General features: G+C 36.9%; 4 protein-coding genes and 2 long non-coding RNA genes across 20 annotated transcripts; all 6 read left to right on the forward strand.

Moving 5' to 3' along the window:
• Window positions 1-94,225: 94,225 nt before the first annotated feature.
• On the forward strand, window positions 94,226-100,243 carry LOC147874681 (uncharacterized). Of its 7 annotated transcripts, XR_015534012.1 has the most exons (7): window positions 94,231-94,614; window positions 94,762-94,901; window positions 95,346-95,470; window positions 96,514-96,731; window positions 97,172-99,419; window positions 99,515-99,771; window positions 100,104-100,243. It is a non-coding gene; the product is annotated as an uncharacterized LOC147874681 (long non-coding RNA). The 7 variants fall into 7 exon arrangements; XR_015534016.1 differs by having other exon boundaries at window positions 94,226-94,614; window positions 94,762-95,470; window positions 96,514-96,758; XR_015534014.1 differs by having other exon boundaries at window positions 94,227-94,666; window positions 94,762-95,470.
• Window positions 100,244-100,668: 425 nt separating this feature from the next.
• LOC147874682 (transcription-associated protein 1-like) lies at window positions 100,669-113,028 on the forward strand. 2 transcript variants are annotated; one of them, XM_087344581.1, is made up of 9 exons: window positions 100,669-101,143; window positions 101,600-101,697; window positions 102,197-102,282; window positions 102,553-102,774; window positions 103,132-103,331; window positions 106,929-107,005; window positions 112,329-112,423; window positions 112,652-112,790; window positions 112,896-113,028. In XM_087344581.1, exons 2-5 carry the CDS (start codon window positions 101,685-101,687, stop codon window positions 103,180-103,182), a joined length of 372 nt encoding a protein of 123 aa, XP_087200707.1. In that variant the 5' UTR covers window positions 100,669-101,143; window positions 101,600-101,684; the 3' UTR covers window positions 103,183-103,331; window positions 106,929-107,005; window positions 112,329-112,423; window positions 112,652-112,790; window positions 112,896-113,028. The 2 variants fall into 2 exon arrangements, with proteins under 2 accessions (XP_087200707.1, XP_087200706.1); XM_087344580.1 differs by lacking the exons at window positions 106,929-107,005; window positions 112,329-112,423; window positions 112,652-112,790; window positions 112,896-113,028 and having other exon boundaries at window positions 100,683-101,143; window positions 102,553-104,296.
• Window positions 113,029-163,145: 50,117 nt separating this feature from the next.
• LOC147874683 (uncharacterized) lies at window positions 163,146-603,470 on the forward strand. 4 transcript variants are annotated; one of them, XR_015534019.1, is made up of 6 exons: window positions 597,737-598,113; window positions 598,261-598,702; window positions 599,746-600,148; window positions 600,406-602,646; window positions 602,742-602,811; window positions 603,331-603,470. XR_015534019.1 is itself a non-coding variant. In XM_087344582.1 (5 exons), the coding sequence occupies exons 1-3, from the start codon at window positions 166,210-166,212 to the stop codon at window positions 598,351-598,353; spliced, it is 309 nt and encodes a 102-aa protein (XP_087200708.1). In that variant the 5' UTR covers window positions 163,146-166,209; the 3' UTR covers window positions 598,354-598,702; window positions 599,746-600,148; window positions 600,406-602,238. The 4 variants fall into 4 exon arrangements, 2 of the variants coding, with proteins under 2 accessions (XP_087200708.1, XP_087200709.1); XR_015534018.1 differs by having other exon boundaries at window positions 600,406-602,594; window positions 602,742-602,998; XM_087344582.1 differs by lacking the exons at window positions 597,737-598,113; window positions 602,742-602,811; window positions 603,331-603,470 and adding exons at window positions 163,146-166,331; window positions 166,853-166,946 and having other exon boundaries at window positions 600,406-602,238.
• Window positions 603,471-604,222: 752 nt separating this feature from the next.
• LOC147874684 (uncharacterized) lies at window positions 604,223-657,403 on the forward strand. Its single transcript, XM_087344584.1, has 11 exons — window positions 604,223-604,370; window positions 604,827-606,558; window positions 610,156-610,232; window positions 615,500-615,594; window positions 615,823-615,961; window positions 616,067-616,242; window positions 652,443-652,886; window positions 653,930-654,049; window positions 654,588-655,507; window positions 656,615-656,687; window positions 656,934-657,403. The coding sequence occupies exons 9-11, from the start codon at window positions 655,436-655,438 to the stop codon at window positions 657,005-657,007; spliced, it is 219 nt and encodes a 72-aa protein (XP_087200710.1). The 5' UTR covers window positions 604,223-604,370; window positions 604,827-606,558; window positions 610,156-610,232; window positions 615,500-615,594; window positions 615,823-615,961; window positions 616,067-616,242; window positions 652,443-652,886; window positions 653,930-654,049; window positions 654,588-655,435; the 3' UTR covers window positions 657,008-657,403.
• A 1,261-nt stretch (window positions 657,404-658,664) lies between these two features.
• LOC147874685 (transcription-associated protein 1-like) lies at window positions 658,665-664,718 on the forward strand. 5 transcript variants are annotated; one of them, XR_015534020.1, is made up of 6 exons: window positions 658,665-659,122; window positions 659,595-659,692; window positions 660,206-660,291; window positions 660,562-660,783; window positions 661,130-661,329; window positions 663,894-664,718. XR_015534020.1 is itself a non-coding variant. In XM_087344587.1 (5 exons), the coding sequence occupies exons 2-5, from the start codon at window positions 659,680-659,682 to the stop codon at window positions 661,178-661,180; spliced, it is 372 nt and encodes a 123-aa protein (XP_087200713.1). In that variant the 5' UTR covers window positions 658,665-659,122; window positions 659,595-659,679; the 3' UTR covers window positions 661,181-662,296. The 5 variants fall into 5 exon arrangements, 3 of the variants coding, with proteins under 3 accessions (XP_087200713.1, XP_087200711.1, XP_087200712.1); XR_015534021.1 differs by having other exon boundaries at window positions 664,266-664,718; XM_087344587.1 differs by lacking the exon at window positions 663,894-664,718 and having other exon boundaries at window positions 661,130-662,296.
• Window positions 664,719-669,644: 4,926 nt separating this feature from the next.
• On the forward strand, window positions 669,645-681,236 carry LOC147874686 (uncharacterized). Its single transcript, XR_015534022.1, has 5 exons — window positions 669,645-669,721; window positions 669,913-670,007; window positions 670,236-670,374; window positions 670,480-670,655; window positions 680,786-681,236. It is a non-coding gene; the product is annotated as an uncharacterized LOC147874686 (long non-coding RNA).
• The last annotated feature ends 472,197 nt before the right edge of the window (window positions 681,237-1,153,433 follow it).

Raw genomic sequence — 1,153,433 nt, forward strand, 5'->3', positions numbered from 1 at the left:
ATAAGTTTTGTCTCTCAGATTAATACAGATCGGGAGATATTTGCCTTTTAAAATTTGACTTTCGAATAATCTCGAAAAATTAAAATGTGTCTATCGTCCAAACCCTTGGACATACATTGACAAGATTCTGACATGAAGTTGACATATACGTTCCCTCAAAGTGACATAAGTTTTGTCTCTCACATTCCTACAGATCTTGAGATATTTGCCTTTTAATATTGACTTTCGAATAATCTCGTAAATTTAAAATTTCTCTATCCTCCAAACCCTTGGACATACATTGACGTGACTCTGACAGGACATTTACATATACGTTCCCTCAAAGTGACATAAGTTTTGTGTCTCAGATTCCTACAGATCGGGAGATATTTGCCTTTTAAAAATTGACTTTCGAATAATCTCTAAAAATTTAATTGTCTCTATCCTCCAAACCCTTGGACATACATTGAAGTGACTCTGACAGGACATTTATATATACGTTCCCTCAAAGTGACATAAGTTTTGTATCTCAGATTCCTACAGATCGGGAGATATTTGCCTTTTAAAAATTGACTTTCGAATAATCTCTAAAAATTTAAATGTCTCTATCCTCCAAACCCTTGGACATACATTGACGTGACTCTGACAGGAAGTTGACATATATGTTCCCTCAAAGTGACATTAGTTTTGTCTCTCAGATTAATACAGATCGGGAGATATTTGCCTTTTAATAATTCACTTTCGAATAATCTCGAAAAATTAAAATGTCCCTATCCTCCAAACCCTTGGACATACATTGACGATACTATGACATGAAGTTGACATATACGTTCCCTCAATGTTACATAAGGTTTGTCTCTCAGATGCCTACAGATCGGGAGATATTTGCCTTTTAAAAATTGACTTTCGGATAATCTCGAAAAATTAAAATGTCTCTATCGTCCAAACCATTGGACATACAATGACGAGATTCTGACATGAAGTTGACATATACGTTCCCTCTAAGTGACATAAGTTTTGTCTCTCAGATTCCTACAGATCGGGAGATATTTGCCTTTAAATAATTGACTTTCAAATAATCTCTAAAATTTAAATGTCTCTATCCTCCAAACCCTTGGACATACATTGACGTGACTCTGACATGAAGTTGGCATATGCGTTCCCTCAAAGTGACATAAGTTTTGTCTCTCAGATTAATACAGATCGGGAGATATTTGCCTTTTCAAAAATTGACTTTCGAATAATCTCTAAAAATTTAAATGTCTCTATCCTGCAAACCCTTTTACATACATTGACGTGACTCTGACAGCAAGTTGACATATACGTTCCCTCAAAGTGACATAAGTTTTGTTTTTCAGATTCCTACAGATCGGGAGATATTTGCCTTTTAAAAATTGACTTTCGAATAATCTCGAAAAATTAAAATGTCTCTATCCTCCAAACCCTTGGACATACATTGACGAGACTCTGACATGAAGTTTAAATATGCGTTCCCTCAAAGTGACCTAAGGTTTGTCTCTCAGATGCCTACAGATCGGGAGATATTTGCCTTTTAAAAATTGACTTTCGAATAATCTCTAAAAATTTAAATGTCTCTATCCTGCAAACCCTTTTACATACATTGACGTGACTCTGACAGCAAGTTGACATATACGTTCCCTCAAAGTGACATAAGTTTTGTTTCTCAGATTCCTACAGATCGGGGAATATTTGCCTTTTAAAAATTGACTTTCGAATAATCTCGAAAAATTAAAATGTCTCTATCCTCCAAACCCTTGGACATACATTGACGAGACTCTGACATGAAGTTTAAATATGCGTTCCCTCAAAGTGACCTAAGGTTTGTCTCTCAGATGCCTACAGATCGGGAGATATTTGCCTTTTAAAAATTGACTTTCGAATAATCTCTAAAAATTTAAATGTCTCTATCCTCCAAACCCTTTTACATACATTGACGTGACTCTGATAGCAAGTTGACATATACGTTCCCTCGAATTGACACAAGTTTTGTTTCTCAGATTCCTACAGATCGGGAGATATTTGCCTTTTAAAAATTGATTTTCGAATAATCTCGAAAAATTAAAATGTCTCTATCCTCCTAACCTTTGGACATACATTGACGAGACTCTGACATGAAGTTGACATATGCGTTCCCTCAAATTTACCTAAGGTTTGTCTCTCAGATGCCTACAGATCGGGAGATATTTGCCTTTAATAATTGACTTTCAAATAATCTCTAAAAATTTAAATGTCTCTATCCTCCAAACCCTTTGATATACATATACGCGACTATGACATGAAGTTGACATATACGTTCCCTGAAAATGTGACATAAGTTTTGTCTCTCAGATTAATACAGATCGGGAGATATTTGCCTTTTCAAAAATTGACTTTCGAATAATCTCGAAAAATTAAAATGTCTCTATCCGCCAAACCCTTGGACATACCTTGACGAGACTCTGACATGAAGTTGACATGTGCGTTCCCTCAAAGTGACATAAGGTTTGTCTCTCAGATTCCTACAGATCGGGAGATATTTGCCTTTTAAAAATTGACTATCGAATAATCTCGAAAAATTAAAATGTCTCTATCCTCCAAACCCGTCGACATACATATACGCGACTATGACATGAAGTTGACATATACGTTCCCTCAAAGTTACATAAGTTTTGTCTCTCAGATTAATACAGATCGGGAGATATTTGCCTTTTAAAATTGACTTTCGAATAATCTCGTAAATTTAAAATTTCTCTATCCACCAAACCCTTGGACATACATTGACGTGACTCTGACAGGACATTTACATATACGTTCCCTCAAAGTGACATAAGTTTTGTGTCTCAGATTCATACAGATCGGGAGATATTTGCCTTTTAAAAATTGACTTTCGAATAATCTCTAAAAAGTTAATTGTCTCTATCCTCCAAACCCTTGGACATACATTGAAGTGACTCTGACAGGACATTTACATATACGTTCCCTCAAAGTGACATAAGTTTTGTCTCTCAGATTCCTACAGATCGGGAGATATTTGCCTTTAAAAATTGGCTTTCGAATAATCTCTAAAAATTTAAATGTCTCTATCCTCCAAACCCTTGGACATACATTGACGTGACTCTGACAGGAAGTTGACATATATGTTCCCTCAAAGTGACATTAGTTTTGTCTCTCAGATTAATACAGATCGGGAGATATTTGTTTTTTTAAAAATTGACTTTCGAATAATCTTGAGAAATTAAAATGTCTCTATCCTCCAAACCCTTGGACATACATTGACGAGACTCTGACATGAAGTTGACATATACATTCCCTCAAAGTTACATAAGTTTTGTCTCTCAGATTAATACAGATCGGGAGATATTTGCCTTTTAAAATTTGACTTTCGAATAATCTCGAAAAATTAAAATGTGTCTATCGTCCAAACCCTTGGACATACATTGACAAGATTCTGACATGAAGTTGACATATACGTTCCCTCAAAGTGACATAAGTTTTGTCTCTCACATTCCTACAGATCTTGAGATATTTGCCTTTTAATATTGACTTTCGAATAATCTCGTAAATTTAAAATTTCTCTATCCTCCAAACCCTTGGACATACATTGACGTGACTCTGACAGGACATTTACATATACGTTCCCTCAAAGTGACATAAGTTTTGTGTCTCAGATTCCTACAGATCGGGAGATATTTGCCTTTTAAAAATTGACTTTCGAATAATCTCTAAAAATTTAATTGTCTCTATCCTCCAAACCCTTGGACATACATTGAAGTGACTCTGACAGGACATTTATATATACGTTCCCTCAAAGTGACATAAGTTTTGTATCTCAGATTCCTACAGATCGGGAGATATTTGCCTTTTAAAAATTGACTTTCGAATAATCTCTAAAAATTTAAATGTCTCTATCCTCCAAACCCTTGGACATACATTGACGTGACTCTGACAGGAAGTTGACATATATGTTCCCTCAAAGTGACATTAGTTTTGTGTCTCAGATTAATACAGATCGGGAGATATTTGCCTTTTAATAATTCACTTTCGAATAATCTCGAAAAATTAAAATGTCCCTATCCTCCAAACCCTTGGACATACATTGACGATACTATGACATGAAGTTGACATATGCGTTCCCTCAATGTTACATAAGGTTTGTCTCTCAGATGCCTACAGATCGGGAGATATTTGCCTTTTAAAAATTGACTTTCGGATAATCTCGAAAAATTAAAATGTCTCTATCGTCCAAACCATTGGACATACAATGACGAGATTCTGACATGAAGTTGACATATACGTTCCCTCTAAGTGACATAAGTTTTGTCTCTCAGATTCCTAAAGATCGGGAGATATTTGCCTTTAAATAATTGACTTTCAAATAATCTCTAAAATTTAAATGTCTCTATCCTCCAAACCCTTGGACATACATTGACGTGACTCTGACATGAAGTTGGCATATGCGTTCCCTCAAAGTGACATAAGTTTTGTCTCTCAGATTAATACAGATCGGGAGATATTTGCCTTTTCAAAAATTGACTTTCGAATAATCTCTAAAAATTTAAATGTCTCTATCCTGCAAACCCTTTTACATACATTGACGTGACTCTGACAGCAAGTTGACATATACGTTCCCTCAAAGTGACATAAGTTTTGTTTTTCAGATTCCTACAGATCGGGAGATATTTGCCTTTTAAAAATTGACTTTCGAATAATCTCGAAAAATTAAAATGTCTCTATCCTCCAAACCCTTGGACATACATTGACGAGACTCTGACATGAAGTTTAAATATGCGTTCCCTCAAAGTGACCTAAGGTTTGTCTCTCAGATGCCTACAGATCGGGAGATATTTGCCTTTTAAAAATTGACTTTCGAATAATCTCTAAAAATTTAAATGTCTCTATCCTGCAAACCCTTTTACATACATTGACGTGACTCTGACAGCAAGTTGACATATACGTTCCCTCAAAGTGACATAAGTTTTGTTTCTCAGATTCCTACAGATCGGGAGATATTTGCCTTTTAAAAATTGACTTTCGAATAATCTCGAAAAATTAAAATGTCTCTATCCTCCAAACCCTTGGACATACATTGACGAAACTCTGACATGAAGTTTAAATATGCGTTCCCTCAAAGTGACCTAAGGTTTGTCTCTCAGATGCCTACAGATCGGGAGATATTTGCCTTTTAAAAATTGACTTTCGAATAATCTCTAAAAATTTAAATGTCTCTATCCTCCAAACCCTTTTACATACATTGACGTGACTCTGACAGCAAGTTGACATATACGTTCCCTCGAATTGACACAAGTTTTGTTTCTCAGATTCCTACAGATCGGGAGATATTTGCCTTTTAAAAATTGACTTTCGAATAATCTCGAAAAATTAAAATGTCTCTATCCTCCAAACCCTTGGACATACATTGACGAGACTCTGACATGAAGTTGACATATGCGTTCCCTCAAATTTACCTAAGGTTTGTCTCTCAGATGCCTACAGATCGGGAGATATTTGCCTTTAATAATTGACTTTCAAATAATCTCTAAAAATTTAAATGTCTCTATCCTCCAAACCCTTCGATATACATATACGCGACTATGACATGAAGTTGACATATACGTTCCCTGAAAATGTGACATAAGTTTTGTCTCTCAGATTAATACAGATCGGGAGATATTTGCCTTTTCAAAAATTTACTTTCGAATAATCTCGAAAAATTAAAATGTCTCTATCCGCCAAACCCTTGGACATACCTTGACGAGACTCTGACATGAAGTTGACATGTGCGTTCCCTCAAAGTGACATAAGTTTTGTCTTTCAGATTAATAAAGATCGGGAGATATTTGCCTTTTAAAATTGACTTTCGAATAATCTCGTAAATTTAAAATTTCTCTATCCTCCAAACCCTTGGACATACATTGACGAGACTCTGACAGGACATTTACATATACGTTCCCTCAAAGTGACATAAGTTTTGTGTCTCAGATTCATACAGATCGGGAGATATTTGCCTTTTAAAAATTGACTTTCGAATAAACTCTAAAAAGTTAATTGTCTCTATCCTCCAAAGCCTTGGACATACATTGAAGTGACTCTGACAGGACATTTACATATACGTTCCCTCAAAGTGACATAAGGTTTGTCTCTCAGATTCCTACAGATCGGGAGATATTTGCCTTTAAAAATTGACTTTCGAATAATCTCTAAAAATTTAAATGTCTCTATCCTCCAAACCCTTGGACATACATTGACGTGACTCTGACAGGAAGTTGACATATATGTTCCCTCAAAGTGACATTAGTTTTGTCTCTCAGATTCCTACAGATCGGGAGATATTTGCCTTTTAATAATTCACTTTCGAATAATCTCGAAAAATTAAAATGTCCCTATCCTCCAAACCCTTGGACATACATTGACGAGACTATGACATGAAGTTGACATATGCGTTCCCTCAATGTTACATAAGGTTTGTCTCTCAGATGCCTACAGATCGGGAGATATTTGCCTTTTAATAATTGACTTTCGGATAATCTCGAAAAATTAAAATGTCCCTATGGTCCAAACCCTTTTACATACATTGACGAGATTCGGACATGAAGTTGACATATACGTTCCCACAAAGCAACATAAGTTTTGTCTCTCAGATTACTACAGATCGGGAGATATTTGCCTTTTGAAAAATTGACTTTCGAATAATCTCGAAAAATTAAGATGTCTCTATCCTCCAAACCCTTTTACATGCATTAACGTGACTCTGACAGCAAGTTGACATATACGTTCCCTCAAAGTGACATAAGTTTTGTTTCTCAGATTACTACAGATCGGGAGATATTTGCCTTTTAAAAATTGACTTTCGAATAATCTCGAAAAATTAAAATGTCTCTATCGTCCAAACCATTGGACATACAATGACGAGATTCTGACATGAAGTTGACGTATACGTTCCCTCTAAGTGATATAAGGTCTGTCTCTCAGATTCCTACAGATCGGGAGATATTTGCCTTTTAAAAATTGACTTTCAAATAATCTCTAAAATTTTAAATGTCTCTATCCTCCAAACCCTTGGACATACATTGACGTGACTCTGACAGCAAGTTGATATATACGTTCCCTCAAAGTGACATAAGTTTTGTTTCTCAGATTCCTACAGATCGGGAGATATTTGCCTTTTAAAAATTGACTTTCGAATAATTTCGAAAAATTAAAATGTCTCTATCGTCCAAACCATTGGACATACAATGACGAGATTCTGACATGAAGTTGACATATACGTTCCCTCTAAGTGACATACGTTTTGTCTCTCAGATTCTTACAGATCGGGAGATATTTGCCTTTAAATAATTGACTTTCAAATAATCTCTAAAATTTAAATGTCTCTATCCTCCAAACCCTTGGACATACATTGACGTGACTCTGACATGAAGTTGGCATATGCGTTCCCTCAAAGTGACATAAGTTTTGTCACTCAGATTAATACAGATCGGGAGATATTTGCCTTTTCAAAAATTGACTTTCGAATAATCTCTAAAAATTTAAATGTCTCTATCCTGCAAACCCTTTAACATACATTGACGTGACTCTGACAGCAAGTTGACATATACGTTCCCTCAAAGGGACATAAGTTTTGTTTTTCAGATTCCTACAGATCGGGAGATATTTGCCTTTTAAAAATTGACTTTCGAATAATCTCGAAAAATTAAAATGTCTCTATCCTCCAAACCCTTGGACATACATTGACGAGACTCTGACATGAAGTTTAAATATGCGTTCCCTCAAAGTGACCTAAGGTTTGTCTCTCAGATGCCTACAGATCGGGAGATATTTGCCTTTTAAAAATTGACTTTCGAATAATCTCTAAAAATTTAAATGTCTCTATCCTGCAAACCCTTTTACTTACATTGACGTGACTCTGACAGCAAGTTGACATATACGTTCCCTCAAAGTGACATAAGTTTTGTTTCTCAGATTCCTACAGATCGGGAGATATTTGCCTTTTAAAAATTGACTTTCGAATAATCTCGAAAAATTAAAATGTCTCTATCCTCCAAACCCTTGGACATACATTGACGAGACTCTGACATGAAGTTTAAATATGCGTTCCCTCAAAGTGACCTAAGGTTTGTCTCTCAGATGCCTACAGATCGGGAGATATTTGCCTTTTAAAAATTGACTTTCGAATAATCTCTAAAAATTTAAATGTCTCTATCCTCCAAACCCTTTTACATACATTGACGTGACTCTGACAGCAAGTTGACATATACGTTCCCTCGAATTGACACAAGTTTTGTTTCTCAGATTCCTACAGATCGGGAGATATTTGCCTTTTAAAAATTGATTTTCGAATAATCTCGAAAAATTAAAATGTCTCTATCCTCCTAACCTTTGGACATACATTGACGAGACTCTGACATGAAGTTGACATATGCGTTCCCTCAAATTTACCTAAGGTTTGTCTCTCAGATGAATACAGATCGGGAGATATTTGCCTTTAATAATTGACTTTCAAATAATCTCTAAAAATTTAAATGTCTCTATCCTCCAAACCCTTCGATATACATATACGCGACTATGACATGAAGTTGACATATACGTTCCCTGAAAATGTGACATAAGTTTTGTCTCTCAGATTAATACAGATCGGGAGATATTTGCCTTTTCAAAAATTGACTTTCGAATAATCTCGAAAAATTAAAATGTCTCTATCCGCCAAACCCTTGGACATACCTTGACGAGACTCTGACATGAAGTTGACATGTGCGTTCCCTCAAAGTGACATAAGGTTTGTCTCTCAGATTCCTACAGATCGGGAGATATTTGCCTTTTAAAAATTGACTATCGATAATCTCGAAAAATTAAAATGTCTCTATCCTCCAAACCCGTCGACATACATATACGCGACTATGACATGAAGTTGACATATACGTTCCCTCAAAGTTACATAAGTTTTGTCTCTCAGATTAATACAGATCGGGAGATATTTGCCTTTTAAAATTGACTTTCGAATAATCTCGTAAATTTAAAATTTCTCTATCCACCAAACCCTTGGACATACATTGACGTGACTCTGACAGGACATTTACATATACGTTCCCTCAAAGTGACATAAGTTTTGTGTCTCAGATTCATACAGATCGGGAGATATTTGCCTTTTAAAAATTGACTTTCGAATAATCTCTAAAAAGTTAATTGTCTCTATCCTCCAAACCCTTGGACATACATTGAAGTGACTCTGACAGGACATTTACATATACGTTCCCTCAAAGTGACATAAGTTTTGTCTCTCAGATTCCTACAGATCGGGAGATATTTGCCTTTAAAAATTGACTTTCGAATAATCTCTAAAAATTTAAATGTCTCTATCCTCCAAACCCTTGGACATACATTGACGTGACTCTGACAGGAAGTTGACATATATGTTCCCTCAAAGTGACATTAGTTTTGTCTCTCAGATTAATACAGATCGGGAGATATTTGTTTTTTAAAAATTGACTTTCGAATAATCTTGAGAAATTAAAATGTCTCTATCCTCCAAACCCTTGGACATACATTAACGAGATTCTGACATGAAGTTGACATATACATTCCCTCAAAGTTACATAAGTTTTGTCTCTCAGATTAATACAGATCGGGAGATATTTGCCTTTTAAAATTTGACTTTCGAATAATCTCGAAAAATTAAAATGTGTCTATCGTCCAAACCCTTGGACATACATTGACAAGATTCTGACATGAAGTTGACATATACGTTCCCTCAAAGTGACATAAGTTCTGTCTCTTACATTCCTACAGATCTTGAGATATTTGCCTTTTAATATTGACTTTCGAATAATCTCGTAAATTTAAAATTTCTCTATCCTCCAAACCCTTGGACATACATTGACGTGACTCTGACAGGACATTTACATATACGTTCCCTCAAAGTGACATAAGTTTTGTGTCTCAGATTCCTACAGATCGGGAGATATTTGCCTTTTAAAAATTGACTTTCGAATAATCTCTAAAAATTTAATTGTCTCTATCCTCCAAACCCTTGGACATACATTGAAGTGACTCTGACAGGACATTTATATATACGTTCCCTCAAAGTGACATAAGTTTTGTATCTCAGATTCCTACAGATCGGGAGATATTTTTCCTTTTAAAAATTGACTTTCGAATAATCTCTAAAAATTTAAATGTCTCTATCCTCCAAACCCTTGGACATACATTGACGTGACTCTGACAGGAAGTTGACATATATGTTCCCTCAAAGTGACATTAGTTTTGTCTCTCAGATTAATACAGATCGGGAGATATTTGCCTTTTAATAATTCACTTTCGAATAATCTCGAAAAATTAAAATGTCCCTATCCTCCAAACCCTTGGACATACATTGACGATACTATGACATGAAGTTGACATATGCGTTCCCTCAATGTTACATAAGGTTTGTCTCTCAGATGCCTACAGATCGGGAGATATTTGCCTTTTAAAAATTGACTTTCGGATAATCTCGAAAAATTAAAATGTCTCTATCGTCCAAACCATTGGACATACAATGACGAGATTCTGACATGAAGTTGACATATACGTTCCCTCTAAGTGACATAAGTTTTGTCTCTCAGATTCCTACAGATCGGGAGATATTTGCCTTTAAATAATTGACTTTCAAATAATCTCTAAAATTTAAATGTCTCTATCCTCCAAACCCTTGGACATACATTGACGTGACTCTGACATGAAGTTGGCATATGCGTTCCCTCAAAGTGACATAAGTTTTGTCTCTCAGATTAATACAGATCGGGAGATATTTGCCTTTTCAAAAATTGACTTTCGAATAATCTCTAAAAATTTAAATGTCTCTATCCTGCAAACCCTTTTACATACATTGACGTGACTCTGACAGCAAGTTGACATATACGTTCCCTCAAAGTGACATAAGTTTTGTTTTTCAGATTCCTACAGATCGGGAGATATTTGCCTTTTAAAAATTGACTTTCGAATAATCTCGAAAAATTAAAATGTCTCTATCCTCCAAACCCTTGGACATACATTGACGAGACTCTGACATGAAGTTTAAATATGCGTTCCCTCAAAGTGACCTAAGGTTTGTCTCTCAGATGCCTACAGATCGGGAGATATTTGCCTTTTAAAAATTGACTTTCGAATAATCTCTAAAAATTTAAATGTCTCTATCCTGCAAACCCTTTTACATACATTGACGTGACTCTGACAGCAAGTTGACATATACGTTCCCTCAAAGTGACATAAGTTTTGTTTCTCAGATTCCTACAGATCGGGAGATATTTGCCTTTTAAAAATTGACTTTCGAATAATCTCGAAAAATTAAAATGTCTCTATCCTCCAAACCCTTGGACATACATTGACGAGACTCTGACATGAAGTTTAAATATGCGTTCCCTCAAAGTGACCTAAGGTTTGTCTCTCAGATGCCTACAGATCGGGAGATATTTGCCTTTTAAAAATTGACTTTCGAATAATCTCTAAAAATTTAAATGTCTCTATCTTCCAAACCCTTTTACATACATTGACGTGACTCTGACAGCAAGTTGACATATACGTTCCCTCGAATTGACACAAGTTTTGTTTCTCAGATTCCTACAGATCGGGAGATATTTGCCTTTTAAAAATTGACTTTCGAATAATCTCGAAAAATTAAAATGTCTCTATCCTCCAAACCCTTGGACATACATTGACGAGACTCTGACATGAAGTTGACATATGCGTTCCCTCAAATTTACCTAAGGTTTGTCTCTCAGATGCCTACAGATCGGGAGATATTTGCCTTTAATAATTGACTTTCAAATAATCTCTAAAAATTTAAATGTCTCTATCCTCCAAACCCTTCGATATACATATACGCGACTATGACATGAAGTTGACATATACGTTCCCTAAAAATGTGACATAAGTTTTGTCTCTCAGATTAATACAGATCGGGAGATATTTGCCTTTTCAAAAATTTACTTTCGAATAATCTCGAAAAATTAAAATGTCTCTATCCGCCAAACCCTTGGACATACCTTGACGAGACTCTGACATGAAGTTGACATGTGCGTTCCCTCAAAGTGACATAAGTTTTGTCTTTCAGATTAATAAAGATCGGGAGATATTTGCCTTTTAAAATTGACTTTCGAATAATCTCGTAAATTTAAAATTTCTCTATCCTCCAAACCCTTGGACATACATTGACGAGACTCTGACAGGACATTTACATATACGTTCCCTCAAAGTGACATAAGTTTTTTGTCTCAGATTCATACAGATCGGGAGATATTTGCCTTTTAAAAATTGACTTTCGAATAAACTCTAAAAAGTTTATTGCCTCTATCCTCCAAACCCTTGGACATACATTGAAGTGACACTGACAGGACATTTACATATAAGTTCCCTCAAAGTGACATAAGTTTTGTCTCTCAGATTCCTACAGATCGGGAGATATTTGCCTTTAAAAATTGACTTTCGAATAATCTCTAAAAATTTAAATGTCTCTATCCTCCAAACCCTTGGACATACATTGACGTGACTCTGACAGGAAGTTGACATATATGTTCCCTCAAAGTGACATTAGTTTTGTCTCTCAGATTCCTACAGATCGGGAGATATTTGCCTTTTAATAATTCACTTTCGAATAATCTCGAAAAATTAAAATGTCCCTATCCTCCAAACCCTTGGACATACATTGACGAGACTATGACATGAAGTTGACATATGCGTTCCCTCAATGTTACATAAGGTTTGTCTCTCAGATGCCTACAGATCGGGAGATATTTGCCTTTTAATAATTGACTTTCGGATAATCTCGAAAAATTAAAATGTCCCTATGGTCCAAACCCTTGGACATACATTGACGAGATTCGGACATGAAGTTGACATATACGTTCCCACAAAGCAACATAAGTTTTGTCTCTCAGATTACTACAGATCGGGAGATATTTGCCTTTTGAAAAATTGACTTTCGAATAATCTCGAAAAATTAAGATGTCTCTATCCTCCAAACCCTTTTACATGCATTAACGTGACTCTGACAGCAAGTTGACATATACGTTCCCTCAAAGTGACATAAGTTTTGTTTCTCAGATTACTACAGATCGGGAGATATTTGCCTTTTAAAAATTGACTTTCGAATAATCTCGAAAAATTAAAATGTCTCTATCGTCCAAACCATTGGATATACAATGACGAGATTCTGACATGAAGTTGACGTATACGTTCCCTCTAAGTGACATAAGGTCTGTCTCTCAGATTCCTACAGATCGGGAGATATTTGCCTTTTAAAAATTGACTTTCAAATAATCTCTAAAATTTTAAATGTCTCTATCCTCCAAACCCTTGGACATACATTGACGTGACTCTGACAGCAAGTTGATATATACGTTCCCTCAAAGTGACATAAGTTTTGTTTCTCAGATTCCTACAGATCGGGAGATATTTGCCTTTTAAAAATTGACTTTCGAATAATCTCGAAAAATTAAAATGTCTCTATCCTCCAAACCCTTGGACATTCATTGACGTGACTCTGACATGAATTTGACATATGCGTTCCCTCAATGTGACATAAGGTTCGTCTCTCAGATGCCTGCCGATCGGGAGATATTTGCCTTTTAATAATTGACTTTCGAATAATCTCGAAAAATTAAAATGTCTCTATCGTCCAAACCCTTTGACATACATTGACGTGACTATGACATGACGTTGACATATACGTTCCCTCAAAGTGACATCAGTTTTGTCTCTCAGATTAATACAGATCGGGAGACATTTGCCTTTTCAAAAATTGACTTTCGAATAATCTCTAAAAATTTAAATGTCTCTATCCTCCAAACCCTTTTACATACATTGACGTGACTCTGACAGCAAGTTGACATATAAGTTCCCTCAAAGTGACATAAGTTTTGTTTCTCAGATTCCTACAGATCGGGAGATATTTGCCTTTTAAAAATTGACTTTCGAATAATCTCGAAAAATTAAAATGTCTCTATCCTCCAAACCCTTGGACATACATTGACGAGACTCTGACATGAAGTTGAAATATGCGTTCCCTCAAAGTGACCTAAGGTTTGTCTCTCAGATGCCTACAGATCTGGAGATATTTGCCTTTTAAAAATTGACTTTCGAATAATCTCTAAAAATTTAAATGTCTCTATCCTCCAAACCCTTTTACATACATTGACGTGACTCTGACAGCAAGTTGAGATATACGTTCCCTCAAAGTGACATAAGTTTTGTTTCTCAGATTCCTACAGATCGGGAGATATTTGCCTTTTAAAAATTGACTTTCGAATAATCTCGAAAAATTAAAATGTCTCTATCCTCCAAACCCTTGGACATACATTGACGAGACTCTGACATGAAGTTGACATATGCGTTCCCTCAAATTTACCTAAGGTTTGTCTCTCAGATGCCTACAGATCGGGAGATATTTGCCTTTAATAATTGACTTTCAAATAATCTCTAAAAATTTAAATATCTCTATCCTCCAAACCCTTCGATATACATATACGCGACTATGACATGAAGTTGACATATACGTTCCCTGAAAATGTGACATAAGTTTTGTCTCTCAGATTAATACAGATCGGGAGATATTTGCCTTTTCAAAAATTGACTTTCGAATAATCTCGAAAAATTAAAATGTCTCTATCCGCCAAACCCTTGGACATACCTTGACGAGACTCTGACATGAAGTTGACATGTGCGTTCCCTCAAAGTGACATAAGGTTTGTCTCTCAGATTCCTACAGATCGGGAGATATTTGCCTTTTAAAAATTGACTATCGATAATCTCGAAAAATTTAAATGTCTCTATCCTCCAAACCCGTCGACATACATATACGCGACTATGACATGAAGTTGACATATACGTTCCCTCAAAGTTACATAAGTTTTGTCTCTCAGATTAATACAGATCGGGAGATATTTGCCTTTTAAAATTGACTTTCGAATAATCTCGTAAATTTAAAATTTCTCTATCCACCAAACCCTTGGACATACATTGACGTGACTCTGACAGGACATTTACATATACGTTCCCTCAAAGTGACATAAGTTTTGTGTCTCAGATTCATACAGATCGGGAGATATTTGCCTTTTAAAAATTGACTTTCGAATAATCTCTAAAAAGTTAATTGTCTCTATCCTCCAAACCCTTGGACATACATTGAAGTGACTCTGACAGGACATTTACATATACGTTCCCTCAAAGTGACATAAGTTTTGTCTCTCAGATTCCTACAGATCGGGAGATATTTGCCTTTAAAAATTGACTTTCGAATAATCTCTAAAAATTTAAGTGTCTCTATCCTCCAAACCCTATGACATACATTGACGTGACTCTGACAGGAAGTTGACATATATGTTCCCTCAAAGTGACATTAGTTTTGTCTCTCAGATTAATACAGATCGGGAGATATTTGTTTTTTAAAAATTGACTTTCGAATAATCTTGAGAAATTAAAATGTCTCTATCCTCCAAACCCTTGGACATACATTGACGAGACTCTGACATGAAGTTGACATATACATTCCCTCAAAGTTACATAAGTTTTGTCTCTCAGATTAATACAGATCGGGAGATATTTGCCTTTTAAAATTTGACTTTCGAATAATCTCGAAAAATTAAAATGTGTCTATCGTCCAAACCCTTGGACATACATTGACAAGATTCTGACATGAAGTTGACATATACGTTCCCTCAAAGTGACATAAGTTTTGCTCTCACATTCCTACAGATCTTGAGATATTTGCCTTTTAATATTGACTTTCGAATAATCTCGTAAATTTAAAATTTCTCTATCCTCCAAACCCTTGGACATACATTGACGTGACTCTGACAGGACATTTACATATACGTTCCCTCAAAGTGACATAAGTTTTGAGTCTCAGATTCCTACAGATCGGGAGATATTTGCCTTTTAAAAATTGACTTTCGAATAATCTCTAAAAATTTAATTGTCTCTATCCTCCAAACCCTTGGACATACATTGAAGTGACTCTGACAGGACATTTATATATACGTTCCCTCAAAGTGACATAAGTTTTGTATCTCAGATTCCTACAGATCGGGAGATATTTGCCTTTTAAAAATTGACTTTCGAATAATCTCTAAAAATTTAAATGTCTCTATCCTCCAAACCCTTGGACATACATTGACGTGACTCTGACAGGAAGTTGACATATATGTTCCCTCAAAGTGACATTAGTTTTGTCTCTCAGATTAATACAGATCGGGAGATATTTGCCTTTTAATAATTCACTTTCGAATAATCTCGAAAAATTAAAATGTCCCTATCCTCCAAACCCTTGGACATACATTGACGATACTATGACATGAAGTTGACATATGCGTTCCCTCAATGTTACATAAGGTTTGTCTCTCAGATGCCTACAGATCGGGAGATATTTGCCTTTTAAAAATTGACTTTCGGATAATCTCGAAAAATTAAAATGTCTCTATCGTCCAAACCATTGGACATACAATGACGAGATTCTGACATGAAGTTGACATATACGTTCCCTCTAAGTGACATAAGATTTGTCTCTCAGATTCCTACAGATCGGGAGATATTTGCCTTTAAATAATTGACTTTCAAATAATCTCTAAAATTTAAATTTCTCTATCCTCCAAACCCTTGGACATACATTGACGTGACTCTGACATGAAGTTGGCATATGCGTTCCCTCAAAGTGACATAAGTTTTGTCTCTCAGATTAATACAGATCGGGAGATATTTGCCTTTTCAAAAATTGACTTTCGAATAATCTCTAAAAATTTAAATGTCTCTATCCTGCAAACCCTTTTACATACATTGACGTGACTCTGACAGCAAGTTGACATATACGTTCCCTCAAAGTGACATAAGTTTTGTTTTTCAGATTCCTACAGATCGGGAGATATTTGCCTTTTAAAAATTGACTTTCGAATAATCTCGAAAAATTAAAATGTCTCTATCCTCCAAACCCTTGGACATACATTGACGAGACTCTGACATGAAGTTTAAATATGCGTTCCCTCAAAGTGACCTAAGGTTTGTCTCTCAGATGCCTACAGATCGGGAGATATTTGCCTTTTAAAAATTGACTTTCGAATAATCTCTAAAAATTTAAATGTCTCTATCCTGCAAACCCTTTTACATACATTGACGTGACTCTGACAGCAAGTTGACATATACGTTCCCTCAAAGTGACATAAGTTTTGTTTCTCAGATTCCTACAGATCGGGAGATATTTGCCTTTTAAAAATTGACTTTCGAATAATCTCGAAAAATTAAAATGTCTCTATCCTCCAAACCCTTGGACATACATTGACGAGACTCTGACATGAAGTTTAAATATGCGTTCCCTCAAAGTGACCTAAGGTTTGTCTCTCAGATGCCTACAGATCGGGAGATATTTGCCTTTTAAAAATTGACTTTCGAATAATCTCTAAAAATTTAAATGTCTCTATCCTCCAAACCCTTCGTCATTCATATACGCGACTATTACATGAAGTTGACATATACGTTCCCTCAAAGTGACATAAGTTTTGTCTCTCAGATTAATACAGATCGGGAGATATTTGCCTTTTCAAAAATTTACTTTCGAATAATCTCGAAAAATTAAAATGTCTCTATCCGCCAAACCCTTGGACATACCTTGACGAGACTCTGACATGAAGTTGACATGTGCGTTCCCTCAAAGTGACATAAGTTTTGTCTTTCAGATTAATAAAGATCGGGAGATATTTGCCTTTTAAAATTGACTTTCGAATAATCTCGTAAATTTAAAATTTCTCTATCCTCCAAACCCTTGGACATACATTGACGAGACTCTGACAGGACATTTACATATACGTTCCCTCAAAGTGACATAAGTTTTGTGTCTCAGATTCATACAGATCGGGAGATATTTGCCTTTTAAAAATTGACTTTCGAATAAACTCTAAAAAGTTAATTGTCTCTATCCTCCAAACCCTTGGACATACATTGAAGTGACTCTGACAGGACATTTACATATACGTTCCCTCAAAGTGACATAAGTTTTGTCTCTCAGATTCCTACAGATCGGGAGATATTTGCCTTTAAAAATTGACTTTCGAATAATCTCTAAAAATTTAAATGTCTCTATCCTCCAAACCCTTGGACATACATTGACGTGACTCTGACAGGAAGTTGACATATATGTTCCCTCAAAGTGACATTAGTTTTGTCTCTCAGATTCCTACAGATCGGGAGATATTTGCCTTTTAATAATTCACTTTCGAATAATCTCGAAAAATTAAAATGTCCCTATCCTCCAAACCCTTGGACATACATTGACGAGACTATGACATGAAGTTGACATATGCTTTCCCTCAATGTTACATAAGGTTTGTCTCTCAGATGCCTACAGATCGGGAGATATTTGCCTTTTAATAATTGACTTTCGGATAATCTCGAAAAATTAAAATGTCCCTATGGTCCAAACCCTTGGACATACATTGACGAGATTCGGACATGAAGTTGACATATACGTTCCCACAAAGCAACATAAGTTTTGTCTCTCAGATTACTACAGATCGGGAGATATTTGCCTTTTGAAAAATTGACTTTCGAATAATCTCGAAAAATTAAGATGTCTCTATCCTCCAAACCCTTTTACATGCATTAACGTGACTCTGACAGCAAGTTGACATATACGTTCCCTCAAAGTGACATAAGTTTTGTTTCTCAGATTACTACAGATCGGGAGATATTTGCCTTTTAAAAATTGACTTTCGAATAATCTCGAAAAATTAAAATGTCTCTATCGTCCAAACCATTGGATATACAATGACGAGATTCTGACATGAAGTTGACGTATACGTTCCCTCTAAGTGACATAAGGTCTGACTCTCAGATTCCTACAGATCGGGAGATATTTGCCTTTTAAAAATTGACTTTCAAATAATCTCTAAAATTTTAAATGTCTCTATCCTCCAAACCCTTGGACATACATTGACGTGACTCTGACAGCAAGTTGATATATACGTTCCCTCAAAGTGACATAAGTTTTGTTTCTCAGATTCCTACAGATCGGGAGATATTTGCCTTTTAAAAATTGACTTTCGAATAATCTCGAAAAATTAAAATGTCTCTATCCTCCAAACCCTTGGACATTCATTGACGTGACTCTGACATGAATTTGACATATGCGTTCCCTCAATGTGACATAAGGTTCGTCTCTCAGATGCCTGCCGATCGGGAGATATTTGCCTTTTAAAAATTGACTTTCGAATAATCTCGAAAAATTAAAATGTCTCTATCGTCCAAACCCTTGCACATACATTGACGTGACTATGACATGACGTTGACATATACGTTCCCTCAAAGTGACATCAGTTTTGTCTCTCAGATTAATACAGATCGGGAGACATTTGCCTTTTCAAAAATTGACTTTCGAATAATCTCTAAAAATTTAAATGTCTCTATCCTCCAAACCCTTTTACATACATTGACGTGACTCTGACAGCAAGTTGACATATAAGTTCCCTCAAAGTGACATAAGTTTTGTTTCTCAGATTCCTACAGATCGGGAGATATTTGCCTTTTAAAAATTGACTTTCGAATAATCTCGAAAAATTAAAATGTCTCTATCCTCCAAACCCTTGGACATACATTGACAAGACTCTGACATGAAGTTGAAATATGCGTTCCCTCAAAGTGACCTAAGGTTTGTCTCTCAGATGCCTACAGATCTGGAGATATTTGCCTTTTAAAAATTGACTTTCGAATAATCTCTAAAAATTTAAATGTCTCTATCCTCCAAACCCTTTTACATACATTGACGTGACTCTGACAGCAAGTTGAGATATACGTTCCCTCAAAGTGACATAAGTTTTGTTTCTCAGATTCCTACAGATCGGGAGATATTTGCTTTTTAAAAATTGACTATCGAATAATCTCGAAAAATTAAAATGTCTCTATCCTCCAAACCCTTGGACATACATTGACGAGACTCTGACATGAAGTTGACATATGCTTTCCCTCAAAGCGACCAAAGGTTTGTCTCTCAGATGCCTACAGATCGGGAGACATTTGCCTTTTAAAAATTGACTTTCGAATAATCTCTAAAAATTTAAATGTCTCTATCCGCCAAACCCTTCGACATACATATACGCGACTATGACATGAAGTTGACATATACGTTCCCTCAAAGTTACATAAGTTTTGTCTCTCAGATTAATACAGATCGGGAGATATTTGCCTTTTCAAAAATTGACTTTCGATAATCTCGAAAAATTTAAATGTCTCTATCCGCCAAACCCTTGGACATACCTTGACGAGACTCTGACATGAAGTTGACATGTGCGTTCCCTCAAAGTGACATAAGGTTTGTCTCTCAGATGCCTACAGATCGGGAGATATTTGCCTTTTAAAAATTGACTTTCGAATAATCTTGAGAAATTAAAATGTCTCTATCCTCCAAACCCTTGGACATACATTGACGAGACTCTGACATGAAGTTGACATATGAGTTCTCTCAAAGTGATATAAGGTTTGTCTCTCAGATGCCTACAGATCGGGAGATATTTGCCTTTTAAAAATTGACTTTCGAATAATCTCTAAAAATTTAAATGTCTCTATCCTCCAAACCCTTTTACATACATTGACGTGACTCTGACAGCAAGTTGAGATATACGTTCCCTCAAAGTGACACAAGTTTTGTTTCTCAGATTCCTACAGATCGGGAGATATTTGCCTTTTAAAAATTGACTTTCGAATAATCTCGAAAAATTAAAATGTCTCTATCCTCCAAACCCTTGGACATACATTGACGAGACTCTGACATGAAGTTGACATATGCGTTCCCTCAAATTTACTAAGGTTTGTCTCTCAGATGCCTACAGATCGGGAGATATTTGCCTTTTAAAAATTGACTTTCGAATAATCTCTAAAAATTTAAATGTCTCTATCCTCCAAACCATTCGACATACATATACGCGACTATGACATGAAGTTGACATATACGTTCACTCAAAGTGACATAAGTTTTGTCTCTCAGATTAATACAGATCGGGAGATATTTGCCTTTTCAAAAATTGACTTTCGAATAATCTCGAAAAATTAAAATGTCTCTATCCGCCAAACCCTTTGACATACCTTGACGAGACTCTCACATGAAGTTGACATGTGCGTTCCCTCAAAGTGACATAATGTTTGTCTCTCAGATGCCTACAGGTCGGGAGATATTTGCCTTTTAATTATTGACTTACGAATAATCTCGAAAAATTAAAATGTCTCTATCCTCCAAACCCTTCTACATACATTGACGTGACTCTGACAGCAAGTTGACATATACGTTTCCTCAAAGTGACATAAGTTTTGTTTCTCAGATTCCTACAGATCGGGAGATATTTCCCTTTTAAAAATTGACTATCGAATAATCTCGAAAAATTAAAATGTCTCTATCCTCCAAACCCTTGGACATACATTGACGAGACTCTGACATGAAGTTGACATATGCGTTCCCTCAAAGTGACATAAGGTTTGTCTCTCAGATTAATACAGATCGGGAGATATTTGCCTTTTCAAAAATTGACTTTCGATAATCTCGAAAAATTAAAATGTCTCTATCCGCCAAACCCTTGGACATACCTTGACGAGACTCTGACATGAAGTTGACATGTGCGTTCCCTCAAAGTGACATAAGGTTTGTCTCTCAGATGCCTACAGATCGGGAGATATTTGCCTTTTAAAAATTGCTTTCGAATAATCTTGAGAAATTAAAATGTCTCTATCCTCCAAACCCTTGGACATACATTGACGAGACTCTGACATGAAGTTGACATATGCGTTCTCTCAAAGTGATATAAGGTTTGTCTCTCAGATGCCTACAGATCGGGAGATATTTGCCTTTTAATATTTGACTTTCGAATAATCTCGAAAAATTTAAATGTGCCTATCGTCCAAACCCTTGCACATACATTGACAAGATTCTGACATGAAGTTGACATATACGTTCCCTCAAAGTGACATAAGTTTTGTCTCTCACATTCCTACAGATCGGGAGATATTTGCCTTTTAATATTGACTTTCGAATAATCTCGTAAAATTAAAATTTCTCTATCCTCCAAACCCTTGGACATACATTGACGTGACTCTGACAGGACATTTACATATACGTTCCCTCAAAGTGACATAAGTTTTGTGTCTCAGATTCCTACAGATCGGGAGATATTTGCCTTTAAAAAATTGACTTTCGAATAATCTCTAAAAATTTAATTGTCTCTATCCTCCAAACCCTTGGACATACATTGAAGTGACTCTGACAGGACATTTATATATACGTTCCCTCAAAGTGACATAAGTTTTGTCTCTCAGATTCCTACAGATCGGGAGATATTTGCCTTTTAAAAATTGACTTTCGAATAATCTCTAAAAATTTAAATGTCTCTATCGTCCAAACCATTGGACATACAATGACGATACTATGACATGAAGTTGACATATGCGTTCCCTCAAAGTGACATTAGTTTTGTCTCTCAGATTAATACAGATCGGGAGATATTTGCCTTTTAATAATTCACTTTCGAATAATCTCGAAAAATTAAAATGTCCCTATCCTCCAAACCCTTGGACATACATTGACGATACTATGACATGAAGTTCACATATGCGTTCCCTCAATGTTACATAAGGTTTGTCTCTCAGATGCCTACAGATCGGGAGATATTTGCCTTTTAAAAATTGACTTTCGGATAATCTCGAAAAATTAAAATGTCTCTATCCTCCAAACCCTTGGACATACATTGACGTGACTCTGACATGAAGTTGGCATATGCGTTCCCTCAAAGTGACATAAGTTTTGTCTCTCAGATTAATACAGATAGGGAGATATTTGCCTTTTCAAAAATTGACTTTCGAATAATCTCTAAAAATTTAAATGTCTCTATCCTGCAAACCCTTTTACATACATTGACGTGACTCTGACAGCAAGTTGACATATACGTTCCCTCAAAGTGACATAAGTTTTGTTTCTCAGATTTCTACAGATCGGGAGATATTTGCCTTTTAAAAATTGACTTTCGAATAATCTCGAAAAATTAAAATGTCTCTATCCTCCAAACCCTAGGACATACATTGACGAGACTCTGACATGAAGTTTAAATATGCGTTCCCTCAAAGTGACCTAAGGTTTGTCTCTCAGATGCCTACAGATCGGGAGATATTTGCCTTTAAAAATTGACTTTCGAATAATCTCTAAAAATTTAAATGTCTCTATCCTCCAAACCCTTTTACATACATTGACGTGACTCTGACAGCAAGTTGACATATACGTTCCCTCGAATTGACACAAGTTTTGTTTCTCAGATTCCTACAGATCGGGAGATATTTGCCTTTTAAAAATTGACTTTCGAATAATCTCGAAAAATGAAAATGTCTCTATCCTCCAAACCCTTGGACATACATTGACGAGACTCTGACATGAAGTTGACATATGCGTTCACTCAAATTTACCTAAGGTTTGTCTCTCAGATGCCTACAGATCGGGAGATATTTGCCTTTAATAATTGACATTCAAATATTCTCTAAAAATTTAAATGTCTCTATCCTCCAAACCCTTCGATATACATATACGCGACTATGACATGAAGTTGACATATACGTTCCCTGAAAATGTGACATAAGTTTTGTCTCTCAGATTAATACAGATCGGGAGATATTTGCCTTTTAAAAATTGACTATCGAATAATCTCGAAAAATTTAAATGTCTCTATCCTCCAAACCCTTGGACATACATTGATGAGACTCTGACACGAAGTTGACATATGCGTTCCCTCAAAGTGACATAAGGTTTGTCTCTCAGATGCCCACAGATCGGGATATATTTGCCTTTTAATAATTGACTTTCGAATAATCTCGAAAAATTAAAATGTGTCTATCGTCCAAACCCTTGTACATACATTGACGAGATTCTGACATGAAGTTGACATATACGTTCCCTCAAAGTGACATAAGTTTTGTCTCTCAGATTCCTATTGATCGGGAGATATTTGCCTTTTCATATATTGTCTTTAGAATAATCTCTAAAAATTTAAATGTCTCTATCCTCCAAACCCTTGGACATACATTGACGTGACTCTGACAGCAAGTTCACATATACGTTCCCTCAAAGTGACATTAGTTTTGTTTCTCAGATTCCTACAGATCGGGAGATATTTGCCTTTAAAAATTGACTTTCGAATAATCTCGTAAATTAAAATTTCTCTATTCTCCAAACCCTTGGACATACATTGACGTGACTCTGACAGGACATTTACATATACGTTCCCTCAAAGTGACATAAGTTTTGTGTCTCAGATTCCTACAGATCGGGAGATATTTGCCTTTTAATAATTGACTTTCGGATAATCTCGAAAAATTAAAATGTCCCTATGGTCCAAACCCTTGGACATACATTGACGAGATTCGGACATGAAGTTGACATATACGTTCCCACAAAGCAACATAAGTTTTGTCTCTCAGATTACTACAGATCGGGAGATATTTGCCTTTTGAAAAATTGACTTTCGAATAATCTCGAAAAATTAAGATGTCTCTATCCTCCAAACCCTTTTACATGCATTAACGTGACTCTGACAGCAAGTTGACATATACGTTCCCTCAAAGTGACATAAGTTTTGTTTCTCAGATTCCTACAGATCGGGAGATATTTGCCTTTTAAAAATTGACTTTCGAATAATCTCGAAAAATTAAAATGTCTCTATCCTCCAAACCCTTGGACATTCATTGACGTGACTCTGACATGAATTTGACATATGCGTTCCCTCAATGTGACATAAGGTTCGTCTCTCAGATGCCTGCCGATCGGGAGATATTTGCTTTTTAAAAATTGACTTTCGAATAATCTCGAAAAATTAAAATGTCTCTATCGTCCAAACCCTTGCACATACATTGACGTGACTATGACATGACGTTGACATATACGTTCCCTCAAAGTGACATCAGTTTTGTCTCTCAGATTAATACAGATCGGGAGATATTTGCCTTTTCAAAAATTGACTTTCGAATAATCTCTAAAAATTTAAATGTCTCTATCCTCCAAACCCTTTTACATACATTGACGTGACTCTGACAGCAAGTTGACATATAAGTTCCCTCAAAGTGACATAAGTTTTGTTTCTCAGATTCCTACACATCGGGAGATATTTGCCTTTTAAAAATTGACTTTCGAATAATCTCGAAAAATTAAAATGTCTCTATCCTCCAAACCCTTGGACATACATTGACGAGACTCTGACATGAAGTTGAAATATGCGTTCCCTCAAAGTGACCTAAGGTTTGTCTCTCAGATGCCTACAGATCTGGAGATATTTGCCTTTTAAAAATTGACTTTCGAATAATCTCTAAAAATTTAAATGTCTCTATCCTCCAAACCCTTTTACATACATTGACGTGACTCTGACAGCAAGTTGAGATATACGTTCCCTCAAAGTGACATAAGTTTTGTTTCTCAGATTCCTACAGATCGGGAGATATTTGCTTTTTAATAATTGACTATCGAATAATCTCGAAAAATTAAAATGTCTCTATCCTCCAAACCCTTGGACATACATTGACGAGACTCTGACATGAAGTTGACATATGCTTTCCCTCAAAGCGACCAAAGGTTTGTCTCTCAGATGCCTACAGATCGGGAGACATTTGCCTTTTAAAAATTGACTTTCGAATAATCTCTAAAAATTTAAATGTCTCTATCCGCCAAACCCTTTTACATACATATACGCGACTATGACATGAAGTTGACATATACGTTCCCTCAAAGTTACATAAGTTTTGTCTCTCAGATTAATACAGATCGGGAGATATTTGCCTTTTCAAAAATTGACTTTCGATAATCTCGAAAAATTTAAATGTCTCTATCCGCCAAACCCTTGGACATACCTAGACGAGACTCTGACATGAAGTTGACATGTGCGTTCCCTCAAAGTGACATAAGGTTTGTCTCTCAGATGCCTACAGATCGGGAGATATTTGCCTTTTAAAAATTGACTTTCGAATAATCTTGAGAAATTAAAATGTCTCTATCCTCCAAACCCTTGGACATACATTGACGAGACTCTGACATGAAGTTGACATATGAGTTCTCTCAAAGTGATATAAGGTTTGTCTCTCAGATGCCTACAGATCGGGAGATATTTGCCTTTTAAAAATTGACTTTCGAATAATCTCTAAAAATTTAAATGTCTCTATCCTCCAAACCCTTTTACATACATTGACGTGACTCTGACAGCAAGTTGAGATATACGTTCCCTCAAAGTGACACAAGTTTTGTTTCTCAGATTCCTACAGATCGGGAGATATTTGCCTTTTAAAAATTGACTTTCGAATAATCTCGAAAAATTAAAATGTCTCTATCCTCCAAACCCTTGGACATACATTGACGAGACTCTGACATGAAGTTGACATATGCGTTCCCTCAAATTTACTAAGGTTTGTCTCTCAGATGCCTACAGATCGGGAGATATTTGCCTTTTAAAAATTGACTTTCGAATAATCTCTAAAAATTTAAATGTCTCTATCCTCCAAACCATTCGACATACATATACGCGACTATGACATGAAGTTGACATATACGTTCACTCAAAGTGACATAAGTTTTGTCTCTCAGATTAATACAGATCGGGAGATATTTGCCTTTTCAAAAATTGACTTTCGAATAATCTCGAAAAATTAAAATGTCTCTATCCGCCAAACCCTTTGACATACCTTGACGAGACTCTCACATGAAGTTGACATGTGCGTTCCCTCAAAGTGACATAATGTTTGTCTCTCAGATGCCTACAGGTCGGGAGATATTTGCCTTTTAAATATTGACTTACGAATAATCTCGAAAAATTAAAATGTCTCTATCCTCCAAACCCTTTTACATACATTGACGTGACTCTGACAGCAAGTTGACATATACGTTTCCTCAAAGTGACATAAGTTTTGTTTCTCAGATTCCTACAGATCGGGAGATATTTCCCTTTTAAAAATTGACTATCGAATAATCTCGAAAAATTAAAATGTCTCTATCCTCCAAAACCTTGGACATACATTGACGAGACTCTGACATGAAGTTGACATATGCGTTCCCTCAAAGTGACATAAGGTTTGTCTCTCAGATTAATACAGATCGGGAGATATTTGCCTTTTCAAAAATTGACTTTCGATAATCTCGAAAAATTAAAATGTCTCTATCCGCCAAACCCTTGGACATACCTTGACGAGACTCTGACATGAAGTTGACATGTGCGTTCCCTCAAAGTGACATAAGGTTTGTCTCTCAGATGCCTACAGATCGGGAGATATTTGCCTTTTAAAAATTGCTTTCGAATAATCTTGAGAAATTAAAATGTCTCTATCCTCCAAACCCTTGGACATACATTGACGAGACTCTGACATGAAGTTGACATATGCGTTCTCTCAAAGTGATATAAGGTTTGTCTCTCAGATGCCTACAGATCGGGAGATATTTGCCTTTTAAAATTTGACTTTCGAATAATCTCGAAAAATTTAAATGTGCCTATCGTCCAAACCCTTGCACATACATTGACAAGATTCTGACATGAAGTTGACATATACGTTCCCTCAAAGTGACATAAGTTTTGTCTCTCACATTCCTACAGATCGGGAGATATTTGCCTTTTAATATTGACTTTCGAATAATCTCGTAAATTTAAAATTTCTCTATCCTCCAAACCCTTGGACATACATTGACGTGACTCTGACAGGACATTTACATATACGTTCCCTCAAAGTGACATAAGTTTTGTGTCTCAGATTCCTACAGATCGGGAGATATTTGCCTTTTAAAAATTGACTTTCGAATAATCTCTAAAAATTTAATTGTCTCTATCCTCCAAACCCTTGGACATACATTGAAGTGACTCTGACAGGACATTTATATATACGTTCCCTCAAAGTGACATAAGTTTTGTCTCTCAGATTCCTACAGATCGGGAGATATTTGCCTTTTAAAAATTGACTTTCGAATAATCTCTAAAAATTTAAATGTCTCTATCGTCCAAACCATTGGACATACAATGACGATACTATGACATGAAGTTGACATATGCGTTCCCTCAAAGTGACATTAGTTTTGTCTCTCAGATTAATACAGATCGGGAGATATTTGCCTTTTAATAATTCACTTTCGAATAATCTCGAAAAATTAAAATGTCCCTATCCTCCAAACCCTTGGACATACATTGACGATAATATGACATGAAGTTGACATATGCGTTCCCTCAATGCTACATAAGGTTTGTCTCTCAGATGCCTACAGATCGGGAGATATTTGCCTTTTAAAAATTGACTTTCGGATAATCTCGAAAAATTAAAATGTCTCTATCGTCCAAACCATTGGACATACAATGACGAGATTCTGACATGAAGTTGACATATACGTTCCCACTAAGTGACATAAGTTTTGTCTCTCAGATTCCTACAGATCGGGAGATATTTGCCTTTAAATAATTGACTTTCAAATAATCTCTAAAATTTAAATGTCTCTATCCTCCAAACCCTTGGACATACATTGACGTGACTCTGACATGAAGTTGGCATATGCGCTCCCTCAAAGTGACATAAGTTTTGTCTCTCAGATTAATACAGATAGGGAGATATTTGCCTTTTCAAAAATTGACTTTCGAATAATCTCTAAAAATTTAAATGTCTCTATCCTGCAAACCCTTTTACATACATTGACGTGACTCTGACAGCAAGTTGACATATACGTTCCCTCAAAGTGACATAAGTTTTGTTTCTCAGATTTCTACAGATCGGGAGATATTTGCCTTTTAAAAATTGACTTTCGAATAATCTCGAAAAATTAAAATGTCTCTATCCTCCAAACCCTTGGACATACATTGACGAGACTCTGACATGAAGTTTAAATATGCGTTCCCTCAAAGTGACCTAAGGTTTGTCTCTCAGATGCCTACAGATCGGGAGATATTTGCCTTTTAAAAATTGACTTTCGAATAATCTCTAAAAATTTAAATGTCTCTATCCTCCAAACCCTTTTACATACATTGACGTGACTCTGACAGCAAGTTGACATATACGTTCCCTCGAATTGACACAAGTTTTGTTTCTCAGATTCCTACAGATCGGGAGATATTTGCCTTTTAAAAATTGACTTTCGAATAATCTCGAAAAATGAAAATGTCTCTATCCTCCAAACCCTTGGACATACATTGACGAGACTCTGACATGAAGTTGACATATGCGTTCCCTCAAATTTACCTAAGGTTTGTCTCTCAGATGCCTACAGATCGGGAGATATTTGCCTTTAATAATTGACATTCAAATATTCTCTAAAAATTTAAATGTCTCTATCCTCCAAACCCTTCGATATACATATACGCGACTATGACATGAAGTTGACATATACGTTCCCTGAAAATGTGACATAAGTTTTGTCTCTCAGATTAATACAGATCGGGAGATATTTGCCTTTTAAAAATTGACTATCGAATAATCTCGAAAAATTTAAATGTCTCTATCCTCCAAACCCTTGGACATACATTGACGAGACTCTGACACGAAGTTGACATATGCGTTCCCTCAAAGTGACATAAGGTTTGTCTCTCAGATGCCCACAGATCGGGATATATTTGCCTTTTAATAATTGACTTTCGAATAATCTCGAAAAATTAAAATGTGTCTATCGTCCAAACCCTTGTACATACATTGACGAGATTCTGACATAAAGTTGACATATACGTTCCCTCAAAGTGACATAAGTTTTGTCTCTCAGATTCCTATTGATCGGGAGATATTTGCCTTTTCATATATTGTCTTTAGAATAATCTCTAAAAATTTAAATGTCTCTATCCTCCAAACCCTTGGACATACATTGACGTGACTCTGACAGCAAGTTCACATATACGTTCCCTCAAAGTGACATTAGTTTTGTTTCTCAGATTCCTACAGATCGGGAGATACTTGCCTTTTAATAATTGACTTTCGAATAATCTCGAAAAATTAAAATGTCTCTATCCTCCAAACCTTTGGACATACATTGACGTGACTCTGACAGCAAGTTGACATATACGTTCCCTCAAAGTGACATAAGTTTTGTCTCTCAGATTAATACATATCGGGAGATATTTGCCTTTTAAAAATTGACTTTCGAATAATCTCGAAAAATTAAAATGTGTCTATCGTCCAAACCCTTGGACATACATTGACGAGATTCTGACACGAAGTTGACATATACGTTCCCTCAAAGTGACATAAGTTTTGTCTCTCACGTTCCTACAGATCGGGAAATATTTGCCTTTTAAAATTGACTTTCGAATAATCTCTAAAAAGTTAATTGTCTCTATCCTCCAAACCCTTGGACATACATTGAAGTGACTCTGACAGGACATTTACATATACGTTCCCTCAAAGTGACATAAGATTTGTCTCTCAGATTCCGACAGATCGGGAGATATTTGCCTTTTAATAATTGACTTTCGAATAATCTCTAAAAATTTAAATGTCTCTATCCTCCAAACCCTTTGACATACATTGACGTGACTCTGACATGAAGTTGACATATATGTTCCCTCAAAGTGACATTAGTTTTGTCTCTCAGATTCCTACAGATCGGGAGATATTTGCCTTTTAATAATTCACTTTCGAATAATCTTGAAAAATTAAAATGTCTCTATTCTCCAAACCCTTGAACATACATTGACGAGACTCTGACATGAAGTTGACATATGCGTTCCATCAAAGTGACATAAGGTTTGTCTCTCAGACGCTTACAGATCGGGAGATATTTGCCTTTTAAAAATTGACTTTCAAATAATCTCGAAAAATTTAAATGTATCTATCGTCCAAACCCTTGGACATACATTGACGAGATTCTGACATGAAGTTGACATATACGTTCCCTCAAAGTGACATAAGTTTTGTTTCTCAGATGCCTACAGATCGGAAGATATTTGCCTTTTAAAAATTGACTTTCGAATAATCTCGAAAAATTAAAATGTCTATATCCTCCAAACCCTTGGACATACATTGACGAGATTCTGACATGAAGTTGACATATACGTTCCCACAAAGTAACATAAGTTTTGTCTCTCAGACGCCTACAGATCGGGAGATATTTGCCTTTTAAAAATTGACTTTCAAATAATCTCGAAAAATTTAAATGTCTCTATCGTCCAAACCCTTGGACATACATTGACGTGACTCTGACATGAAGTTGACATATACGTTCCCTCAATATGACATAAGGTTTGTCTCAGATTCCTACAGATCGGTAGATATTTGCCTTTTCAAAAATTGACTTTCGAATAATCTCGAAAAATGAAAATGTCTCTATCCTCCAAACCCTTGGACATACATTGACGAGACTCTGACATGAAGTTGACGTATGCGTTCTCTCAAAGTGACATAAGGTTTGTCTGTCAGATGTCTACAGATCGGGAGATATTTGCCTTTTAATAATTCACTTTCGAATAATCTCGAAAAATTCAAATGTCTCTATCCTCCAAACCCTTGGACATACATTGACGAGACTCTGACATGAAGTTGACGTATGCGTTCTCTCAAAGTGACATAAGGATTGTCTCTCAGATGTCTACAGATCGGGAGATATTTGCCTTTTAAAAATTGACTTTCGAATAATGTTAAAAATTAAAATGTCTCTATCGTCCAAAACCTTGGACATACATTGACCAGACTCTGACATGAAGTTGACATATGCGTTCCCTCAAAGTGACATAAGGTTTGTCTCTCAGATGCCTACAGATCGGGAGATATTTGCCTTTCAAAAATTGACTTTCGAGTAATCTCTAAAAATTTAAATGTCTCTATCTTCCAAACCCTCGGACATGCATTGACGTGACTCTGACAGCAAGTTGACATATACGTTCCCTCAAATTGACATACGTTTTGTCTCTCAGATTCCTACAGATCGGAAGATATTTGCCTTTTAATAATTGACTTTCGAATAATATCTAAAAATTTAAATGTCTCAATGCTCCAAACCCTTCGACATACATTCACATGACTATGCCATGAAGTTGACGTATGCGTTCTCTCAAAGTGACATAAGGTTTGTCTTTCAGATGCCTACAGATCGGGAGATATTTGCCTTTTCAAAAATTGACTTTCGAATAATCTCTAAAAATTTAAATGTCTCTATCCTCCAAACCCTTGGACATACATTGACGAGACTCTGACATGAAGTTGACATATGCGTTCCCTCAAAGTGACATAAGGTTTGTCTCTTAGATGCCTACAGGCGGGAGATATTTGCCTTTTAAAAATTGACTTTCAAATAATCTCGAAAAATTTAAATGTCTCTATCGTCCAAAGCCTTGGACATACATTGACGAGATTCTGACATGAAGTTAACATATACGTTCCCTCAAAGTGACATAAGTTTTGTCTCTCAGATTCCTACAGATCGGGAGATATTTGCTTTTTAAAAATTGACTTTCGAATAATCTCTATAAATTTAAATGTCTCTATCCTCCAAACCCTTCGACATACATTGACGTGACTCTGACAGAACATTTACATATACGTTCCCTCAAAGTGACATAAGTTTTGTCTCTCAGATTCCTACAGATCGGGAGATATTTGCCTTTGAAAAATTGACTTTCGAATAATCTCTAAAAATTTAAATGTCTCTATCCTCCAAACCCTTGGACATACATTGACGTGACCTTGACAGGAAGTTGACATATATGTTCCCTCAAAGTGACATTAGTTTTGTCTCTTAGACTCCTACAGATCGGGAGATATTTGACTTTTAACAATTGACTTTAGAACAATCTCGAAAAATTAAAATGTCTCTATCGTCCAAACCCTTGGACCTACATAGGCGTGACTCTGACAGGACGTTGACATATGGGTTCCCTCAAAGTGACCTAAGGTTTGTCTCTCAGATGCCTACAGATCGGGAGATATTTGCCTTTTAAAAATTGACTTTCGAATAATCTCTAAAAATTTAAATGTCTCTATCCTCCAAACCCTTTTACATACATTGACGTGACTCTGACAGCAAGTTGACATATACGTTCCCTCGAATTGACACAAGTTTTGTTTCTCAGATTCCTACAGATCGGGAGATATTTGCCTTTTAGAAATTGACTTTCGAATAATCTCGAAAAATGAAAATGTCTCTATCCTCCAAACCCTTGGACATACATTGACGAGACTCTGACATGAAGTTGACATATGCGTTCCCTCAAATTTACCTAAGGTGTGTCTCTCAGATGCCTACAGATCGGGAGATATTTGCCTTTAATAATTGACATTCAAATATTCTCTAAAAATTTAAATGTCTCTATCCTCCAAACCCTTCGATATACATATACGCGACTATGACATGAAGTTGACATATACGTTCCCTGAAAATGTGACATAAGTTTTGTCTCTCAGAATAATACAGATCGGGAGATATTTGCCTTTTAAAAATTGACTATCGAATAATCTCGAAAAATTTAAATGTCTCTATCCTCCAAACCCTTGGACATACATTGACGAGACTCTGACACGAAGTTGACATATGCGTTCCCTCAAAGTGACATAAGGTTTGTCTCTCAGATGCCCACAGATCGGGATATATTTGCCTTTTAATAATTGACTTTCGAATAATCTCGAAAAATTAAAATGTGTCTATCGTCCAAACCCTTGTACATACATTGACGAGATTCTGACATGAAGTTGACATATACGTTCCCTCAAAGTGACATAAGTTTTGTCTCTCAGATTCCTATTGATCGGGAGATATTTGCCTTTTCATATATTGTCTTTAGAATAATCTCTAAAAATTTAAATGTCTCTATCCTCCAAACCCTTGGACATACATTGACGTGACTCTGACAGCAAGTTCACATATACGTTCCCTCAAAGTGACATTAGTTTTGTTTCTCAGATTCCTACAGATCGGGAGATACTTGCCTTTTAATAATTGACTTTCGAATAATCTCGAAAAATTAAAATGTCTCTATCCTCCAAACCTTTGGACATACATTGACGTGACTCTGACAGCAAGTTGACATATACGTTCCCTCAAAGTGACATAAGTTTTGTCTCTCAGATTAATACATATCGGGAGATATTTGCCTTTTAAAAATTGACTTTCGAATAATCTCGAAAAATTAAAATGTGTCTATCGTCCAAACCCTTGGACATACATTGACGAGATTCTGACACGAAGTTGACATATACGTTCCCTCAAAGTGACATAAGTTTTGTCTCTCACGTTCCTACAGATCGGGAGATATTTGCCTTTTAAAATTGACTTTCGAATAATCTCGTAAATTTAAAATTTCTCTATTCTCCAAACCCTTGGACATACATTGACGTGACTCTGACAGGACATTTACATATACGTTCCCTCAAAGTGACATAAGTTTTGTGTCTCAGATTCCTACAGATCGGGAGATATTTGCCTTTTAAAAATTGACTTTCGAATAATCTCTAAAAAGTTAATTGTCTCTATCCTCCAAACCCTTGGACATACATTGAAGTGACTCTGACAGGACATTTACATATACGTTCCCTCAAAGTGACATAAGATTTGTCTCTCAGATTCCGACAGATCGGGAGATATTTGCCTTTTAATAATTGACTTTCGAATAATCTCTAAAAATTTAAATGTCTCTATCCTCCAAACCCTTTGACATACATTGACGTGACTCTGACATGAAGTTGACATATATGTTCCCTCAAAGTGACATTAGTTTTGTCTCTCAGATTCCTACAGATCGGGAGATATTTGCCTTTTAATAATTCACTTTCGAATAATCTCGAAAAATTAAAATGTCTCTATTCTCCAAACCCTTGAACATACATTGACGAGACTCTGACATGAAGTTGACATATGCGTTCCATCAAAGTGACATAAGGTTTGTCTCTCAGACGCTTACAGATCGGGAGATATTTGCCTTTTAATAATTGACTTTCAAATAATCTCGAAAAATTTAAATGTCTCTATCGTCCAAACCCTTGGACATACATTGACGAGATTCTGACATGAAGTTGACATATACGTTCCCTCAAAGTGACATAAGTTTTGTTTCTCAGATGCCTACAGATCGGAAGATATTTGCCTTTTAAAAATTGACTTTCGAATAATCTCGAAAAATTAAAATGTCTATATCCTCCAAACCCTTGGACATACATTGACGAGATTCTGACATGAAGTTGACATATACGTTCCCACAAAGTAACATAAGTTTTGTATCTCAGACGCCTACAGATCGGGAGATATTTGCCTTTTAAAAATTGACTTTCAAATAATCTCGAAAAATTTAAATGTCTCTATCGTCCAAACCCTTGGACATACATTGACGTGACTCTGACATGAAGTTGACATATACGTTCCCTCAATATGACATAAGGTTTGTCTCAGATTCCTACAGATCGGTAGATATTTGCCTTTTCAAAAATTGACTTTCGAATAATCTCGAAAAATGAAAATGTCTCTATCCTCCAAACCCTTGGACATACATTGACGAGACTCTGACATGAAGTTGACGTATGCGTTCTCTCAAAGTGACATAAGGTTTGTCTGTCAGATGTCTACAGATCGGGAGATATTTGCCTTTTAATAATTCACTTTCGAATAATCTCGAAAAATTCAAATGTCTCTATCCTCCAAAACCTTGGACATACATTGACGAGACTCTGACATGAAGTTGACGTATGCGTTCTCTCAAAGTGACATAAGGATTGTCTCTCAGATGTCTACAGATCGGGAGATATTTGCCTTTTAAAAATTGACTTTCGAATAATGTCGAAAAATTAAAATGTCTCTATCGTCCAAAACCTTGGACATACATTGACCAGACTCTGACATGAAGTTGACATATGCGTTCCCTCAAAGTGACATAAGGTTTGTCTCTCAGATGCCTACAGATCGGGAGATATTTGCCTTTCAAAAATTGACTTTCGAGTAATCTCTAAAAATTTAAATGTCTCTATCTTCCAAACCCTCGGACATGCATTGACGTGACTCTGACAGCAAGTTGACATATACGTTCCCTCAAATTGACATACGTTTTGTCTCTCAGATTCCTACAGATCGGAAGATATTTGCCTTTTAATAATTGACTTTCGAATAATATCTAAAAATTTAAATGTCTCAATGCTCCAAACCCTTCGACATACATTCACATGACTATGCCATGAAGTTGACGTATGCGTTCTCTCAAAGTGACATAAGGTTTGTCTTTCAGATGCCTACAGATCGGGAGATATTTGCCTTTTCAAAAATTGACTTTCGAATAATCTCTAAAAATTTAAATGTCTCTATCCTCCAAACCCTTGGACATACATTGACGAGACTCTGACATGAAGTTGACATATGCGTTCCCTCAAAGTGACATAAGGTTTGTCTCTCAGATGCCTACAGATCGGGAGATATTTGCCTTTTAAAAATTGACTTTCAAATAATCTCGAAAAATTTAAATGTCTCTATCGTCCAAAGCCTTGGACATACATTGACGAGATTCTGACATGAAGTTGACATATACGTTCCCACAAAGTAACATAAGTTTTGTATCTCAGACGCCTACAGATCGGGAGATATTTGCCTTTTAAAAATTGACTTTCAAATAATCTCGAAAAATTTAAATGTCTCTATCGTCCAAACCCTTGGACATACATTGACGTGACTCTGACATGAAGTTGACATATACGTTCCCTCAATATGACATAAGGTTAGTCTCAGATTCCTACAGATCGGTAGATATTTGCCTTTTCAAAAATTGACTTTCGAATAATCTCGAAAAATGAAAATGTCTCTATCCTCCAAACCCTTGGACATACATTGACGAGACTCTGACATGAAGTTGACGTATGCGTTCTCTCAAAGTGACATAAGGTTTGTCTGTCAGATGTCTACAGATCGGGAGATATTTGCCTTTTAATAATTCACTTTCGAATAATCTCGAAAAATTCAAATGTCTCTATCCTCCAAACCCTTGGACATACATTGACGAGACTCTGACATGAAGTTGACGTATGCGTTCTCTCAAAGTGACATAAGGATTGTCTCTCAGATGTCTACAGATCGGGAGATATTTGCCTTTTAAAAATTGACTTTCGAATAATGTCGAAAAATTAAAATGTCTCTATCGTCCAAAACCTTGGACATACATTGACCAGACTCTGACATGAAGTTGACATATGCGTTCCCTCAAAGTGACATAAGGTTTGTCTCTCAGATGCCTACAGATCGGGAGATATTTGCCTTTCAAAAATTGACTTTCGAGTAATCTCTAAAAATTTAAATGTCTCTATCTTCCAAACCCTCGGACATGCATTGACGTGACTCTGACAGCAAGTTGACATATACGTTCCCTCAAATTGACATACGTTTTGTCTCTCAGATTCCTACAGATCGGAAGATATTTGCCTTTTAATAATTGACTTTCGAATAATATCTAAAAATTTAAATGTCTCAATGCTCCAAACCCTTCGACATACATTCACATGACTATGCCATGAAGTTGACGTAAGCGTTCTCTCAAAGTGACATAAGGTTTGTCTTTCAGATGCCTACAGATCGGGAGATATTTGCCTTTTTAAAAATTGACTTTCGAATAATCTCTAAAAATTTAAATGTCTCTATCCTCCAAACCCTTGGACATACATTGACGAGACTCTGACATGAAGTTGACATATGCGTTCCCTCAAAGTGACATAAGGTTTGTCTCTCAGATGCCTACAGATCGTGAGATATTTGCCTTTTAAAAATTGACTTTCAAATAATCTCGAAAAATTTAAATGTCTCTATCGTCCAAAGCCTTGGACATACTTTGACGAGATTCTGACATGAAGTTAACATATACGTTCCCTCAAAGTGACATAAGTTTTGTCTCTCAGATTCCTACAGATCGGGAGATATTTGCCTTTGAAAAATTGACTTTCGAATAATCTCTAAAAATTTAAATGTCTCTATCCTCCAAACCCTTGGACATACATTGACGTGACCTTGACAGGAAGTTGACATATATGTTCCCTCAAATTGACATTAGTTTTGTCTCTTAGATTCCTACAGATCGGGAGATATTTGACTTTTAACAATTGACTTTAGAACAATCTCGAAAAATTAAAATGTCTCTATCGTCCAAACCCTTGGACCTACATAGGCGTGACTCTGACAGGACGTTGACATATGCGTTCCCTCAAAGTGACATAAGTTTTGTCTCTCAGATTCCTACAGATCGGGAGATATTTGCCTTTTAATAATTGACTTGCGAATAATCTCGAAGAATTAAAATGTCTCTATCCTCCAAACCCTTATACATACATAGGCGTGACTCTGACAGGACGTTGACATATACGTTCCCTCAAAGTGACATAAGTTTTGTCTCTCAGATTAATACAGATCGGGAGATATTTGCCTTTTCAAAAATTGAGTTTCGAATAATCTCGAAAAATTTAAATGTTTCTATCCTCCAAACCCTTGGACATACATTGACGAGACTCTAACATGAAGTTGACATATGCGTTCCCTCAAAGTGACATAAGGTTTGTCTCTCAGATGCCTACAGATCGGGAGATATTTGCCTTTTAAAAATTTACTTTCGAATAACCTCGAAAAATTAAAATGTCTCTATCGTCCAAAACCTTGGACTTACATTGACGAGACTCTTCCATGAAGTTGACATATGCGTTCCCTCAAAGTGACATAAGTTTTGTCTCTCAGATTCCTACAGATCGGGAGATATTTGCCTTTTAAAAATTGACTTTCGAATAATCTCGTAAAATTAAAATTTCTCTATCCTCCAAACCCTTGGACATACATTGACGTGACTCTGACAGGACATTTACATATACGTTCCCTTAAAGTGACATAAGTTTTGTCCCTCAGATTCCTACAGATCGGAAGATATTTGCCTTTTAATAATTGACTTTCGAATAATCTCTAAAAATTTAAATGTCTCTATCCTCCAAACCCTTTGACATACATTGACGTGACTCTGACATGAAGTTGACATATATGTTCCCTCAAAGTGACATTAGTTTTGTCTCTCAGATTCCTACAGATCGGGAGATATTTGCCTTTTAATAATCACTTTCGAATAATCTCGAAAAATTAAAATGTATCTATCCTCCAAACCCTTGAACATACATTGTCGAGAGTCTGACATGAAGTTGACATATGCGTTCCCTCAAAGTGACATAAGGTTTGTCTCTCAGATGCCTACAGATCGGGAGATATTTGCCTTTTAAAAATTGACTTTCAAATAATCTCGAAAAATTAAAATGTCTCTATCGTCCAAACCCTTGGACATACATTGACGAGATTCCAACATGAAGTTGACATATACGTTCCCTCAAAGTGACATAAGTTTTGTTTCTCAGATGCCTACAGATCGGAAGATATTTGCCTTTTAAAAATTGACTTTCGAATAATCTCGAAAAATTAAAATGTCTATATCCTGCAAACCTTTGGACATACATTGACGTGACTCTGACAGCAAGTTGACATATACGTTCCCTCAAAGTGACATTAGTTTTGTTTCTCAGATTCCTACAGATCGGGAGATATTTGCCTTTTAAAAATTGACTTTCGAATAATCTCGAAAAATTAAAATGTCTCTATCCTGCAAACCTTTGGACATACATTGACGTGACACTGACAGCAAGTTGACATATACGTTCCCTCAAAGTGGCATAAGTTTTGTCTCTCAGATTAATACAGATCGGGAGATATTTGCCTTTTAAAAATTGACTTTCGAATAATCTCTAAAAATTTAAATGTCTCTATCCTCCAAACCCTTCGACATATATTGACGTGACTATGACATGAAGTTGACATATACGTTCCCTCAAAGTGACGTAAGTTTTGTCTCTCAGATTCCTGCAGATCGGGAGATATTTGCCTTTTAAAAATTGACTTTCGAATAATCTCGAAAAATTAAAATGTTTCTATCCTCCATACCCTAGGACATACATTGACGAGACTCTGACATGAAGTTGACATATGCGTTCCCTCAAAGTGACATAAGATGTGTATCTCAGATGCCCACAGATCGGGAGATATTTGCCTTTTAATAATTGACTTTCGAATAATCTCGAAAAATTAAAAGGTCTCTATCGTCCAAACCCTTGGACATACATTGACGAGATTCTGACATGAAGTTGACATATGCGTTCCCTCAAAGTGACATCAGTTTTGTCTCTCAGATTCCTATTGATCGGGAGATATTTGCCTTTTCATAAATTGACTTTCGAATAATCTCTAAAAATTTAAATGTCTCTATCCTCCAAACCCTTGGACATACATTGACGTGACTCTGACAGCAAGTTGGCATATACGTTCCCTCAAAGAGACATAAGTTTTGTTTCTCAGATTCCTACAGATCGGGAGATATTTGCCTTTTAAAAATTGACTTTCGAATAATCTCGAATAACTTAAATGTCTCTATCCTCCAAACCGTTGGACATACATTGACGTGACTCTGACAGGACGTTTACATAAACGTTCCCTCAAAGTGACATAAGTTTTGTCTCTCAGATTCCTACAAATCGGGAGATATTTGCCTTTTAAAAATTGACTTTCGAATAATATCTAAAAATTTAAATATCTCTATCCTCCAAACCCTTGGACATACATTGACGTGACTCTGACAGGAAGTTGACATATATATTCCCTCAAAGTGACATTAGTTTTGTCTCTTAGATTCCTACAGATCGGGAGATATTTGCCTTTTAATAATTGACTTTAGAACAATCTCGAAAAATTAAAATGTCTCTATCGTCCAAACCCTTGGATTTACATTGACGAGATTCTGACATGAAGTTGACATATACGTTCCCTCAAAGTAACATAAGTTTTGTCTCTCAGATTCCTACAGATCGGGAGATATTTGCCTTTTAATAGTTGACTTGCGAATAATCTCGAAAAATTAAAATGTCTCTATCCTCCAAACCCTTGGACATACATTGACGTGACTCTGACAGGACGTTGACATATACGTTCCCTCAAAGTGATATAAGGTTTGTCTCTCAGATGCCTACAGATCGGGAGATATTTGCCTTTTAAAAATTGACTTCCAAGTAATCTCGAAAAATTAAAATGTCTCTATCGTCCAAACACTTGGACATACAATGACGAGATTCTGACATGTAGTTAACATATGCGTTCCCTCAAAGTGACATAAGATTTGTCTCTCAGATTCCTACAGATCGGGAGATATTTGCCTTTTAAAAATTGACTTTCGAATAATCTCGTAAAATTTAAATTTCTCTATCCTCCAAACCCTTGTACATACCTTGACGATACTCTGACATGAAGTTGACATGTGCGTTCCCTCAAAGTGACATAAGGTTTGTCTCTCAGATGCCTACAGATCGGGAGATATTTTTTTTAAAAAATTGACTTTCGAATAATCTCGAAAAATTAAAATGTCTCTATCCTCCAAACCCTTGGACATACATTGACGTGACTCTGACAGCAAGTTGACATATACGTTCCCTCAAAGTGACATTAGTTTTGTTTCTCAGGTTCCTACAGATCGGGAGATATTTGCCTTTTAAAAATTGACTTTCGAATAATCTCGAAAAATTAAAATTTCTCTATCCTCCAAACCTTTTGGACATACATTGACGTGACACTGACAGCAAGTTGACATATACGTTCCCTCAAAGTGACATAAGTTTTGTCTCTCAGATTAATACAGATCGGGAGATACTTGCCTTTTCAAAAATTGACTTTCGAATAATCTCTAAAAATTTAAATGTCTCTATCCTCCAAACCCTTGGACATACATTGACGTGACTCTGACAGCAAGTTGACATATACGTTCCCTCATAGTGACATAAGTTTTGTCTCTCAGATTCCTATTGATCGGGAGATATTTGCCTTTTCAAAAATTGACTTTCAAATAATCTATAATAATTTAAATGTCTCTATCCTCCAAACACTTGGACATTCATTGACGTGACTCTGACAGCAAGTTGACATATGCGTTCTCTCAAAGTGATATAAGGTTTGTCTCTCAGATGCCTACAGATCGGGAGATATTTGCCTTTTAAAAATTGACTTTCGAATAATCTCGAAAAATTAAAATGTGTCTATCGTCCAAACCCTTGGACATACATTGACGAGATTCTGACATGAAGTTGACATATACGTTCCCTCAAAGTGACATAAGTTTTGTCTCTCACATTCCTACAGATCGGGAGATATTTGCCTTTTAAATTGACTTTCGAATAATCTCGTAAATTTAAAATTTCTCTATCCTCCAAACCCTTGGACATACATTGACGTGACTCTGACAGGACATTTACATATACGTTCCCTCAAAGTGACATAAGTTTTGTGTCTCAGATTCCTACAGATCGGGAGATATTTGCCTTTTAAGAATTGAATTTCGAATAATCTCTAAAAATTTAATTGACTCTATCCTCCAAACCCTTGGACATACATTGAAGTGACTCTGACAGGACATTTACATATACGTTCCCTCAAAGTGACATAAGTTTTGTCTCTCAGATTCCTACAGATCGGGAGATATTTGCCTTTTAAAAATTGACTTTCGAATAATCTCTAAAAATTTAAATGTCTCTATCCTCCAAACCCTTGGACATACATTGACGTGACTCTGACAGGAAGTTGACATATATGTTCCCTCAAAGTGACATTAGTTTTGTCTCTCAGATTCCTACAGATCGGGAGATATTTGCCTTTTAATAATTCACTTTCGAATAATCTCGAAAAATTAAAATGTCCCTATCCTCCAAACCCTTGGACATACATTGACGAGACTCTGACATGAAGTTGACATATGCGTTCCCTCAATGTTACATAAGGTTTGTCTCTCAGATGCCTACAGATCGGGAGATATTTGCCTTTTAAAAATTGACTTTCGGATAATCTCGAAAAATTAAAATGTCCCTATGGTCCAAACCCTTGGACATACATTGACGAGATTCGGACATGAAGTTTACATATACGTTCCCACAAAGTAACATAAGTTTTGTCTCTCAGATTCCTACAGATCGGGAGATATTTGCCTTTTAAAAATTGACTTTCAAATAATCTCGAAAAATTTAAATGTCTCTATCGTCCAAAGCCTTGGACATACATTGACGAGATTCTGACATGAAGTTAACATATACGTTCCCTCAAAGTGACATAAGGTTTGTCTCTCAGATTCCTACAGATCGGGAGATATTTGCCTTTTAAAAATTGACTTTCGAATAATCTCTATAAATTTAAATGTCTCTATCCTCCAAACCCTTGGACATACATTGACGAGACTCTGACATGAAGTTGACGTATGCGTTCTCTCAAAGTGACATAAGGATTGTCTCTCAGATGTCTACAGATCGGGAGATATTTGAATTTTAAAAATTGACTTTCGAATAATGTCGAAAAATTAAAATGTCTCTATCGTCCAAACCCTTGGACATACATTGACCAGACTCTGACATGAAGTTGACATATGCGTTCCCTCAAAGTGACATAAGGTTTGTCTCTCAGATGCCTACAGATCGGGAGATATTTGCCTTTCAAAAATTGACTTTCTAGTAATCTCTAAAAATTTAAATGTCTCTATCCTCCAAACCCTTGGACATACATTGACGTGACTCTGACAGGACGTTGACATATACGTTCCCTCAAAGTGACATAAGTTTTGTCTCTCAGATTACACAGATCGGGAGATATTTGCCTTTAAAAAATTGACTTTCGAATAATCTCTAAAAATTTAAATGTCTCTATCCTCCAAACCCTTCGACATACATTGACGTGACTATGACATGAAGTTGACATATATGTACCCTCAAAGTGACAAAAGTTTTGTCTCTCAGATTAATACAGATCGGGAGATATTTTCCTTTTCAAAAATTGAGTTTCGAATAATCTCGAAAAATTTAAATGTCTCTATCCTCCAAACCCTTGGACATACATTGACGAGACTCTAACATGAAGTTGACATATGCGTTCCCTCAAAGTGACATAAGGTTTGTCTCTCAGATGCCTACAGATCGGGAGATATTTGCCTTTTAAAAATTGACTTTCGAATAATCTCGAGAAATTAAAATGTCTCTATCGTCCAATACCTTGGACTTACATTGACGAGACTCTGACATGAAGTTGACATATGCGTTCCCTCAAAGTGACATAAGATGTGTATCTCAGATGCCCACAGATCGGGAGATATTTGCCTTTTAATAATTGACTTTCGAATAATCTCGAAAAATTAAAATGTCTCTATCGTCCAAACCCTTGGACATACATTGACGAGATTCTGACATGAAGTTGACATATGCGTTCCCTCAAAGTGACATAAGTTTTGTCTCTCAGATTCCTATTGATCGGGAGATATTTGCCTTTTCAAAAATTCACTTTCGAATAATCTCTAAAAATTTAAATGTCTCTATCCTCCAAACCCTTGGACATACATTGACGTGACTCTGACAGCAAGTTGGCATATACGTTCCCTCAAAGAGACATAAGTTTTGTTTCTCAGATTCCTACAGATCGGGAGATATTTGCCTTTTAAAAATTGACTTTCGAATAATCTCGAATAACTTAAATGTCTCTATCCTCCAAACCCTTGGACATACATTGACGTGACTCTGACAGGACGTTTACATAAACGTTCCCTCAAAGTGACATAAGTTTTGTCTCTCAGATTCCTACAAATCGGGAGATATTTGCCTTTTAAAAATTGACTTTCGAATAATATCTAAAAATTTAAATGTCTCTATCCTCCAAACCCTTGGACATACATTGACGTGACTCTGACATGAAGTTGACATATATGTTCCCTCAAAGTGACATTAGTTTTGTCTCTTAGATTCCTACAGATCGGGAGATATTTGCCTTTTAAAAATTGACTTTAGAACAATCTCGAAAAATTAAAATGTCTCTATCGTCCAAACCCTTGGATTTACATTGACGAGATTCTGACATGAAGTTGACATATACGTTCCCTCAAAGTAACATAAGTTTTGTCTCTCAGATTCCTACAGATCGGGAGATATTTGCCTTTTAATAATTGACTTGCGAATAATCTCGAAAAATTAAAATGTCTCTATCCTCCAAACCCTTGGACATACATTGACGTGACTCTGACAGGACGTTGACATATACGTTCCCTCAAAGTGACATAAGTTTTGTCTCTCAGATTAATACAGATCGGGAGATATTTGCCTTTAAATAATTGACTTTCGAATAATCTCTAAAAATTTAAATGTCTCTATCCTCCAAACCCTTCGACATACATTGACGAGACTCTAACATGAAGTTGACATATGCGTTCCCTCAAAGTGATATAAGGTTTGTGTCTCAGATGCCTACAGATCGGGAGATATTTGCCTTTTAACAATTGACTTCCAAGTAATCTCGAAAAATTAAAATGTCTCTATCGTCCAAACACTTGGACATACAATGACGAGATTCTGACATGTAGTTAACATATGCGTTCCCTCAAAGTGACATAAGGTTTGTCTCTCAGATTAGTACAGATCGGGAGATATTTGCCTTTTAAAAATTGACTTTCGAATAATCTCGTAAAATTAAAATTTTTCTATCCTCCAAACCCTTGTACATACCTTGACGAGACTCTGACATGAAGTTGACATGTGCGTTCCCTCAAAGTGACATAAGGTTTGTCTCTCAGATGCCTACAGATCGGGAGATATTTGCCTTTTAAAAATTGACTTTCGAATAATCTCGAAAAATTAGAATGTCTCTATCCTCCAAACCCTTGGACATACATTGACGAGACAGTGACATGAAGTTGACATATGCATTCCCTCAAAGTGACATAAGGTCTGTCTCTCAGATGCCCACAGATCGGGAGATATTTGCCTTTTAAGAATTGACTTTCGAATAATCTCGAAAAATTAAAATGTGTCTATCGTCCAAACCCTTGTACATACATTGACGAGATTCTGACATGAAGTTGACATATACGTTCCCTCAAAGTGACATAAGTGTTGTCTTTCAGATTCCAATTGATCGGGAGATATTTGCCTTTTAATAATTGACTTTCGAATAATCTCGAAAAATTAAAATGTCTCTATCCTCCAAACCTTTGGACATACATTGACGTGACACTGACAGCAAGTTGACATATACGTTCCCTCAAAGTGACATAAGTTTTGTCTCTCAGATTAATATAGATCGGGAGATATTTGCCTTTTAAAAATTGACTTTCGAATAATCTCTAAAAATTTAAATGTCTCTATCCTCCAAACCCTTCGACATACATTGACGTGACTATGACATGAAGTTGACATATACGTTCCCTCAAAGTGACATAAGTTTTGTCTCTCAGATTAATACAGATCGGGAGATATTTGCCTTTTCAAAAATTGACTTTCGAATAATCTCCAAAAATTTAAATGTCTCTATCCTCCAAACCCTTGGACATACATTGACGTGACTCTGATAGCAAGTTGACATATACGTTCCCTCATAGTGACATAAGTTTTGTCTCTCAGATTCCTATTGATCGGGAGATATTTGCCTTTTCAAAAATTGACTTTCAAATAATCTATAAAAATTTAAATGTCTCTATCCTCCAAACACTTCGACATTCATTGACGGGACTCTGACAGCAAGTTGACATATACGTTCCCACAAAGTGACATAAGTTTAGTTTCTCAGATTCCTACAGATCGGGAGATATTTGCCTTTTAATAATTGACTTTCGAATAATCTCGAAAAATTAAAATGTCTCTATCCTCCAAACCCTTGGACATACATTGACGAGACTCTGACATGAAGTTGACATATGCGTTCTCTCAAAGTGATATAAGGTTTGTCTCTCAGATGCCTACAGATCGGGAGATATTTGCCTTTTAAAAATTGACTTTCGAATAATCTCGAAAAATTAAAATGTGTCTATCGTCCAAACCCTTGGACATACATTGACGAGATTCTGACATGAAGTTGACATATACGTTCCCTCAAAGTGACATAAGTTTTGTCTCCCACATTCCTACAGATCGGGAGATATTTGCCTTTTAAATTGACTTTCGAATAATCTCGTAAAATTAAAATTTCTCTATCCTCCAAACCCTTGGACATACATTGACGAGACTCTGACATGAAGTTGACATATGCGTTCCCTCAATGTTACATAAGGTTTGTCTCTCAGATGCCTACAGATCGGGAGATATTTGCCTTTTAAAAATTAAATTTCGAATAATCTCTAAAAATTTAATTGACTCTATCCTCCAAACCCTTGGACATACATTGACGTGCCTCTGACAGGAAGTTGACATATATGTTCCCTCAAAGTGACATTAGTTTTGTCTCTCAGATTCCTACAGATCGGGAGATATTTGCCTTTTAATAATTCACTTTCGAATAATCTCGAAAAATTAAAATGTCCCTATCCTCCAAACCCTTGGACATACATTGACGAGACTCTGACATGAAGTTGACATATGCGTTCCCTCAATGTTACATAAGGTTTGTCTCTCAGATGCCTACAGATCGGGAGATATTTGCCTTTTAAAAATTGACTTTCGAATAATCTCTAAAAATTTAAATGTCTCTATCCTCCAAACCCTTCAACATACATTGACGTGACTATGACATGAAGTTGACATATACGTTCCCTCAAAGTGACGTAAGTTTTGTCTCTCAGATTCCTGCAGATCGGGAGATATTTGCCTTTTAAAAATTGACTTTCGAATAATCTCGAAAAATTAAAATGTCTCTATCCTCCATACCCTAGGACATACATTGACGAGACTCTGACATGAAGTTGACATATGCGTTCCCTCAAAGTGACATAAGATGTGTATCTCAGATGCCCACAGATCGGGAGATATTTGCCTTTTAAAAATTGACTTTCGAATAATCTCTAAAAATTTAAATGTCTCTATCCTCCAAACCCTTCAACATACATTGACGTGACTATGACATGAAGTTGACATATACGTTCCCTCAAAGTGACGTAAGTTTTGTCTCTCAGATTCCTGCAGATCGGGAGATATTTGCCTTTTAAAAATTGACTTTCGAATAATCTCGAAAAATGAAAATGTCTCTATCCTCCATACCCTAGGACATACATTGACGAGATTCTGACATGAAGTTGACATATACGTTCCTTCAAAGTGACATAAGTTTTGTCTCTTAGATTCCTATTGATCAAGAGATATTTGCCTTTTCATAAATTGACTTTCGAATAATCTCTAAAGATTTAAATGTCTCTATCCTCCACACCCTTGGACATACATTGACGAGATTCTGACATGAAGTTGACATATACGTTCCCACAAAGTTACATAAGTTTTGTCTATCAGATTTCTACAGATCGGGAGATATTTGCCTTTTAAAAATTGACGTTCGAATAATCTCGTAAAATTAAAATTTCTCTATCCTCCAAACCCTTGGACATACATTGACGTGACTATGACAGGAGGTTTACATATATGTTTCCTCAAAGTGACATAAGTTTTGTCTCTCAGATTCCTACAAATCGGGAGATATTTGCCTTTTAAAAATTGACTTTCGAATAATATCTAAAAATTTAAATGTCTCTATCCTCCAAACCCTTGGACATACATTGACGTGACTCTGACAGGAAGTTGACATATATGTTCCCTCAAAGTGACATTAGTTTTGTCTCTTAGATTAATACAGATCGGGAGATATTTGCCTTTTAAAAATTGACTTTAGAACAATCTCGATAAATTAAAATGTCTCTATCGTCCAAACCCTAGGACCTACATTGACGAGAATCTGACATGAAGTTGACATATACGTTCCCTCAAAGTGACATAAGTTTTGTCTCTCAGATTCCTACAGATCGGGAGATATTTGCCTTTTAATAATTGACTTGCGAATAATCTCGAAGAATTTAAATGTCTCTATCCTCCAAACCCTTGGACATACATTGACGTGACTCTGACAGGACGTTGACATATACGTTCCCTCAAAGTGACATAAGTTTTGTCTCTCAGATTAACACAGATCGGGAGATATTTGCCTTTAAAAAATTGACTTTCGAATAATCTCTAAAAATTTAAATGTCTCTATCCTCCAAACCCTTCGACATACATTGACGTGACTATGACATGAAGTTGACATATATGTACCCTCAAAGTGACAAAAGTTTTGTCTCTCAGATTAATACAGATCGGGAGATATTTTCCTTTTCAAAAATTGAGTTTCGAATAATCTCGACAAATTTAAATGTCTCTATCCTCCAAACCCTTGGACATACATTGACGAGACTCTAACATGAAGTTGACATATAAGTTCCCTCAAAGTGACATAAGGTTTGTCCCTCAGATGCCTACAGATCGGGAGATATTTGCCTTTTAAAAATTGACTTTCGAATAATCTCGAGAAATTAAAATGTCTCTATCGTCCAATACCTTGGACTTACATTGACGAGACTCTGACATGAAGTTGACATATGCGTTCCCTCAAAGTGATATAAGGTTTGTCTCTCAGATGCCTACAGATCGGGAGATATTTGCCTTTTAAAAATTGACTTCCAAATAATCTCGAAAAATTAAAATGTCTCTATCGTCCAAACACTTGGACATACAATTACGAGATTCTGACATGTAGTTAACATATGCGTTCCCTCAAAGTGACATAAGTTTTGTCTCTCAGATTCCTACAGATCGGGAGATATTTGCCTTTTAAAAATTGACTTTCGAATAATCTCGTAAAATTAAAATTTCTCTATCCTCCAAACCCTTGGACATACATTGACGTGACTCTGACAGGACATTTACATATACGTTCCCTTAAAGTGACATAAGTTTTGCCTCTCAGATTTCTACAGATCGGGAGAAATTTGCCTTTTAATAATTGACTTTCGAATAATATCTAAAAATTTAAATGTCTCTATCCTCCAAACCCTTTGACATACATTGACGTGACTCTGACATGAAGTTGACATATATGTTCCCTCAAAGTGACATTAGTTTTGTCTCTCAGATTCCTACAGATCGGGAGATATTTGCCTTTTAATAATGCACTTTCGAATAATCTCGAAAAATTAAAATGTCTCTATTCTCCAAACCCTTGAACATACATTGACGAGACTCTGACATGAAGTTGACATATGCGTTCCATCAAAGTGACATAAGGTTTGTCTCTCAGACGCTTACAGATCGGGAGATATTTGCCTTTTAAAAATTGACTTTCAAATAATCTCGAAAAATTTAAATGTCTCTATCGTCCAAACCCTTGGACATACATTGACGAGATTCTGACATGAAGTTGACATATACGTTCCCTCAAAGTGACATAAGTTTTGTTTCTCAGATGCCTACAGATCGGAAGATATTTGCCTTTTAAAAATTGACTTTCGAATAATCTCGAAAAATTAAAATGTCTATATCCTCCAAACCCTTGGACATACATTGACGAGATTCTGACATGAAGTTGACATATACGTTCCCACAAAGTAACATAAGTTTTGTCTCTCAGACGCCTACAGATCGGGAGATATTTGCCTTTTAAAAATTGACTTTCAAATAATCTCGAAAAATTTAAATGTCTCTATCGTCCAAACCCTTGGACATACATTGACGTGACTCTGACATGAAGTTGACATATACGTTCCCTCAATATGACATAAAGTTTGTCTCAGATTCCTACAGATCGGGAGATATTTGCCTTTTCAAAAATTGACTTCGAATAATCTCGAAAAATTCAAATGTCTCTATCCTCCAAACCCTTGGACATACATTGACGTGACTCTGACATGAAGTTGACGTATGCGTTCTCTCAAAGTGACATAAGGATTGTCTCTCAGATGTCTACAGATCGGGAGATATTTGCCTTTTAAAAATTGACTTTCTAATAATGTCGAAAAATTAAAATGTCTCTATCGTCCAAAACCTTGGACATACATTGACCAGACTCTGACATGAAGTTGACATATGCGTTCCCTCAAAGTGACATAAGGTTTGTCTCTCAGATGCCTACAGATCGGGAGATATTTGCCTTTCAAAAATTGACTTTCGAGTAATCTCTAAAAATTTAAATGTCTCTATCTTCCAAACCCTTGGACATGCATTGACGTGACTCTGACAGCAAGTTGACATATACGTTCCCTCAAATTGACATAAGGTTTGTCTCTCAGATTCCTACAGATCGGGAGATAATTGCCTTTTAATAATTGACTTTCGAATAATATCTAAAAATTTAAATGTCTCAATGCTCCAAACCCTTCGACATACATTGACATGACTATGCCATGAAGTTGACGTATGCGTTCTCTCAAAGTGACATAAGGTTTGTCTCTCAGATGCCTACAGATCGGGAGATATTTGCCTTTTCAAAAATTGACTTTCGAATAATCTCTAAAAATTTAAATGTCTCTATCCTCCAAACCCTTGGACATACATTGACGAGACTCTGACATGAAGTTGACATATGCGTTCCCTCAAAGTGACATAAGGTTTGTCTCTCAGATGCCTACAGATCGGGAGATATTTGCCTTTTAAAAATTGACTTTCAAATAATCTCGAAAAATTTAAATGTCTCTATCGTCCAAAGCCTTGGACATACATTGACGAGATTCTGACATGAAGTTAACATATACGTTCCCTCAAAGTGACATAAGTTTTGTCTCTCAGATTCCTACAGATCGGGAGATATTTGCTTTTTAAAAATTGACTTTCGAATAATCTCTATAAATTTAAATGTCTCTATCCTCCAAACCCTTCGACATACATTGACGTGACTCTGACAGAACATTTACATATACGTTCCCTCAAAGTGACATAAGTTTTGTCTCTCAGATTCCTACAGATCGGGAGATATTTGCCTTTAAATAATTGACTTTCGAATAATCTCTAAAAATTTAAATGTCTCTATCCTCCAAACCCTTGGACATACATTGACGTGACCTTGACAGGAAGTTGACATATATGTTCCCTCAAAGTGACATTAGTTTTGTCTCTTAGATTCCTACAGATCGGGAGATATTTGCCATTTAAGAATTGACTTTAGAACAATCTCGAAAAATTAAAATGTCTCTATCGTCCAAACCCTTGGACCTACATTGACGAGATTCTGACATGAAGTTGACATATCCGTTCCCTCAAAGTGACATAAGGTTTGTCCCTCATATGCCTACAGATCGGGAGATATTTGCCTTTTAAAAATTGACTTTCGAATAATCTCGAGAAATTAAAATGTCTCTATCGTCCAATACCTTGGACTTACATTGACGAGACTCTGACATGAAGTTGACATATGCGTTCCCTCAAAGTTGATATAAGGTTTGTCTCTCAGATGCCTACAGATCGGGAGATATTTGCCTTTTAAAAATTGACTTCCAAATAATCTCGAAAATTTAAAATGTCTCTATCGTCCAAACACTTGGACATACAATCACGAGATTCTGACATGTAGTTAACATATGCGTTCCCTCAAAGTGACATAAGTTTTGTCTCTCAGATTCCTACAGATCGGGAGATATTTGCCTTTTAAAAATTGACTTTCGAATAATCTCGTAAAATTAAAATTTCTCTATCCTCCAAACCCTTGGACATACATTGACGTGACTCTGACAGGACATTTACATATACGTTCCCTTAAAGTGACATAAGTTTTGCCTCTCAGATTTCTACAGATCGGGAGATATTTGCCTTTTAATAATTGACTTTCGAATAATCTCTAAAAATTTAAATGTCTCTATCCTCCAAACCCTTTGACATACATTGACGTGACTCTGACATGAAGTTGACATATATGTTCCCTCAAAGTGACATTAGTTTTGTCTCTCAGATTCCTACAGATCGGGAGATATTTGCCTTTTAATAATTCACTTTCGAATAATCTCGAAAAATTTAAATGTCTCTATTCTCCAAACCCTTGAACATACATTGACGAGACTCTGACATGAAGTTGACATATGCGTTCCATCAAAGTGACATAAGGTTTGTCTCTCAGACGCTTACAGATCGGGAGATATTTGCCTTTTAAAAATTGACTTTCAAATAATCTCGAAAAATTTAAATGTCTCTATCGTCCAAACCCTTGGACATACATTGACGAGATTCTGACATGAAGTTGACATATACGTTCCCTCAAAGTGACATAAGTTTTGTTTCTCAGATGCCTACAGATCGGAAGATATTTGCCTTTTAAAAATTGACTTTCGAATAATCTCGAAAAATTAAAATGTCTATATCCTCCAAACCCTTGGACATACATTGACGAGATTCTGACATGAAGTTGACATATACGTTCCCATAAAGTAACATAAGTTTTGTCTCTCAGACGCCTACAGATCGGGAGATATTTGCCTTTTAAAAATTGACTTTCAAATAATCTCGAAAAATTTAAATGTCTCTATCGTCCAAACCCTTGGACATACATTGACGTGACTCTGACATGAAGTTGACATATACGTTCCCTCAATATGACATAAGGTTTGTCTCAGATTCCTACAGATCGGGAGATATTTGCCTTTTCAAAAATTGACTTCGAATAATCTCGAAAAATTCAAATGTCTCTATCCTCCAAACCCTTGGACATACATTGACGAGACTCTGACATGAAGTTGACGTATGCGTTCTCTCAAAGTGACATAAGGATTGTCTCTCAGATGTCTACAGATCGGGAGATATTTGCCTTTTAAAAATTGACTTTCTAATAATGTCGAAAAATTAAAATGTCTCTATCGTCCAAAACCTTGGACATACATTGACCAGACTCTGACATGAAGTTGACATATGCGTTCCCTCAAAGTGACATAAGGTATGTCTCTCAGATGCCTACAGATCGGGAGATATTTGCCTTTCAAAAATTGACTTTCGAGTAATCTCTAAAAATTTAAATGTCTCTATCTTCCAAACCCTTGGACATGCATTGACGTGACTCTGACAGCAAGTTGACATATACGTTCCCTCAAATTGACATAAGGTTTGTCTCTCAGATTCCTACAGATCGGGAGATAATTGCCTTTTAATAATTGACTTTCGAATAATATCTAAAAATTTAAATGTCTCAATGCTCCAAACCCTTCGACATACATTGACATGACTATGCCATGAAGTTGACGTATGCGTTCTCTCAAAGTGACATAAGGTTTGTCTCTCAGATGCCTACAGATCGGGAGATATTTGCCTTTTCAAAAATTGACATTCGAATAATCTCTAAAAATTTAAATGTCTCTATCCTCCAAACCCTTGTACATACATTGACGAGACTCTGACATGAAGTTGACATATGCGTTCCCTCAAAGTGACATAAGGTTTGTCTCTCAGATGCCTACAGATCGGGAGATATTTGCCTTTTAAAAATTGACTTTCAAATAATCTCGAAAAATTTAAATGTCTCTATCGTCCAAAGCCTTGGACATACATTGACGAGATTCTGACATGAAGTTAACATATACGTTCCCTCAAAGTGACATAAGTTTTGTCTCTCAGATTCCTACAGATCGGGAGATATTTGCTTTTTAAAAATTGACTTTCGAATAATCTCTATAAATTTAAATGTCTCTATCCTCCAAACCCTTCGACATACATTGACGTGACTCTGACAGAACATTTACATATACGTTCCCTCAAAGTGACATAAGTTTTGTCTCTCAGATTCCTACAGATCGGGAGATATTTGCCTTTAAATAATTGACTTTCGAATAATCTCTAAAAATTTAAATGTCTCTATCCTCCAAACCCTTGGACATACATTGACGTGACCTTGACAGGAAGTTGACATATATGTTCCCTCAAAGTGACATTAGTTTTGTCTCTTAGATTCCTACAGATCGGGAGATATTTGCCTTTTAAGAATTGACTTTAGAACAATCTCGAAAAATTAAAATGTCTCTATCGTCCAAACCCTTGGACCTACATTGACGAGATTCTGACATGAAGTTGACATATACGTTCCCTCAAAGTGACATTAGTTTTGTCTCTCAGATTCCTACAGATCGGGAGATATTTGCCTTTTAATAATTGACTTGCGAATAATCTCGAAGAATTAAAATGTCTCTATCCTCAAAACCCTTATACATACATAGGCGTGACTCTGACAGGACGTTGACATATACGTTCCCTCAAAGTGACATAAGTTTTGTCTCTCAGATTAATACAGATCGGGAGATATTTGCCTTTAAAAATTGACTTTCGAATAATCTCTAAAAATTTAAATGTCTCTATCCTCCAAACCCTTCGACATACATTGACGTGACTATGACATGAAGTTGACATATATGTACCATCAAAGTGACAAAAGTTTTGTCTTTCAGATTAATACAGATCGGGAGATATTTGCCTTTTCAAAAATTGAGTTTCGAATAATCTCGAAAAATTTAAATGTTTCTATCCTCCAAACCCTTGGACATACATTGACGAGACTCTAACATGAAGTTGACATATGCGTTCCCTCAAAGTGACATAAGGTTTGTCTCTCAGATGCCTACAGATCGGGAGATATTTGCCTTTTAAAAATTGACTTTCGAATAACCTCGAAAAATTAAAATGTCTCTATCGTCCAAAACCTTGGACTTACATTGACGAGACTCTTCCATGAAGTTGACATATGCGTTCCCTCAAAGTGATATAAGGTTTGTCTCTCAGATGCCTACAGATCGGGAGATATTTGCCTTTTAAAAATTGACTTCCAAATAATCTCGAAAAATTAAAATGTCTCTATCGTCCAAACACTGGGACATACAATTACGAGATTCTGACATGTAGTTAACATATGCGTTCCCTCAAAGTGACATAAGTTTTGTCTCTCAGATTCCTACAGATCGGGGGATATTTGCCTTTTAAAAATTGACTTTCGAATAATCTCGTAAAATTAAAATTTCTCTATTCTCCAAACCCTTGGACATACATTGACGTGACTCTGACAGGACATTTACATATACGTTCCCTTAAAGTGACATAAGTTTTGTCCCTCAGATTCCTACAGATCGGAAGATATTTGCCTTTTAATAATTGACTTTCGAATAATCTCTAAAAATTTAAATGTCTCTATCCTCCAAACCCTTGGACATACATTGACGTGACTCTGACATGAAGTTGACATATATGTTCCCTCAAAGTGACATTAGTTTTGTCTCTCAGATTCCTACAGATCGGGAGATATTTGCCTTTTAATAATCACTTTCGAATAATCTCGAAAAATTAAAATGTATCTATCCTCCAAACCCTTGAACATACATTGTCGAGAGTCTGACATGAAGTTGACATATGCGTTCCCTCAAAGTGACATAAGGTTTGTCTCTCAGATGCCTACAGATCGGGAGATATTTGCCTTTTAAAAATTGACTTTCAAATAATCTCGAAAAATTAAAATGTCTCTATCGTCCAAACCCTTGGACATACATTGACGAGATTCCGACATGAAGTTGACATATACGTTCCCTCAAAGTGACATAAGTTTTGTTTCTCAGATGCCTACAGATCGGAAGATATTTGCCTTTTAAAAATTGACTTTCGAATAATCTCGAAAAATTAAAATGTCTATATCCTCCAAACCCTTGGACATACATTGACGAGACTCTGACATGAAGTTGACGTATGCGTTCTCTCAAAGTGACATAAGGTTTGACTGTCAGATGTCTACAGATCGGGAGATATTTGCCTTTTAATAATTCACTTTCGAATAATCTCGAAAAATTCAAATGTCTCTATCCTCCAAACCCTTGGACATACATTGACGAGACTCTGTCATGAAGTTGACGTATGCGTTCTCTCAAAGTGACATAAGGATTGTCTCTCAGATGTCTACAGATCGGGAGATATTTGCCTTTTAAAAATTGACTTTCGAATAATGTCGAAAAATTAAAATGTCTTTATCGTCCAAAACCTTGGACATACATTGACCAGACTCTGACATGAAGTTGACATATGCGTTCCCTCAAAGTGACATAAGGTTTGTCTCTCAGATGCCTACAGATCGGGAGATATTTGCCTTTTAATAATTCACTTTCGAATAAAATCGAAAAATTAAAATGTCTCTATCCTCCAAACCCTTGAACATACATTGACGAGACTCTGACATGAAGTTGACATATGCGTTCCATCAAAGTGACATAAGGTTTGTCTCTCAGACGCCTACAGATCGGGAGATATTTGCCTTTTAAAAATTGATTTTCAAATAATCTCGAAAAATTTAAATGTCTCTATCGTCCAAACCCTTGGACATACATTGACGAGATTCTGACATGAAGTTGACATATACGTTCCCTCAATGTGACATAAGTTTTGTTTCTCAGATGCCTACAGATCGGAAGATATTTGCCTTTTAAAAATTGACTTTCGAATAATCTCGAAAAATTAAAATGTCTATATCCTCCAAACCCTTGGACATACATTGACGAGATTCTGACATGAAGTTGACATATACATTCCCACAAAGTAACATAAGTTTTGTCTCTCAGATACCTACAGATCGGGATATATTTGCCTTTTAAAAATTGAATTTCGAATAATCTCGAAAAATTAAGATGTCTATATCCTCCAAACCCTTGCACATACATTGACGTGACTCTGACATGAAGTTGACATATACGTTCCCTAAATATGACATAAGGTTTGTCTCAGATTCCTACAGATCGGGAGATATTTGCCTTTTCAAAAATTGACTTTCGAATAATCTCGAAAAATGAAAATGTCTCTATCCTCCAAACCCTTGGACATACATTGACGAGACTCTGACATGAAGTTGACGTATGCGTTCTCTCAAAGTGACATAAGGTTTGTCTGTCAGATGTCTACAGATCGGGAGATATTTGCCTTTTAATAATTCACTTTCGAATAATCTCGAAAAATTCAAATGTCTCTATCCTCCAAACCCTTGGACATACATTGACGAGACTCTGACATGAAGTTGACGTATGCGTTCTCTCAAAGTGACATAAGGATTATCTCTCAGATGTCTACAGATCGGGAGATATTTGCCTTTTAAAAATTGACTTTCGAATAATGTCGAAAAATTAAAATGTCTCTATCGTCCAAAACCTTGGACATACATTGACCAGACTCTGACATGAAGTTGACATATGCGTTCCCTCAAAGTGACATAAGGTTTGTCTCTCAGATGCCTACAGATCGGGAGATATTTGCCTTTCAAAAATTGACTTTCGAGTAATCTCTAAAAATTTAAATGTCTCTATCCTCCAAACCCTTGGACATACATTGACGTGACTCTGACAGCAAGTTGACATATACGTTCCCTCAAATTGACATAAGTTTTGTCTCTCAGATTCCTACAGATCGGCAGATATTTGCCTTTTAATAATTGACTTTCGAATAATATCTAAAAATTTAAATGTCTCTATGCTCCAAACCCTTCGACATACATTGACATGACTATGCCATGAAGTTGACGTATGCGTTCTCTCAAAGTGACATAAGGTTTGTCTCTCAGATGCCTACAGATCGGGAGATATTTGCCTTTTCAAAAATTGACTTTCGAATAATCTCTAAAAATTTAAATGTCTCTATCCTCCAAACCCTTGGACATACATTGACGAGACTCTGACATGAAGTTGACATATGCGTTCCCTCAAAGTGACATAAGGTTTGTCTGTCAGATGTCTACAGATCGGGAGATATTTGCCTTTTAATAATTCACTTTCGAATAATCTCGAAAAATTTAAATGTCTCTATCCTCCAAACCCTTGGACATACATTGACGAGACTCTGACATGAAGTTGACGTATGCGTTCTCTCAAAGTGACATAAGGATTGTCTCTCAGATGTCTACAGATCGGGAGATATTTTCCTTTTAAAAATTGACTTTCGAATAATGTCGAAAAATTAAAATATCTCTATCGTCCAAAACCTTGGACATACATTGACCAGACTCTGACATGAAGTTGACATATGCGTTCCCTCAAAGTGACATAAGGTTTGTCTCTCAGATGCCTACAGATCGGGAGATATTTGCTTTTTAATAATTCACTTTCGAATAATATCGAAAAATTAAAATGTCTCTATCCTCCAAACCCTTGAACATACATTGACGAGACTCTGACATGAAGTTGACATATGCGTTCCATCAAAGTGACATAAGGTTTGTCTCTCAGACGCCTACAGATCGGGAGATATTTGCCTTTTAAAAATTGACTTTCGAATAATGTCGAAAAATTAAAATGTCTCTATCGTCCAAAACCTTGGACATACATTGACCAGACTCTGACATGTTGTTGACATATGCGTTCCCTCAAAGTGACATAAGGTTTGTCTCTCAGATGCCTACAGATCGGGAGATATTTGCCTTTTAATAATTCACTTTCGAATAATATCGAAAAATTAAAATGTCTCTATCCTCCAAACCCTTGAACATACATTGACGAGACTCTGACATGAAGTTGACATATGCGTTCCATCAAAGTGACATAAGGTTTGTCTCTCAGACGCCTACAGATCGGGAGATATTTGCCTTTTAAAAATTGACTTTCAAATAATCTCGAAAAATTTCAATGTCTCTATCGTCCAAACCCTTGGACATACATTGACGAGATTCTGACATGAAGTTGACATATACGTTCCCTCAAAGTGACATAAGTTTTGTTTCTCAGATGCCTACAGATCGGAAGATATTTGCCTTTTAAAAATTGACTTTCGAATAATCTCGAAAAATTAAAATGTCTATATCCTCCAAACCCTTTTACATACATTGACGAGATTCTGACATAAAGTTGACATATAAGTTCCCACAAAGTGACATAAGTTTTGTCTCTCAGATTCCTACAGATCGGGATATATTTGCCTTTTAAAAATTGAATTTCGAATAATCTCGAAAAATTAAGATGTCTATATCCTCCAAACCCTTGCACATACATTGACGTGACTCTGACATGAAGTTGACATATACGTTCCCTCAATATGACATAAGGTTTGTCTCAGATTCCTACAGATCGGGAGATATTTGCCTTTGAAAAAATTGACTTTCGAATAATCCCGAAAAATGAAAATGTCTCTATCCCTCAAACCCTTGGACATACATTGACGAGACTCTGACATGAAGTTGACGAATGCGTTCTCTCAAAGTGACATAAGGTTTGTCTGTCAGATGTCTACAGATCGGGAGATATTTGCCTTTTAATAATTCACTTTCGAATAATCTCGAAAAATTCAAATGTCTCTATCCTCCAAACCCTTGGACATACATTGACGAGACTCTGACATGAAGTTGACGTATGCGTTCTCTCAAAGTGACATAAGGATTATCTCTCAGATGTCTACAGATCGGGAGATATTTGCCTTTTAAAAATTGACTTTCGAATAATGTCGAAAAATTAAAAAGTCTCTATCGTCCAAAACCTTGGACATACATTGACCAGACTCTGACATGAAGTTGACATATGCGTTCCCTCAAAGTGACATAAGGTTTGTCTCTCAGATGCCTACAGATCGGGAGATATTTGCCTTTCAAAAATTGACTTTCGAGTAATCTCTAAAAATTTAAATGTCTCTATCCTCCAAACCCTTGGACATACATTGACGTGACTCTGACAGCAAGTTGACATATACGTTCCCTCAAATTGACATAAGTTTTGTCTCTCAGATTCCTACAGATCGGGAGATATTTGCCTTTTAATAATTGACTTTCGAATAATATCTAAAAATTTAAATGTCTCTATGCTCCAAACCCTTCGACATACATTGACATGACTATGCCATGAAGTTGACGTATGCGTTCTCTCAAAGTGACATAAGGTTTGCCTCTCAGATGCCTACAGATCGGGAGATATTTGCCTTTTCAAAAATTGACTTTCGAATAATCTCTAAAAATTTTAATGTCTCTATCCTCCAAACCCTTGGACATACATTGACGAGACTCTGACATGAAGTTGACATATGCGTTCCCTCAAAGTGACAAAGGTTTGTCTCTCAGATGCCTACAGATCGGGAGATATTTGCCTTTTAAAAATTGACTTTCAAATAATCTCGAAAAATTTAAATGTCTCTATCGTCCAAAGCCTTGGACATACATTGACGAGATTCTGACATGAAGTTAACATATACGTTCCCTCAAAGTGACATAAGCTTTGTCTCTCAGATTCCTACAGATCGGGAGATATTTGCATTTTAAAAATTGACTTTCGAATAATCTCTATAAATTTAAATGTCTCTATCCTCCAAACCCTTCGACATACATTGACGTGACTCTGACAGAACATTTACATATACGTTCCCTCAAAGTGACATAAGATTTGTCTCTCAGATTCCTACAGATCGGGAGATATTTGCCTTTTAAAAATTGACTTTCGAATAATCTCTAAAAATTTAAATGTCTCTATCCTCCAAACCCTTGGACATACATTGACGTGACCTTGACAGGAAGTTGACATATATGTTCCCTCAAAGTGACATTTGTTTTGTCTCTTAGATTCCTACAGATCGGGAGATATTTGCCTTTTAAGAATTGACTTTAGAACAATCTCGAAAACTTAAAATGTCTCTATCGTCCAAACCCTTGGACCTACATTGACGAGATTCTCACATGAAGTTGACATATACGTTCCCTCAAAGTGACATAAGTTTTGTCTCTCAGATGTCTACAGATCGGGAGATATTTGCCTTTTAATAATTGACTTGCGAATAATCTCGAAGAATTAAAATGTCTCTATCCTCCAAACCCTTGGACATACATTGGCGTGACTCTGAAAGGACGTTGACATATACGTTCCCTCAAAGTGACATAAGTTTTGTCTCTCAGATTAATACAGATCGGGAGATATTTGCCTTTAAAAATTGACTTTCGAATAATCTCTAAAAATTTAAATGTCTCTATCCTCCAAACCCTTCGACATACATTGACGTGACTATGACATGAAGTTGACATATATGTACCATCGAAGTGACAAAAGTTTTGTCTCTCAGATTAATACAGATCGGCAGATATTTGCCTTTTCAAAAATTGAGTTTCGAATAATCTCGAAAAATTTAAATGTCTCTATCCTCCAAACCCTTGGACATACATTGACGAGACTCTAACATGAAGTTCACATATGCGTTCCCTCAAAGTGACATAAGGTTTGTCTCTCAGATGCCTACAGATCGGGAGATATTTGCCTTTAAAAATTGACTTTCGAATAATCTCTAAAAATTTAAATGTCTCTATCCTCCAAACCCTTCGACATACATTGACGTGACTATGACATGAAGTTGACATATATGTACCATCAAAGTGACAAAAGTTTTGTCTCTCAGATTCCTACAGATCGGGAGATATTTGCCTTTTCAAAAATTGAGTTTCGAAAAATCTCGAAAAATTTAAATGTCTCTATCCTCCAAACCCTTGGCCATACATTGACGAGACTCTAACATGAAGTTAACATATGCGTTCCCTCAAAGTGACATAAGGTTTGTCTCTCAGATGCCTACAGATCGGGAGATATTTGCCTTTTAAAAATTGACTTTCGAATAATCTTGAAAAATTAAAATGTCTCTATCGTCCAAAACCTTGGACTTACATTGACTAGACTCTTCCATGAAGTTGACATATGCGTTCCCTCAAAGTGATATAAGGTTTGTCTCTCAGATGCCTACAGATCGGGAGATATTTGCCTTTTAAAAATTGACTTCCAAATAATCTCGAAAAATTAAAATGTCTCTATCGTCCAAACACTTGGACATACAATTACGAGATTCTGACATGTAGTTAACATATGCGTTCCCTCAAAGTGACATAAGTTTTGTCTCTCAGATTCCTACAGATCGGGAGATATTTGCCTCTTAAAAATTGACTTTCGAATAATCTCGTAAAATTAAAATTTCTCTAACCTCCAAACCCTTGGACATACATTGACGTGACTCTGACAGGACATTTACATATACGTTCCCTGAAAGTGACATAAGTTTTGTCCCTCAGATTCCTACAGATCGGAAGATATTTGCCTTTTAATAATTGACTTTCGAATAATCTCTAAAAATTTAAATGTCTCTATCCTCCAAACCCTTTGACATACATTGACGTGACTCTGACATGAAGTTGACATATATGTTCCCTCAAAGTGACATTAGTTTTGTCTCTCAGATTCCTACAGATCGGGAGATATTTGCCTTTTAATAATCACTTTCGAATAATCTCGAAAAATTAAAATGTATCTATCCTCCAAACCCTTGAACATACATTGTCGAGAGTCTGACATGAAGTTGACATATGCGTTCCCTCAAAGTGACATAAGGTTTGTCTCTCAGATGCCTACAGATCGGGAGATATTTGCCTTTTAAAAATTGACTTTCAAATAATCTCGAAAAATTAAAATGTCTCTATCGTCCAAACCCTTGGACATACATTGACGAGATTCCGACATGAAGTTGACATATACGTTCCCTCAAAGTGACATAAGTTTTGTTTCTCAGATGCCTACAGATCGGGAGATATTTGCCTTTTAAAAATTGACTTTCGAATAATCTCGAAAAATTAAAATGTCCCTATCGTCCAAACCCTTGGACATACATGGACGAGATTCTGACATGATGTTGACATATACGTTCCCACAAAGTAACATAAGTTTTGTCTCTCAGATTCCTACAGATCGGGATATATTTGCCTTTTAAAAATTGACTTTCGAATAATCTCGAAAAATTAAGATGTCTATATCCTCCAAACCCTTGCACATACATTGACGTGACTCTGACATGAAGTTGACATATACGTTCCCTCAATATGACATAAGGTTTGTCTCAGATTCCTACAGATCGGGAGATATTTGCCTTTTCAAATATTGACTTTCGAATAATCTCGAAAAATGAAAATGTCTCTATCCTCCAAACCCTTGGACATACATTGACGAGACTCTGACATGAAGTTGACGTATGCGTTCTCTCAAAGTGACATAAGGTTTGTCTTTCAGATGTCTACAGATCGGGAGATATTTGCCTTTTAATAATTCACTTTCGAATAATCTCGAAAAATTCAAATGTCTCTATCCTCCAAACCCTTGGACATACATTGACGAGACTCTGACATGAAGTTGACGTATGCGCTCTCTCAAAGTGACATAAGGATTATCTCTCAGATGTCTACAGATCGGGAGATATTTGCCTTTTAAAAATTGACTTTCGAATAATGTCGAAAAATTAAAATGTCTCTATCGTCCAAAACATTGGACATACATTGACCAGACTCTGACATGAAGTTGACATATGCGTTCCCTCAAAGTGACATAGGTTTGTCTCTCAGATGCCTACAGATCGGGAGATATTTGCCTTTCAAAAATTGACTTTCGAGTAATCTCTAAAAATTTAAATGTCTCTATCCTCCAAACCCTTGGACATACATTGACGTGACTCTGACAGCAAGTTGACATATACGTTCCCTCAAATTGACATAAGTTTTGTCTCTCAGATTCCTACAGATCGGGAGATATTTGCCTTTTAATAATTGACTTTCGAATAATATCTAAAAATTTAAATGTCTCTATGCTCCAAACCCTTCGACATACATTGACATGACTATGCCATGAAGTTGACGTATGCGTTCTCTCAAAGTGACATAAGGTTTGTCTCTCAGATGCCTACAGATCGGGAGATATTTGCCTTTTCAAAAATTGACTTTCGAATAATCTCTAAAAATTTAAATGTCTCTATCCTCCAAACCCTTGGACATACATTGACGAGACTCTGACATGAAGTTGACATATGCGTTCCCTCAAAGTGACATAAGGTTTGTCTCTCAGATGCCTACAGATCGGGAGATATTTGCCTTTTAAAAATTGACTTTCAAATAATCTCGAAAAATTTAAATGTCTCTATCGTCCAAAGCCTTGGACATACATTGACGAGATTCTGACATGAAGTTAACATATACGTTCCCTCAAAGTGACATAAGCTTTGTCTCTCAGATTCCTACAGATCGGGAGATACTTGCCTTTTAAAAATTGACTTTCGAATAATCTCTATAAATTTAAATGTCTCTATCCTCCAAACCCTTCGACATACATTGACGTGACTCTGACAGAACATTTACATATACGTTCCCTCAAAGTGACATAAGTTTTGTCTCTCAGATTCCTACAGATCGGGAGATATTTTCCTTTTCAAAATTGACTTTCGAATAATCTCTAAAAATTTAAATGTCTCTATCCTCCAAACCCTTGGACATACATTGACGTGACCTTGACAGGAATTTGACATATATGTTCCCTCAAAGTGACATTAGTTTTGTCTCTTAGATTCCTACAGATCGGGAGATATTTGCCTTTAAAGAATTGACTTTAGAACAATCTCGAAAAATTAAAATGTCTCTATCGTCCAAAACCTTGGACATACATTGGCGTGACTCTGACAGGACGTTGACATATACGTTCCCTCAAAGTGACATAAGTTTTGTCTCTCAGATTAATACAGATCGGGAGATATTTGCCTTTTAATAATTGACTTGCGAATAATCTCGAAGAATTAAAATGTCTCTATCCTCCAAACCCTTGGACATACATTCGCGTGACTCTGACAGGACGTTGACATATACGTTCCCTCAAAGTGACATAAGTTTTGTCTCTCAGATTAATACAGATCGGGAGATATTTGCCTTTAAAAATTGACTTTCGAATAATCTCTAAAAATTTAAATGTCTCTATCCTCCAAACCCTTCGACATACATTGACGTGACTATGACATGAAGTTGACATATATGTACCATCAAAGTGACAAAAGTTTTGTCTCTCAGATTAATACAGATCGGGAGATATTTGCCTTTTCAAAAATTGAGTTTCGAATAATCTCGAAAAAATTAAATGTCTCTATCCTCCAAACCCTTGGACATACATTGACGAGACTCAAACATGAAGTTCACATATGCGTTCCCTCAAAGTGATATAAGGTTTGTCTCTCAGATTCCTACAGATCGGGAGATATTTGCCTTTTAAAAATTGACTTCCAAATAATCTCGAAAAATTAAAATGTCTCTATCGTCCAAACACTTGGACATACAATTACGAGATTCTGACATGTAGTTAACATATGTGTTCCCTCAAAGTGACATAAGTTTTGTCTCTCAGATTCCTACAGATCGGGAGATATTTGCCTTTTAAAATTTGACTTTCGAATAATCTCGTAAAATTAAAATTTCTCTATCCTCCAAACCCTTGGACATACATTGACGTGACTCTGACAGGACATTTACATATACGTTCCCTTAAAGTGACATAAGTTTTGTCCCTCAGATTCCTACAGATCGGAAGATATTTGCCTTTTAATAATTGACTTTCGAATAATCTCTAAAAATTTAAATGTCTCTATCCTCCAAACCCTTTGACATACACTGACGTGACTCTGACATGAAGTTGACATATATGTTCCCTCAAAGTGACATTAGTTTTGTCTCTCAGATTCCTACAGATCGGGAGATATTTGCCTTTTAAAAATTCACTTTCGAATAATCTCGAAAAATTAAAATGTCTCTATCCTCCAAACCCTTGAACATACATTGACGAGAGTCTGACATGAAGTTGACATATGCGTTCCCTCAAAGTGACATAAGGTTTGTCTCTCGGATGCCTACAGATCGGGAGATATTTGCCTTTTAAAAATTGACTTTCAAATAATCTCGAAAAATTAAAATGTTTCTATCGTCCAAACCCTTGGACATACATTGACGAGATTCCGACATGAAGTTGACATATACGTTCCCTCAAAGTGACATAAGTTTTGTTTCTCAGATACCTACACATCGGGAGATATTTGCCTTTTAAGAATTGACTTTCGAATAATCTCGAAAAATTAAAATGTCCCTATCGTCCAAACCCTTGGACATACATGGACGAGATTCTGACATGAAGTTGACATATACGTTCCCACAAAGTAACATAAGTTTTGTCTCTCAGATTCCTACAGATCGGGATATATTTGCCTTTTAAAAATTGACTTTCGAATAATCTCGAAAAATTAAGATGTCTATATCCTCCAAACCCTTGCACATACATTGACGTGACTCTGACATGAAGTTGACATATACGTTCCCTCAATATGACATAAGGTTTGTCTCAGATTCCTACAGATCGGGAGATATTTGCCTTTTCAAAAATTGACTTTCGAATAATCTCGAAAAATGAAAATGTCTCTATCCTCCAAACCCTTGGACATACATTGACGAGACTCTGACATGAAGTTGACGTATGCGTTCTCTCAAAGTGACATAAGGTTTGTCTGTCAGATGTCTACAGATCGGGAGATATTTGCCTTTTAATAATTCACTTTCGAATAATCTCGAAAAATTTAAATGTCTCTATCCTCCAAACCCTTGGACATACATTGACGAGACTCTGACATGAAGTTGACGTATGCGTTCTCTCAAAGTGACATAAGGATTGTCTCTCAGATGTCTACAGATCGGGAGATATTTGCCTTTTAAAAATTGACTTTCGAATAATGTCGAAAAATTTAAATGTCTCTATCGTCCAAAACCTTGGACATACATTGACCAGACTCTGGCACGAAGTTGACATATGCGTTCCCGCAAAGTGACATAAGGTTTGTCTCTCAGATGCCTACAGATCGGGAGATATTTGCCTTTAAACAATTGACTTTCGAGTAATCTCTTAAAATTTAAATGTCTCTATCCTCCAAACCCTTGGACATACATTGACGTGACTCTGACAGAAAGTTGACATATACGTTCCCTCAAATTGACATAAGGTTTGTCTGTCAGATGACTACAGATCGGGAGATATTTGCCTTTTAATAATTGACTTGCGAATAATATCTAAAAATTTAAATGTTTCTATCCTCCAAACCCTCGGACATACATTGACGAGATTCTGACATGTAGTTGACATATACGTTCCCTCAAAGTGACTTAAGTTTTGTTTCTCAGATTCCTACAGATCGGGAGATATTTGCCTTTTAAAAATTGACTTTCGAATAATCTCTAAAAATTTAAATGTCTCTACCCTCCAAACCCTTGGACATACATTGACGTGACTCTGACAGGAAGTTGACATAAACGTTCCCTCAAAGTGACATAAGTTTTGTCTCTCAGATTCCTACAGATCGGGAGTTATTTGCCTTTTAATAATTGACTATCGAATAATATCTAAAAATTTAAATGTTTCTATCCTCCAAACCCTTCGACATACATTGACATGACTATGCCATGAAGTTGACATATACGTTCCCTCAAAGTGACATAAGTTTTGTCTCTCAGATGCCTACAGATCGGGAGATATTTGCCTTTTCAAAAATTGGCTTTCGAATAATCTCTAAAAATTTAAATGTCTCTATCCTCCAAACCCTTGGACATACATTGACGAGACTCTGACATGAAGTTGACATATGCGTTCCCTCAAAGTGACATAAGGTTTGTCTCTCAGATGCCTACAGATCGGGAGTTATTTGCCTTTTAAAAATTGACTTTCAAATAATCTCGAAAAATTTAAATATCTCTATCGTCCAAAGCCTTTGACATACATTGACGTGACTCTGACAGGACATTTACATATACGTTCCCTCAAAGTGACATAAGTTTTGTCTCTCAGATTCCTACAAATCGGGAGATATTTGCCTTTTAAAAATTGACTTTCGAATAATCTCTATAAATTTAAATGTCTCTATCCTCCAAACCCTTCGACATACATTAACGTGACTCTGACAGGACATTTACATATACGTTCCCTCAAAGTGACATAAGTTTTGTCTCTCAGATTCCTACAGATCGGGAGATATTTGCCTTTTAAAAATTGACTTTCGAATAATCTCTAAAAATTTAAATGTCTCTATCCTCCAAACCCTTGGACATACATTGACGTGACTCTGACAGGAAGTTGACATATATGTTCCCTCAAAGTGACATTAGTTTTGTCTCTCAGATTAATACAGATCGGGAGATATTTGCCTTTTGAAAAATTGACTTTCGAATAATCTCGAAAAATTAAGATGTCTCTATCCTCCAAACCCTTGCACATACATTGACGTGACTCTAACATGAAGTTGACATATACGTTCCCTCAATGTGACATAAGGTTTGTCTCAGATTCCTACAGATCGTGAGATATTTGCCTTTTCAAAAATTGACTTTCGAATAATCTCGAAAAATTCAAATGTCTCTATCCTTCAAACCCTTTTTCGTACATTGTCGTGACTCTGACATGAAGTTGATATGTAAATGTCCTCATAGTGACATGAGTTGTGTCTCTCAGATTCCTACAGATCGGGAGATATTTGCCTTTTAAAAATTGACTTTCGAATAATCTCTAAAAATTTAAATGTCTCTATCCTCCAAACCCTTCGACATACATTGACGTGACTCTGACAGGAAGTTGACATATATGTTCCCTCAAAGTGACATTAGTTTTGTCTCTCAGTTTCCTACAGATCGGGAGATATTTGCCTTTTAATAATTCACTTTCGAATAATATCAAAAAATTAAAATGTCTCTATCCTCCAAACCCTTCGACATACATAGACGAGACTCTGACATGAAGTTGACATATACTTTCCCTCAAAGTGACATAAGGTTTGTCTCTCAGATGCCCACAGTTCGGGAGATATTTGCCTTTTAATAACTGACTTTCAAGTAAACTCGAAACATTAAAATGTCTCTATCGTCCAAACCCTTGGACATACATTGACGAGACTCTGACATGAAGTTGACATATGCGTTCCCTCAAAGTGACATAAGGTTTGTCTCTCAGATGCTTACAGATCGGGAGATATTTGCCTTTAAAAAATTGACTTTCGAATAATCTCGAAAAATTAAAATGTCTCTATCGTCCAAACCCTTGGACATACATTGACGAGATTCTGACATGAAGTTGACATATACGTTCCCTCTAAGTGAGATAAGTTTTGTCTCTCAGATTCCTACAGATCGGGAGATATTTGCCTTTTAATAATTGACTTTCGAATAATATCTAAAAATTTAAATGTCTCTATCCTCCAAACCCTTCGACATACATTGACGTGACTCTGCCAGGAAGTTGACATATACGTTCCCTCAAAGTGACATAAGTTTTGTCTCTCAGATTCCTACAGATCGGGAGATATTTGCCTTTTAAAAATTGACTTTCGAATAATCTCTAAAAATTTAAATGTCTCTATCCTCCAAACCCTTCGACATACATTGACGTGACTCTGACAGGAAGTTGACATATATGTTCCCTCAAAGTGACATTAGTTTTGTCTCTCAGCTTCCTACAGATCGGGAGATATTTGCCTTTTAATAATTCACTTTCGAATAATATCGAAAAATTAAAATGTCTCTATCCTCCAAACCCTTCGACATACATAGACGAGACTCTGACATGAAGTTGACATATACTTTCCCTCAAAGTGACATAAGGTTTGTCTCTCAGATGCCTACAGATCGGGAGATATTTGCCTTTTAATAACTGACTTTCAAGTAAACTCGAAACATTAAAATGTCTCTATCGTCCAAACCCTTGGACATACATTGACGAGACTCTGACATGAAGTTGACATATGCGTTCCCTCAAAGTGACATAAGGTTTGTCTCTCAGATGCCTACAGATCGGGAGATATTTGCCTTTTAATAATTGACTTTCGAGTAATCTCTTAAAATTTAAATGTCTCTATCCTCCAAACCCTTGGACATACATTGACGTGACTCTGACAGAAAGTTTACATATACGTTCCCTCAAATTGACATAAGGTTTGTCTGTCAGAAGTCTACAGATCGGGAGATATTTGCCTTTTAATAATTCACTTTCGAATAATCTCGAAAAATTAAAATGTCTCTATCGTCCAAACCCTTGGACATACATTGACGAGATTCTGACATGTAGTTGACATATACGTTCCCTCAAAGTGACTTAAGTTTTCTTTCTCAGATTCCTACAGATCGGGAGATATTTGCCTTTTAAAAATTGCCTTTCGAATAATCTCTAAAAATTTAAATGTCTCTATCCTCCAAACCCTTGGACATACATTGACGTGACTCTGACAGGAAGTTGACATAAACGTTCCCTCAAAGTGACATAAGTTTTGTCTCTCAGATTCCTACAGATCGGGAGTTATTTGCCTTTTAATAATTGACTTTCGAATAATATTTAAAAATTTAAATGTTTCTATCCTCCAAACCCTTCGACATACATTGACATGACTATGCCATGAAGTTGACATATACGTTCCCCCAAAGTGACATAAGTTTTGTCTCTCAGATTAATACAGATCGGGAGATATTTGCCTTTTCAAAAATTGACTTTCGAATAATCTCTAAAAATTTAAATGTCTCTATCCTCCAAGCCCTTGGACATACATTGACGAGACTCTGACATGAAGTTGACGTATCCGTTCTCTCAAAGTGACATAAGGTTTGTCTCTCAGATGCCTACAGATCTTGAGATATTTGCCTTTTCAAAAATTGACTTTCGAATAATCTCTAAAAATTTAAATGTCTCTATCCTCCAAACCCTTGGACATACATTGACGAGACTCTGACATGAAGTTGACATATGCGTTCCCTCAAAGTGACATAAGGTTTGTCTCTCAGATGCCTACAGATCGGGAGTTATTTGCCTTTTAAAAATTGACTTTCAAATAATCTCGAAAAATTTAAATGTCTCTATCGTCCAAAGCCTTGGACATACATTGACGAGATTCTGACATGATGTTAACATATACGTTCCCTCAAAGTGACATAAGTTTTGTATCTCACATTCCTACAGATCGGGAGATATTTGCATTTTAAAATTGACTTTCGAATAATCTCGTAAAATTAAAATTTCTCTATCCTCCAAAACCTTTGACATACATTGACGTGACTCTGACAGGACATTTACATATACGTTCCCTCAAAGTTACATAAGTTTTGTCTCTAGATTCCTACAGATCGGGAGATATTTGCCTTTTAAAAATTGACTTTCGAATAATCTCTATAAATTTAAATGTCTCTATCGTCCAAACCCTTCGACATACATTGACGTGACTCTGACAGGACATTTACATATACGTTCCCTCAAAGTGACATAAGTTTTGTCTCTCAGATTCCTACAGATTGGGAGATATTTGCCTTTTAAAAATTGACTTTCGAATAATCTCTAAAAATTTAAATGTCTCTATCCTCCAAACCCTTGGACATACATTGACGTGACTCTGACAGGAAGTTGACATATATGTTCCCTCAAATTGACATTAGTTTTGTCTCTCAGATTCCCACAGATCGGGAGATATTTGCCTTTTGAAAAATTGACTTTCGAATAATCTCGAAAAATTAAGATGTCTCTATCCTCCAAACCCTTGCACATACATTGACGTGACTCTAACATGAAGTTGACATATACGTTCCCTCAATGTGACATAAGGTTTGTCTCAGATTCCTACAGATCGTGAGATATTTGCCTTTTCAAAAATTGACTTTCGAATAATCTCTAAAAATTTAAATGTCTCTATCCCCCAAACCCTTCGACATACATTGACGTGACTCTGACAGGAAGTTGACATATATGTTCCCTCAAAGTGACATTAGTTTTGTCTCTCAGCTTCCTACAGATCGGGAGATATTTGCCTTTTAATAATTCACTTTCGAATAATATCGAAAAATTAAAATGTCTCTATCCTCCAAACCCTTCGACATACATAGACGAGACCCTGACATGAAGTTGACATATACTTTCCCTCAAAGTGACATAAGGTTTGTCTCTCAGATGCCTACAGATCGGGAGATATTTGCCATTTAATAACTGACTTTCAAGTAAACTAGAAACATTAAAATGTCTCTATCGTCCAAACCCTTGGACATACATTGACGAGACTCTGACATGAAGTTGACATATGCGTTCCCTCAATGTGACATAAGGTTTGTCTCTCAGATGCTTACAGATCGGGAGATATTTGCCTTTAAAAAATTGACTTTCGAATAATCTCGAAAAATTAAAATGTCTCTATCGTCCAAACCCTTGGACATACATTGACGAGATTCTGACATGAAGTTGACATATACGTTCCCTCTAAGTGACATAAGTTTTGTCTCTCAGATTCCTACAGATCGGGAGATATTTGCCTTTTAATAATTGACTTTCGAATAATATCTAAAAATTTAAATGTCTCTATCCTCCAAACCCTTCGACATACATTGACGTGACTCTGCCAGGAAGTTAACATATACGTTCCTTCAAAGTGACATAAGTTTTGTCTCTCAGATTCCTACAGATCGGGAGATATTTGCCTTTTAAAAATTGGCTTTCGAATAATCTCGAAAAATTAAAATGTCTCTATCGTCCAAACCCTTGGACATACATTGACGAGATTCTGACATGAAGTTGACATATACGTTCCCACAAAGTAACATAAGTTTTGTCTCTCAGATTCCTACAGATCGGGATATATTTGCCTTTTGAAAAATTGACTTTCGAATAATCTCGAAAAATTAAGATGTCTATATCCTCCAAACCCTTGCACATACATTGACGTGACTCTGACATGAAGTTGACATATACGTTCCCTCAATGTGACATAAGGTTTGTCTCAGATTCCTACAGATCGGGAGATATTTGCCTTTTCAAAAATTGACTTTAGAATAATCTCGAAAAATGAAAATGTCTCTATCGTCCAAACCCTTGGACATACATTGACGAGATTATGACATGAAGTTGACATATACGTTCCCTCAAAGTGACATAAGTTTTGTTTCTCAGATGCCTACAGATCGGGAGATATTTGCCTTTTAAAAATTAACTTTCGTATAATCTCGAAAAATTAAAATGTCCCTATCGTCCAAACCCTTGGACATACATTGACGAGATTCTGACATGAAGTTGACATATACGTTCCCACAAAGTAACATAAGTTTTGTCTCTTAGATTCCTACAGATCGGGATATATTTGCCTTTTAAAAATTGACTTTCAAATAATCTCGAAAAATTAAGATGTCTATATCCTCCAAACCCTTGCACAAACATTGACGTGACTCTGACATGAAGTTGACATATACGTTCCCTCAATATGACATAAGGTTTGTCTCAGATTCCTACAGATCGGGAGATATTTGCCTTTTCAAAAATTGAGTTTCGAATAATCTCGAAAAATTAAAATGTCTCTATCCTCCAAACCCTTGGACATACATTGACGAGACTCTGACATGAAGTTGACGTATGCGTTCTCTCAAAGTGACATAAGGTTTGTCTGTCAGATGTCTACAGATCGGGAGATATTTGCTTTTTAATAATTCACTTTCGAATAATCTCAAAAAAATTAAATGTCTCTATCCTCCAAACCCTTGGACATACATTGACGAGACTCTGACATGAAGTTGACGTATGCGTTCTCTCAAAGTGACATAAGGATTGTCTCTCAGATGTCTACAGATCGGGAGATATTTGCCTTTTAAAAATTGACTTTCGAATAATGTCGAAAATTTAAAATGTCTCTATCGTCCAAAACCTTGGACATACATTGACCAGACTCTGACATGAAGTTGACATATGCGTTCACTCAAAGTAACATAAGGTTTGTCTCTCAGATGCCTACAGATCGGGAGATATTTGCCTTTCAAAAATTGACTTTCAAGTAATCTCTAAAAATTTAAATGTCTCTATTCTCCAAACCCTTGGACATACATTGACGTGACTCTGACAGCAAGTTGACATATACGTTCCCTCAAATTGACATAAGTTTTGTCTCTCAGATTCCTACAGATCGGTAGATTTTTGCTTTTTAAAAATTGACTTTCGATTAATCTCGAAAAATTAAAATGTCTCTATCGTCCAAACCCTTGGACATACATTGACGAGATTCTGACATGTAGTTGATATGTAAATGTCCTCATAGTGACATGAGTTGTGTCTCTCAGATTAATACAGATCGGGAGATATTTGCCTTTAAATTTGACTTTCGAATAATCTCTAAAAATTTAAATGTCTCTATCCTCCAAACCCTTCGACATACATTGACGTGACTCTGACAGGAAGTTTACTTATATGTTCCCTCAAAGTGACATTAGTTTTGTCTCTCAGCTTCCTACAGATCGGGAGCTATTTGCCTTTTAATAATTCACTTTCGAATAATATCGAAAAATTAAAATGTCTCTATCCTCCAAACCCTTTTACATACATAGATGAGACTCTGACATGAAGTTGACATATACTTTCCCTCAAAGTGACATAAGGTTTGTCTCTCAGATGCCTACAGATCGGGAGATATTTGCCTTTTAATAACTGACTTTCAAGTAATCTCGAAACATTAAAATGTCTCTATCGTCCAAACCCTTGGACATACATTGACGAGACTCTGACATGAAGTTGACATATGCGTTCCCTCAAAGTGACATAAGGTTTGTCTCTCAGATGCTTACAGATCGGGAGATATTTGCCTTTAAAAAATTGACTTTCGAATAATCTCGAAAAATTAAAATGTCTCTATCGTCCAAACCCTTGGACATACATTGACGAGATTCTGACATGAGGTTGACATATACGTTCCCTCTAAGTGACATAAGTTTTGTCTCTCAGATTCCTACAGATCGGGAGATATTTGCCTTTTAAAAATTGACTTTCGAATAATATCTAAAAATTTAAATGTCTCTATCCGCCAAACCCTTCTACATACATTGACGTGACTATGACATGAAGTTGACATATACGTTCCCTCAAAGTGACATAAGTTTTGTCTCTCAGAATAATACAGATCGGGAGATAGTTGCCTTTTCAAAAATTGAGTTTCGAATAATCTCGAAAAATTAAAATGTCTCTATCGTCCAAACCCTTGGACATACATTGACGAGATTCTGACATGAAGTTGACATATACGTTCCCACAAAGTAACATAAGTTTTGTCTCTCAGATTCATACAGATCGGGATATATTTGCGTTTTGAAAAATTGACTTTCGAATAATCTCGAAAAATTAAGATGTCTATATCCTTAAAAACCTTGCACATACATTGACGTGACTCTGACATGAAGTTAACAAATACGTTCCCTCAAAGTGACATAAGTTTTGTCTCTGACATTCCTACAGATCGGGAGATATTTGCCTTTTAAAATTGACTTTCGAATAATCTCGTAAAATTAAAATTTCTCTATCCTCCAAACCCTTGGACATACATTGACGTGACTCTGGCAGGACATTTACATATACGTTCCCTCAAAGTGACACAAGTTCTGTCTCTCAGATTCCTACAGATCGGGAGATATTTGCTTTTTAAAAATTGACTTTCGAATAATCTCTAAAAATTTAAATGTCTCTATCCTCCAAACCCTTGGACATACATTGACGTGACTCTGACAGGAAGTTGACATATATGTTCCCTCAAAGTGACATTAGTTTTGTCTCTCAGATTCCTACAGATCGGGAGATATTTGCCTTTTAATAATTCACTTTCGAATAATCTCGAAAAATTAAAATGTCTCTATCCTCCAAACCCTTGAACATACATTGACGAGACTATGACATGAAGTTCACATATGCGTTCCCTCAAAGTTACATAAGGTTTGTCTCTCAGATGCCTACAGATCGGGAGATATTTGCCTTTTAAAAATTGAGTTTCGAATAATCTCGAAAAAGTAAAATGTCTCTATCGTCCAAACCCTTGGACATACATTGACGAGATTCTGACATGTAGTTGACATATACGTTCCCTCAAAGTGACATAAGTTTTGTCTCTCAGATTCCTACAGATCGGGAGATATTTGCCTTTTAAAAATTGACTTTCGAATAATCTCTAAAAATTTAAATGTCTCTATCCTCCAAACCCTTGGACATACATTGACGAGATTCTGACATGAAGTTGACATATACGTTCCCACAAAGTAACATAAGTTTTGTCTCTCAGATTCCTACAGATCGGGAGGTATTTGCCTTTTGAAAAATTGACTTTCGAATAATCTCGAAACATTTTGATGTCTCTATCCTCCAAACCCTTGCACATACATTGACGTGACTCTGACATGAAGTTGACATATACGTTCCCTCAATGTGACATAAGGTTTGTCTCAGATTCCTACAGATCGGGAGATATTTGCCTATTCAAAAATTGACTTTCGAATAATCTCGAAAAATTCAAATGTCTCTATCCTTCAAACCCTTTTTCGTACATTGTCGTGACTCTGACATGAAGTTGATATGTAAATGTCCTCATAGTGACATGAGTTGTGTCTCTCAGATTCCTACAGATCGGGAGATATTTGCCTTTTAATAATTCACTTTCGAACAATCTCGAAAAATTAAAATGTCTCTATACTCCAAACCCTTCGACATACATTGACGAGACTCTGACATGAAGTTGACATAAACTTTCCCTCAAAGTGACACAAGGTTTGTCTCTCAGATGCCTACAGATCGGGAGATATTTGCCTTTAAATAACTGACTTTCAAATAATCTCGAAACATTAAAATGTCTCTATCGTCCAAACCCTTGGACATACATTGACGAGACTCTGACTTGAAGTTGACATATGCGTTCCCTCAAAGTGACATAAGGTTTGTCTCTCAGATTCCTACAGATTGGGAGATATTTGCCTTTTAAAAATTGACTTTCGAATAATCTCTAAAAATTTAAATGTTTCTATCCTCCAAACCCTTGGACATACATTGACGTGACTCTGACAGGAAGTTGACATATATGTTCCCTCAAATTGACATTAGTTTTGTCTCTCAGATTCCCACAGATCGGGAGATATTTGCCTTTTGAAAAATTGACTTTCGAATAATCTCGAAAAATTAAGATGTCTCTATCCTCCAAACCCTTGCACATACATTGACGTGACTCTAACATGAAGTTGACATATACGTTCCCTCAATGTGACATAAGGTTTGTCTCAGATTCCTACAGATCGTGAGATATTTGCCTTTTCAAAAATTGACTTTCGAATAATCTCTAAAAATTTAAATGTCTCTATCCTCCAAACCCTTCGACATACATTGACGTGACTCTGACAGGAAGTTGACATATATGTTCCCTCAAAGTGACATTAGTTTTGTCTCTCAGCTTCCTACAGATCGGGAGATATTTGCCTTTTAATAATTCACTTTCGAATAATATCGAAAAATTAAAATGTCTCTATCCTCCAAACCCTTCGACATACATAGACGAGACCCTGACATGAAGTTGACATATACTTTCCCTCAAAGTGACATAAGGTTTGTCTCTCAGATGCCTACAGATCGGGAGATATTTGCCATTTAATAACTGACTTTCAAGTAAACTAGTAACATTAAAATGTCTCTATCGTCCAAACCCTTGGACATACATTGACGAGACTCTGACATGAAGTTGACATATGCGTTCCCTCAATGTGACATAAGGTTTGTCTCTCAGATGCTTACAGATCGGGAGATATTTGCCTTTAAAAAATTGACTTTCGAATAATCTCGAAAAATTAAAATGTCTCTATCGTCCAAACCCTTGGACATACATTGACGAGATTCTGACATGTAGTTGATATGTAAATGTCCTCATAGTGACATGAGTTGTGTCTCTCAGATTAATACAGATCGGGAGATATTTGCCTTTAAATTTGACTTTCGAATAATCTCTAAAAATTTAAATGTCTCTATCCTCCAAACCCTTCGACATACATTGACGTGACTCTGACAGGAAGTTGACTTATATGTTCCCTCAAAGTGACATTAGTTTTGTCTCTCAGCTTCCTACAGATCGGGAGCTATTTGCCTTTTAATAATTCACTTTCGAATAATATCGAAAAATTAAAATGTCTCTATCCTCCAAACCCTTTTACATACATAGATGAGACTCTGACATGAAGTTGACATATACTTTCCCTCAAAGTGACATAAGGTTTGTCTCTCAGATGCCTACAGATCGGGAGATATTTGCCTTTTAATAACTGACTTTCAAGTAATCTCGAAACATTAAAATGTCTCTATCGTCCAAACCCTTGGACATACATTGACGAGACTCTGACATGAAGTTGACATATGCGTTCCCTCAAAGTGACATAAGGTTTGTCTCTCAGATGCTTACAGATCGGGAGATATTTGCCTTTAAAAAATTGACTTTCGAATAATCTCGAAAAATTAAAATGTCTCTATCGTCCAAACCCTTGGACATACATTGACGAGATTCTGACATGAGGTTGACATATACGTTCCCTCTAAGTGACATAAGTTTTGTCTCTCAGATTCCTACAGATCGGGAGATATTTGCCTTTTAAAAATTGACTTTCGAATAATATCTAAAAATTTAAATGTCTCTATCCGCCAAACCCTTCTACATACATTGACGTGACTATGACATGAAGTTGACATATACGTTCCCTCAAAGTGACATAAGTTTTGTCTCTCAGATTAATACAGATCGGGAGATAGTTGCCTTTTCAAAAATTGAGTTTCGAATAATCTCGAAAAATTAAAATGTCTCTATCGTCCAAACCCTTGGACATACATTGACGAGATTCTGACATGAAGTTGACATATACGTTCCCACAAAGTAACATAAGTTTTGTCTCTCAGATTCATACAGATCGGGATATATTTGCCTTTTGAAAAATTGACTTTCGAATAATCTCGAAAAATTAAGATGTCTATATCCTTAAAACCCTTGCACATACATTGACGTGACTCTGACATGAAGTTAACAAATACGTTCCCTCAAAGTGACATAAGTTTTGTCTCTGACATTCCTACAGATCGGGAGATATTTGCCTTTTAAAATTGACTTTCGAATAATCTCGTAAAATTAAAATTTCTCTATCCTCCAAACCCTTGGACATACATTGACGTGACTCTGGCAGGACATTTACATATACGTTCCCTCAAAGTGACACAAGTTTTGTCTCTCAGATTCCTACAGATCGGGAGATATTTGCTTTTTAATAATTGACTTTCGAATAATCTCTAAAAATTTAAATGTCTCTATCCTCCAAACCCTTGGACATACATTGACGTGACTCTGACAGGAAGTTGACATATATGTTCCCTCAAAGTGACATTAGTTTTGTCTCTCAGATTCCTACAGATCGGGAGATATTTGCCTTTTAATAATTCACTTTCGAATAATCTCGAAAAATTAAAATGTCTCTATCCTCCAAACCCTTGAACATACATTGACGAGACTATGACATGAAGTTCACATATGCGTTCCCTCAAAGTTACATAAGGTTTGTCTCTCAGATGCCTACAGATCGGGAGATATTTGCCTTTTAAAAATTGATTTTCGAATAATCTCGAAAAATTAAAATGTCTCTATCGTCCAAACCCTTGGACATACATTGACGAGATTCTGACATGTAGTTGACATATACGTTCCCTCAAAGTGACATAAGTTTTGTCTCTCAGATTCCTACAGATCGGGAGATATTTGCCTTTTAAAAATTGACTTTCGAATAATCTCTAAAAATTTAAATGTCTCTATCCTCCAAACCCTTGGACATACATTGACGAGATTCTGACATGAAGTTGACATATACGTTCCCACAAAGTAACATAAGTTTTGTCTCTCAGATTCCTACAGATCGGGAGGTATTTGCCTTTTGAAAAATTGACTTTCGAATAATCTCGAAACATTTTGATGTCTCTATCCTCCAAACCCTTGCACATACATTGACGTGACTCTGACATGAAGTTGACATATACGTTCCCTCAATGTGACATAAGGTTTGTCTCAGATTCCTACAGATCGGGAGATATTTGCCTTTTCAAAAATTGACTTTCGAATAATCTCGAAAAATTCAAATGTCTCTATCCTTCAAAACCTTTTTCGTACATTGTCGTGACTCTGACATGAAGTTGATATGTAAATGTCCTCATAGTGACATGAGTTGTGTCTCTCAGATTCCTACAGATCGGGAGATATTAGCCTTTTAATAATTCACTTTCGAACAATCTCGAAAAATTAAAATGTCTCTATACTCCAAACCCTTCGACATACATTGACGAGAATCTGACATGAAGTTGACATAAACTTTCCCTCAAAGTGACACAAGGTTTGTCTCTCAGATGCCTACAGATAGGGAGATATTTGCCTTTAAATAACTGACTTTCAAATAATCTCGAAACATTAAAATGTCTCTATCGTCCAAACCCTTGGACATACATTGACGAGACTCTGACTTGAAGTTGACATATGCGTTCCCTCAAAGTGACATAAGGTTTGTCTCTCAGATGCCTACAGATCGGGAGATATTTGCCTTTAAAAATTGACTTTCGAATAATCTCGAAAAATTAAAATGTCTCTATCGTCCAAACCCTTGGACATACACTGACGCGATTTTGACATGAAGTTGACATATACGTTCCCTCTAAGTGACATAAGTTTTGTCTTTCAGATTCCTACAGATCGGGAGATATTTGCCTTTTCAAAAATTGACTTTCGAATAATCTCGAAAAATTCAAATGTATCTATCCTTCAAACCCTTTTTCGTACTTTGTCGTGACTCTGACATGAAGTTGATATGTAAATGTCCTCATAGTGACATGAGTTGTGTCTCTCAGATTCCTACAGATCGGGAGATATTTGCCTTTTAAAAATTGACTTTCGAATAATCTCTAAAAATTAGAATGTCTCTATCCTCCAAACCCTTGCACATACATTGACTTGAACCCTGACAGGAAGTTGACATATATGTTCCCTCAAAGTGACATTAGCTTTGTCTCTCAGCTTCCTACAGATCGGGAGATATTTGACTTTTAATAATTCACATTCGAATAATCTCGAAAAATTAAAATGTCTCTATCCTCCAAACCCTTCGACATACATTGACGAGACTCTGACATGAAGTTGACATATACTTTCCCTCAAAGTGACATAAGGTTTGTCTCTCAGATGCCTACAGATCGGGAGATATTTGCCTTTTAATAACTGACTTTCAAATAATCTCGAAACAGTAAAATGTCTCTATCGTCCAAACCCTTGGACATACATTGACGAGACTCTGACATGAAGTTGACATATGCGTTCCCTCAAAGTGACATAAGGTCTGTCTCTCAGATGCCTACAGATCGGGAGATATTTGCCTTTAAAAAATTGACTTTCGAATAATCTCGAAAAATTAAAATGTCTCTATCGTCCAAACCCTTGGACACACATTGACGAGATTCTGACATGAAGTTGACATATACGTTCCCTCTAAGTGACATAAGTTTTGTCTCTCAGATTCCTACAGATCGGGAGATATTTGCATTTTAAAAATTGACTTTCGAATAATATCTAAAAATTTAAATGTCTCTATCCTCCAAACCCTTCGACATACATTGACGTGACTCTGCCAGGAAGTTGACATATACATTCCCTCAAAGTGACATACGTTTTGTCTCTCAGATTCCTACAGATCGGGAGATATTTGCCTTTTAAAAATTGACTTTCGAATAATCTCTAGAAATTTAAATGTCTCTATCCTACAAACTCTTCTACATACATTGACGTGACTATGACATGAAGTTGACATATACGTTCCCTCAAAGTGACATAAGTTTTGTCTCTCAGATTAATACAGATCGGGAGATATTTGCCTTTTCATAAATTGAGTTTCGAATAATCTCGAAAAATTAAAATGTCTCTATCCTCCAAACCCTTGGACATACATTGACGAGACTCTGACACGAAGTTGACATATGCATTCCCTCAAAGTGACAATAAGGTTTGTCTCTCAGATGCCTACAGATCGGGAGATATTTGCCTTTTAATAATTGTATATTATTAAACACTCAAAAATTCGATTCCGTCACTTTAAAATGTATATTACATTCTGGGCTTCACTTTCATACCTGATTTAATATTTTTACAAGAATATTTTATTGGACACATACTTTCAGTAATTGGAAGTACACCAATCACTTATCACTTAAATAAGATGTTATTGAATATTTCATTGTGGAAGTATATATGTTGTCACACGAAGAATAATTTATTAAAATATTTATTTAATTTTATATTACACTACATGTAATTACTACAGTGACCCCAGTTATCGTTATAAAGAATAAATATTTTCAAATTACATAGGTCCAGCTTCTGCAGTTACGCGATGTCTGTATATGATTGACGTGTTACTAACTCGTACAAACGTCTTTACTGAGCACACATGGCATGGACATGTCTTTTCACTGAAGTCGTATGTCTCAATGTGGCGAACCGCACATATTCTTGCATCTTATGTTTTAATTGATGTTTCACTTGTTTCTATTCTAACACGACACCGATAAGACATCCTTACATTGAGTTTCATTATAGGTAGCACCCGTTAATACGTGATTGAACGGTGGTAATTAATCTTGTTAATGGTCCCGAAGTACTCTATTTCTAGAACACAAATTTAGGTTGATACTGACCGACGGAAATCGAATAATTCCAACCGTAGTTTAATGGCGACTAGTCAAATGGAACCAGCCAACTGTTCCAAGACAGAACCACTACTGACTGGCTTCTGGTAGGTCCTCGATGCCATTCGAAAGTATTGATTTCTTTCCATTTAGGTCGTCACAGATGGCAGGTCTTATCTTTGGTTCCGTATTTTTCCGATAGACTGCGTCTTTGTGTTTGTACGTCGTGTTCTCGAGTAAATGTGAGGCAATATTTCGATATATTTTCTAGAAGTTTGACATAGGATACCAATATGTTACCACAAGTTTGACGTGCGCCACGAATTCCGCGCCCACCAAACATTGCAATTGTTGTACCAGAGATTTATATTCAGTTTCTTTGTGAGGGAATTTATATTAATAAATGACGTACTATCATTCACTATGTTTATTCCGATTCTTTCGTTACATGATACTTATTTATAGTGAGTTAGATTGGGTCATCGTTACGCATGAATCTGCTACGTATTTGCGTCAACATCTACACAGCATCAATTTTGGAAGAAATATTTCTTGTGGAAACAATGTAATTTTAGATGATTTATGATGTATTACACGCATATAAGCACTAATTGTGTTATATAGGTATTTTGTGAGCGCTTAATATCGTTATTGATAAGTGGTCGAGGCCGACTTTACGCATCCTCCACCTCACGACTTTGATGCCTTCGTGCGAATTTCTAAAAGTCGATAAGACATAATAGAGTGTGAATATCATTAACTTACCTGTGGCATGACGTCCATACAAAATTTCAATAATATCTGAGCATCCATTCGGTTTTTCCAAAATTCGTGCGCAGGAAACCATTTTGCACTGATACAGATTACCCCGTTTTGGTTGGTTTGGGTTAGGTTAGGTTAGGTTAGTGGGGCACCTGCGCAGACGTTGTTGCACAGTGCAGTCATATGACTTGCGCATGTGAGGGCACCTTAAGCTCGTTATGGTTTATTGTATATTTTTAAACACTAATAAATTCGATTCCGTCACTTTAAAAAGTATATTATATACTGGGCTTCACTTTCATACCTGATTTAATTTTTTTACAAAGATATTTTATTGGACACATACTTTCAGTAATTGCAAGTACACCAATCACTTATCACTTAAATATGATGTTATTGAAGATTTCATTGTGGAAGTATATATGTTGTCACACGAAGAATAATTTATTAAAATATTTATTTAATTTTATATTACACTACATGTAATTCCTACAGTGACCCCAGTCATCGTTATAAAGAATAAATGTTCTCAAATTACCTAAGTCCAGCTTCTGCAGATAGACGATGTATGTATATGATTTACGTGTTACTAACTCGTACAAACGTCTTTACTGAGCACACACGGCATGGAAATGTCCATTCACTGAAGTCGTATGTCTCAATGTGGCGAACCGCACATATTCTTGCATTTTTTGTTGGATTGTTGTTTCAATTGTTTCTATTCTCACACGTCACCGAGAAGACATCCCTACACTGAGATTCAGTGTAGGTAGCACCCGTTAATACTTGATTGAACGGTGGTAATTAATCTTGTTAATGGTCCCGAAGAACTCTATTCCTAGAACACAAAGTTACGTTGATACTGACCGACCGGTATCAAATAATCCCAACCGTAGTATAATGGCGACTATTCCAATGGGACCAGTCGAGTGTTCCAAGACAGAATCAGTACTGACTGTCTTCTGATTGGTCCTCGATGCCATTCGAAAGTATTGATTTCTTTCCATTTAGGTCGTCACAGGTGGAACGTCTTATCTTTGGTTCCGTATTTTTCCGATAGACTGCGTCTTTGTGTTTGTACTTCGTGTCCTCGAGTAAATGTGAGGCAATATTTTCGATATGTTTTGTAGACATTTGACATAGGACACCAATATGTTACCACACGTTTGACGTGCGCCATGAATTCCGCGTCCACCAAACATTGCATTTGATATACCAGAGATTTATATTCAGTTTCTTTGTGATGCCATTTATATTAATAAATGACGTACTATCATTCACGTATGTTTATTCCGATTCTTTCGTTACATGATACTTATTTATAGTGTGTTAGATTGGTTCATCGTTACGCATGAATCTGCTTCGTATTTGCGTCAACATCTACACTGCATCAATTTTGGAAGAAATATTTCTTGTGGAAACATTATGTAATTTTAGACGTTTTATGACGTATTACACGCATATGAGCACTAATTGTGTTATATGGGTATTGTGTGAGCGATTAATATCGTTATTGAAAAGTTGTTGTGGCCGACTTTGCGCATCCTCCACCTCACGACTTTGATGCCTTCGTGCAAATTTCTAAAAAGAGATAAGACATAATAGAGTATGAATATCATTAACTTACCTGTGGCATGACGTCCATACAAAATTTCAATAATTTCTGAGCATCCATTCGCTTTTTCCAAAATTCGTGCGTAGGAAACCATTTTGCACTGATGCAGATTACCCCGTTTTGGTTGGTTTGGGTTAGGTTTGGTTAGGTTAGGTTAGGTTAGTGGGGCACCTGCGCAGACATTGTTGCGCAGTGCAGTCGTATGACTTGCGCATGTGAGGGCACCTTGAGCTCGTTATGATTAATTGTATATTATTAAAAACTCAAAAATTCGATTCCGTCACTTTAAAAAGTATATTATATTCTGGGCTTCACTTTCATACCTGATTTAATTTTTTTACAAGGATATTTTATTGGACACATACTTTCAGTATTTGCAAGTACACCAATCACTTATCACTTAAATATGATGTTATTGAATATTTCATTGTGGAAGTATATATGTTGTTACACGAAGAATAATTTATTAACATATTTATTTAATTTTATATTACACTACATGTAATTACTACAGTGACCCCAGTCATCGTTATAAAGAATAAATGTTCTCAAAATACATAGTTCCAGCTTCAGAAGATACACGATGTCTGTATAAGATTTACGTGTTACTAACAAGTACAAACGTCTTTACTGAGCACACATGGCATGGAAATGTCCATTCACTGAAGTCGTATGTCTCAATGTGGCGAACCGCACATATTCTTGCGTGTTATGTTGGATTGTTGTTTCAATTGTTTCTAATCTCACACGTCACCGAGAAGACATCCTTACACTGAGATTCAGTGTAGGTAGCACCCGTTAATACTTGATTGAACGGTGGTAATTAATCTTGTTAATGGTCCCGAAGAACTCTATTCCTAGAACACAAAGTTACGTTGATACTGATCGACCGGTATCAAATAATCCCAACCGTAGTTTAATGGCGACTATTCCAATGGGACCAGCCGACTGTTCCAAGACAGAATCAGTACTGACTGTCTTCTGATTGGTCCTCGATGCCATTCGAAATATTGATTTCTTTCCATTTAGGTCGTCACAGATGGCACGTTTTATCTTTGGTTCCGTATTTTTCCGATAGACTGCGTCCTTGTGTTTGTACGTCGTGTCCTCGAGTAAATGTGATGCAATATATTCGATATATTTTGTAGAAGTTTGACATAGGACACCAATATGTTACCACAAGTTTGACGTGCGCCACGATTTCCGCGCCCACCAAACATTGCAATTGATGTACCATAAATTTATATTCTATTTCTTTGTGAGGCGATTTATATTAATAAATGACGTAATATCATTCACGTATGTTTATTCCGATTCTTTCTTTACATGATACTTATTTATAGTGAGTTAGATTGGGTCATCGTTACGCATGAATCTGCTACGTATTTGCGTCAACATCTACACTGCATCAATTTTGGAAGAAATATTTCTTGTGGAAACATTATGTAATTTTAGACGTGTTATGATGTATTACACGCATATAAGCACTAATTGTGTTATATGGGGATTGTATGAGCGCTTATTATCTTTATTGATAAGTGGTCGTGGCCGACTTTGCGCATCCTCCACCTCACGACTTTGATGCCTTCGTGCGAATTTCTAAAAGGCGATAAGACATAAGAGAGTATGAATATCATTAACTTACCTGTGGCATGACGTCCATACAAAATTTCAATAATTTCTGAGCAACCATTCGCTTTTTCCAAAATTCGTGCGCAGGAAACCATTTGGCACTGATGCAGATTACCCCGTTTTGGTTGGTTTGGGTTAGGTTAGGTTAGGTTAGGTTAGGTTAGTGGGGCACCTGCGCAGACGTTGTTGCGCAGTGCAGTCATATGACTTGCGCATGTGAGGGCACCTTGAGCTCGTTATGGTTAATTGTATATTATTAAACACTCAAAAATTCGATTCCTTCACTTTAAAAAGTATATTATATTCTGGGCTTCACTTTCATACCTTATTTAATATTTTTACAAGAATATTTTATTGGACACATACTTTCAGTAATTGGAAGTACACCAATCACTTATCACTTAAATATGATGTTAATGAAAATTTCATTGTGGAAGTATATATGTTGTCACACGAAGAATGATTTATTGAAATATTTTTTAATTTTATATTACACTACATGTAATTACTACAGTGACCCCAGTCATCGTTATAAAGAATAAATGTTCTCAAAATACATAGGTCCAGCTTCAGAAGATACGCGATGTCTGTATATGATTTACGTGTTACTAACTCGTACAAACGTCTTTACTGAGCACACATGGCATGGAAATGTCCTTTCACTGAAGTCGTATGTCTCAATGTGGCGAACCGCACATATTCTTGCATTTTATGTTGGATTGTTGTTTCAATTGTTTCTATTCTCAGACGTCACCGAGAAGACATCCTTACACTGAGATTCAGTGTAGGTAGCACCCGTTAATACTTGATTGAACGGTGGTAATTAATCTTGTTAATGGTCCCGAAGAACTCTATTCCTAGAACAGAAAGTTACGTTGATACTGACCGACCGGTATCAAATAATCCCAACCGTAGTTTAATGGCGACTATTCCAATGGACCAGCCGACTGTTCCAAGACAGAATCAGTACTGACTGTCTTCTGATTGGTCTTCGATGCAATTCGAAAGTATTGATTTCTTTCCATTTAGGTCGTCACAGATGGCACGTTTTATCTTTGGTTCCGTATTTTTCCGATAGACTGCGTCTTTGTTTTTGTACGTCGTGTCCTCGAGTAAATGTGATGCAATATTTTCGATATATTTTGTAGAAGTTTGACATAGGACACCAATATGTTACCACAAGTTTGACGTGCGCCACGAATTCCGCGCCCAACAAACATTGCAATTGATGTACCATAAATTTATATTCTGTTTCTTTGTGAGGCGATTTATATTAATAAATGACGTAATATCAGTCACGTATGTTTATTCCGATTCTTTCGTTACATGATACTTATTTATAGTGAGTTAGATTGGGTCATCGTTACGCATGAATCTGCTACGTATTTGCGTCAACATCTACACTGCATCAATTTTGGAAGAAATATTTCTTGTGGAAACATTATGTAATTTTAGACGTGTTATGATGTATTACACGCATATAAGCACTAATTGTGTTATATGATGATTGTGTAAGCGCTTTTTATCTTTATTGATAAGTGGTCGTGGCCGACTTTGCTCATCCTCTACTTCACGACTTTGATGCCTTCGTGCGAATTTCTAAAAAGCGATAAGACATAATAGAGTATGAATATCATTAACTTACCTGTGGCATGACGTCCATACAAAATTTCAATAATTTCTGAGCATCCATTCGCTTCTTCCAAAATTCGTGCGCAGGAAACCATTTTGCACTGATGCAGATTACCCCGTTTAGGTTGCTTTGGGTTGGGTTAGGTTAGGTTAGGTTAGGTTAGTGGGGCACCTGCGCAGACGTTGTGCGCAGTGCAGTCATATGACTTGCGCCTGTGAGGGCACCTTGAGCTCGTTATGGTTTATTGTATATTATTAAACACTCAAAAATTCGATTCCGTCACTTTAAAAAGTATATTATATTCTGAGCTTCACTTTCATACCTGATTTAATTTTTTTAACAATGATATTTTATTGGACACATACTTTCAGTAATTGCAAGTACACCAATCACTTATCACTTAAATATGATGTTATTGAATATTTCATTGTGGAAGTATATATGTTGTCACACGAAGTATAATTTATTAAAATATTTTTTTAATTTTATATTACACTACATGTAATTACTACAGTGACCCCAGTCATCGTTATAAAGAATAAATGTACTCAAATTACATAGGTCAAGCTTCTGCAGATACGCGATGTCTGTATATGATTTACGTGTTACTAACTTGTACAATCGTCTTTACTGAGCACACATGGCATGGAAATGTCCATTCACTGAAGTCGTATGTCTCAATGTGGCGAACCGCACATATTCTTGCGTGTTATGTTGGATTGTTGTTTCAATTGTTTCTATTCTCACACGCCACTGAGAAGACATCCTTACACTGAGATTCAGTGTAGGTAGCACCCGTTTATACTTGATTGAACGGTGGTAATTAATCTTGTTAATGGTCCCGAAGAACTCTATTCCTAAAACACAAATTTGCGTTGATACTGACCGACCGGTATCAAATAATCCGAACCGTAGTTTAATGGCGACTATTCCAATGGGACCAGCCGACTGTTCCAAGACAGAATCAGTACTGACTGTCTTCTGATTGGTCCTCGATGCAATTCGAAATATTGATTTCTTTCCATTTAGGTCGTCACAGGTGGCACGTCTTATCTTTAGTTCCGTATTTTTCCGAAAGACTGCGTCTTTGTGTTTGTACTTCGTGTCCTCGAGTAAATGTGAGGCAATATTTTCGATATATTTTGTAGACATTTGACATAGGACACCAATATGTTACCACACGTTTGACGTGCGCCACGAATTCCGCGTCCACCAAACATTGAAATTGAAGTACCAGAGTTTTATATTCAGTTTCTTTGTGAGGCCATTTATATTAATAAATGACGTACCATCATTCACGTATGTTTATTCCGATTCTTTCGTTACATGATACTTATTTATAGTGAGTTAGATTGAGTCATCGTTACGCATGAATCTGCTACGTATTTGCGTCAACATCTACACTGCATCAATTTTGGAAGAAATATTTCTTGTGGAAACATTATTTAATTTTAGACGTGTTATGACATATTACACGCATATATGCACTGATTATGTTATATGGGGATTGTGTGAGCGCTTAATATCGTTATTGATAAGTGGTCGTGGCCGACTTTGCGCATCCTCTACCTCACGACTTTGATGCCTTCGTACGAATTTCTAAAAAGCGATAATACATAATAGAGTATGAATATCATTAACTTACCTGTGGTATGACGTCCATACAAAATTTCAATAATTTCTGAGCATCCATTCGCTTTTTCCAAAATTCGTGCGCAGGAAACTATTTTACACTGATGCAGATTACCCCGTTTTGGTTGGCTTGGGTTAGGTTAGGTTAGGTTAGATTAGGTTAGTGGGGCACCTGCGCAGACGTTGTTGCGCAGTGCAGTCGTATGACTTGCGCATGTGAGGGCACCTTGAGCTCGTTATGGTTAATTGTATATTATTAAACACTTAAAAGTTCGATTCCGTCACTTTAAAAATATATTATATTCTGGGCTTCACTGTCGTACCTGATTTAATTTTTTTACAATGATATTTTATTGGACACATACTTTCAGTAATTGCAAGTACACCAATCACTTATCACTTAAATATGATGTTATTGAATATTTTATTGTGGAAGTATATATGTTGTCACACGAAGAATAATTTATTAAAATATTTATTTAATTTTATATTACACTACATGTAATTACTACAGTGACCTCAGTCATCGTTATATAGAATAAATATTTTCAAATTACATAAGTCCAGCTTCTGCAGTTACGCGATGTCTGTATATGATTTACGTGTTACTAACTCCTACAAACGTCTTTACTGAGCACACATGGCATGGAAATGTCTTCTCACTGAAGTCGTATGTCTCAATGTGGCGAACCGCACATATTCTTGCGTGTTATGTTGGATTGTTGTTTCAATTGTTTCTATTCTCTCACGTCACCGAGAAGACATCCTTCCACTGAGATTCAGTGTAGGTAGCACGCGTTAATACGTGATTGAACGGTGGTAATTAATCTTGTTGATGGTCCCGTAGAACTCTATTTCTAGAACACAAAGTTACGTTGATACTGACCGACTGAAATCAAATAATTCCAACCGGAGTTTAATGGCGACTATTCAAATGGGACCAGCCGACTGTTCCAAGACAGAATCAGTACTGACTGTCTTCTGATTGGTCCTCGATGCAATTCGAAAGTATTGATTTCTTTCCATTTATGCTACTAATAAATAATGCAGTAACTTAAAATGGATCTGGATCTCTGGAGTCCAGCGCACAGACGTGGAGACATGGTGGGCCGTCGGATCTGCGCGTTGGCAGCCTCGCCTCTGAAGATGGGAGACCTCAAGAAAACCAATGGTCAGAGTGCAACAAGGTTTGCTGAAGGGAAATGTTTTAGCATCTCTCCGAAACAAGAAATAGTAAGTGGCGTTTCTTTGGAATTCCGTACGCCAAACTTCCTGTCGGCGACCTCAAGTTCAAGGTAACGAGAAGTTGATAAGTGGCAACGTAAGTTCTACATTGCGGTGTGTATTTTGTGAAAAGTACATAAATCATTCGCAAAATATCGCCGTGTCCAGAGGAAAAATGCCACCAAAATTACGAAAAAAACCTTAGGACCTTAAATGTCACATCGTACATTGCGTCAAAGTGGCCGCGCGGTCCTTGTAGCCTCTTGGTCGCAGGGACCGTGGGTTCGTATCCCACGCTTTTCTGTGATGTGCTTTCCTTTGTACAGGTAGAGTAGTATCCTGTCTTTTGTAACTCTTTTTAACAAATTTCTGTAAACGTCACGTGTTATTTCGCCTCTTTGTGTAGGGTCTGCTGTCAGAATGTGAAGTGTAATTGTGAGGTAATTTTTCAGAACTCAGATCTCATACTGACAGGAGCAATAATTCATGTACTTGCTGAGTTCGAACCAGTTAGAAGATGATTTTAATATTATCTTCCTATGTATCCAATGCTGTCTCTTCAATAATATTTACTGTGTTTCTTCATTTTCTAATTCGGGGATGTTGGGTTAATAACTCCATGGTCATTGGTGTGGTACCATCCATTGATAAAATTTTCAGTAGCATAATGTGGTCATGTTCTCCAATGCAGGAAATTATGATCATTCCTAAATCAAAAGCTAAGGAGTACAGAAAAAATAAACTATCTGAATATCTTATGTCATTGCCACTATAAGTCGTAGCCCACAGTTGGAAGATTAATCACGAGTAATAACAACGCCTGCACATGGGAATCCGTGGTCAGCCATTTCCAGTCATCTCAGAGGTTCAAAAAATATTTCCCTAAAATCCATCGTAATGTTTCCATGCCACCGCCCCCCCGTCACTGAAGTGGCCAATTACAATAAATATTCTTTCAAACACAGCACATGCATGCCTTGTGCATCAATATTATTGAAATGCCACCTTCCTTCCTTTTATTATCCTACAAGTAACATGAGATGCACATAACCTGAGAAATTTTGTGCTATACGTGTAATAATTGTAGACTGAAATCTTCATTCAACAATATTTTCCTTAGCAGTTTGTTTACCAACAGTTGCAATTAACCATTATTCTGGTAACAGATTAATCCATTAGAAATTAAAGATAACAAATATGAAAACATGACTCCATTCTTCCACACTTTCACAGTTTGTTGATAATTTGTCAGAAGACGGCATTCTAAAATTTCCATGCAAGAAAGAGCATGTTCATGAACCTAAAAGCAGGAATGTAAATATTGTCATCTATGCTACAATGTAAGAGCTTCTGACAGTGTGTTTATATAAACCACAAATTAATAAATAAAATTTAATCAAAATTCTTAACCCTCTTCCAGCCTAAATACTTGAAAGCACTTTTGTTCGTGGTCTTTGGTATCTTAGACATTCGAATTTTGTTCCTGTCTCCTAGTGAAATATGTTGTAATGTTGACTGTCTTTGCGTTGCCACAGCGTTCTCTTCACTTATCGGTTTCAGTTCCCACACTGTTCTAACGTAACGTTAATCTTTCGTGTGTGTGAAATGATGGAGGTTTCAGTCTTTTGAATAAGGGTAGGAGAGGGATAGAGATTGAAATGTTATAAGCTCTCTGCATAATGTCCATATATTCTTAGTAAGAAGTGTGATGGCTCCCCCAGTGGTGAATCGTTTTCCGTTTGCTATGTGAGGAATCACATATAACCACTGTAACTGTCTATAAAGAAATCTAAAATGTCAAGGGATTCTAAAATAACTTCATTTAAAATAGTGTCAGGTTTGCCGTAACGCAAAGAATATTTTGATGAAAATGGATTATACAAATGCTTATTACTCTGGTACATTGCAGCCAAAATACAAATTAACGCACTTCACTTTAGGATGGCAGGAGCATGTGGGTAAGTGTAGATTAGTACTGAGGGAACGCGATAAGACCGCAAAGTTTGGATCGTGGCAGAGGGGCTGTGTAGTGGCGACATATGCAATAATCGTTTATAGTGCTTCGTTCATTGAGCTGTAGTTTACGAAATCCCACCTGTTTTCATAAATGATGGAAGATATTTAGGTTATGGAAATGTTTGGTAGTTGGTGTCTTATAGGTGATGTTGGTCGGACTTTTCAAATGACGAAGCTCGCGAGTCGTCTCCGACCTTCTGGAAAATTAGTTGTGAGAAATTATCGCGCAGGGAAGATGTCGGTGCTGAATTTGCGTGATGTCTTGAGTGCCAACATGAAATGTGACGAGGATAAGTTCGTGTTGGAAAGGACGTGGACGATTTCACTGGGTGATTTATAGGTAGACGTGCAGGTATTCAAGATTTGTGTCTGGTATCAATCTGAGCAGGGTGTCGAAGGTTGCTCTGTGCAGTAACAATCCGGCGACCGAGAGGTTATGTGATAAATGTGTCCTAGGATGTAGGCGATCTAGTGGCGAATTGTGGGCTACTTGTTTGATAGTGCTTCGTGCTAAGTTGATTGAGTTTTTAGTTTTTTGGGTGTGGTCCGATTCATAATTTATTTTAAGATTTTTGAGGTTATGGAAGTGTTTGGTAGTTGGTTTCTTATAGGCGAAGTTGGTAGCTCGTTTCGCCTTAATTTTTTTCTTTATTTCCTGTTAGTTTTAAGGCAGAAGATGTCAGTAACGGTAGTCACGAAATAAAGTTTGAGGTCTTCATAATTTTACAGTCTTTCGAGTGGTATTTCAGTCAGCATTTGGTTCGGCAGTGCCGTGTAGTGTTCGCGGACGGGCATGTACCTCAGGTGTATTGTCGGTATATGACAGGACAGTTCGTCAGGGTGCGCACATATTGATCATTGAATATCCCTCATGCTCCGCCGGTGGCGGGATGTGTTCGCTGTTTTTCAGACGTTGCCGTCCCTGCGTGCGAGAAAATGGCGCAGCTGCTCTGCTGTTATTGTTTCCTTCGGACGGCGTGATGGTAGGATGCATGCCCAGTCGAGTGCAGCTTTACTCTCTTATATTTCGAATGCTTGCAAGTTTATTTGAACTGATGTTTGTCATCTTTCTCCTGTGTGAAGTACGTAAAGTGGGAAATATTTTGGTTACACGAAAGGCCGGATTAGTTGCCAGTAGGTTATTAATGTGGTGTAGAGTGCCTTCGTAGTAAGAATTAATACTGGTCTCTCAATGCGGATGTTTATTTCTGTACATGGTTTTGTTTCAGGTAGGCGTGAATGCAAGCATATGGGATACTTCAGCCGTTATGCAGTTTCGAGTCCATCATTACTACGGAGGTAGCAAGACTTTGCTCCGGTAGCTGACATGACCACTGTGCATGATGGACACAATTCATCAGTCGATGCGGTTGGGATGACCCACAGACTCGTGGTGGCAGCCTCTGTTTTTGTGACTTGCATGTGGAAATTCAGTAGCTGTTGATTTAAATTTGTGCAAGAGCTTATCGCAGTGAAGAAGGTAGAAGTAAGCAGCTAGGGTTACAGGTTGTAATGTTGGTTACGTGGCCACCTCACCACAGTTGCCCACTTTTGATTCCTAGTGACCAAGTATGGGGTGTTCGTAGCATGCCTCACAATGCCACAAGGAAGACCTCAGGCCCTCGTGCGATTATATACCTTGCTTTCCGAGGAGGTGTACTGTTATAGATTTAGTGGGAGTGCCTAGTCTGTCTCAAAGAGGAGTTTGAGATCAGGGGATGTGCTGAGTAGCAACTTTCGTGTGAACTGTAGCTGTAGTGTGTGTGGACTGGTTTCAACGAAGACATGGAGGATCAATTTGTCTGAATATCAGCGTTTCAGAAGATCAGTTGTGTGCGTGATGGGGAAGCAGCTTTTTTGGAGTTGGAGATGTGAAGAACGAGACAGAACGAAGCACCTGGAGTGTTTGTGACTTGGATAAGGAATTGCATTATTCAGGTATGTTAGAGAGTAGAGTTTCTTTGCATTCCATAGATCCTTCTTAGGAGTAATCCAAAGGATGCAGATCAAGTCATTTCATACAGTAAACATAAACTTCAGGACTTCATTCAATATACGTAAACCTCGGTACTTTTGACACAATTACAAGAACGTGTTTCACATATGAATGTACATAACCTTTAGATTTTGCAATTCAAGTATGAAAGCTAATTTCAGTGCAGGCTTGAATACATTTATATCACAATTTAGAGTTTTAATTGTTGGTTGGTGATTATTAAATAACTTGACACGTGTAAAGTACACTCCTCTTTGACATTTAGCAGGGTTTACATCTTGTAATTAAATTATGTACATCTGTATTTCTTTTAAAATTATCCAACTTTTCCACCACAAATGATAGCAAGCAGAGTATAAATTCACTTGCAAGTGGAAGTATATTAAATTTACGAAATTATTCTCTATAAGGTAAGCTGCTTTTGACACCTGCCATTGTTGTGATTATTTTCTTTTGCATGTAAAAAGCCTTATTAGTGTGTGTTCAATTCCCCCAAAATATTAATCCATAAGACACCACAGAGTGGAAATAAGCAAAGTAAACTAGCTTTATAGTATCTATTGTCATGGGTGGTATGACTGTTCTGATGGCAAGGCACGCAGAGCTTAATTAGGGAATAATATACTCAGTGTGCTTATTCCAATCTGAGGTGTTGTCAACTTGTAAGCCAAGGAAATTGTTTGTTTAAACTTCCGCGATTAATTTCTCATCACCGTAACCTCTCGTTTTGCCTCTGTACGTAGGTACATGCACATTCACAACATTCCCTAGGGTGGAATGCTCACCTCGGGAGCTTACAGAGTTGTTCACGCCGACATTGTCGGTGCCCCGGCATATTCCTGCAGGCAGTCCACATCCCTTCTGTACTCACGTTTTCGGGCATATGTATTGTGCAGTGTTGATGGATGTCGTTCCGTGCGCCGTGATGTCCGCTCGCTTGCTCTGTGTTGGGGTACTGAAGTATGTATTTTCATTAATGTTCTAGGACACCGGCCATGCCGTCATCATGAAGTTACCTCCTTCAGTTCCCTCTGGGTGTTCTGTTTGACAAGGCTGGGGTGAAGAACCAGAACGATATTGGCCGCAGTTAGATGACCTGTTACTGGCGAGTAAAACCTCTGTGTTGTGCGCCAGACACAAGATAGGGCGTTGGACCAACATTTCTCAAAGAGAGAGCATATTAATTGGCTCACAAAGTGCAGCGTATGTATAGAGCTACAATAACTGGATGTGAGTGAGTGAGTGTGTGTGTGTCTGTTCATAAGAGGCACCAGTACAAGAAGTAGGACACTGTCTTCTGACTTCATATCACAAAGAATATTAACTGGATGAATATTCGGAATATGTACCAAGTTGGAAGAGGAATACTTTTTCTGCCAAGCAACGGTAATGCTCTGACAGAGGCTGACTGCATGTTGGATGTTTGTTCTTACGTGTCTAATCCCCTGTATGTCTATGAACGGCATTCCCCCCCGCCCCCATTTCAGATTAAATATTTGAATAAGCAGGAGGCACCCATTAGATAAAATAAGTTGGCATGAGATTGTTCCATTTCAGACGACTTTGCCTCCAATGTCTGTGAAAGTGGCCCCTTGAGATTCTAGATTTCTTGTGTATCTTACACCTTTCCTGGTATATTGCAGGAGGAGTGCACCAACACTAGACAGACTGACATCCGAGAGAAGACCGCTTGTGTCCCCGATGGTTGGCCGTCCTGTTGCTGAGTGCGTACATGGAGAAGAGGACTGAATGCAGCATGTAAATTTTGTGTGCCTCTGGAGAGGTGGTGCAGTTTTCTGTTATTTAACCCATTGACAGGGGCTTGCTCTGTTGTGGTAATTGTGTTGCAAGTGTGATAGCAACTTAGATATGAATCATGTGAACGTGTAAGGTGTGGATGTCTAGTTATGTGTGTGGGGTGTTCTACGGAGTGTAGTAAAATAGTAGAAATGTCGGCCGCAATCACATTGCGTTGATAAGAGTCTGCTTCATAGTGTGGTGGCCAACACATCTCTGAATGAGAGAGAGTTTGTCATGTGTGACAGGCTGTAAGTTGCAGGTGCTCTTGGCTTTGGCCGCAGCTTGTCACCAAAGATGTGATTCCTCTTCCTGGAAAGAATATGTTATTTCGTTTTATCTGCTTCATCCCATTTCACATTCTCAGTTCAAGCTAATGCCACAGGAAGATCTTCAAAACGTCAGTCATTGTGAATCTGTTTCTATAGCAGATGGGTGGGGGGGGGCTCTGCAGTTTCACTCGTTTAGGAAGTGCGGTGATGAAGATCTCTGGCATAGCTATACCGGACAGTCTTGATAATAGTGGGTGTCCGTTCTCTGACCCAGGAGGGCTTTAAAAGTGTGCTGACCACGCATTACTTAGTTTGTATTTTCTTCATGTAAATCTGTAAAGAGATGTCAAAGCGGGAGGTAACGGGAATACTTAGTGATCATCACCGAGAGGGAGTTTCCAAGCAGTCGTTAACGGGAGATGCGCAATAGCAGTTGTCCTATGATCGAAAAGTGTGACTTGCCAGTGATGAGATTGCTTTTTGTAAGTCAGGTAAGTGCAATGAGTTTTATGGATTGTGTGTGTTTTTCTGCAAGTGGTTTTCAGCGAATATTGCCGGCATTAATTTTGTTGGTAGTGTATTAAGTGTTGATTGCTGCATGTGCCAAAATGAAGTCTGACGAAGGGAAGTTGGTGTTGTTGAAGTACGGCCACCAGTGGGCTGGGTCGTTGGGTGTGTTATAGATGCTCGTGAAGTAGAACCTGGTGGCAGGGGGGCTGTGTAGTGGCGACATATGCAATAATCGTTTATAGTGCTTCGTTCATTGAGCTGTAGTTTACGAAATCCCACCTGTTTTCATAAATGATGGAAGATATTTAGGTTATGGAAATGTTTATTAGTTGGTGTCTTATAGGTGATGTTGGTCGTACTTTTCAAATGACTCAGCTCGCGAGACGTTTTCGCCCTTCTGCAAAATTACTTGTGAGAAATTATCGCGCAGGGAGAATGTCGGTGCTGAATTTGCGTGATGTCTTGAGTGCCAACATGAAATGTGACGAGGATAAGTTCGTGTTGGAAAGGACGTGGACGATTTCACTGGGTGATTTATAGGTAGACGTGCAGGTATTCAAGAGTTGTGTCTGGTATCAATCTGAGCAGTAACATAACGGCGACCGACAGGTTATGTGACAAATGTGCCCTAGGATGTAGGCGATGTAGATGCAAATTGTGGGCTACTTGTTTCATAGTGCTTCGTGCTAAGTTGATTGAGCTGTAGTTTATTGGGTGTGGTTGGAATCATAAATTATTTTATGATTTTTGAGGTTATGGAAGTGATTGGTAGTTGGTTTCTTATAGGCGAAGTTGGTAGCTCGTTTCGCCTTAATTTTTTTTCTTTACTTCCTGTCGATTTTAAAGGAGAAGATGTGTCACTAATGGTATTCACGAAATAAAGTTTGAGGTCTTCATAATTCTACAGTCTTTGGAGTGGTATTTCAGTCAGCATTTGGTTCGGCAGTGCCGTGTAGTGTTCGCGGACGGGCATGTACCTCAGGTGTATTGTCGGTAGATGACAGCACAGTTCGTCAGGGTGCGCACATATTGGTCATTCAATATCCCTCATGCTCCGCCGGTGGCGGGATGTGTTCGCTGTTTTTCAGACGTTGCCGTCCCTGCGTGCGAGAAAATGGCGCAGCTCCTCTGCTGTTATTGTTTACTTCGGACGGCGTGATGGTAGGATGCATGGCCAGTCGAGTGCAGCTTTACTCTCTTATATTTCCAATGCTTGCAAGTTTATTTGAACTGATGTTTGTCATCTTTCTCCTGTGTGAAGTACGTAAAGTGGGAAATATTTTGGTTGCACGAAAGGCCGGATTAGTTGCCAGTAGGTTATTAATGTGGTGTAGATTGCCTTCGTAGTAAGAATTAATACTGGTCTCTCAATGCGGATGTTTATTTCTGTACATGGTTTTGTTTCAGGTAGGCGTGAATGCAAGCATATGGGATACTTCAGCCGTTATGCAGTTTCGAGTCCATCATTACTACGGAGGTAGCAAGACTTTGCTCCGGTAGCTGACTTGACCACTGTGCATGATGGACACATTTCATCAGTCGATGCGGTTGGGATGACCCACAGACTCGTGGTGGCAGCCTCTGTTTTTGTGGCTTGCATGTGGAAATTCAGTTGCTGTTGATTTAAATTTGTGCAAGAGCTTATCGCAGTGAAGAAGCTAGAAGTTAGCAGCTAGGGTTACAGGTTGTAATGTTGGTTATGTGGCCACCACACCACACCACAGTTGCCCACTTTTGATTCCTAGTGACCAAGTATGGGGTGTTCGTATGATGCCTTACAATGCCACAAGGAAGACCTCAGGCCCTCGTGCGATTATATACCTTGCTTTCCGAGGAGGTGTACGGTTATAGATTTAGTGGGAGTGCCTAGTCTGTCTCAAAGAGGAGTTTGAGATCAGGGGATGTGCTGAGTAGCAACTTTCATGTGAACTGTAGCTGTAGTGTGTGTTTACTGGCATCAACGAAGACATGGAGGACCAATTTGTCTGAATATTAGCGTTTCAGAAGATCAGTTGTGTGCGTGATGGGGAAGCAGCTTTTTTGGAGTTGGAGATGTGAAGAACGAGACAGAACGAAGCACCTGGAGTGTTTGTGACTTGGATAAGGAATTGCATTATTCAGGTATGTTAGAGAGTAGAGTTTCTTTGCATTCCATAGATCCTTCTTAGGACTAAACCATGGGATGCAGTACAAGTCATTTCATACAATAAACATAAACTTCAGGACTTCATTCAATATACGTAAACCTCAGTACTTTTGACACAATGCAAGGACGTGTTTCACATATGAATGTACATAACCTTCAGATTCTGCAATACAGGTATTAAAAAAAATTACAAATTAATATACATAAACCTCAGAATTTTAAATAGAAATGCAAAACCACTTTAAATATAGATTATAGATATACATAAAACTGAAGAAATTTCAGCAGAGGTGAAATAAACTGCAGAATGGAAAGTGTGAGTGATGAGGTGACCTCTCAATGCACGCTTGAACACCTTTAAATCATTTAGAGTTTAAATTGTTGGTGGAAGATTATGAAATAACTTGGTACGCGTATAGTACGTTCCTTTTTGACGTTTATTAGGGTTAGCATAGACTATACAAAAATTATATGCTTGTAGTTAATTTTTATTTCAGTGTTGTTGAGATTTGTCAAACTTGTTTCCACTTGCAAAATAAAAGTCTAGGTGTCCATGAAACCCAAAGTTTCTGGAAATAAATATGACATGCGCCCTGATGTGGAGAAAAGGTGTTTAGAGTATTACAGTAAGTGCAGTACGTGAAAGTATTATAACAATGCCGCGTGGAAGTTACTGTAACTAAAACATTTGACTTCCCTTACTCGTTATAACTTGAAACTGTTGCTTGTGTTTTCCAGGTCGTGGAGACAGCATCTAGTGCTCAGAAGTCAAGCACGACGGATCCGTTCTACCGTCGTCAGTGCTGGGAAATAATTTGCTGTTTCTTGGTGGCATCCCTGAATTTTAATGATGATGAGAATAGAGCGCAGCAGCTTTTCTCCTGTCCAAGGTATATAAGAGCAGTTGGAGGCAGAAGAATATTGTCAAACTAACCTCATTCTTGATATTAAAAAAGTGTACAGCCAGCCTGATGGTACTAACATGACATAACAGATTGTTAATCACTGGCTTTTCTTCGCAGAATTGTAAGCGAGTCCCAAGGCAGTCTATGAGGCACTGGTATAGATTTTTCTCTGAGCACCCAGAACTCATTATTTACTGGTACAGTGAGCCCGTTAGAGGCTGTATCACAATTAGTTTGTGTTTAGTATCCTGCCAGTACCAGGAGGCTTCTACAAGTAATGTATTTCTTTGTCATATCATAAACCCAGATTTCCCATTTGCTCTGTGCCTCGTACATCAGTTGCTGATTTAGGAAGCAGCTACTGCATTGGCCACTGCTGTGACCATTGAACATTAGGATGTGAGTGTAATTATCTTTACTCATTGTGATTCGCTGTTGCAGTTTTGATGATCGACATGTGGAGATCTCCGCAGTCCATGGGATTCCGTTCAGATTGCAGGACAAGCAAGCCAGAGCCACTCACCAGATGGCAGTCACAGGCAAGTTCATCCATTTGAGTAAATTGTTTAATAAACTTCTTTTCTGAATTACAATGCCATTATTGAAGGAAGAAGACCTTTTGTCCTGAAAAGTAGCAAATGGTTTTAATGAAATAAAGAACTTGTCTATTTCTTCTATTGAGACTACAAAGAAACAGTGAAGAACGTGATTTTTCTTTGCCAGTTTAAGGAACCACATTTTGAGGCTGACCTCCACATAGTTCTATAATTGAGAATGCATGGAGTTTACCTCCATGCTCCCACTGCCTCATGGCATTGCGCTTAGTCACAAGGATAACTTCAGCTGATATAGCGAACCATTAAATGTTTGAAAACCATAATCGGTGTTGGTTTTCTGTAAGTCCAAGTGGTGTTAGAACCCAAAGACCACTGTGAGAACCTGAAATCTCTCTTAAAACCACATTTAGTATGTGAACTGGTTGAAAGCGTCTGCTTCATATCTGGAAAAACCAGTAAGGCCTGTTGTGTAAGTTGGTAGGAGTGTTTGTTGCTGCAGCCATGAAAGAGTTACGACGGTGTTCCTTGTGTGTCACTACACAATGGTGGCGATATCACAGGAAGCTGGTGAGTTCAGTTTTATAAATTTAGATTGTTCAACATTGAAACAATTTATATTACTGACGGTGAAGTTTCCACCTTTGCTTCCAGAAGGTATTATAAAGTGGCATTACTGATGGTGATATGGAAAATAAATCTAATTGATGCGGCTACCTCTTGCCCCTTGTCGGTTGAATTCACCTTAGTAGTAGAAGTGCTACAGATGTTGGCTGTGTGGTAGAGGCTTGCCATTTCTTAATCTTTCATTTACGTCCTTTCTCCATGACATCAAAACAGGCGAACCTGAAGGGCATGGACCGACTGGTGTTTATAGACTCCCTTGCTGTCATAATGGGGCACGAGGAGAGGGAGCCTTGTAAGCCGGGACACCTGGCACTTGTTCTTTTCTTGGAGACAGCGATCAACATCCTCGGCTCCAAACAGACGGCAAGCGAACTGTTCGTTAAATATCCACTGAATCAGTGGCAACGGAAGTTGCGTGGGTCTGACGTGATGTGTGTGAGTTGTAGAGTTTGTAGTTGCAGTATTATGACGTGTGGAATAATGGCCCACTTGGCGAATGTTTTAAATTTGCTGGGGGGGAGGAAAGAAAGGCTCCAGTATGAATCTGTAAGCGAGGGAGTTCAGAATTTGTCAGGTCGCTGGTTGTGACACTGTTGTGACCCGTATTTAAAGTTAACTTGTGAATGGGTTTGTAATGAACTTGACAGAATTTGTCTTCTGAAAATGTAAGGTGCTTGTTCATTGGCTAAGGTGGGAGTGTTAACTGCTTGGTGAAGTAAAACTGTGTGTTCTTAGAAGAGTGTGATGTCTTGATTTCTTGAATGTGAATGTATTTTCTCTTTCTGGGAGTAGCAGATTACGAGAAACAGAATGATCCTTCAGATTCTACTGAGCACCACGTGACCCGCGTACTGCCGGCCAGAGAAGCGTTGAAGTACGTGCGGCAACAGTTGGCAGACCGACTTGATGTCAGAAGATTAAACCTGCTGGGACAAAGAAGGAACCTCGTATCCGCAAGAGACTGATATCGGTCTGAACCAGGCATTCGTTGTGTGAGTACATGAGCATTAGAATGTATTTGATGTGGTTGTCGTGTGAGAGAGATGAGTCTGTCCAATTTTATTAGGTACTTTAGATGTTGTGACTTAAAGCGTGAGATTTGATATGTTGAAAGACGTAAATGTGGTGAGGGATTGGCATTATTGCAGTATCTGTGGTATGCTAGAGGCATTCATGATTCTCTAGTGAATATATTGTTCATAGGACACCAAAATTGGAGGTTAGGTGTAGCTTGTAGACGAGGGTGGTGACTATTTGTGATAAGGTTTTGTTACACGTGAGATGTGTGCAGTGCTGAGGAGCCTTTAATGTGGTCTGTTTACTAATTAATAAGTGAGCATTTGCCAGTGTAAGTAATTTAGTTTTGTGCACAGTGAGCGGAGCTGCCGGGATATTTTCTGTGCTTTTGGTTAATTTTGAGAGTTTGCTGTGTTGAGCAAGGGGATCGGTTACAAAACTTGTAAGTTTGTGGTGTGGTGTTCGTTATGAATTTGGATTTGCTTGCAAAAATGGAGATGACTGTCAGAGGTTCCATTTATTTGAGACTTAACCATAAGTTGAGAGTTGTCAGGTGTCAGTCTCATGGACATGTGATGAGGCTCAGTATTACTTCTGGTATATTCCGTGGTTGGTGGTGGGGTAAGGGGATTTGCATTAGGATCGAGGAGTGGTGTGGTTGGTTGGAACCAAGTATAGAAAGGCAGTGCCACTTATGTGGGTCACAATGTACCAGTGCTGGTGTTGTCAGGATTGTTATTTTATGTCTGTAAAATGGTTGTGAAGAGTTCTTGGCTTAGGAAAGACTAATTTGTTAGTGTTGTCAGTCAGATTGTTTATAGGAAGAATGTAGAGATTGTGTTTTTGTGTATGTGAGAGAGAGAGAGAGACAGGCTGAAGTTATTGACCATTTAGTTTGGTTAAAGATTGTTGACCTGGAAATGAAATGATATATGATGTCTGTTTGGTGTTCGTTGACCACCTTGGCTGCTCCCTCATAAATATATTTTTACATAACCCCTCCTTCCTCTCATCTTGGGCTCCCATATCGCACCCACGAAAACCCTCAGTTATTTTTTAGAGGGCAGAAATCAGGAAGGAAATTCATACAATACGAAACCCGTGTCTACCCTCCATTCATTTCTAGAACTTATTACTACTGTAAGAATCCGTGCTGAAATGGAAGGGAGAGGACTTTAAGTGGTACAGCTCTTTTGCAGGATGTTTGTTAAAATATTAGATGTTCGAGCCGTCTGTGAGTGAAGATTCCTTTGCGTATGATTCTTGGAGGTAGAACGTAGCTTTGTTTGTTGCACGTTTTATTGATCTTGTTATTGGGTAGTCAATCAACATACGATCATGATGTTGAAGGGGTCCCGGGATCTTAATAAACATTGTGACCACAATCAGAAATTCTCGTGTAGACATGCTGGCAATTCAGTAATCAGCGTGCACTAAAACTCATCTCGTAAAACTGTTTATTGACGTAATGTCAGATACAAAATATTGTTTTGTAGAATTGCTTTCTTTATTTTGTTGTGTTTCTACTTGTTAAAGTTGTTACATTGAGAGTGCTGCTGCTGGTGTCATGGAGAGATGTTTCCTCAAAGTAAGAAATTTTTGGTGGCTCTCCTTTACTTAGTGGGGAATCCCCACGTCCACAGTACAGAATGTCTGAGTATTTGCGACCGGGTTGGTGGCCCCAGCACCCTGCCAGTTTCTTTAGCACTTACAGTCATCCTTCCATCATGTTATGTGAATTGGGTGTGGAGCGAGAGAGAGAAGGCAGGCAGTTGTCTGCTTGTTCTGTAATTGCTGGAAATGTGACCATACGAGTAACCAAGACTTTGAATAAAAATCTGCCCCAAGATGTGGGCGTAGGTGTGCGGATTGTTTTAAAAAGGGTAGCAGAAAAATTGAACGTAGTTTAGCATAATGAATGGCGCGTTGCTTTGGTTAACAAGGAAATTATCATTTTTTTACCGTAGCCGAAACAAATTATTTACGAACACACAGTGACGAAGGTCATATTGAACGGCTTTTCGCGTTTGCTTTACTTCATCGTTTTGTCGTCTGATTTGACTTCGTTTGTACCCACCATTTTCCTACGTAATACGACCATAATTCGTTGCGTTGGATACGTTACTGGGCGGGGGAAAAGGGTCCCTTTGTAATTTATGAAAGTGACATTTGACAACTTGCTGAAGTGTAGCCTAGAACGTTTGTACGAGGGTCGCTCATTAAGTAATGCCCCACATTTTTTTCCTCAGAACATATTTATTCAAGATGGCTCAAATTTAGTGACAATATAAATCAATGTTTCCTTTACACATACTATTTTTCCACATAGTCCCCATCAACTTGTACGGTTTTACGCCAGCGTGGAACAAGTGCATGCATGCCTTGCCGGTACCAGCTCTTGTCCTGTGCACGTAGCCAGGTCCTCACTGCTTGAATAACGCTCTCGTCATCTTAAAACCTTGTTCCGCGGATAGCATCTTTAAGTGGCCCAAAGAGATGGAGTCGGAGGGTGCCAGATCTGGACTGTAGGGTGGATGGGGCAGCACCGTTCAACCAAATTTGGTGATTTCTTCCCGGGTTCTCGGACTTGTGTGAGGGCGTGCATTGTCGTGCAGGAGCAAAATTTCTGCTGGATGCTTGTGAGGCCGAACTCGTCGGAAACGCTTCTTGAGGGTTTCCAGGGTCCTAATGTACGCGTCTGAATTGATGGTCGCACCTCTTGGCATCACATCCACAAGAATGACCCCATCACTGTCCCAAAAGACAGTCATCATGACTTTTCCGGCGGAGGGAGTTGACTTGAATTTCTTCTTTCTCGGTGATTGAGGATGATGCCACTCCATTGACTGCCTTTTTGTCTCTGGCTCAAAGTGGTGTATCCAGGTTTCGTCACCTGTAATGATCCGGGACAGAAAGATCTCTCCCTCAGCATCAAAACGCTCCAACAATTCAGAAGAAATCGTTTTCCTTTGAATCCTGTGGTCTGCTGTGAGACTTCGTGGAACCCATCTTGCGCACACCTTCGAATATGCAAAAGCCCGGATAATTGCAATTACACTTCCATTGCTGACTGAAAGCACGGAAGTTGCATATGGCAGATCAGATGTTTGGAAGAAGAAGATGGCAATAATGATGATGACAGTAATTGCAGTAAACTTGTCTTCGCGATGTGTGTGTTACTTTTTTTTCAGAATTGTCACCTTTACTCGGAACACCTGATGTGATCTGGATATGCCATTCTGGTCGCTGTGGTATGACAGCAGATAGGTTGCGGTGTTTAAATATCAGTGTTGTAATGCAGTTTGGAATAAGCAGGGTTCCTAATGACGTAGGATGTGGAAAGAGGCAACTCCATTCTGAATGAATCTGGTTTCATGTGGAATGTCACGGTCATTGCACTTTGGAATTTCCTGGAAACTCGGCTATGCTGTCAGAGGAATTTTGCACTTATCTTCATCCAAGATTGTTTCCTTCCACACAAGAGACTGAGCTACTGTTTATTCTGTCGCAGTTTAAAATATAAGGTGACATTTTCATTGATCTGTCTTTTACACGAACATTTGTCATTTCAGAGTTGGTGACCGTGAAATACAGACTGGATGCAGCGGCTTGTCACCGTTTAGATTCAGCTGTAATGAGTATTGCCCAGGTAAATGTTAGGTGGAGGGAATATGTTGTTTGTGGCAATTCTTACTAATATAGAATATCACAAGTTCTTATCTTATATAAGAATTATTAAGAAATCTGTCAAACTGCCCTCCACTCTCTCCGTTTTAGTTTTGATTAGATCGATCATTGACGGTGGACGTCGTGGTCTCTTACAATTGAACAAAGTTTGAGGTAAGGGATTCCTATTTATTATTATTGTTCATCACATTTAATGTTTTCATCTGCATTTGTGAACTCGTGTAAGAGAATTAAACTTTTTTAACACAATTTCAAGTAATGACTTCTGTTTGTTCACGGCAACATTTATAATAAAAGAATATTCCAGTAGGCAACTAACATTTTACAATTTTCAAAGAATTAAACTTGTTTCGTGGCCCAGAATCTTAATAAAAATATGTGGATCTTAAGAAGTGGGGTTTATATTCTGAACAATAATTCTAAAACTTTTCATCTCTTGATACATCGACATTATTAAAGCGTTTTAGGGAACTGAAAGAAATTTTATTCCGGATTTAGAAGAATAAATATTGAAGAATCTCCCTCTCATTATCTCCTACATCAGCAGATTAAATCCGGGGAATGATTGCTATTATTGAGTGCAAAGTATTTATGGGTGCAAGACGTGGTCTTTCACATTGAGGGAGGAACATAGACTGAGGGGCTCTGAGAACAGAGTGTTGAGGAAGATGTTTGGACCCAAAACGGGAGTGGGACGGATAACAGAGAAAAATGCATGACGAGCTCCTCAGCCGATGTTTTTAGGGCGAGTTGAAAGTTTACAAGGCCTGAAGGAAACACCTCGGCGTAGGTGGGAAGATAACATTAAGACAAATCTTACGGAGATGGGTCTCAATGGAGTGAACTGGATGCAACTGACTCAGGATAGACCCCGGTGGCGGGCTTTTGTGAACACGATGATGTACCCGACAGACATTAAGGTGGCTCATAAATCCTTTGAAAGTGTGACAAAGTTCAAATACTTGGGAACAACAAAAACGATTCAAAATGATGCTCACGACGAAGTTAGGAGGAGACTAAATTCCGGAAATGCTTGCTACTTCTCAGTCCAAAATATTTTGTCTTCCGTCTGATTTCTAAGAACCTGAAAATTAAAGTATACAAAACAATAATCTTGCCTGTTTTGTATGGGTGCAAAACATGGTCTCTCACTCAGAGGGAGGAACACGGATTGCAGGTGTTTGAGAATCGGATGTTGAGGAGGATATTTGGGCCTAGGAGGGAAGACGATGGGGCGTGGAGAAAACTGCATAATGATGTTCTCCTCTCCCAGTATTGTCAGGGTGATTAAGTCGAGAAGAATGACATGGGTGGAACATGTAGCGCGCATGGATGGGGCAAGAGGTGTGCACCGGGAAGCCTGAGGGGGAGAGACCTAGACGTAGATGGGAAGATAATGTCAGGCGGGATCTGTGGGAGATAGGAGTTGAAGGAGACTGGATTTTGTTGGCCCAGGACAGGGTCCGGTGGAGGGCTTTGGTTAATTCGGTGATGAACCTTCGGGTTCGGTAAGCCATCTAGTTAGTTAGTCAATCGGTCAACGACATGGCCAGCTTTCTTATTAATTATGATTGTCCCAGTTGGCGCTACTCGCAACAGTTACCTTCGTTGCAACTAAAGGTATGACATTTTATTTTACATCCATTGTCCTAGGACTGTGCGAGTTTATGTCAAGAACTTCTTTACAGTTCGTGTACTGATTAAGTTACAAGTTCACGCTGAAACCTGTAGCAACTAGATATCCCACCCGATATGTAGGACTGTTTGTAGTGGCAGCATGCTGCAATGGAGTGCGATACTGACCGGGTTAATACGACCCACACAATCGTATGTCCCAGTGACGCATTAAACCACGGAAGACATTGTAAACAACCTTGACTTAATCACATTAACGTATAGATGCTTCTGGAGCGTGTGCCCATAAGAATAGCAGTAACTTGGGTGTGCTGTTTGAATGGATTTATCTGAAATGACACATGGGAATACCTCCCCCTACAAGCGTTGATGGGTACCTCATTCAGGCGTAAGCTCCCAGTCTATTTGCGCAAACGCAATTATGACAGAAACAATATCTGCTGTGGAAACCTCAAATCTTACAATATAGTTCTGGTTTGAGGGGGTAAGTAGGGGATTACATGACCTACCAAGCTAAGATGTTAGCCAAACCTCGACTGCTAACACTTAATTGTTCATCATGGAAGATAAATTACGATCCAAAAGCTCAACTGCCAAAGTTTCAACTCCCCTGACCCCCATCCCGGAGTGGGATTTGGCCAACACTTTTGAAAAAGTCACGCTTTGCCACTGTGGGAATTCGTTTTCGAAATTTTTTGCTCAGAATATTACTTTTGGGCCAAGCTGGTGCGGCATTACTTTTCTCTCTTTAACTCCCTCTGCATTTATGACCTCCTCCCTCCCCCCCCCATCTGGACACATCACATCAACTGGATGCTGTATGGACGTAGAATACCACACGGCAAACACATACGTACTGTGGCAAAGTCCGTCATAAATAAATATGAATCTGCCTTCAATGTGTGGATAATGGCAACCCATATCAACATGAGTACCATCAGACATACATGAATGTACAAAAGAAATGTATCTAATCTCGATCTTGTGTGTACATGGGATATACGGATATCCGCACGTAGGAACGTTGAAACTTCGATATCAGCAGACGTGCGTGATTACACCAAACGCACTGATGATAATGTTTGGCATGTATTGCCCTACGTCAGTGGTCCCCAACCTTTTTTTTCCTTTCTCTGGACAAATAAGATATGGACACCAAATAATACACAAAACAACACGACGTTTATTGATACAAGAAACCACGCAATCAAAAATACGTACTTTTATAAGTACAATTATTATTACTCAAGTGGGAAGTTAGTGTGATGTTTGGCGCTGCATTTTATCGGCCAGTTTTACAAATTTGGGAGAGTAGGATGATGTTGCTGCTCGCAAACAATCGTCAAGATGGGCGTCAGTAAGTCGAGATCTGTGCTTTGATTTTATAATGTTCATGGTTGAACGGCCTTTATTATTCAGTATAACCTCTTTCCGTATCAACGCGGGCACCGCGTTGGGGACCACTGTTGTACATTATTTCGCCCTCACATCTTCATCAGTTATCAGAGTGATTATTCTCTTGTAACATTGATGTCACTGTTAGGTCAAGGTCATGACAAAGTCAAGACAAGATCGCCCCAATAGTTTGCCAGATAGAGGTCTTTAAAATTCTCAAGGTCATACGTATTTATGCCAAACGGTAAATACCTGATTGACCATACTCATGTCAAAATGAGGTCACGTATAGGTCAAGGATACTGGTCTTAAAAAATCTCAAGGTTATACCTTCTCACCAATATTTCTGCTAGCCAGCCACCCTAGGGCCACACCCTTTACCCCAGGGCCACTACCCCAGTCGCACCCCTTCCCAGGGCTATTCCCTTCTTTGGGCCAACCCTCATGATCACACCTACCCAGGATCCCCCCCCCCCGGGACCATCCCCTCAGGATCCCTGCAGCATCACCATATCCCAGGAACCACAGCATCCCCTAGGACCCCAGGATTTCCTGGACACTGCCCTCTAGGACCACGGCAGGATCCCCGAAGACAATCACCTCCAGGATTCCTCGGATTTACCAGGACTCCCCATGACCATCCTAGTATTCCCCACAGATTTCCTAGGATCCCCACCAAGGATTCCCTACCCAGATCTAGCAGAATCTGCCACCAAACATTTCCAACAGAATTTCCCACGATCGCAACCCATGATTCCCAGGATATTCCCCTGGATTCACCACATAATATTACCCACGATCCTGCAGGATTCCCCACCAAAAATCCCCATATTATCCCACATAGGATCCACAACCAGAATTCAAAACGCGCGCCCTAACCCCCCGCGCCCTAACCCCCCGCGCCCTAACCCCCGCGCCCTAACCCCCGCGCCCTAACCCCCGCGCCCTAACCCCCGCGCCCTAACCCCCGCGCCCTAACCCCCGCGCCCTAACCCCCGCGCCCTTACCCCCGCGCCCTAACCCCCGCGCCCTAACCCCCGCGCCCTAACCCCCGCGCCCTAACCCCCGCGCCCTAACCCCCGCGCCCTAACCCCCGCGCCCTAACCCCCGCGCCCTAACCCCCGCGCCCTAACCCCCGCGCCCTAACCCCCGCGCCCTAACCCCCGCGCCCTAACCCCCGCGCCCTAACCCCCGCGCCCTAACCCCCGCGCCCTAACCCCCGCGCCCTAACCCCCGCGCCCTAACCCCCGCGCCCTAACCCCCGCGCCCTAACCCCCGCGCCCTAACCCCCGCGCCCCACGAAGGGAGGTGGAGGCCCAGGCCGTTTCTTGAGCGAGCAGAGTCGCGGACCCGGCTCCGGACAATGGCCCGGGCGCCGGGTTCCAACGAACCGCCCGAGTCGGACGAGTCCAACTCGTTGGCTTTGCGCTCGCACGCTACAGAAAACAGGACCTCGTGGGCGAGGCGAGTCGTTCAACTCTTTCGACTAACCGACCTGGCAACAGATCTTGTCTAGGGGATATAGCAAGAGCATAGTAAGATTAGGTATAATAAGAGGACCACTCAAAATTGCGAAAATTGTACCAGCAGCGAAAGAGCAGTAATTGACATGGAATAATACCGACAGGGGGGCTCAACCCCAGCCGCTAAGTGGTCATAGGAACTTAAAACAAACCTCTTAAAGCAAAATAACCTCTTGCGCCCTCTGTGCGGGACGGCGCTTTTGGTGGGTCCCGATGTTCCCGCACAGAGGACGCTGCCGTTTATTTTATGTTTTTCGATCCTTGTTTTATTCTCTACGACCATTTACGGTCTGAGACTGACCCTCCGTCCCGCGATTTGGTTTCATTCGATTAAATCATTGAGTTTTCGCTTTTAGTGTTTTATTACTGGGCGTATAATTTTATCTGCCCCTTAGTCATCTCTGCCGACGCCAGTTGGATGAGTTTTTTATCTTTGCCTTTCCCAGCATGCTCCGCGAAACTTGTTTTCTCCGAACAAGTTGAGTTTTTCCCGGTTGTCTGTCTCCTGCTTCGGTACAGCGCGGATGTACGCAGTCTTTACGTAAGTTGGGGCTTCAGTCGGCCATTTTGATATTACGTCTCAGCTTGTGTTTGGTTTAATTCTCGATTTATTCGACAGCCAAAGAGTTGTTGAAGCTTTCGTGGTGGTAATACGAGGCTCTAGATAATGACCCTGACTTATAGGCATTTGTGTCTGGCGTGATATAAGATCGTCTATATATTTTTCTCTAGGACTGTGGCAACGCACAGGCGAGAGTACATGTGTCCTGTTGTGTGTCCCCGGGTGCTACGTCTTGTACAACGAGAGCCTACTTAAGTCATTCAAGGTGAGTTGCATGAAATATTCCGTCCTCTGAAGTAGAGAGTTCTGAAAGTACGTTGAGAGAAAAACTTATATTGCGTGCTGTTCCCGATACAACGTGACTTGGCCTACGTCACACAAGACAAGATGGCCGAAATGACGTTGCAACACTGAACTAAGTATTCTGAGATATTATTCTATTTTACGTTTTGATTGTTCTGTGATTCTGCCCACGCATTCCGTCTCCTTCTAGGTCAGTGGTAACAACCACGTGACACTCGTTCAAGACTTGAGGTTTACGGTGCGGTGAGGATGACGGCCGCTTACATCGTGAGGTCGCTAACACGACAACCCGAAAATTATATTACAGCAGCAGCGAACTAAGGACTCCGGTGAGTACAATGAGAAATTGTCAGATAATGCCCACTGATCGAGTTTCAGAGCGTACGTACAGAAGCGACGTAATTATAAATTCTTGTCATTATGTCTGCTTTGAGGTGATTGGCGGAGCCCTCTTCACATTCACGGTGATTATGATATCATCATTCTTCATCGCCGTCGTGAACCTCTGAACCAGAAGATTTTACCACGTCTCGCTCCTGGACGCAGCTCTGTGACGTCGTCTGGCTCGAGACGTCTGAAACGATGAGGCACCAGCGAGCGATGGACTCGGGTGAGTACGGTGATGTATTATTTCGAGGTTGATTAAAAATTATAATGACTTTCGTAGATAGTGTTCTGTGGGAAATTAGAAATTAGTATGTCTCGACGGTAATGTAGTGTCTGAGTAAAGCCTGGTCTGCGTGGATGGGGTTTCGCGAAGGTACCGATATCGCCAAAATCAAAGAATGTTTGAAACCCCCCCCCCTACGTACGGTAAGGAATCGAGTTCTTTTATGAGTTGGAAACAGAAAGGAAAAGTTACAGATCATTTGAGAATTGTTGATGGGAAAGATTGGAAAAGGAGAAAATGCAGACAATCACAGAGACGTTGCGTGTCCGGTGATAGACACGCACACTTGCGGTATGAGACCAGTTTCTTGCGTCTCTCTTGATGTAAACATGTACGGCAGTCATCGTGTAGCTGACAGTCGTTTAACTGGTCAAAGCCTTTCTCTTCGTGTATAGACACAGAAATTTTAAAAACTGACTGGTCGTCCTTACTTCATTTCTGTTGGATAAATTTCGTAAGGAAATGCTGTTGGTGTTAGGTGGACCGAGTATTGCGTACGGAGTCTGTATTGATTTGGATTAGTCGTCTGCCAGGGACGCGACTGAATAGGCGTCCTTTACGCGGTGATGGAATTAGACAGAGCTGCTAGAATGTAGGGCTGTATAGAGCAGAGGTTCCCAAAATATGGAGAAACATTTTCAACATCCTTTGCTTGATTGAGGCAGTCATCAGAACGAAGTATCGTTCTGCGTTGTATCCCGAAGGATGGTGATGGGATACAGGAGCGTAGACCAAGAGGAAGTCCGTTGATATTCAAGTCCACTTGTAGCAACACAGTAGAGATATATATTGAATTAAAGCTGCACCAGTTTACAGTATCTCGAGTCAGAAAATTATGAAGGCGTAATTTATAACAGTTATAATTACTCTTCGCTAATAAAAATTGCAGTTTTGTGGACTTTCAGTTTATTCTGTGTATAGTAATATAAAATATCGTCAAATTGAGTACCTGATCTATTTTCCTAATCAATGAAACTGAAGCTTTACAAGTGCAAGGAAACCGAAATTTGAGTCTATCGTGAGTCACTGCAGTCTGATTCACATCTCCAGATACTCTTTATACAAAAACACAGTTTAATATTAAGTCTCACCGCTACTAAATCTTCCGAAATAATTCATTCCCTTCCTAAGAGGGTTCATAAATTAACTTTTTGTGTGCTCTTTGAAATGAAAAAATAAGCATCATTAACCCCATGAAGCCGTAGGTCGTCTGAATAATATTTAAGAATTCAGTCCGTACCGCGAAGAGAAAACACTCTTCAGCATTACGAAGATCAACTGGTTAACGCTGTTTAAGGAAATGATCGCTGTTTATTCCGAGAATCATAGTTCGTCTGAATTATATTTAAGAATTCAGTCCGTACCGCGAAGAAAACACAACTCTTCACCATTACGAAGATCAACTGGTTAACGCTGTTTAAGGTAATGATCGCTGTTTATTCCGAGAATCATAGTTCGTCTGAATTATATTTAAGAATTCAGTCCGTACCGCGAAGAAAACACAACTCTTCACCATTACGAAGATCAACTGATTAACGCTGTTTAAGGAAATGATCGCTATTTACTCCGAGAATCATAGTTCGTCTGAATTATATTTAAGAATTCAGTCCGTACCGCGAAGAAAACACAACTCTTCACCATTACGAAGATCAACTGATTAACGCTGTTTAAGGAAATGATCGCTATTTACTCCGAGAATCATAGTTCGTCTGAATTATATTTAAGAATTCAGTCCGTACCGCGAAGAAAACAACTCTTCACCATTACGAAGATCAACTGGTTAACGCTGTTTAAGGAAATGATCGCTGTTTATTCCGAGAATCATAGTTCGTCTGAATTATATTTAAGAATTCAGTCCGTACCGCGAAGAAAACACAACTCTTCACCATTACGAAGATCAACTGGTTAACGCTGTTTAAGGAAATGATCGCTGTTTATTCCGAGAATCATAGTTTGTCTGAATTATATTTAAGAATTCAGTCCGTACCGCGAAGAAAACACAACTCTTCACCATTACGAAGATCAACTGGTTAACGCTGTTTAAGGAAATGATCGCTGTTTATTCCGAGAATCGTAGTTCGTCTGAATAATATTTAAGAATCCAGTCCGTACCGCGAAGAAAACACAACTCTTCACCATTACGAAGATCAACTGATTAACGCTGTTTAAGGAAATGATCGCTGTTTATTCGGAGAATCATAGTTCGTCTGAATTATATTTAAGAATTCAGTCCGTACCGCGAAGAGAAAACACTCTTCAGCATTACGAAGATCAACTGGTTAACGCTGTTTAAGGAAATGATCGCTGTTTATTCCGAGAATCATAGTTCGTCTGAATTATATTTAAGAATTCAGTCCGTACCGCGAAGAAAACACAACTCTTCACCATTACGAAGATCAACTGGTTAACGCTGTTTAAGGTAATGATCGCTGTTTATTCCGAGAATCATAGTTCGTCTGAATTATATTTAAGAATTCAGTCCGTACCGCGAAGAAAACACAACTCTTCACCATTACGAAGATCAACTGATTAAGGATGTTTAAGGAAATGATCGCTGTTTATTCCGAGAATCGTAGTTCGTCTGAATAATATTTAAGAATTCAGTCCGTACCGCGAAGAAAACACAACTCTTCACCATTACGAAGATCAACTGGTTAACGCTGTTTAAGGAAATGATCGCTGTTTATTCCGAGAATCATACGAGAGAGAGAGAGAATAGAGAAAGTGGGGGGAGTAGCGATAGGCACTACTGTTATAAATGGGGGAGGGGTATAAAGTTGGTTGTGGGCTACGAAGGTTCCCAGGCAGTGCCCGCTCGTCCTTCTGGTATGAATAAGTTTAGTGAGGACAGGGGATTTAGGAGAATATTTCATTTTTGTTGAATATTTCATTGTGGAAGTATATATGTTGTCACACGAAGAATAATTTATTAAAATATTTTTTTAATTTTATATTACACTACATGTAATTACTACAGTGACCCCAGTCATCGTTATAAAGAATAAATGTTCTCAAAATACATAGGTCCAGCTTCAGAAGATACGCGATGTCTGTATATGATTTACGTGTTACTAACTCGTACAAACGTTTTTACTGAGCACACATGGCATGGAAATCTCCATTCACTGAAGTCGTATGTCTCAATGTGGCGAACCGCACATATTCTTGCTTGTTATGTTGGATTGTTGTTTCAATTGTTTCTATTCTCACACGTCAACGAGAAGACATCCTTACACTGAGATTCAGTGTAGGTGGCACCCGTTAATACTTGATTGAACGATGGTAATTAATCTTATTAATGGTCCCGAAGAACTCTATTTCTTGAACACAAAGTTACTTTGATACTGACCGACCGGTATCAAATAATGCCAACCGTAGTTTAATGGCGACTATTCCAATGGGACCAGCCGACTGTTCCAAGACAGAATCAGTACTGACTGTCTTCTGATTGGTCCTCCGTGAAATTCGAAAGTATTGATTTCTTACCATTTAGGTCGTCACATGTGGAACGTCTTATCTTTGGTTCCGTATTTTTCCGATAGACTGCGTCTTTGTGTTTGTACTTCGTGTCCTCGAGTAAATGTGAGGCAATATTTTCGATATATTTTGTAGAAATTTGACATAGGACACCAATATGTTACCACACGTTTGACGTGCGCCATGAATTCCGCGTCCACCAAACATTGCAATTGATGTACCAGAGATTTATATTCAGTTTCTTTGTGAGGCCATTTATATTAATAAATGACATACTATCATTCACTATGTTTATTTTATTCTTTCGTTACATGATACTTATTTATAGTGAGTTAGATTGGGTCATCGTTACGCATGAATCTGCTACGTATTTGCGTCAACACCTACACTGCATCAATTTTGGAAAGAATATTTCTTGTGGAAACATTATGTAATTTTAGACGTGTTATGATGTATTACACGCATATAAGCACTAATTGTGTTATATGGGGATTGTGTGAGCGCTTAATATCGTTATTCATAATTGGTCGTAGCCGACTCTGCGCATTCTCCACCTCACGACTTTGATGCCTTCGTGCGAATTTCTAAAAAGCGATAAGACATAATAAAGTATGAATATCATTAACTTACCTGTGGCATGACGTCCATACAAAATTTCAATAATTTCTGAGCATCCATTCGCTTTTTCCAAAATTCGTGCACAGGAAACCATTTTGCACTGTTGCAGATTACCCTGTTTTGTTTGGTTTGGGTTAGGTTAGGTTAGGTTAGGTTAGGTTAGGTTAGTGGGGCACCTGCGCAGACGTTGTTGCGCAGTGCAGTCGTATGACTTGCGCATGTGAGGGCACCTTGAGCTCGTTATGATTAATTGTATATTATTAAACTCTCAAAGATTCGATTCCGTCACTTTAAAAAGTATATTATATTCTGGGCTTCACTTTCATACCTGATTTAATTTTTTTACAAGGATATTTTATTGGACACATACATTCAGTAATTGCAAGTACACCAATCACTTAAATATGATGTTATTGAATATTTCATTGTGGAAGTATATACGAGGGTCGCTCATTAAGTAATGCCCCACATTTTTTTTCTCAGCCAATAATGAAGATAGAAAAGTGTACTTTTACATGCTTGAGATTTGATGTTTCCCGCGTTCGTGTACGGAGTTTCAAATGATTCCAACCGATAGCGGAGCTGTAGTGAACTGTTAAAATGGCGTCTGTGAACGACTCTCGTTACAAGCAACGAGCTGTAATTGAATTCCTTGTTGCTGAAAAAGAAACGGTGGTGAACATTCATAAACGTTTGTGTGCTGTGTATGGAAGCTGTGCAGTCGATAGGAGCACCGTTGGTCGCTGGGCTAAGAGAGTTAAAGCTTCAGGAAGTGAAGAAACCGAGCTCCGTGATCTGCCGCGCTCTGGGCGTCCTGCCACAGCCACCACTCCAGACATGTTGAACCGCGCGGATGCCATTATTCGTGAGGATCGGCGCATCACAACTCGACAATTGGCCCAACAGCTTTCAGTCAGCAATGGAAGTGTGATTGCAATTATCCAGGCTCTCGCATATTCGAAGGTGTGCGCAAGATGGGTTCCACGAAGTCTCACAGCAGACCACAGGATTCAAAGGAAAACGATTTCTTCTGAATTGTTGGAGCGTTTTGATGCTGAGGGAGAGGTCTTTCTGTCCCGGATCATTACAGGTGACGAAACCTGGATACACCACTTTGAGCCAGAGACAAAAAGGCAGTCAATGGAGTGGCATCATCCTCAATCACCGAGAAAGAAGAAATTCAAGACAACTCCCTCCGCCGGAAAAGTCATGATGACTGTCTTTTGGGACAGTGATGGGGTCATTCTTGTGGATGTGATGCCAAGAGGTGCGACCATTAATTCAGACGCGTACATCAGGACCCTGAAAACCCTCAAGAAGCGTTTTCGACGAGTTCGGCCTCACAAGCATCCAGCAGAAATTTTGCTCCTGCACGACAATGCACGCCCTCACACAAGTCTGAGAACCCGGGAAGAAATCACCAAATTGGGTTGGACGGTGCTACCCCATCCACCCTACAGTCCAGATCTGGCACCCTCCGACTTCCATCTCTTTGGGCCACTTAAAGATGCTATCCGCGGAACAAGATTTGAAGATGACGAGAGCGTGATTCAAGCAGTGAGGACATGGCTACGTGCACAGGACAAGAGCTGGTACCGGCAAGGCATGCATGCACTTGTTCCACGCTGGCGTAAAACCGTACAAGTTGATGGGGACTATGTGGAAAAATAGTATGTGTAAAGGAAACATTGATTTATATTGTCACTAAATTTGAGCCATCTTGAATAAATATGTTCTGAGGAAAAAAATGTGGGGCATTACTTAATGAGCGACCCTCGTATGTTACACGAAGATTAATTTATTAAAATATTTATTTAATTTTATATTACACTACATGTAATTACTACAGTGACCCCAGTCATCGTTATAGGGAATAAATGTTCTCAAATTACATAGGTCCAGCTTCTGCAGTTACGCGATGTCTGTATATAATTTACGTGTTACTAATTCGTACAAACGTCTTTACTGAGCACACATTGCATGGAAATGTCCATTCACTGAAGTCGTATGTCTCAATGTGGCGAACCGCACACATTCTTGCGTGTTATGTTGGATTGTTGTTTCAATTGTTTCTATTCTAACACGTCACCGAGAAGACATCCTTACACTGAGATTCAGTGTAGGTAGCACCCGTTAATACTTGATTGAACGGTGGTAATTAATCTTGTTAATGGTCCCGAAGAACTCTATTCCTAGAACACAAAGTTACGTTGATACTGACCGACCGGTATCAAATAATCCCAACCGTAGTTTAATGGCGACTATTCCAATGGGACCAGCCGAGTGTTCCAAGACAGAATCAGTACTGACTGGCTTCTGGTTGGTCCTCGATGCCATTCGAAAGTATTGATTTCTTTCCATTTAGGTCGTCACAGATGGCACGTCTTATCTTTGGTTCCGTATTTTTCCGATAGACTGCGTCCTTGTGTTTGTAGGTCGTGTCCTCGAGTAAATGTGAGGCAATATTTTCGATATATTTTGTAGAAGTTTGACATAGGACACCAATATGTTACCACAAGTTTGACGTGCGCCACGAATTCCGCGCCCACCAAACATTGCAATTGATGTACCAGAAATTTATATTCAGTTTCTTTGTGAGGCGATTTATATTAATAAATGAAGTACTATCATTCACGTACGTTTATTCCGATTCTTTCGTTACATGATACTTATTTATAGTGAGTTAGATTGGGTCATCGTTACGCATGAATCTGCTACGTAATTGCGTCAACATCTACACTGCATCAATTTTGGAAGAAATATTTCTTGTGGAAACATTATGTAATTTTAGACGTGTTATGATGTATTACACGCATATAAGCACTAATTGTGTTATATGGGGATTGTGTGAGCGCTTAATATCGTTATTGATAAGTGGTCGTGGCCGACTTTGCGCATCCCCTACCTCACGACTTTGATGCCTTCGTGCGAATTTCTAAAAAGCGATAAGAAATAAGAGATTATGAATATCATTAACTTACCTGTGGCATGACATCCATACAAAATTTCAATAATTTCTGAGCATCCATTCGGTTTTTCCAAAATTCGTGCGCAGGAAACCATTTTGCACTGATGCAGATTACCCCGTTTTGGTTGGTTTGGTTTAGGTTAGGTTAGTGGGGCACCTGCGCAGACGTTTTTGCGCAGTGCAGTCGTATGATTTGCGCATGTGAGGGCACCTTGAGCTCGTTATGGTTATTTGTATATTATTAAACACTCAAAAATTCGATTCCGTCACTTTAAAAAGTATATTATATTCTGGGCTTCACTTTCATACCTGATTTAATATTTTTACAAGGATATTTTATTGGACACATACTTTCAGAAATTGGAAGTACACCAATCACTTATCACTTAAATATGATGTTATTGAATATTTCATTGTGGAAGTATATATGTTGTCACACGAAGAATAATTTATTAAAATATTTTTTTAATTTTATATTACACTACATGTAATTACTACAGTGACCCCAGTCATCGTTATAAAGAATAAATGTTCTCAAAATACATAGGTCCAGCTTCAGAAGATACGCGATGTCTGTATATGATTTACGTGTTACTAACTCGTACAAACGTTTTTACTGAGCACACATGGCATGGAAATCTCCATTCACTGAAGTCGTATGTCTCAATGTGGCGAACCGCACATATTCTTGCTTGTTATGTTGGTTTGTTGTTTCAATTGTTTCTATTCTCACACGTCAACGAGAAGACATCCTTACACTGAGATTCAGTGTAGGTGGCACCCGTTAATACTTGATTGAACGATGGTAATTAATCTTATTAATGGTCCCGAAGAACTCTATTTCTTGAACACAAAGTTACTTTGATACTGACCGACCGGTATCAAATAATGCCAACCGTAGTTTAATGGCGACTATTCCAATGGGACCAGCCGACTGTTCCAAGACAGAATCAGTACTGACTGTCTTCTGATTGGTCCTCCGTGAAATTCGAAAGTATTGATTTCTTACCATTTAGGTCGTCACAGGTGGAACGTCTTATCTTTGGTTCCGTATTTTTCCGATAGACTGCGTCTTTGTGTTTTTGTACTTCGTGTCCTCGAGTAAATGTGAGGCAATATTTTCGATATATTTTGTAGAAATTTGACATAGGACACCAATATGTTACCACACGTTTGACGTGCGCCATGAATTCCGCGTCCACCAAACATTGCAATTGATGTACCAGAGATTTATATTCAGTTTCTTTGCGAGGCCATTTATATTAATAAATGACATACTATCATTCACTATGTTTATTTTATTCTTTCGTTACATGATACTTATTTATAGTGAGTTAGATTGGGTCATCGTTACGCATGAATCTGCTACGTATTTGCGTCAACACCTACACTGCATCAATTTTGGAAAGAATATTTCTTGTGGAAACATTATGTAATTTTAGACGTGTTATGATGTATTACACGCATATAAGCACTAATTGTGTTATATGGGGATTGTGTGAGCGCTTAATATCGTTATTCATAATTGGTCGTAGCCGACTCTGCGCATTCTCCACCTCACGACTTTGATGCCTTCGTGCGAATTTCTAAAAAGCGATAAGACATAATAAAGTATGAATATCATTAACTTACCTGTGGCATGACGTCCATACAAAATTTCAATAATTTCTGAGCATCCATTCGCTTTTTCCAAAATTCGTGCACAGGAAACCATTTTGCACTGTTGCAGATTACCCTGTTTTGTTTGGTTTGGGTTAGGTTAGGTTAGGTTAGGTTAGGTTAGTGGGGCACCTGCGCAGACGTTGTTGCGCAGTGCAGTCGTATGACTTGCGCATGTGAGGGCACCTTGAGCTCGTTATGATTAATTGTATATTATTAAACTCTCAAAGATTCGATTCCGTCACTTTAAAAAGTATATTATATTCTGGGCTTCACTTTCATACCTGATTTAATTTTTTTACAAGGATATTTTATTGGACACATACATTCAGTAATTGCAAGTACACCAATCACTTAAATATGATGTTATTGAATATTTCATTGTGGAAGTATATATGTTACACGAAGATTAATTTATTAAAATATTTATTTAATTTTATATTACACTACATGTAATTACTACAGTGACCCCAGTCATCGTTATAGGGAATAAATGTTCTCAAATTACATAGGTCCAGCTTCTGCAGTTACGCGATGTCTGTATATAATTTACGTGTTACTAATTCGTACAAACGTCTTTACTGAGCACACATTGCATGGAAATGTCCATTCACTGAAGTCGTATGTCTCAATGTGGCGAACCGCACACATTCTTGCGTGTTATGTTGGATTGTTGTTTCAATTGTTTCTATTCTAACACGTCACCGAGAAGACATCCTTACACTGAGATTCAGTGTAGGTAGCACCCGTTAATACTTGATTGAACGGTGGTAATTAATCTTGTTAATGGTCCCGAAGAACTCTATTCCTAAAACACAAAGTTACGTTGATACTGACCGACCGGTATCAAATAATCCCAACCGTAGTTTAATGGCGACTATTCCAATGGGACCAGCCGAGTGTTCCAAGACAGAATCAGTACTGACTGGCTTCTGGTTGGTCCTCGATGCCATTCGAAAGTATTGATTTCTTTCCATTTAGGTCGTCACAGATGGCACGTCTTATCTTTGGTTCCGTATTTTTCCGATAGACTGCGTCCTTGTGTTTGTAGGTCGTGTCCTCGAGTAAATGTGAGGCAATATTTTCGATATATTTTGTAGAAGTTTGACATAGGACACCAATATGTTACCACAAGTTTGACGTGCGCCACGAATTCCGCGCCCACCAAACATTGCAATTGATGTACCAGAAATTTATATTCAGTTTCTTTGTGAGGCGATTTATATTAATAAATGAAGTACTATCATTCACGTATGTTTATTCCGATTCTTTCGTTACATGATACTTATTTATAGTGAGTTAGATTGGGTCATCGTTACGCATGAATCTGCTACGTAATTGCGTCAACATCTACACTGCATCAATTTTGGAAGAAATATTTCTTGTGGAAACATTATGTAATTTTAGACGTGTTATGATGTATTACACGCATATAAGCACTAATTGTGTTATATGGGGATTGTGTGAGCGCTTAATATCGTTATTGATAAGTGGTCGTGGCCGACTTTGCGCATCCCCTACCTCACGACTTTGATGCCTTCGTGCGAATTTCTAAAAAGCGATAAGAAATAAGAGATTATGAATATCATTAACTTACCTGTGGCATGACGTCCATACAAAATTTCAATAATTTCTGAGCATCCATTCGGTTTTTCCAAAATTCGTGCGCAGGAAACCATTTTGCACTGATGCAGATTACCCCGTTTTGGTTGGTTTGGGTTAGGTTAGGTTAGGTTAGGTTAGGTTAGTGGAGCACCTGCGCAGACGTTGTTGCGCAGTGCAGTCGTATGACTTGCGCATGTGAGGGCACCTTGAGCTCGTTATGGTTAATTGTATATTATTAAACACTCAAAAATTCGATTCCGTCACTTTAAAAAGTATATTATATTCTTGGGCTTCACTTTCATACCTGATTTAATTTTTTTACAAGGATATTTTATTGGACACATACTTTCAGTAATTGCAAGTACACCAATCACTTATCACTTAAATATGATGTTATTGAATATTTCATTCTGGAAGTATATATGTTGTTACACGAAGAATAATTTATTAAAATATTTATTTAATTTTATATTACACTACATGTAATTACTACAGTGACCCCAGTCATCGTTATAAAGGATAAATGTTCTCAAATTACATAGGTCCAGCTTCTGCAGATAGACGATGTATGTATATGATTTACGTGTTACTAACTCGTACAAACGTCTTTACTGAGCACACATGGCATGGAAATGTCCATTCACTGAAGTCGTATGTCTCAATGTGGCGAACCGCACATATACTTGCGTGTTATGTTTGATTGTTGTTTCAATTGTTTCTATTCTCACACGTCACCGAGAAGACATCCCTACACTGAGATTCAGTGTAGGTAGCACCCGTTAATACTTGATTGAACGGTGGTAATTAATCTTGTTAATGGTCCCGAAGAACTCTATTCCTAGAACACAAAGTTACGTTGATACTGACCGACCGGTATCAAATAATCCGAACCGTAGTTTAATGGCGACTATTCCAATGGGACCAGCCGACTGTTCCAAGACGGAATCAGTACTGACTGTCTTCTGATTGGTCCTCGATGCCATTCGAAAGTATTGATTTCTTTCCATTTAGGTCGTCACAGATGGCTCGTCTTATCTTTGGTTCCGTATTTTTCCGATAGACTGCCTCATTGTGTTTGAGTGTCGTGTCCTCGAGTAAATGTGAGGCAATATTTTCGATATATTTTGTAGAAGTTTGACATAGGACACCAATATGTTACCACAAGTTTGACGTGCGCCACTAATTCCGCGTCCACCAAACATTGCAATTGATGTAACAGAGATTTATATTCAGTTTCTTTGTGAGGCAATTTATATTAATAAATGACGTACTATCATTCACTATGTTTATTCCGATTCTTTCGTTACATTATACTTATTTATAGTGAGTTAGATTGGGTCATCGTTACGCATGAATCTGCTACGTATTTGCGTCAACATCTACACTGCATCAATTTTGGAAGAAATATTTCTTGTGGAAACATTATGTAATTTTAGACGTGTTATGATGTATTACATGAATATAAGCACTAATTGTGTTATATGGGGATTGTGTGAGCGCTTAATATCGTTATTGATAAGTAGTCGTGGCAGACTTTGCGCATCCTCCACCTCACGAATTTGATGCCTTCGTGCTAATTTCTAAAAAGCGATAAGACATAATAGAGTATGAATATCATTAACTTACCTGTGGCATGACGTCCATACAAAATTTCAATAATTTCTGAGCATCCATTCGCTTTTTCCAAAATTCGTGCGCAGGAGACCATTTTGCACTGATGCAGATTACCCCGTTTTGGTTGGTTTGGGTTAGGTTAGGTTAGTGGGGCACCTGCGCAGACGTTTTTGCGCAGTGCAGTCGTATGATTTGCGCATGTGAGGGCACCTTGAGCTCGTTATGGTTATTTGTATATTATTAAACACTCAAAAATTCGATTCCGTCACTTTAAAAAGTATATTATATTCTGGGCTTCACTTTCATACCTGATTTAATATTTTTACAAGGATATTTTATTGGACACATACTTTCAGTGATTGCTAGTACACCAATCACTTATCACTTAAATATGATGTTATTGAATATTTCATTGTGGAAGTATATATGTTGTCACACGAAGAATAATTTATTAAAATATTTATTTAATTTTATATTACACTACATGTAATTACTACAGTGACCCCAGTCATCGTTATAAAGAATAAATATTTTCAAATTACATAGGTCCAGCTTCTGCGGTTACGCGATGTCTGTATATGATTTACGTGTTACTAACTCGTACAAACGTCTTTACTGAGCACACATGGCATGGAAATGTCTTTTCACTGAAGTCGTATGTCTCAATGTGGCGAACCGCACATATTCTTGCGTGTTATGTTGGATTGTTGTTTCAATTGTTTCTATTCTCACACGTCACCGAGAAGACATCCTTACACTGAGATTCAGTGTAGGTAGCACCCGTTAATACGTGATTGAACGGTGGTAATTAATCTTGTTAATGGTCCCGAAGAACTCTATTTCTAGAACACAAATTTATGTTGATACTGACCGACGGAAATCGAATAATTCCAACCGTAGTTTAATGGCGACTAGTCAAATGGAACCAGCCAACTGTTCCAAGACAGAACCAGTACTGACTGGCTTCTGGTTGGTTGTCGATGCCATTCGAAAGTATTGATTTCTTTCCATTTAGGTCGTCACAGATGGCAGGTCTTATCTTTGGTTCCGTATTTTCTGCGATAGACTGCGTCTTTGTGTTTGTACGTCGTGTTCTCGAGTAAATGTGAGGCAATATTTTCGATATATTTTGTAGAAGTTTGACATAGGACACCAATATGTTACCACAAGTTTGACGTGCGCCACGAATTCCGCTCCCACCAAACATTGCAATTATTGTACCAGAGATTTATATTCAGTTTCTTTGTGAGGCAATTTATATTAATAAATGACGTACTATCATTCACTATGTTTATTCCGATTCTTTCGTTACATGGTACTTATTTATAGTGAGTTAGATTGGGTCATCGTTACGCATGAATCTGCTACGTATTTGCGTCAACATCTACACTGCATCAATTTTGGAAGAAATATTTCTTGTGGAAACATTATGTAATTTTAGACGTGTTATGATGTATTACACGAATATAAGCACTAATTGTGTTATATGGGGATTGTGTGAGCGCTTAATATCGTTATTGATAAGTAGTCGTGGCAGACTTTGCGCATTCTCCACCTCACGAATTTGATGCCTTCGTGCTAATTTCTAAAAGGCGATAAGACATAATGGAGTATGAATATCATTAACTTACCTGTGGCATGACGTCCATACAAAATTTCAATAATTTCTGAGTATCCATTCGCTTTTTCCAAAATTCGTGCGCAGGAGACCATTTTCCACTGATGCAGATTACCCCGTTTTGGTTGGTTTGGGTTAGGTTAGGTTAGTGGGGCACCTGCGCAGACGTTTTTGCGCAGTGCAGTCGTATGATTTGCGCATGTGAGGGCACCTTGAGCTCGTTATGGTTATTTGTATATTATTAAACACTCAAAAATTCGATTCCGTCACTTTAAAAAGTATATTATATTCTGGGCTTCACTTTCATACCTGATTTAATATTTTTACAAGGATATTTTATTGGACACATACTTTCAGAAATTGGAAGTACACCAATCACTTATCACTTAAATATGATGTTATTGAATATTTCATTGTGGAAGTATATATGTTGTCACACGAAGAATAATTTATTAAAATATTTTTTTAATTTTATATTACACTACATGTAATTACTACAGTGACCCCAGTCATCGTTATAAAGAATAAATGTTCTCAAAATACATAGGTCCAGCTTCAGAAGATACGCGATGTCTGTATATGATTTACGTGTTACTAACTCGTACAAACGTTTTTACTGAGCACACATGGCATGGAAATCTCCATTCACTGAAGTCGTATGTCTCAATGTGGCGAACCGCACATATTCTTGCTTGTTATGTTGGATTGTTGTTTCAATTGTTTCTATTCTCACACGTCAACGAGAAGACATCCTTACACTGAGATTCAGTGTAGGTGGCACCCGTTAATACTTGATTGAACGATGGTAATTAATCTTATTAATGGTCCCGAAGAACTCTATTTCTTGAACACAAAGTTACTTTGATACTGACCGACCGGTATCAAATAATGCCAACCGTAGTTTAATGGCGACTATTCCAATGGGACCAGCCGAGAGTTCCAAGACAGAATCAGTACTGACTGTCTTCTGATTGGTCCTCGATGCCATTCGAAAGTATTGATTTCTTTCCATTTAGGTCGTCACAGGTGGAACGTCTTATCTTTGGTTCCGTATTTTTCCGATAGACTGCGTCTTTGTGTTTGTACTTCGTGTCCTCGAGTAAATGTGAGGCAATATTTTCGATATATTTTGTAGAAATTTGACATAGGACACCAATATGTTACCACACGTTTGACGTGCGCCATGAATTCCGCGTCCACCAAACATTGCAATTGATGTACCAGAGATTTATATTCAGTTTCTTTGTGAGGCCATTTATATTAATAAATGACGTACTATCATTCACTATGTTTATTTTATTCTTTCGTTACATGATACTTATTTATAGTGAGTTAGATTGGGTCATCGTTACGCATGAATCTGCTACGTATTTGCGTCAACACCTACACTGCATCAATTTTGGAAAGAATATTTCTTGTGGAAACATTATGTAATTTTAGACGTGTTATGATGTATTACACGCATATAAGCACTAATTGTGTTATATGGGGATTGTGTGAGCGCTTAATATCGTTATTCATAATTGGTCGTAGCCGACTCTGCGCATTCTCCACCTCACGACTTTGATGCCTTCGTGCGAATTTCTAAAAAGCGATAAGACATAATAAAGTATGAATATCATTAACTTACCTGTGGCATGACGTCCATACAAAATTTCAATAATTTCTGAGCATCCATTCGCTTTTTCCAAAATTCGTGCACAGGAAACCATTTTGCACTGTTGCAGATTACCCTGTTTTGTTTGGTTTGGGTTAGGTTAGGTTAGGTTAGGTTAGGTTAGTGGGGCACCTGCGCAGACGTTGTTGCGCAGTGCAGTCGTATGACTTGCGCATGTGAGGGCACCTTGAGCTCGTTATGATTAATTGTATATTATTAAACTCTCAAAGATTCGATTCCGTCACTTTAAAAAGTATATTATATTCTGGGCTTCACTTTCATACCTGATTTAATTTTTTTAAAAGGATATTTTATTGGACACATACTTTCAGTAATTGCAAGTACACCAATAACTTATCACTTAAATATGATGTTATTGAATATTTCATTGTGGAAGTTTATATGTTGTTACACGAAAAATAATTTATTAAATTATTTATTTAATTTTATATTACACTACATGTAATTACTACAGTGACCCTAGTCATCGTTATAAAAATAAATGTTCTCAAAATACATAGGTCCAGCTTCAGAAGATACATGATGTCTGTATATGATTTACGTGTTACTAACTCGTACAAACGTCTTTACTGAGCACACATGGCATGGAAATGTCCATTCACTGAAGTCGTATGTCTCAATGTGGCGAACCGCACATATTCTTGCGTGTTATGTTGGATTGTTGTTTCAATTGTTTCTAATCTCACACGTCACCGAGAAGACATTCTTACACTGAGATTCTGTGTAGGTAGCACCCGTTAATACTTGATTGAACGATGGTAATTAATCTTGTTAATGGTCCCGAAGAACTCTATTCCTAGAACACAAAGTTACGTTGATACTGACCGACCGGTATCAAATAATCCCAACCGTAGTTTAATGGCGACAATTCCAATGGACCAGCCGACTGTTCCAAGACGGAATCAGTACTGACTGTCTTCTGATTGGTCCTCGATGCCATTCGAAAGTATTGATTTCTTTCCATTTAGGTCGTCACAGGTGGAACGTCTTATCTTTGGTTCCGTATTTTTCCGATAGACTGCGTCTTTGTGTTTGTACTTCGTGTCCTCGAGTAAATGTGAGGCAATATTTTCGATATATTTTGTAGAAGTTTGACATAGGACACCAATATGTTACCACAAGTTTGACGTGCGCCACGAATTCCGCGCCCACCAAACATTGCAATTGATGTACCATAAATTTATATTCTGTGTCTTCGTGAGGCGATTTATATTAATAAATGACGTAATATCATTCACGTATGTTTATTCCGATTCTTTCGTTACATGATACTTATTTATAGTGAGTTAGATTGGGTCATCGTTACGCATGAATCTGCTACGTATTTGCGTCAACATCTACACTGCATCAATTTTGGAAGAAATATTTCTTGTGGAAACATTATGTAATTTTAGACGTGCTATGATGTATTACACGCATATAAGCACTAATTGTGTTATATGGGGATTGTGTGAGCGCTTATTATCTTTATTGATAAGTGGTCGTGGCCGACTTTGCGCATCCTCTACCTCACGACTTTGATGCCTTCGTGCGAATTTCTAAAAGGCTATAAGACATAAGAGAGTATGAATATCATTAACTTACCTGTGGCATGACGTCCATACAAAATTTCAATAATTTCTGAGCAACCATTCTCTTTTTCCAAAATTCGTGGGCAGGAAACCATTTTGCACTGATGCAGATTACCCCGTTTTGGTTGTTTTGTGTTAGGTTAGGTTAGGTTAGGTTAGGTTAGTGGGGCACCTGCGCAGACGTTGTTGCACAGTGCAGTCGTATGACTTGCGCATGTGAAGGCACCTTAAGCTCGTTATGGTTTATTGTATATTATTAAACACTCAAAAATTCGATTCCGTCACTTTAAAAAGTATATTATATTCTGGGCTTCACTTTGATACCTGATTTAATTTTTTTGCAAAGATATTTTATTGGACACATACTTTCAGTGATTGCTAGTACACCAATCACTTATCACTTAAATATGATGTTATTGAATATTTCATTGTGGAAGTATATATGTTGTCACACGAAGAATAATTTATTAAAATATTTTTTTAATTTTATATTACACTACATGTAATTACTACAGTGACCCCAGTCATCGTTATAAAGAATAATTTTTCTCAAATTACATAGGTCCAGCTTCTGCTGATACGCGATGTCTGTATATGATTTACGTGTTACTAACTCGTACAAACGTCTTTACTGAGCACACATGGCATGGAAATGTCCATTCACTGAAGTCGTATGTCTCAATGTGGCGAACCGCACACATTCTTGCGTGTTATGTTGCATTGTTGTTTCAATTGTTTCTATTCTCACACGTCACCGAGAAGACATCCTTACACTGAGATTCAGTGTAGGTAGCACCCGTTAATACTTGATTGAACGGTGGTAATTAATCTTGTTAATGGTCCCGAAGAACTCTATTTCTAGAACACAAATTTAGGTTGATACTGACCGACGGAAATCGAATAATTCCAACCGTAGTTTAATGGCGACTAGTCAAATGGAACCAGCCAACTGTTCCAAGACAGAACCAGTACTGACTGGCTTCTGATTGGTCCTCGATGCCATTCGAAAGTATTGATATATTTCCATGTAGGTCGTCACAGATGGCACGTCTTATCTTTGGTTCCGTACTTCCTGCGATAGACTGCGTCTTTGTGTTTGTACGTCGTGTCCTCGAGTAAATGTGAGGCAATATTTTCGATATATTTTGTAGAAGTTTGACATAGGACACCAATATGTTACCACAAGTTTGACGTGCGCCACGAATTCCGCGCCCACCAAACATTGCAATTCATGTACCAGAGATTTATATTCAGTTTCTTTGTGAGGCAATTTATATTATTAAATGACGTACTATCATTCACGTATGTTTATTCCGATTCTTTCGTTACACGATACTTATTTATAGTGAGTTAGATTGGGTCATCGTTACGCATGAATCTGCTACGTATTTGCGTCAACATCTACACTGCATCAATTTTGGAAGAAATATTTCTTGTGGAAACAATGTAATTTTAGACGATTTATGATGTATTACACGCATATAAGCACTAATTGTGTTATATAGGTATTTTGTGAGCGCTTAATATCGTTATTGATAAGTGGTCGTGGCCGACTTTGCGCATCCTCCACCTCACGACTTTGATGCCTTCGTGCGAATTTCTAATAGTCGATAAGACATAATAGAGTATGAATATCATTAACTTACCTGTGTCATGACGTCCATACAAAATTTCAATAATTTCTGAGCATCCATTCGGTTTTTCCAAAATTCGTGCGCAGGAAACCATTTTGCACTGATGCAGATTACCCCGTTTTGGTTGGTTTGGGTTAGGTTAGGTTAGGTTAGTGGGGCACCTGCGCAGACGTTGTTGCGCACTGCAGTCGTATGACTTGCGCATGTGAGGGCACCTTGAGCTCGTTATGGTTAATTGTATATTATTAAACACTCAAAAATTCGATTCCGTCACTTTAAAAAGTATATTATATTCTGGGCTTCACTTTCATACCTGATTTAATTTTTTTACAAAGATATTTTATTGGACACATACTTTCAGTGATTGCTAGTACACCAATCACTTATCACTTAAATATGATGTTATTGAATATTTCATTGTGGAAGTATATATGTTGTCACACGAAGAATAATTTATTAAAATATTTATTTAATTTTATGTTACACTACATGTAATTACTACAGTGACCCCAGTCATCGTTATAAAGAATAAATGTTCTCAAATTACATAGGTCCAGCTTCTGCAGTTACGCGATGTCTGTATATAATTTACGTGTTACTAACTCGTACAAACGTCTTTACTGAGCACACATGGCATGGAAATGTCCTTTCACTGAAGTCGTATATCTCAATGTGGCGAAACGCATATATTCTTGCATGTTATGTTGGATTGTTTTTTCAATTGTTTCTATTCTCACACGTCACCGAGAAGACATCCTTACACTGAGATTCAGTGTAGGTAGCACCCGTTAATACTTGATTGAACGGTGGTAATTAATCTTGTTAATGATCCCGAAGAACTCTATTCCTAGAACACAAAGTTGCTTTGATACTGACCGACCGGTATCAAATAATGCCAACCGTAGTTTAATGGCGACTATTCCAATGGGACCAGCCGACTGTTCCAAGACAGAATCAGTCAGGTCTGTCTTCTGATTGGTCCTCGATGCCATTCGAAAGTATTGATTTCTTTCCATTTAGGTCGTCACAGGTGGAACGTCTTATCTTTGGTTCCGTATTTTTCCGATAGACTGCGTCTTTGAGTTTGTACTTCGTGTCCTCGAGTAAATGTGATGCAATATTTTCGATATATTTTGTAGACATTTGACATAGGACACCAATATGTTACCACAAGTTTGACGTACGCCATGAATTCCGCGTCCACCAAACATTGCACTTGATGTACCAGAGATTTATATTCAGTTTCTTTGTGAGGCAATTTATATTAATAAATGACGTACTATCATTCACGTATGTTTATTCCGATTCTTTCGTTACACGATACTTATTTATAGTGAGTTAGATTGGGTCATCGTTACGCATGAATCTGCTACGTATTTGCGTCAACATCTACACTGCATCAATTTTGGAAGAAATATTTCTTTTGGAAACATTATGTAATTTTAGACGTGATATGATGTATTACACGCATATAAGCACTAATTGTGTTATATGGGGATTGTGTGAACGCTTAATATCGTTATTGATAAGTGGACGTGGCCGACTTTGCGCATCCTCCACCTCACGAATTTGATGCCTTCTTGCGAATTTCTAAAAGGCGATAAGACATAAGAGATTATGAATATCATTAACATACCTGTGGCATGACGTCCATACAAAATTTCAATAATTTCTGAGCATCCATTCGCTTTTTCCAAAATTCATGCGCAGGAGACCATTTTGCACTGATGCAGATTACCGCGTTTTGGTTGGTTTGGGTTAGGTTAGGTTAGGTTAGGTTAGGTTATTGGGGCACCTGCGCAGACGTTGTTGCGCAGTGCAGTCATATGACTTGCGCATGTGAGGGCACCTTGAGCTCGTTATGGGTAATTATATATTATTAAACACTCAAAAATTCGATTCCGTCACTTTAAAAAGTATATTATATTCTGGGCTTCACTTTCATACCTGATTTAATATTTCTACAAGAATATTTTATTGGACACATACTTTCAGTAATTGGAAGTACACCAATCACTTATCACTTAAATATGATGTTATTGAATATTTCATTGTGGAAGTATATATGTTGTCACACGAAGAATAATTTATTAAAATATTTATTTAATTTTATATTACACTCCATGTAATTACTACAGTGACCCCAGTCATCGTTATAAAGAATAAATATTTTCAAATTTCATAGGTCCAGCTTCTCCAGTTACGCGATGTCTGTATATGAGTTACGTGGTACTAACTCGTACAAACGTCTTTACTGAGCACACATGGCATGGAATTGTCTTTTCACTGAAGTCGTATGTCTCAGTGTGGCGAACCGCACATATTCTTGCGTGTTATGTTGGATTGTTGTTTCAATTGTTTCTATTCTCACACGTCACCGAGAAGACATCCTTACACTGAGATTCAGTGTAGGTAGCACCCGTTAATACGTGATTGAACGGTGGTAATTAATCTTGTTAATGGTCCCGAAGAACTCTATTTCTAGAACACAAATTTAGGTTGATACTGACCGACGGAAATCGAATAATTCCAACCGTAGTTAAATGGCGACTAGTCAAATGGAACCAGCCAACTGTTCCAAGACAGAACCAGTACTAACTGGCTTCTGGTTGGTCCTCGATGCCATTCGAAAGTATTGATTTCTTTCCATTTAGGCCGTCACAGATGGCAGGTCTTATCTTTGGTTCCGTATTTTCTGCGATAGACTGCGTCTTTGTGTTTGTACGTCGTGTTCTCGAGTAAATGTGAGGCAATATTTTCGATATATTTTGTAGAAGTTTGACATAGGACACCAATATGTTACCACAAGTTGGACGTGCGCCACGAATTCCGCTCCCACCAAACATTGCAATTATTGTACGAGAGATTTATATTCAGTTTCTTTGTGAGGCAATTTATATTAATAAATGACGTACTATCATTCACTATGTTTATTCCGATTCTTTCGTTACATGATACTTATTTATAGTGAGTTAGATTGGGACATCGTTACGCATGAATCTGCTACGTATTTGCGTCAACATCTACACTGCATCAATTTTGGAAGAAATATTTCTTGTGGAAACATTATGTAATTTTAGACGTGTTATGATGTATTACACGAATATAAGCACTAATTGTGTTATATGGGGATTGTGTGAGCGCTTAATATCGTTATTGATAAGTGGTCGTGGCCGACTTTGCGCATCCTCCACCTCACGACTTTGATGCCTTGGTGCGAATTTCTAAAAAGCGATAAGACATAATAGAGTATGAATATCATTAACTTACCTGTGGCATGACGTCCACACAAAATTTCAATAATTTCTGAGCATCCATTCGGTTTTTCCAAAATTCGTGCGCAGGAAACCATTTTGCACTGATGCAGATTACCCCGCTTTGGTTGGTTTAGGTTAGGTTAGGTTAGTGGGGCACCTGCGCAGACGTTGTTGCGCAGTGCAGTCTTATGACTTGCGCATTTGAGGGCACCTTGAGCTCGTTATGGTTTATTGTATATAATTAAACACATTCAAAAATTCGATTCAGTCACTTTAAAAAGTATATTATATTCTGGGCTTCACTTTCATACCTGATTTAATATTTTTACAAGGATATTTTATTGGACACATACTTTCAGTAATTGGAAGTACACCAATCACTTATCACTTAAATATGATGTTATTGAATATTTCATTGTGGAAGTATATATGTTGTCACACGAAGAATAATTTATTAAAATATTTTTTTAATTTTATATTACACTACATGTAATTACTACAGTTACCCCAGTCATCGTTATAAAGAATAAATGTTCTCAAAATACATAGGTCCAGCTTCAGAAGATACGCGATGTCTGTATATGATTTACGTGTTACTAACTCGTACAAACGTTTTTACTGAGCACACATGGCATGGAAATCTCCATTCACTGAAGTCGTATGTCTCAATGTGGCGAACCGCACATATTCTTGCTTGTTATGTTGGATTGTTGTTTCAATTGTTTCTATTCTCACACGTCAACGAGAAGACATCCTTACACTGAGATTCAGTGTAGGTAGCACCAGTTAGTACTTGATTGAACGGTGATAATTAATCTTGTTATTGATCCCGAAGAACTCTATTCCTAGAACACAAAGTTGCGTTGATACTGACCGACCGGTATCAAATAATGCCAACCGTAGTTTAATGGCGACTATTCCAATGGGACCAGCCGACTGTTCCAAGACAGAATCAGTACTGACTGTCTTCTGATTGGTCCTCGATGCCATTCGAAAGTATTGATTTCTTTCCATTTAGGTCGTCACAGATGGCACGTCTTACCTTTGGTTCCGTATTTTTCCGATAGACTGCGTCCTTGTGTTTGTACGTCGTGTCCTCGAGTAAATGTGAGGCAATATTTTCGATATATTTTGTAGAAGTTTGACATAGGACACCAATATGTTACCACAAGTTTGACGTGCTCCACGAATTACGCGCCCACCAAACATTGCAATTGATGTACCAGAAATCTATATTCTGTTTCTTTGTGAGGCGATTTATATAAATAAATGGCGTACTATCATTCACGTATGTTTATTCCGATTCTTTCGTTACACGATACTTATTTATAGTGAGTTAGATTGGGTCATCGTTACGCATGAATCTGCTACGTATTTGCGTCAACATCTACACTGCATCAATTTTGGAAGAAATATTTCTTTTGGAAACATTATGTAATTTTAGACGTGATATGATGTATTACACGCATATAAGCACTAATTGTGTTATATGGGGATTGTGTGAACGCTTAATATCGTTATTGATAAGTGGACGTGGCCGACTTTGCGCATCCTCCACCTCACGAATTTGATGCCTTCTTGCGAATTTCTAAAAGGCGATAAGACATAAGAGATTATGAATATCATTAACATACCTGTGGCATGACGTCCATACAAAATTTCAATAATTTCTGAGCATCCATTCGCTTTTTCCAAAATTCATGCGCAGGAGACCATTTTGCACTGATGCAGATTACCGCGTTTTGGTTGGTTTGGGTTAGGTTAGGTTAGGTTAGGTTAGGTTATTGGGGCACCTGCGCAGACGTTGTTGCGCAGTGCAGTCATATGACTTGCGCATGTGAGGGCACCTTGAGCTCGTTATGGGTAATTATATATTATTAAACACTCAAAAATTCGATTCCGTCACTTTAAAAAGTATATTATATTCTGGGCTTCACTTTCATACCTGATTTAATATTTCTACAAGAATATTTTATTGGACACATACTTTCAGTAATTGGAAGTACACCAATCACTTATCACTTAAATATGATGTTATTGAATATTTCATTGTGGAAGTATATATGTTGTCACACGAAGAATAATTTATTAAAATATTTATTTAATTTTATATTACACTCCATGTAATTACTACAGTGACCCCAGTCATCGTTATAAAGAATAAATATTTTCAAATTTCATAGGTCCAGCTTCTCCAGTTACGCGATGTCTGTATATGAGTTACGTGGTACTAACTCGTACAAACGTCTTTACTGAGCACACATGGCATGGAATTGTCTTTTCACTGAAGTCGTATGTCTCAGTGTGGCGAACCGCACATATTCTTGCGTGTTATGTTGGATTGTTGTTTCAATTGTTTCTATTCTCACACGTCACCGAGAAGACATCCTTACACTGAGATTCAGTGTAGGTAGCACCCGTTAATACGTGATTGAACGGTGGTAATTAATCTTGTTAATGGTCCCGAAGAACTCTATTTCTAGAACACAAATTTAGGTTGATACTGACCGACGGAAATCGAATAATTCCAACCGTAGTTAAATGGCGACTAGTCAAATGGAACCAGCCAACTGTTCCAAGACAGAACCAGTACTAACTGGCTTCTGGTTGGTCCTCGATGCCATTCGAAAGTATTGATTTCTTTCCATTTAGGCCGTCACAGATGGCAGGTCTTATCTTTGGTTCCGTATTTTCTGCGATAGACTGCGTCTTTGTGTTTGTACGTCGTGTTCTCGAGTAAATGTGAGGCAATATTTTCGATATATTTTGTAGAAGTTTGACATAGGACACCAATATGTTACCACAAGTTGGACGTGCGCCACGAATTCCGCTCCCACCAAACATTGCAATTATTGTACGAGAGATTTATATTCAGTTTCTTTGTGAGGCAATTTATATTAATAAATGACGTACTATCATTCACTATGTTTATTCCGATTCTTTCGTTACATGATACTTATTTATAGTGAGTTAGATTGGGACATCGTTACGCATGAATCTGCTACGTATTTGCGTCAACATCTACACTGCATCAATTTTGGAAGAAATATTTCTTGTGGAAACATTATGTAATTTTAGACGTGTTATGATGTATTACACGAATATAAGCACTAATTGTGTTATATGGGGATTGTGTGAGCGCTTAATATCGTTATTGATAAGTGGTCGTGGCCGACTTTGCGCATCCTCCACCTCACGACTTTGATGCCTTGGTGCGAATTTCTAAAAAGCGATAAGACATAATAGAGTATGAATATCATTAACTTACCTGTGGCATGACGTCCACACAAAATTTCAATAATTTCTGAGCATCCATTCGGTTTTTCCAAAATTCGTGCGCAGGAAACCATTTTGCACTGATGCAGATTACCCCGCTTTGGTTGGTTTAGGTTAGGTTAGGTTAGTGGGGCACCTGCGCAGACGTTGTTGCGCAGTGCAGTCTTATGACTTGCGCATTTGAGGGCACCTTGAGCTCGTTATGGTTTATTGTATATAATTAAACACATTCAAAAATTCGATTCAGTCACTTTAAAAAGTATATTATATTCTGGGCTTCACTTTCATACCTGATTTAATATTTTTACAAGGATATTTTATTGGACACATACTTTCAGTAATTGGAAGTACACCAATCACTTATCACTTAAATATGATGTTATTGAATATTTCATTGTGGAAGTATATATGTTGTCACACGAAGAATAATTTATTAAAATATTTTTTTAATTTTATATTACACTACATGTAATTACTACAGTTACCCCAGTCATCGTTATAAAGAATAAATGTTCTCAAAATACATAGGTCCAGCTTCAGAAGATACGCGATGTCTGTATATGATTTACGTGTTACTAACTCGTACAAACGTTTTTACTGAGCACACATGGCATGGAAATCTCCATTCACTGAAGTCGTATGTCTCAATGTGGCGAACCGCACATATTCTTGCTTGTTATGTTGGATTGTTGTTTCAATTGTTTCTATTCTCACACGTCAACGAGAAGACATCCTTACACTGAGATTCAGTGTAGGTAGCACCAGTTAGTACTTGATTGAACGGTGATAATTAATCTTGTTATTGATCCCGAAGAACTCTATTCCTAGAACACAAAGTTGCGTTGATACTGACCGACCGGTATCAAATAATGCCAACCGTAGTTTAATGGCGACTATTCCAATGGGACCAGCCGACTGTTCCAAGACAGAATCAGTACTGACTGTCTTCTGATTGGTCCTCGATGCCATTCGAAAGTATTGATTTCTTTCCATTTAGGTCGTCACAGATGGCACGTCTTACCTTTGGTTCCGTATTTTTCCGATAGACTGCGTCCTTGTGTTTGTACGTCGTGTCCTCGAGTAAATGTGAGGCAATATTTTCGATATATTTTGTAGAAGTTTGACATAGGACACCAATATGTTACCACAAGTTTGACGTGCTCCACGAATTACGCGCCCACCAAACATTGCAATTGATGTACCAGAAATCTATATTCTGTTTCTTTGTGAGGCGATTTATATAAATAAATGGCGTACTATCATTCACGTATGTTTATTCCGATTCTTTCGTTACATGACACTTATTTATAGTGAGTTAGATTGTGTCATCGTTAAGCATGAATCTGCTACGTATTTGCGTCAAAATCTACACTGCATCAATTTTGGAAGAAATATTTCTTGTGGAAACATTATGTAATTTTAGACGTGTTATGATGTATTACACGAATATAAACACTAATTGTGTTATATGGGGATTGTGTGAGCGCTTAATATCGTTATTGATAAGTGGTCGTGGCCGACTTTGCGCATCCTCCACCTCACGACTTTGATGCCTTGGTGCGAATTTCTAAAAAGCGATAAGACATAATAGAGTATGAATATCATTAACTTACCTGTGGCATGACGTCCATACAAAATTTCAATAATTTCTGAGCATCCATTCGCTTTTTCCAAAATTCGTGCGAAGGAGACCATTTTGCACTGATGCAGATTACCCCGTTTTGGTTGGTTTGGGTTAGGTTAGGTTAGGTTAGGTTATTGAGGCACCTGCGCAGACGTTGTTGCGCAGTGCAGTCATATGACTTGCGCATGTGAGGGCACCTTGAGCTCGTTATGGTTAATTATATATTATTAAACACTCAAAAATTCGATTCCGTCACTTTAAAAAGTATATTATATTCTGGGCTTCACTTTCATACCTGATTTAATATTTCTACAAGAATATTTTATTGGACACATACTTTCAGTAATTGGAAGTACACCAATCACTTATCACTTAAATATGATGTTATTGAATATTTCATTGTGGAAGTATATATGTTGTCACACGAAGAATAATTTATTAAAATATTTTTTTAATTTTATATTACACTACATGTAATTACTACAGTGACCCCAGTCATCGTAATAAAGAATAAATATTTTCAAATTACATAGGTCCAGCTTCTGCAGTTACGCGATGTCTGTATATGATTTACGTGTTACTAACTCGTACAAACGTCTTTACTGAGCACACATGGCATGGAAATGTCTTTTCACTGAAGTCGTATGTCTCAATGTGGCGAACCGCACATATTCTTGCGTGTTATGTTGGATTGTTGTTTCAATTGTTTCTATTCTCACACGTCACCGAGAAGACATCCTTACACTGAGATTCAGTGTAGGTAGCACCCGTTAATACGTGATTGAACGGTGGTAATTAATCTTGTTAATGGTCCCGAAGAACTCTATTTCTAGAACACAAATTTATGTTGATACTGACCGACGGAAATCGAATAATTCCAACCGTAGTTTAATGGCGACTAGTCAAGTGGAACCAGCCAACTGTTACAAGACAGAACCAGTACTGACTGGCTTCTGGTTGGTCCTCGATGCCATTCGAAAGTATTGATTTCTTTCCATTTAGGTCGTCACAGATGGCTCGTCTTATCTTTGGTTCCGTATTTTTCCGATAGACTGCCTCATTGTGTTTGAGTGTCGTGTCCTCGAGTAAATGTGAGGCAATATTTTCGATATATTTTGTAGAAGTTTGACATAGGACACCAATATGTTACCACAAGTTTGACGTGCGCCACGAATTCCGCGTCCACCAAACATTGCAATTGATGTAACAGAGATTTATATTCAGTTTCTTTGTGAGGCAATTTATATTAATAAATGACGTACTATCATTCACTATGTTTATTCCGATTCTTTCGTTACATGATACTTATTTATAGTGAGTTAGATTGGGTCATCGTTAAGCATGGATCTGCTACGTATTTGCGTCAACATCTACACTGCATCAATTTTGGAAGCAATATTTCTTGTGGAAACATTATGTAATTTTAGACGTGTTATGATGTATTACACGAATATAAGCACTAATTGTGTTATATGGGGATTGTGTGAGCGCTTAATATCGTTATTGATAAGTGGTCGTGTCCGACTTTGCGCATCCTCCACCTCACGACTTTGATGCCTTGGTGCGAATTTCTAAAAATCGATAAGACATAATAGAGTATGAATATCATTAACTTACCTGTGTCATGACGTCCATACAAAATTTCAATAATTTCTGAGCATCCATTCGTTTTTTCCAAAATTCTTGCGCAGGAAACCATTTTGCACTGATGCAAATTACCCCGCTTTGGTTGGTTTAGGTTGGGTTAGGTTAGTGGGGCACCTGCGCAGACGTTGTTGCGCAGTGCAGTCTTATGACTTGCGCATGTGAGGGCACCTTGAGCTCGTTATGGTTTATTGTATATTATTAAACACATTCAAAAATTCGATTCAGTCACTTTAAAAAGTATAATATATTCTGGGCTTCACTTTCATACCTGATTTAATTTTTTTACAAAGATATTTTATTGGACACATACTTTCAGTAATTGCAAGTACACCAATCACTTATCATTTAAATATGATGTTATTGAAAATTTCATTGTGGAAGTATATATGCTGTCACACGAAGAATGATTTATTAAAATATTTTTTAATTTTATTTTACACTACACGTAATTACTACAGTGACCCCAGTCATCGTTAAAAAGAATATATGTTCTCAAATTACATAGGTCCAGTTTCTGCAGATACGCGATGTCTGTATATAATTTACGTGTTACTAACTCGTACAAACGTCTTTACTGAGCACACATGGCATGAAAATGCCCATTTACTGAAGTCGTATGTCTCAATGTGGCGAACCGCACATATTCTTGCGTGTTATGTTGGATTTTTGTTTCAATTGTTTCTATTCTCACACGTCACCGAGAAGACATCCTTACACTGAGATTCAGTGTAGGTTGCACCCGTTAATACTTGATTGAACGGTGGTAATTAATCTTGTTAATGGTCCCGAAGAACTCTATTCCTAGAACACAAAGTTAAGTTGATACTGACCGACCGGTATCAAATAATCCCAACCGTAGTTTAATGGCGACTATTCCAATGGGACCAGCCGACTGTTCCAAGACAGAATCAGTACTGACTGTCTTCTGATTGGTCCTCGATGCCATTCGAAATTTTGATTTCTTTCCATTTAGGTCGTCACAGATGGCACGTCTTATCTTTTTTTCCGTATTTTTCCGATAGACTGCGTCCTTGTGTTTGTAGGTCGTGTCCTCGAGTAAATGTGAGGCAATATTTTCGATATATTTTGTAGAAGTTTGACATAGGACACCAATATGTTACCACAAGTTTGACGTGCGCCACGAATTCCGCGCCCACCAAACATTGCAATTGATGTACCAGAAATTTATATTCAGTTTCTTTGTGAGGCGATTTATATTAATAAATGAAGTACTATCATTCACGTATGTTTATTCCGATTCTTTCGTTACATGATACTTATTTATAGTGAGTTAGATTGGGTCATCGTTACGCATGAATCTGCTACGTATTTGCGTCAACATCTACACTGCATCAATTTTGGAAGAAATATTTCTTGTGGAAACATTATGTAATTTTAGACGTGTTATGATGTATTACACGCATATAAGCACTAATTGTGTTATATGGGGATTGTGTGAGCGCTTAATATCGTTATTGATAAGTGGTCGTGGCCGACTTTGCGCATCCTCCACCTCACGACTTTGATACCTTCGTGCGAATTTCTAAAAGGCGATAAGACATAAGAGATTATGAATATCATTAACTTACCTGTGGCATGACGTCCATACAAAATTTCAATAATTTCTGAGCATCCATTCGGTTTTTCCAAAATTCGTGCGCAGGAAACCATTTTGCACTGATGCAGATTACCCCGTTTTGGTTGGTTTGGGTTAGGTTAGGTTAGGTTAGGTTAGGTTAGTGGGGCACCTGCGCAGACGTTGTTGCGCAGTGCAGTCGTATGACTTGCGTATGTGAGGGCACCTTGAGCTCGTTATGGTTAATTGTATATTATTAAACACTCAAAAATTCGATTCCGTCACTTTAAAAAGTATATTATATTCTGGGCTTCACTTTCATACCTGATTTAATTTTTTTACAAGGATATTTTATTGGACACATACTTTCAGTAATTGCAAGTACACCAATCACTTATCACTTAAATATGATGTTATTGAATATTTCATTGTGGAAGTATATATGTTGTTACACGAAGAATAATTTATTAAAATATTTATTTAATTTTATATTACACTACATGTAATTACTACAGTGACCCCAGTCATCGTTATAAAGGATAAATGTTCTCAAATTACATAGGTCCAGCTTCTGCAGATAGACGATGTATGTATATGATTTACGTGTTACTAACTCGTACAAACGTCTTTACTGAGCACACATGGCATGGAAATGTCCATTCACTGAAGTCGTATGTCTCAATGTGGCGAACCGCACATATACTTGCGTGTTATGTTTGATTGTTGTTTCAATTGTTTCTATTCTCACACGTCACCGAGAAGACATCCCTACACTGAGATTCATTATAGGTAGCACCCGTTAATACGTGATTGAACGGTGGTAATTAATCTTGTTAATGGTCCCGAAGAACTCTATTCCTAAAACACAAAGTTACATTGATACTGACCGACCGGTATCAAATAATCCGAACCGTAGTTTAATGGCGACTATTCCAATGGGACCAGCCGACTGTTCCAAGACGGAATCAGTACTGACTGTCTTCTGATTGGTCCTCGATGCCATTCGAAAGTATTGATTTCTTTCCATTTAGGTCGTCACAGATGGCTCGTCTTATCTTTGGTTCCGTATTTTTCCGATAGACTGCCTCATTGTGTTTGAGTGTCGTGTCCTCGAGTAAATGTGAGGCAATATTTTCGATATATTTTGTAGAAGTTTGACATAGGACACCAATATGTTACCACAAGTTTGACGTGCGCCACTAATTCCGCGTCCACCAAACATTGCAATTGATGTAACAGAGATTTATATTCAGTTTCTTTGTGAGGCAATTTATATTAATAAATGACGTACTATCATTCACTATGTTTATTCCGATTCTTTCGTTACATGATACTTATTTATAGTGAGTTAGATTGGGTCATCGTTAAGCATGGATCTGCTACGTATTTGCGTCAACATCTACACTGCATCAATTTTGGAAGAAATATTTCTTGTGGAAACATTATGTAATTTTAGACGTGTTATGATGTATTACATGAATATAAGCACTAATTGTGTTATATGGGGATTGTGTGAGCGCTTAATATCGTTATTGATAAGTAGTCGTGGCAGACTTTGCGCATCCTCCACCTCACGAATTTGATGCCTTCGTGCTAATTTCTAAAAAGCGATAACACATAATAGAGTATGAATATCATTAACTTACCTGTGGCATGACGTCCATACAAAATTTCAATAATTTCTGAGCATCCATTCGCTTTTTCCAAAATTCGTGCGCAGGAGACCATTTTCCACTGATGCAGATTACCCCGTTTTGGTTGGCTTGGGTTAGGTTAGGTTAGGTTAGATTAGGTTAGTGGGGCACCTGCGCAGACGTTGTTGCGCAGTGCAGTCGTATGATTTGCGCATGTGAGGGCACCTTGAGCTCGTTATGGTTATTTGTATATTATTAAACACTCAAAAATTCGATTCCGTCACTTTAAAAAGTATATTATATTCTGGGCTTCACTTTCATACCTGATTTAATATTTTTACAAGGATATTTTATTGGACACATAGTTTCAGAAATTGGAAGTACACCAATCACTTATCACTTAAATATGATGTTATTGAATATTTCATTGTGGAAGTATATATGTTGTCACACTAAGTATAATTTATTAAAATATTTTTTTAATTTTATATTACACTACATGTAATTACTACAGTGACCCCAGTCATCGTTATAAAGAATAAATGTTCTCAAAATACATAGGTCCAGCTTCAGAAGATACGCGATGTCTGTATATGATTTACGTGTTACTAACTCGTACAAACGTTTTTACTGAGCACACATGGCATGGAAATCTCCATTCACTGAAGTCGTATGTCTCAATGTGGCGAACCGCACATATTCTTGCTTGTTATGTTGGATTGTTGTTTCAATTGTTTCTATTCTCACACGTCAACGAGAAGACATCCTTACACTGAGATTCAGTGTAGGTAGCACCCGTTAATACTTGATTGAACGATGGTAATTAATCTTATTAATGGTCCCGAAGAACTCTATTTCTTGAACACAAAGTTAATTTGATACTGACCGACCGGTATCAAATAATCCCAACCGTAGTTTAATGGCGACTATTCCAATGGGACCAGCCGACTGTTCCAAGACAGAATCAGTACTGACTGTCTTCTGATTGGTCCTCGATGCCATTCGAAATTTTGATTTCTTTCCATTTAGGTCGTCACAGATGGCACGTCTTATCTTTTTTTCCGTATTTTTCCGATAGACTGCGTCCTTGTGTTTGTAGGTCGTGTCCTCGAGTAAATGTGAGGCAATATTTTCGATATATTTTGTAGAAATTTGACATAGGACACCAATATATTACCACACATTTGACGTGCGCCAATAATTCCGCGTCCACCAAACATTGCAATTGATGTACCAGAGATTTATATTCAGTTTCTTTGTGAGGCCATTTATATTAATAAATGACGTACTATCATTCACTATGTTTATTCCGATTCTTTCGTTACATGATACTTATTTATAGTGAGTTAGATTGGGTCATCGTTACGCATGAATCTGCTACGTATTTGCGTCAACACCTACACTGCATCAATTTTGGAAGAAATATTTCTTGTGGAAACATTATGTAATTTTAGACGTGTTATGATGTATTACACGCATATAAGCACTAATTGTGTTATATGGGGATTGTGTGAGCGCTTAATATCGTTATTCATAATTGGTCGTGGCCGACTCTGCGCATTCTCCACCTCACGACTTTGATGCCTTCGTGCGAATTTCTAAGAAGCGATAAGAAATAATAAAGTATGAATATCATTAACTTACCTGTGGCATGACGTCCATACAAAATTTCAATAATTTCTGAGCATCCATTCGCTTTTTCCAAAATTCGTGCACAGGAAACCATTTTGCACTGATGCAGATTACCCTGTTTTGTTTGGTTTGGGTTAGGTTAGGTTAGGTTAGGTTAGGTTAGTGGGGCACCTGCGCAGACGTTGTTGCGCAGTGCAGTCGTATGACTTGCGCATGTGAGGGCACCTTGAGCTCGTTATGATTAATTGTATATTATTAAACTCTCAAAAATTCGATTCCGTCACTTTAAAAAGTATATTATATTCTGGGCTTCACTTTCATACCTGATTTAATTTTTTTACAAGGATATTTTATTGGACACATACATTCAGTAATTGCAAGTACACCAATCACTTATCACTTAAATATGATGTTATTGAATATTTCATTGTGGAAGTATATTTGTTGGTACACGAAGAATAATTTTTTAAAATATTTATTTAATTTTATATTACACTACATGTAATTACTACAGTGACCCCAGTCATCGTTATAGGGAATAAATGTTCTCAAATTACATAGGTCCAGCTTCTGCAGTTACGCGATGTCTGTATATAATTTACGTGTTACTAATTCGTACAAACGTCTTTACTGAGCACACATGGCATGGAAATGTCCATTCACTGAAGTCGTATGTCTCAATGTGGCGAACCGCACACATTCTTGCGTGTTATGTTGGATTGTTGTTTAAATTGTTTCTATTCTCACACGTCACCGAGAAGACATCCTTACACTGAGATTCAGTGTAGGTAGCACCCGTTAATACTTGATTGAACGGTGGTAATTAATCTTGTTAATGGTCCCGAAAAACTCTATTCCTAGAACACAAAGTTACGTTGATACTGACCGACCGGTATCAAATAATCCCAACCGTAGTTTAATGGCGACTATTCCAATGGGACCAGCCGAGTGTTCCAAGACAGAATCAGTACTGACTGGCTTCTGGTTGGTCCTCGATGCCATTCGAAAGTATTGATTTCTTTCCATTTAGGTCGTCACAGATGGCAGGTCTTATCTTTGGTTCCGTATTTTCTGCGATAGACTGCGTCTTTGTGTTTGTACGTCGTGTTCTCGAGTAAATGTGAGGCAATATTTTCGATATATTTTGTAGAAGTTTGACATAGGACACCAATATGTTACCACAAGTTTGACGTGCGCCTCGAATTCCGCTCCCACCAAACATTGGAATTATTGTACCAGAGATTTATATTCAGTTTCTTTGTGAGGCAATTTATATTAATAAATGACGTACTATCATTCACTATGTTTATTCCGATTCTTTCGTTACATGATACTTATTTATAGTGAGTTAGATTGGGTCATCGTTACGCATGAATCTGCTACGTATTTGCGTCAACATCTACACTGCATCAATTTTGGAAGAAATATTTCTTGTGGAAACAATGTAATTTTAGACGTGTTATGATGTATTACACGAATATAAGCACTAATTGTGTTATATGGGGATTGTGTGAGCGCTTAATATCGTTATTGATAAGTGGTCGTGGCCGACTTTGCGCATCCTCCACCTCACGACTTTGATGCCTTGGTGCGAATTTCTAAAAAGCGATAAGACATAATAGAGTATGAATATCATTAACTTACCTGTGGCATGACGTCCATACAAAATTTCAATAATTTCTGAGCATCCATTCGGTTTTTCCAAAATTCGTGCGCAGGAAACCATTTTGCACTGATGCAGATTACCCCGTTTTGGTTGGTTTGGGTTAGGTTAGGTTAGGTTAGTGGGATACCTGCGCAGACGTTGTTGCGCAGTGCAGTCGTATGACTTGAGCATGTGAGGGCACCTTGAGCTCGTTATGGTCAATTGTATATTATTAAACACTCAAAAATTCGATTCCGTCACTTTAAAAAGTATATTATATTGTGGGCTTCACTTTCATACCTGATTTAATTTTTTTACAAGGATATTTTATTGGACACAAACTTTCAGTAATTGCAAGTACACCAATCACTTATCACTTAAATATGATGTTATTGAATATTTTATTGTGGAAGTTTATATGTTGTCACATGAAGAATAATTTATTAAAATATTTATTAAATTTTATATTACACTACATGTAATTAGTACAGTGACCCCAGTCATCATTATAAAGAATAAAATTTCTCAAATTACATAGGTCCAGTTTCTGCAGATACGCGATGTCTGTATATAAGTTACGTGTTACTAACTCGTACAATCGTCTTTACTGAGCACACATAGCATGAAAGTGTCCATTCTCTGAAGTCGTGTGTCTCAATGTGGCGAACCGCACATATTCTTGCATGTTATGTTGGATTGTTTCAATTGTTTCTATTCTAACACGTCACCGAGCAGACATCGTTACACTGAGATTCAGTGTAGGTAGCACCCGTTAATACTTGATTGAACGGTGGTAATTAATCTTGTTAATGGTCCCGAAGAACTCTATTCCTAGAACACAAATTTGCTTTGATACTGACCGACCGGTATCAAATAAACCCAACCTTAGATTAATGGCGACTTTTCCAATGGGACCAGCCGACTGTTCCAAGACAGAATCAGTACTGACTGTCTTCTGATTGGTCCTCGATGCCATTCGAAAGTATTGATTTCTTTCCATTGAGTTCGTCACAGATGGATCGTCTTATCTTTGGTTCCGTATTTTTCCGATAGACTGCGTCTTTGTGTTTGTACTTCGTGTCCTCGAGTAAATGAGAGGCAATATTTTCGATATATTTTGTAGAAGTTTGACATAGGACACCAATATGTTACCACAAGTTTGACGTGCGCCACGAATTCCGCGCCCACCAAACATTGCAATTGATGTACCAGAGATTTATATTCAGTTTCTTTGTGAGGCGATTTATATTAATAAATGACGTACTTACATTCACGTATGTTTATTCCGATTCTTTCGTTACATGATACTTATTTATAGTGAGTTGGAATGGGTCATCGTTATGCATGAATCTGCTACGTATTTGCGTCAACATCTACACTGCATCAATTTTGGAAGAATTATACTTCTTGTGGAAACATTATGTAATTTTAGACGTGTTATGACGTATTACACGCATGTAAGCACTAATTGTGTTATATGGGGATTGTGTTAACCCTTATTATTGTTATTGATAAGTGGTCGTGGCCGACTTTGCGCATCCTCCACCTCACGAATTTGATGCCATCGTGCGAATTTCTAAAAAGCGATAAGACATAATAGAGTATGAATATCAATAACTTACCTTTGGCATGACGTCCATACAAAATTTCAATAATTTCTGAGCATCCATTCGCTTTTTCCAAAATTCGTGCGCAGGAAACCATTTTGCACTGACGCAGATTACCCCGTTTTGGTTGGTTTGGGTTAGGTTAGGTTAAGTTAGGTTAGTGGGGCACCTGCGCAGACGTTGTTGCGCAGTGCAGTCGTATGACTTGCGCATGTGAGGGCACCTTGATTTCGTTATGGTTAATTGTATATTATTAAACACTCAAAAATTCGATTCCGTCACTTTTAAAAGTATATTATATTCTGGGCTTCACTTTCATACCTGATTTAATTTTTTTACAAGGATATTTTATTGGACACATACTTTCAGTAATTGCAAGTACACCAATCACTTATCACTTAAATATGATGTTATTGAATATTTCATTGTGGAAGTATATATGATGTTACACGAAGAATAATTTATTAAAATATTTATTTAATTTTATATTACACTACATGTAATTACTACAGTGACCCCAGTCATCGTTATAAAGAATAAATGTTCTCAAATTACATAGGACAAGTTTCTGCAGAGACGCGATGTCTGTATATGATTTACGTGTTACTAACTCGTACAAACGTCTTTACTGAGCACACATGGCATGGAAATGTCCTTTAACTGAAGTCGTATGTCTCAATGTGGCGAACCGCACATATTCTTGCATGTTATGTAGGATTGATGTTTCAATTGTTTCTATTCTCACACGTCACCGAGAAGACATCCTCACACTGAGATTCAGTGTAGGTAGCACCCGTTAATACTTGATTGAACGGTGGTAATTAATCTTGTTAATGGTCCGGAAGAACTCAATTCCTAGGACACAGAGTTACGTTGATACTGACCGACCGGTATCAAATGATCCCAACCGTAGTTCAATGGCGACTATTCCAATGGGACCAGCCTACTGTTCCAAGACAGAATCAGTACTGACTGGCTTCTGATTGGTCCTCGATGCATTTCGAAAGTATTGATTTCTTTCCATTGAGTTCGTCACAGATGGCTCGTCTTATCTTTGGTTCCGTATTTTTCCGATAGACTGCGTCATTGTGTTTGAACGTCGTGTCCTCGAATAAATGTGAGGCAATATTTTCGATATATTTTGTAGAAGTTTGACATAGGACACCAATATGTTACCACAAGTTTGACGTGCGCCGCGAATTCCGCGCCCACCAAACATTGCAATTGATGTACCAGAGATTTATATTCAGTTTCTTTGTGAGGCGATTTATATTAATAAATGAAGTACTATCATTCACGTATGTTTATTCCGATTCTTTCGTTACATGATACTTATTTATAGTGACTTAGATTGGGTCATCGTTACGCATGAATCTGCTACGTATGTGCGTCAACATCTACACTGCATCATTTTGGAAGACATATTTCTTGTGGAAATATTATGTAATTTTAGACGTGTTATGATGTATTACACGCATATAAGCACTAATTGTGTTATATGGGGATTGTGTGAGCGCTTAATATCGTTATTGATAAGTGGTCGTGGCCGACTTTGCGCATCCTCCACCTCACGACTTTGATGCCTTCGTGCGAATTTCTAAAAGGCGATAAGACATAAGAGAGTATGAATATCATTAACTTACCTGTGGCATGACGTCCATACAAAATTTCAATAATTTCTGAGCATCCATTCGTTTTTTCCAAAATTCGTGCGCAGGAAACCATTTTGCATTGATGCAGATTACCCCGTTTAGGTTGGTTTGGGTTAGGTTAGGTTAGGTTAGTGGGGCAACTGCCCAGACGTTGTTGCGCGGTGCAGTCGTATGACTTTTGCATGTGAGGGCGCCTTGAGCTCGTTATGGTTAATTGTATATTATTAAACACTCAAAAATTCGATTCCGTCACTTTAAAAAGTATGCTATATTCTGGGCTTCACTTTCATACCTGATTTAATTTTTTTACAAAGATATTTTATTGGACACATACTTTCAGTTATTGGAAGTACACCAATCACTTATCACTTAAATATGATGTTATTGAATATTTCATTGTGGAAGTATATATGTTGTCACACGAAGAATAATTTATTAAAATATTTATTTAATTTTATATTACACTACATGTAATTACTACAGTGACCCCAGTCATCGTTATAAAGAATAAATATTTTCAAATTACATAGGTCCAGCTTCTGCAGTTAAGCGATGTCTGTATATGATTTACGTGTTACTAACTTCTACAAACGTGTTTACTGAGCACACATGGCATGGAAATGTCCATTAACTGATGTCGTATGTCTCAATGTGGCGAACCGCACATATACTTGCATGTTATGTTGGATTGATGTTTCACTTGTTTCTATTCTAATACGTCACCGATAAGACATTCTTACATTGACATTCATTATAGGTAGCACCCGTTAATACGTGATTGAACGGTGGTAATTGATCTTGTTAATGGTCCCGAAGAACTCTATTTCTGGAACACAAATTTAGGTTGATACTGACCGACGGAAATCGAATAATTCCAACTGTAGTTTAATGGCGACTAGTCAAATGGAACCAGCCAACTGTTCCAAGACAGAACCAGTACTGACTGGCTTCTGATTGGTCCTCGATGCCATTCGAAAGTATTGATTTCTTTCCATTTAGGTCGTCACAGATGGCACGTCTTATCTTTGGTTCCGTATTTTCTGCGATAGACTGCGTCTTTGCGTTTGTACGTCGTGTCCTCGAGTAAATGTGAGGCAATATTTTCGATATATTTTATGGAAGTTTGACATAGGACACCAATATGTTACCACAAGTTTGACGTGCGCCACGAATTCCGCGCCCACCAAACATTGCAATTGTTGTACCAGAGATTTATATTCTGTTTCTTTGTGAGGCGATTTATATTAATAAATGACGTAATATCATTCACGTATGTTTATTCCGATTCTTTCGTTACATGATACTTATTTATAGTGATTTAGATTGGGTCATCGTTAAACATGAATCTGCTACGTATTTGCGTCAACATCTACACTGCATCAATTTTGGAAGAAATATTTCTTGTGGAAACATTATGTAATTTTAGACGTGCTATGATGTATTACACGCATATAAGCACTAATTGTGTTATATGGGTATTGTGTGAGCGCTTATTATCTTTATTGATAAGTGGTCGTGGCCGACTTTGCGCATCCTCCACCTCACGTCTTTGATGCCTTCGTGCGAATTTCTAAAAGGCGATAAGACATAAGAGAGTATGAATATCATTAACTTACCTGTGGCATGACGTCCATACAAAATTTCAATAATTTCTGAGCATCCATTCGGTTTTTCCAAAATTCGTGCGCAGGAAACCATTTTGCACTGATGCAGATTACCCCGTTTTGGTTGGTTTGGGTTAGGTTAGGTTAGGTTAGGTTAGGTTAGTGGGGCACCTGCGCAGACGGTGTTGCGCAGTGCAGTCGTATGACTTGTGCATGTGAGGGCACCTTAAGCTCGTTATGGTTTATTGTATATTATTAAACACTCAAAAATTCGATTCCGTCACTTTAAAAAGTATATTATATTCTGAGCTTCACTTTCATACCTGATTTAATTTTTTTAACAATGATATTTTAATGGACACATACTTTCAGTAATTGCAAGTACACCAATCACTTATCACTTAAATATGATGTTATTGAATATTTCATTGTGGAAGTATATATGTTGTCACACGAAGTATAATTTATTAAAATATTTTTTTAATTTTATATTACACTACATGTAATTACTACAGTGACCCCAGTCATCGTTATAAAGAATAAATGTACTCAAATTACATAGGTCAAGCTTCTGCAGATACGCGATGTCTGTATATGATTTACGTGTTACTAACTCGTACAAACGTCTTTACTGAGCACACATGGCATGGAAATGTCCATTCACTGAAGTCGTATGTCTCAATGTGGCGAACCGCACATATTCTTGCATGTTATGTTGGATTGTTGTTTCAATTGTTTCTATTCTCACACGCCACCGAGAAGACATCCTTACACTGAGATTCAGTGTAGGTAGCACCCGTTAATAATTGATTGAACGGTGGTAATTAATCTTGTTAATGGTCCCGAAGAACTCTATTCCTAAAACACAAAGTTAATTTGATACTGACCGACCGGTATCAAATAATCCGAACCGTAGTTTAATGGCGACTATTCCAATGGGACCAGCCGACTGTTCCAAGACAGAATCAGTACTGACTGTCTTCTGATTGGTCCTCGATGCAATTCGAAAGTATTGATTTCTTTCCATTGAGTTCGTCACAGATGGCTCGTCTTACGTTTGGTTCCGTATTTTTCCGATAGACTGCGTCATTGTGTTTGAACGTCGTGTCCTCGAGTATATGTGAGGCAATATTTTCGATATATTTTGTAGAAGTTTGACATAGGAAACCAATATGTTACCACAAGTTTGACGTGCGCCACGAATTCCGCGCCCACCAAACATTGCAATTGATGTACCAGAAATTTATATTCAGTTTCTTTGTGAGGCGATTTATATTAATAAATGACGTGCTATCATTCACGTATGTTTATTCCGATTCTTTCGTTACATGATACTTATTTATAGTGAGTTAGATTGGGTCATCGTTACGCATGAATCTGCTACGTATTTGCGTCAACATCTACACAGCATCAATTTTGGAAGAAATATTTCTTGTGGAAATATTATGTAATTTTAGACGTCTTATGACATATTACATGCATATAAGCACTAATTGTGTTATATGGGGATTGTGTGAGCGCTTAATATCGTTATTGATAAGTGGTCGTGGCCGACTTTGCTCATCCTCCACCTCACGTCTTTGATGCTTTCGTGCGAATTTCTAAAAAGCGATAAGACATAATAGAGTATGAATATTATTAACTTACCTGTGGCATGACGTCCATACAAAATTTCAATAATTTCTGAGCATCCATTCGCTTTTTCCAAAATTCGTGCGCAGGAAACCATTTTACACTGATGCAGATTACCCCGTTTTGGTTGGCTTGGGTTAGGTTAGGTTAGGTTAGATTAGGTTAGTGGGGCACCTGCGCAGACGTTGTTGCGCAGTGCAGTCGTATGACTTGCGCATGTAAGGGCACCTTGAGCTCGTTATGGTTAATTGTATATTATTAAACACTCACAAATTCGATTCCGTCACTTTAAAAAGTATATTATATTCTGGGCTTCACTTTCATACCTGATTTAATTTTTTTACAAAGATATTTTATTGGACACATACTTTCAGTAATTACAAGTACACCAATCACTTATCACTTAAATATGATGTTATTGAATATTTCATTGTGGAAGTATATATGTTGTCACACGAAGAATAATTTATTAAAATATTTATTTAATTTTATATTACACTACATGTACTTACTACAGTGACCCCAGTCATCGTTATAAAGAATAAATATTTTCAACTAAACTATCTGAATATCTTATGTCATTGCCACTATAAGTCGTAGCCCACAGTTGGAAGATTAATCACGAGTAATAACAACGCCTGCACATGGGAATCCGTGGTCAGCCATTTCCAGTCATCTCAGAGGTTCCAAAAATATTTCCCTAAAATCCATCGTAATGTTTCCATGCCACCTCCCCCCCGTCACTGAAGTGGCCAATTACAATAAATATTCTTTCAAACACAGTACATGCATGCCTTGTGCATCAATATTATTGAAATGCCACCTTCCTTCCTTTTATTATCCTACAAGTAACATGAGATGAACATAACCTGAGAAATTTTGTGCTATACGTGTAATAATTGTAGACTGAAATCTTCATTCAACAATATTTTCCTTAGCAGTTTGTTTACCAACAGTTGCAGTTAACCATTATTCTGGTAACAGATTAATGCATTGGAAATTACAGATAACAAATATGAAAACATGACTCCATTCTTCCACACTTTCACAGTTTGTTGATAATTTGTCAGAAGACGGCATTCTAAAATTTCCATGCAAGAAAGAGCATGTTCATGAACCTAAAAGCAAATATTGTCATCTATGCTACATTGTATGAGCTTCTGACACTGACTTTATATAAACCACAAATTAATAAATAAAGTTTAATCGAAACGCAAAGAATATTTTGATGAAAATGGATTATACAAATGCTTATTACTCTGGTACATTGCAGCCAAAATACAAATTAACGCAGTTCACTTTAGGATGGCAGGAGCATGTGGGTAAGTGTAGATTAGTACTGAGGGAACGCGATAAGACCGCAAAGTTTGGATCGTGGCAGAGGGGCTGTGTAGTGGCGACATATGCAATAATCGTTTATAGTGCTTCGTTCATTGAGCTGTAGTTTACGAAATCCCACCTGTTTTCATAAATGATGGAAGATATTTAGGTTATGGAAGTGTTTGGTAGTTGGTTTCTTATAGGCGAAGTTGGTAGCTCGTTTCGCCTTAATTTTTTTCTTTATTTCCTGTTAGTTTTAAGGCAGAAGATGTCAGTAACGGTAGTCACGAAATAAAGTTTGAGGTCTTCATAATTTTACAGTCTTTCGAGTGGTATTTCAGTCAGCATTTGGTTCGGCAGTGCCGTGTAGTGTTCGCGGACGGGCATGTACCTCAGGTGTATTGTCGGTATATGACAGGACAGTTCGTCAGGGTGCGCACATATTGATCATTGAATATCCCTCATGCTCCGCCGGTGGCGGGATGTGTTCGCTGTTTTTCAGACGTTGCCGTCCCTGCGTGCGAGAAAATGGCGCAGCTGCTCTGCTGTTATTGTTTCCTTCGGACGGCGTGATGGTAGGATGCATGCCCAGTCGAGTGCAGCTTTACTCTCTTATATTTCGAATGCTTGCAAGTTTATTTGAACTGATGTTTGTCATCTTTCTCCTGTGTGAAGTACGTAAAGTGGGAAATATTTTGGTTACACGAAAGGCCGGATTAGTTGCCAGTAGGTTATTAATGTGGTGTAGAGTGCCTTCGTAGTAAGAATTAATACTGGTCTCTCAATGCGGATGTTTATTTCTGTACATGGTTTTGTTTCAGGTAGGCGTGAATGCAAGCATATGGGATACTTCAGCCGTTATGCAGTTTCGAGTCCATCATTACTACGGAGGTAGCAAGACTTTGCTCCGGTAGCTGACATGACCATTGTGCGTGATGGACACAATTCATCAGTCGATGCGTTTGGGATGACCCACAGACTCGTGGTGGCAGCCTCTGTTTTTGTGGCTTGCATGTGGAAATTCAGTTGCTGTTGATTTAAATTTGTGCAAGAGCTTATCGCAGTGAAGAAGCTAGAAGTTAGCAGCTAGGGTTACAGGTTGTAATGTTGGTTATGTGGCCACCACACCACACCACAGTTGCCCACTTTTGATTCCTAGTGACCAAGTATGGGGTGTTCGTATGATGCCTCACAATGCCACAAGGAAGACCTCAGGCCCTCGTGCGATTATATACCTTGCTTTCCGAGGAGGTGTACGGTTATAGATTTAGTGGGAGTGCCTAGTCTGTCTCAAAGAGGAGTTTGAGATCAGGGGATGTGCTGAGTAGCAACTTTCATGTGAACTGTAGCTGTAGTGTGTGTTTACTGGCATCAACGAAGACATGGAGGACCAATTTGTCTGAATATCAGCGTTTGAGAAGATCAGTTGTGTGCGTGATGGGGAAGCAGCTTTTTTGGAGTTGGAGATGTGAAGAACGAGACAGAACGAAGCACCTGGAGTGTTTGTGACTTGGATAAGGAATTGCATTATTCAGGTATGTTAGAGAGTAGAGTTTCTTTGCATTCCATAGATCCTTCTTAGAAGGAATCCAAAGGATGCAGTACAAGTCATTTCATACAATAAACATAAACTTCAGGACTTCATTCAATATACGTAAACCTCAGTACTTTTGACACAATGCAAGGACGTGTTTCACATATGAATGTACATAACCTTCAGATTCTGCAATACAGGTATTAAAAAAAATTACAAATTAATATACATAAACCTCAGAATTTTAAATAGAAATGCAAAACCACTTTAAATATAGATTATAGATATACATAAAACTGAAGAAATTTCAGCAGAGGTGAAATAAACTGCAGAATGGAAAGTGTGAGTGATGAGGTGACCTCTCAATGCACGCTTGAACACCTTTAAATCATTTAGAGTTTAAATTTTTGGTGGAAGATTATTAAATAACTTGGTACGCGTATAGTACGTTCCTTTTTGACGTTTATTAGGGTTAGCATAGACTATACAAAAATTATATGCTTGTAGTTAATTTTTATTTCAGTGTTGTTGAGATTTGTCAAACTTGTTTCCACTTGCAAAATAAAAGTCTAGGTGTCCATGAAACCCAAAGTTTCTGGAAATAAATATGACATGCGCCCTGATGTGGAGAAAAGGTGTTTAGAGTATTACAGTAAGTGCAGTACGTGAAAGTATTATAACAATGCCGCGTGGAAGTTACTGTAACTAAAACATTTGACTTCCCTTACTCGTTATAACTTGAAACTGTTGCTTGTGTTTTCCAGGTCGTGGAGACAGCATCTAGTGCTCAGAAGTCAAGCACGACGGATCCGTTCTACCGTCGTCAGTGCTGGGAAATAATTTGCTGTTTCTTGGTGGCATCCCTGAATTTTAATGATGATGAGAATAGAGCGCAGCAGCTGTTCTCCTGTCCAAGGTATATAAGAGCAGTTGGAGGCAGAAGAATATTGTCAAACTAACCTCATTCTTGATATTAAAAAAGTGTACAGCCAGCCTGATGGTACTAACATGACATAACAGATTGTTAATCACTGGCTTTTCTTCGCAGAATTGTAAGCGAGTCCCAAGGCAGTCTATGAGGCACTGGTATAGATTTTTGTCTGAGCACCCAGAACTCATTATTTACTGGTACAGTGAGCCCGTTAGAGGCTGTATCACAATTAGTTTGTGTTTAGTATCCTGCCAGTACCAGGAGGCTTCTACAAGTAATGTATTTCTTTGTCATATCATAAACCCAGATTTCCCATTTGCTCTGTGCCTCTTACATCAGTTGCTGATTTAGGAAGCAGCTACTGCATTGGCCACTGCTGTGACCATTGGACATTAGGATGTGAGTGTAATTATCTGTACTCATTGTGATTCGCTGTTGCAGTTTTGATGATCCACATGTGGAGATCTCCGCAGTCCATGGGATTCCGTTCAGATTGCAGGACAAGCAAGCCAGAGCCACTCACCAGATGGCAGTCACAGGCAAGTTCATCCATTTGAGTAAATTGTTTAATAAACTTCTTCTCTGAATTACAATGCCATTATTGAAAGAAGAAGACCTTTTTTTCCTGAAAAGTAGTAAATGGTTTTAATGAAATAAAGAACTTGTCTATTTCTTCTATTGAGACTACAAAGAAACAATGAAGAACGTGATTTTTCTTTGCCAGTGTAAGGAACCACATTTTGAGGCTGACCTCCACATAGTTCTATAATTGAGAATGCATGGAGTTTACCTCCATGCTCCCACTGCCTCATGGCATTGCGCTTAGTCACAAGGATAACTTCAGCTGATATAGCGAACCATTAAATGTTTAAAAATCATAATCGGTGTTGGTTTTCTGTAAGTCCAAGTGGTGTTAGAACCCAACGACCACTGTGAGAACCTGAAATCTCTCTTAAAACCACATTTAGTATGTGAACTTGTTGAAAGCGTCTGACGTACTTATTTCTGCTTCATATCTGGAAAAGCCAGTAAGGAATGTTGTGTATGTTGGTAGGAGTGTTTGTTGCTGCAGCCATGAAAGAGTTACGACAGTGTTCCTTGTGTGTCACTGCACAATGGTGGCGATATCACAGGAAGCTGGTGAGTTCAGTTTTATAAATTTAGATTGTTCAACATTGAAACAATTTATATTACTGACGGTGAAGTTTCCACCTTTGCTTCCAGAAGGTATTATAAAGTGGCATTACTGATGGTGATATGGAAAATAAATCTAATTGATGCGGCTACCTCTTGCCCCTTGTCGGTTGAATTCACCTTAGTAGTAGAAGTGCTACAGATGTTGGCTGTGTGGTAGAGGCTTGCCATTTCTTAATCTTTCATTTACGTCCTTTCTCCATGACATCAAAACAGGCGAACCTGAAGGGCATGGACCGACTGGTGTTTACAGACTCCCTCGCTGTCATAATGGGGCACGAGGAGAGGGAGCCGTGTAAGCCGGGACACCTGGCACTTGTTCTTTTCTTGGAGACAGCGATCAACATCCTCGGCTCCAAACAGACGGCAAGCGAACTGTTCGTAAAATATCCACTGAATCAGTGGCAACGGAAGTTGCGTGGGTCTGACGTGATGTGTGTGAGTTGTAGAGTTTGTAGTTGCAGTATTATGACGTGTGGAATAATGGCCCACTTGGCGAATGTTTTAAATTTGCTGGGGGGGAGGAAAGAAAGGCTCCAGTATGAATCTGTAAGCGAGGGAGTTCAGAATTTGTCAGGTCGCTGGTTGTGACACTGTCGTGACCCGTATTTAAAGTTAACTTGTGAATGGGTTTGTAATGAACTTGACAGAATTTGTCTTCTGAAAATGTAAGGTGCTTGTTCATTGGCTAAGGTGGGAGTGTTAACTGCTTGGTGAAGTAAAACTGTGTGTTCTTAGAAGAGTGTGATGTCTTGATTTCTTGAATGTGAATGTATTTTCTCTTTCTGGGAGTAGCAGATTACGAGAAACAGAATGATCCTTCAGATTCTACTGAGCACCACGTGACCCGCGTACTGCCGGCCAGAGAAGCGTTGAAGTACGTGCGGCAACAGTTGGCAGACCGACTTGATGTCAGAAGATTAAACCTGCTGGGACAAAGAAGGAACCTCGTATCCGCAAGAGACTGATATCGATCTGAACCAGGCATTCGTTGTGTGAGTACATGAGCATTAGAATGTATTTGATGCGGTTGTCGTGTGAGAGAGATGAGTCTGTCCAATTTTATTAGGTACTTTAGATGTTGTGACTTAAAGCGTGAGATTTGATATGTTGAAAGACGTAAATGCGGTGAGAGATTGGCATAATTGCAGTATCTGTGGTATGCTAGAGGCATTCATGATTCTCTAGTGAATATATTGTTCATAGGACATCAAAATTGGAGGTTAGGTGTAGCTTGTAGACGAGGGTGGTGACTATTTGTGATAAGGTTTTGTTACACGTGAGATGTGTGCAGTGCTGAGGAGCCTTTAATGTGGTCTGTTTACTAATTAATAAGTGAGCATTTGCCAGTGTAAGTAATTTAGTTTTGTGCACAGTGAGCGGAGCTGCCGGGATATTTTCTGTGCTTTTGGTTAATTTTGAGAGTTTGCTGTGTTGAGCAAGGGGATCGGTTACGAAACTTGTAAGTTTGTGATGTGGTGTTCGTTATGAATTCGGATTTGCTTGCAAAAATGGAGATGACTGTCAGAGGTTCCATTTTTTTGAGACTTAACCATAAGTTGAGAGTTGTCAGGTATCAGTCTCATAGACATGTGATGAGGCTCAGTATTACTTCTGGTATATTCCGTGGTTGGTGGTGGGGTAAGGGGATTTGCATTAGGATCGAGGAGTGGTGTGGTTGGTTGGAACCAAGTATAGAAAGGCAGTGCCACTTATGTTTAAATATCAGTGTTGTAATGCAGTTTGGAATATGCAGGGTTCCTAATGACGTAGGATGTGGAAAGAGGCAACTCCATTCTGAATGAATCTGGTTTCATGTGGAATGTCACGGCCATTGCACTTTGGAATTTCCTGGAAACTCGGCTATGCTGTCAGAGGAATTTTGCACTTATCTTCATCCAATATTGTTTCCTTCCACACAAGAGACTGAGCTACTGTCGCAGTTTAAAATATAAGGTGACATTTTCATTGATCTGTCTTTTACGCGAACATTTGTCATTTCAGAGTTGGTGACCTTGAAATAATGACTTTCTGTACAGACTGGATGCAGCGGCTTGTCACCGTTTAGATTCAGCTGTAACGAGTATTGCCCAGGTAAATGTTAGGTGGAGGGAATATGTTGTTTGTGGCAATTCTTACGAATATAGAATATCACAAGTTCTTATCTTATAAAAGAATTATTAAGAAATCTGTGAAACCGCCCTCCACTCTCTCCATATTAATTTTGATTAAACTGATCTTTGCCCGTGGACGTCGTGGTCTCCTACAATTGAACAAAGTTTGAGGTAAGGGATTCCTAATTATAAATATTGTTGTTCATCACATTTAATGTTTTCGTCTGCATTTGTGAACTCGTGTAAGAGAATTAAACTTTTTTAACACAATTTCAAGTAACATTAGATTGATTTCTGTTTGTTCACGGCATCATTTATAATAAAAGAATATTCCAGTAGGCAATTAACATTTTACAATTTTAAAGGAATTAAACGTGTTTCGTAGCCCAGAATCTTAATAAAAATATGTGGATCTTAAGAAGTGGGGTTTATATTCTGAACAATAATTCTAACGCTTTTCATCTCTTGATACATCGACATTATTAAAGCGTTTTAGGGAACTGAAAGAAATTGTATTCCGGATTTAGAAGAATAAATATTGAAGAATCTCCCTCTCATTATCTCCTACATCAGCAGATTAAATCCGGGGAATGATTGCTATTATTGAGTGCAAAGTATTTATGGGTGCAAAACGTGGTCTTTCACATTGAGGGAGGAACATAGACTGAGGAGCTCTGAGAACAGAGTGTCGAGGAAGATGTTTGGACCCAAAATGGGAGTGGGACGGATAACAGAGAAAAATGCATGACGAGCTCCTCAGCCGATGTTTTTAGGGCGAGTTGAAAGTTTACAAGGCCTGAAGGGAACACCTCGGCGTAGGTGGGAAGATAACATTAAGACAAATCTTACGGAGATGGGTCTCAATGGAGTGAACTGGATGCAACTGACTCAGGATAGACCCCGGTGGCGGGCTTTTGTGAACACGATGATGTACCCGACAGACATTAAGGTGGCTCATAAATCCTTTGAAAGTGTGACAAAGTTCAAATACTTGGGAACAACAAAAACGATTCAAAATGATGCTCACGACGAAGTTAGGAGGAGACTAAATTCCGGAAATGCTTGCTACTTCTCAGTCCAAAATATTTTGTCTTCCGTCTGATTTCTAAGAACCTGAAAATTAAAGTATACAAAACAATTATCTTGCCTGTTGTTTTGTATGGGTGCAAAACATGGTCTCTCACTCAGAGGGAGGAACACGGATTGCAGGTGTTTGAGAATCGGATGTTGAGGAGGATATTTGGGCCTAGGAGGGAAGACGATGGGGCGTGGAGAAAACTGCATAATGATGTTCTCCTCTCCCAGTATTGTCAGGGTGATTAAGTCGAGAAGAATGAGATGGGTGGAACATGTAGCGCGCATGGATGGGGCAAGTGGTGTGCACCGGGAAGCCTGAGGGGGAGAGACCTAGACGTAGATGGGAAGATAATGTCAGGCGGGATCTGTGGGAGATAGGAGTTGAAGGAGACTGGATTTTGTTGGCCCAGGACAGGGTCCGGTGGAGGGCTTTGGTTAATTCGGTGATGAACCTTCGGGTTCGGTAAGCCATCTAGTTAGTTAGTCAATCGGTCAACGACATGGCCAGCTTTCTTATTAATTATGATTGTCCCAGTTGGCGCTACTCGCAACAGTTACCTTCGTTGCAACTAAAGGTATGACATTTTATTTTACATCCATTGTCCTAGGACTGTGCGAGTTTATGTCAAGAACTTCTTTACAGTTCGTGTACTGATTAAGTTACAAGTTCACGCTGAAACCTGTAGCAACTAGATATCCCACCCGATATGTAGGACTGTTTGTAGTGGCAGCGTGCTGCAATGGAGTGCGATACTGACCGGGTTAATACGACCCACACAATCGTATGTCCCAGTGACGCATTAAACCACGGAAGACATTGTAAACAACCTTGACTTAATCACATTAACGTATAGATGCTTCTGGAGTGTGTGCCCATAAGAATAGCAGTAACTTGGGTGTGCTGTTTGAATGGATTTATCTGAAATGACACATGGGAATACCTCCCCCTACAAGCGTTGATGGGTACCTCATTCAGGCGTAAGCTCCCAGTCTATTTGCGCAAACGCAATTATGACAGAAACAATATCTGCTGTGGAAACCTCAAATCTTACAATATAGTTCTGGTTTGAGGGGGTAAGTAGAGGATTACATGACCTACCAAGCTAAGATGCTAGCCAAACCTCGACTGCTAACACTTAATTGTTCATCATGGAAGATAAATTACGATCCAAAAACTCAACTGCCAAAGTTTTAACTCCCCTGACCCCCATCCCGGAGTGGGGTTTGGCCAACACTTTTGAAAAAGTCACGCTTTGCCACTGTGGGAATTCCTTTTCGAAATTTTTTGCTCAGAATATAACTTGGGCCAAGCTGGTGCGGCATTACTTTTCTCTCTTTAACTCCCTCTGCATTTATGACCTCCTCCCCCCCACCCCCCCCATCTGGACACATCACATCAACTGGATGCTGTATGGACGTAGAATACCACACGGCAAACACATACGTACTGTGGCAAAGTCCGTCATAAATAAATATGAATCTGCCTTCAATGTGTGGATAATGGCAACCCATATCAACATGAGTACCATCAGACATACATGAATGTACAAAAGAAATGTATCTAATCTCGATCTTGTGTGTACATGGGATATACGGATATCCGCACGTAGGAACGTTGAAACTTCGATATCAGCAGACGTGCGTGATTACACCAAACGCACTGATGATAATGTTTGGCATGTATTGCCTTACGTCAGTGGTCCCCAACCTTTTTGTGCCCAAGGGCACATTTGAGAGTTTATGAGATCGTGGCGGGCACCAACCAATTAACAAAGCCAAATTTTCTTTTCTCTGGACAAATAAGATACGGACACCAAATAATACACAAAACAACACGACGTTTATTGATACAAGAAACCACGCAATCAAAGATACGTACTTTTATAAGTACAATTATTATTACTCAAGTGGGAAGTTAGTGTGATGTTTGGCGCTGCATTTTATCGGCCAGTTTTTCAAATTTGGGAGAGTAGGATGATGTTGCTGCTCGCAATCGTCAAGATGGGCATTAGTACGTAGAGAACTGTGCTTTGATTTTATAATGTTCATGGTTGAACGGCCTTTATTATTCAGTATAACCTCTTTCCGTATCAACGCGGGCACCGCGTTGGGGACCACTGTTGTACATTATTTCGCCCTCACATCTTCGTCAGTTATCAGAGTGATTATTCTCTTGTAACATTGATGTCACTGTTAGGTCAAGGTCATGACAAAGTCAAGACAAGATCGCCCCAATAGTTTGCCAGATAGAGGTCTTTAAAATTTTCAAGGTCATACGTATTTATGCCAAACGGCAAATACCTGATTGACCATACTCATGTCAAAATGAGGTCACGTATAGGTCAAGGAAGCCACGACAAATTCGGCCCAATAGTTTCGTAGATACTGGTCTTAAAAAATCTCAAGGTTGTATCTTCTCACCAATATTTCTGCTAGCCAGCCACCCTAGGGCCACACCCTTTACCCCAGGGCCACTACCCCAGTCGCACCCCTTCCCAGGGCTATCCCCTTCTTTGGGCCAACCCTCATGATCACCCCTACCCAAGATCGCCCCCCCGGGACCATCCCCTCAGGATCCCTGCAGCATCACCATATCCCAGGAACCACAGGATCCCCTAGGACCCCAGGATTCCCTGGACACTGCCCTCTAGGATCACGGCAGGATCCCCGAAGACAATCACCTCTAGGATCCCCTATAACCCCCTCCAGGATTCCTCGGATTTACCAGGACTCCCCATGACCATCCTAGTATTCCCCACAGATTTCCTAGGATCCCCACCAAGGATTCCCTACCCAGATCTAGCAGAATCTGCCACCAAACATTTCCAACAGAATTTCCCACGATCGCAACCCATGATTCCCAGGATATTCCCCTGGATTCACCACATAATATTACCCACGATCCTGCAGGATTCCCCACCAAAAATCACCATATTATCCCACATAGGATCTACAACCAGAATTCAAAACGGGCGCCCTAACCCCCGCGCCCTAACCCCCGCGCCCTAACCCCCCCGCGCCCCACGAAGGGAGGTGGAGGCCCAGGCCGTTTCTTGAGCGAGCAGAGGCGCGGACCCGGCTCCGGACAATGGCCCGGGCGCCTGGTGGCGGGTTCCAACGAACCGCCCGAGTCGGACGAGTCCAACTCGTTGGCTTTGCGCTCGCACGCTACGCAAAACAGGACCTCGTGGTCGAGGCGAATCGTTCAACTCTTTCGACTAACCGACCTGGCAACAGATCTTGTCTAGGGGATATAGCAGGAACATAGTAAGATTAGGTATAATGAGAGGACCACTCAAAATTCGAAAATAGTACCAGCAACGAAAGCGCGGTAATTGATATGGAATAATACCGACAGGGGGGCTCAACCCCAGCCGCTAAGTGGTCATAGGAACTTAAAACAAACCTCTTAAAGCAAAATAACCTCTTGCGCCCTCTGTGCGGGACGGCGCTTGTGGTGGGTCCCGATGTTCCCGCACAGAGGACGCTGCCATTTATTTTATGTTTTTGAGCCTTGTTTTATTCTGTACGACCATTTACAGGACCCTCGGTCCCGCGATTTGGTTTCATTCGATTAAATCATTGAGTTTTCGCTGCTCGTAGTATTTTCGCTTTTAGTGTTTTATTACTGGACGTATAATTTTATCTGCCCCTTAGTCATCTCTGCCGACACGCGTTGGATGAGTTTTTCATCTTTGCCTTTCCCAGCATGCTCCGCGAAACTTGTTTCCTCGAACAAGTTGAGTTCTTTCCGTTTGTCTGTCTCCTGCTTCGGTACAGCGCGTATGTACGCAGTCTTTAGGTAAGTTGGGGCTTCAGTCGGCCATTTTGATATTACGTCTCAGCTTGTGTTTGGTTTAATTCTCGATTTATTCGACAGCCAAAGAGTTGTTGAAGGTTTCGTGGTAGTAGTACGAGGCTCTAAAGAATGCAGGCGATTTCGTGATAGTGAAAATACTAACCGATTTTCTCTAGAAATTACAAACGTCTTTGAGTTAGATTTTATTAACCCTTGCACCATTGAAAATGTAATCCTGGAATCTGAAGCGAAAATAATAATAATAAATTCTTATTGTGTGGATTTACACCTCTTTTGCCATTCACTGTACGTGTAATGTAAGCACAAATCGATGAAAATTGTAATATTGATTATAATTGACTCCTGGATTTGACCTTATCATAATGAATACAGATTTAACCTGGTCGGATAGATAACGACCCTGACTTATCGGCATTTCTGTCTGGCGGCTTTACAGGTGAATTACGTCGCTTTTCCATGGAGAAAGTGGAGTGATATAAGATCGTCTATATATTTTTCTCTAGGACTGTGACACGCACATGCGAGAGTACATGTGTCCTGTTGTGTGTCCCCGGGTGCTACGTCTTGTACAACGCGAACCCGCTTAAGTCATTCAAGGTGAGTTGCATGAAATATTCCGTCCTCTGAAGTAGAGAGTTCTGAAAGTACGTTGAGAGAAAAACTTATATTGCGTGCTGTTCCCGATACAACGTGACTTGGCCTACGTCACACAAGACAAGATGGCCGAAATGACGTTGCAACACTGAACTAAGTATTCTGAGATATTATTCTATTTTACGTTTTGATTGTTCTGTGATTCTGCCCACGCATTCCGTCTCCTTCTAGGTCAGTGGTAACAACCACGTGACACTCGTTCAAGACTTGAGGTTTACGGTGCGGTGAGGATGACGGCCGCTTACATCGTGAGGTCGCTAACACGACAACCCGAAAATTATATTACAGCAGCAGCGAACTAAGGACTCCGGTGAGTACAATGAGAAATTGTCAGATAATGCCCACTGATCGAGTTTCAGAGCGTACGTACAGAAGCGACGTAATTATAAATTCTTGTCATTATGTCTGCTTTGAGGTGATTGGCGGAGCCCTCTTCACATTCACGGTGATTATGATATCATCATTCTTCATCGCCGTCGTGAACCTCTGAACCAGAAGATTTTTCCACGTCTCGCTCCTGGACGCTGCTCTGTGACGTCGTCTGGCTCGAGACGTCTCAAACGATGAGGCACCAGCGAGCGATGGACTCGGGTGAGTACGGTGATGTATTATTTCGAGGTCGATTCAAAATTATAATGACTTTCGTAGATAGTGTTCTGTGGGAAATTAGAAATTAGTATGTCTCGACGGTAATGTAGTGTCTGAGTAAAGCCTGGTCTGCGTGGATGGGGTTTCGCGAAGGTACCGATATCGCCAAAATCAAAGAATGTTTGAAACCCCCCCCCTACGTACGGTAAGGAATCGAGTTCTTTTATGAGTTGGAAACAGAAAGGAAAAGTTACAGATCATTTGAGAATTGTTGATGGGAAAGATTGGAAAAGGAGAAAATGCAGACAATCACAGAGACGTTGCGTGTCCGGTGATAGACACGCACACTTGCGGTATGAGACCAGTTTCTTGCTTCTGTCTTGTTGTAAACATGTACGGCAGTCATCGTGTAGCTGACAGTCGTTTAACTGGTCAAAGCCTTTCTCTTCGTGTATAGACACAGAAATTTTAAAAACTGACTGGTCGTCCTTACGTCATTTCTGTTGGATAAATTTCGTAAGGAAATGCTGTTGGTGTTAGGTGGACCGAGTATTGCGTACGGAGTCTGTATTGATTTGGATTAGTCGTCTGCCAGGGACGCGACTGAATAGGCGTCCTTTACGCGGTGATGGAATTAGACAGAGCTGCTAGAATGTAGCGCTGTGTAGAGCAGAGGTTCTCAAAATATGGAGAAACATTTTCAACATCCTTTGCTTGATTGAGGCAGTCATCAGAACGAAGTATCGTTCTGCGTTGTATCCCGAAGGATGGTGATGGGATACAGGAGCGTAGACCAAGAGGAAGTGCGTTGATATTCAAGTCCACTTGTAGCAACACAGTAGAGATATGTATTGAATTAAAGCTACACCAGTTTACAGTATCTCGAGTCAGAAAATTATGAAGGCGTAATTTATAACAGTTATAATTACTCTTCGCTAATAAAAATTGCAGTTTTGTGGACTTTCAGTTTATTCTGTGTATAGTAATATAAAATATCGTCAAATTGAGTACCTGATCTATTTTCCTAATCAATGAAACTGAAGCTTTACAAGTGCAAGGAAACCGAAATTTGAGTCTATCGTGAGTCACTGCAGTCTGATTCACATCTCTAGATACTCTTTATACAAAAACACAGTTTAATATTAAGTCTCACCGCTACTAAATCTTCCGAAATAATTCATTCCCTTCCTAAGAGGGCTCATAAATAAACTTTTTGTGTGCTCTTTGAAATGAAAAAATAAGCATCATTAACCCCATGAAGCCGTAGGTCGTCTGAATTATATTTAAGAATTCAGTCCGTACCGCGAAGAGAAAACACTCTTCACCATTACGAAGATCAACTGGTTAACGCTGTTTAAGGAAATGATCGCTGTTTATTCCGAGAATCATAGTTCGTCTGATTAATATTTAAGAATTCAGTCCGTACCGCGAAGAAAACACAACTCTTCACCATTACGAAGATCAACTGGTTAACGCTGTTTAAGGAAATGATCGCTGTTCATTCCGAGAATCGTAGTTCGTCTGAATAATATTTAAGAATCCAGTCCGTACCGCGAAGAAAACACAACTCTTCACCATTACGAAGATCAACTGGTTAACGCTGTTTAAGGAAATGATCGCTGTTTATTTCGAGAATCGTAGTTCGTCTGAATAATATTTAAGAATCCAGTCCGTACCGCGAAGAAAACACAACTCTTCACCATTACGAAGATCAACTGCTTAACGCTGTTTAAGGAAATGATCGCTGTTTATTCCGAGAATCATAGTTCGTCTGAATTATATTTAAGAATTCAGTCCGTACCGCGAAGAAAACACAACTCTTCACCATTACGAAGATCAACTGCTTAACGCTGTTTAAGGAAATGATCGCTGTTTATTCCGAGAATCATAGTTCGTCTGAATTATATTTAAGAATTCAGTCCGTACCGCGAAGAAAACACAACTCTTCACCATTACGAAGATCAACTGGTTAACGCTGTTTAAGGAAATGATCGCTGTTTATTCCGAGAATCGTAGTTCGTCTGAATTATATTTAAGAATTCAGTCCGTACCGCGAAGAAAACACAACTCTTCACCATTACGAAGATCAACTGGTTAACGCTGTTTAAGGAAATGATCGCTGTTTATTCCGAGAATCATAGTTCGTCTGAATTATATTTAAGAATTCAGTCCGTACCGCGAAGAAAACACAACTCTTCACCATTACGAAGATCAACTGCTTAACGCTGTTTAAGGAAATGATCGCTGTTTATTCCGAGAATCATAGTTCGTCTGAATTATATTTAAGAATTCAGTCCGTACCGCGAAGAAAACACAACTCTTCACCATTACGAAGATCAACTGCTTAACGCTGTTTAAGGAAATGATCGCTGTTTATTCCGAGAATCATAGTTCGTCTGAATTATATTTAAGAATTCAGTCCGTACCGCGAAGAAAACACAACTCTTCACCATTACGAAGATCAACTGGTTAACGCTGTTTAAGGAAATGATCGCTGTTTATTCCGAGAATCATAGTTCGTCTGAATTATATTTAAGAATTCAGTCCGTACCGCGAAGAAAACACAACTCTTCACCATTACGAAGATCAACTGCTTAACGCTGTTTAAGGAAATGATCGCTGTTTATTCCGAGAATCGTAGTTCGTCTGAATTATATTTAAGAATTCAGTCCGTACCGCGAAGAAAACACAACTCTTCACCATTACGAAGATCAACTGCTTAACGCTGTTTAAGGAAATGATCGCTGTTTATTCCGAGAATCATAGTTCGTCTGAATTATATTTAAGAATTCAGTCCGTACCGCGAAGAAAACACAACTCTTCACCATTACGAAGATCAACTGGTTAACGCTGTTTAAGGAAATGATCGCTGTTTATTCCGAGAATCATAGTTCGTCTGAATTATATTTAAGAATTCAGTCCGTACCGCGAAGAGAAAACACTCTTCACCATTACGAAGATCAACTGGTTAACGCTGTTTAAGGAAATGATCGCTGTTTATTCCGAGAATCATAGTTCGTCTGATTAATATTTAAGAATTCAGTCCGTACCGCGAAGAAAACACAACTCTTCACCATTACGAAGATCAACTGCTTAACGCTGTTTAAGGAAATGATCGCTGTTTATTCCGAGAATCATAGTTCGTCTGAATTATATTTAAGAATTCAGTCCGTACCGCGAAGAAAACACAACTCTTCACCATTACGAAGATCAACTGGTTAACGCTGTTTAAGGAAATGATCGCTGTTTATTCCGAGAATCATAGTTCGTCTGAATTATATTTAAGAATTCAGTCCGTACCGCGAAGAAAACACAACTCTTCACCATTACGAAGATCAACTGGTTAACGCTGTTTAAGGAAATGATCGCTGTTTATTCCGAGAATCATAGTTCGTCTGATTAATATTTAAGAATTCAGTCCGTACCGCGAAGAAAACACAACTCTTCACCATTACGAAGATCAACTGGTTAACGCTGTTTAAGGAAATGATCGCTGTTTATTCCGAGAATCATAGTTCGTCTGATTAATATTTAAGAATTCAGTCCGTACCGCGAAGAAAACACAACTCTTCACCATTACGAAGATCAACTGGTTAACGCTGTTTAAGGAAATGATCGCTGTTTATTCCGAGAATCATAGTTCGTCTGAATAATATTTAAGAATCCAGTCCGTACCGCGAAGAAAACACAACTCTCCACCATTACGAAGATCAACTGGTTAACGCTGTTTAAGGAAATGATCGCTGTTTATTCCGAGAATCATAGTTCGTCTGAATTATATTTAAGAATTCAGTCCGTACCGCGAAGAAAACACAAGTCTTCACCATTACGAAGATCAACTGGTTAACGCTGTTTAAGGAAATGATCGCTGTTTATTCCGAGAATCATAGTTCGTCTGAATTATATTTAAGAATTCAGTCCGTACCGCGAAGAAAACACAACTCTTCACCATTACGAAGATCAACTGGTTAACGCTGTTTAAGGAAATGATCGCTGTTTATTCCGAGAATCATAGTTCGTCTGAATTATATTTAAGAATTCAGTCCGTACCGCGAAGAAAACACAACTCTTCACCATTACGAAGATCAACTGGTTAACGCTGTTTAAGGAAATGATCGCTGTTTATTCCGAGAATCATAGTTCGTCTGAATAATATTTAAGAATTCAGTCCGTACCGCGAAGAAAACACAACTCTTCACCATTACGAAGATCAACTGGTTAACGCTGTTTAAGGAAATGATCGCTGTTTATTCCGAGAATCATAGTTCGTCTGAATTATATTTAAGAATTCAGTCCGTACCGCGAAGAAAACACAACTCTTCACCATTACGAAGATCAACTGGTTAACGCTGTTTAAGGAAATGATCGCTGTTTATTCCGAGAATCATAGTTCGTCTGATTAATATTTAAGAATTCAGTCCGTACCGCGAAGAAAACACAACTCTTCACCATTACGAAGATCAACTGGTTAACGCTGTTTAAGGAAATGATCGCTGTTTATTCCGAGAATCATAGTTCGTCTGATTAATATTTAAGAATTCAGTCCGTACCGCGAAGAAAACACAACTCTTCACCATTACGAAGATCAACTGGTTAACGCTGTTTAATGAAATGATCGCTGTTTATTCCGAGAATCATAGTTCGTCTGAATAATATTTAAGAATCCAGTCCGTACCGCGAAGAAAACACAACTCTTCACCATTACGAAGATCAACTGCTTAACGCTGTTTAAGGAAATGATCGCTGTTTATTCCGAGAATCGTAGTTCGTCTGAATAATATTTAAGAATCCAGTCCGTACCGCGAAGAAAACACAACTCTTCACCATTACGAAGATCAACTGGTTAACGCTGTTTAAGGAAATGATCGCTGTTTATTCCGAGAATCGTAGTTCGTCTGAATAATATTTAAGAATCCAGTCCGTACCGCGAAGAAAACACAACTCTTCAGCATTACGAAGATCGACTGGTTAACGCTGTTTAAGGAAATGATCGCTGTTTATTCCGAGAATCATAGTTCGTCTGAATTATATTTAAGAATTCAGTCCGTACCGCGAAGAAAACACAACTCTTCACCATTACGAAGATCAACTGCTTAACGCTGTTTAAGGAAATGATCGCTGTTTATTCCGAGAATCATAGAGAGAGAGAGAGAAGAGAGAAAGTGGGGGGTAGTAGCGATAGGCACTACTGTAATAAATGGGGGAGGGGTATAAAGTTGGTTGTGGGCTACGAAGGTTCCCAGGCAGTGCCCGCTCGTCCTTCTGGTATGAATAAGTTTAGTGAGGACAAGGGATTTAGGAGACAGGATGGGGTAAGAAATAGGGTAGGGGGGGAGTTGGTTCGGGTCTTTGCGTTAATTTTGAATTTTGATATTGGCCTTGGGGGTGGCGTTAGGAATAATTTACGTTAATTTTGGGGGGGGGCTACTATAGAGCGGAATTTTGATATTACTCTGAGAGGGCTGCATGGGAGGCATGCAGAGCAACGTGGAGTTTGGGTACCAACTCAGCATTTGCTCTAGTACCGAGGAAAACCACGGAAAACCTTGGTCGAGTTGGCCGGTCGCAGGACCTTCCGGATGCGTGCTGCTGACTTCTAGCCAGCAGTCCGGCATTTAAAATCGCGAGCCCTAACGGTAGCCTCTGTCCGTGCGCTTCCTTTATTAAGAACTGATACATTTTTTTTTCTTTTCATTTTTACATAGATTTGTTTTGGATAAGAAACGACCAACTTGGCTCGTTGCTTATCCAATTACAAAAAAAAAAGTTTCAATTCACATTCCATAAATCATTTTTCCATTTTCATGCCGTGGTCGTCTTGTCTTGTGTCCGTTGGTTCACGGTCGGTCCAGCGTAGGGGAGTGGTCGATGTGACCGCCTATGGACTGGACTCTCCGGGGTACCTATAACGGGCTGGTGGTGCTCTGTAGTGGGGGCTACAAAAGAAAAGCTGAGGTTTAGCTGCGTTTATGCAGGAGGTGAAGGAATTTTAAGGTGTGCTGTTGGGCTAATGTTACAGAACAATGTACTACAGAGGCAATCCTCTGACCGTTTATTGAGCAAAAGGATTGGAGGATTTCGCGGGTTGTGTTACCTCGCAAGAAGGGCTCGGGGGCGGAGGTATTTGTCAATGCTGGGATCGTACTGTCCCGAGAATCATAGTTCGTCTGAATTATATTTAAGAATTCAGTCCGTACCGCGAAGAAAACACAACTCTTCACCATTACGAAGATCAACTGCTTAACGCTGTTTAAGGAAATGATCGCTGTTTATTCCGAGAATCGTAGTTCGTCTGAATAATATTTAAGAATCCAGTCCGTACCGCGAAGAAAACACAACTCTTCACCATTACGAAGATCAACTGGTTAACGCTGTTTAAGGAAATGATCGCTGTTTATTCCGAGAATCATAGTTCGTCTGAATTATATTTAAGAATTCAGTCCGTACCGCGAAGAAAACACAACTCTTCACCATTACGAAGATCAACTGGTTAACGCTGTTTAAGGAAATGATCGCTGTTTATTCCGAGAATCATAGTTCGTCTGAATAATATTTAAGAATTCAGTCCGTACCGCGAAGAAAACACAACTCTTCACCATTACGAAGATCAACTGGTTAACGCTGTTTAAGGAAATGATCGCTGTTTATTCCGAGAATCATAGTTCGTCTGAATTATATTTAAGAATTCAGTCCGTACCGCGAAGAAAACACAACTCTTCACCATTACGAAGATCAACTGGTTAACGCTGTTTAAGGAAATGATCGCTGTTTATTCCGAGAATCATAGTTCGTCTGATTAATATTTAAGAATTCAGTCCGTACCGCGAAGAAAACACAACTCTTCACCATTACGAAGATCAACTGGTTAACGCTGTTTAAGGAAATGATCGCTGTTTATTCCGAGAATCATAGTTCGTCTGATTAATATTTAAGAATTCAGTCCGTACCGCGAAGAAAACACAACTCTTCACCATTACGAAGATCAACTGGTTAACGCTGTTTAATGAAATGATCGCTGTTTATTCCGAGAATCATAGTTCGTCTGAATAATATTTAAGAATCCAGTCCGTACCGCGAAGAAAACACAACTCTTCACCATTACGAAGATCAACTGCTTAACGCTGTTTAAGGAAATGATCGCTGTTTATTCCGAGAATCGTAGTTCGTCTGAATAATATTTAAGAATCCAGTCCGTACCGCGAAGAAAACACAACTCTTCACCATTACGAAGATCAACTGGTTAACGCTGTTTAAGGAAATGATCGCTGTTTATTCCGAGAATCGTAGTTCGTCTGAATAATATTTAAGAATCCAGTCCGTACCGCGAAGAAAACACAACTCTTCAGCATTACGAAGATCGACTGGTTAACGCTGTTTAAGGAAATGATCGCTGTTTATTCCGAGAATCATAGTTCGTCTGAATTATATTTAAGAATTCAGTCCGTACCGCGAAGAAAACACAACTCTTCACCATTACGAAGATCAACTGCTTAACGCTGTTTAAGGAAATGATCGCTGTTTATTCCGAGAATCATAGAGAGAGAGAGAGAAGAGAGAAAGTGGGGGGTAGTAGCGATAGGCACTACTGTAATAAATGGGGGAGGGGTATAAAGTTGGTTGTGGGCTACGAAGGTTCCCAGGCAGTGCCCGCTCGTCCTTCTGGTATGAATAAGTTTAGTGAGGACAAGGGATTTAGGAGACAGGATGGGGTAAGAAATAGGGTAGGGGGGGAGTTGGTTCGGGTCTTTGCGTTAATTTTGAATTTTGATATTGGCCTTGGGGGTGGCGTTAGGAATAATTTACGTTAATTTTGGGGGGGGGCTACTATAGAGCGGAATTTTGATATTACTCTGAGAGGGCTGCATGGGAGGCATGCAGAGCAACGTGGAGTTTGGGTACCAACTCAGCATTTGCTCTAGTACCGAGGAAAACCACGGAAAACCTTGGTCGAGTTGGCCGGTCGCAGGACCTTCCGGATGCGTGCTGCTGACTTCTAGCCAGCAGTCCGGCATTTAAAATCGCGAGCCCTAACGGTAGCCTCTGTCCGTGCGCTTCCTTTATTAAGAACTGATACATTTTTTTTTCTTTTCATTTTTACATAGATTTGTTTTGGATAAGAAACGACCAACTTGGCTCGTTGCTTATCCAATTACAAAAAAAAAAGTTTCAATTCACATTCCATAAATCATTTTTCCATTTTCATGCCGTGGTCGTCTTGTCTTGTGTCCGTTGGTTCACGGTCGGTCCAGCGTAGGGGAGTGGTCGATGTGACCGCCTATGGACTGGACTCTCCGGGGTACCTATAACGGGCTGGTGGTGCTCTGTAGTGGGGGCTACAAAAGAAAAGCTGAGGTTTAGCTGCGTTTATGCAGGAGGTGAAGGAATTTTAAGGTGTGCTGTTGGGCTAATGTTACAGAACAATGTACTACAGAGGCAATCCTCTGACCGTTTATTGAGCAAAAGGATTGGAGGATTTCGCGGGTTGTGTTACCTCGCAAGAAGGGCTCGGGGGCGGAGGTATTTGTCAATGCTGGGATCGTACTGTCCCGAGAATCATAGTTCGTCTGAATTATATTTAAGAATTCAGTCCGTACCGCGAAGAAAACACAACTCTTCACCATTACGAAGATCAACTGCTTAACGCTGTTTAAGGAAATGATCGCTGTTTATTCCGAGAATCGTAGTTCGTCTGAATAATATTTAAGAATCCAGTCCGTACCGCGAAGAAAACACAACTCTTCACCATTACGAAGATCAACTGGTTAACGCTGTTTAAGGAAATGATCGCTGTTTATTCCGAGAATCGTAGTTCGTCTGAATAATATTTAAGAATCCAGTCCGTACCGCGAAGAAAACACAACTCTTCACCATTACGAAGATCAACTGGTTAACGCTGTTTAAGGAAATGATCGCTGTTTATTCCGAGAATCGTAGTTCGTCTGATTAATATTTAAGAATTCAGTCCGTACCGCGAAGAAAACACAACTCTTCACCATTACGAAGATCAACTGGTTAACGCTGTTTAAGGAAATGATCGCTGTTTATTCCGAGAATCATAGTTCGTCTGATTAATATTTAAGAATCCAGTCCGTACCGCGAAGAAAACACAACTCTTCACCATTACGAAGATCAACTGCTTAACGCTGTTTAAGGAAATGATCGCTGTTTATTCCGAGAATCGTAGTTCGTCTGATTAATATTTAAGAATTCAGTCCGTACCGCGAAGAAAACACAACTCTTCACCATTACGAAGATCAACTGGTTAACGCTGTTTAAGGAAATGATCGCTGTTTATTCCGAGAATCATAGTTCGTCTGAATTATATTTAAGAATCCAGTCCGTACCGCGAAGAAAATACAACTCTTCACCATTACGAAGATCAACTGGTTAACGCTGTTTAAGGAAATGATCGCTGTTTATTCCGAGAATCATAGTTCGTCTGAATTATATTTAAGAATTCAGTCCGTACCGCGAAGAAAACACAACTCTTCACCATTACGAAGATCAACTGGTTAACGCTGTTTAAGGAAATGATCGCTGTTTATTCCGAGAATCGTAGTTCGTCTGAATAATATTTAAGAATCCAGTCCGTACCGCGAAGAAAACACAACTCTTCACCATTACGAAGATCAACTGGTTAACGCTGTTTAAGGAAATGATCGCTGTTTATTCCGAGAATCGTAGTTCGTCTGAATAATATTTAAGAATCCAGTCCGTACCGCGAAGAAAACACAACTCTTCACCATTACGAAGATCAACTGGTTAACGCTGTTTAAGGAAATGATCGCTGTTTATTCCGAGAATCGTAGTTCGTCTGATTAATATTTAAGAATTCAGTCCGTACCGCGAAGAAAACACAACTCTTCACCATTACGAAGATCAACTGGTTAACGCTGTTTAAGGAAATGATCGCTGTTTATTCCGAGAATCGTAGTTCGTCTGAATAATATTTAAGAATCCAGTCCGTACCGCGAAGAAAACACAACTCTTCACCATTACGAAGATCAACTGGTTAACGCTGTTTAAGGAAATGATCGCTGTTTATTCCGAGAATCATAGTTCGTCTGAATTATATTTAAGAATTCAGTCCGTACCGCGAAGAAAACACAACTCTTCACCATTACGAAGATCAACTGGTTAACGCTGTTTAAGGAAATGATCGCTGTTTATTCCGAGAATCATAGTTCGTCTGATTAATATTAAAGAATCCAGTCCGTACCGCGAAGAAAACACAACTCTTCACCATTACGAAGATCAACTGCTTAACGCTGTTTAAGGAAATGATCGCTGTTTATTCCGAGAATCATAGTTCGTCTGAATTATATTTAAGAATTCAGTCCGTACCGCGAAGAAAACACAACTCTTCACCATTACGAAGATCAACTGGTTAACGCTGTTTAAGGAAATGATCGCTGTTTATTCCGAGAATCATAGTTCGTCTGATTAATATTAAAGAATCCAGTCCGTACCGCGAAGAAAACACAACTCTTCACCATTACGAAGATCAACTGCTTAACGCTGTTTAAGGAAATGATCGCTGTTTATTCCGAGAATCATAGTTCGTCTGAATTATATTTAAGAATTCAGTCCGTACCGCGAAGAAAACACAACTCTTCACCATTACGAAGATCAACTGGTTAACGCTGTTTAAGGAAATGATCGCTGTTTATTCCGAGAATCGTAGTTCGTCTGAATAATATTTAAGAATCCAGTCCGTACCGCGAAGAAAACACAACTCTTCACCATTACGAAGATCAACTGGTTAACGCTGTTTAAGGAAATGATCGCTGTTTATTCCGAGAATCGTAGTTCGTCTGAATAATATTTAAGAATCCAGTCCGTACCGCGAAGAAAACACAACTCTTCAGCATTACGAAGATCAACTGGTTAACGCTGTTTAAGGAAATGATCGCTGTTTATTCCGAGAATCGTAGTTCGTCTGAATAATATTTAAGAATCCAGTCCGTACCGCGAAGAAAACACAACTCTTCACCATTACGAAGATCAACTGGTTAACGCTGTTTAAGGAAATGATCGCTGTTTATTCCGAGAATCATAGTTCGTCTGAATAATATTTAAGAATCCAGTCCGTACCGCGAAGAAAACACAACTCTTCACCATTACGAAGATCAACTGGTTAACGCTGTTTAAGGAAATGATCGCTGTTTATTCCGAGAATCGTAGTTCGTCTGAATAATATTTAAGAATCCAGTCCGTACCGCGAAGAAAACACAACTCTTCACCATTACGAATATCAACTGGTTAACGCTGTTTAAGGAAATGATCGCTGTTTATTCCGAGAATCGTAGTTCGTCTGAATAATATTTAAGAATCCAGTCCGTACCGCGAAGAAAACACAACTCTTCACCATTACGAAGATCAACTGGTTAACGCTGTTTAAGGAAATGATCGCTGTTTATTCCGAGAATCGTAGTTCGTCTGAATAATATTTAAGAATCCAGTCCGTACCGCGAAGAAAACACAACTCTTCACCATTACGAAGATCAACTGCTTAACGCTGTTTAAGGAAATGATCGCTGTTTATTCCGAGAATCATAGAGAGAGAGAGAGAAGAGAGAAAGTGGGGGGTAGTAGCGATAGGCACTACTGTAATAAATGGGGGAGGGGTATAAAGTTGGTTGTGGGCTACGAAGGTTCCCAGGCAGTGCCCGCTCGTCCTTCTGGTATGAATAAGTTTAGTGAGGACAAGGGATTTAGGAGACAGGATGGGGTAAGAAATAGGGTAGGGGGGGAGTTGGTTCGGGTCTTTGCGTTAATTTTGAATTTTGATATTGGCCTTGGGGGTGGCGTTAGGAATAATTTACGTTAATTTTGGGGGGGGGCTACTATAGAGCGGAATTTTGATATTACTCTGAGAGGGCTGCATGGGAGGCATGCAGAGCAACGTGGAGTTTGGGTACCAACTCAGCATTTGCTCTAGTACCGAGGAAAACCACGGAAAACCTTGGTCGAGTTGGCCGGTCGCAGGACCTTCCGGATGCGTGCTGCTGACTTCTAGCCAGCAGTCCGGCATTTAAAATCGCGAGCCCTAACGGTAGCCTCTGTCCGTGCGCTTCCTTTATTAAGAACTGATACATTTTTTTTTCTTTTCATTTTTACATAGATTTGTTTTGGATAAGAAACGACCAACTTGGCTCGTTGCTTATCCAATTACAAAAAAAAAAGTTTCAATTCACATTCCATAAATCATTTTTCCATTTTCATGCCGTGGTCGTCTTGTCTTGTGTCCGTTGGTTCACGGTCGGTCCAGCGTAGGGGAGTGGTCGATGTGACCGCCTATGGACTGGACTCTCCGGGGTACCTATAACGGGCTGGTGGTGCTCTGTAGTGGGGGCTACAAAAGAAAAGCTGAGGTTTAGCTGCGTTTATGCAGGAGGTGAAGGAATTTTAAGGTGTGCTGTTGGGCTAATGTTACAGAACAATGTACTACAGAGGCAATCCTCTGACCGTTTATTGAGCAAAAGGATTGGAGGATTTCGCGGGTTGTGTTACCTCGCAAGAAGGGCTCGGGGGCGGAGGTATTTGTCAATGCTGGGATCGTACTGTCCCGAGAATCATAGTTCGTCTGAATTATATTTAAGAATTCAGTCCGTACCGCGAAGAAAACACAACTCTTCACCATTACGAAGATCAACTGCTTAACGCTGTTTAAGGAAATGATCGCTGTTTATTCCGAGAATCGTAGTTCGTCTGAATAATATTTAAGAATCCAGTCCGTACCGCGAAGAAAACACAACTCTTCACCATTACGAAGATCAACTGGTTAACGCTGTTTAAGGAAATGATCGCTGTTTATTCCGAGAATCGTAGTTCGTCTGAATAATATTTAAGAATCCAGTCCGTACCGCGAAGAAAACACAACTCTTCACCATTACGAAGATCAACTGGTTAACGCTGTTTAAGGAAATGATCGCTGTTTATTCCGAGAATCGTAGTTCGTCTGATTAATATTTAAGAATTCAGTCCGTACCGCGAAGAAAACACAACTCTTCACCATTACGAAGATCAACTGGTTAACGCTGTTTAAGGAAATGATCGCTGTTTATTCCGAGAATCATAGTTCGTCTGATTAATATTTAAGAATCCAGTCCGTACCGCGAAGAAAACACAACTCTTCACCATTACGAAGATCAACTGCTTAACGCTGTTTAAGGAAATGATCGCTGTTTATTCCGAGAATCGTAGTTCGTCTGATTAATATTTAAGAATTCAGTCCGTACCGCGAAGAAAACACAACTCTTCACCATTACGAAGATCAACTGGTTAACGCTGTTTAAGGAAATGATCGCTGTTTATTCCGAGAATCATAGTTCGTCTGAATTATATTTAAGAATCCAGTCCGTACCGCGAAGAAAATACAACTCTTCACCATTACGAAGATCAACTGGTTAACGCTGTTTAAGGAAATGATCGCTGTTTATTCCGAGAATCATAGTTCGTCTGAATTATATTTAAGAATTCAGTCCGTACCGCGAAGAAAACACAACTCTTCACCATTACGAAGATCAACTGGTTAACGCTGTTTAAGGAAATGATCGCTGTTTATTCCGAGAATCGTAGTTCGTCTGAATAATATTTAAGAATCCAGTCCGTACCGCGAAGAAAACACAACTCTTCACCATTACGAAGATCAACTGGTTAACGCTGTTTAAGGAAATGATCGCTGTTTATTCCGAGAATCGTAGTTCGTCTGAATAATATTTAAGAATCCAGTCCGTACCGCGAAGAAAACACAACTCTTCACCATTACGAAGATCAACTGGTTAACGCTGTTTAAGGAAATGATCGCTGTTTATTCCGAGAATCGTAGTTCGTCTGATTAATATTTAAGAATTCAGTCCGTACCGCGAAGAAAACACAACTCTTCACCATTACGAAGATCAACTGGTTAACGCTGTTTAAGGAAATGATCGCTGTTTATTCCGAGAATCGTAGTTCGTCTGAATAATATTTAAGAATCCAGTCCGTACCGCGAAGAAAACACAACTCTTCACCATTACGAAGATCAACTGGTTAACGCTGTTTAAGGAAATGATCGCTGTTTATTCCGAGAATCATAGTTCGTCTGAATTATATTTAAGAATTCAGTCCGTACCGCGAAGAAAACACAACTCTTCACCATTACGAAGATCAACTGGTTAACGCTGTTTAAGGAAATGATCGCTGTTTATTCCGAGAATCATAGTTCGTCTGATTAATATTAAAGAATCCAGTCCGTACCGCGAAGAAAACACAACTCTTCACCATTACGAAGATCAACTGGTTAACGCTGTTTAAGGAAATGATCGCTGTTTATTCCGAGAATCATAGTTCGTCTGATTAATATTAAAGAATCCAGTCCGTACCGCGAAGAAAACACAACTCTTCACCATTACGAAGATCAACTGCTTAACGCTGTTTAAGGAAATGATCGCTGTTTATTCCGAGAATCATAGTTCGTCTGAATTATATTTAAGAATTCAGTCCGTACCGCGAAGAAAACACAACTCTTCACCATTACGAAGATCAACTGGTTAACGCTGTTTAAGGAAATGATCGCTGTTTATTCCGAGAATCATAGTTCGTCTGATTAATATTAAAGAATCCAGTCCGTACCGCGAAGAAAACACAACTCTTCACCATTACGAAGATCAACTGCTTAACGCTGTTTAAGGAAATGATCGCTGTTTATTCCGAGAATCATAGTTCGTCTGAATTATATTTAAGAATTCAGTCCGTACCGCGAAGAAAACACAACTCTTCACCATTACGAAGATCAACTGGTTAACGCTGTTTAAGGAAATGATCGCTGTTTATTCCGAGAATCGTAGTTCGTCTGAATAATATTTAAGAATCCAGTCCGTACCGCGAAGAAAACACAACTCTTCACCATTACGAAGATCAACTGGTTAACGCTGTTTAAGGAAATGATCGCTGTTTATTCCGAGAATCGTAGTTCGTCTGAATAATATTTAAGAATCCAGTCCGTACCGCGAAGAAAACACAACTCTTCAGCATTACGAAGATCAACTGGTTAACGCTGTTTAAGGAAATGATCGCTGTTTATTCCGAGAATCGTAGTTCGTCTGAATAATATTTAAGAATCCAGTCCGTACCGCGAAGAAAACACAACTCTTCACCATTACGAAGATCAACTGCTTAACGCTGTTTAAGGAAATGATCGCTGTTTATTCCGAGAATCATAGTTCGTCTGAATAATATTTAAGAATCCAGTCCGTACCGCGAAGAAAACACAACTCTTCACCATTACGAAGATCAACTGGTTAACGCTGTTTAAGGAAATGATCGCTGTTTATTCCGAGAATCGTAGTTCGTCTGAATAATATTTAAGAATCCAGTCCGTACCGCGAAGAAAACACAACTCTTCACCATTACGAATATCAACTGGTTAACGCTGTTTAAGGAAATGATCGCTGTTTATTCCGAGAATCGTAGTTCGTCTGAATAATATTTAAGAATCCAGTCCGTACCGCGAAGAAAACACAACTCTTCACCATTACGAAGATCAACTGGTTAACGCTGTTTAAGGAAATGATCGCTGTTTATTCCGAGAATCGTAGTTCGTCTGAATAATATTTAAGAATCCAGTCCGTACCGCGAAGAAAACACAACTCTTCACCATTACGAAGATCAACTGGTTAACGCTGTTTAAGGAAATGATCGCTGTTTATTCCGAGAATCATAGTTCGTCTGAATTATATTTAAGAATCCAGTCCGTACCGCGAAGAAAACACAACTCTTCACCATTACGAAGATCAACTGGTTAACGCTGTTTAAGGAAATGATCGCTGTTTATTCCGAGAATCGTAGTTCGTCTGAATAATATTTAAGAATCCAGTCCGTACCGCGAAGAAAACACAACTCTTCACCATTACGAAGATCAACTGGTTAACGCTGTTTAAGGAAATGATCGCTGTTTATTCCGAGAATCGTAGTTCGTCTGAATAATATTTAAGAATCCAGTCCGTACCGCGAAGAAAACACAACTCTTCACCATTACGAAGATCAACTGGTTAACGCTGTTTAAGGAAATGATCGCTGTTTATTCCGAGAATCATAGTTCGTCTGAATTATATTTAAGAATCCAGTCCGTACCGCGAAGAAAACACAACTCTTCACCATTACGAAGATCAACTGGTTAACGCTGTTTAAGGAAATGATCGCTGTTTATTCCGAGAATCGTAGTTCGTCTGAATAATATTTAAGAATCCAGTCCGTACCGCGAAGAAAACACAACTCTTCACCATTACGAAGATCAACTGGTTAACGCTGTTTAAGGAAATGATCGCTGTTTATTCCGAGAATCATAGTTCGTCTGAATTATATTTAAGAATCCAGTCCGTACCGCGAAGAAAACACAACTCTTCACCATTACGAAGATCAACTGGTTAACGCTGTTTAAGGAAATGATCGCTGTTTATTCCGAGAATCGTAGTTCGTCTGAATAATATTTAAGAATCCAGTCCGTACCGCGAAGAAAACACAACTCTTCAGCATTACGAAGATCAACTGGTTAACGCTGTTTAAGGAAATGATCGCTGTTTATTCCGAGAATCATAGTTCGTCTGATTAATATTAAAGAATTCAGTCCGTACCGCGAAGAAAACACAACTCTTCACCATTACGAAGATCAACTGGTTAACGCTGTTTAAGGAAATGATCGTTGTTTATAGTGAGAATCATATAAAATCCATAAATATAAAAGGCATCATAATTAAAGCACTTGGTACGCACGTTGAAGTAAACTTTCAGAATTGAACTAATTGGTATTTAGCATTCTCTGTTGAAGGCTTAATGTACCGTTTACATGCCTTTTTCTTTTTCAGTATTACTTCGCCCCACTCGCTTGTAAATAATCTTCTTGAATCTCTTTCCCTAAGTGTTTTCAAGTTCGGATTGTCTTACAGAGTGAGAAACGAAGTATTACGCCTGTCTAAATCATCAAGAAATATTATAGGACTGTTAACTTAGTTGAAGCATCTCTCTCTCTCTCTGTCTGTCTGTCTGTGTTTTTAATAAGTTCCGAAGATTAGGATAGGTTGACACTCAGGTTACAGTAAATTGGTTCATCGATTCTCGACAGATTCTGACGAATTTAGGACCGCGTTCAGGTGTGTGTTGCTCTAAAATCCAGTCGTTCCTCAGCTCGAATATTTGTTGCGCCATTGAACATTGTCTCGAGAATAATAGCAAAACTTGAAGAAGTCGCTGTTTCCAGCACTTCGTGTCCCATTTGATAGGTTGAACACGTGTACGTGTTCAGTACGAGAAAGAAATTGCTGCCGTGTTTGAAAACATGTTTTAAGCTGGAAGAAACCAGCAGATAGTCTCAATAAATGCACTGCGTGAATATAATTCTTAGGAATATTACACATTCTCCAACTTTGTCGCATTGCTCATATCACGTGTAACCATGGATTAAATTCCTTGTAGAATCGAATTCAGACAAATAATTATCTTTTTCTGTTATTTCCTGTCATGAACTGTTGACCTTGGTTGAAAGAGTGCGTCTTAATGCACTTCCATAAAATTCTCCGCTGTTCGTGGAGACGCCTTCAAAAATTTATGCAGTACTTGAAAGAATTGGCACAATGGCGGCGTGACCTGTTGATTTGACCCTAGGGATCCGTGTAATGTTTTGCCCAAGTGCATGGTAACAAATTAAACATGTCTGTGCGCACGGGCGTAATATCGAAAGTCAATTTTGGAGCTACCTGCCTTGTCCAATGCCTAATCCATTCAGAAATTTTTTGTCCTAGATGCATGCAAATTTAAATTTATGGATATTCTTAATCGTGGCTTTGTACTTTTAATACATAAATTAATAACGAGGGTCATGGCTGATAGTACCAATGGAAGGTAACAGATAGTGACATACAGTTAATATCGAATTTGACGAAAATTGGTCTGTGTAATGTTAGTAGTACGTGTTAGAAACGAAGAGTATTGACTGCGAATGGTTGTTTGGAAATGGGGGGCACGTTTTGACCTTAAGGTCGTATCGCAAGGCCGGTATCCAGCCGATATTCCAGCAAGCTTCTGGTAGCGTCGGACACCATCGTACATATACGTGCGTTCGACTGCGCGTTATACAGTAGCTGTGCATGGTCCCAGATCAAAATAACCCTTTAAAGCAAATATTATTATTATTATTATTATATGTCCAAATTTCTGTAATAATCAGTGAGACTTTATTTTTTATTTTTATCGTATGCGTGTATGACATTATTAATTATTTTAGAAATAATTTATTTTATTGAAATGACACCAGATGCCATACAACTTTCTTTTTTAAATTTTACATGCTTTGCCATCGATATGACCATCAAAGGTAGTCTTGCGAATTTCTGAGGTGGGAGTAAGAAGCTAACAATAGGCTCAGCTAGTCAAATTATCCGCATTGAATGGAAAGTTCAGCGTAGTGTTCACAAAATCCCGTCACTGGTGTCTTTCCTGAGCCATATTAATCCATTTCGCAACCTTGAAAAGTATTTCCGTAAGAACAATTTTAATATTATCCTCCCAGTTGTAGAATGTAACATTAATGCTCACCAATCTTTAGCCCTGAGGATGGAAGAAATATGTTCCTATGAAATATTTGTTACTCCACATGATACTTGAAGGAATAATATCTGATTTCTTTAAATCCGGGTTGTATGAGTCATTACATCCAGACTCTATATCCTCTGCAATATGTCAATTTTAAAAGAGATTATTCTTGTTTAATGTTTCACGGACTAATCACATTTCTGTTCCTTGTTTGAATCTCTCATATCTTTGTAAACTTTTCCGCATAAAATGATTATTATCCAATTTCTTTTAAATCGAATATTGAAAAATTACACCCGTATCTGTTTTGCCAGAGCATGGGATTATGAACGTGTGGACGTCATTCTCTGTTCCGTAATACGTCGTTAACTGGTCAGATGTTTACCGCAGGTCGCAGTAACCCCGTACCCGTTTAACCGTTGAGCACACTGGCTAGAACCTGGTGCTGTTCGAATGTCTTGGTGTAGATAGAAATCACTGTCTTCCTTTGATGTAATGGTCCCTCATCATGCACGTAGTCTGTTTAATGATCGGTCAGGGTTAGTTCCACAGATCAGGAGTGTTGGGTAAGTAAACATACAAGAAGTAAATATTGAGTTGTCCTACTCGATAGGTTTCGGGTTCGAATCTCTCCCCGTCGACAGACTATCGTTAGAGATCTTTCTCGTGATTTTTAGTATTCTGAAGCATATTTTAAGACACATTAAATGTAGACAGCTATCGCTTTATTCAATGTAATTTCAAGTTCATATTTTAGAAGAATCCTGCCATTTTATGGGGTATAACAGACAAAATTTTAAGACTAATAAATTGCCCGCTAAGAATGACGGCAAAAATGTAAAGTAGTAAACAATAATAATCATAAGAATTATCCGATTAGATCCAACTTCTCTTAGCAGCGTTACCATGGCAACGGTTATTTATAAATGTTATCCCGTAAGGTCCAAAATCACTTGGGAGCAAATAATCATAACCGAAGAATGTTTTATGAATGTCTTTTGTGATGTTGCGTCATCATAAGGGCCCACCATCATCGCTGTTATGATGGAGGTAGCAATATCACTTCCTAAACGTCGGTAAACTTAATCATCACAATCACCACAGTGAGAACAGGAGATATCAATTTACGCGCAGATTGAAGATGTAAGGCACAAATTTCTATCTTGCGAGGCCGAGGCGTAGTGTCGGGACAGATAATACCCGCATCCCCCCGCCCCCCCCCCCAAGCTGCTTTTAATGAGTGCTTTTTCTATAATTAGTCTAGCATTTCAGAAAAGAGTGTGTTGTGTTTAGGAGATAACTTTCAACCAAGCTGTTTGTATGTTCTAATCAAAATAACGTTGACCATGAATTTAGAATCTTTTGTCTTCTAGTCTGATAAATAAAAGTTGTAAATATTAATGAACAACACACTGTAATGTTTAAATTTGGTTTGCTATCATCGTAATTAATGTTAATATGAATAATATGGAGCTTCAGACCCTACATATAAATTCTTGTCATTATATGGGACATTCTGTCTGGTTTCAGGGGAAAGGCGAGTGAATCTTCGTGGTTCCGAAACTCAGAGGAGGATCTTCATGGCATTTTCACCCGTGCGGTTGCGTCTACACGCAGCCGCTTCCACCCGGACGCTGCACTCTTGTCGTGTTTCCAGTGTCGGCGGTCATCTCTCCGGCATATTTCGTTCCTACCATCTTTGCTGGCGAGTGAAACGAATTACTTTAATTTTAAATTAACACACGACTAACGCCTGGGGTGCAGGGGTTAAACTCCTTCCAATGTTCCTTAATTTTGAGTCTCCAATTAATGTTTTGCTGTTTCCATCCCTTGAGCAAAATGAATTCAGATTCTTTCTATTTACTCTTTTTCTTCTTTCTTTTCTTCTTTTTCGCCTTCTTCCTACCCTCAGAGGATAGACGGGTTAGTGTAGAGTTGTAGCTGCATGCATTCTTAACCACTAACAACATCATCGACCCTGCAGTCCAGCCGCTGCGCTGCAACGGAATATCAGCGGAATCCAGCAAAGACGCAGTTAGTTTGCCCACAATATTAGAAATGTTGAGGGTGTGAGGTCACAGACCATGCGTTAAGTTGCAGTGGTGGGCTTCGGTAAAGCATATATAGAAGACATTGAGGATTTTAAAAAGTGGGGATTTTCTGTTTTGATGATCTGAGTAACGGCTAGCTTTTCAAGTTAAGTAATTTTGAGGTGACTTAAGCGTCTGCTAACACAAACTATAAAGCGGGGAAGATTTTCAATTTGGAAAATTTCATGGGGCTGAAAACTACATTATCTTTATTTATTTACATAGCTTTGCCCTTAGATTACAATCATATTGCAGGACAGACGTACAGTCCAAATTTGACCACCTCTGACGTAGACAAAGTTCATTCAGTGAAAGTAATTGAGAAATGATTGAAATTTTATAGTATCGTAGGCATCGGTACTAGGACATTAAAGTGTGGATTGATGGGAGATTCACACTGAAATTAGGGACGAGACGTAGTGGACAACGAAATCACATGCAAATTAAGTGTGAATAAAATAATACAGGCTTTTTGAAGGCGAAATAAGTGAAACGCCAGACGCTGAGATTTTAAATGAAGTTTTCAGATTGTTTTATGTTCAAGATGTTATTTAATAAATAAATAAATAAATAACTTGTACTTTTATTTTTTCCGATTGTAGAAACATCGAAAACTGTAACACTTGCTTGTATACCTCTGTTTCCATCTCCCTTTATAACAGGTAGAAGAACGACATATGTCACTATTTCGTCTTTAAATTTTCGCATATGAGTTGACTTTCAATGAGATCAGATTTTAACAGCAGCTAAAATTTCCATGACTTGTTACATTATAATTATTAATTATATATTAGCGTACTAGCAAATTAAAGTGTGCATTGATGGCAAACCAAAAGTTCTCAATTGGATTTAAATCTAGCGAGTTTGGCGGCAAAAATTCAACTTTGCATCCGACACTTTCTATTAATTCCCTTGTTCTTTCAGAGTTATGAAAGCTCGCATTGTCAAGTCATTTGCAAAGAACGTCGCTCATATTATATATAAATCAAATAATACAGAAGTCATAGAGAGCGTCCCCCCCCCAAAAAAAATAGAAGTCAACTCAAATTGCTCATTGCTTTGTGAATGGAGGTAGCGCGTAGCTCTGAAACGTGAGTGAACTTGTAGCAGACGACACGAGAAACAATGGACGATTGCCATGTCCAGCGACGACGTCATCTAAGAAGTCTCCAGTTCATCGCTGGTGGGTGAAATTTATGTCTTCAATGTTGCAGTAGTCGTAGTAGTTTGTAGCTTAGTTTTTGCCAGTATCCCGTAGTTGAGAGGTTTTATCTAATGAATTCCTTATTTCCATCCTTGAAGGAAAACGAATTGCAAATCTTCATCATCTCGTTCTTTCTCATCATCTTATTACTTACACGGGATAGACTAATTTCTTTTTAAAGATAAGTTGCGTCCGTGTTTAATTACGCACTACGGCATGAAGGCGTGTGGGTTATTGAAGGTTTAGTTACGTGCATCTTTAACAGCTAGCTAGATGGAGATACGTGGACAGCATCACGTTCCAGCCGGTTTTACCCGAAGGAAAAATTCACGGTATCTTCTGTGTATATTATTGAATTGGACCGAACTTGATTGTGTCGCTGTCGGTAGTTGAACCGCGGACTTGCAGAGGATCCAGAAATAAAGTATTAATCGTGGTAAAAATCGGAGATGACTTAGAAATTACAAGTGAATACGGATTTTGGGTCTGAAAAAAAAACCCCGAAGGGAAGACATAAAATTTGATGTGAAGATAATAGAGTGTCTAGTAACAGCTGCTGTGAACATGGGAATGAACATCGGTAGACATAATTTGTAGACTAGGTGCCTGAGTAGCTTCTTTGATTCAATGCGGTATAAGATTGATATCATAATTTAGTTAAAAATTACTGCAGAAATAAATGTGTACTTAATATAGTTTAATTTTAAATTTTTGACATGTATGAAGTGAAGGAGGACAATTACAGGGTATACAAGAAAGAACGGTGCGGTTTCAAAAGTTAATAACAAAATTATTTCTAACCTTACACGGGCACAACATACACACCGTCAGCGGCGGCAACTGTCCAAGTTTCTCATGCTTACTGCGTGGCCGCGGGGCCAGTTTCAAAGATGGCGTTGCAGCAGGAGAAGGCTTTCTGTGTGCTCCGTTTTGAGGTGTCCAGAGCGTGAGTTTCGTGCACGGTTTCAAAAAGACGCACCACACAAGAATAACATAAGCAGTTTGTAGAAACTGGATGCTGTAAAGGCAAGAGTCCTGGTCGACCTCGTATGACTGATGACAACATTGAAAGAGTTCGTGAGGCGTTTCAGCGAAGTCCCCGCAAGTTAGTGGCTATAGGAAGCAGGGAATTGGACATGCCAAACCGTACAAGATTGCGATTGGTGCAGGCCCTTAAACCATCAGACAAAGTGAAAAGGCGAGGCTTTTGCGAGGAGATGCGGTTCAAAATGGAGGAAGATGGGTTCGTAGAAAGACTGATCTTCTCCGATGAAGCCACATTCCACATCAGTGGCAAGGTGAACATACACGATGTCCGTATCTGGGGAACCGAGCACCAGGGTGACTCTCCAAAAGTCAACGTTTTCTGTGCGGTGTCCAGCAAAAAAGTGCACGGCCCATCTTTCTTCGCTGTAGCAACTTAGACAGCGACTCATTTCTGGACATGTTGGAAAGCTGGTTGTTACCCCAACTGAATACCAATTATGACGATTACATTCTGCAACTGGACATTTTCACAGGAATGTACGAGTGCTTCTCAACCGTGTCTTTCCACAGCGCTGGTCTGGGATGAGTTTGATTACCGTGTGGATGTGTGTCGTGTGATCCAGGATGCACACATTGAAGGATTGTAATGAACGCATGAGAACCTTTGAGATTTGCCGCCGCTGACGGTGTATGTTGTGCACATGTAAGTTGGTAAATAAATTTTTTATTAACGTTTGAAACCGCACCATTCTTTTGTGTATACACTGTACTGCCTCTCCAGCCAAGCGTCCCACATGGCGTGTATTAGGACTGCGTTACTTTTTTCATATGACATAATAGATTTTTGGCTACATGAGTGGATACACTTGAGTATGTGTGGAATACATTCTTGGATTAAATATTTTAGTTTCGTTAGTTAGAGAAAGAAGCCAATTATATTATTAATATGTTATGAATACAAATACTCATTAGAGATGGGGTTTAGGTATTTTCAGAATTAACTTCGAGGATGTAGTGAAAAGCGATCCTTACTCATATAACATTTGATGACAGACGGTTGTTCACTCAGGCCACAGAATAGTAGGAGTATAAAAGATTATCAGGCCGGCTTCAGATATCTCGGTTTCTCTACCTATATAATCTATCTATTCTATCTATCTGAATATCTCTATCTCTCTCTCTCTCTGTGTCTGTTTCTCTGTCTCCTGTCTATGTGTCTGCCTATTTATCTATTTACCCATCTATATAACTATCCATCCGTTCATGTATTTACCAATCTATGTATACATACGAAGATTAACCCAAACACGCACCCACCCACATCATGCATGTTTTGTAGCTCGTATTTTGTTTGTTAAGACAAAAATTAGTCACAAATCACACAGAATTTATAATATTTCAAATGGCAATTTATTGTGTCATAGGCTACTGTATGATGATGTATTGTGTTCCTTGAGCTGGTGTGCTGTATGCAAGTGCGTTGTTTTGTGATATTTATACTTTGTTCCGATGAATTCCATAAGACACGACAAGAGTACATTTACCTATGACGTACGAGATTGAGACAAGACAGTACCACCGTGAAGACAAGTCAGAGGTACATTAAGCAATGACACGCGTGTTTCAGATACGTTACCAACAGTTTGAAGACACGGCAGGAGTTTTGTCTCTCAGATTCCTACAGATCGCGAGATAAATGCCTTTGAAAAATTGACTTTCGAAAACCCGTGAAAATTTAAAGTTCTCTATTCTGCAAACCCTTGGACTTATATTAACGTGACTTTGGCATGACGATGATATATACGTTACCTCAATCTGACATGATTTTTGTCTCTCAGATTCCTACAGATCGGGAGATATATGCCTTTGAAAAATTGACTTTCGAATAACCTTCAAAGATTAAAACTTCTCTATCCTGCAAACCCTTTGACTTACATTGACGTGACTTTGGCATGACCATGTTATATACGTTACATCAATCTGACATGATTTTTGTCTCTCAGATTCCCACAGATCGGGAGATATATGCCTTTGAAAAATTGACTTTCGAATAACCTTCAAAGATTAAAACTTCTCTATTCTGCAAACCCTTTGACTTACATTGACGTGACTTTGGCATGACCATGTTATATACGTTACATCAATCTGACATGATTTTTGTCTCTCAGATTCCCACAGATCGGGAGATATATGCCTTTGAAAAATTGACTTTCGAATAACCTTCAAAGATTAAAACTTCTCTATCCTGCAAACCCTTTAACTTACATTGACGTGACTTTGGCATGACGATGATATATACTTTACATCAGTCTGACATGAGTTGTGTCTCTCAGATTCCTACAGATCGGGAGATATATGCCTTTGAATAATTGACTTTCGAATAACCTTCAAAAATTAAAACTTCTCTATCCTGCAAACCCTTTGACTTTCATTGACGTGACTTTGACATGACGATGATATATACTTTACATCAGTCTGACATGAGTTGTGTCTCTCAGATTCCTACAGATCGGGAGATATATGCCTTTGAATAATTGACTTTCGAATAACCTTCAAAAATTAAAACTTCTCTATCCTGCAAACCCTTTGACTTTCATTGACGTGACTTTGACATGACGATGATATATACTTTACATCAGTCTGACATGAGTTGTGTCTCTCAGATTCCTACAGATCGGGAGATATATGCCTTTGAATAATTGACTTTCGAATAACCTTCAAAAATTAAAACTTCTCTATCCTGCAAACCCTTTGACTTTCATTGACGTGACTTTGACATGACGATGATATATACTTTACATCAGTCTGACATGAGTTGTGTCTCTCAGATTCCTACAGATCGGGAGATATATGCCTTTGAATAATTGACTTTCGAATAACCTTCAAAGATTAAAACTTCTCTATCCTGCAAACCCTTTAACTTACATTGACGTGACTTTGGCATGACGATGATATATACTTTACATCAGTCTGACATGAGTTGTGTCTCTCAGATTCCTACAGATCGGGAGATATATGCCTTTGAATAATTGACTTTCGAATAACCTTCAAAAATTAAAACTTCTCTATCCTGCAAACCCTTTGACTTTCATTGACGTGACTTTGACATGACGATGATATATACTTTACATCAGTCTGACATGATTTTTGTCTCTCAGATTCCTACAGGTCGGGAGATATATGGCTCTGAAAAATTAACTTTCGTATAACCTTCAAAAATTAAAACATCTCTATCCTGCAAACCCTTTGACTTATATTGACGTGACTTTGGCATCTCGATCATATATACGTTACCTCAATCTGACATGAGTTGTTTCTCTTAGATTTCTACAGATCGTGAGATATATGCCTTTGAAAAATTTAATTTCGAATAAACTTCAAAAATTAAACGTTCTCTATCCTGCAAACCCTTGGACTGACATTGACGTGACTTTGACATGACGATGATATATACGTTACCTCAGTCTGACATGAGTTGTGTCTCTCAGATTCCTACAGATCAGGAGATATATGCCTTTAAAAAAAATATTTTCTAATACCCGTGAAAAATTAAAAGTTCTCTATCCTGCAAACCCTTCGACTTACATTGACGTGACTTTGGCATCTCGATGATATATACGTTACCTCAGTCTGACATGAGTTGTGTCTCTCAGATTCCTACAGATCAGGAGATATATGCCTTTAAAAAAATGACTTTCGAATACCCGTGAAAAATTAAAAGTTTTCTATCCTGCAAACCCTTAGACTTACATTGACGTGCCTTTGACATGACGATGATATATACGTTACCTCAGTCTGACATGAGTTGTGTCTCTCAGATTCCTACAGATCAGGAGATATATGCCTTTAAAAAAATGACTTTCGAATACCCGTGAAAAATTAAAAGTTTTCTATCCTGCAAACCCTTAGACTTACATTGACGTGCCTTTGACATGACGATGATATATACGTTACCTCAGTCTGACATGAGTTGTGTCTCTCAGATTCCTACAGATCAGGAGATATATGCCTTTAAAAAAATATTTTCTAATACCCGTGAAAAATTAAAAGTTTTCTATCCTGCAAACCCTTAGACTTACATTGACGTGCCTTTGACATGACGATGATATATACGTTACCTCAGTCTGACATGAGTTGTGTCTCTCAGATTCCTACAGATCAGGAGATATATGCCTTTAAAAAAATGACTTTCGAATACCCGTGAAAAATTAAAAGTTTTCTATCCTGCAAACCCTTAGACTTACATTGACGTGCCTTTGACATGACGATGATATATACGTTACCTCAGTCTGACATGAGTTGTGTCTCTCAGATTCCTACAGATCAGGAGATATATGCCTTTAAAAAAAATATTTTCTAATACCCGTGAAAAATTAAAAGTTCTCTATCCTGCAAACCCTTCGACTTACATTGACGTGACTTTGGCATCTCGATGATATATACGTTACCTCAGTCTGACATGAGTTGTGTCTCTCAGATTCCTACAGATCAGGAGATATATGCCTTTAAAAAAATGACTTTCGAATACCCGTGAAAAATTAAAAGTTTTCTATCCTGCAAACCCTTAGACTTACATTGACGTGCCTTTGACATGACGATGATATATACGTTACCTCAGTCTGACATGAGTTGTGTCTCTCAGATTCCTACAGATCAGGAGATATATGCCTTTAAAAAAATGACTTTCGAATACCCGTGAAAAATTAAAAGTTTTCTATCCTGCAAACCCTTAGACTTACATTGACGTGCCTTTGACATGACGATGATATATACGTTACCTCAGTCTGACATGAGTTGTGTCTCTCAGATTCCTACAGATCAGGAGATATATGCCTTTAAAAAAATATTTTCTAATACCCGTGAAAAATTAAAAGTTTTCTATCCTGCAAACCCTTAGACTTACATTGACGTGCCTTTGACATGACGATGATATATACGTTACCTCAGTCTGACATGAGTTGTGTCTCTCAGATTCCTACAGATCAGGAGATATATGCCTTTAAAAAAATGACTTTCGAATACCCGTGAAAAATTAAAAGTTTTCTATCCTGCAAACCCTTAGACTTACATTGACGTGCCTTTGACATGACGATGATATATACGTTACCTCAGTCTGACATGAGTTGTGTCTCTCAGATTCCTACAGATCAGGAGATATATGCCTTTAAAAAAAATATTTTCTAATACCCGTGAAAAATTAAAAGTTCTCTATCCTGCAAACCCTTGGACTGACATTGACGTGACTTTGACATGACGATGATATATACGTTACCTCAGTCTGACATGAGTTGTGTCTCTCAGATTAATACAGATCGGGAGATATATGCCTTTGAAAAAATGACTTTCGAATACCCTTGAAAAATTAAAAGTTGTCTATCCTGCAAACCCTTTTACTTACATTGACGTGACTTTGGCATGACGTTGATATATATGTTACCTCAGTCTGACATGATTTTTGCCTCTCAGATTCCTACAGGTCGGGAGATATATGCCTTTAAAAAAATGACTTTCGAATACCCGTGAAAAATTAAAAGTTCTCTATCCTGCAAACCCTTGGACTTACATTGACGTGACTTTGACATGACGATGATATATACGTTACCTCAGTCTGACATGAGTTGTGTCTCTCAGATTTCAACAGATCAGGAGATATATGCCTTTAAAAAAATGAATTTCGAATACCCATGAAAAATTAAAAGTTCTCTATCCTGCAAACCCTTGGACTTACATTGACGTGACTTTGACATGACGATGATATATACAATCTCATAAAGTGACATAAGGTTTGTCTCTCAGATTCCTACAGATCGGGAGATATTTGCTATTTCACAAATTGACTTCGAATAACCTCCAAAAATTTAAATGTCTGTATCCTCCAAACACTTGGACATACATTGACGAGATTCTGACATGAAGTTGACATATACAATCTCATAAAGTGACATAAGGTTTGTCTCTCAGATTCCTACAGATCGGGAGATATTTGCTATTTCACAAATTGACTTCGAATAACCTCCAAAAATTTAAATGTCTGTATCCTCCAAACACTTGGACATACATTAACGTACCTCTGACAGGAAGTTGACATATACGTTCCCTCAAAGTGACATTAGCTTTGTCTCTCAGATTCCTACAGATCGGAAGATATTTGCCTTTTAATAATTGACTTTCGAATAAGCTCTAATAATATAAATGTCTCTATCCTGCAAACCCTTGGACATACATTGACGTACCTCTGACAGGAAGTTGACATATACGTTCTCTCAAAGTGACATAAGTTTTGTCTCTCAGATTCCTACAGATCGGTAGATATTTTAATTTTAAAAATTGACTTTCGAATAATCTCTAAAAATTTAGATGTCTCTATCCTCCAAACCCTTTTACATACATTGACGTGACTATGACATGAAGTTGATATATGCGTTCCCTCAAAGTGACATAAGTTTTGTCTCTCAGATTAATACAGATCGGGAGATATTTGCCTTTTCAAAAATTGACTTTCGAATAATCTCGAAAAATTAAAATGTCTCTATCCTCCAAACCCTTGGCCATACATTGACGAGATTCTGACATGAAGTTGACATATACGTTCCCTCAAAGTGACATAAGTTTTGTCTCTCAGATTCCTACAGATCGGGAGATATTTGCCTTTTCAAAAATTGACTTTCGAATAATCTCTAAAAATTTAAATGTCTCTATCCTGCAAACCTTCTGACATACATTGACGCACCTCCGGCAGGAAGTTGACATATCCGTTCCCTCAAAGTGACATAAGTTTTGTCTCTCAGAATTCTACAGATTGGGAGATATTTGAATTTTAAAAATTGACTTTCGAATAATCTCGAAAAATTGAAATGTCTCTATCCTCCAAACCCTTCGACATACATTGACGTGACTCTGACAGGAAGTTTACATATACGTTCCCTCAAAGTGACATAAGTTTTGTCTCTCAGATTCCTACAGATCTGGAGATATTTACCTTTTAGAAATTGACTTTCGAATAATCTCGAAAAATTAAAATGTCTCTATCCTCCAAACCCTTGTACATACATTGACGAGACTCTGACATGAAGTTGACATATGCATTCCCTCAAAGTGACATAAGTTTTGTCTCTCAGATTAATACAGATCGGGAGATATTTGCCTTTTCAAAAATTGACTTTCGAATAATCTCGAAAAATTAAAATGTCACTATCCTCCAAACCCTTGGACATACATTAACGAGACTCTGACATGAAGTTGACATATACGTTCCCTCAAAGTGACATAAGTTTTGCCTCTCAGATTCCTACAGATCGGGAGATATTTGAATTTTAAATATTGACTTTCGAATAATCTCTAAATTTTAAATGTCTCTATCCTCCAAACCCTTGGACATACATTGACGTGACTCTGATATGAAGTTGACATTTGAGTTCCCTCAAAGTGACATAAGTTTTGTCTCAGATTCCTACAGATCGGGAGATATTTGCCTTTCACAAATTGACCTTCGAATAATCTCGAAAAATTAAAATGTCTCTATCCTCCAAACCCTTTTACATACATTGACAAGATTTTTACATGAAGTTGACATATACGTTCCCTCAAAGTGACATAAGGTTTGTCTCTCAGATTAATACAGATCGGGAGATATTTGCCTTTTCAAAAATTGACTTTCGAATAATCTCTAAAAATTTAAATGTGTCTATCCTCCAAACCCTTGGACATACACTGACAACACTCTGACAGGAAGTTGACATTTACGTTCCCTCAAAGTGACATAAGTTTTGTCTCTCAGATTCCTACAGATCGGGAGATATTTGCCTTTTAATAATTGACTTTCGAATAATCTCGAAAAATTAAAATGTCTCTATCCTCCAAACCCTTGGACATACATTGACGAGACTCTGACATGAAGTTGACATATACGTTCCCACAAACTGACATAAGGTTTGTCTCTCAGATGCCTACAGATCGGGAGATATTTGCCTTTTAAAAATTGACTTTCGAATAATCTCGAAAAATTAAAATGTCTCTATCCTCCAAACCCTTGGACAAACATTGACGAGACTCTGACATGAATTTGACATATGCGTTCCCTCAAAGTGACATAAGGGTTGTCTCTCAGATGCCTACAGATTGGGAGATATTTGCCTTTTAAAAATTGACTTTCGAATAATCTCGAAAAATTAAAATGTCTCTATCGACCAAACCCATGAACATACAATGACGAGATTCTGACATGAAGTTGACATATACGTTCCCTCAAAGTGACATAAGTTTTGTCTCTCAGATTCCTACAGATCGGGAGATATTTGCCTTTTGAAAAATTGACTTTAGAATAATCTCGACAAATTAAAATTTCTCTATCCTCCAAACACTTGGACATACATTGACGTGACTCTGACAAGAAGTTTACATATACGTTCCCTCAAAGTGACATAAGTTTTGCCTCTCAGATTCCTACAGATCGGGAGATATTTGCCTTTTAAAAATTGACTTTCGAATAATCTCGAAAAATTAAAATGTCTTCTATCCTCCAAACCCTTGGACATACATTGACGATACTCTGACATGAAGTTGACATGTGCGTTCCCTCAAAGTGAAACATGGTTTGTCTCTATGATGCCTACAGATCGGGAGATATTTGCCTTTTAAAAATTGACTTTCGAATAATCTCGAAAAATTTAAATGTCTCTATCCTCCAAACCCATCGACATACATTGACGTGACTATGACATGAAGTTGACATATACGTTCCCTCAAAGTGACATAAGTTTTGTCTCTCAGATTAATACAGATCGGGAGATATTTGCCTTTACAAAACTTGAAATTCAAATAATCTCTAAAAATTTAAGTGTCTCTATCCTCCAAACCCTTCGTCATACATTGACGTGACTCTGACATGAAGTTGACAGATACGTTCTCACAAAGTGACATAAGGTTTGTCTCTCAGATTCCTACAGATCGGGAGATATTTGCTATTTCACAAAGTGACTTTCGAATAATCTCCAAAAATTTAAATGTCTGTATCCTCCAAACACTTGGACATACATTGACGTACCTCTGACATGAAGTTGACATATACGTTCCCTCAAAGTGACATTAGCTTTGTCTCTCAGATTCCTACAGATCGGGAGATATTTGCCTTTTAATAATTGACTTTCGAATAATCTCTAAAAATTTAAATGTCTCTATCCTGCAAACCCTTGGACATACATTGACGTACCTCTGACAGGAAGTTGACATATACGTGCTCTCAAAGTGACATAAGTTTTGTCTCTCAGATTCCTACAGATCGGTAGATATTTGAATTTTAAAAATTGACTTTCGAATAATCTCTAAAAATTTAGATGTCTCTATCCTCCAAACCCTTCTACATACATTGACGTGACTATGACATGAAGTTGACATATACGTTCCCTCAAAGTGACATAAGTTTTGTCTCTCAGATTAATACAGATCGGGAGATATTTGCCTTTTCAAAAATTGACTTTCGAATAATCTCGAAAAATTTAAATGTCTCTATCCTCCAAACCCTTGGCCATACATTGACGAGATTCTGACATGAAGTTGACATATTCGTTCTCTCAATGTGACATAAGGTTTGTCTATCAGATTCCTACAGATCGGAAGATATTTGTTTTTTAAAAATTGACTTTCGAATAATCTCTAAAAATTAAAATGTCTCTATCCTCCAAACTCATGGACATACATTGACGTGACTCTGACAGGAAGTTGATATATACGTTCCCTCAAAGTGACATAAGTTTTGTCTCTCAGATTCCTACAGATCGGGAGATATTTGCCTTTTCAAAAATTGACTTTCGAATAATCTCAAAAAATTAAAATGTCCCTATCCTCCAAACCCTTGGACATACATTTACGTACCTCTGACAGGAAGTTGACATATACGTTCCCTCAAAGTGACATAAGTTTTGTCTCTCAGATTCCTACAGATCGGGAGATATTTGAATTTTAATAATTGACTTTCGAATAATCTCAAAAAATTTAAATGTCTCTATCCTCCAAACCCTTTGACATACATTGACGTGACTATGACATGAAGTTCACACATACGTTCCCTCAAAGTGACATACGTTTTGTCTATCAGGTGCCTACAGATCGGGAGATATTTGCCGTTTAAAATTTACTTTCGAATAATCTCGAAAAATTTAAATGTCTCTATCCTCCAAACCCTTGGCCATACATTGACGAGATTCTGACATGAAGTTGACATATACGTTCCCTCAAAGTGACATAAGTTTTGTCTCTCAGATTCCTACAGATCGGGAGATATTTGCCTTTTCAAAAATTGACTTTCGAATAATCTCTAAAAATTTAAATGTCTCTATCCTGCAAACCTTCTGACATACATTGACGCACCTCCGGCAGGAAGTTGACATATCCGTTCCCTCAAAGTGACATAAGTTTTGTCTCTCAGATTTCTACAGATTGGGAGATATTTGAATTTTAAAAATTGACTTTCGAATAATCTCGAAAAATTGAAATGTCTCTATCCTCCAAACCCTTCGACATACATTGACGTGACTCTGACAGGAAGTTTACATATACGTTCCCTCAAAGTGACATAAGTTTTGTCTCTCAGATTCCTACAGATCTGGAGATATTTACCTTTTAGAAATTGACTTTCGAATAATCTCGAAAAATTAAAATGTCTCTATCCTCCAAACCCTTGTACATACATTGACGAGACTCTGACATGAAGTTGACATATGCATTCCCTCAAAGTGACATAAGGTTTGTCTCTCATATGCCTACTGATCGGGAGATATTTGCCTTTTAAAAATTGACTTTCGAATAATTTTGAAAAATTATAATGTCTCTATCGTCCAAACCCTTGGACATACATTGACGTGACTTTGACATGAAGTTAACATGTACGTTCCCTCAAAGTGACATAAGTTTTGTCTCTCAGATTAATACAGATCGGGAGATATTTGCCTTTTCAAAAATTGACTTTCGAATAATCTCGAAAAATTAAAATGTCACTATCCTCCAAACCCTTGGACATACATTAACGAGACTCTGACATGAAGTTGACATATACGTTCCCTCAAAGTGACATAAGTTTTGCCTCTCAGATTCCTACAGATCGGGAGATATTTGAATTTTAAATATTGACTTTCGAATAATCTCTAAATTTTAAATGTCTCTATCCTCCAAACCCTTGGACATACATTGACGTGACTCTGATATGAAGTTGACATTTGAGTTCCCTCAAAGTGACATAAGTTTTGTCTCAGATTCCTACAGATCGGGAGATATTTGCCTTTCACAAATTGACCTTCGAATAATCTCGAAAAATTAAAATGTCTCTATCCTCCAAACCCTTTTACATACATTGACAAGATTTTTACATGAAGTTGACATATACGTTCCCTCAAAGTGACATAAGGTTTGTCTCTCAGATTAATACAGATCGGGAGATATTTGCCTTTTCAAAAATTGACTTTCGAATAATCTCTAAAAATTTAAATGTGTCTATCCTCCAAACCCTTGGACATACACTGACAACACTCTGACAGGAAGTTGACATTTACGTTCCCTCAAAGTGACATAAGTTTTGTCTCTCAGATTCCTACAGATCGGGAGATATTTGCCTTTTAATAATTGACTTTCGAATAATCTCGAAAAATTAAAATGTCTCTATCCTCCAAACCCTTGGACATACATTGACGAGACTCTGACATGAAGTTGACATATACGTTCCCACAAACTGACATAAGGTTTGTCTCTCAGATGCCTACAGATCGGGAGATATTTGCCTTTTAAAAATTGACTTTCGAATAATCTCGAAAAATTAAAATGTCTCTATCCTCCAAACCCTTGGACAAACATTGACGAGACTCTGACATGAATTTGACATATGCGTTCCCTCAAAGTGACATAAGGGTTGTCTCTCAGATGCCTACAGATTGGGAGATATTTGCCTTTTAAAAATTGACTTTCGAATAATCTCGAAAAATTAAAATGTCTCTATCGACCAAACCCATGAACATACAATGACGAGATTCTGACATGAAGTTGACATATACGTTCCCTCAAAGTGACATAAGTTTTGTCTCTCAGATTCCTACAGATCGGGAGATATTTGCCTTTTGAAAAATTGACTTTAGAATAATCTCGACAAATTAAAATTTCTCTATCCTCCAAACACTTGGACATACATTGACGTGACTCTGACAAGAAGTTTACATATACGTTCCCTCAAAGTGACATAAGTTTTGCCTCTCAGATTCCTACAGATCGGGAGATATTTGCCTTTTAAAAATTGACTTTCGAATAATCTCTAAAAATTTAAATGTCTCTATCCTCCAAACCCTTGGACATACATTGAAGAGACTCTGACAGGACGTTGACATATATGTTCCCTCAAAGTGACATAAGTTTTGTCTCTCAGATTAATACAGATCGGGAGATATTTGCTTTTTAAAAATTGACTTTCGAATAATCTCGAAAAATTAAAATGTCTTCTATCCTCCAAACCCTTGGACATACATTGACGATACTCTGACATGAAGTTGACATGTGCGTTCCCTCAAAGTGAAACATGGTTTGTCTCTATGATGCCTACAGATCGGGAGATATTTGCCTTTTAAAAATTGACTTTCGAATAATCTCGAAAAATTTAAATGTCTCTATCCTCCAAACCCATCGACATACATTGACGTGACTATGACATGAAGTTGACATATACGTTCCCTCAAAGTGACATAAGTTTTGTCTCTCAGATTAATACAGATCGGGAGATATTTGCCTTTACAAAACTTGAAATTCAAATAATCTCTAAAAATTTAAGTGTCTCTATCCTCCAAACCCTTCGTCATACATTGACGTGACTCTGACATGAAGTTGACAGATACGTTCTCACAAAGTGACATAAGGTTTGTCTCTCAGATTCCTACAGATCGGGAGATATTTGCTATTTCACAAAGTGACTTTCGAATAATCTCCAAAAATTTAAATGTCTGTATCCTCCAAACACTTGGACATACATTGACGTACCTCTGACATGAAGTTGACATATACGTTCCCTCAAAGTGACATTAGCTTTGTCTCTCAGATTCCTACAGATCGGGAGATATTTGCCTTTTAATAATTGACTTTCGAATAATCTCTAAAAATTTAAATGTCTCTATCCTGCAAACCCTTGGACATACATTGACGTACCTCTGACAGGAAGTTGACATATACGTGCTCTCAAAGTGACATAAGTTTTGTCTCTCAGATTCCTACAGATCGGTAGATATTTGAATTTTAAAAATTGACTTTCGAATAATCTCTAAAAATTTAGATGTCTCTATCCTCCAAACCCTTCTACATACATTGACGTGACTATGACATGAAGTTGACATATACGTTCCCTCAAAGTGACATAAGTTTTGTCTCTCAGATTAATACAGATCGGGAGATATTTGCCTTTTCAAAAATTGACTTTCGAATAATCTCGAAAAATTTAAATGTCTCTATCCTCCAAACCCTTGGCCATACATTGACGAGATTCTGACATGAAGTTGACATATTCGTTCTCTCAATGTGACATAAGGTTTGTCTATCAGATTCCTACAGATCGGAAGATATTTGTTTTTTAAAAATTGACTTTCGAATAATCTCTAAAAATTAAAATGTCTCTATCCTCCAAACTCATGGACATACATTGACGTGACTCTGACAGGAAGTTGATATATACGTTCCCTCAAAGTGACATAAGTTTTGTCTCTCAGATTCCTACAGATCGGGAGATATTTGCCTTTTCAAAAATTGACTTTCGAATAATCTCAAAAAATTAAAATGTCCCTATCCTCCAAACCCTTGGACATACATTTACGTACCTCTGACAGGAAGTTGACATATACGTTCCCTCAAAGTGACATAAGTTTTGTCTCTCAGATTCCTACAGATCGGGAGATATTTGAATTTTAATAATTGACTTTCGAATAATCTCAAAAAATTTAAATGTCTCTATCCTCCAAACCCTTTGACATACATTGACGTGACTATGACATGAAGTTCACACATACGTTCCCTCAAAGTGACATACGTTTTGTCTATCAGGTGCCTACAGATCGGGAGATATTTGCCGTTTAAAATTGACTTTCGAATAATCTCGAAAAATTTAAATGTCTCTATCCTCCAAACCCATGGACATACATTGACGTGACTCTGACAGGACGTTGATATATGCGTTCCCTCAAAGTGACATAAGTTTTGTCTCTCAGATGCCTACAGATCGGGAGATATTTGCCTTTTAAAAATTGACTTTCGAATAATCGCGAAAAATTTAAATGTCTCAATCGTCCAAACCCTTTTACATACATTGACGAGATTCTGACATGAAGTTGACATATACTTTCTCACAAAGTGACATAAGGGTTGTCTCTCAGATTCCTACAGATCGGGAAATATTTGCCATTTCACAAATTGACTTTCGAATAATCTCGAAAAATTTAAATTTCTGTATCCTCCAAACACTTGGACATACATTGACGTGACTCTGACAGGAAGTTTACATATTCGTTCCCACAAAGTGACATTATCTTTGTCTCTCAGATTCCTACAGATCGGGAGATATTTGCCTTTTACAAATTGACTTTCGAATAATCTCTAAAAATTTAGATGTTTCTATCCTCCAAACCCTTGGACATACATTGACGTGACAATGATATGAAGTTGACATATACGTTCCCTCAAAGTGACATAAGTTTTTTCTCTTTGATTCCTACAGATCGGGAGATATTTGCCTTTTAAAAATTGACTTTCGAATAATGTCGAAAAATTTAAATGTCTCTATCCTCCAAACACTTGGACATACATTGACATGACTCTGACAGGAAGTTAACATATACGTTCCCTCAAAGTGACATAAGTTTTGTCTCTAAGATTCCTACAGTTCGGGAGATATTTGCCTTTTAAAAATTGACTTTCGAATAATCTCTAAAAATTTAAATGTCTGTATCCTCCAAACCCATTGACATACATTGACGTGACTCTGACAGGACGTTGACATATACGTTCCCTCAAAGTGACATAAGTTTTGTCTCTCAGATTCCTACAGATCGGGAGATATTTGAATTTTAAAAATTGCTTTCGAATAATCTCTAAAAATTTAAATGTCTCTATCCTCCAAACCCTTATACATACATTGACGTGACTCTGACACGACGTTGACATATGCGTTCCCTCAAAGTGGCATAAGTTTTGTCTCTCAGATTGCTACAGATCGGGAGATATTTGCCTTTCACAAATTGACTTTCGAATAATCTTGAAAAATTAAAATGTCTCTATCCTCCAAAACCTTGGACATACATTGACGTGACTCTGACATGAAGTTGACGTATATGTTCCCTCAAAGTGACATAAGTTTTGTCTCACAGATTCCTACAGATCGGGAGTTATTTGCCTTTTGAAAAATTGACTTTCGAATAATCTCGAAAAATTAAAATGTCTCTATCCTCCAAACCCTTGGACATACATTGACGTGACTCTGACAAGAAGTTTACATATACGTTCCCTCAAAGTGACATAAGTTTTGATCCTCAGATTCCTACAGATCGGGAGATATTTGCCTTCTAATAATTGACTTTCGAATAATCTCTAAAAATTTAAATGTCTCTATCCTCCAAACCCTTGGACATACATTGACGTGACTCTGACAGGAAGTTGACATATACGTTCCCTCAAAGTAATATAAGGGTCGTCTCTCAGATTAATTCAGATCGGGAGATATTTGCCTTTTGAAAAATTGACTTTCGAATAATTTCGAAAAATTAAAATGTCTCTATCCTCCAAACCCTTTGACATACATTGACGTGACTCTGACAAGAAGTTTACTTATACGTTCCCTCAAAGTGACATAAGTTTTGCCTCTCAGATTCCTACAGATCGGGAGATATTTGCCTTTAAAAATTGACTTTCGAATAATCTCTAAAAATTTAAATTTCTCTATCTTCCAAACCCTTATACATACATTGACGAGACTCAGACAGGAATTTGACATATATGTTCCCTCAAAGTGACATAAGTTTTGTCTCTCAGATTCCTACAGATTGGGAGATATTTGCTTTTTAAAAATTGACTTTCGAATAATGTCGAAAAATTAAAATGTCTCTATCCTCCAAACCCTTGGACATACATTGACGAGACTCTGACATGAAGTTGACATATGCGTTCCCTCAAAGTGGAACAAGGTTTGTCTCTATGATGCCTACAGATCGGGAGATATTTGAATTTTAAAAATTGACTTTCGAATAATCTCGAAAAATTTAAATGTCTCTATCCTCCAAACCCTTCGACATACATTGACGTGACTATGACATGAAGTTGACATATACGTTCCCTCAAAGTGACATAAGTTTTGTCTCTCAGATTAATACAGATCGGGAGATATTTGCCTTTTCAAAAATTGACTTTCGAATAATCTGGAAAAATTGAAATGTCTCTATCCTCCAAACCCTTGGACATACATTATCAAGACTCTGACATGAAGTTGACATATGCGTTCCCTCAAAGTGACATAAGGTTTGTCTCTCAGATGCTTACAGATCGGGAGATATTTGCCTTTTAAAAATTGACTTTCGAATAATCTCGAAAAATTAAAATGTCTCTATCGTCCAAACCCTTGGACATACATTGACGAGATTCTTACACGAAGTTGACATATACGTTCCCTCAAAGTGATATAAGGGTCGTCTCTCAGATTCCTACAGATCGGGAGATATTTGCCTTTTGAGAAATTGACTGTCGAATAATCTCGAAAAATTAAAAAGTCTTAATCCTCCAAACCCTTGGTCATACATTGACGTGACTCTGACAGGAAGTTTACATATACGTTCCTTCAAAGTGACATAAGTTTTGTCTCTCAGATTCCTACAGATCGGGAGATATTTGCCTTTTAAAACTGACTTTCGAATAATCTCTAAAAATTTAAATGTCCCTATCCTCCAAACCCTTGGACATACATTGACATGACTCTAACAGGAAGTTTACATATACGTTCCCTCAAAGTGACTTAAGTTTTGTCTCTCAGATTTCTACAGATCGGGAGATATTTGCCTTTTCAAAAATTGACTTTCGAATAATCTCAAAAAATTAAAATGTCACTATCCTCCAAACCCTTGGACATACATTAACGAGACACTGAAATGAAGTTGACAGCTGCGTTCCTTCAAAGTGACATAAGGTTTGTCTCTCAGATGCCTGCAGATCGAGAGATATTTGCCTTTTAAAAATTGACTTTCGAATAATCTCGAAGAATTAAAACGTCTCTATCGTCCAAACCCTTGGACATACATTGACGAGATTCTGACATGAAGTTGACATATGCTTTCCCTCAAAGTGAGGTATGTCATGTCTCTCAGATTCCTACAGATCGGTAGATATTTGAATTTTACAAATTGACTTTCAAATATTCTCGAAAAATTTAAATGTCTCTATCCTCCAAACCCTTGGACATACATTGACATGACTCTGTCAGCAAGTTGACATATACGTTCCCTCAAAGTAACATAAGATTTGTCTCTCAGATTCCTACAGATCGGGAGATATTTGCTTTTTAAAAAATGTACTTTCTAATAATCTCTAAAAATTTAAATGTCTGTATCCTCCAAACCCTTGGACATACATTAATGAGATTCTGACATGATGTTGACATATACGTTCCCTCAAAGTGACATAAGTTTTGTCTCTCAGATTCTTACAGATCGGGAGATATTTGCCTCTTTAAATTGACTTTCGAATAATCTCTAAAAATTTAAATGTCTCTATCCTCCAAACCCTTTGACATACATTGACGTGACTCTGACAGGAAGTTGACATATATGTTCCCTCAAAGTGACATAAGTTTTGTCTCTCAGATTCCTACAGATCGGGAGATATTTGCCTTTTAAAAATTGACTTTCGAATAATCTCGAAAAATTAAAATGTCTCTATCCTCCAAACCCTTGGACATACATTGACGAGACTCTGACATGAAGTTGACATATGCGTTCCCTCAAAGTGACATAAGGTTTGTCTCTCAGGTGCCTACAGATCGGGCGATATTTGCCTTTTAAAAAATGACTTTCGAATAATCTCTAAAAATTTAAATGTCTGTATCCTCCAAACCCTTGGACATACATTAATGAGATTCTGACATGATGTTGACATATACGTTCCCTCAAAGTGACATAAGTTTTGTCTCTCAGATTCCTACAGATCGGTAGATATTTGAATTTTAAAAATTGACTTTCGAATAATCTCTAAAAATTTAGATGTCTCTATTCTCCAAACCCTTTTACATACATTGACGTGACTATGACATGAAGTTGATATATGCGTTCCCTCAAAGTGACATAAGTTTTGTCTCTCAGATTAATACAGATCGGGAGATATTTGCCTTTTCAAAAATTGACTTTCGAATAATCTCGAAAAATTAAAATGTCTCTATCCTCCAAACCCTTGGCCATACATTGACGAGATTCTGACATGAAGTTGACATATACGTTCCCTCAAAGTGACATAAGTTTTGTCTCTCAGATTCCTACAGATCGGGAGATATTTGCCTTTTCAAAAATTGACTTTCGAATAATCTCTAAAAATTTAAATGTCTCTATCCTGCAAACCTTCTGACATACATTGACGCACCTCCGGCAGGAAGTTGACATATCCGTTCCCTCAAAGTGACATAAGTTTTGTCTCTCAGATTTCTACAGATTGGGAGATATTTGAATTTTAAAAATTGACTTTCGAATAATCTCGAAAAATTGAAATGTCTCTATCCTCCAAACCCTTCGACATACATTGACGTGACTCTGACAGGAAGTTTACATATACGTTCCCTCAAAGTGACATAAGTTTTGTCTCTCAGATTCCTACAGATCTGGAGATATTTACCTTTTAGAAATTGACTTTCGAATAATCTCGAAAAATTAAAATGTCTCTATCCTCCAAACCCTTGTACATACATTGACGAGACTCTGACATGAAGTTGACATATGCATTCCCTCAAAGTGACATAAGGTTTGTCTCTCATATGCCTACTGATCGGGAGATATTTGCCTTTTAAAAATTGACTTTCGAATAATTTCGAAAAATTATAATGTCTCTATCGTCCAAACCCTTGGACATACATTGACGTGACTTTGACATGAAGTTAACATGTACGTTCCCTCAAAGTGACATAAGTTTTGTCTCTCAGATTAATACAGATCGGGAGATATTTGCCTTTTCAAAAATTGACTTTCGAATAATCTCGAAAAATTAAAATGTCACTATCCTCCAAACCCTTGGACATACATTAACGAGACTCTGACATGAAGTTGACATATACGTTCCCTCAAAGTGACATAAGTTTTGCCTCTCAGATTCCTACAGATCGGGAGATATTTGAATTTTAAATATTGACTTTCGAATAATCTCTAAATTTTAAATGTCTCTATCCTCCAAACCCTTGGACATACATTGACGTGACTCTGATATGAAGTTGACATTTGAGTTCCCTCAAAGTGACATAAGTTTTGTCTCTCAGATTCCTACAGATCGGGAGATATTTGCCTTTCACAAATTGACCTTCGAATAATCTCGAAAAATTAAAATGTCTCTATCCTCCAAACCCTTTTACATACATTGACAAGATTTTTACATGAAGTTGACATATACGTTCCCTCAAAGTGACATAAGGTTTGTCTCTCAGATTAATACAGATCGGGAGATATTTGCCTTTTCAAAAATTGACTTTCGAATAATCTCTAAAAATTTAAATGTGTCTATCCTCCAAACCCTTGGACATACACTGACAACACTCTGACAGGAAGTTGACATTTACGTTCCCTCAAAGTGACATAAGTTTTGTCTCTCAGATTCCTACAGATCGGGAGATATTTGCCTTTTAATAATTGACTTTCGAATAATCTCGAAAAATTAAAATGTCTCTATCCTCCAAACCCTTGGACATACATTGACGAGACTCTGACATGAAGTTGACATATACGTTCCCACAAACTGACATAAGGTTTGTCTCTCAGATGCCTACAGATCGGGAGATATTTGCCTTTTAAAAATTGACTTTCGAATAATCTCGAAAAATTAAAATGTCTCTATCCTCCAAACCCTTGGACAAACATTGACGAGACTCTGACATGAATTTGACATATGCGTTCCCTCAAAGTGACATAAGGGTTGTCTCTCAGATGCCTACAGATTGGGAGATATTTGCCTTTTAAAAATTGACTTTCGAATAATCTCGAAAAATTAAAATGTCTCTATCGACCAAACCCATGAACATACAATGACGAGATTCTGACATGAAGTTGACATATACGTTCCCTCAAAGTGACATAAGTTTTGTCTCTCAGATTCCTACAGATCGGGAGATATTTGCCTTTTGAAAAATTGACTTTAGAATAATCTCGACAAATTAAAATTTCTCTATCCTCCAAACACTTGGACATACATTGACGTGACTCTGACAAGAAGTTTACATATACGTTCCCTCAAAGTGACATAAGTTTTGCCTCTCAGATTCCTACAGATCGGGAGATATTTGCCTTTTAAAAATTGACTTTCGAATAATCTCTAAAAATTTAAATGTCTCTATCCTCCAAACCCTTGGACATACATTGAAGAGACTCTGACAGGACGTTGACATATATGTTCCCTCAAAGTGACATAAGTTTTGTCTCTCAGATTAATACAGATCGGGAGATATTTGCTTTTTAAAAATTGACTTTCGAATAATCTCGAAAAATTAAAATGTCTTCTATCCTCCAAACCCTTGGACATACATTGACGATACTCTGACATGAAGTTGACATGTGCGTTCCCTCAAAGTGAAACATGGTTTGTCTCTATGATGCCTACAGATCGGGAGATATTTGCCTTTTAAAAATTGACTTTCGAATAATCTCGAAAAATTTAAATGTCTCTATCCTCCAAACCCATCGACATACATTGACGTGACTATGACATGAAGTTGACATATACGTTCCCTCAAAGTGACATAAGTTTTGTCTCTCAGATTAATACAGATCGGGAGATATTTGCCTTTACAAAACTTGAAATTCAAATAATCTCTAAAAATTTAAGTGTCTCTATCCTCCAAACCCTTCGTCATACATTGACGTGACTCTGACATGAAGTTGACAGATACGTTCTCACAAAGTGACATAAGGTTTGTCTCTCAGATTCCTACAGATCGGGAGATATTTGCTATTTCACAAAGTGACTTTCGAATAATCTCCAAAAATTTAAATGTCTGTATCCTCCAAACACTTGGACATACATTGACGTACCTCTGACATGAAGTTGACATATACGTTCCCTCAAAGTGACATTAGCTTTGTCTCTCAGATTCCTACAGATCGGGAGATATTTGCCTTTTAATAATTGACTTTCGAATAATCTCTAAAAATTTAAATGTCTCTATCCTGCAAACCCTTGGACATACATTGACGTACCTCTGACAGGAAGTTGACATATACGTGCTCTCAAAGTGACATAAGTTTTGTCTCTCAGATTCCTACAGATCGGTAGATATTTGAATTTTAAAAATTGACTTTCGAATAATCTCTAAAAATTTAGATGTCTCTATCCTCCAAACCCTTCTACATACATTGACGTGACTATGACATGAAGTTGACATATACGTTCCCTCAAAGTGACATAAGTTTTGTCTCTCAGATTAATACAGATCGGGAGATATTTGCCTTTTCAAAAATTGACTTTCGAATAATCTCGAAAAATTTAAATGTCTCTATCCTCCAAACCCTTGGCCATACATTGACGAGATTCTGACATGAAGTTGACATATTCGTTCTCTCAATGTGACATAAGGTTTGTCTATCAGATTCCTACAGATCGGAAGATATTTGTTTTTTAAAAATTGACTTTCGAATAATCTCTAAAAATTAAAATGTCTCTATCCTCCAAACTCATGGACATACATTGACGTGACTCTGACAGGAAGTTGATATATACGTTCCCTCAAAGTGACATAAGTTTTGTCTCTCAGATTCCTACAGATCGGGAGATATTTGCCTTTTCAAAAATTGACTTTCGAATAATCTCAAAAAATTAAAATGTCCCTATCCTCCAAACCCTTGGACATACATTTACGTACCTCTGACAGGAAGTTGACATATACGTTCCCTCAAAGTGACATAAGTTTTGTCTCTCAGATTCCTACAGATCGGGAGATATTTGAATTTTAATAATTGACTTTCGAATAATCTCAAAAAATTTAAATGTCTCTATCCTCCAAACCCTTTGACATACATTGACGTGACTATGACATGAAGTTCACACATACGTTCCCTCAAAGTGACATACGTTTTGTCTATCAGGTGCCTACAGATCGGGAGATATTTGCCGTTTAAAATTGACTTTCGAATAATCTCGAAAAATTTAAATGTCTCTATCCTCCAAACCAATTTACATACATTGACGTGACTCTGACAGGACGTTGATATATGCGTTCCCTCAAAGTGACATAAGTTTTGTCTCTCAGATGCCTACAGATCGGGAGATATTTGCCTTTTAAAAATTGACTTTCGAATAATCGCGAAAAATTTAAATGTCTCAATCGTCCAAACCCTTTTACATACATTGACGAGATTCTGACATGAAGTTGACATATACTTTCTCACAAAGTGACATAAGGGTTGTCTCTCAGATTCCTACAGATCGGGAAATATTTGCCATTTCACAAATTGACTTTCGAATAATCTCGAAAAATTTAAATTTCTGTATCCTCCAAACACTTGGACATACATTGACGTGACTCTGACAGGAAGTTTACATATTCGTTCCCACAAAGTGACATTATCTTTGTCTCTCAGATTCCTACAGATCGGGAGATATTTGCCTTTTACAAATTGACTTTCGAATAATCTCTAAAAATTTAGATGTTTCTATCCTCCAAACCCTTGGACATACATTGACGTGACAATGATATGAAGTTGACATATACGTTCCCTCAAAGTGACATAAGTTTTTTCTCTTTGATTCCTACAGATCGGGAGATATTTGCCTTTTAAAAATTGACTTTCGAATAATGTCGAAAAATTTAAATGTCTCTATCCTCCAAACACTTGGACATACATTGACATGACTCTGACAGGAAGTTAACATATACGTTCCCTCAAAGTGACATAAGTTTTGTCTCTAAGATTCCTACAGTTCGGGAGATATTTGCCTTTTAAAAATTGACTTTCGAATAATCTCTAAAAATTTAAATGTCTGTATCCTCCAAACCCATTGACATACATTGACGTGACTCTGACAGGACGTTGACATATACGTTCCCTCAAAGTGACATAAGTTTTGTCTCTCAGATTCCTACAGATCGGGAGATATTTGAATTTTAAAAATTGCTTTCGAATAATCTCTAAAAATTTAAATGTCTCTATCCTCCAAACCCTTATACATACATTGACGTGACTCTGACACGACGTTGACATATGCGTTCCCTCAAAGTGGCATAAGTTTTGTCTCTCAGATTGCTACAGATCGGGAGATATTTGCCTTTCACAAATTGACTTTCGAATAATCTTGAAAAATTAAAATGTCTCTATCCTCCAAACCCTTGGACATACATTGACGTGACTCTGACATGAAGTTGACGTATATGTTCCCTCAAAGTGACATAAGTTTTGTCTCACAGATTCCTACAGATCGGGAGTTATTTGCCTTTTGAAAAATTGACTTTCGAATAATCTCGAAAAATTAAAATGTCTCTATCCTCCAAACCCTTGGACATACATTGACGTGACTCTGACAAGAAGTTTACATATACGTTCCCTCAAAGTGACATAAGTTTTGATCCTCAGATTCCTACAGATCGGGAGATATTTGCCTTCTAATAATTGACTTTCGAATAATCTCTAAAAATTTAAATGTCTCTATCCTCCAAACCCTTGGACATACATTGACGTGACTCTGACAGGAAGTTGACATATACGTTCCCTCAAAGTAATATAAGGGTCGTCTCTCAGATTAATTCAGATCGGGAGATATTTGCCTTTTGAAAAATTGACTTTCGAATAATTTCGAAAAATTAAAATGTCTCTATCCTCCAAACCCTTGGACATACATTGACGTGACTCTGACAAGAAGTTTACTTATACGTTCCCTCAAAGTGACATAAGTTTTGCCTCTCAGATTCCTACAGATCGGGAGATATTTGCCTTTAAAAATTGACTTTCGAATAATCTCTAAAAATTTAAATTTCTCTATCTTCCAAACCCTTATACATACATTGACGAGACTCAGACAGGAATTTGACATATATGTTCCCTCAAAGTGACATAAGTTTTGTCTCTCAGATTCCTACAGATTGGGAGATATTTGCTTTTTAAAAATTGACTTTCGAATAATGTCGAAAAATTAAAATGTCTCTATCCTCCAAACCCTTGGACATACATTGACGAGACTCTGACATGAAGTTGACATATGCGTTCCCTCAAAGTGGAACAAGGTTTGTCTCTATGATGCCTACAGATCGGGAGATATTTGAATTTTAAAAATTGACTTTCGAATAATCTCGAAAAATTTAAATGTCTCTATCCTCCAAACCCTTCGACATACATTGACGTGACTATGACATCAAGTTGACATATACGTTCCCTCAAAGTGACATAAGTTTTGTCTCTCAGATTAATACAGATCGGGAGATATTTGCCTTTTCAAAAATTTGACTTTCGAATAATCTGGAAAAATTGAAATGTCTCTATCCTCCAAACCCTTGGACATACATTATCAAGACTCTGACATGAAGTTGACATATGCGTTCCCTCAAAGTGACATAAGGTTTGTCTCTCAGATGCTTACAGATCGGGAGATATTTGCCTTTTAAAAATTGACTTTCGAATAATCTCGAAAAATTAAAATGTCTCTATCGTCCAAACCCTTGGACATACATTGACGAGATTCTTACACGAAGTTGACATATACGTTCCCTCAAAGTGATATAAGGGTCGTCTCTCAGATTCCTACAGATCGGGAGATATTTGCCTTTTGAGAAATTGACTGTCGAATAATCTCGAAAAATTAAAAAGTCTCAATCCTCCAAACCCTTGGTCATACATTGACGTGACTCTGACAGGAAGTTTACATATACGTTCCTTCAAAGTGACATAAGTTTTGTCTCTCAGATTCCTACAGATCGGGAGATATTTGCCTTTTAAAACTGACTTTCGAATAATCTCTAAAAATTTAAATGTCCCTATCCTCCAAACCCTTGGACATACATTGACATGACTCTAACAGGAAGTTTACATATACGTTCCCTCAAAGTGACTTAAGTTTTGTCTCTCAGATTTCTACAGATCGGGAGATATTTGCCTTTTAAAAAATTGACTTTCGAATAATCTCAAAAAATTAAAATGTCACTATCCTCCAAACCCTTGGACATACATTAACGAGACACTGAAGTGAAGTTGACAGCTGCGTTCCTTCAAAGTGACATAAGGTTTGTCTCTCAGATGCCTGCAGATCGAGAGATATTTGCCTTTTAAAAATTGACTTTCGAATAATCTCGAAGAATTAAAACGTCTCTATCGTCCAAACCCTTGGACATACATTGACGAGATTCTGACATGAAGTTGACATATGCTTTCCCTCAAAGTGAGGTAAGTCATGTCTCTCAGATTCCTACAGATCGGTAGATATTTGAATTTTACAAATTGACTTTCAAATATTCTCGAAAAATTTAAATGTCTCTATCCTCCAAACCCTTGGACATACATTGACATGACTCTGTCAGCAAGTTGACATATACGTTCCCTCAAAGTAACATAAGATTTGTCTCTCAGATTCCTACAGATCGGGAGATATTTGCTTTTTAAAAAATGTACTTTCTAATAATCTCTAAAAATTTAAATGTCTGTATCCTCCAAACCCTTGGACATACATTAATGAGATTCTGACATGATGTTGACATATACGTTCCCTCAAAGTGACATAAGTTTTGTCTCTCAGATTCTTACAGATCGGGAGATATTTGCCTCTTTAAATTGACTTTCGAATAATCTCTAAAAATTTAAATGTCTCTATCCTCCAAACCCTTGGACATACATTGACGTGACTCTGACAGGAAGTTGACATATATGTTCCCTCAAAGTGACATAAGTTTTGTCTCTCAGATTCCTACAGATCGGGAGATATTTGCCTTTTAAAAATTGACTTTCGAATAATCTCGAAAAATTAAAATGTCTCTATCCTCCAAACCCTTGGACATACATTGACGAGACTCTGACATGAAGTTGACATATGCGTTCCCTCAAAGTGACATAAGGTTTGTCTCTCAGGTGCCTACAGATCGGGCGATATTTGCCTTTTAAAAAATGACTTTCGAATAATCTCTAAAAATTTAAATGTCTGTATCCTCCAAACCCATGGACATACATTGACGTGACTCTGACAGGACGTTGACATATACGTTACCTCAAAGTGACATAAGATTTGTCTCTCAGATTCCTACAGATCGGGAGATATTTGAATTTTAAAAATTGCTTTCGAATAATCTCTAAAAATTTAAATGTCTCTATCCTCCAAACCCTTGGACATACATTGACGTAACTCTGACACGAAGTTGACATATGCGTTCCCTCAAAGTGACATAAGTTTTGTCTCTCAGATTCCTACAGATCGGGAGATATTTGCTTTTTAAAAAATATGCTTTCGAATAATCTCTAAAAATTTAAATGTCTCTATCCTCCAAACCCTTGGACATACATTGACGTGACTCTGACAGGAAGTTGACATATGTTTTCCCTCAAAGTGACATAAGGTTTGTCTCTCAGATTCCTACAGATCGGGAGATATTTGCCTTTTAAAAATTGACTTTCGAATAATCTCGAAAAATTAAAATGTCTCTATCGTCCAAACCCTTGGACATACATTGACGAGATTCTTACACGAAGTTGACATATACGTTCCCTCAAAGTGATATAAGGGTCGTCTCTCAGATTCCTACAGATCGGGAGATATTTGCCTTTTGAGAAATTGACTGTCGAATAATCTCGAAAAATTAAAAAGTCTCAATCCTCCAAACCCTTGGTCATACATTGACGTGACTCTGACAGGAAGTTTACATATACGTTCCCTCAAAGTGACATAAGTTTTGTCTCTCAGATTCCTACAGATCGGGAGATATTTGCCTTTTAAAACTGACTTTCGAATAATCTCTAAAAATTTAAATGTCCCTATCCTCCAAACCCTTGGACATACATTGACATGACTCTAACAGGAAGTTTACATATACGTTCCCTCAAAGTGACTTAAGTTTTGTCTCTCAGATTTCTACAGATCGGGAGATATTTGCCTTTTCAAAAATTGACTTTCGAATAATCTCAAAAAATTAAAATGTCACTATCTTCCAAACCCTTGGACATACATTAACGAGACACTGAAATGAAGTTGACAGCTGCGTTCCTTCAAAGTGACATAAGGTTTGTCTCTCAGATGCCTGCAGATCGAGAGATATTTGCCTTTTAAAAATTGACTTTCGAATAATCTCGAAGAATTAAAACGTCTCTATCGTCCAAACCCTTGGACATACATTGACGAGATTCTGACATGAAGTTGACATATGCTTTCCCTCAAAGTGAGGTAAGTCTTGTCTCTCAGATTCCTACAGATCGGTAGATATTTGAATTTTACAAATTGACTTTCAAATATTCTCGAAAAATTTAAATGTCTCTATCCTCCAAACCCTTGGACATACATTGACATGACTCTGTCAGCAAGTTGACATATACGTTCCCTCAAAGTAACATAAGATTTGTCTCTCAGATTCCTACAGATCGGGAGATATTTGCTTTTTAAAAAATGTACTTTCTAATAATCTCTAAAAATTTAAATGTCTGTATCCTCCAAACCCTTGGACATACATTAATGAGATTCTGACATGATGTTGACATATACGTTCCCTCAAAGTGACATAAGTTTTGTCTCTCAGATTCTTACAGATCGGGAGATATTTGCCTCTTTAAATTGACTTTCGAATAATCTCTAAAAATTTAAATGTCTCTATCCTCCAAACCCTTGGACATACATTGACGTGACTCTGACAGGAAGTTGACATATATGTTCCCTCAAAGTGACATAAGTTTTGTCTCTCAGATTCCTACAGATCGGGAGATATTTGCCTTTTAAAAATTGACTTTCGAATAATCTCGAAAAATTAAACTGTCTCTACCCTCCAAACCCTTGGACATACATTGACGAGACTCTGACATGAAGTTGACATATGCGTTCCCTCAAAGTGACATAAGGTTTGTCTCTCAGGTGCCTACAGATCGGGAGATATTTGCCTTTTAAAAAATGACTTTCGAATAATCTCTAAAAATTTAAATGTCTGTATCCTCCAAACCCATGGACATACATTGACGTGACTCTGACAGGACGTTGACATATACGTTACCTCAAAGTGACATAAGATTTGTCTCTCAGATTCCTACAGATCGGGAGATATTTGAATTTTAAAAATTGCTTTCGAATAATCTCTAAAAATTTAAATGTCTCTATCCTCCAAACCCTTGGACATACATTGACGTAACTCTGACACGAAGTTGACATATGCGTTCCCTCAAAGTGACATAAGTTTTGTCTCTCAGATTCCTAGAGATCGGGAGATATTTGCCTTTTAATATTGACTTTCGAATAATCTCTAAAAATTTAAATGTGTCTATCCTCCAAACCCTTGGACATACATTGACGTGACTCTGACAGGAAGTTGACATATGTTTTCCCTCAAAGTGACATAAGGTTTGTCTCTCAGATTCCTACAGATCGGGAGATATTTGCCTTTTAAAAATTGACTTTCGAATAATCTCGAAAAATTAAAATGTCTCTATCGTCCAAACCCTTGGACATACATTGACGAGATTCTTACACGAAGTTGACATATACGTTCCCTCAAAGTGATATAAGGGTCGTCTCTCAGATTCCTACAGATCGGGAGATATTTGCCTTTTGAGAAATTGACTGTCGAATAATCTCGAAAAATTAAAAAGTCTCAATCCTCCAAACCCTTGGTCATACATTGACGTGACTCTGACAGGAAGTTGACATATACGTTCCCTCAAAGTGACATAAGTTTTGTCTCTCAGATTCCTACAGATCGGGAGATATTTGCCTTTTAAAACTGACTTTCGAATAATCTCTAAAAATTTAAATGTCCCTATCCTCCAAACCCTTGGACATACATTGACATGACTCTAACAGGAAGTTTACATATACGTTCCCTCAAAGTGACTTAAGTTTTGTCTCTCAGATTTCTACAGATCGGGAGATATTTGCCTTTTCAAAAATTGACTTTCGAATAATCTCAAAAAATTAAAATGTCACTATCCTCCAAACCCTTGGACATACATTAACGAGACACTGAAATGAAGTTGACAGCTGCGTTCCTTCAAAGTGACATAAGGTTTGTCTCTCAGATGCCTGCAGATCGAGAGATATTTGCCTTTTAAAAATTGACTTTCGAATAATCTCGAAGAATTAAAACGTCTCTATCGTCCAAACCCTTGGACATACATTGGCGAGATTCTGACATGAAGTTGACATATGCTTTCCCTCAAAGTGAGGTAAGTCTTGTCTCTCAGATTCCTACAGATCGGTAGATATTTGAATTTTACAAATTGACTTTCAAATATTCTCGAAAAATTTAAATGTCTCTATCCTCCAAACCCTTGGACATACATTGACATGACTCTGTCAGCAAGTTGACATATACGTTCCCTCAAAGTAACATAAGATTTGTCTCTCAGATTCCTACAGATCGGGAGATATTTGCTTTTTAAAAAATGTACTTTCTAATAATCTCTAAAAATTTAAATGTCTGTATCCTCCAAACCCTTGGACATACATTAATGAGATTCTGACATGATGTTGACATATACGTTCCCTCAAAGTGACATAAGTTTTGTCTCTCAGATTCTTACAGATCGGGAGATATTTGCCTCTTTAAATTGACTTTCGAATAATCTCGAAAAATTAAACTGTCTCTACCCTCCAAACCCTTGGACATACATTGACGAGACTCTGACATGAAGTTGACATATGCGTTCCCTCAAAGTGACATAAGGTTTGTCTCTCAGGTGCCTACAGATCGGGAGATATTTGCCTTTTAAAAAATGACTTTCGAATAATCTCTAAAAATTTAAATGTCTGTATCCTCCAAACCCATGGACATACATTGACGTGACTCTGACAGGACGTTGACATATACGTTACCTCAAAGTGACATAAGATTTGTCTCTCAGATTCCTACAGATCGGGAGATATTTGAATTTTAAAAATTGCTTTCGAATAATCTCTAAAAATTTAAATGTCTCTATCCTCCAAACCCTTGGACATACATTGACGTAACTCTGACACGAAGTTGACATATGCGTTCCCTCAAAGTGACATAAGTTTTGTCTCTCAGATTCCTACAGATCGGGAGATATTTGCTTTTTAAAAAATATGCTTTCGAATAATCTCTAAAAATGTAAATGTCTCTATCCTCTAAACCCTTGGACATACATTGAAGTGACTCTGACAGGAAGTTGACATATAAGTTCCCTCAAAGTGACATAAGTTTTGTCTCTCAGATTCCTAGAGATCGGGAGATATTTGCCTTTTAATATTGACTTTCGAATAATCTCTAAAAATTTAAATGTGTCTATCCTCCAAACCCTTGGACATACATTGACGTGACTCTGACAGGAAGTTGACATATGTTTTCCCTCAAAGTGACATAAGGTTTGTCTCTCAGATTCCTACAGATCGGGAGATATTTGCCTTTTAAAAATTGACTTTCGAATATTCTCGAAAAATTAAAATGTCTCTATCCTTCAAACCCTTGGACATACATTGACGACACTCTGACATCAAGTTGACATATACGTTCCCTCAAAGTGGCATAAGATTTGTCTCTCAGATTCCTACAGATCGGGAGATATTTGCCTTTTAAAAATTGAATTTCGAATAATCTCGAAAAAGTAAAAGGTCTCTATCCTCCAAACCCTTGGACATACATTGACGAGATTCTGACATGAAGTTGACATTTACGTTCCCTCAAAGTTACATAAGTTTTGTCTTTCAGATTCCTACAGATTGGGAGATATTTGCCTTTCACAAATTGACTTTCGAATAATCTCGAAAAATTAAAATGTCTCTATCCTCCAAACGCTTGGACATACATTGACGAGATTTTGACATGAAGTTGACATATACGTTCCCTCAAAGTGACATAAGTTTTGTCACTCAGATTACTACAGATCGGGAGATATTTGCCTTTTAAAAATTGACTTTCGAATAATCTCTAAAAATTTAAATGTCTCTATCCTCCAAACCCATGGACATACATTGACGTGACCATGACACGAAGTTGACATATACGTTCCCTCAAAGTGACATAAGTTTTGTCTCTCAGATTAATACGGATCCGGAGATATTTGCTTTTTAAAAAATATGCTTTCGAATAATCTCTAAAAATTTAAATGTCTCTATCCTCTAAACCCTTGGACATACATTGAAGTGACTCTGACAGGAAGTTGACATATAAGTTCCCTCAAAGTGACATAAGTTTTGTCTCTCAGATTCCTAGAGATCGGGAGATATTTGCCTTTTAATATTGACTTTCGAATAATCTCTAAAAATTTAAATGTGTCTATCCTCCAAACCCTTGGACATACATTGACGTGACTCTGACAGGAAGTTGACATATGTTTTCCCTCAAAGTGACATAAGGTTTGTCTCTCAGATTCCTACAGATCGGGAGATATTTGCCTTTTAAAAATTGACTTTCGAATAATCTCGAAAAATTAAAATGTCTCTATCGTCCAAACCCTTGGACATACATTGACGAGATTCTTACACGAAGTTGACATATACGTTCCCTCAAAGTGATATAAGGGTCGTCTCTCAGATTCCTACAGATCGGGAGATATTTGCCTTTTGAGAAATTGACTGTCGAATAATCTCGAAAAATTAAAAAGTCTCAATCCTCCAAACCCTTGGTCATACATTGACGTGACTCTGACAGGAAGTTTACATATACGTTCCCTCAAAGTGACATAAGTTTTGTCTCTCAGATTCCTACAGATCGGGAGATATTTGCCTTTTAAAACTGACTTTCGAATAATCTCTAAAAATTTAAATGTCCCTATCCACCAAACCCTTGGACATACATTAACGAGACACTGAAATGAAGTTGACAGCTGCGTTCCTTCAAAGTGACATAAGGTTTGTCTCTCAGATGCCTGCAGATCGAGAGATATTTGCCTTTTAAAAATTGACTTTCGAATAATCTCGAAGAATTAAAACGTCTCTATCGTCCAAACCCTTGGACATACATTGACGAGATTCTGACATGAAGTTGACATATGCTTTCCCTCAAAGTGAGGTAAGTCTTGTCTCTCAGATTCCTACAGATCGGTAGATATTTGAATTTTACAAATTGACTTTCAAATATTCTCGAAAAATTTAAATGTCTCTATCCTCCAAACCCTTGGACATACATTGACATGACTCTGTCAGCAAGTTGACATATACGTTCCCTCAAAGTAACATAAGATTTGTCTCTCAGATTCCTACAGATCGGGAGATATTTGCTTTTTAAAAAATGTACTTTCTAATAATCTCTAAAAATTTAAATGTCTGTATCCTCCAAACCCTTGGACATACATTAATGAGATTCTGACATGATGTTGACATATACGTTCCCTCAAAGTGACATAAGTTTTGTCTCTCAGATTCTTACAGATCGGGAGATATTTGCCTCTTTAAATTGACTTTCGAATAATCTCTAAAAATTTAAATGTCTCTATCCTCCAAACCCTTGGACATACATTGACGTGACTCTGACAGGAAGTTGACATATATGTTCCCTCAAAGTGACATAAGTTTTGTCTCTCAGATTCCTACAGATCGGGAGATATTTGCCTTTTAAAAATTGACTTTCGAATAATCTCGAAAAATTAAACTGTCTCTACCCTCCAAACCCTTGGACATACATTGACGAGACTCTGACATGAAGTTGACATATGCGTTCCCTCAAAGTGACATAAGGTTTGTCTCTCAGGTGCCTACAGATCGGGAGATATTTGCCTTTTAAAAAATGACTTTCGAATAATCTCTAAAAATTTAAATGTCTGTATCCTCCAAACCCATGGACATACATTGACGTGACTCTGACAGGACGTTGACATATACGTTACCTCAAAGTGACATAAGATTTGTCTCTCAGATTCCTACAGATCGGGAGATATTTGAATTTTAAAAATTGCTTTCGAATAATCTCTAAAAATTTAAATGTCTCTATCCTCCAAACCCTTGGACATACATTGACGTAACTCTGACACGAAGTTGACATATGCGTTCCCTCAAAGTGACATAAGTTTTGTCTCTCAGATTCCTACAGATCGGGAGATATTTGCTTTTTAAAAAATATGCTTTCGAATAATCTCTAAAAATGTAAATGTCTCTATCCTCTAAACCCTTGGACATACATTGAAGTGACTCTGACAGGAAGTTGACATATAAGTTCCCTCAAAGTGACATAAGTTTTGTCTCTCAGATTCCTAGAGATCGGGAGATATTTGCCTTTTAATATTGACTTTCGAATAATCTCTAAAAATTTAAATGTGTCTATCCTCCAAACCCTTGGACATACATTGACGTGACTCTGACAGGAAGTTGACATATGTTTTCCCTCAAAGTGACATAAGGTTTGTCTCTCAGATTCCTACAGATCGGGAGATATTTGCCTTTTAAAAATTGACTTTCGAATATTCTCGAAAAATTAAAATGTCTCTATCCTTCAAACCCTTGGACATACATTGACGACACTCTGACATCAAGTTGACATATACGTTCCCTCAAAGTGGCATAAGATTTGTCTCTCAGATTCCTACAGATCGGGAGATATTTGCCTTTTAAAAATTGAATTTCGAATAATCTCAAAAAAGTAAAAGGTCTCTATCCTCCAAACCCTTGGACATACATTGACGAGATTCTGACATGAAGTTGACATTTACGTTCCCTCAAAGTTACATAAGTTTTGTCTTTCAGATTCCTACAGATTGGGAGATATTTGCCTTTCACAAATTGACTTTCGAATAATCTCGAAAAATTAAAATGTCTCTATCCTCCAAACGCTTGGACATACATTGACGAGATTTTGACATGAAGTTGACATATACGTTCCCTCAAAGTGACATAAGTTTTGTCACTCAGATTACTACAGATCGGGAGATATTTGCCTTTTAAAAATTAACTTTCGAATAATCTCTAAAAATTTAAATGTCTCTATCCTCCAAACCCATGGACATACATTGACGTGACCATGACACGAAGTTGACATATACGTTCCCTCAAAGTGACATAAGTTTTGTCTCTCAGATTAATACGGATCCGGAGATATTTGCTTTTTAAAAATTGACTTTGAATAATCTCGAAGAATTAAAATGTCTCTATCCTCCGAACCCTTAGACATACATTGACCAGACTCTGACATGGAGTTTAAATATGCGTTCCCTCAACGTGACATAAGGTTTGTCTCTCAGATGCCTACAGATCGGGAGATATTTTCCTTTTAAAAATTGACTTTGAATAATCTCGAAGAATTAAAATGTCTCTATCGTCCAAACCCATGGACATACAATGACGAGATTCTGACATGAAGTTGACATATACGTTCCCTCAAAGTGACATGAGTTTTGTCTCTTAGATTCCTACAGATCGGGAGATATTTGCCTTTTAAAAATTGACTTTCGAATAATCTCTAAAAATTTAAATGTCTCTATCCTCCAAACCCTTGGACATACATTGAAGTGACTCTGACAGGAAGTTGACATATATGTTCCCTCAAAGTGACATAAGATTTGTCTCTCAGATTCCTACAGATCGGGAGATATTTGCTTTTTAAAAATTGCTTTTCGAATAATTTCGAAAAATTAAAATGTCTCTATTCTCCAAACTCTTGGACATACATTGACGAGACTCTGACATGAAGTTGACATATGCGTTCCCTCAAAGTGACATAAGGTTTGTCTCTCAGGTGCCTACAGATCGGGAGATATTTGCCTTTTAAAAAATGACTTTCGAATAATCTCTAAAAATTTAAATGTCTGTATCCTCCAAACCCATGGACATACATTGACGTGACTCTGATAGGACGTTGATATATACGTTCCCTCAAAGTGACATATGTTTTGTCTTTCAGATTCCTACAGATCGGGAGATATTTGAATTTTAAAAATTGCTTTCGAATAATCTCTAAAAAGTTAAATGTCTCTATCCTCCAAACCCTTGGACATACATTGATGTGACTCTGACACGAAGTTGACATATGCGTTCCCTCAAAGTGACATAAGGTTTGTCTCTCAGATGCTTACAGATCGAGAGATATTTGCCTTTTAAAAATTGACTTTCGAATAATCTCGAATAATTAAAATGTCTCTATCGTCCAAACCCTTTTACATACATTGACGAGATTCTGACATGAAGTTGACATATACATTCCCTCAAAGTGACATAAGGTTCGTCTCTCAGATTCCTACAGATCGGGAGATATTTGCCTTTTGAAATATTGACTTTCGAATAATCTCGAAAAATTAAAAAGTCTCTATCCTCGAAACCCTTTAACATACATTGACGTGATTCTGACAGGAAGTTTACATATACGTTCCCTAAAAGTGACATAAGTTTTGTCTCTCAGATTCCAGCAGATCGGGAGATATTTGCCTTTTAAAAATTGACTTTCGAATAATCTCGAAAAATTAAAATGTCTCTATCGTCCAAACCCTTGGACATACATTGACGAGATTCTGACATGAAGTTGACATATACGTTCCCTCAAAGTGACATAAGATTAGTCTCTCAGATTCCTACAGATCGGGAGATATTTGCCTTTTCAAAAATTGACTTTCGAATAATCTCTAAAAATTTAAATGTTTGTATCCTCCAAACCCTTGGACATACATTGACGTGACTCTGACAGGATGGTGACATATACGTTCCCTCAAAGTGACATAAGTTTTGTCTCTCAGATTCCTACAGATCGGGAGATATTTGCCTTTTAATAATTGACTTTCGAATAATCTCTAATAATTTAAATGTCTCTATCCTCCAAACCCTTCTACATACATTGACGTGACTCTGACAGGAAGTTGACATATATGGTCCCTCAAAGTGACATAAGTTTTGTCTCTCAGATTCCTACAGATCGGGAGATATTTGCCTTTTAAAAATTGACTTTCGAATAATCTCGAAAAATTAAAATGTCTCTATCCTCCAAACCCTTGGACATACATTGACGTGACTCTGTCAGCAAGTTGACATATACGTTCCCTCAAAGTGACATAAGATTTGTCTCTCAGATTCCTACAGATCGGGAGATATTTGCCTTTTCAAAAATTGACTTTCGAATAATCTCGAAAAATTAAAATGTCTCTATCCTCCAAACCCTTGGACATACATTGACGTGACTCTGACAAGACGTTTACTTATACGTTCCCTCAAAGTGACATAAGTTTTGCCTCTCAGATTCCTACAGATCGGGAGATATTTGCCTTTAAAAATTGACTTTCGAATAATCTCTAAAAAATTAAATGTCTCTATCCTCCAAACCCTTGGACATACATTGAAGAGACTCAGACAGGAATTTGACATATATGTTCCCTCAAAGTGACATAAGTTTTGTCTCTCAGATTCCTACAGATTGGGAGATATTTGCTTTTTAAAAATTGACTTTCGAATAATCTCGAAAAATTAAAATGTCTCTATCCTCCAAACCCTTGGACATACATTGACAAGACTCTGACATGAAGTTGACATATGTGTTCCCTCAAAGTGGAACAAGGTTTGCCTCTATGATGCCTACAGATCGGGAGATATTTGCCTTTTAAAAATTGACTTTCGAATAATCTCGTAAAATTTAAATGTCTCTATCCTCCAAACCCTTCGACACACATTGACGTGACTCTGACAGGAATTTGACATATATGTTCCCTCAAAGTGACATAAGTTTTGTCTCTCAGATTAATACAGATCGGGAGATATTTGCCTTTTCAAAAATTGACTTTCGAATAATTTCGAAAAATTAAAATGTCTCTATCCTCCAAACCCTTGGACATACATTGACGTGACTCTGACAAGAAGTTTACTTATACGTTCCCTCAAAGTGACATAAGTTTTGCCTCTCAGATTCCTACAGATCGGGAGATATTTGCCTTTAAAAATTGACTTTCGAATAATCTCTAAAAATTTAAATGTCTCTATCCTCCAAACCCTTGGACATACATTGAAGAGACTCAGACAGGAATTTGACATATATGTTCCCTCAAAGTGACATAAGTTTTGTTTCTTAGATTCCTATTGATCGGGAGATATTTGTCTTTTCAAAAATTGACTTTCGAATAATCTCTAAAAATTTAAATGTCTCTATCCTCCAAACCCTTGGACATACATTGACGTGACTCTGATACCAAGTTGACATAAGCGTTCCCTCACTGTGACATAAGGTTTGTCTCTCTGATTCCTACAGATCGGGAGATATTTGCCTTTTAATAATTGACTTTCGAATAATCTCTAAAAATTTAAATGTCTCTATCCTCCAAACCCTTGGACATACATTGACGTGACTCTGACAGGAAGTTGACATATATGTTCCCTCAAAGTGACATTAGTTTTGCCTCTCAGATTCCTACAGATCGGGAGATATTTGCCTTTTAAAAATTGACTTTCGAATAATCTCGAAAAATTAAAATGTCTCTATCGTCCAAACCCTTGGACATACATTGACGAGACTCTGACATGAAGATGACAAATGCGTTCCCTCAAAGTGACATAAGGTTTGTCTCTTAGTTGCCTACAGATCGGGAGATATTTGCCTTTTCAAAAATCGACTTTCGAATAATCTCGAAAAATTAAAATGTCTCTATCGTCCAAACCCTTGGACATAGATTGACGAGATACTGACATGAAGTTGACATATACGTTGCCACTAAGTGGCATAAGTTTTGTCTCTCAGATTCCTACAGATCGGGAGATATTTGCCTTTTAAAAATTGACTTTCTAATATTCTTTAAAAATTTAAATGTCTCTATCCTCCAAACCCTTGGACATACATTGACGTGACTCTGACAGGAAGTTGACATATACGTTCCCTCAATGTGACATAAGGTTTGTCTCTCAGATTCCTACAGATCGGGAGATATTTGCCTTTTAAAAATTGACTTTCGAATAATCTCTAAAAATTTAAATGTCTCTATCCTCCAAACCCTTGGACATACATTGACGTGAGTATGACATGAAGTTGACATATACGTTCCCTCAAAGTAACATACGTTTTGTCTCTCAGATTAATACAGATCGGGAGATATTTGCCTTTTCAAATATTGACTTTCGAATAATCTCGAAAAATTAAAATGTCTCTATCGTCCAAACCCTTGGACATACATTGACGAGATTCTGACATGAAGTTGACATGTACGTTCCCTCAAAGTGACATAAGTTTTGTCTCTCACATTCCTACAGATCGGGAGATATTTGCCTTTTAATAATTGACTTTCGAATAATCTCGTAAAGTTAAAATGTCTCTATCCTCCAAACCCTTGGACATACATTGACGTGACTCTGACAGGACGTTTACATATACGTTCCCTCAAAGTGACATAAGTTTTGTCTCTCAGATTCCTACAGATCGGGAGATATTTGCCTTTTAAAAATTGACTTTCGAATAATCTCTAAAAATTTAAATGTCTCTATCCTCCAAACCCTTGGACATACATTGACGTGACTCTGACAGGAAGTTGACATATATGTTCCCTCAAAGTGACAAGTTTTGTCTCTCAGATTCCTACAGATCGGGAGATATTTGCCTTTTAAAAGTTGACTTTCGAATAATCTCGAAAAATTAAAATGTCTCTATCCTCCAAACCCTTGGACATACATTGACGAGACTCTGACATGAAGTTGACATACGCATTCCCTCAAAGTGACATAAGGTTTGTCTCTCAGATGCCTACAGATCGGGAGATATTTGCCTTTTAAAAATTGACTTTCGAATAATCTCGAAGAATTAAAATGTCTCTATCGTCCAAACCCATGAACATACAATGACGAGATTCTGACATGAAGTTGACATATATGTTCCCTGAAAGTGACATATGTTTTGTCTCTCAGATTCCTACAGATCGGGAGATATTTGCCTTTTGAAAAATTGACTTTCGAATAATCTCGAAAAATTAAAATGTCTCTATCCTCCAAACCCTTGGACATACATTGACGTGACTCTGACAAGAAGTTTACATATACGTTCCCTCAAAGTGACATAAGTTTTGCCTCTCAGATTCCTACAGATCGGGAGATATTTGCCTTTTAAAAATTGACTTTCGAATAATCTCTAAAAATTTAAATGTCTCTATCCTCCAAACCCTTGGACATACATTGAAGAGACTCTGACAGGACGTTGACATATATGTTCCCTCAAAGTGACATAAGTTTTGTCTCTCAGATTCCTACAGATCGGGAGATATTTGCTTTTTAAAAATTGACTTTCGAATAATCTCGAAAAATTAAAATGTCTCTATCCTCCAAACCCTTGGACATACATTGACGAGACTCTGACATGAAGTTGACATATGCGTTCCCTCAAAGTGAAACAAGGTTTGTCTCTATGATGCCTACAGATCGGGAGATATTTGCCTTTTAAGAATTGACTTTCGAATAATCCCGAAAAATTTAAATGTCTCTATCCTCCAAACACTTCGACATACATTGACGTGACTATGACATGAAGTTGACATATACGTTCTCTCAAAGTGACATAAGTTTTGTCTCTCAGATTAATACAGATCGGGAGATATTTGCCTATTAAAAATTGACTTTCGAATAATCTCTAAAAATTTAAATATCTCTATCCTCCAAACCCTTGCACATTCATTGACGTGACTCTGACAGGAAGTTGACATATACGTTCCCTCAAAGAGACATAAGTTTTGTCTCTCAGATTCCTACAGATCGGGTGATATTTGCCTATTAAGAATTGACTTTCGAATAATCTCTAAAAATTTAAATATCTCTATCCTCCAAACCCTTGGACATGCATTGACGTGACTCTGACATGAAGTTGACATATACGTTCCCTCAAAGTGACATAAGTTTTGAATCTCAGATTCCTACAGATCGGGAGATATTTGCCTTTTAATAATTGACTTTCGAATAATCTCTAAAAATTTAAATGTCTCTATCCTCCAAACCCTTCGACATACATTGACGTGAGTATGACATGAAGTTGACATATGCGTTCCCTCAATGTGACATAAGGTTTGTCTCTCAGATGCTTACAGATCGGGAGATATTTGCCTTTTAAAAATAGACTCTCGAATAATCTCGAAAAATTAAAATGTCTCTATCGTCCAAACCCTAAGACATACATTGACGAGATTCTGACATGACGTTGACATATACGTTCCCTCAAAGTGACATAAGTTTTGTCTCTTAGATTCCTATTGATCGGGAGATATTTGCCTTTTCAAAAATTGACTTTCGATTAATCTCTAAAAATTTAAATGTCTCTATCCTCCAAACCCTTGGACATATATTGACGTGACTCTGACAGGAAGTTGACATATATGTTCCCTCAAAGTGACATTAGTTTTGCCTCTCAGATTCCTACAGATCGGGAGATATTTGCCTTTTAATAATTCACTTTCGAATAATCTCGAAAAATTAAAATGTCTCTATCCTCCAAACCCTTGGACATACATTGACGAGATTCTGACATGAAGTTGACATATACGTTCCCTCAAAGTGACATAAGTGTTGTCTCTCAGATTCCTACAGATCGGGAGATATTTGCCTTTTAATAATTCACTTTCGAATAATCTCGAAAAATTTAAATGTCTCTATCCTCCAAACCCTTGGACATACATTGACGAGACTCTGACATGAAGTTGACATATGCGTTCCCTCAAAGTGACATAAGGTTTGTCTCTCAGATGCTTACAGATCGGGAGATATTTGCCTTTTAAAAATTGACTTTCGAATAATTTCGAAAAATTAAAATGTCTCTATCGTCCAAACCCTTGGGCATACATTGACGAGATTCTGACATGAAGTTGACATATACGTTCCCTCTAAGTGACATAAGTTTTGTCTCTCAGATTCCTACAGATCGGGAGATATTTGCCTTTTAAAAATTGACTTTCGAATAATCTCTAGAAATTAAAATGTCTCTATCGTCCAAACCCTTGGACATACATTGACGTGACTCTGACAGGAAATTGACATATACGTTCCCTCAAAGTGACATAAGTTTTGTCTCTCAGATTCCTACAGATCGGGAGATATTTGCCTTTTAAAAATTGACTTTCGAATAATCTCTAAGAATTTAAATGTCTCTATCCTCCAAACCCTTCGACATACATTGACGTATCTCTGACAGGAAGTTGACATATACGTTCCCTCAAAGTGACATAAGTTTTGTCTCTCAGATGCCTACAGATCGGGAGATATTTGCCTTTTAATAATTGACTTTCGAATAATCTCGAAAAATTAAAATGTCTCTATCGTCCAAACCCTTGGACATACATTGACGAGATTCTTACATGAAGTTGACATATACGTTCCCTCAAAGTGACAGAAGTTTTGTCTCTCAGATTAATACAGATCGGGAGATATTTGCCTTTTAAAAATTGACTTTCGAATAATCTCGAAAAATTAAAATGTCTCTATCCTCCAAACCCTTGGACATACTTTGACGTGACTCTGAAAGGACGTTTACATTTACGTTCCCTCAAAGTGACATAAGTTTTGTCTCTCAGATTCCTACAGGTCGGGAGATATTTGCCTTTTAATAATTGACTTTCGAATAATCTCTAAAAATTTAAATGTCTCTATCCTCCAAACCCTTGGACATACATTGACGTGACTCTGACAGGAAGTTGACATATATGTTCCCTCAAAGTGACATTAGTTTTGCCTCTCAGATTCCTAGAGATCGGGAGATATTTGAATTTAATAATTCACTTTCGAATAATCTCGAAAAATTAAAATGTCTCTATCCTCCAAACCCTTGGACATACATTGACGACACTCTGACATGAAGTTGACATATGCGTTACCACAAAGTGACATAAGGTTTGTCTCTCAGATGCATACAGATCGGGAGATATTTGCCTTTTAAAAATTGACTTTCAAATAATCTCGAAAAATTAAAATGTCTCTATCGTCCAAACCCTTGGACATACATTGACGAGACTCTGACATGAAGATGACAAATGCGTTCCCTCAAAGTGACATAAGGTTTGTCTCTTAGTTGCCTACAGATCGGGAGATATTTGCCTTTTTAAAAATTGACTTTCGAATAATCTCGAAAAATTAAAATGTCTCTATCGTCCAAACCCTTGGACATACATTGACGAGATTCTGACATGAAATTGACATATACGTTGCCACTAAGTGACATAAGTTTTGTCTATCAGATTCCTACAGATCGGGAGATATTTGCCTTTTAAAAATTGACTTTCGAATATTCTCTAAAAATTTAAATGTCTCTATCCTCAAACCCTTAGACATACATTGACGTGACTCTGACAGGAAGTTGACATATACGTTCCCTCAAAGTAACATACGTTTTGTCTCTCAGATTAATACAGATCGGGAGATATTTGCCTTTTCAAATATTGACTTTCGAATAATCTCGAAAAATTAAAATGTCTCTATCGTCCAAACCCTTCGACATACATTGACGAGATTCTGACATGAAGTTGACATGTACGTTCCCTCAAAGTGACATAAGTTTTGTCTCTCTGATTACTACAGATCGGGAGATATTTGCCTTTTAATAATTGACTTTCGAATAATCTCGTAAAGTTTAAATGTCTCTATCCTCCAAACCCTTGGACATACATTGACGTGACTCTGACAGGACGTTTACATATACGTTCCCTCAAAGTGACATAAGTTTTGTCTCTCAGATTCTTACAGATCGGGAGATATTTGCCTTTTAAAATTGACTTTCGAATAACCTCGTAAAATTAAAATGTCTCTATCCTCCAAACCCTTGGACATACATTGACGTGACTCTGACAGGACGTTTACATATGCGTTCCCTCAAAGTGACATAAGTTTTGTCTCTCAGATTCCTACAGATCGGGAGATATTTGAATATTAATAATTGACTTTCGAATAATCTCTAAAAATTTAAATGTCTCTATCGTCCAAACCATTGGGCATACATTGACGAGATTCTGACATGAAGTTGACATATACGTTCCCTCAAAGTGACATAAGGTTTGTCTCTCAGATGCCTACAGATCGGGAGATATTTGCCTTTTAAAAATTGACTTTCGAATAATCTCGAAAAATTAAAATGTCTCTATCCTCCAAACCCTTGGACATACATTGACGAGACTCTGACATGAAGTTGACATATGCGTTCCCTCAAAGTGACATAAGGTTTGTCTCTCAGATTCCTACAGATCGGGAGATATTTGCCTTTTAAAAATTGAATTTCGAATAATCTCTAAACATTTAAATGTCTCTATCCTCCAAACCCTTCGACATACATTGACGTAACTCTGACAGGAAGTTGACATAGACGTTCCCTCAAAGTGACATAAGTTTTGTCTCTCAGATGCCTACAGATCGGGAGATATTTGCCTTTTAAAAATTGACTTACGAATAATCTCGAAAAATTAAAATGTCTCTATCGTCCAAACCCTTGGACATACATTGACGAGATTGTGACATGAAGTTAACATATACGTTCCCTCTAAGTGACATAAGTTTTGTCTCTCAGATTCCTACAGATCGGGAGATATTTGCCTTTTAAAAATTGACTTTCGAATAATCTCTAAAAATTTAAATGTCTCTATCCTCCAAACCCTTGGACATACATTGACGTGACTCTGACAGGAAGTTGACATATATGTTCCCTCAAAGTGACATTAGTTTTGCCTCAGATTCCTACAGATCGGGAGATATTTGCCTTTTAATAATTCACTTTCGAATAATCTCGAACAATTAAAATGTCTCTATCCTCCAAACCATTATACATACATTGACGACACTCTGACATGAAGTTGACATATGCGTTACCACAAAGTGACATAAGGTTTGTCTCTCAGATGCCTACAGATCGGGAGATATTTGCCTTTTAAAAATTGACTTTCAAATAATCTCGAAAAATTAAAATGTCTCTATCGTCCAAACCCTTGGACATACATTGACGAGACTCTGACATGAAGATGACAAATGCGTTCCCTCAAAGTGACATAAGGTTTGTCTCTTAGTTGCCTACAGATCGGGAGATATTAGACTTTTCAAAAATTGACTTTCGAATAATCTCGAAAAATTAAAATGTCTCTATCGTCCAAACCCTTGGACATACATTGACGAGATTCTGACATGAAGTTGACATATACGTTGCCACTAAGTGACATAAGTTTTGTCTCTCAGATTCCTACAGATCGGGAGATATTTGCCTTTTAAAAATTGACTTTCGAATATTCTCTAAAAATTTAAATGTCTCTATCCTCCAAACCCTTGGACATACATTGACGTGACTCTGACAGGAAGTTGACATATACGTTCCCTCAAAGTGACATCAGGTTTGTCTCTCAGATTTCTTACAGATCGGGAGATATTTTAATTTTAAAAATTGACTTTCGAATAATCTCTAAAAATTTAAATGTCTCTATCCTCCAAACCCTTCGACATACATTGACGTGAGTATGACATGAAGTTGACATATTCGTTCCCTCAAAGTAACATACGTTTTGTCTCTCAGATTATTACAGATCGGGAGATATTTGCCTTTTAATAATTGACTTTCGAATAATCTCGTAAAGTTAAAATGTCTCTATCCTCCAAACCCTTGGACATACATTGACGTGACTCTGACAGGACGTTTACATATACGTTCCCTCAAAGTGACATAAGTTTTGTCTCTCAGATTCCTACAGATCGGGAGATATTTGTCTTTTAAAAATTGACTTTCGAATAATCTCTAAAAATTTAAATGTCTCTATCGTAAAAACCCTTGGGTATACATTGACGAGATTCTGACATGAAGTTGACATATACGTTCCCTCAATGTGACATAAGTTTTGTCTCTCAGATTCCTACAGATCGGGAGATATTTGCCTTTTAAATAATTGACTTTCGAATAATCTCGTAAAATTAAAATGTCTCTATCCTCCAAACCCTTGGACATACATTGACGTGACTCTGACAGGACGTTTACATATACGTTCCCTCAAAGTGACATAAGTTTTGTCTCTCAGATTCCTACAGATCGGGAGATATTTGAATATTAAAAATTGACTTTCGAATAATCTCTAAAAATTTAAATGTCTCTATCGTCCAAACCATTGGGCATACATTGACGAGATTCTGACATGAAGTTAACATATACGTTCCCTCAAAGTGACATAAGGTTTGTCTCTCAGATGGCTACAGATCGGGAGATATTTGGCTTTAAATATTGACTTTCAAATAATCTCGAAAAATTAAAATGTCTCTATCGTCCAAACCCTTGGACATACATTGACGTAACTATGACATGAAGTTGACATATACGTTCCCTCATAGTGACATAAGTTTTGTCTCTCAGATTAATACAGATCGGGAGATATTTGCCTTTTCAAATGTTGACTTTCGAATAATCTCGAAAAATTAAAATGTCTCTATCCTCCAAACCCTTGGACATACATTGACGAGACTCTGACATGAAGTTGACATATGCGTTCCCTCAAAGTGACATAAGGTTTGTCTCTCAGATGCCTACAGATCGGGAGATATTTGCCTTTTAAAAATTGACTTTCGAATAATCTCTAAAAATTAAAGATGTCTCTATCCTCCAAACCCTTGGACATACATTGACGTGACTCTGACAGGAAGTTGACATATACGTTCCCTCAAAGTGACATAAGTTTTGTCTCTCAGATTCCTACAGATCGGGAGATATTTGCCTTTTAAAAATTGACTTTCGAATAATCTCTAAAAATTTAAATGTCTCTATCCTCCAAACCCTTCGACATACATTGACGTATCTCTGACAGGAAGTTGACATAGACGTTCCCTCAAAGTGACATAAGTTTTGTCTCTCAGATGCCTACAGATCGGGAGATATTTGCCTTTTAAAAATTGACTTACGAATAATCTCGAAAAATTAAAATGTCTCTATCGTCCAAACCCTTGGACATACATTGACGAGATTCTGACATAAAGTTGACATATGCGTTCCTTCAAAGTGACAAAAGTTTTGTCTCTCAGATTCCTACAGATCGGGAGATATTTGCCTTTTAAAAATTGACTTTCGAATAATCTCTAAAAATTTAAATGTCTCTATCCTCCAAACTCTTGGACATACATTGACGTGACTCTGACAGGAAGTTGACATATATGTTCCCTCAAAGTGACATTAGTTTTGCCTCTCAGATTCCTACAGATCGGGAGATATTTGCCTTTTAATAATTCACTTTCGAATAATCTCGAACAATTAAAATGTCTCTATCCTCCAAACCCTTATACATACAATGACGACACTCTGACATGAAGTTGACATATGCGTTACCACAAAGTGACATAAGGTTAGTCTCTCAGATGCCTACAGATCGGGAGATATTTGCCTTTTAAAAATTGACTTTCAAATAATCTCGAAAAATTAAAATGTCTCTATCGTCCAAACCCTTGGACATACATTGACGAGACTCTGACATGAAGATGACAAATCCGTTCCCTCAAAGTGACATAAGGTTTGTCTCTTAGTTGCCTACAGATCGGGAGATATTTGCCTTTTCAAAAATTGACTTTCGAATAATCTCGAAAAATTAAAATGTCTCTATCGTCCAAACCCTTGGACATACATTGACGAGATTCTGACATGAAGTTGACATATACGTTGCCACTAAGTGACATAAGTTTTGTCTCTCAGATTCCTACAGATCGGGAGATATTTGCCTTTTAAAAATTGACTTTCGAATATTCTCTAAAAATTTAAATGTCTCTATCCTCCAAACCCTTGGACATACATTGACGTGACTCTGACAGGAAGTTGACATATGCGGTCCCTCAAAGTGACATAAGGGTTGTCTCTTAGATGCATACAGATCGGGAGATATTTGCCTTTAAATAATTGACTTTCGAATAATCTCGAAAAATTAAAATGTCTCTATCGTCCAAACCCTTGGACATACATTGACGAGATTCTGACATGAAGTTGACATATACGTTCCCTCTAAGTGACATAAGTTTTGTCTCTCAGATTCCTACATATCGGGAGATATTTGCCTTTTAAAAATTGACTTTCGAATAATCTCTAAAAATTTAAATGTCTCTATCCTCCAAACCCTTGGACATACATTGACGAGACTCTGACATGAAGTTGACATATGCGTTCCCTCAAAGCGACATAAGGTTTGTCTCTCAGATGCCTACAGATCGGGAGATATTTGCCTTTTAAAAATTGACTTTCAAATAATCTCGAAAAATTAAAATGTCTCTATCGTCCAAACCCTTGGACATACATTGACGACACTCTGACATGAAGTTGACAAATGCGTTCCCTCAAAGTGACATAAGGTTTGTCTCTTAGTTGCCTACAGATCGGGAGATATTTGCCTTTTCAAAAATTGACTTTCGAATAATCTCGAAAAATTAAAATGTCTCTATCGTCCAAACCCTTGGACATACATTGACGAGATTTTGACGTGAAGTTGACATATACGTTGCCTCTAAGTGACATAAGGTTTGTCTCTCAGATTCCTACAGATCGGGAGATATTTGCCTTTTAAAAATTGACTTTCGAAAAAACTCTAAAAATTTAAATGTCTCTATCGTCCAAACCCTTGGACATACATTGACGAGATTCTGACATGAAGTTAACATAAACATTCCCTCAAAGTGACATAAGTTTTGTCTCTCACATTCCAACAGATCGGGGGATGTTTGCCTTTTAAAAATTGATTTTCCAATAATCTCGTAAAATTAAAATTTCTCTATTCTCCAAACCCTTGGACATACATTGACATGACTCTGACACGACATTTACATATACGTTCCCTCAAAGTGACATAAGATTTGTCTCTCAGATACCTACAGATCGGGAGATATTTGCCTTTTAAAAATAGACTTTCGAATAATCTCTAAAAATTTAAATGTCTCTATCGTCCAAACCCTTGGACATACATTGACGAGATTCTGGCATGAAGTTAACGTAAACGTTCCCTCAAAGTGACATAAGTTTTGTCTCTCACATTCCAACAGATCGGGAGTTATTTGCCTTTTAAAAATTGACTTTCCAATAATCTCGTAAAATTAAAATTTCTCTATTCTCCAAACCCTTGGACATACATTGACATGACTCTGACAGGACATTTACATGTACGTTCCCTCAAAGTGACATAACATTTGTCTCTCAGATTACTACAGATCGGGAGATATTTGCCTTTTAATAATTGACTTTCGAATAATCTCGTAAAGTTAAAATGTCTCTATCCTCCAAGCCCTTGGACATACATTGACGTGACTCTGACAGGACGTTTACATATACGTTCCCTCAAAGTGACATAAGTTTTGTCTCTCAGATTCCTACAGATCGGGAGATATTTGTCTTTTAAAAATTGACTTTCGAATAATCTCTAAAAATTTAAATGTCTCTATCGTAAAAACCCTTGGGCATACATTGACGAGATTCTGACATGAAGTTGACATATACGTTCCCTCAAAGTGACATAAGTTTTGTCTCTCACATTCCAACAGATCGGGAGTTATTTGCCTTTTAAAAATTGACTTTCCAATAATCTCGTAAAATTAAAATTTCTCTATTCTCCAAACCCTTGGACATACATTGACATGACTTAGACAGGACATTTACATGTACGTTCCCTCAAAGTGACATAAGTTTTGTCTCTCAGATTCCTACAGATCGGGAGATATTTGCCTTTTAATAATTGACTTTCGAATAATCTCGTAAAGTTAAAATGTCTCTATCCTCCAAACCCTTGGACATACATTGACGTGACTCTGACAGGACGTTTACATATACGTTCCGTCAAAGTGACATAAGTTTTGTCTCTCAGATTCCTACAGATCGGGAGATATTTGTCTTTTAAAAATTGACTTTCGAATAATCTCTAAAAATTTAAATGTCTCTATCGTAAAAACCCTTGGACATACATTGACGAGATTCTGACATGACGTTTACATATACGTTCCCTCAAAGTGACATAAGTTTTGTCTCTCAGATTCCTACAGATCGGGAGATATTTGCCTTTTAAAAATTGACTTTCGAATAATCTCGTAAAATTAAAATGTCTCTATCCTCCAAACCCTTGGACATACATTGACGTGACTCTGACAGGACGTTTACATATACGTTCCCTCAAAGTGACATAAGTTTTGTCTCTCAGATTCCTACAGATCGGGAGATATTTGAATATTAAAAATTGACTTTCGAATAATCTCTAAAAATTTAAATGTCTCTATCGTCCAAACCATTGGGCATACATTGACGAGATTCCGACATGAAGTTGACATATACGTTCCCTCAAAGTGACATAAGGTTTGTCTCTCATATGCCTACAGATCGGGAGATATTTCCCTTTAAATATTGACTTTCAAATAATCTCGAAAAATTAAAATGTCTCTATCGTCCAAACCCTTGGACATACATTGACGTAACTATGACATGAAGTTGACATATACGTTCCCTCATAGTGACATAAGTTTTGTCTCTCAGATTAATACAGATCGGGAGATATTTGCCTTTTCAAATATTGACTTTCGAATAATCTCGAAAAATTAAAATGTCTCTATCCTCCAAACCCTTGGACATACATTGACGAGACTCTGACATGAAGTTGACATATGCGTTCCCTCAAAGTGACATAAGGTTTGTCTCTCAGATGCCTACAGGACGGGAGATATTTGTCTCTTAAAAATTGACTTTCGAATAAACTCGAAAAATTAAAATGTCTCTATCGTCAAAACCCTTGGACATACATTAACGTGACTCTGACAGGAAGTTGACATATACGTTCCCTCATAGTGACATAAGTTTTGTCTCTCAGACTCCTACAGATCGGGAGATATTTGCTTTTTAAGAATTGACTTTCGAATAATCTCTAAAAATTTAAATATCTCTATCCTCCAAACCCTTCGACATACATTGACGTGACTATGACATGAAGTTGACATATTCGGTCCCTCAAAGTGACATAAGTTTTGTCTCTCAGATTCCTACAGATCGGGAGATATTTGAATATTAAAAATTGACTTTCGAATAATCTCTAAAAATTTAAATGTCTCTATCGTCCAAACCATTGGGCATACATTGACGAGATTCTGACATGAAGTTGACATATACGTACCCTCAAAGTGACATAAGGTTTGTCTCTCATATGCCTACAGATCGGGAGATATTTGCCTTTAAATATTGACTTTCAAATAATCTCGAAAAATTAAAATGTCTCTATCGTCCAAACCCTTGGACATACATTGACGTAACTATGACATGAAGTTGACATATACGTTCCCTCATATTGACATAAGTTTTGTCTCTCAGATTAATACAGATCGGGAGATATTTGCCTTTTAAAAATTGACTTTCGAATATTCTCTAAAAATTTAAATGTCTCTATCCTCCAAACCCTTGGACATACATTGACGTGACTCTGACAGGAAGTTGACATATACGTTCCCTCAAAGTGACATCAGGTTTGTCTCTCAGATTTCTTACAGATCGGGAGATATTTTCCTTTTAAAAATTGACTTTCGAATAATCTCTAAAAATTTAAATGTCTCTATCCTCCAAACCCTTCGACATACATTGACGTGAGTATGACATGAAGTTGACATATTCGTTCCCTCAAAGTAACATACGTTTTGTCTCTCAGATTATTACAGATCGGGAGATATTTGCCTTTTAATAATTGACTTTCGAATAATCTCGTAAAGTTAAAATGTCTCTATCCTCCAAACCCTTGGACATACATTGACGTGACTCTGACAGGACGTTTACATATACGTTCCCTCAAAGTGACATAAGTTTTGTCTCTCAGATTCCTACAGATCGGGAGATATTTGTCTTTTAAAAATTGACTTTCGAATAATCTCTAAAAATTTAAATGTCTCTATCGTAAAAACCCTTGGGCATACATTGACGAGATTCTGACATGAAGTTGACATATACGTTCCCTCAATGTGACATAAGTTTTGTCTCTCAGATTCCTACAGATCGGGAGATATTTGCCTTTTAAAAATTGACTTTCGAATAATCTCGTAAAATTAAAATGTCTCTATCCTCCAAACCCTTGGACATACATTGACGTGACTCTGACAGGACGTTTACATATACGTTCCCTCAAAGTGACATAAGTTTTGTCTCTCAGATTCTTACAGATCGGAAGATATTTGAATATTAAAAATTGACTTTCGAATAATCTCTAAAAATTTAAATGTCTCTATCGTCCAAACCATTGGGCATACATTGACGAGATTCTGACATGAAGTTAACATATACGTTCCCTCAAAGTGACATAAGGTTTGTCTCTCAGATGGCTACAGATCGGGAGATATTTGGCTTTAAATATTGACTTTCAAATAATCTCGAAAAATTAAAATGTCTCTATCGTCCAAACCCTTGGACATACATTGACGTAACTATGACATGAAGTTGACATATACGTTCCCTCATAGTGACATAAGTTTTGTCTCTCAGATTAATACAGATCGGGAGATATTTGCCTTTTCAAATGTTGACTTTCGAATAATCTCGAAAAATTAAAATGTCTCTATCCTCCAAACCCTTGGACATACATTGACGAGACTCTGACATGAAGTTGACATATGCGTTCCCTCAAAGTGACATAAGGTTTGTCTCTCAGATGCCTACAGATCGGGAGATATTTGCCTTTTAAAAATTGACTTTCGAATAATCTCTAAAAATTAAAGATGTCTCTATCCTCCAAACCCTTGGACATACATTGACGTGACTCTGACAGGAAGTTGACATATACGTTCCCTCAAAGTGACATAAGTTTTGTCTCTCAGATTCCTACAGATCGGGAGATATTTGCCTTTTAAAAATTGACTTTCGAATAATCTCTAAAAATTTAAATGTCTCTATCCTCCAAACCCTTCGACATACATTGACGTATCTCTGACAGGAAGTTGACATAGACGTTCCCTCAAAGTGACATAAGTTTTGTCTCTCAGATGCCTACAGATCGGGAGATATTTGCCTTTTAAAAATTGACTTACGAATAATCTCGAAAAATTAAAATGTCTCTATCGTCCAAACCCTTGGACATACATTGACGAGATTCTGACATAAAGTTGACATATGCGTTCCTTCAAAGTGACAAAAGTTTTGTCTCTCAGATTCCTACAGATCTGGAGATATTTGCCTTTTAAAAATTGACTTTCGAATAATCTCTAAAAATTTAAATGTCTCTATCCTCCAAACTCTTGGACATACATTGACGTGACTCTGACAGGAAGTTGACATATATGTTCCCTCAAAGTGACATTAGTTTTGCTTCTCAGATTCCTACAGATCGGGAGATATTTGCCTTTTAATAATTCACTTTCGAATAATCTCGAACAATTAAAATGTCTCTATCCTCCAAACCCTTATACATACAATGACGACACTCTGACATGAAGTTGACATATGCGTTACCACAAAGTGACATAAGGTTAGTCTCTCAGATGCCTACAGATCGGGAGATATTTGCCTTTTAAAAATTGACTTTCAAATAATCTCGAAAAATTAATGTCTCTATCGTCCAAACCCTTGGACATACATTGACGAGACTCTGACATGAAGATGACAAATCCGTTCCCTCAAAGTGACATAAGGTTTGTCTCTTAGTTGCCTACAGATCGGGAGATATTTGCCTTTTCAAAAATTGACTTTCGAATAATCTCGAAAAATTAAAATGTCTCTATCGTCCAAACCCTTGGACATACATTGACGAGATTCTGACATGAAGTTGACATATACGTTGCCACTAAGTGACATAAGTTTTGTCTCTCAGATTCCTACAGATCGGGAGATATTTGCCTTTTAAAAATTGACTTTCGAATATTCTCTAAAAATTTAAATGTCTCTATCCTCCAAACCCTTGGACATACATTGACGTGACTCTGACAGGAAGTTGACATATGCGGTCCCTCAAAGTGACATAAGGGTTGTCTCTTAGATGCATACAGATCGGGAGATATTTGCCTTTAAATAATTGACTTTCGAATAATCTCGAAAAATTAAAATGTCTCTATCGTCCAAACCCTTGGACATACATTGACGAGATTCTGACATGAAGTTGACATATACGTTCCCTCTAAGTGACATAAGTTTTGTCTCTCAGATTCCTACAGATCGGGAGATATTTGCCTTTTAAAAATTGACTTTCGAATAATCTCTAAAAATTTAAATGTCTCTATCCTCCAAACCCTTGGACATACATTGACGAGACTCTGACATGAAGTTGACATATGCGTTCCCTCAAAGCGACTTAAGGTTTGTCTCTCAGATGCCTACAGATCGGGAGATATTTGCCTTTTAAAAATTGACTTTCAAATAATCTCGAAAAATTAAAATGTCTCTATCGTCCAAACCCTTGGACATACATTGACGACACTCTGACATGAAGTTGACAAATGCGTTCCCTCAAAGTGACATAAGGTTTGTCTCTAAGTTGCCTACAGATCGGGAGATATTTGCCTTTTCAAAAATTGACTTTCGAATAATCTCGAAAAATTAAAATGTCTCTATCGTCCAAACCCTTGGACATACATTGACGAGATTTTGACGTGAAGTTGACATATACGTTGCCTCTAAGTGACATAAGGTTTGTCTCTCAGATTCCTACAGATCGGGAGATATTTGCCTTTTAAAAATTGACTTTCGAAAAAACTCTAAAAATTTAAATGTCTCTATCGTCCAAACCCTTGGACATACATTGACGAGATTCTGACATGAAGTTAACATAAACATTCCCTCAAAGTGACATAAGTTTTGTCTCTCACATTCCAACAGATCGGGGGATGTTTGCCTTTTAAAAATTGATTTTCCAATAATCTCGTAAAATTAAAATTTCTCTATTCTCCAAACCCTTGGACATACATTGACATGACTCTGACACGACATTTACATATACGATCCCTCAAAGTGACATAAGATTTGTCTCTCAGATACCTACAGATCGGGAGATATTTGCCTTTTAAAAATAGACTTTCGAATAATCTCTAAAAATTTAAATGTCTCTATCGTCCAAACGCTTGGATATACATTGACGAGATTCTGACATGAAGTTAACGTAAACGTTCCCTCAAAGTGACATAAGTTTTGTCTCTCACATTCCAACAGATCGGGAGTTATTTGCCTTTTAATAATTGACTTTCGAATAATCTCGTAAAGTTAAAATGTCTCTATCCTCCAAGCCCTTGGACATACATTGACGTGACTCTGACAGGACGTTTACATATACGTTCCCTCAAAGTGACATAAGTTTTGTCTCTCAGATTCCTACAGATCGGGAGATATTTGTCTTTTAAAAATTGACTTTCGAATAATCTCTAAAAATTTAAATGTCTCTATCGTAAAAACCCTTGGGCATACATTGACGAGATTCTGACATGAAGTTGACATATACGTTCCCTCAAAGTGACATAAGTTTTGTCTCTCACATTCCAACAGATCGGGAGTTATTTGCCTTTTAAAAATTGACTTTCCAATAATCTCGTAAAATTAAAATTTCTCTATTCTCCAAACCCTTGGACATACATTGACATGACTTAGACAGGACATTTACATGTACGTTCCCTCAAAGTGACATAAGTTTTGTCTCTCAGATTCCTACAGATCGGGAGATATTTGCCTTTTAATAATTGACTTTCGAATAATCTCGTAAAGTTAAAATGTCTCTATCCTCCAAACCCTTGGACATACATTGACGTGACTCTGACAGGACGTTTACATATACGTTCCGTCAAAGTGACATAAGTTTTGTCTCTCAGATTCCTACAGATCGGGAGATATTTGTCTCTTAAAAATTGACTTTCGAATAATCTCTAAAAATTTAAATGTCTCTATCGTAAAAACCCTTGGGCATACATTGACGAGATTCTGACATGACGTTTACATATACGTTCCCTCAAAGTGACATAAGTTTTGTCTCTCAGATTCCTACAGATCGGGAGATATTTGCCTTTTAAAAATTGACTTTCGAATAATCTCGTAAAATTAAAATGTCTCTATCCTCCAAACCCTTGGACATACATTGACGTGACTCTGACAGGACGTTTACATATACGTTCCCTCAAAGTGACATAAGTTTTGTCTCTCAGATTCCTACAGATCGGGAGATATTTGAATATTAAAAATTGACTTTCGAATAATCTCTAAAAATTTAAATGTCTCTATCGTCCAAACCATTGGGCATACATTGACGAGATTCTGACATGAAGTTGACATATACGTTCCCTCAAAGTGACATAAGGTTTGTCTCTCATATGCCTACAGATCGGGAGATATTTCCCTTTAAATATTGACTTTCAAATAATCTCGAAAAATTAAAATGTCTCTATCGTCCAAACCCTTGGACATACATTGACGTAACTATGACATGAAGTTGACATATACGTTCCCTCATAGTGACATAAGTTTTGTCTCTCAGATTAATACAGATCGGGAGATATTTGCCTTTTCAAATATTGACTTTCGAATAATCTCGAAAAATTAAAATGTCTCTATCCTCCAAACCCTTGGACATACATTGACGAGACTCTGACATGAAGTTGACATATGCGTTCCCTCAAAGTGACATAAGGTTTGTCTCTCAGATGCCTACAGGACGGGAGATATTTGCCTCTTAAAAATTGACTTTCGAATAAACTCGAAAAATTAAAATGTCTCTATCGTCAAAACCCTTGGACATACATTAACGTGACTCTGACAGGAAGTTGACATATACGTTCCCTCATAGTGACATAAGTTTTGTCTCTCAGACTCCTACAGATCGGGAGATATTTGCTTTTTAAGAATTGACTTTCGAATAATCTCTAAAAATTTAAATATCTCTATCCTCCAAACCCTTCGACATACATTGACGTGACTATGACATGAAGTTGACATATTCGGTCCCTCAAAGTGACATAAGTTTTGTCTCTCAGATTCCTACAGATCGGGAGATATTTGAATATTAAAAATTGACTTTCGAATAATCTCTAAAAATTTAAATGTCTCTATCGTCCAAACCATTGGGCATACATTGACGAGATTCTGACATGAAGTTGACATATACGTACCCTCAAAGTGACATAAGGTTTGTCTCTCATATGCCTACAGATCGGGAGATATTTGCCTTTAAATATTGACTTTCAAATAATCTCGAAAAATTAAAATGTCTCTATCGTCCAAACCCTTGGACATACATTGACGTAACTATGACATGAAGTTGACATATACGTTCCCTCATATTGACATAAGTTTTGTCTCTCAGATTAATACAGATCGGGAGATATTTGCCTTTTCAAATATTGACTTTCGAATAATCTCGAAAAATTAAAATGTCTCTATCCTCCAAACCCTTGGACATACATTGACGAGACTCTGACATGAAGTTGACATATGCGTTCCCTCAAAGTGACATAAGGTTTGTCTCTCAGATGCCTACAGAACGGGAGATATTTGCCTCTTAATAATTGACTTTCGAATAAACTCGAAAAATTAAAATGTCTCTATCGTCAAAACCCTTGGACATACATTAACGTGACTCTGACAGGAAGTTGACATATACGTTCCCTCATAGTGACATAAGTTTTGTCTCTCAGACTCCTACAGATCGGGAGATATTTGCTTTTTAAGAATTGACTTTCGAATAATCTCTAAAAAATTAAATATCTCTATCCTCCAAACCCTTCGACATACATTGACGTGACTATGACATGAAGTTGACATATTCGGTCCCTCAAAGTGACATAAGTTTTGTCTCTCAGATTATTACAGATCGGGAGATATTTGCCTTTTCAAAAATTGACTTTCGAATAATCTCGAAAAATTAAAATGTCTCTACCCTCCAAACCCTTGGACATACATTGACGAGACTCTGACATGAAGTTGACATATGCGTTCCCTCAAAGTGACATAAGGTTTGTCCCTCAGATGCCTACAGATCGGGAGATATTTGCCTTTTAAAAATTGACTCTCGAATAATCTCGAAAAATTAAAATGTCTCTATCTTCCAAACCCTAGGACATACATTGACGAGACTCTGACATGAAGTTGACATATGCGGTCCCTCAAAGTGACATAAGGTTTGTCTCTTAGATGCATACAGATCGGGAGATATTTGCCTTTAAAAAATTGACTTTCGAATAATCTCGAAAAATTAAAATGTCTCTATCGTCTAAACCCTTGGACATACATTGACGAGATTCTGACATGAAGTTGACATATACGTTCCCTCTAAGTGACATAAGTTTTGTCTCTCAGATTCCTACAGATCGGGAGATATTTGCCTTTTAAAAATTGACTTTCGAATAATCTCTAAAAATTTAAATGTCTCTATCCTCCAAACCCTTGGACATACATTGACGAGACTCTGACATGAAGTTGACATATGCGTTAGCTCAAAGCGACATAAGGTTTGTCTCTCAGATGCCTACAGATCGGGAGATATTTGCCTTTTAAAAATTGACTTTCAAATAATCTCGAAAAATTAAAATGTCTCTATCGTCCAAACCCTTGGACATACATTGACGACACTCTGACATGAAGTCGACAAATGCGTTCCCTCAAAGTGACATAAGGTTTGTCTCTCAGATGCCTACAGATCGGGAGATATTTGCCTTTCAAAAATTGACTTTCCAATAATCTCGTAAAATTAAAATTTCTCTATTCTCCAAACCCTTGGACATACATTGACATGACTCTGACAGGACATTTACATATACGTTCCCTCAAAGTGACATAAGTTTTGTCTCTCAGATTCCTACAGATCGGGCGATATTTGCCTTTTAATAATTGACTTTCGAATAATCTCTAAAAATTTAAATGTCTCTATCCTCCAAACCCTTGGACATACATTGACGAGACTCTGACATGAAGTTGACATATGCGTTCCCTCAAAGCGACATAAGGTTTGTCTCTCAGATGCCTACAGATCGGGAGATATTTGCCTTTAAAAAGTTGACTTTCGAATAATCTCGAAAAATTAAAATGTCTCTATCTTCCAAACCCTTCGACATACATTGACGAGACTCTGACATGAAGATGACATATGCGGTCCCTCAAAGTGACATAAGGTGTGTTTCTCAGATTCCTACAGATCGGGAGATATTTGCCTTTTAAAAATTGACTTTCGAATAATCTGGAAAAATTTAAATGTCTCTATCCTCCAAACCCTTGGACATACATTGACGAGACTCTGACATGAAGTTGACATATGCGTTCCCTCAAAGTGACATAAGGTTTGTCTCTCAGATGCCTACAGATCGGGAGATATTTGCCTCTTAAAAATTGATTTTCGAATAAACTCGAAAAATTAAAATGTCTCTATCGTCAAAACCCTTGGACATACATTAACGTGACTCTGACAGGAAGTTGACATATACGTACCCTCATAGTGACATAAGCTTTGTCTCTCAGACTCCTACAGATCGGGAGATATTTGCTTTTTAAGAATTGACTTTCGAATAATCTCTAAAAATTTAAATATCTCTATCCTCCAAACCCTTCGACATACATTGACGTGACTATGACATGAAGTTGACATATACGGTCCCTCAAAGAGACATAAGTTTTGTCTCTCAGATTAATACAGATCGGGAGATATTTGCCTTTTCAAAAATTTACTTTAGAATAATCTCGAAAAATTAAAATGTCTCTACCCTCCAAACCCTTGGACATACATTGACGAGACTCTGACATGAAGTTGACATATGCGTTACCTCAAAGTGACATAAGGTTTGTCCCTCAGATGCCTACAGATCGGGAGATATTTGCCTTTTAAAAATTGACTCTCGAATAATCTCGAAAAATTTAAATGTCTCTATCGTCCAAACCCTTAGACATACATTGACGAGATTGTGACATGACGATGACATATACGTGCCCTCAAAGTGACATAAGGTTTGTCTCTCAGATTCCTACAGATCGGGCGATATTTGCCTTTTAATAATTGACTTTCGAATAATCTCTAAAAATTTAAATGTCTCTATCCTCCAAACCCTTGGACATACATTGACGTGACTCTGACAGGAAGTTGACATACATGTTCCCTTAAAGTGACATTAGTTTTGTCTCTCAGATTCCTGCAGATCGGGAGATATTTGCCTTTTAATAATTCACTTTCGAATAATCTCGAAAAATTAAAATGTGTCTATCCTCCAAACCCTTGGACATACATTGACGAGACTCTGATATGAAGTTGACATATGCGTTCCCTCAAAGTGACATAAGGTTTGGCTCTCAGATGCCTACAGATCGGGAGATATTTGCCTTTTAAAAATTGACTTTCAAATAATCTCGAAAAATTAAAATGTTTCTATCTTCCAAACCCTTGGACATACATTGACGAGACTCTGACATGAAGTTGACATATGCGGTCCCTCAAAGTGGCATAAGGTTTGTCTCTTAGATGCATACAGATCGGGAGATATTTGCCTTTAAAAAATTGACTTTCGAATAATCTCGAAAAATTAAAATGTCTCTATCGTCCAAACCCTTGGACATACATTGACGAGATTCTGACATGAAGTTGACATATACGTTCCCTCTAGGTGACATAAGTTTTGTCTCTCAGATTCCTACAGATCGGGAGATATGTGTCTTTTAAAAATTGACTTTCGAATAATCTCTAAAAATTTAAATGTCTCTATCCTCCAAACCCTTGGACATACATTGACGAGACTCTGACATGAAGTTGACATATGCGTTCCCTCAAAGCGACATAAGGTTTGTCTCTCAGATGCCTACAGATCGGGAGATATTTGCCTCTTAAAAATTGACTTTCAAATAATCTCGAAAAATTAAAATGTCTCTATCGTCCAAACCCTTGGACATTGACGACACTCTGACATGAAGTTGACAAATGCGTTCCCTCAAAGTGACATAAGGTTTGTCTCTTAGTTGCCTACAGATCGGGAGATATTTGCCTTTTCAAAAATTGACTTTCGAATAATCTCGAAAAATTAAAATGTCTCTATCGTCCAAAGCCTTGGACATACATTGACGAGATTCTGACATGAAGTTGACATATACGTTGCCTCTAAGTGACATTAGGTTTGTCTCTCAGATTCCTACAGATCGGGAGATATTTGCCTTTTAAAAATTGACTTTCGAATAATCTCTAAAAATTTAAATGTCTCTATCGTCCAAACCCTTGGACATACATTGACGAGATTCTGACATGAAGTTAACATAAACGTTCCCTCAAAGTGACATAAGTTTTGTCTCTCACATTCCAACAGATCGGGAGATATTTGCCTTTTAAAAATTGACTTTCCAATAATCTCGTAAAATTAAATGTATCTATCCTCCAAACCCTTGGACATACATTGACGAGACTCTGACATGAAGTTGACATATGCGTTCCCTCAAAGTGACATAAGGTTTGTCTCTCAGATGCCTACAGATCGGGAGATATTTGCTTTTTAAAAATTGACTTTCAAATAATCTGGAAAAATTTAAATGTCTCTATCCTCCAAACCCTTGGACATACATTGACGAGACTCTGACATGAAGATGACATATGCGGTCCCTCAAAGTGACATAAGGTTTGTTTCTCAGATTCCTACAGATCGGGAGATATTTGCCTTTTAAAAATTGACTTTCGAATAATCTGGAAAAATTAAATGTCTCTATCCTCCAAACCCTTGGACATACATTGACGAGACTCTGACATGAAGTTGACAAATGCGTTCCCTCAAAGTGACATAAGGTTTGTCTCTTAGTTGCCTACAGATCGGGAGATATTTGCCTTTACAAAAATTGACTTTCGAATAATCTCGAAAAATTAAAATGTCCCTATCGTCCAAACCCTTGGACATACATTGACGAGATTCTGACATGTAGTTGACATATACGTTGCCTCTAAGTGACATAAGGTTTGTCTCTCAGATTCCTACAGATCGGGAGATATTTGCCTTTTAAAAATTGACTTTCGAATAATCTCTAAAAATTTAAATGTCTCTATCGTCCAAACCCTTGGACATACATTGACGAGATTCTGACATGACGTTAACATAAACGTTCCCTCAAAGTGACATAAGTTTTGTCTCTCACGTTCCAACAGATCGGGAGATATTTGCCTTTTAAAAATTGACTTTCCAATAAACTCGTAAAATTAAAATTTCTCTATCGTCCAAACCCTTGGACACATATTGACGAGATTCTGACATGAAGTTGACATATACGTTCCCTCAAAGTGACATAAGTTTTGTCTCTTAGATTCCTATTGATCGGGAGATATTTGCCTTTTCAAAAATTGACTTTCGAATATTCTCTAAAAATTTAAATGTCCCTATCCTCCAAACCCTTGGACATACATTGACGTGATTCTGACAGGAAGTTGACATACATGTTCCCTTAAAGTGACATTAGTTTTGTCTCTCAGATTCCTACAGATCGGGAGATATTTGCCTTTTACTAATTCACTTTCGAATAACCTCGAAAAATTAAAATGTGTCTATTCTCCAAACACTTGGACATACATTGACGAGACTCTGACATGAAGTTGACATATGCGTTCCCTCAAAGTGACATAAGGTTTGTCTCTCAGATGCCTACAGATCGGGAGACATTTGCCTTTTAATAATTGACTTTCAAATAATCTCGAAAAATTAAAATGTCTCTATCCTCCAAACCCTTGGACATACATTGACGTGACTCTGACATGAAGTTGACATATGCGTTCCCTCAAAGTGACATAAGGTTTGTCTCTCAGTTGCCTACAGATCGGGAGATATTTGCCTTTTAAAAATTGACTTTCGAATAATTTCGAAAAATTAAAATGTCTCTATCGTCCAAACCCTTGGACATACATTGACGTAACTATGACATGAAGTTGACATATACGTTCCCTCATAGTGACATAAGTTTTGTCTCTCAGATTAATACAGATCCGGAGATATTTGCCTTTTCAAATATTGACTTTCGAATAATCTCGAAAAATTAAAATGTCTCTATCCTCCAAACCCTTGGACATACATTGACGAGACTATGACATGAAGTTGACATATGCGTTCCCTCAAAGTGACATAAGGTTTGTCTCTCAGATGCCTACAGAACGGGAGATATTTGCCTCTTAATAATTGACTTTCGAATAAACTCGAAAAATTAAAATGTCTCTATCGTCAAAACCCTTGGACATACATTAACGTGACTCTGACAGGAAGTTGACATATACGTTCCCTCATAGTGACATAAGTTTTGTCTCTCAGACTCCTACAGATCGGGAGATATTTGCTTTTTAAGAATTGACTTTCGAATAATCTCTAAAAATTTAAATATCTCTATCCTCCAAACCCTTCGACATACATTGACGTGACTATGACATGAAGTTGACATATTCGGTCCCTCAAAGTGACATAAGTTTTGTCTCTCAGATTAATACAGATCGGGAGATATTTGCCTTTTCAAAAATTGACTTTCGAATAATCTCGAAAAATTAAAATGTCTCTACCCTCCAAACCCTTGGACATACATTGACGAGACTCTGACATGAAGTTGACATATGCGTTCCCTCAAAGTGACATAAGGTTTGTCTCTCAGATGCCTACAGATCGGGAGATATTTGCCATTTAATAATTCACTTTCGAATAATCTCGAAAAATTAAAATGTGTCTATCCTCCAAACCCTTGGACATACATTGACGAGACTCTGATATGAAGTTGACATATGCGTTCCCTCAAAGTGACATAAGGTTTGTCTCTCAGATGCCTACAGATCGGGAGATATTTGCCTTTTAAGAATTGACTTTCAAATAATCTCGAAAAATTAAAATGTCTCTATCTTCCAAACCCTTGGACATACATTGACGAGACTCTGACATGAAGTTGACATATGCGGTCCCTCAAAGTGACATAAGGTTTGTCTCTTAGATGCATACAGATCGGGAGATATTTGCCTTTAAAAAATTGACTTTCGAATAATCTCGAAAAATTAAAATGTCTCTATCGTCTAAACCCTTGGACATACATTGACGAGATTCTGACATGAAGTTGACATATACGTTCCCTCTAAGTGACATAAGTTTTGTCTCTCAGATTCCTACAGATCGGGAGATATTTGCCTTTTAAAAATTGACTTTCGAATAATCTCTAAAAATTTAAATGTCTCTATCCTCCAAACCCTTGGACATACATTGACGAGACTCTGACATGAAGTTGACATATGCGTTCGCTCAAAGCGACATAAGGTTTGTCTCTCAGATGCCTACAGATCGGGAGATATTTGCCTTTTAAAAATTGACTTTCAAATAATCTCGAAAAATTAAAATGTCTCTATCGTCCAAACCCTTGGACATACATTGACGACACTCTGACATGAAGTCGACAAATGCGTTCCCTCAAAGTGACATAAGGTTTGTCTCTTAGTTGCCTACAGATCGGGAGATATTTGCCTTCTCAAAAATTGACTTTCGAATAATCTCGAAAAATTAAAATGTCTCTATCGTCCAAACCCTTAGACATACATTGACGAGATTCTGACATGAAGTTGACATATACGTTGCCTCTAAGTGACATAAGGTTTGTCTCTCAGATTCCTACAGATCGGGAGATATTTGCCTTTTAAAAATTGACTTTCGAATAATCTCTAAAAATTTAAATGTCTCTATCGTCCAAACCCTTGGACATACATTGACGAGATTTTGACATGAAGTTAACATAAACGTTCCCTCAAAGTGACATAAGTTTTGTCTCTCACATTCTAACAGATCGGGAGATATTTGCCTTTTAAAAATTGACTTTCCAATAATCTCGTAAAATTAAAATTTCTCTATTCTCCAAACCCTTGGCCATACATTGACATGACTCTGACAGGACATTTACATATACGTTCCCTCAAAGTGACATAAGTTTTGTCTCTCAGATTCCTACAGATCGGGAGATATTTGCCTTTAAAAAGTTGACTTTCGAATAATCTCTAAAAATTTAAATGTCTCTATCCTCCAAACCCTTGGACATACATTGACGAGACTCTGACATGAAGTTGACATATGCGTTCCCTCAAAGTGACATAAGGTTTGTCTCTCAGATGCCTACAGATCGGGAGATATTTGCCTTTAAAAAGTTGACTTTCGAATAATCTCGAAAAATTAAAATGTCTCTATCTTCCAAACCCTTCGACATACATTGACGAGACTCTGACATGAAGATGACATATGCGGTCCCTCAAAGTGACATAAGGTTTGTTTCTCAGATTCCTACAGATCGGGAGATATTTGCCTTTTAAAAATTGACTTTCGAATAATCTGGAAAAATTTAAATGTCTCTATCCTCCAAACCCTTGGACATACATTGACGAGACTCTGACATGAAGTTGACATATGCGTTCCCTCAAAGTGACATAAGGTTTGTCTCTCAGATGCCTACAGATCGGGAGATATTTGCCTCTTAAAAATTGATTTTCGAATAAACTCGAAAAATTAAAATGTCTCTATCGTCAAAACCCTTGGACATACATTAACGTGACTCTGACAGGAAGTTGACATATACGTACCCTCATAGTGACATAAGTTTTGTCTCTCAGACTTCTACAGATCGGGAGATATTTGCTTTTTAAGAATTGACTTTCGAATAATCTCTAAAAATTTAAATATCTCTATCCTCCAAACCCTTCGACATACATTGACGTGACTATGACATGAAGTTGACATATACGGTCCCTCAAAGTGACATAAGTTTTGTCTCTCAGATTAATACAGATCGGGAGATATTTGCCTTTTCAAAAATTTACTTTCGAATAATCTCGAAAAATTAAAATGTCTCTACCCTCCAAACCCTTGGACATACATTGACGAGACTCTGACATGAAGTTGACATATGCGTTCCCTCAAAGTGACATAAGGTTTGTCCCTCAGATGCCTACAGATCGGGAGATATTTGCCTTTTAAAAATTGACTCTCGAATAATCTCGAAAAATTAAAATGTCTCTATCGTCCAAACCCTTAGACATACATTGACGAGATTGTGACATGACGTTGACAAATACGTGCCCTCAAAGTGACATAAGTTTTGTCTCTCAGATTCCTACAGATCGGGCGATATTTGCCTTTTAATAATTGACTTTCGAATAATCTCTAAAAATTTAAATGTCTCTATCCTCCAAACCCTTGGACATACATTGACGTGATTCTGACAGGAAGTTGACATATACGTTCCCTCATAGTGACATAAGTTTTGTCTCTCAGATTAATACAGATCCGGAGATATTTGCCTTTTCAAATATTGACTTTCGAATAATCTCGAAAAATTAAAATGTCTCTATCCTCCAAACCCTTGGACATACATTGACGAGACTCTGACATGAAGTTGACATATGCGTTCCCTCAAAGTGACATAAGGTTTGTCTCTCAGATGCCTACAGAACGGGAGATATTTGCCTCTTAATAATTGACTTTCGAATAAACTCGAAAAATTAAAATGTCTCTATCGTCAAAACCCTTGGACATACATTAACGTGACTCTGACAGGAAGTTGACATATACGTTCCCTCATAGTGACATAAGTTTTGTCTCTCAGACTCCTACAGATCGGGAGATATTTGCTTTTTAAGAATTGACTTTCGAATAATCTCTAAAAATTTAAATATCTCTATCCTCCAAACCCTTCGACATACATTGACGTGACTATGACATGAAGTTGACATATTCGGTCCCTCAAAGTGACATAAGTTTTGTCTCTCAGATTAATACAGATCGGGAGATATTTGCCTTTTCAAAAATTGACTTTCGAATAATCTCGAAAAATTAAAATGTCTCTACCCTCCAAACCCTTGGACATACATTGACGAGACTCTGACATGAAGTTGACATATGCGTTCCCTCAAAGTGACATAAGGTTTGTCCCTGAGATGCCTACAGATCGGGAGATATTTGCCTTTTAAAAATTGACTCTCGAATAATCTCGAAAAATTAAAATGTCTCTATCGTCCAAACCCTTAGACATACATTGACGAGATTCTGACATGACGTTGACATATACGTTCCCTCAAAGTGACATAAGTATTGTCTCTCAGATTCCTACAGATCGGGCGATATTTGCCTTTTAATAATTGACTTTCGAATAATCTCTAAAAATTTAAATGTGTCTATCCTCCAAACCCTTGGACATACATTGACGAGACTCTGATATGAAGTTGACATATGCGTTCCCTCAAAGTGACATAAGGTTTGTCTCTCAGATGCCTACAGATCGGGAGATATTTGCCTTTTAATAATTGACTTTCGAATAATCTCGAAAAATTAAAATGTCTCTATCTTCCAAACCCTTGGACATACATTGACGAGACTCTGACATGAAGTTGACATATGCGGTCCCTCAAAGTGACATAAGGTTTGTCTCTTAGATGCATACAGATCGGGAGATATTTGCCTTTAAAAAATTGACTTTCGAATAATCTCGAAAAATTAAAATGTCTCTATCGTCTAAACCCTTTGACATACATTGACGAGATTCTGACATGAAGTTGACATATACGTTCCCTCTAAGTGACATAAGTTTTGTCTCTCAGATTCCTACAGATCGGGAGATATTTGCCTTTTAAAAATTGACTTTCGAATAATCTCTAAAAATTTAAATGTCTCTATCCTCCAAACCCTTGGACATACATTGACGAGACTCTGACATGAAGTTGACATATGCGTTCGCTCAAAGCGACATAAGGTTTGTCTCTCAGATGCCTACAGATCGGGAGATATTTGCCTTTTAAAAATTGACTTTCAAATAATCTCGAAAAATTAAAATGTCTCTATCGTCCAAACCCTTGGACATACATTGACGACACTCTGACATGAAGTCGACAAATGCGTTCCCTCAAAGTGACATAAGGTTTGTCTCTTAGTTGCCTACAGATCGGGAGATATTTGTCTTCTCAAAAATTGACTTTCGAATAATCTCGAAAAATTAAAATGTCTCTATCGTCCAAACCCTTGGACATACATTGACGAGATTCTGACATGAAGTTGACATATACGTTGCCTCTAAGTGACATAAGGTTTGTCTCTCAGATTCCTACAGATCGGGAGATATTTGCCTTTTAAAAATTGACTTTCGAATAATCTCTAAAAATTTAAATGTCTCTATCGTCCAAACCCTTAGACATACATTGACGAGATTTTGACATGAAGTTAACATAAACGTTCCCTCAAAGTGACATAAGTTTTGTCTCTCACATTCTAACAGATCGGGAGATATTTGCCTTTTAAAAATTGACTTTCCAATAATCTCGTAAAATTAAAATTTCTCTATTCTCCAAACCCTTGGCCATACATTGACATGACTCTGACAGGACATTTACATATACGTTCCCTCAAAGTGACATAAGTTTTGTCTCTCAGATTCCTACAGATCGGGAGATATTTGCCTTTAAAAAGTTGACTTTCGAATAATCTCTAAAAATTTAAATGTCTCTATCCTCCAAACCCTTGGACATACATTGACGAGACTCTGACATGAAGTTGACATATGCGTTCCCTCAAAGTGACATAAGGTTTGTCTCTCAGATGCCTACAGATCGGGAGATATTTGCCTTTAAAAAGTTGACTTTCGAATAATCTCGAAAAATTAAAATGTCTCTATCTTCCAAACCCTTCGACATACATTGACGAGACTCTGACATGAAGATGACATATGCGGTCCCTCAAAGTGACATAAGGTTTGTTTCTCAGATTCCTACAGATCGGGAGATATTTGCCTTTTAAAAATTGACTTTCGAATAATCTGGAAAAATTTAAATGTCTCTATCCTCCAAACCCTTGGACATACATTGACGAGACTCTGACATGAAGTTGACATATGCGTTCCCTCAAAGTGACATAAGGTTTGTCTCTCAGATGCCTACAGATCGGGAGATATTTGCCTCTTAAAAATTGATTTTCGAATAAACTCGAAAAATTAAAATGTCTCTATCGTCAAAACCCTTGGACATACATTAACGTGACTCTGACAGGAAGTTGACATATACGTACCCTCATAGTGACATAAGTTTTGTCTCTCAGACTTCTACAGATCGGGAGATATTTGCTTTTTAAGAATTGACTTTCGAATAATCTCTAAAAATTTAAATATCTCTATCCTCCAAACCCTTTGACATACATTGACGTGACTATGACATGAAGTTGACATATACGGTCCCTCAAAGTGACATAAGTTTTGTCTCTCAGATTAATACAGATCGGGAGATATTTGCCTTTTCAAAAATTTACTTTCGAATAATCTCGAAAAATTAAAATGTCTCTACCCTCCAAACCCTTGGACATACATTGACGAGACTCTGACATGAAGTTGACATATGCGTTCCCTCAAAGTGACATAAGGTTTGTCCCTCAGATGCCTACAGATCGGGAGATATTTGCCTTTTAAAAATTGACTCTCGAATAATCTCGAAAAATTAAAATGTCTCTATCGTACAAACCCTTAGACATACATTGACGAGATTGTGACATGACGTTGACAAATACGTGCCCTCAAAGTGACATAAGTTTTGTCTCTCAGATTCCTACAGATCGGGCGATATTTGCCTTTTAATAATTGACTTTCGAATAATCTCTAAAAATTTAAATGTCTCTATCCTCCAAACCCTTGGACATACATTGACGTGATTCTGACAGGAAGTTGACATATACGTTCCCTCATAGTGACATAAGTTTTGTCTCTCAGATTAATACAGATCCGGAGATATTTGCCTTTTCAAATATTGACTTTCGAATAATCTCGAAAAATTAAAATGTCTCTATCCTCCAAACCCTTGGACATACATTGACAGAACTCTGACATGAAGTTGACATATGCGTTCCCTCAAAGTGACATAAGGTTTGTCTCTCAGATGCCTACAGAACGGGAGATATTTGCCTCTTAATAATTGACTTTCGAATAAACTCGAAAAATTAAAATGTCTCTATCGTCAAAACCCTTGGACATACATTAACGTGACTCTGACAGGAAGTTGACATATACGTTCCCTCATAGTGACATAAGTTTTGTCTCTCAGACTCCTACAGATCGGGAGATATTTGCTTTTTAAGAATTGACTTTCGAATAATCTCTAAAAATTTAAATATTTCTATCCTCCAAACCCTTCGACATACATTGACGTGACTATGACATGAAGTTGACATATTCGGTCCCTCAAAGTGACATAAGTTTTGTCTCTCAGATTAATACAGATCGGGAGATATTTGCCTTTTCAAAAATTGACTTTCGAATAATCTCGAAAAATTAAAATGTCTCTACCCTCCAAACCCTTGGACATACATTGACGAGACTCTGACATGAAGTTGACATATGCGTTCCCTCAAAGTGACATAAGGTTTGTCCCTGAGATGCCTACAGATCGGGAGATATTTGCCTTTTAAAAATTGACTCTCGAATAATCTCGAAAAATTAAAATGTCTCTATCGTCCAAACCCTTAGACATACATTGACGAGATTCTGACATGACGTTGACATATACGTTCCCTCAAAGTGACATAAGTTTTGTCTCTCAGATTCCTACAGATCGGGCGATATTTGCCTTTTAATAATTGACTTTCGAATAATCTCTAAAAATTTAAATGTCTCTATCCTCCAAACCCTTGGACATACATTGACGTGACTCTGACAGGAAGTTGACATACATGTTCCCTTAAAGTGACATTAGTTTTGTCTCTCAGATTCCTGCAGATCGGGAGATATTTGCCATTTAATAATTCACTTTCGAATAATCTCGAAAAATTAAAATGTGTCTATCCTCCAAACCCTTGGACATACATTGACGAGACTCTGATATGAAGTCGACAAATGCGTTCCCTCAAAGTGACATAAGGTTTGTCTCTTAGTTGCCTACAGATCGGGAGATATTTGTCTTCTGAAAAATTGACTTTCGAATAATCTCGAAAAATTAAAATGTCTCTATCGTCCAAACCCTTGGACATACATTGACGAGATTCTGACATGAAGTTGACATATACGTTGCCTCTAAGTGACATAAGGTTTGTCTCTCAGATTCCTACAGATCGGGAGATATTTGCCTTTTAAAAATTGACTTTCGAATAATCTCTAAAAATTTAAATGTCTCTATCGTCCAAACCCTTGGACATACATTGACGAGATTTTGACATGAAGTTAACATAAACGTTCCCTCAAAGTGACATAAGTTTTGTCTCTCACATTCTAACAGATCGGGAGATATTTGCCTTTTAAAAATTGACTTTCCAATAATCTCGTAAAATTAAAATTTCTCTATTCTCCAAACCCTTGGCCATACATTGACATGACTCTGACAGGACATTTACATATACGTTCCCTCAAAGTGACATAAGTTTTGTCTCTCAGATTCCTACAGATCGGGAGATATTTGCCTTTAAAAAGTTGACTTTCGAATAATCTCTAAAAATTTAAATGTCTCTATCCTCCAAACCCTTGGACATACATTGACGAGACTCTGACATGAAGTTGACATATGCGTTCCCTCAAAGTGACATAAGTTTTGTCTCTCAGATGCCTACAGATCGGGAGATATTTGCCTTTAAAAAGTTGACTTTCGAATAATCTCGAAAAATTAAAATGTCTCTATCTTCCAAACCCTTCGACATACATTGACGAGACTCTGACATGAAGATGACATATGCGGTCCCTCAAAGTGACATAAGGTTTGTTTCTCAGATTCCTACAGATCGGGAGATATTTGCCTTTTAAAAATTGACTTTCGAATAATCTGGAAAAATTTAAATGTCTCTATCCTCCAAACCCTTGGACATACATTGACGAGACTCTGACATGAAGTTGACATATGCGTTCCCTCAAAGTGACATAAGGTTTGTCTCTCAGATGCCTACAGATCGGGAGATATTTGCCTCTTAAAAATTGATTTTCGAATAAACTCGAAAAATTAAAATGTCTCTATCGTCAAAACCCTTGGACATACATTAACGTGACTCTGACAGGAAGTTGACATATACGTACCCTCATAGTGACATAAGTTTTGTCTCTCAGACTTCTACAGATCGGGAGATATTTGCTTTTTAAGAATTGACTTTCGAATAATCTCTAAAAATTTAAATATCTCTATCCTCCAAACCCTTCGACATACATTGACGTGACTATGACATGAAGTTGACATATACGGTCCCTCAAAGTGACATAAGTTTTGTCTCTCAGATTAATACAGATCGGGAGATATTTGCCTTTTCAAAAATTTACTTTCGAATAATCTCGAAAAATTAAAATGTCTCTACCCTCCAAACCCTTGGACATACATTGACGAGACTCTGACATGAAGTTGACATATGCGTTCCCTCAAAGTGACATAAGGTTTGTCCCTCAGATGCCTACAGATCGGGAGATATTTGCCTTTTAAAAATTGACTCTCGAATAATCTCGAAAAATTAAAATGTCTCTATCGTCCAAACCCTTAGACATACATTGACGAGATTGTGACATGACGTTGACAAATACGTGCCCTCAAAGTGACATAAGTTTTGTCTCTCAGATTCCTACAGATCGGGCGATATTTGCCTTTTAATAATTGACTTTCGAATAATCTCTAAAAATTTAAATGTCTCTATCCTCCAAACCCTTGGACATACATTGACGTGATTCTGACAGGAAGTTGACATATACGTTCCCTCATAGTGACATAAGTTTTGTCTCTCAGATTAATACAGATCCGGAGATATTTGCCTTTTCAAATATTGACTTTCGAATAATCTCGAAAAATTAAAATGTCTCTATCCTCCAAACCCTTGGACATACATTGACATGACTCTGACATGAAGTTGACATATGCGTTCCCTCAAAGTGACATAAGGTTTGTCTCTCAGATGCCTACAGAACGGGAGATATTTGCCTCTTAATAATTGACTTTCGAATAAACTCGAAAAATTAAAATGTCTCTATCGTCAAAACCCTTGGACATACATTAACGTGACTCTGACAGGAAGTTGACATATACGTTCCCTCATAGTGACATAAGTTTTGTCTCTCAGACTCCTACAGATCGGGAGATATTTGCTTTTTAAGAATTGACTTTCGAATAATCTCTAAAAATTTAAATATCTCTATCCTCCAAACCCTTCGACATACATTGACGTGACTATGACATGAAGTTGACATATTCGGTCCCTCAAAGTGACATAAGTTTTGTCTCTCAGATTAATACAGATCGGGAGATATTTGCCTTTTCAAAAATTGACTTTCGAATAATCTCGAAAAATTAAAATGTCTCTACCCTCCAAACCCTTGGACATACATTGACGAGACTCTGACATGAAGTTGACATATGCGTTCCCTCAAAGTGACATAAGGTTTGTCCCTGAAATGCCTACAGATCGGGAGATATTTGCCTTTTAAAAATTGACTCTCGAATAATCTCGAAAAATTAAAATGTCTCTATCGTCCAAACCCTTAGACATACATTGACGAGATTCTGACATGACGTTGACATATACGTTCCCTCAAAGTGACATAAGTTTTGTCTCTCAGATTCCTACAGATCGGGCGATATTTGCCTTTTAATAATTGACTTTCGAATAATCTCTAAAAATTTAAATGTCTCTATCCTCCAAACCCTTGGACATACATTGACGAGACTCTGATATGAAGTTGACATATGCGTTCCCTCAAAGTGACATAAGGTTTGTCTCTCAGATGCCTACAGATCGGGAGATATTTGCCTTTTAAGAATTGACTTTCAAATAATCTCGAAAAATTAAAATGTCTCTATCTTCCAAACCCTTGGACATACATTGACGAGACTCTGACATGAAGTTGACATATGCGGTCCCTCAAAGTGACATAAGGTTTGTCTCTTAGATGCATACAGATCGGGAGATATTTGCCTTTAAAAAATTGACTTTCGAATAATCTCGAAAAATTAAAATGTCTCTATCGTCTAAACCCTTGGACATACATTGACGAGATTCTGACATGAAGTTGACATATACGTTCCCTCTAAGTGACATAAGTTTTGTCTCTCAGATTCCTACAGATCGGGAGATATTTGCCTTTTAAAAATTGACTTTCGAATAATCTCTAAAAATTTAAATGTCTCTATCCTCCAAACCCTTGGACATACATTGACGAGACTCTGACATGAAGTTGACATATGCGTTCGCTCAAAGCGACATAAGGTTTGTCTCTCAGATGCCTACAGATCGGGAGATATTTGCCTTTTAAAAATTGACTTTCAAATAATCTCGAAAAATTAAAATGTCTCTATCGTCCAAACCCTTGGACATACATTGACGACACTCTGACATGAAGTCGACAAATGCGTTCCCTCAAAGTGACATAAGGTTTGTCTCTTAGTTGCCTACAGATCGGGAGATATTTGCCTTCTCAAAAATTGACTTTCGAATAATCTCGAAAAATTAAAATGTCTCTATCGTCCAAACCCTTAGACATACATTGACGAGATTCTGACATGAAGTTGACATATACGTTGCCTCTAAGTGACATAAGGTTTGTCTCTCAGATTCCTACAGATCGGGAGATATTTGCCTTTTAAAAATTGACTTTCGAATAATCTCTAAAAATTTAAATGTCTCTATCGTCCAAACCCTTGGACATACATTGACGAGATTTTGACATGAAGTTAACATAAACGTTCCCTCAAAGTGACATAAGTTTTGTCTCTCACGTTCCAACAGATCGGGAGATATTTGCCTTTTAAAAATTGACTTTCCAATAATCTCGTAAAATTAAAATTTCTCTATTCTCCAAACCCTTGGCCATACATTGACATGACTCTGACAGGACATTTACATATACGTTCCCTCAAAGTGACATAAGTTTTGTCTCTCAGATTCCTACAGATCGGGAGATATTTGCCTTTAAAAAGTTGACTTTCGAATAATCTCTAAAAATTTAAATGTCTCTATCCTCCAAACCCTTGGACATACATTGACGAGACTCTGACATGAAGTTGACATATGCGTTCCCTCAAAGTGACATAAGTTTTGTCTCTCAGATGCCTACAGATCGGGAGATATTTGCCTTTAAAAAGTTGACTTTCGAATAATCTCGAAAAATTAAAATGTCTCTATCTTCCAAACCCTTCGACATACATTGACGAGACTCTGACATGAAGATGACATATGCGGTCCCTCAAAGTGACATAAGGTTTGTTTCTCAGATTCCTACAGATCGGGAGATATTTGCCTTTTAAAAATTGACTTTCGAATAATCTGGAAAAATTTAAATGTCTCTATCCTCCAAACCCTTGGACATACATTGACGAGACTCTGACATGAAGTTGACATATGCGTTCCCTCAAAGTGACATAAGGTTTGTCTCTCAGATGCCTACAGATCGGGAGATATTTGCCTCTTAAAAATTGATTTTCGAATAAACTCGAAAAATTAAAATGTCTCTATCGTCAAAACCCTTGGACATACATTAACGTGACTCTGACAGGAAGTTGACATATACGTACCCTCATAGTGACATAAGTTTTGTCTCTCAGACTTCTACAGATCGGGAGATATTTGCTTTTTAAAAATTGACTTTCGAATAATCTCTAAAAATTTAAATATCTCTATCCTCCAAACCCTTCGACATACATTGACGTGACTATGACATGAAGTTGACATATACGGTCCCTCAAAGTGACATAAGTTTTGTCTCTCAGATTAATACAGATCGGGAGATATTTGCCTTTTCAAAAATTTACTTTCGAATAATCTCGAAAAATTAAAATGTCTCTACCCTCCAAACCCTTGGACATACATTGACGAGACTCTGACATGAAGTTGACATATGCGTTCCCTCAAAGTGACATAAGGTTTGTCCCTCAGATGCCTACAGATCGGGAGATATTTGCCTTTTAAAAATTGACTCTCGAGTAATCTCGAAAAATTAAAATGTCTCTATCGTCCAAACCCTTAGACATACATTGACGAGATTGTGACATGACGTTGACATATACGTGCCCTCAAAGTGACATAAGTTTTGTCTCTCAGATTCCTACAGATCGGGCGATATTTGCCTTTTAATAATTGACTTTCGAATAATCTCTAAAAATTTAAATGTCTCTATCCTCCAAACCCTTGGACATACATTGACGTGACTCTGACAGGAAGTTGACATACATGTTCCCTTAAAGTGACATTAGTTTTGTCTCTCAGATTCCTGCAGATCGGGAGATATTTGCCTTTTAATAATTCACTTTCGAATAATCTCGAAAAATTAAAATGTGTCTATCCTCCAAACCCTTGGACATACATTGACGAGACTCTGATATGAAGTTGACATATGCGTTCCCTCAAAGTGACATAAGGTTTGTCTCTCAGATGCCTACAGATCGGGAGATATTTGCCTTTTAAAAATTGACTTTCAAATAATCTCGAAAAATTAAAATGTCTCTATCTTCTAAACCCTTGGACATACATTGACGAGACTCTGACATGAAGTTGACATATGCGGTCCCTCAAAGTGACATAAGGTTTGTCTCTTAGATGCATACAGATCGGGAGATATTTGCCTTTAAAAAATTGACTTTCGAATAATCTCGAAAAATTAAAATGTCTCTATCGTCCAAACCCTTGGACATACATTGACGAGATTCTGACATGAAGTTGACATATACGTTCCCTCTAAGTGACATAAGTTTTGTCTCTCAGATTCCTACAGATCGGGAGATATGTGCCTTTTAAAAATTGACTTTCGAATAATCTCTAAAAATTTAAATGTCTCTATCCTCCAAACCCTTGGACATACATTGACGAGACTCTGACATGAAGTTGACATATGCGTTCCCTCAAAGCGACATAAGGTTTGTCTCTCAGATGCCTACAGATCGGGAGATATTTGCCTCTTAAAAATTGACTTTCAAATAATCTCGAAAAATTAAAATGTCTCTATCGTCCAAACCCTTGGACATACATTGACGACACTCTGACATGAAGTTGACAAATGCGTTCCCTCAAAGTGACATAAGGTTTGTCTCTTAGTTGCCTACAGATCGGGAGATATTTGCCGTTTAAAAATTGACTTTCGAATAATCTCTAAAAATTTAAATGTCTCTATCGTCCAAACCCTTGGACATACATTGACGAGATTCTGACATGAAGTTAACATAAACGTTCCCTCAAAGTGACATAAGTTTTGTCTCTCACATTCCAACAGATCGGGAGATATTTGCCTTTTAAAAATTGACTTTCCAATAATCTCGTAAAATTAAATGTATCTATCCTCCAAACCCTTGGACATACATTGACGAGACTCTGACATGAAGTTGACATATGCGTTCCCTCAAAGTGACATAAGGTTTGTCTCTCAGATGCCTACAGATCGGGAGATATTTGCCTTTTAAAAATTGACTTTCAAATAATCTCGAAAAATTAAAATGTCTCTATCTTCCAAACCCTTCGACATACATTGACGAGACTCTGACATGAAGATGACATATGCGGTCCCTCAAAGTGACATAAGGTTTGTTACTCAGATTCCTACAGATCGGGAGATATTTGCCTTTTAAAAATTGACTTTCGAATAATCTGGAAAAATTTAAATGTCTCTATCCTCCAAACCCTTGGACATACATTGACGAGACTCTGACATGAAGTTGACAAATGCGTTCCCTCAAAGTGACATAAGGTTTGTCTCTTAGTTGCCTACAGATCGGGAGATATTTGCCTTTACAAAAATTGACTTTCGAATAATCTCGAAAAATTAAAATGTCTCTATCGTCCAAACCCTTGGACATACATTGACGAGATTCTGACATGTAGTTGACATATACGTTGCCTCTAAGTGACATAAGGTTTGTCTCTCAGATTCCTACAGATCGGGAGATATTTGCCTTTTAAAAATTGACTTTCGAATAATCTCTAAAAATTTAAATGTCTCTATCGTCCAAACCCTTGGACATACATTGACGAGATTCTGACATGACGTTAACATAAACGTTCCCTCAAAGTGACATAAGTTTTGTCTCTCACATTCCAACAGATCGGGAGATATTTGCCTTTTAAAAATTGACTTTCCAATAAACTCGTAAAATTAAAATTTCTCTATCCTCCAAACCCTTGGACATACATTGACATGACTCTGACAGGACATTTACAGATACGTTCCCTCAAAGTGACATAAGATTTGTCTCTCAGATTCCTACAGATCGGGAGATATTTGCCTTTAAATATTTGACTTTCGAATAATCTCTAAAAATTTAAATGTCTCTATCCTCCAAACCCTTGGACATACATTGACGAGATTCTGACATGAAGTTGACATATGCGTTCCCTCAAAGTGACATAAGGTTTGTCTCTCAGATGCCTACAGATCGGGAGATATTTGCCTTTTAAAAATTGACTTTCAAATAATCTCGAAAAATTAAAATGTCTCTATTTTCCAAACCCTTGGACATACATTGACGAGACTCTGACATGAAGATGACATATGGGGTCCCTCAAAGTGACATAAGGTTTGTTTCTCAGATTCCTACAGATCGAGAGATATTTGCCTTTTAAAAATTGACTTTCGAATAATCTCGAAAAATTTAAATGTCTCTATCCTCCAAACCCTTGGACATACATTGACGAGACTCTGACATGAAGTTGACATATGCGTTCCCTCAAAGTGACCTAAGGTTTGTCTCTCAGATGCCTACAGATCGGGAGATTTTTGCCTTTTAAAAATTGACTTTCGAATAATCTCTAAAAATTTAAATGTCTCTATCGTCCAAACCCTTGGACTTACATTGACGACACTCTGACATGAAGTTGACATATGCGTTACCTCAAAGTGACATAAGGTTTGTCTCTCAGATGCCTACAGATCGGGAGATATTTGCCTTTTAAAAATTGACTTTCAAATAATCTCGAAAAATTTAAATGTCTCTATCCTCCAAACCCTTGGACATACATTGACGTGAGTATGACATGAAGTTGACATATACGTTCCCTCAAAGTGACATAAGTTTTGTCTCTCAGATTAATACAGATCGGGAGATATTTGCCTTTTCAAATATTGACTTTCGAATAATCTCGAAAAATTTAAATGTCTCTATCCTCCAAATCCTTGGACATACATTGACGAGACTCCGACATGAAGTTGACATATGCGTTCCCTCAAAGTGACATTAGGTTTGTCTCTCAGATGCCTACAGATCGGGAGATATTTGCCTTTTAAAAATTGACTTTCGAATAATCTCGAAAATTTAAAATGTCTCTATCGTCCAAACCCTTGGACATACATTGACGTGACTCAGACAGGAAGTTGACATATACGTTCCCTCATAGTGACATAAGTTTTGTCTCTCAGACTCCTACAGATCGGGAGATATTTGCTTTTTAAAAATTGACTTTCGAATAATCTCTAAAATTTTAAATATCTCTATCCTCCAAACCCTTCGATATACATTGACGTGACTATGACATGAAGTTGACATATACGGTCCCTCAAAGTGACATAAGTTTTGTCTCTCAGATTAATACAGATCGGGAGATATTTGCCTTTTCAAAAATTGACTTTCGAATAATCTCGAAAAATTAAAATGTCTCTACCCTCCAAACCCTTGGACATACATTGACGAGACTCTGACATGAAGTTGACATATGCGTTCCCTCAAAGTGACATAGGGTTTGTCTCTCAGATGCCTACATTTCGGGAGATATTTGCCTTTTAAAAATTGACTCTCGAATAATCTCGAAACATTGAAATGTCTCTATCGTCCAAACCCTTAGACATACATTGACGAGATTCTGACATGACGTTGACATATACGTTCCCTCAAAGTGACATAAGTTTTGCCCCTCAGATTCCTACAGATCGGGAGATATTTGCCTTTTAATAATTGACTTTCGAATAATCTCTAAAAATTTAAATGTCTCTATCCTCCAAACCCTTGGACATATATTGACGTGACTCTGACAGGAATTTGACATATACTTTCCCTTAAAGTGACATTAGTTTTGTCTCTCAGATTCCTACAGATCGGGAGATATTTGCCTTTTAATAATTCACTTTCGAATAATCTAGAAAAATTAAAATATGTCTATCCTCCAAACCCTTGGACATACATTGACGAGACTCTGACATGAAGTTGACATATGCGGTCCCTCAAAGTGACATAAGTTTTGTCTCTCACATTCCAACAGATCGGGAGATATTTGCCTTTTAAAAATTGACTTTCCAATAATCTCGTAAAATTAAAATTTCTCTATCCTCCAAACCCTTGAACATACATTGACGTGACTCTGACATGAAGTTGACATATGCGTTCCCTCAAAGTGACATAAGGTTTGTCTCTCAGATTCCTACAGATCGGGAGATATTTGCCTTTTAATAATTGACTTTCGAATAATCTCTAAAAATTTAAATGTCTCTATCCTCCAAACCCTTGGATATATATTGACGTGACTCTGACAGGAATTTGACATATACGTTCCCTTAAAGTGACATTAGTTTTGTCTCTCAGATTCCTACAGATCGGGAGATATTTGCCTTTTAATAATTCACTTTCGAATAATCTAGAAAAATTAAAATATGTCTATCCTCCAAACCCTTGGACATACATTGACGAGACTCTGACATGAAGTTGACATATGCGGTCCCTCAAAGTGACATAAGTTTTGTCTCTCACATTCCAACAGATCGGGAGATATTTGCCTTTTAAAAATTGACTTTCCAATAATCTCGTAAAATTAAAATTTCTCTATCCTCCAAACCCTTGGACATACATTGACGTGACTCTGACAGGACATTTACATATACGTTACCTCAAAGTTACATAAGGTTTGTCTCTCAGATGCCTACAGATCGGGAGATATTTGCCTTTTAAAAATTGACTTTCAAATAATCTCTAAAAATTAAAATGTCTCTATCGTCCAAACCCTTGGACATACATTGACGAGACTCTGACATGAAGTTGACATATGCGTTCCCTCAAAGTGACATAAGGTTTGTCTCTCAGATGCCTACAGATCGGGAGATATTTGCCTTTTAAAAATTGACTCTCGATTAATCTCGAGAAATTAAAATGTCTCTATCGTCCAAACCCTTAGACATACATTGACGAGATTCTGACATGACGTTGACATATACGTTCCCTCAAAGTGACATACGTTTTGTCTCTCAGATTCCTACAGATCGGGAGATATTTGCCTTTTAATAATTCACTTTCGAATAATCTCTAAAAATTTAAATGTCTCTATCCTCCAAACCCTTGGACATACATTGACTTGACTCTGACAGGAAGTTGACATACATGTTCTCTTAAAGTGACATTAGTTTTGTCTTTCAGATTCCTACAGATCGGGAGATATTTGCCTTTTAATAATTCACTTTCGAATAATCTCGAAAAATTAAAATGTGTCTATCCTCCAAACCCTTGGACATACATTGACGAGACTCTGACATGAAGTTGACATATGCGTTCCCTCAAAGTGACATAAGATTTGTCTCTCAGATGCCTACAGATCGGGAGATATTTGCCTTTAAAAATTGACTTACGAATAATCTCGAAAAATTAAAATGTCTCTATCGTCCAAACCCTTGGACATACATTGACGAGATTCTGACATGAAGTTGACATGTACGTTCCCTCTAAGTGACATAAGTTTTGTCTCTCAGATTCCTACAGATCGGAAGATATTTGCCTTTTAATAATTGACTTTCGAATAATCTCTAAATATTTAAATGTCTCTATCCTCCAAACCCTTGGACATACATTGACGAGACTCTGACATGAAGTTGACATATGCGTTCCCTCAAAGTGACATAAGGTTTGTCTCTCAGATGCCTACAGATCGGGAGATATTTGCCTTTTAAAAATTGACTTTCAAATAATCTCGAAAAATTAAAATGTCTCTATCTTCCAAACCCTTCGACATACATTGACGAGACTCTGACATGAAGATGACATATGCGGTCCCTCAAAGTGACATAAGGTTTGTTTCTCAGATTCCTACAGATCTGGAGATATTTGCCTTTTAAAAATTGACTTTCGAATAATCTGGAAAAATTTAAATGTCTCTATCCTCCAAACCCTTGGACATACATTGACGAGACTCTGACATGAAGTTGACAAATGCGTTCCCTCAAAGTGACATAAGGTTTGTCTCTTAGTTGCCTACAGATCGGGAGATATTTGCCTTTACAAAAATTGACTTTCGAATAATCTCGAAAAATTAAAATGTCTCTATCGTCCAAACCCTTGGACATACATTGACGAGATTCTGACATGAAGTTGACATATACGTTGCCTCTAAGTGACATAAGGTTTGTCTCTCAGATTCCTACAGATCGGGAGATATTTGCCTTTTAAAAATTGACTTTCGAATAATCTCTAAAAATTTAAATGTCTCTGTCGTCCAAACCCTTGGACATACATTGACGAGATTCTGACATGACGTTAACATAAACGTTCCCTCAAAGTGACATAAGTTTTGTCTCTCACATTCCAACAGATCGGGAGATATTTGCCTTTTAATAATTGACTTTCCAATAATCTTGTAAAATTAAAATTTCTCTATCCTCCAAACCCTTGGACATACATTGACATGACTCTGACAGGACATTTACAGATACGTTCCCTCAAAGTGACATAAGATTTGTCTCTCAGATTCCTACAGATCGGGAGATATTTGCCTTTAAAAATTTGACTTTCGAATAATCTCTAAAAATTTAAATGTCTCTATCCTCCAAACCCTTGGACATACATTGACGAGACTCTGACATGAAGTTGACATATGCGTTCCCTCAAAGTGACATAAGGTTTGTCTCTCAGATGCCTACAGATCGGGAGATATTTGCCTTTTAAAAATTGACTTTCAAATAATCTCGAAAAATTAAAATGTCTCTATCTTCCAAACCCTTGGACATACATTGACGAGACTCTGACATGAAGATGACATATGGGGTCCCTCAAAGTGACATAAGGTTTGTTTCTCAGATTCCTACAGATCGGGAGATATTTGCCTTTTAAAAATTGACTTTCGAATAATCTCGAAAAATTTAAATGTCTCTATCCTCCAAACCCTTGGACATACATTGACGAGACTCTGACATGAAGTTGACATATGCGTTCCCTCAAAGTGACCTAAGGTTTGTCTCTCAGATGCCTACAGATCGGGAGATTTTTGCCTTTTAAAAATTGACTTTCGAATAATCTCTAAAAATTTAAATGTCTCTATCCTCCAAACCCTTGGACACACATTGACGAGATTCTGACATGAAGTTGACATATGCGTTCCCTCAAAGTGACATAAGTTTTGTCTCTTAGATTGCTATTGATCGGGAGATATTTGCCTTTTCAAAAATTGACTTTCGAATAATCTCTAAAAATTTAAATGTCTCTATCCTCCAAACCCTTGGACATACATTGACGTGATTCTGACAGGAAGTTGACATACATGTTCCTTTAAAGTGACATTAGTTTTGTCTCTCAGATTCCTACAGATCGGGAGATATTTGCCTTTTACTAATTCACTTTCGAATAATCTCGAAAAATTAAAATGTGTCTATTCTCCAAACACTTGGACATACATTGACGAGACTCTGACATGAAGTTGACATATGCGTTCCCTCAAAGTGACATAAGGTTTGTCTCTCAGATGCCTACAGATCGGGAGATATTTGCCTTTTAAAAATTGACTTTCGAATAATTTCGAAAAATTAAAATGTCTCTATCGTCCAAACCCTTGGGCATACATTGACGAGATTCTGACATGAAGTTGACATATACGTTCCATATAAGTGACATAAGTTTTGTCTCTCTGATTCCTACAGATCGGGAGATATTTGCCTTTTAAAAATTGACTTTCGAATAATCTCTAAAAATTTAAATTTCTCTATCCTCCAAACCCTTTTACATACATTGACGTGACTCTGACAGGAAGTTGACATATACGTTCCCTCAAAGTGACATAAGTTTTGTCTCTCAGATTCCTACAGATCGGGAGATATTTGCCTTTTAAAAATTGACTTTCGAATAATCTCTAAAAATTTAAATGTCTCTATCCTCCAAACCCTTCGACATACATTGACGAAACTCTGACAGGAAGTTGACATATACGTTCCCTCAAAGTGACATATGTTTTGTCTCTCAGATGCCTACAGATCGGGAGATATTTGCCTTTTAAAAATTGACTTTCGAATAATCTCGAAAAATTAAAATGTCTCTATCGACCAAACCCTTGAACATACATTGACGAGATTCTGACATGAAATTGACATATACGTTCCCTCAAAGTGACAAAAGGTTTGTCTCTCAGATTAATACAGATCGGGAGATATTTGCCTTTTAAAAATTGACTTTCGAATAATCTCGTAAAATTAAAATGTCTCTATCCTCCAAACCCTTGGACATACATTGACGTGACTCTGACAGGACGTTTACATTTACGTTCCCTCAAAGTGACTTAAGTTTTGTCTCTCAGATTAATACAGATCGGGAGAAATTTGCCTTTTAAAAATTGACTTTCGAATAATCTCTAAAAATTTAAATGTCTCTATCGTCCAAACCCTTGGACTTACATTGACGACACTCTGACATGAAGTTGACATATGCGTTACCTCAAAGTGACATAAGGTTTGTCTCTCAGATGCCTACAGATCGGGAGATATTTGCCTTTTAAAAAGTGACTTTCAAATAATCTCGAAAAATTTAAATGTCTCTATCCTCCAAACCCTTGGACATACATTGACGTGAGTATGACATGAAGTTGACATATACGTTCCCTCAAAGTGACATAAGTTTTGTCTCTCAGATTAATACAGATCGGGAGATATTTGCCTTTTCAAATATTGACTTTCGAATAATCTCGAAAAATTTAAATGTCTCTATCCTCCAAACCCTTGGACATACATTGACGAGACTCCGACATGAAGTTGACATATGCGTTCCCTCAAAGTGACATAAGGTTTGTCTCTCAGATGCCTACAGATCGGGAGATATTTGCCTTTTAAAAATTGACTTTCGAATAATCTCGAAAATTTAAAATGTCTCTATCGTCCAAACCCTTGGACATACATTGACGTGACTCAGACAGGAAGTTGACATATACGTTCCCTCATAGTGACATAAGTTTTGTCTCTCAGACTCCAACAGATCGGGAGATATTTGCTTTTTAAAAATTGACTTTCGAATAATCTCTAAAAATTTAAATATCTCTATCCTCCAAACCCTTCGATATACATTGACGTGACTATGACATGAAGTTGACATATACGGTCCCTCAAAGTGACATAAGTTTTGTCTCTCAGATTAATACAGATCGGGAGATATTTGCCTTTTCAAAAATTGACTTTCGAATAATCTCGAAAAATTAAAATGTCTCTACCCTCCAAACCCTTGGACATACATTGACGAGACTCTGACATGAAGTTGACATATGCGTTCCCTCAAAGTGACATAGGGTTTGTCTCTCAGATGCCTACATTTCGGGAGATATTTGCCTTTTAAAAATTGACTCTCGAATAATCTCGAAAAATTGAAATGTCTCTATCGTCCAAACCCTTAGACATACATTGACGAGATTCTGACATGACGTTGACATATACGTTCCCTCAAAGTGACATAAGTTTTGCCTCTCAGATTCCTACAGATCGGGAGATATTTGCCTTTTAATAATTGACTTTCGAATAATCTCTAAAAATTTAAATGTCTCTATCCTCCAAACCCTTGGACATATATTGACGTGACTCTGACAGGAATTTGACATATACGTTCCCTTAAAGTGACATTAGTTTTGTCTCTCAGATTCCTACAGATCGGAAGATATTTGCCTTTTAATAATTGACTTTCGAATAATCTCTAAATATTTAAATGTCTCTATCCTCCAAACCCTTGGACATACATTGACGAGACTCTGACATGAAGTTGACATATGCGTTCCCTCAAAGTGACATAAGGTTTGTCTCTCAGATGCCTACAGATCGGGAGATATTTGCCTTTTAAAAATTGACTTTCAAATAATCTCGAAAAATTAAAATGTCTCTATCTTCCAAACCCTTCGACATACATTGACGAGACTCTGACATGAAGATGACATATGCGGTCCCTCAAAGTGACATAAGGTTTGTTTCTCAGATTCCTACAGATCTGGAGATATTTGCCTTTTAAAAATTGACTTTCGAATAATCTGGAAAAATTTAAATGTCTCTATCCTCCAAACCCTTGGACATACATTGACGAGACTCTGACATGAAGTTGACAAATGCGTTCCCTCAAAGTGACATAAGGTTTGTCTCTTAGTTGCCTACAGATCGGGAGATATTTGCCTTTACAAAAATTGACTTTCGAATAATCTCGAAAAATTAAAATGTCTCTATCGTCCAAACCCTTGGACATACATTGACGAGATTCTGACATGAAGTTGACATATACGTTGCCTCTAAGTGACATAAGGTTTGTCTCTCAGATTCCTACAGATCGGGAGATATTTGCCTTTTAAAAATTGACTTTCGAATAATCTCTAAAAATTTAAATGTCTCTGTCGTCCAAACCCTTGGACATACATTGACGAGATTCTGACATGACGTTAACATAAACGTTCCCTCAAAGTGACATAAGTTTTGTCTCTCACATTCCAACAGATCGGGAGATATTTGCCTTTTAATAATTGACTTTCCAATAATCTTGTAAAATTAAAATTTCTCTATCCTCCAAACCCTTGGACATACATTGACATGACTCTGACAGGACATTTACAGATACGTTCCCTCAAAGTGACATAAGATTTGTCTCTCAGATTCCTACAGATCGGGAGATATTTGCCTTTAAAAATTTGACTTTCGAATAATCTCTAAAAATTTAAATGTCTCTATCCTCCAAACCCTTGGACATACATTGACGAGACTCTGACATGAAGTTGACATATGCGTTCCCTCAAAGTGACATAAGGTTTGTCTCTCAGATGCCTACAGATCGGGAGATATTTGCCTTTTAAAAATTGACTTTCAAATAATCTCGAAAAATTAAAATGTCTCTATCTTCCAAACCCTTGGACATACATTGACGAGACTCTGACATGAAGATGACATATGGGGTCCCTCAAAGTGACATAAGGTTTGTTTCTCAGATTCCTACAGATCGGGAGATATTTGCCTTTTAAAAATTGACTTTCGAATAATCTCGAAAAATTTAAATGTCTCTATCCTCCAAACCCTTGGACATACATTGACGAGACTCTGACATGAAGTTGACATATGCGTTCCCTCAAAGTGACCTAAGGTTTGTCTCTCAGATGCCTACAGATCGGGAGATTTTTGCCTTTTAAAAATTGACTTTCGAATAATCTCTAAAAATTTAAATGTCTCTATCCTCCAAACCCTTGGACACACATTGACGAGATTCTGACATGAAGTTGACATATGCGTTCCCTCAAAGTGACATAAGTTTTGTCTCTTAGATTGCTATTGATCGGGAGATATTTGCCTTTTCAAAAATTGACTTTCGAATAATCTCTAAAAATTTAAATGTCTCTATCCTCCAAACCCTTGGACATACATTGACGTGATTCTGACAGGAAGTTGACATACATGTTCCTTTAAAGTGACATTAGTTTTGTCTCTCAGATTCCTACAGATCGGGAGATATTTGCCTTTTACTAATTCACTTTCGAATAATCTCGAAAAATTAAAATGTGTCTATTCTCCAAACACTTGGACATACATTGACGAGACTCTGACATGAAGTTGACATATGCGTTCCCTCAAAGTGACATAAGGTTTGTCTCTCAGATGCCTACAGATCGGGAGATATTTGCCTTTTAAAAATTGACTTTCGAATAATTTCGAAAAATTAAAATGTCTCTATCGTCCAAACCCTTGGGCATACATTGACGAGATTCTGACATGAAGTTGACATATACGTTCCATATAAGTGACATAAGTTTTGTCTCTCTGATTCCTACAGATCGGGAGATATTTGCCTTTTAAAAATTGACTTTCGAATAATCTCTAAAAATTTAAATTTCTCTATCCTCCAAACCCTTTTACATACATTGACGTGACTCTGACAGGAAGTTGACATATACGTTCCCTCAAAGTGACATAAGTTTTGTCTCTCAGATTCCTACAGATCGGGAGATATTTGCCTTTTAAAAATTGACTTTCGAATAATCTCTAAAAATTTAAATGTCTCTATCCTCCAAACCCTTCGACATACATTGACGAAACTCTGACAGGAAGTTGACATATACGTTCCCTCAAAGTGACATATGTTTTGTCTCTCAGATGCCTACAGATCGGGAGATATTTGCCTTTTAAAAATTGACTTTCGAATAATCTCGAAAAATTAAAATGTCTCTATCGACCAAACCCTTGAACATACATTGACGAGATTCTGACATGAAATTGACATATACGTTCCCTCAAAGTGACAAAAGGTTTGTCTCTCAGATTAATACAGATCGGGAGATATTTGCCTTTTAAAAATTGACTTTCGAATAATCTCGTAAAATTAAAATGTCTCTATCCTCCAAACCCTTGGACATACATTGACGTGACTCTGACAGGACGTTTACATTTACGTTCCCTCAAAGTGACTTAAGTTTTGTCTCTCAGATTAATACAGATCGGGAGAAATTTGCCTTTTAAAAATTGACTTTCGAATAATCTCTAAAAATTTAAATGTCTCTATCGTCCAAACCCTTGGACTTACATTGACGACACTCTGACATGAAGTTGACATATGCGTTACCTCAAAGTGACATAAGGTTTGTCTCTCAGATGCCTACAGATCGGGAGATATTTGCCTTTTAAAAAGTGACTTTCAAATAATCTCGAAAAATTTAAATGTCTCTATCCTCCAAACCCTTGGACATACATTGACGTGAGTATGACATGAAGTTGACATATACGTTCCCTCAAAGTGACATAAGTTTTGTCTCTCAGATTAATACAGATCGGGAGATATTTGCCTTTTCAAATATTGACTTTCGAATAATCTCGAAAAATTTAAATGTCTCTATCCTCCAAACCCTTGGACATACATTGACGAGACTCCGACATGAAGTTGACATATGCGTTCCCTCAAAGTGACATAAGGTTTGTCTCTCAGATGCCTACAGATCGGGAGATATTTGCCTTTTAAAAATTGACTTTCGAATAATCTCGAAAATTTAAAATGTCTCTATCGTCCAAACCCTTGGACATACATTGACGTGACTCAGACAGGAAGTTGACATATACGTTCCCTCATAGTGACATAAGTTTTGTCTCTCAGACTCCAACAGATCGGGAGATATTTGCTTTTTAAAAATTGACTTTCGAATAATCTCTAAAAATTTAAATATCTCTATCCTCCAAACCCTTCGATATACATTGACGTGACTATGACATGAAGTTGACATATACGGTCCCTCAAAGTGACATAAGTTTTGTCTCTCAGATTAATACAGATCGGGAGATATTTGCCTTTTCAAAAATTGACTTTCGAATAATCTCGAAAAATTAAAATGTCTCTACCCTCCAAACCCTTGGACATACATTGACGAGACTCTGACATGAAGTTGACATATGCGTTCCCTCAAAGTGACATAGGGTTTGTCTCTCAGATGCCTACATTTCGGGAGATATTTGCCTTTTAAAAATTGACTCTCGAATAATCTCGAAAAATTGAAATGTCTCTATCGTCCAAACCCTTAGACATACATTGACGAGATTCTGACATGACGTTGACATATACGTTCCCTCAAAGTGACATAAGTTTTGCCTCTCAGATTCCTACAGATCGGGAGATATTTGCCTTTTAATAATTGACTTTCGAATAATCTCTAAAAATTTAAATGTCTCTATCCTCCAAACCCTTGGACATATATTGACGTGACTCTGACAGGAATTTGACATATACGTTCCCTTAAAGTGACATTAGTTTTGTCTCTCAGATTCCTACAGATCGGGAGATATTTGCCTTTTAATAATTCACTTTCGAATAATCTCGAAAAATTAAAATATGTCTATCCTCCAAACCCTTGGACATACATTGACGAGACTCTGACATGAAGTTGACATATGCAGTCCCTCAAAGTGACATAAGTTTTGTCTCTCACATTCCAACAGATCGGGTGATATTTGCCTTTTAAAAATTGACTTTCCAATAATCTCGTAAAATTAAAATTTCTCTATCCTCCAAACCCTTGGACATACATTGACGTGACTCTGACAGGACATTTACATATACGTTACCTCAAAGTGACATAAGGTTTGTCTCTCAGATGCCTACAGATCGGGAGATATTTGCCTTTTAAAAATTGACTCTCGGTTAATCTCGAGAAATTAAAATGTCTCTATCCTCCAAACCCTTGGACATACATTGACGTGACTCTGACAGGAAGTTAACATACATGTTCTCTTAAAGTGACATTAGTTTTGTCTTTCAGATTCCTACAGATCGGGAGATATTTGCCTTTTAATAATTCACTTTCGAATAATCTCGAAAAATTAAAATGTGTCTATCCTCCAAACCCTTGGACATACATTGACGAGACTCTGACATGAAGTTGACATATGCGTTCCCTCAAAGTGACATAAGATTTGTCTCTCAGATGCGTACAGATCGGGAGATATTTGTCTTTAAAAATTGACTTACGAATAATTTCGAAAAATTAAAATGTCTCTATCGTCGAAACCCTTGGACATACATTGACGAGATTCTGACATGACGTTGACATGTACGTTCCCTCTAAGTGACATAAGTTTTGTCTCTCAGATTCCTACAGATCGGAAGATATTTGCCTTTTAATAATTGACTTTCGAATAATCTCTAAAAATTTAAATGTCTCTATACTCCAAACCCTTGGACATACATTGACGAGACTCTGACATGAAGTTGACATATGCGTTCCCTCAAAGTGACATAAGGTTTGCCTCTCAGATGCCTACAGATCGGGAGATATTTGCCTTTTAATAATTGACTTTGAAATAATCTCGAAAAATTAAAATGTCTCTATCGTCCAAACCCTTGGACATACATTGACGAGATTCTGACATGAAGTTAACATAAACGTTCCCTCAAAGTGACATAAGTTTTGTCTCTCACATTCCAACAGATCGGGAGATATTTGCCTTTTAAAAATTGACTTTCCAATAATCTCGTAAAATTAAAATATCTCTATCCTCCAAACCCTTAGACATACATTGACGTGACTCTGACATGAAGTTGACATATGCGTTCCCTCAAAGTGACATAAGGTTTGTCTCTCAGATTCCTACAGATCGGGAGATATTTGCCTTTTAATAATTGACTTTCGAATAATCTCTAAAAATTTAAATGTCTCTATCCTCCAAACCCTTGGACATATATTGACGTGACTCTGACAGGAATTTGACATATACGTTCCCTTAAAGTGACATTAGTTTTGTCTCTCAGATTCCTACAGATCGGGAGATATTTGCCTTTTAATAATTCACTTTCGAATAATCTAGAAAAATTAAAATATGTCTATCCTCCAAACCCTTGGACATACATTGACGAGACTCTGACATGAAGTTGACATATGCGGTCCCTCAAAGTGACATAAGTTTTGTCTCTCACATTCCAACAGATCGGGAGATATTTGCCTTTTAAAAATTGACTTTCCAATAATCTCGTAAAATTAAAATATGTCTATCCTCCAAACCCTTGGACACACATTGACGAGATTCTGACATGAAGTTGACATATACGTTCCCTCAAAGTGACATAAGTTTTGTCTCTTAGATTGCTATTGATCGGGAGATATTTGCCTTTTCAAAAATTGACTTTCGAATAATCTCTAAAACTTTAAATGTCTCTATCCTCCAAACCCTTGGACATACATTGACGTGATTCTGACAGGAAGTTGACATACATGTTCCTTTAAAGTGACATTAGTTTTGTCTCTCAGATTCCTACAGATCGGGAGATATTTGCCTTTTACTAATTCACTTTCGAATAATCTCGAAAAATTAAAATGTGTCTATTCTCCAAACACTTGGACATACATTGACGAGACTCTGACATGAAGTTGACATATGCGTTCCCTCAAAGTGACATAAGGTTTGTCTCTCAGATGCCTACAGATCGGGAGATATTTGCCTTTTAAAAATTGACTTTCGAATAATTTCGAAAAATTAAAATGTCTCTATCGTCCAAACCCTTGGGCATACATTGACGAGATTCTGACATGAAGTTGACATATACGTTCCATATAAGTGACATAAGTTTTGTCTCTCAGATTCCTACAGATCGGGAGATATTTGCCTTTTAAAAATTGACTTTCGAATAATCTCTAAAAATTTAAATTTCTCTATCCTCCAAACCCTTTTACATACATTGACGTGACTCTGACAGGAAGTTGACATATACGTTCCCTCAAAGTGACATAAGTTTTGTCTCTCAGATTCCTACAGATCGGGAGATATTTGCCTTTTAAAAATTGACTTTCGAATAATCTCTAAAAATTTAAATGTCTCTATCCTCCAAACCCTTCGACATACATTGACGAAACTCTGACAGGAAGTTGACATATACGTTCCCTCAAAGTGACATATGTTTTGTCTCTCAGATGCTTACAGATCGGGAGATATTTGCCTTTTAAAAATTGACTTTCGAATAATCTCGAAAAATTAAAATGTCTCTATCGACCAAACCCTTGAACATACATTGACGAGATTCTGACATGAAATTGACATATACGTTCCCTCAAAGTGACAAAAGGTTTGTCTCTCAGATTAATACAGATCGGGAGATATTTGCCTTTTAAAAATTGACTTTCGAATAATCTCGTAAAATTAAAATGTCTCTATCCTCCAAACCCTTGGACATACATTGACGTGACTCTGACAGGACGTTTACATTTACGTTCCCTCAAAGTGACTTAAGTTTTGTCTCTCAGATTAATACAGATCGGGAGAAATTTGCCTTTTAAAAATTGACTTTCGAATAATCTCTAAAAATTTAAATGTCTCTATCGTCCAAACCCTTGGACTTACATTGACGACACTCTGACATGAAGTTGACATATGCGTTACCTCAAAGTGACATAAGGTTTGTCTCTCAGATGCCTACAGATCGGGAGATATTTGCCTTTTAAAAAGTGACTTTCAAATAATCTCGAAAAATTTAAATGTCTCTATCCTCCAAACCCTTGGACATACATTGACGTGAGTATGACATGAAGTTGACATATACGTTCCCTCAAAGTGACATAAGTTTTGTCTCTCAGATTAATACAGATCGGGAGATATTTGCCTTTTCAAATATTGACTTTCGAATAATCTCGAAAAATTTAAATGTCTCTATCCTCCAAACCCTTGGACATACATTGACGAGACTCCGACATGAAATTGACATATGCGTTCCCTCAAAGTGACATAAGGTTTGTCTCTCAGATGCCTACAGATCGGGAGATATTTGCCTTTTAAAAATTGACTTTCGAATAATCTCGAAAATTTAAAATGTCTCTATCGTCCAAACCCTTGGACATACATTGACGTGACTCAGACAGGAAGTTGACATATACGTTCCCTCATAGTGACATAAGTTTTGTCTCTCAGACTCCAACAGATCGGGAGATATTTGCTTTTTAAAAATTGACTTTCGAATAATCTCTAAAAATTTAAATATCTCTATCCTCCAAACCCTTCGATATACATTGACGTGACTATGACATGAAGTTGACATATACGGTCCCTCAAAGTGACATAAGTTTTGTCTCTCAGATTAATACAGATCGGGAGATATTTGCCTTTTCAAAAATTGACTTTCGAATAATCTCGAAAAATTAAAATGTCTCTACCCTCCAAACCCTTGGACATACATTGACGAGACTCTGACATGAAGTTGACATATGCGTTCCCTCAAAGTGACATAGGGTTTGTCTCTCAGATGCCTACATTTCGGGAGATATTTGCCTTTTAATAATTGACTCTCGAATAATCTCGAAAAATTGAAATGTCTCTATCGTCCAAACCCTTAGACATACATTGACGAGATTCTGACATGACGTTGACATATACGTTCCCTCAAAGTGACATAAGTTTTGCCTCTCAGATTCCTACAGATCGGGAGATATTTGCCTTTTAATAATTGACTTTCGAATAATCTCTAAAAATTTAAATGTCTCTATCCTCCAAACCCTTGGACATATATTGACGTGACTCTGACAGGAATTTGACATATACGTTCCCTTAAAGTGACATTAGTTTTGTCTCTCAGATTCCTACAGATCGGGAGATATTTGCCTTTTAATAATTCACTTTCGAATAATCTCGAAAAATTAAAATATGTCTATCCTCCAAACCCTTGGACATACATTGACGAGACTCTGACATGAAGTTGACATATGCGGTCCCTCAAAGTGACATAAGTTTTGTCTCTCACATTCCAACAGATCGGGTGATATTTGCCTTTTAAAAATTGACTTTCCAATAATCTCGTAAAATTAAAATTTCTCTATCCTCCAAACCCTTGGACATACATTGACATGACTCTGACAGGACATTTACATATACGTTACCTCAAAGTGACATAAGGTTTGTCTCTCAGATGCCTACAGATCGGGAGATATTTGCCTTTTAAAAATTGACTCTCGGTTAATCTCGAGAAATTAAAATGTCTCTATCCTCCAAACCCTTGGACATACATTGACGTGACTCTGACAGGAAGTTGACATACATGTTCTCTTAAAGTGACATTAGTTTTGTCTTTCAGATTCCTACAGATCGGGAGATATTTGCCTTTTAATAATTCACTTTCGAATAATCTCGAAAAATTAAAATGTGTCTATCCTCCAAACCCTTGGACATACATTGACGAGACTCTGACATGAAGTTGACATATGCGTTCCCTCAAAGTGACATAAGATTTGTCTCTCAGATGCCTACAGATCGGGAGATATTTGTCTTTAAAAATTGACTTACGAATAATTTCGAAAAATTTAAATGTCTCTATCGTCGAAACCCTTGGACATACATTGACGAGATTCTGACATGACGTTGACATGTACGTTCCCTCTAAGTGACATAAGTTTTGTCTCTCAGATTCCTACAGATCGGAAGATATTTGCCTTTTAATAATTGACTTTCGAATAATCTCTAAAAATTTAAATGTCTCTATACTCCAAACCCTTGGACATACATTGACGAGACTCTGACATGAAGTTGACATATGCGTTCCCTCAAAGTGACATAAGGTTTGCCTCTCAGATGCCTACAGATCGGGAGATATTTGCCTTTTAATAATTGACTTTTAAATAATCTCGAAAAATTAAAATGTCTCTATCGTCCAAACCCTTGGACATACATTGACGAGATTCTGACATGAAGTTAACATAAACGTTCCCTCAAAGTGACATAAGTTTTGTCTCTCACATTCCAACAGATCGGGAGATATTTGCCTTTTAAAAATTGACTTTCCAATAATCTCGTAAAATTAAAATATCTCTATCCTCCAAACCCTTAGACATACATTGACGTGACTCTGACATGAAGTTGACATATGCGTTCCCTCAAAGTGACATAAGGTTTGTCTCTCAGATTCCTACAGATCGGGAGATATTTGCCTTTTAATAATTGACTTTCGAATAATCTCTAAAAATTTAAATGTCTCTATCCTCCAAACCCTTGGACATATATTGACGTGACTCTGACAGGAATTTGACATATACGTTCCCTTAAAGTGACATTAGTTTTGTCTCTCAGATTCCTACAGATCGGGAGATATTTGCCTTTTAATAATTCACTTTCGAATAATCTAGAAAAATTAAAATATGTCTATCCTCCAAACCCTTGGACATACATTGACGAGACTCTGACATGAAGTTGACATATGCGGTCCCTCAAAGTGACATAAGTTTTGTCTCTCACATTCCAACAGATCGGGAGATATTTGCCTTTTAAAAATTGACTTTCCAATAATCTCGTAAAATTAAAATTTCTCTATCCTCCAAACCCTTGGACATACATTGACGTGACTCTGACAGGACATTTACATATACGTTACCTCAAAGTGACATAAGGTTTGTCTCTCAGATGCCTACAGATCGGGAGATATTTGCCTTTTAAAAATTGACTTTCAAATAATCTCTAAAAATTAAAATGTCTCTATCGTCCAAACCCTTGGACATACATTGACGAGACTCTGACATGAAGTTGACATATGCGTTCCCTCAAAGTGACATAAGGTTTGTCTCTCAGATGCCTACAGATCGGGAGATATTTGCCTTTTAAAAATTGACTCTCGATTAATCTCGAGAAATTAAAATGTCTCTATCGTCCAAACCCTTAGACATCCATTGACGAGATTCTGACATGACGTTGACATATACGTTCCCTCAAAGTGACATACGTTTTGTCTCTCAGATTCCTACAGATCGGGAGATATTTGCCTTTTAATAATTCACTTTCGAATAATCTCTAACAATTTAAATGTCTCTATCCTCCAAACCCTTGGACATACATTGACGTGACTCTGACAGGAAGTTGACATACATGTTCTCTTAAAGTGACATTAGTTTTGTCTTTCAGATTCCTACAGATCGGGAGATATTTGCCTTTTAATAATTCACTTTCGAATAATCTCGAAAAATTAAAATGTGTCTATCCTCCAAACCCTTGGACATACATTGACGAGACTCTGACATGAAGTTGACATATGCGTTCCCTCAAAGTGACATAAGATTTGTCTCTCAGATGCCTACAGATCGGGAGATATTTGCCTTTAAAAATTGACTTACGAATAATCTCGAAAAATTAAAATGTCTCTATCGTCCAAACCCTTGGACATACATTGACGAGATTCTGACATGAAGTTGACATGTACGTTCCCTCTAAGTGACATAAGTTTTGTCTCTCAGATTCCTACAGATCGGAAGATATTTGCCTTTTAATAATTGACTTTCGAATAATCTCTAAATATTTAAATGTCTCTATCCTCCAAACCCTTGGACATACATTGACGAGACTCTGACATGAAGTTGACATATGCGTTCCCTCAAAGTGACATAAGGTTTGTCTCTCAGATGCCTACAGATCGGGAGATATTTGCCTTTTAAAAATTGACTTTCAAATAATCTCGAAAAATTAAAATGTCTCTATCTTCCAAACCCTTCGACATACATTGACGAGACTCTGACATGAAGATGACATATGCGGTCCCTCAAAGTGACATAAGGTTTGTTTCTCAGATTCCTACAGATCTGGAGATATTTGCCTTTTAAAAATTGACTTTCGAATAATCTGGAAAAATTTAAATGTCTCTATCCTCCAAACCCTTGGACATACATTGACGAGACTCTGACATGAAGTTGACAAATGCGTTCCCTCAAAGTGACATAAGGTTTGTCTCTTAGTTGCCTACAGATCGGGAGATATTTGCCTTTACAAAAATTGACTTTCGAATAATCTCGAAAAATTAAAATGTCTCTATCGTCCAAACCCTTGGACATACATTGACGAGATTCTGACATGAAGTTGACATATACGTTGCCTCTAAGTGACATAAGGTTTGTCTCTCAGATTCCTACAGATCGGGAGATATTTGCCTTTTAAAAATTGACTTTCGAATAATCTCTAAAAATTTAAATGTCTCTGTCGTCCAAACCCTTGGACATACATTGACGAGATTCTGACATGACGTTAACATAAACGTTCCCTCAAAGTGACATAAGTTTTGTCTCTCACATTCCAACAGATCGGGAGATATTTGCCTTTTAATAATTGACTTTCCAATAATCACGTAAAATTAAAATTTCTCTATCCTCCAAACCCTTGGACATACATTGACATGACTCTGACAGGACATTTACAGATACGTTCCCTCAAAGTGACATAAGATTTGTCTCTCAGATTCCTACAGATCGGGAGATATTTGCCTTTAAAAATTTGACTTTCGAATAATCTCTAAAAATTTAAATGTCTCTATCCTCCAAACCCTTGGACATACATTGACGAGACTCTGACATGAAGTTGACATATGCGTTCCCTCAAAGTGACATAAGGTTTGTCTCTCAGATGCCTACAGATCGGGAGATATTTGCCTTTTAAAAATTGACTTTCAAATAATCTCGAAAAATTAAAATGTCTCTATCTTCCAAACCCTTGGACATACATTGACGAGACTCTGACATGAAGATGACATATGGGGTCCCTCAAAGTGACATAAGGTTTGTTTCTCAGATTCCTACAGATCGGGAGATATTTGCCTTTTAAAAATTGACTTTCGAATAATCTCGAAAAATTTAAATGTCTCTATCCTCCAAACCCTTCGACATACATTGACGTAACTATGACATGAAGTTGACATATACGTTCCCTCAAAGTGACATAAGTTCAGTCTCTCAGACTAATACAGATCGGGAGATATTTGCCTTTTAAAAATTGACTTTCGAATAATCTCGAAAAATTAAAATGTCTCTATCGTCCAAACCCTTGGACACACATTGACGAGATTCTGACATGAAGTTGACATATACGTTCCCTCAAAGTGACATAAGTTTTGTCTCTTAGATTGCTATTGATCGGGAGATATTTGCCTTTTCAAAAATTGACTTTCGAATAATCTCTAAAAATTTAAATGTCTCTATCCTCCAAACCCTTGGACATACATTGACGTGATTCTGACAGGAAGTTGACATACATGTTCCTTTAAAGTGACATTAGTTTTGTCTCTCAGATTCCTACAGATCGGGAGATATTTGCCTTTTACTAATTCACTTTCGAATAATCTCGAAAAATTAAAATGTGTCTATTCTCCAAACACTTGGACATACATTGACGAGACTCTGACATGAAGTTGACATATGCGTTCCCTCAAAGTGACATAAGGTTTGTCTCTCAGATGCCTACAGATCGGGAGATATTTGCCTTTTAAAAATTGACTTTCGAATAATTTCGAAAAATTAAAATGTCTCTATCGTCCAAACCCTTGGGCATACATTGACGAGATTCTGACATGAAGTTGACATATACGTTCCATATAAGTGACATAAGTTTTGTCTCTCAGATTCCTACAGATCGGGAGATATTTGCCTTTTAAAAATTGACTTTCGAATAATCTCTAAAAATTTAAATTTCTCTATCCTCCAAACCCTTATACATACATTGACGTGACTCTGACAGGAAGTTGACATATACGTTCCCTCAAAGTGACATAAGTTTTGTCTCTCAGATTCCTACAGATCGGGAGATATTTGCCTTTTAAAAATTGACTTTCGAATAATCTCTAAAAATTTAAATGTCTCTATCCTCCAAACCCTTCTACATACATTGACGAAACTCTGACAGGAAGTTGACATATACGTTCCCTCAAAGTGACATATGTTTTGTCTCTCAGATGCCTACAGATCGGGAGATATTTGCCTTTTAAAAATTGACTTTCGAATAATCTCGAAAAATTAAAATGTCTCTATCGACCAAACCCTTGAACATACATTGACGAGATTCTGACATGAAATTGACATATACGTTCCCTCAAAGTGACAAAAGGTTTGTCTCTCAGATTAATACAGATCGGGAGATATTTGCCTTTTAAAAATTGACTTTCGAATAATCTCGTAAAATTAAAATGTCTCTATCCTCCAAACCCTTGGACATACATTGACGTGACTCTGACAGGACGTTTACATTTACGTTCCCTCAAAGTGACTTAAGTTTTGTCTCTCAGATTAATACAGATCGGGAGAAATTTGCCTTTTAAAAATTGACTTTCGAATAATCTCTAAAAATTTAAATGTCTCTATCGTCCAAACCCTTGGACTTACATTGACGACACTCTGACATGAAGTTGACATATGCGTTACCTCAAAGTGACATAAGGTTTGTCTCTCAGATGCCTACAGATCGGGAGATATTTGCCTTTTAAAAAGTGACTTTCAAATAATCTCGAAAAATTTAAATGTCTCTATCCTCCAAACCCTTGGACATACATTGACGTGAGTATGACATGAAGTTGACATATACGTTCCCTCAAAGTGACATAAGTTTTGTCTCTCAGATTAATACAGATCGGGAGATATTTGCCTTTTCAAGTATTGACTTTCGAATAATCTCGAAAAATTTAAATGTCTCTATCCTCCAAACCCTTTTACATACATTGACGAGACTCCGACATGAAGTTGACATATGCGTTCCCTCAAAGTGACATAAGGTTTGTCTCTCAGATGCCTACAGATCGGGAGATATTTGCCTTTTAAAAATTGACTTTCGAATAATCTCGAAAATTTAAAATGTCTCTATCGTCCAAACCCTTGGACATACATTGACGTGACTCAGACAGGAAGTTGACATATACGTTTCCTCATACTGACATAAGTTTTGTCTCTCAGACTCCAACAGATCGGGAGATATTTGCTTTTTAAAAATTGACTTTCGAATAATCTCTAAAAATTTAAATATCTCTATCCTCCAAACCCTTCGATATACATTGACGTGACTATGACATGAAGTTGACATATACGGTCCCTCAAAGTGACATAAGTTTTGTCTCTCAGATTAATACAGATCGGGAGATATTTGCCTTTTCAAAAATTGACTTTCGAATAATCTCGAAAAATTAAAATGTCTCTACCCTCCAAACCCTTGGACATACATTGACGAGACTCTGACATGAAGTTGACACATGCGTTCCCTCAAATTGACATAGGGTTTGTCTCTCAGATGCCTACATTTCGGGAGATATTTGCCTTTTAAAAATTGACTCTCGAATAATCTCGAAAAATTGAAATGTCTCTATCGTCCAAACCCTTAGACATACATTGACGAGATTCTGACATGACGTTGACATATACGTTCCCTCAAAGTGACATAAGTTTTACCTCTCAGATTCCTACAGATCGGGAGATATTTGCCTTTTAATAATTGACTTTAGAATAATCTCTAAAAATTTAAATGTCTCTATCCTCCAAACCCTTGGACATATATTGACGTGACTCTGACAGGAATTTGACATATACGTTCCCTTAAAGTGACATTAGTTTTGTCTCTCAGATTCCTACAGATCGGGAGATATTTGCCTTTTAATAATTCACTTTCGAATAATCTCGAAAAATTAAAATATGTCTATCCTCCAAACCCTTGGACATACATTGACGAGACTCTGACATGAAGTTGACATATGCGGTCACTCAAAGTGACATAAGTTTTGTCTCTCACATTCCAACAGATCGGGTGATATTTGCCTTTTAAAAATTGACTTTCCAATAATCTCGTAAAATTAAAATTTCTCTATCCTCCAAACCCTTGGACATACATTGACGTGACTCTGACAGGACATTTACATATACGTTACCTCAAAGTGACATAAGGTTTGTCTCTCAGATGCCTACAGATCGGGAGATATTTGCCTTTTAAAAATTGACTCTCGGTTAATCTCGAGAAATTAAAATGTCTCTATACTCCAAACCCTTGGAAATACATTGACGTGACTCTGACAGGAAGTTGACATACATGTTCTCTTAAAGTGACATTAGTTTTGTCTTTCAGATTCCTACAGATCGGGAGATATTTGCCTTTTAATAATTCACTTTCGAATAATCTCGAAAAATTAAAATGTGTCTATCCTCCAAACCCTTGGACATACATTGACGAGACTCTGACATGAAGTTGACATATGCGTTCCCTCCAAGTGACATAAGATTTGTCTCTCAGATGCCTACAGATCGGGAGATATTTGTCTTTAAAAATTGACTTACGAATAATTTCGAAAAATTAAAATGTCTCTATCGTCCAAACCCTTGGACATACATTGACGAGATTCTGACATGAAGTTGACATGTACGTTCCCTCTAAGTGACATAAGTTTTGTCTCTCAGATTCCTACAGATCGGAAGATATTTGCCTTTAAATAATTGACTTTCGAATAATCTCTAAAAATTTAAATGTCTCTATACTCCAAACCCTTGGACATACATTGACGAGACTCTGACATGAAGTTGACATATGCGTTCCCTCAAAGTGACATAAGGTTTGCCTCTCAGATGCCTACAGATCGGGAGATATTTGCCTTTTAATAATTGACTTTTAAATAATCTCGAAAAATTAAAATGTCTCTATCGTCCAAACCCTTGGACATACATTGACGAGATTCTGACATGAAGTTAACATAAACGTTCCCTCAAAGTGACATAAGTTTTGTCTCTCACATTCCAACAGATCGGGAGATATTTGCCTTTTAAAAATTGACTTTCCAATAATCTCGTAAAATTAAAATATCTCTATCCTCCAAACCCTTAGACATACATTGACGTGACTCTGACAGGACATTTACATATACGTTCCCTCAAAGTGACATAAGTGTTGTCTCTCAGATTCCTACAGATCGGGAGATATTTGCCTTTTAAAAATTGATTTTCGAATAATCTCTAAAAATTTAAATGTCTCTATCGTCCAAACCCTTAGACATACATTGACGAGATTCTGACATGAAGTTGACATATACGTTCCCTATAAGTGACATAAGTGTTGTCTCTCAGATTCCTACAGATCGGGAGATATTTGCCTTTTAAAAATTGACTTTCGAATAATCTCTAAAAATTTAAATCTCTCTATCCTCCAAACCCTTGGACATACATTGACGTGACTCTGACAGGAAGTTGACATATACGTTCCCTCAAAGTGACATAAGTTTTGTCTCTCAGATTCCTACAGATCGGGAGATATTTGCCTTTTAAAAATTGACTTTCGAATAATCTCTAAAAATTTAAATGTCTCTATCCTCCAAACCCTTCGACATACATTGACGAAACTCTGACAGGAAGTTGACATATACGTTCCCTCAAAGTGACATATGTTTTGTCTCTCAGATGCCTACAGATCGGGAGATATTTGCCTTTTAATAATTCACTTTCGAATAATCTCTAAAAATTTAAATGTCTCTATCCTCCAAACCCTTGGACATACATTGACGTGACTCTGACAGGAAGTTGACATACATGTTCTCTTAAAGTGACATTAGTTTTGTCTTTCAGATTCCTACAGATCGGGAGATATTTGCCTTTTAATAATTCACTTTCGAATAATCTCGAAAAATTAAAATGTCTCTATCCTCCAAACCCTTGGACATACATTGAAGTGACTCTGACAGGACGTTTACATTTACGTTCCCTCAAAGTGACTTAAGTTTTGTCTCTCAGATTAATACAGATCGGGAGAAATTTGCCTTTTAAAAATTGACTTTCGAATAATCTCTAAAAATTTAAATGTCTCTATCGTCCAAACCCTTGGACTTACATTGACGACACTCTGACATGAAGTTGACATATGCGTTACCTCAAAGTGACATAAGGTAGTCTCTCAGATGCCTACAGATCGGGAGATATTTGCCTTTTAAAAAGTGACTTTCAAATAATCTCGAAAAATTTAAATGTCTCTATCCTCCAAACCCTTGGACATACATTGACGTGAGTATGACATGAAGTTGACATATACGTTCCCTCAAAGTGACATATGTTTTGTCTCTCAGATTAATACAGATCGGGAGATATTTGCCTTTTCAAATATTGACTTTCGAATAATCTCGAAAAATTTAAATGTCTCTATCCTCCAAACCCTTGGACATACATTGACGACACTCCGACATGAAGTTGACATATGCGTTCCCTCAAAGTGACATAAGGTTTGTCTCTCAGATGCCTACAGATCGGGAGATATTTGCCTTTTAAAAATTGACTTTCGAATAATCTCGAAAAATTAAAATGTCTCTATCGTCCAAACCCTTGGACATACAATGACGTGACTCAGACAGGAAGTTGACATATACGTTCCCTCATAGTGATATAAGTTTTGTCTCTCAGACTCCAACAGATCGGGAGATATTTGCTTTTTAAAAATTGACTTTCGAATAATCTCTAAAAATTTAAATATCTCTATCCTCCAAACCCTTCGATATACATTGACGTGACTATGACATGAAGTTGACATATACGGTCCCTCAAAGTGACATAAGTTTTGTCTCTCAGATTAATACAGATCGGGAGATATTTGCCTTTTCAAATATTGACTTTCGAATAATCTCGAAAAATTTAAATGTCTCTATCCTCCAAACCCTTGGACATACATTGACGACACTCCGACATGAAGTTGACATATGCGTTCCCTCAAAGTGACATAAGGTTTGTCTCTCAGATGCCTACAGATCGGGAGATATTTGCCTTTTAAAAATTGACTTTCGAATAATCTCGAAAAATTAAAATGTCTCTATCGTCCAAACCCTTGGACATACAATGACGTGACTCAGACAGGAAGTTGACATATACGTTCCCTCATAGTGATATAAGTTTTGTCTCTCAGACTCCAACAGATCGGGAGATATTTGCTTTTTAAAAATTGACTTTCGAATAATCTCTAAAAATTTAAATATCTCTATCCTCCAAACCCTTCGATATACATTGACGTGACTATGACATGAAGTTGACATATGCGTTCCCTCAAAGTGACATAGGGTTTGTCTCTCAGATGCCTACATTTCGGGAGATATTTGCCTTTTAAAAATTGACTCTCGAATAATCTCGAAAAATTGAAATGTCTCTATCGTCCAAACCCTTAGACATACATTGACGAGATTCTGACATGACGTTGACATATACGTTCCCTCAATGTGACATAAGTTTTGCCTCTCAGATTCCTACAGATCGGGAGATATTTGCCTTTTAATAATTGACTTTCGAATAATCTCTAAAGATTTAAATGTCTCTAGCCTCCAAACCCTTGGACATATATTGACGTGACTCTGACAGGAATTTGACATATACGTTCCCTTAAAGTGACATTAGTTTTGTCTCTCAGATTCCTACAGATCGGGAGATATTTGCCTTTTAATAATTCACTTTCGAATAATCTCGAAAAATTAAAATATGTCTATCCTCCAAACCCTTGGACATACATTGACGAGACTCTGACATGAAGTTGACATATGCGGTCCCTCAAAGTGACATAAGTTTTGTCTCTCACATTCCAACAGATCGGGAGATATTTGCCTTTTAAAAATTGACTTTCCAATAATCTCGTAAAATTAAAATTTCTCTATCCTCCAAACCCTTGGACATACATTGACGTGACTCTGACAGGACATTTACATATACGTTACCTCAAAGTGACATAAGGTTTGTCTCTCAGATGCCTACAGATCGGGAGATATTTGCCTTTTAAAAATTGACTCTCGATTAATCTCGAGAAATTAAAATGTCTCTATCGTCCAAACCCTTAGACATACATTGACGAGATTCTGACATGACGTTGACATATACGTTCCCTCAAAGTGACATAAGTTTTGTCTCTCAGATTCCTACAGATCGGGAGATATTTGCCTTTTAATAATTCACTTTCGAATAATCTCTAAAAATTTAAATGTCTCTATCCTCCAAACCCTTGGACATACATTGACGTGACTCTGACAGGAAGTTGACATACATGTTCTCTTAAAGTGACATTAGTTTTGTCTTTCAGATTCCTACAGATCGGGAGATATTTGCCTTTTAATAATTCACTTTCGAATAATCTCGAGAAATTAAAATGTGTCTATCCTCCAAACCCTTGGACATACATTGACGAGACTCTGACATGAAGTTGACATATGCGTTCCCTCAAAGTGACATAAGATTTGTCTCTCAGATGCCTACAGATCGGGAGATATTTGCCTTTAATAATTGACTTACGAATAATCTCGAAAAATTAAAATGTCTCTATCGTCCAAACCCTTGGACATACATTGACGAGATTCTGACATGAAGTTGACATGTACGTTCCCTCTAAGTGACATAAGTTTTGTCTCTCAGATTCCTACAGATCGGAAGATATTTGCCTTTTAATAATTGACTTTCGAATAATCTCTAAAAATTTAAATGTCTCTATACTCCAAACCCTTGGACATACATTGACGAGACTCTGACATGAAGTTGACATATGCGTTCCCTCAAAGTGACATAAGGTTTGCCTCTCAGATGCCTACAGATCGGGAGATATTTGCCTTTTAATAATTGACTTTTAAATAATCTCGAAAAATTAAAATGTCTCTATCGTCCAAACCCTTGGACATACATTGACGAGATACTGACATGAAGTTAACATAAACGTTCCCTCAAAGTGACATAAGTTTTGTCTCTCACATTCCTACAGATCGGGAGATATTTGCCTTTTAATAATTGACTTTCCAATAATCTCGTAAAATTAAAATTTCTCTATCCTCCAAACCCTTCGACATGCATTGACGTGACTCTGACAGGACATTTACATATACGTTCCCTCAAAGTGACATAAGTTTTGTCTCTCAGATTCCTACAGATCGGGAGATATTTGCCTTTTAAAAATTGACTTTCGAATAATCTCTAAAAATTTAAATGTCTCTATCCTCCAAACCCTTAGACATACATTGACGAGACTCTGACATGAAGATGACATATGCGGACCCTCAAAGTGACATAAGGTTTGTTTCTCTGATTCCTACAGATCGGGAGATATTTGCCTTTTAAAAATTGACTTTCGAATAATCTCGCAAAATTTAAATGTCTCTATCCTCTAAACCCTTCTACATACATTGACGAGACTCTGACATGAAGTTGACATAAGCGTTCCCTCAAAGTGACCTAAGGTTTGTCTCTCAGATGCCTACAGATCGGGAGATATTTGCCTTTTAATAATTGACTTTCGAATAATCTCTAAAAATTTAAATGTCTCTATCCTCCAAACCCTTCGACATACATTGACGTGACTATGACATGAAGTTGACATATACGTTCCCTCAAAGTGACATAAGTTTTGTCTCTCAGATTCCTATTGATCGGGAGATATTTGCCTTTTCAAGAATTGACTTTTGAATAATCTCGAAAAATTAAAATGTCTTTATTCTCCAAACCCTTGGACATACCTTGACGAGACTCTGACATGAAGTTGACATGTGCGTTCCCTCAAAGTGACATAAGGTTTGTCTCTCAGATGCCTACAGATCGGGAGATATTTGCCTTTTAAAAATTGACTTTCGAATAATCTCGAGAAATTAAAATGTCTCTATCGTCCAAACCCTTGGACACACATTGACGAGATTCTGACATGAAGTTGACATATACGTTCCCTCAAAGTGACATAAGTTTTGTCTCTTAGATTCCTATTGATCGGGAGATATTTGCCTTTTCAAAAATTGACTTTCGAATAATCTCTAAAAATTTAAATGTCTCTATCCTCCAAACCCTTGGACATACATTGACGGTACTCTGACAGGAAGTTGACATACATGTTCCCTTAAAGTGACATTAGTTTTGTCTCTCAGATTCCTACAGATCGGGAGATATTTGCCTTTTAATAATTCACTTTCGAATAATCTCGAAAAATTAAAATGTGTCTATCCTCCAAACACTTGGACATACATTGACGAGACTGTGACATGAAGTTGACATATGCGATCCATCAAAGTGACATAAGGTTTGTCTCTCAGATGCCTACAGATCGGCAGATATTTGCCTTTTAATAATTGACTTTCAAATAATCTCGAAAAATTAAAATGTCTCTAACTTCCAAACCCTTGGACATACATTGACGAGACTCTGACATGAAGTTGACATATGCGGTCCCTCAAAGTGACATAAGGTTTGTCTCTTAGATTCCTACAAATCGGGAGATATTTGCCTTTTAAAAATTGACTTTCGAATAATCTCGAAAAATTAAAATGTCTCTATCGTCCAAACCCTTGGACATACATTGACGAGATTCTGACATGAAGTTGACATATACGTTCCCTCAAAGTGACATAAGTTTTGTCTCTCAGATTCCTACAGATCGGGAGATATTTGCCTTTTAAAAATTGACTTTCGAATAATCTCTAAAAATTTAAATGTCTCTATCCTCCAAACCCTTCGACATACATTGACATGACTCTGACAGGAAGTTGACACATACGTTCCCTCAAAGTGACATAAGTTTTGACTCTCAGATTCCTACAGATCGGGAGATATTTGCCTTTTAAAAATTGACTTTCAAATAATCTCTAAAAATTTAAATGTCTATATCCTCCAAACCCTTCGACATACATTGACGTGACTATGACATGAAGTTGACATATACGTTCCCTCAAAGTGACATAATTTTTGTCTCTCAGATTAATACAGATCGGGAGATATTTGCCTTTTCAAAAATTGACTTTCGATTAATCTCTAAAAATTTAAATGTCTCTATCCTCCAAACCCTTGGACATACATTGACGTGACTCTGACATGAAGTTGACATATGCGTTCCCTCAATGTGACATAAGGTTTGTCTCTCAGATGCCTACAGATCGGGAGATATTTGCCTTTTAAAAATTGACTTTCGAATAATCTCGAAAAATTAAAATGTCTCTATCGTCCAAACCCTTGGACATACATTGACGAGACTCTGACATGAAGTTGACATATGCGTTCCCTCAAAGTGACATAGGGTTTGTCTCTCAGATGCCTACATTTCGGGAGATATTTGCCTTTTAAAAATTGACTCTCGAATAATCTCGAAAAATTGAAATGTCTCTATCCTCCAAACCCTTGGACATACATTAACGTGACTCTGACAGGACGTTTACATATGCGTTCCCTCAAAGTGACATAAGTTTTGTCTCTCAGATTCCTACAGATCGGGAGATATTTGCCTTATAAAAATTGACTTTCGAATAATCTCTAAAAATTTAAATGTCGCTATCGTCCAAACCCTTTGGCATACATTAACGAGATTCTGACACGAAGTTGGCATATACGTTCCCTCAAAGTGACATAAGTTTTGTCTCTTAGATTCCGATTGATCGGGAGATATTTGCCATTTCAAAAATTGACATTTGAATAATCTCTAAAAATTTAAATATCTCTATCCTCCAAACCCTTGGACATACATTGACGAGACTCTGACATGAAGTTGACATATGCGTTCCCTCAAAGTGACATTAGGTTTGTCTCTCAGATGCCTACAGATCGGGAGATATTTGCCTTTTAAAAATTGACTTTCGAATAATCTCTAAAAATTTAAATGTCTCTATCCTCCAAACCCTTGGACATACATTGACGAGACTCTGACATGAAGTTCACATATGCGTTCCCTCAAAGTGACATAAGGTTTGTCTCTCAGATGCCTACAGATCGGGAGATATTTGCCTTTTAAAAATTGACTTTCAAATAATCTCGAAAATTTTAAATGTCTCTATCGTCCAAACCCTTGGACATACATTGACGAGATTCAGACATGAAGTTAACATATACGTTCCCTCAAAGTGACAGAAGTTTTGTCTCTCACATTCCTACAGATCGGGAGATATTTGCCTTTTAAGAATTGACTTTCGAATAATCTCTAAAAATTTAAATGTCTCTATCCTCCAAACCCTTGGACATACATTGACGTGACTCTGACAGGAAGTTGACATACATGTTCCCTTAAAGTGACAATAGTTCTGTCTCTCAGATTCCTACAGATCGGGAGATATTTGCCTTTTAATAATTGACTTTCGAATAATCTCTAAAAATTTAAATGTCTCTATCCTCCAAACCCTTCGACATACATTGACATAACTCTGACAGGAAGTTGACATGTACGTTCCCTCAAAGTGACATAAGTTTTGTCTCTCAGATTCCTACAGATCGGGAGATATTTGCCTTTTAAAAATTGACTTTCAAATAATCTCTAAAAATTTAAATGTCTCTATCCTCGAAACCATTCGACATACATTGACGTGACTATGACATGAAGTTGACATATACGTTCCCTCAAAGTGACATAAGTTTTGTCTCTCAGATTAATACAGATCGGGAGATATTTGCCTTTTCAAAAATTGACTTTCGAATAATCTCTAAAAATTTAAATGTCTCTATCCTCCAAACCCTTGGACATACATTGACGTGACCCTGACATGAAGTTCACATATGCGTTCCCTCAATGTGACATAAGGTTTGTCTCTCAGATGCCTACAGATCAGGAGATATTTGCCTTTTAAAAATTGACTTTCGGATAATCTCGAAAAATTAAAATGTCTCTATCGTCCAAACCCTTGGACATACATTGACTAGATTCTGACATGAAGTTGACATATACGTTCCCTCAAAGTGACATAACTTTTGTCTCTCAGATTCCTTCAGATCGGGAGATATTTGCCTTTTAATAATTGACTTTCGAATAATCTCGTAAAATTTAAATGTCTCTATCCTCCAAACCCTTGGACATACATTGACGTGACTCTGACAGGACGTTTACATATGCGTTCCCTCAAAGTGACATAAGCTTTGTCTCTCAGATTCCTATAGATCGGGAGATATTTGCCTTTTAAAAATTGACTTTCAAATAATCTCTAAAAATTTAAATGTCTCTATCCTCCAAACCCTTGGACATACACTGACGAGACTCTGACATGAAGTTGACATATGCGTTCCCTCAAAGTGACATAAGGTTTGTCTCTCAGATGCCTACAGATCGGGAGATATTTGCCTTTTAAAAATTGACTTTCAAATAATCTCGAAAAATTAAAAAGTCTCTATCGTCCAAACCCTTGGACATACATTGACGAGATTCTGACATGAAGTTGACATAAACGTTCCCTCAAAGTGACATAAGTTTGTCTCTCACATTCCAACAGATCGGGAGATATTTGCCTTTTAAAAATTGACTTTCCAATAATCTCGTAAAATTAAAATTTCTCTATCCTCCAAACCCTTGGACATACATTGACGTGACTCTGACAGGACATTTACATATACGTTCCCTCAAAGTGACATAAGTTTTGTCTCTCAGATTCCTACAGATCGGGAGATATTTGCCTTCTAAAAATTGACTTTCGAATAATCTCTAAAAATTTAAATGTCTCTATCCTCCAAACCCTTCGACATACATTGCCGAGATTCTGACATGAAGTTAACATAAACGTTCCCTCAAAGTGACATAAGTTTTGTCTCTCACATTCCAACAGATCGGGAGATATTTGCCTTTTAAAAATTGACTTTCGAATAATCTCTAAAAATTTAAATGTCTCTATCCTCCAAACCCTTCGACATTCATTGACGTGACTATGACATGAAGTTGACATATACGTTCCCTCAAAGTGACATAAGTTTTGTCTCTCAGATTCCTATTGATCGGGAGATATTTGCCTTTTCAAAAATTGACTTTCGAATAATCTCGAATAATTAAAATGTCTTTATTCTCCAAACCCTTGGACATACCTTGACGAGACTCTGACATGAAGTTGACATGTGCGTTCCCTCAAAGTGACATAAGGTTTGTCTCTCAGATGCCTACAGATCGGGAGATATTTGCCTTTTTACAAATTGACTTTCGAATAATCTCGAAAAATTAAAATGTCGCTATCGTCCAAACCCTTGGACACACATTGACGAGATTCTGACATGAAGTTGACATATACGTTCCCTCAAAGTGACATAAGTTTTGTCTCTTAGATTCCTATTGATCGGGAGATATTTGCCTTTTCAAAAATTGAGTTTCGAATAATCTCTGAAAATTTAAATGTCTCTATCCTCCAAACCCTTGGACATACATTGACGTGACTCTGACAGGACGTTGACATACATCTTCCCTTAGAGTGACATTAGTTTTGTCTCTCAGATTCCTACAGATCGGGAGGTATTTGCCTTTTAATAATTCACTTTCGAATAATCTCGAAAAATTAAAATGTGTCTATCCTCCAAACACTTGGACATACATTGACGAGACTCTGACATGAAGTTGACATATGCGTTCCATCAAAGTGACATAAGGTTTGTCTCTCAGATGCCTACAGATCGGGAGATATTTGCCTTTTAATAAATGACTTTCAAATAATCTCGAAAAATTAAAATGTCTCTAACTTCCAAACCCTTGGACATACATTGACGAGACTCTGACATGAAGTTGACATATGCGGTCCCTCAAAGTGACATAAGGTTTGTCTCTTAGATTCCTACAAATCGGGAGATATTTGCCTTTTAAAAATTGACTTTAGAATAATCTCGAAAAATTAAAATGTCTCTATCGTCCAAACCCTTGGACATACATTGACGAGATTCTGACATGAAGTTGACATATACGTTCCCTCTAAGTGACATAAGATTTGTCTCTCAGATTAATACAGATCGGGAGATATTTGCCTTTTAAAAATTGACTTTCGAATAATCTCTAAAAATTTAAATGTCTCTATCCTCCAAACTCTTAGACATACATTGACGTGACTCTGAAAGGAAGTTGGCATGTACGTTCCCTCAAAGTGACATAAGTTTTGTCTCTCAGATTCCTACAGATCGGGAGATATTTGCCTTTTAAAAATTGACTTTCGAATAATCTCTAAAAATTTAAATGTCTCTATCCTCCAAACCCTTCGACATACATTGACATGACTCTGACAGGAAGTTGACATATACATTCCCTCAAAGTGACATAAGTTTTGTCTCTCAGATTCCTAGAGATCGGGAGATATTTGCCTTTTAAAAATTGACTTTCAAATAATCTCTAAAAATTTAAATGTCTCTATCCTCCAAACCCTTCGACATACATTGACGTGACTATGACATGAAGTTGATATATACGTTCCCTCAAAGTGACATAAGTTTTGTCTCTCAGATTAATACAGATCGGGAGATATTTGCCATTTCAAAAATTGACTTTCGAATAATCTCTATAAATTTAAATGTCTCTATCCTCCAAACCCTTGGACATACATTGACGTGACTCTGACATGAAGTTGACATATGCGTTCCCTCAATGTGACATAAGTTTTGTCTCTCAGATTCCTTCAGATCGGGAGATATTTGCCTTTTAATAATTGAGTTTCGAATAATCTCGTAAAATTAAAATGTCTCTATCCTCCAAACCCTTTTACATACATTGACGTGACTATGACAGGACGTTTACATATGCGTTCCCTCAAAGTGACATAAGTTTTGTCTCTCAGATTCCTACAGATCGGGAGATATTTGCCTTATAATAATTGACTTTCGAATAATCTCTAAAAATTTAAATGTCGCTATCGTCCAAACCCTTTGGCATACATTGACGAGATTCTGACATGAAGTTGACATATACGTTCCCTCAAAGGGACATAAGTTTTGTCTCTTAGATTCCGATTGATCGGGAGATATTTGCCTTTTCAAAAATTGACATTTGAATAATCTCTAAAAATTTAAATGTCTCTATCCTCCAAACCCTTGGACATACAATGACGAGACTCTGACATGAAGTTGACATATGCGTTCCCTCAAAGTGACATAAGTTTTGTCTCTCACATTCCTACAGATCGGGAGATATTTGCCTTTTAAAAATTGACTTTCGAATAATCTCTAAAAATTTAAATGTCTCTATCCTCCAAACCCTTGGACATACGAGGGTCGCTCATTAAGTAATGCCCCACATTTTTTTTTCTCAGTCAATAATGAAGATAGAAAAGTGTACTTTTACATGCTTGAGATTTGATGTTTCCCGCGTTCGTGTACGGAGTTTCAAATGATTCCAACCGATAGCGAAGCTGTAGTGAACTGTTAAAATGGCGTCTGTGAACGACTCTCGTTACAAGCAACGAGCTGTAATTGAATTCCTTGTTGCTGAAAAAGAAACGGTGGTGAACATTCATAAACGTTTGTGTGCTGTGTATGGAAGCTGTGCAGTCGATAGGAGCACCGTTGGTCGCTGGGCTAAGAGAGTTAAAGCTTCAGGAAGTGAAGAAACCGAGCTCCGTGATCTGCCGCGCTCTGGGCGTCCTGCCACAGCCACCACTCCAGACATGTTGAACCGCGCGGATGCCATTATTCGTGAGGATCGGCGCATCACAACTCGACAATTGGCCCAACAGCTTTCAGTCAGCAATGGAAGTGTGATTGCAATTATCCAGGCTCTCGCATATTCGAAGGTGTGCGCAAGATGGGTTCCACGAAGTCTCACAGCAGACCACAGGATTCAAAGGAAAACGATTTCTTCTGAATTGTTGGAGCGTTTTGATGCTGAGGGAGAGGTCTTTCTGTCCCGGATCATTACAGGTGACGAAACCTGGATACACCACTTTGAGCCAGAGACAAAAAGGCAGTCAATGGAGTGGCATCATCCTCAATCACCGAGAAAGAAGAAATTCAAGACAACTCCCTCCGCCGGAAAAGTCATGATGACTGTCTTTTGGGACAGTGATGGGGTCATTCTTGTGGATGTGATGCCAAGAGGTGCGACCATCAATTCAGACGCGTACATCAGGACCCTGAAAACCCTCAAGAAGCGTTTTCGACGAGTTCGGCCTCACAAGCATCCAGCAGAAATTTTGCTCCTGCACGACAATGCACGCCCTCACACAAGTCTGAGAACACGGGAAGAAATCACCAAATTGGGTTGGACGGTGCTACCCCATCCACCCTACAGTCCAGATCTGGCACCCTCCGACTTCCATCTCTTTGGGCCACTTAAAGATGCTATCCGCGGAACAAGATTTGAAGATGACGAGAGCGTGATTCAAGCAGTGAGGACCTGGCTACGTGCACAGGACAAGAGCTGGTACCGGCAAGGCATGCATGCACTTGTTCCACGCTGGCGTAAAACCGTACAAGTTGATGGGGACTATGTGGAAAAATAGTATGTGTAAAGGAAACATTGATTTATATTGTCACTAAATTTGAGCCATCTTGAATAAATATGTTCTGAGGAAAAAAATGTGGGGCATTACTTAATGAGCGACCCTCGTACATTGACGTGACTCTGACAGGAAGTTGACATATATGTTCCCTTAAAGTGACAATAGTTCTGTCTCTCAGATTCCTACAGATCGGGAGATATTTGCCTTTTAATAATTGACTTTCGAATAATCTCTAAAAATTTAAATGTCTCTATCCTCCAAACCCTTCGACATACATTGACATGACTCTGACAGGAAGTTGACATATACGTTCCCTCAAAGTGACATAAGTTTTGTCTCTCAGATTCCTTCAGATCGGGAGATATTTGCCTTTTAATAATTGACTTTCAAATAATCTCTAAAAATTTAAATGTCTCTATCCTCTAAACCCTTCGACATACATTGACGTGACTATGACATGAAGTTGACATATCCGTTCCCTCAAAGTGACATAAGTTTTGTCTCTCAGATTAATACAGATCGGGAGATATTTGCCTTTTCAAAAATTGACTTTCGAATAATCTCTAAAAATTTAAATGTCTCTATCCTCCAAACCTTTGGACATACATTGACGTGACTCTGACATGAAGTTGACATATGCGTTCCCTCAATGTGACATAAGGTTTGTCTCTCAGATGCCTACAGATCAGGAGATATTTGCCTTTTAAAAATTGACTTTCGAATAATCTCGAAAAATTAAAATGTCTCTATCGTCCAAACCCTTGGACATACATTGACGAGATTCTGACATGAAGTTGACATATACGTTCCCTCAAAGTGACATAACTTTTGTCTCTCAGATTAATTCAGATCGGGAGATATTTGCCCTTTAATAATTGACTTTCAAATAATCTCGTAAAATTAAAATGTCTCTATCCTCCAAACCCTTGGACATACATTGACGTGACTCTGACAGGACGTTTACATATGCGTTCCCTCAAAGTGACATAAGCTTTGTCTCTCAGATTCCTATAGATCGGGAGATATTTGCCTTTTAAAAATTGACTTTCAAATAATCTCTAAAAAATTAAATGTCTCTATCGTCCAAACCCTTGGACATACATTGACGAGACTCTGACATGAAGTTGACATATGTGTTCCCTCAAAGTGACATAAGGTTTGTCTCTCAGATGCCTACAGATCGGGAGATATTTGCCTTTTAAAAATTGACTTTCAAATAATCTTGAAAAATTAAAATGTCTCTATCGTCCAAACCCTTGGACATACATTGACGACATTCTGACATGAAGTTGACATAAACGTTCCCTCAAAGTGACATAAGTTTTGTCTCTCACATTCCAACAGATCGGGAGATATTTGCCTTTTAAAAATTAACTTTCCAATAATCTCGTAAAATTAAAATTTCTCTATCCTCCAAACCCTTGGACATACATTGACGTGACTCTGACAGGACATTTACATATACGTTCCCTCAAAGTGACATAAGTTTTGTCTCTCAGATTCCTACAGATCGGGAGATATTTGCCTTTTAAAAAATGACTTTCGAATAATCTCTAGAAATTTAAATGTCTCTATCCTCCAAACCCTTCGACATACATTGACGTGACTATGACATGAAGTTGACATATACGTTCCCTCAAAGTGACATAAGTTTTGTCTCTCAGATTCCTATTGATCGGGAGATATTTGCCTTTTAAAAATTGACTTTCGAATAATCTCTAAAAATTTAAATGTCTCTATCCTCCAAACCCTTCGACATACATTGACATGACTCTGACAGGAAGTTGACATATACGTTCCCTCAAAGTGATATAAGTTTTGTCTCTCAGATTCCTTCAGATCGGGAGATATTTGCCTTTTAAAAATTGACTTTCAAATAATCTCTAAAAATTTAAATGTCTCTATCCTCTAAACCCTTCGACATACATTGACGTGACTATGACATGAAGTTGACATATCCGTTCCCTCAAAGTGACATAAGTTTTGTCTCTCAGATTAATACAGATCGGGAGATATTTGCCTTTTCAAAAATTGACTTTCGAATAATCTCTAAAAATTTAAATGTCTCTATCCTCCAAACCCTTGGACATACATTGACGTGACTCTGACATGAAGTTGACATATGCGTTCCCTCAATGTGACATAAGGTTTGTCTCTCAGATGCCTACAGATCAGGAGATATTTGCCTTTTAAAAATTGACTTTCGAATAATCTCGAAAAATTAAAATGTCTCTATCGTCCAAACCCTTGGACATACATTGACGAGATTCTGACATGAAGTTGACATATACGTTCCCTCAAAGTGACATAACTTTTGTCTCTCAGATTAATACAGATCGGGAGATATTTGCCTTTTAATAATTGACTTTCAAATAATCTCGTAAAATTAAAATGTCTCTATCCTCCAAACCCTTGGACATACAATGACGTGACTCTGACAGGATGTTTACATATGCGTTCGCTCAAAGTGACATAAGCTTTGTCTCTCAGATTCCTATAGATCGGGAGATATTTGCCTTTTAAAAATTGACTTTCAATTAATCTTTAAAAATTTAAATGTCTCTATCGTCCAAACCCTTGGACATACATTGACGAGACTCTGACATGAAGTTGACATATGTGTTCCCTCAAAGTGACATAAGGTTTGTCTCTCAGATGCCTACAGATCGGGAGATATTTGCCTTTTAAAAATTGACGTTCAAATAATCTCGAAAAATTAAAATGTCTCTATCGTCCAAACCCTTGGACATACATTGACGACACTCTGACATGAAGTCGACAAATGCGTTCCCTCAAAGTGACATAAGGTTTGTCTCTTAGTTGCCTACAGATCGGGAGATATTTGCCTTCTCAAAAATTGACTTTCGAATAATCTCGAAAAATTAAAATGTCTCTATCGTCCAAACCCTTGGACATACATTGACGAGATTCTGACATGAAGTTGACATATACGTTCCCTCAAAGTGACATAACTTTTGTCTCTCAGATTAATTCAGATGGGGAGATATTTGCCCTTTAATAATTGACTTTCAAATAATCTCGTAAAATTAAAATGTCTCTATCCTCCAAACCCTTGGACATACATTGACGTGACTCTGATAGGACGTTTACATATGCGTTCCCACAAAGTGACATAAGCTTTGTCTCTCAGATTCCTATAGATCGGGAGATATTTGCCTTTTAAAAATTGACTTTCAAATAATCTCTAAAAAATTAAATGTCTCTATCGTCCAAACCCTTGGACATACATTGACGAGACTCTGACATGAAGTTGACATATGCGTTCCATCAAAGTGACATAAGGTTTGTCTCTCAGATGCCTACAGATCGGGAGATATTTGCCTTTTAATAAATGACTTTCAAATAATCTCGAAGAATTAAAATGTCTCTAACTTCCAAACCCTTGGACATACATTGACGAGACTCTGACATGAAGTTGACATATGCGGTCCCTCAAAGTGACATAAGGTTTGTCTCTTAGATTCCTACAAATCGGGAGATATTTGCCTTTTAAAAATTGACGTTAGAATAATCTCGAAAAATTAAAATGTCTCTATCGTCCAAACCCTTGGACATACATTGACGAGATTCTGACATGAAGTTGACATATACGTTCCCTCTAAGTGACATAAGATTTGTCTCTCAGATTAATACAGATCGGGAGATATTTGCCTTTTAAAAATTGACTTTCGAATAATCTCTAAAAATTTAAATGTCTCTATCCTCCAAACTCTTAGACATACATTGACGTGACTCTGAAAGGAAGTTGGCATGTACGTTCCCTCAAAGTGACATAAGTTTTGTCTCTCAGATTCCTACAGATCGGGAGATATTTGCCTTTTAAAAATTGACTTTCGAATAATCTCTAAAAATTTAAATGTCTCTATCCTCCAAACCCTTCGACATACATTGACATGACTCTGACAGGAAGTTGACATATACATTCCCTCAAAGTGACATAAGTTTTGTCTCTCAGATTCCTAGAGATCGGGAGATATTTGCCTTTTAAAAATTGACTTTCAAATAATCTCTAAAAATTTAAATGTCTCTATCCTCCAAACCCTTCGACATACATTGACGTGACTATGACATGAAGTTGATATATACGTTCCCTCAAAGTGACATAAGTTTTGTCTCTCAGATTAATACAGATCGGGAGATATTTGCCATTTCAAAAATTGACTTTCGAATAATCTCTATAAATTTAAATGTCTCTATCCTCCAAACCCTTGGACATACATTGACGTGACTCTGACATGAAGTTGACATATGCGTTCCCTCAATGTGACATAAGTTTTGTCTCTCAGATTCCTTCAGATCGGGAGATATTTGCCTTTTAATAATTGAGTTTCGAATAATCTCGTAAAATTAAAATGTCTCTATCCTCCAAACCCTTTTACATACATTGACGTGACTATGACAGGACGTTTACATATGCGTTCCCTCAAAGTGACATAAGTTTTGTCTCTCAGATTCCTACAGATCGGGAGATATTTGCCTTATAATAATTGACTTTCGAATAATCTCTAAAAATTTAAATGTCGCTATCGTCCAAACCCTTTGGCATACATTGACGTGACTCTGACAGGAAGTTGACATACATGTTCCCTTAAAGTGACAATAGTTCTGTCTCTCAGATTCCTACAGATCGGGAGATATTTGCCTTTTAATAATTGACTTTCGAATAATCTCTAAAAATTTAAATGTCTCTATCCTCCAAACCCTTCGACATACATTGACATGACTCTGACAGGAAGTTGACATATACGTTCCCTCAAAGTGACATAAGTTTTGTCTCTCAGATTCCTTCAGATCGGGAGATATTTGCCTTTTAAAAATTGACTTTCAAATAATCTCTAAAAATTTAAATGTCTCTATCCTCTAAACCCTTCGACATACATTGACGTGACTATGACATGAAGTTGACATATCCGTTCCCTCAAAGTGACATAAGTTTTGTCTCTCAGATTAATACAGATCGGGAGATATTTGCCTTTTCAAAAATTGACTTTCGAATAATCTCTAAAAATTTAAATGTCTCTATCCTCCAAACCCTTGGACATACAGTGACGTGACTCTGACATGAAGTTGACATATGCGTTCCCTCAATGTGACATAAGGTTTGTCTCTCAGATGCCTACAGATCAGGAGATATTTGCCTTTTAAAAATTGACTTTCGAATAATCTCGAAAAATTAAAATGTCTCTATCGTCCAAACCCTTGGACATACAATGACGAGATTCTGACATGAAGTTGACATATACGTTCCCTCAAAGTGACATAACTTTTGTCTCTCAGATTAATTCAGATCGGGAGATATTTGCCTTTTAATAATTGACTTTCAAATAATCTCGTAAAATTAAAATGTCTCTATCCTCCAAACCCTTGGACATACATTGACGTGACTCTGACAGGACGTTTACATATGCGTTCCCTCAAAGTGACATAAGCTTTGTCTCTCAGATTCCTATAGATCGGGAGATATTTGCCTTTTAAAAATTGACTTTCAAATAATCTCTAAAAATTTAAATGTCTCTATCCTCCAAACCCTTGGACATACATTGACGAGACTCTGACATGAAGTTGACATAAACGTTCCCTCAAAGTGACATAAGTTTTGTCTCTCACATTCCAACAGATCGGGAGATATTTGCCTTTTAAAAATTGACTTTCCAATAATCTCGTAAAATTAAAATTTCTCTATCCTCCAAACCCTTGGACATACATTGACGTGACTCTGACAGGACATTTACATATACGTTCCCTCAAAGTGACATAAGTTTTGTCTCTCAGATTCCTACAGATCGGGAGATATTTGCCTTTTAATAATTGACTTTCGAATAATCTCTAAAAATTTAAATGTCTCTATCCTCCAAACCCTTGGACATACATTGACGAGATTCTGACATTAAGTTGACATATGCGTTCCCTCAAAGTGACATAAGTTTTGTGTCTCAGATTCCTATTGATCGGGAGATATTTGCCTTTTAATAATTCACTTTCGAATAATCTCGAAAAATTAAAATGTGTCTATCCTCCAAACACTTGGACATACATTGACGAGACTCTGACATGAAGTTGACATATGCGTTCCATCAAAGTGACATAAGGTTTGTCTCTCAGATGCCTACAGATCGGGAGATATTTGCCTTTTAATAATTGACTTTCAAATAATCTCGAAAAATTAAAATGTCTCTAACTTCCAAACCCTTGGACATACATTGACGAGACTCTGACATGAAGTTGACATATGCGGTCCCTCAAAGTGACATAAGGTTTGTCTCTTAGATTCCTACAAATCGGGAGATATTTGCCTTTTAAAAATTGACTTTCGAATAATCTCGAAAAATTAAAATGTCTCTATCGTCCAAACCCTTGGACATACATTGACGAGATTCTGACATGAAGTTGACATATACGTTTCCTCTAAGTGACATAAGATTTGTCTCTCAGATTAATACAGATCGGGAGATATTTGCCTTTTAAAAATTGACTTACGAATAATCTCTAAAAATTTAAATGTCTCTATCCTCCAAACTCTTAGACATACATTGACGTGACTCTGAAAGGAAGTTGGCATGTACGTTCCCTCAAAGTGACATAAGTTTTGTCTCTCAGATTCCTACAGATCGGGAGATATTTGCCTTTTAAAAATTGACTTTCGAATAATCTCTAAAAATTTAAATGTCTCTATCCTCCAAACCCTTCGACATACATTGACATGACTCTGACAGGAAGTTGACATATACGTTCCCTCAAAGTGACATAAGTTTTGTCTCTCAGATTCCTAGAGATCGGGAGATATTTGCCTTTTAAAAATTGACTTTCAAATAATCTCTAAAAATTTAAATGTCTCTATCCTCCAAACCCTTCGACATACATTGACGTGACTATGACATGAAGTTGACATATACGTTCCCTCAAAGTGACATAAGTTTTGTCTCTCAGATTAATACAGATCGGGAGATATTTGCCATTTCAAAAATTGACTTTCGAATAATCTCTATAAATTTAAATGTCTCTATCCTCCAAACCCTTCGACATACATTGACGTGACTCTGACATGAAGTTGACATATGCGTTCCCTCAATGTGACATAAGGTTTGTCTCTCAGATGTCTACAGATCGGGAGATATTTGCCTTTTAAAAATTGACTTTCGAATAATCTCGAAAAATTAAAATGTCTCTATCGTCCAAACCCTTGGACATACATTGACCAGATTCTGACATGAAGTTGACATATACGTTCCCTCAAAGTGACATAAGTTTTGTCTCTCAGATTCCTTCAGATCGGGAGATATTTGCCTTTTAATAATTGAGTTTCGAATAATCTCGTAAAATTAAAATGTCTCTATCCTCCAAACCCTTGGACATACATTGACGTGACTCTGACATGAAGTTGACATATGCGTTCCCTCAAAGTGACATAAGTTTTGTCTCTCAGATTCCTACAGATCGGGAGATATTTGCCTTATAATAATTGACTTTCGAATAATCTCTAAAAATTTAAATGTCGCTATCGTCCAAACCCTTTGGCATACATTGACGAGATTCTGACATGAAGTTGACATATACGGTCCCTCAAAGTGACATAAGTTTTGTCTCTTAGATTCCGATTGATCGGGAGATATTTGCCTTTTCAAAAATTGACATTTGAATAATCTCTAAAAATTTAAATGTCTCTATCCTCCAAACCCTTGGACATACAATGACGAGACTCTGACATGAAGTTGACATATGCGTTCCCTCAAAGTGACATAAGGTTTGTCTCTCAGATGCCTACAGATCGGGAGATATTTGCCTTTTAAAAATTGACTTTCGAATAATCTCGAAAAATTAAAATGCCTCTATCGTCCAAAACCTTGGACATACATTGACGATATTCTGACATGAAGTTAACATATACGTTTCCTCAAAGTGACATAAGGTTTGTTTCTCAGATGCCTACAGATCGGGAGATATTTGCCTTTTAAAAATTGACTTTCGAAAAATCTCGAAAAATTAAAATGTCTCTATCGTCAAAAACCTTGGACATACATTGACGAGACTCTGACATGAAGTTGACATATGCGTTCCCTCAAAGTGACATAAGGTTTGTCTCTCAGATGCCTACAGATCGGGAGATATTTGCCTTTTAAAATTGACTTTCAAATAATCTCGAAAATTTAAAATGTCTCTATCGTCCAAACCCTTTGACATACATTGACGAGATTCTGACATGAAGTTAACATATACGTTCCCTCAAAGTGACATAAGTTTTGTCTCTCACATTCCTACAGATCGGGAGATATTTGCCTTTTAAAAATTGACTTTCGAATAATCTCTAAAAATTTAAATGTCTCTATCCTCCAAACCCTTGGACATACATTGACGAGACTCTGACATGAAGTTGACATATGCGTTCCCTCAAAGTGACATAAGGTTTGTCTCTCAGATGCCTACAGATCGGGAGATATTTGCCTTTTAATAATAGACTTTCAAATAATCTCGAAAAATTAAAATGTTTCTATCTTCCAAACCCTTTTACATACATTGACGAGACTCTGACATGAAGTTGACATATGCGTTCCCTCAAAGTGACATAAGGTTTGTTTCTCAGATGCCTACAGATCGGGAGATATTTGCCTTTTAAAAATTGACTTTCAAATAATCTCGAAAATTTAAAATGTCTCTATCGTCCAAACCCTTTGACATACATTGACGAGATTCTGACATGAAGTTAACATATACGTTCCCTCAAAGTGACATAAGTTTTGTCTCTCACATTCCTACAGATCGGGAGATATTTGCCTTTTAAAAATTGACTTTCGAATAATCTCTAAAAATTTAAATGTCTCTATCCTCCAAACCCTTGGACATACATTGACGTGACTCTGACAGGAAGTTGACATATTTCCTTAAAGTGACAATAGTTATGTTTCTCAGATTCCTACAGATCGGGAGATATTTGAATTTTAATAATTCACTTTCGAATAATCTCGAAACATTAAAATGTCTCTATCCTCCAAACCCTTGAACATACATTGACGTGACTCTGACAGGAAGTTGACATATACGTTCCCTCAAAGTGACATAAGTTTTGTCTCTCAGTTTCCTACAGATCGGGAGATATTTGCCTCTTAAAAATTGACTTTCGAATAATCTCTAAATATTTAAATGTCTCTATCCTCCAAACCCTTCGACATACATTGACATGACTCTGACAGGAAGTTGACATATACGTTCCCTCAAAGTGACATAAGTTTTGTCTCTCAGATTCCTAGAGATCGGGAGATATTTGCCTTTTAAAAATTGACTTTCAAATAATCAATAAAAATTTAAATGTCTCTATCCTCCAAACCCTTCGACATACATTGACGTGACTATGACATGAAGTTGACATATACGTTCCCTCAAAGTGACATAAGTTTTGTCTCTCAGATTAATACAGATCGGGAGATATTTGCCATTTCAAAAATTGACTTTCGAATAATCTCTATAAATTTAAATGTCTCTATCCTCCAAACCCTTCGACATACATTGACGTGACTCTGACATGAAGTTGACATATGCGTTCCCTCAATGTGACATAAGGTTTGTCTCTCAGATGTCTACAGATCGGGAGATATTTGCCTTTTAAAAATTGACTTTCGAATAATCTCGAAAAATTAAAATGTCTCTATCGTCCAAACCCTTGGACATACATTGACCAGATTCTGACATGAAGTTGACATATACGTTCCCTCAAAGTGACATAAGTTTTGTCTCTCAGATTCCTTCAGATCGGGAGATATTTGCCTTTTAATAATTGAGTTTCGAATAATCTCGTAAAATTAAAATGTCTCTATCCTCCAAACCCTTGGACATACATTGACGTGACTCTGACATGAAGTTGACATATGCGTTCCCTCAAAGTGACATAAGTTTTGTCTCTTAGATTCCTACAGATCGGGAGATATTTGCCTTATAATAATTGACTTTCGAATAATCTCTAAAAATTTAAATGTCGCTATCGTCCAAACCCTTTGGCATACATTGACGAGATTCTGACATGAAGTTGACATATACGGTCCCTCAAAGTGACATAAGTTTTGTCTCTTAGATTCCGATTGATCGGGAGATATTTGCCTTTTCAAAAATTGACATTTGAATAATCTCTAAAAATTTAAATGTCTCTATTCTCCAAACCCTTGGACATACAATGACGAGACTCTGACATGAAGTTGACATATGCGTTCCCTCAAAGTGACATAAGGTTTGTCTCTCAGATGCCTACAGATCGGGAGATATTTGCCTTTTAAAAATTGACTTTCGAATAATCTCGAAAAATTAAAATGCCTCTATCGTCCAAAACCTTGGACATACATTGACGATATTCTGACATGAAGTTAACATATACGTTTCCTCAAAGTGACATAAGGTTTGTTTCTCAGATGCCTACAGATCGGGAGATATTTGCCTTTTAAAAATTGACTTTCGAAAAATCTCGAAAAATTAAAATGTCTCTATCGTCAAAAACCTTGGACATACATTGACGAGACTCTGACATGAAGTTGACATATGCGTTCCCTCAAAGTGACATAAGGTTTGTCTCTCAGATGCCTACAGATCGGGAGATATTTGCCTTTTAAAATTGACTTTCAAATAATCTCGAAAATTTAAAATGTCTCTATCGTCCAAACCCTTTGACATACATTGACGAGATTCTGACATGAAGTTAACATATACGTTCCATCAAAGTGACATAAGTTTTGTCTCTCACATTCCTACAGATCGGGAGATATTTGCCTTTTAAAAATTGACTTTCGAATAATCTCTAAAAATTTAAATGTCTCTATCCTCCAAACCCTTGGACATACATTGACGAGACTCTGACATGAAGTTGACATATGCGTTCCCTCAAAGTGACATAAGGTTTGTCTCTCAGATGCCTACAGATCGGGAGATATTTGCCTTTTAATAATAGACTTTCAAATAATCTCGAAAAATTAAAATGTTTCTATCTTCCAAACCCTTTTAAATACATTGACGAGACTCTGACATGAAGTTGACATATGCGTTCCCTCAAAGTGACATAAGGTTTGTTTCTCAGATGCCTACAGATCGGGAGATATTTGCCTTTTAAAAATTGACTTTCAAATAATCTCGAAAATTTAAAATGTCTCTATCGTCCAAACCCTTTGACATACATTGACGAGATTCTGACATGAAGTTAACATATACGTTCCCTCAAAGTGACATAAGTTTTGTCTCTCACATTCCTACAGATCGGGAGATATTTGCCTTTTAAAAATTGACTTTCGAATAATCTCTAAAAATTTAAATGTCTCTATCCTCCAAACCCTTGGACATACATTGACGTGACTCTGACAGGAAGTTGACATATTCCCTTAAAGTGACAATAGTTATGTTTCTCAGATTCCTACAGATCGGGAGATATTTGAATTTTAATAATTCACTTTCGAATAATCTCGAAACATTAAAATGTCTCTATCCTCCAAACCCTTGAACATACATTGACGTGACTCTGACAGGAAGTTGACATATACGTTCCCTCAAAGTGACATAAGTTTTGTCTCTCAGTTTCCTACAGATCGGGAGATATTTGCCTTTTAATAATTGACTTTCGAATAATCTCTAAAAATTTAAATGTCTCTATCCTTAAAAACCCTTGGACATACATTGACATGACTCTGACAGGAAGTTGACATATACGTTCCCTCAAAGTGACATAAGTTTTGTCTCTCAGATTCCTACAGATCGGGAGATATTTGCCTTTTAAAAATTGACTTTCAAATAATCTCTAAAAATTTAAATGTCTCTATCCTCCAAACCCTTCGACATACATTGACGTGACTATGACATGAAGTTGACATATACGTTCCCTCAAAGTGACATAAGTTTTGTCTCTCAGATTAATACAGATCGGGATATATTTGACTTTTCAATAATTGACTTTCGAATAATCTCTAAAAATTTAAATGTCTCTATCCTCCAAACCCTTGGACATACATTGACGTGACTCTGACATGAAGTTGACATATGCGTTCCCTCAATGTGACATAAGTTTTGTCTCTCAGATGCCTACAGATCGGGAGATATTTGCCTTTTAAAAATTGACTTTCGAATAATCTCGAAAAATTAAAATGTCTCTATCGTCCAAACCCTTGGACATACATTGACGAGATTCTGACATGAAGTTGACATATACGTTCCCTCAAAGCGACATAACCTTTGTCTCTCAGATTCCTGGAGATCGGGAGATATTTGCCTTTTAATAATTGACTTCGAATAATCTCGTAAAATTAAAATGTCTCTATCCTCCAAACCCTTGGACATACATTGACGTGACTCTGACAGGACGTTTACATATGCGTTCCCTCAAAGTGACATAAGTTTTGTCTCTTAGATTCCGATTGATCGGGAGATATTTGCCTTATAAAAATTGACTTTCGAATAATCTCTAAAAATTTAAATGTCTCTATCGTCCAAACCCTTCGACATACATTGACGAGACTCTGACATGAAGTTGACATATGCTTTCCCTCAAAGTGACATAAGGTTTGTCTCTCAGATGCCTACAGATCGGGAGATATTTGCCTTTTAAAAATTGTCTTTCGAATAATCTCGAAAAATTAAAATGTCTCTATCGTCCAAAACCTTTGACATACATTGACGAGACTCTGACATGAAGTTGACACATGCGTTCCCTCAAAGTGACATAAGGTTTGTCTCTCAGATGCCTACAGATCGGGAGATATTTGCCATTTAAAAATTGACTTTCGAATAATCTCGTAAAATTAAAATGTCTCTATCCTCCATACCCTTGGACATACATTGACGTGACTCTGACAGGACGTTTACATATGCGTTCCCTCAAAGTGACATAAGTTTTGTCTCTCAGATTCCTACAGATCGAGAGATATTTGCCTTATAAAAATTGACTTTCGAATAATCTCTAAAAATTTAAATGTCTCCATCGTCCAAACCCTTTGGCATACATTGACGAGATTCTGACATGAAGTTGACATATAAGTTCCCTCAAAGTGACATAAGTTTTGTCTCTTAGATTCCGATTGATCGGGAGATATTTGCCTTTTCAAAAATTGACATTTGAATAATCTCTAAAAATTTAAATCTCTCTATCCTCCAAACCCTTGGACATACATTGACGAGACTCTGACATGAAGTTGACATATGCGTTCCCTCAAAGTGACATAAGGTTTGTCTCTCAGATGCCTACAGATCGGGAGATATTTGCCTTTTAATAATTGACTTTCGAATAATCTCTAAAAATTTAAATGTCTCTATCCTCCAAACCCTTGGACATACATTGACGTGACTCTGACAGGAAGTTGACATATACGTTCCCTCAAAGTGACATAAGTTTTGTCTCTCAGATTCCTACAGATCGGGAGATATTTGCCTTTTAATAATTGACCTTCGAATAATCTCGTAAAATTAAAATGTCTCTATCCTCCAAACCCTTGGACATACATTGACGTGACTCTGACAGGACGTTTACATATGCGTTCCCTCAAAGTGACATAAGTTTTGTCTCTCAGATTCCTACAGATCGGGAGATATTGGCCTTATAAAAATTGACTTTCGAATAATCTCTAAAAATTTAAATGTCTCTATCGTCCAAACCCTTTGGCATACATTGACGAGATTCTGACATGAAGTTGACATATACGTTCCCTCAAAGTGACATAAGTTTTGTCTCTTAGATTCCGATTGATCGGGAGATATTTGCCTTTTCAAAAATTGACATTTGAATAATCTCTAAAAATTTAAATCTCTCTATCCTCCAAACCCTTCGACATACATTGACGAGACTCTGACATGAAGTTGTCAAATGCTTTCCCTCAAAGTGACATAAGGTTTGTCTCTCAGATGCCTACAGATCGGGAGATATTTGCCTTTTAAAAATTGACTTTCGAATAATCTCGAAAAATTAAAATGTCTCTATCGTCCAAAACCTTGGACATACATTGACGAGACTCTGACATGAAGTTGACACATGCGTTCCCTCAAAGTGACATAAGGTTTGTCTCTCAGATGCCTACAGATCGGGAGATATTTGCCTTTTAAAAATTGACTTTCAAATAATCTCGAAAAATTAAAATGTCTCTATCGTCCAAACCCTTGGACATACATTGACGAGATTCTGACATGAAGTTGACATATACGTTCCCTCTAAGTGACATAAGTTTTGTCGCTCAGATTCCTACAGATCGGAAGATATTTGCCTTTAAATAATTGACTTTCGAATAATCTCTAAAAATTTAAATGTCTCTATCCTCCAAACCCTTGGACATACATTGACGAGACTCTGACACGAAGTTGACATATGCTTTCCCTCAATTTGACATAAGGTTTGTCTCTCAGATGCCTACAGATCGGGAGATATTTGCCTTTTAATAATTGAATTTCAAATCTCGAAAAATTAAAATGTCTCTATCTTCCAAACCCTTGGACATACATTGACGAGACTCTGACATGAAGTTGACATATGCGGTCCCTCAAAGTGACATAAGGTTTGTCTCTTAGATGCCTACAAATCGAGAGATATTTTCGTTTTAAAAATTGACTTTCGAATAATCTCGAAAAATTAAAATGTCTCTATCGTCCAAACCCTTGGACATAGATTGACGAGATTCTGACATGAAGTTGACATATACGTTCCCTCTAAGTGACATAAGTTTTGTCTCTCAGATTCCTACAGATCGGAAGATATTTGCCTTTTAATAATTGACTTTCGAATAATCTCTAAAAATTTAAATGTCTCTATCCTCCAAACCCTTGGACATACATTGACATGACTCTGACAGGAAGTTGACAAATACGTTCCCTCAAAGTGACATAAGTTTTGTCTCTCAGTTTCCTACAGATCGGGAGATATTTGCCTTTTAATAATTGACTTTCGAATAATCTCTAAAAATTTAAATGTCTCTATCCTCCAAACCCTTGGACATACATTGACATGACTCTGACAGGAAGTTGACATATACGTTCCCTCAAAGTGACATAAGTTTTGTCTCTCAGATTCCTACAGATCGGGAGATATTTGCCTTTTAATAATTGACTTTCGAATAATCTCGTAAAATTAAAATGTCTCTATCCTCCAAACCCTTGGACATACATTGACGTGACTCTGACAGGACGTTTACATATGCGTTCCCTCAAAGTGACATAAGTTTTGTCTCTCAGATTCCTACAGATCGGGAGATATTTGCCTTATAAAAATTGACTTTCGAATAATCTCTAAAAATTTAAATGTCTCTATCGTCCAAACCCTTTGACATACATTGACGAGATTCTGACATGAAGTTGACATATACGTTCCCTCAAAGTGACATAAGTTTTGTCTCTCAGTTTCCTACAGATCGGGAGATATTTGCCTTTTAATAATTGACTTTCGAATAATCTCTAAAAAATTACATGTCTCTATCCTCCAAACCCTTCGACATACTTTGACATGACTCTGACAGGAAGTTGACATATACGTTCCCTCAAAGTGACATAAGTGTTGTCTCTCAGATTCCTACAGATCGGGAGATATTTGCCTTTTAATAATTGACTTTCGAATAATCTCTAAAAATTTAAATGTCTCTATCCTCCAAACCCTTGGACATACATTGACATGACTCTGACAGGAAGTTGACATATACGTTCCCTCGAAGTGACATAAGGTTTGTCTCTCAGATTCCTACAGATCGGGAGATATTTGCCTTTTAATAATTGACTTTCAAATAATCTCTAAAAATTTAAATGTCTCTATCCTCGAAACCCTTCGACATACATTGACGTGACTATGACATGAAGTTGACATATACGTTCCCTCAAAGTGACATAAGTTTTGTCTCTCAGATTAATACAGATCGGGAGATATTTGCCTTTTCAAAAATTGACTTTCGAATAATCTCTAAAAATTTAAATGTCTCTATCCTCCAAACCCTTGGACATGCATTGACGTGACTCTGACATGAAGTTGACATATGCGTTCCCTCAATGTGACATAAGGTTTGTCTCTCAGATGCCTACAGATCGGGAGATATTTGCCTTTTAAAAATTGACTTTCGAATAATCTCGAAAAATTAAAATGTCTCTATCGTCCAAACCCTTGGACATACATTGACGAAATTCTGACATGAAGTTGACATATACGTTCCCTCAAAGTGACATAAGTTTTGTCTCTCACATTCCTTCAGATCGGGAGATATTTGCCTTTTAATAATTGACTTTCGAATAATCTCGTAAAATTAAAATGTCTCTATCCTCCAAACCCTTGGACATACATTGACGAAATTCTGACATGAAGTTGACATATGCGTTCCCTCAATGTGACATAAGGTTTGTCTCTCAGATGCCTACAGATCGGGAGATATTTGCCTTTTAAAAATTGACTTTCGAATAATCTCTAAAAATTTAAATGTCTCTATCGTCCAAACCCTTTGGCATACATTGACGAGATATTGACATGAAGTTGACATATACGTTCCCTCAAAGTGACATAAGGTTTGTCTCTCAGATGCCTACAGATCGGGAGATATTTGCCTTTTAAAAATTGACTTTCAAATAATCTCGAAAAATTAAAATGTCTCTATCGTCCAAACCCTTTGACATACATTGACGAGATTCTGACATGAAGTTGACATATACGTTCCCTCTAAGTGACATAAGTTTTGTCTCTCAGATTCCTGCAGATCGGAAGATATTTGCCTTTAAATAATTGACTTTCGAATAATCTCTAAAAATTTAAATGTCTCTATCCTCCAAACCCTTGGACATACATTGACGTGACTCTGACAGGAAGTTGACATATACGTTCCCTCAGAGTGACATAAGTTTTGTCTCTCAGATTCCTACAGATCGGGAGATATTTGCCTTTTAAAAATTGACTTTCGAATAATCTCTATAAATTTAAATGTCTCTATCCTCCAAACCTTTGGACATACATTGACGTGACTCTGACATGAAGTTGACATATGCGTTCCCTCAATGTGACATAAGGTTTGTCTCTCAGATGCCTGCAGATCGGGAGATATTTGCCTTTTAAAAATTGACTTTCGAATAACAGTGAAAAATTAAAATGTCTCTATCGTCCAAACCCTTGGACATACATTGACAAGATTCTGACATGAAGTTGACATATACGTTCCCTCAAAGTGACATAAGGTTTGTCTCTCAGATTCCAACAGATCGGGAGATATTTGCCTTTTAAAAATTGACTTTCGAATAATCTCTAAAAATATAAATGTCTCTATCCTCCAAACCCTTGGACATACATTAATGAGATTCTGACATGAAGTTGACATATGCGTTCCCTCAAAGTGACATAAGGTTTGTTTCTCAGATGCCTACAGATCGGGAGATATTTGCCTTTTAAAAATTGACTTTCGAATAATCTCGAAAAATTAAGATGTCTCTATCGTCCAAAACCTTGGACATACATTGACGAGACTCTGACATGAAGTTGACATATACGTTCCCTCAAAGTGACATAAGGTTTGTATCTCAGATGCCTACAGATCGGGAGATATTTGCCTTTTAAAAATTGACTTTCAAATAATCTCGAAAATTTAAAATGTCTCTATCGTCCAAACCCTTGGACATACATTGACGAGATTCTGACATGAAGTTAACATATACGTTCCCTCAAAGTGACATAAGTTTTGTCTCTCACATTCCTACAGATCGGGAGATATTTGCCTTTTAAAAATTGACTTTCGAATAATCTCTAAAATTTTAAATGTCTCTATCCTCCAAAACCTTGGACATACATTGACGTGACTCTGACAGGAAGTTGACATACATGTTCCCTTAAAGTGACAATAGTTTTGTCTCTCAGATTCCTACAGATCGGGAGATATTTGCCTTTTAATAATTCACTTTCGAATAATCTCGAAAAATTAAAATGTGTCTATCCTCCAAACCCTTTGACATACATTGACGAGACTCTGACATGAAGTTGACATATGCCTTCCCTCAAAGTGACATAAGGTTTGTCTCTCAGATGCCTACAGATCGGGAGATATTTGCCTTTTAATAATTGACTTTCAAATAATCTCGAAAAATTAAAATGTCTCTATCATCCAAACCCTTGGACATACATTGACGAGACTCTGACATGAAGTTGACATATGCGGTCCCTCAAAGTGACATAAGGTTTGTCTCTTAGGTGCCTACAGATCGGGAGATATTTTCCTTTTAAAAATTGACTTTCGAATAATCTCGAAAAATTAAAATGTCTCTATCGTCCAAACCCTTGGACATAGATTGACGAGATTCTGACATGAAGTTGACATATACGTTCCCTCTAAGTGACATAAGTTTTGTCTCTCAGTTTCCTACAGATCGGGAGATATTTGCCTTTTAATAATTGACTTTCGAATAATCTCTAAAAATTTAAATGTCTCTATCCTCCAAACCCTTCGACATACTTTGACATGACTCTGACAGGAAGTTGACATATACGTTCCCTGAAAGTGACATAAGTGTTGTCTCTCAGATTCCTACAGATCGGGAGATATTTGCCTTTTAATAATTGACTTTCAAATAATCTCTAAAAATTTAAATGTCTCTATCCTCGAAACCCTTCGACATACATTGACGTGACTATGACACGAAGTTGACATATACGTTCCCTCAAAGTGACATAAGTTTTGTCTCTCAGATTCCTACAGATCGGGAGATATTTGCCTTTTAAAATTGACTTTCGAATAATCTCTAAAAATTTAAATCTCTCTATCCTCCAAACCCTTGGACATACATTGACGTGACTCTGACATGAAGTTGACATATGCGTTCCCTCAATGTGACATAAGGTTTGTCTCTCAGATGCCTGCAGATCGGGAGATATTTGCCTTTTAAAAATTGACTTTCGAATAACAGTGAAAAATTTAAATATCTCTATCGTCCAAACCCTTGGACATACATTGACAAGATTCAGACATGAAGTTGACATATACGTTCCCTCAAAGTGACATAAGGTTTGTCTCTCAGATTCCAACAGATCGGGAGATATTTGCCTTTTAAAAATTGACTTTCGAATAATCTCTAAAAATTTAATGTCTCTATCCTCCAAACCCTTGGACATGCATTGACGAGATTCTGACATGAAGTTGACATATGCGTTCCCTCAAAGTGACATAAGGTTTGTTTCTCAGATGCCTACAGATCGGGAGATATTTGCCTTTTAAAAATTGACTTTCGAATAATCTCGAAAAATTAAGATGTCTCTATCGTCCAAAACCTTGGACATACATTGACGAGACTCTGACATGAAGTTGACATATGCGTTCCCTCAAAGTGACATAAGGTTTGTATCTCAGATGCCTACAGATCGGGAGATATTTGCCTTTTAATAATTGACTTTCAAATAATCTCGAAAAATTAAAATGTCTCTATCGGCCAAACCCTTGGACATACATTGACGAGATTCTGACATGAAGTTAACATATACGTTCCCTCAAAGTGACATAAGTTTTGTCTCTCACATTCCTACAGATCGGGAGATATTTGCCTTTTAAAAATTGACTTTCGAATAATCTCTAAAATTTTAAATGTCTCTATCCTCCAAAACCTTGGACATACATTGACGTGACTCTGACAGGAAGTTGACATACATGTTCCCTTAAAGTGACAATAGTTTTGTCTCTCAGATTCCTACAGATCGGGAGATATTTGCCTTTTAATAATTCACTTTCGAATAATCTCGAAAAATTAAAATGTGTCTATCCTCCAAACCCTTTGACATACATTGACGAGACTCTGACATGAAGTTGACATATGCCTTCCCTCAAAGTGACATAAGGTTTGTCTCTCAGATGCCTACAGATCGGGAGATATTTGCCTTTTAATAATTGACTTTCAAATAATCTCGAAAAATTAAAATGTCTCTATCATCCAAACCCTTGGACATACATTGACGAGACTCTGACATGAAGTTGACATATGCGGTCCCTCAAAGTGACATAAGGTTTGTCTCTTAGATGCCTACAGATCGGGAGATATTTTCCTTTTAAAAATTGACTTTCGAATAATCTCGAAAAATTAAAATGTCTCTATCGTCCAAACCCTTGGACATAGATTGACGAGATTCTGACATGAAGTTGACATATACGTTCCCTCTAAGTGACATAAGTTTTGTCTCTCAGTTTCCTACAGATCGGGAGATATTTGCCTTTTAATAATTGACTTTCGAATAATCTCTAAAAATTTAAATGTCTCTATCCTCCAAACCCTTCGACATACTTTGACATGACTCTGACAGGAAGTTGACATATACGTTCCCTGAAAGTGACATAAGTGTTGTCTCTCAGATTCCTACAGATCGGGAGATATTTGCCTTTTAATAATTGACTTTCAAATAATCTCTAAAAATTTAAATGTCTCTATCCTCGAAACCCTTCGACATACATTGACGTGACTATGACATGAAGTTGACATATACGTTCCCTCAAAGTGACATAAGTTTTGTCTCTCAGATTCCTACAGATCGGGAGATATTTGCCTTTTAAAATTGACTTTCGAATAATCTCTAAAAATTTAAATCTCTCTATCCTCCAAACCCTTGGACATACATTGACGTGACTCTGACATGAAGTTGACATATGCGTTCCCTCAATGTGACATAAGGTTTGTCTCTCAGATGCCTGCAGATCGGGAGATATTTGCCTTTTAAAAATTGACTTTCGAATAACAGTGAAAAATTTAAATATCTCTATCGTCCAAACCCTTGGACATACATTGACGAAATTCTGACATGAAGTTGACATATGCGTTCCCTCAATGTGACATAAGGTTTGTCTCTCAGATGCCTACAGATCGGGAGATATTTGCCTTTTAAAAATTGACTTTCGAATAATCTCTAAAAATTTAAATGTCTCTATCGTCCAAACCCTTTGGCATACATTGACGAGATATTGACATGAAGTTGACATATACGTTCCCTCAAAGTGACATAAGTTTTGTCTCTTAGACTCCGATTGATCGGGAGATATTTGCCTTTTCACAAATTGACATTTGAATAATCTCTAAAAATTTAAATCTCTCTATCCTCCAAACCCTTCGACATACATTGACGAGACTCTGACATGAAGTTGACATATGCGTTCCCTCAAAGTGACATAAGGTTTGTCTCTCAGATGCCTACAGATCGGGAGATATTTGCCTTTTAAAAATTGACTTTCGAATAATCTCGATAAATTAAAATGTCTCTATCGTCCAAAACCTTGGACATACATTGACGAGACTCTGACATGAAGTTGACACATGAGTTCCCTCAAAGTGACATAAGGTTTGTCTCTTAGATGCCTACAGATCGGTAGATATTTGCCTTTTAAAAATTGACTTTCAAATAATCTCGAAAAATTAAAATGTCTCTATCGTCCAAACCCTTGGACATACATTGACGAGATTCTGATATGAAGTTGACATATACGTTCCCTCTAAGTGACATAAGTTTTGTCTCTCAGATTCCGGCAGATCGGAAGATATTTGCCTTTAAATAATTGACTTTCGAATAATCTCTAAAAATTTAAATGTCTCTATCCTCCAAACCCTTGGACATACATTGACGTGACTCTGACAGGAAGTTGACATATACGTTCCCTCAGAGTGACATAAGTTTTGTCTCTCAGATTCCTACAGATCGGGAGATATTTGCCTTTTAAAAATTGACTTTCGAATAATCTCTATAAATTTAAATGTCTCTATCCTCCAAACCTTTGGACATACATTGACGTGACTCTGACATGAAGTTGACATATGCGTTCCCTCAATGTGACATAAGGTTTGTCTCTCAGATGCCTGCAGATCGGGAGATATTTGCCTTTTAAAAATTGACTTTCGAATAACAGTGAAAAATTAAAATGTCTCTATCGTCCAAACCCTTGGACATACATTGACAAGATTCTGACATGAAGTTGACATATACGTTCCCTCAAAGTGACATAAGGTTTGTCTCTCAGATTCCAACAGATCGGGAGATATTTGCCTTTTAAAAATTGACTTTCGAATAATCTCTAAAAATATAAATGTCTCTATCCTCCAAACCCTTGGACATACATTAATGAGATTCTGACATGAAGTTGACATATGCGTTCCCTCAAAGTGACATAAGGTTTGTTTCTCAGATGCCTACAGATCGGGAGATATTTGCCTTTTAAAAATTGACTTTCGAATAATCTCGAAAAATTAAGATGTCTCTATCGTCCAAAACCTTGGACATACATTGACGAGACTCTGACATGAAGTTGACATATACGTTCCCTCAAAGTGACATAAGGTTTGTATCTCAGATGCCTACAGATCGGGAGATATTTGCCTTTTAAAAATTGACTTTCAAATAATCTCGAAAATTTAAAATGTCTCTATCGTCCAAACCCTTGGACATACATTGACGAGATTCTGACATGAAGTTAACATATACGTTCCCTCAAAGTGACATAAGTTTTGTCTCTCACATTCCTACAGATCGGGAGATATTTGCCTTTTAAAAATTGACTTTCGAATAATCTCTAAAATTTTAAATGTCTCTATCCTCCAAAACCTTGGACATACATTGACGTGACTCTGACAGGAAGTTGACATACATGTTCCCTTAAAGTGACAATAGTTTTGTCTCTCAGATTCCTACAGATCGGGAGATATTTGCCTTTTAATAATTCACTTTCGAATAATCTCGAAAAATTAAAATGTGTCTATCCTCCAAACCCTTTGACATACATTGACGAGACTCTGACATGAAGTTGACATATGCCTTCCCTCAAAGTGACATAAGGTTTGTCTCTCAGATGCCTACAGATCGGGAGATATTTGCCTTTTAATAATTGACTTTCAAATAATCTCGAAAAATTAAAATGTCTCTATCATCCAAACCCTTGGACATACATTGACGAGACTCTGACATGAAGTTGACATATGCGGTCCCTCAAAGTGACATAAGGTTTGTCTCTTAGATGCCTACAGATCGGGAGATATTTTCCTTTTAAAAATTGACTTTCGAATAATCTCGAAAAATTAAAATGTCTCTATCGTCCAAACCCTTGGACATAGATTGACGAGATTCTGACATGAAGTTGACATATACGTTCCCTTTTAAGTGACATAAGTTTTGTCTCTCAGTTTCCTACAGATCGGGAGATATTTGCCTTTTAATAATTGACTTTCGAATAATCTCTAAAAATTTAAATGTCTCTATCCTCCAAACCCTTCGACATACTTTGACATGACTCTGACAGGAAGTTGACATATACGTTCCCTGAAAGTGACATAAGTGTTGTCTCTCAGATTCCTACAGATCGGGAGATATTTGCCTTTTAATAATTGACTTTCAAATAATCTCTAAAAATTTAAATGTCTCTATCCTCGAAACCCTTCGACATACATTGACGTGACTATGACATGAAGTTGACATATACGTTCCCTCAAAGTGACATAAGTTTTGTCTCTCAGATTCCTACAGATCGGGAGATATTTGCCTTTTAAAATTGACTTTCGAATAATCTCTAAAAATTTAAATCTCTCTATCCTCCAAACCCTTGGACATACATTGACGTGACTCTGACATGAAGTTGACATATGCTTTCCCTCAATGTGACATAAGGTTTGTCTCTCAGATGCCTGCAGATCGGGAGATATTTGCCTTTTAAAAATTGACTTTCGAATAACAGTGAAAAATTTAAATATCTCTATCGTCCAAACCCTTGGACATACATTGACAAGATTCAGACATGAAGTTGACATATACGTTCCCTCAAAGTGACATAAGGTTTGTCTCTCAGATTCCAACAGATCGGGAGATATTTGCCTTTTAAAAATTGACTTTCGAATAATCTCTAAAAATTTAATGTCTCTATCCTCCAAACCCTTGGACATGCATTGACGAGATTCTGACATGAAGTTGACATATGCGTTCCCTCAAAGTGACATAAGGTTTGTTTCTCAGATGCCTACAGATCGGGAGATATTTGCCTTTTAAAAATTGACTTTCGAATAATCTCGAAAAATTAAGATGTCTCTATCGTCCAAAACCTTGGACATACATTGACGAGACTCTGACATGAAGTTGACATATGCGTTCCCTCAAAGTGACATAAGGTTTGTATCTCAGATGCCTACAGATCGGGAGATATTTGCCTTTTAATAATTGACTTTCAAATAATCTCGAAAAATTAAAATGTCTCTATCGGCCAAACCCTTGGACATACATTGACGAGATTCTGACATGAAGTTAACATATACGTTCCCTCAAAGTGACATAAGTTTTGTCTCTCACATTCCTACAGATCGGGAGATATTTGCCTTTTAAAAATTGACTTTCGAATAATCTCTAAAAATTTAAATGTCTCTATCCTCCAAAACCTTGGACATACATTGACGTGACTCTGACAGGAAGTTGACATACATGTTCCCTTAAAGTGACAATAGTTTTGTCTCTCAGATTCCTACAGATCGGGAGATATTTGCCTTTTAATAATTCACTTTCGAATACTCTCGAAACATTAAAATGTGTCTATCCTCCAAACCCTTGGACATACATTGACGAGACTCTGACATGAAGTTGACATATGCCTTCCCTCAAAGTGACATAAGGTTTGTCTCTCAGATGCCTACAGATCGGGAGATATTTGCCTTTTAATAATTGACTTTCAAATAATCTCGAAAAATTAAAATGTCTCTATAATCCAAACCCTTGGACATACATTGACGAGACTCTGACACGAAGTTGACATATGCGGTCCCTCAAAGTGACATAAGGTTTGTCTCTTAGATGCCTACAGATCGGGAGATATTTTCCTTTTAAAAATTGACTTTCGAATAATCTCGAAAAATTAAAATGTCTCTATCGTCCAAACCCTTGGACATAGATTGACGAGATTCTGACATGAAGTTGACATATACGTTCCCTCTAAGTGACATAAGTTTTGTCTCTCAGTTTCCTACAGATCGGGAGATATTTGCCTTTTAATAATTGACTTTCGAATAATCTCTAAAAATTTAAATGTCTCTATCCTCCAAACCCTTCGACATACTTTGACATGACTCTGACAGGAAGTTGACATATACGTTCCCTCAAAGTGACATAAGTGTTGTCTCTCAGATTCCTACAGATCGGGAGATATTTGCCTTTTAATAATTGACTTTCAAATAATCTCTAAAAATTTAAATGTCTCTATCCTCGAAACCCTTCGACATACATTGACGTGACTATGACATGAAGTTGACATATACGTTCCCTCAAAGTGACATAAGTTTTGTCTCTCAGATTAATACAGATCGGGAGATATTTGCCTTTTAAAAATTGACTTTCGAATAATCTCGAAAAATTAAAATGTCTCTATCGTCCAAAACCTTGGACATACATTGACGTGACTCTGACATGAAGTTGACATATGCGTTCCCTCAGAGTGACATAAGGTTTGTCTCTCAGATGCCTGCAGATGGGGAGATATTTGCCTTTTAAATATTGACTTTCTAATAACAGTGAAAAATTCAAATGTCTCTATCGTTCAAACCCTTGGACATACATTGACAAGATTCTGACATGAAGTTGACATATACGTTCCCTCAAAGTGACATAAGTTTTGTTTCTCAGATTCCAACAGATCGGGAGATATTTGCCTTTTAATAATTGACTTTCGAATAATCTCTAAAAATTTAAATGTCTCTATCCTCCAAACCCTTCGACATACATTGACGTGACTATGACATGAAGTTGACATATACGTTCCCTCAAAGTGACATAAGTTTTGTCTCTCAGATTAATACAGATCGGGAGATATTTGCCATTTCAAAAATTGACTTTCGAATAATCTCTATAAATTTAAATGTCTCTATCCTCCAAACCCTTGGACATACATTGACGAGATTCTGACATGAAGTTGACATATGCGTTCCCTCAAAGTGACATGAGGTTTGTTTCTCAGATGCCTACAGATCGGGAGATATTTGCCTTTAAAAATTGACTTTCGAATAATTTCGAAAAATTCAAATGTCTCTATCGTCCAAAACCTTGGACATACATTGACGAGACTCTGACATGAAGTTGACATATGCGTTCCCTCAAAGTGCCATAAGGTTTGTATCTCAGATGCCTACAGATCGGGAGATATTTGCCTTTTAAAAATTGACTTTCAAATAATCTCGAAAAATTAAAATGTCTCTATCGTCCAAACCCTTGGACATACATTGACGAGATTCTGACATGAAGTTAACATATACGTTCCCTCAAAGTGACATAAGTTTTGTCTCTCACATTCCTACAGATCGGGAGATATTTGCCTTTTAAAAATTGACTTTCGAATAATCTCTAAAAATTTAAATGTCTCTATCCTCCAAAATCTTGGACATACATTGACGTGACTCTGACAGGAAGTTGACATACATGTTCCCTTAAAGTGACAATAGTTTTGTCTCTCAGATTCCTACAGATCGGGAGATATTTGCCTTTTAATAATTCACTTTTGAATAATCTCGAAACATTAAAATGTGTCTATCTTCCAAACCCTTGGACATACATTGACGAGACTCTGACGTGAAGTTGACATATGCCTTCCCTCAAAGTGACATAAGGTTTGTCTCTCAGATGCCTACAGATCGGGAGATATTTGCCTTTTAAAAATTGACTTTCGAATAATCTCGAAAAATTAAAATGTCTCTATCGTCCAAAACCTTGGACATACATTGACGAGACTCTGACATGAAGTTGACATATGCGTTCCCTCAAGGTGACATAAGGTTTGTCTCTCAGATGCCTACAGATCGGGAGATATTTGCCTTTTAAAAATTGACTTTCAAATAATCTCGAAAATTTAAAATGTCTCTATCGTCCAAACCCTTGGACATACATTGACGAGATTCTGACATGAAGTTAACATATACGTTCCCTCAAAGTGACATACGTTTTGTCTCTCACATTCCTACAGATCGGGAGATATTTGCCTTTTAAAAATTGACTTTCGAATAATCTCGAAAAATTTAAATGTCTCTATCCTCCAAACCCTTGGACATACATTGACGTGACTCTGACAGGAAGTTGACATACATGTTCCCGTAAAGTGACAATAGTTTTGTATCTCAGATTCCTACAGATCGGGAGATATTTGCCTTTTAAAAATTGACTTTCGAATAATCTCGAAAAATTAAAATGTCTCTATCCTCCAAACCCTTGGACATACATTGACGAGACTCTGACATGAAGTTGACATATGCGTTCCCTCAAATTTACCTAAGGTTTGTCTCTCAGATTCCTACAGATCGGAAGATATTTGCCTTTAAATAATTGACTTTCGAATAATCTCTAAAAATTTAAATGTCTCTATCCTCCAAACCCTTGGACATACATTGACGTGACTCTGACAGGAAGTTGACATATACGTTCCCTCAAAGTGACATAAGTTTTGTCTCTCAGATTCCTACAGATCGGGAGATATTTGCCTTTTAAAAATTGACTTTCGAATAATCTCTAAAAATTTAAATGTCTCTATCCTCCAAACCCTTGGACATACATTGACGTGACTCTGACATGAAGTTGACATATGCGTTCCCTCAATGTGACATAAGGTTTGTCTCTCAGATGCCTGCAGATCGGGAGATATTTGCCTTTTAAAAATTGACTTTCGAATAACAGTGAAAAATTAAAATGTCTCTATCGTCCAAACCCTTGGACATACATTGACAAGATTCTGACATGAAGTTGACATATAAGTTCCCTCAAAGTGACATAAGTTTTGTCTCTCAGATTCCAACAGATCGGGAGATATTTGCCTTTTAAAAATTTACTTTCGAATAATCTCTAAAAATTTAAATGTCTCTATCCTCCAAACCCTTGGACATACATTGACCAGATTCTGACATGAAGTTGACATATGCGTTCCCTCAAAGTGACATAAGGTTTGTTTCTCAGATGCCTACAGATCGGGAGATATTTGCCTTTTAATTATTGACTTTCGAATAATCTCGAAAAATTTAAATGTCTCTATCGTCCAAAACCTTGGACATACATTGACGAGACTGTGACATGAAGTTGACATATGCGTTCCCTCAATGTGACATAAGGTTTGTATCTCAGATGCTTACAGATCGGGAGATATTTGCCTTTTAAAAATTGACTTTCAAATAATCTCGAAAAATTAAAATGTCTCTATCGTCCAAACCCTTGGACATACATTGACGAGATTCTGACATGAAGTTAACATATACGTTCCCTCTAAGTGACATAAGTTTTGTCTCTCACATTCCTACAGATCGGGAGATATTTGCCTTTTAAAAATTGACTTTCGAATAATCACGAAAAATTTAAATGTCTCTATCCTCCAAAACCTTGGACATACATTGACGTGACTCTGACAGGAAGTTGACATACATGTTCCCTTAAAGTGACAATAGTTTTGTCTCTCAGATTCCTACAGATCGGGAGATATTTGCCTTTTAATAATTCACTTTCGAATAATCTCGAAACATTAAAATGTGTCTATCCTCCAAACCCTTGGACATACATTGACGAGACTCTGACGTGAAGTTGACATATGCCTTCCCTCAAAGTGACATAAGGTTTGTCTCTCAGATGCCTACAGATCGGGAGATATTTGCCTTTTAAAAATTGACTTTCGAATAATCTCGAAAAATTAAAATGTCTCTATCGTCCAAAACCTTGGACATACATTGACGAGACTCTGACATGAAGTTGACATATGCGTTCCCTCAAAGTGACATAAGGTTTGTCTCTCAGATGCCTACAGATCGGGAGATATTTGCCTTTTAAAAATTGACTTTCAAATAATCTCGAAAATTTAAAATGTCTCTATCGTCCAAACCCTTGGACATACATTGACGAGATTCTGACATGAAGTTAACATATACGTTCCCTCAAAGTGACATAAGTTTTGTCTCTCACATTCCTACAGATCGGGAGATATTTGCCTTTTAAAAATTGACTTTCGAATAATCTCGAAAAATTTAAATGTCTCTATCCTCCAAACCCTTGGACATACATTGACGTGACTCTGACAGGAAGTTGACATACATGTTACCGTAAAGTGACAATAGTTTTGTCTCTCAGATTCCTACAGATCGGGAGATATTTGCCTTTTAATAATTCACTTTCGAATAATCTCGAAACATTAAAATGTGTCTATCCTCCAAACCCTTGGACATACATTGACGAGACTCTGACATGAAGTTGACATATGCTTTCCCTCAATTTGACATAAGGTTTGTCTCTCAGATTCCTACAGATCGGAAGATATTTGCCTTTAAATAATTGACTTTCGAATAATCTCTAAAAATTTAAATGTCTCTATCCTCCAAACCCTTGGACATACATTGACGTGACTCTGACAGGAAGTTGACATATACGTTCCCTCAAAGTGACATAAGTTTTGTCTCTCAGATTCCTACAGATCGGGAGATATTTGCCTTTTAAGAATTGACTTTCGAATAATCTCTAAAAATTTAAATGTCTCTATCCTCCAAACCCTTGGACATACATTGACGTGACTCTGACATGAAGTTGACATATGCGTTCCCTCAATGTGACATAAGGTTTGTCTCTCAGATGCCTGCAGATCGGGAGATATTTGCCTTTTAAAAATTGACTTTCGAATAACAGTGAAAAATTAAAATGTCTCTATCGTCCAAACCCTTGGACATACATTGACAAGATTCTGACATGAAGTTGACATATACGTTCCCTCAAAGTGACATAAGTTTTGTCTCTCAGATTCCAACAGATCGGGAGATATTTGCCTTTTAAAAATTTACTTTCGAATAATCTCTAAAAATTTAAATGTCTCTATCCTCCAAACCCTTGGACATACATTGACCAGATTCTGACATGAAGTTGACATATGCGTTCCCTCAAAGTGACATAAGGTTTGTTTCTCAGATGCCTACAGATGGGGAGATATTTGCCTTTTAATTATTGACTTTCGAATAATCTCGAAAATTTTAAATGTTTCTATCGTCCAAAACCTTGGACATACATTGACGAGACTCTGACATGAAGTTGACATATGCGTTCCCTCAAAGTGACATAAGGTTTGTATCTCAGATGCTTACAGATCGGGAGATATTTGGCTTTTAAAAATTGACTTTCAAATAATCTCGAAAAATTAAAATGTCTCTATCGTCCAAACCCTTGGACATACATTGACGAGATTCTGACATGAAGTTAACATATACGTTCCCTCAAAGTGACATAAGTTTTGTCTCTCACATTCCTACAGATCGGGAGATATTTGCCTTTTAAAAATTGACTTGCGAATAATCTCGAAAAATTAAAATGTCTCTATCCTCCAAACCCTTCGACATACATTGACGTGACTATGACATGAAGTTGACATATACGTTCCCTCAAAGTAACATAAGTTTTGTCTCTCAGATTAATACAGATCGGGAGATATTTGCCTTTTCAAAAATTGACTTTCGAATAATCTCTAAAAATTTAAATGTCTCTTTCCTCCAACCCCTTGGACATACATTGACGTGACTCTGGCATGAAGTTAACATATACGTTCCCTCAAAGTGACATAAGTTTTGTCTCAAAGATTCCTACAGATCGGGAGATATCTGCCTTTTAATAATTGACTTTCGAATAATCTCGAAAAATTAAAATGTCTCTTTCGTCCAAACCCTTGGACATACATTGACGAGATTCTGACAGGAAGTTGACATACATGTTCCCTTAAAGTGACAATAGTTTTGTCTCTCAGATTCCTACAGATCGGGAGATATTTGCCTTTTAATAATTCACTTTCGAATAATCTCGAAACATTAAAATGTGTCTATCCTCCAAACCCTTGGACATACATTGACGAGACTCTGACGTGAAGTTGACATATGCCTTCCCTCAAAGTGACATAAGGTTTGTCTCTCAGATGCCTACAGATCGGGAGATATTTGCCTTTTAAAAATTGACTTTCGAATAATCTCGAAAAATTAAAATGTCTCTATCGTCCAAAACCTTGGACATACATTGACGAGACTCTGACATGAAGTTGACATATGCGTTCCCTCAAAGTGACATAAGGTTTGTCTCTCAGATGCCTACAGATCGGGAGATATTTGCCTTTTAAAAATTGACTTTCAAATAATCTCGAAAATTTAAAATGTCTCTATCGTCCAAACCCTTGGACATACATTGACGAGATTCTGACATGAAGTTAACATATACGTTCCCTCAAAGTGACATAAGTTTTGTCTCTCACATTCCTACAGATCGGGAGATATTTGCCTTTTAAAAATTGACTTTCGAATAATCTCGAAAAATTTAAATGTCTCTATCCTCCAAACCCTTGGACATACATTGACGTGACTCTGACAGGAAGTTGACATACATGTTACCGTAAAGTGACAATAGTTTTGTCTCTCAGATTTTTACAGATCGGGAGATATTTGCCTTTTAATAATTCACTTTCGAATAATCTCGAAACATTAAAATGTGTCTATCCTCCAAACCCTTGGACATACATTGACGAGACTCTGACATGAAGTTGACATATGCTTTCCCTCAATTTGACATAAGGTTTGTCTCTCAGATTCCTACAGATCGGAAGATATTTGCCTTTAAATAATTGACTTTCGAATAATCTCTAAAAATTTAAATGTCTCTATCCTCCAAACCCTTGGACATACATTGACGTGACTCTGACAGGAAGTTGACATATACGTTCCCTCAAAGTGACATAAGTTTTGTCTCTCAGATTCCTACAGATCGGGAGATATTTGCCTTTTAAGAATTGACTTTCGAATAATCTCTAAAAATTTAAATGTCTCTATCCTCCAAACCCTTGGACATACATTGACGTGACTCTGACATGAAGTTGACATATGCGTTCCCTCAATGTGACATAAGGTTTGTCTCTCAGATGCCTGCAGATCGGGAGATATTTGCCTTTTAAAAATTGACTTTCGAATAACAGTGAAAAATTAAAATGTCTCTATCGTCCAAACCCTTGGACATACATTGACAAGATTCTGACATGAAGTTGACATATACGTTCCCTCAAAGTGACATAAGTTTTGTCTCTCAGATTCCAACAGATCGGGAGATATTTGCCTTTTAAAAATTTACTTTCGAATAATCTCTAAAAATTTAAATGTCTCTATCCTCCAAACCCTTGGACATACATTGACCAGATTCTGACATGAAGTTGACATATGCGTTCCCTCAAAGTGACATAAGGTTTGTTTCTCAGATGCCTACAGATGGGGAGATATTTGCCTTTTAATTATTGACTTTCGAATAATCTCGAAAATTTTAAATGTTTCTATCGTCCAAAACCTTGGACATACATTGACGAGACTCTGACATGAAGTTGACATATGCGTTCCCTCAAAGTGACATAAGGTTTGTATCTCAGATGCTTACAGATCGGGAGATATTTGGCCTTTAAAAATTGACTTTCAAATAATCTCGAAAAATTAAAATGTCTCTATCGTCCAAACCCTTGGACATACATTGACGAGATTCTGACATGAAGTTAACATATACGTTCCCTCAAAGTGACATAAGTTTTGTCTCTCACATTCCTACAGATCGGGAGATATTTGCCTTTTAAAAATTGACTTGCGAATAATCTCGAAAAATTAAAATGTCTCTATCCTCCAAACCCTTCGACATACATTGACGTGACTATGACATGAAGTTGACATATACGTTCCCTCAAAGTAACATAAGTTTTGTCTCTCAGATTAATACAGATCGGGAGATATTTGCCTTTTCAAAAATTGACTTTCGAATAATCTCTAAAAATTTAAATGTCTCTTTCCTCCAACCCCTTGGACATACATTGACGTGACTCTGGCATGAAGTTAACATATACGTTCCCTCAAAGTGACATAAGTTTTGTCTCAAAGATTCCTACAGATCGGGAGATATCTGCCTTTTAATAATTGACTTTCGAATAATCTCGAAAAATTAAAATGTCTCTTTCGTCCAAACCCTTGGACATACATTGACGAGATTCTGACATGTAGTTGACATATACGTTTCCTCAAAGTGACATAAGTTTTGTCTCTCAGATTCCTACAGATCGGGAGATATTTGCCTTTTAAAAATTGACTTTCGAATAATCTCGTAATATTAAAATGTCTCTATCCTCCAAACCCTTCGACATACATTGACGTGACTCTGACAGGACGTTTACATTTACGTTCCCTCAAAGTGACATAAGTTTTGTCTCTCAGATTGCTACAGATCGGGAGATATTTGCCTTTTAAAAATTGACTTTCGAATAATCTCTAAAATTTAAATGTCTCTATTCTCCAAACCCTTGGACATACATTGACGTGACTCTGACATGAAGTTGACATATGCGTTCCATCAAAGTGACATAAGTTTTGTCTCTCAGATTAATACAGATCGGGAGATATTTACCTTTTAAAAATTGACTTTCGAATAATCTCGAAAAATTAAAATGTCTCTATCGTCCAAACCCTTGGACATACATTGACGTGATTATGACATGAAGTTGACATATACGTTCCCTCAAAGTGACATAAGTTTTGTCTCTCAGATTAATACAGATCGGGAGATATTTGCCTTTTCAAAAATTGACTTTCGAATAATCTCTAAAAATTTAAATGTCTCTATCCTCCAAACCCTTTTACATACATTGACGTGACTCTGACATGAAGTTGACATATACGTTCCCTCTAAGTGACATAAGTGTTGTCTCTCAGATTCCTACAGATCGGGAGATATTTGCCTTTTAACAATTGACTTTCGAATAATCTCTAAAAATTTAAATGTCTCTATCCTCCAAACCCTTGGACATACATGGACGTGACTCTGACATGAAGTTGACATATACGTTCCCTCAAAGTGACGTAAGTTTTGTCTCTCAGATTCCTGCAGATCGGGAGATATTTGCCTTTTAAAAATTGATTTTCGAATAATCTCGAAAAATTAAAATGTCTCTATCCTCCATACCCTAGGACATACATTGACGAGACTCTGACATGAAGTTGACATATGCGTTCCCTCAAAGTGACATAAGATGTGTATCTCAGATGCCCACAGATCGGGAGATATTTGCCTTTTAATAATTGACTTTCGAATAATCTCGAAAAATTAAAATGTCTCTATCGTCCAAACCCTTGGACATACATTGACGAGATTCTGACATGAAGTTGACATATGCGTTCCCTCAAAGTGACCTAAGGTTTGTCTCTCAGATGCCTACAGATCGGGAGATATTTGCCTTTTAAAAATTGACTTGCGAATAATCTCGAAAAATTAAAATGTCTCTATCCTCCAAACCCTTCGACATACATTGACGTGACTATGACATGAAGTTGACATATACATTCCCTCAAAGTAACATAAGTTTCGTCTCTCAGATTAATACAGATCGGGAGATATTTGCCTTTTCAAAAATTGACTTTCGAATAATCTCTAAAAATTTAAATGTCTCTATCCTCCAACCCCTTGGACATATATTGACGTGACTCTGACATGAAGTTGACATATACGTTCCCTCAAAGTGACATAAGTTTTGTCTCAAAGATTCCTACAGATCGGGAGATATCTGCCTTTTAAAAATTGACTTTCGAATAATCTCGAAAAATTAAAATGTCTCTATCCTCCAAACCCTTGGACATACATTGGCGAGACTCTGACATGAAGTTGACATATGCGTTCCCTCAAAGTGACATAAGGTTTGTCTCTCAGATTCCTATTGATCGGGAGATATTTGCCTTTTAATTATTAACTTTCGAATAATCTCGAAAAATTAAAATGTCTCTATCGTCCAAACCCTTGGACATACATTGACGAGATTCTGACATGTAGTTGACATATGGGTTCCCTCAAAGTGACATAAGTTTTGTCTCTCAGATTAATACAGATCGGGAGATATTTGCCTTTTCAAAAATTGACTTTCGAATAATCTCTAAAAATTTAAATGTCTCTATCCTCCAACCCCTTGGACATATATTGACGTGACTCTGACATGAAGTTGACATATACGTTCCCTCAAAGTGACATAAGTTTTGTCTCTCAGATTCCTACAGATCGGGAGATATTTGCCTTTTAAAAATTGACTTTCGAATAATCTCGTAATATTAAAATGTCTCTATCTTCCAAACACTTCGACATACATTGACGTGACTCTGACAGGACGTTTACATATACGTTCCCTCAAAGTGACATAAGTTTTGTCTCTCAGATTAATACAGATCGGGAGATATTTGCCTTTTCAAAAATTGACTTTCGAATAATCTCGAAAAATTAAAATGTCTCTATCGTCCAAACCATTGGCCATACAATGACGAGATTCTGACATGAAGTTGACATATACGTTCCCTCTAAGTGACATAAGTTTTGTCTCTCAGATTCCTACAGATCGGAAGATATTTGCCTTTAAATAATTGACTTTCGAATAATCTCTAAAATTTAAATGTCTCTATCCTCCAACCCCTTGGACATATATTGACGTGACTCTGACATGAAGTTGACATATACGTTCCCTCAAAGTGACATAAGTTTTGTCTCTCAGATTCCTACAGATCGGAAGATATTTGCCTTTAAATAATTGACTTTCGAATAATCTCTAAAATTTAAATGTCTCTATTCTCCAAACCCTTGGACATACAGTGACGTGACTCTGACATGAAGTTGACATATGGGTTCCCTCAAAGTGACATAAGTTTTGTCTCTCAGATTAATACAGATCGGGAGATATTTGCCTTTTCAAAAATTGACTTTCGAATAATCTCGAAAAATTAAAATGTCTCTATCGTCCAAACCATTGGCCATACAATGACGAGATTCTGACATGAAGTTGACATATACGTTCCCTCTAAGTGACATAAGTTTTGTCTCTCAGATTAATACAGATCGGGAGATATTTGACTTTTAAAAATTCACTTTCAAATAATCTCTAAAATTTTAAATGTCTCTATCCTCCAAACCCTTGGACATACATTGACGTGACTCTGACATGAAGTTGACATATGCGTTCCCTCAAAGTGACATAAGTTTTGTCTCTCAGATTAATACAGATCGGGAGATATTTGCCTTTTCAAAAATTGACTTTCGAATAATCTCTATAAATTTAAATGTCTCTATCCTCCAAACCCTTTTACATACATTGACGTGACTCTGACATGAAGTTGACATATACGTTCCCTCTAAGTGACATACGTTTTGTCTCTCAGATTCCTACAGATCGGGAGATATTTGCCTTTAAACAATTGACTTTCGAATAATTTCTAAAAATTTAAATGACACTATCCTCCAAACCCTTCGACATACATTGACGTGACTCTGACATGAAGTTGACATATACGTTCCCTCTAAGTGACATAAGTTTTGTTTCTCAGATTAATACAGATCGGGAGATATTTGCCTTTTAAAAATTCACTTTCAAATAATCTCTAAAATTTTAAATGTCTCTATCCTCCAAACCCTTGGACATACATTGACGTGACTCTGACATGAAGTTGACATATGCGTTCCCTCAAAGTGACATAAGTTTAGTCTCTCAGATTAATACAGATCGGCAGATATTTGCCTTTTCAAAAATTGACTTTCGAATAATCTCTAAAAATTTAAATGTCTCTATCCTCCAAACCCTTGGACATACATTGACGTGACTCTGACATGAAGTTGACATATGCATTCCCTCAATGTGACATAAGGTTCGTCTCTCAGATGCCTGCAGATCGGGAGATATTTACCTTTGAAAAATTGACTTTCGAATAATCTCGAAAAATTAAAATGTCTCTATCATCCAAACCCTTGCACATACATTGACGTGACTATGACATGAAGTTGACATATACGTTCCCTCAAAGTGACATAAGTTTTGTCTCTCAGATTAATACAGATCGGGAGATATTTGCCTTTTCAAAAATTGACTTTCGAATAATCTCTAAAAATTTAAATGTCTCTATCCTCCAAACCCTTTTACATACATTGAAGAGACTCTGACATGAAGTTGAAATATGCGTTCCCTCAAAGTGACCTAAGGTTTGTCTCTCAGATGCCTACAGATCGGGGGATATTTGCCTTTTAAAAATTGACTTTCGAATAATCTCTTAAAATTAAAATGTCTCTATCCTCCAAACCCTTGGACATACATTGAAGAGACTCTGACATGAAGTTGAAATATGCGTTCCCTCAAAGTGACCTAAGGTTTGTCTCTCAGATGCCTACAGATCGGGAGATATTTGCCTTTTAAAAATTGACTTTCGAATAATCTCTAAAAATTTAAATGTCTCTATCCTCCAAACCCTTTTACATACATTGACGTGACTCTGACAGCAAGTTGAGATATACGTTCCCTCAAAGTGACACAAGTTTTGTTTCTCAGATTCCTACAGATCGGGAGATATTTGCCTTTTAAAAATTGACTTTCGAATAATCTCGAAAAATTAAAATGTCTCTATCCTCCAAACCCTTGGACATACATTGACGAGACTCTGACATGAAGTTGACATATGCGTTCCCTCAAATTTACCTAAGGTTTGTCTCTCAGATGCCTACAGATCGGGAGATATTTGCCTTTTAAAAATTGACTTTCGAATAATCTCTAAAAATTTAAATGTCTCTATCCTCCAAACCCTTCGACATACATATACGCGACTATGACATGAAGTTGACATATACGTTCCCTCAAAGTGACATAAGTTTTGTCTCTCAGATTAATACAGATCGGGAGATATTTGCCTTTTCAAAAATTGACTTTCGAATAATCTCGAAAAATTAAAATGTCTCTATCCGCCAAACCCTTGGACATACCTTGACGAGACTCTGACATGAAGTTGACATGTGCGTTCCCTCAAAGTGACATAAGGTGTGTCTCTCAGATGCCTACAGATCGGGAGATATTTGCCTTTTAAATATTGACTTTCGAATAATCTCGAAAATTTAAAATGTCTCTATCCTCCAAACCCTTTTACATACATTGACGTGACTCTGACAGCAAGTTGACATATACGTTCCCTCAAAGTGACCAAAGGTTTGTCTCTCAGATGCCTACAGATCGGGAGATATTTGCCTTTTAAAAATTGACTTTCGAATAATCTCTAAAAATTTAAATGTCTCTATCCTCCAAACCCTTCGACATACATATACGCGACTATGACATGAAGTTGACATATACGTTCCCTCAAAGTTACATAAGTTTTGTCTCTCAGATTAATACAGATCGGGAGATATTTGCCTTTTCAAAAATTGACTTTCGATAATCTCGAAAAATTAAAATGTCTCTATCCGCCAAACCCTTGGACATACCTTGACGAGACTCTGACATGAAGTTGACATATGCGTTCCCTCAAAGTGACATAAGGTTTGTCTCTCAGATGCCTACAGATCGGGAGATATTTGTTTTTTAAAAATTGACTTTCGAATAATCTTGAGAAATTAAAATGTCTCTATCCTCCAAACCCTTGTACATACATTGACGAGACTCTGACATGAAGTTGACATATACATTCCCTCAAAGTTACATAAGTTTTGTCTCTCAGATTAATACAGATCGGGAGATATTTGCCTTTTAAAATTTGACTTTCGAATAATCTCGAAAAATTAAAATGTGTCTATCGTCCAAACCCTTGGACATACATTGACAAGATTCTGACATGAAGTTGACATATACGTTCCCTCAAAGTGACATAAGTTTTGTCTCTCACATTCCTACAGATCGGGAGATATTTGCCTTTTAATATTGACTTTCGAATAATCTCGTAAATTTAAAATTTCTCTATCCTCCAAACCCTTGGACATAGATTGACGTGACTCTGACAGGACATTTACATATACGTTCCCTCAAAGTGACATAAGTTTTGTGTCTCAGATTCCTACAGATCGGGAGATATTTGCCTTTTAAAAATTGACTTTCGAATAATCTCTAAAAATTTAATTGTCTCTATCCTCCAAACCCTTGGACATACATTGAAGTGACTCTGACAGGACATTTATATATACGTTCCCTCAAAGTGACATAAGGTTTGTATCTCAGATTCCTACAGATCGGAAGATATTTGCCTTTTCAAAAATTGACTTTCGAATAATCTCTAAAAATTTAAATGTCTCTATCCTCCAAACCCTTGGACATACATTGACGTGACTCTGACAGGAAGTTGACATATATGTTCCCTCAAAGTGACATTAGTTTTGTCTCTCAGATTAATACAGATCGGGAGATATTTGCCTTTTAATAATTCACTTTCGAATAATCTCGAAAAATTAAAATGTCCCTATCCTCCAAACCCTTGGACATACATTGACGATACAATGACATGAAGTTGACATATGCGTTCCCTCAATGTTACATAAGGTTTGTCTCTCAGATGCCTACAGATCGGGAGATATTTGCCTTTTAATAATTGACTTTCGGATAATCACGAAAAATTAAAATGTCTCTATCGTCCAAACCATTGGACATACAATGACGAGATTCTGACATGAAGTTGACATATACGTTCCCTCTAAGTGACATAATTTTTTCTCTCAGATTCCTACAGATCGGGAGATATTTGCCTTTAAATAATTGACTTTCAAATAATCTCTAAAATTTAAATGTCTCTATCCTCCAACCCCTTGGACATACATTGACGTGACTCTGACATGAAGTTGGCATATGCGTTCCCTCAAAGTGACATAAGTTTTGTCTCTCAGATTAATACAGATCGGGAGATATTTGCCTTTTCAAAAATTGACTTTCGAATAATCTCTAAAAATTTAAATGTCTCTATCCTGCAAACCCTTTTACATACATTGACGTGACTCTGACAGCAAGTTGACATATACGTTCCCTCAAAGTGACATAAGTTTTGTTTTTCAGATTCCTACAGATCGGGAGATATTTGCCTTTTAAAAATTGACTTTCGAATAATCTCGAAAAATTAAAATGTCTCTTTCCTCCAAACCCTTGGACATACCTTGACGAGACTCTGACATGAAGTTGACATATGCGTTCCCTCAAAGTGACATAAGGTTTGTCTTTCAGATGCCTACAGATCGGGAGATATTTGCCTTTTAATAATTGACTTTCGAATAATCTCGAAAAATTTAAATGTCTCTATCGTCCAACCCCTTGGACATACATTGACGAGATTCTGACATGAAGTTGACCTATATGTTCCCTCAAAGTGACATAAGTTTTGTCTCTCTGATTCCTATTGATCGGGAGATATTTGCCTTTTCAAAAATTGACTTTCGAATAATCTCTAAAAATTTAAATGTCTCTATCCTCCAAACCCTTGGACATACATTGACGTGACTCTGACAGCAAGTTGACATTTACGTTCCCTCAAAGTGACATAAGTTTTGTTTCTCAGATTCCTACAGATCGGGAGATATTTGACTTTTAAAAATTGACTTTCGAATAATCTCGATAAATTAAAATGTCTCTATCCTCCAAACCCTTGGACATACATTGACGAGACTCTGACATGAATTTGACATATGCGTTCCCTCAAAGTGACCTAAGGTTTGTCTCTCAGATGCCTACAGATCGGGAGATATTTGCCTTTGAAAAATTGACTTTCGAATAATCTCCAAAAATTTAAATGTCTCTATCCTCCAAACCCTTCGACATACATTGTCGTGACTATGACATGAAGTTGACATATACGTTCCCTCAAAGTGACATAAGATTTGTCTCTCAGATTGAGACAGATCGGAAGATATTTGCCTTTTAAAAATTGACTTTCGAATAATCTCGAAAAATTAAAATGTCTCTATCCTCCAAACCCTTGGACATACATTGCCGAGACTCTGACATGAAGTTGACATATGCTTTCCCTCAAAGTGACATAACGTTTGTCTCTCAGATGCCAACAGATCGGGAGATATTTGCCTTTTAATAATTGACTTTCGAATAATCTCGAAAAATTAAAATGTGTCTATCATCCAAACCGTTGGACATACATTGACGAGATTCTGACATGAAGTTGACATATACGTTCCCTCAAAGTGACATAAGTTTTGTCTCTCAGATTAATACAGATCGGGAGATATTTGTCTTTTCAAAAATTGACTTTCGAATAATCTGGAAAAATTTAAATGTGTCTATCCTCCAAACCCTTGGACATACATTGACGTGACTCTGACAGCAAGTTGACACATACGTTCCCTCAAAGTGACATTAGTTTTGTTTCTCAGATTCCTACAGATCGGGAGATATTTGCCTTTTAAAAATTGACTTTCGAATAATCTCGAAAAATTTAAATGTCTCTATCCTCCAAACCCTTGGACATACATTGACCTGACTCTGACAGGAAGTTGACATATACGTTCCCTCAAAGTGACATAAGTTTTGTCTCTCAGATTCCTACAGATCGGGAGATATTTGCCTTTTAATAATTGACTTTCGAATAATTTCTAAAAATTTAAATGTCTCTATCCTCCAAACCCTTCGACATACATTGAAGTGACTATGACATGAAGTTGACATATACGTTCCCTCAAAGTGACATAAGTTTTGTCTCTCAGATTCCTGCAGATCGGGAGATATTTGCCTTTTCAAAATTGACTTTCGAATAATCTCGAAAAATTAAAATGTCTCTATCCTCCAAACCCTTGGACATACATTGACTAGACTCTGACATGAAGTTGACATATGCGTTCCCTCTAAGTGACATAAGTTTTGTCTCTCAGATTAATAAAGATCGGGAGATATTTGCCTTTTAATAATTGACTTTCGAATAATCTCGAAAAATTAAAATGTCTCTATCCTCCAAACCCTTGGACATACATTGACGAGACTCTGATACTAAGTTGACATATGCGTTCCCTCAAAGGGACATAAGGTTTGTCTCTCAGATGCCCACAGATCGGGAGATATTTGCCTTTAAATAATTGACTTACGAATAATCTCGAAAAATTAAAATGTGTCTATCGTCCAAACCCTTGGACATACATTGACTAGATTCTGACATGAAGTTGACATGTACGTTCCCTCAAAGTGGCATAAGTTCAGTCTCTCAGGTTCCTATTGATCGGGAGATATTTGCCTTTTCAAAAATTGACTTTCGAATAATCTCTAAAAATTTAAATTTCTCTATCCTCCAAACCCTTGGACATACATTGACGTGACTCTGACAGCAAGTTGACATATACGTTCCCTCAAAGTGACATTATTTTTGTTTCTCAGATTCCTACAGATCGGGAGATATTTGCCTTTTAAAAATTGACTTTCGAATATTCTCGAAATATTAAAATGTCTCTATCCTCCAAACCCTTGGACATACCTTGACGAGACTCTGACATGAAGTTGACATATGCGTTACCTCAAAGTGACATAAGGTTGTCTCTCAGATGCCTACAGATCGGGAGATATTTGCCTTTGAAAACTGACTTTCGAATAATCTCGAATAATAATATGTCTCTATCGTCCAAACCCTTGGACATACATTGACGAGATTATGACATGAAGTTGACATATACGTTCCCTCAAAGTGACATAACTTTTGTCTCTTAGATTCCTATTGATCGGGAGATATTTGCCTTTTCAGAAATTGACTTTCGAATAATCTCCAAAAATTTAAATATCAATATCCTCCAAACCCTTGGACATACATTAACGTGACTCAGACAGCAAGTTGACATATACATTCCCTCAAAGTGACATAAGTTTTGTTTCTCAGATTCCTACAGATCGGGAGATATTTGCCTTTTAAAAATTGACTTTCGAATAATCTCGAAAAATTTAAATGTCTCTATCCTCCAAACCCTTGGACATACATTGACAAGACTCTGACATGAAGTTGACATATGCGTTCCCTCAAAGTGATATAAGGTTTGTCTCTCAGATGCCTACAGATCGGGAGATATTTGCCTTTTAAAAATTGACTTTCGAATAATCTCCAAAAATTTAAATGTCTCTATCCTCCAAACCCTTCGACATACATTGACGTGACTATGACACGAAGTTGACATATACGTTCCCTCAAAGTGACATAAGTTTTGTCTCTCAGATTCCTACAGATCGGAAGATATTTGCCTTTTAAAAATTGACTTTCGAATAATCTCGAAAAATTAAAATGTCTCTGTCCTCCAAACCCTTGGACATACATTGACGAGACTCTGACATGAGGTTGACATATGCGTTCCCTCAAAGAGACATAACGTTTGTCCCTCAGATGCCCACAGATCGGGAGATATTTGCCTTTTAATAATTGACTTTCGAATAATCTCGAAAAATTAAAATGCGTCTATCGTCCAAACCCTTGGACATACATTGACGAGATTCTGACATGAAGTTGACATATACGTTCCCTCAAAGTGACATAAGTTTTGTCTCTCAGATTAATACAGATCGGGAGATATTTGCCTTTTCAAAAATTGACTTTCGAATAATCTGGAAAAATTAAAATGTCTCTATCCTCCAAACCCTTGGACATACATTGACGTGACTCTGACAGCAAGTTGACATATACGTTCCCTCAAAGTGACATTAGTTTTGTTTCTCAGATTCCTACAGATCCGCAGATATTTGCCTTTTAAAAATTGACTTTCGAATAATCTCGAAAAATTTAAATGTCTCTATCCTCCAAACCCTTGGACATACATTGACGTGACTCTGACAGGAAGTTGACATATACGTTCCCTCAAAGTGACATAAGTTTTGTCTCTCAGATTCCTACAGATCGGGAGATATTTGCCTTTTAATAATTGACTTTCGAATAATTTCTAAAAATTTAAATGTCTCTATCCTCCAAACCCTTCGACATACATTGACGTGACTATGACATGAAGTTGACATATACGTTCCCTCAAAGTGACGTAAGTTTTGTCTCTCAGATTCCTGCAGATCGGGAGATATTTGCCTTTTAAAAATTGACTTTCGAATAATCTCGAAAAATTAAAATGTCTCTATCCTCCAAACCCTAGGACATACATTGACGAGACTCTGACATGAAGTTGACATATGCGTTCCCTCAAAGTGACATAACGTTTGTCTCTTAGATGCCCACAGATCGGGAGATATTTGCCTTTTAATAATTGACTTTCGAATAATCTCGAAAAATTAAAATGTCTCTATCGTCCAAACCCTTGGACATACATTGACGAGATTCTGACATGAAGTTAACATATGCGTTCCCTCAAAGTGACATAAGTTTTGTCTCTCAGATTCCTATTGATCGGGAGATATTTGCCTTTTCAAAAATTGACTTTCGAATAATCTCTAAAAATTTAAATGTCTCTATCCTCCAAAACCTTGGACATACATTGACGTGACTCTGACAGCAAGTTGGCATATACGTTCCCTCAAAGAGACATAAGTTTTGTTTCTCAGATTCCTACAGATCGGGAGATATTTGCCTTTTAAAAATTGACTTTTGAATAATCTCGAATAATTTAAATGTCTCTATCCTCCAAACCCTTGGACATACATTGACGAGACTCTGACAGCAAGTTGGCATATACGTTCCCTCAAAGAGACATAAGTTTTGTTTCTCAGATTCCTACAGATCGGGAGATATTTGCCTTTTAAAAATTGACTTTCGAATAATCTCGAAAAATTTAAATGTCTCTATCCTCCAAACCCTTGGACATACATTGACGTGACTCTGACATGAAGTTGACATATACGTTCCCTCAAAGTGACATAAGTTTTGTCTCTCAGATTCCTACAGATCGGGAGATATTTGCCTTTTAAAAATTGACTTTCGAATAATCTCGTAATATTAAAATGTCTCTATCTTCCAAACACTTCGACATACATTGACGTGACTCTGACAGGACGTTTACATATACGTTCCCTCAAAGTGACATAAGTTTTGTCTCTCAGATTAATACAGATCGGGAGATATTTGCCTTTTCAAAAATTGACTTTCGAATAATCTCGAAAAATTAAAATGTCTCTATCGTCCAAACCATTGGCCATACAATGACGAGATTCTGACATGAAGTTGACATATACGTTCCCTCTAAGTGACATAAGTTTTGTCTCTCAGATTCCTACAGATCGGAAGATATTTGCCTTTAAATAATTGACTTTCGAATAATCTCTAAAATTTAAATGTCTCTATCCTCCAACCCCTTGGACATATATTGACGTGACTCTGACATGAAGTTGACATATACGTTCCCTCAAAGTGACATAAGTTTTGTCTCTCAGATTCCTACAGATCGGAAGATATTTGCCTTTAAATAATTGACTTTCGAATAATCTCTAAAATTTAAATGTCTCTATTCTCCAAACCCTTGGACATACAGTGACGTGACTCTGACATGAAGTTGACATATGGGTTCCCTCAAAGTGACATAAGTTTTGTCTCTCAGATTAATACAGATCGGGAGATATTTGCCTTTTCAAAAATTGACTTTCGAATAATCTCGAAAAATTAAAATGTCTCTATCGTCCAAACCATTGGCCATACAATGACGAGATTCTGACATGAAGTTGACATATACGTTCCCTCTAAGTGACATAAGTTTTGTCTCTCAGATTAATACAGATCGGGAGATATTTGACTTTTAAAAATTCACTTTCAAATAATCTCTAAAATTTTAAATGTCTCTATCCTCCAAACCCTTGGACATACATTGACGTGACTCTGACATGAAGTTGACATATGCGTTCCCTCAAAGTGACATAAGTTTTGTCTCTCAGATTAATACAGATCGGGAGATATTTGCCTTTTCAAAAATTGACTTTCGAATAATCTCTATAAATTTAAATGTCTCTATCCTCCAAACCCTTTTACATACATTGACGTGACTCTGACATGAAGTTGACATATACGTTCCCTCTAAGTGACATACGTTTTGTCTCTCAGATTCCTACAGATCGGGAGATATTTGCCTTTAAACAATTGACTTTCGAATAATTTCTAAAAATTTAAATGACACTATCCTCCAAACCCTTCGACATACATTGACGTGACTCTGACATGAAGTTGACATATACGTTCCCTCTAAGTGACATAAGTTTTGTTTCTCAGATTAATACAGATCGGGAGATAATTGCCTTTTAAAAATTCACTTTCAAATAATCTCTAAAATTTTAAATGTCTCTATCCTCCAAACCCTTGGACATACATTGACGTGACTCTGACATGAAGTTGACATATACGTTCCCTCTAAGTGACATACGTTTTGTCTCTCAGATGCCTACAGATCGGGAGATATTTGCCTTTTAATAATTGACTTTCGGATAATCACGAAAAATTAAAATGTCTCTATCGTCCAAACCATTGGACATACAATGACGAGATTCTGACATGAAGTTGACATATACGTTCCCTCTAAGTGACATAAGTTTTGTCTCTCAGATTCCTACAGATCGGGAGATATTTGCCTTTAAATAATTGACTTTCAAATAATCTCTAAAATTTAAATGTCTCTATCCTCCAACCCCTTGGACATACATTGACGTGACTCTGACATGAAGTTGGCATATGCGTTCCGTCAAAGTGACATAAGTTTTGTCTCTCAGATTAATACAGATCGGGAGATATTTGCCTTTTCAAAAATTGACTTTCGAATAATCTCTAAAAATTTAAATGTCTCTATCCTGCAAACCCTTTTACATACATTGACGTGACTCTGACAGCAAGTTGACATATACGTTCCCTCAAAGTGACATAAGTTTTGTTTTTCAGATTCCTACAGATCGGGAGATATTTGCCTTTTAAAAATTGACTTTCGAATAATCTCGAAAAATTAAAATGTCTCTTTCCTCCAAACCCTTGGACATACCTTGACGAGACTCTGACATGAAGTTGACATATGCGTTCCCTCAAAGTGACATAAGGTTTGTCTTTCAGATGCCTACAGATCGGGAGATATTTGCCTTTTAATAATTGACTTTCGAATAATCTCGAAAAATTTAAATGTCTCTATCGTCCAACCCCTTGGACATACATTGACGAGATTCTGACATGAAGTTGACCTATATGTTCCCTCAAAGTGACATAAGTTTTGTCTCTCTGATTCCTATTGATCGGGAGATATTTGCCTTTTCAAAAATTGACTTTCGAATAATCTCTAAAAATTTAAATGTCTCTATCCTCCAAACCCTTGGACATACATTGACGTGACTCTGACAGCAAGTTGACATTTACGTTCCCTCAAAGTGACATAAGTTTTGTTTCTCAGATTCCTACAGATCGGGAGATATTTGACTTTTAAAAATTGACTTTCGAATAATCTCGATAAATTAAAATGTCTCTATCCTCCAAACCCTTGGACATACATTGACGAGACTCTGACATGAATTTGACATATGCGTTCCCTCAAAGTGACCTAAGGTTTGTCTCTCAGATGCCTACAGATCGGGAGATATTTGCCTTTGAAAAATTGACTTTCGAATAATCTCCAAAAATTTAAATGTCTCTATCCTCCAAACCCTTCGACATACATTGTCGTGACTATGACATGAAGTTGACATATACGTTCCCTCAAAGTGACATAAGATTTGTCTCTCAGATTGAGACAGATCGGAAGATATTTGCCTTTTAAAAATTGACTTTCGAATAATCTCGAAAAATTAAAATGTCTCTATCCTCCAAACCCTTGGACATACATTGCCGAGACTCTGACATGAAGTTGACATATGCTTTCCCTCAAAGTGACATAACGTTTGTCTCTCAGATGCCAACAGATCGGGAGATATTTGCCTTTTAATAATTGACTTTCGAATAATCTCGAAAATTTAAAATGTGTCTATCATCCAAACCGTTGGACATACATTGACGAGATTCTGACATGAAGTTGACATATACGTTCCCTCAAAGTGACATAAGTTTTGTCTCTCAGATTAATACAGATCGGGAGATATTTGTCTTTTCAAAAATTGACTTTCGAATAATCTGGAAAAATTTAAATGTGTCTATCCTCCAAACCCTTGGACATACATTGACGTGACTCTGACAGCAAGTTGACACATACGTTCCCTCAAAGTGACATTAGTTTTGTTTCTCAGATTCCTACAGATCGGGAGATATTTGCCTTTTAAAAATTGACTTTCGAATAATCTCGAAAAATTTAAATGTCTCTATCCTCCAAACCCTTGGACATACATTGACCTGACTCTGACAGGAAGTTGACATATACGTTCCCTCAAAGTGACATAAGTTTTGTCTCTCAGATTCCTACAGATCGGGAGATATTTGCCTTTTAATAATTGACTTTCGAATAATTTCTAAAAATTTAAATGTCTCTATCCTCCAAACCCTTCGACATACATTGAACTGACTATGACATGAAGTTGACATATACGTTCCCTCAAAGTGACATAAGTTTTGTCTCTCAGATTCCTGCAGATCGGGAGATATTTGCCTTTTCAAAATTGACTTTCGAATAATCTCGAAAAATTAAAATGTCTCTATCCTCCAAACCCTTGGACATACATTGACTAGACTCTGACATGAAGTTGACATATGCGTTCCCTCTAAGTGACATAAGTTTTGTCTCTCAGATTAATAAAGATCGGGAGATATTTGCCTTTTAATAATTGACTTTCGAATAATCTCGAAAAATTAAAATGTCTCTATCCTCCAAACCCTTGGACATACATTGACGAGACTCTGATACTAAGTTGACATATGCGTTCCCTCAAAGGGACATAAGGTTTGTCTCTCAGATGCCCACAGATCGGGAGATATTTGCCTTTAAATAATTGACTTACGAATAATCTCGAAAAATTAAAATGTGTCTATCGTCCAAACCCTTGGACATACATTGACTAGACTCTGACATGAAGTTGACATGTACGTTCCCTCAAAGTGGCATAAGTTCAGTCTCTCAGGTTCCTATTGATCGGGAGATATTTGCCTTTTCAAAAATTGACTTTCGAATAATCTCTAAAAATTTAAATTTCTCTATCCTCCAAACCCTTGGACATACATTGACGTGACTCTGACAGCAAGTTGACATATACGTTCCCTCAAAGTGACATTATTTTTGTTTCTCAGATTCCTACAGATCGGGAGATATTTGCCTTTTAAAAATTGACTTTCGAATATTCTCGAAATATTAAAATGTCTCTATCCTCCAAACCCTTGGACATACCTTGACGAGACTCTGACATGAAGTTGACATATGCGTTACCTCAAAGTGACATAAGGTTGTCTCTCAGATGCCTACAGATCGGGAGATATTTGCCTTTGAAAACTGACTTTCGAATAATCTCGAATAATAATATGTCTCTATCGTCCAAACCCTTGGACATACATTGACGAGATTATGACATGAAGTTGACATATACGTTCCCTCAAAGTGACATAACTTTTGTCTCTTAGATTCCTATTGATCGGGAGATATTTGCCTTTTCAGAAATTGACTTTCGAATAATCTCCAAAAATTTAAATATCAATATCCTCCAAACCCTTGGACATACATTAACGTGACTCAGACAGCAAGTTGACATATACATTCCCTCAAAGTGACATAAGTTTTGTTTCTCAGATTCCTACAGATCGGGAGATATTTGCCTTTTAAAAATTGACTTTCGAATAATCTCGAAAAATTTAAATGTCTCTATCCTCCAAACCCTTGGACATACATTGACAAGACTCTGACATGAAGTTGACATATGCGTTCCCTCAAAGTGACATAACGTTTGTCTCTTAGATGCCCACAGATCGGGAGATATTTGCCTTTTAATAATTGACTTTCGAATAATCTCGAAAAATTAAAATGTCTCTATCGTCCAAACCCTTGGACATACATTGACGAGATTCTGACATGAAGTTAACATATGCGTTCCCTCAAAGTGACATAAGTTTTGTCTCTCAGATTCCTATTGATCGGGAGATATTTGCCTTTTCAAAAATTGACTTTCGAATAATCTCTAAAAATTTAAATGTCTCTATCCTCCAAAACCTTGGACATACATTGACGTGACTCTGACAGCAAGTTGGCATATACGTTCCCTCAAAGAGACATAAGTTTTGTTTCTCAGATTCCTACAGATCGGGAGATATTTGCCTTTTAAAAATTGACTTTTGAATAATCTCGAATAATTTAAATGTCTCTATCCTCCAAACCCTTGGACATACATTGACGAGACTCTGACAGCAAGTTGGCATATACGTTCCCTCAAAGAGACATAAGTTTTGTTTCTCAGATTCCTACAGATCGGGAGATATTTGCCTTTTAAAAATTGACTTTCGAATAATCTCGAAAAATTTAAATGTCTCTATCCTCCAAACCCTTGGACATACATTGACGTGACTCTGACATGAAGTTGACATATACGTTCCCTCAAAGTGACATAAGTTTTGTCTCTCAGATTCCTACAGATCGGGAGATATTTGCCTTTTAAAAATTGACTTTCGAATAATCTCGTAATATTAAAATGTCTCTATCTTCCAAACACTTCGACATACATTGACGTGACTCTGACAGGACGTTTACATATACGTTCCCTCAAAGTGACATAAGTTTTGTCTCTCAGATTAATACAGATCGGGAGATATTTGCCTTTTCAAAAATTGACTTTCGAATAATCTCGAAAAATTAAAATGTCTCTATCGTCCAAACCATTGGCCATACAATGACGAGATTCTGACATGAAGTTGACATATACGTTCCCTCTAAGTGACATAAGTTTTGTCTCTCAGATTCCTACAGATCGGAAGATATTTGCCTTTAAATAATTGACTTTCGAATAATCTCTAAAATTTAAATGTCTCTATCCTCCAACCCCTTGGACATATATTGACGTGACTCTGACATGAAGTTGACATATACGTTCCCTCAAAGTGACATAAGTTTTGTCTCTCAGATTCCTACAGATCGGAAGATATTTGCCTTTAAATAATTGACTTTCGAATAATCTCTAAAATTTAAATGTCTCTATTCTCCAAACCCTTGGACATACAGTGACGTGACTCTGACATGAAGTTGACATATGGGTTCCCTCAAAGTGACATAAGTTTTGTCTCTCAGATTAATACAGATCGGGAGATATTTGCCTTTTCAAAAATTGACTTTCGAATAATCTCGAAAAATTAAAATGTCTCTATCGTCCAAACCATTGGCCATACAATGACGAGATTCTGACATGAAGTTGACATATACGTTCCCTCTAAGTGACATAAGTTTTGTCTCTCAGATTAATACAGATCGGGAGATATTTGACTTTTAAAAATTCACTTTCAAATAATCTCTAAAATTTTAAATGTCTCTATCCTCCAAACCCTTGGACATACATTGACGTGACTCTGACAGCAAGTTGACATATACGTTCCCTCAAAGTGACATTAGTTTTGTTTCTCAGATTCCTACAGATCCGCAGATATTTGCCTTTTAAAAATTGACTTTCGAATAATCTCGAAAAATTTAAATGTCTCTATCCTCCAAACCCTTGGACATACATTGACGTGACTATGACACGAAGTTGACATATACGTTCCCTCAAAGTGACATAAGTTTTGTCTCTCAGATTCCTACAGATCGGGAGATATTTGCCTTTTAATAATTGACTTTCGAATAATTTCTAAAAATTTAAATGTCTCTATCCTCCAAACCCTTCGACATACATTGACGTGACTATGACATGAAGTTGACATATACGTTCCCTCAAAGTGACGTAAGTTTTGTCTCTCAGATTCCTGCAGATCGGGAGATATTTGCCTTTTAAAAATTGACTTTCGAATAATCTCGAAAAATTAAAATGTCTCTATCCTCCAAACCCTAGGACATACATTGACGAGACTCTGACATGAAGTTGACATATGCGTTCCCTCAAAGTGACATAACGTTTGTCTCTTAGATGCCCACAGATCGGGAGATATTTGCCTTTTAATAATTGACTTTCGAATAATCTCGAAAAATTAAAATGTCTCTATCGTCCAAACCATTGGCCATACAATGACGAGATTCTGACATGAAGTTGACATATACGTTCCCTCTAAGTGACATAAGTTTTGTCTCTCAGATTCCTACAGATCGGAAGATATTTGCCTTTAAATAATTGACTTTCGAATAATCTCTAAAATTTAAATGTCTCTATCCTCCAACCCCTTGGACATATATTGACGTGACTCTGACATGAAGTTGACATATACGTTCCCTCAAAGTGACATAAGTTTTGTCTCTCAGATTCCTACAGATCGGAAGATATTTGCCTTTAAATAATTGACTTTCGAATAATCTCTAAAATTTAAATGTCTCTATTCTCCAAACCCTTGGACATACAGTGACGTGACTCTGACATGAAGTTGACATATGGGTTCCCTGAAAGTGACATAAGTTTTGTCTCTCAGATTAATACAGATCGGGAGATATTTGCCTTTTCAAAAATTGACTTTCGAATAATCTCGAAAAATTAAAATGTCTCTATCGTCCAAACCATTGGCCATACAATGACGAGATTCTGACATGAAGTTGACATATACGTTCCCTCTAAGTGACATAAGTTTTGTCTCTCAGATTAATACAGATCGGGAGATATTTGACTTTTAAAAATTCACTTTCAAATAATCTCTAAAATTTTAAATGTCTCTATCCTCCAAACCCTTGGACATACATTGACGTGACTCTGACATGAAGTTGACATATGCGTTCCCTCAAAGTGACATAAGTTTTGTCTCTCAGATTAATACAGATCGGGAGATATTTGCCTTTTCAAAAATTGACTTTCGAATAATCTCTATAAATTTAAATGTCTCTATCCTCCAAACCCTTTTACATACATTGACGTGACTCTGACATGAAGTTGACATATACGTTCCCTCTAAGTGACATACGTTTTGTCTCTCAGATTCCTACAGATCGGGAGATATTTGCCTTTAAACAATTGACTTTCGAATAATTTCTAAAAATTTAAATGACACTATCCTCCAAACCCTTCGACATACATTGACGTGACTCTGACATGAAGTTGACATATACGTTCCCTCTAAGTGACATAAGTTTTGTTTCTCAGATTAATACAGATCGGGAGATAATTGCCTTTTAAAAATTCACTTTCAAATAATCTCTAAAATTTTAAATGTCTCTATCCTCCAAACCCTTGGACATACATTGACGTGACTCTGACATGAAGTTGACATATACGTTCCCTCTAAGTGACATACGTTTTGTCTCTCAGATGCCTACAGATCGGGAGATATTTGCCTTTTAATAATTGACTTTCGGATAATCACGAAAAATTAAAATGTCTCTATCGTCCAAACCATTGGACATACAATGACGAGATTCTGACATGAAGTTGACATATACGTTCCCTCTAAGTGACATAAGTTTTGTCTCTCAGATTCCTACAGATCGGGAGATATTTGCCTTTAAATAATTGACTTTCAAATAATCTCTAAAATTTAAATGTCTCTATCCTCCAACCCCTTGGACATACATTGACGTGACTCTGACATGAAGTTGGCATATGCGTTCCCTCAAAGTGACATAAGTTTTGTCTCTCAGATTAATACAGATCGGGAGATATTTGCCTTTTCAAAAATTGACTTTCGAATAATCTCTAAAAATTTAAATGTCTCTATCCTGCAAACCCTTTTACATACATTGACGTGACTCTGACAGCAAGTTGACATATACGTTCCCTCAAAGTGACATAAGTTTTGTTTTTCAGATTCCTATTGATCGGGAGATATTTGCCTTTTCAAAAATTGACTTTCGAATAATCTCTAAAAATTTAAATGTCTCTATCCTCCAAACCCTTGGACATACATTGACGTGACTCTGACAGCAAGTTGACATTTACGTTCCCTCAAAGTGACATAAGTTTTGTTTCTCAGATTCCTACAGATCGGGAGATATTTGACTTTTAAAAATTGACTTTCGAATAATCTCGATAAATTAAAATGTCTCTATCCTCCAAACCCTTGGACATACATTGACGAGACTCTGACATGAATTTGACATATGCGTTCCCTCAAAGTGACCTAAGGTTTGTCTCTCAGATGCCTACAGATCGGGAGATATTTGCCTTTGAAAAATTGACTTTCGAATAATCTCCAAAAATTTAAATGTCTCTATCCTCCAAACCCTTCGACATACATTGTCGTGACTATGACATGAAGTTGACATATACGTTCCCTCAAAGTGACATAAGATTTGTCTCTCAGATTGAGACAGATCGGAAGATATTTGCCTTTTAAAAATTGACTTTCGAATAATCTCGAAAAATTAAAATGTCTCTATCCTCCAAACCCTTGGACATACATTGCCGAGACTCTGACATGAAGTTGACATATGCTTTCCCTCAAAGTGACATAACGTTTGTCTCTCAGATGCCAACAGATCGGGAGATATTTGCCTTTTAATAATTGACTTTCGAATAATCTCGAAAAATTAAAATGTGTCTATCATCCAAACCGTTGGACATACATTGACGAGATTCTGACATGAAGTTGACATATACGTTCCCTCAAAGTGACATAAGTTTTGTCTCTCAGATTAATACAGATCGGGAGATATTTGTCTTTTCAAAAATTGACTTTCGAATAATCTGGAAAAATTTAAATGTGTCTATCCTCCAAACCCTTGGACATACATTGACGTGACTCTGACAGCAAGTTGACACATACGTTCCCTCAAAGTGACATTAGTTTTGTTTCTCAGATTCCTACAGATCGGGAGATATTTGCCTTTTAAAAATTGACTTTCGAATAATCTCGAAAAATTTAAATGTCTCTATCCTCCAAACCCTTGGACATACATTGACCTGACTCTGACAGGAAGTTGACATATACGTTCCCTCAAAGTGACATAAGTTTTGTCTCTCAGATTCCTACAGATCGGGAGATATTTGCCTTTTAATAATTGACTTTCGAATAATTTCTAAAAATTTAAATGTCTCTATCCTCCAAACCCTTCGACATACATTGAAGTGACTATGACATGAAGTTGACATATACGTTCCCTCAAAGTGACATAAGTTTTGTCTCTCAGATTCCTGCAGATCGGGAGATATTTGCCTTTTCAAAATTGACTTTCGAATAATCTCGAAAAATTAAAATGTCTCTATCCTCCAAACCCTTGGACATACATTGACTAGACTCTGACATGAAGTTGACATATGCGTTCCCTCTAAGTGACATAAGTTTTGTCTCTCAGATTAATAAAGATCGGGAGATATTTGCCTTTTAATAATTGACTTTCGAATAATCTCGAAAAATTAAAATGTCTCTATCCTCCAAACCCTTGGACATACATTGACGAGACTCTGATACTAAGTTGACATATGCGTTCCCTCAAAGGGACATAAGGTTTGTCTCTCAGATGCCCACAGATCGGGAGATATTTGCCTTTAAATAATTGACTTACGAATAATCTCGAAAAATTAAAATGTGTCTATCGTCCAAACCCTTGGACATACATTGACTAGATTCTGACATGAAGTTGACATGTACGTTCCCTCAAAGTGGCATAAGTTCAGTCTCTCAGGTTCCTATTGATCGGGAGATATTTGCCTTTTCAAAAATTGACTTTCGAATAATCTCTAAAAATTTAAATTTCTCTATCCTCCAAACCCTTGGACATACATTGACGTGACTCTGACAGCAAGTTGACATATACGTTCCCTCAAAGTGACATTATTTTTGTTTCTCAGATTCCTACAGATCGGGAGATATTTGCCTTTTAAAAATTGACTTTCGAATATTCTCGAAATATTAAAATGTCTCTATCCTCCAAACCCTTGGACATACCTTGACGAGACTCTGACATGAAGTTGACATATGCGTTACCTCAAAGTGACATAAGGTTGTCTCTCAGATGCCTACAGATCGGGAGATATTTGCCTTTGAAAACTGACTTTCGAATAATCTCGAATAATAATATGTCTCTATCGTCCAAACCCTTGGACATACATTGACGAGATTATGACATGAAGTTGACATATACGTTCCCTCAAAGTGACATAACTTTTGTCTCTTAGATTCCTATTGATCGGGAGATATTTGCCTTTTCAGAAATTGACTTTCGAATAATCTCCAAAAATTTAAATATCAATATCCTCCAAACCCTTGGACATACATTAACGTGACTCAGACAGCAAGTTGACATATACATTCCCTCAAAGTGACATAAGTTTTGTTTCTCAGATTCCTACAGATCGGGAGATATTTGCCTTTTAAAAATTGACTTTCGAATAATCTCGAAAAATTTAAATGTCTCTATCCTCCAAACCCTTGGACATACATTGACAAGACTCTGACATGAAGTTGACATATGCGTTCCCTCAAAGTGATATAAGGTTTGTCTCTCAGATGCCTACAGATCGGGAGATATTTGCCTTTTAAAAATTGACTTTCGAATAATCTCCAAAAATTTAAATGTCTCTATCCTCCAAACCCTTCGACATACATTGACGTGACTATGACACGAAGTTGACATATACGTTCCCTCAAAGTGACATAAGTTTTGTCTCTCAGATTCCTACAGATCGGAAGATATTTGCCTTTTAAAAATTGACTTTCGAATAATCTCGAAAAATTAAAATGTCTCTGTCCTCCAAACCCTTGGACATACATTGACGAGACTCTGACATGAGGTTGACATATGCGTTCCCTCAAAGAGACATAACGTTTGTCCCTCAGATGCCCACAGATCGGGAGATATTTGCCTTTTAATAATTGACTTTCGAATAATCTCGAAAAATTAAAATGCGTCTATCGTCCAAACCCTTGGACATACATTGACGAGATTCTGACATGAAGTTGACATATACGTTCCCTCAAAGTGACATAAGTTTTGTCTCTCAGATTAATACAGATCGGGAGATATTTGCCTTTTCAAAAATTGACTTTCGAATAATCTGGAAAAATTAAAATGTCTCTATCCTCCAAACCCTTGGACATACATTGACGTGACTCTGACAGCAAGTTGACATATACGTTCCCTCAAAGTGACATTAGTTTTGTTTCTCAGATTCCTACAGATCCGCAGATATTTGCCTTTTAAAAATTGACTTTCGAATAATCTCGAAAAATTTAAATGTCTCTATCCTCCAAACCCTTGGACGTACATTGACGTGACTCTGACAGGAAGTTGACATATACGTTCCCTCAAAGTGACATAAGTTTTGTCTCTCAGATTCCTACAGATCGGGAGATATTTGCCTTTTAATAATTGACTTTCGAATAATTTCTAAAAATTTAAATGTCTCTATCCTCCAAACCCTTCGACATACATTGACGTGACTATGACATGAAGTTGACATATACGTTCCCTCAAAGTGACGTAAGTTTTGTCTCTCAGATTCCTGCAGATCGGGAGATATTTGCCTTTTAAAAATTGACTTTCGAATAATCTCGAAAAATTAAAATGTCTCTATCCTCCAAACCCTAGGACATACATTGACGAGACTCTGACATGAAGTTGACATATGCGTTCCCTCAAAGTGACATAACGTTTGTCTCTTAGATGCCCACAGATCGGGAGATATTTGCCTTTTAATAATTGACTTTCGAATAATCTCGAAAAATTAAAATGTCTCTATCGTCCAAACCCTTGGACATACATTGACGAGATTCTGACATGAAGTTAACATATGCGTTCCCTCAAAGTGACATAAGTTTTGTCTCTCAGATTCCTATTGATCGGGAGATATTTGCCTTTTCAAAAATTGACTTTCGAATAATCTCTAAAAATTTAAATGTCTCTATCCTCCAAAACCTTGGACATACATTGACGTGACTCTGACAGCAAGTTGGCATATACGTTCCCTCAAAGAGACATAAGTTTTGTTTCTCAGATTCCTACAGATCGGGAGATATTTGCCTTTTAAAAATTGACTTTTGAATAATCTCGAATAATTTAAATGTCTCTATCCTCCAAACCCTTGGACATACATTGACGAGACTCTGACAGCAAGTTGGCATATACGTTCCCTCAAAGAGACATAAGTTTTGTTTCTCAGATTCCTACAGATCGGGAGATATTTGCCTTTTAAAAATTGACTTTCGAATAATCTCGAAAAATTTAAATGTCTCTATCCTCCAAACCCTTGGACATACATTGACGTGACTCTGACATGAAGTTGACATATACGTTCCCTCAAAGTGACATAAGTTTTGTCTCTCAGATTCCTACAGATCGGGAGATATTTGCCTTTTAAAAATTGACTTTCGAATAATCTCGTAATATTAAAATGTCTCTATCTTCCAAACACTTCGACATACATTGACGTGACTCTGACAGGACGTTTACATATACGTTCCCTCAAAGTGACATAAGTTTTGTCTCTCAGATTAATACAGATCGGGAGATATTTGCCTTTTCAAAAATTGACTTTCGAATAATCTCGAAAAATTAAAATGTCTCTATCGTCCAAACCATTGGCCATACAATGACGAGATTCTGACATGAAGTTGACATATACGTTCCCTCTAAGTGACATAAGTTTTGTCTCTCAGATTCCTACAGATCGGAAGATATTTGCCTTTAAATAATTGACTTTCGAATAATCTCTAAAATTTAAATGTCTCTATCCTCCAACCCCTTGGACATATATTGACGTGACTCTGACATGAAGTTGACATATACGTTCCCTCAAAGTGACATAAGTTTTGTCTCTCAGATTCCTACAGATCGGAAGATATTTGCCTTTAAATAATTGACTTTCGAATAATCTCTAAAATTTAAATGTCTCTATTCTCCAAACCCTTGGACATACAGTGACGTGACTCTGACATGAAGTTGACATATGGGTTCCCTCAAAGTGACATAAGTTTTGTCTCTCAGATTAATACAGATCGGGAGATATTTGCCTTTTCAAAAATTGACTTTCGAATAATCTCGAAAAATTAAAATGTCTCTATCGTCCAAACCATTGGCCATACAATGACGAGATTCTGACATGAAGTTGACATATACGTTCCCTCTAAGTGACATAAGTTTTGTCTCTCAGATTAATACAGATCGGGAGATATTTGACTTTTAAAAATTCACTTTCAAATAATCTCTAAAATTTTAAATGTCTCTATCCTCCAAACCCTTGGACATACATTGACGTGACTCTGACATGAAGTTGACATATGCGTTCCCTCAAAGTGACATAAGTTTTGTCTCTCAGATTAATACAGATCGGGAGATATTTGCCTTTTCAAAAATTGACTTTCGAATAATCTCTATAAATTTAAATGTCTCTATCCTCCAAACCCTTTTACATACATTGACGTGACTCTGACATGAAGTTGACATATACGTTCCCTCTAAGTGACATACGTTTTGTCTCTCAGATTCCTACAGATCGGGAGATATTTGCCTTTAAACAATTGACTTTCGAATAATTTCTAAAAATTTAAATGACACTATCCTCCAAACCCTTCGACATACATTGACGTGACTCTGACATGAAGTTGACATATACGTTCCCTCTAAGTGACATAAGTTTTGTTTCTCAGATTAATACAGATCGGGAGATAATTGCCTTTTAAAAATTCACTTTCAAATAATCTCTAAAATTTTAAATGTCTCTATCCTCCAAACCCTTGGACATACATTGACGTGACTCTGACATGAAGTTGACATATGCGTTCCCTCAAAGTGACATAAGTTTAGTCTCTCAGATTAATACAGATCGGCAGATATTTGCCTTTTCAAAAATTGACTTTCGAATAATCTCTAAAAATTTAAATGTCTCTATCCTCCAAACCCTTGGACATACATTGACGTGACTCTGACATGAAGTTGACATATGCATTCCCTCAATGTGACATAAGGTTCGTCTCTCAGATGCCTGCAGATCGGGAGATATTTACCTTTGAAAAATTGACTTTCGAATAATCTCGAAAAATTAAAATGTCTCTATCATCCAAACCCTTGCACATACATTGACGTGACTATGACATGAAGTTGAAATATGCGTTCCCTCAAAGTGACCTAAGGTTTGTCTCTCAGATGCCTACAGATCGGGGGATATTTGCCTTTTAAAAATTGACTTTCGAATAATCTCTTAAAATTAAAATGTCTCTATCCTCCAAACCCTTGGACATACATTGAAGAGACTCTGACATGAAGTTGAAATATGCGTTCCCTCAAAGTGACCTAAGGTTTGTCTCTCAGATGCCTACAGATCGGGGGATATTTGCCTTTTAAAAATTGACTTTCGAATAATCTCTTAAAATTAAAATGTCTCTATCCTCCAAACCCTTGGACATACATTGAAGAGACTCTGACATGAAGTTGAAATATGCGTTCCCTCAAAGTGACCTAAGGTTTGTCTCTCAGATGCCTACAGATCGGGAGATATTTGCCTTTTAAAAATTGACTTTCGAATAATCTCTAAAAATTTAAATGTCTCTATCCTCCAAACCCTTTTACATACATTGACGTGACTCTGACAGCAAGTTGAGATATACGTTCCCTCAAAGTGACACAAGTTTTGTTTCTCAGATTCCTACAGATCGGGAGATATTTGCCTTTTAAAAATTGACTTTCGAATAATCTCGAAAAATTAAAATGTCTCTATCCTCCAAACCCTTGGACATACATTGACGAGACTCTGACATGAAGTTGACATATGCGTTCCCTCAAATTTACCTAAGGTTTGTCTCTCAGATGCCTACAGATCGGGAGATATTTGCCTTTTAAAAATTGACTTTCGAATAATCTCTAAAAATTTAAATGTCTCTATCCTCCAAACCCTTCGACATACATATACGCGACTATGACATGAAGTTGACATATACGTTCCCTCAAAGTGACATAAGTTTTGTCTCTCAGATTAATACAGATCGGGAGATATTTGCCTTTTCAAAAATTGACTTTCGAATAATCTCGAAAAATTAAAATGTCTCTATCCGCCAAACCCTTGGACATACCTTGACGAGACTCTGACATGAAGTTGACATGTGCGTTCCCTCAAAGTGACATAAGGTGTGTCTCTCAGATGCCTACAGATCGGGAGATATTTGCCTTTTAAATATTGACTTTCGAATAATCTCGAAAATTTAAAATGTCTCTATCCTCCAAACCCTTTTACATACATTGACGTGACTCTGACAGCAAGTTGACATATACGTTCCCTCAAAGTGACCAAAGGTTTGTCTCTCAGATGCCTACAGATCGGGAGATATTTGCCTTTTAAAAATTGACTTTCGAATAATCTCTAAAAATTTAAATGTCTCTATCCTCCAAACCCTTCGACATACATATACGCGACTATGACATGAAGTTGACATATACGTTCCCTCAAAGTTACATAAGTTTTGTCTCTCAGATTAATACAGATCGGGAGATATTTGCCTTTTCAAAAATTGACTTTCGATAATCTCGAAAAATTAAAATGTCTCTATCCGCCAAACCCTTGGACATACCTTGACGAGACTCTGACATGAAGTTGACATGTGCGTTCCCTCAAAGTGACATAAGGTTTGTCTCTCAGATGCCTACAGATCGGGAGATATTTGTTTTTTAAAAATTGACTTTCGAATAATCTTGAGAAATTAAAATGTCTCTATCCTCCAAACCCTTGGACATACATTGACGAGACTCTGACATGAAGTTGACATATACATTCCCTCAAAGTTACATAAGTTTTGTCTCTCAGATTAATACAGATCGGGAGATATTTGCCTTTTAATATTGACTTTCGAATAATCTCGTAAATTTAAAATTTCTCTATCCTCCAAACCCTTGGACATAGATTGACGTGACTCTGACAGGACATTTACATATACGTTCCCTCAAAGTGACATAAGTTTTGTGTCTCAGATTCCTACAGATCGGGAGATATTTGCCTTTTAAAAATTGACTTTCGAATAATCTCTAAAAATTTAATTGTCTCTATCCTCCAAACCCTTGGACATACATTGAAGTGACTCTGACAGGACATTTATATATACGTTCCCTCAAAGTGACATAAGGTTTGTATCTCAGATTCCTACAGATCGGAAGATATTTGCCTTTTCAAAAATTGACTTTCGAATAATCTCTAAAAATTTAAATGTCTCTATCCTCCAAACCCTTGGACATACATTGACGTGACTCTGACAGGAAGTTGACATATATGTTCCCTCAAAGTGACATTAGTTTTGTCTCTCAGATTAATACAGATCGGGAGATATTTGCCTTTTAATAATTCACTTTCGAATAATCTCGAAAAATTAAAATGTCCCTATCCTCCAAACCCTTGGACATACATTGACGATACAATGACATGAAGTTGACATATGCGTTCCCTCAATGTTACATAAGGTTTGTCTCTCAGATGCCTACAGATCGGGAGATATTTGCCTTTTAATAATTGACTTTCGGATAATCTCGAAAAATTAAAATGTCTCTATCGTCCAAACCATTGGACATACAATGACGAGATTCTGACATGAAGTTGACATATACGTTCCCTCTAAGTGACATAAGTTTTGTCTCTCAGATTCCTACAGATCGGGAGATATTTGCCTTTAAATAATTGACTTTCAAATAATCTCTAAAATTTAAATGTCTCTATCCTCCAACCCCTTGGACATACATTGACGTGACTCTGACATGAAGTTGGCATATGCGTTCCCTCAAAGTGACATAAGTTTTGTCTCTCAGATTAATACAGATCGGGAGATATTTGCCTTTTCAAAAATTGACTTTCGAATAATCTCTAAAAATTTAAATGTCTCTATCCTGCAAACCCTTTTACATACATTGACGTGACTCTGACAGCAAGTTGACATATACGTTCCCTCAAAGTGACATAAGTTTTGTTTTTCAGATTCCTACAGATCGGGAGATATTTGCCTTTTAAAAATTGACTTTCGAATAATCTCGAAAAATTAAAATGTCTCTTTCCTCCAAACCCTTGGACATACCTTGACGAGACTCTGACATGAAGTTGACATATGCGTTCCCTCAAAGTGACATAAGGTTTGTCTTTCAGATGCCTACAGATCGGGAGATATTTGCCTTTTAATAATTGACTTTCGAATAATCTCGAAAAATTTAAATGTCTCTATCGTCCAACCCCTTGGACATACATTGACGAGATTCTGACATGAAGTTGACCTATATGTTCCCTCAAAGTGACATAAGTTTTGTCTCTCTGATTCCTATTGATCGGGAGATATTTGCCTTTTCAAAAATTGACTTTCGAATAATCTCTAAAAATTTAAATGTCTCTATCCTCCAAACCCTTGGACATACATTGACGTGACTCTGACAGCAAGTTGACATTTACGTTCCCTCAAAGTGACATAAGTTTTGTTTCTCAGATTCCTACAGATCGGGAGATATTTGACTTTTAAAAATTGACTTTCGAATAATCTCGAAAAATTAAAATGTCTCTATCCTCCAAACCCTTGGACATACATTGACGAGACTCTGACATGAATTTGACATATGCGTTCCCTCAAAGTGACCTAAGGTTTGTCTCTCAGATGCCTACAGATCGGGAGATATTTGCCTTTGAAAAATTGACTTTCGAATAATCTCCAAAAATTTAAATGTCTCTATCCTCCAAACCCTTCGACATACATTGTCGTGACTATGACATGAAGTTGACATATACGTTCCCTCAAAGTGACATAAGATTTGTCTCTCAGATTGAGACAGATCGGAAGATATTTGCCTTTTAAAAATTGACTTTCGAATAATCTCGAAAAATTAAAATGTCTCTATCCTCCAAACCCTTGGACATACATTGACTAGACTCTGACATGAAGTTGACATATGCGTTCCCTCTAAGTGACATAAGTTTTGTCTCTCAGATTAATAAAGATCGGGAGATATTTGCCTTTTAATAATTGACTTTCGAATAATCTCGAAAAATTAAAATGTCTCTATCCTCCAAACCCTTGGACATACATTGACGAGACTCTGATACTAAGTTGACATATGCGTTCCCTCAAAGGGACATAAGGTTTGTCTCTCAGATGCCCACAGATCGGGAGATATTTGCCTTTAAATAATTGACTTACGAATAATCTCGAAAAATTAAAATGTGTCTATCGTCCAAACCCTTGGACATACATTGACTAGATTCTGACATGAAGTTGACATGTACGTTCCCTCAAAGTGGCATAAGTTCAGTCTCTCAGGTTCCTATTGATCGGGAGATATTTGCCTTTTCAAAAATTGACTTTCGAATAATCTCTAAAAATTTAAATTTCTCTATCCTCCAAACCCTTGGACATACATTGACGTGACTCTGACAGCAAGTTGACATATACGTTCCCTCAAAGTGACATTATTTTTGTTTCTCAGATTCCTACAGATCGGGAGATATTTGCCTTTTAAAAATTGACTTTCGAATATTCTCGAAATATTAAAATGTCTCTATCCTCCAAACCCTTGGACATACCTTGACGAGACTCTGACATGAAGTTGACATATGCGTTACCTCAAAGTGACATAAGGTTGTCTCTCAGATGCCTACAGATCGGGAGATATTTGCCTTTGAAAACTGACTTTCGAATAATCTCGAATAATAATATGTCTCTATCGTCCAAACCCTTGGACATACATTGACGAGATTATGACATGAAGTTGACATATACGTTCCCTCAAAGTGACATAACTTTTGTCTCTTAGATTCCTATTGATCGGGAGATATTTGCCTTTTCAGAAATTGACTTTCGAATAATCTCCAAAAATTTAAATATCAATATCCTCCAAACCCTTGGACATACATTAACGTGACTCAGACAGCAAGTTGACATATACATTCCCTCAAAGTGACATAAGTTTTGTTTCTCAGATTCCTACAGATCGGGAGATATTTGCCTTTTAAAAATTGACTTTCGAATAATCTCGAAAAATTTAAATGTCTCTATCCTCCAAACCCTTGGACATACATTGACAAGACTCTGACATGAAGTTGACATATGCGTTCCCTCAAAGTGATATAAGGTTTGTCTCTCAGATGCCTACAGATCGGGAGATATTTGCCTTTTAAAAATTGACTTTCGAATAATCTCCAAAAATTTAAATGTCTCTATCCTCCAAACCCTTCGACATACATTGACGTGACTATGACACGAAGTTGACATATACGTTCCCTCAAAGTGACATAAGTTTTGTCTCTCAGATTCCTACAGATCGGAAGATATTTGCCTTTTAAAAATTGACTTTCGAATAATCTCGAAAAATTAAAATGTCTCTGTCCTCCAAACCCTTGGACATACATTGACGAGACTCTGACATGAGGTTGACATATGCGTTCCCTCAAAGAGACATAACGTTTGTCCCTCAGATGCCCACAGATCGGGAGATATTTGCCTTTTAATAATTGACTTTCGAATAATCTCGAAAAATTAAAATGCGTCTATCGTCCAAACCCTTGGACATACATTGACGAGATTCTGACATGACGTTGACATATACGTTCCCTCAAAGTGACATAAGTTTTGTCTCTCAGATTAATACAGATCGGGAGATATTTGCCTTTTCAAAAATTGACTTTCGAATAATCTGGAAAAATTAAAATGTCTCTATCCTCCAAACCCTTGGACATACATTGACGTGACTCTGACAGCAAGTTGACATATACGTTCCCTCAAAGTGACATTAGTTTTGTTTCTCAGATTCCTACAGATCCGCAGATATTTGCCTTTTAAAAATTGACTTTCGAATAATCTCGAAAAATTTAAATGTCTCTATCCTCCAAACCCTTGGACATACATTGACGTGACTCTGACAGGAAGTTGACATATACGTTCCCTCAAAGTGACATAAGTTTTGTCTCTCAGATTCCTACAGATCGGGAGATATTTGCCTTTTAATAATTGACTTTCGAATAATTTCTAAAAATTTAAATGTCTCTATCCTCCAAACCCTTCGACATACATTGACGTGACTATGACATGAAGTTGACATATACGTTCCCTCAAAGTGACGTAAGTTTTGTCTCTCAGATTCCTGCAGATCGGGAGATATTTGCCTTTTAAAAATTGACTTTCGAATAATCTCGAAAAATTAAAATGTCTCTATCCTCCAAACCCTAGGACATACATTGACGAGACTCTGACATGAAGTTGACATATGCGTTCCCTCAAAGTTACATAACGTTTGTCTCTCAGATGCCCACAGATCGGGAGATATTTGCCTTTTAATAATTGACTTTCGAATAATCTCGAAAAATTAAAATGTCTCTATCGTCCAAACCCTTGGACATACATTGACGAGATTCTGACATGAAGTTAACATATGCGTTCCCTCAAAGTGACATAAGTTTTGTCTCTCAGATTCCTATTGATCGGGAGATATTTGCCTTTTCAAAAATTGACTTTCGAATAATCTCTAAAAATTTAAATGTCTCTATCCTCCAAAACCTTGGACATACATTGACGTGACTCTGACAGCAAGTTGGCATATACGTTCCCTCAAAGAGACATAAGTTTTGTTTCTCAGATTCCTACAGATCGGGAGATATTTGCCTTTTAAAAATTGACTTTTGAATAATCTCGAATAATTTAAATGTCTCTATCCTCCAAACCCTTGGACATACATTGACGAGACTCTGACATTAAGTTGACATATGCGGTCCCTCAAAGTGACCTAAGATTTGTCTCTCAGATGCCTACAGATCGGGAGATATTTGCCTTTTAAAAATTGACTTGCGAATAATCTCGAAAAATTAAAATGTCTCTATCCTCCAAACCCTTCGACATACATTGACGTGACTATGACATGAAGTTGACATATACGTTCCCTCAAAGTAACATAAGTTTTGTCTCTCAGATTAATACAGATCGGGAGATATTTGCCTTTTCAAAAATTGACTTTCGAATAATCTCTAAAAATTTAAATGTCTCTTTCCTCCAACCCCTTGGACATACATTGACGTGACTCTGGCATGAAGTTAACATATACGTTCCCTCAAAGTGACATAAGTTTTGTCTCAAAGATTCCTACAGATCGGGAGATATCTGCCTTTAAATAATTGACTTTCGAATAATCTCGAAAAATTAAATTGTCTCTATCGTCCAAACCCTTGGACATACATTGACGAGATTCTGAAATGTAGTTGACATATACGTTCCCTCAAAGTGACATAAGTTTTGTCTCTCAGATTCCTACAGATCGGGAGATATTTGCCTTTTAAAAATTGACTTTCGAATAATCTCGTAATATTAAAATGTCTCTATCCTCCAAACCCTTCGACATACATTGACGTGACTCTGACAGGACGTTTACATTTACGTTCCCTCAAAGTGACATAAGTTTTGTCTCTCAGATTGCTACAGATCGGGAGATATTTGCCTTTTAAAAATTGACTTTCGAATAATCTCTAAAATTTAAATGTCTCTATTCTTCAAACCCTTGGACATACATTGACGTGACTCTGACATGAAGTTGACATATGCGTTCCCTCAAAGTGACATAAGTTTTGTCTCTCAGATTAATACAGATCGGGAGATATTTGCCTTCTCAAAAATTGACTTTCGTATAATCTCGAAAAATTAAAATGTCTCTATCGTCCAAACCATTGGCCATACAATGACGAGATTCTGACATGAAGTTGACATATACGTTCCCTCTAAGTGACATAAGTTTTGTCTCTCAGATTAATACAGATCGGGAGATATTTGCCTTTTAAAAATTCACTTTCAAATAATCTCTAAAATATTAAATGTCTCTATCCTCCAAACCCTTGGACATACATTGACGTGACTCTGACATGAAGTTGACATATGCGTTCCCTCAAAGTGACATAAGTTTTGTCTCTCAGATTAATACAGATCGGGAGATATTTGCCTTTTCAAAAATTGACTTTCGAATAATCTCTAAAAATTTAAATGTCTCTATCCTCCAAACCCTTGGACATACATTGACGTGACTCTGACATGAAGTTGACATGTGCGTTCCCTCAATGTGACATAAGGTTCGTCTCTCAGATGCCTGCAGATCGGGAGATATTTACCTTTTAAAAATTGACTTTCGAATAATCTCGAAAAATTAAAATGTCTCTATCGTCCAAACCCTTGGACATACATTGACGTGATTATGACATGAAGTTGACATATACGTTCCCTCAAAGTGACATAAGTTTTGTCTCTCAGATTAATACAGATCGGGAGATATTTGCCTTTTCAAAAATTGACTTTCGAATAATCTCTAAAAATTTAAATGTCTCTATCCTCCAAACCCTTTTACATACATTGACGTGACTCTGACATGAAGTTGACATATACGTTCCCTCTAAGTGACATAAGTGTTGTCTCTCAGATTCCTACAGATCGGGAGATATTTGCCTTTTAACAATTGACTTTCGAATAATCTCTAAAAATTTAAATGTCTCTATCCTCCAAACCCTTGGACATACATGGACGTGACTCTGACATGAAGTTGACATATACGTTCCCTCAAAGTGACGTAAGTTTTGTCTCTCAGATTCCTGCAGATCGGGAGATATTTGCCTTTTAAAAATTGATTTTCGAATAATCTCGAAAAATTAAAATGTCTCTATCCTCCATACCCTAGGACATACATTGACGAGACTCTGACATGAAGTTGACATATGCGTTCCCTCAAAGTGACATAAGATGTGTATCTCAGATGCCCACAGATCGGGAGATATTTGCCTTTTAATAATTGACTTTCGAATAATCTCGAAAAATTAAAATGTCTCTATCGTCCAAACCCTTGGACATACATTGACGAGATTCTGACATGAAGTTGACATATGCGTTCCCTCAAAGTGACCTAAGGTTTGTCTCTCAGATGCCTACAGATCGGGAGATATTTGCCTTTTAATAATTGACTTTCGAATAATCTCGAAAAATTAAAATGTCTCTATCCTCCAAACCCTTGGACATACATTGACGAGACTCTGATACTAAGTTGACATATGCGTTCCCTCAAAGGGACATAAGGTTTGTCTCTCAGATGCCCACAGATCGGGAGATATTTGCCTTTTAATAATTGACTTACGAATAATCTCGAAAAATTAAAATGTGTCTATCGTCCAAACCCTTGGACATACATTGACTAGATTCTGACATGAAGTTGACATGTACGTTCCCTGAAAGTGGCATAAGTTCAGTCTCTCAGGTTCCTATTGATCGGGAGATATTTGCCTTTTAAAAATTGACTTTCGAATAATCTCTAAAAATTTAAATTTCTCTATCCTCCAAACCCTTGGACATACATTGACGTGACTCTGACAGCAAGTTGACATATACGTTCCCTCAAAGTGACATTATTTTTGTTTCTCAGATTCCTACAGATCGGGAGATATTTGCCTTTTAAAAATTGACTTTCGAATATTCTCGAAATATTAAAATGTCTCTATCCTCCAAACCCTTGGACATACCTTGACGAGACTCTGACATGAAGTTGACATATGCGTTACCTCAAAGTGACATAAGGTTTGTCTCTCAGATGCCTACAGATCGGGAGATATTTGCCTTTGAAAACTGACTTTCGAATAATCTCGAATAATAATATGTCTCTATCGTCCAAACCCATGGACATACATTGACGAGATTATGACATGAAGTTGACATATACGTTCCCTCAAAGTGACATAACTTTTGTCTCTTAGATTCCTATTGATCGGGAGATATTTGCCTTTTCAGAAATTGACTTTCGAATAATCTCCAAAAATTTAAATATCAATATCCTCCAAACCCTTGGACATACATTAACGTGACTCAGACAGCAAGTTGACATATACGTTCCCTCAAAGTGACATAAGTTTTGTTTCTCAGATTAATACAGATCGGGAGATATTTACCTTTTAAAAATTGACTTTCGAATAATCTCGAAAAATTTAAATGTCTCTATCCTCCAAACCCTTGGACATACATTGACAAGACTCTGACATGAAGTTGACATATGCGTTCCCTCAAAGTGATATAAGGTTTGTCTCTCAGATGCCTACAGATCGGGAGATATTTGCCTTTTAAAAATTGACTTTCGAATAATCTCCAAAAATTTAAATGTCTCTATCTTCCAAACCCTTCGACATACATTGACGTGACTATGACACGAAGTTGACATATACGATCCCTCAAAGTGACATAAGTTTTGTCTCTCAGATTCCTACAGATCGGAAGATATTTGCCTTTTAAAAATTGACTTTCGAATAATCTCGAAAAATTAAAATGTCTCTATCCTCCAAACCCTTGGACATACATTGACGAGACTCTGACATGAGGTTGACATATGCGTTCCCTCAAAGAGACATAACGTTTGTCTCTCAGATGCCCACAGATCGGGAGATATTTGCCTTTTAATAATTGACTTTCGAATAATCTCGAAAAATTAAAATGCGTCTATCGTCCAAACCCTTGGACATACATTGACGAGATTCTGACATGAAGTTGACATATACGTTCCCTCAAAGTGACATAAGTTTTGTCTCTCAGATTAATACAGATCGGGAGATATTTGCCTTTTCAAAAATTGACTTTCGAATAATCTGGAAAAATTAAAATGTCTCTATCCTCCAAACCCTTGGACATACATTGACGTGACTCTGACAGCAAGTTGACATATACGTTCCCTCAAAGTGACATTAGTTTTGTTTCTCAGATTCCTACAGATCCGCAGATATTTGCCTTTTAAAAATTGACTTTCGAATAATCTCGAAAAATTTAAATGTCTCTATCCTCCAAACCCTTGGACATACATTGACGTGACTCTGACAGGAAGTTGACATATACGTTCCCTCAAAGTGACATAAGTTTTGTCTCTCAGATTCCTACAGATCGGGAGATATTTGCCTTTTAATAATTGACTTTCGAATAATTTCTAAAAATTTAAATGTCTCTATCCTCCAAACCCTTCGACATACATTGACGTGACTATGACATGAAGTTGACATATACGTTCCCTCAAAGTGACGTAAGTTTTGTCTCTCAGATTCCTGCAGATCGGGAGATATTTGCCTTTTAATAATTGACTTTCGAATAATCTCGAAAAATTAAAATGTCTCTATCGTCCAAACCCTTGGACATACATTGACGAGATTCTGACATGAAGTTGACATATGCGTTCCCTCAAAGTGACATAAGTTTTGTCTCTCAGATTCCTATTGATCGGGAGATATTTGCGTTTTCAAAAATTGACTTTCGAATAATCTCTAAAAATTTAAATGTCTCTATCCTCCAAAACCTTGGACATACATTGACGTGACTCTGACAGCAAGTTGGCATATACGTTCCCTCAAAGAGACATAAGTTTTGTTTCTCAAATTCCTACAGATCGGGAGATATTTGCCTTTTAAAAATTGACTTTCGAATAATCACGAATAATTTAAATGTCTCTTTCCTCCAAACCCTTGGACATACATTGACGAGACTCTGACATTAAGTTGACATATGCGGTCCCTCAAAGTGACCTAAGATTTGTCTCTCAGATGCCTACAGATCGGGAGATATTTGCCTTTTAAAAATTGACTTGCGAATAATCTCGAAAAATTAAAATGTCTCTATCCTCCAAACCCTTCGACATACATTGACGTGACTATGACATGAAGTTGACATATACGTTCCCTCAAAGTAACATAAGTTTTGTCTCTCAGATTAATACAGATCGGGAGATATTTGCCTTTTCAAAAATTGACTTTCGAATAATCTCTAAAAATTTAAATGTCTCTTTCCTCCAACCCCTTGGACATACATTGACGTGACTCTGGCATGAAGTTAACATATACGTTCCCTCAAAGTGACATAAGTTTTGTCTCAAGGATTCCTACAGATCGGGAGATATCTGCCTTTTAATAATTGACTTTCGAATAATCTCGAAAAATTAAAATGTCTCTATCGTCCAAACCCTTGGACATACATTGACGAGATTCTGAAATGTAGTTGACATATACGTTCCCTCAAAGTGACATAAGTTTTGTCTCTCAGATTCCTACAGATCGGGAGATATTTGCCTTTTAAAAATTGACTTTCGAATAATCTCGTAATATTAAAATGTCTCTATCCTCCAAATCCTTCCACATACATTGACGTGACTCTGACAGGACGTTTACATTTACGTTCCCTCAAAGTGACATAAGTTTTGTCTCTCAGATTGCTACAGATCGGGAGATATTTGCCTTTTAAAAATTGACTTTCGAATAATCTCTAAAATTTAAATGTCTCTATTCTTCAAACCCTTGGACATACATTGACGTGACTCTGACATGAAGTTGACATATGCGTTCCCTCAAAGTGACATAAGTTTTGTCTCTCAGATTAATACAGATCGGGAGATATTTGCCTTTTCAAAAATTGACTTTCGAATAATCTCGAAAAATTAAAATGTCTCTATCGTCCAAACCATTGGCCATACAATGACGAGATTCTGACATGAAGTTGACATATACGTTCCCTCTAAGTGACATAAGTTTTGTCTCTCAGATTAATACAGATCGGGAGATATTTGCCTTTTAAAAATTCACTTTCAAATAATCTCTAAAATATTAAATGTCTCTATCCTCCAAACCCTTGGACATACATTGACGTGACTCTGACATGAAGTTGACATATGCGTTCCCTCAAAGTGACATAAGTTTTGTCTCTCAGATTAATACAGATCGGGAGATATTTGCCTTTTCAAAAATTGACTTTCGAATAATCTCTAAAAATTTAAATGTCTCTATCCTCCAAACCCTTGGACATACATTGACGTGACTCTGACATGAAGTTGACATGTGCGTTCCCTCAAAGTGACATAAGTTTTATCTCTCAGATTAATACAGATCGGGAGATATTTGCCTTTTCAAAAATTGACTTTCGAATAATCTCTAAAAATTTAAATGTCTCTATCCTCCAAACCCTTTTACATACATTGACGTGACTCTGACATGAAGTTGACATATACGTTCCCTCTAAGTGACATAAGTGTTGTCTCTCAGATTCCTACAGATCGGGAGATATTTGCCTTTTAACAATTGACTTTCGAATAATCTCTAAAAATTTAAATGTCTCTATCCTCCAAACCCTTGGACATACATGGACGTGACTCTGACATGAAGTTGACATATACGTTCCCTCAAAGTGACGTAAGTTTTGTCTCTCAGATTCCTGCAGATCGGGAGATATTTGCCTTTTAAAAATTGATTTTCGAATAATCTCGAAAAATTAAAATGTCTCTATCCTCCATACCCTAGGACATACATTGACGAGACTCTGACATGAAGTTGACATATGCGTTCCCTCAAAGTGACATAAGATGTGTATCTCAGATGCCCACAGATCGGGAGATATTTGCCTTTAAATAATTGACTTTCGAATAATCTCGAAAAATTAAAATGTCTCTATCGTCCAAACCCTTGGACATACATTGACGAGATTCTGACATGAGGTTGACATATGCGTTTCCTCAAAGTGACCTAAGGTTTGTCTCTCAGATGCCTACAGATCGGGAGATATTTGCCTTTTAAGAATTGACTTGCGAATAATCTCGAAAAATTAAAATGTCTCTATCCTCCAAACCCTTGGACATACATTGACGTGACTATGACATGAAGTTGACATATACGTTCCCTCAAAGTAACATAAGTTTCGTCTCTCAGATTAATACAGATCGGGAGATATTTGCCTTTTCAAAAATTGACTTTCGAATAATCTCTAAAAATTTAAATGTCTCTATCCTCCAACCCCTTGGACATATATTGACGTGACTCTGACATGAAGTTGACATATACGTTCCCTCAAAGTGACATAAGTTTTGTCTCAAAGATTCCTACAGATCGGGAGATATCTGCCTTTTAATAATTGACTTTCGAATAATCTCGAAAAATTAAAATGTCTCTATCCTCCAAACCCTTGGACATACATTGGCGAGACTCTGACATGAAGTTGACATATGCGTTCCCTCAAAGTGACATATGGTTTGTCTCTCAGATTCCTATTGATCGGGAGATATTTGCCTTTTAATTATTAACTTTCGAATAATCTCGAAAAATTAAAATGTCTCTATCGTCCAAACCCTTGGACATACATTGACGAGATTCTGACATGTAGTTGACATATACGTTCCCTCAAAGTGACATAAGTTTTGTCTCTCAGATTCCTACAGATCGGAAGATATTTGCCTTTTAAAAATTGACTTTCGAATAATCTCGTAATATTAAAATGTCTCTATCCTCCAAACACTTCGACATACATTGACGTGACACTGACAGGACGTTTACATATACGTTCCCTCAAAGTGACATAAGTTTTGTCTCTCAGATTGCTACAGATCGGGAGATATTTGCCTTTTAATAATTGACATTCGAATAATCTCTAACATTTAAATGTCTCTATTCTCCAAACCCTTGGACATACAGTGACGTGACTCTGACATGAAGTTGACATATGGGTTCCCTCAAAGTGACATAAGTTTTGTCTCTCAGATTAATACAGATCGGGAGATATTTGCCTTTTCAAAAATTGACTTTCGAATTATCTCGAATAATTAAAATGTCTCTATCGTCCAAACCATTGGCCATACAATGACGAGATTCTGACATGAAGTTGACATATACGTTCCCTCTAAGTGACATAAGTTTTGTCTCTCAGATTAATACAGATCGGGAGATATTTGACTTTTAAAAATTCACTTTCAAATAATCTCTAAAATTTTAAATGTCTCTATCCTCCAAACCCTTGGACATACATTGACGTGACTCTGACATGAAGTTGACATATGCGTTCCCTCAAAGTGACATAAGTTTTGTCTCTCAGATTAATACAGATCGGGAGATATTTGCCTTTTCTAAAATTGACTTTCGAATAATCTCTATAAATTTAAATGTCTCTATCCTCCAAACCCTTTTACATACATTGACGTGACTCTGACATGAAGTTGACATATACGTTCCCTCTAAGTGACATACGTTTTGTCTCTCAGATTCCTACAGATCGGGAGATATTTGCCTTTAAACAATTGACTTTCGAATAATTTCTAAAAATTTAAATGTCACTATCCTCCAAACCCTTCTACATACATTGACGTGACTCTGACATGAAGTTGACATATACGTTCCCTCTAAGTGACATAAGTTTTGTTTCTCAGATTAATACAGATCGGGAGATATTTGCCTTTTAAAAATTCACTTTCAAATAATCTCTAAAATTTTAAATGTCTCTATCCTCCAAACCCTTGGACATACATTGACGTGACTCTGACATGAAGTTGACATATGCGTTCCCTCAAAGTGACATAAGTTTAGTCTCTCAGATTAATACAGATCGGGAGATATTTGCCTTTTCAAAAATTGACTTTCGAATAATCTCTAAAAATTTAAATGTCTCTATCCTCCAAACCCTTGGACATACATTGACGTGACTCTGACATGAAGTTGACATATGCGTTCCCTCAATGTGACATAAGGTTCGTCTCTCAGATGCCTGCAGATCGGGAGATATTTACCTTTTAATAATTGACTTTCGAATAATCTCGAAAAATTAAAATGTCTCTATCGTCCAAACCCTTGCACATACATTGACGTGACTATGACATGAAGTTGACATATACGTTCCCTCAAAGTGACATAAGTTTTGTCTCTCAGATTAATACAGATCGGCAGATATTTGCCTTTTCAAAAATTGACTTTCGAATAATCTCTAAAAATTTAAATGTCTCTATCCTCCAAACCCTTTTACATACATTGACGTGACTCTGACAGCAAGTTGACATATACGTTCCCTCAAAGTGACATAAGTTTTGTTTCTCAGATTCCTACAGATCGGGAGATATTTGCCTTTTAAAAATTGACTTTCGAATAATCTCGAAAAATTAAAATGTCTCTATCGTCTAAACCATTGGACATACAATGACGAGGTTCTGACATGAAGTTGAAATATGCGTTCCCTCAAAGTGACCTAAGGTTTGTCTCTCAGATGCCTACAGATCGGGAGATATTTGCTATTAAAAATTGACTTTCGAATAATCTCTAAAAATTTAAATGTCTCTATCCTCCAAACCCTTTTACATACATTGACGTGACTCTGACAGCAAGTTGAGATATACGTTCCCTCAAAGTGACACAAGATTTGTTTCTCAGATTCCTACAGATCGGGAGATATTTGCCTTTTAAAAATTGACCTTCGAATAATCTCGAAAAATTAAAATGTCTCTATCCTCCAAACCCTTGGACATACATTGACGAGACTCTGACATGAAGTTGACATATGCGTTCCCTCAAATTTACCTAAGGTTTGTCTCTCAGATGCCTACAGATCGGGAGATATTTGCCTTTTAAAAATTGACTTTCGAATAATCTCTAAAAATTTAAATGTCTCTATCCTCCAAACCCTTCGACATACATATACGCGACTATGACATGAAGTTGACATATACGTTCCCTCAAAGTGACATAAGTTTTGTCTCTCAGATTAATACAGATCGGGAGATATTTGCCTTTTCAAAAATTGACTTTCGAATAATCTCGAAAAATTATAATGTCTCTATCCGCCGAACCCTTGGACATACCTTGACGAGACATCGACATGAAGTTGACATGTGCGTTCCCTCAAAGTGACATAAGGTTTGTCTCTCAGATGCCTACAGATCGGGAGATATTTGCCTTTTAAATATTGACTTTCGAATAATCTCGAAAAATTAAAATGTCTCTATCCTCCAACCCCTTGGACATATATTGACGTGACTCTGACATGAAGTTGACATATACGTTCCCTCAGAGTGACATAAGTTTTGTCTCAAAGATTCCTACAGATCGGGAGATATCTGCCTTTTAATAATTGACTTTCGAATAATCTCGAAAAATTAAAATGTCTCTATCCTCCAAACCCTTGGACATACATTGGCGAGACTCTGACATGAAGTTGACATATGCGTTCCCTCAAAGTGACATAAGGTTTGTCTCTCAGATTCCTATTGATCGGGAGATATTTGCCTTTTAATTATTAACTTTCGAATAATCTCGAAAAATTAAAATGTCTCTATCGTCCAAACCCTTGGACATACATTGACGAGATTCTGACATGTAGTTGACATATACGTTCCCTCAAAGTGACATAAGTTTTGTCTCTCAGATTCCTACAGATCGGGAGATATTTGCCTTTTAAAAATTGACTTTCGAATAATCTCGTAATATTAAAATGTCTCTATCCTCCAAACACTTCGACATACATTGACGTGACTCTGACAGGACGTTTACATATACGTTCCCTCAAAGTGACATAAGTTTTGTCTCTCAGATTGCTACAGATCGGGAGATATTTGCCTTTTAAAAATTGACTTTCGAATAATCTCTAAAATTTAAATGTCTCTATTCTCCAAACCCTTGGACATACAGTGACGTGACTCTGACATGAAGTTGACATATGGGTTCCCTCAAAGTGACATAAGTTTTGTCTCTCAGATTAATACAGATCGGGAGATATTTGCCTTTTCAAAAATTGACTTTCGAATTATCTCGAAAAATTAAAATGTCTCTATCGTCCAAACCATTGGCCATACAATGACGAGATTCTGACATGAAGTTGACATATACGTTCCCTCTAAGTGACATAAGTTTTGTCTCTCAGATTAATACAGATCGGGAGATATTTGACTTTTAAAAATTGACTTTCGAATAATCTCGAAAAATTAAAATGTCTCTATCGTCCAAACCCTTGGACATACATTGACGTGACTCTGACATGAAGTTGACATATGCGTTCCCTCAAAGTGACATAAGTTTTGTCTCTCAGATTAATACAGATCGGGAGATATTTGCCTTTTCTAAAATTGACTTTCGAATAATCTCTATCAATTTAAATGTCTCTATCCTCCAAACCCTTTTACATACATTGACGTGACTCTGACATGAAGTTGACATATACGTTCCCTCTAAGTGACATACGTTTTGTCTCTCAGATTCCTACAGATCGGGAGATATTTGCCTTTAAACAATTGACTTTCGAATAATTTCTAAAAATTTAAATGTCACTATCCTCCAAACCCTTCGACATACATTGACGTGACTCTGACATGAAGTTGACATATACGTTCCCTCTAAGTGACATAAGTTTTGTTTCTCAGATTAATACAGATCGGGAGATATTTGCCTTTTAAAAATTCACTTTCAAATAATCTCTAAAATTTTAAATGTCTCTATCCTCCAAACCCTTGGACATACATTGACGTGACTCTGACATGAAGTTGACATATGCGTTCCCTCAAAGTGACATAAGTTTAGTCTCTCAGATTAATACAGATCGGGAGATATTTGCCTTTTCAAAAATTGACTTTCGAATAATCTCAAAAAATTTAAATGTCTCTATCCTCCAAACCCTTGGACATACATTGACGTGACTCTGACGTGAAGTTGACATATGCGTTCCCTCAATGTGACATAAGGTTCGTCTCTCAGATGCCTGCAGATCGGGAGATATTTACCTTTTAAAAATTGACTTTCGAATAATCTCGAAAAATTAAAATGTCTCTATCGTCCAAACCCTTGCACATACATTGACGTGACTATGACATGAAGTTGACATATACGTTCCCTCAAAGTGACATAAGTTTTGTCTCTCAGATTAATACAGATCGGGAGATATTTGCCTTTTCAAAAATTGACTTTCGAATAATCTCTAAAAATTTAAATGTCTCTATCCTCCAAACCCTTGGACATACATTGACGTGACTCTGACAGCAAGTTGACATATACGTTCCCTCAAAGTGACATAAGTTTTGTCTCTCAGATTCCTACAGATCGGGAGATATTTGCCTTTTAAAAATTGACTTTAGAATAATCTCTAAAAATTTAAATGTCTCTATCCTCCAAACCCTTGGACATACATTGACGTGACTCTGACATGAAGTTGACATATGCGTTCCCTCAATGTGACATAAGGTTTGTCTCTCAGATGCCTGCAGATCGGGAGATATTTGCCTTTTAAAAATTGACTTTCGAATAATCTCTAAAAATTTAAATGTCTCTATCCTCCAAACCCTTTTACATACATTGACGTGACTCTGACAGCAAGTTGAGATATACGTTCCCTCAAAGTGACACAAGATTTGTTTCTCAGATTCCTACAGATCGGGAGATATTTGCCTTTTAAAAATTGACTTTCGAATAATCTCGAAAAATTAAAATGTCTCTATCCTCCAAACCCTTGGACATACATTGACGAGACTCTGACATGAAGTTGACATATGCGTTCCCTCAAATTTACCTAAGGTTTGTCTCTCAGATGCCTACAGATCGGGAGATATTTGCCTTTTAAAAATTGACTTTCGAATAATCTCTAAAAATTTAAATGTCTCTATCCTCCAAACCCTTCGACATACATATACGCGACTATGACATGAAGTTGACATATACGTTCCCTCAAAGTGACATAAGTTTTGTCTCTCAGATTAATACAGATCGGGAGATATTTGCCTTTTCAAAAATTGACTTTCGAATAATCTCGAAAAATTATAATGTCTCTATCCGCCGAACCCTTGGACATACCTTGACGAGACTCTGACATGAAGTTGACATGTCCGTTCCCTCAAAGTGACATAAGGTTTGTCTCTCAGATGCCTACAGATCGGGAGATATTTGCCTTTTTAATATTGACTTTCGAATAATCTCGAAAAATTAAAATGTCTCTATCCTCCAAACCCTTTTACATACATTGACGTGACTCTGACAGCAAGTTGACATATCCGTTCCCTCAAAGTGACATAAGTTTTTGTTTCTCAGATTCCTACAGATCGGGAGATATTTGCCTTTTAAAAATTGACTATCGAATAATCTCGAAAAATTAAAATGTCTCTATCCTCCATACCCTTGGACATACATTGACGAGACTCTGACATGAAGTTGACATATGCGTTCCCTCAAAGTGACCAAAGGTTTGTCTCTCAGATGCCTACAGATCGGGAGATATTTGCCTTTTAAAAATTGACTTGCGAATAATCTCAAAAAATTAAAATGTCTCTATCCTCCAAACCCTTCGACATACATTGACGTGACTATGACATGAAGTTGACATATACGTTCCCTCAAAGTAACATAAGTTTTGTCTCAAAGATTCCTACAGATCGGGAGATATCTGCCTTTTAATAATTGACTTTCGAATAATCTCGAAAAATTAAAATGTCTCTATCCTCCAAACCCTTGGACATACATTGACGAGACTCTGACATGAAGTTGACATATGCGTTCCCTCAAAGTGACATAAGGTTTGTCTCTCAGATTCCTATTGATCGGGAGATATTTGCCTTTTAATTATTAACTTTCGAATACTCTCGAAAAATTTAAATGTCTCTATCGTCCAAACCCTTGGACATACATTGACGAGATTCTGACATGTAGTTGACATATACGTTCCCTCAAAGTGACATAAGTTTTGTCTCTCAGATTCCTACAGATCGGGAGATATTTGCCTTTTAAAAATTGACTTTCGAATAATCTCGTAATATTAAAATGTCTCTATCCTCCAAACACTTCGACATACATTGACGTGACTCTGACAGGACGTTTACATATACGTTCCCTCAAAGTGACATAAGTTTTGTCTCTCAGATTGCTACAGATCGGGAGATATTTGCCTTTTAAAAATTGACTTTCGAATAATCTCTAAAATTTAAATGTCTCTATTCTCCAAACCCTTGACAATACATTGACGTGACTCTGACATGAAGTTGACATATGGGTTCCCTCAAAGTGACATAAGTTTTGTCTCTCAGATTAATACAGATCGGGAGATATTTGTCTTTTCAAAAATTGACTTTCAAATAATCTCGAAAAATTAAAATGTCTCTATCGTCCAAACCATTGGCCATACAATGACGAGATTCTGACATGAAGTTGACATATACGTTCCCTCTAAGTGACATAAGTTTTGTCTCTCAGATTAATACAGATCGGGTGATATTTGCCTTTTAAAAATTCACTTTCAAATAATCTCTAAAAATTTAAATGTCTCTATCCTCCAAACCCTTGGACATACATTGACGTGACTCTGACATGAAGTTGACATATGCGTTCCCCCAAAGTGACATAAGTTTTGTCTCTCAGATTAATACAGATCGGGAGATATTTGCCTTTTCAAAAATTGACTTTCGAATAATCTCTAAAAATTTAAATGTCTCTATCCTCCAAACCCTTGGACATACATTGACGTGACTCTGACATGAAGTTGACACATGTGTTCCCTCAATGTGACATAAGGTTCGTCTCTCAGATGCCTGCAGATCGGGAGATATTTACCTTTTAAAAATTGACTTTCGAATAATCTCGAAAAATTAAAATGTCTCTATCGTCCAAACCCTTGCACATACATTGACGTGACTATGACATGAAGTTGACATATACGTTCCCTCAAAGTGACATAAGTTTTGTCTCTCAGATTAATACAGATCGAGAGATATTTGCCTTTTCAAAAATTGACTTTCGAATAATCTCTAAAAATTTAAATGTCTCTATCCTCCAAACCCTTTTACATACATTAACGTGACTCTGACAGCAAGTTGACATATACGTTCCCTCAAAGTGACATAAGTTTTGTTTCTCAGATTCCTACAGATCGGGAGATATTTGCCTTTTAAAAATTGACTTTCGAATAATTTCGAAAAATTAAAATGTATCTATCCTCCAAACCCTTGGACATTCATTGACGTGACTCTGACATGAATTTGACATATGCGTTCCCTCAATGTGACATAAGGTTCGTCTCTCAGATGCCTGCAGATCGGGAGATATTTGCCTTTTAAAAATTGACTTTCGAATAATCTCGAAAAATTAAAATGTCTCTATCGTCCAAACCCTTGCACATACATTGACGTGACTATGACATGAAGTTGACATATACGTTCCCTCAAAGTGACATCAGTTTTGTCTCTCAGATTCCTACAGATCGGGGGATATTTGCCTTTTAAAAATTGACTTTCGAATAATCTCTTAAAATTAAAATGTCTCTATCCTCCAAACCCTTGGACATACATTGACGAGACTCTGACATGAAGTTGAAATATGCGTTCCCTCAAAGTGACCTAAGGTTTGTCTCTCAGATGCCTACAGATCGGGAGATATTTGCCTTTTAAAAATTGACTTTCGAATAATCTCGAAAAATTAAAATGTCTCTATCCTCCAAACCCTTTTACATACATTGACGTGACTCTGACAGCAAGTTGACATATACGTTCCCTCAAAGTAACATAAGTTTTGTTTCTCAGATTCCTACAGATCGGGAGATATTTGCCTTTTAAAAATTGACTATCGAATAATCTCGAAAAATTAAAATGTCTCTATCCTCCAAACCCTTAGACATACATTGACGAGACTCTGACATGAAGTTGACATATGCGTTTCCTCAAAGTGACCAAAGGTTTGTCTCTCAGATGCCTACAGATCGGGAGATATTTGCCTTTTAAAAATTGACTTTCGAATAATCTCTAAAAATTTAAATGTCTCTGTCCTCCAAACCCTTCGACATACATATACGCGACTACGACATGAAGTTGACATATACGTTCCCTCAAAGTTACATAAGTTTTGTCTCTCAGATTAATACAGATCGGGAGATATTTGCCTTTACAAAAATTGACTTTCGATAATCTCGAAAAATTAAAATGTCTCTATCCGCCAAACCCTTGGACATACCTTGACGAGACTCTGACATGATGTTGACATGTGCGTTCCCTCAAAGTGACATAAGGTTTGTCTCTCAGATGCCTACAGATCGGGAGATATTTGTTTTTTAAAAATTGACTTTCGAATAATCTTGAGAAATTAAAATGTCTCTATCCTCCAAACCCTTGGACATACATTGACGAGACTCTGACATGAAGTTGACATATACATTCCCTCAAAGTTACATAAGTTTTGTCTCTCAGATTAATACAGATCGGGAGATATTAGCCTTTTAAAATTTGACTTTCGAATAATCTCTAAAAATTAAAATGTGTCTATCGTCCAAACCCTTGGACATACATTGACAAGATTCTGACATGAAGTTGACATATACGTTCCCTCAAAGTGACATAAGTTTTGTCTCTCACATTCCTACAGATCGGGAGATATTTGCCTTTTAATATTGACTTTCGAATAATCTCGTAAATTTAAAATTTCTCTATCCTCCAAACCCTTGGACATACATTGACGTGACTCTGACAGGACATTTACATATACATTCCCTCAAAGTGACATAAGTTTTGTGTCTCAGATTCCTACAGATCGGGAGATATTTGCCTTTTAAAAATTGACTTTCGAATAATCTCTAAAAATTTAATTGTCTCTATCCTCCAAACCCTTGGACATACATTGAAGTGACTCTGACAGGACATTTATATATACGTTCCCTCAAAGTGACATAAGGTTTGTATCTCAGATTCCTACAGATCGGGAGATATTTGCCTTTTAAAAATTGACTTTCGAATAATCTCTAAAAATTTAAATGTCTCTATCCTCCAAACCCTTGGACATACATTGACGTGACTCTGACAGGAAGTTGACATATATGTTCCCTCAAAGTGACATTAGTTTTGTCTCTCAGATTAATACAGATCGGGAGATATTTGCCTTTTAATAATTCACTTTCGAATAATCTCGAAAAATTAAAATGTCCCTATCCTCCAAACCCTTGGACATACATTGACGATACTATGACATGAAGTTGACATATGCGTTCCCTCAATGTTACATAAGGTTTGTCTCTCAGATGCCTACAGATCGGGAGATATTTGCCTTTTAAAAATTGACTTTCGGATAATCTCGAAAAATTAAAATGTCTCTATCGTCCAAACCATTGGACATACAATGACGAGATTCTAACATGAAGTTGACATATACGTTCCCTCTAAGTGACATAAGTTTTGTCTCTCAGATTCCTACAGATCGGGAGATATTTGCCATTAAATAATTGACTTTCAAATAATCTCTAAAATTTAAATGTCTCTATCCTCCAACCCCTTGGACATACATTGACGTGACTCTGACATGAAGTTGGCATATGCGTTCCCTCAAAGTGACATAAGTTTTGTCTCTCAGATTAATACAGATCTGGAGATATTTGCCTTTTCAAAAATTGACTTTCGAATAATCTCTAAAAATTTAAATGTCTCTATCCTGCAAACCCTTTTACATACATTGACGTGACTCTGACAGCAAGTTGACATATACGTTCCCTCAAAGTGACATAAGTTTTGTTTTTCAGATTCCTACAGATCGGGAGATATTTGCCTTTTAAAAATTGACTTTCGAATAATCTCGAAAAATTAAAATGTCTCTATCCTCCAAACCCTTGGACATACATTGACGAGACTCTGACATGAAGTTTAAATATGCGTTCCCTCAAAGTGACCTATGGTTTGTCTCTCAGATGCCTACAGATCGGGAGATATTTGCCTTTTAAAAATTGACTTTCGAATAATCTCTAAAAATTTAAATGTCTCTATCCTGCAAACCCTTTTACATACATTGACGTGACTCTGACAGCAAGTTGACATATACGTTCCCTCAAAGTGACATAAGTTTTGTTTCTCAGATTCCTACAGATCGGGAGATATTTGCCTTTTAAAAATTGACTTTCGAATAATCTCGAAAAATTAAAATGTCTCTATCCTCCAAACCCTTGGACATACATTGACGAGACTCTGACATGAAGTTTAAATATGCGTTCCCTCAAAGTGACCTAAGGTTTGTCTCTCAGATGCCTACAGATCGGGAGATATTTGCCTTTCAAAAATTGACTTTCGAATAATCTCTAAAAATTTAAATGTCTCTATCCTCCAAACCCTTTTACATACATTGACGTGACTCTGACAGCAAGTTGACATATACGTTCCCTCGAATTGACACAAGTTTTGTTTCTCAGATTCCTACAGATCGGGAGATATTTGCCTTTTAAAAATTGACTTTCGAATAATCTCGAAAAATTAAAATGTCTCTATCCTCCAAACCCTTGGACATACATTGACGAGACTCTGACATGAAGTTGACATATGCGTTCCCTCAAATTTACCTAAGGTTTGTCTCTCAGATGCCTACAGATCGGGAGATATTTGCCTTTAATAATTGACTTTCAAATAATCTCTAAAAATTTAAATGTCTCTATCCTCCAAACCCTTCGATATACATATACGCGACTATGACATGAAGTTGACATATACGTTCCCTGAAAATGTGACATAAGTTTTGTCTCTCAGATTAATACAGATCGGGAGATATTTGCCTTTTCAAAAATTGACTTTCGAATAATCTCGAAAAATTAAAATGTCTCTATCCGCCAAACCCTTGGACATACCTTGACGAGACTCTGACATGAAGTTGACATGTGCGTTCCCTCAAAGTGACATAAGGTTTGTCTCTCAGATTCTTACAGATCGGGATATATTTGACTTTTAAAAATTGACTATCGAATAATCTCGAAAAATTAAAATGTCTCTATCCTCCATACCCGTCGACATACATATACGCGACTATGACATGAAGTTGACATATACGTTCCCTCAAAGTTACATAAGTTTTGTCTCTCAGATTAATACAGATCGGGAGATATTTGCCTTTTAAAATTGACTTTCGAATAATCTCGTAAATTTAAAATTTCTCTATCCTCCAATCCCTTGGACATACATTGACGTGACTCTGACAGGACATTTACATATACGTTCCCTCAAAGTGACATAAGTTTTGTGTCTCAGATTCATACAGATCGGGAGATATTTGCCTTTTAAAAATTGACTTTCGAATAATCTCTAAAAAGTTAATTGTCTCTATCCTCCAAACCCTTGGACATACATTGACGTGACTCTGACAGGAAGTTGACATATATGTTCCCTCAAAGTGACATTAGTTTTGTCTCTCAGATTAATACAATTCGGGAGATATTTGCCTTTTAATAATTCACTTTCGAATAATCTCGAAAAATTAAAATGTCCCTATCCTCCAAACCCTTGGACATACATTGACGATACTATGACATGAAGTTGACATATGCGTTCCCTCAATGTTACACAAGGTTTGTCTCTCAGATGCCTACAGATCGGGAGATATTTGCCTTTTAAAAATTGACTTTCGGATAATCTCGAAAAATTAAAATGTCTCTATCGTCCAAACCATTGGACATACAATGACGAGATTCTGACATGAAGTTGACATATACGTTCCCTCAAAGTGACATAAGTTTTGTGTCTCAGATTCATACAGATCGGGAGATATTTGCCTTTTAAAAATTGACTTTCGGATAATCTCTAAAATTTAAATGTCTCTATCCTCCAAACCCTTGGACATACATTGACGTGACTCTGACATGAAGTTGGCATATGCGTTCCCTCAAAGTGACATAAGTTTTGTCTCTCAGATTAATACAGATCGGGAGATATTTGCCTTTTCAAAAATTGACTTTCGAATAATCTCTAAAAATTTAAATGTCTCTATCCTGCAAACCCTTTTACATACATTGACGTGACTCTGACAGCAAGTTGACATATACGTTCCCTCAAAGTGACATAAGTTTTGTTTTTCAGATTCCTACAGATCGGAAGATATTTGCCTTTTAAAAATTGACTTTCGAATAATCTCGAAAAATTAAAATGTCTCTATCCTCCAAACCCTTGGACATACATTGACGAGACTCTGACATGAAGTTTAAATATGCGTTCCCTCAAAGTGACCTAAGGTTTGTCTCTCAGATGCCTACAGATCGGGAGATGTTTGCCTTTTAAAAATTGACTTTCGAATAATCTCTAAAAATTTAAATGTCTCTATCCTGCAAACCCTTTTACATACATTGACGTGACTCTGACAGCAAGTTGACATATACGTTCCCTCAAAGTGACATAAGTTTTGTTTCTCAGATTAATACAGATCGGGAGATATTTGCCTTTTAAAAATTGACTTTCGAATAATCTCGAAAAATTAAAATGTCTCTATCCTCCAAACCCTTGGACATACATTGACGAGACTCTGACATGAAGTTTAAATATGCGTTCCCTCAAAGTGACCTAAGGTTTGTCTCTCAGATGCCTACAGATCGGGAGATATTTGCCTTTTAAAAATTGACTTTCGAATAATCTCTAAAAATTTAAATGTCTCTATCCTCCAAACCCTTTTACATACATTGACGTGACTCTGACAGCAAGTTGACATATACGTTCCCTCGAATTGACACAAGTTTTGTTTCTCAGATTCCTACAGATCGGGAGATATTTGCCTTTTAAAAATTGACTTTCGAATAATCTCGAGAAATTAAAATGTCTCTATCCTCCAAACCCTTGGACATACATTGACGAGACTCTGACATGAAGTTGACATATGCGTTCCCTCAAATTTACCTAAGGTTTGTCTCTCAGATGCCTACAGATCGGGAGATATTTGCCTTTAATAATTGACTTTCAAATAATCTCTAAAAATTTAAATGTCTCTATCCTCCAAACCCTTCGATATACATATACGCGACTATGACATGAAGTTGACATATACATTCCCTGAAAATGTGACATAAGTTTTGTCTCTCAGATTAATACAGATCGGGAGATATTTGCCTTTTCAAAAATTGACTTTCGAATAATCTCGAAAAATTAAAATGTCTCTATCCGCCAAACCCTTGGACATACCTTGACGAGACTCTGACATGAAGTTGACATGTGCGTTCCCTCAAAGTGACATAAGGTTTGTCTCTCAGATTCCTACAGATCGGGATATATTTGCCTTTTAAAAATTGACTATCGAATAATCTCGAAAAATTAAAATGTCTCTATCCTCCAAACCCGTCGACATACATATACGCGACTATGACATGTAGTTGACATATACGTTCCCTCAAAGTTACATAAGTTTTGTCTCTCAGATTAATACAGATCGGGAGATATTTGCCTTTTAAAATTGACTTTCGAATAATCTCGTAAATTTAAAATTTCTCTATCCTCCAAACCCTTGGACATACATTGACGTGACTCTGACAGGACATTTACATATACGTTCCCTCAAAGTGACATAAGTTTTGTGTTTCAGATTCATACAGATCGGGAGATATTTGCCTTTTAAAAATTGACTTTCGAATAATCTCTAAAAAGTTAATTGTCTCTATCCTCCAAACCCTTGGACATACATTGAAGTGACTCTGACAGGACATTTACATATACGTTCCCTCAAAGTGACATAAGTTTTGTCTCTCAGATTCCTACAGATCGGGAGATATTTGCCTTTAAAAATTGACTTTCGAATAATCTCTAAAAATTTAAATGTCTCTATCCTCCAAACCCTTGGACATACATTGACGTGACTCTGACAGGAAGTTGACATATATGTTCCCTCAAAGTGACCTAAGGTTTGTCTCTCAGATGCCTACAGATCGGGAGATATTTGCCTTTTAAAAATTGACTTTCGAATAATCTCTAAAAATTTAAATGTCTCTATCCTCCAAACCCTTTTACATACATTGACGTGACTCTGACAGCAAGTTGAGATATACGTTCCCTCAAAGTGACACAAGTTTTGTTTCTCAGATTCCTACAGATCGGGAGATATTTGCCTTTTAAAAATTGACTTTCGAATAATCTCGAAAAATTAAAATGTCTCTATCCTCCAAACCCTTGGACATACATTGACGAGACTCTGACATGAAGTTGACATATGCGTTCCCTCAAATTTACCTAAGGTTTGTCTCTCAGATGCCTACAGATCGGGAGATATTTGCCTTTTAAAAATTGACTTTCGAATAATCTCTAAAAATTTAAATGTCTCTATCCTCCAAACCCTTCGACATACATATACGCGACTATGACATGAAGTTGACATATACGTTCCCTCAAAGTTACATAAGTTTTGTCTCTCAGATTAATACAGATCGGGAGATATTTGCCTTTTCAAAAATTGACTTTCGATAATCTCGAAAAATTTAAATGTCTCTATCCGCCAAACCCCTGGACATACCTTGACGAGACTCTGACATGAAGTTGACATGTGCGTTCCCTCAAAGTGACATAAGGTTTGTCTCTCAGATGCCTACAGATCGGGAGATATTTGCCTTTTAAAAATTGACTTTCGAATAATCTTGAGAAATTCAAATGTCTCTATCCTCCAAACCCTTGGACATACATTGACGAGACTCTGACATGAAGTTGACATATGAGTTCTCTCAAAGTGATATAAGGTTTGTCTCTCAGATGCCTACAGATCGGGAGATATTTGCCTTTTAAAAATTGACTTTCGAATAATCTCTAAAAATTTAAATGTCTCTATCCTCCAAACCCTTTTGCATACATTGACGTGACTCTGACAGCAAGTTGAGATATACGTTCCCTCAAAGTGACACAAGTTTTGTTTCTCAGATTCCTACAGATCGGGAGATATTTGCCTTTTAAAAATTGACTTTCGAATAATCTCGAAAAATTAAAATGTCTCTATCCTCCAAACCCTTGGACATACATTGACGAGACTCTGACATGAAGTTGACATATGCGTTCCCTCAAATTTACCTAAGGTTTGTCTCTCAGATGCCTACAGATCGGGAGATATTTGCCTTTTAAAAATTGACTTTCGAATAATCTCTAAAAATTTAAATATCTCTATCCTCCAAACCATTCGACATACATATACGCGACTATGACATGAAGTTGACATATACGTTCCCTCAAAGTGACATACGTTTTGTCTCTCAGATTAATACAGATCGGGAGATATTTGCCTTTTCAAAAATTGACTTTCGAATAATCTCGAAAAATTAAAATGTCTCTATCCGCCAAACCCTTGGACAGACCTTGACGAGACTTTCACATGAAGTTGACATGTGCGTTCCCTCAAAGTGACATAAGGTTTGTCTCTCAGATGCCTACAGATCGGGAGATATTTGCCTTTTAAATATTGACTTTCGAATAATCTCGAAAAATTAAAATGTCTCTATCCTCCAAACCCTTTTACATACATTGACGTGACTCTGACAGCAAGTTGACATATACGTTCCCTCAAAGTGACATAAGTTTTGTTTCTCAGATTCCTACAGATCGGAAGATATTTGCCTTTTAAAAATTGACTATCGAATAATCTCGAAAAATTAAAATGTCTCTATCCTCCAAACCCTTGGACATACATTGACGAGACTCTGACATGAAGTTGACATATGCGTTCCCTCAAAGCGACCAAAGGTTTGTCTCTCAGATGCCTACAGATCGGGAGACATTTGCCTTTTAAAAATTGACTTTCGAATAATCTCTAAAAATTTAAATGTCTCTATCCGCCAAACCCTTCGACATACATATACGCGACTATGACATGAAGTTGACATATACGTTCCCTCAAAGTTACATAAGTTTTGTCTCTCAGATTAATACAGATCGGGAGATATTTGCCTTTTCAAAAATTGACTTTCGATAATCTCGAAAAATTTAAATGTCTCTATCCGCCAAACCCTTGGACATACCTTGACGAGACTCTGACACGAAGTTGACATGTGCGTTCCCTCAAAGTGACATAAGGTTTGTCTCTCAGATGCCTACAGATCGGGAGATATTTGCCTTTTAAAAATTGACTTTCGAATAATCTTGAGAAATTAAAATGTCTCTATCCTCCAAACCCTTGGACATACATTGACGAGACTCTGACATGAAGTTGACATATGAGTTCTCTCAAAGTGATATAAGGTTTGTCTCTCAGATGCCTACAGATCGGGAGATATTTGCCTTTTAAAAATTGACTTTCGAATAATCTCTAAAAATTTAAATGTCTCTATCCTCCAAACCCTTTTACATACATTGACGTGACTCTGACAGCAAGTTGAGATATACGTTCCCTCAAAGTGACACAAGTTTTGTTTCTCAGATTCCTACAGATCGGGAGATATTTGCCTTTTAAAAATTGACTTTCGAATAATCTCGAAAAATTAAAATGTCTCTATCCTCCAAACCCTTGGACATACATTGACGAGACTCTGACATGAAGTTGACATATGCGTTCCCACAAATTTACCTAAGGTTTGTCTCTCAGATGCCTACAGATCGGGAGATATTTGCCTTTTAAAAATTGACTTTCGAATAATCTCTAAAAATTTAAATGTCTCTATCCTCCAAACCATTCGACATACATATACGCGACTATGACATGAAGTTGACATATACGTTCCCTCAATGTGACATAAGTTTTGTCTCTCAGATTAATACAGATCGGGAGATATTTGCCTTTTCAAAAATTGACTTTCGAATAATCTCGAAAAATTTAAATGTCTCTATCCGCCAAACCCTTGGACATACCTTGACGAGACTCTCACATGAAGTTGACATGTGCGTTCCCTCAAAGTGACATAAGGTTTGTCTCTCAGAAGCCTACAGATCGGGAGATATTTGCCTTTTAAATATTGACTTTCGAATAATCTCGAAAAATTAAAATGTCTCTATCCTCCAAACCCTTTTACATACATTCACGTGACTCTGACAGCAAGTTGACATATACGTTCCCTCAAAGTGACATAAGTTTTGTTTCTCAGATTCCTACAGATCGTGAGATATTTGCCTTTTAAAAATTGACTATCGAATAATCTCGAAAAATTAAAATGTCTCTATCCTCCAAACCCTTGGACATACATTGACGAGACTCTGACATGAAGTTGACATATGCGTTCCCTCAAAGTGACCAAAGATTTGTCTCTCAGATTCCTACAGATCGTGAGATATTTGCCTTTTAAAAATTGACTATCGAATAATCTCGAAAAATTAAAATGTCTCTATCCTCCAAACCCTTGGACATACATTGACGAGACTCTGACATGAAGTTGACATGTGCGTTTCCTCAAAGTGACATAAGGTTTGTCTCTCAGATGCCTACAGATCGGGAGATATTTGCCTTTTAAAAATTGCTTTCGAATAATCTTGAGAAATTAAAATGTCTCTATCCTCCAAACCCTTAGACATACATTGACGAGACTCTGACATGAAGTTGACATATGCGTTCTCTCAAAGTGATATAAGGTTTGTCTCTCAGATGCCTACAGATCGGGAGATATTTGCCTTTTAAAATTTGACTTTCGAATAATCTCGAAAAATTTAAATGTGCCTATCGTCCAAACCCTTGGACATACATTGACGTGACTCTGACAGGAATTTACATATACGTTTTCTCAAAGTGACATAAGGTTTGTCTCTCAGATGCCCACAGATCGGGATATATTTGCCTTTTAATAATTGACTTTCGAATAATCTCGAAAAATTAAAATGTGTCTATCGTCCAAACCCTTGTACATACATTGACGAGATTCTGACATGAAGTTCACATATACGTTCCCTCAAAATGACATAAGTTTTGTCTCTCAGATTCCTATTGATCGGGAGATATTTGCCTTTTCAAATATTGTCTTTAGAATAATCTCTAAAAATTTAAATGTCTCTATCCTCCAAACCCTTGGACATACATTGACGTGACTCTGACAGCAAGTTCACATATACGTTCCCTCAAAGTGACATTAGTTTTGTTTCTCAGATTCCTACAGATCGGGAGATATTTGCCTTTTAATAATTGACTTTCGAATAATCTCGAAAAATTAAAATGTCTCTATCCTCCAAACCTTTGGACATACATTGACGTGACTCTGACAGCAAGTTGACATATACGTTCCCTCAAAGTGACATAAGTTTTGTCTCTCAGATTAATACATATCGGGAGATATTTGCCTTTTAAAAATTGACTTTCGAATAATCTCGAAAAATTGTAATGTGTCTATCGTCCAAACCCTTGGACATACATTGACGAGATTCTGACACGAAGTTGACATATACGTTCCCTCAAAGTGACATAAGTTTTGTCTCTCACATTCCTACAGATCGGGAGATATTTGCCTTTTAATATTGACTTTCGAATAATCTCGTAAATTTAAAATTTCTCTATTCTCCAAACCCTTGGACATACATTGACGTGACTCTGACAGGACATTTACATATACGTTCCCTCAAAGTGACATAAGTTTTGTGTCTCAGATTCATACAGATCGGGAGATATTTGCCTTTTAAAAATTGACTTTCGAATAATCTCGAAAAATTAAAATGTCCCTATCCTCCAAACCCTTGGACATACATTGACGAGACTATGACATGAAGTTGACATATGCGTTCCCTCAATGTTACATAAGGTTTGTCTCTCAGATGCCTACAGATCGAGAGATATTTGCCTTTTAAAAATTGACTTTCGGATAATCTCGAAAAATTAAAATGTCCCTATGGTCCAAACCCTTGGACATACATTGACGAGATTCGGACATGAAGTTGACATATACGTTCCCACAAAGTAACATAAGTTTTGTCTCTCAGATTCCTACAAATCGGGAGATATTTGCGTTTTGAAAAATTGACTTTCGAATAATCTCGAAAAATTAAGATGTCTCTATCCTCCAAACCCTTGCACATACATTGACGTGACTCTGACATGAAGTTGACATATACGTTCCCTCAATGTGATATAAGGTTTGTCTCAGATTCCTACAGATCGGGAGATATTTGCCTTTTCAAAAATTGACTTTCGAATAATCTCGAAAAATTCAAATGTCTCTATCCTTCAAACCCTTTTTCGTACATTGTCGTGACTCTGACATGAAGTTGATATGTAAATGTCCTCATAGTGACATCAGTTGTGTCTCTCAGATTCCTACAGATCGGAAGATATTTGCCTTTTAATAATTGACTTTCGAATAATCTCTAAAAATTTAAATGTGTCTATCCTCCAAACCCTTCGACATACATTGACGTGACTCTGACAGGAAGTTGACATACATGTTACCTCAAAGTGACATTAGTTTTGTCTCTCAGCTTCCTACAGATCGGGAGATATTTGCCTTTCAATAATTCACTTTCGAATAATCTCGAAAAATTCAAATGTCTCTATCCTCCAAACCCTTGGACATACATTGACGAGACTCTGACATGAAGTTGACATATACTTTCCCTCAACGTGACATAAGGTTTGTCTCTCAGATGCCTACAGATCGGGAGATATTTGCCTTTTAATAATTGACTTTCAAATAATCTCGAAACATTAAAATGTCTCTATCGTCCAAACCCTTGGACATACATCGACGAGACTCTGACATTAGGTTGACATATGCGTTCCCTCAAAGTGGCATTAGGTTTTTCTCTCAGATGCCTACAGATCGGGAGATATTTGCCTTTTAATAATTGACTTTCAAATAATCTGGAAAAATTTAAATGTCTCTATCCTCCAAACCCTTGGACATACATTGACGAGACTCTGACATGAAGATGACATATGCGGTCCCTCAAAGTGACATAAGGTTTGTTTCTCAGATTCCTACAGATCGGGAGATATTTGCCTTTTAAAAATTGACTTTCGAATAATCTGGAAAAATTAAATGTCTCTATCCTCCAAACCCTTGGACATACATTGACGAGACTCTGACATGAAGTTGACAAATGCGTTCCCTCAAAGTGACATAAGGTTTGTCTCTTAGTTGCCTACAGATCGGGAGATATTTGCCTTTACAAAAATTGACTTTCGAATAATCTCGAAAAATTAAAATGTCCCTATCGTCCAAACCCTTGGACATACATTGACGAGATTCTGACATGTAGTTGACATATACGTTGCCTCTAAGTGACATAAGGTTTGTCTCTCAGATTCCTACAGATCGGGAGATATTTGCCTTTTAAAAATTGACTTTCGAATAATCTCTAAAAATTTAAATGTCTCTATCGTCCAAACCCTTGGACATACATTGACGAGATTCTGACATGACGTTAACATAAACGTTCCCTCAAAGTGACATAAGTTTTGTCTCTCACGTTCCAACAGATCGGGAGATATTTGCCTTTTAAAAATTGACTTTCCAATAAACTCGTAAAATTAAAATTTCTCTATCGTCCAAACCCTTGGACACATATTGACGAGATTCTGACATGAAGTTGACATATACGTTCCCTCAAAGTGACATAAGTTTTGTCTCTTAGATTCCTATTGATCGGGAGATATTTGCCTTTTCAAAAATTGACTTTCGAATATTCTCTAAGAATTTAAATGTCCCTATCCTCCAAACCCTTGGACATACATTGACGTGATTCTGACAGGAAGTTGACATACATGTTCCCTTAAAGTGACATTAGTTTTGTCTCTCAGATTCCTACAGATCGGGAGATATTTGCCTTTTACTAATTCACTTTCGAATAACCTCGAAAAATTAAAATGTGTCTATTCTCCAAACACTTGGACATACATTGACGAGACTCTGACATGAAGTTGACATATGCGTTCCCTCAAAGTGACATAAGGTTTGTCTCTCAGATGCCTACAGATCGGGAGACATTTGCCTTTTAATAATTGACTTTCAAATAATCTCGAAAAATTAAAATGTCTCTATCCTCCAAACCCTTGGACATACATTGACGTGACTCTGACATGAAGTTGACATATGCGTTCCCTCAAAGTGACATAAGGTTTGTCTCTCAGTTGCCTACAGATCGGGAGATATTTGCCTTTTAAAAATTGACTTTCGAATAATTTCGAAAAATTAAAATGTCTCTATCGTCCAAACCCTTGGACATACATTGACGTAACTATGACATGAAGTTGACATATACGTTCCCTCATAGTGACATAAGTTTTGTCTCTCAGATTAATACAGATCCGGAGATATTTGCCTTTTCAAATATTGACTTTCGAATAATCTCGAAAAATTAAAATGTCTCTATCCTCCAAACCCTTGGACATACATTGACGAGACTATGACATGAAGTTGACATATGCGTTCCCTCAAAGTGACATAAGGTTTGTCTCTCAGATGCCTACAGAACGGGAGATATTTGCCTCTTAATAATTGACTTTCGAATAAACTCGAAAAATTAAAATGTCTCTATCGTCAAAACCCTTGGACATACATTAACGTGACTCTGACAGGAAGTTGACATATACGTTCCCTCATAGTGACATAAGTTTTGTCTCTCAGACTCCTACAGATCGGGAGATATTTGCTTTTTAAGAATTGACTTTCGAATAATCTCTAAAAATTTAAATATCTCTATCCTCCAAACCCTTCGACATACATTGACGTGACTATGACATGAAGTTGACATATTCGGTCCCTCAAAGTGACATAAGTTTTGTCTCTCAGATTAATACAGATCGGGAGATATTTGCCTTTTCAAAAATTGACTTTCGAATAATCTCGAAAAATTAAAATGTCTCTACCCTCCAAACCCTTGGACATACATTGACGAGACTCTGACATGAAGTTGACATATGCGTTCCCTCAAAGTGACATAAGGTTTGTCTCTCAGATGCCTACAGATCGGGAGATATTTGCCATTTAATAATTCACTTTCGAATAATCTCGAAAAATTAAAATGTGTCTATCCTCCAAACCCTTGGACATACATTGACGAGACTCTGATATGAAGTTGACATATGCGTTCCCTCAAAGTGACATAAGGTTTGTCTCTCAGATGCCTACAGATCGGGAGATATTTGCCTTTTAAGAATTGACTTTCAAATAATCTCGAAAAATTAAAATGTCTCTATCTTCCAAACCCTTGGACATACATTGACGAGACTCTGACATGAAGTTGACATATGCGGTCCCTCAAAGTGACATAAGGTTTGTCTCTTAGATGCATACAGATCGGGAGATATTTGCCTTTAAAAAATTGACTTTCGAATAATCTCGAAAAATTAAAATGTCTCTATCGTCTAAACCCTTGGACATACATTGACGAGATTCTGACATGAAGTTGACATATACGTTCCCTCTAAGTGACATAAGTTTTGTCTCTCAGATTCCTACAGATCGGGAGATATTTGCCTTTTAAAAATTGACTTTCGAATAATCTCTAAAAATTTAAATGTCTCTATCCTCCAAACCCTTGGACATACATTGACGAGACTCTGACATGAAGTTGACATATGCGTTCGCTCAAAGCGACATAAGGTTTGTCTCTCAGATGCCTACAGATCGGGAGATATTTGCCTTTTAAAAATTGACTTTCAAATAATCTCGAAAAATTAAAATGTCTCTATCGTCCAAACCCTTGGACATACATTGACGACACTCTGACATGAAGTCGACAAATGCGTTCCCTCAAAGTGACATAAGGTTTGTCTCTTAGTTGCCTACAGATCGGGAGATATTTGCCTTCTCAAAAATTGACTTTCGAATAATCTCGAAAAATTAAAATGTCTCTATCGTCCAAACCCTTAGACATACATTGACGAGATTCTGACATGAAGTTGACATATACGTTGCCTCTAAGTGACATAAGGTTTGTCTCTCAGATTCCTACAGATCGGGAGATATTTGCCTTTTAAAAATTGACTTTCGAATAATCTCTAAAAATTTAAATGTCTCTATCGTCCAAACCCTTGGACATACATTGACGAGATTTTGACATGAAGTTAACATAAACGTTCCCTCAAAGTGACATAAGTTTTGTCTCTCACATTCTAACAGATCGGGAGATATTTGCCTTTTAATAATTGACTTTCCAATAATCTCGTAAAATTAAAATTTCTCTATTCTCCAAACCCTTGGCCATACATTGACATGACTCTGACAGGACATTTACATATACGTTCCCTCAAAGTGACATAAGTTTTGTCTCTCAGATTCCTACAGATCGGGAGATATTTGCCTTTAAAAAGTTGACTTTCGAATAATCTCTAAAAATTTAAATGTCTCTATCCTCCAAACCCTTGGACATACATTGACGAGACTCTGACATGAAGTTGACATATGCGTTCCCTCAAAGTGACATAAGGTTTGTCTCTCAGATGCCTACAGATCGGGAGATATTTGCCTTTAAAAAGTTGACTTTCGAATAATCTCGAAAAATTAAAATGTCTCTATCTTCCAAACCCTTCGACATACATTGACGAGACTCTGACATGAAGATGACATATGCGGTCCCTCAAAGTGACATAAGGTTTGTTTCTCAGATTCCTACAGATCGGGAGATATTTGCCTTTTAAAAATTGACTTTCGAATAATCTGGAAAAATTTAAATGTCTCTATCCTCCAAACCCTTGGACATACATTGACGAGACTCTGACATGAAGTTGACATATGCGTTCCCTCAAAGTGACATAAGGTTTGTCTCTCAGATGCCTACAGATCGGGAGATATTTGCCTCTTAAAAATTGATTTTCGAATAAACTCGAAAAATTAAAATGTCTCTATCGTCAAAACCCTTGGACATACATTAACGTGACTCTGACAGGAAGTTGACATATACGTACCCTCATAGTGACATAAGTTTTGTCTCTCAGACTTCTACAGATCGGGAGATATTTGCTTTTTAAGAATTGACTTTCGAATAATCTCTAAAAATTTAAATATCTCTATCCTCCAAACCCTTCGACATACATTGACGTGACTATGACATGAAGTTGACATATACGGTCCCTCAAAGTGACATAAGTTTTGTCTCTCAGATTAATACAGATCGGGAGATATTTGCCTTTTCAAAAATTTACTTTCGAATAATCTCGAAAAATTAAAATGTCTCTACCCTCCAAACCCTTGGACATACATTGACGAGACTCTGACATGAAGTTGACATATGCGTTCCCTCAAAGTGACATAAGGTTTGTCCCTCAGATGCCTACAGATCGGGAGATATTTGCCTTTTAAAAATTGACTCTCGAATAATCTCGAAAAATTAAAATGTCTCTATCGTCCAAACCCTTAGACATACATTGACGAGATTGTGACATGACGTTGACAAATACGTGCCCTCAAAGTGACATAAGTTTTGTCTCTCAGATTCCTACAGATCGGGCGATATTTGCCTTTTAATAATTGACTTTCGAATAATCTCTAAAAATTTAAATGTCTCTATCCTCCAAACCCTTGGACATACATTGACGTGATTCTGACAGGAAGTTGACATATACGTTCCCTCATAGTGACATAAGTTTTGTCTCTCAGATTAATACAGATCCGGAGATATTTGCCTTTTCAAATATTGACTTTCGAATAATCTCGAAAAATTAAAATGTCTCTATCCTCCAAACCCTTGGACATACATTGACGAGACTCTGACATGAAGTTGACATATGCGTTCCCTCAAAGTGACATAAGGTTTGTCTCTCAGATGCCTACAGAACGGGAGATATTTGCCTCTTAATAATTGACTTTCGAATAAACTCGAAAAATTAAAATGTCTCTATCGTCAAAACCCTTGGACATACATTAACGTGACTCTGACAGGAAGTTGACATATACGTTCCCTCATAGTGACATAAGTTTTGTCTCTCAGACTCCTACAGATCGGGAGATATTTGCTTTTTAAGAATTGACTTTCGAATAATCTCTAAAAATTTAAATATCTCTATCCTCCAAACCCTTCGACATACATTGACGTGACTATGACATGAAGTTGACATATTCGGTCCCTCAAAGTGACATAAGTTTTGTCTCTCAGATTAATACAGATCGGGAGATATTTGCCTTTTCAAAAATTGACTTTCGAATAATCTCGAAAAATTAAAATGTCTCTACCCTCCAAACCCTTGGACATACATTGACGAGACTCTGACATGAAGTTGACATATGCGTTCCCTCAAAGTGACATAAGGTTTGTCCCTGAGATGCCTACAGATCGGGAGATATTTGCCTTTTAAAAATTGACTCTCGAATAATCTCGAAAAATTAAAATGTCTCTATCGTCCAAACCCTTAGACATACATTGACGAGATTCTGACATGACGTTGACATATACGTTCCCTCAAAGTGACATAAGTATTGTCTCTCAGATTCCTACAGATCGGGCGATATTTGCCTTTTAATAATTGACTTTCGAATAATCTCTAAAAATTTAAATGTGTCTATCCTCCAAACCCTTGGACATACATTGACGAGACTCTGATATGAAGTTGACATATGCGTTCCCTCAAAGTGACATAAGGTTTGTCTCTCAGATGCCTACAGATCGGGAGATATTTGCCTTTTAATAATTGACTTTCGAATAATCTCGAAAAATTAAAATGTCTCTATCTTCCAAACCCTTGGACATACATTGACGAGACTCTGACATGAAGTTGACATATGCGGTCCCTCAAAGTGACATAAGGTTTGTCTCTTAGATGCATACAGATCGGGAGATATTTGCCTTTAAAAAATTGACTTTCGAATAATCTCGAAAAATTAAAATGTCTCTATCGTCTAAACCCTTTGACATACATTGACGAGATTCTGACATGAAGTTGACATATACGTTCCCTCTAAGTGACATAAGTTTTGTCTCTCAGGTTCCTACAGATCGGGAGATATTTGCCTTTTAAAAATTGACTTTCGAATAATCTCTAAAAATTTAAATGTCTCTATCCTCCAAACCCTTGGACATACATTGACGAGACTCTGACATGAAGTTGACATATGCGGTCGCTCAAAGCGACATAAGGTTTGTCTCTCAGATGCCTACAGATCGGGAGATATTTGCCTTTTAAAAATTGACTTTCAAATAATCTTGAAAAATTAAAATGTCTCTATCGTCCAAACCCTTGGACATACATTGACGACACTCTGACATGAAGTCGACAAATGCGTTCCCTCAAAGTGACATAAGGTTTGTCTCTTAGTTGCCTACAGATCGGGAGATATTTGTCTTCTCAAAAATTGACTTTCGAATAATCTCGAAAAATTAAAATGTCTCTATCGTCCAAACCCTTGGACATACATTGACGAGATTCTGACATGAAGTTGACATATACGTTGCCTCTAAGTGACATAAGGTTTGTCTCTCAGATTCCTACAGATCGGGAGATATTTGCCTTTTAAAAATTGACTTTCGAATAATCTCTAAAAATTTAAATGTCTCTATCGTCCAAACCCTTAGACATACATTGACGAGATTTTGACATGAAGTTAACATAAACGTTCCCTCAAAGTGACATAAGTTTTGTCTCTCACATTCTAACAGATCGGGAGATATTTGCCTTTTAAAAATTGACTTTCCAATAATCTCGTAAAATTAAAATTTCTCTATTCTCCAAACCCTTGGCCATACATTGACATGACTCTGACAGGACATTTACATATACGTTCCCTCAAAGTGACATAAGTTTTGTCTCTCAGATTCCTACAGATCGGGAGATATTTGCCTTTAAAAAGTTGACTTTCGAATAATCTCTAAAAATTTAAATGTCTCTATCCTCCAAACCCTTGGACATACATTGACGAGACTCTGACATGAAGTTGACATATGCGTTCCCTCAAAGTGACATAAGGTTTGTCTCTCAGATGCCTACAGATCGGGAGATATTTGCCTTTAAAAAGTTGACTTTCGAATAATCTCGAAAAATTAAAATGTCTCTATCTTCCAAACCCTTCGACATACATTGACGAGACTCTGACATGAAGATGACATATGCGGTCCCTCAAAGTGACATAAGGTTTGTTTCTCAGATTCCTACAGATCGGGAGATATTTGCCTTTTAAAAATTGACTTTCGAATAATCTGGAAAAATTTAAATGTCTCTATCCTCCAAACCCTTGGACATACATTGACGAGACTCTGACATGAAGTTGACATATGCGTTCCCTCAAAGTGACATAAGGTTTGTCTCTCAGATGCCTACAGATCGGGAGATATTTGCCTCTTAAAAATTGATTTTCGAATAAACTCGAAAAATTAAAATGTCTCTATCGTCAAAACCCTTGGACATACATTAACGTGACTCTGACAGGAAGTTGACATATACGTACCCTCATAGTGACATAAGTTTTGTCTCTCAGACTTCTACAGATCGGGAGATATTTGCTTTTTAAGAATTGACTTTCGAATAATCTCTAAAAATTTAAATATCTCTATCCTCCAAACCCTTCGACATACATTGACGTGACTATGACATGAAGTTGACATATACGGTCCCTCAAAGTGACATAAGTTTTGTCTCTCAGATTAATACAGATCGGGAGATATTTGCCTTTTCAAAAATTTACTTTCGAATAATCTCGAAAAATTAAAATGTCTCTACCCTCCAAACCCTTGGACATACATTGACGAGACTCTGACATGAAGTTGACATATGCGTTCCCTCAAAGTGACATAAGGTTTGTCCCTCAGATGCCTACAGATCGGGAGATATTTGCCTTTTAAAAATTGACTCTCGAATAATCTCGAAAAATTAAAATGTCTCTATCGTACAAACCCTTAGACATACATTGACGAGATTGTGACATGACGTTGACAAATACGTGCCCTCAAAGTGACATAAGTTTTGTCTCTCAGATTCCTACAGATCGGGCGATATTTGCCTTTTAATAATTGACTTTCGAATAATCTCTAAAAATTTAAATGTCTCTATCCTCCAAACCCTTGGACATACATTGACGTGATTCTGACAGGAAGTTGACATATACGTTCCCTCATAGTGACATAAGTTTTGTCTCTCAGATTAATACAGATCCGGAGATATTTGCCTTTTCAAATATTGACTTTCGAATAATCTCGAAAAATTAAAATGTCTCTATCCTCCAAACCCTTGGACATACATTGACAGAACTCTGACATGAAGTTGACATATGCGTTCCCTCAAAGTGACATAAGGTTTGTCTCTCAGATGCCTACAGAACGGGAGATATTTGCCTCTTAATAATTGACTTTCGAATAAACTCGAAAAATTAAAATGTCTCTATCGTCAAAACCCTTGGACATACATTAACGTGACTCTGACAGGAAGTTGACATATACGTTCCCTCATAGTGACATAAGTTTTGTCTCTCAGAATCCTACAGATCGGGAGATATTTGCTTTTTAAGAATTGACTTTCGAATAATCTCTAAAAATTTAAATATCTCTATCCTCCAAACCCTTCGACATACATTGACGTGACTATGACATGAAGTTGACATATTCGGTCCCTCAAAGTGACATAAGTTTTGTCTCTCAGATTAATACAGATCGGGAGATATTTGCCTTTTCAAAAATTGACTTTCGAATAATCTCGAAAAATTAAAATGTCTCTACCCTCCAAACCCTTGGACATACATTGACGAGACTCTGACATGAAGTTGACATATGCGTTCCCTCAAAGTGACATAAGGTTTGTCCCTGAGATGCCTACAGATCGGGAGATATTTGCCTTTTAAAAATTGACTCTCGAATAATCTCGAAAAATTAAAATGTCTCTATCGTCCAAACCCTTAGACATACATTGACGAGATTCTGACATGACGTTGACATATACGTTCCCTCAAAGTGACATAAGTTTTGTCTCTCAGATTCCTACAGATCGGGCGATATTTGCCTTTTAATAATTGACTTTCGAATAATCTCTAAAAATTTAAATGTCTCTATCCTCCAAACCCTTGGACATACATTGACGTGACTCTGACAGGAAGTTGACATACATGTTCCCTTAAAGTGACATTAGTTTTGTCTCTCAGATTCCTGCAGATCGGGAGATATTTGCCATTTAATAATTCACTTTCGAATAATCTCGAAAAATTAAAATGTGTCTATCCTCCAAACCCTTGGACATACATTGACGAGACTCTGATATGAAGTCGACAAATGCGTTCCCTCAAAGTGACATAAGGTTTGTCTCTTAGTTGCCTACAGATCGGGAGATATTTGTCTTCTCAAAAATTGACTTTCGAATAATCTCGAAAAATTAAAATGTCTCTATCGTCCAAACCCTTGGACATACATTGACGAGATTCTGACATGAAGTTGACATATACGTTGCCTCTAAGTGACATAAGGTTTGTCTCTCAGATTCCTACAGATCGGGAGATATTTGCCTTTTAAAAATTGACTTTCGAATAATCTCTAAAAATTTAAATGTCTCTATCGTCCAAACCCTTGGACATACATTGACGAGATTTTGACATGAAGTTAACATAAACGTTCCCTCAAAGTGACATAAGTTTTGTCTCTCACATTCTAACAGATCGGGAGATATTTGCCTTTTAAAAATTGACTTTCCAATAATCTCGTAAAATTAAAATTTCTCTATTCTCCAAACCCTTGGCCATACATTGACATGACTCTGACAGGACATTTACATATACGTTCCCTCAAAGTGACATAAGTTTTGTCTCTCAGATTCCTACAGATCGGGAGATATTTGCCTTTAAAAAGTTGACTTTCGAATAATCTCTAAAAATTTAAATGTCTCTATCCTCCAAACCCTTGGACATACATTGACGAGACTCTGACATGAAGTTGACATATGCGTTCCCTCAAAGTGACATAAGTTTTGTCTCTCAGATGCCTACAGATCGGGAGATATTTGCCTTTAAAAAGTTGACTTTCGAATAATCTCGAAAAATTAAAATGTCTCTATCTTCCAAACCCTTCGACATACATTGACGAGACTCTGACATGAAGATGACATATGCGGTCCCTCAAAGTGACATAAGGTTTGTTTCTCAGATTCCTACAGATCGGGAGATATTTGCCTTTTAAAAATTGACTTTCGAATAATCTGGAAAAATTTAAATGTCTCTATCCTCCAAACCCTTGGACATACATTGACGAGACTCTGACATGAAGTTGACATATGCGTTCCCTCAAAGTGACATAAGGTTTGTCTCTCAGATGCCTACAGATCGGGAGATATTTGCCTCTTAAAAATTGATTTTCGAATAAACTCGAAAAATTAAAATGTCTCTATCGTCAAAACCCTTGGACATACATTAACGTGACTCTGACAGGAAGTTGACATATACGTACCCTCATAGTGACATAAGTTTTGTCTCTCAGACTTCTACAGATCGGGAGATATTTGCTTTTTAAGAATTGACTTTCGAATAATCTCTAAAAATTTAAATATCTCTATCCTCCAAACCCTTCGACATACATTGACGTGACTATGACATGAAGTTGACATATACGGTCCCTCAAAGTGACATAAGTTTTGTCTCTCAGATTAATACAGATCGGGAGATATTTGCCTTTTCAAAAATTTACTTTCGAATAATCTCGAAAAATTAAAATGTCTCTACCCTCCAAACCCTTGGACATACATTGACGAGACTCTGACATGAAGTTGACATATGCGTTCCCTCAAAGTGACATAAGGTTTGTCCCTCAGATGCCTACAGATCGGGAGATATTTGCCTTTTAAAAATTGACTCTCGAATAATCTCGAAAAATTAAAATGTCTCTATCGTCCAAACCCTTAGACATACATTGACGAGATTGTGACATGACGTTGACAAATACGTGCCCTCAAAGTGACATAAGTTTTGTCTCTCAGATTCCTACAGATCGGGCGATATTTGCCTTTTAATAATTGACTTTCGAATAATCTCTAAAAATTTAAATGTCTCTATCCTCCAAACCCTTGGACATACATTGACGTGATTCTGACAGGAAGTTGACATATACGTTCCCTCATAGTGACATAAGTTTTGTCTCTCAGATTAATACAGATCCGGAGATATTTGCCTTTTCAAATATTGACTTTCGAATAATCTCGAAAAATTAAAATGTCTCTATCCTCCAAACCCTTGGACATACATTGACATGACTCTGACATGAAGTTGACATATGCGTTCCCTCAAAGTGACATAAGGTTTGTCTCTCAGATGCCTACAGAACGGGAGATATTTGCCTCTTAATAATTGACTTTCGAATAAACTCGAAAAATTAAAATGTCTCTATCGTCAAAACCCTTGGACATACATTAACGTGACTCTGACAGGAAGTTGACATATACGTTCCCTCATAGTGACATAAGTTTTGTCTCTCAGACTCCTACAGATCGGGAGATATTTGCTTTTTAAGAATTGACTTTCGAATAATCTCTAAAAATTTAAATATCTCTATCCTCCAAACCCTTCGACATACATTGACGTGACTATGACATGAAGTTGACATATTCGGTCCCTCAAAGTGACATAAGTTTTGTCTCTCAGATTAATACAGATCGGGAGATATTTGCCTTTTCAAAAATTGACTTTCGAATAATCTCGAAAAATTAAAATGTCTCTACCCTCCAAACCCTTGGACATACATTGACGAGACTCTGACATGAAGTTGACATATGCGTTCCCTCAAAGTGACATAAGGTTTGTCCCTGAAATGCCTACAGATCGGGAGATATTTGCCTTTTAAAAATTGACTCTCGAATAATCTCGAAAAATTAAAATGTCTCTATCGTCCAAACCCTTAGACATACATTGACGAGATTCTGACATGACGTTGACATATACGTTCCCTCAAAGTGACATAAGTTTTGTCTCTCAGATTCCTACAGATCGGGCGATATTTGCCTTTTAATAATTGACTTTCGAATAATCTCTAAAAATTTAAATGTCTCTATCCTCCAAACCCTTGGACATACATTGACGAGACTCTGATATGAAGTTGACATATGCGTTCCCTCAAAGTGACATAAGGTTTGTCTCTCAGATGCCTACAGATCGGGAGATATTTGCCTTTTAAGAATTGACTTTCAAATAATCTCGAAAAATTAAAATGTCTCTATCTTCCAAACCCTTGGACATACATTGACGAGACTCTGACATGAAGTTGACATATGCGGTCCCTCAAAGTGACATAAGGTTTGTCTCTTAGATGCATACAGATCGGGAGATATTTGCCTTTAAAAAATTGACTTTCGAATAATCTCGAAAAATTAAAATGTCTCTATCGTCTAAACCCTTGGACATACATTGACGAGATTCTGACATGAAGTTGACATATACGTTCCCTCTAAGTGACATAAGTTTTGTCTCTCAGATTCCTACAGATCGGGAGATATTTGCCTTTTAAAAATTGACTTTCGAATAATCTCTAAAAATTTAAATGTCTCTATCCTCCAAACCCTTGGACATACATTGACGAGACTCTGACATGAAGTTGACATATGCGTTCGCTCAAAGCGACATAAGGTTTGTCTCTCAGATGCCTACAGATCGGGAGATATTTGCCTTTTAAAAATTGACTTTCAAATAATCTCGAAAAATTAAAATGTCTCTATCGTCCAAACCCTTGGACATACATTGACGACACTCTGACATGAAGTCGACAAATGCGTTCCCTCAAAGTGACATAAGGTTTGTCTCTTAGTTGCCTACAGATCGGGAGATATTTGCCTTCTCAAAAATTGACTTTCGAATAATCTCGAAAAATTAAAATGTCTCTATCGTCCAAACCCTTAGACATACATTGACGAGATTCTGACATGAAGTTGACATATACGTTGCCTCTAAGTGACATAAGGTTTGTCTCTCAGATTCCTACAGATCGGGAGATATTTGCCTTTTAAAAATTGACTTTCGAATAATCTCTAAAAATTTAAATGTCTCTATCGTCCAAACCCTTGGACATACATTGACGAGATTTTGACATGAAGTTAACATAAACGTTCCCTCAAAGTGACATAAGTTTTGTCTCTCACGTTCCAACAGATCGGGAGATATTTGCCTTTTAAAAATTGACTTTCCAATAATCTCGTAAAATTAAAATTTCTCTATTCTCCAAACCCTTGGCCATACATTGACATGACTCTGACAGGACATTTACATATACGTTCCCTCAAAGTGACATAAGTTTTGTCTCTCAGATTCCTACAGATCGGGAGATATTTGCCTTTAAAAAGTTGACTTTCGAATAATCTCTAAAAATTTAAATGTCTCTATCCTCCAAACCCTTGGACATACATTGACGAGACTCTGACATGAAGTTGACATATGCGTTCCCTCAAAGTGACATAAGTTTTGTCTCTCAGATGCCTACAGATCGGGAGATATTTGCCTTTAAAAAGTTGACTTTCGAATAATCTCGAAAAATTAAAATGTCTCTATCTTCCAAACCCTTCGACATACATTGACGAGACTCTGACATGAAGATGACATATGCGGTCCCTCAAAGTGACATAAAGTTTGTTTCTCAGATTCCTACAGATCGGGAGATATTTGCCTTTTAAAAATTGACTTTCGAATAATCTGGAAAAATTTAAATGTCTCTATCCTCCAAACCCTTGGACATACATTGACGAGACTCTGACATGAAGTTGACATATGCGTTCCCTCAAAGTGACATAAGGTTTGTCTCTCAGATGCCTACAGATCGGGAGATATTTGCCTCTTAAAAATTGATTTTCGAATAAACTCGAAAAATTAAAATGTCTCTATCGTCAAAACCCTTGGACATACATTAACGTGACTCTGACAGGAAGTTGACATATACGTACCCTCATAGTGACATAAGTTTTGTCTCTCAGACTTCTACAGATCGGGAGATATTTGCTTTTTAAAAATTGACTTTCGAATAATCTCTAAAAATTTAAATATCTCTATCCTCCAAACCCTTCGACATACATTGACGTGACTATGACATGAAGTTGACATATACGGTCCCTCAAAGTGACATAAGTTTTGTCTCTCAGATTAATACAGATCGGGAGATATTTGCCTTTTCAAAAATTTACTTTCGAATAATCTCGAAAAATTAAAATGTCTCTACCCTCCAAACCCTTGGACATACATTGACGAGACTCTGACATGAAGTTGACATATGCGTTCCCTCAAAGTGACATAAGGTTTGTCCCTCAGATGCCTACAGATCGGGAGATATTTGCCTTTTAAAAATTGACTCTCGAATAATCTCGAAAAATTAAAATGTCTCTATCGTCCAAACCCTTAGACATACATTGACGAGATTGTGACATGACGTTGACATATACGTGCCCTCAAAGTGACATAAGTTTTGTCTCTCAGATTCCTACAGATCGGGCGATATTTGCCTTTTAATAATTGACTTTCGAATAATCTCTAAAAATTTAAATGTCTCTATCCTCCAAACCCTTGGACATACATTGACGTGACTCTGACAGGAAGTTGACATACATGTTCCCTTAAAGTGACATTAGTTTTGTCTCTCAGATTCCTGCAGATCGGGAGATATTTGCCTTTTAATAATTCACTTTCGAATAATCTCGAAAAATTAAAATGTGTCTATCCTCCAAACCCTTGGACATACATTGACGAGACTCTGATATGAAGTTGACATATGCGTTCCCTCAAAGTGACATAAGGTTTGTCTCTCAGATGCCTACAGATCGGGAGATATTTGCCTTTTAAAAATTGACTTTCAAATAATCTCGAAAAATTAAAATGTCTCTATCTTCTAAACCCTTGGACATACATTGACGAGACTCTGACATGAAGTTGACATATGCGGTCCCTCAAAGTGACATAAGTTTTGTCTCTCAGATTCCTACAGATCGGGAGATATGTGCCTTTTAAAAATTGACTTTCGAATAATCTCTAAAAATTTAAATGTCTCTATCCTCCAAACCCTTGGACATACATTGACGAGACTCTGACATGAAGTTGACATATGCGTTCCCTCAAAGCGACATAAGGTTTGTCTCTCAGATGCCTACAGATCGGGAGATATTTGCCTCTTAAAAATTGACTTTCAAATAATCTCGAAAAATTAAAATGTCTCTATCGTCCAAACCCTTGGACATACATTGACGACACTCTGACATGAAGTTGACAAATGCGTTCCCTCAAAGTGACATAAGGTTTGTCTCTTAGTTGCCTACAGATCGGGAGATATTTGCCGTTTAAAAATTGACTTTCGAATAATCTCTAAAAATTTAAATGTCTCTATCGTCCAAACCCTTGGACATACATTGACGAGATTCTGACATGAAGTTAACATAAACGTTCTCTCAAAGTGACATAAGTTTTGTCTCTCACATTCCAACAGATCGGGAGATATTTGCCTTTTAAAAATTGACTTTCCAATAATCTCGTAAAATTAAATGTATCTATCCTCCAAACCCTTGGACATACATTGACGAGACTCTGACATGAAGTTGACATATGCGTTCCCTCAAAGTGACATAAGGTTTGTCTCTCAGATGCCTACAGATCGGGAGATATTTGCCTTTTAAAAATTGACTTTCAAATAATCTCGAAAAATTAAAATGTCTCTATCTTCCAAACCCTTCGACATACATTGACGAGACTCTGACATGAAGATGACATATGCGGTCCCTCAAAGTGACATAAGGTTTGTTACTCAGATTCCTACAGATCGGGAGATATTTGCCTTTTAAAAATTGACTTTCGAATAATCTGGAAAAATTTAAATGTCTCTATCCTCCAAACCCTTGGACATACATTGACGAGACTCTGACATGAAGTTGACAAATGCGTTCCCTCAAAGTGACATAAGGTTTGTCTCTTAGTTGCCTACAGATCGGGAGATATTTGCCTTTACAAAAATTGACTTTCGAATAATCTCGAAAAATTAAAATGTCTCTATCGTCCAAACCCTTGGACATACATTGACGAGATTCTGACATGTAGTTGACATATACGTTGCCTCTAAGTGACATAAGGTTTGTCTCTCAGATTCCTACAGATCGGGAGATATTTGCCTTTTAAAAATTGACTTTCGAATAATCTCTAAAAATTTAAATGTCTCTATCGTCCAAACCCTTGGACATACATTGACGAGATTCTGACATGACGTTAACATAAACGTTCCCTCAAAGTGACATAAGTTTTGTCTCTCACATTCCAACAGATCGGGAGATATTTGCCTTTTAAAAATTGACTTTCCAATAAACTCGTAAAATTAAAATTTCTCTATCCTCCAAACCCTTGGACATACATTGACATGACTCTGACAGGACATTTACAGATACGTTCCCTCAAAGTGACATAAGATTTGTCTCTCAGATTCCTACAGATCGGGAGATATTTGCCTTTAAATATTTGACTTTCGAATAATCTCTAAAAATTTAAATGTCTCTATCCTCCAAACCCTTGGACATACATTGACGAGATTCTGACATGAAGTTGACATATGCGTTCCCTCAAAGTGACATAAGGTTTGTCTCTCAGATGCCTACAGATCGGGAGATATTTGCCTTTTAAAAATTGACTTTCAAATAATCTCGAAAAATTAAAATGTCTCTATTTTCCAAACCCTTGGACATACATTGACGAGACTCTGACATGAAGATGACATATGGGGTCCCTCAAAGTGACATAAGGTTTGTTTCTCAGATTCCTACAGATCGAGAGATATTTGCCTTTTAAAAATTGACTTTCGAATAATCTCGAAAAATTTAAATGTCTCTATCCTCCAAACCCTTGGACATACATTGACGAGACTCTGACATGAAGTTGACATATGCGTTCCCTCAAAGTGACCTAAGGTTTGTCTCTCAGATGCCTACAGATCGGGAGATTTTTGCCTTTTAAAAATTGACTTTCGAATAATCTCTAAAAATTTAAATGTCTCTATCGTCCAAACCCTTGGACTTACATTGACGACACTCTGACATGAAGTTGACATATGCGTTACCTCAAAGTGACATAAGGTTTGTCTCTCAGATGCCTACAGATCGGGAGATATTTGCCTTTTAAAAATTGACTTTCAAATAATCTCGAAAAATTTAAATGTCTCTATCCTCCAAACCCTTGGACATACATTGACGTGAGTATGACATGAAGTTGACATATACGTTCCCTCAAAGTGACATAAGTTTTGTCTCTCAGATTAATACAGATCGGGAGATATTTGCCTTTTCAAATATTGACTTTCGAATAATCTCGAAAAATTTAAATGTCTCTATCCTCCAAATCCTTGGACATACATTGACGAGACTCCGACATGAAGTTGACATATGCGTTCCCTCAAAGTGACATTAGGTTTGTCTCTCAGATGCCTACAGATCGGGAGATATTTGCCTTTTAAAAATTGACTTTCGAATAATCTCGAAAATTTAAAATGTCTCTATCGTCCAAACCCTTGGACATACATTGACGTGACTCAGACAGGAAGTTGACATATACGTTCCCTCATAGTGACATAAGTTTTGTCTCTCAGACTCCTACAGATCGGGAGATATTTGCTTTTTAAAAATTGACTTTCGAATAATCTCTAAAATTTTAAATATCTCTATCCTCCAAACCCTTCGATATACATTGACGTGACTATGACATGAAGTTGACATATACGGTCCCTCAAAGTGACATAAGTTTTGTCTCTCAGATTAATACAGATCGGGAGATATTTGCCTTTTCAAAAATTGACTTTCGAATAATCTCGAAAAATTAAAATGTCTCTACCCTCCAAACCCTTGGACATACATTGACGAGACTCTGACATGAAGTTGACATATGCGTTCCCTCAAAGTGACATAGGGTTTGTCTCTCAGATGCCTACATTTCGGGAGATATTTGCCTTTTAAAAATTGACTCTCGAATAATCTCGAAAAATTGAAATGTCTCTATCGTCCAAACCCTTAGACATACATTGACGAGATTCTGACATGACGTTGACATATACGTTCCCTCAAAGTGACATAAGTTTTGCCCCTCAGATTCCTACAGATCGGGAGATATTTGCCTTTTAATAATTGACTTTCGAATAATCTCTAAAAATTTAAATGTCTCTATCCTCCAAACCCTTGGACATATATTGACGTGACTCTGACAGGAATTTGACATATACGTTCCCTTAAAGTGACATTAGTTTTGTCTCTCAGATTCCTACAGATCGGGAGATATTTGCCTTTTAATAATTCACTTTCGAATAATCTAGAAAAATTAAAATATGTCTATCCTCCAAACCCTTGGACATACATTGACGAGACTCTGACATGAAGTTGACATATGCGGTCCCTCAAAGTGACATAAGTTTTGTCTCTCACATTCCAACAGATCGGGAGATATTTGCCTTTTAAAAATTGACTTTCCAATAATCTCGTAAAATTAAAATTTCTCTATCCTCCAAACCCTTGAACATACATTGACGTGACTCTGACATGAAGTTGACATATGCGTTCCCTCAAAGTGACATAAGGTTTGTCTCTCAGATTCCTACAGATCGGGAGATATTTGCCTTTTAATAATTGACTTTCGAATAATCTCTAAAAATTTAAATGTCTCTATCCTCCAAACCCTTGGATATATATTGACGTGACTCTGACAGGAATTTGACATATACGTTCCCTTAAAGTGACATTAGTTTTGTCTCTCAGATTCCTACAGATCGGGAGATATTTGCCTTTTAATAATTCACTTTCGAATAATCTAGAAAAATTAAAATATGTCTATCCTCCAAACCCTTGGACATACATTGACGAGACTCTGACATGAAGTTGACATATGCGGTCCCTCAAAGTGACATAAGTTTTGTCTCTCACATTCCAACAGATCGGGAGATATTTGCCTTTTAAAAATTGACTTTCCAATAATCTCGTAAAATTAAAATTTCTCTATCCTCCAAACCCTTGGACATACATTGACGTGACTCTGACAGGACATTTACATATACGTTACCTCAAAGTTACATAAGGTTTGTCTCTCAGATGCCTACAGATCGGGAGATATTTGCCTTTTAAAAATTGACTTTCAAATAATCTCTAAAAATTAAAATGTCTCTATCGTCCAAACCCTTGGACATACATTGACGAGACTCTGACATGAAGTTGACATATGCGTTCCCTCAAAGTGACATAAGGTTTGTCTCTCAGATGCCTACAGATCGGGAGATATTTGCCTTTTAAAAATTGACTCTCGATTAATCTCGAGAAATTAAAATGTCTCTATCGTCCAAACCCTTAGACATACATTGACGAGATTCTGACATGACGTTGACATATACGTTCCCTCAAAGTGACATACGTTTTGTCTCTCAGATTCCTACAGATCGGGAGATATTTGCCTTTTAATAATTCACTTTCGAATAATCTCTAAAAATTTAAATGTCTCTATCCTCCAAACCCTTGGACATACATTGACTTGACTCTGACAGGAAGTTGACATACATGTTCTCTTAAAGTGACATTAGTTTTGTCTTTCAGATTCCTACAGATCGGGAGATATTTGCCTTTTAATAATTCACTTTCGAATAATCTCGAAAAATTAAAATGTGTCTATCCTCCAAACCCTTGGACATACATTGACGAGACTCTGACATGAAGTTGACATATGCGTTCCCTCAAAGTGACATAAGATTTGTCTCTCAGATGCCTACAGATCGGGAGATATTTGCCTTTAAAAATTGACTTACGAATAATCTCGAAAAATTAAAATGTCTCTATCGTCCAAACCCTTGGACATACATTGACGAGATTCTGACATGAAGTTGACATGTACGTTCCCTCTAAGTGACATAAGTTTTGTCTCTCAGATTCCTACAGATCGGAAGATATTTGCCTTTTAATAATTGACTTTCGAATAATCTCTAAATATTTAAATGTCTCTATCCTCCAAACCCTTGGACATACATTGACGAGACTCTGACATGAAGTTGACATATGCGTTCCCTCAAAGTGACATAAGGTTTGTCTCTCAGATGCCTACAGATCGGGAGATATTTGCCTTTTAAAAATTGACTTTCAAATAATCTCGAAAAATTAAAATGTCTCTATCTTCCAAACCCTTCGACATACATTGACGAGACTCTGACATGAAGATGACATATGCGGTCCCTCAAAGTGACATAAGGTTTGTTTCTCAGATTCCTACAGATCTGGAGATATTTGCCTTTTAAAAATTGACTTTCGAATAATCTGGAAAAATTTAAATGTCTCTATCCTCCAAACCCTTGGACATACATTGACGAGACTCTGACATGAAGTTGACAAATGCGTTCCCTCAAAGTGACATAAGGTTTGTCTCTTAGTTGCCTACAGATCGGGAGATATTTGCCTTTACAAAAATTGACTTTCGAATAATCTCGAAAAATTAAAATGTCTCTATCGTCCAAACCCTTGGACATACATTGACGAGATTCTGACATGAAGTTGACATATACGTTGCCTCTAAGTGACATAAGGTTTGTCTCTCAGATTCCTACAGATCGGGAGATATTTGCCTTTTAAAAATTGACTTTCGAATAATCTCTAAAAATTTAAATGTCTCTGTCGTCCAAACCCTTGGACATACATTGACGAGATTCTGACATGACGTTAACATAAACGTTCCCTCAAAGTGACATAAGTTTTGTCTCTCACATTCCAACAGATCGGGAGATATTTGCCTTTTAATAATTGACTTTCCAATAATCTTGTAAAATTAAAATTTCTCTATCCTCCAAACCCTTGGACATACATTGACATGACTCTGACAGGACATTTACAGATACGTTCCCTCAAAGTGACATAAGATTTGTCTCTCAGATTCCTACAGATCGGGAGATATTTGCCTTTAAAAATTTGACTTTCGAATAATCTCTAAAAATTTAAATGTCTCTATCCTCCAAACCCTTGGACATACATTGACGAGACTCTGACATGAAGTTGACATATGCGTTCCCTCAAAGTGACATAAGGTTTGTCTCTCAGATGCCTACAGATCGGGAGATATTTGCCTTTTAAAAATTGACTTTCAAATAATCTCGAAAAATTAAAATGTCTCTATCTTCCAAACCCTTGGACATACATTGACGAGACTCTGACATGAAGATGACATATGGGGTCCCTCAAAGTGACATAAGGTTTGTTTCTCAGATTCCTACAGATCGGGAGATATTTGCCTTTTAAAAATTGACTTTCGAATAATCTCGAAAAATTTAAATGTCTCTATCCTCCAAACCCTTGGACATACATTGACGAGACTCTGACATGAAGTTGACATATGCGTTCCCTCAAAGTGACCTAAGGTTTGTCTCTCAGATGCCTACAGATCGGGAGATTTTTGCCTTTTAAAAATTGACTTTCGAATAATCTCTAAAAATTTAAATGTCTCTATCCTCCAAACCCTTGGACACACATTGACGAGATTCTGACATGAAGTTGACATATGCGTTCCCTCAAAGTGACATAAGTTTTGTCTCTTAGATTGCTATTGATCGGGAGATATTTGCCTTTTCAAAAATTGACTTTCGAATAATCTCTAAAAATTTAAATGTCTCTATCCTCCAAACCCTTGGACATACATTGACGTGATTCTGACAGGAAGTTGACATACATGTTCCTTTAAAGTGACATTAGTTTTGTCTCTCAGATTCCTACAGATCGGGAGATATTTGCCTTTTACTAATTCACTTTCGAATAATCTCGAAAAATTAAAATGTGTCTATTCTCCAAACACTTGGACATACATTGACGAGACTCTGACATGAAGTTGACATATGCGTTCCCTCAAAGTGACAAAAGGTTTGTCTCTCAGATGCCTACAGATCGGGAGATATTTGCCTTTTAAAAATTGACTTTCGAATAATTTCGAAAAATTAAAATGTCTCTATCGTCCAAACCCTTGGGCATACATTGACGAGATTCTGACATGAAGTTGACATATACGTTCCATATAAGTGACATAAGTTTTGTCTCTCTGATTCCTACAGATCGGGAGATATTTGCCTTTTAAAAATTGACTTTCGAATAATCTCTAAAAATTTAAATTTCTCTATCCTCCAAACCCTTTTACATACATTGACGTGACTCTGACAGGAAGTTGACATATACGTTCCCTCAAAGTGACATAAGTTTTGTCTCTCAGATTCCTACAGATCGGGAGATATTTGCCTTTTAAAAATTGACTTTCGAATAATCTCTAAAAATTTAAATGTCTCTATCCTCCAAACCCTTCGACATACATTGACGAAACTCTGACAGGAAGTTGACATATACGTTCCCTCAAAGTGACATATGTTTTGTCTCTCAGATGCCTACAGATCGGGAGATATTTGCCTTTTAAAAATTGACTTTCGAATAATCTCGAAAAATTAAAATGTCTCTATCGACCAAACCCTTGAACATACATTGACGAGATTCTGACATGAAATTGACATATACGTTCCCTCAAAGTGACAAAAGGTTTGTCTCTCAGATTAATACAGATCGGGAGATATTTGCCTTTTAAAAATTGACTTTCGAATAATCTCGTAAAATTAAAATGTCTCTATCCTCCAAACCCTTGGACATACATTGACGTGACTCTGACAGGACGTTTACATTTACGTTCCCTCAAAGTGACTTAAGTTTTGTCTCTCAGATTAATACAGATCGGGAGAAATTTGCCTTTTAAAAATTGACTTTCGAATAATCTCTAAAAATTTAAATGTCTCTATCGTCCAAACCCTTGGACTTACATTGACGACACTCTGACATGAAGTTGACATATGCGTTACCTCAAAGTGACATAAGGTTTGTCTCTCAGATGCCTACAGATCGGGAGATATTTGCCTTTTAAAAAGTGACTTTCAAATAATCTCGAAAAATTTAAATGTCTCTATCCTCCAAACCCTTGGACATACATTGACGTGAGTATGACATGAAGTTGACATATACGTTCCCTCAAAGTGACATAAGTTTTGTCTCTCAGATTAATACAGATCGGGAGATATTTGCCTTTTCAAATATTGACTTTCGAATAATCTCGAAAAATTTAAATGTCTCTATCCTCCAAACCCTTGGACATACATTGACGAGACTCCGACATGAAGTTGACATATGCGTTCCCTCAAAGTGACATAAGGTTTGTCTCTCAGATGCCTACAGATCGGGAGATATTTGCCTTTTAAAAATTGACTTTCGAATAATCTCGAAAATTTAAAATGTCTCTATCGTCCAAACCCTTGGACATACATTGACGTGACTCAGACAGGAAGTTGACATATACGTTCCCTCATAGTGACATAAGTTTTGTCTCTCAGACTCCAACAGATCGGGAGATATTTGCTTTTTAAAAATTGACTTTCGAATAATCTCTAAAAATTTAAATATCTCTATCCTCCAAACCCTTCGATATACATTGACGTGACTATGACATGAAGTTGACATATACGGTCCCTCAAAGTGACATAAGTTTTGTCTCTCAGATTAATACAGATCGGGAGATATTTGCCTTTTCAAAAATTGACTTTCGAATAATCTCGAAAAATTAAAATGTCTCTACCCTCCAAACCCTTGGACATACATTGACGAGACTCTGACATGAAGTTGACATATGCGTTCCCTCAAAGTGACATAGGGTTTGTCTCTCAGATGCCTACATTTCGGGAGATATTTGCCTTTTAAAAATTGACTCTCGAATAATCTCGAAAAATTGAAATGTCTCTATCGTCCAAACCCTTAGACATACATTGACGAGATTCTGACATGACGTTGACATATACGTTCCCTCAAAGTGACATAAGTTTTGCCTCTCAGATTCCTACAGATCGGGAGATATTTGCCTTTTAATAATTGACTTTCGAATAATCTCTAAAAATTTAAATGTCTCTATCCTCCAAACCCTTGGACATATATTGACGTGACTATGACAGGAATTTGACATATACGTTCCCTTAAAGTGACATTAGTTTTGTCTCTCAGATTCCTACAGATCGGGAGATATTTGCCTTTTAATAATTCACTTTCGAATAATCTCGAAAAATTAAAATATGTCTATCCTCCAAACCCTTGGACATACATTGACGAGACTCTGACATGAAGTTGACATATGCAGTCCCTCAAAGTGACATAAGTTTTGTCTCTCACATTCCAACAGATCGGGTGATATTTGCCTTTTAAAAATTGACTTTCGGTTAATCTCTAAAAATTTAAATGTCTCTATACTCCAAACCCTTGGACATACATTGACGAGACTCTGACATGAAGTTGACATATGCGTTCCCTCAAAGTGACATAAGGTTTGCCTCTCAGATGCCTACAGATCGGGAGATATTTGCCTTTTAATAATTGACTTTGAAATAATCTCGAAAAATTAAAATGTCTCTATCGTCCAAACCCTTGGACATACATTGACGAGATTCTGACATGAAGTTAACATAAACGTTCCCTCAAAGTGACATAAGTTTTGTCTCTCACATTCCAACAGATCGGGAGATATTTGCCTTTTAAAAATTGACTTTCCAATAATCTCGTAAAATTAAAATATCTCTATCCTCCAAACCCTTAGACATACATTGACGTGACTCTGACATGAAGTTGACATATGCGTTCCCTCAAAGTGACATAAGGTTTGTCTCTCAGATTCCTACAGATCGGGAGATATTTGCCTTTTAATAATTGACTTTCGAATAATCTCTAAAAATTTAAATGTCTCTATCCTCCAAACCCTTGGACATATATTGACGTGACTCTGACAGGAATTTGACATATACGTTCCCTTAAAGTGACATTAGTTTTGTCTCTCAGATTCCTACAGATCGGGAGATATTTGCCTTTTAATAATTCACTTTCGAATAATCTAGAAAAATTAAAATATGTCTATCCTCCAAACCCTTGGACATACATTGACGAGACTCTGACATGAAGTTGACATATGCGGTCCCTCAAAGTGACATAAGTTTTGTCTCTCACATTCCAACAGATCGGGAGATATTTGCCTTTTAAAAATTGACTTTCCAATAATCTCGTAAAATTAAAATATGTCTATCCTCCAAACCCTTGGACACACATTGACGAGATTCTGACATGAAGTTGACATATACGTTCCCTCAAAGTGACATAAGTTTTGTCTCTTAGATTGCTATTGATCGGGAGATATTTGCCTTTTCAAAAATTGACTTTCGAATAATCTCTAAAACTTTAAATGTCTCTATCCTCCAAACCCTTGGACATACATTGACGTGATTCTGACAGGAAGTTGACATACATGTTCCTTTAAAGTGACATTAGTTTTGTCTCTCAGATTCCTACAGATCGGGAGATATTTGCCTTTTACTAATTCACTTTCGAATAATCTCGAAAAATTAAAATGTGTCTATTCTCCAAACACTTGGACATACATTGACGAGACTCTGACATGAAGTTGACATATGCGTTCCCTCAAAGTGACATAAGGTTTGTCTCTCAGATGCCTACAGATCGGGAGATATTTGCCTTTTAAAAATTGACTTTCGAATAATTTCGAAAAATTAAAATGTCTCTATCGTCCAAACCCTTGGGCATACATTGACGAGATTCTGACATGAAGTTGACATATACGTTCCATATAAGTGACATAAGTTTTGTCTCTCAGATTCCTACAGATCGGGAGATATTTGCCTTTTAAAAATTGACTTTCGAATAATCTCTAAAAATTTAAATTTCTCTATCCTCCAAACCCTTTTACATACATTGACGTGACTCTGACAGGAAGTTGACATATACGTTCCCTCAAAGTGACATAAGTTTTGTCTCTCAGATTCCTACAGATCGGGAGATATTTGCCTTTTAAAAATTGACTTTCGAATAATCTCTAAAAATTTAAATGTCTCTATCCTCCAAACCCTTCGACATACATTGACGAAACTCTGACAGGAAGTTGACATATACGTTCCCTCAAAGTGACATATGTTTTGTCTCTCAGATGCTTACAGATCGGGAGATATTTGCCTTTTAAAAATTGACTTTCGAATAATCTCGAAAAATTAAAATGTCTCTATCGACCAAACCCTTGAACATACATTGACGAGATTCTGACATGAAATTGACATATACGTTCCCTCAAAGTGACAAAAGGTTTGTCTCTCAGATTAATACAGATCGGGAGATATTTGCCTTTTAAAAATTGACTTTCGAATAATCTCGTAAAATTAAAATGTCTCTATCCTCCAAACCCTTGGACATACATTGACGTGACTCTGACAGGACGTTTACATTTACGTTCCCTCAAAGTGACTTAAGTTTTGTCTCTCAGATTAATACAGATCGGGAGAAATTTGCCTTTTAAAAATTGACTTTCGAATAATCTCTAAAAATTTAAATGTCTCTATCGTCCAAACCCTTGGACTTACATTGACGACACTCTGACATGAAGTTGACATATGCGTTACCTCAAAGTGACATAAGGTTTGTCTCTCAGATGCCTACAGATCGGGAGATATTTGCCTTTTAAAAAGTGACTTTCAAATAATCTCGAAAAATTTAAATGTCTCTATCCTCCAAACCCTTGGACATACATTGACGTGAGTATGACATGAAGTTGACATATACGTTCCCTCAAAGTGACATAAGTTTTGTCTCTCAGATTAATACAGATCGGGAGATATTTGCCTTTTCAAATATTGACTTTCGAATAATCTCGAAAAATTTAAATGTCTCTATCCTCCAAACCCTTGGACATACATTGACGAGACTCCGACATGAAGTTGACATATGCGTTCCCTCAAAGTGACATAAGGTTTGTCTCTCAGATGCCTACAGATCGGGAGATATTTGCCTTTTAAAAATTGACTTTCGAATAATCTCGAAAATTTAAAATGTCTCTATCGTCCAAACCCTTGGACATACATTGACGTGACTCAGACAGGAAGTTGACATATACGTTCCCTCATAGTGACATAAGTTTTGTCTCTCAGACTCCAACAGATCGGGAGATATTTGCTTTTTAAAAATTGACTTTCGAATAATCTCTAAAAATTTAAATATCTCTATCCTCCAAACCCTTCGATATACATTGACGTGACTATGACATGAAGTTGACATATACGGTCCCTCAAAGTGACATAAGTTTTGTCTCTCAGATTAATACAGATCGGGAGATATTTGCCTTTTCAAAAATTGACTTTCGAATAATCTCGAAAAATTAAAATGTCTCTACCCTCCAAACCCTTGGACATACATTGACGAGACTCTGACATGAAGTTGACATATGCGTTCCCTCAAAGTGACATAGGGTTTGTCTCTCAGATGCCTACATTTCGGGAGATATTTGCCTTTTAAAAATTGACTCTCGAATAATCTCGAAAAATTGAAATGTCTCTATCGTCCAAACCCTTAGACATACATTGACGAGATTCTGACATGACGTTGACATATACGTTCCCTCAAAGTGACATAAGTTTTGCCTCTCAGATTCCTACAGATCGGGAGATATTTGCCTTTTAATAATTGACTTTCGAATAATCTCTAAAAATTTAAATGTCTCTATCCTCCAAACCCTTGGACATATATTGACGTGACTCTGACAGGAATTTGACATATACGTTCCCTTAAAGTGACATTAGTTTTGTCTCTCAGATTCCTACAGATCGGGAGATATTTGCCTTTTAATAATTCACTTTCGAATAATCTCGAAAAATTAAAATATGTCTATCCTCCAAACCCTTGGACATACATTGACGAGACTCTGACATGAAGTTGACATATGCGGTCCCTCAAAGTGACATAAGTTTTGTCTCTCACATTCCAACAGATCGGGTGATATTTGCCTTTTAAAAATTGACTTTCCAATAATCTCGTAAAATTAAAATTTCTCTATCCTCCAAACCCTTGGACATACATTGACATGACTCTGACAGGACATTTACATATACGTTACCTCAAAGTGACATAAGGTTTGTCTCTCAGATGCCTACAGATCGGGAGATATTTGCCTTTTAAAAATTGACACTCGGTTAATCTCGAGAAATTAAAATGTCTCTATCCTCCAAACCCTTGGACATACATTGACGTGACTCTGACAGGAAGTTGACATACATGTTCTCTTAAAGTGACATTAGTTTTGTCTTTCAGATTCCTACAGATCGGGAGATATTTGCCTTTTAATAATTCACTTTCGAATAATCTCGAAAAATTAAAATGTGTCTATCCTCCAAACCCTTGGACATACATTGACGAGACTCTGACATGAAGTTGACATATGCGTTCCCTCAAAGTGACATAAGATTTGTCTCTCAGATGCCTACAGATCGGGAGATATTTGTCTTTAAAAATTGACTTACGAATAATTTCGAAAAATTAAAATGTCTCTATCGTCGAAACCCTTGGACATACATTGACGAGATTCTGACATGACGTTGACATGTACGTTCCCTCTAAGTGACATAAGTTTTGTCTCTCAGATTCCTACAGATCGGAAGATATTTGCCTTTTAATAATTGACTTTCGAATAATCTCTAAAAATTTAAATGTCTCTATACTCCAAACCCTTGGACATACATTGACGAGACTCTGACATGAAGTTGACATATGCGTTCCCTCAAAGTGACATAAGGTTTGCCTCTCAGATGCCTACAGATCGGGAGATATTTGCCTTTTAATAATTGACTTTGAAATAATCTCGAAAAATTAAAATGTCTCTATCGTCCAAACCCTTGGACATACATTGACGAGATTCTGACATGAAGTTAACATAAACGTTCCCTCAAAGTGACATAAGTTTTGTCTCTCACATTCCAACAGATCGGGAGATATTTGCCTTTTAAAAATTGACTTTCCAATAATCTCGTAAAATTAAAATATCTCTATCCTCCAAACCCTTAGACATACATTGACGTGACTCTGACATGAAGTTGACATATGCGTTCCGTCAAAGTGACATAAGGTTTGTCTCTCAGATTCCTACAGATCGGGAGATATTTGCCTTTTAATAATTGACTTTCGAATAATCTCTAAAAATTTAAATGTCTCTATCCTCCAAACCCTTGGACATATATTGACGTGACTCTGACAGGAATTTGACATATACGTTCCCTTAAAGTGACATTAGTTTTGTCTCTCAGATTCCTACAGATCGGGAGATATTTGCCTTTTAATAATTCACTTTCGAATAATCTAGAAAAATTAAAATATGTCTATCCTCCAAACCCTTGGACATACATTGACGAGACTCTGACATGAAGTTGACATATGCGGTCCCTCAAAGTGACATAAGTTTTGTCTCTCACATTCCAACAGATCGGGAGATATTTGCCTTTTAAAAATTGACTTTCGAATAATCTCGTAAAATTAAAATTTCTCTATCCTCCAAACCCTTGGACATACATTGACGTGACTCTGACAGGACATTTACATATACGTTACCTCAAAGTGACATAAGGTTTGTCTCTCAGATGCCTACAGATCGGGAGATATTTGCCTTTTAAAAATTGACTTTCAAATAATCTCTAAAAATTAAAATGTCTCTATCGTCCAAACCCTTGGACATACATTGACGAGACTCTGACATGAAGTTGACATATGCGTTCCCTCAAAGTGACATAAGGTTTGTCTCTCAGATGCCTACAGATCGGGAGATATTTGCCTTTTAAAAATTGACTCTCGATTAATCTCGAGAAATTAAAATGTCTCTATCGTCCAAACCCTTAGACATCCATTGACGAGATTCTGACATGACGTTGACATATACGTTCCCTCAAAGTGACATACGTTTTGTCTCTCAGATTCCTACAGATCGGGAGATATTTGCCTTTTAATAATTCACTTTCGAATAATCTCTAACAATTTAAATGTCTCTATCCTCCAAACCCTTGGACATACATTGACGTGACTCTGACAGGAAGTTGACATACATGTTCTCTTAAAGTGACATTAGTTTTGTCTTTCAGATTCCTACAGATCGGGAGATATTTGCCTTTTAATAATTCACTTTCGAATAATCTCGAAAAATTAAAATGTGTCTATCCTCCAAACCCTTGGACATACATTGACGAGACTCTGACATGAAGTTGACATATGCGTTCCCTCAAAGTGACATAAGATTTGTCTCTCAGATGCCTACAGATCGGGAGATATTTGCCTTTAAAAATTGACTTACGAATAATCTCGAAAAATTAAAATGTCTCTATCGTCCAAACCCTTGGACATACATTGACGAGATTCTGACATGAAGTTGACATGTACGTTCCCTCTAAGTGACATAAGTTTTGTCTCTCAGATTCCTACAGATCGGAAGATATTTGCCTTTTAATAATTGACTTTCGAATAATCTCTAAATATTTAAATGTCTCTATCCTCCAAACCCTTGGACATACATTGACGAGACTCTGACATGAAGTTGACATATGCGTTCCCTCAAAGTGACATAAGGTTTGTCTCTCAGATGCCTACAGATCGGGAGATATTTGCCTTTTAAAAATTGACTTTCAAATAATCTCGAAAAATTAAAATGTCTCTATCTTCCAAACCCTTCGACATACATTGACGAGACTCTGACATGAAGATGACATATGCGGTCCCTCAAAGTGACATAAGGTTTGTTTCTCAGATTCCTACAGATCTGGAGATATTTGCCTTTTAAAAATTGACTTTCGAATAATCTGGAAAAATTTAAATGTCTCTATCCTCCAAACCCTTGGACATACATTGACGAGACTCTGACATGAAGTTGACAAATGCGTTCCCTCAAAGTGACATAAGGTTTGTCTCTTAGTTGCCTACAGATCGGGAGATATTTGCCTTTACAAAAATTGACTTTCGAATAATCTCGAAAAATTAAAATGTCTCTATCGTCCAAACCCTTGGACATACATTGACGAGATTCTGACATGAAGTTGACATATACGTTGCCTCTAAGTGACATAAGGTTTGTCTCTCAGATTCCTACAGATCGGGAGATATTTGCCTTTTAAAAATTGACTTTCGAATAATCTCTAAAAATTTAAATGTCTCTGTCGTCCAAACCCTTGGACATACATTGACGAGATTCTGACATGACGTTAACATAAACGTTCCCTCAAAGTGACATAAGTTTTGTCTCTCACATTCCAACAGATCGGGAGATATTTGCCTTTTAATAATTGACTTTCCAATAATCACGTAAAATTAAAATTTCTCTATCCTCCAAACCCTTGGACATACATTGACATGACTCTGACAGGACATTTACAGATACGTTCCCTCAAAGTGACATAAGATTTGTCTCTCAGATTCCTACAGATCGGGAGATATTTGCCTTTAAAAATTTGACTTTCGAATAATCTCTAAAAATTTAAATGTCTCTATCCTCCAAACCCTTGGACATACATTGACGAGACTCTGACATGAAGTTGACATATGCGTTCCCTCAAAGTGACATAAGGTTTGTCTCTCAGATGCCTACAGATCGGGAGATATTTGCCTTTTAAAAATTGACTTTCAAATAATCTCGAAAAATTAAAATGTCTCTATCTTCCAAACCCTTGGACATACATTGACGAGACTCTGACATGAAGATGACATATGGGGTCCCTCAAAGTGACATAAGGTTTGTTTCTCAGATTCCTACAGATCGGGAGATATTTGCCTTTTAAAAATTGACTTTCGAATAATCTCGAAAAATTTAAATGTCTCTATCCTCCAAACCCTTCGACATACATTGACGTAACTATGACATGAAGTTGACATATACGTTCCCTCAAAGTGACATAAGTTCAGTCTCTCAGATTAATACAGATCGGGAGATATTTGCCTTTTAAAAATTGACTTTCGAATAATCTCGAAAAATTAAAATGTCTCTATCGTCCAAACCCTTGGACACACATTGACGAGATTCTGACATGAAGTTGACATATACGTTCCCTCAAAGTGACATAAGTTTTGTCTCTTAGATTGCTATTGATCGGGAGATATTTGCCTTTTCAAAAATTGACTTTCGAATAATCTCTAAAAATTTAAATGTCTCTATCCTCCAAACCCTTGGACATACATTGACGTGATTCTGACAGGAAGTTGACATACATGTTCCTTTAAAGTGACATTAGTTTTGTCTCTCAGATTCCTACAGATCGGGAGATATTTGCCTTTTACTAATTCACTTTCGAATAATCTCGAAAAATTAAAATGTGTCTATTCTCCAAACACTTGGACATACATTGACGAGACTCTGACATGAAGTTGACATATGCGTTCCCTCAAAGTGACATAAGGTTTGTCTCTCAGATGCCTACAGATCGGGAGATATTTGCCTTTTAAAAATTGACTTTCGAATAATTTCGAAAAATTAAAATGTCTCTATCGTCCAAACCCTTGGGCATACATTGACGAGATTCTGACATGAAGTTGACATATACGTTCCATATAAGTGACATAAGTTTTGTCTCTCAGATTCCTACAGATCGGGAGATATTTGCCTTTTAAAAATTGACTTTCGAATAATCTCTAAAAATTTAAATTTCTCTATCCTCCAAACCCTTATACATACATTGACGTGACTCTGACAGGAAGTTGACATATACGTTCCCTCAAAGTGACATAAGTTTTGTCTCTCAGATTCCTACAGATCGGGAGATATTTGCCTTTTAAAAATTGACTTTCGAATAATCTCTAAAAATTTAAATGTCTCTATCCTCCAAACCCTTCTACATACATTGACGAAACTCTGACAGGAAGTTGACATATACGTTCCCTCAAAGTGACATATGTTTTGTCTCTCAGATGCCTACAGATCGGGAGATATTTGCCTTTTAAAAATTGACTTTCGAATAATCTCGAAAAATTAAAATGTCTCTATCGACCAAACCCTTGAACATACATTGACGAGATTCTGACATGAAATTGACATATACGTTCCCTCAAAGTGACAAAAGGTTTGTCTCTCAGATTAATACAGATCGGGAGATATTTGCCTTTTAAAAATTGACTTTCGAATAATCTCGTAAAATTAAAATGTCTCTATCCTCCAAACCCTTGGACATACATTGACGTGACTCTGACAGGACGTTTACATTTACGTTTCCTCAAAGTGACTTAAGTTTTGTCTCTCAGATTAATACAGATCGGGAGAAATTTGCCTTTTAAAAATTGACTTTCGAATAATCTCTAAAAATTTAAATGTCTCTATCGTCCAAACCCTTGGACTTACATTGACGACACTCTGACATGAAGTTGACATATGCGTTACCTCAAAGTGACATAAGGTTTGTCTCTCAGATGCCTACAGATCGGGAGATATTTGCCTTTTAAAAAGTGACTTTCAAATAATCTCGAAAAATTTAAATGTCTCTATCCTCCAAACCCTTGGACATACATTGACGTGAGTATGACATGAAGTTGACATATACGTTCCCTCAAAGTGACATAAGTTTTGTCTCTCAGATTAATACAGATCGGGAGATATTTGCCTTTTCAAGTATTGACTTTCGAATAATCTCGAAAAATTTAAATGTCTCTATCCTCCAAACCCTTGGACATACATTGACGAGACTCCGACATGAAGTTGACATATGCGTTCCCTCAAAGTGACATAAGGTTTGTCTCTCAGATGCCTACAGATCGGGAGATATTTGCCTTTTAAAAATTGACTTTCGAATAATCTCGAAAATTTAAAATGTCTCTATCGTCCAAACCCTTGGACATACATTGACGTGACTCAGACAGGAAGTTGACATATACGTTTCCTCATACTGACATAAGTTTTGTCTCTCAGACTCCAACAGATCGGGAGATATTTGCTTTTTAAAAATTGACTTTCGAATAATCTCTAAAAATTTAAATATCTCTATCCTCCAAACCCTTCGATATACATTGACGTGACTATGACATGAAGTTGACATATACGGTCCCTCAAAGTGACATAAGTTTTGTCTCTCAGATTAATACAGATCGGGAGATATTTGCCTTTTCAAAAATTGACTTTCGAATAATCTCGAAAAATTAAAATGTCTCTACCCTCCAAACCCTTGGACATACATTGACGAGACTCTGACATGAAGTTGACATATGCGTTCCCTCAAAGTGACATAGGGTTTGTCTCTCAGATGCCTACATTTCGGGAGATATTTGCCTTTTAAAAATTGACTCTCGAATAATCTCGAAAAATTGAAATGTCTCTATCGTCCAAACCCTTAGACATACATTGACGAGATTCTGACATGACGTTGACATATACGTTCCCTCAAAGTGACATAAGTTTTGCCTCTCAGATTCCTACAGATCGGGAGATATTTGCCTTTTAATAATTGACTTTCGAATAATCTCTAAAAATTTAAATGTCTCTATCCTCCAAACCCTTGGACATATATTGACGTGACTCTGACAGGAATTTGACATATACGTTCCCTTAAAGTGACATTAGTTTTGTCTCTCAGATTCCTACAGATCGGGAGATATTTGCCTTTTAATAATTCACTTTCGAATAATCTCGAAAAATTAAAATATGTCTATCCTCCAAACCCTTGGACATACATTGACGAGACTCTGACATGAAGTTGACATATGCGGTCCCTCAAAGTGACATAAGTTTTGTCTCTCACATTCCAACAGATCGGGTGATATTTGCCTTTTAAAAATTGACTTTCCAATAATCTCGTAAAATTAAAATTTCTCTATCCTCCAAACCCTTGGACATACATTGACATGACTCTGACAGGACATTTACATATACGTTACCTCAAAGTGACATAAGGTTTGTCTCTCAGATGCCTACAGATCGGGAGATATTTGCCTTTTAAAAATTGACACTCGGTTAATCTCGAGAAATTAAAATGTCTCTATCCTCCAAACCCTTGGACATACATTGACGTGACTCTGACAGGAAGTTGACATACATGTTCTCTTAAAGTGACATTAGTTTTGTCTTTCAGATTCCTACAGATCGGGAGATATTTGCCTTTTAATAATTCACTTTCGAATAATCTCGAAAAATTAAAATGTGTCTATCCTCCAAACCCTTGGACATACATTGACGAGACTCTGACATGAAGTTGACATATGCGTTCCCTCAAAGTGACATAAGATTTGTCTCTCAGATGCCTACAGATCGGGAGATATTTGTCTTTAAAAATTGACTTACGAATAATTTCGAAAAATTAAAATGTCTCTATCGTCGAAACCCTTGGACATACATTGACGAGATTCTGACATGACGTTGACATGTACGTTCCCTCTAAGTGACATAAGTTTTGTCTCTCAGATTCCTACAGATCGGAAGATATTTGCCTTTTAATAATTGACTTTCGAATAATCTCTAAAAATTTAAATGTCTCTATACTCCAAACCCTTGGACATACATTGACGAGACTCTGACATGAAGTTGACATATGCGTTCCCTCAAAGTGACATAAGGTTTGCCTCTCAGATGCCTACAGATCGGGAGATATTTGCCTTTTAATAATTGACTTTGAAATAATCTCGAAAAATTAAAATGTCTCTATCGTCCAAACCCTTGGACATACATTGACGAGATTCTGACATGAAGTTAACATAAACGTTCCCTCAAAGTGACATAAGTTTTGTCTCTCACATTCCAACAGATCGGGAGATATTTGCCTTTTAAAAATTGACTTTCCAATAATCTCGTAAAATTAAAATATCTCTATCCTCCAAACCCTTAGACATACATTGACGTGACTCTGACATGAAGTTGACATATGCGTTCCCTCAAAGTGACATAAGGTTTGTCTCTCAGATTCCTACAGATCGGGAGATATTTGCCTTTTAATAATTGACTTTCGAATAATCTCTAAAAATTTAAATGTCTCTATCCTCCAAACCCTTGGACATATATTGACGTGACTCTGACAGGAATTTGACATATACGTTCCCTTAAAGTGACATTAGTTTTGTCTCTCAGATTCCTACAGATCGGGAGATATTTGCCTTTTAATAATTCACTTTCGAATAATCTAGAAAAATTAAAATATGTCTATCCTCCAAACCCTTGGACATACATTGACGAGACTCTGACATGAAGTTGACATATGCGGTCCCTCAAAGTGACATAAGTTTTGTCTCTCACATTCCAACAGATCGGGAGATATTTGCCTTTTAAAAATTGACTTTCGAATAATCTCGTAAAATTAAAATTTCTCTATCCTCCAAACCCTTGGACATACATTGACGTGACTCTGACAGGACATTTACATATACGTTACCTCAAAGTGACATAAGGTTTGTCTCTCAGATGCCTACAGATCGGGAGATATTTGCCTTTTAAAAATTGACTTTCAAATAATCTCTAAAAATTAAAATGTCTCTATCGTCCAAACCCTTGGACATACATTGACGAGACTCTGACATGAAGTTGACATATGCGTTCCCTCAAAGTGACATAAGGTTTGTCTCTCAGATGCCTACAGATCGGGAGATATTTGCCTTTTAAAAATTGACTCTCGATTAATCTCGAGAAATTAAAATGTCTCTATCGTCCAAACCCTTAGACATCCATTGACGAGATTCTGACATGACGTTGACATATACGTTCCCTCAAAGTGACATACGTTTTGTCTCTCAGATTCCTACAGATCGGGAGATATTTGCCTTTTAATAATTCACTTTCGAATAATCTCTAACAATTTAAATGTCTCTATCCTCCAAACCCTTGGACATACATTGACGTGACTCTGACAGGAAGTTGACATACATGTTCTCTTAAAGTGACATTAGTTTTGTCTTTCAGATTCCTACAGATCGGGAGATATTTGCCTTTTAATAATTCACTTTCGAATAATCTCGAAAAATTAAAATGTGTCTATCCTCCAAACCCTTGGACATACATTGACGAGACTCTGACATGAAGTTGACATATGCGTTCCCTCAAAGTGACATAAGATTTGTCTCTCAGATGCCTACAGATCGGGAGATATTTGCCTTTAAAAATTGACTTACGAATAATCTCGAAAAATTAAAATGTCTCTATCGTCCAAACCCTTGGACATACATTGACGAGATTCTGACATGAAGTTGACATGTACGTTCCCTCTAAGTGACATAAGTTTTGTCTCTCAGATTCCTACAGATCGGAAGATATTTGCCTTTTAATAATTGACTTTCGAATAATCTCTAAATATTTAAATGTCTCTATCCTCCAAACCCTTGGACATACATTGACGAGACTCTGACATGAAGTTGACATATGCGTTCCCTCAAAGTGACATAAGGTTTGTCTCTCAGATGCCTACAGATCGGGAGATATTTGCCTTTTAAAAATTGACTTTCAAATAATCTCGAAAAATTAAAATGTCTCTATCTTCCAAACCCTTCGACATACATTGACGAGACTCTGACATGAAGATGACATATGCGGTCCCTCAAAGTGACATAAGGTTTGTTTCTCAGATTCCAACAGATCTGGAGATATTTGCCTTTTAAAAATTGACTTTCGAATAATCTGGAAAAATTTAAATGTCTCTATCCTCCAAACCCTTGGACATACATTGACGAGACTCTGACATGAAGTTGACAAATGCGTTCCCTCAAAGTGACATAAGGTTTGTCTCTTAGTTGCCTACAGATCGGGAGATATTTGCCTTTACAAAAATTGACTTTCGAATAATCTCGAAAAATTAAAATGTCTCTATCGTCCAAACCCTTGGACATACATTGACGAGATTCTGACATGAAGTTGACATATACGTTGCCTCTAAGTGACATAAGGTTTGTCTCTCAGATTCCTACAGATCGGGAGATATTTGCCTTTTAAAAATTGACTTTCGAATAATCTCTAAAAATTTAAATGTCTCTGTCGTCCAAACCCTTGGACATACATTGACGAGATTCTGACATGACGTTAACATAAACGTTCCCTCAAAGTGACATAAGTTTTGTCTCTCACATTCCAACAGATCGGGAGATATTTGCCTTTTAATAATTGACTTTCCAATAATCACGTAAAATTAAAATTTCTCTATCCTCCAAACCCTTGGACATACATTGACATGACTCTGACAGGACATTTACAGATACGTTCCCTCAAAGTGACATAAGATTTGTCTCTCAGATTCCTACAGATCGGGAGATATTTGCCTTTAAAAATTTGACTTTCGAATAATCTCTAAAAATTTAAATGTCTCTATCCTCCAAACCCTTGGACATACATTGACGAGACTCTGACATGAAGTTGACATATGCGTTCCCTCAAAGTGACATAAGGTTTGTCTCTCAGATGCCTACAGATCGGGAGATATTTGCCTTTTAAAAATTGACTTTCAAATAATCTCGAAAAATTAAAATGTCTCTATCTTCCAAACCCTTGGACATACATTGACGAGACTCTGACATGAAGATGACATATGGGGTCCCTCAAAGTGACATAAGGTTTGTTTCTCAGATTCCTACAGATCGGGAGATATTTGCCTTTTAAAAATTGACTTTCGAATAATCTCGAAAAATTTAAATGTCTCTATCCTCCAAACCCTTCGACATACATTGACGTAACTATGACATGAAGTTGACATATACGTTCCCTCAAAGTGACATAAGTTCAGTCTCTCAGATTAATACAGATCGGGAGATATTTGCCTTTTAAAAATTGACTTTCGAATAATCTCGAAAAATTAAAATGTCTCTATCGTCCAAACCCTTGGACACACATTGACGAGATTCTGACATGAAGTTGACATATACGTTCCCTCAAAGTGACATAAGTTTTGTCTCTTAGATTGCTATTGATCGGGAGATATTTGCCTTTTCAAAAATTGACTTTCGAATAATCTCTAAAAATTTAAATGTCTCTATCCTCCAAACCCTTGGACATACATTGACGTGATTCTGACAGGAAGTTGACATACATGTTCCTTTAAAGTGACATTAGTTTTGTCTCTCAGATTCCTACAGATCGGGAGATATTTGCCTTTTACTAATTCACTTTCGAATAATCTCGAAAAATTAAAATGTGTCTATTCTCCAAACACTTGGACATACATTGACGAGACTCTGACATGAAGTTGACATATGCGTTCCCTCAAAGTGACATAAGGTTTGTCTCTCAGATGCCTACAGATCGGGAGATATTTGCCTTTTAAAAATTGACTTTCGAATAATTTCGAAAAATTAAAATGTCTCTATCGTCCAAACCCTTGGGCATACATTGACGAGATTCTGACATGAAGTTGACATATACGTTCCATATAAGTGACATAAGTTTTGTCTCTCAGATTCCTACAGATCGGGAGATATTTGCCTTTTAAAAATTGACTTTCGAATAATCTCTAAAAATTTAAATTTCTCTATCCTCCAAACCCTTATACATACATTGACGTGACTCTGACAGGAAGTTGACATATACGTTCCCTCAAAGTGACATAAGTTTTGTCTCTCAGATTCCTACAGATCGGGAGATATTTGCCTTTTAAAAATTGACTTTCGAATAATCTCTAAAAATTTAAATGTCTCTATCCTCCAAACCCTTCTACATACATTGACGAAACTCTGACAGGAAGTTGACATATACGTTCCCTCAAAGTGACATATGTTTTGTCTCTCAGATGCCTACAGATCGGGAGATATTTGCCTTTTAAAAATTGACTTTCGAATAATCTCGAAAAATTAAAATGTCTCTATCGACCAAACCCTTGAACATACATTGACGAGATTCTGACATGAAATTGACATATACGTTCCCTCAAAGTGACAAAAGGTTTGTCTCTCAGATTAATACAGATCGGGAGATATTTGCCTTTTAAAAATTGACTTTCGAATAATCTCGTAAAATTAAAATGTCTCTATCCTCCAAACCCTTGGACATACATTGACGTGACTCTGACAGGACGTTTACATTTACGTTTCCTCAAAGTGACTTAAGTTTTGTCTCTCAGATTAATACAGATCGGGAGAAATTTGCCTTTTAAAAATTGACTTTCGAATAATCTCTAAAAATTTAAATGTCTCTATCGTCCAAACCCTTGGACTTACATTGACGACACTCTGACATGAAGTTGACATATGCGTTACCTCAAAGTGACATAAGGTTTGTCTCTCAGATGCCTACAGATCGGGAGATATTTGCCTTTTAAAAAGTGACTTTCAAATAATCTCGAAAAATTTAAATGTCTCTATCCTCCAAACCCTTGGACATACATTGACGTGAGTATGACATGAAGTTGACATATACGTTCCCTCAAAGTGACATAAGTTTTGTCTCTCAGATTAATACAGATCGGGAGATATTTGCCTTTTCAAGTATTGACTTTCGAATAATCTCGAAAAATTTAAATGTCTCTATCCTCCAAACCCTTGGACATACATTGACGAGACTCCGACATGAAGTTGACATATGCGTTCCCTCAAAGTGACATAAGGTTTGTCTCTCAGATGCCTACAGATCGGGAGATATTTGCCTTTTAAAAATTGACTTTCGAATAATCTCGAAAATTTAAAATGTCTCTATCGTCCAAACCCTTGGACATACATTGACGTGACTCAGACAGGAAGTTGACATATACGTTTCCTCATACTGACATAAGTTTTGTCTCTCAGACTCCAACAGATCGGGAGATATTTGCTTTTTAAAAATTGACTTTCGAATAATCTCTAAAAATTTAAATATCTCTATCCTCCAAACCCTTCGATATACATTGACGTGACTATGACATGAAGTTGACATATACGGTCCCTCAAAGTGACATAAGTTTTGTCTCTCAGATTAATACAGATCGGGAGATATTTGCCTTTTCAAAAATTGACTTTCGAATAATCTCGAAAAATTAAAATGTCTCTACCCTCCAAACCCTTGGACATACATTGACGAGACTCTGACATGAAGTTGACACATGCGTTCCCTCAAATTGACATAGGGTTTGTCTCTCAGATGCCTACATTTCGGGAGATATTTGCCTTTTAAAAATTGACTCTCGAATAATCTCGAAAAATTGAAATGTCTCTATCGTCCAAACCCTTAGACATACATTGACGAGATTCTGACATGACGTTGACATATACGTTCCCTCAAAGTGACATAAGTTTTACCTCTCAGATTCCTACAGATCGGGAGATATTTGCCTTTTAATAATTGACTTTAGAATAATCTCTAAAAATTTAAATGTCTCTATCCTCCAAACCCTTGGACATATATTGACGTGACTCTGACAGGAATTTGACATATACGTTCCCTTAAAGTGACATTAGTTTTGTCTCTCAGATTCCTACAGATCGGGAGATATTTGCCTTTTAATAATTCACTTTCGAATAATCTCGAAAAATTAAAATATGTCTATCCTCCAAACCCTTGGACATACATTGACGAGACTCTGACATGAAGTTGACATATGCGGTCACTCAAAGTGACATAAGTTTTGTCTCTCACATTCCAACAGATCGGGTGATATTTGCCTTTTAAAAATTGACTTTCCAATAATCTCGTAAAATTAAAATTTCTCTATCCTCCAAACCCTTGGACATACATTGACGTGACTCTGACAGGACATTTACATATACGTTACCTCAAAGTGACATAAGGTTTGTCTCTCAGATGCCTACAGATCGGGAGATATTTGCCTTTTAAAAATTGACTCTCGGTTAATCTCGAGAAATTAAAATGTCTCTATCCTCCAAACCCTTGGACATACATTGACGTGACTCTGACAGGAAGTTGACATACATGTTCTCTTAAAGTGACATTAGTTTTGTCTTTCAGATTCCTACAGATCGGGAGATATTTGCCTTTTAATAATTCACTTTCGAATAATCTCGAAAAATTAAAATGTGTCTATCCTCCAAACCCTTGGACATACATTGACGAGACTCTGACATGAAGTTGACATATGCGTTCCCTCCAAGTGACATAAGATTTGTCTCTCAGATGCCTACAGATCGGGAGATATTTGTCTTTAAAAATTGACTTACGAATAATTTCGAAAAATTAAAATGTCTCTATCGTCCAAACCCTTGGACATACATTGACGAGATTCTGACATGAAGTTGACATGTACGTTCCCTCTAAGTGACATAAGTTTTGTCTCTCAGATTCCTACAGATCGGAAGATATTTGCCTTTAAATAATTGACTTTCGAATAATCTCTAAAAATTTAAATGTCTCTATACTCCAAACCCTTGGACATACATTGACGAGACTCTGACATGAAGTTGACATATGCGTTCCCTCAAAGTGACATAAGGTTTGCCTCTCAGATGCCTACAGATCGGGAGATATTTGCCTTTTAATAATTGACTTTTAAATAATCTCGAAAAATTAAAATGTCTCTATCGTCCAAACCCTTGGACATACATTGACGAGATTCTGACATGAAGTTAACATAAACGTTCCCTCAAAGTGACATAAGTTTTGTCTCTCACATTCCAACAGATCGGGAGATATTTGCCTTTTAAAAATTGACTTTCCAATAATCTCGTAAAATTAAAATATCTCTATCCTCCAAACCCTTAGACATACATTGACGTGACTCTGACAGGACATTTACATATACGTTCCCTCAAAGTGACATAAGTGTTGTCTCTCAGATTCCTACAGATCGGGAGATATTTGCCTTTTAAAAATTGATTTTCGAATAATCTCTAAAAATTTAAATGTCTCTATCGTCCAAACCCTTAGACATACATTGACGAGATTCTGACATGAAGTTGACATATACGTTCCCTATAAGTGACATAAGTGTTGTCTCTCAGATTCCTACAGATCGGGAGATATTTGCCTTTTAAAAATTGACTTTCGAATAATCTCTAAAAATTTAAATCTCTCTATCCTCCAAACCCTTGGACATACATTGACGTGACTCTGACAGGAAGTTGACATATACGTTCCCTCAAAGTGACATAAGTTTTGTCTCTCAGATTCCTACAGATCGGGAGATATTTGCCTTTTAAAAATTGACTTTCGAATAATCTCTAAAAATTTAAATGTCTCTATCCTCCAAACCCTTCGACATACATTGACGAAACTCTGACAGGAAGTTGACATATACGTTCCCTCAAAGTGACATATGTTTTGTCTCTCAGATGCCTACAGATCGGGAGATATTTGCCTTTTAATAATTCACTTTCGAATAATCTCTAAAAATTTAAATGTCTCTATCCTCCAAACCCTTGGACATACATTGACGTGACTCTGACAGGAAGTTGACATACATGTTCTCTTAAAGTGACATTAGTTTTGTCTTTCAGATTCCTACAGATCGGGAGATATTTGCCTTTTAATAATTCACTTTCGAATAATCTCGAAAAATTAAAATGTCTCTATCCTCCAAACCCTTGGACATACATTGAAGTGACTCTGACAGGACGTTTACATTTACGTTCCCTCAAAGTGACTTAAGTTTTGTCTCTCAGATTAATACAGATCGGGAGAAATTTGCCTTTTAAAAATTGACTTTCGAATAATCTCTAAAAATTTAAATGTCTCTATCGTCCAAACCCTTGGACTTACATTGACGACACTCTGACATGAAGTTGACATATGCGTTACCTCAAAGTGACATAAGGTAGTCTCTCAGATGCCTACAGATCGGGAGATATTTGCCTTTTAAAAAGTGACTTTCAAATAATCTCGAAAAATTTAAATGTCTCTATCCTCCAAACCCTTGGACATACATTGACGTGAGTATGACATGAAGTTGACATATACGTTCCCTCAAAGTGACATATGTTTTGTCTCTCAGATTAATACAGATCGGGAGATATTTGCCTTTTCAAATATTGACTTTCGAATAATCTCGAAAAATTTAAATGTCTCTATCCTCCAAACCCTTGGACATACATTGACGACACTCCGACATGAAGTTGACATATGCGTTCCCTCAAAGTGACATAAGGTTTGTCTCTCAGATGCCTACAGATCGGGAGATATTTGCCTTTTAAAAATTGACTTTCGAATAATCTCGAAAAATTAAAATGTCTCTATCGTCCAAACCCTTGGACATACAATGACGTGACTCAGACAGGAAGTTGACATATACGTTCCCTCATAGTGATATAAGTTTTGTCTCTCAGACTCCAACAGATCGGGAGATATTTGCTTTTTAAAAATTGACTTTCGAATAATCTCTAAAAATTTAAATATCTCTATCCTCCAAACCCTTCGATATACATTGACGTGACTATGACATGAAGTTGACATATACGGTCCCTCAAAGTGACATAAGTTTTGTCTCTCAGATTAATACAGATCGGGAGATATTTGCCTTTTCAAATATTGACTTTCGAATAATCTCGAAAAATTTAAATGTCTCTATCCTCCAAACCCTTGGACATACATTGACGACACTCCGACATGAAGTTGACATATGCGTTCCCTCAAAGTGACATAAGGTTTGTCTCTCAGATGCCTACAGATCGGGAGATATTTGCCTTTTAAAAATTGACTTTCGAATAATCTCGAAAAATTAAAATGTCTCTATCGTCCAAACCCTTGGACATACAATGACGTGACTCAGACAGGAAGTTGACATATACGTTCCCTCATAGTGATATAAGTTTTGTCTCTCAGACTCCAACAGATCGGGAGATATTTGCTTTTTAAAAATTGACTTTCGAATAATCTCTAAAAATTTAAATATCTCTATCCTCCAAACCCTTCGATATACATTGACGTGACTATGACACGAAGTTGACATATGCGTTCCCTCAAAGTGACATAGGGTTTGTCTCTCAGATGCCTACATTTCGGGAGATATTTGCCTTTTAAAAATTGACTCTCGAATAATCTCGAAAAATTGAAATGTCTCTATCGTCCAAACCCTTAGACATACATTGACGAGATTCTGACATGACGTTGACATATACGTTCCCTCAATGTGACATAAGTTTTGCCTCTCAGATTCCTACAGATCGGGAGATATTTGCCTTTTAATAATTGACTTTCGAATAATCTCTAAAGATTTAAATGTCTCTAGCCTCCAAACCCTTGGACATATATTGACGTGACTCTGACAGGAATTTGACATATACGTTCCCTTAAAGTGACATTAGTTTTGTCTCTCAGATTCCTACAGATCGGGAGATATTTGCCTTTTAATAATTCACTTTCGAATAATCTCGAAAAATTAAAATATGTCTATCCTCCAAACCCTTGGACATACATTGACGAGACTCTGACATGAAGTTGACATATGCGGTCCCTCAAAGTGACATAAGTTTTGTCTCTCACATTCCAACAGATCGGGAGATATTTGCCTTTTAAAAATTGACTTTCCAATAATCTCGTAAAATTAAAATTTCTCTATCCTCCAAACCCTTGGACATACATTGACGTGACTCTGACAGGACATTTACATATACGTTACCTCAAAGTGACATAAGGTTTGTCTCTCAGATGCCTACAGATCGGGAGATATTTGCCTTTTAAAAATTGACTCTCGATTAATCTCGAGAAATTAAAATGTCTCTATCGTCCAAACCCTTAGACATACATTGACGAGACTCTGACATGAAGTTGACATATGCGGTCCCTCAAAGTGACATAAGTTTTGTCTCTCACATTCCAACAGATCGGGAGATATTTGCCTTTTAAAAATTGACTTTCCAATAATCTCTAAAAATTTAAATGTCTCTATCCTCCAAACCCTTGGACATACATTGACGTGACTCTGACAGGAAGTTGACATACATGTTCTCTTAAAGTGACATTAGTTTTGTCTTTCAGATTCCTACAGATCGGGAGATATTTGCCTTTTAATAATTCACTTTCGAATAATCTCGAGAAATTAAAATGTGTCTATCCTCCAAACCCTTGGACATACATTGACGAGACTCTGACATGAAGTTGACATATGCGTTCCCTCAAAGTGACATAAGATTTGTCTCTCAGATGCCTACAGATCGGGAGATATTTGCCTTTAAAAATTGACTTACGAATAATCTCGAAAAATTAAAATGTCTCTATCGTCCAAACCCTTGGACATTCATTGACGAGATTCTGACATGAAGTTGACATGTACGTTCCCTCTAAGTGACATAAGTTTTGTCTCTCAGATTCCTACAGATCGGAAGATATTTGCCTTTTAATAATTGACTTTCGAATAATCTCTAAAAATTTAAATGTCTCTATACTCCAAACCCTTGGACATACATTGACGAGACTCTGACATGAAGTTGACATATGCGTTCCCTCAAAGTGACATAAGGTTTGCCTCTCAGATGCCTACAGATCGGGAGATATTTGCCTTTTAATAATTGACTTTTAAATAATCTCGAAAAATTAAAATGTCTCTATCGTCCAAACCCTTGGACATACATTGACGAGATACTGACATGAAGTTAACATAAACGTTCCCTCAAAGTGACATAAGTTTTGTCTCTCACATTCCTACAGATCGGGAGATATTTGCCTTTTAATAATTGACTTTCCAATAATCTCGTAAAATTAAAATTTCTCTATCCTCCAAACCCTTCGACATGCATTGACGTGACTCTGACAGGACATTTACATATACGTTCCCTCAAAGTGACATAAGTTTTGTCTCTCAGATTCCTACAGATCGGGAGATATTTGCCTTTTAAAAATTGACTTTCGAATAATCTCTAAAAATTTAAATGTCTCTATCCTCCAAACCCTTAGACATACATTGACGAGACTCTGACATGAAGATGACATATGCGGACCCTCAAAGTGACATAAGGTTTGTTTCTCTGATTCCTACAGATCGGGAGATATTTGCCTTTTAAAAATTGACTTTCGAATAATCTCGCAAAATTTAAATGTCTCTATCCTCTAAACCCTTCTACATACATTGACGAGACTCTGACATGAAGTTGACATAAGCGTTCCCTCAAAGTGACCTAAGGTTTGTCTCTCAGATGCCTACAGATCGGGAGATATTTGCCTTTTAATAATTGACTTTCGAATAATCTCTAAAAATTTAAATGTCTCTATCCTCCAAACCCTTCGACATACATTGACGTGACTATGACATGAAGTTGACATATACGTTCCCTCAAAGTGACATAAGTTTTGTCTCTCAGATTCCTATTGATCGGGAGATATTTGCCTTTTCAAGAATTGACTTTTGAATAATCTCGAAAAATTAAAATGTCTTTATTCTCCAAACCCTTGGACATACCTTGACGAGACTCTGACATGAAGTTGACATGTGCGTTCCCTCAAAGTGACATAAGGTTTGTCTCTCAGATGCCTACAGATCGGGAGATATTTGCCTTTTAAAAATTGACTTTCGAATAATCTCGAGAAATTAAAATGTCTCTATCGTCCAAACCCTTGGACACACATTGACGAGATTCTGACATGAAGTTGACATATACGTTCCCTCAAAGTGACATAAGTTTTGTCTCTTAGATTCCTATTGATCGGGAGATATTTGCCTTTTCAAAAATTGACTTTCGAATAATCTCTAAAAATTTAAATGTCTCTATCCTCCAAACCCTTGGACATACATAGACGGTACTCTGACAGGAAGTTGACATACATGTTCCCTTAAAGTGACATTAGTTTTGTCTCTCAGATTCCTACAGATCGGGAGATATTTGCCTTTTAATAATTCACTTTCGAATAATCTCGAAAAATTAAAATGTGTCTATCCTCCAAACACTTGGACATACATTGACGAGACTGTGACATGAAGTTGACATATGCGATCCATCAAAGTGACATAAGGTTTGTCTCTCAGATGCCTACAGATCGGCAGATATTTGCCTTTTAATAATTGACTTTCAAATAATCTCGAAAAATTAAAATGTCTCTAACTTCCAAACCCTTGGACATACATTGACGAGACTCTGACATGAAGTTGACATATGCGGTCCCTCAAAGTGACATAAGGTTTGTCTCTTAGATTCCTACAAATCGGGAGATATTTGCCTTTTAAAAATTGACTTTCGAATAATCTCGAAAAATTAAAATGTCTCTATCGTCCAAACCCTTGGACATACATTGACGAGATTCTGACATGAAGTTGACATATACGTTCCCTCAAAGTGACATAAGTTTTGTCTCTCAGATTCCTACAGATCGGGAGATATTTGCCTTTTAAAAATTGACTTTCGAATAATCTCTAAAAATTTAAATGTCTCTATCCTCCAAACCCTTCGACATACATTGACATGACTCTGACAGGAAGTTGACACATACGTTCCCTCAAAGTGACATAAGTTTTGACTCTCAGATTCCTACAGATCGGGAGATATTTGCCTTTTAAAAATTGACTTTCAAATAATCTCTAAAAATTTAAATGTCTATATCCTCCAAACCCTTCGACATACATTGACGTGACTATGACATGAAGTTGACATATACTTTCCCTCAAAGTGACATAATTTTTGTCTCTCAGATTAATACAGATCGGGAGATATTTGCCTTTTCAAAAATTGACTTTCGATTAATCTCTAAAAATTTAAATGTCTCTATCCTCCAAACCCTTGGACATACATTGACGTGACTCTGACATGAAGTTGACATATGCGTTCCCTCAATGTGACATAAGGTTTGTCTCTCAGATGCCTACAGATCGGGAGATATTTGCCTTTTAAAAATTGACTTTCGAATAATCTCGAAAAATTAAAATGTCTCTATCGTCCAAACCCTTGGACATACATTGACGAGACTCTGACATGAAGTTGACATATGCGTTCCCTCAAAGTGACATAGGGTTTGTCTCTCAGATGCCTACATTTCGGGAGATATTTGCCTTTTAAAAATTGACTCTCGAATAATCTCGAAAAATTGAAATGTCTCTATCCTCCAAACCCTTGGACATACATTAACGTGACTCTGACAGGACGTTTACATATGCGTTCCCTCAAAGTGACATAAGTTTTGTCTCTCAGATTCCTACAGATCGGGAGATATTTGCCTTATAAAAATTGACTTTCGAATAATCTCTAAAAATTTAAATGTCGCTATCGTCCAAACCCTTTGGCATACATTAACGAGATTCTGACACGAAGTTGGCATATACGTTCCCTCAAAGTGACATAAGTTTTGTCTCTTAGATTCCGATTGATCGGGAGATATTTGCCATTTCAAAAATTGACATTTGAATAATCTCTAAAAATTTAAATATCTCTATCCTCCAAACCCTTGGACATACATTGACGAGACTCTGACATGAAGTTGACATATGCGTTCCCTCAAAGTGACATTAGGTTTGTCTCTCAGATGCCTACAGATCGGGAGATATTTGCCTTTTAAAAATTGACTTTCGAATAATCTCTAAAAATTTAAATGTCTCTATCCTCCAAACCCTTGGACATACATTGACGAGACTCTGACATGAAGTTCACATATGCGTTCCCTCAAAGTGACATAAGGTTTGTCTCTCAGATGCCTACAGATCGGGAGATATTTGCCTTTTAAAAATTGACTTTCAAATAATCTCGAAAATTTTAAATGTCTCTATCGTCCAAACCCTTGGACATACATTGACGAGATTCAGACATGAAGTTAACATATACGTTCCCTCAAAGTGACATAAGTTTTGTCTCTCACATTCCTACAGATCGGGAGATATTTGCCTTTTAAGAATTGACTTTCGAATAATCTCTAAAAATTTAAATGTCTCTATCCTCCAAACCCTTGGACATACATTGACGTGACTCTGACAGGAAGTTGACATACATGTTCCCTTAAAGTGACAATAGTTCTGTCTCTCAGATTCCTACAGATCGGGAGATATTTGCCTTTTAATAATTGACTTTCGAATAATCTCTAAAAATTTAAATGTCTCTATCCTCCAAACCCTTCGACATACATTGACATAACTCTGACAGGAAGTTGACATGTACGTTCCCTCAAAGTGACATAAGTTTTGTCTCTCAGATTCCTACAGATCGGGAGATATTTGCCTTTTAAAAATTGACTTTCAAATAATCTCTAAAAATTTAAATATCTCTATCCTCGAAACCATTCGACATACATTGACGTGACTATGACATGAAGTTGACATATACGTTCCCTCAAAGTGACATAAGTTTTGTCTCTCAGATTAATACAGATCGGGAGATATTTGCCTTTTCAAAAATTGACTTTCGAATAATCTCTAAAAATTTAAATGTCTCTATCCTCCAAACCCTTGGACATACATTGACGTGACCCTGACATGAAGTTCACATATGCGTTCCCTCAATGTGACATAAGGTTTGTCTCTCAGATGCCTACAGATCAGGAGATATTTGCCTTTTAAAAATTGACTTTCGGATAATCTCGAAAAATTAAAATGTCTCTATCGTCCAAACCCTTGGACATACATTGACTAGATTCTGACATGAAGTTGACATATACGTTCCCTCAAAGTGACATAACTTTTGTCTCTCAGATTCCTTCAGATCGGGAGATATTTGCCTTTTAATAATTGACTTTCGAATAATCTCGTAAAATTTAAATGTCTCTATCCTCCAAACCCTTGGACATACATTGACGTGACTCTGACAGGACGTTTACATATGCGTTCCCTCAAAGTGACATAAGCTTTGTCTCTCAGATTCCTATAGATCGGGAGATATTTGCCTTTTAAAAATTGACTTTCAAATAATCTCTAAAAATTTAAATGTCTCTATCCTCCAAACCCTTGGACATACACTGACGAGACTCTGACATGAAGTTGACATAAACGTTCCCTCAAAGTGACATAAGTTTGTCTCTCACATTCCAACAGATCGGGAGATATTTGCCTTTTAAAAATTGACTTTCCAATAATCTCGTAAAATTAAAATTTCTCTATCCTCCAAACCCTTGGACATACATTGACGTGACTCTGACAGGACATTTACATATACGTTCCCTCAAAGTGACATAAGTTTTGTCTCTCAGATTCCTACAGATCGGGAGATATTTGCCTTCTAAAAATTGACTTTCGAATAATCTCTAAAAATTTAAATGTCTCTATCCTCCAAACCCTTCGACATACATTGCCGAGATTCTGACATGAAGTTAACATAAACGTTCCCTCAAAGTGACATAAGTTTTGTCTCTCACATTCCAACAGATCGGGAGATATTTGCCTTTTAAAAATTGACTTTCGAATAATCTCTAAAAATTTAAATGTCTCTATCCTCCAAACCCTTCGACATTCATTGACGTGACTATGACATGAAGTTGACATATACGTTCCCTCAAAGTGACATAAGTTTTGTCTCTCAGATTCCTATTGATCGGGAGATATTTGCCTTTTCAAAAATTGACTTTCGAATAATCTCGAATAATTAAAATGTCTTTATTCTCCAAACCCTTGGACATACCTTGACGAGACTCTGACATGAAGTTGACATGTGCGTTCCCTCAAAGTGACATAAGGTTTGTCTCTCAGATGCCTACAGATCGGGAGATATTTGCCTTTTTACAAATTGACTTTCGAATAATCTCGAAAAATTAAAATGTCGCTATCGTCCAAACCCTTGGACACACATTGACGAGATTCTGACATGAAGTTGACATATACGTTCCCTCAAAGTGACATAAGTTTTGTCTCTTAGATTCCTATTGATCGGGAGATATTTGCCTTTTCAAAAATTGAGTTTCGAATAATCTCTGAAAATTTAAATGTCTCTATCCTCCAAACCCTTGGACATACATTGACGTGACTCTGACAGGACGTTGACATACATCTTCCCTTAGAGTGACATTAGTTTTGTCTCTCAGATTCCTACAGATCGGGAGGTATTTGCCTTTTAATAATTCACTTTCGAATAATCTCGAAAAATTAAAATGTGTCTATCCTCCAAACACTTGGACATACATTGACGAGACTCTGACATGAAGTTGACATATGCGTTCCATCAAAGTGACATAAGGTTTGTCTCTCAGATGCCTACAGATCGGGAGATATTTGCCTTTTAATAAATGACTTTCAAATAATCTCGAAAAATTAAAATGTCTCTAACTTCCAAACCCTTGGACATACATTGACGAGACTCTGACATGAAGTTGACATATGCGGTCCCTCAAAGTGACATAAGGTTTGTCTCTTAGATTCCTACAAATCGGGAGATATTTGCCTTTTAAAAATTGACTTTAGAATAATCTCGAAAAATTAAAATGTCTCTATCGTCCAAACCCTTGGACATACATTGACGAGATTCTGACATGAAGTTGACATATACGTTCCCTCTAAGTGACATAAGATTTGTCTCTCAGATTAATACAGATCGGGAGATATTTGCCTTTTAAAAATTGACTTTCGAATAATCTCTAAAAATTTAAATGTCTCTATCCTCCAAACTCTTAGACATACATTGACGTGACTCTGAAAGGAAGTTGGCATGTACGTTCCCTCAAAGTGACATAAGTTTTGTCTCTCAGATTCCTACAGATCGGGAGATATTTGCCTTTTAAAAATTGACTTTCGAATAATCTCTAAAAATTTAAATGTCTCTATCCTCCAAACCCTTCGACATACATTGACATGACTCTGACAGGAAGTTGACATATACATTCCCTCAAAGTGACATAAGTTTTGTCTCTCAGATTCCTAGAGATCGGGAGATATTTGCCTTTTAAAAATTGACTTTCAAATAATCTCTAAAAATTTAAATGTCTCTATCCTCCAAACCCTTCGACATACATTGACGTGACTATGACATGAAGTTGATATATACGTTCCCTCAAAGTGACATAAGTTTTGTCTCTCAGATTAATACAGATCGGGAGATATTTGCCATTTCAAAAATTGACTTTCGAATAATCTCTATAAATTTAAATGTCTCTATCCTCCAAACCCTTGGACATACATTGACGTGACTCTGACATGAAGTTGACATATGCGTTCCCTCAATGTGACATAAGTTTTGTCTCTCAGATTCCTTCAGATCGGGAGATATTTGCCTTTTAATAATTGAGTTTCGAATAATCTCGTAAAATTAAAATTCTCTATCCTCCAAACCCTTTTACATACATTGACGTGACTATGACAGGACGTTTACATATGCGTTCCCTCAAAGTGACATAAGTTTTGTCTCTCAGATTCCTACAGATCGGGAGATATTTGCCTTATAATAATTGACTTTCGAATAATCTCTAAAAATTTAAATGTCGCTATCGTCCAAACCCTTTGGCATACATTGACGAGATTCTGACATGAAGTTGACATATACGTTCCCTCAAAGGGACATAAGTTTTGTCTCTTAGATTCCGATTGATCGGGAGATATTTGCCTTTTCAAAAATTGACATTTGAATAATCTCTAAAAATTTAAATGTCTCTATCCTCCAAACCCTTGGACATACAATGACGAGACTCTGACATGAAGTTGACATATGCGTTCCCTCAAAGTGACATAAGTTTTGTCTCTCACATTCCTACAGATCGGGAGATATTTGCCTTTTAAAAATTGACTTTCGAATAATCTCTAAAAATTTAAATGTCTCTATCCTCCAAACCCTTGGACATACGAGGGTCGCTCATTAAGTAATGCCCCACATTTTTTTTTCTCAGTCAATAATGAAGATAGAAAAGTGTACTTTTACATGCTTGAGATTTGATGTTTCCCGCGTTCGTGTACGGAGTTTCAAATGATTCCAACCGATAGCGAAGCTGTAGTGAACTGTTAAAATGGCGTCTGTGAACGACTCTCGTTACAAGCAACGAGCTGTAATTGAATTCCTTGTTGCTGAAAAAGAAACGGTGGTGAACATTCATAAACGTTTGTGTGCTGTGTATGGAAGCTGTGCAGTCGATAGGAGCACCGTTGGTCGCTGGGCTAAGAGAGTTAAAGCTTCAGGAAGTGAAGAAACCGAGCTCCGTGATCTGCCGCGCTCTGGGCGTCCTGCCACAGCCACCACTCCAGACATGTTGAACCGCGCGGATGCCATTATTCGTGAGGATCGGCGCATCACAACTCGACAATTGGCCCAACAGCTTTCAGTCAGCAATGGAAGTGTGATTGCAATTATCCAGGCTCTCGCATATTCGAAGGTGTGCGCAAGATGGGTTCCACGAAGTCTCACAGCAGACCACAGGATTCAAAGGAAAACGATTTCTTCTGAATTGTTGGAGCGTTTTGATGCTGAGGGAGAGGTCTTTCTGTCCCGGATCATTACAGGTGACGAAACCTGGATACACCACTTTGAGCCAGAGACAAAAAGGCAGTCAATGGAGTGGCATCATCCTCAATCACCGAGAAAGAAGAAATTCAAGACAACTCCCTCCGCCGGAAAAGTCATGATGACTGTCTTTTGGGACAGTGATGGGGTCATTCTTGTGGATGTGATGCCAAGAGGTGCGACCATCAATTCAGACGCGTACATCAGGACCCTGAAAACCCTCAAGAAGCGTTTTCGACGAGTTCGGCCTCACAAGCATCCAGCAGAAATTTTGCTCCTGCACGACAATGCACGCCCTCACACAAGTCTGAGAACACGGGAAGAAATCACCAAATTGGGTTGGACGGTGCTACCCCATCCACCCTACAGTCCAGATCTGGCACCCTCCGACTTCCATCTCTTTGGGCCACTTAAAGATGCTATCCGCGGAACAAGATTTGAAGATGACGAGAGCGTGATTCAAGCAGTGAGGACCTGGCTACGTGCACAGGACAAGAGCTGGTACCGGCAAGGCATGCATGCACTTGTTCCACGCTGGCGTAAAACCGTACAAGTTGATGGGGACTATGTGGAAAAATAGTATGTGTAAAGGAAACATTGATTTATATTGTCACTAAATTTGAGCCATCTTGAATAAATATGTTCTGAGGAAAAAAATGTGGGGCATTACTTAATGAGCGACCCTCGTACATTGACGTGACTCTGACAGGAAGTTGACATATATGTTCCCTTAAAGTGACAATAGTTCTGTCTCTCAGATTCCTACAGATCGGGAGATATTTGCCTTTTAATAATTGACTTTCGAATAATCTCTAAAAATTTAAATGTCTCTATCCTCCAAACCCTTCGACATACATTGACATGACTCTGACAGGAAGTTGACATATACGTTCCCTCAAAGTGACATAAGTTTTGTCTCTCAGATTCCTTCAGATCGGGAGATATTTGCCTTTTAATAATTGACTTTCAAATAATCTCTAAAAATTTAAATGTCTCTATCCTCTAAACCCTTCGACATACATTGACGTGACTATGACATGAAGTTGACATATCCGTTCCCTCAAAGTGACATAAGTTTTGTCTCTCAGATTAATACAGATCGGGAGATATTTGCCTTTTCAAAAATTGACTTTCGAATAATCTCTAAAAATTTAAATGTCTCTATCCTCCAAACCTTTGGACATACATTGACGTGACTCTGACATGAAGTTGACATATGCGTTCCCTCAATGTGACATAAGGTTTGTCTCTCAGATGCCTACAGATCAGGAGATATTTGCCTTTTAAAAATTGACTTTCGAATAATCTCGAAAAATTAAAATGTCTCTATCGTCCAAACCCTTGGACATACATTGACGAGATTCTGACATGAAGTTGACATATACGTTCCCTCAAAGTGACATAACTTTTGTCTCTCAGATTAATTCAGATCGGGAGATATTTGCCCTTTAATAATTGACTTTCAAATAATCTCGTAAAATTAAAATGTCTCTATCCTCCAAACCCTTGGACATACATTGACGTGACTCTGACAGGACGTTTACATATGCGTTCCCTCAAAGTGACATAAGCTTTGTCTCTCAGATTCCTATAGATCGGGAGATATTTGCCTTTTAAAAATTGACTTTCAAATAATCTCTAAAAAATTAAATGTCTCTATCGTCCAAACCCTTGGACATACATTGACGAGACTCTGACATGAAGTTGACATATGTGTTCCCTCAAAGTGACATAAGGTTTGTCTCTCAGATGCCTACAGATCGGGAGATATTTGCCTTTTAAAAATTGACTTTCAAATAATCTTGAAAAATTAAAATGTCTCTATCGTCCAAACCCTTGGACATACATTGACGACATTCTGACATGAAGTTGACATAAACGTTCCCTCAAAGTGACATAAGTTTTGTCTCTCACATTCCAACAGATCGGGAGATATTTGCCTTTTAAAAATTAACTTTCCAATAATCTCGTAAAATTAAAATTTCTCTATCCTCCAAACCCTTGGACATACATTGACGTGACTCTGACAGGACATTTACATATACGTTCCCTCAAAGTGACATAAGTTTTGTCTCTCAGATTCCTACAGATCGGGAGATATTTGCCTTTTAAAAAATGACTTTCGAATAATCTCTAGAAATTTAAATGTCTCTATCCTCCAAACCCTTCGACATACATTGACGTGACTATGACATGAAGTTGACATATACGTTCCCTCAAAGTGACATAAGTTTTGTCTCTCAGATTCCTATTGATCGGGAGATATTTGCCTTTTAAAAATTGACTTTCGAATAATCTCTAAAAATTTAAATGTCTCTATCCTCCAAACCCTTCGACATACATTGACATGACTCTGACAGGAAGTTGACATATACGTTCCCTCAAAGTGATATAAGTTTTGTCTCTCAGATTCCTTCAGATCGGGAGATATTTGCCTTTTAAAAATTGACTTTCAAATAATCTCTAAAAATTTAAATGTCTCTATCCTCTAAACCCTTCGACATACATTGACGTGACTATGACATGAAGTTGACATATCCGTTCCCTCAAAGTGACATAAGTTTTGTCTCTCAGATTAATACAGATCGGGAGATATTTGCCTTTTCAAAAATTGACTTTCGAATAATCTCTAAAAATTTAAATGTCTCTATCCTCCAAACCCTTGGACATACATTGACGTGACTCTGACATGAAGTTGACATATGCGTTCCCTCAATGTGACATAAGGTTTGTCTCTCAGATGCCTACAGATCAGGAGATATTTGCCTTTTAAAAATTGACTTTCGAATAATCTCGAAAAATTAAAATGTCTCTATCGTCCAAACCCTTGGACATACATTGACGAGATTCTGACATGAAGTTGACATATACGTTCCCTCAAAGTGACATAACTTTTGTCTCTCAGATTAATACAGATCGGGAGATATTTGCCTTTTAATAATTGACTTTCAAATAATCTCGTAAAATTAAAATGTCTCTATCCTCCAAACCCTTGGACATACAATGACGTGACTCTGACAGGATGTTTACATATGCGTTCGCTCAAAGTGACATAAGCTTTGTCTCTCAGATTCCTATAGATCGGGAGATATTTGCCTTTTAAAAATTGACTTTCAATTAATCTTTAAAAATTTAAATGTCTCTATCGTCCAAACCCTTGGACATACATTGACGAGACTCTGACATGAAGTTGACATATGTGTTCCCTCAAAGTGACATAAGGTTTGTCTCTCAGATGCCTACAGATCGGGAGATATTTGCCTTTTAAAAATTGACGTTCAAATAATCTCGAAAAATTAAAATGTCTCTATCGTCCAAACCCTTGGACATACATTGACGACACTCTGACATGAAGTCGACAAATGCGTTCCCTCAAAGTGACATAAGGTTTGTCTCTTAGTTGCCTACAGATCGGGAGATATTTGCCTTCTCAAAAATTGACTTTCGAATAATCTCGAAAAATTAAAATGTCTCTATCGTCCAAACCCTTGGACATACATTGACGAGATTCTGACATGAAGTTGACATATACGTTCCCTCAAAGTGACATAACTTTTGTCTCTCAGATTAATTCAGATGGGGAGATATTTGCCCTTTAATAATTGACTTTCAAATAATCTCGTAAAATTAAAATGTCTCTATCCTCCAAACCCTTGGACATACATTGACGTGACTCTGATAGGACGTTTACATATGCGTTCCCACAAAGTGACATAAGCTTTGTCTCTCAGATTCCTATAGATCGGGAGATATTTGCCTTTTAAAAATTGACTTTCAAATAATCTCTAAAAAATTAAATGTCTCTATCGTCCAAACCCTTGGACATACATTGACGAGACTCTGACATGAAGTTGACATATGCGTTCCATCAAAGTGACATAAGGTTTGTCTCTCAGATGCCTTCAGATCGGGAGATATTTGCCTTTTAATAAATGACTTTCAAATAATCTCGAAGAATTAAAATGTCTCTAACTTCCAAACCCTTGGACATACATTGACGAGACTCTGACATGAAGTTGACATATGCGGTCCCTCAAAGTGACATAAGGTTTGTCTCTTAGATTCCTACAAATCGGGAGATATTTGCCTTTTAAAAATTGACGTTAGAATAATCTCGAAAAATTAAAATGTCTCTATCGTCCAAACCCTTGGACATACATTGACGAGATTCTGACATGAAGTTGACATATACGTTCCCTCTAAGTGACATAAGATTTGTCTCTCAGATTAATACAGATCGGGAGATATTTGCCTTTTAAAAATTGACTTTCGAATAATCTCTAAAAATTTAAATGTCTCTATCCTCCAAACTCTTAGACATACATTGACGTGACTCTGAAAGGAAGTTGGCATGTACGTTCCCTCAAAGTGACATAAGTTTTGTCTCTCAGATTCCTACAGATCGGGAGATATTTGCCTTTTAAAAATTGACTTTCGAATAATCTCTAAAAATTTAAATGTCTCTATCCTCCAAACCCTTCGACATACATTGACATGACTCTGACAGGAAGTTGACATATACATTCCCTCAAAGTGACATAAGTTTTGTCTCTCAGATTCCTAGAGATCGGGAGATATTTGCCTTTTAAAAATTGACTTTCAAATAATCTCGAAAAATTTAAATGTCTCTATCCTCCAAACCCTTCGACATACATTGACGTGACTATGACATGAAGTTGATATATACGTTCCCTCAAAGTGACATAAGTTTTGTCTCTCAGATTAATACAGATCGGGAGATATTTGCCATTTCAAAAATTGACTTTCGAATAATCTCTATAAATTTAAATGTCTCTATCCTCCAAACCCTTGGACATACATTGACGTGACTCTGACATGAAGTTGACATATGCGTTCCCTCAATGTGACATAAGTTTTGTCTCTCAGATTCCTTCAGATCGGGAGATATTTGCCTTTTAATAATTGAGTTTCGAATAATCTCGTAAAATTAAAATGTCTCTATCCTCCAAACCCTTTTACATACATTGACGTGACTATGACAGGACGTTTACATATGCGTTCCCTCAAAGTGACATAAGTTTTGTCTCTCAGATTCCTACAGATCGGGAGATATTTGCCTTATAATAATTGACTTTCGAATAATCTCTAAAAATTTAAATGTCGCTATCGTCCAAACCCTTTGGCATACATTGACGTGACTCTGACAGGAAGTTGACATACATGTTCCCTTAAAGTGACAATAGTTCTGTCTCTCAGATTCCTACAGATCGGGAGATATTTGCCTTTTAATAATTGACTTTCGAATAATCTCTAAAAATTTAAATGTCTCTATCCTCCAAACCCTTCGACATACATTGACATGACTCTGACAGGAAGTTGACATATACGTTCCCTCAAAGTGACATAAGTTTTGTCTCTCAGATTCCTTCAGATCGGGAGATATTTGCCTTTTAAAAATTGACTTTCAAATAATCTCTAAAAATTTAAATGTCTCTATCCTCTAAACCCTTCGACATACATTGACGTGACTATGACATGAAGTTGACATATCCGTTCCCTCAAAGTGACATAAGTTTTGTCTCTCAGATTAATACAGATCGGGAGATATTTGCCTTTTCAAAAATTGACTTTCGAATAATCTCTAAAAATTTAAATGTCTCTATCCTCCAAACCCTTGGACATACAGTGACGTGACTCTGACATGAAGTTGACATATGCGTTCCCTCAATGTGACATAAGGTTTGTCTCTCAGATGCCTACAGATCAGGAGATATTTGCCTTTTAAAAATTGACTTTCGAATAATCTCGAAAAATTAAAATGTCTCTATCGTCCAAACCCTTGGACATACAATGACGAGATTCTGACATGAAGTTGACATATACGTTCCCTCAAAGTGACATAACCTTTGTCTCTCAGATTAATTCAGATCGGGAGATATTTGCCTTTTAATAATTGACTTTCAAATAATCTCGTAAAATTAAAATGTCTCTATCCTCCAAACCCTTGGACATACATTGACGTGACTCTGACAGGACGTTTACATATGCGTTCCCTCAAAGTGACATAAGCTTTGTCTCTCAGATTCCTATAGATCGGGAGATATTTGCCTTTTAAAAATTGACTTTCAAATAATCTCTAAAAATTTAAATGTCTCTATCCTCCAAACCCTTGGACATACATTGACGAGACTCTGACATGAAGTTGACATAAACGTTCCCTCAAAGTGACATAAGTTTTGTCTCTCACATTCCAACAGATCGGGAGATATTTGCCTTTTAAAAATTGACTTTCCAATAATCTCGTAAAATTAAAATTTCTCTATCCTCCAAACCCTTGGACATACATTGACGTGACTCTGACAGGACATTTACATATACGTTCCCTCAAAGTGACATAAGTTTTGTCTCTCAGATTCCTACAGATCGGGAGATATTTGCCTTTTAATAATTGACTTTCGAATAATCTCTAAAAATTTAAATGTCTCTATCCTCCAAACCCTTGGACATACATTGACGAGATTCTGACATTAAGTTGACATATGCGTTCCCTCAAAGTGACATAAGTTTTGTGTCTCAGATTCCTATTGATCGGGAGATATTTGCCTTTTAATAATTCACTTTCGAATAATCTCGAAAAATTAAAATGTGTCTATCCTCCAAACACTTGGACATACATTGACGAGACTCTGACATGAAGTTGACATATGCGTTCCATCAAAGTGACATAAGGTTTGTCTCTCAGATGCCTACAGATCGGGAGATATTTGCCTTTTAATAATTGACTTTCAAATAATCTCGAAAAATTAAAATGTCTCTAACTTCCAAACCCTTGGACATACATTGACGAGACTCTGACATGAAGTTGACATATGCGGTCCCTCAAAGTGACATAAGGTTTGTCTCTTAGATTCCTACAAATCGGGAGATATTTGCCTTTTAAAAATTGACTTTCGAATAATCTCGAAAAATTAAAATGTCTCTATCGTCCAAACCCTTGGACATACATTGACGAGATTCTGACATGAAGTTGACATATACGTTTCCTCTAAGTGACATAAGATTTGTCTCTCAGATTAATACAGATCGGGAGATATTTGCCTTTTAAAAATTGACTTACGAATAATCTCTAAAAATTTAAATGTCTCTATCCTCCAAACTCTTAGACATACATTGACGTGACTCTGAAAGGAAGTTGGCATGTACGTTCCCTCAAAGTGACATAAGTTTTGTCTCTCAGATTCCTACAGATCGGGAGATATTTGCCTTTTAAAAATTGACTTTCGAATAATCTCTAAAAATTTAAATGTCTCTATCCTCCAAACCCTTCGACATACATTGACATGACTCTGACAGGAAGTTGACATATACGTTCCCTCAAAGTGACATAAGTTTTGTCTCTCAGATTCCTAGAGATCGGGAGATATTTGCCTTTTAAAAATTGACTTTCAAATAATCTCTAAAAATTTAAATGTCTCTATCCTCCAAACCCTTCGACATACATTGACGTGACTATGACATGAAGTTGACATATACGTTCCCTCAAAGTGACATAAGTTTTGTCTCTCAGATTAATACAGATCGGGAGATATTTGCCATTTCAAAAATTGACTTTCGAATAATCTCTATAAATTTAAATGTCTCTATCCTCCAAACCCTTCGACATACATTGACGTGACTCTGACATGAAGTTGACATATGCGTTCCCTCAATGTGACATAAGGTTTGTCTCTCAGATGTCTACAGATCGGGAGATATTTGCCTTTTAAAAATTGACTTTCGAATAATCTCGAAAAATTAAAATGTCTCTATCGTCCAAACCCTTGGACATACATTGACCAGATTCTGACATGAAGTTGACATATACGTTCCCTCAAAGTGACATAAGTTTTGTCTCTCAGATTCCTTCAGATCGGGAGATATTTGCCTTTTAATAATTGAGTTTCGAATAATCTCGTAAAATTAAAATGTCTCTATCCTCCAAACCCTTGGACATACATTGACGTGACTCTGACATGAAGTTGACATATGCGTTCCCTCAAAGTGACATAAGTTTTGTCTCTCAGATTCCTACAGATCGGGAGATATTTGCCTTATAATAATTGACTTTCGAATAATCTCTAAAAATTTAAATGTCGCTATCGTCCAAACCCTTTGGCATACATTGACGAGATTCTGACATGAAGTTGACATATACGGTCCCTCAAAGTGACATAAGTTTTGTCTCTTAGATTCCGATTGATCGGGAGATATTTGCCTTTTCAAAAATTGACATTTGAATAATCTCTAAAAATTTAAATGTCTCTATCCTCCAAACCCTTGGACATACAATGACGAGACTCTGACATGAAGTTGACATATGCGTTCCCTCAAAGTGACATAAGGTTTGTCTCTCAGATGCCTACAGATCGGGAGATATTTGCCTTTTAAAAATTGACTTTCGAATAATCTCGAAAAATTAAAATGCCTCTATCGTCCAAAACCTTGGACATACATTGACGATATTCTGACATGAAGTTAACATATACGTTTCCTCAAAGTGACATAAGGTTTGTTTCTCAGATGCCTACAGATCGGGAGATATTTGCCTTTTAAAAATTGACTTTCGAAAAATCTCGAAAAATTAAAATGTCTCTATCGTCAAAAACCTTGGACATACATTGACGAGACTCTGACATGAAGTTGACATATGCGTTCCCTCAAAGTGACATAAGGTTTGTCTCTCAGATGCCTACAGATCGGGAGATATTTGCCTTTTAAAATTGACTTTCAAATAATCTCGAAAATTTAAAATGTCTCTATCGTCCAAACCCTTTGACATACATTGACGAGATTCTGACATGAAGTTAACATATACGTTCCCTCAAAGTGACATAAGTTTTGTCTCTCACATTCCTACAGATCGGGAGATATTTGCCTTTTAAAAATTGACTTTCGAATAATCTCTAAAAATTTAAATGTCTCTATCCTCCAAACCCTTGGACATACATTGACGAGACTCTGACATGAAGTTGACATATGCGTTCCCTCAAAGTGACATAAGGTTTGTCTCTCAGATGCCTACAGATCGGGAGATATTTGCCTTTTAATAATAGACTTTCAAATAATCTCGAAAAATTAAAATGTTTCTATCTTCCAAACCCTTTTACATACATTGACGAGACTCTGACATGAAGTTGACATATGCGTTCCCTCAAAGTGACATAAGGTTTGTTTCTCAGATGCCTACAGATCGGGAGATATTTGCCTTTTAAAAATTGACTTTCAAATAATCTCGAAAATTTAAAATGTCTCTATCGTCCAAACCCTTTGACATACATTGACGAGATTCTGACATGAAGTTAACATATACGTTCCCTCAAAGTGACATAAGTTTTGTCTCTCACATTCCTACAGATCGGGAGATATTTGCCTTTTAAAAATTGACTTTCGAATAATCTCTAAAAATTTAAATGTCTCTATCCTCCAAACCCTTGGACATACATTGACGTGACTCTGACAGGAAGTTGACATATTTCCTTAAAGTGACAATAGTTATGTTTCTCAGATTCCTACAGATCGGGAGATATTTGAATTTTAATAATTCACTTTCGAATAATCTCGAAACATTAAAATGTCTCTATCCTCCAAACCCTTGAACATACATTGACGTGACTCTGACAGGAAGTTGACATATACGTTCCCTCAAAGTGACATAAGTTTTGTCTCTCAGTTTCCTACAGATCGGGAGATATTTGCCTCTTAAAAATTGACTTTCGAATAATCTCTAAATATTTAAATGTCTCTATCCTCCAAACCCTTCGACATACATTGACATGACTCTGACAGGAAGTTGACATATACGTTCCCTCAAAGTGACATAAGTTTTGTCTCTCAGATTCCTAGAGATCGGGAGATATTTGCCTTTTAAAAATTGACTTTCAAATAATCAATAAAAATTTAAATGTCTCTATCCTCCAAACCCTTCGACATACATTGACGTGACTATGACATGAAGTTGACATATACGTTCCCTCAAAGTGACATAAGTTTTGTCTCTCAGATTAATACAGATCGGGAGATATTTGCCATTTCAAAAATTGACTTTCGAATAATCTCTATAAATTTAAATGTCTCTATCCTCCAAACCCTTCGACATACATTGACGTGACTCTGACATGAAGTTGACATATGCGTTCCCTCAATGTGACATAAGGTTTGTCTCTCAGATGTCTACAGATCGGGAGATATTTGCCTTTTAAAAATTGACTTTCGAATAATCTCGAAAAATTAAAATGTCTCTATCGTCCAAACCCTTGGACATACATTGACCAGATTCTGACATGAAGTTGACATATACGTTCCCTCAAAGTGACATAAGTTTTGTCTCTCAGATTCCTTCAGATCGGGAGATATTTGCCTTTTAATAATTGAGTTTCGAATAATCTCGTAAAATTAAAATGTCTCTATCCTCCAAACCCTTGGACATACATTGACGTGACTCTGACATGAAGTTGACATATGCGTTCCCTCAAAGTGACATAAGTTTTGTCTCTTAGATTCCTACAGATCGGGAGATATTTGCCTTATAATAATTGACTTTCGAATAATCTCTAAAAATTTAAATGTCGCTATCGTCCAAACCCTTTGGCATACATTGACGAGATTCTGACATGAAGTTGACATATACGGTCCCTCAAAGTGACATAAGTTTTGTCTCTTAGATTCCGATTGATCGGGAGATATTTGCCTTTTCAAAAATTGACATTTGAATAATCTCTAAAAATTTAAATGTCTCTATCCTCCAAACCCTTGGACATACAATGACGAGACTCTGACATGAAGTTGACATATGCGTTCCCTCAAAGTGACATAAGGTTTGTCTCTCAGATGCCTACAGATCGGGAGATATTTGCCTTTTAAAAATTGACTTTCGAATAATCTCGAAAAATTAAAATGCCTCTATCGTCCAAAACCTTGGACATACATTGACGATATTCTGACATGAAGTTAACATATACGTTTCCTCAAAGTGACATAAGGTTTGTTTCTCAGATGCCTACAGATCGGGAGATATTTGCCTTTTAAAAATTGACTTTCGAAAAATCTCGAAAAATTAAAATGTCTCTATCGTCAAAAACCTTGGACATACATTGACGAGACTCTGACATGAAGTTGACATATGCGTTCCCTCAAAGTGACATAAGGTTTGTCTCTCAGATGCCTACAGATCGGGAGATATTTGCCTTTTAAAATTGACTTTCAAATAATCTCGAAAATTTAAAATGTCTCTATCGTCCAAACCCTTTGACATACATTGACGAGATTCTGACATGAAGTTAACATATACGTTCCCTCAAAGTGACATAAGTTTTGTCTCTCACATTCCTACAGATCGGGAGATATTTGCCTTTTAAAAATTGACTTTCGAATAATCTCTAAAAATTTAAATGTCTCTATCCTCCAAACCCTTGGACATACATTGACGAGACTCTGACATGAAGTTGACATATGCGTTCCCTCAAAGTGACATAAGGTTTGTCTCTCAGATGCCTACAGATCGGGAGATATTTGCCTTTTAATAATAGACTTTCAAATAATCTCGAAAAATTAAAATGTTTCTATCTTCCAAACCCTTTTAAATACATTGACGAGACTCTGACATGAAGTTGACATATGCGTTCCCTCAAAGTGACATAAGGTTTGTTTCTCAGATGCCTACAGATCGGGAGATATTTGCCTTTTAAAAATTGACTTTCAAATAATCTCGAAAATTTAAAATGTCTCTATCGTCCAAACCCTTTGACATACATTGACGAGATTCTGACATGAAGTTAACATATACGTTCCCTCAAAGTGACATAAGTTTTGTCTCTCACATTCCTACAGATCGGGAGATATTTGCCTTTTAAAAATTGACTTTCGAATAATCTCTAAAAATTTAAATGTCTCTATCCTCCAAACCCTTGGACATACATTGACGTGACTCTGACAGGAAGTTGACATATTCCCTTAAAGTGACAATAGTTATGTTTCTCAGATTCCTACAGATCGGGAGATATTTGAATTTTAATAATTCACTTTCGAATAATCTCGAAACATTAAAATGTCTCTATCCTCCAAACCCTTGAACATACATTGACGTGACTCTGACAGGAAGTTGACATATACGTTCCCTCAAAGTGACATAAGTTTTGTCTCTCAGTTTCCTACAGATCGGGAGATATTTGCCTTTTAATAATTGACTTTCGAATAATCTCTAAAAATTTAAATGTCTCTATCCTTAAAAACCCTTGGACATACATTGACATGACTCTGACAGGAAGTTGACATATACGTTCCCTCAAAGTGACATAAGTTTTGTCTCTCAGATTCCTACAGATCGGGAGATATTTGCCTTTTAAAAATTGACTTTCAAATAATCTCTAAAAATTTAAATGTCTCTATCCTCCAAACCCTTCGACATACATTGACGTGACTATGACATGAAGTTGACATATACGTTCCCTCAAAGTGACATAAGTTTTGTCTCTCAGATTAATACAGATCGGGATATATTTGACTTTTCAATAATTGACTTTCGAATAATCTCTAAAAATTTAAATGTCTCTATCCTCCAAACCCTTGGACATACATTGACGTGACTCTGACATGAAGTTGACATATGCGTTCCCTCAATGTGACATAAGTTTTGTCTCTCAGATGCCTACAGATCGGGAGATATTTGCCTTTTAAAAATTGACTTTCGAATAATCTCGAAAAATTAAAATGTCTCTATCGTCCAAACCCTTGGACATACATTGACGAGATTCTGACATGAAGTTGACATATACGTTCCCTCAAAGCGACATAACCTTTGTCTCTCAGATTCCTGGAGATCGGGAGATATTTGCCTTTTAATAATTGACTTCGAATAATCTCGTAAAATTAAAATGTCTCTATCCTCCAAACCCTTGGACATACATTGACGTGACTCTGACAGGACGTTTACATATGCGTTCCCTCAAAGTCACATAAGTTTTGTCTCTTAGATTCCGATTGATCGGGAGATATTTGCCTTATAAAAATTGACTTTCGAATAATCTCTAAAAATTTAAATGTCTCTATCGTCCAAACCCTTCGACATACATTGACGAGACTCTGACATGAAGTTGACATATGCTTTCCCTCAAAGTGACATAAGGTTTGTCTCTCAGATGCCTACAGATCGGGAGATATTTGCCTTTTAAAAATTGTCTTTCGAATAATCTCGAAAAATTAAAATGTCTCTATCGTCCAAAACCTTTGACATACATTGACGAGACTCTGACATGAAGTTGACACATGCGTTCCCTCAAAGTGACATAAGGTTTGTCTCTCAGATGCCTACAGATCGGGAGATATTTGCCATTTAAAAATTGACTTTCGAATAATCTCGTAAAATTAAAATGTCTCTATCCTCCATACCCTTGGACATACATTGACGTGACTCTGACAGGACGTTTACATATGCGTTCCCTCAAAGTGACATAAGTTTTGTCTCTCAGATTCCTACAGATCGAGAGATATTTGCCTTATAAAAATTGACTTTCGAATAATCTCTAAAAATTTAAATGTCTCCATCGTCCAAACCCTTTGGCATACATTGACGAGATTCTGACATGAAGTTGACATATACGTTCCCTCAAAGTGACATAAGTTTTGTCTCTTAGATTCCGATTGATCGGGAGATATTTGCCTTTTCAAAAATTGACATTTGAATAATCTCTAAAAATTTAAATCTCTCTATCCTCCAAACCCTTCGACATACATTGACGAGACTCTGACATGAAGTTGTCAAATGCTTTCCCTCAAAGTGACATAAGGTTTGTCTCTCAGATGCCTACAGATCGGGAGATATTTGCCTTTTAAAAATTGACTTTCGAATAATCTCGAAAAATTAAAATGTCTCTATCGTCCAAAACCTTGGACATACATTGACGAGACTCTGACATGAAGTTGACACATGCGTTCCCTCAAAGTGACATAAGGTTTGTCTCTCAGATGCCTACAGATCGGGAGATATTTGCCTTTTAAAAATTGACTTTCAAATAATCTCGAAAAATTAAAATGTCTCTATCGTCCAAACCCTTGGACATACATTGACGAGATTCTGACATGAAGTTGACATATACGTTCCCTCTAAGTGACATAAGTTTTGTCGCTCAGATTCCTACAGATCGGAAGATATTTGCCTTTAAATAATTGACTTTCGAATAATCTCTAAAAATTTAAATGTCTCTATCCTCCAAACCCTTGGACATACATTGACGAGACTCTGACACGAAGTTGACATATGCTTTCCCTCAATTTGACATTAGGTTTGTCTCTCAGATGCCTACAGATCGGGAGATATTTGCCTTTTAATAATTGAATTTCAAATCTCGAAAAATTAAAATGTCTCTATCTTCCAAACCCTTGGACATACATTGACGAGACTCTGACATGAAGTTGACATATGCGGTCCCTCAAAGTGACATAAGGTTTGTCTCTTAGATGCCTACAAATCGAGAGATATTTTCGTTTTAAAAATTGACTTTCGAATAATCTCGAAAAATTAAAATGTCTCTATCGTCCAAACCCTTGGACATAGATTGACGAGATTCTGACATGAAGTTGACATATACGTTCCCTCTAAGTGACATAAGTTTTGTCTCTCAGATTCCTACAGATCGGAAGATATTTGCCTTTTAATAATTGACTTTCGAATAATCTCTAAAAATTTAAATGTCTCTATCCTCCAAACCCTTGGACATACATTGACATGACTCTGACAGGAAGTTGACAAATACGTTCCCTCAAAGTGACATAAGTTTTGTCTCTCAGTTTCCTACAGATCGGGAGATATTTGCCTTTTAATAATTGACTTTCGAATAATCTCTAAAAATTTAAATGTCTCTATCCTCCAAACCCTTGGACATACATTGACATGACTCTGACAGGAAGTTGACATATACGTTCCCTCAAAGTGACATAAGTTTTGTCTCTCAGATTCCTACAGATCGGGAGATATTTGCCTTTTAATAATTGACTTTCGAATAATCTCGTAAAATTAAAATGTCTCTATCCTCCAAACCCTTGGACATACATTGACGTGACTCTGACAGGACGTTTACATATGCGTTCCCTCAAAGTGACATAAGTTTTGTCTCTCAGATTCCTACAGATCGGGAGATATTTGCCTTATAAAAATTGACTTTCGAATAATCTCTAAAAATTTAAATGTCTCTATCGTCCAAACCCTTTGACATACATTGACGAGATTCTGACATGAAGTTGACATATACGTTCCCTCAAAGTGACATAAGTTTTGTCTCTCAGTTTCCTACAGATCGGGAGATATTTGCCTTTTAATAATTGACTTTCGAATAATCTCTAAAAAATTACATGTCTCTATCCTCCAAACCCTTCGACATACTTTGACATGACTCTGACAGGAAGTTGACATATACGTTCCCTCAAAGTGACATAAGTGTTGTCTCTCAGATTCCTACAGATCGGGAGATATTTGCCTTTTAATAATTGACTTTCGAATAATCTCTAAAAATTTAAATGTCTCTATCCTCCAAACCCTTGGACATACATTGACATGACTCTGACAGGAAGTTGACATATACGTTCCCTCGAAGTGACATAAGGTTTGTCTCTCAGATTCCTACAGATCGGGAGATATTTGCCTTTTAATAATTGACTTTCAAATAATCTCTAAAAATTTAAATGTCTCTATCCTCGAAACCCTTCGACATACATTGACGTGACTATGACATGAAGTTGACATATACGTTCCCTCAAAGTGACATAAGTTTTGTCTCTCAGATTAATACAGATCGGGAGATATTTGCCTTTTCAAAAATTGACTTTCGAATAATCTCTAAAAATTTAAATGTCTCTATCCTCCAAACCCTTGGACATGCATTGACGTGACTCTGACATGAAGTTGACATATGCGTTCCCTCAATGTGACATAAGGTTTGTCTCTCAGATGCCTACAGATCGGGAGATATTTGCCTTTTAAAAATTGACTTTCGAATAATCTCGAAAAATTAAAATGTCTCTATCGTCCAAACCCTTGGACATACATTGACGAAATTCTGACATGAAGTTGACATATACGTTCCCTCAAAGTGACATAAGTTTTGTCTCTCACATTCCTTCAGATCGGGAGATATTTGCCTTTTAATAATTGACTTTCGAATAATCTCGTAAAATTAAAATGTCTCTATCCTCCAAACCCTTGGACATACATTGACGAAATTCTGACATGAAGTTGACATATGCGTTCCCTCAATGTGACATAAGGTTTGTCTCTCAGATGCCTACAGATCGGGAGATATTTGCCTTTTAAAAATTGACTTTCGAATAATCTCTAAAAATTTAAATGTCTCTATCGTCCAAACCCTTTGGCATACATTGACGAGATATTGACATGAAGTTGACATATACGTTCCCTCAAAGTGACATAAGGTTTGTCTCTCAGATGCCTACAGATCGGGAGATATTTGCCTTTTAAAAATTGACTTTCAAATAATCTCGAAAAATTAAAATGTCTCTATCGTCCAAACCCTTGGACATACATTGACGAGATTCTGACATGAAGTTGACATATACGTTCCCTCTAAGTGACATAAGTTTTGTCTCTCAGATTCCTGCAGATCGGAAGATATTTGCCTTTAAATAATTGACTTTCGAATAATCTCTAAAAATTTAAATGTCTCTATCCTCCAAACCCTTGGACATACATTGACGTGACTCTGACAGGAAGTTGACATATACGTTCCCTCAGAGTGACATAAGTTTTGTCTCTCAGATTCCTACAGATCGGGAGATATTTGCCTTTTAAAAATTGACTTTCGAATAATCTCTATAAATTTAAATGTCTCTATCCTCCAAACCTTTGGACATACATTGACGTGACTCTGACATGAAGTTGACATATGCGTTCCCTCAATGTGACATAAGGTTTGTCTCTCAGATGCCTGCAGATCGGGAGATATTTGCCTTTTAAAAATTGACTTTCGAATAACAGTGAAAAATTAAAATGTCTCTATCGTCCAAACCCTTGGACATACATTGACAAGATTCTGACATGAAGTTGACATATACGTTCCCTCAAAGTGACATAAGGTTTGTCTCTCAGATTCCAACAGATCGGGAGATATTTGCCTTTTAAAAATTGACTTTCGAATAATCTCTAAAAATATAAATGTCTCTATCGTCCAAAACCTTGGACATACATTGACGAGACTCTGACATGAAGTTGACATATGCGTTCCCTCAAAGTGACATAAGGTTTGTATCTCAGATGCCTACAGATCGGGAGATATTTGCCTTTTAATAATTGACTTTCAAATAATCTCGAAAAATTAAAATGTCTCTATCGGCCAAACCCTTGGACATACATTGACGAGATTCTGACATGAAGTTAACATATACGTTCCCTCAAAGTGACATAAGTTTTGTCTCTCACATTCCTACAGATCGGGAGATATTTGCCTTTTAAAAATTGACTTTCGAATAATCTCTAAAATTTTAAATGTCTCTATCCTCCAAAACCTTGGACATACATTGACGTGACTCTGACAGGAAGTTGACATACATGTTCCCTTAAAGTGACAATAGTTTTGTCTCTCAGATTCCTACAGATCGGGAGATATTTGCCTTTTAATAATTCACTTTCGAATAATCTCGAAAAATTAAAATGTGTCTATCCTCCAAACCCTTTGACATACATTGACGAGACTCTGACATGAAGTTGACATATGCCTTCCCTCAAAGTGACATAAGGTTTGTCTCTCAGATGCCTACAGATCGGGAGATATTTGCCTTTTAAAAATTGACTTTCGAATAATCTCGAAAAATTAAAATGTCTCTATCGTCCAAAACCTTGGACATACATTGACGAGACTCTGACATGAAGTTGACATATGCGTTCCCTCAAGGTGACATAAGGTTTGTCTCTCAGATGCCTACAGATCGGGAGATATTTGCCTTTTAAAAATTGACTTTCAAATAATCTCGAAAATTTAAAATGTCTCTATCGTCCAAACCCTTGGACATACATTGACGAGATTCTGACATGAAGTTAACATATACGTTCCCTCAAAGTGACATACGTTTTGTCTCTCACATTCCTACAGATCGGGAGATATTTGCCTTTTAAAAATTGACTTTCGAATAATCTCGAAAAATTTAAATGTCTCTATCCTCCAAACCCTTGGACATACATTGACGTGACTCTGACAGGAAGTTGACATACATGTTCCCGTAAAGTGACAATAGTTTTGTATCTCAGATTCCTACAGATCGGGAGATATTTGCCTTTTAATAATTCACTTTCGAATAATCTCGAAACATTAAAATGTGTCTATCCTCCAAACCCTTGGACATACATTGACGAGACTCTGACATGAAGTTGACATATGCTTTCCCTCAATTTGACATAAGGTTTGTCTCTCAGATTCCTACAGATCGGAAGATATTTGCCTTTAAATAATTGACTTTCGAATAATCTCTAAAAATTTAAATGTCTCTATCCTCCAAACCCTTGGACATACATTGACGTGACTCTGACAGGAAGTTGACATATACGTTCCCTCAAAGTGACATAAGTTTTGTCTCTCAGATTCCTACAGATCGGGAGATATTTGCCTTTTAAAATTGACTTTCGAATAATCTCTAAAAATTTAAATCTCTCTATCCTCCAAACCCTTGGACATACATTGACGTGACTCTGACATGAAGTTGACATATGCGTTCCCTCAATGTGACATAAGGTTTGTCTCTCAGATGCCTGCAGATCGGGAGATATTTTCCTTTTAAAAATTGACTTTCGAATAACAGTGAAAAATTTAAATATCTCTATCGTCCAAACCCTTGGACATACATTGACAAGATTCAGACATGAAGTTGACATATACGTTCCCTCAAAGTGACATAAGGTTTGTCTCTCAGATTCCAACAGATCGGGAGATATTTGCCTTTTAAAAATTGACGTTCGAATAATCTCTAAAAATTTAATGTCTCTATCCTCCAAACCCTTGGACATGCATTGACGAGATTCTGACATGAAGTTGACATATGCGTTCCCTCAAAGTGACATAAGGTTTGTTTCTCAGATGCCTACAGATCGGGAGATATTTGCCTTTTAAAAATTGACTTTCGAATAATCTCGAAAAATTAAGATGTCTCTATCGTCCAAAACCTTGGACATACATTGACGAGACTCTGACATGAAGTTGACATATGCGTTCCCTCAAAGTGACATAAGGTTTGTATCTCAGATGCCTACAGATCGGGAGATATTTGCCTTTTAATAATTGACTTTCAAATAATCTCGAAAAATTAAAATGTCTCTATCGGCCAAACCCTTGGACATACATTGACGAGATTCTGACATGAAGTTAACATATACGTTCCCTCAAAGTGACATAAGTTTTGTCTCTCACATTCCTACAGATCGGGAGATATTTGCCTTTTAAAAATTGACTTTCGAATAATCTCTAAAATTTTAAATGTCTCTATCCTCCAAAACCTTGGACATACATTGACGTGACTCTGACAGGAAGTTGACATACATGTTCCCTTAAAGTGACAATAGTTTTGTCTCTCAGATTCCTACAGATCGGGAGATATTTGCCTTTTAATAATTCACTTTCGAATAATCTCGAAAAATTAAAATGTGTCTATCCTCCAAACCCTTTGACATACATTGACGAGACTCTGACATGAAGTTGACATATGCCTTCCCTCAAAGTGACATAAGGTTTGTCTCTCAGATGCCTACAGATCGGGAGATATTTGCCTTTTAATAATTGACTTTCAAATAATCTCGAAAAATTAAAATGTCTCTATCATCCAAACCCTTGGACATACATTGACGAGACTCTGACATGAAGTTGACATATGCGGTCCCTCAAAGTGACATAAGGTTTGTCTCTTAGATGCCTACAGATCGGGAGATATTTTCCTTTTAAAAATTGACTTTCGAATAATCTCGAAAAATTAAAATGTCTCTATCGTCCAAACCCTTGGACATAGATTGACGAGATTCTGACATGAAGTTGACATATACGTTCCCTCTAAGTGACATAAGTTTTGTCTCTCAGTTTCCTACAGATCGGGAGATATTTGCCTTTTAATAATTGACTTTCGAATAATCTCTAAAAATTTAAATGTCTCTATCCTCCAAACCCTTCGACATACTTTGACATGACTCTGACAGGAAGTTGACATATACGTTCCCTGAAAGTGACATAAGTGTTGTCTCTCAGATTCCTACAGATCGGGAGATATTTGCCTTTTAATAATTGACTTTCAAATAATCTCTAAAAATTTAAATGTCTCTATCCTCGAAACCCTTCGACATACATTGACGTGACTATGACATGAAGTTGACATATACGTTCCCTCAAAGTGACATAAGTTTTGTCTCTCAGATTCCTACAGATCGGGAGATATTTGCCTTTTAAAATTGACTTTCGAATAATCTCTAAAAATTTAAATCTCTCTATCCTCCAAACCCTTGGACATACATTGACGTGACTCTGACATGAAGTTGACATATGCGTTCCCTCAATGTGACATAAGGTTTGTCTCTCAGATGCCTGCAGATCGGGAGATATTTGCCTTTTAAAAATTGACTTTCGAATAACAGTGAAAAATTTAAATATCTCTATCGTCCAAACCCTTGGACATACATTGACGAAATTCTGACATGAAGTTGACATATGCGTTCCCTCAATGTGACATAAGGTTTGTCTCTCAGATGCCTACAGATCGGGAGATATTTGCCTTTTAAAAATTGACTTTCGAATAATCTCTAAAAATTTAAATGTCTCTATCGTCCAAACCCTTTGGCATACATTGACGAGATATTGACATGAAGTTGACATATACGTTCCCTCAAAGTGACATAAGTTTTGTCTCTTAGACTCCGATTGACTTTCTAATAACAGTATTTGCCTTTTAAAAATTGACTTTCGAATAATCTCTAAAAATTTAAATGTCTCTATCGTTCAAACCCTTGGACATACATTGACAAGATTCTGACATGAAGTTGACATATACGTTCCCTCAAAGTGACATAAGTTTTGTTTCTCAGATTCCAACAGATCGGGAGATATTTGCCTTTTAATAATTGACTTTCGAATAATCTCTAAAAATTTAAATGTCTCTATCCTCCAAACCCTTCGACATACATTGACGTGACTATGACATGAAGTTGACATATACGTTCCCTCAAAGTGACATAAGTTTTGTCTCTCAGATTAATACAGATCGGGAGATATTTGCCATTTCAAAAATTGACTTTCGAATAATCTCTATAAATTTAAATGTCTCTATCCTCCAAACCCTTGGACATACATTGACGAGATTCTGACATGAAGTTGACATATGCGTTCCCTCAAAGTGACATGAGGTTTGTTTCTCAGATGCCTACAGATCGGGAGATATTTGCCTTTAAATATTGACTTTCGAATAATTTCGAAAAATTCAAATGTCTCTATCGTCCAAAACCTTGGACATACATTGACGAGACTCTGACATGAAGTTGACATATGCGTTCCCTCAAAGTGCCATAAGGTTTGTATCTCAGATGCCTACAGATCGGGAGATATTTGCCTTTTAAAAATTGACTTTCAAATAATCTCGAAAAATTAAAATGTCTCTATCGTCCAAACCCTTGGACATACATTGACGAGATTCTGACATGAAGTTAACATATACGTTCCCTCAAAGTGACATAAGTTTTGTCTCTCACATTCCTACAGATCGGGAGATATTTGCCTTTTAAAAATTGACTTTCGAATAATCTCTAAAAATTTAAATGTCTCTATCCTCCAAAATCTTCGACATACATTGACGTGACTATGACATGAAGTTGACATATACGTTCCCTCAAAGTAACATAAGTTTTGTCTCTCAGATTAATACAGATCGGGAGATATTTGCCTTTTCAAAAATTGACTTTCGAATAATCTCTAAAAATTTAAATGTCTCTTTCCTCCAACCCCTTGGACATACATTGACGTGACTCTGGCATGAAGTTAACATATACGTTCCCTCAAAGTGACATAAGTTTTGTCTCAAAGATTCCTACAGATCGGGAGATATCTGCCTTTTAATAATTGACTTTCGAATAATCTCGAAAAATTAAAATGTCTCTTTCGTCCAAACCCTTGGACATACATTGACGAGATTCTGACAGGAAGTTGACATACATGTTCCCTTAAAGTGACAATAGTTTTGTCTCTCAGATTCCTACAGATCGGGAGATATTTGCCTTTTAATAATTCACTTTCGAATAATCTCGAAACATTAAAATGTGTCTATCCTCCAAACCCTTGGACATACATTGACGAGACTCTGACGTGAAGTTGACATATGCCTTCCCTCAAAGTGACATAAGGTTTGTCTCTCAGATGCCTACAGATCGGGAGATATTTGCCTTTTAAAAATTGACTTTCGAATAATCTCGAAAAATTAAAATGTCTCTATCGTCCAAAACCTTGGACATACATTGACGAGACTCTGACATGAAGTTGACATATGCGTTCCCTCAAAGTGACATAAGGTTTGTCTCTCAGATGCCTACAGATCGGGAGATATTTGCCTTTTAAAAATTGACTTTCAAATAATCTCGAAAATTTAAAATGTCTCTATCGTCCAAACCCTTGGACATACATTGACGAGATTCTGACATGAAGTTAACATATACGTTCCCTCAAAGTGACATAAGTTTTGTCTCTCACATTCCTACAGATCGGGAGATATTTGCCTTTTAAAAATTGACTTTCGAATAATCTCGAAAAATTTAAATGTCTCTATCCTCCAAACCCTTGGACATACATTGACGTGACTCTGACAGGAAGTTGACATACATGTTACCGTAAAGTGACAATAGTTTTGTCTCTCAGATTCCTACAGATCGGGAGATATTTGCCTTTTAATAATTCACTTTCGAATAATCTCGAAACATTAAAATGTGTCTATCCTCCAAACCCTTGGACATACATTGACGAGACTCTGACATGAAGTTGACATATGCTTTCCCTCAATTTGACATAAGGTTTGTCTCTCAGATTCCTACAGATCGGAAGATATTTGCCTTTAAATAATTGACTTTCGAATAATCTCTAAAAATTTAAATGTCTCTATCCTCCAAACCCTTGGACATACATTGACGTGACTCTGACAGGAAGTTGACATATACGTTCCCTCAAAGTGACATAAGTTTTGTCTCTCAGATTCCTACAGATCGGGAGATATTTGCCTTTTAAGAATTGACTTTCGAATAATCTCTAAAAATTTAAATGTCTCTATCCTCCAAACCCTTGGACATACATTGACGTGACTCTGACATGAAGTTGACATATGCGTTCCCTCAATGTGACATAAGGTTTGTCTCTCAGATGCCTGCAGATCGGGAGATATTTGCCTTTTAAAAATTGACTTTCGAATAACAGTGAAAAATTAAAATGTCTCTATCGTCCAAACCCTTGGACATACATTGACAAGATTCTGACATGAAGTTGACATATACGTTCCCTCAAAGTGACATAAGTTTTGTCTCTCAGATTCCAACAGATCGGGAGATATTTGCCTTTTAAAAATTTACTTTCGAATAATCTCTAAAAATTTAAATGTCTCTATCCTCCAAACCCTTGGACATACATTGACCAGATTCTGACATGAAGTTGACATATGCGTTCCCTCAAAGTGACATAAGGTTTGTTTCTCAGATGCCTACAGATGGGGAGATATTTGCCTTTTAATTATTGACTTTCGAATAATCTCGAAAATTTTAAATGTTTCTATCGTCCAAAACCTTGGACATACATTGACGAGACTCTGACATGAAGTTGACATATGCGTTCCCTCAAAGTGACATAAGGTTTGTATCTCAGATGCTTACAGATCGGGAGATATTTGGCTTTTAAAAATTGACTTTCAAATAATCTCGAAAAATTAAAATGTCTCTATCGTCCAAACCCTTGGACATACATTGACGAGATTCTGACATGAAGTTAACATATACGTTCCCTCAAAGTGACATAAGTTTTGTCTCTCACATTCCTACAGATCGGGAGATATTTGCCTTTTAAAAATTGACTTGCGAATAATCACGAAAAATTAAAATGTCTCTATCCTCCAAACCCTTCGACATACATTGACGTGACTATGACATGAAGTTGACATATACGTTCCCTCAAAGTAACATAAGTTTTGTCTCTCAGATTAATACAGATCGGGAGATATTTGCCTTTTCAAAAATTGACTTTCGAATAATCTCTAAAAATTTAAATGTCTCTTTCCTCCAACCCCTTGGACATACATTGACGTGACTCTGGCATGAAGTTAACATATACGTTCCCTCAAAGTGACATAAGTTTTGTCTCAAAGATTCCTACAGATCGGGAGATATCTGCCTTTTAATAATTGACTTTCGAATAATCTCGAAAAATTAAAATGTCTCTTTCGTCCAAACCCTTGGACATACATTGACGAGATTCTGACATGTAGTTGACATATACGTTTCCTCAAAGTGACATAAGTTTTGTCTCTCAGATTCCTACAGATCGGGAGATATTTGCCTTTTAAAAATTGACTTTCGAATAATCTCGTAATATTAAAATGTCTCTATCCTCCAAACCCTTCGACATACATTGACGTGACTCTGACAGGACGTTTACATTTACGTTCCCTCAAAGTGACATAAGTTTTGTCTCTCAGATTGCTACAGATCGGGAGATATTTGCCTTTTAAAAATTGACTTTCGAATAATCTCTAAAATTTAAATGTCTCTATTCTCCAAACCCTTGGACATACATTGACGTGACTCTGACATGAAGTTGACATATGCGTTCCATCAAAGTGACATAAGTTTTGTCTCTCAGATTAATACAGATCGGGAGATATTTACCTTTTAAAAATTGACTTTCGAATAATCTCGAAAAATTAAAATGTCTCTATCGTCCAAACCCTTGGACATACATTGACGTGATTATGACATGAAGTTGACATATACGTTCCCTCAAAGTGACATAAGTTTTGTCTCTCAGATTAATACAGATCGGGAGATATTTGCCTTTTCAAAAATTGACTTTCGAATAATCTCTAAAAATTTAAATGTCTCTATCCTCCAAACCCTTTTACATACATTGACGTGACTCTGACATGAAGTTGACATATACGTTCCCTCTAAGTGACATAAGTGTTGTCTCTCAGATTCCTACAGATCGGGAGATATTTGCCTTTTAACAATTGACTTTCGAATAATCTCTAAAAATTTAAATGTCTCTATCCTCCAAACCCTTGGACATACATGGACGTGACTCTGACATGAAGTTGACATATACGTTCCCTCAAAGTGACGTAAGTTTTGTCTCTCAGATTCCTGCAGATCGGGAGATATTTGCCTTTTAAAAATTGATTTTCGAATAATCTCGAAAAATTAAAATGTCTCTATCCTCCATACCCTAGGACATACATTGACGAGACTCTGACATGAAGTTGACATATGCGTTCCCTCAAAGTGACATAAGATGTGTATCTCAGATGCCCACAGATCGGGAGATATTTGCCTTTTAATAATTGACTTTCGAATAATCTCGAAAAATTAAAATGTCTCTATCGTCCAAACCCTTGGACATACATTGACGAGATTCTGACATGAAGTTGACATATGCGTTCCCTCAAAGTGACCTAAGGTTTGTCTCTCAGATGCCTACAGATCGGGAGATATTTGCCTTTTAAAAATTGACTTGCGAATAATCTCGAAAAATTAAAATGTCTCTATCCTCCAAACCCTTCGACATACATTGACGTGACTATGACATGAAGTTGACATATACGTTCCCTCAAAGTAACATAAGTTTCGTCTCTCAGATTAATACAGATCGGGAGATATTTGCCTTTTCAAAAATTGACTTTCGAATAATCTCTAAAAATTTAAATGTCTCTATCCTCCAACCCCTTGGACATATATTGACGTGACTCTGACATGAAGTTGACATATACGTTCCCTCAAAGTGACATAAGTTTTGTCTCAAAGATTCCTACAGATCGGGAGATATCTGCCTTTTAAAAATTGACTTTCGAATAATCTCGAAAAATTAAAATGTCTCTATCCTCCAAACCCTTGGACATACATTGGCGAGACTCTGACATGAAGTTGACATATGCGTTCCCTCAAAGTGACATAAGGTTTGTCTCTCAGATTCCTATTGATCGGGAGATATTTGCCTTTTAATTATTAACTTTCGAATAATCTCGAAAAATTAAAATGTCTCTATCGTCCAAACCCTTGGACATACATTGACGAGATTCTGACATGTAGTTGACATATGGGTTCCCTCAAAGTGACATAAGTTTTGTCTCTCAGATTAATACAGATCGGGAGATATTTGCCTTTTCAAAAATTGACTTTCGAATAATCTCTAAAAATTTAAATGTCTCTATCCTCCAACCCCTTAGACATATATTGACGTGACTCTGACATGAAGTTGACATATACGTTCCCTCAAAGTGACATAAGTTTTGTCTCTCAGATTCCTACAGATCGGGAGATATTTGCCTTTTAAAAATTGACTTTCGAATAATCTCGTAATATTAAAATGTCTCTATCTTCCAAACACTTCGACATACATTGACGTGACTCTGACAGGACGTTTACATATACGTTCCCTCAAAGTGACATAAGTTTTGTCTCTCAGATTAATACAGATCGGGAGATATTTGCCTTTTCAAAAATTGACTTTCGAATAATCTCGAAAAATTAAAATGTCTCTATCGTCCAAACCATTGGCCATACAATGACGAGATTCTGACATGAAGTTGACATATACGTTCCCTCTAAGTGACATAAGTTTTGTCTCTCAGATTCCTACAGATCGGAAGATATTTGCCTTTAAATAATTGACTTTCGAATAATCTCTAAAATTTAAATGTCTCTATCCTCCAACCCCTTGGACATATATTGACGTGACTCTGACATGAAGTTGACATATACGTTCCCTCAAAGTGACATAAGTTTTGTCTCTCAGATTCCTACAGATCGGAAGATATTTGCCTTTAAATAATTGACTTTCGAATAATCTCTAAAATTTAAATGTCTCTATTCTCCAAACCCTTGGACATACAGTGACGTGACTCTGACATGAAGTTGACATATGGGTTCCCTCAAAGTGACATAAGTTTTGTCTCTCAGATTAATACAGATCGGGAGATATTTGCCTTTTCAAAAATTGACTTTCGAATAATCTCGAAAAATTAAAATGTCTCTATCGTCCAAACCATTGGCCATACAATGACGAGATTCTGACATGAAGTTGACATATACGTTCCCTCTAAGTGACATAAGTTTTGTCTCTCAGATTAATACAGATCGGGAGATATTTGACTTTTAAAAATTCACTTTCAAATAATCTCTAAAATTTTAAATGTCTCTATCCTCCAAACCCTTGGACATACATTGACGTGACTCTGACATGAAGTTGACATATGCGTTCCCTCAAAGTGACATAAGTTTTGTCTCTCAGATTAATACAGATCGGGAGATATTTGCCTTTTCAAAAATTGACTTTCGAATAATCTCTATAAATTTAAATGTCTCTATCCTCCAAACCCTTTTACATACATTGACGTGACTCTGACATGAAGTTGACATATACGTTCCCTCTAAGTGACATACGTTTTGTCTCTCAGATTCCTACAGATCGGGAGATATTTGCCTTTAAACAATTGACTTTCGAATAATTTCTAAAAATTTAAATGACACTATCCTCCAAACCCTTCGACATACATTGACGTGACTCTGACATGAAGTTGACATATACGTTCCCTCTAAGTGACATAAGTTTTGTTTCTCAGATTAATACAGATCGGGAGATATTTGCCTTTTAAAAATTCACTTTCAAATAATCTCTAAAATTTTAAATGTCTCTATCCTCCAAACCCTTGGACATACATTGACGTGACTCTGACATGAAGTTGACATATGCGTTCCCTCAAAGTGACATAAGTTTAGTCTCTCAGATGCCTGCAGATCGGGAGATATTTACCTTTGAAAAATTGACTTTCGAATAATCTCGAAAAATTAAAATGTCTCTATCATCCAAACCCTTGCACATACATTGACGTGACTATGACATGAAGTTGACATATACGTTCCCTCAAAGTGACATAAGTTTTGTCTCTCAGATTAATACAGATCGGGAGATATTTGCCTTTTCAAAAATTGACTTTCGAATAATCTCTAAAAATTTAAATGTCTCTATCCTCCAAACCCTTTTACATACATTGAAGAGACTCTGACATGAAGTTGAAATATGCGTTCCCTCAAAGTGACCTAAGGTTTGTCTCTCAGATGCCTACAGATCGGGGGATATTTGCCTTTTAAAAATTGACTTTCGAATAATCTCTTAAAATTAAAATGTCTCTATCCTCCAAACCCTTGGACATACATTGAAGAGACTCTGACATGAAGTTGAAATATGCGTTCCCTCAAAGTGACCTAAGGTTTGTCTCTCAGATGCCTACAGATCGGGAGATATTTGCCTTTTAAAAATTGACTTTCGAATAATCTCTAAAAATTTAAATGTCTCTATCCTCCAAACCCTTTTACATACATTGACGTGACTCTGACAGCAAGTTGAGATATACGTTCCCTCAAAGTGACACAAGTTTTGTTTCTCAGATTCCTACAGATCGGGAGATATTTGCCTTTTAAAAATTGACTTTCGAATAATCTCGAAAAATTAAAATGTCTCTATCCTCCAAACCCTTGGACATACATTGACGAGACTCTGACATGAAGTTGACATATGCGTTCCCTCAAATTTACCTAAGGTTTGTCTCTCAGATGCCTACAGATCGGGAGATATTTGCCTTTTAAAAATTGACTTTCGAATAATCTCTAAAAATTTAAATGTCTCTATCCTCCAAACCCTTCGACATACATATACGCGACTATGACATGAAGTTGACATATACGTTCCCTCAAAGTGACATAAGTTTTGTCTCTCAGATTAATACAGATCGGGAGATATTTGCCTTTTCAAAAATTGACTTTCGAATAATCTCGAAAAATTAAAATGTCTCTATCCGCCAAACCCTTGGACATACCTTGACGAGACTCTGACATGAAGTTGACATGTGCGTTCCCTCAAAGTGACATAAGGTGTGTCTCTCAGATGCCTACAGATCGGGAGATATTTGCCTTTAAAATATTGACTTTCGAATAATCTCGAAAATTTAAAATGTCTCTATCCTCCAAACCCTTTTACATACATTGACGTGACTCTGACAGCAAGTTGACATATACGTTCCCTCAAAGTGACCAAAGGTTTGTCTCTCAGATGCCTACAGATCGGGAGATATTTGCCTTTTAAAAATTGACTTTCGAATAATCTCTAAAAATTTAAATGTCTCTATCCTCCAAACCCTTCGACATACATATACGCGACTATGACATGAAGTTGACATATACGTTCCCTCAAAGTTACATAAGTTTTGTCTCTCAGATTAATACAGATCGGGAGATATTTGCCTTTTCAAAAATTGACTTTCGATAATCTCGAAAAATTAAAATGTCTCTATCCGCCAAACCCTTGGACATACCTTGACGAGACTCTGACATGAAGTTGACATGTGCGTTCCCTCAAAGTGACATAAGGTTTGTCTCTCAGATGCCTACAGATCGGGAGATATTTGTTTTTTAAAAATTGACTTTCGAATAATCTTGAGAAATTAAAATGTCTCTATCCTCCAAACCCTTGTACATACATTGACGAGACTCTGACATGAAGTTGACATATACATTCCCTCAAAGTTACATAAGTTTTGTCTCTCAGATTAATACAGATCGGGAGATATTTGCCTTTTAAAATTTGACTTTCGAATAATCTCGAAAAATTAAAATGTGTCTATCGTCCAAACCCTTGGACATACATTGACAAGATTCTGACATGAAGTTGACATATACGTTCCCTCAAAGTGACATAAGTTTTGTCTCTCACATTCCTACAGATCGGGAGATATTTGCCTTTTAATATTGACTTTCGAATAATCTCGTAAATTTAAAATTTCTCTATCCTCCAAACCCTTGGACATAGATTGACGTGACTCTGACAGGACATTTACATATACGTTCCCTCAAAGTGACATAAGTTTTGTGTCTCAGATTCCTACAGATCGGGAGATATTTGCCTTTTAAAAATTGACTTTCGAATAATCTCTAAAAATTTAATTGTCTCTATCCTCCAAACCCTTGGACATACATTGAAGTGACTCTGACAGGACATTTATATATACGTTCCCTCAAAGTGACATAAGGTTTGTATCTCAGATTCCTACAGATCGGAAGATATTTGCCTTTTCAAAAATTGACTTTCGAATAATCTCTAAAAATTTAAATGTCTCTATCCTCCAAACCCTTGGACATACATTGACGTGACTCTGACAGGAAGTTGACATATATGTTCCCTCAAAGTGACATTAGTTTTGTCTCTCAGATTAATACAGATCGGGAGATATTTGCCTTTTAATAATTCACTTTCGAATAATCTCGAAAAATTAAAATGTCCCTATCCTCCAAACCCTTGGACATACATTGACGATACAATGACATGAAGTTGACATATGCGTTCCCTCAATGTTACATAAGGTTTGTCTCTCAGATGCCTACAGATCGGGAGATATTTGCCTTTTAATAATTGACTTTCGGATAATCACGAAAAATTAAAATGTCTCTATCGTCCAAACCATTGGACATACAATGACGAGATTCTGACATGAAGTTGACATATACGTTCCCTCTAAGTGACATAAGTTTTGTCTCTCAGATTCCTACAGATCGGGAGATATTTGCCTTTAAATAATTGACTTTCAAATAATCTCTAAAATTTAAATGTCTCTATCCTCCAACCCCTTGGACATACATTGACGTGACTCTGACATGAAGTTGGCATATGCGTTCCCTCAAAGTGACATAAGTTTTGTCTCTCAGATTAATACAGATCGGGAGATATTTGCCTTTTCAAAAATTGACTTTCGAATAATCTCTAAAAATTTAAATGTCTCTATCCTGCAAACCCTTTTACATACATTGACGTGACTCTGACAGCAAGTTGACATATACGTTCCCTCAAAGTGACATAAGTTTTGTTTTTCAGATTCCTACAGATCGGGAGATATTTGCCTTTTAAAAATTGACTTTCGAATAATCTCGAAAAATTAAAATGTCTCTTTCCTCCAAACCCTTGGACATACCTTGACGAGACTCTGACATGAAGTTGACATATGCGTTCCCTCAAAGTGACATAAGGTTTGTCTTTCAGATGCCTACAGATCGGGAGATATTTGCCTTTTAATAATTGACTTTCGAATAATCTCGAAAAATTTAAATGTCTCTATCGTCCAACCCCTTGGACATACATTGACGAGATTCTGACATGAAGTTGACCTATATGTTCCCTCAAAGTGACATAAGTTTTGTCTCTCTGATTCCTATTGATCGGGAGATATTTGCCTTTTCAAAAATTGACTTTCGAATAATCTCTAAAAATTTAAATGTCTCTATCCTCCAAACCCTTGGACATACATTGACGTGACTCTGACAGCAAGTTGACATTTACGTTCCCTCAAAGTGACATAAGTTTTGTTTCTCAGATTCCTACAGATCGGGAGATATTTGACTTTTAAAAATTGACTTTCGAATAATCTCGATAAATTAAAATGTCTCTATCCTCCAAACCCTTGGACATACATTGACGAGACTCTGACATGAATTTGACATATGCGTTCCCTCAAAGTGACCTAAGGTTTGTCTCTCAGATGCCTACAGATCGGGAGATATTTGCCTTTGAAAAATTGACTTTCGAATAATCTCCAAAAATTTAAATGTCTCTATCCTCCAAACCCTTCGACATACATTGTCGTGACTATGACATGAAGTTGACATATACGTTCCCTCAAAGTGACATAAGATTTGTCTCTCAGATTGAGACAGATCGGAAGATATTTGCCTTTTAAAAATTGACTTTCGAATAATCTCGAAAAATTAAAATGTCTCTATCCTCCAAACCCTTGGACATACATTGCCGAGACTCTGACATGAAGTTGACATATGCTTTCCCTCAAAGTGACATAACGTTTGTCTCTCAGATGCCAACAGATCGGGAGATATTTGCCTTTTAATAATTGACTTTCGAATAATCTCGAAAAATTAAAATGTGTCTATCATCCAAACCGTTGGACATACATTGACGAGATTCTGACATGAAGTTGACATATACGTTCCCTCAAAGTGACATAAGTTTTGTCTCTCAGATTAATACAGATCGGGAGATATTTGTCTTTTCAAAAATTGACTTTCGAATAATCTGGAAAAATTTAAATGTGTCTATCCTCCAAACCCTTGGACATACATTGACGTGACTCTGACAGCAAGTTGACACATACGTTCCCTCAAAGTGACATTAGTTTTGTTTCTCAGATTCCTACAGATCGGGAGATATTTGCCTTTTAAAAATTGACTTTCGAATAATCTCGAAAAATTTAAATGTCTCTATCCTCCAAACCCTTGGACATACATTGACCTGACTCTGACAGGAAGTTGACATATACGTTCCCTCAAAGTGACATAAGTTTTGTCTCTCAGATTCCTACAGATCGGGAGATATTTGCCTTTTAATAATTGACTTTCGAATAATTTCTAAAAATTTAAATGTCTCTATCCTCCAAACCCTTCGACATACATTGAAGTGACTATGACATGAAGTTGACATATACGTTCCCTCAAAGTGACATAAGTTTTGTCTCTCAGATTCCTGCAGATCGGGAGATATTTGCCTTTTCAAAATTGACTTTCGAATAATCTCGAAAAATTAAAATGTCTCTATCCTCCAAACCCTTGGACATACATTGACTAGACTCTGACATGAAGTTGACATATGCGTTCCCTCTAAGTGACATAAGTTTTGTCTCTCAGATTAATAAAGATCGGGAGATATTTGCCTTTTAATAATTGACTTTCGAATAATCTCGAAAAATTAAAATGTCTCTATCCTCCAAACCCTTGGACATACATTGACGAGACTCTGATACTAAGTTGACATATGCGTTCCCTCAAAGGGACATAAGGTTTGTCTCTCAGATGCCCACAGATCGGGAGATATTTGCCTTTAAATAATTGACTTACGAATAATCTCGAAAAATTAAAATGTGTCTATCGTCCAAACCCTTGGACATACATTGACTAGATTCTGACATGAAGTTGACATGTACGTTCCCTCAAAGTGGCATAAGTTCAGTCTCTCAGGTTCCTATTGATCGGGAGATATTTGCCTTTTCAAAAATTGACTTTCGAATAATCTCTAAAAATTTAAATTTCTCTATCCTCCAAACCCTTGGACATACATTGACGTGACTCTGACAGCAAGTTGACATATACGTTCCCTCAAAGTGACATTATTTTTGTTTCTCAGATTCCTACAGATCGGGAGATATTTGCCTTTTAAAAATTGACTTTCGAATATTCTCGAAATATTAAAATGTCTCTATCCTCCAAACCCTTGGACATACCTTGACGAGACTCTGACATGAAGTTGACATATGCGTTACCTCAAAGTGACATAAGGTTGTCTCTCAGATGCCTACAGATCGGGAGATATTTGCCTTTGAAAACTGACTTTCGAATAATCTCGAATAATAATATGTCTCTATCGTCCAAACCCTTGGACATACATTGACGAGATTATGACATGAAGTTGACATATACGTTCCCTCAAAGTGACATAACTTTTGTCTCTTAGATTCCTATTGATCGGGAGATATTTGCCTTTTCAGAAATTGACTTTCGAATAATCTCCAAAAATTTAAATATCAATATCCTCCAAACCCTTGGACATACATTAACGTGACTCAGACAGCAAGTTGACATATACATTCCCTCAAAGTGACATAAGTTTTGTTTCTCAGATTCCTACAGATCGGGAGATATTTGCCTTTTAAAAATTGACTTTCGAATAATCTCGAAAAATTTAAATGTCTCTATCCTCCAAACCCTTGGACATACATTGACAAGACTCTGACATGAAGTTGACATATGCGTTCCCTCAAAGTGATATAAGGTTTGTCTCTCAGATGCCTACAGATCGGGAGATATTTGCCTTTTAAAAATTGACTTTCGAATAATCTCCAAAAATTTAAATGTCTCTATCCTCCAAACCCTTCGACATACATTGACGTGACTATGACACGAAGTTGACATATACGTTCCCTCAAAGTGACATAAGTTTTGTCTCTCAGATTCCTACAGATCGGAAGATATTTGCCTTTTAAAAATTGACTTTCGAATAATCTCGAAAAATTAAAATGTCTCTGTCCTCCAAACCCTTGGACATACATTGACGAGACTCTGACATGAGGTTGACATATGCGTTCCCTCAAAGAGACATAACGTTTGTCCCTCAGATGCCCACAGATCGGGAGATATTTGCCTTTTAATAATTGACTTTCGAATAATCTCGAAAAATTAAAATGCGTCTATCGTCCAAACCCTTGGACATACATTGACGAGATTCTGACATGAAGTTGACATATACGTTCCCTCAAAGTGACATAAGTTTTGTCTCTCAGATTAATACAGATCGGGAGATATTTGCCTTTTCAAAAATTGACTTTCGAATAATCTGGAAAAATTAAAATGTCTCTATCCTCCAAACCCTTGGACATACATTGACGTGACTCTGACAGCAAGTTGACATATACGTTCCCTCAAAGTGACATTAGTTTTGTTTCTCAGATTCCTACAGATCCGCAGATATTTGCCTTTTAAAAATTGACTTTCGAATAATCTCGAAAAATTTAAATGTCTCTATCCTCCAAACCCTTGGACATACATTGACGTGACTCTGACAGGAAGTTGACATATACGTTCCCTCAAAGTGACATAAGTTTTGTCTCTCAGATTCCTACAGATCGGGAGATATTTGCCTTTTAATAATTGACTTTCGAATAATTTCTAAAAATTTAAATGTCTCTATCCTCCAAACCCTTCGACATACATTGACGTGACTATGACATGAAGTTGACATATACGTTCCCTCAAAGTGACGTAAGTTTTGTCTCTCAGATTCCTGCAGATCGGGAGATATTTGCCTTTTAAAAATTGACTTTCGAATAATCTCGAAAAATTAAAATGTCTCTATCCTCCAAACCCTAGGACATACATTGACGAGACTCTGACATGAAGTTGACATATGCGTTCCCTCAAAGTGACATAACGTTTGTCTCTTAGATGCCCACAGATCGGGAGATATTTGCCTTTTAATAATTGACTTTCGAATAATCTCGAAAAATTTAAATGTCTCTATCGTCCAAACCCTTGGACATACATTGACGAGATTCTGACATGAAGTTAACATATGCGTTCCCTCAAAGTGACATAAGTTTTGTCTCTCAGATTCCTATTGATCGGGAGATATTTGCCTTTTCAAAAATTGACTTTCGAATAATCTCTAAAAATTTAAATGTCTCTATCCTCCAAAACCTTGGACATACATTGACGTGACTCTGACAGCAAGTTGGCATATACGTTCCCTCAAAGAGACATAAGTTTTGTTTCTCAGATTCCTACAGATCGGGAGATATTTGCCTTTTAAAAATTGACTTTTGAATAATCTCGAATAATTTAAATGTCTCTATCCTCCAAACCCTTGGACATACATTGACGAGACTCTGACAGCAAGTTGGCATATACGTTCCCTCAAAGAGACATAAGTTTTGTTTCTCAGATTCCTACAGATCGGGAGATATTTGCCTTTTAAAAATTGACTTTCGAATAATCTCGAAAAATTTAAATGTCTCTATCCTCCAAACCCTTGGACATACATTGACGTGACTCTGACATGAAGTTGACATATACGTTCCCTCAAAGTGACATAAGTTTTGTCTCTCAGATTCCTACAGATCGGGAGATATTTGCCTTTTAAAAATTGACTTTCGAATAATCTCGTAATATTAAAATGTCTCTATCTTCCAAACACTTCGACATACATTGACGTGACTCTGACAGGACGTTTACATATACGTTCCCTCAAAGTGACATAAGTTTTGTCTCTCAGATTAATACAGATCGGGAGATATTTGCCTTTTCAAAAATTGACTTTCGAATAATCTCGAAAAATTAAAATGTCTCTATCGTCCAAACCATTGGCCATACAATGACGAGATTCTGACATGAAGTTGACATATACGTTCCCTCTAAGTGACATAAGTTTTGTCTCTCAGATTCCTACAGATCGGAAGATATTTGCCTTTAAATAATTGACTTTCGAATAATCTCTAAAATTTAAATGTCTCTATCCTCCAACCCCTTGGACATATATTGACGTGACTCTGACATGAAGTTGACATATACGTTCCCTCAAAGTGACATAAGTTTTGTCTCTCAGATTCCTACAGATCGGAAGATATTTGCCTTTAAATAATTGACTTTCGAATAATCTCTAAAATTTAAATGTCTCTATTCTCCAAACCCTTGGACATACAGTGACGTGACTCTGACATGAAGTTGACATATGGGTTCCCTCAAAGTGACATAAGTTTTGTCTCTCAGATTAATACAGATCGGGAGATATTTGCCTTTTCAAAAATTGACTTTCGAATAATCTCGAAAAATTAAAATGTCTCTATCGTCCAAACCATTGGCCATACAATGACGAGATTCTGACATGAAGTTGACATATACGTTCCCTCTAAGTGACATAAGTTTTGTCTCTCAGATTAATACAGATCGGGAGATATTTGACTTTTAAAAATTCACTTTCAAATAATCTCTAAAATTTTAAATGTCTCTATCCTCCAAACCCTTGGACATACATTGACGTGACTCTGACATGAAGTTGACATATGCGTTCCCTCAAAGTGACATAAGTTTTGTCTCTCAGATTAATACAGATCGGGAGATATTTGCCTTTTCAAAAATTGACTTTCGAATAATCTCTATAAATTTAAATGTCTCTATCCTCCAAACCCTTTTACATACATTGACGTGACTCTGACATGAAGTTGACATATACGTTCCCTCTAAGTGACATACGTTTTGTCTCTCAGATTCCTACAGATCGGGAGATATTTGCCTTTAAACAATTGACTTTCGAATAATTTCTAAAAATTTAAATGACACTATCCTCCAAACCCTTCGACATACATTGACGTGACTCTGACATGAAGTTGACATATACGTTCCCTCTAAGTGACATAAGTTTTGTTTCTCAGATTAATACAGATCGGGAGATAATTGCCTTTTAAAAATTCACTTTCAAATAATCTCTAAAATTTTAAATGTCTCTATCCTCCAAACCCTTGGACATACATTGACGTGACTCTGACATGAAGTTGACATATACGTTCCCTCTAAGTGACATACGTTTTGTCTCTCAGATGCCTACAGATCGGGAGATATTTGCCTTTTAATAATTGACTTTCGGATAATCACGAAAAATTAAAATGTCTCTATCGTCCAAACCATTGGACATACAATGACGAGATTCTGACATGAAGTTGACATATACGTTCCCTCTAAGTGACATAAGTTTTGTCTCTCAGATTCCTACAGATCGGGAGATATTTGCCTTTAAATAATTGACTTTCAAATAATCTCTAAAATTTAAATGTCTCTATCCTCCAACCCCTTGGACATACATTGACGTGACTCTGACATGAAGTTGGCATATGCGTTCCCTCAAAGTGACATAAGTTTTGTCTCTCAGATTAATACAGATCGGGAGATATTTGCCTTTTCAAAAATTGACTTTCGAATAATCTCTAAAAATTTAAATGTCTCTATCCTGCAAACCCTTTTACATACATTGACGTGACTCTGACAGCAAGTTGACATATACGTTCCCTCAAAGTGACATAAGTTTTGTTTTTCAGATTCCTACAGATCGGGAGATATTTGCCTTTTAAAAATTGACTTTCGAATAATCTCGAAAAATTAAAATGTCTCTTTCCTCCAAACCCTTGGACATACCTTGACGAGACTCTGACATGAAGTTGACATATGCGTTCCCTCAAAGTGACATAAGGTTTGTCTTTCAGATGCCTACAGATCGGGAGATATTTGCCTTTTAATAATTGACTTTCGAATAATCTCGAAAAATTTAAATGTCTCTATCGTCCAACCCCTTGGACATACATTGACGAGATTCTGACATGAAGTTGACCTATATGTTCCCTCAAAGTGACATAAGTTTTGTCTCTCTGATTCCTATTGATCGGGAGATATTTGCCTTTTCAAAAATTGACTTTCGAATAATCTCTAAAAATTTAAATGTCTCTATCCTCCAAACCCTTGGACATACATTGACGTGACTCTGACAGCAAGTTGACATTTACGTTCCCTCAAAGTGACATAAGTTTTGTTTCTCAGATTCCTACAGATCGGGAGATATTTGACTTTTAAAAATTGACTTTCGAATAATCTCGATAAATTAAAATGTCTCTATCCTCCAAACCCTTGGACATACATTGACGAGACTCTGACATGAATTTGACATATGCGTTCCCTCAAAGTGACCTAAGGTTTGTCTCTCAGATGCCTACAGATCGGGAGATATTTGCCTTTGAAAAATTGACTTTCGAATAATCTCCAAAAATTTAAATGTCTCTATCCTCCAAACCCTTCGACATACATTGTCGTGACTATGACATGAAGTTGACATATACGTTCCCTCAAAGTGACATAAGATTTGTCTCTCAGATTGAGACAGATCGGAAGATATTTGCCTTTTAAAAATTGACTTTCGAATAATCTCGAAAAATTAAAATGTCTCTATCCTCCAAACCCTTGGACATACATTGCCGAGACTCTGACATGAAGTTGACATATGCTTTCCCTCAAAGTGACATAACGTTTGTCTCTCAGATGCCAACAGATCGGGAGATATTTGCCTTTTAATAATTGACTTTCGAATAATCTCGAAAAATTAAAATGTGTCTATCATCCAAACCGTTGGACATACATTGACGAGATTCTGACATGAAGTTGACATATACGTTCCCTCAAAGTGACATAAGTTTTGTCTCTCAGATTAATACAGATCGGGAGATATTTGTCTTTTCAAAAATTGACTTTCGAATAATCTGGAAAAATTTAAATGTGTCTATCCTCCAAACCCTTGGACATACATTGACGTGACTCTGACAGCAAGTTGACACATACGTTCCCTCAAAGTGACATTAGTTTTGTTTCTCAGATTCCTACAGATCGGGAGATATTTGCCTTTTAAAAATTGACTTTCGAATAATCTCGAAAAATTTAAATGTCTCTATCCTCCAAACCCTTGGACATACATTGACCTGACTCTGACAGGAAGTTGACATATACGTTCCCTCAAAGTGACATAAGTTTTGTCTCTCAGATTCCTACAGATCGGGAGATATTTGCCTTTTAATAATTGACTTTCGAATAATTTCTAAAAATTTAAATGTCTCTATCCTCCAAACCCTTCGACATACATTGAACTGACTATGACATGAAGTTGACATATACGTTCCCTCAAAGTGACATAAGTTTTGTCTCTCAGATTCCTGCAGATCGGGAGATATTTGCCTTTTCAAAATTGACTTTCGAATAATCTCGAAAAATTAAAATGTCTCTATCCTCCAAACCCTTGGACATACATTGACTAGACTCTGACATGAAGTTGACATATGCGTTCCCTCTAAGTGACATAAGTTTTGTCTCTCAGATTAATAAAGATCGGGAGATATTTGCCTTTTAATAATTGACTTTCGAATAATCTCGAAAAATTAAAATGTCTCTATCCTCCAAACCCTTGGACATACATTGACGAGACTCTGATACTAAGTTGACATATGCGTTCCCTCAAAGGGACATAAGGTTTGTCTCTCAGATGCCCACAGATCGGGAGATATTTGCCTTTAAATAATTGACTTACGAATAATCTCGAAAAATTAAAATGTGTCTATCGTCCAAACCCTTGGACATACATTGACTAGATTCTGACATGAAGTTGACATGTACGTTCCCTCAAAGTGGCATAAGTTCAGTCTCTCAGGTTCCTATTGATCGGGAGATATTTGCCTTTTCAAAAATTGACTTTCGAATAATCTCTAAAAATTTAAATTTCTCTATCCTCCAAACCCTTGGACATACATTGACGTGACTCTGACAGCAAGTTGACATATACGTTCCCTCAAAGTGACATTATTTTTGTTTCTCAGATTCCTACAGATCGGGAGATATTTGCCTTTTAAAAATTGACTTTCGAATATTCTCGAAATATTAAAATGTCTCTATCCTCCAAACCCTTGGACATACCTTGACGAGACTCTGACATGAAGTTGACATATGCGTTACCTCAAAGTGACATAAGGTTGTCTCTCAGATGCCTACAGATCGGGAGATATTTGCCTTTGAAAACTGACTTTCGAATAATCTCGAATAATAATATGTCTCTATCGTCCAAACCCTTGGACATACATTGACGAGATTATGACATGAAGTTGACATATACGTTCCCTCAAAGTGACATAACTTTTGTCTCTTAGATTCCTATTGATCGGGAGATATTTGCCTTTTCAGAAATTGACTTTCGAATAATCTCCAAAAATTTAAATATCAATATCCTCCAAACCCTTGGACATACATTAACGTGACTCAGACAGCAAGTTGACATATACATTCCCTCAAAGTGACATAAGTTTTGTTTCTCAGATTCCTACAGATCGGGAGATATTTGCCTTTTAAAAATTGACTTTCGAATAATCTCGAAAAATTTAAATGTCTCTATCCTCCAAACCCTTGGACATACATTGACAAGACTCTGACATGAAGTTGACATATGCGTTCCCTCAAAGTGACATAACGTTTGTCTCTTAGATGCCCACAGATCGGGAGATATTTGCCTTTTAATAATTGACTTTCGAATAATCTCGAAAAATTAAAATGTCTCTATCGTCCAAACCCTTGGACATACATTGACGAGATTCTGACATGAAGTTAACATATGCGTTCCCTCAAAGTGACATAAGTTTTGTCTCTCAGATTCCTATTGATCGGGAGATATTTGCCTTTTCAAAAATTGACTTTCGAATAATCTCTAAAAATTTAAATGTCTCTATCCTCCAAAACCTTGGACATACATTGACGTGACTCTGACAGCAAGTTGGCATATACGTTCCCTCAAAGAGACATAAGTTTTGTTTCTCAGATTCCTACAGATCGGGAGATATTTGCCTTTTAAAAATTGACTTTTGAATAATCTCGAATAATTTAAATGTCTCTATCCTCCAAACCCTTGGACATACATTGACGAGACTCTGACAGCAAGTTGGCATATACGTTCCCTCAAAGAGACATAAGTTTTGTTTCTCAGATTCCTACAGATCGGGAGATATTTGCCTTTTAAAAATTGACTTTCGAATAATCTCGAAAAATGTAAATGTCTCTATCCTCCAAACCCTTGGACATACATTGACGTGACTCTGACATGAAGTTGACATATACGTTCCCTCAAAGTGACATAAGTTTTGTCTCTCAGATTCCTACAGATCGGGAGATATTTGCCTTTTAAAAATTGACTTTCGAATAATCTCGTAATATTAAAATGTCTCTATCTTCCAAACACTTCGACATACATTGACGTGACTCTGACAGGACGTTTACATATACGTTCCCTCAAAGTGACATAAGTTTTGTCTCTCAGATTAATACAGATCGGGAGATATTTGCCTTTTCAAAAATTGACTTTCGAATAATCTCGAAAAATTAAAATGTCTCTATCGTCCAAACCATTGGCCATACAATGACGAGATTCTGACATGAAGTTGACATATACGTTCCCTCTAAGTGACATAAGTTTTGTCTCTCAGATTCCTACAGATCGGAAGATATTTGCCTTTAAATAATTGACTTTCGAATAATCTCTAAAATTTAAATGTCTCTATCCTCCAACCCCTTGGACATATATTGACGTGACTCTGACATGAAGTTGACATATACGTTCCCTCAAAGTGACATAAGTTTTGTCTCTCAGATTCCTACAGATCGGAAGATATTTGCCTTTAAATAATTGACTTTCGAATAATCTCTAAAATTTAAATGTCTCTATTCTCCAAACCCTTGGACATACAGTGACGTGACTCTGACATGAAGTTGACATATGGGTTCCCTCAAAGTGACATAAGTTTTGTCTCTCAGATTAATACAGATCGGGAGATATTTGCCTTTTCAAAAATTGACTTTCGAATAATCTCGAAAAATTAAAATGTCTCTATCGTCCAAACCATTGGCCATACAATGACGAGATTCTGACATGAAGTTGACATATACGTTCCCTCTAAGTGACATAAGTTTTGTCTCTCAGATTAATACAGATCGGGAGATATTTGACTTTTAAAAATTCACTTTCAAATAATCTCTAAAATTTTAAATGTCTCTATCCTCCAAACCCTTGGACATACATTGACGTGACTCTGACAGCAAGTTGACATATACGTTCCCTCAAAGTGACATTAGTTTTGTTTCTCAGATTCCTACAGATCCGCAGATATTTGCCTTTTAAAAATTGACTTTCGAATAATCTCGAAAAATTTAAATGTCTCTATCCTCCAAACCCTTGGACATACATTGACGTGACTATGACACGAAGTTGACATATACGTTCCCTCAAAGTGACATAAGTTTTGTCTCTCAGATTCCTACAGATCGGGAGATATTTGCCTTTTAATAATTGACTTTCGAATAATTTCTAAAAATTTAAATGTCTCTATCCTCCAAACCCTTCGACATACATTGACGTGACTATGACATGAAGTTGACATATACGTTCCCTCAAAGTGACGTAAGTTTTGTCTCTCAGATTCCTGCAGATCGGGAGATATTTGCCTTTTAAAAATTGACTTTCGAATAATCTCGAAAAATTAAAATGTCTCTATCCTCCAAACCCTAGGACATACATTGACGAGACTCTGACATGAAGTTGACATATGCGTTCCCTCAAAGTGACATAACGTTTGTCTCTTAGATGCCCACAGATCGGGAGATATTTGCCTTTTAATAATTGACTTTCGAATAATCTCGAAAAATTAAAATGTCTCTATCGTCCAAACCATTGGCCATACAATGACGAGATTCTGACATGAAGTTGACATATACGTTCCCTCTAAGTGACATAAGTTTTGTCTCTCAGATTCCTACAGATCGGAAGATATTTGCCTTTAAATAATTGACTTTCGAATAATCTCTAAAATTTAAATGTCTCTATCCTCCAACCCCTTGGACATATATTGACGTGACTCTGACATGAAGTTGACATATACGTTCCCTCAAAGTGACATAAGTTTTGTCTCTCAGATTCCTACAGATCGGAAGATATTTGCCTTTAAATAATTGACTTTCGAATAATCTCTAAAATTTAAATGTCTCTATTCTCCAAACCCTTGGACATACAGTGACGTGACTCTGACATGAAGTTGACATATGGGTTCCCTCAAAGTGACATAAGTTTTGTCTCTCAGATTAATACAGATCGGGAGATATTTGCCTTTTCAAAAATTGACTTTCGAATAATCTCGAAAAATTAAAATGTCTCTATCGTCCAAACCATTGGCCATACAATGACGAGATTCTGACATGAAGTTGACATATACGTTCCCTCTAAGTGACATAAGTTTTGTCTCTCAGATTAATACAGATCGGGAGATATTTGACTTTTAAAAATTCACTTTCAAATAATCTCTAAAATTTTAAATGTCTCTATCCTCCAAACCCTTGGACATACATTGACGTGACTCTGACATGAAGTTGACATATGCGTTCCCTCAAAGTGACATAAGTTTTGTCTCTCAGATTAATACAGATCGGGAGATATTTGCCTTTTCAAAAATTGACTTTCGAATAATCTCTATAAATTTAAATGTCTCTATCCTCCAAACCCTTTTACATACATTGACGTGACTCTGACATGAAGTTGACATATACGTTCCCTCTAAGTGACATACGTTTTGTCTCTCAGATTCCTACAGATCGGGAGATATTTGCCTTTAAACAATTGACTTTCGAATAATTTCTAAAAATTTAAATGACACTATCCTCCAAACCCTTCGACATACATTGACGTGACTCTGACATGAAGTTGACATATACGTTCCCTCTAAGTGACATAAGTTTTGTTTCTCAGATTAATACAGATCGGGAGATAATTGCCTTTTAAAAATTCACTTTCAAATAATCTCTAAAATTTTAAATGTCTCTATCCTCCAAACCCTTGGACATACATTGACGTGACTCTGACATGAAGTTGACATATACGTTCCCTCTAAGTGACATACGTTTTGTCTCTCAGATGCCTACAGATCGGGAGATATTTGCCTTTTAATAATTGACTTTCGGATAATCACGAAAAATTAAAATGTCTCTATCGTCCAAAGCATTGGACATACAATGACGAGATTCTGACATGAAGTTGACATATACGTTCCCTCTAAGTGACATAAGTTTTGTCTCTCAGATTCCTACAGATCGGGAGATATTTGCCTTTAAATAATTGACTTTCAAATAATCTCTAAAATTTAAATGTCTCTATCCTCCAACCCCTTGGACATACATTGACGTGACTCTGACATGAAGTTGGCATATGCGTTCCCTCAAAGTGACATAAGTTTTGTCTCTCAGATTAATACAGATCGGGAGATATTTGCCTTTTCAAAAATTGACTTTCGAATAATCTCTAAAAATTTAAATGTCTCTATCCTGCAAACCCTTTTACATACATTGACGTGACTCTGACAGCAAGTTGACATATACGTTCCCTCAAAGTGACATAAGTTTTGTTTTTCAGATTCCTACAGATCGGGAGATATTTGCCTTTTAAAAATTGACTTTCGAATAATCTCGAAAAATTAAAATGTCTCTTTCCTCCAAACCCTTGGACATACCTTGACGAGACTCTGACATGAAGTTGACATATGCGTTCCCTCAAAGTGACATAAGGTTTGTCTTTCAGATGCCTACAGATCGGGAGATATTTGCCTTTTAATAATTGACTTTCGAATAATCTCGAAAAATTTAAATGTCTCTATCGTCCAACCCCTTGGACATACATTGACGAGATTCTGACATGAAGTTGACCTATATGTTCCCTCAAAGTGACATAAGTTTTGTCTCTCTGATTCCTATTGATCGGGAGATATTTGCCTTTTCAAAAATTGACTTTCGAATAATCTCTAAAAATTTAAATGTCTCTATCCTCCAAACCCTTGGACATACATTGACGTGACTCTGACAGCAAGTTGACATTTACGTTCCCTCAAAGTGACATAAGTTTTGTTTCTCAGATTCCTACAGATCGGGAGATATTTGACTTTTAAAAATTGACTTTCGAATAATCTCGATAAATTAAAATGTCTCTATCCTCCAAACCCTTGGACATACATTGACGAGACTCTGACATGAATTTGACATATGCGTTCCCTCAAAGTGACCTAAGGTTTGTCTCTCAGATGCCTACAGATCGGGAGATATTTGCCTTTGAAAAATTGACTTTCGAATAATCTCCAAAAATTTAAATGTCTCTATCCTCCAAACCCTTCGACATACATTGTCGTGACTATGACATGAAGTTGACATATACGTTCCCTCAAAGTGACATAAGATTTGTCTCTCAGATTGAGACAGATCGGAAGATATTTGCCTTTTAAAAATTGACTTTCGAATAATCTCGAAAAATTAAAATGTCTCTATCCTCCAAACCCTTGGACATACATTGCCGAGACTCTGACATGAAGTTGACATATGCTTTCCCTCAAAGTGACATAACGTTTGTCTCTCAGATGCCAACAGATCGGGAGATATTTGCCTTTTAATAATTGACTTTCGAATAATCTCGAAAAATTAAAATGTGTCTATCATCCAAACCGTTGGACATACATTGACGAGATTCTGACATGAAGTTGACATATACGTTCCCTCAAAGTGACATAAGTTTTGTCTCTCAGATTAATACAGATCGGGAGATATTTGTCTTTTCAAAAATTGACTTTCGAATAATCTGGAAAAATTTAAATGTGTCTATCCTCCAAACCCTTGGACATACATTGACGTGACTCTGACAGCAAGTTGACACATACGTTCCCTCAAAGTGACATTAGTTTTGTTTCTCAGATTCCTACAGATCGGGAGATATTTGCCTTTTAAAAATTGACTTTCGAATAATCTCGAAAAATTTAAATGTCTCTATCCTCCAAACCCTTGGACATACATTGACCTGACTCTGACAGGAAGTTGACATATACGTTCCCTCAAAGTGACATAAGTTTTGTCTCTCAGATTCCTACAGATCGGGAGATATTTGCCTTTTAATAATTGACTTTCGAATAATTTCTAAAAATTTAAATGTCTCTATCCTCCAAACCCTTCGACATACATTGAAGTGACTATGACATGAAGTTGACATATACGTTCCCTCAAAGTGACATAAGTTTTGTCTCTCAGATTCCTGCAGATCGGGAGATATTTGCCTTTTCAAAATTGACTTTCGAATAATCTCGAAAAATTAAAATGTCTCTATCCTCCAAACCCTTGGACATACATTGACTAGACTCTGACATGAAGTTGACATATGCGTTCCCTCTAAGTGACATAAGTTTTGTCTCTCAGATTAATAAAGATCGGGAGATATTTGCCTTTTAATAATTGACTTTCGAATAATCTCGAAAAATTAAAATGTCTCTATCCTCCAAACCCTTGGACATACATTGACGAGACTCTGATACTAAGTTGACATATGCGTTCCCTCAAAGGGACATAAGGTTTGTCTCTCAGATGCCCACAGATCGGGAGATATTTGCCTTTAAATAATTGACTTACGAATAATCTCGAAAAATTAAAATGTGTCTATCGTCCAAACCCTTGGACATACATTGACTAGATTCTGACATGAAGTTGACATGTACGTTCCCTCAAAGTGGCATAAGTTCAGTCTCTCAGGTTCCTATTGATCGGGAGATATTTGCCTTTTCAAAAATTGACTTTCGAATAATCTCTAAAAATTTAAATTTCTCTATCCTCCAAACCCTTGGACATACATTGACGTGACTCTGACAGCAAGTTGACATATACGTTCCCTCAAAGTGACATTATTTTTGTTTCTCAGATTCCTACAGATCGGGAGATATTTGCCTTTTAAAAATTGACTTTCGAATATTCTCGAAATATTAAAATGTCTCTATCCTCCAAACCCTTGGACATACCTTGACGAGACTCTGACATGAAGTTGACATATGCGTTACCTCAAAGTGACATAAGGTTGTCTCTCAGATGCCTACAGATCGGGAGATATTTGCCTTTGAAAACTGACTTTCGAATAATCTCGAATAATAATATGTCTCTATCGTCCAAACCCTTGGACATACATTGACGAGATTATGACATGAAGTTGACATATACGTTCCCTCAAAGTGACATAACTTTTGTCTCTTAGATTCCTATTGATCGGGAGATATTTGCCTTTTCAGAAATTGACTTTCGAATAATCTCCAAAAATTTAAATATCAATATCCTCCAAACCCTTGGACATACATTAACGTGACTCAGACAGCAAGTTGACATATACATTCCCTCAAAGTGACATAAGTTTTGTTTCTCAGATTCCTACAGATCGGGAGATATTTGCCTTTTAAAAATTGACTTTCGAATAATCTCGAAAAATTTAAATGTCTCTATCCTCCAAACCCTTGGACATACATTGACAAGACTCTGACATGAAGTTGACATATGCGTTCCCTCAAAGTGACATAACGTTTGTCTCTTAGATGCCCACAGATCGGGAGATATTTGCCTTTTAATAATTGACTTTCGAATAATCTCGAAAAATTAAAATGTCTCTATCGTCCAAACCCTTGGACATACATTGACGAGATTCTGACATGAAGTTAACATATGCGTTCCCTCAAAGTGACATAAGTTTTGTCTCTCAGATTCCTATTGATCGGGAGATATTTGCCTTTTCAAAAATTGACTTTCGAATAATCTCTAAAAATTTAAATGTCTCTATCCTCCAAAACCTTGGACATACATTGACGTGACTCTGACAGCAAGTTGGCATATACGTTCCCTCAAAGAGACATAAGTTTTGTTTCTCAGATTCCTACAGATCGGGAGATATTTGCCTTTTAAAAATTGACTTTTGAATAATCTCGAATAATTTAAATGTCTCTATCCTCCAAACCCTTGGACATACATTGACGAGACTCTGACAGCAAGTTGGCATATACGTTCCCTCAAAGAGACATAAGTTTTGTTTCTCAGATTCCTACAGATCGGGAGATATTTGCCTTTTAAAAATTGACTTTCGAATAATCTCGAAAAATTTAAATGTCTCTATCCTCCAAACCCTTGGACATACATTGACGTGACTCTGACATGAAGTTGACATATACGTTCCCTCAAAGTGACATAAGTTTTGTCTCTCAGATTCCTACAGATCGGGAGATATTTGCCTTTTAAAAATTGACTTTCGAATAATCTCGTAATATTAAAATGTCTCTATCTTCCAAACACTTCGACATACATTGACGTGACTCTGACAGGACGTTTACATATACGTTCCCTCAAAGTGACATAAGTTTTGTCTCTCAGATTAATACAGATCGGGAGATATTTGCCTTTTCAAAAATTGACTTTCGAATAATCTCGAAAAATTAAAATGTCTCTATCGTCCAAACCATTGGCCATACAATGACGAGATTCTGACATGAAGTTGACATATACGTTCCCTCTAAGTGACATAAGTTTTGTCTCTCAGATTCCTACAGATCGGAAGATATTTGCCTTTAAATAATTGACTTTCGAATAATCTCTAAAATTTAAATGTCTCTATCCTCCAACCCCTTGGACATATATTGACGTGACTCTGACATGAAGTTGACATATACGTTCCCTCAAAGTGACATAAGTTTTGTCTCTCAGATTCCTACAGATCGGAAGATATTTGCCTTTAAATAATTGACTTTCGAATAATCTCTAAAATTTAAATGTCTCTATTCTCCAAACCCTTGGACATACAGTGACGTGACTCTGACATGAAGTTGACATATGGGTTCCCTCAAAGTGACATAAGTTTTGTCTCTCAGATTAATACAGATCGGGAGATATTTGCCTTTTCAAAAATTGACTTTCGAATAATCTCGAAAAATTAAAATGTCTCTATCGTCCAAACCATTGGCCATACAATGACGAGATTCTGACATGAAGTTGACATATACGTTCCCTCTAAGTGACATAAGTTTTGTCTCTCAGATTAATACAGATCGGGAGATATTTGACTTTTAAAAATTCACTTTCAAATAATCTCTAAAATTTTAAATGTCTCTATCCTCCAAACCCTTGGACATACATTGACGTGACTCTGACAGCAAGTTGACATATACGTTCCCTCAAAGTGACATTAGTTTTGTTTCTCAGATTCCTACAGATCCGCAGATATTTGCCTTTTAAAAATTGACTTTCGAATAATCTCGAAAAATTTAAATGTCTCTATCCTCCAAACCCTTGGACATACATTGACGTGACTCTGACAGGAAGTTGACATATACGTTCCCTCAAAGTGACATAAGTTTTGTCTCTCAGATTCCTACAGATCGGGAGATATTTGCCTTTTAATAATTGACTTTCGAATAATTTCTAAAAATTTAAATGTCTCTATCCTCCAAACCCTTCGACATACATTGACGTGACTATGACATGAAGTTGACATATACGTTCCCTCAAAGTGACGTAAGTTTTGTCTCTCAGATTCCTGCAGATCGGGAGATATTTGCCTTTTAAAAATTGACTTTCGAATAATCTCGAAAAATTAAAATGTCTCTATCCTCCAAACCCTAGGACATACATTGACGAGACTCTGACATGAAGTTGACATATGCGTTCCCTCAAAGTGACATAACGTTTGTCTCTTAGATGCCCACAGATCGGGAGATATTTGCCTTTTAATAATTGACTTTCGAATAATCTCGAAAAATTAAAATGTCTCTATCGTCCAAACCCTTGGACATACATTGACGAGATTCTGACATGAAGTTAACATATGCGTTCCCTCAAAGTGACATAAGTTTTGTCTCTCAGATTCCTATTGATCGGGAGATATTTGCCTTTTCAAAAATTGACTTTCGAATAATCTCTAAAAATTTAAATGTCTCTATCCTCCAAAACCTTGGACATACATTGACGTGACTCTGACAGCAAGTTGGCATATACGTTCCCTCAAAGAGACATAAGTTTTGTTTCTCAGATTCCTACAGATCGGGAGATATTTGCCTTTTAAAAATTGACTTTTGAATAATCTCGAATAATTTAAATGTCTCTATCCTCCAAACCCTTGGACATACATTGACGAGACTCTGACAGCAAGTTGGCATATACGTTCCCTCAAAGAGACATAAGTTTTGTTTCTCAGATTCCTACAGATCGGGAGATATTTGCCTTTTAAAAATTGACTTTCGAATAATCTCGAAAAATGTAAATGTCTCTATCCTCCAAACCCTTGGACATACATTGACGTGACTCTGACATGAAGTTGACATATACGTTCCCTCAAAGTGACATAAGTTTTGTCTCTCAGATTCCTACAGATCGGGAGATATTTGCCTTTTAAAAATTGACTTTCGAATAATCTCGTAATATTAAAATGTCTCTATCTTCCAAACACTTCGACATACATTGACGTGACTCTGACAGGACGTTTACATATACGTTCCCTCAAAGTGACATAAGTTTTGTCTCTCAGATTAATACAGATCGGGAGATATTTGCCTTTTCAAAAATTGACTTTCGAATAATCTCGAAAAATTAAAATGTCTCTATCGTCCAAACCATTGGCCATACAATGACGAGATTCTGACATGAAGTTGACATATACGTTCCCTCTAAGTGACATAAGTTTTGTCTCTCAGATTCCTACAGATCGGAAGATATTTGCCTTTAAATAATTGACTTTCGAATAATCTCTAAAATTTAAATGTCTCTATCCTCCAACCCCTTGGACATATATTGACGTGACTCTGACATGAAGTTGACATATACGTTCCCTCAAAGTGACATAAGTTTTGTCTCTCAGATTCCTACAGATCGGAAGATATTTGCCTTTAAATAATTGACTTTCGAATAATCTCTAAAATTTAAATGTCTCTATTCTCCAAACCCTTGGACATACAGTGACGTGACTCTGACATGAAGTTGACATATGGGTTCCCTCAAAGTGACATAAGTTTTGTCTCTCAGATTAATACAGATCGGGAGATATTTGCCTTTTCAAAAATTGACTTTCGAATAATCTCGAAAAATTAAAATGTCTCTATCGTCCAAACCATTGGCCATACAATGACGAGATTCTGACATGAAGTTGACATATACGTTCCCTCTAAGTGACATAAGTTTTGTCTCTCAGATTAATACAGATCGGGAGATATTTGACTTTTAAAAATTCACTTTCAAATAATCTCTAAAATTTTAAATGTCTCTATCCTCCAAACCCTTGGACATACATTGACGTGACTCTGACATGAAGTTGACATATGCGTTCCCTCAAAGTGACATAAGTTTTGTCTCTCAGATTAATACAGATCGGGAGATATTTGCCTTTTCAAAAATTGACTTTCGAATAATCTCTATAAATTTAAATGTCTCTATCCTCCAAACCCTTTTACATACATTGACGTGACTCTGACATGAAGTTGACATATACGTTCCCTCTAAGTGACATACGTTTTGTCTCTCAGATTCCTACAGATCGGGAGATATTTGCCTTTAAACAATTGACTTTCGAATAATTTCTAAAAATTTAAATGACACTATCCTCCAAACCCTTCGACATACATTGACGTGACTCTGACATGAAGTTGACATATACGTTCCCTCTAAGTGACATAAGTTTTGTTTCTCAGATTAATACAGATCGGGAGATAATTGCCTTTTAAAAATTCACTTTCAAATAATCTCTAAAATTTTAAATGTCTCTATCCTCCAAACCCTTGGACATACATTGACGTGACTCTGACATGAAGTTGACATATACGTTCCCTCTAAGTGACATACGTTTTGTCTCTCAGATGCCTACAGATCGGGAGATATTTGCCTTTTAATAATTGACTTTCGGATAATCACGAAAAATTAAAATGTCTCTATCGTCCAAACCATTGGACATACAATGACGAGATTCTGACATGAAGTTGACATATACGTTCCCTCTAAGTGACATAAGTTTTGTCTCTCAGATTCCTACAGATCGGGAGATATTTGCCTTTAAATAATTGACTTTCAAATAATCTCTAAAATTTAAATGTCTCTATCCTCCAACCCCTTGGACATACATTGACGTGACTCTGACATGAAGTTGGCATATGCGTTCCCTCAAAGTGACATAAGTTTTGTCTCTCAGATTAATACAGATCGGGAGATATTTGCCTTTTCAAAAATTGACTTTCGAATAATCTCTAAAAATTTAAATGTCTCTATCCTGCAAACCCTTTTACATACATTGACGTGACTCTGACAGCAAGTTGACATATACGTTCCCTCAAAGTGACATAAGTTTTGTTTTTCAGATTCCTACAGATCGGGAGATATTTGCCTTTTAAAAATTGACTTTCGAATAATCTCGAAAAATTAAAATGTCTCTTTCCTCCAAACCCTTGGACATACCTTGACGAGACTCTGACATGAAGTTGACATATGCGTTCCCTCAAAGTGACATAAGGTTTGTCTTTCAGATGCCTACAGATCGGGAGATATTTGCCTTTTAATAATTGACTTTCGAATAATCTCGAAAAATTTAAATGTCTCTATCGTCCAACCCCTTGGACATACATTGACGAGATTCTGACATGAAGTTGACCTATATGTTCCCTCAAAGTGACATAAGTTTTGTCTCTCTGATTCCTATTGGTCGGGAGATATTTGCCTTTTCAAAAATTGACTTTCGAATAATCTCTAAAAATTTAAATGTCTCTATCCTCCAAACCCTTGGACATACATTGACGTGACTCTGACAGCAAGTTGACATTTACGTTCCCTCAAAGTGACATAAGTTTTGTTTCTCAGATTCCTACAGATCGGGAGATATTTGACTTTTAAAAATTGTCTTTCGAATAATCTCGATAAATTAAAATGTCTCTATCCTCCAAACCCTTGGACATACATTGACGAGACTCTGACATGAATTTGACATATGCGTTCCCTCAAAGTGACCTAAGGTTTGTCTCTCAGATGCCTACAGATCGGGAGATATTTGCCTTTGAAAAATTGACTTTCGAATAATCTCCAAAAATTTAAATGTCTCTATCCTCCAAACCCTTCGACATACATTGTCGTGACTATGACATGAAGTTGACATATACGTTCCCTCAAAGTGACATAAGATTTGTCTCTCAGATTGAGACAGATCGGAAGATATTTGCCTTTTAAAAATTGACTTTCGAATAATCTCGAAAAATTAAAATGTCTCTATCCTCCAAACCCTTGGACATACATTGCCGAGACTCTGACATGAAGTTGACATATGCTTTCCCTCAAAGTGACATAACGTTTGTCTCTCAGATGCCAACAGATCGGGAGATATTTGCCTTTTAATAATTGACTTTCGAATAATCTCGAAAAATTAAAATGTGTCTATCATCCAAACCGTTGGACATACATTGACGAGATTCTGACATGAAGTTGACATATACGTTCCCTCAAAGTGACATAAGTTTTGTCTCTCAGATTAATACAGATCGGGAGATATTTGTCTTTTCAAAAATTGACTTTCGAATAATCTGGAAAAATTTAAATGTGTCTATCCTCCAAACCCTTGGACATACATTGACGTGACTCTGACAGCAAGTTGACACATACGTTCCCTCAAAGTGACATTAGTTTTGTTTCTCAGATTCCTACAGATCGGGAGATATTTGCCTTTTAAAAATTGACTTTCGAATAATCTCGAAAAATTTAAATGTCTCTATCCTCCAAACCCTTGGACATACATTGACCTGACTCTGACAGGAAGTTGACATATACGTTCCCTCAAAGTGACATAAGTTTTGTCTCTCAGATTCCTACAGATCGGGAGATATTTGCCTTTTAATAATTGACTTTCGAATAATTTCTAAAAATTTAAATGTCTCTATCCTCCAAACCCTTCGACATACATTGAAGTGACTATGACATGAAGTTGACATATACGTTCCCTCAAAGTGACATAAGTTTTGTCTCTCAGATTCCTGCAGATCGGGAGATATTTGCCTTTTCAAAATTGACTTTCGAATAATCTCGAAAAATTAAAATGTCTCTATCCTCCAAACCCTTGGACATACATTGACTAGACTCTGACATGAAGTTGACATATGCGTTCCCTCTAAGTGACATAAGTTTTGTCTCTCAGATTAATAAAGATCGGGAGATATTTGCCTTTTAATAATTGACTTTCGAATAATCTCGAAAAATTAAAATGTCTCTATCCTCCAAACCCTTGGACATACATTGACGAGACTCTGATACTAAGTTGACATATGCGTTCCCTCAAAGGGACATAAGGTTTGTCTCTCAGATGCCCACAGATCGGGAGATATTTGCCTTTAAATAATTGACTTACGAATAATCTCGAAAAATTAAAATGTGTCTATCGTCCAAACCCTTGGACATACATTGACTAGATTCTGACATGAAGTTGACATGTACGTTCCCTCAAAGTGGCATAAGTTCAGTCTCTCAGGTTCCTATTGATCGGGAGATATTTGCCTTTTCAAAAATTGACTTTCGAATAATCTCTAAAAATTTAAATTTCTCTATCCTCCAAACCCTTGGACATACATTGACGTGACTCTGACAGCAAGTTGACATATACGTTCCCTCAAAGTGACATTATTTTTGTTTCTCAGATTCCTACAGATCGGGAGATATTTGCCTTTTAAAAATTGACTTTCGAATATTCTCGAAATATTAAAATGTCTCTATCCTCCAAACCCTTGGACATACCTTGACGAGACTCTGACATGAAGTTGACATATGCGTTACCTCAAAGTGACATAAGGTTGTCTCTCAGATGCCTACAGATCGGGAGATATTTGCCTTTGAAAACTGACTTTCGAATAATCTCGAATAATAATATGTCTCTATCGTCCAAACCCTTGGACATACATTGACGAGATTATGACATGAAGTTGACATATACGTTCCCTCAAAGTGACATAACTTTTGTCTCTTAGATTCCTATTGATCGGGAGATATTTGCCTTTTAAAAATTGACTTTCGAATAATCTCCAAAAATTTAAATATCAATATCCTCCAAACCCTTGGACATACATTAACGTGACTCAGACAGCAAGTTGACATATACATTCCCTCAAAGTGACATAAGTTTTGTTTCTCAGATTCCTACAGATCGGGAGATATTTGCCTTTTAAAAATTGACTTTCGAATAATCTCGAAAAATTTAAATGTCTCTATCCTCCAAACCCTTGGACATACATTGACAAGACTCTGACATGAAGTTGACATATGCGTTCCCTCAAAGTGATATAAGGTTTGTCTCTCAGATGCCTACAGATCGGGAGATATTTGCCTTTTAAAAATTGACTTTCGAATAATCTCCAAAAATTTAAATGTCTCTATCCTCCAAACCCTTCGACATACATTGACGTGACTATGACACGAAGTTGACATATACGTTCCCTCAAAGTGACATAAGTTTTGTCTCTCAGATTCCTACAGATCGGAAGATATTTGCCTTTTAAAAATTGACTTTCGAATAATCTCGAAAAATTAAAATGTCTCTGTCCTCCAAACCCTTGGACATACATTGACGAGACTCTGACATGAGGTTGACATATGCGTTCCCTCAAAGAGACATAACGTTTGTCCCTCAGATGCCCACAGATCGGGAGATATTTGCCTTTTAATAATTGACTTTCGAATAATCTCGAAAAATTAAAATGCGTCTATCGTCCAAACCCTTGGACATACATTGACGAGATTCTGACATGAAGTTGACATATACGTTCCCTCAAAGTGACATAAGTTTTGTCTCTCAGATTAATACAGATCGGGAGATATTTGCCTTTTCAAAAATTGACTTTCGAATAATCTGGAAAAATTAAAATGTCTCTATCCTCCAAACCCTTGGACATACATTGACGTGACTCTGACAGCAAGTTGACATATACGTTCCCTCAAAGTGACATTAGTTTTGTTTCTCAGATTCCTACAGATCCGCAGATATTTGCCTTTTAAAAATTGACTTTCGAATAATCTCGAAAAATTTAAATGTCTCTATCCTCCAAACCCTTGGACGTACATTGACGTGACTCTGACAGGAAGTTGACATATACGTTCCCTCAAAGTGACATAAGTTTTGTCTCTCAGATTCCTACAGATCGGGAGATATTTGCCTTTTAATAATTGACTTTCGAATAATTTCTAAAAATTTAAATGTCTCTATCCTCCAAACCCTTCGACATACATTGACGTGACTATGACATGAAGTTGACATATACGTTCCCTCAAAGTGACGTAAGTTTTGTCTCTCAGATTCCTGCAGATCGGGAGATATTTGCCTTTTAAAAATTGACTTTCGAATAATCTCGAAAAATTAAAATGTCTCTATCCTCCAAACCCTAGGACATACATTGACGAGACTCTGACATGAAGTTGACATATGCGTTCCCTCAAAGTGACATAACGTTTGTCTCTTAGATGCCCACAGATCGGGAGATATTTGCCTTTTAATAATTGACTTTCGAATAATCTCGAAAAATTAAAATGTCTCTATCGTCCAAACCCTTGGACATACATTGACGAGATTCTGACATGAAGTTAACATATGCGTTCCCTCAAAGTGACATAAGTTTTGTCTCTCAGATTCCTATTGATCGGGAGATATTTGCCTTTTCAAAAATTGACTTTCGAATAATCTCTAAAAATTTAAATGTCTCTATCCTCCAAAACCTTGGACATACATTGACGTGACTCTGACAGCAAGTTGGCATATACGTTCCCTCAAAGAGACATAAGTTTTGTTTCTCAGATTCCTACAGATCGGGAGATATTTGCCTTTTAAAAATTGACTTTTGAATAATCTCGAATAATTTAAATGTCTCTATCCTCCAAACCCTTGGACATACATTGACGAGACTCTGACAGCAAGTTGGCATATACGTTCCCTCAAAGAGACATAAGTTTTGTTTCTCAGATTCCTACAGATCGGGAGATATTTGCCTTTTAAAAATTGACTTTCGAATAATCTCGAAAAATTTAAATGTCTCTATCCTCCAAACCCTTGGACATACATTGACGTGACTCTGACATGAAGTTGACATATACGTTCCCTCAAAGTGACATAAGTTTTGTCTCTCAGATTCCTACAGATCGGGAGATATTTGCCTTTTAAAAATTGACTTTCGAATAATCTCGTAATATTAAAATGTCTCTATCTTCCAAACACTTCGACATACATTGACGTGACTCTGACAGGACGTTTACATATACGTTCCCTCAAAGTGACATAAGTTTTGTCTCTCAGATTAATACAGATCGGGAGATATTTGCCTTTTCAAAAATTGACTTTCGAATAATCTCGAAAAATTAAAATGTCTCTATCGTCCAAACCATTGGCCATACAATGACGAGATTCTGACATGAAGTTGACATATACGTTCCCTCTAAGTGACATAAGTTTTGTCTCTCAGATTCCTACAGATCGGAAGATATTTGCCTTTAAATAATTGACTTTCGAATAATCTCTAAAATTTAAATGTCTCTATCCTCCAACCCCTTGGACATATATTGACGTGACTCTGACATGAAGTTGACATATACGTTCCCTCAAAGTGACATAAGTTTTGTCTCTCAGATTCCTACAGATCGGAAGATATTTGCCTTTAAATAATTGACTTTCGAATAATCTCTAAAATTTAAATGTCTCTATTCTCCAAACCCTTGGACATACAGTGACGTGACTCTGACATGAAGTTGACATATGGGTTCCCTCAAAGTGACATAAGTTTTGTCTCTCAGATTAATACAGATCGGGAGATATTTGCCTTTTCAAAAATTGACTTTCGAATAATCTCGAAAAATTAAAATGTCTCTATCGTCCAAACCATTGGCCATACAATGACGAGATTCTGACATGAAGTTGACATATACGTTCCCTCTAAGTGACATAAGTTTTGTCTCTCAGATTAATACAGATCGGGAGATATTTGACTTTTAAAAATTCACTTTCAAATAATCTCTAAAATTTTAAATGTCTCTATCCTCCAAACCCTTGGACATACATTGACGTGACTCTGACATGAAGTTGACATATGCGTTCCCTCAAAGTGACATAAGTTTTGTCTCTCAGATTAATACAGATCGGGAGATATTTGCCTTTTCAAAAATTGACTTTCGAATAATCTCTATAAATTTAAATGTCTCTATCCTCCAAACCCTTTTACATACATTGACGTGACTCTGACATGAAGTTGACATATACGTTCCCTCTAAGTGACATACGTTTTGTCTCTCAGATTCCTACAGATCGGGAGATATTTGCCTTTAAACAATTGACTTTCGAATAATTTCTAAAAATTTAAATGACACTATCCTCCAAACCCTTCGACATACATTGACGTGACTCTGACATGAAGTTGACATATACGTTCCCTCTAAGTGACATAAGTTTTGTTTCTCAGATTAATACAGATCGGGAGATAATTGCCTTTTAAAAATTCACTTTCAAATAATCTCTAAAATTTTAAATGTCTCTATCCTCCAAACCCTTGGACATACATTGACGTGACTCTGACATGAAGTTGACATATGCGTTCCCTCAAAGTGACATAAGTTTAGTCTCTCAGATTAATACAGATCGGCAGATATTTGCCTTTTCAAAAATTGACTTTCGAATAATCTCTAAAAATTTAAATGTCTCTATCCTCCAAACCCTTGGACATACATTGACGTGACTCTGACATGAAGTTGACATATGCATTCCCTCAATGTGACATAAGGTTCGTCTCTCAGATGCCTGCAGATCGGGAGATATTTACCTTTGAAAAATTGACTTTCGAATAATCTCGAAAAATTAAAATGTCTCTATCATCCAAACCCTTGCACATACATTGACGTGACTATGACATGAAGTTGACATATACGTTCCCTCAAAGTGACATAAGTTTTGTCTCTCAGATTAATACAGATCGGGAGATATTTGCCTTTTCAAAAATTGACTTTCGAATAATCTCTAAAAATTTAAATGTCTCTATCCTCCAAACCCTTTTACATACATTGAAGAGACTCTGACATGAAGTTGAAATATGCGTTCCCTCAAAGTGACCTAAGGTTTGTCTCTCAGATGCCTACAGATCGGGGGATATTTGCCTTTTAAAAATTGACTTTCGAATAATCTCTTAAAATTAAAATGTCTCTATCCTCCAAACCCTTGGACATACATTGAAGAGACTCTGACATGAAGTTGAAATATGCGTTCCCTCAAAGTGACCTAAGGTTTGTCTCTCAGATGCCTACAGATCGGGAGATATTTGCCTTTTAAAAATTGACTTTCGAATAATCTCTAAAAATTTAAATGTCTCTATCCTCCAAACCCTTTTACATACATTGACGTGACTCTGACAGCAAGTTGAGATATACGTTCCCTCAAAGTGACACAAGTTTTGTTTCTCAGATTCCTACAGATCGGGAGATATTTGCCTTTTAAAAATTGACTTTCGAATAATCTCGAAAAATTAAAATGTCTCTATCCTCCAAACCCTTGGACATACATTGACGAGACTCTGACATGAAGTTGACATATGCGTTCCCTCAAATTTACCTAAGGTTTGTCTCTCAGATGCCTACAGATCGGGAGATATTTGCCTTTTAAAAATTGACTTTCGAATAATCTCTAAAAATTTAAATGTCTCTATCCTCCAAACCCTTCGACATACATATACGCGACTATGACATGAAGTTGACATATACGTTCCCTCAAAGTGACATAAGTTTTGTCTCTCAGATTAATACAGATCGGGAGATATTTGCCTTTTCAAAAATTGACTTTCGAATAATCTCGAAAAATTAAAATGTCTCTATCCGCCAAACCCTTGGACATACCTTGACGAGACTCTGACATGAAGTTGACATGTGCGTTCCCTCAAAGTGACATAAGGTGTGTCTCTCAGATGCCTACAGATCGGGAGATATTTGCCTTTTAAATATTGACTTTCGAATAATCTCGAAAATTTAAAATGTCTCTATCCTCCAAACCCTTTTACATACATTGACGTGACTCTGACAGCAAGTTGACATATACGTTCCCTCAAAGTGACCAAAGGTTTGTCTCTCAGATGCCTACAGATCGGGAGATATTTGCCTTTTAAAAATTGACTTTCGAATAATCTCTAAAAATTTAAATGTCTCTATCCTCCAAACCCTTCGACATACAAATACGCGACTATGACATGAAGTTGACATATACGTTCCCTCAAAGTTACATAAGTTTTGTCTCTCAGATTAATACAGATCGGGAGATATTTGCCTTTTCAAAAATTGACTTTCGATAATCTCGAAAAATTAAAATGTCTCTATCCGCCAAACCCTTGGACATACCTTGACGAGACTCTGACATGAAGTTGACATGTGCGTTCCCTCAAAGTGACATAAGGTTTGTCTCTCAGATGCCTACAGATCGGGAGATATTTGTTTTTTAAAAATTGACTTTCGAATAATCTTGAGAAATTAAAATGTCTCTATCCTCCAAACCCTTGGACATACATTGACGAGACTCTGACATGAAGTTGACATATACATTCCCTCAAAGTTACATAAGTTTTGTCTCTCAGATTAATACAGATCGGGAGATATTTGCCTTTTAATATTGACTTTCGAATAATCTCGTAAATTTAAAATTTCTCTATCCTCCAAACCCTTGGACATAGATTGACGTGACTCTGACAGGACATTTACATATACGTTCCCTCAAAGTGACATAAGTTTTGTGTCTCAGATTCCTACAGATCGGGAGATATTTGCCTTTTAAAAATTGACTTTCGAATAATCTCTAAAAATTTAATTGTCTCTATCCTCCAAACCCTTGGACATACATTGAAGTGACTCTGACAGGACATTTATATATACGTTCCCTCAAAGTGACATAAGGTTTGTATCTCAGATTCCTACAGATCGGAAGATATTTGCCTTTTCAAAAATTGACTTTCGAATAATCTCTAAAAATTTAAATGTCTCTATCCTCCAAACCCTTGGACATACATTGACGTGACTCTGACAGGAAGTTGACATATATGTTCCCTCAAAGTGACATTAGTTTTGTCTCTCAGATTAATACAGATCGGGAGATATTTGCCTTTTAATAATTCACTTTCGAATAATCTCGAAAAATTAAAATGTCCCTATCCTCCAAACCCTTGGACATACATTGACGATACAATGACATGAAGTTGACATATGCGTTCCCTCAATGTTACATAAGGTTTGTCTCTCAGATGCCTACAGATCGGGAGATATTTGCCTTTTAATAATTGACTTTCGGATAATCTCGAAAAATTAAAATGTCTCTATCGTCCAAACCATTGGACATACAATGACGAGATTCTGACATGAAGTTGACATATACGTTCCCTCTAAGTGACATAAGTTTTGTCTCTCAGATTCCTACAGATCGGGAGATATTTGCCTTTAAATAATTGACTTTCAAATAATCTCTAAAATTTAAATGTCTCTATCCTCCAACCCCTTGGACATACATTGACGTGACTCTGACATGAAGTTGGCATATGCGTTCCCTCAAAGTGACATAAGTTTTGTCTCTCAGATTAATACAGATCGGGAGATATTTGCCTTTTCAAAAATTGACTTTCGAATAATCTCTAAAAATTTAAATGTCTCTATCCTGCAAACCCTTTTACATACATTGACGTGACTCTGACAGCAAGTTGACATATACGTTCCCTCAAAGTGACATAAGTTTTGTTTTTCAGATTCCTACAGATCGGGAGATATTTGCCTTTTAAAAATTGACTTTCGAATAATCTCGAAAAATTAAAATGTCTCTTTCCTCCAAACCCTTGTACATACCTTGACGAGACTCTGACATGAAGTTGACATATGCGTTCCCTCAAAGTGACATAAGGTTTGTCTTTCAGATGCCTACAGATCGGGAGATATTTGCCTTTTAATAATTGACTTTCGAATAATCTCGAAAAATTTAAATGTCTCTATCGTCCAACCCCTTGGACATACATTGACGAGATTCTGACATGAAGTTGACCTATATGTTCCCTCAAAGTGACATAAGTTTTGTCTCTCTGATTCCTATTGATCGGGAGATATTTGCCTTTTCAAAAATTGACTTTCGAATAATCTCTAAAAATTTAAATGTCTCTATCCTCCAAACCCTTGGACATACATTGACGTGACTCTGACAGCAAGTTGACATTTACGTTCCCTCAAAGTGACATAAGTTTTGTTTCTCAGATTCCTACAGATCGGGAGATATTTGACTTTTAAAAATTGACTTTCGAATAATCTCGATAAATTAAAATGTCTCTATCCTCCAAACCCTTGGACATACATTGACGAGACTCTGACATGAATTTGACATATGCGTTCCCTCAAAGTGACCTAAGGTTTGTCTCTCAGATGCCTACAGATCGGGAGATATTTGCCTTTGAAAAATTGACTTTCGAATAATCTCCAAAAATTTAAATGTCTCTATCCTCCAAACCCTTCGACATACATTGTCGTGACTATGACATGAAGTTGACATATACGTTCCCTCAAAGTGACATAAGATTTGTCTCTCAGATTGAGACAGATCGGAAGATATTTGCCTTTTAAAAATTGACTTTCGAATAATCTCGAAAAATTAAAATGTCTCTATCCTCCAAACCCTTGGACATACATTGCCGAGACTCTGACATGAAGTTGACATATGCTTTCCCTCAAAGTGACATAACGTTTGTCTCTCAGATGCCAACAGATCGGGAGATATTTGCCTTTTAATAATTGACTTTCGAATAATCTCGAAAAATTAAAATGTGTCTATCATCCAAACCGTTGGACATACATTGACGAGATTCTGACATGAAGTTGACATATACGTTCCCTCAAAGTGACATAAGTTTTGTCTCTCAGATTAATACAGATCGGGAGATATTTGTCTTTTCAAAAATTGACTTTCGAATAATCTGGAAAAATTTAAATGTGTCTATCCTCCAAACCCTTGGACATACATTGACATGACTCTGACAGCAAGTTGACACATACGTTCCCTCAAAGTGACATTAGTTTTGTTTCTCAGATTCCTACAGATCGGGAGATATTTGCCTTTTAAAAATTGACTTTCGAATAATCTCGAAAAATTTAAATGTCTCTATCCTCCAAACCCTTGGACATACATTGACCTGACTCTGACAGGAAGTTGACATATACGTTCCCTCAAAGTGACATAAGTTTTGTCTCTCAGATTCCTACAGATCGGGAGATATTTGCCTTTTAATAATTGACTTTCGAATAATTTCTAAAAATTTAAATGTCTCTATCCTCCAAACCCTTCGACATACATTGAAGTGACTATGACATGAAGTTGACATATACGTTCCCTCAAAGTGACATAAGTTTTGTCTCTCAGATTCCTGCAGATCGGGAGATATTTGCCTTTTCAAAATTGACTTTCGAATAATCTCGAAAAATTAAAATGTCTCTATCCTCCAAACCCTTGGACATACATTGACTAGACTCTGACATGAAGTTGACATATGCGTTCCCTCTAAGTGACATAAGTTTTGTCTCTCAGATTAATAAAGATCGGGAGATATTTGCCTTTTAATAATTGACTTTCGAATAATCTCGAAAAATTAAAATGTCTCTATCCTCCAAACCCTTGGACATACATTGACGAGACTCTGATACTAAGTTGACATATGCGTTCCCTCAAAGGGACATAAGGTTTGTCTCTCAGATGCCCACAGATCGGGAGATATTTGCCTTTAAATAATTGACTTACGAATAATCTCGAAAAATTAAAATGTGTCTATCGTCCAAACCCTTGGACATACATTGACTAGATTCTGACATGAAGTTGACATGTACGTTCCCTCAAAGTGGCATAAGTTCAGTCTCTCAGGTTCCTATTGATCGGGAGATATTTGCCTTTTCAAAAATTGACTTTCGAATAATCTCTAAAAATTTAAATTTCTCTATCCTCCAAACCCTTGGACATACATTGACGTGACTCTGACAGCAAGTTGACATATACGTTCCCTCAAAGTGACATTATTTTTGTTTCTCAGATTCCTACAGATCGGGAGATATTTGCCTTTTAAAAATTGACTTTCGAATATTCTCGAAATATTAAAATGTCTCTATCCTCCAAACCCTTGGACATACCTTGACGAGACTCTGACATGAAGTTGACATATGCGTTACCTCAAAGTGACATAAGGTTGTCTCTCAGATGCCTACAGATCGGGAGATATTTGCCTTTGAAAACTGACTTTCGAATAATCTCGAATAATAATATGTCTCTATCGTCCAAACCCTTGGACATACATTGACGAGATTATGACATGAAGTTGACATATACGTTCCCTCAAAGTGACATAACTTTTGTCTCTTAGATTCCTATTGATCGGGAGATATTTGCCTTTTCAGAAATTGACTTTCGAATAATCTCCAAAAATTTAAATATCAATATCCTCCAAACCCTTGGACATACATTAACGTGACTCAGACAGCAAGTTGACATATACATTCCCTCAAAGTGACATAAGTTTTGTTTCTCAGATTCCTACAGATCGGGAGATATTTGCCTTTTAAAAATTGACTTTCGAATAATCTCGAAAAATTTAAATGTCTCTATCCTCCAAACCCTTGGACATACATTGACAAGACTCTGACATGAAGTTGACATATGCGTTCCCTCAAAGTGATATAAGGTTTGTCTCTCAGATGCCTACAGATCGGGAGATATTTGCCTTTTAAAAATTGACTTTCGAATAATCTCCAAAAATTTAAATGTCTCTATCCTCCAAACCCTTCGACATACATTGACGTGACTATGACACGAAGTTGACATATACGTTCCCTCAAAGTGACATAAGTTTTGTCTCTCAGATTCCTACAGATCGGAAGATATTTGCCTTTTAAAAATTGACTTTCGAATAATCTCGAAAAATTAAAATGTCTCTGTCCTCCAAACCCTTGGACATACATTGACGAGACTCTGACATGAGGTTGACATATGCGTTCCCTCAAAGAGACATAACGTTTGTCCCTCAGATGCCCACAGATCGGGAGATATTTGCCTTTTAATAATTGACTTTCGAATAATCTCGAAAAATTAAAATGCGTCTATCGTCCAAACCCTTGGACATACATTGACGAGATTCTGACATGACGTTGACATATACGTTCCCTCAAAGTGACATAAGTTTTGTCTCTCAGATTAATACAGATCGGGAGATATTTGCCTTTTCAAAAATTGACTTTCGAATAATCTGGAAAAATTAAAATGTCTCTATCCTCCAAACCCTTGGACATACATTGACGTGACTCTGACAGCAAGTTGACATATACGTTCCCTCAAAGTGACATTAGTTTTGTTTCTCAGATTCCTACAGATCCGCAGATATTTGCCTTTTAAAAATTGACTTTCGAATAATCTCGAAAAATTTAAATGTCTCTATCCTCCAAACCCTTGGACATACATTGACGTGACTCTGACAGGAAGTTGACATATACGTTCCCTCAAAGTGACATAAGTTTTGTCTCTCAGATTCCTACAGATCGGGAGATATTTGCCTTTTAATAATTGACTTTCGAATAATTTCTAAAAATTTAAATGTCTCTATCCTCCAAACCCTTCGACATACATTGACGTGACTATGACATGAAGTTGACATATACGTTCCCTCAAAGTGACGTAAGTTTTGTCTCTCAGATTCCTGCAGATCGGGAGATATTTGCCTTTTAAAAATTGACTTTCGAATAATCTCGAAAAATTAAAATGTCTCTATCCTCCAAACCCTAGGACATACATTGACGAGACTCTGACATGAAGTTGACATATGCGTTCCCTCAAAGTTACATAACGTTTGTCTCTCAGATGCCCACAGATCGGGAGATATTTGCCTTTTAATAATTGACTTTCGAATAATCTCGAAAAATTAAAATGTCTCTATCGTCCAAACCCTTGGACATACATTGACGAGATTCTGACATGAAGTTAACATATGCGTTCCCTCAAAGTGACATAAGTTTTGTCTCTCAGATTCCTATTGATCGGGAGATATTTGCCTTTTCAAAAATTGACTTTCGAATAATCTCTAAAAATTTAAATGTCTCTATCCTCCAAAACCTTGGACATACATTGACGTGACTCTGACAGCAAGTTGGCATATACGTTCCCTCAAAGAGACATAAGTTTTGTTTCTCAGATTCCTACAGATCGGGAGATATTTGCCTTTTAAAAATTGACTTTTGAATAATCTCGAATAATTTAAATGTCTCTATCCTCCAAACCCTTGGACATACATTGACGAGACTCTGACATTAAGTTGACATATGCGGTCCCTCAAAGTGACCTAAGATTTGTCTCTCAGATGCCTACAGATCGGGAGATATTTGCCTTTTAAAAATTGACTTGCGAATAATCTCGAAAAATTAAAATGTCTCTATCCTCCAAACCCTTCGACATACATTGACGTGACTATGACATGAAGTTGACATATACGTTCCCTCAAAGTAACATAAGTTTTGTCTCTCAGATTAATACAGATCGGGAGATATTTGCCTTTTCAAAAATTGACTTTCGAATAATCTCTAAAAATTTAAATGTCTCTTTCCTCCAACCCCTTGGACATACATTGACGTGACTCTGGCATGAAGTTAACATATACGTTCCCTCAAAGTGACATAAGTTTTGTCTCAAAGATTCCTACAGATCGGGAGATATCTGCCTTTAAATAATTGACTTTCGAATAATCTCGAAAAATTAAATTGTCTCTATCGTCCAAACCCTTGGACATACATTGACGAGATTCTGAAATGTAGTTGACATATACGTTCCCTCAAAGTGACATAAGTTTTGTCTCTCAGATTCCTACAGATCGGGAGATATTTGCCTTTTAAAAATTGACTTTCGAATAATCTCGTAATATTAAAATGTCTCTATCCTCCAAACCCTTCGACATACATTGACGTGACTCTGACAGGACGTTTACATTTACGTTCCCTCAAAGTGACATAAGTTTTGTCTCTCAGATTGCTACAGATCGGGAGATATTTGCCTTTTAAAAATTGACTTTCGAATAATCTCTAAAATTTAAATGTCTCTATTCTTCAAACCCTTGGACATACATTGACGTGACTCTGACATGAAGTTGACATATGCGTTCCCTCAAAGTGACATAAGTTTTGTCTCTCAGATTAATACAGATCGGGAGATATTTGCCTTCTCAAAAATTGACTTTCGTATAATCTCGAAAAATTAAAATGTCTCTATCGTCCAAACCATTGGCCATACAATGACGAGATTCTGACATGAAGTTGACATATACGTTCCCTCTAAGTGACATAAGTTTTGTCTCTCAGATTAATACAGATCGGGAGATATTTGCCTTTTAAAAATTCACTTTCAAATAATCTCTAAAATATTAAATGTCTCTATCCTCCAAACCCTTGGACATACATTGACGTGACTCTGACATGAAGTTGACATATGCGTTCCCTCAAAGTGACATAAGTTTTGTCTCTCAGATTAATACAGATCGGGAGATATTTGCCTTTTCAAAAATTGACTTTCGAATAATCTCTAAAAATTTAAATGTCTCTATCCTCCAAACCCTTGGACATACATTGACGTGACTCTGACATGAAGTTGACATGTGCGTTCCCTCAATGTGACATAAGGTTCGTCTCTCAGATGCCTGCAGATCGGGAGATATTTACCTTTTAAAAATTGACTTTCGAATAATCTCGAAAAATTAAAATGTCTCTATCGTCCAAACCCTTGGACATACATTGACGTGATTATGACATGAAGTTGACATATACGTTCCCTCAAAGTGACATAAGTTTTGTCTCTCAGATTAATACAGATCGGGAGATATTTGCCTTTTCAAAAATTGACTTTCGAATAATCTCTAAAAATTTAAATGTCTCTATCCTCCAAACCCTTTTACATACATTGACGTGACTCTGACATGAAGTTGACATATACGTTCCCTCTAAGTGACATAAGTGTTGTCTCTCAGATTCCTACAGATCGGGAGATATTTGCCTTTTAACAATTGACTTTCGAATAATCTCTAAAAATTTAAATGTCTCTATCCTCCAAACCCTTGGACATACATGGACGTGACTCTGACATGAAGTTGACATATACGTTCCCTCAAAGTGACGTAAGTTTTGTCTCTCAGATTCCTGCAGATCGGGAGATATTTGCCTTTTAAAAATTGATTTTCGAATAATCTCGAAAAATTAAAATGTCTCTATCCTCCATACCCTAGGACATACATTGACGAGACTCTGACATGAAGTTGACATATGCGTTCCCTCAAAGTGACATAAGATGTGTATCTCAGATGCCCACAGATCGGGAGATATTTGCCTTTTAATAATTGACTTTCGAATAATCTCGAAAAATTAAAATGTCTCTATCGTCCAAACCCTTGGACATACATTGACGAGATTCTGACATGAAGTTGACATATGCGTTCCCTCAAAGTGACCTAAGGTTTGTCTCTCAGATGCCTACAGATCGGGAGATATTTGCCTTTTAATAATTGACTTTCGAATAATCTCGAAAAATTAAAATGTCTCTATCCTCCAAACCCTTGGACATACATTGACGAGACTCTGATACTAAGTTGACATATGCGTTCCCTCAAAGGGACATAAGGTTTGTCTCTCAGATGCCCACAGATCGGGAGATATTTGCCTTTTAATAATTGACTTACGAATAATCTCGAAAAATTAAAATGTGTCTATCGTCCAAACCCTTGGACATACATTGACTAGATTCTGACATGAAGTTGACATGTACGTTCCCTGAAAGTGGCATAAGTTCAGTCTCTCAGGTTCCTATTGATCGGGAGATATTTGCCTTTTAAAAATTGACTTTCGAATAATCTCTAAAAATTTAAATTTCTCTATCCTCCAAACCCTTGGACATACATTGACGTGACTCTGACAGCAAGTTGACATATACGTTCCCTCAAAGTGACATTATTTTTGTTTCTCAGATTCCTACAGATCGGGAGATATTTGCCTTTTAAAAATTGACTTTCGAATATTCTCGAAATATTAAAATGTCTCTATCCTCCAAACCCTTGGACATACCTTGACGAGACTCTGACATGAAGTTGACATATGCGTTACCTCAAAGTGACATAAGGTTTGTCTCTCAGATGCCTACAGATCGGGAGATATTTGCCTTTGAAAACTGACTTTCGAATAATCTCGAATAATAATATGTCTCTATCGTCCAAACCCATGGACATACATTGACGAGATTATGACATGAAGTTGACATATACGTTCCCTCAAAGTGACATAACTTTTGTCTCTTAGATTCCTATTGATCGGGAGATATTTGCCTTTTCAGAAATTGACTTTCGAATAATCTCCAAAAATTTAAATATCAATATCCTCCAAACCCTTGGACATACATTAACGTGACTCAGACAGCAAGTTGACATATACGTTCCCTCAAAGTGACATAAGTTTTGTTTCTCAGATTAATACAGATCGGGAGATATTTACCTTTTAAAAATTGACTTTCGAATAATCTCGAAAAATTTAAATGTCTCTATCCTCCAAACCCTTGGACATACATTGACAAGACTCTGACATGAAGTTGACATATGCGTTCCCTCAAAGTGATATAAGGTTTGTCTCTCAGATGCCTACAGATCGGGAGATATTTGCCTTTTAAAAATTGACTTTCGAATAATCTCCAAAAATTTAAATGTCTCTATCTTCCAAACCCTTCGACATACATTGACGTGACTATGACACGAAGTTGACATATACGATCCCTCAAAGTGACATAAGTTTTGTCTCTCAGATTCCTACAGATCGGAAGATATTTGCCTTTTAAAAATTGACTTTCGAATAATCTCGAAAAATTAAAATGTCTCTATCCTCCAAACCCTTGGACATACATTGACGAGACTCTGACATGAGGTTGACATATGCGTTCCCTCAAAGAGACATAACGTTTGTCTCTCAGATGCCCACAGATCGGGAGATATTTGCCTTTTAATAATTGACTTTCGAATAATCTCGAAAAATTAAAATGCGTCTATCGTCCAAACCCTTGGACATACATTGACGAGATTCTGACATGAAGTTGACATATACGTTCCCTCAAAGTGACATAAGTTTTGTCTCTCAGATTAATACAGATCGGGAGATATTTGCCTTTTCAAAAATTGACTTTCGAATAATCTGGAAAAATTAAAATGTCTCTATCCTCCAAACCCTTGGACATACATTGACGTGACTCTGACAGCAAGTTGACATATACGTTCCCTCAAAGTGACATTAGTTTTGTTTCTCAGATTCCTACAGATCCGCAGATATTTGCCTTTTAAAAATTGACTTTCGAATAATCTCGAAAAATTTAAATGTCTCTATCCTCCAAACCCTTGGACATACATTGACGTGACTCTGACAGGAAGTTGACATATACGTTCCCTCAAAGTGACATAAGTTTTGTCTCTCAGATTCCTACAGATCGGGAGATATTTGCCTTTTAATAATTGACTTTCGAATAATTTCTAAAAATTTAAATGTCTCTATCCTCCAAACCCTTCGACATACATTGACGTGACTATGACATGAAGTTGACATATACGTTCCCTCAAAGTGACGTAAGTTTTGTCTCTCAGATTCCTGCAGATCGGGAGATATTTGCCTTTTAATAATTGACTTTCGAATAATCTCGAAAAATTAAAATGTCTCTATCGTCCAAACCCTTGGACATACATTGACGAGATTCTGACATGAAGTTGACATATGCGTTCCCTCAAAGTGACATAAGTTTTGTCTCTCAGATTCCTATTGATCGGGAGATATTTGCGTTTTCAAAAATTGACTTTCGAATAATCTCTAAAAATTTAAATGTCTCTATCCTCCAAAACCTTGGACATACATTGACGTGACTCTGACAGCAAGTTGGCATATACGTTCCCTCAAAGAGACATAAGTTTTGTTTCTCAAATTCCTACAGATCGGGAGATATTTGCCTTTTAAAAATTGACTTTCGAATAATCACGAATAATTTAAATGTCTCTTTCCTCCAAACCCTTGGACATACATTGACGAGACTCTGACATTAAGTTGACATATGCGGTCCCTCAAAGTGACCTAAGATTTGTCTCTCAGATGCCTACAGATCGGGAGATATTTGCCTTTTAAAAATTGACTTGCGAATAATCTCGAAAAATTAAAATGTCTCTATCCTCCAAACCCTTCGACATACATTGACGTGACTATGACATGAAGTTGACATATACGTTCCCTCAAAGTAACATAAGTTTTGTCTCTCAGATTAATACAGATCGGGAGATATTTGCCTTTTCAAAAATTGACTTTCGAATAATCTCTAAAAATTTAAATGTCTCTTTCCTCCAACCCCTTGGACATACATTGACGTGACTCTGGCATGAAGTTAACATATACGTTCCCTCAAAGTGACATAAGTTTTGTCTCAAGGATTCCTACAGATCGGGAGATATCTGCCTTTTAATAATTGACTTTCGAATAATCTCGAAAAATTAAAATGTCTCTATCGTCCAAACCCTTGGACATACATTGACGAGATTCTGAAATGTAGTTGACATATACGTTCCCTCAAAGTGACATAAGTTTTGTCTCTCAGATTCCTACAGATCGGGAGATATTTGCCTTTTAAAAATTGACTTTCGAATAATCTCGTAATATTAAAATGTCTCTATCCTCCAAATCCTTCCACATACATTGACGTGACTCTGACAGGACGTTTACATTTACGTTCCCTCAAAGTGACATAAGTTTTGTCTCTCAGATTGCTACAGATCGGGAGATATTTGCCTTTTAAAAATTGACTTTCGAATAATCTCTAAAATTTAAATGTCTCTATTCTTCAAACCCTTGGACATACATTGACGTGACTCTGACATGAAGTTGACATATGCGTTCCCTCAAAGTGACATAAGTTTTGTCTCTCAGATTAATACAGATCGGGAGATATTTGCCTTTTCAAAAATTGACTTTCGAATAATCTCGAAAAATTAAAATGTCTCTATCGTCCAAACCATTGGCCATACAATGACGAGATTCTGACATGAAGTTGACATATACGTTCCCTCTAAGTGACATAAGTTTTGTCTCTCAGATTAATACAGATCGGGAGATATTTGCCTTTTAAAAATTCACTTTCAAATAATCTCTAAAATATTAAATGTCTCTATCCTCCAAACCCTTGGACATACATTGACGTGACTCTGACATGAAGTTGACATATGCGTTCCCTCAAAGTGACATAAGTTTTGTCTCTCAGATTAATACAGATCGGGAGATATTTGCCTTTTCAAAAATTGACTTTCGAATAATCTCTAAAAATTTAAATGTCTCTATCCTCCAAACCCTTGGACATACATTGACGTGACTCTGACATGAAGTTGACATGTGCGTTCCCTCAAAGTGACATAAGTTTTATCTCTCAGATTAATACAGATCGGGAGATATTTGCCTTTTCAAAAATTGACTTTCGAATAATCTCTAAAAATTTAAATGTCTCTATCCTCCAAACCCTTTTACATACATTGACGTGACTCTGACATGAAGTTGACATATACGTTCCCTCTAAGTGACATAAGTGTTGTCTCTCAGATTCCTACAGATCGGGAGATATTTGCCTTTTAACAATTGACTTTCGAATAATCTCTAAAAATTTAAATGTCTCTATCCTCCAAACCCTTGGACATACATGGACGTGACTCTGACATGAAGTTGACATATACGTTCCCTCAAAGTGACGTAAGTTTTGTCTCTCAGATTCCTGCAGATCGGGAGATATTTGCCTTTTAAAAATTGATTTTCGAATAATCTCGAAAAATTTAAAATGTCTCTATCCTCCATACCCTAGGACATACATTGACGAGACTCTGACATGAAGTTGACATATGCGTTCCCTCAAAGTGACATAAGATGTGTATCTCAGATGCCCACAGATCGGGAGATATTTGCCTTTAAATAATTGACTTTCGAATAATCTCGAAAAATTAAAATGTCTCTATCGTCCAAACCCTTGGACATACATTGACGAGATTCTGACATGAGGTTGACATATGCGTTTCCTCAAAGTGACCTAAGGTTTGTCTCTCAGATGCCTACAGATCGGGAGATATTTGCCTTTTAAGAATTGACTTGCGAATAATCTCGAAAAATTAAAATGTCTCTATCCTCCAAACCCTTGGACATACATTGACGTGACTATGACATGAAGTTGACATATACGTTCCCTCAAAGTAACATAAGTTCCGTCTCTCAGATTAATACAGATCGGGAGATATTTGCCTTTTCAAAAATTGACTTTCGAATAATCTCTAAAAATTTAAATGTCTCTATCCTCCAACCCCTTGGACATATATTGACGTGACTCTGACATGAAGTTGACATATACGTTCCCTCAAAGTGACATAAGTTTTGTCTCAAAGATTCCTACAGATCGGGAGATATCTGCCTTTTAATAATTGACTTTCGAATAATCTCGAAAAATTAAAATGTCTCTATCCTCCAAACCCTTGGACATACATTGGCGAGACTCTGACATGAAGTTGACATATGCGTTCCCTCAAAGTGACATAAGGTTTGTCTCTCAGATTCCTATTGATCGGGAGATATTTGCCTTTTAATTATTAACTTTCGAATAATCTCGAAAAATTAAAATGTCTCTATCGTCCAAACCCTTGGACATACATTGACGAGATTCTGACATGTAGTTGACATATACGTTCCCTCAAAGTGACATAAGTTTTGTCTCTCAGATTCCTAAAGATCGGGAGATATTTGCCTTTTAAAAATTGACTTTCGAATAATCTCGTAATATTAAAATGTCTCTATCCTCCAAACACTTCGACATACATTGACGTGACACTGACAGGACGTTTACATATACGTTCCCTCAAAGTGACATAAGTTTTGTCTCTCAGATTGCTACAGATCGGGAGATATTTGCCTTTTAATAATTGACATTCGAATAATCTCTAACATTTAAATGTCTCTATTCTCCAAACCCTTGGACATACAGTGACGTGACTCTGACATGAAGTTGACATATGGGTTCCCTCAAAGTGACATAAGTTTTGTCTCTCAGATTAATACAGATCGGGAGATTTTTGCCTTTTCAAAAATTGACTTTCGAATTATCTCGAATAATTAAAATGTCTCTATCGTCCAAACCATTGGCCATACAATGACGAGATTCTGACATGAAGTTGACATATACGTTCCCTCTAAGTGACATAAGTTTTGTCTCTCAGATTAATACAGATCGGGAGATATTTGACTTTTAAAAATTCACTTTCAAATAATCTCTAAAATTTTAAATGTCTCTATCCTCCAAACCCTTGGACATACATTGACGTGACTCTGACATGAAGTTGACATATGCGTTCCCTCAAAGTGACATAAGTTTTGTCTCTCAGATTAATACAGATCGGGAGATATTTGCCTTTTCTAAAATTGACTTTCGAATAATCTCTATAAATTTAAATGTCTCTATCCTCCAAACCCTTTTACATACATTGACGTGACTCTGACATGAAGTTGACATATACGTTCCCTCTAAGTGACATACGTTTTGTCTCTCAGATTCCTACAGATCGGGAGATATTTGCCTTTAAACAATTGACTTTCGAATAATTTCTAAAAATTTAAATGTCACTATCCTCCAAACCCTTCTACATACATTGACGTGACTCTGACATGAAGTTGACATATACGTTCCCTCTAAGTGACATAAGTTTTGTTTCTCAGATTAATACAGATCGGGAGATATTTGCCTTTTAAAAATTCACTTTCAAATAATCTCTAAAATTTTAAATGTCTCTATCCTCCAAACCCTTGGACATACATTGACGTGACTCTGACATGAAGTTGACATATGCGTTCCCTCAAAGTGACATAAGTTTAGTCTCTCAGATTAATACAGATCGGGAGATATTTGCCTTTTCAAAAATTGACTTTCGAATAATCTCTAAAAATTTAAATGTCTCTATCCTCCAAACCCTTGGACATACATTGACGTGACTCTGACATGAAGTTGACATATGCGTTCCCTCAATGTGACATAAGGTTCGTCTCTCAGATGCCTGCAGATCGGGAGATATTTACCTTTTAATAATTGACTTTCGAATAATCTCGAAAAATTAAAATGTCTCTATCGTCCAAACCCTTGCACATACATTGACGTGACTATGACATGAAGTTGACATATACGTTCCCTCAAAGTGACATAAGTTTTGTCTCTCAGATTAATACAGATCGGCAGATATTTGCCTTTTCAAAAATTGACTTTCGAATAATCTCTAAAAATTTAAATGTCTCTATCCTCCAAACCCTTTTACATACATTGACGTGACTCTGACAGCAAGTTGACATATACGTTCCCTCAAAGTGACATAAGTTTTGTTTCTCAGATTCCTACAGATCGGGAGATATTTGCCTTTTAAAAATTGACTTTCGAATAATCTCGAAAAATTAAAATGTCTCTATCGTCTAAACCATTGGACATACAATGACGAGGTTCTGACATGAAGTTGAAATATGCGTTCCCTCAAAGTGACCTAAGGTTTGTCTCTCAGATGCCTACAGATCGGGAGATATTTGCTTTTAAAAATTGACTTTCGAATAATCTCTAAAAATTTAAATGTCTCTATCCTCCAAACCCTTTTACATACATTGACGTGACTCTGACAGCAAGTTGAGATATACGTTCCCTCAAAGTGACACAAGATTTGTTTCTCAGATTCCTACAGATCGGGAGATATTTGCCTTTTAAAAATTGACTTTCGAATAATCTCGAAAAATTAAAATGTCTCTATCCTCCAAACCCTTGGACATACATTGACGAGACTCTGACATGAAGTTGACATATGCGTTCCCTCAAATTTACCTAAGGTTTGTCTCTCAGATGCCTACAGATCGGGAGATATTTGCCTTTTAAAAATTGACTTTCGAATAATCTCTAAAAATTTAAATGTCTCTATCCTCCAAACCCTTCGACATACATATACGCGACTATGACATGAAGTTGACATATACGTTCCCTCAAAGTGACATAAGTTTTGTCTCTCAGATTAATACAGATCGGGAGATATTTGCCTTTTCAAAAATTGACTTTCGAATAATCTCGAAAAATTATAATGTCTCTATCCGCCGAACCCTTGGACATACCTTGACGAGACATCGACATGAAGTTGACATGTGCGTTCCCTCAAAGTGACATAAGGTTTGTCTCTCAGATGCCTACAGATCGGGAGATATTTGCCTTTTAAATATTGACTTTCGAATAATCTCGAAAAATTAAAATGTCTCTATCCTCCAACCCCTTGGACATATATTGACGTGACTCTGACATGAAGTTGACATATACGTTCCCTCAGAGTGACATAAGTTTTGTCTCAAAGATTCCTACAGATCGGGAGATATCTGCCTTTTAATAATTGACTTTCGAATAATCTCGAAAAATTAAAATGTCTCTATCCTCCAAACCCTTGGACATACATTGGCGAGACTCTGACATGAAGTTGACATATGCGTTCCCTCAAAGTGACATAAGGTTTGTCTCTCAGATTCCTATTGATCGCGAGATATTTGCCTTTTAATTATTAACTTTCGAATAATCTCGAAAAATTAAAATGTCTCTATCGTCCAAACCCTTGGACATACATTGACGAGATTCTGACATGTAGTTGACATATACGTTCCCTCAAAGTGACATAAGTTTTGTCTCTCAGATTCCTACAGATCGGGAGATATTTGCCTTTTAAAAATTGACTTTCGAATAATTTCGTAATATTAAAATGTCTCTATCCTCCAAACACTTCGACATACATTGACGTGACTCTGACAGGACGTTTACATATACGTTCCCTCAAAGTGACATAAGTTTTGTCTCTCAGATTGCTACAGATCGGGAGATATTTGCCTTTTAAAAATTGACTTTCGAATAATCTCTAAAATTTAAATGTCTCTATTCTCCAAACCCTTGGACATACAGTGACGTGACTCTGACATGAAGTTGACATATGGGTTCCCTCAAAGTGACATAAGTTTTGTCTCTCAGATTAATACAGATCGGGAGATATTTGCCTTTTCAAAAATTGACTTTCGAATTATCTCGAAAAATTAAAATGTCTCTATCGTCCAAACCATTGGCCATACAATGACGAGATTCTGACATGAAGTTGACATATACGTTCCCTCTAAGTGACATAAGTTTTGTCTCTCAGATTAATACAGATCGGGAGATATTTGACTTTTAAAAATTGACTTTCGAATAATCTCGAAAAATTAAAATGTCTCTATCGTCCAAACCCTTGGACATACATTGACGTGACTCTGACATGAAGTTGACATATGCGTTCCCTCAAAGTGACATAAGTTTTGTCTCTCAGATTAATACAGATCGGGAGATATTTGCCTTTTCTAAAATTGACTTTCGAATAATCTCTATCAATTTAAATGTCTCTATCCTCCAAACCCTTTTACATACATTGACGTGACTCTGACATGAAGTTGACATATACGTTCCCTCTAAGTGACATACGTTTTGTCTCTCAGATTCCTACAGATCGGGAGATATTTGCCTTTAAACAATTGACTTTCGAATAATTTCTAAAAATTTAAATGTCACTATCCTCCAAACCCTTCGACATACATTGACGTGACTCTGACATGAAGTTGACATATACGTTCCCTCTAAGTGACATAAGTTTTGTTTCTCAGATTAATACAGATCGGGAGATATTTGCCTTTTAAAAATTCACTTTCAAATAATCTCTAAAATTTTAAATGTCTCTATCCTCCAAACCCTTGGACATACATTGACGTGACTCTGACATGAAGTTGACATATGCGTTCCCTCAAAGTGACATAAGTTTAGTCTCTCAGATTAATACAGATCGGGAGATATTTGCCTTTTCAAAAATTGACTTTCGAATAATCTCAAAAAATTTAAATGTCTCTATCCTCCAAACCCTTGGACATACATTGACGTGACTCTGACGTGAAGTTGACATATGCGTTCCCTCAATGTGACATAAGGTTCGTCTCTCAGATGCCTGCAGATCGGGAGATATTTACCTTTTAAAAATTGACTTTCGAATAATCTCGAAAAATTAAAATGTCTCTATCGTCCAAACCCTTGCACATACATTGACGTGACTATGACATGAAGTTGACATATACGTTCCCTCAAAGTGACATAAGTTTTGTCTCTCAGATTAATACAGATCGGGAGATATTTGCCTTTTCAAAAATTGACTTTCGAATAATCTCTAAAAATTTAAATGTCTCTATCCTCCAAACCCTTGGACATACATTGACGTGACTCTGACAGCAAGTTGACATATACGTTCCCTCAAAGTGACATAAGTTTTGTCTCTCAGATTCCTACAGATCGGGAGATATTTGCCTTTTAAAAATTGACTTTAGAATAATCTCTAAAAATTTAAATGTCTCTATCCTCCAAACCCTTGGACATACATTGACGTGACTCTGACATGAAGTTGACATATGCGTTCCCTCAATGTGACATAAGGTTTGTCTCTCAGATGCCTGCAGATCGGGAGATATTTGCCTTTTAAAAATTGACTTTCGAATAATCTCTAAAAATTTAAATGTCTCTATCCTCCAAACCCTTTTACATACATTGACGTGACTCTGACAGCAAGTTGAGATATACGTTCCCTCAAAGTGACACAAGATTTGTTTCTCAGATTCCTACAGATCGGGAGATATTTGCCTTTTAAAAATTGACTTTCGAATAATCTCGAAAAATTAAAATGTCTCTATCCTCCAAACCCTTGGACATACATTGACGAGACTCTGACATGAAGTTGACATATGCGTTCCCTCAAATTTACCTAAGGTTTGTCTCTCAGATGCCTACAGATCGGGAGATATTTGCCTTTTAAAAATTGACTTTCGAATAATCTCTAAAAATTTAAATGTCTCTATCCTCCAAACCCTTCGACATACATATACGCGACTATGACATGAAGTTGACATATACGTTCCCTCAAAGTGACATAAGTTTTGTCTCTCAGATTAATACAGATCGGGAGATATTTGCCTTTTCAAAAATTGACTTTCGAATAATCTCGAAAAATTATAATGTCTCTATCCGCCGAACCCTTGGACATACCTTGACGAGACTCTGACATGAAGTTGACATGTCCGTTCCCTCAAAGTGACATAAGGTTTGTCTCTCAGATGCCTACAGATCGGGAGATATTTGCCTTTTAAATATTGACTTTCGAATAATCTCGAAAAATTAAAATGTCTCTATCCTCCAAACCCTTTTACATACATTGACGTGACTCTGACAGCAAGTTGACATATCCGTTCCCTCAAAGTGACATAAGTTTTTGTTTCTCAGATTCCTACAGATCGGGAGATATTTGCCTTTTAAAAATTGACTATCGAATAATCTCGAAAAATTAAAATGTCTCTATCCTCCATACCCTTGGACATACATTGACGAGACTCTGACATGAAGTTGACATATGCGTTCCCTCAAAGTGACCAAAGGTTTGTCTCTCAGATGCCTACAGATCGGGAGATATTTGCCTTTTAAAAATTGACTTGCGAATAATCTCAAAAAATTAAAATGTCTCTATCCTCCAAACCCTTCGACATACATTGACGTGACTATGACATGAAGTTGACATATACGTTCCCTCAAAGTAACATAAGTTTTGTCTCAAAGATTCCTACAGATCGGGAGATATCTGCCTTTTAATAATTGACTTTCGAATAATCTCGAAAAATTAAAATGTCTCTATCCTCCAAACCCTTGGACATACATTGACGAGACTCTGACATGAAGTTGACATATGCGTTCCCTCAAAGTGACATAAGGTTTGTCTCTCAGATTCCTATTGATCGGGAGATATTTGCCTTTTAATTATTAACTTTCGAATACTCTCGAAAAATTTAAATGTCTCTATCGTCCAAACCCTTGGACATACATTGACGTGACTCTGACAGCAAGTTGACATATACGTTCCCTCAAAGTGACATAAGTTTTGTCTCTCAGATTCCTACAGATCGGGAGATATTTGCCTTTTAAAAATTGACTTTCGAATAATCTCGTAATATTAAAATGTCTCTATCCTCCAAACACTTCGACATACATTGACGTGACTCTGACAGGACGTTTACATATACGTTCCCTCAAAGTGACATAAGTTTTGTCTCTCAGATTGCTACAGATCGGGAGATATTTGCCTTTTAAAAATTGACTTTCGAATAATCTCTAAAATTTAAATGTCTCTATTCTCCAAACCCTTGACAATACATTGACGTGACTCTGACATGAAGTTGACATATGGGTTCCCTCAAAGTGACATAAGTTTTGTCTCTCAGATTAATACAGATCGGGAGATATTTGTCTTTTCAAAAATTGACTTTCAAATAATCTCGAAAAATTAAAATGTCTCTATCGTCCAAACCATTGGCCATACAATGACGAGATTCTGACATGAAGTTGACATATACGTTCCCTCTAAGTGACATAAGTTTTGTCTCTCAGATTAATACAGATCGGGTGATATTTGCCTTTTAAAAATTCACTTTCAAATAATCTCTAAAAATTTAAATGTCTCTATCCTCCAAACCCTTGGACATACATTGACGTGACTCTGACATGAAGTTGACATATGCGTTCCCCCAAAGTGACATAAGTTTTGTCTCTCAGATTAATACAGATCGGGAGATATTTGCCTTTTCAAAAATTGACTTTCGAATAATCTCTAAAAATTTAAATGTCTCTATCCTCCAAACCCTTGGACATACATTGACGTGACTCTGACATGAAGTTGACACATGTGTTCCCTCAATGTGACATAAGGTTCGTCTCTCAGATGCCTGCAGATCGGGAGATATTTACCTTTTAAAAATTGACTTTCGAATAATCTCGAAAAATTAAAATGTCTCTATCGTCCAAACCCTTGCACATACATTGACGTGACTATGACATGAAGTTGACATATACGTTCCCTCAAAGTGACATAAGTTTTGTCTCTCAGATTAATACAGATCGAGAGATATTTGCCTTTTCAAAAATTGACTTTCGAATAATCTCTAAAAATTTAAATGTCTCTATCCTCCAAACCCTTTTACATACATTAACGTGACTCTGACAGCAAGTTGACATATACGTTCCCTCAAAGTGACATAAGTTTTGTTTCTCAGATTCCTACAGATCGGGAGATATTTGCCTTTTAAAAATTGACTTTCGAATAATTTCGAAAAATTAAAATGTATCTATCCTCCAAACCCTTGGACATTCATTGACGTGACTCTGACATGAATTTGACATATGCGTTCCCTCAATGTGACATAAGGTTCGTCTCTCAGATGCCTGCAGATCGGGAGATATTTGCCTTTTAAAAATTGACTTTCGAATAATCTCGAAAAATTAAAATGTCTCTATCGTCCAAACCCTTGCACATACATTGACGTGACTATGACATGAAGTTGACATATACGTTCCCTCAAAGTGACATCAGTTTTGTCTCTCAGATTCCTACAGATCGGGGGATATTTGCCTTTTAAAAATTGACTTTCGAATAATCTCTTAAAATTAAAATGTCTCTATCCTCCAAACCCTTGGACATACATTGACGAGACTCTGACATGAAGTTGAAATATGCGTTCCCTCAAAGTGACCTAAGGTTTGTCTCTCAGATGCCTACAGATCGGGAGATATTTGCCTTTTAAAAATTGACTTTCGAATAATCTCTAAAAATTTAAATGTCTCTATCCTCCAAACCCTTTTACATACATTGACGTGACTCTGACAGCAAGTTGAGATATACGTTCCCTCAAAGTGACACAAGTTTTGTTTCTCAGATTCCTACAGATCGGGAGATATTTGCCTTTTAAAAATTGACTTTCGAATAATCTCGAAAAATTAAAATGTCTCTATCCTCCAAACCCTTGGACATACATTGACGAGACTCTGACATGAAGTTGACATATGCGTTCCCTCAAATTTACCTAAGGTTTGTCTCTCAGATGCCTACAGATCGGGAGATATTTGCCTTTTAAAAATTGACTTTCGAATAATCTCTAAAAATTTAAATGTCTCTATCCTCCAAACCCTTCGACATACATATACGCGACTATGACATGAAGTTGACATATACGTTCCCTCAAAGTGACATAAGTTTTGTCTCTCAGATTAATACAGATCGGGAGATATTTGCCTTTTCAAAAATTGACTTTCGAATAATCTCGAAAAATTAAAATGTCTCTATCCGCCAAACCCTTGGACATACCTTGACGAGACTCTGACATGAAGTTGACATGTGCGTTCCCTCAAAGTGACATAAGGTGTGTCTCTCAGATGCCTACAGATCGGGAGATATTTGCCTTTTAAATATTGACTTTCGAATAATCTCGAAAAATTAAAATGTCTCTATCCTCCAAACCCTTTTACATACATTGACGTGACTCTGACAGCAAGTTGACATATACGTTCCCTCAAAGTAACATAAGTTTTGTTTCTCAGATTCCTACAGATCGGGAGATATTTGCCTTTTAAAAATTGACTATCGAATAATCTCGAAAAATTAAAATGTCTCTATCCTCCAAACCCTTAGACATACATTGACGAGACTCTGACATGAAGTTGACATATGCGTTTCCTCAAAGTGACCAAAGGTTTGTCTCTCAGATGCCTACAGATCGGGAGATATTAGCCTTTTAAAATTTGACTTTCGAATAATCTCTAAAAATTAAAATGTGTCTATCGTCCAAACCCTTGGACATACATTGACAAGATTCTGACATGAAGTTGACATATACGTTCCCTCAAAGTGACATAAGTTTTGTCTCTCACATTCCTACAGATCGGGAGATATTTGCCTTTTAATATTGACTTTCGAATAATCTCGTAAATTTAAAATTTCTCTATCCTCCAAACCCTTGGACATACATTGACGTGACTCTGACAGGACATTTACATATACATTCCCTCAAAGTGACATAAGTTTTGTGTCTCAGATTCCTACAGATCGGGAGATATTTGCCTTTTAAAAATTGACTTTCGAATAATCTCTAAAAATTTAATTGTCTCTATCCTCCAAACCCTTGGACATACATTGAAGTGACTCTGACAGGACATTTATATATACGTTCCCTCAAAGTGACATAAGGTTTGTATCTCAGATTCCTACAGATCGGGAGATATTTGCCTTTTAAAAATTGACTTTCGAATAATCTCTAAAAATTTAAATGTCTCTATCCTCCAAACCCTTGGACATACATTGACGTGACTCTGACAGGAAGTTGACATATATGTTCCCTCAAAGTGACATTAGTTTTGTCTCTCAGATTAATACAGATCGGGAGATATTTGCCTTTTAATAATTCACTTTCGAATAATCTCGAAAAATTAAAATGTCCCTATCCTCCAAACCCTTGGACATACATTGACGATACTATGACATGAAGTTGACATATGCGTTCCCTCAATGTTACATAAGGTTTGTCTCTCAGATGCCTACAGATCGGGAGATATTTGCCTTTTAAAAATTGACTTTCGGATAATCTCGAAAAATTAAAATGTCTCTATCGTCCAAACCATTGGACATACAATGACGAGATTCTGACATGAAGTTGACATATACGTTCCCTCTAAGTGACATAAGTTTTGTCTCTCAGATTCCTACAGATCGGGAGATATTTGCCATTAAATAATTGACTTTCAAATAATCTCTAAAATTTAAATGTCTCTATCCTCCAACCCCTTGGACATACATTGACGTGACTCTGACATGAAGTTGGCATATGCGTTCCCTCAAAGTGACATAAGTTTTGTCTCTCAGATTAATACAGATCTGGAGATATTTGCCTTTTCAAAAATTGACTTTCGAATAATCTCTAAAAATTTAAATGTCTCTATCCTGCAAACCCTTTTACATACATTGACGTGACTCTGACAGCAAGTTGACATATACGTTCCCTCAAAGTGACATAAGTTTTGTTTTTCAGATTCCTACAGATCGGAAGATATTTGCCTTTTAAAAATTGACTTTCGAATAATCTCGAAAAATTAAAATGTCTCTATCCTCCAAACCCTTGGACATACATTGACGAGACTCTGACATGAAGTTTAAATATGCGTTCCCTCAAAGTGACCTAAGGTTTGTCTCTCAGATGCCTACAGATCGGGAGATGTTTGCCTTTTAAAAATTGACTTTCGAATAATCTCTAAAAATTTAAATGTCTCTATCCTGCAAACCCTTTTACATACATTGACGTGACTCTGACAGCAAGTTGACATATACGTTCCCTCAAAGTGACATAAGTTTTGTTTCTCAGATTAATACAGATCGGGAGATATTTGCCTTTTAAAAATTGACTTTCGAATAATCTCGAAAAATTAAAATGTCTCTATCCTCCAAACCCTTGGACATACATTGACGAGACTCTGACATGAAGTTTAAATATGCGTTCCCTCAAAGTGACCTAAGGTTTGTCTCTCAGATGCCTACAGATCGGGAGATATTTGCCTTTTAAAAATTGACTTTCGAATAATCTCTAAAAATTTAAATGTCTCTATCCTCCAAACCCTTTTACATACATTGACGTGACTCTGACAGCAAGTTGACATATACGTTCCCTCGAATTGACACAAGTTTTGTTTCTCAGATTCCTACAGATCGGGAGATATTTGCCTTTTAAAAATTGACTTTCGAATAATCTCGAGAAATTAAAATGTCTCTATCCTCCAAACCCTTGGACATACATTGACGAGACTCTGACATGAAGTTGACATATGCGTTCCCTCAAATTTACCTAAGGTTTGTCTCTCAGATGCCTACAGATCGGGAGATATTTGCCTTTAATAATTGACTTTCAAATAATCTCTAAAAATTTAAATGTCTCTATCCTCCAAACCCTTCGATATACATATACGCGACTATGACATGAAGTTGACATATACATTCCCTGAAAATGTGACATAAGTTTTGTCTCTCAGATTAATACAGATCGGGAGATATTTGCCTTTTCAAAAATTGACTTTCGAATAATCTCGAAAAATTAAAATGTCTCTATCCGCCAAACCCTTGGACATACCTTGACGAGACTCTGACATGAAGTTGACATGTGCGTTCCCTCAAAGTGACATAAGGTTTGTCTCTCAGATTCCTACAGATCGGGATATATTTGCCTTTTAAAAATTGACTATCGAATAATCTCGAAAAATTAAAATGTCTCTATCCTCCAAACCCGTCGACATACATATACGCGACTATGACATGTAGTTGACATATACGTTCCCTCAAAGTTACATAAGTTTTGTCTCTCAGATTAATACAGATCGGGAGATATTTGCCTTTTAAAATTGACTTTCGAATAATCTCGTAAATTTAAAATTTCTCTATCCTCCAAACCCTTGGACATACATTGACGTGACTCTGACAGGACATTTACATATACGTTCCCTCAAAGTGACATAAGTTTTGTGTTTCAGATTCATACAGATCGGGAGATATTTGCCTTTTAAAAATTGACTTTCGAATAATCTCTAAAAAGTTAATTGTCTCTATCCTCCAAACCCTTGGACATACATTGAAGTGACTCTGACAGGACATTTACATATACGTTCCCTCAAAGTGACATAAGTTTTGTCTCTCAGATTCCTACAGATCGGGAGATATTTGCCTTTAAAAATTGACTTTCGAATAATCTCTAAAAATTTAAATGTCTCTATCCTCCAAACCCTTGGACATACATTGACGTGACTCTGACAGGAAGTTGACATATATGTTCCCTCAAAGTGACCTAAGGTTTGTCTCTCAGATGCCTACAGATCGGGAGATATTTGCCTTTTAATAATTGACTTTCGAATAATCTCTAAAAATTTAAATGTCTCTATCCTCCAAACCCTTTTACATACATTGACGTGACTCTGACAGCAAGTTGAGATATACGTTCCCTCAAAGTGACACAAGTTTTGTTTCTCAGATTCCTACAGATCGGGAGATATTTGCCTTTTAAAAATTGACTTTCGAATAATCTCGAAAAATTAAAATGTCTCTATCCTCCAAACCCTTGGACATACATTGACGAGACTCTGACATGAAGTTGACATATGCGTTCCCTCAAATTTACCTAAGGTTTGTCTCTCAGATGCCTACAGATCGGGAGATATTTGCCTTTTAAAAATTGACTTTCGAATAATCTCTAAAAATTTAAATGTCTCTATCCTCCAAACCCTTCGACATACATATACGCGACTATGACATGAAGTTGACATATACGTTCCCTCAAAGTTACATAAGTTTTGTCTCTCAGATTAATACAGATCGGGAGATATTTGCCTTTTCAAAAATTGACTTTCGATAATCTCGAAAAATTTAAATGTCTCTATCCGCCAAACCCCTGGACATACCTTGACGAGACTCTGACATGAAGTTGACATGTGCGTTCCCTCAAAGTGACATAAGGTTTGTCTCTCAGATGCCTACAGATCGGGAGATATTTGCCTTTTAAAAATTGACTTTCGAATAATCTTGAGAAATTCAAATGTCTCTATCCTCCAAACCCTTGGACATACATTGACGAGACTCTGACATGAAGTTGACATATGAGTTCTCTCAAAGTGATATAAGGTTTGTCTCTCAGATGCCTACAGATCGGGAGATATTTGCCTTTTAAAAATTGACTTTCGAATAATCTCTAAAAATTTAAATGTCTCTATCCTCCAAACCCTTTTACATACATTGACGTGACTCTGACAGCAAGTTGAGATATACGTTCCCTCAAAGTGACACAAGTTTTGTTTCTCAGATTCCTACAGATCGGGAGATATTTGCCTTTTAAAAATTGACTTTCGAATAATCTCGAAAAATTAAAATGTCTCTATCCTCCAAACCCTTGGACATACATTGACGAGACTCTGACATGAAGTTGACATATGCGTTCCCTCAAATTTACCTAAGGTTTGTCTCTCAGATGCCTACAGATCGGGAGATATTTGCCTTTTAAAAATTGACTTTCGAATAATCTCTAAAAATTTAAATATCTCTATCCTCCAAACCATTCGACATACATATACGCGACTATGACATGAAGTTGACATATACGTTCCCTCAAAGTGACATACGTTTTGTCTCTCAGATTAATACAGATCGGGAGATATTTGCCTTTTCAAAAATTGACTTTCGAATAATCTCGAAAAATTAAAATGTCTCTATCCGCCAAACCCTTGGACAGACCTTGACGAGACTTTCACATGAAGTTGACATGTGCGTTCCCTCAAAGTGACATAAGGTTTGTCTCTCAGATGCCTACAGATCGGGAGATATTTGCCTTTTAAATATTGACTTTCGAATAATCTCGAAAAATTAAAATGTCTCTATCCTCCAAACCCTTTTACATACATTGACGTGACTCTGACAGCAAGTTGACATATACGTTCCCTCAAAGTGACATAAGTTTTGTTTCTCAGATTCCTACAGATCGGAAGATATTTGCCTTTTAAAAATTGACTATCGAATAATCTCGAAAAATTAAAATGTCTCTATCCTCCAAACCCTTGGACATACATTGACGAGACTCTGACATGAAGTTGACATATGCGTTCCCTCAAAGCGACCAAAGGTTTGTCTCTCAGATGCCTACAGATCGGGAGACATTTGCCTTTTAAAAATTGACTTTCGAATAATCTCTAAAAATTTAAATGTCTCTATCCGCCAAACCCTTCGACATACATATACGCGACTATGACATGAAGTTGACATATACGTTCCCTCAAAGTTACATAAGTTTTGTCTCTCAGATTAATACAGATCGGGAGATATTTGCCTTTTCAAAAATTGACTTTCGATAATCTCGAAAAATTTAAATGTCTCTATCCGCCAAACCCTTGGACATACCTTGACGAGACTCTGACACGAAGTTGACATGTGCGTTCCCTCAAAGTGACATAAGGTTTGTCTCTCAGATGCCTACAGATCGGGAGATATTTGCCTTTTAAAAATTGACTTTCGAATAATCTTGAGAAATTAAAATGTCTCTATCCTCCAAACCCTTGGACATACATTGACGAGACTCTGACATGAAGTTGACATATGAGTTCTCTCAAAGTGATATAAGGTTTGTCTCTCAGATGCCTACAGATCGGGAGATATTTGCCTTTTAAAAATTGACTTTCGAATAATCTCTAAAAATTTAAATGTCTCTATCCTCCAAACCCTTTTACATACATTGACGTGACTCTGACAGCAAGTTGACATATACGTTCCCTCAAAGTGACACAAGTTTTGTTTCTCAGATTCCTACAGATCGGGAGATATTTGCCTTTTAAAAATTGACTTTCGAATAATCTCGAAAAATTAAAATGTCTCTATCCTCCAAACCCTTGGACATACATTGACGAGACTCTGACATGAAGTTGACATATGCGTTCCCACAAATTTACCTAAGGTTTGTCTCTCAGATGCCTACAGATCGGGAGATATTTGCCTTTTAAAAATTGACTTTCGAATAATCTCTAAAAATTTAAATGTCTCTATCCTCCAAACCATTCGACATACATATACGCGACTATGACATGAAGTTGACATATACGTTCCCTCAATGTGACATAAGTTTTGTCTCTCAGATTAATACAGATCGGGAGATATTTGCCTTTTCAAAAATTGACTTTCGAATAATCTCGAAAAATTTAAATGTCTCTATCCGCCAAACCCTTGGACATACCTTGACGAGACTCTCACATGAAGTTGACATGTGCGTTCCCTCAAAGTGACATAAGGTTTGTCTCTCAGAAGCCTACAGATCGGGAGATATTTGCCTTTTAAATATTGACTTTCGAATAATCTCGAAAAATTAAAATGTCTCTATCCTCCAAACCCTTTTACATACATTCACGTGACTCTGACAGCAAGTTGACATATACGTTCCCTCAAAGTGACATAAGTTTTGTTTCTCAGATTCCTACAGATCGTGAGATATTTGCCTTTTAAAAATTGACTATCGAATAATCTCGAAAAATTAAAATGTCTCTATCCTTCAAACCCTTGGACATACATTGACGAGACTCTGACATGAAGTTGACATATGCGTTCCCTCAAAGTGACCAAAGATTTGTCTCTCAGATTCCTACAGATCGTGAGATATTTGCCTTTTAAAAATTGACTATCGAATAATCTCGAAAAATTAAAATGTCTCTATCCTCCAAACCCTTGGACATACATTGACGAGACTCTGACATGAAGTTGACATGTGCGTTTCCTCAAAGTGACATAAGGTTTGTCTCTCAGATGCCTACAGATCGGGAGATATTTGCCTTTTAAAAATTGCTTTCGAATAATCTTGAGAAATTAAAATGTCTCTATCCTCCAAACCCTTGGACATACATTGACGAGACTCTGACATGAAGTTGACATATGCGTTCTCTCAAAGTGATATAAGGTTTGTCTCTCAGATGCCTACAGATCGGGAGATATTTGCCTTTTAAAATTTGACTTTCGAATAATCTCGAAAAATTTAAATGTGCCTATCGTCCAAACCCTTGGACATACATTGACGTGACTCTGACAGGAATTTACATATACGTTTTCTCAAAGTGACATAAGGTTTGTCTCTCAGATGCCCACAGATCGGGATATATTTGCCTTTTAATAATTGACTTTCGAATAATCTCGAAAAATTAAAATGTGTCTATCGTCCAAACCCTTGTACATACATTGACGAGATTCTGACATGAAGTTCACATATACGTTCCCTCAAAATGACATAAGTTTTGTCTCTCAGATTCCTATTGATCGGGAGATATTTGCCTTTTCAAATATTGTCTTTAGAATAATCTCTAAAAATTTAAATGTCTCTATCCTCCAAACCCTTGGACATACATTGACGTGACTCTGACAGCAAGTTCACATATACGTTCCCTCAAAGTGACATTAGTTTTGTTTCTCAGATTCCTACAGATCGGGAGATATTTGCCTTTTAATAATTGACTTTCGAATAATCTCGAAAAATTAAAATGTCTCTATCCTCCAAACCTTTGGACATACATTGACGTGACTCTGACAGCAAGTTGACATATACGTTCCCTCAAAGTGACATAAGTTTTGTCTCTCAGATTAATACATATCGGGAGATATTTGCCTTTTAAAAATTGACTTTCGAATAATCTCGAAAAATTGTAATGTGTCTATCGTCCAAACCCTTGGACATACATTGACGAGATTCTGACACGAAGTTGACATATACGTTCCCTCAAAGTGACATAAGTTTTGTCTCTCACATTCCTACAGATCGGGAGATATTTGCCTTTTAATATTGACTTTCGAATAATCTCGTAAATTTAAAATTTCTCTATTCTCCAAACCCTTGGACATACATTGACGTGACTCTGACAGGACATTTACATATACGTTCCCTCAAAGTGACATAAGTTTTGTGTCTCAGATTCATACAGATCGGGAGATATTTGCCTTTTAAAAATTGACTTTCGAATAATCTCGAAAAATTAAAATGTCCCTATCCTCCAAACCCTTGGACATACATTGACGAGACTATGACATGAAGTTGACATATGCGTTCCCTCAATGTTACATAAGGTTTGTCTCTCAGATGCCTACAGATCGGGAGATATTTGCCTTTTAAAAATTGACTTTCGGATAATCTCGAAAAATTAAAATGTCCCTATGGTCCAAACCCTTGGACATACATTGACGAGATTCGGACATGAAGTTGACATATACGTTCCCACAAAGTAACATAAGTTTTGTCTCTCAGATTCCTACAAATCGGGAGATATTTGCGTTTTGAAAAATTGACTTTCGAATAATCTCGAAAAATTAAGATGTCTCTATCCTCCAAACCCTTGCACATACATTGACGTGACTCTGACATGAAGTTGACATATACGTTCCCTCAATGTGATATAAGGTTTGTCTCAGATTCCTACAGATCGGGAGATATTTGCCTTTTCAAAAATTGACTTTCGAATAATCTCGAAAAATTCAAATGTCTCTATCCTTCAAACCCTTTTTCGTACATTGTCGTGACTCTGACATGAAGTTGATATGTAAATGTCCTCATAGTGACATCAGTTGTGTCTCTCAGATTCCTACAGATCGGAAGATATTTGCCTTTTAATAATTGACTTTCGAATAATCTCTAAAAATTTAAATGTGTCTATCCTCCAAACCCTTCGACATACATTGACGTGACTCTGACAGGAAGTTGACATACATGTTACCTCAAAGTGACATTAGTTTTGTCTCTCAGCTTCCTACAGATCGGGAGATATTTGCCTTTCAATAATTCACTTTCGAATAATCTCGAAAAATTCAAATGTCTCTATCCTCCAAACCCTTGGACATACATTGACGAGACTCTGACATGAAGTTGACATATACTTTCCCTCAACGTGACATAAGGTTTGTCTCTCAGATGCCTACAGATCGGGAGATATTTGCCTTTTAATAATTGACTTTCAAATAATCTCGAAACATTAAAATGTCTCTATCGTCCAAACCCTTGGACATACATCGACGAGACTCTGACATTAGGTTGACATATGCGTTCCCTCAAAGTGGCATTAGGTTTTTCTCTCAGATGCCTACAGATCGGGAGATATTTGCCTTTTAATAATTGACTTTCAAATAATCTCGAAACATTAAAATGTCTCTATCGTCCAAACCCTTGGACATACATTGACGAGATTCTGACATGAAGTTGACATATACGTTCCCTCTAAGTGACATAAGTTTTGTCTCTCAGATTAGTACAGATCGGGAGATATTTGCCTTTTAAAAATTGACTTTCGAATAATATCTAAAAATTTAAATGTCTCTATCCTCCAAACCCTTGGACATACATTGACTTGCCTTTGCCAGGAAGTTGTTATATACGATCCCTCAAAGTTACATAAGTTTTGTCTCTCAGATTCCTACAGATCGGGAGATATTTGCCTTTTAAAAATTGGCTTTCGAATAATCTCTAGAAATTTAAGTGTCTCTATCCTCCAAATCCTTGGACATACATTGACGAGACTCTGACACGAAGTTTACATATGCGTTCCCTCAAAGTGACATAAGGTTTGTCTCTCAGATGCCCACAGATCGGGAGATATTTGCCTTTTAATAATTGACTTTCGAATAATCTCGAAAAATTAAAATATGTCTATCGTCCAAACCCTTGTACATACATTGACGAGATTCTGACATGAAGTTGACATATACGTTCCCTCAAAGTGACATAAGTTTTGTCTCTCAGATTCCTATTGATCGGGAGATATTTGCCTTTTCAAAATTTGTCTTTAGAATAATCTCTAAAAATTTAAATGTCTCTATCCTCCAAACCCTTGGACATACATTGACGTGACTCTGACAGCAAGTTGACATTTACGTTCCCTCAAAGTGACATAAGGTTTGTTTCTCAGATTCCTAAAGATCGGGAGATATTTGCCTTTTAAAAATTGACTTTCGAATAATCTCGAAAAATTAAAATGTCTCTATCCACCAAACCTTTGGACATACATTGACGTGACTCTGACAGCAAGTTGACATATACGTTCCCTCAAAGTGACATAAGTTTTGTCTCTCAGATTAATACAGATCGGGAGATATTTGCCTTTTCAAAAATTGACTTTCGAATAATCTCTAAAAATTTAAATGTGTCTATCCTCCAAACCCTTCGACATACATTGACGTGACTATGATATGAAGTTGACATATACGTTCCCTCAAAGTGACATAAGTTTTGTCTTTCAGATTAATACAGATCGGGAGATATTTGCCTTTTCAAAAATTGACTTTCGAATAATCTTTAAAAATTTAAATGTCTCTATTCTAAAAACCCTTGGACATACATTGACGTGACTCTGACAGCAAGTTGACATATACGTTCCCTCAAAGTGACTTAAGTTTTTTTTCTCAGATTCCTACAGATCGGGAGATATTTGCCTTTTAAAAATTGACTTTCGAATAATCTCGAAAAATTAAAATGTCTCTATCTTCCAAACCCTTGGACATACTTTGACGAGACTCTGACATGAAGTTGACATGTGCGTTCTCTCAAAGTGATATAAGGTTTGTCTCTCAGATGCCTACAGATCGGGAGATATTTGCCTTTTAAAAATTGACTTTCGAATAATCTCTAAAAATTTAATTGTCTCTATCCTCCAAACCCTTGGACATACATTGACGTGACTCTGACAGGACATTTACATATACGTTCCCTCAAAGTGACATAAGGTTTGTCTCTCAGATGCCTACAGATCGGGAGATATTTGCCTTTTAAAAATTGACTTTCGGATAATCTCGAAAAATTAAAATGTCCCTATGGTCCAAACCCTTGGACATACTTTGACGAGACTCTGACATGAAGTTGACATGTGCGTTCTCTCAAAGTAACATAAGTTTTGACTCTCAGATTCATACAGATCGGGAGATATTTGCCTTTTGAAAAATTGACTTTCGAATAATCTCGAAAAATTAAGATGTCTCTATCCTCCAAACCCTTGCACATACATTGACGTGAATCTGACATGAAGTTGACATATACGTTCCCTCAATGTGACATAAGGTTTGTCTCAGATTCCTACAGATCGGGAGATATTTGCCTTTTCAAAAATTGACTTTCGAATAATCTCGAAAAATTTAAATGTCTCTATCCTTCAAACCCTTTTTCGTACATTGTCGTGACTCTGACATGAAGTTGATATGTAAATGTCCTCATAGTGACATCAGTTGTGTCTCTCAGATTCCTACAGATCGGGAGATATTTGCCTTTTAATAATTGACTTTTGAATAATCTCGAAAAATTTAAATGTCTCTATCCTCCAAACCCTTCGACATACATTGACGAGAGTCTGCCAGGAAGTTGACATATACGTTCCCTCTAAGTGACATAAGTTTTGTCTCTCAGATTCCTACAGATCGGGAGATATTTGCCTTTTAAAAATTGACTTTTGAATAATCTCTAGAAATTTAAATGTCTGTATCCTCCAAACCCTTGGACATGCATTGACGAGACTCTGACACGAAGTTGACATAAGCGTTCCCTAAAAGTGACATAAGGTTTGTTTCTCAGATGCCTAAAGATCGGGAGATATTTGCCTTTTAAAAAATGAATTTCGAATAATCTCGAAAAATTTAAATGTCTCTATCGTCCAAACCCTTGGACATACATTGACGAGATTCTGACATGAAGTTGACATATACGTTCCCTCAAAGTGACATAAGTTTTGTCTCTTAGATTCCTATTGATCTGGAGATATTTGCCTTTTCAAAAATTGACTTTCGAATAATCTCTAAGAATTTAAATGTCTCTATCCTCCACACCCTTGGACATACATTGACGTGACTCTTACAGCAAGTTGACATATACGTTCCCTCAAAGTGACATAAGTTTTGTCTCACAGATTCCTACAGATCGGGAGATATTAGCCTTTTAAAAATTGACTTTCGAATAATCTCGAAAAATTAAAATGTCTCTATCGTCCAAACCCTTGGACATACATTGACGAGATTCTGACATGAAGTTGACATATACGTTCCTTCAAAGTGGCATAAGTTTTGTCTCTTAGATTCCTATTGATCGGGAGATATTTGCCTTTTCATAAATTGACTTTCGAATAATCTCTAAAGATTTAAATGTCTCTATCCTCTACACCCTTGGACATACTTTGACGAGATTCTGACATGAAGTTGACATATATGTTCCCACAAAGGTACATAAGTTTTGTCTCTCAGATTCCTACAGATCGGGAGATATTTGCCTTTTAAAAATTGACTTTAGAACAATCTCGAAAAATTAAAATGTCTCTATCGTCCAAACCCTTGGACATACATTGACGTGACTCTGACAGGACGTTTACATAAACGTTCCCTCAAAGTGACATAAGTTTTGTCTCTCAGATTCCTACAAATCGGGAGATATTTGCCTTTTAAAAATTTACTTTCGACTAATATCTAAAAATTTAAATGTCTCTATCCTCCAAACCCTTGGACATACATTGACGTGACTCTGACAGGAAGTTGACATATATGTTCCCTCAAAGTGACATTAGTTTTGTCTCTTAGATTCCTACAGATCGGGAGATATTTGCCTTTTAAAAATTGACTTTAGAACAATCTCGAAAAATTAAAATGTCTCTATCGTCCAAACCCTTGGATTTACATTGACGAGATTCTGACATGTAGTTGACATATACGTTCCCTCAAAGTGGCATACGTTTTGTCTCTCAGATTCCTACAGATCGGGAGATATTTGCCTTTTAATAATTGACTTGCGAATAATCTCGAAAAATTAAAATGTCTCTATCCTCCAAACCCTTGGACATACATTGACGTGACTGTGACAGGACGTTGACATATACGTTCCCTCAAAGTGACATAAGTTTTGTCTCTCCGATTAATACAGATCGGGAGATATTTGCCTTTAAAAAATTGACTTTCGAATAATCTCTAAAAATTTAAATGTCTCTATCGTCCAAACCCTTCGTCATACATTGACGAGACTCTAACATGAAGTTGACATATGCGTTCCCTCAAAGTGACATAAGGTTTGTCTCTCAGATGCCTACAGATCGGGAGATATTTGCCTTTTAAATATTGACTTTCGAATAATCTCGAAAAATTAAAATGTCTCTATCCTCCAAACCCTTTTACATACATTGACGTGACTCTGACAGCAAGTTGACATATACGTTCCCTCAAAGTGACATAAGTTTTGTTTCTCAGATTCCTACAGATCGGAAGATATTTGCCTTTTAAAAATTGACTATCGAATAATCTCGAAAAATTAAAATGTCTCTATCCTCCAAACCCTTGGACATACATTGACGAGACTCTGACATGAAGTTGACATATGCGTTCCCTCAAAGCGACCAAAGGTTTGTCTCTCAGATGCCTACAGATCGGGAGACATTTGCCTTTTAAAAATTGACTTTCGAATAATCTCTAAAAATTTAAATGTCTCTATCCGCCAAACCCTTCGACATACTTATACGCGACTATGACATGAAGTTGACATATACGTTCCCTCAAAGTTACATAAGTTTTGTCTCTCAGATTAATACAGATCGGGAGATATTTGCCTTTTCAAAAATTGACTTTCGATAATCTCGAAAAATTTAAATGTCTCTATCCGCCAAACCCTTGGACATACCTTGACGAGACTCTGACACGAAGTTGACATGTGCGTTCCCTCAAAGTGACATAAGGTTTGTCTCTCAGATGCCTACAGATCGGGAGATATTTGCCTTTTAAAAATTGACTTTCGAATAATCTTGAGAAATTAAAATGTCTCTATCCTCCAAACCCTTGGACATACATTGACGAGACTCTGACATGAAGTTGACATATGAGTTCTCTCAAAGTGATATAAGGTTTGTCTCTCAGATGCCTACAGATCGGGAGATATTTGCCTTTTAAAAATTGACTTTCGAATAATCTCTAAAAATTTAAATGTCTCTATCCTCCAAACCCTTTTACATACATTGACGTGACTCTGACAGCAAGTTGAGATATACGTTCCCTCAAAGTGACACAAGTTTTGTTTCTCAGATTCCTACAGATCGGGAGATATTTGCCTTTTAAAAATTGACTTTCGAATAATCTCGAAAAATTAAAATGTCTCTATCCTCCAAACCCTTGGACATACATTGACGAGACTCTGACATGAAGTTGACATATGCGTTCCCACAAATTTACCTAAGGTTTGTCTCTCAGATGCCTACAGATCGGGAGATATTTGCCTTTTAAAAATTGACTTTCGAATAATCTCTAAAAATTTAAATGTCTCTATCCTCCAAACCATTCGACATACATATACGCGACTATGACATGAAGTTCACATATACGTTCCCTCAATGTGACATAAGTTTTGTCTCTCAGATTAATACAGATCGGGAGATATTTGCCTTTTCAAAAATTGACTTTCGAATAATCTCGAAAAATTTAAATGTCTCTATCCGCCAAACCCTTGGACATACCTTGACGAGACTCTCACATGAAGTTGACATGTGCGTTCCCTCAAAGTGACATAAGGTTTGTCTCTCAGAAGCCTACAGATCGGGAGATATTTGCCTTTTAAATATTGACTTTCGAATAATCTCGAAAAATTAAAATGTCTCTATCCTCCAAACCCTTTTACATACATTGACATGACTCTGACAGCAAGTTGACATATACGTTCCCTCAAAGTGACATAAGTTTTGTTTCTCAGATTCCTACAGATCGTGAGATATTTGCCTTTTAAAAATTGACTATCGAATAATCTCGAAAAATTAAAATGTCTCTATCCTCCAAACCCTTGGACATACATTGACGAGACTCTGACATGAAGTTGACATATGCGTTCCCTCAAAGTGACCAAAGATTTGTCTCTCAGATGACTACAGATCGGGAGAAATTTGCCCTTTAAAAATTGAATTTCGAATAATCTCTAAAAATTTAAATGTCTCTATCCTCCAAACCCTTCGACATACATATACGCGACTATGACATGAAGTTGACATATACGTCCCCTCAAAGTTACATAAGTTTTGTCTCTCAGATTAATACAGATCGGGAGATATTTGCCTTTTCAAAAATTGACTTTCGATAATCTAGAAAAATTAAAATGTCTCTATCCGCCAAACCCTTGGACATACCTTGACGAGACTCTGACATGAAGTTGACATGTGCGTTTCCTCAAAGTGACATAAGGTTTGTCTCTCAGATGCCTACAGATCGGGAGATATTTGCCTTTTAAAAATTGCTTTCGAATAATCTTGAGAAATTAAAATGTCTCTATCCTCCAAACCCTTGGACATACATTGACGAGACTCTGACATGAAGTTGACATATGCGTTCTCTCAAAGTGATATAAGGTTTGTCTCTCAGATGCCTACAGATCGGGAGATATTTGCCTTTTAAAATTTGACTTTCGAATAATCTCGAAAAATTTAAATGTGCCTATCGTCCAAACCCTTGGACATACATTGACGTGACTCTGACAGGAATTTACATATACGTTTTCTCAAAGTGACATAAGGTTTGTCTCTCAGATGCCCACAGATCGGGATATATTTGCCTTTTAATAATTGACTTTCGAATAATCTCGAAAAATTAAAATGTGTCTATCGTCCAAACCCTTGTACATACATTGACGAGATTCTGACATGAAGTTCACATATACGTTCCCTCAAAGTGACATAAGTTTTGTCTCTCAGATTCCTATTGATCGGGAGATATTTGCCTTTTCAAATATTGTCTTTAGAATAATCTCTAAAAATTTAAATGTCTCTATCCTCCAAACCCTTGGACATACATTGACGTGACTCTGACAGCAAGTTCACATATACGTTCCCTCAAAGTGACATTAGTTTTGTTTCTCAGATTCCTACAGATCGGGAGATATTTGCCTTTTAATAATTGACTTTCGAATAATCTCGAAAAATTAAAATGTCTCTATCCTCCAAACCTTTGGACATACATTGACGTGACTCTGACAGCAAGTTGACATATACGTTCCCTCAAAGTGACATAAGTTTTGTCTCTCAGATTAATACATATCGGGAGATATTTGCCTTTTAAAAATTGACTTTCGAATAATCTCGAAAAATTGTAATGTGTCTATCGTCCAAACCCTTGGACATACAACTAGAGGAGAAACTGGAAAACGCTCTACATCAAATTGAAGATCTAAAACGGCAGAATAAGAGACTGGAAGAGCAGTTGCGAGGGGCGGCAGCGGGATGTGAAGTTAGCGGGCGGGATACGGCGCAGAAACTTCAGGGTGGTGCAGAGTGCCTAGTGTTGGGTGACTCTATAATACGAGACGTGGGTACTGATCATGGAAATATCAAGGTGGAGTGCTTTCCAGGTATCAGAACTGAACAGCTACAAAGAGTTATGGAAAACAGGAATTTTGGAAACCCAGACACGGTCATAATTCACGTAGGTACGAATGATTTAAGAAGAACAGCAAATCTAGACTATGTGATGGGCGATGTGTACGCTCTTGTGCAGAAGGCAAGAACTAAATTTCCCATATCAAAATTAGTCCTGAGTGGTGTGCTTAGGCGTAGAGACGTTTCATGGCGTCGTATCGGAGCACTAAACGACAGATACGACTGGGTAGCAAGGACCACTGGAGTTACTTTTGTAGACCCGAACAGTTGGATTGATGATAGGGACTTCAGCAGGGACAGATTACACATCAACCGAGGAGGAGCGAAAAGACTGGGCAAACTATATCATAGAGTTTGTGGATTCGACGGCGGAGGTCAGAAGTTGAACGAGTGATGGTTGCTGAATACTACAAGTGAGGGGGCATCTAACATAACGCGGAAGATCATCAAGGAAAATCCGACGCTGGTCTGGGAGAAAAACGGGAGGAAGGAAGCGAGGGCAATTCAAGCTAGGGACGATACAGAAGGCGGGATAAGTGATGATGGGGTAGCCAAGAGAGGAGTAGAGCAGTTGGAGAGAAATTCGCTGGTTTTGCTGCAGGTAAATTGCAGGAGTATCCTAAATAAGTCTTTGGATTTTTGGAATTTAGTTGATACATACAATCCCGATGTTGTAATAGGCACGGAATCATGGCTTAGAGAGGAAATTAGTGATGCCGAAGTATTTAGGGACGATTACACAACCTTCAGGAGAGATAGAAATGCACGAGGTGGCGGAGTGTTCATTTGTGTAAAAAATTACATAGCTTGCGCGGAACTATGGGTGGACGAGGATTTTGAGATGTTAGCAGTTGAAGCGAAAGGTAGGGACCCTAAATTCACATGGGATATTATAGGCATCTACAGGGCTCCGAACGAGGACATGCGACTTATGGAAAGATTGGCAGCCCGAACCAATTATTTAGGAAATTCTACGAAGCGTAGCATCATTGGAGGTGATTTAAATTTGCCGTATGCAGATTGGGATGGAAACGTGCAATGTACAAGTGGAAATCAGGCATTTATAAATAGACTGGTATGGGAAAATGGGTACACGCAGGTAGTAGAGAGGCCAACCCGAGGGGATGCATTGCTGGATGTTTACCTGGTCCGGCCTGAAAGTTCCTTCACCTCTTGCAGCATAGTACAGGGGATCAGTGACCACTGTGGGGTATTATTAGAAGTGGAATGGGAAGAAAATAGCTGTGAACCTCAGGTAGAAAGAAGTGTCCCGGTGTACAGCAAAACAAATGTTTTAGGTTTACAAACCTTTCTTCGGGAAAAGTTTAAATTGTGGGCTGGAAATGGTAGTAGCGTGGAAGAGATATGGGATAATTTCAAGAATATAATATTCCAGAGTATCCAACGTTTTGTGCCACATAAAATACTGAGAAAAAATTCGGACCCTGAATACTACAATAAGGAGGTGAAACGGTTAAAGTCAAGGGTGAGAAAAGCATATAACAGCAGAAAATTAGGACAACAGCACCAAGAGGAACTGAAACGTCTATCAAAGCAGTTGCTATTAGCTAAACAAAATGCGCAGGAAACATTTTTACGGACAATATTAAGAAATGAAGGTAAATGCTGGACCGATTTCTACAAGTATGTAAAACGACGTAAAGGAAACAGGGAAAATATTCCGGCGATCAAGGATGGTAATGGACGGCTCATTACTGACTCGATAGAAAAGGCCAACTCCCTTAATTTCTATTATTCTTCGGTATTTAGCTGCGAGCGTAGCATCCCGCAGATACAATGCGCTAACTCAGGCGAACCCTTCGCCATTAGTACTAAAATCATTAGAAAAAGGCTAGCAGGGATGGGAAAAAGCAAATCAGTAGGGCCTGACAGCATTTCTGGGGAAATTCTAAAACTGGGTGGGGAAGCCATGATTCCATACCTGGCGCGATTATTGGACGTAACAATTAATAATGCCACTATACCAAGGGACTGGAAAAAAGCCATAGTGGTTCCTATTTACAAAGGAGGTGATCGATCATTGGTCACAAATTACAGACCGGTCAGTTTAACATCGGTGGTCTGCAAACAAATGGAACACGTTATAGCATCGTACCTGAGGAAAAACTGGGAGGAAAAGAATTGGTTATTCGAGGGTCAACATGGGTTCAGGCCGGGATATTCATGTGAAAGTCAAGTAATCACGGTTTGTCAGGACATTGCAGACACACTGGATAACGGAGGAAGGTTAGACGCGATTATAATAGATTTTTCGAAGGCCTTCGATTTAGTTCCTCACGATCGGCTGCTTATGAAAATCGCGGCATCGGGCGTGGACTCGAGGATAGTCGTATGGATAAGAGAATTTCTTTTAGGCCGAACGCAGAGAGTTAGAGTAGGAGGGCAATTATCAGAGGAAGTCAGAGTAACATCAGGAGTACCGCAAGGGAGTGTATTGGGTCCACTTCTATTCCTCGCGTACGTAAATGATATTTGGAGGAACATTGAATCGACTATTAGACTTTTTGCAGATGACTGTATAATATATAGGAAAATTATAAATAGTAAAGATATAGAAAAGATGCAGATGGATCTAAACAGTCTGGGGGAGTGGGCGGTTGAAAATGATATGAAAATTAACCCAAGTAAAAGTAAGGCAGTTAGTTTCACGAGAAGTCGGGTGAAGGCACAACTAAACTATTCGTTACGGGACCAAATAATTCCGGAAGTGAGCAGTTGTAAATACTTGGGAATTATCTTAAGCAGCGATTTAAGCTGGGCTGATCAAGTAAATTATACGGTGAAAAAAGCCTGGAAGGCACTTCATTTTACAATGCGTGTTCTCAAAAAGGGGAATAGTAACACTAAAAGTCTAGCCTACACATCACTAGTGCGTCCGATTCTGGAATATGGGGCGGCGTGCTGGGATCCTTACAGGGAGGGGCAGATAAATGCGTTAGAACGGGTGCAAAGGAAAGCATGTAAATTTGCATATCACAGGAGCGATTCGAACTGGGAAACCCTGGCACAGCGTAGAAAGATAGCACGAATATGTGCTCTCTTCAAGGCGTACACGGGAGATCGGGCATGGAAAGCTATAGGTGTCAGATTGCAAAGGCCATACTACCTGAGCAGAGTCGATCATATTCGGAAAGTTAGGAGCAGAAAACAAAGAACAGATATCGGAAAATATTCCTTTGTAAATAGGACCATCCAACTCTGGAACCAGCTACCTGCTGAGGTTTTAGGGACTCTCTCCTGTAAACCAAGTACGTTTAGGAAGAAGGTTAGGAAAGTGATAAATGAGGTGAAGTAAAGGGAATAGATGGGTGGGTGCAGTGAAGGGGGGTAAATTGGGGTGAGGATGGGAAGGTTTCATAAGTGTAGTGAAGTGAAGAGAAGGTCCTGATGAAACGTGTGATTCATTACTGTTACTGACTTATGTCTAGTTGGTATTAATTTTTAAGTTATGTACTTTAGGTTATACGGTTTTGTAATATTATGAGCTGTTTTATTTTGAGTGTGGTGTGTTGTTTTGTTGTGTCTTATTGTTCTTGTTGTGCCTTATGCTTTTTGTGTCTCATTGTTTTTGTTGTGTCATGTCTTTTTGTCTTACTGTATTGTTGTGTCTCATTGCTTTGTTGTGTCTTATTGTTCTTGTTGTGCCTTATGTTTTTTGTGTCTCATTGTTTTGTTGTCTTATTGTTTTGTTGTGTCTTATGTCTTTTTGTCTTACTGTTTTGTTGTGTCTCATTGTTCTGTTGTTTCTTATTGTTATTGTTTGTGTTGTCTTATGTTTTTTGTGTTATTGTTTTGTTCTGTTTCATTGTTCTCTTGTTTCTTATTGTTTTTGTTGTCTTATGATTTTTGTGTCTTATTGTTTTGTTCTGTCTCATTGTTCTGTTGTTTCTTATTGTTTTTGTTGTCTTATGTTTTGTTGTGTCTTATTGTAGGACCACTGCCACCGGGTAAAAACCCATTTGCAGTCAAATAAATAATAAAAAAAAAAATACATTGACGAGATTCTGACACGAAGTTGACATATACGTTCCCTCAAAGTGACATAAGTTTTGTCTCTCACATTCCTACAGATCGGGAGATATTTGCCTTTTAATATTGACTTTCGAATAATCTCGTAAATTTAAAATTTCTCTATTCTCCAAACCCTTGGACATACATTGACGTGACTCTGACAGGACATTTACATATACGTTCCCTCAAAGTGACATAAGTTTTGTGTCTCAGATTCATACAGATCGGGAGATATTTGCCTTTTAAAAATTGACTTTCGAATAATCTCTAAAAAGTTAATTGTCTCTATCCTCCAAACCCTTGGACATACATTGAAGTGACTCTGACAGGACATTTACATATACGTTCCCTCAAAGTGACATAAGATTTGTCCCTCAGATTCCCACAGATCGGGAGATATTTGCCTTTTAAAAATTGACTTTCGAATAATCTCTAAAAATTTAAATGTCTCTATCGTCCAAACTCTTGGACATACATTGACGTGACTCTGACAGGAAGTTGACATATATGTTCCCTCAAAGTGACATTAGTTTTGTCTCTCAGATTCCTACAGATCGGGAGATATTTGCTTTTTAATAATTCACTTTCGAATAATCTCGAAAAATTAAAATGTCCCTATCCTCCAAACCCTTGGACATACATTGACGAGACTATGACATGAAGTTGACATATGCGTTCCCTCAATGTTACATAAGGTTTGTCTCTCAGATGCCTACAGATCGGGAGATATTTGCCTTTTAAAAATTGACTTTCGGATAATCTCGAAAAATTAAAATGTCCCTATGGTCCAAACCCTTGGACATACATTGACGAGATTCGGACATGAAGTTGACATATACGTTCCCACAAAGTAACATAAGTTTTGTCTCTCAGATTCCTACAGATCGGGAGATATTTGCGTTTTGAAAAATTGACTTTCGAATAATCTCGAAAAATTAAGATGTCTCTATCCTCCAAACCCTTGCACATACATTGACGTGACTCTGACATGAAGTTGACATATACGTTCCCTCAATGTGATATAAGGTTTGTCTCAGATTCCTACAGATCGGGAGATATTTGCCTTTTCAAAAATTGACTTTCGAATAATCTCGAAAAATTCAAATGTCTCTATCCTTCAAACCCTTTTTCGTACATTGTCGTGACTCTGACATGAAGTTGATATGTAAATGTCCTCATAGTGACATCAGTTGTGTCTCTCAGATTCCTACAGATCGGAAGATATTTGCCTTTTAATAATTGACTTTCGAATAATCTCTAAAAATTTAAATGTGTCTATCCTCCAAACCCTTCGACATACATTGACGTGACTCTGACAGGAAGTTGACATACATGTTACCTCAAAGTGACATTAGTTTTGTCTCTCAGCTTCCTACAGATCGGGAGATATTTGCCTTTCAATAATTCACTTTCGAATAATCTCGAAAAATTCAAATGTCTCTATCCTCCAAACCCTTGGACATACATTGACGAGACTCTGACATGAAGTTGACATATACTTTCCCTCAACGTGACATAAGGTTTGTCTCTCAGATGCCTACAGATCGGGAGATATTTGCCTTTTAATAATTGACTTTCAAATAATCTCGAAACATTAAAATGTCTCTATCGTCCAAACCCTTGGACATACATCGACGAGACTCTGACATTAGGTTGACATATGCGTTCCCTCAAAGTGGCATTAGGTTTTTCTCTCAGATGCCTACAGATCGGGAGATATTTGCCTTTTAATAATTGACTTTCAAATAATCTCGAAACATTAAAATGTCTCTATCGTCCAAACCCTTGGACATACATTGACGAGATTCTGACATGAAGTTGACATATACGTTCCCTCTAAGTGACATAAGTTTTGTCTCTCAGATTAGTACAGATCGGGAGATATTTGCCTTTTAAAAATTGACTTTCGAATAATATCTAAAAATTTAAATGTCTCTATCCTCCAAACCCTTGGACATACATTGACTTGCCTTTGCCAGGAAGTTGTTATATACGATCCCTCAAAGTTACATAAGTTTTGTCTCTCAGATTCCTACAGATCGGGAGATATTTGCCTTTTAAAAATTGGCTTTCGAATAATCTCTAGAAATTTAAGTGTCTCTATCCTCCAAATCCTTGGACATACATTGACGAGACTCTGACACGAAGTTTACATATGCGTTCCCTCAAAGTGACATAAGGTTTGTCTCTCAGATGCCCACAGATCGGGAGATATTTGCCTTTTAATAATTGACTTTCGAATAATCTCGAAAAATTAAAATGTGTCTATCGTCCAAACCCTTGTACATACATTGACGAGATTCTGACATGAAGTTGACATATACGTTCCCTCAAAGTGACATAAGTTTTGTCTCTCAGATTCCTATTGATCGGGAGATATTTGCCTTTTCAAAATTTGTCTTTAGAATAATCTCTAAAAATTTAAATGTCTCTATCCTCCAAACCCTTGGACATACATTGACGTGACTCTGACAGCAAGTTGACATTTACGTTCCCTCAAAGTGACATAAGGTTTGTTTCTCAGATTCCTAAAGATCGGGAGATATTTGCCTTTTAAAAATTGACTTTCGAATAATCTCGAAAAATTAAAATGTCTCTATCCACCAAACCTTTGGACATACATTGACGTGACTCTGACAGCAAGTTGACATATACGTTCCCTCAAAGTGACATAAGTTTTGTCTCTCAGATTAATACAGATCGGGAGATATTTGCCTTTTCAAAAATTGACTTTCGAATAATCTCTAAAAATTTAAATGTGTCTATCCTCCAAACCCTTCGACATACATTGACGTGACTATGATATGAAGTTGACATATACGTTCCCTCAAAGTGACATAAGTTTTGTCTCTCAGATTAATACAGATCGGGAGATATTTGCCTTTTCAAAAATTGACTTTCGAATAATCTTTAAAAATTTAAATGTCTCTATTCTAAAAACCCTTGGACATACATTGACGTGACTCTGACAGCAAGTTGACATATACGTTCCCTCAAAGTGACTTAAGTTTTTTTTCTCAGATTCCTACAGATCGGGAGATATTTGCCTTTTAAAAATTGACTTTCGAATAATCTCGAAAAATTAAAATGTCTCTATCTTCCAAACCCTTGGACATACTTTGACGAGACTCTGACATGAAGTTGACATGTGCGTTCTCTCAAAGTGATATAAGGTTTGTCTCTCAGATGCCTACAGATCGGGAGATATTTGCCTTTTAAAAATTGACTTTCGAATAATCTCTAAAAATTTAATTGTCTCTATCCTCCAAACCCTTGGACATACATTGACGTGACTCTGACAGGACATTTACATATACGTTCCCTCAAAGTGACATAAGGTTTGTCTCTCAGATGCCTACAGATCGGGAGATATTTGCCTTTTAAAAATTGACTTTCGGATAATCTCGAAAAATTAAAATGTCCCTATGGTCCAAACCCTTGGACATACTTTGACGAGACTCTGACATGAAGTTGACATGTGCGTTCTCTCAAAGTAACATAAGTTTTGACTCTCAGATTCATACAGATCGGGAGATATTTGCCTTTTGAAAAATTGACTTTCGAATAATCTCGAAAAATTAAGATGTCTCTATCCTCCAAACCCTTGCACATACATTGACGTGAATCTGACATGAAGTTGACATATACGTTCCCTCAATGTGACATAAGGTTTGTCTCAGATTCCTACAGATCGGGAGATATTTGCCTTTTCAAAAATTGACTTTCGAATAATCTCGAAAAATTTAAATGTCTCTATCCTTCAAACCCTTTTTCGTACATTGTCGTGACTCTGACATGAAGTTGATATGTAAATGTCCTCATAGTGACATCAGTTGTGTCTCTCAGATTCCTACAGATCGGGAGATATTTGCCTTTTAATAATTGACTTTTGAATAATCTCGAAAAATTTAAATGTCTCTATCCTCCAAACCCTTCGACATACATTGACGAGAGTCTGCCAGCAAGTTGACATATACGTTCCCTCATAGTGACATAAGTTTTGTCTCTCAGATTCCTACAGATCGGGAGATATTTGCCTTTTAAAAATTGACTTTTGAATAATCTCTAGAAATTTAAATGTCTGTATCCTCCAAACCCTTGGACATGCATTGACGAGACTCTGACACGAAGTTGACATAAGCGTTCCCTAAAAGTGACATAAGGTTTGTTTCTCAGATGCCTAAAGATCGGGAGATATTTGCCTTTTAAAAAATGAATTTCGAATAATCTCGAAAAATTTAAATGTCTCTATCGTCCAAACCCTTGGACATACATTGACGAGATTCTGACATGAAGTTGACATATACGTTCCCTCAAAGTGACATAAGTTTTGTCTCTTAGATTCCTATTGATCTGGAGATATTTGCCTTTTCAAAAATTGACTTTCGAATAATCTCTAAGAATTTAAATGTCTCTATCCTCCACACCCTTGGACATACTTTGACGAGATTCTGACATGAAGTTGACATATATGTTCCCACAAAGGTACATAAGTTTTGTCTCTCAGATTCCTACAGATCGGGAGATATTTGCCTTTTAAAAATTGACTTTAGAACAATCTCGAAAAATTAAAATGTCTCTATCGTCCAAACCCTTGGACATACATTGACGTGACTCTGACAGGACGTTTACATAAACGTTCCCTCAAAGTGACATAAGTTTTGTCTCTCAGATTCCTACAAATCGGGAGATGTTTGCCTTTAAAAAATTTACTTTCGACTAATATCTAAAAATTTAAATGTCTCTATCCTCCAAACCCTTGGACATACATTGACGTGACTCTGACAGGAAGTTGACATATATGTTCCCTCAAAGTGACATTAGTTTTGTCTCTTAGATTCCTACAGATCGGGAGATATTTGCCTTTTAAAAATTGACTTTAGAACAATCTCGAAAAATTTAAATGTCTCTATCGTCCAAACCCTTGGATTTACATTGACGAGATTCTGACATGAAGTTGACATATACGTTCCCTCAAAGTGGCATACGTTTTGTCTCTCAGATTCCTACAGATCGGGAGATATTTGCCTTTTAATAATTGACTTGCGAATAATCTCGAAAAATTAAAATGTCTCTATCCTCCAAACCCTTGGACATACATTGACGTGACTGTGACAGGACGTTGACATATACGTTCCCTCAAAGTGACATAAGTTTTGTCTCTCCGATTAATACAGATCGGGAGATATTTGCCTTTAAAAAATTGACTTTCGAATAATCTCTAAAAATTTAAATGTCTCTATCGTCCAAACCCTTCGTCATACATTGACGAGACTCTAACATGAAGTTGACATATGCGTTCCCTCAAAGTGACATAAGGTTTGTCTCTCAGATGCATACAGATCGGGAGATATTTGCCTTTTAAAAATTGACTTCCAAATAATCTCGCAAAATTAAAATGTCTCTATCGTCCAAACACTTGGACATACAATGACGAGATTCTGACATGTAGTTATAATATGCGTTCCCTCAAAGTGACATAAGATTTGTCTCTCAGAATCCTACAGATCGGGAGATATTTGCCTTTTAAAAATTGACTTTCGAATAATCTCGTAAAATTAAAATTTCTCTATCCTCCAAACCCTTGGACATACCTTGACGAGACTCTGACATTAAGTTGACATGTGCGTTCCCTCAAAGTGACATAAGGTTTGTCTCTCAGATGCCTACAGATCGGGAGATATTTGCCTTTTAAAAATTGACTGTCGAATAATCTCGAAAAATTGAAATGTCTCTATCCTCCAAACCCTTGGACATACATTGACGAGACTCTGACATGAAGTTGACATATGCATTCCCTCAAAGTGACATAAGGTCTGTCTCTCAGATGCCCACAGATCGTGAGATATTTGCCTTTTAAGAATTGACTTTCGAATAATCTCGAAAAATTAAAATGTGTCTATCGTCCAAACCCTAGTACATACATTGACGAGATTCTGACATGAAGTTGACATATACGTTCCCTCAAAGTGACATAAGTTTTTTCTCTCAGATTCCTATTGATCGGGAGATATTTGCCTTTTCAGAAATTTACTTTCGAATAATCTCTAAAAATTTAAATGTCTCTATCCTCCAAACCCTTGGACATACATTGACGTGACTCTGACAGCAAGTTGACATATACGTTCCCTCAAAGTGACATTAGTTTTGTTTCTCAGATTCCTACAGATCGGGAGATATTTGCCTTTTAAAAATTGACTTTCGAATAATCTCGAAAAATTAAAATGTCTCTATCCTGCAAACCTTTGGACATACATTGACGTGACACTGACAGCAAGTTGACATATACGTTCCCTCAAAGTGGCATAAGTTTTGTCTCTCAGATTAATACAGATCGGGAGATATTTGCCTTTTAAAGATTGACTTTCGAATAATCTCTAAAAATTTAAATGTCTCTATCCTCCAAACCCTTCGACATACATTGACGTGACTATGACATGAAGTTGACATATACGTTCCCTCAAAGTGACGTAAGTTTTGTCTCTCAGATTCCTGCAGATCGGGAGATATTTGCCTTTTAAAAATTGACTTTCGAATAATCTCGAAAAATTAAAATGTCTCTATCCTCCATACCCTAGGACATACATTGACGAGACTCTGACATGAAGTTGACATATGCGTTCCCTCAAAGTGACATAAGATGTGTATCTCAGATGCCCACAGATCGGGACATATTTGCCTTTTAATAATTGACTTTCGAATAATCTCGAAAAATTAAAATGTCTCTATCGTCCAAACCCTTGGACATACATTGACGAGATTCTGACATGAAGTTGACATATGCGTTCCCTCAAAGTGACATAAGTTTTGTCTCTCAGATTCCTATTGATCGGGAGATATTTGCCTTTTCAAAAATTGACTTTCGAATAATCTCTAAAAATTTAAATGTCTCTATCCTCCAAACCCTTGGACATACATTGACGTGACTCTGACAGCAAGTTGGCATATACGTTCCCTCAAAGAGACATAAGTTTTGTTTCTCAGATTCCTACAGATCGGGAGATATTTGCCTTTTAAAAATTGACTTTCGAATAATCTCGAATAACTTAAATGTCTCTATCCTCCAAACCCTTGGACATACATTGACGTGACTCTGACACGACGTTTACATAAATGTTCCCTCTAAGTGACATAAGTTTTGTCTCTCAGATTCCTACAAATCGGGAGATATTTGCCTTTTAAAAATTGACTTTCGAATAATATCTATAAATTTAAATGTCTCTATCCTCCAAACCCTTGGACATACATTGACGTGACTCTGACAGGAAGTTGACATATATGTTCCCTCAAAGTGACATTAGTTTTGTCTCTTAGATTCCTACAGATCGGGAGATATTTGCCTTTTAATAATTGACTTTAGAACAATCTCGAAAAATTAAAATGTCTCTATCGTCCAAACCCTTGGATTTACATTGACGAGATTCTGACATGAAGTTGACATATACGTTCCCTCAAAGTAACATAAGTTTTGTCTCTCAGATTCCTACAGATCGGGAGATATTTGTCTTTTAATAATTGACTTGCGAATAATCTCGAAAAATTAAAATGTCTCTATCCTCCAAACCCTTGGACATACATTGACGTGACTCTGACAGGACGTTGACATATACGTTTCCTCATAGTGACATAAGTTTTGTCTCTCAGATTAATACAGATCGGGAGATATTTGACTTTAAATAATTGACTTTCGAATAATCTCTAAAAATTTAAATGTCTCTATCCTCCAAACCCTTCGACATACATTGACGAGACTCTAACATGAAGTTGACATATGCGTTCCCTCAAAGTGATATAAGGTTTGTCTCTCAGATGCCTACAGATCGGGAGATATTTGCCTTTTAAAAATTGACTTCCAAGTAATCTCGAAAAATTAAAATGTCTCTATCGTCCAAACACTTGGACATACAATGACGAGATTCTGACATGTAGTTAACATATGCGTTCCCTCAAAGTGACATAAGATTTGTCTCTCAGATTAGTACAGATCGGGAGATATTTGCCTTTTAAAAATTGACTTTCGAATAATCTCGTAAAATTAAAATTTCTCTATTCTCCAAACCCTTGTACATACCTTGACGAGACTCTGACATGAAGTTGACATGTGCGTTCCCTCAAAGTGACATAAGGTTTGTCTCTCAGATGCCTACAGATCGGGAGATATTTGCCTTTTAAAAATTGACTTTCGAATAATCTCGAAAAATTAGAATGTCTCTATCCTCCAAACCCTTGGACATACATTGACGAGACTGTGACATGAAGTTGACATATGCATTCCCTCAAAGTGACATAAGGTCTGTCTCTCAGATGCTCACAGATCGGGAGATATTTGCCTTTTAAGAATTGACTTTCGAATAATCTCGAAAAATTAAAATGTGTCTATCGTCCAAACCCTTGTACATACATTGACGAGATTCTGACATGAAGTTGACATATACGTTCCCTCAAAGTGACATAAGTTTTGTCTCTCAGATTCCAATTGATCGGGAGATATTAGCCTTTTCAAAAATTGACTTACGAATAATCTCTAAAAATTTAAATGTCTCTATCCTCCAAACCCTTGGACATACATTGACGTGACTCTGACAGCAAGTTGACATATACGTTCCCTCAAAGTGACATTAGTTTTGTTTCTCAGGTTCCTACAGATCGGGAGATATTTGCCTTTTAAAAATTGACTTTCGAATAATCTCGAAAAATTAAAATGTCTCTATCCTCCAAACCTTTGGACATACATTGACGTGACACTGACAGCAAGTTGACATATACGTTCCCTCAAAGTGACATAAGTTTTGTCTCTCAGATTAATACAGATCGGGAGATATTTGCCTTTTAAAAATTGACTTTCGAATAATCTCTAAAAATTTAAATGTCTCTCTCCTCCAAACCCTTCGACATACATTGACGTGACTATGACATGAAGTTGACATATACGTTCCCTCAAAGTGACATAAGTTTTGTCTCTCAGATTAATACAGATCGGGAGATATTTGCCTTTTCAAAAATTGACTTTCGAATAATCTCCAAAAATTTAAATGTCTCTATCCTCCAAACCCTAGGACATACATTGACGTGACTCTGACAGCAAGTTGACATATACGTTCCCTCATAGTGACATAAGTTTTGTCTCTCAGATTCCTATTGATCGGGAGATATTTGCCTTTTCAATAATTGATTTTCAAATAATCTATAAAAATTTAAATGTCTCTATCCTCCAAACACTTCGACATTCATTGACGTGACTCTGACAGCAAGTTGACATATACGTTCCCACAAAGTGACATAAGTTTTGTTTCTCAGATTCCTACAGATCGGGAGATATTTGCCTTTTAATAATTGACTTTCGAATAATCTCGAAAAATTAAAATGTCTCTATCCTCCAAACCCTTGGACATACATTGACGAGACTCTGACATGAAGTTGACATATGCGTTCTCTCAAAGTGATATAAGGTTTGTCTCACAGATGCCTACAGATCGGGAGATATTTGCCTTTTAAAAATTGACTTTCGAATAATCTCGAAAAATTAAAATGTGTCTATCGTCCAAACCCTTGGACATACATTGACGAGATTCTGACATGAAGTTGACATATACGTTCCCTCAAAGTGACATAAGTTTTGTCTCTCACATTCCTACAGATCGGGAGATATTTGCCTTTTAAATTGACTTTCGAATAATCTCGTAAATTTAAAATTTCTCTATCCTCCAAACCCTTGGACATACATTGACGTGACTCTGACAGGACATTTACATATACGTTCCCTCAAAGTGACATAAGTTTTGTGTCTCAGATTCCTACAGATCGGGAGATATTTGCCTTTTAAAAATTGAATTTCGAATAGTCTCTAAAAATTTAATTGACTCTATCCTCCAAACCCTTGGACATACATTGAAGTGACTCTGACAGGACATTTACATATACGTTCCCTCAAAGTGACATAAGTTTTGTCTCTCAGATTCCTACAGATCGGGAGATATTTGCCTTTTAATAATTCACTTTCGAATAATCTCGAAAAATTAAAATGTCCCTATCCTCCAAACCCTTGGACATACATTGACGAGACTCTGACATGAAGTTGACATATGCGTTCCCTCAATGTTACATAAGGTTTGTCTCTCAGATGCCTACAGATCGGGAGATATTTGCCTTTTAAAAATTGAATTTCGAATAATCTCTAAAAATTTAATTGACTCTATCCTCCAAACCCTTGGACATACATTGACGTGCCTCTGACAGGAAGTTGACATATATTTTCCCTCAAAGTGACATTAGTTTTGTCTCTCAGATTCCTACAGATCGGGAGATATTTGCCTTTTAATAATTCACTTTCGAATAATCTCAAAAAATTAAAATGTCCCTATCCTCCAAACCCTTGGACATACATTGACGAGACTCTGACATGAAGTTGACATATGCGTTCCCTCAATGTTACATAAGGTTTGTCTCTCAGATGCCTACAGATCGGGAGATATTTGCCTTTTAAAAATTGACTTTCGGATAATCTCGAAAAATTAAAATGTTCCTATGGTCCAAACCCTTGGACATACATTGACGAGATTCGGACATGAAGTTTACATATACGTTCCCACAAAGTAACATAAGTTTTGTCTCTCAGATTCCTACAGATCGGGAGATATTTGCCTTTTAATAATTGACTTTCGAATAATCTCTAGAAATTTAAATGTCTCTATCCTCCAAACCCTTGGACATACATTGACGAGACTCTGACACGAAGTTGACATATGCGTTCCCTCAAAGTGGCATAAGGTTTGTCTCTGAGATGCCTACAGATCGGGAGATATTTGCCTTTAAAAAATGACTTTCGAATAATCTCGAAAAATTAAAATGTCTCTATCGTCCAAACCCTTGGACATACATTGACGAGATTCTGACATGAAGTTGACATATACGTTCCCTCAAAGTGACATAAGTTTTGTCTCTTAGATTCCTATTGATCGGGAGATATTAGCCTTTTCAAAAATTGACTTTCGAATAATCTCTAAGAATTTAAATGTCTCTATCCTCCACACCCTTGGACATACATTGACGTGACTCTGACAGCAAGTTGACATATACGTTCCCTCAAAGTGACATAAGTTCTGTCTCTCAGACTCCTACAGATCGGGAGATATTTGCCTTTTAAAAATTGACTTTCGAATAATCTCGAAAAATTAAAATGTCTCTATCGTCCAAACCCTTGGACATACATTGACGAGATTCTGACATGAAGTTGACATATACGTTCCTTCAAAGTGACATAAGTTTTGTCTCTTAGATTCCTATTGATCAGGAGATATTTGCCTTTTCATAAATTGACTTTCGAATAATCTCTAAAGATTTAAATGTCTCTATCCTCCACACCCTTGGACATACATTGACGTGACTATGACATGAAGTTGACATATATGTACCCTCAAAGTGACAAAAGTTTTTGTCTCTCAGATTAATACAGATCGGGAGATATTTTCCTTTTCAAAAATTGAGTTTCGAATAATCTCGAAAGATTTAAATGTCTCTATCCTCCAAACCCTTGGACATACATTGACGAGACTCTAACATGAAGTTGACATATGCGTTCCCTCAAAGTGACATAAGGTTTGTCTCTCAGATGCCTACAGATCGGGAGATATTTGCCTTTTAAAAATTGACTTTCGAATAATCTCGAGAAATTAAAATGTCTCTATCGTCCAATACCTTGGACTTACATTGACGAAACTCTGACATGAAGTTGACATATGCGTTCCCTCAAAGTGATATAAGGTTTGTCTCTCAGATGCCTACAGATCGGGAGATATTTGCCTTTTAAAAATTGACTTCCAAATAATCTCGAAAAATTAAAATGTCTCTATCCTCCAAACCCTTTGACATACATTGACGTGACTCTGACATGAAGTTGACATATATGTTCCCTCAAAGTGACATTAGTTTTGTCTCTCAGATTCCTACAGATCGGGAGATATTTGCCTTTTAATAATTCACTTTCGAATAATCTCGAAAAATTAAAATGTCTCTATTCTCCAAACCCTTGAACATACATTGACGAGACTCTGACATGAAGTTGACATATGCGTTCCATCAAAGTGACATAAGGTTTGTCTCTCAGACGCCTACAGATCGGGAGATATTTGCCTTTTAAAAATTGACTTTCGAATAATATCGAAAAATTAAAATGTCTATATCCTCCAAACCCTTGGACATACATTGACGAGATTCTGACATGAAGTTGACATATACGTTCCCACAAAGTAACATAAGTTTTGTCTCTCAGACGCCTACAGATCGGGAGATATTTGCCTTTTAAAAATTGACTTTCAAATAATCTCGAAAAATTTAAATGTCTCTATCGTCCAAACCCTTGGACATACATTGACGTGACTCTGACATGAAGTTGACATATACGTTCCCTCAATATGACATAAGGTTTGTCTCAGATTCCTACAGATCGGGAGATATTTGCCTTTTCAAAAATTGACTTTCGAATAATCTCGAAAAATGAAAATGTCTCTATCCTCCAAACCCTTGGACATACATTGACGAGACTCTGACATGAAGTTGACGTATGCGTTCTCTCAAAGTGACATAAGGTTTGTCTGTCAGATGTCTACAGATCGGGAGATATTTGCCTTTTAATAATTCACTTTCGAATAATCTCGAAAAATTCAAATGTCTCTATCCTCCAAACCCTTGGACATACATTGACGAGACTCTGACATGAAGTTGACGTATGCGTTCTCTCAAAGTGACATAAGGATTGTCTCTCAGATGTCTACAGATCGGGAGATATTTGCCTTTTAATAATTGACTTTCGAATAATGTCGAAAAATTAAATTGTCTCTATCGTCCAAAACCTTGGACATACATTGACCAGACTCTGACATGAAGTTGACATATGCGTTCCCTCAAAGTGACATAAGGTTTGTCCCTCAGATGCCTACATATCGGGAGATATTTGCCTTTCAAAAATTGACTTTCGAGTAATCTCTAAAAATTTAAATGTCTCTATCTTCCAAACCCTTGGACATGCATTGACGTGACTCTGACAGCAAGTTGACATATACGTTCCCTCAAATTGACATAAGTTTTGTCTCTCAGATTCCTACAGATCGGGAGATATTTACCTTTTAATAATTGACTTTCGAATAATATCTAAAAATTGAAATGTCTCAATGCTCCAAACCCTTCGACATACATTGACATGACTATGCCATGAAGTTGACGTATGCGTTCTCTCAAAGTGACATAAGGTTTGTCTCTCAGATGCCTACAGATCGGGAGATATTTGCCTTTTCAAAAATTGACTTTCGAATAATCTCTAAAAATTTAAATGTCTCTATCCTCCAAACCCTTGGACATACATTGACGAGACTCTGACATGAAGTTGACATATGCGTTCCCTCAAAGTGACATAAGGTTTGTCTATCAGATGCCTACAGATCGGGAGATATTTGCCTTTTAAAAATTGACTTTCAAATAATCTCGAAAAATTTAAATGTCTCTATCGTCCAAAGCCTTGGACATACATTGACGAGATTCTGACATGAAGTTAACATATACGTTCCCTCAAAGTGACATAAGTTTTGTCTCTCAGATTCCTACAGATCGGGAGATATTTGCCTTTTCAAAAATTGACTTTCGAATAATCTCTATAAATTTAAATGTCTCTATCCTCCAAACCCTTCGACATACATTGACGTGACTCTGACAGAACATTTACATATACGTTCCCTCAAAGTGACATAAGTTTTGTCTCTCAGATTCCTACAGATCGGGAGATATTTGCCTTTTAAAAATTGACTTTCGAATAATCTCGAAAAATTAAAATGTCTCTATCGTCCAAACCCTTGGACCTACATTGACGAGATTCTGACATGAAGTTGACATATACGTTCCCTCAAAGTGACATAAGTTTTGTCTCTCAGATTCCTACAGATCGGGAGATAATTGCCTTTTAATAATTGACTTGCGAATAATCTCGAAGAATTAAAATGTCTCTATCCTCCAAACCCTTATACATACATAGGCGTGACTCTGACAGGACGTTGACATATACGTTCCCTCAAAGTGACATAAGTTTTGTCTCTCAGATTAATACAGATCGGGAGATATTTGCCTTTAAAATTGACTTTCGAATAATCTCTAAAAATTTAAATGTCTCTATCCTCCAAACCCTTCGACATACATTGACGTGACTATGACATGAAGTTGACATATATGTACCATCAAAGTAACAAAAGTTTTGTCTCTCAGATTAATACAGATCGGGAGATATTTGACTTTTCAAAAATTGAGTTTCGAATAATCTCGAAAAATTTAAATGTTTCTATCCTCCAAACCCTTGGACATACATTGACGAGACTCTAACATGAAGTTGACATATGCGTTCCCTCAAAGTGACATAAGGTTTGTCTCTCAGATGCCTACAGATCGGGAGATATTTGCCTTTTAAAAATTGACTTTCGAATAACCTCGAAAAATTAAAATGTCTCTATCGTCCAAAACCTTGGACTTACATTGACGAGACTCTTCCATGAAGTTGACATATGCGTTCCCTCAAAGTGATATAAGGTTTGTCTCTCAGATGCCTACAGATCGGGAGATATTTGCCTTTTAAAAATTGACTTCCAAATAATCTCGAAAAATTAAAATGTCTCTATCGTCGAAACACTGGGACATACAATTACGAGATTCTGACATGTAGTTAACATATGCGTTCCCTCAAAGTGACATAAGGTTTGTCTCTCAGATGCCTACAGATCGGGAGATATTTGCCTTTTAAAAATTGACTTTCAAATAATCTCGAAAAATTAACATGTCTCTATCGTCCAAACCCTTGGACATACATTGACGAGATTCCGACATGAAGTTGACATATACGTTCCCTCAAAGTGACATAAGTTTTGTTTCTCAGATGCCTACAGATCGGGAGATATTTGCCTTTTAAAAATTGACTTTCGAATAATCTCGAAAAATTAAAACGTCCCTATCGTCCAAACCCTTGGACATACATGGACGAGATTCTGACATGAAGTTGACATATACGTTCCCACAAAGTAACATAAGTTTTGTCTCTCAGATTCCTACAGATCGGGATATATTTGCCTTTTCAAAATTGACTTTCGAATAATCTCGAAAAATTAAGATGTATATATCCTCCAAACCCTTGCACATACATTGACGTGACTCTGACATGAAGTTGACATATACGTTCCCTCAATATGACATAAGGTTTGTCTCAGATTCCTACAGATCGGGAGATATTTGCCTTTTCAAAAATTGACTTTCGAATAATCTCGAAAAATGAAAATGTCTCTATCCTCCAAACCCTTGGACATACATTGACAAGACTCTGACATGAAGTTGACGTATGCGTTCTCTCAAAGTGACATAAGGTTTGTCTGTCAGATGTCTACAGATCGGGAGATATTTGCCTTTTAATAATTCACTTTCGAATAATCTCGAAAAATTTAAATGTCTCTATCCTCCAAACCCTTGGACATACATTGACGAGACTCTGACATGAAGTTGACGTATGCGTTCTCTCAAAGTGACATAAGGATTGTCTCTCAGATGTCTACAGATCGGGAGATATTTGCCTTTTAATAATTGACTTTCGAATAATGTCGAAAAATTAAAATGTCTCTATCGTCCAAAACCTTGGACATACATTGACCAGACTCTGACACGAAGTTGACATATGCGTTCCCTCAAAGTGACATAAGGTTTGTCTCTCAGATGCCTACAGATCGGGAGATATTTGCCTTTTAATAATTCACTTTCGAATAATATCGAAAAATTAAAATGTCTCTATCCTCCAAACCCTTGAACATACATTGACGAGACTCTGACATGAAGTTGACATATGCGTTCCATCAAAGTGACATAAGGTTTGTGTCTCAGACGCCTACAGATCGGGAGATATTTGCCTTTTAAAAATTGACTTTCAAATAATCTCGAAAAATTTAAATGTCTCTATCGTCCAAACCCTTGGACATACATTGACGAGATTCTGACATGAAGTTGACATATACGTTCCCTCAAAGTGATATAAGTTTTGTTTCTCAGATGCCTACAGATCGGAAGATATTTGCCTTTTAAAAATTGACTTTCGAATAATCTCGAAAAATTAAAATGTCTATATCCTCCAAACCCTTGGACATACATTGACGAGATTCTGACATGAAGTTGACATATACGTTCCCACAAAGTAACATAAGTTTTGTCTCTCAGATTCCTACAGATCGGGATATATTTGCCTTTTAAAAATTGAATTTCGAATAATCTCGAAAAATTAAGATGTCTATATCCTCCAAACCCTTGCACAAACATTGACGTGACTCTGACATGAAGTTGACATTTACGTTCCCTCAATATGACATAAGGTTTGTCTCAGATTCCTACAGATCGGGAGATATTTGCCTTTTCAAAAATTGACTTTCGAATAATCTCGAAAAATGAAAATGTCTCTATCCTCCAAACCCTTGGACATACATTGACGAGACTCTGACATGAAGTTGACGTATGCGTTCTCTCAAAGTGACATAAGGTTTGTCTGTCAGATGTCTACAGATCGGGAGATATTTGCCTTTTAATAATTCACTTTCGAATAATCTCGAAAAATTCAAATGTCTCTATCCTCCAAACCCTTGGACATACATTGACGAGACTCTGACATGAAGTTGACGTATGCGTTGTCTCAAAGTGACATAAGGATTATCTCTCAGATGTCTACAGATCGGGAGATATTTGCCTTTTAAAAATTGACTTTCGAATAATGTCGAAAAATTAAAATGTCTCTATCGTCCAAAACCTTGGACATACATTGACCAGACTCTGACATGAAGTTGACATATGCGTTCCCTCAAAGTGACATAAGGTTTGTCTCTCAGATGCCTACAGATCGGGAGATATTTGCCTTTCAAAAATTGACTTTCGAGTAATCTCTAAAAATTTAAATGTCTCTATCCTCCAAACCCTTGGACATACATTGACGTGACTCTGACAGCAAGTTGACATATGCGTTCCCTCAAAGTGACATAAGGTTTGTCTCTCAGATGCCTACAGATCGGGAGATATTTGCCTTTTAAAAATTGACTTTCGAATAATGTCGAAAAATTAAAATGTCTCTATCGTCCTAAACCTTGGACATACATTGACCAGACTCTGACATGAAGTTGACATATGCGTTCCCTCAAAGTGACATAAGGTTTGTCTCTCAGATGCCTACAGATCGGGAGATATTTGCCTTTTAATAATTCACTTTCGAATAATATCGAAAAATTAAAATGTCTCTATCCTCCAAACCCTTGAACATACATTGACGAGACTCTGACATGAAGTTGACATATGCGTTCCATCAAAGTGACATAAGGTTTGTCTCTCAGACGCCTACAGATCGGGAGATATTTGCCTTTTAAAAATTGACTTTCGAATAATGTCGAAAAATTAAAATGTCTCTATCGTCCAAAACCTTGGACATACATTGACCAGACTCTGACATGAAGTTGACATATGCGTTCCCTCAAAGTGACATAAGGTTTGTCTCTCAGATGCCTACAGATCGGGAGATATTTGCCTTTTAATAATTCACTTTCGAATAATATCGAAAAATTAAAATGTCTCTATCCTCCAAACCCTTGAACATACATTGACGAGACTCTGACATGAAGTTGACATATGCGTTCCATCAAAGTGACATAAGGTTTGTCTCTCAGACGCCTACAGATCGGGAGATATTTGCCTTTTAAAAATTGACTTTCAAATAATTTCGAAAAATTTAAATGTCTCTATCGTCCAAACCCTTGGACATACATTGACGAGATTCTGACATGAAGTTGACATATACGTTCCCTCAAAGTGATATAAGTTTTGTTTCTCAGATGCCTACAGATCGGAAGATATTTGCCTTTTAAAAATTGACTTTCGAATAATCTCGAAAAATTAAAATGTCTATATCCTCCAAACCCTTGGACATACATTGACGAGATTCTGACATGAAGTTGACATATACGTTCCCACAAAGTAACATAAGTTTTGTCTCTCAGATTCCTACAGATCGGGATATATTTGCCTTTTAAAAATTGAATTTCGAATAATCTCGAAAAATTAAGATGTCTATATCCTCCAAACCCTTGCACATACATTGACGTGACTCTGACATGAAGTTGACATATACGTTCCCTCAATATGACATAAGGTTTGTCTCAGATTCCTACAGATCGGGAGATATTTGCCTTTTCAAAAATTGACTTTCGAATAATCTCGAAAAATGAAAATGTCTCTATCCTCCAAACCCTTGGACATACATTGACGAGACTCTGACATGAAGTTGACGTATGCGTTCTCTCAAAGTGACATAAGGTTTGTCTGTCAGATGTCTACAGATCGGGAGATATTTGCCTTTTAATAATTCACTTTCGAATAATCTCGAAAAATTCAAATGTCTCTATCCTCCAAACCCTTGGACATACATTGACGAGACTCTGACACGAAGTTGACGTATGCGTTCTCTCAAAGTGACATAAGGATTATCTCTCAGATGTCTACAGATCGGGAGATATTTGAGTTTTAAAAATTGACTTTCGAATAATGTCGAAAAATTAAAATGTCTCTATCGTCCAAAACCTTGGACATACATTGACCAGACTCTGACATGAAGTTGACATATGCGTTCCCTCAAAGTGACATAAGGTTTGTCTCTCAGATGCCTACAGATCGGGAGATATTTGCCTTTCAAAAATTGACTTTCGAGTAATCTCTAAAAATTTAAATGTCTCTATCCTCCAAACCCTTGGACATACATTGACGTGACTCTGACAGCAAGTTGACATATACGTTCCCTCAAATTGACATAAGTTTTGTCTCTCAGATTCCTACAGATCGGGAGATATTTGCCTTTTAATAATTGACTTTCGAATAATATCTAAAAATTTAAATGTCTCTATGCTCCAAACCCTTCGACATACATTGACATGACTATGCCATGAAGTTGACGTATGCGTTCTCTCAAAGTGACATAAGGTTTGTCTCTCAGATGCCTACAGATCGGGAGATATTTGCCTTATCAAAAATTGACTTTCGAATAATCTCTAAAAATTTAAATGTCTCTATCCTCCAAACCCTTGGACATACATTGACGAGACTCTGACATGAAGTTGACATATGCGTTCCCTCAAAGTGACATAAGGTTTGTCTCTCAGATGCCTACAGATCGGGAGATATTTGCCTTTTAAAAATTGACTTTCAAATAATCTCGAAAAATTTAAATGTCTCTATCGTCCAAAGCCTTGGACATACATTGTAGAGATTCTGACATGAAGTTAACATATACGTTCCCTCAAAGTGACATAAGCTTAGTCTCTCAGATTCCTACAGATCGGGAGATATTTGCCTTTTAAAAATTGACTTTCGAATAATCTCTATAACTTTAAATGTCTCTATCCTCCAAACCCTTGGACATACATTGACGTGACTCTGACTGGAAGTTTACATATACGTTCCCTCAAAGTGACATAAGTTTTGTCTCTCAGATTCCTACAGATCGGGAGATATTTGCCTTTTAATAATTGACTTTCGAATAATCTCTAAAAATTTAAATGTCTCTATCCTCCAAACCCTTGGACATGCATTGACGTGACCATGACAGGAAGTTGACATATATGTTCCCTCAAAGTGACATTAGTTTTGTCTCTTAGATTCCTACAGATCGGGAGATATTTGCCTTTTAAGAATTGACTTTAGAACAATCTCGAAAAATTAAAATGTCTCTATCGTCCAAACCCTTGGACCTACATTGACGAGATTCTGACATGAAGTTGACATATACGTTCCCTCAAAGTGACATAAGTTTTGTTTCTCAGATGCCTACAGATCGGAAGATATTTGCCTTTTAAAAATTGACTTTCGAATAATCTCGAAAAATTAAAATGTCTATATCCTCCAAACCCTTGGACATACATTGACGAGATTCTGACATGAAGTTGACATATACGTTCCCACAAAGTAACATAAGTTTTGTCTCTCAGATTCCTACAGATCGGGATATATTTGCCTTTTAAAAATTGAATTTCGAATATTCTCGAAAAATTAAGATGTCTATATCCTCCAAACCCTTGCACATACATTGACGTGACTCTGACATGAAGTTGACATATGCGTTCCCTCAAAGTGACATAAGATTTGTCTCTCAGATGCCTACAGATCGGGAGATATTTGCCTTTTAAAAATTGACTTTCAAATAATCTCGAAAAATTTAAATGTCTCTATCGTCCAAAGCCTTGGACATACATTGACGAGATTCTGACATGAAGTTAACATATACGTTCCCTCAAAGTGACATAAGCTTTGTCTCTCAGATTCCTACAGATCGGGAGATATTTGCCTTTTAAAAATTGACTTTCGAATAATCTCTATAAATTTAAATGTCTCTATCCTCCAAACCCTTCGACATACATTGACGTGACTCTGACAGAACATTTACATATACGTTCCCTCAAAGTGACATAAGTTTTGTCTCTCAGATTCCTACAGATCGGGAGATATTTGCCTTTTAAAAATTGACTTTCGAATAATCTCTAAAAATTTAAATGTCTCTATCCTCCAAACCCTTGGACATACATTGACGTGACCTTGACAGGAAGTTGACATATATGTTCCCTCAAAGTGACATTAGTTTTGTCTCTTAGATTCCTACAGATCGGGAGATATTTGCCTTTTAAGAATTGACTTTAGAACAATCTCGAGAAATTAAAATGTCTCTATCGTCCAAACCCTTGGACCTACATTGACGAGATTCTCACATGACGTTGACATATACGTTCCCTCAAAGTGACATAAGTTTTGTCTCTCAGATTCCTACAGATCGGGAGATATTTGCCTTTTAATAATTGACTTGCGAATAATCTCGAAGAATTAAAATGTCTCTATCCTCCAAACCCTTGGACATACATTGGCGTGACTCTGACAGGACGTTGACATATACGTTCCCTCAAAGTGACATAAGTTTTGTCTCTCAGATTAATACAGATCGGCAGATATTTGCCTTTTCAAAAATTGAGTTTCGAATAATCTCGATAAATTTAAATGTCTCTATCCTCCAAACCCTTGGACATACATTGACGAGACTCTAACATGACGTTCACATATGCGTTCCCTCAAAGTGACATAAGGTTTGTCTCTCAGATGCCTACAGATCGGGAGATATTTGCCTTTAAAAATTGACTTTCGAATAATCTCTAAAAATTTAAATGTCTCTATCCTCCAAACCCTTCGACATACATTGACGTGACTATGACATGAAGTTGACATATATGTACCATCAAAGTGACAAAAGTTTTGTCTCTCAGATTAATACAGATCGGGAGATATTTGCCTTTTCAAAAATTGAGTTTCGAATAATCTCGAAAAATTTAAATGTCTCTATCCTCCAAACCCTTGGACATACATTGACGAGACTCTAACATGAAGTTGACATATGCGTTCCCTCAAAGTGACATAAGGTTTGTCTCTCAGATGCCTACAGATCGGGAGATATTTGCCTTTTAAAAATTGACTTTCGAATAATCTCGAAAAATTAAAATGTCTCTATCTTCCAAAACCTTGGACTTACATTGACGAGACTCTTCCATGAAGTTGACATATGCGTTCCCTCAAAGTGATATAAGGTTTGTCTCTCAGATGCCTACAGATCGGGAGATATTTGCCTTTTAAAAATTGACTTCCAAGTAATCTCGAAAAATTAAAATGTCTCTATCGTCCAAACACTTGGACATACAATTACGAGATTCTGACATGTAGTTAACATATGCGTTCCCTCAAAGTGACATAAGTTTTGTCTCTCAGATTCCTACAGATCGGGAGATATTTGCCTTTTAAAAATTGACTTTCGAATAATCTTGTAAAATTAAAATTTCTCTATCCTCCAAACCCTTGGACATACATTGACGTGACTCTGACAGGACATTTACATATACGTTCCCTGAAAGTGACATAAGTTTTGTTTCTCAGATTCCTACAGATCGGAAGATATTTGCCTTTTAATAATTGACTTTCGAATAATCTCTAAAAATTTAAATGTCTCTATCCTCCAAACCCTTTGACATACATTGACGTGACTCTGACATGAAGTTGACATATATGTTCCCTCAAAGTGACATTAGTTTTGTCTCTCAGATTCCTACAGATCGGGAGATATTTGCCTTTTAATAATCACTTTCGAATAATCTCGAAAAATTAAAATGTATCTATCCTCCAAACCCTTGAACATACATTGTCGAGAGTCTGACATGAAGTTGACATATGCGTTCCCTCAAAGTGACATAAGGTTTGTCTCTCAGATGCCTACAGATCGGGAGATATTTGCCTTTTAAAAATTGACTTTCAAATAATCTCGAATAATTAAAATGTCTCTATCGTCCAAACCCTTGGACATACATTGACGAGATTCCGACATGAAGTTGACATATACGTTCCCTCAAAGTGACATAAGTTTTGTTTCTCAGATGCCTACAGATCGGGAGATATTTGCCTTTTAAAAATTGACTTTCGAATAATCTCGAAAAATTAAAATGTCCCTATCGTCCAAACCCTTGGACATACATGGACGAGATTCTGACATGAAGTTGACATATACGTTCCCACAAAGTAACATAAGTTTTGTCTCTCAGATTCCTACAGATCGGGATATATTTGCCTTTTAAAAATTGACTTTCGAATAATCTCGAAAAATTAAGATGTCTATATCCTCCAAACCCTTGCACATACATTGACGTGACTCTGACATGAAGTTGACATATACGTTCCCTCAATATGACATAAGGTTTGTCTCAGATTCCTACAGATCGGGAGATATTTGCCTTTTCAAAAATTGACTTTCGAATAATCTCGAAAAATGAAAATGTCTCTATCCTCCAAACCCTTGGACATACCTTGACGAGACTCTGACATGAAGTTGACGTATGCGTTCTCTCAAAGTGACATAAGGTTTGTCTGTCAGATGTCTACAGATCGGGAGATATTTGCCTTTTAATAATTCACTTTCGAATAATCTCGAAAAATTTAAATGTCTCTATCCTCCAAACCCTTGGACATACATTGACGAGACTCTGACATGAAGTTGACGTATGCGTTCTCTCAAAGTGACATAAGGATTGTCTCTCAGATGTCTACAGATCGGGAGATATTTGCCTTTTAAAAATTGACTTTCGAATAATGTCGAAAAATTAAAATGTCTCTATCGTCCAAAACCTTGGACATACATTGACCAGACTCTGACATGAAGTTGACATATGCGTTCCCTCAAAGTGACATAAGGTTTGTCTCTCAGATGCCTACAGATCGGGAGATATTTGCCTTTTAATAATTCACTTTCGAATAATATCGAAAAATTAAAATGTCTCTATCCGCCAAACCCTTGAACATACATTGACGAGACTCTGACATGAAGTTGACATATACGTTCCCTCAAAGTGACATAAGTTTTGTTTCTCAGATGCCTACAGATCGGAAGATATTTGCCTTTTAAAAATTGACTTTCGAATAATCTCGAAAAATTAAAATGTCTATATCCTCCAAACCCTTGGACATACATTGACGAGATTCTGACATGAAGTTGACATATACGTTCCCACAAAGTAAAATAAGTTTTGTCTCTCAGATTCCTACAGATCGGGATTTATTTGCCTTTTAAAAATTGAATTTCGAATAATCTCGAAAAATTAAGATGTCTATATCCTCCAAACCCTTGCACATACATTGACGTGACTCTGACATGAAGTTGACATATACGTTCCCTCAATATGACATAAGGTTTGTCTCAGATTCCTACAGATCGGGAGATATTTGCCTTTTCAAAAATTGTCTTTCGAATAATCTCGAAAAATGAAAATGTCTCTATCCTCCAAACCCTTGGACATACATTGACGAGACTCTGACATGAAGTTGACGTATGCGTTCTCTCAAAGTGACATAAGGTTTGTCTGTCAGATGTCTACAGATCGGGAGATATTTGCCTTTTAATAATTCACTTTCGAATAATCTCGAAAAATTCAAATGTCTCTATCCTCCAAACCCTTTGACATACATTGACGAGACTCTCACATGAAGTTGAGAGAGTCTTACATTAGCTACGGAGGCGAGCGGACGTGTTTCTACAGCTCAAGGAACAATGGGTGTCACCTTAGAATGTTACAGGGCCAGAGTTGGCGCTTTTGCAGCCAGGAAAGCGAGGATTCACGCAGAAGGGAGCCGGAAAGTTGAGTTGGCAGGGCAACAGACGTGGTTCCTGGGTCTGGTAGTAGCGACTCTTCTGGTGATTGGAGGAGTGGAACTAAACCCGGGGCCGCCAACCGAACAGGACAAGATCGACCAGATATTATCCCATGTTAAAAGCCAAGCTTGGGAGACGAAAGCTATCAAGGAGCTTTTGGAGAAGCACAACCAGGAAATAGGTGACTTGAGGAATGGGACGAAGGACTTAGGACCGAAATTGGAGACGCTAAGCGCGTCAATAAATGAAGTGATCAGGGATTACAAGAAGATAACCCGGGTAGTGAAAGAGTGGGAGGAACGGCAGCAGAGGATGGACGATAAAACTAGGCAGCTGGAAGAAGGGAATCGGAAGAACAATATCCTTATATTCGGGTTGGTGGAGAAAAGAGAGGAGGGCTACTTCGACACGCTGGATACGGTATGCAAGTTCCTCAAGGAAACGATGAAACTAGAGATCCCGAGAGGGAACATCGATTACGTAGGCCGGTTGGGTCGAAGCAGAGGTGAGCGCCCGATATTGGTGAAATTTACCACGTTCGCTTCTAAGCTTGAGGTACTCCGGAACACTAAGCACCTGAGTGGCTCCACATTAAGTGTAGACGAGGATTTTGCTCCAGAAATAAGAAAGTGTAGGAGGGAGCTGATTCCCTATTTACGAGATGCTAAGAGGAGAGGGCACAGAGCTTTTTTGAAGAAGGATAAACTGGTGGTGGACGGGCGGGCCTACGCCCTGGAATACCTTTCAAGGAACATGCAATTGGAAACGCGGGACAGCGGGGTGGACACCCCTGCGGTCAGAAGGTCGGCTAGCGCCGAGGGAAGGACTCCTCGGAAAACGGGTAGCAGTGGATCGGATGCCAATACCCTGCAAAGGAGCACCGTTACACGGGAAAAACCGACCGAAACTATGCACGCTGGGTTGGGCTGCAGGGCGAGGACGGACACCGCGTCGCAAGTTATAAAGTTAACGCCGCAGGGAGGTGCAGCCTCTGCGAGGCGGGCGAGGCCAGCTGACCGCGCGGAGGACAACGGCTTGACAACGGAACCACGGAGTGAGAGGGTCTGCAGGCAATACAACCTGAGGAGCTGGCTCACGAAGCCGAGTGACGTGTCCGGCAGGGAGGGAGGAGGAGGAGGTGGAGGAGCGAGGGTTAGAAGTGGCTCAACATAGGCCCGCGTTAGTGTGGCAGGTTTGTTAAGGGTAGGATTCTGGAATGTGGAGGGGCTTAAGTGTAAAATGGGCACAAAGGATTTCTTAGATTTTCTGAGTGGCCATGATATTGTGGGGATTGCGGAGAGCTGGGCGGGAAGCGAGGTTTTTGAAATTAAAGGGTTTGTCAGCTTTTGGAAAGAAAGAAGAAGAATCGCAAGATTCGGTAGGAATCCGGGGGGACTAGTAATCTACACAAGGGAGGGAATGAGCAGAAAGGTGATTGAGATAAGGACGGGCATGAAGGAGGTAATATGGGTAGGAGTGAGAGGGCACAATGGCGTGCAGGTCCAGATATGTATGGGCTTTGTGTATAATGCGCCCCAAAGCTCAAGGTGGTTTAATCCCAATTTTACAACCGAGTTGGAGGAGGACTTGAAGATGTTGAGGGACCGGTTCGTGGAGACGGAATTCTTAATAGTGGGGGACATGAACAGTCGGGTGGGGACAAAGCAGATAAACCTGCCACACACGTGGGGCTGCTTTAATGAGGTGGACAAGGGCTATGAAGATCTGTTTTGCGGTAGATCGAGTAAAGACCGAATGTGTAATGAGGAAGGAAGGAAGCTCGTCGATTTCTGTGAAAGGAACCTTCTAGAAATGCTGAATGGAAAATACGGCGAGGACACGGAGGGGGAGTTTACTTATGTCAGCCAGCTGGGGAAGAGTGTCATAGACTATGCTCTGTTGTCGGAGGGGTTGGTGGGGGAAGTGGTGGATTTCAGAGTAGGGACGGAAATTCTTAGTAGTCATATGCCGTTGACCATAATAATTAAGCGCGAAGAAGAGGGAGAGGTAGTTAAGGACACAGAGGTCGCAGGGCCGAAGCGAAAGATAGTTAGATACAAATGGAAGGAAAGCTGGAAAGATTACTTCATGGAGGCTTTGAGGGATAATAGGAGTGTTTTATGCATGCATGAAATACAGGTCATGGCTCAGGAGGGGGAGGTTAATAAGATGGTAGATATGTTGTACTCCATGGTGAAGAGAGCGGGGATCAAAATGGGGTGGACAGGGGTTAAGCATAGAGGGGGAAGTCATTGGTTCGACGAGGAGTGCAGGGAAAACAAACGACTAGCCAGATGGGCCTTGAGAGAGTTTAAGGCGAGAAACGACGAAGCGAGTAGAGCAAGGTATTGGGAAGCTAGAAAAATGTACGAGGAGATAATGAAGGAAAAGAAGCGGGTTTGGCAAGAGAAGGAGTCTGAAAGAATAAACGATTTGGTAAGGCATAAAGAGATAAAGAAAGTATGGGAGTCCATAAGGGACATAGTGGCGAAAAAAGTTTTTAGGAATGAGGTAAATCCAACTGCGTGGGTGAACCACTTCCATGATCTGTTCGCTAGGGCAGCTGAAGGGCGATTGGTTTACCCAACGCAATTGCTGGGCTCCCAATACATAGAGGAACTGGATAGGGACTTTACGGCAGAAGAAATTAGGCAAAGTATATCAAAAATGAAAAATGGGAAAGCCACTGGCGTCGATGGGATACCAGTCGAGATGTGGAAAATGTTTTGCACCGTGGAAGGAGGAACTGAAACTTTAACAACTTTGTTTAATAAAATTAAGAAGGGGAAAGATTTCCCAGCAGAGTGGGGAGTTGCAGTTATCAGTCCAATTTACAAAGGGAAGGGTAACAAGAATGAGCCTAATAGTTACAGAGGCATTTCGCTTCTGACGGTGATAAGCAAGATATTTTCTAGCGCCTTGGCTGGTAGGCTGAGAGACTGGCTAGTAGGTAATAAGATCCTGTCAAGGTACCAAGCGGGATTCGTAAAAGGGAAAAGAACCACAGATAATATCTTTATTATCAAAACCGCAATTGACAGGTATCTAAGCGTTAAAAGAGGCCGTATATACTGGTGTTTGGTGGACCTGGAAAAAGCCTTTGACGCGATTGATAGGAAGGCCTTATGGTTTAAAATGAGACGGAAGGGAGTGAGTGGAGGAATGGTTGAATGTATCAAGAGAATGTATGAGGGAACCAAATTTTGTGTGAAGTGTGGAGAAAACGAAGTGACGGACCTGGTTGAACAAAGTAGAGGTGTTAGGCAAGGGTGCAGTCTGAGCCCCTATCTGTTTAACATTTTTATTGATGATGTTATCGACTATATCCAGGAAGGAAACATACACGCGCCTGTGATAGGGGATGAATCAATTCCGGGGTTGTTGTTTGCGGATGATTTAGCATTTGGGTCGTTTACGGTGAACGGCTTGCAGAAGGGAATCAACCAAGTGGCGAAGTACTGCAAGGAATGGAACTTGAAATGCAACTTGGAGAAGACGAAAGTGTTGGTATGCAAGAGGGGAGGGAAATTGAGAAAGGATGAGAGGTGGTTTATGAATGGCAAAATAATAGAAACAGTGAAGGAAATATGCTACCTGGGTGTGACCCTGGAAAGCACAGGAGGGTGGGCTAAACAAAAGGCTAAAGTAGTGGCGAAAGGGAAGCAGGCCTTAGTGGCGATAGATAAGTGCTTAGCCAGAATGCCACATATGAGGATAAATATTTTAGAAAATGTATACGAGATGGTATGTGAATCGAGAATGATGTATGGGGCGGAAATATGGGGATTAGAGGAGGGATGGAAAGAAGTTGATGTAATCCACGGGAGATTTTGTAAGAAGGTCCTAGGGATACCAAGGGTCGGAGCAAATGGGGTAGCCGAAGTGGAACTGGGGAGAGACAGCAGGAGGAGCAAGGTTTTAGGGTTGGTCACAAAATTTTGGTTAAGGATTTTGCAAATGGACAGGGATGATTTAGTAAGGAGATGCTACGACTGGCAGGTACTGAACTTGAAAATTGGGGGATGGGCTAAGGGGGTAAAAGAGGAATTAGATAAATTAGGGTTGGGGTATATTTGGCAGGATCCGCAAGGAAGAAGTGTGGGCAGGACGTGGGAAATTTTAAAGGAAAGGTGCAACGCCATAGAACGACAGAACGTTTTTGCTAAAATTAGAGAAAAGAGATCTCTGGCGTTGTACGGGGAGAAGAAATCAGGGTGGGGTAGACAGGGCTACATTGGTTGCTGTACGAGGGTGGAGAGAGAGGGATGGGCATGGTTCAGAGCGGGTATTTGGAAGCTGAGAGGTATGAGGGGGGGCATGGATGGGAAAATATGCCCTTTATGTGGGGCGACAGAAAGCGAGATTCACATACTATTAAAGTGTACGGAAACCGGGAGGTGGAGGGAACAGCTCCTGAGGAACAAGTGGTTCACCGTTGGCGAAGAGTTGGCCTTCAAGAAAATTTTAAGCACTACGAATGACACGGAGGTCAGGGATGTAGGGAAATTTCTGTACAAAGTAAGATGTAAAAGACAGGTCAAAATTAGGAATTTAGAACTGCCACTGGGGTAGAAGGCACGAGAAAAATAAGAAAGAGTTATGTAAATAGTATTAGGGATTAAGGAATAGTCACGTAGAGTAGCATTAGTGAATAGTTGTAGTAAGCAGTAGTGCTAATAGTGCTACGTATGTAAGGACTGTGGCCGTGAAAACCTGGTGTTAGGCGGCCACAGATCTCTGTATATAGTCTAAACCAAATATATTATATTATATTATTATACATGAAGTTGACGTATGCGTTCTCTCAAAGTGACATAAGGATTATCTCTCAGATGTCTACAGATCGGGAGATATTTGCCTTTTAAAAATTGACTTTCGAATAATGTCGAAAAATTAAAATGTCTCTATCGTCCAAAACATTGGACATACATTGACCAGACTCTGACATAAAGTTGACATATGCGTTCCCTCAAAGTGACATAAGGTTTGTCTCTCAGATGCCTACAGATCGGGAGATATTTGCCTTTCAAAAATTGACTTTCGAGTAATCTCTAAAAATTTAAATGTCTCTATCCTCCAAACCCTTGGACATACATTGACGTGACTCTGACAGCAAGTTGACATATACGTTCCCTCAAATTGACATAAGTTTTGTCTCTCAGATTCCTACAGATCGGGAGATATTTGCCTTTTAATAATTGACTTTCGAATAATATCTAGAAATTTAAATGTATCTATCCTCCAAACCCTTCTACATACATTGACGTGACTATGACATGAAGTTTACATATACGTTCCCTCAAAGTGACATACGTTTTGTCTCTCAGATTAATACAGATCGGGAGATAGTTGCCTTTTCAAAAATTGAGTTTCGAATAATCTCGAAAAATTAAAATGTCTCTATCGTCCAAACCCTTGGACATACATTGACGAGATTCTGACATGAAGTTGACATATACGTTCCCACAAAGTAACATAAGTTTTGTCTCTCAGATTCCTACAGATCGGGATATATTTGCCTTTTGAAAAATTGACTTTCGAATAATCTCGAAAAATTAAGATGTCTATATCCTCCAAACCCTTGCATATACATTGACGTGACTCTGACATGAAGTTGACATATACGTTCCCTCAATGTGACATAAGGTTTGTCTCAGATTCCTACAGATCGGGATATATTTGCCTTTTGAAAAATTGACTTTCGAATAATCTCGAAAAATTAAGATGTCTATATCCTCCAAACCCTTGCACATACATTGACGTGACTCTGACATGAAGTTAACAAATACGTTCCCTCAAAGTGACATAAGTTTTGTATCTGACATTCCTACAGATCGGGAGATATTTGCCTTTTAAAATTGACTTTCGAATAATCTCGTAAAATTAAAATTTCTCTATCCTCCAAACCCTTGGACATACATTGACGTGACTCTGGCAGGACATTTACATATACGTTCCCTCAAAGTGACATAAGTTTTGTCTCTCAGATTCCTACAGATCGGGAGATATTTGCCTTTTAATAATTCACTTTCGAATAATCTCGAAAAATTAAAATGTCTCTATCCTCCAAACCCTTGAACATACATTGACGAGACTATGACATGAAGTTCACATATGCGTTCCCTCAAAGTTACATAAGGTTTGTCTCTCAGATGCCTACAGATCGGGAGATATTTGCCTTTTAAAAATTGAGTTTCGAATAATCTCGAAAAATTAAAATGTCTCTATCGTCCAAACCCTTGGACATACATTGACGAGATTCTGACATGTAGTTGACATATACGTTCCCTCAAAGTGACATAAGTTTTGTCTCTCAGATTCCTACAGATCGGGAGATATTTGCCTTTTAAAAATTGACTTTCGAATAATCTCTAAAAATTTAAATGTCTCTATCCTCCAAACCCTTGGACATACATTGACGAGATTCTGACATGAAGTTGACATATACGTTCCCACAAAGTAACATAAGTTTTGTCTCTCAGATTCCTACAGATCGGGAGGTATTTGCCTTTTGAAAAATTGACTTTCGAATAATCTCGAAACATTTTGATGTCTCTATCCTCCAAACCCTTGCACATACATTGACGTGACTCTGACATGAAGTTGACATATACGTTCCCTCAATGTGACATAAGGTTTGTCTCAGATTCCTACAGATCGGGAGATATTTGCCTTTTCAAAAATTGACTTTCGAATAATCTCGAAAAATTCAAATGTCTCTATCCTTCAAACCCTTTTTCGTACATTGTCGTGACTCTGACAAGAAGTTGATATGTAAATGTCCTCATAGTGACATGAGTTGTGTCTCTCAGATTCCTACAGATCGGGAGATATTTGCCTTTTAATAATTCACTTTCGAACAATTTCGAAAAATTAAAATGTCTCTATACTCCAAACCCTTCGACATACATTGACGAGACTCTGACATGAAGTTGACATAAACTTTCCCTCAAAGTGACACAAGGTTTGTCTCTCAGATGCCTACAGATCGGGAGATATTTGCCTTTAAATAACTGACTTTCAAATAATCTCGAAACATTAAAATGTCTCTATCGTCCAAACCCTTGGACATACATTGACGAGACTCTGACTTGAAGTTGACATATGCGTTCCCTCAAAGTGACATAAGGTTTGTCTCTCAGATGCCTACAGATCGGGAGATATTTGCCTTTAAATATTGACTTTCGAATAATCTCGAAAAATTAAAATGTCTCTATCGTCCAAACCCTTGGACATACACTGACGCGATTTTGACATGAAGTTGACATATACGTTCCCTCTAAGTGACATAAGTTTTGTCTCTCAGATTCCTACAGATCGGGAGATATTTGCCTTTTCAAAAATTGACTTTCGAATAATCTCGAAAAATTCAAATGTATCTATCCTTCAAACCCTTTTTCGTACTTTGTCGTGACTCTGACATGAAGTTGATATGTAAATGTCCTCATAGTGACATGAGTTGTGTCTCTCAGATTCCTACAGATCGGGAGATATTTGCCTTTTAAAAATTGACTTTCGAATAATCTCTAAAAATTAGAATGTCTCTATCCTCCAAACCCTTGCACATACATTGACTTGACCCTGACAGGAAGTTGACATATATGTTCCCTCAAAGTGACATTAGCTTTGTCTCTCAGCTTCCTACAGATCGGGAGATATTTGACTTTTAATAATTCACATTCGAATAATCTCGAAAAATTAAAATGTCTCTATCCTCCAAACCCTTCGACATACATTGACGAGACTCTGACATGAAGTTGACATATACTTTCCCTCAAAGTGACATAAGGTTTGTCTCTCAGATGCCTACAGATCGGGAGATATTTGCCTTTTAATAACTGACTTTCAAATAATCTCGAAACAGTAAAATGTCTCTATCGTCCAAACCCTTGGACATACATTGACGAGACTCTGACATGAAGTTGACATATGCGTTCCCTCAAAGTGACATAAGGTCTGTCTCTCAGATGCCTACAGATCGGGAGATATTTGCCTTTAAAAAATTGACTTTCGAATAATCTCGAAAAATTAAAATGTCTCTATCGTCCAAACCCTTTTACATACATTGACGAGATTCTGACATGAAGTTGACATATACGTTCCCTCTAAGTGACATAAGTTTTGTCTCTCAGATTCCTACAGATCGGGAGATATTTGCATTTTAAAAATTGACTTTCGAATAATATCTAAAAATTTAAATGTCTCTATCCTCCAAACCCTTCGACATACATTGACGTGACTCTGCCAGGAAGTTGACATATACATTCCCTCAAAGTGACATAAGTTTTGTCTCTCAGATTCCTACAGATCGGGAGATATTTGCCTTTTAAAAATTGACTTTCGAATAATCTCTAGAAATTTAAATGTCTCTATCCTACAAACTCTTCTACATACATTGACGTGACTATGACATGAAGTTGACATATACGTTCCCTCAAAGTGACATAAGTTTTGTCTCTCAGATTAATACAGATCGGGAGATATTTGCCTTTTCAAAAATTGAGTTTCGAATAATCTCGAAAAATTAAAATGTCTCTATCCTCCAAACCCTTGGACATACATTGACGAGACTCTGACACGAAGTTGACATATACGTTCCCTCAAAGTGACAATAAGGTTTGTTTCTATTCTAACACGTCACCGAGAAGACATCCTTACACTGAGATTCAGTGTAGGTAGCACCCGTTAATACTTGATTGAACGGTGGTAATTAATCTTGTTAATGGTCCCGAAGAACTCTGTTCCTAGAACACAATGTTACGTTGATACTGATCGACCGGTATCAAATAATCCCAACCGTAGTATAATGGCGACTATTCCAATGGGACCAGTCGAGTGTTCCAAGACAGAATCAGTACTGACTGTCTTCTGATTGGTCCTCGATGCAATTCGAAAGTATTGATTTCTTTCCATTTAGGTCGTCACAGGTGGAACGTCTTATCTTTGGTTCCGTATTTTTCCGATAGACTGCGTCTTTGTGTTTGTACGTCGTGTTCTCGAGTATATGTGAGGCAATATTTTCGATATATTTTGTAGAAGTTTGACATAGGACACCAATATGTTACCACACGTTTGACGTGCGCCATGAATTCCGCGTCCACCAAACATTGCAATTGATGTACCAGAGATTTATATTCAGTTTCTTTGTGAGGCCATTTATATTAATAAATGACGTACTATCATTCACGTATGTTTATTCCGATTCTTTCGTTACATGATACTTATTTATAGTGTGTTAGATTGGTTCATCGTTACGCATGAATCTGCTTCGTATTTGCGTCAACATCTACACTGCATCAATTTTGGAAGAAATATTTCTTGTGGAAACATTATGTAATTTTAGACGTGTTATGACGTATTACACGCATATGAGCACTAATTGTGTTATATGGGTATTTTGTGAGCGATTAATATCGTTATTGAAAAGTTGTTGTGGCCGACTTTGCGGATCCTCCACCTCACGACTTTGATGCCTTCGTGCGAATTTCTAAAAAGAGATAAGACATAATAGAGTATGAATATCATTAACTTACCTGTGGCATGACGTCCATACAAAATTTCAATAATTTCTGAGCAACCATTCGCTTTTTCCAAAATTCGTGCGCAGGAAACCATTTGGCACTGATGCAGATTACCCCGTTTTGGTTGGTTTGGGTTAGGTTAGGTTAGGTTAGGTTAGGTTAGGTTAGTGGGGCACCTGCGCAGACGTTGTTGCGCAGTGCAGTCATATGACTTGCGCATGTGAGGGCACCTTGAGCTCGTTATGGTTAATTGTATATTATTAAACACTCAAAAATTCGATTCCGTCACTTTAAAAAGTATATTATATTCTGGGCTTCACTTTCATACCTTATTTAATATTTTTACAAGAATATTTTATTGGACACATACTTTCAGTAATTGGAAGTACACCAATCACTTATCACTTAAATATGATGTTAATGAAAATTTCATTGTGGAAGTATATATGTTGTCACACGAAGAATGATTTATTGAAATATTTTTTAATTTTATATTACACTACATGTAATTACTACAGTGACCCCAGTCATCGTTATAAAGAATAAATGTTCTCAAATTACATAGGTCCAGCTTCTGCAGTTACGCGATTTCTGTATATAATTTACGTGTTACTAACTCGTACAAACGTCTTTACTGAGCACACATGGCATGGAAATGTCCTTTCACTGAAGTCGAATGTCTCAATGTGGCGAACCGCACATATTCTTGCATTTTATGTTGGATTGTTGTTTCAATTGTTTCTATTCTCACACGTCACCGAGAAGACATCCTTACACTGAGATTCAGTGTAGGTAGCACCCGTTAATACTTGATTGAACGGTGGTAATTAATCTTGTTAATGGTCCCGAAGAACTCTATTCCTAGAACACAAAGTTACGTTGATACTGACCGACCGGTATCAAATAATCCCAACCGTAGTTTAATGGCGACTATTCCAATGGACCAGCCGACTGTTCCAAGACAGAATCAGTACTGACTGTCTTCTGATTGGTCTTCGATGCAATTCGAAAGTATTGATTTCTTTCCATTTAGGTCGTCACAGATGGCACGTCTTATCTTTGGTTCCGTATTTTTCCGATAGACTGCGTCTTTGTGTTTGTACGTCGTGTCCTCGAGTAAATGTGATGCAATATTTTCGATATATTTTGTAGACATTTGACATAGGACACCAATATGTTACCACAAGATTGACGTGCGCCACGAATTCCGCGCCCACCAAACATTGCAATTGATGTACCATAAATTTATATTCTGTTTCTTTGTGAGGCGATTTATATTAATAAATGACGTAATATCAGTCACGTATGTTTATTCCGATTCTTTCGTTACATGATACTTATTTATAGTGAGTTAGATTGGGTCATCGTTACGCATGAATCTGCTACGTATTTGCGTCAACATCTACACTGCATCAATTTGGAAGAAATATTTCTTGTGGAAACATTATGTAATTTATACGTGTTATGATGTATTACACGCATATAAGCACTAATTGTGTTATATGATGATTGTGTGAGCGCTTTTTATCTTTATTGATAAGTGGTCGTGGCCGACTTTGCTCATCCTCTACTTCACGACTTTGATGCCTTCGTGCGAATTTCTAAAAAGCGATAAGACATAATAGAGTATGAATATCATTAACTTACCTGTGGCATGACGTCCATACAAAATTTCAATAATTTCTGAGCATCCATTCGCTTTTTCCAAAATTCGTGCGCAGGAAACCATTTTGCACTGATGCAGATTACCCCGTTTAGGTTGCTTTGGGTTGGGTTAGGTTAGGTTAGGTTAGGTTAGTGGGGCACCTGCGCAGACGTTGTGCGCAGTGCAGTCATATGACTTGCGCCTGTGAGGGCACCTTGAGCTCGTTATGGTTTATTGTATATTATTAAACACTCAAAAATTCGATTCCGTCACTTTAAAAAGTATATTATATTCTGAGCTTCACTTTCATACCTGATTTAATTTTTTTAACAATGATATTTTATTGGACACATACTTTCAGTAATTGCAAGTACACCAATCACTTATCACTTAAATATGATGTTATTGAATATTTCATTGTGGAAGTATATATGTTGTCACACGAAGTATAATTTATTAAAATATTTTTTTAATTTTATATTACACTACATGTAATTACTACAGTGACCCCAGTCATCGTTATAAAGAATAAATGTACTCAAATTACATAGGTCAAGCTTCTGCAGATACGCGATGTCTGTATATGATTTACGTGTTACTAACTCGTACAATCGTCTTTACTGAGCACACATGGCATGGAAATGTCCATTCACTGAAGTCGTATGTCTCAATGTGGCGAACCGCACATATTCTTGCGTGTTATGTTGGATTGTTGTTTCAATTGTTTCTATTCTCACACGCCACCGAGAAGACATCCTTCCACTGAGATTCAGTGTAGGTAGCACCCGTTTATACTTGATTGAACGGTGGTAATTAATCTTGTTAATGGTCCCGAAGAACTCTATTCCTAAAACACAAAGTTACGTTGATACTGACCGACCGGTATCAAATAATCCGAACCGTAGTTTAATGGCGACTATTCCAATGGGACCAGCCGACTGTTCCAAGACAGAATCAGTACTGACTGTCTTCTGATTGGTCCTCGATGCAATTCGAAAGTATTGATTTCTTTCCATTGAGTTCGTCACAGATGGCTCGTCTTATGTTTGGTTCCGTATTTTTCCGATAGACTGCGTCATTGTGTTTGAACTTCGTGTCCTCGAGTATATGTGAGGCAATATTTTCGATATATTTTGTAGAAGTTTGACATAGGACACCAATATGTTACCACACGTTTTACGTGCGCCACGAATTCCGCGCCCACCAAACATTGCAATTGATGTACCAGAGATTTATATTCTGTTTCTTTGTGAGGCGATTTATATTAATAAATGACGTAATATCATTCACTATGTTTATTCCGATTCTTTCGTTACATGATACTTATTTATATTGAGTTAGATTGGGTCATCGTTACGCATGAATCTGCTACGTATTTGCGTCAACATCTACACAGCATCAATTTTGGAAGAAATATTTCTTGTGGAAATATTATGTAATTTTAGACGTGTTATGACATATTACATGCATATAAGCACTAATTGTGTTATATGGGGATTGTGTGAGCGCTTAATATCGTTATTGATAAGTGGTCGTGGCCGACTTTGCTCATCCTCCACCTCACGACTTTGATGCTTTCGTGCGAATTTCTAAAAAGCGATAAGACATAATAGAGTATGAATATCAATAATTTACCTGTGGCATGACGTCCATACAAAATTTCAATAACTTCTGAGCATCCATTTGCTTTTTCCAAAATTCGTGCGCAGGAAACCATTTTGGACTGATGCAGATTACCCCGTTTTGGTTGGTTTGGGTTAGTTTAGGATAGGTTAGGTTAGGTTAGTAGGGCACCTGCGCAGACGTTGTTGCGCAGTGCAGTCGATGACTTGCACATGTGAGGGCACCTTGAGCTCGTTATGGTTAATTTTATATTATTAAAAACTCAAAAATTCGATTCCGTCACTTTAAGAAGTATATTATATTCTGGGCTTCAATTTCATACCTGATTTAATTTTTTTACAAGGATATTTTATTGGACACATACTTTCAGTATTTGCAAGTACACCAATCACTTATCTCTTAAATATGATGTTATTGAATATTTCATTGTGGAAGTATATATGTTGTCACACGAAGAATAATTTATTAAAATATTTATTTAATATTATATTACACTACATGTAATTACTACAGTGACCCCAGTCATCGTTATAAAGAATAAATGTTCTCAAAATACATAGGTCCAGCTTCAGAAGATACGCGATGTCTGTATATGATTTACGTGTTACTAACTTGTACAAACGTCTTTACTGAGCACACATGGCATGGAAATGTCCATTCACTGAAGTCGTATGTCTCAATGTGGCGAACCACACACATTCTTGCGTGTTATGTTGGATTGTTGTTTAAATTGTTTCTATTCTCACACGTCACCGAGAAGACATCCTTACACTGAGATTCAGTGTAGGTAGCACCCGTTAATACTTGATTGAACGGTGGTAATTAATCTTGTTAATGGTCCCGAAGAACTCTATTCTTAAAACACAAAGTTGCGTTGATACTGACCGACCGGTATCAAATAATCCCAACCGTAGTTTAATGGCGACTATTCCAATGGGACCAGCCGACTGTTCCAAGACAGAATCAGTACTGACTGTCTTCTGATTGGTCCTCGATGCCATTCGAAAGTATTGATTTCTTTCCATTTAGGTCGTCACAGGTGGCACGTCTTATCTTTAGTTCCGTATTTTTCCGAAAGACTGCGTCTTTGTGTTTGTACTTCGTGTCCTCGAGTAAATGTGAGGCAATATTTTCGATATATTTTGTAGACATTTGACATAGGACACCAATATGTTACCACACGTTTGACGTGCGCCACGAATTCCGCGTCCACCAAACATTGCAATTGAAGTACCAGAGTTTTATATTCAGTTTCTTTGTGAGGCCATTTATATTAATAAATGACGTACCATCATTCACGTATGTTTATTCCGATTCTTTCGTTACATGATACTTATTTATAGTGAGTTAGATAGAGTCATCGTTACGCATGAATCTGCTACGTATTTGCGTCAACATCTACACTGCATCAATTTTGGAAGAAATATTTCTTGTGGAAACATTATTTAATTTTAGACGTGTTATGACATATTACACGCATATATGCACTGATTGTGTTATATGGGGATTGTGTGAGCGCTTAATATCGTTATTGATAAGTGGTCGTGGCCGACTTTGCGCATCCTCTACCTCACGACTTTGATGCCTTCGTACGAATTTCTAAAAAGCGATAAGACATAATAGAGTATGAATATCATTAACTTACCTGTGGCATGACGTCCATACAAAATTTCAATAATTTCTGAGCATCCATTTGCTTTTTCCAAAATTCGTGCGCAGGAAACTATTTTACACTGATGCAGATTACCCCGTTTTGGTTGGCTTGGGTTAGGTTAGGTTAGGTTAGATTAGGTTAGTGGGGCACCTGCGCAGACGTTGTTGCGCAGTGCAGTCGTATGACTTGCGCATGTGAGGGCACCTTGAGCTCGTTATGGTTAATTGTATATTATTAAACACTTAAAAGTTCGATTCCGTCACTTTAAAAATATATTATATTCTGGGCTTCACTTTCGTACCTGATTTAATTTTTTTACAATGATATTTTATTGGACACATACTTTCAGTAATTGCAAGTACACCAATCACTTATCACTTAAATATGATGTTATTGAATATTTTATTGTGGAAGTATATATGTTGTCACACGAAGAATAATTTATTAAAATATTTATTTAATTTTATATTACACTACATGTAATTACTACAGTGACCTCAGTCATCGTTATATAGAATAAATATTTTCAAATTACATAAGTCCAGCTTCTGCAGTTACGCGATGTCTGTATATGATTTACGTGTTACTAACTCCTACAAACGTCTTTACTGAGCACACATGGCATGGAAATGTCTTCTCACTGAAGTCGTATGTCTCAATGTGGCGAACCGCACATATTCTTGCGTGTTATGTTGGATTGTTGTTTCACTTGTTTCTATTCTCTCACGTCACCGAGAAGACATCCTTCCACTGAGATTCAGTGTCGGTAGCACGCGTTAATACGTGATTGAACGGTGGTAATTAATCTTGTTGATGGTCCCGTAGAACTCTATTTCTAGAACACAAAGTTACGTTGATACTGACCGACTGAAATCAAATAATTCCAACCGGAGTTTAATGGCGACTATTCAAATGGGACCAGCCGACTGTTCCAAGACAGAATCAGTACTGACTGTCTTCTGATTGGTCCTCGATGCAATTCGAAAGTATTGATTTCTTTCCATTTATGCTACTAATAAATAATGCAGTAACTTAAAATGGATCTGGATCTCTGGAGTCCAGCGCACAGACGTGGAGACATGGTGGGCCGTCGGATCTGCGCGTTGGCAGCCTCGCCTCTGAAGATGGGAGACCTCAAGAAAACCAATGGTCAGAGTGCAACAAGGTTTGCTGAAGGGAAATGTTTTAGCATCTATCCGAAACAAGAAATAGTAAGTGGCGTTTCTTTGGAATTCCGTACGCCAAACTTCCTGTCGGCGACCTCAAGTTCAAGGTAACGAGAAGTTGATAAGTGGCAACGTAAGTTCTACATTGCGGTGTGTATTTTGTGAAAAGTACATAAATCATTCGCAAAATATCGCCGTGTCCAGAGGAAAAATGCCACCAAAATTACGAAAAAAACCTTAGGACCTTAAATGTCACATCGTACATTGCGTCAAAGTGGCCGCGCGGTCCTTGTAGCCTCTTGGTCGCAGGGACCGTGGGTTCGTATCCCACGCTTTTCTGTGATGTGCTTTCCTTTGTACAGGTAGAGTAGTATCCTGTCTTTTGTAACTCTTTTTAACAAATTTCTGTAAACGTCACGTGTTATTTCGCCTCTTTGTGTAGGGTCTGCTGTCAGAATGTGAAGTGTAATTGTGAGGTAATTTTTCAGAACTCAGATCTCATACTGACAGGAGCAATAATTCATGTACTTGCTGAGTTCGAACCAGTTAGAAGATGATTTTAATATTATCTTCCTATGTATCCAATGCTGTCTCTTCAATAATATTTACTGTGTTTCTTCATTTTCTAATTCGGGGATGTTGGGTTAACAACTCCATGGTCATTGGTGTGGTACCATCCATTGATAAAATTTTCAGTAGCTTAATGTGGTCATGTTCTCCAATGCAGGAAATTATGATCATTCCTAAATCAAAAGCTAAGGAGTACAGAAAAAATAAACTATCTGAATATCTTATGTCATTGCCACTATAAGTCGTAGCCCACAGTTGGAAGATTAATCACGAGTAATAACAACGCCTGCACATGGGAATCCGTGGTCAGCCATTTCCAGTCATCTCAGAGGTTCAAAAAATATTTCCCTAAAATCCATCGTAATGTTTCCATGCCACCTCCCCCCCCGTCACTGAAGTGGCCAATTACAATAAATATTCTTTCAAACACAGTACATGCATGCCTTGTGCATCAATATTATTGAAATGCCACCTTCCTTCCTTTTATTATCCTACAAGTAACATGAGATGCACATAACCTGAGAAATTTTGTGCTATACGTGTAATAATTGTAGACTGAAATCTTCATTCAACAATATTTTCCTTAGCAGTTTGTTTACCAACAGTTGCAATTAACCATTATTCTGGTAACAGATTAATCCATTAGAAATTAAAGATAACAAATATGAAAACATGACTCCATTCTTCCACACTTTCACAGTTTGTTGATAATTTGTCAGAAGACGGCATTCTAAAATTTCCATGCAAGAAAGAGCATGTTCATGAACCTAAAAGCAGGAATGTAAATATTGTCATCTATGCTACAATGTAAGAGCTTCTGACAGTGTGTTTATATAAACCACAAATTAATAAATAAAGTTTAATCAAAATTCTTAACCCTCTTCCAGCCTAAATACTTGAAAGCACTTTTGTTCGTGGTCTTTGGTATCTTAGACATTCGAATTTTGTTCCTGTCTCCTAGTGAAATATGTTGTAATGTTGACTGTCTTTGCGTTGCCACAGCGTTCTCTTCACTTATCGGTTTCAGTTCCCACACTGTTCTAACGTAACGTTAAACTTTCGTGTGTGTGAAATGATGGAGGTTTCAGTCTTTTGAATAAGGGTAGGAGAGGGATAGAGATTGAAATGTTATAAGCTCTCTGCATAATGTCCATATATTCTTAGTAAGAAGTGTGATGGCTCCCCCAGTGGTGAATCGTTTTCCGTTTGCTACGTGAGGAATCACATATAACCACTGTAACTGTCTATAAAGAAATCTAAAATGTCAAGGGATTCTAAAATAACTTCATTTAAAATAGTGTCAGGTTTGCCGTAACGCAAAGAATATTTTGATGAAAATGGATTATACAAATGCTTATTACTCTGGTACATTGCAGCCAAAATACAAATTAACGCACTTCACTTTAGGATGGCAGGAGCATGTGGGTAAGTGTAGATTAGTACTGAGGGAACGCGATAAGACCGCAAAGTTTGGATCGTGGCAGAGGGGCTGTGTAGTGGCGACATATGCAATAATCGTTTATAGTGCTTCGTTCATTGAGCTGTAGTTTACGAAATCCCACCTGTTTTCATAAATGATGGAAGATATTTAGGTTATGGAAATGTTTGGTAGTTGGTGTCTTATAGGTGATGTTGGTCGGACTTTTCAAATGACGAAGCTCGCGAGTCGTCTCCGACCTTCTGGAAAATTAGTTGTGAGAAATTATCGCGCAGGGAAGATGTCGGTGCTGAATTTGCGTGATGTCTTGAGTGCCAACATGAAATGTGACGAGGATAAGTTCGTGTTGGAAAGGACGTGGACGATTTCACTGGGTGATTTATAGGTAGACGTGCAGGTATTCAAGATTTGTGTCTGGTATCAATCTGAGCAGGGTGTCGAAGGTTGCTCTGTGCAGTAACAATCCGGCGACCGAGAGGTTATGTGATAAATGTGTCCTAGGATGTAGGCGATCTAGTGGCGAATTGTGGGCTACTTGTTTGATAGTGCTTCGTGCTAAGTTGATTGAGTTTTTAGTTTTTTGGGTGTGGTCGGATTCATAATTTATTTTAAGATTTTTGAGGTTATGGAAGTGTTTGGTAGTTGGTTTCTTATAGGCGAAGTTGGTAGCTCGTTTCGCCTTAATTTTTTTCTTTATTTCCTGTTAGTTTTAAGGCAGAAGATGTCAGTAACGGTAGTCACGAAATAAAGTTTGAGGTCTTCATAATTTTACAGTCTTTCGAGTGGTATTTCAGTCAGCATTTGGTTCGGCAGTGCCGTGTAGTGTTCGCGGACGGGCATGTACCTCAGGTGTATTGTCGGTATATGACAGGACAGTTCGTCAGGGTGCGCACATATTGATCATTGAATATCCCTCATGCTCCGCCGGTGGCGGGATGTGTTCGCTGTTTTTCAGACGTTGCCGTCCCTGCGTGCGAGAAAATGGCGCAGCTGCTCTGCTGTTATTGTTTCCTTCGGACGGCGTGATGGTAGGATGCATGCCCAGTCGAGTGCAGCTTTACTCTCTTATATTGCCAGGGCTTGCAAGTTTATTTGAACTGATGTTTGTCATCTTTCTCCTGTGTGAAGTACGTAAAGTGGGAAATATTTTGGTTACACGAAAGGCCGGATTAGTTGCCAGTAGGTTATTAATGTGGTGTAGAGTGCCTTCGTAGTAAGAATTAATACTGGTCTCTCAATGCGGATGTTTATTTCTGTACATGGTTTTGTTTCAGGTAGGCGTGAATGCAAGCATATGGGATACTTCAGCCGTTATGCAGTTTCGAGTCCATCATTACTACGGAGGTAGCAAGACTTTGCTCCGGTAGCTGACATGACCATTGTGCGTGATGGACACAATTCATCAGTCGATGCGTTTGGGATGACCCAGGAGGTGTACTGTTATAGATTTAGTGGGAGTGCCTAGTCTGTCTCAAAGAGGAGTTTGAGATCAGGGGATGTGCTGAGTAGCAACTTTCATGTGAACTGTAGCTGTAGTGTGTGTGGACTGGTTTCAACGAAGACATGGAGGATCAATTTGTCTGAATATCAGCGTTTCAGAAGATCAGTTGTGTGCGTGATGGGGAAGCAGCTTTTTTGGAGTTGGAGATGTGAAGAACGAGACAGAATGAAGCACCTGGAGTGTTTGTGACTTGGATAAGGAATTGCATTATTCAGGTATGTTAGAGAGTAGAGTTTGTTTGCATTCCATAGATCCTTCTTAGGAGGAATCCAAAGGATGCAGTACAAGTCATTTCATACAATAAACATAAACTTCAGGACTTCATTCAATATACGTAAACCTCGGTACTTTTGACACAATTACAAGAACGTGTTTCACATATGAATGTACATAACCTTTAGATTTTGCAATTCAAGTATGAAAGCTAATTTCAGTGCAGGCTTGAATACATTTATATCACAATTTAGAGTTTTAATTGTTGGTTGGTGATTATTAAATAACTTGACACGTGTAAAGTACACTCCTCTTTGACATTTAGCAGGGTTTACATCTTGTAATTAAATTATGTACATCTGTATTTCTTTTAAAATTATCCAACTTTTCCACCACAAATGATAGCAAGCAGAGTATAAATTCACTTGCAAGTGGAAGTATATTAAATTTACGAAATTATTCTCTATAAGGTAAGCTGCTTTTGACACCTGCCATTGTTGTGATTATTTTCTTTTGCATGTAAAAAGCCTTATTAGTGTGTGTTCAATTCCCCCAAAATATTAATCCATAAGACACCACAGAGTGGAAATAAGCAAAGTAAACTAGCTTTATAGCATCTATTGTCATGGGTGGTATGACTGTTCTGATGGCAAGGCACGCAGAGCTTAATTAGGGAATAATATACTCAGTGTGCTTCTTCCAATCTGAGGTGTTGTCAACTTGTAAGCCAAGGAAATTGTTTGTTTAAACTTCCGCGATTAATTTCTCATCACCGTAACCTCTCGTTTTGCCTCTGTACGTACGCACATGCACATTCACAACATTCCCTAGGGTGGAATGCTCACCTCGGGAGCTTACAGAGTTGTTCACGCCGACATTGTCGGTGCCCCGGCATATTCCTGCAGGCAGTCCACATCCCTTCTGTACTCACGTTTTCGGGCATATGTATTGTGCAGTGTTGATGGATGTCGTTCTGTGCGCCGTGATGTCCGCTCGCTTGCTCTGTGTTGGGGTACTGAAGTATGTATTTTCATTAATGTTCTAGGACACCGGCCATGCCGTCATCATGAAGTTACCTCCTTCAGTTCCCTCTGGGTGTTCTGTTTGACAAGGCTGGGGTGAAGAACCAGAACGATATTGGCCGCAGTTAGATGACCTGTTACTGGCGAGTAAAACCTCTGTGTTGTGCCCCTGACACGAGATAGGGCGTTGGACCAACATTTCTCAAAGAGAGAGCATATTAATTGGCTCACAAAGTGCAGCTTATGTATAGAGCTACAATAACTGGATGTGAGTGAGTGAGTGTGTGTGTCTGTCTGTTCATAAGAGGCACCAGTACAAGAAGTAGGACACTGTCTTCTGACTTCATATCACAAAGAATATTAACTGGATGAATATTCGGAATATGTACCAAGTTGGAAGAGGAATACTTTTTCTGCCAAGCAACGGTAATGCTCTGACAGAGGCTGACTGCATGTTGGATGTTTGTTCTTACGTGTCTAATCCCCTGTATGTCTATGAACGGCATTCTCCCCCGCCCCCATTTCAGATTAAGTATTTGAATAAGCAGGAGGCACCCATTAGATAAAATAAGTTGGCATGAGATTGTTCCATTTCAGACGACTTTGCCTCCAATGTCTGTGAAAGTGGCCCCTTGAGATTCTAGATTTCTTGTGTATCTTACACCTTTCCTGGTATATTGCAGGAGGAGTGCACCAACACTAGACAGACTGACATCCGAGAGAAGACCGCTTGTGTCCCCGATGGTTGGCCGTCCTGTTGCTGAGTGCGTACATGGAGAAGAGGACTGAATGCAGCGTGTAAATTTTGTGTGCCTCTGGAGAGGTGGTGCAGTTTTCTGTTATTTAACCCATTGACAGGGGCTTGCTCTGTTGTGGTAATTGTGTTGCAAGTGTGATAGCAACTTAGATATGAATCATGTGAACGTGTAAGGTGTGGATGTCTAGTTATGTGTGTGGGGTGTTCTACGGAGTGTAGTAAAATAGTAGAAATGTCGGCCGCAATCACATTGCGTTGATAAGAGTCTGCTTCATAGTGTGGTGGCCAACACATCTCGGAATGAGAGAGAGTTTGTCCTGTGTGAAAGGCTGTAAGTTGCAGGTGCTCTTGGCTTTGGCCGCAGCTTGTCACCAAAGATGTGATTCCTCTTCCTGGAAAGAATATGTTATTTCGTTTTATCTGCTTCATCCCATTTCACATTCTCAGTTCAAGCTAATGCCACAGGAAGATCTTCAAAACGTCAGTCATTGTGAATCTGTTCTGAAGCAGATGGGGGGGCTCTGCAGTTTCACTCGTTTAGGAAGTGCGGTGATGAAGATCTCTGGCATAGCTATACTGGACAGTCTTGATAATAGTGGGTGTCCGTTCTCTGACCCAGGAGGACTTTAAAAGTATGCTGACCACGCATTACTTAGTTTGTATTTTCTTCATGTAAATCTGTAAAGAGATGTCAAAGCGGGAGGTAACGGGAATACTTAGTGATCATCACCGAGAGGGAGTTTCCAAGCAGTCGTTAACGGGAGATGCGCAATAGCAGTTGTCCTATGATCGAAAAGTGTGACTTGCCAGTGATGAGATTGCTTTTTGTAAGTCAGGTAAGTGCAATGAGTTTTATGGATTGTGTGTGTTTTTCTGCAAGTGGTTTTCAGCGAATATTGCCGGCATTAATTTTGTTGGTAGTGTATTAAGTGTTGATTGCTGCATGTGCCAAAATGAAGTCTGACGAAGGGAAGTTGGTGTTGTTGAAGTACGGCCACCAGTGGGCTGGGTCGTTGGGTGTGTTATAGATGCTCGTGAAGTAGAACCTGGTGGCAGGGGGGCTGTGTAGTGGCGACATATGCAATAATCGTTTATAGTGCTTCGTTCATTGAGCTGTAGTTTACGAAATCCCACCTGTTTTCATAAATGATGGAAGATATTTAGGTTATGGAAATGTTTATTAGTTGGTGTCTTATAGGTGATGTTGGTCGTACTTTTCAAATGACTCAGCTCGCGAGACGTTTTCGCCCTTCTGCAAAATTACTTGTGAGAAATTATCGCGCAGGGAGAATGTCGGTGCTGAATTTGCGTGATGTCTTGAGTGCCAACATGAAATGTGACGAGGATAAGTTCGTGTTGGAAAGGACGTGGACGATTTCACTGGGTGATTTATAGGTAGACGTGCAGGTATTCAAGAGTTGTGTCTGGTATCAATCTGAGCAGTAACATAACGGCGACCGACAGGTTATGTGACAAATGTGCCCTAGGATGTAGGCGATGTAGATGCAAATTGTGGGCTACTTGTTTCATAGTGCTTCGTGCTAAGTTGATTGAGCTGTAGTTTATTGGGTGTGGTTGGAATCATAAATTATTTTATGATTTTTGAGGTTATGGAAGTGATTGGTAGTTGGTTTCTTATAGGCGAAGTTGGTAGCTCGTTTCGCCTTAATTTTTTTTCTTTACTTCCTGTCGTTTTTAAAGGAGAAGATGTGTCACTAATGGTATTCACGAAATAAAGTTTGAGGTCTTCATAATTCTACAGTCTTTGGAGTGGTATTTCAGTCAGCATTTGGTTCGGCAGTGCCGTGTAGTGTTCGCGGACGGGCATGTACCTCAGGTGTATTGTCGGTAGATGACAGCACAGTTCGTCAGGGTGCGCACATATTGGTCATTCAATATCCCTCATGCTCCGCCGGTGGCGGGATGTGTTCGCTGTTTTTCAGACGTTGCCGTCCCTGCGTGCGAGAAAATGGCGCAGCTCCTCTGCTGTTATTGTTTACTTCGGACGGCGTGATGGTAGGATGCATGGCCAGTCGAGTGCAGCTTTACTCTCTTATATTTCCAATGCTTGCAAGTTTATTTGAACTGATGTTTGTCATCTTTCTCCTGTGTGAAGTACGTAAAGTGGGAAATATTTTGGTTGCACGAAAGGCCGGATTAGTTGCCAGTAGGTTATTAATGTGGTGTAGATTGCCTTCGTAGTAAGAATTAATACTGGTCTCTCAATGCGGATGTTTATTTCTGTACATGGTTTTGTTTCAGGTAGGCGTGAATGCAAGCATATGGGATACTTCAGCCGTTATGCAGTTTCGAGTCCATCATTACTACGGAGGTAGCAAGACTTTGCTCCGGTAGCTGACTTGACCACTGTGCATGATGGACACATTTCATCAGTCGATGCGGTTGGGATGACCCACAGACTCGTGGTGGCAGCCTCTGTTTTTGTGGCTTGCATGTGGAAATTCAGTTGCTGTTGATTTAAATTTGTGCAAGAGCTTATCGCAGTGAAGAAGCTAGAAGTTAGCAGCTAGGGTTACAGGTTGTAATGTTGGTTATGTGGCCACCACACCACACCACAGTTGCCCACTTTTGATTCCTAGTGACCAAGTATGGGGTGTTCGTATGATGCCTTACAATGCCACAAGGAAGACCTCAGGCCCTCGTGCGATTATATACCTTGCTTTCCGAGGAGGTGTACGGTTATAGATTTAGTGGGAGTGCCTAGTCTGTCTCAAAGAGGAGTTTGAGATCAGGGGATGTGCTGAGTAGCAACTTTCATGTGAACTGTAGCTGTAGTGTGTGTTTACTGGCATCAACGAAGACATGGAGGACCAATTTGTCTGAATATTAGCGTTTCAGAAGATCAGTTGTGTGCGTGATGGGGAAGCAGCTTTTTTGGAGTTGGAGATGTGAAGAACGAGACAGAACGAAGCACCTGGAGTGTTTGTGACTTGGATAAGGAATTGCATTATTCAGGTATGTTAGAGAGTAGAGTTTCTTTGCATTCCATAGATCCTTCTTAGGACTAAACCATGGGATGCAGTACAAGTCATTTCATACAATAAACATAAACTTCAGGACTTCATTCAATATACGTAAACCTCAGTACTTTTGACACAATGCAAGGACGTGTTTCACATATGAATGTACATAACCTTCAGATTCTGCAATACAGGTATTAAAAAAAATTACAAATTAATATACATAAACCTCAGAATTTTAAATAGAAATGCAAAACCACTTTAAATATAGATTATAGATATACATAAAACTGAAGAAATTTCAGCAGAGGTGAAATAAACTGCAGAATGGAAAGTGTGAGTGATGAGGTGACCTCTCAATGCACGCTTGAACACCTTTAAATCATTTAGAGTTTAAATTGTTGGTGGAAGATTATGAAATAACTTGGTACGCGTATAGTACGTTCCTTTTTGACGTTTATTAGGGTTAGCATAGACTATACAAAAATTATATGCTTGTAGTTAATTTTTATTTCAGTGTTGTTGAGATTTGTCAAACTTGTTTCCACTTGCAAAATAAAAGTCTAGGTGTCCATGAAACCCAAAGTTTCTGGAAATAAATATGACATGCGCCCTGATGTGGAGAAAATGTGTTTAGAGTATTACAGTAAGTGCAGTACGTGAAAGTATTATAACAATGCCGCGTGGAAGTTACTGTAACTAAAACATTTGACTTCCCTTACTCGTTATAACTTGAAACTGTTGCTTGTGTTTTCTAGGTCGTGGAGACAGCATCTAGTGCTCAGAAGTCAAGCACGACGGATCCGTTCTACCGTCGTCAGTGCTGGGAAATAATTTGCTGTTTCTTGGTGGCATCCCTGAATTTTAATGATGATGAGAATAGAGCGCAGCAGCTTTTCTCCTGTCCAAGGTATATAAGAGCAGTTGGAGGCAGAAGAATATTGTCAAACTAACCTCATTCTTGATATTAAAAAAGTGTACAGCCAGCCTGATGGTACTAACATGACATAACAGATTGTTAATCACTGGCTTTTCTTCGCAGAATTGTAAGCGAGTCCCAAGGCAGTCTATGAGGCACTGGTATAGATTTTTCTCTGAGCACCCAGAACTCATTATTTACTGGTACAGTGAGCCCGTTAGAGGCTGTATCACAATTAGTTTGTGTTTAGTATCCTGCCAGTACCAGGAGGCTTCTACAAGTAATGTATTTCTTTGTCATATCATAAACCCAGATTTCCCATTTGCTCTGTGCCTCGTACATCAGTTGCTGATTTAGGAAGCAGCTACTGCATTGGCCACTGCTGTGACCATTGAACATTAGGATGTGAGTGTAATTATCTTTACTCATTGTGATTCGCTGTTGCAGTTTTGATGATCGACATGTGGAGATCTCCGCAGTCCATGGGATTCCGTTCAGATTGCAGGACAAGCAAGCCAGAGCCACTCACCAGATGGCAGTCACAGGCAAGTTCATCCATTTGAGTAAATTGTTTAATAAACTTCTTTTCTGAATTACAATGCCATTATTGAAGGAAGAAGACCTTTTGTCCTGAAAAGTAGCAAATGGTTTTAATGAAATAAAGAACTTGTCTATTTCTTCTATTGAGACTACAAAGAAACAGTGAAGAACGTGATTTTTCTTTGCCAGTTTAAGGAACCACATTTTGAGGCTGACCTCCACATAGTTCTATAATTGAGAATGCATGGAGTTTACCTCCATGCTCCCACTGCCTCATGGCATTGCGCTTAGTCACAAGGATAACTTCAGCTGATATAGCGAACCATTAAATGTTTGAAAACCATAATCGGTGTTGGTTTTCTGTAAGTCCAAGTGGTGTTAGAACCCAAAGACCACTGTGAGAACCTGAAATCTCTCTTAAAACCACATTTAGTATGTGAACTGGTTGAAAGCGTCTGCTTCATATCTGGAAAAACCAGTAAGGCCTGTTGTGTAAGTTGGTAGGAGTGTTTGTTGCTGCAGCCATGAAAGAGTTACGACGGTGTTCCTTGTGTGTCACTGCACAATGGTGGCGATATCACAGGAAGCTGGTGAGTTCAGTTTTATAAATTTAGATTGTTCAACATTGAAACAATTTATATTACTGACGGTGAAGTTTCCACCTTTGCTTCCAGAAGGTATTATAAAGTGGCATTACTGATGGTGATATGGAAAATAAATCTAATTGATGCGGCTACCTCTTGCCCCTTGTCGGTTGAAGTCACCTTAGTAGTAGAAGTGCTACAGATGTTGGCTGTGTGGTAGAGGCTTGCCATTTCTTAATCTTTCATTTACGTCCTTTCTCCATGACATCAAAACAGGCGAACCTGAAGGGCATGGACCGACTGGTGTTTATAGACTCCCTTGCTGTCATAATGGGGCACGAGGAGAGGGAGCCTTGTAAGCCGGGACACCTGGCACTTGTTCTTTTCTTGGAGACAGCGATCAACATCCTCGGCTCCAAACAGACGGCAAGCGAACTGTTCGTTAAATATCCACTGAATCAGTGGCAACGGAAGTTGCGTGGGTCTGACGTGATGTGTGTGAGTTGTAGAGTTTGTAGTTGCAGTATTATGACGTGTGGAATAATGGCCCACTTGGCGAATGTTTTAAATTTGCTGGGGGGGAGGAAAGAAAGGCTCCAGTATGAATCTGTAAGCGAGGGAGTTCAGAATTTGTCAGGTCGCTGGTTGTGACACTGTTGTGACCCGTATTTAAAGTTAACTTGTGAATGGGTTTGTAATGAACTTGACAGAATTTGTCTTCTGAAAATGTAAGGTGCTTGTTCATTGGCTAAGGTGGGAGTGTTAACTGCTTGGTGAAGTAAAACTGTGTGTTCTTAGAAGAGTGTGATGTCTTGATTTCTTGAATGTGAATGTATTTTCTCTTTCTGGGAGTAGCAGATTACGAGAAACAGAATGATCCTTCAGATTCTACTGAGCACCACGTGACCCGCGTACTGCCGGCCAGAGAAGCGTTGAAGTACGTGCGGCAACAGTTGGCAGACCGACTTGATGTCAGAAGATTAAACCTGCTGGGACAAAGAAGGAACCTCGTATCCGCAAGAGACTGATATCGGTCTGAACCAGGCATTCGTTGTGTGAGTACATGAGCATTAGAATGTATTTGATGTGGTTGTCGTGTGAGAGAGATGAGTCTGTCCAATTTTATTAGGTACTTTAGATGTTGTGACTTAAAGCGTGAGATTTGATATGTTGAAAGACGTAAATGTGGTGAGGGATTGGCATTATTGCAGTATCTGTGGTATGCTAGAGGCATTCATGATTCTCTAGTGAATATATTGTTTATAGGACACCAAAATTGGAGGTTAGGTGTAGCTTGTAGACGAGGGTGGTGACTATTTGTGATAAGGTTTTGTTACACGTGAGATGTGTGCAGTGCTGAGGAGCCTTTAATGTGGTCTGTTTACTAATTAATAAGTGAGCATTTGCCAGTGTAAGTAATTTAGTTTTGTGCACAGTGAGCGGAGCTGCCGGGATATTTTCTGTGCTTTTGGTTAATTTTGAGAGTTTGCTGTGTTGAGCAAGGGGATCGGTTACAAAACTTGTAAGTTTGTGGTGTGGTGTTCGTTATGAATTTGGATTTGCTTGCAAAAATGGAGATGACTGTCAGAGGTTCCATTTATTTGAGACTTAACCATAAGTTGAGAGTTGTCAGGTGTCAGTCTCATGGACATGTGATGAGGCTCAGTATTACTTCTGGTATATTCCGTGGTTGGTGGTGGGGTAAGGGGATTTGCATTAGGATCGAGGAGTGGTGTGGTTGGTTGGAACCAAGTATAGAAAGGCAGTGCCACTTATGTGGGTCACAATGTACCAGTGCTGGTGTTGTCAGGATTGTTATTTTATGTCTGTAAAATGGTTGTGAAGAGTTCTTGGCTTAGGAAAGACTAATTTGTTAGTGTTGTCAGTCAGATTGTTTATAGGAAGAATGTAGAGATTGTGTTTTTGTGTATGTGAGAGAGAGAGAGAGACAGGCTGAAGTTATTGACCATTTAGTTTGGTTAAAGATTGTTGACCTGGAAATGAAATGATATATGATGTCTGTTTGGTGTTCGTTGACCACCTTGGCTGCTCCCTCATAAATATATTTTTACATAACCCCTCCTTCCTCTCATCTTGGGCTCCCATATCGCACCCACGAAAACCCTCAGTTATTTTTTAGAGGGCAGAAATCAGGAAGGAAATTCATACAATACGAAACCCGTGTCTACCCTCCATTCATTTCTAGAACTTATTACTACTGTAAGAATCCGTGCTGAAATGGAAGGGAGAGGACTTTAAGTGGTACAGCTCTTTTGCAGGATGTTTGTTAAAATATTAGATGTTCGAGCCGTCTGTGAGTGAAGATTCCTTTGCGTATGATTCTTGGAGGTAGAACGTAGCTTTGTTTGTTGCACGTTTTATTGATCTTGTTATTGGGTAGTCAATCAACATACGATCATGATGTTGAAGGGGTCCCGGGATCTTAATAAACATTGTGACCACAATCAGAAATTCTCGTGTAGACATGCTGGCAATTCAGTAATCAGCGTGCACTAAAACTCATCTCGTAAAACTGTTTATTGACGTAATGTCAGATACAAAATATTGTTTTGTAGAATTGCTTTCTTTATTTTGTTGTGTTTCTACTTGTTAAAGTTGTTACATTGAGAGTGCTGCTGCTGGTGTCATGGAGAGATGTTTCCTCAAAGTAAGAAATTTTTGGTGGCTCTCCTTTACTTAGTGGGGAATCCCCACGTCCACAGTACAGAATGTCTGAGTATTTGCGACCGGGTTGGTGGCCCCAGCACCCTGCCAGTTTCTTTAGCACTTACAGTCATCCTTCCATCATGTTATGTGAATTGGGTGTGGAGCGAGAGAGAGAAGGCAGGCAGTTGTCTGCTTGTTCTGTAATTGCTGGAAATGTGACCATACGAGTAACCAAGACTTTGAATAAAAATCTGCCCCAAGATGTGGGCGTAGGTGTGCGGATTGTTTTAAAAAGGGTAGCAGAAAAATTGAACGTAGTTTAGCATAATGAATGGCGCGTTGCTTTGGTTAACAAGGAAATTATCATTTTTTTACCGTAGCCGAAACAAATTATTTACGAACACACAGTGACGAAGGTCATATTGAACGGCTTTTCGCGTTTGCTTTACTTTATCGTTTTGTCGTCTGATTTGACTTCGTTTGTACCCACCATTTTCCTACGTAATACGACCATAATTCGTTGCGTTGGATACGTTACTGGGCGGGGGAAAAGGGTCCCTTTGTAATTTATGAAAGTGACATTTGACAACTTGCTGAAGTGTAGCCTAGAACGTTTGTACGAGGGTCGCTCATTAAGTAATGCCCCACATTTTTTTCCTCAGAACATATTTATTCAAGATGGCTCAAATTTAGTGACAATATAAATCAATGTTTCCTTTACACATACTATTTTTCCACATAGTCCCCATCAACTTGTACGGTTTTACGCCAGCGTGGAACAAGTGCATGCATGCCTTGCCGGTACCAGCTCTTGTCCTGTGCACGTAGCCAGGTCCTCACTGCTTGAATAACGCTCTCGTCATCTTAAAACCTTGTTCCGCGGATAGCATCTTTAAGTGGCCCAAAGAGATGGAGTCGGAGGGTGCCAGATCTGGACTGTAGGGTGGATGGGGCAGCACCGTTCAACCAAATTTGGTGATTTCTTCCCGGGTTCTCGGACTTGTGTGAGGGCGTGCATTGTCGTGCAGGAGCAAAATTTCTGCTGGATGCTTGTGAGGCCGAACTCGTCGGAAACGCTTCTTGAGGGTTTCCAGGGTCCTAATGTACGCGTCTGAATTGATGGTCGCACCTCTTGGCATCACATCCACAAGAATGACCCCATCACTGTCCCAAAAGACAGTCATCATGACTTTTCCGGCGGAGGGAGTTGACTTGAATTTCTTCTTTCTCGGTGATTGAGGATGATGCCACTCCATTGACTGCCTTTTTGTCTCTGGCTCAAAGTGGTGTATCCAGGTTTCGTCACCTGTAATGATCCGGGACAGAAAGATCTCTCCCTCAGCATCAAAACGCTCCAACAATTCAGAAGAAATCGTTTTCCTTTGAATCCTGTGGTCTGCTGTGAGACTTCGTGGAACCCATCTTGCGCACACCTTCGAATATGCAAAAGCCCGGATAATTGCAATTACACTTCCATTGCTGACTGAAAGCACGGAAGTTGCATATGGCAGATTAGATGTTTGGAATAAGAAGATGGCAATAATGATGATGACAGTAATTGCAGTAAACTTGTCTTCGCGATGTGTGTGTTACTTTTTCTTCAGAATTGTCACCTTTACTCGGAACACCTGATGTGATCTGGATATGCCATTCTGGTCGCTGTGGTGTGACAGCAGATAGGTTGCGGTGTTTAAATATCAGTGTTGTAATGCAGTTTGGAATATGCAGGGTTCCTAATGACGTAGGATGTGGAAAGAGGCAACTCCATTCTGAATGAATCTGGTTTCATGCGGAATGTCACGGCCATTGCACTTTGGAATTTCCTGGAAACTCGGCTATGCTGTCAGAGGAATTTTGCACTTATCTTCATCCAAGATTGTTTCCTTCCACACAAGAGACTGAGCTACTGTTTATTCTGTCGCAGTTTAAAATATAAGGTGACATTTTCATTGATCTGTCTTTTACACGAACATTTGTCATTTCAGAGTTGGTGACCGTGAAATACAGACTGGATGCAGCGGCTTGTCACCGTTTAGATTCAGCTGTAATGAGTATTGCCCAGGTAAATGTTAGGTGGAGGGAATATGTTGTTTGTGGCAATTCTTACTAATATAGAATATCACAAGTTCTTATCTTATATAAGAATTATTAAGAAATCTGTCAAACTGCCCTCCACTCTCTCCGTTTTAGTTTTGATTAGATCGATCATTGACGGTGGACGTCGTGGTCTCTTACAATTGAACAAAGTTTGAGGTAAGGGATTCCTATTTATTATTATTGTTCATCACATTTAATGTTTTCATCTGCATTTGTGAACTCGTGTAAGAGAATTAAACTTTTTTAACACAATTTCAAGTAATGACTTCTGTTTGTTCACGGCAACATTTATAATAAAAGAATATTCCAGTAGGCAACTAACATTTTACAATTTTCAAAGAATTAAACTTGTTTCGTGGCCCAGAATCTTAATAAAAATATGTGGATCTTAAGAAGTGGGGTTTGTATTCTGAACAATAATTCTAAAACTTTTCATCTCTTGATACATCGACATTATTAAAGCGTTTTAGGGAACTGAAAGAAATTTTATTCCGGATTTAGAAGAATAAATATTGAAGAATCTCCCTCTCATTATCTCCTACATCAGCAGATTAAATCCGGGGAATGATTGCTATTATTGAGTGCAAAGTATTTATGGGTGCAAGACGTGGTCTTTCACATTGAGGGAGGAACATAGACTGAGGGGCTCTGAGAACAGAGTGTTGAGGAAGATGTTTGGACCCAAAACGGGAGTGGGACGGATAACAGAGAAAAATGCATGACGAGCTCCTCAGCCGATGTTTTTAGGGCGAGTTGAAAGTTTACAAGGCCTGAAGGAAACACCTCGGCGTAGGTGGGAAGATAACATTAAGACAAATCTTACGGAGATGGGTCTCAATGGAGTGAACTGGATGCAACTGACTCAGGATAGACCCCGGTGGCGGGCTTTTGTGAACACGATGATGTACCCGACAGACATTAAGGTGGCTCATAAATCCTTTGAAAGTGTGACAAAGTTCAAATACTTGGGAACAACAAAAACGATTCAAAATGATGCTCACGACGAAGTTAGGAGGAGACTAAATTCCGGAAATGCTTGCTACTTCTCAGTCCAAAATATTTTGTCTTCCGTCTGATTTCTAAGAACCTGAAAATTAAAGTATACAAAACAATAATCTTGCCTGTTTTGTATGGGTGCAAAACATGGTCTCTCACTCAGAGGGAGGAACACGGATTGCAGGTGTTTGAGAATCGGATGTTGAGGAGGATATTTGGGCCTAGGAGGGAAGACGATGGGGCGTGGAGAAAACTGCATAATGATGTTCTCCTCTCCCAGTATTGTCAGGGTGATTAAGTCGAGAAGAATGACATGGGTGGAACATGTAGCGCGCATGGATGGGGCAAGAGGTGTGCACCGGGAAGCCTGAGGGGGAGAGACCTAGACGTAGATGGGAAGATAATGTCAGGCGGGATCTGTGGGAGATAGGAGTTGAAGGAGACTGGATTTTGTTGGCCCAGGACAGGGTCCGGTGGAGGGCTTTGGTTAATTCGGTGATGAACCTTCGGGTTCGGTAAGCCATCTAGTTAGTTAGTCAATCGGTCAACGACATGGCCAGCTTTCTTATTAATTATGATTGTCCCAGTTGGCGCTACTCGCAACAGTTACCTTCGTTGCAACTAAAGGTATGACATTTTATTTTACATCCATTGTCCTAGGACTGTGCGAGTTTATGTCAAGAACTTCTTTACAGTTCGTGTACTGATTAAGTTACAAGTTCACGCTGAAACCTGTAGCAACTAGATATCCCACCCGATATGTAGGACTGTTTGTAGTGGCAGCATGCTGCAATGGAGTGCGATACTGACCGGGTTAATACGACCCACACAATCGTATGTCCCAGTGACGCATTAAACCACGGAAGACATTGTAAACAACCTTGACTTAATCACATTAACGTATAGATGCTTCTGGAGCGTGTGCCCATAAGAATAGCAGTAACTTGGGTGTGCTGTTTGAATGGATTTATCTGAAATGACACATGGGAATACCTCCCCCTACAAGCGTTGATGGGTACCTCATTCAGGCGTAAGCTCCCAGTCTATTTGCGCAAACGCAATTATGACAGAAACAATATCTGCTGTGGAAACCTCAAATCTTACAATATAGTTCTGGTTTGAGGGGGTAAGTAGGGGATTACATGACCTACCAAGCTAAGATGTTAGCCAAACCTCGACTGCTAACACTTAATTGTTCATCATGGAAGATAAATTACGATCCAAAAGCTCAACTGCCAAAGTTTCAACTCCCCTGACCCCCATCCCGGAGTGGGATTTGGCCAACACTTTTGAAAAAGTCACGCTTTGCCACTGTGGGAATTCGTTTTCGAAATTTTTTGCTCAGAATATTACTTTTGGGCCAAGCTGGTGCGGCATTACTTTTCTCTCTTTAACTCCCTCTGCATTTATGACCTCCTCCCTCCCCCCCCCATCTGGACACATCACATCAACTGGATGCTGTATGGACGTAGAATACCACACGGCAAACACATACGTACTGTGGCAAAGTCCGTCATAAATAAATATGAATCTGCCTTCAATGTGTGGATAATGGCAACCCATATCAACATGAGTACCATCAGACATACATGAATGTACAAAAGAAATGTATCTAATCTCGATCTTGTGTGTACATGGGATATACGGATATCCGCACGTAGGAACGTTGAAACTTCGATATCAGCAGACGTGCGTGATTACACCAAACGCACTGATGATAATGTTTGGCATGTATTGCCCTACGTCAGTGGTCCCCAACCTTTTTTTTCCTTTCTCTGGACAAATAAGATATGGACACCAAATAATACACAAAACAACACGACGTTTATTGATACAAGAAACCACGCAATCAAAAATACGTACTTTTATAAGTACAATTATTATTACTCAAGTGGGAAGTTAGTGTGATGTTTGGCGCTGCATTTTATCGGCCAGTTTTACAAATTTGGGAGAGTAGGATGATGTTGCTGCTCGCAAACAATCGTCAAGATGGGCGTCAGTAAGTCGAGATCTGTGCTTTGATTTTATAATGTTCATGGTTGAACGGCCTTTATTATTCAGTATAACCTCTTTCCGTATCAACGCGGGCACCGCGTTGGGGACCACTGTTGTACATTATTTCGCCCTCACATCTTCATCAGTTATCAGAGTGATTATTCTCTTGTAACATTGATGTCACTGTTAGGTCAAGGTCATGACAAAGTCAAGACAAGATCGCCCCAATAGTTTGCCAGATAGAGGTCTTTAAAATTCTCAAGGTCATACGTATTTATGCCAAACGGTAAATACCTGATTGACCATACTCATGTCAAAATGAGGTCACGTATAGGTCAAGGATACTGGTCTTAAAAAATCTCAAGGTTATACCTTCTCACCAATATTTCTGCTAGCCAGCCACCCTAGGGCCACACCCTTTACCCCAGGGCCACTACCCCAGTCGCACCCCTTCCCAGGGCTATTCCCTTCTTTGGGCCAACCCTCATGATCACACCTACCCAGGATCCCCCCCCCCCGGGACCATCCCCTCAGGATCCCTGCAGCATCACCATATCCCAGGAACCACAGCATCCCCTAGGACCCCAGGATTTCCTGGACACTGCCCTCTAGGACCACGGCAGGATCCCCGAAGACAATCACCTCCAGGATTCCTCGGATTTACCAGGACTCCCCATGACCATCCTAGTATTCCCCACAGATTTCCTAGGATCCCCACCAAGGATTCCCTACCCAGATCTAGCAGAATCTGCCACCAAACATTTCCAACAGAATTTCCCACGATCGCAACCCATGATTCCCAGGATATTCCCCTGGATTCACCACATAATATTACCCACGATCCTGCAGGATTCCCCACCAAAAATCCCCATATTATCCCACATAGGATCCACAACCAGAATTCAAAACGCGCGCCCTAACCCCCCGCGCCCTAACCCCCCGCGCCCTAACCCCCGCGCCCTAACCCCCGCGCCCTAACCCCCGCGCCCTAACCCCCGCGCCCTAACCCCCGCGCCCTAACCCCCGCGCCCTTACCCCCGCGCCCTAACCCCCGCGCCCTAACCCCCGCGCCCTAACCCCCGCGCCCTAACCCCCGCGCCCTAACCCCCGCGCCCTAACCCCCGCGCCCTAACCCCCGCGCCCTAACCCCCGCGCCCTAACCCCCGCGCCCTAACCCCCGCGCCCTAACCCCCGCGCCCTAACCCCCGCGCCCTAACCCCCGCGCCCTAACCCCCGCGCCCTAACCCCCGCGCCCTAACCCCCGCGCCCTAACCCCCGCGCCCCACGAAGGGAGGTGGAGGCCCAGGCCGTTTCTTGAGCGAGCAGAGTCGCGGACCCGGCTCCGGACAATGGCCCGGGCGCCGGGTTCCAACGAACCGCCCGAGTCGGACGAGTCCAACTCGTTGGCTTTGCGCTCGCACGCTACAGAAAACAGGACCTCGTGGGCGAGGCGAGTCGTTCAACTCTTTCGACTAACCGACCTGGCAACAGATCTTGTCTAGGGGATATAGCAAGAGCATAGTAAGATTAGGTATAATAAGAGGACCACTCAAAATTGCGAAAATTGTACCAGCAGCGAAAGAGCAGTAATTGACATGGAATAATACCGACAGGGGGGCTCAACCCCAGCCGCTAAGTGGTCATAGGAACTTAAAACAAACCTCTTAAAGCAAAATAACCTCTTGCGCCCTCTGTGCGGGACGGCGCTTTTGGTGGGTCCCGATGTTCCCGCACAGAGGACGCTGCCGTTTATTTTATGTTTTTCGATCCTTGTTTTATTCTCTACGACCATTTACGGTCTGAGACTGACCCTCCGTCCCGCGATTTGGTTTCATTCGATTAAATCATTGAGTTTTCGCTTTTAGTGTTTTATTACTGGGCGTATAATTTTATCTGCCCCTTAGTCATCTCTGCCGACGCCAGTTGGATGAGTTTTTTATCTTTGCCTTTCCCAGCATGCTCCGCGAAACTTGTTTTCTCCGAACAAGTTGAGTTTTTCCCGGTTGTCTGTCTCCTGCTTCGGTACAGCGCGGATGTACGCAGTCTTTACGTAAGTTGGGGCTTCAGTCGGCCATTTTGATATTACGTCTCAGCTTGTGTTTGGTTTAATTCTCGATTTATTCGACAGCCAAAGAGTTGTTGAAGCTTTCGTGGTGGTAATACGAGGCTCTAGATAATGACCCTGACTTATAGGCATTTGTGTCTGGCGTGATATAAGATCGTCTATATATTTTTCTCTAGGACTGTGGCAACGCACAGGCGAGAGTACATGTGTCCTGTTGTGTGTCCCCGGGTGCTACGTCTTGTACAACGAGAGCCTACTTAAGTCATTCAAGGTGAGTTGCATGAAATATTCCGTCCTCTGAAGTAGAGAGTTCTGAAAGTACGTTGAGAGAAAAACTTATATTGCGTGCTGTTCCCGATACAACGTGACTTGGCCTACGTCACACAAGACAAGATGGCCGAAATGACGTTGCAACACTGAACTAAGTATTCTGAGATATTATTCTATTTTACGTTTTGATTGTTCTGTGATTCTGCCCACGCATTCCGTCTCCTTCTAGGTCAGTGGTAACAACCACGTGACACTCGTTCAAGACTTGAGGTTTACGGTGCGGTGAGGATGACGGCCGCTTACATCGTGAGGTCGCTAACACGACAACCCGAAAATTATATTACAGCAGCAGCGAACTAAGGACTCCGGTGAGTACAATGAGAAATTGTCAGATAATGCCCACTGATCGAGTTTCAGAGCGTACGTACAGAAGCGACGTAATTATAAATTCTTGTCATTATGTCTGCTTTGAGGTGATTGGCGGAGCCCTCTTCACATTCACGGTGATTATGATATCATCATTCTTCATCGCCGTCGTGAACCTCTGAACCAGAAGATTTTACCACGTCTCGCTCCTGGACGCAGCTCTGTGACGTCGTCTGGCTCGAGACGTCTGAAACGATGAGGCACCAGCGAGCGATGGACTCGGGTGAGTACGGTGATGTATTATTTCGAGGTTGATTAAAAATTATAATGACTTTCGTAGATAGTGTTCTGTGGGAAATTAGAAATTAGTATGTCTCGACGGTAATGTAGTGTCTGAGTAAAGCCTGGTCTGCGTGGATGGGGTTTCGCGAAGGTACCGATATCGCCAAAATCAAAGAATATTTGAAACCCCCCCCCCTACGTACGGTAAGGAATCGAGTTCTTTTATGAGTTGGAAACAGAAAGGAAAAGTTACAGATCATTTGAGAATTGTTGATGGGAAAGATTGGAAAAGGAGAAAATGCAGACAATCACAGAGACGTTGCGTGTCCGGTGATAGACACGCACACTTGCGGTATGAGACCAGTTTCTTGCGTCTCTCTTGATGTAAACATGTACGGCAGTCATCGTGTAGCTGACAGTCGTTTAACTGGTCAAAGCCTTTCTCTTCGTGTATAGACACAGAAATTTTAAAAACTGACTGGTCGTCCTTACTTCATTTCTGTTGGATAAATTTCGTAAGGAAATGCTGTTGGTGTTAGGTGGACCGAGTATTGCGTACGGAGTCTGTATTGATTTGGATTAGTCGTCTGCCAGGGACGCGACTGAATAGGCGTCCTTTACGCGGTGATGGAATTAGACAGAGCTGCTAGAATGTAGGGCTGTATAGAGCAGAGGTTCCCAAAATATGGAGAAACATTTTCAACATCCTTTGCTTGATTGAGGCAGTCATCAGAACGAAGTATCGTTCTGCGTTGTATCCCGAAGGATGGTGATGGGATACAGGAGCGTAGACCAAGAGGAAGTCCGTTGATATTCAAGTCCACTTGTAGCAACACAGTAGAGATATATATTGAATTAAAGCTGCACCAGTTTACAGTATCTCGAGTCAGAAAATTATGAAGGCGTAATTTATAACAGTTATAATTACTCTTCGCTAATAAAAATTGCAGTTTTGTGGACTTTCAGTTTATTCTGTGTATAGTAATATAAAATATCGTCAAATTGAGTACCTGATCTATTTTCCTAATCAATGAAACTGAAGCTTTACAAGTGCAAGGAAACCGAAATTTGAGTCTATCGTGAGTCACTGCAGTCTGATTCACATCTCCAGATACTCTTTATACAAAAACACAGTTTAATATTAAGTCTCACCGCTACTAAATCTTCCGAAATAATTCATTCCCTTCCTAAGAGGGTTCATAAATTAACTTTTTGTGTGCTCTTTGAAATGAAAAAATAAGCATCATTAACCCCATGAAGCCGTAGGTCGTCTGAATAATATTTAAGAATTCAGTCCGTACCGCGAAGAGAAAACACTCTTCAGCATTACGAAGATCAACTGGTTAACGCTGTTTAAGGAAATGATCGCTGTTTATTCCGAGAATCATAGTTCGTCTGAATTATATTTAAGAATTCAGTCCGTACCGCGAAGAAAACACAACTCTTCACCATTACGAAGATCAACTGGTTAACGCTGTTTAAGGTAATGATCGCTGTTTATTCCGAGAATCATAGTTCGTCTGAATTATATTTAAGAATTCAGTCCGTACCGCGAAGAAAACACAACTCTTCACCATTACGAAGATCAACTGATTAACGCTGTTTAAGGAAATGATCGCTATTTACTCCGAGAATCATAGTTCGTCTGAATTATATTTAAGAATTCAGTCCGTACCGCGAAGAAAACACAACTCTTCACCATTACGAAGATCAACTGATTAACGCTGTTTAAGGAAATGATCGCTATTTACTCCGAGAATCATAGTTCGTCTGAATTATATTTAAGAATTCAGTCCGTACCGCGAAGAAAACACAACTCTTCACCATTACGAAGATCAACTGGTTAACGCTGTTTAAGGAAATGATCGCTGTTTATTCCGAGAATCATAGTTCGTCTGAATTATATTTAAGAATTCAGTCCGTACCGCGAAGAAAACACAACTCTTCACCATTACGAAGATCAACTGGTTAACGCTGTTTAAGGAAATGATCGCTGTTTATTCCGAGAATCATAGTTTGTCTGAATTATATTTAAGAATTCAGTCCGTACCGCGAAGAAAACACAACTCTTCACCATTACGAAGATCAACTGGTTAACGCTGTTTAAGGAAATGATCGCTGTTTATTCCGAGAATCGTAGTTCGTCTGAATAATATTTAAGAATCCAGTCCGTACCGCGAAGAAAACACAACTCTTCACCATTACGAAGATCAACTGATTAACGCTGTTTAAGGAAATGATCGCTGTTTATTCGGAGAATCATAGTTCGTCTGAATTATATTTAAGAATTCAGTCCGTACCGCGAAGAGAAAACACTCTTCAGCATTACGAAGATCAACTGGTTAACGCTGTTTAAGGAAATGATCGCTGTTTATTCCGAGAATCATAGTTCGTCTGAATTATATTTAAGAATTCAGTCCGTACCGCGAAGAAAACACAACTCTTCACCATTACGAAGATCAACTGGTTAACGCTGTTTAAGGTAATGATCGCTGTTTATTCCGAGAATCATAGTTCGTCTGAATTATATTTAAGAATTCAGTCCGTACCGCGAAGAAAACACAACTCTTCACCATTACGAAGATCAACTGATTAAGGATGTTTAAGGAAATGATCGCTGTTTATTCCGAGAATCGTAGTTCGTCTGAATAATATTTAAGAATTCAGTCCGTACCGCGAAGAAAACACAACTCTTCACCATTACGAAGATCAACTGGTTAACGCTGTTTAAGGAAATGATCGCTGTTTATTCCGAGAATCATACGAGAGAGAGAGAGAATAGAGAAAGTGGGGGGAGTAGCGATAGGCACTACTGTTATAAATGGGGGAGGGGTATAAAGTTGGTTGTGGGCTACGAAGGTTCCCAGGCAGTGCCCGCTCGTCCTTCTGGTATGAATAAGTTTAGTGAGGACAGGGGATTTAGGAGAATATTTCATTTTTGTTGAATATTTCATTGTGGAAGTATATATGTTGTCACACGAAGAATAATTTATTAAAATATTTTTTTAATTTTATATTACACTACATGTAATTACTACAGTGACCCCAGTCATCGTTATAAAGAATAAATGTTCTCAAAATACATAGGTCCAGCTTCAGAAGATACGCGATGTCTGTATATGATTTACGTGTTACTAACTCGTACAAACGTTTTTACTGAGCACACATGGCATGGAAATCTCCATTCACTGAAGTCGTATGTCTCAATGTGGCGAACCGCACATATTCTTGCTTGTTATGTTGGATTGTTGTTTCAATTGTTTCTATTCTCACACGTCAACGAGAAGACATCCTTACACTGAGATTCAGTGTAGGTGGCACCCGTTAATACTTGATTGAACGATGGTAATTAATCTTATTAATGGTCCCGAAGAACTCTATTCTTAAAACACAAATTTGCGTCGATACTGACCGACCGGTATCAAATAATGCCAACCGTAGTTTAATGGCGACTATTCCAATGGGACCAGCCGACTGTTCCAAGACAGAATCAGTACTGACTGTCTTCTGATTGGTCCTCCGTGAAATTCGAAAGTATTGATTTCTTACCATTTAGGTCGTCACATGTGGAACGTCTTATCTTTGGTTCCGTATTTTTCCGATAGACTGCGTCTTTGTGTTTGTACTTCGTGTCCTCGAGTAAATGTGAGGCAATATTTTCGATATATTTTGTAGAAATTTGACATAGGACACCAATATGTTACCACACGTTTGACGTGCGCCATGAATTCCGCGTCCACCAAACATTGCAATTGATGTACCAGAGATTTATATTCAGTTTCTTTGTGAGGCCATTTATATTAATAAATGACATACTATCATTCACTATGTTTATTTTATTCTTTCGTTACATGATACTTATTTATAGTGAGTTAGATTGGGTCATCGTTACGCATGAATCTGCTACGTATTTGCGTCAACACCTACACTGCATCAATTTTGGAAAGAATATTTCTTGTGGAAACATTATGTAATTTTAGACGTGTTATGATGTATTACACGCATATAAGCACTAATTGTGTTATATGGGGATTGTGTGAGCGCTTAATATCGTTATTCATAATTGGTCGTAGCCGACTCTGCGCATTCTCCACCTCACGACTTTGATGCCTTCGTGCGAATTTCTAAAAAGCGATAAGACATAATAAAGTATGAATATCATTAACTTACCTGTGGCATGACGTCCATACAAAATTTCAATAATTTCTGAGCATCCATTCGCTTTTTCCAAAATTCGTGCACAGGAAACCATTTTGCACTGTTGCAGATTACCCTGTTTTGTTTGGTTTGGGTTAGGTTAGGTTAGGTTAGGTTAGGTTAGGTTAGTGGGGCACCTGCGCAGACGTTGTTGCGCAGTGCAGTCGTATGACTTGCGCATGTGAGGGCACCTTGAGCTCGTTATGATTAATTGTATATTATTAAACTCTCAAAGATTCGATTCCGTCACTTTAAAAAGTATATTATATTCTGGGCTTCACTTTCATACCTGATTTAATTTTTTTACAAGGATATTTTATTGGACACATACATTCAGTAATTGCAAGTACACCAATCACTTAAATATGATGTTATTGAATATTTCATTGTGGAAGTATATACGAGGGTCGCTCATTAAGTAATGCCCCACATTTTTTTTCTCAGCCAATAATGAAGATAGAAAAGTGTACTTTTACATGCTTGAGATTTGATGTTTCCCGCGTTCGTGTACGGAGTTTCAAATGATTCCAACCGATAGCGGAGCTGTAGTGAACTGTTAAAATGGCGTCTGTGAACGACTCTCGTTACAAGCAACGAGCTGTAATTGAATTCCTTGTTGCTGAAAAAGAAACGGTGGTGAACATTCATAAACGTTTGTGTGCTGTGTATGGAAGCTGTGCAGTCGATAGGAGCACCGTTGGTCGCTGGGCTAAGAGAGTTAAAGCTTCAGGAAGTGAAGAAACCGAGCTCCGTGATCTGCCGCGCTCTGGGCGTCCTGCCACAGCCACCACTCCAGACATGTTGAACCGCGCGGATGCCATTATTCGTGAGGATCGGCGCATCACAACTCGACAATTGGCCCAACAGCTTTCAGTCAGCAATGGAAGTGTGATTGCAATTATCCAGGCTCTCGCATATTCGAAGGTGTGCGCAAGATGGGTTCCACGAAGTCTCACAGCAGACCACAGGATTCAAAGGAAAACGATTTCTTCTGAATTGTTGGAGCGTTTTGATGCTGAGGGAGAGGTCTTTCTGTCCCGGATCATTACAGGTGACGAAACCTGGATACACCACTTTGAGCCAGAGACAAAAAGGCAGTCAATGGAGTGGCATCATCCTCAATCACCGAGAAAGAAGAAATTCAAGACAACTCCCTCCGCCGGAAAAGTCATGATGACTGTCTTTTGGGACAGTGATGGGGTCATTCTTGTGGATGTGATGCCAAGAGGTGCGACCATTAATTCAGACGCGTACATCAGGACCCTGAAAACCCTCAAGAAGCGTTTTCGACGAGTTCGGCCTCACAAGCATCCAGCAGAAATTTTGCTCCTGCACGACAATGCACGCCCTCACACAAGTCTGAGAACCCGGGAAGAAATCACCAAATTGGGTTGGACGGTGCTACCCCATCCACCCTACAGTCCAGATCTGGCACCCTCCGACTTCCATCTCTTTGGGCCACTTAAAGATGCTATCCGCGGAACAAGATTTGAAGATGACGAGAGCGTGATTCAAGCAGTGAGGACATGGCTACGTGCACAGGACAAGAGCTGGTACCGGCAAGGCATGCATGCACTTGTTCCACGCTGGCGTAAAACCGTACAAGTTGATGGGGACTATGTGGAAAAATAGTATGTGTAAAGGAAACATTGATTTATATTGTCACTAAATTTGAGCCATCTTGAATAAATATGTTCTGAGGAAAAAAATGTGGGGCATTACTTAATGAGCGACCCTCGTATGTTACACGAAGATTAATTTATTAAAATATTTATTTAATTTTATATTACACTACATGTAATTACTACAGTGACCCCAGTCATCGTTATAGGGAATAAATGTTCTCAAATTACATAGGTCCAGCTTCTGCAGTTACGCGATGTCTGTATATAATTTACGTGTTACTAATTCGTACAAACGTCTTTACTGAGCACACATTGCATGGAAATGTCCATTCACTGAAGTCGTATGTCTCAATGTGGCGAACCGCACACATTCTTGCGTGTTATGTTGGATTGTTGTTTCAATTGTTTCTATTCTAACACGTCACCGAGAAGACATCCTTACACTGAGATTCAGTGTAGGTAGCACCCGTTAATACTTGATTGAACGGTGGTAATTAATCTTGTTAATGGTCCCGAAGAACTCTATTCCTAGAACACAATGTTACGTTGATACTGACCGACCGGTATCAAATAATCCCAACCGTAGTTTAATGGCGACTATTCCAATGGGACCAGCCGAGTGTTCCAAGACAGAATCAGTACTGACTGGCTTCTGGTTGGTCCTCGATGCCATTCGAAAGTATTGATTTCTTTCCATTTAGGTCGTCACAGATGGCACGTCTTATCTTTGGTTCCGTATTTTTCCGATAGACTGCGTCCTTGTGTTTGTAGGTCGTGTCCTCGAGTAAATGTGAGGCAATATTTTCGATATATTTTGTAGAAGTTTGACATAGGACACCAATATGTTACCACAAGTTTGACGTGCGCCACGAATTCCGCGCCCACCAAACATTGCAATTGATGTACCAGAAATTTATATTCAGTTTCTTTGTGAGGCGATTTATATTAATAAATGAAGTACTATCATTCACGTACGTTTATTCCGATTCTTTCGTTACATGATACTTATTTATAGTGAGTTAGATTGGGTCATCGTTACGCATGAATCTGCTACGTAATTGCGTCAACATCTACACTGCATCAATTTTGGAAGAAATATTTCTTGTGGAAACATTATGTAATTTTAGACGTGTTATGATGTATTACACGCATATAAGCACTAATTGTGTTATATGGGGATTGTGTGAGCGCTTAATATCGTTATTGATAAGTGGTCGTGGCCGACTTTGCGCATCCCCTACCTCACGACTTTGATGCCTTCGTGCGAATTTCTAAAAAGCGATAAGAAATAAGAGATTATGAATATCATTAACTTACCTGTGGCATGACATCCATACAAAATTTCAATAATTTCTGAGCATCCATTCGGTTTTTCCAAAATTCGTGCGCAGGAAACCATTTTGCACTGATGCAGATTACCCCGTTTTGGTTGGTTTGGTTTAGGTTAGGTTAGTGGGGCACCTGCGCAGACGTTTTTGCGCAGTGCAGTCGTATGATTTGCGCATGTGAGGGCACCTTGAGCTCGTTATGGTTATTTGTATATTATTAAACACTCAAAAATTCGATTCCGTCACTTTAAAAAGTATATTATATTCTGGGCTTCACTTTCATACCTGATTTAATATTTTTACAAGGATATTTTATTGGACACATACTTTCAGAAATTGGAAGTACACCAATCACTTATCACTTAAATATGATGTTATTGAATATTTCATTGTGGAAGTATATATGTTGTCACACGAAGAATAATTTATTAAAATATTTTTTTAATTTTATATTACACTACATGTAATTACTACAGTGACCCCAGTCATAGTTATAAAGAATAAATGTTCTCAAAATACATAGGTCCAGCTTCAGAAGATACGCGATGTCTGTATATGATTTACGTGTTACTAACTCGTACAAACGTTTTTACTGAGCACACATGGCATGGAAATCTCCATTCACTGAAGTCGTATGTCTCAATGTGGCGAACCGCACATATTCTTGCTTGTTATGTTGGTTTGTTGTTTCAATTGTTTCTATTCTCACACGTCAACGAGAAGACATCCTTACACTGAGATTCAGTGTAGGTGGCACCCGTTAATACTTGATTGAACGATGGTAATTAATCTTATTAATGGTCCCGAAGAACTCTATTTCTTGAACACAAAGTTACTTTGATACTGACCGACCGGTATCAAATAATGCCAACCGTAGTTTAATGGCGACTATTCCAATGGGACCAGCCGACTGTTCCAAGACAGAATCAGTACTGACTGTCTTCTGATTGGTCCTCCGTGAAATTCGAAAGTATTGATTTCTTACCATTTAGGTCGTCACAGGTGGAACGTCTTATCTTTGGTTCCGTATTTTTCCGATAGACTGCGTCTTTGTGTTTTTGTACTTCGTGTCCTCGAGTAAATGTGAGGCAATATTTTCGATATATTTTGTAGAAATTTGACATAGGACACCAATATGTTACCACACGTTTGACGTGCGCCATGAATTCCGCGTCCACCAAACATTGCAATTGATGTACCAGAGATTTATATTCAGTTTCTTTGCGAGGCCATTTATATTAATAAATGACATACTATCATTCACTATGTTTATTTTATTCTTTCGTTACATGATACTTATTTATAGTGAGTTAGATTGGGTCATCGTTACGCATGAATCTGCTACGTATTTGCGTCAACACCTACACTGCATCAATTTTGGAAAGAATATTTCTTGTGGAAACATTATGTAATTTTAGACGTGTTATGATGTATTACACGCATATAAGCACTAATTGTGTTATATGGGGATTGTGTGAGCGCTTAATATCGTTATTCATAATTGGTCGTAGCCGACTCTGCGCATTCTCCACCTCACGACTTTGATGCCTTCGTGCGAATTTCTAAAAAGCGATAAGACATAATAAAGTATGAATATCATTAACTTACCTGTGGCATGACGTCCATACAAAATTTCAATAATTTCTGAGCATCCATTCGCTTTTTCCAAAATTCGTGCACAGGAAACCATTTTGCACTGTTGCAGATTACCCTGTTTTGTTTGGTTTGGGTTAGGTTAGGTTAGGTTAGGTTAGGTTAGTGGGGCACCTGCGCAGACGTTGTTGCGCAGTGCAGTCGTATGACTTGCGCATGTGAGGGCACCTTGAGCTCGTTATGATTAATTGTATATTATTAAACTCTCAAAGATTCGATTCCGTCACTTTAAAAAGTATATTATATTCTGGGCTTCACTTTCATACCTGATTTAATTTTTTTACAAGGATATTTTATTGGACACATACATTCAGTAATTGCAAGTACACCAATCACTTAAATATGATGTTATTGAATATTTCATTGTGGAAGTATATATGTTACACGAAGATTAATTTATTAAAATATTTATTTAATTTTATATTACACTACATGTAATTACTACAGTGACCCCAGTCATCGTTATAGGGAATAAATGTTCTCAAATTACATAGGTCCAGCTTCTGCAGTTACGCGATGTCTGTATATAATTTACGTGTTACTAATTCGTACAAACGTCTTTACTGAGCACACATTGCATGGAAATGTCCATTCACTGAAGTCGTATGTCTCAATGTGGCGAACCGCACACATTCTTGCGTGTTATGTTGGATTGTTGTTTCAATTGTTTCTATTCTAACACGTCACCGAGAAGACATCCTTACACTGAGATTCAGTGTAGGTAGCACCCGTTAATACTTGATTGAACGGTGGTAATTAATCTTGTTAATGGTCCCGAAGAACTCTATTCCTAGAACACAAAGTTACGTTGATACTGACCGACCGGTATCAAATAATCCCAACCGTAGTTTAATGGCGACTATTCCAATGGGACCAGCCGAGTGTTCCAAGACAGAATCAGTACTGACTGGCTTCTGGTTGGTCCTCGATGCCATTCGAAAGTATTGATTTCTTTCCATTTAGGTCGTCACAGATGGCACGTCTTATCTTTGGTTCCGTATTTTTCCGATAGACTGCGTCCTTGTGTTTGTAGGTCGTGTCCTCGAGTAAATGTGAGGCAATATTTTCGATATATTTTGTAGAAGTTTGACATAGGACACCAATATGTTACCACAAGTTTGACGTGCGCCACGAATTCCGCGCCCACCAAACATTGCAATTGATGTACCAGAAATTTATATTCAGTTTCTTTGTGAGGCGATTTATATTAATAAATGAAGTACTATCATTCACGTATGTTTATTCCGATTCTTTCGTTACATGATACTTATTTATAGTGAGTTAGATTGGGTCATCGTTACGCATGAATCTGCTACGTAATTGCGTCAACATCTACACTGCATCAATTTTGGAAGAAATATTTCTTGTGGAAACATTATGTAATTTTAGACGTGTTATGATGTATTACACGCATATAAGCACTAATTGTGTTATATGGGGATTGTGTGAGCGCTTAATATCGTTATTGATAAGTGGTCGTGGCCGACTTTGCGCATCCCCTACCTCACGACTTTGATGCCTTCGTGCGAATTTCTAAAAAGCGATAAGAAATAAGAGATTATGAATATCATTAACTTACCTGTGGCATGACGTCCATACAAAATTTCAATAATTTCTGAGCATCCATTCGGTTTTTCCAAAATTCGTGCGCAGGAAACCATTTTGCACTGATGCAGATTACCCCGTTTTGGTTGGTTTGGGTTAGGTTAGGTTAGGTTAGGTTAGGTTAGTGGAGCACCTGCGCAGACGTTGTTGCGCAGTGCAGTCGTATGACTTGCGCATGTGAGGGCACCTTGAGCTCGTTATGGTTAATTGTATATTATTAAACACTCAAAAATTCGATTCCGTCACTTTAAAAAGTATATTATATTCTTGGGCTTCACTTTCATACCTGATTTAATTTTTTTACAAGGATATTTTATTGGACACATACTTTCAGTAATTGCAAGTACACCAATCACTTATCACTTAAATATGATGTTATTGAATATTTCATTCTGGAAGTATATATGTTGTTACACGAAGAATAATTTATTAAAATATTTATTTAATTTTATATTACACTACATGTAATTACTACAGTGACCCCAGTCATCGTTATAAAGGATAAATGTTCTCAAATTACATAGGTCCAGCTTCTGCAGATAGACGATGTATGTATATGATTTACGTGTTACTAACTCGTACAAACGTCTTTACTGAGCACACATGGCATGGAAATGTCCATTCACTGAAGTCGTATGTCTCAATGTGGCGAACCGCACATATACTTGCGTGTTATGTTTGATTGTTGTTTCAATTGTTTCTATTCTCACACGTCACCGAGAAGACATCCCTACACTGAGATTCAGTGTAGGTAGCACCCGTTTACTTGATTGAACGGTGGTAATTAATCTTGTTAATGGTCCCGAAGAACTCTATTCCTAAAACACAAAGTTACGTTGATACTGACCGACCGGTATCAAATAATCCGAACCGTAGTTTAATGGCGACTATTCCAATGGGACCAGCCGACTGTTCCAAGACGGAATCAGTACTGACTGTCTTCTGATTGGTCCTCGATGCCATTCGAAAGTATTGATTTCTTTCCATTTAGGTCGTCACAGATGGCTCGTCTTATCTTTGGTTCCGTATTTTTCCGATAGACTGCCTCATTGTGTTTGAGTGTCGTGTCCTCGAGTAAATGTGAGGCAATATTTTCGATATATTTTGTAGAAGTTTGACATAGGACACCAATATGTTACCACAAGTTTGACGTGCGCCACTAATTCCGCGTCCACCAAACATTGCAATTGATGTAACAGAGATTTATATTCAGTTTCTTTGTGAGGCAATTTATATTAATAAATGACGTACTATCATTCACTATGTTTATTCCGATTCTTTCGTTACATTATACTTATTTATAGTGAGTTAGATTGGGTCATCGTTAAGCATGGATCTGCTACGTATTTGCGTCAACATCTACACTGCATCAATTTTGGAAGAAATATTTCTTGTGGAAACATTATGTAATTTTAGACGTGTTATGATGTATTACATGAATATAAGCACTAATTGTGTTATATGGGGATTGTGTGAGCGCTTAATATCGTTATTGATAAGTAGTCGTGGCAGACTTTGCGCATCCTCCACCTCACGAATTTGATGCCTTCGTGCTAATTTCTAAAAAGCGATAAGACATAATAGAGTATGAATATCATTAACTTACCTGTGGCATGACGTCCATACAAAATTTCAATAATTTCTGAGCATCCATTCGCTTTTTCCAAAATTCGTGCGCAGGAGACCATTTTGCACTGATGCAGATTACCCCGTTTTGGTTGGTTTGGGTTAGGTTAGGTTAGTGGGGCACCTGCGCAGACGTTTTTGCGCAGTGCAGTCGTATGATTTGCGCATGTGAGGGCACCTTGAGCTCGTTATGGTTATTTGTATATTATTAAACACTCAAAAATTCGATTCCGTCACTTTAAAAAGTATATTATATTCTGGGCTTCACTTTCATACCTGATTTAATATTTTTACAAGGATATTTTATTGGACACATACTTTCAGTGATTGCTAGTACACCAATCACTTATCACTTAAATATGATGTTATTGAATATTTCATTGTGGAAGTATATATGTTGTCACACGAAGAATAATTTATTAAAATATTTATTTAATTTTATATTACACTACATGTAATTACTACAGTGACCCCAGTCATCGTTATAAAGAATAAATATTTTCAAATTACATAGGTCCAGCTTCTGCGGTTACGCGATGTCTGTATATGATTTACGTGTTACTAACTCGTACAAACGTCTTTACTGAGCACACATGGCATGGAAATGTCTTTTCACTGAAGTCGTATGTCTCAATGTGGCGAACCGCACATATTCTTGCGTGTTATGTTGGATTGTTGTTTCAATTGTTTCTATTCTCACACGTCACCGAGAAGACATCCTTACACTGAGATTCAGTGTAGGTAGCACCCGTTAATACGTGATTGAACGGTGGTAATTAATCTTGTTAATGGTCCCGAAGAACTCTATTTCTAGAACACAAATTTATGTTGATACTGACCGACGGAAATCGAATAATTCCAACCGTAGTTTAATGGCGACTAGTCAAATGGAACCAGCCAACTGTTCCAAGACAGAACCAGTACTGACTGGCTTCTGGTTGGTTGTCGATGCCATTCGAAAGTATTGATTTCTTTCCATTTAGGTCGTCACAGATGGCAGGTCTTATCTTTGGTTCCGTATTTTCTGCGATAGACTGCGTCTTTGTGTTTGTACGTCGTGTTCTCGAGTAAATGTGAGGCAATATTTTCGATATATTTTGTAGAAGTTTGACATAGGACACCAATATGTTACCACAAGTTTGACGTGCGCCACGAATTCCGCTCCCACCAAACATTGCAATTATTGTACCAGAGATTTATATTCAGTTTCTTTGTGAGGCAATTTATATTAATAAATGACGTACTATCATTCACTATGTTTATTCCGATTCTTTCGTTACATGGTACTTATTTATAGTGAGTTAGATTGGGTCATCGTTACGCATGAATCTGCTACGTATTTGCGTCAACATCTACACTGCATCAATTTTGGAAGAAATATTTCTTGTGGAAACATTATGTAATTTTAGACGTGTTATGATGTATTACACGAATATAAGCACTAATTGTGTTATATGGGGATTGTGTGAGCGCTTAATATCGTTATTGATAAGTAGTCGTGGCAGACTTTGCGCATTCTCCACCTCACGAATTTGATGCCTTCGTGCTAATTTCTAAAAGGCGATAAGACATAATGGAGTATGAATATCATTAACTTACCTGTGGCATGACGTCCATACAAAATTTCAATAATTTCTGAGTATCCATTCGCTTTTTCCAAAATTCGTGCGCAGGAGACCATTTTCCACTGATGCAGATTACCCCGTTTTGGTTGGTTTGGGTTAGGTTAGGTTAGTGGGGCACCTGCGCAGACGTTTTTGCGCAGTGCAGTCGTATGATTTGCGCATGTGAGGGCACCTTGAGCTCGTTATGGTTATTTGTATATTATTAAACACTCAAAAATTCGATTCCGTCACTTTAAAAAGTATATTATATTCTGGGCTTCACTTTCATACCTGATTTAATATTTTTACAAGGATATTTTATTGGACACATACTTTCAGAAATTGGAAGTACACCAATCACTTATCACTTAAATATGATGTTATTGAATATTTCATTGTGGAAGTATATATGTTGTCACACGAAGAATAATTTATTAAAATATTTTTTTAATTTTATATTACACTACATGTAATTACTACAGTGACCCCAGTCATCGTTATAAAGGATAAATGTTCTCAAATTACATAGGTCCAGCTTCTGCAGATAGACGATGTATGTATATGATTTACGTGTTACTAACTCGTACAAACGTCTTTACTGAGCACACATGGCATGGAAATGTCCATTCACTGAAGTCGTATGTCTCAATGTGGCGAACCGCACATATACTTGCGTGTTATGTTTGATTGTTGTTTCAATTGTTTCTATTCTCACACGTCACCGAGAAGACATCCCTACACTGAGATTCAGTGTAGGTAGCACCCGTTAATACTTGATTGAACGGTGGTAATTAATCTTGTTAATGGTCCCGAAGAACTCTATTCCTAAAACACAAAGTTACGTTGATACTGACCGACCGGTATCAAATAATCCGAACCGTAGTTTAATGGCGACTATTCCAATGGGACCAGCCGACTGTTCCAAGACGGAATCAGTACTGACTGTCTTCTGATTGGTCCTCGATGCCATTCGAAAGTATTGATTTCTTTCCATTTAGGTCGTCACAGATGGCTCGTCTTATCTTTGGTTCCGTATTTTTCCGATAGACTGCGTCCTTGTGTTTGTACGTCGTGTCCTGGAGTAAATGTGATGCAATATATTCGATATATTTTGTAGAAGTTTGACATAGGACACCAATATGTTACCACAAGTTTGACGTGCGCCACGAATTCCGCGCCCACCAAACATTGCAATTGATGTACCATAAATTTATATTCTGTGTCTTCGTGAGGCGATTTATATTAATAAATGACGTAATATCATTCACGTATGTTTATTCCGATTCTTTCGTTACATGATACTTATTTATAGTGAGTTAGATTGGGTCATCGTTACGCATGAATCTGCTACGTATTTGCGTCAACATCTACACTGCATCAATTTTGGAAGAAATATTTCTTGTGGAAACATTATGTAATTTTAGACGTGCTATGATGTATTACACGCATATAAGCACTAATTGTGTTATATGGGGATTGTGTGAGCGCTTATTATCTTTATTGATAAGTGGTCGTGGCCGACTTTGCGCATCCTCTACCTCACGACTTTGATGCCTTCGTGCGAATTTCTAAAAGGCTATAAGACATAAGAGAGTATGAATATCATTAACTTACCTGTGGCATGACGTCCATACAAAATTTCAATAATTTCTGAGCAACCATTCTCTTTTTCCAAAATTCGTGGGCAGGAAACCATTTTGCACTGATGCAGATTACCCCGTTTTGGTTGTTTTGTGTTAGGTTAGGTTAGGTTAGGTTAGGTTAGTGGGGCACCTGCGCAGACGTTGTTGCACAGTGCAGTCGTATGACTTGCGCATGTGAAGGCACCTTAAGCTCGTTATGGTTTATTGTATATTATTAAACACTCAAAAATTCGATTCCGTCACTTTAAAAAGTATATTATATTCTGGGCTTCACTTTGATACCTGATTTAATTTTTTTGCAAAGATATTTTATTGGACACATACTTTCAGTGATTGCTAGTACACCAATCACTTATCACTTAAATATGATGTTATTGAATATTTCATTGTGGAAGTATATATGTTGTCACACGAAGAATAATTTATTAAAATATTTTTTTAATTTTATATTACACTACATGTAATTACTACAGTGACCCCAGTCATCGTTATAAAGAATAATTTTTCTCAAATTACATAGGTCCAGCTTCTGCTGATACGCGATGTCTGTATATGATTTACGTGTTACTAACTCGTACAAACGTCTTTACTGAGCACACATGGCATGGAAATGTCCATTCACTGAAGTCGTATGTCTCAATGTGGCGAACCGCACACATTCTTGCGTGTTATGTTGCATTGTTGTTTCAATTGTTTCTATTCTCACACGTCACCGAGAAGACATCCTTACACTGAGATTCAGTGTAGGTAGCACCCGTTAATACTTGATTGAACGGTGGTAATTAATCTTGTTAATGGTCCCGAAAAACTCTATTCCTAGAACACAAAGTTACGTTGATACTGACCGACCGGTATCAAATAATCCCAACCGTAGTTTAATGGCGACTATTCCAATGGGACCAGCCGAGTGTTCCAAGACAGAATCAGTACTGACTGGCTTCTGGTTGGTCCTCGATGCCATTCGAAAGTATTGATTTCTTTCCATTTAGGTCGTCACAGATGGCAGGTCTTATCTTTGGTTCCGTATTTTCTGCGATAGACTGCGTCTTTGTGTTTGTACGTCGTGTTCTCGAGTAAATGTGAGGCAATATTTTCGATATATTTTGTAGAAGTTTGACATAGGACACCAATATGTTACCACAAGTTTGACGTGCGCCTCGAATTCCGCTCCCACCAAACATTGGAATTATTGTACCAGAGATTTATATTCAGTTTCTTTGTGAGGCAATTTATATTAATAAATGACGTACTATCATTCACTATGTTTATTCCGATTCTTTCGTTACATGATACTTATTTATAGTGAGTTAGATTGGGTCATCGTTACGCATGAATCTGCTACGTATTTGCGTCAACATCTACACTGCATCAATTTTGGAAGAAATATTTCTTGTGGAAACAATGTAATTTTAGACGTGTTATGATGTATTACACGAATATAAGCACTAATTGTGTTATATGGGGATTGTGTGAGCGCTTAATATCGTTATTGATAAGTGGTCGTGGCCGACTTTGCGCATCCTCCACCTCACGACTTTGATGCCTTGGTGCGAATTTCTAAAAAGCGATAAGACATAATAGAGTATGAATATCATTAACTTACCTGTGGCATGACGTCCATACAAAATTTCAATAATTTCTGAGCATCCATTCGGTTTTTCCAAAATTCGTGCGCAGGAAACCATTTTGCACTGATGCAGATTACCCCGTTTTGGTTGGTTTGGGTTAGGTTAGGTTAGGTTAGTGGGATACCTGCGCAGACGTTGTTGCGCAGTGCAGTCGTATGACTTGAGCATGTGAGGGCACCTTGAGCTCGTTATGGTCAATTGTATATTATTAAACACTCAAAAATTCGATTCCGTCACTTTAAAAAGTATATTATATTGTGGGCTTCACTTTCATACCTGATTTAATTTTTTTAAAAGGATATTTTATTGGACACAAACTTTCAGTAATTGCAAGTACACCAATCACTTATCACTTAAATATGATGTTATTGAATATTTTATTGTGGAAGTTTATATGTTGTCACATGAAGAATAATTTATTAAAATATTTATTAAATTTTATATTACACTACATGTAATTAGTACAGTGACCCCAGTCATCATTATAAAGAATAAAATTTCTCAAATTACATAGGTCCAGTTTCTGCAGATACGCGATGTCTGTATATAAGTTACGTGTTACTAACTCGTACAATCGTCTTTACTGAGCACACATAGCATGAAAGTGTCCATTCTCTGAAGTCGTGTGTCTCAATGTGGCGAACCGCACATATTCTTGCATGTTATGTTGGATTGTTTCAATTGTTTCTATTCTAACACGTCACCGAGCAGACATCGTTACACTGAGATTCAGTGTAGATAGCACCCGTTAATACTTGATTGAACGGTGGTAATTAATCTTGTTAATGGTCCCGAAGAACTCTATTCCTAGAACACAAATTTGCTTTGATACTGACCGACCGGTATCAAATAAACCCAACCTTAGATTAATGGCGACTTTTCCAATGGGACCAGCCGACTGTTCCAAGACAGAATCAGTACTGACTGTCTTCTGATTGGTCCTCGATGCCATTCGAAAGTATTGATTTCTTTCCATTGAGTTCGTCACAGATGGATCGTCTTATCTTTGGTTCCGTATTTTTCCGATAGACTGCGTCTTTGTGTTTGTACTTCGTGTCCTCGAGTAAATGAGAGGCAATATTTTCGATATATTTTGTAGAAGTTTGACATAGGACACCAATATGTTACCACAAGTTTGACGTGCGCCACGAATTCCGCGCCCACCAAACATTGCAATTGATGTACCAGAGATTTATATTCAGTTTCTTTGTGAGGCGATTTATATTAATAAATGACGTACTTACATTCACGTATGTTTATTCCGATTCTTTCGTTACATGATACTTATTTATAGTGAGTTGGAATGGGTCATCGTTATGCATGAATCTGCTACGTATTTGCGTCAACATCTACACTGCATCAATTTTGGAAGAATTATACTTCTTGTGGAAACATTATGTAATTTTAGACGTGTTATGACGTATTACACGCATGTAAGCACTAATTGTGTTATATGGGGATTGTGTTAACCCTTATTATTGTTATTGATAAGTGGACGTGGCCGACTTTGCGCATCCTCCACCTCACGAATTTGATGCCTTCTTGCGAATTTCTAAAAGGCGATAAGACATAAGAGATTATGAATATCATTAACATACCTGTGGCATGACGTCCATACAAAATTTCAATAATTTCTGAGCATCCATTCGCTTTTTCCAAAATTCATGCGCAGGAGACCATTTTGCACTGATGCAGATTACCGCGTTTTGGTTGGTTTGGGTTAGGTTAGGTTAGGTTAGGTTAGGTTATTGGGGCACCTGCGCAGACGTTGTTGCGCAGTGCAGTCATATGACTTGCGCATGTGAGGGCACCTTGAGCTCGTTATGGGTAATTATATATTATTAAACACTCAAAAATTCGATTCCGTCACTTTAAAAAGTATATTATATTCTGGGCTTCACTTTCATACCTGATTTAATATTTCTACAAGAATATTTTATTGGACACATACTTTCAGTAATTGGAAGTACACCAATCACTTATCACTTAAATATGATGTTATTGAATATTTCATTGTGGAAGTATATATGTTGTCACACGAAGAATAATTTATTAAAATATTTATTTAATTTTATATTACACTCCATGTAATTACTACAGTGACCCCAGTCATCGTTATAAAGAATAAATATTTTCAAATTTCATAGGTCCAGCTTCTCCAGTTACGCGATGTCTGTATATGAGTTACGTGGTACTAACTCGTACAAACGTCTTTACTGAGCACACATGGCATGGAATTGTCTTTTCACTGAAGTCGTATGTCTCAGTGTGGCGAACCGCACATATTCTTGCGTGTTATGTTGGATTGTTGTTTCAATTGTTTCTATTCTCACACGTCACCGAGAAGACATCCTTACACTGAGATTCAGTGTAGGTAGCACCCGTTAATACGTGATTGAACGGTGGTAATTAATCTTGTTAATGGTCCCGAAGAACTCTATTTCTAGAACACAAATTTAGGTTGATACTGACCGACGGAAATCGAATAATTCCAACCGTAGTTAAATGGCGACTAGTCAAATGGAACCAGCCAACTGTTCCAAGACAGAACCAGTACTAACTGGCTTCTGGTTGGTCCTCGATGCCATTCGAAAGTATTGATTTCTTTCCATTTAGGCCGTCACAGATGGCAGGTCTTATCTTTGGTTCCGTATTTTCTGCGATAGACTGCGTCTTTGTGTTTGTACGTCGTGTTCTCGAGTAAATGTGAGGCAATATTTTCGATATATTTTGTAGAAGTTTGACATAGGACACCAATATGTTACCACAAGTTGGACGTGCGCCACGAATTCCGCTCCCACCAAACATTGCAATTATTGTACGAGAGATTTATATTCAGTTTCTTTGTGAGGCAATTTATATTAATAAATGACGTACTATCATTCACTATGTTTATTCCGATTCTTTCGTTACATGATACTTATTTATAGTGAGTTAGATTGGGACATCGTTACGCATGAATCTGCTACGTATTTGCGTCAACATCTACACTGCATCAATTTTGGAAGAAATATTTCTTGTGGAAACATTATGTAATTTTAGACGTGTTATGATGTATTACACGAATATAAGCACTAATTGTGTTATATGGGGATTGTGTGAGCGCTTAATATCGTTATTGATAAGTGGTCGTGGCCGACTTTGCGCATCCTCCACCTCACGACTTTGATGCCTTGGTGCGAATTTCTAAAAAGCGATAAGACATAATAGAGTATGAATATCATTAACTTACCTGTGGCATGACGTCCACACAAAATTTCAATAATTTCTGAGCATCCATTCGGTTTTTCCAAAATTCGTGCGCAGGAAACCATTTTGCACTGATGCAGATTACCCCGCTTTGGTTGGTTTAGGTTAGGTTAGGTTAGTGGGGCACCTGCGCAGACGTTGTTGCGCAGTGCAGTCTTATGACTTGCGCATTTGAGGGCACCTTGAGCTCGTTATGGTTTATTGTATATAATTAAACACATTCAAAAATTCGATTCAGTCACTTTAAAAAGTATATTATATTCTGGGCTTCACTTTCATACCTGATTTAATATTTTTACAAGGATATTTTATTGGACACATACTTTCAGTAATTGGAAGTACACCAATCACTTATCACTTAAATATGATGTTATTGAATATTTCATTGTGGAAGTATATATGTTGTCACACGAAGAATAATTTATTAAAATATTTTTTTAATTTTATATTACACTACATGTAATTACTACAGTTACCCCAGTCATCGTTATAAAGAATAAATGTTCTCAAAATACATAGGTCCAGCTTCAGAAGATACGCGATGTCTGTATATGATTTACGTGTTACTAACTCGTACAAACGTTTTTACTGAGCACACATGGCATGGAAATCTCCATTCACTGAAGTCGTATGTCTCAATGTGGCGAACCGCACATATTCTTGCTTGTTATGTTGGATTGTTGTTTCAATTGTTTCTATTCTCACACGTCAACGAGAAGACATCCTTACACTGAGATTCAGTGTAGGTAGCACCAGTTAGTACTTGATTGAACGGTGATAATTAATCTTGTTATTGATCCCGAAGAACTCTATTCCTAGAACACAAAGTTGCGTTGATACTGACCGACCGGTATCAAATAATCCCAACCGTAGTTTAATGGCGACTATTCCAATGGGACCAGCCGACTGTTCCAAGACAGAATCAGTACTGACTGTCTTCTGATTGGTCCTCGATGCCATTCGAAAGTATTGATTTCTTTCCATTTAGGTCGTCACAGATGGCACGTCTTACCTTTGGTTCCGTATTTTTCCGATAGACTGCGTCCTTGTGTTTGTACGTCGTGTCCTCGAGTAAATGTGAGGCAATATTTTCGATATATTTTGTAGAAGTTTGACATAGGACACCAATATGTTACCACAAGTTTGACGTGCTCCACGAATTACGCGCCCACCAAACATTGCAATTGATGTACCAGAAATCTATATTCTGTTTCTTTGTGAGGCGATTTATATAAATAAATGGCGTACTATCATTCACGTATGTTTATTCCGATTCTTTCGTTACATGACACTTATTTATAGTGAGTTAGATTGTGTTATCGTTAAGCATGAATCTGCTACGTATTTGCGTCAAAATCTACACTGCATCAATTTTGGAAGAAATATTTCTTGTGGAAACATTATGTAATTTTAGACGTGTTATGATGTATTACACGAATATAAACACTAATTGTGTTATATGGGGATTGTGTGAGCGCTTAATATCGTTATTGATAAGTGGTCGTGGCCGACTTTGCGCATCCTCCACCTCACGACTTTGATGCCTTGGTGCGAATTTCTAAAAAGCGATAAGACATAATAGAGTATGAATATCATTAACTTACCTGTGGCATGACGTCCATACAAAATTTCAATAATTTCTGAGCATCCATTCGCTTTTTCCAAAATTCGTGCGAAGGAGACCATTTTGCACTGATGCAGATTACCCCGTTTTGGTTGGTTTGGGTTAGGTTAGGTTAGGTTAGGTTATTGAGGCACCTGCGCAGACGTTGTTGCGCAGTGCAGTCATATGACTTGCGCATGTGAGGGCACCTTGAGCTCGTTATGGTTAATTATATATTATTAAACACTCAAAAATTCGATTCCGTCACTTTAAAAAGTATATTATATTCTGGGCTTCACTTTCATACCTGATTTAATATTTCTACAAGAATATTTTATTGGACACATACTTTCAGTAATTGGAAGTACACCAATCACTTATCACTTAAATATGATGTTATTGAATATTTCATTGTGGAAGTATATATGTTGTCACACGAAGAATAATTTATTAAAATATTTATTTAATTTTATATTACACTACATGTAATTACTACAGTGACCCCAGTCATCGTAATAAAGAATAAATATTTTCAAATTACATAGGTCCAGCTTCTGCAGTTACGCGATGTCTGTATATGATTTACGTGTTACTAACTCGTACAAACGTCTTTACTGAGCACACATGGCATGGAAATGTCTTTTCACTGAAGTCGTATGTCTCAATGTGGCGAACCGCACATATTCTTGCGTGTTATGTTGGATTGTTGTTTCAATTGTTTCTATTCTCACACGTCACCGAGAAGACATCCCTACACTGAGATTCAGTGTAGGTAGCACCCGTTAATACTTGATTGAACGGTGGTAATTAATCTTGTTAATGGTCCCGAAGAACTCTATTCCTAGAACACAAATTTATGTTGATACTGACCGACGGAAATCGAATAATTCCAACCGTAGTTTAATGGCGACTAGTCAAGTGGAACCAGCCAACTGTTACAAGACAGAACCAGTACTGACTGGCTTCTGGTTGGTCCTCGATGCCATTCGAAAGTATTGATTTCTTTCCATTTAGGTCGTCACAGATGGCTCGTCTTATCTTTGGTTCCGTATTTTTCCGATAGACTGCCTCATTGTGTTTGAGTGTCGTGTCCTCGAGTAAATGTGAGGCAATATTTTCGATATATTTTGTAGAAGTTTGACATAGGACACCAATATGTTACCACAAGTTTGACGTGCGCCACGAATTCCGCGTCCACCAAACATTGCAATTGATGTAACAGAGATTTATATTCAGTTTCTTTGTGAGGCAATTTATATTAATAAATGACGTACTATCATTCACTATGTTTATTCCGATTCTTTCGTTACATGATACTTATTTATAGTGAGTTAGATTGGGTCATCGTTAAGCATGGATCTGCTACGTATTTGCGTCAACATCTACACTGCATCAATTTTGGAAGCAATATTTCTTGTGGAAACATTATGTAATTTTAGACGTGTTATGATGTATTACACGAATATAAGCACTAATTGTGTTATATGGGGATTGTGTGAGCGCTTAATATCGTTATTGATAAGTGGTCGTGGCCGACTTTGCGCATCCTCCACCTCACGACTTTGATGCCTTGGTGCGAATTTCTAAAAATCGATAAGACATAATAGAGTATGAATATCATTAACTTACCTGTGTCATGACGTCCATACAAAATTTCAATAATTTCTGAGCATCCATTCGTTTTTTCCAAAATTCTTGCGCAGGAAACCATTTTGCACTGATGCAAATTACCCCGCTTTGGTTGGTTTAGGTTGGGTTAGGTTAGTGGGGCACCTGCGCAGACGTTGTTGCGCAGTGCAGTCTTATGACTTGCGCATGTGAGGGCACCTTGAGCTCGTTATGGTTTATTGTATATTATTAAACACATTCAAAAATTCGATTCAGTCACTTTAAAAAGTATAATATATTCTGGGCTTCACTTTCATACCTGATTTAATTTTTTTACAAAGATATTTTATTGGACACATACTTTCAGTAATTGCAAGTACACCAATCACTTATCATTTAAATATGATGTTATTGAAAATTTCATTGTGGAAGTATATATGCTGTCACACGAAGAATGATTTATTAAAATATTTTTTAATTTTATTTTACACTACACGTAATTACTACAGTGACCCCAGTCATCGTTAAAAAGAATATATGTTCTCAAATTACATAGGTCCAGTTTCTGCAGATACGCGATGTCTGTATATAATTTACGTGTTACTAACTCGTACAAACGTCTTTACTGAGCACACATGGCATGAAAATGCCCATTTACTGAAGTCGTATGTCTCAATGTGGCGAACCGCACATATTCTTGCGTGTTATGTTGGATTTTTGTTTCAATTGTTTCTATTCTCACACGTCACCGAGAAGACATCCTTACACTGAGATTCAGTGTAGGTTGCACCCGTTAATACTTGATTGAACGGTGGTAATTAATCTTGTTAATGGTCCCGAAGAACTCTATTCCTAGAACACAAAGTTACGTTGATACTGACCGACCGGTATCAAATAATCCGAACCGTAGTTTAATGGCGACTATTCCAATGGGACCAGCCGACTGTTCCAAGACAGAATCAGTACTGACTGTCTTCTGATTGGTCCTCCGTGAAATTCGAAAGTATTGATTTCTTACCATTTAGGTCGTCACAGGTGGAACGTCTTATCTTTGGTTCCGTATTTTTCCGATAGACTGCGTCTTTGTGTTTGTACTTCGTGTCCTCGAGTAAATGTGAGGCAATATTTTCGATATATTTTGTAGAAATTTGACATAGGACACCAATATATTACCACACATTTGACGTGCGCCAATAATTCCGCGTCCACCAAACATTGCAATTGATGTACCAGAGATTTATATTCAGTTTCTTTGTGAGGCCATTTATATTAATAAATGACGTACTATCATTCACTATGTTTATTCCGATTCTTTCGTTACATGATACTTATTTATAGTGAGTTAGATTGGGTCATCGTTACGCATGAATCTGCTACGTATTTGCGTCAACACCTACACTGCATCAATTTTGGAAGAAATATTTCTTGTGGAAACATTATGTAATTTTAGACGTGTTATGATGTATTACACGCATATAAGCACTAATTGTGTTATATGGGGATTGTGTGAGCGCTTAATATCGTTATTCATAATTGGTCGTGGCCGACTCTGCGCATTCTCCACCTCACGACTTTGATGCCTTCGTGCGAATTTCTAAGAAGCGATAAGAAATAATAAAGTATGAATATCATTAACTTACCTGTGGCATGACGTCCATACAAAATTTCAATAATTTCTGAGCATCCATTCGCTTTTTCCAAAATTCGTGCACAGGAAACCATTTTGCACTGATGCAGATTACCCTGTTTTGTTTGGTTTGGGTTAGGTTAGGTTAGGTTAGGTTAGGTTAGTGGGGCACCTGCGCAGACGTTGTTGCGCAGTGCAGTCGTATGACTTGCGCATGTGAGGGCACCTTGAGCTCGTTATGATTAATTGTATATTATTAAACTCTCAAAAATTCGATTCCGTCACTTTAAAAAGTATATTATATTCTGGGCTTCACTTTCATACCTGATTTAATTTTTTTACAAGGATATTTTATTGGACACATACATTCAGTAATTGCAAGTACACCAATCACTTATCACTTAAATATGATGTTATTGAATATTTCATTGTGGAAGTATATTTGTTGGTACACGAAGAATAATTTTTTAAAATATTTATTTAATTTTATATTACACTACATGTAATTACTACAGTGACCCCAGTCATCGTTATAGGGAATAAATGTTCTCAAATTACATAGGTCCAGCTTCTGCAGTTACGCGATGTCTGTATATAATTTACGTGTTACTAATTCGTACAAACGTCTTTACTGAGCACACATGGCATGGAAATGTCCATTCACTGAAGTCGTATGTCTCAATGTGGCGAACCGCACACATTCTTGCGTGTTATGTTGGATTGTTGTTTAAATTGTTTCTATTCTCACACGTCACCGAGAAGACATCCTTACACTGAGATTCAGTGTAGGTAGCACCCGTTAATACTTGATTGAACGGTGGTAATTAATCTTGTTAATGGTCCCGAAAAACTCTATTCCTAGAACACAAAGTTACGTTGATACTGACCGACCGGTATCAAATAATCCCAACCGTAGTTTAATGGCGACTATTCCAATGGGACCAGCCGAGTGTTCCAAGACAGAATCAGTACTGACTGGCTTCTGGTTGGTCCTCGATGCCATTCGAAAGTATTGATTTCTTTCCATTTAGGTCGTCACAGATGGCAGGTCTTATCTTTGGTTCCGTATTTTCTGCGATAGACTGCGTCTTTGTGTTTGTACGTCGTGTTCTCGAGTAAATGTGAGGCAATATTTTCGATATATTTTGTAGAAGTTTGACATAGGACACCAATATGTTACCACAAGTTTGACGTGCGCCTCGAATTCCGCTCCCACCAAACATTGGAATTATTGTACCAGAGATTTATATTCAGTTTCTTTGTGAGGCAATTTATATTAATAAATGACGTACTATCATTCACTATGTTTATTCCGATTCTTTCGTTACATGATACTTATTTATAGTGAGTTAGATTGGGTCATCGTTACGCATGAATCTGCTACGTATTTGCGTCAACATCTACACTGCATCAATTTTGGAAGAAATATTTCTTGTGGAAACAATGTAATTTTAGACGTGTTATGATGTATTACACGAATATAAGCACTAATTGTGTTATATGGGGATTGTGTGAGCGCTTAATATCGTTATTGATAAGTGGTCGTGGCCGACTTTGCGCATCCTCCACCTCACGACTTTGATGCCTTGGTGCGAATTTCTAAAAAGCGATAAGACATAATAGAGTATGAATATCATTAACTTACCTGTGGCATGACGTCCATACAAAATTTCAATAATTTCTGAGCATCCATTCGGTTTTTCCAAAATTCGTGCGCAGGAAACCATTTTGCACTGATGCAGATTACCCCGTTTTGGTTGGTTTGGGTTAGGTTAGGTTAGGTTAGTGGGATACCTGCGCAGACGTTGTTGCGCAGTGCAGTCGTATGACTTGAGCATGTGAGGGCACCTTGAGCTCGTTATGGTCAATTGTATATTATTAAACACTCAAAAATTCGATTCCGTCACTTTAAAAAGTATATTATATTGTGGGCTTCACTTTCATACCTGATTTAATTTTTTTACAAGGATATTTTATTGGACACAAACTTTCAGTAATTGCAAGTACACCAATCACTTATCACTTAAATATGATGTTATTGAATATTTTATTGTGGAAGTTTATATGTTGTCACATGAAGAATAATTTATTAAAATATTTATTAAATTTTATATTACACTACATGTAATTAGTACAGTGACCCCAGTCATCATTATAAAGAATAAAATTTCTCAAATTACATAGGTCCAGTTTCTGCAGATACGCGATGTCTGTATATAAGTTACGTGTTACTAACTCGTACAATCGTCTTTACTGAGCACACATAGCATGAAAGTGTCCATTCTCTGAAGTCGTGTGTCTCAATGTGGCGAACCGCACATATTCTTGCATGTTATGTTGGATTGTTTCAATTGTTTCTATTCTAACACGTCACCGAGCAGACATCGTTACACTGAGATTCAGTGTAGATAGCACCCGTTAATACTTGATTGAACGGTGGTAATTAATCTTGTTAATGGTCCCGAAGAACTCTATTCCTAGAACACAAATTTGCTTTGATACTGACCGACCGGTATCAAATAAACCCAACCTTAGATTAATGGCGACTTTTCCAATGGGACCAGCCGACTGTTCCAAGACAGAATCAGTACTGACTGTCTTCTGATTGGTCCTCGATGCCATTCGAAAGTATTGATTTCTTTCCATTGAGTTCGTCACAGATGGATCGTCTTATCTTTGGTTCCGTATTTTTCCGATAGACTGCGTCTTTGTGTTTGTACTTCGTGTCCTCGAGTAAATGAGAGGCAATATTTTCGATATATTTTGTAGAAGTTTGACATAGGACACCAATATGTTACCACAAGTTTGACGTGCGCCACGAATTCCGCGCCCACCAAACATTGCAATTGATGTACCAGAGATTTATATTCAGTTTCTTTGTGAGGCGATTTATATTAATAAATGACGTACTTACATTCACGTATGTTTATTCCGATTCTTTCGTTACATGATACTTATTTATAGTGAGTTGGAATGGGTCATCGTTATGCATGAATCTGCTACGTATTTGCGTCAACATCTACACTGCATCAATTTTGGAAGAATTATACTTCTTGTGGAAACATTATGTAATTTTAGACGTGTTATGACGTATTACACGCATGTAAGCACTAATTGTGTTATATGGGGATTGTGTTAACCCTTATTATTGTTATTGATAAGTGGTCGTGGCCGACTTTGCGCATCCTCCACCTCACGAATTTGATGCCATCGTGCGAATTTCTAAAAAGCGATAAGACATAATAGAGTATGAATATCAATAACTTACCTTTGGCATGACGTCCATACAAAATTTCAATAATTTCTGAGCATCCATTCGCTTTTTCCAAAATTCGTGCGCAGGAAACCATTTTGCACTGACGCAGATTACCCCGTTTTGGTTGGTTTGGGTTAGGTTAGGTTAAGTTAGGTTAGTGGGGCACCTGCGCAGACGTTGTTGCGCAGTGCAGTCGTATGACTTGCGCATGTGAGGGCACCTTGATTTCGTTATGGTTAATTGTATATTATTAAACACTCAAAAATTCGATTCCGTCACTTTTAAAAGTATATTATATTCTGGGCTTCACTTTCATACCTGATTTAATTTTTTTACAAGGATATTTTATTGGACACATACTTTCAGTAATTGCAAGTACACCAATCACTTATCACTTAAATATGATGTTATTGAATATTTCATTGTGGAAGTATATATGATGTTACACGAAGAATAATTTATTAAAATATTTATTTAATTTTATATTACACTACATGTAATTACTACAGTGACCCCAGTCATCGTTATAAAGAATAAATGTTCTCAAATTACATAGGACAAGTTTCTGCAGAGACGCGATGTCTGTATATGATTTACGTGTTACTAACTCGTACAAACGTCTTTACTGAGCACACATGGCATGGAAATGTCCTTTAACTGAAGTCGTATGTCTCAATGTGGCGAACCGCACATATTCTTGCATGTTATGTAGGATTGATGTTTCAATTGTTTCTATTCTCACACGTCACCGAGAAGACATCCTCACACTGAGATTCAGTGTAGGTAGCACCCGTTAATACTTGATTGAACGGTGGTAATTAATCTTGTTAATGGTCCGGAAGAACTCAATTCCTAGGACACAGAGTTACGTTGATACTGACCGACCGGTATCAAATGATCCCAACCGTAGTTCAATGGCGACTATTCCAATGGGACCAGCCGACTGTTCCAAGACAGAATCAGTACTGACTGGCTTCTGATTGGTCCTCGATGCATTTCGAAAGTATTGATTTCTTTCCATTGAGTTCGTCACAGATGGCTCGTCTTATCTTTGGTTCCGTATTTTTCCGATAGACTGCGTCATTGTGTTTGAACGTCGTGTCCTCGAATAAATGTGAGGCAATATTTTCGATATATTTTGTAGAAGTTTGACATAGGACACCAATATGTTACCACAAGTTTGACGTGCGCCGCGAATTCCGCGCCCACCAAACATTGCAATTGATGTACCAGAGATTTATATTCAGTTTCTTTGTGAGGCGATTTATATTAATAAATGAAGTACTATCATTCACGTATGTTTATTCCGATTCTTTCGTTACATGATACTTATTTATAGTGACTTAGATTGGGTCATCGTTACGCATGAATCTGCTACGTATGTGCGTCAACATCTACACTGCATCATTTTGGAAGACATATTTCTTGTGGAAATATTATGTAATTTTAGACGTGTTATGATGTATTACACGCATATAAGCACTAATTGTGTTATATGGGGATTGTGTGAGCGCTTAATATCGTTATTGATAAGTGGTCGTGGCCGACTTTGCGCATCCTCCACCTCACGACTTTGATGCCTTCGTGCGAATTTCTAAAAGGCGATAAGACATAAGAGAGTATGAATATCATTAACTTACCTGTGGCATGACGTCCATACAAAATTTCAATAATTTCTGAGCATCCATTCGTTTTTTCCAAAATTCGTGCGCAGGAAACCATTTTGCATTGATGCAGATTACCCCGTTTAGGTTGGTTTGGGTTAGGTTAGGTTAGGTTAGTGGGGCAACTGCCCAGACGTTGTTGCGCGGTGCAGTCGTATGACTTTTGCATGTGAGGGCGCCTTGAGCTCGTTATGGTTAATTGTATATTATTAAACACTCAAAAATTCGATTCCGTCACTTTAAAAAGTATGCTATATTCTGGGCTTCACTTTCATACCTGATTTAATTTTTTTACAAAGATATTTTATTGGACACATACTTTCAGTTATTGGAAGTACACCAATCACTTATCACTTAAATATGATGTTATTGAATATTTCATTGTGGAAGTATATATGTTGTCACACGAAGAATAATTTATTAAAATATTTATTTAATTTTATATTACACTACATGTAATTACTACAGTGACCCCAGTCATCGTTATAAAGAATAAATATTTTCAAATTACATAGGTCCAGCTTCTGCAGTTAAGCGATGTCTGTATATGATTTACGTGTTACTAACTTCTACAAACGTGTTTACTGAGCACACATGGCATGGAAATGTCCATTAACTGATGTCGTATGTCTCAATGTGGCGAACCGCACATATACTTGCATGTTATGTTGGATTGATGTTTCACTTGTTTCTATTCTAATACGTCACCGATAAGACATTCTTACATTGACATTCATTATAGGTAGCACCCGTTAATACGTGATTGAACGGTGGTAATTGATCTTGTTAATGGTCCCGAAGAACTCTATTTCTGGAACACAAATTTAGGTTGATACTGACCGACGGAAATCGAATAATTCCAACTGTAGTTTAATGGCGACTAGTCAAATGGAACCAGCCAACTGTTCCAAGACAGAACCAGTACTGACTGGCTTCTGATTGGTCCTCGATGCCATTCGAAAGTATTGATTTCTTTCCATTTAGGTCGTCACAGATGGCACGTCTTATCTTTGGTTCCGTATTTTCTGCGATAGACTGCGTCTTTGCGTTTGTACGTCGTGTCCTCGAGTAAATGTGAGGCAATATTTTCGATATATTTTATGGAAGTTTGACATAGGACACCAATATGTTACCACAAGTTTGACGTGCGCCACGAATTCCGCGCCCACCAAACATTGCAATTGTTGTACCAGAGATTTATATTCTGTTTCTTTGTGAGGCGATTTATATTAATAAATGACGTAATATCATTCACGTATGTTTATTCCGATTCTTTCGTTACATGATACTTATTTATAGTGATTTAGATTGGGTCATCGTTAAACATGAATCTGCTACGTATTTGCGTCAACATCTACACTGCATCAATTTTGGAAGAAATATTTCTTGTGGAAACATTATGTAATTTTAGACGTGCTATGATGTATTACACGCATATAAGCACTAATTGTGTTATATGGGTATTGTGTGAGCGCTTATTATCTTTATTGATAAGTGGTCGTGGCCGACTTTGCGCATCCTCCACCTCACGTCTTTGATGCCTTCGTGCGAATTTCTAAAAGGCGATAAGACATAAGAGAGTATGAATATCATTAACTTACCTGTGGCATGACGTCCATACAAAATTTCAATAATTTCTGAGCATCCATTCGGTTTTTCCAAAATTCGTGCGCAGGAAACCATTTTGCACTGATGCAGATTACCCCGTTTTGGTTGGTTTGGGTTAGGTTAGGTTAGGTTAGGTTAGGTTAGTGGGGCACCTGCGCAGACGGTGTTGCGCAGTGCAGTCGTATGACTTGTGCATGTGAGGGCACCTTAAGCTCGTTATGGTTTATTGTATATTATTAAACACTCAAAAATTCGATTCCGTCACTTTAAAAAGTATATTATATTCTGAGCTTCACTTTCATACCTGATTTAATTTTTTTAACAATGATATTTTAATGGACACATACTTTCAGTAATTGCAAGTACACCAATCACTTATCACTTAAATATGATGTTATTGAATATTTCATTGTGGAAGTATATATGTTGTCACACGAAGTATAATTTATTAAAATATTTTTTTAATTTTATATTACACTACATGTAATTACTACAGTGACCCCAGTCATCGTTATAAAGAATAAATGTACTCAAATTACATAGGTCAAGCTTCTGCAGATACGCGATGTCTGTATATGATTTACGTGTTACTAACTCGTACAAACGTCTTTACTGAGCACACATGGCATGGAAATGTCCATTCACTGAAGTCGTATGTCTCAATGTGGCGAACCGCACATATACTTGCGTGTTATGTTGGATTGTTGTTTCAATTGTTTCTATTCTCACACGCCACCGAGAAGACATCCTTACACTGAGATTCAGTGTAGGTAGCACCCGTTAATACTTGATTGAACGGTGGTAATTAATCTTGTTAATGGTCCCGAAGAACTCTATTCCTAAAACACAAAGTTACGTTGATACTGACCGACCGGTATCAAATAATCCGAACCGTAGTTTAATGGCGACTATTCCAATGGGACCAGCCGACTGTTCCAAGACAGAATCAGTACTGACTGTCTTCTGATTGGTCCTCGATGCAATTCGAAAGTATTGATTTCTTTCCATTGAGTTCGTCACAGATGGCTCGTCTTACGTTTGGTTCCGTATTTTTCCGATAGACTGCGTCATTGTGTTTGAACGTCGTGTCCTCGAGTATATGTGAGGCAATATTTTCGATATATTTTGTAGAAGTTTGACATAGGAAACCAATATGTTACCACAAGTTTGACGTGCGCCACGAATTCCGCGCCCACCAAACATTGCAATTGATGTACCAGAAATTTATATTCAGTTTCTTTGTGAGGCGATTTATATTAATAAATGACGTGCTATCATTCACGTATGTTTATTCCGATTCTTTCGTTACATGATACTTATTTATAGTGAGTTAGATTGGGTCATCGTTACGCATGAATCTGCTACGTATTTGCGTCAACATCTACACAGCATCAATTTTGGAAGAAATATTTCTTGTGGAAATATTATGTAATTTTAGACGTCTTATGACATATTACATGCATATAAGCACTAATTGTGTTATATGGGGATTGTGTGAGCGCTTAATATCGTTATTGATAAGTGGTCGTGGCCGACTTTGCTCATCCTCCACCTCACGTCTTTGATGCTTTCGTGCGAATTTCTAAAAAGCGATAAGACATAATAGAGTATGAATATTATTAACTTACCTGTGGCATGACGTCCATACAAAATTTCAATAATTTCTGAGCATCCATTCGCTTTTTCCAAAATTCGTGCGCAGGAAACCATTTTACACTGATGCAGATTACCCCGTTTTGGTTGGCTTGGGTTAGGTTAGGTTAGGTTAGATTAGGTTAGTGGGGCACCTGCGCAGACGTTGTTGCGCAGTGCAGTCGTATGACTTGCGCATGTAAGGGCACCTTGAGCTCGTTATGGTTAATTGTATATTATTAAACACTCACAAATTCGATTCCGTCACTTTAAAAAGTATATTATATTCTGGGCTTCACTTTCATACCTGATTTAATTTTTTTACAAAGATATTTTATTGGACACATACTTTCAGTAATTACAAGTACACCAATCACTTATCACTTAAATATGATGTTATTGAATATTTCATTGTGGAAGTATATATGTTGTCACACGAAGAATAATTTATTAAAATATTTATTTAATTTTATATTACACTACATGTACTTACTACAGTGACCCCAGTCATCGTTATAAAGAATAAATATTTTCAACTAAACTATCTGAATATCTTATGTCATTGCCACTATAAGTCGTAGCCCACAGTTGGAAGATTAATCACGAGTAATAACAACGCCTGCACATGGGAATCCGTGGTCAGCCATTTCCAGTCATCTCAGAGGTTCAAAAAATATTTCCCTAAAATCCATCGTAATGTTTCCATGCCACCTCCCCCCCCGTCACTGAAGTGGCCAATTACAATAAATATTCTTTCAAACACAGTACATGCATGCCTTGTGCATCAATATTATTGAAATGCCACCTTCCTTCCTTTTATTATCCTACAAGTAACATGAGATGCACATAACCTGAGAAATTTTGTGCTATACGTGTAATAATTGTAGACTGAAATCTTCATTCAACAATATTTTCCTTAGCAGTTTGTTTACCAACAGTTGCAATTAACCATTATTCTGGTAACAGATTAATCCATTAGAAATTAAAGATAACAAATATGAAAACATGACTCCATTCTTCCACACTTTCACAGTTTGTTGATAATTTGTCAGAAGACGGCATTCTAAAATTTCCATGCAAGAAAGAGCATGTTCATGAACCTAAAAGCAGGAATGTAAATATTGTCATCTATGCTACAATGTAAGAGCTTCTGACAGTGTGTTTATATAAACCACAAATTAATAAATAAAGTTTAATCAAAATTCTTAACCCTCTTCCAGCCTAAATACTTGAAAGCACTTTTGTTCGTGGTCTTTGGTATCTTAGACATTCGAATTTTGTTCCTGTCTCCTAGTGAAATATGTTGAAATGTTGACTGTCTTTGCGTTGCCACAGCGTTCTCTTCACTTATCGGTTTCAGTTCCCACACTGTTCTAACGTAACGTTAAACTTTCGTGTGTGTGAAATGATGGAGGTTTCAGTCTTTTGAATAAGGGTAGGAGAGGGATAGAGATTGAAATGTTATAAGCTCTCTGCATAATGTCCATATATTCTTAGTAAGAAGTGTGATGGCTCCCCCAGTGGTGAATCGTTTTCCGTTTGCTACGTGAGGAATCACATATAACCACTGTAACTGTCTATAAAGAAATCTAAAATGTCAAGGGATTCTAAAATAACTTCATTTAAAATAGTGTCAGGTTTGCCGTAACGCAAAGAATATTTTTATGAAAATGGATTATACAAATGCTTATTACTCTGGTACATTGCAGCCAAAATACAAATTAACGCAGTTCACTTTAGGATGGCAGGAGCATGTGGGTAAGTGTAGATTAGTACTGAGGGAACGCGATAAGACCGCAAAGTTTGGATCGTGGCAGAGGGGCTGTGTAGTGGCGACATATGCAATAATCGTTTATAGTGCTTCGTTCATTGAGCTGTAGTTTACGAAATCCCACCTGTTTTCATAAATGATGGAAGATATTTAGGTTATGGAAATGTTTGGTAGTTGGTGTCTTATAGGTGATGTTGGTCGGACTTTTCAAATGACGAAGCTCGCGAGTCGTCTCCGACCTTCTGGAAAATTAGTTGTGAGAAATTATCGCGCAGGGAAGATGTCGGTGCTGAATTTGCGTGATGTCTTGAGTGCCAACATGAAATGTGACGAGGATAAGTTCGTGTTGGAAAGGACGTGGACGATTTCACTGGGTGATTTATAGGTAGACGTGCAGGTATTCAAGATTTGTGTCTGGTATCAATCTGAGCAGGGTGTCGAAGGTTGCTCTGTGCAGTAACAATCCGGCGACCGAGAGGTTATGTGATAAATGTGTCCTAGGATGTAGGCGATCTAGTGGCGAATTGTGGGCTACTTGTTTGATAGTGCTTCGTGCTAAGTTGATTGAGTTTTTAGTTTTTTGGGTGTGGTCCGATTCATAATTTATTTTAAGATTTTTGAGGTTATGGAAGTGTTTGGTAGTTGGTTTCTTATAGGCGAAGTTGGTAGCTCGTTTCGCCTTAATTTTTTTCTTTATTTCCTGTTAGTTTTAAGGCAGAAGATGTCAGTAACGGTAGTCACGAAATAAAGTTTGAGGTCTTCATAATTTTACAGTCTTTCGAGTGGTATTTCAGTCAGCATTTGGTTCGGCAGTGCCGTGTAGTGTTCGCGGACGGGCATGTACCTCAGGTGTATTGTCGGTATATGACAGGACAGTTCGTCAGGGTGCGCACATATTGATCATTGAATATCCCTCATGCTCCGCCGGTGGCGGGATGTGTTCGCTGTTTTTCAGACGTTGCCGTCCCTGCGTGCGAGAAAATGGCGCAGCTGCTCTGCTGTTATTGTTTCCTTCGGACGGCGTGATGGTAGGATGCATGCCCAGTCGAGTGCAGCTTTACTCTCTTATATTTCGAATGCTTGCAAGTTTATTTGAACTGATGTTTGTCATCTTTCTCCTGTGTGAAGTACGTAAAGTGGGAAATATTTTGGTTACACGAAAGGCCGGATTAGTTGCCAGTAGGTTATTAATGTGGTGTAGAGTGCCTTCGTAGTAAGAATTAATACTGGTCTCTCAATGCGGATGTTTATTTCTGTACATGGTTTTGTTTCAGGTAGGCGTGAATGCAAGCATATGGGATACTTCAGCCGTTATGCAGTTTCGAGTCCATCATTACTACGGAGGTAGCAAGACTTTGCTCCGGTAGCTGACATGACCATTGTGCGTGATGGACACAATTCATCAGTCGATGCGTTTGGGATGACCCAGGAGGTGTACTTTTATAGATTTAGTGGGAGTGCCAAGTCTGTCTCAAAGAGGAGTTTGAGATCAGGGGATGTGCTGAGTAGCAACTTTCATGTGAACTGTAGCTGTAGTGTGTGTGTGAACTGGTTTCAAGGAAGACATGGAGGACCAATTTGTCTGAATATCAGCGTTTCAGAAGATCAGTTGTGTGCGTGATGGGGAAGCAGCTTATTTGGAGTTGGAGTTGTGAAGAACCAGACAGAATGAAGCACCTGGAGTGTTTGTGACTTGGATAAGGAATTGCATTATTCAGGTATGTTAGAGAGTAGAGTTTCTTTGCATTCCATAGATCCTTCTTAGGACTAAACCATGGGATGCAGAGCAAGTCATTTCATACAGTAAACATAAACTTCAGGACTTCATTCAATATACGTAAACCTCGGTACTTTTGACACAATTACAAGAACGTGTTTCACATATGAATGTACATAACCTTCAGATTTTGCAATTCAAGTATGAAAGCTAATTTCAGTGCAGGCTTGAATACATTTATATCACAATTTAGAGTTTTAATTGTTGGTTGGTGATTATTAAATAACTTGACACGTGTAAAGTACACTCCTCTTTGACATTTAGCAGGGTTTACATCTTGTAATTAAATTATGTACATCTGTATTTCTTTTAAAATTATCCAACTTTTCCACCACAAATGATAGCAAGCAGAGTATAAATTCACTTGCAAGTGGAAGTATATTAAATTTACGAAATTATTCTCTATAAGGTAAGCTGCTTTTGACACCTGCCATTGTTGTGATTATTTTCTTTTGCATGTAAAAAGCCTTATTAGTGTGTGTTCAATTCCCCCAAAATATTAATCCATAAGACACCACAGAGTGGAAATAAGCAAAGTAAACTAGCTTTATAGTATCTATTGTCAAGGGTGGTATGACTGTTCTGATGGCAAGGCACGCAGAGCTTAATTAGGGAATAATATACTCAGTGTGCTTCTTCCAATCTGAGGTGTTGTCAACTTGTAAGCCAAGGAAATTGTTTGTTTAAACTTCCGCGATTAATTTCTCATCACCGTAACCTCTCGTTTTGCCTCTGTACGTAGGTACATGCACATTCACAACATTCCCTAGGGTGGAATGCTCACCTCGGGAGCTTACAGAGTTGTTCACGCCGACATTGTCGGTGCCCCGGCATATTCCTGCAGGCAGTCCACATCCCTTCTGTACTCACGTTTTCGGGCATATGTATTGTGCAGTGTTGATGGATGTCGTTCCGTGCGCCGTGATGTCCGCTCGCTTGCTCTGTGTTGGGGTACTGAAGTATGTATTTTCATTAATGTTCTAGGACACCGGCCATGCCGTCATCATGAAGTTACCTCCTTCAGTTCCCTCTGGGTGTTCTGTTTGACAAGGCTGGGGTGAAGAACCAGAACGATATTGGCCGCAGTTAGATGACCTGTTACTGGCGAGTAAAACCTCTGTGTTGTGCGCCTGACACGAGATAGGGCGTTGGACCAACATTTCTCAAAGAGAGAGCATATTAATTGGCTCACAAAGTGCAGCTTATGTATAGAGCTACAATAACTGGATGTGAGTGAGTGAGTGTGTGTGTGTCTGTTCATAAGAGGCACCAGTACAAGAAGTAGGACACTGTCTTCTGACTTCATATCACAAAGAATATTAACTGGATGAATATTCGGAATATGTACCAAGTTGGAAGAGGAATAATTTTTCTGCCAAGCAACGGTAATGCTCTGACAGAGGCTGACTGCATGTTGGATGTTTGTTCTTACGTGTCTAATCCCCTGTATGTCTATGAACGGCATTCCCCCCCGCCCCCATTTCAGATTAAATATTTGAATAAGCAGGAGGCACCCATTAGATAAAATAAGTTGGCATGAGATTGTTCCATTTCAGACGACTTTGCCTCCAATGTCTGTGAAAGTGGCCCCTTGAGATTCTAGATTTCTTGTGTATCTTACACCTTTCCTGGTATATTGCAGGAGGAGTGCACCAACACTAGACAGACTGACATCCGAGAGAAGACCGCTTGTGTCCCCGATGGTTGGCCGTCCTGTTGCTGAGTGCGTACATGGAGAAGAGGACTGAATGCAGCGTGTAAATTTTGTGTGCCTCTGGAGAGGTGGTGCAGTTTTCTGTTATTTAACCCATTGACAGGGGCTTGCTCTGTTGTGGTAATTGTGTTGCAAGTGTGATAGCAACTTAGATATGAATCATGTGAACGTGTAAGGTGTGGATGTCTAGTTATGTGTGTGGGGTGTTCTACGGAGTGTAGTAAAATAGTAGAAATGTCGGCCGCAATCACATTGCGTTGATAAGAGTCTGCTTCATAGTGTGGTGGCCAACACATCTCGGAATGAGAGAGAGTTTGTCCTGTGTGAAAGGCTGTAAGTTGCAGGTGCTCTTGGCTTTGGCCGCAGCTTGTCACCAAAGATGTGATTCCTCTTCCTGGAAAGAATATGTTATTTCCTTTTATCTGCTTCATCCCATTTCACATTCTCAGTTCAAGCTAATGCCACAGGAAGATCTTCAAAACGTCAGTCATTGTGAATCTGTTCGGAAGCAGTTGGGGGGGGGGGGGGCTCTGCAGTTTCACTCGTTTAGGAAGTGCGGTGATGAAGATCTCTGGCATAGCTATACTGGACAGTCTTGATAATAGTGGGTGTCCGTTCTCTGATTCAGGAGGGCTTTAAAAGTGTGCTGACCACCACGCATTACTTAGTTTGTATTTTCTTCATGTAAATCTGTAAAGAGATGTCAAAGCGGGAGGTAACGGGAATACTTAGTGATCATCACCGAGAGGGAGTTTCCAAACAGTCGTTAACGGGAGATGCGCAATAGCAGTTGTCCTATGATCGAAAAGTGTGACTTGCCAGTGATGAGATTGCTTTTTGTAAGTCAGGTAAGTGCAATGAGTTTTATGGATTGTGTGTGTTTTTCTGCAAGTGGTTTTCAGCGAATATTGCCGGCATTAATTTTGTTGGTAGTGTATTAAGTGTTGATTGCTGCATGTGCCAAAATGAAGTCTGACGAAGGGAAGTTGGTGTTGTTGAAGTACGGTCACCAGTGGGCTGGGTCGTTGGGTGTGTTATAGATGCTCGTGAAGTACAACCTGGTGGCAGAGGGGCTGTGTAGTGGCGACATATGCAATAATCGTTTATAGTGCTTCGTTCATTGAGCTGTAGTTTACGAAATCCCACCTGTTTTCATAAATGATGGAAGATATTTAGGTTATGGAAATGTTTATTAGTTGGTGTCTTATAGGTGATGTTGGTCGTACTTTTCAAATGACTCAGCTCGCGAGACGTTTTCGCCCTTCTGCAAAATTACTTGTGAGAAATTATCGCGCAGGGAGAATGTCGGTGCTGAATTTGCGTGATGTCTTGAGTGCCAACATGAAATGTGACGAGGATAAGTTCGTGTTGGAAAGGACGTGGACGATTTCACTGGGTGATTTATAGGTAGACGTGCAGGTATTCAAGAGTTGTGTCTGGTATCAATCTGAGCAGTAACATAACGGCGACCGACAGGTTATGTGACAAATGTGCCCTAGGATGTAGGCGATGTAGATGCAAATTGTGGGCTACTTGTTTCATAGTGCTTCGTGCTAAGTTGATTGAGCTGTAGTTTATTGGGTGTGGTTGGATTCATAAATTATTTTATGATTTTTGAGGTTATGGAAGTGATTGGTAGTTGGTTTCTTATAGGCGAAGTTGGTAGCTCGTTTCGCCTTAATTTTTTTTCTTTACTTCCTGTCGTTTTTAAAGGAGAAGATGTGTCAGTAATGGTATTCACGAAATAAAGTTTGAGGTCTTCATAATTCTACAGTCTTTGGAGTGGTATTTCAGTCAGCATTTGGTTCCGCAGTGCCGTGTAGTGTTCGCGGACGGGCATGTACCTCAGGTGTATTGTCGGTAGATGACAGGAGAGTTCGTCAGGGTGCGCACATATTGGTCATTCAATATCCCTCATGCTCCGCCGGTGGCGGGATGTGTTCGCTGTTTTTCAGACGTTGCCGTCCCTGCGTGCGAGAAAATGGCGCAGCTCCTCTGCTGTTATTGTTTACTTCGGACGGCGTGATGGTAGGATGCATGGCCAGTCGAGTGCAGCTTTACTCTCTTATATTTCCAATGCTTGCAAGTTTATTTGAACTGATGTTTGTCATCTTTCTCCTGTGTGAAGTACGTAAAGTGGGAAATATTTTGGTTGCACGAAAGGCCGGATTAGTTGCCAGTAGGTTATTAATGTGGTGTAGAGTGCCTTCGTAGTAAGAATTAATACTGGTTTCTCAATGCGGATGTTTATTTCTGTACATGGTTTTGTTTCAGGTAGGCGTGAATGCAAGCATATGGGATACTTCAGCCGTTATGCAGTTTTGAGTCCATCATTACTACGGAGGTAGCAAGACTTTGCTCCGGTAGCTGACTTGACCACTGTGCATGATGGACACATTTCATCAGTCGATGCGGTTGGGATGACCCACAGACTCGTGGTGGCAGCCTCTGTTTTTGTGGCTTGCATGTGGAAATTCAGTTGCTGTTGATTTAAATTTGTGCAAGAGCTTATTGCAGTGAAGAAGCTAGAAGTTAGCAGCTAGGGTTACAGGTTGTAATGTTGGTTATGTGGCCACCACACCACACCACAGTTGCCCACTTTTGATTCCTAGTGACCAAGTATGGGGTGTTCGTAGCATGCCTCACAATGCCACAAGGAAGACCTCAGGCCCTCGTGCGATTACCTTGCTTTCCGAGGAGGTGTACTGTTATAGATTTAGTGGGAGTGCCTAGTCTGTCTCAAAGAGGAGTTTGAGATCAGGGGATGTGCTGAGTAGCAACTTTCATGTGAACTGTAGCTGTAGTGTGTGTGGACAGGTATCAACGAAGACATGGAGGACCAATTTGTCTGAATATCAGCGTTTGAGAAGATCAGTTGTGTGCGTGACGGGGAAGCAGCTTTTTTGGAGTTGGAGATGTGAAGAATGAGACAGAACGAAGCACCTGGAGTGTTTGTGACTTGGATAAGGAATTGCATTATTCAGGTATGTTAGAGAGTAGAGTTTGTTTGCATTCCATAGATCCTTCTTAGGACTAAACCATGGGATGCAGAGCAAGTCATTTCATACAGTAAACATAAACTTCAGGACTTCATTCAATATACGTAAACCTCGGTACTTTTGACACAATTACAAGAACGTGTTTCACATATGAATGTACATAACCTTCAGATTTTGCAATTCAAGTATGAAAGCTAATTTCAGTGCAGGCTTGAATACATTTATATCACAATTTAGAGTTTTAATTGTTGGTTGGTGATTATTAAATAACTTGACACGTGTAAAGTACACTCCTCTTTGACATTTAGCAGGGTTTACATCTTGTAATTAAATTATGTACATCTGTATTTCTTTTAAAATTATCCAACTTTTCCACCACAAATGATAGCAAGCAGAGTATAAATTCACTTGCAAGTGGAAGTATATTAAATTTACGAAATTATTCTCTATAAGGTAAGCTGCTTTTGACACCTGCCATTGTTGTGATTATTTTCTTTTGCATGTAAAAAGCCTTATTAGTGTGTGTGATAAGGAATTGCATTATTCAGGTATGTTAGAGAGTAGAGTTTCTTTGCATTCCATAGATCCTTCTTAGGAGTAATCCAAGGGATGCAGAGCAAGTCATTTCATACAGTAAACATAAACTTCAGGACTTCATTCAATATACGTAAACCTCGGTACTTTTGACACAATTACAAGAACGTGTTTCACATATGAATGTACATAGCCTTCAGATTCTGCAATACAGGTATTAAAAAAAATTACAAATTAATATACATAAACCTCAGAATTTTAAATAGAAATGCAAAACCACTTTAAATATAGATTATAGATATACATAAAACTGAAGAAATTTCAGCAGAGGTGAAATAAACTGCAGAATGGAAAGTGTGAGTGATGAGGTGACCTCTCAATGCACGCTTGAACACCTTTAAATCATTTAGAGTTTAAATTGTTGGTGGAAGATTATGAAATAACTTGGTACGCGTATAGTACGTTCCTTTTTGACGTTTATTAGGGTTAGCATAGACTATACAAAAATTATATGCTTGTAGTTAATTTTTATTTCAGTGTTGTTGAGATTTGTCAAACTTGTTTCCACTTGCAAAATAAAAGTCTAGGTGTCCATGAAACCCAAAGTTTCTGGAAATAAATATGACATGCGCCCTGATGTGGAGAAAAGGTGTTTAGAGTATTACAGTAAGTGCAGTACGTGAAAGTATTATAACAATGCCGCGTGGAAGTTACTGTAACTAAAACATTTGACTTCCCTTACTCGTTATAACTTGAAACTGTTGCTTGTGTTTTCCAGGTCGTGGAGACAGCATCTAGTGCTCAGAAGTCAAGCACGACGGATCCGTTCTACCGTCGTCAGTGCTGGGAAATAATTTGCTGTTTCTTGGTGGCATCCCTGAATTTTAATGATGATGAGAATAGAGTGCAGCAGCTTTTCTCCTGTCCAAGGTATATAAGAGCAGTTGGAGGCAGAAGAATATTGTCAAACTAACCTCATTCTTGATATTAAAATAGTGTACAAAATAAAAGATGTTTTTCCAGCCTAATGGTACTAACATGACATAACAGATTGTTAATCACTGGCTTTTCTTCGCAGAATTGTAAGCGAGTCCCAAGGCAGTCTATGAGGCACTGGTATAGATTTTTCTCTGAGCACCCAGAACTCATTATTTACTGGTACAGTGAGCCCGTTAGAGGCTGTATCACAATTAGTTTGTGTTTAGTATCCTGCCAGTACCAGGAGGCTTCTACAAGTAATGTATTTCTTTGTCATATCATAAACCCAGATTTCCCATTTGCTCGGTGCCTCGTACATCAGTTGCTGATTTAGGAAGCAGCTACTGCATTGGCCACTGCTGTGACCATTGAACATTAGGATGTGAGTGTAATTATCTTTACTCATTGTGATTCGCTGTTGCAGTTTTGATGATCCACATGTGGAGATCTCCGCAGTCCATGGGATTCCGTTCAGATTGCAGGACAAGCAAGCCAGAGCCACTCACCAGATGGCAGTCACAGGTAAGTTCATCCATTTGAGTAAATTGTTTAATAAACTTCTTCTCTGAATTACAATGCCATTATTGAAGGAAGAAGACCTTTTGTCCTGAAAAGTAGCAAATGGTTTTAATGAAATAAAGAACTTGTCTATTTCTTCTATTGAGACTACAAAGAAACAGTGAAGAACGTGATTTTTCTTTGCCAGTTTAAGGAACCGCATTTTGAGGCTGACCTCCACATAGTTCTATAATTGAGAATGCATGGAGTTTACCTCCATGCTCCCACTGCCTCATGGCATTGCGCTTAGTCACAAGGATAACTTCAGCTGATATAGCGAACCATTAAATGTTTGAAAATCATAATCGGTGTTGGTTTTCTGTAAGTCCAAGTGGTGTTAGAACCCAACGACCACTGTGAGAACCTGAAATCTCTCTTAAAACCACATTTAGTATGTGAACTTGTTGAAAGCGTCTGACGTACTTATTTCTGCTTCATATCTGAAAAGCCAGTAAGGAATGTTGTGTATGTTGGTAGGAGTGTTTGTTGCTGCAGCCATGAAAGAGTTACGACGGTGTTCCTTGTGTGTCACTGCACAATGGTGGCGATATCACAGGAAGCTGGTGAGTTCAGTTTTATAAATTTAGATTGTTCAACATTGAAACAATTTATATTACTGACGGTGAAGTTTCCACCTTTGTTTCCAGAAGGTATTATAAAGTGGCATTACTGATGGTGATATGGAAAATAAATCTAATTGATACGGCTACCTCTTGCCCCTTGTCGGTTGAAGTCACCTTAGTAGTAGAAGTGCTACAGATGTTGGCTGTGTTGTAGAGGCTTGCCATTTCTTAATCTTTCATTTAGGTCCTTTCTCCATGACATCAAAACAGGCGAACCTGAAGGGCATGGACCGACTGGTGTTTACAGACTCCCTCGCTGTCATAATGGGGCACGAGGAGAGGGAGCCTTGTAAGCCGGGACACCTGGCACTTGTTCTTTTCTTGGAGACAGCGATCAACATCCTCGGCTCCAAACAGACGGCAAGCGAACTGTTCGTTAAATATCCACTGAATCAGTGGCAACGGAAGTTGCGTGGGTCTGACGTGATGTGTGTGAGTTGTAGAGTTTGTAGTTGCAGTATTATGACGTGTGGAATAATGGCCCACTTGGCGAATGTTTTAAATTTGCTGGGGGGGAGGAAAGAAAGGCTCCAGTATGAATCTGTAAGCGAGGGAGTTAAGAATTTGTCAGGTCGCTGGTTGTGACCCGTATTTAAAGTTAACTTGTGAATGAGTTTGTAATGAACTTGACAGAATTTGTCTTCTGAAAATGGAAGGTGCTTGTTCATTGGCTAAGGTGGGAGTGTTAACTGCTTGGTGAAGTAAAACTGTGTGTTCTTCGAAGAGTGTGATGTCTTGATTTCTTGAATGTAAATGTATTTTCTCTTTCTGGGAGTAGCAGATTACGAGAAACAGAATGATCCTTCAGATTCTACTGAGCACCACGTGACCTGCGTACTGCCGGCCAGAGAAGCGTTGAAGTACGTGCGGCAACAGTTGGCAGACCGACTTGATGTCAGAAGATTAAACCTGCTGGGACAAAGAAGGAACCTCGTATCCGCAAGAGACTGATATCGGTCTGAACCAGGCATTCGTTGTGTGAGTACATGAGCATTAGAATGTATTTGATGTGGTTGTCGTGTGAGAGAGATGAGTCTGTCCAATTTTATTAGGTACTTTAGATGTTGTGACTTTAAGTGTGAGATTTGATATGTTGAAAGACGTAAATGTGGTGAGGGATTGGCATTATTGCAGTATCTGTGGTACGCTAGAGGCATTCATGATTGTCTAGTGAATATATTGTTCATAGGACACCAAAATTGGAGGTTAGGTGTAGCTTGTAGACGAGGGTGGTGACTATTTGTGATAAGGTTTTGTTACATGTGAGATGTGTGCAGTGCTGAGGAGCCTTTAATGTGGTCTGTTTACTAATTAATAAGTGAGCATTTGCCAGTGTAAGTAATTTAGTTTTGTGCACAGTGAGCGGAGCTGCCGGGATATTTTCTGTGCTTTTGGTTAAGTTTAGAGTATCCTGTGTTGAGCAAGGGGATCGGTTACAAAACTTGTAAGTTTGTGGTGTGGTGTTCGTTATGAATTTGGATTTGCTTGCAAAAATGGAGATGACTGTCAGAGGTTCCATTTATTTGAGACTTAACCATAAGTTGAGAGTTGTCAGGTGTCAGTCTCATGGACATGTGATGAGGCTCAGTATTACTTCTGGTATATTCCGTGGTTGGTGGTGGGGTAAGGGGATTTGCATTAGGAATGAGGAGTGGTGTGGTGGGTTGGACCCAAGTATAGAAAGGCAGTGCCACTTATGTGGGTCACAATGTACCAGTGGTGGTGTTTGTCAGGATTGTTATTTTATGTCTGTAAAATGGTTGTGAAGAGTTCTTGGCTTAGGAAAGACTAATTTGTTAGTGTTGTCAGTCAGATTGTTTATAGGAAGAATGTAGAGATTGTGTTTTTGTGTATGTGAGAGAGAGAGAGAGAGACAGGCTGAAGTTATTGACCATTTAGTTTGGTTAAAGATTGTTGACCTGGAAATGAAATGATATATGATGTCTGTTTGGTGTTCGTTGACCACCTTGGCTGCTCCCTCATAAATATATTTTTACATAACCCCTCCTTCCTCTCATCTTGGGCTCCCATATCGCACCCACGAAAACCCTCAGTTATTTTTTTTAGAGGGCAGAAATCAGGAAGGAAATGCATAGAATACGAAACCCGTGTCTCCCCTCCATTCATTTCTAGAACTTATTACTACTGTAAGAATCTGTGCTGAAATGGAAGGGAGAGGACTTTAAGTGGTACAGCTCTTTTGCAGGATGTTTGTTAAAATATTAGAGTGTTTGAGCTGTCTGCGAGTGAAGATTCCTTTGCGTATGATTCTTGGAGGCAGAACGTAGCTTTGTTTGTTGCACGTTTTATTGATCTTGTTATTGGGTAGTCAATCAACATACGATTATGATGTTGAAGGGGTCCCGGGATCTTAATAAACATTGTGACCACAATCAGAAATTCTCGTGTAGACATGCTGGCAATTCAGTAATCAGCGTGCACTAAAACTCATCTCGTAAAACTGTTTATTGACGTAATGTCAGATACAAAATATTGTTTTGTAGAATTGCTTTCTTTATTTTGTTGTGTTTCTACTTGTTAAAGTTGTTACATTGAGAGTGCTACTGCTGGTGTCATGGAGAGATGTTTCCTCAAAGTAAGAAATTTTTGGTGGCTCTCCTTTACTTAGTGGGGAATCCCCACGTCCACAGTACAGAATGTCTAAGTATTTGCGACCGGGTTGGTGGCCCCAGCACCCTGCCAGTTTCTTTGGCACTTACAGTCATCCTTCCATCATGTTATGTGAATTGGGTGTGGAGCGAGAGAGAGAAGGCAGGCAGTTGTCTGCTGGTTCTGTAATTGCTGGAAATGTGACCATACGAGTAACCAAGACTTTGAATAAAAATCTGCCCCAAGATGTGGGCGTAGGTGTGCGGATTGTTTTAAAAAGGGTAGCAGAAAAATTGAACGTAGTTTAGCGTAATGAATGGCGCGTTGCTTTGGTTAACAAGGAAATGATCATTTGTTTACCGTAGCCGAAACAAATTATTTACGAACACACAGTCACGAAGGTCATATTGAACGGCTTTTCGCGTTTGCTTTACTTCATCGTTTTGTCGTCTGATTTGACTTCGTTTGTCCCCACCATTTTCCTACGTGATACGACCATAATTCGTTGCGTTGGATACGTTACTGGGCGGGGGAAAAGGGTCCCTTTGTTATTTATGAAAGTGACATTTGACAACTTCCTGAAGCGTAGCCTAGAACGTTTGTACAATGGCCGACAGAATTCGTGTATTTCTACATTGATTTGAGGTCTTGTTCGTCCTCGTAATCGTTAAAAAACAACTCGGCTCAATTTGAATACTAAGCAAAGTGTTAAAACTAGCTACTACGTGTTTGTCCAGGAAGGCACTGATGTTTTGTAGTTGGTAATATTACCAGTTTGTTACGATTCTAGTGAGGCAGTCAGAAAGGAAAAGAATGAGCACGGAAGTTGCATATGGCAGATTAGATGTTTGGAATAAGAAGATGGCAATAATGATGATGACAGTAATTGCAGTAAACTTGTCTTCGCGATGTGTGTGTTACTTTTTTTTCAGAATTGTCACCTTTACTCGGAACGCCTGATGTGATCTGGATATGCCATTCTGGTCGCTGTGGTGTGACAGCAGATAGGTTGCGGTGTTTAAATATCAGTGTTGTAATGCAGTTTGGAATATGCAGGGTTCCTAATGACGTAGGATGTGGAAAGAGGCAACTCCATTCTGAATGAATCTGGTTTCATGTGGAATGTCACGGCCATTGCACTTTGGAATTTCCTGGAAACTCGGCTATGCTGTCAGAGGAATTTTGCACTTATCTTCATCCAAGATTGTTTCCTTCCACACAAGAGACTGAGCTACTGTCGCAGTTTAAAATATAAGGTGACATTTTCATTGATCTGTCTTTTACACGAACATTTGTCATTTCAGAGTTGGTGACCGTGAAATAATGACTTTCTGTACAGACTGGATGCAGCGGCTTGTCACCGTTTAGATTCAGCTGTAATGAGTATTGCCCAGGTAAATGTTAGGTGGAGGGAATATGTTGTTTGTGGTAATTCTTACTAATATAGAATATCACAAGTTCTTATCTTATAAAAGAATTATTAAGAAATCTGTGAAACCGCCCTCCACTCTCTCCATTTTAATTTTGATTAAACTGATCTTTGCCCGTGGACGTCGTGGTCTCCTACAATTGAACAAAGTTTGAGGTAAGGGATTCCTAATTATAAATATTGTTGTTCATCACATTTAATGTTTTCGTCTGCATTTGTGAACTCGTGTAAGAGAATTAAACTTTTTTAACACAATTTCAAGTAACATTAGATTGACTTCTGTTTGTTAACGGCAACATTTATAATAAAAGAATATTCCAGTAGGCAATTAACTTTTTACAATTTTAAATGAATTAAACGTGTTTCGTGGCCCAGAATCTTAATAAAAATACGTGGATGCTAAGAAGTGGGGTTTGTATTCTGAACAATAATTCTAACGCTTTTCATCTCTTGATACATCGACATTATTAAAGCGTTTTAGGAAACTGAAAGAAATTGTATTCCGGATTTAGAAGAATAAATATTGAAGAATCTCCCTACATCAGCAGATTAAATCTGGGGAATGCTTGCTAGTATTGAGTGCAAAGTATTTATGGGTGCAAAACGTGGTCTCTCTCTTTGAGGGAGGAACATAGACTGAGGGCCTCTGAGAACAGAGTGTCGAGGAAGATATCTGGACCCAAAACGGGAGTGGGACAGATAAGAGAGAAAAATGCTTGACGAACTCCTCACCCGATGTTGTGAGGGCGAGTTGAAAGTTTACAAGGCCTGAAGGGAACACCTCGGCGTAGGTGGGAAGATAACATTAAGACGAATCTTACGAAGATGGGTCTCAATGGAGTGAACTGGATGCAACTGACTCAGGATAGACCCCGGTGGCGGGCTTTTGTGAACACGATGATGTACCCGACAGACATTAAGGTGGCTCATAAATCCTTTGAAAGTGTGACAAAGTTCAAATACTTGGGAACAACAAAAACGATTCAAAATTATGCTCACGACGAAGTTAGGAGGAGACTAAATTCCGGAAATGCTTGCTACTTCTCAGTCCAAAATATTTTGTCTTCCGTCTGATTTCTAAGAACCTGAAGATTAAAGTATACAAAACAATAATCTTGCCTGTTGTTTTGTATGGGTGCGAAACATGGTCTCTCACTCAGAGGGAGGAACACAGATTGCAGGTGTTTGAGAATCGGGTGTTGAGGAGGATATTTGGGCCTAGGAGGGAAGACGATGGGGCGTGGAGAAAACTGCATAATGATGTTCTCCTCTCCATGTATTGTCTGGGTGATTAAGTCGAGAAGAATGAGATGGGTGGAACATGTAGCGCGCATGGATGGGGCAAGAGGTGTGCACCGGGAAGCCTGAGGGGGAGAGACCTAGACGTAGATGGGAGGATAATCTGAGGCAGGAGGAAGCCTGAGGGGAAGAGACCTCTGGGGAGACCTAGACGTAGATGGGAGGATAATGTCAGGCGGGATCTATGGGAGATAGGAGTTGAAGGAGACTGGATTTTGTTGGCCCAGGACAGGGTCCGGTGGAGGGCTTTGGTTAATTCGGTGATGAACCTTCGGGTTTCATAAGCCATCTGGTTGGTTGGGTCCACTATTTGGGAAGCCTGAGGGGAAGAGACCTCTGGGGAGACCTAGACGTAGATGGGAGGATAATCTCAGGTGGGATCTATGGGAGATAGGAGTTGAAGGAGACTGGATTTTGTTGGCCCAGGACAGGGTCCGGTGGAGGGCTTTGGTTAATTCGGTGATGAACCTTCGGGTTCGGTAAGCCATCTAGTTAGTTAGTCAATCGGTCAACGACATGGCCAGCTTTCTTATTAATTATGATTGTCCCAGTTGGCGCTACTCGCAACAGTTACCTTCGTTGCAACTAAAGGTACGACATTTTATTTTACATCCATTGTCCTAGCACTGTGCGAGATTATGTCAAGAACTTCTTTACAGTTCGTGTACTGATTAAGTTACAAGTTCACGCTGAAACCTGTAGCAACTAGATATCCCACCCGATATGTAGGACTGTTTGTAGTGGCAGCGTGCTGCAATGGAGTGCGATACTGACCGGGTTAATACGACCCACACAATCGTATGTCCCAGTGACGCATTAAACCACGGAAGACATTGTAAACAACCTTGACTTAATCACATTAACGTATAGATGCTTCTGGAGTGTGTGCCCATAAGAATAGCAGTAACTTGGGTGTGCTGTTTGAATGGATTTATCTGAAATGACACATGGGAATACCTCCCCCTACAAGCGTTGATGGGTACCTCATTCAGGCGTAAGCTCCCAGTCTATTTGCGCAAACGCAATTATGACAGAAACAATATCTGCTGTGGAAACCTCAAATCTTACAATATAGTTCTGGTTTGAGGGGGTAAGTAGAGGATTACATGACCTACGAAGCTAAGATGCTAGCCAAACCTCGACTGCTAACACTTAATTGTTCATCATGGAAGATAAATTACGATCCAAAAGCTCAACTGCCAAAGTTTCAACTCCCCTGACCCCCATCCCGGAGTGGGATTTGGCCAACACTTTTGAAAAAGTCACGCTTTGCCACTGTGGGAATTCGTTTTCGAAATTTTTTGCTCAGAATATTACTTTTGGGCCAAGCTGGTGCGGCATTACTTTTCTCTCTTTAACTCCCTCTGCATTTATGACCTCCTCCCTCCCCCCCCATCTGGACACATGACATCAACTGGGTGCTGTATGGACGTAGAATACCACACGGCAAACACATACGTACTGTGGCAAAGTCCGTCATAAATAAATATGAATCTGCCTTCAATGTGTGGATAATGGCAACCCATATCAACATGAGTACCATCAGACATACATGAATGTACAAAAGAAATGTATCTAATCTCGATCTTGTGTGTACATGGGATATACGGATATCCGCACGTAGGAACGTTGAAACTTCGATATCAGCAGACGTGCGTGATTACACCAAACGCACTGATGATAATGTTTGGCATGTATTGCCCTACGTCAGTGGTCCCCAACCTTTTTTTTCCTTTCTCTGGACAAATAAGATATGGACACCAAATAATACACAAAACAACACGACGTTTATTGATACAAGAAACCACGCAATCAAAAATACGTACTTTTATAAGTACAATTATTATTACTCAAGTGGGAAGTTAGTGTGATGTTTGGCGCTGCATTTTATCGGCCAGTTTTACAAATTTGGGAGAGTAGGATGATGTTGCTGCTCGCAAACAATCGTCAAGATGGGCGTCAGTAAGTCGAGATCTGTGCTTTGATTTTATAATGTTCATGGTTGAACGGCCTTTATTATTCAGTATAACCTCTTTCCGTATCAACGCGGGCACCGCGTTGGGGACCACTGTTGTACATTATTTCGCCCTCACATCTTCATCAGTTATCAGAGTGATTATTCTCTTGTAACATTGATGTCACTGTTAGGTCAAGGTCATGACAAAGTCAAGACAAGATCGCCCCAATAGTTTGCCAGATAGAGGTCTTTAAAATTCTCAAGGTCATACGTATTTATGCCAAACGGTAAATACCTGATTGACCATACTCATGTCAAAATGAGGTCACGTATAGGTCAAGGATACTGGTCTTAAAAAATCTCAAGGTTATACCTTCTCACCAATATTTCTGCTAGCCAGCCACCCTAGGGCCACACCCTTTACCCCAGGGCCACTACCCCAGTCGCACCCCTTCCCAGGGCTATTCCCTTCTTTGGGCCAACCCTCATGATCACACCTACCCAGGATCCCCCCCCCGGGACCATCCCCTCAGGATCCCTGCAGCATCACCATATCCCAGGAACCACAGCATCCCCTAGGACCCCAGGATTCCCTGGACACTGCCCTCTAGGACCACGGCAGGATCCCCGAAGACAATCACCTCCAGGATTCCTCGGATTTACCAGGACTCCCCATAACCATCCTAGTATTCCCCACAGATTTCCTAGGATCCCCACCAAGGATTCCCTACCCAGATCTAGCAGAATCTGCCACCAAACATTTCCAACAGAATTTCCCACGATCGCAACCCATGATTCCCAGGATATTCCCCTGGATTCACCACATAATATTACCCACGATCCTGCAGGATTCCCCACCAAAAATCCCCATATTATCCCACATAGGATCCACAACCAGAATTCAAAACGCGCGCCCTAACCCCCCGCGCCCTAAACCCCGCGCCCTAACCCCCGCGCCCTAACCCCCGCGCCCTAACCCCCGCGCCCTAACCCCCGCGCCCTAACCCCCGCGCCCTAACCCCCGCGCCCTAACCCCCGCGCCCTAACCCCCGCGCCCTAACCCCCGCGCCCTAACCCCCGCGCCCTAACCCCCGCGCCCTAACCCCCGCGCCCTAACCCCCGCGCCCTAACCCCCGCGCCCTAACCCCCGCGCCCTAACCCCCGCGCCCTAACCCCCGCGCCCTAACCCCCGCGCCCTAACCCCCGCGCCCTAACCCCCGCGCCCTAACCCCCGCGCCCTAACCCCCGCGCCCTAACCCCCGCGCCCTAACCCCCGCGCCCTAACCCCCGCGCCCTAACCCCCGCGCCCCACGAAGGGAGGTGGAGGCCCAGGCCGTTTCTTGAGCGAGCAGAGTCGCGGACCCGGCTCCGGACAATGGCCCGGGCGCCGGGTTCCAACGAACCGCCCGAGTCGGACGAGTCCAACTCGTTGGCTTTGCGCTCGCACGCTACAGAAAACAGGACCTCGTGGGCGAGGCGAGTCGTTCAACTCTTTCGACTAACCCACCTGGCAACAGATCTTGTCTAGGGGATATAGCAAGAGCATAGTAAGATTAGGTATAATAAGAGGACCACTCAAAATTGCGAAAATTGTACCAGCAGCGAAAGAGCAGTAATTGATATGGAATAATACCGACAGGGGGGCTCAACCCCAGCCGCTAAGTGGTCATAGGAACTTAAAACAAACCTCTTAAAGCAAAATAACCTCTTGCGCCCTCTGTGCGGGACGGCGCTTTTGGTGGGTCCCGATGTTCCCGCACAGAGGACGCTGCCATTTATTTTATGTTTTTGAGCCTTGTTTTATTCTCTACGACCATTTACGGTCTGAGACTGACCCTCCGTCCCGCGATTTGGTTTCATTCGATTAAATCATTGAGTTTTCGCTTTTAGTGTTTTATTACTGGGCGTATAATTTTATCTGCCCCTTAGTCATCTCTGCCGACGCCAGTTGGATGAGTTTTTTATCTTTGCCTTTCCCAGCATGCTCCGCGAAACTTGTTTTCTCCGAACAAGTTGAGTTTTTCCCGGTTGTCTGTCTCCTGCTTCGGTACAGCGCGGATGTACGCAGTCTTTACGTAAGTTGGGGCTTCAGTCGGCCATTTTGATATTACGTCTCAGCTTGTGTTTGGTTTAATTCTCGATTTATTCGACAGCCAAAGAGTTGTTGAAGCTTTCGTGGTGGTAATACGAGGCTCTAGATAACGACCCTGACTTATAGGCATTTGTGTCTGGCGTGATATAAGATCGTCTATATATTTTTCTCTAGGACTGTGGCAACGCACAGGCGAGAGTACATGTGTCCTGTTGTGTGTCCCCGGGTGCTACGTCTTGTACAACGAGAGCCTACTTAAGTCATTCAAGGTGAGTTGCATGAAATATTCCGTCCTCTGAAGTAGAGAGTTCTGAAAGTACGTTGAGAGAAAAACTTATATTGCGTGCTGTTCCCGATACAACGTGACTTGGCCTACGTCACACAAGACAAGATGGCCGAAATGACGTTGCAACACTGAACTAAGTATTCTGAGATATTATTCTATTTTACGTTTTGATTGTTCTGTGATTCTGCCCACGCATTCCGTCTCCTTCTAGGTCAGTGGTAACAACCACGTGACACTCGTTCAAGACTTGAGGTTTACGGTGCGGTGAGGATGACGGCCGCTTACATCGTGAGGTCGCTAACACGACAACCCGAAAATTATATTACAGCAGCAGCGAACTAAGGACTCCGGTGAGTACAATGAGAAATTGTCAGATAATGCCCACTGATCGAGTTTCAGAGCGTACGTACAGAAGCGACGTAATTATAAATTCTTGTCATTATGTCTGCTTTGAGGTGATTGGCGGAGCCCTCTTCACATTCACGGTGATTATGATATCATCATTCTTCATCGCCGTCGTGAACCTCTGAACCAGAAGATTTTACCACGTCTCGCTCCTGGACGCAGCTCTGTGACGTCGTCTGGCTCGAGACGTCTGAAACGATTAGGCACCAGCGAGCGATGGACTCGGGTGAGTACGGTGATGTATTATTTCGAGGTTGATTAAAAATTATAATGACTTTCGTAGATAGTGTTCTGTGGGAAATTAGAAATTAGTATGTCTCGACGGTAATGTAGTGTCTGAGTACAGCGTGGTGTGCATGGATGGGATTTCGCGAAGGTACCGATATCGCCAAAATCAAAGAATGTTTGAAATCCCTACGTACGGTAAGGAATCGAGTTCTTTTATGAGTTGGAAACAGAAAGGAAACGTTACAGATCATTTGAGAATTGTTGATGGGAAAGATTGGAAAAGGAGAAAATGCAGACAATCGCAGAGACGTGATAGACACGCACACTTGCGGTATGAGACCAGTTTCTTCGTCTCTCTTGATGTAAACATGTACGGCAGTCATCGTGTAGCTGACAGTCGTTTAACTGGTCAAAGCCTTTCTCTTCGTGTATAGACACAGAAATTTTAAAAACTGACTGGTCGTCCTTACTTCATTTCTGTTGGATAAATTTCGTAAGGAAATGCTGTTGGTGTTAGGTGGACCGAGTATTGCGTACGGAGTCTGTATTGATTTGGATTAGTCGTCTGCCAGGGACGCGACTGAATAGGCGTCCTTTACGCGGTGATGGAATTAGACAGAGCTGCTAGAATGTAGGGCTGTATAGAGCAGAGGTTCCCAAAATATGGAGAAACATTTTCAACATCCTTTGCTTGATTGAGGCAGTCATCAGAACGAAGTATCGTTCTGCGTTGTATCTCGAAGGATGGTGATGGGATACAGGAGCGTAGACCAAGAGGAATAATTCAGTCCGTACCGCGAAGAAAACACAACTCTTCACCATTACGAAGATCAACTGGTTAACGCTGTTTAAGGAAATGATCGCTGTTTATTCCGAGAATCGTAGTTCGTCTGAATTATATTTAAGAATTCAGTCCGTACCGCGAAGAAAACACAACTCTTCACCATTACGAAGATCAACTAGTTAACGCTGTTTAAGGAAATGATCGCTGTTTATTCCGAGAATCGTAGTTCGTCTGAATTATATTTAAGAATTCAGTCCGTACCGCGAAGAAAACACAACTCTTCACCATTACGAAGATCAACTAGTTAACGCTGTTTAAGGAAATGATCGCTGTTTATTCCGAGAATCGTAGTTCGTCTGAATTATATTTAAGAATTCAGTCCGTACCGCGAAGAAAACACAACTCTTCACCATTACGAAGATCAACTGGTTAACGCTGTTTAAGGAAATGATCGCTGTTTATTCCGAGAATCGTAGTTCGTCTGAATTATATTTAAGAATTCAGTCCGTACCGCGAAGAAAACACAACTCTTCACCATTACGAAGATCAACTAGTTAACGCTGTTTAAGGAAATGATCGCTGTTTATTCCGAGAATCGTAGTTCGTCTGAATTATATTTAAGAATTCAGTCCGTACCGCGAAGAAAACACAACTCTTCACCATTACGAAGATCAACTGGTTAACGCTGTTTAAGGAAATGATCGCTGTTTATTCCGAGAATCGTAGTTCGTCTGAATTATATTTAAGAATTCAGTCCGTACCGCGAAGAAAACACAACTCTTCACCATTACGAAGATCAACTAGTTAACGCTGTTTAAGGAAATGATCGCTGTTTATTCCGAGAATCGTAGTTCGTCTGAATTATATTTAAGAATTCAGTCCGTACCGCGAAGAAAACACAACTCTTCACCATTACGAAGATCAACTAGTTAACGCTGTTTAAGGAAATGATCGCTGTTTATTCCGAGAATCGTAGTTCGTCTGAATTATATTTAAGAATTCAGTCCGTACCGCGAAGAAAACACAACTCTTCACCATTACGAAGATCAACTGGTTAACGCTGTTTAAGGAAATGATCGCTGTTTATTCCGAGAATCGTAGTTCGTCTGAATTATATTTAAGAATTCAGTCCGTACCGCGAAGAAAACACAACTCTTCACCATTACGAAGATCAACTAGTTAACGCTGTTTAAGGAAATGATCGCTGTTTATTCCGAGAATCGTAGTTCGTCTGAATTATATTTAAGAATTCAGTCCGTACCGCGAAGAAAACACAACTCTTCACCATTACGAAGATCAACTAGTTAACGCTGTTTAAGGAAATGATCGCTGTTTATTCCGAGAATCGTAGTTCGTCTGAATTATATTTAAGAATTCAGTCCGTACCGCGAAGAAAACACAACTCTTCACCATTACGAAGATCAACTGGTTAACGCTGTTTAAGGAAATGATCGCTGTTTATTCCGAGAATCGTAGTTCGTCTGAATTATATTTAAGAATTCAGTCCGTTCCGCGAAGAAAACACAACTCTTCACCATTACGAAGATCAACTGGTTAACGCTGTTTAAGGAAATGATCGCTGTTTATTCCGAGAATCGTAGTTCGTCTGAATTATATTTAAGAATTCAGTCCGTTCCGCGAAGAAAACACAACTCTTCACCATTACGAAGATCAACTGGTTAACGCTGTTTAAGGAAATGATCGCTGTTTATTCCGAGAATCGTAGTTCGTCTGAATTATATTTAAGAATTCAGTCCGTTCCGCGAAGAAAACACAACTCTTCACCATTACGAAGATCAACTAGTTAACGTTGTTTAAGGAAATGATCGCTGTTTATTCCGAGAATCGTAGTTCGTCTGAATTATATTTAAGAATTCAGTCCGTTCCGCGAAGAAAACACAACTCTTCACCATTACGAAGATCAACTGGTTAACGCTGTTTAAGGAAATGATCGCTGTTTATTCCGAGAATCGTAGTTCGTCTGAATTATATTTAAGAATTCAGTCCGTACCGCGAAGAAAACACAACTCTTCACCATTACGAAGATCAACTAGTTAACGTTGTTTAAGGAAATGATCGCTGTTTATTCCGAGAATCATAGTTCGTCTGAATTATATTTAAGAATTCAGTCCGTACCGCGAAGAAAACACAACTCTTCACCATTACGAAGATCAACTGGTTAACGCTGTTTAAGGAAATGATCGCTGTTTATTCCGAGAATCGTAGTTCGTCTGAATTATATTTAAGAATTCAGTCCGTTCCGCGAAGAAAACACAACTCTTCACCATTACGAAGATCAACTGGTTAACGCTGTTTAAGGAAATGATCGCTGTTTATTCCGAGAATCGTAGTTCGTCTGAATTATATTTAAGAATTCAGTCCGTACCGCGAATAAAACACAACTCTTCACCATTACGAAGATCAACTGGTTAACGCTGTTTAAGGAAATGATCGCTGTTTATTCCGAGAATCGTAGTTCGTCTGAATTATATTTAAGAATTCAGTCCGTTCCGCGAAGAAAACACAACTCTTCACCATTACGAAGATCAACTGGTTAACGCTGTTTAAGGAAATGATCGCTGTTTATTCCGAGAATCGTAGTTCGTCTGAATTATATTTAAGAATTCAGTCCGTTCCGCGAAGAAAACACAACTCTTCACCATTACGAAGATCAACTGGTTAACGCTGTTTAAGGAAATGATCGCTGTTTATTCCGAGAATCGTAGTTCGTCTGAATTATATTTAAGAATTCAGTCCGTTCCGCGAAGAAAACACAACTCTTCACCATTACGAAGATCAACTGGTTAACGCTGTTTAAGGAAATGATCGCTGTTTATTCCGAGAATCGTAGTTCGTCTGAATTATATTTAAGAATTCAGTCCGTACCGCGAAGAAAACACAACTCTTCACCATTACGAAGATCAACTGGTTAACGCTGTTTAAGGAAATGATCGCTGTTTATTCCGAGAATCGTAGTTCGTCTGAATTATATTTAAGAATTCAGTCCGTTCCGCGAAGAAAACACAACTCTTCACCATTATGAAGATCAACTGGTTAACGCTGTTTAAGGAAATGATCGCTGTTTATTCCGAGAATCGTAGTTCGTCTGAATTATATTTAAGAATTCAGTCCGTACCGCGAAGAAAACACAACTCTTCACCATTACGAAGATCAACTAGTTAACGCTGTTTAAGGAAATGATCGCTGTTTATTCCGAGAATCGTAGTTCGTCTGAATTATATTTAAGAATTCAGTCCGTACCGCGAAGAAAACACAACTCTTCACCATTACGAAGATCAACTGGTTAACGCTGTTTAAGGAAATGATCGCTGTTTATTCCGAGAATCGTAGTTCGTCTGAATTATATTTAAGAATTCAGTCCGTACCGCGAAGAAAACACAACTCTTCACCATTACGAAGATCAACTAGTTAACGCTGTTTAAGGAAATGATCGCTGTTTATTCCGAGAATCGTAGTTCGTCTGAATTATATTTAAGAATTCAGTCCGTACCGCGAAGAAAACACAACTCTTCACCATTACGAAGATCAACTGGTTAACGCTGTTTAAGGAAATGATCGCTGTTTATTCCGAGAATCGTAGTTCGTCTGAATTATATTTAAGAATTCAGTCCGTACCGCGAAGAAAACACAACTCTTCACCATTACGAAGATCAACTAGTTAACGCTGTTTAAGGAAATGATCGCTGTTTATTCCGAGAATCGTAGTTCGTCTGAATTATATTTAAGAATTCAGTCCGTACCGCGAAGAAAACACAACTCTTCACCATTACGAAGATCAACTAGTTAACGCTGTTTAAGGAAATGATCGCTGTTTATTCCGAGAATCGTAGTTCGTCTGAATTATATTTAAGAATTCAGTCCGTACCGCGAAGAAAACACAACTCTTCACCATTACGAAGATCAACTGGTTAACGCTGTTTAAGGAAATGATCGCTGTTTATTCCGAGAATCGTAGTTCGTCTGAATTATATTTAAGAATTCAGTCCGTACCGCGAAGAAAACACAACTCTTCACCATTACGAAGATCAACTAGTTAACGCTGTTTAAGGAAATGATCGCTGTTTATTCCGAGAATCGTAGTTCGTCTGAATTATATTTAAGAATTCAGTCCGTTCCGCGAAGAAAACACAACTCTTCACCATTACGAAGATCAACTAGTTAACGCTGTTTAAGGAAATGATCGCTGTTTATTCCGAGAATCGTAGTTCGTCTGAATTATATTTAAGAATTCAGTCCGTACCGCGAAGAAAACACAACTCTTCACCATTACGAAGATCAACTGGTTAACGCTGTTTAAGGAAATGATCGCTGTTTATTCCGAGAATCGTAGTTCGTCTGAATTATATTTAAGAATTCAGTCCGTACCGCGAAGAAAACACAACTCTTCACCATTACGAAGATCAACTGGTTAACGCTGTTTAAGGAAATGATCGCTGTTTATTCCGAGAATCGTAGTTTGTCTGAATAATATTTAAGAATTCAGTCCGTACCGCGAAGAAAACACAACTCTTCACCATTACGAAGATCAACTGGTTAACGCTGTTTAAGGAAATGATCGCTGTTTATTCCGAGAATCGTAGTTTGTCTGAATAATATTTAAGAATTCAGTCCGTACCGCGAAGAAAACACAACTCTTCACCATTACGAAGATCAACTGGTTAACGCTGTTTAAGGAAATGATCGCTGTTTATTCCGAGAATCGTAGTTTGTCTGAATTATATTTAAGAATTCAGTCCGTACCGCGAAGAAAACACAACTCTTCACCATTGCACACTTGCGGTATGAGACCAGTTTCTTGCGTCTGTCTTGTTGTAAACATGTACGGCAGTCATCGTGTAGCTGACAGTCGTTTAACTGGTCAAAGCCTTTCTCTTCGTGTATAGACACAGAAATTTTAAAAACTGACTGGTCGTCCTTACTTCATTTCTGTTGGATAAATTTCGTAAGGAAATGCTGTTGGTGTTAGGTGGACCGAGTATTGCGTACGGAGTCTGTATTGATTTGGATTAGCCGTCTGCCAGGGACGCGACTGAGTAGGCGTTCTTTACGCGGTGATGGAATTAGACAGAGCTGCTAGAATGTAGCGCTGTGTAGAGCAGAGGTTCTCAAAATATGGAGAAACATTTTCAACATCCTTTGCTTGATTGAGGCAGTCATCAGAACGAAGTATCGTTCTGCGTTGTATCCCGAAGGATGGTGATGGGATACAGGAGCGTAGACCAAGAGGAAGTGCGTTGATATTCAAGTCCACTTGTAGCAACACAGTAGAGATATATATTGAATTAAAGCTGCACCAGTTTACAGTATCTCGAGTCAGAAAATTATGAAGGCGTAATTTATAACAGTTATAATTACTCTTCGCTAATAAAAATTGCAGTTTTGTCGACTTTCAGTTTATTCTGTGTATAGTAATATAAAATATCGTCAAATTGAGTACCTGATCTATTTTCCTAATCAATGAAACTGAAGCTTTACAAGTGCAAGGAAACCGAAATTTGAGTCTATCGTGAGTCACTGCAGTCTGATTCACATCTCTAGATACTCTTTATACAAAAGCACAGTTTAATATTAAGTCTCACCGCTACTAAATCTTCCGAAATAATTCATTTTCTTCCTAAGAGGGTTCATAACTTAACATTTTGTGTGCTCTTTGAAATGAAAAAATAAGCATCATTAACCCCATGAAGCTGTAGTTCGTCTGAATTATATTTAAGAATTCAGTCCGTACCGCGAAGAAAACACAACACTTCACCATTACGAAGATCAACTGGTTAACGCTGTTTAAGGAAATGATCGCTGTTTATTCCGAGAATCGTAGTTCGTCTGAATTATATTTAAGAATTCAGTCCGTACCGCGAAGAAAACACAACTCTTCACCATTACGAAGATCAACTGGTTAACGCTGTTTAAGGAAATGATCGCTGTTTATTCCGAGAATCATAGAAAATCCATAAATATAAAAGGCATCATAATTAAAACACTTGGTACATACGTTGAAGTAAACTTTCAGAATTGAACTAATTGGTATTTAGCATTCTCTGTTGAAGGCTTAATGTACCGTTTACATACCTTTTTCTTTTTCAGTATTACTTCGCCCCACTCGCTTGTAAATAATCTTCTTGAATCTCTTTCCCTAAGTGTTTTCAAGTTCGGATTGTCTTACAGAGTGAGAAACGAAGTATTACGCCTGTCTGAATCATCAAGAAATATTATAGGACTGTTAACTTAGTTGAAGCATCTCTCTCTCTCTGTCTGTTTGTGTTTTTAATAAGTTCCGAAGATTAGGATGGGTTGACACTCAGGTTACAGTAAATTGGTTCATCGATTCTCGACAGATTCTGACGAATTTAGGACCGCGTTCAGGTGTGGGTTGCTCTAAAATCCAGCCGTTCCTCAGCTCGAATATTTGTTGCGCCATTGAATACTGTCTCGAGAATAATAGCAAAACTTGAAGAAGTCGCTGTTTCCAGCACTTCGTGTCCCATTTGATAAGTTGAACACGTGTACGTGTTCAGTACGAGAAAGAAATTGCTGCTGTGTTTGAAAACATGTTTTAAGCTGGAAGAAACCAGCAGATAGTCAAAATAAATGCACTGCGTGAATGGAATTCTTAGGAATATTACACATTCTCCAACTTTGTCGCATTGCTCATATCACGTGTAACCATGGATTAAATTCCTTGTAGAATCGAATTCAGACAAATAATTATCTTTTCCTGTTATTTCGTGTCATGAACTGTTGACCTTGGTTGAAAGAGTGCGTCTTAATGCACTTCCATAAAATTCTCCGCTGTTCGTGGAGACGCTTTCAAAAAATTATGCAGTACTTGAAAGAATTGGCACAATGGCGGCGTGACCTGTTGATTTGACCCTAGGGATCCGTGTAATGTTTGCCCAAGTGCATGGTAACAAATTAAACATGTCTGTGCGCACGGGCGTAATATCGAAAGTCAATTTTGGAGCTACCTGCCTTGTCCAATGCCTAATCCATTCAGAAATTTTTTGTCCTAGATGCATGCAAATTTAAATTTATGGATATTCTTAATCGTGGATTTGTACTTTTAATACATAAATTAATAACGAGGGTCATGGCTGATAGTACCAATGGATGGTAACAGATAGTGACATACAGTTAATATCGAATTTGACGAAAATCGGTCTGTGTAATGTTAGTAGTACGTGTTAGAAACGAAGAGTATTGACTGCGAATGGTTGTTTGGAAATGGGGGCCACGTTTTGACCTTAAGGTCGTATCGCAAGGCCGGTATCCAGCCGATATTCCAGCAAGCTTCTGGTAGCGTCGGACACCATCGTACATATACGTGCGTTCGACTGTGAGTTATACAGTAGCTGTGCATGGTCCCAGATCAAAATAACCCTTTAAAGCAAATATTATTATTATTATATGTCCAAATTTCTGTAATAATCAGTGAGACTTTAATTTCTATTTTTATCGTATGCGTGTATGGCATTATTAATTATTTTAGAAAGAATTTATTTTATTGAAATGACACCAGATGCCGTACAACTTTTTTTTTAAATTTTACATGCTTTGCCATCGATATGACCATCAAAGGTAGTCTTGAGAATTTCTGAGGTGGGAGTTAGGAGCTAACAATAGGCTCAGCCAGTCAAATTATCCGCCTTGAATGGAAAGTTCAGCGTAGTGTTCACAAAATCCCGTCACTGGTGTCTTTCCTGAGCCATATTAATCCATTTCGCAACCTTGAAAAGTATTTCCGTAAGAACAATTTTAATATTATCCTCCCAGTTGTAGAATGTAACATTAATGCTCACCAATCTTTAGCCCTGAGGATGGAAGAAATATGTTCCTATGAAATATTTGTTACTCCACATGATACTTGAACGAATAATATCTGATTTCTTTAAATCCGGGTCGTATGAGTCATTACATCCAGACTCTATATCCTCTGCAATATGTCAATTTTAAAAGAGATTATTCTTGTTTAATGTTTCACGGACTAATCACATTTCTGTTCCTTGTTTGAATCTCTCAGATCTTTGTAAACTTTTCCGCATAAAATGATCATTGTCCAATTTCTTTTAAATCGAATATTGAAAAATTACACCCGTATCTGTTTTGCCAGAGCATGGGATTATGAACGTGTGGACGTCATTCTCTGTTCCGTAATACGTCGTTAACTGGTCAGATGTTTACCGCAGGTCGTAGTAACCCCGTACCCGTTTAACCGTTGAGCACACTGGCTAGAACCTGGTGCTGTTGGAATGTCTTGGTGTAGATAGAAATCACTGTCTTCCTTTGATGTAATGGTCCCTCATCATGCACGTAGTCTGTTTAATGATCGGTCAGGGTTAGTTCCACAGATCAGGAGTGTTGGGTAAGTAAACATACAAGAAATAAATATTGAGTTGTCCTACTCGATAGGTTTCGGGTTCGAATCTCTCCCCGTCGACAGACTATCGTTAGAGATCTTTCTCGTGATTTTTAGTATTTTGAAGCAGATTTTAAGACACATTAAATGTAGACAGCTATCGCTTTATTCAATGTAATTTCAAGTTCATATTTTAGAAGAATCCTGCCATTTTATGGGGTATAACGGACAAAATTTTAAGACTAATAAATTGCCCGCTAAGAATGACGGCAAAAATGTAAAGTAGTAAACAATAATAATCATAAGAATTATCCGATTAGATCCAACTTCTCTTAGCAGCGTTACCATGGCAACGGTTATTTATAAATGTTATCCCGTAAGGTCCAAAATCACTTGGGAGCAAATAATCATAACCGAAGAATGTTTTATGAATGTCTTTTGTGATGTTGCGTCATCATAAGGGCCCACCATCATCGCTGTTATGATGGAGGTAGCAATATCACTTCCTAAACGTCGGTAAACTTAATCATCACAATCACCACAGTGAGAACAGGAGATAAAAATTTACGCGCAGATTGAAGATGTAAGGCATAAATTTCTATCTTGCGAGGCCGAGGCGTAGTGTCGGGACAGATAATACCCGCATCCCCCCCCCCCCAAGCTGCTTTTAATGAGTGCTTTTTCTATAATTAGTCTAGCATTTCAGAAAAGAGTGTGTTGTGTTTAGGAGATAACTTTCAACCAAGCTGTTTGTATGTTCTAATCAAAATAACGTTGACCATGAATTTAGAATCTTTTGTCTTCTAGTCTGATAAATAAAAGTTGTAAATATTAATGAACAACACACTGTTATGTTTAAATTTGGTTTGCTATCATCGTAATTAATGTTAATAAACTGTTAAATAATATGGAGCTTCAGACCCTACATATAAATTCTTGTCATTATATGGGACATTCTGTCTGGTTTCAGGGGAAAGGCAAGTGAATCTTCGTGGTTCCGAAACTCAGAGGAGGATCTTCATGGCATTTTCACCCGTGCGGTTGCGTCTACACGCAGCCGCTTCCACCCGGACGCTGCACTCTTGTCGTGTTTCCAGTGTCGGCGGTCATCTCTCCGGCATATTTCGTTCCTACCATCTTTGCTGGCGAGTGAAACGAATTACTTTAATTTTAAATTAACACACGACTAACGCCTGGGGTGCAGGGGTTAAACTCCTTCCAATGTTCCTTAATTGTGAGTCTCCAATTAATGTTTTGCTGTTTCCATCCCTTGAGCAAAATGAATTCAGATTCTTTCTATTTACTCTTTTTCTTCTTTCTTTTCTTCTTTTTCGCCTTCTTCCTACCCTCAGAGGATGGACGGGTTAGAGTAGAGTTGTAGCTGCATGCATTCTTAACCACTAACAACATCATCGACCCTCCAATTCATCGCTGGTGGGTGAAATTTATCTCTTCAATGTTGCAGTAGTCGTAGTAGTTTGTAGCTTAGTTTTTGCCAGTATCCCGTAGGTGAGAGGTTTTATCTAATGAATTCCTTATTTCCATCCTTGAAGGAAAACGAATTGCAAATCTTCATCATCTCGTTCTTTCTCATCATCTTATTACTTACACGTGATAGACTAATTTCTTTTTAAAGATAAGTTGCGTCCGTGTTTAATTACGCACTACGGCATGAAGGCGTATGGGTTATTGAAGGTTTAGGTACGTGCATCTTTAACAGCTAGCTAGATGGAGATACGTGGACAGCATCACGTTCCAGCCGGTTTTACCCGAAGGAAAAATTCACGGTATCTTCTGTGTATATTATTGAATTGGACCGAACTTGATTGTGTCGCTGTCGGTAGTTGAACCGCGGACTTGCAGAGGATCCAGAAATAAAGTATTAATCGCGGTAAAAATCGGGGATGACTTAGAAATTACAAGTGAATACGGATTTTGGGTCTGAAAAAAACCCCGAAGGGAAGACATAAAATTTGATGTGAAGATAATAGAGTGTCTAGTAACAGCTGCTGTGAACATGGGAATGAACATCGGTAGACATAATTTGTAGACTATGTGCCTGAGTAGCTTCTTTGATTCAATGCGGTATAAGATTGATATCATAATTTAGTTAAAAATTACTGCAGAAATAAATGTGTACTTAATATAGTTTAATTTTAAATTTTTGACATGTATGAAGTGAAGGAGGACAATTACAGGGTATACAAGAAAGAACGGTGCGGTTTCAAAAGTTAATAACAAAATTATTTCTAACCTTACACGGGCACAACATACACACCGTCAGCGGCGGCAACTGTCCAAGTTTCTCATGCTTACTGCGTGGCCGCGGGGCCAGTTTCAAAGATGGCGTTGCAGCAGGAGAAGGCTTTCTGTGTGCTCCGTTTTGAGGTGTCCAGAGCGTGAGTTTCGTGCACGGTTTCAAAAAGACGCACCACACAAGAATAACATAAGCAGTTGTAGAAACTGGATGCTGTAAAGGCAAGAGTCCTGATCGACCTCGTATGACTGATGACAACATTGAAAGAGTTCGTGAGGCGTTTCAGCGAAGTCCCCGCAAGTCAGTGGCCAGAGGAAGCAGGGAATTGGAAATGCCAAACCGTACAAGATTGCGATTGGTGCAGGCCCTTAAACCATCAGACAAAGTGAAAAGGCGACGCTTTTGCGAGGAGATGCGGTTCGTCGAAAGACTGATCTTCTCCGATGAAGCCACATTCCACATCAGTGGCAAGCTGAACATACACGATGTCCGTATCTGGGGAACCGAGCACCAGCGTGACTCTCCAAAAGTCAACGTTTTCTGTGCGGTGTCCAGCAAAAAAGTGCACGGCCCATCTTTCTTCGCTGAAGCAACTTAGACAGCGACTCATTTCTGGACATGTTGGAAAGCTGGTTGTTACTCCAACTGAATACCAATTATGACGATTACATTCTACAACTGGACATTTTCACAGGAATGTACGAGTGCTTCTCAACCGTGTCTTTCCACAGCGCTGGTCTGGGATGAGTTTGATTACCGTGTGGATGTGTGTCGTGTGATCCAGGATGCACACATTGAAGGATTGTAATGAACGCATGAGAAACTTTGAGAGTTGCCGCCGCTGACGGTGTATGTTGTGCACATGTAAGTTGGTAAATCAATTTTTTATTAACGTTTCAAACCGCACCATTCTTTTGTGTATACACTGTACTGCCTCTCCAGCCAAGCGTCCCACATGTCGTGTATTAGGACTGCGTTACTTTTTTCATATGACATAATAGATTTTTGGCTACATGAGTGGATACACTTGAGTATGTGTGGAATACATTCTTGGATTAAATATTTTAGTTTCGTTAGTTAGAGAAAGAAGCCAATTATATTATTAATATGTTATGAATACAAATACTCATTAGAGATGGGGTTTAGGTATTTTCAGAATTAACTTCGAGGATGTAGTGAAAAGCGATCCTTACTCATATAACATTTGATGACAGACGGTTGTTCACTCAGGCCACAGAATAGTAGGAGTATAAAAGATTATCAGGCCGGCTTTAGATATCTCGGTTTCTCTACCTATATAATCTATCTATTCTATCTATCTGAATATCTCTATCTCTCTCTCTCTCTGTGTCTGTTTCTCTGTCTCCTGTCTATGTGTCTGCCTATTTATCTATTTACCCATCTATATAACTATCCATCCGTTCATGTATTTACCAATCTATGTATACATACGAAGATTAACCCAAACACGCACCCACCCACATCATGAATGTTTTGTAGCTCGTATTTTGTTTGTTAAGACAAAAATTAGTCACAAATCACACAGAATTTATAATATTTCAAATGGCAATTTATTGTGTCATACGCTACTGTATGATGATGTATTGTGTTCCTTGAGCTGGTGTGCTGTATGCAAGTGCGTTGTTTTGTGATATTTATACTTTATTCCGATGAATTCCATAAGACACGACAAGAGTACATTTACCTAAGACGTACGAGATTGAGACAAGACAGTACCACCGTGAAGACAAGTCAGAGGTACATTAAGCAATGACACGCGTGTTTCAGATACGTTACCAACAGTTTGAAGACACGGCAGGAGTTTTGTCTCTCAGTTTCCTACAGATCGGAAGATATATGCCTTTGAAAAATTGACTTTCGAATACCCGCGAAAAAGTAAAAGTTCTCTATCCTGCAAACCCTTGGACGTACATTTTCGTGACTCTGACATGAAGTTGACATGTACGTGACCCCATAGTGACATGAGATCTTTCTCTCAGATTCGTACACATCGCGAGATAAATGCCTTTGAAAAATTGACTTTCGAATAACCGTGAAAAATTAAAATGCCTCTATCCTGCAAACCCTTGGACATACATTGACGTGACTCTGACATGAAGTTGGCATATAAGTGTCCTCACACTGATATGAGGTTTGTCTCTCAGATTCCTACACATCGCGAGATATATGCCTTTGAAAAAGTGACTTTCAAATAATCTCGAAAAATTAAAATGTCTCTATCGTCCAAACCCTTGGACATACATTGACGACACTCTAACATGAAGTCGACAAATGCGTTCCCTCAAAGTGACATAAGGTTTGTCTCTTAGTTGCCTACAGATCGGGAGATATTTGCCTTTTCAAAAATTGACTTTCGAATAATCTCGAAAAATTCAAATGTCCCTATCCTCCAAACCCTTGGACGTACATTGTCGTGACTCTGACACGAAGTTGACATATACGTGACCTCATAGTGACATGAGTTGTTTCTCTCAGATTCCTACACATCGCGAGATATATGCCTTTGAAAAATTGACTTTCGAATAACTGTGAAAAATTAAAATGTCTCTATCCTTCAAACCCTTGGACATACATTGACGTGACTCTGACATGAAGTTGACATATCCGTTCCCTCAAAGTGACATAAGGTTTGTCTCTCAGATTCCTACAGATCGGGAGATATTTGCCTTTTCAAAAATTGACTTTCGAATAATCTCGAAAAATTAAATTGTGTCTATCCTCCAAACCCTTGGACATACATTGACGTGACTCTGACATGAAGTTGACATATACGATCCCTCAAAGTGACATAAGTTTTGTCTCTCGGATTCCTACACATCGCGAGATATATGCCTTTCAAAAATTGACTTTCGAATAAAAGTGAAAAATTAAAAAGTCTCTATCCTCCAAACCCTTGGACATACATTGACGTGACTCTGACATGAAGTTGACATATACGTTCCCTCAAAGTGACATAAGTTTTGTCTCTCAAGATTCCTACAGATCGGGAGATATTTGCCTTTTCAAAAATTGACTTTCGAATAATCTCGAAAAATTAAAATGTCTCTATCCTCCAAACCCTTGGACATACATTGACGTGACTCTGACATGAAGTTGACATATACGTTCCCTCAAAGTGACATAAGGTTTGTCTCTCAGATTCCTACACATCGGGACTTATTTGCCTTTTCAAAAATTGACTTTCGAATAATCTCGAAAAATTAAAATGTCTCTATCATCCAAACCCTTGGACATACATTGACGTGACTCTGACATGAAGTTGACATATACGTTCCCTCAAAGTGACATAAGGTTTGTCTCTCAGATTCCTACAGATCGGGAGATATTTGCCTTTTCAAAAATTGACTTTCGAATAATCTCGAAAAATTAAAGTGTCTCTATCCTCCAAACTCTTGGACATACATTGACGTGACTCTGACATGAAGTTGACATATACGTTCCCTCAAAGTGGCATAAGTTGTGTCTCTCAGATTCCTACAGGTCGGGAGATATTTGCCTTTAAAAAATTGACTTTTGAATAATGTCGAAAAATTAAAATGACTCTATCCTCCAAACCCTTGCACATACATTGACGAGACTCTGACATGAAGTTGACATTTGCGTTCCCTCAAAGTAACATACGTTTTGTCTCTCAGATGCCTACAGATCTGGAGATATTTGCCTTTTAAAAATTGACTTTCGAATAATCTCGAAAAATTCAAATGTCTCTATCCTCCAAACGTTTGGACATACATTGACGAGACTCTGACATGAAGTTGACATATACGTTCCCTCAAAGTGGCATAAGTTTTGTCTCTCAGATTCCTACAGATCGGGAGATATTTGCCTTCTAAAAATTGACTTTCGAATAATCTCGAAAAATTAAAATGTCTCTATCCTCCAAACCCTTGGACATACATTGACGTGACTCTGAAAGGAAGTTGACATATACAATCCCTCAAAGTGACATAAGGTTTGTCTCTCAGATGCCTACAGATCGGGAGATATTTGCCTTTTCAAAAATTGACTTTCGAATAATCTCGAAAAATTAAAATGTCTCTATCCTCCAAACCCTTGGACATACATTGACGTGACTCTGACATGAAGTTGACATATACGTTCCCTCAAAGTGGCATAAGTTTTGTCTCTCAGATTCCTACAGATCGGGAGATATTTGCCTTTTCACAAATTGAGTTTCGAATAATCTCGAAAAATTAAAATGTCTCTATCCTCCAAACCCTTGGACATACATTGACGAGACTCTGATATGAAGTTGACATATACGTTCCCTCAAAGTGACATAAGTTTTGTCTCTCAGATTCCTACAGATCGGGAGATATTTGCCTTTAAAAGTTGACTTTCGAATAATCTCTAAAAATTTAAATGTCTCTATCCTCCAAACCCTTGGACATACATTGACGTGACTCTGAGAGGAAGTTGACATATACGTTCCCTCAAAGTGCTATAAGTTTTGTCTCTCAGATTCCTACAGATCGGGAGATAATTGCCTTTTAAAAATTGAATTTCGAATAATCTCTAAAAATTTAAATGTTTCTATCCTCCAAACCCTTGGATATACATTGACGTGACTATGACATGAAGTTGATATTTACGTTCCCTCAAAGTGACATAAGTTTTGTCTCTCAGATTCCTACAGATCGGGAGATATTTGCCTTTTAAAAATTGACTTTCGAATAATCTCGAAAAATTAAAATGTCTCTATCCTCCAAACCTTCGGACATACATTGACGTGACTCTGACATGAAGTTGACATATGCGTTCCCACAAAGTGACATAAGGTTTGTCTCTCAGATTCCTACAGATCGGGAGATATTTGCTTTTTAAAAATCGACTTTCGAATAATCTCGAAAAATTAAAATGTCTCTATCCTCCGAAACCTTTTACATACATTGACGAGACTCTGGCATGAAGTTGACATATGCGTTCCCTCGAAGTGACATAAGGTTTGTCTCTCAGATGCCTACAGATCGGGAGATATATGCCTTTTAAAAATTGACTTTCGAATAATCTCGAAAAATTCAAATGTCTCTATCCTCCAAACCCTTGGACATACATTGACGAGATTCTGACATGAAGTTGACATATACGTTCCCTCAAAGTGGCATAAGTTTTGTCTCTCAGATTCCTACAGATCGGGAGATATTTGGCTTTTAAAAATTGACTTTCGAATAATCTCTAAAAATTTAAATGTCTCTATCCTCCAAACCCTTGGACATACATTGACGTGACTCTGACATGAAGTTGACATATACGTTACCTCAAAGTGACATCAGTTTTGTCTCTCAGATTCCTACACATCGGGACTTATTTGCCTTTTCAAAAATTGACTTTCGAATAATCTCGAAAAATTAAAATGTCTCTATCATCCAAACCCTTGGACATACATTGACGTGACTCTGACATGAAGTTGACATATACGTTCCCTCAAAGTGACATAAGGTTTGTCTCTCAGATTCCTACAGATCGGGAGATATTTGCCTTTTCAAAAATTGACTTTCGAATAATCTCGAAAAATTAAATTGTGTCTATCCTCCAAACCCTTGGACATACATTGACGTGACTCTGACATGAAGTTGGCATATACGTTCCCTCAAAGTGACATAAGTTTTGTCTCTCGGATTCCTACACATCGCGAGATATATGCCTTTCAAAAATTGACTTTCGAATAAAAGTGAAAAATTAAAATGTCTCTATCCTCCAAACCCTTGGACATACATTGACGTGACTCTGACATGAAGTTGACATATACGTTCCCTCAAAGTGACATAAGTTTTGTCTCTCAAGATTCCTACAGATCGGGAGATATTTGCCTTTTCAAAAATTGACTTTCGTATAATTTCGAAAAATTAAAATGTCTCTATCCACCAAACCCTTGGGCATACATTGACGTGACTCTGACATGAAGTTGACATATACGTTACCTCAAAGTGACATCAGTTTTGTCTCTCAGATTCCTACACATCGGGACTTATTTGCCTTTTCAAAAATTGACTTTCGAATAATCTCGAAAAATTAAAATGTCTCTATCATAAAAACCCTTGGACATACATTGACGTGACTCTGACATGAAGTTGACATATACGTTCCCTCAAAGTGACATAAGGTTTGTCTCTCAGATTCCTACAGATCGGGAGATATTTGCCTTTTCAAAAATTGACTTTCGAATAATCTCGAAAAATTAAATTGTCTCTATCCTCCAAACCCTTGGACATAAATTGACGTGACTCTGACATGAAGTTGACATATACGTTCCCTCAAAGTGACATAAGTTTTGTGTCTCAGATTCGTACAGATCGGGAGATATTTGCCTTTTCAAAAATTGACTTTCGAATAATCTCGAAAAATTAAAGTGTCTCTATCCTCCAAACCCTTGCACATACATTGACGAGACTCTGACATGAAGTTGACATTTGCGTTCCCTCAAAGTAACATACGTTTTGTCTCTCAGATGCCTACAGATCTGGAGATATTTGCCTTTTAAAAATTGACTTTCGAATAATCTCGAAAAATTCAAATGTCTCTATCCTCCAAACGTTTGGACATACATTGACGAGACTCTGACATGAAGTTGACATAAACGTTCCCTCAAAGTGGCATAAGTTTTGTCTCTCAGATTCCTACAGATCGGGAGATATTTGCCTTCTAAAAATTGACTTTCGAATAATCTCGAAAAATTAAAATGTCTCTATCCTCCAAACCCTTGGACATACATTGACGTGACTCTGAAAGGAAGTTGACATATACAATCCCTCAAAGTGACATAAGGTTTGTCTCTCAGATGCCTACAGATCGGGAGATATTTGCCTTTTCAAAAATTGACTTTCGAATAATCTCGAAAAATTAAAATGTCTCTATCCTCCAAACCCTTGGACATACATTGACGTGACTCTGACATGAAGTTGACATATACGTTCCCTCAAAGTGGCATAAGTTTTTTCTCTCAGATTCCTATAGATCGGGAGATATTTGCCTTTTCACAAATTGAGTTTCGAATAATCTCGAAAAATTAAAATGTCTCTATCCTCCAAACCCTTGGACATACATTGACGAGACTCTGATATGAAGTTGACATATACGTTCCCTCAAAGTGACATAAGTTTTGTCTCTCAGATTCCTACAGATCGGGAGATATTTGCCTTTAAAAGTTGACTTTCGAATAATCTCTAAAAATTTAAATGTCTCTATCCTCCAAACCCTTGGACATACATTGACGTGCCTCTGACAGGAAGTTGACATATACGTTCCCTCAAAGTGATATAAGTTTTGTCTCTCAGATTCCTACAGATCGGGAGATAATTGCCTTTTAAAAATTGAATTTCGAATAATCTCTAAAAATTTAAATGCCTCTATCCTCCAAACCATTGGATATACATTGACGTGACTATGACATGAAGTTGACATTTACGTTCCCTCAAAGTGACATAAGTTTTGTCTCTCAGATTCCTACAGATCGGGAGATATTTGCCTTTTAAAAATTGACTTTCGAATAATCTCGAAAAATTAAAATGTCTCTATCCTCCAAACCTTCGGACATACATTGACGTGACTCTGACATGAAGTTGACCTATGCGTTCCCACAAAGTGACATAAGGTTTGTCTTTCAGATTCCTACAGATCGGGAGATATTTGCCTTTTAAAAATTGACTTTCGAATAATCTCGAAAAATTAAAATGTCTCTATCCTCCGAAACCTTGGACATACATTGACGAGACTCTGGCATGAAGTTGACATATGCGTTCCCTCAAAGTGACATAAGGTTTGTCTCTCAGATGCCTACAGATCGGGAGATATATGCCTTTTAAAAATTGACTTTCGAATAATCTCGAAAAATTCAAATGTCTCTATCCTCCAAACCCTTGGACATACATTGACGAGATTCTGACATGAAGTTGACATATACGTTCCCTCAAAGTGGCATAAGTTTTGTCTCTCAGATTCCTACAGATCGGGAGATATTTGCCTTTTAAAAATTGACTTTCGAATAATCTCTAAAAATTTAAATGTCTCTATCCTCCAAACCCTTGGACATACATTGACGTGACTCTGACATGAAGTTGACATATACGTTACCTCAAAGTGACATCAGTTTTGTCTCTCAGATTCCTACACATCGGGACTTATTTGCCTTTTCAAAAATTGACTTTCGAATAATCTCGAAAAATTAAAATGTCTCTATCATCCAAACCCTTGGACATACATTGACGTGACTCTGACATGAAGTTGACATATACGTTCCCTCAAAGTGACATAAGGTTTGTCTCTCAGATTCCTACAGATCGGGAGATATTTGCCTTTTCAAAGATTGACTTTCGAATAATCTCGAAAAATTAAATTGTCTCTATCCTCCAAACCCTTGGACATACATTGACGTGACTCTGACATGAAGTTGACATATACGTTCCCTCAAAGTGACATAAGTTTTGTCTCTCAAGATTCCTACAGATCGGGAGATATTTGCCTTTTCAAAAATTGACTTTCGTATAATCTCGAAAAATTAAAATGTCTCTATCCTCCAAACCCTTGGACATACATTGACGTGACTCTGACATGAAGTTGACATATACGTTACCTCAAAGTGACATCAGTTTTGTCTCTCAGATTCCTACACATCGGGACTTATTTGCCTTTTCAAAAATTGACTTTCGAATAATCTCGAAAAATTAAAATGTCTCTATCATCCAAACCCTTGGACATACATTGACGTGACTCTGACATGAAGTTGACATATACGTTCCCTCAAAGTGACATAAGGTTTGTCTCTCAGATTCCTACAGATCGGGAGATATTTGCCTTTTCAAAAATTGACTTTCGAATAATCTCGAAAAATTAAATTGTCTCTATCCTCCAAACCCTTGGACATAAATTGACGTGACTCTGACATGAAGTTGACATATACGTTCCCTCAAAGTGACATAAGTTTTGTGTCTCAGATTCGTACAGATCGGTTGATATTTGCCTTTTCAAAAATTGACTTTCGAATAATCTCGAAAAATTAAAGTGTCTCTATCCTCCAAACCCTTGCACATACATTGACGAGACTCTGACATGAAGTTGACATTTGCGTTCCCTCAAAGTAACATACGTTTTGTCTCTCAGATGCCTACAGATCTGGAGATATTTGCCTTTTAAAAATTGACTTTCGAATAATCTCGAAAAATTCAAATGTCTCTATCCTCCAAACGTTTGGACATACATTGACGAGACTCTGACATGAAGTTGACATATACGTTCCCTCAAGGTGGCATAAGTTTTGTCTCTCAGATTCCTACAGATCGGGAGATATTTGCCTTCTAAAAATTGACTTTCGAATAATCTCGAAAAATTAAAATGTCTCTATCCTCCAAACCCTTGGACATACATTGACGTGACTCTGAAAGGAAGTTGACATATACAATCCCTCAAAGTGACATAAGGTTTGTCTCTCAGATGCCTACAGATCGGGAGATATTTGCCTTTTCAAAAATTGACTTTCGAATAATCTCGAAAAATTAAAATGTCTCTATCCTCCAAACCCTTGGACATACATTGACGTGACTCTGACATGAAGTTGACATATACGTTCCCTCAAAGTGGCCTAAGTTTTTTCTCTCAGATTCCTATAGATCGGGAGATATTTGCCTTTTCACAAATTGAGTTTCGAATAATCTCGAAAAATTAAAATGTCTCTATCCTCCAAACCCTTGGACATACATTGACGAGACTCTGATATGAAGTTGACATATACGTTCCCTCAAAGTGACATAAGTTTTGTCTCTCAGATTCCAACAGATCGGGAGATATTTGCCTTTAAAAGTTGACTTTCGAATAATCTCTAAAAATTTAAATGTCTCTATCCTCCAAACCCTTGGACATACATTGACGTGCCTCTGACAGGAAGTTGACATATACGTTCCCTCAAAGTGATATAAGTTTTGTCTCTCAGATTCCTACAGATCGGGACTTATTTGCCTTTTCAAAAATTGACTTTCGAATAATCTCGAAAAATTAAAATGTCTCTATCCTCCAAACCTTCGGACATATATTGACGTGACTCTGACATGAAGTTGACATATGCGTTCCCACAAAGTGACATAAGGTTTGTCTTTCAGATTCCTACAGATCGGGAGATATTTGCCTTTTAAAAATTGACTTTCGAATAATCTCGAAAAATTAAAATGTCTCTATCCTCCGAAACCTTGGACATACATTGACGAGACTCTGGCATGAAGTTGACATATGCGTTCCCTCAAAGTGACATAAGGTTTGTCTCTCAGATGCCTACAGATCGGGAGATATATGCCTTTTAAAAATTGACTTTCGAATAATCTCGAAAAATTAAAATGTCTCTATCATCCAAACCCTTGGACATACATTGACGTGACTCTGACATGAAGTTGACATATACGTTCCCTCAAAGTGACATAAGGTTTGTCTCTCAGATTCCTACAGATCGGGAGATATTTGCCTTTTCAAAGATTGACTTTCGAATAATCTCGAAAAATTAAATTGTCTCTATCCTCCAAACCCTTGGACATACATTGACGTGACTCTGACATGAAGTTGACATATACGTTCCCTCAAAGTGACATAAGTTTTGTCTCTCAAGATTCCTACAGATCGGGAGATATTTGCCTTTTCAAAAATTGACTTTCGTATAATCTCGAAAAATTAAAATGTCTCTATCCTCCAAACCCTTGGACATACATTGACGTGACTCTGACATGAAGTTGACATATACGTTACCTCAAAGTGACATCAGTTTTGTCTCTCAGATTCCTACACATCGGGACTTATTTGCCTTTTCAAAAATTGACTTTCGAATAATCTCGAAAAATTAAAATGTCTCTATCATCCAAACCCTTGGACATACATTGACGTGACTCTGACATGAAGTTGACATATACGTTCCCTCAAAGTGACATAAGGTTTGTCTCTCAGATTCCTACAGATCGGGAGATATTTGCCTTTTCAAAAATTGACTTTCGAATAATCTCGAAAAATTAAATTGTCTCTATCCTCCAAACCCTTGGACATAAATTGACGTGACTCTGACATGAAGTTGACATATACGTTCCCTCAAAGTGACATAAGTTTTGTGTCTCAGATTCGTACAGATCGGTTGATATTTGCCTTTTCAAAAATTGACTTTCGAATAATCTCGAAAAATTAAAGTGTCTCTATCCTCCAAACCCTTGCACATACATTGACGAGACTCTGACATGAAGTTGACATTTGCGTTCCCTCAAAGTAACATACGTTTTGTCTCTCAGATGCCTACAGATCTGGAGATATTTGCCTTTTAAAAATTGACTTTCGAATAATCTCGAAAAATTCAAATGTCTCTATCCTCCAAACGTTTGGACATACATTGACGAGACTCTGACATGAAGTTGACATATACGTTCCCTCAAGGTGGCATAAGTTTTGTCTCTCAGATTCCTACAGATCGGGAGATATTTGCCTTCTAAAAATTGACTTTCGAATAATCTCGAAAAATTAAAATGTCTCTATCCTCCAAACCCTTGGACATACATTGACGTGACTCTGAAAGGAAGTTGACATATACAATCCCTCAAAGTGACATAAGGTTTGTCTCTCAGATGCCTACAGATCGGGAGATATTTGCCTTTTCAAAAATTGACTTTCGAATAATCTCGAAAAATTAAAATGTCTCTATCCTCCAAACCCTTGGACATACATTGACGTGACTCTGACATGAAGTTGACATATACGTTCCCTCAAAGTGGCCTAAGTTTTTTCTCTCAGATTCCTATAGATCGGGAGATATTTGCCTTTTCACAAATTGAGTTTCGAATAATCTCGAAAAATTAAAATGTCTCTATCCTCCAAACCCTTGGACATACATTGACGAGACTCTGATATGAAGTTGACATATACGTTCCCTCAAAGTGACATAAGTTTTGTCTCTCAGATTCCAACAGATCGGGAGATATTTGCCTTTAAAAGTTGACTTTCGAATAATCTCTAAAAATTTAAATGTCTCTATCCTCCAAACCCTTGGACATACATTGACGTGCCTCTGACAGGAAGTTGACATATACGTTCCCTCAAAGTGATATAAGTTTTGTCTCTCAGATTCCTACAGATCGGGACTTATTTGCCTTTTCAAAAATTGACTTTCGAATAATCTCGAAAAATTAAAATGTCTCTATCCTCCAAACCTTCGGACATACATTGACGTGACTCTGACATGAAGTTGACATATGCGTTCCCACAAAGTGACATAAGGTTTGTCTTTCAGATTCCTACAGATCGGGAGATATTTGCCTTTTAAAAATTGACTTTCGAATAATCTCGAAAAATTAAAATGTCTCTATCCTCCGAAACCTTGGACATACATTGACGAGACTCTGGCATGAAGTTGACATATGCGTTCCCTCAAAGTGACATAAGGTTTGTCTCTCAGATGCCTACAGATCGGGAGATATATGCCTTTTAAAAATTGACTTTCGAATAATCTCGAAAAATTCAAATGTCTCTATCCTCCAAACCCTTGCACATACATTGACGAGATTCTGACATGAAGTTGACATATACGTTCCCTCAAAGTGGCATAAGTTTTGTCTCTCAGATTCCTACAGATCGGGAGATATTTGCCTTTTAAAAATTGACTTTCGAATAATCTCTAAAAATTTAAATGTCTCTATCCTCCAAACCCTTGGACATACATTGACGTGACTCTGACATGAAGTTGACATATACGTTACCTCAAAGTGACATCAGTTTTGTCTCTCAGATTCCTACACATCGGGACTTATTTGCCTTTTCAAAAATTGACTTTCGAATAATCTCGAAAAATTAAAATGTCTCTATCATCCAAACCCTTGGACATACATTGACGTGACTCTGACATGAAGTTGACATATACGTTCCCTCAAAGTGACATAAGGTTTGTCTCTCAGATTCCTACAGATCGGGAGATATTTGCCTTTTCAAAGATTGACTTTCGAATAATCTCGAAAAATTAAATTGTCTCTATCCTCCAAACCCTTGGACATACATTGACGTGACTCTGACATGAAGTTGACATATACGTTCCCTCAAAGTGACATAAGTTTTGTCTCTCAGATTCCTACAGATCTGGAGATATTTGCCTTTTAAAAATTGACTTTCGAATAATCTCGAAAAATTCAAATGTCTCTATCCTCCAAACGTTTGGACATACATTGACGAGACTCTGACATGAAGTTGACATATACGTTCCCTCAAAGTGGCATAAGTTTTGTCTCTCAGATTCCTACAGATCGGGAGATATTTGCCTTCTAAAAATTGACTTTCGAATAATCTCGAAAAATTAAAATGTCTCTATCCTCCAAACCCTTGGACATACATTGACGTGACTCTGAAAGGAAGTTGACATATACAATCCCTCAAAGTGACATAAGGTTTGTCTCTCAGATGCCTACAGATCGGGAGATATTTGCCTTTTCAAAAATTGACTTTCGAATAATCTCGAAAAATTAAAATGTCTCTATCCTCCAAACCCTTGGACATACATTGACGTGACTCTGACATGAAGTTGACATATACGTTCCCTCAAAGTGGCATAAGTTTTTTCTCTCAGATTCCTACAGATCGGGAGATATTTGCCTTTTCACAAATTGAGTTTCGAATAATCTCGAAAAATTAAAATGTCTCTATCCTCCAAACCCTTGGACATACATTGACGAGACTCTGATATGAAGTTGACATATACGTTCCCTCAAAGTGACATAAGTTTTGTCTCTCAGATTCCTACAGATCGGGAGATATTTGCCTTTAAAAGTTGACTTTCGAATAATCTCTAAAAATTTAAATGTCTCTATCCTCCAAACCATTGGACATACATTGACGTGCCTCTGACAGGAAGTTGACATATACGTTCCCTCAAAGTGATACAAGTTTTGTCTCTCAGATTCCTACAGATCGGGAGATAATTGCCTTTTAAAAATTGAATTTCGAATAATCTCTAAAAATTTAAATGTCTCTATCCTCCAAACCCTTGGATATACATTGACGTGACTATGACATGAAGTTGACATTTACGTTCCTTCAAAGTGACATAAGTTTTGTCTCTCAGATTCCTACAGATCGGGAGATATTTGCCTTTTAAAAATTGACTTTCGAATAATCTCGAAAAATTAAAATGTCTCTATCCTCCAAACCTTCGGACATACATTGACGTGACTCTGACATGAAGTTGACATATGCGTTCCCACAAAGTGACATAAGGTTTGTCTCTCAGATTCCTACAGATCGGGAGATATTTGCCTTTTAAAAATTGACTTTCGAATAATCTCGAAAAATTAAAATGTCTCTATCCTCCGAAACCTTGGACATACATTGACGAGACTCTGGCATGAAGTTGACATATGCGTTCCCTCAAAGTGACATAAGGTTTGTCTCTCAGATGCCTACAGATCGGGAGATATATGCCTTTTAAAAATTGACTTTCGAATAATCTCGAAAAATTCAAATGTCTCTATCCTCCAAACCCTTGGACATACATTGACGAGATTCTGACATGAAGTTGACATATACGTTCCCTCAAAGTGGCATAAGTTTTGTCTCTCAGATTCCTACAGATCGGGAGATATTTGCCTTTTAAAAATTGACTTTCGAATAATCTCTAAAAATTTAAATGTCTCTATCCTCCAAACCCTTGGACATACATTGACGTGACTCTGACATGAAGTTGACATATACGTTCCCTCATAGTGACATAAGTTTTGTGTCTCAGATTAGTACAGATCGGGAGATATTTCCCTTTTCAAAAATTGACTTTCGAATAATCTCGAAGAATTAAAGTGTCTCTATCCTCCAAACCCTTGGACATACATTGACGTGACTCTGACATGAAGTTGACATATACGTCCCCTCAAAGTGCCATAAGTTTTGTCTCTCAGATTCCTACAGGTCGGGAGATATTTGCCTTTTCAACAATTGACTTTCGAATAATCTCGAAAAATTCAAATGTCTCTATCCTCCAAACCCTTTTACATACATTGACGTGACTCTGACATGAAGTTGACATATACGTCCCCTCAAAGTGCCATAAGTTTTGTCTCTCAGATTCCTACAGATCGGGAGATATTTGCCTTTTAAAAATTGACTTTCGAATAATCTCTAAAAATTTAAATGTCTCTATCCTCCAAACCCTTGGACATACATTGACGTGACTCTGACATGAAGTTGACATATACGTTACCTCAAAGTGACATCAGTTTTGTCTCTCAGATTCCTACACATCGGGACTTATTTGCCTTTTCAAAAATTGACTTTCGAATAATCTCGAAAAATTAAAATGTCTCTATCATCCAAACCCTTGGACATACATTGACGTGACTCTGACATGAAGTTGACATATACGTTCCCTCAAAGTGACATAAGGTTTGTCTCTTAGATTCCTACAGATCGGGAGATATTTGCCTTTTCAAAAATTGACTTTCGAATAATCTCGAAAAATTAAATTGTCTCTATCCTCCAAACCCTTGGACATACATTGACGTGACTCTGACATGAAGTTGACATATACGTTCCCTCAAAGTGACATAAGTTTTGTGTCTCAGATTCGTACAGATCGGGAGATATTTGCCTTTTCAAAAATTGACTTTCGAATAATCTCGAAAAATTAAAGTGTCTCTATCCTCCAAACCCTTGGACATACATTGACGTGACTCTGACATGAAGTTGACATATACGTTCCCTCAAAGTGACATAAGTTTTGTGTCTCAGATTCGTACAGATCGGGAGATATTTGCCTTTTCAAAAATTGACTTTCGAATAATCTCGAAAAATTAAAGTGTCTCTATCCTCCAAACCCTTGCACATACATTGACGAGACTCTGACATGAAGTTGACATTTGCGTTCCCTCAAAGTAACATACGTTTTGTCTCTCAGATGCCTACAGATCTGGAGATATTTGCCTTTTCAAAAATTGACTTTCGAATAATCTCGAAAAATTCAAATGTCTCTATCCTCCAAACGTTTGGACATACATTGACGAGACTCTGACATGAAGTTGACATATACGTTCCCTCAAAGTGGCATAAGTTTTGTCTCTCAGATTCCTACAGATCGGGAGATATTTGCCTTCTAAAAATTGACTTTCGAATAATCTCGAAAAATTAAAATGTCTCTATCCTCCAAACCCTTGGACATACATTGACGTGACTCTGAAAGGAAGTTGACATATACAATCCCTCAAAGTGACATAAGGTTTGTCTCTCAGATGCCTACAGATCGGGAGATATTTGCCTTTTCAAAAATTGACTTTCGAATAATCTCGAAAAATTAAAATGTCTCTATCCTCCAAACCCTTGGACATACATTGACGTGACTCTGACATGAAGTTGACATGTACGTTCCCTCAAAGTGGCATAAGTTTTTTCTCTCAGATTCCTACAGATCGGGAGATATTTGCCTTTTCACAAATTGAGTTTCGAATAATCTCGAAAAATTAAAATGTCTCTATCCTCCAAACCCTTGGACATACATTGACGAGACTCTGATATGAAGTTGACATATACGTTCCCTCAAAGTGACATAAGTTTTGTCTCTCAGATTCCTACAGATCGGGAGATATTTGCCTTTAAAAGTTGACTTTCGAATAATCTCTAAAAATTTAAATGTCTCTATCCTCCAAACCCTTGGATATACATTGACGTGACTATGACATGAAGTTGACATTTACGTTCCCTCAAAGTGTCATAAGTTTTGTCTCTCAGATTCCTACAGATCGGGAGATATTTGCCTTTTAAAAATTGACTTTCGAATAATCTCGAAAAATTAAAATGTCTCTATCCTCCAAACCTTCGGACATACATTGACGTGACTCTGACATGAAGTTGACATATGCGTTCCCACAAAGTGACATAAGGTTTGTCTCTCAGATTCCTACAGATCGGGAGATATTTGCCTTTTAAAAATTGACTTTCGAATAATTTCGAAAAATTAAAATGTCTCTATCCTCCGAAACCTTGGACATACATTGACGAGACTCTGGCATGAAGTTGACATATGCGTTCCCTCAAAGTGACATAAGGTTTGTCTCTCAGATGCCTACAGATCGGGAGATATATGCCTTTTAAAAATTGACTTTCGAATAATCTCGAAAAATTCAAATGTCTCTATCCTCCAAACCCTTGGACATACATTGACGAGATTCTGACATGAAGTTGACATATACGTTCCCTCAAAGTGGCATAAGTTTTGTCTCTCAGATTCCTACAGATCGGGAGATATTTGCCTTTTAAAAATTGACTTTCGAATAATCTCTAAAAATTTAAATGTCTCTATCCTCCAAACCCTTGGACATACATTGACGTGACTCTGACATGAAGTTGACATATACGTTACCTCAAAGTGACATCAGTTTTGTCTCTCAGATTCCTACACATCGGGACTTATTTGCCTTTTCAAAAATTGACTTTCGAATAATCTCGAAAAATTAAAATGTCTCTATCATCCAAACCCTTGGACATACATTGACGTGACTCTGACATGAAGTTGACATATACGTTCCCTCAAAGTGACATAAGGTTTGTCTCTCAGATTCCTACAGATCGGGAGATATTTGCCTTTTCAAAAATTGACTTTCGAATAATCTCGAAAAATTAAATTGTCTCTATCCTCCAAACCCTTGGACATACATTGACGTGACTCTGACATGAAGTTGACATATACGTTCCCTCAAAGTGACATAAGTTTTGTGTCTCAGATTCGTACAGATCGGGAGATATTTGCCTTTTCAAAAATTGACTTTCGAATAATCTCGAAAAATTAAAGTGTCTCTATCCTCCAAACCCTTGGACATACATTGACGTGACTCTGACATGAAGTTGACATATACGTTCCCTCAAAGTGACATAAGTTTTGTGTCTCAGATTCGTACAGATCGGGAGATATTTGCCTTTTCAAAAATTGACTTTCGAATAATCTCGAAAAATTAAAGTGTCTCTATCCTCCAAACCCTTGCACATACATTGACGAGACTCTGACATGAAGTTGACATTTGCGTTCCCTCAAAGTAACATACGTTTTGTCTCTCAGATGCCTACAGATCTGGAGATATTTGCCTTTTAAAAATTGACTTTCGAATAATCTCGAAAAATTCAAATGTCTCTATCCTCCAAACGTTTGGACATACATTGACGAGACTCTGACATGAAGTTGACATATACGTTCCCTCAAAGTGGCATAAGTTTTGTCTCTCAGATTCCTACAGATCGGGAGATATTTGCCTTCTAAAAATTGACTTTCGAATAATCTCAAAAAATTAAAATGTCTCTAACCTCCAAACCCTTGGACATACATTGACGTGACTCTGAAAGGAAGTTGACATATACAATCCCTCAAAGTGACATAAGGTTTGTCTCTCAGATGCCTACAGATCGGGAGATATTTGCCTTTTCAAAAATTGACTTTCGAATAATCTCGAAAAATTAAAATGTCTCTATCCTCCAAACCCTTGGACATACATTGACGTGACTCTGACATGAAGTTGACATATACGTTCCCTCAAAGGGGCATAAGTTTTTTCTCTCAGATTCCTACAGATCGGGAGATATTTGCCTTTTCACAAATTGAGTTTCGAATAATCTCGAAAAATTAAAATGTCTCTATCCTCCAAACCCTTGGACATACATTGACGAGACTCTGATATGAAGTTGACATATACGTTCCCTCAAAGTGACATAAGTTTTGTCTCTCAGATTCCTACAGATCGGGAGATATTTGTCTTTAAAAGTTGACTTTCGAATAATCTCTAAAAATTTAAATGTCTCTATCCTCCAAACCCTTGGACATACATTGACGTGCCTCTGACAGGAAGTTGACATATACGTTCCCTCAAAGTGATATAAGTTTTGTCTCTCAGATTCCTACAGATCGGGAGATAATTGCCTTTTAAAAATTGAATTTCGAATAATCTCTAAAAATTTAAATGTCTCTATCCTCCAAACCCTTGGATATACATTGACGTGACTATGACATGAAGTTGACATTTACGTTCCCTCAAAGTGACATAAGTTTTGTCTCTCAGATTCCTACAGATCGGGAGATATTTGCCTTTTAAAAATTGACTTTCGAATAATCTCGAAAAATTAAAATGTCTCTATCCTCCAAACCTTCGGACATACATTGACGTGACTCTGACATGAAGTTGACATATGCGTTCCCACAAAGTGACATAAGGTTTGTCTCTCAGATTCCTACAGATCGGGAGATATTTGCCTTTTAAAAATTGACTTTCGAATAATCTCGAAAAATTAAAATGTCTCTATCCTCCGAAACCTTGGACATACATTGACGAGACTCTGGCATGAAGTTGACATATGCGTTCCCTCAAAGTGACATAAGGTTTGTCTCTCAGATGCCTACAGATCGGGAGATATATGCCTTTTAAAAATTGACTTTCGAATAATCTCGAAAAATTCAAATGTCTCTATCCTCCAAACCCTTAGACATACATTGACGAGATTCTGACATGAAGTTGACATATACGTTCCCTCAAAGTGGCATAAGTTTTGTCTCTCAGATTCCTAGAGATCGGGAGATATTTGCCTTTTAAAAATTGACTTTCGAATAATCTCTAAATATTTAAATGTCTCTATCCTCCAAACCCTTGGACATACATTGACGTGACTCTGACATGAAGTTGACATATACGTTCCCTCATAGTGACATAAGTTTTGTGTCTCAGATTAGTACAGATCGGGAGATATTTGCCTTTTCAAAAATTGACTTTCGAATAATCTCGAAGAATTAAAGTGTCTCTATCCTCCAAACCCTTGGACATACATTGACGTGACTCTGACATGAAGTTGACATATACGTCCCCTCAAAGTGCCATAAGTTTTGTCTCTCAGATTCCTACAGGTCGGGAGATATTTGCCTTTTCAACAATTGACTTTCGAATAATCTCGAAAAATTCAAATGTCTCTATCCTCCAAACCCTTTTACATACATTGACGTGACTCTGACATGAAGTTGACATATACGTCCCCTCAAAGTGCCATAAGTTTTGTCTCTCAGATTCCTACAGATCGGGAGATATTTGCCTTTTAAAAATTGACTTTCGAATAATCTCTAAAAATTTAAATGTCTCTATCCTCCAAACCCTTGGACATACATTGACGTGACTCTGACATGAAGTTGACATATACGTTACCTCAAAGTGACATCAGTTTTGTCTCTCAGATTCCTACACATCGGGACTTATTTGCCTTTTCAAAAATTGACTTTCGAATAATCTCGAAAAATTAAAATGTCTCTATCATCCAAACCCTTGGACATACATTGACGTGACTCTGACATGAAGTTGACATATACGTTCCCTCAAAGTGACATAAGGTTTGTCTCTTAGATTCCTACAGATCGGGAGATATTTGCCTTTTCAAAAATTGACTTTCGAATAATCTCGAAAAATTAAATTGTCTCTATCCTCCAAACCCTTGGACATACATTGACGTGACTCTGACATGAAGTTGACATATACGTTCCCTCAAAGTGACATAAGTTTTGTGTCTCAGATTCGTACAGATCGGGAGATATTTGCCTTTTCAAAAATTGACTTTCGAATAATCTCGAAAAATTAAAGTGTCTCTATCCTCCAAACCCTTGGACATACATTGACGTGACTCTGACATGAAGTTGACATATACGTTCCCTCAAAGTGACATAAGTTTTGTGTCTCAGATTCGTACAGATCGGGAGATATTTGCCTTTTCAAAAATTGACTTTCGAATAATCTCGAAAAATTAAAGTGTCTCTATCCTCCAAACCCTTGCACATACATTGACGAGACTCTGACATGAAGTTGACATTTGCGTTCCCTCAAAGTAACATACGTTTTGTCTCTCAGATGCCTACAGATCTGGAGATATTTGCCTTTTAAAAATTGACTTTCGAATAATCTCGAAAAATTCAAATGTCTCTATCCTCCAAACGTTTGGACATACATTGACGAGACTCTGACATGAAGTTGACATATACGTTCCCTCAAAGTGGCATAAGTTTTGTCTCTCAGATTCCTACAGATCGGGAGATATTTGCCTTCTAAAAATTGACTTTCGAATAATCTCGAAAAATTAAAATGTCTCTATCCTCCAAACCCTTGGACATACATTGACGTGACTCTGAAAGGAAGTTGACATATACAATCCCTCAAAGTGACATAAGGTTTGTCTCTCAGATGCCTACAGATCGGGAGATATTTGCCTTTTCAAAAATTGACTTTCGAATAATCTCGAAAAATTAAAATGTCTCTATCCTCCAAACCCTTGGACATACATTGACGTGACTCTGACATGAAGTTGACATGTACGTTCCCTCAAAGTGGCATAAGTTTTTTCTCTCAGATTCCTACAGATCGGGAGATATTTGCCTTTTCACAAATTGAGTTTCGAATAATCTCGAAAAATTAAAATGTCTCTATCCTCCAAACCCTTGGACATACATTGACGAGACTCTGATATGAAGTTGACATATACGTTCCCTCAAAGTGACATAAGTTTTGTCTCTCAGATTCCTACAGATCGGGAGATATTTGCCTTTAAAAGTTGACTTTCGAATAATCTCTAAAAATTTAAATGTCTCTATCCTCCAAACCCTTGGATATACATTGACGTGACTATGACATGAAGTTGACATTTACGTTCCCTCAAAGTGTCATAAGTTTTGTCTCTCAGATTCCTACAGATCGGGAGATATTTGCCTTTTAAAAATTGACTTTCGAATAATCTCGAAAAATTAAAATGTCTCTATCCTCCAAACCTTCGGACATACATTGACGTGACTCTGACATGAAGTTGACATATGCGTTCCCACAAAGTGACATAAGGTTTGTCTCTCAGATTCCTACAGATCGGGAGATATTTGCCTTTTAAAAATTGACTTTCGAATAATCTCGAAAAATTAAAATGTCTCTATCCTCCGAAACCTTGGACATACATTGACGAGACTCTGGCATGAAGTTGACATATGCGTTCCCTCAAAGTGACATAAGGTTTGTCTCTCAGATGCCTACAGATCGGGAGATATATGCCTTTTAAAAATTGACTTTCGAATAATCTCGAAAAATTCAAATGTCTCTATCCTCCAAACCCTTGGACATACATTGACGAGATTCTGACATGAAGTTGACATATACGTTCCCTCAAAGTGGCATAAGTTTTGTCTCTCAGATTCCTACAGATCGGGAGATATTTGCCTTTTAAAAATTGACTTTCGAATAATCTCTAAAAATTTAAATGTCTCTATCCTCCAAACCCTTGTACATACATTGACGTGACTCTGACATGAAGTTGACATATACGTTACCTCAAAGTGACATCAGTTTTGTCTCTCAGATTCCTACACATCGGGACTTATTTGCCTTTTCAAAAATTGACTTTCGAATAATCTCGAAAAATTAAAATGTCTCTATCATCCAAACCCTTGGACATACATTGACGTGACTCTGACATGAAGTTGACATATACGTTCCCTCAAAGTGACATAAGGTTTGTCTCTCAGATTCCTACAGATCGGGAGATATTTGCCTTTTCAAAAATTGACTTTCGAATAATCTCGAAAAATTAAATTGTCTCTATCCTCCAAACCCTTGGACATACATTGACGTGACTCTGACATGAAGTTGACATATACGTTCCCTCAAAGTGACATAAGTTTTGTGTCTCAGATTCGTACAGATCGGGAGATATTTGCCTTTTCAAAAATTGACTTTCGAATAATCTCGAAAAATTAAAGTGTCTCTATCCTCCAAACCCTTGGACATACATTGACGTGACTCTGACATGAAGTTGACATATACGTTCCCTCAAAGTGACATAAGTTTTGTGTCTCAGATTCGTACAGATCGGGAGATATTTGCCTTTTCAAAAATTGACTTTCGAATAATCTCGAAAAATTAAAGTGTCTCTATCCTCCAAACCCTTGCACATACATTGACGAGACTCTGACATGAAGTTGACATTTGCGTTCCCTCAAAGTAACATACGTTTTGTCTCTCAGATGCCTACAGATCTGGAGATATTTGCCTTTTAAAAATTGACTTTCGAATAATCTCGAAAAATTCAAATGTCTCTATCCTCCAAACGTTTGGACATACATTGACGAGACTCTGACATGAAGTTGACATATACGTTCCCTCAAAGTGGCATAAGTTTTGTCTCTCAGATTCCTACAGATCGGGAGATATTTGCCTTCTAAAAATTGACTTTCGAATAATCTCAAAAAATTAAAATGTCTCTAACCTCCAAACCCTTGGACATACATTGACGTGACTCTGAAAGGAAGTTGACATATACAATCCCTCAAAGTGACATAAGGTTTGTCTCTCAGATGCCTACAGATCGGGAGATATTTGCCTTTTCAAAAATTGACTTTCGAATAATCTCGAAAAATTAAAATGTCTCTATCCTCCAAACCCTTGGACATACATTGACGTGACTCTGACATGAAGTTGACATATACGTTCCCTCAAAGGGGCATAAGTTTTTTCTCTCAGATTCCTACAGATCGGGAGATATTTGCCTTTTCACAAATTGAGTTTCGAATAATCTCGAAAAATTAAAATGTCTCTATCCTCCAAACCCTTGGACATACATTGACGAGACTCTGATATGAAGTTGACATATACGTTCCCTCAAAGTGACATAAGTTTTGTCTCTCAGATTCCTACAGATCGGGAGATATTTGCCTTTAAAAGTTGACTTTCGAATAATCTCTAAAAATTTAAATGTCTCTATCCTCCAAACCCTTGGATATACATTGACGTGACTATGACATGAAGTTGACATTTACGTTCCCTCAAAGTGTCATAAGTTTTGTCTCTCAGATTCCTACAGATCGGGAGATATTTGCCTTTTAAAAATTGACTTTCGAATAATCTCGAAAAATTAAAATGTCTCTATCCTCCAAACCTTCGGACATACATTGACGTGACTCTGACATGAAGTTGACATATGCGTTCCCACAAAGTGACATAAGGTTTGTCTCTCAGATTCCTACAGATCGGGAGATATTTGCCTTTTAAAAATTGACTTTCGAATAATCTCGAAAAATTAAAATGTCTCTATCCTCCGAAACCTTGGACATACATTGACGAGACTCTGGCATGAAGTTGACATATGCGTTCCCTCAAAGTGACATAAGGTTTGTCTCTCAGATGCCTACAGATCGGGAGATATATGCCTTTTAAAAATTGACTTTCGAATAATCTCGAAAAATTCAAATGTCTCTATCCTCCAAACCCTTGGACATACATTGACGAGATTCTGACATGAAGTTGACATATACGTTCCCTCAAAGTGGCATAAGTTTTGTCTCTCAGATTCCTACAGATCGGGAGATATTTGCCTTTTAAAAATTGACTTTCGAATAATCTCTAAAAATTTAAATGTCTCTATCCTCCAAACCCTTGGACATACATTGACGTGACTCTGACATGAAGTTGACATATACGTTACCTCAAAGTGACATCAGTTTTGTCTCTCAGATTCCTACACATCGGGACTTATTTGCCTTTTCAAAAATTGACTTTCGAATAATCTCGAAAAATTAAAATGTCTCTATCATCCAAACCCTTGGACATACATTGACGTGACTCTGACATGAAGTTGACATATACGTTCCCTCAAAGTGACATAAGGTTTGTCTCTCAGATTCCTACAGATCGGGAGATATTTGCCTTTTCAAAAATTGACTTTCGAATAATCTCGAAAAATTAAATTGTCTCTATCCTCCAAACCCTTGGACATACATTGACGTGACTCTGACATGAAGTTGACATATACGTTCCCTCAAAGTGACATAAGTTTTGTGTCTCAGATTCGTACAGATCGGGAGATATTTGCCTTTTCAAAAATTGACTTTCGAATAATCTCGAAAAATTAAAGTGTCTCTATCCTCCAAACCCTTGGACATACATTGACGTGACTCTGACATGAAGTTGACATATACGTTCCCTCAAAGTGACATAAGTTTTGTGTCTCAGATTCGTACAGATCGGGAGATATTTGCCTTTTCAAAAATTGACTTTCGAATAATCTCGAAAAATTAAAGTGTCTCTATCCTCCAAACCCTTGCACATACATTGACGAGACTCTGACATGAAGTTGACATTTGCGTTCCCTCAAAGTAACATACGTTTTGTCTCTCAGATGCCTACAGATCTGGAGATATTTGCCTTTTAAAAATTGACTTTCGAATAATCTCGAAAAATTCAAATGTCTCTATCCTCCAAACGTTTGGACATACATTGACGAGACTCTGACATGAAGTTGACATATACGTTCCCTCAAAGTGGCATAAGTTTTGTCTCTCAGATTCCTACAGATCGGGAGATATTTGCCTTCTAAAAATTGACTTTCGAATAATCTCAAAAAATTAAAATGTCTCTAACCTCCAAACCCTTGGACATACATTGACGTGACTCTGAAAGGAAGTTGACATATACAATCCCTCAAAGTGACATAAGGTTTGTCTCTCAGATGCCTACAGATCGGGAGATATTTGCCTTTTCAAAAATTGACTTTCGAATAATCTCGAAAAATTAAAATGTCTCTATCCTCCAAACCCTTGGACATACATTGACGTGACTCTGACATGAAGTTGACATATACGTTCCCTCAAAGGGGCATAAGTTTTTTCTCTCAGATTCCTACAGATCGGGAGATATTTGCCTTTTCACAAATTGAGTTTCGAATAATCTCGAAAAATTAAAATGTCTCTATCCTCCAAACCCTTGGACATACATTGACGAGACTCTGATATGAAGTTGACATATACGTTCCCTCAAAGTGACATAAGTTTTGTCTCTCAGATTCCTACAGATCGGGAGATATTTGTCTTTAAAAGTTGACTTTCGAATAATCTCTAAAAATTTAAATGTCTCTATCCTCCAAACCCTTGGACATACATTGACGTGCCTCTGACAGGAAGTTGACATATACGTTCCCTCAAAGTGATATAAGTTTTGTCTCTTAGATTCCTACAGATCGGGAGATAATTGCCTTTTAAAAATTGAATTTCGAATAATCTCTAAAAATTTAAATGTCTCTATCCTCCAAACCCTTGGATATACATTGACGTGACTATGACATGAAGTTGACATTTACGTTCCCTCAAAGTGACATAAGTTTTGTCTCTCAGATTCCTACAGATCGGGAGATATTTGCCTTTTAAAAATTGACTTTCGAATAATCTCGAAAAATTAAAATGTCTCTATCCTCCAAACCTTCGGACATACATTGACGTGACTCTGACATGAAGTTGACATATGCGTTCCCACAAAGTGACATAAGGTTTGTCTCTCAGATTCCTACAGATCGGGAGATATTTGCCTTTTAAAAATTGACTTTCGAATAATCTCGAAAAATTAAAGTGTCTCTATCCTCCGAAACCTTGGACATACATTGACGAGACTCTGGCATGAAGTTGACATATGCGTTCCCTCAAAGTGACATAAGGTTTGTCTCTCAGATGCCTACAGATCGGGAGATATATGCCTTTTAAAAATTGACTTTCGAATAATCTCGAAAAATTCAAATGTCTCTATCCTCCAAACCCTTAGACATACATTGACGAGATTCTGACATGAAGTTGACATATACGTTCCCTCAAAGTGGCATAAGTTTTGTCTCTCAGATTCCTACAGATCGGGAGATATTTGCCTTTTAAAAATTGACTTTCGAATAATCTCTAAAAATTTAAATGTCTCTATCCTCCAAACCCTTGGACATACATTGACGTGACTCTGACATGAAGTTGACATATACGTTCCCTCATAGTGACATAAGTTTTGTGTCTCAGATTAGTACAGATCGGGAGATATTTGCCTTTTCAAAAATTGACTTTCGAATAATCTCGAAGAATTAAAGTGTCTCTATCCTCCAAACCCTTGGACATACATTGACGTGACTCTGACATGAAGTTGACATATACGTCCCCTCAAAGTGCCATAAGTTTTGTCTCTCAGATTCCTACAGGTCGGGAGATATTTGCCTTTTCAACAATTGACTTTCGAATAATCTCGAAAAATTAAAATGTCTTCATCCTCCAAACCCTTGCACATACATTGACGAGACTCTGACATGGAGTTGACATTTGCGTTCCCTCAAAGTGACATACGTTTTGTCTCTCAGATGAAAACAGATCTGGAGATATTTGCCTTTTAAAAATTGACTTTCGAATAATCTCGAAAAATTTAAATGTCTCTATCCTCCAAACGTTTGGAATACATTGACGAGACTCTGACATGAAGTTGGCATATACGTTCCCTCAAAGTGGCGTAAGTTTTGTCTCTCAGATTCCTGCAGATCGGGAGATATTTGCCTTTTAAAAATTGACTTTCGAATAATCTCGAAAAATTAAAATGTCTCTATCCTCCAAACCCTTGGACATACATTGACGTGACTCTGACAGGAAGTTGACATATACAATCCCTCAAAGTGACATAAGGTTTGTCTCTCAGATGCCTACAGATCGGGAGATATTTGCCTTTTCAAAAATTGACTTTCGAGTAATCTCGAAAAATTAAAATGTATCTATCCTCCAAACCCTTGGACATACATTGACGTGACTCTGACATGAAGTTGACATATACGTTCCCTCAAAGTGGCATAAGTTTTGTCTCTCAGATTCTTACAGATCGGGAGATATTTGCCTTTTCACAAATTGAGTTTCGAATAATCTCGAAAAATTAAAATGTCTCTATCCTCCAAACCCTTGGACATACATTGACGAGACTCTGATAGGAAGTTGACATATACGTTCCCTCAAAGTGACATAGGTTTTGTCTCTCAGATTCCTACAGATCGGGAGATATTTGCCTTTTCAAAAATTGACTTTCGAATAATCACGAAAAATTAAAATGTCTCTATCCTCCAAACCCTTGGACATACAATGACGAGACTCTGACATGAAGTTGACATTTGCGTTCCCTCAAAGTGACATACGTTTTGTCTCTCAGATTCCTACAGATCGGGAGATATTTGCCTTTTAATAATTGACTTTCGATTAATCTCGAAAGATTAAAATGTCTCTATCCTCCAAGCCCTTGGATATACATTGACGTGACTCTGACAGGAAGTTGACATATACGTTCCCTCAAAGTGATATAAGTTTTGTCTCTCAGATTCCTACAGATCGGGAGATAATTGCCTTTGAAAAATTGAATTTCGAATAATCTCTAAAAAATTAAATGTCTCTATCCTCCAAACCCTTGGATATACATTGACGTGACTATGACATGAAGTTGACATTTACGTTCCCTCAAAGTGACATAAGGTTTGTCTCTCAGATTCCTACAGATCGGGAGATATTTGCCTTTTAAAAATTGACTTTCGAATAATCTCGAAAAATTAAAATGTCTCTATCCTCCAAACCTTCGGACATACATTGACGTGACTCTGACATGAAGTTGACATATGCGTTCCCACAAAGTGACATAAGGTTTGTCTCTCAGATTCCTACAGATCGGGAGATATTTGCCTTTTAAAAATTGACTTTCGAATAATCTCGAAAAATTAAAATGTCTCTATCCTCCGAAACCTTGGACATACATTGACGAGACTCTGGCATGAAGTTGACATATGCGTTCCCTCAAAGTGACATAAGGGTTGTCTCTCAGATGCCTACAGATCGGGAGATATATGCCTTTTAAAAATTGACTTTCGAATAATCTCGAAAAATTCAAATGTCTCTATCCTCCAAACCCTTGGACATACATTGACGAGATTCTGACATGAAGTTGACATTTACGTTCCCTCAAAGTGGCATAAGTTTTGTCTCTCAGATTCCTACAGATCGGGAGATATTTGCCTTTTCACAAATTGAGTTTCGAATAATCTCGAAAAATTAAAATGTCTCTATCCTCCAAACCCTTGGACATACATTGACGAGACTCTGATAGGAAGTTGACATATACGTTCCCTCAAAGTGACATAGGTTTTGTCTCTCAGATTCCTACAGATCGGGAGATATTTGCCTTTTCAAAAATTGACTTTCGAATAATCACGAAAAATTAAAATGTCTCTATCCTCCAAACCCTTGGACATACAATGACGAGACTCTGACATGAAGTTGACATTTGCGTTCCCTCAAAGTGACATACGTTTTGTCTCTCAGATGCCTACAGATCGGGATATATTTGCCTTTTAAAAATTGACTTTCGAATTATCTCGAAAAATTCAAATGTCTCTATCCTCCAAACGTTTGGACATACATTGACGAGACTCTGACATGAAGTTGACATATACGTTCTCTCAAAGTGGCATAAGTTAAGTCTCTCAGATTCCTACAGATCGGGAGATATTTGCCTTTTAATAATTGACTTTCGATTAATCTCGAAAGATTAAAATGTCTCTATCCTCCAAACCCTTGGATATACATTGACGTGACTCTGATAGGAAGTTGACATATACAATCCCTCAAAGTGACATAAGGTTTGTCTCTCAGATGCCTACAGATCGGGAGATATTTACCTTTTCACAAATTGAGTTTCGAATAATCTCTAAAAATTTAAATGTCTCTATCCTCCAAACCCTTGGACATACATTGACGTGCCTCTGACAGGAAGTTGACATATACGTTCCCTCAAAGTGATATAAGTTTTGTCTCTCAGATTCCTACAGATCGGGAGATAATTGCCTTTGAAAAATTGAATTTCGAATAATCTCTAAAAATTTAAATGTCTCTATCCTCCAAACCCTTGGATATACATTGACGTGACTATGACATGAAGTTGACATTTACGTTCCCTCAAAGTGACATAAGTTTTGTCTCTCAGATTCCTACAGATCGGGAGATATTTGCCTTTTAAAAATTGACTTTCGAATAATCTCGAAAAATTAAAATGTCTCTATCCTCCAAACCTTCGGACATACATTGACGTGACTCTGACATGAAGTTGACATATGCGTTCCCACAAAGTGACATAAGGTTTGTCTCTCAGATTCCAACAGATCGGGAGATATTTGCCTTTTAAAAATTGACTTTCGAATAATCTCGAAAAATTAAAATGTCTCTATCCTCCGAAACCTTGGACATACATTGACGAGACTCTGGCATGAAGTTGACATATGCGTTCCCTCAAAGTGACATAAGTTTTGTCTCTCAGATTCCTACAGATCGGGAGATATTTGCCTTTTAAAAATTGACTTTCGAATAATCTCTAAAAATTTAAATGTCTCTATCCTCCAAACCCTTGGACATACATTGACGTGACTCTGACATGAAGTTGACATATACGTTCCCTCATAGTGACATAAGTTTTGTGTCTCAGATTAGTACAGATCGGGAGATATTTGCCTTTTCAAAAATTGACTTTCGAATAATCTCGAAGAATTAAAGTGTCTCTATCCTCCAAACCCTTGGACATACATTGACGTGACTCTGACATGAAGTTGACATATACGTCCCCTCAAAGTGCCATAAGTTTTGTCTCTCAGATTCCTACAGGTCGGGAGATATTTGCCTTTTCAACAATTGACTTTCGAATAATCTCGAAAAATTAAAATGTCTCTATCCTCCAAACCCTTGCACATACATTGACGAGACTCTGACATGGAGTTGACATTTGCGTTCCCTCAAAGTGACATACGTTTTGTCTCTCAGATGGAAACAGATCTGGAGATATTTGCCTTTTAAAAATTGACTTTCGAATAATCTCGAAAAATTTAAATGTCTCTATCCTCCAAACGTTTGGAATACATTGACGAGACTCTGACATGAAGTTGGCATATACGTTCCCTCAAAGTGGCATAAGTTTTGTCTCTCAGATTCCTACAGATCGGGAGATATTTGCCTTTTAAAAATTGACTTTCGAATAATCTCGAAAAATTAAAATGTCTCTATCCTCCAAACCCTTGGACATACATTGACGTGACTCTGACAGGAAGTTGACATATACAATCCCTCAAAGTGACATAAGGTTTGTCTCTCAGATGCCTACAGATCGGGAGATATTTGCCTTTTCAAAAATTGACTTTCGAGTAATGTCGAAAAATTAAAATGTATCTATCCTCCAAACCCTTGGACATACATTGACGTGACTCTGACATGAAGTTGACATATACGTTCCCTCAAAGTGGCATAAGTTTTGTCTCTCAGATTCTTACAGATCGGGAGATATTTGCCTTTTCACAAATTGAGTTTCGAATAATCTCGAAAAATTAAAATGTCTCTATCCTCCAAACCCTTGGACATACATTGACGAGACTCTGATAGGAAGTTGACATATACGTTCCCTCAAAGTGGCATAAGTTTTGTCTCTCAGATTCCTACAGATCGGGAGATATTTGCCTTTTCAAAAATTGACTTTCGAATAATCACGAAAAATTAAAATGTCTCTATCCTCCAAACCCTTGGACATACAATGACGAGACTCTGACATTAAGTTGACATTTGCGTTCCCTCAAAGTGACATACGTTTTGTCTCTCAGATTCCTACAGATCGGGAGATATTTGCCTTTTAATAATTGACTTTCGATTAATCTCGAAAGATTAAAATGTCTCTATCCTCCAAACCCTTGGATATACATTGACGTGACTCTGACAGGAAGTTGACATATACAATCCCTCAAAGTGACATAAGGTTTGTCTCTCAGATGCCTACAGATCGGGAGATATTTACCTTTTCACTAATTGAGTTTCGAATAATCTCTAAAAATTTAAATGTCTCTATCCTCCAAACCCTTGGACATACATTGACGTGCCTCTGACAGGAAGTTGACATATACGTTCCCTCAAAGTGATATAAGTTTTGTCTCTCAGATTCCTACAGATCGGGAGATAATTGCCTTTGAAAAATTGAATTTCGAATAATCTCTAAAAAATTAAATGTCTCTATCCTCCAAACCCTTGGATATACATTGACGTGACTATGACATGAAGTTGACATTTACGTTCCCTCAAAGTGACATAAGGTTTGTCTCTCAGATTCCTACAGATCGGGAGATATTTGCCTTTTAAAAATTGACTTTCGAATAATCTCGAAAAATTAAAATGTCTCTATCCTCCAAACCTTCGGACATACATTGACGTGACTCTGACATGAAGTTGACATATGCGTTCCCACAAAGTGACATAAGGTTTGTCTCTCAGATTCCTACAGATCGGGAGATATTTGCCTTTTAAAAATTGACTTTCGAATAATCTCGAAAAATTAAAATGTCTCTATCCTCCGAAACCTTGGACATACATTGACGAGACTCTGGCATGAAGTTGACATATGCGTTCCCTAAAAGTGACATAAGGGTTGTCTCTCAGATGCCTACAGATCGGGAGATATATGCCTTTTAAAAATTGACTTTCGAATAATCTCGAAAAATTCAAATGTCTCTATCCTCCAAACCCTTGGACATACATTGACGAGATTCTGACATGAAGTTGACATTTACGTTCCCTCAAAGTGGCATAAGTTTTGTCTCTCAGATTCCTACAGATCGGGAGATATTTGCCTTTTAAAAATTGACTTTCGAATAATCTGTAAAAATTTAAATGTCTCTATCCTTCAAACCCTTGGACATACATTGACGTGACTCTGACAGGAAGTTGACATATACATTCCCTCAACGTGACATAAGTTTAATCTCTCAGATTCCTACACATCGGGACTTATTTGCCTTTTCAAAAATTGACTTTCGAATAATCTCGAAAAATTTAAATGTCTCTATCATCCAAACCCTTGGACATACATTGACGTGACTCTGACATGAAGTTGACATATACGTTCCCTCAAAGTGACATAAGTTTTGTGTCTCAGATGCCTACAGATCGGGAGATATTTGCCTTTTCAAAAATTGACTTTCGAGTAATCTCGAAAAATTAAAATGTATCTATCCTCCAAACCCTTGGACATACATTGACGTGACTCTGACATGAAGTTGACATATACGTTCCCTCAAAGTGGCATAAGTTTTGTCTCTCAGATTCTTACAGATCGGGAGATATTTGCCTTTTCACAAATTGAGTTTCGAATAATCTCGAAAAATTAAAATGTCTCTATCCTCCAAACCCTTGGACATACATTGACGAGACTCTGATAGGAAGTTGACATATACGTTCCCTCAAAGTGACATAGGTTTTGTCTCTCAGATTCCTACAGATCGGGAGATATTTGCCTTTTCAAAAATTGACTTTCGAATAATCACGAAAAATTAAAATGTGTCTATCCTCCAAACCCTTGGACATACAATGACGAGACTCTGACATGAAGTTGACATTTGCGTTCCCTCAAAGTGACATACGTTTTGTCTCTCAGATGCCTACAGATCGGGATATATTTGCCTTTTAAAAATTGACTTTCGAATTATCTCGAAAAATTCAAATGTCTCTATCCTCCAAACGTTTGGACATACATTGACGAGACTCTGACATGAAGTTGACATATACGTTCTCTCAAAGTGGCATAAGTTAAGTCTCTCAGATTCCTACAGATCGGGAGATATTTGCCTTTTAATAATTGACTTTCGATTAATCTCGAAAGATTAAAATGTCTCTATCCTCCAAACCCTTGGATATACATTGACGTGACTCTGATAGGAAGTTGACATATACAATCCCTCAAAGTGACATAAGGTTTGTCTCTCAGATGCCTACAGATCGGGAGATATTTACCTTTTCACAAATTGAGTTTCGAATAATCTCTAAAAATTTAAATGTCTCTATCCTCCAAACCCTTGGACATACATTGACGTGCCTCTGACAGGAAGTTGACATATACGTTCCCTCAAAGTGATATAAGTTTTGTCTCTCAGATTCCTACAGATCGGGAGATAATTGCCTTTGAAAAATTGAATTTCGAATAATCTCTAAAAAATTAAATGTCTCTATCCTCCAAACCCTTGGATATACATTGACGTGACTATGACATGAAGTTGACATTTACGTTCCCTCAAAGTGACATAAGTTTTGTCTCTCAGATTCCTACAGATCGGGAGATATTTGCCTTTTAAAAATTGACTTTCGAATAATCTCGAAAAATTAAAATGTCTCTATCCTCCAAACCTTCGGACATACATTGACGTGACTCTGACATGAAGTTGACATATGCGTTCCCACAAAGTGACATAAGGTTTGTCTCTCAGATTCCTACAGATCGGGAGATATTTGCCTTTTAAAAATTGACTTTCGAATAATCTCGAAAAATTAAAATGTCTCTATCCTCCGAAACCTTGGACATACATTGACGAGGCTCTGGCATGAAGTTGACATATGCGTTCCCTCAAAGTGACATAAGGTTTGTCTCTCAGATGCCTACAGATCGGGAGATATATGCCTTTTAAAAATTGACTTTCGAATAATCTCGAAAAATTCAAATGTCTCTATCCTCCAAACCCTTGGACATACATTGACGAGATTCTGACATGAAGTTGACATTTACGTTCCCTCAAAGTGGCATAAGTTTTGTCTCTCAGATTCCTACAGATCGGGAGATATTTGCCTTTTAAAAATTGACTTTCTAATAATCTCTAAAAATTTAAATGTCTCTATCCTTCAAACCCTTGGACATACATTGACGTGACTCTGACAGGAAGTTGACATATACATTCCCTCAACGTGACATAAGTTTAATCTCTCAGATTCCTACACATCGGGACTTATTTGCCTTTTCAAAAATTGACTTTCGAATAATCTCGAAAAATTTAAATGTCTCTATCATCCAAACCCTTGGACATACATTGACGTGACTCTGACATGAAGTTGACATATACGTTCCCTCAAAGTGACATAAGTTTTGTGTCTCAGATTCGTACAGATCGGGAGATATTTGCCTTTTCAAAAATTGACTTTCGAATAATCTCGAAGAATTAAAGTGTCTCTATCCTCCAAACCCTTGGACATACATTGACGTGACTCTGACATGAAGTTGACATATACGTCCCCTCAAAGTGCCATAAGTTTTGTCTCTCAGATTCCTACAGGTCGGGAGATATTTGCCTTTTCAACAATTGACTTTCGAATAATCTCGAAAAATTAAAATGTCTCTATCCTCCAAACCCTTGCACATACATTGACGAGACTCTGACATGAAGTTGACATTTGCGTTCCCTCAAAGTGACATACGTTTTGTCTCTCAGATGAAAACAGATCTGGAGATATTTGCCTTTTAAAAATTGACTTTCGAATAATCTCGAAAAATTTAAATGTCTCTATCCTCCAAACGTTTGGAATACATTGACGAGACTCTGACATGAAGTTGGCATATACGTTCCCTCAAAGTGGCATAAGTTTTGTCTCTCAGATTCCTACAGATCGGGAGATATTTGCCTTTTAAAAATTGACTTTCGAATAATCTCGAAAAATTAAAATGTCTCTATCCTCCAAACCCTTGGACATACATTGACGTGACTCTGACAGGAAGTTGACATATACAATCCCTCAAAGTGACATAAGGTTTGTCTCTCAGATGCCTACAGATCGGGAGATATTTGCCTTTTCAAAAATTGACTTTCGAGTAATCTCGAAAAATTAAAATGTATCTATCCTCCAAACCCTTGGACATACATTGACGTGACTCTGATAGGAAGTTGACATATACGTTCCCTCAAAGTGACATAGGTTTTGTCTCTCAGATTCCTACAGATCGGGAGATATTTGCCTTTTCAAAAATTGACTTTCGAATAATCACGAAAAATTAAAATGTCTCTATCCTCCAAACCCTTGGACATACAATGACGAGACTCTGACATGAAGTTGACATTTGCGTTCCCTCAAAGTGACATACGTTTTGTCTCTCAGATTCCTACAGATCGGGAGATATTTGCCTTTTAATAATTGACTTTCGATTAATCTCGAAAGATTAAAATGTCTCTATCCTCCAAACCCTTGGATATACATTGACGTGACTCTGACAGGAAGTTGACATATACAATCCCTCAAAGTGACATAAGGTTTGTCTCTCAGATGCCTACAGATCGGGAGATATTTACCTTTTCACAAATTGAGTTTCGAATAATCTCTAAAAATTTAAATGTCTCTATCCTCCAAACCCTTGGACATACATTGACGTGCCTCTGACAGGAAGTTGACATATACGTTCCCTCAAAGTGATATAAGTTTTGTCTCTCAGATTCCTACAGATCGGGAGATAATTACCTTTGAAAAATTGAATTTCGAATAATCTCTAAAAAATTAAATGTCTCTATCCTCCAAACCCTTGGATATACATTGACGTGACTATGACATGAAGTTGACATTTACGTTCCCTCAAAGTGACATAAGGTTTGTCTCTCAGATTCCTACAGATCGGGAGATATTTGCCTTTTAAAAATTGACTTTCGAATAATCTCGAAAAATTAAAATGTCTCTATCCTCCAAACCTTCGGACATACATTGACGTGACTCTGACATGAAGTTGACATATGCGTTCCCACAAAGTGACATAAGGTTTGTCTCTCAGATTCCTACAGATCGGGAGATATTTGCCTTTTAAAAATTGACTTTCGAATAATCTCGAAAAATTAAAATGTCTCTATCCTCCGAAACCTTGGACATACATTGACGAGACTCTGGCATGAAGTTGACATATGCGTTCCCTCAAAGTGACATAAGGGTTGTCTCTCAGATGCCTACAGATCGGGAGATATATGCCTTTTAAAAATTGACTTTCGAATAATCTCGAAAAATTCAAATGTCTCTATCCTCCAAACCCTTGGACATACATTGACGAGATTCTGACATGAAGTTGACATATACAATCCCTCAAAGTGGCATAAGTTTTGTCTCTCAGATTCCTACAGATCGGGAGATATTTGCCTTTTAAAAATTGACTTTCGAATAATCTGTAAAAATTTAAATGTCTCTATCCTTCAAACCCTTGGACATACATTGACGTGACTCTGACAGGAAGTTGACATTTACGTTCCCTCAAAGTGGCATAAGTTTTGTCTCTCAGATTCCTACACATCGGGACTTATTTGCCTTTTCAAAAATTGACTTTCGAATAATCTCGAAAAATTTAAATGTCTCTATCATCCAAACCCTTGGACATACATTGACGTGACTCTGACATGAAGTTGACATATACGTTCCCTCAAAGTGACATAAGTTTTGTGTCTCAGATGCCTACAGATCGGGAGATATTTGCCTTTTCAAAAATTGACATTCGAGTAATCTCGAAAAATTAAAATGTATCTATCCTCCAAACCCTTAGACATACATTGACGTGACTCTGACATGAAGTTGACATATACGTTCCCTCAAAGTGGCATAAGTTTTGTCTCTCAGATTCTTACAGATCGGGAGATATTTGCCTTTTCACAAATTGAGTTTCGAATAATCTCGAAAAATTAAAATGTCTCTATCCTCCAAACCCTTGGACATACATTGACGAGACTCTGATAGGAAGTTGACATATACGTTCCCTCAAAGTGACATAGGTTTTGTCTCTCAGATTCCTACAGATCGGGAGATATTTGCCTTTTCAAAAATTGACTTTCGAATAATCACGAAAAATTAAAATGTCTCTATCCTCCAAACCCTTGGACATACAATGACGAGACTCTGACATGAAGTTGACATTTGCGTTCCCTCAAAGTGACATACGTTTTGTCTCTCAGATGCCTACAGATCGGGATATATTTGCCTTTTAAAAATTGACTTTCGAATTATCTCGAAAAATTCAAATGTCTCTATCCTCCAAACGTTTGGACATACATTGACGAGACTCTGACATGAAGTTGACATATACGTTCTCTCAAAGTGGCATAAGTTAAGTCTCTCAGATTCCTACAGATCGGGAGATATTTGCCTTTTAATAATTGACTTTCGATTAATCTCGAAAGATTAAAATGTCTCTATCCTCCAAACCCTTGGATATACATTGACGTGACTCTGATAGGAAGTTGACATATACAATCCCTCAAAGTGACATAAGGTTTGTCTCTCAGATGCCTACAGATCGGGAGATATTTACCTTTTCACAAATTGAGTTTCGAATAATCTCTAAAAATTTAAATGTCTCTATCCTCCAAACCCTTGGACATACATTGACGTGCCTCTGACAGGAAGTTGACATATACGTTCCCTCAAAGTGATATAAGTTTTGTCTCTCAGATTCCTACAGATCGGGAGGTAATTGCCTTTGAAAAATTGAATTTCGAATAATCTCTAAAAATTTAAATGTCTCTATCCTCCAAACCCTTGGATATACATTGACGTGACTATGACATGAAGTTGACATTTACGTTCCCTCAAAGTGACATAAGTTTTGTCTCTCAGATTCCTACAGATCGTGAGATATTTGCCTTTTAAAAATTGACTTTCGAATAATCTCGAAAAATTAAAATGTCTCTATCCTCCAAACCTTCGGACATACATTGACGTGACTCTGACATGAAGTTGACATATGCGTTCCCACAAAGTGACATAAGGTTTGTCTCTCAGATTCCAACAGATCGGGAGATATTTGCCTTTTAAAAATTGACTTTCGAATAATCTCGAAAAATTAAAATGTCTCTATCCTCCGAAACCTTGGACATACATTGACGAGACTCTGGCATGAAGTTGACATATGCGTTCCCTCAAAGTGACATAAGGTTTGTCTCTCAGATGCCTACAGATCGGGAGATATATGCCTTTTAAAAATTGACTTTCGAATAATCTCGAAAAATTCAAATGTCTTTATCCTCCAAACCCTTAGACATACATTGACGAGATTCTGACATGAAGTTGACATATACGTTCCCTCAAAGTGGCATAAGTTTTGTCTCTCAGATTCCTACAGATCGGGAGATATTTGCCTTTTAAAAATTGACTTTCGAATAATCTCTAAAAATTTAAATGTCTCTATCCTCCAAACCCTTGGACATACATTGACGTGACTCTGACATGAAGTTGACATATACGTTCCCTCATAGTGACATAAGTTTTGTGTCTCAGATTAGTACAGATCGGGAGATATTTGCCTTTTCAAAAATTGACTTTCGAATAATCTCGAAGAATTAAAGTGTCTCTATCCTCCAAACCCTTGGACATACATTGACGTGACTCTGACATGAAGTTGACATATACGTCCCCTCAAAGTGCCATAAGTTTTGTCTCTCAGATTCCTACAGGTCGGGAGATATTTGCCTTTTCAACAATTGACTTTCGAATAATCTCGAAAAATTAAAATGTCTCTATCCTCCAAACCCTTGCACATACATTGACGAGACTCTGACATGGAGTTGACATTTGCGTTCCCTCAAAGTGACATACGTTTTGTCTCTCAGATGAAAACAGATCTGGAGATATTTGCCTTTTAAAAATTGACTTTCGAATAATCTCGAAAAATTTAAATGTCTCTATCCTCCAAACGTTTGGAATACATTGACGAGACTCTGACATGAAGTTGGCATATACGTTCCCTCAAAGTGGCATAAGTTTTGTCTCTCAGATTCCTACAGATCGGGAGATATTTGCCTTTTAAAAATTGACTTTCGAATAATCTCGAAAAATTAAAATGTCTCTATCCTCCAAACCCTTGGACATACATTGACGTGACTCTGACAGGAAGTTGACATATACAATCCCTCAAAGTGACATAAGGTTTGTCTCTCAGATGCCTACAGATCGGGAGATATTTGCCTTTTCAAAAATTGACTTTCGAGTAATCTCGAAAAATTAAAATGTATCTATCCTCCAAACCCTTGGACATACATTGACGTGACTCTGACATGAAGTTGACATATACGTTCCCTCAAAGTGGCATAAGTTTTGTCTCTCAGATTCTTACAGATCGGGAGATATTTGCCTTTTCACAAATTGAGTTTCGAATAATCTCGAAAAATTAAAATGTCTCTATCCTCCAAACCCTTGGACATACATTGACGAGACTCTGATAGGAAGTTGACATATACGTTCCCTCAAAGTGACATAGGTTTTGTCTCTCAGATTCCTACAGATCGGGAGATATTTGCCTTTTCAAAAATTGACTTTCGAATAATCACGAAAAATTAAAATGTCTCTATCCTCCAAACCCTTGGACATACAATGACGAGACTCTGACATTAAGTTGACATTTGCGTTCCCTCAAAGTGACATACGTTTTGTCTCTCAGATTCCTACAGATCGGGAGATATTTGCCTTTTAATAATTGACTTTCGATTAATCTCGAAAGATTAAAATGTCTCTATCCTCCAAACCCTTGGATATACATTGACGTGACTCTGACAGGAAGTTGACATATACAATCCCTCAAAGTGACATAAGGTTTGTCTCTCAGATGCCTACAGATCGGGAGATATTTACCTTTTCACAAATTGAGTTTCGAATAATCTCTAAAAATTTAAATGTCTCTATCCTCCAAACCCTTGGACATACATTGACGTGCCTCTGACAGGAAGTTGACATATACGTTCCCTCAAAGTGATATAAGTTTTGTCTCTCAGATTCCTACAGATCGGGAGATAATTGCCTTTGAAAAATTGAATTTCGAATAATCTCTAAAAAATTAAATGTCTCTATCCTCCAAACCCTTGGATATACATTGACGTGACTATGACATGAAGTTGACATTTACGTTCCCTCAAAGTGACATAAGGTTTGTCTCTCAGATTCCTACAGATCGGGAGATATTTGCCTTTTAAAAATTGACTTTCGAATAATCTCGAAAAATTAAAATGTCTCTATCCTCCAAACCTTCGGACATACATTGACGTGACTCTGACATGAAGTTGACATATGCGTTCCCACAAAGTGACATAAGGTTTGTCTCTCAGATTCCTACAGATCGGGAGATATTTGCCTTTTAAAAATTGACTTTCGAATAATCTCGAAAAATTAAAATGTCTCTATCCTCCGAAACCTTGGACATACATTGACGAGACTCTGGCATGAAGTTGACATATGCGTTCCCTCAAAGTGACATAAGGGTTGTCTCTCAGATGCCTACAGATCGGGAGATATATGCCTTTTAAAAATTGACTTTCGAATAATCTCGAAAAATTCAAATGTCTCTATCCTCCAAACCCTTGGACATACATTGACGAGATTCTGACATGAAGTTGACATTTACGTTCCCTCAAAGTGGCATAAGTTTTGTCTCTCAGATTCCTACAGATCGGGAGATATTTGCCTTTTAAAAATTGACTTTCGAATAATCTGTAAAAATTTAAATGTCTCTATCCTTCAAACCCTTAGACATACATTGACGTGACTCTGACAGGAAGTTGACATATACATTCCCTCTACGTGACATAAGTTTAATCTCTCAGATTCCTACACATCGGGACTTATTTGCCTTTTCAAAAATTGACTTTCGAATAATCTCGAAAAATTTAAATGTCTCTATCATCCAAACCCTTGGACATACATTGACGTGACTCTGACATGAAGTTGACATATACGTTCCCTCAAAGTGACATAAGTTTTGTGTCTCAGATGCCTACAGATCGGGAGATATTTGCCTTTTCAAAAATTGACATTCGAGTAATCTCGAAAAATTAAAATGTATCTATCCTCCAAACCCTTGGACATACATTGACGTGACTCTGACATGAAGTTGACATATACGTTCCCTCAAAGTGGCATAAGTTTTGTCTCTCAGATTCTTACAGATCGGGAGATATTTGCCTTTTCACAAATTGAGTTTCGAATAATCTCGAAAAATTAAAATGTCTCTATCCTCCAAACCCTTGGACATACATTGACGAGACTCTGATAGGAAGTTGACATATACGTTCCCTCAAAGTGACATAGGTTTTGTCTCTCAGATTCCTACAGATCGGGAGATATTTGCCTTTTCAAAAATTGACTTTCGAATAATCACGAAAAATTAAAATGTCTCTATCCTCCAAACCCTTGGACATACAATGACGAGACTCTGACATGAAGTTGACATTTGCGTTCCCTCAAAGTGACATACGTTTTGTCTCTCAGATGCCTACAGATCGGGATATATTTGCCTTTTAAAAATTGACTTTCGAATTATCTCGAAAAATTCAAATGTCTCTATCCTCCAAACGTTTGGACATACATTGACGAGACTCTGACATGAAGTTGACATATACGTTCTCTCAAAGTGGCATAAGTTAAGTCTCTCAGATTCCTACAGATCGGGAGATATTTGCCTTTTAATAATTGACTTTCGATTAATCTCGAAAGATTAAAATGTCTCTATCCTCCAAACCCTTGGATATACATTGACGTGACTCTGATAGGAAGTTGACATATACAATCCCTCAAAGTGACATAAGGTTTGTCTCTCAGATGCCTACAGATCGGGAGATATTTACCTTTTCACAAATTGAGTTTCGAATAATCTCTAAAAATTTAAATGTCTCTATCCTCCAAACCCTTGGACATACATTGACGTGCCTCTGACAGGAAGTTGACATATACGTTCCCTCAAAGTGATATAAGTTTTGTCTCTCAGATTCCTACAGATCGGGAGATAATTGCCTTTGAAAAATTGAATTTCGAATAATCTCTAAAAATTTAAATGTCTCTATCCTCCAAACCCTTGGATATACATTGACGTGACTATGACATGAAGTTGACATTTACGTTCCCTCAAAGTGACATAAGTTTTGTCTCTCAGATTCCTACAGATCGGGAGATATTTGCCTTTTAAAAATTGACTTTCGAATAATCTCGAAAAATTAAAATGTCTCTATCCTCCAAACCTTCGGACATACATTGACGTGACTCTGACATGAAGTTGACATATGCGTTCCCACAAAGTGACATAAGGTTTGTCTCTCAGATTCCTACAGATCGGGAGATATTTGCCTTTTAAAAATTGACTTTCGAATAATCTCGAAAAATTAAAGTGTCTCTATCCTCCGAAACCTTGGACATACATTGACGAGACTCTGGCATGAAGTTGACATATGCGTTCCCTCAAAGTGACATAAGGTTTGTCTCTCAGATGCCTACAGATCGGGAGATATATGCCTTTTAAAAATTGACTTTCGAATAATCTCGAAAAATTCAAATGTCTCTATCCTCCAAACCCTTAGACATACATTGACGAGATTCTGACATGAAGTTGACATATACGTTCCCTCAAAGTGGCATAAGTTTTGTCTCTCAGATTCCTACAGATCGGGAGATATTTGCCTTTTAAAAATTGACTTTCGAATAATCTCTAAAAATTTAAATGTCTCTATCCTCCAAACCCTTGGACATACATTGACGTGACTCTGACATGAAGTTGACATATACGTTCCCTCATAGTGACATAAGTTTTGTGTCTCAGATTAGTACAGATCGGGAGATATTTGCCTTTTCAAAAATTGACTTTCGAATAATCTCGAAGAATTAAAGTGTCTCTATCCTCCAAACCCTTGGACATACATTGACGTGACTCTGACATGAAGTTGACATATACGTCCCCTCAAAGTGCCATAAGTTTTGTCTCTCAGATTCCTACAGGTCGGGAGATATTTGCCTTTTCAACAATTGACTTTCGAATAATCTCGAAAAATTAAAATGTCTTCATCCTCCAAACCCTTGCACATACATTGACGAGACTCTGACATGGAGTTGACATTTGCGTTCCCTCAAAGTGACATACGTTTTGTCTCTCAGATGAAAACAGATCTGGAGATATTTGCCTTTTAAAAATTGACTTTCGAATAATCTCGAAAAATTTAAATGTCTCTATCCTCCAAACGTTTGGAATACATTGACGAGACTCTGACATGAAGTTGGCATATACGTTCCCTCAAAGTGGCGTAAGTTTTGTCTCTCAGATTCCTGCAGATCGGGAGATATTTGCCTTTTAAAAATTGACTTTCGAATAATCTCGAAAAATTAAAATGTCTCTATCCTCCAAACCCTTGGACATACATTGACGTGACTCTGACAGGAAGTTGACATATACAATCCCTCAAAGTGACATAAGGTTTGTCTCTCAGATGCCTACAGATCGGGAGATATTTGCCTTTTCAAAAATTGACTTTCGAGTAATCTCGAAAAATTAAAATGTATCTATCCTCCAAACCCTTGGACATACATTGACGTGACTCTGACATGAAGTTGACATATACGTTCCCTCAAAGTGGCATAAGTTTTGTCTCTCAGATTCTTACAGATCGGGAGATATTTGCCTTTTCACAAATTGAGTTTCGAATAATCTCGAAAAATTAAAATGTCTCTATCCTCCAAACCCTTGGACATACATTGACGAGACTCTGATAGGAAGTTGACATATACGTTCCCTCAAAGTGACATAGGTTTTGTCTCTCAGATTCCTACAGATCGGGAGATATTTGCCTTTTCAAAAATTGACTTTCGAATAATCACGAAAAATTAAAATGTCTCTATCCTCCAAACCCTTGGACATACAATGACGAGACTCTGACATGAAGTTGACATTTGCGTTCCCTCAAAGTGACATACGTTTTGTCTCTCAGATTCCTACAGATCGGGAGATATTTGCCTTTTAATAATTGACTTTCGATTAATCTCGAAAGATTAAAATGTCTCTATCCTCCAAGCCCTTGGATATACATTGACGTGACTCTGACAGGAAGTTGACATATACGTTCCCTCAAAGTGATATAAGTTTTGTCTCTCAGATTCCTACAGATCGGGAGATAATTGCCTTTGAAAAATTGAATTTCGAATAATCTCTAAAAAATTAAATGTCTCTATCCTCCAAACCCTTGGATATACATTGACGTGACTATGACATGAAGTTGACATTTACGTTCCCTCAAAGTGACATAAGGTTTGTCTCTCAGATTCCTACAGATCGGGAGATATTTGCCTTTTAAAAATTGACTTTCGAATAATCTCGAAAAATTAAAATGTCTCTATCCTCCAAACCTTCGGACATACATTGACGTGACTCTGACATGAAGTTGACATATGCGTTCCCACAAAGTGACATAAGGTTTGTCTCTCAGATTCCTACAGATCGGGAGATATTTGCCTTTTAAAAATTGACTTTCGAATAATCTCGAAAAATTAAAATGTCTCTATCCTCCGAAACCTTGGACATACATTGACGAGACTCTGGCATGAAGTTGACATATGCGTTCCCTCAAAGTGACATAAGGGTTGTCTCTCAGATGCCTACAGATCGGGAGATATATGCCTTTTAAAAATTGACTTTCGAATAATCTCGAAAAATTCAAATGTCTCTATCCTCCAAACCCTTGGACATACATTGACGAGATTCTGACATGAAGTTGACATTTACGTTCCCTCAAAGTGGCATAAGTTTTGTCTCTCAGATTCCTACAGATCGGGAGATATTTGCCTTTTCACAAATTGAGTTTCGAATAATCTCGAAAAATTAAAATGTCTCTATCCTCCAAACCCTTGGACATACATTGACGAGACTCTGATAGGAAGTTGACATATACGTTCCCTCAAAGTGACATAGGTTTTGTCTCTCAGATTCCTACAGATCGGGAGATATTTGCCTTTTCAAAAATTGACTTTCGAATAATCACGAAAAATTAAAATGTCTCTATCCTCCAAACCCTTGGACATACAATGACGAGACTCTGACATGAAGTTGACATTTGCGTTCCCTCAAAGTGACATACGTTTTGTCTCTCAGATGCCTACAGATCGGGATATATTTGCCTTTTAAAAATTGACTTTCGAATTATCTCGAAAAATTCAAATGTCTCTATCCTCCAAACGTTTGGACATACATTGACGAGACTCTGACATGAAGTTGACATATACGTTCTCTCAAAGTGGCATAAGTTAAGTCTCTCAGATTCCTACAGATCGGGAGATATTTGCCTTTTAATAATTGACTTTCGATTAATCTCGAAAGATTAAAATGTCTCTATCCTCCAAACCCTTGGATATACATTGACGTGACTCTGATAGGAAGTTGACATATACAATCCCTCAAAGTGACATAAGGTTTGTCTCTCAGATGCCTACAGATCGGGAGATATTTACCTTTTCACAAATTGAGTTTCGAATAATCTCTAAAAATTTAAATGTCTCTATCCTCCAAACCCTTGGACATACATTGACGTGCCTCTGACAGGAAGTTGACATATACGTTCCCTCAAAGTGATATAAGTTTTGTCTCTCAGATTCCTACAGATCGGGAGATAATTGCCTTTGAAAAATTGAATTTCGAATAATCTCTAAAAATTTAAATGTCTCTATCCTCCAAACCCTTGGATATACATTGACGTGACTATGACATGAAGTTGACATTTACGTTCCCTCAAAGTGACATAAGTTTTGTCTCTCAGATTCCTACAGATCGGGAGATATTTGCCTTTTAAAAATTGACTTTCGAATAATCTCGAAAAATTAAAATGTCTCTATCCTCCAAACCTTCGGACATACATTGACGTGACTCTGACATGAAGTTGACATATGCGTTCCCACAAAGTGACATAAGGTTTGTCTCTCAGATTCCAACAGATCGGGAGATATTTGCCTTTTAAAAATTGACTTTCGAATAATCTCGAAAAATTAAAATGTCTCTATCCTCCGAAACCTTGGACATACATTGACGAGACTCTGGCATGAAGTTGACATATGCGTTCCCTCAAAGTGACATAAGTTTTGTCTCTCAGATTCCTACAGATCGGGAGATATTTGCCTTTTAAAAATTGACTTTCGAATAATCTCTAAAAATTTAAATGTCTCTATCCTCCAAACCCTTGGACATACATTGACGTGACTCTGACATGAAGTTGACATATACGTTCCCTCATAGTGACATAAGTTTTGTGTCTCAGATTAGTACAGATCGGGAGATATTTGCCTTTTCAAAAATTGACTTTCGAATAATCTCGAAGAATTAAAGTGTCTCTATCCTCCAAACCCTTGGACATACATTGACGTGACTCTGACATGAAGTTGACATATACGTCCCCTCAAAGTGCCATAAGTTTTGTCTCTCAGATTCCTACAGGTCGGGAGATATTTGCCTTTTCAACAATTGACTTTCGAATAATCTCGAAAAATTAAAATGTCTCTATCCTCCAAACCCTTGCACATACATTGACGAGACTCTGACATGGAGTTGACATTTGCGTTCCCTCAAAGTGACATACGTTTTGTCTCTCAGATGGAAACAGATCTGGAGATATTTGCCTTTTAAAAATTGACTTTCGAATAATCTCGAAAAATTTAAATGTCTCTATCCTCCAAACGTTTGGAATACATTGACGAGACTCTGACATGAAGTTGGCATATACGTTCCCTCAAAGTGGCATAAGTTTTGTCTCTCAGATTCCTACAGATCGGGAGATATTTGCCTTTTAAAAATTGACTTTCGAATAATCTCGAAAAATTAAAATGTCTCTATCCTCCAAACCCTTGGACATACATTGACGTGACTCTGACAGGAAGTTGACATATACAATCCCTCAAAGTGACATAAGGTTTGTCTCTCAGATGCCTACAGATCGGGAGATATTTGCCTTTTCAAAAATTGACTTTCGAGTAATGTCGAAAAATTAAAATGTATCTATCCTCCAAACCCTTGGACATACATTGACGTGACTCTGACATGAAGTTGACATATACGTTCCCTCAAAGTGGCATAAGTTTTGTCTCTCAGATTCTTACAGATCGGGAGATATTTGCCTTTTCACAAATTGAGTTTCGAATAATCTCGAAAAATTAAAATGTCTCTATCCTCCAAACCCTTGGACATACATTGACGAGACTCTGATAGGAAGTTGACATATACGTTCCCTCAAAGTGGCATAAGTTTTGTCTCTCAGATTCCTACAGATCGGGAGATATTTGCCTTTTCAAAAATTGACTTTCGAATAATCACGAAAAATTAAAATGTCTCTATCCTCCAAACCCTTGGACATACAATGACGAGACTCTGACATTAAGTTGACATTTGCGTTCCCTCAAAGTGACATACGTTTTGTCTCTCAGATTCCTACAGATCGGGAGATATTTGCCTTTTAATAATTGACTTTCGATTAATCTCGAAAGATTAAAATGTCTCTATCCTCCAAACCCTTGGATATACATTGACGTGACTCTGACAGGAAGTTGACATATACAATCCCTCAAAGTGACATAAGGTTTGTCTCTCAGATGCCTACAGATCGGGAGATATTTACCTTTTCACTAATTGAGTTTCGAATAATCTCTAAAAATTTAAATGTCTCTATCCTCCAAACCCTTGGACATACATTGACGTGCCTCTGACAGGAAGTTGACATATACGTTCCCTCAAAGTGATATAAGTTTTGTCTCTCAGATTCCTACAGATCGGGAGATAATTGCCTTTGAAAAATTGAATTTCGAATAATCTCTAAAAAATTAAATGTCTCTATCCTCCAAACCCTTGGATATACATTGACGTGACTATGACATGAAGTTGACATTTACGTTCCCTCAAAGTGACATAAGGTTTGTCTCTCAGATTCCTACAGATCGGGAGATATTTGCCTTTTAAAAATTGACTTTCGAATAATCTCGAAAAATTAAAATGTCTCTATCCTCCAAACCTTCGGACATACATTGACGTGACTCTGACATGAAGTTGACATATGCGTTCCCACAAAGTGACATAAGGTTTGTCTCTCAGATTCCTACAGATCGGGAGATATTTGCCTTTTAAAAATTGACTTTCGAATAATCTCGAAAAATTAAAATGTCTCTATCCTCCGAAACCTTGGACATACATTGACGAGACTCTGGCATGAAGTTGACATATGCGTTCCCTAAAAGTGACATAAGGGTTGTCTCTCAGATGCCTACAGATCGGGAGATATATGCCTTTTAAAAATTGACTTTCGAATAATCTCGAAAAATTCAAATGTCTCTATCCTCCAAACCCTTGGACATACATTGACGAGATTCTGACATGAAGTTGACATTTACGTTCCCTCAAAGTGGCATAAGTTTTGTCTCTCAGATTCCTACAGATCGGGAGATATTTGCCTTTTAAAAATTGACTTTCGAATAATCTGTAAAAATTTAAATGTCTCTATCCTTCAAACCCTTGGACATACATTGACGTGACTCTGACAGGAAGTTGACATATACATTCCCTCAACGTGACATAAGTTTAATCTCTCAGATTCCTACACATCGGGACTTATTTGCCTTTTCAAAAATTGACTTTCGAATAATCTCGAAAAATTTAAATGTCTCTATCATCCAAACCCTTGGACATACATTGACGTGACTCTGACATGAAGTTGACATATACGTTCCCTCAAAGTGACATAAGTTTTGTGTCTCAGATGCCTACAGATCGGGAGATATTTGCCTTTTCAAAAATTGACTTTCGAGTAATCTCGAAAAATTAAAATGTATCTATCCTCCAAACCCTTGGACATACATTGACGTGACTCTGACATGAAGTTGACATATACGTTCCCTCAAAGTGGCATAAGTTTTGTCTCTCAGATTCTTACAGATCGGGAGATATTTGCCTTTTCACAAATTGAGTTTCGAATAATCTCGAAAAATTAAAATGTCTCTATCCTCCAAACCCTTGGACATACATTGACGAGACTCTGATAGGAAGTTGACATATACGTTCCCTCAAAGTGACATAGGTTTTGTCTCTCAGATTCCTACAGATCGGGAGATATTTGCCTTTTCAAAAATTGACTTTCGAATAATCACGAAAAATTAAAATGTGTCTATCCTCCAAACCCTTGGACATACAATGACGAGACTCTGACATGAAGTTGACATTTGCGTTCCCTCAAAGTGACATACGTTTTGTCTCTCAGATGCCTACAGATCGGGATATATTTGCCTTTTAAAAATTGACTTTCGAATTATCTCGAAAAATTCAAATGTCTCTATCCTCCAAACGTTTGGACATACATTGACGAGACTCTGACATGAAGTTGACATATACGTTCTCTCAAAGTGGCATAAGTTAAGTCTCTCAGATTCCTACAGATCGGGAGATATTTGCCTTTTAATAATTGACTTTCGATTAATCTCGAAAGATTAAAATGTCTCTATCCTCCAAACCCTTGGATATACATTGACGTGACTCTGATAGGAAGTTGACATATACAATCCCTCAAAGTGACATAAGGTTTGTCTCTCAGATGCCTACAGATCGGGAGATATTTACCTTTTCACAAATTGAGTTTCGAATAATCTCTAAAAATTTAAATGTCTCTATCCTCCAAACCCTTGGACATACATTGACGTGCCTCTGACAGGAAGTTGACATATACGTTCCCTCAAAGTGATATAAGTTTTGTCTCTCAGATTCCTACAGATCGGGAGATAATTGCCTTTGAAAAATTGAATTTCGAATAATCTCTAAAAAATTAAATGTCTCTATCCTCCAAACCCTTGGATATACATTGACGTGACTATGACATGAAGTTGACATTTACGTTCCCTCAAAGTGACATAAGTTTTGTCTCTCAGATTCCTACAGATCGGGAGATATTTGCCTTTTAAAAATTGACTTTCGAATAATCTCGAAAAATTAAAATGTCTCTATCCTCCAAACCTTCGGACATACATTGACGTGACTCTGACATGAAGTTGACATATGCGTTCCCACAAAGTGACATAAGGTTTGTCTCTCAGATTCCTACAGATCGGGAGATATTTGCCTTTTAAAAATTGACTTTCGAATAATCTCGAAAAATTAAAATGTCTCTATCCTCCGAAACCTTGGACATACATTGACGAGGCTCTGGCATGAAGTTGACATATGCGTTCCCTCAAAGTGACATAAGGTTTGTCTCTCAGATGCCTACAGATCGGGAGATATATGCCTTTTAAAAATTGACTTTCGAATAATCTCGAAAAATTCAAATGTCTCTATCCTCCAAACCCTTGGACATACATTGACGAGATTCTGACATGAAGTTGACATTTACGTTCCCTCAAAGTGGCATAAGTTTTGTCTCTCAGATTCCTACAGATCGGGAGATATTTGCCTTTTAAAAATTGACTTTCTAATAATCTCTAAAAATTTAAATGTCTCTATCCTTCAAACCCTTGGACATACATTGACGTGACTCTGACAGGAAGTTGACATATACATTCCCTCAACGTGACATAAGTTTAATCTCTCAGATTCCTACACATCGGGACTTATTTGCCTTTTCAAAAATTGACTTTCGAATAATCTCGAAAAATTTAAATGTCTCTATCATCCAAACCCTTGGACATACATTGACGTGACTCTGACATGAAGTTGACATATACGTTCCCTCAAAGTGACATAAGTTTTGTGTCTCAGATTCGTACAGATCGGGAGATATTTGCCTTTTCAAAAATTGACTTTCGAATAATCTCGAAGAATTAAAGTGTCTCTATCCTCCAAACCCTTGGACATACATTGACGTGACTCTGACATGAAGTTGACATATACGTCCCCTCAAAGTGCCATAAGTTTTGTCTCTCAGATTCCTACAGGTCGGGAGATATTTGCCTTTTCAACAATTGACTTTCGAATAATCTCGAAAAATTCAAATGTCTCTATCCTCCAAACGTTTGGAATACATTGACGAGACTCTGACATGAAGTTGACATTTGCGTTCCCTCAAAGTGACATACGTTTTGTCTCTCAGATGAAAACAGATCTGGAGATATTTGCCTTTTAAAAATTGACTTTCGAATAATCTCGAAAAATTTAAATGTCTCTATCCTCCAAACGTTTGGAATACATTGACGAGACTCTGACATGAAGTTGGCATATACGTTCCCTCAAAGTGGCATAAGTTTTGTCTCTCAGATTCCTACAGATCGGGAGATATTTGCCTTTTAAAAATTGACTTTCGAATAATCTCGAAAAATTAAAATGTCTCTATCCTCCAAACCCTTGGACATACATTGACGTGACTCTGACAGGAAGTTGACATATACAATCCCTCAAAGTGACATAAGGTTTGTCTCTCAGATGCCTACAGATCGGGAGATATTTGCCTTTTCAAAAATTGACTTTCGAGTAATCTCGAAAAATTAAAATGTATCTATCCTCCAAACCCTTGGACATACATTGACGTGACTCTGATAGGAAGTTGACATATACGTTCCCTCAAAGTGACATAGGTTTTGTCTCTCAGATTCCTACAGATCGGGAGATATTTGCCTTTTCAAAAATTGACTTTCGAATAATCACGAAAAATTAAAATGTCTCTATCCTCCAAACCCTTGGACATACAATGACGAGACTCTGACATGAAGTTGACATTTGCGTTCCCTCAAAGTGACATACGTTTTGTCTCTCAGATTCCTACAGATCGGGAGATATTTGCCTTTTAATAATTGACTTTCGATTAATCTCGAAAGATTAAAATGTCTCTATCCTCCAAACCCTTGGATATACATTGACGTGACTCTGACAGGAAGTTGACATATACAATCCCTCAAAGTGACATAAGGTTTGTCTCTCAGATGCCTACAGATCGGGAGATATTTACCTTTTCACAAATTGAGTTTCGAATAATCTCTAAAAATTTAAATGTCTCTATCCTCCAAACCCTTGGACATACATTGACGTGCCTCTGACAGGAAGTTGACATATACGTTCCCTCAAAGTGATATAAGTTTTGTCTCTCAGATTCCTACAGATCGGGAGATAATTACCTTTGAAAAATTGAATTTCGAATAATCTCTAAAAAATTAAATGTCTCTATCCTCCAAACCCTTGGATATACATTGACGTGACTATGACATGAAGTTGACATTTACGTTCCCTCAAAGTGACATAAGGTTTGTCTCTCAGATTCCTACAGATCGGGAGATATTTGCCTTTTAAAAATTGACTTTCGAATAATCTCGAAAAATTAAAATGTCTCTATCCTCCAAACCTTCGGACATACATTGACGTGACTCTGACATGAAGTTGACATATGCGTTCCCACAAAGTGACATAAGGTTTGTCTCTCAGATTCCTACAGATCGGGAGATATTTGCCTTTTAAAAATTGACTTTCGAATAATCTCGAAAAATTAAAATGTCTCTATCCTCCGAAACCTTGGACATACATTGACGAGACTCTGGCATGAAGTTGACATATGCGTTCCCTCAAAGTGACATAAGGGTTGTCTCTCAGATGCCTACAGATCGGGAGATATATGCCTTTTAAAAATTGACTTTCGAATAATCTCGAAAAATTCAAATGTCTCTATCCTCCAAACCCTTGGACATACATTGACGAGATTCTGACATGAAGTTGACATATACAATCCCTCAAAGTGGCATAAGTTTTGTCTCTCAGATTCCTACAGATCGGGAGATATTTGCCTTTTAAAAATTGACTTTCGAATAATCTGTAAAAATTTAAATGTCTCTATCCTTCAAACCCTTGGACATACATTGACGTGACTCTGACAGGAAGTTGACATTTACGTTCCCTCAAAGTGGCATAAGTTTTGTCTCTCAGATTCCTACACATCGGGACTTATTTGCCTTTTCAAAAATTGACTTTCGAATAATCTCGAAAAATTTAAATGTCTCTATCATCCAAACCCTTGGACATACATTGACGTGACTCTGACATGAAGTTGACATATACGTTCCCTCAAAGTGACATAAGTTTTGTGTCTCAGATGCCTACAGATCGGGAGATATTTGCCTTTTCAAAAATTGACATTCGAGTAATCTCGAAAAATTAAAATGTATCTATCCTCCAAACCCTTAGACATACATTGACGTGACTCTGACATGAAGTTGACATATACGTTCCCTCAAAGTGGCATAAGTTTTGTCTCTCAGATTCTTACAGATCGGGAGATATTTGCCTTTTCACAAATTGAGTTTCGAATAATCTCGAAAAATTAAAATGTCTCTATCCTCCAAACCCTTGGACATACATTGACGAGACTCTGATAGGAAGTTGACATATACGTTCCCTCAAAGTGACATAGGTTTTGTCTCTCAGATTCCTACAGATCGGGAGATATTTGCCTTTTCAAAAATTGACTTTCGAATAATCACGAAAAATTAAAATGTCTCTATCCTCCAAACCCTTGGACATACAATGACGAGACTCTGACATGAAGTTGACATTTGCGTTCCCTCAAAGTGACATACGTTTTGTCTCTCAGATGCCTACAGATCGGGATATATTTGCCTTTTAAAAATTGACTTTCGAATTATCTCGAAAAATTCAAATGTCTCTATCCTCCAAACGTTTGGACATACATTGACGAGACTCTGACATGAAGTTGACATATACGTTCTCTCAAAGTGGCATAAGTTAAGTCTCTCAGATTCCTACAGATCGGGAGATATTTGCCTTTTAATAATTGACTTTCGATTAATCTCGAAAGATTAAAATGTCTCTATCCTCCAAACCCTTGGATATACATTGACGTGACTCTGATAGGAAGTTGACATATACAATCCCTCAAAGTGACATAAGGTTTGTCTCTCAGATGCCTACAGATCGGGAGATATTTACCTTTTCACAAATTGAGTTTCGAATAATCTCTAAAAATTTAAATGTCTCTATCCTCCAAACCCTTGGACATACATTGACGTGCCTCTGACAGGAAGTTGACATATACGTTCCCTCAAAGTGATATAAGTTTTGTCTCTCAGATTCCTACAGATCGGGAGGTAATTGCCTTTGAAAAATTGAATTTCGAATAATCTCTAAAAATTTAAATGTCTCTATCCTCCAAACCCTTGGATATACATTGACGTGACTATGACATGAAGTTGACATTTACGTTCCCTCAAAGTGACATAAGTTTTGTCTCTCAGATTCCTACAGATCGTGAGATATTTGCCTTTTAAAAATTGACTTTCGAATAATCTCGAAAAATTAAAATGTCTCTATCCTCCAAACCTTCGGACATACATTGACGTGACTCTGACATGAAGTTGACATATGCGTTCCCACAAAGTGACATAAGGTTTGTCTCTCAGATTCCAACAGATCGGGAGATATTTGCCTTTTAAAAATTGACTTTCGAATAATCTCGAAAAATTAAAATGTCTCTATCCTCCGAAACCTTGGACATACATTGACGAGACTCTGGCATGAAGTTGACATATGCGTTCCCTCAAAGTGACATAAGGTTTGTCTCTCAGATGCCTACAGATCGGGAGATATATGCCTTTTAAAAATTGACTTTCGAATAATCTCGAAAAATTCAAATGTCTTTATCCTCCAAACCCTTAGACATACATTGACGAGATTCTGACATGAAGTTGACATATACGTTCCCTCAAAGTGGCATAAGTTTTGTCTCTCAGATTCCTACAGATCGGGAGATATTTGCCTTTTAAAAATTGACTTTCGAATAATCTCTAAAAATTTAAATGTCTCTATCCTCCAAACCCTTGGACATACATTGACGTGACTCTGACATGAAGTTGACATATACGTTCCCTCATAGTGACATAAGTTTTGTGTCTCAGATTAGTACAGATCGGGAGATATTTGCCTTTTCAAAAATTGACTTTCGAATAATCTCGAAGAATTAAAGTGTCTCTATCCTCCAAACCCTTGGACATACATTGACGTGACTCTGACATGAAGTTGACATATACGTCCCCTCAAAGTGCCATAAGTTTTGTCTCTCAGATTCCTACAGGTCGGGAGATATTTGCCTTTTCAACAATTGACTTTCGAATAATCTCGAAAAATTAAAATGTCTCTATCCTCCAAACCCTTGCACATACATTGACGAGACTCTGACATGGAGTTGACATTTGCGTTCCCTCAAAGTGACATACGTTTTGTCTCTCAGATGAAAACAGATCTGGAGATATTTGCCTTTTAAAAATTGACTTTCGAATAATCTCGAAAAATTTAAATGTCTCTATCCTCCAAACGTTTGGAATACATTGACGAGACTCTGACATGAAGTTGGCATATACGTTCCCTCAAAGTGGCATAAGTTTTGTCTCTCAGATTCCTACAGATCGGGAGATATTTGCCTTTTAAAAATTGACTTTCGAATAATCTCGAAAAATTAAAATGTCTCTATCCTCCAAACCCTTGGACATACATTGACGTGACTCTGACAGGAAGTTGACATATACAATCCCTCAAAGTGACATAAGGTTTGTCTCTCAGATGCCTACAGATCGGGAGATATTTGCCTTTTCAAAAATTGACTTTCGAGTAATCTCGAAAAATTAAAATGTATCTATCCTCCAAACCCTTGGACATACATTGACGTGACTCTGACATGAAGTTGACATATACGTTCCCTCAAAGTGGCATAAGTTTTGTCTCTCAGATTCTTACAGATCGGGAGATATTTGCCTTTTCACAAATTGAGTTTCGAATAATCTCGAAAAATTAAAATGTCTCTATCCTCCAAACCCTTGGACATACATTGACGAGACTCTGATAGGAAGTTGACATATACGTTCCCTCAAAGTGACATAGGTTTTGTCTTTCAGATTCCTACAGATCGGGAGATATTTGCCTTTTCAAAAATTGACTTTCGAATAATCACGAAAAATTAAAATGTCTCTATCCTCCAAACCCTTGGACATACAATGACGAGACTCTGACATTAAGTTGACATTTGCGTTCCCTCAAAGTGACATACGTTTTGTCTCTCAGATTCCTACAGATCGGGAGATATTTGCCTTTTAATAATTGACTTTCGATTAATCTCGAAAGATTAAAATGTCTCTATCCTCCAAACCCTTGGATATACATTGACGTGACTCTGACAGGAAGTTGACATATACAATCCCTCAAAGTGACATAAGGTTTGTCTCTCAGATGCCTACAGATCGGGAGATATTTACCTTTTCACAAATTGAGTTTCGAATAATCTCTAAAAATTTAAATGTCTCTATCCTCCAAACCCTTGGACATACATTGACGTGCCTCTGACAGGAAGTTGACATATACGTTCCCTCAAAGTGATATAAGTTTTGTCTCTCAGATTCCTACAGATCGGGAGATAATTGCCTTTGAAAAATTGAATTTCGAATAATCTCTAAAAAATTAAATGTCTCTATCCTCCAAACCCTTGGATATACATTGACGTGACTATGACATGAAGTTGACATTTACGTTCCCTCAAAGTGACATAAGGTTTGTCTCTCAGATTCCTACAGATCGGGAGATATTTGCCTTTTAAAAATTGACTTTCGAATAATCTCGAAAAATTAAAATGTCTCTATCCTCCAAACCTTCGGACATACATTGACGTGACTCTGACATGAAGTTGACATATGCGTTCCCACAAAGTGACATAAGGTTTGTCTCTCAGATTCCTACAGATCGGGAGATATTTGCCTTTTAAAAATTGACTTTCGAATAATCTCGAAAAATTAAAATGTCTCTATCCTCCGAAACCTTGGACATACATTGACGAGACTCTGGCATGAAGTTGACATATGCGTTCCCTCAAAGTGACATAAGGGTTGTCTCTCAGATGCCTACAGATCGGGAGATATATGCCTTTTAAAAATTGACTTTCGAATAATCTCGAAAAATTCAAATGTCTCTATCCTCCAAACCCTTGGACATACATTGACGAGATTCTGACATGAAGTTGACATTTACGTTCCCTCAAAGTGGCATAAGTTTTGTCTCTCAGATTCCTACAGATCGGGAGATATTTGCCTTTTAAAAATTGACTTTCGAATAATCTGTAAAAATTTAAATGTCTCTATCCTTCAAACCCTTAGACATACATTGACGTGACTCTGACAGGAAGTTGACATATACATTCCCTCTACGTGACATAAGTTTAATCTCTCAGATTCCTACACATCGGGACTTATTTGCCTTTTCAAAAATTGACTTTCGAATAATCTCGAAAAATTTAAATGTCTCTATCATCCAAACCCTTGGACATACATTGACGTGACTCTGACATGAAGTTGACATATACGTTCCCTCAAAGTGACATAAGTTTTGTGTCTCAGATGCCTACAGATCGGGAGATATTTGCCTTTTCAAAAATTGACATTCGAGTAATCTCGAAAAATTAAAATGTATCTATCCTCCAAACCCTTGGACATACATTGACGTGACTCTGACATGAAGTTGACATATACGTTCCCTCAAAGTGGCATAAGTTTTGTCTCTCAGATTCTTACAGATCGGGAGATATTTGCCTTTTCACAAATTGAGTTTCGAATAATCTCGAAAAATTAAAATGTCTCTATCCTCCAAACCCTTGGACATACATTGACGAGACTCTGATAGGAAGTTGACATATACGTTCCCTCAAAGTGACATAGGTTTTGTCTCTCAGATTCCTACAGATCGGGAGATATTTGCCTTTTCAAAAATTGACTTTCGAATAATCACGAAAAATTAAAATGTCTCTATCCTCCAAACCCTTGGACATACAATGACGAGACTCTGACATGAAGTTGACATTTGCGTTCCCTCAAAGTGACATACGTTTTGTCTCTCAGATGCCTACAGATCGGGATATATTTGCCTTTTAAAAATTGACTTTCGAATTATCTCGAAAAATTCAAATGTCTCTATCCTCCAAACGTTTGGACATACATTGACGAGACTCTGACATGAAGTTGACATATACGTTCTCTCAAAGTGGCATAAGTTAAGTCTCTCAGATTCCTACAGATCGGGAGATATTTGCCTTTTAATAATTGACTTTCGATTAATCTCGAAAGATTAAAATGTCTCTATCCTCCAAACCCTTGGATATACATTGACGTGACTCTGATAGGAAGTTGACATATACAATCCCTCAAAGTGACATAAGGTTTGTCTCTCAGATGCCTACAGATCGGGAGATATTTACCTTTTCACAAATTGAGTTTCGAATAATCTCTAAAAATTTAAATGTCTCTATCCTCCAAACCCTTGGACATACATTGACGTGCCTCTGACAGGAAGTTGACATATACGTTCCCTCAAAGTGATATAAGTTTTGTCTCTCAGATTCCTACAGATCGGGAGATAATTGCCTTTGAAAAATTGAATTTCGAATAATCTCTAAAAATTTAAATGTCTCTATCCTCCAAACCCTTGGATATACATTGACGTGACTATGACATGAAGTTGACATTTACGTTCCCTCAAAGTGACATAAGTTTTGTCTCTCAGATTCCTACAGATCGGGAGATATTTGCCTTTTAAAAATTGACTTTCGAATAATCTCGAAAAATTAAAATGTCTCTATCCTCCAACCCTTCGGACATACATTGACGTGACTCTGACATGAAGTTGACATATGCGTTCCCACAAAGTGACATAAGGTTTGTCTCTCAGATTCCAACAGATCGGGAGATATTTGCCTTTTAAAAATTGACTTTCGAATAATCTCGAAAAATTAAAATGTCTCTATCCTCCGAAACCTTGGACATACATTGACGAGACTCTGGCATGAAGTTGACATATGCGTTCCCTCAAAGTGACATAAGGTTTGTCTCTCAGATGCCTACAGATCGGGAGATATATGCCTTTTAAAAATTGACTTTCGAATAATCTCGAAAAATTCAAATGTCTTTATCCTCCAAACCCTTAGACATACATTGACGAGATTCTGACATGAAGTTGACATATACGTTCCCTCAAAGTGGCATAAGTTTTGTCTCTCAGATTCCTACAGATCGGGAGATATTTGCCTTTTAAAAATTGACTTTCGAATAATCTCTAAAAATTTAAATGTCTCTATCCTCCAAACCCTTGGACATACATTGACGTGACTCTGACATGAAGTTGACATATACGTTCCCTCATAGTGACATAAGTTTTGTGTCTCAGATTAGTACAGATCGGGAGATATTTGCCTTTTCAAAAATTGACTTTCGAATAATCTCGAAGAATTAAAGTGTCTCTATCCTCCAAACCCTTGGACATACATTGACGTGACTCTGACATGAAGTTGACATATACGTCCCCTCAAAGTGCCATAAGTTTTGTCTCTCAGATTCCTACAGGTCGGGAGATATTTGCCTTTTAAAAATTGACTTTCGAATAATCTCGAAAAATTTAAATGTCTCTATCCTCCAAACGTTTGGAATACATTGACGAGACTCTGACATGAAGTTGGCATATACGTTCCCTCAAAGTGGCATAAGTTTTGTCTCTCAGATTCCTACAGATCGGGAGATATTTGCCTTTTAAAAATTGACTTTCGAATAATCTCGAAAAATTAAAATGTCTCTATCCTCCAAACCCTTGGACATACATTGACGTGACTCTGACAGGACGTTGACATATACAATCCCTCAAAGTGACATAAGGTTTGTCTCTCAGATGCCTACAGATCGGGAGATATTTGCCTTTTCAAAAATTGACTTTCGAGTAATCTCGAAAAATTAAAATGTATCTATCCTCCAAACCCTTGGACATACATTGACGTGACTCTGACATGAAGTTGACATATACGTTCCCTCAAAGTGGCATAAGTTTTGTCTCTCAGATTCTTACAGATCGGGAGATATTTGCCTTTTCACAAATTGAGTTTCGAATAATCTCGAAAAATTAAAATGTCTCTATCCTCCAAACCCTTGGACATACATTGACGAGACTCTGATAGGAAGTTGACATATACGTTCCCTCAAAGTGACATAGGTTTTGTCTCTCAGATTCCTACAGATCGGGAGATATTTGCCTTTTCAAAAATTGACTTTCGAATAATCACGAAAAATTAAAATGTCTCTATCCTCCAAACCCTTGGACATACAATGACGAGACTCTGACATTAAGTTGACATTTGCGTTCCCTCAAAGTGACATACGTTTTGTCTCTCAGATTCCTACAGATCGGGAGATATTTGCCTTTTAATAATTGACTTTCGATTAATCTCGAAAGATTAAAATGTCTCTATCCTCCAAACCCTTGGATATACATTGACGTGACTCTGACAGGAAGTTGACATATACAATCCCTCAAAGTGACATAAGGTTTGTCTCTCAGATGCCTACAAATCGGGAGATATTTACCTTTTCACAAATTGAGTTTCGAATAATCTCTAAAAATTTAAATGTCTCTATCCTCCAAACCCTTGGACATACATTGACGTGCCTCTGACAGGAAGTTGACATATACGTTCCCTCAAAGTGATATAAGTTTTGTCTCTCAGATTCCTACAGATCGGGAGATAATTGCCTTTGAAAAATTGAATTTCGAATAATCTCTAAAAAATTAAATGTCTCTATCCTCCAAACCCTTAGATATACATTGACGTGACTATGACATGAAGTTGACATTTACGATCCCTCAAAGTGACATAAGGTTTGTCTCTCAGATTCCTACAGATCGGGAGATATTTGCCTTTTAAAAATTGACTTTCGAATAATCTCGAAAAATTAAAATGTCTCTATCCTCCAAACCTTCGGACATACATTGACGTGACTCTGACATGAAGTGGACATATGCGTTCCCACAAAGTGACATAAGGTTTGTCTCTCAGATTCCTACAGATCGGGAGATATTTGCCTTTTAAAAATTGACTTTCGAATAATCTCGAAAAATTAAAATGTCTCTATCCTCCGAAACCTTGGACATACATTGACGAGACTCTGGCATGAAGTTGACATATGCGTTCCCTAAAAGTGACATAAGGGTTGTCTCTCAGATGCCTACAGATCGGGAGATATATGCCTTTTAAAAATTGACTTTCGAATAATCTCGAAAAATTCAAATGTCTCTATCCTCCAAACCCTTGGACATACATTGACGAGATTCTGACATGAAGTTGACATTTACGTTCCCTCAAAGTGGCATAAGTTTTGTCTCTCAGATTCCTACAGATCGGGAGATATTTGCCTTTTAAAAATTGACTCTCGAATAATCTGTAAAAATTTAAATGTCTCTATCCTTCAAACCCTTGAACATACATTGACGTGACTCTGACAGGAAGTTGACATATACATTCCCTCAACGTGACATAAGTTTAATCTCTCAGATTCCTACACATCGGGACTTATTTGCCTTTTCAAAAATTGACTTTCGAATAATCTCGAAAAATTTAAATGTCTCTATCATCCAAACCCTTGGACATACATTGACGTGACTCTGACATGAAGTTGACATATACGTTCCCTCAAAGTGACATAAGTTTTGTGTCTCAGATGCCTACAGATCGGGAGATATTTGCCTTTTCAAAAATTGACTTTCGAGTAATCTCGAAAAATTAAAATGTATCTATCCTCCAAACCCTTGGACATACATTGACGTGACTCTGACATGAAGTTGACATATACGTTCCCTCAAAGTGGCATAAGTTTTGTCTCTCAGATTCTTACAGATCGGGAGATATTTGCCTTTTCACAAATTGAGTTTCGAATAATCTCGAAAAATTAAAATGTCTCTATCCTCCAAACCCTTGGACATACATTGACGAGACTCTGATAGGAAGTTGACATATACGTTCCCTCAAAGTGACATAGGTTTTGTCTCTCAGATTCCTACAGATCGGGAGATATTTGCCTTTTCAAAAATTGACTTTCGAATAATCACGAAAAATTAAAATGTCTCTATCCTCCAAACCCTTGGACATACAATGACGAGACTCTGACATGAAGTTGACATTTGCGTTCCCTCAAAGTGACATACGTTTTGTCTCTCAGATGCCTACAGATGGGGATATATTTGCCTTTTAAAAATTGACTTTCGAATTATCTCGAAAAATTCAAATGTCTCTATCCTCCAAACGTTTGGACATACATTGACGAGACTCTGACATGAAGTTGACATATACGTTCTCTCAAAGTGGCATAAGTTAAGTCTCTCAGATTCCTACAGATCGGGAGATATTTGCCTTTTAATAATTGACTTTCGATTAATCTCGAAAGATTAAAATGTCTCTATCCTCCAAACCCTTGGATATACATTGACGTGACTCTGATAGGAAGTTGACATATACAATCCCTCAAAGTGACATAAGGTTTGTCTCTCAGATGCCTACAGATCGGGAGATATTTACCTTTTCACAAATTGAGTTTTGAATAATCTCTAAAAATTTAAATGTCTCTATCCTCCAAACCCTTGGACATACATTGACGTGCCTCTGACAGGAAGTTGACATATAAGTTCCCTCAAAGTGATATAAGTTTTGTCTCTCAGATTCCTACAGATCGGGAGATAATTGCCTTTGAAAAATTGAATTTCGAATAATCTCTAAAAAATTAAATGTCTCTATCCTCCAAACCCTTGGATATACATTGACGTGACTATGACATGAAGTTGACATTTACGTTCCCTCAAAGTGACATAAGTTTTGTCCTTCAGATTCCTACAGATCGGGAGATATTTGCCTTTTAAAAATTGACTTTCGAATAATCTCGAAAAATTAAAATGTCTCTATCCTCCAAACCTTCGGACATACATTGACGTGACTCTGACATGAAGTTGACATATGCGTTCCCACAAAGTGACATAAGGTTTGTCTCTCAGATTCCTACAGATCGGGAGATATTTGCCTTTTAAAAATTGACTTTCGAATAATCTCGAAAAATTAAAATGTCTCTATCCTCCGAAACCTTGGACATACATTGACGAGACTCTGGCATGAAGTTGACATATGCGTTCCCTCAAAGTGACATAAGGTTTGTCTCTCAGATGCCTACAGATCGGGAGATATATGCCTTTTAAAAATTGACTTTCGAATAATCTCGAAAAATTCAAATGTCTCTATCCTCCAAACCCTTGGACATACATTGACGAGATTCTGACATGAAGTTGACGTTTACGTTCCCTCAAAGTGGCATAAGTTTTGTCTCTCAGATTCCTACAGATCGGGAGATATTTGCCTTTTAAAAATTGACTTTCTAATAATCTCTAAAAATTTAAATGTCTCTATCCTTCAAACCCTTGGACATACATTGACGTGACTCTGACAGGAAGTTGACATATACATTCCCTCAACGTGACATAAGTTTAATCTCTCAGATTCCTACACATCGGGACTTATTTGCCTTTTCAAAAATTGACTTTCGAATAATCTCGAAAAATTTAAATGTCTCTATCATCCAAACCCTTGGACATACATTGACGTGACTCTGACATGAAGTTGACATATACGTTCCCTCAAAGTGACATAAGTTTTGTGTCTCAGATTCGTACAGATCGGGAGATATTTGCCTTTTCAAAAATTGACTTTCGAATAATCTCGAAGAATTAAAGTGTCTCTATCCTCCAAACCCTTGGACATACATTGACGTGACTCTGACATGATGTTGACATATACGTCCCCTCAAAGTGCCATAAGTTTTGTCTTTCAGATTCCTACAGGTCGGGAGATATTTGCCTTTTCAACAATTGACTTTCGAATAATCTCGAAAAATTAAAATGTCTCTATCCTCCAAACCCTTGCACATACATTGACGAGACTCTGACATGAAGTTGACATTTGCGTTCCCTCAAAGTGACATACGTTTTGTCTCTCAGATGCCAACAGATCTGGAGATATTTGCCTTTTAAAAATTGACTTTCGAATAATCTCGAAAAATTCAAATGTTTCTATCCTCCAAACGTTTGGAATACATTGACGAGACTCTGACATGAAGTTGGCATATACGTTCCCTCAAAGTGGCATAAGTTTTGTCTCTCAGATTCCTACAGATCGGGAGATATTTGCCTTTTAAAAATTGACTTTCGAATAATCTCGAAAAATTAAAATGTATCTATCCTCCAAACCCTTGGACATACATTGACGTGACTCTGACATGAAGTTGACATATACGTTCCCTCAAAGTGGCATAAGGTTTGTCTCTCAGATTCCTACAGATCGGGAGATATTTGCCTTTTCACAATTTGAGTTTCGAATAATCTCGAAAAATTAAAATGTCTCTATCCTCCAAACCCTTGGACACACTTTGACGAGACTCTGATAGGAAGTTGACATATACGTTCCCTCAAAGTGACATAGGTTTTGTCTCTCAGATTCCTACAGATCGGGAGATATTTGCCTTTTCAAAAATTGACTTTCGAATAATCACGAAAAATTAAAATGTCTCTATCCTCCAAACCCTTGGACATACAATGACGAGACTCTGACATGAAGTTGACATTTGCGTTCCCTCAAAGTGACATACGTTTTGTCTCTCAGATGCCTACAGATCGGGATATATTTGCCTTTTAAAAATTGACTTTCGAATAATCTCGAAAAATTCAAATGTCTCTATCCTCCAAACGTTTGGACATACATTGACGAGACTCTGACATGAAGTTGACATATACGTTCTCTCAAAGTGGCATAAGTTAAGTCTCTCAGATTCCTACAGATCGGGAGATATTTGCCTTTTAAAAATTGACTTTCGATTAATCTCGAAAGATTAAAATGTCTCTATCCTCCAAACCCTTGGATATACATTGACGTGACTCTGACAGGAAGTTGACATATACAATCCCTCAAAGTGACATAAGGTTTGTCTCTCAGATGCCTACAGATCCTGAGATATTTGCCTTTTCAAAAATTGACTTTGGAATAATCTCGAAAAATTTAAATATCTCTATCCTCCAAACCCTTGGACATACATTGACGTGACTCTGACATGAAGTTGACATATACGTTCCCTCAAAGTGGCATAAGTTTTTTCTCTCAGAATCCTACAGATCGGGAGATAATTGCCTTTTAAAAATTGACTTTCGAATAATCTCTAAAAATTTAAATGTCTCTATCCTCCAAACCCTTTTACATACATTGACGTGACTCTGACAGGAAGTTGACATATACAATCCCTCAAAGTGACATAAGGTTTGTCTCTCAGATGCCTCAGATCGGGAGATATTTGCCTTTTCAAAAATTGACTTTCGAATAATCTCGAAAAATTAAAATATCTCTATCCTCCAAACCCTTGGACATACATTGACGTGACTCTGACATGAAGTTGACATATACGTTCCCTCAAAGTGGCATAAGTTTTGTCTCTCAGATTCCTACAGATCGGGAGATATTTGCCTTTTCACAAATTGAGTTCCGAATAATCTCGAAAAATTAAAATGTCTCTATCCTCCAAACCCTTGGACATACATTGACGAGACTCTGATATGAAGTTGACATATACGTTCCCTCAAAGTGACATAAGTTTTGTCTCTCAGATTCCTACAGATCGGGAGATATTTGCCTTTAAAAGTTGACTTTCGAATAATCTCTAAAAATTTAAATGTCTCTATCCTCCAAACCCTTGGACATACATTGACGTGCCTCTGACAGGAAGTTGACATATACGTTTCCTCAAAGTGATATAAGTTTTGTCTCTCAGATTCCTACAGATCGGGAGATAATTGCCTTTTAAAAATTGAATTTCGAATAATCTCTAAAAATTTAAATGTCTCTATCCTCCAAACCCTTGGATATACATTGACGTGACTATGACCTGAAGTTGACATTTACGTTCCCTCAAAGTGACATAAGTTTTGTCTCTCAGATTCCTACAGATCGGGAGATATTTGCCTTTTAAAAATTGACTTTCGAATAATCTCGAAAAATTAAAATGTCTCTATCCTCCAAACCTTGGACATACATTGACGAAACTCTGGCATGAAGTTGACATATGCGTTCCCTCAAAGTGACGTAAGGTTTGTCTCTCAGATGCCTACAGATCGGGAGATATTTGCCTTTTAAAAATTGACTTTCGAATAATCTCTAAAAATTTAAATGTCTCTATCCTCCAAACCCTTGGACATACATTGACGTGACTCTGACAGGAAGTTGACATATACATTCCCTCAACGTGACATAAGTTTAATCTCTCAGATTCCTACACATCGGGACTTATTTGCCTTTTCAAAAATTGACTTTCGAATAATCTCGAAAAATTTAAAAGTCTCTATCATCCAAACCCTTGGACATACACTGACGTGACTCTGACATGAAGTTGACATATACGTTCCCTCAAAGTGACATAAGTTTTGTGTCTCAGATTCGTACAGATCGGGAGATATTTGCCTTTTCAAAAATTGACTTTCGAATAATCTGGAAGAATTAAAGTGTCTCTATCCTCCAAACCCTTGGACATACATTGACGTGACTCTGACATGAAGTTGACATATACGTCCCCTCAAAGTGCCATAAGTTTTGTCTCTCAGATTCCTACAGGTCGGGAGATATTTGCCTTTTCAACAATTGACTTTCGAATAATCTCGAAAAATTAAAATGTCTCCATCCTCCAAACCCTTGCACATACATTGACGAGACTCTGACATGAAGTTGACATTTGCGTTCCCTCAAAGTGACATACGTTTTGTCTCTCAGATGCCAACAGATCTAGAGATATTTGCCTTTTAAAAATTGACTTTCGAATAATCTCGAAAAATTAAAATGTCTCTATCCTCCAAACCCTTGGACATACATTGACGTGACTCTGACAGGAAGTTTACATATACAATCCCTCAAAGTGACATAAGGTTTGTCTCTCAGATGCCTACAGATCGGGAGATATTTGCCTTTTCAAAAATTGACTTTCGAATAATCTCGAAAAATTAAAATGTATCTATCCTCCAAACCCTTGGACATACATTGACGTGACTCTGACATGAAGTTGACATATACGTTCCCTCAAAGTGGCATAAGTTTTGTCTCTCAGATTCCTACAGATCGGGAGATATTTGCCTTTTCACAAATTGAGTTTCGAATAATCTCGAAAAATTAAAATGTCTCTATCCTCCAAACCCTTGGACATACATTGACGAGACTCTGATAGGAAGTTGACATATACGTTTTCTCAAAGTGACATAGGTTTTGTCTCTCAGATTCCTACAGATCGGGAGATATTTGCCTTTTCAAAAATTGACTTTCGAATAATCACGAAAAATTAAAATGTCTCTATCCTCCAAACCCTTGGACATACAATGACAAGACTCTGACATGAAGTTGACATTTGCGTGCCCTCAAAGTGACATACGTTTTGTCTCTCAGATGCCTACAGATCGGGATATATTTGCCTTTTAAAATTGACTTTCGAATAATCTAGAAAAATTCAAATGTCTCTATCCTCCAAACGTTTGGACATACATTGACGAGACTCTGACATGAAGTTGACATATACGTTCTCTCAAAGTGGCATAAGTTAAGTCTCTCAGATTCCTACAGATCGGGAGATATTTGCCTTTTAAAAATTGACTTTCGATTAATCTCGAAAGATTAAAATGTCTCTATCCTCCAAACCCTTGGACATGCATTGACGTGACTCTGACATGAAGTTGACATATACGTTCCCTCAAAGTGGCATAAGTTTTTTCTCTCAGAATCCTACAGATCGGGAGATAATTGCCTTTTAAAAATTGACTTTCGATTAATCTCGAAAGATTAAAATGTCTCTATCCTCCAAACCCTTGGATATACATTGACGTGACTCTGACAGGAAGTTGACATATACAATCCCTCAAAGTGACATAAGGTTTGTCTCTCAGATGCCTACAGATCCTGAGATATTTGCCTTTTCAAAAATTTACTTTGGAATAATCTCGAAAAATTTAAATATCTCTATCCTCCAAACCCTTGGACATGCATTGACGTGACTCTGACATGAAGTTGACATATACGTTCCCTCAAAGTGGCATAAGTTTTTTCTCTCAGAATCCTACAGATCGGGAGATAATTGCCTTTTAAAAATTGACTTTCGAATAATCTCTAAAAATTTTAATGTCTCTATCCTCCAAACCCTTTTACATACATTGACGTGACTCTGACAGGAAGTTGACATATACAATCCCTCAAAGTGACATCAGGTTTGTCTCTCAGATGCCTCAGATCGGGAGATATTTGCCTTTTCAAAAATTGACTTTCGAATAATCTCGAAAAATTTAAATATCTCTATCCTCCAAACCCGTGGACATACATTGACGTGACTCTGACATGAAGTTGACATATACGTTCCCTCAAAGTGGCATAAGTTTTCTCTCTCAGATTCCTACAGATCGGGAGATATTTGCCTTTAAAAGTTGACTTTCGAATAATCTCGAAAAATTAAAATGTCTCTATCCTCCAAACCCTTGAACATACATTGACGTGACTCTGACAGAAAGTTGACATATACGTTCCCTCAAAGTGACATAAGTTTTTTCTCTCAGAATCCTACAGATCGGGAGATAATTGCCTTTTATAAGTTGACTTTCGAATAATCTCTAAAAATTTAAATGTCTCTATACTCCAAACCCTTGGACATACATTGACGTGACTATGACATGAAGTTGACATATACGTTCCCTCAAAGTGACATAAGTTTTGTCTCTCAGATTCCTACAGATCGGGAGATATTTGCCTTTTAAAAATTGACTTTCGAATAATCTCGAAAAATTAAAATGTCTCTATCCTCCAAACCCTTGGACATACATTGACGTGACTCTGACAGGAAGTTGACATATACGTTCCCTCAAAGTGACATAAGGTTTGTCTCTCAGATTCCTACAGATCGGGAGATATTTGCCTTTTAAAAATTGACTTTCGAATAATCTCGAAAAATTAAAATGTCTCTATCCTCCAAACCCTTGGACATATATTGACGAGACTCTGATATGAAGTTGACATATACGTTCCCTCAAAGTGACATAAGTTTTGTCTCTCAGACTCCTACAGATCGGCAGATATTTGCCTTTAAAAGTTGACTTTCGAATAATCTCTAAAAATTTAAATGTCTCTATCCTCCAAACCCTTGGACATACATTCACGTGCCTCTGACAGGAAGTTGACATATACGTTCCCTCAAAGTGATATAAGTTTTGTCTCTCAGATTCCTACAGATCGGGAGATAATTGCCTTTTAAAAATTGAATTTCGAATAATCTCTAAAAATTTAAATGTCTCTATCCTCCAAACCCTTGGATATACATTGACGTGACTATGAAATGAAGTTAACATTTACGTTCCCTCAAAGTGACATAAGTTTTGTCTCTCAGATTCCTACAGATCGGGAGATATTTGCCTTTAAAAATTGACTTTCGAATAATCTCGAAAAATTAAAATGTCTCTATCCTCCAAACCTTCGGACGTACATTGACGTGACTCTGACATGAAGTTGACATATGCGTTCCCACAAAGTGACATAAGGTTTGTCTCTCAGATTCCTACAGATCGGGAGATATTTGCCTTTTAAAAATTGACTTTCGAATAATCTCGAAAAATTAAAATGTCTCTATCCTCCAAAACCTTGGACATACATTGACGAGACTCTGGCATGAAGTTGACATATGCGTTCCCTCAAAGTGACATAAGGTTTGTCTCTCAGATGCCTACAAATCGGGAGATATATGCCTTTTAAAAATTGACTTTCGAATAATCTCCAAAAATTCAAATGTCTCTATCCTCCAAACCCTTGGACATACATAGACGAGATTCTGACATGAAGTTGACATATACGTTCCCTCAAAGTGGCATAAGTTTTGTCTCTCAGATTCCTACAGATCGGGAGATATTTGCCTTTTAAACATTGACTTTCGAATAATCTCTAAAAATTTAAATGTCTCTATCCTCCAAACCCTTGGACATACATTGACGTGACTCTGACAGGAAGTTGACATATACATTCCCTCAACGTGACATAAGTTTAATCTCTCAGATTCCTACACATCGGGACTTGTTTGCCTTTTCAAAAATTGACTTTCGAATAATCTCGAAAAATTTAAATGTCTCTATCATCCAAACCCTTGGACATACATTGACGTGACTCTGACATGAAGTTGACATATACGTTCCCTCAAAGTGACATAAGTTTTGTGTCTCAGATTCGTACAGATCGGGAGATATTTGCCTTTTCAAAAATTGACTTTCGAATAATCTCGAAGAATTAAAGTGTCTCTATCCTCCAAACCCTTGGACATACATTGACGTGACTCTGACATGAAGTTGACATATACGTCCCCTCAAAGTGCCATAAGTTTTGTCTCTCAGATTCCTACAGGTCGGGAGATATTTGCCTTTTCAACAATTGACTTTCGAATAATCTCGAAAAATTAAAATGTCTCTATCCTCCAAACCCTTGGACATACATTGACGAGACTCTGACATGAAGTTGACATTTGCGTTCCCTCAAAGTGACATACGTTTTGTCTCTCAGATGCCTACAGATCTGGAGATATTTGCCTTTTAAAAATTGACTTTCGAATAATCTCGAAAAATTCAAATGTCTCTATCCTCCAAACGTTTGGAATACATTGACGAGACTCTGACTTGAAGTTGGCATATACGTTCCCTCAAAGTGGCATAAGTTTTGTCTCTCAGATTCCTACAGATCGGGAGATATTTGCCTTTTAAAAATTGACTTTCGAATAATCTCGAAAAATTAAAATGTCTCTATCCTCCAAACCCTTGGACATACATTGACGTGACTCTGACAGGAAGTTGACATATACAATCCCTCAAAGTGACATAAGGTTTGTCTCTCAGATGCCTACAGATCGGGAGATATTTGCCTTTTCAAAAATTGACTTTCGAATAATCTCGGAAAATTAAAATGTATCTATCCTCCAAACCCTTGGACATACATTGACGTGACTCTGACATGAAGCTGACATATACGTTCCCTCAAAGTGGCATAAGTTTTGTCTCTCAGATTCCTACAGATCGGGAGATATTTGCCTTTTCAAATATTGACTTTCGAATAATCACGAAAAATTAAAATGTCTCTATCCTCCAAACCCTTGCACATACAATGACGAGACTCTGACATGATGTTGACATTTGCGTTCCCTCAAAGTGACATACGTTTTGTCTCTCAGATGCCTACAGATCGGGATATATTTGCCTTCTAAAAATTGACTTTCGAATAATCTCGAAAAATTCAAATGTCTCTATCCTCCAAACGTTTTGACATACATTGACGAGACTCTGACATGAAGTTGACATATACGTTCTCTCAAAGTGGCATAAGTTAAGTCTCTCAGATTCCTACAGATCGGGAGATGTTTGCCTTTTAAAAATTGACTTTCGATTAATCTCGAAAAATTAAAATGTCTCTATCCTCCAAACCCTTGGACATACATTGACGTGACTCTGACAGGACGTTTACATATACGTTCCCTCAACGTGACATAAGTTTTGTCTCTTAGATTCCTACAGATCGGGAGATATTAGCCTTTTAAAAATTCACTTTCGAATAATCTCGAAAAATTTAAATGTCTCTATCCTCCAAACCCTTGGACATACATTGACGTGACTATGACATAAAGTTGACATATACGTTCCCCAAAAGTGACATAAGTTTTGTCTCTCAGATTCCTACACATCGGGAGATATTTGCCTTTTAAAAATTGACTTTCGAATAATCTCTAAAAATTTAAATGTCTCTATCCTCCAAACCCTTGGACATACATTGACGTACCTCTGACAGGAAGTTGACATGTACGTTCCCTCAAAGTGACATAAGTTTTGTCTCTCAGATTCCTACAGATCGGGAGATATTTGCCTTTTAAAAATTGACTTTCGAATAATCTCTAAAAATTTAAATGTCTCTATCCTCCAAACCCTTGGACATACATTGACTTGACTCTGACATCAAGTTGACATATGCGTTCCCTCAATGTGACATAAGGTTTGTCTCTCAGATTCCTACAGATCGGGAGATATTTGCCTTTTAATAATTCACTTTCGAATAATCTCGAAAAATTAAAATGTCTCTATCCTCCAAACCCTTGGATATACATTGACGAGACTCTGACATGAAGTTGACATTTGCGTTCCCTCAAAGTGACATAAGGTTTGTCTCTCAGATGCCTACAGATCGGGAGATATTTGCCTTTTAAAAATTGACTTTCAAATAATCTCGAAAAATTAAAATGTCTCTATCGTCCAAACCCTTGGACATACATTGACGAGACTCTGACATGAAGTTGACATATGCGTTCCCTCAAAGTGACATAAGGTTTGTCTCTCAGATGCCTACAGATCGGGAGATATTTGCCTTTTAAAAATTGACTTTCGAATAATCTCGAAAAATTTAGATGTCTCTATCGTCCAAACCCTTGGACATACATTGACGAGATTCTGACATGAAGTTGACATATACGTTCCCTCTAAGTGACATACGTTTTGTCTCTCAGATTCCCACAGATCGGGAGATATTTGCCTTTTAAAAATTGACTTTCGAATAATCTCTAAAATTTTAAATTTCTCTATCCTGCAAACCCTTGGACATACATTGACGTGACTCTGACAGGAAGTTGACATATACGTTCCCTCAAAGTGACATAAGTTTTGTCTCTTTGATTCCTACAGATCGGGAGATATTTGCCTTTTAAAATTGACTTTCGAATAATCTCTAAAAATTTAAATGTCTCTATCCTCCAAACCCTTGGACATACATTGACGTGACTGTGGCAGAACGTTGACATATACGTTCCCTCAAAGTGACATAAGTTTTGTCTCTCAGATTCCTACAGATCGGGAGATATTTGCCTTTTAAAAATTGACTTTCGAATAATCTCTAAAAATTTAAATGTCTCTATCCTCCAAACCCTTCGACATACATTGACGTGACTATGACATGAAGTTGACATTTACGTTCCCTCAAAGTGACATAAGTTTTGTCTCTCAGATTAATACAGATCGGGAGATATTTGCCTTTTCAAAAATTGACTTTCGAATAATCTCTAAAAATTTAAATGTCTCTTTCCTCCAAACCCTTGGACATACATTGACGTGACTCTGACATGAAGTTGACATATGCGTTCCCTCAATGTGACATAAGGGTTGTCTCTTAGATGCCTACAGATCGGGAGATATTTGCCTTTTAAAAATTGACTTTCGAATAATCTCGAAAAATTAAAAGTTCTCTATCGTCCAAACCCTTGGACATACATTGACGAGACTCTGACATGAAGTTGACATATGCGTTCCCTCAAAGTGACATAAGTTTTGTCTCACAGATTAATACAGATCGGGAGATATTTGCCATTTCAAATATTGACTTTCGAATAATCTCGAAAAATTAAAATGTCTCTATCGTCCAAACCCTTGGACATACATTGACGAGACTCTGACATGAAGTTGACATATGCGTTCCCTCAAAGTGACATAAGGTTTGTCTCTCAGATTCCTACAGATCGGGAGATATTTGCCTTTTAAAAATTGACTTGCGAGTAATCTCGAAAAATTAAATTGTCTCTATCGTCCAAACCCTTGGGCATACATTGACGAGATTCTGACATGAAGTTGACATATACGTTCCCTCAAAGTGACATAAGTTTTGTCTCTTAGATTCCTATTGATCGGGAGATATTTGCCTTTTCAAAAATTGACTTTCGAATAATCTCGAAAAATTAGAATGTCTCTATCCTCGAAACCCTCGGACATACATTGACAAGACTCTGACATGAAGTTGACATATGCGTTCCCTCAAAGTGACATAAGGTTTGTCTCTCAGGTGCCTAGAGATCGGGAGATATTTGCCTTTTAAAAATTGACCTCCGAATAATCTCGAAAAATTAAAAAATCTCTATCGTCCAAACCCTTGGACATACATTGACGAGACTCTGACATGAAGTTGACATATGCGTTCCCTCAAAGTGACATAAGGTTTGTCTCTCAGATTCCTACAGATCGGGAGATATTTGCCTTTTAAAAATTGACTTGCGAGTAATCTCGAAAAATTAAATTGTCTCTATCGTCCAAACCCTTGGGCATACATTGACGAGATTCTGACATGAAGTTGACATATACGTTCCCTCAAAGTGACATAAGTTTTGTCTCTTAGATTCCTATTGATCGGGAGATATTTGCCTTTTCAAAAATTGACTTTCGAATAATCTCGAAAAATTAGAATGTCTCTATCCTCGAAACCCTCGGACATACATTGACAAGACTCTGACATGAAGTTGACATATACGTTCCCTCCAAGTGACATAAGTTTTGTCTCTCAGATTCCTACAGATCGGGAGATATTTGCCTTTTAAAAATTGACTTTCGAATAATCTCTAAAAATTTAAATGTCTCTATACTCCAAACCCTTCGACATACATTGACGTGACTATGACATGAAGTTGACATATACGTTCCCTCCAAGTGACATAAGTTTTGTCTCTCAGATTAATACAGATCGGGAGATATTTGCCTTTTCAAAAATTGACTTTCAAATAATCTCGAAAAATTAAAATGTCTCTATCCTCCAAACCCTTGGACATACATTGACGAGACTCTGACATGAAGTTGACATATGCGTTCCCTCAAAGTGACATAAGGTTTGTCTCTCAGATGCCTACAGATCGGGAGATAGTTGCCTTTTAAAAATTGACTTTCAAATAATCTCGAAAAATTAAAATGTCTCTATCGTCCAAAATCTTTTACATACATTGACGAGACTCTGACATGAAGTTCACATATGCGTTCCCTCAAAGTGACATCAGGTTTGTCTCTCAGATGCCTACAGATCGGAAGATATTTGCCTTTTAAAAATTGACTTTCGAATAATCTCTAAAAATTTAAATGTCTCTATCCTCCAAACCCTTGGACATACATTGACGTGACTCTGACAGAAAGTTCACATATACGTTCCCTCAAAGTGACATAAGTTGTGTCTCTTTGATTCCTACAAATCGGGAGATATTTGCCTTTTAAAAATTGACTTTCGAATAATCTCTAAAAATTTAAATGTCTCTATCCTCCAAACCCTTGGTCATACATTGACGTGACTCTGACAGGAAGTTGACATATACGTTGCCTCAAAGTAACATAAGTTTTGTCTCTCAGATTCCTACAGATCGGGAGATATTTGCCTTTTAAAAATTGACTTGCGAGTAATCTCGAAAAATTAAATTGTCTCTATCGTCCAAACCCTTGGGCATACATTGACGAGGTTCTGACATGAAGTTGACATATACGTTCCCTCAAAGTGACATAAGTTTTGTCTCTTAGATTCCTATTGATCGGGAGATATTTGCCTTTTCAAAAATTGACTTTCGAATAATCTCGAAAAATTAGAATGTCTCTATCCTCCAAACCCTTGGACATACATTGACAAGACTCTGACATGAAGTTGACATATGCGTTCCCTCAAAGTGACATAAGGTTTGTCTCTCAGGTGCCTAGAGATCGGGAGATATTTGTCTTTTAAAAATTGACCTCCGAATAATCTCGAAAAATTAAAAAATCTCTATCGTCCAAACCCTTGGTCATACATTGACGAGATTCTGACATGAAGTTGACATATACGTTCCCTCCAAGTGACATAAGTTTTGTCTCTCAGATTCCTACAGATCGGGAGATATTTGCCTTTTAAAAATTGACTTTCGAATAATCTCTAAAAATTTAAATGTCTCTATACTCCAAACCCTTCGACATACATTGACGTGACTATGACATGAAGTTGACATATACGTTCCCTCCAAGTGACATAAGTTTTGTCTCTCAGATTAATACAGATCGGGAGATATTTGCCTTTTCAAAAATTGACTTTCAAATAATCTCGAAAAATTAAAATGTCTCTATCCTCCAAACCCTTGGACATACATTGACGAGACTCTGACATGAAGTTGACATATGCGTTCCCTCAAAGTGACATAAGGTTTGTCTCTCAGATGCCTACAGATCGGGAGATATTTGCCTTTTAAAAATTGACTTTCAAATAATCTCGAAAAATTAAAATGTCTCTATCGTCCAAAATCTTTTACATACATTGACGAGACTCTGACATGAAGTTCACATATGCGTTCCCTCAAAGTGACATCAGGTTTGTTTCTCAGATGCCTACAGATCGGAAGATATTTGCCTTTTAAAAATTGACTTTCAAATAATCTCGAAAAATTAAAATGTCTCTATTGTCCAAACCCTTGGACATACATTGACGAGATTCTGACATGAAGTTAACATATACGTTCCCTCAAAGTGACATAAGTTTTGTCTCTCACATTCCTACAGATCGGGAGATATTTGCCTTTTAAAAATTGGCTTTCGAATAATCTCTAAAAATTTAAAAGTCTCTATCCTCCAAACCCTTGGACATACATTGACGTGACTCTGACAGAAAGTTCACATATACGTTCCCTCAAAGTGACATAAGTTGTGTCTCTTTGATTCCTACAGATCGGGAGATATTTGCCTTTTAAAAATTGACTTTCGAATAATCTCTAAAAATTTAAATGTCTCTATCCTCCAAACCCTTGGACATACATTGACGTGACTCTGACAGAAAGTTGACATATACGTTCCCTCAAAGTGACATAAGTTTTGTCTCTCAGATTCCTACAGATCGGGAGATATTTGCCTTTTAAAAATTGACTTTCGAATAATCTCTAAAAATTTAAATGTCTCTTTCCTTCAAACCCTTGGACATACATTGACGTGACTCTGACATGAAGTTGACATATGCGTTCCCTCAATGTGACATAAGGGTTGTCTCTCAGATGCCTACAGATCGGGAGATATTTGCCTTTTAAAAATTGACTTTCGAATAATCTCGAAAAATTAAAATTTCTCTATCGTCCAAACCCTTGGACATACATTGACGAGACTCTGACATGAAGTTGACATATGCGTTCCCTCAAAGTGACATAAGTTTTGTCTCTCAGATTCCCACAGACCGGTAGATATTTGCCTTTTGAAAACTTGACTTTCGAATAATCTCGAAAAATTAAAATGTCTCTATCCTCCAAACCCTTGGACATACATTGGTGTGACTCCGACTGGAAGTTTACATATACGTTCCCTCAAAGTGACATAAGTTTTGTCTCTCAGATTCCTACATATCGGGGGATATTTGCCTTTTAAAAATTGACTTTCGAATAATCTCTAAAAATTTAAATGTCTCTATCCTCCAAACCCTTGGTCATACATTGACGTGACTCTGACAGGAAGTTGACATATACGTTCCCTCAAAGTAACATAAGTTTTGTCTCTCAGATTCCTACAGATCGGGAGATATTTGCCTTTTAAAAATTGACTTGCGAGTAATCTCGAAAAATTAAATTGTCTCTATCGTCCAAACCCTTGGGCATACATTGACGAGATTCTGACATGAAGTTGACATATACGTTCCCTCAAAGTGACATAAGTTTTGTCTCTTAGATTCCTATTGATCGGGAGATATTTGCCTTTTCAAAAATTGACTTTCGAATAATCTCGAAAAATTAGAATGTCTCTATCCTCCAAACCCTTGGACATACATTGACGAGACTCTGACATGAAGTTGACATATGCGTTCCCTCAAAGTGACATAAGGTTTGTCTCTCAGATGCCTAGAGAACGGGAGATATTTGCCTTTTAAAAATTGACTTTCGAATAATATCGAAAAATTAAAAAATCTCTATCGTCCAAACCCTAGGACATACATTGACGAGATTCTGACATGAAGTTGAAATATACGTTCCCTCCAAGTGACATAAGTTTTGTCTCTCACATTCCTACAGATCGGGAGATATTTGCCTTTTAAAAATTGGCCTTCGAATAATCTCTAAAAATTTAAATGTCTCTATCCTCCAAACCCTTGGACATACATTGACGTGACTCTGACAGCAAGTTGACATATATAATCCCTCAAAGTGACATTAGTTTTGTCTCTCAGATTCCTACAGATCGGTAGATATTTGCCTTTTAATAATTCACTTTCGAATAATCTCGAAAAATTAAAATGTCTCTATCCTCCAAACCCTTGGACATACATTGACGACACTCTGACATGAAGTTGACATATGCGTTCCCTCAAAGTGACATAAGTTTTGTCTCACAGGTTAATACAGATCGGGAGATATTTGCCTTTTCAAATATTGACTTTCGAATAATCTCGAAAAATTAAAATGTCTCTATCGTCCAAACCCTTGGACATACATTGACGAGACTCTGACATGAAGTTGACATATGCGTTCCCTCAAAGTGACATAAGGTTTGTCTCTCAGATTCCTACAGATCGGGAGATATTTGCCTTTTAAAAATTGACTTGCGAGTAATCTCGAAAAATTAAATTGTCTCTATCGTCCAAACCCTTGGGCATACATTGACGAGATTCTGACATGAAGTTGACATATACGTTCCCTCAAAGTGACATAAGTTTTGTCTCTTAGATTCCTATTGATCGGGAGATATTTGCCTTTTCAGAAATTGACTTTCGAATAATCTCGAAAAATTAGAATGTCTCTATCCTCGAAACCCTCGGACATACATTGACAAGACTCTGACATGAAGTTGACATATGCGTTCCCTCAAAGTGACATAAGGTTTGTCTCTCAGATTCCTACAGATCGGGAGATATTTGCCTTTTAAAAATTGACCTCCGAATAATCTCGAAAAATTAAAAAAATCGCTATCGTCCAAACCCTTGGACATACATTGACGAGATTCTGAAATGAAGTTGACATATACGTTCCCTCCAAGTGACATAAGGTTTGTCTCTCAGATTCCTACAGATCGGGAGATATTTGCCTTTTAAAAATTGACTTTCGAATAATCTCTAAAAATTTAAATGTCTCTATACTCCAAACCCTTCGACATACATTGACGTGACTATGACATGAAGTTGACATATACGTTCCCTCCAAGTGACATAAGTTTTGTCTCTCAGATTAATACAGCTCGGGAGATATTTGCCTTTTCAAAAATTGACTTTCAAATAATCTCGAAAAATTAAAATGTCTCTATCCTCCAAACCCTTGGACATACATTGACGAGACTCTGACATGAAGTTGACATATGCGTTCCCTCAAAGTGACATAAGGTTTGTCTCTCAGATGCCTACAGATCGGGAGATATTTGCCTTTTAAAAATTGACTTTCAAATAATCTCGAAAAATTAAAATGTCTCTATAGTCCAAAATCTTTTACATACATTGACGAGACTCTGACATGAAGTTCACATATGCGTTCCCTCAAAGTGACATCAGGTTTGTCTCTCAGATGCCTACAGATCGGAAGATATTTGCCTTTTAAAAATTGACTTTCAAATAATCTCGAAAAATTAAAATGTCTTTATTGTCCAAACCCTTGGACATACATTGACGAGATTCTGACATGAAGTTAACATATACGTTCCCTCAAAGTGACATAAGTTTTGTCTCTCACATTCCTACAGATCGGGAGATATTTGCCTTTTAAAAATTGGCTTTCGAATAATCTCTAAAAATTTAAATGTCTCTATCCTCCAAACCCTTGGACATACATTGACGTGACTCTGACAGAAAGTTCACATATACGTTCCCTCAAAGTGACATAAGTTTTGTCTCTCAGATTCCTACAGATCGGGAGATATTTGCCTTTTAAAAATTGACTTTCGAATAATCTCTAAAAATTTAAATGTCTCTATCCTCCAAACCCTTGGACATACATTGACGTGACTCTGACAGAAAGTTCACATACACGTTCCCTCAAAGTGACATAAGTTGTGTCTCTTTGATTCCTACAGATCGGGAGATATTTGCCTTTTAAAAATTGACTTTCGAATAATCTCTAAAAATTTAAATGTCTCTATCCTCCAAACCCTTGGTCATACATTGACGTGACTCTGACAGGAAGTTGACATATACGTTGCCTCAAAGTAACATAAGTTTTGTCTCTCAGATTCCTACAGATCGGGAGATATTTGCCTTTTAATAATTGACTTGCGAGTAATCTCGAAAAATTAAATTGTCTCTATCGTCCAAACCCTTGGGCATACATTGACGAGATTCTGACATGAAGTTGACATATACGTTCCCTCAAAGTGACATAAGTTTTGTCTCTTAGATTCCTATTGATCGGGAGATATTTGCCTTTTCAAAAATTGACTTTCGAATAATCTCGAAAAATTAGAATGTCTCTATCCTCCAAACCCTTGGACATACATTGACAAGACTCTGACATGAAGTTGACATATGCGTTCCCTCAAAGTGACATAAGGTTTGTCTCTCAGGTGCCTAGAGATCGGGAGATATTTGGCTTTTAAAAATTGACCTCCGAATAATCTCGAAAAATTAAAAAATCTCTATCGTCCAAACCCTTGGACATACATTGACGAGATTCTGACATGAAGTTGACATATACGTTCCCTCCAAGTGACATAAGTTTTGTCTCTCAGATTCCTACAGATCGGGAGATATTTGCCTTTTAAAAATTGACTTTCGAATAATCTCTAAAAATTTAAATGTCTCTATCCTCCAAACCCTTGGACATACATTGACGTGACTCTGACAGAAAGTTCACATACACGTTCCCTCAAAGTGACATAAGTTGTGTCTCTTTGATTCCTACAGATCGGGAGATATTTGCCTTTTAAAAATTGACTTTCGAATAATCTCTAAAAATTTAAATGTCTCTATCCTCCAAACCCTTGGACATACATTGACGTGACTCTGACAGAAAGTTCACATACACGTTCCCTCAAAGTGACATAAGTTGTGTCTCTTTGATTCCTACAGATCGGGAGATATTTGCCTTTTAAAAATTGACTTTCGAATAATCTCTAAAAATTTAAATGTCTCTATCCTCCAAACCCTTGGTCATACATTGACGTGACTCTGACAGGAAGTTGACATATACGTTGCCTCAAAGTAACATAAGTTTTGTCTCTCAGATTCCTACAGATCGGGAGATATTTGCCTTTTAAAAATTGACTTGCGAGTAATCTCGAAAAATTAAATTGTCTCTATCGTCCAAACCCTTGGGCATACATTGACGAGATTCTGACATGAAGTTGACATATACGTTCCCTCAAAGTGACATAAGTTTTGTCTCTTAGATTCCTATTGATCGGGAGATATTTGCCTTTTCAAAAATTGACTTTCGAATAATCTCGAAAAATTAGAATGTCTCTATCCTCCAAACCCTTGGACATACATTGACAAGACTCTGACATGAAGTTGACATATGCGTTCCCTCAAAGTGACATAAGGTTTGTCTCTCAGGTGCCTAGAGATCGGGAGATATTTGGCTTTTAAAAATTGACCTCCGAATAATCTCGAAAAATTAAAAAATCTCTATCGTCCAAACCCTTGGACATACATTGACGAGATTCTGACATGAAGTTGACATATACGTTCCCTCCAAGTGACATAAGTTTTGTCTCTCAGATTCCTACAGATCGGGAGATATTTGCCTTTTAAAAATTGACTTTCGAATAATCTCTAAAAATTTAAATGTCTCTATACTCCAAACCCTTCGACATACATTGACGTGACTATGACATGAAGTTGACATATACGTTCCCTCCAAGTGACATAAGTTTTGTCTCTCACATTAATACAGATCGGGAGATATTTGCCTTTTCAAAAATTGACTTTCAAATAATCTCGAAAAATTAAAATGTCTCTATCCTCCAAACCCTTGGACATACATTGACGAGACTCTGACATGAAGTTGACATATGCGTTCCCTCAAAGTGACATAAGGTTTGTCTCTCAGATGCCTACAGATCGGGAGATATTTGCCTTTTAAAAATTGACTTTCAAATAATCTCGAAAAATTAAAATGTCTCTATCGTCCAAAATCTTTTACATACATTGACGAGACTCTGACATGAAGTTCACATATGCGTTCCCTCAAAGTGACATCAGTTTTGTCTCTCAGATGCCTACAGATCGGAAGATATTTGCCTTTTAAAAATTGACTTTCAAATAATCTCGAAAAATTAAAATGTCTCTATTGTCCAAACCCTTGGACATACATTGACGAGATTCTGACATGAAGTTAACATATACGTTCCCTCAAAGTGACATAAGTTTTGTCTCTCACATTCCTACAGATCGGGAGATATTTGCCTTTTAAAAATTGGCTTTCGAATAATCTCTAAAAATTTAAATGTCTCTATCCTCCAAACCCTTGGACATACATTGACGTGACTCTGACAGAAAGTTCACATATACGTTCCCTCAAAGTGACATAAGTTTTGTCTCTCAGATTCCTACAGATCGGGAGATATTTGCCTTTTAAAAATTGACTTTCGAATAATCTCTAAAAATTTAAATGTCTCTATCCTCCAAACCCTTGGACATACATTGACGTGACTCTGACAGAAAGTTCACATATACGTTCCCTCAAAGTGACATAAGTTGTGTCTCTTTGATTCCTACAGATCGGGAGATATTTGCCTTTTAAAAATTGACTTTCGAATAATCTCTAAAAATTTAAATGTCTCTATCCTCCAAACCCTTGGACATACATTGACGTGACTCTGACAGAAAGTTGACATATACGTTCCCTCAAAGTGACATAAGTTTTGTCTCTCAGATTCCTACAGATCGGGAGATATTTGCCTTTTAAAAATTGACTTTCGAATAATCTCTAAAAATTTAAATGTCTCTTTCCTTCAAACCCTTGGACATACATTGACGTGACTCTGACATGAAGTTGACATATGCGTTCCCTCAAAGTGACATAAGTTTTGTCTCTCAGATTCCCACAGACCGGTAGATATTTGCCTTTTGAAAACTTGACTTTCGAATAATCTCGAAAAATTAAAATGTCTCTATCCTCCAAACCCTTGGACATACATTGGTGTGACTCCGACTGGAAGTTTACATATACGTTCCCTCAAAGTGACATAAGTTTTGTCTCTCAGATTCCTACATATCGGGGGATATTTGCCTTTTAAAAATTGACTTTCGAATAATCTCTAAAAATTTAAATGTCTCTATCCTCCAAACCCTTGGTCATACATTGACGTGACTCTGACAGGAAGTTGACATATACGTTCCCTCAAAGTAACATAAGTTTTGTCTCTCAGATTCCTACAGATCGGGAGATATTTGCCTTTTAAAAATTGACTTGCGAGTAATCTCGAAAAATTAAATTGTCTCTATCGTCCAAACCCTTGGGCATACATTGACGAGATTCTGACATGAAGTTGACATATACGTTCCCTCAAAGTGACATAAGTTTTGTCTCTTAGATTCCTATTGATCGGGAGATATTTGCCTTTTCAAAAATTGACTTTCGAATAATCTCGAAAAATTAGAATGTCTCTATCCTCCAAACCCTTGGACATACATTGACGAGACTCTGACATGAAGTTGACATATGCGTTCCCTCAAAGTGACATAAGGTTTGTCTCTCAGATGCCTAGAGATCGGGAGATATTTGCCTTTTAAAAATTGACTTTCGAATAATATCGAAAAATTAAAAAATCTCTATCGTCCAAACCCTAGGACATACATTGACGAGATTCTGACATGAAGTTGAAATATACGTTCCCTCCAAGTGACATAAGTTTTGTCTCTCACATTCCTACAGATCGGGAGATATTTGCCTTTTAAAAATTGGCCTTCGAATAATCTCTAAAAATTTAAATGTCTCTATCCTCCAAACCCTTGGACATACATTGACGTGACTCTGACAGCAAGTTGACATATATAATCCCTCAAAGTGACATTAGTTTTGTCTCTCAGATTCCTACAGATCGGTAGATATTTGCCTTTTAATAATTCACTTTCGAATAATCTAGAAAAATTAAAATGTCTCTATCCTCCAAACCCTTGGACATACATTGACGACACTCTGACATGAAGTTGACATATGCGTTCCCTCAAAGTGACATAAGTTTTGTCTCACAGATTAATACATATCGGGAGATATTTGCCTTTTCAAATATTGACTTTCGAATAATCTCGAAAAATTAAAATGTCTCTATCGTCCAAACCCTTGGACATACATTGACGAGACTCTGACATGAAGTTGACATATGCGTTCCCTCAAAGTGACATAAGGTTTGTCTCTCAGATGCCTACAGATCGGGAGATATTTGCCTTTTAAAAATTGACTTTCGAATAATCTCGAACAATTAAAATGTCTCTATCGTCCAAACCCTTGGACATACATTGACGAGATTCTGATGAGAAGTTGACATATACGTTCCCTCTAAGTGACATAAGTTTTGTCTCTCAGATTCCTACAGATCGGGAGATATTTGCCTTTTAAAAATTGACTTTCGAATAATCTCTAAAAATTTAAATGTCTCTATCCTCCAAACCCTTGGACATACATTGACGTGACTCTGACAGAAAGTTCACATACACGTTCCCTCAAAGTGACATAAGTTGTGTCTCTTTGATTCCTACAGATCGGGAGATATTTGCCTTTTAAAAATTGACTTTCGAATAATCTCTAAAAATTTAAATGTCTCTATCCTCCAAACCCTTGGTCATACATTGACGTGACTCTGACAGGAAGTTAACATATACGTTGCCTCAAAGTAACATAAGTTTTGTCTCTCAGATTCCTACAGATCGGGAGATATTTGCCTTTTAAAAATTGACTTGCGAGTAATCTCGAAAAATTAAATTGTCTCTATCGTCCAAACCCTTGGGCATACATTGACGAGATTCTGACATGAAGTTGACATATACGTTCCCTCAAAGTGACATAAGTTTTGTCTCTTAGATTCCTATTGATCGGGAGATATTTGCCTTTTCAAAAATTGACTTTCGAATAATCTCGAAAAATTAGAATGTCTCTATCCTCCAAACCCTTGGACATACATTGACAAGACTCTGACATGAAGTTGACATATGCGTTCCCTCAAAGTGACATAAGGTTTGTCTCTCAGGTGCCTAGAGATCGGGAGATATTTGGCTTTTAAAAATTGACCTCCGAATAATCTCGAAAAATTAAAAAATCTCTATCGTCCAAACCCTTGGACATACATTGACGAGATTCTGACATGAAGTTGACATATACGTTCCCTCCAAGTGACATAAGTTTTGTCTCTCAGATTCCTACAGATCGGGAGATATTTGCCTTTTAAAAATTGACTTTCGAATAATCTCTAAAAATTTAAATGTCTCTATCCTCCAAACCCTTGGACATACATTGACGTGACTCTGACAGAAAGTTCACATACACGTTCCCTCAAAGTGACATAAGTTGTGTCTCTTTGATTCCTACAGATCGGGAGATATTTGCCTTTAAAAATTGACTTTCGAATAATCTCTAAAAATTTAAATGTCTCTATCCTCCAAACCCTTGGACATACATTGACGTGACTCTGACAGAAAGTTCACATACACGTTCCCTCAAAGTGACATAAGTTGTGTCTCTTTGATTCCTACAGATCGGGAGATATTTGCCTTTTAAAAATTGACTTTCGAATAATCTCTAAAAATTTAAATGTCTCTATCCTCCAAACCCTTGGTCATACATTGACGTGACTCTGACAGGAAGTTGACATATACGTTGCCTCAAAGTAACATAAGTTTTGTCTCTCAGATTCCTACAGATCGGGAGATATTTGCCTTTTAAAAATTGACTTGCGAGTAATCTCGAAAAATTAAATTGTCTCTATCGTCCAAACCCTTGGGCATACATTGACGAGATTCTGACATGAAGTTGACATATACGTTCCCTCAAAGTGACATAAGTTTTGTCTCTTAGATTCCTATTGATCGGGAGATATTTGCCTTTTCAAAAATTGACTTTCGAATAATCTCGAAAAATTAGAATGTCTCTATCCTCCAAACCCTTGGACATACATTGACAAGACTCTGACATGAAGTTGACATATGCGTTCCCTCAAAGTGACATAAGGTTTGTCTCTCAGGTGCCTAGAGATCGGGAGATATTTGGCTTTTAAAAATTGACCTCCGAATAATCTCGAAAAATTAAAAAATCTCTATCGTCCAAACCCTTGGACATACATTGACGAGATTCTGACATGAAGTTGACATATACGTTCCCTCCAAGTGACATAAGTTTTGTCTCTCAGATTCCTACAGATCGGGAGATATTTGCCTTTTAAAAATTGACTTTCGAATAATCTCTAAAAATTTAAATGTCTCTATACTCCAAACCCTTCGACATACATTGACGTGACTATGACATGAAGTTGACATATACGTTCCCTCCAAGTGACATAAGTTTTGTCTCTCAGATTCCTACAGATCGGGAGATATTTGCCTTTTAAAAATTGACTTGCGAGTAATCTCGAAAAATTAAATTGTCTCTATCGTCCAAACCCTTGGGCATACATTGACGAGATTCTGACATGAAGTTGACATATACGTTCCCTCAAAGTGACATAAGTTTTGTCTCTTAGATTCCTATTGATCGGGAGATATTTGCCTTTTCAAAAATTGACTTTCGAATAATCTCGAAAAATTAGAATGTCTCTATCCTCCAAACCCTTGGACATACATTGACAAGACTCTGACATGAAGTTGACATATGCGTTCCCTCAAAGTGACATAAGGTTTGTCTCTCAGGTGCCTAGAGATCGGGAGATATTTGGCTTTTAAAAATTGACCTCCGAATAATCTCGAAAAATTAAAAAATCTCTATCGTCCAAACCCTTGGACATACATTGACGAGATTCTGACATGAAGTTGACATATACGTTCCCTCCAAGTGACATAAGTTTTGTCTCTCAGATTCCTACAGATCGGGAGATATTTGCCTTTTAAAAATTGACTTTCGAATAATCTCTAAAAATTTAAATGTCTCTATCCTCCAAACCCTTGGACATACATTGACGTGACTCTGACAGAAAGTTCACATACACGTTCCCTCAAAGTGACATAAGTTGTGTCTCTTTGATTCCTACAGATCGGGAGATATTTGCCTTTAAAAATTGACTTTCGAATAATCTCTAAAAATTTAAATGTCTCTATCCTCCAAACCCTTGGACATACATTGACGTGACTCTGACAGAAAGTTCACATACACGTTCCCTCAAAGTGACATAAGTTGTGTCTCTTTGATTCCTACAGATCGGGAGATATTTGCCTTTTAAAAATTGACTTTCGAATAATCTCTAAAAATTTAAATGTCTCTATCCTCCAAACCCTTGGTCATACATTGACGTGACTCTGACAGGAAGTTGACATATACGTTGCCTCAAAGTAACATAAGTTTTGTCTCTCAGATTCCTACAGATCGGGAGATATTTGCCTTTTAAAAATTGACTTGCGAGTAATCTCGAAAAATTAAATTGTCTCTATCGTCCAAACCCTTGGGCATACATTGACGAGATTCTGACATGAAGTTGACATATACGTTCCCTCAAAGTGACATAAGTTTTGTCTCTTAGATTCCTATTGATCGGGAGATATTTGCCTTTTCAAAAATTGACTTTCGAATAATCTCGAAAAATTAGAATGTCTCTATCCTCCAAACCCTTGGACATACATTGACAAGACTCTGACATGAAGTTGACATATGCGTTCCCTCAAAGTGACATAAGGTTTGTCTCTCAGGTGCCTAGAGATCGGGAGATATTTGGCTTTTAAAAATTGACCTCCGAATAATCTCGAAAAATTAAAAAATCTCTATCGTCCAAACCCTTGGACATACATTGACGAGATTCTGACATGAAGTTGACATATACGTTCCCTCCAAGTGACATAAGTTTTGTCTCTCAGATTCCTACAGATCGGGAGATATTTGCCTTTTAAAAATTGACTTTCGAATAATCTCTAAAAATTTAAATGTCTCTATACTCCAAACCCTTCGACATACATTGACGTGACTATGACATGAAGTTGACATATACGTTCCCTCCAAGTGACATAAGTTTTGTCTCTCAGATTAATACAGATCGGGAGATATTTGCCTTTTCAAAAATTGACTTTCAAATAATCTCGAAAAATTAAAATGTCTCTATCCTCCAAACCCTTGGACATACATTGACGAGACTCTGACATAAAGTTGACATATGCGTTCCCTCAAAGTGACATAAGGTTTGTCTCTCAGATGCCTACAGATCGGGAGATATTTGCCTTTTAAAAATTGACTTTCAAATAATCTCGAAAAATTAAAATGTCTCTATCGTCCAAAATCTTTTACATACATTGACGAGACTCTGACATGAAGTTCACATATGCGTTCCCTCAAAGTGACATCAGTTTTGTCTCTCAGATGCCTACAGATCGGAAGATATTTGCCTTTTAAAAATTGACTTTCAAATAATCTCGAAAAATTAAAATGTCTCTATTGTCCAAACCCTTGGACATACATTGACGAGATTCTGACATGAAGTTAACATATACGTTCCCTCAAAGTGACATAAGTTTTGTCTCTCACATTCCTACAGATCGGGAGATATTTGCCTTTTAAAAATTGGCTTTCGAATAATCTCTAAAAATTTAAATGTCTCTATCCTCCAAACCCTTGGACATACATTGACGTGACTCTGACAGAAAGTTCACATATACGTTCCCTCAAAGTGACATAAGTTTTGTCTCTCAGATTCCTACAGATCGGGAGATATTTGCCTTTTAAAAATTGACTTTCGAATAATCTCTAAAAATTTAAATGTCTCTATCCTCCAAACTCTTGGACATACATTGACGTGACTCTGACAGAAAGTTCACATATACGTTCCCTCAAAGTGACATAAGTTGTGTCTCTTTGATTCCTACAGATCGGGAGATATTTGCCTTTTAAAAATTGACTTTCGAATAATCTCTAAAAATTTAAATGTCTCTATCCTCCAAACCCTTGGACATACATTGACGTGACTCTGACAGAAAGTTGACATATACGTTCCCTCAAAGTGACATAAGTTTTGTCTCTCAGATTCCTACAGATCGGGAGATATTTGCCTTTTAAAAATTGACTTTCGAATAATCTCTAAAAATTTAAATGTCTCTTTCCTTCAAACCCTTGGACATACATTGACGTGACTCTGACATGAAGTTGACATATGCGTTCCCTCAAAGTGTCATAAGTTTTGTCTCTCAGATTCCCACAGACCGGTAGATATTTGCCTTTTGAAAACTTGACTTTCGAATAATCTCGAAAAATTAAAATGTCTCTATCCTCCAAACCCTTGGACATACATTGGTGTGACTCCGACTGGAAGTTTACATATACGTTCCCTCAAAGTGACATAAGTTTTGTCTCTCAGATTCCTACATATCGGGGGATATTTGCCTTTTAAAAATTGACTTTCGAATAATCTCTAAAAATTTAAATGTCTCTATCCTCCAAACCCTTGGTCATACATTGACGTGACTCTGACAGGAAGTTGACATATACGTTCCCTCAAAGTAACATAAGTTTTGTCTCTCAGATTCCTACAGATCGGGAGATATTTGCCTTTTAAAAATTGACTTGCGAGTAATCTCGAAAAATTAAATTGTCTCTATCGTCCAAACCCTTGGGCATACATTGACGAGATTCTGACATGAAGTTGACATATACGTTCCCTCAAAGTGACATAAGTTTTGTCTCTTAGATTCCTATTGATCGGGAGATATTTGCCTTTTCAAAAATTGACTTTCGAATAATCTCGAAAAATTAGAATGTCTCTATCCTCCAAACCCTTGGACATACATTGACGAGACTCTGACATGAAGTTGACATATGCGTTCCCTCAAAGTGACATAAGGTTTGTCTCTCAGATGCCTAGAGATCGGGAGATATTTGCCTTTTAAAAATTGACTTTCGAATAATATCGAAAAATTAAAAAATCTCTATCGTCCAAACCCAAGGACATACATTGACGAGATTCTGACATGAAGTTGAAATATACGTTCCCTCCAAGTGACATAAGTTTTGTCTCTCACATTCCTACAGATCGGGAGATATTTGCATTTTAAAAATTGGCCTTCGAATAATCTCTAAAAATTTAAATGTCTCTATCCTCCAAACCCTTGGACATACATTGACGTGACTCTGACAGCAAGTTGACATATATAATCCCTCAAAGTGACATTAGTTTTGTCTCTCAGATTCCTACAGATCGGTAGATATTTGCCTTTTAATAATTCACTTTCGAATAATCTAGAAAAATTAAAATGTCTCTATCCTCCAAACCCTTGGACATACATTGACGACACTCTGACATGAAGTTGACATATGCGTTCCCTCAAAGTGACATAAGTTTTGTCTCACAGATTAATACATATCGGGAGATATTTGCCTTTTCAAATATTGACTTTCGAATAATCTCGAAAAATTAAAATGTCTCTATCGTCCAAACCCTTGGACATACATTGACGAGACTCTGACATGAAGTTGACATATGCGTTCCCTCAAAGTGACATAAGGTTTGTCTCTCAGATGCCTACAGATCGGGAGATATTTGCCTTTTAAAAATTGACTTTCAAATAATCTCGAAAAATTAAAATGTCTCTATCGTCCAAAATCTTTTACATACATTGACGAGACTCTGACATGAAGTTCACATATGCGTTCCCTCAAAGTGACATCAGTTTTGTCTCTCAGATTCCTACAGATCGGGAGATATTTGCCTTTTAAAAATTGACTTTCGAATAATCTCTAAAAATTTAAATGTCTCTATCCTCCAAACCCTTGGACATACATTGACGTGACTCTGACAGAAAGTTCACATATACGTTCCCTCAAAGTGACATAAGTTTTGTCTCTCAGATTCCTACAGATCGGGAGATATTTGCCTTTTAATAATTGACTTTCGAATAATCTCTAAAAATTTAAATGTCTCTATCCTCCAAACCCTTGGACATACATTGACGTGACTCTGACAGAAAGTTGACATATACGTTCCCTCAAAGTGACATAAGTTTTGTCTCTCAGATTCCTACAGATCGGGAGATATTTGCCTTTTAAAAATTGACTTTCGAATAATCTCTAAAAATTTAAATGTCTCTTTCCTTCAAACCCTTGGACATACATTGACGTGACTCTGACATGAAGTTGACATATGCGTTCCCTCAATGTGACATAAGGGTTGTCTCTCAGATGCCTACAGATCGGGAGATATTTGCCTTTTAAAAATTGACTTTCGAATAATCTCGAAAAATTAAAATTTCTCTATCGTCCAAACCCTTGGACATACATTGACGAGACTCTGACATGAAGTTGACATATGCGTTCCCTCAAAGTGACATAAGTTTTGTCTCTCAGATTCCCACAGACCGGTAGATATTTGCCTTTTGAAAACTTGACTTTCGAATAATCTCGAAAAATTAAAATGTCTCTATCCTCCAAACCCTTGGACATACATTGGTGTGACTCCGACTGGAAGTTTACATATACGTTCCCTCAAAGTGACATAAGTTTTGTCTCTCAGATTCCTACATATCGGGGGATATTTGCCTTTTAAAAATTGACTTTCGAATAATCTCTAAAAATTTAAATGTCTCTATCCTCCAAACCCTTGGTCATACATTGACGTGACTCTGACAGGAAGTTGACATATACGTTCCCTCAAAGTAACATAAGTTTTGTCTCTCAGATTCCTACAGATCGGGAGATATTTGCCTTTTAAAAATTGACTTGCGAGTAATCTCGAAAAATTAAATTGTCTCTATCGTCCAAACCCTTGGGCATACATTGACGAGATTCCGACATGAAGTTGACATATACGTTCCCTCAAAGTGACATAAGTTTTGTCTCTTAGATTCCTATTGATCGGGAGATATTTGCCTTTTCAAAAATTGACTTTCGAATAATCTCGAAAAATTAGAATGTCTCTATCCTCCAAACCCTTGGACATACATTGACGAGACTCTGACATGAAGTTGACATATGCGTTCCCTCAAAGTGACATAAGGTTTGTCTCTCAGATGCCTAGAGATCGGGAGATATTTGCCTTTTAAAAATTGACTTTCGAATAATATCGAAAAATTAAAAAATCTCTATCGTCCAAACCCTAGGACATACATTGACGAGATTCTGACATGAAGTTGAAATATACGTTCCCTCCAAGTGACATAAGTTTTGTCTCTCACATTCCTACAGATCGGGAGATATTTGCCTTTTAAAAATTGGCCTTCGAATAATCTCTAAAAATTTAAATGTCTCTATCCTCCAAACCCTTGGACATACATTGACGTGACTCTGACAGCAAGTTGACATATATAATCCCTCAAAGTGACATTAGTTTTGTCTCTCAGATTCCTACAGATCGGTAGATATTTGCCTTTTAATAATTCACTTTCGAATAATCTAGAAAAATTAAAATGTCTCTATCCTCCAAACCCTTGGACATACATTGACGACACTCTGACATGAAGTTGACATATGCGTTCCCTCAAAGTGACATAAGTTTTGTCTCACAGATTAATACATATCGGGAGATATTTGCCTTTTCAAATATTGACTTTCGAATAATCTCGAAAAATTAAAATGTCTCTATCGTCCAAACCCTTGGACATACATTGACGAGATTCTGATGAGAAGTTGACATATACGTTCCCTCTAAGTGACATAAGTTTTGTCTCTCAGATTCCTACAGATCGGGAGATATTTGCCTTTTAAAAATTGACTTTCGAATAATCTCTAAAAATTTAAATGTCTCTATCCTCCAAACCCTTGGACATACATTGACGTGACTCTGACAGAAAGTTCACATATACGTTCCCTCAAAGTGACATAAGTTTTGTCTCTCAGATTCCTACAGATCGGGAGATATTTGCCTTTTAATAATTGACTTTCGAATAATCTCTAAAAATTTAAATGGCTCTATCCTCCAAACCCTTCGACATACATTGACGTGACTATGACATGAAGTTGACATATACGTTCCCTCAAAGTGACATAAGTTTTGTCTCTCAGATTAATACAGATCGGGAGATATTTGCCTTTTCAAAAATTGACTTTCGAATAATCTCTAAAAATTTAAATGTCTCTATCCTCCAAACCCTTGGACATACATTGACGACACTCTGACATGAAGTTGACATTTGCGTTCCCTCAAAGTGACATAAGGTTTGTCTCGCAGATGCCTACAGATCGGGAGATATTTGCCTTTTAAAAATTGACTTTCAAATAATCTCGAAGAATTAAAATGTTTCTATCCTCCAAACCCTTGGACATAAATTGACGAGACTCTGACATGAAGTTGACATTTGCGTTCCCTCAAAGTGACATAAGGTTTGTCTCTCAGATTCCTACAGATCGGGAGATATTTGCCTTTTAAAAATTGACTTTCGAATAATCTCTAAAAATTTAAATGTCTCTATCGTCCAAACCCTTGGGCATACATTGACGAGATTCTGTCATGAAGTTGACATATAAGTTCCCTCAAAGTTACATAAGGTTTGTCTCTTAGATTCCTATTGATCGGGAGATATTTGCCTTTTCAAAAATTGACTTTCGAATAATCTCTAAAAATTTAAATGTCTCTATGCTCCAAACCCTTGGACATACATTGACGTGACTCTGACATCAAGTTGACATATGCGTTCCCTCAATGTGACATAAGTTTTGTCTCTCAGATTCCTACAGATCGGGAGATATTTGCCTTTGAAAAATTGACTTTCGAATAATCTCGAAGAATTAAAATGTCTCTATCCTCCAAACCCTTGGACATACGATGACGAGACTCTGACATGAAGTTGACATATGCTTTCCCTCAAAGTGACATAAGGTTTGTCTCTCAGATTCCAACAGATCGGGAGATATTTACCTTTTAAAAATTGACTTTCGAATAATCTCTAAAAATTTAAATGTCTCTATCCTCCAAACCCTTCGACATACATTGACGTGACTATGACAAGAAGTTGACATATACGTTCCCTCGAAGTGACATAAGTTTTGTCTCTCAGATTAATACAGATCGCGAGATATTTGCCTTTTAAAAATTGACTTTCGAATAATCTCGAATAATTAAAATGTCTCTATCCTCCAAACCCTTGGACATACATTGACGTGACTCTTACAGGACTTTTACATATACGTTCCCTCAACGTGACATAAGTTTTGTCTCTCAGATTCTTACACATCGGGAGATATTTGCCTTTTAAAAATTGACTTTCGAATAATCTCTAAAAATTTAAATGTCTCTATCCTCCAAACCCTTGGACATAAATTGACGTACCTCTGACAGGAAGTTCACATGTACGTTCCCTCATAGTGACATAAGTTTTGTCTCTCAGATTCCTACAGATCGGGAGATATTTGCCTTTTAAAAATTGACTTTCGAATAATCTCGAAGAATTAAAATGTCTCTATCCTCCAAACCCTTGGACATACATGGACGAGACTCTGACATGAAGTTGACATATGCTTTCCCTCAAAGTGACATAAGGTTTGTCTCTCAGATTCCTACAGATCGGGAAATATTTGCCTTTTAAAAATTGACTTTCGAATAATCTCTAAAAATTTAAATGTCTCTATCCTCCAAACCCTTGGACATACATTGACGTCCCTCTGACAGGAAGTTGACATATACGTTCCCTCAAAGTGACATAAGTTTTGTCTCTCAGATTAATACAGATCGGGAGATATTTGCCTTTTAAAAATTGACTTTCGAATAATCTCTAAAAATATAAATGTCTCTATCCTCCAAACACTTCGACATACATTGACGTGACTATGACATGAAGTTGACATATACGTTCCCTCAAAGTGACATAAGTTTTGTCTCTCACATTCCTACAGATCGGGAGATATTTGCCTTTTAAAAATTGGCTTTCGAATAATCTCTAAAAATTTAAATGTCTCTATCCTCCAAACCCTTGGACATACATTGACGTGACTCTGACAGCAAGTTGACATATATGATCCCTCAAAGTGACATTAGTTTTGTCTCTCAGATTCCTACAGATCGGTAGATATTTGCCTTTTAATAATTCACTTTCGAATAATCTCGAAAAATTAAAATGTCTCTATCCTCCAAAACCTTGGACATACATTGACGACACTCTGACATGAAGTTGACATATGCGTTCCCTCAAAGTGACATAAGTTTTGTCTTTCAGATTAACACAGATCGGGAGATATTTGCCTTTTCAAATATTGACTTTCGAATAATCTCGAAAAATTAAAATGTCTCTATCGTCCAAACCCTTGGACATACATTGACGAGATTCTGATGTGAAGTTGACATATACGTTCCCTCTAAGTGACATAAGTTTTGTCTCTCAGATTCCTACAGATCGGGAGATATTTGCCTTTTAAAAATTGACTTTCGAATAATCTCTAAAAATTTAAATGTCTCTATCCTCCAAACCCTTGGACATGCATTGACGTGACTCTGACAGAAATTTCACATATACGTTCCCTCAAAGTGACATAAGTTGTGTCTGTTTGATTCCTACAGATCGGGAGATATTTGCCTTTTAAAAATTGACTTTCGAATAATCTCTAAAAATTTAAATGTATCTATCCTCCAAATCCTTGGACATACATTGACGTGACTCTGACAGAAAGTTGACATATACGTTCCCTTAAAGTGACATAAGTTTTGTCTCTCAGATTCCTACAGATCGGGAGATATTTGCCTTTTTAAAATTGACTTTCGAATAATCTCAAAAAATTTAAATGTCTCTATCCTACAAACCCTTGGACATACATTGACGAGACTCTGACATGAAGTTGACGTATGCGTTCCCTCAAAGTGGCATAAGGTTTGTCTCTCAGATGCCTACAGATCGGGAGATATTTGCTTTTTAAAAATTGACTTTCGAATAATCTCGAAAAATTAAAATGTCTCTATCGTCCAAAACCTTGGACATACATTGACCAAACTCTGACATGAAGTTGACATATGCGTTCCCTCAAAGTGACATAAGTTTTGTCTCTCACATTCCTACAGATCGGGAGATATTTGCCTTTTAAAAATTGTTTTTCGAATAATCTCTAAAAATTAAAATTTCTCTATAATCCAAACCCTTGGACATACATTGACGTGACTCTGACAGGACATTTACATATACGTTCCCTCAAAGTGACATACGTTTTGTCTCTGAGATTCCTACAGATCCGGAGATATTTCCCTTTTAAAAATTGACTTTCGAATAATCTCTAAAAATTTAAATGTCTCTATCCTCCAAACCCTTGGACATACATTTACGTGACTCTGACAGGAAGTTGACATATATGTTCCCTCAAAGTGACATTAGTTTTGTCTCTCAGATTCCTACAGATCGGAAGATATTTGCCTTTTAAAAATTGACTTTCAAATAATCTCGAAAAATTAAAATGTCTCTATCCTCCAAACCCTTTTACATACATTGACGAGACTCTGACATGAAGTTGACATATGCGTTCCCTCAAAGTGACATAAGGTTTGTCTCTCAGATGCCTACAGATCGGGAGATATTTGCCTTTTAAAAATTGACTTTCGAATAATCTCGAAAAATTAAAATGTCTCTATTGTCCAAACCCTTGGACATACATTGACGAGACTCTGACATGAAGTTGACATATGCTTTCCCTCAAAGTGACATAAGGTTTGTCTCTCAGATTCCTACAGATCGGGAGATATTTGCCTTTTATAAATTGACTTTCGAATAATCTCGAAAAATTCAAATGTCTCTATCCTCCAAACGTTTGGACATACATTGACGTGACTATGACATGAAGTTGACATATACGTTCCCTCGAAGTGACATAAGTTTTGTCTCTCAGATTAATACAGATCGCGAGATATTTGCCTTTTAAAAATTGACTTTCGAATAATCTCGAAAAATTAAAATGTCTCTATCCTCCAAACCCTTGGACATACATTGACGTGACTCTTACAGGACGTTTACATATACGTTCCCTCAACGTGACATAAGTTTCGTCTCTCAGATTCCTACAGATCGGGACATATTAGCCTTTTAAAAATTGACTTTCGAATAATCTCGAAAAATTTGAATGTCTCTATCCTCCAAACCCTTGGACATACATTGACGTGACTATGACATAAAGTTGACATATACGTTCCCCCAAAGTGTCATAAGTTTTGTCTCTCAGATTCCTACACATCGGGAGATATTTGCCTTTTAAAAATTGACTTTCGAATAATCTCTAAAAATTTAAATGTCTCTATCCTCCAAACCCTTGGCATACATTGACGTACCTCTGACAGGAAGTTGACATGTACGTTCCCTCAAAGTGACATAAGTTTTGTCTCTTAGATTCCTATTGATCGGGAGATATGTGCCTTTTCAAAAATTGACTTTCGAATAATCTCTAAAAATTTAAATGTCTCTATCCTCCAAACCCTTGGACATACATTGACGTGACTCTGACATCAAGTTGACATATGCGTTCCCTCAATGTGACATAAGTTCTGTCTCTCAGATTCCTACAGATCGGGAGATATTTGCCTTTTAAAAATTGACTTTCGAATAATCTCGAAGAATTAAAATGTCTCTATCCTCCAAACCCTTGGACATACATTGACGAGACTCTGACATGAAGTTGACATATGCTTTCCCTCAAAGTGACATAAGGTTTGTCTCTCAGATTCCTACAGATCGGGAGATATTTGCCTTTTAAAAATTGACTTTCGAATAATCTCTAAAAATTTAAATGTCTCTATCCTCCAAACCCTTCGACATACATTGACGTGACTATGACAAGAAGTTGACATATACGTTCCCTCGAAGTGACATAAGTTTTGTCTCTCAGATTAATACAGATCGCGAGATATTTGCCTTTTAAAAATTGACTTTCGAATTATCTCGAAAAATTAAAATGTCTCTATCCTCCAAACCCTTCGACATACATTGACGTGACTCTTACAGGACTTTTACATATACGTTCCCTCAACGTGACATAAGTTTTGTCTCTCAGATTCCTACAGATCGGGAGATATTAGCCTTTTAAAAATTGACTTTCGAATAATCTCGAAAAATTTAAATGTCTCTATCCTCCAAACGCTTGAACATACATTGACGTGACTATGACATAAAGTTGACATATACGTTCCCCCAAAGTGACATAAGTTTTGTCTCTCAGATTCCTACACATCGGGAGATATTTGCCTTTTAAAAATTGACTTTCGAATAATCTCTAAAAATTTAAATGTCTCTTTCCACCAAACCCTTGGACATACATTGACGTACCTCTGACAGGAAGTTGACATGTACGTTCCCTCAAAGTGACATAAGTGTTGTCTCTCAGATTCCTACAGATCGGGAGATATTTGCCTTTTAAAAATTGACTTTCGAATAATCTCTAAAAATTTAAATGTCTCTATCCTCCAAACACTTCGACATACATTGACGTGACTATGACACGAAGTTGACATATACGTTCCCTCAAAGTGACATAAGTTTTGTCTCTCACATTCCTACAGATCGAGAGATATTTGCCTTTTAAAAATTGGCTTTCGAATAATCTCTAAAAATTTAAATGTCTCTATCCTCCAAACCCTTGGACATACATTGACGTGACTCTGACAGCAAGTTGACATATATGATCCCTCAAAGTGACATTAGTTTTGTCTCTCAGATTCCTACAGATCGGTAGATATTTGCCTTTTAATAATTCACTTTCGAATAATCTCGAAAAATTAAAATGTCTCTATCCTCCAAAACCTTGGACATACATTGACGACACTCTGACATGAAGTTGACATATGCGTTCCCTCAAAGTGACATAAGTTTTGTCTCTCAGATTAATACAGATCGGGAGATATTTGCCTTTTCAAATATTGACTTTCGAATAATCTCGAAAAATTAAAATGTCTCTATCGTCCAAACCCTTGGACATACATTGACGAGACTCTGACATGAAGTTGACATATGCGTTCCCTCAAAGTGACATAAGGTTTGTCTCTCAGATGCCTACAGATCGGGAGATATTTGCCTTTTAAAAATTGATTTTCGAATAATCTCGAACAATTAAAATGTCTCTATCGTCCAAACCCTTGGATATACATTGACGAGATTCTGATGTGAAGTTGACATATACGTTCCCTCTAAGTGACATAAGTTTTGTCTCTCAGATTCCTACAGATCGGGAGATATTTGCCTTTTAAAAATTGACTTTCGAATAATCTCTAAAAATTTAAATGTCTCTATCCTCCAATCCCTTGGACATACATTGACGTGACTATGACATAAAGTTGACATATACGTTCCCCCAAAGTGACATAAGTTTTGTCTCTCAGATTCCTACACATCGTGAGATATTTGCCTTTTAAAAATTGACTTTCGAATAATCTCTAAAAATTTAAATGTCTCTATCCTCCAAACCCTTGGCATACATTGACGTACCTCTGACAGGAAGTTGACATGTACGTTCCCTCAAAGTGACATAAGTTTTGTCTCTTAGATTCCTATTGATCGGGAGATATGTGCCTTTTCAAAAATTGACTTTCGAATAATCTCTAAAAATTTAAATGTCTCTATCCTCCAAACCCTTGGACATACATTGACGTGACTATGACATAAAGTTGACATATACGTTCCCCCAAAGTGACATAAGTTTTGTCTCTCAGATTCCTACAGATCGGGAGATATTTGCCTTTTAAAAATTGACTTTCGAATAATCTCGAAGAATTAAAATGTCTCTATCCTCCAAACCCTTGGACATACATTGACGAGACTCTGACATGAAGTTGACATATGCTTTCCCTCAAAGTGACATAAGGTTTGTCTCTCAGATTCCTACAGATCGGGAGATATTTGCCTTTTAAAAATTGACTTTCGAATAATCTCTAAAAATTTAAATGTCTCTATCCTCCAAACCCTTCGACATACATTGACGTGACTATGACAAGAAGTTGACATATACGTTCCCTCGAAGTGACATAAGTTTTGTCTCTCAGATTAATACAGATCGCGAGATATTTGCCTTTTAAAAATTGACTTTCGAATAATCTCGAAAAATTAATATGTCTCTATCCTCCAAACCCTTGGACATACATTGACGTGACTCTTACAGGACTTTTACATATACGTTCCCTCAACGTGACATAAGTTTTGTCTCTCAGATTCCTACAGATCGGGAGATATTAGCCTTTTAAAAATTGACTTTCGAATAATCTCGAAAAATTTAAATGTCTCTATCCTCCAAACCCTTGGACATACATTGCCGTGACTATGACATAAAGTTGACATATACGTTCCCCCAAAGTGACATAAGTTTTGTCTCTCAGATTCCTACACATCGGGAGATATTTGCCTTTTAAAAATTGACTTTCGAATAATCTCTAAAAATTTAAATGTCTCTATCCTCCAAACCCTTGGACATACATTGACGTACCTCTGACAGGAAGTTGACATGTACGTTCCCTCAAAGTGACATACGTGTTGTCTCTCAGATTCCTACAGATCGGGAGATATTTGCCTTTTAAAAATTGACTTTCGAATAATCTCTAAAAATTTAAATGTCTCTATCCTCCAAACACTTCGACATACATTGACTTGACTATGACATGAAGTTGACATATACGTTCCCTCAAAGTGACATAAGTTTTGTCTCTCACTTTCCTACAGATCGGGAGATATTTGCCTTTTAAAAATTGGCTTTCGAATAATCTCTAAAAATTTAAATGTCTCTATCCTCCAAACCCTTGGACATACATTGACGTGACTCAGACAGCAAGTTGACATATATGATCCCTCAAAGTGACATTAGTTTTGTCTCTCAGATTCCTACAGATCGGGAGATATTTGCCTTTTAATAATTCACTTTCGAATAATCTCGAAAAATTAAAATGTCTCTATCCTCCAAAACCTTGGACATACATTGACGACACTCTGACATGAAGTTGACATGTGCGTTCCCTCAAAGTGACATAAGTTTTGTCTCTCAGATTAATACAGATCGGGAGATATTTGCCTTTTCAAATATTGACTTTCGAATAATCTCGAAAAATTCAAATGTCTCTATCGTCCAAACCCTTCGACATACATTGACGAGACTCTGACATGAAGTTGACATATGCGTTCCCTCAAAGTGACATAAGGTATGTCTCTCAGATGCCTACAGATCGGGAAATATTTGCCTTTTAAAAATTGACTTTCGAATAATCTCGAAGAATTAAAATGTCTCTATCGTCCAAACCCTTGGACATACATTGAGGAGATTCTGATGTGAAGTTGACATATACGTTCCCTCTAAGTGACATAAGTTTTGTCTCTCAGATTCCTACAGATCGGGAGATATTTGCCTTTTAAAAATTGACTTTCGAATAATCTCGTAAAATTAAAATTTCTCTATCCTCCAAACCCTTGGACATACATTGACGTGACTCTGACAGGACATTTACATATACGTTCCCTCAAAGTGACCTACGTTTTGTCTCTGAGATTCCTACAGATCCGGAGATATTTCCCTTTTAAAAATTGACTTTCGAATAATCTCTAAAAATTTAAATGTCTCTATCCTCCAAACCCTTGGACATACATTGACGTGACTCTGACAGGAAGTTGACATATATGTTCCCTCAAAGTGACATTAGTTTTGTCTCTCAGATTCCTACAGATCGGGAGATATTTGCCTTTTAAAAATTGACTTTCAAATAATCTCGAAAAATTAAAATGTCTCTATCCTCCAAACCCTTTTACATACATTGACGAGACTCTGACATGAAGTTGACATATGCGTTCCCTCAAAGTGACATAAGGTTTGTCTCTCAGATGCCTACAGATCGGGAGATATTTGCCTTTTAAAAATTGAGTTTCGAATAATCTCGAAAAATTAAAATGTCTCTATTGTCCAAACCCTTGGACATACATTGACGAGACTCTGACATGAAGTTGACATATGCTTTCCCTCAAAGTGACATAAGGTTTGTCTCTCAGATTCCTACAGATCGGGAGATATTTGCCTTTTATAAATTGACTTTCGAATAATCTCTAAAAATTTAAATGTCTCTATCCTCCAAACCCTTCGACATACATTGACGTGACTATGACATGAAGTTGACATATACGTTCCCTCGAAGTGACATAAGTTTTGTCTCTCAGATTAATACAGATCGCGAGATATTTGCCTTTTAAAAATTGACTTTCGAATAATCTCGAAAAATTAAAATGTCTCTATCCTCCAAACCCTTGGACATACATTGACGTGACTCTTACAGGACGTTTACATATACGTTCCCTCAACGTGAGATAAGTTTTGTCTCTCAGATTCCTACAGATCGGGACATATTAGCCTTTTAAAAATTGACTTTCGAATAATCTCGAAAAATTTAAATGTCTCTATCCTCCAAACCCTTGGACATACATTGACGTGACTATGACATAAAGTTGACATATACGTTCCCCCAAAGTGACATAAGTTTTGTCTCTCAGATTCCTACACATCGGGAGATATTTGCCTTTTAAAAATTGACTTTCGAATAATCTCTAAAAATTTAAATGTCTCTATCCTCCAAACCCTTGGCATACATTGACGTACCTCTGACAGGAAGTTGACATGTACGTTCCCTCATAGTGACATAAGTTTTGTCTCTTAGATTCCTATTGATCGGGAGATATGTGCCTTTTCAAAAATTGACTTTCGAATAATCTCGAAAAATTCAAATGTCTCTATCCTCCAAACGTTTGGACATACATTGACGTGACTCTGACATCAAGTTGACATATGCGTTCCCTCAATGTGACATAAGGTTTGTCTCTCAGATGCCTACAGATCGGGAGATATTTGCCTTTTAAAAATTGACTTTCGAATAATCTCTAAAAATTAAAATGTCTCTATCGTCCAAACCCTTGGACATACATTGACGAGATTCCGACATGAAGTTGACATATACGTTCCCTCAAAGTGACATAAGTTTTGTCTCTCAGATTCCTACAGATCGGGAGATATTTGCCTTTTAATAATTCACTTTCGAATAATCTCGAAAAATTAAAATGTCTCTATCCTCCAAACCCTTGGACATACATTGACGTGACTCTTACAGGACGTTTACATATACGTTCCCTCAACGTGACATAAGTTTCGTCTCTCAGATTCCTACAGATCGGGACATATTAGCCTTTTAAAAATTGACTTTCGAATAATCTCGAAAAATTTAAATGTCTCTATCCTCCAAACCCTTGGACATACATTGACGTGACTATGACATAAAGTTGACATATACGTTCCCCCAAAGTGTCATAAGTTTTGTCTCTCAGATTCCTACACATCGGGAGATATTTGCCTTTTAAAAATTGACTTTCGAATAATCTCTAAAAATTTAAATGTCTCTATCCTCCAAACCCTTGGCATACATTGACGTACCTCTGACAGGAAGTTGACATGTACGTTCCCTCAAAGTGACATAAGTTTTGTCTCTTAGATTCCTATTGATCGGGAGATATGTGCCTTTTCAAAAATTGACTTTCGAATAATCTCTAAAAATTTAAATGTCTCTATCCTCCAAACCCTTGGACATACATTGACGTGACTCTGACATCAAGTTGACATATGCGTTCCCTCAATGTGACATAAGTTCTGTCTCTCAGATTCCTACAGATCGGGAGATATTTGCCTTTTAAAAATTGACTTTCGAATAATCTCGAAGAATTAAAATGTCTCTATCCTCCAAACCCTTGGACATACATTGACGAGACTCTGACATGAAGTTGACATATGCTTTCCCTCAAAGTGACATAAGGTTTGTCTCTCAGATTCCTACAGATCGGGAGATATTTGCCTTTTAAAAATTGACTTTCGAATAATCTCTAAAAATTTAAATGTCTCTATCCTCCAAACCCTTCGACATACATTGACGTGACTATGACAAGAAGTTGACATATACGTTCCCTCGAAGTGACATAAGTTTTGTCTCTCAGATTAATACAGATCGCGAGATATTTGCCTTTTAAAAATTGACTTTCGAATTATCTCGAAAAATTAAAATGTCTCTATCCTCCAAACCCTTCGACATACATTGACGTGACTCTTACAGGACTTTTACATATACGTTCCCTCAACGTGACATAAGTTTCGTCTCTCAGATTCCTACAGATCGGGACATATTAGCCTTTTAAAAATTGACTTTCGAATAATCTCGAAAAATTTAAATGTCTCTATCCTCCAAACCCTTGGACATACATTGACGTGACTATGACATAAAGTTGACATATACGTTCCCCCAAAGTGTCATAAGTTTTGTCTCTCAGATTCCTACACATCGGGAGATATTTGCCTTTTAAAAATTGACTTTCGAATAATCTCTAATAATTTAAATGTCTCTATCCTCCAAACCCTTGGCATACATTGACGTACCTCTGACAGGAAGTTGAATATACGTTCCCTCAAAGTGACATAAGTTTTGTCTCTTAGATTCCTATTGATCGGGAGATATGTGCCTTTTCAAAAATTGACTTTCGAATAATCTCTAAAAATTTAAATGTCTCTATCCTCCAAACCCTTGGACATACATTGACGTGACTCTGACATCAAGTTGACATATGCGTTCCCTCAATGTGACATAAGTTCTGTCTCTCAGATTCCTACAGATCGGGAGATATTTGCCTTTTAAAAATTGACTTTCGAATAATCTCGAAGAATTAAAATGTCTCTATCCTCCAAACCCTTGGACATACATTGACGAGACTCTGACATGAAGTTGACATATGCTTTCCCTCAAAGTGACATAAGGTTTGTCTCTCAGATTCCTACAGATCGGGAGATATTTGCCTTTTAAAAATTGACTTTCGAATAATCTCTAAAAATTTAAATGTCTCTATCCTCCAAACCCTTCGACATACATTGACGTGACTATGACAAGAAGTTGACATATACGTTCCCTCGAAGTGACATAAGTTTTGTCTCTCAGATTAATACAGATCGCGAGATATTTGCCTTTTAAAAATTGACTTTCGAATTATCTCGAAAAATTAAAATGTCTCTATCCTCCAAACCCTTCGACATACATTGACGTGACTCTTACAGGACTTTTACATATACGTTCCCTCAACGTGACATAAGTTTTGTCTCTCAGATTCCTACAGATCGGGAGATATTAGCCTTTTAAAAATTGACTTTCGAATAATCTCGAACAATTTAAATGTCTCTATCCTCCAAACGCTTGAACATACATTGACGTGACTATGACATAAAGTTGACATATACGTTCCCCCAAAGTGACATAAGTTTTGTCTCTCAGATTCCTACACATCGGGAGATATTTGCCTTTTAAAAATTGACTTTCGAATAATCTCTAAAAATTTAAATGTCTCTATCCACCAAACCCTTGGACATACATTGACGTACCTCTGACAGGAAGTTGACATGTACGTTCCCTCAAAGTGACATAAGTGTTGTCTCTCAGATTCCTACAGATCGGGAGATATTTGCCTTTTAAAAATTGACTTTCGAATAATCTCTAAAAATTTAAATGTCTCTATCCTCCAAACACTTCGACATACATTGACGTGACTATGACACGAAGTTGACATATACGTTCCCTCAAAGTGACATAAGTTTTGTCTCTCACATTCCTACAGATCGAGAGATATTTGCCTTTTAAAAATTGGCTTTCGAATAATCTCTAAAAATTTAAATGTCTCTATCCTCCAAACCCTTGGACATACATTGACGTGACTCTGACAGCAAGTTGACATATATGATCCCTCAAAGTGACATTAGTTTTGTCTCTCAGATTCCTACAGATCGGTAGATATTTGCCTTTTAATAATTCACTTTCGAATAATCTCGAAAAATTAAAATGTCTCTATCCTCCAAAACCTTGGACATACATTGACGACACTCTGACATGAAGTTGACATATGCGTTCCCTCAAAGTGACATAAGTTTTGTCTCTCAGATTAATACAGATCGGGAGATATTTGCCTTTTCAAATATTGACTTTCGAATAATCTCGAAAAATTAAAATGTCTCTATCGTCCAAACCCTTGGACATACATTGACGAGACTCTGACATGAAGTTGACATATGCGTTCCCTCAAAGTGACATAAGGTTTGTCTCTCAGATGCCTACAGATCGGGAGATATTTGCCTTTTAAAAATTGATTTTCGAATAATCTCGAACAATTAAAATGTCTCTATCGTCCAAACCCTTGGATATACATTGACGAGATTCTGATGTGAAGTTGACATATACGTTCCCTCTAAGTGACATAAGTTTTGTCTCTCAGATTCCTACAGATCGGGAGATATTTGCCTTTTAAAAATTGACTTTCGAATAATCTCTAAAAATTTAAATGTCTCTATCCTCCAATCCCTTGGACATACATTGACGTGACTATGACATAAAGTTGACATATACGTTCCCCCAAAGTGACATAAGTTTTGTCTCTCAGATTCCTACACATCGTGAGATATTTGCCTTTTAAAAATTGACTTTCGAATAATCTCTAAAAATTTAAATGTCTCTATCCTCCAAACCCTTGGCATACATTGACGTACCTCTGACAGGAAGTTGACATGTACGTTCCCTCAAAGTGACATAAGTTTTGTCTCTTAGATTCCTATTGATCGGGAGATATGTGCCTTTTCAAAAATTGACTTTCGAATAATCTCTAAAAATTTAAATGTCTCTATCCTCCAAACCCTTAAACATACATTGACGTGACTATGACATAAAGTTGACATATACGTTCCCCCAAAGTGACATAAGTTTTGTCTCTCAGATTCCTACAGATCGGGAGATATTTGCCTTTTAAAAATTGAGTTTCGAATAATCTCGAAAAATTAAAATGTCTCTATTGTCCAAACCCTTGGACATACATTGACGAGACTCTGACATGAAGTTGACATATGCTTTCCCTCAAAGTGACATAAGGTTTGTCTCTCAGATTCCTACAGATCGGGAGATATTTGCCTTTTAAAAATTGACTTTCGAATAATCTCTAAAAATTTAAATGTCTCTATCCTCCAAACCCTTCGACATACATTGACGTGACTATGACAAGAAGTTGACATATACGTTCCCTCGAAGTGACATAAGTTTTGTCTCTCAGATTAATACAGATCGCGAGATATTTGCCTTTTAAAAATTGACTTTCGAATAATCTCGAAAAATTAATATGTCTCTATCCTCCAAACCCTTGGACATACATTGACGTGACTCTTACAGGACTTTTACATATACGTTCCCTCAACGTGACATAAGTTTTGTCTCTCAGATTCCTACAGATCGGGAGATATTAGCCTTTTAAAAATTGACTTTCGAATAATCTCGAAAAATTTAAATGTCTCTATCCTCCAAACCCTTGGACATACATTGCCGTGACTATGACATAAAGTTGACATATACGTTCCCCCAAAGTGACATAAGTTTTGTCTCTCAGATTCCTACACATCGGGAGATATTTGCCTTTTAAAAATTGACTTTCGAATAATCTCTAAAAATTTAAATGTCTCTATCCTCCAAACCCTTGGACATACATTGACGTACCTCTGACAGGAAGTTGACATGTACGTTCCCTCAAAGTGACATACGTGTTGTCTCTCAGATTCCTACAGATCGGGAGATATTTGCCTTTTAAAAATTGACTTTCGAATAATCTCTAAAAATTTAAATGTCTCTATCCTCCAAACACTTCGACATACATTGACTTGACTATGACATGAAGTTGACATATACGTTCCCTCAAAGTGACATAAGTTTTGTCTCTCACTTTCCTACAGATCGGGAGATATTTGCCTTTTAAAAATTGGCTTTCGAATAATCTCTAAAAATTTAAATGTCTATCCTCCAAACCCTTGGACATACATTGACGTGACTCAGACAGCAAGTTGACATATATGATCCCTCAAAGTGACATTAGTTTTGTCTCTCAGATTCCTACAGATCGGGAGATATTTGCCTTTTAATAATTCACTTTCGAATAATCTCGAAAAATTAAAATGTCTCTATCCTCCAAAACCTTGGACATACATTGACGACACTCTGACATGAAGTTGACATATGCGTTCCCTCAAAGTGACATAAGTTTTGTCTCTCAGATTAATACAGATCGGGAGATATTTGCCTTTTCAAATATTGACTTTCGAATAATCTCGAAAAATTCAAATGTCTCTATCGTCCAAACCCTTCGACATACATTGACGAGACTCTGACATGAAGTTGACATATGCGTTCCCTCAAAGTGACATAAGGTATGTCTCTCAGATGCCTACAGATCGGGAAATATTTGCCTTTTAAAAATTGACTTTCGAATAATCTCGAAGAATTAAAATGTCTCTATCGTCCAAACCCTTGGACATACATTGAGGAGATTCTGATGTGAAGTTGACATATACGTTCCCTCTAAGTGACATAAGTTTTGTCTCTCAGATTCCTACAGATCGGGAGATATTTGCCTTTTAAAAATTGACTTTCGAATAATCTCGTAAAATTAAAATTTCTCTATCCTCCAAACCCTTGGACATACATTGACGTGACTCTGACAGGACATTTACATATACGTTCCCTCAAAGTGACCTACGTTTTGTCTCTGAGATTCCTACAGATCGGGAGATATTTGCCTTTTAAAAATTGACTTTCAAATAATCTCGAAAAATTAAAATGTCTCTATCCTCCAAACCCTTTTACATACATTGACGAGACTCTGACATGAAGTTGACATATGCGTTCCCTCAAAGTGACATAAGGTTTGTCTCTCAGATGCCTACAGATCGGGAGATATTTGCCTTTTAAAAATTGAGTTTCGAATAATCTCGAAAAATTAAAATGTCTCTATTGTCCAAACCCTTGGACATACATTGACGAGACTCTGACATGAAGTTGACATATGCTTTCCCTCAAAGTGACATAAGGTTTGTCTCTCAGATTCCTACAGATCGGGAGATATTTGCCTTTTATAAATTGACTTTCGAATAATCTCTAAAAATTTAAATGTCTCTATCCTCCAAACCCTTCGACATACATTGACGTGACTATGACAAGAAGTTGACATATACGTTCCCTCGAAGTGACATAAGTTTTGTCTCTCAGATTAATACAGATCGCGAGATATTTGCCTTTTAAAAATTGACTTTCGAATAATCTCGAAAAATTAAAATGTCTCTATCCTCCAAACCCTTGGACATACATTGACGTGACTCTTACAGGACGTTTACATATACGTTCCCTCAACGTGAGATAAGTTTTGTCTCTCAGATTCCTACAGATCGGGACATATTAGCCTTTTAAAAATTGACTTTCGAATAATCTCGAAAAATTTAAATGTCTCTATCCTCCAAACCCTTGGACATACATTGACGTGACTATGACATAAAGTTGACAAATACGTTCCCCCAAAGTGACATAAGTTTTGTCTCTCAGATTCCTACACATCGGGAGATATTTGCCTTTTAAAAATTGACTTTCGAATAATCTCTAAAAATTTAAATGTCTCTATCCTCCAAACCCTTGGCATACATTGACGTACCTCTGACAGGAAGTTGACATGTACGTTCCCTCATAGTGACATAAGTTTTGTCTCTTAGATTCCTATTGATCGGGAGATATGTGCCTTTTCAAAAATTGACTTTCGAATAATCTCGAAAAATTCAAATGTCTCTATCCTCCAAACGTTTGGACATACATTGACGTGACTCTGACATCAAGTTGACATATGCGTTCCCTCAATGTGACATAAGGTTTGTCTCTCAGATGCCTACAGATCGGGAGATATTTGCCTTTTAAAAATTGACTTTCGAATAATCTCTAAAAATTAAAATGTCTCTATCGTCCAAACCCTTGGACATACATTGACGAGATTCTGACATGAAGTTGACATATACGTTCCCTCAAAGTGACATAAGTTTTGTCTCTCAGATTCCTACAGATCGGGAGATATTTGCCTTTTAATAATTCACTTTCGAATAATCTCGAAAAATTAAAATGTCTCTATCCTCCAAACCCTTGGACATACATTGACGAGACTCTGACATGAAGTTGACATTTGCGTTCCCTCAAAGTGACATAAGGTTTGTCTCTCAGATGCCTACAGATCGGGAGATATTTGCCTTTTAAAAATTGACTTTCAAATAATCTCGAAAAATTAAAATGTCTCTATCGTCCAAACCCTTGGACATCCATTGACGAGACTCTGACATGAAGTTGACATATGCGTTCCTTCAAACTGACATAAGGTTTGTCTCTCAGATGCCTACAGATCGGGAGATATTTGCCTTTTAAAAATTGACTTTCGAATAATCTCGAAAAATTAAGATGTCTCTATCGTCCAAACCCTTGGACATACATTGACGAGATTCTGACATGAAGTTGACATATGCGTTCCCTCTAAGTGACGTAAGTTTTGTCTCTCAGATTCCTACAGATCGGGAGATATTTGCCTTTTAAAAATTGACTTTCGAATAATCTCTAAAAATTTAAATGTCTCTATCCTGCAAACCCTTGGACATACATTGACGTGACTCTGACAGGAAGTTGAATATACGTTCCCACAAAGTGACATAAGTTTTGTCTCTTTGATTCCTACAGATCGGGAGATATTTGCCTTTTAAAAATTGACTTTCGAATAATCTCTAAAAATTTAAATGTCTCTATCCTCCAAACCCTTGGACATACATTGACGTGACTCTGACAGAAAGTTGACATATACGTTCCCTCAAAGTGACATAACTTTTGTCTCTCAGATTCCTACAGATCGGGAGATATTTGCCTTTTAAAAATTGACTTTCGAATAATCTCTAAAAATTTAAATGTCTCTATCCTCCAAACCCTTCGACATACATTGACGTGACTATGACATGAAGTTGACATTTACGTTCCCTCAAAGTGATATAAGTTTTGTCTCTCAGATTAATACAGATCGGGAGATATTTGCCTTTTCAAAAATTGACTTTCGAATAATCTCTAAAAATTTAAATGTCTCTTTCCTCCAAACCCTTGGACATACATTGACGTGACTCTGACATGAAGTTGACATATGCGTTCCCTCAATGTGACATAAGGGTTGTCTCTCAGATACCTACAGATCGGGAGATATTTGCCTTTTAAAAATTGACTTTCGAATAATCTCGAAAAATTAAAATTACTCTATCGTCCAAACCCTTGGACATACATTGACGAGACTCTGACATGAAGTTGACATATGTGTTCCCTCAAAGTGACATAAGTTTTGTCTCTCAGATTCCCACAGATCGGGAGATATTTGCCTTTTGAAAACTTGACTTTCGAATAATCTCGAAAAATTAAAATGTCTCTATCCTCCAAACCCTTGGTCATACATTGACGTGACTCTGACATGAAGTTGACATATACGTTCCCTCAAAGTAACATAAGTTTTGTCTCTCAGATTCCTACAGATCGGGAGATATTTGCCTTTTAAAAATTGACTTGCGAGTAATCTCGAAAAATTAAATTGTCTCTATCGTCCAAACCCTTGGGCACACATTGACGAGATTCTGACATGAAGTTGACATATACGTTCCCTCAAAGTGACATAAGTTTTGTCTCTTAGATTCCTATTGATCGGGAGATATTTGCCTTTTCAAAAATTGACTTTCGAATAATCTCGAAAAATTAGAATGTCTCTATCCTCCAAACCCTTGGACATACATTGACGAGACTCTGACATGAAGTTGACATATGCGTTCCCTCAAAGTGACATAAGCTTTGTCTCTCAGATTCCTATAGATCGGGAGATATTTGCCTTTTAAAAATTGACTTTCGAATAATCTCTAAAAATTTAAATGTCTCTATACTCCAAACCCTTCCACATAAATTGACGTGACTATGACATGAAGTTGACATATACGTTCCCTCAAAGTGACATAAGTTTTGTCTCTCAGATTAATACAGCTCGGGAGATATTTGCCTTTTCAAAAATTGACTTTCAAATAATCTCGAAAAATTAAAATGTCTCTATCCTCCAAACCCTTGGACATACATTGACGAGACTCTGACATGAAGTTGTCATATGCGTTCCCTCAAAGTGACATAAGGTTTGTCTCTCAGATGCCTACAGATCGGGAGATATTTGCCTTTTAAAAATTGACTTTCGAATAATCTCGAAAAATTAAAATGTCTCTATTGTCCAAACCCTTGGACATACATTGACGAGATTCTGACATGAAGTTAACATATACGTTCCCTCAAAGTGACATAAGTTTTGTCTCTCACATTCCTACAGATCGGGAGATATTTGCCTTTTAAGAATTGGCTTTCGAATAATCTCTAAAAATTTAAATGTCGCTATCCTCCAAACCCCTGGACATACATTGACGTGACTCTGACAGCAAGTTGACATATATGATACCTCAAAGTGACATTAGTTTTGTCTCTCAGATTCCTACAGATCGGTAGATATTTGCCTTTTAATAATTCACTTTCGAATAATCTCGAAAAATTAAAATGTCTCTATCCTCCAAACCCTTGGACATACATTGACGAGACTCTGACATGAAGTTGACATATGCGTTCCCTCAAAGTGACATAAGTTTTGTCTCTCAGATTAATACAGATCGGGAGATATTTGCCTTTTCAAATATTGACTTTCGAATAATCTCGAAAAATTAAAATGTCTCTATCGTCCAAACCCTTGGACATACATTGACGAGACTCTGACATGAAGTTGACATATGCGTTCCCTCAAAGTGACATAAGGTTTGTCTCTCAGATGCCTACAGATCGGGAGATATTTGCCTTTAAAAAATTGACTTTCGAATAATCTCGAACAATTTAAATGTCTCTATCGTCCAAACCCTTGGACATACATTGACGAGATTCTGACGTGAAGTTAACATATACGTTCCCTCTAAGTGACATAAGTTTTGTCTCTTAGATTCCTACAGATCGGGAGATGTTTGCCTTTTAAAAATTGACTTTCGAATAATCTCGAAAAATTAAAATGTCTCTATCCTCCAAACCCTTGGACATACATTGACGTGGCTCTTACAGGACGTTTACATATACGTTCCCTCAACGTGAGATAAGTTTTGTCTCTCAGATTCCTACAGATCGGGACATATTAGCCTTTTAAAAATTGACTTTCGAATAATCTCGAAAAATTTAAATGTCTCTATCCTCCAAACCCTTGGACATACATTGACGTGACTATGACATAAAGTTGACATATACGTTCCCCCAAAGTGACATAAGTTTTGTCTCTCAGATTCCTACACATCGGGAGATATTTGCCTTTTAAAAATTGACTTTCGAATAATCTCTAAAAATTTAAATGTCTCTATCCTCCAAACCCTTGGCATACATTGACGTACCTCTGACAGGAAGTTGACATGTACGTTCCCTCATAGTGACATAAGTTTTGTCTCTTAGATTCCTATTGATCGGGAGATATGTGCCTTTTCAAAAATTGACTTTCGAATAATCTCGAAAAATTCAAATGTCTCTATCCTCCAAACGTTTGGACATACATTGACGTGACTCTGACATCAAGTTGACATATGCGTTCCCTCAATGTGACATAAGGTTTGTCTCTCAGATGCCTACAGATCGGGAGATATTTGCCTTTTAAAAATTGACTTTCGAATAATCTCTAAAAATTAAAATGTCTCTATCGTCCAAACCCTTGGACATACATTGACGAGATTCTGACATGAAGTTGACATATACGTTCCCTCAAAGTGACATAAGTTTTGTCTCTCAGATTCCTACAGATCGGGAGATATTTGCCTTTTAATAATTCACTTTCGAATAATCTCGAAAAATTAAAATGTCTCTATCCTCCAAACCCTTGGACATACATTGACGAGACTCTGACATGAAGTTGACATTTGCGTTCCCTCAAAGTGACATAAGGTTTGTCTCTCAGATGCCTACAGATCGGGAGATATTTGCCTTTTAAAAATTGACTTTCAAATAATCTCGAAAAATTAAAATGTCTCTATCGTCCAAACCCTTGGACATCCATTGACGAGACTCTGACATGAAGTTGACATATGCGTTCCTTCAAACTGACATAAGGTTTGTCTCTCAGATGCCTACAGATCGGGAGATATTTGCCTTTTAAAAATTGACTTTCGAATAATCTCGAAAAATTAAGATGTCTCTATCGTCCAAACCCTTGGACATACATTGACGAGATTCTGACATGAAGTTGACATATGCGTTCCCTCTAAGTGACATAAGTTTTGTCTCTCAGATTCCTACAGATCGGGAGATATTTGCCTTTTAAAAATTGACTTTCGAATAATCTCTAAAAATTTAAATGTCTCTATCCTGCAAACCCTTGGACATACATTGACGTGACTCTGACAGGAAGTTGAATATACGTTCCCACAAAGTGACATAAGTTTTGTCTCTTTGATTCCTACAGATCGGGAGATATTTGCCTTTTAAAAATTGACTTTCGAATAATCTCTAAAAATTTAAATGTCTCTATCCTCCAAACCCTTGGACATACATTGACGTGACTCTGACAGAAAGTTGACATATACGTTCCCTCAAAGTGACATAACTTTTGTCTCTCAGATTCCTACAGATCGGGAGATATTTGCCTTTTAAAAATTGACTTTCGAATAATCTCTAAAAATTTAAATGTCTCTATCCTCCAAACCCTTCGACATACATTGACGTGACTATGACATGAAGTTGACATTTACGTTCCCTCAAAGTGATATAAGTTTTGTCTCTCAGATTAATACAGATCGGGAGATATTTGCCTTTTCAAAAATTGACTTTCGAATAATCTCTAAAAATTTAAATGTCTCTTTCCTCCAAACCCTTGGACATACATTGACGTGACTCTGACATGAAGTTGACATATGCGTTCCCTCAATGTGACATAAGGGTTGTCTCTCAGATACCTACAGATCGGGAGATATTTGCCTTTTAAAAATTGACTTTCGAATAATCTCGAAAAATTAAAATTACTCTATCGTCCAAACCCTTGGACATACATTGACGAGACTCTGACATGAAGTTGACATATGTGTTCCCTCAAAGTGACATAAGTTTTGTCTCTCAGATTCCCACAGATCGGGAGATATTTGCCTTTTGATAACTTGACTTTCGAATAATCTCGAAAAATTAAAATGTCTCTATCCTCCAAACCCTTGGTCATACATTGACGTGACTCTGACATGAAGTTGACATATACGTTCCCTCAAAGTAACATAAGTTTTGTCTCTCAGATTCCTACAGATCGGGAGATATTTGCCTTTTAAAAATTGACTTGCGAGTAATCTCGAAAAATTAAATTGTCTCTATCGTCCAAACCCTTGGGCACACATTGACGAGATTCTGACATGAAGTTGACATATACGTTCCCTCAAAGTGACATAAGTTTTGTCTCTTAGATTCCTATTGATCGGGAGATATTTGCCTTTTCAAAAATTGACTTTCGAATAATCTCGAAAAATTAGAATGTCTCTATCCTCCAAACCCTTGGACATACATTGACGAGACTCTGACATGAAGTTGACATATGCGTTCCCTCAAAGTGACATAAGCTTTGTCTCTCAGATTCCTATAGATCGGGAGATATTTGCCTTTTAAAAATTGACTTTCGAATAATCTCTAAAAATTTAAATGTCTCTATACTCCAAACCCTTCCACATAAATTGACGTGACTATGACATGAAGTTGACATATACGTTCCCTCAAAGTGACATAAGTTTTGTCTCTCAGATTAATACAGCTCGGGAGATATTTGCCTTTTCAAAAATTGACTTTCAAATAATCTCGAAAAATTAAAATGTCTCTATCCTCCAAACCCTTGGACATACATTGACGAGACTCTGACATGAAGTTGTCATATGCGTTCCCTCAAAGTGACATAAGGTTTGTCTCTCAGATGCCTACAGATCGGGAGATATTTGCCTTTTAAAAATTGACTTTCGAATAATCTCGAAAAATTAAAATGTCTCTATCGTCCAAAATCTTGGACATACATTGACGAGACTCTGACATGAAGTTCACATATGCGTTCCCTCAAAGTTTCATAAGGTTTGTCTCTCAGATGCCTACAGATCGGAAGATATTTGCCTTTTAAAAATTGACTTTCAAATAATCCCGAAAAATTAAAATGTCTCTATTGTCCAAACCCTTGGACATACATTGACGAGATTCTGACATGAAGTTAACATATACGTTCCCTCAAAGTGACATAAGTTTTGTCTCTCACATTCCTACAGATCGGGAGATATTTGCCTTTTAAGAATTGGCTTTCGAATAATCTCTAAAAATTTAAATGTCGCTATCCTCCAAACCCCTGGACATACATTGACGTGACTCTGACAGCAAGTTGACATATATGATACCTCAAAGTGACATTAGTTTTGTCTCTCAGATTCCTACAGATCGGTAGATATTTGCCTTTTAATAATTCACTTTCGAATAATCTCGAAAAATTAAAATGTCTCTATCCTCCAAACCCTTGGACATACATTGACGAGACTCTGACATGAAGTTGACATATGCGTTCCCTCAAAGTGACATAAGTTTTGTCTCTCAGATTAATACAGATCGGGAGATATTTGCCTTTTCAAATATTGACTTTCGAATAATCTCGAAAAATTAAAATGTCTCTATCGTCCAAACCCTTGGACATACATTGACGAGACTCTGACATGAAGTTGACATATGCGTTCCCTCAAAGTGACATAAGGTTTGTCTCTCAGATGCCTACAGATCGGGAGATATTTGCCTTTAAAAAATTGACTTTCGAATAATCTCGAACAATTTAAATGTCTCTATCGTCCAAACCCTTGGACATACATTGACGAGATTCTGACGTGAAGTTAACATATACGTTCCCTCTAAGTGACATAAGTTTTGTCTCTTAGATTCCTACAGATCGGGAGATGTTTGCCTTTTAAAAATTGACTTTCGAATAATCTCTTAAAATTTAAATGTCTCTATCCTCCAAACCCTTGGACATACATTTACGTGACTCTGACAGAAAGTTGACATATACGTTCCCTTAAAGTGACATAAGTTTTGTCTCTCAGATTCCTACAGATCCGGAGATATTTGCCTTTTAAAAATTGACTTTCGAATAATCTCTAAAAATTTAAATGTCTCTATCCTCCAAACCCTTGGACATACATTGACGTGACTATGACATGAAGTTGACATATACGTTCCCTCAAAGTGACATAAGTTTTGTCTCTCAGATTAATACAGCTCGGGAGATATTTGCCTTTTCAAAAATTGACTTTCGAATAATCTCTAAAAATTTAAATGTCTCTATCCTCCAAACCCTTGGACATACATTGACGACACTCTAACATGAAGTTGACATATGCGTTCCCTCAAAGTGACATAAGGTTTGTCTCGCAGATGCCTACAGATCGGGAGATATTTGCCTTTTAAAAATTGACTTTCAAATATTCTCGAAGAATTAAAATGTCTTTATCCTCTAAACCCTTGGACATACATTAACGAGACTCTGACATGAAGTTGACATTTGCGTTCCCTGAAAGTGACATAAGGTTTGTCTCTCAGATTCCTACAGATCGGGAGATATTTGCCTTTTAAAAATTGACTTTCGAATAATCTCTAAAAATTTAAATGTCTCTATCGTCCAAACCCTTGGGCATACATTGACGAGATTCTGACATGAAGTTGACATATAAGTTCCCTCAAAGTGACATAAGGTTTGTCTCTTAGATTCCTATTGATCGGGAGATATTTGCCTTTTCAAAAATTGACTTTCGAATAATCTCTAAAAATTTAAATGTCTCTATGCTCCAAACCCTTGGACATACATTGACGTGACTCTGACATCAAGTTGACATATGCGTTCCCTCAATGTGACATAAGTTTTGTCTCTCAGATTCCTACAGATCGGGAGATATATGCCTTTTAAAAATTGACTTTCGAATAATCTTGAAGAATTAAAATGTCTCTATCCTCCAAACCCTTGGACATACATTGACGAGACTCTGACATGAAGTTGACATATGCGTTCCCTCAAAGTGACATCAGGTTTGTCTCTCAGATGCCTACAGATCGGGAGATATTTCCCTTTTAAAAATTGACTTTCAAATAATCTCGAAAAATTAAAATGTCTCTATCGTCCAAACCCTTGGACATACATTGACGAGACTCTGACATGAAGTTGACATATGCGTTCCCTCAAAGTGACATAAGGTTTGTCTCTTAGATGCCCACAGATCGGGAGATATTTGCCTTTTAAAAATTGACTTTCGAATAATCTGGAAAAATTAAAATGTCTCTATCGTCCAAACCCTTGGACATACATTGACGACATTCTGACATGAAGTTGACATATACGTTCCCTCTAAGTGACATGAGTTTTGTCTCTCAGATTCCTACAGATCGGGAGATATTTGCCTTTTAAAAATTGACTTTCGAATAATCTCGAAAAATTTAAATGTCTCTATCCTCCAAACCCTTGGACATACATTGACGTGACTCTGACAGGACGTTTACATATACGTTCCCTCAAAGTGACATAAGTTTTGTCTCTCAGATTCCTACAGATCGGGAAACATTTGCCTTTTAAAAATTGACTTTCGAATAATCTCTAAAAATTTAAATGTCTCTCTCCTCCAAACCCTTCGACATACATTGACGTGACTATGACATGAAGTTGACATATACGTTCCCTCAAAGTGACATAAGTTTTGTCTCTCAGATTAATACAGATCGGGAGATATTTGCCTCTTCAAAAATTGACTCTCGAATAATCTCTAAAAATTTAAATGTCTCTATCCTCCAAACCCTTGGACATACATTGACGTGACTCTGACATGAAGTTGACATATGAGTTCCCTCAATGTGACATAAGGTTTGTCTCTCAGATGCCTACAGATCGGGAGGTATTTGCCTTTTAAAAATTGACTTTCGAATAATCTCGAAAAATTAAAATTTCTCTATCGTCCAAACCCTTGGACATACATTGACGTGACTCAGACAGCAAGTTGACATATATGATCCCTCAAAGTGACATTAGTTTTGTCTCTCAGATTCCTACAGATCGGGAGATATTTGCCTTTTAATAATTCACTTTCGAATAATCTCGAAAAATTAAAATGTCTCTATCCTCCAAAACCTTGGACATACATTGACGACACTCTGACATGAAGTTGACATATGCGTTCCCTCAAAGTGACATAAGGGTTGTCTCTCAGATACCTACAGATCGGGAGATATTTGCCTTTTAAAAATTGACTTTCGAATAATCTCGAAGAATTAAAATGTCTCTATCGTCCAAACCCTTGGACATACATTGAGGAGATTCTGATGTGAAGTTGACATATACGTTCCCTCTAAGTGACATAAGTTTTGTCTCTCAGATTCCTACAGATCGGGAGATATTTGCCTTTTAAAAATTGACTTTCGAATAATCTCTAAAAATTTAAATGTCTCTATCCTCCAAACCCTTGGACATACATTGACGAGACTCTGACATGAAGTTGACATATGCGTTCCCTCAAAGTGGCATAAGGTTTGTCTCTCAGATGCCTACAGATCGGGAGATATTTGCCTTTTAAAAATTGACTTTCGAATAATCTCGAAAAATTAAAATGTCTCTATCGTCCAAAACCTTGGACATACATTGACCAAACTCTGACATGAAGTTGACATATGCGTTCCCTCAAAGTGACATAAGTTTTGTCTCTCACATTCCTACAGATCGGGAGATATTTGCCTTTTAAAAATTGACTTTCGAATAATCTCGTAAAATTAAAATTTCTCTATCCTCCAAACCCTTGGACATACATTGACGTGACTCTGAGAGGACATTTACATATACGTTCCCTCAAAGTGACATTAGTTTTGTCTCTCAGATTCCTACAGATCGGGAGATATTTGCCTTTTAAAAATTGACTTTCAAATAATCTCGAAAAATTAAAATGTCTCTATCCTCCAAACCCTTTTACATACATTGACGAGACTCTGACATGAAGTTGACATATGCGTTCCCTCAAAGTGACATAAGGTTTGTCTCTCAGATGCCTACAGATCGGGAGATATTTGCCTTTTAAAAATTGACTTTCGAATAATCTCGAAAAATTAAAATGTCTCTATTGTCCAAACCCTTGGACATACATTGACGAGACTCTGACATGAAGTTGACATATGCTTTCCCTCAAAGTGACATAAGGTTTGTCTCTCAGATTCCTACAGATCGGGAGATATTTGCCTTTTATAAATTGACTTTCGAATAATCTCTAAAAATTTAAATGTCTCTATCCTCCAAACCCTTCGACATACATTGACGTGACTGTGACAAGAAGTTGACATATACGTTCCCTCGAAGTGACATAAGTTTTGTCTCTCAGATTAATACAGATCGCGAGATATTTGCCTTTTAAAAATTGACTTTCGAATAATCTCGAAAAATTAAAATGTCTCTATCCTCCAAACCCTTGGGCATACATTGACGTGACTCTTACAGGACGTTTACATATACGTTCCCTCAACGTGACATAAGTTTTGTCTCTCAGATTCCTACAGATCGGGACATATTAGCCTTTTAAAAATTGACATTCGAATAATCTCGAAAAATTTAAATGTCTCTATCCTCCAAACCCTTGGACATACATTGACGTGACTCTTACAGGACGTTTACATATACGTTCCCTCAACGTGACATAAGTTTTGTATCTCAGATTCCTACACATCGGGAGATATTTGCCTTTTAAAAATTGACTTTCGAATAATCTCTAAAAATTTAAATGTCTCTATCCTCCAAACCCTTGGCATACATTGACGTACCTCTGACAGGAAGTTGACATGTACGTTCCCTCATAGTGACATAAGTTTTGTCTCTTAGATTCCTATTGATCGGGAGATATGTGCCTTTTCAAAAATTGACTTTCGAATAATCTCGAAAAATTCAAATGTCTCTATCCTCCAAACGTTTGGACATACATTGACGTGACTCTGACATCAAGTTGACATATGCGTTCCCTCAATGTGACATAAGGTTTGTCTCTCAGATGCCTACAGATCGGGAGATATTTGCCTTTTAAAAATTGACTTTCGAATAATCTCTAAAAATTAAAATGTCTCTATCGTCCAAACCCTTGGACATACATTGACGAGATTCTGACATGAAGTTGACATATACGTTCCCTCAAAGTGACATAAGTTTTGTCTCTCAGATTCCTACAGATCGGGAGATATTTGCCTTTTAATAATTCACTTTCGAATAATCTCGAAAAATTAAAATGTCTCTATCCTCCAAACCCTTGGACATACATTGACGAGACTCTGACATGAAGTTGACATTTGCGTTCCCTCAAAGTGACATAAGGTTTGTCTCTCAGATGCCTACAGATCGGGAGATATTTGCCTTTTAAAAATTTACTTTCAAATAATCTCGAAAAATTAAAATGTCTCTATCGTCCAAACCCTTGGACATCCACTGACGAGACTCTGACATGAAGTTGACATATGCGTTCCTTCAAACTGACATAAGGTTTGTCTCTCAGATGCCTACAGATCGGGAGATATTTGCCTTTTAAAAATTGCCTTTCGAATAATCTCGAAAAATTAAGATGTCTCTATCGTCCAAACCCTCGGACATACATTGACGAGATTCTGACATGAAGTTGACATATGCGTTCCCTCTAAGTGACATAAGTTTTGTCTCTCAGATTCCTACAGATCGGGAGATATTTGCCTTTTAAAAATTGACTTTCGAATAATCTCTAAAAATTTATATGTCTCTATCCTGCAAACCCTTGGACATACATTGACGTGACTCTGACAGGAAGTTGACATATACGTTCCCTCAAAGTGACATAAGTTTTGTCTCTTTGATTCCTACAGATCGGGAGATATTTGCCTTTTTAAAATTGACTTTCGAATAATCTCTAAAAATTTAAATGTCTCTATCCTCCAAACCCTTGGACATACATTGACGTGACTCTGACAGAAAGTTGACATATACGTTCCCTCAAAGTGACATAACTTTTGTCTCTCAGATTCCTACAGATCGGGAGATATTTGCCTTTTAAAAATTGACTTTCGAATAATCTCTAAAAATTTAAATGTCTCTATCCTCCAAACCCTTCGACATACATTGACGTGACTATGACATGAAGTTGACATTTACGTTCCCTCAAAGTGATATAAGTTTTGTCTCTCAGATTAATACAGATCGGGAGATATTTGCCTTTTCAAAAATTGACTTTCGAATAATCTCTAAAAATTTAAATGTCTCTTTCCTCCAATCCCTTGGACATACATTGACGTGACTCTGACATGAAGTTGACATATGCGTTCCCTCAATGTGACATAAGGGTTGTCTCTCAGATACCTACAGATCGGGAGATATTTGCCTTTTAAAAATTGACTTTCGAATAATCTCGAAAAATTAAAATTACTCTATCGTCCAAACCCTTGGACATACATTGACGAGACTCTGACATGAAGTTGACATATGCGTTCCCTCAAAGTGACATAAGTTTTGTCTCTCAGATTCCCACAGATCGGGAGATATTTGCCTTTTGATAACTTGACTTTCGAATAATCTCGAAAAATTAAAATGTCTCTATCCTCCAAACCCTTGGTCATACATTGACGTGACTCTGACAGGAAGTTGACATATACGTTCCCTCAAAGTAACATAAGTTTTGTCTCTCAGATTCCTACAGATCGGGAGATATTTGCCTTTTAAAAATTGACTTGCGAGTAATCTCGAAAAATTAAATTGTCTCTATCGTCCAAACCCTTGGGCACACATTGACGAGATTCTGACATGAAGTTGACATATACGTTCCCTCAAAGTGACATAAGTTTTGTCTCTTAGATTCCTATTGATCGGGAGATATTTGCCTTTTCAAAAATTGACTTTCGAATAATCTCGAAAAATTAGAATGTCTCTATCCTCCAAACCCTTGGTCATACATTGACGAGACTCTGACATGAAGTTGACATATGCGTTCCCTCAAAGTGACATAAGGTTTGTCTCTCAGATGCCTAGAGATCGGGAGATATTTGCCTTTTAAAAATTGACTTTCGAATAATCTCGAAAAATTAAAAAATCTCTATCGTCCAAACCCTTGGACATACATTGACGAGATTCTGACATGAAGTTGACATATACGTTCCCTCCAAGTGACATAAGCTTTGTCTCTCAGATTCCTATAGATCGGGAGATATTAGCCTTTTAAAAATTGACTTTCGAATAATCTCTAAAAATTTAAATGTCTCTATACTCCAAACCCTTCGACATAAATTGACGTGACTATGACATGAAGTTGACATATACGTTCCCTCAAAGTGACATAAGTTTTGTCTCTCAGATTAATACAGCTCGGGAGATATTTGCCTTTTCAAAAATTGACTTTCAAATAATCTCGAAAAATTAAAATGTCTCTATCCTCCAAACCCTTGGACATACATTGACGAGACTCTGACATGAAGTTGTCATATGCGTTCCCTCAAAGTGACATAAGGTTTGTCTCTCAGATGCCTACAGATCGGGAGATATTTGCCTTTTAAAAATTGACTTTCGAATAATCTCGAAAAATTAAAATATCTCTATCGTCCAAAATCTTGGACATACATTGACGAGACTCTGACATGAAGTTCACATATGCGTTCCCTCAAAGTGACATCAGGTTTGTCTCTCAGATGCCTACAGATCGGGAGATATTTGCCTTTTAAAAATTGACTTTCAAATAATCTCGAAAAATTAAAATGTCTCTATCGTCCAAACCCTTGGACATACATTGACGAGACTCTGACATGAAGTTGACATATGCGTTCCCTCAAAGTGACATAAGGTTTGTCTCTTAGATGCCCACAGATCGGGAGATATTTGCCTTTTAAAAATTGACTTTCGAATAATCTGGAAAAATTAAAATGTCTCTATCGTCCAAACCCTTGGACATACATTGACGACATTCTGACATGAAGTTGACATATACGTTCCCTCAAAGTGACATAAGTTTTGTCTCTCAGATTCCTACAGATCGGGAAATATTTGCCTTTTAAAAATTGACTTTCGAATAATCTCTAAAAATTTAAATGTCTCTCTCCTCCAAACCCTTCGACATACATTGACGTGACTATGACATGAAGTTGACATATACGTTCCCTCAAAGTGACATAAGTTTTGTCTCTCAGATTAATACAGATCGGGAGATATTTGCCTCTTCAAAAATTGACTCTCGAATAATCTCTAAAAATTTAAATGTCTCTATCCTCCAAACCCTTGGACATACATTGACGTGACTCTGACATGAAGTTGACATATGAGTTCCCTCAATGTGACATAAGGTTTGTCTCTCAGATGCCTACAGATCGGGAGGTATTTGCCTTTTAAAAATTGACTTTCGAATAATCTCGAAAAATTAAAATTTCTCTATCGTCCAAACCCTTGGACATACATTGACGTGACTCAGACAGCAAGTTGACATATATGATCCCTCAAAGTGACATTAGTTTTGTCTCTCAGATTCCTACAGATCGGGAGATATTTGCCTTTTAATAATTCACTTTCGAATAATCTCGAAAAATTAAAATGTCTCTATCCTCCAAAACCTTGGACATACATTGACGACACTCTGACATGAAGTTAACATATGCGTTCCCTCAAAGTGACATAAGTTTTGTCTCTCAGATTAATACAGATCGGGAGATATTTGCCTTTTCAAATATTGACTTTCGAATAATCTCGAAAAATTAAAATGTCTCTATCGTCCAAACCCTTCGACATACATTGACGAGACTCTGACATGAAGTTGACATATGCGTTCCCTCAAAGTGACATAAGGTATGTCTCTCAGATGCCTACAGATCGGGAAATATTTGCCTTTTAAAAATTGACTTTCGAATAATCTCGAAGAATTAAAATGTCTCTATCGTCCAAACCCTTGGACATACATTGAGGAGATTCTGATGTGAAGTTGACATATACGTTCCCTCTAAGTGACATAAGTTTTGTCTCTCAGTTTCCTACAGATCGGGAGATATTTGCCTTTTAAAAATTGACTTTCGAATAATCTCTAAAAATTTAAATGTCTCTATCCTCCAAACCCTTGGACATACATTGACGAGACTCTGACATGAAGTTGACATATGCGTTCCCTCAAAGTGGCATAAGGTTTGTCTCTCAGATGCCTACAGATCGGGAGATATTTGCCTTTTAAAAATTGACTTTCGAATAATCTCGAAAAATTAAAATGTCTCTATCGTCCAAAACCTTGGACATACATTGACCAAACTCTGACATGAAGTTGACATATGCGTTCCCTCAAAGTGACATAAGTTTTGTCTCTTACATTCCTACAGATCGGGAGATATTTGCCTTTTAAAAATTGACTTTCGAATAATCTCGTAAAATTAAAATTTCTCTATCCTCCAAACCCTTGGACATACATTGACGTGACTCTGACAGGACATTTACATATACGTTCCCTCAAAGTGACATACGTTTTGTCTCTGAGATTCCTACAGATCCGGAGATATTTCCCTTTTAAAAATTGACTTTCGAATAATCTCTAAAAATTTAAATGTCTCTATCCTCCAAACCCTTGGACATACATTGACGTGACTCTGACAGGAAGTTGAAATATGCGTTCCCTCAAAGTGACATAAGGTTTGTCTCTCAGATTCCTACAGATCGGGAAATATTTGCCTTTTAAAAATTGACTTTCAAATAATCTCGAAAAATTAAAATGTCTCTATCCTCCAAACCCTTTTACATACATTGACGAGACTCTGACATGAAGTTGACATATGCGTTCCCTCAAAGTGACATAAGGTTTGTCTCTCAGATGCCTACAGATCGGGAGATATTTGTCTTTTAAAAATTGACTTTCGAATAATCTCGAAAAATTAAAATGTCTCTATTGTCCAAACCCTTGGACATACATTGACGAGACTCTGACATGAAGTTGACATATGCTTTCCCTCAAAGTGACATAAGGTTTGTCTCTCAGATTCCTACAGATCGGGAGATATTTGCCTTTTATAAATTGACTTTCGAATAATCTCGAAAAATTAAGATGTCTCTATCGTCCAAACCCTCGGACATACATTGACGAGATTCTGACATGAAGTTGACATATGCGTTCCCTCTAAGTGACATAAGTTTTGTCTCTCAGATTCCTACAGATCGGGAGATATTTGCCTTTTAAAAATTGACTTTCGAATAATCTCTAAAAATTTAAATGTCTCTATCCTGCAAACCCTTGGACATACATTGACGTGACTCTGACAGGAAGTTAACATATACGTTCCCTCAAAGTGACATAAGTTTTGTCTCTTTGATTCCTACAGATCGGGAGATATTTGCCTTTTAAAAATTGACTTTCGAATAATCTCTAAAAATTTAAATGTCTCTATCCTCCAAACCCTTGGACATACATTGACGTGACTCTGACAGAAAGTTGACATATACGTTCCCTCAAAGTGACATAACTTTTGTCTCTCAGATTCCTACAGATCGGGAGATATTTGCCTTTTAAAAATTGACTTTCGAATAATCTCTAAAAATTTAAATGTCTCTATCCTCCAAACCCTTCGACATACATTGACGTGACTATGACATGAAGTTGACATTTACGTTCCCTCAAAGTGATATAAGTTTTGTCTCTCAGATTAATACTGATCGGGAGATATTTGCCTTTTCAAAAATTGACTTTCGAATAATCTCTAAAAATTTAAATGTCTCTTTCCTCCAAACCCTTGGACATACATTGACGTGACTCTGACATGAAGTTGACATATGCGTTCCCTCAATGTGACATAATGGTTGTCTCTCAGATACCTACAGATCGGGAGATATTTGCCTTTTAAAAATTGACTTTCGAATAATCTCGAAAAATTAAAATTACTCTATCGTCCAAACCCTTGGACATACATTGACGAGACTCTGACATGAAGTTGACATATGCGTTCCCTCAAAGTGACATAAGTTTTGTCTCTCAGATTCCCACAGATCGGGAGATATTTGCCTTTTGAAAACTTGACTTTCGAATAATCTCGAAAAATTAAAATGTCTCTATCCTCCAAACCCTTGGTCATACATTGACGTGACTCTGACAGGAAGTTGACATATACGTTCCCTCAAAGTAACATAAGTTTTGTCTCTCAGATTCCTACAGATCGGGAGATATTTGCCTTTTAAAAATTGACTTGCGAGTAATCTCGAAAAATTAAATTGTCTCTATCGTCCAAACCCTTGGGCACACATTGACGAGATTCTGACATGAAGTTGACATATACGTTCCCTCAAAGTGACATAAGTTTTGTCTCTTAGATTCCTATTGATCGGGAGATATTTGCCTTTTCAAAAATTGACTTTCGAATAATCTCGAAAAATTAGAATGTCTCTATCCTCCAAACCCTTGGTCATACATTGACGAGACTCTGACATGAAGTTGACATATGCGTTCCCTCAAAGTGACATAAGGTTTGTCTCTCAGATGCCTAGAGATCGGGAGATATTTGCCTTTTAAAAATTGACTTTCGAATAATCTCGAAAAATTAAAAAATCTCTATCGTCCAAACCCTTGGACATACATTGACGAGATTCTGACATGAAGTTGACATATACGTTCCCTCCAAGTGACATAAGCTTTGTCTCTCAGATTCCTATAGATCGGGAGATATTTGCCTTTTAAAAATTGACTTTCGAATAATCTCTAAAAATTTAAATGTCTCTATACTCCAAACCCTTCGACATAAATTGACGTGACTATGACATGAAGTTGACATATACGTTCCCTCAAAGTGACATAAGTTTTGTCTCTCAGATTAATACAGCTCGGGAGATATTTGCCTTTTCAAAAATTGACTTTCAAATAATCTCGAAAAATTAAAATGTCTCTATCCTCCAAACCCTTGGACATACATTGACGAGACTCTGACATGAAGTTGTCATATGCGTTCCCTCAAAGTGACATAAGGTTTGTCTCTCAGATGGCTACAGATCGGGAGATATTTGCCTTTTAAAAATTGACTTTCGAATAATCTCGAAAAATTAAAATGTCTCTATCGTCCAAAATCTTGGACATACATTGACGAGACTCTGACATGAAGTTCACATATGCGTTCCCTCAAAGTTTCATAAGGTTTGTCTCTCAGATGCCTACAGATCGGAAGATATTTGCCTTTTAAAAATTGACTTTCAAATAATCCCGAAAAATTAAAATGTCTCTATTGTCCAAACCCTTGGACATACATTGACGAGATTCTGACATGAAGTTAACATATACGTTAGCTCAAAGTGACATAAGTTTTGTCTCTCACATTCCTACAGATCGGGAGATATTTGCCTTTTAAGAATTGGCTTTCGAATAATCTCTAAAAATTTAAATGTCGCTATCCTCCAAACCCCTGGACATACATTGACGTGACTCTGACAGCAAGTTGACATATATGATCCCTCAAAGTGACATTAGTTTTGTCTCTCAGATTCCTACAGATCGGTAGATATTTGCCTTTTAATAATTCACTTTCGAATAATCTCGAAAAATTAAAATGTCTCTATCCTCCAAACCCTTGGACATACATTGACGAGACTCTGACATGAAGTTGACATATGCGTTCCCTCAAAGTGACATAAGTTTTGTCTCTCAGATTAATACAGATCGGGAGATATTTGCCTTTTCAAATATTGACTTTCGAATAATCTCGAAAAATTAAAATGTCTCTATCGTCCAAACCCTTGGACATACATTGACGAGACTCTGACATGAAGTTGACATATGCGTTCCCTCAAAGTGACATAAGGTTTGTCTCTCAGATGCCTACAGATCGGGAGATATTTGCCTTTAAAAAATTGACTTTCGAATAATCTCGAACAATTTAAATGTCTCTATCGTCCAAACCCTTGGACATACATTGACGAGATTCTGACGTGAAGTTGACATATACGTTCCCTCTAAGTGACATAAGTTTTGTCTCTTAGATTCCTACAGATCGGGAGATGTTTGCCTTTTAAAAATTGACTTTCGAATAATCTCTAAAAATTTAAATGTCTCTATCCTCCAAACCCTTGGACATACATTGACGTGACTCTGACAGAAAGTTGACATATACGTTCCCTTAAAGTGACATAAGTTTTGTCTCTCAGATTCCTACAGATCCGGAGATATTTGCCTTTTAAAAATTGACTTTCGAATAATCTCTAAAAATTTAAATGTCTCTATCCTCCAAACCCTTGGACATACATTGACGTGACTATGACATGAAGTTGACATATACGTTCCCTCAAAGTGACATAAGTTTTGTCTCTCAGATTAATACAGCTCGGGAGATATTTGCCTTTTCAAAAATTGACTTTCGAATAATCTCTAAAAATTTAAATGTCTCTATCCTCCAAACCCTTGGACATACATTGACGACACTCTAACATGAAGTTGACATATGCGTTCCCTCAAAGTGACATAAGGTTTGTCTGGCAGATGCCTACAGATCGGGAGATATTTGCCTTTTAAAAATTGACTTTCAAATATTCTCGAAGAATTAAAATGTCTTTATCCTCTAAACCCTTGGACATACATTAACCAGACTCTGACATGAAGTTGACATTTGCGTTCCCTGAAAGTGACATAAGGTTTGTCTCTCAGATTCCTACAGATCGGGAGATATTTGCCTTTTAAAAATTGACTTTCGAATAATCTCTAAAAATTTAAATGTCTCTATCGTCCAAACCCTTGGGCATACATTGACGAGATTCTGACATGAAGTTGACATATAAGTTCCCTCAAAGTGACATAAGGTTTGTCTCTTAGATTCCTATTGATCGGGAGATATTTGCCTTTTCAAAAATTGACTTTCGAATAATCTCTAAAAATTTAAATGTCTCTATGCTCCAAACCCTTGGACATACATTGAGGTGACTCTGACATCAAGTTGACATATGCGTTCCCTCAATGTGACATAAGTTTTGTCTCTCAGATTCCTACAGATCGGGAGATATATGCCTTTTAAAAATTGACTTTCGAATAATCTTGAAGAATTTAAATGTCTCTATCCTCCAAACCCTTGGACATACATTGACGAGACTCTGACATGAAGTTGACATATGCGTTCCCTCAAAGTGACATCAGGTTTGTCTCTCAGATAGCTACAGATCGGGAGATATTTGCCTTTTAAAAATTGACTTTCAAATAATCTCGAAAAATTAAAATGTCTCTATCGTCCAAACCCTTGGACATACATTGACGAGACTCTGACATGAAGTTGACATATGCGTTCCCTCAAAGTGACATAAGGTTTGTCTCTTAGATGCCCACAGATCGGGAGATATTTGCCTTTTAAAAATTGACTTTCGAATAATCTGGAAAAATTAAAATGTCTCTATCGTCCAAACCCTTAGACATACATTGACGACATTCTGACATGAAGTTGACATATACGTTCCCTCTAAGTGACATGAGTTTTGTCTCTCAGATTCCTACAGATCGGGAGATATTTGCCTTTTAAAAATTGACTTTCGAATAATCTCGAAAAATTTAAATGTCTCTATCCTCCAAACCCTTGGACATACATTGACGTGACTCTGACAGGACGTTTACATATACGTTCCCTCAAAGTGACATAAATTTTGTCTTTCAGATTCCTACAGATCGGGAAATATTTGCCTTTTAAAAATTGACTTTCGAATAATCTCTAAAAATTTAAATGTCTCTCTCCTCCAAACCCTTCGACATACATTGACGTGACTATGACATGAAGTTGACATATACGTTCCCTCAAAGTGACATAAGTTTTGTCTCTCAGATTAATACAGATCGGGAGATATTTGCCTCTTCAAAAATTGACTCTCGAATAATCTCTAAAAATTTAAATGTCTCTATCCTCCAAACCCTTGGACATACATTGACGTGACTCTGACATGAAGTTGACATATGAGTTCCCTCAATGTGACATAAGGTTTGTCTCTCAGATGCCTACAGATCGGGAGGTATTTGCCTTTTAAAATTGACTTTCGAATAATCTCGAAAAATTAAAATTTCTCTATCGTCCAAACCCTTGGACATACATTGATGACATTCTGACATGAAGTTGACATATACGATCCCTCAAAGTGACATAAGTTTTGTCTCTCAAATTCCTACAGATCGGGAGATATTTGCCTTTTAAAAATTGACTTTCGATTAATCTCTAAAAATTTAAATGTCTCTATCCTCCAAACCCTTGGACATACATTGACGTGACTCTGACAGGAAGTTGACATGTATGTTCCCTCAAAGTGATATTAGTTTTGTCTCTCAGATTCCTACAGATCGGGAGATATTTGCCTTTTAAAAATTGACTTTCGAATAAAATCTAAAAATTTAAATGTCTCTGTACTCCAAACCCTTCGACATACATTGACGTGACTATGACATGAAGTTGACATATACGTTCCCTCATAGTGACATAAGTTTTGTCTCTCAGATTAATACAGATCGGGAGATATTTGCCTTTTCAAAAATTGACTTTCAAATAATCTCGAAAAATTAAAATGTCTCTATCCTCCAAACCCTTTTACATACATTGACGAGACTCTGACATGAAGTTGACATATGCGTTCCCTCAAAGTGACATAAGGTTTGTCTCTCAGATGCCTACAGTTCGGGAGATATTTGCCTTTTAAAAATTGACTTTCGAATAATCTCGAAAAATTAAAATGTCTCTATCGTCCAAAATCTTGGACATACATTGACGTGACTCTGACATGAAGTTCACATATGCGTTCCCTCAAAGTGACATAAGGTTTGTCTCTCAGATGCCTACAGATCGGGAGATAATTGCCTTTTAAAAATTGACTTTCAAATATTCTCTAAAAATTTAAATGTCTCTATCCTCCAAACCCTTGGACATACATTGACGTGACTCTGACAGGAGGTTGACATATATGATCCCTCAAAGTGACATTAGTTCTGTCTCTCAGATTCTTACAGATCGGTAGATATTTGCCTTTTAATAATTCACTTTCGAATAATCTCGAACAATTAAAATGTCTCTATCGTCCAAACCCTTAGACATACATTGACGAGATTCTGACGTGAAGTTAACATATACGTTTCCTCTAAGTGACATAAGTTTTGTCTCTCAGATTCCTACAGATCGGGAGATATTTGCCTTTTAAAAATTGACTTTCGAATAATCTCTAAAATTTTAAATGTATCTATCCTCCAAACCCTTGGCCATACATTGACGTGACTCTGACAGAAAGTTGACATATACGTTCCCTTAAAGTGACATAAGTTTTGTCTCTCAGATTCCTACAGATCGGGAGATATTTGCCTTTTAAAAATTGACTTTCGAATAATCTCTAAAAATTTAAATGTCTCTATCCTCCAAACCCTTAAAACATACATTGACGTGACTATGACATGAAGTTGACATATACGTTCCCTCAAAGTGACATAAGTTTTGTCTCTCAGATTAATACAGATCGGGAGATATTTGCCTTTTCAAAAATTGACTTTCGAATAATCTCTAAAAATTTAAATGTCTCTATCCTCCAAACCCTTTTACATACATTGACGAGACTCTGACATGAAGTTGACATTTGCGTTCCCTCAAAGTGACATAAGATTTGTCTCTCAGATGCCTACAGATCGGGAGATATTTGCCTTTTAAAAATTGACTTTCAAATAATCTCGAAAAATTAAAATGTCTCTATCGTCCAAACCCTTGGACATACATTGGCGAGACTCTGACATGAAGTTGACATATGCGTTCCGTCAAAGTGACATAAGGTTTGTCTCTCAGATGCCTACAGATCGGGAGATATTTGCCTTTTAAAAATTGACTTTCGAATAATCTCGAAAAATTAAGATGTCTCTATCGTCCAAACCCTTGGACATACATTGACGAGATTCTGACATGAAATTGACATATACGTTCCCTCTAAGTGACATAACTTTTGTCTCTCAGATTCTTACAGATCGGGAGATATTTGCCTTTTCAAAAATTGACTTTCGAATAATCTCTAAAAATTTAAATGTCTCTATCCTGCAAACCCTTGGACATACATTGACGTGACTCTGACAGGGAGTTGACATATACGTTCCCTCAAAGTGACATAAGTTTTGTCTCTTTGATTCCTACAGATCGTGAGATATTTGCCTTTTAAAAATAAACTTTCGAATAATCTCTAAAAATTTAAATGTCTCTATCCTCCAAACCCTTGGACATACATTGACGTGACTCTGACAGAAAGTTGACATATACGTTCCCTCAAAGTGACATAAGTTTTGTCTCTCAGATTCCTACAGATCGGGAGATATTTGCCTTTTAAAAATTGACTTTCGAATAATCTCTAAAAATTTAAATGTCTCTATCCTCCAAACCCTTCGACATACATTGACGTGACTATGACATGAAGTTGACATTTACGTTCCCTCAAAGTGACATAAGTTTTGTCTCTCAGATTAATACAGATCGGGAGATATTTGCCTTTTCAAAAATTGACTTTCGAATAATCTCTAAAAATTTAAATGACTCTTTCCTCCAAACCCTTGGACATACATTGACGTGACTCTGACATGAAGTTGACATATGCGTTCCCTCAATGTGACATAAGGGTTGTCTCTCAGATGCCTACAGATCGGGAGATATTTGCCTTTTAAAAATTGACTTTCGAATAATCTCGAAAAATTAAAATTTCTCTATCGTCCAAACCCTTGGACATACATTGACGAGACTCTGACATGAAGTTGACATATGCGTTCCCTCAAAGTGACATAAGTTTTGTCTCTCAGATTCCCACAGATCGGGAGATATTTGCCTTTTGAAAACTTGACTTTCGAATAATCTCGAAAAATTAAAATGCCTCTATCCTCCAAACCCTTGGACATACATTGACGTGACTCTGACTGGAAGTTTACATATACGTTCCCTCAAAGTGACATAAGTTTTGTCTCTCAGATTCCAACAGATCGGGAGATATTTGCCTTTTAAAAATTGACTTGCGAGTAATCTCGAAAAATTAAATTGTCTCTATTGTCCAAACCCTTGGGCATACATTGACGAGATTCTGACATGAAGTTGACATATACGTTCCCTCAAAGTGACATAAGTTTTGTCTCTTAGATTCCTATTGATCGGGAGATATTTGCCTTTTCAAAAATTGACTTTCGAATAATCTCGAAAAATTAGAATGTCTCTATCCTCCAAACCCTTTTACATACATTGACGAGACTCTGACATGAAGTTGACATATGCGTTCCCTCAAAGTGACATAAGGTTTGTCTCTCAGATGCCTAGAGATCGGGAGATATTTGCCTTTTAAAAATAGACTTTCGAATAATCTGGAAAAATTAAAAAATCTCTATCGTCCAAACCCTTGGACATACATTGACGAGATTCTGACATGAAGTTGACATATACGTTCCCTCCAAATGACATAAGTTTTGTCTCTCAGATTCCTACAGATCGGGAGATATTTGCCTTTTAAAAATTGACTTTCGAATAATCTCTAAAAATTTAAATATCTCTATACTCCAAACCCTTCGACATACATTGACGTGACTATGACATGAAGTTGACATATGCGTTCCCTCAAAGTGACATAAGTTTTGTCTCTCAAATTAATACAGATCGGGAGATATTTGCCTTTTCAAAAAATTGACTTTCAAATAATCTCGAAAAAAAAATGTCTCTATCCTTCAAACCCTTGGACATACATTGACGAGCCTCTGACATGAAGTTGACATATGCGTTCCCTCAAAGTGACATAAGGTTTGTCTCTCAGATGCCTACAGATCGGGAGATATTTGCCTTTTAAAAATTGACTTTCGAATAATCTCGAAAAATTAAAATTGCTCTATCGTCCAAACCCTTGGACATACATTGACGAGACTCTGACACGAAGTTGACATATGCGTTCCCTCAAAGTGACATAAGGTTTGTCTCTCAGATGCCTACAGATCGGGAGATATTTGCCTTTTAAAAATTTACTTTCGAATAATCTCGAAAAATTAAGATGTCTCTATCGTCCAAACCCTTGGACATACATTGACGAGATTCTGACATGAAGTTGACATATACGTTCCCTCTAAGTGACATACGTTTTGTCTCTCAGATTCCTACAGATCGGGAGATATTTGCCTTTTAAAAATTGACTTTCGAATAATCTCTAAAAATTTAAATGTCTCTATCCTGCAAACCCTTGGACATACTTTGACGTGACTCTGACAGGAAGTTGACATATACGTTCCCTCAAAGTGACATAAGTTTTGTCTCTTTGATTCCTACAGATCGGGAGATATTTGCCTTTTAAAAATTGACTTTCAATTAATCTCGAAAAATTAAAATGTCTCTATTGTCCAAACCCTTGGACATACATTGACGAGATTCTGACATGAAGTTAACATATACGTTCCCTCAAAGTGACATAAGTTTTGTCTCTCACATTCCTACAGATCGGGAGATATTAGCCTTTTTAAAATAGGCTTTCGAATAATCTCTAAAAATTTAAATGTCTCTATCCTCCAAACCCTTGGACATACATTGACGTGACTCTGACAGGAGGTTGACATATATGATCCCTCAAAGTGACATTAGTTCTGTCTCTCAGATTCTAACAGATCGGTAGATATTTGCCTTTTAAAAATTGACTTTCGAATAATCTTGAAGAATTAAAATGTTTCTATCCTCCAAACCCTTGGACATACATTGACGAGACTCTGACATGAAGTTGACATATGCGTTCCCTCAAAGTGACATAAGGTTTGTCTCTCAGATGCCTACAGATCGGGAGATATTTGCCTTTTAATAATTGACTTTCAAATAATCTCGAAAAATTAAAATGTCTCTATCGTCCAAACCCTTGGACATACATTGACGAGACTCTGACATGAAGTTGACATATGCGTTCCCTCAAAGTGACATAAGGTTTGTCTCTTAGATGCCCACAGATCGGGAGATATTTGCCTTTTAAAAATTGACTTTCGAATAATCTGGAAAAATTAAAATGTCTCTATCGTCCAAACCCTTGGACATACATTGACGACATTCTGACATGAAGTTGACATATACGTTCCCTCTAAGTGACATGAGTTTTGTCTCTCAGATTCCTACAGATCGGTAGATATTTGCCTTTTAAAAATTGACTTTCGAATAATCTCGAAAAATTTAAATGTCTCTATCCTCCAAACCCTTGGACATACATTGACGTGACTCTGACAGGACGTTTACATATACGTTCCCTCAAAGTGACATAAGTTTTGTCTCTCAGATTCCTACAGATCGGGAGATATTTGCCTTTTAAAAATTGACTTTCGAATAATCTCTAAAAATTTAAATGTCTCTCTCCTCCAAACCCTTCGACATACATTGACGTGACTATGACATGAAGTTGACATATTCGTTCCCTCAAAGTGACATAAGTTTTGTCTCTCAGATTAATACAGATCGGGAGATATTTGCCTCTTCAAAAATTGACTCTCGAATAATCTCTAAAAATTTAAATGTCTCTATCCTCCAAACCCTTGGACATACATTGACGTGACTCTGACATGAAGTTGACATATGCGTTCCCTCAAAGTGACATAAGGTTTGTCTCTCAGATGCCTACAGATCGGGAGGTATTTGCCTTTTAAAAATTGACTTTCGAATAATCTCGAAAAATTAAAATTTCTCTATCGTCCAAACCCTTGGACATACATTGATGAGATTCTGACATGAAGTTGACATATACGATCCCTCAAAGTGACATAAGTTTTGTCTCTCAGATTCCTACAGATCGGGAGATATTTGCCTTTTAAAAATTGACTTTCGATTAATCTCGAAAAATTTAAATGTCTCTATCCTCCAAACCCTTGGACATACATTGACGTGACTCTGACAGGACGTTTACATATACGTTCCCTCAAAGTGACATAAGTTTTGTCTCTCAGATTCCTACAGATCGGGAGATATTTGCCTTTTAAAAATTGACTTTCGAATAATCTCTAAAAATTTAAATGTCTCTCTCCTCCAAACCCTTCGACATACATTGACGTGACTATGACATGAAGTTGACATATTCGTTCCCTCAAAGTGACATAAGTTTTGTCTCTCAGATTAATACAGATCGGGAGATATTTGCCTCTTCAAAAATTGACTCTCGAATAATCTCTAAAAATTTAAATGTCTCTATCCTCCAAACCCTTGGACATACATTGACGTGACTCTGACATGAAGTTGACATATGCGTTCCCTCAAAGTGACATAAGGTTTGTCTCTCAGATGCCTACAGATCGGGAGGTATTTGCCTTTTAAAAATTGACTTTCGAATAATCTCGAAAAATTAAAATTTCTCTATCGTCCAAACCCTTGGACATACATTGATGAGATTCTGACATGAAGTTGACATATACGATCCCTCAAAGTGACATAAGTTTTGTCTCTCAGATTCCTACAGATCGGGAGATATTTGCCTTTTAAAAATTGACTTTCGATTAATCTCTAAAAATTTAAATGTCTCTATCCTCCAAACCCTTGGACATACATTGACGTGACTCTGACAGGAAGTTGACATATATGTTCCCTCAAAGTGATATTAGTTTTGTCTCTCAGATTTCTACAGATCGGGAGATATTTGCCTTTTCAAAAATTGACTTTCGAATAATCTCTAAAAATTTAAATGTCTCTGTACTCCAAACCCTTCGACATACATTGACGTGACTATGACATGAAGTTGACATATACGTTCCCTCAAAGTGACATAAGTTTTGTCTCTCAGATTAATACAGATCGGGAGATATTTGCCTTCTCAAAAATTGACTTTCAAATAATCTCGAAAAATTATAATGTCTCTATCCTCCAAACCCTTGGACATACATTGACGAGACTCTGACATGAAGTTGACATATGCGTTACCTCAAAGTGACATAAGGTTTGTCTCTCAGATGCCTACAGATCGGGAGATATTTGCCTTTTAAAAATTGACTTTCGAATAATCTCGAAAAATTAAAATGTCTCTATCGTCCAAAATCTTGGACATACATTGACATGACTCTGACATGAAGTTCACATATGCGTTCCCTCAAAGTGACATAAGGTTTGTCTCTCAGATGCCTACAGATCGGGAGATATTTGCCTTTTAAAAATTGACTTTCAAATAATCTCGATAAATTAAAATGTCTCTATTGTCCAAACCCTTGGACATACATTGACATGACTCTGACATGAAGTTCACATATGCGTTCCCTCAAAGTGACATAAGGTTTGTCTCTCAGATGCCTACAGATCGGGAGATATTTGCCTTTTAAAAATTGACTTTCAAATAATCTCGATAAATTAAAATGTCTCTATCCTCCAAACCCTTGGACATACATTGACGTGACTCTTACAGGACTTTTACATATACGTTCCCTCAACGTGACATAAGTTTTGTCTCTCAGATTCTTACACATCGGGAGATATTTGCCTTTTAAAAATTGACTTTCGAATAATCTCGAAAAATTATAATGTCTCTATCCTCCAAACCCTTGGACATACATTGACGAGACTCTGACATGAAGTTGACATATGCGTTCCCTCAAAGTGACATAAGGTTTGTCTCTCAGATGCCTACAGATCGGGAGATATTTGCCTTTTAAAAATTGACTTTCGAATAATCTCGAAAAATTAAAATGTCTCTATCGTCCAAAATCTTGGACATACATTGACATGACTCTGACATGAAGTTCACATATGCGTTCCCTCAAAGTGACATAAGGTTTGTCTCTCAGATGCCTACAGATCGGGAGATATTTGCCTTTTAACAATTGGCTTTCGAATAATCTCTAAAAATTTAAATGTCTCTATCCTCCAAACCCTTGGACATACATTGACGTGACTCTGACAGGAGGTTGACATATATGATCCCTCAAAGTGACATTTGTTCTGTCTCTCAGATTCTTACAGATCGGTAGATATTTGCCTTTTAATAATTCACTTTCGAATAATCTCTAACAATTAAAATGTCTCTATCGTCCAAACCCTTGGACATACAATGACGAGATTCTGACGTGAAGTTGACATATACGTTTCCTCTAAGTGACATAAGTTTTGTGTCTCAGATTCCTACAGATCGGGAGGTATTTGCCTTTTAAAAATTGACTTTCGAATAATCTCTAAAAATTTAAATGTATCTATCCTCCAAACCCTTGGCCATACATTGACGTGACTCTGACAGTAAGTTGACATATACGTTCCCTTAAAGTGACATAAGTTTTGTCTCTCAGATTCCTACAGATCGGGAGATATTTGCCTTTTAAAAATTGACTTTCGAATAATCTCTAAAAATTTAAATGTCTCTATCCTCCAAACCCTTGGACATACATTGACGAAACTCTGACATGAAGTTGACATATGCGTTCCCTCAAAGTGACATAAGGTTTGTCTCTCAGATGCCTACAGATCGGGAGATATTTGCCTTTTAAAATTGACTTTCAAATAATTTCTAAAAATTAAAATGTCTCTATCGTCCAAACCCTTGGACATACATTGACGAGATTCTGACATGAAGTTGACATATACGTTCCCTCAAAGTGACATAAGTTTTGTCTCTAAGATTCCTACAGATCGGGAAATATTTGCCTTTTAATAATTCACTTTCGAATAATCTCGAAAAATTAAAATGTCTCTATCCTCCAAACCCTTTTACATACATTGACGAGACTCTGACATGAAGTTGACATTTGCGTTCCCTCAAAGTGACATAAGGTTTGTCTCTCAGATGCCTACAGATCGGGAGATATATGCCTTTTAAAAATTGACTTTCAAATAATCTCGAAAAATTAAAATGTCTCTATCGTCCAAACCCTTGGACATACATTGGCGAGACTCTGACATGAAGTTGACATATGCGTTCCCTCAAAGTGGCATAAGGTTTGTCTCTCAGATGCCTACAGATCGGGAGATATTTGCCTTTTAAAAATTGACTTTCGAATAATCTCTAAAAATTTAAATGTCTCTATCCTGCAAACCCTTGGACATACATTGACGTGACTCTGACAGGAAGTTGACATATACGTTCCCTCAAAGTGACATAAGTTTTGTCTCTTTGATTCCTACAGATCGGGAGATATTTGCCTTTTAAAAATTGACTTTCGAATAATCTCTAAAAATTTAAATGTCTCTATCCTCCAAACCCTTGGACATACATTGACGTGACTCTGACAGAAAGTTGACATATACGTTCCCTCAAAGTGACATAAGTTTTGTCTCTCAGATTCCTACAGATCGGGAGATATTTGCCGTTTAAAAATTGACTTTCGAATAATCTCTAAAAATTTAAATGTCTCGATCCTCCAAACCCTTCGACATACATTGACGTGACTATGACATGAAGTTGACATTTACGTTCCCTCAAAGTGACATAAGTTTTGTCTCTCAGATTAATACAGATCGGGAGATATTTGCCTTTTCAAAAATTGACTTTCGAATAATCTCTAAAAATTTAAATGACTCTTTCCTCCAAACCCTTGGACATACATTGACGTGACTCTGACATGAAGTTGACATATGCGTTCCCTCAATGTGACATAAGGGTTGTCTCTCAGATGCCTACAGATCGGGAGATATTTGCCTTTTAAAAATTGACTTTCGAATAATCTCGAAAAATTAAAATTTCTCTATCGTCCAAACCCTTGGACATACATTGACGAGACTCTGACATGAAGTTGACATATGCGTTCCCTCAAAGTGACATAAGTTTTGTCTCTCAGATTCCCACAGATCGGGAGATATTTGCCTTTTAATAATTCACTTTCGAATAATCTCGAACAATTAAAATGTCTCTATCGTCCAAACCCTTGGACATACATTGACGAGATTCTGATGTGAAGTTGACATATACGTTTCCTCTAAGTGACATACGTTTTGTCTCTCAGATTCCTACAGATCGGGAGATATTTGCCTTTTAAAAATTGACTTTCGAATAATCTCTAAAAATTTAAATGTCTCTATCCTCCAAACCCTTGGACATACATTGACGTGACTCTGACAGAACGTTGACATGTACGTTCCCTCAAAGTGACATAAGTTGTGTCTCTTTGATTCCTACAGATCGGGAGATATTTGCCTTTTAATAATTGACTTTCGAATAATCTCTAAAAATTTAAATGTATCTATCCTCCAAACCCTTCGCCATACATTGACGTGACTCTGACAGAAAGTTGACATATACGTTCCCTTAAAGTGACATAAGTTTTGTCTCTCAGATTCCTACAGATCGGGAGATATTTGCCTTTTCAAAAATTGACTTTCGAATAATCTCTAAAAATTTAAATGACTCTTTCCTCCAAACCCTTGGACATACATTGACGTGACTCTGACATGAAGTTGACATATGCGTTCCCTCAATGTGACATAAGGGTTGTCTCTCAGATGCCTACAGATCGGGAGATATTTGCCTTTTAAAAATTGACTTTCGAATAATCTCGAAAAATTAAAATTTCTCTATCGTCCAAACCCTTGGACATACATTGACGAGACTCTGACATGAAGTTGACATATGCGTTCCCTCAAAGTGACATAAGTTTTGTCTCTCAGATTCCCACAGATCGGGAGATATTTGCCTTTTGAAAACTTGACTTTCGAATAATCTCGAAAAATTAAAATGCCTCTATCCTCCAAACCCTTGGACATACATTGACGTGACTCTGACTGGAAGTTTACATATACGTTCCCTCAAAGTGACATAAGTTTTGTCGCTCAGATTCCAACAGATCGGGAGATATTTGCCTTTTAAAAATTGACTTTCGAATAATCTCTAAAAATTTAAATGTCTCTATCCTCCAAACCCTTGGTCATACATAGACGTGACTCTGACAGGAAGTTGACATATACGTTCCCTCAAAGTAACATAAGGATTGTCTCTCAGATGCCTACAGATCGGGAGATATTTGCCTTTTAAAAATTGACTTTCAAATAATCTCGAAAAATTAAAATGTCTCTATCGTCCAAACCCTTGGACATACATTGACGAGACTCTGACACGAAGTTGACATATGCGTTCCCTCAAAGTGACATAAGGTTTGTCTCTCAGATGCCTACAGATCGGGAGATATTTGCCTTTTAAAAATTGACTTTCGAATAATCTCGAAAAATTAAGATGTCTCTATCGTCCAAACCCTTGGACATACATTGACGAGATTCTGACGTGAAGTTGACATATACGTTCCCTCTAAGTGACATAAGTTTTGTCTCTCAGATTCCTACAGATCGGGAGATATTTGCCTTTTAAAAATTGACTTTCGAATAATCTCTAAAAATTTAAATGTCTCTATCCTGCAAACCCTTGGACATACATTGACGTGACTCTGACAGGAAGTTGACATATACGTTCCCTCAAAGTGACATAAGTTTTGTCTCTTTGATTCCTACAGATCGGGAGATATTTGCCTTTTAAAAATTGACTTTCAAATAATCTCGAAAAATTAAAATGTCTCTATTGTCCAAACCCTTGGACATACATTGACGAGATTCTGGCATGAAGTTAACATATACGTTCCCTCAAAGTGACATAAGTTTTGTCTCTCACATTCCTACAGATCGGGAGATATTAGCCTTTTAAAAATTGGCTTTCGAATAATCTCTAAAAATTTAAATGTCTCTATCCTCCAAACCCTTGGACATACATTGACGTAACTCTGACAGGAGGTTGACATATATGATCCCTCAAAGTGACATTAGTTCTGTCTCTCTGATTCTTACAGATCGGTAGATATTTGCCTTTTAATAATTCACTTTCGAATAATCTCGAACAATTAAAATGTCTCTATCGTCCAAACCCTTGGACATACATTGACGAGATTCTGATGTGAAGTTGACATATACGTTTCCTCTAAGTGACATACGTTTTGTCTCTCAGATTCCTACAGATCGGGAGATATTTGCCTTTTAAAAATTGACTTTCGAATAATCTCTAAAAATTTAAATGTCTCTATCCTCCAAACCCTTGGACATACATTGACGTGACTCTGACAGAACGTTGACATGTACGTTCCCTCAAAGTGACATAAGTTGTGTCTCTTTGATTCCTACAGATCGGGAGATATTTGCCTTTTAATAATTGACTTTCGAATAATCTCTAAAAATTTAAATGTATCTATCCTCCAAACCCTTCGCCATACATTGACGTGACTCTGACAGAAAGTTGACATATACGTTCCCTTAAAGTGACATAAGTTTTGTCTCTCAGATTCCTACAGATCGGGAGATATTTGCCTTTTCAAAAATTGACTTTCGAATAATCTCTAAAAATTTAAATGACTCTTTCCTCCAAACCCTTGGACATACATTGACGTGACTCTGACATGAAGTTGACATATGCGTTCCCTCAATGTGACATAAGGGTTGTCTCTCAGATGCCTACAGATCGGGAGATATTTGCCTTTTAAAAATTGACTTTCGAATAATCTCGAAAAATTAAAATTTCTCTATCGTCCAAACCCTTGGACATACATTGACGAGACTCTGACATGAAGTTGACATATGCGTTCCCTCAAAGTGACATAAGTTTTGTCTCTCAGATTCCCACAGATCGGGAGATATTTGCCTTTTGAAAACTTGACTTTCGAATAATCTCGAAAAATTAAAATGCCTCTATCCTCCAAACCCTTGGACATACATTGACGTGACTCTGACTGGAAGTTTACATATACGTTCCCTCAAAGTGACATAAGTTTTGTCGCTCAGATTCCAACAGATCGGGAGATATTTGCCTTTTAAAAATTGACTTTCGAATAATCTCTATAAATTTAAATGTCTCTATCCTCCAAACCCTTGGTCATACATTGACGTGACTCTGACAGGAAGTTGACATATACGTTCCCTCAAAGTAACATAAGTTTTGTCTCTCAGATTCCTACAGATCGGGAGATATTTGCCTTTTAAAAATTGACTTGCGAGTAATCTCGAAAAATTAAATTGTCTCTATTGTCCAAACCCTTGGGCATACATTGTCGAGATTCTGACATGAAGTTGACATATACGTTCCCTCAAAGTGACATAAGTTTTGTCGCTTAGATTCCTATTGATCGGGAGATATTTGCCTTTTCAAAAATTGACTTTCGAATAATCTCGAAAAATTAGAATGTCTCTATCCTCCAAACCCTTGGACATACATTGACGAGACTCTGACATGAAGTTGACATATGCGTTCCCTCAAAGTGACATAAGGTTTGTCTCTCAGATGCCTACAGATCGGGAGATATTTGCCTTTTAAAAATTGACTTTCAAATAATCTCGAAAAATTAAAATGTCTCTATCGTCCAAACCCTTGGACATACATTGACGAGACTCTGACACGAAGTTGACATATGCGTTCCCTCAAAGTGACATAAGGATTGTCTCTCAGATGCCTACAGATCGGGAGATATTTGCCTTTTAAAAATTGACTTTCGAATAATCTCGAAAAATTAAAAAATCTCTATCGTCCAAACCCTTGGACATACATTGACGAGATTCTGACATGAAGTTGACATATACGTTCCCTCCAAGTGACATATGTTTTGTCTCTCAGATTCCTACAGATCGGGAGATATTTGCCTTTTAAAAATTGACTTTCGAATAATCTCTAAAAATTTAAATGTCTCTATACTCCAAACCCATCGACATACATTGACGTGACTATGACATGAAGTTGACATATACGTTCCCTCAAAGTGACATAAGTTTTGTCTCTCAGATTAATACAGATCGGGAGATATTTGCCTTTTCAAAAAATTGACTTTCAAATAATCTCGAAAAATTAAAATGTCTCTATCCTTCAAACCCTTGGACATACATTGACGAGCCTCTGACATGAAGTTGACATATGCGTTCCCTCAAAGTGACATAAGGTTTGTCTCTCAGATGCCTACAGATCGGGAGATATTTGCCTTTTAAAAATTGACTTTCAAATAATCTCGAAAAATTAAAATGTCTCTATCGTCCAAACCCTTGGACATACATTGACGAGACTCTGACACGAAGTTGACATATGCGTTCCCTCAAAGTGACATAAGGTTTGTCTCTCAGATGCCTACAGATCGGGAGATATTTGCCTTTTAAAAATTGACTTTCGAATAATCTCGAAAAATTAAGATGTCTCTATCGTCCAAACCCTTGGACATACATTGACGAGATTCTGACGTGAAGTTGACATATACGTTCCCTCTAAGTGACATAAGTTTTGTCTCTCAGATTCCTACAGATCGGGAGATATTTGCCTTTTAAAAATTGACTTTCGAATAATCTCTAAAAATTTAAATGTCTCTATCCTGCAAACCCTTGGACATACATTGACGTGACTCTGACAGGAAGTTGACATATACGTTCCCTCAAAGTGACATAAGTTTTGTCTCTTTGATTCCTACAGATCGGGAGATATTTGCCTTTTAAAAATTGACTTTCAAATAATCTCGAAAAATTAAAATGTCTCTATTGTCCAAACCCTTGGACATACATTGACGAGATTCTGGCATGAAGTTAACATATACGTTCCCTCAAAGTGACATAAGTTTTGTCTCTCACATTCCTACAGATCGGGAGATATTAGCCTTTTAAAAATTGGCTTTCGAATAATCTCTAAAAATTTAAATGTCTCTATCCTCCAAACCCTTGGACATACATTGACGTGACTCTGACAGGAGGTTGACATATATGATCCCTCAAAGTGACATTAGTTCTGTCTCTCTGATTCTTACAGATCGGTAGATATTTGCCTTTTAATAATTCACTTTCGAATAATCTCGAACAATTAAAATGTCTCTATCGTCCAAACCCTTGGACATACATTGACGAGATTCTGATGTGAAGTTGACATATACGTTTCCTCTAAGTGACATACGTTTTGTCTCTCAGATTCCTACAGATCGGGAGATATTTGCCTTTTAAAAATTGACTTTCGAATAATCTCTAAAAATTTAAATGTCTCTATCCTCCAAACCCTTGGACATACATTGACGTGACTCTGACAGAACGTTGACATGTACGTTCCCTCAAAGTGACATAAGTTGTGTCTCTTTGATTCCTACAGATCGGGAGATATTTGCCTTTTAATAATTGACTTTCGAATAATCTCTAAAAATTTAAATGTATCTATCCTCCAAACCCTTCGCCATACATTGACGTGACTCTGACAGAAAGTTGACATATACGTTCCCTTAAAGTGACATAAGTTTTGTCTCTCAGATTCCTACAGATCGGGAGATATTTGCCTTTTAATAATTGACTTTCGAATAATCTCTAAAAATTTAAATGTCTCTATCCTCCAAACCCTTAAAACATACATTGAAGTGACTATGACATGAAGTTGACATATACATTCCCTGAAAGTGACATAAGTTTTGTCTCTCAGATGCCTACAGATCGGGAGATATTTGCCTTTTAAAAATTGACTTTCAAATAATTTCTAAAAATTAAAATGTCTCTATCGTCCAAACCCTTGGACATACATTGACGAGATTCTGACATGAAGTTGACATATACGTTCCCTCAAAGTGACATAAGTTTTGTCTCTCAGATTCCTACAGATCGGGAGATATTTGCCTTTTAATAATTCACTTTCGAATAATCTCCAAAAATTAAAATGTCTCTATCCTCCAAACCCTTTTACATACATTGACGAGACTCTGACATGAAGTTGACATTTGCGTTCCCTCAAAGTGACATAAGGTTTGTCTCTCAGATGCCTACATATCGGGAGATATTTGCCTTTTAAAAATTGACTTTCAAATAATCTCGAAAAATTAAAATGTCTCTATCGTCCAAACCCTTGGACATACATTGGCGAGACTCTGACATGAAGTTGACATATGCGTTCCCTCAAAGTGACATAAGGTTTGTCTCTCAGATGCCTACAGATCGGGAGATATTTGCCTTTTAAAAATTGACTTTCGAATAATCTCGAAAAATTAAGATGTCTCTATCGTCCAAACCCTTGGACATACATTGACGAGATTCTGACATGAAATTGACATATACGTTCCCTCAAAGTAACATAAGTTTTGTCTCTCAGATTCCTACAGATCGGGAGATATTTGCCTTTTAAAAATTGACTTGCGAGTAATCTCGAAAAATTAAATTGTCTCTATTGTCCAAACCCTTGGGCATACATTGACGAGATTCTGACATGAAGTTGACATATACGTTCCCTCAAAGTGACATAAGTTTTGTCTCTTAGATTCCTATTGATCGGGAGATATTTGCCTTTTCAAAAATTGACTTTCGAATAATCTCGAAAAATTAGAATGTCTCTATCCTCCAAACCCTTTTACATACATTGACGAGACTCTGACATGAAGTTGACATATGCGTTCCCTCAAAGTGACATAAGGTTTGTCTCTCAGATGCCTAGAGATCGGGAGATATTTGCCTTATAAAAATAGACTTTCGAATAATCTCGAAAAATTAAAAAATCTCTATCCTCCAAACCCTTCGACATACATTGACGTGACTATGACATGAAGTTGACATTTACGTTCCCTCAAAGTGACATAAGGTTTGTCTCTCAGATGCCTACAGATCGGGAGATATTTGCCTTTTAAGAATTGACTTTCGAATAATCTCTAAAAATTTAAATGTCTCTACCCTGCAAACCATTGGACATACATTGACGTGACTCTGACAGGAAGTTGACATATACGTTCCCTCAATGTGACATAAGTTTTGTCTCTTTGATTCCTACAGATCGGGAGATATTTGCCTTTTAAAAATTGACTTTCGAATAATCTCTAAAAATTTAAATGTCTCTATCCTCCAAACCCTTGGACATACATTGACGTGACTCTGACAGAAAGTTGACATATACGTTCCCTCCAAGTGACATAAGTTTTGTCTCTCAGATTCCTACAGATCGGGAGATATTTGAATTTTAAAAATTGACATTCGAATAATCTCTAAAAATTTAAATGTCTCTATCCTCCAAACCCTTCGACATACATTGACGTGACTATGACATGAAGTTGACATTTACGTTCCCTCAAAGTGACATAAGGTTTGTCTCCCAGATGCCTACAGATCGGGAGATATTTGCCTTTAAAAAATTGACTTTCGAATAATCTCGAAAAATTAAAATTTCTCTATCGTCCAAACCCTTGGACATACATTGACGAGACATTGACATGAAGTTGACATATGCGTTCCCTCAAAGTGACATATGTTTTGTCTCTCAGATTCCCACAGATCGGGAGATATTTGCCTTTTGATATCTTGACTTTCGAATAATCTCGAAAAATTAAAATGTCTCTATCCTCCAAACCCTTGGACATACATTGACGTGACTCTGACTGCAAGTTTACATATACGTTCCCTCAAAGTGACATTAGTTTTGTCTCTCAGATTCCAACAGATCGGGAGATATATGCCTTTTAAAAATTGACTTTCGAATAATCTCTAAAAATTTAAATGTCTCTATCCTCCAAACCCTTGGTCATACATTGACGTGACTCTGACAGGAAGTTGACATATACGTTCCCTCAAAGTAACATAAGTTTTGTCTCTCAGATTCCTACAGATCGGGAGATATTTGCCTTTTAATAATTGACTTGCGAGTAATCTCGAAAAATTAAATTTTCTCTATTGTCCAAACCCTTGGGCATACATTGACGAGATTCTGACATGAAGTTGACATAAACGTTCCCTCAAAGTGACATAAGTTTTGTCTCTTAGATTCCTATTGATCGGGAGATATTTGCCTTTTCAAAAATTGACTTTTGAATAATCTCGAAAAATTAGAATGTCTCTATCCTCCAAACCCTTGGACATACATTGACGAGATTCTGACATGAAGTTGACATATACGTTCCCTCCAAGTGACATAAGTTTTGTCTCTCAGATTCCTACAGATCGGGAGATATTTGCCTTTTAAAAATTGACTTTCGAATAATCTCTAAAAATTTAAATGTCTCTATACTCCAAACCCTTCGACATACATTGACGTGACTATGACATGAAGTTGACATATACGTTCCCTGAAAGTGACATAAGTTTTGTCTCTCAGATTAATACAGATCGGGAGATATTTGCCTTTTCAAAAATTGATTTTCAAATAATCTCGAGAAATTAAAATGTCTCTATCCTCCAAACCCTTGGACATACATTGACGAGACTCTGACATGAAGTTGACATATGCGTTCCCTCAAAGTGACATAAGGTTTGTCTCTCAGATGCCTACAGATCGGGAGATATTTGCCTTTTAAAAATTGACTTTCGAATAATCTCGAAAAATTAAAATGTCTCTATCGTCCAAAATCTTGGACATACATTCACGAGACTCTGACATGAAGTTCACATATGCGTTCCCTCAAAGTGACATAAGGTTTGTCTCTCAGATGCCCACAGATCGGAAGATATTTGCCTTTTAAAAATTGACTTTCAAATAATCTCGAAAAATTAAAATGTCTCTATTGTCCAAACCCTTGGACATACATTGACGAGATTCTGACATGAAGTTAAAATATACGTTCCCTCAAAGTGACATAAGTTTTGTCTCTCACATTCCTACAGATCGGGAGATATTTGCCTTTTAAAAATTGGCTTTCGAATAATCTCTAAAAATGTAAATGTCTCTATCCTCCAAACCCTTCGACATACATTGACGTGACTCTGACAGCAAGTTGACATATATGATCCCTCAAAATGACATTAGTTTTGTCTCTCAGATTCCTACAGATCGGTAGATATTTTCCTTTTAATAATTCACTTTCGAATAATCTCGAAAAATTAAAATGTCTCTATCCTCCAAACCCTTGGACATACATTGACGACACTCTGACATGAAGTTGACATATGCGTTCCCTCAAAGTGACATAAGTTTTGTCTCTCAGATTAATACAGATCGGGAGATATTTGCCTTTTCATATATTGACTTTCGAATAATCTCGAAAAATTAAAATGTCTCTATCGTCCAAACCCTTGGCCATACATTGACGAGACTCTGACATGAAGTTGACATATGCGTTCCCTCAAAGTGACAGAAGGTTTGTCTCTCAGATGCCTACAGATCGGGAGATATTTGCCTTTTAAAAATTGACTTTCGAATAATCTCGAACAATTCAAATGTCTCTATCGTCCAAACCCTTGGACATACATTGACGAGATTCTGACGTGAAGTTGACATATACGATCCCTCTAAGTGACATAAGTTTTGTCTCTCAGATTCCTACAGATCGGGAGATATTTGCCTTTTAAAAATTGTTTTTCGAATAATCTCTAAAAATTAGATGTCTCTATCCTCCAAACCCTTGGACATACATTGACGTGACTCTGACAGAAAGTTCACATATACGTTCCCTCAAAGTGACATAAGTTGTGTCTCTTTGATTCCTACAGATCGGGAGATATTTGCCTTTTAAAAATTGACTTTCGAATAATCTCTAAAAATTTAAATGTATCTATCCTCCAAACCCTTTGACATACATTGACGTGACTGTGACAGTAAGTTGACATATACATTCCCTTAAAGTGACATAAGTTTTGTCTCTCAGATTCCTACAGATCGGGAGATATTTGCCTTTTAAAAATTGACTTTCGAATAATCTCTAAAAATTTAAATGTCTCTATCCTCCAAACCCTTCGACATACATTGACGTGACTATGACATGAAGTTGACATATACGTTCCCTCAAAGTGACATAAGTTTTGTCTCTCAGATTAATACAGATCGGGAGATATTTGCCTTTTCAAAAATTGACTTTCGAATAATCTCTAAAAATTTAAATGTCTCTATCCTCCAAACCCTTGGACATACATTGACGACACTCTGACATGAAGTTGACATATGCGTTCCCTCAAAGTGACATAAGGTTTGTCTCGCAGATGCCTACAGATCGGGAGATATTTGCCTTTTAAAAATTGACTTTCAAATAATCTCGAAGAATTAAAATGTTTCTATCCTCCAAACCCTTGGACATACATTGACGAGACTCTGACATGAAGTTGACATTTGCGTTCCCTCAAAGTGACATAAGGTTTGTCTCTCAGATTCCTACAGATCGGGAGATATTTGCCTTTTAAAAATTGACTTTCGAATAATCTCTGAAAATTTAATTGTCTCTATCGTCCAAACCCTTGGGCATACATTGACGAGATTCTGACATGAAGTTGACATATAAGTTCCCTCAAAGTGACATAAGGTTTGTCTCTTAGATTCCTATTGATCGGGAGATATTTGCCTTTTCAAAAATTGACTTTCGAATAATCTCTAAAAATTTAAATGTCTCTATGCTCCAAACCCTTGGACATACATTGACGTGAGTCTGACATCAAGTTGACATATGCGTTCCCTCAATGTGACAGAAGTTTTGTCTCAGATTCCTACAGATCGGGAGATATTTGCCTTTTAAAAATTGACTTTCGAATAATCTCGAAGAATTAAAATGTCTCTATCCTCCAAACCCTTGGACATACATTGACGAGACTCTGACATGAAGTTGACATATGCGTTCCCTCAAAGTGACATAAGGTTTGTCTCTCAGATGCCTACAGATCGGGAGATATTTGCCTTTTAAAAATTGACTTTCAAATAATCTCGAAAAATTAAAATGTCTCTATCGTCCAAACCCTTGGACATACATTGACGAGACTCTGACATGAAGTTGACATATGCGTTCCCTCAAAGTGACATAAGGTTTGTCTCTTAGATGCCTACAGATCGGGAGATATTTGCCTTTTAAAAATTGACTTTCGAATAATCTCGAATAATTTAAATGTCTCTATCGTCCAAACCCTTGGACATACATTGACGACATTCTGACATGAAGTTGACATATACGTTCCCTCTAAGTGACATGAGTTTTGTCTCTCAGATTCCTACAGATCGGGAGATATTTGCCTTTTAAAAATTGACTTTCGAATAATCTCGAAAAATTTAAATGTCTCTATCCTCCAAACCTTTGGACATACATTGACGTGACTCTGATAGGACGTTTACATATACGTTCCCTCAAAGTGACATAAGTTTTGTCTCTCAGATTCCTACAGATCGGGAGATATTTGCCTTTTAAAAATTGACTTTCGAATAATCTCTAAAAATTTAAATGTCTCTATCGTCCAAACCCTTCGACATACATTGACGTGACTATGACATGAAGTTGACATATACGTTCCCTCAAAGTGACATAAGTTTTGTCTCTCAGATTAATACAGATCGGGAGATATTTGCCTCTTCAAAAATTGACTTTCGAATAATCTCTAAAAATTTAAATGTCTCTATCCTCCAAACCCTTGGACATACATTGACGTGACTCTGACATGAAGTTGACATATACGATCCCTCAAAGTGACATAAGTTTTGTCTCTCAGATTCCTACAGATCGGGAGATATTTGCCTTTTAAAAATTGACTTTCGATTAATCTCTAAAAATTTGAATGTCTCTATCCTCCAAACCCTTGGACATACAATGACGTGACTCTGACAGGAAGTTGACATATATGTTCCCTCAAAGTGATATTAGTTTTGTCTCTCAGATTCCTACAGATCGGGAGATATTTGCCTTTTAAAAATTGACTTTCGAATAATCTCGAAAAATTAAAATTTCTCTATCGTCCAAACCCTTGGACATACATTGACGAGACTCTGACATGAAGTTGACATATGCGTTCCCCCAAAGTGACATAAGTTTTGTCTCTCAGATTCCCACAGATCGGGAGATATTTGCCTTTTGAAAACTTGACTTTCGAATAATCTCGAAAAATTAAAATGTCTCTATCCTCCAAACCCTTGGACATACATTGACGTGACTCTGACAGGAAGTTGACATATACGTTCCCTCAAAGTAACATAAGTTTTGTCTCTCAGATTCCTACAGATCGTTAGATATTTGCCTTTTAAGAATTGACTTGCGAGTAATCTCGAAAAATTAAATTGTCTCTATTGTCCAAACCCTTGTTCATACATTGACGAGATTCTGACATGAAGTTGACATATACGTTCCCTCAAAGTGACATAAGTTTTGTCTCTTAGATTCTTATTGATCGGGAGATATTTGCCTTTTCAAAAATTGACTTTCGAATAATCTCGAAAAATTTAAAAAATCTCTATCGGCCAAACCCTTGGACATACATTGACGAGATTCTGACATGAAGTTGACATATACGTTCCCTCCAAGTGACATAAGTTTTGTCTCTCAGATTCCTACAGATCGGGAGATATTTGCCTTTTAATAATTCACTTTCGAATAATCTCCAAAAATTAAAATGTCTCTATCCTCCAAACCCTTTTACATACATTGACGAGACTCTGACATGAAGTTGACATTTGCGTTCCCTCAAAGTGACATAAGGTTTGTCTCTCAGATGCCTACATATCGGGAGATATTTGCCTTTTAAAAATTGACTTTCAAATAATCTCGAAAAATTAAAATGTCTCTATCGTCCAAACCCTTGGACATACATTGGCGAGACTCTGACATGAAGTTGACATATGCGTTCCCTCAAAGTGACATAAGGTTTGTCTCTCAGATGCCTACAGATCGGGAGATATTTGCCTTTTAAAAATTGACTTTCGAATAATCTCGAAAAATTAAGATGTCTCTATCGTCCAAACCCTTGGACATACATTGACGAGATTCTGACATGAAATTGACATATACGTTCCCTCAAAGTAACATAAGTTTTGTCTCTCAGATTCCTACAGATCGGGAGATATTTGCCTTTTAAAAATTGACTTGCGAGTAATCTCGAAAAATTAAATTGTCTCTATTGTCCAAACCCTTGGGCATACATTGACGAGATTCTGACATGAAGTTGACATATACGTTCCCTCAAAGTGACATAAGTTTTGTCTCTTAGATTCCTATTGATCGGGAGATATTTGCCTTTTCAAAAATTGACTTTCGAATAATCTCGAAAAATTAGAATGTCTCTATCCTCCAAACCCTTTTACATACATTGACGAGACTCTGACATGAAGTTGACATATGCGTTCCCTCAAAGTGACATAAGGTTTGTCTCTCAGATGCCTAGAGATCGGGAGATATTTGCCTTATAAAAATAGACTTTCGAATAATCTCGAAAAATTAAAAAATCTCTATCCTCCAAACCCTTCGACATACATTGACGTGACTATGACATGAAGTTGACATTTACGTTCCCTCAAAGTGACATAAGGTTTGTCTCTCAGATGCCTACAGATCGGGAGATATTTGCCTTTTAAGAATTGACTTTCGAATAATCTCTAAAAATTTAAATGTCTCTACCCTGCAAACCATTGGACATACATTGACGTGACTCTGACAGGAAGTTGACATATACGTTCCCTCAATGTGACATAAGTTTTGTCTCTTTGATTCCTACAGATCGGGAGATATTTGCCTTTTAAAAATTGACTTTCGAATAATCTCTAAAAATTTAAATGTCTCTATCCTCCAAACCCTTGGACATACATTGACGTGACTCTGACAGAAAGTTGACATATACGTTCCCTCCAAGTGACATAAGTTTTGTCTCTCAGATTCCTACAGATCGGGAGATATTTGAATTTTAAAAATTGACATTCGAATAATCTCTAAAAATTTAAATGTCTCTATCCTCCAAACCCTTCGACATACATTGACGTGACTATGACATGAAGTTGACATTTACGTTCCCTCAAAGTGACATAAGGTTTGTCTCCCAGATGCCTACAGATCGGGAGATATTTGCCTTTAAAAAATTGACTTTCGAATAATCTCGAAAAATTAAAATTTCTCTATCGTCCAAACCCTTGGACATACATTGACGAGACATTGACATGAAGTTGACATATGCGTTCCCTCAAAGTGACATATGTTTTGTCTCTCAGATTCCCACAGATCGGGAGATATTTGCCTTTTGATATCTTGACTTTCGAATAATCTCGAAAAATTAAAATGTCTCTATCCTCCAAACCCTTGGACATACATTGACGTGACTCTGACTGCAAGTTTACATATACGTTCCCTCAAAGTGACATTAGTTTTGTCTCTCAGATTCCAACAGATCGGGAGATATATGCCTTTTAAAAATTGACTTTCGAATAATCTCTAAAAATTTAAATGTCTCTATCCTCCAAACCCTTGGTCATACATTGACGTGACTCTGACAGGAAGTTGACATATACGTTCCCTCAAAGTAACATAAGTTTTGTCTCTCAGATTCCTACAGATCGGGAGATATTTGCCTTTTAATAATTGACTTGCGAGTAATCTCGAAAAATTAAATTTTCTCTATTGTCCAAACCCTTGGGCATACATTGACGAGATTCTGACATGAAGTTGACATAAACGTTCCCTCAAAGTGACATAAGTTTTGTCTCTTAGATTCCTATTGATCGGGAGATATTTGCCTTTTCAAAAATTGACTTTTGAATAATCTCGAAAAATTAGAATGTCTCTATCCTCCAAACCCTTGGACATACATTGACGAGATTCTGACATGAAGTTGACATATACGTTCCCTCCAAGTGACATAAGTTTTGTCTCTCAGATTCCTACAGATCGGGAGATATTTGCCTTTTAAAAATTGACTTTCGAATAATCTCTAAAAATTTAAATGTCTCTATACTCCAAACCCTTCGACATACATTGACGTGACTATGACATGAAGTTGACATATACGTTCCCTGAAAGTGACATAAGTTTTGTCTCTCAGATTAATACAGATCGGGAGATATTTGCCTTTTCAAAAATTGATTTTCAAATAATCTCGAGAAATTAAAATGTCTCTATCCTCCAAACCCTTGGACATACATTGACGAGACTCTGACATGAAGTTGACATATGCGTTCCCTCAAAGTGACATAAGGTTTGTCTCTCAGATGCCTACAGATCGGGAGATATTTGCCTTTTAAAAATTGACTTTCGAATAATCTCGAAAAATTAAAATGTCTCTATCGTCCAAAATCTTGGACATACATTCACGAGACTCTGACATGAAGTTCACATATGCGTTCCCTCAAAGTGACATAAGGTTTGTCTCTCAGATGCCCACAGATCGGAAGATATTTGCCTTTTAAAAATTGACTTTCAAATAATCTCGAAAAATTAAAATGTCTCTATTGTCCAAACCCTTGGACATACATTGACGAGATTCTGACATGAAGTTAAAATATACGTTCCCTCAAAGTGACATAAGTTTTGTCTCTCACATTCCTACAGATCGGGAGATATTTGCCTTTTAAAAATTGGCTTTCGAATAATCTCTAAAAATGTAAATGTCTCTATCCTCCAAACCCTTCGACATACATTGACGTGACTCTGACAGCAAGTTGACATATATGATCCCTCAAAATGACATTAGTTTTGTCTCTCAGATTCCTACAGATCGGTAGATATTTTCCTTTTAATAATTCACTTTCGAATAATCTCGAAAAATTAAAATGTCTCTATCCTCCAAACCCTTGGACATACATTGACGACACTCTGACATGAAGTTGACATATGCGTTCCCTCAAAGTGACATAAGTTTTGTCTCTCAGATTAATACAGATCGGGAGATATTTGCCTTTTCATATATTGACTTTCGAATAATCTCGAAAAATTAAAATGTCTCTATCGTCCAAACCCTTGGCCATACATTGACGAGACTCTGACATGAAGTTGACATATGCGTTCCCTCAAAGTGACAGAAGGTTTGTCTCTCAGATGCCTACAGATCGGGAGATATTTGCCTTTTAAAAATTGACTTTCGAATAATCTCGAACAATTCAAATGTCTCTATCGTCCAAACCCTTGGACATACATTGACGAGATTCTGACGTGAAGTTGACATATACGATCCCTCTAAGTGACATAAGTTTTGTCTCTCAGATTCCTACAGATCGGGAGATATTTGCCTTTTAAAAATTGTTTTTCGAATAATCTCTAAAAATTAGATGTCTCTATCCTCCAAACCCTTGGACATACATTGACGTGACTCTGACAGAAAGTTCACATATACGTTCCCTCAAAGTGACATAAGTTGTGTCTCTTTGATTCCTACAGATCGGGAGATATTTGCCTTTTAAAAATTGACTTTCGAATAATCTCTAAAAATTTAAATGTATCTATCCTCCAAACCCTTTGACATACATTGACGTGACTGTGACAGTAAGTTGACATATACATTCCCTTAAAGTGACATAAGTTTTGTCTCTCAGATTCCTACAGATCGGGAGATATTTGCCTTTTAAAAATTGACTTTCGAATAATCTCTAAAAATTTAAATGTCTCTATCCTCCAAACCCTTCGACATACATTGACGTGACTATGACATGAAGTTGACATATACGTTCCCTCAAAGTGACATAAGTTTTGTCTCTCAGATTAATACAGATCGGGAGATATTTGCCTTTTCAAAAATTGACTTTCGAATAATCTCTAAAAATTTAAATGTCTCTATCCTCCAAACCCTTGGACATACATTGACGACACTCTGACATGAAGTTGACATATGCGTTCCCTCAAAGTGACATAAGGTTTGTCTCGCAGATGCCTACAGATCGGGAGATATTTGCCTTTTAAAAATTGACTTTCAAATAATCTCGAAGAATTAAAATGTTTCTATCCTCCAAACCCTTGGACATACATTGACGAGACTCTGACATGAAGTTGACATTTGCGTTCCCTCAAAGTGACATAAGGTTTGTCTCTCAGATTCCTACAGATCGGGAGATATTTGCCTTTTAAAAATTGACTTTCGAATAATCTCTGAAAATTTAATTGTCTCTATCGTCCAAACCCTTGGGCATACATTGACGAGATTCTGACATGAAGTTGACATATAAGTTCCCTCAAAGTGACATAAGGTTTGTCTCTTAGATTCCTATTGATCGGGAGATATTTGCCTTTTCAAAAATTGACTTTCGAATAATCTCTAAAAATTTAAATGTCTCTATGCTCCAAACCCTTGGACATACATTGACGTGAGTCTGACATCAAGTTGACATATGCGTTCCCTCAATGTGACAGAAGTTTTGTCTCAGATTCCTACAGATCGGGAGATATTTGCCTTTTAAAAATTGACTTTCGAATAATCTCGAAGAATTAAAATGTCTCTATCCTCCAAACCCTTGGACATACATTGACGAGACTCTGACATGAAGTTGACATATGCGTTCCCTCAAAGTGACATAAGGTTTGTCTCTCAGATGCCTACAGATCGGGAGATATTTGCCTTTTAAAAATTGACTTTCAAATAATCTCGAAAAATTAAAATGTCTCTATCGTCCAAACCCTTGGACATACATTGACGAGACTCTGACATGAAGTTGACATATGCGTTCCCTCAAAGTGACATAAGGTTTGTCTCTTAGATGCCTACAGATCGGGAGATATTTGCCTTTTAAAAATTGACTTTCGAATAATCTCGAATAATTTAAATGTCTCTATCGTCCAAACCCTTGGACATACATTGACGACATTCTGACATGAAGTTGACATATACGTTCCCTCTAAGTGACATGAGTTTTGTCTCTCAGATTAATACAGATCGGGAGATATTTGCCTTTTAAAAATTGACTTTCGAATAATCTCGAAAAATTTAAATGTCTCTATCCTCCAAACCTTTGGACATACATTGACGTGACTCTGATAGGACGTTTACATATACGTTCCCTCAAAGTGACATAAGTTTTGTCTCTCAGATTCCTACAGATCGGGAGATATTTGCCTTTTAAAAATTGACTTTCGAATAATCTCTAAAAATTTAAATGTCTCTATCGTCCAAACCCTTCGACATACATTGACGTGACTATGACATGAAGTTGACATATACGTTCCCTCAAAGTGACATAAGTTTTGTCTCTCAGATTAATACAGATCGGGAGATATTTGCCTCTTCAAAAATTGACTTTCGAATAATCTCTAAAAATTTAAATGTCTCTATCCTCCAAACCCTTGGACATACATTGACGTGACTCTGACATGAAGTTGACATATACGATCCCTCAAAGTGACATAAGTTTTGTCTCTCAGATTCCTACAGATCGGGAGATATTTGCCTTTTAAAAATTGACTTTCGATTAATCTCTAAAAATTTGAATGTCTCTATCCTCCAAACCCTTGGACATACAATGACGTGACTCTGACAGGAAGTTGACATATATGTTCCCTCAAAGTGATATTAGTTTTGTCTCTCAGATTCCTACAGATCGGGAGATATTTGCCTTTTAAAAATTGACTTTCGAATAATCTCGAAAAATTAAAATTTCTCTATCGTCCAAACCCTTGGACATACATTGACGAGACTCTGACATGAAGTTGACATATGCGTTCCCCCAAAGTGACATAAGTTTTGTCTCTCAGATTCCCACAGATCGGGAGATATTTGCCTTTTGAAAACTTGACTTTCGAATAATCTCGAAAAATTAAAATGTCTCTATCCTCCAAACCCTTGGACATACATTGACGTGACTCTGACAGGAAGTTGACATATACGTTCCCTCAAAGTAACATAAGTTTTGTCTCTCAGATTCCTACAGATCGTTAGATATTTGCCTTTTAAGAATTGACTTGCGAGTAATCTCGAAAAATTAAATTGTCTCTATTGTCCAAACCCTTGTTCATACATTGACGAGATTCTGACATGAAGTTGACATATACGTTCCCTCAAAGTGACATAAGTTTTGTCTCTTAGATTCTTATTGATCGGGAGATATTTGCCTTTTCAAAAATTGACTTTCGAATAATCTCGAAAAATTTAAAAAATCTCTATCGTCCAAACCCTTGGACATACATTGACGAGATTCTGACATGAAGTTGACATATACGTTCCCTCCAAGTGACATAAGTTTTGTCTCTCAGATTCCTACAGATCGGGAGATATTTGCCTTTTAAAAATTGACTTTCGAATAATCTCTAAAAATTTAAATGTCTCTATACTCCAAACCCTTCGACATACATTGACGTGACTATGACATGAAGTTGACATATACGTTCCCTCAAAGTGACATAAGTTTTGTCTCTCAGATTAATACAGATCGGGAGATATTTGCCTTTTCAAAAATTGACTTTCAAATAATCTCGAAAAATTAAAATGTCTCTATCCTCCAAACCCTTGGACATACATTGACGAGACTCTGACATGAAGTTGACACATGCGTTTCCTCAAAGTGACATAAGGTTTGTCTCTCAGATGCCTACAGATCGGGAGATATTTGCCTTTTAAAAATTGACTTTCAAATAATCTCGAAAAATTTAAATGTCTCTATCGTCCAAACCCTTGGACATACATTGACGAGACTCTGACACGAAGTTGACATATGCGTTCCCTCAAAGTGACATAAGGTTTGCCTCTCAGATGCCTACAGATCGGGAGATATTTGCCTTTTAAAAACTGACTTTCAAATAATCTCGAAAAATTAAAATGTCTCTATCGTCCAAACCCTTGGACATACATTGACGAGACTCTGACATGAAGTTGACATATGCGTTCCCTCAAAGTGACATAAGGTTTGTCTCTTAGATGCCTACAGATCGGGAGATATTTGCCTTTTAAAAATTGACTTTCGAATAATCTCGAAAAATTAAAATGTCTCTATCGTCCAAACCCTTGGACATACATTGACGACATTCTGACATGAAGTTGACATATACGTTCCCTCAAAGTGACATAAGGTTTGTCTCTTAGATGCCTACAGATCGGGAGATATTTGCTTTTTAAAAATTGACTTTCGAATAATCTCGAAAAATTTAAATGTCTCTATCCTCCAAACCCTTGGACATACATTGACGTGACTCTGACAGGACGTTTACATATACGTTCCCTCAAAGTGACATAAGTTTTGTCTCTCAGATTCCTACAGATCGGGAGATATTTGCCTTTTAAAAATTGACTTTCGAATAATCTCTAAAAATTTAAATGTCTCTATCCTCCAAACCCTTCGACATACATTGACGTGACTATGACATGAAGTTGACATATACGTTCCCTCAAAGTGACATAAGTTTTGTCTCTCAGATTAATACAGATCGGGAGATATTTGCCTCTTCAAAAATTGACTTTCGAATAATCTCTAAAAATTTAAATGTCTCTATCCTCCAAACCCTTGGACATACATTGACGTGGCTCTGGCATGAAGTTGACATATGCGTTCCCTCAATGTGACATAAGGTTTGTCTCTCAGATGCCTACAGATCGGGAGATATTTGCCTTTTAAAATTGACTTTCGAATAATCTCGAAAAATTAAAATTTCTCTATCGTCCAAACCCTTGGACATACATTGACGAGATTCTGACATGAAGTTGACATATACGATCCCTCAAAGTGACATAAGTTTTGTCTCTCAGATTCCTATAGATCGGGAGATATTTGCCTTTTAAATATTGACTTTCGATTAATCTCTAAAAATTTGAATGTCTCTATCCTCCAAACCCTTGGACATACATTGACGTGACTCTGACAGGAAGTTGACATATATGTTCCCTCAAAGTGATATTAGTTTTGTCTCTCAGATTCATACAGATCGGGAGATATTTGCCTTTTAAAAATTGACTTTCGAATAATCTCGAAAAATTCAAATTTCTCTATCGTCCAAACCCTTGGACATACATTGACGAGACTCTGACATGAAGTTGACATATGCGTTCCCTCAAAGTGACATAAGTTTTGTCTATCAGATTCCCACAGATCGGGAGATATTTGCCTTTTGAAAACTTGACTTTCGAATAATCTCGAAAAATTAAAATGTCTCTATCTTCCAAACCCTTGGACATACATTGACGTGACTCTGACTGGAAGTTTACATATACGTTCCCTCAAAGTGACATAAGTTTTGTCTCTCAGATTCCAACAGATCGGGAGATATTTGCCTTTTAAAAATTGACTTTCGAATAATCTCTAAAAATTTAAATGTCTCTATCCTCCAAACCCTTGGTCATACATTGACGTGACTCTGACAGGAAGTTGACATATACGTTCCCTCAAAGTAACATAAGTTTTGTCTCTCAGATTCCTACAGATCGGGAGATATTTGCCTTTTAAAAATTGACTTGCGAGTAATCTCGAAAAATTAAATTGTCTCTATTGTCCAAACCCTTGGGCATACATTGACGAGATTCTGACATGAAGTTGACATATACGTTCCCTCAAAGTGACATAAGTTTTGTCTCTTAGATTCCTATTGATCGGGAGATATTTGCCTTTTCAAAAATTGACTTTCGAATAATCTCGAAAAATTTGAATGTCTCTATCCTCCAAACCCTTGGACATACATTGACGAGACTCTGACATGAAGTTGACATATGCGTTCCCTCAAAGTGACATAAGTTTTGTCTCTCAGATGCCTAGAGATCGGGAGATATTTGCCTTTTAAAAATTGACTTTCGAATAATCTCGAAAAATTAAAAAATCTCTATCGTCCAAACCCTTGGACATACATTGACGAGATTCTGACATGAAGTTGACATATACGTTCCCTCCAAGTGACATAAGTTTTGTCTCTCAGATTAATACAGATCGGGAGATATTTGCCTTTTCAAAAATTGACTTTCAAATAATCTCGAAAAATTAAAATGTCTCTATCCTCCAAACCCTTGGACATACATTGACGAGACTCTGACATAAAGTTGACATATGCGTTCCCTCAAAGTGACATAAGGTTTGTCTCTCAGATGCCTACAGATCGGGAGATATTTGCCTTTTAAAAATTGACTTTCGAATAATCTCGAAAAATTAAAATGTCTCTATCGTCCAAATCTTGGACATACATTGACGAGACTCTGACATGAAGTTCACATATGCGTTCCCTCAAAGTGACATAAGGTTTGTCTCTCAGATGCCTACAGATCGGAAGATATTTGCCTTTTAAAAATTGACTTTCAAATAATCTCGAAAAATTAAAATGTCTCTATTGTCCAAACCCTTGGACATACATTGACGAGATTCTGACATGAAGTTAAAATATACGTTCCCTCAAAGTGACATAAGTTTTGTCTCTCACATTCCTACAGATCGGGAGATATTTGCCTTTTAAAAATTGGCTTTCGAATAATCTCTAAAAATTTAAATGTCTCTATCCTCCAAACCCTTGCACATACATTGACGACACTCTGACATGAAGTTGACATATGCGTTCCCTCAAAGTGACATAAGTTTTGTCTCTCATATTAATACAGATCGGGAGATATTTGCCTTTTCAAATATTGACTTTCGAATAATCTCGAAAAATTAAAATGTCTCTATCGTCCAAACCCTTGGACATACATTGACGAGACTCTGACATGAAGTTGACATATACGTTCCCTCCAAGTGACATAAGTTTTGTCTCTCAGATTAATACAGATCGGGAGATATTTGCCTTTTCAAAAATTGACTTTCGAATAATCTCGAACAATTAAAATGTCTCTATCGTCCAAACCCTTGGACATACATTGACGAGACCCTGACATAAGTTGACATATACGATCCCTCTAAGTGACATAGGTTTTGTCTCTCAGATTCCTACAGATCGGGAGATATTTGCCTTTTCAAAAATTGACTTTCGAATAATCTCTAAAAATTTAAATGTCTCTATCCTCCAAACCCTTGGACATACATTGACGACACTCTGACATGAAGTTGACATATGCGTTCCCTCAAAGTGACATAAGGTTTGTCTCGCAGATGCCTACAGATCGGGAGATATTTGCCTTTTAAAAATTGACTTTCAAATAATCTCGAAGAATTAAAATGTTTCTATCCTCCAAACCCTTGGACATACATTGACGAGACTCTGACATGAAGTTGACATTTGCGTTCCCTCAAAGTGACATAAGGTTTGTCTCTCAGATTCCTACAGATCGGGAGATATTTGCCTTTTAAAAATTGACTTTCGAATAATCTCTGAAAATTTAATTGTCTCTATCGTCCAAACCCTTGGGCATACATTGACGAGATTCTGACATGAAGTTGACATATAAGTTCCCTCAAAGTGACATAAGGTTTGTCTCTTAGATTCCTATTGATCGGGAGATATTTGCCTTTTCAAAAATTGACTTTCGAATAATCTCTAAAAATTTAAATGTCTCTATGCTCCAAACCCTTGGACATACATTGACGTGAGTCTGACATCAAGTTGACATATGCGTTCCCTCAATGTGACAGAAGTTTTGTCTCAGATTCCTACAGATCGGGAGATATTTGCCTTTTAAAAATTGACTTTCGAATAATCTCGAAGAATTAAAATGTCTCTATCCTCCAAACCCTTGGACATACATTGACGAGACTCTGACATGAAGTTGACATATGCGTTCCCTCAAAGTGACATAAGGTTTGTCTCTCAGATGCCTACAGATCGGGAGATATTTGCCTTTTAAAAATTGACTTTCAAATAATCTCGAAAAATTAAAATGTCTCTATCGTCCAAACCCTTGGACATACATTGACGAGACTCTGACATGAAGTTGACATATGCGTTCCCTCAAAGTGACATAAGGTTTGTCTCTTAGATGCCTACAGATCGGGAGATATTTGCCTTTTAAAAATTGACTTTCGAATAATCTCGAATAATTTAAATGTCTCTATCGTCCAAACCCTTGGACATACATTGACGACATTCTGACATGAAGTTGACATATACGTTCCCTCTAAGTGACATGAGTTTTGTCTCTCAGATTCCTACAGATCGGGAGATATTTGCCTTTTAAAAATTGACTTTCGAATAATCTCGAAAAATTTAAATGTCTCTATCCTCCAAACCTTTGGACATACATTGACGTGACTCTGATAGGACGTTTACATATACGTTCCCTCAAAGTGACATAAGTTTTGTCTCTCAGATTCCTACAGATCGGGAGGTATTTGCCTTTTAAAAATTGACTTTCGAATAATCTCTAAAAATTTAAATGTCTCTATCGTCCAAACCCTTCGACATACATTGACGTGACTATGACATGAAGTTGACATATACGTTCCCTCAAAGTGACATAAGTTTTGTCTCTCAGATTAATACAGATCGGGAGATATTTGCCTCTTCAAAAATTGACTTTCGAATAATCTCTAAAAATTTAAATGTCTCTATCCTCCAAACCCTTGGACATACATTGACGTGACTCTGACATGAAGTTGACATATACGATCCCTCAAAGTGACATAAGTTTTGTCTCTCAGATTCCTACAGATCGGGAGATATTTGCCTTTTAAAAATTGACTTTCGATTAATCTCTAAAAATTTGAATGTCTCTATCCTCCAAACCCTTGGACATACATTGACGTGACTCTGACAGGAAGTTGACATATATGTTCCCTCAAAGTGATATTAGTTTTGTCTCTCAGATTCTTACAGATCGGGAGATATTTGCCTTTTAAAAATTGACTTTCGAATAATCTCGAAAAATTAAAATTTCTCTATCGTCCAAACCCTTGGACATACATTGACGAGACTCTGACATGAAGTTGACATATGCGTTCCCCCAAAGTGACATAAGTTTTGTCTCTCAGATTCCCACAGATCGGGAGATATTTGCCTTTTGAAAACTTGACTTTCGAATAATCTCGAAAAATTAAAATGTCTCTATCCTCCAAACCCTTGGACATACATTGACGTGACTCTGACAGGAAGTTGACATATACGTTCCCTCAAAGTAACATAAGTTTTGTCTCTCAGATTCCTACAGATCGTTAGATATTTGCCTTTTAAGAATTGACTTGCGAGTAATCTCGAAAAATTAAATTGTCTCTATTGTCCAAACCCTTGTTCATACATTGACGAGATTCTGACATGAAGTTGACATATACGTTCCCTCAAAGTGACATAAGTTTTGTCTCTTAGATTCTTATTGATCGGGAGATATTTGCCTTTTCAAAAATTGACTTTCGAATAATCTCGAAAAATTAAAAAATCTCTATCGTCCAAACCCTTGGACATACATTGACGAGATTCTGACATGAAGTTGACATATACGTTCCCTCCAAGTGACATAAGTTTTGTCTCTCAGATTCCTACAGATCGGGAGATATTTGCCTTTTAAAAATTGACTTTCGAATAATCTCTAAAAATTTAAATGTCTCTATACTCCAAACCCTTCGACATACATTGACGTGACTATGACATGAAGTTGACATATACGTTCCCTCAAAGTGACATAAGTTTTGTCTCTCAGATTAATACAGATCGGGAGATATTTGCCTTTTCAAAAATTGACTTTCAAATAATCTCGAAAAATTAAAATGTCTCTATCCTCCAAACCCTTGGACATACATTGACGAGACTCTGACATGAAGTTGACACATGCGTTTCCTCAAAGTGACATAAGGTTTGTCTCTCAGATGCCTACAGATCGGGAGATATTTGCCTTTTAAAAATTGACTTTCAAATAATCTCGAAAAATTTAAATGTCTCTATCGTCCAAACCCTTGGACATACATTGACGAGACTCTGACACGAAGTTGACATATGCGTTCCCTCAAAGTGACATAAGGTTTGCCTCTCAGATGCCTACAGATCGGGAGATATTTGCCTTTTAAAAACTGACTTTCAAATAATCTCGAAAAATTAAAATGTCTCTATCGTCCAAACCCTTGGACATACATTGACGAGACTCTGACATGAAGTTGACATATGCGTTCCCTCAAAGTGACATAAGGTTTGTCTCTTAGATGCCTACAGATCGGGAGATATTTGCCTTTTAAAAATTGACTTTCGAATAATCTCGAAAAATTAAAATGTCTCTATCGTCCAAACCCTTGGACATACATTGACGACATTCTGACATGAAGTTGACATATACGTTCCCTCAAAGTGACATAAGGTTTGTCTCTTAGATGCCTACAGATCGGGAGATATTTGCTTTTTAAAAATTGACTTTCGAATAATCTCGAAAAATTTAAATGTCTCTATCCTCCAAACCCTTGGACATACATTGACGTGACTCTGACAGGACGTTTACATATACGTTCCCTCAAAGTGACATAAGTTTTGTCTCTCAGATTCCTACAGATCGGGAGATATTTGCCTTTTAAAAATTGACTTTCGAATAATCTCTAAAAATTTAAATGTCTCTATCCTCCAAACCCTTCGACATACATTGACGTGACTATGACATGAAGTTGACATATACGTTCCCTCAAAGTGACATAAGTTTTGTCTCTCAGATTAATACAGATCGGGAGATATTTGCCTCTTCAAAAATTGACTTTCGAATAATCTCTAAAAATTTAAATGTCTCTATCCTCCAAACCCTTGGACATACATTGACGTGACTCTGGCATGAAGTTGACATATGCGTTCCCTCAATGTGACATAAGGTTTGTCTCTCAGATGCCTACAGATCGGGAGATATTTGCCTTTTAAAATTGACTTTCGAATAATCTCGAAAAATTAAAATTTCTCTATCGTCCAAACCCTTGGACATACATTGACGAGATTCTGACATGAAGTTGACATATACGATCCCTCAAAGTGACATAAGTTTTGTCTCTCAGATTCCTACAGATCGGGAGATATTTGCCTTTTAAATATTGACTTTCGATTAATCTCTAAAAATTTGAATGTCTCTATCCTCCAAACCCTTGGACATACATTGACGTGACTCTGACAGGAAGTTGACATATATGTTCCCTCAAAGTGATATTAGTTTTGTCTCTCAGATTCATACAGATCGGGAGATATTTGCCTTTTAAAAATTGACTTTCGAATAATCTCGAAAAATTCAAATTGCTCTATCGTCCAAACCCTTGGACATACATTGACGAGACTCTGACATGAAGTTGACATATGCGTTCCCTCAAAGTGACATAAGTTTTGTCTATCAGATTCCCACAGATCGGGAGATATTTGCCTTTTGAAAACTTGACTTTCGAATAATCTCAAAAAATTAAAATGTCTCTATCTTCCAAACCCTTGGACATACATTGACGTGACTCTGACTGGAAGTTTACATATACGTTCCCTCAAAGTGACATAAGTTTTGTCTCTCAGATTCCAACAGATCGGGAGATATTTGCCTTTTAAAAATTGACTTTCGAATAATCTCTAAAAATTTAAATGTCTCTATCCTCCAAACCCTTGGTCATACATTGACGTGACACTGACAGGAAGTTGACATATACGTTCCCTCAAAGTAACATAAGTTTTGTCTCTCAGATTCCTACAGATCGGGAGATATTTGCCTTTTAAAAATTGACTTGCGAGTAATCTCGAAAAATTAAATTGTCTCTATTGTCCAAACCCTTGGGCATACATTGACGAGATTCTGACATGAAGTTGACATATACGTTCCCTCAAAGTGACATAAGTTTTGTCTCTTAGATTCCTATTGATCGGGAGATATTTGCCTTTTCAAAAATTGACTTTCGAATAATCTCGAAAAATTTGAATGTCTCTATCCTCCAAACCCTTGGACATACATTGACGAGACTCTGACATGAAGTTGACATATGCGTTCCCTCAAAGTGACATAAGTTTTGTCTCTCAGATGCCTAGAGATCGGGAGATATTTGCCTTTTAAAAATTGACTTTCGAATAATCTCGAAAAATTAAAAAATCTCTATCGTCCAAACCCTTGGACATACATTGACGAGATTCTGACATGAAGTTGACATATACGTTCCCTCCAAGTGACATAAGGTTTGTCTCTCAGATTAATACAGATCGGGAGATATTTGCCTTTTCAAAAATTGACTTTCAAATAATCTCGAAAAATTAAAATGTCTCTATCCTCCAAACCCTTGGACATACATTGACGAGACTCTGACATAAAGTTGACATATGCGTTCCCTCAAAGTGACATAAGGTTTGTCTCTCAGATGCCTACAGATCGGGAGATATTTGCCTTTTAAAAATTGACTTTCGAATAATCTCGAAAAATTAAAATGTCTCTATCGTCCAAATCTTGGACATACATTGACGAGACTCTGACATGAAGTTCACATATGCGTTCCCTCAAAGTGACATAAGGTTTGTCTCTCAGATGCCTACAGATCGGAAGATATTTGCCTTTTAAAAATTGACTTTCAAATAATCTCGAAAAATTAAAATGTCTCTATTGTCCAAACCCTTGGACATACATTGACGAGATTCTGACATGAAGTTAAAATATACGTTCCCTCAAAGTGACATAAGTTTTGTCTCTCACATTCCTACAGATCGGGAGATATTTGCCTTTTAAAAATTGGCTTTCGAATAATCTCTAAAAATTTAAATGTCTCTATCCTCCAAACCCTTGGACATACATTGACGACACTCTGACATGAAGTTGACATATGCGTTCCCTCAAAGTGACATAAGTTTTGTCTCTCATATTAATACAGATCGGGAGATATTTGCCTTTTCAAATATTGACTTTCGAATAATCTCGAAAAATTAAAATGTCTCTATCGTCCAAACCCTTGGACATACATTGACGAGACTCTGACATGAAGTTGACATATGCGTTCCCTCAAGGTGACATAAGGTTTGTCTTTCAGATGCCTACAGATCGGGAGATATTTGCCTTTTAAAAATTGTTTTTCGAATAATCTCTAAAAATTTAAATGTCTCTATCCTCCAAACCCTTGGACAAACATTGACGTGACTCTGACAGAAAGTTCACATATACGTTCCCTCAAAGTGACATAAGTTGTGTCTCTTTGATTCCTACAGATCGGGAGATATTTGCCTTTTAAGAATTGACTTTCGAATAATCTCTAAAAATTTAAATGTATCTATCCTCCAAACCCTTGGACATACATTGACGTGACTCTGACAGAAAGTTGACATATACATTCCCTTAAAGTGACATAAGTTTTGTCTCTCAAATTCCTACAGATCGGGAGATATTTGCCTTTTAAAAATTGACTTTCGAATAATCTCTAAAAATTTAAATGTCTCTATCCTCCAAACCATTTGACATACATTGACGTGACTATGACATGAAGTTGACATATACGTTCCCTCAAAGTGACATAAGTTTTGTCTCTCAGATTAATACAGATCGGGAGATATTTGCCTCTTCAAAAATTGACTTTCGAATAATCTCTAAAAATTTAAATGTCTCTATCCTCCAAACCCTTGGACATACATTGACGACACTCTGACATGAAGTTGACATATGCGTTCCCTCAAAGTGACATAAGGTTTGTCTCGCAGATGCATACAGATCGGGAGATATTTGCCTTTTAAAAATTGACTTTCAAATAATCTCGAAGAATTAAAATGTCTCTATCCTGCAAACCCTTGGACATACATTGACGAGACTCTGACATGAAGTTCACATTTGCGTTCCCACAAAGTGACATAAGGTTTGTCTCTCAGATTCCTACAGATTGGGAGATATTTGCCTTTTAAAAATTGACTTTCGAATAATCTCTAAAAATTTAAATGTCTCTATCGTCCAAACCCTTGGGCATACATTGACGAGATTCTAACATGAAGTTGACATATAAGTTCCCTCAAAGTGACATAAGGTTTGTCTTTTAGATTCCTATTGATCGGGAGATATTTGTCTTTTCAAAAATTGACTTTCGAATAATCTCTAAAAATTTAAATGTCTCTATGCTCCAAACCCTTGGACATACATTGACGTGACTCTGACATCAAGTTGACATATGTGTTCCCTCAATGTGACATAAGTTTTGTCTAAGATTCCTACAGATCGGGAGATATTTGCCTTTTAAAAATTGACTTTCGAATAATCTCGAAGAATTAAAATGTCTCTATTCTCCAAACCCTTGGACATACATTGACGAGACTCTGACATGAAGTTGACATATGCGTTCCCTCAAAGTGACATAATTTTTGTCTCTCAGATGCCTACAGATCGGGAGATATTTGCCTTTTAAAAATTGACTTTCAAATAATCTCGAAAAATTAAAATGTCTCTATCGTCCAAACCCTTGGACATACATTGACGAGACTCTGACATGAAGTTGACATATGCGTTCCCTCAAAGTGACATAAGGTTTGTCTCTTAGATGCCTACAGATCGGGAGATATTTGCCTTTTAAAAATTGACTTTCGAATAATCTCGAAAAATTAAAATGTCTCTATCGTCCAAACCCTTGGACATACATTGACGACTTTCTGACATGAAGTTGACATATACGTTCCCTCTAAGTGACATGAGTTTTGTCTCTCAGATTCCAACAGATCGGGAGATATTTGCCTTTTAAAAATTGACTTTCGAATAATCTCGAAAAATTTAAATGTCTCTATCCTCCAAACCCTTGGACATACATTGACGTGACTCTAACAGGACGTTTACAAATACGTTCCCTCAAAGTGACATAAGTTTTGTCTCTCAGATTCCTACAGATCGGGAGATATTTGCCTTTTAAAAATTGACTTTCGAATAATCTCTAAAAATTTAAATGTCTCTATCCTCCAAACCGTTCGACATACATTGACGTGACTATGACATGAAGTTGACATATACGTTCCCTCAAAGTGACATAAGTTTTGTCTCTCAGATTAATACAGATCGGGATATATTTGCCTCTTCAAAAATTGACTTTCGAATAATCTCTAAAAATTTAAATGTCTCTATCCTCCAAACCCTTGGACATACATTGACGTGACTCTGGCATGAAGTTGACATGTGCGTTCCGTCAATGTGACATAAGGTTTGTCTCTCAGATGCCTACAGATCGGGAGATATTTGCCTTTTAAAAATTGACTTTCGAATAATCTCGAAAAATTAAAATTTCTCTATCGTCCAAACCATTGGACATACATTGACGAGATTCTGACATGAAGTTGACATATACGATCCCTCAAAGTGACATAAGTTTTGTCTCTCAGATTCCCACAGATCGGGAGATATTTGCCTTTTGAAAACTTGACTTTCGAATAATCTCGAAAAATTAAAATGTCTCTATCCTCCAAACCCTTGGACATACATTGACGTGACTCTGACTGGAAGTTTACATATACGTTCCCTCAAAGAGACATAAGTTTTGTCTCTCAGATTCCAACAGATCGGGAGATATTTGCCTTTTAAAAATTGACTTTCGAATAATCTCTAAAAATTTAAATGTCTCTATCCTCCAAACCCTTGGTCATACATTGACGTGACTCTGACAGGAAGTTGACATATACGTTCCCTCAAAGTAACATAAGTTTTGTCTCTCAGATTCCTACAGATCGGGAGATATTTGCCTTTTAAAAATTGACTTGCGAATAATCTCGAAAAATTAAATTGTCTCTATTGTCCAAACCCTTGGGCATACATTGTTGAGATTCTGACATGAAGTTGACATATACGTTCCCTCAAAGTGACATAAGTTTTGTCTCTTAGATTCCTATTGATCAGGAGATATTTGCCTTTTCAAAAATTGACTTTCGAATAATCTCGAAAAATTTGAATGTCTCTATCCTCCAAACCCTTGGACATACATTGACGAGACTCTGACATGAAGTTGACATATACGTTCCCTCCAAGTGACATAAGTTTTGTCTCTCAGATTAATACAGATCGGGAGATATTTGCCTTTTCAAAAATTGACTTTCAAATAATCTCGAAAAATTAAAATGTCTCTATCCTCCAAACCCTTGGACATACATTGACGAGACTCTGACATAAAGTTGACATATGCGTTCCCTCAAAGTGACATAAGGTTTGTCTCTCAGATGCCTACAGATCGGGAGATATTTGCCTTTTAAAAATTGACTTTCGAATAATCTCGAAAAATTAAAATGTCTCTATCGTCCAAATCTTGGACATACATTGACGAGACTCTGACATGAAGTTCACATATGCGTTCCCTCAAAGTGACATAAGGTTTGTCTCTCAGATGCCTACAGATCGGAAGATATTTGTCTTTTAAAAATTGACTTTCAAATAATCTCGAAAAATTAAAATGTCTCTATTGTCCAAACCCTTGGACATACATTGACGAGATTCTGACATGAAGTTAAAATATACGTTCCCTCAAAGTGACATAAGTTTTGTCTCTCACATTCCTACAGATCGGGAGATATTTGCCTTTTAAAAATTGGCTTTTGAATAATCTCTAAAAATTTAAATGTCTCTATCCTCCAAACCCTTGGACATACATTGACGACACTCTGACATGAAGTTGACATATGCGTTCCCTCAAAGTGACATAAGTTTTGTCTCTCAGATTAATACAGATCGGGAGATATTTGCCTTTTCAAATATTGACTTTCGAATAATCTCGAAAAATTAAATTGTCTCTATCGTCCAAACCCTTGGACATACATTGACGAGACTCTGACATGAAGTTGACATATGCGTTTCCTCAAAGTGACATAAGGTTTGTCTTTCAGATGCCTACAGATCGGGAGATATTTGCCTTTTAAAAATTGACTTTCGAATAATCTCGAACAATTCAAATGTCTCTATCGTCCAAACCCTTGGACATATATTGACGAGACTCTGACATAAGTTGACATATACGATCCCTCTAAGTGACTTAAGTTTTGTCTCTCAGATTCCTACAGATCGGGAGATATTTGCCTTTTAAAAATTGTTTTTCGAATAATCTCTAAAAATTTAAATGTCTCTATCCTCCAAACCCTTGGACAAACATTGACGTGACTCTGACAGAAAGTTCACTTATACGTTCCCTCAAAGTGACATAAGTTGTGTCTCTTTGATTCCTACAGATCGGGAGATATTTGCCTTTTAAGAATTGACTTTCGAATAATCTCTAAAAATTTAAATGTATCTATCCTCCAAACCCTTGGACATACATTGACGTGACTCTGACAGAAAGTTGACATATACATTCCCTTAAAGTGACATAAGTTTTGTCTCTCAAATTCCTACAGATCGGAAGATATTTGCCTTTTAAAAATTGACTTTCGAATAATCTCTAAAAATTTAAATGTATCTATCCTCCAAACCCTTTGACATACATTGACGTGATTATGACATGAAGTTGACATATACGTTCCCTCAAAGTGACATAAGTTTTGTCTCTCAGATTAATACAGATCGGGAGATATTTGCCTTTTCAAAAATTGACTTTCGAATAATCTCTAAAAATTTAAATGTCTCTATCCTCCAAACCCTTGGACATACATTGACGACACTCTGACATGAAGTTGACATATGCGTTCCCTCAAAGTGACATAAGGTTTGTCTCGCAGATGCATACAGATCGGGAGATATTTGCCTTTTAAAAATTGACTTTCAAATAATCTCGAAGAATTAAAATGTCTCTATCCTGCAAACCCTTGGACATACATTGACGAGACTCTGACATGAAGTTGACATTTGCGTTCCCTCAAAGTGACATAAGGTTTGTCTCTCAGATTCCTACAGATCGGGAGATATTTGCCTTTTAAAAATTGACTTTCGAATAATCTCTAAAAATTTAAATGTCTCTATCGTCCAAACCCTTGGGCATACATTGACGAGATTCTAACATGAAGTTGACATATAAGTTCACTCAAAGTGACATAAGGTTTGTCTTTTAGATTCCTATTGATCGGGAGATATTTGTCTTTTCAAAAATTGACTTTCGAATAATCTCTAAAAATTTAAATGTCTCTATGCTCCAAACCCTTGGACATACATTGACGTGACTCTGACATCAAGTTTACATATGCGTTCCCTCAATGTGACATAAGTTTTGTCTAAGATTCCTACAGATCGGGAGATATTTGCCTTTTAAAAATTGACTTTCGAATAATCACGAAGAATTAAAATGTCTCTATTCTCCAAACCCTTGGACATACATTGACGAGACTCTGACATGAAGTTGACATATGCGTTCCCTCAAAGTGACATAAGGTTTGTCTCTCAGATGCCTACAGATCGGGAGATATTTGCCTTTTAAAAATTGACTTTCAAATAATCTCGAAAAATTTAAATGTCTCTATCGTCCAAACCCTTGGACATACATTGACGAGACTCTGACATGAAGTTGACATATGCGTTCCCTCAAAGTGACATAAGGTTTGTCTCTTAGATGCCTACAGATCGGGAGATATTTGCCTTTTAAAAATTGACTTTCGAATAATCTCGAAAAATTAAAATGTCTCTATCGTCCAAACCCTTGGACATACATTGACGACATTCTGACATGAAGTTAACATATACGTTCCCTCTAAGTGACATGAGTTTTGTCTCTCAGATTCCAACAGATCGGGAGATATTTGCCTTTTAAAAATTGACTTTCGAATAATCTCTAAAAATTTAAATGTCTCTATCCTCCAAACCCTTCGACATACATTGACGTGACTATGACATGAAGTTGACATATACGTTCCCTCAAAGTGACATAAGTTTTGTCTCTCAGATTAATACAGATCGGGAGATATTTCCCTCTTCAAAAATTGACTTTCGAATAATCTCTAAAAATTTAAATGTCTCTATCCTCCAAACCCCTGGACATACATCGACGTGACTCTGACATGAAGTTGACATATGCGTTCCGTCAATGTGACATAAGGTTTGTCTCTCAGATGCCTACAGATCGGGAGATATTTGCCTTTTAATAATTGACTTTCGAATCATCTCGAAAAATTAAAATTTCTCTATCGTCCAAACCCTTGGACATACATTGACGAGATTCTGACATGAAGTTGACATATACGATCCCTCAAAGTGACATAAGTTTTGTCTCTCAGATTCCTACAGATCGGGAGATATTTGCCTTTTAAAAATTGACTTTCGATTAATCTCTAAAAATTTGAATGTCTCTATCCTCCAAACCCTTGGACATAGATTGACGTGACTCTGACATGAAGTTGACATATATGTTCCGTCAAAGTGATATTAGTTTTGTCTCTAGGATTCCTACAGATCGGGAGATATTTGCCTTTTAAAAATTGACTTTCGAATAATCTCGAAAAATTAAAATTTCTGTATCGTCCAAACCCTTGGACATACATTGACGAGACTCTGACATGAAGTTGACATATGCGTTCCCCCAAAGTGACATAAGTTTTGTCTCTCAGATTCCCACAGATCGGGAGATATTTGCCTTTTGAAAACTTTTCTTTCGAATAATCTCGAAAAATTAAAATGTCTCTATCCTCCAAACTCTTGGTCATACATTGACGTGACTCTGACAGGAAGTTGACATATACGTTCCCTCAAAGTAACATAAGTTTTGTCTCTCAGATTCCTACAGATCGTTAGATATTTGCCTTTTAAAAATTGACTTGCGAGTAATCTCGAAAAATTAAATTGTCTCTATTGTCCAAACCCTTGTTCATACATTGACGAGATTCTGACATGAAGTTGACATATACGTTCCCTCAAAGTGACATAGGTTTTGTCTCTTAGATTCCTATTGATCGGGAGATATTTGCCTTTTCAAAAATTGACTTTCGAATAATCTCGAAAAATTAGAATGTCTCTATCCTCCAAACCCTTGGACATACATTGACGAGACTCTGACATGAAGTTGACAAATGCGTTCCCTCAAAGTGACATAAGGTTTGTCTCTCAGATGCCTAGAGATCGGGAGATATTTGCCTTTTAAAAATTGACTTTCGAATAATCTCGAAAAATTAAAATTTCTCTATCGTCCAAACCCTTGGACATACATTGACGAGATTCTGACATGAAGTTGACATATACGTTCCCTCCAAGTGACATACGTTTTGTCTCTCAGATTCCTACAGATCGGGAGATATTTGCCTTTTAAAAATTGACTTTCGAATAATCTCGAAAAATTTAAAAGTCTCTATACTCCAAACCCTTCGACATACATTGACGTGACTATGACATGAAGTTGACATATACGTTCCCTCAAAGTGACATAAGTTTTGTCTCTCAGATTAATACAGATCGGGAGATATTTGCCTTTTCAAAAATTGACTTTCAAATAATCTCGAAAAATTAAAATGTCTCTATCCTCCAAACCCTTGGACATACATTGACGAGACTCTGACATGAAGTTGACACATGCGTTCCCTCAAAGTGGCATAAGGTTTGTCTCTCAGATGCCTACAGATCGGGAGATATTTGCCTTTTAAAAATTGACTTTCAAATAATCTCGAAAAATTTAAATGTCTCTATCGTTCAAACCCTTGGACATACATTGACGAGATTCTGACATGAAGTTGACATATACGTTCCCTCCAAGTGACATACGTTTTGTCTCTCAGATTCCTACAGATCGGGAGATATTTGCCTTTTAAAAATTGACTTTCGAATAATCTCTAAAAATTTAAATGTCTCTATACTTCAAACCCTTCGACATACATTGACGTGACTATGACATGAAGTTGACATATACGTTCCCTCAAAGTGACATAAGTTTTGTCTCTCAGATTAATACAGATCGGGAGATATTTGCCTTTTCAAAAATTGACTTTCAAATAATCTCGAAAAATTAAAATGTCTCTATCCTCCAAACCCTTGGACATACATTGACGAGACTCTGACATGAAGTTGACACATGCGTTCCCTCAAAGTGACATAAGGTTTGTCTCTCAGATGCCTACAGATCGGGAGATATTTGCCTTTTAAAAATTGACTTTCAAATAATCTCGAAAAATTTAAATGTCTCTATCGTTCAAACCCTTGGACATACATTGACGAGACTCTGACACGAAGTTGACATATGCGTTCCCTCAAAGTGACATAAGGTTTGTCTCTCAGATGCCTACAGATCGGGAGATATTTGCCTTTTAAAAATTGACTTTCAAATAATCTCGAAAAATTAAAATGTCTCTATCGTCCAAACCCTTGGACATACATTGACGAGACTCTGACATGAAGTTGACAAATGCGTTCCCTCAAAGTGACATAAGTTTTGTCTCTTAGATGCCTACAGATCGGGAGATATTTGCCTTTTAAAAATTGACTTTCGAATAATCTCGAAAAATTAAAATGTCTCTATCGTCCAAACCCTTGGACATACATTGACGACATTCTGACATGAAGTTGACATATACGTTCCCTCAAAGTGACATAAGGTTTGTCTCTTAGATGCCTACAGATCGGGAGATATTTGCTTTTTAAAAATTGACTTTCGAATAATCTCGAAAAATTTAAATGTCTCTATCCTCCAAACCCTTGGACATACATTGACGTGACTCTGACAGGACGTTTACATATACGTTCCCTCAAAGTGACATAAGTTTTGTCTCAGATTCCTACAGATCGGGAGATATTTGCCTTTTAAAAATTGACTTTCGAATAATCTCTAAAAATTTAAATGTCTCTATCCTCCAAACCCTTCGACATACATTGACGTGACTCTGACAGGACGTTTACATATACGTTCCCTCAAAGTGACATAAGTTTTGTCTCTCAGATTAATACAGATCGGGAGATATTTGCCTCTTCAAAAATTGACTTTCGAATAATCTCTAAAAATTTAAATGTCTCTATCCTCCAAACCCTTGGACATACATTGACGTGACTCTGACATGAAGTTGACATATGCGTTCCCTCAATGTGACATAAGGTTTGTCTCTCAGATGCCTACAGATCGGGAGATATTTGCCTTTTAAAATTGACTTTCGAATAATCTCGAAAAATTAAAATTTCTCTATCGTCCAAACCCTTGGACATACATTGACGAGATTCTGACATGAAGTTGACATATACGATCCCTCAAAGTGACATAAGTTTTGTCTCTCAGATTCCTACAGATCGGGAGATATTTGCCTTTTAAAAATTGACTTTCGATTAATCTCTATAAATTTGAATGTCTCTATCCTCCAAACCCTTGGACATACATTGACGTGACTCTGACAGGAAGTTGACATATATGTTCCCTCAAAGTGATATTAGTTTTGTCTCTCAGATTCATACAGATCGGGAGATATTTGCCTTTTAAAAATTGACTTTCGAACAATCTCGAAAAATTAAAATGTCTCTATCGTCCAAACTCTTGGACATACATTGACGACATTCTGACATGAAGTTGACATATACGTTCCCTCAAAGTGACATAAGGTTTGTCTCTTAGATGCCTACAGATCGGGAGATATTTGCTTTTTAAAAATTGACTTTCGAATAATCTCTAAAAATTTAAATGTCTCTATCCTCCAAACCCTTGGACATACATTGACGTGACTCTGACATGAAGTTGACATATGCGTTCCCTCAATGTGACATAAGGTTTGTCTCTCAGATGCCTACAGATCGGGAGATATTTGCCTTTTAAAATTGTCTTTCGAATAATCTCGAAAAATTAAAATTTCTCTATCGTCCAAACCCTTGACATACATTGACGAGATTCTGACATGAAGTTGACATATACGATCCCTCAAAGTGACATAAGTTTTGTCTCTCAGATTCCTACAGATCGGGAGATATTTGCCTTTTAAAAATTGACTTTCGATTAATCTCTATAAATTTGAATGTCTCTATCCTCCAAACCCTTGGACATACATTGACGTGGCTCTGACAGGAAGTTGACATATATGTTCCCTCAAAGTGATATTAGTTTTGTCTCTCAGATTCATACAGATCGGGAGATATTTGCCTTTTAAAAATTGACTTTCGAATAATCTCGAAAAATTAAAATTTCTCTATCGTCCAAACCCTTGGACATACATTGACGAGACTCTGACATGAAGTTGACATATGCGTTCCCTCAAAGTGACATAAGTTTTGTCTCTCAGATTCCCACAGATCGGGAGATATTTGCCTTTTGAAAACTTGACTTTCGAATAATCTCGAAAAATTAAAATGTCTCTATCCTCCAAATCCTTGGACATACATTGACGAGATTCTGACATGAAGTTGACATATACGTTCCCTCAAAGTGACATAAGTTTTGTCTCTTAGATTCCTATTGATCGGGAGATATTTGCCTTTTCAAAAATTGACTTTCGAATAATCTCGAAAAATTCGAATGTCTCTATCCTCCAAACCCTTGGACATACATTGACGAGACTCTGACATGAAGTTGACATATGCGTTCCATCAAAGTGACATAAGTTTTGTCTCTCAGATGCCTAGAGATCGGGAGATATTTGCCTTTTAAAAATTGACTTTCGAATAATCTCGAAAAATTAAAAAATCTCTATCGTCCAAACCCTTGGACATACATTGACGAGATTCTGACATGAAGTTGACATATACGTTCCCTCCAAGTGACATAAGTTTTGTCTCTCAGATTCCTACAGATCGGGAGATATTTGCCTTTAAAAAATTGACTTTCGAATAATCTCTAAAAATTTAAATGTCTCTATACTCCAAACCCTTCGACATACATTGACGTGACTATGACATGAAGTTGACATATACGTTCCCTCAAAGTGACATAAGTTTTGTCTCTCAGATTAATACAGATCGGGAGATATTTGCCTCTTCAAAAATTGACTTTCGAATAATCTCTAAAAATTTAAATGTCTCTATCCTCCAAACCCTTGGACATACATTGACGTGACTCTGACATGAAGTTGACATATGCGTTCCCTCAATGTGACATAAGGTTTGTCTCTCAGATGCCTACAGATCGGGAGATATTTGCCTTTTAAAATTGACTTTCGAATAATCTCGAAAAATTAAAATTTCTCTATCGTCCAAACCCTTGGACATACATTGACGAGATTCTGACATGAAGTTGACATATACGATCCCTCAAAGTGACATAAGTTTTGTCTCTCAGATTCCTACAGATCGGGAGATATTTGCCTTTTAAAAATTGACTTTCGATTAATCTCTATAAATTTGAATGTCTCTATCCTCCAAACCCTTGGACATACATTGACGTGACTCTGACAGGAAGTTGACATATATGTTCCCTCAAAGTGATATTAGTTTTGTCTCTCAGATTCATACAGATCGGGAGATATTTGCCTCTTCAAAAATTGACTTTCGAATAATCTCTAAAAATTTAAATGTCTCTATCCTCCAAACCCTTGGACATACATTGACGAGACTCTGACATGAAGTTGACATATGCGTTCCCCCAAAGTGACATAAGTTTTGTCTCTCAGATTCCCACAGATCGGGAGATATTTGCCTTTTGAAAACTTGACTTTCGAATAATCTCGAAAAATTAAAATGTCTCTATCCTCCAAACCCTTGGTCATACATTGACGTGACTCTGACAGGAAGTTGACATATACGTTCCCTCAAAGTAACATAAGTTTTGTCTCTCAGATTCCTACAGATCGTTAGATATTTGCCTTTTAAAAATTGACTTGCGAGTAATCTCGAAAAATTAAATTGTCTCTATTGTCCAAACCCTTGTTCATTCATTGACGAGATTCTGACATGAAGTTGACATATACGTTCCCTCAAAGTGACATAAGTTTTGTCTCTTAGATTCCTATTGATCGGGAGATATTTGCCTTTTAAAAATTGACTTTCGAATAATCTCGAAAAATTAGAATGTCTCTATCCTCCAAACCCTTGGACATACATTGACGAGACTCTGACATGAAGTTGACATATGCGTTCCCTCAAAGTGACATAAGGTTTGTCTCTCAGATGCCTAGAGATCGGGAGATATTTGCCTTTTAAAAATTGACTTTCGAATAATCTCGAAAAATTAAAAAATCTCTATCGTCCAAACCCTTGGACATACATTGACGAGATTCTGACATGAAGTTGACATATACGTTCCCTCCAAGTGACATAAGTTTTGTCTCTCAGATTCCTACAGATCGGGAGATATTTGCCTTTAAAAAATTGACTTTCGAATAATCTCTAAAAATTTAAATGTCTCTATACTCCAAACCCTTCGACATACATTGACGTGACTATGACATGAAGTTGACATATACGTTCCCTCAAAGTGACATAAGTTTTGTCTCTCAGATTAATACAGATCGGGAGATATTTGCCTCTTCAAAAATTGACTTTCGAATAATCTCTAAAAATTTAAATGTCTCTATCCTCCAAACCCTTGGACATACATTGACGTGACTCTGACATGAAGTTGACATATGCGTTCCCTCAATGTGACATAAGGTTTGTCTCTCAGATGCCTACAGATCGGGAGATATTTGCCTTTTAAAATTGACTTTCGAATAATCTCGAAAAATTAAAATTTCTCTATCGTCCAAACCCTTGGACATACATTGACGAGATTCTGACATGAAGTTGACATATACGATCCCTCAAAGTGACATAAGTTTTGTCTCTCAGATTCCTACAGATCGGGAGATATTTGCCTTTTAAAAATTGACTTTCGAATAATCTCTAAAAATTTAAATGTCTCTATAATCCAACCCCTTCGACATACATTGACGTGACTATGACATGAAGTTGACATATACGTTCCCTCAAAGTGACATAAGTTTTGCCTCTCAGATTAATACAGATCGGGAGATATTTGCCTTTTCAAAAATTGACTTTCAAATAATCTCGAAAAATTAAAATATCTCTATCCTCCAAACCCTTGGACATACATTGACGAGACTCTGACATGAAGTTGACACATGCGTTCCCTCAAAGTGACATAAGGTTTGTCTCTCAGATGCCTACAGATCGGGAGATATTTGCCTTTTAAAAATTGACTTTCAAATAATCTCGAAAAATTTAAATGTCTCTATCGTCCAAACCCTTGGACATACATTGACGAGACTCTGACACGAAGTTGACATATGCGTTCCCTCAAAGTGACATAAGGTTTGTCTCTCAGATGCCTACAGATCGGGAGATATTTGCCTTTTAAAAATTGACTTTCAAAAAATTTCGAAAAATTAAAATGTCTCTATCGTCCAAACCCTTGGACATACATTGACGAGACTCTGACATGAAGTTGACATATGCGTTCCCTCAAAGTGACATAAGGTTTGTCTCTTAGATGCCTACAGATCGGGAGATATTTGCCTTTTAAAAATTGACTTTCGAATAATCTCGAAAAATTAAAATGTCTCTATCGTCCAAACTCTTGGACATACATTGACGACATTCTGACATGAAGTTGACATATACGTTCCCTCAAAGTGACATAAGGTTTGTCTCTTAGATGCCTACAGATCGGGAGATATTTGCTTTTTAAAAATTGACTTTCGAATAATCTCGAAAAATTTAAATGTCTCTATCCTCCAAACCCTTGGACATACATTGACGTGACTCTGACAGGACGTTTGCATATACGTTCCCTCAAAGTGACATAAGTTTTGTCTCTCAGATTCCTACAGATCGGGAGATATTTGCCTTTTAAAAATTGATTTTGGAATAATCTCTAAAAATTTAAATGTCTCTATACTCCAAACCCTTCGACATACATTGACGTGACTATGACATGAAGTTGACATATACGTTCCCTCAAAGTGACATAAGTTTTGTCTCTCAGATTAATACAGATCGGGAGATATTTGCCTCTTCAAAAATTGACTTTCGAATAATCTCTAAAAATTTAAATGTCTCTATCCTCCAAACCCTTGGACATACATTGACGTGACTCTGACATGAAGTTGACATATGCGTTCCCTCAATGTGACATAAGGTTTGTCTCTCAGATGCCTACAGATCGGGAGATATTTGCCTTTTAAAATTGTCTTTCGAATAATCTCGAAAAATTAAAATTTCTCTATCGTCCAAACCCTTGACATACATTGACGAGATTCTGACATGAAGTTGACATATACGATCCCTCAAAGTGACATAAGTTTTGTCTCTCAGATTCCTACAGATCGGGAGATATTTGCCTTTTAAAAATTGACTTTCGATTAATCTCTATAAATTTGAATGTCTCTATCCTCCAAACCCTTGGACATACATTGACGTGGCTCTGACAGGAAGTTGACATATTTGTTCCCTCAAAGTGATATTAGTTTTGTCTCTCAGATTCATACAGATCGGGAGATATTTGCCTTTTAAAAATTGACTTTCGAATAATCTCGAAAAATTAAAATTTCTCTATCGTCCAAACCCTTGGACATACATTGACGAGACTCTGACATGAAGTTGACATATGCGTTCCCTCAAAGTGACATAAGTTTTGTCTCTCAGATTCCCACAGATCGGGAGATATTTGCCTTTTGAAAACTTGACTTTCGAATAATCTCGAAAAATTAAAATGTCTCTATCCTCCAAATCCTTGGACATACATTGACGAGATTCTGACATGAAGTTGACATATACGTTCCCTCAAAGTGACATAAGTTTTGTCTCTTAGATTCCTATTGATCGGGAGATATTTGCCTTTTCAAAAATTGACTTTCGAATAATCTCGAAAAATTCGAATGTCTCTATCCTCCAAACCCTTGGACATACATTGACGAGACTCTGACATGAAGTTGACATATGCGTTCCATCAAAGTGACATAAGTTTTGTCTCTCAGATGCCTAGAGATCGGGAGATATTTGCCTTTTAAAAATTGACTTTCGAATAATCTCGAAAAATTAAAAAATCTCTATCGTCCAAACCCTTGGACATACATTGACGAGATTCTGACATGAAGTTGACATATACGTTCCCTCCAAGTGACATAAGTTTTGTCTCTCAGATTCCTACAGATCGGGAGATATTTGCCTTTAAAAAATTGACTTTCGAATAATCTCTAAAAATTTAAATGTCTCTATACTCCAAACCCTTCGACATACATTGACGTGACTATGACATGAAGTTGACATATACGTTCCCTCAAAGTGACATAAGTTTTGTCTCTCAGATTAATACAGATCGGGAGATATTTGCCTCTTCAAAAATTGACTTTCGAATAATCTCTAAAAATTTAAATGTCTCTATCCTCCAAACCCTTGGACATACATTGACGTGACTCTGACATGAAGTTGACATATGCGTTCCCTCAATGTGACATAAGGTTTGTCTCTCAGATGCCTACAGATCGGGAGATATTTGCCTTTTAAAATTGACTTTCGAATAATCTCGAAAAATTAAAATTTCTCTATCGTCCAAACCCTTGGACATACATTGACGAGATTCTGACATGAAGTTGACATATACGATCCCTCAAAGTGACATAAGTTTTGTCTCTCAGATTCCTACAGATCGGGAGATATTTGCCTTTTAAAAATTGACTTTCGATTAATCTCTATAAATTTGAATGTCTCTATCCTCCAAACCCTTGGACATACATTGACGTGACTCTGACAGGAAGTTGACATATATGTTCCCTCAAAGTGATATTAGTTTTGTCTCTCAGATTCATACAGATCGGGAGATATTTGCCTCTTCAAAAATTGACTTTCGAATAATCTCTAAAAATTTAAATGTCTCTATCCTCCAAACCCTTGGACATACATTGACGAGACTCTGACATGAAGTTGACATATGCGTTCCCCCAAAGTGACATAAGTTTTGTCTCTCAGATTCCCACAGATCGGGAGATATTTGCCTTTTGAAAACTTGACTTTCGAATAATCTCGAAAAATTAAAATGTCTCTATCCTCCAAACCCTTGGTCATACATTGACGTGACTCTGACAGGAAGTTGACATATACGTTCCCTCAAAGTAACATAAGTTTTGTCTCTCAGATTCCTACAGATCGTTAGATATTTGCCTTTTAAAAATTGACTTGCGAGTAATCTCGAAAAATTAAATTGTCTCTATTGTCCAAACCCTTGTTCATTCATTGACGAGATTCTGACATGAAGTTGACATATACGTTCCCTCAAAGTGACATAAGTTTTGTCTCTTAGATTCCTATTGATCGGGAGATATTTGCCTTTTAAAAATTGACTTTCGAATAATCTCGAAAAATTAGAATGTCTCTATCCTCCAAACCCTTGGACATACATTGACGAGACTCTGACATGAAGTTGACATATGCGTTCCCTCAAAGTGACATAAGGTTTGTCTCTCAGATGCCTAGAGATCGGGAGATATTTGCCTTTTAAAAATTGACTTTCGAATAATCTCGAAAAATTAAAAAATCTCTATCGTCCAAACCCTTGGACATACATTGACGAGATTCTGACATGAAGTTGACATATACGTTCCCTCCAAGTGACATAAGTTTTGTCTCTCAGATTCCTACAGATCGGGAGATATTTGCCTTTTAAAAATTGACTTTCGAATAATCTCTAAAAATTTAAATGTCTCTATAATCCAACCCCTTCGACATACATTGACGTGACTATGACATGAAGTTGACATATACGTTCCCTCAAAGTGACATAAGTTTTGCCTCTCAGATTAATACAGATCGGGAGATATTTGCCTTTTCAAAAATTGACTTTCAAATAATCTCGAAAAATTAAAATATCTCTATCCTCCAAACCCTTGGACATACATTGACGAGACTCTGACATGAAGTTGACACATGCGTTCCCTCAAAGTGACATAAGGTTTGTCTCTCAGATGCCTACAGATCGGGAGATATTTGCCTTTTAAAAATTGACTTTCAAATAATCTCGAAAAATTTAAATGTCTCTATCGTCCAAACCCTTGGACATACATTGACGAGACTCTGACACGAAGTTGACATATGCGTTCCCTCAAAGTGACATAAGGTTTGTCTCTCAGATGCCTACAGATCGGGAGATATTTGCCTTTTAAAAATTGACTTTCAAAAAATTTCGAAAAATTAAAATGTCTCTATCGTCCAAACCCTTGGACATACATTGACGAGACTCTGACATGAAGTTGACATATGCGTTCCCTCAAAGTGACATAAGGTTTGTCTCTTAGATGCCTACAGATCGGGAGATATTTGCCTTTTAAAAATTGACTTTCGAATAATCTCGAAAAATTAAAATGTCTCTATCGTCCAAACTCTTGGACATACATTGACGACATTCTGACATGAAGTTGACATATACGTTCCCTCAAAGTGACATAAGGTTTGTCTCTTAGATGCCTACAGATCGGGAGATATTTGCTTTTTAAAAATTGACTTTCGAATAATCTCGAAAAATTTAAATGTCTCTATCCTCCAAACCCTTGGACATACATTGACGTGACTCTGACAGGACGTTTGCATATACGTTCCCTCAAAGTGACATAAGTTTTGTCTCTCAGATTCCTACAGATCGGGAGATATTTGCCTTTTAAAAATTGATTTTGGAATAATCTCTAAAAATTTAAATGTCTCTATACTCCAAACCCTTCGACATACATTGACGTGACTATGACATGAAGTTGACATATACGTTCCCTCAAAGTGACATAAGTTTTGTCTCTCAGATTAATACAGATCGGGAGATATTTGCCTCTTCAAAAATTGACTTTCGAATAATCTCTAAAAATTTAAATGTCTCTATCCTCCAAACCCTTGGACATACATTGACGTGACTCTGACATGAAGTTGACATATGCGTTCCCTCAATGTGACATAAGGTTTGTCTCTCAGATGCCTACAGATCGGGAGATATTTGCCTTTTAAAATTGTCTTTCGAATAATCTCGAAAAATTAAAATTTCTCTATCGTCCAAACCCTTGACATACATTGACGAGATTCTGACATGAAGTTGACATATACGATCCCTCAAAGTGACATAAGTTTTGTCTCTCAGATTCCTACAGATCGGGAGATATTTGCCTTTTAAAAATTGACTTTCGATTAATCTCTATAAATTTGAATGTCTCTATCCTCCAAACCCTTGGACATACATTGACGTGGCTCTGACAGGAAGTTGACATATATGTTCCCTCAAAGTGATATTAGTTTTGTCTCTCAGATTCATACAGATCGGGAGATATTTGCCTTTTAAAAATTGACTTTCGAATAATCTCGAAAAATTAAAATTTCTCTATCGTCCAAACCCTTGGACATACATTGACGAGACTCTGACATGAAGTTGACATATGCGTTCCCTCAAAGTGACATAAGTTTTGTCTCTCAGATTCCCACAGATCGGGAGATATTTGCCTTTTGAAAACTTGACTTTCGAATAATCTCGAAAAATTAAAATGTCTCTATCCTCCAAATCCTTGGACATACATTGACGTGTCTCTGACTGGAAGTTTACATATACGTTCCCTCAAAGTGACATAAGTTTTGTCTCTCAGATTCCAACAGATCGGGAGATATTTGCCTTTTAAAAATTGACTTTCGAATAATCCCTAAAAATTTAAATGTCTCTATCCTCCAAACCCTTGGTCATACATTGACGTGCCTCTGACAGGAAGTTGACATATACGTTCCCTCAAAGTAACATAAGTTTTGTCTCTCAGATTCCTACAGATCGGGAGATATTTGCCTTTTAAAAATTGACTTGCGAGTAATCTCGAAAAATTAAATTGTCTCTATTGTCCAAACCCTTGGGCATACATTGACGAGATTCTGACATGAAGTTGACATATACGTTCCCTCAAAGTGACATAAGGCTTGTCTCTTAGATTCCTATTGATCGGGAGATATTTGCCTTTTCAAAAATTGACTTTCGAATAATCTCGAAAAATTAGAATGTCTCTATCCTCCAAACCCTTGGACATACATTGACGAGATTCTGACATGAAGTTGACATATACGTTCCCTCCAAGTGACATAAGTTTTGTCTCTCAGATTCCTACAGATCGGGAGATATTTGCCTTTTAAAAATTGACTTTCGAATAATCTCTAAAAATTTAAATGTCTCTATACTCCAAACCCTTCGACATACATTGACGTGACTATGACATGAAGTTGACATATACGTTCCCTCAAAGTGACATAAGTTTTGTCTCTCAGATTAATACAGATCGGGAGATATTTGCCTCTTCAAAAATTGACTTTCGAATAATCTCTAAAAATTTAAATGTCTCTATCCTCCAAACCCTTGGACATACATTGACGTGACTCTGACATGAAGTTGACATATGCGTTCCCTCAATGTGACATAAGGTTTGTCTCTCAGATGCCTACAGATCGGGAGATATTTGCCTTTTAAAATTGACTTTCGAATAATCTCGAAAAATTAAAATTTCTCTATCGTCCAAACCCTTGGACATACATTGACGAGATTCTGACATGAAGTTGACATATACGATCCCTCAAAGTGACATAAGTTTTGTCTCTCAGATTCCTACAGATCGGGAGATATTTGCCTTTTAAAAATTGACTTTCGATTAATCTCTATAAATTTGAATGTCTCTATCCTCCAAACCCTTGGACATACATTGACGTGACTCTGACAGGAAGTTGACATATATGTTCCCTCAAAGTGATATTAGTTTTGTCTCTCAGATTCATACAGATCGGGAGATATTTGCCTCTTCAAAAATTGACTTTCGAATAATCTCTAAAAATTTAAATGTCTCTATCCTCCAAACCCTTGGACATACATTGACGAGACTCTGACATGAAGTTGACATATGCGTTCCCCCAAAGTGACATAAGTTTTGTCTCTCAGATTCCCACAGATCGGGAGATATTTGCCTTTTGAAAACTTGACTTTCGAATAATCTCGAAAAATTAAAATGTCTCTATCCTCCAAACCCTTGGTCATACATTGACGTGACTCTGACAGGAAGTTGACATATACGTTCCCTCAAAGTAACATAAGTTTTGTCTCTCAGATTCCTACAGATCGTTAGATATTTGCCTTTTAAAAATTGACTTGCGAGTAATCTCGAAAAATTAAATTGTCTCTATTGTCCAAACCCTTGTTCATACATTGACGAGATTCTGACATGAAGTTGACATATACGTTCCCTCAAAGTGACATAAGTTTTGTCTCTTAGATTCCTATTGATCGGGACATATTTGCCTTTTCAAAAATTGACTTTCGAATAATCTCGAAAAATTAGAATGTCTCTATCCTCCAAACCCTTGGACATACATTGACGAGACTCTTACATGAAGTTGACATATGCGTTCCCTCAAAGTGACATAAGGTTTGTCTCTCAGATGCCTAGAGATCGGGAGATATTTGCCTTTTAAAAATTGACTTTCGAATAATCTCGAAAAATTAAAAAATCTCTATCGTCCAAACCCTTGGACATACATTGACGAGATTCTGACATGAAGTTGACATATACGTTCCCTCCAAGTGACATAAGTTTTGTCTCTCAGATTCCTACAGATCGGGAGATATTTGCCTTTTAAAAATTGACTTTCGAATAATCTCTAAAAATTTAAATGTCTCTATACTCCAAACCCTTCGACATACATTGACGTGACTATGACATGAAGTTGACATATACGTTCCCTCAAAGTGACATAAGTTTTGCCTCTCAGATTAATACAGATCGGGAGATATTTGCCTTTTCAAAAATTGACTTTCAAATAATCTCGAAAAATTAAAATGTCTCTATCCTCCAAACCCTTGGACATACATTGACGAGACTCTGACATGAAGTTGACACATGCGTTCCCTCAAAGTGACATAAGGTTTGTCTCTCAGATGCCTACAGATCGGGAGATATTTGCCTTTTAAAAATTGACTTTCAAATAATCTCGAAAAATTTAAATGTCTCTATCGTCCAAACCCTTGGACATACATTGACGAGACTCTGACACGAAGTTGACATATGCGTTCCCTCAAAGTGACATAAGGTTTGTCTCTCAGATGCCTACAGATCGGGAGATATTTGCCTTTTAAAAATTGACTTTCGAATAATCTCGAAAAATTAAAATGTCTCTATCGTCCAAACTCTTGGACATACATTGACGACATTCTGACATGAAGTTGACATATACGTTCCCTCAAAGTGACATAAGGTTTGTCTCTTAGATGCCTACAGATCGGGAGATATTTGCTTTTTAAAAATTGACTTTCGAATAATTTCGAAAAATTTAAATGTCTCTATCCTCCAAACCCTTGGACATACATTGACGTGACTCTGACAGGACGTTTACATATACGTTCCCTCAAAGTGACATAAGTTTTGTCTCTCAGATTCCTACAGATCGGGAGATATTTGCCTTTTAAAAATTGATTTTGGAATAATCTCTAAAAATTTAAATGTCTCTATACTCCAAACCCTTCGACATACATTGACGTGACTATGACATGAAGTTGACATATACGTTCCCTCAAAGTGACATAAGTTTTGTCTCTCAGATTAATACAGATCGGGAGATATTTGCCTCTTCAAAAATTGACTTTCGAATAATCTCTAAAAATTTAAATGTCTCTATCCTCCAAACCCTTTGACATACATTGACGTGACTCTGACATGAAGTTGACATATGCGTTCCCTCAATGTGACATAAGGTTTGTCTCTCAGATGCCTACAGATCGGGAGATATTTGCTTTTTAAAATTGACTTTCGAATAATCTCGAAAAATTAAAATTTCTCTATCGTCCAAACCCTTGGACATACATTGACGAGATTCTGACATGAAGTTGACATATACGATCCCTCAAAGTGACATAAGTTTTGTCTCTCAGATTCCTACAGATCGGGAGATATTTGCCTTTTAAAAATTGACTTTCGATTAATCTCTATAAATTTGAATGTCTCTATCCTCCAAACCCTTGGACATACATTGACGTGGCTCTGACAGGAAGTTGACATATATGTTCCCTCAAAGTGATATTAGTTTTGTCTCTCAGATTCATACAGATCGGGAGATATTTGCCTTTTAAAAATTGACTTTCGAATAATCTCGAAAAATTAAAATTTCTCTATCGTCCAAACCCTTGGACATACATTGACGAGACTCTGACATGAAGTTGACATATGCGTTCCCTCAAAGTGACATAAGTTTTGTCTCTCAGATTCCCACAGATCGGGAGATATTTGCCTTTTGAAAACTTGACTTTCGAATAATCTCGAAAAATTAAAATGTCTCTATCCTCCAAACCCTTGGACATACATTGACGTGACTCTGACTGGAAGTTTACATATACGTTCCCTCAAAGTGACATAAGTTTTGTCTCTCAGATTCCAACAGAGCGGGAGATATTTGCCTTTTAAAAATTGACTTTCAAATAATCTCGAAAAATTAAAATGTCTCTATCCTCCAAACCCTTGGACATACATTGACGAGACTCTGACATGAAGTTGACACATGCGTTCCCTCAAAGTGACATAAGGTTTGTCTCTCAGATGCCTACAGATCGGGAGATATTTGCCTTTTAAAAATTGACTTTCAAATAATCTCGAAAAATTTAAATGTCTCTATCGTCCAAACCCTTGGACATACATTGACGAGACTCTGACACGAAGTTGACATATGCGTTCCCTCAAAGTGACATAAGGTTTGTCTCTCAGATGCCTACAGATCGGGAGATATTTGCCTTTTAAAAATTGACTTTCAAATAATCTCGAAAAATTAAAATGTCTCTATCGTCCAAACCCTTGGACATACATTGACGAGACTCTGACATGAAGTTGACATATGCGTTCCCTCAAAGTGACATAAGGTTTGTCTCTTAGATGCCTACAGATCGGGAGATATTTGCCTTTTAAAAATTGACTTTCGAATAATCTCGAAAAATTAAAATGTCTCTATCGTCCAAACCCTTGGACATACATTGACGACATTCTGACATGAAGTTGACATATACGTTCCCTCAAAGTGACATAAGGTTTGTCTCTTAGATGCCTACAGATCGGGAGATATTTGCTTTTTAAAAATTGACTTTCGAATAATCTCGAAAAATTTAAATGTCTCTATCCTCCAAACCCTTGGACATACATTGACGTGACTCTGACAGGACGTTTACATATACGTTCCCTCAAAGTGACATAAGTTTTGTCTCTCAGATTCCTACAGATCGGGAGATATTTGCCTTTTAAAAATTGACTTTCGAATAATCTCTAAAAATTTAAATGTCTCTATCCTCCAAACCCTTCGACATACATTGACGTGACTATGACATGAAGTTGACATATACGTTCCCTCAAAGTGACATAAGTTTTGTCTCTCAGATTAATACAGATCGGGAGATATTTGCCTCTTCAAAAATTGACTTTCGAATAATCTCTAAAAATTTAAATTTCTCTATCCTCCAAACCCTTGGACATACATTGACGTGACTCTGACATGAAGTTGACATATGCGTTCCCTCAATGTGACATAAGGTTTGTCTCTCAGATGCCTACAGATCGGGAGATATTTGCCTTTTAAAATTGACTTTCGAATAATCTCGAAAAATTAAAATTTCTCTATCGTCCAAACCCTTGGACATACATTGACGAGACTCTGACATGAAGTTGACATATGCGTTCCCTCAAAGTGACATAAGTTTTGTCTCTCAGATTCCCACAGATCGGGAGATATTTGCCTTTTGAAAACTTGACTTTCGAATAATCTCGAAAAATTAAAATGTCTCTATCCTCAAACCCTGGACATACATTGACGTGACTCTGACTGGAAGTTTACATATACGTTCCCTCAAAGTGACATAAGTTTTGTCTCTCAGATTCCAAGAGATCGGGAGATATTTGCCTTTTAAAAATTGACTTTCGAATAATCTCTAAAAATTTAAATGTCTCTATCCTCCAAACCCTTGGTCATACATTGACGTGACTCTGACAGGAAGTTCACATATACGTTCCCTCAAAGTAACATAAGTTTTGTCTCTCAGATTCCTACAGATCGGGAGATATTTGCCTTTTAAAAATTGACTTGCGAGTAATCTCGAAAAATTAAATTGTCTCTATTGTCCAAACCCTTGGGCATACATTGACGAGATTCTGACATGAAGTTGACATATACGTTCCCTCAAAGTGACATAAGTTTTGTCTCTTAGATTCCTATTGATCGGGAGATATTTGCCTTTTCAAAAATTGACTTTCGAATAATCTCGAAAAATTAGAATGTCTCTATCCTCCAAACCCTTGGACGTACATTGACGAGACTCTGACATGAAGTTGACATATGCGTTCCCTCAAAGTGACATAAGTTTTGTCTCTCAGATGCCTAGAGATCGGGAGATATTTGCCTTTTAAAAATTGACTTTCGAATAATCTCGAAAAATTAAAAAATCTCTATCGTCCAAACCCTTGGACATACATTGACGAGATTCTGACATGAAGTTGACATATACGTTCCCTCCAAGTGACATAAGTTTTGTCTCTCAGATTCCTACAGATCGGGAGATATTTGCCTTTTAAAAATTGACTTTCGAATAATCTCTAAAAATTTAAATGTCTCTATACTCCAAACCCTTCGACATACATTGACGTGACTATGACATGAAGTTGACGTATACGTTCCCTCAAAGTGACATAAGTTTTGTCTCTCAGATTAATACAGATCGGGAGATATTTGCCTTTTCAAAAATTGACTTTCAAATAATCTCGAAAAATTAAAATGTCTCTATCCTCCAAACCCTTTTACATACATTGACGAGACTCTGACATGAAGTTGACACATGCGTTCCCTCAAAGTGACATAAGGTTTGTCTCTCAGATGCCTACAGATCGGGAGATATTTGCCTTTTAAAAATTGACTTTCAAATAATCTCGAAAAATTCAAATGTCTGTATCGTCCAAACCCTTGGACATACATTGACGAGACTCTGACACGAAGTTGACATATGCGTTCCCTCAAAGTGACATAAGTTTTGTCTCTCAGATTCCCACAGATCGGGAGATATTTGCCTTTTGAAAACTTGACTTTCGAATAATCTCGAAAAATTAAAATGTCTCTATCCTCCAAACCCTTGGACATACATTGACGTGACTCTGACTGGAAGTTTACATATACGTTCCCTCAAAGTGACATAAGTTTTGTCTCTCAGATTCCAACAGATCGGGAGATATTTGCCTTTTAAAAATTGACTTTCAAATAATCTCGAAAAATTAAAATGTCTCTATCCTCCAAACCCTTGGACATACATTGACGAGACTCTGACATGAAGTTGACACATGCGTTCCCTCAAAGTGACATAAGGTTTGTCTCTCAGATGCCTACAGATCGGGAGATATCTGCCTTTTAAAAATTGACTTTCATATAATCTCGAAAAATTTAAATGTCTCTATCGTCCAAACCCTTGGACATACATTGACGAGACTCTGACACGAAGTTGACATATGCGTTCCCTCAAAGTGACATAAGGTTTGTCTCTCAGATGCCTACAGATCGGGAGATATTTGCCTTTTAAAAATTGACTTTCAAATAATCTCGAAAAATTAAAATGTCTCTATCGTCCAAACCCTTGGACATACATTGACGAGACTCTGACATGAAGTTGACATATGCGTTCCCTCAAAGTGACATAAGGTTTGTCTCTTAGATGCCTACAGATCGAGAGATATTTGCCTTTTAAAAATTGACTTTCGAATAATCTCGAAAAATTAAAATGTCTCTATCGTCCAAACCCTTGGACATACATTGACGACATTCTGACATGAAGTTGACATATACGTTCCCTCAAAGTGACATAAGGTTTGTCTCTTAGATGCCTACAGATCGGGAGATATTTGCTTTTTAAAAATTGACTTTCGAATAATCTCGAAAAATTTAAATGTCTCTATCCTCCAAACCCTTGGACATACATTGACGTGACTCTGACAGGACGTTTACATATACGTTCCCTCAAAGTGACATACGTTTTGTCTCTCAGATTCCTACAGATCGGGAGATATTTGCCTTTTAAAAATTGACTTTCGAATAATCTCTAAAAATTTAAATGTCTCTATCCTCCAAACCCTTCGACATACATTGACGTGACTATGACATGAAGTTGACATATACGTTCCCTCAAAGTGACATAAGTATTGTCTCTCAGATTAATACAGATCGGGAGATATTTGCCTCTTCAAAAATTGACTTTCGAATAATCTCTAAAAATTTAAATGTCTCTATCCTCCAAACCCTTGGACATACATTGACGTGACTCTGACATGAAGTTGACATAAGCGTTCCCTCAATGTGACATAAGGTTTGTCTCTCAGATGCCTACAGATCGGGAGATATTTGCCTTTTAAAATTGACTTTCGAATAATCTCGAAAAATTAAAATTTCTCTATCGTCCAAACCCTTGGACATACATTGACGAGATTCTGACATGAAGTTGACATATACGATCCCTCAAAGTGACATAAGTTTTGTCTCTCAGATTCCTACAGATCGGGAGATATTTGCCTTTTAAAAATTGACTTTCGATTAATCTCTATAAATTTGAATGTCTCTATCCTCCAAACCCTTGGACATACATTGACGTGACTCTGACAGGAAGTTGACATATATGTTCCCTCAAAGTGATATTAGTTTTGTCTCTCAGATTCATACAGATCGGGAGATATTTGCCTTTTAAAAATTGACTTTCGAATAATCTCGAAAAATTAAAATTTCTCTATCGTCCAAACCCTTGGACATACATTGACGAGACTCTGACATGAAGTTGACATATGCGTTCCCTCAAAGTGACATAAGTTTTGTCTCGCAGATTAATACAGATCGGGAGATATTTGCCTTTTCAAAAATTGACTTTCGAATAATCTCTAAAAATTTAAATGTCTCTATCCTCCAAACCCTTAGACATACATTGACGTGACTCTGACATGAAGTTGACATATGCGTTCCCTCAATGTGACATAAGGTTTGTCTCTCAGATGCCTACAGATCGGGAGATATTTGCCTTTTAAAAATTGACTTTCGAATAATCTCTAAAAATTTAAATGTCTCTATCCTCCAAACCCTTGGTCATACATTGACGTGACTCTGACAGGAAGTTCACATATACGTTCTCTCAAAGTAACATAAGTTTTGTCTCTCAGATTCCTACAGATCGGGAGATATTTGCCTTTTAAAAATTGACTTGCGAGTAATCTCGAAAAATTAAATTGTCTCTATTGTCCAAACCCTTGGGCATACATTGACGAGATTCTGACATGAAGTTGACATATACGTTCCCTCAAAGTGACATAAGTTTTGTCTCTTAGATTCCTATTGATCGGGAGATATTTGCCTTTTCAAAAATTGACTTTCGAATAATCTCGAAAAATTAGAATGTCTCTATCCTCCAAACCCTTGGACATACATTGACGAGACTCTGACATGAAGTTGACATATGCGTTCCCTCAGATTGACATAAGTTTTGTCTCTCAGATGCCTAGAGATCGTGAGATATTTGCCTTTTAAAAATTGACTTTCGAATAATCTCGAAAAATTAAAAAATCTCTATCGTCCAAACCCTTGGACATACATTGACGTGACTATGACATGAAGTTGACATATACGTTCCCTCAAAGTGACATAAGTTTTGTCTCTCAGATTAATACAGATCGGGAGATATTTGCCTCTTCAAAAATTGACTTTCGAATAATCTCTAAAAATTTAAATGTCTCTATCCTCCAAACCCTTGGACATACATTGACGTGACTCTGACATGAAGTTGACATATGCGTTCCCTCAATGTGACATAAGGTTTGTCTCTCAGATGCCTACAGATCGGGAGATATTTCCCTTTTAAAATTGACTTTCGAATAATCTCGAAAAATTAAAATTTCTCTATCGTCCAAACCCTTGGACATACATTGACGAGATTCTGACATGAAGTTGACATATACGATCCCTCAAAGTGACATAAGTTTTGTCTCTCAGATTCCTACAGATCGGGAGATATTTGCCTTTTAAAAATTGACTTTCGATTAATCTCTATAAATTTGAATGTCTCTATCCTCCAAACCCTTGGACATACATTGACGTGACTCTGACAGGAAGTTGACATATATGTTCCCTCAAAGTGATATTAGTTTTGTCTCTCAGATTCATACAGATCGGGAGATATTTGCCTCTTCAAAAATTGACTTTCGAATAATCTCTAAAAATTTAAATGTCTCTATGCTCCAAACCCTTGGACATACATTGACGAGACTCTGACATGAAGTTGACGTATACGTTCCCTCAAAGTGACATAAGTTTTGTCTCTCAGATTAATACAGATCGGGAGATATTTGCCTTTTCAAAAATTGACTTTCAAATAATCTCGAAAAATTAAAATGTCTCTATCCTCCAAACCCTTTTACATACATTGACGAGACTCTGACATGAAGTTGACACATGCGTTCCCTCAAAGTGACATAAGGTTTGTCTCTCAGATGCCTACAGATCGGGAGATATTTGCCTTTTAAAAATTGACTTTCGAATAATCTCTAAAAATTTAAATGTCTCTATACTCCAAACCCTTCGACATACATTGACGTGACTATGACATGAAGTTGACGTATACGTTCCCTCAAAGTGACATAAGTTTTGTCTCTCAGATTAATACAGATCGGGAGATATTTGCCTTTTCAAAAATTGACTTTCAAATAATCTCGAAAAATTAAAATGTCTCTATCCTCCAAACCCTTTTACATACATTGACGAGACTCTGACATGAAGTTGACACATGCGTTCCCTCAAAGTGACATAAGGTTTGTCTCTCAGATGCCTACAGATCGGGAGATATTTGCCTTTTAAAAATTGACTTTCAAATAATCTCGAAAAATTCAAATGTCTGTATCGTCCAAACCCTTGGACATACATTGACGAGACTCTGACACGAAGTTGACATATGCGTTCCCTCAAAGTGACATAATTTTTGTCTCTCAGATGCCTACAGATCGGGAGATATTTGCCTTTTAAAAATTGACTTTCGATTAATCTCTATAAATTTGAATGTCTCTATCCTCCAAACCCTTGGACATACATTGACGTGGCTCTGACAGGAAGTTGACATATATGTTCCCTCAAAGTGATATTAGTTTTGTCTCTCAGATTCATACAGATCGGGAGATATTTGCCTTTTAAAAATTGACTTTCGAATAATCTCGAAAAATTAAAATTTCTCTATCGTCCAAACCCTTGGACATACATTGACGAGACTCTGACATGAAGTTGACATATGCGTTCCCTCAAAGTGACATAAGTTTTGTCTCTCAGATTCCCAAAGATCGGGAGATATTTGCCTTTTGAAAACTTGACTTTCGAATAATCTCGAAAAATTAAAATGTCTCTATCCTCCAAACCCTTGGACATACATTGACGTGACTCTGACTGGAAGTTTACATATACGTTCCCTCAAAGTGACATAAGTTTTGTCTCTCAGATTCCAACAGATCGGGAGATATTTGCCTTTTAAAAATTGACTTTCAAATAATCTCGAAAAATTAAAATGTCTCTATCCTCCAAACCCTTGGACATACATTGACGAGACTCTGACATGAAGTTGACACATGCGTTCCCTCAAAGTGACATAAGGTTTGTCTCTCAGATGCCTACAGATCGGGAGATATCTGCCTTTTAAGAATTGACTTTCATATAATCTCGAAAAATTTAAATGTCTCTATCGTCCAAACCCTTGGACATACATTGACGAGACTCTGACACGAAGTTGACATATGCGTTCCCTCAAAGTGACATAAGGTTTGTCTCTCAGATGCCTACAGATCGGGAGATATTTGCCTTTTAAAAATTGACTTTCAAATAATCTCGAAAAATTAAAATGTCTCTATCGTCCAAACCCTTGGACATACATTGACGAGACTCTGACATGAAGTTGACATATGCGTTCCCTCAAAGTGACATAAGGTTTGTCTCTTAGATGCCTACAGATCGGGAGATATTTGCCTTTTAAAAATTGACTTTCGAATAATCTCGAAAAATTAAAATGTCTCTATCGTCCAAACCCTTGGACATACATTGACGACATTCTGACATGAAGTTGACATATACGTTCCCTCAAAGTGACATAAGGTTTGTCTCTTAGATGCCTACAGATCGGGAGATATTTGCTTTTTAAAAATTGACTTTCGAATAATCTCGAAAAATTTAAATGTCTCTATCCTCCAAACCCTTGGACATACATTGACGTGACTCTGACAGGACGTTTACATATACGTTCCCTCAAAGTGACATACGTTTTGTCTCTCAGATTCCTACAGATCGGGAGATATTTGCCTTTTAAAAATTGACTTTCGAATAATCTCTAAAAATTTAAATGTCTCTATCCTCCAAACCCTTCGACATACATTGACGTGACTATGACATGAAGTTGACATATACGTTCCCTCAAAGTGACATAAGTTTTGTCTCTCAGATTAATACAGATCGGGAGATATTTGCCTCTTCAAAAATTGACTTTCGAATAATCTCTAAAAATTTAAATGTCTCTATCCTCCAAACCCTTGGACATACATTGACGTGACTCTGACATGAAGTTGACATAAGCGTTCCCTCAATGTGACATAAGGTTTGTCTCTCAGATGCCTACAGATCGGGAGATATTTGCCTTTTAAAATTGACTTTCGAATAATCTCGAAAAATTAAAATTTCTCTATCGTCCAAACCCTTGGACATACATTGACGAGATTCTGACATGAAGTTGACATATGCGATCCCTCAAAGTGACATAAGTTTTGTCTCTCAGATTCCTACAGATCGGGAGATATTTGCCTTTTAAAAATTGACTTTCGATTAATCTCTATAAATTTGAATGTCTCTATCCTCCAAACCCTTGGACATACATTGACGTGACTCTGACAGGAAGTTGACATATATGTTCCCTCAAAGAGATATTAGTTTTGTCTCTCAGATTCATACAGATCGGGAGATATTTGCCTTTTAAAAATTGACTTTCGAATAATCTCGAAAAATTAAAATTTCTCTATCGTCCAAACCCTTGGACATACATTGACGAGACTCTGACATGAAGTTGACATATGCGTTCCCTCAAAGTGACATAAGTTTTGTCTCTCAGATTCCCACAGATCGGGAGATATTTGCCTTTTGAAAACTTGACTTTCGAATAATCTCGAAAAATTAAAATGTCTCTATCCTCCAAACCCTGGACATACATTGACGTGACTCTGACTGGAAGTTTACATATACGTTCCCTCAAAGTGACATAAGTTTTGTCTCTCAGATTCCAACAGATCGGGAGATATTTGCCTTTTAAAAATTGACTTTCGAATAATCTCTAAAAATTTAAATGTCTCTATCCTCCAAACCCTTGGTCATACATTGACGTGACTCTGACAGGAAGTTCACATATACGTTCCCTCAAAGTAACATAAGTTTTGTCTCTCAGATTCCTACAGATCGGGAGATATTTGCCTTTTAAAAATTGACTTGCGAGTAATCTCGAAAAATTAAATTGTCTCTATTGTCCAAACCCTTGTTCATACATTGACGAGATTCTGACATGAAGTTGACATATACGTTCCCTCAAAGTGACATAAGTTTTGTCTCTTAGATTCCTATTGATCGGGAGATATTTGCCTTTTCAAAAATTGACTTTCGAATAATCTCGAAAAATTAGAATGACTCTATCCTCCAAACCCTTGGACATACATTGACGAGACTCTGACATGAAGTTGACATATGCGTTCCCTCAAAGTGACATAAGGTTTGTCTCTCAGATGCCTAGAGATCGGGAGATATTTGCCTTTTAAAAATTGACTTTCGAATAATCTCGAAAAATTAAAAAATCTCTATCGTCCAAACCCTTGGACATACATTGACGAGATTCTGACATGAAGTTGACATATACGTTCCCTCCAAGTGACATAAGTTTTGTCTCTCAGATTCCTACAGATCGGGAGATATTTGCCTTTTAAAAATTGACTTTCGAATAATCTCTAAAAATTTAAATGTCTCTATACTCCAAACCCTTCGACATACATTGACGTGACTATGACATGAAGTTGACATATACGTTCCCTCAAAGTGACATAAGTTTTGTCTCTCAGATTAATACAGATCGGGAGATATTTGCCTTTTCAAAAATTGACTTTCAAATAATCTCGAAAAATTAAAATGTCTCTATCCTCCAAACCCTTGGACATACATTGACGAGACTCTGACATGAAGTTGACACATGCGTTCCCTCAAAGTGACATAAGGTTTGTCTCTCAGATGCCTACAGATCGGGAGATATTTGCCTTTTAAAAATTGACTTTCAAATAATCTCGAAAAATTCAAATGTCTGTATCGTCCAAACCCTTGGACATACATTGACGAGACTCTGACACGAAGTTGACATATGCGTTCCCTCAAAGTGACATAATTTTTGTCTCTCAGATGCCTACAGATCGGGAGATATTTGCCTTTTAAAAATTGACTTTCAAATAATCTCGAAAAATTAAAATGTCTCTATCGTCCAAACCCTTGGACATACATTGACGAGACTCTGACATGAAGTTGACATATGCGTTCCCTCAAAGTGACATAAGGTTTGTCTCTTAGATGCCTACAGATCGGGAGATATTTGCCTTTTAAAAATTGACTTTCGAATAATCTCGAAAAATTAAAATGTCTCTATCGTCCAAACTCTTGGACATACATTGACGACATTCTGACATGAAGTTGACATATACGTTCCCTCAAAGTGACATAAGGTTTGTCTCTTAGATGCCTACAGATCGGGAGATATTTGCTTTTTAAAAATTGACTTTCGAATAATCTCGAAAAATTTAAATGTCTCTATCCTCCAAACACTTGGACATACATTGACGTGACTCTGACAGGACGTTTACATATACGTTCCCTCAAAGTGACATAAGTTTTGTCTCTCAGATTCCTACAGATCGGGAGATATTTGCCTTTTAAAAATTGATTTTGGAATAATCTCTAAAAATTTAAATGTCTCTATACTCCAAACCCTTCAACATACATTGACGTGACTATGACATGAAGTTGACATATACGTTCCCTCAAAGTGACATAAGTTTTGTCTCTCAGATTAATACAGATCGGGAGATATTTGCCTCTTCAAAAATTGACTTTCGAATAATCTCTAAAAATTTAAATGTCTCTATCCTCCAAACCCTTGGACATACATTGACGTGACTCTGACATGAAGTTGACATATGCGTTCCCTCAATGTAACATAAGGTTTGTCTCTCAGATGTCTACAGATCTGGAGATATTTGCCTTTTAAAATTGACTTTCGAATAATCTTGAAAAATTAAAATTTCTCTATCGTCCAAACCTTTGGACATACATTGACGAGATTCTGACATGAAGTTGACATATACGATCCCTCAAAGTGACATAAGTTTTGTCTCTCAGATTCATACAGATCGGGAGATATTTGCCTCTTCAAAAATTGACTTTCGAATAATCTCTAAAAATTTAAATGTCTCTATCCTCCAAACCCTTGGACATACATTGACGTGACTCTGACATGAAGTTGACATATGCGTTCCCTCAATGTGACATAATGTTTGTATCTCAGATGCCTACAGATCGGGAGATATTTGCCTTTTAAAATTGACTTTCGAATAATCTCGAAAAATTAAAATTTCTCTATCGTCCAAACCTTTGGACATACATTGACGAGATTCTGACATGAAGTTGACATATACGATCCCTCAAAGTGACATAAGTTTTGTCTCTCAGATTCATACAGATCGGGAGATATTTGCCTTTTAAAAATTGACTTTCGAATAATCTCGAAAAATTAAAATTTCTCTATCGTCCAAACCCTTCGACATACATTGACGAGACTCTGACATGAAGTTGACATATGCGTTCCCTCAAAGTGACATAAGTTTTGTCTCTCAGATTCCCACAGATCGGGAGATATTTGCCTTTTGAAAACTTGACTTTCGAATAATCTCGAAAAATTAAAATGTCTCTATCCTCCAAACCCTTGGACATACATTGACGTGACTCTGACTGGAAGTTTACATATACGTTCCCTCAAAGTGACATAAGTTTTGTCTCTCAGATTCCAACAGATCGGGAGATATTTGCCTTTTAAAAATTGACTTTCGAATAATCTCTAAAAATTTAAATGTCTCTATCCTCCAAACCCTTGGTCATACATTGACGTGACTCTGACAGGAAGTTGACATATACGTTCCCTCAAAGTAACATAAGTTTTGTCTCTCAGATTCCTACAGATCGGGAGATATTTGCCTTTTAAAAATTGACTTGCGAGTAATCTCGAAAAATTAAATTGTCTCTATTGTCCAAACCCTTGGACATACATTGACGTGACTCTGACATGAAGTTGACATATGCGTTCCCTCAATGTGACATAAGGTTTGTCTCTCAGATGCCTACAGATCGGGAGATATTTGCCTTTTAAAATTGATTTTCGAATAATCTCGAAAAATTAATATTTCTCTATCGTCCAAACCCTTGGACATACATTGGCGAGATTCTGATATGAAGTTGACATATACGATCCCTCAAAGTGACATAAGTTTTGTCTCTCAGATTCCTACAGATCGGGAGATATTTGCCTTTTAAAAATTGACTTTCGATTAATCTCTATAAATTTGAATGTCTCTATCCTCCAAACCCTTGGACATACATTGACGTGACTCTGACAGGAAGTTGACATATATGTTCCCTCAAAGTGATATTAGTTTTGTCTCTCAGATTCATACAGATCGGGAGATATTTGCCTCTTCAAAAATTGACTTTCGAATAATCTCTAAAAATTTAAATGTCTCTATCCTCCAAACCCTTGGACATACATTGACGAGACTCTGACATGAAGTTGACATATGCGTTCCCCCAACGTGACATAAGTTTTGTCTCTCAGATTCCCACAGATCGGGAGATATTTGCCTTTTGAAAACTTGACTTTCGAATAATCTCGAAAAATTAAAATGTCTCTATCCTCCAAACCCTTGGTCATACATTGACGTGACTCTGACAGGAAGTTGACATATACGTTCCCTCAAAGTAACATAAGTTTTGTCTCTCAGATTCCTACAGATCGTTAGATATTTGCCTTTTAAAAATTGACTTGCGAGTAATCTCGAAAAATTAAATTGTCTCTATTGTCCAAACCCTTGTTCATACATTGACGAGATTCTGACATGAAGTTGACATATACGTTCCCTCAAAGTGACATAAGTTTTGTCTCTTAGATTCCTATTGATCGGGAGATATTTGCCTTTTCAAAAATTGACTTTCGAATAATCTCGAAAAATTAGAATGTCTCTATCCTCCAAACCCTTGGACATACATTGACGAGACTCTGACATGAAGTTGACATATGCGTTCCCTCAAAGTGACATAAGGTTTGTCTCTCAGATGCCTAGAGATCGGGAGATATTTGCCTTTTAAAAATTGACTTTCGAATAATCTCGAAAAATTAAAAAATCTCTATCGTCCAAACCCTTGGACATACATTGACGAGATTCTGACATGAAGTTGACATATACGTTCCCTCCAAGTGACATAAGTTTTGTCTCTCAGATTCCTACAGATCGGGAGATATTTGCCTTTTAAAAATTGACTTTCGAATAATATCTAAAAACTTAAATGTCTCTATACTCCAAACCCTTCGACATACATTGACGTGACTATGACATGAAGTTGACATATACGTTCCCTCAAAGTGACATAAGTTTTGTCTCTCAGATTAATACAGATCGGGAGATATTTGCCTTTTCAAAAATTGACTTTCAAATAATCTCGAAAAATTAAAATGTCTCTATCCTCCAAACCCTTGGACATACATTGACGAGACTCTGACATGAAGTTGACACATGCGTTCCCTCAAAGTGACATAAGGTTTGTCTCTCAGATGCCTACAGATCGGGAGATATTTGCCTTTTAAAAATTGACTTTCAAATAATCTCGAAAAATTCAAATGTCTGTATCGTCCAAACCCTTGGACATACATTGACGAGACTCTGACACGAAGTTGACATATGCGTTCCCTCAAAGTGACATAATTTTTGTCTCTCAGATGCCTACAGATCGGGAGATATTTGCCTTTTAAAAATTGACTTTCAAATAATCTCGAAAAATTAAAATGTCTCTATCGTCCAAACCCTTGGACATACATTGACGAGACTCTGACACGAAGTTGACATATGCGTTCCCTCAAAGTGACATAAGGTTTGTCTCTTAGATGCCTACAGATCGGGAGATATTTGCCTTTTAAAAATTGACTTTCGAATAATCTCGAAAAATTAAAATGTCTCTATCGTCCAAACTCTTGGACATACATTGACGACATTCTGACATGAAGTTGACATATACGTTCCCTCAAAGTGACATAAGGTTTGTCTCTTAGATGCCTACAGATCGGGAGATATTTGCTTTTTAAAAATTGACTTTCGAATAATCTCGAAAAATTTAAATGTCTCTATCCTCCAAACACTTGGACATACATTGACGTGACTCTGACAGGACGTTTACATATACGTTCCCTCAAAGTGACATAAGTTTTGTCTCTCAGATTCCTACAGATCGGGAGATATTTGCCTTTTAAAAATTGATTTTGGAATAATCTCTAAAAATTTAAATGTCTCTATACTCCAAACCCTTCAACATACATTGACGTGACTATGACATGAAGTTGACATATACGTTCCCTCAAAGTGACATAAGTTTTGTCTCAGATTAATACAGATCGGGAGATATTTGCCTCTTCAAAAATTGACTTTCGAATAATCTCTAAAAATTTAAATGTCTCTATCCTCCAAACCCTTGGACATACATTGACGTGACTCTGACATGAAGTTGACATATGCGTTCCCTCAATGTGACATAAGGTTTGTCTCTCAGATGCCTACAGATCGGGAGATATTTGCCTTTTAAAATTGACTTTCGAATAATCTTGAAAAATTAAAATTTCTCTATTGTCCAAACCTTTGGACATACATTGACGAGATTCTGACATGAAGTTGACATATACGATCCCTCAAAGTGACATAAGTTTTGTCTCTCAGATTCATACAGATCGGGAGATATTTGCCTCTTCAAAAATTGACTTTCGAATAATCTCTAAAAATTTAAATGTCTCTATCCTCCAAACCCTTGGACATACATTGACGTGACTCTGACATGAAGTTGACATATGCGTTCCCTCAATGTGACATAATGTTTGTCTCTCAGATGCCTACAGATCGGGAGATATTTGCCTTTTAAAATTGACTTTCGAATAATCTCGAAAAATTAAAATTTCTCTATCGTCCAAACCTTTGGACATACATTGACGAGATTCTGACATGATGTTGACATATACGATCCCTCAAAGTGACATAAGTTTTGTCTCTCAGATTCATACAGATCGGGAGATATTTGCCTTTTAAAAATTGACTTTCGAATAATCTCGAAAAATTAAAATTTCTCTATCGTCCAAACCCTTAGACATACATTGACGAGACTCTGACATGAAGTTGACATATGCGTTCCCTCAAAGTGGCATAAGTTTTGTCTCTCAGATTCCCACATATCGGGAGATATTTGCCTTTTGAAAACTTGACTTTCGAATAATCTCGAAAAATTAAAATGTCTCTATCCTCCAAACCCTTGGACATACATTGACGTGACTCTGACTGGAAGTTTACATATACGTTCCCTCAAAGTGACATAAGTTTTGTCTCTCAGATTCCAACAGATCGGGAGATATTTGCCTTTTAAAAATTGACTTTCGAATAATCTCTAAAAATTTAAATGTCTCTATCCTCCAAACCCTTGGTCATACATTGACGTGACTCTGACAGGAAGTTGACATATACGTTCCCTCAAAGTAACATAAGTTTTGTCTCTCAGATTCCTACAGATCGGGAGATATTTGCCTTTTAAAAATTGACTTGCGAGTAATCTCGAAAAATTAAATTGTCTCTATTGTCCAAACCCTTGGACATACATTGACGTGACTCTGACATGAAGTTGACATATGCGTTCCCTCAATGTGACATAAGGTTTGTCTCTCAGATGCCTACAGATCGGGAGATATTTGCCTTTTAAAATTGATTTTCGAATAATCTCGAAAAATTAATATTTCTCTATCGTCCAAACCCTTGGACATACATTGGCGAGATTCTGATATGAAGTTGACATATACGATCCCTCAAAGTGACATAAGTTTTGTCTCTCAGATTCCTACAGATCGGGAGATATTTGCCTTTTAAAAATTGACTTTCGATTAATCTCTATAAATTTGAATGTCTCTATCCTCCAAACCCTTGGACATACATTGACGTGACTCTGACAGGAAGTTGACATATATGTTCCCTCAAAGTGATATTAGTTTTGTCTCTCAGATTCATACAGATCGGGAGATATTTGCCTCTTCAAAAATTGACTTTCGAATAATCTCTAAAAATTTAAATGTCTCTATCCTCCAAACCCTTGGACATACATTGACGAGACTCTGACATGAAGTTGACATATGCGTTCCCCCAAAGTGACATAAGTTTTGTCTCTCAGATTCCCACAGATCGGGAGATATTTGCCTTTTGAAAACTTGACTTTCGAATAATCTCGAAAAATTAAAATGTCTCTATCCTCCAAACCCTTGGTCATACATTGACGTGACTCTGACAGGAAGTTGACATATACGTTCCCTCAAAGTAACATAAGTTTTGTCTCTCAGATTCCTACAGATCGTTAGATATTTGCCTTTTAAAAATTGACTTGCGAGTAATCTCGAAAAATTAAATTGTCTCTATTGTCCAAACCCTTGTTCATACATTGACGAGATTCTGACATGAAGTTGACATATACGTTCCCTCAAAGTGACATAAGTTTTGTCTCTTAGATTCCTATTGATCGGGAGATATTTGCCTTTTCAAAAATTGACTTTCGAATAATCTCGAAAAATTAGAATGTCTCTATCCTCCAAACCCTTGGACATACATTGACGAGACTCTGACATGAAGTTGACATATGCGTTCCCTCAAAGTGACATAAGGTTTGTCTCTCAGATGCCTAGAGATCGGGAGATATTTGCCTTTTAAAAATTGACTTTCGAATAATCTCGAAAAATTAAAAAATCTCTATCGTCCAAACCCTTGGACATACATTGACGAGATTCTGACATGAAGTTGACATATACGTTCCCTCCAAGTGACATAAGTTTTGTCTCTCAGATTCCTACAGATCGGGAGATATTTGCCTTTTAAAAATTGACTTTCGAATAATCTCTAAAAACTTAAATGTCTCTATACTCCAAACCCTTGGACATACATTGACGAGACTCTGACATGAAGTTGACACATGCGTTCCCTCAAAGTGACATAAGGTTTGTCTCTCAGATGCCTACAGATCGGGAGATATTTGCCTTTTAAAAATTGACTTTCAAATAATCTCGAAAAATTTAAATGTCTCTATCGTCCAAACCCTTGGACATACATTGACGAGACTCTGACACGAAGTTGACATATGCGTTCCCTCAAAGTGACATAAGGTTTGTCTCTCAGATGCCTACAGATCGGGAGATATTTGCCTTTTAAAAATTGACTTTCAAATAATCTCGAAAAATTAAAATGTTTCTATCGTCCTAACCCTTGGACATACATTGACGAGACTCTGACATGAAGTTGACATATGCGTTCCCTCAAAGTGACATAAGGTTTGTCTCTTAGATGCCTACAGATCGGGAGATATTTGCCTTTTAAAAATTGACTTTCGAATAATCTCGAAAAATTAAAATGTCTCTATCGTCCAAACTCTTGGACATACATTAACGACATTCTGACATGAAGTTGACATATACGTTCCCTCAAAGTGACATAAGGTTTGTCTCTTAGATGCTTACAGATCGGGAGATATTTGCTTTTTAAAAATTGACTTTCGAATAATCTCGAAAAATTTAAATGTCTCTATCCTCCAAACCCTTGGACATACATTGACGTGACTCTGACAGGACGTTTACATATACGTTCCCTCAAAGTGACATAAGTTTTGTCTCTCAGATTCCTACAGATCGGGAGATATTTGCCTTTTAAAAATTGATTTTGGAATAATCTCTAAAAATTTAAATGTCTCTATCCTCCAAACCCTTCGACATACATTGACGTGACTATGACATGAAGTTGACATATACGTTCCCTCAAAGTGACATAAGTTTTGTCTCTCAGATTAATACAGATCGGGAGATATTTGCCTCTTCAAAAATTGACTTTCGAATAATCTCTAAAAATTTAAATGTCTCTATCCTCCAAACCCTTGGACATACATTGACAAGACTCTGACATGAAGTTGACATATGCGTTCCCTCAATGTGACATGAGGTTTGTCTCTCAGATGCCTACAGATCGGGAGATATCTGCCTTTTAAAATTGACTTTCGAATAATCTCGAAAAATTAAAATTTCTCTATCGTCCAAACCCTTGGACATACATTGACGAGATTCTGACATGAAGTTGACATATACGATCCCTCAAAGTGACATAAGTTTTGTCTCTCAGATTCCTACAGATCGGGAGATATTTGCCTTTTAAAAATTGACTTTCGATTAATCTCTATAAATTTGAATGTCTCTATCCTCCAAACCCTTGGACATACATTGACGTGACTCTGACAGGAAGTTGACATATATGTTCCCTCAAAGCGATATTAGTTTTGTCTCTCAGATTCATACAGATCGGGAGATATTTGCCTTTTAAAAATTGACTTTCGAATAATCTCGAAAAATTAAAATTTCTCTATCGTCCAAACCCTTGGACATACATTGACGAGACTCTGACATGAAGTTGACATATGCGTTCCCTCAAAGTGACATAAGTTTTGTCTCTCAGATTCCCACAGATCGGGAGATATTTGCCTTTTGAAAACTTGACTTTCGAATAATCTCGAAAAATTAAAATGTCTCTATCCTCCAAACCCTTGGACATACATTGACGTGACTCTGACTGGAAGTTTACATATACTTTCCCTCAAAGTGACATAAGTTTTGTCTCTCAGATTCATACAGATCGGGAGATATTTGCCTTTTAAAAATTGACTTTCGAATAATCTCTAAAAATTTAAATGTCTCTATCCTCCAAACCCTTGTTCATACATTGACGTGACTCTGACAGGAAGTTGACATATACGTTCCCTCAAAGTAACATAAGTTTTGTCTCTCAGATTCCTACAGATCGGGAGATATTTGCCTTTTAAAAATTGACTTGCGAGTAATCTCGAAAAATTAAATTGTCTCTATTGTCCAAACCCTTGGGCATACATTGACGAGATTCTGACATGAAGTTGACATATACGTTCCCTCAAAGTGACATAAGTTTTGTCTCTTAGATTCCTATTGATCGGGAGATATTTGCCTTTTCAAAAATTGACTTTCGAATAATCTCGAAAAATTAGAATGTCTCTATCCTCCAAACCCTTGGACATACATTGACGAGACTCTGACATGAAGTTGACATATGCGTTCCCTCAAAGTGACATAAGTTTTGTCTCTCAGATTCCCACAGATCGGGAGATATTTGCCTTTTGAAAACTTGACTTTCGAATAATCTCGAAAAATTAAAATGTCTCTATCCTCCAAACCCTTGGACATACATTGACGTGACTCTGACTGGAAGTTTACATATACGTTCCCTCAAAGTGACATAAGTTTTGTCTCTCAGATTCCTACAGATCGGGAGATATTTGCCTTTTAAAAATTGACTTTCGAATAATCTCTAAAAATTTAAATGTCTCTATACTCCAAACCCTTCGACATACATTGACGTGACTATGACATGAAGTTGACATATACGTTCCCTCAAAGTGACATAAGTTTTGTCTCTCAGATTAATACAGATCGGGAGATATTTGCCTCTTCAAAAATTGACTTTCGAATAATCTCTAAAAATTTAAATGTCTCTATCCTCCAAACCCTTGGACATACATTGACGTGACTCTGACATGAAGTTGACATATGCGTTCCCTCAATGTGACATAAGGTTTGTCTCTCAGATGCCTACAGATCGGGAGATATTTGCCTTTTAAAATTGACTTTCGAATAATCTCGAAAAATTAAAATTTCTCTATCGTCCAAACCCTTGGACATACATTGACGAGATTCTGACATGAAGTTGACATATACGATCCCTCAAAGTGACATAAGTTTTGTCTCTCAGATTCCTTCAGATCGGGAGATATTTGCCTTTTAAAAATTGACTTTCGATTAATCTCTATAAATTTGAATGTCTCTATCCTCCAAACCCTTGGACATACATTGACGTGACTCTGACAGGAAGTTGACATATATGTTCCCTCAAAGTGATATTAGTTTTGTCTCTCAGATTCATACAGATCGGGAGATATTTGCCTCTTCAAAAATTGACTTTCGAATAATCTCTAAAAATTTAAATGTCTCTATCCTCCAAACCCTTGGACATACATTGACGCGACTCTGACATGAAGTTGACATATGCGTTCCCCCAAAGTGACATAAGTTTTGTCTCTCAGATTCCTACAGATCGGGAGATATTTGCCTTTTGAAAACTTGACTTTCGAATAATCTCGAAAAATTAAAATGTCTCTATCCTCCAAACCCTTGGTCATACATTGACGTGACTCTGACAGGAAGTTGACATATACGTTCCCTCAAAGTAACATAAGTTTTGTCTCTCAGATTCCTACAGATCGTTAGATATTTGCGCTTTAAAAATTGACTTGCGAGTAATCTCGAAAAATTAAATTGTCCCTATTGTCCAAACCCTTGTTAATACATTGACGAGATTCTGACATGAAGTTGACATATACGTTCCCTCAAAGTGACATAAGTTTTGTCTCTTAGATTCCTATTGATCGGGAGATATTTGCCTTTTCAAAAATTGACTTTCGAATAATCTCGAAAAATTAGAATGTCTCTATCCTCCAAACCCTTGGACATACATTGACGAGACTCTGACATGAAGTTGACATATGCGTTCCCTCAAAGTGACACAAGGTTTGTCTCTCAGATGCCTAGAGATCGGGAGATATTTGCCTTTTAATAATTGACTTTCGAATAATCTCGAAAAATTAAAAAATCTCTATCGTCCAAACCCTTGGACATACATTGACGAGATTCTGACATGAAGTTGACATATACGTTCCCTCAAAGTGACATAAGGTTTGTCTCTCAGATGCCTACAGATCGGGAGATATTTGCCTTTTAAAAATTGACTTTGAAATAATCTCGAAAAATTTAAATGTCTCTATCGTCCAAACCCTTGGACATACATTGACGAGACTCTGACATGAAGTTGACATATACGTTCCCTCAAAGTTACATAAGTTTTGTCTCTCAGATTAATACAGATCGGGAGATATTTGCCTTTTCAAAAATTGACTTTCAAATAATCTCGAAAAATTAAAATGTCTCTATCCTCCAAACCCTTGGACATACATTGACGAGATTCTGACATGAAGTTGACACATGCGTTCCCTCAAAGTGACATAAGGTTTGTCTCTCAGATGCCTACAGATCGGGAGATATTTGCCTTTTAAAAATTGACTTTCGAATAATCTCGAAAAATTAAAAAATCTCTATCGTCCAAACCCTTCGACATACATTGACGAGATTCTGACATGAAGTTGACATATACGTTCCCTCAAAGTGACATAAGGTTTGTCTCTCAGATGCCTACAGATCGGGAGATATTTGCCTTTTAAAAATTGACTTTGAAATAATCTCGAAAAATTTAAATGTCTCTATCGTCCAAACCCTTGGACATACATTGACGAGACTCTGACACGAAGTTGATATATGCGTTCCCTCAAAGTGACATAAGGTTTGTCTCTCAGATGCCTACAGATCGGGAGATATTTGCCTTTTAAAAATTGACTTTCAAATAATCTCGAAAAATTAAAATGTCTCTATCGTCCAAACCCTTGGACATACATTGACGAGACTCTGACATGAAGTTGACATATGCGTTCCCTCAAAGTGACATAAGGTTTGTCTCTTAGATGCCTACAGATCGGGGGATATTTGCCTTTTAAAAATTGACTTTCGAATAATCTCGAAAAATTAAAATGTCTCTATCGTCCAAACTCTTGGACATACATTGACGACATTCTGACATGAAGTTGACATATACGTTCCGTCAAAGTGACATAAGGTTTGTCTCTTAGATGCCTACAGATCGGGAGATATTTGCTTTTTAAAAATTGACTTTCGAATAATCTCGAAAAATTTAAATGTCTCTATCCTCCAAACCCTTGGACATACATTGACGTGACTCTGACAGGACGTTTACATATACGTTCCCTCAAAGTGACTTAAGTTTTGTCTCTCAGATTCCTACAGATCGGGAGATATTTGCCTTTTAAAAATTGATTTTGGAATAATCTCTAAAAATTTAAATGTCTCTATCCTCCAAACCCTTCGACATACATTGACGTGACTATGTAATGAAGTTGACATATACGTTCCCTCAAAGTGACATAAGTTTTGTCTCTCAGATTAATACAGATCGGGAGATATTTGCCTCTTCAAAAATTGACTTTCGAATAATCTCTAAAAATTTAAATGTCTCTATCCTCCAAACCCTTGGACATACATTGACGTGACTCTGACATGAAGTTGACATATGCGTTCCCTCAATGTGACATAAGGTTTGTCTCTCAGATGCCTACAGATCGGGAGATATCTGCCTTTTAAAATTGATTTTCGAATAATCTCGAAAAATTAAAATTTCTCTATCGTCCAAACCCTTGGACATACATTAACGAGATTCTGACATGAAGTTGACATATACGATCCCTCAAAGTGACATAAGTTTTGTTTCTCAGATTCCTACAGATCGGGAGATATTTGCCTTTTAAAAATTGACTTTCGATTAATCTCTATAAATTTGAATGTCTCTATCCTCCAAACCCTTGGACATTCATTGACGTGACTCTGACAGGAAGTTGACATATATGTTCCCTCAAAGTGATATTAGTTTTGTCTCTCAGATTCATACAGATCGGGAGATATTTGCCTTTTAAAAATTGACTTTCGAATAATCTCGAAAAATTAAAATTTCTCTATCGTCCAAACCCTTGGACATACATTGACGAGACTCTGACATGAAGTTGACATATGCGTTCCCTCAAAGTGACATAAGTTTTGTCTCTCAGATTCCCACAGATCGGGAGATATTTGCCTTTTGAAAACTTGACTTTCGAATAATCTCGAAAAATTAAAATGTCTCTATCCTCCAAACCCTTGGACATACATTGACGTGACTCTGACTGGAAGTTTACATATACGTTCCCTCAAAGTGACATAAGTTTTGTCTCTCAGATTCCTACAGATCGGGAGATATTTGCCTTTTAAAAATTGACTTTCGAATAATCTCTAAAAATTTAAATGTCTCTATCCTCCAAACCCTTGGTCATACATTGACGTGACTCTGACAGGAAGTTGACATATACGTTCCCTCAAAGTAACATAAGTTTTGTCTCTCAGATTCCTACAGATCGGGAGATATTTGCCTTTTAAAAATTGACTTGCGAGTAATCTCGAAAAATTAAATTGTCTCTATTGTCCAAACCCTTGGGCATACATTGACGAGATTCTGACATGAAATTGACATATACGTTCCCTCAAAGTGACATAAGTTTTGTCTCTTAGATTCCTATTGATCGGGAGATATTTGCCTTTTCAAAAATTGACTTTCGAATAATCTCGAAAAATTAGAATGTCTCTATCCTCCAAACCCTTGGACATACATTGACGAGACTCTGACATGAAGTTGACATATGCGTTCCCTCAAAGTGACATAAGTTTTGCCTCTCAGATTCCCACAGATCGGGAGATATTTGCCTTTTGAAAACTTGACTTTCGAATAATCTCGAAAAATTAAAATGTCTCTATCCTCCAAACCCTTGGACATACATTGACGTGACTCTGACTGGAAGTTTACATATACGTTCCCTCAAAGTGACATAAGTTTTGTCTCTCAGATTCCTACAGATCGGGAGATATTTGCCTTTTAAAAATTGACTATCGAATAATCTCTAAAAATTTAAATGTCTCTATACTCCAAACCCTTCGACATACATTGACGTGACTATGACATGAAGTTGACATATACGTTCCCTCAAAGTGACATAAGTTTTGTCTTAAAGATTAATACAGATCGGGAGATATTTGCCTCTTCAAAAATTGACTTTCGAATAATCTCTAAAAATTTAAATGTCTCTATCCTCCAAACCCTTGGACATACATTGACGTGACTCTGACATGAAGTTGACATATGCGTTCCCTCAATGTGACATAAGGTTTGTCTCTCAGATGCCTACAGATCGGGAGATATTTGCCTTTTAAAATTGACTTTCGAATAATCTCGAAAAATTAAAATTTCTCTATCGTCCAAACCCTTGGACATACATTGACGAGATTCTGACATGAAGTTGACATATACGATCCCTCAATGTGACATAAGTTTTGTCTCTCAGATTCCTTCAGATCGGGAGATATTTCCCTTTTAAAAATTGACTTTCGATTAATCTCTATAAATTTGAATGTCTCTATCCTCCAAACCCTTGAACATACATTGACGTGACTCTGACAGGAAGTTGACATATATGTTCCCTCAAAGTGATATTAGTTTTGTCTCTCAGATTCATACAGATCGGGAGATATTTGCCTCTTCAAAAATTGACTTTCGAATAATCTCTAAAAATTTAAATGTCTCTATCCTCCAAACCCTTGGACATACATTGACGCGACTCTGACATGAAGTTGACATATGCGTTCCCCCAAAGTGACATAAGTTTTGTCTCTCAGATTCCCACAGATCGGGAGATATTTGCCTTTTGAAAACTTGACTTTCGAATAATCTCGAAAAATTAAAATGTCTCTATCCTCCAAACCCTTGGTCATACATTGACGTGACTCTGACAGGAAGTTGACATATACGTTCCCTCAAAGTAACATAAGTTTTGTCTCTCAGATTCCTACAGATCGTTAGATATTTGCGTTTTAAAAATTGACTTGCGAGTAATCTCGAAAAATTAAATTGTCTCTATTGTCCAAACCCTTGTTCATACATTGACGAGATTCTGACATGAAGTTGACATATACGTTCCCTCAAAGTGACATAAGTTTTGTCTCTTAGATTCCTATTGATCGGGAGATATTTGCCTTTTCAAAAATTGACTTTCGAATAATCTCGAAAAATTAGAATGTCTCTATCCTCCAAACCCTTGGACATACATTGACGAGACTCTGACATGAAGTTGACATATGCGTTCCCTCAAAGTGACATAAGGTTTGTCTCTCAGATGCCTAGAGATCGGGAGATATTTACCTTTTAAAAATTGACTTTCGAATAATCTCGAAAAATTAAAAAATCTCTATCGTCCAAACCCTTGGACATACATTGACGAGATTCTGACATGAAGTTGACATATACGTTCCCTCCAAGTGACATAAGTTTTGTCTCTCAGATTCCCACAGATCGGGAGATATTTGCCTTTTAAAAATTGACTTTCGAATAATCTCTAAAAATTTAAATGTCTCTATACTCCAAACCCTTCGACATACATTGACGTGACTATGACATGAAGTTGACATATACGTTCCCTCAAAGTGATATAAGTTTTGTCTCTCAGATTAATACAGATCGGGAGATATTTGCCTTTTCAAAAATTGACTTTCGAATAATCTCGAAAAATTAAAATGTCTCTATCCTCCAAACCCTTGGACATACATTGACGAGACTCTGACACGAAGTTGACATATGCGTTCCCTCAAAGTGACATAAGGTTTGTCTCTCAGATGCCTACAGATCGGGAGATATTTGCCTTTTAAAAATTGACTTTCAAATAATCTCGAAAAATTAAAATGTCTCTATCGTCCAAACCCTTGGACATACATTGACGAGACTCTGACATGAAGTTGACATATGCGTTCCCTCAAAGTGACATAAGGTTTGTCTCTTAGATGCCTACAGATCGGGAGATATTTGCCTTTTAAAAATTGACTTTCGAATAATCTCGAAAAATTAAAATGTCTCTATCGTCCAAACTCTTGGACATACATTGACGACATTCTGACATGAAGTTGACATATACGTTCCCTCAAAGTGACATAAGGTTTGTCTCTTAGATGCCTACAGATCGGGAGATATTTGCTTTTTAAAAATTGACTTTCGAATAATCTCGAAAAATTTAAATGTCTCTATCCTCCAAACCCTTGGACATACATTGACGTGACTCTGACAGGACGTTTACATATACGTTCCCTCAAAGTGACATAAGTTTTGTCTCTCAGATTCCTACAGATCGGGAGATATTTGCCTTTTAAAAATTGATTTTGGAATAATCTCTAAAAATTTAAATGTCTCTATCCTCCAAACCCTTCGACATACATTGACGTGACTATGACATGAAGTTGACATATACGTTCCCTCAAAGTGACATAAGTTTTGTCTCTCAGATTAATACAGATCGGGAGATATTTGCCTCTTCAAAAATTGACTTTCGAATAATCTCTAAAAATTTAAATGTCTCTATCCTCCAAACCCTTGGACATACATTGACGTGACTCTGACATGAAGTTGACATATGCGTTCCCTCAATGTGACATAAGGTTTGTCTCTCAGATGCCTACAGATCGGGAGATATTTGCCTTTTAAAATTGACTTTCGAATAATCTCGAAAAATTAAAATTTCTCTATCGTCCAAACCCTTGGACATACATTGACGAGATTCTGACATGAAGTTGACATATACGATCCCTCAAAGTGACATAAGTTTTGTCTCTCAGATTCCTGCAGATCGGGAGATATTTGCCTTTTAAAAATTGACTTTCGATTAATCTCTATAAATTTGAATGTCTCTATCCTCCAAACCCTTGGACATACATTGACGTGACTCTGACAGGAAGTTGACATATATGTTCCCTCAAAGTGATATTAGTTTTGTCTCTCAGATTCATACAGATCGGGAGATATTTGCCTTTTAAAAATTGACTTTCGAATAATCTCGAAAAATTAAAATTTCTCTATCGTCCAAACCCTTGGACATACATTGACGAGACTCTGACATGAAGTTGACATATGCGTTACCTCAAAGTGACATAAGTTTTGTCTCTCAGATTCCCACAGATCGGGAGATATTTGCCTTTTGAAAACTTGACTTTCGAATAATCTCGAAAAATTAAAATGGCTCTATCCTCCAAACCCTTGGACATACATTGACGTGACTCTGACTGGAAGTTTACATATACGTTCCCTCAAAGTGACATAAGTTTTGTCTCTCAGATTCCAACAGATCGGGAGATATTTGCCTTTTAAAAATTGACTTTCGAATAATCTCTAAAAATTTAAATGTCTCTATCCTCCAAACCCTTGGTCATACATTGACGTGACTCTGACAGGAAGTTGACATATACGTTCCCTCAAAGTAACATAAGTTTTGTCTCTCAGATTCCTACAGATCGGGAGATATTTGCCTTTTAAAAATTGACTTGCGAGTAATCTCGAAAAATTAAATTGTCTCTATTGTCCAAACCCTTGGGCATACATTGACGAGATTCTGACATGAAGTTGACATATACGTTCCCTCAAAGTGACATAAGTTTTGTCTCTTAGATTCCTATTGATCGGGAGATATTTGCCTTTTCAAAAATTGACTTTCGAATAATCTCGAAAAATTAGAATGTCTCTATCCTCCAAACCCTTGGACATTCATTGACGAGACTCTGACATGAAGTTGACATATGCGTTCCCTCAAAGTGACATAAGTTTTGTCTCTCAGATGCCTAGAGATCGGGAGATATTTGCCTTTTAAAATTTGACTTTCGAATAATCTCGAAAAATTAAAAAATCTCTATCGTCCAAACCCTTGGACATACATTGACGAGATTCTGACATGAAGTTGACATATACGTTCCCTCCAAGTGACACAAGTTTTGTCTCTCAGATTCCTACAGATCGGGAGATATTTGCCTTTTAAAAATTGACTTTCGAATAATCTCTAAAAATTTAAATGTCTCTATACTCCAAACCCTTCGACATACATTGACGTGACTATGACATGAAGTTGACATATACGTTCCCTCAAAGTGACATAAGTTTTGTCTCTCAGATTAATACAGATCGGGAGATATTTGCCTCTTCAAAAATTTACTTTCGAATAATCTCGAAAAATTTAAATGTCTCTATCCTCCAAGCCCTTGGACATACATTGACGTGACTCTGACATGAAGTTGACATATGCGTTCCCTCAATGTGACATAAGGTTTGCCTCTCAGATGCCTACAGATCGGGAGATATTTGCCTTTTAAAATTGACTTTCGAATAATCTCGAAAAATTAAAATTTCTCTATCGTCCAAACCCTTGGACATACATTGACGAGATTCTGACATGAAGTTGACATATACGATCCCTCAAAGTGACATAAGATTTGTCTCTCAGATTCCTAGAGATCGGGAGATATTTGCCTTTTAAAAATTGATTTTCGAATAATCTCGAAAAATTAAATTGTCTCTATCCTCCAAACCCTTGGACATACATTGACGAGACTCTGACATGAAGTTGACATATGCGTTCCCTCAAAGTGACATAAGGTTTGTCTCTCAGATTCCTACAGATCGGCAGATATTTGCCTTTTAAAAATTGACTTTCGAATAATCTCGAAAAATTTAAATGTCTCTATACTCCAAACCCTTCGACATACATTGACGTGACTATGACATGAAGTTGACATATACGTTCCCTCAAAGTGACATAAGTTTTGTCTCTCAGATTAATACAGATCGGGAGATATTTGCCTTTTCAAAAATTGACTTTCAAATAATCTCGAAAAATTAAAATGTCGCTATCCTCCAAACCCTTGGACATACATTGACGAGACTCTGACACTAAGTTGACATATGCGTTCCCTCAAAGTGACATAAGGTTTGTCTCTCAGATGCCTACAGATCGGGAGATATTTGCCTTTTAAAAATTGACTTTCAAATAATCTCGAAAAATTAAAATGTCTCTATCGTCCAAACCCTTGGACATACATTGACGAGACTCTGACATGAAGTTGACATATGCGTTCCCTCAAAGTGACATAAGGTTTGTCTCTTAGATGCCTACAGATCGGGAGATATTTGCCTTTTAAAAATTGACTTTCGAATAATCTCGAAAAATTAAAATGTCTCTATCGTCCAAACTCTTGGACATACATTGACGACATTCTGACATGAAGTTGACATATACGTTCCCTCAAAGTGACATAAGGTTTGTCTCTTAGATGCCTACAGATCGGGAGATATTTGCTTTTTAAAAATTGACTTTCGAATAATCTCGAAAAATTTAAATGTCTCTATCCTCCAAACCCTTGGACATACATTGACGTGACTCTGACAGGACGTTTACATATACGTTCCCTCAAAGTGACATAAGTTTTGTCTCTCAGATTCCTACAGATCGGGAGATATTTGCCTTTTAAAAATTGATTTTGGAATAATCTCTAAAAATTTAAATGTCTCTATCCTCCAAACCCTTCGACATACATTGACGTGACTATGACATGAAGTTGACATATACGTTCCCTCAAAGTGACATAAGTTTTGTCTCTCAGATTAATACAGATCGGGAGATATTTGCCTCTTCAAAAATTGACTTTCGAATAATCTCTAAAAATTTAAATGTCTCTATCCTCCAAACCCTTGGACATACATTGACGTGACTCTGACATGAAGTTGACATATGCGTTCCCTCAATGTGACATAAGGTTTGTCTCTCAGATGCCTACAGATCGGGAGATATTTGCCTTTTAAAATTGACTTTCGAATAATCTCGAAAAATTAAAATTTCTCTATCGTCCAAACCCTTGGACATACATTGACGAGATTCTGACATGAAGTTGACATATACGATCCCTCAAAGTGACATAAGTTTTGTCTCTCAGATTCCTGCAGATCGGGAGATATTTGCCTTTTAAAAATTGACTTTCGATTAATCTCTATAAATTTGAATGTCTCTATCCTCCAAACCCTTGGACATACATTGACGTGACTCTGACAGGAAGTTGACATATATGTTCCCTCAAAGTGATATTAGTTTTGTCTCTCAGATTCATACAGATCGGGAGATATTTGCCTTTTAAAAATTGACTTTCGAATAATCTCGAAAAATTAAAATTTCTCTATCGTCCAAACCCTTGGACATACATTGACGAGACTCTGACATGAAGTTGACATATGCGTTACCTCAAAGTGACATAAGTTTTGTCTCTCAGATTCCCACAGATCGGGAGATATTTGCCTTTTGAAAACTTGACTTTCGAATAATCTCGAAAAATTAAAATGGCTCTATCCTCCAAACCCTTGGACATACATTGACGTGACTCTGACTGGAAGTTTACATATACGTTCCCTCAAAGTGACATAAGTTTTGTCTCTCAGATTCCAACAGATCGGGAGATATTTGCCTTTTAAAAATTGACTTTCGAATAATCTCTAAAAATTTAAATGTCTCTATCCTCCAAACCCTTGGTCATACATTGACGTGACTCTGACAGGAAGTTGACATATACGTTCCCTCAAAGTAACATAAGTTTTGTCTCTCAGATTCCTACAGATCGGGAGATATTTGCCTTTTAAAAATTGACTTGCGAGTAATCTCGAAAAATTAAATTGTCTCTATTGTCCAAACCCTTGGGCATACATTGACGAGATTCTGACATGAAGTTGACATATACGTTCCCTCAAAGTGACATAAGTTTTGTCTCTTAGATTCCTATTGATCGGGAGATATTTGCCTTTTCAAAAATTGACTTTCGAATAATCTCGAAAAATTAGAATGTCTCTATCCTCCAAACCCTTGGACATTCATTGACGAGACTCTGACATGAAGTTGACATATGCGTTCCCTCAAAGTGACATAAGTTTTGTCTCTCAGATGCCTAGAGATCGGGAGATATTTGCCTTTTAAAATTTGACTTTCGAATAATCTCGAAAAATTAAAAAATCTCTATCGTCCAAACCCTTGGACATACATTGACGAGATTCTGACATGAAGTTGACATATACGTTCCCTCCAAGTGACACAAGTTTTGTCTCTCAGATTCCTACAGATCGGGAGATATTTGCCTTTTAAAAATTGACTTTCGAATAATCTCTAAAAATTTAAATGTCTCTATACTCCAAACCCTTCGACATACATTGACGTGACTATGACATGAAGTTGACATATACGTTCCCTCAAAGTGACATAAGTTTTGTCTCTCAGATTAATACAGATCGGGAGATATTTGCCTCTTCAAAAATTTACTTTCGAATAATCTCGAAAAATTTAAATGTCTCTATCCTCCAAGCCCTTGGACATACATTGACGTGACTCTGACATGAAGTTGACATATGCGTTCCCTCAATGTGACATAAGGTTTGCCTCTCAGATGCCTACAGATCGGGAGATATTTGCCTTTTAAAATTGACTTTCGAATAATCTCGAAAAATTAAAATTTCTCTATCGTCCAAACCCTTGGACATACATTGACGAGATTCTGACATGAAGTTGACATATACGATCCCTCAAAGTGACATAAGATTTGTCTCTCAGATTCCTAGAGATCGGGAGATATTTGCCTTTTAAAAATTGATTTTCGAATAATCTCGAAAAATTAAATTGTCTCTATCCTCCAAACCCTTGGACATACATTGACGAGACTCTGACATGAAGTTGACATATGCGTTCCCTCAAAGTGACATAAGGTTTGTCTCTCAGATTCCTACAGATCGGCAGATATTTGCCTTTTAAAAATTGACTTTCGAATAATCTCGAAAAATTTAAATGTCTCTATACTCCAAACCCTTCGACATACATTGACGTGACTATGACATGAAGTTGACATATACGTTCCCTCAAAGTGACATAAGTTTTGTCTCTCAGATTAATACAGATCGGGAGATATTTGCCTTTTCAAAAATTGACTTTCAAATAATCTCGAAAAATTAAAATGTCACTATCCTCCAAACCCTTGGACATACATTGACGAGACTCTGACACTAAGTTGACATATGCGTTCCCTCAAAGTGACATAAGGTTTGTCTCTCAGATGCCTACAGATCGGGAGATATTTGCCTTTTAAAAATTGACTTTTAAATAATCTCGAAAAATTAAAATGTCTCTATCGTCCAAACCATTGGACATACATTGACGAGACTCTGACACGAAGTTGACATATGCGTTCCCTCAAAGTGACATAAGGTTTGTCTCTCAGATGCCTACAGATCGGGAGCTATTTGCCTTTTAAAAATTGACTTTCGAATAATCTCGAAAAATTAAGATGTCTCTATCGTCCAAACCCTTGGACATACATTGACGAGATTCTGACATGAAGTTGACATATACGTTCCCTCTAAGTGACATAAGGTTTGTCTCTCAGATTCCTACAGATCGGGAGATATTTGCCTTTTAAAAATTGACTTTCGAATAATCTCTAAAAATTTAAATGTCTCTATCCTCCAAACCCTTGGACATACATTGACGTGACTCTGACAGGACGTTTACATATACGTTCCCTCAAAGTGACATAAGTTTTGTCTCTCAGATTCCTACAGATCGGGAGATATTTGCCTTTTTGAGAATTGACTTTCGAATAATCTCTAAAAATTTAAATGTCTCTATCCTCCAAACCCTTCGACATACATTGACGTGACTATGACATGAAGTTGACATTTACGTTCCCTCAAAGTGACATAAGTTTTGTCTCTCAGATTAATACAGATCGGGAGATATTTGCCTTTTCTAAAATTGACTTTCGAATAATCTCTAAAAATTTAAATGACTCTTTCCTCCAAACCCTTGGACATACATTGACGTGACTCTGACATGAAGTTGACATATGCGTTCCCTCAATGTGACATAAGGGTTGTCTCTCAGATGCCTACAGATCGGGAGATATTTGCCTTTTAAAAATTGACTTTCGAATAATATCGAAAAATTAAAATTTCTCTATCGTCCAAACCCTTGGACATACATTGACGAGACTCTAACATGAAGTTGACATATGCGTTCCCTCAAAGTGACATAAGTTTTTTCTCTCAGATTCCCACAGATCGGGAGATATTTGCCTTTTGAAAACTTGACTTTCGAATAATCTCGAAAAATTAAAATGTCTCTATCCTCCAAACCCTTGGACATACATTGACGTGACTCTGACTGGAAGTTTACATATACGTTCCCTCAAAGTGACATAAGTTTTGTCTCTCTGATTCCAACAGATCGGGAGATATTTGCCTTTTAAAAATTGACTTTCGAATAATCTCTAAAAATTGAAATGTCTCTGTCCTCCAAACCCTTGGTCATACATTGACGTGACTCTGACAGGAAGTTGACATATACGTTCCCTCAAAGTAACATAAGTTTTGTCTCTCAGATTCCTACAGATCGGGAGATATTTGCCTTTTAAAAATTGACTTGCGAGTAATCTCGAAAAATTAAATTGTCTCTATTGTCCAAACCCTTGGGCATACATTGACGAGATTCTGACATGAAGTTGACATAAACGTTCCCTCAAAGTGACATAAGTTTTGTCTTGGAGATTCCTATTGATCGGGAGATATTTGCCTTTTCAAAAATTGACTTTCGAATAATCTCGAAAAATTAGAATGTCTCTATCCTCCAAACCCTTGGACATACATTGACGAGACTCTGACATGAAGTTGACATATGCGTTCCCTCAAATTGACATAAGGTTTGTCTCTCAGATGCCTAGAGATCGGGAGATATTTGCCTTTTAAAAATTGACCTTCGAATAATCTCGAAAAATTAAAAAATCTCTATCGTCCAAACCCTTGGACATACATTGACGAGATTCTGACATGAAGTTGACATATACGTTCCCTCCAAGTGACATAAGTTTTGTCTCTCAGATTCCTACAGATCGGGAGATATTTGCCTTTTAAAAATTGACTTTCGAATAATCTCTAAAAATTTAAATGTCTCTATACTCCAAACCCTTCTACATACATTGACGTGACTATGACATGAAGTTGACATATACGTTCCCTCAAAGTGACATAAGTTTTGTCTCTCAGATTAATACAGATCAGGAGATATTTGCCTTTTCAAAAATTGACTTTCAAATAATCTTGAAAAATTAAGATGTCTCTATCCTCCAAACCCTTTTACATACATTGACGAGACTCTGACATGAAGTTGACATACGCGTTCCCTCAAAGTGACATAAGGTTTGTCTCTCAGATGCCTACAGATCGGGAGATATTTGCCTTTTAAAAATTGACTTTCGAATAATCTCGAAAAATTAAAATGTCTCTATCGTCCAAATCTTGGACATACATTGACGAGACTCTGACATGAAGTTCACATATGCGTTCCCTCAAAGTGACATAAGGTTTGTCTCTCAGATGCCTACAGATCGGAAGATATTTGCCTTTTAAAAATTGACTTTCAAATAATCTCGAAAAATTAAAATGTCTCTATTGTCCAAACCCTTGGACATACATTGACGAGATTCTGACATGAAGTTAAAATATACGTTCCCTCAAAGTGACATAAGTTTTGTCTCTCACATTCCTACAGATCGGGAGATATTTGCCTTTTAAAAATTGGCTTTCGAATAATCTCTAAAAATTTAAATGTCTCTATCCTCCAAACCCTTGGACATACATTGACGTGACTCTGACAGCAAGTTGACATATATGATCCCTCAAAGTGACATTAGTTTTGTATCTCAGATTCCTACAGATCGGTAGATATTTGCCTTTTAATAATTCACTTTCGAATAATCTCGAAAAATTAAAATGTCTCTATCCTCCAAACCCTTGGACATACATTGACGACACTCTGACATGAAGTTGACATATGCGTTCCCTCAAAGTGACATAAGTGTTGTCTCTCAGATTCCTACAGATCGGGAGATATTTGCCTTTTCAAATATTGACTTTCGAATAATCTCGAAAAATTAAAATGTCTCTATCGTCCAAACCCTTGGACATACATTGACGAGACTCTGACATGAAGTTGACATATGCGTTCCCTCAAAGTGACATAAGGTTTGTCTTTCAGATGCCTACAGATCGGGAGATATTTGCCTTTTAAAATTGACTTTCGAATAATCTCGAAAAATTAAAATTTCTCTATCGTCCAAACCCTTGAACATACATTGACGAGATTCTGACATGAAGTTGACATATACTTTCCCTCAAAGTGACATAAGTTTTGTCTCTCAGATTCCTACAGATCGGGAGATATTTGCCTTTTAAAAATTGACTTTCGAATAATCTCGAAAAATTAAATTGTCTCTATCCTCCAAACCCTTGGACATACATTGACGAGACTCTGACATGAAGTTGACATATGCGTTCCCTCAAAGTGACATAAGGTTTGTCTCTCAGATGCCTACAGATCGGGAGATTTTTGCCTTTTAAAAATTGACTTTCAAATAATCTCGAAAAATTAAAACGTCTCTATCGTCCAAACCCTTGGACATACATTGACGAGACTCTGACACGAAGTTGACATATGCGTTCCCTCAAAGTGACATAAGGTTTGTCTCTCAGATGCCTACAGATCGGGAGATATTTGCCTTTTAAAAATTGACTTTCGAATAATCTCGAAAAATTAAGATGTCTCTATCGTCCAAACCCTTGGACATACATTGACGAGATTCTGACATGAAGTTGACATATACGTTCCCTCTAAGTGACATAAGTTTTGTCTCTCAGATTCCTACAGATCGGGAGATATTTGCCTTTTAAAAATTGACTTTCGAATAATCTCTAAAAATTTAAATGTCTCTATCCTGCAAACCCTTTGACATACATTGACGTGCCTATGACAGGAAGTTGACATATACGTTCCCTCAAAGTGACATAAGTTTTGTCTCTTTGATTCCTACAGATCGGGAGATATTTGCCTTTTAAAAATTGACTTTCGAATAATCTCTAAAAATTTAAATGTCTCTATCCTCCAAACCCTTGGACATACATTGACGTGACTCTGACAGAAAGTTGACATATACGTTCCCTCAAAGTGACATAAGTTTTGTCTCTCAGATTCCTACAGATCGGGAGATATTTGCCTTTTGAAAACTTGACTTTCGAATAATCTCTAAAAATTTAAATGTCTCTATCCTCCAAACCCTTGGACATACATTGACGTGACTATGACATGAAGTTGACATATACGTTCCCTCAAAGTGACATAAGTTTTGTCTCTCAGATTAATACAGATCGGGAGATATTTGCCTTTTCAAAAATTGACTTTCGAATAATCTCTAAAAATTTAAATGACTCTTTCCTCCAAACCCTTGGACATACATTGACGTGACTCTGACATGAAGTTGACATATGCGTTCCCTCAATGTGACATAAGGGTTGTCTCTCAGATGCCTACAGATCGGGAGATATTTGCCTTTTCAAAATTGACTTTCGAATAATCTCGAAAAATTAAAATTTCTCTATCGTCCAAACCCTTGGACATACATTGACGAGACTCTGACATGAAGTTGACATATGCGTTCCCTCAAAGTGACATAAGTTTTGTCTCTCAGATTCCCACAGATCGGGAGATATTTGCCTTTTGAAAACTTGACTTTCGAATAATCTCGAAAAATTAAAATGTCTCTATCCTCCAAACCCTTGGACATACATTGACGTGACTCTGACTGGAAGTTTACATATACGTTCCCTCAAAGTGACATAAGTTTTGTCTCTCAGATTCCAACAGATCGGGAGATATTTGCCTTTTAAAAATTGACTTTCGAATAATCTCTAAAAATTTAAATGTCTCTATCCTCCAAACCCTTGGTCATACATTGACGTGACTCTGACAGGAAGTTGACATATACGTTCCCTCTAAGTAACATAAGTTTTGTCTCTCAGATTCCTACAGATCGGGAGATATTTGCCTTTTAAAAATTGACTTGCGAGTAATCTCGAAAAATTAAATTGTCTCTATTGTCCAAACCCTTGGGCATACATTGACGAGATTCTGACATGAAGTTGACATATACGTTCCCTCAAAGTGACATAAGTTTTGTCTCTTAGATTCCTATTGATCGGGAGATATTTGCCTTTTCAAAAATTGACTTTCGAATAATCTCGAATAATTAGAATGTCTCTATCCTCCAAACCCTTGGACATACATTGACGAGACTCTGACATGAAGTTGACATATGCGTTCCCTCAAAGTGACATAAGTTTTGTCTCTCAGATGCCTAGAGATCGGGAGATATTTGCCTTTTAAAAATTGACTTTCGAATAATCTCGAAAAATTAAAAAATCTCTATCGTCCAAACCCTTGGACATACATAGACGAGACTCTGACATGAAGTTGACATATACGTTCCCTCCAAGTGACATAAGTTTTGTCTCTCAGATTCCTACAGATCGGGAGATATTTGCCTTTTAAAAATTGACTTTCGAATAATCTCTAAAAATTTAAATGTCTCTATACTCCAAACCCTTCGACATATATTGACGTGACTATGACATGAAGTTGACATATACGTTCCCTCAAAGTGACATAAGTTTTGTCTGTCAGATTAATACAGATCGGGAGATATTTGCCTTTTAAAAATTGACTTTCAAATAATCTCGAAAAATTAAAATGTCTCTATCGTCCAAACCCTTGGACATACATTGACGAGACTCTGACACGAAGTTGACATATGCGTTCCCTCAAAGTGACATAAGGTTTGTCTCTCAGATGCCTACAGATCGGGAGATATTTGCCTTTTAAAAATTGACTTTCGAATAATCTCGAAAAATTAAGATGTCTATATCGTCTAAACCCTTGGACATACATTGACGAGATTCTGACATGAAGTTGACATATACGTTCCCTCTAAGTGACATAAGGTTTGTCTCTCAGATTCCTACAGATCGGGAGATATTTGCCTTTTAAAAATTGACTTTCGAATAATCTCTAAAAATTTAAATGTCTCTACCCTCCAAACCCTTGAACATACATTGACGTGACTCTGACAGGACGTTTACATATACGTTCCCTCAAAGTGACATAAGTTTTGTCTCTCAGATTCCTACAGATCGGGAGATATTTGCCTTTTAAAAATTGACTTTCGAATAATCTCTAAAAATTTAAATGTCTCTATCCTCCAAACCCTTCGACATACATTGACGTGACTATGACATGAAGTTGACATTTACGTTCCCTCAAAGTGACATAAGTTTTGTCTCTCAGATTAATACAGATCGGGAGATATTTGCCTTTTCAAAAATTGACTTTCGAATAATCTCTAAAAATTTAAATGACTCTTTCCTCCAAACCCTTGGACATACATTGACGTGACTCTGACATGAAGTTGACATATGCGTTCCCTCAATGTGACATAAGGGTTGTCTCTCAGATGCCTACAGATCGGGAGATATTTGCCTTTTAAAAATTGACTTTCGAATAATATCGAAAAATTAAAATTTCTCTATCGTCCAAACCCTTGGACATACATTGACGAGACTCTAACATGAAGTTGACATATGCGTTCCCTCAAAGTGACATAAGTTTTTTCTCTCAGATTCCCACAGATCGGGAGATATTTGCCTTTTGAAAACTTGACTTTCGAATAATCTCGAAAAATTAAAATGTCTCTATCCTCCAAACCCTTGGACATACATTGACGTGACTCTGACTGGAAGTTTACATATACGTTCCCTCAAAGTGACATAAGTTTTGTCTCTCAGATTCCAACAGATCGGGAGATATTTGCCTTTTAAAAATTGACTTTCGAATAATCTCTAAAAATTGAAATGTCTCTGTCCTCCAAACCCTTGGTCATACATTGACGTGACTCTGACAGGAAGTTGACATATACGTTCCCTCAAAGTAACATAAGTTTTGTCTCTCAGATTCCTACAGATCGGGAGATATTTGCCTTTTAAAAATTGACTTGCGAGTAATCTCGAAAAATTAAATTGTCTCTATTGTCCAAACCCTTAGGCATACATTGACGAGATTCTGACATGAAGTTGACATAAACGTTCCCTCAAAGTGACATAAGTTTTGTCTCGGAGATTCCTATTGATCGGGAGATATTTGCCTTTCCAAAAATTGACTTTCGAATAATCTCGAAAAATTAGAATGTCTCTATCCTCCAAACCCTTGGACATACATTGACGAGACTCTGACATGAAGTTGACATATGCGTTCCCGCAAATTGACATAAGGTTTGTCTCTCAGATGCCTAGAGATCGGGAGATATTTGCCTTTTCAAATATTGACTTTCGAATAATCTCGAAAAATTAAAATGTCTCTATCGTCCAAACCCTTGGATATACATTGACGAGACTCTGACATGAAGTTGACATATACGATCCCTCTAAGTGACATAAGTTTCGTCTCTCAGATTCCTACAGATCGAGAGATATTTGCCTTTTAAAAATTGTTTTTCGAATAATCTCTAAAAATTTAAATGTCTCTATCCTCCAAACCCTTGGACATACATTGACGTGACTCTGACAGAAAGTTCACATATACGTTCCCTCAAAGTGACATAAGTTGTGTCTCTTTGATTCCTACAGATCGGGAGATATTTGCCTTTTAAAAATTGACTTTCGAATAATCTCTAAAAATTTAAATGTATCTATCCTCCAAACCCTTGGACATACTTTGACGTCACTCTGACAGAAAGTTGACATATACATTCCCTTAAAGTGACATAAGTTTTGTCTCTCAGATTCCTACAGATCGGGAGATATTTGCCTTTTAATAATTGACTTTCGAATAATCTCTAAAAATTAAAATGTCTCTATCGTCCAAACCCTTGGACATACATTGACGAGACTCTGACATGAAGTTGACATATGCGTTCCCTCAAAGTGACATAAGTTTTGTCTCTCAGATTCCCACAGATCGGGAGATATTTGCCTTTTGAAAACTTGACTTTCGAATAATCTCGAAAAATTAAAATGTCTCTATCCTCCAAACCCTTGGACATACATTGACGTGACTCTGACTGGAAGTTTACATATACGTTCCCTCAAAGTGACATAAGTTTTGTCTCTCAGATTCCAACAGATCGGGAGATATTTGCCTTTTAAAAATTGACTTTCGAATAATCTCTAAATATTTAAATGTCTCTATCCTCCAAACCCTTGGTCATACATTGACGTGACTCTGACAGGAAGTTGACATATACGTTCCCTCTAAGTAACATAAGTTTTGTCTCTCAGATTCCTACAGATCGGGAGATATTTGCCTTTTAAAAATTGACTTGCGAGTAATCTCGAAAAATTAAATTGTCTCTATTGTCCAAACCCTTGGGCATACATTGACGAGATTCTGACATGAAGTTGACATATACGTTCCCTCAAAGTGACATAAGTTTTGTCTCTTAGATTCCTATTGATCGGGAGATATTTGCCTTTTCAAAAATTGACTTTCGAATAATCTCGAATAATTAGAATGTCTCTATCCTCCAAACCCTTGGACATACATTGACGAGACTCTGACATGAAGTTGACATATGCGTTCCCTCAAAGTGACATAAGTTTTGTCTCTCAGATGCCTAGAGATCGGGAGATATTTGCCTTTTAAAAATTGACTTTCGAATAATCTCGAAAAATTAAAAAATCTCTATCGTCCAAACCCTTGGACATACATAGACGAGATTCTGACATGAAGTTGACATATACGTTCCCTCCAAGTGACATAAGTTTTGTCTCTCAGATTCCTACAGATCGGGAGATATTTGCCTTTTAAAAATTGACTTTCGAATAATCTCTAAAAATTTAAATGTCTCTATACTCCAAACCCTTCGACATACATTGACGTGACTATGACATGAAGTTGACATATACGTTCCCTCAAAGTGACATAAGTTTTGTCTGTCAGATTAATACAGATCGGGAGATATTTGCCTTTTAAAAATTGACTTTCAAATAATCTCGAAAAATTAAAATGTCTCTATCGTCCAAACCCTTGGACATACATTGACGAGACTCTGACACGAAGTTGACATATGCGTTCCCTCAAAGTGACATAAGGTTTGTCTCTCAGATGCCTACAGATCGGGAGATATTTGCCTTTTAAAAATTGACTTTCGAATAATCTCGAAAAATTAAGATGTCTCTATCGTCTAAACCCTTGGACATACATTGACGAGATTCTGACATGAAGTTGACATATACGTTCCCTCTAAGTGACATAAGGTTTGTCTCTCAGATTCCTACAGATCGGGAGATATTTGCCTTTTAAAAATTGACTTTCGAATAATCTCTAAAAATTTAAATGTCTCTACCCTCCAAACCCTTGAACATACATTGACGTGACTCTGACAGGACGTTTACATATACGTTCCCTCAAAGTGACATAAGTTTTGTCTCTCAGATTCCTACAGATCGGGAGATATTTGCCTTTTAAAAATTGACTTTCGAATAATCTCTAAAAATTTAAATGTCTCTATCCTCCAAACCCTTCGACATACATTGACGTGACTATGACATGAAGTTGACATTTACGTTCCCTCAAAGTGACATAAGTTTTGTCTCTCAGATTAATACAGATCGGGAGATATTTGCCTTTTCAAAAATTGACTTTCGAATAATCTCTAAAAATTTAAATGACTCTTTCCTCCAAACCCTTGGACATACATTGACGTGACTCTGACATGAAGTTGACATATGCGTTCCCTCAATGTGACATAAGGGTTGTCTCTCAGATGCCTACAGATCGGGAGATATTTGCCTTTTAAAAATTGACTTTCGAATAATATCGAAAAATTAAAATTTCTCTATCGTCCAAACCCTTGGACATACATTGACGAGACTCTAACATGAAGTTGACATATGCGTTCCCTCAAAGTGACATAAGTTTTTTCTCTCAGATTCCCACAGATCGGGAGATATTTGCCTTTTGAAAACTTGACTTTCGAATAATCTCGAAAAATTAAAATGTCTCTATCCTCCAAACCCTTGGACATACATTGACGTGACTCTGACTGGAAGTTTACATATACGTTCCCTCAAAGTGACATAAGTTTTGTCTCTCAGATTCCAACAGATCGGGAGATATTTGCCTTTTAAAAATTGACTTTCGAATAATCTCTAAAAATTGAAATGTCTCTGTCCTCCAAACCCTTGGTCATACATTGACGTGACTCTGACAGGAAGTTGACATATACGTTCCCTCAAAGTAACATAAGTTTTGTCTCTCAGATTCCTACAGATCGGGAGATATTTGCCTTTTAAAAATTGACTTGCGAGTAATCTCGAAAAATTAAATTGTCTCTATTGTCCAAACCCTTGGGCATACATTGACGAGATTCTGACATGAAGTTGACATAAACGTTCCCTCAAAGTGACATAAGGTTTGTCTCGGAGATTCCTATTGATCGGGAGATATTTGCCTTTCCAAAAATTGACTTTCGAATAATCTCGAAAAATTAGAATGTCTCTATCCTCCAAACCCTTGGACATACATTGACGAGACTCTGACATGAAGTTGACATATGCGTTCCCTCAAATTGACATAAGGTTTGTCTCTCAGATGCCTAGAGATCGGGAGATATTTGCCTTTTAAAAATTGACTTTCGAATAATCTCGAAAAATTAAAAAATCTCTATCGTCCAAACCCTTGGACATACATTGACGAGATTCTGACATAAAGTTGACATATACGTTCCCTCCAAGTGACATACGTTTTGTCTCTCAGATTCCTACAGATCGGGAGATATTTCCCTTTTAAAAATTGACTTTCGAATAATCTCTAAAAATTTAAATGTCTCTATACTCCAAACCCTTCGACATACATTGACGTGACTATGACATGAAGTTGACATATACGTTCCCTCAAAGTGACATAAGTTTTGTCTCTCAGATTAATACAGATCGGGAGATATTTGCCTTTTCAAAAATTGACTTTCAAATAATCTCGAAAAATTAAAATGTCTCTATCCTCCAAACCCTTGGACATACATTGACGGGACTCTGACATGAAGTTGACATATGCGTTCCCTCAAAGTGACATAAGGTTTGTCTCTCAGATGCCTACAGATCGGGAGATATTTGCCTTTTAAAAATTGACTTTCAAATAATCTCGAAAAATTAAAATGTCTCTATCGTCCAAACCCTTGGACATACATTGACGAGACTCTGACACGAAGTTGACATATGCGTTCCCTCAAAGTGACATAAGGTTTGTCTCTCAGATGCCTACAGATCGGGAGATATTTGCCTTTTAAAAATTGACTTTCGAATAATCTCGAAAAATTAAGATGTCTCTATCGTCCAAACCCTTGGACATACATTGACGAGATTCTGACATGAAGTTGACATATACGTTCCCTCTATGTGACATAAGGTTTGTCTCTCAGATTCCTACAGATCGGGAGATATTTGCCTTTTAAAAATTGACTTTCGAATAATCTCTAAAAATTTAAATGTCTCTATCCTCCAAACCCTTGGACATACATTGACGTGACTCTGACAGGACGTTTACATATACGTTCCCTCAAAGTGACATAAGTTTTGTCTCTCAGATTCCTACAGATCGGGAGATATTTGCCTTTTAAAAATTGACTTTCGAATAATCTCTAAAAATTTAAATGTCTCTATCCTCCAAACCCTTCGACATACATTGACGTGACTATGACATGAAGTTGACATTTACGTTCCCTCAAAGTGACATAAGTTTTGTCTCTCAGATTAATACAGATCGGGAGATATTTGCCTTTTCAAAAATTGACTTTCGAATAATCTCTAAAAATTTAAATGACTCTTTCCTCCAAACCCTTGGACATACATTGACGTGACTCTGACATGAAGTTGACATACGCGTTCCCTCAATGTGACATAAGGGTTGTCTTTCAGATGCCTACAGATCGGGAGATATTTGCCTTTTAAAAATTGACTTTCGAATAATATCGAAAAATTAAAATTTCTCTATCGTCCAAACCCTTGGACATACATTGACGAGACTCTAACATGAAGTTGACATATGCGTTCCCTCAATGTGACATAAGTTTTTTCTCTCAGATTCCCACAGATCGGGAGATATTTGCCTTTTGAAAACTTGACTTTCGAATAATCTCGAAAAATTAAAATGTCTCTATCCTCCAAACCCTTGGACATACATTGACGTGACTCTGACTGGAAGTTTACATATACGTTCCCTCAAAGTGACATAAGTTTTGTCTCTTAGATTCCTATTGATCGGGAGATATTTGCCTTTTAAAAATTGACTTTCGAATAATCTCTAAAAATTTAAATGTCTCTATCCTCCAAACCCTTGGTCATACATTGACGTGACTCTGACAGCAAGTTGACATATACGTTCCCTCAAAGTAACATAAGTTTTGTCTCTCAGATTCCTATTGATCGGGAGATATTTGCCTTTTAAAAATTGACTTGCGAGTAATCTCGAAAAATTAAATTGTCTCTATTGTCCAAACCCTTGGGCATACATTGACGAGATTCTGACATGAAGTTGACATAAACGTTCCCTCAAAGTGACATAAGTTTTGTCTCGGAGATTCCTATTGATCGGGAGATATTTGCCTTTCCAAAAATTGACTTTCGAATAATCTCGAAAAATTAGAATGTCTCTATCCTCCAAACCCTTGGACATACATTGACGAGACTCTGACATGAAGTTGACATATGCGTTCCCTCAAATTGACATAAGGTTTGTCTCTCAGATGCCTAGAGATCGGGAGATATTTGCCTTTTAAAAATTGACTTTCGAATAATCTCGAAAAATTAAAAAATCTCTATCGTCCAAACCCTTGGACATACATTGACGAGATTCTGACATGAAGTTGACATATACGTTCCCTCCAAGTGACATAAGTTTTGTCTCTCAGATTCCTACAGATCGGGAGTTATTTGCCTTTTAAAAATTGACTTTCGAATAATCTCTAAAAATTTAAATGTCTCTATACTCCAAACCCTTCGACATACATTGACGTGACTATGACATGAAGTTGACATATACGTTCCCTCAAAGTGACATAAGTTTTGTCTCTCAGATTAATACAGATCGGGAGATATTTGCCTTTTCAAAAATTGACTTTCAAATAATCTTGAAAAATTAAAATGTCTCTATCCTCCAAACCCTTGGACATACATTGACGAGACTCTGACATGAAGTTGACATATGCGTTCCCTCAAAGTGACATAAGGTTTGTCTCTCAGATGCCTACAGATCGGGAGATATTTGCCTTTTAAAAATTGACTTTCGAATAATCTCGAAAAATTAAAATGTCTCTATCGTCCAAATCTTGGACATACATTGACGAGACTCTGACATGAAGTTCACATATGCGTTCCCTCAAAGTGACATAAGGTTTGTCTCTCAGATGCCTACAGATCGGAAGATATTTGCCTTTTAAAAATTGACTTTCAAATAATCTCGAAAAATTAAAATGTCTCTATTGTCCAAACCCTTGGACATACATTGACGAGATTCTGACATGAAGTTAAAATATACGTTCCCTCAAAGTGACATAAGTTTTGTCTCTCACATTCCTACAGATCGGGAGATATTTGCCTTTTAAAAATTGGCTTTCGAATAATCTCTAAAAATTTAAATGTCTCTATCCTCCAAACCCTTGGACATACATTGACGTGACTCTGACAGCAAATTGACATATATGATCCCTCAAAGTGACATTAGTTTTGTCTCTCAGATTCCTACAGATCGGGAGATATTTGCCTTTTAATAATTCACTTTCGAATAATCTCGAAAAATTAAAATGTCTCTATCCTCCAAACCCTTGGACATACATTGACGACACTCTGACATGAAGTTGACATATGCGTTCCCTCAAAGTGACATAAGTGTTGTCTCTCAGATTCCTACAGATCGGGAGATATTTGCCTTTTCAAATATTGACTTTCGAATAATCTCGAAAAATTAAAATGTCTCTATCGTCCAAACCCTTGGACATACATTGACGAGACTCTGACATGAAGTTGACATATGCGTTCCCTCAAAGTGACATAAGGTTTGTCTTTCAGATGCCTACAGATCGGGAGATATTTGCCTTTTAAAAATTGACTTTCGAATAATCTCGAACAATTAAAATGTCTCTATCGTCCAAACCCTTGGACATACATTGACGAGACTCTGACATGAAGTTGACATATACGATCCCTCTAAGTGACATAAGTTTTGTCTCTCAGATTCCTACAGATCGGGAGATATTTGCCTTTTAAAAATTGTTTTTCGAATAATCTCTAAAAATTTAAATGTCTCTATCCTCCAAACCCTTGGACATACATTGACGTGACTCTGACAGAAAGTTCACATATACGTTCCCTCAAAGTGACATAAGTTGTGTCTCTTTGATTCCTACAGATCGGGAGATATTTGCCTTTTAAAAATTGACTTTCGAATAATCTCTAAAAATTTAAATGTATCTATCCTCCAAACCCTTGGACATACATTGACGTGACTCTGACAGAAAGTTGACATATACATTCCCTTAAAGTGACATAAGTTTTGTCTCTCAGATTCCTACAGATCGGGAGATATTTGCCTTTTAAAAATTGACTTTCGAATAATCTCTAAAAATTGAATTGTCTCTGTCCTCCAAACCCTTGGTCATACATTGACGTGACTCTGACAGGAAGTTGACATATACGTTCCCTCAAAGTAACATAAGTTTTGTCTCTCAGATTCCTACAGATCGGGAGATATTTGCCTTTTAAAAATTGACTTGCGAGTAATCTCGAAAAATTAAATTGTCTCTATTGTCCAAACCCTTGGGCATACATTGACGAGATTCTGACATGAAGTTGACATAAACGTTCCCTCAAAGTGACATAAGTTTTGTCTCGGAGATTCCTATTGATCGGGAGATATTTGCCTTTCCAAAAATTGACTTTCGAATAATCTCGAAAAATTAGAATGTCTCTATCCTCCAAACCCTTGGACATACATTGACGAGACTCTGACATGAAGTTGACATATGCGTTCCCTCAAATTGACATAAGGTTTGTCTCTCAGATGCCTAGAGATCGGGAGATAGTTGCCTTTTAAAAATTGACTTTCGAATAATCTCGAAAAATTAAAAAATCTCTATCGTCCAAACCCTTGGACATACATTGACGAGATTCTGACATGAAGTTGACATATACGATCCCTCCAAGTGACATAAGTTTTGTCTCTCAGATTCCTACAGATCGGGAGATATTTGCCTTTTAAAAATTGACTTTCGAATAATCTCTAAAAATTTAAATGTCTCTATACTCCAAACCCTTCGATATACATTGACGTGACTATGACATGAAGTTGACATATACGTTCCCTCAAAGTGACATAAGTTTTGTATCTCAGATTAATACAGATCGGGAGATATTTGCCTTTTCAAAAATTGACTTTCATATAATCTTGAAAAATTAAAATGTCTCTATCCTCCAAACCCTTGGACATACATTGACGAGACTCTGACATGAAGTTGACATATGCGTTCCCTCAAAGTAACATAAGGTTTGTCTCTCAGATGCCTACAGATCGGGAGATATTTGCCTTTTAAAAATTGACTTTCGAATAATCTCGAAAAATTAAAATGTCTCTATCGTCCAAATCTTGGACATACATTGACGAGACTCTGACATGAAGTTCACATATGCGTTCCCTCAAAGTGACATAAGGTTTGTCTCTCAGATGCCTACAGATCGGAAGATATTTGCCTTTTAAAAATTGACTTTCAAATAATCTCGAAAAATTAAAATGTCTCTATTGTCCAAACCCTTGGACATACATTGACGAGATTCTGACATGAAGTTAAAATATACGTTCCCTCAAAGTGACATAAGTTTTGTCTCTCACATTCCTACAGATCGGGAGATATTTGCCTTTTAAAAATTGGCTTTCGAATAATCTCTAAAAATTTAAATGTCTCTATCCTCCAAACCCTTGGACATACATTGACGTGACTCTGACAGCAAGTTGACATATATGATCCCTCAAAGTGACATTAGTTTTGTCTCTCAGATTCCTACAGATCGGTAGATATTTGCCTTTTAATAATTCACTTTCGAATAATCTCGAAAAATTAAAATGTCTCTATCCTCCAAACCCTTGGACATACATTGACGACACTCTGACATGAAGTTGACATATGCGTTCCCTCAAAGTGACATAAGTGTTGTCTCTCAGATTCCTACAGATCGGGAGATATTTGCCTTTTCAAATATTGACTTTCGAATAATCTCGAAAAATTAAAATGTCTCTATCGTCCAAACCCTTGGACATACATTGACGAGACTCTGACATGAAGTTGACATATGCGTTCCCTCAAAGTGACATAAGGTTTGTCTTTCAGATGCCTACAGATCGGGAGATATTTGCCTTTTAAAAATTGACTTTCGAATAATCTCGAACAATTAAAATGTCTCTATCGTCCAAACCCTTGGACATACATTGACGAGACTCTGACATGAAGTTGACATATACGATCCCTCTAAGTGACATAAGTTTTGTCTCTCAGATTCCTACAGATCGGGAGATATTTCCCTTTTAAAAATTGTTTTTCGAATAATCTCTAAAAATTTAAATGTCTCTATCCTCCAAACCCTTGGACATACATTGACGTGACTCTGACAGAAAGTTCACATATACGTTCCCTCAAAGTGACATAAGTTGTGTCTCTTTGATTCCTACAGATCGGGAGATATTTGCCTTTTAAAAATTGACTTTCGAATAATCTCTAAAAATTTAAATGTATCTATCCTCCAAACCCTTGGACATACATTGACGTGACTCTGACAGAAAGTTGACATATACATTCCCTTAAAGTGACATAAGTTTTGTCTCTCAGATTCCTACAGATCGGGAGATATTTGCCTTTTAGAAATTGACTTTCGAATAATCTCTAAAAATTTAAATGTCTCTATCCTCCAAACCCTTTGACATACATTGACGTGACTATGACATGAAGTTGACATATACGTTCCCTCAAAGTGACATAAGTTTTGTCTCTCAGATTAATACAGATCGGGAGATATTTGCCTTTTCAAAAATTGACTTTCGAATAATCTCTAAAAATTTAAATGTCTCTATCCTCCAAACCCTTGGACATACATTGACGAGACTCTGACATGAAGTTGACATTTGCGTTCCCTCAAAGTGACATAAGGTTTGTCTCTCAGATTCCTACAGATCGGGAGATATTTGCCTTTTAAAAATTGACTTTCGAATAATCTCTAAAAATTTAAATGTCTCTATCGTCCAAACCCTTGGACATACATTGACGAGATTCTAACATGAAGTTGACATATAAGTTCCCTCAAAGTGACATAAGGTTTGTCTCTTAGATTCCTATTGATCGGGAGATATTTGTCTTTTCAAAAATTGACTTTCGATAATCTCTAAAAATTTAAATGTCTCTATGCTCCAAACCCTTGGACATACATTGACGTGACTCTGACATCAAGTTGACATATGCGTTCCCTCAATGTGACATAAGTTTTGTCTAAGATTCCTACAGATCGGGAGATATTGGCCTTTTAAAAATTGACTTTCGAATAATCTCGAAGAATTAAAATGTCTCTATTCTCCAAACCCTTGGACATACATTGACGAGACTCTGACATGAAGTTGACATATGCGTTCCCTCAAAGTGACATAAGGTTTGTCACTCAGATGCCTACAGATCGGGAGATATTTGCCTCTTCAAAAATTGACTTTCGAATAATCTCTAAAAATTTAAATGTCTCTATCCTCCAAACCCTTGGACATACTTTGACGAGATTCTGACATGAAGTTGACATATACGATCCCTCAAAGTGACATAAGTTTTGTCTCTCAGATTCCTACAGATCGGGAGATATTTGCCTTTTAAAAATTGACTTTCGATTAATCTCTAAAAATTTGAATGTCTCTATCCTCCAAACCCTTGGACATACATTGACGTGACTCTGACAGGAAGTTGACATATATGTTCCCTCAAAGTGATATTAGTTTTGTCTCTCAGATTCCTACAGATCGGGAGATATTTGCTTTTAAAAATTGACTTTCGAATAATCTCGAAAAATTAAAATTTCTCTATCGTCCAAACCCTTGGACATATATTGACGTGACTCTAACAGGACGTTTACATATACGTTCCCTCAAAGTGACATAAGTTTTGTCTCTCAGAATCCTACAGATCGGGAGATATTTGCCTTTTAAAAATTGACTTTCGAATAATCTTTAAAAATTTAAATGTCTCTATCTTCCAAACCCTTCGACATACATTGACGTGACTATGACATGAAGTTGACATATACGTTTCCTCAAAGTGACATAAGTTTTGTCTCTCAGATTAATACAGATCGGGAGATATTTGCCTCTTCAAAAATTGACTTTCGAATAATCTCTAAAAATTTAAATGTCTCTATCCTCCAAACCCTTGGACATACTTTGACGAGATTCTGACATGAAGTTGACATATACGATCCCTCAAAGTGACATAAGTTTTGTCTCTCAGATTCCTACAGATCGGGAGATATTTGCCTTTTAAAAATTGACTTTCGATTAATCTCTAAAAATTTGAATGTCTCTATCCTCCAAACCCTTGGACATACATTGACGTGACTCTGACAGGAAGTTGACATATATGTTCCCTCAAAGTGATATTAGTTTTGTCTCTCAGATTCCTACAGATCGGGAGATATTTGCCTTTTAAAAATTGACTTTCGAATAATCTCGAAAAATTAAAATTTCTCTATCGTCCAAACCCTTGGACATACATTGACGAGACTCTGACATGAAGTTGACATATGCGTTCCCTCAAAGTGACATAAGTTTTGTCTCTCAGATTCCCACAGATCGGGAGATATTTGCCTTTTGGAAACTTGACTTTCGAATAATCTCGAAAAATTAAAATGTCTCTATCCTCCAAACCCTTGGACATACATTGACGTGACTGTGACTGGAAGTTTACATATACGTTCCCTCAAAGTGACATAAGTTTTGTCTCTTAGATTCCTATTGATCGGGAGATATTTGCCTTTTAAAAATTGACTTTCGAATAATCTCTAAAAATTTAAATGTCTCTATCCTCCAAACCCTTGGTCATACATTGACGTGACTCTGACAGCAAGTTGACATATACGTTCCCTCAAAGTAACATAAGTTTTGTCTCTCAGATTCCTATTGATCGGGAGATATTTGCCTTTTAAAAATTGACTTTCGAATAATCTCTAACAATTTAAATGTCTCTATCCTCCAAACCCTTGGACATACATTGACGTGACTCTGACAGCAAGTTGACATATACGTTCCCTCAAAGTGACCTAAGGTTTGTCTCTCAGATGCCTACAGATCGGGAGATATTTGCCTTTTAATTATTGACTTTCGAATAATCTCGAAAAATTAGAATGTCTCTATCCTCCAAACCCTTGGACATACATTGACGAGACTCTGACATGAAGTTGACATATGCGTTCCCTCAAAGTGACATAAGGTTTGTCTCTCAGATGCCTAGAGATCGGGAGATATTTGCCTTTTAAAAATTGACTTTCGAATAATCTCGAAAAATTAAAAAATCTCTATCATCCAAACCCTTGGACATACATTGACGAGATTCTGACATGAAGTTGACATATACGTTCCCTCCAAGTGACATAAGTTTTGTCTCTCAGATTCCTACAGATCGGGAGATATTAGCCTTTTAAAAATTGACTTTCGAATAATCTCTAAAAATTTAAATGTCTCTATACTCCAAACCCTTCGACATACATTGACGTGACTATGACATGAAGTTGACATATACGTTCCCTCAAAGTGACATAAGTTTTGTCTCTCAGATGCCTACAGATCGGGAGATATTTGCCTTTTCATAAATTGACATTCAAATAATCTCGAAAAATTAAAATGTCTCTATCCTCCAAACCCTTGGACATACATTGACGAGACTCTGACATGAAGTTGACATATGCGTTCCCTCAAAGTGACATAAGGTTTGTCTCTCAGATGCCTACAGATCGGGAGATATTTGCTTTTTAAAAATTGACTTTCGAATAATCTCGAAAAATTAAAATGTCTCTATCGTCCAAAATCTTGGACATACATTGACGAGACTCTGACATGAAGTTCACATATGCGTTCCCTCAAAGTGACATAAGGTTTGTCTCTCAGATGCCTACAGATCGGAAGATATTTGCCTTTTAAAAATTGACTTTCAAATAATCTCGAAAAATTTAAATGTCTCTATTGTCCAAACCCTTGGACATACATTGACGAGATTCTGACATGAAGTTAAAATATACGTTCCCTCAAAGTGACATAAGTTTTGTCTCTCACATTCCTACAGATCCGGAGATATTTGCCTTTTAAAAATTGGCTTTCGAATAATCTCTAAAAATTTAAATGTCTCTATCCTCCACACCCTTGGACATACATTGACGTGACTCTGACAGCAAGTTGACATATATGATCCCTCAAAGTGACATTAGTTTTGTCTCTCAGATTCCTACAGATCGGTAGATATTTGCCTTTTAATAATTCACTTTCGAATAATCTCGAAAAATTAAAATGTCTCTATCCTCCAAACCCTTTGACATACATTGACGACACTCTGACATGAAGTTGACATATGCGTTCCCTCAAAGTGACATAAGTTTTGTCTCTCAGATTAATACAGATCGGGAGATATTTGCCTTTTCAAATATTGACTTTCGAATAATCTCGAAAAATTAAAATGTCTCTATCGTCCAAACCCTTGGACATACATTGACGAGACTCTGACATGAAGTTGACATATGCGTTCCCTCAAAGTGACATAAGGTTTGTCTCTCAGATGCCTACAGATCGGGAGATATTTGCCTTTTAAAAATTGACTTTCGAATAATCTCGAACAATTAAAATGTCTCTATCGTCCAAACCCTTGGACATACATTGACGAGACTCTGACATGAAGTTGACATATACGATCCCTCTAAGTGACATAAGTTTTGTCTCTCAGATTCCTACAGATCGGGAGATATTTGCCTTTTAAAAATTGTTTTTCGAATAATCTCTAAAAATTTAAATGTCTCTATCCTCCAAACCCTTGGACATACATTGACGTGACTCTGACAGAAAGTTCACATATACGTTCCCTCAAAGTGACATAAGTTGTGTCTCTTTGATTCCTACAGATCGGGAGATATTTGCCTTTTAAAAATTGACTTTTGAATAATCTCTAAAAATTTAAATGTATCTATCCTCCAAACCCTTGGACATACATTGACGTGACTCTGACAGAAAGTTGACATATACATTCCCTTAAAGTGACATAAGTTTTGTCTCTCAGATTCCTACAGATCGGGAGATATTTGCCTTTTAAAAATTGACTTTCGAATAATCTCTAAAAATTTAAATGTCTCTATCCTCCAAACCCTTGGACATACATTGACGTGACTATGACATGAAGTTGACATATACGTTCCCTCAAAGTGACATAAGTTTTGTCTCTCAGATTAATACAGATCGGGAGATATTTGCCTTTTCAAAAATTGACATTCGAATAATCTCTAAAAATTTAAATGTCTCTATCCTCCAAACCCTTGGACATACATTGATGACACTCTGACATGAAGTTGACATATGCGTTCCCTCAAAGTGACATAAGGTTTGTCTCGCAGATGCCTACAGATCGGGAGATATTTGCCTTTTAAAAATGACTTTCGAATAATCTCGAAAAATTAAAATATCTCTATCGTCCAAAACCTTGGACATTCATTAACGAGACTCTGACATGAAGTTCACATACGCGTTCCCTCAAAGTGACATAATTTTTGTCTCTCTTATGCCTACAGATCGGGAGATATTTGCCTTTTAAAAATTGACTTTCAAATAATCTCGAAAAATTAAAATGTCTCTATTGTCCAAACCCTTGGACATACATTGACGAGATTCTGATATGAAGTTGACATATAAGTTCCCTCAAAGTGACATAAGGTTTGTCTCTTAGATTCCTATTGATCGGGAGATATTTGCCTTTTCAAAAATTGACTTTCGAATAATCTCTAAAAATTTAAGTGTCTCTATGCTCCAAACCCTTGGATATACATTGACGTGACTCTGACATCAAGTTGACATATGCGTTCCCTCAAAGTGACATAAGGGTTGTCTCTCAGATTCCTACAGATCGGGAGATATTTGCCTTTTAAAAATTGACTTTCGAATAATCTCGAAGAATTAAAATGTCTCTATCCTCCAAACCCTTGGACATACATTGACGAGACTCTGACATGAAGTTGACATATGCGTTCCCTCAAAGTGACATAAGGTTTGTCTCTCAGATGCCTACAGATCGGGAGATATTTGAATTTTAAAAATTGACTTTCAAATAATCTCGAAAAATTAAAATGTCTCTATCGTCCAAACCCTTGGACATACATTGACGAGACTCTGACATGAAGTTGACATATGCGTTCCCTCAAAGTGACATAAGGTTTGTCTCTTAGATGCCTACAGATCGGGAGATATTTGCCTTTTAAAAATTGACTTTCGAATAATCTCGAAAAATTTAAATGTCTCTATCGTCCAATCCCTTGGACATACATTGACGACATTCTGACATGAAGTTGACATATACGTTCCCTCTAAGTGACATGAGTTTTGTCTCTCAGATTCCAACAGATCGGGAGATATTTGCCTTTTAAAAATTGACTTTCGAATAATCTCGAAAAATTTAAATGTCTCTATCCTCCAAACCCTTGGACATACATTGACGTGACTCTAACAGGATGTTTACATATACGTTCCCTCAAAGTGACATAAGTTTTGTCTCTCAGATTCCTACAGATCGGGAGATATTTGCCTTTTAAAAATTGACTTTCGAATAATCTCTAAAAATTTAAATGTCTCTATCCTCCAAACCCTTCGACATACATTGACGTGACTATGACATGAAGTTGACATATACGTTCCCTCAAAGTGACATAAGTTTTGTCTCTCAGATTAATACAGATCGGGAGATATTTGCCTCTTCAAAAATTGATTTTCGAATAATCTCTAAAAATGTAAATGTCTCTATCCTCCAAACCCTTGGACATACATTGACGAGATTCTGACATGAAGTTGACATATACGATCCCTCAAAGTGACATAAGTTTTGTCTCTCAGATTCCTACAGATCGGGAGATATTTGCCCTTTAAAAATTGACTTTCGATTAATCTCTAAAAATGTGAATGTCTCTATCCTCCAAACCCTTGGACATACATTGACGTGACTCTGACAGGAAGTTGACATATATGTTCCCTCAAAGTGATATTAGTTTTGTCTCTCAGATTCCTACAGATCGGGAGATATTTGCCTTTTAAAAATTGACATTCGAATAATCTCGAAAAATTAAAATTTCTCTATCGTCCAAACCCTTGGACATACATTGACGAGACTCTGACATGAAGTTGACATATGCGTTGCCTCAAAGTGACATAAGTTTTGTCTCTCAGATTCCCACAGATCGGGAGATATTTGCCTTTTGGAAACTTGACTTTCGAATAATCTCGAAAAATTAAAATGTCTCTATCCTCCAAACCCTTGGACATACATTGACGTGACTCTGACTGGAAGTTTACATATACGTTCCCTCAAAGTGACATAAGTTTTGTCTCTCAGATTCCAACAGATCGGGAGATATTTGCCTTTTAAAATTGACTTTCGAATAATCTCTAAAAATTTAAATGTCTCTATCCTCCAAACCCTTGGGCATACATTGACGAGATTCTGACATGAAGTTGACATATACGTTCCCTCAAAGTGACATAATTTTTGTCTCTTAGATTCCTATTGATCGGGAGATATTTGCCTTTTCAAAAATTTACTTTCGAATAATCTCGAAAAATTAGAATGTCTCTATCCTCCAAACCCTTGGACATACATTGACGAGACTCTGACATGAAGTTGACATATGCGTTCCCTCAAAGTGACATAAGGTTTGTCTCTCAGATGCCTAGAGATCGGGAGATATTTGCCTTTTAAAAATTGACTTTCGAATAATCTCGAAAAATTAAAAAATCTCTATCGTCCAAACCCTTGGACATACATTGACGAGATTCTGACATGAAGTTGACATATACGTTCCCTCCAAGTGACATAAGTTTTGTCTCTCAGATTCCTACAGATCGGGAGATATTTGCCTTTTAAAAATTGTTTTTCGAATAATCTCTAAAAATTTAAATGTCTCTATCCTCCAAACCCTTGGACATACATTGACGTGACTCTGACAGAAAGTTCACATATACGTTCCCTCAAAGTGACATAAGTTGTGTCTCTTTGATTCCTACAGATCGGGAGATATTTGCCTTTTAAAAATTGACTTTCGAATAATCTCTAAAAATTTAAATGTCTCTATCCTCCAAACCCTTGGACATACATTGACGTGACTCTGACAGAAAGTTCACATATACGTTCCCTCAAAGTGACATAAGTTATGTCTCTTTGATTCCTACAGATCGGGAGATATTTGCCTTTTAAAAATTGACTTTCGAATAATCTCTAAAAATTTAAATGTATCTATCCTCCAAACCCTTGGACATACATTGACGTGACTCTGACAGAAAGTTGACATATACATTCCCTTAAAGTGACATACGTTTTGTCTCTCAGATCCCTACAGATCGGGAGATATTTGCCTTTTAAAAATTGACTTTCGAATAATCTCTAAAAATTTAAATGTCTCTATCCTCCAAACCCTTCGACATACATTGACGTGACTATGACATGAAGTTGACATATACGTTCCCTCAAAGTGACATAAGTTTTGTCTCTCAGATTAAAACAGATCGGGATATATTTGCCTTTTCAAAAATTGACTTTCGAATAATCTCTAAAAATTTAAATGTCTCTATCCTCCAAACCCTTGGACATACATTGATGACACTCTGACATGAAGTTGACATATGCGTTCCCTCAAAGTGACATAAGGTTTGTTTCGCAGATGGCTACAGATCGGGAGATATTAGCCTTTTAAAAATGACTTTCGAATAATCTCGAAAAATTAAAATATCTCTATCGTCCAAAACCTTGGACATACATTAACGAGACTCTGACATGAAGTTCACATACGCGTTCCCTCAAAGTGACATAAGGTTTGTCTCTCTTATGCCTACAGATCGGGAGATATTTGCCTTTTAAAAATTGACTTTCAAATAATCTCGAAAAATTAAAATGTCTCTATTGTCCAAACCCTTGGACATACATTGACGAGATTCTGATATGAAGTTGACATATAAGTTCCCTCAAAGTGACATAAGGTTTGTCTCTTAGATTCCTATTGATCGGGAGATATTTGCCTTTTCAAAAATTGACTTTCGAATAATCTCTAAAAATTTAAGTGTCTCTATGCTCCAAACCCTTGGATATACATTGACGTGACTCTGACATCAAGTTGACATATGCGTTCCCTCAATGTGACATAAGTTTTGTCTCAGATTCCTACAGATCGGGAGATATTTGCCTTTTAAAAATTGACTTTCGAATAATCTCGAAGAATTAAAATGTCTCTATCCTCCAAACCCTTGGACATACATTGACGAGACTCTGACATGAAGTTGACATATGCGTTCCCTCAAAGTGACATATGGTTTGTCTCTCAGATGCCTACAGATCGGGAGATATTTGAATTTTAAAAATTGACTTTCAAATAATCTCGAAAAATTAAAATGTCTCTATCGTCCAAACCCTTGGACATACATTGACGAGACTCTGACATGAAGTTGACATATGCGTTCCCTCAAAGTGACATAAGGTTTGTCTCTTAGATGCCTACAGATCGGGAGATATTTGCCTTTTAAAAATTGACTTTCGGATAATTTCGAAAAATTAAAATGTCTCTATCGTCCAATCCCTTGGACATACATTGACGACATTCTGACATGAAGTTGACATATACGTTCCCTCTAAGTGACATGAGTTTTGTCTCTCAGATTCCAACAGATCGGGAGATATTTGCCTTTTAAAAATTGACTTTCGAATAATCTCGAAAAATTTAAATGTCTCTATCCTCCAAACCCTTGGACATACATTGACGTGACTCTAACAGGATGTTTACATATACGTTCCCTCAAAGTGACATAAGTTTTGTCTCTCAGATTCCTACAGATCGGGAGATATTTGCCTTTTAAAAATTGACTTTCGAATAATCTCTAAAAATTTAAATGTCTCTATCCTCCAAACCCTTCGACATACATTGACGTGACTATGACATGAAGTTGACATATACGTTCCCTCAAAGTGACATAAGTTTTGTCTCTCAGATTAATACAGATCGGGAGATATTTGCCTCTTCAAAAATTGATTTTCGAATAATCTCTAAAAATGTAAATGTCTCTATCCTCCAAACCCTTGGACATACATTGACGAGATTCTGACATGAAGTTGACATATACGATCCCTCAAAGTGACATAAGTTTTGTCTCTCAGATTCCTACAGATCGGGAGATATTTGCCCTTTAAAAATTGACTTTCGATTAATCTCTAAAAATGTGAATGTCTCTATCCTCCAAACCCTTGGACATACATTGACGTGACTCTGACAGGAAGTTGACATATATGTTCCCTCAAAGTGATATTAGTTTTGTCTCTCAGATTCCTACAGATCGGGAGATATTTGCCTTTTAAAAATTGACATTCGAATAATCTCGAAAAATTAAAATTTCTCTATCGTCCAAACCCTTGGACATACATTGACGAGACTCTGACATGAAGTTGACATATGCGTTCCCTCAAAGTGACATAAGTTTTGTCTCTCAGATTCCCACAGATCGGGAGATATTTGCCTTTTGGAAACTTGACTTTCGAATAATCTCGAAAAATTAAAATGTCTCTATCCTCCAAACCCTTGGACATACATTGACGTGACTCTGACTGGAAGTTTACATATACGTTCCCTCAAAGTGACATAAGTTTTGTCTCTCAGATTCCAACAGATCGGGAGATATTTGCCTTTTAAAATTGACTTTCGAATAATCTCTAAAAATTTAAATGTCTCTATCCTCCAAACCCTTGGGCATACATTGACGAGATTCTGACATGAAGTTGACATATACGTTCCCTCAAAGTGACATAAGTTTTGTCTCTTAGATTCCTATTGATCGGGAGATATTTGCCTTTTCAAAAATTTACTTTCGAATAATCTCGAAAAATTAGAATGTCTCTATCCTCCAAACCCTTGGACATACATTGACGAGACTCTGACATGAAGTTGACATATGCGTTCCCTCAAAGTGACATAAGGTTTGTCTCTCAGATGCCTAGAGATCGGGAGATATTTGCCTTTTAAAAATTGACTTTCGAATAATCTCGAAAAATTAAAAAATCTCTATCGTCCAAACCCTTGGACATACATTGACGAGATTCTGACATGAAGTTGACATATACGTTCCCTCCAAGTGACATAAGTTTTGTCTCTCAGATTCCTACAGATCGGGAGATATTTGCCTTTTAAAAATTGTTTTTCGAATAATCTCTAAAAATTTAAATGTCTCTATCCTCCAAACCCTTGGACATACATTGACGTGACTCTGACAGAAAGTTCACATATACGTTCCCTCAAAGTGACATAAGTTGTGTCTCTTTGATTCCTACAGATCGGGAGATATTTGCCTTTTAAAAATTGACTTTCGAATAATCTCTAAAAATTTAAATGTCTCTATCCTCCAAACCCTTGGACATACATTGACGTGACTCTGACAGAAAGTTCACATATACGTTCCCTCAAAGTGACATAAGTTATGTCTCTTTGATTCCTACAGATCGGGAGATATTTGCCTTTTAAAAATTGACTTTCGAATAATCTCTAATAATTTAAATGTATCTATCCTCCAAACCCTTGGACATACATTGACGTGACTCTGACAGAAAGTTGACATATACATTCCCTTAAAGTGACATACGTTTTGTCTCTCAGATCCCTACAGATCGGGAGATATTTGCCTTTTAAAAATTGACTTTCGAATAATCTCTAAAAATTTAAATGTCTCTATCCTCCAAACCCTTCGACATACATTGACGTGACTATGACATGAAGTTGACATATACGTTCCCTCAAAGTGACATAAGTTTTGTCTCTCAGATTAAAACAGATCGGGATATATTTGCCTTTTCAAAAATTGACTTTCGAATAATCTCTAAAAATTTAAATGTCTCTATCCTCCAAACCCTTGGACATACATTGATGACACTCTGACATGAAGTTGACATATGCGTTCCCTCAAAGTGACATAAGGTTTGTCTCGCAGATGCCTACAGATCGGGAGATATTAGCCTTTTAAAAATGACTTTCGAATAATCTCGAAAAATTAAAATATCTCTATCGTCCAAAACCTTGGACATACATTAACGAGACTCTGACATGAAGTTCACATACGCGTTCCCTCAAAGTGACATAAGGTTTGTCTCTCTTATGCCTACAGATCGGGAGATATTTGCCTTTTAAAAATAGACTTTCAAATAATCTCGAAAAATTAAAATGTCTCTATTGTCCAAACCCTTGGACATACATTGACGAGATTCTGATATGAAGTTGACATATAAGTTCCCTCAAAGTGACATAAGGTTTGTCTCTTAGATTCCTATTGATCGGGAGATATTTGCCTTTTCAAAAATTGACTTTCGAATAATCTCTAAAAATTTAAGTGTCTCTATGCTCCAAACCCTTGGATATACATTGACGTGACTCTGACATCAAGTTGACATATGCGTTCCCTCAATGTGACATAAGTTTTGTCTCAGATTCCTACAGATCGGGAGATATTTGCCTTTTAAAAATTGACTTTCGAATAATCTCGAAGAATTAAAATGTCTCTATCCTCCAAACCCTTGGACATACATTGACGAGACTCTGACATGAAGTTGACATATGCGTTCCCTCAAAGTGACATAAGGTTTGTCTCTCAGATGCCTACAGATCGGGAGATATTTGAATTTTAAAAATTGACTTTCAAATAATCTCGAAAAATTAAAATGTCTCTATCGTCCAAACCCTTGGACATACATTGACGAGACTCTGACATGAAGTTGACATATGCGTTCCCTCAAAGTGACATAAGGTTTGTCTCTTAGATGCCTACAGATCGGGAGATATTTGCCTTTTAAAAATTGACTTTCGGATAATTTCGAAAAATTAAAATGTCTCTATCGTCCAATCCCTTGGACATACATTGACGACATTCTGACATGAAGTTGACATATACGTTCCCTCTAAGTGACATGAGTTTTGTCTCTCAGATTCCAACAGATCGGGAGATATTTGCCTTTTAAAAATTGACTTTCGAATAATCTCGAAAAATTTAAATGTCTCTATCCTCCAAACCTTTGGACATACATTGACGTGACTCTAACAGGATGTTTACATATACGTTCCCTCAAAGTGACATAAGTTTTGTCTCTCAGATTCCTACAGATCGGGTGATATTTGCCTTTTAAAAATTGACTTTCGAATAATCTCTAAAAATTTAAATGTCTCTATCCTCCAAACCCTTCGACATACATTGACGTGACTATGACATGAAGTTGACATATACGTTCCCTCAAAGTGACATAAGTTTTGTCTCTCAGATTAATACAGATCGGGAGATATTTGCCTCTTCAAAAATTGATTTTCGAATAATCTCTAAAAATGTAAATGTCTCTATCCTCCAAACCCTTGGACATACATTGACGAGATTCTGACATGAAGTTGACATATACGATCCCTCAAAGTGACATAAGTTTTGTCTCTCAGATTCCTACAGATCGGGAGATATTTGCCCTTTAAAAATTGACTTTCGATTAATCTCTAAAAATGTGAATGTCTCTATCCTCCAAACCCTTGGACATACATTGACGTGACTCTGACAGGAAGTTGACATATATGTTCCCTCAAAGTGATATTAGTTTTGTCTCTCAGATTCCTACAGATCGGGAGATATTTGCCTTTTAAAAATTGACATTCGAATAATCTCGAAAAATTAAAATTTCTCTATCGTCCAAACCCTTGGACATACATTGACGAGACTCTGACATGAAGTTGACATATGCGTTCCCTCAAAGTGACATAAGTTTTGTCTCTCAGATTCCCACAGATCGGGAGATATTTGCCTTTTGGAAACTTGACTTTCGAATAATCTCGAAAAATTAAAATGTCTCTATCCTCCAAACCCTTGGACATACATTGACGTGACTCTGACTGGAAGTTTACATATACGTTCCCTCAAAGTGACATAAGTTTTGTCTCTCAGATTCCAACAGATCGGGAGATATTTGCCTTTTAAAATTGACTTTCGAATAATCTCTAAAAATTTAAATGTCTCTATCCTCCAAACCCTTGTGCATACATTGACGAGATTCTGACATGAAGTTGACATATACGTTCCCTCAAAGTGACATAAGTTTTGTCTCTTAGATTCCTATTGATCGGGAGATATTTGCCTTTTCAAAAATTTACTTTCGAATAATCTCGAAAAATTAGAATGTCTCTATCCTCCAAACCCTTGGACATACATTGACGAGACTCTGACATGAAGTTGACATATGCGTTCCCTCAAAGTGACATAAGGTTTGTCTCTCAGATGCCTAGAGATCGGGAGATATTTGCCTTTTAAAAATTGACTTTCGAATAATCTCGAAAAATTAAAAAATCTCTATCGTCCAAACCCTTGGACATACATTGACGAGATTCTGACATGAAGTTGACATATACGTTCCCTCCAAGTGACATAAGTTTTGTCTCTCAGATTCCTACAGATCGGGAGATATTTGCCTTTTAAAAATTGTTTTTCGAATAATCTCTAAAAATTTAAATGTCTCTATCGTCCAAACCCTTGGACATACATTGACGTGACTCTGACAGAAAGTTCACATATACGTTCCCTCAAAGTGACATAAGTTGTGTCTCTTTGATTCCTACAGATCGGGAGATATTTGCCTTTTAAAAATTGACTTTCGAATAATCTCTAAAAATTTAAATGTCTCTATCCTCCAAACCCTTGGACATACATTGACGTGACTCTGACAGAAAGTTCACATATACGTTCCCTCAAAGTGACATAAGTTATGTCTCTTTGATTCCTACAGATCGGGAGATATTTGCCTTTTAAAAATTGACTTTCGAATAATCTCTAAAAATTTAAATGTATCTATCCTCCAAACCCTTGGACATACATTGACGTGACTCTGACAGAAAGTTGACATATACATTCCCTTAAAGTGACATACGTTTTGTCTGTCAGATCCCTACAGATCGGGAGATATTTGCCTTTTAAAAATTGACTTTCGAATAATCTCTAAAAATTTAAATGTCTCTATCCTCCAAACCCTTCGACATACATTGACGTGACTATGACATGAAGTTGACATATACGTTCCCTCAAAGTGACATAAGTTTTGTCTCTCAGATTAAAACAGATCGGGATATATTTGCCTTTTCAAAAATTGACTTTCGAATAATCTCTAAAAATTTAAATGTCTCTATCCTCCAAACCCTTGGACATACATTGATGACACTCTGACATGAAGTTGACATATGCGTTCCCTCAAAGTGACATAAGGTTTGTCTCGCAGATGCCTACAGATCGGGAGATATTAGCCTTTTAAAAATGACTTTCGAATAATCTCGAAAAATTAAAATATCTCTATCGTCCAAAACCTTGGACATACATTAACGAGACTCTGACATGAAGTTCACATACGCGTTCCCTCAAAGTGACATAAGGTTTGTCTCTCTTATGCCTACAGATCGGGAGATATTTGCCTTTTAAAAATTGACTTTCAAATAATCTCGAAAAATTAAAATGTCTCTATTGTCCAAACCCTTGGACATACATTGACGAGATTCTGATATGAAGTTGACATATAAGTTCCCTCAAAGTGACATAAGGTTTGTCTCTTAGATTCCTATTGATCGGGAGATATTTGCCTTTTCAAAAATTGACTTTCGAATAATCTCTAAAAATTTAAGTGTCTCTATGCTCCAAACCCTTGGATATACATTGACGTGACTCTGACATCAAGTTGACATATGCGTTCCCTCAATGTGACATAAGTTTTGTCTCAGATTCCTACAGATCGGGAGATATTTGCCTTTTAAAAATTGACTTTCGAATAATCTCGAAGAATTAAAATGTCTCTATCCTCCAAACCCTTGGACATACATTGACGAGACTCTGACATGAAGTTGACATATGCGTTCCCTCAAAGTGACATAAGGTTTGTCTCTCAGATGCCTACAGATCGGGAGATATTTGAATTTTAAAAATTGACTTTCAAATAATCTCGAAAAATTAAAATGTCTCTATCGTCCAAACCCTTGGACATACATTGACGAGACTCTGACATGAAGTTGACATATGCGTTCCCTCAAAGTGACATAAGGTTTGTCTCTTAGATGCCTACAGATCGGGAGATATTTGCCTTTTAAAAATTGACTTTCGGATAATGTCGAAAAATTAAAATGTCTCTATCGTCCAATCCCTTGGACATACATTGACGACATTCTGACATGAAGTTGACATATACGTTCCCTCTAAGTGACATGAGTTTTGTCTCTCAGATTCCAACAGATCGGGAGATATTTGCCTTTTAAAAATTGACTTTCGAATAATCTCGAAAAATTTAAATGTCTCTATCCTCCAAACCCTTGGACATACATTGACGTGACTCTAACAGGACGTTTACATATACGTTCCCTCAAAGTGACATAAGTTTTGTCTCTCAGATTCCTACAGATCGGGAGATATTTGCCTTTTAAAAATTGACTTTCGAATAATCTCTAAAAATTTAAATGTCTCTATCCTCCAAACCCTTCGACATACATTGACGTGACTATGACATGAAGTTGACATATACGTTCCCTCAAAGTGACATAAGTTTTGTCTCTCAGATTAATACAGATCGGGAGATATTTGCCTCTTCAAAAATTGATTTTCGAATAATCTCTAAAAATGTAAATGTCTCTATCCTCCAAACCCTTGGACATACATTGACGAGATTCTGACAGGAAGTTGACATATATGTTCCCTCAAAGTGATATTAGTTTTGTCTCTCAGATTCCTACAGATCGGGAGATATTTGCCTTTTAAAAATTGACATTCGAATAATCTCGAAAAATTAAAATTTCTCTATCGTCCAAACCCTTGGACATACATTGACGAGACTCTGACATGAAGTTGACATATGCGTTCCCTCAAAGTGACATAAGTTTTGTCTCTCAGATTCGCACAGATCGGGAGATATTTGCCTTTTGGAAACTTGACTTTCGAATAATCTCGAAAAATTAAAATGTCTCTATCCTCCAAATTCTTGGACATACATTGACGTGACTCTGACTGGAAGTTTACATATACGTTCCCTCAAAGTGACATAAGTTTTGTCTCTCAGATTCCAACAGATCGGGAGATATTTGCCTTTTAAAAATTGACTTTCGAATAATCTCTAAAAATTTAAATGTCTCTATCCTCCAAACCCTTGGGCATACATTGACGAGATTCTGACATGAAGTTGACATATACGTTCCCTCAAAGTGACATAAGTTTTGTCTCTTAGATTCCTATTGATCGGGAGATATTTGCCTTTTCAAAAATTGACTTTCGAATAATCTCGAAAAATTAAAAAATCTCTATCGTCCAAACCCTTGGACATACATTGACGAGATTCTGACATGAAGTTGACATATACGTTCCCTCCAAGTGACATAAGTTTTGTCTCTCAGATTCCTACAGATCGGGAGATATTTGCCTTTTAAAAATTGTTTTTCGAATAATCTCTAAAAATTTAAATGTCTCTATCCTCCAAACCCTTGGACATACATTGACGTGACTCTGACAGAAAGTTCACATATACGTTCCCTCAAAGTGACATAAGTTGTGTCTCTTTGATTCCTACAGATCGGGAGATATTTGCCTTTTAAAAATTGACTTTCGAATAATCTCTAAAAATTTAAATGTCTCTATCCTCCAAACCCTTGGACATACACTGACGTGACTCTGACAGAAAGTTCACATATACGTTCCCTCAAAGTGACATAAGTTGTGTCTCTTTGATTCCTACAGATCGGGAGATATTTGCCTTTTAAAAATTGACTTTCGAATAATCTCTAAAAATTTAAATGTATCTATCCTCCAAACCCTTGGACATACATTGACGTGACTCTGACAGAAAGTTGACATATACATTCCCTTAAAGTGACAAACGTTTTGTCTCTCAGATCCCTACAGATCGGGAGATATTTGCCTTTTAAAAATTGACTTTCGAATAATCTCTAAAAATTTAAATGTCTCTATCCTCCAAACCCTTCGACATACATTGACGTGACTATGACATGAAGTTGACATATACGTTCCCTCAAAGTGACATAAGTTTTGTCTCTCAGATTAAAACAGATCGGGATATATTTGCCTTTTCAAAAATTGACTTTCGAATAATCTCTAAAAATTTAAATGTCTCTATCCTCCAAACCCTTGGACATACATTGATGACACTCTGACATGAAGTTGACATATGCCTTCCCTCAAAGTGACATAAGGTTTGTCTCGCAGATTCCTACAGATCGGGAGATATTAGCCTTTTAAAAATGACTTTCGAATAATCTCGAAAAATTAAAATATCTCTATCGTCCAAAACCTTGGACATTCATTAACGAGACTCTGACATGAAGTTCACATACGCGTTCCCTCAAAGTGACATAAGGTTTGTCTCTCTTATGCCTACAGATCGGGAGATATTTGCCTTTTAAAAATTGACTTTCAAATAATCTCGAAAAATTAAAATGTCTCTATTGTCCAAACCCTTGGACATACATTGACGAGATTCTGATATGAAGTTGACATATAAGTTCCCTCAAAGTGACATAAGGTTTGTCTCTTAGATTCCTATTGATCGGGAGATATTTGCCTTTTCAAAAATTGACTTTCGAATAATCTCTAAAAATGTAAGTGTCTCTATGCTCCAAACCCTTGGATATACATTGACGTGACTCTGACATCAAGTTGACATATGCGTTCCCTCAATGTGACATAAGTTTTGTCTCAGATTCCTACAGATCGGGAGATATTTGCCTTTTAAAAATTGACTTTCGAATAATCTCGAAGAATTAAAATGTCTCTATCCTCCAAACCCTTGGACATACATTGACGAGACTCTGACATGAAGTTGACATATGCGTTCCCTCAAAGTGACATAAGGTTTGTCTCTCAGATGCCTACAGATCGGGAGATATTTGAATTTTAAAAATTGACTTTCAAATAATCTCGAAAAATTAAAATGTCTCTATCGTCCAAACCCTTGGACATACATTGACGAGACTCTGACATGAAGTTGACATATGCGTTCCCTCAAAGTGACATAAGGTTTGTCTCTTAGATGCCTACAGATCGGGAGATATTTGCCTTTTAAAAATTGACTTTCGGATAATTTCGAAAAATTAAAATGTCTCTATCGTCCAATCCCTTGGACATACATTGACGACATTCTGACATGAAGTTGACATATACGTTCCCTCAAAGTGACATAAGTTTTGTCTCTTAGATTCCTATTGATCGGGAGATATTTGCCTTTTCAAAAATTGACTTTCAAATAATCTCGAAAAATTAAAATGTCTCTATCGTCCAAACCCTTGGACATACATTGACGAGACTCTGACATGAAGTTGACATATGCGTTCCCTCTAAGTGACATGAGTTTTGTCTCTCAGATTCCAACAGATCGGGAGATATTTGCCTTTTAAAATTGACTTTCGAATAAACTCGAAAAATTTAAATGTCTCTATCCTCCAAACCCTTGGACATACATTGACGTGACTCTAACAGGACGTTTACATATACGTTCCCTCAAAGTGACATAAGTTTTGTCTCTCAGATTCCTACAGATCGGGAGATATTTGCCTTTTAAAAATTGACTTTCGAATAATCTCTAAAAATTTAAATGTCTCTATCCTCCAAACCCTTCGACATACATTGACGTGACTATGACATGAAGTTGACATATACGTTCCCTCAAAGTGACATAAGTTTTGTCTCTCAGATTAATACAGATCGGGAGATATTTGCCTCTTCAAAAATTGATTTTCGAATAATCTCTAAAAATGTAAATGTCTCTATCCTCCAAACCCTTGGACATACATTGACGAGATTCTGACAGGAAGTTGACATATATGTTCCCTCAAAGTGATATTAGTTTTGTCTCTCAGATTCCTACAGATCGGGAGATATTTGCCTTTTAAAAATTGACATTCGAATAATCTCGAAAAATTAAAATTTCTCTATCGTCCAAACCCTTGGACATACATTGACGAGACTCTGACATGAAGTTGACATATGCGTTCCCTCAAAGTGACATAAGTTTTGTCTCTCAGATTCGCACAGATCGGGAGATATTTGCCTTTTGGAAACTTGACTTTCGAATAATCTCGAAAAATTAAAATGTCTCTATCCTCCAAACCCTTGGACATACATTGACGTGACTCTGACTGGAAGTTTACATATACGTTCCCTCAAAGTGACATAAGTTTTGTCTCTCAGATTCCAACAGATCGGGAGATATTTGCCTTTTAAAAATTGACTTTCGAATAATCTCTAAAAATTTAAATGTCTCTATCCTCCAAACCCTTGGGCATACATTGACGAGATTCTGACATGAAGTTGACATATACGTTCCCTCAAAGTGACATAAGTTTTGTCTCTTAGATTCCTATTGATCGGGAGATATTTGAATTTTCAAAAATTGACTTTCGAATAATCTCGAAAAATTAAAAAATCTCTATCGTCCAAACCCTTGGACATACATTGACGAGATTCTGACATGAAGTTGACATATACGTTCCCTCCAAGTGACATAAGTTTTGTCTCTCAGATTCCCACAGATCGGGAGATATTTGCCTTTTAAAAATTGACTTTCGAATAATCTCTAATAATTTAAATGTCTCTATACTCCAAACCCTTCGACATACATTGACGTGACTATGACATGAAGTTGACATATACGTTCCCTCAAAGTGACATAAGGTTTGTCTCTCAGATGCCTACAGATCGGGAGATTTTTGCCTTTTAAAAATTGACTTTGCAAATAATCTCGAAAAATTAAAATGTCTCTATCGTCCAAACCCTTGGACATACATTGACGAGACTCTGACACGAAGTTGACATATGCGTTCCCTCAAAGTGACATAAGGTTTGTCTCTCAGATGCCTACAGATCGGGAGATATTTGCCTTTTAAAAATTGACTTTCGAATAATCTCGAAAAATTAAGATGTCTCTATCGTCCAAACCCTTGGACATACATTGACGAGATTCTGACATGAAGTTGACATATACGTTCCCTCTAAGTGACATAAGTTTTGTCTCTCAGATTCCTACAGATCGGGAGATATTTGCCTTTTAAAAATTGACTTTCGAATAATCTCTAAAAATTTAAATGTCTCTATCCTGCAAAACCTTGGATATACATTGACGTGCCTCTGACAGGAAGTTGACATATACGTTCCCTCAAAGTGACATAAGTTTTGTCTCTTTGATTCCTACAGATCGGGAGATATTTGCCTTTTAAAAATTGACTTTCGAATAATCTCTAAAAATTTAAATGTCTCTATCCTCCAAACCCTTGGACATACATTGACGTGACTCTGACAGAAAGTTGACATATACGTTCCCTCAAAGTGACATAAGTTTTGTCTCTCAGATTCCTACAGATCGGGAGATATTTGCCTTTTAAAAATTGACTTTCGAATAATCTCTAAAAATTTAAATGTCTCTATCCTCCAAACCCTTAGACATACATTGACGTGACTATGACATGAAGTTGACATTTACGTTCCCTCAAAGTGACATAAGTTTTGTCTCTCAGATTAATACAGATCGGGAGATATTTGCCTTTTCAAAAATTGACTTTCGAATAATCTCTAAAAATTTAAATGACTCTTTCCTCCAAACCCTTGGACATACATTAACGTGACTCTGACATGAAGTTGACATATGCGTTCCCTCAATGTGACATAAGGGTTGTCTCTCAGATGCCTACAGATCGGGAGATATTTGCCTTTTCAAAATTGACTTTCGAATAATCTCGAAAAATTAAAATTTCTCTATCGTCCAAACCCTTGGACATACATTGACGAGACTCTGACATGAAGTTGACATATGCGTTCCCTCAAAGTGACATAAGTTTTGTCTCTCAGATTCCTACAGATCGGGAGATATTTGCCTTTTGAAAACTTGATTTTCGAATAATCTCGAAAAATTAAAATGTCTCTATCCTCCAAACCCTTGGACATACAATGACGTGACTCTGACTGGAAGTTTACATATACGTTCCCTCAAAGTGACATAAGTTTTGTCTCTCAGATTCCAACAGATCGGGAGATATTTGCCTTTTAAAAATTGACTTTCGAATAATCTCTAAAAATTTAAATATCTCTATCCTCCAAACCCTTGGTCATACATGGACGTGACTCTGACAGAAAGTTGACATACACGTTCCCTCAAAGTAACATAAGTTTTGTCTCTCAGATTCCTACAGATCGGGAGATATTTGCCTTTTAAAAATTGACTTGCGAGTAATCTCGAAAAATTAAATTGTCTCTATTGTCCAAACCCTTGGGCATACATTGACGAGATTCTGACATGAAGTTGACATAAACGTTCCCTCAAAGTGACATAAGGTTTGTCTCTTAGATTCCTATTGATCGGGAGATATTTGCCTTTTCAAAAATTGACTTTCGATTAATCTCGAAAAATTAGAATGTTTCTATCGTCCAAACCCTTGGACATACATTGACGAGACTCTGACATGCAGTTGACATATGCGTTCCCTCAAAGTGACATAAGGTTTGTCTCTCAGATGCCTACAGATCGGGAGATATTTGCCTTTTAAAAATTGACTTTTGAATAATCTCGAACAATTAAAATGTCTCTATCGTCCAAACCCCTGGACATACATTGACGAGACTCTGACATGAAGTTGACATATACGATCCCTCTAAGTGACATAAGTTTTGTCTCTCAGATTCCTACAGATCGGGAGATATTTGCCTTTTAAAAATTGTTTTTCGAATAATCTCTAAAAATTAAAATGTCTCTATCCTCCAAACCCTTGGACATACATTGACGTGACTCTGACAGAAAGTTCACATATACGTTCCCTCAAAGTGACATAAGTTGTGTCTCTTTGATTCCTACAGATCGGGAGATATTTGCCTTTTAAAAATTGACTTTTGAATAATCTCTAAAAATTTAAATGCATCTATCCTCCAAACCCTTGGACATACATTGACGTGACTCTGACAGAAAGTTGACATATACATTCCCTTAAAGTGACATAAGTTTTGTCTCTCAGATTCCTACAGATCGGGAGATATTTGCCTTTTAAAAATTGACTTTCGAATAATCTCTAAAAATTTAAATGTCTCTATCCTCCAAACCCTTCGACATACATTGACGTGACTATGACATGAAGTTGACATATACGTTCCCTCAAAGTGACATAAGTTTTGTCTCTCAGATTAATACAGATCGGGAGATATTTGCCTTTTCAAAAATTGACTTTCGAATAATCTCTAAAAATTTAAATGTCTCTATCCTCCAAACCCTTGGACATACATTGATGACACTCTGACATGAAGTTGACATATGCGTTCCCTCAATGTGACATAAGGTTTGTCTCGCAGATGCCTACAGATCGGGAGATATTTGCCTTTAAAAATGACTTTCGAATAATCTCGAAAAATTAAAATATCTCTATCGTCCAAAACCTTGGACATTCATTAAAGAGACTCTGACATGAAGTTCACATACGCGTTCCCTCAAAGTGACATAATTTTTGTCTCTCTTATGCCTACAGATCGGGAGATATTTGCCTTTTAAAAATTGACTTTCAAATAATCTCGAAAAATTAAAATGTCTCTATTGTCCAAACCCTTGGACATACATTGACGAGATTCTGATATGAAGTTGACATATAAGTTCCCTCAAAGTGACATAAGGTTTGTCTCTTAGATTCCTATTGATCGGGAGATATTTGCCTTTTCAAAAATTGACTTTCGAATAATCTCTAAAAATTTAAGTGTCTCTATGCTCCAAACCCTTGGATATACATTGACGTGACTCTGACATCAAGTTGACATATGCGTTCCCTCAATGTGACATAAGTTTTGTCTCAGATTCCTACAGATCGGGAGATATTTGCCTTTTAAAAATTGACTTTCGAATAATCTCGAAGAATTAAAATGTCTCTATCCTCCAAACCCTTGGACATACATTGACGAGACTCTGACATGAAGTTGACATATGCGTTCCCTCAAAGTGACATAAGGATTGTCTCTCAGATGCCTACAGATCGGGAGATATTTGAATTTTAAAAATTGACTTTCAAATAATCTCGAAAAATTAAAATGTCTCTATCGTCCAAACCCTTGGACATACATTGACGAGACTCTGACATGAAGTTGACATATGCGTTCCCTCAAAGTGACATAAGGTTTGTCTCTTAGATGCCTACAGATCGGGAGATATTTGCCTTTTAAAAATTGACTTTCGAATAATCTCGAAAAATTAAAATGTCTCTATCGTCCAATCCCTTGGACATACATTGACGACATTCTGACATGAAGTTGACATATACGTTCCCTCTAAGTGACATGAGTTTTGTCTCTCAGATTCCAACAGATCGGGAGATATTTGCCTTTTAAAAATTGACTTTCGAATAATCTCGAAAAATTTAAATGTCTCTATCCTCCAAACCCTTGGACATACATTGACGTGACTTTAACAGGACGTTTACATATACGTTCCCTCAAAGTGACATAAGTTTTGTCTCTCAGATTCCTACAGATTGGGAGATATTTGCCTTTTAAAAATTGACTTTCGAATAATCTCTAAAAATTTAAATGTCTCTATCCTCCAAACCCATCGACATACATTGACGTGACTATGACATGAAGTTGACATATACGATCCCTCAAAGTGACATAAGTTTTGTCTCTCAGATTCCTACAGATCGGGAGATATTTGCCCTTTAAAAATTGACTTTCGATTAATCTCTAAAAATGTGAATGTCTCTATCCTCCAAACCCTTGGACATACATTGACGTGACTCTGACAGGAAGTTGACATATATGTTCCCTCAAAGTGATATTAGTTTTGTCTCTCAGATTCCTACAGATCGGGAGATATTTGCCTTTTAAAAATTGACATTCGAATAATCTCGAAAAATTAGAATGTCTCTATCCTCCAAACCCTTGGACATACATTGACGAGACTCTGACATGAAGTTGACATATGCGTTCCCTCAAAGTGACATAAGGTTTGTCTCTCAGATGCCTAGAGATCGGGAGATATTTGCCTTTTAAAAATTGACTTTCGAATAATCTCGAAAAATTAAAAAATCTCTATCGTCCAAACCCTTGGACATACATTGACGAGATTCTGGCATGAAGTTGACATATACGTTCCCTCCAAGTGACATAAGTTTTGTCTCTCAGATTCCTACAGATCGGGAGATATTTGCCTTTTAAAAATTGTTTTTCGAATAATCTCTAAAAATTTAAATGTCTCTATCCTCCAAACCCTTGGACATACATTGACGTGACTCTGACAGAACGTTCACATATACGTTCCCTCAAAGTGACATAAGTTGTGTCTCTTTGATTCCTACAGATCGGGAGATATTTGCCTTTTAAAAATTGACTTTCGAATAATCTCTAAAAATTTAAATGTCTCTATCCTCCAAACCCTTGGACATACATTGACGTGACTCTGACAGAAAGTTCACATATACGTTCCCTCAAAGTGACATAAGTTGTGTCTCTTTGATTCCTACAGATCGGGAGATATTTGCCTTTTAAAAATTGACTTTCGAATAATCTCTAAAAATTTAAATGTATCTATCCTCCAAACCCTTGGACATACATTGACGTGACTCTGACAGAAAGTTGACATATACATTCCCTTAAAGTGACATACGTTTTGTCTCTCAGATCCCTACAGATCGGGAGATATTTGCCTTTTAAATAGACTTTCGAATAATCTCTAAAAATTTAAATGTCTCTATCCTCCAAACCCTTCGACATACATTGACGTGACTATGACATGAAATTGACATATACGTTCCCTCAAAGTGACATAAGTTTTGTCTCTCAGATTAAAACAGATCGGGATATATTTGCCTTTTCAAAAATTGACTTTCGAATAATCTCTAAAAATTTAAATGTCTCTATCCTCCAAACCCTTGGACATACATTGATGACACTCTGACATGAAGTTGACATATGCGTTCCCTCAAAGTGACATAAGGTTTGTCTCGCAGATGCCTACAGATCGGGAGATATTAGCCTTTTAAAAATGACTTTCGAATAATCTCGAAAAATTAAAATATCTCTATCGTCCAAAACCTTGGACATTCATTAACGAGACTCTGACATGAAGTTCACATACGCGTTCCCTCAAAGTGACATAAGGTTTGTCTCTCTTATGCCTACAGATCGGGTGATATTTGCCTTTTAAAAATTGACTTTCAAATAATCTCGAAAAATTAAAATGTCTCTATTGTCCAAACCCTTGGACATACATTGACGAGATTCTGATATGAAGTTGACATATAAGTTCCCTCAAAGTGACATAAGGTTTGTCTCTTAGATTCCTATTGATCGGGAGATATTTGCCTTTTCAAAAATTGACTTTCGAATAATCTCTAAAAATTTAAGTGTCTCTATGCTCCAAACCCTTCGACATACATTGACGTGACTATGACATGAAGTTGACATATACGTTCCCTCAAAGTGACATAAGTTTTGTCTCTCAGATTAATACAGATCGGGAGATATTTGCCTCTTCAAAAATTGATTTTCGAATAATCTCTAAAAATGTAAATGTCTCTATCCTCCAAACCCTTGGACATACATTGACGAGATTCTGACAGGAAGTTGACATATATGTTCCCTCAAAGTGATATTAGTTTTGTCTCTCAGATTCCTACAGATCGGGAGATATTTGCCTTTTAAAAATTGACATTCGAATAATCTCGAAAAATTAAAATTTCTCTATCGTCCAAACCCTTGGACATACATTGACGAGACTCTGACATGAAGTTGACATATGCGTTCCCTCAAAGTGACATAAGTTTTGTCTCTCAGATTCGCACAGATCGGGAGATATTTGCCTTTTGGAAACTTGACTTTCGAATAATCTCGAAAAATTAAAATGTCTCTATCCTCCAAACCCTTGGACATACATTGACGTGACTCTGACTGGAAGTTTACATATACGTTCCCTCAAAGTGACATAAGTTTTGTCTCTCAGATTCCAACAGATCGGGAGATATTTGCCTTTTAAAAATTGACTTTCGAATAATCTCTAAAAATTTAAATGTCTCTATCCTCCAAACCCTTGGGCATACATTGACGAGATTCTGACATGAAGTTGACATATACGTTCCCTCAAAGTGACATAAGTTTTGTCTCTTAGATTCCTATTGATCGGGAGATATTTGCCTTTTCAAAAATTGACTTTCGAATAATCTCGAAAAATTAGAATGTCTCTATCCTCCAAACCCTTGGACTTACATTGACGAGACTCTGACATGAAGTTGACATATGCGTTCCCTCAAAGTGACATAAGGTTTGTCTCTCAGATGCCTAGAGATCGGGAGATATTTGCCTTTTAAAAATTGACTTTCGAATAATCTCGAAAAATTAAAAAATCTCTATCGTCCAAACCCTTGGACATACATTGACGAGATTCTGACATGAAGTTGACATATACGTTCCCTCTAAGTGACATAAGTTTTGTCTCTCAGATTCCTACAGATCGGGAGATATTTGCCTTTTAAAAATTGACTTTCGAATAATCTCTAAAAATTTAAATGTCTCTATCCTGCAAAACCTTGGATATACATTGACGTGCCTCTGACAGGAAGTTGACATATACGTTCCCTCAAAGTGACATAAGTTTTGTCTCTTTGATTCCTACAGATCGGGAGATATTTGCCTTTTAAAAATTGACTTTCGAATAATCTCTAAAAATTTAAATGTCTCTATCCTCCAAACCCTTGGACATACATTGACGTGACTCTGACAGAAAGTTGACATATACGTTCCCTCAAAGTGACATAAGTTTTGTCTCTCAGATTCCTACAGATCGGGAGATATTTGCCTTTTAAAAATTGACTTTCGAATAATCTCTAAAAATTTAAATGTCTCTATCCTCCAAACCCTTAGACATACATTGACGTGACTATGACATGAAGTTGACATTTACGTTCCCTCAAAGTGACATAAGTTTTGTCTCTCAGATTAATACAGATCGGGAGATATTTGCCTTTTCAAAAATTGACTTTCGAATAATCTCTAAAAATTTAAATGACTCTTTCCTCCAAACCCTTGGACATACATTAACGTGACTCTGACATGAAGTTGACATATGCGTTCCCTCAATGTGACATAAGGGTTGTCTCTCAGATGCCTACAGATCGGGAGATATTTGCCTTTTCAAAATTGACTTTCGAATAATCTCGAAAAATTAAAATTTCTCTATCGTCCAAACCCTTGGACATACATTGACGAGACTCTGACATGAAGTTGACATATGCGTTTCCTCAAAGTGACATAAGTTTTGTCTCTCAGATTCCTACAGATCGGGAGATATTTGCCTTTTGAAAACTTGATTTTCGAATAATCTCGAAAAATTAAAATGTCTCTATCCTCCAAACCCTTGGACATACATTGACGTGACTCTGACTGGAAGTTTACATATACGTTCCCTCAAAGTGACATAAGTTTTGTCTCTCAGATTCCAACAGATCGGGAGATATTTGCCTTTTAAAAATTGACTTTCGAATAATCTCTAAAAATTTAAATATCTCTATCCTCCAAACCCTTGGTCATACATGGACGTGACTCTGACAGAAAGTTGACATACACGTTCCCTCAGAGTAACATAAGTTTTGTCTCTCAGATTCCTACAGATCGGGAGATATTTGCCTTTTAAAAATTGACTTGCGAGTAATCTCGAAAAATTAAATTGTCTCTATTGTCCAAACCCTTGGGCATACATTGACGAGATTCTGACATGAAGTTGACATAAACGTTCCCTCAAAGTGACATCAGGTTTGTCTCTTAGATTCCTATTGATCGGGAGATATTTGCCTTTTCAAAAATTGACTTTCGATTAATCTCGAAAAATTAGAACGTCTCTATCGTCCAAACCCTTGGACATACATTGACGAGACTCTGACATGAAGTTGACATATGCGTTCCCTCAAAGTGACATAAGGTTTGTCTCTCAGATGCCTACAGATCGGGAGATATTTGCCTTTTAAAAATTGACTTTCGAATAATCTCGAACAATTAAAATGTCTCTATCGTCCAAACCCCTGGACATACATTGACGAGACTCTGACATGAAGTTGACATATACGATCCCTCTAAGTGACATAAGTTTTGTCTCTCAGATTCCTACAGATCGGGAGATATTTGCCTTTTAAAAATTGTTTTTCGAATAATCTCTAAAAATTTAAATGTCTCTATCCTCCAAACCCTTGGACATACATTGACGTGACTCTGACAGAAAGTTCACATATACGTTCCCTCAAAGTGACATAAGTTGTGTCTCTTTGATTCCTACAGATCGGGAGATATTTGCCTTTTAAAAATTGACTTTTGAATAATCTCTAAAAATTTAAATGTATCTATCTTCCAAACCCTTGGACATACATTGACGTGACTCTGACAGAAAGTTGACATATACATTCCCTTAAAGTGACATAAGTTTTGTCTCTCAGATTCCTACAGATCGGGAGATATTTGCCTTTTAAAAATTGACTTTCGAATAATCTCTAAAAATTTAAATGTCTCTATCCTCCAAACCCTTCGACATACATTGACGTGACTATGACATGAAGTTGACATATATGTTCCCTCAAAGTGATATTAGTTTTGTCTCTCAGATTCCTACAGATCGGGAGATATTTGCCTTTTAAAAATTGACATTCGAATAATCTCGAAAAATTAAAATTTCTCTATCGTCCAAACCCTTGGACATACATTGACGAGACTCTGACATGAAGTTGACATATGCGTTTCCTCAAAGTGACATAAGTTTTGTCTCTCAGATTCCTACAGATCGGGAGATATTTGCCTTTTGAAAACTTGATTTTCGAATAATCTCGAAAAATTAAAATGTCTCTATCCTCCAAACCCTTGGACATACATTGACGTGACTCTGACTGGAAGTTTACATATACGTTCCCTCAAAGTGACATAAGTTTTGTCTCTCAGATTCCAACAGATCGGGAGATATTTGCCTTTTAAAAATTGACTTTCGAATAATCTCTAAAAATTTAAATATCTCTATCCTCCAAACCCTTGGTCATACATGGACGTGACTCTGACAGAAAGTTGACATACACGTTCCCTCAGAGTAACATAAGTTTTGTCTCTCAGATTCCTACAGATCGGGAGATATTTGCCTTTTAAAAATTGACTTGCGAGTAATCTCGAAAAATTAAATTGTCTCTATTGTCCAAACCCTTGGGCATACATTGACGAGATTCTGACATGAAGTTGACATAAACGTTCCCTCAAAGTGACATAAGTTTTGTCTCTCAGATTAATACAGATCGGGAGATATTTGCCTTTTCAAAAATTGACTTTCGAATAATCTCTAAAAATTTAAATGTCTCTATCCTCCAAACCCTTGGACATACATTGATGACACTCTGACATGAAGTTGACATATGCGTTCCCTCAAAGTGACATAAGGTTTGTCTCGCAGATGCCTACAGATCGGGAGATATTTGCCTTTTAAAAATTGACATTCGAATAATCTCGAAAAATTAAAATTTCTCTATCGTCCAAACCCTTGGACATACATTGACGAGACTCTGACATGAAGTTGACATATGCGTTCCCTCAAAGTGACATAAGTTTTGTCTCTCAGATTCGCACAGATCGGGAGATATTTGCCTTTTAAAAATTGACTTTTGAATAATCTCTAAAAATTTAAATGTATCTATCCTCCAAACCCTTGGACATACATTGACGTGACTCTGACAGAAAGTTGACATATACATTCCCTTAAAGTGACATAAGTTTTGTTTCTCAGATTCCTACAGATCGGGAGATATTTGCCTTTTAAAAATTGACTTTCGAATAATCTCTAAAAATTTAAATGTCTCTATCCTCCAAACCCTTCGACATACATTGACGTGACTATGACATGAAGTTGACATATACGTTCCCTCAAAGTGACATAAGTTTTGTCTCTCAGATTAATACAGATCGGGAGATATTTGCCTTTTCAAAAATTGACTTTCGAATAATCTCTAAAAATTTAAATGTCTCTATCCTCCAAACCCTTGGACATACATTGACGAGATTCTGACAGGAAGTTGACATATATGTTCCCTCAAAGTGATATTAGTTTTGTCTCTCAGATTCCTACAGATCGGGAGATATTTGCCTTTTAAAAATTGACATTCGAATAATCTCGAAAAATTAAAATTTCTCTATCGTCCAAACCCTTGGACATACATTGACGAGACTCTGACATGAAGTTGACATATGCGTTCCCTCAAAGTGACATAAGTTTTGTCTCTCAGATTCGCACAGATCGGGAGATATTTGCCTTTTGGAAACTTGACTTTCGAATAATCTCGAAAAATTAAAATGTCTCTATCCTCCAAACCCTTGGACATACATTGACTTGACTCTGACTGGAAGTTTACATATACGTTCCATCAAAGTGACATAAGTTTTGTCTCTCAGATTCCAACAGATCGGGAGATATTTGCCTTTTAAAAATTGACTTTCGAATAATCTCTAAAAATTTAAATGTCTCTATCCTCCAAACCCTTGGGCATACATTGACGAGATTCTGACATGAAGTTGACATATAAGTTCCCTCAAAGTGACATAAGTTTTGTCTCTCAGATGCCTAGAGATCGGGAGATATTTGCCTTTTAAAAATTGACTTTCGAATAATCTCGAAAAATTAAAAAATCTCTATCGTCCAAACCCTTGGACATACATTGACGAGATTCTGACATGAAGTTGACATATACGTTCCCTCCAAGTGACATAAGTTTTGTCTCTCAGATTCCCACAGATCGGGAGATATTTGCCTTTTAAAAATTGACTTTCGAATAATCTCTAATAATTTAAATGTCTCTATACTCCAAACCCTTCGACATACATTGACGTGACTATGACATGAAGTTGACATATACGTTCCCTCAAAGTGACATAAGTTTTGTCTCTCAGATTAATACAGATCGGGAGATATTTGCCTTTTCAAAAATTGACTTTCAAATAATCTCGAAAAATTAAAATGTCTCTATCCTCCAAACCCTTGGACATACATTGACGAGACTCTGACATGAAGTTGACATATGCGTTCCCTCAAAGTGACATAAGGTTTGTCTCTCAGATGCCTACAGATCGGGAGATTTTTGCCTTTTAAAAATTGACTTTGCAAATAATCTCGAAAAATTAAAATGTCTCTATCGTCCAAACCCTTGGACATACATTGACGAGACTCTGACACGAAGTTGACATATGCGTTCCCTCAAAGTGACATAAGGTTTGTCTCTCAGATGCCTACAGATCGGGAGATATTTGCCTTTTAAAAATTGACTTTCGAATAATCTCGAAAAATTAAGATGTCTCTATCGTCCAAACCTTTGGACATACATTGACGAGATTCTGACATGAAGTTGACATATGCGTTCCCTCTAAGTGACATAAGTTTTGTCTCTCAGATTCCTACAGATCGGGAGATATTTGCCTTTTAAAAATTGACTTTCGAATAATCTCTAAAAATTTAAATGTCTCTATCCTGCAAAACCTTTGATATACATTGACGTGCCTCTGACAGGAAGTTGACATATACGTTCCCTCAAAGTGACATAAGTTTTGTCTCTTTGATTCCTACAGATCGGGAGATATTTGCCTTTTAAAAATTGACTTTCGAATAATCTCTAAAAATTTAAATGTCTCTATCCTCCAAACCCTTGGACATACATTGACGTGACTCTGACAGAAAGTTGACATATACGTTCCCTTAAAGTGACATAAGTTTTGTCTCTCAGATTCCTACAGATCGGGAGATATTTGCCTTTTAAAAATTGACTTTCGAATAATCTCTAAAAATTTAAATGTCTCTATCCTCCAAACCCTTAGACATACATTGACGTGACTATGACATGAAGTTGACATTTACGTTCCCTCAAAGTGACATAAGTTTTGTCTCTCAGATTAATACAGATCGGGAGATATTTGCCTTTTCAAAAATTGACTTTCGAATAATCTCTAAAAATTTAAATGACTCTTTCCTCCAAACCCTTGGACATACATTAACGTGACTCTGACATGAAGTTGACATATGCGTTCCCTCAATGTGACATAAGGGTTGTCTCTCAGATGCCTACAGATCGGGAGATATTTGCCTTTTCAAAATTGACTTTCGAATAATCTCGAAAAATTAAAATTTCTCTATCGTCCAAACCCTTGGACATACATTGACGAGACTCTGACATGAAGTTGACATATGCGTTCCCTCAAAGTGACATAAGTTTTGTCTCTCAGATTCCTACAGATCGGGAGATATTTGCCTTTTGAAAACTTGATTTTCGAATAATCTCGAAAAATTAAAATGTCTCTATCCTCCAAACCCTTTTACATACATTGACGTGACTCTGACTGGAAGTTTACATATACGTTCCCTCAAAGTGACATAAGTTTTGTCTCTCAGATTCCAACAGATCGGGAGATATTTGCCTTTTAAAAATTGACTTTCGAATAATCTCTAAAGATTTAAATATCTCTATCCTCCAAACCCTTGGTCATACATGGACGTGACTCTGACAGAAAGTTGACATACACGTTCCCTCAAAGTAACATAAGTTTTGTCTCTCAGATTCCTACAGATCGGGAGATATTTGCCTTTTAAAAATTGACTTGCGAGTAATCTCGAAAAATTAAATTGTCTCTATTGTCCAAACCCTTGGGCATACATTGACGAGATTCTGACATGAAGTTGACATAAACGTTCCCTCAAAGTGACATAAGGTTTGTCTCTTAGATTCCTATTGATCGGGAGATATTTGCCTTTTCAAAAATTGACTTTCGATTAATCTCGAAAAATTAGAATGTCTCTATCGTCCAAACCCTTGGACATACATTGACGAGACTCTGACATGAAGTTGACATATGCGTTCCCTCAAAGTGACATAAGGTTTGTCTCTCAGATGCCTACAGATCGGGAGATATTTGCCTTTTAAAAATTGACTTTCGAATAATCTCGAACAATTAAAATGTCTCTATCGTCCAAACCCCTGGACATACATTGACGAGACTCTGACATGAAGTTGACATATACGATCCCTCTAAGTGACATAAGTTTTGTCTCTCAGATTCCTACAGATCGGGGGATATTTGCCTTTTAAAAATTGTTTTTCGAATAATCTCTAAAAATTTAAATGTCTCTATCCTCCAAACCCTTGGACATACATTGACGTGACTCTGACAGAAAGTTCACATATACGTTCCCTCAAAGTGACATAAGTTGTGTCTCTTTGATTCCTACAGATCGGGAGATATTTGCCTTTTAAAAATTGACTTTTGAATAATCTCTAAAAATTTAAATGTATCTATCCTCCAAACCCTTGGACATACATTGACGTGACTCTGACAGAAAGTTGACATATACATTCCCTTAAAGTGACATAAGTTTTGTCTCTCAGATTCCTACAGATCGGGAGATATTTGCCTTTTAAAAATTGACTTTCGAATAATCTCTAAAAATTTAAATGTCTCTATCCTCCAAACCCTTCGACATACATTGACGTGACTATGACATGAAGTTGACATATACGTTCCCTCAAAGTGACATAAGTTTTGTCTCTCAGATTAATACAGATCGGGAGATATTTGCCTTTTCAAAAATTGACTTTCGAATAATCTCTAAAAATTTAAATGTCTCTATCCTCCAAACCCTTGGACATACATTGACGTGACTCTGACAGGACGTTTACATATGCGTTCCCTCAAAGTGACATAAGGTTTGTCTCGCAGATGCCTACAGATCGGGAGATATTTGCCTTTTAAAAATGACTTTCGAATAATCTCGAAAAATTAAAATATCTCTATCGTCCAAAACCTTGGACATTCATTAACGAGACTCTGACATGAAGTTCACATACGCGTTCCCTCAAAGTGACATAATTTTTGTCTCTCTTATGCCTACAGATCGGGAGATATTTGCCTTTTAAAAATTGACTTTCAAATAATCTCGAAAAATTAAAATGTCTCTATTGTCCAAACCCTTGGACATACATTGACGAGATTCTGATATGAAGTTGACATATAAGTTCCCTCAAAGTGACATAAGGTTTGTCTCTTAGATTCCTATTGATCGGGAGATATTTGCCTTTTCAAAAATTGACTTTCGAATAATCTCTAAAAATTTAAGTGTCTCTATGCTCCAAACCCTTGGATATACATTGACGTGACTCTGACATCAAGTTGACATATGCGTTCCCTCAATGTGACATAAGTTTTGTCTCAGATTCCTACAGATCGGGAGATATTTGCCTTTTAAAAATTGACTTTCGAATAATCTCGAAGAATTAAAATGTCTCTATCCTCCAAACCCTTAGACATACATTGACGAGACTCTGACATGAAGTTGACATATGCGTTCCCTCAAAGTGACATAAGGTTTGTCTCTCAGATGCCTACAGATCGGGAGATATTTGAATTTTAAAAATTGACTTTCAAATAATCTCGAAAAATTAAAATGTCTCTATCGTCCAAACCCTTGGACATACATTGACAAGACTCTGACATGAAGTTGACATATGCGTTCCCTCAAAGTGACATAAGGTTTGTCTCTTAGATGCCTACAGATCGGGAGATATTTGCCTTTTAAAAATTGACTTTCGAATAATCTCGAAAAATTAAAATGTCTCTATCGTCCAATCCCTTGGACATACATTGACGACATTCTGACATGAAGTTGACATATACGTTCCCTCTAAGTGACATGAGTTTTGTCTCTCAGATTCCAACAGATCGGGAGATATTTGCCTTTTAAAAATTGACTTTCGAATAATCTCGAAAAATTTAAATGTCTCTATCCTCCAAACCCTTGGACATACATTGACGTGACTCTAACAGGACGTTTACATATACGTTCCCTCAAAGTGACATAAGTTTTGTCACTCAGATTCCTACAGATCGGGAGATATTTACCTTTTAAAAATTGACTTTCGAATAATCTCTAAAAATTTAAATGTCTCTATCCTCCAAACCCTTCGACATACATTGACGTGACTATGACATGAAGTTGACATATACGTTCCCTCAAAGTGACATAAGTTTTGTCTCTCAGATTAATACAGATCGGGAGATATTTGCCTCTTCAAAAATTGATTTTCGAATAATCTCTAAAAATGTAAATGTCTCTATCCTCCAAACCCTTGGACATACATTGACGAGATTCTGACATGAAGTTGACATATACGATCCCTCAAAGTGACATAAGTTTTGTCTCTCAGATTCATACAGATCGGGAGATATTTGCCCTTTAAAAATTGACTTTCGATTAATCTCTAAAAATGTGAATGTCTCTATCCTCCAAACCCTTGGACATACATTGACGTGACTCTGACAGGAAGTTGACATATATGTTCCCTCTAAGTGACATGAGTTTTGTCTCTCAGATTCCCACAGATCGGGAGATATTTGCCTTTGAGAAACTTGACTTTCGAATAATCTCGAAAAATTAAAATGTCTCTATCCTCCAAACCCTTGGACATACATTGACGTGACTCTGACTGGAAGTTTACATATACGTTCCCTCAAAGTGACATAAGTTTTGTCTCTCAGATTCCAACAGATCGGGAGATATTTGCCTTTTAATAATTGACTTTCGAATAATCTCTAAAAATTTAAATGTCTCTATCCTCCAAACCCTTGGGCATACATTGACGAGATTCTGACATGAAGTTGACATATACGTTCCCTCAAAGTGACATAAGTTTTGTCTCTTAGATTCCTATTGATCGGGAGATATTTGCCTTTTCAAAAATTGACTTTCGAATAATCTCGAAAAATTAGAATGTCTCTATCCTCCAAACCCTTGGACATACATTGACGAGACTCTGACATGAAGTTGACATATGCGTTCCCTCAAAGTGACATAAGGTTTGTCTCTCAGATGCCTAGAGATCGGGAGATATTTGCCTTTTAAAAATTGACTTTCGAATAATCTCGAAAAATTAAAAAATCTCTATCGTCCAAACCCTTGGACATACATTGACGAGATTCTGGCATGAAGTTGACATATACGTTCCCTCCAAGTGACATAAGTTTTGTCTCTCAGATTCCAACAGATCGGGAGATATTTGCCTTTTAAAAATTGTTTTTCGAATAATCTCTAAAAATTTAAATGTCTCTATCCTCCAAACCCTTGGACATACATTGACGTGACTCTGACAGAAAGTTCACATATACGTTCCCTCAAAGTGACATAAGTTGTGTCTCTTTGATTCCTACAGATCGGGAGATATTTGCCTTTAAAAATTGACTTTCGAATAATCTCTAAAAATTTAAATGTCTCTATCCTCCAAACCCTTGGACATACATTGACGTGACTCTGACAGAAAGTTCACATATACGTTCCCTCAAAGTGACATAAGTTGTGTCTCTTTGATTCCTACAGATCGGGAGATATTTGCCTTTTAAAAATTGACTTTCGAATAATCTCTAAAAATTTAAATGTATCTATCCTCCAAACCCTTGGACATACATTGACGTGACTCTGACAGAAAGTTGACATATACATTCCCTTAAAGTGACATACGTTTTGTCTCTCAGATCCCTACAGATCGGGAGATATTTGCCTTTTAAAAATTGACTTTCGAATAATCTCTAAAAATTGAAATGTCTCTATCCTCCAAACCCTTCGACATACATTGACGTGACTATGACATGAAGTTGACATATACGTTCCCTCAAAGTGACATAAGTTTTGTCTCTCAGATTAAAACAGATCGGGATATATTTGCCTTTTCAAAAATTGACTTTCGAATAATCTCTAAAAATTTAAATGTCTCTATCCTCCAAACCCTTGGACATACATTGATGACACTCTGACATGAAGTTGACATATGCGTTCCCTCAAAGTGACATAAGGTTTGTCTAGCAGATGCCTACAGATCGGGAGATATTAGCCTTTTAAAAATGACTTTCGAATAATCTCGAAAAATTAAAATATCTCTATCGTCCAAAACCTTGGACATTCATTAACGAGACTCTGACATGAAGTTCACATACGCGTTCCCTCAAAGTGACATAAGGTTTGTCTCTCTTATGCCTACAGATCGGGAGATATTTGCCTTTTAAAAATTGACTTTCAAATAATCTCGAAAAATTTAAATGTCTCTATTGTCCAAACCCTTGGACATACATTGACGAGATTCTGATATGAAGTTGACATATAAGTTCCCTCAAAGTGACATAAGGTTTGTCTCTTAGATTCCTATTGATCGGGAGATATTTGCCTTTTCAAAAATTGACTTTCGAATAATCTCTAAATATTTAAGTGTCTCTATGCTCCAAACCCTTGGATATACATTGACGTGACTCTGACATCAAGTTGACATATGCGTTCCCTCAATGTGACATAAGTTTTGTCTCAGATTCCTACAGATCGGGAGATATTTGCCTTTTAAAAATTGACTTTCGAATAATCTCGAAGAATTCAAATGTCTCTATCCTCCAAACCCTTGGACATACATTGACGAGACTCTGACATGAAGTTGACATATGCGTTCCCTCAAAGTGACATAAGGTTTGTCTCTCAGATGCCTACAGATCGGGAGATATTTGAATTTTAAAAATTGACTTTCAAATAATCTCGAAAAATTAAAATGTCTCTATCGTCCAAACCCTTGGACATACATTGACGAGACTCTGACATGAAGTTGACATATGCGTTCCCTCAAAGTGACATAAGGTTTGTCTCTTAGATGCCTACAGATCGGGAGATATTTGCCTTTTAAAAATTGACTTTCGGATAATCTCGAAAAATTAAAATGTCTCTATCGTCCAATCCCTTGGACATACATTGACGACATTCTGACATGAAGTTGACATATACGTTCCCTCTAAGTGACATGAGTTTTGTCTCTCAGATTCCAACAGATCGGGAGATATTTGCCTTTTAAAAATTGACTTTCGAATAATCTCGAAAAATTTAAATGTCTCTATCCTCCAAACCCTTGGACATACATTGACGTGACTCTAACAGGACGTTTACATATACGTTCCCTCAAAGTGACATACGTTTTGTCTCTCAGATTCCTACAGATCGGGAGATATTTGCCTTTTAAAAATTGACTTTCGAATAATCTCTAAAAATTTAAATGTCTCTATCCTCCAAACCCTTCGACATACATTGACGTGACTATGACATGAAGTTGACATATACGTTCCCTCAAAGTGACATAAGTTTTGTCTCTCAGATTAATACAGATCGGGAGATATTTGCCTCTTCAGAAATTGATTTTCGAATAATCTCTAAAAATGTAAATGTCTCTATCCTCCAAACCCTTGGACATACATTGACGAGATTCTGACATGAAGTTGACATATACGATCCCTCAAAGTGACATAAGTTTTGTCTCTCAGATTCCTACAGATCGGGAGATATTTGCCTTTTAAAATTGACTTTCGATTAATCTCTAAAAATTTGAATGTCTCTATCCTCCAAACCCTTGGACATACATTGACGTGACTCTGACAGGAAGTTGACATATATGTTCCCTCAAAGTGATATTAGTTTTGTCTCTCAGATTAATACAGATCGGGAGATATTTGCCTTTTAAAAATTGACATTCGAATAATCTCGAAAAATTAAAATTTCTCTATCGTCCAAACCCTTGGACATACATTGACGAGACTCTGACATGAAGTTGACATATGCGTTCCCTCAAAGTGACATAAGTTTTGTCTCTCAGATTCCCTCAGATCGGGAGATATTTGCCTTTTGGAAACTTGACTTTCGAATAATCTCGAAAAATTAAAATGTCTCTATCCTCCAAACCCTTGGACATACATTGACGTGACTCTGACTGGAAGTTGACATATACGTTCCCTCAAAGTGACATAAGTTTTGTCTCTTTGATTCCTACAGATCGGGAGATATTTGCCTTTTAAAAATTGACTATCGAATAATCTCTAAAAATTTAAATGTCTCTATCCTCCAAACCCTTGGACATACATTGACGTGACTCTGACAGAAAGTTGACATATACGTTCCCTCAAAGTGACATAAGTTTTGTCTCTCAGATTCCTACAGATCGGGAGATATTTGCCTTTTAAAAATTGACTTTCGAATAATCTCTAAAAATTTAAATGTCTCTATCCTCCAAACCCTTCGACATACATTGACGTGACTATGACATGAAGTTGACATATACGTTCCCTGAAAGTGACATAAGTTTTGTCTCTCAGATTAATACAGATCGGGAGATATTTGCCTTTTCAAAAATTGACTTTCGAATAATCTCTAAAAATTTAAATGACTCTTTCCTCCAAACCCTTGGACATACATTAACGTGACTCTGACATGAAGTTGACATATGCGTTCCCTCAATGTGACATAAGGGTTGTCTCTCAGATGCCTACAGATCGGGAGATATTTGCCTTTTCAAAATTGACTTTCGAATAATCTCGAAAAATTAAAATTTCTCTATCGTCCAAACCCTTGGACATACATTGACGAGACTCTGACATGAAGTTGACATATGCGTTCCCTCAAAGTGACATAAGTTTTGTCTCTCAGATTCCCACAGATCGGGAGATATTTGCCTTTTGAAATTTGATTTTCGAATAATCTCGAAAAATTAAAATGTCTCTATCCTCCAAACCCTTGGACATACATTGACGTGACTCTGACTGGAAGTTTACATATACGTTCCCTCAAAGTGACATAAGGTTTGTCTCTCAGATTCCAACAGATCGGGAGATATTTGCCTTTTAAAAATTGACTTTCGAATAATCTCTAAAAATTTAAATATCTCTATCCTCCAAACACTTGGTCATACATGGACGTGACTCTGACAGCAAGTTGACATACACGTTCCCTCAAAGTAACATAAGTTTTGTCTCTCAGATTCCTACAGATCGGGAGATATTTGCCTTTTAAAAATTGACTTGCGAGTAATCTCGAAAAATTAAATTGTCTCTATTGTCCAAACCCTTGGGCATACATTGACGAGATTCTGACATGAAGTTGACATAAACGTTCCCTCAAAGTGACATAAGGTTTGTCTCTTAGATTCCTATTGATCGGGAGATATTTGCCTTTTCAAAAATTGACTTTCGATTAATCTCGAAAAATTAGAATGTCTCTATCCTCCAAACCCTTGGACATACATTGACGAGACTCTGACATGAATTTGACATATGCGTTCCCTCAAAGTGACATAAGGTTTGTCTCTCAGATGCCTAGAGATCGGGAGATATTTGCCTTTTAAAAATTGACTTTCGAATAATCTCGAAAAATTAAAAAATCTCTATCGTCCAAACCCTTGGACATACATTGACGAGATTCTGACATAAAGTTGACATATACGTTCCCTCCAAGTGACTTAGGTTTGTCTCTCAGACTCCTACAGATCGGGAGATATTAGCCTTTTAAAAATTGACTTTCGAATAATCTCTAAAAATTTAAATGTCTCTATACTCCAAACCCTTCGACATACATTGACGTGACTATGACATGAAGTTGACATATGCGTTCCCTCAAAGTGACATAAGTTTTGTCTCTCAGATGCCTACAGATCGGGAGATATTTGCCTTTTCAAAAATTGACTTTCAAATAATCTCGAAAAATTAAAATGTCTCTATCCTCCAAACCCTTGGACATACATTGACGAGACTCTGACATGAAGTTGACATATGCGTTCCCTCAAAGTGACATAAGGTTTGTCTCTCACATGCCTACAGATCGGGAGATATTTGCCTTTTAAAAATTGACTTTCGAATAATCTCGAAAAATTAAAATGTCTCTAACGTCCAAAATCTTGGACATACATTGACGACACTCTGACATGAAGTTCACATATGAGTTCCCTCAAAGTGAGATAAGGTTTGTCTCTCAGATGCCTACAGATCGGAAGATATTTGCCTTTTAAAAATTGACTTTCAAATAATCTCGAAAAATTAAAATGTCTCTATTGTCCAAACCCTTGGACATACATTGACGAGATTCTGACATGAAGTTAAAATATACGTTCCCAAAAGTGACATAAGTTTTGTCTCTCACATTCCTACAGATCGGGAGATATTTGCCTTTTAAAAATTGGCTTTCGAATAATCTCTAAAAATTTAAATGTCTCTATCCTCCAAACCCTTGGACATACATTGACGTGACTCTGACAGCAAGTTGACATATATGATCCCTCAAAGTGACATTAGTTTTGTCTCTCAGATTCCTACAGATCGGTAGATATTTGCCTTTTAATAATTCACTTTCGAATAATCTCGAAAAATTAAAATGTCTCTATCCTCCAAACCCTTGGACATACATTGACGACACTCTGACATGAAGTTGACATATGCGTTCCCTCAAAGTGACATAAGTTTTGTCTCTCAGATTAATACAGATCGGGAGATATTTGCCTTTTCAAATATTGACTTTCGAATAATCTCGAAAAATTAAAATGTCTCTATCGTCCAAACCCTTGGACATACATTGACGAGACTCTGACATGAAGTTGACATATGCGTTCCCTCAAAGTGACTTAAGGTTTGTCTCTCAGATGCCTACAGATCGGGAGATATTTGCCTTTTAAAAATTGACTTTCGAATAATCTCGAACAATTAAAATGTCTCTATCGTCCAAACCCTTGGACATACATTGACGAGATTCTGAGGTGAAGTTGACATATACGGTCCCTCTAAGTGACATAAGTTTTGTCTCTCAGATTCCTACAGATCGGGAGATATTTGCCTTTTAAAAATTGTTTTTCGAATAATCTCTAAAAATTTAAATGTCTCTATCCTCCAAACCCTTGGACATACATTGACGTGACTCTGACAGAAAGTTCACATATACGTTCCCTCAAAGTGACATAAGTTTTGTCTCTCAGATTCCAACAGATCGGGAGATATTTGCCTTTTAAAAATTGACTTTCGAATAATCTCTAAAAATTTAAATATCTCTATCCTCCAAACCCTAGGTCATACATGGACGTGACTCTGACAGCAAGTTGACATACACGTTCCCTCAAAGTAACATAAGTTTTGTCTCTCAGATTCCTACAGATCGGGAGATATTTGCCTTTTAAAAATTGACTTGCGAGTAATCTCGAAAAATTTAAATGTCTCTATCCTCCAAACCCTTGGACATACATTGACGTGACTCTGACAGAAAGTTGACATATACGTTCCCTCAAAGTGACATAAGTTTTGTCTCTCAGATTCGTACAGATCGGGAGATATTTGCCTTTTAAAAATTGACTTTCGAATAATCTCTAAAAATTTAAATGTCTCTATCCTCCAAACCCTTCGACATGCATTGACGTGACTCTGACAGGAAGTTGACATATATGTTTCCTCAAAGTGACATTAGTTTTGTCTCTCAAATTCCTACAAATCGGGAGATATTTGCCTTTTAATAATTCACTTTCGAATAATCTCGAAAAATTAAAATGTCTCTATCCTCCAAACCCTTGGACATACATTGACGTGACTCTGACAGGACATTTACATATACGTTCCCTCAAAGTGACATAAGTTTTGTCTCTCAGATTCCTACAGATCGTGAGATATTTGCCTTTCAAAAATTGACTTTTGAATAATCTCTAAAAATTTAAATGTCTCTATCCTCCAAACCCTTGGACCTACATTGACGAGACTCTGACATGAAGTTGACATATGCGTTCCCTCAAAGTGACATAAGGTTTGTCTCTCAGATGCCTACTGATCGGGAGATATTTGCCTTTTAAAAATTAACTTTCGAATAATCTCGAAAAATTGAAATGTCTCTATCGTCCAAAACCTTGGACATACATTGACGAGACTCTGAGATGAAGTTGACATATGCGTTCCCTCAAAGTGACATAAGGTTTGTCTCTCAGATGCCTACAGATCGGGAGATATTTGCCTTTTAAAAATTGACTTTCGAATAATCTCTAAAAATTTAAATGTCTCTATCCTCCAAACCCTTCGACATACATTGACAAGATTCTGACATGAGTTGACATATACGTTGCCTCAAAGTGACATAAGTTTTGTCTCTCAGATTCCTATTGATCGGGAGATAATTTCCTTTTCAAAAATTGACTTTCGAATAATCTCGAAAAATTAAAATGTCTCTATCCTCCAAACCCTTGGACATACATTGACGTGACTCTGATAGCAAGTTGACGTACACGTTCCCTCAAAGTGACATAAGTTTTGTTTCTCAGATTCCTACAGATCGGGAGATATTTGCCTTTTAAAAATTGACTTTCGAATAATCTCTAAAAATTTAAATGTCTCTATCCTCCAAACCCTTCGACATACATTGACGTGACTATGACATGAAGTTGACATATACTTTCCCTCAAAGTGAAATAAGTTTTGTCTCTCAGATTAATACAGATCGGGAGATATTTCCCTTTTCAAAAATTGACTTTCGAATAATCTCGAAAAATTAAAATGTCTCAATCCTCCAAACCCTTGGACATACATTGACGAGACTCTGACATGAAGTTGACATATGCGTTCCCTCAAAGTGACATAAGGTTTGTCTCTCAGATGCCTACAGATCGGGAGATATTTGCCTTTTAAAAATTGACTTTCGAATAATCTCGAAAAATTAAAATGTCTCTATCGTCCAAACCCTTGGACATACATTGACGAGATTCCGACATGAAGTTGACATATACGTTCCCTCAAAGTGACATAAGTTTTGTCTCTTAGATTCCTATTGATCGGGAGATATTTGCCTTTTCAAAAATTGACTTTCGAATAATCTAGAAAAATTAAAATGTCTCTATCGTCCAAACCCTATTACATACATTGACGAGATTCTGACATGAAGTTGACATATACGTTCCCATAAAGTAACATAAGTTTTGTCTCTCAGATTCCTACAGATCGGGAGATATTTGCCTTTTAAAAATTGACTTTCGAATAATCTCTAAAAATTTAAATGTCTCTATCCTCCAAACCCTTCGACATACATTGACTTGACTCTGACATGAAGTTGACATATACGTTCCCTCAAAGTGACATAAGTTTTCTCTCTCAGATTAATACAGATCGGGAGATATTTGCCTTTTCAAAAATTGACTTTCGAATAATCTCTAAAAATTTAAATGTCTCTATCCTCCAAACCCTTGGACATACATTGACGTGACTCTGACATGAAGTTGACATATGCGTTCCCTCAATGTGACATAAGGTTTGTCTCTCAGATGCCTACAGATCGGGATATATTTGCCTTTTAAAAATTGACTTTCGAATAATCTCGAAAAATTAAAATGTCTCTATTCTCCAAACCCTTGGACATACATTGACGAGACTCTGACATGAAGTTGACATATGCGTTCCCTCAAGGTGACCTAAGGTTTGTCTCTCAGTTGCCTACAGATCGGGAGATATTTGCCTTTTAAAAATTGACTTTCGAATAATCTCTAAAAATTTAATGTCTCTATCCTCCAAACCCTTGCACATACATTGACGAGACTCTGACAGGAAGTTGACATATACGTTCCCTCAAAGTGACATAAGTTTTGTCTCTCAGATGCCTACAGATCGGGAGATATTTGCCTTTTAAAAATTGACTTTCGAATAATCTCTAAAAATTTAAATGTCTCTGTCCTCCACACCCTTCGATATACATTGACGTGACTCTGACAGGAAGTTGACATATACGTTCCCTCAAAGTGACATAAGTTTTGTCTCTCAGATTCCTACAGATCGGGAGATATTTGCCTTTTAATAATTGACTTTCGAATATACTCGTAAAATTAAAATGTCTCTATCCTCCAAACCCTTGGACATACATTGACGTGACTCTGACAGGACGTTTACGTATACGTTCCCTCAAAGTGACATAAGTTTTGTCTTTCAGATTCCTACAGATCGGGAGATATTTGCCTTTTCAAAAATTGACTTTCGAATAATCTCTAAAAATTTAAATGTCTCTATCGTCCAGACCCTTGGGCATACATTGACGAGATTCTGACGTGAAGTTGACATATACGTTCCCTCAAAGTGACATAAGTTTTGTCTCTTAGATTCCTATTGATCGGGAGATATTTGCCTTTTCAATAATTGACTTTTGAATAATCTCTAAAAATTTAAATGTCTCTATCCTCCAAACCCTTCGACATACATTGACGTGACTATGACATGAAGTTGACATATGCGTTCCCTCAAAGTGACATAAGGTTTGTCTCTTAGATTCCTACAGATCGGGAGATATTTGCCTTTTAAAAATTGACTTTCGAATAATCTCGAAAAATTAAAATATCTCTATCTTCCAAACCCTTGGACATACATTGACGAGACTCTGACATGAAGTTGACATATGCGTTCCCTCAAAGTGACATAAGGTTTGTCTCTGAGATGCCTACAGATCGGGAGATATTTGCCTTTTAAAAAATGGCTTTCAAATAATCTCGAAAAATTAAAATGTCTCTATCGTCCAAACCCTTGGACATACATTGACGAGACTCTGACATGAAGTTGACATATGCGTTCCCTCAAAGTGACATAAGGTTTGTCTCTCAGATGCCTACAGATCGGGAGATATTCGCCTTTTAAAAATTGACTTTCGAATAATCTCGAAAAATTAAAATGTCTCTATCGTCCAAACCCTTGGACATACATTGACGAGATTCTGACATGAAGTTGACATATACGTTCCCTCTAAGTGACATAAGTTTTGTCTCTCAGATTCCTACGGATCGGGAGATATTTGAATTTGAAAAATTGACTTTCGAATAATCTCTAAAAATTTAAATGTCTCTATCCTCCAAACCCTTGGACATACATTGACATGACTCTGACAGGAAGTTGACATATATGATCCCTCAAAGTGACATTAGTTTTGTCTCTCAGATTCCTACAGATCGGTAGATATTTGCCTTTTAATAATTCACTTTCGAATAATCTCGAAAAATTAAAGTGTCTCTATCCTCCAAACCCTTGGACATACATTGACGACACTCTGACATGAAGTTGACATATGCGTTCCCTCAAAGTGACATAAGTTTTGTCTCTCAGATTAATACAGATCGGGAGATATTTGCCTTTTCAAATATTGACTTTCGAATAATCTCGTAAAATTAAAATGTCTCTATCGTCCAAACCCTTGGACAGACATTGACGAGACTCTGACATGAAGTTGACATATGCGTTCCCTCAAAGTGACATAAGGTTTGCCTCTCAGATGCCTACAGATCGGGAGATATTTGCCTTTTAAAAATTGACTTTCGAATAATCTCGAACAATTAAAATATCTCTATCGTCCAAACCCTTGGACATACATTGACGAGATTCTGACGTGAAGTTGACATATACGTTCCCTCTAAGTGACATAAGTTTTGTCTCTCAGATTCCTACAGATCGGGAGATATTTGCCTTTTAATAATTGACTTTCGAATAATCTCTAAAAATTTAAATGTCTCTATCCTCCAAACCCTTGTAATACATTGACGTGACTCTGACAGAAAGTTCACATATACGTTCCCTCAAAGTGACATAAGTTGTGTCTCTTTCATTCCTACAGATCGGGAGATATTTGCCTTTTAAAAATTGACTTTCGAATAATCTCTAAAAATTTAAATGTATCTATCCTCCAAACCCTTGGACATACATTGACGTGACTCTGACAGAAAGTTGACATATACGTTCCCTTAAAGTGACATAAGTTTTGTCTCTCAGATTCCTACAGATCGTGAGATATTTGCCTTTCAAAAATTGACTTTTGAATAATCTCTAAAAATTTAAATGTCTCTATCCTCCAAACCCTTGGACCTACATTGACGAGACTCTGACATGAAGTTGACATATGCGTTCCCTCAAAGTGACATAAGGTTTGTCTCTCAGATGCCTACAGATCGGGAGATATTTGCCTTTTAAAAATTGACTTTCGAATAATCTCTAAAAATTTAAATGTCTCTATCCTCCAAACCCTTCGACATACATTGACAAGATTCTGACATGAGTTGACATATACGTTGCCTCAAAGTGACATAAGTTTTGTCTCTCAGATTCCTATTGATCGGGAGATAATTTCCTTTTCAAAAATTGACTTTCGAATAATCTCGAAAAATTAAAATGTCTCTATCCTCCAAACCCTTGGACATACATTGACGTGACTCTGATAGCAAGTTGACGTACACGTTCCCTCAAAGTGACATAAGTTTTGTTTCTCAGATTCCTACAGATCGGGAGATATTTGCCTTTTAAAAATTGACTTTCGAATAATCTCTAAAAATTTAAATGTCTCTATCCTCCAAACCCTTCGACATACATTGACGTGACTATGACATGAAGTTGACATATACTTTCCCTCAAAGTGAAATAAGTTTTGTCTCTCAGATTAATACAGATCGGGAGATATTTCCCTTTTCAAAAATTGACTTTCGAATAATCTCGAAAAATTAAAATGTCTCAATCCTCCAAACCCTTGGACATACATTGACGAGACTCTGACATGAAGTTGACATATGCGTTCCCTCAAAGTGACATAAGGTTTGTCTCTCAGATGCCTACAGATCGGGAGATATTTGCCTTTTAAAAATTGACTTTCGAATAATCTCGAAAAATTAAAATGTCTCTATCGTCCAAACCCTTGGACACACATTGACGAGATTCCGACATGAAGTTGACATATACGTTCCCTCAAAGTGACATAAGTTTTGTCTCTTAGATTCCTATTGATCGGGAGATATTTGCCTTTTCAAAAATTGACTTTCGAATAATCTCGAAAAATTAAAATGTCTCTATCGTCCAAACCCTATTACATACATTGACGAGATTCTGACATGAAGTTGACATATACGTTCCCATAAAGTAACATAAGTTTTGTCTCTCAGATTCCTACAGATCGGGAGATATTTGCCTTTTAAAAATTGACTTTCGAATAATCTCTAAAAATTTAAATGTCTCTATCCTCCAAACCCTTCGACATACATTGACTTGACTCTGACATGAAGTTGACATATACGTTCCCTCAAAGTGACATAAGTTTTCTCTCTCAGATTAATACAGATCGGGAGATATTTGCCTTTTCAAAAATTGACTTTCGAATAATCTCTAAAAATTTAAATGTCTCTATCCTCCAAACCCTTGGACATACATTGACGTGACTCTGACATGAAGTTGACATATGCGTTCCCTCAATGTGACATAAGGTTTGTCTCTCAGATGCCTACAGATCGGGATATATTTGCCTTTTAAAAATTGACTTTCGAATAATCTCGAAAAATTAAAATGTCTCTATTCTCCAAACCCTTGGACATACATTGACGAGACTCTGACATGAAGTTGACATATGCGTTCCCTCAAGGTGACCTAAGGTTTGTCTCTCAGTTGCCTACAGATCGGGAGATATTTGCCTTTTAAAAATTGACTTTCGAATAATCTCTAAAAATTTAATGTCTCTATCCTCCAAACCCTTGCACATACATTGACGAGACTCTGACAGGAAGTTGACATATACGTTCCCTCAAAGTGACATAAGTTTTGTCTCTCAGATGCCTACAGATCGGGAGATATTTGCCTTTTAAAAATTGACTTTCGAATAATCTCTAAAAATTTAAATGTCTCTGTCCTCCACACCCTTCGATATACATTGACGTGACTCTGACAGGAAGTTGACATATACGTTCCCTCAAAGTGACATAAGTTTTGTCTCTCAGATTCCTACAGATCGGGAGATATTTGCCTTTTAATAATTGACTTTCGAATATACTCGTAAAATTAAAATGTCTCTATCCTCCAAACCCTTGGACATACATTGACGTGACACTGACAGGACGTTTACGTATACGTTCCCTCAAAGTGACATAAGTTTTGTCTTTCAGATTCCTACAGATCGGGAGATATTTGCCTTTTCAAAAATTGACTTTCGAATAATCTCTAAAAATTTAAATGTCTCTATCGTCCAGACCCTTGGGCATACATTGACGAGATTCTGACGTGAAGTTGACATATACGTTCCCTCAAAGTGACATAAGTTTTGTCTCTTAGATTCCTATTGATCGGGAGATATTTGCCTTTTCAATAATTGACTTTTGAATAATCTCTAAAAATTTAAATGTCTCTATCCTCCAAACCCTTCGACATACATTGACGTGACTATGACATGAAGTTGACATATGCGTTCCCTCAAAGTGACATAAGGTTTGTCTCTTAGATTCCTACAGATCGGGAGATATTTGCCTTTTAAAAATTGACTTTCGAATAATCTCGAAAAATTAAAATATCTCTATCTTCCAAACCCTTGGACATACATTGACGAGACTCTGACATGAAGTTGACATATGCGTTCCCTCAAAGTGACATAAGGTTTGTCTCTGAGATGCCTACAGATCGGGAGATATTTGCCTTTTAAAAAATGGCTTTCAAATAATCTCGAAAAATTAAAATGTCTCTATCGTCCAAACCCTTGGACATACATTGACGAGACTCTGACATGAAGTTGACATATGCGTTCCCTCAAAGTGACATAAGGTTTGTCTCTCAGATGCCTACAGATCGGGAGATATTCGCCTTTTAAAAATTGACTTTCGAATAATCTCGAAAAATTAAAATGTCTCTATCGTCCAAACCCTTGGACATACATTGACGACATTCTGACATGAAGTTGACATATACGTTCCCTCTAAGTGACATAAGTTTTGTCTCTCAGATTCCTACGGATCGGGAGATATTTGAATTTGAAAAATTGACTTTCGAATAATCTCTAAAAATTTAAATGTCTCTATCCTCCAAACCCTTGGACATACATTGACATGACTCTGACAGGAAGTTGACATATATGATCCCTCAAAGTGACATTAGTTTTGTCTCTCAGATTCCTACAGATCGGTAGATATTTGCCTTTTAATAATTCACTTTCGAATAATCTCGAAAAATTAAAGTGTCTCTATCCTCCAAACCCTTGGACATACATTGACGACACTCTGACATGAAGTTGACATATGCGTTCCCTCAAAGTGACATAAGTTTTGTCTCTCAGATTAATACAGATCGGGAGATATTTGCCTTTTCAAATATTGACTTTCGAATAATCTCGTAAAATTAAAATGTCTCTATCGTCCAAACCCTTGGACAGACATTGACGAGACTCTGACATGAAGTTGACATATGCGTTCCCTCAAAGTGACATAAGGTTTGCCTCTCAGATGCCTACAGATCGGGAGATATTTGCCTTTTAAAAATTGACTTTCGAATAATCTCGAACAATTAAAATATCTCTATCGTCCAAACCCTTGGACATACATTGACGAGATTCTGACGTGAAGTTGACATATACGTTCCCTCTAAGTGACATAAGTTTTGTCTCTCAGATTCCTACAGATCGGGAGATATTTGCCTTTTAAAAATTGACTTTCGAATAATCTCTAAAAATTTAAATGTCTCTATCCTCCAAACCCTTGTAATACATTGACGTGACTCTGACAGAAAGTTCACATATACGTTCCCTCAAAGTGACATAAGTTGTGTCTCTTTCATTCCTACAGATCGGGAGATATTTGCCTTTTAAAAATTGACTTTCGAATAATCTCTAAAAATTTAAATGTATCTATCCTCCAAACCCTTGGACATACATTGACGTGACTCTGACAGAAAGTTGACATATACGTTCCCTTAAAGTGACATAAGTTTTGTCTCTCAGATTCCTACAGATCGGGAGATATTTGCCTTTTAAAAATTGACTTTCGAATAATCTCTAGAAATTTAAATGTCTCTATCCTCCAAACCCTTCGACATACATTGACGTGACTCTGACAGGACGTTGACATATACGTTCCCTCAAAGTGACATACGTTTTGTCTCTCAGATTCCTACAGATCGGGAGATATTTGCCTTTTAAAAATTGACTTTCAAATAATCTCGAAAAATTAAAATGTCTCTATCGTCCAAACCCTTGGACATACATTGACGAGATACTGACATGAAGTTGACATATACGTTTCCTCAAAGTTACATAAGTTTTGTCTCTCAGATGCCTACAGATCGGGAGATATTTACCTTTTAAAATTGACTTTCGAATAATCTCGAAAAATTAAAATGTCTCTATCGTCCAAACCCTTGGACATACATTGACGAGATTCTGACATGAAGTTGATATATACGTTCCCACAAAGTAACATAAGTTTTGTCTCTCAGATTCCTACAGATCGGGAGATATTTGCCTTTTGAAAAATTGACTTTCGAATAATCTCGAAAAATTTAGATGTCTCTATCCTCCAAACCCATGCACATACATTGACGTGAATCTGACGTGAAGTTGACATATACGTTCCCTCAATGTGACATAAGGTTTGTCTCTCAGATTCCTACAGATCGGGAGATATTTGCCTTTTCAAAAATTGACTTTCGAATAATCTCGAAAAATTCAAATGTCTCTATCCTTCAAACCCTTTTTCGTACATTGTCGTGACTCTGACATGAAGTTGATATGTAAATGTCCTCATAGTGACATGAGTTGTGTCTCTCAGATTCCTACAGATCGGGAGATATTTGCCTTTTAATAATTGACTTTCGAATAATCTCTAAAAATTTAAATGTCTCTATCCTCCAAACCCTTCGACATACATTGACGTGACTATGACATGAAGTAGACATATACGTTCCCTCAAAGTGACATAAGTTTTGTCTCTCAGATTAATACAGATCGGGAGATATTTGCCATTTCAAAAATTGACTTTCGAATAATCTCGAAAAATGAAAATGTCTCTATCCTCTAAACCGTTGGACATACATTGACGAGACTCTGACATGAAGTTAACGTATGCGTTCCCTCAAAGTGACATAAGGTTTGTCTCTCAGATGCCTACAGATCGGGAGATATTTGCCTTTTAAAAATTGACTTTCGAATAATCTCGAAAAATTAAAATGTCTCTATCGTCCAAAACCTTGGACATACATTGACCAGACTCTGACATGAAGTTGACATATGCGCTCCCTCAAAGTTACATAAGTTTTGTCTCTCAGATGCCTACAGATCGGGAGATATTTGCCTTTTAAAAATTGACTTTCAAATAATCTCTAAAAATTAAAATGTCTCTATCGTCCAAACCCTTGGACATACATTGACGAGATTCCGACATGAAGTTAAAATATACGTTCCCTCAAAGTGACATAAGTTTTGTCTCTAACATTCCTACAGATCGGGAGATATTGGCCTTTTAAAAATTGACTTTCGAATAATCTCGTAAAATTAAAATTTCTCTATCCTCCAAACCCTTGGACATACATTGACGAGACTCTGACATGAAGTTGACATATGCGTTCCCTCAAAGTGACATAAGGTTTGTCACTCAGATGCCTACAGATCGGGAGATATTTGCCTTTTAAAAATTGACTTTCGAATAATCTCTAAAAATTTAAATGTCTCTATCCTCCAAACCCTTCGACATACATTGACGTGACTATGACATGAAGTTGACATGTACGTTCCCTCAAAGTGACATAAGTTTTGTATCTCAGATTAATACAGATCGGGAGATATTTGCATTTTCAAAAATTGACTTTCGAATAATCTCGAAAAATTTAAATGTCTCTATCCTCCAAACCCTTATACATACATTGACGAGACTCTGACATGAAGTTGACATATGCGTTCCCTCAAAGTGACATAAGATTTGTCTCTCAGATGCCTACAGATCGGGAGATATTTGCCTTTTAAAAATTGACTTTCGAATAATCTCGAAAAATTAAAATGTCTCTATCGTCCAAACCCTAGGACATACATTGACGAGATTCTGACATGAAGTTGACATATACGTTCCCTCAAAGTGACATAAGTTCTGCCTCTTCGATTCCTATTGATCTGGAGATATTTGCCTTTTCAAAAATTGACTTTCCAATAATCTCTAAAAATTTAAATGTCTCTATCCTCCACACCCTTGGACATACATTGACGTGACTCTGACAGCAAGTTGACATATACGTTCCCTCAAAGTGACATAAGTTTTGTCTCTCAGATTCCTACAGATCGGGAGATATTTGCCTTTTAAAATTGACTTTCGAATAATCTCGAAAAATTAAAATGTCTCTATCCTCCAAACCCTTGGACATACATTGACGAGACTCTGACATGAAGTTGACATATGCGTTCCCTCAAAGTGGCATAAGGTTTGTCTCTCAGATGCCTACAGATCGGGAGATATTTGCCTTTTAAAAATTGACTTGCGAATAATCTCGAAAAATTAAAATGTTTCTATTCTCCAAACCCTTTTACATATATTGAAGAACTCTGACATGAAGTTGACATATGCGTTCCCTCAAAGTGATATAAGGTTTGTCTCTCAGATGATTACAGATCGGGAGATATTTGCCTTTTGAAAAATTGACTTTCGAATAATCTCGAAAAATTAAGATGTCTCCATCCTCCAAACCCTTGCACATACATTGACGTGACTCTGACATGAAGTTGACATATACGTTCCCTCAATGTGACATAAGGTTTGTCTCTCAGATTCCTACAGATCGGGAGATATTTGCCTTTTCAAAAATTGACTTTCGTATAATCTCGAAAAATTCAAATGTCTCTATCCTTCAAACCCTTTTTCGTACATTGTCGTGACTCTGACATGAAGTTCATATGTAAATGTCCTCATAGTGACATGAGTTGTGTCTCTCAGATTCCTACATATCGAGAGATATATGCCTCTGAATAATTGACTTTCGAATAACCCTGAACAATTAAAATGTCTGTATCCTGCAAACCCTTAGACATACATTGACGAGACTCTGACATGAAGTTGACATATGCGTTCCCTCAAAGTGGCATAAGGTTTGTCTCTCAGATGCCTACAGATCGGGAGATATTTGCCTTTAAAAAATTGACTTGCGAATAATCTCGAAAAATTAAAATGTTTCTATCCTCCAAACCCTTTTACATACATTGAAGAACTCTGACATGAGGTTGACATATGCGTTCCCTCAAAGTGATATAAGGTTTGTCTCTCAGATGATTACAGATCGGGAGATATTTGCCTTTTAAAAATTGACTTTCAAATAATCTCGAAAAATTAAAATGTCTCTATCGTCCAAACCCTTGGACATACATTGACGATATTTTGACATGAGGTTAACATATACGTTCCCTCAAAGTGACATAAGTTTTGTCTCTCAGATTCCTACAGATCGGGAGATATTTGCCTTTAAAAAATTGACTTTCGAATAATCACGTAAAATTAAAATTTCTCTATCCTATAAACCCTTGGACATACATTGACGAGACTCTGACAGCAAGTTGACATATGCGTTCCCTCAAAGTGACATAAGTGTTGTCTCTCAGATTCCCACAGATCGGGAGATATTTGCCTTTTAATAATTCACTTTCGAATAATCTCGAAAAATTAAAATATCTCTATCCTCCAAACCCTTGGACATACATTGACGTGACTCTGACATGAAGTTGAAATATGCGTTCCCTCAAAGTGACATTAGGTTTTTCTATCAGATGCCTACAGATCGGGAGATATTTGCCTTTTAAAAATTGACTTTCGAATAATCTCGAAAAATTAAAATATCTCTATCGTCCAAACCCTTGGACATACATTGACGAGATTCTGACATGAAGTTGACATATACGTTCCCTCAAAGTGACATAAGTTTTGTCTCTTAGATTCCTATTGATCGGGAGATATTTGCCTTTTCAAAAATTGACTTTCGAATAATCTCTAAAAATTTAAATGTCTCTATCCTCCAAACCCTTGGACATACATTGACGTGACTCTGACAGCAAGTGACATATACGTTCCCTCAAAGTGGCATAAGTTTTGTCTATCAGATGCCTACAGATCGGGAGATATTTGCCTTTTAAAAATTGACTTTCGAATAATCTCGAAACATTAAAATGTCTCTATCGTCCAAACCCTTGGACATACATTGACGAGATTCTGATATGAAGTTGACATATACGTTCCCACAAAGTAACATAAGTTTTGTCTCTCAGATTCCTACAGATCGGGAGATATTTGCCTTTTGAAAAATTGACTTTCGAATAATCTCGAAAAATTAAGATGTCTCTATCCTCCAAACCCATGCACATACATTGACGTGACTCTGACAGGACGTTGACATATACGTTCCCTCAAAGTGACATAAGTTTTGTCTTTCAGATTCCTACACATCGGGAGATATTTTCCTTTTAAAAATTGACTTTCGAATAATCTCGAAAAATTAAAATGTCTCTATCGTCCAAACCCTTGGACATACATTGACGAGATTCTGACATGAAGTTGACATATACGTTCCCTCAAAGTTACATAAGTTTTGTCTCTCAGATGCCTTCAGATCGGGAGATGTTTGCCTTTTAAAAATTGACTTTCGATTAATCTCGAAAAATTAAAATGTCTCTATCGTCGAAACCCTTGGACATACATTGACGAGATTCTGACATGAAGTTGACATAAACGTTCCCTCAATGTGACATAAGGTTTGTCTCTCAGATTCCTACAGATCGGTAGATATTTGCCTTTTCAAAAATAGACTTTCGTATTATCTCGAAAAATTCAAATGTCTCTATCCTTCAAACCCTTTTTCGTTCATTGTCGTGACTCTGACATGAAGTTGATATGTAAATGTCCTCATAGTGACATGAGTTGTGTCTCTCAGATTCCTACAGATCGGGAGATATTTCCCTTTTAAAAATTGACTTTCGAATAATCTCTAAAAATTTAAATGTCTCTATCCTCCAAACCGTTGGACATACATTGACGTGACTCAGACATGAAGTTGACATATACGTTCCCTCAAAGTGACATAAGTTTTGTCTCTTAGATTCCTATTGATCGGGAGATATATGCCTTTTCAAAAATTGACTTTCGAATAATCTCTAAAAATTTAAATGTCTCTATCCTCCAAACCCTTGGACATACATTGACGTGACTCTGACAGCAAGTGACATATACGTTCCCTCAAAGTGGCATAAGTTTTGTCTATCAGATGCCTACAGATCGGGAGATATTTGCCTTTTAAAAATTGACTTTCGAATAATCTCGAAAAATTAAAATGTCTCTATCGTCCAAAACCTTGGACATACATTGACCAGACTCTGACATGAAGTTGACATATGCGTTCCCTCAAAGTGACATAAGTTTTGTCTCTCACATTCCTACAGATCGGGAGATATTTGCCTTTAAAAATTGACTTTCGAATAATCTCGTATAATTAAAATTTCTCTATCCTCCAAACCCTTGGACATACATTGACGAGATTCTGACATGAAGTTGACATATACGTTCCCTCAATGTGACATAAGGTTTGTCTCTCAGATTCCTACAGATCGGGAGATATTTGCCTTTTCAAAAATTGACTTTCGAATAATCTCGAAAAATTCAAATGTCTCTATCCTTCAAACCCTTTTTCGTACATTGTCGTGACTCTGACATGAAGTTGATATGTAAATGTCCTCATAGTGACATGAGTTGTGTCTCTCAGATTCCTACAGATCGGGAGATATTTGCCTTTTAAAATTGACTTTCGAATAATCTCTAAAAATTTAAATGTCTCTATCCTCCAAACCGTTGGACATACATTGACGTGACTCAGACAGGAAGTTGACATATACGTTCCCTCAAAGTGACATAAGTTTTGTCTCTCAGATTCCTACAGATCGGGAGATATTTGCCTTTTAAAAATTGACTTTCGAATAATCTCTAAAAATTTAAATGTCTCTATCCTCCAAACCCTTCGGCATACATTGACGTGACTATGACATGAAGTAGACATATACGTTCCCTCAAAGTGACATAAGTTTTGTCTCTCAGATTAATACAGATCGGGAGATATTTGCCTTTACAAAAATTGACTTTCGAATAATCTCGAAAAATGAAAATGTCTCTATCCTCCAAACCGTTGGACATACATTGACGAGGCTCTGACTTGAAGTTGACGTATGCGTTCCCTCAAAGTGATATAAGTTTTGTCTCTCACATTCCTACAGATCGGGAGATATTTGCCTTTTAAGAATTGACTTTCGAATAATCTCGTAAAATTAAAATGTCTCTATCCTCCAAACCCTTGGACATACATTGACGTGACTCTGACAGCAAGTTGACATATACGTTCCCTCAAAGTGACATAAGTTTTGTCTCTCAGATTCCTACAGATCGGGAGATATTTGCCTTTTAATAATTGACTTTCGAATAATCTCGAAAAATTAAAATGTCTCTATCCTCCAAACCCTTGGACATACATTGACGAGACTCTGACATGAAGTTGACATATGCATTCCCTCTAAGTGACATAAGGTTTGTCTCTCAGATGCCTACAGATCGGGAGATATTTGCCTTTTAAAAATTGACTTTCGAATAATCTCGAAAAATTAAAATGTCTCTATCCTCCAAATCCTTCGACATACATTGACGTGACACTGACAGCAAGTTGACATATACGTTCCCTCAAATTGACATAAGTTTTGTTTCTCAGATTCCTACAGATCGGGAGATATTTGCCTTTTAAAAATTGACTTTCGAATAATCTCGAAAAATTAAAATGTCTCTATCCTCCAAACCCTTGGACATACATTGACGAGACTCTGACATGAAGTTGACATATGCGTTCCCCCAAAGTGACCTAAGGTTTGTCTCTCAGATGCCTACAGATCGGGAGATATTTTCCTTTTAAGAATTGACTTTCGAATAATCTCTAAAAATTTAAATGTCTCTATCCTCCAAACCCTTCGACATACATTGACATGACTATGACATGAAGTTGCCATATACGTTCCCTCAAAGTGACATAAGTTTTGTCTCTCAGATTAATACAGATCGGGAGATATTTGCCTTTTAAAAAATTGACTTTCGAATAATCTCGAAAAATTAAAATGTCTCTATCCTACAAACCCTTGGACATACATTGACGAGACTCTGACATGAAGTTGACATATACGTTACCTCAAAGTGACATAAGTTTTGTCTCTTAGATTCCTATTGATCGGGAGATATTTGCCTATTCAAAAATTCACTTTCGAATAATCTCTAAAAATTTAAATGTCTCTATCCTCCAAACCCTTGGACATACATTGACGAGACTCTGACATGAAGTTGACATATACGTTCCCTCAAAGTGACATAAGTTTTGTCTCTCAGATTCCTACACATCGGGAGATATTTGCCTTTTAAAAATTGACTTTCAAATAATCTCGAAAAATTAAAATGTCTCTATCGTCCAAACCCTTGGACATTCATTGACGAGATTCTGACATGAAGTTGACATATACGTTCCCTCAAAGTTACATAAGTTTTGTCTCTCAGATGCCTACAGATCGGTTGATATTTGCTCTTTCAATAATTGACTTTCGAATAATCTCGAAAAATTAAAATGTCTCTATCGTCCAAACCCTTGGACATACATTGACGAGATTCTGACATGAAGTTGACATATACGTTCCCTCAATGTGACATAAGGTTTGTCTCTCAGATTCCTACAGATCGGGAGATATTTGCCTTTTCAAAAATTGACTTTCGAATAATCTCGAAAAATTCAAAAGGTCTCTATCCTTCAAATCCTTTTTCGTACATTGTCGTGACTCTGACATGAAGTTGATATGTAAATGTCCTCATAGTGTAATGAGTTGTGTCTCTCAGATTCCTACAGATCGGGAGATATTTGCCTTTTAAAAATTGACTTTCGAATAATCTCTAAAAATTTAAATGTCTCTATCCTCCAAACCGTTGGAAAAACATTGACGTGACTCTGACAGGAAGTTGACATATACGTTCCCTCAAAGTGACATAAGTTTTGTCTCTCAGATTCTTACAGATCGGGAGATATTTGCCTTTTAAAAATTGACTTTCGAATAATCTCTAAAAATTTAAATGTCTCTATCCTCCAAACCCTTCGACATACATTGACGTGATTATGAAATGAAGTAGACATATACGTTCCCTCAAAGTGACATAAGTTTTGTCTCTCAGATTAATACAGATCGGGAGATATTTGCCTTTTCAAAAATTGACTTTCGAATAATCTCGAAAAATGAAAATGTCTCTATCCTCCAAACCGTTGGACATACATTGACGAGACTCTGACATGAAGTTGACGTATGCGTTCCCTCAATGGGACATAAGGTTTGTCTCTCAGATGCCTACTAATCGGGATATTTGCCTTTTAAAAATTGACTTTCGAATAATCTCGAAAAATTAAAATGTCTCTATCGTCCAAAACCTTGGACATACATTGACCAGACTCTGACATGAAGTTGACATATGCGTTCCCTCAAAGTTACATAAGTTTTGTCTCTCAGATGCCTACAGATCGGGAGATATTTGCCTTTTAAAAATTGACTTTCGAATAATCTCGAAAAATTAAAATGTCTCTATCGTCCAAACCCTTGGACATACATTGACGAGATTCTGATATGAAGTTGACATATACGTTCCCACAAAGTAACATAAGTTTTGTCTCTCAGATTCCTACAGATCGGGAGATATTTGCCTTTTGAAAAATTGACTTTCGAATAATCTCGAAAAATTAAGACGTCTCTATCCTCCAAACCCATGCACATACATTGACGTGACTCTGACAGGTCGTTGACATATACGTTCCCTCAAAGTGACATAAGTTTTGTCTCTCAGATTCCTACACATCGGGAGATATTTGCCTTTTAAAAATTGACTTTCAAATAATCTCGAAAAATTAAAATGTCTCTATCGTCCAAACCCTTGGACATACATTTACGAGATTCTGACATGAAGTTGACATTTACGTTCCCTCAAAGTTACATACGTTTTGTCTCTCAGATGCCTTCAGATCGGGAGATATTTGCCTTTTAAAAATTGACTTTCGAATAATCTCGAAAAATTAAAATGTCTCTATCGTCCAAACCCTTGGACATACATTGACGAGATTCTGACATGAAGTTGACATATACGTTCCCTCAATGTGACATAAGGGTTTTCTCTCAGATTCCTACAGATCGGGAGATAATTGCCTTTTAAAAATTGACTTTCGAATAATCTCGAAATATTAAAATGTCTCTATCGTCCAAAACCTTGGACATACATTGACCATACTCTGACATGAAGTTGACATATGCGTTCCCTCAAAGTGACATTAGTTTTGTCTCTCACATTCCTACAGATCGGGAGATATTTGCCTTTTAATAATTGACTTTCGAATAATCTCGTAAAATTAAAATTTCTCTATCCTCCAAACCCTTGGACATACATTGACGTGACTCTGACAGCAAGTTGACATATACGTTCCCTCAAAGTGACATAAGTTTTGTCTCTCAGATTCGTACAGATCGGGAGATATTTGCCTTTTAAAAATTGACTTTCGAATTATTTCGAAAAATTAAAATATCTCTATCCTCCAAACCCTTGGACATACATTGACGAGACTCTGACATGAAGTTGACATATGCGTTCCCTCTAAGTGACATAAGGTTTGTCTGTCAGATGCCTTCAGATCGGGAGATATTTGCCTTTTAAAAATTGACTTTCGAATAATCTCGAAAAATTAAAATGTCTCTATCCTCCGAATCCTTTGACATACATTGACGTGACTCTGACAGCAAGTTGACATATACGTTCCCTCAAAGTGACATAAGTTTTGTCTCTCAGATTCCCACAGATCGGGAGATATTTGAATTTCACAAATTGACTTCCGAATAATCTCGAAAAATTAAAATGTTCTATCCTCCAAACCCTAAGACATACATTGACATGAATCAGACATGAAGTTGACATATGCGATCCCTCAAACTGACATAAGGTTTGTCTCGCAGATTCCTATAGATCGGGAGATATTTGCCTTTCACAAATTGACTTTCGAATAATCTCGAAAAATTTAAATCTCTCTATCCTCCAAACCCTTGGACATACATTGACGTGGTTCTGACAGCAAGTTGACATATACGTTCCCTCAAAGTGACATAATTTTCGTCTCTCAGATTGCTACAGATCGGGAGATATTTGCCTTTTGAAAAATTGACTTTCGAATAATCTCGAAAAATTAAAATGTCTCTATCCTCCAAACCCTTGGACATACATTGACGTGACTCTGACAGGAAGTTTACCTTTACGTTCCCTCAAAGTGACATAAGTTTTGTCTCTCAGATTCCTACAGATCGGGAGATATTTGCCTTTTCAAAAATTAACTTTCGAATAATCTCTACAAATTTATATGTCTCTATCCTCCAAACCCTTGGACATACATTGACGTGACTCTGACAGGAAGTTGACATATTTGTTCCCTCAAAGTGAAATAAGTTTTGTCTCTCAGATTCCTACAGATCGGGAGATATTTGCCTTTTAAAAATTGACTTTCGAATAATCTCGAAAAATTAAAATGAATCTATCCTCCAAACCCTTGGACATACATTGACGAGACTCTGACATGAAGTTGACATAAGCGTTCCCTCAAAGTGACATAAAGGTTGTCTCTCAGATGCGTACAGATCGGGAGATATTTGCCTTTTAAAAATTGACTTTCGAATAATCTCGAAAAATTAAAATGTCTCTATCCTCCAAACCCTTGGACATACATTGACGTGACTCTGACAGGAAGTTGACATATACGTTCCCTCAAAGTGACATAAGTTTCGTCTTTCAGATTCCTACAGATCGGGAGATATTTGCCTTTTAAGAATTGACTTTCGAATAATTTCAAAGATTTAAATGTCTCTATCCTCCAAACCCTTGGACATAAATTGACGTGACCTCAACAGGAAGTTGACATATATGTTCCCTCAAAGTGACATAAGTTTTGTCTCTCAGATTCCTACAGATCGGGAGATATTTGAATTTTAAAAATTGACTTTCGAATAATCTCCAAAAATTATAATGTCTCTATCCTCCAAAACCTTGGACAAACATTAACGAGACTTTGACATGAAGTTGACAAATGCGTTCCCTCAAAGTGACATAAGGTTTGTCTCTCAGATTCCTAAAGATCGGGAGATATTTGCCTTTAAATATTGACTTTCGAATTATCTCTAAAAATTAGAATGTCTCTATCCTCCAAACCCTTGGACATACATTTACGTACCTCTGACATGAAGTTGACAAATACGTTCCGTCAAAGTGGCATAAGTTTTGTCTCTCAGATTCCCACAGATAGGGAGATATTTGAATTTCAATAATTGACTTTCGAATAATCTCAAAAAATTAAAATGTCTCTATCCTCCAAACCCTTGGACATACATTGACGTGACTCTGACAGGAAGTTGACATATACGTTCCCTCAAAGTGACATAAGTTTCGTCTTTCAGATTCCTACAGATCGGGAGATATTTGCCATTCACGAATTGACTTCCGAATAATCTCGAAAAATTAAAATGTCTCTATCCTCCAAACCCTTGGACATACATAGACATCACTCAGACATGAAGTTGACATATACGTTCCCTCAAAGTGACATAAGGTTTGTCTCGCAGATTCCTATAGATCGGGAGATATTTGCCTTTAACAAATTGACTTTCGAATAATCTCGAAAAATTTAAATGTCTCTTTCCTCCAAACCCTTGGACATACATTGACGTGACTCTGACAGCAAGTTGACATATACGTTCCCTCAAAGTGACATAAGTTTTGTCTCTCAGATTCCTACAGATCGGGAGATATTTGCTTCTTAAAAAATATACTTTCGAATAATCTCTAAGAATTTAAATGTCTCTATCCTCCAAACCCTTGGACATACATTGACGTGTATCTGACAGGAAGTTGACATATACGTTCCCTCAAAGTGACATAAGTTTCGTCTCTCAGATTGCTACAGATCGGGAGATATTTGCCTTTTCAAAAATTGACTTTCGAATAATCTCGAATAATTAAAATGTCTCTATCCTCCAAACCCTTAGACATACATTGTCGTGACTCTGACAGGAAGTTTACATATACGTTCCCTCAAAGTGACATAAGTTTCGTCTGTCAGATTCCTACACATCGGGAGATATTTGCCTTTTAAAAATTGACTTTCGAATAATTTCGAAAAATTAAAATGTTTCTAACGTCCAAACCCTTGGACATACATTGACGAGACATGACATGAAGTTGACATATGCGTTCCCTCAAAGTGACATAAGGTTTGTCTCTCAGATTCATACAGATCGGGAGATATATGCCTTTTCAAAAATTGACTTTCGAATAATCTCGAAAAATTAAAATGTCTCTATCCTCCAAACCCTTGGACATACATTGACGTGACTCTGACAGGAAGTTTACATATACGATCCCTCAAAGTGACATAAGTTTCGGTTCTCAGATTCCTACAGATCGGGAGATATTTGCCTTTTAATAATTGACTTTCGAATAATTTCAAAACTTTAAATGTCTCTATCCTCCAAACCCTTGGACATACATTGACATGACTCTAACAGGAAGTTGACATATATGTTCTCTCAAAGTGACATAAGTTTTGTCTCTCAGATTCCTACAGATCGGGAGATATTTGCCTTTTAAAAATTGACTTTCGAATAATCTCGAAAAATTAAAATGTCTCTATCCTCCAAACCCTTGGACATACTTTGACGAGACTTTGACATGAAGTTGACATATGCGTTCCCTCAAAGTGACATAAGGTTTGTCTCTCAGGTTCCTAAAGATCGGAAGATATTTGCCTTTTAAAAATTGACTTTCGAATTATCACTAAAAATTAAAATGTCTCTATCCTCCAAACCCTTGGACATACATTTACGTACCTCTGACATGAAGTTGACAAATACGTTCCGTCAAAGTGACATAAGTTTTGTCTCTCAGATTCCCACAGATCGGGAGATATTTGAATTTCAATAATTAATTTTCGAATAATCTCTAAAAATTTAAATGTCTCTATCGTCCAAACCCTTTGACATACATTGACGAGATTCTTACATGAAGTTGACATATACGTTCTCTCAATGTGACATAAGTTTTGTCTCTCAGATTCCTACAGATCGGGAGATATTTGCCTTTTGAAATTTGACTTTCGAATAATCTCAAAAAATTAAAATGTCTCTATCCTCCAAACCCTTGGACATACATTGACGAGATTCTGACATGAAGTTGACATATACGTTCCCTCAAAGTGACATAAGTTTCGTCTCTCAGATTGCTACAGATCGGGAGATATTTGCCTTTTCAAAAATTGACTTTCGAATAATCTCGAAAAATTAAAATGTCTCTATCCTCCAAACCCTTGGACATACATTGTCGTGACTCTGACAGGAAGTTTACATATACGTTCCCTCAAAGTGACATAAGTTTCGTCTGTCAGATTCCTACAGATCGGGAGATATTTGCCTTTTAAAAATTGACTTTCGAATAATTTCGAAAAATTAAAATGTTTCTATCGTCCAAACCCTTGGACATACATTGACGAGACATGACATGAAGTTGACATATGCGTTCCCTCAAAGTGACATAAGGTTTTTCTCTCAGATTCATACAGATCGGGAGATATTTGCCTTTTCAAAAATTGACTTTCGAATAATCTCGAAAAATTAAAATGTCTCTATCCTCCAAATCCTTGGACATACATTGACGTGCCTCTGACAGGAAGTTTACATATACGATCCCTCAAAGTGACATAAGTTTCGGTTCTCAGATTCCTACAGATCGGGAGATATTTGCCTTTTAAAAATTGACTTTCGAATAATTTCAAAAATTTAAATGTCTCTATCCTCCAAACCCTTGGACATACATTGACGTGACTCTAACAGGAAGTTGACATACATGTTCTCTCAAAGTGACATAAGTTTTGTCTCTCAGATTCCTACAGATCGGGAGATATTTGCCTTTAAAAATTGACTTTCGAATTATCACTAAAAATTAAAATGTCTCTATCCTCCAAACCCTTGGACATACATTTACGTACCTCTGACATGAAGTTGACAAATACGTTCCGTCAAAGTGACATAAGTTTTGTCTCTCAGATTCCCACAGATCGGGAGATATTTGAATTTTAATAATTGACTTTCGAATAATCTCTAAAAATTAAAATGTCTCTATCGTCCAAACCCTTTGACATACATTGACGAGATTCTGACATGAAGTTGACAAATACGTTCCCTCATAGTGACATAAGTTTTGTCTCTCAGATTCCTACACATCGGGAGATATTTGCCTTTTCAAAATTTGACTTTCGAATAATCTCAAAAAATTAAAATGTCTCTATCCTCCAAACCCTTGGACATACATTGACTTGACTCTGACAGGAAGTTGACATATACGTTCCCTCAAAGCGACATAAGATTCGTCTTTCAGATTCCTACAGATCGGGAGATATTTGCCTTTTAAGAATTGACTTTCGAATAATTTCAAAGATTTAAATGTCTCTATCCTCCAAACCCTTCTACATAAATCGACGTGACTCCAACAGGAAGTTGACATATATGTTCTCTCAAAGTGACATAAGTTTTGTCTCTCAGATTCCTACAGATCGGGAGATATTTGCCTTTCAAAATTTGACTTTCGAATAATCTCGAAAAATTAAAATGTCTCTATCCTCCAAACCCTTGGACATACATTAAAGAGACTTTGACATGAAGTTGACATATGCGTTCCCTCAAAGTGACATAAGGTTTGTCTCTCAGATTCCTAAAGATCGGGAGATATTTGCCTTTAAATATTGACTTTCGAATTATCTATAAAAATTAGAATGTCTCTATCCTCCAAACCCTTGGACATACATTTACGTACCTCTGACATGAAGTTGACAAATATGTTCCCTCAAAGTGACATAAGTTTTGTCTCTCAGATTCCTACAGATCGGGAGATATTTGAATTTTAATAATTGACTTTCGAATAATCTCTAAAAATTTAAATGTCTCTATCCTCCAAACCCATGGACATACATTAACATGACTCTGACATGAAGTTGACATATGCGTTCCCCCAAAGTGACATAAGTTTTGTCACTCAGATTCCTACAGATCGGGAGATATTTGCCTTTCACAAATTGACTTCCGAATAATCTCGAAAAATTAAAATGTCTCTATCCTCCAAACCCTTGGACATACATTGACATGACTCAGACATGAAATTGACATATGCGTTCCCTCAAAGTGACATAAGGTTTGTCTCGCAGATTCCTATAGATCGGGAGATATTTGCCTTTAACAAATTGACTTTCGAATAATCTCGAAAAATTTAAATGTCTCTATCCTCCAAACCCTTGGACATACATTGACGTGACTCTGACAGCAAGTTGACATATACGTTCCCTCAAAGTGACATAAGTTTTGTCTCTCAGATTAATACAGATCGGGAGATATCTGCCTTTTCAAAAATTGACTTTCGAATAATCTCGAAAAATTTAAATGTCTCTATCCTCCAAACCCTTGGACATACATTGACGAGACTCTGACATGAAGTTGACATATGCGTTCCCTCAAAGTGACATAAGGTTTGTCTGTCAGATGCTTACAGATCGGGAGATATTTGCCTTTTAAAAATTGACTTTCGAATAATCTCGAAAAATTAAAATGTCTCTATCGTCCAAACCCTTGGACATACAATGACGAGATTCTGATATGAAGTTGACATATGCGTTCCCTCAAAGTGACATAAGTTTTGTCTCTCAGATTCCTACAGATCGAATGATATTTGCCTTTAAATATTGACTTTCCAATAATCTCGTAAAATTTAAATGTCTCTATCCTCCAAACCCTTGGACATACATTGACGTGACTCTGACAGGACGTTTACATACACGTTCCCTCAAAGTGACATACGTTTTGTCTCTCAGATTCCTACAGATCGGGAGATATTTGCCTTTTAATAATTGACTTTCGAATAATCTCGTAAAATTAAAATTTCTCTATCCTCCAAACCCTTGGACATACAATGACGTGACTCTGACAGGACATTTACATATATGTTCCCTCAAAGTGAAATAAGTTTTGTCTCTCAGATTCCTACAGATCGGGAGATATTTGCCATTTAAAAATTGACTTTCGAATAATCTCTTAAAATTTAAATGTCTCTATTCTCCAAACCCTTGGACATACATTGACGTGACTCTGATAGGAAGTTGACATATATGTTCCCTCAAAGTGACATTAGTTTTGTCTCTCAGATTCTTACAGATCGGGAGATATTTGCCTTTTAATAATTCACTTTCGAATAATTTCGAAAAATTAAAATGTCTCTATCGTCCAAACCCTTGGACATACATTGACGAGATTCTGACATGAAGTTGACATATACGTTCCCTCAGAGTGACATTAGGTTTGTCTCTCATATGCCTACAGAACGGGAGATATTTGCCTTTTAAAAATTGACTTGCGAATAATCTCGAAAAATTTAAATGTCTCTATCGTCCAAACCCTTGGACATACATTGAGAGATTCTGACATGAAGTTGACATATACTTTCCCACAAAGTGACATAAGTTTTGTCTCTTAGATTCCTATTGATCTGGAGATATTTGCCTTTTAAAAATTGACTTTCGAATAATCTCTAAAAATTTAAATGTCTCTATCCTCCAAACCCTTTTACATACATTGACGTGACTCTGACATGAAGTTGACATATACGTTCCCTCAAAGTGACATAAGTTTCGTCTCTCAGATTGCTACAGATCGGGAGATATTTGCCTTTTGAAAAATTGACTTTCGAATAATCTCGAAAAATTAAAATGTCTCTATCCTCCAAACCCTTGGACATACATTGACGTGACTCTGACAGGAAGTTTACCTTTACGTTCCCTCAAAGTGACATAAGTTTTGTCTCTCAGATTCCTACAGATCGGAAGATATTTGCCTTTACAAAAATTGACTTTCGAGTAATCTCTACAAATTTATATGTCTCTATCCTCCAAACCCTTGGAAATACATTGACGTGACTCTGACAGCAAGTTGACATATTTGTTCCCTCAAAGTGAAATAAGTTTTGTCTCTCAGATACCTACAGATCGGGAGATATTTGCCTTTTAAAAATTGACTTTCGAATAATCTTGAAAAATTAAAATATCTCTATCCTCCAAACCCTTGGACATACATTGACGAGACTCTGACATGAAGTTGACATAAGCGTTCCCTCAAAGTGACATAAGGTTTGTCTCTCAGATGCCTACAGATCGGGAGATATTTGCCTTTTAAAAATTGACTTTCGAATAATCTCGAAAAATTAAAATGTCTCTATCCTCCAAACCCTTGGACATACAATGACGTGACTCTGACAGGAAGTTGACATAGACGTTCCCTCAAAGTGACATAAGTTTCGTCTTTCAGATTCCTACATATCGGAAGATATTTGCCTTCTAAGAATTGACTTTCGAATAATTTCAAAGATTTAAATGTCTCTATCCTCCAAACCCTTGGACATAAATTGACGTGACTCCAACAGGAAGTTGACATATATGTTCCCTCAAAGTGACATAAGTTTTGTCTCTCAGATTCCTACAGATCGGGAGATATTTGAATTTTAAAAATTGACTTTCGAATAATCTCGAAAAATTAAAATGTCTCTATCCTCCAAAACCTTGGACAAACATTAACGAGACTTTGACATGAAGTTGACAAATGCGCTCCCTCAAAGTGACATAAGGTTTGTCTCTCAGATTCCTAAAGATCGGGAGATATTTGCCTTTAAATATTGACTTTCGAATTATCTCTAAAAATTAGAATGTCTCTATCCTCCAAACCCTTGGACATACATTTACGTACCTCTGACATGAATTTGACAAATATGTTCCCTCAAAGTGACATAAGTTTTGTCTCTCAGATTCCTACAGATCGGGAGATATTTCAATTTTAATAATTGACTTTCGAATAATCTCTATAAATTTAAATGTCTCTATCCTCCAAACCCTTGGACATACATTGACATGACTCTGACATGAAGTTGACATATGCGTTCCCCCAGAGTGACATAAGTTTTGTCACTCAGATTCCTACAGATCGGGAGATATTTGCCTTTCACAAATTGACTTCCGAATAATCTCGAAAAATTAAAATGTCTCTATCCTCTAAACCCTTGGACATACATTGACGTGACTCAGACATGAAGTTGACATATACGTTCCCTCAAAGTGACATACGTTTTGTCTCTCAGATTCCTACAGATCGGGAGATAGTTGCTTTTTAAAAAATATACTTTCGAATAATCTCTAAAAATTTAAATGTCTCTATTCTCTAAACCCTTGGACATACATTGACGTGACTCTGACAGGAAGTTTACATCTACGTTCCCTCAAAGTGACATAAGTTTTGTCTCTCAGATTCCTACAGATCGGGAGATATTTGCCTTTTGAAAAATTAACTTTCGAATAATCTCGAAAAATTAAAATGTCTCTATCCTCCAAACCCTTGGACATACATTGACGTGACTCTAACAGGAAGTTTACATTTACGTTCCCTCAAAGTGACATAAGTTTTGTCTCTCAGACTCCTACAGATCGGAAGATATTTGTTTTTTAAAAATTGATTTTCGAATAATTTCAAAAAATTAAAATGTTTCTATCGTCCAAACCCTTAGACATACATTGACGAGACTCTGACATGAAGTTGACATATGCGTTCCCTCAAAGTGACATAAGGTTTGTCTCTCAGATGCCTACAGATCGGGAGATATTTGCCTTTTAAAAATTGACTTTCGAATAATCTCGAAAAATTAAAATGTCTCTATCGTCCAAACCCTTGGACATACATTGACGAGATTCTGACATGAAGTTGACATATACGTTCCCTCAAAGTGACATAAGTTTTGTCTCTCAGATTCCTACAGATCGGGAGATATTTGCCTTTTCAAAAATTGACTTTCGAATAATCTCGAAAAATTAAAATGTCTCTATCCTCCAAACCCTTGGACATACATTGACGTCACTCTGACAGGAAGTTTACATTTACGTTCCCTCAAAGTGACATAAGGTTTGTCTCTCAGGTTCCTAAAGATCGGGAGATATTTGCCTTTAAATATTGACTTTCGAATTATCACTAAAAATTAAAATGTCTCTATCCTCCAAACCCTTGGACATACATTTACGTACCTCTGACATGAAGTTGACAAATACGTTCCGTCAAAGTGACATACGTTTTGTCTCTCAGATTCCCACAGATCGGGAGATATTTGAATTTTAATAATTGACTTTCGAATAATCTCTAAAAATTAAAATGTCTCTATCGTCCAAACCCTTTGACATACATTGACGAGATTCTGACATGAAGTTGACATATACGTTCCCTCAAAGTGACATAAGTTTTGTCTCTCAGATTCCTACAGATCGGGAGATATTTGCCTTTTCAAAATTTGACTTTCGAATAATCTCAAAAAATTAAAATGTCTCTATCCTCCAAACCCTTGGACATACATTGACGTGACTCAGACAGGAAGTTGACATATACGTTCCCTCAAAGTGACATAAGTTTCGTCTTTCAGATTCCTACAGATCGGGAGATATTTGCCTTTCACAAATTGACTTCCGAATTATCTCGAAAAATTAAAATGTCTCTATCCTCCAAACCCTTGGACATACATTGACATGACTCAGACATGAAGTTGACATATGCGTTCCCTCAAAGTGACATAAGGTTTGTATCGCAGATTCCTATAGATCGGGAGATATTTGATTTTAACAAATTGACTTTCGAATAATCTCGAAAAATTTAAATGTCTCTATCCTCCAAACCCTTGGACATACATTGACGTGACTCTGACAGCAAGTTTACATATACGTTCCCTCAAAGTGACATAAGTTTTGTCTCTCAGATTCCTACAGATCGGGAGATATTTGCTTTTTAAAAAATATACTTTCGAATAATCTCTAAAAATTTAAATGTCTCTATCCTCCATACAATTGGACATACATTGACGTGACTCAGACAGGAAGTTGACATATACGTTCCCTCAAAGTGACATAAGTTTTGTCTCTCAGATTAATACAGATCGGGAGATATTAGCCTTTTCAAAAATTGACTTTCGAATAATCTCGAAAAATTGAAATGTCTCTATCCTCCAAACCCTTGGACATACATTGACGAGACTCTGACATGAAGTTGACATATGCGTTCCCTCAAAGTGACATAAGGTTTGTCTCTCAGGTTCCTACAGATCGGGAGATATTTGCCTTTTAAAAATTGACTTTCGAATAATCTCGAAAAATTAAAATGTCTCTATCGTCCAAACCCGTGGACATACATTGACGAGATTCTGACATGAAGTTGACATATACGTTCCCTCAAAGTGACATAAGTTTTGTCTCTCAGATTCCTACAGATCGGGAGATATTTGCCTTTTCAAAAATTGACTTTCGAATAATCTCGAAAAATTTAAAAGTCTCTATCCTCCAAACCCTTGGACATATATTGACGTGACTCTGACAGGAAGTTTACATATACGTTCCCTCAAAGTGACATAAGTTTCGGTTCTCAGATTCCTACAGATCGGGAGATATTTGCCTTTTAATAATAGACTTTCGAATAATTTCAAAAATTTAAATGTCTCTATCCTCCAAACCCTTGGACATACATTGACATGCCTCTAACAGGAAGTTGACATATATGTTCTCTCAAAGTGACATAAGTTTTGTCTCTCAGATTCCTACAGATCGGGAGATATTTGCCTTTTAAAAATAGACTTTCGAATAATCTCGAAAAATTAAAATGTCTCTATCCTCCAAACCCTTGTACATACTTTGACGAGACTTTGACATGAAGTTGACATATGCGTTCCCTCAAAGTGACATAAGGTTTGTCTCTCAGGTTCCTAAAGATCGGGAGATATTTGCCTTTAAAAATTGACTTTCGAATTATCACTAAAAATTAAAATGTCTCTATCCTCCAAACCCTTGGACATACATTTACATACCTTTGACATGAAGTTGACAAATACATTCCGTCAAAGTGACATAAGTTTTGTCTCTCAGATTCCCACAGATCGGGAGATATTTGAATTTCAATAATTGACTTTCGAATAATCTCTAAAAATTAAAATGTCTCTATCGTCTAACCCTTTTACATACATTGACGAGATTCTGACATGAAGTTGACACTTACGTTCCCTCAAAGTGACATAAGTTTCGTCTTTCAGATTCCTACAGATCGGGAGATATTTGCCTTTAACAAATTGACTTCCGAATAATCTCGAAAAATTAAAATGTCTCTATCCTCCAAACCCTTGGACATACACTGACGTGACTCTGACAGCAAGTTGACATATACGTTTCCTCAAAGTGACATACGTTTTGTCTCTCAGATTCCCACAGATCGGGAGATATTTGCTTTTTAAAAAATATACTTTCGAATAATCTCTAAAAATTTAAATGTCTCTATCCTCCAAACCCTTGGACATACATTGACGTGACTCTGACAGGAAGTTGACATATACGTTCCCTCAAAGTGACATAAGTTATGTCTCTCAGATTAATACAGATCGGGAGATATTTGCCTTTTCAGAAATTGACTTTCGAATAATCTCGAAAAATTAAAATGTCTCTATCCTCCAAACCCTTGGACATACATTGTCGTGACTCTGACAGGAAGTTTACATATACGTTCCCTCAAAGTGACATAAGTTTCGTCTGTCAGATTCCTACAGATCTTGAGATATTTGCCTTTTAAAAATTGACTTTCGAATAATTTCGAAAAATTAAAATGTTTCTTTCGTCCAAACCCTTGGACATACATTGACGAGACATGACATGAAGTTGACATATGCGTTCCCTCAAAGTGACATATGGTTTGTCTCTCAGATTCCTACAGATGGGGAGATATTTGCCTTTAAAAATTGACTTTCGAATTATCACTAAAAATTAAAATGTCTCTATCCTCCAAACCCTTGGACATACATTTACGTACCTCTGACATGAAGTTGACAAATACTTTCCGTCAAAGTGACATAAGTTTTGTCTCTCAGATTCCCACAGATCGGGAGATATTTGAATTTTAATAATTGACTTTCGAATAATCTCTAAAAATTAAAATGTCTCTATCGTCCAAACCCTTTGACATACATTGACGAGATTCTGACATGAAGTTGACATATACGTTCCCTCAAAGTGACATAAGTTTCGTCTTTCAGATTCCTACAGATCGGGAGATATTTGCCTTTTAAGAATTGACTTTCGAATAATTTCAAAGATTTAAATGTCTCTATCCTCCAAACCCTTGGACATAAATTGACGTGACTCCAACAGGAAGTTTACATATATGTTCTCTCAAAGTGACATAAGTTTTGTCTCTCAGATTCCTACAGATCGGGAGATATTTGCCTTTCAAAAATTGACTTTCGAATAATCTCGAAAAATTTAAATGTCTCTATCCTCCAAACCCTTGGACATACATTAACGAGACTTTGACATGAAGTTGACATATGCGTTCCCTCAAAGTGACATAAGGTTTGTCTCTCAGATTCCTAAAGATCGGGAGATATTTGCCTTTAAATATTGACTTTCGAATTATCTCTAAAAATTAGAATGTCTCTATCCTCCAAACCCTTGGACATACATTTACGTACCTCTGACATGAAGTTGACAAATATGTTCCCTCAAAGTGACATAAGTTTTGTCTCTCAGATTCCCACAGATCGGGAGATATTTGAATTTTAATAATTGACTTTCGAATAATCTCTAAAAATTTAAATGTCTCTATCCTCCAAACCCTTGGACATACATTTACGTACCTCTGACATGATGTTGACAAATACGTTCCGTCAAAGTGGCATAAGTTTTGTCTCTCAGATTCCCACAGATAGGGAGATATTTGAATTTCAATAATTGACTTTCGAATAATCTCAAAAAATTAAAATGTCTCTATCCTCCAAACCCTTGGACATACATTGACGTGACTCTGACAGGAAGTTGACATATACGTTCCCTCAAAGTGACATAAGTTTCGTCTTTCAGATTCCTACAGATCGGGAGATATTTGCCATTCACGAATTGACTTCCGAATAATCTCGAAAAATTAAAATGTCTCTATCCTCCAAACCCTTGGACATACATTGACATCACTCAGACGTGAAGTTGACATATGCGTTCCCTCAAAGTGACATAAGGTTTGTCTCGCAGATTCCTATAGATCGGGAGATATTTGCCTTTAACAAATTGACTTTCGAATAATCTCGAAAAATTTAAATGTCTCTATCCTCCAAACCCTTGGACATACATTGACGTGACTCTGACAGCAAGTTGACATATACGTTCCCTCAAAGTGACATAAGTTTTGTCTCTCAGATTCCTACAGATCGGGAGATATTTGCTTTTTAAAAAATATACTTTCGAATAATCTCTAAGAATTTAAATGTCTCTATCCTCCAACCCCTTGGACATACATTGACGTGTATCTGACAGGAAGTTGACATATACGTTCCCTCAAAGTGACATAAGTTTCGTCTCTCAGATTGCTACAGATCGGGAGATATTTGCCTTTTCAAAAATTGACTTTCGAATAATCTCGAAAAATTAAAATGTCTCTATCCTCCAAACCCTTAGACATACATTGTCGTGACTCTGACAGGAAGTTTACATATACGTTCCCTCAAAGTGACATAAGTTTCGTCTGTCAGATTCCTACACATCGGGAGATATTTGCCTTTTAAAAATTGACTTTCGAATAATTTCGAAAAATTAAAATGTTTCTAACGTCCAAACCCTTGGACATACATTGACGAGACATGACATGAAGTTGACATATGCGTTCCCTCAAAGTGACATAAGGTTTGTCTCTCAGATTCATACAGATCGGGAGATATATGCCTTTTCAAAAATTGACTTTCGAATAATCCCGAAAAATTAAAATGTCTCTATCCTCCAAACCCTTGGACATACATTGACGTGACTCTGACAGGAAGTTTACATATACGATCCCTCAAAGTGACATAAGTTTCGGTTCTCAGATTCCTACAGATCGGGAGATATTTGCCTTTTAATAATTGACTTTCGAATAATTTCAAAAATTTAAATGTCTCTATCCTCCAAACCCTTGGACATACATTGACATGACTCTAACAGGAAGTTGACATATATGTTCTCTCAAAGTGACATAAGTTTTGTCTCTCAGATTCCTACAGATCGGGAGATATTTGCCTTTTAAAAATTGACTTTCGAATAATCTCGAAAAATTAAAATGTCTCTATCCTCCAAACCCTTGGACATACTTTGACGAGACTTTGACATGAAGTTGACATATGCGTTCCCTCAAAGTGACATAAGGTTTGTCTCTCAGGTTCCTAAAGATCGGAAGATATTTGCCTTTTAAAAATTGACTTTCGAATTATCACTAAAAATTAAAATGTCTCTATCCTCCAAACCCTTGGACATACATTTACGTACCTCTGACATGAAGTTGACAAATACGTTCCGTCAAAGTGACATAAGTTTTGTCTCTCAGATTCCCACAGATCGGGAGATATTTGAATTTCAATAATTAATTTTCGAATAATCTCTAAAAATTTAAATGTCTCTATCGTCCAAACCCTTTGACATACATTGACGAGATTCTTACATGAAGTTGACATATACGTTCTCTCAATGTGACATAAGTTTTGTCTCTCAGATTCCTACAGATCGGGAGATATTTGCCTTTTGAAAATTTGACTTTCGAATAATCTCAAAAAATTAAAATGTCTCTATCCTCCAAACCCTTGGACATACATTGACGAGATTCTGACATTAAGTTGACATATACGTTCCCTCAAAGTGACATAAGTTTCGTCTCTCAGATTGCTACAGATCGGGAGATATTTGCCTTTTCAAAAATTGACTTTCGAATAATCTCGAAAAATTGAAATGTCTCTATCCTCCAAACCCTTGGACATACATTGTCGTGACTCTGACAGGAAGTTTACATATACGTTCCCTCAAAGTGACATAAGTTTCGTCTGTCAGATTCCTACAGATCGGGAGATATTTGCCTTTTAAAAATTGACTTTCGAATAATTTCGAAAAATTAAAATGTTTCTATCGTCCAAACCCTTGGACATACATTGACGAGACATGACATGAAGTTGACATATGCGTTCCCTCAAAGTGACATAAGGTTTTTCTCTCAGATTCATACAGATCGGGAGATATTTGCCTTTTCAAAAATTGACTTTCGAATAATCTCGAAAAATTAAAATGTCTCTATCCTCCAAACCCTTGGACATACATTGACGTGCCTCTGACAGGAAGTTTACATATACGATCCCTCAAAGTGACATAAGTTTCGGTTCTCAGATTCCTACAGATCGGGAGATATTTGCCTTTTAAAAATTGACTTTCGAATAATTTCAAAAAATTAAATGTCTCTATCCTCCAAACCCTTGGACATACATTGACGTGACTCTAACAGGAAGTTGACATACATGTTCTCTCAAAGTGACATAAGTTTTGTCTCTCAGATTCCTACAGATCGGGAGATATTTGCCTTTAAAAATTGACTTTCGAATTATCACTAAAAATTAAAATGTCTCTATCCTCCAAACCCTTGGACATACATTTACGTACCTCTGACATGAAGTTGACAAATACGTTCCGTCAAAGTGACATAAGTTTTGTCTCTCAGATTCCCACAGATCGGGAGATATTTGAATTTTAATAATTGACTTTCGAATAATCTCTAAAAATTAAAATGTCTCTATCGTCCAAACCCTTTGACATACATTGACGAGATTCTGACATGAAGTTGACAAATACGTTCCCTCATAGTGACATAAGTTTTGTCTCTCAGATTCCTACACATCGGGAGATATTTGCCTTTTCAAAATTTGACTTTCGAATAATCTCAAAAAATTAAAATGTCTCTATCCTCCAAACCCTTGGACATACATTGACTTGACTCTGACAGGAAGTTGACATATACGTTCCCTCAAAGCGACATAAGATTCGTCTTTCAGATTCCTACAGATCGGGAGATATTTGCCTTTTAAGAATTGACTTTCGAATAATTTCAAAGATTTAAATGTCTCTATCCTCCAAACCCTTGGACATAAATCGACGTGACTCCAACAGGAAGTTGACATATATGTTCTCTCAAAGTGACATAAGTTTTGTCTCTCAGATTCCTACAGATCGGGAGATATTTGCCTTTCAAAATTTGACTTTCGAATAATCTCGAAAAATTAAAATGTCTCTATCCTCCAAACCCTTGGACATACATTAACGAGACTTTGACATGAAGTTGACATATGCGTTCCCTCAAAGTGACATAAGGTTTGTCTCTCAGATTCCTAAAGATCGGGAGATATTTGCCTTTAAATATTGACTTTCGAATTATCTATAAAAATTAGAATGTCTCTATCCTCCAAACCCTTGGACATACATTTACGTACCTCTGACATGAAGTTGACAAATATGTTCCCTCAAAGTGACATAAGTTTTGTCTCTCAGATTCCTACAGATCGGGAGATATTTGAATTTTAATAATTGACTTTCGAATAATCTCTAAAAATTTAAATGTCTCTATCCTCCAAACCCATGGACATACATTAACATGACTCTGACATGAAGTTGACATATGCGTTCCCCCAAAGTGACATAAGTTTTGTCACTCAGATTCCTACAGATCGGGAGATATTTGCCTTTCACAAATTGACTTCCGAATAATCTCGAAAAATTAAAATGTCTCTATCCTCCAAACCCTTGGACATACATTGACATGACTCAGACATGAAATTGACATATGCGTTCCCTCAAAGTGACATAAGGTTTGTCTCGCAGATTCCTATAGATCGGGAGATATTTGCCTTTAACAAATTGACTTTCGAATAATCTCGAAAAATTTAAATGTCTCTATCCTCCAAACCCTTGGACATACATTGACGTGACTCTGACAGCAAGTTGACATATACGTTCCCTCAAAGTGACATAAGTTTTGTCTCTCAGATTAATACAGATCGGGAGATATTTGCCTTTTCAAAAATTGACTTTCGAATAATCTCGAAAAATTTAAATGTCTCTATCCTCCAAACCCTTGGACATACATTGACGAGACTCTGACATGAAGTTGACATATGCGTTCCCTCAAAGTGACATAAGGTTTGTCTCTCAGATGCTTACAGATCGGGAGATATTTGCCTTTTAAAAATTGACTTTCGAATAATCTCGAAAAATTAAAATGTCTCTATCGTCCAAACCCTTGGACATACAATGACGAGATTCTGATATGAAGTTGACATATGCGTTCCCTCAAAGTGACATAAGTTTTGTCTCTCAGATTCCTACAGATCGAATGATATTTGCCTTTAAATATTGACTTTCCAATAATCTCGTAAAATTTAAATGTCTCTATCCTCCAAACCCTTGGACATACATTGACGTGACTCTGACAGGACGTTTACATACACGTTCCCTCAAAGTGACATACGTTTTGTCTCTCAGATTCCTACAGATCGGGAGATATTTGCCTTTTAAAAATTGACTTTCGAATAATCTCGTAAAATTAAAATTTCTCTATCCTCCAAACCCTTGGACATACAATGACGTGACTCTGACAGGACATTTACATATATGTTCCCTCAAAGTGAAATAAGTTTTGTCTCTCAGATTCCTACAGATCGGGAGATATTTGCCATTTAAAAATTGACTTTCGAATAATCTCTTAAAATTTAAATGTCCCTATTCTCCAAACCCTTGGACATACATTGACGTGACTCTGATAGGAAGTTGACATATATGTTCCCTCAAAGTGACATTAGTTTTGTCTCTCAGATTCTTACAGATCGGGAGATATTTGCCTTTTAATAATTCACTTTCGAATAATTTCGAAAAATTAAAATGTCTCTATCCTCCAAACCCTTGGACATACATTGACGAGATTCTGACATGAAGTTGACATATACGTTCCCTCAGAGTGACATTAGGTTTGTCTCTCATATGCCTACAGAACGGGAGATATTTGCCTTTTAAAAATTGACTTGCGAATAATCTCGAAAAATTTAAATGTCTCTATCGTCCAAACCCTTGGACATACATTGAGAGATTCTGACATGAAGTTGACATATACTTTCCCACAAAGTGACATAAGTTTTGTCTCTTAGATTCCTATTGATCTGGAGATATTTGCCTTTTAAAAATTGACTTTCGAATAATCTCTAAAAATTTAAATGTCTCTATCCTCCAAACCCTTTTACATACATTGACGTGACTCTGACATGAAGTTGACATATACGTTCCCTCAAAGTGACATAAGTTTTGTCTCTCAGATTCCTACAGATCGGGAGATATTTGCCTTTTAATAATTGATTTCGAATAATCTCGAAAAATTAAAATGTCTCTATCGTCCAAACCCTTGGACATACATTGACGAGATTCTGACATGACGTTGACATATACGTTCCCTCAAAGTGACATACGTTTTGTCTTTTAGATTCCTATTGATCGGGAGATATTTGCCTTTACAAAAATTGACTTTCAAATAATCTCTAAAAATTTAAATGTCTCTATCCTCCAAACCCTTTGACATACATTGACGTGCCTCTGTCAGGAAGTTGACATACACGTTCCCACAAAGTGACATAAGTTTTGTCTCTCAGATTCCTACTGATCGGGAGATATTTGCCGTTTAAAAATTGACTTCCCAATAATCCCAAAAAATTTAAATGTCTCTATCCTTTAAACCCTTGGACATACATTGACGTGACTCTGACATGAAGTTGACAAATACGTTCCGTCAAAGTGACATAAGTTTTGTCTCTCAGATTCCCACAGATCGGGAGATATTTGAATTTCACAAATTGACTTCCGAATAATCTCGAAAAATTAAAATGTCTCTATCCTCCAAACCCTAAGACATACATTGACATGACTCAGACATGAAGTTGACATATGCGTTCCCTCAAACTGACATAAGGTTTGTCTCGCAGATTCCTATAGATCGGGAGTTATTTGCCTTTCACAAATTGACTTTCGAATAATCTCGAAAAATTTAAATCTCTCTATCTTCCAAACCCTTGGACATACATTGACGTGACTCTGACAGCAAGTTGACATATACGTTCCCTCAAAGTGACATAAGTTTCGTCTCTCAGATTGCTACAGATCGGGAGATATTTGCCTTTTGAAAAATTGACTTTCGAATAATCTCGAAAAATTAAAATGTCTCTATCCTCCAAACCCTTGGACATACATTGACGTGACTCTGACAGGAAGTTGACATAGACGTTCCCTCAAAGTGACATAAGTTTCGTCTTTCAGATTCCCACAGATCGGAAGATATTTGCCTTCTAAAAATTGACTTTCGAATAATTTCAAAGATTTAAATGTCTCTATCCTCCAAACCCTTGGACATAAATTGACGTGACTCCAACAGGAAGTTGACATATATGTTCCCTCAAAGTGACATAAGTTTTGTCTCTCAGATTCCTACAGATCGGGAGATATTTGAATTTTAAAAATTGACTTTCGAATAATCTCGAAAAATTAAAATGTCTCTATCCTCCAAAACCTTGGACAAACATTAACTAGACTTTGACATGAAGTTGACAAATGCGCTCCCTCAAAGTGACATAAGGTTTGTCTCTCAGATTCCTAAAGATCGGGAGATATTTGCCTTTAAATATTGACTTTCGAATTATCTCTAAAAATTAGAATGTCTCTATCCTCCAAACCCTTGGACATACATTTACGTACCTCTGACATGAATTTGACAAATATGTTCCCTCAAAGTGACATAAGTTTTGTCTCTCAGATTCCTACAGATCGGGAGATATTTCAATTTTAATAATTGACTTTCGAATAATCTCTATAAATTTAAATGTCTCTATCCTCCAAACCCTTGGACATACATTGACATGACTCTGACATGAAGTTGACATATGCGTTCCCCCAGAGTGACATAAGTTTTGTCACTCAGATTCCTACAGATCGGGAGATATTTGCCTTTCACAAATTGACTTCCGAATAATCTCGAAAAATTAAAATGTCTCTATCCTCTAAACCCTTGGACATACATTGACGTGACTCAGACATGAAGTTGACATATCCGTTCCCTCAAAGTGACATAAGGTTTGTCTCGCAGATTCCTATAGATCGTGAGATATTTGAATTTCACAAATTGACTTTCGAATAATCTCGAAAAATTTAAATGTCTCTATCCTCCAAACCCTTGGACATACATTGACGTGACTCTGACAGCAAGTTGACATATACGTTCCCTCAAAGTGACATACGTTTTGTCTCTCAGATTCCTACAGATCGGGAGATATTTGCTTTTTAAAAAATATACTTTCGAATAATCTCTAAAAATTTAAATGTCTCTATTCTCTAAACCCTTGGACATACATTGACGTGACTCTGACAGGAAGTTTACATTTACGTTCCCTCAAAGTGACATAAGTTTTGTCTCTCAGATTCCTACAGATCGGGAGATATTTGCCTTTTGAAAAATTAACTTTCGAATAATCTCGAAAAATTAAAATGTCTCTATCCTCCAAACCCTTGGACATACATTGACGTGACTCTAACAGGAAGTTTACATTTACGTTCCCTCAAAGTGACATAAGTTTTGTCTCTCAGACTCCTACAGATCGGAAGATATTTGTTTTTTAAAAATTGATTTTCGAATAATTTCAGAAAATTAAAATGTTTCTATCGTCCAAACCCTTAGACATACATTGACGAGACTCTGACATGAAGTTGACATATGCGTTCCCTCAAAGTGACATAAGGTTTGTCTCTCAGATGCCTACAGATCGGGAGATATTTGCCTTTTAAAAATTAACTTTCGAATAATCTCGAAAAATTAAAATGTCTCTATCGTCCAAACCCTTGGACATACATTGACGAGATTCTGACATGAAGTTGACATATACGTTCCCTCAAAGTGACATAAGTTTTGTCTCTCAGATTCCTACAGATCGGGAGATATTTGCCTTTTCAAAAATTGACTTTCGAATAATCTCGAAAAATTAAAATGTCTCTATCCTCCAAACCCTTGGACATACATTGACGTGACTCTGACAGGAAGTTTACATTTACGTTCCCTCAAAGTGACATAAGGTTTGTCTCTCAGGTTCCTAAAGATCGGGAGATATTTGCCTTTAAATATTGACTTTCGAATTATCACTAAAAATTAAAATGTCTCTATCCTCCAAAACCTTGGACATACATTTACGTACCTCTGACATGAAGTTGACAAATACGTTCCGTAAAAGTGACATACGTTTTGTCTCTCAGATTCCCACAGATCGGGAGATATTTGAATTTTAATAATTGACTTTCGAATAATCTCTAAAAATTAAAATGTCTCTATCGTCCAAACCCTTTGACATACATTGACGAGATTCTGACATGAAGTTGACATATACGTTCCCTCAAAGTGACATAAGTTTTGTCTCTCAGATTCCTACAGATCGGGAGATATTTGCCTTTTCAAAATTTGACTTTCGAATAATCTCAAAAAATTAAAATGTCTCTATCCTCCAAACCCTTGGACATACATTGACGTGACTCAGACAGGAAGTTGACATATACGTTCCCTCAAAGTGACATAAGTTTCGTTTTTCAGATTCCTACAGATCGGGAGATATTTGCCTTTCACAAATTGACTTCCGAATTATCTCGAAAAATTAAAATGTCTCTATCCTCCAAACCCTTGGACATACATTGACATGACTCAGACATGAAGTTGACATATGCGTTCCCTCAAAGTGACATAAGGTTTGTATCGCAGATTCCTATAGATCGGGAGATATTTGATTTTAACAAATTGACTTTCGAATAATCTCGAAAAATTTAAATGTCTCTATCCTCCAAACCCTTGGACATACATTGACGTGACTCTGACAGCAAGTTTACATATACGTTCCCTCAAAGTGACATAAGTTTTGTCTCTCAGATTCCTACAGATCGGGAGATATTTGCTTTTTAAAAAATATACTTTCGAATAATCTCTAAAAATTTAAATGTCTCTATCCTCCATACAATTGGACATACATTGACGTGACTCTGACAGGAAGTTGACATATACGTTCCCTCAAAGTGACATAAGTTTTGTCTCTCAGATTAATACAGATCGGGAGATATTAGCTTTTTCAAAAATTGACTTTCGAATAATCTCGAAAAATTGAAATGTCTCTATCCTCCAAACCCTTGGACATACATTGACGAGACTCTGACAGGAAGTTTACATATACGTTCCCTCAAAGTGACATAAGTTTTGTCTCTCAGATTCCTACAGATCGGGAGATATTTGCTTTTTAAAAAATATACTTTCGAATAATCTCTAAAAATTTAAATGTCTCTATCCTCCATACAATTGGACATACATTGACGTGACTCTGACATGAAGTTGACAAATACATTCCGTCAAAGTGACATAAGTTTTGTCTCTCAGATTCCCACAGATCGGGAGATATTTGAATTTCAATAATTGACTTTCGAATAATCTCTAAAAATTAAAATGTCTCTATCGTCTAACCCTTTTACATACATTGACGAGATTCTGACATGAAGTTGACACTTACGTTCCCTCAAAGTGACATAAGTTTCGTCTTTCAGATTCCTACAGATCGGGAGATATTTGCCTTTAACAAATTGACTTCCGAATAATCTCGAAAAATTAAAATGTCTCTATCCTCCAAACCCTTGGACATACATTGACATGACTCAGACATGAAGTTGACATATGCGTTCCCTCAAAGTGACATAAGGTTTGTCTCGCAGATTCCTATAGATCGGGAGATATTTGCCTTTAACAAATTGACTTTCGAATAATCTCGAAAAATTTAAATGTCTCTATCCTCCAAACCCTTGGACATACACTGACGTGACTCTGACAGCAAGTTGACATATACGTTTCCTCAAAGTGACATACGTTTTGTCTCTCAGATTCCCACAGATCGGGAGATATTTGCTTTTTAAAAAATATACTTTCGAATAATCTCTAAAAATTTAAATGTCTCTATCCTCCAAACCCTTGGACATACATTGACGTGACTCTGACAGGAAGTTGACATATACGTTCCCTCAAAGTGACATAAGTTATGTCTCTCAGATTAATACAGATCGGGAGATATTTGCCTTTTCAGAAATTGACTTTCGAATAATCTCGAAAAATTAAAATGTCTCTATCCTCCAAACCCTTGGACATACATTGTCGTGACTCTGACAGGAAGTTTACATATACGTTCCCTCAAAGTGACATAAGTTTCGTCTGTCAGATTCCTACAGATCTTGAGATATTTGCCTTTTAAAAATTGACTTTCGAATAATTTCGAAAAATTAAAATGTTTCTTTCGTCCAAACCCTTGGACATACATTGACGAGACATGACATGAAGTTGACATATGCGTTCCCTCAAAGTGACATATGGTTTGTCTCTCAGATTCCTACAGATCGGGAGATATTTGCCTTTTCAAAAATTGACTTTCGAATAATCTCGAAAAATTTAAATGTCTCTATCCTCCAAACCCTTGGACATACATTGACGTGACTATGACAGGAAGTTTACATATACGATCCCTCAAAGTGACATAAGTTTCGGTTCTCAGATTCCTACAGATCGGGAAATATTTGCCTTTTAAAAATTGACTTTCGAATAATTTCAAAAATTTAAATGTCTCTATCCTCCAAACCCTTGGACATACATTGACGTGACTCTAACAGGAAGTTGACATGTATGTTCTCTCATAGTGACATAAGTTTTGTCTCTCAGATTCCTACAGATGGGGAGATATTTGCCTTTAAAAATTGACTTTCGAATTATCACTAAAAATTAAAATGTCTCTATCCTCCAAACCCTTGGACATACATTTACGTACCTCTGACATGAAGTTGACAAATACTTTCCGTCAAAGTGACATAAGTTTTGTCTCTCAGATTCCCACAGATCGGTAGATATTTGAATTTTAATAATTGACTTTCGAATAATCTCTAAAAATTAAAATGTCTCTATCGTCCAAACCCTTTGACATACATTGACGAGATTCTGACATGAAGTTGACATATACGTTCCCTCAAAGTGACATAAGTTTCGTCTTTCAGATTCCTACAGATCGGGAGATATTTGCCTTTTAAGAATTGACTTTCGAATTATTTCAAAGATTTAAATGTCTCTATCCTCCAAACCCTTGGACATAAATTGACGTGACTCCAACAGGAAGTTGACATATATGTTCTCTCAAAGTGACATAAGTTTTGTCTCTCAGATTCCTACAGATCGGGAGATATTTGCCTTTCAAAAATTGACTTTCGAATAATCTCGAAAAATTTAAATGTCTCTATCCTCCAAACCCTTGGACATACATTAACGAGACTTTGACATGAAGTTGACATATGCGTTCCCTCAAAGTGACATAAGGTTTGTCTCTCAGATTCCTAAAGATCGGGAGATATTTGCCTTTAAATATTGACTTTCGAATTATCTCTAAAAATTAGAATGTCTCTATCCTCCAAACCCTTGGACATACATTTACGTACCTCTGACATGAAGTTGACAAATATGTTCCCTCAAAGTGACATAAGTTTTGTCTCTCAGATTCCCACAGATCGGGAGATATTTGAATTTTAATAATTGACTTTCGAATAATCTCTAAAAATTTAAATGTCTCTATCCTCCAAGCCCTTGGACATACATTGACATGACTCTGACATGAAGTTGACATATGCGTTCCCCCAAAGTGACATAAGTTTTGTCACTCAGATTCCTACAGATCGGGAGATATTTGCCTTTCACAAATTGACTTCCGAATAATCTCGAAAAATTAAAATGTCTCTATCCTCCAAACCCTTGGACATACATTGACATGACTCAGACATGAAGTTGACATATGCGTTCCCTCAAAGTGACATAAGGTTTGTCTCGCAGATTCCTATAGATCGGAAGATATTTGCCTTTAACAAATTGACTTTCTAATAATCTCGAAAAATTTAAATGTCTCTATCCTCCAAACCCTTGGACATACTTTGACGTGACTCTGACAGCAAGTTGACATATACGTTCCCTCAAAGTGACATAAGTTTTGTCTCTCAGATTCCTACAGATCGGGAGATATTTCCTTTTTAAAAAATATACTTTCGAATAATCTCTAAAAATTTAAATGTCTCTATCCTCCAAACCCTTGGACATACAATGACGAGACTCTGACATGAAGTTGACATATGCGTTCCCTCAAAGTGACATAAGGTATGTATCTCAGATGCCTACAGATCGGGAGATATTTGCCTTTTAAAAATTGACTTTCGAATAATCTCGAAAAATTAAAATGTCTCTATCTTCCAAACCGTTCGACATGCATTGACGAGATTCTGACATGAAGTTGACATATACGTTCCCTCAAAGTGACATAAGCTTTGTCTCTCAGATTCCTATAGATCGGGAGATATTTGCCTTTTCAAAAATTGACTTTCGAATAATCTCGAAAAATTAAAATGTCTCTATCCTCCAAACCCTTGGACTTACATTGACGTGACTCTGACAGCAAGTTGACATATACGTTCCCTCAAAGTGACATAAGTTTCGTCTTTCAGATTCCTACAGATCGGGAGATATTTGCCTTTTAAGAATTGACTTTCGAATAATTTCAAAGATTTAAATGTCTCTATCCTCCAAACCCTTGGACATACATTAACGAGACTTTGACATGAAGTTGACATATGCGTTCCCTCAAAGTGACATAAGGTTTGTCTCTCAGATTCCTAAAGATCGGGAGATATTTGTCTTTAAATATTGACTTTCGAATTATCTCTAAAAATTAGAATGTCTCTATCCTCCAAACCCTTGGACATACATTTACGTACCTCTGACATGAAGTTGACAAATATGTTCCCTCAAAGTGACATAAGTTTTGTCTCTCAGATTCCCACAGATCGGGAGATATTTGAATTTTAATAATTGACTTTCGAATAATCTCTAAAAATTTAAATGTCTCTATCCTCCAAACCCTTGGACATACATTGACATGACTCTGACATGAAGTTGACATATGCGTTCCCCCAAAGTGACATAAGTTTTGTCACTCAGATTCCTACAGATCGGGAGATATTTGCCTTTCACAAATTGACTTCCGAATAATCTCGAAAAATTAAAATGTCTCTATCCTCCAAACCCTTGGACATACATTGACATGACTATGACATGAAGTTGACATATGCGTTCCCTCAAAGTTACATAAGGTTTGTCTCGCAGATTCCTATAGATCGGGAGATATTTGAATTTCTCAAATTGACTTTCGAATAATCTCGAAAAATTTAAATGTCTCTATCCTCCAAACCCTTGGACATACATTGACGTGACTCTGACAGCTAGTTGACATATACGTTCCCTCAAAGTGACATAAGTTCTGTCTCTCAGATTCCTACAGATCGGGAGATATTTGCTTTTTAAAAACTATACTTTCGAATTATCTCTAAAAATTTAAATGTCTCTATCCTCCAAACACTTGGACATACATTGACGTGACTCTGACAGGAAGTTTACATTTACGTTCCCTCAAAGTGACATACGTTTTGTCTCTCAGATTCCTAAAGATCGAGAGATATTTGTCTTTAAATATTGACTTTCGAATTATCTCTAAAAATTAGAATGTCTCTATCCTCCAAACCCTTGGACATACATTTACGTACCTCTGACATGAAGTTGACAAATATGTTCCCTCAAAGTGACATAAGTTTTGTCTCTCAGATTCCCACAGATCGGGAGATATTTGAATTTTAATAATTGACTTTCGAATAATCTCTAAAAATTTAAATGTCTCTATCCTCCAAACCCTTGGACATACATTGACATGACTCTGACATGAAGTTGACATATGCGTTCCCCCAAAGTGACATAAGTTTTGTCACTCAGATTACTACTGATCGGGAGATATTTGCCTTTCACAAATTGACTTCCGAATAATCTCGAAAAATTAAAATGTCTCTATCCTCCAAACCCATGGACATACATTGACATGACTATGACATGAAGTTGACATATGCGTTCCCTCAAAGTTACATAAGGTTTGTCTCGCAGATTCCTATAGATCGGGAGATATTTGAATTTCTCAAATTGACTTTCGAATAATCTCGAAAAATTTAAATGCCTCTATCCTCCAAACCCTTGGACATACATTGACGTGACTCTGACAGCTAGTTGACATATACGTTCCCTCAAAGTGACATAAGTTCTGTCTCTCAGATTCCTACAGATCGGGAGATATTTGCTTTTTAAAAAATATACTTTCGAATAATCTCTAAAAATTTAAATGTCTCTATCCTCCAAACACTTGGACATACATTGACGTGACTCTGACAGAAAGTTTACATTTACGTTCCCTCAAAGTGACATAAGTTTTGTCTCTCAGATTCCTAAAGATCGGGAGATATTAGTCTTTAAATATTGACTTTCGAATTATCTCTAAAAATTTGAATGTCTCTATCCTCCAAACCCTTGGACATACATTTACGTAACTCTGACATGAAGTTGACAAATATGTTCCCTCAAAGTGACATAAGTTATGTCACTCAGATTCCCACAGATCGGGAGATATTTGAATTTTAATAATTGACTTTCGAATAATCTCTAAAAATTAAAATGTCACTATCGTCCAAACCCTTTGACATACATTGACGAGATTCTGACATGAAGTTGACATATACGTTCCCTCAAAGTGACATAAGTTTTGTCTCTCAGATTCCTACAGATCGGGAGATATTTGCCTTTTCAAAATTTGACTTTCGCATAATCTCAAAAAATTAAAATGTCTCTATCCTCCAAACCCTTGGACATACATTGACGTGACTCTGACAGGAAGTTGACATATACGTTCCCTCAAAGTGACATAAGTTTCGTCTTTCAGATTCCTACAGATCGGGAGATATTTGCCTTTCATAAATTGACTTCCGAATAATCTCGAAAAATTAAAATGTCTCTATCCTCCAAACCCTTGGACATACATTGACATGACTCAGACATGAAGTTGACATATGCGTTCCCTCAAAGTGACATAAGGTTTGTATCGCAGATTCCTATAGATCGGGAGATATTTGAATTTCACAAATTGACTTTCGAATAATCTCGAAAAATTTAAATGTCTCTATCCTCCAAACCCTTGAACATACATTGACGTGACTCTGACAGCAAGTTTACATATACGTTCCCTCAAAGTGACATAAGTTTTGTCTCTCAGATTCCTACAGATCGGGAGATATTTGCTTTTTAAAAAATATACTTTCGAATAATCTCTAAAAATTTAAATGTCTCTATCCTCCAAACCCTTGGACATACATTGACGTGACTCTGACAGGAAGTTGACATATACGTTCCCTCAAAGTGTCATAAGTTTTGTCTCTCAGATTAATACAGATCGGGAGATATTAGCCTTTTAAAAATTGACTTTCGAATAATCTCGAAAAATTGAAATGTTTCTATCCTCCAAACCCTTGGACATACATTGACGAGACTCTGACATGAAGTTGACATATGCGCTCCCTCAAAGTGACATAAGGTTTGTCTCTCAGATGCGTACAGATCGGGAGATATTTGCCTTTTAAAAATTGACTTTCGAATAATCTCGAAAAATTAAAATGTCTCTATCGTCCAAACCCTTGGACATACATTGACAGGATTCTGACATGAAGTTGACATATACGTTCCCTCAAAGAGACATAAGTTTTGTCTCTCAGATTCCTACAGATCGGGAGATATTTGCCTTTTCAAAAATTGACTTTCGAATAATCTCGAAAAATTAAAATGTCTCTATCCTCCAAACCCTTGGACATATCTTGACGTGACTCTGACAGGAAGTTTACATATACGTTCCCTCAAAGTGACATAAGTTTCGGTTCTCAGATTCCTACAGATCGGGAGATACTTGCCTTTTAATAATTGACTTTCGAATAATTTCAAAAATTTAAATGTCTCTATCCTCCAAACCCTTGGACATACATTGACATGACTCTAACAGGAAGTTGACATATATGTTCTCTCAAAGTGACATAAGTTTTGTCTCTCAGATTCCTACAGATCGGGAGATATTTGCCTTTTAAAAATTGACTTTCGAATAATCTCGAAAAATTAAAATGTCTCTATCCTCCAAACCCTTGTACATACTTTGACGAGACTTTGACATGAAGTTGACATATGCGTTCCCTCAAAGTGACATAAGGTTTGTCTCTCAGGTTCCTAAAGATCGGGAGATATTTGCTTTAAAAATTGACTTTCGAATTATCACTAAAAATTAAAATGTCTCTATCCTCCAAACCCTTGGACATACATTTACGTACCTCTGACATGAAGTTGACAAATACGTTCCGTCAAAGTGACATAAGTTTTGTCTCTCAGATTCCCACAGATCGGGAGATATTTGAATTTCAATAATTGACTTTCGAATAATCTCTAAAAATTAAAATGTCTCTATCGTCTAACCCTTTGACATACATTGACGAGATTCTGACATGAAGTTGACACATACGTTCCCTCAAAGTGACATAAGTTTCGTCTTTCAGATTCCTACAGATCGGGAGATATTTGCCTTTCACAAATTGACTTCCGAATAATCTGGAAAAATTAAAATGTCTCTATCCTCCAAACCCTTGGACATACATTGACATGACTCAGACATGAAGTTGACATATGCGTTCCCTCAAAGTGACATAAGGTTTGTCTCGCAGATTCCTATAGATCGGGAGATATTTGCCTTTAACAAATTGACTTTCGAATAATCTCGAAAAATTTAAATGTCTCTATCCTCCAAACCCTTAGACATACATTGACGTGACTCTGACAGCAAGTTGACATATACGTTTCCTCAAAGTGACATAAGTTATGTCTCTCAGATTAATACAGATCGGGAGATATTTGCCTTTTCAAAAATTGACTTTCGAATAATCTCGAAAAATTAAAATGTCTCTATCCTCCAAACCCTTGGACATACATTGACGTGACTCTGACAGGAAGTTGACATATACGTTCCCTCAAAGTGACATAAGTTATGTCTCTCAGATTAATACAGATCGGGAGATATTTGCCTTTTCAAAAATTGACTTTCGAATAATCTCGAAAAATTAAAATGTCTCTATCCTCCAAACCCTTGGACATACATTGTCGTGACTCTGACAGGAAGTTTACATATACGTTCCCTCAAAGTGACATAAGTTTCGTCTGTCAGATTCCTACAGATCGTGAGATATTTGCCTTTAAAAAATTGACTTTCGAATAATTTCGAAAAATTAAAATGTTTCTATCGTCCAAACCCTTGGACATACATTGACGAGACATGACATGAAGTTGACATATGCGTTCCCTCAAAGTGACATAAGGTTTGTCTCTCAGATTCCTACAGATCGGGAGATATTTGCCTTTTCAAAAATTGACTTTCGAATAATCTCGAAAAATTAAAATGTCTCTATCCTCCAAACCCTTGGACATACATTGACGTGACTCTGACAGGAAGTTTACATATACGATCCCTCAAAGTGACATAAGTTTCGGTTCTCAGATTCCTACAGATCGGGAGATATTTGCCTTTTAAAAATTGACTTTCGAATAATTTCAAAAATTTAAATGTCTCTATCCTCCAAACCCTTGGACATACATTTACGTACCTCTGACATGAAGTTGACAAATACGTTCCGTCAAAGTGACATAAGTTTTGTCTCTCAGATTCCCACAGATCGGGAGATATTTGAATTTTAATAATTGACTTTCGAATAATCTCTAAAAATTAAAATGTCTCTATCGTCCAAACCCTTTGACATACATTGACGAGATTGTGACATGAAGTTGACATATACGTTCCCTCAAAGTGACATAAGTTTTGTCTCTCAGATTCCTACACATCGGGAGATATTTGCCTTTTCAAAATTTGACTTTCGAATAATCTCAAAAAATTAAAATGTCTCTATCCTCCAAACCCTTGGACATACATTGACGTGACTCTGACAGGAAGTTTACATATACGTTCCCTCAAAGTCACATAAGTTTCGTCTTTCAGATTCCTACAGATCGGAAGATATTTGCCTTGAAAAATTGACTTCCGAATAATTTAAAAAATTTAAATGTCTCTATTCTCCAAACTCGTGGACATACATTGACGTGACTCTGACAGGAAGTTGATATATATGTTCTCTCAAAGTGACATAAGTTTTGTCTCTCAGATTCCTACAGATCGGGAGGTATTTGCCTTTAAAAATTGACTTTCGAATAATCTCGAAAAATTAAAATGTCTCTATCCTCCAAATCCTTGGACATACATTGACGACACTTTGACATGAAGTTGACATATGCGTTCCCTCAAAGTGACATAAGGTTTGTCTCTCAGATTCCTACAGATCGGGATATATTTGCCTTTAAAATTTGACTTTCGAATTATATCTAAATATTAAAATGTCACTATCCTCCAAACCCTTGGACATACTTTTACGTACCTCTGACATGAAGTTGACATATGCGTTCCCCCAAAGTGACATAAGTTTTGTCACTCAGATTCCTACAGATCGGGAGATATTTGCCTTTAGCAAATTGACTTTCGAATAATCTCGAAAAATTTAAATGTCTCTATCCTCCAAACCCTTGGACATACATTGACGTGACTTTGACAGCAAGTTGACATATACGTTCCCTCAAAGTGACATAAGTTTTGTCTCTCAGATTCCTACAGATCGGGAGATATTTGCCTTTTCAAAAATTGACTTTCGAATAATCTCGAAAAATTCAAATGTCTCTATCCTCCAAACCCTTGGACATACATTGACGAGATTGTGACATGAATTTGACATATACGTTCCCTCAAAGTGACATAAGTTTTGTCTCTCAGATGCCTACAGATCGGGAGATATTTGCCTTTTAAAAATTGACTTTCGAATAATCTCGAAAAATTAAAATGTCTCTATCGTCCAAACCCTTGGACATACATTGACTAGATTCTGACATGAAGTTGACATATACGTTCCGTCAAAGTGACATAAGTTCCTTCTCTCAGATTCCTACAGATCCGGAGATATTTGCCTTTTATAAATTGACTTTCGAATAATTTCAAAAATTTAAATGTCTCTATCCTCCAAACCCTTGGACATACATTGACGTGCTTCTAACAGGAAGTTGACAAATATGTTCTCTCAAAGTGACATAAGTTTTGTCTCTCAGATTCCTACAGATCGGGAGATATGTGCCTTTTAAAAATTGACTTTCGAATAAACTCAAAAAATTAAAATCTCTCTATCCTCCAAACCCTTGGACATACTTTGACGAGACTTTGACATGAAGTTGACATATACGTTCCCTCAAAGTGACATAAGGTTTGTCTCTCAGATTCCTACAGATCGGGAGATATTTGCCTTTAAAAATTGACTTTCGAATTATCTCTAAATATTAAAATGTCTCTATCCTCCAAACCCTTGGACATACAATTACGTACCTCTGACATGAAGTTGACAAATAAGTTCCATAAAAGTGACATAAGTTTTGTCTCTCAGATTCCTACAGATCGGGAGATATTTGCCTTTTCAAAAATTGACTTTCGAATAATCTCGAAAAATTAAAATGTCTCTATCCTCCAAACCCTTGGACATACATTGACGAGATTATGACATGAAGTTGACATATACGTTCCCTCAAAGTGACATAAGTTTTGTCTCTCAGATGCCTACAGATCGGGTTATATTTGCCTTTTAAAAATTGACTTTCGAATAATCTCGAAAAATTAAAATGTGTCTATCCTCCAAACCCTTGGACATACATTGACGTGACTCTGACATGAAGTTGACATATGCGTTCCCTCAAAGTGACATAAGTTTTGTCTCTCAGATTCCTACAGATCGGGAGATATTTGCCTTTCACAAATTGACTTTCGAATAATCTCGAAAAATTTAAATGTCTCTATCCTCCAAACCCTTGGACATACATTGACGTGACTCTGACAGCTAGTTGACATATACGTTCCCTCAATGTGACATAAGTTTTGTCTCTCAGGTTCCTACAGATCGGGAGATATTTGCTTTTTAAAATATATACTTTTGAATAATCTCTAAAAATTTAAATGTCTCTATCCTCCAAACCCTTGGACATACATTGACGTGACTCTGACAGGAAGTTGACATATACGTTCCCTCAAAGTGACATAAGTTTTTTTCTCAGATTCCTACAGATCGGGAGATATTTGAATTTTAAAAATTGACCTTCGAATAATCTCTAAAAATTTAAATGTCTCTATCCTCCAAACCCTTCAACATACATTGACGTGACAATGACATGTAGTTGACATATACGTTCCCTCAAAGTGACATAAGTTATGTCTCTCAGATTAATATAGATCGGGAGATATATGCCTTTTCAAAAATTGACTTTCGAATAATCTCGAAAAATTAAAATGTGTCTATCCTCCAAACCCTTGGACATACATTGAAGAGACTCTGACATGAAGTTGACATATGCGTTCCCTCAAAGTGACATAAGGTTTGTCTCTCAAATGCCTACAGATCGGGAGATATTTGCCTTTTAATAATTGGCTTTCGAATAATCTCGAAAAATTAAAATGTTTCTATCGTCCAAACCCTTGGACATACATTGACGAGATTCTGACATGAAGTTGACATATACGTTCCCTCAAAGTGACATAAGTTTCGTCTCTCAGATTGGTACAGATCGGGAGATATTTGCCTTTTGAAAAATTGACTTTCGAATAATCTCGAAAAATTTAAATGTCTCTATCCTCCAAACCCTTGGACATACATTGACGTGACTCTGACAGAAAGTTTACATTTGTGTTCCCTCAAAGTGACATAAGTTTTGTCTCTCAGATGCCTACAGATCGGGAGATATTTGCCTTTTAAAAATTGACTTTCGAATAATCTCGAAAAATTAAAATGTGTCTATCGTAAAAACCCTTGGACATACATTTACGTGACTCTGACAGGATGTTTACATATACGTTCCCTCAAAGTGACATAAGTTTTGTCTCTCACATTCCTGAAGATCGGGAGATATTTGCCTTTTAAAAATTGACTTTCGAATAATCTCGAAAAATTAAAATGTCTCTATCCTCCAAACCCTTGGACATACATTGACATGACTCAGACATGAAGTTTGCATTTACGTTCCCTCAAAGTGACATAAGGTTTGTCTCTCAGATGCATACAGATCGGGAGATATTTGCCTTTCACAAATTGACTTTCGAATAATCTCGAAAAATTTAAATGTCTCTATCCTCCAAACCCTTGGACATACATTGGCGTGACTCTGACAGCTAGTTGACATATACGTTCCCTCAAAGTGACATAAGTTTTGTCTCTCAGGTTCCTACAGATCGGGAGATATTTGCTTTTTAAAATATATACTTTTGAATAATCTCTAAAAATTTAAATGTCTCTATCCTCCAAACCCTTGGACATACATTGACGTGACTCTGACAGGAAGTTGACATATACGTTCCCTCAAAGTGACATAAGTTTTTTTCTCAGATTCCTACAGATCGGGAGATATTTGAATTTTAAAAATTGACTTTCGATTAATCTTTAAAAATTTAAATGTCTCTATCCTCCAAACCCTTCAACATACATTGACGTGACAATGACATGTAGTTGACATATACGTTCCCTCAAAGTGACATAAGTTATGTCTCTCAGATTAATATAGATCGGGAGATATATGCCTTTTCAAAAATTGACTTTCGAATAATCTCGAAAAATTAAAATGTCTCTATCCTCCAAACCCTTGGACATACATTGAAGAGACTCTGACATGAAGTTGACATATTCGTTCCCTCAAAGTGACATAAGGTTTGTCTCTCAAATGCCTACAGATCGGGAGATATTTGCCTTTTAATAATTGGCTTTCGAATAATCTCGAATAATTAAAATGTTTCTATCGTCCAAACCCTTGGACATACATTGACGAGATTCTGACATGAAGTTGACATATACGTTCCCTCAAAGTGACATAAGTTTCGTCTCTCAGATTGGTACAGATCGGGAGATATTTGCCTTTTGAAAAATTGACTTTCGAATAATCTCGAAAAATTTAAATGTCTCTATCCTCCAAACCCTTGGACATACATTGACGTGACTCTGACAGAAAGTTTACAATTGTGTTCCCTCAAAGTGACATAAGTTTTGTCTCCCAGATGCCTACAGATCGGGAGATATTTGCCTTTTAAAAATTGACTTTCGAATAATCTCGAAAAATTAAAATGTGTCTATCGTAAAAACCCTTGGACATACATTTACGTGACTCTGACAGGATGTTTACATATACGTTCCCTCAAAGTGACATAAGTTTTGTCTCTCACATTCCTGAAGATCGGGAGATATTTGCCTTTTAAAAATTGACTTTCGAATAATCTCGAAAAATTAAAATGTCTCTATCCTCCAAACCCTTGGACATACATTGACATGACTCAGACATGAAGTTTGAATTTACGTTCCCTCAAAGTGACATAAGGTTTGTCTCTCAGATGCCTACAGATCGGGAGATATTTGCCTTTTAATATTGACTTTCGAATAATCTCGAAAAATTTAAATGTCTCTATCGTCCAAACCCTTAGACATACATTGATGAGATTCTAACATGACGTTGACATATACGTTCCCTCAAAGAGACATAAGTTTTGTCTCTCAGATTAATACAGATCGGGAGATATTTGCCTTTTCAAAAATTGACTTTCGAATAATCTCGAAAAATTAAAATGTCTCTATCCTCCAAACCCTTGGACATACATTGACGTGACTCTGACAGGAAGTTTACATATACGTTCCCTCAAAGTCACCTAAGTTTCGTCTCTCAGATTTCTACAGATCGGAAGATATTTGCCTTTTAAAAATTGACTTTCGAATAATTTCAAACATTTAAATGTCTTTATTCTCCAAACTCGTGGACATACATTGACGTGACTCTGACAGGAAGTTGACATATACTTTCCCTCAAAGTGACATAAGTTTTGTCTCTCATATGCCTACAGATCGGGAGATATTTGCCTTCAAAAAAATTGACTTTCGAATAATCTCTAAAAATTTAAATGTCTCTATCCTCCAAACCCTTGGACATACATTGACGAGACTTTGGCAAGAAGTTGACATATGCGTTCCCTCAAAGTGACATAAGTTTTGTCTCTCAGATTCCTACAGATCGGGAGATATTTGCCTTTAAAAATTGACTTTCGAATTATCTCTAAAAATTTAAATGTCTCTATCCTCCAAACCCTTGGACATACTTTTACGTACCTCTGACATGAAGTTGACATATATGTTCCCCCAAAGTGACATAAGTTTTGTCTCTCAGATGCCTACAGATCGGGAGATATTTGCCTTTAAAAATTGACTTTCGAATAATCTCGAAAAATTTAAATGTCTCTATCCTCCAAACCCTTGGACATACATTGACGTGACCCTGACAGGAAGTTTACATATACGTTCCCTCAAAGTCACATAAGTTTCGTCTCTCAGATTCCTACAGATCGGAAGATATTTGCCTTTTAATAATTGACTTTCGAATAATCTCGAAAAATTAAAATGTCTCTATCCTCCAAACCCTTGGACATACATTGACGAGACTTTGGCATGAAGATGACATATGCGTTCCCTCAAAGTAACATAAGGTTTGTCTCTCAGATTCCTACAGATCGGGAGATATTTGTCTTTAAACATTGACTTTCAAATTATCTCTAAAAATTTAAATGTCTCTATCCTCCAAACCCTTGGACATACTTTTACGTACCTCTGACATGAAGTTGACATATGCGTTCCCCCAAAGTGACATAAGTTTTGTCACTCAGATTCCCACAGATCGGGAGATATTTGCCTTTCACAAATTGACTTTCGAATAATCTCGAAAAATTAAAATGTCTCTATCCTCCAAACCCTTGGACATACATTGACGTGACTTTGACAGCAAGTTGACATATACGTTCCCTCAAAGTGACATAAGTTTCGTCTCTCAGATTCCTACAGATCGGGAGATATTTACCTTTAAAAATATACTTTCGAATAATCTCTAAAAATTTAAATGTCTCTATCCTCCAAACCCTTGGACATAAATTGACGTGACTCTGACAGGAAGTTGACATATACGTTCCCTCAAAGTGACATAAGTTTTGCCTCTCAGATTCCTACAGATCGGGAGATATTTGCCTTTTCAAAAATTGATTTTCGAATAATCTCGAAAAATTTAAATGTCTCTATCCTCCAAACCCTTGGACATACATTGACGTGACTCTGACAGCAAGTTGACATATACGTTCCCTCAAAGTGACATAAGTTTTGTCTCTCAGATTCCTACAGATCGGGAGATATTTGCCTTTTAAAAATTGACTTTCGAATAAATTCTAAAAATTTAAATGTCTCTATCCTCTAAACCCTTCGACATACATTGACGTGACTATGACATGAAGTTGACATATACGCTCCCTCAAAGTGACATAAGTTATGTCTCTCAGATTAATACAGATCGGGAGATATTTTCCTTTTCAAAAATTGACTTTCGAATAATCTCTAAAAATTTAAGTGTCTCTATCTTCCAAACCCTTGGACATACATTGACGAGACTCTGACATAAAGTTGACATATGCGTTCCCTCAAAGTGACATAAGGTTTGTCTCTCAGATGCCTACAGATCGGGAGATATTTGCCTTTTAAAAAATGACTTTCGAATAATCTCGAAAAATTAAAATGTCTCTTACGTCCAAACCCTTTGACATACATTGACGAGATTCTGACATGAAGTTGACATATACGTTCCCTCAAAGTGACATAAGCTTCGTCGCTGAGATTGCTACAGATCGGGAGATATTTGCCTTTGGAAAAATTGACTTTCGAATAATCTCGAAAAATTTAAATGTCTCTATCCTCCAAACCCTTGGACATACATAGACGTGACTCTGACAGGAAGTTTACATTTAAGTTCCCTCAAAGTAACATAAGTTTTGTCTCTCAGATGCCTACAGATCGGGAGATATTTGCCTTTTAATAATTGGCTTTCGAATAATCTCGAAAAATTAAAATGTTTCTATCGTCCAAACCCTTGGACATACATTGACGAGATTCTGACATGAAGTTGACATATACATTCCCTCAAAGTGACATAAGTTTCGTCTCTCAGATTGGTACAGATCGGGAGATATTTGCCTTTTGAAAAATTGACTTTCGAATAATCTCGAAAAATTTAAATGTCTCTATCCTCCAAACCCTTGGACATACATTGACGTGACTCTGACAGAAAGTTTACATTTGTGTTCCCTCAAAGTGACATAAGTTTTGTCTCTCAGATGCCTACAGATCGGGAGATATTTGCCTTTTAAAAATTGACTTTCGAATAATCTCGAAAAATTAAAATGTGTCTATCGTAAAAACCCTTGGACATACATTTACGTGACTCTGACAGGATGTTTACATATACGTTCCCTCAAAGTGACATAAGTTTTGTCTCTCACATTCCTGAAGATCGGGAGATATTTGCCTTTTAAAAATTGACTTTCGAATAATCTCGAAAAATTAAAATGTCTCTATCCTCCAAACCCTTGGACATACATTGACATGACTCAGACATGAAGTTTGCATTTACGTTCCCTCAAAGTGACATAAGGTTTGTCTCTCAGATGCCTACAGATCGGGAAATATTTGCCTATTAATATTGACTTTCGAATAATCTCGAAAAATTAAAATGTCTCTATCGTCCAAACCCTTAGACATACATTGACGAGATTCTGACATGACGTTGACATATACGTTCCCTCAAAGAGACATAAGTTTTGTCTCTCAGATTAATACAGATCGGGAGATATTTGCCTTTTCAAAAATTGACCTTCGAATAATCTCGAAAAATTTAAATGTCTCTATCCTCCAAACCCTTGGACATACATTGACGTGACTCTGACAGGAAGTTTACATATACGTTCCCTCAAAGTCACATAAGTTTCGTCTCTCAGATTCCTACAGATCGGAAGATATTTGCCTTTTAAAAATTGACTTTCGAATAATTTCAAAAATTTAAATGTCTCTATTCTCCAAACTCGTGGACATACATTGACGTGACTCTGACAGGAAGTTGACATATACGTTCCCTCAAAGTGACATCAGTTTTGTCTCTCAGATTGCTACAGATCGGGAGATATTTGCCTTTTGAAAAATTGACTTTCGAATAATCTCGAAAAATTAAAATGTCTTTATCCTCCAAACCCTTGGACATACATTGACGTGACTCTGTCAGGAAGTTTGCATTTACGTTTCGTCAAAGTTACATAAGGTTTGTCTCTCAGATGCCTACAGATCGGGAGATATTTGCCTTTTAAAAATTGACTTTCGAATAATCTCGAAAAATTAAAATGTCTCTATCGTCCAAACCCTTAGACATACATTGACGAGATTCTGACATGACGTTGACATATACGGTCCCTCAAAGTGACATAATTTTTGTCTCTCAGATTGCTACAGATCGAGAGATATTTGCCTTTTGAAAAATTGACTTTCGAATAATCTCGAAAAATTAAAATGTCTCTATCCTCCAAACCCTTTTACATACATTTACGTGACTCTGACAGGAAGTTTACATATACGTTCCCTCAAAGTCACATAAGTTTCGTCTCTCAGATTCCTACAGATCGGAAGATATTTGCCTTTTAAAAATTGACTTTCGAATAATCTCGAAAAATTAAAATGTCTCTATCCTCCAAACCCTTGGACATACATTGACGAGACTTTGGCATGAAGATGACATATGCGTTCCCTCAAAGTAACATAAGGTTTGTCTCTCAGATTCCTACAGATCGGGAGATATTTGCCTTTAAAAATTGACTTTCAAATTATCTCTAAAAATTTAAATGTCTCTATCCTCCAAACCCTTGGACATACTTTTACGTACCTCTGACATGAAGTTGACATATGCGTTCCCCCAAAGTGACATAAGTTTTGTCACTCAGATTCCCACAGATCGGGAGATATTTGCCTTTCACAAATTGACTTTCGAATAATCTCGAAAAATTAAAATGTCTCTATCCTCCAAACCCTTGGACATACATTGACGTGACGTTGACAGCAAGTTGACATATACGTTCCCTCAAAGTGACATAAGTTTTGTCTCTCAGATTCCTACAGATCGGGAGCTATTTGCCTTTTAAAAATTGACTTTCGAATAATCTCTAAAAATTTAAATGTCTCTATCCTCCAAACCCCTCAACATACATTGACAGGACTATGACTTGAAGTTGACATATACGTTCCCTCAAAGTGACATAAGTTTTGTCTCTCAGATTCCTACAGATCGGGAGATATTTACCTTTAAAAATATACTTTCGAATAATCTCTAAAAATTTAAATGTCTCTATCCTCCAAACCCTTGGACATAAATTGACGTGACTCTGACAGGAAGTTGACATATACGTTCCCTCAAAGTGACATAAGTTTTGTCTCTCAGATTCCTACAGATCGGGAGATATTTGCCTTTTCAAAAATTGACTTTCGAATAATCTCGAAAAATTTAAATGTCTCTATCCTCCAAACCCTTGGACATACATTGACGTGACTCTGACAGCAAGTTGACATATACGTTCCCTCAAAGTGACATAAGCTTTGTCTCTCAGATTCCTACAGATCGGGAGATATTTGCCTTTTAAAAATTGACTTTCGAATAATCTCTAAAAATTTAAATATCTCTATCCTCTAAACCCTTCGACATACATTGACGTGACTATGACATGACGTTGACATATACGCTCCCTCAAAGTGACATAAGTTATGTCTCTCAGATTAATACAGATCGGGAGATATTTTCCTTTTCAAAAATTGACTTTCGAATAATCTCTAAAAATTTAAGTGTCTCTATCTTCCAAACCCTTGGACATACATTGACGAGACTCTGACATAAAGTTGACATATGCGTTCCCTCAAAGTGACATAAGGTTTGTCTCTCAGATGACTACAGATCGGGAGATATTTGCCTTTTAAAAAATGACTTTCGAATAATCTCGAAAAATTAAAATGTCTCTATCGTCCAAACCCTTTGACATACATTGACGAGATTCTGACATGAAGTTTACATATACGTTCCCTCAAAGTGACATAAGCTTCGTCGCTGAGATTGCTACAGATCGGGAGATATTTGCCTTTTGAAAAATTGACTTTCGAATAATCTCGAAAAATTTAAATGTCTCTATCCTCCAAACCCTTGGACATACATAGACGTGACTCTGACAGGAAGTTTACATTTATGTTCCCTCAAAGTAACATAAGTTTTGTCTCTCAGATGACTACAGATCGGGAGATATTTGCCTTTCACAAATTGACTTTCGAATAATCTCAAAAAATTAAAATGTCTCTATCGTCCAAACCCTTTTACATACATTGACGAGATTCTGACATGAAGTTGACATATACGTTCCCTCAAAGTGACATAAGGTTCGTCTCTCAGATTCCTACAGATCGGGAGATATTTGCCTTTTGAAATATTGACTTTCCAATAATCTTGTAAAATTAAAATGTCTCTATCCTCCAAACCCTTGGACATACATTGACGTGACTCTGACAGGAAGTTGACATATACTTTCCCTCAAAGTGACATAAGTTTTGTCTCTCATATGCCTACAGATCGGGAGATATTTGCCTTCAAAAAAATTGACTTTCGAATAATCTCTAAAAATTTAAATGTCTCTATCCTCCAAACCCTTGGACATACATTGACGTGACTCTGACAGCAAGTTGACATATACGTTCCCTCAAAGTGACATAAGTTTTGTCTCTCAGATTCCTACAGATCGGGAGATATTTGCCTCTTAAAAATTGACTTTCGAATAATCTCTAAATATTTAAATGTCTTTATCCTCCAAACCCTTGGACATACATTGACGAGACTTTGGCAAGAAGTTGACATATGCGTTCCCTCAAAGTGACATACGTTTTGTCTCTCAGATTCCTACAGATCGGGAGATATTTGCCTTTAAAAATTGACTTTCGAATTATCTCTAAAAATTTAAATGTCTCTATCCTCCAAACCCTTGGACATACTTTTACGTACCTCTGACATGAAGTTGACATATATGTTCCCCCAAAGTGACATAAGTTTTGTCTCTCAGATGCCTACAGATCGGGAGATATTTGCCTTTAAAAATTGACTTTCGAATAATCTCGAAAAATTTAAATGTCTCTATCCTCCAAACCCTTGGACATACATTGACGTGACTCTGACAGGAAGTTTACATATACGTTCCCTCAAAGTCACATAAGTTTCGTCTCTCAGATTCCTACAGATCGGAAGATAATTGCCTTTTAAAAATTGACTTTCGAATAATTTCAAAAATTTAAATGTCACTATTCTCCAAATTCGTGACATACATTGACGTGACTCTGACAGGAAGTTGACATATATGTTCTCTCAAAGTGACATAAATTTTGTCTTTCAGATTCCTACAGATCGGGAGATATTTGCCTTTTAAAAATTGACTTTCGAATAATCTCGAAAAATTAAAATGTCTCTATCCTTCAAACCCTTGGACATACATTAACGAGACTTTGGCATGAAGATGACATATGCGTTCCCTCAAAGTGATATAAGGTTCGTCTCTCAGATTCCTACAGATCGGGAGATATTTACCTTTAAAAATTGACTTTCAAATTATCTCTAAAAATTTATATGTCTCTATCCTCCAAACCCTTGGACATACTTTTACGTACCTCTGACATGAAGTTGACATATGCGTTCCCCCAAAGTGACATAAGTTTTGTCACTCAGATTCCCACAGATCGGGAGATATTTGCCTTTCACAAATTGACTTTCGAATAATCTCGAAAAATTAAAATGTCTCTATCCTCCAAACCCTTGGACATACATTGACGTGACTTTGACAGCAAGTTGACATATACGTTCCCTCAAAGTGACATAAGTTTTGTTTCTCAGATTCCTACAGATCGGGAGATATTTGCCTTTTAAAAATTGACTTTCGAATAATCTCTAAAAATTTAAATGTCTCTATCCTCCAAACCCTTCGACATTCTTTGACGTGACTATGACATGAAGTTGACATATACGCTCCCTCAAAGTGACATAAGTTTTGTCTCTCAGATTCGTTCAGATCGGGAGCTATTTGCCTTTTAATAATTGACTTTCGAATAATCTCGAAAAATTAAAATGTCTCTATCCTCCAAACCCTTGGACATACATTGACGTGACTTTGACAGCAAGTTGACATATACGTTCCCTCAAAGTGACATAAGTTTTGTCTCTCAGATTAGTACAGATCGGGAGCTATTTGCCTTTTAAAAATTGACTTTCGAATAATCTCTAAGAATTTAAATGTCTCTATCCTTCAAACCCCTCAACATACATTGACAGGACTATGACTTGAAGTTGACATATACGTTCCCTCAAAGTGACATAAGTTTTGTCTCTCAGATTCCTACAGATCGGGAGATATTTACCTTTAAAAATATACTTTCGAATAATCTCTAAAAATTTAAATGTCTCTATCCTCCAAACCCTTGGATATACATTGACGTGACTCTGACAGCAAGTTGACATATACGTTCCCTCAAAGTGACATAAGTTTTGTCTCTCAGATTCCTACAGATCGGGAGATATTTGCCTTTTAAAAATTGACTTTCGAATAATCTCTACAAATTTAAATGTCTCTATCCTCCAAACCCTTCGACATACATTGACGTGACTATGACATGAAGTTGACATATACGCTCCCTCAAAGTGACATAAGTTATGTCTCTCAGATTAATACAGATCGGGAGATATTTGCCATTTCAAAAATTGACTTTCGAATAATCTCGAAAAATTTAAATGTCTCTATCCTCCAAACCCTTGGACATACATTGACGTGACTCTGACAGCAAGTTGACATATACGTTCCCTCAAAGTGACATAAGTTTTGTCTCTCAGATTTCTACAGATCGGGAGATATTTGCCTTTTAAAAATTGACTTTCGAATAATCTCTACAAATTTAAATGTCTCTATCCTCCAAACCCTTCGACATACATTGACGTGACTATGACATGAAGTTGACATATACGCTCCCTCAAAGTGACATAAGTTATGTCTCTCAGATTAATACAGATCGGGAGATATTTGCCTTTTCAAAAATTGACTTTCGAATAATCTCTAAAAATTCAAATGTCTCTATCTTCCAAACCCTTGGACATACATTGACGAGATTCTGACATGAAGTTGACATATACGTTCCCTCAAAGTGGCATAAGTTTCGTCGCTGAGATTGCTACAGATCGGGAGATATTTGCCTTTTGAAAAATTGACTTTCGAATAATCTCGAAAAATTTAAATGTCTCTATCCTCCAAACCCTTGGACATACATTGACGTGACTCTGACAGGAAGTTTACATTTATGTTCCCTCAAAGTGACATAAGTTTTGTCTCTCAGATGCCTACAGATCGGGAGATATTTGCCTTTTGAAAAATTGACTTTCGAATAATCTCAAAAAATTAAAATGTCTCTATCGTCCAAACCCTTTTACATACATTGACGAGATTCTGACATGAAGTTGACATATACGTTCCCTCAAAGTGACATAAGGTTCGTCTCTCAGATTCCTACAGATCGGGAGATATTTGCCTTTTGAAATATTGACTTTCCAATAATCTTGTAAAATTTAAATGTCTCTATCCTCCAAACCCTTGGACATACATTGACGTGACTCTGAAAGGAAGTTGACATATACGTTCCCTCAAAGTGACATAAGTTTTGTCTCTCATATGCCTACAGATCGGGAGTAATTTGCCTTCAAACAAATTGACTTTCAAATAATCTCTAAAAATTTAAATGTCTCTATCCTCCAAACCCATTTACATACATTGACGTGACTCTGACAGGAAGTTAACATATACGTTCCTTCAAAGTGACATAAGTTTTGTCTCTCAGATTCCTACAGATCGGGAGATATTTGCCTCTTAAAAATTGACTTTCGAATAATCTCTAAACATTTAAATGTCTCTATCCTCCAAACCCTTGGACATACATTGACGAGACTTTGGCAAGAAGTTGACATATGCGTTCCCTCAAAGTGACATAAGGTTTGTCTCTCAGATTCCTACAGATCGGGAGATATTTGCCTTTAAAAATTGACTTTCGAATTATCTCTAAAAATTTAAATGTCTCTATCCTCCAAACCCTTGGACATACTTTTACGTACCTCTGACATGAAGTTGACATATACGTTCCCCCAAAGTGACATAAGTTTTGTCTCTCAGATGCCTACAGATCGGGAGATATTTGCCTTTAAAAATTGACTTTCGAATAATCTCGAAAAATTTAAATGGCTCTATCCTCCAAACCCTTGGACATACATTGACGTGACTCTGACAGGAAGTTGACATATACGTTCCTTCAAAGTGACATAAGTTTTGTCTCTCAGATTCGTACAGATCGGGAGATATTTGCCTTTTAAAAATTGACTTTCGAATAATCTCTAAAAATTTAAATGTCCCTATCCTCCAAACCCCTCAACATACATTGACAGGACTATGACTTGAAGTTGACATATACGTTCCCTCAAAGTGACATAAGTTTTGTCTCTCAGATTCCTACAGATCGGGAGATATTTATCTTTAAAAATTGACTTTCGAATAATCTCTAAAAATTTAAATGTCTCTATCCTCCAAACCCCTCAACATACATTGACAGGACTATGACTTGAAGTTGACATATACGTTCCCTCAAAGTGGCATAAGTTTTGTCTTTCAGATTCCTACAGATCGGGAGATATTTGCCTTTCAAAAATTGACTTTCGAATAATCTCGAAAAATTAAAATGTCTCTATCCTCCAAACCCTTGGACATACATTGACGAGACTTTGGCTTGAAGATGACATATGCGTTCCCTCAAAGTGACATAAGGTTTGTCTCTCAGATTCCTACAGATCGGGATATATTTGAATTTAAAAATTGACTTTCAAATTATATCTAAAAATTTAAATGTCTCTATCCTCCAAACCCTTGGACATACTTTTACGTACCTCTGACATGAAGTTGACATATGCGTTCCCCCAAAGTGACATAAGTTTTGTCACTCAGATTCCCACAGATCGGGAGATATTTGCCTTTCACAAATTGACTTTCGAATAATCTCGAAAAATTAAAATGTCTCTATCCTCCAAACCCTTGGACATACATTGACGTGACTTTGACAGCAAGTTTACATATACGTTCCCTCAAAGTGACATAAGTTTTGTTTCTCAGATTCCTACAGATCGGGAGATATTTGCCTTTTCAAAATTGACTTTCGAATAATCTCTAAAAATTTAAATGTCTCTATCCTCCAAACCCTTCGACATTCTTTGACGTGACTATGACATGAAGTTGACATATACGTTCCCTCAAAGTGACATAAGTTTTGTCTCTCAGATTCGTACAGATCGGGAGCTATTTGCCTTTTAAAAATTGACTTTCGAATAATCTCGAAAAATTTAAATGTCTCTATCCTCCAAACCCTTGGACATACATTGACGTGACTTTGACAGCAAGTTGACATATACGTTCCCTCAAAGTGACATAAGTTTTGTCTCTCAGATTCGTACAGATCGGGAGCTATTTGCCTTTTAAAAATCGACTTTCGAATAATCTCTAAAAATTTAAATGTCTCTATCCTCCAAACCCCTCAACATACATTGACAGGACTATGACTTGAAGTTGACATATACGTTTCCTCAAAGTGACATAAGTTTTGTCTCTCAGATTCCTACAGATCGGGAGATATTTACCTTTAAAAATATACTTTCGAATAATCTCTAAAAATTTAAATGTCTCTATCCTCCAAACCCTTGGACATAAATTGACGTGACTCTGACAGCAAGTTGACATATACGTTCCCTCAAAGTGACATCAGTTTTGTCTCTCAGATTCCTACAGATCGGGAGATATTTGCCTTTTAAAAATTGACTTTCGAATAATCTCTACAAATTTAAATGTCTCTATCCTCCAAACCCTTCGACATACATTGACGTGACTATGACATGAAGTTGACATATACGCTCCCTCAAAGTGACATAAGTTATGTCTCTCAGATTAATACAGATCGGGAGATATTTGCCTTTCCAAAAATTGACTTTCGAATAATCTCTAAAAATTTAAATGTCTCTAACTTCCAAACCCTTGGACATACATTGACGAGACTCTGACATAAATTTGACATATGCGTTCCCTCAAAGTGACATAAGGTTTGTCACTCAGATTCCTACAGATCGGGACATATTTGCCTTTTAAAAAATGACTTTCGAAAAATCTCGAAAAATTAAAATGTCTCTATCCTCCAAACCCTTGGACATACATTGACGAGACTCTGACAGGAAGTTGACATATACGTTCCCTCAAAGTGACATAAGTTTTGTCTCTCAGATTCCTACAGATCGGGAGATATTTGCCTTTTCAAAAATTGACTTTCGAATAGTCTCGAAAAATTTAAATGTCTCTATCCTCCAAACCCTTGGACATACCTTGACGTGACTCTGACAGCAAGTTGACATATACGTTCCCTCAAAGTGACATAAGTTTTGTCTCTCAGATTCCTACAGATCGGGAGATATTTGCCTTTTAAAAATTGACTTTCGAATAATCTCTACAAATTTAAATGTCTCTATCCTCCAAACCCTTCGACATACATTGACATGACTATGACATGAAGTTGACATATACGCTCCCTCAAAGTGACATAAGTTATGTCTCTCAGATTAATACAGATCGGGAGATATTTGCCTTTTCAAAAATTGACTTTCGAATAATCTCTAAAAATTTAAATGTCTCTATCTTCCAAACCCTTGGACATACATTGACGAGATTCTGACATGAAGTTGACATATACGTTCCCTCAAAGTGGCATAAGTTTCGTCGCTGAGATTGCTACAAATCGGGAGATATTTGCCTTTTGAAAAATTGACTTTCGAATAATCTCGAAAAATTTAAATGTCTCTATCCTCCAAACCCTTGGACATACATTGACGTGACTCTGACAGGAAGTTTACATATATGTTCCCTCAAAGTGACATAAGTTTTGTCCCTCAGATGCCTACAGATCGGGAGATATTTGCCTTTTATCAATTGACTTTCGAATAACCTCAAAAAATTAAAATGTCTCTATCGTCCAAACCCTTTTACATACATTGACGAGATTCTGACATGAAGTTGACATATACGTTCCCTCAAAGTGACATAAGGTTCGTCTCTCAGATTCCTACAAATCGGGAGATATTTGCCTTTTGAATATTGACTTTCCAATAATCTTGTAAAATTAAAATCTCTCTATCCTCCAAACCCTTGGAAATACATTGACGTGACTCTGACAGGAAGTTGACATATACGTTCCCTCAAAGTGACATAAGTTTTGTTTCTCATATGCCTACAGATCGGGAGATATTTGCCTTCAAAAAATTGACTTTCGAATAATCTCTAAAAATTTAAATGTCTCTATCCTCCAAACCCATTTACATACATTGACGTGACTCTGACAGGAAGTTGACATATACGTTCCCTCAAAGTGACATAAGTTTTGTCTCTCAGATTCCTACAGATCGGGAGATATTTGCCTCTTAAAAATTGACTTTCGAATAATCTCTAAACATTTAAATGTCTCTATCCTCCAAACCCTTGGACATACATTGACGAGACTTTGGCAAGAAGTTGACATATGCGTTCCCTCAAAGTGACATAAGGTTTGTCTCTCAGATTCCTACAGATCGGGAGATATTTGCCTTTAAAAATTGACTTTCGAATTATCTCTAAAAATTTAAATGTCTCTATCCTCCAAACCCTTGGACATACTTTTACGTACCTCTGACATGAAGTTGACATATACGTTCCCCCAAAGTGACATAAGTTTTGTCTCTCAGATGCCTACAGATCGGGAGATATTTGCCTTTAAAAATTGACTTTCGAATAATCTCGAAAAATTTAAATGGCTCTATCCTCCAAACCCTTGGACATACATTGACGTGACTCTGACAGGAAGTTGACATATACGTTCCCTCAAAGTGACATAAGTTTTATCTCTCAGATTCCTACAGATCGGGAGCTATTTGCCTTTTAAAAATTGACTTTCGAATAATCTCTAAAAATTTAAATGTCTCTATCCTCCAAACCCCTGAACATACATTGACAGGACTATGACTTGAAGTTGACATATACGTTCCCTCAAAGTGACATAAGTTTTGTCTCTCAGATTCCTACAGATCGGGAGATATTTACCTTTAAATATATACTTTCGAATAATCTCTAAAAATTTAAATGTCTCTATCCTCCAAACCCTCGGACATACATTGACGTGACTCTGACAGGGAGTTGACATATACGTTTCCTCAAAGTGACATAAGTTTTGTCTCTCAGATGCCTACAGATCGGGAGATATTTGCCTTTTAAAAATTGACGTTCGAATAATCTCGAAAAATTAAAATGTGTCTATCGTCCAAACCCTTGGACATACATTGACGTGACTCTGACATGAAGTTGACACATGCGTTCCCTCAAAGTGACATAAGTTTTGTCTCTCAGATTCCTACAGATCGGGAGATATTTGCCTTTCACAAATTGACTTTCGAATAATCTCTACAAATTTAAATGTCTCTATGCTCCAAACCCTTGGACATACATTGACGTGACTCTGACAGCAAGTTGACATATACGTTCCCTCAAAGTGACATAAGTTTTGTCTCTCAGATTCCTACAGATCGGGAGATAATAGCCTCTTAAAAATTGACTTTCGAATAATCTCTAAACATTTAAATGTCTCTATCCTCCAAACCCCTCAACATACATTGACAGGACTATGACTTGAAGTTGACATATACGTTCCCTCAAAGTGACATAAGTTTTGTCTCTCAGATTCCTACAGATCGGGAGATATTTGCCTTTTAAAAATTGACTTTCGAATAATCTCTACAAATTTAGATGTCTCTATCCTCCAAACCCTTCGACATACATTGACGTGACTTTGACAGCAAGTTGACATATATGTTCCCTCAAAGTGACATAAGTTTTTTCTCTCAGATTCCTACAGATCGGGAGATATTTGCCTTTTAATAATTGACTTTCGAATAATCTCTAAAAATTTAAATGGCTCTATCCTCCAAACCCTTGGACATACATTGACGTGACTCTGACAGGAAGTTGACATATACGTTCCCTCAAAGTGACATAAGTTTTGTCTCTCAGATTCGTACAGATCGGGAGCTATTTGCCTTTTAAAAATTGACTTTCGAATAATCTCTAAAAATTTAAATGTCTCTATCCTCCAAACCCCTCAACATACATTGACAGGACTATGACTTGAAGTTGACATATACGTTCCCTCAAAGTGACATAAGTTTTGTCTCTCAGATTCCTACAGATCGGGAGATATTTGCCTTTTAAAAATTGACTTTCGAATAATCTCTACAAATTTAGATGTCTCTATCCTCCAAACCCTTCGACATACATTGACGTGACAATGACATGAAGTTGACATATACGCTCACTCAAAGTGACATAAGTTATGTCTCTCAGATTAATACAGATCGGGAGATATTTGCCTTTTCAAAAATTGACTTTCGAATAATCTCTAAAAATTTAAATGTCTCTATCCTCCAAACCCTTGGACATACATTGACGAGACTCTGACATAACGTTGACATATGCGTTCCCTCAAAGTGACATAAGGTTTGTCTAACAGATGCCTACGGATCGGGAGATATTTGCCTTTAAAAAATTGACTTTCGAATAATCTCTAAAAATTTAAATGTCTCTATCCTCCAAACCCTTCGACATTCATTGACGTGACTATGACATGAAGTTGACATATACGTTCCCTCAAAGTGACATACGTTTTGTCTCTCAGATGCCTACAGATCGGGAGATATTTGCCTTTAAAAAATTGACTTTCGAATAATCTCGAAAAATTTAAATAACTCTATCCTCCAAACCCTTGGACATACATTGACGTGACTCTGACAGGAAGTTGACATGTACGTTCCCTCAAAGTGACATAAGTTTTGTCTCTCAGATTCGTACAGATCGGGAGCGATTTGCCTTTTAAAAATTGACTTTCGAATAATCTCTAAAAATTTAAATGTCTCTATCCTCCAAACCCCTCAACATACATTGACAGGACTATGACTTGAAGTTGACATATACGTTCCCTCAAAGTGACATCAGTTTTTGTCTCTCAGATTCCTTCAGATCGGGAGATATTTACCTTTAAACATATACTTTCGAATAATCACTAAAAATTTAAATGTCTCTATCCTCCAAACCCTTAGATATACATTGACGTGACTCTGACAGCAAGTTGACATATACGTTCCCTCAAAGTGACATAAGTTTTGTCTCTCTGATTCCTACAGATCGGGAGATATTTGCCTTTTATAAATTAATTTTCGAATAATCTCTAAAAATTTAAATTTCTCTATCTTCCAAACCCCTCAACATACATTGACAGGACTATGACTTGAAGTTGACATATACGTTCCCTCAAAGTGACATAAGTTTTGTCCCTCAGATTCTTACAGATCGGGAGATATTTGCCTTTAAAAATATACTTTCGAATAATCTCTAAAAATTTAAATGTCTCTATCCTCCAAACCCTTGGACATACATTGACGTGACTCTGACAGCAAGTTGACATATACGTTCCCTCAAAGTGACATAAGGTTTGTCTCTCAGATTCCTACAGATCGGGAGATATTTGCCTTTTAAAAAATTGACTTTCGAATAATTTCGAAAAATTAAAATGTCTCTATCCTCCAAACCCTTGGACATACATTGACGATATTCTGACATGAAGTTGCCATATACGTTCCCTCTAAGTGACATAAGTTTTGTTCCTCAGATTCTTACAGATCGGGAGATATTTGCCTTTAAAAATATACTTTCGAATAATCTCTAAAAATTTAAATGTCTCTATCCTCCAAACCCTTGGACATACATTGACGTGACTCTGACAGCAAGTTGACATATACGATCCCTCAAAGTGACATAAGTTTTGTCTCTCAGATTCCTACAGATCGGGAGATATTTGCTTTTTAAAAAATATACTTTTGAATAATCTCTAAAAATTTAAATGTCTCTATCCTCCAAACCCTTGGACATACATTGACATGACTCTGACAGGAAGTTGACATATACGTTCCCTCAAAGTGACATAAGTTTTGTCTCTCAGATTCCTACAGATCGGGATATATTTGCCTTTTAAAAATTGACTTTCGAATAATCTCTACAAATTTAAATGTCTCTATCCTCCAAACCCTTCGACATACATTGACGTGACTATGACATGAAGTTGACATATTCGATCCCTCAAAGTGACATAAGTTATGTCTCTCAGATTAATACAGATCGGGAGATATTTGCCTTTTCAAAAATTGACTTTCGAATAATCTCTAAAAATTTAAATGCCTCTATCTTCCAAACCCTTGGACATACATTGACGTGACTTTGACAGCAAGTTGACATATACGTTCCCTGAAAGTGACATAAGTTTTGTCTCTCAGATTCCTACAGATCGGGGGATATTTGCCTTTTAATAATTGACTTTCGAATAATCTCTAAAAATTTAAATGGCTCTATCCTCCAAACCCTTCGACATTCATTGACGTGACTATGACATGAAGTTGACATATACGTTCCCTCATAGTGACATAAGTTTTGTCTCTCAGATGCCTACAGATCGGGAGATATTTGCCTTTAAAAAATTGACTTTCGAATAATCTCTAAAAATTTAAAAGTCTCTATCCTCCAAACCCCTCAACATACATTGACAGGACTATGACTTGAAGTTGACATATACGTTCCCTCAAAGTGACATAAGTTTTGTGCCTCAGATTCTTACAGATCGGGAGATATTTGCCTTTAAATATATACTTTCGAATAATCTCTAAAAATTTAAAAGTCTCTATCCTCCAAACCCCTCAACATACATTGACAGGACTATGACTTGAAGTTGACATATACGTTCCCTCAAAGTGACATAAGTTTTTGTCTCTCAGATTTTTTCAGATCGGGAGATATTTACCTTTAAAAATATACTTTCGAATAATCTCTAAAAATTTAAATGTCTCTATCCTCCAAACCCTTAGACATACATTGACGTGACTCTGACAGCAAGTTGACATATACGTTCCCTCAAAGTGACATAAGTTTTGTCTCTCTGATTCCTACAGATCGGGAGATATTTGCCTTTTATAAATTAATTTTCGAATAATCTCTAAAAATTTAAATGTCTCTATCTTCCAAACCCCTCAACATACATTGACAGGACTATGACTTGAAGTTGACATATACGTTCCCTCAAAGTGACATAAGTTTTGTCCCTCAGATTCTTACAGATCGGGAGATATTTGCCTTTAAAAATATACTTTCGAATAATCTCTAAAAATTTAAATGTCTCTATCCTCCAAACCCTTGGACATACAGTGACGTGACTCTGACAGGAAGTTGACATATACGTTCCCTCAAAGTGACATAAGTTTTGTCTCTCAGATTCCTCCAGATCGGGAGATATTTGCTTTTTAAAAAATATAGTTTTGAATAATCTCTAAAAATTTAAATGTCTCTATCCTCCAAACCCTTGGACATACATTGACATGACTCTGACAGGAAGTTGACATATACGTTCCCTCAAAGTGACATAAGTTTTGTCTCTCAGATTCCTACAGATCGGGAGATATTTGCCTTTTCAAAAATTGACTTTCGAATAATTTCGAAAAATTAAAATGTCTCTATCCTCCAAACCCTTGGACATACATTGACGATATTCTGACATGAAGTTGCCATATACGTTCCCTCAAAGTGACATAAGTTTTGTTCCTCAGATTCTTACAGATCGGGAGATATTTGCCTTTAAATATATACTTTCGAATAATCTCTAAAAATTTAAATGTCTCTATCCTCCAAACCCTTGGACATACATTGACGTGACTCTGACAGCAAGTTGACATATACGATCCCTCAAAGTGACATAAGTTTTGTCTCTCAGATTCCTACAGATCGGGAGATATTTGCTTTTTAATAAATATACTTTTGAATAATCTCTAAAAATTTAAATGTCTCTATCCTCCAAACAGTTGGACATACATTGACATGACTCTGACAGGAAGTTGACATATACGTTCCCTCAAAGTGACATAAGTTTTGTCTCTCAGATTCCTACAGATCGGGAGATATTTGCCTTTTAAAAATTGACTTTCGAATAATCTCTACAAATTTAAATGTCTCTATCCTCCAAACCCTTCGACATACATTGACGTGACTATGACATGAAGTTGACATATACGTTCCCTCAAAGTGACATAAGATATGTCTCTCAGATTAATACAGATCGGGACATATTTGCCTTTTCAAAAATTGACTTTCGAATAATCTCTAAAAATTTAAATGCCTCTATCTTCCAAACCCTTGGACATACATTGACGTGACTTTGACAGCAAGTTGACATATACGTTCCCTGAAAGTGACATAAGTTTTGTCTCTCAGATTCCTACAGATCGGGAGATATTTGCCTTTTAATAATTGACTTTCGAATAATCTCTAAAAATTTAAATGGCTCTATCCTCCAAACCCTTCAACATTCATTGACGTGACTATGACATGAAGTTGACATATACGTTCCCTCATAGTGACATAAGTTTAGTCTCTCAGATGCCTACAGATCGGGAGATATTTGCCTTTAAAAAATTGACTTTCGAATAATCTCTAAAAATTTAAAAGTCTCTATCCTCCAAACCCCTCAACATACATTGACAGGACTATGACTTGAAGTTGACATATACGTTCCCTCAAAGTGACATAAGTTTTGTGCCTCAGATTCTTACAGATCGGGAGATATTTGCCTTTAAATATATACTTTCGAATAATCTCTAAAAATTTAAATGTCTCTATCCTCCAAACCCTTGGACATACATTGACGTGACGCTCACAGCAAGTTGACATATACGTTCCCTCAAAGTGACATAAGTTTTGTCTCTCAGATTCATACAGATCGGGAGATATTTGCTTTTTAAAAAATATACTTTTGAATAATCTCTACAAATTTAAATGTCTCTATCCTCCAAACCCTTTGACATACATTGACGTGACTATGACATGAAGTTGACATGTACGTTCCCTCAAAGTGACATAAATTTTGTCCCTCAGATTCTTACAGATCGGGAGATATTTGCCTTTAAAAATATACTTTCGAATAATCTCTAAAAATTTAAATGTCTCTATCCTCCAAACCCTTGGACATACATTGACGTGACTCTGACAGCAAGTTGACATATACGTTCACTCAAAGTGACATAAGTTTTGTCTCTCAGATTCTTACAGATCGGGAGATATTTGCTTTTTAAAAAATATACTTTTGAATAATCTCTAAAAATTTAAATGTCTCTATCCTCCAAACCCTTGGACATACATTGACAAGACTCTGACAGGAAGTTGACATATACGTTCCCTCAAAGTGACATAAGTTTTGTCTCTCAGATTCCTACAGATCGGGAGATATTTGCCTTTTAAAAATTGACTTTCGAATAATCTCTACAAATTTAAATGTCTCTATCCTCCAAACCCTTGGACATACATTGACGTGACTTTGACAGCAAGTTGACATATACGTTCCCTCAAAGTGACATAAGTTTTTTCTCTCAGATTCCTACAGATCGGGAGATATTTGCCTTTTAATAATTGACTTTCGAATAATCTCTAAAAATTTAAATGTCTCTATCCTCCAAACCCTTCGACATTCATTAACGTGACTATGACATGAAGTTGACATATACGTTCCCTCAAAGTGACATAAGTTTTGTCTCTCATATTCCTACAGATCGGGAGATATTTGCCTTTAAAAAATTGACTTTCGAATAATCTCGAAAAATTTAAATGGCTCTATCCTCCAAACCCTTGGACATACATTGACGTGACTCTGACAGGAAGTTGACATATACGATCCCTCAAAGTGACATAAGTTTTGTCTCTCAGATTCGTACAGATCGGGAGCTATTTGCCTTTTAAAAATTGACTTTCGAATAATCTCTAAAAATTTAAATGTCTCTATCCTCCAAACCCCTCAACATACATTGACAGGACTATGACTTGAAGTTGACATATACGTTCCCTCAAAGTGACATAAGTTTTGTCTCTCAGATTCCTACAGATCGGGAGATATTTACCTTTAAAAATATACTTTCGAATAATCTCTAAAAATTTAAATGTCTCTATCCTCCAAACCCTTGGACATACATTGACGTGACTCTGACAGCAAGTTGACATATACGTTCCCTCAAAGTGACATAAGTTTTGTCTCTCAGATTCCTACAGATCGGGATATATTTGCTTTTTAAAAAATATACTTTTGAATAATCTCTAAAAATTTAAATGTCTCTATCCTCCAAACCCTTGGACATACATTGACATGACTCTGACAGGAAGTTGACATATACGTTCCCTCAAAGTGACATAAGTTTTGTTTCTCAGATTCCTACAGATCGGGAGATATTTCCCTTTCAAAAATTGACTTTCGAATAATCTCTACAAATTTAGATGTCTCTATCCTCCAAACCCTTCGACATACATTGACGTGACTCTGACAGGAAGTTTACATTTATGTTCCCTCAAAGTGACATAAGTTTTGTCTCTCAGATGCCTACAGATCGGGAGATATTTGCCTCCAAAAAATTGACTTTCGAATAATTTCTAAAAATTTAAATGTCTCTATCCTCCAAACCCATTTACATACATTGACGTGACTCTGACAGGAAGTTGACATATACGTCCCCTCAAAGTGACATAAGTTTTGTCTCTCAGATTCCTACAGATCGGGAGATATTTGCTTTTAAAAATTGACTTTCGAATAATCTCTAAAAATTTAAATGTCTCTATCCTCCAAACCCTTGGACATACATTGACGAGACTTTGGCATGAAGTTGACATATGCGATCCCTCAAAGTGACATAAGGTTTGTCTCTCAGATTCCTACAGATCGGGAGATATTTGCCTTTAAAAATTGACTTTCGAATTATCTCTAAAAATTTAAATGTCTCTATCCTCCAAACCCTTGGACATACTTTTACGTACCTCTGACATGAAGTTGACATATGCGTTCCCCCAAAGTGACATAAGTTTTGTCACTCAGATTCCTACAGATCGGGAGATATTTGCCTTTCACAAATTGACTTTCGAATAATCTCGAAAAATTAAAATGTCTCTATCCTCCAAACCCTTGGACATACATTGACGTGACTTTGACAGCAAGTTGACATATACGTTCCCTCAAAGTGACATAAGTTTTGTCTCTCAGATTCCTACAGATCGGGAGATATTTGCCTTTTCAAAAATTGACTTCGAAAAATCTCAAAAAATTAAAATGTCTCTATCGTCCAAACCCTTTTACATACATTGACGAGATTCTGACATGAAGTTGACATATACGTTCCCTCAAAGTGACATAAGGTTCGTCTCTCAGATTCCTACAGATCGGGAGATATTTGCCTTTTGAAATATTGACTTTCCAATAATCTTGTAAAATTAAAATGTCTCTATCCTCCAAACCCTTGGACATACATTGACGTGACTCTGACAGGAAGTTGACATATACGTTCCCTCAAAGTGACATAAGTTTTGTCTCTCAGATTCCTACAGATCGGGAGATATTTACCTTTAAATATATACTTTCGAATAATCTCTAAAAATTTAAATGTCTCTATCCTCCAAACCCTTGGACATACATTGACGTGACTCTGACAGGAAGTTGACATATACATTCCCTCAAAGTGACATAAGTTTTGTCTCTTAGATTCCTACAGATCGGGAGATATTTGCCTTTTCAAAAATTGACTTTCGAATAATTTCGAAAAATTAAAATGTTTCTATTCTCCAAACCCTTGGACATACATTGACGAGATTCTGACATGAAGTTGACATATACGTTTCCTCAAAGTGACATAAGTTTTGTCTCTCAGATGCCTACAGATCGGGAGATATTTGCCTTTTAAAAATTGACATTCGAATAATCTCGAAAAATTAAAATGTGTCTATCGTCCAAACCCTTGGACATACATTGACGTGACTCTGACATGAAGTTGACATTTTCGTTCCCTCAAAGTGACATAAGTTTTGTCTCTCAGATTCCTACAGATCGGGAGATATTTGCCTTTCACAAATTGACTTTCGAATAATCTCGAAAAATTTAAATGTCTCTATCCTCCAAACTCTTCGACATACATTGACGTGACTATGACATGAAGTTGACATATACGTTCCTTCAAAGTGACATAAGTTATGTCTCTCAGATTAATACAGATCGGGAGATATTTGCCTTTTCAAAAATTAACTTTCGAATAATCTCTAAAAATTTAAATGCCTCTATCCTCCAAACCCTTGGACATACATTTACGAGACTCTGACATGCAGTTGACATATGCGTTCCCTCAAAGTGACATAAGGTTTGTCTCTCAGATGCCTACAGATCGGGAGATATTTGCCTTTTAAAAATTGACTTTCGAATAATCTCAAAAAATTAAAATGTCTCTATCGTCCAAACCCTTGGACATACATTGACAAGACTCTGGCATGCAGTTGACATATGCCTTCCCTCAAAGTGACATACGGTTTGTCTCTCAGATCCCTACAGATCGGGAGATATTTGCCTTTTGAAAAATTGACTTTCGAATAATCTCGAAAAATTAAAATGTGTCTATCCTCTAAACCCTTTGACATACATCGACGTGACTCTGACATGAAGTTGACATATACGTTCCCTCAAAGTGACATACGTTTTGTCTCTCAGATGCCTACAGATCGGGAGATATTTGCCTTCAAAAAAATTGACTTTCGAATAATCTCTAAAAATTTAAATGTCTCTATCCTCCAAACCCATGGACATACATTGACGTGACTCTGACAGGAAGTTGACATATACGTTCCCTCAAAGTGATATAAGTTTTGTCTCTCAGATTCCTACAGATCGCGAGATATTTGCCTTTCAACAATTGACTTTCGAATAATCTCTAAAAATTTAAATGTCTCTATCCTCCAAACCCTTGGACATACATTGAAGTACCTCTGACAGGAAGTTGACATATACATTCCCTAAAAGTGACATAAGTTTTGTCTCTCAGATTAATACAGATCGGGAGATATTTGAATTAAAAATTGACTTTCGAATAATCTCTAAAAATTTAAATGTCTCTATCCTCCAAACCCTTGGACATACATTGACGTGACTCTGACAGGAAGTTGACATATACGTTCCCTCAAAGTGACATAAGTTTTGTCTCTCATATGCCTACAGATCGGGAGATATTTGCCTCCAAAAATTGACTTTCGAATAATTTCTAAAAATTTAAATGTCTCTATCCTCCAAACCCATTTACATACATTGACGTGACTCTGATAGGAAGTTGACATATACGTTCCCTCAAAGTGACATAAGTTTTGTCTCTCAGATTCCTACAGATCGGGAGATATTTGCTTTTAAACATTGACTTTCGAATAATCTCGAAAAATTAAAATGTCTCTATCCTCCAAACCCATAGACATACATTGAAGTGACTCTGACAGGAAGTTGGCATATACGTTCCCTCAAAGTGACATAAGTTATGTCTCTCAGATTAATACAGATCGGGAGATATTTGCCTTTTCAAAAATTGACTTTCGAATAATCTCTAAAAATTTAAATGCCTCTATCCTCCAAACCCTTGGACATACATTGACGAGACTCTGACATAAAGTTGACATATGCGTTCCCTCAAAGTAACATAAGGTTTGTCTCTCAGATGCCTACAGATCGGGAGATATTTGCCTTTTAAAAATTGACTTTCGAATAATCTCAAAAAATTAAAATGTCTCTATCGTCCAAACCCTTGGACATACATTGACGAGACTCTGACAGGCAGTTGACATATGCCTTCCCTCAAAGTGACATAAGGTTTGTCTCTCAGATGCCTACAGATCGGGAGATATTTGCCTTTTCAAAAATTGACTTTGGAATAATCTCGAAAAATTAAAATGTCTCTATCCTCCGAACCCTTGGACATACATTGACGGGATTCTGACATGAAGTTGACATATACGTTCCCTCAAAGTGACATAAGTTCTGTCTCTCAGATGCCTACAGATCGGGAGATATTTGCCTTTAAATATTGACTTTCGAATAATCTCGAAACATTTAAATGTCTCTATCCTCCAAACCCTTGGACATACATTGACGTGACTCTGACAGCAAGTTGACATATACGTTCCCTCAAAGTGACATAAGTTTTGTCTCTCAGATTCCTACAGATCGGGAGATATTTGCTTTTTAAAAAATATACTTTTGAATAATCTCTAAAAATTTAAATGTCTCTATCCTCCAAACCCTTGGACATACATTGACATGACTCTGACAGGAAGTTGACATATACGTTCCCTCAAAGTGACATAAGTTTTGTCTCTCAGATTCCTACAGATCGGGAGATATTTGCATTTTAAAAATTGACTTTCGAATAATCTCTACAAATTTAAATGTCTCTATCCTCAAACCCTTAGACATACATTGACGTGACTATGACATGAAGTTGACATATACGTTCCCTCAAAGTGACATAAGTTATGTCTCTCAGATTAATACAGATCGGGAGATATTTGCCTTTTCAAAAATTGACTTTCGAATAAACTCGAAAAATTAAAATGTCTCTATCCTCCAAACCCTTGGACATACATTGACGAGACTCTGACATAAAGTTCACATATGCGTTCCCTCAAAGTGACATAAGGTTTGTCTCTCAGATGCCTACAGATCGGGAGATATTTGCCTTTTAAAAATTGACATTCGAATAATCTCGAAAAATTAAAATGTCTCTATCGTCCAAACCCTTGGACATACATTGACGAGATTCTGACATGAAGTTGACATATACGTTCCCTCAAAGTGACATAAGTTTCGTCTCTCAGATTGCTACAGATCGGGAGATATTTGCCTTTTGAAAAATGGACTTTCGAATAATCTCGAAAAATTTAAATGTCTCTATCCTCCAAACCCTTGGACATACATTGACGTGACTCTGACAGGAAGTTTACATTTATGTTCCCTCAAAGTGACATAAGTTTCGTCTCTCACATTGCTACAGATCGGGAGATATTTGCCTTTTGAAAAATGGACTTTCGAATAATCTCGAAAAATTTAAATGTCTCTATCCTCCAAACCCTTGGACATACATTGACGTGACTCTGACAGGAAGTTTACATTTATGTTCCCTCAAAGTGACATAAGGTTTGTCTCTCAGATGCCTACAGATCGGGAGATATTTGCCTTTTGAAAAATTGACTTTGAATAATCTCGAAAAATTAAAATGTCTCTATCCTCTAAACCCTTGGACATACATTGACATGACTCTGACATGAAGTTGACATTTATGTTCCCTCAAAGTGACATAAGTTTTGTCTCTCAGATGCCTACAGATCGGGAGATATTTGCCTTCAAAAAATTGACTTTCGAATAATCTCTAAAAATTTAAATGTCTTTATCCTCCAAACCCATGGACATACATTGAAGTGACTCTGACAGGAAGTTGACATATACGTTCCCTCAAAGTGACATAAGTTTTGTCTCTCAAATTCCTACAGATCGGGAGATATTTGCCTTTCACCAATTGACTTTCGAATAACCTCTAAAAATTTAAATGTCTCTATCCTCCAAACCCTTTGACATACATTGAAGTACCTCTGACAGGAAGTTGACATATACGTTCCCTCAAAGTGACATAAGTTTTGTCTCTCAGATTCCTACAGATCGGGAGATATTTGAATTTTAAAAATTGACTTTCGAATAATCTCTAAAAAATTAAATGTCTCTATCTTCCAAACCCTTGAACATACATTGACGTGACTTTGACAGGATGTTTACATATACGTTCCCTCAAAGTGACATAAGTTTTGTCTCTCAGATTCCTACAGATCGGGAGATATTTGCCTTTCACCAATTGACTTTCGGATAACCTCTAAAAATTTAAATGTCTCTATCCTCCAAACCCTTTTACATACATTGAAGTACCTCTGACAGGAAGTTGACATATACGTTCCCTCAAAGTGACATATGTTCTGTCTCTCAGATTAGTACAGATCGGGAGCTATTTGCCTTTTAAAAATTGACTTTCAAATAATCTCTAAAAATTTAAATGTCTCTATCCTCCAAACCCCTCAACATACATTGACAGGACTATGATTTGAAGTTGACATATACGTTCCCTCAAAGTGACATAAGTTTTGTCCCTCAGATTCTTACAGATCGGGAGATATTTGCCTTTTGACAAATTGACTTTCGAATAATCCCAAAAAATTGAACTATCTCTATCCTCTAACCCCTTGGACATACATTGACGTGACTCTGACAGGAAGTTGACATATACGTTCCCTCAAAGTGACATAAGTTTTGTCTGTCAGATTCCTACAGATCGGGAGATATTTGCCTTTTCAAAAATTGATTTTCGAATAATCTCGAAAAATTTAAATGTCTCTATCCTCCAAACCCTTGGACATACATTGACGAGATTCTGACATGAAGTTGACATATACGTTCCCTCAAAGTGACATAAGTTTTGTCTCTCAGATGTCTACAGATCGGGAGATATTTGCCTGTAAAAATTGACATTCGAATAATCTCGAATAATTTAAATGTGTCTATCGTCCAAACCCTTGGACATACATTGACGTGACTCTGACATGAAGTTGACATATGCGTTCCCTCAAAGTGACATAAGTTTTGTTTCTCAGATTCCTACAGATCGGGAGATATTAGCCTTTCACAAATAGACTTTCGAATAATCTCGAAAAATTTAAATGTCTCTATCCTCCAAACCCTTGGACATACATTGACGTGACTCTGACAGCAAGTTGACATATGCGTTCCCTCAAAGTGACATAAGTTTTGTCTCTCAGATTCCTACAGATCGGGAGATATTTGCTTTTTTATAAAATATACTTTTGAATAATCTCTAAAAATTTAAATGTCTCTATTCTGCAAACCCTTGGACATACATTGACATGACTCTGACAGGAAGTTGACATATACGTTCTCTCAAAGTGACATAAGTTTTGTCCCCCAGATTCCTACAGATCGGGAGATATTGGCCTTTTAATAATTGACTTTCGAATAATTTCGAAAAATTAAAATGTCTCTATCCACCAAACCCTTCGACATACATTGACGTAACTCTGACATGTAGTTGACATAAGCGTTCCCTCAAAGTGACATGAGTTTTGTCTCTCAGATTCCTACAGATCGGGAGATATTTGCCTTTCACAAATTGACTTTCGAATAATCTCGAAAAATTAAAATGTCTCTATCCTCCAAACCCTTGAACATACATTGACGTGACTCTGACATGAAGTTGACATATACATTCCCTCAAAGTGACATAAGTTTTGTCCCTCAGATTCCTACAGATCGGGAGATATTGGCCTTATAATAATTGACTTTCGAATAATTTCGAAAAATTAAAATGTCTCTATCCTCCAAACCCTTGGACATACATTGACGTAACTCTGACATGTAGTTGACATATGCGTTCCCTCAAAGTGACATGAGTTTTGTCTCTCAGATTCCTACAGATCGGGAGATATTTGCCTTTCACAAATTGACTTTCGAATAATCTCGAAAAATTAAAATGTCTCTATCCTCCAAACCCTTGAACATACATTGACGTGACTCTGACATGAAGTTGACATATGCGTTCCCTCAAAGTGACATAAGTTTTGTCTCTCAGATTCCTACAGATCGGGAGATATTTGCCTTTCACAAATTGACTTTCGAATAATCTCGAAAAATTAAAATGTCTCTATCCTCCAAACCCTTAAACATACATTGACGTGACTCTGACAGGAAGTTGACATATACGTTCCCTCAAAGTGACATACGTTTTGTCTCTCAGATTCCTACAGATCGGCAGATATTTGAATTTTAAAAATTGTTTTTCGAATAATCTCTAAAAATTTAAATGTCCCTATCCTCCAACCCCTTGGACATACATTGACGTGACTATGACATGAAGTTGACATATACGTTCCCTCAAAGTGACATAAGTTTTGTCTCTCAGATTCCTACAGAAAGCAGATATTTTCCTTTTAAAAATTGACTTTCGAATAATCTCTAAAAATTTAAATGTCTCTATCCTCCAAACCCTTGGACGTACATTGACGTGACTCTGACATGAGGTTGACATATACGTTCCCTCAAAGTGACATACGTTTTGTCTCTCAGATTCCTACAGATCGGGTGATATTTGCCTTTTAAATTTGACTTTCGAATAATCTCTAAAAATTTAAATGTCTCTATCCTCCAAACCCTTGGACATACATTGACGTGACTCTGACATGAAGTTGACTTATGCGTTCCCTCAAAGTGACATAAGTTTTGTCTCTCAGATTAATACAGATCGGGAGATATTTCCCTTTTAAAAATTGACTTTCGAATAATCTCAAGAAATTAAAACGTCTCTATCCTCCGAACCCTTCAACATATATTGACGTGACTCTGACAGGAAGTTGACATATACGTTCACTCAAAGTGACATAAGTTTTGTGTCTCAGATTCCTACAGATCGGGAGATATTTGCCCTTAAAAATTGACTTTCGAATACTCTCGAAACATTAAAATGTCTCTATCCTCCAAACCCTTGTACATACATTGACGTGACTCTGACAGGAAGTTGACATATACGTTCCCTCAAAGTGACATAAGTTTTGTCTCTCAGATTAATACAGATCGGAGATATTTGCCTTTCAAAAATTGACTTTCGAATAATCTCGAAAAATTAAAATGTCTCTATCCTCCAAACCCTTGTTAATACATTGACGTGACTCTGACATGAAGTTGACATATACGTTCCCTCAAAGTGACATACGTTTTGTCTCTCAGATTCCTACAGATCGGGAGATATTTGCCTTTTCAAAAATTGACTTTCGAATAATCTCGAAAAATTAAAATGTCTCTATACTAAAAAACCCTTTTACATACATTGACGTCACTTTGATATGACGATGACATATACTTTCCCTCAAAGTGACATAAGTTTTGGCTCTCAGATTGTTACAGATCGGGAGGTATTTGCCTTTTCAAAAATTGACTTTCGAATAATCTCGAAAAATTGAAATGTCTCTATCATACAAACCCTTGGACATACATTGACGTGACTTTGACATGACGATGAGATATACGTTCCCTCAAAGCGACATAAGTTTTGTCTCTCAGATTCATACAGATCGGGAGCTATTTGCCTTTTAAAAATTGAGTTTCAAATAATCTCTAAAAATTTAAATGTCTCTATCCTCCAAACCCCTCAACATACATTGACAGGACTATGACTTGAAGTTGACATATACGTTCCCTCAAAGTGACATAAGTTTTGTCCCTCAGATTCTTACAGATCGGGAGATATTTGCCTTTAAAAATATACTTTCGAATAATCTCTAAAAATTTAAATGTCTCTATCCTCCAAACCCTTGGACATAGATTGACGTGACTCTGACAGGAAGTTGACATATGCGTTCCCTCAAAGTGACATAGTTTTGTCTGTCAGATTAATACAGATCGGGAGATATTTGCCTTTTCAAAAATTGACTTTCGAATAATCTCGAAAAATTCAAATGTCTCTATCCTCCAAACCCTTTGACATACATTGACGAGATTCTGACATGAAGTTGACATATACGTTCCCTCAAAGTGACATAAGTTTTGTCTCTCAGATGTCTACAGATCGGGAGATATTTGCCTTTTAAAAATTGACATTCGAATAATCTCGAAAAATTAAAATGTGTCTATCGTCCAAACCCTTGGACATACATTGACGTGACTCTGACATGAAGTTGACATATGCGTTCCCTCAAAGTGACATAAGTTTTGTCTCTCAGATTCCTACAGATCGGGAGATATTTGCCTTTCACAAATTGACTTTCGAATAATCTCGAAAAATTTAAATGTCTCTATCCTCCAAACCCTTGGACATACATTGACGTGACTCTGACAGCAAGTTGACATATACGTTCCCTCAAAGTGACATAAGTTTTGTTTCTCAGAATCCTACAGATCGGGAGATATTTGCTTTTTTAAAAAATATACTTTTGAATAATCTCTAAAAATTCAAATGTCTCTATCCTCCAAACCCTTGGACATACATTGACATGACTCTGACAGGAAGTTGACATATACGTTCCCTCAAAGTGACATAAGTTTTGTCTCTCAGATTAATACAGATCGGGAGATATTTGCCTTTTCAAAAATTGACTTTCGAATAATCTCGAAAAATTAAAAAGTCTCTATCCTCCAAACCCTTGGACATACATTGACGAGACTCCGACATGAAGTTGACATATGCCTTCCCTCAAAGTGACATAAGGTTTGTCTCTCAGATGCCTACAGATCGGGAGATATTTGCCTTTTGAAAAATTGACTTTCGAATAATCCCAAAAAATTAAACTGTCTCTATCCTCTAAACCCTTCTACATACATTGACGTGACTCACACATGAAGTTGACATATATGTTCCCTCAAAGTGACATAAGTTTTGTCTCTCAGATGATTACAGATCGGGAGATATTTGCCTTTCACAAATTGACTTTCGAATAATCTAGAAAAATTTAAATGTCTCTATCCTCCAGACCCCTATACATACATTGACGTCACTATGACATGACGTTGACATATACGTTCCATCAAAGTGACATAAGTTTTGTCTCTCAGATTCCTACAGATCGGGAGATATTTGCCTTTTAAAAATTGACTTTCGAATAATCTCGAAACATTTAAATGTCTCTATCCTCCAAACCTTTGGACATACATTGACGTGACTCTGACATGAAGTTGACATATACGTTCCCTCAAAGTGACTTACGTTTTGTCTGTCAGATTAACACAGATCGGGAGATACTTGCCTTTGAATAATTGGTTTTCGAATATTATCGAAAAATTAAAATGTCTCTATCATCCAAACCCTTGGACACACATTAACATGACTCTGACATGACGATTACATATACGTTTCCTCAAAGTTACATACGTTTTGTCTCTCAGATTCCTACAGATCGGGAGATATTTGCCTTTAAATAATTGACTTTCGAATAATCTCTAAAAATTCAAATGTCTCTATCCTCCAAACCCTTGGACATACATTGACGTGACTCTGACAGGAAGTTGACATATACGTTCCCTTAAAGTGACATAAGTTTTGTGTCTCAGATTCCTTAAGTTCGGGAGATATTTGCCCTTTAAAAACTGACTTTCGAATAATCTCTAAAAATTTATATGTCTCTATCCTCCAAACCCTTTGACATACACTGACGTGACTATGACATGAAGTTAACATATACGTTCCCTCAAAGTGACATAAGTTTTGTCTCTCAGATTCCTACAGATCGGGAGATATTGGCCTTTTAATAATTGACTTTCGAATAATTTCGAAAAATTAAAATGTCTCTATCCTCCAAATCCTTGGACATACATTGACGTATCTCTGACATGTAGTTGACATATGCGTTCCCTCAAAGTGACATGAGTTTTGTCTCTCAGATTCCTACAGATCGGGAGATATTTGCCTTTCACAAATTGACTTTCGAATAATCTCGAAAAATTAAAATGTCTCTATACTCCAAACCCTTGGACATACATTGACGTGACTCTGACTTGAAGTTGACATATGCGTTCCCTCAAAGTGACATAAGTTTTGTCTCTCAGATTCCTACAGATCGGGAGATATTTGCCTCTCACCAAATGACTTTCGAATAATCTCGAAAAATTAAAATGTCTCTATCCTCCAAACCCTTGGACATACATTGACGTGTCTCTGACAGGAAGTTTACATATACGTTCCCTCAAAGTGACATAAGTTTTGTCTCTCAGATTCATTCAGATCGGCAGATATTTGCCTTTTCAAAAATTGACTTTCGAATAATCCTTAAACATTTAAATGTCTCTATCCTCCAAACCCTTGGACATACATTGACGTGACTCTGACAGGAAGTTGACATATACGTTCCCTCAAAATGACATAAGTTTTGTCTCAAAGATTCCTACAGATCGGGAGATATTGGCCTTTTAATAATTGACTTTCGAATAATTTCGAAAAATTTAAATGTCACTATCCTCCAACCCCTTGGACATACATTGACGTAACTCTGACATGTAGTTGACATATGCGTTCCCTCAAAGTGACATGAGTTTTGTCTCTCAGATTCCTACAGATCGGGAGATATTTGCCTTTCACAAATTGACTTTCGAATAATCTCGAAAAATTAAAATGTCTCTATCGTCCAAACCCTTGGCCATACATTGACGAGACTCTGACATGAAGTTGACATATGCGTTCCCTCAAAGTGACATAAGGTCTGTCTCTCAGATGCCTACAGATCGGGAGATATTTGCCTTTTAAAAATTGACTTTCGAATAATCTCGAACAATTCAAATGTCTCTATCGTCCAAACCCTTGGACATACATTGACGAGATTCTGACGTGAAGTTGACATATACGATCCCTCTAAGTGACATAAGTTTTGTCTCTCAGATTCCTACAGATCGGGAGATATTTGCCTTTTAAAAATTATTTTTCGAATAATCTCTAAACATTTAAATGTCTCTATCCTCCAAACCCTTGGACATACATTGACGTGACTCTGACAGAAAGTTCACATATACGTTCCCTCAAAGTGACATAAGTTGTGTCTCTTTGATTCCTACAGATCGGGAGATATTTGCCTTTTAAAAATTGACTTTCGAATAATCTCTAAAAATTTAAATGTATCTATCCTCCAAACCCTTGGACATACATTGACGTGACTGTGACAGTAAGTTGACATATACATTCCCTTAAAGTGACATAAGTTTTGTCTCTCAGATTCCTACAGATCGGGAGATATTTGCCTTTTAAAAATTGACTTTCGAATAATCTCTAAAAATTTAAATGTCTCTATCCTCCAAACCCTTCGACATACATTGACGTGACTATGACATGAAGTTGACATATACGTTCCCTCAAAGTGACATAAGTTTTGTCTCTCAGATTAATACAGATCGGGAGATATTTGCCTTTTCAAAAATTGACTTTCGAATAATCTCTAAAAATTTAAATGTATCTATCCTCCAAACCCTTGGACATACATTGACGACACTCTGACATGAAGTTGACATATGCGTTCCCTCAAAGTGACATAAGGGTTGTCTCGCAGATGCCTACAGATCGGGAGATATTTGCCTTTTAAAAATTGACTTTCAAATAATCTCGAAGAATTAAAATGTCTCTATCCTCCAAACCCTTGGACATACATTGACGAGACTCTGACATGAAGTTGACATTTGCGTTCCCTCAAAGTGACATAAGGTTTGTCTCTCAGATTCCTACAGATCGGGAGATATTTGCCTTTTAAAAATTGACTTTCGAATAATCTCTGAAAATTTAAATGTCTCTATCGTCCAAACCCTTGGGCATACATTGACGTGACTCTGACATCAAGTTGACATATGCGTTCCCTCAAAGTGACATAAGGTTTCTCTCTCAGATTCCTACAGATCGGGAGATATTTGCCTTTTAAAAATTGACTTTCGAATAATCTCGAAACATTAAAATGTCTCTATCCTCCAAACCTTTGGACATACATTGACGTGACTCTGACATGAAGTTGACATATACGTTCCCTCAAAGTGACTTACGTTTTGTCTGTCAGATTAACACAGATCGGGAGATACTTGCCTTTGAATAATTGGTTTTCGAATATTCTCGAAAAATTAAAATGTCTCTATCATCCAAACCCTTGGACACACATTAACATGACTCTGACATGACGATTACATATACGTTTCCTCAAAGTGACATACGTTTTGTCTCTCAGACTCCTACAGATAGGGAGATATTTGTCTTTAAAAAATTGACTTTCGAATAATCTCTAAAAATTTAAATGTATCTATCCTCCAAACCCTTGGACATAAATTGACGTGACTATGACATGAAGTTGATATATACGTTCCCTCAAAGTGACATATGTTTTGTGTCACAGATTCCTATAGATCGGGAGATATTTGTCTTTTAACAATTGACTTTCGAATAATCTCGAAACATTAAAATGTCTCTATCCTACAAACCTTGGACATACATTGACGTGACTCTGACATGAAGTTGACATACGCATTCCCTCAAAGTGACATAAGTTTTGTCTCTCAGATTCCTACAGATCGGGAGATATTTCCCTTTTAAAAATTGATTTTCGAATAATCTCTAAAAATTTAGATTTTTCTATCCTCCAAACCCTTGGACATAAATTGACGTGACTCTGACAGCAAGTTGACATATGCGTTCCCTCAAAGTCACATAAGTTTTAACTCGCAGATTCCTACAGATCGGGAGATATTTCCCTTTTAAAAATTGACTTTCGAATAATCTCTAAAAATTTAAATTTTTCTATCCTCCAAACCCTTGGACATATATTGACGTGACTCTGACATGAAGTTGACATATACGTTCCCTCAAAGTGACATAAAGTTTGTATCTCAGATTCCTACAGATCGGGAGATATTTGCCTTTTAAAAATTGACTTTCGAATAATCTCGAAAAATTAAAATGTCTCTATCCTCCAAACCCTTGGACATACATTGTTGTGACTATGACATGAAGTTGACATATACGTTCCCTCAAAGTGACATACGTTTTGTCTCTCAGATTCCTATAGATCGGCAGATATTTGCCTTTCAAAAATTGACTTTCGATTAATCTCTAAAAATTCAAATGTCTCTATCCTCCAAACCCTTGGACATACATTGACGTAACTCTGACCGGACGTTGACATATACGTTCCCTCAAAGTGACATAAGTTTTGTCAATCAGATTCCAACAGATCGGGAGATATTTGTATTTAAAAATTGACTTTCGAATAATCTCGAAAAATCAAAATATTTCTATCATCCAAACCCTTGGAAATACATTGACGTGACTTTCACATGAAGTTTACATATACGTTCCCTCAAAGGGACATAAGTTGTGTCTCTCAGATTCCTACAGATCGGGGATATTTGCCTTTTCAAAAATTGACTTTCGAATAATCTCGAAAAATTCAAATGTCTCTATGTTCCAACCTCTTGGACATACATTGACGTGACTTTGACATGAAGTTTACATATACGTTTTCTCAAAGTGACATACGTTTTGTCTCTCAGGTTCCTACAGATCGGGAGATATTTGTCTTTTCACAAATTGACTTTGGAATAATCTTGAAAAATTAAAATGTCCCTATCCTCCAAACCCTTGGACATACATTGACGTGACTCTGACATGAAGTTGACATAGACGTTCCCTCAAAGTGACATAAGTTTTGTCTGTCAGATTAATCCAGATCGGGAGATATTTGCCTTTTTAAAAATTGACTTTCGAATAATATCTAAAAATTTAAATGTCTCTATCCTCCAAATCCCTCTACATACATTGACTTGACTATTACAGGAAGTTGACATATAAGTTCCCTCAAAGTGACATAACTTTTGTATCTCAGATTCCTACAGATCGGGAGATATTTGCCTTCTCACAAATTGACTTTCGAATAACCTCGAAAAATTCAAATGTCTCTATCCTCCAAACCCTTGGACATACATTGTCGTGACTCTGACAGGAAGTTGACACATACGTTCCCTCAAAGTGACATAAGTTTTGTCTCTCAGGTTCCTACAGATCGGGAGATATTTGCCTTTTAAATATTGACTTTCGAATAATCTCGAAACATTAAAATGTCTCTATCCTCCAAACCCTTGGACATACATTGACATGACTCTGACACAAGTTGACATATACGTTCCCTCAAAGTGACATAAGTTTTGTCTCTCAGATTCCTACAGATCGGGAGATATTTTACTTCTAAAAATTGACTTTCGAATAATCTCGAGAAATTTAAATGTCTCTATCCTCCAAACCCTTGGGCATACATTGACGTGACTCTCACATGAAGTTGACATATACGTTCCCTCAAAGTGACATAAGTTTTGTCTCTCAGATTCCTACAGATCGGGAGATATTTTCTTTTTCACATATTGACTTTCGAACAATCTCTAAAAATTAAAATGTCTCTATCCTCCAAACCCTTGGACATACATTGACGTGCCTCTGACAGGAAGTTGACATATACGTTCCCTCAAAGTGACATAAGTTTTGTCTCTCAGGTTTCTACAGATCGTAAGATATTTGCCTTTTAATAAATTGACTTTCGAATAATTTCTAAAAATTAAAATGTCTCTATCCTCCAAACCCCTCTATATACATTGACGTGACTATGACATGAAGTTGACATATACATTCCCTCAAAGTGGCATAAGATTAATCTCTCAGATTCCTACAAATCGGGAGATATTTGCCTTTTAAAAATTGACTTTCGAATAATCTCGGAACATTAAAATGTCTCTATCCTCCAAACCCTTTGAACATACATTGACATGACTCTGACATGAAGTTAACATATACGTTCCCTCAAAATGACATAAGTTTTTTCTCTCACATTCCTACAGATCGGGAGATATTTGCCTTTTCAGAAATTGACTTTCGAATAATCTCGAAAAATTAAAATGTCTCTATCCTCCAAACCCTTGGACATACATTTACAAGACTCTGATGTGAAGTTGACATATACGTTCCCTCAAAGTGACATAAGTGTTGTCTCTCAGGTTTCTACAGATCGTATGATATTTGCCTTTTCATAAATTGACTTTCGAATAATATCTAAAAATTTAAATGTCTCTATCCTCCAAACCCCCCTACATACATTGACGTGACTATTACGGGAAGTTGACATATACGTTCCCTCAAAGTGACATAACTTTTGTATCTCAGATTCCTACAGATCGGGAGATATTTCCCTTTTAAAAATTGACTTTCGAATAAACTCTAAAAATTTAAATTTCTCTATCCTCCAAACCCCTGGACATAAATTGACGTGACTATGACATGAAGTTGACATATACGTTCCCTCAAAGTAACATAAGTTTTGTCTCTCAGATTCCTACAGATCGGGAGATATTTGCGTTTTAAAAATTGGCTTTCGAATAATCTCTAAAAATTCAAATGTCTCTATCCTCCAAACCCTTGAACATGTATTGATGTAACTCTGACAGGACTTTGACATTTACGTTCACTCAAAGTCACATACGTTTTGTCTCTCAGATACCTACAGATCGGGAGATATTTGCCTTTTAAAAATTGACTTTCGAATAATCTCGAAAAATTCAAATGTCTCTATCCTCCAAACCCTTGGACTTACATTGACGTGACTCTGACATTAAGTTGACATTTACGTTCCCTCAAAGTTACTTAAGTTTTGTAGCTCAGATTCCTACAGATTGGGAGATATTTGCCTTTTCACAAATTGACTTTCGAATAATCTCGAAAAATTAAAATGTCTCTATCCTCCAACCCCTTGGACATACATTGACGTGACTCTGACAGGAAGTTGACATATACGTTCCCTCAAAGTGACATAAGTTTTGTCTCTCAGATTCCTACAGATCAGGAGATATTTGCCTTTTAAAAATTGACTTTCGAATAATCTCTAAAATTTTAAATGTCTCTATCCTCCAAACCCCTGGACATACATTGACGTGACTATGACATGAAGTTGACATATACGTTCCCTCAAAGTGACATAAGATATGTCTCTCATATTCCTACAGATCGGGAGATATTTGCCTTTTCAAAAATTGATTTTCGGATAATCTCGAAAAATTTAAATGTCTCTATCCTCCAAACCCTTGGACATACATTGACGTGAATCTGACATCAAGTTGACATTTATGTTCCCTCAAAGTGACATAAGATTTGTCTCTCATATTCCGAAAGATCGGGAGATATTTCCCTTTTCAAAATTGACTTTCGAATAATCTCGAAAAATTAAAATGTCTCTATCCTCCAAACCCTTAGACATACATTGACAACACTCTGACATGAAGTTGACATATGTGTTCCCTTAAAGTGACATAAGTTTTGTCTCTCAGATTCCTACAGATCGGGAGATATTTGCCTTTTAATAATTGACTTTCGAATAATCTCGAAAAATTAAAATGTCTCTATCCTCCAAACCCTTGGACATACATTGACGTGACTCTGACATGAAGTTGACATATACGTTCCCTCAAAGTGACATAAGGGTTGTCTCTCAGATGCCTACAGATCGGGAGATATTTGCCTTTTAAAATTGACTTTCGAATAATCTCTAAGAAATTAAATTTCTCTATCCTCCAACCCCTGGACGTACATTGACGTGACTATGACATGAAGTTGACATATACGTTCCCTCAAAGTAACATAAGTTTAGTCTCTCAGATTCCTACAGATCGGGAGATATTTGCCTTTTAAAAATTGACTTTCGAATACTCTCGAAACATTTAAATGTCTCTATCCTCCAAACCCTTGTACATACATTGACGTGACTCTGACAGGAAGTTGACATATACGTTCCCTCAAAGTGACATAAGTTTTGTCTCTCAGATTCCTACAGATCGGAGATATTTGCCTTTCAAAAATTGACTTTCGAATAATCTCGAAAAATTAAAATGTCTCTATCCTCCAAACCCTTGTACATACATTGACGTGACTCTGACATGAAGTTGACATATACGTTCCCTCAAAGTGACATACGTTTTGTCTCTCAGATTCCTACAGATCGGGAGATATTTGCCTTTTCAAAAATTGACTTTGGAATAATCTCGAAAAATTAAAATGTCTCTATACTAAAAAACCCTTTTACATACATTGACGTCACTTTGATATGACGATGACATATACTTTCCCTCAAAGTGACATAAGTTTTGTCTCTCAGATTGCTACAGATCGGGAGATATTTGCCTTTTCAAAAATTGACTTTCGAATAATCTCGAAAAATTGAAATGTCTCTATCATCCAAACCCTTGGACATACATTGACGTGACTTTGACATGACGATGAGATATACGTTCCCTCAAAGCGACATAAGTTTTGTCTCTCAGATTCCTACAGATCGGGAGATATTTGCCTTTTCAGAAATTAACTTTCGAATAATCTCGAAGAATTAAAATGTCTCTATCCTCCAAACCCTTTTACATACGTTGACGTGACTCTGACAAGACGATGACATATATGTTCCCTCAAAGTGACATAAGTTTTGTCTCTCAGATTCCTACAGATCGGGAGATATTTGCCTTTTCAAAAATAATTACTTCCGCCCTCTGTGCGGGTTGGCGCTTGTGGTAAGTCTCCATGGTTCCGCACAGAGGACGCTGCCGTTTATTTTTCGTCTTTCGAGCTTCGTTTTATTCTCTACGACCATTTACGGTCTGAGGCTGACCCTCCGTCCCGCTATTTGTTTTCATTCGTTTAAATCATTGATTTTTCGCTGCTCGTAATATTTTCGCTTCTAGTGTTTTATTACTGGACGTATAATTTTATCTGCCCCTTAGTCATCTCTGCCGACATCCGTTGGATGAGTTTATCATCTTTGCCTTTCCCAGCATGCTCCGCGAAATTTGTTTCCTCCGAACAAGTTGTGTTTTTTCCGTTAGTCTGTCTCCTGCTCCGGTACAGCGCGTATGTACGCTGTCTTTACGTAAGTTGGATCTTCAGTCGGTCATTTTATATTACGTCTCAGCTTGTGTTTGGTTTATTTCTCGATTTATTCGACAGCCAAAAAGTCGTTGAAGCTTTCGTGGTGGTAGTACGAGGCTTTAAAGAATGCAGGCGATTTTGTGATAGTGAAAATACTAACCGATTTTGTCTAGAAATTACAAACGTCTTTGAGTTAGATTTTATTAACCCTTGCACCATTGAAAATGTAATCCTGGAATCTGAAGCGAAAATAATAATAATAAATTCTTATTTTGTGGATTTCCACCTCTTTTGTCATTCACTGTACGTGTAATGTAAGCACAAATCGATGAAAATTGTAATATTGATTATAATTGACTCCTGGATTTGACCTTACCATAATGAATACAGATTTAACCTGGTCGGATAGATAACGACCCTGACTTATCGGCATTTCTTTCTGGCGGCTTTACAGGTAAATTACGTCGCTTTTCCATGGAGAAAGTGGAGTGATATAAGATCGTCTATATATTTTTCTCTAGGACTGTGACACGCACATGCGAGAGTACATGTGTCCTGTTGTGTGTCCCCGGGTGCTACGTCCTGTACGACGCGAGCCTACTTAAGTCATTCAATGTGAGTTGCATGAAATATTCCATCCCCTGAAATAGAGAGTTCTGAAAGTACGTTGAGAGAAAAACTTATATTGCGTGCTGTTCCCGATACAACGTGACTTGGCCTACGTCACACAAGACAAGATGGCTGAAATGACGTTGCAACAGTGAACTAAGTATTCTGAAATATTATACTATTTTACGTTTTGATTGTTCTGTGATGCTGCCCACGCATTCCGTCTCCTTCTAGGTCAGTGGTAACAACCACGTGACGCTCGTTCAAGACTTGAGGTTTACGGAGCGGTGAGGATGACGGCCGCTTACATCGTGAGGTCGCTAACACGACAACCCGAAAATTATATTACAGCAGCAGCGAACTAAGGACTCCCGTGAGTACAATGAGAAATTGTCAGATAATGCCCACTGATCGAGTTTCAGAGCGTACGTACTGAGCCATGCCTCATGGCTCGAAGTGGCTTATCTCCCCTCTCTAAGTTGGTTGGGAAACATTGGCACAGCGTAGATTGATAGCCCGAATGTGCGCCCTTTTCAAAGCATACACGGGGGGCCGGGCTTGGAAAATGATAGAGGATAGATTATTAAAGCCATGCTACCTGGGCAGGGACGATCATACTCGGAAAATTAGGACTAGGAAACAAAGAACGGATGTAGGCAAATATTCCTTTGTAAATAGGACCATAAGAAGCTGGAACCAATTACCTCCAGGCGTGCTAGAGTCTTTCCCCTGTAAATTAGGCACCTTTAGAAAGAGGGTCAGAAAAGTAGTTACAAGCTAAGGGTTATTAAGTTGGGAATAAATGGTGATAAGTGAAGTGAAGTGTCTTAGTCTCCAAGTGATGAAGGGCTGTAGTTCTTTGGGATAAAATTTTCATGTACTGAGAGCGGACTTTATATTCCACTCTTAAGTATTGTGATTAATTAGTGGATGTGTGTTTTTTTTATTGTGTCAGATGTTTTATTTTGAGTGTGGTATGTTGTATTGTTGTGTCTCATTGTATTGTTGTGTGAGTGCATCAGTTCATGACGTTTGTAATACATTACAGTTATTGTCTTATGTCTAGGTGGTATTAAGTTCTTTTTTTTAAGTTAAGTACTTGAGGTTGGATGGTTTTGTAATTTATGAGTTGGTTGATTTTGAGTGGGATGTGTTGTTTTTGTTGTGTCCTTTTTTATTGTTTTGTTCTGTCTCTGTGTTGATGTATCTCATTGTATGTTGTGTCTTATGGTTTTTGTTGTGTCCTTTGTTTATTGTTTTGTTGTGTCTCATTGTGTTGATGTATCCCATTGTTTGTGTGTCATATTGTTTTTGTTGTGTCCTTTTGTTTATTGTTTTGTTCTGTCTCTGTGTTGATGTATCTCATTGTTTATTGTGTCTTATTGTTTTTGTTGTGTCCTTTGTTTATTGTTTTGTTGTGTCTCATTGTGTTGATGTATCCCATTGTTTGGGTGTCATATTGTTTTTGTTGTGTCCTTTTGTTTATTGTTTTGTTCTGTCTCTGTGTTGATGTATCTCATTGTTTATTGTGTCTTATTGTTTTTGTTGTGTCCTTTTGTTTATTGTTTTGTTCTGTCTCATTGTGTTGATGTATCTCATTGTTCTGTTCTGTCTCATTGTTTTGTATGTTATTGTAGGACACTGCCACCGGGTATAAACCCATTTGCAGTCAATAATAAATAATAATAAATAATAAAAGTTCTTTGGACTCGGCGGGTTCGAGACCCTGATCAGACAGCAGGGCAGTTAGGACAGTCTGTGTGTGTCCGTCGGAGAGAGAACGACTCGAGGAGAAAGTCGGAAGGCAAGTCAGGGTTTGTGGGGGTTGAGTTGGGCGTCTGGAGTTGGATACCCAGCCGGAGTTTGAGCCCTGAAAGGTGTCTTGATTCTGTTTATCATATATTTAAATATTTTTCATTAAATAATATACTTCGATTATTTGAAGTAGTTTCATTTGGTTTTCTTTTGACTTTTCACCGCTTTACCTCCCCCCCCAAGCCGTACCACCTCCCGGCCTGGGACGATCGTGGCCTCAGTAACGTAATCTGGCAATTTCCTCTTCGGGGGGTTCAGTACAGAAGCGACGTAATTATAAATTCTTGTCATTATGTCTGCTTTGAGGTGATTGGCGGAGCCCTCTTCACATTCACGGTGATTATGATATCATCATTCTTCATCGCCGTCGTGAACCTCTGACCCTGAAGATTTTTCCACGTCTCGCTCCTGGACGCTGCTCTGTGACGTCGTCTGGCTCGAGACGTCTCAAACGATGAGGCACGAGTGAGCGATGGACTCGGGTGAGTACGGTGATGTATTATTTCAAGGTCGATTCAAAATTATAATGACTTTCGTAGATAGTGTTCTGTGGGAAATTAGAAATTAGTATGTCTCGACGGTAATGTAGTGTCTGAGTAAAGCCTGGTCTGCATGGATGGGATTTCGCGAAGGTACCGATATCGCCAAAATCAAAGAATGTATGAAACCCCCCTACGTACGGTAAGGAATCGAGTTCTTTTATGAGTTGGAAACAGAAAGGAAAAGTTACACATCATTTGAGAATTGGAAAAGGAGAAAATGCAGACAATCGCAGAGACGTGATAGACACGCACACTTGCGGTATGAGACCAGTTTCTTCGTCTCTCTTGATGTAAACATGTACGGCAGTCATCGTGTAGCTGACAGTCGTTTAACTGGTCAAAGCCTTTCTCTTCGTGTATAGACACAGAAATTTTAAAAACTGACTGGTAGTCCTTACTTCATTTCTGTTGGATAAATTTCGTAAGGAAATGCTGTTGGTGTTAGGTGGACCGAGTATTGCGTACGGAGTCTGTATTGATTTGGATTAGCCGTCTACCAGGGACGCGACTGAGTAGGCGTCCTTTACGCGGTGATGGAATTAGACAGAGCTGCTAGAATGTAGCGCTGTATAGAGCAGAGGTTTCCAAAATATGGAGAAACATTTTCAACATCCTTTGCTTGATTGAGGCAGTCATCAGAACGAAGTATCGTTCTGCGTTGTATCCCGAAGGGTGGTGATGGGGGATACAGGAGCGTAGACGAAGAGGAAGTGCGTTGATATTCAAGTCCACTTGTAGCAACACAGTAGAGATATATATTGAATTAAAGCTACACCAGTTTACAGTATCTCGAGTCAGAAAACTATGAAGGCGTAATTTATAACAGTTATAATTACTCTTCGCTAATACAAATTGCAGTTTTGTGGACTTTCAGTTTATTCTGTATATAGTAATATAAAATATCGTCAAATTGAGTACCTGATCTATTTTCCTAATCAATGAAACTGAAGCTTTACAAGTGCAAGAACACCGAAATTTGAGTCTATCGTGAGTCACTGCAGTCTGATTCACATCTCTAGATACTCTTTATACAAAAACACAGTTAATATTAAGTCTCACCGCTACTAAATCTTCCGAAATAATTCATTCCCTTCCTAAGAGGTTTCATAACTTAACTTTTTGTGTGCTCTTTGAAATGTAAAAAATAAGCATCATTAACCCCATGAAGCCGTAGGTCGTCTGAATTATATTTAAGAATTCAATCTACCGCGAAGAAAACACAACTCTTCACCATTACGAAGATCAACTGGTTAACGCTGTTTAAGAAAATGATCGCTGTTTATTCCGAGAATCATACAAAAGCCATAAATATAAAAGGCATCATGATTAAAGCACTTGGTACATACGTTGAAGTAAACTTTCAGAATTGAACTACTTGGTATTTAGCATTCTCTGTTGAAGGCTTAATGTACCGTTTACATACCTTTTTCTTTATCAGTATTACTTCGCCCCACTCGCTTGTAAATAATCTTCTTGAATCTCTTTCCCTAAGTGTTTTCAAGTTCGGATTGTCTTACAGAGTGAGAAACGAAGTATTACGCCTGTCTAAATCATCAAGAAATATTATAGGACTGTTAACTTAGTTGGAACATCTCTCTCTCTGTCTGTCTGTGTTTTTAATAAGTTCCGAAGATTAGGATGGGTTGACACTCAGGTTACAGTAAATTGGTTCATCGATTCTCGACAGATTCTGACGAATTTAGGACCGCGTTCAGGTGTGTGTTGCTCTAAAATCCAGTCGTTCCTCAGCTCGAATATTTGTTGCGCCATTGAATACTGTCTCGAGAATAATAGCAAAACTTGAAGAAGTCGCTGTTTCCAGCACTTCGTGTCCCATTTGATAAGTTAAACACGTGTACGTGTTCAGTACGAGAAAGAAATTGCCGCCGTGTTTGAAAACATGTTTTAAGCTGGAAGAAACCAGCAGATAGTCTCAATAAATGCACTGCGTGAATGGAATTCTTAGGAATATTACACATTCTCCAACTTTGTCGCATTGCTCATATCACGTGTAACCATGGATTAAATTCCTTGTAGAATCGAATTCAGACAAATAATTATCTTTTTCTGTTATTTCGTGTCATGAACTGTTGACCTTGGTTGAAAGAGTGCGTCTTAATGCACTTCCATAAAATTCTCCGCTGTTCGTAGAGACGCCGTCAAAAAATTATGCAGTACTTGAAAGAATTGGCACAATGGCGGCGTGACCTGTTGATTTGACCCTAGGGATCCGTGTAATGTTTGCCCAAGTGCATGGTAACAAATTAAACATGTCTGTGCGCACGGGCGTAATATCGAAAGTCAATTTTGGAGCTACCTGCCTTGTCCAATGCCTAATCCATTCAGAAATTTTTTGTCCTAGATGCATGCAAATTTAAATTTATGGATATTCTTAATCGTGGCTTTGTACTTTTAATACATAAATTAATAACGAGGGTCATGGCTGATAGTACCAATGGAAGGTAACAGATAGTGACATACAGTTAATATCGAATTTGACGAAAATTGGTCTGTGTAATGTTAGTAGTACGTGTTAGAAACGAAGTGTATTGACTGCGAATGGTTGTTTGGAAATGGGGGGCACGTTTTGACCTTAAGGTCGTATCGCAAGGCCGGTATCCAGCCGATATTCCAGCAAGCTTCTGGTAGCGTCGGACACCATCGTACATATACGTGCGTTCGACTGCGCGTTATACAGTAGCTGTGCATGGTCCCAGATTAAAATAACCCTTTAAAGCAAATATTATTATTATTATTATTATTATTATTATTATATGTCCAAATTTCTGTAATAATCAGTGAGACTTTATTTTTTATTTTTATCGTATGCGTGTATGACATTATTAATTATTTTAGAAAGAATTTATTTTATTGAAATGACACCAGATGCCATACAACTTTCTTTTTTAAATTTTACATGCTTTGCCATCGATATGACCATCAAAGGTAGTCTTGCGAATTTCTGAGGTGGGAGTTAGGAGCTAACAATAGGCTCAGCCAGTCAAATTATCCGCCTTGAATGGAAAGTTCAGCGTAGTGTTCACAAAATCCCGTCACTGGTGACTTTCCTGAGCTATATTAATCCATTTAGCAACCTTGAAAAGTATTTCCGTAAGAACAATTTTAATATTATCCTCCCAGTTGTAGAATGTAACATTAATGCTCACCAATCTTTAGCCCTGAGGATGGAAGAAATATGTTCCTCGGAAATATTTGTTACTCCACATGATACTTGAACGAAAAATATCTGATTTCTTTAAATCCGGGTTGTATGAGTCATTACATCCAGACTCTATATCCTCTGCAATATGTCAATTTTAAAAGAGATTATTCTTGTTTAATGTTTCACGGACTAATCACATTTCTGTTCCTTGTTTGAATCTCTCAGATCTTTGTAAACTTTTCCGCATAAAATGATCATTATCCAATTTCTTTTAAATCGAATATTGAAAAATTACACCCGTATCTGTTTTGCCAGAGCATGGGATTATGAACGTGTGGACGTCATTCTCTGTTCCGTAATACGTCGTTAACTGGTCAGATGTTTACAGCAGGTCGCAGTAACCCCGTACCCGTTTAACCGTTGAGCACACTGGCTAGAACCTGGTGCTGTTCGAATGTCTTGGTGTAGATAGAAATCACTGTCTTCCTTTGATGTAATGGTCCCTCATCATGCACGTAGTCTGTTTAATGATCGGTCAGGGTTAGTTCCACAGATCAGGAGAGTTGGGTAAGTAAACATACAAGAAGTAAATATTGAGTTGTCCTACTCGATAGGTTTCGGGTTCGAATCTCTCCCCGTCGACAGACTATCGTTAGAGATCTTTCTCGTGCTTTTTAGTATTCTGAAGCATATTTTAAGACACATTAAATGTAGACAGCTATCGCTTTATTCAATGTAATTTCAAGTTCATATTTTAGAAGAATCCTGCCATTTTATGGGGTATAACGGACAAAATTTTAAGACTAATAAATTGCCCGCTAAGAATGACGGCAAAAATGTAAAGTAGTAAACAATAATAATCATAAGAATTATCCGATTAGATCCAACTTCTCTTAGCAGCGTTACCATGGCAACGGTTATTTATAAATGTTATCCCGTAAGGTCCAAAATCACTTGGGAGCAAATAATCATAACCGAAGAATGTTTTATGAATGTCTTTTGTGATGTTGCGTCATCATAAGGGCCCACCATCATCGCTGTTATGATGGAGGTAGCAATATCACTTCCTAAACGTCGGTAAACTTAATCATCACAATCACCACAGTGAGAACAGGAGATATCAATTTACGCGCAGATTGAAGATGTAAGGCACAAATTTCTATCTTGCGAGGCCGAGGCGTAGTGTCGGGACAGATAATACCCGCATCCCCCCGCCCCCCCCCCCAAGCTGCTTTTAATGAGTGCTTTTTCTATAATTAGTCTAGCATTTCAGAAAAGAGTGTGTTGTGTTTAGGAGATAACTTTCAACCAAGCTGTTTGTATGTTCTAATCAAAATAACGTTGACCATGAATTTAGAATCTTTTGTCTTCTAGTCTGATAAATAAAAGTTGTAAATATTAATGAACAACACACTGTAATGTTTAAATTTGGTTTGCTATCATCGTAATTAATGTTAATATGAATAATATGGAGCTTCAGACCCTACATATAAATTCTTGTCATTATATGGGACATTCTGTCTGGTTTCAGGGGAAAGGCGAGTGAATCTTCGTGGTTCCGAAACTCAGAGGAGGATCTTCATGGCATTTTCACCCGTGCGGTTGCGTCTACACGCAGCCGCTTCCACCCGGACGCTGCACTCTTGTCGTGTTTCCAGTGTCGGCGGTCATCTCTCCGGCATATTTCGTTCCTACCATCTTTGCTGGCGAGTGAAACGAATTACTTTAATTTTAAATTAACACACGACTAACGCCTGGGGTGCAGGGGTTAAACTCCTTCCAATGTTCCTTAATTTTGAGTCTCCAATTAATGTTTTGCTGTTTCCATCCCTTGAGCAAAATGAATTCAGATTCTTTCTATTTACTCTTTTTCTTCTTTCTTTTCTTCTTTTTCGCCTTCTTCCTACCCTCAGAGGATAGACGGGTTAGTGTAGAGTTGTAGCTGCATGCATTCTTAACCACTAACAACATCATCGACCCTGCAGTCCAGCCGCTGCGCTGCAACGGAATATCAGCGGAATCCAGCAAAGACGCAGTTAGTTTGCCCACAATATTAGAAATGTTGAGGGTGTGAGGTCACAGACCATGCGTTAAGTTGCAGTGGTGGGCTTCGGTAAAGCATATATAGAAGACATTGAGGATTTTAAAAAGTGGGGATTTTCTGTTTTGATGATCTGAGTAACGGCTAGCTTTTCAAGTTAAGTAATTTTGAGGTGACTTAAGCGTCTGCTAACACAAACTATAAAGCGGGGAAGATTTTCAATTTGGAAAATTTCATGGGGCTGAAAACTACATTATCTTTATTTATTTACATAGCTTTGCCCTTAGATTACAATCATATTGCAGGACAGACGTACAGTCCAAATTTGACCACCTCTGACGTAGACAAAGTTCATTCAGTGAAAGTAATTGAGAAATGATTGAAATTTTATAGTATCGTAGGCATCGGTACTAGGACATTAAAGTGTGGATTGATGGGAGATTCACACTGAAATTAGGGACGAGACGTAGTGGACAACGAAATCACATGCAAATTAAGTGTGAATAAAATAATACAGGCTTTTTGAAGGCGAAATAAGTGAAACGCCAGACGCTGAGATTTTAAATGAAGTTTTCAGATTGTTTTATGTTCAAGATGTTATTTAATAAATAAATAAATAAATAACTTGTACTTTTATTTTTTCCGATTGTAGAAACATCGAAAACTGTAACACTTGCTTGTATACCTCTGTTTCCATCTCCCTTTATAACAGGTAGAAGAACGACATATGTCACTATTTCGTCTTTAAATTTTCGCATATGAGTTGACTTTCAATGAGATCAGATTTTAACAGCAGCTAAAATTTCCATGACTTGTTACATTATAATTATTAATTATATATTAGCGTACTAGCAAATTAAAGTGTGCATTGATGGCAAACCAAAAGTTCTCAATTGGATTTAAATCTAGCGAGTTTGGCGGCAAAAATTCAACTTTGCATCCGACACTTTCTATTAATTCCCTTGTTCTTTCAGAGTTATGAAAGCTCGCATTGTCAAGTCATTTGCAAAGAACGTCGCTCATATTATATATAAATCAAATAATACAGAAGTCATAGAGAGCGTCCCCCCCCCAAAAAAAATAGAAGTCAACTCAAATTGCTCATTGCTTTGTGAATGGAGGTAGCGCGTAGCTCTGAAACGTGAGTGAACTTGTAGCAGACGACACGAGAAACAATGGACGATTGCCATGTCCAGCGACGACGTCATCTAAGAAGTCTCCAGTTCATCGCTGGTGGGTGAAATTTATGTCTTCAATGTTGCAGTAGTCGTAGTAGTTTGTAGCTTAGTTTTTGCCAGTATCCCGTAGTTGAGAGGTTTTATCTAATGAATTCCTTATTTCCATCCTTGAAGGAAAACGAATTGCAAATCTTCATCATCTCGTTCTTTCTCATCATCTTATTACTTACACGGGATAGACTAATTTCTTTTTAAAGATAAGTTGCGTCCGTGTTTAATTACGCACTACGGCATGAAGGCGTGTGGGTTATTGAAGGTTTAGTTACGTGCATCTTTAACAGCTAGCTAGATGGAGATACGTGGACAGCATCACGTTCCAGCCGGTTTTACCCGAAGGAAAAATTCACGGTATCTTCTGTGTATATTATTGAATTGGACCGAACTTGATTGTGTCGCTGTCGGTAGTTGAACCGCGGACTTGCAGAGGATCCAGAAATAAAGTATTAATCGTGGTAAAAATCGGAGATGACTTAGAAATTACAAGTGAATACGGATTTTGGGTCTGAAAAAAAAACCCCGAAGGGAAGACATAAAATTTGATGTGAAGATAATAGAGTGTCTAGTAACAGCTGCTGTGAACATGGGAATGAACATCGGTAGACATAATTTGTAGACTAGGTGCCTGAGTAGCTTCTTTGATTCAATGCGGTATAAGATTGATATCATAATTTAGTTAAAAATTACTGCAGAAATAAATGTGTACTTAATATAGTTTAATTTTAAATTTTTGACATGTATGAAGTGAAGGAGGACAATTACAAGGTATACAAGAAAGAATGGTGCGGTTTCAAAAGTTAATAACAAAATTATTTCTAACCTTACACGGGCACAACATACACACCGTCAGCGGCGGCAACTGTCCAAGTTTCTCATGCTTACTGCGTGGCCGCGGGGCCAGTTTCAAAGATGGCGTTGCAGCAGGAGAAGGCTTTCTGTGTGCTCCGTTTTGAGGTGTCCAGAGCGTGAGTTTCGTGCACGGTTTCAAAAAGACGCACCACACAAGAATAACATAAGCAGTTTGTAGAAACTGGATGCTGTAAAGGCAAGAGTCCTGGTCGACCTCGTATGACTGATGACAACATTGAAAGAGTTCGTGAGGCGTTTCAGCGAAGTCCCCGCAAGTCAGTGGCCAGAGGAAGCAGGGAATTGGAAATGCCAAACCGTACAAGATTGCGATTGGTGCAGGCCCTTAAACCATCAGACAAAGTGAAAAGGCGACGCTTTTGCGAGGAGATGCGGTTCGTCGAAAGACTGATCTTCTCCGATGAAGCCACATTCCACATCAGTGGCAAGCTGAACATACACGATGTCCGTATCTGGGGAACCGAGCACCAGCGTGACTCTCCAAAAGTCAACGTTTTCTGTGCGGTGTCCAGCAAAAAAGTGCACGGCCCATCTTTCTTCGCTGAAGCAACTTAGACAGCGACTCATTTCTGGACATGTTGGAAAGCTGGTTGTTACCCCAACTGAATACCAATTATGACGATTACATTCTGCAACTGGACATTTTCACAGGAATGTACGAGTGCTTCTCAACCGTGTCTTTCCACAGCGCTGGTCTGGGATGAGTTTGATTACCGTGTGGATGTGTGTCGTGCGATCCAGGATGCACACATTGAAGGATTGTAATGAACGCATGAGAAACTTTGAGAGTTGCCGCCGCTGACGGTGTATGTTGTGCACATGTAAGTTGGTAAATAAATGTTTTATTAACGTTTGAAACCGCACCATTCTTTTGTGTATACACTGTACTGCCTCTCCAGCCAAGCGTCCCACATGGCGTGTATTAGGACTGCGTTACTTTTTTCATATGACATAATAGATTTTTGGCTACATGAGTGGATACATTTGAGTATGTGTGGAATACATTCTTGGATTAAATATTTTTGTTTAGTTAGTTAGAGAAAGAAGCCAATTATATTATTAATATGTTATGAATACAAATACTCATTAGAGATGGGGTTTAGGTATTTTCAGAATTAGCTCCGAGGATGTAGTGAAAAGCGATCCTTACTCATATAACATTTGATGACAGACGGTTGTTCACTCAGGCCACAGAATAGTAGGAGTATAAAAGATTATCAGGCCGGCTTTAGATATCTCGGTTTCTCTACCTATATAATCTATCTATTCTATCTATCTGAATATCTCTATCTCTATCTCTCTCTCTCTGTGTATCTGTCTCTCTGTCTCCTGTCTATGTGTCTGCCTATTTATTTATTTACCCATCTATATATCTATCCATCCGTTCATGTATTTACCAATCTATGTATCCATACGAAGATTAACCCAAACACGCACCCACCCACATCATGAATGTTTTGTAGCTCGTATTTTGTTTGTTAAGACAAAAATTAGTCACAAATCACACAGAATTTATAATATTTCAAATGGCAATTTATTGTGTCATACGCTACTGTATGATGATGTATTGTGTTCCTTGAGCTGGTGTGCTGTATGCAAGTGCGTTGTTTTGTGATATTTATACTTTATTCCGATGAATTCCATAAGACACGACAAGAGTACATTTACCTATGACGTACGAGATTGAGACAAGACAGTACCACCGTGAAGACAAGGCAGAGGTACATTAAGCAATGACACGCGTGTTTCAGATACGTTACCAACAGTTTGAAGACACGGCAGGAGTTTTGTCTCTCAGTTTCCTACACATCGCGAGATAAATGCCTTTGAAAAATTGACTTTCGAAAACCCGTGAAAATTTAAAGTTCTCTATTCTGCAAACCCTTGGACTTACATTGACGTGACTTTGGCATGACAATGATATATACGTTACCTCAATCTGACATGATTTTTGTCTCTCAGATTCCTACAGATCGGGAGATATATGGCTTTGAATAATTGACTTTCGAATAAGATTCAAAAATTAAAAATTCTCTATATTGCTAACCCTTGGATTTGCATTGACGTGACTTTGACATGACGATGACATATATGGTACCTCAAACTGACATAAGTTTTGTCTCTCAGTTTCCTACAGATCGGGAAATATATGCCATTGAAAAAATTACTTTCGAATACCCGTGAAAAATTAAAAGTTCTGTATCCTGCAAACCCTTGGACTTTCATTGACGTGACTTTGACATGACGTTGACATATATGGTACCTCAAACTGACATGAGATTTGTCTCTCAGTTTCCTACAGATCGGGAAATATATGCCATAGAAAAAATGACTTTTTAATACCCATGAAAAATTAAAACTTCTCTATCCAGCAAACACTTTGACTTACATTGAAGTGACTTTGGCATGACGATGATATATACGTTACCACAATCTGACATGATTTTTGTCTCACAGATTCCTACAGATCAGGAGATATATGCCTTTGAAAAAATGACTTTCGAATACCCGTGAAAAATTAAAAGTTCTCTATCCTGCAAACCCTTGGACTTCCATTGTCGTGACTTTGACATGACGATCATATATACGTTACCTCAATCTGACATGACTTGTGTCTCTCAGATTCCTACAGATCGGGAGATATATGCCATTGAATAAATGACTTTTGAATAACCTTCAAAAATTAAAAGTTCTCTATCCTGCAAACGCTTCGACTTACATGGACGTGACCCTGACATGACGATGATACATACGTTACCTCAAACTGACATGAGTTGTGTCTCTCAGATTCCTACAAATCGGGAGATATATGCCATTGAAAAAATGACTTTCGAATAACCTTCAAAAATTAAAAGTTCTCTATCCTGCAAACGCTTCGACTTACATGGACGTGACTCTGACATGACGATGATATATACGTTACCTCTATCTGACATGAGTTGTGTCTCTCAGATTCCTACAGATCGGGAGATATACCCCTTTCAAAAAATGACTTTCGATTGCCCGTGAAAAATTAAAAGTTGTCTATCCTGCAAACCTTTGGAATTACATTGACGTGAGTTTGGCAAGACGATGATATATACGTTACCTCAATCTGACATGATTTTTGTCTCTCAGATTCCTACAGGTCGGGAGATATACGACTTTGAAAAATTGACTTTCGAATAACCTTCAAAAATTAAAACTTCTCTATCCTGCAAACCCTTTGACTTACATTGACGTGACTTTGGCATGACGATGATATATACGTTACCTCAATCTGACATGATTTTTGTTTCTCAGATTCCTACAGATCGGGAGAAATATGGCTTTGAATAATTGACTTTCGAATAACCTTCAAAAATTAAAAGTTCTCTATTCTGCAAACCATTTGACTTACATTGAAGTGACTTTGGCAAGACGATGATAAATACGTTACCTCAATCTGACATGATATTTGTCTCTCAGATTCCTACAGGTCGGGAGATATATGGCTTTGAAAAATTGACTTTCAAATAACCTTCAAAAATTAAAACTTCTATATCCTGCAAACCCTTTGACTTACATTGACGTGACTTTGGCATGACGATGATATATACTTTACCTCAATCTGACATGATTTTTGTATCTCAGATTCCTACAGGTCGGGAGATATATGGCTATGAAAAATTGACTTTCGAATAAACTTCAAAAATTTAAAGTTCTCTATCCTGCAAACCCTTCGACTTACATGGGCGTGACTCTGACATGACGATGATATATACGTTACCTCAATCTGACATGATTATTTCTCTCAGATTCCTACAGGTCGGGAGATATATACCTTTGAAAAATTGACTTTCGAATAACCTTTAAAAATTAAAACTTCTCTATCTTGCAAAAACTTTGACTTACATTGACGTGACTTTGGCATGACGATGATATATACGTTACCTCAATCTGACATGATTTTTGTCTCTCAGAATAATACAGGTCGTGAGATATATGGCTTTGAAAAATTGACTTTCGAATAACCTTCAAAAATTTAAACTTCTCTATTCTGCAAACCCTTGGACTTACATTGACGTGACTTTGACATGACGATGATATATACGTTACCTCAGTCTGACATGAGTCGTGTCTCTCAGATTCCTACAGATCGGGAGATATATGCCTTTGAAAAAATGAATTTCGAATACCCGTGAAAAATTAAAACTTCTCTATCCTGCAAACCCTTGGACTTACATTGACGCTAATTTGACATAACGAATACATATATGGTACCTCAAACTGACATGAGTTTTGTCTCTCAGTTTCCTACAGATCGGAAGATATATGCCATTGAAAAATGACATTCGAATACCCTTGAAAAATTAAAAATGTCCTCTATCCTGCAAACCCTTGGACTTACATTGGCGTGACTTTGACATGACGATGATATATACGTTACCTCAATCTGGCATGAGTTGTGTCTCTCAGATTATTACAGATCTGGAAATATATGCCTTTGAAAAATTGACTTTCGAATAACCTTCAAAAATTAAAACTTCTCTATCCAGCAAACCCTTTGACTTACATTGACGTGACTTTGGCATGACGATGATATATACGTTACCTCAATCTGACATGATATTTGTCTCTCAGATTCCTACAGGACGGGAGATATATGGCTTTGAAAAATTAACTACCGAATAACCTTCAAAAATTCAAAGTTCTCTATCCTGCAAACCCTTCGACTTACATGGACGTGACTCTGACATGACGATGATATATACGATACCTCAATCTGACATGAGTTGTGTCTCTCAGATTCCTACAGGTCGGGAGATATATGGCTTTGAAAAATGACTTTCGAATACCTGTGAAAAATTGAAAGGTGTCTATCCTGCAAATCCCTGATTTACATTGACGTGACTATGTCATGACGATGATATATACGTTACCTCAATATGACATGATTTTTGTCTCTCAGATTCCTACAGGTAGGGAGATATATGCCTTTGAAAAATTGACTTTCGAATAACCTTCAAAAATTAAAACTTCTCTATCCAGCAAACCCTTTGACTTACATTGACGTGACTTTTGCATGACGATGATATATACGTTACCACAATCTGGCATGATTTTTGTCTCACAGATTCCTACAGATCGGGAGATACATGCCTTTGAAAAATTGAATTTCGAATAAACTTAAAAATTAAAAGTTCTCTATCCTGCAAACCCTTGGACTTACATTGACGTGACTTTGACATGACGATGATATATACGTTACCTCAGTCTGACATGAGTTGTGTCTCTCAGATTCCTACAGATCGGGAGATATATGCCTTTGAAAAAATGACTTTCGAATATCCGTGAAAAATTAAAACTTCTCTATCCTGCAAAACCTTGTACTTACATTGACGTGACTTTGACATGACGATGACATATATGTTACCTTAAATTGACATGAGTTTTGTCTCTCAGTTTGCTACAGATCGGGAGATATATGCCATTGAAAAATGACTTTCGAATACTCGTGAAAATTTAAAAGTCCTCTATTCTGCAAACCCCTTTACTTACATTAACGTGATTTTGACATGACGATGATATATACGTTACATCAATCTGGCATGAGTTTTGTCTCTCAGATTGTTACAGATCTGGAGATATATTCCTTTGAAAAATTGACTTTCGAATAACCACGGAATTATTAAAAGTTGTCTATCCTGCAAACCCTTGGACTTACATTGACGTGACTTTGGCATGACGATGATATATACGTTACCTCAATCTGACATGATTTTTTCTCTCAGATTCCTACAGGTCGGGAGATATATGCTTTTGAAAAATTGTCTTTCGAATAACCTTCAAAAATTAAAACTTCTCTATCCTGCAAAACCTTTGACTTACATTGACGTGACTTTGGAATGACGATGATATATACGTTACTTCAATCTGACATGATTTTTGTCTCTCAGTTTCCTACAGATCGGGAAATATATGCCATTGAAAAAATGATTTTCGAATACCAGTGAAAAATTAAAACTTCTCTATCCAGCAAACCCTTTGACTTACATTGACGTGACTTTGGCATGACGATGATATATACGTTACCTCAATTTGACATGATTTTTGTCTCTCAGATTCCTACAGGTCGTGAGATATATGGCTTTGAAAAAGTGACTTTCGAATAACCTTCTAAAATTTAAACTTCTCTATTCTGCAAACCCTTTGACTTACATTAACGTGACTTTGGCATGACGTTGATATATACGTTACTTCAATCTGACATGATTTTTGTCTCTCAGTTTCCTACAGATCGGGAAATATATGCCATTGAAGAAATGACTTTCGAATACCCGTGAAAAATTAAAACTTCTCTATCCAGCAAACAATTTGACTTACATTGACGTGACTTTGGCATGACGATGATATATACGTTACCACAATCTGGCATGATTTTTGTCTCACAGATTCCTACAGATCGGGAGATATATGCCTTTGAAAAATTGAATTTCGAATAACCTTCAAAAATTAAAAGTTCTCTATGCTGCAAACCCTTCGACTTACATAGACAAGAGTTTGGCATGACGATGATATATACGTTACCTCAATCTGACATGAGTTGTTTCTCTCAGATTCCTACAGATCGGTAGATATATGCCTTTAAAAAAATTGAATTTCGAATAACCTTCAAAAATTAAAAGTTCTCTATCCTGCAAACCCTTGGACTTAATTTGACGTGACTTTGACGTGACGATGATATATACGTTACCTCAGTCTGACATGAGTTGTGTCTCTCAGATTCCTACAGATCAGGAGATATATGCCTTTGAAAAATTGACTTTCGAATAACCTTTAAAAATTAAAAGTTCTCTATCCTGCAACCCCTTTGACTTACATTGACGTGACTTTGACATGACGATGACATATATGTTACCCCAAATTGACATGAGTTTTGTCTCTCAGTTTGCTACAGATCGGGAGATATATGCCATTGAAAAATGACTTTCGAATACTCGTGAAAATTTAAAAGTCCTCTATCCTGCAAACCCTTTTACTTACATTAACGTGACTTTCACATGACGATGTTATATACGACACCTCAATCTGGCATGAGTTATGTCTCTCAGATTACTACAGATCGGGAGATATATGCCTTTGAATAAATGACTTTCGAATACCCGTAAAAAATTAAAAGTTCCCTATCCTCCAAACCCTTGTACTTACATTGACGTGACTTTGACATGACGATGACATATATGTTACCTCAAATTGACATGAGTTTTGTCTCTCAGTTTCCTACAGATCGGGAGATATATGTTATTGAAAAATGACTTTCGATTACTCGTGAAAATTTAAAAGTCCTCTATTATGCAAACCCTTGGACTAACATTGACGTGACAGTCTCATGACGATGATATATACGTCATTTCAATCTGGCATGAGTTATGTCTCTCAGATTATTACAGATCTGGAGATATATGCCTTTGAAAATTTTACTGTCGAATAACCTTTAAAAATTAAAATTTCTCTACCCCGCAAACTCTTTGACTTACATTGACATCACTTTGTCATGACGATGATATATTCGTTTCATCAATCTGACATGAGTTATGTCTCTCAGATTATTACAGATCTGGAGATATATGCCTTTGAAAAATTGACTTTCGAATAACCTTCAAAAATTAAAAGTTCTCTATCATGCAAACCCTTTGACTTACTTTGACGTGAGTTTGGCATGACGATGATATATACGTTACCTAAATCTGACATGAGTTGTTTCTCTCAGATTCCTACAGATCGGGAGATATATGCCTTTGAAAAATTGAATTTCGAATAACCTTCAAAAATTAAAAGTTCTCTATCCTGCAAACCCTTGGACTTACACTGACGTGACTTTAACATGACGATGATATATTCGTTACCTCAATCTGACAAGATTTTTGACTCTCAGATTCCTACAGGTCGGGAGATATATGGCTTTGAAAAATGACTTTCGAATACCCGTGAAATATTTAAAGTTGTCTATTCTGCAAATCCTTGGACTTACATTGACGTGACTTTGTCATGACGATGATATATACGTTACATCAATCTGACATGAGTTATGTCTCTCAGATTATTACAGATCTTGAGATATATGCCTTTGGAAAATTGACTTTCGAATAACCTTCAAAGAATTTAAACTTCTCTATCCTGCAAACCCTTTGACTTACATTGACTTGAGATTGGCATGACAATGATATATACGTTACCTCAATCTGACATGAGTTGTTTCTCTCAGATTCCTACAGATCGGGAGATATATGATTTGGAAACATTGACTTTCGAATAACCTTCAAAAATTAAAAGTTCTCTATCCGGCAAACCCTTGGAATTACACTGACGTGACTTTAACATGACGATGATATATTCGTTACCTCAATCTGACAAGATTTTTGTCTCTCAGATTCCTACAGGTCGGGAGATATATGCCTTTGAAAAATTAACTTTCGAATAACCTTCAAAAATTAAAACTTCTCTATCCTGCAAACCCTTTGACTTACATTGACGTGACTTTGGCATGACGATGATATATACGTTACCCCAATCTGACATGATTTTTGTCTCTCAGATTCCTACAGGTCGGGACATATATGGCTTTGAAAAATTGAATTTCGAATAACCTTCAAAAATTTAAACTTCTCTATTCTAAAAACTCTTTGACTTACATTGACGTGACTTTGGCATGACGATGATATATACGTTAACTCAATCTGACATGATTTTTGTCTCTCAGATTCCTACAGGTCGGGAGATATATGGCTTTGAAAAATTGATTTTCGAATAACCTTCAAAAATTAAAACTTCTCTATCCTGCAAACCCTTGGACTTACATTGACGTGACTTTGACATGACAATGATATATACGTTACCTCAGTCTGACATGAGTTGTGTCTCTCAGATTCCTATAGATCGGGAGATATATGCCTTTGAAAAAATGACTTTCGAATACCCGTGAAAAATTAAAACTTCTCTATCCTGCAAAACCTTGGACTTACATTGAAGTGACTTTGACATGACGAATACATATATGTTAACTCAAATTGACATGAGTTTTGTCTCTCAGTTTCCTACAGATCGGGAGATATATGCCATTGAAAAATGACATTCGAATACCCTTGAAAAATTAAAAATGTCCCCTATCCTGCAAACCCTTGGACTTACATTGACGTGACTTTGACATGACGATGATATATACGTTACCTCAGTCTGACATGAGTTGTCTCTCAGATTCCTACAAATCAGGAGATATATGCCTTTGAAAAATTGACTTTCGAATAACCTTCAAAAATTAAAAGTTCTCTATCCTGCAAACCCTTGGACTTACACTGACGTGACTTTGACATGACGATGATATATACGTTATTTCAGTCTGACATGAGTTATGTATCTCAGTTTCCTACAGATCGGGAGATATATGCCTTTGAAAAAATGACTATCAAATTCCCGTGAAAATTTAAAACTTCTCTATCCTGCAAACCCTTGGACTTACATTGACGTGACTTTGACATGACGATGACATATATGTTACCTCAAATTGACAAGAGTTTTGTCTCTCAGTTTCCTACAGATCGGGAGATATATGCCATTGAAAAATGACTTTGGAATGCCCGTGAAAATTTAAAAGTCATCTATCCTGCAAACTCTTTGACTTACATTGACGTGACTTTGACATGACGATGATATATACGTTACCTCAATCTGGCATGAGTTGTGTCTCTCAGATTATTACAGATCTGGAGATATATGCCTTTGAAAAATTGACTTTCGAATAACCTTCAAAAATTAAAACTTCTCTGTCCTGCAAACACTTTGAATACATTGACTTGACTTTGGCATGACAATGATATATACGTTACCTCAATCTGACATGATTTTTGTCTCTCAGATACCTACAGGTCGGGAGATATATGCCCTTGAAAAATTGACTTTCGAATAACCTTCAAAAATTAAAAGTTCTCTATCCTGCAAACCTTTCGACTAACATGGACGTGACTCTGACCTGACGATGATATATACGTCACCTCAATCTGACATGAGTTATGTCTCTCAGATTATTACAGATCTGGAGATATATGCCTTTGAAAAATTGACTTTCGAATAACCTTCAAAAATTAAAACTTCTCTATCCTGCAAACACTTTGACTTACATTGACGTCACTTTGGCATGACGATGATATATACTATACCTCAATCTGACATGAGTTGTGTCTCTCAGATTCCTATAGGTCGGGAGATATAAGCCTTTGAAAAATTGACTTTCGAATAACCTTCAAAAATTAAAAGTTATCTATTCTGCAAACCCTTTGACTTACATTGACGTGACTTTATCATGACGATGATATATACGTTACCTCAGTGTGACATGAGCTTTGTCTCTCAGATTCCTACAGATCGGGAGATATATGCCTTTGAAAAATTGAATTTCGTATAACCTTCAAAAATTAAAAGTTCTCTATCCTGCAAACCCTTGGACTTACATTGACGTGACTTTGACATGATGATGATATATACGTTACCTCAGTCTAACATGAGTTGTGTCTCTCAGATTACTACAGATCGGGAGATATATGCCTTTGAATAAACGACTTTCGAATACCCATGAAAAATTAAAAGTTTTCTATCCTCCAAACCCTTGGACTTACATTGACGTGACTTTGACATGACGATGACATATGTGTTACCTCAAATTGACATGAGTTTTGTCTCTCAGTTTCCTACAGATCGGGAGATATATGCCAATGAAAAATGACTTTCGAATAACCTTCAAAAAAAAATTTAAAAGTATTCTATCCTGCAAACACTTTTACTTGCATTAACGTGACTTTGACATGACGATGATATATACGTTACCTCAATCTGGCATGAATTATGTCTCTCAGATTATTACAGATCTGGAGATATATGCCTTTGAAAAATTGACTTTCGAATAACCTTCAAAAATTAAAACTTCTCTATTTTGCAAACCCTTTGAATTACATTGACGTGAGTTTGGCTTGACGATGATATATACGTTACCTCAATCTGACATGAGTTGTTTCTCTCAGATTCCTACAGATCGGGAGATATATGCCTTTGAAAAAAAGAATTTCGAATAATTTTCAAAAATTAAAAGTTCTCTATCCTGCAAACACTTTGACTTACATTGACGTGACTTTGGCTTGACGATGATATATACGTTTCCTCAATCTGACATGAGTTGTGTCTCTCAGATTCCTACAGGTCGGGAGATATATGGCATTGAAAAATGACTTTCGAATACCCGTGAAAAATTTAAAATTGTATATCCTGCAAATCCTTGGACTTAGTTTGACGTGACTTTGTCATGACGATGATACATACGTTACCTCAATCTGACATGATTTTTGTCTCTCAGATTCCTAAAGGTCGGGAGATATATGCCTTTGAAAAATTGACTTTCGAATAACCTTCAAAAATTAAAACTTCTCTATCCTGCAAACCCTTTGACTTACATTGACCCGACTTTGACATGACGATGATATATACGTTCCCTCAGTCTGACATGAGCTTTATCTCTCAGATTCCTACAGATCGGGAGATATATGCCTTTGAAAAATTGAATTTCGCATAACCTTCAAAAATTAAAAGTTCTCTATCCTGCAAACCCTTGGACTTACATTGACGTGACTTTGACATGACGATGATATTTACGTTACCTTAGTCTGACATGAGTTCTGTCTCTCAGATTACTACAGATCGGGAGATATATGCCTTTGAATAAATTACTTTCCAATACCCGTGAAAAATTAAAAGTTCTCTATCCTCCAAACTCTTGGACTTACATTGACGTGACTTTGACATGACGATGACATATATGTTACCTCAAATTGACATGAGTCTTGTCTCTCAGTTTGCTACAGATCGGGAGATATATGCCAATGAATAATGACTTTCGATTACTCGTGAAAATTTAAAAGTCCTCTATAATGCAAACCCTTTTACTTACATTAACGTGACTTTGACATGACATTGATATATACGTTACCTTAATCTGGCATGAGTTGTGTCTCTCAGATTATTACAGATCTGGAGATATATACCTTTGAAAAATTGACTTTCGAAAAACCCTCAAAAATTAAAATTTCTCTATCCTGCAAACCCTTTGACTTACATTGACGTGACTTTGGCATGACGATGATATATTCGTTACCTCAATCTGACATGATTTTTGTCTCTCAGATTCCTACAGGTCGGGAGATATATGCCTTTGAAAAATTGACTTTCGAATAACCTTCAAAAATTAAAACTTCTCTATCCTGCAAACCCTTTGATTTTCATTGACGTGACTTTGGCATGACGATGATATATACGTTACCTAAATCTGACATGATTTTTGTCTCTCAGATTCCTACAGGTCGGGAGATATATGGCTTTGAAAAACTGAATTTCCAATAACCTTCAAAAATTTAAACTTCTCTATTCTGCAAACCCTTTGACTTACATTGACGTGAAAATTGGCATGACGATGATATATAAGTTACCTCAATCTGACATGATTTTTGCCTCTCAGATTCCTACAGGTCGGGAGATATATGCCTTTGAAATATTTCATTTCGAATAACCTTCAAAAATTAAAAGTTCTCTATCCTGCAAACCCTTGGACTTACATTGACGTGACTTTGACATGACGATGATATATACGTTACCTCAGTCTGACCTGAGTTCTGTCTCTCAGATTCCTACAAATCAGGAGATATATGCCTTTGAAAAATTGACTTTCGAATAACCTTCAAAAATTAAAAGTTCTCTATCCTGCAAACCCTTGGACTTACATTGACGTGACTTTGACATGACGAATACATATATGTTACTTCAAATTGACATGAGTTATGTCTCTCAGTTTCCCACAGATCGGGAGATATATGACATTGAAAAATGACATTCGAATACCCTTGAAAAATTAAAAATGTCCCCTATCCTGCAAAACCTTGGACTTACATTGACGTGACTTTGACATGACGATGATATATACGTTACCTCAATCTGGCATGACTTGTGTCTCTCAGATTATTACAGATCTGGAGATATATGCCTTTGAAAAATTGACTTTCGAATAACCTTCAAAAATTAAAACTTCTCTATCCTGCAAACACTTTGACTTACATTGACGTCACTTTGGCATGACGATGATATATACGTTACCTCAATCTGACATGATTTTTGACTCTCTGAATCCGAGAGGTCGGGAGATATATGGCTTTGAAAAATTGACTTTCGAATAACCTTCAAAAATTAAAACTTCTCTATCCTGCAATCCCTTCGACTCTCAACTACGTGACTCTGACCTGACGATGATATATACGTTACCTCAATCTGACATGAGTTGTGACTCTCAGATTCCTACAGGTCGGGAGATATATGGCTTTGAAAAATGACTTTCGAATACCCGTGAAAAATTAAAAGTTGTCCTTCCTGCATATCCTTGGACTTAATTTGACGTGACTTTGTCATGACGATGATATATACGTTACCTCAATCTGACAAAATTTTTGTCTCTTAGATTCCTACAGGTCGGGAGATATATGCCTTTGAAAAATTGACTTTCGAATAACCTTCAAAAATTAAAAGTTCTCTATCCTGCAAACCCTTAGACTTACATTGACGTGAGTTTGGCATGACGATGATATAAACGTTACCTCAATCTGACATGATTTTTGTCTCTCAGATTCCTACAGGTCGGGAGATATATGGCTTTGAAAAATTGATTTTCGAATAACCTTCAAAAATTAAAACTTCTTTATCCTGCAAAGCCTTTGACCTACATTGACAAGAGTTTGGCATGACGATGATATATACGTTACCTCAATCTGACATGAGTTGTTTCTCTCAGAATCCTACAGATCGGGAGATATATGCCTTTGAAAAAATTCATTTCGAATAAACTTCAAAAATTAAAAGTTCTCTATGCTGCAAACCCTTGGACTTACCTTGACGTGACTTTGACATGATGATGATATATACGTTACCTCAGTCTGACCTGAGTTCTGTCTCTCAGATTCCTACAAATCAGGAGATATATGCCTTTGAAAATATGACTTTGGAATAACCTTCAAAAATTAAAAGTTCTCTATCCTGCAAACCCTTGGACTTACATTGACGTGACTTTGACATGACGAAGACATATATGTTACTTCAAATTGACATGAGTTTTGTATCTCAGTTTCCTATGATCGGGAGATATATGCCATTGAAAAATGACATTCGAATACCCTTGAAAAGCTAAAAATGTCCTCTATCCTGCAACACGTTGGACTTACATTGACGTGACTTTGACATGACGATGATATATACGTTACCTCAATCTGGCATGAGTTGTGTCTCTCATATTATTACAGATCTGGAAATATGTGCCTTTGAAAAATTGACTTTCGAATGACCTTCAAAAATTAAAACTTCTTTATCCTGCAAACGCTTTGACTTACATTGACAAGAGTTTGGCATGACGATGATATATACGTTACCTCAATCTGTCATGAGTTGTTTCTCTCAGAATCCTACAGATCGGAAGATATATGCCTTTGAAAAATTTCATTTCGAATAACCTTCAAAAATTAAAAGTTCTCTATCCTGCAAACCCTTGGTCTTACATTGACGTGACTTTGACATGACGATGATATATACGTTACCTCAGTCTGACCTGAGTTCTGTCTCTCAGATTCCTACAGATCAGGAGATATATGCCTTTGAAATATTGACTTTCGAATAACCTTCAAAAATTTAAAGTTCTCTATCCTGTAAACCCTTGGACTTACATTTACGTGACTTTGACATGACGATGATATATACGTTAACTCAGTCTGACATGAGTTGTGTCTCTCAGATTCCTACAGATCGGGAGATATATGCCTTTGAAAAAATGTCTTTCACAAACCCGTGAAAAATTAAAACTTCTCTATCTTGCAAACCCTTGGACTTACATTGACGTGACTTTGACATGACGATGACATATATGTTACCTCAAATTGACATGAGTTTTGTCGACCAGTTTCCTACAGATCAGGAGATATATGATATTGAAAAATGACTTTCGAATTATCGTGAAAATTTAAAAGTCCCCTATCCTGCAAACACTTTTACTTACATTAACGTGACTTTGACATGACGATGATATATACGTTACCTCAATCTGGCATGAGTTATGTCTCTCAGATTATTACAGATCTGGAGATATATGCCTTTGAAAAATTGACTTTCGAATAACCTTCAAAAATTAAAAGTTCTCTATCCTGCAAACCCTCGGACTTACATTGACGTGACTTTGACATGACGATGATATATACGTTACCTCAGTCTGACATAAGTTGTGTCTCTCAGATTCCTACAGATCAGGAGATATATGCCTTTGAAAAATTGACTTTCGAATAACCTTCAAAAATTAAAAGTTCTCTATCCTGCAAACCCTTGGACTTACATTGACGTGACTTTGACATGACGATGATATATACGTTACCTCAGTCGGACATGAGTTGTGTCTCTCGGATTCCTACAGATCAGTAGATATAAGCCTTTTATAAATTTACTTTCGAATATCCTTCAAAAATTAAAAGTTCTCTATCCTGCAAACCCTTGGATTTACACTGACGTGACTTTGACATGACGATGATATATACGTTACCTCAGTCTGACATGAGTTGTGTCTCTCAGATTCGTACAGATCGGGAGATATATGCCTTTGAAAAAATGACTATCAAATACCAGTGAAAAATTAAAACTTCTCTATCCTGCAAACCCGTGGACTTACATTGACGTGACTTTGACATGACGAATACATATATGTTAACTCAAATTGACATGAGTTTTGTATCTCAGTTTCCTACAGATCGGGAGATATATGCCATTGAAAAATGACATTCGAATACCCTTGTAAAATTAAAAATGTCCTCTATCCTGCAAACCCTTGAACTTACATTGACGTGACTTTGACATGACGATGATATATACGTTACCTCAATCTGGCATGAGATGTGTCTCTCAGATTATTACAGATCTGGAGATATATGCCTTTTAAAAATTGACTTTCGAATAACCTTCAAAAATTTAAAACTTCTCTATCCTGCAAACACTTTGACTTACATTGACGTGACTTTGGCATGACGATGATATATACGTTACCTCAATCTGACATGATTTTTGACTCTCAGATTCCTACAGGTCGGGTGATATATGGCCTTGAAAAATTTACTTTCGTATAACCTTCAAAAATTAAAACTTCTCTATCCTGCAAACCCTTCGACTTACATGGACGTGACTCTGACCTGACGATGATATATACGTTACCTCAGTCTGAAATGAGTAGTGTCTCTCAGATTCGTACAGATTGGGAGATATATGCCTTTGAAAAAATGACTATCAAATACCCGTGAAAAATTAAAACTTCTCTACCCTGCAAACCCTTGGACTTACATTCACGTGACTTTGACAAGACGATGACATATATGTTACCTCAAATTGACAAGAGTTTTGTCTATCAGTTTCCTACAGATCGGGAGATATATGCCATTGAAAAATGATTTTCTAATACCCGTGAAAATTTAAAAGTCCTCTATCCTGCAAACCCTTGGACTTACATTGACGTGACTTTGACATGACAATGATATATACGTTACCTCAGTCTGACATGAGTTGTGTCTCTCAGTTTCCTACAGATCGGGAGATATATGTCATTGAAAAATGACATTCGAATACCCTTGAAATAATAAAAATGTCCTCTATCCTGCAAACCCTTGGACTTACATTGACGTGACCTTGACATAACGATGATATATACGTTACCTCAATCTGGCATGAGTTGTTTCTCTCAGAATCCTATAGATCGGGAGATATATGCCTTTGAAAAATTTCATTTCGAATAACCTTCAAAAATTAAAAGTTCTCTATCCTGCAAACCCTTGGACTTACATTGACGTGACTTTGACATTACGAATACATATATGTTACTTCAGATTGACATGAGTTTTGTATCTCAGTTTCTTACAGATCGGGAGTTATATGCCATTGAAAAATGACATTCGAATACCCTTGAAAAATTAAAAATGTCCTCAATCCTGCAACACCTTGGACTTACATTGACGTGACTTTGACATGACGATGTTATATACGTTACCTCAATCTGGCATGAGTTGTAACTCTCATATTATTACAGATCTGGAAATATATGCCTTTGAAAAATTGACTGTCGAATAACCTTCAAAAATTAAAACTTCTTTATCCTGCAAACGCTTTGACTTACATTGACAAGAGTTTGGCATGACGATGATATATACGTTACCTCAATCTGACATTAGTTGTTTCTCTCAGAATAATACAGATCGGGAGATATATGCCTTTGAAAAATTTCATTTCGAATAACCTTCAAAAATTAAAAGATCTCTATCCTGCAAACCCTTGGACTTACATTGACGTGACTTTGACATGACGATGATATATACGTTACCTCAGTCTGACCTTAGTTCTGTCTCTCAGATTCCTACAAATCAGGAGATATATGCCTTTGAATAATTGACTTTCGAATAACCTTCAAAAATTAAAAGTTCTCTATCCTGCAAACCCTTGGACTTACATTGACGCAACTTTGACATGACGAATACATATATGTTACTTCAAATTGACATGAGTTTTGTCTCTCAGTTTCCTACAGATCGGGAGATACATGCCATTGAAAAATGACATTCGAATACCCTTGAAAAATTAAAAATGAAATCTATCCTGCAAAACCTTTTACTTACATAGACGTGAATTTGACATGATGATGATATATACGTTACCTCAATCTGGCATGAATGTGTGTCTCTCAGATTATTACAGATCGGGAGATACATGCCATTGAAAAAATGACTTTCGAATACCCGTGAAAAATTAAAAGTTCTCTATACTGCAAAACCTTGAACTTACATTGACTTGACTTTGACATGACGAATACATATATGTTAACTCAAATTGACATGAGTTTTGTCTCTCAGTTTCCTACAGATCGGGAGATATATGTCACTGAAAAATGACATTCGAGTACCCTTGAAAAATTAAAAATGTCCTGTATCCTGCAAACCCTTTGACTTACATTGACGTGACTTTGACATGACAATGATATATACGTTACCTCAATCTGGCATGAGTTGTGTCTCTCAGATTATTACAGATCTGGAGATATATGCCTTTGAAAAATTGACTTTCGAATAACCTCCAAAAATTAAAACTTCTCTATCCTGCAAACTCTTTGACTTACATTGACGTGACTTTGGCATGACGATGATATATTCGTTACCTCTATCTGACATGATCTTTGTCTCTCAGATTCCTACAGGTCGGGAGATATATGCCTTTGAAAAATTGACTTTCGAATAACCTTCAAAAATTAAAACTTCTCTATCTTGCAAACCCCTTGACTTACATTGACGTGACTTTGGCATGACGATGATATATACGTTACCCCAATCTGACATGATTTTTGTCTCTCAGATTCCTACAGGTCGGGTCATATATGGCTTTGAAGAAATGAATTTCGAATAACCTTCAAAAATTTAAACTTCTCTATTCTGCAAACCCTTTGACTTACATTGACGTGACTTTGGCATGACGATGATATATACGTTACCTCATTCTGACATGATTTTTGTCTCTCAGATTCCTACACGTCGGGAGATATATAGCTTTGAAAAATTGATTTTCGAATAACCTTCAAAAATTAAAACTTCTCTATCCTGCAAACCCTTTGACTTACATTGACAAGAGTTTGGCATGACGATGATATATATGTTACCTCAATCTGACATGAGTTATTTCTCTCAGATTCCTACAGATCGGGAGATATATGCCTTTGAAAAATTTCATTTCGAATAACCTTCAAAAATTAAAAGTTCTCTATCCTGCAAACACTTTGACTTACATTGACGTGACTTTGGCATGACGATGATATATACGTTACCTCAATTTGACATGATTTTTGTCTCTCAGATTCCTACAGGTCGGGAGATATATGGCTTTGAAGAATTGAATTTAGAATAACCTTCAAAAATTAAAAGTTCTTTATCCTGCAAACCCTTCGACTTACATTGACTTGACTCTGACCTGACGAAGATATATACGTTACCTCATTATGACATGAGTTGTGTCTCTCAGATTCCTACAGGTCGGGAGATATATGGCTTTGAAGAATGACTTTCGAATACCGGTGAAAAATTTAAAATTGTATATCCTGCAAAACCTTGGACTTAGATTGAAGTGACTTCTTCATGACAATGATATATACGTTACCTTAATCTGACATGAGTTTTGTCTCTCAGTTTGCTACAGATCGGGAGATATATGCCATTGAAAAATGACTTTCGATTACTCATGAAAATTTAAAAGTCCTCTATAATTCAAACCCTTTTACTTACATTAACGTGACTTTGACATGACGATGATATATACGTTACCTCTATCTGACATGATTTTTGTCTCTCAGATTCCTACAGGTCGGGACATATATGGCTTTGAAAAATTGAATTTCGAATAACCTTCAAAAATTTAAACTTTTCTATTCTGCAAACCCTTTGACTTACATTGACGGGACTTTGGCATGACGATGATATATTCGTTACCTCTATCTGACATGATTTTTGTCTCTCAGATTCCTACAGGTCGGGACATATATGGCTTTGAAAAATTGATTTTCGAATAACCTTCAAAAATTAAAAGTTCTCTATCCTGCAAACCCTTTGACTTACATTGATAAGAGTTTGGCATGACGATGATATATACGTTACCTCAATCTGACATGAGTTGTTTCTCTCAGATTCCTACAGATCGGGAGATATATGCCTTTTGAAAAATTTCATTTCGAATAACCTTCAAAAATTAAAAGTTCTCTATCCTACAAACACTTTGACTTATATTGACGTGACTTTGGCATGACGATGATATAAACGTTACCTCAGTCTGATATGAGTTGTGTCTCTCAGATTCCTACAAATCAGGATATATATGCCTTTGATAAATTGACTTTCGAATAACCTTGAAAAATTAAAAGTTCTCTATCCTGCAAACCCTTGGACTTACATTGAAGTGACTTTGACATGACGAATACATATATGTTACCTCAAATTGACATGAGTTTTGTCTCTCAGTTTGCTACAGATCGGGAGATATATGCCATTGAAAATAGACTTTCGATTACTTGTGAAAATTTAAAAGTCCTCTACAATTCAAACCCTTTTACTTACATTAACGTGACTTTGACATGACAATGATATATACGTTACCTCAATCTGGCATGAGTTATGTCTCTCAGATTATTACAGATCTGGAGATATATGCCTTTGAAAAATTGTTTTTCAAAAAACCTTCAAAAATTTAAATGTCCTCTATCCTGCAAACCCTTTGACTTACATTGACGTGACTTTGGCATGACGATGATATATTCGTTACCTCTATCTGACATGATTTTTGTCTCTCAGATTCCTACAGGTCGGGAGATATATGCCTTTGAAAAATTGACTTTCGAATAACCTTCAAAAATTAAAACTTCTCTATCCTGCAAACCCTTTGACTTACATTGACGTGACATTGGCATGACGATGATATATACGTTACCTCAATCTGACATGATTTTTGCCTCTCAGATTCCTACAGGTCGGGACATATATGGCTTTGAAAAATTGAATTTCGAATAACCTTCAAAAATTTAAACTTCTCTATTCTGCAAACCCTTTGACTTACATTGTCGTGACTTTGGCATGACGTTGATATATACGTTACATCAATCTGACATGATTTTTGTCTCTCATATTCCTACAGGTCTGGAGATATATGGCTTTGAAAAATTGATTTTCGAATAACCTTCAAAAATTAAAAGTTCTCTATCCTGCAAACCCTTTGACTTACATTGATAAGAGTTTGGCATGACGATGATATATACGTTACCTCAATCTGACATGAGTTGTTTCTCTCAGATTCCTACAGATCGGGAGATATATGCCTTTGAAAAATTTCATTTCGAATAACCTTCAAAAATTAAAATTTCTCTATCCTGTAAACACTTTGACTTATATTGACGTGACTTTGGCATGACGATAATATATACGTTACCTCAGTCTGACATGAGTTGTGTCTCTCAGATTCCTACAAATAAGGATATATATGCCTTTGATAAATTGACTTTCGAATAACCTTCAAAAATTAAAAGTTCTCTATCCTGCAAACCCTTGGACTTACATTGACTTGACTTTGACATGACAATGATATATACGTTACCTCAGTCTGACATGAGTTTTGTCTCTCAGAATCCTATAGATCGGGAGATATATGCCTTTGAAAAAATGTTTTTCGAATACCCGTGAAAAATTAAAACTTCTCTATCCTGCAAAACCTTGGACTTACATTGAAGTGACTTTGACATGACGAATACATATATGTTAACTCAAATTGACATGAGTTGTGTCTCTCAGATTCTTACAGGTCGGGAGATATATGCCTTTGAAAAATTGAATTTCGAATAACCTTCAAAAATTAAAACTTCTCTATCCTGCAAACCCTTGGACTTACATTGACGTGACTTTGACATGACGATGATATATACGTTACCTCAATCTCACATGAGTTGTGTCTCTCAGATTCCTACAGGTCGGGAGATATATGGCTTTGAAAAATGACTAACGAATACCCGTGAAAAATTTAAAATTGTATATCCTGCAAATCCTTGGACTTAGATTGAAGTGACTTCTTCATGACAATGATATATACGTTACCTCAATCTGACATGATTTTTGTCTCTCAGATTACTACAGATCGGGAGATATATGCCTTTGAAAAATTGAATTTCGAATAACCTTCAAGAATTAAAAGTTCTCTATCCTGCAAACCCTTATACTTACATTGACGTGACTTTGACATGAAGAAGATATATACGTTACCTCAGTCTGACATGAGTTGTGTCCCTCAGATTACTACAGATCGCGAGATATATGCCTTTGAATAAATAACTTTCCAATACCCGTGAAAAATGAAAAGTTCTCTATCCTCCAAACCCTTGGACTTACATTGACGTGACTTTGACATGACGATTACATATATGTTACCTCAAATTGACATGAGTTTTGTCTCTCAGTTTGCTACAGATCGGGAGATATATGCCATTGAAAATAGACTTTCGATTACTTGTGAAAATTTAAAAGTCCTCTACAATTCAAACCCTTTTACTTACATTAACGTGACTTTGACATGACAATGATATATACGTTACCTCAATCTGGCATGAGTTATGTCTCTCAGATTATTACAGATCTGGAGATATATGCCTTTGAAAAATTGTTTTTCAAAAAACCTTCAAAAATTTAAATGTCCTCTATCCTGCAAACCCTTTGACTTACATTGACGTGACTTTGGCATGACGATGATATATTCGTTACCTCTATCTGACATGATTTTTGTCTCTCAGATTCCTACAGGTCGGGAGATATATGCCTTTGAAAAATTGACTTTCGAATAACCTTCAAAAATTAAAACTTCTCTATCCTGCAAACCCTTTGACTTACATTGACGTGACATTGGCATGACGATGATATATACGTTACCTCAATCTGACATGATTTTTGCCTCTCAGATTCCTACAGGTCGGGACATATATGGCTTTGAAAAATTGAATTTCGAATAACCTTCAAAAATTTAAACTTCTCTATTCTGCAAACCCTTTGACTTACATTGTCGTGACTTTGGCATGACGTTGATATATACGTTACATCAATCTGACATGATTTTTGTCTCTCATATTCCTACAGGTCTGGAGATATATGGCTTTGAAAAATTGATTTTCGAATAACCTTCAAAAATTAAAAGTTCTCTATCCTGCAAACCCTTTGACTTACATTGATAAGAGTTTGGCATGACGATGATATATACGTTACCTCAATCTGACATGAGTTGTTTCTCTCAGATTCCTACAGATCGGGAGATATATGCCTTTGAAAAATTTCATTTCGAATAACCTTCAAAAATTAAAATTTCTCTATCCTGTAAACACTTTGACTTATATTGACGTGACTTTGGCATGACGATAATATATACGTTACCTCAGTCTGACATGAGTTGTGTCTCTCAGATTCCTACAAATAAGGATATATATGCCTTTGATAAATTGGCTTTCGAATAACCTTCAAAAATTAAAAGTTCTCTATCCTGCAAACCCTTGGACTTACATTGACTTGACTTTGACATGACAATGATATATACGTTACCTCAGTCTGACATGAGTTTTGTCTCTCAGAATCCTATAGATCGGGAGATATATGCCTTTGAAAAAATGTTTTTCGAATACCCGTGAAAAATTAAAACTTCTCTATCCTGCAAAACCTTGGACTTACATTGAAGTGACTTTGACATGACGAATACATATATGTTAACTCAAATTGACATGAGTTTTGTCTCTCAGTTTCCTACAGATCGGGAGATATATGCCATTGAAAAATGACATTCGAATACCCTTGAAAAATTAAAAATGTCCTCTATCCTGCAAACCCTTGGACTTACATTGACGTGACTTTGACATGACGATGATATATACTTTACCTCAATCTCTCATGAGTTGTGTCTCTCAGATTATTACAGATCGGGAGATATATGCCTTTGAAAAATTGACTTTTGAATAACCTTCAACAATTAAAACTTCTCTATCCTGCAAACACTTTGACTTACATTGACGTGATTTTGGCATGACGATGATATATACGTTAACTCAATCTGACATGATTTTTGACTCTCAGATTCCTACAGGTCGGGAGATATATGGCTTTGAACAATTTACTTTCGTATAACCTTCAAAAATTAAAACTTCTCTATCCTGCAAACCCTTCGACTTACATGGACGTGACTCTGACCTGACGATGATATATACGTTACCTCAATCTGACATGAGTTGTGTCTCTCAGATTCCTACAGGTCGGGAGATATATGGCTTTGAAAAATGACTTTCGAATACCCGTGAATAATTAAAAGTTGTCTATCCTGCAAATGCTTGGACTTACTTCGACGTGACTTTGTCATGACGATGATATATACGTTACCTCAATCTGACATAATTTTTGTCTCTCACATTCCTACAGGTCGGGAGATATATGCCTTTGAAGCATTGAATTTCGAATAACCTTCATAAATTAAAACATCTCTATCCTGCAAACTCTTTGACATATTTTGACGTGACTTTGACATGACGATGATATATACGTTACATCAGTCTGACATGAGCTTTGTCTTTCAGATTCCTACAGATCGGGAGATATATGCCTTTGAATAAATGACTTTCGAATACCCGTGAAAAATTAAAAGTTGTCTATCCTGCAAACCCTTGGACTTACATTGACGTGACTTTGACATGACGATGACATATATGTTACCTCAAAATGACAAGAGTTTTGTCTCTCAGTTTCCTACATATCGGGAGATATATGCCATTGAAAAATGACTTTTGATTACTCGTGAAAATTTAAAAGTCCTCTATCCTGCAAACCCTTTTACTTATATTAACGTGACTTTGACATGACGATGATATATTCGTTACTTCAATCTGACATGATTTTTGTCTCTCAGATTCCTACAGGTCGGGACATATATGGCTTTCAAAAATTGAATTTCGAATAACCTTCATAAATTTAAACTTTTCTATTCTGCAAACCTTTGACTTACATTGACGTAACTTTGGCATGACGATGATATATACGGTACCTCAATCTGACATGATTTTTGTCTCTCAGATTCATACAGGTCGGGAGATATATGGCTTTGAAAAATTGATTTTCGAATAACCTTCAAAAATTAAAAGTTCTCTATCCTGCAAACCCTTGGACTTACACTGACATGACTTTGACATGACGTTGATATATACGTTACCTCAGTCTGACATGAGTTATGTCTCTCAGTTTCCTACAGATCGGGAGATATATGCCTTTGAAAAAATGAGTATCAAATACGCGTGAAAAATTAAAACTTCTCTATCCTGCAAACCCTTGGACTTACATTGACGTGACTTTGACATGACGATGACATATATGTTACTTCAAATTGACAAGAATTTTGTCTCTCAGTTTCCTACAGATCGGGAGATATATGCCAATGAAAAATGACTTTGGAATACCCGTGAAAATTTAAAAGTCATCTATCCTGCAAACTCTTTGACTTACATTGACGTGACTTTGACATGACGATGATATATACGTTACCTCAATCTGGCATGAGTTGTGTCTCTCAGATTATTACAGATCTGGAGATATATGCCTTTGAAAAATTGACTTTCGAATAACCTTCAAAAATTAAAACTTCTCTGTCCTGCAAACACTTTGAATACATTGAGTTGACTTTGGCATGACAATGATATATACGTTACCTCAATCTGACATGATTTCTGTCTCTCAGATTCCTACAGGTCGGGAGATATATGGCTTTGAAAAATTGAATTTCGAATAACCTTCAAAAATTAAAAGTTCTCTATCCTGCAAACCCTTCGACTTACATTGACAAGAGTTTGGCATGACGATGATATATACGTTACCTCAATCTGACATGAGTTGTTTCTCTCAGATTCCTACAGATCGGTAGATATATGCCTTTGAAAAATTGAATTTCGAATAACCTTCAAAAATTTAAAGTTCTCTATCCTGCAAACCCTTGGACTTAATTTGACGTGACTTTGACGTGACGATGATATATACGTTACCTCAGTCTGACATGAGTTGTGTCTCTCAGATTCCTACAGATCAGGAGATATATGCCTTTGAAAAATTGACTTTCGAATAACTTTTAAAAATTAAAAGTTCTCTATCCTGCAACCCCTTTGACTTACATTGACGTGACTTTGACATGACGATGACATATATGTTACCCCAAATTGACATGAGTTATGTCTCTCAGTTTGCTACAGATCGGGAGATATATGCCATTGAAAAATGACTTTCGAATACTCGTGAAAATTTAAAAGTCCTCTATCCTGCAAACCCTTTTACTTACATTAACGTGACTTTCACATGACGATGATATATACGTTACCTCAATCTGGCATGAGTTATGTCTCTCAGATTACTACAGATCGGGAGATATATGCCTTTGAATAAATGACTTTCGAATACCCGTAAAAAATTAAAAGTTCCCTATCCTCCAAACCCTTGTACTTACATTGACGTGACTTTGACATGACGATGACATATATGTTACCTCAAATTGACATGAGTTTTGTCTCTCAGTTTCCTACAGATCGGGAGATATATGTTATTGAAAAATGACTTTCGAATACTCGTGAAAAGTTAAAAGTCCTTTATTATGCAAACCCTTGGACTAACATTGACGTGACATTCTCATGACGATGATATATACGTCACTTCAATCTGGCATGAGTTATGTCTCTCAGATTATTACAGATCTGGAGATATATGCCTTTGAAAATTTGACTGTCGAATAACCTTTAAAAATTAAAATTTCTCTACCCTGCAAACTCTTTGACTTACATTGACATCACTTTGGCATGACGATGATATATTCGTTTCATCAATCTGACATGAGTTATGTCTCTCAGATTATTACAGATCTGGAGATATATGCCTTTGAAAAATTGACTTTCGAATAACCTTCAAAAATTAAAAGTTCTCTATCATGCAAACCCTTTGACTTATATTGACGTGAGTTTGGCATGACGATGATATATACGTTACCTAAATCTGACATGAGTTGTTTCTCTCAGATTCCTACAGATCGGGAGATATATGCCTTTGAAAAATTGAATTTCGAATAACCTTCAAAAATTAAAAGATCTCTATCCTGCAAACCCTTGGACTTACACTGACGTGACTTTAACATGACGATGATATATTCGTTACCTCAATCTGACAAGATTTTTGTCTCTCAGATTCCTACAGGTCGGGAGATATATGGCTTTGAAAAATGACTTTCGAATACCCGTGAAATATTTAAATTTGTCTATTCTGCAAATCCTTGGACTTACATTGACGTGACTTTGTCATAACGATGATATATACGTTACATCAATCTGACATGAGTTATGTCTCTCAGATTATTACAGATCTTGAGATATATGCCTTTGGAAAATTGACTTTCGAATAACCTTCAAAGAATTTAAACTTCTCTATCCTGCAAACCCTTTGACTTACATTGACGTGAGTTTGGCATGACAATGATATATACGTTACCTCAATCTGACATGAGTTGTTTCTCTCAGATTCCTACAGATCGGGAGATATATGATTTGGAAACATTGACTTTCGAATAACCTTCAAAAATTAAAAGTTCTCTATCCTGCAAACCTTTGGAATTACACTGACGTGACTTTAACATGACGAATATATATTCGTTACCTTAATCTGACAAGATTTTTGTCTCTCAGATTCCTACAGGTCGGGAGATATATGCCTTTGAAAAATTGACTTTCGAATAACCTTCAAAAATTAAAACTTCTCTATCCTGCAAACCCTTGGACTTACATTGACGTGACTTTGACATGATGATGACATATATGTTACTTCAAATTGACAAGAGTTTTGTCTCTCAGTTTCCTACAGATCGGGAGATATATGCCAATGAAAAATGACTTTGGAATACCCGTGAAAAATTAAAAGTCATCTATCCTGCAAACTCTTTGACTTACATTGACGTGACTTTGACATGACGATGATATATACGTTACCTCAATCTGGCATGAGTTGTGTCTCTCAGATTATTACAGATCTGGAGATATATGCCTTTGAAAAATTGACTTTCGAATAACCTTCAAAAATTAAAACTTCTCTGTCCTGCAAACACTTTGAATACATTGACTTGACTTTGGCATGACAATGATATATACGTTACCTCAATCTGACATGATTTCTGTCTCTCAGATTCCTACAGGTCGGGAGATATATGGCTTTGAAAAATTGAATTTCGAATAACCTTCAAAAATTAAAAGTTCTCTATCCTGCAAACCCTTCGACTTACATTGACAAGAGTTTGGCATGACGATGATATATACGTTACCTCAATCTGACATGAGTTGTTTCTCTCAGATTCCTACAGATCGGTAGATATATGCCTTTGAAAAATTGAATTTCGAATAACCTTCAAAAATTAAAAGTTCTCTATCCTGCAAACCCTTGGACTTACTTTGACGTGACTTTGACGTGACGATGATATATACGTTACCTCAGTCTGACATGAGTTGTGTCTCTCAGATTCCTACAGATCAGGAGATATATGCCTTTGAAAAATTGACTTTCGAATAACCTTTAAAAATTAAAAGTTCTCTATCCTGCAACCCCTTTGACTTACATTGACGTGACTTTGACATGACGATGACATATATGTTACCCCAAATTGACATGAGTTTTGTCTCTCAGTTTCCTACAGATCGGGAGATATATGCCTTTGAAAAAATGAGTATCAAATACGCGTGAAAAATTAAAACTTCTCTATCCTGCAAACCCTTGAACTTACATTGACGTGACTTTGACATGACGATGACATATATGTTACTTCAAATTGACAAGAGTTTTGTCTCTCAGTTTCCTACAGATCGGGAGATATATGCCAATGAAAAATGACTTTGGAATACCCGTGAAAATTTAAAAGTCATCTATCCTGCAAACTCTTTGACTTACATTGACGTGACTTTGACATGACGATGATATATACGTTACCTCAATCTGGCATGAGTTGTGTCTCTCAGATTATTACAGATCTGGAGATATATGCCTTTGAAAAATTGACTTTCGAATAACCTTCAAAAATTAAAACTTCTCAGTCCTGCAAACACTTTGAATATATTGACTTGACTTTGGCATGACAATGATATATACGTTACCTCAATCTGACATGATTTCTGTCTCTCAGATTCCTACAGGTCGGGAGATATATGGCTTTGAAAAATTGAATTTCGAATAACCTTCAAAAATTAAAAGTTCTCTATCCTGCAAACCCTTCGACTTACATAGACAAGAGTTTGGCATGACGATGATATATACGTTACCTCAATCTGACATGAGTTGTTTCTCTCAGATTCCTACAGATCGGTAGATATATGCCTTTGAAAAATTGAATTTCGAATAACCTTCAAAAATTAAAAGTTCTCTATCCTGCAAACCCTTGGACTTAATTTGACGTGACTTTGACGTGACGATGATATATACGTTACCTCAGTCTGACATGAGTTGTGTCTCTCAGATTCCTACAGATCAGGAGATATATGCCTTTGAAAAATTGACTTTCGAATAACCTTTAAAAATTAAAAGTTCTCTATCCTGCAACCCCTTTGACTTACATTGACGTGACTTTGACATGACGATGACATATATGTTACCCCAAATTGACATGAGTTTTGTCTCTCAGTTTGCTACAGATCGGGAGATATATGTTATTGAAAAATGACTTTCGAATACTTGTGAAAATTTAAAAGTCCTCTATCCTGCAAACCCTTTTACTTACATTAACGTGACTTTGACATGACGATGACATATATGTTACCTCAAATTGACATGAGTTTTGTCTCTCAGTTTCCTACAGATCGGGAGATATATGTTATTGAAAAATGACTTTCGAATACTCGTGAAAAGTTAAAAGTCCTCTATTATGCAAACCCTTGGACTAACATTGACGTGACATTCTCATGACGATGATATATACGTCACTTCAATCTGGCATGAGTTATGTCTCTCAGATTATTACAGATCTGGAGATATATGCCTTTGAAAATTTGACTGTCGAATAACCTTTAAAAATTAAAATTTCTCTACCCTGCAAACTCTTTGACTTACATTGACATCACTTTGGCATGACGATGATATATTCGTTTCATCAATCTGACATGAGTTATGTCTCTCAGATTATTACAGATCTGGAGATATATGCCTTTGAAAAATGACTTTCGAATACGCGTGAAAAATTTAAAGTTGTCTATTCTGCAAATCCTTGGACTTACATTGACGTGACTTTGTCATGACGATGATATATACGTTTCCTCAATCTGACATGAGTTATGTCTCTCAGATTATTACAGATCTTGAGATATATGCCTTTGGAAAATTGACTTTCGAATAACCTTCAAAGAATTTAAACTTCTCTATCCTGCAAACCCTTGGAATTACACTGACGTGACTTTAACATGACGATGATATATTCGTTACCTCAATCTGACAAGATTTTTGTCTCTCAGATTCCTACAGGTCGGGAGATATATGCCTTTGAAAAATTGACTTTCGAATAACCTACAAAAATTTAAACTTCTCTATCCTGCAAACCCTTGGACTTACATTGACGTGACTTTGATATGACGATGACATATATGTTACTTCAAATTGACAAGAGTTTTGTCTCTCAGTTTCCTACAGATCGGGAGATATATGCCAATGAAAAATGACTTTGGAATACCCGTGAAAATTTAAAAGTCATCTATCCTGCAAACTCTTTGACTTACATTGACGTGACTTTGACATGACGATGATATATACGTTACCTCAATCTGGCATGATTTCTGTCTCTCAGATTCCTACAGGTCGGGAGATATATGGCTTTGAAAAATTTAATTTCGAATAACCTTCAAAAATTAAAAGTTCTCTATCCTGCAAACCCTTCGACTTACATTGACAAGAGTTTGGCATGACGATGATATATACGTTACCTCAATCTGACATGAGTTGTTTCTCTCAGATTCCTACAGATCGGTAGATATATGCCTTTGAAAAATTGAATTTCGAATAACCTTCAAAAATTAAAAGTTCTCTATCCTGCAAACCCTTGGACTTACTTTGACGTGACTTTGACGTGACGATGATATATACGTTACCTCAGTCTGACATGAGTTGTGTCTCTCAGATTCCTACAGATCAGGAGATATATGCCTTTGAAAAATTGACTTTCGAATAACCTTTAAAAATTAAAAGTTCTCTATCCTGCAACCCCTTTGACTTACATTGACGTGACTTTGACATGACGATGACATATATGTTACCCCAAATTGACATTAGTTTTGTCTCTCAGTTTGCTACAGATCGGGAGATATATGCCATTGAAAAATGACTTTCGAATACTCGTGAAAATTTAAAAGTCCTCTATCCTGCAAACCCTTTTACTTACATTAACGTGACTTTCACATGACGATGATATATACGACACCTCAATCTGGCATGAGTTATGTCTCTCAGATTACTACAGATCGGGAGATATATGCCTTTGAATAAATGACTTTCGAATACCCGTAAAAAATTAAAAGTTCCCTATCCTCCAAACCCTTGTACTTACATTGACGTGACTTTGACATGACGATGACATATATGTTACCTCAAATTGACATGAGTTTTGTCTCTCAGTTTCCTACAGATCGGGAGATATATGTTATTGAAAAATGACTTTCGATTACTCGTGAAAATTTAAAAGTCCTCTATTATGCAAACCCTTGGACTAACATTGACGTGACAGTCTCATGACGATGATATATACGTCATTTCAATCTGGCATGAGTTATGTCTCTCAGATTATTACAGATCTGGAGATATATGCCTTTGAAAATTTTACTGTCGAATAACCTTTAAAAATTAAAATTTCTCTACCCTGCAAACTCTTTGACTTACATTGACATCACTTTGTCATGACGATGATATATTCGTTTCATCAATCTGACATGAGTTATGTCTCTCAGATTATTACAGATCTGGAGATATATGCCTTTGAAAAATTGACTTTCGAATAACCTTCAAAAATTAAAAGTTCTCTATCATGCAAACCCTTTGACTTACTTTGACGTGAGTTTGGCATGACGATGATATATACGTTACCTAAATCTGACATGAGTTGTTTCTCTCAGATTCCTACAGATCGGGAGATATATGCCAATGAAAAATTGAATTTCGAATAACCTTCAAAAATTAAAAGTTCTCTATCCTGCAAACCCTTGGACTTACACTGACGTGACTTTAACATGACGATGATATATTCGTTACATCAATCTGACATGAGTTATGTCTCTCAGATTATTACAGATCTTGAGATATATGCCTTTGGAAAATTGACTTTCGAATAACCTTCAAAGAATTTAAACTTCTCTATCCTGCAAACCCTTTGACTTACATTGACGTGAGTTTGGCATGACAATGATATATACGTTACCTCAATCTGACATGAGTTGTTTCTCTCAGATTCCTACAGATCGGGAGATATATGATTTGGAAACATTGACTTTCGAATAACCTTCAAAAATTAAAAGTTCTCTATCCTGCAAACCCTTGGAATTACACTGACGTGACTTTAACATGACGATGATATATTCGTTACCTCAATCTGACAAGATTTTTGTCTCTCAGATTCCTACAGGTCGGGAGATATATGCCTTTGAAAAATTAACTTTCGAATAACCTTCAAAAATTAAAACTTCTCTATCCTGCAAACCCTTTGACTTACATTGACGTGACTTTGGCATGACGATGATATATACGTTACCCCAATCTGACATGATTTTTGTCTCTCAGATTCCTACAGGTCGGGACATATATGGCTTTGAAAAATTGAATTTCGAATAACCTTCAAAAATTTAAACTTCTCTATTCTAAAAACTCTTTGACTTACATTGACGTGACTTTGGCATGACGATGATATATACGTTAACTCAATCTGACATGATTTTTGTCTCTCAGATTCCTACAGGTCGGGAGATATATGGCTTTGAAAAATTGATTTTCGAATAACCTTCAAAAATTAAAACTTCTCTATCCTGCAAACCCTTGGACTTACATTGACGTGACTTTGACATGACAATGATATATACGTTACCTCAGTCTGACATGAGTTGTGTCTCTCAGATTCCTATAGATCGGGAGATATATGCCTTTGAATAAATGACTTTCGAATACCCGTAAAAAATTAAAAGTTCCCTATCCTCCAAACCCTTGTACTTACATTGACGTGACTTTGACATGACGATGACATATATGTTACCTCAAATTGACATGAGTTTTGTCTCTCAGTTTCCTACAGATCGGGAGATATATGTTATTGAAAAATGACTTTCGAATACTCGTGAAAAGTTAAAAGTCCTCTATTATGCAAACCCTTGGACTAACATTGACGTGACATTCTCATGACGATGATATATACGTCACTTCAATCTGGCATGAGTTATGTCTCTCAGATTATTACAGATCTGGAGATATATGCCTTTGAAAATTTGACTGTCGAATAACCTTTAAAAATTAAAATTTCTCTACCCTGCAAACTCTTTGACTTACATTGACATCACTTTGGCATGACGATGATATATTCGTTTCATCAATCTGACATGAGTTATGTCTCTCAGATTATTACAGATCTGGAGATATATGCCTTTGAAAAATGACTTTCGAATACGCGTGAAAAATTTAAAGTTGTCTATTCTGCAAATCCTTGGACTTACATTGACGTGACTTTGTCATGACGATGATATATACGTTTCCTCAATCTGACATGAGTTATGTCTCTCAGATTATTACAGATCTTGAGATATATGCCTTTGGAAAATTGACTTTCGAAGAACCTTCAAAGAATTTAAACTTCTCTATCCTGCAAACCCTTGGAATTACACTGACGTGACTTTAACATGACGATGATATATTCGTTACCTCAATCTGACAAGATTTTTGTCTCTCAGATTCCTACAGGTCGGGAGATATATGCCTTTGAAAAATTGACTTTCGAATAACCTACAAAAATTAAAACTTCTCTATCCTGCAAACCCTTGGACTTACATTGACGTGACTTTGATATGACGATGACATATATGTTACTTCAAATTGACAAGAGTTTTGTCTCTCAGTTTCCTACAGATCGGGAGATATATGCCAATGAAAAATGACTTTGGAATACCCGTGAAAATTTAAAAGTCATCTATCCTGCAAACTCTTTGACTTACATTGACGTGACTTTGACATGACGATGATATATACGTTACCTCAATCTGGCATGATTTCTGTCTCTCAGATTCCTACAGGTCGGGAGATATATGGCTTTGAAAAATTGAATTTCGAATAACCTTCAAAAATTAAAAGTTCTCTATCCTGTAAACCCTTCGACTTACATTGACAAGAGTTTGGCATGACGATGATATATACGTTACCTCAATCTGACATGAGTTGTTTCTCTCAGATTCCTACAGATCGGTAGATATATGCCTTTGAAAAATTGAATTTCGAATAACCTTCAAAAATTAAAAGTTCTCTATCCTGCAAACCCTTGGACTTACTTTGACGTGACTTTGACGTGACGATGATATATACGTTACCTCAGTCTGACATGAGTTGTGTCTCTCAGATTCCTACAGATCAGGAGATATATGCCTTTGAAAAATTGACTTTCGAATAACCTTTAAAAATTAAAAGTTCTCTATCCTGCAACCCCTTTGACTTACATTGACGTGACTTTGACATGACGATGACATATATGTTACCCCAAATTGACATGAGTTTTGTCTCTCAGTTTGCTACAGATCGGGAGATATATGCCATTGAAAAATGACTTTCGAATACTCGTGAAAATTTAAAAGTCCTCTATCCTGCAAACCCTTTTACTTACATTAACGTGACTTTCACATGACGATGATATATACGACACCTCAATCTGGCATGAGTTATGTCTCTCAGATTACTACAGATCGGGAGATATATGCCTTTGAATAAATGACTTTCGAATACCCGTAAAAAATTAAAAGTTCCCTATCCTCCAAACCCTTGTACTTACATTGACGTGACTTTGACATGACGATGACATATATGTTACCTCAAATTGACATGAGTTTTGTCTCTTAGTTTCCTACAGATCGGGAGATATATGTTATTGAAAAATGACTTTCGATTACTCGTGAAAATTTAAAAGTCCTCTATTATGCAAACCCTTGGACTAACATTGACGTGACAGTCTCATGACGATGATATATACGTCATTTCAATCTGGCATGAGTTATGTCTCTCAGATTATTACAGATCTGGAGATATATGCCTTTGAAAATTTTACTGTCGAATAACCTTTAAAAATTAAAATTTCTCTACCCTGCAAACTCTTTGACTTACATTGACATCACTTTGTCATGACGATGATATATTCGTTTCATCAATCTGACATGAGTTATGTCTCTCAGATTATTACAGATCTGGAGATATATGCCTTTGAAAAATTGACTTTCGAATAACCTTCAAAAATTAAAAGTTCTCTATCATGCAAACCCTTTGACTTACTTTGACGTGAGTTTGGCATGACGATGATATATACGTTACCTAAATCTGACATGAGTTGTTTCTCTCAGATTCCTACAGATCGGGAGATATATGCCAATGAAAAATTGAATTTCGAATAACCTTCAAAAATTAAAAGTTCTCTATCCTGCAAACCCTTGGACTTACACTGACGTGACTTTAACATGACGATGATATATTCGTTACATCAATCTGACATGAGTTATGTCTCTCAGATTATTACAGATCTTGAGATATATGCCTTTGGAAAATTGACTTTCGAATAACCTTCAAAGAATTTAAACTTCTCTATCCTGCAAACCCTTTGACTTACATTGACGTGAGTTTGGCATGACAATGATATATACGTTACCTCAATCTGACATGAGTTGTTTCTCTCAGATTCCTACAGATCGGGAGATATATGATTTGGAAACATTGACTTTCGAATAACCTTCAAAAATTAAAAGTTCTCTATCCTGCAAACCCTTGGAATTACACTGACGTGACTTTAACATGACGATGATATATTCGTTACCTCAATCTGACAAGATTTTTGTCTCTCAGATTCCTACAGGTCGGGAGATATATGCCTTTGAAAAATTAACTTTCGAATAACCTTCAAAAATTAAAACTTCTCTATCCTGCAAACCCTTTGACTTACATTGACGTGACTTTGGCATGACGATGATATATACGTTACCCCAATCTGACATGATTTTTGTCTCTCAGATTCCTACAGGTCGGGACATATATGGCTTTGAAAAATTGAATTTCGAATAACCTTCAAAAATTTAAACTTCTCTATTCTAAAAACTCTTTGACTTACATTGACGTGACTTTGGCATGACGTTGATATATACGTTAACTCAATCTGACATGATTTTTGTCTCTCAGATTCCTACAGGTCGGGAGATATATGGCTTTGAAAAATTGATTTTCGAATAACCTTCAAAAATTAAAACTTCTCTATCCTGCAAACCCTTGGACTTACATTGACGTGACTTTGACATGACAATGATATATACGTTACCTCAGTCTGACATGAGTTGTGTCTCTCAGATTCCTATAGATCGGGAGATATATGCCTTTGAAAAAATGACTTTCGAATACCCGTGAAAAATTAAAACCTCTCTATCCTGCAAAACCTTGGACTTACATTGAAGTGACTTTGACATGACGAATACATATATGTTAACTCAAATTGACATGAGTTTTGTCTCTCAGTTTCCTACAGATCGGGAGATATATGCCATTGAAAAATGACATTCGAATACCCTTCAAAAATTAAAAATGTCCCCTATTCTGCAAACCCTTGGACTTACATTGACGTGACTTTGACATGACGATGATATATACGTTACCTCAGTCTGACATGAGTTGTCTCTCAGATTCCTACAAATCAGGAGATATATGCCTTTGAAAAATTGACTTTCGAATAACCTTCAAAAATTAAAAGTTCTCTATCCTGCAAACCCTTGGACTTACACTGCCGTGACTTTAACATGACGATGATATATACGTTATTTCAGTCTGACATGAGTTATGTATCTCAGTTTCCTACAGATCGGGAGATATATGCCTTTGAAAAAATGACTATCAAATTCCCGTGAAAATTTAAAACTTCTCTATCCTGCAAACCCTTGGACTTACATTGACGTGACTTTGACATGACGATGACATATATGTTACCTCAAATTGACAAGAGTTTTGTCTCTCAGTTTCCTACAGATCGGGAGATATATGCCATTGAAAAATGACTTTGGAATACCCGTGAAAATTTAAAAGTCATCTATCCTGCAAACTCTTTGACTTACATTGACGTGACTTTGACATGACGATGATATATACGTTACCTCAATCTGGCATGAGTTGTGTCTCTCAGATTATTACAGATCTGGAGATATATGCCTTTGAAAAATTGACTTTCGAATAACCTTCAAAAATTAAAACTTCTCTGTCCTGCAAACACTTTGAATACATTGACTTTACTTTGGCATGACAATGATATATACATTACCTCAATCTGACATGATTTTTGTCTCTCAGATACCTACAGGTCGGGAGATATATGCCTTTGAAAAATTGACTTTCGAATAACCTTCAAAAATTAAAAGTTCTCTATCCTGCAAACCTTTCGACTAACATGGACGTGACTCTGACCTGACGATGATATATACGTTACCTCAATCTGACATGAGTTGTGTCTCTCAGATTCCTACAGGTCGGGAGATATATGGCTTTGAAAAATGACTTTCGAATACCCGTGAAAAATTTAAAGTTGTCTATCCTAAAAATCATTGGACTTACATTGACGTGACTTTGTCATGACGATGATATATACGTCACCTCAATCTGACATGAGTTTGTCTCTCAGATTATTACAGATCTGGATATATATGCCTTTGAAAAATTGACTTTCGAATAACCTTCAAAAATTAAAACTTCTCTATCCTGCAAACACTTTGACTTACATTGACGTCACTTTGGCATGACGATGATATATACTATACCTCAATCTGACATGAGTTGTGTCTCTCAGATTCCTATAGGTCGGGAGATATATGCCTTTGAAAAATTGACTTTCGAATAACCTTCAAAAATTAAAAGTTATCTATTCTGCAAACCCTTTGACTTACATTGACGTGACTTTATCATGACGATGATATATACGTTACCTCAGTGTGACATGAGCTTTGTCTCTCAGATTCCTACAGATCGGGAGATATATGCCTTTGAAAAATTGAATTTCGTATAACCTTCAAAAATTAAAAGTTCTCTATCCTGCAAACCCTTGGACTTACATTGACGTGACTTTGACATGATGATGATATATACGTTACCTCAGTCTAACATGAGTTGTGTCTCTCAGATTACTACAGATCGGGAGATATATGCCTTTGAATATACGACTTTCGAATACCCATGAAAAATTAAAAGTTTTCTATCCTCCAAACCCTTGGACTTACATTGACGTGACTTTGACATGACGATGACATATGTGTTACCTCAAATTGACATGAGTTTTGTCTCTCAGTTTCCTACAGATCGGGAGATATATGCCAATGAAAAATGACTTTCGAATAACCTTCAAAAAAAAAATTAAAAGTATTCTATCCTGCAAACACTTTTACTTGCATTAACGTGACTTTGACATGACGATGATATATACGTTACCTCAATCTGGCATGAATTATGTCTCTCAGATTATTACAGATCTGGAGATATATGCCTTTGAAAAATTGACTTTCGAATAACCTTCAAAAATTAAAACTTCTCTATTTTGCAAACCCTTTGAATTACTTTGACGTGAGTTTGGCTTGACGATGATATATACGTTACCTCAATCTGACATGAGTTGTTTCTCTCAGATTCCTACAGATCGGGAGATATATGCCTTTGAAAAAAAGAATTTCGAATAATTTTCAAAAATTAAAAGTTCTCTATCCTGCAAACACTTTGACTTACATTGACGTGACTTTGGCTTGACGATGATATATACGTTTCCTCAATCTGACATGAGTTGTGTCTCTCAGATTCCTACAGGTCGGGAGATATATGGCATTGAAAAATGACTTTCGAATACCCGTGAAGAATTTAAAATTGTATATCCTGCAAATCCTTGGACTTAGTTTGACGTGACTTTGTCATGACGATGATACATACGTTACCTCAATCTGACATGATTTTTGTCTCTCAGATTCCTAAAGGTCGGGAGATATATGCCTTTGAAAAATTGACTTTCGAATAACCTTCAAAAATTAAAACTTCTCTATCCTGCAAACCCTTTGACTTACATTGACCTGACTTTGACATGACGATGATATATACGTTCCCTCAGTCTGACATGAGCTTTATCTCTCAGATTCCTACAGATCGGGAGATATATGCCTTTGAAAAATTGAATTTCGCATAACCTTCAAAAATTAAAAGTTCTCTATCCTGCAAACCCTTGGACTTACATTGACGTGACTTTGACATGACGATGATATTTACGTTACCTCAGTCTGACATGAGTTCTGTCTCTCAGATTACTACAGATCGGGAGATATATGCCTTTGAATAAATTACTTTCCAATACCCGTGAAAAATTAAAAGTTCTCTATCCTCCAAACTCTTGGACTTACATTGACGTGACTTTGACATGACGATGACATATATGTTACCTCAAATTGACATGAGTCTTGTCTCTCAGTTTGCTACAGATCGGGAGATATATGCCAATGAATAATGACATTCGAATACCCTTGAAAAATTAAAAATGTCCTGTATCCTGCAAACCCTTGGATTTACATTGACGTGACTTTGACATGACGATGATATATACGTTACCTCAATCTGGCATGAGTTGTGTCTCTCAGATTATTACAGATCTGGAGATATATGTTTTTGAAAAATTGACTTTCGAATAACCTTCAAAAATTAAAACTTCTCTATCCTGCAAACCCTTTGACTTACATTGACGTGACTTTGGCATGACGATGATATATTCGTTACCTCAATCTGACATGATTTTTGTCTCTCAGATTCCTACAGGTCGTGAGATATATGCCTTTGAAAAATTGACTTTCGAATAACCTTCAAAAATTAAAACTTCTCTATCCTGCAAACCCTTTGATTTTCATTGACGTGACTTTGGCATGACGATGATATATACGTTACCTAAATCTGACATGATTTTTGTCTCTCAGATTCCTACAGGTCGGGAGATATATGCCTTTGAAAAATTTCATTTCGAATAACCTTCAAAAATTAAAAGTTCTCTATCCTGCAAACCCTTGGACTTACATTGACGTGACTTTGACATGACGATGATATATACGTTACCTCAGTCTGACCTTAGTTCTGTCTCTCAGATTCCTACAAATCAGGAGATATATGCCTTTGAATAATTGACTTTCGAATAACCTTCAAAAATTAAAAGTTCTCTATCCTGCAAACCCTTGGACTTACATTGACGCAACTTTGACATGACGAATACATATATGTTACTTCAAATTGACATGAGTTTTGTCTCTCAGTTTCCTACAGATCGGGAGATACATGCCATTGAAAAATGACATTCGAATACCCTTGAAAAATTAAAAATGAAATCTATCCTGCAAAACCTTTTACTTACATAGACGTGAATTTGACATGACGATGATATATACGTTACCTCAATCTGGCATGAATGTGTGTCTCTCAGATTATTACAGATCGGGAGATACATGCCATTGAAAAAATGACTTTCGAATACCCGTGAAAAATTAAAAGTTCTCTATACTGCAAAACCTTGAACTTACATTGACGTGACTTTGACATGACGAATACATATATGTTAACTCAAATTGACATGAGTTTTGTCTCTCAGTTTCCTACAGATCGGGAGATATATGTCACTGAAAAATGACATTCGAGTACCCTTGAAAAATTAAAAATGTCCTGTATCCTGCAAACCCTTTGACTTACATTGACGTGACTTTGACATGACGATGATATATACGTTACCTCAATCTGGCATGAGTTGTGTCTCTCAGATTATTACAGATCTGGAGATATATGCCTTTGAAAAATTGACTTTCGAATAACCTTCAAAAATTAAAACTTCTCTATCCTGCAAACTCTTTGACTTACATTGACGTGACTTTGGCATGACGATGATATATTCGTTACCTCTATCTGACATGATCTTTGTCTCTCAGATTCCTACAGGTCGGGAGATATATGCCTTTGAAAAATTGACTTTCGAATAACCTTCAAAAATTAAAACTTCTCTATCTTGCAAACCCCTTGACTTACATTGACGTGACTTTGGCATGACGATGATATATACGTTACCCCAATCTGACATGATTTTTGTCTCTCAGATTCCTACAGGTCGGGTCATATATGGCTTTGAAGAAATGAATTTCGAATAACCTTCAAAAATTTAAACTTCTCTATTCTGCAAACCCTTTGACTTACATTGACGTGACTTTGGCATGACGATGATATATACGTTACCTCATTCTGACATGATTTTTGTCTCTCAGATTCCTACACGTCGGGAGATATATAGCTTTGAAAAATTGATTTTCGAATAACCTTCAAAAATTAAAACTTCTCTATCCTGCAAACCCTTTGACTTACATTGACAAGAGTTTGGCATGACGATGATATATATGTTACCTCAATCTGACATGAGTTATTTCTCTCAGATTCCTACAGATCGGGAGATATATGCCTTTGAAAAATTTCATTTCGAATAACCTTCAAAAATTAAAAGTTCTCTATCCTGCAAACACTTTGACTTACATTGACGTGACTTTGGCATGACGATGATATATACGTTACCTCAATTTGACATGATTTTTGTCTCTCAGATTCCTACAGGTCGGGAGATATATGGCTTTGAAAAACTGACTTTCAAATAACCTTCAAAAATTAAAAATGTCCTCTATCCTGCAACAACTTGGACTTACATTGACGTGACTTTGACATGACGATGATATATACGTTACCTCAATCTGGCATGCTTTGTGTCTCTCATATTATTACAGATCTGGAAATATATGCCTTTGAAAAATTGACTTTCGAATAACCTTCAAAAATTAAATCTTCTCTATCCTGCAAACGCTTTGACTTACATTGACAAGAGTTTGGCATGACGATGATATATAAGTTACCTCAATTTGACATGATTTTTGTCTCTCAGTTTCCTACAGATCGGGAGATATATGCCATTGAAAAATGACATTCGAATACCCTTGAAAAATTAAAAATGTCCCCTATCCTGCAACACCTTGGTCTTACATTTACGTGACTTTGACATGACGATGATATATACGTTACCTCAATCTGGCATGAGTTGTGTCTCTCATATTATTACAGATCTGGAAATATATGCCTTTGAAAAATTGACTTTCGTATAACCTTCAAAAATTAAAACTTCTTTATCATGCAAACGCTTTGACTTACATTGACAAGAGTTTGGCATGACGATGATATATACGTTACCTCAATCTGACATGAGTTGTTTCTTTCAGAATCCTACAGATCGGGAGATATATGCCTTTGAAAAATTTCATTTCGAATAACCTTCAAAAATTAAAAGTTCTCTATACTGCAAAACCTTGAACTTACATTGACGTGACTTTGACATGACGAATACATATATGTTAACTCAAATTGACATGAGTTTTGTCTCTCAGTTTCCTACAGATCGGGAGATATATGTCACTGAAAAATGACATTCGAGTACCCTTGAAAAATTAAAAATGTCCTGTATCCTGCAAACCCTTTGACTTACATTGACGTGACTTTGACATGACGATGATATATACGTTACCTCAATCTGGCATGAGTTGTGTCTCTCAGATTATTACAGATCTGGAGATATATGCCTTTGAAAAATTGGCTTTCGAATAACCTTCAAAAATTAAAACTTCTCTATCCTGCAAACTCTTTGACTTACATTGACGTGACTTTGGCATGACCTTGATATATTCGTTACCTCTATCTGACATGATCTTTGTCTCTCAGATTCCTACAGGTCGGGAGATATATGCCTTTGAAAAATTGACTTTCGAATAACCTTCAAAAATTAAAACTTCTCTATCTTGCAAACCCCTTGACTTACATTGACGTGACTTTGGCATGACGATGATATATACGTTACCCCAATCTGACATGATTTTTGTCTCTCAGATTCCTACAGGTCGGGTCATATATGGCTTTGAAGAAATGAATTTCGAATAACCTTCAAAAATTTAAACTTCTCTATTCTGCAAACCCTTTGACTTACATTGACGTGACTTTGGCATGACGATGATATATACGTTACCTCATTCTGACATGATTTTTGTCTCTCAGATTCCTACACGTTGGGAGATATATAGCTTTGAAAAATTGATTTTCGAATAACCTTCAAAAATTAAAACTTCTCTATCCTGCAAACCCTTTGACTTACATTGACAAGAGTTTGGCATGACGATGATATATATGTTACCTCAATCTGACGTGAGTTATTTCTCTCAGATTCCTACAGATCGGGAGATATATGCCTTTGAAAAATTTCATTTCGAATAACCTTCAAAAATTAAAAGTTCTCTATCCTGCAAACACTTGGACTTACATTGACGTGACTTTGACATGACGATGATATATACGTTACCTCAATCTGGCATGAGTTGTGTCTCTCATATTATTACAGATCTGGAAATATATGCCTTTGAAAAATTGACTTTCGAATAACCTTCAAAAATTAAATCTTCTCTATCCTGCAAACGCTTTGACTTACATTGACAAGAGTTTGGCATGACGATGATATATAAGTTACCTCAATTTGACATGATTTTTGTCTCTCAGTTTCCTACAGATCGGGAGATATATGCCATTGAAAAATGACATTCGAATACCCTTGAAAAATTAAAAATGTCCCCTATCCTGCAACACCTTGGTCTTACATTTACGTGACTTTGACATGACGATGATATATACGTTACCTCAATCTGACATGATTTTTGACTGTCTGAATCCGAGAGATCGGGAGATATATGGCTTTGAAAAATTGACTTTCGAATAACCTTCAAAAATTAAAACTTCTCTATCCTGCAAACCCTTCGACTCTCAAGGACGTGACTCTGACCTGACGATGATATATACGTTACCTCAATCTGACATGAGTCTTGTCTCTCAGTTTGCTACAGATCGGGAGATATATGCCATTGAAAAATGACTTTCGATTTCTCGTGAAAATTTTAAAGTCCTCTATAATGCAAACCCTTTTACTTACATTAACGTGACTTTGTCATGACGATGATATATACGTTACCTCAATCTGACATAATTTTTGTCTCTCAGATTCCTACAGGTCGGGAGATATATGGCTTTGAAAAATTGATTTTCGAATAACCTTCAAAAATTAAAACTTCTTTATCCTGCAAAGCCTTTGACCTACATTGCCAAGAGTTTGGCATGACGATGATATATACGTTACCTCAATCTGACATGAGTTGTTTCTCTCAGAATCCTACAGATCGGGAGATATATGCCTTCGAAAAATTTCATTTCGAATAACCTTCAAAAATTAAAAGTTCTCTATCCTGCAAACCCTTGGACTTACATTGACGTGACTTTGACATGACGATGATATATACGTTGCCTCAGTCTGACCTGAGTTCTGTCTCTCAGATTCCTACAAATCAGGAGATATATGCCTTTGAAAAAATGACTTTCGAATAACCTTCAAAAATTAAAAGTTCTCTATCCTGCAAACCCTTGGACTTACATTGACGTGACTTTGACATGACGAATACATATATGTTACTTCAAATTGACATGAGTTTTGTCTCTCAGTTTCCTACAGATCGGGAGTTATATGCCATTGAAAAATGACATTCGAATACCCTTGAAAAATTAAAAATGTCCTCAATCCTGCAACACCTTGGACTTACATTGACGTGACTTTGACATGACGATGATATATAAGTTACCTCAATCTGGCATGAGTTGTAACTCTCATATTATTACAGATCTGGAAATATATGCCTTTGAAAAATTGACTTTCGAATAACCTTCAAAAATTAAAACTTCTTTATCCTGCAAACGCTTTGACTTACATTGACAAGAGTTTGGCATGACGATGATATATACGTTACCTCAATCTGACATGAGTTGATTCTCTCAGAATCCTACAGATCGGGAGATATATGCCTTTGAAAAATTTCATTTCGAATAACCTTCAAAAATTAAAAGTTCTCTATCCTGCAAACCCTTGGACTTACATTGACGTGACTTTGACATGACGATGATATATACGTTACCTCAGTCTGACCCTAGTTCTGTCTCTCAGATTCCTACAAATCAGGAGATATATGCCTTTGAAAAATTGATTTTCGAATAACCTTCAAAAATTAAAAGTTCTCTATCCTGCAAACCCTTGGACTTACATTGACGTGACTTTGACATGACGAATATATATGTTACTTCAAATTGACATGAGTTTTGTCTCTCAGTTTCCTACAGATCGGGAGATACATGCCATTGAAAAATGACATTCGAATACCCTTGAAAAATTAAAAATGAAATCTATCCTGCAAAACCTTTTACTTACATTGACGTGAATTTGACATGACGATGATAGATACGTTACCTCAAACTGGCATGAGTTGTGTCTCTCAGATTATTACAGATTCTGAGATATATGCCTTTGAAAAAATGACTTTCGAATACCCGTGAAAAATTAAAAGTTCTCTATCCTGCAAAACCTTGAACTTACATTGACGTGACTTTGACATGACGAATACATATATGTTAACTCAAATTGACATGAATTTTGTCTCTCAGTTTCCTACAGATCGGGAGATATATGTCACTGAAAAATGACATTCGAATACCCTTGAAAAATTAAAAATGTCCTGTATCCTGCAAACCCTTGGATTTACATTGACGTGACTTTGACATGACGATGATATATACGTTACCTCAATCTGGCATGAGTTGTGTCTCTCAGATTATTACAGATCTGGAGATATATGCCTTTGAAAAATTGACTTTCGAATAACCTTCAAAAATTAAAACTTCTCTATCCTGCAAACCCTTTGACTTACATTGACGTGACTTTGGCATGACGATGATATATTCGTTACCTCTATCTGACATGATCTTTGTCTCTCAGATTCCTAGAGGTCGGGAGATATATGCCTTTGAAAAATTGACTTTCGAATAACCTTCAAAAATTAAAATTTCTCTATCCTGCAAACCCTTTGACTTACATTGACGTGACTTTGGCATGACGATGATATATACGTTACCCCAATCTGACATGATTTTTGACTCTCAGATTCCTACAGGTCGGGACATATATGGCTTTGAAGAAATGAATTTCGAATAACCTTCAAAAATTTAAACTTCTCTATTCTGCAAACCCTTTGACTTACATTGACGTGACTTTGGCATGTCGATGATATATACGTTACCTCATTCTGGCATGATTTTTGTCTCTCAGATTCCTACAGGTCGGGAGATATATAGCTTTGAAAAATTGATTTTCGAATAACCTTCAAAAATTAAAACTTCTCTATCCTGCAAACCCTTTGACTTACATTGACAAGAGTTTGGCATGACGATGATATATATGTTACCTCAATCTGACATGAGTTGTTTCTCTCAGATTCCTACAGATCGGGAGATATATGCCTTTGAAAAATTTCATTACGAATAACCTTCAAAATTTAAAAGTTCTCTATCCTGCAAACACTTTGACTTACATTGACGTGACTCTGACCTGACGATGATATATACGTTACCTCAATCTGACATGAGTTGTGTCTCTCAGATTCCTACAGGTCGGGAGATATATGGCTTTGAAAAATGACTTTCGAATACCCGTGAAAAATTTAAAGTTATCTATCCTGCAAATCCTTGGACTTATATTGACGTGACTTTGTCATGACGATGATATATAAGTTACCTCAATCTGACATGAGTTATGTCTCTCAGATTATTACAGATCTGGAGATATATGCCTTTGAAAAATTGACTTTCGAATAACCTTCAAAAATTAAAACTTCTCTAACCTGCAAACCCTTTGACTTACATTAACGTGAGTTTGGCATGACGATGATATATACGTTACCTCAATCTGACATGAGTTGCTTCTCTCAGATTCCTACAGATCGGGAGATATATGCCTTTGAAAAATTGAATTTCGAATAATTTTCAAAAATTAAAAGTTCTCTATCCTGCAAACACTTTGACTTACATTGACGTGACTTTGGCATGACGATGATATATACGTTACCTCAATCTGACATGAGTAGTGTCTCTCAGATTCCTACAGGTCGGGAGATATATGGCATTGAAAAATGACTTTCGAATACCCGTGAAAATTTTAAAATTGTATATCCTGCAAATTCTTCGACTTAGTTTGACGTGACTTTGTCATGACGATGATACATACGTTACCTCAATCTGACATGATTTTTGTCTCTCAGATTAATACAGGTCGGGAGATATATGCCTTTGAATAATTGAATTTAGAATAACCTTAAAAAATTAAAACTTCTCTATCCTGCAAACCCTTTGACTTACATTGACCTGACTTTGACATGACGATGATATATACGTTCCCTCAGTCTGACATGAGCTTTATCTCTCAGATTCCTACAGATTCGGAGATATATGCCTTTGAAAAATTGAATTTCGCATAACCTTCAAAAATTAAAAGTTCTCTATTCTGCAAACCCTTGGACTTACATTGACGTGACTTTGACATGACGATGATATATACGTTACCTCAGTCTGACATGAGTTGTGTCTCTCAGATTACTACAGATCGGGAGATATATGCCTTTGAATAAATGACTTTCCAATACCCGTGAAAAATTAAATTTCTCTATCCTCCAAACTCTTGGACTTACATTGACGTGACTTTGACATGACGATGACATATATGTTACCTCAAATTGACATGTGTCTTGTCTCTCAGTTTGCTACAGATCGGGAGATATATGCCATTGAAAAATGACTTTCGATTACTCGTGAAAATTTAAAAGTCCTCTATAATGCAAACCCTTTTACTTACATTAACGTGACTTTGACATGACGATGATATATTCGTTACATTAATCTGGCATTAGTTGTGTCTCTCAGATTATTACAGATCTGGAGATATATACCTTTGAAAAATTGACTTTCGAAAAACCTTCAAAAATTAAAATTTCTCTATCCTGCAAACCCTTTGACTTACATTGACGTGACTTTGGCATGACGATGATATATTCGTTACCTCAATCTGACATGATTTTTGTCTCTCAGATTCCTACAGGTCGGGACATATATGGCTTTGAAAAATTGAATTTCGAATAACCTTCAAAAATTTAAACTTCTCTATCCTGCAAACCCTTTGACTTACATTGACGTGACATTGGCATGATGATATATACGTTACCTCAATCTGACATGATTTTTGTCTCTCAGATTCCTACAGGTCGGGAGATATATGCCTTTGAAAAATTTCATTTCAAATAACCTTCAAAAATTAAAAGTTCTCTATCCTGCAAACCCTTGAACTTACATTGACGTGACTTTGACATGACGAATACATATATGTTACTTCAAATTGATATGAGTTATGTCTCCCAGTTTCCTACAGATCGGGAGATATATGCCATTGAAAAATGACATTCGAATACCCTTTAAAAATTAAAAATGTCCTCTATCCTGCAAAACCTTGGACTTACGTTGACGTGACTTTGACATGACGATGATATATACGTTACCTCAATCTGGCATGACTTGTGTCTCTCAGATTATTACAGATCTGGAGATATATGCCTTTGAAAAATTGACTTTCGAATAACCTTCAAAAATTAAAACTTCTCTATAATGCAAACACTTTGACTTACATTGACGTCACTTTGACATGACGATGATATATACGTTACCTCAATCTGACATGATTTTTGACTCTCTGAATCCGAGAGGTCGGGAGATATATGGATTTGAAAAAATGACTTTCGAATAACCTTCAAAAATTAAAACTTCTCTATCCTGCAAACCCTTCGACTCTCAAGGACGTGACTCTGACCTGACGATGATATATACGTTACCTCAATCTGACATGAGTTGTCACTCTCAGATTCCTACAGGTCGGGAGATATATGGCTTTGCAAAACTGACTTTCAAATAACCTTCAAAAATTAAAAGTTCTTTATCCTGTAAACCCTTCGACTTACATGGACGTGACTCTGACCTGACGATGATATATACGTTACCTCAATCTGACATGAGTTGTGTCTCTCAGATTCCTACAGGTCGGGAGATATATGGCTTTGAAAAATGACTTTCGAATACCCGTGAAAAATTTAAAGTTGTCTATCCTGCAAATCCTTGGACTTACATTGACGTGACTTTGTCATGACGATGATATATAAGTTACCTCAATCTGACATGAGTTATGTCTCTCAGATTATTACAGATCTGGAGATATATGCCTTTGAAAAATTGACTTTCGAATAACCTTCAAAAATTAAAACTTCTCTAACCTGCAAACCCTTTGACTTACATTAACGTGAGTTTGGCATGACGATGATATATACGTTACCTCAATCTGACATGAGTTGCTTCTCTCAGATTCCTACAGATCGGGAGATATATGCCTTTGAAAAATTGAATTTCGAATAATTTTCAAAAATTAAAAGTTCTCTATCCTGCAAACACTTTGACTTACATTGACGTGACTTTGGCATGACGATGATATATACGTTACCTCAATCTGACATGAGTAGTGTCTCTCAGATTCCTACAGGTCGGGAGATATATGGCATTGAAAAATGACTTTCGAATACCCGTGAAAATTTTAAAATTGTATATCCTGCAAATTCTTCGACTTAGTTTGACGTGACTTTGTCATGACGATGATACATACGTTACCTCAATCTGACATGATTTTTGTCTCTCAGATTAATACAGGTCGGGAGATATATGCCTTTGAATAATTGAATTTAGAATAACCTTAAAAAATTAAAACTTCTCTATCCTGCAAACCCTTTGACTTACATTGACCTGACTTTGACATGACGATGATATATACGTTCCCTCAGTCTGACATGAGCTTTATCTCTCAGATTCCTACAGATTCGGAGATATATGCCTTTGAAAAATTGAATTTCGCATAACCTTCAAAAATTAAAAGTTCTCTATTCTGCAAACCCTTGGACTTACATTGACGTGACTTTGACATGACGATGATATATACGTTACCTCAGTCTGACATGAGTTGTGTCTCTCAGATTACTACAGATCGGGAGATATATGCCTTTGAATAAATGAATTTCCAATACCCGTGAAAAATTAAATTTCTCTATCCTCCAAACTCTTGGACTTACATTGACGTGACTTTGACATGACGATGACATATATGTTACCTCAAATTGACATGTGTCTTGTCTCTCAGTTTGCTACAGATCGGGAGATATATGCCATTGAAAAATGACTTTCGATTACTCGTGAAAATTTAAAAGTCCTCTATAATGCAAACCCTTTTACTTACATTAACGTGACTTTGACATGACGATGATATATTCGTTACATTAATCTGGCATTAGTTGTGTCTCTCAGATTATTACAGATCTGGAGATATATACCTTTGAAAAATTGACTTTCGAAAAACCTTCAAAAATTAAAATTTCTCTATCCTGCAAACCCTTTGACTTACATTGACGTGACTTTGGCATGACGATGATATATTCGTTACCTCAATCTGACATGATTTTTGTCTCTCAGATTCCTACAGGTCGGGACATATATGGCTTTGAAAAATTGAATTTCGAATAACCTTCAAAAATTTAAACTTCTCTATCCTGCAAACCCTTTGACTTACATTGACGTGACATTGGCATGATGATATATACGTTACCTCAATCTGACATGATTTTTGTCTCTCAGATTCCTACAGGTCGGGAGATATATGCCTTTGAAAAATTTCATTTCAAATAACCTTCAAAAATTAAAAGTTCTCTATCCTGCAAACCCTTGAACTTACATTGACGTGACTTTGACATGACGAATACATATATGTTACTTCAAATTGATATGAGTTATGTCTCTCAGTTTCCTACAGATCGGGAGATATATGCCATTGAAAAATGACATTCGAATACCCTTTAAAAATTAAAAATGTCCTCTATCCTGCAAAACCTTGGACTTACGTTGACGTGACTTTGACATGACGATGATATATACGTTACCTCAATCTGGCATGACTTGTGTCTCTCAGATTATTACAGATCTGGAGATATATGCCTTTGAAAAATTGACTTTCGAATAACCTTCAAAAATTAAAACTTCTCTATAATGCAAACACTTTGACTTACATTGACGTCACTTTGACATAACGATGATATATACGTTACCTCAATCTGACATGATTTTTGACTCTCTGAATCCGAGAGGTCGGGAGATATATGGCTTTGAAAAAATGACTTTCGAATAACCTTCAAAAATTAAAACTTCTCTATCCTGCAAACCCTTCGACTCTCAAGGACGTGACTCTGACCTGACGATGATATATACGTTACCTCAATCTGACATGAGTTGTCACTCTCAGATTCCTAGAGGTCGGGAGATATATGGCTTTGAAAAATGACTTTCGAATACCCGTGAAAAATTAAAAGTTGTCTATCCTGCATATCCTTATACTTACTTTGACGTGACTTTGTCATGACGATGATATATACGTTACCTCAATCTGACATGATTTTTGTCTCTCAGATTCCTACAGGTCGGGAGATATATGGCTTTGAAAAATTGATTTTCGAATAACCTTCAAAAATTAAAACTTCTTTATCCTGCAAAGCCTTTGACCTACATTGCCAAGAGTTTGGCATGACGATGATATATACGTTACCTCAATCTGACATGAGTTGTTTCTCTCAGAATCCTACAGATCGGGAGATATATGCCTTTGAAAAATTTCATTTCGAATAACCTTCAAAAATTAAAAGTTCTCTATTCTGCAAACCCTTGGACTTACATTGACGTGACTTTGACATGACGATGATATATACGTTATCTCAGTCTGACCAGAGTTCTGTCTTTCAGATTTCTACAAATCAGGAGATATATGCCTTTGAAAAAATGACTTTCGAATAACCTTCAAAAATTAAAAGTTCTCTATCCTGCAAACCCTTGGACTTACATTGACGTGACTTTGACATGACGAATACATATATGTTATTTCAAATTGACATGAGTTTTGTCTCTCAGTTTCAAACAGATCTGGAGATATATGCCATTGAAAAATGACATTCGAATACCCTTGAAAAATTAGAAATGTCTTCAATCCTGCAACACCTTGGACTTACATTGACGTGACTTTGACATGACGATGATATATACGTTACCTCAATCTGGCATTAGTTGTAACTCTCATATTATTACAGATCTGGAAATATATGCCTTTGAAAAATTGACTTTCGAATAACCTTCAAAAATTAAAACTTCTTTATCCTGCAAATGCTTTGACTTACATTGACAAGAGTTTGGCATGACGATGATATATACGGTACCTCAATCTGACATGAGTTGTTTCTCTCAGAATCCTACAGATCGGGAGATATATGCCTTTGAAAAATTTCATTTCGAATAACCTTCAAAAATTAAAAGTTCTCTATCCTTCAAACCCTTGGACTTACATTGACGTGACTTTGACATGACGATGATATATACGTTACCTCAGTCTGACCTTAGTTCTGTCTCTCAGATTCCTACAAATGAGGAGATATATGCCTTTGAAAAATTGACTTTCTAATAACCTTCAAAAATTAAAAGTTCTCTATATTGCAAACCCTTGGACTTACATTGACGTGACTTTGACATGACGAATACATATATGTTACATCAAATTGACATGAGTTTTGTCTCTCAGTTTCCTACAGATCGGGAGATACATGCCATTGAAAAATGACATTCGAATGCCCTTGAAAAATTAAAAATGAAATCTATCCTGCAAAACCTTTTACTTACATTGACGTGAATTTGACATGACGATGATATATACGTTACCTCAATCTGGCATGAGTTGTGTCTCTCAGATTATTACAGATCTGGAGATATATGCCTTTGAAAAAATGACTTTCGAATACCCGTGAAAAATTAAAACTTCTCTATCCTGCAAAACCTTGAACAAACATTGACGTGACTTTGACATGACGAATACATATATGTTAACTCAAATTGACATGAGTTTTGTATCTGAGTTTCCTACAGATCGGGAGATATATGTCACTGAAAAATGACATTCGAATACCCTTGAAAAATTAAAAAAGTCCTGTATCCTGCAAACCCTTGGACTTACATTGACGTGACTTTGACATGACGATGATATATACGTTACCTCAATCTGGCATGAGTTGTGTCTCTCAGATTATTACAGATCTGGAGATATATGCCTTTGAAAAATTGACTTTCGAATAACCTTCAAAAATTAAAACTTCTCTATCCTGCAAACCCTTTGACTTACATTGACGTGACTTTGGCATGACTATGATATATTCGTTACCTCTATCTGACATGATCTTTGTCTCTCAGATTCCTACAGGTCGGTAGATATATGCCTTTGAAAAATTGACTTTCGAATAACCTTCAAAAATTAAAACTTCTCTAACCTGCAAACCCTTTGACTTACATTGACGTGACTTTGTCATGACGATGATATATACGTTACCTCAATCTGACATGATTTTTGTCTCTCAGATTCCTACAGGTCGGGACATATATGGCTTTGAAGAAATGGATTTCGAATAACCTTCAAAAATTTAAACTTATCTATTCTGCAAACCCTTTGACTTACATTGACGTGACTTTGGCATGACGATGATATATACGTTACCTCATTCTGACATGATTTTTGTCTCTCAGATTCCTACAGGTCGGGAGATATATAGCTTTGAAAAATTGATTTTCGAATAACCTTCAAAAATTAAAACTTCTCTATCCTGCAAACCCTTTGACTTACATTGACAAGAGTTTGGCTTGACGATGATATATATGTTACCTCAATCTGACATGAGTTGTTTCTCTCAGATTCCTACAGATCGGGAGATATATGCCTTTGAAAAATATCATTTCGAATAACCTTCAAAAATTAAAAGTTCTCTATCCTGCAAACACTTTGACTTACATTGACGTGACTTTGGCATGACGATGATATATACGTTACCTCAATTTGACATGATTTTTGTCTCTCAGATTCCTACAGGTCGGGAGATGTATGGCTTTGAAAAATTTACTTTCGTATAACCTTCAAAAATTAAAAGTTCTTTATCCTTTAAACCCTTCGACTTACATGGACGTGACTCTGACCTGACGATGATATATACGTTACCTCAATCTGACATGAGTTGTGTCTCTCAGATTCCTACAGGTCGGGAGATATATGGCTTTGAAAAATGACTATCGAATACGCGTGAAAAATTTAAAGTTGTCTATCCTGCAAATCCTTGGACTTACATTGACGTGACTTTGTCATGACGATGATATATACGTTTCCTCAATCTGACATGAGTTATGTCTCTCAGATTATTACAGATCTGGAGATATATGCCTTTGAAAAATTGACTTTCGAATAACCTTCAAAAATTAAAACTTCTCTATCCTGCAAACCCTTTGACTTACATTAACGTGAGTTTGGCATGACGATGATATATACGTTACCTCAATCTGACATGAGTTGTTTCTCTCAGATTCCTACAGATCGGGAGATATATGCCTTTGAAAAATTGAATTTCGAATAATTTTCAAAAATTAAAATTTCTCTATCCTGCAAACACTTTGACTTACATTGACGTGACTTTGGCATGACGATGATATATACGTTACCTCAATCTGACATGAGTTGTGTCTCTCAGATTCCTACAGGTCGGGAGAAATATGGCATTGAAAAATGACTTTCGAATACCCGTGAAAAATTTAAAATTGTATATCCTGCAAATCCTTTGACTTAGTTTGACGTGACTTTGTCATGACGATGATACATACGTTACCTCAATCTGACATGATTTTTGTCTCTCAGATTCCTACAGGTCGGGAGATATATGCCTTTGAAAAATTGACTTTCGAATAACCTTCAAAAATTAAAACTTCTCTATCCTGCAAACCCTTTGACTTACATTGACCTGACTTTGACATGACGATGATATATACGTTCCCTCAGTCTGACATGAGCTTTATCTCTCAGATTCCTACAGATCGGGAGACATATGCCTTTGAAAAATTGAATTTCGCATAACCTTCAAAAATTAAAAGTTCTCTATCCTGCAAACCCTTGGACTTACATTGACGTGACTTTGACATGACGATGATATATACGTTACCTCAGTCTGACATGAGTTTTTGTCTCTCAGATTACTACAGATCGGGAGATATATGCCTTTGAATAAATGACTTTCCAATACCCGTGAAAAATTAAAAGTTCTCTATCCTCCAAACTCTTGGACTTACATTGACGTGACTTTGACATGACGATGACATATATGTTACCTCAAATTGACATGAGTCTTGTCTCTCAGTTTGCTACAGATCGGGAGATATATGCCATTGAAAAATGACTTTCGATTACTCGTGAAAAATTAAAAGTCCTCTATAATGCAAACCCTTTTACCTACATTAACGTGACTTTGACATGACGATGATATATACGTTACCTTAATCTGGCATTAGTTGTGTCTCTCAGATTATTACAGATCTGGAGATATATACCTTTGAAAAATTAACTTTCGAAAAACCTTCAAAAATTAAAATTTAACTATCCTGCAAACCCTTTGACTTACATTGACGTGACTTTGGCATGACGATGATATAAGCGTTACCTCAATCTGACATGATTTTTGTCTCTCAGATTCCTACAGGTCGGGAGATATATGCCTTTGAAAAATTTCATTTCGAATAACCTTCAAAAATTAAAAGTTCTCTATCCTGCAAACCCTTGGACTTACATTGACGTGACTTTGACATGACGATGATATATACGTTACCTCAGTCTGACCTGAGTTCTGTCTCTCAGATTCCTACAAATCAGGAGATATATGCCTTTGAAAAATTGACTTTCGAATAACCTTCAAAAATTAAAAGTTTTCTATCCTGCAAACCCTTGGACTTACATTGACGTGAGTTTGGCAAGACGATGATATATACGTTACCTCAATCTGACATGATTTTTGACTCTCTGAATCCGAGAGGTCGGGAGATATATGGCTTTGAAAAATTGACTTTCGAATAACCTTCAAAAATTAAAACTTCTCTATCCTGCAAACCCTTTGACTTACATTGACGTGAGTTTGGCAAGACGATGATATATACGTTACCTCAAACTGACTTGATTATTGTCTCTCAGATTCCTACAGGTCGGGAGATATATGGCTTTGAAAAATTGATTTTCGAATAACTTTCAAAAATTAAAACTTCTTTATCCTGCAAAGCCTTTGACCTACATTGACAAGAGTTTGGCATGACGATGATATATACGTTACCTCAATCTGACATGAGTTGTTTCTCTCAGAATCCTACAGATCGGGAGATATATGCCTTTGAAGAATTTCATTTCGAATAACCTTCAAAAATTAGAAGTTCTCTATCCTGCAAACCCTTGGACTTACATTGACGTGACTTTGACATGACGATGATATATACGTTACCTCAGTCTGACCTGAGTTCTGTCTCTCAGATTCCTACAAATCAGGAGATATATGCCTTTGAAAAAATGACTTTCGAATAACCTTCAAAAATTAAAAGTTCTCTATCCTGCAAACCCGTGGACTTACATTGACGTGACTTTGACATGACGAATACATATATGTTACTTAAAATTGACATGAGTTTTGTCTCTCAGTTTCCTACAGATCGGGAGATATATGCCATTGAAAAATGACATTCGAATACCCTTGAAAAATAAAAATGTCCTCTATCCTGCAACACCTTGGACTTACATTGACGTGACTTTGACATGACGATGATATATACGTTACCTCAATCTGGCATGAGTTGTGTCTCTCATATTATTACAGATCTGGAAATATATGCCTTTGAAAAATTGACTTTCGAATAAACTTCAAAAATTAAAACTTCTTTATCCTGCAAACGCTTTGACTTACATTGACAAGAGTTTGGCATGACGATGATATATACGTTACCTCAATCTGACATGAGTTGTTTCTCTCAGAATCCTACAGATCGGGAGATATATGCCTTTGAAAAATTGTCTTTGGAATAACCTTCAAAAATTAAAACTTCTCTATCCTGCAAACCCTTCGACTCTCAAGGACGTGACTGACCTGACGATGATATATACATAACCTCAATCTGACATGAGTTGTGACTCTCAGATTTTTACAGGTCGGGAGATATATGGCTTTGAAAAATGACTTTCGAATAACCTTCAAAATTTAAAAGTTCTCTATTCTGCAAACCCTTTGACTTACATTGACGTGACTTTATCATGACGATGATATATACGTTACCTCAGTCTGACATGAGCTTTGTCTCTCAGATTCCTACAGATCGGGAGATATATGCCTTTGAAAAATTGAATTTCGAATAACCTTCAAAAATTAAAAGTTCTCTATCCTGCAAACCCTTGGACTTACATTGACGTTACTTTGACGAGACGATGATATATACGTTACCTCATTCTGACATGATTTTATTGTCCTCAGTTTCCTACAGATCGGGAGATATATGCCATTGAAAAATGACTTTCGAATACACGTGAAAAATTTGAAATTGTATATCCTGCAAATCCTTGGGCTTAGTTTGACGTGACTTTGTCATGACGATGATACATACGTTACTTCAATCTGACATGATTTTTGTCTCTCAGATTCCTACAGGTCGGGAGATATATGCCTTTGAAAAATTGACTTTCGAATAACCTTCAAAAATTAAAACTTCTCTATCCTGCAAACCCTTTGACTTACATTGACGTGACATTGGCATGACGATGATATATACGTTACCTCAATCTGACATGATTTTTGTCTCTCAGATTCCTACAGGTCGGGACATATATGGTTTTGAAGAATTGAATTTCGAATAACCTTCAAAAATTTAAACTTCTCTATTCTGCAAACCCTTTGACTTACATTGACGTTACTTTGGCATGACGATGATATATACGTTACCTCATTCTGACATGATTTTTGCCTCTCAGATTCCTGCAGGTCGGGAGATATATAGCTTTGAAAAATTGATTTTCGAATAACCTTCAAAAATTAAAACTTCTCAATCCTGCAAACCCTTAGACTTATATTGACAAGAGTTTGGCATAACGATGATATATATGTTACCTCAATCTGACATGAGTTGTTTCTCTCAGATTCCTACAGTTTGGGAGATATATGCCTTTGAAAAATTTCATTTCGAATAACCTTCAAAAATTAAAAGTTCTCTATCCTGCAAACACTTTGGCTTACATTGGCGTGACTTTGACATGACGATGATATATACGTTACCTCAGTCTGACCTGAGTTCTGTCTCTCAGATTCCTACAAATCAGGAGATATATGCCTTTGAAAAATTGACTTTCGAATAACCTTCAAAAATTAATAGTTCTCTATCCTGCAAACCCTTGGACTTACATTGACGTGACTTTGACATGACGAATACATATATGTTACTTCAAATTGACATGAGTTTTTGTCTCTCAGATTATTACAGATCTGGAGATATATGCCTTTGAAAAATTGACTTTCGAATAACCTTCAAAAATTAAAACTTCTCTATCCTGTAAACACTTTGACTTACTTTGACGTCACTTTGGCATGACGATGATAAATAAGTTACCTCAATCTGACATGATTTTTGACTCTCTGAATCCGAGAGGTCGGGAGATATATGGCTTTGAAAAATTGACTTTCGAATAACCTTCAAAAATTAAAACTTCTCTATCCTGCAAACCCTTCGACTCTCAAGGACGTGACTCTGACCTGACGATGATATATACGTTACCTCAATCTGACATGAGTTGTGACTCTCAGATTCCTAGAGTTCGGGAGATATATGGCTTTGAAAAATGACTTTCGAATACCCGTGAAAAATTAAAAGTTGTCTATCCTGCAAACCATTGGACTTACATTGACGTGACTTTGACATGACATATACGTTACCTCAGTCTGAGCTGAGTTCTGTCTCTCAGATTCCTACAAATCAGGAGATATATGCCTTCGAAAAAATGACTTTCGAATAACCTTCATAAATTAAAAGTTCTCTATCCTGCAAACCCTTGGACTTACATTGACGTGACTTTGACATGACGAATACATATATGTTACTTCAAATTGACATGAGTTTTGTCTCTCATTTCCTACAGATCGGGAGATATATGCCATTGAAAAATGACATTCGAATACCATTGAAAAATTAAAAATATCCTCTATCCTGCAACACCTTGGACTTACATTGACGTGACTTTGACATGACGATGATATATACGTTACCTCAATCTGGCATAAGTTGTAACTCTCATATTATTACAGATCTGGAAATATATGCCTTTGAAAAATTGACTTTCGAATAACCTTCAAAAATTAAAACTTCTTTATCCTGCAAACGCTTTGACTTACATTGACAAGAGTTTGCCTTACGATGATATTTACGTTACCTCAATCTGACATGAGTTGTTTCTCTCAGAATCCTACAGATCGGGAGATATATGCCTTTGAAAAATTTCATTTCGAATAACCTTCAAAAATTAAAAGTTCTCTATCCTGCAAACCCTTGGACTTATATTGACGTGACTTTGACATGACGATGATATATACGTTACCTCAATCTGGCATGAGTTGTGTCTCTCATATTATTACAGATCTGGAAATATATGCCTTTGAAAAATTGACTTTCGAATAACCTTCAAAAATTAAAACTTCTTTATCCTGCAAACGCTTTGACTTACATTGACAAGAGTTTGGCATGACGATGATATATAAGTTACCTCAATTTGACATGATTTTTGTCTCTCAGTTTCCTACAGATCGGGAGATATATGCCATTGAAAAATGACATTCGAATACCCTTGAAAAATTAAAAATGTCCCCTATCCTGCAACACCTTGGACTTACATTTACGTGACTTTGACATGACGATGATATATACGTTACCTCAATCTGGCATGAGTTGTGTCTCTCATATTATTACAGATCTGGAAATATATGCCTTTGAAAAATTGACTTTCGAATAACCTTCAAAGTTAAAACTTCTTTATCATGCAAACGCTTTGACTTACATTGACAAGAGTTTGGCATGACGATGATATATACGTTACCTCAATCTGACATGAGTTGTTTCTCTCAGAATCCTACAGATCGGGAGATATATGCCTTTGAAAAATTTCATTTCGAATAACCTTCAAAAATTAAAAGTTCTCTATCCTGCAAACCCTTGGTCTTACATTGACGTGACTTTGACATGACGATGATATATACGTTACCTCAGTCTGACCTGAGTTCTGTCTCTCAGATTCCTACAAATCAGGAGATATATGCCTTTGAAATATTGACTTTCGAATAACCTTCAAAAATTAAAAGTTCTCTATCCTGCAATCCCTTGGACTTACATTGACGTGACTTTGACATGACGAATACATATATGATACTTCAAATTGACATGAGTTTTGTCTCTTAGTTTCCTACAGATCGAGAGATATATGCCATTGAAAAATGACATTCGAATACCCTTGAAAAATTAAAAATGAAATCTATCCTGCAAAACATTTTACTTACATTGACGTGAAATTGACATGACGATGATATATACGTTACCTCAATCTGGCATGAGTTGTGTCTCTCAGATTATTACAGATCTGGAGATATATGCCTTTGAAAAATTGACTTTCGAATAACCTTCAAAAATTAAAAGTTCTCTATTCTGCAAACTCTTTGACTTACATTGACGTCACTTTGGCATGACAATGATATATACGTTACCTCAATCTGACATGATTTTTGACTTTCAGATTCCTACAGGTCGGGTGATATATGGCCTTGAAAAATTTACTTTCGTATAACCTTCAAAAATTAAAACTTCTCTATCCTGCAAACCCTTCTACTTACATGGACGTGACTCTGACCTGACGATGATATATTCGTTACCTCTATCTGACATGATCTTTGTTTCTCAGATTCCTACAGGTCGGGAGATATATGCCTTTGAAAAATTGACTTTCGAATAACCTTCAAAAATTAAAACTTCTCTATCCTGCAAACCCTTTGACTTACATTGACGTGACTTTGGCATGACGATGATATATACGTTACCTCAATCTGACATGATTTTTGTCCCTCAGATTCCTACAGGTCGGGACATATATGGCTTTGAAGAATTGAATTTCGAATAACCTTCAAAAATTTAAAATTCTCTATTCTGCAAACCCTTTGACTTACATTGAAGTTACTTTGGCATGACGATGATATATACGTTACCTCATTCTGACATGATTTTTGTCTCTCAGATTCCTACAGGTCGGGAGATATATAGCTTTGAAAAATTGATTTTCGAATAACCTTCAAAAATTAAAACTTCTCTATCCTGCCATCCCTTAGACTTAAATTGACAAGAGTTTGGCATAACGATGATATATATGTTACCTCAATCTGACATGAGTTGTTTCTCTCAGATTCCTACAGGTCGGGAGATATATGGCTTTGAAAAATGACTTTCGAATACCCGTGAAAAATTTAAAGTTGTCTATCCTGCAAAACCTTGGACTTACATTGACGTGACTTTGTCATGACGATGATATATACGTTACCTCAATCTGACATGAGTTATGTCTCTCAGATTATTACAGATCTGGAGATATATGCCTTTGAAAAATTGACTTTCGAATAACCTTCAAAAATTAAAACTTCTCTATCCTGCAAACCCTTTGACTTACATTAACGTGAGTTTGGCATGACGATGATATATACGTTACCTCAATCTGACATGAGTTGTTTATCTCAGATTCCTACAGATCGCTAGATATATGCCTTTGAAAAATTGACTTTCGAATAACCTTCAAAAATTAAAACTTCTCTATCCTGCAAACCCTTTGACTTACATTGACGTGACTTTGGCATGACGATGATATATACGTTACCTCAATCTGGCATGAGTTGTGTCTCTCAGATTCCTACAGGTCGGGAGATATATGGCATTGAAAAATGACTTTCGAATTAACGTGAAAAATTTAAAATTTTATATCCTGCAAATCCTTGGACTTAGTTTGACGTGACTTTGTCATGACGATGATACATACGTTACCTCAATCTGACATGATCTTTGTCTCTCAGATTCCTACAGGTCGGGAGATATATGCCTTTGAAGAATTGACTTTCGAATAACCTTCAAAAATTAAAACTTCTCTATCCTGCAAACCCTTTGACTTACATTGACCTGACTTTGACATGACGATGATATATACGTTCCCTCATTCTGACATGAGCTTTATCTCTCAGATTCCTACAGATCGGGAGATATATGCCTTTGAAAAATTGAATTTCGCATAACCTTCAAAAATTAAAACTTCTCTATCCTGCAAACCCTTGGACTTACATTGACGTGACTTTGACATGACGATGATATATACGTTACCTCAGTCTGACATGAGTTGTGTCTCTCAGATTACTACAGATCGAGAGATATATGAATTTGAATAAATGACTTTCGATTTCTCGTGAAAATTTTAAAGTCCTCTATAATGCAAACCCTTTTACTTACATTAACGTGACTTTGTCATGACGATGATATATACGTTACCTCAATCTGACATGATTTTTGACTCTCTGAATCCGAGAGGTCGGGAGATATATGGCTTTGAAAAATTGACTTTCGAATAACCTTCAAAAATTAAAACTTCTCTATCCTGCAAACCCTTCGACTCTCAAGGACGTGACTCTGAACTGACGATGATATATACGTTACCTCAATCTGACCTGAGTTCTGTCTCTCAGATTCCTACAAATCAGGAGATATATGCCTTTGAAAAAATGACTTTCGAATAACCTTCAAAAATTAAAAGTTCTCTATCCTGCAAATCCTTGGACTTACATTGACGTGACTTTGACATGACGATGATATATACGTTACCTCAATCTGGCATGAGTTGTAACTCTCATATTATTACAGATCTGGAAATATATGCCTTTGAAAAATTGACTTTCGAATAACCTTCAAAAATTAAAACTTCTTTATCCTGCAAACGCTTTGACTTACATTGACAAGAGTTTGGCATGACGATGATATATACGTTACCTCAATCTGACATGAGTTGATTCTCTCAGAATCCTACAGATCGGGAGATATATGCCTTTGAAAAATTTCATTTCGAATAACCTTCAAAAATTAAAATTTCTCTATCCTGCAAACCCTTGGACTTACATTGACGTGACTTTGACATGACGAATACATATGTTACTTCAAATTGACATGAGTTTTGTCTCTCAGTTTCCTACAGATCATAAGATACATGCCATTGAAAAATGACATTCGAATACCCTTGAAAAATTAAAAATGAAATCTATCCTGCAAAACCTTTTACTTACATTGACGTGAATTTGACATGACGATGATATATACGTTACCTCAATCTGGCATGAGTCGTGTCTTTCAGATTATTACAGATTCTGAGATATATGCCTTTGAAAAAATGACTTTCGAATACCCGTGAAAAATTAAAAGTTCTCTATCCTGCAAAACCTTGAACTTACATTGACGTGACTTTGACATGACGAATACATATATGTTAACTCAAATTGATATGAGTTTTGTCTCTCAGTTTCCTACAGATCGGGAGATATATGTCACTGAAAAATGACATTCGAATACCCTTGAAAAATTAAAAATGTCCTGTATCCTGCAAAACCTTGGATTTACATTGACGTGACTTTGACATGAAGATGATATATACGTTACCTCAATCTGGCATGAGTTGTGTCTCTCAGATTATTACAGATCTGGAGATATATGCCTTTGAAAAATTGACTTTCGAATAACCTTCAAAAATTAAAACTTCTCTATCCTGCAAACCCTTTGACTTACATTGACGTGACTTTGGCATGACGATGATATATTCGTTACCTCTATCTGACATGATCTTTGTCTCTCAGATTCCTACAGGTCGGGAGATATATGCCTTTGAAAAATTGACTTTCGAATAACCTTCAAAAATTAAAATTTCTCTATCCTGCAAACCCTTTGACTTACATTTACGTGACTTTGGCATGACGATGATATATACGTTACCCCAATCTGACATGATTTTTGTCTCTCAGATTCCTACAGGTCGGGACATATATGGCTTTGAAGAAATGAATTTCGAATAACCTTCAAAAATTTAAACTTCTCTATTCTGCAAACCCTTTGACTTACATTGACGTGACTTTGGCATGACGATGATATATACGTTACCTCATTCTGACATGATTTTTGTCTCTCAGATTCTTACAGGTCGGGAGATATATAGCTTTGAAAAATTGATTTTCGAATAACCTTCAAAAATTAAAACTTCTCTATCCTGCAAACCCTTTGACTTACATTGACAAGAGTTTGGCATGACGATGATATATATGTTACCTCAATCTGACATGAGTTATTTCTCTCAGATTCCTACAGATCGGGAGATATATGCCTTTGAAAAATTTCATTACGAATAACCTTCAAAAATTAAAAGTTCTCTATCCTGCAAACACTTTGACTTACATTGACGTGACTTTGGCATGACGATGATATATACGTTACCTCAATTTGACATGATTTTTGTCTCTCAGATTCCTACAGGTCGGGAGATATATGGCTTTGAAAAACTGACTTTCAAATAACCTTCAAAAATTAAAAGTTCTTTATCCTGTAAACCCTTCGACTTACATGGACGTGACTCTGACCTGACGATGATATATACGTTACCTCAATCTGACATGAGTTGTGTCTCTCAGATTCCTACAGGTCGGGAGATATATGCCTTTGAATAAATGACTTTCCAATACCCGTGAAAAATTAAAAGTTCTCTATCCTCCAAACTCTTGGACTTACATTGACGTGACTTTGACATGACGATGACATATATGTTACCTCAAATTGACATGTGTCTTGTCTCTCAGTTTGCTACAGATCGGGAGATATATGCCATTGAAAAATGACTTTCGATTACTCGTGAAAATTTAAAAGTCCTCTATAATGCAAACCCTTTTACTTACATTAACGTGACTTTGACATGACGATGATATATTCGTTACATTAATCTGGCATTAGTTGTGTCTCTCAGATTATTACAGATCTGGAGATATATACCTTTGAAAAATTGACTTTCGAAAAACCTTCAAAAATTAAAATTTCTCTATCCTGCAAACCCTTTGACTTACATTGACGTGACTTTGGCATGACGATGATATATTCGTTACCTCAATCTGACATGATTTTTGTCTCTCAGATTCCTACAGGTCGGGACATATATGGCTTTGAAAAATTGAATTTCGAATAACCTTCAAAAATTTAAACTTCTCTATCCTGCAAACCCTTTGACTTACATTGACGTGACATTGGCATGACGATGATATGTACGTTACCTCAATCTGACATGATTTTTGTCTCTCAGATTCCTACAGGTCGGGAGATATATGCCTTTGAAAAATTTCATTTCGAATAACCTTCAAAAAATAAAAGTTCTCTATCCTGCAAACACTTGGACTTACATTGACGTGACTTTGACATGACGAATACATATATGTTACTTCAAATTGACATGAGTTATGTCTCTCAGTTTCCTACAGATCGGGAGATATATGCCATTGAAAAATGACATTCGAATACCCTTGAAAAATTAAAAATGTCCTCTATCCTGCAAAACCTTGGACTTACGTTGACGTGACTTTGACATGACGATGATATATACGTTACCTCAATCTGGCATGACTTGTGTCTCTCAGATTATTACAGATCTGGAGATATATGCCTTTGAAAAATTGACTTTCGAATAACCTTCAAAAATTAAAACTTCTCTATAATGCAAACACTTTGACTTACATTGACGTAACTTTGGCATGACGATGATATATACGTTACCTCAATCTGACATGAGTTGTCACTCTCAGATTCCTACAGGTCGGGAGATATATGGCTTTGAAAAAATGACTTTCGAATAACCTTCAAAAATTAAAACTTCTCTATCCTGCAAACCCTTCGACTCTCAAGGACGTGACTCTGACCTGACGATGATATATACGTTACCTCAATCTGACATGAGTTGTCACTCTCAGATTCCTACAGGTCGGGAGATATATGGCTTTGAAAAATTGATTTTCGAATAACCTTCAAAAATTAAAACTTCTTTATCCTGCAAAGCCTTTGACCTACATTGCCAAGAGTTTGGCATGACGATGATATATACGTTACCTCAATCTGACATGAGTTGTTTCTCTCAGAATCCTACAGATCGGGAGATATATGCCTTTGAAAAATTTCATTTCGAATAACCTTCAAAAATTAAAAGTTCTCTATTCTGCAAACCCTTGGACTTACATTTACGTGACTTTGACATGACGATGATATATACGTTATCTCAGTCTGACCTGAGTTCTGTCTCTCAGATTCCTACAAATCAGGAGATATATGCCTTTGAAAAAATGACTTTCGAATAACCTTCAAAAATTAAAAGTTCTCTATCCTGCAAACCCTTGGACTTACATTGACGTGACTTTGACATGACGAATACATATATGTTATTTCAAATTGACATGAGTTTTGTCTCTCAGTTTCCTACAGATCTGGAGATATATGCCATTGATAAATGGCATTCGAATACCCTTGAAAAATTAGAAATGACCTCAATCCTGCAACACCTTGGACTTACATTGACGTGACTTTGACATGACGATGATATATACGTTACCTCAATCTGGCATGAGTTGTAACTCTCATATTATTACAGATCTGGAAATATATGCCTTTGAAAAATTGACTTTCGAATAACCTTCAAAAATTAAAACTTCTTTACCCTGCAAATGCTTTGACTTACATTGACAAGAGTTTGGCATGACGATGATATATACGGTACCTCAATCTGACATGAGTTGTTTCTCTCAGAATCCTACAGATCGGGAGATATATGCCTTTGAAAAATTTCATTTCGAATAACCTTCAAAAATTTAAAGTTCTCTATCCTTCAAACCCTTGGACTTACATTGACGTGACTTTGACATGACGATGATATATACGTTACCTCAGTCTGACCTTAGTTCTGTCTCTCAGATTCCTACAAATCAGGAGATATATGCCTTTGAAAAATTGACTTTCGAATAACCTTCAAAAATTAAAAGTTCTCTACATTGCAAACCCTTGGACTTACATTGACGTGACTTTGACATGACGAATACATATATGTTACATCAAATTGACATGAGTTTTGTCTCTCAGTTTCCTACAGATCGGGAGATACATGCCATTGAAAAATGACATTCGAATGCCCTTGAAAAATTAAAAATGAAATCTATCCTGCAAAACCTTTTACTTACATTGACGTGAATTTGACATGACGATGATATATACGTTACCTCAATCTGGCATGAGTTGTGTCTCTCAGATTATTACAGATCTGGAGATATATGCCTTTGAAAAAATGACTTTCGAATACCCGTGAAAAATTAAAACTTCTCTATCCTGCAAAACCTTGAACAAACATTGACGTGACTTTGACATGACGAATACATATATGTTAACTCAAATTGACATGAGTTTTGTATCTCAGTTTCCTACAGATCGGGAGATATACGTCACTGAAAAATGACATTCGAATACCCTTGAAAAATTAAAAAAGTCCTGTATCCTGCAAACCCTTGGACTTACATTGACGTGACTTTGACATGACGATGATATATACGTTACCTCAATCTGGCATGAGTTGTGTCTCTCAGATTATTACAGATCTGGAGATATATGCCTTTGAAAAATTGACTTTCGAAAAACCTTCAAAAATTTAAACTTCTCTATCCTGCAAACCCTTTGACTTACATTGACGTGACTTTGGCATGACAATGATATATTCGTTACCTATATCTGACATGATCTTTGTCTCTCAGATTCCTACAGGTCGGGAGATATATGCCTTTGAAAAATTGACTTTCGAATAACCTTCAAAAATTAAAACTTCTCTAACCTGCAAACCCTTTGACTTACATTGACGTGACTTTGTCATGACGATGATATATACGTTACCTCAATCTGACATGATTTTTGTCTCTCAGATTCCTACAGGTCGGGACATATATGGCTTTGAAGAAATGGATTACGAATAAACTTCAAAAATTTAAACTTCTCTATTCTGCAAACCCTTTGACTTACATTGACGTGACTTTGGCATGACGATGATATATACGTTACCTCATTCTGACATGATTTTTGTCTCTCAGATTCCTACAGGTCGGGAGATATATAGCTTTGAAAAATTGATTTTCGAATAACCTTCAAAAATTAAAACTTCTCTATCCTGCAAACCCTTTGACTTACATTGACAAGAGTTTGGCTTGACGATGATATATATGTTACCTCAATCTGACATGAGTTGTTTCTCTCAGATTCCTACAGATCGGGAGATATATGCCTTTGAAAAATTTCATTTCGAATAACCTTCAAAAATTAAAAGTTCTCTATCCTGCAAACACTTTGACTTACATTGACGTGACTTTGGCATGACGATGATATATACGTTACCTCAATTTGACATGATTTTTGTCTCTCAGATTCCTACAGGTCGGGAGATGTATGGCTTTGAAAAATTGACTTTCAAATAACCTTCAAAAATTAAAAGTTCTTTAACCTGTAAACCCTTCGACTTACATGGACGTGACTCTGACCTGACGATGATATATACGTTACCTCAATCTGACATGAGTTGTGTCTCTCAGATTCCTACAGGTCGGGAGATATATGGCTTTGAAAAATGACTTTCGAATACGCGTGAAAAATTTAAAGTTGACTATCCTGCAAATCCTTGGACTTACATTGACGTGACTTTGTCATGACGATGATATATACGTTTCCTCAATCTGACATGAGTTATGTCTCTCAGATTCCTACAGATCGGGAGATATATGCCTTTGAAAAATTGAATTTCGAATAATTTTCAAAAATTAAAAGTTCTCTATCCTGCAAACACTTTGACTTACATTGACGTGACTTTGGCATGACGATGATATATACGTTACCACAATCTGACATGAGTTGTGTCTCTCAGATTCCTACAGGTCGGGAGAAATATGGCATTGAAAAATGACTTTCGAATACCCGTGAAAAATTTAAAATTGTATATCCTGCAAATCCTTGGACTTAGTTTGACGTGACTTTGTCATGACGATGATACATACGTTACCTCAATCTGACATGATTTTTGTCTCTCAGATTCCTACAGGTCGGGAGATATATGCCTTTGAAAAATTGACTTTCGAATAACCTTCAAAAATTAAAACTTCTCTATCCTGCAAACCCTTTGACTTACATTGACCTGACTTTGACATGACGATGATATATACGTTCCCTCAGTCTGACATGAGCTTTATCTCTCAGATTCCTACAGATCGGGAGATATATGCCTTTGAAAAATTGAATTTCGCATAACCTTCAAAAATTAAAAGTTCTCTATCCTGCAAACCCTTGGACTTACATTGACGTGACTTTGACATGACGATGATATATACGTTACCTCAGTCTGACATGAGTTGTGTCTCTCAGATTACTACAGATCGGGAGATATATGCCTTTGAATAAATGACTTTCCAATACCCGTGAAAAATTAAAAGTTCTCTATCCTCCAAACTCTTGGACTTACATTGACGTGACTTTGACATGACGATGACATATATGTTACCTCAAATTGACATGAGTCTTGTCTCTCAGTTTGCTACAGATCAGGAGATATATGCCATTGAAAAATGACTTTCGATTACTCGTGAAAAATTAAAAGTCCTCTATAATGCAAACCCTTTTACTTACATTAACGTGACTTTGACATGACGATGATATATACGTTACCTTAATCTGGCATTAGTTGTGTCTCTCAGATTATTACAGATCTGGAGATATATACCTTTGAAAAATTAACTTTCGAAAAACCTTCAAAAATTAAAATTTAACTATCCTGCAAACCCTTTGACTTACATTGACGTGACTTTGGCATGACGATGATATAAGCGTTACCTCAATCTGACATGATCTTTGTCTCTCAGATTCCTACAGGTCGGGAGATATATGCCTTTGAAAAATTTCATTTCGAATAACCTTCAAAAATTAAAAGTTCTCTATCCTGCAAACCCTTGGACTTACATTGACGTGACTTTGACATGACGATGATATATACGTTACCTCAGTCTGACCTGAGTTCTGTCTCTCAGATTCCTACAAATCAGGAGATATATGCCTTTGAAAAATTGACTTTCGAATAACCTTCAAAAATTAAAAGTTTTCTATCCTGCAAACCCTTGGACTTACATTGACGTGACTTTGACATGACGAATACATATATGTTACTTCAAATTGACATGAGTTATGTCTCTCAGTTTCCTACAGATCGGGAGATATATGCCATTGAAAAATGACATTCGAATACCCTTGAAAAATTAAAAAGTGTCCTCTATCCTGAAAAACCTTGGACTTACATTGACGTGACTTTGACATGACGATGATATATACATTACCTCAATCTGGCATGACTTGTGTCTCTCAGATTATTACAGATCTGGAGATATATGCCTTTGAAAAATTGACTTTCGAATAACCTTCAAAAATTAAAACTTCTCTATCCTGCAAACACTTTGACTTACATTGACGTCACTTTGGCATGACGATGATATACACGTTACCTCAATCTGACATGATTTTTGACTCTCTGAATCCGAGAGGTCGGGAGATATATGGCTTTGAAAAATTGACTTTCGAATAACCTTCAAAAATTAAAACTTCTCTATCCTGCAAACCCTTCGACTCTGAAGGACGTGACTCTGACCTGACGATGATATATACGTTACCTCAATCTGACAAGTGTTGTGACTCTCAGATTCCTACAGGTCGGGAGATATATGCCTTTGAAAAATTGACTTTCGAATAACCTTCAAAAATTAAAAGTTCTCTATCCTGCAAACCCTTTGACTTACATTGACGTGAGTTTGGCAAGACGACGATATATACGTTACCTCAATCTGACATGATTATTGTCTCTCAGATTCCTACAGGTCGGGAGATATATGGCTTTGAAAAATTGACTTTCGAATAACCTTAAAAAATTAAAAGTTCTCTATCCTGCAAACCCTTTGACCTACATTGACAAGAGTTTGGCATGACGATGATATATACGTTACCTCAATCTGACATGAGTTGTTTCTCTCAGAATCCTACAGATCGGGAGATATATGCCTTTGAAGAATTTCATTTCGAATAACCTTCAAAAATTAGAAGTTCTCTATCCTGCAAACCCTTGGACTTACATTGACGTGACTTTGACATGACGATGATATATACGTTACCTCAGTCTGACCTGAGTTCTGTCTCTCAGATTCCTACAAATCAGGAGATATATGCCTTTGAAAAAATGACTTTCGAATAACCTTCAAAAATTAAAAGTTCTCTATCCTGCAAACCCTTGGACTTACATTGACGTGACTTTGACATGACGAATACATATATGCCATTGAAAAATGACTTTCGAATACACGTGAAAAATTTGAAATTGTATATCCTGCAAATACTTGGACTTAGTTTGACGTGACTTTGTCATGACGATGATACATACGTTACCTCAATCTGACATGATTTTTGTCTCTTAGATTCCTACAGGTCGGGAGATATATGCCTTTGAAAAATTGACTTTCGAATAACCTTCAAAAATTAAAATTTCTCTATCCTGTAAACCCTTTGACTTACATTGACGTGACATTGGCATGACGATGATATATACGTTACCTCAGTCTGACATAATTTTTGTCTCTCAGATTCCTACAGGTCGGGACATATATGGTTTTGAAGAATTGAATTTCGAATAAGTTTCAAAAATTTAAACTTCTCTATTCTGCAAACCCTTTGACTTACATTTTCGTTACTTTGGCATGACGATGATATATACGTTACCTCATTCTGACATGATTTTTGTCTCTTAGATTCCTGCAGGTCGGGAGATATATAGCTTTGAAAAATTGATTTTCGAATAACCTTCAAAAATTAAAACTTTTCTATCCTGCAAACCCTTAGACTTATATTGACAAGAGTTTGGCATAACGATGATATATATGTTACCTCAATCTGACATGAGTTGTTTCTCTCAGATTCCTACAGATTGGGAGATATATGCCTTTGAAAAATTTCATTTCGAATAACCTTCAAAAATTAAAAGTTCTCTATCCTGCAAACACTTTGGCTTACATTGGCGTGACTTTGACATGACGATGATATATACGTTATTTCAGTCTGACCTGAGTTCTGTCTCTCAGATTCCTACAAATCAGGAGATATATGCCTTTGAAAAATTGACTTTCGAATAACCTTCAAAAATTAAAAGTTCTCTATTCTGCAAACCCTTGGACTTACATTGACGTGACTTTGACATGACGAATACATATATGTTACTTCAAATTGACATGAGTTTTGTCTCTCAGATTATTACAGATCTGGAGATATATGCCTTTGAAAAATTGACTTTCGAATAACCTTCAAAAATTAAAACTTCTCTATCCTGCAAACCCTTTGACTTACATTAACGTGAGTTTGGCATGACGATGATATATACGTTACCTCAATCTGACATGAGTTGTTTCTCTCAGATTCCTACAGATCGGGAGAAATATGGCATTGAAAAATGACTTTCGAATACCCGTGAAAAATTTAAAATTGTATATCCTGCAAATCCTTGGACTTAGTTTGACGTGACTTTGTCATGACGATGATACATACGTTACCTCAATCTGACATGATTTTTGTCTCTCAGATTCCTACAGGTCGGGAGATATATGCCTTTGAAAAATTGACTTTCGAATAACCTTCAAAAATTAAAACTTTTCTATCCTGCAAACCCTTTGACTTACATTGACCTGACTTTGACATGACGATGATATATACGTTCCCTCAGTCTGACATGAGCTTTATCTCTCAGATTCCTACAGATCGGGAGATATATGCCTTTGAAAAATTGAATTTCGCATAACCTTCAAAAATTAAAAGTTCTCTATCCTGCAAACCCTTGGACTTACATTGACGTGACTTTGACATGACGATGATATATACGTTACCTCAGTCTGACATGAGTTGTGTCTCTCAGATTACTACAGATCGGGAGATATATGCCTTTGAATAAATGACTTTCCAATACCCGTAAAAAATTAAAAGTTCTCTATCCTGCAAACTCTTGGACTTACATTGACGTGACTTTGACATGACGATGATATATATGTTACCTCAAATTGACATGAGTCTTGTCTCTCAGTTTGCTACAGATCGGGAGATATATGCCATTGAAAAATGACTTTCGATTACTCGTGAAAAATTAAAAGTCCTCTATAATGCAAACCATTTTACTTACATTAACGTGACTTTGACATGACGATGATATATACGTTACCTTAATCTGGCATTAGTTGTGTCTCTCAGATTATTACAGATCTGGAGATATATACCTTTGAAAAATTAACTTTCGAAAAACCTTCAAAAATTAAAATTTAACTATCCTGCAAACCCTTTGACTTACATTGACGTGACTTTGGCATGACGATGATATAAGCGTTACCTCAATCTGACATGATTTTTGTCTCTCAGATTCCTACAGATCAGGAGATATATGCTTTTGAAAAATTGACTTTCGAATAACCTTCAAAAATTAAAAGTTCTCTATCCTGCAAACCCTTGGACTTACATTTACGTGACTTTGACATGACGATGATATAAACGTTACCTCAGTCTGACTTGAGTTGTGTCTCTCAGATTCCTACAGATCGGGAGATATATGCCTTTGAAAAAATGTCTATCACAAACCCGTGAAAAATTAAAACTTCTTTATCTTGCAAACCCTTTGACTTACATTGACGTGACTTTGACATGACGATGACATATATGTTACCTCAAATTGACATGAGTTTTGTCTCTCAGTTTCCTACAGATCGGGAGATATATGATATTGAAAAATGACTTTCGAATACTCGTGAAAATTTAAAAGTCCCCTATCCTGCAAACACTTTTACTTACATTAACGTGACTTTGACATGACGATGATATATACGTTACCTCAATCTGGCATGAGTTATGTCTCTCAGATTATTACAGATCTGGAGATATATGCCTTTGAAAAATTGACTTTCGAATAACATTCAAAAATTAAAAGTTCTCTATCCTGCAAAATCTTTGACTTACATTGACGTAACTTTGACATGACGATGATATATACGTTACCTCAGTCGGACATGAGTTGTGTCTATCAGATTCCAACAGATCAGTAGATATAAGCCTTTGAAAAATTTACTTTCGAATAACCTTCAAAAATTAAAAGTTCACTATCCTGCAAACCTTTGAATTTACACTGACGTGACTTTGACATGACGATGATATATACGTTACCTCAGTCTGACATGAGTTGTGTCTCTCAGATTCCTATAGATCGGGAGATATATGCCTTTGAAAAAATGACTTTCGAATACCCGTGAAAAATTAAAACTTCTCTATCCTGCAAAATCTTGGACTTACATTGACGTGACTTTGACATGACGAATACATATATGTTAACTCAAATTGACATGAGTTTTGTCTCTCAGTTTCCTACAGATCGGGAGATATATGCCATTGAAAAATGACATTCGAATACCCTTGAAAAATTAAAACTTCTATATCCTGCAAACCCTTGGACTTACATTGAACTGACTTTGACATGACGAGTTAATATACGTTATCTCAATCTGGCATGAGTTGTGTCTCTCAGATTATTACAGATCTGGAGATATATGCCTTTGAAAATTTGACTTTCGAATAACCTTCAAAAATTAAAACTTCTCTATCCTGCAAACACTTTGACTTACATTGACGTGAATTTGGCATGACGATGATATATACGTTACCTCAATCTGACATGATTTTTGACTCTCAGATTCCTACAGGTCGGGTGATATATGGCCTTGAAAAATTTACTTTCGTATAACCTTCAAAAATTTAAACTTCTCTATCCTGCAAACCCTTCGACTTACATGGACGTGACTCTGACCTGACGATGATATATACGTTACCTCAATCTGACATGAGTTGTGTCTCTCACATTCCTACAGGTCGGAAGATATATGACTTTGAAGCATTGAATTTCGAATAACCTTCAAAAATTAAAACTTCTCTATCCTGCAAACTCTTTGAATTATTTTGACGTGACTTTGAAATGACGATGATATATACATTACCTCAGTCTGACATGAGCTTTGTCTATCAGATTCCTACAGATCGGGATATATATGCCTTTGAAAAAATGTCTTTCGAATACCCGTGAAAAATTAAAACTTCTCTATCCTGCAAACCCTTTGACTTACATTGACGTGACTTTGGCATGACGATGATATATACGTTACCTCAATCTGACATGATTTTTGTCTCTCAGATTCCTACAGGTCGGGACATATATGGTTTTGAAGAATTGAATTTCGAATAACCTTCAAAAATTTAAACTTCTCTATTCTGCAAACCCTTTGACTTACATTGACGTGAATTTGGCATGACGATGATATATACGTTACCTCAATCTGACATGATTTTTGACTCTCAGATTCCTACAGGTCGGGACATATATGGTTTTGAAGAATTGAATTTCGTATAACCTTCAAAAATTTAAACTTCTCTATCCTGCAAACCCTTGGACTTGCATTGACGTGACTTTGACATGACGATGATATATACTTTACCTGAATCTGGCATGAGTTAAGTCTCTCAGATTATTACAGATCTGGAGATATATGCCTTTGAAAATTTGACTTTCGAAAAACCTTCAAAAATTAAAACTTCTCTATCCTGCAAACCGTTTGACTTACATTGACGTGAATTTGGCATGACGATGATATATTCGTTACCTCAATCTGACATGATTTTTGTCTCTCAGATTCTTACAGGTCGGGAGATATATGCCTTTGAAAAATTGACTTTCGAATAACCTTCAAAAATTAAAACTTCTCTATCCTGCAAACCCTTTGACTTACTTTGACGTGACATTTACATGACGATGATATATACGTTACCTCAATCTGGCATGAGTTGTGTCTCTCAGATTATTACAGATCTGGAGATGTATGCCTTTGAAAAATTGACTTTCGAATAATCTTCAAAAATTAAAATTTCTCTATCCTGCAAACTCTTTGACTTACATTGACATGACTTTGGCATGACGATGATATATTCGTTACCTCAATCTGACATGATTTTTGTCTCTCAGATTCCTACAGATCTGGAGATATATGCCTTTGAAAAATTGAATTTCGAATAACCTTCAAAAATTAAAACTTCTCTATCCTGCAAACCCTTTGACTTACATTGACGTGAGTTTGGCATGACGATGATATACACGTTACCTCAATCTAAATGAGTTGTTTCTCTCAGATTCCTACAGATCGGGAGATATATGCCTTTTAAAAATTGAATTTCGAATAACCTTCAAAAATTAAAAGGTCTCTATCCTGCAAACCCTTCGACTTACATTGACGTGACTTTGACATGACGATGATATATACGCTACCTCAATCTGACATGAGTTGTGTCACTCAGATTCCTACAGGTCGGGAGATATATGGAATTGAAAAATGACTTTCGAACACCCGTGAAAAATTAAAAGTTGTCTATCCTGCAAATCCTTGGACTTACTTTGACGTGACTTTGTCATGACGATGATATATACGTTAACTCAATCTGGCATGAGTTAAGTCTCTCAGATTATTACAGATCTGGAGATATATGCCTTTGAAAATTTGACTTTCGAAAAACCTTCAAAAATTAAAACTCTTTATCCTGCAAACGCTGTGACTTACATTGACGTGAATTTGGCATGACGATGATATATTCGTTACCTCAATCTGACATGATTTTTGTCTCTCAGATTCCTACAGTTCGGGACATTTATGGCTTTGAAAAATTGAATTTCGTATAACCTTCAAAAATTTAAACTTCTCTATTCTGCAAACCTTTGACATACATTGACGTGACTTTGGCATGACGATGATGTATACGTTACCTCAATCTGACATGATTTTTGTCTCTCAGATTCCTACAGGTCGGGAGATATATGGCTTTGAAAAATTGATTTTCGAATAACCTTCAAAAATTAAAACTTCTCTATCCTGCAAACCCTTTGACTTACATTGACAAGAGTTTGGCATGACGATGATATATACGTTACCTCAATCTGACATGAGTTGTTTCTCTCAGAATCCTACAGATCGGGAGATATATGCCTTTGAAAAATTGAATTTCGAATAAACTTCAAAAATTAAAAGTTCTCTATCCTGCAATCCCTTGGACTTACATTGAATTGACTTTGACATGACGATGATATATACGTTACCTCAGTCTGACCTGAGTTCTGTCTCTCAGATTCCTACAAATCAGGAGATATATGCCTTTGAAAAATTGACTTTCGAATAACCTTCAAAAATTAAAAGTTCTCTATCCTGCAAACACTTTGACTTACATTGACGTCACTTTGTCATGACGATGATATGTATGTTATCTCAATCTGGCATGAGTTGAGTCTCTCAGATTATTAAAGATCTGGAGATATATGCTATTGAAAAATGACATTCGATTACCCTTGAAAAATTAAAAATGTCCTCTATCCTGCAAAACCTTGGACTTACATTGACGTGACTTTGACATGACGATGATATATACGTTACCTCAATCTGGCATGAGTTGTGTCTCTCAGATTATTACAGATCTGGAGATATATGAATTTGAAAAATTAACTTTCGAATAACCTTCAAAAATTAAAACTTCTCTATCCTGCAAACCCTTTGACATACATTGACGTGACTTTGGCATGACGATGATATATCCGTTACCTCAATCTGACATGATTTTTGTCTCTCAGATTCCTACAGGTCTGGAGATATATGCCTTTGAAAAATTGACTATCGAATAACCTTCAAAAATTAAAACTTCTCTATCCTGCAAACCCTTTGACTTACTTAGACGTGACTTTGGCATGACAGTGATATATACGTTACCTCAATCTGGCATGAGTTAAGTCTCTCAGATTATTACAGATCAGGAGATATATGCCTTTGAAAATTTGACTTTCGAAAAACCTTAAAAAATTTAAACTTCTCTATCCTGCAAACCCTTTGACTTACATTGACGTGAATTTGGCATGACGATGATATATTCGTTACCTCAATCTGACATGATTTTTGTCTCTCAGATTCCTACAGGTCGGGAGATATATGCCTTTGAAAAATTGACTTTCGAATAACCTTCAAAAATTAAAAGTTCTCTATCCTGCAAACACTTCGACTTACATGGACGTGAGTTTGGCATGACGATGATATATACGTTAACTCAATCTGACATGAGTTGTTTCTCTCAGATTACTACAGATCGGGTGATATATGCCTTTGAATAAACGACTTTCGAATACCCGTGAAAAATTAAAAGTTCTCTATCTTCCAAACCTTTAGACTTACATTGACGTGACTTTGACATGACGATGACATATATGTTACATCAATCTGGCATGAGTTATGTCTCTCAGATTATAACAGATCTGTAGATATATGAATTTGAAAAATTGACTTTAGAATAACCTTCAAAAATTAAAACTTCTCTATCCTGCAAACCCTTTGACTTACATTGATGTGACTCTGGCATGACAATGATATATACGTTACCTCAATCTGACATGATTTTTGTCTCTCAGATTCCTACAGGTCGGGACATATATGGCTTTGAAAAATTGACTTTCGAATAACCTTCAAAAATTTAAACTTCTCTATTCTGCAAACCCTTTGACTTACATTGACGTGACTTTGGCATGACGATGATATATACGTTACCTCAATCTGACATGATTTTTGACTCTCAGATTCCTACAGGTCGGGAGATATATGGCTTTGAAAAATTGATTTTCGAATAACCTTCAAAAATTAAAATTTCTCTATCCTGCAAACTCATTGACTTACATTGACAAGAGTTTGGCATGACGATGATATATACGTTACCTCAATCTGACATGAGTTGTGTCTCTCAGATTCTTACAGATCGGGAGATATATGTCTTTGAAAAATTGACTTTCGAATAAACTTCAAAAATTAAAAGTTCTCTATCCTGCAAACCCTTGGACTTACATCGACGTGACTTTGACATGACGAATACATATATGTTACATCAAATTGACATGAGTTTTGTCTCTCAGTTTCCTACAGATCGGGAGATATATGCCATTGAAAAATGACATTCGAATACCCTTGAAAAATTAAAAATGTCCTCTATCCTGCAAACCCTTGGACTTACATTGACGTGACTTTTGCATGACGATGATATATACGTTACCTCAATCTGGCATGAGTTGTGTCTCTCAGATTATTACAGATCTGGAGATGTATGCCTTTGAAAAATTCACTTTCGAATAACCTTCAAAAATTAAAACTTCTCTATCCTGCAAACCCTTCGACTCTCATGGACGTGACTCTGACCTGACGATGATATATACGTTACCTTAATCTGACATGAGTTGTGTCTCTCAGATTCCTACAGGTCGGGAGATTTATGGCTTTGAAAAATGACTTTCGAATACCCATTAAAAATTAAAAGTTGTCTATCCTGCAAATCCTTCGACTTACTTTGACGTGACTTTGTCATGACGATGATATATACGTAACCTCAATCTGACATAATTTTTGTCTCTCAGATTTCTACAGGTCGGGAAATATAAGCCTTTGAAAAATTGACTTTCGAATAACCTTTAAAAATTAAAACTTCTCTATCCTGCAAACCCTTTGACTTACATTGACGTGACTTTGACATGACGATGATATATACGTTACCTCAGTCTGACATGAGCTTTGTCTCTCAGATTCCTACAGATCGGGAGATGTATACCTTTGAAAAATTCAATTTCGAATAACCTTCAAAAATTAATAGTTTTCTATCCTGTAAACCCTTGGACTTACATTGACGTGAATTTGACATGACGATGATACATACGTTACCTCAGTCTGACATGAGTTGTGTCTCTCAGATTACTACAGATCGGGAGATATATGCCTTTGAAAAATTTACTTTCGAATAACCTTCAAAAATTAAAACTTCTCTATCCTGCAAACCCTTTGACTTACATTGACGTGACTTTGGCATGACGATGATATATACGTTACCTCAATCTGACATGATTTTTGTCTCTCAGATTCCTAATGGTCGGGACATATATTGCTTTGAAAAATTAATTTTCGAATAACCTTTAAAAATTAAACTTCTCTATTCTGCAAACCCTTTGACTTACATTGACGTAACTTTGGCATGACGATGATATATACGTTACCTCAATCTTACATGATTTTTGACTCTCATATTCCTACAGATCGGGAGATGTATGCCTTTGCAAAATTGAATTTCGAATAACCTTCAAAAACTAAAAGTTCTTTATCCTGCAAACCCTTGGACTTACATTTACGTGACTTTGACATGACGATAATATATACGTTACCTCAGTCTGACATGAGTTGTGTCTCTCAGATTTCTACAGATCAGGAGATATATGCCTTTGAAAAATTGACTTTCGAATAACCTTCAAAAATTAAAAGTTCTCTATCCTCTAAACCCTTGGACTTACATTGACAACATTTTGACATGACGATGACATATATGTTACCTCAAATTGACATCAGTTTTGTCTCTCAGTTTCCTGCAGATCGGGAGATATATGCCATTGAAAAATGACTTTCGAATACTCGTGAAAATTGAAATGTCCTCTATCCTGCAAACACTTTTACTTACTTTAACTTGACTTTGACATGACGATGATATATACGTTACCTCAATCTTGCATGAGTTATGTCTCTCAGATTATTACAGATCAGGAGATATATGCCTTTGAAAAATTGACTTTCAAATAACCTTCAAAAATTAAAATTTCCCTATCCTGCAAACCCTTTGCCTTATATTGACGTGACTTTGGCATGACGATGATATATACGTTACCTTAATCTGACATGATTTTTGTCTCTCAGATTCCTACAGGTAGGGACATATATGGCTTTGAAAAATTGACTTTTGAATAACCTTCAAAAATTTAAACTTCTCTATTCTGCAAAACCTTTGACTTACATTGACGTGACATTGGCATGACGATGATATATACGTTACCTCAATCTGACATGATTTTTGACTCTCAGATTCCTACAGATCGGGAGATGTATGCCTTTGCAAAATTTAATTTCGAATAACCTTCAAAAATTAAAAGTTCTCTATCCTGCAAACCCTTGGACTTACATTGACGTGAATTTGACATGACGATGATATATACGTTACCTCAGTCTGACATGAGTTGTGTCTCTCAGATTACTACAGATCGGGAGATATATGCCTTTGAATAAACGACTTTCGAATACCCGTGAAAAATTAAAAGTTCTCTATCCTCCAAACCCTTGGACTTACATTGACGTGACTTTGACATGACGATGACATATATGTTACCTCTAATTGACATGAGTTTTGTCTCTCATTTTCCTACAGATCGGGAGATATATGCCATTGAATATGACTTTCGATTACTCGTGAAAATTTAAAAGTCCTCTATCCTGCAAACCCTTTTACTTAGTTTAACGTGATTTTGACATGACGATGATATATACGTTACCTCAATCTGGCATGAGTTATGTCTCTCAGATTATTACAGATCTGGAGATATATGAATTTGAAAAATTGACTTTCGAATAACGTTCAAAAATTAAAACTTCTCTATCCTGCAAACCCTTTATCTTACATTGACGTGACTTTGGCATGACGATGATATATTCGCTACATCAATCTGACATGATTTTTGTCTCTCAGATTCCTACAGGTCGGGATATATATGCCTTTGAAAAATTGACTTTCGAATAACCTTCAAAAATTAAAACTTCTCTATTCTGCAAACCCTTTGACTTACATTGACGTGACTTTGGCATGACGATGATATATACGTTACCTCAATCTGACATGATTTTTGACTCTCAGATTCCTACAGGTCGGGAGATATATGGCTTTGAAAAATTGATTTTCGAATAACCTTCAAAAATTAAAACTTCTCTATCCTGCAAACTCTTTGACTTACATTGACGTGACTTTGACATGATAATGATATATACGTTACCTCAGTCTGACATGAGTTGTGTCTCAGATTCCTACAAATCAGGAGATATATGCCTTTGAAAAATTGACTTTCGAATAACCTTCAAAAATTAAAAGTTCTCTATCCTGCAAACCCTTGGACTTACATTGACGTGACTTTGACATGACGATGATATATACGTTACCTCAATCTGGCATGAGTTATGTCTCTCAGATTATTACAGATCAGGAGATATATGCCTTTGATAAATTGACTTTCGAATAACCTTCAAAAATTAAAATTTCCCTATCCTGCAAACCCTTTGACTTACATTGACGTGAGTTTGGCATGACGATGACATATATGTTACCTCAAATTACACAAGAGTTTTGTCTCTCAGTTTCCTACAGATCGGGAGATATATGCCATTGAAAAATGACTTTCTAATACCCGTGTAAATTTAAAAGTCCTCTATCCTGCAAATCCTTTGACTTACATTGACGTGACTTTGACATGACGATGAGATATACGTTACCTCAATCTGGCATGAGTTGTGTCTCTCAGATTATTAAAGAACTGGAGATATATGCCTTTAAAAAATTGTCTTTCCAATAACATTCAAAAATTAAAACTTCTCTATCCTGCAAACAATTTGACTTACATTGACGTGACTTTGGAATGACAATGATATATACGTTACTTCAATCTGACATGAGTTATGTCTCTCAGATTATTACAGATCTGGTGATACATGCCTTTGAAAAATTGACTTTCGAATAACCTTCAAAATTAAAACTTCTCTATCCTAAAAACCCTTTGACTTACATTGACGTGAGTTTGGCATGACGATGATATATACGTTACCTCAATCTGACATGAGTTGTTTCTCTCAGATTTCTACAGATCGAGAGATATATGCCTTTAAAAAATTCAATTTCGAATATCCATCAAAAATTAAAACATCTCTATCCAGCAAACCCTTGGACTTACATTGACGTGACTTTGACATGACGATGATATATACGTTACCTCAGTCTGACATAAGTTGTGTCTCTCAGATTCCTATAGATCAGGAGATATATGCCTTTGAAAAATTGACTTACGAATAACCTTCAAAAATTAAAAGTTCTCTATCCTGCAAACCCTTGGACTTACACTGACGTGACTTTGACATGACGATGATATATACGTAACCTCAGTCTTACATGAGTTGTGTTTCTCAGATTCGTACAGATCGGGAGATATATGCCTTAGAAAAAATGACTATCAAATACCCGTGAAAAATTAAAACTTCTCTATCCTGCAAACCGTTTTACTTACATTAACGTGACTTTGACATGACGATGATATATACGTTACCTCAATCTGGCATGAGTTATGTCTCTCAGATTATTACAGATCTGGAGATATATGCCTTTGAAAAATTGACTTTCGAAAAACCTTCAAAAATTAAAATTTCTCTATCCTGCAAACCCTTTGACTTACATTGACGTGACTTTGTCATGAAGATGATATATTCGTTACCTCAAACTGACATGATTTTTGTCTCTCAGATTCCTACATTTCGGGAGATATATGCCTTTGAAAAATTGACTTTCGAATAACCTTCAAAAATTAAAACTTCTCTATCCTGCAAACCCTTTGACTTACATCAACTTGACTTTGACATGACGATGATATATACGTTACCTCAATCTGACATGATTTTTGTCTCTCAGATTCCTACAGGTCGGCACATATATGGCTTTGAAAAATTAACTTTCGAATAACCTTCAAAAATTTAAACTTCTCTATTCTGCAAACCCTTTGACTTACATTGACGTGACTTTGGCATGACGATGATATATACGTTACCTCAATCTGACATGATTTTTTTCTCTCAGTTTCCTACAGGTCGGGAGATATATGGCTTTGAAAAATTGATTTTCGAATAACCTTCAAAAATTAAAACTTCTCTATCCTGCAAACCCTTTGACTTACATTGACGTGAGTTTGGCATGACAATGATATATACGTTACCTCAATCTGACATGAGTTGTTTCTCTGAGATTCCTACAGATCGGGAGATATATGGCTGTGAAAAATTGAATTTCGAATAACCTTCAAAAATTAAAAGTTCTCTATCCTGCAAACGCTTGGACTTACATTGACGTGACTTTGACATGACGATTATATATACGTTACCTCAGTCTGACATGAGCTGTGTCTCTCAGATTCCTACAGATCAGGAGATATATGCCTTTGAAAAATTGACTTTTGAATAACCTTCAAAAATAAAAGTTCTCTATCCTGCAAACAATTTGACTTACATTGACGTGACTTTGGCATGACGATGATATATACATTACCTCAATCTGGCATGAGTTATGTCTCTCAGATTAATACAGATCGGGAGATATATGCCTTTGAATAAATGACTTTCGAATACCCGTGAAAAATTAAAAATTCTCTATCCTGCATACCCTTGGACTTACATTGACGTGACTTTGCCATGACGATGATATATACGTTACCTCAATCTGACATGAGTTGTTTCTCTCAGATTCCTACAGATCGGGAGATATATGGTTGTGAAAAATTGAATTTCGAATAACCTTCAAAAATTAAAAGTTCTCTATCCTGCAAACCCTTGGACTTACATTGACGTGACTTTGACATGACGATGTTATATACGTTACTTCAGTCTGACATGAGTTGTGTCTCTCAGATTCCTACA

The sequence above is a fragment of the Zootermopsis nevadensis genome, unplaced genomic scaffold (genome assembly GCF_977971745.1).
Source record: "Zootermopsis nevadensis isolate Lab colony 2312 unplaced genomic scaffold, Znev_1.0 Znev_ptg000007l, whole genome shotgun sequence".
NCBI lineage: Eukaryota > Metazoa > Arthropoda > Insecta > Blattodea > Termopsidae > Zootermopsis > Zootermopsis nevadensis.

Bases quoted from the DNA above. Each gene is read 5' to 3' on its own strand.
- LOC147874682 (XM_087344580.1), top strand. The intron at 102,283-102,552 runs GTGAGTTCAGTT...ACATCAAAACAG, and splicing joins GGCGATATCACAGGAAGCTG to GCGAACCTGAAGGGCATGGA.
- LOC147874683 (XM_087344582.1), top strand. From the start codon at position 166,210: ATGAGTTTTTCATCTTTGCCTTTCCCAGCATGCTCCGCGAAACTTGTT. The intron at 166,332-166,852 runs GTAAGTTGGGGC...ATTTTTCTCTAG, and splicing joins CGTATGTACGCAGTCTTTAG to GACTGTGACACGCACATGCG. The intron at 166,947-598,260 runs GTGAGTTGCATG...GTTTTGTTTCAG, and splicing joins ACCCGCTTAAGTCATTCAAG to GTAGGCGTGAATGCAAGCAT.
- LOC147874684 (XM_087344584.1), top strand. From the start codon at position 655,436: ATGCGCAATAGCAGTTGTCCTATGATCGAAAAGTGTGACTTGCCAGTG. The intron at 655,508-656,614 runs GTAAGTGCAATG...GCTGTTTTTCAG, and splicing joins GATTGCTTTTTGTAAGTCAG to ACGTTGCCGTCCCTGCGTGC. The intron at 656,688-656,933 runs GTAGGATGCATG...GTTTTGTTTCAG, and splicing joins TTACTTCGGACGGCGTGATG to GTAGGCGTGAATGCAAGCAT.
- LOC147874685 (XM_087344585.1), top strand. The intron at 660,292-660,561 runs GTGAGTTCAGTT...ACATCAAAACAG, and splicing joins GGCGATATCACAGGAAGCTG to GCGAACCTGAAGGGCATGGA.